Source organism: Pleurodeles waltl, chromosome 1_1 (assembly GCF_031143425.1).
Source record: "Pleurodeles waltl isolate 20211129_DDA chromosome 1_1, aPleWal1.hap1.20221129, whole genome shotgun sequence".
NCBI lineage: Eukaryota > Metazoa > Chordata > Amphibia > Caudata > Salamandridae > Pleurodeles > Pleurodeles waltl.
The window spans coordinates 277241-1392196 of NC_090436.1; the positions used below are offsets into that span (position 1 = coordinate 277241).

The 1114956-nt window shown below is 49.4% G+C and overlaps 7 protein-coding genes and 1 long non-coding RNA gene across 18 annotated transcripts; 3 read left to right on the plus strand and 5 right to left on the minus strand.

Moving 5' to 3' along the window:
* The first annotated feature begins 119939 nt into the window (after positions 1-119939).
* LOC138291575 (uncharacterized) lies at positions 119940-769770 on the plus strand. The gene is made up of 21 exons (XM_069230320.1): positions 119940-120104; positions 130158-130348; positions 147933-148634; positions 152860-154045; positions 166702-166997; positions 264497-264576; positions 264686-264784; positions 330057-330626; positions 330671-331276; positions 331321-331728; positions 331864-332311; positions 333096-333169; positions 462412-463721; positions 496776-496843; positions 661958-662372; positions 692031-692086; positions 707360-707452; positions 707647-707792; positions 710030-710178; positions 763183-763208; positions 763377-769770. The coding sequence occupies exons 3-21, from the start codon at positions 147950-147952 to the stop codon at positions 765185-765187; spliced, it is 8526 nt and encodes a 2841-aa protein (XP_069086421.1). The 5' UTR covers positions 119940-120104; positions 130158-130348; positions 147933-147949; the 3' UTR covers positions 765188-769770.
* On the minus strand, positions 287717-313528 carry GPATCH11 (G-patch domain containing 11). Of its 4 annotated transcripts, none has more exons than XM_069202168.1 (3): positions 307061-313528; positions 302218-302560; positions 287717-289486 (listed from the first exon to the last, which is right to left on the minus strand). In XM_069202168.1, exons 2-3 carry the CDS (start codon positions 302543-302545, stop codon positions 289008-289010), a joined length of 807 nt encoding a protein of 268 aa, XP_069058269.1. In that variant the 5' UTR covers positions 302546-302560; positions 307061-313528; the 3' UTR covers positions 287717-289007. The 4 variants fall into 4 exon arrangements, with proteins under 4 accessions (XP_069058269.1, XP_069058244.1, XP_069058251.1 ...); XM_069202143.1 differs by having other exon boundaries at positions 307018-307071; XM_069202150.1 differs by lacking the exon at positions 307061-313528 and adding an exon at positions 306927-307008.
* Positions 329230-411506, minus strand: LOC138246523 (zinc finger protein 420-like). 2 transcript variants are annotated; one of them, XM_069201217.1, is made up of 2 exons: positions 411436-411506; positions 329230-337006 (listed from the first exon to the last, which is right to left on the minus strand). In XM_069201217.1, exon 2 carries the CDS (start codon positions 336528-336530, stop codon positions 334836-334838), a length of 1695 nt encoding a protein of 564 aa, XP_069057318.1. In that variant the 5' UTR covers positions 336531-337006; positions 411436-411506; the 3' UTR covers positions 329230-334835. Both variants share the same exon structure in this region, with proteins under 2 accessions (XP_069057318.1, XP_069057395.1).
* LOC138247748 (zinc finger protein 436-like) lies at positions 532657-570093 on the minus strand. Of its 2 annotated transcripts, none has more exons than XM_069202132.1 (3): positions 569918-570093; positions 564728-564837; positions 532657-537896 (listed from the first exon to the last, which is right to left on the minus strand). In XM_069202132.1, the coding sequence occupies exon 3, from the start codon at positions 537032-537034 to the stop codon at positions 535964-535966; it is 1071 nt and encodes a 356-aa protein (XP_069058233.1). In that variant the 5' UTR covers positions 537035-537896; positions 564728-564837; positions 569918-570093; the 3' UTR covers positions 532657-535963. The 2 variants fall into 2 exon arrangements, with proteins under 2 accessions (XP_069058233.1, XP_069058224.1); XM_069202123.1 differs by having other exon boundaries at positions 564728-564801; positions 569918-570020.
* On the minus strand, positions 690164-718833 carry LOC138246242 (zinc finger protein 845-like). 6 transcript variants are annotated; one of them, XM_069200959.1, is made up of 3 exons: positions 718738-718833; positions 710069-710155; positions 690164-694629 (listed from the first exon to the last, which is right to left on the minus strand). In XM_069200959.1, the coding sequence occupies exon 3, from the start codon at positions 693687-693689 to the stop codon at positions 691524-691526; it is 2166 nt and encodes a 721-aa protein (XP_069057060.1). In that variant the 5' UTR covers positions 693690-694629; positions 710069-710155; positions 718738-718833; the 3' UTR covers positions 690164-691523. The 6 variants fall into 6 exon arrangements, with proteins under 6 accessions (XP_069057060.1, XP_069056794.1, XP_069056968.1 ...); XM_069200693.1 differs by having other exon boundaries at positions 718654-718783; XM_069200867.1 differs by lacking the exon at positions 718738-718833 and adding an exon at positions 718566-718588.
* LOC138248482 (uncharacterized) lies at positions 718882-760735 on the plus strand. Its single transcript, XR_011194597.1, has 2 exons — positions 718882-719259; positions 760386-760735. It is a non-coding gene; the product is annotated as an uncharacterized lncRNA (long non-coding RNA).
* Positions 769771-771859: 2089 nt separating the features above from the next.
* On the minus strand, positions 771860-772966 carry LOC138291591 (uncharacterized). The gene has a single exon (XM_069230321.1). The coding sequence runs from the start codon at positions 772964-772966 to the stop codon at positions 771860-771862; it is 1107 nt and encodes a 368-aa protein (XP_069086422.1).
* Positions 772967-999519: 226553 nt separating this feature from the next.
* Positions 999520-1105629, plus strand: LOC138247136 (coagulation factor XI-like). The gene is made up of 11 exons (XM_069201908.1): positions 999520-999583; positions 1010050-1010116; positions 1017223-1017364; positions 1020141-1020250; positions 1030030-1030168; positions 1035393-1035505; positions 1045182-1045350; positions 1070039-1070145; positions 1081407-1081566; positions 1104741-1104856; positions 1105241-1105629. Exons 2-11 carry the CDS (start codon positions 1010059-1010061, stop codon positions 1105450-1105452), a joined length of 1326 nt encoding a protein of 441 aa, XP_069058009.1. The 5' UTR covers positions 999520-999583; positions 1010050-1010058; the 3' UTR covers positions 1105453-1105629.
* Positions 1105630-1114956: the final 9327 nt, after the last annotated feature.

Sequence of the window (1114956 nt, forward strand, 5' to 3'; positions counted from 1 at the left end):
CACTGCAGCGCACACCGAGTATCCTGGCCCTGCAGTGCACACTTAGGATCCTGGCACTGCAGCTCACATTGAACACCCTGGCACTGCAGCACACACTTATTATCCTGGCACTGCAGCGCACTATGAACACCCTGGCACTGAGGCACACACTGAGTATCCTGGCACTGCATTGCACACATAGGATCCTGGCACTGCAGCTCACATTGAACACCCTGGCACTGCAGCACACACTTATTATCCTGGCACTGCCGCGCACATTGAACACCCTGGCACTGTAGCACACACTAAGGCCAAGCGGGAACCGCCAGAAGACCGTACCGCGGTCAAAAGACCGCAGCGGTCATTCTGGGTTTCCCACTGGGCTGGCGGGCGACCGCGAAAGTCCGCCCGCCAGCCCAGCGGGAAACACCCTTCCCACGAGGAAGCCGGCTCAGAATGGAGCCGGCGGAGTGGGAAGGTGCGACGGGTGCAGTTGCACCCGTCGCGAATTTCAGTGTCTGCAAAACAGACACTGAAATTCTTTGTGGGGCCCTCTTACGGGGGCCCCTGCAGTGCCCATGCCATTGGCATGGGCACTGCAGGGGCCCCCAGGGGCCCCACGACACCCCATACCGCCATCCTGTTCCTGGCAGGCGAACCGCCAGGAACAGGATGGCGGTATGGGGTGTCAGAATCCCCATGGCGGCGCAGCAAGCTGCGCCGCCATGGCGGATTCCCATGGGCAGCGGAAAGTCGGCGGTACACCACAGGCTTTCCGCTTCTGGCCGCGGCTGTACCGCCGTGGTCAGAATGCCCGGCAGAGCACCGCCAGCCTGTTGGCGGTGCTACCGCCAACCTCCGCCCTGGCGGTATTTACTGCCAGGGTCAGAATGACCCGCTAAGTATCCTATCACTTCAGTACACATGGAGTATTCTGGCACTGCAGCGCACACTGAGTATCCTGGCACTGCAGCACACATTGAGCATCCTGGCACTGCAGCGCACACCGAGTATCCTGGCCCTGCAGTGCACACTTAGGATCCTGGCACTGCAGCTCACATTGAACACCCTGGCACTGCAGCGCACACTTAGGATCCTGGATCTGCAGCGCACATTGAACACCCTGGCACTGTAGCTCAGACTGAGTATCCTGGCACTGCAGTGCACACTTAGGATCCTGGCACTGCAGCTCACATTGAACACCCTGGCACTGCAGCACACACTTATTATCCTGGCACTGCAGCGCACTATGAACACCCTGGCACTGAGGCACACACTGAGTATCCTGGCACTGCATTGCACACATAGGATCCTGGCACTGCAGCTCACATTGAACACCCTGGCACTGCAGCACACACTTATTATCCTGGCACTGCCGCGCACATTGAACACCCTGGCACTGTAGCACACACTAAGGCCAAGCGGGAACCGCCAGAAGACCGTACCACGGTCAAAAGACCGCAGCGGTCATTCTGGGTTTCCCACTGGGCTGGCGGGCGACTGCGAAAGTCCGCCCGCCAGCCCAGCGGGAAACACCCTTCCCACGAGGAAGCCGGCTCAGAATGGAGCCGGCGGAGTGGGAAGGTGCGACGGGTGCAGTTGCACCCGTCGCGAATTTCAGTGTCTGCAAAACAGACACTGAAATTCTTTGTGGGGCCCTCTTACGGGGGCCCCTGCAGTGCCCATGCCATTGGCATGGGCACTGCAGGGGCCCCCAGGGGCCCCACGACACCCCATACCGCCATCCTGTTCCTGGCAGGCGAACCGCCAGGAACAGGATGGCGGTATGGGGTGTCAGAATCCCCATGGCGGCGCAGCAAGCTGCGCCGCCATGGCGGATTCCCATGGGCAGCGGAAAGTCGGCGGTACACCACAGGCTTTCCGCTTCTGGCCGCGGCTGTACCGCCGTGGTCAGAATGCCCGGCAGAGCACCGCCAGCCTGTTGGCGGTGCTACCGCCAACCTCCGCCCTGGCGGTATTTACTGCCAGGGTCAGAATGACCCGCTAAGTATCCTATCACTTCAGTACACATTGAGTATTCTGGCACTGCAGCGCACACTGAGTATCCTGGCACTGCAGCACACATTGAGCATCCTGGCACTGCAGCGCACACCGAGTATCCTGGCCCTGCAGTGCACACTTAGGATCCTGGCACTGCAGCTCACATTGAACACCCTGGCACTGCAGCGCACACTTAGGATCCTGGATCTGCAGCGCACATTGAACACCCTGGCACTGTAGCTCAGACTGAGTATCCTGGCACTGCAGTGCACACTTAGGATCCTGGCACTGCAGCTCACATTGAACACCCTGGCACTGCAGCACACACTTATTATCCAGGTACTGCAGCGCACATTGAACACCCTGGCACTGCAGCGCACACTTATTATCCTGGCACTGCCGTGCACATTGAACACCCTGGCACTGTAGCACACACTGAGTATCCTGCACTGCAGTGCACACTGAGTATCCTGACACTGCAGCTCACATTGAACACCCCGGCACTGCAGCGCACACTTATTATCCTGGCACTGCAGCGCACGTTGAACACCCTGGATACTGTAGCGCACACTGAGTATCCTGGCACTGCAGTGCACACTTAGGATCCTGGCACTGCAGCTCACATTGAACACCCTGGCACTGTAGCACACACTGAGTATCCTGGCACTGCAGTGCACACTTATTATCCTGGCACTGCAGCGCACATTGAACACCCTAGCACTGTAGCACAGACTGAGTATCCTGCACTGCAGCACACACTGAATATCCTGGCACTCCGTGCTCTGATCCACTCACACTTGCTCACTCTCAGACTCGGGGCGCTGCGGTACTTACCACACTGAAGCACACACTGCTCATGGCGAGGCGCTGCGGGGCCGCAATAGCTGGACTGAGGCCCCCTCCTCACTCCTCTCTGGATAGAAGCCCCTGCCTCTCCCTCGTCAGGCACTGCTGGTCCCCAGGGGTATGTGATGGGCAGAAGCAGGAGTCAACTAGCAGTCGCTCTTGCAGGAATCAAGGTCGTAACTCACCCTCCTCCTTCTGTGTGTGGGGGGAGCTCGGCTCTCCCTGATGTCTGAACTAAAGTCCTACCCCCTTCCACGTCGCTGGAGGTCGCTGTTCTCTCGAGTGTCTGCTGCTCTTTCTCCTCCCTGAAGTTCGCTGCTCTCCCTGGTGTCTGACCTAAAGTGTTACTTCCCTCCCTCCACTTTGGAGGGCTGTGCTCTCCCTGGTGTCTGACCACTAGTATTACGTTCCTCCCTCCTCTGGGTGGCGCTGTTCTCCCTGGTGTCTGACCACTAGTGTTACTTCCCTCCCTTCACTCTAGAGGGCTGGACTCTCCCTGGTGTCTGACCACTAGTATTACTCCCCTTTTTCCTCTCTGGAGGGATGTGCTCTCCCTGGTGTCTGACCTACAGAGTTACTTCCCTACCTCCTCCCCGGAGAGCTGTGCTCTCCCTGGTGTCTGACCTACAGTGTTTCTTCCCTACCTCCTCTCTGGAGGGCTGTGCTCTCACTGGTGTCTGACCTACAGAGTTACTTCCCTACCTCCTCCCCGGAGAGCTGTGCTCTCCCTGGTGTCTGACCTAGTGTTACTTCTCTCCCTCCTCTCTGGAGGGCTGTGCTCTCCCTGGTGTCTGACCTACAGATTTGCTTCCCACCCTCCTCTCTGGAGGGCTGTGCTCTCCCTGGTGTCTGACCTACAGTGTTACTTCCCAGCTCCGCTCTGAAGGGCTGTGCTCTCCCTGGTGTCTGACCTAGTGTTACTTTCCTCCCTCCTCTCTGGAGGGCTGTGCTGTCTCTGGTGTCTGACCTACAGTGTTACTTCGGTACCTCCACTCTGCAGGGCTGTGCTCTCCCTGGTGTCTGACCTACAGTGTTACTTCCGTACCTCCACTCTGCAGGGCTGTGCTCTCCCTGGTGTCTGACCTACAGTGTTACTTCCCTACCTCCTCACTGGAGGGCTGCTCTGTCCCTGGTGTCTGAGCTACAGTGTTACTTTCCTCCCTCCTCTCTGGAGGGCTGTGCTCTCCCTGGTGTCTGACCTAGTGTTACTTTCCTCCCTCCTCTCTGGAGGGCTGTGCTCTCTCTGGTGTCTGCCCACGGTGTTACTTCCCCCCTCCTCTCTGGAGAGCTCTGCTCTCGCTGTTGGGTGAGTGCTGGCCCTGCTCTCTAGTATGTTGTCTGAATGTTTCCTGTTTCCCTCTTGGTGCACTGGTAGCATGTGCTCTCCACATGCTCTGTCCCCCTCCTCTCTCTGGAGGGGTCTGGCCTCCCTGGTGTGTGAGTTCTAGCACTGACAGCCTGTACTCTACACTCAGTGTTCTCCTTGAGACCTTGCAGTATCCGTTCTGTCTCTCCTCCTCTCTAAAGTGCTCGACTAGCCAGTGCCCCCCCCTTCCTGGAGGGCTGCGGCTGCCCTGATGTGTGAGTTCTAGTGATGCCCTAGTCTGCTATAAAGGTGCACTGACAGCCTGTGCTCTTCACACGGGGTCTCTGATACCTCACTGTACCCTAATGCGCTCTCCCTCCTTCTCACAGCGCACTCACTGCCTAACCTCTGGCACGCACCGCTGATCCTGGGCACATACACACAGGTCTCCAGGGAGACTGCCGACCACAGCAATGGAGGTAACTCGAGCCCATCCTTGGCAGGACATCAAGCAAGGCCGAGGCGAGCCGCAGGTTAATGTGTACAGAGAGTCCTTAAAGTGTGAGAGGAGGGAGAGAGGGCCTCACACAGACTGTGGTTCCCACGCCACCTCCTCCCCTCGTGTGACCCCCACACACCTCCACTCATGTGATCCCCTGCACACCCACTCATGTGACCTCCACATGCCATCTCTGCTCTTGTGCCCCCACACACCTCCACTCATGTGATCCCCTACACACCCATTCATGTGACCTCCACACTCCCCCTCCCCTTGTCTGACCCACACTCACCTCCACTCATGTGATCCCCTACACACCCACTCATGTGACCTCAACCTGCCACCTCCTCTGGTGTGACCCCCACACACCTCCACTCGTGATCTCCTACACTCCCCTTCATGTGACCTCCACACTCCCCCTCCCCTTGTGTGACCCCCACACACCTCCACTCATGTGATCCCCTACACACCCATTTATGTGACCTCCACCGCCACCTCCTCTGGTGTGACTCCCACACACCTCCACTTGTGATCCCCTACACACCGATTCATGTGACCTCCACACATCACCTCCTCTTGTGTGACCCCCACACACACCCACTCATGAGAATCCCTACAAACTCACTCATGTGATCTCCTACACACCCACTCACGTGATCCCCTACACACCCACTAATGTGACCTCCACACTCCACCTCCCCTCATGTGACCCCCACACACCTCCACTCATGTGATCCCCTACACAGCCATTCATGTGACCTCCACACTCCACCACCCCTGGTGTGACCCCCACACACCTCCACTCTAGATCCCCTACAAACCCATTCATGTGACCTCCACACGTCACCTCCTCTCGTGTGACCCCCACACACACACACACTCATGTGATGCCCTACACACCCACTCATGTGATCTCCTACACACCCACTCATGTGACCTCCACACTCCACCTCCCCCCGTGTGACCCCCACACACCTCCACTCGTGATCCCCTACACACTCATTCATGTGACCTCCACACTCCACCTCCCCTAGTGTGACCCCCACACACCTCCACTCATGTGATCCCCTACACACCCATTCATGTGACCGCCACACTCCACCTCCCCTCATGTGACCCCCCACACACCTCAACTCATGTGATCCCCTACCCACCCACTCATGTGACCTCCACATGCCACCTCCCCTCGTGTGACACCCCCACACACACACTCATGTGATTCCATCCACACCCACTCGTGTCATCTCCTACACACCCACTCATGTGATTCCCTACACACCCACTCATATGACCTCCACATGCCATCTCTCCTCTTGTGACCCCCACACACCTCACATGCCACCTCCCCTCATGTGACTCCCACACACCTCCACTCATGTGATCCCCTACACACCCACTCATGTGATCTCCACACGCTACCTCCCTTCTTGTGACCCCCACTCATGTGATCTCCACACACCACCTCCCATCATGTGTCCCTGTTCCACTCATGTGATCCCCTACACACCCACTCATGTGATCTCCACACACCACACACCCTCATGTGTTCTCCACACGCCACACCCCCTCATGTGACTCCCACACACCTCCACTCATGTGATCCCCTACACACCCACTCATGTGATCCCCTACACACCCACTCAAGTGATCTCCACACACCACACACCCTCATGTGTTCTCCACACGCCACACCCCCTCATGTGACTCCCACACACCTCCACTCATGTGATCCCCTACACACCCACTCATGTGATCCCCTACACACCCACTCAAGTGACCCCCACACACCACCTCCCCTAATGTTACCCCCTACACTCCCACTCATGTGACCTCCTACACACCCACTCACGTGATCCCCTACACACCCACTCATGTGACCTCCACACACCACCTTCCCACCTGTGACCCCACACACCTCCACTCATGTGATCTCCACACACCACCTCCCCTCTTGTGACCCCCACACACCTCCACTCATGTGATCTCCACACGCCACCGCCCCTCATGTGACCCCTACACACCTCTACTCATGTGACCCCCTACACACACACCCTCGTGTGATCCTCTACACACCCACTCCTTTGACCTCCACACGCCACTCCCCTCATGTGACCCCCACACACCTTCCCTCTGTGACCCCCACACACACCCACTCATGTTACCTTCTACACGCCCACTCATTTGACCTCCACATGCACCTTCCATTCTGGTGACCCCCACACAACTCCACTCATGTGATCCCCTACACACTTACTCATGTGAACTCCACACTCCACCTCCCCTCTTGTGACCCCTACACACACACACTCATGTGACCTCCACACAGCCACCTCCCCTCTTGTGACTCCCACAATGCCCCTTGTGTAACTCACATACTTACCCTTGTGTGACCACTAAATGGCCAACCAGCTCCACTATATGTCCCCACTAAATGTGGCCCTACACCACATCTGCTCATCTCACCACACTCCACCTACCACCAGCTTCAGGCCAGCTCAGCTCCCCTGACCTCCACCTTTCCACCTCCCCTCTTGTGACCCCCCTAAACACACCCATTCATGTGACCTCCACACGGTCACATTCCCTCTTGTGACCCCGTAAACACACTCATTCATGTGACCTCAACATGGTCATCACCCCTCATGTTACCCCCTACACACCCACTCACGTGGCCTCCACATGGCCACATCCCAACTTATAAGCCCCACACACACCTCAGCTCATATGACCTTCACACAGCCATCTCCCCTCATGCTACCCCTTACGCACCCACTCATGTGACCTCCACACGGTCACCTCACCTTATGCACACTCCACACACCTTCACTTGTGTGGCATTCACATGGCTACATCACCTCAAATTACCCACCTACACACCCTCACTCTTGTGACCTCCACACGTCCACCTCCTCTCATGCTACTCACACAAACACCTACACTCATGTAACTCTCACATGGCTACCTTCCCTTATATTACCCCCTACTCACCTCCACTCATGTGACATCAACACGGCCATCTCCCCTCTTATGATCCACAAACACCTCTACTCCTGTGACTGCCACACAGCCACCTCCCCTCTTTTAACACCCATACACGCCTCCACTCTTGTGACTTCCACACAACCAAATCCCCTGATGTTGCCCCCGACACACCTCCACTCGTGACCTCCACATGGCCACCTCTGCTTATATAACCCCTACACACCTGCACTCAAGTGACCTTCACATGGCCATCTCTCCTCATTTTACCCCACACAACTCCACATGGCTATCTCCCCTCATGTGACCCCACACACCTCCCCTAATGTGCCAACTATACGGCGACTCCCTCATGTGACCCACAAACACCTCCACCCCCTCCTATGCCCTTAACACCTCCACTCATATGACTACCATAGTACCTTCTCTCATGAAACTCCACACCACAATGTGATCCCAAACCACATCTGCCCATCTAGCTACTACACCATCCCCATCCCAACTTCATAGCAGCTCAAATCATCTGACTTCCACATGGCCACTTCCCCTCATGTGACCCCATAATACCTCCTCTCATGTAACTTCACACTACAATCCCTATGGTAACCTCCAACATATCGTGTCTCCTGTGACACCATACCACCACAACTCATCTCACCAAACATCACCTCCACTAATTTCATATCAGCTCAACTCATCAAGCCCCCTCATAACCCCACTCGTGTGACCTCTATATGACCACCTCCCCTCATGTGAGCCCCAAACACCTCCATTCATGTGACCTTCGCGCAGCTACCTTCCCAAGTGCGTCCTCCAAATGCCTGCAGTCAATTGGCACCTTCGCATATCTCCTCTTAAGTGACTTCTCACCATCTTCCATCGTGACCCTCCACGCATATCTTATGTCGCTTTAGACCAGATGCACTTCTCACTGCACACCACTTCCCATCAAGTCCAAATGAACTAAGCTTATCTGAACCTCACCCCTGATATGCAGATCCCCTGTGTCCCACACCCCATTTCCGACCATACCACACCACCTCACCTAATCTCCTCTACCTCATATACAGCATGCCTTTATGACGCTCTTCTTTCTTTTCCAGGGCTTTCAATTCACTATTTAGAGTATACCGGGTCTTGATTTATTCCAGTTGCAGGTGCAAGTGAACATAATAATTTATAAAAGGAAAGACCAGGCCTGAAAAGGGTCCATTTCAGTAACATGGATTCATCTGACACCCCTTCCTCCCCCTTCATCCAACCTTCTACTTCTCTCCACACCTGGCAGTAAAGCAGTTAATTATTGCTACAGTAGAGTGGCGAAAGGTTATATCTCAGAATATCCAGTATAAAAACTATAAAACTACAAAAAATCACTACCAGAATATCAGCTACCAAAACACTGTGAAAGTAAGTACAGGTTTATTATTCTTTACTCCACATCAAATTACCTACATATTCCATACTGTTAACACTGTCAGTCTTAGGGTGGTCTTCCCCAAACATTTTTCCTTCATTCTCCTATTTGACTGAATTTGTTTTTGCTGGCCTTAGGACTCTGGGCACTTTACCGCTGCTAACCAGTGCTAAAGTACTTGTGCTCACCCCCAAAAAAGTGTATAATTGGCTTACACCTGATTGGCATATTTAATGTACTTATATATCTCTAGTAAAGTGGTGTACAATATACCCACAGCCAGTAAATTAAATTCTACTAGTGGACCTGCAGCATTTATTGTGCCACCCATTTAAGTAGCACCTTAAAACATATCTAAGGACTGCCATTTCAGACTGTGTTTAAACTACTAATTTGACTTGGCAAAATGACCCCTCGCAAGCCTTTAACTACCCTTTTATTAAATATATCACCCCTGAGGCAGGCCCTGGGTAGCGCATAAGGGAAGGTGTGGTGCAATTAAAAGGTTGGACATGTACTTTTAAGTTTAACATGTCCTGCAGAGAAAAACTCACAAATTTGTTTTTCACTACTGGGAGGCCTAGGAAAACATTGGGTTACCTTATTACATTTAATAAATGCTACCTCTTGATTGGGAGGAGGTGGGAAATTCATGTTTGGTGTCTAAGAAATTCTAATTTAAAATCCTCATTAATGGTAATGTCAGATTTTAAGTTACAATTTTGAAAATGCCACTTTTGCAAAGTTAAACCAACATGGTGATGGATGGAGTGCTTGAATAAATCTCTGCCACTGGCATTGGCTCAGGCCACATCCCAATCAATCATTTTTTGGCCACCATGCCACCTCAGTTTGGACCCAGCCGTATGCAAATCAGTCTTGACCCTGCACCTCATGGTAACTGTCCAGCCCGAACTGCAAGGCCAGGACCTCCCGGAACTGGAACACAAGCAACCTAAGAACGGTTTCACCCTAGTTAGGGCTCTTCAGCCACGTATAACTTGGTTCCAGAGGCACAGTGTCCCCAGGACCCATATCTGGACATACCAGGCGCACTTAGGGCAAATGCAAAAACAACAAGGTGATGGATTGAAAGCTTTAATTAATATCAGCATCTAGCAATCTCTTGGGCCATATCCCAATGCATCTTTTTTTGCCCATGACGCCACCTTAGTTTGGACCTTAGTTCGGACCCAGCTATATGCAAATCAGTCTTGACCCTGCTCCTCATGGGAACAGCCCAGTAAAATGTGTTTTGGTCGTACCATGATATTTAATTATGCCAGCTGTAGCCTGCAATACATGGGGTTCGTCAGAGACCAGGTACTAGTGAGGCAAAGTAGCGTCATACTTTGTAGTAGCCCCACAGCTGTGCACATGCACTGTGTAGAATGCCTGATCTTCTCTCCTCCCTTTGCTCCTTGTGTTGGTCCTACCTCTGCCAGCACATGTTACGCTGGGAGACAGGAGGTGAAACCTGCGATGTGACAGTGAAACAGAAGAGCTGCCTGCTAAGGAACCAAAAAAATGTCACCATTCTGGAGGAGACTGTGCACTCTGAACACAGCAATGTCACATCTGCACCCTTAGAGTACAGGGCCACCACCGACTTCACTAGTCTGCACTACCCAAACGAACCCTAAGCAGAGCCGCAGGAACATCAGGTAAGGAGAGAGACCACATTGACTGTCAATGTATAAAACAGCTTCAAAAACGTACCCCCTCTGAGTAGATCTATCCAGGAACTGATCTAATACATGCAGCTCCTGAAAAGTATACGTTTGTCGAGCCTGCCCATTGCAAAGAATTGATCACATTATCTGCGTTGTATGTTTGTAATCTTTAGGTAGCAAGCAGAGCCATCCACGGCCTACTCAGAGGAGAATGTGTAGGCTAACAATCCAGATTTACTGGCACGCAACAACACTCAATAAATTATTGTCAGTTGTCTTTCAAACTGCACCTTAACTAACAAATGTACACATTAAGGTAGATGGAAGCCACTGTGGAGACATGCTCACATCACATTTCACCCCTAGTGGATCCTGAAGCTGATCATTACAATGCCCCTCCCTACACCTTTAGCAGGGGAAATTTCTTCTTGGCTTCCAGTGCAGGGTGAAAGCAGACAGCCCCCAGAGCATGCACCACCAGGAAACAGTCGAGAAAGCCGGCAGGATTAGGCGCTATAATGTTGCTGGTAGTCTTCTTGCTACTTTGTTGCAGTTTTGCAGGTGTCCTGAAGCAGTCAGCGGTCGATCCTTGGCAGAAGTCGAAGACGGAGATGCAGAGGAACTCTGGTGAGCTCTTGCATTCGTTATCTGAAGAGAAACCCACAGGAGAGACCCTAAATAGCCCTCAGAGGAGGATTGGCTACCTAACCAGCTAAGAGCCTATCAGGAGGGGTCTCTGACGTCACCTGCTGGCACTGGCCACTTAGAGGTCTCCATTGTGCCCTCACACCTCTGCATTCAAGATGGCAGAGGTCTGGGACACACTGGAGGAGCTCTGGGCACCACCCCTGGGGTGGTGATGGACAGGGGAGTGGTCACTCCCCTTTCCTTTGTCCAGTTTCATGCAAGAGCAGGGGCTGGGAGATCCCTGAACCAGTGTAGACTGGCTTATGCAAGGATGGCACCATCTGTGCCCTTCAGAGCATTTCCAGTGGCTGTGGGAGGCTACTCCTCTCCAGCCCTTAACACCTATTTCCAAAGGGAGAGGGTGTAACACCCTCAGGAAATCCTTTGTTCTGCCTTCCTGGGACTGGACTGCCCAGACCCCAGGAGGGCAGAAACCTGTCTGAGGGTTGGCAGCAGCGGTAGCTGCAGAGAAAACCCCAGAGAGCTAGTTTGGCAGTACCCGGGGTCCATGCTGGAGCCCCGGGGATGCATGGGATTAGCACCCCAATACCAGATTTGGCATGGCTAGCAGGGTCCCCAATGACACATAACAAACATACTGAAAACATAGGGTTTTCACTATGAGCACTGGGCCCTGGCTAGCCAGGACCCCAGTGCTCATAAGTTTGTGACCTATATGTATGTGTTCCCTGTGTAGTGACTAACTGTCTCACTGAGGCTCTGCTAACCAGAACCTCAGTGGTTATGCTCTCTCTTTACAAATTGTCACTAACAGGCTAGTGACCAATTTCACCAATTTACATTGGCATACTGGAACACCCTTATAATTCCCTAGTATATGGTACTGAGGTACCCAGGGTTTTGGGGTTCCAGGAGATCCCTATGGGCTGCAGCATTTCTTTTGCCACCCATAGGCAGCTCTGACAATTCTTACACAGGCCTGCCACTGCAGCCTGAGTGAAATAATGTCCACGTTATTTCACAGCCATTTACCACTGCACTTAAGTAACTTATAAGTCACCTATATGTCTAACCTTTACCTGGTAAAGGTTGGGTGCTAAGTTACTTAGTGTGTGGGCACCCTGGCACTAGACAAGGTGCTCCCACATTGTTCAGGGCAAATTCCCCGGACTTTGTGAGTGCGGGGACACCATTACACGCGTGCACTACACATAGGTCACTACCTATGTGTAGCTTCACAATGGTAACTCCGAATATGGCCATGTAACATGTCTATGATCATGGAATTGACCCCTCTATGCCATCCTGGCATTGTTGGCACAATCCCATGATCCCACGGGTCTCTAGCACAGACCCGGGTACTGCCAAACTGCCTTTTCAGGGGTTTTACTGCAGCTGCTGCTGCTGCCAACCCCTCAGACAGGTTTCTGCCCTCCTGGGGTCCAGCCAGGCTTGGCCCAGGAAGGCAGAACAAAGGACTTCCTCAGAGAGAGGGTGTTACATCCTCTCCCTTTGGAAAAAGGTGTTAAGGCAGGGGAGGAGTAGCCTCCCCCAGCCTCTGGAAATGCTTTCATGGGCACAGATGGTGCCCATTTCTGCATAAGCCAGTCTACACCGGTTCAGGGACCCCTCAGCCCTGCTCTGACGCGAAACTGGACAAAGGAAAGGGGAGTGACCACTCCCCTGACCTGCACCTCCCCTGGGAGGTGCCCAGAGCTCCTCCAGTGTGCTCCAGACCTCTGCCATCTTGGAAACAGAGGTGCTGCTGGCACACTGGACTGCTCTGAGTGGCCAGGGCCAGCAGGTGACGTCAGAGACTCCTTCTGATAGGCTCCTTCAGGTGTTGCTAGCCTATCCTCTCTCCTAAGTAGCCAAACCCTCTTTTCTGGCCATTTAGGGTCTCTGCTTTGGGGATTTCCTTAGATAACGAATGCAAGAGCTCATCAGAGTTCCTCTGCATCTCTCTCTTCACCTTCTGCCAAGGAATCGACTGCTGACCGCGCTGGAAGCCTGCAAAACTGCAACAAAGTAGCAACGACGACTACTGCGACACTGTAACGCTGATCCAGCCGCCTTCTCGACTGTTTTCCTGGTGGTGCATGCTGTGGGGGTAGCCTGCCTCCTCTCTGCACTAGAAGCTCCGAAGAAATCTCCCGTGGGTCGACGGAATCTTCCCCCTGCAACCGCAGGCACCAAAGAACTGCATCACCGGTCCTCTGGGTCTCCTCTCAGCATGATGAGCGACGTCCCTTGAACTCAGCAACTCTGTCCAAGTGACTCCCACAGTCCAGTGACTCTTCAGTCCAAGTTTGGTGGAGGTAAGTCCTTGCCTCCCCACGCTAGACTGCATTGCTGGGAACCACGTGTTTTGCAGCTACTCCGGCTCCTGTGCACTCCACAAAGATTTCCTTTGTGCACAGCCAAGCCTGGGTCCCCGGCACTCTAACCTGCATTGCACAACCTCCTGAGTTGTCCTCCGGCGGCGTGGGACTCTCTTGTGCAACTTCGGGTGAGCACCGTTTCACTCCACTTCGTAGTGCCTGTTCCGGCATTTCTGTGGGTGCTGCCTGCTTATGAGAGGGCTCCTTGTCTTGCTGGGCGCCCCCTCTGTCCCCTCACGCAATTGGTGACATCCTGATCCCTCCTGGGCCACAGCAGCATCCAAAAACCCTAATCGTAACCCTTGCATCTAGCAAGGTTTGTTTGCGGTCTTTCTGCGGGAAAATACTTCTGCACAACTCTTCACGACGTGGGACATCTATCCTCCAAAGGGGAAGTTTCTAGCCCTTGTCGTTCTTGCAGAATCCTCAGCTTCTACTGTCCAGTAGCAGCTTCTTTGCACCCACAGCTGGCATTTCCTGGGCATCTGCCCACTCTCGACTTGATCGTGACTTTTGGACTTGGTCCCCTTGTTCCACAGGTACTCTCGTCTGGAAATCCATCGTTGTTGCATTGCTGGTGTTGGTCTTTCCTACAGAATTCCCCTATCACGACTTCTGTGCTCTTTGGGGAACTTAGGTGCACTTTGCACCCACTTTTCAGGATCTTGGGGTGGGCTATTTTTCTAACCCTCACTGTTTTCTTACAGTCCCAGCGACCCTCTACGAGGTCACATAGGTTTGGGGTCTATTCGTGGTTCGCATTCCACTTCTAGAGTATATGGTTTGTGTTGCCCCTATCCCTATGTGCCCCCATTGCATTCTATTGTGACTATACATTGTTTGCACTGTTTTCTATTGCTATTACTGCATATTTTGGTATTGTGTACATATATCTTGTGTATATTTGCTATCCTCATACTGAGGGTACTCACTGAGATACTTTTGGCATATTGTCATAAAAATAAAGTACCTTTATTTTTTGTATATCTGTGTATTGTGTTTTCTTATGATATTGTGCATGTGACACTAGTGGTGCTGTAGGAGCTTCACTCGTCTCCTAGTTCAGCCTAAGCTGCTCTGCTAAGCTACCTTTTCTATCAGCCTAAGCTGCTAGACACCCCTGTACACTAATAAGGGATACCTGGGCCTGGTGCAAGGTGTAAGTACCCCTTGGTACTCACTACAGGCCAGTCCAGCCTCCTACAGTCAGCACCTGCAGAGGAAAACAGCAGGATGTTTCCTGCAGCCTCGGACGGCTGCACACTGGGGAAGATGCTGGGGACTGTCGCTGAGGCTGTAGATGTGCCCGGGGCAGTGCAGGTGACGGTACAGGTGGCGGTTGTGGTGGCGGTTGTGGTGGCGGTTGTGGTGGAGGGACAGCTAGCGGTGTTCACCGCCGTACAGGTTGGCGTGGTCGTGGACAGAAAGTGTGACACTGGTCCCTCAGTCGGTGCCACCATGCCCTCTCCTGACCTGCTCTTCAGCTTTTGGCCCTTCCCCAGCTTTGATGGTGCCGCAGTTGTCTTGCCACTATCCCCTTTGGTTTCTGCTGAGCCCTTGGTGGCTGGTACTTTCGGCTTCTCCCTCTGGGATGTGGGCACCTTTTTCACCTTGGCAGGTGGAGGGATGTCCTTCCCCTCACTACGTGGCACACTGGCAGCCCTGATGTGTGGCGCACTCCATGACCCCGCAGTTGCTGGCACCACTGTGCATGGGGATTTGGTGGCTGAGGTGCTGGGCTGAGACCTGGAAAGCCTTGCCCTAGGGGAAGGACGGGGGGGGAGGTGTAGGGAAGAGGTCAGTGTTAGCCAGGAAGAGTTTCTAAGACACACTGGGACGGGATGATGGAGGGGGTTTGGGAGTGGAGGTAGAGGTAGTAGTTGTAGGAGGTGTACGTCTGCTGAATTTGGGTGAAGGTGCATGGGCCGGAGGCTGTTGTGAGGTGGATGGCTGTTGGGTGGGTGTGTGCCTGAGTTTGTGTACTTTGGGAGGAGGGATCACAGACACACCGGGAGAGGACACTGGGGATGTGTGCATGGTAGTGGGGGTGGTGAGTGCACGTGAGCGGTGTGTGGTGATGAGCTGGTGATGGAGGTAGTGGCTGAGGATGTAGTGCATGCAGGTGTGAGTGGAGACGAGACTGGGAGGGAGGAGGAGGACATGGAGGAGGGGGACACAGTGGAGGCTGTGGATGTTTTTGTGTCTGCATGGGTATAGTGCTTGTGTGAGTGCCTGTGGGATGTGTGGTGCTTATGTTTGCCTGAGCCACTCTTGTGTGTTGATGAGTGTGCATGCTGGTCTGATGGTGTGCTTGGGATAGGTTGAGGTAGAGGGGATTGGGTCTGGGTGGAGGAAGTTGGAAGGGGAGGCCAGACACAGGGACAATGACTGCCATCAGTGCTGAGGGCAGAGCCTGAAATGCTCTCTGTTGGGCTGCCTGCCCAGAATGAATGCCCTCCAGGTATGCATTTGTTTGTTGCAAATGCCTCTCGACACCCTGGTTGGAATTCACAATAGTAGATTGCCCAACAGTGAGGGATCTCAGGAGGTCAATAGCCTCCTCACTGAGGGCAGCAGGGCTGACTGGGGCAGGGCCTGAGGTGCTTGGGGTGAAGGAGATGCCCACCCACCTGGGTGAGCGAGCATGGGACACACACTGAGGGTCTGCTGGAAGGGCGGTGCTGGGAGGGGGGGTGGCAGCTGCACCTGTTGATGCGGTGGGCCACAGAGGTTCCCGCCACGCAAGGGAGCTCCCATCAGAGGAGGAGTCGCTGTCACTGCTGTCTGCTCCTGTTCCTTTCGTGGAGCTCCCTCACCCTCCGTCCCACTGGTGGCTTCAGACTCTGTTGTTTCACCCTACAGGGCCAAGTGGGTTGCAGCTCCCTCCTGCTCCGGTGCCAATGCTCCTCAGCCTGATGATGCTATTGCACACAAGAACAGGGAGACCACAAAAAGGGAGGGAAAGACAGAAGAAAGACACGTTCAGTGCATGCAACACCACTACCATTGGCGGACACAACACACATGGAGCAGCCCTCTGCACTACGCCATGCACTAACAGTTCCTAGAAATTTCAGCTGACCATGGGGTACGAGGCCTAAGACCAATTGCTGCACACCTGGAAGTCACGGGAGCCTGACTAAATGTAGATGGCTCTTACCACTGGTGGGGTTTGGGTGCCACATAGCATGCCTCACAAGGGACCTTGCCTACAAACTTCGCCCTGGCCTAGGTGAACCCACTGCCCACCTCCCCCACCCAGGCACCTTGTAATGCGCGCTAAGTCAGCTGAATGAGAGTGTACTCACCCCCTTGTGGCTGCTGTGATGCCATAAAGCGCCCCTCCAACTCCGGATAGGCCACCGCCAGGATCCGGAACATCAGGGGGGTCATGGTGCGACGGGCACCCCTTCCACGTTGGGAGGCCATCCCCAGCTGGACCTCCGCTGTCTTCTTGCTCCAGCGGCACAGGTCCTCCCATCTTTTACGGCAGTGGGTGCTCTGCCTGTGGTAGACCCCCAGAGTCCAGACGTCCTTGGCGATGGCACGCCAAATACCCTTCTTCTGGTGGGCGCTGACCTAGAGGAATGGTACAGGGGGAAAAGGAAATTATTAACCCGTCCAGACCATCATACTCATTGCCCACCAGTTCCCACCTTTGCCCTGACACACATACACTCCCCATCTGCACATGCAGGCCTCAGCCCCCCCATGTATCTTCCATCCACACCACTCAAAACAGGCATTGCCCATGCAGCATGCTCACAGTGTACTCACCTGTTTGTCTGGAGGACCGTACAGTTGTGTGTACTGGGGGAGGACCCCATCCACTAGTTTTTCCAACTCCTCCAAAGTGAAGGCAGGGGCCCTTTCCCCAGACACATGAGCCAACGTTGCTTCCAGACTGAGGTCACAGCAGCACTTGCAGTGTAGGTCCTCTCCTGTTGAAGGTCAGGTATCAAGTGAGGGAACAGACAGAAAATGGCAGTCACGTCTGCGGCGGTGCGTACTGTCACCGCCGGCGTTCATCGTTATTGGCTCCTGGGACCTATAGGGCCCAATGTCAACCAATGCTGAATTGCGACCTTGACTGCCCAACGCGACGGTGTAGAACGCCAGCGCAGTTACCTCATATCCCCTTGTCCCACCTTACAGGTCAGGTAGCCACCATTTCAGGAGGCCACATGGGATGGATGTTAACTGCGTCACACCTATCCAGGCCGGGAATATAGACAGATACCGGCACATTGCGGAATAATTACTTTTCTGAAAATAAAACATTGTTATACCTCAGTGTTGGATGACTCTCTGTTCGCTATTCTCCTCCATAGGGCACGTCTGCTGGGGCAGGTGATGAGATGGCAGCATCCTCCTGTGTACAGACCCCTGGTGGACCTGTCGACAATGGAAGAGAGACACATCCTGGTCACATACAGACTTTATCGTGCAACAATCCAGGAACCGTGTGCCCAGTTGGAGCCGGATCTGATGTCAGCTTTCCGACATCCCACAGGAATCCCTCCTCTAGTGCAGGTCCTGTCTGTACTCCATTTCCTGGCCAGTGGGTCTTTTCAAACAACAGTGGCCATGGCAACAGGGATGTCCCAGACAATGTTCTCAAACGTGTTGTCCAGGGTCTTATCTGCCCTGCTGAAACACATGCGCAGCCACATCGTTTTCCCTCAGGTGGAGGATTTGCCCACAGTGAAAGGTGACTTCTATGTCCTTTGACATATCCCCAACATCACAGGTGCCATTGATGGGACACATGTGGCCTTGGTACCCCCCTGGCTCTGTGCATCCCTTATGTGATGGGCCAACTCCCGTAGGCACCATGTGTGGCTAATAGGTGAGGTCAAGGTCCCAATACAGTTGACATAGGTGTCTGGGTAAGGGGTTGTACCTAAGGGTTAGTGTGTGTCTAACAGTTGTCCCTCGACATTTGCAGGTGACTCTGGTTACCCCAACCTGTCATGGCTACTGACCCCAGTGAGGAATCCCAGGACAAGGGCAGAGGAACGCTACAATGAGGCACATGGGTGAACTTGGAGGGTGATCGAAAGCACCTTCGGCCTCCTGAAGGCCAGATTCCGGTGCCTCCATCTGACAGGTGGCTCCCTATATTACTCACCCAAGAAGGGGTGCCAGATAATCGTGGCCTGCTGTATGCTGCACATCCTGGCTTTGCGACGCCAGGTGCCTTTTCTGCGGATGGACCGGATGGTGGTCTTGTGGCAGCTGTGGAGCCTGTGGACAGTGAAGAAGAGGGAGAAGAAGAGAATATCGACAACCGAAACAACATCATCAGGCAATACTTCCAGTGAGACGCAGGTAAGAAGATGCCACTGCTTCCCACATCTCTTTCTATTGTTGGAACTAGCATAAGTCTGTAATTTTAATTTAGTGTATGGACCCTGACTTGTCACTTTGACTTTCCATTTCACAGATTTGGGTCTACTTTGTGCCCTCTGCTCTGTTTACTGCTGGCCTACAGCTGTGTTACATTGGTATGTGAACAAGTAAATTGACATTGCTATATTCCATAGTTATTGCAATTACACATATGTGAAAGCACAGACTGACTCCAGATTGTTTTGTGATTGAAGTGTGTTTATTCCTGTGCTAATAAGTGGAGGGGGTTGTAAAATGGGCTGGGGTGATGGTGGAGGAATGTCCATGGCAGAGTCCAGTCTATTTGTTTCACAGGTGTATTGTCCAAAGGGGCATAGGAAGTGGAGCATTGGCAGTTGAAGGATGGACAGGGCGACATAGTGGGACAGAAGGGTGACATTCAGGGGGGCCTCATTTCCTGGCGGGGTCTTGGCAATGTTCTCTGTCTTGTCCCTGTATCTCAGGGACCGTTTGCGGGGGTGGTTCTCCATCTGCAGGGGGTGGGGTGCTGGCAGTGCTTAATTTGTAAATAAAAAGGTCCTGGTGCCCAAAGCCCTCTTCTTAAGCATGCGGCTGCTGCAATTCAAACTGCGAGCACGGAATACTGAGGCAGCTATTCCAGAAGCCATCTTGGGCCTCTTCAATCCAATTAAAGCCACTCCCTGCCCCTTCAACTCACACCTGCAGCTTTCTGCTTTCCCTCGTTGTGACACTTTTTCAATTTTCTCTTCCTCTGTCTTACCCAAAAGTGTCTTTTGCCCGCAGCAAATGCTCGAGGCAGAAGGCGAAGCGCCGGCCCTCAAAAATAAGTGCCGGTGCTCAGCACCGGAATCAACAAGCACAAATTAAGCACTGGTGTCCTGTGGTTCCTGTGGCAGTGCCTCCTGTCCACTAGCGCCGGCGGAGATGGAGGGCTGTTCATCATCCAGGCTAGTGTCAGGGGCCCCTTGTTGTGCCACTGTGTCCCTCCTGGTGTTGGTGAGGTCTGTCAGCACCCCTGCAACGGTGACCAGGGTGGTGTTAATGGACTTCAAGCCCTCCCTGATCCCAAGGTAGTGTTCCTCCTGCAGCCGCTGGGTCTCCTGAAACTTGGCCAGTACCGTTGCCATTGTCTCCTGGGAGTGGTGGTAGGCTCCCATGATGTTGGAGAGGGCCTTGTGGAGAGTGGGTTCCCTGGGCCTGTCTTCCCCCTGTCTCACAGCAGTCCTCCCAGTTTCCCTGTTATCCTGTGTCTCTGTCCCCTGAACTGTGTGCCCACTGCCACTGCCCCCAGGTCCCTGATTTTCTTGGGTTGGTGGATTTGCCTGGGTTCCCTGTAGTGGTGGACACACTACTGATTGATGTGTCCTGGGGACAGAGGGATGGGCCCGCTGGGTGGTTGATGTGCTGGTGTTTCCTGAGGGGGGAGGCTCTGTGGTGGCTTGTGACAGTGTCAGGGGAACCGAATGTCCCGAGGTCCCAGATGGGCCGGGCTGGTAATCTTGATCCAGTTGTTCAGAGCTGCTGTGATCACTGTGGGCCTCATCTATGGGGGAACTGGATATGTCTGGCACCTCCTGTCCAGTGACTTGGGTAGGGGTCCTGTTGGGGTGTAAATGCATAGTTATTGTATCTGTGTGTGCCATTGTGTGCAATGGGTGGTTGACCCTGTACTCCAGTGCTTGCATTATTGGCTTGGCCCTTGTGTGGTTGGTGATTTTGGGGCATGAGTGACTGTAGGAAAGTACCACCTTGCCTGGCATGTTACCCCCATTTTTCACTGTATATATGTTGTTTTAGTTGTATGTGTCACTGGGACCCTGGTAACCCAGGGCCCCAGTGCTCATAAGTGTGCCTGAATGTGTTACCTGTGTAGTGACTAACTGTCTCACTGAGGCTCTGCTAATCAGAACCTCAGTGGTTATGCTCTCTCATTTCTTTCCAAATTGTCACTGACAGGCTAGTGACCATTTTTACCAATTTACATTGGCTTACTGGAACACCCTTATAATTCCCTAGTATATGGTACTGAGGTACCCAGGGTATTGGGGTTCCAGGAGATCCCTATGGGCTGCAGCATTTCTTTTGCCACCCATAGGGAGCTCTGACAATTCTTACACAGGCCTGCCACTGCAGCCTGAGTGAAATAACGTCCACGTTATTTCACAGCCATTTTACACTGCACTTAAGTAACTTATAAGTCACCTATATGTCTAACCTTTACCTGGTAAAGGTTAGGTGCAAAGTTACTTAGTGTGAGGGCACCCTGGCACTAGCCAAGGTGCCCCCACATTGTTCAGAGCCAATTCCCTGAACTTTGTGAGTGCGGGGACACCATTACACGCGTGCACTACATATAGGTCACTACCTATATGTAGCTTCACAATGGTAACTCCGAATATGGCCATGTAACATGTCTATGATCATGGAATTGCCCCCTCTATGCCATCCTGGCATAGTTGGCACAATCCCATGATCCCAGTGGTCTGTAGCACAGACCCTGGTACTGCCAAACTGCCCTTCCTGGGGTTTCACTGCAGCTGCTGCTGCTGCCAACCCCTCAGACAGGCATCTGCCCTCCTGGGGTCCAGCCAGGCCTGGCCCAGGATGGCAGAACAAAGGACTTCCTCTGAGAGAGGGTGTTACACCCTCTCCCTTTGGAAAATGGTGTGAAGGCAGGGGAGGAGTAGCCTCCCCCAGCCTCTGGAAATGCTTTCTTGGGCACAGATGTGCCCAATTCTGCATAAGCCAGTCTACACCGGTTCAGGGGACCCCTTAGCCCTGCTCTGGCGCGAAACTGGACAAAGGAAAGGGGAGTGACCACTCACCTGACCTGCACCTCCCCTGGGAGGTGTCCAGAGCTCCTCCAGTGTGCTCCAGACCTCTGCCATCTTGGAAACAGAGTTGCTGCTGGCACACTGGACTGCTCTGAGTGGCCAGTGCCACCAGGTGACGTCAGAGACTCCTTCTGATAGGCTCCTTCAGGTGTTGCTAGCCTATCCTCTCTCCTAGGTAGCCAAACCCTCTTTTCTGGCTATTTAGGGTCTCTGTCTCTGGGGAAACTTTAGATAACGAATGCAAGAGCTCATCCGAGTTCCTCTGCATCTCTCTCTTCACCTTCTGCCAAGGAATCGACTGCTGACCGCGCTGGAAGCCTGCAAACCTGCAACATAGTAGCAAAGACGACTACTGCAACTCTGTAACGCTGATCCTGCCGCCTTCTCGACTGTTTTCCTGCTTGTGCATGCTGTGGGGGTAGTCTGCCTCCTCTCTGCACCAGAAGCTCCGAAGAAATCTCCCGTGGGTCGACGGAATCTTCCCCCTGCAACCGCAGGCACCAAAAAGCTGCATTACCGGTCCCTTGGGTCTCCTCTCAGCACGACGAGCGAGGTCCCTCGAATCCAGCGACTCTGTCCAAGTGACCCCCACAGTCCAGTGACTCTTCAGTCCAAGTTTGGTGGAGGTAAGTCCTTGCCTCACCTCGCTGGGCTGCATTGCTGGGAACCGCGACTTTTGCAGCTGCTCCGGCCCCTGTGCACTTCCGGCGGAAATCCTTTGTGCACAGCCAAGCCTGGGTCCACGGCACTCTAACCTGCATTGCACGACTTTCTAAGTTGGTCTCCGGCGACGTGGGACTCCTTTGTGCGACTTCGGGTGAGCACTGTTTCACGCATCCTTGTAGTGCCTGTTTCTGGCACTTCTTTGGGTGCTACCTGCTGCTGAGAGGGTTTCTTGTCTTGCTCGATGTCCCCTCTCTCTCCTGGTCCAATTTGCGACCTCCTGGTCCCTCCAGGGCCACAGCAGCGTCCAAAAACGCTAACCGTACGATTTGCAGCTAGCAAGGCTTGTTGGCGTTCTTTCGGCAGGAAAACACTTCTGCACAACTCTCCACGGCGAGAGAGATCTCTCCACCAAAGGGGAAGTCTCTAGCCCTTTTCGTTCCTGCAGAAACCTCAGCTTCTTCTGTCCAGTAGAAGCTTCTTTGCACCCGCAGCTGGCATTTCCTGGGCATTTGCCCATCTCTGACTTGCTTGTGACTTTTGGACTTTGTCCCCTTGTTCCACAGGTACCCTAGATTGGAAATCCACAGTTGTTGCATTGTTTGTTTGTGTCTTTCCTGCATTATTCCTCTAACACGACTTCTTTGTCCTTAGGGGAACTTTAGTGCACTTTGCACTCACTTTTCATGGTCTTGGGGAGGGTTATTTTTCTAACTCTCACTATTTTCTAATAGTCCCAGCGACCCTCTACAAGGTCACATAGGTTTGGGGTCCATTCGTGGTTCGCATTCCACTTTTGGAGTATATGGTTTGTGTTGCCCCTATCCCTATGTTTCCCCATTGCATCCTATTGTAACTATACATTGTTTGCACTGTTTTCTAAGACTATACTGCATATTTTTGCTATTGTGTATATATATCTTGTGTATATTTCCTATCCTCTCACTGAGGGTACACTCTAAGATACTTTGGCATATTGTCATAAAAATAAAGTACCTTTATTTTTAGTATAACTGTGTATTGTGTTTTCTTATGATATTGTGCATATGACACTAAATGGTACTGTAGTAGCTTCACACGTCTCCTAGTTCAGCCTAAGCTGCTCTGCTAAGCTACCATTATCTATCAGCCTAAGCTGCTAGACACCCTATACACTAATAAGGGATAACTGGGCCTGGTGCAAGGTGCAAGTACCCCTTGGTACTCACTACAAGCCAGTCCAGCCTCCTACAGTGAGTCTCTGTAGTTGCATGCTTTGGTGATGGGTGTCCATGCATTGGTGTTGCATGCAGGGCTTGGTATTGGGATGTGTGGGTTGTGTTGGTGGGGTATCCGTGGGTTGTTGGGTTGATGGGTGTGAGGGTAAGGGTGGGAGTATGTGATGGCATGCTGGTGGGGTGGGGGGGATATAGTAGTAAAGATTTGCCTTACCAGAGTCCATTCCTCCTACTACTCCTGCGAGGCCCTCAGGATGCAGTATTGCCAAGACTTGCTCCTCCCATGTTGTTAGTTGTGGGGGAGGAGGTGGGGGTCCACCGCCAGTCCTCTGTACAGCAATCTGGTGTCTGGAGACCACGGAACGCACCTTCCCCCGTAGGTCGTTCCACCTCTTTCTGATGTCATCCCTAGTTCTTGGATGCTGTCCCACTGCATTGACCCTGGTGACGATTCTGCGCCATAGCTCCATCTTCCTTGCAATGGACGTCTGCGCACGACGTGATCCGAATAGCTGTGGCTCTACCCGGACGATTTCCTCCACCATGACCCTGAGCTCCTCCTCAGAGAACCTGGGGTGTCGTTGAGGTGCCATGATGTGGTGTGGGTGATGTGTGAGGTGGTGTCTGTTGTGATGTGTGAGGGGGGTGTTGGTGTGTGTTGTTTGAGGTGCGTGGATGTTGTGTAAGTGATGGTGTTGTGTGTCTGTGGATGCTGGTGTTGTATCTCTCTGGCGTGGTTTCAAAATTCTGGTAGTAAGGGTTTGTGGGTGATGTGGGTGTGTGCTTTATATTGGATTGGGTGTGTGGGTGTGTGGGTGTGGTGTGTGTATGTGTATCAGGTGTGTGTATTTCGAATTGTCCTATGTGGTTGTGTTTTGTATATGTGTGTGTATTTTGAGCGCAGTGGTGTTTACCGCCAATTAATTACCGCAGTTGAAAGACCACTGCGTTGATTCGTGGGTCATGATACTGTGGGCGTATTCCTGTTGGCGTGACGGTGTCAGTTTTGTTATCACCAGTTTATCAATGACATTTGGTGTGGCAGACTTGTGTGGGTGTCTGTATTGTGGCGGATTCCGGGCTGTGGGTCGTAATACCTGCAGTGGATTTCCACGGCTGAAGCGGTATGTTGGTGGTCTTCTGCATGGCGGTAAGCGGGATTTACCGCCAGGGTTGTAATGAGGGCCTTAATGCCACTCTGTTTTACTCCACTCTTCAGTACTCCACTCTATGATGCTCTACTCCATTAAACTCTACTCCACTCTACTCCACACTAGGACACTTCACTCTACAACACTGTACTCTGCTCTATGACTCTACGCAACTCCTTCTATGCCACTACATGCCACCATACTCTACTCTATTCTGACACACTACTCGACTACTCCACTCCATGCCACTCCAGTACTCCATTCTACGCCACTTCATGCCACACCAGTCTCACACTATGGGGGTCACAAAAAGAAAAAGGGAGCACACTGCCTTGCATTCAAGTTGAAAATAGCCCCAAAGCATCATGGTAAATGCAGTCATTTAAATATAAATAGCGAGAATTTTTTCAAACATTATTCACCCTAAGTAGGTGCAGCAAGTGCCGTATCGCTGTAGAAAGTCTTTCACCTAAGGTAGGTGCAGCGAGTGCCGTATCTCTGGACATGTGTTTCTGGCTTTCGGCCGTCATCAGCAGAGAGCGTAGATAACTGAAGGGGTCACTTGAAATGCCGCCAAACGTCTTCACAGGTTTTTGTACCACTCAGTAGGCGCACAGGTGCATTGCCAGTGCTCGTCAGCAAGAGGCTCATGGGAGCCGTCATTTAGACATCCAAAAAGAAAAAGGGAGCACACTACCTTGCATTCAAGTGGAAAATAGCCCCAAGGCATCATGGTAAATGCAGTCATTTAAATATAAATAGCGAGAATTTTTCCGAAAATTATTCACCCTAAGTAGGTGCAGCAAGTGCCGTATCGCTGTAGAAAGTCTTTCACCTAAGGTAGGTGCAGCGAGTGCCGTATCTCTGGACACGTGTTTCTGGCTTTCGGCCGTCATCAGCAGAGAGCCTATATAACTGAAGGGGTCACTTGAAATGCCGCCAAACGTCTTCACAGGTTTTTGTACCACTCAGTAGGCGCACAGGTGTATCACCAGTGCTCGTCAGCAAGATGCTCATGGGAGCCGTCATTTAGACATCCAAAAAGAAAAAGGGAGCACACTGCCTTGCATTCAAGTGGAAAATAGCCCCAAGGCATCATGGTAAATGCAGTCATTTAAATATAAATAGCGAGAATTTTTCCCAAAATTATTCACCCTAAGTAGGTGCAGCAAGTGCTGTATCGCTGTAGAAAGTCTTTCACCTAAGGTAGGTGCAGCGAGTGCCGTATCTCTGGACACGTGTTTCTGGCTTTCGGCCGTCATCAGCAGAGAGCGTATATAACTGAAGGGGTCACTTGAAATGCCGCCAAACGTCTTCACAGGTTTTTGTACCACTCAGTAGGCGCACAGGTGCATCGCCAGTGCTCGTCAGCAAGAGGCTCATGGGAGCTGTCATTTACACATCCAAAAAGAAAAAGGGAGCACACTGCCTTGCATTCAAGTGGAAAATAGCCCCAAGGCATCATGGTAAATGCAGTCATTACAACCCTGGCGGATGGCGGAGAACCGGCGGTACGACCAACAACAGGCTGGCGGTCTTACCTTGGTGAATTATGACCATGGCGGTCATCTGCCGGTTCTCCGTCCCGCCCGCCAGGGCGGAGACGACCGCCGGGCTGGAGACCTGGGTCTCCAGCCCGGCGTCCGTCAGTCTACCGCCGGCGGTATTTGGACCCAGCTTACCGCGTGGATTTCCAGCGGTTTGAACTGCCATGAAATCCATGGCGGTAAGCACTATCCATGCCAGGGAATTCCTTCCCTGGCACTGATAGGGGTCTCCCCCACCCCCCACCCTGACTCCCTCCCCTACAACCCCCACCACCCCTGCCACCCCCCAAAGGTGGCAGGGCCCCCCTCCCCACCCCGACTCCCCTTTCCTTTGTCCAGTTTCGCGCCAGAGAAGGGCTGGGGGATCCCTGAACTGGTGTAGACTGGCTTATGCAGAGATGGGCACCATCTGTGCCCATCAAAGCATTTCCAGAGGCTGGGGAGGCTACTCCTCACCAGCCCTGACACCTTTTTCCAAAGGGAGAGGGTGTAACACCCTCTCTCTGAGGAAGTCCTTTGTTCTGCCTTCCTGGGCCAGGCCTGGCTGGACCCCAGGAGGGCAGAAACCTGTCTGAGGGGTTGGCAGCAGCAGCAGCTGCAGTGAAACCCCGGGAAAGGTAGTTTGGCAGTACCCGGGTCTGTGCAAGAGACTCGGGGGATCATGGAATTGTCTCCCCAATGCCAGAATGGCATTGGGGTGACAATTCCATGATCTTAGACATGTTACATGGCCATGTTCGGAGTTACCATTGTGACGCTATACATAGGTAGTGACCTATGTACAGTGCACGCGTGTAATGGTGTCCCCGCACTCACAAAGTCCGGGGTATTTGCCCTGAACAATGTGGGGGCACCTTGGCTAGTGCCAGGGTGCCCACACACTAAATAACTTAGCACACAACCTTCACCAGGTGAAGGTTAGATATATAGGTGACTTATAAGTTACTTAAGTGCAGTGATAAATGGCAGTGAAATAACGTGGACGTTATTTCACTCAGGCTGCAGGGGCAGGCCTGTGTAAGAATTGTCAGAGCTCCCTATGGGTGGCAAAAGAAATGCTGCAGCCCATAGGGATCTCCTGGAACCCCAATACCCTGGGTACCTCAGTACCATATACTAGGGAATTATAAGGGTGTTCCAGTATGCCAATGTGAATTGGTGAAATTGGTCACTAGCCTGTTAGTGACAATTTGTAAAGAGAGAGCATAACCACTGAGGTTCTGGTTAGCAGAGCCTCAGTGAGACAGTTAGGCATCACACAGGGAACACATACATATAGGCCACAAACCTATGAGCACTGGGGCCCTGGCTAGCAGGGTCCCAGTGACACATAACAAACATACTGAAAACATAGGGTTTTCACTATGAGCACTGGGCCCTGGCTAGAAGGATCCCAGTGAGACAGTGAAAACACCCTGACATATACTCACAAACAGGCCAAAAGTGGGAGTAAGAAGGCTAGAAAGAGGCTACTTTCTCACACAGTCCCCCCCCCCCCAAACGAAGGACAATAAGGCTAACCTTGGCCAGTTAAGACTTTATTGTCTAAGTGGTGATAAGTAGAGAGTAGCTCTGCAATAGACTGGTTACTCCCTTTATCATCCACTATATGGTTACTTCCCTGTGGGGATGTAAACCACCCTGTTTGAGGTTTTTTAGCTAAGCAACAATGTGGAGATATATTTCCAGAGTTTCTTTCAGTAAGTTTTAGTTTAGAACAGTGGGAATTGTCCACTGGACCTATTTCTAGTGATGAGAATGCCAGACAGGGATGCTGTCTCACTAAAGCCATAGCTGGGCAAAAACGTTGTCCATATGGCTGGAAGAGAGAACAGGGATGCTGTTTCTCTTGATTTGGAGCAGGGCAGGGATGCTGTCCTATTAGCTCCACACTAGGGCAGGGTTTCTGCCCTAAGTGTTGTGAGGCAGTGCAGGGTTTCTGCACTAAAGTTTCTCTGGGAGGGTTGGAGAGATGCTCCATGTTAACTAAAATGGTGCTCTTTTTCTCACCAATATTAGTTATCCCACAGAGAGGTACTTCCACCTCAGGGAGTCCAGCTTTGCCAGCTGATGATTCCCTTGGAACAGGTGCCACCCCAGGAGAGGTTTCTCCCACCACAGGAATGGTATCCTGAATGGCAGGGTGGTTAGGGGATACTGTGATACCCTTTTTACCTGTTGTTGGAGAGGGATCCGGAGTTTTCAGGTTTTCTTCTCTCCTTTGCTTTTTCATTTCAGTAGAAATGAGAGGGAACAATTCCTCAGGGATGCCCAGCATGGCTGCATGGGCATAAAACTCTACCTCAGCCCAACCTGTGGTCTCTAGGTCATTACCTAAGAGACAGTCTACAGGTAAGCTAGGTGATACTACCACCTGCTTAGGGCCAGTAACTCCATCCCAACTAAGCTGAACTATAGCTAAGGGAAGAAACTTAGTGGAGTTATGGACATCAATAATCTTGTACTGTTGTCCAATGATGTGTTGTTCAGGAGGCACTAGGTTTTCAGTCACCAAAGTGATACTACCACCTGTGTCCCTGTAGGCCTGGGCCTCAACACCATTTATTGAAACTGTCTGTCTGTACTTATCCATTGTAAGGGGACAAGCAGCCAGTGTAGCAAGGCCAATGCCACTAGGTGTGACAGAAACTGTCTTGGGACTGACTACCCCAGTTTCTATGATGGACCCATAAGTGAACCCAACTACACCCTTTGCTTGACTGTTGCCAGCAGTCCCACCACTATTACCACTACTGCTAGGGGCACTAGAGCTTGATGTATTAGTGGTGGTAGGCTCAGGGGGTTTACCTGGGCAGGACTTATCCCCTGGCCTATGGCCTTTATTTCTACACACAAAGCACCAAGGTTTTTTAATGTGTGTAGGTTGTGAAGAAGAGGAAGAATTTGTTTTATTCCCACCCCCTGAAGAGTGTTTAGGATTTGAAGAAGGATCTTTGGTTTTACCCTTATCCCCATGCTTATCCTGAGATTTCTCACCATCTTTCTTCTTGCCATCCTTGTCACCCCCTGTATGAACTTTTCTGTTCACTCTTGTTCTGACCCATTTGTCTGCCTTCTTTCCCAATTCTTGGGGAGAGGTCAGATCTGAGTCCACTAGATATTGGTGTAACAAATCAGACACACAGTTATTCAGAATATGCTCTCTCAGGATCCAATTATACAGGCTTTCATAGTCAGAAACTTTACTGCCATGTAACCACCCCTCCAAGGCATTGCTGGGTACCGCGTGATTTGCAGCTGCTCTGGCTCCTGTGCACTTTTCCATGATTTCCTTTGTGCACAGCCAAGCCTGTGTCCCCGACACTCTAACCTGCAGTGCACAACCTTCTGAGTTGTCCTCCGGCGTCGTGGGAGTCCCTTTTGTGACTTCGGGTGGACTCCGGTTCACTCCTCTTCTAAGTGCCTGTTCCGGTACTTCTGCGGGTGCTGCCTGCTTCTGTGAGGGCTCCCTGACTTGCTGGGCGCCCCCTCTGTCTCCTCATCCAAGTGGCGACATCCTGGTCCCTCCTGGGCCACAGCAGCATCCAAAAACCCTAACCGCGACCCTTGCAGATAGCAAGGCTTGTTTTTGGTCTTTCTGCGTGGGAACACCTCTGCAAGCTTCTTCACGGCGTGGGACATCCATCCTCCAAAGGGGAAGTTCCTAGTCCTCTTCGTTCTTGCAAAACACCAAGCTTCTTCCATCCGGTGGCAGCTTCCTTGCACCCTCAGCTGGCATTTCCTGGGCTCCTGCCCACTCTCGACACTGTCGCGACTCTTGGACTTGGTCCCCTTGTCTTACAGGTACTCGGGTCCGGAAATCTACTGTTGTTGGATTGGCGGTGTTTGTTTTCCTTGCAGAATCCCCCTATCACGACTTCTGTACTCTCTGGGGGTTGTAGGTGCACTTTACACCTACTATTCAGGGTCTTGGGGTGGGCTATTTTTCTAACCCTCACTGTTTTCTTACAGTCCCAGCGACCCTCTACAAGCTCACATAGGGTTGGGGTCCATTCGTGGTTCGCATTCCACTTTTGGAGTATATGGTTTGTGTTCCCCTATACCTATGTGGTCCTATTGCAATCTATTGTAACTTTACACTGCTTGCATTACTTCCTTTTGCTATTACTGCATATTTTTGGTATTGTGTACATATATCTTGTGTATATTTGCTATCCTCATACTGAGGGTACTCACTGAGATACTTTGGCATATTGTCATAAAAATAAGGTACCTTTATTTTTAGTATATCTGTGTATTGTGTTTTCTTATGATATTGTGCATATGACACCAGTGGTATAGTAGGAGCTTTACATGTCTCCTAGTTCAGCCTAAGCTGCTTTGCCATAGCCACCTTCTATCAGCCTAAGCTGCTAGAAACACCTCTTCTACACTAATAAGGAATTACTGGACCTGGCACAAGGTGTAAGTACCTCTGGTACCCACTACAAGCCAGGCCAGCCTCCTACAACCAGTGAGTATTGTGATCCAGTCCAAGGGGTGTGACAGAACAAGTGAGTGTCGTGATCCACTCAAAGGGGTGTGACAAGCCAGTGTGTGTTGTGATCCACTCCAGGGGGTGTGACAGAACCAGTGAGTGTTGTGATCCACGCCAAGGGTTGTGACAGGCCAGTGTGTGTTGTGATCCACTTCAAGGAGTGTGACGGGCCAGTGTGTGTTGTGATCCACTTCAAGGAGTGTGACAGGCCAGTGTCTGTTCTGATCCACGCCAAGGGGTGTGACAGCACCAGTGAGTGTTGTTATCCACTCCTGGGGGTGTGACAGCACCAGTGTGTGTTGTGATCCACTCCAAGGAGTGTGACAGCACCAGTGTGTTTTGTCATTTACTCCAAGGGGTGTGACAGCACCAGTGTGTGTTGTGATCCACTCCAAGGGGTGTTGAGTTGTGCACTCCGGTGTTGCCGCCGCTGTAACTTCCGGCATTGCCTGAGAGGTGCGAGTGTTTTTAAGCGCCTAGATACAGGTGGGAGCGCTTAGTGAGCTGTACAAATAAACGCGTTTCACGGGCTCACTCTGCGCTGAGCTGTTTTAACTCATCAACAAACAGGGGAAAGGAAGGCGCTGAGAGCGACCCCCTAAACCAGCCCCCACCCTAGTGACCGCTACCTACGGCTTCAATGCGCCCAGCACAGAACCACTCCCTCTGTCTAAAACAGGAACACAAAATGAAATCCTCAAATAAACACCTTCTTCCCTCCCCCAGCAAGGGACCCTGTAAGCAGTCCCCCGTCCCTCAGATCTGCGGCCCAGCACCCCACAAGTCTTGAGTCCTAGGTGCACCCCACAAAACAGCCCTGGTGCAGCCCCACACAAACCAGTGGTCCTGAGCGCAGCGGCCTCACCCCTATACACAACCTGTGACCTTGTGCAGCCCCCCAAACCTGTGGCACTGGGCAAGGCCACCTCCAGATTATCATCCAGGGGCGTAACAGTCCCCCCTCCTTACCAATGCCAGCGACCCTGGGCACGGCCACCCCAAACCTATCACCATGGGCGCAGCCGCCCCCCTCCACCCCCCTACCAATGCCTGTGACCCTGGGCACGGCCACCCCAAACCTATCACCATGGGCGCAGCCGCCCCCCCCCACCCCCCTACCAATGCCTGTGACCCTGGGCACGGCCACCCCAAACCTATCACCATGGCGCAGCCACCCCCCCCCCCACCCCCCTACCAATGCCTGTGACCCTGGGCACGGCCACCCCAAATCTATCACCATGGGCGCAGCCGCCCCCCCCCCCCACCTACCAATGCCTGTGACCCGGGGCACGGCCACCCCAAACCTATCACCATGGCGCAGCCACCCCCCCCCCACCTACCAATGCCTGTGACCCGGGGCACGGCCACCCCAAACCTATCACCATGGGCGCAGCCTCCCCCCCCCCCCCCCCCCCCACCTACCTACCAATGCCTGTGACCCGGGGCACGGCCACCCCAAACCTATCACCATGGGCGCAGCCGCCTCCCCCACCCCCCTACCTACCTACCAATGCCTGTGACCCGGGGCACGGCCACCCCAAACCTATCACCATGGGCGCAGCCTCCCCCCCCCCCCCCCCAACTACCTACCAATGCCTGTGACCCTGGGCACGGCCACCCCAAACCTATCACCATGGCGCAGCCACCCCCCCCCACCCCCCTACCAATGCCTGTGACCCTGGGCACGGCCACCCCAAACCTATCACCATGGGCGCAGCCGCCCCCCCCCCCACCCCCCTACCAATGCCTGTGACCCGGGGCACGGCCACCCCAAACCTATCACCATGGGCGCAGCCTCCCCCCCCCCCCCCCACCTACCTACCAATGCCTGTGACCCGGGGCACGGCCACCCCAAACCTATCACCATGGCGCAGCCACCCCCCCCCCCACCTACCAATGCCTGTGACCCTGGGCACGGCCACCCCAAACCTATCACCATGGCGCAGCCACCCCCCCCCCCCCCACCTACCAATGCCTGTGACCCTGGGCACGGCCACCCCAAACCTATCACCATGGCGCAGCCGCCCCCCCCACCCCCCTACCAATGCCTGTGACCCTGGGCACGGCCACCCCAAACCTATCACCATGGCGCAGCCACCCCCCCCCCCCCCCACCTACCAATGCCTGTGACCCTGGGCACGGCCACCCCAAACCTATCACCATGGCGCAGCCGCCCCCCCCACCCCCCTACCAATGCCTGTGACCCTGGGCACGGCCACCCCAAACCTATCACCATGGGCGCAGCCTAGTCCCCCACCTACCTACCAATGCCTGTGACCCGGGGCACGGCCACCCCAAACCTATCACCATGGCGCAGCCACCCCCCCCCCACCCCCCTACCAATGCCTGTGACCCTGGGCACGGCCACCCCAAACCTATCACCATGGGCGCAGCCGCCTCCCCCACCCCCCTACCAATGCCTGTGACCCTGGGCACGGCCACCCCAAACCTATCACCATGGGCGCAGCCTCCCCCCCCCCCCCCACCTACCTACCAATGCCTGTGACCCGGGGCACGGCCACCCCAAACCTATCACCATGGCGCAGCCACCCCCCCCCCACCCCCCTACCAATGCCTGTGACCCTGGGCACGGCCACCCCAAACCTATCACCATGGGCGCAGCCGCCTCCCCCACCCCCCTAGCAATGCCTGTGACCCTGGGCACGGCCACCCCAAACCTATCACCATGGGCGCATAATTCCTCCCCCCCCCCCCAACAAATGACTGTGACCCTGGACACAATAGTTGTGCCCCTGTCGCCCAGCGGAATGCCTGAGGCGCTAGGGGCAGCCCCAACTCCCCTTACCCCCTCCCTCACCCTCCAGGTCTGCACCTCCTCCCCATCCAGGTTACAGATTCCACAGGGCGCCCCCCCCCCCAGGTCTGAACCCTCCCACCCCCCAGGTTAGAGAATCCACAGGGTGCCCCCCCCTCCAGGTCTGCACCCCCTCCCCCCACCCCCAGGTTAGTGTCCACAGAGCCCGGGCGGGCACGGTGCCACGAAGTGAATGTGCAGTGTTTGTCTTCGGACTCGGGCATTGTGCGCTGTGTCCACAAACAGTGTGTAGTCAACACAACCGAGGCTTCCTTCCTCCATTGCAACATCTCCACAGCCCTTGGGACACTTCAAACAGCTTTAATGAGCAAACCTTGGGCTTCGCTGGGAGTGGAGGAGAGGGCCGGGCCTGGGAGGAGAGGGTCCGGTAGGGCCGGGGAGGGCAGGACAGGGCAGGACAGGGCCTGGGAGGAGAGGGTCCGGGAGGAGAGGGCCTGGGAGGGCAGGGGAGGGCAGGACAGGGCCTGGGAGGAGAGGGTCCGGGAGGAGAGGGCCTGGGAGGGCAGGGGAGGGCAGGACAGGGCCTGGGAGGAGAGGGTCCGGGAGGAGAGGGCCTGGGAGGGCAGGACAGGGCCTGGGAGGAGTGGGCCTGGGAGGGCAGGGGAGGGCAGGACAGGGCCTGGGAGGAGAGGGTCCGAGAGGACAGAGCCCAGGAGGGCAGGACAGGGCCTGGGAGGGCAGGGGAGGGCAGGATAGGGCCTGGGAGGAGAGGGTCCGGGAGGAGAGGGCCTGGGAGGGCAGGGGAGGGCAGGACAGGGCCTGGGAGGAGAGGGTCCGGGAGGAGAGGGCCTGGGAGGGCAGGGGAGGGCAGGACAGGGCCTGGGAGGAGAGGGTCCGGGAGGAGAGGGCCCGGGAGGGCAGGGGAGGGCAGGACAGGGCCTGGGAGGAGAGGGTACGGGAGGAGAGGGCCCGGGAGGGCAGGACAGGGCCTGGGAGGAGAGGGTCCGGGAGGAGAGGGCCTGGGAGGGCAGGGGAGGGCAGGACAGGGCCTGGGAGGAGAGGGTCCGGGAGGAGAGGGCCTGGGAGGGCAGGACAGGGCCTGGGAGGAGTGGGCCTGGGAGGGCAGGACAGGGCCTGGGAGGAGAGGGTCCGGGAGGAGAGGGCCCGGGAGGGCAGGGGAGGGCAGGGCAGGGCCTGGGAGGAGAGGGTCCGGGAGGACAGAGCCCGGGAGGGCAGGACAGGGCCTGGGAGGAGAGGGTCCGGGAGAAGAGGGCCTGGGAGGGCAGGGGAGGGCAGGACAGGGCCTGGGAGGAGAGGGTCCGGGAGGAGAGGGCCCGGGAGGGCAGGACAGGGCCTGGGAGGAGAGGGTCCGGGAGGAGAGGGCCTGGCAGGGCAGGACAGGGCCTGGGAGGAGAGGGCCTGGGAGGGCAGGGGAGGGCAGGACAGGGCCTGGGAGGAGAGGGTCCGGGAGGAGAGGGCCTGGGAGGGCAGGACAGGGCCTGGGAGGAGTGGGCCTGGGAGGGCAGGGGAGGGCAGGACAGGGCCTGGGAGGAGAGGGTCCGAGAGGACAGAGCCCAGGAGGGCAGGACAGGGCCTGGGAGGGCAGGGGAGGGCAGGATAGGGCCTGGGAGGAGAGGGCCTGGGAGGGCAGGACAAGGCCTGGGAGGAGAGGGTCCGGGAGGACAGAGCCCAGGAGGGCAGGAGAGGGCCCGGGAGGAGAGGGTGTAGGAGGACAGGACAGGACCAGGAAGGGTAGGGCTGGGGGGAGAGGGTCCAGGAGGAGGGGGCCTTAGAGGACATGGGAGGGCAGGTCCCTGGACGGCAGAGCCCAGGAGGGCAGGAGAGGGTCTGGGGGGGAGGAGAGGGCAGGACAGGGCCCAGGAGGGCAGGAGAGGGCCGGGCCAGGGAGGAGGACGGCGCAAAACACTGTCCGATGGCGGAATAAAGTACCCCCGAGGGTATTTGGCATTACTCATGCGCTGCAAAACCACTCTGGTGTCCTTAATATCCACAGGCAAAGAATCCAAAGTATTAGGGGCACTTCACCGTAGCGCCTAAAGGACCATAAACAGCACGGAGGGCACACCGCGAGGAGACCCCTCCCATTACCCTTCACTCTCCACCCCCACTGACCATCTGCCACCCATTACTACCCCTCCTCAGTGCCTTTCCTAACCTTTCACTCACCCCTCACTCCGTACCACTGACACACCGCTCAAATATCACTCCTCATTCACCCTCATTCCTGGTCTGCATCCCTCACTCCTGGCCACTCGCCCTTCCCTCACTCTTCAGTCCGCACCCCTCGCTCACCCTCATCCCTGGTCTGCATCCCTCACTCCTGGCCACTCGCCCTTCCCTCACTCCTCAGTCCTCACCTCTCACTCTCCGCTCATTCCTAACCTTTCACTCATCCCTCACTCCTGGCCACTCATCCTTGCCTCACTCCTCAATCCCTATCCCTCACTCACCCTCATCCCTTAGTCTACATCCCTCACTCCTGGCCACTCGCCCTTCCCTCACTCCTCAGTCTTCACCTCTCACTCTCCGCTCATTCCTAACCCTTCACACATCCCTCACTCGTTACCACTGAGACACCGCTCACTGTTCAAATATCACTCCTCACTGATCACTGGTCTGCATCACTCACTCCTGGTCACTCGCCCTTCCCTCACTCCTCAGTCCCCATCCCTCACTCACCCTCATCCCTTAGTCTACATCCCTCACTCCTGGCAACTCACCCTTCCCTCACTCATGGTCACTCGCCTTCCCTCACTCTTCAGCCCTCACCTCTCACTCTCCTCTCATTCCTAACCTTTCACTCATCCCTCACTCCTGGCCACTCATCCTTCCCTCACTCCTCAGTCCCTATCCCTCACTCACCCTCATCCCTTAGTCTACATCCCTCACTCACTCAATTCACCCTTCCCTCACTCCTGGTCACTCGCCTTCCCTCACTCTTCAGTCCCAATCCCTCACTCCCCTCATTCCTAACCCTTCACTCACCCCTCACTGATCATCTGTCACACCTCACTCCTCATCCCCACCCTTCATTCCTAACCCTTCACTCATCCCTCACTCCTGGCCACTCTCCATTCCCTCACTCCTCAGCCCCTATCTCTCACTCTCCTCTCATTCCTAACCCTTCACTCATCCTTCACTCCTGGCCACTCACCCTTCACTCCCTACCCATCACTCCCCTCATTCCTATCCCTTCACTCATCCCTCACTCGTTACCACTGGGTCACTCCTCAATGCTCAAATATCACTCCTCACTCACCCTCATCCCTTAGTCTACATCCCTCACTCCTGGCAACTCACCCTTCCCTCCCTCCTCAGTCCCTATCCCTCACTCCCTTCATTCCTAACCCTTCACTCACCCCTCACGCGTTAGCACTGGGTCACCCCTCAGTGCTCAAATATCACTCCTCACTTACCCTTATCCCTTAGTCCACATCCCTCACTCCTGGCAACTCACCCTTCCCTCACTCCTCAGTCGCTATCCCTCACTCCCCTCATTCCTAATCCTTCACTCATCCCTCACTCGTTACCACTGAGACACCACTCACTTTTCAAATATCACTCCTCACTCACCCTCATCCCTTAGTCTACATCCCTCACTCATGGCAATTCACCCGTCCCTCACTCCTCAGTCCCTATCCCTCACTCCCCTCATTCCTAACCCTTCACTCATCCCTCACTCGTTACCACTGAGACACCGCTCACTGTTCAAATATCACTCCTCACTCACCCTCATCCCTTAGTCTACATCCCTCACTCCTGGCAATTTACCCGTCCCTCACTCCTCAGTCCCTATCCCTCGCTCCCCTCATTCCTAACCCTTCACTCATCCCTCACTCGTTACCACTGAGACACAGTTCGCTGTTCAAATATCAATCCTCACTCACCCCTCATCCCTTAGTCTACATCCCTCACTCCTGGCAACTCACCCTTCCCTCACTTCTCAGTCCCAATCCCTCACTCCCCTCATTCCTAACCCTTCACTCACCCCTCACCGATCATCTGTGTCTCTTCATCCCCACCCTTCATTCCTAACCTTTCACTCATCCTTCACTTCTGACCCCTGAGTCACCCCTCACTGATCATGTCACTCCTTACCCCGATCCTCTTTCCTAACCATTCACTCATCCCTTTCTCCTTACCACTGAATTGCCGTTCACTGTTCATCTGTCACTCCTCACTCTCATCCCTCATTCTTACCTGTTACTCATCTATCAGTCTTTACCACTGGCTTACCCCTCAATGATCATCTGTCACTCCTTACCCCCACTCCTAATTCCTAACTCTTCACTCATTCCTCACTCCTTGCCACAGAGACACCGTTCACTGCTCAAATATCACTCCTCACTCACCCTTCATCCCTCAGTCTACACTCCTCTCGTTGACCCCCCCACTCCTCAGCCCCATCCCTCACTTCCCTCTCATTCCTTAGGTTTCACTCATCCCTCACTCCTTACCACTGAGTCACCGCTCATCTGTCACTCCTCACCCCTCACCCTTACCTTTCACTCATCCATCAGTCCTTACCACTGGCTCACCTCTCAGTTCCCAAATATCAATCCTCACTCACCCGCATCCCTTAGTCTACATTCCTCACTCCTGGCAACTCACCCTTCCCTCACTCCTCGGTCCCAATCCCTCACTCCCCTCATTCCTAACCCTTCACTCACCCCTCACTGATCATTTGTCACTCCTCACTCCTCATCCACACCCTTCATTCCTAACCTTTCACTCATCCTTCACTTCTTACTACTGAGTCACCCCTCAGTGATCATCTGTCACTCCTCACTCCCCATCCCTCATCCCTCAGTCCTCATTCCTAACCATTCACCCATCCCTCACTCCTTACCACTGAGCCACCACTCACTGTTCATCTGTCACTCCTCACTCTCATCCCTCATTCTTACCTGTTACTCATCTATCAGTCCTTACCACTGGCTCACCCCTCAATGATCATCTGTCACTCCTTACCCCCACTCCTGATTCCTAACTCTTCACTCATTCCACACTCCTTGCCATGGAGACACCACTCACTGTTCACATATCACTCCTCACTCACCCCTCATCCCTTAGTCTACATCCCTCACTCCTGGCAACTCACCCTTTCTTCACTCCTCAGTCCCAATCCCTCCCTCCCCTCATTCCTAACCCTTCACTCACCCCTCACCGATCATCTGTCAATCTTCATCCCCACCCTTCATTCCTAACCTTTCACTCATCGTTCACTTCTGACCACTGAGTCACCCCTCACTGATCATGTCACTCCTTACCCCGCTCCTCATTCCTAACCATTCACTCATCCCTTTCTCCTTACCACTGAGTTGCCGTTCACTGTTCACCTGTCACTCCTCACTCTCATCCCTCATTCTTACCTGTTACTCATCTATCAGTCTTTACCACTGGCTTACCCCTCAATGATCATCTGTCACTCCTTACCCCCACTCCTAATTCCTATCTCTTCACTCATTCCTCACTCCTTGCCACAGAGACACCGTTCACTGCTCAAATATCAGTCCTCACTCACCCCTCATCCCTCAGTCTACACCCCTCTCATCGCCCCCCCACTCCTCTGCCCCATCCCTCACTTCCCTCTCATTCCTTAGGTTTCACTCACTCCTTACCACTGAGTCACCGCTCATCTGTCACTCCTCACCCCTCACCCCTACCTTTCACTCATCCATCAGTCCTTACCACTGGCTCACCTCTCAGTACTCAAATATCAATCCTCACTCACCCTCATCCCTTAGTCTACATTCGCCACTCCTGGCAACTCACCCTCCCCTCACTCCTCGGTCCCAATCCCTCACTCCCCTAATTCCTAACCCTTCACTCACCCCTCACTGATCATTTGTCACTCCTCACTCCTCATCCCCACCCTTCATTCCTAACCTTTCACTCATCCTTCACTTCTTACTACTGAGTCACCCCTCACTGATCATCTGTCACTCCTCACTCCCCGTCCCTCATTCCTCAGTTCTCATTCCTAACCATTCACCCATCCCTCACTCCTTACCACTGAGTCACCACTCACTGTTCATCTGTCACTCCTCACTCTCATCCCTCATTCTTACCTGTTATTCATCTATCAGTCCTTACCACTGGCTCACCCCTCAATGATCATCTGTCACTCCTTACCACCACTCCTGATTCCTAACTCTTCACTCATTCCACACTCCTTGCCATGGAGACACCACTCACTGTTCAAATATCACTCCTCACTCACCCCTCATCCCTTAGTCTACATCCCTCACTCCTAGCAACTCACCCATCCCTCACTCCTCAGGCCCAATCCCTCCCTCCCCTCATTCCTAACCCTTCACTCACCCCTCACCGATCATCTGTCAATCTTCATCCCCACCCTTCATTCCTAACCTTTCACTCATCCTTCACTTCTGACCACTGAGTCACCCCTCACTGATCATGTCACTCCTTACCCGCTCCTCATTCCTAACCATTCACTCATCCCTTTCTCCTTACCACTGAGTTGCCGTTCACTGTTCACCTGTCACTCCTCACTCTCCTCCCTCATTCTTACCTGTTACTCATCTATCAGTCTTTACCACTGGCTTACCCCTCAATGATCATCTGTCACTCCTTACCCCCACTCCTAATTCCTAGCCCTTCACTCATTCCTCACTCCTTGCCACAGAGACACAGTTCACCGCTCAAATATCAATCCTCACTCACCCTTCATCCCTCAGTCTACACCCCTCTCGTCGCCCTCCCCACTCCTCGGCCCCATCCCTCACTTCCCTCTCATTCCTTAGATTTCACTCATCCCTCACTCCTTACAACTGAGTTACCGCTCATCTGTCACTCCTCACCCCTCACCCTTACCTTTCACTCATCCATCAGTCCTTACCACTGGCTCACCTCTCAGTACTCAAATATCAATCCTCACTCACCCTCATCCCTTAGTCTACATTCCTCACTCCTGGCAATTCACCCTTCCCTCACTCCTCGGTCCCAATCCCTCACTCCCCTCATTCTTAACCCTTCACTCACCCCTCACTGATCATTTGTCACTCCTCACTCCTCATCCCCACCCTTCTTTCCTAACCTTTCACTCATCCTTCACTTCTTACTACTGAGTCACCCCTCACTGATCATCTGTCACTCCTCACTCCCCATCCCTTATTCCTCAGTCCTCATTCCTAACCCTTCACCCATTCCTCACTCCTTACCACTGAGTCACCACTCACTGTTCATCTGTCACTCCTCACTCTCATCCCTCATTCTTACCTGTTACTCATCTATCAGTCCTTACCACTGGCTCACCCCTCAATGATCACCTGTCACTCCTTACCCCCACTCCTCATTCCTAACTCTTCACTCATTCCACACTCCTTGCCATGGAGACACCACTCACTGTTCAAATATCACTTCTCACTCACCCCTCATCCCTTAGTCTACATCCCTCACGCCTGGCAACTCACCCTACCCTCACTCCTCAGTCCCAATCCCTCACTCCCCTCATTCCTAACCCTTCACTCACCCCTCACCGATCATCTCTCAATCTTCATCCCCAACCTTCATTCCTAACCTTTCACTCATCCTTCACTTCTGACCACTGAGTCACCCCTCACTAATCATGTCACTCCTTACTCCGCTCCTCATTCCTAACCATTCACTCATCCCTTTCTCCTTACCACTGAGTTGCCGTTCACTGTTCATCTGTCACTCCTCACCCCTCATTCTTACCTGTTACTCATCTATCAGTCTTTACCACTGGCTTACCCCTCAATGATCATCTGTCACTCCTTACCCCCACTCCTCATTCCTAACTCTTCACTCATTCCTCGCTCCTTGCCACAGAGACACCGTTCACTGCTCAAATATCACTCCTCTCTCACCCCTCATCCCTCAGTCTACACCCCTCTCATCGTCCCCCCCACTCCTCAGCCCCATCCCTCACTTCCCTCTCATTCCTTAGGTTTCACTTATCCCTCACTCCTTACCACTAAGTCACCGCTCATCTGTCACTCCTCACCCTTCACCCCTACCTTTCACTCATCCATCAGTCCTTACCACTGGCTCACCTCTCAGTACTCAAATATCAATCCTCAGTCACCCTCATCCCTTAGTCTACATTCGCCACTCATGGCAACTCACCCTTCCCTCACTCCTCGGTCCCAATTCCTCACTCCCCTCATTCCTAACCCTTCACTCACCCCTCATTGATCATTTGTCACTCCTCACTCCTCATCCCCACCCTTCATTCCTAACCTTTCACTCATCCTTCACTTCTGACCACTGAGTCACCCCTCACTGATCATGTCACTCCTTACCCCGATCCTCTTTCCTAACCATTCACTCATCCCTTTCTCCTTACCACTGAGTTGCCGTTCACTGTTCATCTGCCACTCCTCACTCTCATCCCTCATTCGTACCTGTTACTCATCTATCAGTCTTAACCACTGGCTTACCCCTCAATGATCATCTGTCACTCCTTACCCCCACTCCTCATTCCTAACTCTTCACTCATTCCTCACTCCTTGCCACAGAGACACCGTTCACTGCTCAAATATCACTCCTCACTCACCCCTCATCCCTCAGTCTACACCCCTCTCATCGCCCTCCCACTCCTCGGCCCCATCCCTCACTTCCCTCTCATTCCTTAGGTTTCACTCATCCCTCACTCCTTACCACTGAGTCACCGCTCATCTGTCACTCCTCACCCCTCACCCCTACCTTCAACTCATCCATCAGTCCTTACGACTGGCTCACCTCTCAGTACTCAAATATCAATCCTCACTCACCCTCATCCCTTAGTCTACATTCGCCACTCCTGGCAACTCACCCTTCCCTCACTCCTCGGTCCCAATCCCTCACTCCCCTCATTCCTAACCCTTCACTCACCCCTCACTGATCATTTGTCACTCCTCACTCCTCATCCCCACCCTTCATTCCTAACCTTTCACTCATCCTTCACTTCTTACTACTGAGTCATCCCTCACTGATCATCTGTCACTCCTCACTCCCCATCCCTCATTCCTCAGTCCTCATTCCTAACCATTCACTCATCCCTCACTCCTTACCACTGAGTCACCACTCACTGTTCATCTGTCACTCCTCACCCTCATCCCTCATTCTTACCTGTTACTCATCTATCAGTCCTTACCACTGGCTCACCCCTCAATGATCATCTGTCACTCCTTAACCCCACTCCTCATTCCTAACTCTTCACTCATTCCACACTCCTTGCCATGGAGACACCATTCACTGCTCAAATATCACTCCTCACTCACCCCTCATCCCTTAGTATACATCCCTCTCTTCACCCCCCACTCCTCAGTCCCATCCCTCACTTCCCTCTCATTCCTTAGGTTTCACTCACCCTTCACTCCTTACCACTAAGTCACCGCTCATCTGTCACTCCTCACCCCTACCTTTCACTCATCCCCCACTCCTTACCACTGGCTCACCTCTCACTGATCATCTGTGTCTCCTTACCCGCCAATCCTCCGCCCTCACCCCTAACCATTCACTCATCCCACACTCCTTACCACTGAGTCACCCCTCACTGCTCAAATATCACTCCTCCCTTAGTCTACATCCCTCTCTTCACCCTAATTCCTCAGTCCCATCCCTCACTCCTCATCCCTTAAAAGGGGCCACCCACTCTAACCTCACTCCCATCCCTCACTCCCCTCATACACAACCTTTAACTCATCCCGCACTCCTTACCACCGAGTCACCGCTCATCTGTCACTCCTCATCCCCACCACTCATTCCTAAACTTTCTCTCATCTCTCACTCTTTACCCCACAATCCTCATCCGTCACTGCTCGTCTTTCACCCTCGACCCCCGCCATGATAGCCTCAGCTATAATACCTTGATAGTCATTCCTTATGCCACAATCATTACCTTCACCACTCAGTCGCCATTGTTCTTCCCTCATTCCTCACCCCGCAAACCTCATCACTCACTGCTTATCATCCCCCCTCCATCCTCATTTCTCAATCATTTCTCAGTCCTAGCGACTCACTCCTCAACCCTTACTCAACACTCATTCCACATCCTTCACTCCTCACACCTTAGTCACCCCTCACACCTGGACACTCACCCTTCCTTTACTCCTCAGCGCTCATCTCATCCCTCACTCATGGCCACTCACGCCTCAGTGCTCGTTCCTCATCTCTCACTACTGGCCACTCACTCTTCAGCGCTCATTCCTCACACCTTAGATGTCCCTCACTCCTTGCCACCCACCATTCCCTTAATCATCAGAGCTGATTCCTCCTCACTCCTCGTACCTCACTCCTGGCCGGTCACACTTCCCACAATCCTCAGAGCTGATTCCTCATCTCTCACTCCTAGCCACTCACTCTTCAGTTCTCCTTCCTCACCCCTTAGTCGTCCCTCATTCCTTGCCACCCACCCTTCCCTTAATCCTCAGAGCTCATTCCTCCTCACTCCTCGTACCTCACTCCTGGCCAGTCATACTTCCCACAATCCTCAGAGCTGATTCATCATCTCTCATGCCTCATGCCTTACTCATCCATCTCTCCTTGCCACTCACTCCTCACTGCTCATTAGTCATCCCTCACTCCTGGCTACTCACTCTTCCCTCATTTTTTTAGGGTGCATTTCTCATCCCTCAATCCCCATCACTCCTGGCTACTCATTCTTCTCGTCATCTGCACTCATTCCTCATCCCTTACTCTTTCCTCAGTCAGTGCTCATTCCTTATTCCTCATCCCTCACTCCTGCCCACTCATTCTTTCCTCAGTGCCCAGCGCTCACTCCTCATTCATCATCCTTTACTCATCCTTCAGTCCTGGCCACTTACTCTTCCGTCACTCCACGTTGTTCATTCTTCATCCCTCAGACCTAGACACTCACTGTTGCCTCACTCTTCAGTGCTCATCCATTACTCATCCCTCAGTTCTGGTCAAATTTCCCTCACTCCTTAGCACTCATTCCTCATCACTCTTCATCCCTCACTGGACCCCACCAGACTAAGTAAGAAGCTCTCAGGGCAGGGTGCCGTGCTGAGGGGACCCCCATGAGCTTAGGCCCCCCTCCCCGGGCTCTGTCAGGCGCTCTCAGGCCAGGTCAAACAGGATTAATTTAGAAGCCATTCCAGGGTCATTGGATGATCATCCAACTACTGTAGAAGTCATTTTCTCATCATCAGACATCACCAAGCTCTTGAAGTCATCAACAGTGATTAGAAACATGAGCCTGATGATTTGTGGATGACTTGAAAATGAGTATCTGATGACTTCACAAAGTGTGAATTTGTGTGATGACTTCAGGATGATTTAAGAATGAGTATCTGACGACTCCACAAGATGTGATTGTTGCTGATGATCAGAGGATGAGCACTTGATTACTTCTCAAGATGAGTTGTTTCTGATGATTTGAGGATGATTTAAAGATGACTGCCTGGTTACTTAATAGGCAACAACAGGACTAAACTGCCCCTGGTGATTTGAGGAGAACTTACTCATTACTTCAAGAGCCTTTCTCTGTTTTGGTTTTATTTTTGTTAGGAACATTAAGATTTAGTCTTAATTTCTCAACTATTTGTTGATTAGTGAACAATGAACACCATTTAGCAATTTCATAAATTTCCTTTTACATGCAGACAAGCATACAATGTTCTAGGAGAACTTTAGAAAGGTAAGTCACAAGTAAACATTTGTATTGACTTCTGTTTTTACTTTTAAAATGATTTTATTATGGATAAAAGCAAGCACCCTCTGTTAAATTAGCAAGATGTATTATCAATAAAGATGTACATTGAGCATTGTACGCAGGGGCATTCGATTTAGGTGGCATGTGGCATGAAAAGGCATATAGGACCTGATTACAACTTTGGCGAAGGCGGTTAATCCGTCCCAAATGTGACGGATATCCTGCCCGCCGTATTACGAGTCCATTATATCCTATGGAACTCGTAATATGGTGGGCGGGATATCCGTCACATTTGGGACGGATTAACCCCCTCCACCAAAGTTGTAATCAGGCCCACAATGCTTTTTGTTTTGTGCTATGTAGTAAGCTTCACTTATTAACTGTCAACTTCACTTCTTTTTTTAAAGTTGAAAACGGGTAATAAAATGTCCTTTCGAGGAATCAAAAAAACATTTCTACTATGAGCTTCACTGGTGAACTGATGTCACTTGGCAGCTGCCCCCAGTGAGTGAGCCTACCACTGGCATGTCCTCTTTTCAGAGCCTGACCCATCACCCTCTTTTTCTCCAGCAAAGCCCCTATAGCTGAACTCATCCACCTTTCCACAAAGTTAAAATCACATAGTCCAGGTCCTGCATTAACACCATACCCGGTCCAGTCGTAATCCTCAAAATGCCACGTAGCGGGATGACCTGCAGCTGGAAACAGTGTAGTGTTCACTCTGCACGTGATTTAAACTGTGTCTATGTGAACTCAGGCACAGTTGGGAATCTTTGCCCTCCTTCACAGAAGAGAAAGTTTCTCCATGTTGGTGCACAGAGCTTTGAATACAACGTATGTGCCGAAACTATGCACATTCATCAGATGTGCGTTTCAGTTAGGTTGCTTTTCATTAACGCAATTTTGAAACATGCTATTTATAATCTTCTATTCTACTTGCAAAATAGTTTCAGAACATTTGAAATACTATCTGAGATGGTAGCTTGCCAGATGAGCCCTTCACTGCTGGTGACAATGTTGGGTCATGCGAATGGCGCCCCTGAAAGCGTTGACAGGTTTATGGCTACAGCTGCCTCCTGGCTAAAAGGAGGGTATCATTGACGGGGCAGGGATCCTGTGCCTGCCATGAAGGAATAGCTGCAAGGTTTTCTTTTCATTATGGGACATGTAGTCCCATTTTATAATGGAATAAAGAGGATCACAACTAAAAGAATTCAAAGAAAAAACCTGTACTGAAGCAGCACATCACACATACCTGGGAAACCTGGCTACTTGCACTGTAATGGCTTGGCCCAGGTCTGCTCCTTTGTTTTGAGTTAGACTTCTCGATCCAGAGACATTTGGGCTCACCAGAGAGGACTTATACCAGGAGTGTCCGATGCTGGAAAGGACACCATAGGGTATAGTAGATTGGGTAAACAGAGACAGCAGTGTCGGGAGGGCCTCTGTGGATCCCCTTGTCACAGTAAGGAATAGACCAGGTCAGTATGACCACCTATGCTGGCCGAGCCTGGTTATACAAGTACTTTATAAATAAAAGCAGGCTATCGGTGTCTTGCGTTTGATAAAAGTAAATGATTGCGTTTAATTTCACCTGTCTCTGTTAGGTAGTTTGATAATTCCGATATTGCCATTTTGAGTTTTTAGTACTCATTTAATAAACAAAGTAAAAAGAGAGAAATAAAAAAAAGAAAGGGACACCTGCCTAGTGGCTGAATTTAAAAGTTTGAAACTTGAAATTCCGGAACAATCCTAGCTTCCCTTAGCGCCCAAACTGTGTGATCCTAGGCACATTGTTTATATCTGAGCAGCTGCTGTTTGTTCAGTATTGCATACTTTCCACTTCCCACTATGTGAGATCCTTGTGTGTGCTGTAGAAAGCGCCTCATGTCTCTTTTAATAGCCTCTAGTGTCATAAGAATGGAGCCACACAAGGCACATGAGCTTCCACCTGCCTCTTAGTTTAGTGAAAGAAATATCCGAGCCGGCAGGAATGTTTCTCAGTTCGTGCTTTAAGAGATAGCAAGTATTCTGTTTTACTAAGGTGAGACCCTTCAGGACACCTTATTTATTGTAACATGATCTTTGTTACATGCTCATACAGGCCGACATTTTAGAAGTGGGAATGGAAGATTTTTGAAAAATAAAAACCAGGCGAATGTATTTCCCCCATGTACCTTCTATGTGGGGCGAAGCAATTTCTGGCGGGAGAGAGCCAAAATAAAGGCATTTTTGGCTTCAAAATTCGCCAATTCTATGTCAGGACCGGAGGCGAGGATTATGCAGTCATTTCTTCACTTTATTACCAACAGCAAGGTCAAAGTTCAAACATTATCGAGAACAAAACAAAACTTCAAGTCCCATGATGCCCATGAGAAACCATGGCAACCCACAATCAATCCAATGTCCATAACGAGGAGTATATAAATAACTGATCCTAGGCACAGTCCTTCCTCTTTCTTCACTGCTGCCCGTCAGTTAAGTCCTCGCTCCTTCTCGTTTTTATTTCAGCGGTTCGGGGATTTTCCCTTGGCTGCAAGCGCTTGCCTTTTGTTGCCATATTTCTGTGTTGTCAGTACGCGAGGCACGTTCCTCGCATACCGCTCATTCCTTTCATTCACGCTGTAGGCTTTTGCCCGAGCGCGTGGTGCGGTGACGCACTGTCACCGCTAGGGGCCGTGTGCCGCTCCTCCGCGATCGGCGGATCCAGCGCTTCCCGTGCTGCGTGATCCCATCGCGCTCGAGCCTTCAGGATCCCGCCCTCAGGGACTCCAAACCTCGCCTACCCCGCGTGGCGTGCGAGCAGGTCCATCCCTGCAGTCTACCCTCCCTTGGGGGAACCTTTATGGTTTGTGTTGCTGAACAATGTTTCCTTACTCTTTGAGCACAGCGAGGGGGCTGCCCTGTTGATTTAGGTTGGGCGATTTTATTGTGCTCTCACCCCTTTTGTATTGACACCCCGCCTGGGGGTAAGTGGCTTATTTGACTGGTCTGGCCCTGGGACCTTACTCCCTTATTTGTGTTCTAGTGTTTCTGGTATTTGGTATTTCCTTCGCCTAGGAAGTTCTCATCCACTCCTTCCATGGACTCCTTTCTGGACCACGCCTATGCTCCATCTTTGGGGACGGAGGAAGTTTGGCCTCCCCAATGCCACCTTCCTGAAGGCATGGACAGATTACTTTCGCAGGCGGTGGCGAAAGTCCTTCTACCCCTGCAGGATAGGGTGGATAAGCTCATGGACAAAGTGCCCAATTCGTCAGGTGTTTTGGGAGGTTTGGACCCACGGGCTGGTACCTCAAAGACACCTTCTTCCTCCGGGAAGCATGATGCGGGGCACCTGGAAGCCTTCGCCAAGTTGAGGGAAGCATTCTGCAAGAGTGCGCGAACCCTTGATCCTGTACCCTGGCGGGAGGATGTTTTGCCCAGAGAGCATGGCAGCTCTGCTGCCCTAGCACTGGATCCCTTCGTGTGATCACCCCATTTGGGGGGGGGGGTGACTCCAATGACGAGGGCTCATCAGACGTGGGTCTCATTATGAGTAGACCTAGTCACCCATCTGCGAACACCTCTAGTGTTGAGGAAGAAGGTTGGGACTCTGATATGTTCGATCCAAAGGACATCTACCATCCCCGGTCCTCTGAATGGGTCTCCAATCCCAAAGTGGCGGCTTATGTTGCTAAGGCTATCCGCCATCCTTTGGAGAAGGACGTTCGGGCCCGTCTTCGGGCGGAATGTCCCAGGCCTGCACTTGGGTACAAGGTGGCGGCTATGACTTCATTAGACCCAAAATTATGTACTTTTTTCTCTAAGTACATGCGAGATCCTAAGAAAGGGATTGATCGTTCCTGGCAGTCATGTCAGGATAAACATTTAGATGTTCTGGGGCCCTTGACCAAGATCATAGAGTTGGCTGATTCGGCCAAGACCTCAGGGGAGCCGTTACAGATGGATCTGGTCGCTGGATGGGCTCAAAGGGCGGTTTGTCTGTTGGGCAACGTCAATTGTGCTATATCTACGGAGAGGCGTCGCTGTCTCCTGATCAAAATTGACCCCAAATTAGGGGAATTGGCGACGTCTGAGGCAGGTGCGGTAGCCCAGGGCAATCTCTTTGGTGACCCCTCATGAAGGAGCTAGGGAGATTAATTTCCACCTTCTCCGCTTTGGACAAAGCGCAGTCTTCCATGCGCAAGATCTTTCCTGGAAAGGTTTTCGCTGGGGCCGGACGAGGAAGGGGTCGCTCTTCCGGCCACTCCCTGCAAGCAGGCCCCTCTAGAGCTCAAGGACGACGCAACAACGGCTGAAGTGATGGATATCAAGGGGCCTTTTTTCCCAACAGAGGCTCTGGTAGAGGACGTTCCTCCTGCTTCCACAGAGGAGGTTCCAATTCTCAGGGAGGAAACACAGGTGAGTACCCCTTTTTATCCCCCTCCAGAACTAGGAGGCAGAATCGCTCTCTTTCTAGAGAATTGGGCATTACTTACTTCCGATCCTTGGGTCTTGGAGACGGTGTTGGGTTTCCACATAGAGTTCTATGGGACCCCAGTTCAACTGGTCCGACCTCCTCCAATTCGTTCAGCGTTCAAGATTCCCAATTAATAGACACAGAGGTTCAGCTTCTTCTTGGCAAGGGGGCTGTTGTCCCGGCACCTCTTCATCTGAGGGGGTTCTTGAGCAACATCTTCTTGGTCGAGAAGAAGGACAAGGGTTTTCGTCCGGTGATAAACCTCATGGCGTTCAAAGAATGGGTGGTTTATCGTCATTTCAAGATGGAGGGTAACCATCTTCTCAGGGATCTTCTATGTCAAGGGGACTGGATGATCCGCTTTGATCTCAAGGATGCTTACCTTACGGTCCCCATATACTCTCATCATCGACGCTTTCTGCAGTTTCAATGGCAGGGTCAGATCTACGAGTTCAAGTGTCTTCCATTCGGCCTTTCTTCAGTACCTTCGTGCTTCACGAAGTTGCTGAAACCAGTGGTCGAGTTTCTGAGGACTCAGGGTGTCAGACTGATTATTTATCTAGACAACATCCTTTTGATGGATCAGTCCAGGTCGCAACTGTTGTGTTACGTGAACATGACTATTGCTCTGTTACAGGACCTGGGTTTTGTGATCAAAGCAGAGAAGACCTCTCTTCCCCCGTCTCAGTCCACGACATTCCTGGGGTTCGTGGTGGACACTATGTCAGCGACGCTGAAGCTCCCGGAGCACAAGGTGCCCAAGATTAAGAAGGAGATTTCCAAGGTACTCTGCAGGGACAAGCACTCCCTGCAGCAGATTTCCAGGATTGTGGGACTTCTGTCGTCCTCTATCCAGGCGATCTTTCCCGGTCCCTTGCATTACAGGGCCCTGCAACGTTTGAAGGCGCCGCATCTCCGGAAAGGGTACACGTATTCGGTTCTGGTGGAGCTCTCTTCGGAGGCTCGTTCGAAGATGCAGTGGTGGCTGAGTCATATGGATGCATGGAATATGAAAGCCATCTTTGGCTCTCTGCCCGACCTAGTGATAGAGTCGGCTGCCAGCAGACTGGGTGGGGGGGGCTAGGTGTGGTCGGATATCCATGGGTGGTCAGTGGACTGCGGAGGAATTGAACCTTCACATCAACTGTCTCGAGCTCTTAGCGGGCTCGTTTGCGATTCGGTCCCTACCCATGACAAGATATCCTGTTGTGTCCTTCTTCGGATGGACATTTCTGCTGTCCAGTACATAAACAGACTGGGGGGTACTCGGTCCAGAGTCCTGGCCGACCTGGCGAAAGATTTTTGCCATTATTGCCTCCAGAGATAGATTTCTGTTAAAGTGGAATATCTTCCGGGAACTCAGAACCAGGTGGGGGATTGGAATTCCCGTTACCTCAGGGATACCAGCGATTGGCGATTGGATCCAGAGATCATTGGGGTCCTTGTTCGTTGGACCTATTTGCCTCTCGTTGGAATGCTCAACTCCCAACTTACTTCAGTTGGAAGCCCGATCCGGGGGCAAGCACAGTCTTCTTGCTACTTTGTTGCAGTTTTGCAGGCGTCCTGGAGCAGTCAGTGGTCGATCCTTGGCAGAAGTCGAAGAGAGAAGTGCAGAGGAACTCTGGTGAGCTCTTGCATTCGTTATCTGAAGAGAAACCCACAGGAGAGACCCTAAATAGCCCTCAGAGGAGGATTGGCTACCTAATCAGGTAAGAGCCTATCAGGGGGGGTCTCTGACGTCACCTGCTGGCACTGGCCACTCATAGGTCTCCATTGTGCCCTCACACCAAAGCATTCAAGATGGCAGAGGTCTGGGACACACTGGTGGAGCTCTGGGCACCACCCCTGGGGTGGAGATGGACACCCCCTTCCCTTTGTCCAGTTTCGCACCAGAGCAGGGGCTGGGGGATCCCTGAACTGGTGTGGACTGGTTTATGCAAGGAGGGCACCATCTGTGCCCTTCAAAGCATTCCCAGAGGCCAGGAGAGGCTACTCCTCTCACGCCCTTAACACCTATTTCCAAACGGAGAGGGTGTAACACCCTCTCGCAGAGGAAATCCTTTGTTCGGCCTTCCTGGGACTGGGCTGCCCAGACCCCAGGAGGGCAGAAACCTATCTGAGGGTTGGCAGCAGCGGTAGCTGCAGAGAAAACCCCAGAGAGCCAGTTTGGCAATACCCGGGGTCCATGCTGGAGCCCCGGGGATTCATGGGATTGGCACCCCAATACCAGATTTGGCTTGGGAGGACAATTCCATGATCTTAGACATGTTACATGGCCATGTTCGGAGCTACCATTGTGAAGCTACATATAGGTGTTGACCCATATGTAGTTCACACGTGTAATGGTGTCCCCACACTCACAAAGTCCGGGGAAATTGCCCTGAACAATGTGGGGGGACCTTGGCTAGTGCCAGGGTACCCTCACACTTAGTAACTTTGCACCTAACCTTCACTAAGTAAGGGTTAGACATATAGGTGACTTATAAGTTACTTAAGTGCAGTGTAAAATGGCTGTGAAATAATGTGGACGTTATTTCACTCAGGCTGCAGTGGCAGTCCTGTGTAAGAATTGTCTGAGATCCCTATGAGTGGCAAAAGAAATGCTGCATCCCAGAGGTATCTCCTGGAACCCCAATGCCCTGGGTACCTAGGTACCATATACTAGGGAATGATAAGGGTGTTCCAGTGTGCCAATCAGAATTGGTGAAAATGGTCACTAGCCTGCAGTGACAATTTTAAAAGCAGAGAGAGCATAAACACTGAATTTCTGGTTAGCAGAGCCTCAGTGATGCAGTTAGGCACCACACAGGGAACACATATAGGCCACAAACATATGAGCACTGAGGTCCTGGCTAGCAGGATCTCAGTGGCACATATCAAACACACTGGCAACATAGAGTTTCCACTATGAGCACTGGGGCCCTGGCTAGCAGGATCCCAGCGAGACACTAAAAACACTCTGACATATACCCAAACAGGCCAAAAGTGGGGGTAACAAGGCTAGAAAGAGGCTACCTTCCCACACTTCCCTTCAATAAAAGTGTGACCATCCGAGATAGCTGACCTGTAATTATTGACTGAGAAGTAACTCAAACCTTCCGAAGCCAGTTCAGTGAAGAAGTTAATTACGTCTGTAATGGGGGCCTTCAAGGGATCCAGGTTCCGTGGATTGCACCAACCCACCCACTTGCGCCAGGCGGATAGATATCGCGTATGAGTGGAGTCTGCCCAGGAGGCAGAGATGGAGGAGATAGCGTATTCCGAAAGGCTTGGCAAACACCAGCGTTGCCCGAAATGCGCCAGGCCATGAGTTGTAATTTGTTCTGCACAATAAGGGGATGAGGTTGCCCCAACAGGTTTAATAACAGATTGGGACTGATCGGGACCTGAACTGGAAGACCTCGGGATAGCTAAAACAGAAGAGGAAACCATGCCTGTGCTCTCCAAATTGGTAAGACTTGAATCAATTCCGCTCGCTGTTGTACCACCTGGATGCTACTCTCGGAAGCATGATGAACAGAGGAAACGCATAAAGGAGTGGGCCCGTCCAATGTTGCAGGAAGGCATCTGAAGCTATGGCCAAGGGGTCCGGTCCCCAAGAAAAGAACCAGTCTACTTGGTACGAAAGAAGAGATGCAAAGAAGCCTATATGACATTGAATCCATCTTGTCTGTAACGCCTGAAAAATGGACAGCTGCAGTTTCCACTCGCTGGGATCTTGGCAATATCTGGAATTTCAGTCCGCCACTACATTGAGTTGGCCAGGAAGGTATTCTGCCATTACAGAAATTCGATTCTGCAGGCAGTATTGCCAGAATGTTTTGGCTATTTGGAGAAGACCCTGAGACTTCGTTCCTCCAAGCTTGTTGATATACCGGACCGCGGAAATGTTGTCCATGCGAAGCAGCACGCAACAACTGGATCGCAGTGCCAGAGTTCTTATCGTAAAGGAACCTGCGAGAAGTTCCAAGCAATTGATGTGAAGATCTCCTTCGTCTCCAGACCATTGACCGCCAGTGGAGATGGTGCCACAACGAGCATCCCCGCCCCACTTGCTGGCGTCGGATTTTAGGATAACATCCAGGCGAGATCTGAATATGGCCCTGCCGTTCCAGGCTGCCATGTGATCTAGCCACCACTGCAATTCGTTGTGTGTGTCTGGTGTGAGATCTTTGAGTTCTGCATAACTCACACCCCTCTGAAGATGGTGGATCTTGAGGCGCTGAAGCGCTCTGTAATGTAAAGCGGCCGGAAATATGGCTTGGATGGAGGACGCCATAAGCCCACTACTCTGGCTAAGATCCTGAGAGAAATCCTGTCCTTGAGAAGGACTGACCAGATCTCCTTCTGGATTAAGCGTAATTTCTGGACCGGTAAAGACAGAAGGGAGGTAACAGAGTCTATCTGAAATCCCAGGAACTCCATCTCGCGAGCAGGAGTCAACTCGGATTTGGAGGCATTGATCAGGAAACCTAATTCCTGTAGGAGGTGAATGGCCCATTCGAGATGTTGCATAAGGGACGGAACATCCTGTGCCATCAGGAGGATGTCGTCGAGATAGACAATCATCCGAACTCCCCGGGATCTGAAGTTCTCCATGTAGGAGGCTGGACTGGCTTGTAGTGAGTACCTAGGGGTACTTGCACCTTGCACCAGGCCCAGTTATCCCTTATTAGTGTATAGGGTGTCTAGCATCTTAGGCTGATAGATAATGGTAGCTTAGCAGAGCAGCTTAGGCTGAACTAGGAGACGTGTGAAGCTACTACAGTACCATTTAGTGTCATATGCACAATATCATAAGAAAACACAATACACAGTTATACTAAAAATAAAGGTACTTTATTTTTATGACAATATGCCAAAGTATCTCAGAGTGTACCCTCAGTGAGAGGATAGGAAATATACACAAGATATATATACACAATACCAAAATATGCAGTAATAGTCTTAGAAAACAGTGCAAACAATGTATAGTTACAATAGGATGCAATGGAGACACATAGGGATAGGGGCAACACAAACCATATACTCCAGAAGTGGAATGCGAACCACGAATGGACCCCAAACCAATGTGACCTTGTAGAGGGTCTCTGGGACTATTAGAAAATAGTGAGGGTTAGAAAAATAGCCCACCCCAAGACCCTGAAAAGTGAGTGCAAAGTGCACTAAAGTTCCCCAAAGGACAAAGAAGTCGTGATAGGGGAATAAGGCAGGAAAGACACAAACCAACAATGCAACAACGTAATAAAGAGTAATGGCACACATGCGATAACACAAATCTAAGTAGATCAAAAAAACACTAACATCAGTCAGAATATTATACACACTGCATCTATCTGGAAAGACACCAGAAGTTTATCATTATATAAATTTATTACTCACATATAAGATTCTGAAATACCCAAAATCATATACACTGTATACAGCCATGAATGGCAATCAATTACAAAGCCTATATGTATTCATTAGTACACAGATTGATACAAGAAAAAATAAATTTATATATCCATTTCAATGTCAACTTCATTGTTCATATTCCCAATCACATAATTAATCTAATTAACATAACTGCCTAAACCAAAGAAAGCTCCCTATTTGTTGGTCCGTCGTCAACACGTGTTTCATCCGGGGGAGTACCCCTAGGATTTCCTCAGGACTTCCTTGTGAGATACAGATCCATCCAATGTTTCCTAAAACAATATTACCATACCACACAGGTCAATTACTAATTCTCCTATTCATGCATACCCTAATTATGGACTTCAAAAAATTAAAAATTAAAAAAAAATTAAAAAAACAATCATGTGAGTTGGTGAGAACCATGCAAATATCCACCAAAAATAGGTGATGTTTCAATTTCTATCTAAAGTGAACACATCTTTTCATAAATGTTTCGCCCTATCATGCTATGAACCGTGTAGTGATACATAAAACAAGTGAAGCCTCACTATAAAACAAATCAAGATCCTATTTAGTGCCAAAAAATAGTATAAGTTACAAATAAATGAAATTAATTTGAGATAGAATCAAAAATAGTTATGAATATAAATAAGTGTCGTGCTCTTCATTTACTCAAAAGGACCCGATTATGCTACATTATAACCCCCACTAAAAAGAGGTGTGCCCCCCAGTTTATTTAGATTTTACCTTATTAGCTTGATTATGCTCAAATTTCTTTTAATGATCCAGAGTACCTCTTGATTCTCGAAGTAGAGTCTAGTACTGTATAAATACGATAAAAGTAAAATATTTCAATTGTTCAGCAATTTATAACGTGTTTATGATATTCATATAATCCCCAAGTAAGCTTACCAGTTCCCTTGTGAACTTAAGTTAATTCTAGAACCTCTCTCCACTTATTACTAGCGAATGCACCTATTTTGAAAATTAACACCAATTGGATACTATCCTAGAAATTCAGAGTCTCTATTTACCTGTTGCAGTGTCCAAATATCGGCGAGTACGCTTCCGATTAGTTAAACCGAGTTGCTATCGTGCGTCCATTTTAAATGCCTCGGACGCTACAGCAAAATAGAAAACGGACTATCGCGAACCTAACCGGCTTTGCTATAAACATAAATGATGCACTTACATCTTGCGATCTTCCGATTAGTGAAAACGAGTTACTATCGTGCGTCCATTTTAAATACCTCGGACGCTACAGCAAAATAAAATAGAAAACGGACTATCGCAAACCTAACCGGCTTTGCTGTGAACATAAATAATGCACTTACATCTTGCGATCTCTCTTTTCTAATTGGCAATAAAAGGATACTAGATATCAAGAACGGACTACATTAACTACAAGTGAGTCCAAGAAGAAAAGCAACCACATTAATCCAGTCATTATATCATACTAGAAGCCAATTCCATTCTATATAAGCTCTATATCTATATACTTACAGTTGCCTGACACTCATTCTACTGTATATAATTGAAATTATTTACTTACTTTTACAAATGGTTGCCTGATAAAATATAATAAAAATAAAAATAAAAATAAATAAACATAAATGAAAATAAAATAAAAATAAAATTTCAACTTGTGAGGAGATATGAAACCACATAAACTGTTTTGTGTCAATCTTCTCTTAAATTAATTCTCCAATTAACACTAAATATGTTGAGTATACCACAATTATTTCAAAACATAATATTTTATATATCCTTAATCCTGATTAATTCAGTATAGATTTGTTCACCGGGACTTTATTTGTTATTTCTCCCCAAGAAAATATTCAATCTCATGATCTGTATTTAATCCTTGTTCAACCGCTCCTAATTTCATGATCCACAGCGATTCCCTTCTTCTCAAGGCTAATTCTCTATTACCTCCCCGTGGGTTCTTTTCACAATGTTCAAAACCAAAATACTTAAAGTCTTTGTGTGCCCCTTGTGCTTTGCATATCATCATATGCAAGGCTATCGGGTAACGTTCATCTAGTTGTTTTATTGCCCTCCAGTGTTCCGAAATTCTCGTCTTAAGTGGGCGTATCGTGCTACCCACATATATCTTCTCACATTTGCAAACAAGCATATAAACTACGAATTTTGTGTTGCAATCTATATGTGATTTTATATATATTTTACTTCCTCTTCTATCAAGAAACTCTTTCTTAGAATGCCATGCCCATTTACACATTGCACATGAACCGCATTTAAAAAAACCACGATTATGTGCACTAAGCCAATTTGCCTTAGTTTCCTCTGGTATGTAACTTGGACTTAAAATACTGTGGAGGGTGTTTCCCCTTCTAAACGACACCTCCGGTCTCATGCCTATATATTTCTTGAGCACCTCATCTTGAGTCAGTATTGGCCAATGTTTTTTCATTATTTTCAAAAGTTTCTGAGAAACCTCCGTGTAATCTAAAACAATCCTCAATCTCCGAGCACTATTCCTCTTGACCTCCTCATTCTTTTGAGTTGTTGGTGACAGTGTCTGTGAACGGGAGGTTTTAAGAGCCTTATTTCGAGATTTAATTATATTGTTATCCGAGTAACCTCTCACTTTAAATCTATGCTCCATATCAACAATGGTATCATAAAAATCACAATCCCTACTGCAAATCCTTCTCGCTCTGATCATCTCACCCAGCGGTATAGCCTCTATTTGGTGTGGTGGGTGTGAGCTTGACGCATGCAATATAGTGTTGCAGGAAGTGCTTTTCCGAAAAAGTCTACTTTCTATCCTATTGTTCTCCACAAACAATTCTACATCTAAAAATTCTATTTTGAACTCACTATACTTATATGTAAATTTAATATTCACATCATTTTCATTAAGGTAATCACAAAAGGTTTCCAACGCTACTGCATCCCCTGTCCATATCATAAGACAGTCATCAATATATCGCCCCCAATAGAGGATATATGAGTGCCAATTCGCCGCTCTAGAGCCCCAAACCCAATTTTCCTCGAACCATCCCATAAACAGATTAGCATACGATGGTGAGAATTTCGAGCCCATCGCTACACCCTGTTTTTGTCTAAACCAACTTTGTTTGACCAAAAAATAGTTGTTATTGAGTATAAGATCAATCATATCCAGCAACATGTGTGTATGTTCTAATAGGCTCGCCGATCTCTTGTTTAGAATGTATTCTAATGCTTTCAAGCCCCAATTATGTTGAATACTAGTGTAGAGAGCTGTCACATCTAACGTTACCAAAAACATCCCTGGTTCCCATTGGATATCTGACAATAGACTAAGTACATGTTTCGTGTCATTTATGTGTGAAGGTAAATTATTAACAAACGGTTGTAAAAAAACATCGACAAATTCTGACAGCCTCTCAGTAGGCCCTCCTATGCCCGAAACTATCGGTCTCCCCGGTGGAAATTTGGATTGTTTATGAATTTTCGGTAATGTGTACAGACACGGGTATTTGGGACGAAATACTTGTAGATACAGAAATTCTTCTTCATTCAGTAAATCTTTATCTCTCCAGTTCCTTAACATTCTATTGATTTTCCCTGTCAGAGCTGACATTGGATTATACGAAAGTTTCTCATAACATGCAATATCATTTAATTGTGTGCTCATTTCCAACTCATAATCTGTGCGATTCATTACCACTATGTTTCCTCCCTTGTCCGCTTTTTTGATAGTTCAGTCCACATCTGATTTCAAAGTCTTTAGTGCCTCGTATTCCTCTTGTCTCAAATTTGATCTTCTCCATTGTACCTTCTTCGTTTCTTCTTTATCCAAATCATTCCAAACTAATCTAAAAAATGTTTCTATATTACTGTCCATAGTTGATTTGGGTACCCAAGTTGATCTTCGTTTTAAACCACTCGCAAAATATTTGTCCGGAGAGATACTTAGATCTTGTAAGATTGAAGATGTGGTTATTGGATCTCCCTCATAGTCTGTGATTGTCATTAATGTTACAGTGTCATAAACATCCTGAATCGACAATTTGCTCAATGCTCCTATTCCAATTGGAGACGTTTCTATATCAATTGCACGTGATTCAAAATATCTCTTAAGTTTCAATTTCCTTATAAATTTGAATAAATCAATTTTAGATTGACATACATTGCCCTTAACCGCTGGACAAAAACCAAGTCCTTTATTCAAAAGTGATAACATCTCCAAGGAAAGTTGCTTATCTGACAAATTGACCACATTATTCTCTGATTCAACATTTATGTCTATGTCTTTTTGTCCCGTGACCTTGTTTTCATACCCACATAGGTGTCGCCCTTGGTTACCTCTTTTTCCTCTCCGTGTCCTCCTACCCAATTCCTTTTCTGATTTATCTCCCAATTGCCTTGCTTTATTCTTTTCAATTCTTGTAAAAAACCTACTGCTTTCGAGTCAGGTCCCAAATGCACATCTCTAGTCTCAATATCACTACTATCTGTCACTAAACTACTTCTAGAGGTGGATGCTGAGTCTATCAAATTATTAGGTTCCGCTGTGGAAGCTGCACTCTTTACCAAGTGGTCATATTTACGTGAAAACGTAAACACTCTACCATTAAGATAATCTAGTTCATCCCTCTTCAATTTCCTAGCTTTTCTTTGCTTAATGTCCTCTTGGTATCTCATTATCACATCATTTAAGATAACATAATTTTTATCTGTCGCCTCCTTTAAGTTTAACTCACTAATTTCTTTTTCCAATTTTTCTATATCTGCTAGTAATTTAACTACTTTTCTCTCATCATTTTCTATTAAGATATCCATCAACTTCATTGAGTTAGATCTGAGTTCTTCTTCCCATCTTATCAACAAATCCGCATCTAAGTCTTCATAAGTGGGGAAAATGTGTGACCTCAATCCCCTGGGAATTCTATCCAATTTTCTATATTGTCTTAGTGTGGTTGCATCCCACCATCTAGACATTTCATTTTTCTTCATCCTTTCCAACCTAATAAATTTATCTTTTAGGCCTTCCTTACTTTTACGGTTCCCACCAGTAGTTGCTTGCTTCACTGAGCACCCACTGTCTAAGCTCTTGAAAAGTTCCTCTGCTACCTTCAATCTATCTTCCATTGTGTCGAATATAATTAAATTGGTATCCCCTTAGGAGTATGGTGCAGCCCACTCACTTTCAACTAATATGATCCAAAGAAGAGGGTGAAGTGGTGAGTGATTGGCGCTCCTACTTCTAACAATTATAACTTAACATAACTCAATTGACACGGTGCACATAGACTCAGGTAACCACCCTCCAAATGTTACCTTCACGATATCCCGAAGGGATATCTTAACAATGTAATAAAGAGTAATGGCACACATGCGATAACACAAATCTAAGTAGATCAAAAAAACACTAACATCAGTCAGAATATTATACACACTGCATCTATCTGGAAAGACACCAGAAGTTTATCATTATATAAATTTATTACTCACATATAAGATTCTGAAATACCCAAAATCATATACACTGTATACAGCCATGAATGGCAATCAATTACAAAGCCTATATGTATTCATTAGTACACAGATTGATACAAGAAAAAAGAAATTTATATATCCATTTCAATGTCAACTTCATTGTTCATATTCACAATCACATAATTAATCTAATTAACATAACTGCCTAAACCAAAGAAAGCTCCCTATTTGTTGGTCCGTCGTTAACACGTGTTTCATCCGTAGACCCGGACCTTGTAGAGGGTCGCTGGGACTATTAGAAAATAGTGAGGGTTAGAAAAATAGCCCACCCAAGACCCTGAAAAGTGAGTGCAAAGTGCACTAAAGTTCCCCTAAGGACAAAGAAGTCGTGTTAGAGGAATAATGCAGGGAAGACACAAACCAACAATGCAACAACGCTGGATTTCCAATCTGGGGTACCTGTGGAACAAGGGGACCAAGTCCAAAAGTCACAAGCAAGTCGGAGATGGGCAGATGCCCAGGAAATGCCAGCTGCGGGTGCAAAGAAGCTTCTACTGGACAGAAGAAGCTGCGGTTTCTGCAGGAATGCAAAGGGCTAGAGACTTTCCCTTTGGAGGACGGATCCCGCTCGCCTTGTAGAGTCGTGCAGAAGTGTTTTTCCGCCGAAAGAACGCCAACAAGCCTTGCTAGCTGCAAATCGTGCGGTTAGCTTTTTTGGACGCTGCTGTGGCCCAGGAGGGACCAGGAGGTCGCAAATTGGACCAGGAGGTAGAGGGGACATCGAGCAAGACAAGAAGCCCTCTTAGCAGCAGGTAGCACCCAGAGAAGTGCCAGAAACAGGCACTACGAGGATGTGTGAAACGGTGCTCACCCGAAGTTACACAAAGGAGTCCCACATCGCCGGAGACCAACTTAGAAAGTCGTGCAATGCAGGTTAGAGTGCCGTGGACCCTGGCTTGGCTGTGCACAAAGGATTTCCGTCGGAAGTGCACAGGGGCCGGAGTAGCTGCAAAAGTCGCGGTTCCCAGCAATGCAGTCTAGCGAGGTGAGGCAAGGACTTACCTCCACCAAACTTGGACTGAAGAGTCACTGGACTGTGGGAGTCACTTGGACAGAGTTGCTGGATTCGAGGGACCTCGCTCGTCGTGCTGAGAGGAGACCCAAGGGACTGGTAATGCAGCTTTTTGGTGCCTGCGGTTGCAGGGGGACGATTCCGTCGACCCACGGGAGATTTCTTCAGAGCTTCTAGTGCAGAGAGGAGGCAGACTACCCCCACAGCATGCACCACCAGGAAAACAGTCGAGAAGGCGGCAGGATCAGCGTTACAGAGTTGCAGTAGTCGTCTTTGCTACTATGTTGCAGGTTTGCAGGCTTCCAGCGCGGTCAGCAGTCGATTCCTTGGCAGAAGGTGAAGAGAGAGATGCAGAGGAACTCGGATGAGCTCTTGCATTCGTTATCTAAGGAATCCCAAGAGACAGAGACCCTAAATAGCCAGAAAAGAGGGTTTGGCTACTTAGGAGAGAGGATAGGCTAGCAACACCTGAAGGAGCCTATCACAAGGAGTCTCTGACGTCACCTGGTGGCACTGGCCACTCAGAGCAGTCCAGTGTGCCAGCAGCACCTCTGTTTCCAAGATGGCAGAGGTCTGGAGCACACTGGAGGAGCTCTGGGCACCTCCCAGGGGAGGTACAGGTCAGGGGAGTGGTCACTCCCCTTTCCTTTGTCCAGTTTCGCGCCAGAGCAGGGCTAAGGGGTCCCCTGAACCGGTCTAGACTGGCTTATGCAGAATTGGGCACATCTGTGCCCAAGAAAGCATTTCCAGAGGCTGGGGGAGGCTACTCCTCCCCTGCCTTCACACCATTTTCCAAAGGGAGAGGGTGTAACACCCTCTCTCAGAGGAAGTCCTTTGTTCTGCCATCCTGGGCCAGGCCTGGCTGGACCCCAGGAGGGCAGATGCCTGTCTGAGGGGTTGGCAGCAGCAGCAGCTGCAGTGAAACCCCGGGAAAGGCAGTTTGGCAGTACCAGGGTCTGTGCTACAGACCACTGGGATCATGGGATTGTGCCAACTATGCCAGGATGGTATAGAGGGGGCAATTCCATGATCATAGACATATTACATGGCCATATTCGGAGTTACCATTGTGAAGCTACATATAGGTAGTGACCTATATGTAGTGCACGCGTGTAATGGTGTCCCCGCACTCACAAAGTCCGGGGAATTGGCCCTGAACAATGTGGGGGCACCTTGGCTAGTGCCAGGGTGCCCACACACTAAGTAACTTAGCACCCAACCTTTACTAGGTAAAGGTTAGACATATAGGTGACTTATAAGTTACTTAAGTGCAGTGTAAAATGGCTGTGAAATAACGTGGACGTTATTTCACTCAGGCTGCAGTGGCAGGCCTGTGTAAGAATTGTCAGAGCTCCCTATGGGTGAAAAAAGAAATGCTGCAGCCCATAGGAATCTCCTGGAACCCCAATACCCTGGGTACCTCAGTACCATATACTAGGGAATTATAAGGGTGTTCCAGTAAGCCAATGTAAATTGGTAAAAGTGGTCACTAGCCTGTTAGTGACAATTTGTAAAGAGAGAGCATAACCACTGAGGTTCTGGTTAGCAGAGCCTCAGTGAGACAGTTAGGCATCACACAGGGAACACATACCTATAGGTCACAAACTTATGAGCACTGGGGTCCTGACTAGCAGGGTCCCAGTGACACATAACAAACATACTGAAAACATAGGGTTTTCACTATGAGCACTGGTCCCTGGCAAGCAGGATACCAGTGAGACAGTGAAAACACCCTGACATACACTCACAAACAGGCCCAAAGTGGGGGTAACAAGGCTAGAAAGAGGCTACTTTCTCACACTCCACTACCGGGCGCATGACCTTGATGAAGCACCAAGGCGCTGAAGAAAGGCCGAATGGAAGGACCTTGAAATGGAACCATTGTTTGTCCCACTGAAACTGTAGAAACTTTCTGTGTGGGGAAAAAATCGGGATCGATAAATAGGCATCCTTGAGGTCCAGTCGGACCATCCAGTCACCTTCTCTGAGAGTGTCCCTGAGTAAATGTATCCCCTCCATTTTGAAGTGTTGATAAATAATCCAACTGTTGAAATCTTTCAGATTTATCACCAGCTGGGAACCCCCTCCTTTCTTGCTCACTGCAAAGATATTGCTGCAAAACCCCAATGGGTCTTGTCGGCGGGGAGCGATCGCATCTTTGTCCAACAGTTGGTCTATTTCCTGTTGAATAAAGGCGTAGTATAGACGGGAAAAAGGGAACGGTTGAGGCATGACAGTTTGGAGGGGTGTCCCAAAAAACTCTAGATGGAACCCCAAGATCGTCTCCAGCACCCAGTGGTCAGACGTTAGGAGATTCCAATTTTGTAGGAATTGACCGGTCCTGCCCCCCAATACTACTGAAGAAGGGGATATCAGCCTTACCCTGAGTGGTGGTGTTAAAGTTGGTGTTGTATTAGGGACGGGAGCTGCAATTGAAGCGGCCTCGTCCAGCACGCGCTTTCGCTGGGTAGAAGGTGTCTCTGTCTTGGGCTGCGTATCCTCTTCCTGAGGAGTTATAGTTTGTGGGAGGGCTTGGAGAGGCATTGCGGCCAGCCAGAAGCCCACAAAATTTTGCCGGCCCTGGCAAAAATTAGTTGGTGAAAAACCTTGTTCATAGGAGTTTGAGCTTTGTCCAATGCCATAAAGGTGTGGACAAACTTCCCCAGGTCCTTGACAAACTTGTCCCCAAAGAGGAGGCCGTCCAACAAAGGACCCAGTTCCGCTGTGGCTAACTCTGTCAGTTTGGGGTCTATATGCATTAAAATGGATTTGCTCCTTTCAGTGGAGAGGGCGCAATTTGCGTTCCCGAGCATGCATGATGCTCGTTGCGCCCAACCTGCCAAAGTGTCCGGGTCGATGACAGCGCCAGATTCCTTAGCCGCCATAGCCAGATCTAGGATTTTGCAGTGGGGCCCTGTCAGGTCGAGGACTTTGTCCTGGCACATTTTCTAGGACCTGTTGATACCCTTTTTTCTGGTTTTTGGAGGACCTCTTATCGAAGGTGGCCAAATTGGGGTCTAAGGGCCAGATGTACTAAGCAGTTTGCACATCACAAACAGCGAATTTCGCTGTTTGCGACGTGCAAATTGCACTTTGAAATGCACAGACCTCGTTTTGCAATTCGGTAACCTGGTTACCGAATCGCAAAACGGGTTTGCGAGTCGCAATTAGGAAGGGGTGTTCCCTTCCTAATTGCGTGTCGCAGTGCAATGCAGGATTCCTTCGTGACCGCGAACGCGGTCACAAACCAATTGCAGTTTGCACCCTTTTGTAATGGGTGTAACCCATTCGCAAAAGGGAAGGGGTCCCATGTTGAGAATGGCACTGCAAACATTTTTTCAGGGCAGGCAGTGGTCCTATGGACTATGGAAAAACGTTTAATTTTTCGTTTTTGTAATGCATCTCGTTTTCCTTTAAGGAAAACGGGCTGCATTACAAAAAAAAAACTGCTTTATTAAAAAGCAGTCACAGACATGGTGGTCTGCTGTCCGCAGGCCACCATCCCTGTGAGTGCTGCCATTCGCAAGGGGGTCACAAATTGCCCACAAGTAACCATGACAACCCATAGCCAATCCAATGTCCATAACGAGGAGTATATATATAACTGGCGGGCACAGTCCTTCCTCTTCTTCACTGAAGGAAGTTAAGGAACTCACGACCTCATTCTCCTTTTGGAATCACCTCCTACAAAATAAGGAAGAGATCAGACAAAGGAACAGATACGCCTCGTAAGCAATACTCCTATCAAAATACCCAATTCATGTTGATAAACAGGAAGAAGTACATTAGGAAAACATAATGAATAACAAGGTCATCACAAAGTGAGTCGCCAATAGTATGTATAAACCAACAAACCTTCACAGATAAGAAAAATACCACTGACTTGTAAAGAAGGATCTCCCATAAGCATCAGGTAACTCAACCTCGGGTGGGTAATACTCTTACAGTATGAGGGAGGGATAATCCTCGCCTCCGAGTCCTTAATAGAATTGAAAGTTTCCTTTACGTTAACTAGGAACGTTTTCATTCTATATCAGGACCGGAGGCGAGGATTATGCAAGTTCAAAGCTTACTCACCACTACAGACGCAGCTTCATGGATCGGCTTAAAATAGAATTTCTTAAAAAACGACTCCGAGGACCAATCCGCTGAATTCATGATGTCCTCCGATCTACCACCGACCTGAATGGCTTTGGAAGCCATCGCCCCTTGTAGGAAGTTGGCTCTGTATATGCTATCTCAAAGTAAGAGATAGTGTGCACAGAGTCCAAGGGTTCCCCTTAGAGGTAAGATAGTGGCAAAATTAGATAATTCTAATGCTCTCTTTTGTGGTAGTGTGGTCGAGTAGTAGGCTTATCAGAGGGTAGAGTTAAGCATTTGTTGTACACACACTCAAAGACTTACTCCAGGCCAATTTCCCTTAGATACTTTAGGAACTTTGAATAAAAGCAATATCATATACAGTCTTCGTAAGAATGGCAATAAGCTATTTTCAAGGTGGACACAGTGCAAAAATCAACAGTTCCTGGGGGAGGTAAGTAAAGGTTAGATTAGGAGGTCAGTAAAACACTTACAAGTCTCAGTTCTGGGACATAGGTAGCCCACCATTGGGAGTTCAAGGCAACCCCAAAGTAACCACACCAGCAGCTCAGGGCCGGTCAGGTGCAGAGGTTAAAAAAGTGCCTAAAACATATGGGCTTCTATGGAGAACAGGGGTGCTCTGGTTCCAGTCTGCCAGCAGGTAAGTACCTGCGTCCTCGGGGGGCAGACCAGGGGGGCTTTGTAGAGCACTGAGGGGGACACAAGTGGGCACACAAAACATACCCTCAGCAGCACAGGGGTGGCCGGGTGCAGTGTGCAAAGCAGGCGTCGGGTTTTGTATAGGTTTCAATGGAGGGACCCGGGGGTAACTCTAGTGGTGCAAGCAGGCACCGGGGGGGCTTCTCGGAACAGCCACCACCTGGGCAAGGTAGAGGCTTGCCTGGGGGTCACTCCTGCGCTGAGGTTCGGTTCCTTCAGGTCCTGGGGGCAGCGGGTGCAGTGTTGGTTCCAGACGTTGGGTCCCTTGTTACAGGCAGTCGCGGTGAGGGGGAGCCTCTGGATTCTCTCTGCAGGCGTCACTGTGGGGGCTCAGAGGGGTCGTCTCTGGTTACTCACGGGCACGCAGTCGCCGGGGAGACCTCCCTGAGGTGTTTGTTCTCTGGATCTCGAGCCGGGAGCGTCGGGTGCAGAGAGTGAAGTCACACGCTTCCGGCGGGAAACGTGCAGTCTTTGAAAGTTGCTTCTTTGTTGCAACGAAGTAGCTGGTTTTGAACAGGGTCCCTGTTGGATGCGTCGCTGAAGCAGGTTTTCGAAGTTGGAGACAGGCCGGTAGGGCTGGGGCCAAAGCAGTGGTTGTCTTCCTCCTTCTCTGCAGGCTTGTAGGTCAGCAGTCCTTCTTGTTTCTTCAGGTTGCAGGAATCTAGTTTCCTAGATTCTGGGGAGCCCCTAAATACTGAATTTAGGGGTGTGTTTAGGTCTAGGAGGGCAGTAGTCAATGGCTACTGTCCTCAAGGGTGGCTACACCCTCTTTGTGCCTCCTCCCTGTGGGGAGGGGGGCACATCCCTAATCCTACTGGGGGAATCCTCCAAACTCAAGATGGAGGATTTCTCAAGGCAGGAGTCAACTCAGGACACCTTAGGGGCTGTCCTGACTGGTGGGTGACTCCTCCTTGTTTTTCTCATTATCTCCTCCAGCCTTGCCGCCAAAAGTGGGGGCAGTGGCCAGAGGGGCGGGCATCTCCACTAGCTGGGATACCCTGGGGCGCTGTAACAAAAGGGGTGAGCCTTTGAGGCTCACCACCAGGTGTTACAGTTCCTGCAGGGGGGGGTGAGAAGCACCTCCACCCAGTACACGCATTGTTCCTGGCCACAGAGTGACAAAGGCACTCTCCCCATGTGGCCAGCAACATGTCTGGTGTGTGGCAGGCTGGCAGAAACTGGTCAGCCTACACTAGAAGTCGAATTGGTATTCAGGGGGCATCTCTAAGATGCCCTCTGGGTGTATGTTACAATAAATTGCACACTGGCATCAGTGTGCATTTATTGTACTAAGAAGTTTGATACCAAACTTCCCAGTTTTCAGTGTAGCCATTATGGAACTGTGGAGGTCATGTTTGACAAGCTCCCAGATCATATACTCTTATGGCTACCCTGCACTTACAATGTCTAAGGTTTTGCTTAGACACTGTAGGGGCATAGTGCTCATGCACATATGCCCTCACCTGTGGTATAGTGCACCCTGCCTTAGGGCTGTAAGGCCTGCTAGAGGGGTGACTTACCTATGCCACAGGCAGTGTGAGGTTGGCATGGCACTCTGAGGGGAGTGCCATGTCGACTTAGTCATTTTCTCCCCACCAGCACACACAAGCTGTGAGGCAGTGTGCATGTGCTGAGTGAGGGGTCCCCAGGGTGGCATAAGACATGCTGCAGCCCTTAGAGATCTTACCTGGCATCAGGGCCCTTGGTACCAGGGGTACCAGTTACAAGGGACTTACCTTAGTGCCAGGGTGGTGCCAATTGTGGAGACAAAGGTACAGTTTTGGGAAGGAACACTGGTGCTGAGGCCTGGTTAGCAGGGGCCCAGCACACTTTCAAATCATAACTTAGCATCAGCAAAGGCAAACAGTTAGGGGGTAACCATGCCAAGGAGGCATTTCCTTACATCCCTCTAGTGGAATGAGCCCCAAAACGCTGAATATCAATCCCAGATTCAGACACAACCCAGCGGATCCACCAAGCAATAGTAGGGGAAGCCACAGCATTAAACGGTTTCTTGATGGTAATCAAGAGTTGCCTTTCTCCTGGAGGTCTATCCTCCTCCGTGACAGCTTCATAGGTCTGTAAGTATCCAACCATGCATGACTTAGGGTGAGAATCAAAACTGGGATAAGAAACAAACCTGGTACCTGTTTTGGTCCGTCTCAAAATGGTAAAAGTAACCCCTTTGGAAACATCTAAAGCGCGCACATCGGAGACTTGCTTACAAGAAACAAGACATAAAAGCATTGCCAGTTTAGCGGAAATCTGTTTCCTGGATAGACATCGATTCTCCGGCCAGGAAGAAAGGAAATTAAGAACCTTGTTAACATCCCATAAGCCAGAATACCTAGATTCAGGAGGTCGAGATAAACAAACCCCTTTTAACAGCTTACTTACCCAGGGGTGTACGCCAACCGGAAGATTATTGATCTTATTGTGCCCTGCCGAAATAGCAGAACGAAAAGAATTAATGGTACAATACACCAAACCTGAGGTAAAAAGTTCAACCAGAAAATTGACTATGAACTCAACGGGGGCCCCCACGGGATCCACTTCCCTCTCCAAACACCAACAACCCATCTGTTCCAGGCCGATCTATACCGTTTGATGGTACCTGGAGCCCACGACTGTCTGATAAGGGTTGTAGCGTCCCATGAAAGCCAGATGCTCTCCCTACGTCCCCTGAAATCTTCCAAGCCATGAGTTTGAGGTGTCCCTTGTAGGAAAGTACCATCTTGCCTGGCATGTTACCCCCATTTTCACTGTATGTATGTTTGTTTTTGCCCATGTGTCACTGGGATCCTGCTAGGCAGGACCCCAGTGCTCATAATGTATGCCCTGTATGTGTTCCCTGTGTGGTGCCTAACTGTATCACTGGGGCTCTGCTAACCAGAACCTCAGTGTTTATGCTCTCTCTCTGCTTTTAAAATTGTCACTGCAGGCTAGTGACTAATTTTACCAATTCTCATTGGCACACTGGAACACCCTTATAATTCCCTTGTATATGGTACCTAGGTACCCAGGGTATTGGGGTTCCAGGAGACCCCTATGGGCTGCAGCATTTCTTTTGCCATCCATAGGGAGCTCAGACAATTCTTACACAGCCTGTCCACGTTATTTCACAGCCATTTTCAATGCACATAAGTAATTTATAAGTCAAATATATCTCTAACCCTCACTTGGTGAAGGTTAGGTGCCAAGTTACTTAGTGTGTGGGCACCCTGGCACTAGCCAAGGTGCCCCACCTTGTTCAGGGCAAATTCCCCAGACTTTGTGAGTGCGGGGACACCATTACATGCGTGCACTACATATAGGTCAATACCTAAATGTAGCATCACCATAGTGTAGGAGGCTGGACTGGCTTGTAGTGAGTACCAAGGGGTACTTACACCTTGCACCAGGCCCAGGTATCCGTTATTAGTGTATAGGGTGTCTAGCAGCTTAGGCTGATAGATAATGGTAGCTTAGCAGAGCAGCTTAGGCTGAACTAGGAGACGAGTGAAGCTCCTACAGTACCACTAGTGTCACTTGCACAATATCATAAGAAAACACAATACACAGATATACTAAAAATAAAGGTACTTTATTTTTATGACAATATGCCAAAGTATCTCAGAGTGTACCCTCAGTATGAGGATTGCAAATATACACAAGATATATGTACACAATACCAAAAATATGCAGTATAGTCTTAGAAAACAGTGCAAACAATGTATAGTTACAATAGGATGCAATGGGGACACATAGGGATGGGGCAACACAAACCATATACTCCAAAAGTGGAATGCGAACCACGAATGGACCCCAAACCTATGTGACCTTGTAGAGGGTCGCTGGGACTATTAGAAAATAGTTAGGGTTAGAAAAATAGCCCACCCCAAGACCCTGAAAAGTGAGTGCAAAGTGCACTAAAGTTCCCCAAAGGACATAGAAGTCGTGATAGGGGAATTCTGCAGGAAAGACACAAACCAGCAATGCAACAACGATGGATTTCCAGTCGAGGGTACCTGTGGAACAAGGGGACCAAGTCCAAAAGTCACAAGCAAGTCGGAGTTGGGCAGATGCCCAGGAAATGCCAGCTGTGGGTGCAAAGAAGCTGCTACTGGACAGTAGAAGCTGAGGTTTCTGCAGGAACGACAAAGGCTAGAGACTTCCCCTTTGGAGGATGGATCCCCCACGCCTTGGACAGTCGTGCAGAAGTGTTTTCCCGCCAAAAGACCGCCAATAAGCCTTGCTAGCTGCAAATTGTGTGGTTAGGGTTTTTGGATGCTGCTGTGGCCCAGGAGGGACCAGGATGTCGCCAATTGCGTCTGGGGACAGAGGGGGCGTCGCGCAAGACAAGGAGCCCTCCCAGAAGCAGGCAGCACCCACAGAAGTGCCGGAACAGGCACTACGAAGAGGAGTGAAACGGTGCTCACCCGAAGTTGCACAAAGGAGTCCCACGTCGTCGGAGGACAACTTAGAAAGTCGTGCAATGCAGGTTAGAGTGCCGTGGACCGAGGCTTGGCTGTGCACAAAGGATTTCCACCGGAAGTGCACAGAGGCCGGAGTAGCTGCAAAAGACGCGCTTCCCAGCAATGCAGTCTGGCGTAGGGAGGCAGGGACTTACCTCCACCAAACTTGGACTGAAGAGTCACTGGACTGTGGGAGTCACTTGGACAGAGTTGCTGGAATCAAGGGACCTCGCTCGTCGTGCTGAGAGGAGACCCAGAGTACCGGTAATGCAGTTCTTTGGTGCCTGCGGTTGCAGGGGGAAGATTCCGTCGACCCACGGGAGATTTCATCGGAGCTTCTAGTGCAGAGAGGAGGCAGACTACACCCACAGCATGCACCACCAGGAAAACAGTCGAGAAGGCAGCAGGATCAGCGTTACAGAGTTGCAGTAGTCGTCTTAGCTACTTTGTTGCAGTTTTGCAGGCTTCCAGCGCGGTCAGCAGTCGATTCCTTGGCAGAAGGTGAAGAGAGAGATGCAGAGGAACTCTGATGAACTCTTGCATTCGTTATCTAAGGAAATCCCCAAAGCAGAGACCCTAAATAGCCAGAAAAGAGGGTTTGGCTACTTAGGAGAGAGGATAGGGTAGCAACACCTGAAGGAGCCTATCAGGAGGAGTCTCTGACGTCACCTGCTGACCCTGGCCACTCAGAGCATTTCAGTGTGCCAGCAGCACCTCTGTTTCCAAGATGGCAGAGGTCTGGAGCACACTGGAGGAGCTCTGGACACCTCCCAGGGGAGGTGCAGGTCAGGGGAGTGGTCACTCCCCTTTCCTTTGTCCAGTTTCGCGCCAGAGCAGGGCTGAGGGGTCCCTGAACCGGTGTAGACTGGCTTATGCAGAAATGGGCACCATCTGTGCCCATGAAAGCATTTCCAGAGGCTGGGGGAGGCTACTCCTCCCCTGCCTTCACACCATTTTCCAAAGGGAGAGGGTGTGACAACCTCTCTCTGAGGAAGTCCTTTGTTCTGCCATCCTGGGCCAAGCCTGGCTGGACCCCAGGAGGGCAGAAACCTGTCTGAGGGGTTGGCAGCAGCTGCAGTGAAACCCCTGAAAAGGCAGTTTGGCAGTACCAGGGTCTGAGCTACAGACCCGTGGGATCATGGGATTGTGCCAACAATGCCAGGATGGCATAGATGGGGCAATTCCATGATCTTAGACATGTTACATGGCCATATTCGGAGTTACCATTGTGAAGCTACACATAGGTATTGACCTATGTGTAGTGCACGCGTGTAATGGTGTCCCCGCACTCACAAAGTCCAGGGAATTTGCCCTGAACTATGTGGGAGCACCTTGGCTAGTGCCAGGGTGCCCACACACTAAGTAACTTTGCACCTAACCTTTACCAGGTAAAGGTTAGACATATAGGTGACCTATAAGTTACTTAAGTGCAGTGAAAAATGGCTGTGAAATAATGTGTGCATTATTTCACTCAGGCTGCAGTGGCAGGCCTGTGTAGTATTTGTCAGAGCTCCCTATGGGTGGCAAAAGAAATGCTGCAGCCCATAGGGATCTCCTGGAACCCCAATACCCTGGGTACCTCAGTACCATATACTAGGGAATTATAAGGGTGTTCCAGTATGCCAATGGGAATTGGTGAAATTGGTCACTAGCCTGTTAGTGACAATTTGGAAAGAAATGAGAGAGCATAACCACTGAGGTTCTGGATAGCAGAGCCTCAGTGAGACAGTTAGTCATAACACAGGTAACACTTTCAGGCACACTTATGAGCACTGGGGCCCTGGCTGGCAGGGTCCCAGTGACACATACAACTAAAACAACATATATACAGTGAAAAATGGGGGTAACATGCCAGGCAAGATGGTACTTTCCTACACAACACCCCCCCCCCCCCAAAACGAAGGACAATAAGACTAGTCATTACCTGATGGGTCTTCATTGTCTAAGTGGAAATATCTGGAGAGTCCATCTGCATTGGAGTGGGTACTCCCAGGTCTATGTTCGACTGTATAGTCCATTCCCTGTAGGGATATGGACCACCTCAACAATTTAGGATTTTCACCTTTCATTTGTTTTAGCCAAAGTAGAGGTTTGTGGTCTGTCTGAACAATGAAGTGAGTGCCAAACAGGTATGGCCTCAACTTCTTCAGTGCCCAGACCACAGCAAAGGTCTCCCTCTCAATGGCAGACCAACGCTTTTCTCTAGGGGTCAACCTCCTACTAATAAAAGCAACAGGTTGATCCTGGCCCTCAGAATTAAGTTGTGATAGGACTGCCCCTACTCCTAATTCAGATGCATCAGTTTGGACATAGAATTTTTTAGAGTAACAAGGGCTTTTCAGGACAGGTGCAGAGCACATGGCCTGCTTCAGCTCCTCAAAAGCTTTCTGACAGTTTGCTGTCCATAATACCTTCTTAGGCATTTTCTTGGATGTGAGGTCATTAAGAGGGGCTGCAATGGAGCCATAGTTCTTAATGAACCTCCTATAGTACCCAGTGAGGCCTAAAAAGGCTCTCACCTGAGTCTAAGTAGTAGGGGAACCCAATCAATGATTGTTTGGATTTTCCCCTGCAGTGGTGCAATCTGTTCTCCACCAACCAGGTGTCCCAGATAAACCACCTTCCCCTGCCCTATCTGGCACTTTGAAGCCTTGATAGTGAGGCCTGCCTTTTGCAGGGCCTCCAAAACTTTCCATAGGTGGACCAGGTGATCATCCCAGCTGGAGCTAAAGACAGCTATATCGTCCAAATATGCTGCACTGAAAGCTTCCAGCCCTTGCAGGACTGTATTCACCAACCTCTGAAAAGTGGCAGGTGCATTTTTCAATCCAAAAGGCATTACTGAGAATTGGTAATGGCCTCCTATGGTTGAAAATGCAGTTTTAGCTTTAGCATCTTCTGATAATTTGATCTGCCAATACCCTGCAGTCAAATCAAAAGTGCTTAGATACTTGGCAGATGCCAGTGTATCTATGAGCTCATCTGCCCTGGGTATAGGGTGAGCATCAGTTTTGGTTACCTGGTTGAGACCTCTGTAGTCTACACAAAACCGCATTTCCTTCTTTCCATCCTTGGAATGAGGTTTTAGTACAAGTACCACAGGAGATGCCCATGGACTTTCAGAGTGCTCAACCACTCCCAGTTCTAACATTTTCTGCACCTCTTGCTTTATGCAGTCTCTGACATGGTCAGGCTGCCTATAGATCTTACTTTTGACAGGCAAGCTGTCTCCAGTATCTATAGTGTGCTCACACCAAGAAGTGGTACCTGGCACAGTAGAGAAGAGTTCAGAAAACTGACCCAGGAGATTAATGCAGTGGTCTTTCTGCTCAGCAGTGAGACAATCTGCTAGTACAACACCTTCCACCAGAGCATCTTGTCCTGTGGAAGAGAAGAGATCAGGGAGAGGATCACTGTCTTCTTCCTGTCCCTCATCAGTTGCCATGAGCAGGGTGAGATCAGCCCTGTCATAGTAGGGTTTCAGGCGATTGACATGGAGCACCCTAAGGGGACTCCTGGCAGTGCCTAAGTCAACTAAATAGGTGACTTCACCCTTCTTTTCAACAATTGTGTGGGGTCCACTCCATTTATCTTGGAGTGCTCTTGGGGCCACAGGCTCCAAGACCCACACTTTCTACCCTGGTTGGTACTGAACCAAAACAGCCTTCTGGTCATGCCATTGCTTCTGGAGCTCTTGGCTGGCCTGAAGGTTTTTACTGGCCTTTTTCATGTATTCAGCCATCCTTGATCTGAGGCCAAGTACATAATCCACTATATCTTGCTTTGGAGCTTTTAAAGGTTGTTCCCAACCCTCCTTGACAAGTGTTAGTGGACCCCTCACAGGCTGTCCAAAGAGGAGTTGAAAGGGGCTAAAGCCCACTCCTTTCTGGGGTACCTCCCTGTAGGCAAAAAGGAGGCATGGTAAAAGGATATCCCATCTCCTGCGGAGTTTTTCAGGGAGTCCCATAATCATGCCTTTGAGAGTTTTGTTAAATCTCTCCACCAGTCCATTTGTTTGTGGATGATAGGGTGTGGTGAACTTGTATGTCACACCACACTCCTTCCACATGGCCTTTAAGTAAGCAGACATGAAATTGCTTACTCTGTCTGAAACTACCTCTTTTGGGAAGCCTACCCTGGAAAAGATTCCCAGGAGGGCCTTTGCCACTGCAGGAGCTGTAGTGGTCCTTAGAGGAATTGCTTCAGGATATCTGGTGGCATGGTCCACTACCACCAAGATAAACCTATTGCCTGAAGCAGTAGGAGGGTCAAGGGGGCCAACTATGTCAACCCCTACCCTTTCAAAGGGAACCCCAACCACAGGCAGTGGAATAAGGGGTGCCTTTGGAGTGCCACCTGTCTTGCCACTGGCTTGACAGGTTTCACGGGACTTACAAAAATCTTTAGTGTTCTCAGACATTCTAGGCCAATGATACAAGGGAACAAGCCTGTCCCAAGTTTTCATTTGCCCCAAATGTCCAGCTAAGGGAATGTCGTGACCAAGAGTTAGGAGGAACTTTCTGTACTCCTGGGGAATCACCAATCTCCTGGCAGCTCCAGGTTTTGGATCCCTTGCTTCAGTGTACAAGAGGTTGTCCTCCCAGTAAACTCTGTGGGAGTCACTGACATCCCCATTTGCTTGTTTGACAGCTTGCTGTCTTAGGCCCTCTAGTGTGGGACAGGTCTGCTGTGCCACACTCAGCTCCTCCCTGGCAGGCCCCCTTCACCCAAAAGCTCAGCAGTGTCTGCTTCCAGCTCCTCTGGTGTAGGTTCTGCACAGGGTGGGAATTCTTCTTCCTCAGAAGTAGAATCCACTGTAGAGGGAGGGATAGTAGGTAGTGCTTTACTTCTACTAGCCCTAGCTTTAGGGAGCACTTGGTCCATTCTTCCAGGATCCAAGTCACCCTGTCCTTTTTGCTTTTTGGCCTGAGCCCTTTGTCAAAGCAAAAATATGCCCTGGAATGCCCAGCATTGCTGCATGAGCCTCTAACTCCACTTCTGCCCTTCTGCCCAAGCTGATGTCTCTAAATCATTCCCTAATAGACAGTCTACAGGTAAATCTGAGGCAACCAAAACTTTCTTTGGGCCAGTAACCCCCCCCCCCCAGTTGAGATTTACAACAGCCATGGGGTGGCTAAGGGTGTTGTTGTGAGCATTGGTTACTTGGTACTGGTGACCAAGTAGGTGTTGTTCAGGGTGGACCAGTTTCTCTATTACCATTGTAACACTGGCACCAGTGTCCCTGTAGGCCTGAACCTCAACACCATTTATTAGGGGTAGTTGCTTGTACTTATCCATGTTAAGGGGACAAGCAACCAAGGTGGCTAAATCAATAGCCCCCTCAGAGACTAACACAGCCTCTGTGGTCTCCCTAATCAGACCAACCCCAACTAAGTTACCAAAGGTAAGCCCTGCTACTCCCTTAGATTGGCTATTAGTAGGTTTGCTCCCACCACCACTGCTATTAGTAGGGACACTAGGTGTAGCAGTAGGGGTTGTAGTGGTAGGAGGTTTGGTGCTTTTCTTTGGACAACTGGGACCTGTTGTCCAATGGCCTTTTATTTTACATAAATAGCACCATGGTTTCTTTTCTTTCTTTTGATTGGAAGAGGATTCGGGCTCACCACCCCCACCAGAGTGTTTTTGTGTGCCTGATGAAGACTCATTTTTAGATTTGTCCCCACCCTTGTCAGAAGACTTACCATCCTTCTTCTTATTGCCATCTTTGTCACCCCCTGTATGAACTTTTCTGTTCACCCTTGTTCTGACCCATTTGTCTGCCTTCTTTCCCAATTCTTGGGGAGAGGTCAGATCAGAGTCCACCAAGTACTGGTGCAACAAATCAGACACACAATTATTAAGAATATGCTCTCTCAGGATCAAGTTATACAGGCTTTCATAATCAGTAACTTTACTGCCATGTAACCACCCCTCCAAGGCCTTCACTGAATGGTCAACAAAATCAACCCAGTCTTGTGAAGACTTCTTTTTGGTCTCTCTGAACTTCATCCTGTACTGTTCAGTGGTTAAGTCATAACCATCCAGGAGTGCATTCTTAAGAACTGTAAAATTATTGGCATTACTTTCTTTCACAGTCAGGAGCCTATCCCTACCCTTTCCACTAAATGATAGCCATAGGATAGCAGCCCGCTGCCTTTGAGGGACATCCTGTACAACACAGGCCCTCTCAAGTGCAGCAAACCACTTGTTAATGTCATCCCCCTCCTTGTAAGGGGGAGCTATCTTGTGCAGATTCCTGGAATCATGCTCTTTTGCAGGATGACTATGGGGAATACTGCTGCTGCCACCATGGGTTTCTAAACCCAATTTCTGTCTTTCTCTCTCCACTTCTAAGCACTGTCTATCCAAATCCAGCTGTTGCTTCTTGAGCTTCAGTCTGGTTTGTTCCACTCTCAATCTATTGAGCTCCCTTTCTAACAATCTGTCATCAGGGTGGGTGGGGGGGACATGCTTTGAAACAGAGGTGTGGTGAGAATTAACAGAAGGAGACCCATCCCTTACAGAAGGCATCCTAACAGCTTGGTTAACAGAAACATCACTTCTACTGTGGTGAGAAGGAATACTCTTGCTATGATGTGAAACAACACTATCAGTATGGTGTGAATCTACATCAGTACCAACTATGCTAGGCTGTCTAGTAATGGGCAGGCTAGGAAGTTTCTTTCCTGAATCTTTTTCTAGGGGAGTCCCTGGATCAGATTGGGAACCATTAGCAACTTTTTCAACAGAAGGGGCACCTCTGGCCTTATCCTGCTCTATAAGCATGTTAACCAACAGTTCTCTGGGGGGATTCTTCCCTACACTCAAACCTCTCTCTATGCAGAGACTCCTTGCTCCTTTCCAGCTAAGGTGATCATATGCACGTTTGGACAGATCAACAGTTTGGCCCGTGCCAGACATTTTAGACAGTGTTTAAGTGACAGAAAAAGAGAGAAAAAGTTTTTCAGAACTTTTAGAAAGACAGAAAAAAACTTTTAAAACTTTTTAAGAACTTTTAGAAAGTTTAGAGGTACTTTTCAGCACTTAGAAAAGAGTGAAAAAGAGGAAATGCAAACCTTTTTGGTTAGGTGTACATACACTGAACTTGTTTTGTATATTTTTCTCTTATGAAAAGTACAGTGAAAAAAGTGGTAAGTAGTTGCAAAGTACTTATCCCACCGCTGCACAACCAATGTAGGAGGCTGGTCTGGCTTGTAGTGAGTACCAAGGGGTACTTACACCTTGCACCAGGCCCAGGTATCCCTTATTAGTGTATAGGGTGTCTAGCAGCTTAGGCTGATAGACAATGGTAGCTTAGCAGAGCAGCTTAGGCTGAACTAGGAGACGAGTGAAGCTCCTACAGTACCACCAGTGTCACTTGCACAATATCATAAGAAAACACAATACACAGATATACTAAAAATAAAGGTACTTTATTTTTATGACCATATGCCAAAGTATCTCAGAGTGTACCCTCAGTATGAGGATAGCAAATATACACAAGATATATGTACACAATACCAAAAATATGCAGTATAGTCTTAGAAAACAGTGCAAACAATGTATAGTTACAATAGGATGCAATGGGGACACATAGGGATAGGGGCACCACAAACCATATACTCCAAAAGTGGAATGCGAACCACGAATCGACCCCCAACCTATGTGACCTTGTAGAGGGTCGCTGGGACTATTAGAAAATAGTAAGGGTTAGAAAAATAGCCCACCCCAAGACCCTGAAAAGTGAGTGCAAAGTGCACTAAAGTTCCCCAAAGGACATAGAAGTCGTGATAGGGGAATTCTGCAGGAAAGACACAAACCAGCAATGCAACAACAATGGATTTCCAGTCGAGGGTACCTGTGGAACAAGGGGACCAAGTCCAAAAGTCACAAGCAAGTCAGAGATGGGCAGATGCCCAGGAAATGCCAGCTGTGGGTGCAAAGAAGTTGCTATTTGGCAGTAGAAGCTGAGGTTTCTGCAGGAACGACAAGGGCTAGAGACTTCCCCTTTGGAGGATGGATCCCCTACGCCGTGGAGAGTTGTGCAGAAGTGTTTTCCCGCCGAAAGACCACCAACAAGCCTTGCTAGCTGCAAATCGTGCAGTTAGGATTTTTAGATGCTGCTGTGGCCCAGGAGGGACCAGGATGTCGCCAATTGCGTCTGGGGACAGAGGGGGCGTCGAGCAAGACAAGGAGCCCTCTCAGAAGCAGGCAGCACCCGCAGAAGTGCCAGAACAGGCACTACGAAGAGGAGTGAAACAGTGCTCACCCGATGTTGCACAAAGGAGTCCCACGTCGCCGGAGGACAACTTAGAAAGTCGTGCAATGCAGGTTAGAGTGCCGTGGACCCAGGCTTGGCTGTGCACAAAGGATTTCCGCCGGAAGTGCACAGAGGCCGGAGTAGCTGCAAAAGACGCGGTTCCCAGCAATGCAGTCTGGCGTGGGGAGGCAAGGACTTACCTCCACCAAACTTGGACTGAAGAGTCACTGGACTGTGGGAGTCACTTGGACAGAGTTTCTGGAATCAAGGGACCTTGCTCGTCGTGCTGAGAGGAGACCCAGAGTACTGGTAATGCAGTTCTTTGGTACCTGCGGTTGCAGGGGGAAGATTCCGTCGACCCACGGGAGATTTCTTCAGAGCTTCTAGTGCAGAGAGGAGGCAGACTACCCCCACAGCATGCACCACCAGGAAAACAGTTGAGAAGGCGGCAGGATCAGCGTTACAGAGTTGCAGTAGTCGTCTTAGCTACTTTGTTGCAGTTTTGCAGGCTTCCAGCGCGGTCAGCAGTCGATTCCTTGGCAGAAGGTGAAGAGAGAGATGCAGAGGAACTCTGATGAGCTCTTGCATTCGTTATCTAAGGAAATCCCCAAAGCAGAGACCCTAAATAGCCAGAAAAGAGGGTTTGGCTACTTAGGAGAGAGGATAGGCTAGCAACACCTGAAGGGGCATATCAGGAGGAGTCTCTGACGTCACCTGCTGGCCCTGGCCACTCAGAGCAGTCCAGTGTGCCAGCAGCACCTCTGTTTCCAAGATGGCAGAGGTCTGGAGCACACTGGAGGAGCTCTGGACACCTCCCAGGGGAGGTGCAGGTCAGGGGAGTGGTCACTCCCCTTTCCTTTGTCCAGTTTCGCCCCAGAGCAGGGCTGAGGGGTCCCTGAACTGGTGTAGACTGGCTTATGCAGAAATGGGCACCATCTGTGCCCATGAAAGCATTTCCAGAGGCTGGGGGAGGCTACTCCTCCCCTGCCTTCACACCATTTTCCAAAGGGAGAGGGTGTGACACCCTCTCTCTGAGGAAGTCCTTTGTTCTGCCATCCTGGGCCAAGCCTGGCTGGACCCCAGGAGGTCAGAAACCTGTCTGAGGGGTTGGCAGCAGCAGCAGCTGCAGTGAAACCCCTGAAAAGGCAGTTTGGCAGTACCTGGGTCTGAGCTACAGACCCGTGGGATCATGGGATTGTGCCAACAATGCCAGGATGGCATAGAGGGGGCAATTCCATGATCTTAGACATGTTACATGGCCATATTCGGAGTTACCATTGTGAAGCTACACATAGGTATTGACCTATGTGTAGTGCACGCGTGTAATGGTGTCCCCGCACTCACAAAGTCCGGGGAATTTGCCCTGAACTATGTGGGAGCACCTTGGCTAGTGCCAGGGTGCCCACACACTAAATAACTTTGCACCTAACCTTTACCAGATAAAGGTTAGACATATAGGTGACTTATAAGTTACTTAAGTGCAGTGAAAAATGGCTGTGAAATAATGTGTGCATTATTTCACTCAGGCTGCAGTGGCAGGCCTGTGTAGTATTTGTCAGAGCTCCCTATGGGTGGCAAAAGAAATGCTGCAGCCCATAGGGATCTCCTGGAACCCCAATACCCTGGGTACCTCAGTACCATATACTAGGGAATTATAAGGGTGTTCCAGTATGGCAATGTGAATTGGTGAAATTGGTCACTAGCCTGTTAGTGGCAATTTGGAAAGAAATGAGAGAGCATAACCACTGAGGTTCTGGATAGCAGAGCCTCAGTGAGACAGTTAGTCATAACACAGGTAACACTTTCAGGCACACTTATGAGCACTGGGGCCCTGGCTGGCAGGGTCCCAGTGACACATACCACTAAAACAACATATATACAGTGAAAAATGGGGGTAACATGCCAGGCAAGATGGTACTGTCCTGCACATAGTAACTCCGAACATGGCCATGTAACATGTCTAGGATCATGGAATTGTCACAGGGGACAATTCCATGCATCCTCGGGTCTATAGCACAGAAACCGGGTACTGCCAAACTTGCTTTCCGGGGTCTCCACTGTAGCTGCTGCCAACCCCTCAGACAGGTTTCTGCTCCCCCCCCCCCGGGCCTGGGCAGCCTGGTCCCAGGAAGGCAGAACAAAGGATTTCCTCTGAGAGACGGTGTTACACCCTCTCCCTTTGGAAATAGGTGTGTAGGGCTGGGGAGGAGTAGCCTCCCCCAGCCTCTGGAAATACTTTGATGGGCACAGATGGTGCCCTCTCTGCATAAGCCAGTCTACACCGGTTCAGGGATCCTCAGACCTGCTCTCGCGCAAAACTGGACAAAGGAAAGGGGAGAGACCACTCCCCTGAGCAGCACCTCCCAGGGGAGGTGCCCAGAGCTCCTCCAGTGTGTCCCAGACCTCTGCCATCTTGGATACAGAGGTGTTGGGGCACAATGGACAGCTTTGAGTGGCCAGTGCCAGCAGGTGACGTCAGAGACCCCCTCTGATAGGTGCTTACCTTTCTCAGTAGCCAATCCTCCTTTCTGGGCTATTTAGGGTCTCTCCTCTGGGCTATTCCTCAGATAACGAATGCAAGAGCTCACCAGAGTTCCTCTGCACTTCCCTCTTCGACTTCTTCCAGGGATCGACTGCTGACTGCTCCAGGACGCCTGCAAAACCACAACAAAGTAGCAATACGACTACCAGCAACATTGTAGCGCCTAATCCTGCCGGCTTTCTCAACTGTTTTCTGGTGGTGCATGCTCTGAGGACTGTCTGCCTTCACCCTGCACTGGAAGCCAAGAAGAAATCTCCTGTGGGTCGACGGAATCTTCCCCCTGCTACTGCAGGCACCAAACTTCTGCATCACCGGTCCTCTGGGCCCCCTTTCATCTTGATGAGCGTGGTCCCTGGAACACAGGAGCTGGATCCAAGTGACCCCGACAGTCCAGTGGTCCTTCTGTCCAAATTTGGTGGAGGTAAGTCCTTGCCTCCCCACGCCAGACAGTAATCCTGTGTACTGCGTGTTCTGCCACTGCTAGGGCTTCTGTGCAGTTTTGCAAGGATTCCTTTGTGCACAGCACAGCCCAGGTCCCCAGCACTCCGTCCTGCATTGCTCAACTCGCTGAGCTGACCACCGACTTCGTGGGACCCTCTTTTGTAGTGTTGAGACGACCGCCATGCTCAGATTTCTTGAACACCTATTCAAGTGCTTCTGCGGGTGCTGCCTTCTTGTGGATGGGCCCTCTCTGTTGCTGAGCGCCCCCTCTGTCTCCTCCTCCAAGGGGAGACCTCCTGGTCCTTCCTGGGCCATGGCAGCACCTATTATCTTCAACCGCAACTCTTGCAGCTAACAAGGCTTGTTTGCGGTCTTTCTGCGTGGCAACAACTCTGCATCCTCCAGCACGCTGTGGGACATCTTCTGACCAAAGGAGAAGTTCCTGGCACCTTCCGTTGTTGCAGAATCTTTGGCTTCTTCCACCTGGAGGCAGGCCTTTTGTACCTTCATCTGGGGTTTAGTGGGCTCCTGCCCCCCCTGGATACTTGCGTGACTCTTGGACTTGGTCCCCTTCCTTTGCAGGTCCTCAGGTCCAGGAATCTATCTTCAGCTGCTTTTGCAGTCAGTTGTTGTCTTTGCAGAATCCCCTATCACGACTTTACTGTCTTTCTGGGGTAGTAGGGTAACTTTACTCCTACTTTTCAGGGCCTTGGTGTGGGGTATCTTGGACACCCTTAGTGTTTTCTTACACTCCCAGCGACCCTCTACACACTACACTAGGCCTGGGGTCCATTTGTGGTTCGCATTCCACTTTTGGAGTATATGGTTTGTGTTGCTCCTAGGCCTATTGTCTCCTATTGCATTCTATTGTGTTCTACAGTGTTTGCACTACTTTTCTAAGTGTTTTACTTATCTGATTTTGGTTTGTTTGTATCTTTTGTGTATGTTACTTACCTCCTAAGGGAGTATATTCTCTGAGATACTTTTGGCATATTGTCACTAAAATAAAGTACCTTTATTTTTAGTAACTCTGAGTATTGTGTTTTCTACAGGAATCCAGTGGGAGAGCATCCCATGGTGAATGAGAGGTATCCGGTTAGCTAATCCTCCTCAATCCAAGTATTCGTTTTTATGTGATGTAGATACCATCATAAAACTTTGCAGAGATGGCCTTGCAAAGCAGATTTATTGAGAAAACAGTTGTCTGCAAAGCTATTTTATTATGCCTCCTCTCCTGCAGGAGAGTGTCAGATGTTGCCGCTTTGGATATCGCAGGTAGAGTATATTCTCCTGACGGAGTGACTTTTTCCATATCCCGGAGAACGAAAGGTTTCTCAAGGCAAGTAATTTATCCTAGTTATTCTGAGAATCCTAAACTGTGTGTTGTGCAATGTGTGCGAGGATACGAAGATAGAACCAGAGAATTTCGACAATCTGCTAGGAGTCAACTTTTGGTTTGGTTATCGACACTTCCACCTTTGGTGCTCACTCTGTCAGGGGAGCAATGGCGTCAAAATCTTATGCCCTAGGGTCTCAACTACAAGATGTAGTGAGAGCAGCAGACTGGTCGACAGATTCTACTTTTAAGAGATTTACTATAAACCTATTCTTGATGTGGCTTCCATTGTAATACACCAGCTTTAAACAAGCCTCCGGTCCTGCCTTAGAATGTAAAATTTTCTAGCATTTGTGTCACACGTGTTGTAATATTGTTGTAATGATATACCTATGTAATACTCCATATTTACCTATTATATAAACACTGTTTCTTACTTAGTTAATTAACTTAAAATACCACATGACTAAATCTTTACAGTTATGTTTATATTCCACTTGTATTTGTGAAATGGTACGCTCCTATGCTCTCCTTTAGAATGTTAGCTAATGGTACAACCAGGAGTGCACCTTAGAATGTTGATGTGAAGAGTACAGTAGGAGAAAAGAAGCTGTGAGTTGAGGAGGTGTTTTGCAAGGAGTCTGTACAATAAACCAGTCAACTACATCTACCGTTGTGAGTTATTACAGAAGAACTTTGGCGACGAGGATGGGATACTGCGCAGGGGCGGTGAAGACTCCTTGCCCCTTAAGTGTTACAGCACCTCAGCAGCTTGTTCCGTGCTCCTCTTATATAACCTGGAAGGTACAGTCGAAGTTACGCTCATGGTGACTGTTCATCATAGATTGATAGAGTGTCTGAGGAAATCAGAGTTTTGTGTGAGAATTTCCCTTTTTGATATGGGATTCTGAGCGGCGAAGTGGCAGGCACTACAAGGACTGTATCCTTGAGAGACAGACACGGTGACTCACACACTGAAATTTGGTGTGTTGTGGAGGTGAAGAAGGTGGCAATACAACCGGCACTTGTCTCAGGCAATACCGTATGTGAGAAGCAGTGTCAATTATCTTGTTTGCAAGCCTGGGGTGAACTGTATTGAAGGCGTATTGTTCGGAGCAGCGGCTGAACTGAACTAGTGTCTGTAAACTCTAGCGCAGGTAGCGCCGTGTTCAACTTCTCCTCAGAACGCGTTCGGTTTGCTTTCAGCACCGACCTCCGTGACGCGGGCACTACTATTAGGAAGAAGCCGGGCTGGGAACGGAGCTGTGTCAACGCCAGCCATACGGGGGAGAGTGCTGTAATTGTCAACGCGCGCAGTTTTCGAGCGCGTTTGACCAGGTGCGCATACGCTGTGGGAAAACCTCTCACACAGTGAAGCGTGTCGTCAATAAACTGCATTCAACGAGGTGAGCGCGCTGTGTTCTATGTGTGTGCTGAAGGGCAAAGCGCCGTACTATTGAAGGTATAAACGTTTATGCGCAATAGTCACCGACCTATTTGGGGATGATATGAGACATTATCTTCACTTTATTGAACTTACCTGGTGAGGAGTTCCTGATCGAGTGGATCACGGTGCAATCCGAGTGCACATCGACGACGGGATATTACGTGTTAAAGAGTGTCTGGGTCTTCCCCAGTTGAACAGTGTTCAAAATAAGAGTCCTGACTGTAGGCTTCCAGAATATTTTCAAAATAAGAGTTGAAAAAAAAAAAAAAAAATTCTTATTGTTTAGTTGTGTGGGGTTTTGAGTAGTAGTAAACGGAAGTTGTGTTTATGTAAGTAAGTATTGCATAATGCACAATAACCTAGATTGAAGAAGAGTTTATACATTACATATATATATACTGAAACTATCTGCATAGAGAATGGCAGCAGCAGGAATGTCCCAACCGCCCCCGTTCTTAAATGAAATAGGTGAACCGGTTTTACCCTGGAAAGAATGGTCTAAATTGTTTAAATCATACTTGATTGCTATTGGGGGAGAAAAGTTCACAGCGTTAAGGAAACAACACATACTGCTACATAATTTAGGAATACATGGAAGAAAGGTGTATGAAAGCTTGACCATTGCAGAGGATGATGGTGAAGGGGGAGAAAATGTGGATGTGTTCCAACAAACTCTTGTCAAATTGGAAAGTCACTTTGGTCACAAGGTCGATATTGTCCTGGAAAGGCATAGATTTTTTTGCAGAGTACAGGGCAAAGAGGAAAAGGTAGCCACCTATGTTGCCGCTTTGCGGGGTCTTGCACATACATGTGTTTTTGAGGATTTGGAGGATTCGTTGATACGTGACCAATTGGTGAGGTGTACAAACAGTTCAAGGGTACAGGAAAAACTCCTCACACATAACCCCTCTCTTAAAGAAGCTGTGGACATAGCTAAGAGTATTGAGCATACAATGGAATGTATGAAGGAAATCAAAAATTCACCAGAGGTAGACGAAGTGAAGGAGATCAAAAGTTGTAATAAACTAGATGAAAGTGTGATCAATAAAGTTGAGGATTCAATATTTTCAACTACAGCAATAAAAAAAAATCAGAGTGAAGAAATGTCAAAGGGAAGGTGTTTCAGATGTGGGAATCCCAATCACCTTGCTAACAGTCCCCTCTGTATGGCGCGTAACTGTTCGTGCAGGAAATGTGGAGCCAAAGGGCACTATGCACGTGTGTGTAGAAATGACAGAAACATGAAGAAAAGGGCTAATAAGGTGGATGAGGTTACCGATCTGGGCACTAAGTTTATTCTGCAAGTCAAGGCAAGTCAAGGGAGGGAACCCCTTAGTAACATTTATCCATTGTGCAACATCAAACTTGATGGTATTGGTGTGGAAGCGTACGCCGATTCATGCTCACCATATACATTCATGAACTACCAAACCTATATTGATAAATTCCAAGCTCGGGGGCACAAATTGAACACGGCCAATATAAAACCTGGAGGATACAACAATGATCCGATACCACTTAAAGGGATGTTAGATATGGGCATTACATTTAAGGATAGGCACACCAAAGGAACAGTATATGTCACAAAGAAAGGATCGAACTTATTAGGTTGGAAACACCAAAAGGACCTTGGAATCAAACTGGATCCTAATAGCAAGGAACAAGTGTTGTTAGTAGACTTGCAAGAAATTAGTGAAGGTATAAGTGAGGAATTTCCCAAGCTGTTTGAGGATAGACTAGGATTATTGAAAAATTTCCAACATAAAATTAAACTCAAGGAGGGTGCTACACCGGTAGTACACAAGTGCAGATCTGTACCGTACTTGATGAGGGAACCCCTGAAAGAAGAATTGGATAAACTAGCTAAATCTGGAGTTATTGAACCAATTGAGAGCTCCTTGTGGCTAGCACCCATAGTGGTCACTAGGAAACCCAACGGCAGAGGCATTCGTCTATGTGTAGATTTGAGGGATTTGAATGCTAATATATGGGTGGACAGGTTTCCCTTACCCAAGATAGATGAAATGGTGAGTATGTTAGGGGCAGCCAAATGCTTTAGTGTAATTGATCTGTCGTCCGCTTACCACCAAGTGGAATTGCATCCAACATCACGCTCACTTACATCCTTTATCACTCCCTTCGGGGCATTTAGATATCGCCGGATGCCCTTTGGTCTCGCGTCGGCAGCTGCGGTGTTTCAAAGAATTATGCAAACCATTTTGCAAGGAATTAGGCAAATTATGTGCTTCCAGGATGATATATTGGTGTATGGAAGTACAGAGAGTGAACACAATTCCATTTTAAGAGAGGTATTCAAAGCCCTGGATGAGGCTGGCAAGACAATTAGAAAGGAAAAGTGCCAACTAGGAGTGGAGTCTGTGGAATACCTAGGGCATAAGATAAATAAAGATGGGGTAGAACCTAAATGCGATCTTGTTGTGGCAGTGAAGGAAGCCCCAGCCCCAACTAGTAAAGAGGAACTGAGATCGTTTTTAGGATTAGCTGAGTTTATGTCTAAATTTGTTCACAATTTTGCGGTGGTCACTGCCCCTTTGAGAGCATTATTAAAGAAGAATGTACCTTTTGAGTGGAGTGATGAGTGTCAGGCAGCATTCATACAAGTCAAGGATGCCATAGTTCATTGTCCCACTTTAGGAAATTTTGATCCCTCTAGAAAAACATGGCTTACCACGGATGCTAGTGGGAAAGGTCTTGGTGCCACCTTATCTCAGTGTGTTGACGGGCAGGAAAGGATCGTGGCGTTTGCATCCAAGTCATTGAGAGAGGCAGAACTCAACTACTCTACAATCGAGAGAGAAGCACTTGCATGCTTTTGGGCCATTAATCACTTCAAGTTTTTTCTGTGGGGTTTGCCTTTCTTGGTTAGAACAGACCACAAACCCCTCATTTCCTTGTTCACCATTAAAGGTAAAGACCATGCCACACCACGTATTGCAAAATGGATCATGGGGCTGGAAGCATTCAATTTTGATATGCAATATGTTCCAGGAAAGAAAAACATAATAGCAGATTGTCTGTCTAGGCTACCCAGAGAGGAGAGGCAAGACGAAACGGAGGAGACCCTTGAACCAGTGCTCTATGTGGAGTTATCAGGCATTACTAAGGAAGAATGGGTTGCAGCCACTAATAAGGATCAGGTTATACAAACCCTGAAAAGTAAGATAAGGAGTGGGTGGCCTGAGAGATTACAACCGGTCGAAGAAGAACTCAAGGGGTATTGGGAGGTGCGTGACGAGTTACATATAGCCAATGACTTTGTCATGAGAGGTGAACGAGTTGTTCCTCCCAAAGTGTTGTGGGAGAAACTTATAGCTCTGGCACACTAGGGACACCTAGGTAGGACCTTAACCAAAAATAAACTTCGAGCTTCGTACTGGTTTCCCACCATGGACAGGTTGGTGGAAAGTGCTGTCCGTGAATGTGTCCTTTGCGCAATGAGTGATAAAACCAAGGTTACGCACAAGTCCCCTTTGTCTCCCATCAAAGTTCCCACCAAACCTTGGGACAAGCTGGGGTTGGACATCCTGGGACCCCTCACATGTTTAGGATCGAGAGCAAGGTTCATGTTTGTTTTAGTTGATTACCACACACACTGGGTAATGACAAAAGCTGTGCATAGTATAACAACCCAAGAAGCAATAGCATTTTTGAAAGAAGCCTTTACCAGAGAAGGTATTCCTAGCACTATTGTGACAGACAACGGGGTGCAGTTCACTTCAGGAGCCATGGTGGAGTTCTTAAGAAACAGTGGGATCCAACATTTCAGGTCAGCACTGTACCACCCTAGGGCTAACAGTCTTGTGGAGAGGGTTAACAGGATGGTCAAGGAGTGCTTGCAGTTAGCTAGCATATCACGAGATCCAGGAGAGAGTGCGATTGAGCGAATGTTGTGGTCATACCACACCACGCCTAACTTGGTCACAGGAGTCTCTCCCTTTGTGTCTCTTAAGGGTAGGCAACCGGGAACCAAAATTAAACCCCAATTGGCTAAAGGGGGGGGAGCCTGTTTTGGTTCAGCATGAAGAAGTGCTGGCAAAAGTAGAGAAGAGTCAGAGAAAGTATCAGGAGTGGTATAACAACAAATATGGTACTAGGAGTAAACAATGGAAGGTGGGTCAATGGGTCAGAGTGAAACTTCCAGAATCTACTCTGAAGGGAACGAGCAAGTTCTCGGAACCTTTACGAATTGCGAGAATACATAAAAATGTGGTAACTTTGGAGGATGGTCGGGTATGGAGCATGGATCGCATATCTGCCATCCAGGACAGCCAACCGGATAAGGAACAGGAGAGCATTGGGGAAGGAAGCCATACCATTCCCTGGAGAACCCAGACTGATTTGCCCAGGAGAAAGACTCCTCCAACATGGCACAAAGACTATGTCCTACGGCAATGAACAATATGATGAACCGCTCTCCCTTGTGTATTGGAGGGAAAGGGGAAGTGTTGTAATATTGTTGTAATGATATACCTATGTAATACTCCCTATTTACCTATTATATAAACACTGTTTCTTACTTAGTTAATTAACTTAAAATACCACATGACTAAATCTTTACAGTTATGTTTATATTCCACTTGTATTTGTGAAATGGTACGCTCCTATGCTCTCCTTTAGAATGTTAGCTAATGGTACAACCAGGAGTGCACCTTAGAATGTTGATGTGAAGAGTACAGTAGGAGAAAAGAAGCTGTGAGTTGAGGAGGTGTTTTGCAAGGAGTCTGTACAATAAACCAGTCAACTACATCTACCGTTGTGAGTTATTACAACACGCCTCCGTGTCCTTAATAGAATTAAAAAATTCTATTAAGGACACGGAGGCGAGGATTATCCCACCCTATTAGTGATCATGCCTGCCCTCTTACTGTTATGGGTAATTACTCAATCTGATGTATTATATTCTGAAGGTTGATGTCAAAGAAGTGTCTTTTGCATGACATGTTACAATGACGTGATTAACTGTGAGATGGTTTACCTAAAATGTTTTTGGTTATTTTATGAGGATGTTGGTATTCGACAGATGTCTATGACGGGGATATTTCTTTCTTCTTTGCAGCTCCAGATCAGAAGACTGGATAACGAGAAGACTTCGGGTTATCTATGCAGAGCCACAAGTTTCTGCGTCTGATCAAGTTCAGAGACTGTTCTAATGTTTAAATGGATCTGTCTTTTATGGGACTGGTTGTATACGGTTCTTAGATTCAGCGCAAAGAAAGAGGGCGCCTTATGGTTCCTCGCTGCTCACATAGACTGACGCAGCTCGGGTTTTTTCTTGGGATTTGTAGTTTTTCTATAAGTATGTTTTTGATTGGCTGCAGTGCATGGTTTGTCAATAAACAGCGAAGAAGGGGAAGCATAATCCTCGCCCCGTGTGTGTGAGAAGGTAGCCTCTTTCTAGCCTTGTTACCCCCACTTTTGGCCTGTTTGTGAGTGTATGCCAGGGTGTTTGTCACTGTTTTCACTGTCTCACTGGGATCCTGATAGCCAGGCCTCAGTGCTCATAGTGAAAACACTATGTTTTCAGTATGGTTGTTATGTGTCACTGGGATCCTGCTGGTCAGGACCCCAGTGCTCATAGGTTTGTGGCCTATATGTATGTGTCACTGGGACCCTGTCACACAGGGCCCCAGTGCTCATAGGTGTGCATGTATATGTTCCCTGTGTGGTGCCTAACTGTCTCACTGAGGCTCTGCTAACCAGAACCTCAGTGGTTATGCTCTCTCATTACTTTCAAATTGTCACTAACAGGCTTGTGACCATTTTTACCAATTTACATTGGCTTACTGGAACACCCTTATAATTCCCTAGTATATGGTACTGAGGTACCCAGGGTATTGGGGTTCCAGGAGATCCCTATGGGCTGCAGCATTTCTTTTGCCACCCATAGGGAGCTCTGACAATTCTTACACAGGCCTGCCACTGCAGCCTGAGTGAAATAACGTCCACGTTATTTCACAGCCATTTTACACTGCACTTAAGTAACTTATAAGTCACCTATATGTCTAACCTTTACCTGGTAAAGGTTAGGTGCAAAGTTACTTAGTGTGAGGGCACCCTGGCACTAGCCAAGGTGCCCCCACATTGTTCAGAGCCAATTCCCTGAACTTTGTGAGTGCGGGGACACCATTACACGCGTGCACTACATATAGGTCACTACCTATATGTAGCTTCACCATGGTAACTCCGAATATGGCCATGTAACATGTCTATGATCATGGAATTGCCCCCTCTATGCCATCCTGGCATTGTTCGTACAATTCCATGATCCCAGTGGTCTGTAGCACAGACCCTGGTACTGCCAAACTGCCCTTCCTGGGGTTTCACTGCAGCTGCTGCTGCTGCCAACCCCTCAGACAGGCATCTGCCCTCCTGGGGTCCAGCCAGGCCTGGCCCAGGATGGCAGAACAAAGAACTTCCTCTGAGAGAGGGTGTGACACCCTCTCCCTTTGGAAAATGGTGTGAAGGCAGGGGAGGAGTAGCCTCCCCCAGCCTCTGGAAATGCTTTCTTGGGCACAGATGTGCCCAATTCTGCATAAGCCAGTCTACACCGGTTCAGGGACCCCTTAGCCCCTGCTCTGGCGCGAAACTGGACAAAGGAAAGGGGAGTGACCACTCCCCTGACCTGCACCTCCCCTGGGAGGTGTCCAGAGCTCCTCCAGTGTGCTCCAGACCTCTGCCATCTTGGAAACAGAGGTGCTGCTGGCACACTGGACTGCTCTGAGTGGCCAGTGCCACCAGGTGACGTCAGAGACTCCTGCTGATAGGCTCCTTCAGGTGTTAGTAGCCTATCCTCTCTCCTAGGTAGCCAAACCCTCTTTTCTGGCTATTTAGGGTCTCTGTCTCTGGGGAAACTTTAGATAACGAATGCATGAGCTCAGCCGAGTTCCTCTGCATCTCCCTCTTCACCTTCTGATAAGGAAACGACCGCTGACCGCGCTGGAAGCCTGCAAACCTGCAACATAGTAGCAAAGACGACTACTGCAACTCTGTAACGCTGATCCTGCCGCCTTCTCGACTGTTTTCCTGCTTGTGCATGCTGTGGGGGTAGCCAGCCTCCTCTCTGCACCAGAAGCTCCGAAGAAATCTCCCGTGGGTCGACGGAATCTTCCCCCTGCAACCGCAGGCACCAAAAAGCTGCATTACCGGTCCCTTCGGTCTCCTCTCAGCACGACGAGCGAGGTCCCTCGAATCCAGCGACACTGTCCAAGTGACCCCCACAGTCCAGTGACTCTTCAGCCCAAGTTTGGTGGAGGTAAGTCCTTGCCTCACCTCGCTGGGCTACATTGCTGGGAACCGCGACTTTGCAGCTACTCCGGCCCCTGTGCACTTCCGGCGGAAATCCTTCGTGCACAGCCAAGCCTGGGTCCACGGCACTCTAACCTGCATTGCACGACTTTCTAAGTTGGTCTCCGGCGACGTGGGACTCCTTTGTGCAACTTCGGCGAGCACCGTTTCACGCATCCTCGTAGTGCCTGTTTCTGGCACTTCTCCGGGTGCTACCTGCTTCAGTGAGGGCTCTTTGTCTTGCTCGACGTCCCCTCTCTCTGCAGGTCCAATTTGCGACCTCCTGGTCCCTCCTGGGCCCCAGCAGCGTCCAAAAACGCCAAACGCATGATTTGCGTGTAGCAAGGCTTGTTGGCGTCCTTCCGGCGGGAAAACACTTCTGCACGACTCTCCAAGGCGAAAGGGATCCGTCCACCAAAGGGGAAGTCTCTAGCCCTTTTCGTTCCTGCAGAAACCTCAGCTTCTTCTGTCCAGTCGAAGCTTCTTTGCACCCGCAGCTGGCATTTCCTGGGCATCTGCCCATCTACGACTTGCTTGTGACTTTTGGACTTGGTCCCCTTGTTCCACAGGTACCCTAGATTGGAAATCCACAGTAGTTGCATTGCTGGTTTGTGTCTTTCCTGCATGATTCCTCTAACACGACTACTTTGTCCTTAGGGGAACTTTAGTGCACTTTGCACTCACTTTTCAGGGTCTTGGGGAGGGTTATTTTTCTAACTCTCACTATTTTCTAATAGTCCCAGCGACCCTCTACAAGGTCACATAGGTTTGGGGTCCATTCGTGGTTCGCATTCCACTTCTGGAGTATATGGTTTGTGTTGCCCCTATCCCTATGTTTCCCCATTGCATCCTATTGTAACTATACATTGTTTGCACTGTTTTCTAAGACTATACTGCATATTTTTGCTATTGTGTATATATATCTTGTGTATATTTCCTATCCTCTCACTGAGGGTACACTCTAAGATACTTTGGCATATTGTCATAAAAATAAAGTACCTTTATTTTTAGTATAACTGTGTATTGTGTTTTCTTATGATATTGTGCATATGACACTAGGTGGTACTGTAGTAGCTTCACACGTCTCCTAGTTCAGCCTAAGCTGCTCTGCTAAGCTACCATTATCTATCAGCCTAAGCTGCTAGACACCCTATACACTAATAAGGGATAACTGGGCCTGGTGCAAGGTGCAAGTACCCCTTGGTACTCACTACAAGCCAGTCCAGCCTCCTACAGTGTCCTTAATAGAATTAAAAATTCTTAACACGAATGCTAGAACATTTTACAGTGTGAGGGAGGAGAGAAGCTCTGCTGCACGGACACTGTTTGCGTTTGCCAGTGCTTGATGGCCGCCATGTGTGAGCAGTCCGTCTTCAGTTTCACAGTCCCCCAGTGTCACTTCCGCCTGGGACCGGAAGCGGAGTGGCATCGGGCAGGGTTGGAAGCAGTGGGAGAAGCCCTGCTGCACGGACACTGTTTGCGTTTGCCAGTGCTTGATGGCCGCCATGTGTGTGCAGTCCGTCTTCTGTTTCACAGTCCCACAGGGTCACTTCCGCCTGGGACCGGAAGCGGAGTGGCAGCGAGCAGGGATGGAAGCAGAGGGAGAAGCCCTGCTGCGCGGACACTGTTTGCGTTTGCCAGTGCTTGATGGCCGCCATGTGTGTGCAGTCCGTCTTCTGTTTCACAGTCCCATAGCGTCACTTCCGCCTGGGACCGGAAGCGGAGTGGCATCGGGCAGGGCTGGAAGCAGTGGGAGAAGCCCTGCTGCGCGGACACTGTTTGCGTTTGCCAGTGCTTGATGGCCGCCATGTGTGAGCAGTCCGTCTTCAGTTTCACAGTCCCCCAGTGTCACTTCCGCCTGGGACCGGAAGCGGAGTGGCAGCGAGCAGGGCTGGAAGTAGAGGGAGAAGCCCTGCTGCGCGGACACTGTTTGCGTTTGCCAGTGCTTGATGGCCGCCATGTGTGTGCAGTCCGTCTTCAGTTTCACAGTCCCCCAGTGTCACTTCCGCCTGGGACCGGAAGCGGAGTGGCAGCGAGCAGGGTTGGAAGCAGAGGGAGCAGCCCTGCTGCGCGGACACTGTTTGCGTTTGCCAGTGCTTGATGGCCGCCATGTGTGTGCAGTCCGTCTTCTGTTTCACAGTCCCCCAGTGTCACTTCCGCCTGGGACCGGAAGCGGAGTGGCAGCGAGCAGGGCTGGAAGTAGAGGGAGAAGCCCTGCTGCGCGGACACAGTTTGCGTTTGCCAGTGCTTGATGGCCGCCATGTGTGTGCAGTCCGTCTTCTGTTTCACAGTCCCACAGGGTCACTTCCGCCTGGGACCGGAAGCGGAGTGGCAGCGAGCAGGGCTGGAAGTAGAGGGAGAAGCCCTGCTGCGCGGACACTGTTTGCGTTTGCCAGTGCTTGATGGCCGCCATGTGTGAGCAGGCCGTCTTCTGTTTCACAGTCCCACAGCGTCACTTCCGCCTGGGACCGGAAGCGGAGTGGCAGCGAGCAGGGCTGGAAGCAGAGGGAGAAGCCCTGCTGCGCGGACACTGTTTGCGTTTGCCAGTGCTTGATGGCCGCCATGTGTGTGCAGTCCGTCTTCTGTTTCTCAGTCCCACAGGGTCACTTCCGCCTGGGACCGGAAGCGGAGTGGCAGCGAGCAGGGCTGGAAGCAGAGGGAGAAGCCCTTCTGCGCGGACACTGTTTGCGTTTGCCAGTGCTTGATGGCCGCCATGTGTGTGCAGTCCGTCTTCTGTTTCACAGTCCCCCAGTGTCACTTCCGCCTGGGACCGGAAGCGGAGTGGCAGCGAGCAGGGCTGGAAGCAGAGGGAGCAGCCCTGCTGCGCGGACACTGTTTGCGTTTGCCAGTGCTTGATGGCCGCCATGTGTGTGCAGTCCGTCTTCTGTTTCACAGTCCCACAGGGTCACTTCCGCCTGGGACCGGAAGCGGAGTGGCATCGGGCAGGGCTGGAAGCAGAGGGAGAAGCCCTGCTGCGCGGACACTGTTTGCGTTTGCCAGTGCTTGATGGCCGCCATGTGTGAGCAGTCCGTCTTCTGTTTCACAGTCCCACAGCGTCACTTCCGCCTGGGACCGGAAGCGGAGTGGCAGCGAGCAGGGCTGAAAGTAGAGGGAGAAGCCCTGCTGCGCGGACACTGTTTGCGTTTGCCAGTGCTTGATGGCCGCCATGTGTGAGCAGTCCGTCTTCAGTTTCACAGTCCCCCAGGGTCACTTCCGCCTGGGACCGGAAGCGGAGTGGCAGCGAGCAGGGTTGGAAGCAGAGGGAGCAGCCCTGCTGCGCGGACACTGTTTGCGTTTGCCAGTGCTTGATGGCCGCCATGTGTGTGCAGTCCGTCTTCTGTTTCACAGTCCCACAGGGTCACTTCCGCCTGGGACCGGAAGCGGAGTGGCAGCGAGCAGGGCTGGAAGTAGAGGGAGAAGCCCTGCTGCGCGGACACTGTTTGCGTTTGCCAGTGCTTGATGGCCGCCATGTGTGAGCAGTCCGTCTTCTGTTTCACAGTCCCATAGCGTCACTTCCGCCTGGGACCGGAAGCGGAGTGGCAGCGAGCAGGGCTGGAAGCAGAGGGAGAAGCCCTGCTGCGCGGACACTGTTTGCGTTTGCCAGTGCTTGATGGCCGCCATGTGTGTGCAGTCCGTCTTCTGTTTCTCAGTCCCACAGGGTCACTTCCGCCTGGGACCGGAAGCGGAGTGGCAGCGAGCAGGGCTGGAAGCAGAGGGAGAAGCCCTTCTGCGCGGACACTGTTTGCGTTTGCCAGTGCTTGATGGCCGCCATGTGTGAGCAGTCCGTCTTCTGTTTCACAGTCCCCCAGTGTCACTTCCGCCTGGGACCGGAAGCGGAGTGGCAGCGAGCAGGGCTGGAAGCAGAGGGAGCAGCCCTGCTGCGCGGACACTGTTTGCGTTTGCCAGTGCTTGATGGCCGCCATGTGTGTGCAGTCCGTCTTCTGTTTCACAGTCCCACAGGGTCACTTCCGCCTGGGACCGGAAGCGGAGTGGCAGCGAGCAGGGCTGGAAGCAGAGGGAGCAGCCCTGCTGCGCGGACACTGTTTGCGTTTGCCAATGCTTGATGGCCGCCATGTGTGTGCAGTCCGTCTTCTGTTTCACAGTCCCACAGGGTCACTTCCGCCTGGGACCGGAAGCGGAGTGGCATCGGGCAGGGCTGGAAGCAGAGGGAGAAGCCCTGCTGCACGGACACTGTTTGCGTTTGCCAGTGCTTGATGGCCGCCATGTGTGAGCAGTCCGTCTTCTGTTTCACAGTCCCACAGCGTCACTTCCGCCTGGGACCGGAAGCGGAGTGGCAGCGAGCAGGGCTGAAAGTAGAGGGAGAAGCCCTGCTGCGCGGACACTGTTTGCGTTTGCCAGTGCTTGATGGCCGCCATGTGTGTGCAGTCCGTCTTCAGTTTCACAGTCCCACAGGGTCACTTCCGCCTGGGACCGGAAGCGGAGTGGCATCGGGCAGGGCTGGAAGCAGAGAGAGAAGCCCTGCTGCGCGGACACTGTTTGCGTTTGCCAGTGCTTGATGGCCTCCATGTGTGTGCAGTCCGTCTTCAGTTTCACAGTCCCACAGGGTCACTTCCGCCTGGGACCGGAAGCGGAGTGGCAGCGAGCAGGGCTGGAAGCAGAGGGAGAAGCCCTGCTGCGCGGACACTGTTTGCGTTTGCCAGTGCTTGATGGCCGCCATGTGTGTGCAGTCCGTCTTCTGTTTCACAGTCCCACAGGGTCACTTCCGCCTGGGACCGGAAGCGGAGTGGCAGCGAGCAGGGTTGGAAGCAGAGGGAGCAGCCCTGCTGCGCGGACACTGTTTGCGTTTGCCAGTGCTTGATGGCCGCCATGTGTGTGCAGTCCGTCTTCAGTTTCACAGTCCCACAGGGTCACTTCCGCCTGGGACCGGAAGCGGAGTGGCATCGGGCAGGGCTGGAAGCAGAGAGAGAAGCCCTGCTGCGCGGACACTGTTTGCGTTTGCCAGTGCTTGATGGCCTCCATGTGTGTGCAGTCCGTCTTCAGTTTCACAGTCCCACAGGGTCACTTCCGCCTGGGACCGGAAGCGGAGTGGCAGCGAGCAGGGCTGGAAGCAGAGGGAGAAGCCCTGCTGCGCGGACACTGTTTGCGTTTGCCAGTGCTTGATGGCCGCCATGTGTGTGCAGTCCGTCTTCTGTTTCACAGTCCCATAGCGTCACTTCCGCCTGGGACCGGAAGCGGAGTGGCAGCGAGCAGGGCTGAAAGAAGAGGGAGAAGCCCTGCTGCGCGGACACTGTTTGCGTTTGCCAGTGCTTGATGGCCGCCATGTGTGTGCAGTCCGTCTTCTGTTTCACAGTCCCATAGCGTCACTTCCGCCTGGGACCGGAAGCGGAGTGGCATCGGGCAGGGCTGGAAGCAGAGGGAGAAGCCCTGCTGCGCGGACACTGTTTGCGTTTGCCAGTGCTTGATGGCCGCCATGTGTGAGCAGTCCGTCTTCTGTTTCACAGTCCCACAGTGTCACTTCCGCCTGGGACCGGAAGCGGAGTGGCAGCGAGCAGGGCTTGAAGCAGAGGGAGAAGCTCTGCTGCGCGGACACTGTTTGCGTTTGCCAGTGCTTGATGGCCGCCATGTGTGTGCAGTCCGTCTTCTGTTTCACAGTCCCCCAGTGTCACTTCCGCCTGGGACCGGAAGCGGAGTGGCAGCGAGCAGGGCTGGAAGCAGAGGGAGAAGCCCTGCTGCGCGGACACTGTTTGCGTTTGCCAGTGCTTGATGGCCGCCATGTGTGTGCAGTCCGTCTTCAGTTTCACAGTCCCCCAGTGTCACTTCCGCCTGGTACCGGAAGCGGAGTGGCAGCGAGCAGGGCTGGAAGCAGAGGGAGAAGCCCTGCTGCGCGGACACTGTTTGCGTTTGCCAGTGCTTGATGGCCTCCATGTGTGTGCAGTCCGTCTTCTGTTTCACAGTCCCACAGGGTCACTTCCGCCTGGGACCGGAAGCGGAGTGGCAGCGAGCAGGGCTGGAAGCAGAGGGAGCAGCTGTGCTGCGCGGACACTGTTTGCGTTTGCCAGTGCTTGATGGCCGCCATGTGTGTGCAGTCCGTCTTCTGTTTCACAGTCCCACAGGGTCACTTCCGCCTGGGACCGGAAGCGGAGTGGCAGCGAGCAGGGCTGGAAGCAGAGGGAGAAGCCCTGCTGCGCGGACACTGTTTGCGTTTGCCAATGCTTGATGGCCGCCATGTGTGAGCAGTCCGTCTTCAGTTTCACAGTCCCACAGGGTCACTTCCGCCTGGGACCGGAAGCGGAGTGGCAGCGAGCAGGGCTGGAAGCAGAGGGAGAAGCCCTGCTGCGCGGACACTGTTTGCGTTTGCCAATGCTTGATGGCCGCCATGTGTGAGCAGTCCGTCTTCAGTTTCACAGTCCCACAGGGTCACTTCCGCCTGGGACCGGAAGCGGAGTGGCAGCGAGCAGGGCTGGAAGCAGAGGGAGAAGCCCTGCTGCGCGGACACTGTTTGCGTTTGCCAGTGCTTGATGGCCGCCATGTGTGTGCAGTCCGTCTTCAGTTTCACAGTCCCACAGGGTCACTTCCGCCTGGGACCGGAAGCGGAGTGGCAGCGAGCAGGGCTGGAAGCAGAGGGAGAAGCCCTGCTGCGCGGACACTGTTTGCGTTTGCCAATGCTTGATGGCTGCCATGTGTGAGCAGTCCGTCTTCTGTTTCACAGTCCCATAGCGTCACTTCCGCCTGGGACCGGAAGCGGAGTGGCATCGGGCAGGGCTGGAAGCAGAGGGAGCAGCTGTGCTGCGCGGACTCTGTTTGCGTTTGCCAGTGCTTGATGGCCGCCATGTGTGTGCAGTCCGTCTTCTGTTTCACAGTCCCACAGCGTCACTTCCGCCTGGGACCGGAAGCGGAGTGGCAGCGAGCAGGGCTGGAAGCAGAGGGAGAAGCCCTGCTGCGCGGACACTGTTTGCGTTTGCCAGTGCTTGATGGCCTCCATGTGTGTGCAGTCCGTCTTCTGTTTCACAGTCCCCCAGTGTCATTTCCGCCTGGGACCGGAAGCGGAGTGGCAGCGAGCAGGGCTGGAAGCAGTGGGAGAAGCCCTGCTGCGCGGACACTGTTTGCGTTTGCCAGTGCTTGATGGCCGCCATGTGTGAGCAGTCCGTCTTCTGTTTCACAGTCCCACAGGGTCACTTCCGCCTGGCACCGGAAGCGGAGTGGTAGCGAGCAGGGCTGGAAGCAGAGGGAGCAGCTGTGCTGCGCGGACACTGTTTGCGTTTGCCAGTGCTTGATGGCCGCCATGTGTGTGCAGTCCGTCTTCAGTTTCACAGTCCCACAGGGTCACTTCCGCCTGGGACCGGAAGCGGAGTGGCAGTGAGCAGGGCTGGAAGCAGAGGGAGCAGCCCTGCTGCGCGGACACTGTTTGCGTTTGCCAGTGCTTGATGGCCGCCATGTGTGTGCAGTCCGTCTTCAGTTTCACAGTCCCACAGGGTCACTTCCGCCTGGGACCGGAAGCGGAGTGGCAGCGAGCAGGGCTGGAAGCAGAGGGAGAAGCCCTGCTGCGCGGACACTGTTTGCGTTTGCCAATGCTTGATGGCTGCCATGTGTGAGCAGTCCGTCTTCTGTTTCACAGTCCCATAGCGTCACTTCCGCCTGGGACCGGAAGCGGAGTGGCAGCGAGCAGGGCTGGAAGCAGAGGGAGCAGCTGTGCTGCGCGGACACTGTTTGCGTTTGCCAATGCTTGATGGCCGCCATGTGTGTGCAGTCCGTCTTCAGTTTCACAGTCCCACAGGGTCACTTCCGCCTGGGACCGGAAGCGGAGTGGCATCGGGCAGGGTTGGAAGCAGTGGGAGAAGCCCTGCTGCGCGGACACTGTTTGCGTTTGCCAATGCTTGATGGCCGCCATGTGTGTGCAGTCCGTCTTCTGTTTCACAGTCCCATAGCGTCACTTCCGCCTGGGACCGGAAGCGGAGTGGCAGCGAGCAGGGCTGGAAGCAGTGGGAGAAGCCCTGCTGCGCGGACACTGTTTGCGTTTGCCAATGCTTGATGGCCGCCATGTGTGTGCAGTCCGTCTTCTGTTTCACAGTCCCACAGGGTCACTTCCGCCTGGGACCGGAAGCGGAGTGGCAGCGAGCAGGGCTGGAAGCAGAGGGAGAAGCCCTGCTGCGCGGACACTGTTTGCGTTTGCCAGTGCTTGATGGCCGCCATGTGTGTGCAGTCCGTCTTCTGTTTCACAGTCCCACAGCGTCACTTCCGCCTGGGACCGGAAGCGGAGTGGCATCGAGCAGGGCTGGAAGCAGAGGGAGAAGCCCTGCTGCGCGGACACTGTTTGCGTTTGCCAGTGCTTGATGGCCGCCATGTGTGTGCAGTCCGTCTTCAGTTTCACAGTCCCCCAGTGTCACTTCCGCCTGGGACCGGAAGCGGAGTGGCATCGGGCAGGGCTGGAAGCAGAGGGAGAAGCCCTGCTGCGCGGACACTGTTTGCGTTTGCCAGTGCTTGATGGCCGCCATGTGTGTGCAGTCCGTCTTCTGTTTCACAGTCCCATAGCGTCACTTCCGCCTGGGACCGGAAGCGGAGTGGCAGCGAGCAGGGCTGGAAGCAGTGGGAGAAGCCCTGCTGCGCGGACACTGTTTGCGTTTGCCAATGCTTGATGGCCGCCATGTGTGTGCAGTCCGTCTTCTGTTTCACAGTCCCACAGGGTCACTTCCGCCTGGGACCGGAAGCGGAGTGGCATCGGGCAGGGCTGGAAGCAGAGGGAGCAGCTGTGCTGCGCGGACACTGTTTGCGTTTGCCAGTGCTTGATGGCCGCCATGTGTGTGCAGTCCGTCTTCTGTTTCACAGTCCCATAGCGTCACTTCCGCCTGGGACCGGAAGCGGAGTGGCATCGAGCAGGGCTGGAAGCAGAGGGAGAAGCCCTGCTGCGCGGACACTGTTTGCGTTTGCCAGTGCTTGATGGCCTCCATGTGTGTGCAGTCCGTCTTCTGTTTCACAGTCCCACAGGGTCACTTCCGCCTGGGACCGGAAGCGGAGTGGCAGCGAGCAGGGTTGGAAGCAGAGGGAGCAGCCCTGCTGCGCGGACACTGTTTGCGTTTGCCAGTGCTTGATGGCCGCCATGTGTGTGCAGTCCGTCTTCTGTTTCACAGTCCCCCAGTGTCACTTCCGCCTGGGACCGGAAGCGGAGTGGCAGCGAGCAGGGCTGGAAGCAGAGGGAGAAGCCCTGCTGCGCGGACACTGTTTGCGTTTGCCAGTGCTTGATGGCCGCCATGTGTGTGCAGTCCGTCTTCTGTTTCACAGTCCCACAGCGTCACTTCCGCCTGGGACCGGAAGCGGAGTGGCAGCGAGCAGGGCTGGAAGCAGAGGGAGAAGCCCTGCTGCACGGACACTGTTTGCGTTTGCCAGTGCTTGATGGCCGCCATGTGTGAGCAGTCCGTCTTCTGTTTCACAGTCCCACAGGGTCACTTCCGCCTAGGACCGGAAGCGGAGTGGCATCGAGCAGGGTTGGAAGCAGAGGGAGAAGCCCTGCTGCGCGGACACTGTTTGCGTTTGCCAGTGCTTGATGGCCTCCATGTGTGTGCAGTTCGTCTTCTGTTTCACAGTCCCACAGGGTCACTTCCGCCTGGGACCGGAAGCGGAGTGGCATCGGGCAGGGCTGGAAGCAGAGGGAGAAGCCCTGCTGCGCGGACACTGTTTGCGTTTGCCAGTGCTTGATGGCCGCCATGTGTGAGCAGTCCGTCTTCTGTTTCACAGTCCCATAGCGTCACTTCCGCCTGGGACCGGAAGCGGAGTGGCAGCCAGCAGGGCTGGAAGCAGAGGGAGCAGCCCTGCTGCGCGGACACTGTTTGCGTTTGCCAGTGCTTGATGGCCGCCGTGTGTGAGCAGTCCGTCTTCAGTTTCACAGTCCCATAGCGTCACTTCCGCCTGGGACCGGAAGCGGAGTGGCATCGGGCAGGGCTGGAAGCAGAGGGAGAAGCCCTGCTGCGCGGACACTGTTTGCGTTTCCCAGTGCTTGATGGCCGCCATGTGTGAGCAGTCCGTCTTCTGTTTCACAGTCCCACAGGGTCACTTCCGCCTGGGACCGGAAGCGGAGTGGCAGCGAGCAGGGCTGGAAGCAGAGGGAGAAGCTCTGCTGCGCGGACACTGTTTGCGTTTGCCAGTGCTTGATGGCCGCCATGTGTGTGCAGTCCGTCTTCTGTTTCACAGTCCCACAGGGTCACTTCCGCCTGGGACCGGAAGCGGAGTGGCAGCGAGCAGGGCTGGAAGCAGAGGGACAAGCTCTGCTGCGCGGACACTGTTTGCGTTTGCCAGTGCTTGATGGCCGCCATGTGTGTGCAGTCCGTCTTCTGTTTCACAGTCCCACAGGGTCACTTCCGCCTGGGACCGGAAGCGGAGTGGCAGCGAGCAGGGCTGGAAGCAGAGGGAGCAGCTCTGCTGCGCGGACACTGTTTGCGTTTGCCAGTGCTTGATGGCCGCCATGTGTGAGCAGTCCGTCTTCAGTTTCACAGTCCCCCAGGGTCACTTCCGCCTGGGACCGGAAGCGGAGTGGCAGCGAGCAGGGCTGGAAGCAGAGGGAGAAGCCCTGCTGCGCGGACACTGTTTGCGTTTGCTAGTGCTTGATGGCCGCCATGTGTGAGCAGTCCGTCTTCTGTTTCACAGTCCCACAGGGTCACTTCCGCCTGGGACCGGAAGCGGAGTGGCAGCGAGCAGGGCTGGAAGCAGAGGGAGAAGCTCTGCTGCGCGGACACTGTTTGCGTTTGCCAGTGCTTGATGGCCGCCATGTGTGAGCAGTCCGTCTTCTGTTTCACAGTCCAATAGCGTCACTTCCGCCTGGGACCGGAAGCGGAGTGGCAGCCAGCAGGGCTGGAAGCAGAGGGAGCAGCCCTGCTGCGCGGACACTGTTTGCGTTTGCCAGTGCTTGATGGCCGCCATGTGTGAGCAGTCCGTCTTCAGTTTCACAGTCCCATAGCGTCACTTCCGCCTGGGACCGGAAGCGGAGTGGCATCGGGCAGGGCTGGAAGCAGAGGGAGAAGCCCTGCTGCGCGGACACTGTTTGCGTTTGCCAGTGCTTGATGGCCGCCATGTGTGTGCAGTCCGTCTTCTGTTTCACAGTCCCACAGCGTCACTTCCGCCTGGGACCGGAAGCGGAGTGGCATCGGGCAGGGCTGGAAGCAGAGGGAGAAGCCCTCTGCGCGGACACTGTTTGCGTTTGCCAGTGCTTGATGGCCGCCATGTGTGAGCAGTCCGTCTTCAGTTTCACAGTCCCACAGGGTCACTTCCGCCTGGGACCGGAAGCGGAGTGGCATCGGGCAGGGCTGGAAGCAGAGGGAGAAGCCCTGCTGCGCGGACACTGTTTGCGTTTGCCAATGCTTGATGGCCGCCATGTGTGAGCAGTCCGTCTTCTGTTTCACAGTCCGTCTTCTGTTTCACAGTCCCCCAGCGTCACTTCCGCCTGGGACCGGAAGCGGAGTGGCAGCGAGCAGGGCTGGAAGCAGAGGGAGCAGCTCTGCTGCGCGGACACTGTTTGCGTTTGCCAATGCTTGATGGCCGCCATGTGTGTGCAGTCCGTCTTCTGTTTCACAGTCCCACAGGGTCACTTCCGCCTGGGACCGGAAGCAGAGTGGCAGCGAGCAGGGCTGGAAGCAGTGGGAGAAGCCCTGCTGCGCGGACACTGTTTGCGTTTGCCAGTGCTTGATGGCCGCCATGTGTGTGCAGTCCGTCTTCAGTTTCACAGTCCCATAGCGTCACTTCCGCCTGGGACCGGAAGCGGAGTGGCATCGGGCAGGGCTGGAAGCAGAGGGAGAAGCCCTGCTGCGCGGACACTGTTTGCGTTTGCCAGTGCTTGATGGCCGCCATGTGTGTGCAGTCCGTCTTCTGTTTCACAGTCCCACAGTATCACTTCCGCCTGGGACCGGAAGCAGAGTGGCAGCGAGCAGGGCTGGAAGCAGAGGGAGAAGCCCTGCTGCGAGGACACTGTTTGCGTTTGCCAATGCTTGATGGCCGCCATGTGTGAGCAGTCCGTCTTCTGTTTCACAGTCCGTCTTCTGTTTCACAGTCCCCCAGCGTCACTTCCGCCTGGGACCGGAAGCGGAGTGGCAGCCAGCAGGGCTGGAAGCAGAGGGAGCAGCCCTGCTGCACGGACACTGTTTGCGTTTGCCAGTGCTTGATGGCCGCCATGTGTGTGCAGTCCGTCTTCTGTTTCACAGTCCCACAGGGTCACTTCCGCCTGGGACCGGAAGCGGAGTGGCATCGGGCAGGGCTGGAAGCAGAGGGAGCAGCCCTGCTGCGCGGACACTGTTTGCGTTTGCCAGTGCTTGATGGCCGCCATGTGTGTGCAGTCCGTCTTCTGTTTCACAGTCCCACAGGGTCACTTCCGCCTGGGACCGGAAGCGGAGTGGCATCGGGCAGGGCTGGAAGCAGTGGGAGAAGCCCTGCTGCGCGGACACTGTTTGCGTTTGCCAGTGCTTGATGGCCGCCATGTGTGTGCAGTCCGTCTTCTGTTTCACAGTCCCACAGGGTCACTTCCGCCTGGGACCGAAAGCGGAGTGGCAGCGAGAAGGGCTGGAAGCAGAGGGAGCAGCCCTGCTGCGCGGACACTGTTTGCGTTTGCCAGTGCTTGATGGCCTCCATGTGTGTGCAGTTCGTCTTCTGTTTCACAGTCCCACAGGGTCACTTCCGCCTGGGACCGGAAGCGGAGTGGCAGCCAGCAGGGCTGGAAGCAGAGGGAGCAGCCCTGCTGCACGGACACTGTTTGCGTTTGCCAGTGCTTGATGGCCGCCATGTGTGTGCAGTCCGTCTTCTGTTTCACAGTCCCACAGGGTCACTTCCGCCTGGGACCGGAAGCGGAGTGGCATCGGGCAGGGCTGGAAGCAGAGGGAGCAGCCCTGCTGCGCGGACACTGTTTGCGTTTGCCAGTGCTTGATGGCCGCCATGTGTGTGCAGTCCGTCTTCTGTTTCACAGTCCCACAGGGTCACTTCCGCCTGGGACCGGAAGCGGAGTGGCAGCGAGCAGGGCTGGAAGCAGAGGGAGAAGCTCTGCTGCGCGGACACTGTTTGCGTTTGCCAGTGCTTGATGGCCGCCATGTGTGTGCAGTCCGTCTTCTGTTTCACAGTCCCCCAGTGTCACTTCCGCCTGGGACCGGAAGCGGAGTGGCAGCGAGCAGGGCTGGAAGCAGTGGGAGAAGCCCTGCTGCGCGGACACTGCTTGCGTTTGCCAATGCTTGATGGCCTCCATGTGTGTGCAGTCCGTCTTCTGTTTCACAGTCCCACAGGGTCACTTCCGCCTGGGACCGGAAGCGGAGTGGCAGCGAGCAGGGCTGGAAGCAGAGGGAGAAGCCCTGCTGCACGGACACTGTTTGCGTTTGCCAGTGCTTGATGGCCGCCATGTGTGAGCAGTCCGTCTTCTGTTTCACAGTCCGTCTTCTGTTTCACAGTCCCATAGCGTCACTTCCGCCTGGGACCGGAAGCGGAGTGGCAGCGAGCAGGGCTGGAAGCAGAGGGAGAAGCCCTGCTGCGCGGACACTGTTTGCGTTTGCCAGTGCTTGATGGCCGCCATGTGTGTGCAGTCCGTCTTCAGTTTCACAGTCCCATAGCCTCACTTCCGCCTGGGACCGGAAGCGGAGTGGCATCGGGCAGGGCTGGAAGCAGAGGGAGAAGCCCTGCTGCGCGGACACTGTTTGCGTTTGCCAGTGCTTGATGGCCGCCATGTGTGTGCAGTCCGTCTTCTGTTTCACAGTCCCACAGTATCACTTCCGCCTGGGACCGGAAGCAGAGTGGCAGCGAGCAGGGCTGGAAGCAGAGGGAGAAGCCCTGCTGCGAGGACACTGTTTGCGTTTGCCAATGCTTGATGGCCGCCATGTGTGAGCAGTCCGTCTTCTGTTTCACAGTCCGTCTTCTGTTTCACAGTCCCCCAGCGTCACTTCCGCCTGGGACCGGAAGCGGAGTGGCAGCCAGCAGGGCTGGAAGCAGAGGGAGCAGCCCTGCTGCACGGACACTGTTTGCGTTTGCCAGTGCTTGATGGCCGCCATGTGTGTGCAGTCCGTCTTCTGTTTCACAGTCCCACAGGGTCACTTCCGCCTGGGACCGGAAGCGGAGTGGCATCGGGCAGGGCTGGAAGCAGAGGGAGCAGCCCTGCTGCGCGGACACTGTTTGCGTTTGCCAGTGCTTGATGGCCGCCATGTGTGTGCAGTCCGTCTTCTGTTTCACAGTCCCACAGGGTCACTTCTGCCTGGGACCGGAAGCGGAGTGGCATCGGGCAGGGCTGGAAGCAGTGGGAGAAGCCCTGCTGCGCGGACACTGTTTGCGTTTGCCAGTGCTTGATGGCCGCCATGTGTGTGCAGTCCGTCTTCTGTTTCACAGTCCCACAGGGTCACTTCCGCCTGGGACCGGAAGCGGAGTGGCAGCGAGCAGGGCTGGAAGCAGAGGGAGCAGCCCTGCTGCGCGGACACTGTTTGCGTTTGCCAGTGCTTGATGGCCTCCATGTGTGTGCAGTTCGTCTTCTGTTTCACAGTCCCACAGGGTCACTTCCGCCTGGGACCGGAAGCGGAGTGGCAGCCAGCAGGGCTGGAAGCAGAGGGAGCAGCCCTGCTGCACGGACACTGTTTGCGTTTGCCAGTGCTTGATGGCCGCCATGTGTGTGCAGTCCGTCTTCTGTTTCACAGTCCCACAGGGTCACTTCCGCCTGGGACCGGAAGCGGAGTGGCATCGGGCAGGGCTGGAAGCAGAGGGAGCAGCCCTGCTGCGCGGACACTGTTTGCGTTTGCCAGTGCTTGATGGCCGCCATGTGTGTGCAGTCCGTCTTCTGTTTCACAGTCCCACAGGGTCACTTCCGCCTGGGACTGGAAGCGGAGTGGCAGCGAGCAGGGCTGGAAGCAGAGGGAGAAGCTCTGCTGCGCGGACACTGTTTGCGTTTGCCAGTGCTTGATGGCCGCCATGTGTGTGCAGTCCGTCTTCTGTTTCACAGTCCCACAGGGTCACTTCCGCCTGGGACCGGAAGCGGAGTGGCAGCGAGCAGGGCTGGAAGCAGAGGGAGAAGCTCTGCTGCGCGGACACTGTTTGCGTTTGCCAGTGCTTGATGGCCGCCATGTGTGTGCAGTCCGTCTTCTGTTTCACAGTCCCCCAGTGTCACTTCCGCCTGGTACCGGAAGCGGAGTGGCAGCCAGCAGGGCTGGAAGCAGAGGGAGAAGCCCTGCTGCGCGGACACTGTTTGCGTTTGCCAATGCTTGATGGCCGCCATGTGTGTGCAGTCCGTCTTCTGTTTCACAGTCCCACAGGGTCACTTCCGCCTGGGACCGGAAGCGGAGTGGCAGCGAGCAGGGCTGGAAGCAGAGGGAGAAGCCCTGCTGCGCGGACACTGTTTGCGTTTGCCAGTGCTTGATGGCCTCCATGTGTGTGCAGTCCGTCTTCTGTTTCACAGTCCCACAGGGTCACTTCCGCCTGGGACCGGAAGCGGAGTGGCAGCGAGCAGGGCTGGAAGCAGAGGGAGAAGCCCTGCTGCACGGACACTGTTTGCGTTTGCCAGTGCTTGATGGCCGCCATGTGTGAGCAGTCCGTCTTCTGTTTCACAGTCCGTCTTCTGTTTCACAGTCCCATAGCGTCACTTCCGCCTGGGACCGGAAGCGGAGTGGCAGCCAGCAGGGCTGGAAGCAGAGGGAGCAGCTGTGCTGCGCGGACACTGTTTGCGTTTGCCAGTGCTTGATGGCCGCCATGTGTGTGCAGTCCGTCTTCTGTTTCACAGTCCCCCAGGGTCACTTCCGCCTGGGACCGGAAGCGGAGTGGCAGCGAGCAGGGCTGGAAGCAGAGGGAGAAGCCCTGCTGCGCGGACACTGTTTGCGTTTGCCAGTGCTTGATGGCCGCCATGTGTGTGCAGTCCGTCTTCTGTTTCACAGTCCCACAGGGTCACTTCCGCCTGGGACCGGAAGCGGAGTGGCATCGGGCAGGGCTGGAAGCAGAGGGAGAAGCCCTGCTGCACGGACACTGTTTGCGTTTGCCAGTGCTTGATGGCCGCCATGTGTGTGCAGTCCGTCTTCTGTTTCACAGTCCCATAGCGTCACTTCCGCCTGGGACCGGAAGCCGAGTGGCATCGGGCAGGGCTGGAAGCAGAGGGAGAAGCCCTGCTGCGCGGACACTGTTTGCGTTTGCCAGTGCTTGATGGCCGCCATGTGTGTGCAGTCGTCTTCTGTTTCACAGTCCCCCAGCGTCACTTCCGCCTGGGACCGGAAGCAGAGTGGCAGCGAGCAGGGCTGGAAGCAGAGGGAGAAGCCCTGCTGCGCGGACACTGTTTGCGTTTGCCAGTGCTTGATGGCCGCCATGTGTGAGCAGTCCGTCTTCTGTTTCACAGTCCCACAGCGTCACTTCCGCCTGGGACCGGAAGCGGAGTGGCATCGGGCAGGGCTGGAAGCAGAGGGAACAGCTGTGCTGCGCGGACACTGTTTGCGTTTGCCAGTGCTTGATGGCCGCCATGTGTGTGCAGTCCGTCTTCAGTTTCACAGTCCGTCTTCAGTTTCACAGTCCGTCTTCTGTTTCACAGTCCCATAGCGTCACTTCCGCCTGGGACCGGAAGCGGAGTGGCAGCGAGCAGGGCTGGAAGCAGAGGGAGCAGCCCTGCTGCGGGCCACTGTTTGCGTTTGCCAATGCTTGATGGCCGCCATGTGTGTGCAGTCCGTCTTCTGTTTGCGTTTGCCAGTGCTTGATGGCCGCCATGTGTGTGCAGTCCGTCTTCTGTTTCACAGTCCCCCAGTGTCACTTCCGCCTGGGACCGGAAGCAGAGTAGCATCGGGCAGGGCTGGAAGCAGAGGGAGAAGCCCTGCTGCGCGGACACTGTTTGCGTTTGCCAATGCTTGATGGCCTCCATGTGTGTGCAGTCCGTCTTCTGTTTCACAGTCCCCCAGTGTCACTTCCGCCTGGGACCGGAAGCGGAGTGGCATCGGGCAGGGCTGAAAGCAGAGGGAGCAGCCCTGCTGCGCGGACACTGTTTGCGTTTGCCAGTGCTTGATGGCCGCCATGTGTGTGCAGTCCGTCTTCTGTTTCACAGTCCCACAGGGTCACTTCCGCCTGGGACCGGAAGCGGAGTGGCAGCGAGCAGGGCTGGAAGCAGAGGGAGAAGCCCTGCTGCGCGGACACTGTTTGCGTTTGCCAGTGCTTGATGGCCGCCATGTGTGAGCAGTCCGTCTTCTGTTTCACAGTCCCACAGCGTCACTTCCGCCTGGGACCGGAAGCGGAGTGGCAGCGAGCAGGGCTGGAAGCAGAGGGAGAAGCCCTGCTGCGCGGACACTGTTTGCGTTTGCCAGTGCTTGATGGCCGCCATGTGTGTGCAGTCCGTCTTCTGTTTCACAGTCCCACAGGGTCACTTCCGCCTGGGACCGGAAGCGGAGTGGCAGCGAGCAGGGCTGGAAGCAGAGGGAGAAGCCCTGCTGCGCGGACACTGTTTGTGTTTGCCAATGCTTGATGGCCGCCATGTGTGTGCAGTCCGTCTTCTGTTTGCGTTTGCCAATGCTTGATGGCCTCCATGTGTGAGCAGTCCGTCTTCTGTTTCACAGTCCGTCTTCAGTTTCACAGTCCGTCTTCTGTTTCACAGTCCCATAGCGTCACTTCCGCCTGGGACCGGAAGCGGAGTGGCAGCCAGCAGGGCTGGAAGCAGAGGGAGCAGCCCTGCTGCACGGACACTGTTTGCGTTTGCCAGTGCTTGATGGCCGCCATGTGTGTGCAGTCCGTCTTCTGTTTAACAGTCCCACAGGGTCACTTCCGCCTGGGACCGGAAGCGGAGTGGCAGCGAGCAGGGCTGGAAGCAGAGGGAGAAGCCCTGCTGCGCGGACACTGTTTGCGTTTGCCAGTGCTTGATGGCCGCCATGTGTGAGCAGTCCGTCTTCTGTTTCACAGTCCCCCAGTGTCACTTCCGCCTGGGACCGGAAGCGGAGTGGCATCGGGCAGGGCTGAAAGCAGAGGGAGCAGCCCTGCTGCGCGGACACTGTTTGCGTTTGCCAGTGCTTGATGGCCGCCATTTGTGTGCAGTCCGTCTTCTGTTTCACAGTCCCACAGCGTCACTTCCGCCTGGGACCGGAAGCGGAGTGGCAGCGAGCAGGGCTGGAAGCAGAGGGAGAAGCCCTGCTGCGCGGACACTGTTTGCGTTTGCCAGTGCTTGATGGCCGCCATGTGTGAGCAGTCCGTCTTCTGTTTCACAGTCCCACAGCGTCACTTCCGCCTGGGACCGGAAGCGGAGTGGCAGCGAGCAGGGCTGGAAGCAGAGGGAGAAGCCCTGCTGCGCGGACACTGTTTGCGTTTGCCAGTGCTTGATGGCCGCCATGTGTGTGCAGTCCGTCTTCTGTTTCACAGTCCCACAGGGTCACTTCCGCCTGGGACCGGAAGCGGAGTGGCAGCGAGCAGGGCTGGAAGCAGAGGGAGAAGCCCTGCTGCGCGGACACTGTTTGTGTTTGCCAATGCTTGATGGCCGCCATGTGTGTGCAGTCCGTCTTCTGTTTGCGTTTGCCAATGCTTGATGGCCGCCATGTGTGTGCAGTCCGTCTTCTGTTTCACAGTCCCATAGCGTCACTTCCGCCTGGGACCGGAAGCGGAGTGGCAGCGAGCAGGGCTGGAAGCAGTGGGAGAAGCCCTGCTGCGCGGACACTGTTTGCGTTTGCCAGTGCTTGATGGCCGCCATGTGTGAGCAGTCCGTCTTCAGTTTCACAGTCCGTCTTCAGTTTCACAGTCGTCTTCTGTTTCACAGTCCGTCTTCTGTTTCACAGTCCGTCTTCTGTTTCACAGTCCCACAGCGTCACTTCCGCCTGGGACCGGAAGCGGAGTGGCAGCGAGCAGGGCTGGAAGCAGAGGGAGCAGCTGTGCTGCGCGGACACTGTTTGCGTTTGCCAGTGCTTGATGGCCGCCATGTGTGAGCAGTCCGTCTTCTGTTTCACAGTCCCCCAGCGTCACTTCCGCCTGGGACCGGAAGCGGAGTGGCAACGAGCAGGGCTGGAAGCAGAGGGAGAAGCCCTGCTGCGCGGACACTGTTTGCGTTTGCCAATGCTTGATGGCCGCCATGTGTGTGCAGTCCGTCTTCTGTTTCACAGTCCCCCAGTGTCACTTCCGCCTGGGACCGGAAGCGGAGTGGCATCGAGCAGGGCTGGAAGCAGAGGGAGAAGCCCTGCTGCGCGGACACTGTTTGCGTTTGCCAGTGCTTGATGGCCGCCATGTGTGTGCAGTCCGTCTTCTGTTTCACAGTCCCACAGGGTCACTTCCGCCTGGGACCGGAAGCGGAGTGGCAGCGAGCAGGGCTGGAAGCAGAGGGAGAAGCCCTGCTGCGCGGACACTGTTTGCGTTTGCCAATGCTTGATGGCCGCCATGTGTGAGCAGTCCGTCCTCAGTTTCACAGTCCGTCTTCTGTTTCACAGTCCGTCTTCAGTTTCACAGTCCGTCTTCAGTTTCACAGTCCCAAGCGTCACTTCCGCCTGGGACCGGAAGCGGAGTGGCAGCGAGCAGGGCTGGAAGCAGAGGGAGAAGCTCTGCTGCGCGGACACTGTTTGCGTTTGCCAATGCTTGATGGCCACCATGTGTGAGCAGTCCGTCTTCTGTTTGCGTTTGCCAATGCTTGATGGCCTCCATGTGTGAGCAGTCCGTCTTCTGTTTCACAGTCCGTCTTCAGTTTCACAGTCCGTCTTCTGTTTCACAGTCCCCCAGCGTCACTTCCGCCTGGGACCGGAAGCGGAGTGGCAGCGAGCAGGGCTGGAAGCAGTGGGAGAAGCCCTGCTGCGCGGACACTGTTTGCGTTTGCCAGTGCTTGATGGCCGCCATGTGTGTGCAGTCCGTCTTCTGTTTCACAGTCCCACAGGGTCACTTCCGCCTGGGACCGGAAGCGGAGTGGCAGCGAGCAGGGCTGGAAGCAGAGGGAGAAGCCCTGCTGCGCGGACACTGTTTGCGTTTGCCAGTGCTTGATGGCCGCCATGTGTGAGCAGTCCGTCTTCTGTTTCACAGTCCCACAGCGTCACTTCCGCCTGGGACCGGAAGCGGAGTGGCAGCGAGCAGGGCTGGAAGCAGAGGGAGAAGCCCTGCTGCGCGGACACTGTTTGCGTTTGCCAGTGCTTGATGGCCGCCATGTGTGTGCAGTCCGTCTTCTGTTTCACAGTCCCACAGGGTCACTTCCGCTTGGGACCGGAAGCGGAGTGGCAGCGAGCAGGGCTGGAAGCAGAGGGAGAAGCCCTGCTGCGCGGACACTGTTTGTGTTTGCCAATGCTTGATGGCCGCCATGTGTGTGCAGTCCGTCTTCTGTTTGCGTTTGCCAATGCTTGATGGCCTCCATGTGTGAGCAGTCCGTCTTCTGTTTCACAGTCCGTCTTCAGTTTCACAGTCCGTCTTCTGTTTCACAGTCCCATAGCGTCACTTCCGCCTGGGACCGGAAGCGGAGTGGCAGCCAGCAGGGCTGGAAGCAGAGGGAGCAGCCCTGCTGCACGGACACTGTTTGCGTTTGCCAGTGCTTGATGGCCGCCATGTGTGTGCAGTCCGTCTTCTGTTTAACAGTCCCACAGGGTCACTTCCGCCTGGGACCGGAAGCGGAGTGGCAGCGAGCAGGGCTGGAAGCAGAGGGAGAAGCCCTGCTGCGCGGACACTGTTTGCGTTTGCCAGTGCTTGATGGCCGCCATGTGTGAGCAGTCCGTCTTCTGTTTCACAGTCCCCCAGTGTCACTTCCGCCTGGGACCGGAAGCGGAGTGGCATCGGGCAGGGCTGAAAGCAGAGGGAGCAGCCCTGCTGCGCGGACACTGTTTGCGTTTGCCAGTGCTTGATGGCCGCCATGTGTGTGCAGTCCGTCTTCTGTTTCACAGTCCCACAGCGTCACTTCCGCCTGGGACCGGAAGCGGAGTGGCAGCGAGCAGGGCTGGAAGCAGAGGGAGAAGCCCTGCTGCGCGGACACTGTTTGCGTTTGCCAGTGCTTGATGGCCGCCATGTGTGAGCAGTCCGTCTTCTGTTTCACAGTCCCACAGCGTCACTTCCGCCTGGGACCGGAAGCGGAGTGGCAGCGAGCAGGGCTGGAAGCAGAGGGAGAAGCCCTGCTGCGCGGACACTGTTTGCGTTTGCCAGTGCTTGATGGCCGCCATGTGTGTGCAGTCCGTCTTCTGTTTCACAGTCCCACAGGGTCACTTCCGCCTGGGACCGGAAGCGGAGTGGCAGCGAGCAGGGCTGGAAGCAGAGGGAGAAGCCCTGCTGCGCGGACACTGTTTGTGTTTGCCAATGCTTGATGGCCGCCATGTGTGTGCAGTCCGTCTTCTGTTTGCGTTTGCCAATGCTTGATGGCCGCCATGTGTGTGCAGTCCGTCTTCTGTTTCACAGTCCCATAGCGTCACTTCCGCCTGGGACCGGAAGCGGAGTGGCAGCGAGCAGGGCTGGAAGCAGTGGGAGAAGCCCTGCTGCGCGGACACTGTTTGCGTTTGCCAGTGCTTGATGGCCGCCATGTGTGAGCAGTCCATCTTCAGTTTCACAGTCCGTCTTCAGTTTCACAGTCGTCTTCTGTTTCACAGTCCGTCTTCTGTTTCACAGTCCGTCTTCTGTTTCACAGTCCCACAGCGTCACTTCCGCCTGGGACCGGAAGCGGAGTGGCAGCGAGCAGGGCTGGAAGCAGAGGGAGCAGCTGTGCTGCGCGGACACTGTTTGCGTTTGCCAGTGCTTGATGGCCGCCATGTGTGAGCAGTCCGTCTTCTGTTTCACAGTCCCCCAGCGTCACTTCCGCCTGGGACCGGAAGCGGAGTGGCAACGAGCAGGGCTGGAAGCAGAGGGAGAAGCCCTGCTGCGCGGACACTGTTTGCGTTTGCCAATGCTTGATGGCCGCCATGTGTGTGCAGTCCGTCTTCTGTTTCACAGTCCCCCAGTGTCACTTCCGCCTGGGACCGGAAGCGGAGTGGCAGCGAGCAGGGCTGGAAGCAGTGGGAGAAGCCCTGCTGCGCGGACACTGCTTGCGTTTGCCAATGCTTGATGGCCTCCATGTGTGTGCAGTCCGTCTTCTGTTTCACAGTCCCACAGCGTCACTTCCGCCTGGGACCGGAAGCGGAGTGGCATCGAGCAGGGCTGGAAGCAGAGGGAGAAGCCCTGCTGCGCGGACACTGTTTGCGTTTGCCAGTGCTTGATGGCCGCCATGTGTGTGCAGTCCGTCTTCTGTTTCACAGTCCCACAGGGTCACTTCCGCCTGGGACCGGAAGCGGAGTGGCAGCGAGCAGGGCTGGAAGCAGAGGGAGAAGCCCTGCTGCGCGGACACTGTTTGCGTTTGCCAATGCTTGATGGCCGCCATGTGTGAGCAGTCCGTCCTCAGTTTCACAGTCCGTCTTCTGTTTCACAGTCCGTCTTCAGTTTCACAGTCCCAAGCGTCACTTCCGCCTGGGACCGGAAGCGGAGTGGCAGCGAGCAGGGCTGGAAGCAGAGGGAGAAGCTCTGCTGCGCGGACACTGTTTGCGTTTGCCAATGCTTGATGGCCACCATGTGTGAGCAGTCCGTCTTCTGTTTGCGTTTGCCAATGCTTGATGGCCTCCATGTGTGAGCAGTCCGTCTTCTGTTTCACAGTCCGTCTTCAGTTTCACAGTCCGTCTTCTGTTTCACAGTCCCCCAGCGTCACTTCCGCCTGGGACCGGAAGCGGAGTGGCAGCGAGCAGGGCTGGAAGCAGTGGGAGAAGCCCTGCTGCGCGGACACTGTTTGCGTTTGCCAGTGCTTGATGGCCGCCATGTGTGTGCAGTCCGTCTTCTGTTTCACAGTCCCACAGCGTCACTTCCGCCTGGGACCGGAAGCGGAGTGGCAGCGAGCAGGGCTGGAAGCAGAGGGAGAAGCCCTGCTGCGCGGACACTGTTTGCGTTTGCCAGTGCTTGATGGCCGCCATGTGTGTGCAGTCCGTCTTCTGTTTCACAGTCCCACAGGGTCACTTCCGCCTGGGACCGGAAGCGGAGTGGCAGCGAGCAGGGCTGGAAGCAGAGGGAGAAGCCCTGCTGCGCGGACACTGTTTGTGTTTGCCAATGCTTGATGGCCGCCATGTGTGTGCAGTCCGTCTTCTGTTTGCGTTTGCCAATGCTTGATGGCCTCCATGTGTGAGCAGTCCGTCTTCTGTTTCACAGTCCGTCTTCAGTTTCACAGTCCGTCTTCTGTTTCACAGTCCCATAGCGTCACTTCCGCCTGGGACCGGAAGCGGAGTGGCAGCCAGCAGGGCTGGAAGCAGAGGGAGCAGCCCTGCTGCACGGACACTGTTTGCGTTTGCCAGTGCTTGATGGCCGCCATGTGTGTGCAGTCCGTCTTCTGTTTAACAGTCCCACAGGGTCACTTCCGCCTGGGACCGGAAGCGGAGTGGCAGCGAGCAGGGCTGGAAGCAGAGGGAGAAGCCCTGCTGCGCGGACACTGTTTGCGTTTGCCAGTGCTTGATGGCCGCCATGTGTGAGCAGTCCGTCTTCTGTTTCACAGTCCCCCAGTGTCACTTCCGCCTGGGACCGGAAGCGGAGTGGCATCGGGCAGGGCTGAAAGCAGAGGGAGCAGCCCTGCTGCGCGGACACTGTTTGCGTTTGCCAGTGCTTGATGGCCGCCATGTGTGTGCAGTCCGTCTTCTGTTTCACAGTCCCACAGCGTCACTTCCGCCTGGGACCGGAAGCGGAGTGGCAGCGAGCAGGGCTGGAAGCAGAGGGAGAAGCCCTGCTGCGCGGACACTGTTTGCGTTTGCCAGTGCTTGATGGCCGCCATGTGTGAGCAGTCCGTCTTCTGTTTCACAGTCCCACAGCGTCACTTCCGCCTGGGACCGGAAGCGGAGTGGCAGCGAGCAGGGCTGGAAGCAGAGGGAGAAGCCCTGCTGCGCGGACACTGTTTGCGTTTGCCAGTGCTTGATGGCCGCCATGTGTGTGCAGTCCGTCTTCTGTTTCACAGTCCCACAGGGTCACTTCCGCCTGGGACCGGAAGCGGAGTGGCAGCGAGCAGGGCTGGAAGCAGAGGGAGAAGCCCTGCTGCGCGGACACTGTTTGCGTTTGCCAGTGCTTGATGGCCGCCATGTGTGTGCAGTCCGTCTTCTGTTTCACAGTCCCACAGGGTCACTTCCGCCTGGGACCGGAAGCGGAGTGGCAGCGAGCAGGGCTGGAAGCAGTGGGAGAAGCCCTGCTGCGCGGACACTGTTTGCGTTTGCCAGTGCTTGATGGCCGCCATGTGTGAGCAGTCCGTCTTCAGTTTCACAGTCCGTCTTCAGTTTCACAGTCGTCTTCTGTTTCACAGTCCGTCTTCTGTTTCACAGTCCTACAGCGTCACTTCCGCCTGGGACCGGAAGCGGAGTGGCAGCGAGCAGGGCTGGAAGCAGAGGGAGCAGCTGTGCTGCGCGGACACTGTTTGCGTTTGCCAGTGCTTGATGGCCGCCATGTGTGAGCAGTCCGTCTTCTGTTTCACAGTCCCCCAGTGTCACTTCCGCCTGGGACCGGAAGCGGAGTGGCAACGAGCAGGGCTGGAAGCAGAGGGAGAAGCCCTGCTGCGCGGACACTGTTTGCGTTTGCCAATGCTTGATGGCCGCCATGTGTGTGCAGTCCGTCTTCTGTTTCACAGTCCCCCAGTGTCACTTCCGCCTGGGACCGGAAGCGGAGTGGCAGCGAGCAGGGCTGGAAGCAGTGGGAGAAGCCCTGCTGCGCGGACACTGCTTGCGTTTGCCAATGCTTGATGGCCTCCATGTGTGTGCAGTCCGTCTTCTGTTTCACAGTCCCACAGCGTCACTTCCGCCTGGGACCGGAAGCGGAGTGGCATCGAGCAGGGCTGGAAGCAGAGGGAGAAGCCCTGCTGCGCGGACACTGTTTGCGTTTGCCAGTGCTTGATGGCCGCCATGTGTGAGCAGTCCGTCCTCAGTTTCACAGTCCGTCTTCTGTTTCACAGTCCGTCTTCAGTTTCACAGTCCGTCTTCTGTTTCACAGTCCCAAGCGTCACTTCCGCCTGGGACCGGAAGCGGAGTGGCAGCGAGCAGGGCTGGAAGCAGAGGGAGAAGCTCTGCTGCGCGGACACTGTTTGCGTTTGCCAGTGCTTGATGGCCGCCATGTGTGTGCAGTCCGTCTTCTGTTTCACAGTCCGTCTTCAGTTTCACAGTCCGTCTTCTGTTTCACAGTCCCCCAACGTCACTTCCGCCTGGGACCGGAAGCGGAGTGGCAGCCAGCAGGGCTGGAAGCAGAGGGAGAAGCCCTGCTGCGCGGACACTGTTTGCGTTTGCCAGTGCTTGATGGCCGCCATGTGTGAGCAGTCCGTCTTCTGTTTCACAGTCCCCCAGCGTCACTTCCGCCTGGGACCGGAAGCGGAGTGGCAGCGAGCAGGGCTGGAAGCAGAGGGAGAAGCTCTGCTGCGCGGACACTGTTTGCGTTTGCCAGTGCTTGATGGCCGCCATGTGTGAGCAGTCCGTCCTCAGTTTCACAGTCCGTCTTCTGTTTCACAGTCCGTCTTCAGTTTCACAGTCCGTCTTCTGTTTCACAGTCCCCCAGCGTCACTTCCGCCTGGGACCGGAAGCGGAGTGGCAGCCAGCAGGGCTGGAAGCAGAGGGAGCAGCTGTGCTGCGCGGACACTGTTTGCGTTTGCCAGTGCTTGATGGCCGCCATGTGTGTGCAGTCCGTCTTCTGTTTCACAGTCCGTCTTCAGTTTCACAGTCCGTCTTCTGTTTCACAGTCCCCCAACGTCACTTCCGCCTGGGACCGGAAGCGGAGTGGCAGCCAGCAGGGCTGGAAGCAGAGGGAGAAGCCCTGCTGCGCGGACACTGTTTGCGTTTGCCAGTGCTTGATGGCCGCCATGTGTGAGCAGTCCGTCTTCTGTTTCACAGTCCCCCAGCGTCACTTCCGCCTGCGACCGGAAGCGGAGTGGCAGCGAGCAGGGCTGGAAGCAGAGGGAGAAGCTCTGCTGCGCGGACACTGTTTGCGTTTGCCAGTGCTTGATGGCCGCCATGTGTGAGCAGTCCGTCCTCAGTTTCACAGTCCGTCTTCTGTTTCACAGTCCGTCTTCAGTTTCACAGTCCGTCTTCTGTTTCACAGTCCCATAGCGTCACTTCCGCCTGGGACCGGAAGCGGAGTGGCAGCCAGCAGGGCTGGAAGCAGAGGGAGCAGCCCTGCTGCACGGACACTGTTTGCGTTTGCCAGTGCTTGATGGCCGCCATGTGTGTGCAGTCCGTCTTCTGTTTAACAGTCCCACAGGGTCACTTCCGCCTGGGACCGGAAGCGGAGTGGCAGCGAGCAGGGCTGGAAGCAGAGGGAGAAGCCCTGCTGCGCGGACACTGTTTGCGTTTGCCAGTGCTTGATGGCCGCCATGTGTGAGCAGTCCGTCTTCTGTTTCACAGTCCCCCAGCGTCACTTCCGCCTGGGACCGGAAGCGGAGTGGCAGCGAGCAGGGCTGGAAGCAGAGGGAGAAGCTCTGCTGCGCGGACACTGTTTGCGTTTGCCAGTGCTTGATGGCCGCCATGTGTGAGCAGTCCGTCCTCAGTTTCACAGTCCGTCTTCTGTTTCACAGTCCGTCTTCAGTTTCACAGTCCGTCTTCTGTTTCACAGTCCCCCAGCGTCACTTCCGCCTGGGACCGGAAGCGGAGTGGCAGCCAGCAGGGCTGGAAGCAGAGGGAGCAGCTGTGCTGCGCGGACACTGTTTGCGTTTGCCAGTGCTTGATGGCCGCCATGTGTGTGCAGTCCGTCTTCTGTTTCACAGTCCGTCTTCAGTTTCACAGTCCGTCTTCTGTTTCACAGTCCCCCAACGTCACTTCCGCCTGGGACCGGAAGCGGAGTGGCAGCCAGCAGGGCTGGAAGCAGAGGGAGAAGCCCTGCTGCGCGGACACTGTTTGCGTTTGCCAGTGCTTGATGGCCGCCATGTGTGAGCAGTCCGTCTTCTGTTTCACAGTCCCCCAGCGTCACTTCCGCCTGCGACCGGAAGCGGAGTGGCAGCGAGCAGGGCTGGAAGCAGAGGGAGAAGCTCTGCTGCGCGGACACTGTTTGCGTTTGCCAGTGCTTGATGGCCGCCATGTGTGAGCAGTCCGTCCTCAGTTTCACAGTCCGTCTTCTGTTTCACAGTCCGTCTTCAGTTTCACAGTCCGTCTTCTGTTTCACAGTCCCATAGCGTCACTTCCGCCTGGGACCGGAAGCGGAGTGGCAGCCAGCAGGGCTGGAAGCAGAGGGAGCAGCCCTGCTGCGCGGACACTGTTTGCGTTTGCCAGTGCTTGATGGCCGCCATGTGTGAGCAGTCCGTCTTCTGTTTGCGTTTGCCAGTGCTTGATGGCCGCCATGTGTGAGCAGTCCGTCTTCTGTTTGCGTTTGCCAATGCTTGATGGCCGCCATGTGTGTGCAGTCCGTCTTCTGTTTGCGTTTGCCAGTGCTTGATGGCCGCCATGTGTGAGCAGTCCGTCTTCTGTTTGCGTTTGCCAGTGCTTGATGGCCGCCATGTGTGAGCAGTCCGTCCTCAGTTTCACAGTCCCATAGCGTCACTTCCGCCTGGGACCGGAAGCGGAGTGGCATCGGGCAGGGCTGGAAGCAGTGGGAGAAGCCCTGCTGCGCGGACACTGCTTGCGTTTGCCAATGCTTGATGGCCTCCATGTGTGTGCAGTCCGTCTTCTGTTTCACAGTCCCATAGCGTCACTTCCGCCTGGGACCGGAAGCGGAGTGGCAGCCAGCAGGGCTGGAAGCAGAGGGAGCAGCCCTGCTGCGCGGACACCGCGGCTTCCCTCGCAGAGGAAGGACAGAACCCGTGAGTCGGGGTTTCCTCGGGACTGCTAGACGGGCCCCCTTCCCAACGCCAACAGTAAAGTTTCTTTTCAGGTCTGCAGAGCCCCGGACGTGCTGCACCCAGGACTGTAAACAAACCGTGCGTTGTAAAGTGTCCCCGGTCTGTCCCCCACGCGCTTCACGAAGCCGCATCTTTCACGCTCACCCGCGCTCCTTGACAGCCTCTTTCTTACCTCATTCACTGAACATCAGTCCACTACAGCTCACTCATCATAACTCCTTCCCGCAAGCACTTGTTCAGGGCATTCAACCCCCCCCTCCCCCAGCAAGGCTCATCTGTGCAGCCTAGCAACGCCCTCCCTCCCTTGTAACGCCACTCATACAAGTATCACAACAGTATTGGCTAATCTCACTCACTCGCCATAGCGCCCTCACAAAGCACCACTCAGCCACTTGCAGCGCTACACAGCAACAACTGATGACCCACTCACAGAACGAATTACTTACACCATTGGCTCACGTCACTCCACTAGCTGAGACATTAAACACACAAGATGCAGCGTCACTTGCCTCCATCACCCAGCCACTGACACCTCCCAACACACATCCAGCCTCATGCAATACCAGCCGTCCCTTTAGAACACCAGCGAGACACGCTCGCAGCAGCACTTACTGCACCCGTCACTCATTTGCCTTCAGGCAGTTGCAACAGTACTTACTTTCGGCACCAACAACTCCCACTATCACATAAACACATGATAACTTGTCCACCCAGTTACCTCTCTTCTCAACCACTGACTTCACCGCTCAGTCTTACTCAGGCATCTGTTCCTTGAACATTCACAAACCCTCTTTCATACACGCATGTCCAGTAGCCATTCACCTCTACCACTAAGTCATTACACCTCTCCTCTCAAGAACTCCTATCACTCACTTGCTACCTCAAACTTTAACACCTTTTAATTGAATCGCTCTCCAGCTATATGAATCATTCATTCTCTGCTGTTCACAACACCAGTCAAGCACACAACTCTTCAGCAACTATAGTCGCATTCCTATCCTTTTTACTCAGACCAGCAATGAGCAGCGGCCTCTCACTGTCCAACCCACTTTAAACATCACTCACCCATGCAATCAGTCCCATGAGCCATTCATTCGCGTCTCCTCCACAGATATGCAAAAACTCTATTCTGCTACACGGCATCACCCAGCTGCACAACCTTTCTTTCAGATCTCATATCCCAACCTGCCATCACTCAAAACTCAGCCACCTGCAACACTAATTTCTCTGGTTTCAAAGTATGAGGAATTATGCAACAGTCATGCTGGCTGTTGGTGGTAATTCTGTAAATATTTTAATGTCATCAAAACAAATCAGTACTAGGTGATGACATTCTCATGCAATATAGTTTGTGTGCTGTATACTTATATCAGTAAAACTGTATGTCTGTGCAAGTGTAATGCTCATTTCAATTGAAGATATGTTGTCTGTAATGGCAGTGCAGTGCCACACCATGCATACTACACTTTACCCTACACCATGTAACTCTGCACCACTCACTCCGTGCTTCTCTACACTGCAGTCTATTCTACAGTATTACACGCCATGCCGCTTCAGTGTGACTCTGTTCTGCATCACTGAATGCCAATACATTCTACCCAACTCCTTTCCCTACTATGAACCACTCTACTCCTCTCTGCAACCCTGCACTCTATGCCACTCTGCACTCTATGCCACTCTGCACTCCATGCCCCTCCACTCTACCCTGCGCCACTTTACTCTACTCTGGAACAATCTATTGTGCGCCACTCCTATCTATCCTGTACCACTCCACACTGCACCGCTCTACGCCACTAAACTCTACTCTTAACTACTGTGCTGTAGGCCAATGCACTCTACAACACTTTACTCAAGGTCAATGCCACTGCACTCTATGGCACTATACTCTGCAACACTCAACACCATTTCACTCTACGCAACTGCACTCTGCCACTCTACTATACACCACTGCATTCTACGACAGTCTACTCTGCAACAGTGCACTCTGCCACTCTACTCTACTGCAGTCTACTCTATACCACTTTTCTCTACTCTATGCCAATGCACTCTGCCACTCTACTGTACTGTATACCAATGCACTCTACAACACTTTACTCAAAAACGATGCCACTGTACTCACTCTGCACCACTGCACTCTGTGGCACTATACTCTGCACCACTCAACTCTATGCTTCTCTACACTGCAGTCTATTCTACACTATTACACTCTATGACGCTTCAGTGTGACTCTGTTCTGCATCACTCCATGCCAATACATTCTACCCAACTCCTTTCTCTACTATACACCACTCCACTCTGTAACCCTGCACTCTATGCCACTCTGCACTCCATGCCACTCCACTCTACCCTGCGCAACTTCACTCTGGAACAATCTACTGTGCGCCACTCCTATCTATCCTGCACCACTCCACACTGCACTGCTCTACGCCACTAAACTCTACTCTTAACTACTGTGCTGTAGGCCAATGCACTCTACAACACTTTACTCAAGAACAGTGCCACTGCACTCTATGGCACTATACTATGCAACACCATTTCACTCTATGCAACTGCACTCAGCCACTCTACTGTACACCACTGCACTCTACGACAGTCTACTCTGCAACAGTGCACTCTGCCACTCTACGCCACTGCAGTCTACTCTATACCACTCTTCTCTACTCCACTCTATGCCAATGCACTCTGCCACTCTACTTTATGCCACTGCAGTCTACTCTATACCACTCTTCTCTACTCCACTCTATTCCAATGCACTCTACCACTCTACGCCACTGCAGTCTACTGTATACCACTCTTCTCTACTCCACTCTGCCAATGCATTTCACGTCACTCCACTCTGCATCACTCCGCACTATGCCACTGCACTCTACCCTGCACCACTTCATTCTGCACCACTCCACTGCACCCTACGCCAAACCACTTGAAGCCACTCCAATCTACTCTGCACCACTGCACTCTACGATACTGCCCTCTGTGGCACTCTGCTATATGCCACTGCACTCTACACCACCTCACTCTGAAACATTCTACTCTATGCCACTGTATTGCACTCTGCGCTATTGCACTCCACTGCACTCTACACCACTCTGCTCAAAACCGCACCGTATGCCACCATACACTACACCACTGCACTCTAAGACACTCATGAAGACTGCACTCTACACTACTCTGCACCACTTATCTCCACGCCACTGCACTCCAAACCACACTGCTCCACTCTGCGCCTCTCCACTCCATTGCAGGCTACGCACTGCAATTCACACTGCACCACTCCACTGCGCTCTGCACCAATTTACTCTTCACCACTTTACTCAAAACCAGTGCTCTGCAAGCTTTATCAGCAGGTCATGAGCATATCGATGGCAAACCGCTTGGTATGCATCTTTTAGAGTGCAAACAGTTGAAAGCATTAGAGTTACTAATCCTTCTAAGCCTAGATATGCCCAACTATGGGACGTAAATTGTGGTTTGTTCCTTTTTGATTCCTGGCTGAATAATGTAGATTTAATGATGAAGCGACTTTCAGCAAAATTGAACATGATCCTTTGCTTAGTCTTCTGTCAGAGGGTATCAGATGTTAAGGCTCTGGACTTAGCAGGTAGGAACAAAAATATATATTACCTCTGTTTGTCTTTGTGTACATGAGACTAATGTAATTGAGAGAAACGGATGAGACCATGATTTCCTTGAGGAGTCAATTATGTCATGCGCTCAGCTGCCCAGTCATCCCTGCGCCCTCGTAGAGATGAGGCACTGCTAGTTAGCCGGAGCAAAAACCGGATTGGGGAGACACAAGTCACCTGTAGTGGGTCTGACTCAGTCTCCCACACCGCAGGCGATTCTGCTGCTCAAAATCCAGTAGTCTCATTAGAATAATGAGAGCCTACGCAGCATTTGGATTGCTAGCAGCACAGTCACCCTCAATTTTTTTTATTCGAGCACTGTTGATCAATTGATCTTGTAGCAAACTGATATTTCACCGCCAGCTCTCTCAACCTGGCAACAAAATAATCTATTGCCTCCAATGGATTCTATGGTTGAGTACAGAACCTTTGCCTGCACATCGCAACATTAACAGATTTTGCAAAGCATGTCTCTAGAAGTATAAGTATTTCTTCATATACATCCTGGATTATGTTTTCTTGAAGATCTACAGCAGGAGTAAGATACTTGAAAAGAGGCTGGCCTTCCTTACCCAAAGAACCCAAAAGTAAACCTTTTCTCCTATTTGCTAAAAAGCCTGAAGCATCAAGTGCCTTCAAAAAATTGGTAAAATGCCTTTCCAACCCTCCCATTCCATTGGTGGCAGACCTAGTGCTGGTAAAAAAACTTTGAGGAACAATTATCCCTTGTGATACCATCATAAATTGGAAACTATTACGCTTTTTGCTCGAAGTTATGTTTTAAGTATAGTCGTTCCTGTTTTTCCTTTATTAGATGATGCGATTGTCCGACGCAAGGCCGGCAATACAGCTTGATGATCTCACATCAATGACAAATGAAACTTTTTCAAGCATTTGGGCCAAGATTTTTCTTATATATTAAGAACATGGAGGTGAGGATTATGCTGCTCAATCTTTACTACAAGTTTTGCAGCAGTCAATCAAACAGTAATAGTCATAAAACGACTTTTCCCATAAAACCATCAACCAGTCAGAGTACAGAACCCTTTATATTAGGTGCAGCTCATCATGACGCCTCCTGTTTCTTTGCGAGAATCAGCAACAAAGTCCTTGATCAACACAATCCATGAACCATACTCCAGGGCCAACTCAGTCAACAGTTCCAACAGACCCGGAATGTGATCCCACCATTCTAAACACGAGGAACGGTCAGTCAAACGGCTCTAGGGTGGCAGTGCTAACTTCTAATTCCAAGTTCCCAGAACCTCAGCCAAGAAGACGCCCAGCCTTGCATCTGATCGGAACCTGCATGATAGATAGGAGAAATGTAATAACGGGTAGAAATTCAAATAACTAACATAAGTGGGGGGATCAATACACAGCATATATGAGCAGAAATACACTGCATAAGGTAATAATCAGAGTAGGATAATCCTCACCTCCATGTCCTTAATAAAACTGAAAATTATTGAAGGGAATGCTTGAAAATGTATCATTCTATGTCACACCTGGAGACTCAGATTATGTTTGCTCAAAGCTTGTGCACCACCACAACGCCATGTTACTAATAGGCTTATGATAAAAATGCTTAAAAATAGAATTGTAGGACTAGTCTGCGGCCTTCACCATATCCTTCAAGCAAGAACCAAATGATTTAGATGCTGTAGCCACCTGAACAGAGTGAGCACCAAACACGCTCACATCCGCACCAACAGGCCCAGCTCTCCCCGTGTTGTATCGCTCTTGTACCTGTCTTCTCCTTGCTTTTCCCCCGTTGTGCGAGTGACTTCTACTTGCTCTTTCATTGTTCTCACTGCTTTCTCCTTACTTTTCCTGTTTGTGTGCCTTCTCCCTGCTTTCCCCGTTTCCACTGCTTTCTCCCCTATTTTTTGTGTGCCCCCTTGTTTCTGTTCTGTTATAAACCATTTGTTAAGCGTAGGTAAACCAAAAAAGGTTTCATGGTGCTGGAGCAATAAAAGATAAAGGGTGCGATGCTTGGCAGTACAGTACGCGTAGCTAAGTTTGTAGCTGAGTCCTAAAATGTGCATAATTGGATGAAGATCTCACATTAGGGGGAAAAGAGTTCCAAACAAGTGGGGCCGTCAGTGAAAACCTGGTCCCCATGTTCTTTTCCTGCTAAATTTAGGAACTTCTAGTAGATAAGGTGAGCTTATCTAAGGTTACACTTGGGAGAATAATTCCGAACTCTGGAGGAAACAAAGGTAGGGCATCTGCCATTAAGAGATTTAAACTTATGTAGTCAATTTTAAACAGAGATCTCTGGGGACTGGAAGCCAATGCAGTTTTGCCATCAGAGTTGGGGAGTGCTTTCTCCTTGCTTTTCCCCATTTGTTTGTGTGCCTTCTCCTTGCTTTTCCCTCGTTTTCACTGCTCCCTCCTGGTTTTCCTCCCTTTTTGTGCTTCCTCCTTGCTTTTCTCTCTCTCGGTTTCTCCTTGCTTTTCCCCCTGATTTTGTGCAGCCTCCCCATGCAACCCAAATCATAACCTCACTTCTGGAATGCCAAAGGGCCCTCAAGACCTGGCTGTTCGAATGAGCCTCTTGGACCTGGAAGTGACCAGAGACCCTGTTGATTGATTCAATTAGCTTCAACCAAAAATCACATCCCCCAATGTGCCAAGGCTGCAGATGCAATGCAATCAACAACTGTCCAAAGATTTCAAGTCTGATATACTGAGTCATCATCTCACATGTAAGGCATTCAACAACACACAACTGAGGGTTATTCAGAATGCTTGGGTATGAAGTGCACCTCGAAAATGTCTTTGTGCATCTTGTAACGTGAAATGATAAATACTCTACCTGCAACGTCCAGAGCTTTTACACCCAATACCCTTTGTCAAGAGACGAGAAAAAGGAGCATGTCAACTTAGCTGCAAAAGACCAGGCAATCGCCAACGAACCTTGTAAACTCCACACCATGATATGAAGGGAGTCTTGGAAACCTGGAGGGTGGAAGCCCCGTACCAGATCTGTCAGAAGATCTGGGAAGGATGAGAGCTCGACAGGTGGTTCGCAGGAGAAATCTAGCAGAGTCTGAAACCACAAGTGAGCTCTCCAAAGTGGGGGTCACAAGAACCGGAGTCCTCACCTGAGCCACTAACCAAGGAAACATCAGAAACGGAGGAAATCCTGCATGAAAGCATTGGTTGCCAAGGCTAGAGGGTCCAGCCTCAAACTGAAGAACTGAGGAAGATGACTGTTGAGTCGATACGTAAATAGATTGAACTGACAAGGACCCCACAGACATTGAAGTTACACAAAAAGATGAGGCTAAAGACTCCAGTCGCTGGAATCTCTCAGGAACCTAGAGGTCAGTCGGAAATCGTATTGGAATGTGCAGGAAGATGCTCTGCTATCACTGAGACGTCCGCTAGAGGAAAAAATGCCAAAATTGCACATCTGCACACTGGGTGCCTAAACACAGCAATTAGACTTCATTTGTATGTTTGTTAGTTCAGTTCTTTGCATCTCTTACAGACTCCATTTGTAAGAGATGCACAGAGCTGAATTAACAAAGATACACAGAAGAGATGGCAAAAAGGGAAAACAGTTTGTGGCCAGGGTTAAAAGTCTGCAAAAGCTACATTGGGAGCTAGTCACCTACAGAGATACATTAAAGCAACAAAATAAAAAGGGCTCACTACAGTAAATTCTTTGCAGTTCACAGCTATATGGAAAGGAAAGGTAGCAATGTGGAATAGATAAGTTGGGGAGGTGGTGCCTGGAGTGTAAAATTAAACTTAAGTAATACTAGAGACTTGCAGTTAAAAAAAAAAAGTTACCTGTCCTTTATATCTGAGAAGACACTTGCTAAATTCCAACTGGCCCAGAACCATGCAGCTTAACTCATATTTAGCTTAGGAAGTTATGACCAAATTGCATCTGCCTTCAGGAAAATCCATGGGATCTTGGTTGAGCAGATAATTGAATGCAAGACCCTTGCAAGGCCATTTCCATCATCCACAAGTCTCTTCAGTTGTTCCCCAGGTACCTAACCAAACACTTTTGGTCTGTCAGCCTCCAATGCAAAATCTACCTCCCTGAACCTACTGGCTACCTACTTGCACAATCTTGGTATTTGAAAGATCATTCCATGTGCATTGGTGTACTCTATGGAATGCCCCCTTCTCATCAGCCCCATATCCTATACACCACATTCTTCCCCTCATCTCCCACAGGAGGCCAATTCTTACTCTACTTCTAAAAAGCAGCCATTTCCCAGACCTTGGTGTCACTCCCCAAGATTTGGGATTATTTGTTGTGGGTGGAAGCCCACATAATACTGTTTGCCCAGTCTGCACCAGTCATTCTGCACATGACAACAAGTTGGCTGACTGTGCACGGAGCAAACTAGGGTGGCATGGTGAGCAAAAGAACAATGGATTTAACCCAGATCTGTGACTGGGGTGAGTGTTTGAAAAGTTTCAGCACTCCCGTCCATCATCCTTTTGTGTTGCTAAAGTCACCCTAAGTGGCCAGGGCATGCCCAGACGTGGGTTCCTTGCTCACTGTGCCACTGGATTCAAGCTAGTCTAGCTGATGAGGGGTGATAACCCAAAACTGGTCCCAGGGTGCTTGTTTTCGGTCCTAGGATGACCTGGCCTGGCAGTTCGGGTTGAACTGTCCCCAGGGTCAAGGCTGATTTGCATATGGCTGGGTTCAAACTGGAGTGGCATGGTGAGCAAAAGAACAATGGATTTAAGCCAGATGTGTGACTAGGGGTGAGTGCTTGAAATGTTTCAGCATTCCGCCCATCATCCATTTGTGTTGCTGCATGGTCAGACTGACTGCACTCACCATCCTTAAGGCTGCAGCAGCCTTTTGGGTTGTGTAACAAAGGCTAAGCCAGCCTAGCAAGGAGCCAGTTTATCTACAGTAATAAAAAAAAAAATTTCTTCCAGGTGGCCCCAGCCGTAGGCCCGTTGGTTAATTGTGGATTCCACACCTTTCTTATCTAGGCCTAGCCCCTTCCATAGACCTCACAGCACTTAAGTCATGTAGGCTGGACTTCTGTCCATTATCACTTTGCAGGCACTTTGCACACACGGATATATTTTAAGATGTTTGTTGGGTATTTGGGAACTACTAGTCACAGAACACATTTTGTGCTGTTTCATTCCATAACCACCTGCTATAAATCAGTCCCTTTTAAAAGCATAGCTAGGCTGGCTGGATAAGGTGGTACCCGAGTATGATTAATATGACATACTCTATTTGAGGAACAATACTTTTATCACCTCCAGAAGAAAGCTTTGACTGCTTAATATTGCAGGAGAGAAGTTTCTTAAAGGAATACCTCTAAACCAAATGAAAAAGTCGATTCTGAAATGGCAATCGTAAACAACACTGTCCTCCATAGATGCTGCCACCTAAATCATCTGTTGCCTCTGATCCAAGTAAAGATCTCACAATATACTCCTGCCTTTTTCCTATCTCAGAAATATATTTTGTGACTTTAAAAAAAAAAGGTAGCAACGAGATGTCAGAAGATGCAGAGAGGTGTTGAGTCTGCTGAATGTTTTTTGAGCAGAGGAACAACCAGAGCTTGTTTAGTTTTTACATTGATAGGAACATCGGATGAGGCAAGCAAGATATTGCAGAGCGAGTTCAAGACAAGAGTTACGATCTCTAGATCTCCGGACAGGACTCGGGCAGGAAGGAGTCCCACTGGGAGTGAGATTTGATGGAACGGTTAAGATGAGTAATAGAGTACAAGGACAGCAGGCTGAAATTCAACAGAAACATTGAGGATGGTTTAAGATCGCAACCCGTTGTGAAGGATGTTACATGCATTTCAAAACAATGACTTTTTTTTTTTTTACATTTTGTTACAGGAAAAAAAAAGAGATAGGGAATTGTAAACTTTGGAAGAAGTCACAACAGGCTTAGCAGCACACACTGGTTCAACAACATTTTTATCTCTTCTCCAGCCTCTTACTTTCTTTGCGGATTCTGCCACTTACATCCACCTCTCCTTCCCTTGCTCTAATTTCACCTCATTTCTTGCTTACTTTTGCTGGTTCAGCCCCCTTTTTTACCCACTTGAAACCTGCATTATCTCCTGTTAACTTATCTCTCACCAAGCATCTTACATTCTCGCTTTGATTCTGCCACTCTTGAATCAATCTTTCCCCTCAATCCTCTACTCCTTTCCTCCCATTTTTCCACCCAGCCTCTCACCTTCTCTTGCCTCAGCGTATTTGCTGGTCCCCCTGCCTTTTACACCCGTCTCTCTCTCTGTTCCTCAGCCTCTTCTTGCTGGTTTTGCTCCTCTAATGTTCACATCTTGCCTCCATATGCTGCGGTGTACCCCTCTTCTCACAATAGCTGTTCCCTTCATTTACATTCATCTCTTCCCTTCCAGACTCTACACTCTGAATGTTTATTTTTGCATTGATTCTGCCCCTCCTAACATTAATCTCTTTTGCACACTATTATAGGTGAGCAAAGCACTGAAAACGGGAATCAGATGCCTGGCTCTGCTCAGCCAAAGGTCCTCTTGGAACCTCAAGCCCAAAAGGAGGCAAGCTTTCACAGGAGGCGACGTAGCCTAGTGGCCACAGCTGCCAACCAAACATCAATGGGAGCCAAGCTTCAATCCTGGTCTCGTTCAGCATCCTGTTGATTCCAGGTAAATCTCTGTGCTGGAAAATAATTACTGTGGTCTGTGTCTGGTGTGATGCACTTTCATGTCCATGGCCAACATATGTACTATGTAAAACTATCAAAAATACAACGTGGACGCTGTCTGTCACCCAGACTCTAGTCTCATCCTCCAAGTATTAAAGATGAAGTATTAAGCTTTAATGCCATAAAGAGATACCCATGTAGTGGCTGAATTGCACAGTGAGAAACTGGAAAATCTACGCTCAAACCAGGCTTCACTGCGTGACCAGATTGTGTGATACTAGGCAAATACTTTATTTCACCAACCTCCGCACATTCAAATATGTGCAGTCAGGGTGTGTGCTCGACAACACCTCCTTGTGTTTGGTGTAGTAGACTATACGTTTCATTAGAATACAGTCCACGCAAAGGGTACACGCGAACCCTGACATGCCTCTTAGTCAGAGCAACTGGCATTATTTTGTTTGGTGGTCACTGCGTTTTTCTCATAATTATGGATTTGTCGCATTTGCCACATAATAAAAAATTTTTTGTTTCTAGCTCAGATGCTATTAAAACATAGCACTTGTTGCTGCACTGTGGTAAGGCCCTCACAAAGGTTAACTAGTCATTTTTGTGTTGCTTATTGCTGTATTAGGGTGACTGACAAAATTATGAGGTAATACTATCACAAAATGTGTCCCATTATGCCACATAATTTGTCTTTTCTTGCAACATAATTTAGTGAACCATGCCACCTAATTTGGTCTTCTCTTGCCACATAATTCCTGTGGTCCTGCTTTTAGTTCACTAATCCCAGCAATATAATCAGGACAGGGGTAGCAGTGTTCCTGGTTCAAGTTTAAAACTCAGTTCCATGTACTAAGGTAAAATGCTTCTCCGTGATGAAGAAATGTGTTTTTTTTAATGTTGATGTTGCGCAGTTTCCTGCATTCTAGGTGAGGGGAATTGTTCTATCTTTTGTTGTGGGCCCTGCTTTACATTCAGGCAGGGACAGGGCTCAGTTTACACCCAAGGGTACTTCAAGTGCTCATCTCATCACTGTTTTCATGCTGATGCCGTGATTAGCTTTCTGAAGCCTTTTCAGCCCAGGGGAGGAGGGCACTCTTTCCCCTCAGCCTTGCAGCTATGCACTTTGGCTGCTGGGCCTCGTAACACTTGAGTCTCTTGAAAGGCAGCATAGGCCCCTTAGATCTCAGAAGGAGAGGAGCCCTGGGCAGCTGCCCACACGGCCCAAGCCTAGCTCCGTCTATGGTGCAATGCTGTTCAACATGTATCCTAGGAGTCGCCTTCTCTTTTTGCGAGGCCCCCCTGCTTCATCTCTCACACACCGATTACTCCTTTTGATGGCCAGTGCGGCGGACCACCTGCCATCTCCTCACTCAGCCCGACAACTCTTTGTTACCAGGTCATATTGACTGAATGGGCTTGGGTAGTGAGAGCTAGAGAATGCTTCTGAGAGGGATCTGAAGCAGGCCCCAAGAGGTGGGGACCCACCCCTCCTTGTGCCTCGCAGAACTAGGCAAGTGGGGGAAGGCACAGTGGGGTGAGCTTTGATTGAACTTCCAGAGAAATGGTCAAACCTCCATTTCTCAACAGGCACCTGAGCCCTCCTGTCATCTATCCCCCCCACCTTTTTCCCCGGGACCCTGAATAAGTGTGACTATGGCTGGAATCGGTCTAGAGTTCTGGGAGGTGGCAAAGGTTTTCTTCAGCTCAGTACGTGGGGGTGGGGTAGTTGTGGTTGGCTGAATGGTGGAGACGGTTTTGGGTCACCTGGTGTGCAAGTACAATATCTATTGACCTGCTGGATATAAGTACACCGCATTAGTGTGCTGTGTGTGCAAGTGCATGCCATACGAACCTGTCTGATATCCGTAGCACCAGGTATCGGTGCTGAGTGCGTGGGAGTGACTGCCTGTGAATAACAACACTGTACAGCGGTGTCGCCCTACACGTTGATTCTTGCCAAAAGTGTATTAAGTTTGACATTCGTTTTACCCGTGCTGCCACTGCCCATGAGGCTATTTAAAAGTGTTATAATTACCTATGTGTACACATTACTGCTGTCGTTGTGAGACTATAACTGTGTGGGATTGAATTAGAATAATTGCTTTGGTGGGTCTTTTGCTGACAAAGTTTTGCACTGCATGAGGGTGCTGGAGGTTAAGTAGGATCTTTCCCAAAGTGCACATATTACGAATGTCATTTTAACTCAGGGTAATACTGCTAGTGATATTTCCAAATGTGATTTATGCCCAGAGATACACGATGTGCATGTTGTTAACTAATGTGTGTCGAATACAAATTTTATTTACATACATCTTCGGTGAAATGTTTGTGACGCTCAGTTTATTGGTTGTGTGAGAGATCTGTGCCAATGCTTTACACATTGCCCCTGTGATAAACCAGACACTGGGTGCTAAGCTACCCTGGGGGGGGCGTAGGTTATATAGTGAGTGCAATCACCCACCCCTGACGGGAGTGGTAGGCTGTATCTGGCCAGGGCCTCGCCTCAGCCAACCAGAGCGTTCCGCCTCCAGCAAGGATCATTACACAATAATGCATTATTTAATACAAAATAAACAAAGGGAATTCAGAAAAAGGTACCTAGCTTTGGCTGCAGCAGGAGTCATGTTGTGCTGCCCCCAAAGTAAAGAGTTATGTACCCTGACAGGTTGATGATTTTATAGGAACTTCAGTTTTGTGTTTTTAACTGTTTGATAGGCTGCTGAATAACTGCAGTGAAGACCGAGAAGGGTAATCTGAGCCCACAGGCCTGACAAATAATGTTTGCTTAGCACTCTCTGAGGTAGTCTGAAATGATCAGCTAAGAATATTTTAAATTGGATTGGAATTGATCTACGGTCCTTAAATTAAAAGAAGAATTGAAGCCTTCTTTTATGTTTGTGCACACAGGTGCAACTAGTTCTACTTTGAGGACAGCTGAGGAAGCAGTACGCTGCTAGTGAGGCCTGCTTCTTTGAAAGGCTTCCGGCAGGCGTGTGGCTGCAGGCGTGGTCTTGTACCCTCCTACCTGTGATAATCTGAGCAGCGGAGGGGGACGCGCAGAAAATGCCAAATTGAATGTTAAAGATATTGAAACTGTTGCGGATGCGAGATGATTGTTCCACCATATGCTGCACACATAGGATTGTCAATGTCTTATGACAGTGGTCCTTGTTGCGGTGCTGGCCGCTTGTTGCCAAAAAATGCTGTGGTGACAAGTGGAATCAGGAGTCCTATGCTAAAGTCTTGTTTATTTGCAGAGAAGGAGCAGTGGCAGCCTCCCGGCCATGAAACACTCCGCAACTGCCGGCTGGCCTAAACATAACATCCGCAGAAGGGAGTTGAGTCCTTTCAAGGTTCTGCTTCCATGCTAACCTGGTCGGATGGTACCTGGGCCCTCGCCAGGCACGGCTACCACACACCGTCCTTGCGTTTTTAAAGGTTTCTTACCAAAAATCACTGTTGAACAGGCAAATGCAGAGAAGACTGTGGAGTATTGGACATAGCTGCCAAGATCTCAGATTGCTAAGTGTGACATTTTCCAAATGTCGGTGTAAAGATGAGTGACATTTCAACCACTATGAGTGACACTTTCTTGCAAGCAAAATCAAGTGATAAACACGGGGAAACCATATACATATTGTAATTTATAGAGCATCCTACACCTTCCCTTGTACTCCAGGGCCACCGTGTGGCCTCTGATGAACACTACTCGGAGCTTACCTAGCAAAGTGAGAAACTAGAGCAAGAAGGTTTTACCACACTTCAGGGCTTGAGTGATAACCTCAGGGATTGCGGAAATGCGTTCTTCTAACGTGAGATGCGTGACACTCGGCAGGGCTGAACTGGATTCTTCCATGAGTGACGCTATAGAACTGCAGTAAAACCTGCGGCTTTTGAGCCACTATCTTTGAAGTGCAGTAGATGGCACTTGCATAGTTGGTCCCTCCTCATGGCGCGGCATTGCTGGACCTCACGTCGGTCAAGGACCCTCAGCTGCTCCTCTGTGGCGCAGCTCGGGCTGGGCTCCTCGGTGGGGCCCATATGTTCTCCTCTCACGGAGACAACTGTGAACCTCACCGGCCCTCGGACCCAGTCCCTGCCTTACTCCGAGCTCAGAGGGCGGACGGGGAGAGGGGTGGGGGTGCTTCCGGGAAGGACACAGTATTCTGATTGGCTGCACGTCTCACTTTAACCCTCAAGAGTTTCTGATTGGCTGTTGTAGGAGCTGGCCTGACCTGTAGTGGGTACCAGGTCCAGTTATCCCTTATTAGTGTAGAAGAGGTGTTTCTAGCAGCTTAGGCTGATAGAAGGTAGCTATAGCAGAGCAGCTTAGGCTGAACTCGGAGACATGCAAAGCTCCTACTACACCACTGGTGTCATATGCACAATATCATAAGAAACCACAATACACAGATATACTAAAAATAAAGGTACTTTATTTTTATGACAATATGCCAAAAGTATCTCAGTGAGTACCCTCAGTATGAGGATGCCAAATATACACAAGATATATGTACACAATACCAAAGATATGCAGTAATAGCAAAAGGAACTAATGCAAGCAATGTAAAGTTACAATAGATTGCAATAGGAGCACATAGATATAGGGGCAACACAAACCATATACTCCAAAAGTGGAATGCGAACCACAAATGGACCCCAAACCTATGTGAGCTTGTAGAGGGTCGCTGGGACTGTAAGAAAACAGTGAGGGTTAGAAAAATAGCCCACCATAAGACCCTGTAAGGTAGGTGTAAAGTGCACCTACAACCCCCAGAGAGCACAGAAGTCATGATAGGGGGATTCTGCAAGGAAAACCAACACCAGCAAAGCAACAACAGTGGATTTCCAGACCTGAGTACCTGTGAAACAAGGGGACCAAGTCCAAGAGTCGCGACAGTGTCAAGAGTGGGCAGATGCCCAGAAAATGCCAGCTGAGGGTGCAAAGGAGCTGCCACCGGATGGAAGAAGCTTGGTGTTTTGCAAGAACGAAGAGGACTAGGAACTTCCCCTTTTGGAGGATGGATGTCCCATGTCGTAAAGAAGCTTGCAGAGGTGTTCCCACGCAGAAAGACCACAAACAAGCCCTGCTAGCTGCAAGAGTCGCAGTTAGGGTTTTTGGATGCTGCTGTGGCCCAGGAGGGACCAGGATGTTGCCACTTGGATGAGGAGACAGAGGGGTCGCCCAGCAAGTCAGGGAGCCCTCACAGAAGCAGGCAGCACCCGCAGAAGTACCGGATCAGGCACTTAGAAGAGGAGTGAACTGGAGTCCACCCAAAGTCAGAAAAGGGAGTCCCACGACGCCGGAGGACAACTCAGAAGGTTGTGCACTGCAGGTTAGTGTGTCGGGGACCCAGGCTTGGCTGAGCACGAAGGAAATCCTGGAAGAGTGCACAGGAGCCGGAGCAGCTGCAAATCACGCGGTACCCAGCAATGTAGTCTAGCGTGGGGAGGCAAGGACTTACCTCCACCAAACTTGGACTGAAGAGTCACTGGACTGTGGGAGTCACTTGGACAGAGTTGCTGAGTTCCAGGGACCACGCTCGTCGTGCTGAGAGGGGACCCAGAGGACCAGTGATGCAGTCTTTTGTTGCCTGCGGTTGCAGGGGGAAGATTCCATCGACCTACGGGGGATTTCTTCAGAGCTCCTGGTGCAAGAAGGAGGCAGGCTACCCCCAGAGCATGCACCACCAGGAAACAGGCGAGAAAGCCGGCAGGATGAAGCGATACAAGGTTGCAGTAGTTGTCTTTGCTACTTTGTTGCGGTTTTGCAGGCGTCCTGAGCAGTCAGCGGTCGATCCTTTGGCAGAAGGTGAAGAGAGAGATGCAGAGGAACTCTGGTGAGCTCTTGCATTCGGTATCCGAAGAATTCCCCAAAGCAGAGACCCTGATTTGCCAGAAAAGGAGGTTTGGCTACCTAGGAAGGAGAATAGGCTAGTAAGAAAGGTAAGAGCCTATTAGAAGGAGTCTCTGACGTCACCTGCTGGCCCTGGCCACTCAGAGCAGTCCAGTGTGCCAGCACACCTCTGAATCCAAGATGGCAGAGGTCTGGGGCACGCTGGAGGAGCTCTGGGCACATCCCCTGACAGGTGCAGGTCTGGGGAGTGGTCACTCCCCTTTCCTTTGTCCAGTTTCGCGCCAGAGCAGAGCTGGGGGATCCCTGAACCGGTGTAGACTGGCTTATGCAGAGATGGGCACTACTCCTCCCCAGCCCTGACACCTTTTTCCAAAGGGAGAGGGTGTAACACCCTCTCTCTGAGGAAGTCCTTTGTTCGGCCTTCCTGGGCCAGGCCTGGCTGGACCCCAGGAGGGCAGAAACCTGTCTGAGGGGTTGGCAGCAGCAGCAGCTGCAGTGAAACCCCGGGAAAGGCAGTTTGGCAGTACCCGGGTTCTGTGCTAGAGACCCGGGGGATCATGGAATTGTCCCCCCCAATGCCAAAATGGCATTGGGGTGACAATTCCATGATCCTAGACATATTACATGGCCATGTTCAGAGTTACCATTGTGATGCTATACATAGGTAGAGACCTATGTACAGTGCACGCGTGTCATGGTGTCCCCGCACTCTCAAAGTCCGGCGAATTTGCCCTGAACGATGTGGGGGCACCCTGGCTAGTGCCTGGGTGCCCACACACTAAGTAACTTTGCCCCCAGCCTTCATCAGGTGAAGGTTAGACATATAGGTGACTTATAAGTTACTTATGTGTAGTGTAAAATGGCTGTGAAATAATGTGGACATTATTTCACTCAGGCTGCACTGGCAGGCCTGTGTAAGAATTGTCAGATCTCCCTATGGGTGGCAAAAGAAATGCTGCAGCCCATAGGGATCTCCTGGAACCCCAATACCCTGGGTACCTCAGTACCATATACTAGGGAATTATAAGGGTGTTCCAGTATGCCAATGTGAATTGGTAAAATTGGTCACTAGCCTGTTAGTGACAATTTGGAATGCAGAGAGAGCATAACCACTGAGGTTCTGGTTAGCAGAGCCTCAGTGAGACAGTTAGGCATCACACAGGGAACACATACATATAGGCCAGAAACTTATGAGCACTGGGGTCCTGGCTAGCAGGGTCCCAGTGACACATAACAAACACACTGACAACCTAGGGTTTTCACTATGAGCACTGGGCCCTGGCTAGCAGGATCCCAGTAAGAGAGTGAAAACACCCTGACATATACTCACAAACAGGCCAAAAGTGGGGGTAACTGGGCTAGAAAGAGGCTACTTTCTCACAGCTGTCATTCTTCACTCTAACTGTCCATTATCACGTTCACGCTTCTGATTGGCTAACCTTCCAGGCTTTGCCTCCAGCCCTCCAGTAACCTCTCTCGAAGAAAGGGACGGAGCTGGGATATTTTACTTCCGGGTCAAGGGTGTACTTCCGGTGCAGGGAGAAGATGCAGAAGAGAGTGAAAGGAAGGGAACCGAGGCCGGTGATGGTTCCGCCGGAGCCCAGGTGAGTCTGTGCCCTCAGTAGAGGGAGTCAGGGCAGGTGTTATACACTGAGGGTCTCCCCTTTCCTGGGGGGTGCTGGGTTGGGAGGACCTCTGGCAGGTCCTGACCCTGTGTCTTAGCCCAGGGGGGTGGGGAGGCAGGTCCGAGTCCTCTACCCCTCCGCTCCCACCCCAGGAGAGTGGGCCCCAGACCTGTGGAGGCTTGCACCATGATTAGTGCTCTGATGGTGCTCTCCGTAGTAGGTGCACTGGTGACAATGTGTGAAGTCTGCATTTACACATCACTGGTGCACTAGTGACACTGTGCAGTCTACATTTACACATCACTGGTGCACTAGTGACACTATGCAGTGTGCATATCACTGGAACACTAGTGACACTGTGTGCAGTATACATTTACACATCGCTGGTGACACTGCACTCTACACATCACTGGCGCACTAGTGACACTGTGCAGTCTACATTTACACATCACTGGTGCACTAGTGGCACTGTGCAGTGTGCATATGTAGGAAGTTGGCTCTGTATGCACTATTTCAAAGTAAGGAATAGTATGCACAGAGTCCAAGGGTTCCCCTTAGAGGTAAGATAGTGGCAAAAAGAGATAATACTAATGCTCTATTTTATGGTAGTGTGGTCGAGCAGTAGGCTTTATCAAAGGAGTCGTGTTAAACATTTGTTGTACACACACAGGCAATAAATGAGGAACACACACTCGGAGACAATTCCAGGCCAATAGTTTTTTGTATAGAAAAATATATTTTCTTAGTTTATTTTAAGAACCACAGGTTCAAGATTTACATGTAATACTTCAAATGAAAGGTATTGCAGGTAGGTACTTTAGGAACTTTGAATTAGAAAAATAGCATATACACTTTTCACATAAATCACATATAGCTATTTTAAAACTAGACAGTGCAATTTTTAACAGTTCCTGGAGGGAGTAAGAGTTTGTTAGTTTTTGCAGGTAAGTAAACCACCTACGGGGTTCAAGTTTGGGTCCAAGGTAGCCAACCGTTGGGGGTTCAGAGCAACCCCAAAGTTACCACACCAGCAGCTCAGGGCCGGTCAGGTGCAGAGGTCAAAGTGGTGCCCAAAACGCATAGGCTTCAATGGAGAAGGGGGTTCCAGTCTGCCAGTAGGTAAGTACCCGCGTCTTCGGAGGGCAGACCAGGGGGGTTTTGTAGGGCTCCGGGGGGGGGGGGACAAGTCCACACAGAAAGTACACCCTCAGCAGCGCGGGGGCGGCCGGGTGCAGTGTGCAAACATGCGTCGGGTTTTCAATAGGTTTCAATGGGAGACCAAGGGGTCTCTTCAGCGATGCAGGCAGGGGGGGGGCTCCTCGGGGTAGCCACCACCTGGGCAAGGGAGAGGGCCTCCTGGGGGTCACTCCTGCACTGGAGTTCGGATCCTTCAGGTCCTGGGGACTGCGGATGCAGAGTCTTTACCAGGCGTCGGGATCTGAGGAGCAGGCAGTCGCAGTCAGGGGGAGCCTCGGGATTCCCTCTGCAGGCGTCGCTGTGGGGGCTCAGGGGGGGCAACTCTGGCTATTCACAGTCTCGCAGTCGCCGGGGAGTCCTCCCTGAAGTGATTGTTCTCCACAAGTCGAGCCGGGGGCGTCAGATGCAGAGTGTCAAGTCTCACGCTTCCGGCGGGAAACGCAAGTTGTTTTAAAGTTGCTCCTTTGTTACAAATTTGCAGTCTTTGGTGAACAGGGCTGCTGTCCTCGGGAGTTCTTGGTCCTTCTAGAGCAGGGCAGTCCTCTGAGGATTCAGAGGTCGCTGGTCCCTGGGGAAAGCGTCGCGGGAGCAGTGTCTTTAGAAGGGGGGGAGACAGGCTGGTAGAGCTGGGGCCAAAGCAGTTGGTGTCTCCGTCTTCTCTGCAGGGTTTTTCAGCTTAGCAGTCCTCTTCTTCTTAGGTTGCAGGAATCTAGTTTCCTAGGTTCTGGGGAGCCCCTAAATACTGAATTTAGGGGTGTGTTTACGTCTGGGAGGGCAGTAGCCAATGGCTACTGTCCTTGAGGGTGGCTACACCCTCTTTGTGCCTCCTCCCTGAGGGGAGGGGGGCACATCTCTAATCCTATTGGGGGAATCCTCCATCTGCAAGATGGAGGATTTCTAAAAGTCAGAGTCACCTCAGCTCAGGACACCTTAGGGGCTGTCCTGACTGGCCAGTGACTCCTCCTTGTTTTTCTCATTATCTCCTCTGGACTTGCCGCCAAAAGTGGGGGCTGCGTCTAGTGGGCAGTGATCTCCACTAGTTTGAGTTCCCTGGGACATTGTAACACGAAGCCTGAGCCTTTGAGGCTCACTGCTAGGTGTTACAGTTCCTGCAGGGGGAGGTGTGAAGCACCTCCAGCCAGAGCAGGCTTTTGTTTCTGTCCTCAGAGAGCACAAAGGCCCTCACCACATGGGGTCAGAAACTCGTCTCTCAGCAGCAGGCTGGCACAGACCAGTCAGTCCTGCACTGAACAATTGGGTAAAATACAGGGGGCATCTCTAAGATGCACTCTGTGTGCATTTTTTAATAAATCCAACACTGGCATCAGTGTGGGTTTATTATTCTGAGAAGTTTGATACCAAACTTCCCAGTATTCAGTGTAGCCATTATGGAGCTGTGGAGTTCGTTTTTAACAGACTCCCAGACCATATACTCTTATGGCTACCCTGCACTTACAATGTCTAAGGTTTTGCTTAGACACTGTAGGGGCATAGTGCTCATGCACCTATGCCCTCACCTGGGGTATAGTGCACCCTGCCTTATGGCTGTAAGGCCTGCTACAGGGGTGACTTACCTATGCCACAGGCAGTGTGAGGTTGGCATGGCACCCTGAGGGGAGTGCAATATCGACTTATTCATTTTCTCCCCACCAGCACACAAGCTGGCAAGCAGTGTGTCTGTGCTGAGTGAGGGGTCCCCAGGGTGGCATATGACATGCTGCAGCCCTTAGAGACCTTCCCTGGCATCAGGGCCCTTGGTACCAGGGGTACCAGTTACAAGGGACTTACCTGGGTGCCAGGGTTGTACCAATTGTGGAAACAATGGTACATTTTAGGTGAAAGAACACTGGTGCTGGAGCCTGGTTAGCAGGGTCCCAGCACACTTCTTCTTCTTCTGACACTGTGCCGTCTACATATCGCTGGTGCACTAGTGACACTGCAGTCTACATTTACATATCACTGGTGACACTGTTTGCAGTCTACACATCACTGGTGCACTAGTGATGTTTGCAGTCTACATATCACTGATGACCCTATGTGCAGTCTACATTTACGCATCACTAGCGATTCTGTGTGCAGTCAACATTTACACATCACTGGTGCACTAGTGACACTGTGCAGTCTACATTTACACATCAATGGTGACACTGTATGCAGTCTACACATCACTGGTGACACTGTGTGCAGGCTACATATCACTGGTGCACTAGTGATACTGTGTGCGGTCTAAACATCACTGGAAACACCATGTGCAGGCTACATATCACTGGTGCACTACTGACACTGTGCAGTATACATTTACACATCACTGGTGACACTGTGCAGGCTACACATCACTGGTGACACTCTATGCAGTCTACACATCACCGGTGACACTGTGTGCAGGCTACATATCACTGGTGCACTAGTGACACTGTGCAGTATACATTTACACATCACTGGTGACACTGTGCAGGCTACACATCACTGGTGACACTCTATGCAGTCTACACATCACCGGTGACACTGTGTGCAGGCTACATATCACTGGTGCACTAGTGACAGTGTGCAGTATACATTTACACATCGCTGGTGACACTGTACAGTCTACATATCGCTGGTGCACTAGTGATACTGTGTGCAGTATACATTTACACATCGCTGGTGCACTAGTGACACTGTGTGCAGACTACATATCACTGGTGCAATAGTGACACTGTGCACTTTACATATCACTGGGGCACTAGTCATAATGTGTGCAGTCTATATATCACTGGTGCACTAGTAACACTGTGCAGTCTACATTTACACATCACTGGTGCACTAGTGACACCGTGTGCAGTCTGCATATCACCGGTGCATTAGTGACACAGTGTGCAGTTTCATATCACTGGTGCACTAGTGACACTGTGTGCAGTCTACACATCACTGGTGCACTAGTGACACTGTGTGCAGTCTACATTTACACATCGCTGGTGCACTAGTGATACTGTGTGCAGTCTACATATGACTGGTGCACTAGTGACACTATGTGCAGTATACATATCACTGGTGACACTGTGTGCAGTCTACATGTGCACAACTGGTTGTGCCTCTCTCTACCTGTTTCTTTCCCTCTGTTTGTGCCTTTCTCTTCCCGTTTCTTTCCCTCTGTTTGTGCCTTTCTCTACCCGTTTCTTTCCCTCTGTTTGTGCCTTTCTCTACCTGTTTCTTGCCCTCTGTTTGTGCCTCTCTCTACCCGTTTCTTGCCCTCTGGTTGTGCCTCTCTCTACCCGTTTCTTGCCCTCTGGTTGTGCCTCTCTCTACCCGTTTCCTGCCCTTTGTTTGTGCCTCTCTCTACCCGTTTCTTTCCCTCTGTTTGTGCCTCTCTCTACCTGTTTCTTGCCCTCTGTTTGTGCCTCGCTCTAGCCGTTTCCTGCCCTCTGGTTGTGCTTCTCTCTACCCATTTCTTGCCCTGTGGTTGTGCTTCTCTTTTACCGTTTCTTGCCCTCTGTTTGTGCCTCTCTCTACCCGTTTCTTGCCCTTTGGTTGTGCCTTTCTGTACCCGTTTGTTGCCCTCTGTGCCTCTCTCGACCCATTTATTGCCCTCAGGTTGTGCCTCTCTCTACCCGTTTCTTGCCCTCAGGTTGTGCCTCTCTCTACCCGTTTCTAGCCCTCTGGTTGTGCCTTTACCCGTTTCTTGCCCTCTGTGTGTGTCTTTCTCTACCCGTTCCTTGCCCTGTTTGTGCCTCTCTCTACCCATTCCTTACCCTATTGTTGTGCCACTCTCTACCCGTTTCCTGCCCCGTTTGTGCCTTTCTGTACCCGTTTCTTGCCCTGTTTGTGCCTCTCTTCATTTTTCTTGCCCTTTGTTTGTGCCTCTCGTCCCATTGTTTGCTTGTTTCTTGCCCTCTGTTTTTGCCTCTCTCTACCCGTTTCTTGCCCTCTGGTTGTGCCTCTTGTGAGAAAGTAGCCTCTTTCTAGCCTTGTTACCCCCACTTTTGGCCTGTTTGTGAGTGTATGTCAGGGTGTTTTCACTGTCTCACTGGGATCCTGCTAGCCAGGGCCCAGTGCTCATAGTGAAAACCCTATGTTTTCAGTATGTTTGGTATGTGTCACTGGGACCCTGCTAGTCAGGACCCCAGTGCTCATAAGTTTGTGGCCTATATGTATGTGTTCCCTGTGTGGTGCCTAACTGTCTCACTGAGGCTCTGCTAACCAGAACCTCATTGGTTATGCTCTCTCATTTCTTTCAAATTGTCACTAACAGGCTAGTGACCAATTTTACCAATTTACATTAGCTTACTGGAACACCCTTATAATTCCCTAGTATATGGTACTGAGGTACCCAGGGTATTGGGGTTCCAGGAGATCCCTATGGGCTGCAGCATTTCTTTTGCCACCCATAGGGAGCTCTGACAATTCTTACACAGGCCTGCCACTGCAGCCTGAGTGAAATAACGTCCACGTTATTTCACAGCCATTTACCACTGCACTTAAGTAACTTATAAGTCACCTATATGTCTAACCTTTACCTGGTAAAGGTTAGGTGCAAAGTTACTTAGTGTGTGGGCACCCTGGCACTAGCCAAGGTGCTCCCACATTGTTCAGGGCAAATTCCCCGGACTTTGTGAGTGCGGGGACACCATTACACGCGTGCACTACACATAGGTCACTACCTATGTGTAGCTTCAAAATGGTAACTCCGAATATGGCCATGTAACATGTCTATGATCATGGAACACATAGTTGGCACAATCCCATGATCCCAGTGGTCTGTAGCACAGACCCTGGTACTGCCAAACTGCCTTTTCAGGGGTTTCACTGCAGCTGCTGCTGCTGCCAACCCCTCAGACAGGTTTCTGCCCTCCTGGGGTCCAGCCAGGCTTGTCCCAGGATGGCAGAACAAAGGACTTCCTCTGAGAGAGGGTGTTACACCCTCTCCCTTTGGAAAATGGTGTGAAGGCAGGGGAGGAGTAGCCTCCCCCAGCCTCTGGAAATGCTTTCATGGGCACAGATGGTGCCCATTTCTGCATAAGCCAGTCTACACCGGTTCAGGGACCCCTTAGCCCTGCTCTGGCGCGAAACTGGACAAAGGAAAGGGGAGTGACCACTCCCCTGACCTGCACCTCCCCTGGGAGGTGTCCAGAGCTCCTCCAGTGTGCTCCAGACTTCTGCCATCTTGAAAACAGAGGTGCTGCTGGCACACTGGACTGCTCTGAGTGGCCAGTGCCACCAGGTGACATCAGAGACTCCTTCTGATAGGCTCCTTCAGGTGTTGCTAGCCTATCCTCTCTCCTAAGTAGCCAAACCCTCTTTTCTGGCTATTTAGGGTCTCTGTCTCTGGGGATTCCTTAGATAACGAATGCAAGAGCTCATCAGAGTTCCTCTGCATCTCTCTCTTCACCTTCTGCCAAGGAATCGACTGCTGACCGCGCTGGAAGCCTGCAAAACTGCAACAAAGTAGCTAAGACGACTACTGCAACTCTGTAACGCTGATCCTGCCGCCTTCTCAACTGTTTTCCTGGTGGTGCATGCTGTGGGGGTAGTCTGCCTCCTCTCTGCACTAGAAGCTCTGAAGAAATCTCCCGTGGGTCGACGGAATCTTCCCCCTGCAACCGCAGGCACCAAAGAACTGCATTACCGGTACTCTGGGTCTCCTCTCAGCACGACGAGCAAGGTCCCTTGATTCCAGCAACTCCAAGTGACTCCCACAGTCCAGTGACTCTTCAGTCCAAGTTTGGTGGAGGTAAGTCCTTGCCTCCCCACGCCAGACTGCATTGCTGGGAACGGCGTCTTTTGCAGCTACTCCGGCCTCTGTGCACTTCCGGCGGAAATCCTTTGTGCACAGCCAAGCCTGGGTCCACGGCACTCTAACCTGCATTGCACGACATTCTAAGTTGGTCTCCGGCGACGTGGGACTCCTTTGTGCAACTTTGGGTGAGCACCGTTTTACTCCTCTTCGTAGTGCCTGTTCCGGCACTTCTGCGGGTGCTGCCTGCTTCTGAGAGGGCTCCTTGTCTTGCTCGACGCCCCCTCTGTCCCCAGACGCAATTGGCGACATCCTGGGCCACAGCAGCATCCAAAAACGCTAACCGCACGACTTGCAGCTAGCAAGGCTTGTTGGCGATCTTTCGGCGGGAAAACACTTCTGCACGACTCTCCACGGCGTGGGGGATCCATCCTCCAAAGGGGAAGTCTCTAGCCCTTGTCGTTCCTGCAGAATCCTCAGCTTCTACTGTCCAGTAGCAGCTTCTTTGCACCCACAGCTGGCATTTCCTGGGCATCTGCCCCTCTCCGACTTGCTTGTGACTTTTGGACTTGGTCCCCTTGTTCCACAGTTACCCTCGACTGGAAATCCATCGTTGTTGCATTGCTGGTTTGTGTCTTTCCTGCAGAATTCCCCTATCACGACTATTTGTCCTTTGGGGAACTTTAGTGCACTTTGCACTCACTTTTCAGGGTCTTGGGGTGGGCTATTTTTCTAACCCTTACTATTTTCTAATAGTCCCAGCGACCCTCTACAAGGTCACATAGGTTTGGGGTCCATTCGTGGTTCGCATTCCACTTTTGGAGTATATGGTTTGTGTTGCCCCTATCCCTATGTGTCCCCATTGCATCCTATTGTAACTATACATTGTTTGCACTGTTTTCTAAGACTATACTGCATATTTTTGGTATTGTGTACATATATCTTGTGTATATTTGCTATCCTCATACTGAGGGTACACTCTGAGATACTTTGGCATATTGTCATAAAAATAAAGTACCTTTATTTTTAGTATATATATCTGTGTATTGTGTTTTCTTATGATATTGTGCAAGTGACACTAGTGGTACTGTAGTAGCTTCACACGTCTCCTAGTTCAGCCTAAGCTGCTCTGCTAAGCTACCATTATCTATCAGCCTAAGCTGCTAGACACCCTATACACTAATAAGGGATAACTGGGCCTGGTGCAAGGTGCAAGTACCCCTTGGTACTCACTACAAGCCAGTCCAGCCTCCTACACCTCTCTCTACCCGTTTCCTGCCCTTTGTTTGTGCCTCTCTCTACCCGTTTCTTTCCCTCTGTTTGTGCCTCTCTCTACCTGTTTCTTGCCCTCTGTTTGTGCCTCTCTCTACCAGTTTGTTGCCCTCTGTTGCACCTCTCTTCCCATTTTTTGCTTGTTTCTTGCCCTTTATTTGTGCCACCTTTCCCATTTTTAACTTGCTTCTTGCCCTCTGGTTTTGGGCCGTGGTTTTTATAATCCCCCCCTCCCGTTCGCCACCCCTACCCCATTGCCAAAGGCAATATATCGCTCATTCCTGAGGCCTATTGGTTTTGCCACTGCTTGTTAGGATCCTGGCATTCTTGGATTATTCCTCAGTTCGTTTTAGCTCGTCGGGGTGAGGCTTACATGGATTGGCATTGCTTCAAACCTGTGTATGTTTCATAGAAGATCTTGAAAGTGGCTACGATTCTGGTAAGTTGCCCCTTGTCGTGTGCAGCACGCTCAGTCAGGCCAGCCCTAGATTTAGTTAACAGCACTTTGCCTGCAGAAATACAACTTTGAGCATTGTATTTCTAAGCATTCATCCAGGAGTGGATTTGATTCCCTATCAGCACATGTGCAGACACAGAAGAGTTCAGGCCACTTAACCAGCTGCTGGTCCTGACCGGTTGTGAGCCTGCAGTATTTATATATGTTTGAAGGGACACTCTTGCTCTGAAACGAATTTACCTGCAGCTTTGGTCAGTGAAGAGGTCCAAAGAAGAGAACCATTAACTAAGAAGTTGCTAATGCGAGCTGTCAAGTACGTTTTTTAAAGCCTGAATTTTCTCTAATACTTCAGCTATTAAAGTTTTTCTTGCTCAATTGTATATATTTATAACAGTTTTGCATTAAAATAGATACTAAAAATATATTTCTCTGTCTTCTCGGTAGATTCCAACATTTTCTTCTACTGGCTGTAAGAATTAAAACACATTTAGGCTGGTTTCGCTGCATTCGTCTGTACATCTTGTCCCTCTTTGAAGGCAGATCTGTTGGCGATAAGCACTATTACCGAACCAGCGTGAAACCCAAGGCAAAACTGTGTATGTTATGCTTCACTTCCGGTCCCCAGTTTTATAGCCTTCTAGCGCAGGTTTATGATTTGCAACAAAACCAGAAACTGTAATGAAATAATTGGGTATACTGAAATGTAAATAACTGTTAAATTGTCACATACAAGAGTTACGGGTTGGGTCTGTGGGCACAGCCTACCTGCTCCCACATCCTTGGATAATGCCAATTTAACAACATCTCACGATGTCGAACCGTAGCAGTACAGCTCTCTGTCTTTCCTGCTGTCGGTTAATGTGTGTTAGTCCCATGCACCTGTTCAGTTTCAAAACAGGCAAGGGCTGCATTTGGGTAAAATCTACCACTTTGTGGACTAAAGGAGACCAATAGATTTCATCTTTATTTTTATACAGTGTTGGGAAATGAAGGTGCCTAGTCATGTGATGATGCTGTTGTGACTTCCAGTGAGAAGCGAACTATATTGCATTTAATGTGTGTCTTCTCCACTCAAGGAGGTTGTTTTCACTGGGAAACGTGGCTCCCTACCCCTCCATGTAGACTCTTTCCGCATTTAGACTGGTCTTGCTGCTTAAAAGGTGTGACGCTACTGTGCCTACCAGTCTTAGGTTTGGGTTACAAATGTCGCTTCTAACATTCATTCATGCCTGTAAGCCTGGGCCTTGGTTGTGCCTGTGCCAAGTGATGGCATCTGTTAAAGTAGTGGGTAAACTCAACATTCAGGCTTTTTGGTGGAGATTGTGGCAAGGTCCATATCAGATTAGCTGTGATAGGTGATACTGTCTGAAACATTTGTGTAACTCGCACTTTATCAGCTATATGCTAGCAGCAAGTGTCTACAACTCTGTTCTAACTTGTTTCTATTTACCTGAACAGTTTGTGTGAGACCTTTGATGATATCAAGGACGGAGCAATGGATGAAGTTGCCCACTATCAAACACTACTATTGTAACAACAAGAGACGGAACATGAGACAGAGAGAGAAGCGCTCTGAAGGTAGCGAGGAGCCGTCTGAAGGTGACGGGGAGCGCTCTGAAGGTGGAGAGGACCCGTCTCTCAGTGATAGTCGAGACTCTGAAGAGCGATCAAGGCCTGAAGATGGGTGGGGACTGAATGACACTGATCCACATGTTTCTGCAACCTTGAAGAAACATGCAGAAGAATACGGGACCTCTTCTGCCTCAGAGCGATCTAGGAGTGGGGGCTCACACAGTCTTCTTTCAGAGAGACGGAGGCAGGGACACACAGGAAATGTCCATTTCCTAGAGGCCTGGTCTGACGATGATCACCACAGCTCTGAGGACGAGGGTTCACCAACTCTTACAGTTCCACATCATGGAACTGAGGCTACGGCTCGTTTGGAAGAAAATGGCCACTTTAATAGAGTAATCATAATAAAAGAAGAGGAGCCGTCGGACTGGGAGACCGAAGACCTGGAGGGAAAGGAGCCCAGTGAAGAAGAGCAGAATTCGTCGTTCGGAGGCCACTGTGTTTCAGAAGAGAACGTAAGCACGGGCCTTCCTGTCTGTCGTTATCACAGGTTACACCAAGGACATGCTACCAGTGCCTCATTAGAAGGTGAGACTGATGCACTTACACTACAAGTGTTTGAGGTCTGGCCTAGAGACTACTTAAGTGGGTTTTTTTGTCAGACTCGTGTTTTGTGAAACATTTATAGTAAAAACTGTTTTCACAGAAAAAATACAAAGGTTAATGTAATTTTAGGCTTGCTTATGACTCCATAACATGCTATTAAAAACTCTTTTCAAATATACTGAAAAAAACACAGCCAAAGTGCAGTTATGGTCAGATTTGACAATGGCAATCTGTCTGGCTTGCAACTGAAAGTGTCTCTTGGGGCACTCGATACGTTGTCATGCGTGTACTCCGTCACTCATTTGTGCAGCCCACATCCATTCCAACAAAATGTCATTCCTTTTGGCACCACTGTGATACATTGCTTCTCAGCTGTTGGCTTCTCACCAATCTCATTAGTCTTGTTTCCTAGTCTGTGCATTTCATTTCTCCTCTTGTGAATGCCCCTCCCCAGTTTCTTCATCATCCTTATTAGAAACTGGGTTTCTGGTTGGCAGAGATAAGCACCCTGTCCAAGCAGGAGCCGCAATCCTAGTGAGGGTAAGTCAGATACACACAATCCACTAACCTGTGCTCACCCTGTAGTATCTTCACACAGAGAAGACCAGCTTAACTTAAGAGCCAATGTGTAAAGTACTCGTACAACACATCAGACAGTAACACAGTGAATTTTTTAAGGATTAAAATGTAGTGCTTAAAAATATAAAGCACCAACCGGGTATACCTGGTTGCACTAGACTGGGTTAAATCCAAAAGTTCAGGCCTATCACAGTAGAGCGTGAGTCAAATACAGTCACAGACAAGTCCAGCTGACATTTTATGAGCGGCAGTGCTTGCTGTGCAAAGAGACGGGTCTGCTGCGGCTTGTGCTGATTCTTTGGGCGAGCGTTGCGGTTCTGGTGCTAGTGGGCCCGTTCACATTTCTAAATAGCCCAATAGCTTGATTTTGGAAGCCAGAAACCACTTCCAAGGGTCCAGGACTGGAGAGGTGCCTCTTGGGGGTCAGGAGCTTGTTGAAGACTGGTCTAGGAGCAGTAGCAAGTGAGCTGGAAGTTTTTGGTGTTCCTGAGACTTCATAAAATAGGAGGCAAGCCCTTGGAGTCACCCCAGGTTCAACTAAGATGGGTCCAGTCTTTCCTCACCAGGGCAGCACAGCAGAAAAGCAGTTCTTCCAGAGCGGAAGTCCATAGTGGCAATCCTTGCAGTAGCACAACCGTCCTTCTTTCTGGCAAAGTTTGTCACATAGAGCAGTGCACTGAGTTGGTAGGGTCAGAGGTCCAGTGCTTATACCCATTTGTTCCTTTGAAGTGGGGTTGAATTCAAAGAAGGGTCTTTGCAGTGCACAGAGGTTGTTTCCTGCTGCCACGGCCCCTGGCTCACTACTTGAGGGTATGTAGTCCTCTGTTCGAGCAGGACATGGCCCATCAGGATGTTGATGGCCCACCAGTCACACCTAGGAGTCCTTTGTGTGTGGCTGTCTAGAGGGAATTCATCTGTCACCCCACCCCAGCTGTGTATTGGAGACAGGCTATAGGCACCCAGGGCTAAGAGCAGGAAAATGCCAACTTTCTAAAAGTGGCATTTTCAAAATGTGTAATAATAAATCGACTTTACCATTAAAGAGGATTTATTACTAAAATTCCATAGGTACTAAACATGACATGTCTATTCCTTCTCAATCAGGAATTACAACTTATTAAATATAATAAGGAGTTCTCAGTGTTAACCAATGATAGGGATAGGCCTCACAGTATTGAAATACAAATTTGGGAGTTTTTCACTACCAGGATATGTAAAATTTAAAAGTAAATGTCTTGCCTTTTAATTACATAGCCCTATGCCGTATGGGCTACCTAAGGCCTACCTTAGGGGTGACTTGTATGTAAGAAATGGGAAGTTTAATGCTTGGCAAGAGGTTTAAATGCCAAGTCGACATGGCAGTATAACGGCACACAGAGGCTCTGCAATGGCAGGCCTGAGACATGTTTAAGGGGCTACTTATGTGGGTAGCACAACAGTACTGCAGTCCATCTAGTAACATTTAATTTACAGGCCCTGTGCACATGTAGTGCACTTTACTAGGGACTTACAAGTAGATCAAATATGCCAATTGGATATGAACTAATGTTATCATGTTTTAAGGGAGAGAGCATATGCACTTTAGCACTGGCAGGCAGAACGTTGGGGGTGACTACCCGAAGGCTGTTGGGTTTAACAGCGCAGCTCTGGAAAACAAGTGTCAAGAATATATGCGCCTTCAAAATTAAGTTGTACAGCCCTGAATAATCATCAGCCTTGGTGCCCCTCACCCAGCCCTTCAGTGCCTTTCTGCCTTAGTCAAGAAAATCCACCCATGTTTGTGATGAGATTTTGTGTCTGACCCTGAATCTCTGCCTATATTTCCCAGGGGTCAGAATAAATTTGCTGACAAGAATGGCGTTCATTGCAATTAAATGTGTTTGTTCCTCCCCCCCCTCCTCCCCCCCCCCCCCCCCCCCCCACTGTTAAGAATGTGTCCCTCCCCACTGTTGGCATCTGCCTCCACAAGCTACCGTCCCAGGACTCCTCAGAAACCTTGTGCGCACCATTTATCTGTGTAATCCCCCCACCACACAACTGGGCACCATATCTTTTAGGATGCAAACCCTTACTTCACCAGTGGACACTGCAGGTATGCTGCCACCATTACTGCTGGACTCCACTTGCATGACTTGAATGTCCAGCTGCATGAGGGTCAGCTCATGGGTCATTCTCTTTTACTCCATGGGCAGCCTCTTTTCTTCTAGAGCTTGCTCCTTCTCCATTTTTAATTTGGCTAGCTCTAGTTCCAATTTCCTTTCCTCCCTCCTGTCCTCTAGTTCATCTGAGGACAGGTAATTGGATGACACACTGCTCCCTGGGTGTACTTCCAGTCCAGGGTGGATGTTCCTTCTTCTCAACAAGTTGCATATCAAGACCCCCTGGCAGGTCATGTTCCACATCCTCCTCATTTTTGCCTCCTCCTCCTCATTGTCTGGGTGGGTCTGGTGGTCCTCTGCCCATACCCTTTAAGCCTTCTAGAGCTCTGCCTTCTTAGAGCTCTCTTTAGCAAGAAGCCTCCTCTCCTGGCACAATTCTTTGAGATGGGCCACTGTGTAGCTCTGTGGGTTGGCCAGCTCAAACTCCATCTTGGCAGATGAGGTCACAGACACACCAGGACAAAATGGGAATAGAGAAACTTTGGAAGAATCAAAGGTATCAGTCAGGGAGAATTGATTTGCATGGGTCTATATATGGAGTGGTAGTGTACAGCAGCTCGCTGTGTGTCACTGCACAAACACAAGTCCTATCCAACCCCTGCACTAAGGCTAAAACTTGGGTTTCTGGTTGGCAGGAATATGCACCCTGTCCAAGCAGGAACCAATGTCCTAGAGAGGGTAAGCCACACCAGGTTAGAAAAATAAATTCTATTTTTATGAACAAAACGACCAAAACAAGAATAATCCAATAAGTAGAAGTCTAGCTATGAATTTTTAAAGGTCGGGTCAAATCCAAACGTTCAGGCGGGCCATGATGGAGCAAGGATTTGATACAGCGCCAGACAAATCCAGCTGAAGTTTTATCTTCTCAAGAATTGAGCCAAGAGTCCTGTTTGCTGGGTGAGCAGGTTTGGATTAGCGGCCTTCTTTGCCTGTTGCTTTTGACTGTTGTCTAAGTTGGATAGTATTCATGTGCCCTTCCCTCTAAAGACCTATTGTTGTTTTGACACACTTGCGTTATTTAGCAATCACTAGACTGCCGCTCTGTGAGTGTAGAGTCTTGCTTGCAATCCAGCCTCTAACTATGTGCCCAAATCAAAAGCAACACCAGAACAATAGGACTTTAGAGGGCAGGGGGCATGTAACCACTAATCGCAGAGAGACTGCTGGCCTAAAGCTGCTCGCTCTGGGAACTGTTAAAGCTAGTGGATAGCACCTGTTTGTTGCCAAAAAAGTGAAAAATAAAAATGAAAAACAACTTTTCTATTCTTCTAGAAGCCAAAAAAACATTATTTTTGATGCTGGTTATTTAATTAGACACAAACACACAAAAACCTTGTGATTAGCTTTGTAGTCCGAAATATTGATATGCAGGCATTGGGTGTGCAAGGAGCTTTGTGCGTTTAGCTTACGAGAATCTCATTTTACACCTTTAGCAAATAATAAACACATGATTGTTTATTTTGCAGATTCGTGTTCCTTAAAATTGGAATTGACTTTTAGTCTGTTTCAACCAACAGAAGCTGGGCCCAGTTGCACAAAGAAAAAGAATCATGAACTCTGCAGTGAACAGTTCGATTCCTTGGAAATTGAGAAGATTATCTGGTGGCCAGAGGAAGGAAAAGCCAGTCTGGGGCATAACAAAGCTCAAAGGAAGCAGCGGTACCCCACAAGACACAAAGTGGCCCTGTCCATTGCGTATGACGAAGTATGCAAGGTGGCACCTTCTTCTGGACAGTCGCAGCTGTGCACCTGCTCTGAATGTGGCAAAATCTCCATTCAAACTGCATCCCGGCTCCACCGCCCCAGAGGCTACACAGAAGCCCGTCCGTTCAAGTGTAAGGACTGTGTGAGGAGTTCTCGTAAGCCGCCTCTCACCGCCAGACCCAGGCGGGTTCTGGCAGGAGAGAAACCTTTCAAGTGCAATGAGTGTGGAAAGTACTTCAGCCATCTGTCAGTCCTAAACAAACATCGGCGGATGCATACGGGAGAAAAGCCGTTCACATGTCCTGAGTGTGGGAAATCTTTCAGCCAGTCTTCCACGCTCTCTGCACATCAGCGGATACACACAGGGGAGAAGCATTACAGGTGTAGCGAATGCAGTAAAAGCTTCAACCGCTCATCAACCCTGAATGCCCATTACAGAATACACACTGGCGAAAAGCGCTACACGTGTGGGATCTGTGGCAAGAATTTCAGCCAGTCCTCTACTCTGGTGAAACACAAGCGAATCCACACAGGAGAGAAACCCTATGTGTGTGGAGTATGTGGCAAGCGCTTCAGCCAGACGTCCTCTCTGAACACACACAGCAGGTTACATACTGGGGAGAAGCCGTACCTTTGTAATGTGTGTGGGGAGAGTTTTAGCCGCTCGTCGTATCTGGCTGAACACCAGCAGCTACACACTGGGCAAAAACTGTTTGTGTGTGATGAGTGCGGGAGAAGCTTCAGCAGGTCATCAAATTTGGTCAGACATCAGCAGGTACACAGAACCCAGAACTCCTATGCTTGTAGTGTATGTGAGAGAAAGTTCAGCCGGCCATCAAATTTGGTAAAACATGAGCGAATGCACGTCCTGGAAGGAAGAAGCGAGCCATGTGATGTTAATCTATCGGGCAGTGAAGACCAGGATGTGAAAACTGCTGATCCACAGTGAGTGAAAAGAAAGCCAAAGAGTCATTGTGTGTCCGAAGCTGCTGCTGGCGGATGCTTTATTTCAAGCATTGGTGGATCATCAAGTTACCTCAGTCAAGGGGACACTCTGACACCCCCTTGCTTTCTCATATTACAGTTGTAGAGTCTGAAGGTCGTGGCCATCTAGATAGAGCTGTGAGACCAGGTTCCAAAACCCCCACTGATGACAGTGGGTGTAAAGCATCAGGAAATGTAGGCAGAGTGAAGTGTTGTACCTTGCAACGTTTATTAAGTGTGAGGAACCTTGTCTCACAGCTGCAAAACCACATGCCTTTCAACCACAACCTTTCCTGAACACACAGGTCGGTGTGTGGAAAAACCTTTCCACATCCAATTGGAGACAAAGCAGTGGGGCCCGGTGATGATGTCAACTCTTGGGCAGGAAGTGAGGCCTGTCATGATGTCAAATGTTGGGCTGCAGTTGAGGCCTGTGATGATGTCGCTTGTTGGGCAGGAAGTGACACGCTATGCAGGACAGGGAGTTTAGCCGCGGAATTGGTTTAATCTGCTGTGTGCCTCATCTTAGAAGAAAACAAGTCTGTCCCAAAAATTCAGGCAATGCCAGCTAGAGTGCATATTCATCTTTGGGGGCTTTCCAGGGCTATAAACTCCCAAAGTACATTTCATCCCCATCCTTTTCACCAGTTGCTGATCTCATTTCCTTGTGAACACTGTCAGACATGAAAATACTTAGGAATGTCACTCTATGGAAAGTGTAGTAAGGGGTTTGGATTCGAGAAATTGGCCTAATACCTCTGAAATAACACCTTTTAACTAAAGAGAGGAATAGTGTTGGCATCAGGGTACTGGTGGAGGTATCTCTGTTGTGTATACATATGTGTGTGTGTGTGTGTAGTCAGTGACACGCATGATCGAAGGTTGATAGTCCATTTCATCAGGCCATCTTCAGAAACATCTTTGCTCTGGTCATCCCATCTGTTCTCCCCAAGGTTTTTTCACAGAAGTTGGAAGGAGAGAGTTCTGCACATAGGAATAATATTACTCTAGAAAGAACTCTATTACGTTTTCTCCCAGCAAAACCATGTTCACTATCGCTTGTCCACTATCCCCTCCGAATCGTCTGTGTAGACACCATGTATGTGACAGTGCCGCTATGCTGGCCCTGAGGACATGTTCGAAGGAAAATGAAGGACAGAAGGTTTGTGCTTCCTGTGTGCTCCACTCCTGTCAGTTATGAATTCTGAGCACCCCCATTATGGTGAAGAATGGATGCTTGGGGGGAGGTGGGGGTCAAAGACCTGGTACCTGAAGCATGTAATGGACACTAATGTGTAAATGTTACCAAAGAGAGTTTCCAATGGTACAACTGTAATTAGAAATGGTATGCATGGAGCCCACCCAAACTTAAAAGTACTGTCCAGCAGTGCTGCTAGGAAGTCTCTTCCCCCTCAATGTACTGGTACTTTCCTCTAATACGCACGGGTGTGGTAAGTACCAAACTCCCTTTGTATGTCCACTGCCCTGTTGAGAGCTGGTTGAAGTGGGGTTTGCATGTGCACTCCCCTGTTGAGAGCTGGTTGAAGTGGGGTTTGCATGTGCACTCCCCTGTTGGGAGCTGGGTGAAGTGGGGTATGCATGTGCACTGCCCCCTTGAGAGCTGGTTGAAGTGGGGTTTGCATGTGCACTCCCCTGTTGAGAGCTGTTTGAAGTGGGGTATGCATGTGCACTCTCCTGTTGAGAGCTGTTTGAAGTGGGGTATGCATGTGCCCTGTCCCGTTGAGAGCTGGTTGAAGTGGGGTATGCATGTGCACTGCCCCATTGAGAGCTGGTTGAAGTGAGGTATGCCTGTGGCCTGGTCTGTTGAGAGCTGGTTGAAGTGGGGTATGAATGTACACTGCCCCATTGAGAGCTGGTTGAAGTGAGGTATGCCTGTGGCCTGGTCTGTTGAGAGCTGGTTGAAGTGGGGTATGCCTGTGGCCTGGTCTGTTGAGAGCTGGTTGAATTGGGGTATGTATGTGCAGTGCCCTGTTGAGATCTGATGGAAGTGGGGTATGCATGTGCACTGCCGTGTCAAGAGGTGGTTGAAGTGGAGTTTGCATGTGCACCTTCCTGTTGAGAGCTGTTTGAAGTGGGGTATGCATGTGCACTGTCCCGTTGAGAGCTGGTTGAAGTAGGGTATGCATGTGCACTGCCCTTTTGAGAGCTGGTTGAAGTGGGGTAGGCATGTGCACTGTCCCCTAGGGAGCTGGTTGAAGTGGGGTATGCTTGTGCCGTGTCCTGTGGGGAGCTGTGTGAAGTGGGGTATGCATGTGCCTTGTCCTGTTGGGAGCTGTGTGAAGTGGGGTATGCATGTGCACTCCCCTGTTGAGAGCTGGTTGAAGTGGGGTATGCATGTGCACTGTCCCGTTGAGAGCTGGTTGAAGTGGGGTATGCATGTGCACTGCCCTCTTGAGAGCTGGTTAAAGTAGGGTATGTATGTGCACTCCCTTGTTGACAGCTGGTTGAAGAAGGGTATGCATGTGCACTCCCCTGTTAAGGGCTCTTTGAAGTGGGGTATGCATGTGCACTCCCCTGTTGAGAGCTAGTTGAAGTGGGGTATGCATGTGCACTGTCCCGTTGAGGGCTGGTTGATGTGGGGTGTGCATGTGCCCTGTCCTGTTGAGAGCTGTTTGAAGTGGGGTATGCATGTGCCCTGTCCTGTTGAGAGTGGGTTGAAGTGGGGTATGCATGTGCACCGCCCTGTTGAGAGCTGGTTGAAGTAGGGTATGCATGTGCCCTGTCCTGTTGAGAGTGGGTTGAAGTGGGGTATGCATGTGCCCTGTCCTGTTGAGAGCTGGGTGAAGTGGGGTATGCATGTGCCCTGTCCTGTTGAGAGTGGGTTGAAGTGGGGTTTGCATGTGCACTCCCCTGTTGAGAGCTGGCTGAAGTGAGGTATGCATGTGCACTGTCCCCTTGAGAGCTGGTTGAAGTGGGGTATACATGTGCACTCCCCTGTTGAGAGCTGTTTGAAGTGGGGTTTGCATGTGCCCTGTCCTGTTGAGAGCTGTTTGAAGTGGGGTATACATGTGCATTCCCCTGTTGAGAGCTGTTTGAAGTGGGGTATGCATGTGCCCTGTCCTGTTGAGAGTGGGTTGAAGTGGGGTATGCATGTGCCCTGTCCTGTTGAGAGTGGGTTGAAGTGGGGTATGCATGTGCCCTGTCCTGTTGAGAGCTGTTTGAAGTGGGGTTTGCATGTGCCCTGTCCTGTTGAGAGCTGTTTGAAGTGGGGTATACATGTGCATTCCCCTGTTGAGAGCTGTTTGAAGTGGGGTATGCATGTGCCCTGTCCTGTTGAGAGCTGTTTGAAGTGGGGTATGCATGTGCCCTGTCCTGTTGAGAGCTGTTTGAAGTGGGGTATACATGTGCATTCCCCTGTTGAGAGCTGTTTGAAGTGGGGTTTGCATGTGCCCTGTCCTGTTGAGAGTGGGTTGAAGTGGGGTATGCATGTGCCCTGTCCTGTTGAGAGCTGTTTGAAGTGGGGTATGCATGTGCCCTGTCCTGTTGAGAGCTGGGTGAAGTGGGGTATGCATGTGCCCTGTCCTGTTGAGAGCTGTTTGAAGTGGGGTATGCATGTGCCCTGTCCTGTTGAGAGCTGTTTGAAGTGGGGTATGCATGTGCCCTGTCCTGTTGAGAGCTGTTTGAAGTGGGGTATGCATGTGCCCTGTCCTGTTGAGAGTGGGTTGAAGTGGGGTATGCATGTGCCCTGTCCTGTTGAGAGTGGGTTGAAGTGGGGTATGCATGTGCCCTGTCCTGTTGAGAGTGGGTTGAAGTGGGGTATGCATGTGCATTCCCCTGTTGAGAGCTGTTTGAAGTGGGGTATGCATGTGCCCTGTCCTTTTGATAGCTGTTTGAAGTGGGGTATGCATGTGCCCTGTCCTGTTGAGAGCTGTTTGAAGTGGGGTATGCATGTGCCCTGTCCTGTTGAGAGTGGGTTGAAGTGGGGTATGCATGTGCATTCCCCTGTTGAGAGCTGTTTGAAGTGGGGTATGCATGTGCCCTGTCCTTTTGATAGCTGTTTGAAGTGGGGTATGCATGTGCCCTGTCCTGTTGAGAGCTGTTTGAAGTGGGGTATGCATGTGCCCTGTCCTGTTGAGAGTGGGTTGAAGTGGGGTATGCATGTGCCCTGTCCTGTTGAGAGCTGGGTGAAGTGGGGTATGCATGTGCATTCCCCTGTTGAGAGCTGTTTGAAGTGGGGTATGCATGTGCCCTGTCCTGTTGAGAGTGGGTTGAAGTGGGGTATGCATGTGCCCTGTCCTGTTGAGAGCTGTTTGAAGTGGGGTATGCATGTGCCCTGTCCTGTTGAGAGTGGGTTGAAGTGGGGTATGCATGTGCCCTGTCCTGTTGAGAGCTGTTTGAATTGGGGTATGCATGTGCCCTGTCCTGTTGAGAGTGGGTTGAAGTGGGGTATGCATGTGCTCTGTCCTGTTGAGAGCTGTTTGAAGTGGGGTATGCATGTGCCCTGTCCTGTTGAGAGTGGGTTGAAGTGGGGTATGCATGTGCCCTGTCCTGTTGAGAGCTGTTTGAAGTGGGGTATGCATGTGCCCTGTCCTGTTGAGAGTGGGTTGAAGTGGGGTATGCATGTGCATTCCCCTGTTGAGAGCTGTTTGAAGTGGGGTATGCATGTGTCCTGTCCTTTTGATAGCTGTTTGAAGTGGGGTATGCATGTGCCCTGTCCTGTTGAGAGCTGTTTGAAGTGGGGTATGCATGTGCCCTGTCCTGTTGAGAGTGGGTTGAAGTGGGGTATGCATGTGCCCTGTCCTGTTGAGAGCTGGGTGAAGTGGGGTATGCATGTGCATTCCCCTGTTGAGAGCTGTTTGAAGTGGGGTATGCATGTGCCCTGTCCTGTTGAGAGTGGGTTGAAGTGGGGTATGCATGTGCCCTGTCCTGTTGAGAGCTGTTTGAAGTGGGGTATGCATGTGCACTCCCCTGTTGAGAGTGGGTTGAAGTGGAGTTTGCATGTGCACCTTCCTGTTGAGAGCTGTTTGAAGTGGGGTATGCATGTGCACTCCCCTGTTGAGAGCTGTGTGAAGTGGTGGTATGCATGTGCCCTGTCCTGTTAAGGGGTGTTTGAAGTACGGTATGCATGTGCCTTGTCCTGTTGAGAGCTGTGTGAAGTGGTGTATGCATGTGCACTCCCCTGTTGAGAGCTGTGTGAAGTGGTGGTATGCATGTGCCCTGTCCTGTTAAGGGCTGTTTGAAGTACGGTATGCATGTGCCTTGTCCTGTTGAGAGCTGTGTGAAGTGGTGGTATGCATGTGCCCTGTCCTGTTAAGGGCTGTTTGAAGTACGGTATGCATGTGCCTTGTCCTGTTGAGAGCTGTGTGAAGTGGTGGTATGCATGTGCCCTGTCCTGTTAAGGGCTGTTTGAAGTACGGTATGCATGTGCCCTGTCCTGTTGAGAGCTGGCTGAAGTGGGGATCACTACCAGCAGTTATGCTGTATCTTACAGAAAGCTGTGCAATGTGTGGAACTCCACAGACTCATTCAGTCTGTTGCCCTTTTCCCTCCCTCCCCTATGTACTGTTTTACTTTTCTGCACCTCCTCCCATCCTTCTGTTCTGGATAGGGTGGGAAACCTGTCGCGCAAGCATTAGACCAATCATCAACAGAGGAATGACTGGCAGGTCAGGGTCCCACCACCCAACAAACAAAACTCCCTTAGTGATTTTCTCTTCCCCCTCTTTCCAGGTTTTCTTATTCCTGCACGTTCCTTGGTTTCATCTCCAGGGACCCGGCCCTCTGCTGAGGGTCCAGCGTATGAAGAGCGAGGGCCCGAGCACTGTTTTACATTCTGTACATCTGCCTTATGGTTTATGCCGTAGTGTGGATTTCATGCCTAGTTATTACGTAAGCACAACGAGGACATGAGGCGTTGAATCCGCACAGAGACATCGCATTGAGCAGGCAATGGGGCGGTAGCAGTTCTTTTCTGCTGTGAAATAATTGCATCATAAAGTCTACAAGGCAGTAACCGTTTGGTTAACTCCACAATGGTAAAAGCAATTGGAAATGACCTTTGAACTGTAGCACCAAAAGGGCAAATGAATGTATATACAGCATGCATGTGAAAATAAATATATATTTATATAATCGTGTGTGGTGTCGTATTGAGACTTGCATGCAGTGAAGAAGCCAGTGTCTAGGAGAGTGTCCTACAGAGTCCACCCTCAGTCAGGTCTTCTCTGGCTCTTCCGTGGCCCCTCAGCCTCCTTCGCATAGATACTGCAGTGCCTAACTGGCCAGTCACCTGCTGCTTCACCGGTGATGTGTACCACTGAGCAGCCTTCCTGTCTCTGACTCGCCACTGTCTTTTCTCAGTCTCTTCTGTCACAGCCCTGTGTTCCCACCGGAGATGTGTACCACTGTCCATCCTTCCCCCATCTAAGCACTCCACTGTCCTTTTGCAGCCTCTCCTGTCACAGTCACCTGCTGCCCCCACCGAAAACGTGTAGCTCGGTCCAGCCTTTCCATCTCCACTGTCCTTTCCCGTCTCTCCTTTCCCAGACGTCTGCTACTCCCACCAGAGATGTGTAGCACTGTCCAGCCTTCCCATCTCCACTGTCCTTTCCCGTCTCTCCTGTCCCAGTCGTCTGTTACTCCCACCAGAGATGTGTAGCACTGTCCAGCATTCCTGTCTCCACTGTCCTTTTCCAGCCTCTCCTGTCACAGTCACCTGCTGCCCCCACCGGAAATGTGTAGCTCTGTCCAGCCTTTCCATCTCCACTGTCCTTTCCCGTCTCTCCTGTCCCAGTCGTCTGTTACTCCCACCAGAGATGTGTAGCACTGTCCAGCATTCCTGTCTCCACTGTCCTTTTCCAGCCTCTCCTGTCACAGTCACCTGCTGCCCCCACCGGAAATGTGTAGCTCTGTCCAGCCTTTCCATCTCCACTGTCCTTTCCCATCTCTCCTGTCCCAGACGTCTGCTACTCCCACCAGAGATGCGTAGCACTGTCCAGCCTTCCTGTCTCAACTGTCCTTTCCCAGTCTTTCCTCCCACAGTCACCTGCTACTCCCACCAGAGATGTGTAGCACTGTCCAGCCTTCCCGTCTCCACTGTCCTTTCCCGTCTCTCCTGTCCCAGACGTCTGCTACTCCCACCAGAGATGTGTAGCACTGTCCAGCCTTCCTGTCTCAACTGTCCTTTCCCAGTCTTTCCTTCCACAGTCACCTGCTACTCCCACCAGAGATGTGTAGCACTGTCCAGCCTTCCCGTCTCCACTGTCCTTTCCCGTCTCTCCTGTCCCAGTCATCTGTTACTCCCACCAGAGATGTGTAGCACTGTCCAGCATTCCTGTCTCTAAGCTCTCCACTGCCCTTTCCCAGCCTCTACTTTCACAGTCACCTGCTGCCCCCACCTGAGATGGGCAGCACTGTCTAGCCTTTCCATCTCCACTGTCCTTTCCCAATCTTTCCTCCCACAGCCACCTGCTACTCCCACCAGAGATGTGTAGCACTGTCCAGCCTTCCTGTCTCTAAGCTCTCCACTGCTCTTTCCCGGTCTCTCCTGTCCCAGTCGTCTGTTACTCCCACCAGAGATGTGTACCACTGTCCAGCCTTCCAGTCTCCACTGTCCTTTCCCAGTCTCTCCTGTCACAGTCACCTGCTACTCCCACCAGAGATGTGTAGCACTGTCCAGCCTTCCTGTCTCTAAGCTCTCCACTGCTCTTTCCCAGTCTCTCCTCTCACCCACACTTTTGCGTGCTGGGGAGGTCAGCAGCCATCGCCTATTAAATGGCATACCATTTTCTTATGATTCATGCCACTTGTTTACCATGTTGTAGGAAGTTGGCTCTGTATACACTATCTCAATTTAAGAGATAGTGCGCACAGAGTCCAAGGGTTCCCCTTAGAGGTAAGATAGTGTCAAAAGTAGTTAATTCTAATGCTCAATTTTGTGGTAGTGCGGTCGAGCAGTAGTCTTATCAGGTGGTAGTGTTAAGCATTTGTTGTACACACACAGGCAATATATGAGGAACACACACTCAAAAACAATTCCAGGCCAATAGGTTTTTATATAGAAAAATATATTTTCTTAGTTTATTTTAAGAACCACAGGTTCAAGATTTGCAGTAAACACTTTAAATGCAAGGTACTTCACTTAGATAACTTGAACTTTGAATAAACGCAATATCATATACAGTCTTTGTGAAAATGGCAATAAGCTATGGACACAGTGCAAAAATCAACAGTTCCTGGGGGAGGTAAGTAAAGGTTAGTTTGTGAGGTAAGTAAAACACTTACAAGTCTCAGTTCTGGGGCATAGGCAGCCCACAGTTGGGGATTCAAGGCAACCCCAAAGTTACCACACTAGCAGCTCAGGGCCGGTCAGGTGCAGAGATCAGAGAGGTGCCCAAAACACATAGGTGCCTATGGAGAACAGGGGTGCTCCAGTTCCAGTCTGCCAGCAGGTAAGTACCTGCGTCCTCGGGGGGCAGACCATGGGGGTTTTGTAGAGCACTGGGGGGGACACAAGTAGGCACACAAAACTCACCCTCAGCGGCACAGGGGTGGCTGGGTGCAGTGTGCAAAGCAGGCGTCTGGTTTTGTATTGGTTTCAATGGAAGGACCTGGGGGGTCACTCTAGCATTGCAGGCAGGCACAGGCGGGGCTTCTCAGGACAGCCACCACCTGGGCTAGGCAGAGGGTCACCTGGGGGGTCACTCCTGTGCTGAGGTTCGGTTCCTTCAGGTCCTGGGGGTTGCGGGTGCAGTGCTGGTTCCAGGCGTCGGGTCCTTTGTTACAGGCAGTCGGTCAGGCGTCGCTGTGGAGGTTCAGGGGGGTTGTCTCTGGCTACTCACAGGCTTGCAGTCACCGGGGAGTCCTCCCTGTGGTGTTTGATCTCTGGATCTCGAGCCGGGAGCGTCGGGTGCAGAGTGTGAAGTCTCATGCTTCTGGCAGGAAATGTGCAGTCTTGGAAAGTTGCTTCTTTGTTGCAAAGAAGTTGTTGGTTTTGAGCAGGGCCGCTGCTCACAGGAGTTACTTGGTCGTTTAGTCCAGGGCAGTCTTCTGAGGCTCCAGAGGTCGCTGGTCCCTGTCGGATGCGTCGCTGGTTGCAGGTGTTAGAATCAGAAGACAGGCCAAGCAGTTGTCATCTTCCTCCTTCTCTGCAGGCTTGTAGGTCAGCAGTCCTTGTTTCTTCAGGTTGCAGGAATCTAGTTTTCTAGGTTCTGGGGTGCCCCTAAATACTAATTTAGGGGTGTGTTTAGGTCTGGGAGGGCAGTAGCCAATGGCTACTGTCCTTGAGGGTGGCTACACCCTCTTTGTGCCTCCTCCCTGAGAGGAGGGGGGGGGGGGGAACATCCCTAATCCTATTGGGGGAATCCTCCGAACTCAAGATGGAGGATTTCTAAAGGCAGGGGTCACTTCAGCTCAGGACACCTTAGGGGCAATCGTGACTGGTGGGTCACTCCTCCTTGTTTTTCTCATTATCTCCCCTGGACTTGCCGCCAAAAGTGGGGGCTGTGTCCAGGGGGCGGGCATTTCCACTAGCTGGAGTGCCCTGGGGTATTGTAACATGAAGCTTGAGGCTCACTGCTAGGTGTTGCAGTTCCTGCGGGGGGAGGTGTTAAGCATCTCCACCCTGTGCAGGCTTTGTTTCTGGCCTCAGAGAGCACAAAGGCTCTCACCCCAGGGGGTCAGAAACTTGTCTCTCAGCAGCAGGCTGGCACAGACCAGTCAGTCCTGCACTGAAGGCTTGGGTAAAATACAGGGGGCATCTCTAAGATGCCCTCTGTGTGCATTTTTTAATAAATCCAACACTGGCATCAGTGTGGGTTTATTATTCTGAGAAGTTTGATACCAAACTTCCCGGTATTCAGTGTAGCCATTATGGAGCTGTGGAGTTCGTTTTTGACAAACTCTCAGACCATATACTTAATATGGCCACACTGTACTTACAATGTCTAAGAATAGACTTAGGCACTGTAGGGGCATATTGCTCATGCAGCTAGGCCCTCACCTGTGGTATAGTGCACCCTGCCTTTGGGCTGTAAGGCCTCCTAGAGGGGTGACTTACCTATGCCACAAGCAGTATTTTGTAGGCATGGCATCCTGAGGGGGATGCCATGTCGACTCTGCCTTTTTCTCCCCACCAACACACACAATCTACAATGGCAGTGTGCATGTGTTAGGTGAGGGGTTCCTTAGGGTGGCACAACATATGCTGCAGCCCTTAGGAACCTTCCCTGGTCACAGGGCCCTTGATACCACTGGTACCTTTTACAACGGACTTATCTGTGTGCCAGGGTTGTGCCAATTGTGGAAACAATGGTACATTTTGGGTGAAAGAACACTGGTGCTGGGGCCTGGTTAACAGGGTCCCAGCACACTTCTCAGTCAAGTCAGCATCAGTATCAGGCAAAAAGTGGGGGGTAACTGCAATAGGGAGCCATTTTCCAACACGTCAGGAGCGAAATTGGGAGAATTTTTCAGACGATTTGGCTAATGCCTTGCTCAGTTGCTTCTAATTGAGAAAATTGAAGCATTTTCATTATTGCATTTCCATGTCTCACACTATCAGAACCCCGTTCAGAGGACCACGGAGCGCTGGCAGGCCACTGTGTCCCAACTGTTGTGGCTGAGGCCTTTTACTCCTGATGTCTGGAAACCGACCTATAATGGATCCCACGTAGCGGGGCCAAGTACTCCTTCTGTACTCACAGTGGTAGCTGTGGACAAACAGTCAAAGGCTCCCTTAGGTGGCGGGGTGGGGGGTGGCAGTGTAGATACAGGTTAGTGAACACAGCTTATAACTCACAGCTCACTCAGTAATGTCAGTAAATCCATGTCCAGGCAAATACTTGCTTTTATATGAAATGGAAGTATTTCTGTAGTGTGACATGGGGTGCTCTCACGGCACAACACTTTACCCTTCCTGTATTCTATGTCAGGACCGGAGGCTCAGATTATGCTTCTCTTTCTAAGCTTTATTTTAACTGCAGCCAATCAAAGTAACCATAACAAAAAACTGCATTTCCCAAAGTCCCATCACCACGTGATGACCATAGAGGAGGACTCCTATAAAGCGCTGCCGCACACAGATCAACTCCTCTTTCTTTGGAGCTTCGCAGCCAGTTAAGTACACTCTAGCTTTCATTATAGTTCATAGTATTTTATGCGTGTTGCGCATTTCGCTGTGTTTTATACTGATTACTAGGAGCGGTTTTCCCTCCCTGAGGCAGCTGATCGGCTCGCACCCCTCTTTCAGTGGAGTGGGAGCAGGGGAGTGAGGATGCGCAGCTTGCCGCACAGTCCTCTTTTCATTTCCAGGCTACTTTTAGTTTCGTTTTTGCTATTTTCAGCACTCGCTTTTCCGAGCGTCCTTATTGCCTGCGAAGGTCACGTGTGGCAAGTTCTGAACTCATTGAGTTCTATATTTAGCACGCTCGTGAATCAGAGCGTTTTCCCTGTACACGACGAGACGCATGTTTATCGTCTCTTTGCCTGGTTGTGTTTTTCTCTCCGTATTACACCCCAGTGCCTGCACACTGGGGTTGCAAAAGATATTTATTCAGGCTGGGCCTTTCGTTTTGTCCTGCTTCTAGGGCAGCTCCCTCCACACCTTAATTAAATATTTGTTCGATTTTCCTGCCCTTCATATATATTTTTCTATATATTACTGCTCCCCTGGAGCCTCTGTGCTGAATTACAGTATGGCTGGTTATGAAGACCAGACTGGGGATGGATATTATTTGGATGAATCCTCTTGTTCTTTTGAACAGGACTTAGTGTATGCCTGGACGCTGGAGTGCGTCATACAGTTAACCAAGCCTTGGTGCAGGCTATTAAACCGATTAAGATTCACCTGCTTGGGTTTCCAGAGCAACAGGGTTGAGTGGCCCCTTCGGGTGTTCAGTCTCTTATTGAACCCTCCCTATCTGGCGGTTCTCAATCCATCAAACAGAGTCATAATCCGCACTCTGCGGACTTTGAAAACCTTATCAGGGCAGTGGCCAAGGAACACAATTATAATGCGTCATCTCAAAAGAAGGCCGCTAGCGACCTAGCTTCTTCCTCTTCCGATCATTCATCTGAGCATGGAGATGATCCTCCCTGTAAACGAAAAGAGAAGGCTTAACATCAAAAATATCTCACTCCTACTCATAAAGTCTTGACCTTTGAACCGGAGGACATTGTCCATCCCCGTTCTTCACAGTGTTTGCCGCCTCCTGAGGTAGCGGATTATATGGATTCCCACATCAGACATAGTTTTGACAAAGAGTTTCGCTCCAGACTGCGGTCTGAATGTCCTAGGCCGGATTTCCCTTCCAAGGTGACAGAGACCCCACTTTCCTGAAAAATCTTCTAAGGATCCGATGAAGGGCATAGATCGCGCCTGGCGTGGGTGTCAGGACAAACTCTCAGACGTTTCTGGCACTCTGACAAAGATTTTCGAACTGGCCTTTCAAGCCAATGAGTCAGGAGAAGCCATTAACCCGGATGTTTTAGTGGGTTGGGCTCAGAGAGTCCTTTGTTTTCTGGGCAGTGCAAATTCTGCCATCTCTTCGGAGCGTCGTCGCTCCATCCTGATTAAGTTAGAACCCAAACTGGCAGACCTGGCTTCCTCTGGGTCAGGTCCTGTAGCACACAGCTTACTTTTTGGTTCTCCTTTTCTCAAGGAGCTTTCGAAATTTGTCACGACTTATGCGAGCTTGGACAAGGCCCAGGGTTCTATTAGACGGGTGCTGCATCCACTTTTTCGAGGGGCCGGATGCTACAGAGCGCGTGCCTTCGGCCGCTTCAACCAGCAAGGCCCTCAATGTGGATATTACCACTGAGAGAAGAGGCGGCTTTCAGGAGTATGATGCCTCCTCTTCGACCTTCTATCCTTTCAGACCGAGAGAGGGTCATTCCAGGTTCCACAGAGGGAGATCCAAGGGCAACCAATCCTTCTCCCAGGAGTCAGGATCCATAGGTGAGCTTGATTACGAGTTCAGATGTAATGTTGGGGGGCAGAACTAAGAGTTTTCTGCAAGTATGGTATCTAATTACTTCCAAAGCTTGGGTCCTGGAGACCGTGCAGGGGTTCAAACTAGAGTTTTACGAGTCCCCGTTCCACCATTTTCTTCCCTGTCCAGTGTATTTTTTCCTTCAAGAGCGCAGTTTCATTTCCGCAGAGGTTTCTGCTCTAGTAGCAAAAGGCGCTATTGTCAAGGTATCAAAACATCCTTCCGGTTTCCTCAGTCCAGTGTTCCTGGTGGACAAAAAAGGGGGTGGTTCACGTCTTGTTCTGAACCTAAAAGAATTCAACGGCTTCCTACTGTACTGACATTTCAATATGGAGGGTATTCACTTGCTGAGAGACATCCTCCAGGATGGGGACTGGATGGTTTGTTTAGACTTAAAGGATGCTTCTGATCATTCCTATTTTTCCTCCTCACCGGAGATTTCTTCAATTCCTATGGGAAGGCACTTATTACGAGTACAAGGTTCTTCCTTTTGGCCTGTCATCAGCCCCCTGGTGCTGCACGAAGGTGATGCAGTAGAGTCCCTTCATTCTCGGTGGGGTCCGTCTAATAATCTGTCTGGACGACATTTTAATTATGGCTCAAGACCCGGTACGTCTTCATTCCCATCTGACGTGGACCGTTTCTCTGCTTTAGAGTTTGGGATTCATAATCAATGCTCAGAAATCTATTCTGGTTCCATCTCAACAGACTGAATTTCTGGGTTTCCGGATAGGCTCCATCCAGTCTCAGTTGGTTCTCCCTCCTCTGAAAATTAATTCAGTCAAGAGAGAACTGAGATCTCTATTGTCCAGACAGACTGCATCATTGAGGGCGATCGCCCGCATGGTGGGCCTGCTCTCTTCCTCTATCCAAGCGATATTTCCAGGCCCTCTCCATTACAGAGCCCTCCAGCGTTTGAAGATATCCCATCTTCAGAGGAGCCTCAGTTATGCGGACTAAGTTCTCATCTCGGAGGAGGCTCGTTCAGAGATGGATTGGGGGTTGGACCACATGGAGGCAGGGAACAGCAGAGCTATCTTAAGCTCTTCCCCAGACGTGGTGAGAGTCCAACACCAGTCATTGGGGCTGGGGAGCCTGTTGCGGCTCAGTCTCTACGGGAGGTCGTTGATCCAACACGGAACTAAATCTCCATATCAATTGTTTGGAGCTTCTTGCGGGCTAGTTTGCAATCAAGAGTCTCTCACCCCTCAAGGCGAACTGTTGTATCCTTCTGCGCATGGACAATATCTCAGCAGTGAGATATGTCAACAAATTGGGGGGAACCCGATCCTGCATTCTAGCGGAGATTGCCAAGGACTTTTGGCACTTCTGTTTACAACACAGGATCTCAGTGATTGCGGAATATCTACCAGGGAGCAGCAACTTGGTTGTGGACTGGCATTCTCAGCATCTCAGAGATTTCAGTGACTGGAGGCTTCACCTCAAAGTGTTCTGGGCACTTTATGCCCGATGGGGAACGTTTTCAATAGACCTGTTTGCCTCTCGCCTCAACCGGCAAATCAACCGTTGTCAGTTAGAGGCCGGATCCTGAAACATCAGCTACGGATGCATTTCTTCGGAACTGGTCTCAGGTGCAGGGGTACGCTTTCCCCCCTTTCTTGATGATCCCCAGAGTGTTGGCTCAGCTCAGGTGTCAACAGGCAGATCTGGTTCTAGTGACGCCTCTGTGGAGGTCTCAGGCCTGGTTTCCACTGCCTATGGAGTTGAGTTGCGATCATCCTTTTCTACTCCCGTTCAGGAGGAATCTCCTTCAGGATCCACTGAGCCTTTCTCATCCGCTGGTTCTATCGGGTCAGTTGTCCCTTGTAGCATGGCGTCTTTCAGGGAACGATGGAGTATCCCAGTACTTTCGTAGGAATCTTCCGATTTCAATGCAGGATCCTGGTCCTCCGCTTGGAAACGCAAGAGTTCTTGGTGCAGTACTCGGGGTGCAAATCCTTCTTCAGCGGATTGCAGTTTAGTCCTAAATTGTTTATCTTCTTTAGCTACGTCAGGTCTAGCATATCGGTCAATTACCAACTATTGGTCTGCTATATCGGCGGGTCATTTACCTGTTGAGGGTAAACCAATTGGAGAACTTCCCATTGGTTGTAAGCTGTTGAGGGGTATCAGATTGGCTAATCCTCCTCACCCCGATATTCTACTTTGTGGGATGTAAACATTGTTCTGCGATTTTTGGAATCATGGGCGTCCAATAGGTTTCTTTCTAGAAAGCAGCTTTCTGCCAAACATACGATGTTGTTGTGTTTAATCTCCTGTAAAAGAGTCTCGGATTGTAGTGTAGCCATTTTAAGTATAGCTCCATGCACGTTAGTTTAACATACTAGGCCGCTATGCACTGTGCCCTAGATATATTTTATTCAGCATCACACTGTTATTTCACAATAACCAGTTTTTACGGTCTTGTTTTAATTTCTTCTATCACACTGTTTAGCTTAGTTCAGCACTGTATTCTCAAATGTTGCAGGATACAGGATGTTAGAGCTCTAGACTTAGCAGGGAGGGTTTTTTCTCCCGAAGGAGTGACTTTTTCTATTTCACGAAGAACTAAATGTAACTTGAAATCGGTGTTCTATCCCAGTTTTGTGGCCAATCCCAAACTGTGTGTGGTGCAATGTCTCAGAGCGTATGAGGTGAGTACAGAGGAGTTTTGCTCTTATATGGGGGGTCAATTACTCATTTCCTTGGTTAAACCTTATCACCCTGTTTCATCAGCCACTCTGGCTCAATGGATGCGATGGTTATTGAGTGAAGCAGACATTGATATCTCTAAATTTGGTGCTCATTCCTCCAGAGGTGCTATGGCCTCTAAGGGCCAGATGTAGGTAGGAAAAAATTAGCGAGTCTGAAATTGCGAGTCGCTGTGACTCGCAATTTCCGACTCGCTAAATGGTATCCAAGAAGAAAAAGCGACTTCAATTTGCGACTCAAATGAAGTCGCACCGCAGATTGCGAGCCCGCTGTTTGCGAGGTCGCTTTTTGCGACTGCGCTAAAAACGAACACGCAAATTGCGAGGGGGTGTCGCAAATTGCGTCTGTGCTGCAAATTGAATGCAGGTGCAGCAGAACACACTGGAAAACACTTCCTGGCTCCTGATGATGACATCACAGCCAGGAAGTTTACTAATACACCTGGGAAGAAATAGGACCACACCCATATTCAACTGCTGAACTGCAAACAGGAGGAACAGCAGCTACCATGGCAGACACTCCTAGAAAGCACAAATTGAAATTTGCAGAAAAAGAACTGGAGGTGCTGACTGAGGAATGCTGCCAGCACCATGAACAACTTTTTGGGAGGGCAGGCCTCAGTGTGCCAGAGGTGGAAAAGAAAAGGACTTGGGCTGAAATACAGGACAAGGTCAACTCCATGGGTGTGAGCCACCGGAGTATCGAAGAATTGAAGAAACTGTGGTATGACCTGCGCTCCCGGGCTAAGGAGAGGGTGGCAGAGCGGCTCCGGGAGATGAGGGGCACTAGAGGGGGACCATCCACTATACCACCACCCACACCCCCTGGAGGAAAGAGTGGAGGAGACCTTGGAGCCAGAGGCAGTGTGCGGGATGGGAGAGCTGGACATGTCAGAGCCAGGACCATCAACCGGTGAGTAACATGAGACATGCATGTACACCCATATATGCCATACCCCCACCCACCTAGTACACAGCAGCATGCACAACAAAAATAGCTCCATTTCAGAGTAGCAACCACCTGCATGGTGCATTATGGGCAATGTAGTCAAGTAGGCAGTTGATAGGCAACAGTTTATTAGGAAGTAGATAACAGATGGTAGATACTGACAGTGTGTTCCCTATGTCCCACAGTTCTCCCACACAACACCACCTCCAGCCACAGCGTCCAGGGGCCACAGGTCAGCCACCAGCCTGCACATGACTCAGGACCAGCCACCACAGGGACCTGCACCACCCTAACACAGTCCCCTCCTGATGCACCAGTGGCCATAGTGGTGAGTGAGCCAGCACCCGGTCCCAGCCACAGTGCCGGTGTACAGGACACGGAGCCTCCACTGCGTCGCAGGCGACGTCTAAATGTCCCTCCAGTGCCGCAGGCTGAGTCAGGGGACGCCTCCATGTCGGCCGCCGAGGCTGCACTCCTACGTGGTCAGCGCCTGCAGACACGGGAGATAAGGAACATATCAGGGGCCATGCGGGGCATGGAACAGAACCAAAACACAGGGCTGCAACTGGTACACGCAGAGCTGCAACAACTAAATACCCATGTTGGCGACTGTTGGACTTTTTGCCTTACGCAGGGTCATCCCCAGTCTTTTTGCCTCCTTCCTCCTGGTTTTTCTGACCTCTTGCTGTTGGCTCTAGGACTCTGAGCACTTCATCACTGCTGACCAGCGCTAAAGTGCAGGTGCTCTCCCATCTAAAGTTGGTATGATTGGCTTATACCTAATTGGCATATTTAATTTACCTATAAGTCCCTTGTACAGTGGTATCTCTATACCCAGGGCATGTAAATTAAATACTACTAGTGGGCCTGCAGCGCTGCTTGCGCCACCCACTGAAGTAGACTTTTAAACCTGTCTCAGGCCTGCTAGCGCAGGGCCTGTGTGCGCAGTTTTCTGCCACAGGGACCTGGCATCTAAACTTACTTGCCAGGCCCAGGACTCCCCTTTTACTACATGTAAGTCACCCCTAAGGTACGCCTTAGTTAGCCTTATGGGCAGGGTGCCATGTATGTAGAAAGACAGGACATGTGCCATATTGCATGGCCTGTCCTGGTAGTGACAAACAGCATAACTTGATGTCTCACTGCTGTGAGTGCTGCCTTCTCATAGGATTGCATTAGAAATGCCCTGCCTTATGTGTAAGGGGTATTGTCTGATTTATGAGGGGTAGCGTAGGCGTGTTTGGTATGGTTGTGATGGTGATAATAAATACTGCTTACTGGTGTGGGTGTATTTTTTATTACTATCACAGAAATGCCACTTCTAGAAAGTGTGCATTTATCTGTACTTATGACTCTGGTGTTTTGCAGCTTGACTCCAATCCACGTCTGGGCAGAGTGACAGTTGGGGCTTTGTGCATACTTTTCAGACAGCCTGTACACAGGGAGGGTGGAGGTGTCACAGAGGTGCATCTGTATACTGAATAGTCTTCCTGGGCTGAGAGAAGGGAGAGGCGGGGCACACCTGCATTTGTAAAGACTATGCCCTGGCCTCACACAATAGGGTCGTTAACCCCCCCACTGATGTTTGGAGCCTGTGCTGAAAGGAGAGAGGGGGCACTCCCAGAACCAGTTGTAACTGGCTGGAACCTCCTCTCCCTACCATTGTAAAACACTGTAAGAACTGACTATATGTCCAGGGTAATTTTCCCCACAATTTGGAGACTCTTGGAATCATCTTGGAACTGGACACCAAAGGCTGAAAGGACTCACCAGGAACCGCTATGGACTGCTGCTGCTGTGCTGACCTGTGACCTGCCTGGTCACTGTGAAGGACTTGCCACTTGCTGCCTTTCCCTTGTGCTGGCCTGTAGCTGGGCCCTCCACCTGAGGACCTTGTCTTAAGATTCTGCTCCCCAGGGGCAGGGTGCTGTGACCCCTGCATCCATTTCTGCACGAGGGGTGCTTCTCCGTGGTTGCGGCTGCCATAGCGCTGATTGCAGCATGCTTATGGAGCCTTGGGAGCTCGTAGGCTCCTTGCTGCATTATGCCCCTTTAAATAAGATCACTGCAACGGCCCGGGATGCTGGAAAAACATTTGTGCACCGCAACGGATGCAGGCGAGTGTCTGCTCGGGCCCCAGGAGGGGTCTGATCTTCTTGTGGCTTCACGGCAGGACCAGGGGAAGGCGCGGGGAGTGCCCCCTTCCCCCTGGCCTCTGTGTTAGGAGCAGGACACTCCTTTTCTGCTGTTAGGTAAAACGGGCATTATTGTGCCCCCCCCCCTTGGTGGAAGGGCCAGTGGAGTCCCGGGGGGGCCCCCAGAGATCGCGGGTCCTGGGAAGGGCCTGTCATTAAACCAGAGGGGGTGCGTGGTGCCCCCCTCCTGCCCTAAGTTGTTTTTGCTGGCTTTGGCCCCCCTCGTGAGGGCCTGTTGAGGCCCTGGGGGGGCCCCAGTAATCACAGTCCCCGGAGGGGCCTGTCTATAAAAGAGAGGAGGTGCATGTCGCCCTCCTCTGACCCCAGACTATAAGGGAGGCCCCCGTTTTGCACATAGGAGCGCCGGGGGCCCCATTGTTCGCCTTCTAGGCACTGGCGGTGCCTTCATCCAACCAGGTACTGTTTAAAGGACCAATATAGTTGCAATCTAAAGTTCGTTCTATAGACTTTTGTTTGATTCATATATTACCTGCCTGTGTTTGATGTTTTTACATATGTGTATGCAAATGTTCCTTTTATGGACATGCTTGCTAATATGTTTTTCTAACTTGCCAAATGTTTTCTAATGTTCCTACTATTGGCATTTTATGATATTCTTATGACAAGTGCTGTGATGTAATAACGTGTGTTCAATGGCATCTGTCGCTGCAGATACACATGTTGTGCATAGCCCGCCATCTGGTGTTGGGTCGGAGTGTTACAAGTTGTTTTTCTTCGAAGAAGTCTTTCGAGTCACGGGACCGAGTGACTCCTCCTTTTGTCTCCATTGCGCATGGGCGTCGACTCCATCTTCGATTGTTTTCTTTCCGCCATCGGGTTCGGACGTGTTCCTGTCGCTCCGAGTTTCGGAACGGAAAGTTAGCTAACTATCGGAAGATTACGTCGGTATTGTTGCGTTCGGGATCGGCTTAGATAGAATCGACACTGCATCGAAGTTTGAAGAGCTCCGGTGCCCTTCGGGGTAGCTTTCGATCCCCCGTCGGGCCTGGTCGGCCCGACCGCGTGTCAAACGACGCAGATGGAACGGACCCCGTTTCGTTTCTGTCCCAAATGCCACAACAAATACCCGTATTCAGACCAACATTTGGTCTGTAACCTGTGCCTGTCGCCTGAGCACAGTGAAGAGACTTGCGAGGCCTGTCGTGCGTTCCGGTCCCGAAAGACACTCCGTGACCGTCGAGACAGAAGACTTCAGATGGCGTCCACGTCGACAGCACACCAAGAGTTCGAGGAACAAGAGGAGGAAGAAGCCTTCTCGATCCACGAATCGGACTCCGAGGAATTCGACGATCAAAGAACTGTGAGTAAGACGTCGAAGACAACACACAAGAAAAGTGACAAGGCCCAGGGGACGCCACTGCCACCAGGCCATGGCTCGACCCATAAATTCGGTGACCGACCGTCGGCACTGAAAAAGGCCGAAACAGTGCCGAGATCGTCCGACTCCGGTCGAGACACCGGCACGCAGCCTGCTCGGGACCGAGACAGTGCTGCTGAAAAAGATCGACGCCGAGACAGCGGTGCCGAAACGGCTCGACGCCGAGACAGTGGCACCGAGGAAGATCGACGCCGAGAGGTTTCGACTCCAAAAAAGAAAAAAGTCACCTCTGAGCCGAAAAAGAGTACAGACAGGGTTTCGGTGCCATAACGAGCCGCTATCGACCCAGTTACCGGTTCCTATTCAGAGGAGCAATCACTGTCCTCTCAGATGCGAAAGCATAGATTTGAGGAAGAGTTGCAATCCACCGAAGTGGACCATACGCAGAAACGTATTTTCATACAGGAAGGAACAGGGAAAATAAGCACCCTTCCCCCAATTAGGAGAAAAAGGAGACTGGAGTTTCAAACAGACCAAGCACCACAAGCAAAAATGGTGAAAAAGGTAACTCCGCCACCCTCTCCTCCACCTGTAACTAACGTTTCACCAGCACAAACTCCATCACATTCCCCGGCTTACACCACCGCGAGCCAAGGTGACCAGGACCAAGATGCTTGGGACTTATACGACGCCCCAGTGTCGGACAACAGTCCTGAGGCGTATCCCACAAAGCCCTCACCACCAGAAGACAGCACGGCTTATTCACAAGTGGTGGCTAGAGCGGCAGAGTTGCACAACGTAAACCTCCACTCAGAACCAGTCGAGGATGACTTCTTATTCAACACCCTCTCCTCCACCCACAGCTCCTACCAAAGCTTGCCTATGCTCCCAGGAATGCTTCGGCACGCAAAGTAAATCTTCAAGGAGCCGGTCAAGAGTAGGGCAATAACACCAAGGGTGGAAAAGAAATATAAAGCACCTCCCACAGACCCTGCTTTCATCACCACTCAGCTGCCACCAGATTCCGTCGTAGTAGGAGCAGCTCGCAAGAGAGCCAACTCCCACACATCTGGGGATGCACCACCCCCAGATAAAGAGAGCCGCAAGTTCGATGCAGCCGGAAAGAGAGTCGCAGTACAGGCTGCAAACCAGTGGCGCATCGCTAACTCCCAAGCACTACTTGCGCGCTATGACAGAGCCCATTGGGACGAGATGCAACACCTCATTGAGCATCTACCCAAGGAACTGCAAAAGAGGGCGAAGCAGGTGGTTGAGGAAAGACAGAACATATCTAATAATCAGATACGCTCCTCTATGGACGCAGCGGACACAGCTGCGAGAACAATTAACACATCTGTGACTATAAGAAGGCACGCATGGCTACGAACGTCTGGTTTTAAACCAGAGATACAGCAGGCAGTGCTCAATATGCCATTCAACGAAAAACAACTGTTCGGACCAGAGGTGGACACGGCAATTGAGAAACTGAAAAAGGACACTGACACTGCTAAAGCCATGGGCGCACTCTACTCCCCGCAGAGCAGAGGCACTTACAGCACCTTCCGCAAAGCATCCTTTAGAGGGGGGTTTCAGGGTCAGGCCACACAAGGCAGCATCTCACAGGCAACACCGTCCAGCTACCAGGGACAGTACCTGGCTGTCGGGGAGGCTTTCGGGGCCAATACAGAGGACAATTCCCTAGGAATAGGGGAAAATTTCAAAGCCCCAAAACCCCTACAACCAAGCAGTGACTCACATGTCACTCACCCCCTCCACACAACACCAGTGGGGGGAAGAATAGGTCATTATTACGAAGCATGGCAGGAAATAACTACAGACACTTGGGTCTTAGCAATTATCCAACATGGTTATTGCATAGAATTCCTACAACTCCCTCCAAACATACCACCAAAAGCACAGAATATATCAAAACAACATTCAGACCTTCTGGAAACAGAAGTTCAAGCATTATTGCAAAAGAACGCAATAGAACTAGTACCAGAAACACAAATAAACACAGGAGTTTATTCACTGTACTTCCTAATACCAAAAAAGGACAAAACACTGAGACCAATCCTAGACCTCAGAACACTAAACACCTACATCAAATCAGACCACTTTCACATGGTCACGCTACAAGAGGTGTTACCATTGCTAAAACAACAGGACTACATGACAACCTTAGATCTCAAAGACGCGTATTTCCACATACCAATACATCAGTCTCACAGAAAATACCTCAGGTTTGTATTCAAGGGAATACATTACCAATTCAAAGTATTGCCGTTTGGTTTAACAACCGCGCCAAGAGTCTTTACAAAATGTCTAGCAGTAGTGGCTGCACACATCAGAAGGCAGCAGATACACGTATTCCCGTATCTAGACGACTGGCTAATCAAGACCAACTCACTGACAAAGTGCTCACACCACACAAATCAGGTCATACAAACCCTCTACAAACTCGGTTTCACCATCAACTATGCAAAATCACACATTCTGCCGTGCAAAGTACAACAATACCTAGGAGCCATAATAGACACAACAAAAGGATTAGCCACTCCAAGTCCACAGAGAATTCAAAATTTCAACAAGATCATACAACGCATGTATCCAACACAAAGAATACAAGCAAAAATGATATTACAACTCCTAGGCATGATGTCCTCATGCATAGCCATTGTCCCGAACGCAAGACTGCACATGAGGCCCTTACAACAGTGCCTAGCATCACAATGGTCACAAGCACAGGGTCACCTTCTAGATCTGGTGTTGATAGACCGCCAAACATACCTCTCGCTTCTATGGTGGAACAGTATAAATTTAAACAAAGGGTGGCCTTTCCAAGACCCAGTGCCACAATACGTAATAACGACAGATGCTTCCATGACGGGGTGGGGAGCACACCTCGATCAACACAGCATACAAGGACAATGGGACGCACATCAAACAAAACTGCACATAAATCACCTGGAACTGCTAGCAGTTTTTCAAGCACTAAAAGTATTCCAACCAATCATAACTCACAAGTACATTCTTGTCAAATCAGACAACATGACAACAATGTATTATCTAAACAAACAGGGGGACACACACTCACCGCAGCTGAGCCTTCTAGCACAAAAGATATGGCACTGGGCAATTCACAACCACGTTCGCCTAATAGCACAGTTTATTCCAGGGATCCAGAATCAACTTGCAGACAATCTCTCTCTCGAGATCACCAACAGGTCCACGAATGGGAAATTCACCCCCAAATTCTAAACACTTACTTCAAACTTTGGGGAACACCTCAAATAGACTTATTTGCAACAAAGGAGAACGCAAAATGCCAAAACTTCGCATCCAGATACCTACACAGGCAGTCTCAAGGCAATGCCCTATGGATGAACTGGTCAGGGATATTTGCGTACGCTTTTCCCCCTCTCCCTCTCCTTCCATATCTAGTAAACAAATTGAGTCAAAACAAACTCAAACTCATACTGATAGCACCAACATGGGCAAGGCAACCTTGGTACACAACACTGCTAGACCTATCAGTAGTACCCCACGTCAAGTTGCCCAACAGGCCAGATCTGTTAACACAACACAAACAACAGATCAGGCATCCAAACCCAGCATCGCTGAATCTAGCAATCTGGCTCCTGAAATCCTAGAATTCGGACACTTAAACCTCACACAAGAATGTATGGAAGTCATAAAGCAAGCTAGAAGACCATCCACTAGACACTGCTATGCAAGCAAATGGAAAAGGTTTGTTTGCTACTGCCATCAGAATCAAATTCAACCATTACACGCATCTCCAAAGGATGTAGTGGGCTACTTACTACACTTACAAAAATCGAACCTGGCCTTCTCTTCCATTAAAATACACCTCGCAGCAATATCTGCATACCTGCAGATTACCCATTCAACTTCACTATTTAGGATACCTGTCATTAAAGCGTTTATGGAAGGCCTCAAAAGAATTATACCACCAAGGACACCACCCGTTCCTTCATGGAACCTCAACATCGTCTTAACAAGACTCGTGGGTCCACCCTTTGAACCTATGCATTCTTGCGAACTACAATTCCTAACCTGGAAAGTTGCATTTCTCATCGCCATCACATCTCTAAGAAGAGTAAGTGAAATTCAGGCGTTTACAATACAAGAACCTTTTATCCAACTACACAAAAATAAGGTAGTCCTAAGGACTAATCCTAAATTTTTACCGAAGGTTATTTCACCATTCCACCTAAATCAAACGGTAGAACTACCAGTATTCTTCCCACAGCCAGATTCCGTAGCTGAGAGGGCACTACATACATTAGATGTCAAAAGAGCATTAATGTACTTCATTGACAGAACAAAGAACATCAGAAAAACTAAACAGCTATTTATTGCATTCCAAAAACCTCATGCAGGAAACCCAATATCAAAACAAGGTATAGCCAGATGGATAGTTAAGTGCATCCAAATCTGCTACCTTAAAGCAAAACGACAGCTGCCCATTACACCAAGGGCACACTCAACCAGAAAGAAAGGTGCCACCATGGCCTTTCTAGGAAATATTCCAATGCACGAAATATGTAAGGCAGCCACATGGTCTACGCCTCACACGTTCACCAAGCACTACTGTGTAGACGTGCTATCCGCACAACAAGCCACAGTAGGTCAAGCTTGTAGGAGGCTGGACTGGCTTGTAGTGAGTACCAAGGGGTACTTGCACCTTGCACCAGGCCCAGTTATCCCTTATTAGTGTATAGGGTGTCTAGCAGCTTAGGCTGATAGATAATGGTAGCTTAGCAGAGCAGCTTAGGCTGAACTAGGAGACGTGTGAAGCTACTACAGTACCACTTAGTGTCATATGCACAATATCATAAGAAAACACAATACACAGTTATACTAAAAATAAAGGTACTTTATTTTTATGACAATATGCCAAAGTATCTTAGAGTGTACCCTCAGTGAGAGGATAGGAAATATACACAAGATATATATACACAATAGCAAAAATATGCAGTATAGTCTTAGAAAACAGTGCAAACAATGTATAGTTACAATAGGATGCAATGGGGAAACATAGGGATAGGGGCAACACAAACCATATACTCCAGAAGTGGAATGCGAACCACGAATGGACCCCAAACCTATGTGACCTTGTAGAGGGTCGCTGGGACTATTAGAAAATAGTGAGAGTTAGAAAAATAACCCTCCCCAAGACCCTGAAAAGTGAGTGCAAAGTGCACCAAAGTTCCCCTAAGGACAAAATAGTCGTGTTAGAGGGAGAATGCAAGGAAAACACAAATCAGCAATGCAACAACGATGGATTCCTGTCTGAAGGTACCTGTGGAGCAAGGGGACCAAGTCCAAAAGTCACAAGCAGCTCGGAGATGGGCAGATGCCCAAGAAATGCCAGCGGTTGGTGCAAAGAAGCTCTTACTAGGCTGAAGAGCTGTGAATACTGCAGGAACGACAAGGGCTAGAGACTTCCCCTTTGGAGGATGGATCCCCCACGCCTTGGAGAGTCGTGCAGAAGTGTTTTCCCGCCGGATGGACGCCAACAAGCCTTGCTACACGCAAATCGTGCGTTTGGCGTTTTTGGACGCTGCTGGGGCCCAGGAGGGACCAGGAGGTCGCAAATTGGACCTGCAGAGAGAGGGGACGTCGAGCAAGACAAGGAGCCCTCACTGAAGCAGGTAGCACCCGGAGAAGTGCCAGAAACAGGTACTACGAGGATGCGTGAAACGGTGCTCGCCGAAGTTGCACAAAGGAGTCCCACGTCGCCGGAGACCAACTTAGAAAGTCGTGCAATGCAGGTTAGAGTGCCGTGGACCCAGGCTTGGCTGTGCACGAAGGATTTCCGCCGGAAGTGCACAGGGGCCGGAGAAGCTTGCAAAGTCGCGGTTCCCAGCAATGCAGCCCAGCGAGGTGAGGCAAGGACTTACCTCCACCAAACTTGGGCTGAAGAGTCACTGGACTGTGGGGGTCACTTGGACGGTGTCGCTGGATTCGAGGGACCTCGCTCGTCGTGCTGAGAGGAGACCCAAGGGACCGGAGATGCAGCTTTTTGGTGCCTGCGGTTGCAGGGGGACGATTCCGTCGACCCACGGGAGATTTCTTCGGAGCTTCTGGTGCAGAGAGGAGGCAGGCTACCCCCACAGCATGCACAAGCAGGAAAACAGTCGAGAAGGCGGCAGGATCAGCGTTACAGAGTTGCAGTAGTCGTCTTTGCTACTATGTTGCAGGTTTGCAGGCTTCCAGCGCGGTCAGCGGTCGATTCCTTATCAGAAGGTGAAGAGGGAGATGCAGAGGAACTCGGCTGAGCTCATGCATTCGTTATCTAAAGTTTCCCCAGAGACAGAGACCCTAAATAGCCAGAAAAGAGGGTTTGGCTACCTAGGAGAGAGGAAAGGCTACTAACACCTGAAGGAGCCTATCACAAGGAGTCTCTGACGTCACCTGGTGGCACTGGCCACTCAGAGCAGTCCAGTGTGCCAGCAGCACCTCTGTTTCCAAGATGGCAGAGGTCTGGAGCACACTGGAGGAGCTCTGGACACCTCCCAGGGGAGGTGCAGGTCAGGGGAGTGGTCACTCCCCTTTCCTTTGTCCAGTTTCGCGCCAGAGCAGGGGCTAAGGGGTCCCTGAACCGGTGTAGACTGGCTTATGCAGAATTGGGCACACCTGTGCCCAACAAAGCATTTCCAGAGGCTGGGGGAGGCTACTCCTCCCCTGCCTTCACACCATTTTCCAAAGGGAGAGGGTGTCACACCCTCTCTCAGAGGAAGTTCTTTGTTCTGCCATCCTGGGCCAGGCCTGGCTGGACCCCAGGAGGGCAGCTGCCTGTCTGAGGGGTTGGCAGCAGCAGCAGCTGCAGAGAAACCCCAGGAAGGGCAGTCTGGCAGTACCAGGGTCTGTGCTACAGACCACTGGGATCATGGAATTGTACCAACAATGCCAGGATGGCATAGAGGGGGCAATTCCATGATCATAGACATGTTACATGGCCATATTTGGAGTTACCATGGTGAAGCTACATATAGGTAGTGACCTATATGTAGTGCACGCGTGTAATGGTGTCCCCGCACTCACAAAGTTCAGTGAATTGGCTCTGAACAATGTGGGGGCACCTTGGCTAGTGCCAGGGTGCCCTCACACTAAGTAACTTTGCACCTAACCTTTACCAGGTAAAGGTTAGACATATAGGTGACTTATAAGTTACTTAAGTGCAGTGTAAAATGGCTGTGAAATAACGTGGACGTTATTTCACTCAGGCTGCAGTGGCAGGCCTGTGTAAGAATTGTCAGAGCTCCCTATGGGTGGCAAAAGAAATGCTGCAGCCCATAGGGATCTCCTGGAACCCCAATACCCTGGGTACCTCAGTACCATATACTAGGGAATTATAAGGGTGTTCCAGTAAGCCAATGTAAATTGGTAAAAATGGTCACTAGCCTGTCAGTGACAATTTGGAAAGAAATGAGAGAGCATAACCACTGAGGTTCTGGTTAGCAGAGCCTCAGTGAGACAGTTAGGCACCACACAGGGAACATACACATGCACACCTATGAGCACTGGGGCCCTGTGTGACAGGGTCCCAGTGACACATACATATAGGCCACAAACCTATGGGCACTGGGGTCCTGACCAGCAGGATCCCAGTGACACATAACAACCATACTGAAAACATGGTGTTTTCACTATGAGCACTGAGGCCTGGCTATCAGGATCCCAGTGAGACAGTGAAAACAGTGACAAACACCCTGACATACACTCACAAACAGGCCAAAAGTGGGGGTAACAAGGCTAGAAAGAGGCTACCTTCTCACACAACCCCCCCCCAAACGAAGGACAATAAGGCTAACCTTGGCCAGTTGAGACTTTATTGTCTAAGTGGTGATAAGTAGAGAGTAGCTCTGCAATAGACTGGTTACTCCCTTTATCATCCACTATATGGTTACTTCCCTGTGGGGATGTAAACCACCCTGTTTGAAGTTTTTTAGCTAAGCAACAATGTGAAGATGTATTTTCAGAGTTTCTATCAGTAAGTTTTAGTTTAGAGCAGTGGGAATTGTCCACTGAACCTATTTGTAGTGATGGAAATGCCAGACAGGGATGCTGTCTCAGAAAAGCCATAGCTGGGCAAAAACTTTGTCCATCTGGCTGGAAGAGAGAACAGGGATGCTGTTTCTCTTGAGTTGGAGCAGGGCAGGGATGCTGTCCTATGAGCTCCACACTAGGGCAGGGATGCTGTCCTAAGTGTTGTGAGGTAGTGCAGGGTTTCTGCACTAAAGTTTCTCTGGAAGGGTTGGAGGGATGCTCCATGTTAACTAAAATGGGGCTGTTTTTCTCACCAATGTTAGTTATCCCACAGAGAGGTACTTCCACCTCAGGGAGTCCAGCTTTGCCAGCTGATGATTCCCTTAGAACAGGTGCCACCCCAGGAGAGGTTTCTCCCACCACAGGAATAGTATCCTGAATGGTAGGGTGGTTAGGGGATACTGTGATACCCTTTTTACCTGTTGATGGAGAGGGATCCTGAGTTTTCAGGCCTTCTCTCCTTTGCTTTTTCATTTCACTTGAAATGAGAGGGAACAATTCCTCAGGGATGCCCAGCATGGCTGCATGGGCATAAAACTCTACATCAGCCCAACCTGAGGCCTCTAGGTCATTACCTAAGAGACAGTCTACAGGTAAGCTAGGTGATACCACCACCTGCTTAGGGCCAGTAACTCCACCCCAACTAAACTGAATTATAGCTAAGGGAAGAAACTTAGTGGAGTTATGGACATCAATAATCTTATACTGTTGTCCAATGATGTGTTGTTCAGGGGGCACTAGGTTTTCAGTCACCAAAGTGAAACTGGCACCTGTGTCCCTGTAGGCCAAGGCCTCAACACCATTTATTGAAACTGTCTGCCTGTACTTATCCATTGTAAGGGGACAAGCAGCCAGTGTGGCAAGGCCAATGCCACTAGGTGTGACAGAAACTGTCTTGGGACTGATTACATCAGTTTCCACTATGGACCCATAAGTGAACCCAACTACACCCTTTGCTTGACTGTTGCCAGCAGTCCCACCACTAGTACCACTACTGCTAGGGGCACTAGAGCTTGATGTATTAGTGGTGGTAGGCTCAGGGGGTTTACCTGGACAGGACTTATCCCCTGGCCTATGGCCTCTGTTTTTACACACAAAGCACCAAGGCTTTTTAATGTGTGCAGGTTGGGAAGAAGAGGAAGAATTTGTTTTATCCCCACCCTCTGAAGAGTGTTTAAGATTTGAAGTGGGATCTTTGGTTTTACCCTTATCCCCATGCTTATCTTGAGATTTTTCACCATCTTTCTTCTTATTGCCATCTTTGTCACCCCCTGTATGAACTTTTCTGTTCACCCTTGTTCTGACCCATTTGTCTGCCTTCTTTCCCAATTCTTGGGGAGAGGTCAGATCAGAGTCTACCAGGTACTGGTGCAACAAATCAGACACACAATTATTAAGTATATGCTCTCTCAGGATTGTGTTATACAGGCTTTCATAATCAGTAACTTTACTGCCGTGTAACCACCCCTCCAAGGCCTTCACTGAATGGTCAATGAAATCAACCCAGTCTTGTGAAGACTCCTTTTTGGTCTCTCTGAACTTTATCCTGTACTGTTCAGTGGTTAAGCCATAACCATCCAGGAGTGCATTCTTAAGAACTGTAAAATTATTGGCATCATTTTCTTTCACAGTAAGGAGCCTATCCCTACCTTTTCCACTAAATGATAGCCATAGGATAGCAGCCCACTGCCTTTGAGGGACATCCTGTACAGCACAGGCCCTCTCAAGTGCAGCAAACCACTTGTTAATGTCATCCCCCTCCTTATAAGGGGGAACTATCTTGTGCAGATTCCTGGAATCATGCTCTTTTGCAGGATGACTATGGGGAATACTGCTGCTGCCACCATGGGTATCTAAACCCAACTTCTGTCTTTCCCTCTCTATTTCTAAAGACTGTCTATCCAAATCCAGCTGTTGCTTCTTGAGCTTCAGTCTGGTTTGTTCCACTCTCAATCTATTGAGCTCCCTTTCTAACAATCTGTCATCAGGGTGGGTGGGAGGGACATTTCTAGATACAGAGGTATGATGGGAATGAACAGAAGGAGACCTGTCCCTTACAGAGGGCACCCTAACAGCTTGGCTACCAGCATAATGTGAGATCACATCATCAGTATGGTGTGATTCAACCTCTGTACCAACTATGCTAGACTGTCTAGTAATGGGCAGGCTGAGAAGTTTCTTTCCTGAACCTTTTCCTGGGGGAGTCCCTGGATCAGATTGAGAACCATTAGCTACTGTTTCTACAGATTGGGCACTTATGGCCTTATCCTGTACTCTAAGCATATTAATTAACAGTTCTAAGGAAGGATTCTTCCCTACACTCAAACCTCTCTCTATGCAGAGACTCCTTGCTCCTTTCCAGCTAAGGTGATCATATGCAAGTTTGGACAGTTCAACATTTTGGCCTGTGCCAGACATTTTTAGAGAGAGTTAAAGTGATAGACAAAGAGAAAAAAGTTTTCAGAACTTTTTGTAAAGACAGAAAAAAACTTTTTAAACTTTTAAGAACTTTTTGAAAGTTTAGTAGTACTTTTCAGCACTTAGAAAAGAGTGAAAAGAGGAAATGCAAAACTTTTTGGCTATGTGTATATACACTGACCTTGTTTTGTATATTTTTCTCTTATGAAAAGTACAATGACAAGAGTGGTAAGTAGTCTCAAGCACTTATCCCACCACTGCACAACCAATGTAGGAGGCTGGACTGGCTTGTAGTGAGTACCAAGGGGTACTTGCACCTTGCACCAGGCCCAGTTATCCCTTATTAGTGTATAGGGTGTCTAGCAGCTTAGGCTGATAGATAATGGTAGCTTAGCAGAGCAGCTTAGGCTGAACTAGGAGACGTGTGAAGCTACTACAGTACCACTTAGTGTCATATGCACAATATCATAAGAAAACACAATACACAGTTATACTAAAAATAAAGGTACTTTATTTTTATGACAATATGCCAAAGTATCTTAGAGTGTACCCTCAGTGAGAGGATAGGAAATATACACAAGATATATATACACAATAGCAAAAATATGCAGTATAGTCTTAGAAAACAGTGCAAACAATGTATAGTTACAATAGGATGCAATGGGGAAACATAGGGATAGGGGCAACACAAACCATATACTCCAGAAGTGGAATGCGAACCACGAATGGACCCCAAACCTATGTGACCTTGTAGAGGGTCGCTGGGACTATTAGAAAATAGTGAGAGTTAGAAAAATAACCCTCCCCAAGACCCTGAAAAGTGAGTGCAAAGTGCACCAAAGTTCCCCTAAGGACAAAATAGTCGTGTTAGAGGGAGAATGCAAGGAAAACACAAATCAGCAATGCAACAACGATGGATTCCTGTCTGAAGGTACCTGTGGAGCAAGGGGACCAAGTCCAAAAGTCACAAGCAGCTCGGAGATGGGCAGATGCCCAAGAAATGCCAGCGGTTGGTGCAAAGAAGCTCTTACTAGGCTGAAGAGCTGTGAATACTGCAGGAACGACAAGGGCTAGAGACTTCCCCTTTGGAGGATGGATCCCCCACGCCTTGGAGAGTCGTGCAGAAGTGTTTTCCCGCCGGATGGACGCCAACAAGCCTTGCTACACGCAAATCGTGCGTTTGGCGTTTTTGGACGCTGCTGGGGCCCAGGAGGGACCAGGAGGTCGCAAATTGGACCTGCAGAGAGAGGGGACGTCGAGCAAGACAAGGAGCCCTCACTGAAGCAGGTAGCACCCGGAGAAGTGCCAGAAACAGGTACTACGAGGATGCGTGAAACGGTGCTCGCCGAAGTTGCACAAAGGAGTCCCACGTCGCCGGAGACCAACTTAGAAAGTCGTGCAATGCAGGTTAGAGTGCCGTGGACCCAGGCTTGGCTGTGCACGAAGGATTTCCGCCGGAAGTGCACAGGGGCCGGAGAAGCTTGCAAAGTCGCGGTTCCCAGCAATGCAGCCCAGCGAGGTGAGGCAAGGACTTACCTCCACCAAACTTGGGCTGAAGAGTCACTGGACTGTGGGGGTCACTTGGACGGTGTCGCTGGATTCGAGGGACCTCGCTCGTCGTGCTGAGAGGAGACCCAAGGGACCGGAGATGCAGCTTTTTGGTGCCTGCGGTTGCAGGGGGACGATTCCGTCGACCCACGGGAGATTTCTTCGGAGCTTCTGGTGCAGAGAGGAGGCAGGCTACCCCCACAGCATGCACAAGCAGGAAAACAGTCGAGAAGGCGGCAGGATCAGCGTTACAGAGTTGCAGTAGTCGTCTTTGCTACTATGTTGCAGGTTTGCAGGCTTCCAGCGCGGTCAGCGGTCGATTCCTTATCAGAAGGTGAAGAGGGAGATGCAGAGGAACTCGGCTGAGCTCATGCATTCGTTATCTAAAGTTTCCCCAGAGACAGAGACCCTAAATAGCCAGAAAAGAGGGTTTGGCTACCTAGGAGAGAGGAAAGGCTACTAACACCTGAAGGAGCCTATCACAAGGAGTCTCTGACGTCACCTGGTGGCACTGGCCACTCAGAGCAGTCCAGTGTGCCAGCAGCACCTCTGTTTCCAAGATGGCAGAGGTCTGGAGCACACTGGAGGAGCTCTGGACACCTCCCAGGGGAGGTGCAGGTCAGGGGAGTGGTCACTCCCCTTTCCTTTGTCCAGTTTCGCGCCAGAGCAGGGGCTAAGGGGTCTCTGAACCGGTGTAGACTGGCTTATGCAGAATTGGGCACACCTGTGCCCAACAAAGCATTTCCAGAGGCTGGGGGAGGCTACTCCTCCCCTGCCTTCACACCATTTTCCAAAGGGAGAGGGTGTCACACCCTCTCTCAGAGGAAGTTCTTTGTTCTGCCATCCTGGGCCAGGCCTGGCTGGACCCCAGGAGGGCAGCTGCCTGTCTGAGGGGTTGGCAGCAGCAGCAGCTGCAGAGAAACCCCAGGAAGGGCAGTCTGGCAGTACCAGGGTCTGTGCTACAGACCACTGGGATCATGGAATTGTACCAACAATGCCAGGATGGCATAGAGGGGGCAATTCCATGATCATAGACATGTTACATGGCCATATTTGGAGTTACCATGGTGAAGCTACATATAGGTAGTGACCTATATGTAGTGCACGCGTGTAATGGTGTCCCCGCACTCACAAAGTTCAGTGAATTGGCTCTGAACAATGTGGGGGCACCTTGGCTAGTGCCAGGGTGCCCTCACACTAAGTAACTTTGCACCTAACCTTTACCAGGTAAAGGTTAGACATATAGGTGACTTATAAGTTACTTAAGTGCAGTGTAAAATGGCTGTGAAATAACGTGGACGTTATTTCACTCAGGCTGCAGTGGCAGGCCTGTGTAAGAATTGTCAGAGCTCCCTATGGGTGGCAAAAGAAATGCTGCAGCCCATAGGGATCTCCTGGAACCCCAATACCCTGGGTACCTCAGTACCATATACTAGGGAATTATAAGGGTGTTCCAGTAAGCCAATGTAAATTGGTAAAAATGGTCACTAGCCTGTCAGTGACAATTTGGAAAGAAATGAGAGAGCATAACCACTGAGGTTCTGGTTAGCAGAGCCTCAGTGAGACAGTTAGGCACCACACAGGGAACATACACATGCACACCTATGAGCACTGGGGCCCTGTGTGACAGGGTCCCAGTGACACATACATATAGGCCACAAACCTATGGGCACTGGGGTCCTGACCAGCAGGATCCCAGTGACACATAACAACCATACTGAAAACATGGTGTTTTCACTATGAGCACTGAGGCCTGGCTATCAGGATCCCAGTGAGACAGTGAAAACAGTGACAAACACCCTGACATACACTCACAAACAGGCCAAAAGTGGGGGTAACAAGGCTAGAAAGAGGCTACCTTCTCACAAAGCTGTGTTAAGAACCTTATTTCAAACTTCTTCCACTCCTACAGGCTGAGCCACCGCTTTTGGGGAGATAACTGCTTACTAGTCTATGCACAACATGTGTATCTGCAGCGACAGATGCCATCGAACTGAAAATGTCACTTACCCAGTGTACATCTGTTCGTGGCATCAGTCGCTGAAGATTCACATGTGCCCACCCACCTCCCCGGGAGCCTGTAGCAGTTCGGAAGTTAGCTTAAGCTTTGTACATTTGTAAATATATTATTTAAACCTTAAATAGGTACATACTTAGTCACTCCATTGCATGGGCACTATTACTACAACACAACTCCTACCTCACCCTCTGCGGGGAAAACAATCGAAGATGGAGTCGACGCCCATGCGCAATGGAGACAAAAGGAGGAGTCACTCGGTCCCGTGACTCGAAAGACTTCTTCGAAGAAAAACAACTTGTAACACTCCGACCCAACACCAGATGGCGGGCTATGCACAACATGTGAATCTTCAGCGACTGATGCCACGAACAGATGTACACTGGGTAAGTGACATTTTCATTTCCTGACTACTGCTTATTGTAGGAAAGTACCATCTTGCCTGGCATGTTACCCCCATTTTTCACTGTATATATGTTGTTTTAGTTGTATGTGTCACTGGGACCCTGGTAACCCAGGGCCCCAGTGCTCATAAGTGTGCCTGAATGTGTTACCTGTGTAGTGACTAACTGTCTCACTGAGGCTCTGCTAACCAGAACCTCAGTGGTTATGCTCTCTCATTTCTTTCCAAATTGTCACTAACAGGCTAGTGACCATTTTTACCAATTTACATTGGCTTACTGGAACACCCTTATAATTCCCTAGTATATGGTACTGAGGTACCCAGGGTATTGGGGTTCCAGGAGATCCCTATGGGCTGCAGCATTTCTTTTGCCACCCATAGGGAGCTCTGACAATTCTTACACAGGCCTGCCACTGCAGCCTGAGTGAAATAACGTCCACGTTATTTCACAGCCATTTTACACTGCACTTAAGTAACTTATAAGTCACCTATATGTCTAACCTTTACCTGGTAAAGGTTAGGTGCAAAGTTACTTAGTGTGAGGGCACCCTGGCACTAGCCAAGGTGCCCCCACATTGTTCAGAGCCAATTCCCTGAACTTTGTGAGTGCGGGGACACCATTACACGCGTGCACTACATATAGGTCACTACCTATATGTAGCTTCACAATGGTAACTCCGAATATGGCCATGTAACATGTCTATGATCATGGAATTGCCCCCTCTATGCCATCCTGGCACAATCCCATGATCCCAGTGGTCTGTAGCACAGACCCTGGTACTGCCAAACTGCCCTTCCTGGGGTTTCACTGCAGCTGCTGCTGCTGCCAACCCCTCAGACAGGCAGCTGCCCTCCTGGGGTCCAGCCAGGCCTGGCCCAGGATGGCAGAACAAAGAACTTCCTCTGAGAGAAGGTGTGACACCCTCTCCCTTTGGAAAATGGTGTGAAGGCAGGGGAGGAGTAGCCTCCCCCAGCCTCTGGAAATGCTTTGTTGGGCACAGATGTGCCCAATTCTGCATAAGCCAGTCTACACCGGTTCAGGGACCCCTTAGCCCCTGCTCTGGCGCGAAACTGGACAAAGGAAAGGGGAGTGACCACTCCCCTGACCTGCACCTCCCCTGGGAGGTGTCCAGAGCTCCTCCAGTGTGCTCCAGACCTCTGCCATCTTGGAAACAGAGGTGCTGCTGGCACACTGGACTGCTCTGAGTGGCCAGTGCCACCAGGTGACGTCAGGTGACGTCAGAGACTCCTGCTGATAGGCTCCTTCAGGTGTTAGTAGCCTATCCTCTCTCCTAGGTAGCCAAACCCTCTTTTCTGGCTATTTAGGGTCTCTGTCTCTGGGGAAACTTTAGATAACGAATGCATGAGCTCAGCCGAGTTCCTCTGCATCTCTCTCTTCACCTTCTGATAAGGAATCGACTGCTGACCGCGCTGGAAGCCTGCAAACCTGCAACATAGTAGCAAAGACGACTACTGCAACTCTGTAACGCTGATCCTGCCGCCTTCTCGACTGTTTTCCTGCTTGTGCATGCTGTGGGGGTAGCCTGCCTCCTCTCTGCACCAGAAGCTCCGAAGAAATCTCCCGTGGGTCGACGGAATCTTCCCCCTGCAACCGCAGGCACCAAAAAGCTGCATTACCGGTCCCTTGGGTCTCCTCTCAGCACGACGAGCGAGGTCCCTCGAATCCAGCGACTCTGTCCAAGTGACCCCCACAGTCCAGTGACTCTTCAGTCCAAGTTTGGTGGAGGTAAGTCCTTGCCTCACCTCGCTGGGCTGCATTGCTGGGAACCGCGACTTTGCAGCTACTCCGGCCCCTGTGCACTTCCGGCGGAAATCCTTTGTGCACAGCCAAGCCTGGGTCCACGGCACTCTAACCTGCATTGCACGACTTTCTAAGTTGGTCTCCGGCGACGTGGGACTCCTTTGTGCAACTTCGGCGAGCACCGTTTCACGCATCCTCGTAGTGCCTGTTTCTGGCACTTCTCCGGGTGCTACCTGCTTCAGTGAGGGCTCTTTGTCTTGCTCGACGTCCCCTCTCTCTTCAGGTCCAATTTGCGACCTCCTGGTCCCTCCTGGGCCCCAGCAGCGTCCAAATACGCCAAACGCACGATTTGCGGCTAGCAAGGCTTGTTGGCGTTCTTTCGGCGGGAAAACACTTCTGCACGACTCTCCAAGGCGAGAGGGATCCGTCCACCAAAGGGGAAGTCTCTAGCCCTTTTCGTTCCTGCAGAAACCTCAGCTTCTTCTGTCCAGTCGAAGCTTCTTTGCACCCGCAGCTGGCATTTCCTGGGCATCTGCCCATCTCCGACTTGCTTGTGACTTTTGGACTTGGTCCCCTTGTTCCACAGGTACCCTAGATTGGAAATCCACAGTTGTTGCATTGCTGGTTTGTGTCTTTCCTGCATTATTCCTCTAACACGACTTCTTTGTCCTTAGGGGAACTTTAGTGCACTTTGCACTCACTTTTCAGGGTCTTGGGGAGGGTTATTTTTCTAACTCTCACTATTTTCTAATAGTCCCAGCGACCCTCTACAAGGTCACATAGGTTTGGGGTCCATTCGTGGTTCGCATTCCACTTTTGGAGTATATGGTTTGTGTTGCCCCTATCCCTATGTTTCCCCATTGCATCCTATTGTAACTATACATTGTTTGCACTGTTTTCTAAGACTATACTGCATATTTTTGCTATTGTGTATATATACCTTGTGTACAATACAGTATATTTTCATATAATCTGGTGTTGTGTTTCCTTTGTGGTGCGGCTATTGCGTCACATGTGTTGTGTGTGTTGTGCAAACGCTTTACACATTGCCTCCGGGTTAAGCCTGACTGCTCGTGCCAAGCTACCAAGGGGGTAAGCAGGGGTTATCTTGGACGTGTAACTCCCTTGCCCTGACTAGAGTGGGTAAGTTCTGCCTGGCTGAGGTGCATACCCTAGCCAACCAGAAACCCCATTTCTAACAGCGACCTTGCGCTTTCAATGAGACAACTGGTGTCAGAACTCATCACTGAGAGAGAGGGTGCAAGGCGCCGTGACAGGCAGCTCTTCCACCGGCTGGACCGCATGTCTGCCTCTATCGTCAGGCTGGCAGTGAACCCCACTGGCCTGTCACGGTGCACGGTCAGCCTCCAGGTGGACATGGGCCACTTTGCCAGTGATGTGACACGTGGGCTGGGACATCTCAGCCACGCCGTAGAACTCATGGAGGCACAACAGGTGGCTAGGGGCGCGGCAGACACGCCGCAGGACAGCGAGGAGGGCTCCACCGTTAGCAGTGTCTCAGCCAGTGACACCAGGGTGTTGCTCAGTGGTAGCGCAAGCCAGGGCACTGCTGACACACCAGGAACCAGCCATGCTGGGCAAGGCCGGCGTAGAGTGTTAGCTGCGCACTGTCCTGGAGTAGAGGCACATGAGGTAAATGTGTCCTCATGCCAGGTGGACATTTACAGCCCCTGAACTGTAGTTTATGTATATAGTTTTTTTGGTGCACATTATTAAATTCCTTGTTTGTTCCACTTCACCCCTGGACTCTTTGTGTGTGACATTAGTGAGTGTGGTGACTGTTAGCACGTACCTTCCAAAGTATTGGTTTGCAATGTGGTCCCGTCTCTGTCTGCCTGGATTTGCAATGCTTCTATCCCCATGATGGCGATGTGGTAGCTCTTGCTCGTCATCCTCCGAATCTGGGTCTTCTGGGGTGAGAGGAAGCCCACGTCTGGTGGCAATGTTGTGCAGTATAGCACATGCGCCAACAATCTTGAAAGCTGTTATTGGGGTATACTGGAGGGCACCTCCACTTCTGTGGAGGCATCTGAATCTTGCCTTCAGCAGTCCAAAGGTCCTCTGTATGATATTTCGGGTCCTCCTATGTGCACTGTTCTATCGCCTCTCTGTCTCATTGCTGGGTGTTAAGTACGGGGTAAGTATCCATGGTCGTAGTGCATATGCACTGTCACCTGTTTGGCACAAAATGTACAATGTTAGCTGGGCATAGATGGGTTCCACATTGACCTGTGTGTATGTCTTCAAGGTGTATTCAGCTATACCTAGGAGGTATCTGTCTCCAAACTCCCCACTTTCTAGGCGTTTGTGTATCCCACTGTGCCTGAAAATGTAGGAGTCATGTGTGCTCCCTGGAAATTTGGCAACCATGTCAGTTATAACATAATGGGTGTTACATACCACCTGGATGTTCATTGAGTGGGTACACTTCCGGTTGCGGAACAGATATTCCAGATTTGCAGGAGGGCATATTTGTATGTGTGTCCCGTCTACACACCCTATGACATGGGGGAAGTTGGCAATCCTGTAGAATTCCAACTTGGTGCTGTTGATTTCTGCCTCATTCCTGGGTAGGTATATGTATCTGGACATGTGTGTGAGTAAGGCATCTAGGAATGCTCTGAAGAACCGTGAGAGTGCACTTTGGGATACCCCACCTGCCACAGCAATGACCCCCTGATAGCTACCCTGGGCCAAGAGGTGCAGTGAGCATAGCACTTGGACATGTGTGGGGATGGCGCTGCCGCGTACAGTCTGGTGTTGAAGCTGCAGATTGAGTAGATCTATTAAATCTAATATTGCTGTACTGCTAAGTCTGTATTTCTCATATATCTCCTCGGTTTGTTGGAAAAGTGTCTGTCTGGTTCTGTATATCTTCTCCTGTCTCTGGCTCCTCCTCCTCATCTGCTGTGCGGCGTGGGCTCTCCTCCTCCTTGCTGTCACATATATCTCCGCCATCTTGAGTAACCCAGATGCCTTCTGGGTCTCCTTTTATACTTTGGTTCTGGTTACCACCTGCTCTGAGTTAATGGTAAATTGGAAGTGCAAAATGGGCTTTTTGCGACTAGTTGCAATTTGCGAGTTGCTATTGCATTTGGTTTGCGACTCACAAATTGCAACTTCCTATTTGCGGGTCGCAAAATGGGGTCGCTATTTTTGCGAGTCAGTAATGGCTCGCGTCACATTTTGCGAGTTGGAAATGGGATTTTTGCATCTCGTTTCCGATTTTGCGGGGTCGCAAATTGCGATTCAGGCCATTTGCGACTCGCAGATGTTTGCTACATCTGGCCCTAAGTCTTTTGCTTTAAGTTCCCGAATAGAGGATATTTTAAGGGCAGCAGATTGGTCTTCCCCGTCTACCTTTAAAGCATTTTACTGTAAGCCTATTGTTGATATTGCATCGGTGGTGGTGAATCAGCTTTGAACAAGCATAATCTGAGCCGCCAGTCCTGACATGAGGCGAGGATTATCCCACTGAACTGTTGATATATTGTTGTGGCATTATGACGAAGTGGGATCTTTTTAATGACATGTTTCTTGTATTTCAGTGCTTTTCTCCCCCTCATTTGTAGAATGTATAAGAATCATTTTATGAGGTTCAGTTTTTATGGCCTGATTTTTTTCCCCCCTTTTTAGGAAATGAAGAGAAGTAATTTGTCACGACGTTCTTCTGAATTTCCCGAATGGATGAGATTTTTTCCTTCTGGTATTCCAAGTTGTTCCCTTCTTAGGAGTTACGAGGTTTCATGCTAAAGACTTGAACTGTTCTAGCCTGTTGCGATTTGGTTCTGGCAAAGAAAGAGGAGTTGATCTGTGTGAGGCAGCGCTTTATAGGAGTCCTCCTCTATGGTCATCACATGGTGATGGGACTTTGGGCAATGTAGTTTTTTGTTATGGTTACTTTGATTGGCTGCTGTTAAAATAAAGCATAGAAAGAGAAGCATAATCCTCACCTCCGTGTCCTTAATAGAATTGAAAAATTATTTAACGCGAATGCTAGAAATGTTTTTATTGTACCTCAAACAAGCACACGTACGCTCAGAGCGCACATGCTTTTCCTGTGGCTGCACTGCACAGCTCGACATCCCTTATGTAATGCATTCCTCGCAGGCATACATACACTAACCATGCCTGTCCTGCACAGCACTGCGTTATCCCTGCATTGTACCCTTTCCAGACACACCACTCCTGCACTACACACCTCTACACACCTAATCTGGTATAGACCAGGGCTAATTAAATCACACAGCAGTGGAACTTAAACAACAAAACAAAAAAGGTGAATGAGCTGGTAGGCCTCACTACTGTGAAACAGGGTATAAAGGACCTGTTCACTCCTCCTGATCACTGCGCGGTACGCTGCCACCAGTGCACCCGTGCTGGCTAACTCTTGGTGAAGGTGGGAGCTTTTCACCAGTATGAGGGTAGCTCTCTGGGAGTCCATTCCGGTTCCAATAAAAGTGCAATCCGTGAGATAGCCCTATGTCATGGCACCCATACATATGACTGTAAAAATCAGCATTGGGATCTAGAACACAGTAAAATTGGGCACGCAGGGCAGGGGTACATGTCTTACCATGCAGAGGACTCTTCCACCCCAGCACACATATCAGGCCATTCACAGACTGACACTGCAGGGGAAGATGCTTCTACACTCCAGTTCACTGCTTTGAGGGTAACTCCTTCATCCAGAGAATTGAACGCAACTTACACATAAACATGAAGCAGCAAATCTTGTGTTGGATTACTGTTCGAATTTGAAAAAAATAAAGAGAAGGAAGGCAACTTATTCTCATGTTCAGCTCCATTCAGCCCTCTGAGGGGCCTTGAGGTAGGATCAAAAATTGTGGTGTCACTAATGAATCTGTGTGGCCACAGGATGCCTAGGGCATCCTCTGTTCCCTCCCTGGCTGACACTTCACCAAGTGAGCTGTTTCCCCTTTGTATCTACTGTGCTGTTAAACATATCTGTCCTAAAAGAAGAAACTTTGCAATCAAACCTCCAAGACGTGGCTCTTATTTGCGAATGGAGATTCTCTCCTACAACACTGTTCCTGATCACGACCAGAAGTTGACTGCAGAATGCAGTTAAGACTTTTAAAGGTGCTTAATACATGGGTTCAAAAGGAGGTAACCTTGACTACCTTAAGGCTACATTCAAGTTCCATGTGTAAAGTGGTGTGCGAGGGGGTGGCGATAGTGACTGTTGCGTAATCTGCGACTACTTCTAGTAACCTCACACGTACACAGCATTAGCGTAGAGTGAACACTGGCTGAGGAGTTATGTGCAGCAATCTTTAATAATCCACTCGCTGCAGAGAAGTCATCTACGTCCACCCTGACGTGCAGTCACCTGTAATCGGAAACAGCACCTTTCGGGGATTCCTGGTCTCTGCTAGAACAGGGCAAGCCCAGGAGAAAGGCATGGTTCCTCAGCGGGGTGCCTCAACGCCCCCCTACAATTTGAACTCGTTCTACTTTTTCAATATAGCATGTGATCAGAGCAAGCAACCCTGGAGGAACATATACACAGTAATATTTGCTTTTATTTATGATCCTAGAATTACATAAGAGAAGTTTCTACTGCAACCAGTGCATCAAATATTGGTCACTATTAGAATACATTGATACCCAACTGATTAGAAATATTTCATCCTTCAAACTTAAAACCGTGCATCCAGACAGGTGTTGACATGAGTCTCCTAATCTTCCTTCAAACAGCAACACTTTTTCCAACACACAACTGAGAAGACGCCCTACTTTGGGTTTATTCAACACTTGACTACCCACCAATTCAATTCAAGTCAATAACGCTTTGTTCGGCCATTTTGGCCATAAAAGCACATAATTAAAACCACATTTTACAAATATAATAAATATAGAAACGTCTACGTTAAACCAGGTAAAAAAAAACATCTTAACCCAGTTAATCTGAGAAACTGCATTGGCACATAGACAGAGATCCGCGGCTCTGGTGCTGCACAGCCCTCGGACTAAGAGTCCTCATAAAGGATTCAACACAAGAGTAAAGCGTGAAATTGGATGCAATTGTGGTACGTCAAATGACTTAAAACCTAATTCGGGTGAGAGATAAGGTTTCCTTATTTTAATGGCCCAACAAATGTAACAGATCACAGAGTGACAAGTTGATTCAGAGCCTAGACGCAGTAAAAATTGAAAACCATCTTTATGGTATGCTTGAAAATTGGGTGCAGGAAGCATATTATATTATTTTTTGGAAAAGTTAAGAGCCTACACAAATTTATTTTCTTGCGATTTGAGCAGGTTAAATTAGTATAACCCCAAAGTCCTGTCCTTCATGTCCACATCAGCAGACATTTGCTTTGGGACAGCGAAACCAACTGTTTAGGCTTGTGGCCCAGCTTCCCTGCAAAACCGAAAACTGCTTCACATGCCCCTGCAAGCTTCTGTACTATTTGCCTAAGTAGGTTATCCCATATAAGGTAAGCCTCCAATAAAATACCAAAGTAGTTAAAATTGGGGACCTTGTCGATTGGAATTCTCCCTATAAAACATGTTCATGAATGAGTTTTCTTGGGACCACAGGTAATAACATTAGATTTTTAATTGTTTACCTTTAAGTCAAGGTTAACCACAAAATCATTAAAAGAATCGAGCAAGATCTGAAGACCATTTGTGCCAAGTGTGCTATTGAACCCACTTCGTCGGCATATAAAAGGACGGGAGCTGAACGAGGCCCAGCCTTAGAAAGATCCTTGCCAGTTCCAACAACCACAGATTCCCGGGTGTTAATATAAAGTAGCAAGCATTTGCAATGCAATGGGTCTCGCATTTTTCTCAAGTTAGAGCTATTAGCATTGTAAATTCCTGACTGGACTTTTTTTGCCACATAAATTGAAAATGAAAAGTAAAACAGTTGACATAAGCGAGCCGATTCAAAGCGCTACGGCCGCCATGAGCATGAGTGCGAATAAGAGACACAAAAGGAAAAAGTTGCTTGCAGTCTTACATATCGGCAAAAGTGCAATTATCCATATAACAGGGTCGATGGCCGAAGAGGTAACAAAACCGACCCAAGGAGGGACAAACGTAAAGCATTTACCAATGATGATAAAGGATATTTGAAAGGCAAGCCCATGAACGAGTGATAGTGATGGGCGTGCAGTGGGTCAAAGTGCTCGCACACCTGACCTAAAAAGGGGGCTAAGATGCTTCCCTTGCCTTACCCCACAACTCGATCTGGTCACCTTGGTGCAATCTTCATTTTGGTTAAAAGGCAGCTGGATAGCAGTGTACCAGTGCAAACGCCTGATCAAGTCCCACAGGGGAGCCTCAATTCTTGCCTTTTCCATCAGCTCCCAGAGCTTAGCCCTATTCACCAAGTCAAAACCACAGGAGAGGTCCATGAAGAACAGATGTAGGAAACCTCTCTTGGCTTTCACATATTTACCCATCATTAGGCACAGGTTTAAGGATTGTTCTAGCATACCCAGGCCTGTTCGGATCCTCTACTGGATGTCTGATTCACCAATCCAGTAACCACGTCCAAGCTGCACAATTTGCTCAAGTTAAGAAAACACTGAATGTTCCTATGAATTTTACAGTCATTCTGAGCTGATCTCCCACTATTATCCCTCATCTTCATGGCGAGTATGTATATTTTCAAATGTACCACCACCTTAGCCAATATCCTGCGGTTTCCTTTGCCATCTTCTTCAACATCCTGTCCGTCTCAAGCTCATCAATCTGCTGCTGCCCCTAAACAGTTCGAACAGTTGCAACATAATTCCAATAATTTCCACAATGCCACCTTCGGTCGTCGCCTTCGTTCTCCATCTTCATGCACAGCAACTGAACAGCCTCGATTTCATCGTTCAACAGCACCGTTCATTGGAGGGTAATATACGGAGGTCTGAATATGCTGTCCACCGTATCATCTCACAAATTCCATCAGTTTGTTGGTCATCAATCATAATAGCACCCGGAACCCAATAACAAACACATCTTCCAAAAACAGTCACCACTTTGATGACTGCTGGAGAAACCACTTTAATCTTCAGACAGTGTGAGGACTGGTGAATTGAAACGTGCAGCTAGGGGCATATTTATGAGAGGCACCGCTGGTATGTCACTGTTTTTGATGCTCCATTGATTCTGCAGCACACATGGAAAGAGGACAACTCTTCAGGATAGTTTTGTGCAGGAAGGTGTCCCTTTCTGCACAAAAACAATCCTGCATGCAGTGCAGGGAGCCTTGCTCCATGGTGCGAGGGTGCCTGCTTTGGCTGTAGGCAGCTAATTGTGCACCAGCGCAGGGGGAAACACAGGAATGGACTGTATTTCATAAATATGGTGCATTCCTGCCCTTTCACATTGATGTAGGACAGCACAAGAAGATTTGCAACACTGCCATACGCCAATTCCCCATAATTATGGGACGTCTTTTGTTACACTGCCTAAACACCCATAGTCACCAGGAATAGCCAATGCAATTTTAATCCACTGTCCTGCCATGCTCCTCCAACTTCTGTGATTTGTCACTCCAGGCACAAGTTGCACAGATTTTACTTTTGCCTCTGCTCACCTATCTAGCCCAGGACACAAAAATCTATTTTCAATTTCCTCTTAGTTTTACTCATGCCTAGATGACCTCATGTACCAAAATGAACACCTTATCCCATAACGCACTTAAAACTACTAGACATTTGCCACTATATAGAATAACATTCCATAATGACACCTTTTGTGCGGCTCCAAAACCGGCCAACATTCTCTCGTCCAGATTTCTTTTGCAGCAGCATTGTTTGTCATCCACTCCGTAACTTCATGCAACACCACATCTTTGTTTACCTCTGCCATCCGCAACTCCTTAGATATATCTACATTCATGTCCTCAGCCACACGACAGTTGTCTTCTGATCATCTCTCACGGTTTGCTCGTTGCTGCAGTCGTGGCAATAACCAGCAGCATTTCCTTGTATGCCAGGTAGATATTCCACGTTAAAACTGTATTCCAGTACCTCATATGGTTGAGCCTCAGAGGTATAGCTTCTATTGCACTGTTGATAGAGAATAACTACAATAATTGTCAGTGGTCTGTTCGTAAGTGCCATGTATATGCTCTACAGTGGTCCAACACAGGCCAACGCTTCTTTTTACTCAGTTGCGTACTTAACTCCGCATCCTTGAGAGGTCGCAATGCACAAGGAACAGTTTACCCTTCCCATCCATCTCCTAAAGAAGTACTACTCCCAAGCATGTGGTAACGTCAACGAATGGGGCATTGAACCTCAAGTAATATTCCATGAGTCCAAGGAATGAGTGGATTTGATCTCAGCCTTTTCGTTTGGATGCTTCCTAACCTATGATTAGTATTTTAAAATTCACAAGCTAAGCTCAGTCACTTTGACCATTGATTCTTCACTTTCTCCTGTAACTTCCTGCTAGTTCCTTGTTTTATTTGACCCCTGATCCTTTTGACGTGAAATATGCCAACTACATATGACTTGTAACTACACCAAACAGGTTGCAAAGCTATTTGTTTTCCTCTCCCAGGAATTGGTGTCTACCGATCACCTTCTTAAACACAGATATTTTCCAGCAGTTTCATGGCCGCTTTAATACTTCCCCAGCTCCACCCGTTCTTCATCCATGATTAACTGTTGAATGATTTGAAGTGGGGGCCATCCCTCTGCATCCAAACGATGTTTCAACATTACAGTTTCCTTGTTACTGTGAAAGCTGTTATCACTGTACGTCTCTGGTCTATCCATGCTCCGAACCACCACCGCGCATGGGCTCAGTCGTGCCTGGCGGGGGTTGGCTGCACGGCCTGGCCTGTGGCCTGATCCTGAGTCCAGCCGCCCACTGACAGACCTCACCCCACACACATCCACCCAATCCTTTTCCCCGTTGGTTCCACAGTGCTCCCACCGGACACACCAGGGCTGCGCTGCCTCCTGCTGGTGTAGTGCAAGAGAGTGTTGACTCAATAGATAGATATTTTTGTTGTTGTGGCCCTGAGGATCCCTCTGGGATCCACCCCCGCCCCCCCCACCTGTGTCCTCACAAGGGGTGGGGGGTTCAGTGTATCCTGTAATGGCAGCTGCATCAGTTCTCTTCATGTTGCAGCCAGCCAATCGGAGTACTCAGTCCTGTGGAACTGAGTTCACTGATTGGGGGGTGGGGTGCGCTCAGCCAATTGGAATGCTTTATTTTTGAATTCCAGATTTGCTGACTCCCACAGCACTGGATTTCTATTTGTTTTTTTTTTTAACTGCTGAAGAGATTTACACCACATCACAAAAAAGCACACTTTTTGAGTAAAGTTATTGCTTTCTGCTAAATTTGGTGTAATTCACCCTTTTTTATGTATCCTTTGCTAAACTTTTATATTAAAATTGCATGGGAAAAAAAGAGTTTTCTTTCAGCCACCGGTTGATGGGTCACTCCATAACTTGCCAGAAACAACCTGATGTAAATGAACTTTTTTTTAGAAAGTTTTGTGACGATTCAACAAACAGCACCAAAGTTATTAGCAAAACAAAAAACACCCTTCCTATGGAAATGATGACTTATGCATAACTACGCTGTGGCCACTGCCACTGTTGAGAGAGATATCTCTCTCTTGGGTATGTGTTTTTAGCATTTGTTGCTGTAGCTACACATGTTCAGCATATTGCCATTTAGTGTTAGGCTTGGATGTTTGTTTTTTTGTCTGAGTCACAGGATGCACTGTGACACCATCCTAAGTAGGAAATGTGGTTTGGCTCTGACTCATGTTAGATTGCTTTTTTCTGCCTTTGTGTTTATACGTGTACAGAGAGGGCTCCAAGACCCAGTGGATTCCATTTTGCTTACAAGCCGCACAGTTTAATTTGACAGCCATAACCCGGAAAAATCTTTGACATTTGTGCTTTCTCAACTACGCCCTTTGGAGACTGATGCTGGTCAATTGACTCCCGACCTACATGGCCCTCTTTGTCGATTTCTTCATCGAGTATGCACAGACGGAATAGACACCCTGCCAGTACTACAAGAAGTACCCCTGATCAGCCTGTAACAAGGTGTGTAACCTTTGCCTCTCTCCTAATCATGATGACGCCTCTGTGTGAGAAGCCGGCCTTGCCTTTTGGTCGAAGAAGACCCTTGATACTGACAGGGGATGCATTGGGCACATCAAAAGATGCATCCGTAATCCTACGACGATGTGCCTGACATCTTTAGAGAACTGGCCCCTTTCGATATGGAGGAAGGTGAGGATGCCAACCCTTCGAATATTTTGCCCCGCCAACTATTGCTCCATCTATAGATGATCTTCCAGGAGGAAAAAGAGGAGTCTCCCTTAACCTTGACAACCACTAGCCCTTGAAGAGAGACCTCTGCCAGGCTGATGAGTATGATCAGCGCTGCCACAGCTAAGTATTGTAAGGGGCCTCACACACATGTAGATGACTACAGCTGAGGGGGTCGAGTGATGAGCTATACGCTGAAACCATCCAGCCCTCTAAAGCCTCTGCCGCCTTCGTGCTCCAGTCAGCACTGAACAAGGGCCTCAGATCCAACAAAGCTCCTGCCCACGAGCATGGACCCTTTCCTCCCGTTGAGCCCAAAGATCCAGCAGACGCCTCAATTCCACACAAAGCTGAAAGCCCCTTTGACTCCAAGGCCACCATTGGCATAAAAGGCCCCATTGATGGTTGCTCCGAGGACTCTCAGCAGCCAGCCCTCCAGAGACCGCAGGAGGACTTGGACACGAAACAAAAGGCTTTTTTTCCTTCATCCCCTGACTGGGAAGCCAGTTGAGACTCTGCCTCCTAAGAGGAAGGTTGCATTTGAGGAGGAACCTGCAGCAGAGTCTTTGTACTGGAACAAAAAACATAAAGACCGAGAGGCATCAGCCCTTCTCCCTGCATTCCACCCGCACCCCCACCTCCTCCGTCACCACCATGGCCAGTTTCAGCACTGCCTTCTCCACAGCCTCTGCTGCCCCACAAGCTTTATCAGGCACTCTGAGTCAACGTCCTGGAGACCCAGACCTCGATTATTACCCTGGTAGGGCATGCCCGCCTTACAACACCATGGCATTCCAGTGTGATCAGTAAGTCGGCTCTTCTCACAAGGTGAGCATGCACGTACTCCACAAGGAAGACTATTCTCCAAGTTTGAGTGAACCTTCCAATCTTGCCCATGTTAAAATCTGCCCCCAAAGAGTCTGTCAGCGTCAGGGTGGTAATGCCAAGGTTTGGAAGACAAAAGTATAAATGCTCTCCTAACAACCATCCCTATATCAAAGGTCATGTCTCCCCAGACTAGGTAGTCCACACTGCTGTGCACAAGACATAGGCTATTCTCCCCTGCCCGACAAGGAAAGCAAAAAACATGATGCCAAAGGCAAACACGTAGCCGTAGCGGCTGCCACCCTTTGAAGAATAGGCAACTCAGTGGGGCTCTGTAGGAGGCTGGACTGGCTTGTAGTGAGTACCAAGGGGTACTTGCACCTTGCACCAGGCCCAGTTATCCCTTATTAGTGTATAGGGTGTCTAGCAGCTTAGGCTGATAGATAATGGTAGCTTAGCAGAGCAGCTTAGGCTGAACTAGGAGACGTGTGAAGCTACCACAGTACCACCTAGTGTCATATGCACAATATCATAAGAAAACACAATACACAGTTATACTAAAAATAAAGGTACTTTATTTTTATGACAATATGCCAAAGTATCTTACAGTGTACCCTCAGTGAGAGGATAGGAAATATACACAAGATATATATACACAATAGCAAAAATATGCAGTATAGTCTTAGAAAACAGTGCAAACAATGTATAGTTACAATAGGATGCAATGGGGAAACATAGGGATAGGGGCAACACAAACCATATACTCCAAAAGTGGAATGCGAACCACGAATGGACCCCAAACCTATGTGACCTTGTAGAGGGTCGCTGGGACTATTAGAAAATAGTGAGAGTTAGAAAAATAACCCTCCCCAAGACCCTGAAAAGTGAGTGCAAAGTGCACTAAAGTTCCCCTAAGGACAAAGAAGTCGTGTTAGAGGAATAATGCAGGAAAGACACAAACCAGCAATGCAACAACTGTGGATTTCCAATCTAGGGTACCTGTGGAACAAGGGGACCAAGTCCAAAAGTCACAAGCAAGTCGGAGATGGGCAGATGCCCAGGAAATGCCAGCTGCGGGTGCAAAGAAGCTTCTACTGGACAGAAGAAGCTGAGGTTTCTGCAGGAACGAAAAGGGCTAGAGACTTCCCCTTTGGTGGACGGATCCCTCTCGCCTTGGAGAGTCGTGCAGAAGTGTTTTCCCGCCGAAAGGACGCCAACAAGCCTTGCTAGTCGCAAATCGTGCGTTTGGCGTTTTTGGACGCTGCTGGGGCCCAGGAGGGACCAGGAGGTCGCAAATTGGACCTGAAGAGAGAGGGGACGTCGAGCAAGGCAAAGAGCCCTCACTGAAGCAGGTAGCACCCGGAGAAGTGCCAGAAACAGGCACTACGAGGATGCGTGAAACGGTGCTCGCCGAAGTTGCACAAAGGAGTCCCACGTCGCCGGAGACCAACTTAGAAAGTCGTGCAATGCAGGTTAGAGTGCCGTGGACCCAGGCTTGGCTGTGCACAAAGGATTTCCGCCGGAAGTGCACAGGGGCCGGAGTAGCTGCAAAGTCGCGGTTCCCAGCAATGCAGCCCAGCGAGGTGAGGCAAGGACTTACCTCCACCAAACTTGGACTGAAGAGTCACTGGACTGTGGGGGTCACTTGGACAGAGTCGCTGGATTCGAGGGACCTCGCTCGTCGTGCTGAGAGGAGACCCAAGGGACCGGTAATGCAGCTTTTTGGTGCCTGCGGTTGCAGGGGGAAGATTCCGTCGACCCACAGGAGATTTCTTCGGAGCTTCTGGTGCAGAGAGGAGGCAGACTACCCCCACAGCATGCACAAGCAGGAAAACAGTCGAGAAGGCGGCAGGATCAGCGTTACACAGTTGCAGTAGTCGTCTTTGCTACTATGTTGCAGGTTTGCAGGCTTCCAGGGCGGTCAGCAGTCGTTTCCTTATCAGAAGGTGAAGAGAGAGATGCAGAGGAACTCGGATGAGCTCTTGCATTCGTTATCTAAAGTTTCCCCAGAGACAGAGACCCTCAATAGCCAGAAAAGAGGGTTTGGCTACCTAGGAGAGAGGATAGGCTAGCAACACCTGAAGGAGCCTATCACAAGGAGTCTCTGACGTCACCTGGTGGCACTGGCCACTCAGAGCAGTCCAGTGTGCCAGCAGCACCTCTGTTTCCAAGATGGCAGAGGTCTGGAGCACACTGGAGGAGCTCTGGACACCTCCCAGGGGAGGTGCAGGTCAGGGGAGTGGTCACTCCCCTTTCCTTTGTCCAGTTTCGCGCCAGAGCAGGGCTAAGGGGTCCCCTGAACCGGTGTAGACTGGCTTATGCAGAATTGGGCACCTCTATGCCCAACAAAGCATTTCCAGAGGCTGGGGGAGGCTACTCCTCCCCTGCCTTCACACCATTTTCCAAAGGGAGAGGGTGTCACACCCTCTCTCAGAGGAAGTTCTTTGTTCTGCCATCCTGGGCCAGGCCTGGCTGGACCCCAGGAGGGCAGATGCCTGTCTGAGGGGTTGGCAGCAGCAGCAGCTGCAGTGAAACCCCAGGAAGGGCAGTTTGGCAGTACCAGGGTCTGTGCTACAGACCACTGGGATCATGGGATTGTGCCATCTATGCCAGGATGGCATAGAGGGGGCAATTCCATGATCATAGACATGTTACATGGCCATATTCGGAGTTACCATTGTGAAGCTACATATAGGTAGTGACCTATATGTAGTGCACGCGTGTAATGGTGTCCCCGCACTCACAAAGTTCAGGGAATTGGCTCTGAACAATGTGGGGGCACCTTGGCTAGTGCCAGGGTGCCCTCACACTAAGTAACTTTGCACCTAACCTTTACCAGGTAAAGGTTAGACATATAGGTGACTTATAAGTTACTTAAGTGCAGTGTAAAATGGCTGTGAAATAACGTGGACGTTATTTCACTCAGGCTGCAGTGGCAGGCCTGTGTAAGAATTGTCAGAGCTCCCTATGGGTGGCAAAAGAAATGCTGCAGCCCATAGGGATCTCCTGGAACCCCAATACCCTGGGTACCTCAGTACCATATACTAGGGAATTATAAGGGTGTTCCAGTAAGCCAATGTAAATTGGTAAAAATGGTCACTAGCCTGTTAGTGACAATTTGGAAAGAAATGAGAGAGCATAACCACTGAGGTTCTGATTAGCAGAGCCTCAGTGAGACAGTTAGTCACTACACAGGTAACACATTCAGGCACACTTATCAGCACTGGGGCCCTGGGTTACCAGGGTCCCAGTGACACATACAACTAAAACAACATATATACAGTGAAAAATGGGGGTAACATGCCAGGCAAGATGGTACTTTCCTACACAACCCCCCCCCAAACGAAGGACAATAAGACTAGCCATGACCTGATGAGTCTTCATTGTCTAAGTGGAAATATCTGGAGAGTCCATCTGCATTGGCGTGGCTACTCCCAGGTCTATGTTCCACTGTATAGTCCATTCCCTGTAGGGATATGGACCACCTCAACAATTTAGGATTTTCACCTTTCATTTGTTTTAGCCAAAGTAGAGGTTTGTGGTCTGTCTGAACAATGAAGTGAGTGCCAAACAGGTATGGCCTCAACTTCTTCAGAGCCCAGACCACAGCAAAGGCCTCCCTCTCAATGGCAGACCAACGCTTTTCTCTAGGGGTCAACCTTCTACTAATAAAAGCAACAGGTTGATCCTGGCCCTCAGAATTAAGTTGTGATAGGACTGCCCCTACTCCTAATTCAGATGCATCAGTTTGGACATAGAATTTTTTAGAGTAACAAGGGCTTTTCAGGACAGGTGCAGAGCACATGGCCTGCTTCAGCTCCTCAAAAGCTTTCTGACAGTTTGCTGTCCATAATACCTTTTTAGGCATTTTCTTGGATGTGAGGTCATTAAGAGGGGCTGCAATGGAGCCATAGTTCTTAATGAACCTCCTGTAATACCCAGTGAGGCCTAGGAAGGCTCTCACCTGAGTCTGAGTGGTAGGGGGAACCCAATCAATAATTGTTTGGATTTTCCCCTGAAGTGGTGCAATCTGTTCCCCACCAACAAGGTGTCCCAGATAAACCACCTTACCCTGCCCTATCTGGCACTTTGAAGCCTTGATAGTGAGGCCTGCCTTTTGCAGGGCCTCCAAAACTTTCCATAGGTGGACCAGGTGATCATCCCAGCTGGAGCTAAAGACAGCTATATCGTCCAAATATGCTGCACTGAAAGCTTCCAGCCCTTGCAGGACTGTGTTCACCAACCTCTGAAAAGTGGCAGGTGCATTTTTCAAACCAAAAGGCATTACAGTAAACTGGTAATGTCCTCCAATGGTAGAAAATGCAGTCTTAGGTTTAGCATCTTCTGATAATTTGATCTGCCAATACCCTGCAGTCAAATCAAAAGTGCTTAGATACTTGGCAGATGCCAGTGTATCTATGAGCTCATCTGCCCTGGGTATAGGGTGAGCATCAGTTTTGGTTACCAAGTTGAGACCTCTATAGTCTACACAAAACCGCATTTCCTTCTTTCCATCTTTGGAATGGGGTTTTGGTACCAGTACCACAGGAGAAGCCCATGGACTGTCAGAGTGCTCAACCACTCCTAGTTCTAACATTTTCTGGACCTCTTGCTTTATGCAGTCCCTGACATGGTCAGGCTGCCTATAGATCTTACTTTTGACAGGTAAACTGTCTCCAGTATCTATAGTGTGCTCACACCAAGAAGTGGTACCTGGCACAGTAGAGAAGAGTTCAGAGAATTGATCTAGGAGATTGATGCAATTATCTTTCTGCTCAGCAGTAAGACAATCAGCCAAAACTACACCTTCCACCAGAGCATCTTGTTCTGTGGAAGAGAAGAGATCAGGTAGAGGATCACTGTCTTCTTCCTGTCCCTCATCAGTTGCCATGAGCAGGGTGAGATCAGCCCTGTCATAGTAGGGTTTCAGGCGGTTGACATGGAGCACCCTAAGGGGACTCCTGGCAGTGCCTAAGTCAACTAAATAGGTGACTTCTCCCTTCTTTTCAACAATTGTGTGGGGTCCACTCCATTTATCTTGGAGTGCTCTTGGGGCCACAGGCTCCAAGACCCACACTTTCTGCCCTGGTTGGTACTGAACCAAAACAGCCTTCTGATCATGCCATTGCTTCTGGAGCTCTTGGCTGGCCTGAAGGTTTTTACTGGCCTTTTTCATGTACTCAGCCATCCTTGATCTGAGGCCAAGTACATAGTCCACAATATCCTGCTTAGGAGCTTTTAAAGGTTGTTCCCAACCCTCCTTTACAAGTGTGAGTGGACCCCTAACAGGGTGTCCAAAAAGAAGTTCAAAGGGGCTGAAGCCCACTCCTTTCTGGGGTACCTCCCTGTAGGCAAAAAGGAGGCATGGTAGAAGGATATCCCATCTCCTGCGGAGTTTTTCAGGGAGACCCATAATCATGCCTTTGAGAGTTTTATTAAATCTCTCCACCAGTCCATTTGTTTGTGGATGATAGGGTGTTTTGAACTTGTACGTTACACCACACTCCTTCCACATGGCCTTTAAGTATGCAGACATGAAATTGCTTCCTCTGTCTGATACCACTTCCTTTGGGAAGCCCACCCTGGAAAATATTCCCAGGAGGGCCTTTGCCACTGCAGGTGCTGTAGTGGTCCTTAAAGGAATAGCTTCAGGATATCTTGTGGCATGGTCCACTACCACCAAGATAAACCTATTGCCTGAAGCAGTAGGAGGGTCAAGGGGGCCAACTATGTCAACCCCTACCCTTTCAAAGGGAACCCCAACCACAGGCAGTGGGATAAGGGGTGCCTTTGGGGTGCCACCTGTCTTGCCACTGGCTTGACAGGTTTCACAGGACTTACAAAATTCCTTTGTGTCCTCAGACATCCTAGGCCAATGAAACAATGGAACCAGTCTGTCCCAAGTTTTCATTTGACCCAGGTGCCCAGCTAGGGGAATGTCATGTGCCAGGGTTAGGAGGAACTTTCTGTACTCCTGAGGAATCACTAATCTCCTGGCAGCTCCAGGGTTAGGATCCCTATGCTCAGTATACAAGAGGTTGTCCTCCCAGTAAACTCTGTGAGAATTACTGACATCCCCATTAGCCTGTTTGACAGCTTGCTGTCTGAGACCCTCTAATGTGGGACAGGTTTGCTGTGCCACACTCAGCTCCTCTCTGGCAGGCCCCCCTTCACCCAAAAGCTCAGCAGTGTCTGCTTCCAGCTCCTCTGGTGTAGGTTCTGCACAGGGAGGGAATTCTTCTTCCTCAGAAGTTGAATCCACTGTAGAGGGAGGGATAGTAGGAAGTGGTTTGCTTCTACTAGCCCTAGCTTTAGGGAGCACTTGGTCCATTGTTCCAGGATCCAAGCTTCCCTGTCCTTTTTGCTTTTTGGCCTGAGCCCTTGTCAAAGCAAAAATATGCCCTGGGATGCCCAGCATTGCTGCATGGGCCTCCAACTCCACATCTGACCAAGCTGATGTCTCCAAATCATTTCCTAGTAGACAGTCTACAGGTAAATTTGTGGCTACCACAACTTTCTTTGGACCAGTAACCCCCCCCCAGTTGAGATTAACAACAGCCATGGGGTGGCTAAGTGTGTTGTTGTGAGCATCGGTTACTTGGTACTGGTGACCAAGTAGGTGTTGTTCAGGGTGGACCAGTTTCTCTATGACCATAGTCACACTGGCACCAGTGTCCCTGTAGGCCTGAACCTCAACACCATTTATTAGGGGTAGCTGCTTGTACTTATCCATATTAAGGGGACAAGCAACTAAGGTGGCTAAATCAATAGCCCCCTCAGAGACTAACACAGCCTCTGTGGCCTCCCTAACAAGGCCAACCCCAACTAAATTACCAAAAGTGAGCCCAGCTACTCCCTTGGATTGGCTATTAGTAGGTTTGCTCCCACCACCACTGCTATTAGTAGGGACACTAGGTGTAGCAGTAGGGGTTGTAGTGGTAGGAGCAGTGGTGCCTTTCTTTGGACAACTGGGATCTGTTGTCCAATGGCCTTTTATTTTACATAAATAGCACCATGGTTTCTTTTCCTTGTTCTGATTAAAGGAGGATTTGGACCCACCACCCCCACCAGAGTGTTTTTGTGGGCCTGATGAAGACTCATTTTTAGATTTGTCCCCACCCTTGTCTGAAGACTTACCATCCTTCTTTTTGTTGCCATCTTTGTCACCCCCTGTATGAACTTTTCTGTTCACTCTTGTTCTGACCCATTTGTCTGCCTTCTTTCCCAATTCTTGGGGAGAGGTCAGATCAGAGTCCACCAAGTACTGGTGCAACAAATCAGACACACAATTATTAAGAATATGCTCTCTCAGGATTAAGTTATACAGGCTGTCATAATCAGTAACTTTACTGCCATGTAACCACCCCTCCAAGGCCTTCACTGAATGGTCAATGAAATCAACCCAGTCTTGTGAAGACTCCTTTTTGGTCTCTCTGAACTTTATCCTGTACTGTTCAGTGGTTAAGCCATAACCATCCAGGAGTGCATTCTTAAGAACTTGGAAATTATTAGCATCATTTTCTTTTACAGTAAGGAGCCTATCCCTACCTTTTCCACTAAATGATAGCCATAGGATAGCAGCCCACTGCCTTTGAGGGACATCCTGTACAACACAGGCCCTCTCAAGTGCAGCAAACCACTTGTTAATGTCATCCCCCTCCTTATAAGGGGGAACTATCTTGTGCAGATTCCTGGAATCATGCTCTTTTGCAGGATGACTATGGGGAATACTGCTGCTGCCACCATGGGTATCTAAACCCAACTTCTGTCTTTCCTTCTCTAATTCAAAAGACTGTCTATCCAAATCCAGCTGTTGCTTTTTAAGCTTCAGTCTGGTTTGTTCCACCCTCAACTTATTGAGTTCCCTCTCTAACATTCTGTCATCAGGGTTGGTGGGAGGGACATTCCTAGAAACAGAGGTATGACGGGAATGAACAGAAGGAGACCTGTCCCTTACAGGAGCCACCCTAACAGCTTGGTTAACAGAAACATTACTACCAGTATGGTGAGAATAAAGGCTTTTGCTATGATGTGAGACAACACTATTTATATGGTGTGGCTCATCATCATTACCAACTATGCTAGACTGTCTAGTAATGGGCAGGCTAGGAAGTTTCTTTCCTGAATCTTTTCCTGGGGGAGTCCCTGAATCAGATTGAGAACTATTAGGTACTTTTTCAACAGATGAGGCACCTATGGCCTTATCCTGTTCTCTAAGCATGTTAAGTAACAGTTCCAAGGAAGGATTCTTCCCTACACTCAAACCTCTCTCTATACAGAGACTCCTTGCTCTTTTCCAGCTAAGGTTGTCATATGCAAGTTTGGACAGATCAACATTTTGGCCTGTGCCAGACATTTTTAGAGAGAGTTAAAGTGATAGTAAAAGATAAAAAGTTTGTCAGAGCTTTTAGAAAGACAGAGAAAAAAACTTTAAAAACTTTTTAGAACTTTTTAGAAAGTTAGAAGTACTTTTCAGCACTTAGAAAAGAGTGAAAAGAGGAAATGCAAAACTTTTTGGCTATGTGTATATACACTGACCTTGTTTTGTATATTTTTCTCTTATGAAAAGTACAATGACAAGAGTGGTAAGTAGTCTCAAGCACTTATCCCACCACTGCACAACCAATGTAGGAGGCTGGACTGGCTTGTAGTGAGTACCAAGGGGTACTTGCACCTTGCACCAGGCCCAGTTATCCCTTATTAGTGTATAGGGTGTCTAGCAGCTTAGGCTGATAGATAATGGTAGCTTAGCAGAGCAGCTTAGGCTGAACTAGGAGACGTGTGAAGCTACCACAGTACCACCTAGTGTCATATGCACAATATCATAAGAAAACACAATACACAGTTATACTAAAAATAAAGGTACTTTATTTTTATGACAATATGCCAAAGTATCTTAGAGTGTACCCTCAGTGAGAGGATAGGAAATATACACAAGATATATATACACAATAGCAAAAATATGCAGTATAGTCTTAGAAAACAGTGCAAACAATGTATAGTTACAATAGGATGCAATGGGGAAACATAGGGATAGGGGCAACACAAACCATATACTCCAAAAGTGGAATGCGAACCACGAATGGACCTCAAACCTATGTGACCTTGTAGAGGGTCGCTGGGACTATTAGAAAATAGTGAGAGTTAGAAAAATAACCCTCCCCAAGACCCTGAAAAGTGAGTGCAAAGTGCACTAAAGTTCCCCTAAGGACAAAGAAGTCGTGTTAGAGGAATAATGCAGGAAAGACACAAACCAGCAATGCAACAACTGTGGATTTTCAATCTAGGGTACCTGTGGAACAAGGGGACCAAGTCCAAAAGTCACAAGCAAGTCGGATATGGGCAGATGCCCAGGAAATGCCAGCTGCGGGTGCAAAGAAGCTTCTACTGGACAGAAGAAGCTGAGGTTTCTGCAGGAACGAAAAGGGCTAGAGACTTCCCCTTTGGTGGACGGATCCCTCTCGCCTTGGAGAGTCGTGCAGAAGTGTTTTCCCGCCGAAAGGACACCAACAAGCCTTGCTAGTCGCAAATCGTGCATTTGGCGTTTTTGGACGCTGCTGGGGCCCAGGAGGGACCAGGAGGTCGCAAATTGGACCTGAAGAGAGAGGGGACGTCGAGCAAGACAAAGAGCCCTCACTGAAGCAGGTAGCACCCGGAGAAGTGCCAGAAACAGGCACTACGAGGATGCGTGAAACGGTGCTCGCCGAAGTTGCACAAAGGAGTCCCACGTCGCCGGAGACCAACTTAGAAAGTCGTGCAATGCAGGTTAGAGTGCCGTGGACCCAGGCTTGGCTGTGCACAAAGGATTTCCGCCGGAAGTGCACAGGGGCCGGAGTAGCTGCAAAGTCGCGGTTCCCAGCAATGCAGCCCAGCGAGGTGAGGCAAGGACTTACCTCCACCAAACTTGGACTGCAGAGTCACTGGACTGTGGGGGTCACTTGGACAGAGTCGCTGGATTCGAGGGACCTCGCTCGTCGTGCTGAGAGGAGACCCAAGGGACCGGTAATGCAGCTTTTTGGTGCCTGCGGTTGCAGGGGGAAGATTCCGTCGACCCACGGGAGATTTCTTCGGAGCTTCTGGTGCAGAGAGGAGGCAGACTACCCCCACAGCATGCACAAGCAGGAAAACAGTCGAGAAGGCGGCAGGATCAGCGTTACAGAGTTGCAGTAGTCGTCTTTGCTACTATGTTGCAGGTTTGCAGGCTTCCAGCGCGGTCAGCAGTCGTTTCCTTATCAGAAGGTGAAGAGAGAGATGCAGAGGAACTCGGATGAGCTCTTGCATTCGTTATCTAAAGTTTCCCCAGAGACAGAGACCCTAAATAGCCAGAAAAGAGGGTTTGGCTACCTAGGAGAGAGGATAGGCTAGCAACACCTGAAGGAGCCTATCACAAGGAGTCTCTGACGTCATCTGGTGGCACTGGCCACTCAGAGCAGTCCAGTGTGCCAGCAGCACCTCTGTTTCCAAGATGGCAGAGGTCTGGAGCACACTGGAGGAGCTCTGGACACCTCCCAGGGGAGGTGCAGGTCAGGGGAGTGGTCACTCCCCTTTCCTTTGTCCAGTTTCGCGCCAGAGCAGGGCTAAGGGGTCCCCTGAACCGGTGTAGACTGGCTTATGCAGAATTGGGCACCTTTGTGCCCAACAAAGCATTTCCAGAGGCTGGGGGAGGCTACTCCTCCCCTGCCTTCACACCATTTTCCAAAGGGAGAGGGTGTCACACCCTCTCTCAGAGGAAGTTCTTTGTTCTGCCATCCTGGGCCAGGCCTGGCTGGACCCCAGGAGGGCAGATGCCTGTCTGAGGGGTTGGCAGCAGCTGCAGTGAAACCCCAGGAAGGGCAGTTTGGCAGTACCAGGGTCTGTGCTACAGACCACTGGGATCATGGGATTGTGCCAACTATGCCAGGATGGCATAGAGGGGGCAATTCCATGATCATAGACATGTTACATGGCCATATTCGGAGTTACCATTGTGAAGCTACATATAGGTAGTGACCTATATGTAGTGCACGCGTGTAATGGTGTCCCCGCACTCACAAAGTTCAGGGAATTGGCTCTGAACAATGTGGGGGCACCTTTGCTAGTGCCAGGGTGCCCTCACACTAAGTAACTTTGCACCTAACCTTTACCAGGTAAAGGTTAGACATATAGGTGACTTATAAGTTACTTAAGTGCAGTGTAAAATGGCTGTGAAATAACGTGGACGTTATTTCACTCAGGCTGCAGTGGCAGGCCTGTGTAAGAATTGTCAGAGCTCCCTATGGGTGGCAAAAGAAATGCTGCAGCCCATAGGGATCTCCTGGAACCCCAATACCCTGGGTACCTCAGTACCATATACTAGGGAATTATAAGGGTGTTCCAGTAAGCCAATGTAAATTGGTAAAAATGGTCACTAGCCTGTTAGTGACAATTTGGAAAGAAATGAGAGAGCATAACCACTGAGGTTCTGATTAGCAGAGCCTCAGTGAGACAGTTAGTCACTACACAGGTAACACATTCAGGCACACTTATGAGCACTGGGGCCCTGGGTTACCAGGGTCCCAGTGACACATACAACTAAAACAACATATATACAGTGAAAAATGGGGGTAACATGCCAGGCAAGATGGTACTTTCCTACAGGCTCCTCTCCTGTTAAGATGGGACACAATGGGACGAGATGCAGGAGATGGTCAAGCATCTGCAGGAGGAATTAAGGAAGAGAGGGAGAAAATGGTCTCGGAGTATAAGATTTTATCCAGTGTGATCATCCGCTGCATCCTCTATGCTGCAGAACCCCTTCCTATGGGGCCACCCCTGGTGTTCTCATTAGGCGCCACAGCAGCTCCTCAACCTACCTTTTGATGGGAAACATCTGTTTGGGCCACAGGTTGACGAGGTACTGGAAAAATTAAAGGAGGACATTGCTAAGTGAATGGGTGCCCTACGGACCCAGCAGAGGCTTCTACGCTGCCTCTCCAGATCCTACCGTATCATGGCATAGACAGCCTTTCCATGTGCAGGCAGGAAGCGGCAACACGGGTGGTGCCCACGGGGACAACAAGAACTAGATCAGAGGTAGCAGCAGCTCCAGCAGGGAGGCCTCCAAACACTGACTTACCCTGCCTTCCCGCCAACCAAACATCACCTGCCAGGGTGGACTGCAGCATTACCTCGATCAATGGAAGAAAATCCCAACAGGCTGGTGGGTATTAGCAGTGGTTCACCATGGCTACTGCCTAGAACGTCTCACAGCGCCTCCCAACATCCCATCCTCTCCCACACTCTCAGCAAAAAACATTTGAACCTTCTGGAGGAAGAGGTGGAGGAGCCCCTTCAAAAAGGAACCATAGCTCTAGTGCTCCCTAACCACGGGGCAAGGGGGTTTGCTTTCCCTCAGGCCAATCCTAAAACTGAGGCCCCTCAATCGCTACATCCTCCTGAGAAATGTTCCACAAGGCCATTACACAACAGCACTAGAACTGAAGGATGCCTACTTTCACATACCCATTCATTCTGCCCACCAGCACTACCTCTGCTCTGAGGTAAGGCGCTAGCTTTACTAATTCAAAGTACTTCCTTTCTGGCCACCACCAGCCCCAAGGGCTTTCAAAAAAGTGCCTGGCTGAGGTGCCCTCGCAGGAAGGGGCATCTGCGTCTTCTCTCTACCTCGTTGGCTGGCTGATCAGGAGCAACGACAAGCGCCAATGCCTAGCACATACCCATGCTACTATCTCCCTGCTTTACAGCCCGGGGTTCACATTTAATACAACCAAATCCCACCTGCAAGCCCTCCAGATTCAGCCCTTGTTATGGTCTGTACCCAACCCAATCACAGGCAAAGCCTTTGCCAGCCCGCAGAGGTTAATGGCTGCTAGGTAGGGTGGCTCCTTGCATCGCCATAGTGTACCCTATGCTTAGCTACAAATGCCTCCACTGCAAGGATGCCTGTCGGCTCAGTGATAAGTGTAGAGTTAGTGGGAAGATCTAGCGTTGGTTAAGACCAGCGCCCATCACTCTCTGCCAAGGTGGAACAGCAACAACCTACTGCAGGGCAGGTCTTTCTTAGGCCCCATTCCTCAAGTCACAATCACCACGGATGCCTTCCTCGCCAGCCTGGGGGAGCGCCTCCACCATATAAGTGCACAGGGGTGGAGGGTAGTTCTAGGCCCCTTGTCAGCATGGCTGGCACATCAACTACCTAGAGCTATTTGCTCTAAGCCTTAAGCTTTCGTTCTACTCGTTCAAATCAAAGTAGTCGCCATCAGAACAGACAACAAGACTGCCATGCGTTATCACCAAAAAAGGGTAGCCCTCACTCCCCAATGTCCTCAATACCGCAGGAGACCTGGCTTTGGGCAATCATCCACCACCGCATACACTTGGCAGAGGATATTCCAGGAGTGGTCAACAGCTTGGCAGACGTGCTCAGCAGGACAAATCAACAACTCCACAAGTAGAAAGTCACCCTCTAGCCCTGTTCCAATACTTCCACTGCCGGGGCACGCAGATGTCCTCCCCACCCTCACAAATACGAAATTCCCAATTTGTGCTTGCAAGTACCGACAACCCATCAGTCCGTGGGTAATGCACTAAGAAAGATCTGGTCAATCATTTTTGCCTGTGTTTTCTGTCTCTCCCGCTCCTTGTGCACATGGTGCGGAGAATACAGAAGTCACCCCAAACCTTGATCCTGATACAGCCCAGGTGGACCAGACAGTCCTGGTATTCCACACTAGTTGACATGTCAATCAACACTGATGAGAAGCTTCCTGACATCTTGACGTTCTCATGCAGAACCAAGGTCAAACCAGATTGCACTCCCTAGGTGGTAGGTGTGGCTAAGAGTACCTCACCTGGGCAGCCTTCAGTGCATGCCCTCCTCCTACCAGTTGGGAGAAATCCTAGGAATTATTTGATATGGGAGGCTGGTTTCCATCCCCTTCTCTGTTTTGCCTCAGTAGGGTGTGTGCTCTGTGCATTGTGGTGGTGCCTCCTGAGAAGAAGTTGTTTATTTCTGCATGCCACCATAAAGAGCCTGATGCATTCATTGATCTTGCAACATCAGAATTCACTGTGCGTGTATCAGGGAAGGATGATGCGCTCGAGTAATGAATCTCCTGCCATCTGTTTTTAAATATCTGGTAGGCCTGTGGACGCCAGGCAGTATGTAACGTGTACAACCCCTAAAAGAATGTTGCTGAAGGAGCAAAGGTCTCCTCTTGCAAATTCTAGACACCAAAGACTTGATTCAAGGGAGGCTATGCTTGTCTTTCCAGAGCTTCTCCCACTTGGAGCAGCATCTGCAGAACTTCTGTTTTTACTTGTAGTGTCAGTCTGAGCTCTGGCGCATGGCCCTGCAGTTGTACTAATACCAGTGTGATTCCGCTGAGGGGCTCTTGCGTGATACTAAAAAACATGTATTTGGTTTATGGAACTCAAATTGTTGACCATGTACCCTAACTGCATCAGTATCAGTGCATCCCATTTGTCATTTAGTCTCTTGGCCTTTAAAATGGTTTTGTCGACTGCTGCACCCTGCAAGCCATATAGCAGCTACACTTAAGATTCGCTCTGTAATGCGTCTTCTTAGCCTATTAACCGTCAGTGTCCAGACTGTATACAAAGGGGCATATTTATCAAGGTTTCGCTTTGCCCTTGCGCCACGCAATGGGGTGCAGAAGCGACATAACCCTTAAGTTTGATTTATCAAGCCACGCAAGGCCAACTTGCATGGCCCTGCGTGGCCTGATAAATCCAGAGCAAGGTAACGCAGCACACATCTCCACGGGGTGTTACTCTGCCATGGGAAGGTGTTCCATGGGTGCTGTGAGGGTGTTCCCATGCGTCCACCCCTGGATTCTGAAGCATTCCCAGATTTACCTTTAGTGGGAGACCTGGGAATGCACCAAAATGACCTGGGGAGGTGTAACGAGGCGAGTACCTTTTTCTTCTTGTTACATGGGTGCTGCATTCTGCAGCACACACAGAGGAGAATGCCGCAGGGGATTGTTTTTGTGCAGGACGGTAGCCCTGTGGGGCAAGGGTGTCTGCTTTGGTGTTAGCCTGCACAATGTGCGACAGCGCTGGGGGAAAGGACTGGAATGTGCCATATTATGTTGAATAAAGCACGTTCCTGCGCTTTCTCTGTCCTGCAGCATAGCAAGGTCACTGGCTGTTCTGCATGAAGGTTTGAGAAGTATGCCCCATAGTGTATTAAATGAGCATTGGCACGATCTTGGTCATCAAAATTATTCAGCAATATACTCCCCGAGCTATTTTTCTTCGATTGCCGGAGGGATTGAATAAAACATACACTACCTCCCTTTTATGTTCAGTACGAAGCCGCAGCTATCTGAAAGTAGAAAAATGTACCTTGGGGGCTTGATGGCAGAAGTTTAGCATGAACAGCTTCCCAAGTAATGAGGTTGTTCTTAATGGACTGATCTCCCACTTTCCTGAAAGTAAGTTGTACCCATATGTTTACCTCTTTCTCCAAACCATATGGGATATGCTTTTAAGAGGGGTTCCTGCATGGGCTTTGGGAGTCTGGAGCCATCGCCTTAGTCGCCTCAGTTTCTGCTTAAAGACGGCTAATCTTCGATATCTACTAGAGCGATGAGGGACCTGACAAGGAGGGTCATTCTTTTAATCCGAATGACTCAAGGGTTGTTGAATTTCTGAAACCGACCATCAATCATTAGGAAGCTTTTCAGTCAAGAAGAGATAGTTCACCTTCCTCACACATCAGGCTGAGCTTTCCCAGAGTAATGCTAGGATGGTGCTTATTCCACATAAAATTGCTTATAACAGAATTTAATTTCCAAAATAATTCATTAGTGAGTGCACAAGGAATTCAAGTAAAAAAAGGCAAAACTTGCATTCTCATCATTGAAACTCTGCCAATAACGGATATTGGTATCTTGGTCAAAAACGCCAGCATGCTTTTAATCTTAGCAATTAGAGGGGAATAATTCAACCTGTAAATATACCCTGATAAGTCTCTGAAACTCTAATCCCAAGATACCTGGTGGGGCTTCTATTGTACGGGGGGGATTCTGAAGCCTCCACAGGGGTTCCGTGACTGCTTAACAGATTAATAAAGTATATATAAATATGCAGACTAAAAATTAAATTAGTATCCTCAGGTTGATTTGTGGGAGCAGTGAGGTGCATCAAAAAGAATATTATGGACGATGTGTGGCTTCAATTGAATTTAGAAAAGCGCCAACCTTCCTATTATTATTTATATTTGTTTGCAAATTAACTAAGATGTGTTATCATTTGTGTATGTGTTTGATGGAATGCTTGTTTCTGTATTTTTTGTGTATCATTTTGCAGCTCACATCATCAACAATGTTTAGGCCTGGGTCCCAGGGTTCCAGTAGTATCTTAGTGGGGGCAGGTCCTGGATTCCTATAATGATTCAGTGGGGGTTCCCAAATCCAATAATTCATTAGGGGTCCCGGGTTCCAGTAATGATAAAGTAGGGGTCCACAGAAGCCAAAAGGTTGGGAACCACTGAGGTAGCGAGTTAACGTTGGTGTTGGAACGCATTATATCTGTTTTAGAAATGTTAACCCTGTACCCCGACAAAGCTGAAAAACAAGAGAAAGTACCAAAGACGGCCCCTTCAGGTTGGAGAAGTAATACCAAATCGTTAGAATATATTTTAAGGTTTTGTGCCTGTAATCACAGACGTGACTCCTTCACTTTCCCTCCGTGTACAATCCAGAGGCTCTGTTAATATAGCAAAGAGAGACGGCACCAGGAGTGGCTCACGGCAAGCAGAAGAGGTGAAGTGACGCGTAGGGGAGGGTTTGGGGGCGGAATTAAAATAAAATGTAAAATACTTTTTTTTAAAAGACCTTAACCCCGCACGCCGCTTTGTTCCTGCATCTCCGTCACTGCAGGCACAGGCTCCCAGCCTGCAATGTGGCCAATCCTGACACTGCTCAGAGCAGCACCAGGATTGGCTGGGAACGCCCACCCAGGGCACTGCCAGGCAGACTGGGAACCTGTGCAGGCTCTCTCTAGCCTGGCAACTGTGTTGCTGAGCTGGAGAGAGCCAACTGCGCATGTGTGTTTGGCCGGCCACCCCAGTGGCCCCGCCCCTTTAAAAGTAAACGCTGCTTGCAAGGGGCGACGCTCCTCCACCCTAATGGAGGAGCCGCCCCTGGTGGGCACCCCTGTCTAGTGCCTCTAGTGATCTCTACTGGCTTGGACACTCTGCCATTCAGGGTTACGGATGCTGTGGATCCCTTGAAGATTGTGACTACTGACCCTATGAGCTGGGGCTGAAATCTCACTGTTTCCAGCACTTTGAAGAAAACGTTGTAGCTCAGAAGGTCAGAAGCCTTCTCCGCATCTATAAATAATATGGCTGCAGCAATCCCGCACGCAGAAAAATAATCTATGGTTCCCTCTAAGTAACGCAACTGTTAAATAAAGTTGTAGGGCAGGTATAAATCCATTCGGATCATAGGTTACCAAGATGGCAGTCGCTTCAGACGCTCCTACTATTGTAATCTTCATAAGAATGTTATCTGCGTCCATCAGAGCGATCAGACGGAAGGAACTGACACCTTTAGGACACTGTCCCTTTAAAAACCAAATAAAAACCCCTCGTTAAAATATGAGGGCAGAACGGCACCCCAATCAGAATTGGGTTAAACATTTCCAGAAGAAAAACATTCAGTTCAGGAATTAAAAGTTGATAGCCTTCTGATGGAAACTCTCACCTGAGCCCTGCGTCTGGGAGTCCTTTCATTACCATTCCAAGTTCCTCAAATGCAGCGGCATGAATGAGGGTTGAGCCGCCTCAGCAGTTGCCATTCTAGCCTGTGACAAAGTCCACAGTGGCTATCCAGAGGGGTAAGCTCATCTGTATGCATGTTGTAAAAATGTTGAAAGAAGACCTTTCAATCTGTTCCCCTTCAGTAAGCAAATGACTCGATCTCCAAGCCAGCCGGTCCCACTGATCACACGTCTTCTGATAGCTGGTGCCTAGAGGTTTGAACGTTCAGTACTTGTTTTTCAACGCCAGCCTGGCTGCTTCCCTAGTTCGTGTTGCAGCAGATCTGGGGGCCTATTCACAAGCCCCTGGCACTGCTGGTGCGTCAGTTCTTGTGATGCTTTGGCACCACAGAATGCAGACCTATATCTACGAGGCCAAGCAAAGCCACTCTGTGGCTTTAAATGGCCTGATAGATATGGTGTAAGGCAATGAATGGCAAGTCGCTGCTTTGCCTTGCTCTGTGCCGGGGGGCATTGCATGGGCGTTGTGGTGGGTTTTCCTATGCAACATCCATGGGTTTTGTTGCATTTACAAGGACGGGTAAACCTGGAAATGCGTCAACACCTTACGGTTCCCGGGGAGATGCAACCAGGAGAAATATCTCTATTTCTCCCTGTTTTTTCCTCTTTCCATTTGTGCTGCATTCTGGAGCACACATAGAATAAGAGACACCTCCATGGATTGTTGTTGTGTATGAGGCTGGCTCTCTTTATAGTGCACCAAAAATATGTGTCCGAGCAACTCCATGTTGGTTTACCGAGGTAAAAACTAGACCACCTAATGCTCTAATTTTTGTGGTAGCTTTGTGGAGCAGTTAGGCCAATCTCGAAGAAGTGCTAAGCTTTTGTTGTACTCACAGTATCAATAAATGTGGGGGGACACTCAAAGGAATAGCTCCAGACCAATGTACAAACATACGTCAGATTTTTATAAAAACATTTAAGACCAAGATCGGGTAAGTACTTTTTAAGTTATGATTTTTTTTTAAAGTTTAGCAAAAAGTCTTTTTGTGCGTAATTACGCACCATACGAATCACTGGGAGAAAACTTTAAAAATGCACATAAAATCAGGCAATGCCTTTACCAATGTCTCCTTCTGTTTTTAGGTCGAGGCCATTGAGGGGTCTGTTGGGCCAGCTGGAGAAGTTCAGTTGGTTCCTGGTTCAAGCGGGAGCAGCTGCTGAAAGTCTTGGACCAGTAGCAGGATAGGCATGGGGGACCACTTGGAAATACACTGCACAGGTGGATTTCAAGGTGATACAGGTGGGTCACAAGGGTTGGGGACCCTTAGAGCACAGCTTGTTCTCCAATGTAAGGGCCGGGGAGGCCGGGTGCAAAGCAGATAGGTCAGTCAAGAGCTGTGCGCAAAGGAGCCTTTGGAACAAGGGGGCAGGTCACTTGGAGGGTAGATTGCAGGTCAACAGGGCCACTCTGGGGGATAGTTCTTACTTGTCCTGAAGTCCCCCAACTGGTGCTTGCTTCTGGTTCTTGGAGAGTCCGGAGTGGACTTTTCTTCTGGGTGTCTGGTGTTGGGGGTTAAGTACCACTGGCTATTGCACGGCTCAACCACTGGAGGGTGCAGTGCCACCAAACTTGCCACGCTTGCAGGATTTGTCTTCTGGGTCTGTCAGGTGAAATTTGGTCTGGCTGCTTTGTCCGGTTCCCTGGTCAGCGGCTGGTCAGTGAACTGGACTTCCCTGATTTCTGCTTCTTGAATGCAGGGAGCGATGCCTTCTCTCTGGAGGGAGGTCAGTGGCAATTTTCAGCAGAGTGGAGGTCCTCTGGAGTTTTGGAGAATCAGTCTGCTGTCCAGTGAACCCCTCAGCAGCGATTGTCAAGTCCTGGGTGCATCAGGCAGGGTGTCGCACCTTTTTCTTGGTGCTGCAGGACATCAGTTCTCGAGCTTTGGGTCTTCTTTGTCACTGGCCTTCTTGTGTCCATCGAATCTGATCTGCAGGTCTGGGGTGCCCACTAAATACTGCATTTAGGGGATGTTTAGGGATGTACCTAGTAGTGGCCAATGGGCAGTGCTTAATTTGTAAATATAAATGTGTCACTGCCCAAAGCCCTCCTCTTGAACATGTGGCTGCTGCAATTAAATGTGAAACATGGAATACTGAGGCAGCGTAATCCTGAAGCCATCTCGGGCCTCTTCAATCCATTTAAAGCCATTCCCTGCCCCTTCGTCTCACTCTTGCAGCTTTCTGCTGTCTCCCATTGTGACGCTTTTTCTTTTTTCTCTTCCTCCAACTTTCCCATATGTGTCTTTTGCTCGCAGTAAATGCTTGAGGTAGAAAAATAAGTGCAGTTCCTAAAAAATAAGTGCCAGTGCTCTGCAGCGGAAACAACAAGCACAAATTAAGCACTGCCAATGGGCCATCTAACGTTGGGTGGCTACATCCACTAGGTGACCACTTTCTGTGGGCAGAGGTCACATCCCTTTCCCAGACTGTCTATTTTCCTTCCATGCAAGATGGAGGAAAATAAAATTAGGAGGGATCACCTCGTTTGTAACACCTTGGGTGTGGTACAGGTTGGGGGTGGCCACTCCTCCTAGTCTTGGTGCATTTTTCACAGTCACTCCGCCAAAAGTGGGAGTTTACAACAGGGGCGGCCATCTACTGTTAGCAGCAGGGCTGGGTGTCGACTTTCAAGGGTGGCAAGCCCTTTGAAGCTCGCAGTAAGGACAGTGCACATTCCTGGGGGGAGGTGTGATAGCACCTCTGCCCAGGAAGGGCTCTGTTTTGGGATCCAGAGAGCAGGATCGTTCACCGGGGGTTCCAGTATCTTGTCTGGTGGTGGCAGGCTGGTTGGGACCAGCCAGCAACCATGCTAGGGTTAGTTAGCATTTGCAGGGGTCACCTCTAAGCTGGCCCCTGGGCACCTTTTGCAATAATTCCAGTACTGGTACCAGTTTGGATTTATTGTTCTGAGTTGTTTGATACCAAAGAACCCAAGGTTCAGCGTGGCTATCATGTAGTTGTGAACCTCCTACTGACCAGTGTCCAACATATGCATTTAAAATGGCTATTCTGTACACTTACTATGTCCCAGGTTTGGCAAGAGCACACTAGGGGAATATTGCTCATGCACCTATGCCCACACATGCATTATAGTGCATCGTGCCTTAGGGCTGTAAGGTTTGCCAGAGGGGTGGCTTACCTATATTGCATGCAGTGTGTAATGGACAGGGCACACAGGCTGTGTGACTTGTCATGTTTACATTTTAGGATCGCACCAGGAGACAGGCTGCTATGGCAGTGCTGGTTGCTCTTGGATGCATGGTCCCTGAGGGTGGCACAATCTGTGCTGCTGCCTCCAGGGGCATACCCTTAGTACCTCCTGCCCTGGGTACCTAAATACCATTTACTAGGGACTTATAGTGGCAGCTAAAAGTGTTTGGCATTTGTGCCAGTGCATCACAACAGTTTTGGAAAGAGATCTGGCCCAGGGTTCCTGATTAAACCGGCTTTTGGAAAGGCTAGGGCACTATGATAAATGTACTAGCATTAAGCAATATCGCCAATAAAGCAAAACGCCTAAAGAAAAAGCTAAATCTATGCTTCATAGATTTTAAAAGTGCTTTTGACTGTGTGGACATTCTTTGCTTGGGCCTGCACGAGAGAATTCCTCAAAGCATCGAAATGCTATATGATAAAACCTGGGTGCAGATCAAGACGGCTCAAAAGTCTCAAGGAGGATCCCAACAAACATAGGCCTGAAACAAGTATGTGTCCTGGTCCCGCACCTGTTTAATCTTTTCATGGCTGATCTTTCCCCCAAGTTGGACACAATAAACTCACACTCCCTGAAGCTGGGAAATTTGCTTACATCACACCTCTATTATGGTGATGACATAGTTTTACTGAGCCATACAAAAGTAGGGTTACAGCGGTTAGTCAGCACCTTGGGCGCTTTTGCAACATCAAATAAACTGAAATTTAACATCACTAAGACAAAAACTATGTCCATGGGGTGCCCGTTTAATTCTGCAACAAAACCTAAGCTAGGTAATACAGGACTGGAAGAGTCACTACAAATATTTGGGCTTCAATATAGGAATCAAACTTAATTTTGTGCCACAAAAGCAGCACATCGCACAGAAATGCAAAGAATTGACATTTGCCTTTTGTGCCCTAGCCAAAAGGTTGAAAGGGCCACCGTACAAACCTCTACTGTCTGTTATGTCGGACAAACTCCTACCAGCCATCACACGTGGAAGCGCAGCTCTATGCGGTAAAGGTGCTTTACTCCTGGAACAACAACAAATAAAAATCTACAAGCTAAGTTTTCTGTCTCCCTCGCACCGCTTCTCCTTTGCAAGTTAGGCTAGAGTTTGGCCTCAAACAGTTAGACAGGAAATTCCATACGATTAAGACCTGGTATAAAACAAGAGGAATCAAAACGAGCCCTCTGGTTGTAGCCTTATAGAATTGAGTAGTCAAACTCAAAGTCAGTGTACAATAGGTATCCACAGCGTTCTCTGCACGAGATTCAAATGACACATCTATGGAAGTTCAACGTGTCTTACCCCCTCTTGTGTTGCGTGCAAAAAAGGAAATCAGACTGCAATCCTTATTGGACGTCAAGCGAACATTTGCAGGTCGCTCGCATGCTTGGATCGTCATGCACAATTACAGCAGCTTGGCACCATTGCAATACTTGATCTCAACATTTCCAGTGCACATTAAACAACAGCTGCTTGCAATGCGATTAGAGTCTCTTCCTTCCCGAGCGGATCAACCACCATGAAAGAATGGGGGTAAGATGTCATGCAGGCTATGTAATGCCGTCAAAGAGGACATGGTTCACTTGATTTGTATCTGCCCAGCCCTAAGAAAAGCGCTGCGTCAACAGTTTAAACCAGTTTTTACCAGGAATGGGGTTCATACCTGTCGGCCGGCAGTAATGAAAATGTTTGAGCCAACCGAACCGCACACAAACTGTAGGCTTGTGAAATTTTTAGCCTTGCAAATCAAACACTTAAACTCGCTGCCCACGACCATTACTTCATGTCCAGTGCATTATGAGGATTTAACAACTTTTATGTAATGGTTTTGTGCAAATAAATAAGATGAATTCACCATTTTAAAGGATGAGTGTAGGAAAGTACCATCTTGCCTGGCATGTTACCCCCATATTTCACTGTATATATGTTGTATATATGTTGTTTTAGTGTATGTGTCAGCCAGGGCCCAAGTGCTCATAAGTGTGCCCTGTATGTGTTACCTGTGTGATGACTAACTGTCTCACTGAGGCGCTGCTAACCAGAACCTCAGTGGTTATGCTCTCTCTTTACTTTCTAAATTGTCACTAACAGGCTAGTGACCAATTTCACCAATTCACATTGGCATACTGGAACACCCTTATAATTCCCTAGTATATGGTACTAAGGTACCCAGGGTATTGGGGTTCCAGGAGATCCCTATGGGCTGCAGCATTTCTTTTGCTACCCATAGGGAGCTCTGACAATTCGTACAAAGGGGAAGTTCCTAGTCCTAGTCCTCTTCGTTCTTGCAGAATCCACAGCTTCTACCATCCGGTGGCAGCTTCTTTGCACCCTCAGCTGGCATTTCCTGGGCATCTGCCCAATCTCGACTTTGTCGCGACTCTTGGACTTGGTCCCCTTGTTCCACAGGTACTCTCGTCCAGAAATCCACCTTTGTTGCATTGCTGGTGTTGGTCTTCCTTGCATAATTCCCCTATCACGACTTCTGTGCTCTCTGGGGAATATAGGTGCACTTTATACATACTTTTCAGGGTCTTGGGGTGGGCTATTTTTCTAACCCTCACTGTTTTTTTTACAGTCCCAACGACCCTCTACAAGCTCACATAGGTTTGGGGTCCATTCGTGGTTCGCATTCCACTTCTAGAGTATATGGTTTGTGTTGCCCCTATATCTATGTGCTCCTATTGCAATCTATTGTAACTATACACTGCTTGCATTACTTCCTTTTGCTATTGCTGCATATTTTTGGTATTGTGTACATATATCTTGTGTATATTTGCTATCCTCATACTGAGGGTACTCACTGAGATACTTTGGCATATTGTCATAAAAATAAAGTACCTTTATTTTTAGTATATCTGTGTATTGTGTTTTCTTATGATATTGTGCATATGACACCAGTGGTATAGTAGGAGCTTTGCATGTCTCCTAGTTCAGCCTAAGCTGCTCAGCTATAGCTACCTTCTATCAGCCTAAGCTGCTAGAAACACCTCTTCTACACTAATAAGGGATAACTGGTCCTGGTACAGAGTGTAAGTACCCCTTGGTACCCACTACAAGCCAGGCCAGCCTCCTACATTGGTTGTGCAGCGGTGGGATAAGTACTTGCAACTACTTACCACTTTGTCATTTTGTACTTTTTATAACAGAATAATATAAAAAACAAGTTCAGTGTATGTACACCTAACCAAAAAGTTTTGCTTTTCTTCTCTTACTCTATTTGCTAAGTGCTGAAAAGTACCTCTAAACTTTCAAAAAGTTTCTAAAAAGTTGAAAAAGTTTTTTGTTTCCTTAAAAAGTTCTGAAACTTTTTCTTTCTTTTTCTGTCCCTTAAACCTTTTTCTTTCATGTCTGGTACAGGTCCTACTCTTGGTCTGGCCAGCACTGCTTATGACAACCTTAGCTAGAAAGGTATGAGGAGTCTCTGCATTGATAGAAGTTTAGGGGTAGGGAAGAATCCCTCTAGAGAATTGTTGATTAACATGCTTATTGAAAATGATAAGGCCTTAGCTGGCACATCTGTTGAGAAGTTAGGAGATGGTTCACACTCTGATTCTGGGGCAGCCCCAGCAAGAATGTTAGATGGTATTCTTTCCAACTTTCCCCTTAGCAGACCACCTAGCACAACTGGTACTAATGTGAGTTCTCATCACTGTAGGGATATCATTCCTGCAGGTCAAGTTGTTAGAGTGCCAACTGTTAGGGACATTTCTCCCTCTGTTCATTCACACCATTCTTCTGTGTCAAAGCATGCCCAACCCACCCACCCTGATGACAGAATGTTAGAAAGGGAGCTCAATAGATTGAGAGTGGAAGAGTCCAGGCTGAAGCTTAAACAGCAACAGCTGGCTCTAGACAGGGAATCTTTAGACTTAGAAAAAGAAAGACAGAGGTTGGGGTTAGGACCCCATGGTGGCAGCAGCAGTATTACAGATAGTAATCCTGTAAAAGAGCATGATTCTAGGAATCTGCATAAGATAGTTCCCCCTTACAAGGAGGGGGATGACATTAACAAGTGGTTTGCTGCGCTTGAGAGGGCCTGTGTTGTACAGGGGGTCCCTCAAAGGCAGTGGGCTGCTATCCTATGGCTATCTTTCAGTGGAAAGGGTAGGGATAGGCTTCTTACTGTGAAGGAAAGTGATGCCAATAATTTTACAGTTTTAAAGAATGCACTCTTGGATGGATATGGCTTAACCACTGAATAATACAGGATTAAGTTCAGAGAAACCAAAAAAGTCTTCACAAGACTGGGTAGACTTTGTTGACCATTCAGTGAAGGCCTGGGAGGGGTGGTTACAAGGCAGTAAAGTTTCTGACTATGAAAGCCTGTATAATCTGATCCTGAGAGAGCATATTCTGAATAACTGTTCATACAGGGGGTGACAAGGATGGCAAGAAGAAGGATGGTAAGCCTTCAGACAAGGGTGTGGACAAATCTAACAAGCATTTACAATGCAACGGGTCTCGCGTTTGCTCATGTTAGAGCTGATCGCGTTGTAAACTCCTAACCCGACTTTTCACCTATCAGGCAAAAGTGCATTTGTGTACACAACCTGAAAAAGTGAAATTAAGTATGTAAAGCGCTCGACTTCTGCCAAGCGAGATTGCGCTTGTAAATTAGAGAAAAAGAAGTCCACGAGCCCGATGGAAAACAGCGAGCCTCGCATGTTTTCTGTACTTGGTCGCTGCGCTCGAGGAGGGCTAGCCACCGGAAAAGGCATGACGTATGCATGCCTTCGACTAATGAAAGCAAGCGGATTTTATTAGGGAAGCCCACCAACCAATAAAAAACACTGACGTGAAGTTGACAGGGCTTCGAGCCCTTTTCTAAATACAAAAGTGTCTCGCTGCGATACGCATGCGCGAGCTCATGCAACGCAGGCTCGACCCTAAAAATGAGTCTTCATCAGGCCCACAAAAACACTTTGGTGGGGGTGGTGGGTCCAAATCCTCTTCTAATCAAATAAAGAAACCATGGTGCTATTTGTGTAAAGTAAAAGGCCATTGGACAACTGATGCCAGTTGTCCAAAGAAAGGCACCAAGCCTCCCACTACCACAACCCCTACTGCTACACCTAGTGCCCCTAGTAATAGCAGTGGTGGTGGGAGCAAACCTACTAATAGCCAATCCAAGGGAGTAGCTGGGCTCACTTTTGGTAATTTAGTTGGTGTTGGTCTTGTTAGGGAGACCACAGAGGCTGTGTTAGTCTCTGAAGGTGCCATTGATTTGGCCACCTTGGTTGCTTGTCCCTTTAATATGGATAAGTACAAGCAACTTCCCCTAATAAATGGTGTTGAGGTTCAGGCCTACAGGGACACAGGTGCCAGTGTTACCATGGTAATAGAGAAACTGGTCCACCCTGAACAACACCTACTTGGTCACTAGTACCAAGTGACTGATGCTCATAACAACACTCTTAGCCACCCCATGGTTGTTGTGAATCTCAACTGGGGTGGGGTTACTGGTCTAAAGAAAGTTGTGGTTGCCTCAGATTTACCTGTAGACTGTCTACTAGGGAACGATTTAGAGACATCAGCTTGGGCAGAAGTGGAGTTGGAGGCTCATGCAGCAATGCTGGGCATTCCTGGGCATATTTTTGCTTTGACCAGGGCTCAGGCCAAAAAGCAAAAAGGACAGGGTGACTTGGATCCTGGAACAATGGACCAAGTGCTCCCTAAAGCTAGGGTTAGTAAAGGTAAATCCCTACCTACTATCCCTCCCTCTACAGATGATTCTACTTCTGAGGAAGAAGAATTTCCCCCCTGTGCAGAACCTACACCAGAGGAGCTGGAAGCAGACACTGCTGAGCTTTTGAGTGGAGGAGGGGCTGCCAGGGAGGTGCTGAGTGTGGCACAGCAGACCTGTCCCACACTAGAGGGTCTAAGACAGCAAGCTGTCAAACAAGCAAATGGGGATGTCAGTGACTCACACAGAGTTTACTGGGAGGACACCCTCTTGTATACAGAGGCAAGGGACCCAAAACCTGGAGCTGCCAGGAGATTAGTAATTCCCCTGCAATACAGAGAGTTCCTCCTAACTCTAGCCCACAACATTCCCTTGGCTGGACATTTGGGGTAGATGAAAACATGGGAAAGGCTTGTCCCCCTGTTTCATTGGCCTAGAATTGCTTCAAAAAAGTCCTGGTACAGAGCGTAAGTACCCCTTGGTACCCACTACAAGCCAGGCCAGCCTCCTACATTGGTTGTGCAGCGGTGGGATAAGTACTTGCAACTACTTACCACTTTGTCATTTTGTACTTTTCATAAGAATAATATACAAAACAAGTTCAGTGTATGTACACCTAACCAAAAAGTTTTGATTTTCTTCTCTTACTCTGTTTGCTAAGTGCTGAAAAGTACCTCTAAACTTTCAAAAAGTTTCTAAAAAGTTGAAAAAGTTTTTTCTGTTTCCTTAAAAAGTTCTGAAACTTTTTCTTTCTTTTTCTGTCCCTTAAACCTTTTTCTATCATGTCTGGTACAGGTCCTACTCTTGATCTGGCCAGCACTGCTTATGACAAACTTAGCTGGAAAGGTGTGAGGAGTCTCTGCATTGATAGAGGTTTAGGGGTAGGTGTAGGAAGTTGGCTCTGTATGTGCTATTTCAAAGTAAGGAATAGCATGCACAGAGTCCAAGGGTTCCCCTTAGAGGTAAAATAGTGGTAAAAATAGATAATACTAATGCTCTATTTTGTGGTAGTGTGGTCGAGCAGTAGGCTTATCCAAGGAGTAGTGTTAAGCATTTGTTGTACATACACATAGACAATAAATGAGGTACACACACTCAGAGACAAATCCAGCCAATAGGTTTTTATATAGAAAAATATCTTTTCTTAGTTTATTTTAAGAACCACAGGTTCAAATTCTACATGTAATATCTCATTCGAAAGGTATTGCAGGTAAGTACTTTAGGAACTTCAAATCATCAAAATTGCATGTATACTTTTCAAGTTATTCACAAATAGCTGTTTTAAAAGTGGACACAGTGCAATTTTCACAGTTCCTAGGGGAGGTAAGTATTTGTTAGGTTAACCAGGTAAGTAAGACACTTACAGGGCTTAGTTCTTGGTCCAAGGTAGCCCACCGTTGGGGGTTCAGAGCAACCCCAAAGTCACCACACCAGCAGCTCAGGGCCGGTCAGGTGCAGAGTTCAAAGTGGTGCCCAAAACGCATAGGCTAGAATGGAGAGAAGGGGGTGCCCCGGTTCCGGTCTGCTTGCAGGTAAGTACCCGCGTCTTCGGAGGGCAGACCAGGGGGGTTTTGTAGGGCACCGGGGGGGACACAAGCCCACACAGAAATTTCACCCTCAGCAGCGCGGGGGCGGCCGGGTGCAGTGTAGAGACAAGCGTCGGGTTTGTAATGGAAGTCAATGGGAGATCTAGGGATCTCTTCAGCGCTGCAGGCAGGCAAGGGGGGGGTTCCTCGGGGAAACCTCCACTTGGTCAAGGGAGAGGGACTCCTGGGGGTCACTCCTCCAGTGAAAGTCCGGTCCTTCAGGTCCTGGGGGCTGCGGGTGCAGGGTCTCTCCCAGGTGTCGGGACTTAGGATTCAAAGGGTCGCGGTCAGGGGAAGCCTCGGGATTCCCTCTGCAGGCGGCGCTGTGGGGGCTCAGGGGGGACAGGTTTTTGTACTCACAGTCTTAGAGTAGTCCTGGGGTCCCTCCTGAGGTGTTGGATCGCCACCAGCCGAGTCGGGGTCGCCGGGTGCAGTGTTGCAAGTCTCACGCTTCTTGCGGGGAGCTTGCAGGGTTCTTTAAAGCTGCTGGAAACAAAGTTGCAGCTTTTCTTGGAGCAGGTCCGCTGTCCTCGGGAGTTTCTTGTCTTTTCGAAGCAGGGGCAGTCCTCAGAGGATGTCGAGGTCGCTGGTCCCTTTGGAAGGCGTCGCTGGAGCAGGATCTTTGGAAGGCAGGAGACAGGCCGGTGAGTTTCTGGAGCCAAGGCAGTTGTCGTCTTCTGGTCTTCCTCTGCAGGGGTTTTCAGCTAGGCAGTCCTTCTTCTTGTAGTTGCAGGAATCTAATTTTCTAGGGTTCAGGGTAGCCCTTAAATACTAAATTTAAGGGCGTGTTTAGGTCTGGGGGGTTAGTAGCCAATGGCTACTAGCCCTGAGGGTGGGTACACCCTCTTTGTGCCTCCTCCCAAGGGGAGGGGGTCACAATCCTAACCCTATTGGGGGAATCCTCCATCTGCAAGATGGAGGATTTCTAAAAGTCAGAGTCACCTCAGCTCAGGACACCTTAGGGGCTGTCCTGACTGGCCAGTGACTCCTCCTTGTTGCTTTCTTTGTTCCCTCCAGCCTTGCCGCCAAAAGTGGGGGCCGTGGCCGGAGGGGGCGGGCAACTCCACTAAGCTGGAGTGCCCTACTGGGCTGTGACAAAGGGGTGAGCCTTTGAGGCTCACCGCCAGGTGTTACAGCTCCTGCCTGGGGGAGGTGTTAGCATCTCCACCCAGTGCAGGCTTTGTTACTGGCCTCAGAGTGACAAAGGCACTCTCCCCATGGGGCCAGCAACATGTCTCTGGTGTGGCAGGCTGCTGGAACTAGTCAGCCTACACAGACAGTCGGTTAAGTTTCAGGGGGCACCTCTAAGGTGCCCTCTGTGGTGTATTTTACAATAAAATGTACACTGGCATCAGTGTGCATTTATTGTGCTGAGAAGTTTGATACCAAACTTCCCAGTTTTCAGTGTAGCCATTATGGTGCTGTGGAGTTCGTGTTTGACAGACTCCCAGACCATATACTCTTATGGCTACCCTGCACTTACAATGTCTAAGGTTTGGTTTAGACACTGTAGGGGTACCATGCTCATGCACTGGTACCCTCACCTATGGTATAGTGCACCCTGCCTTAGGGCTGTAAGGCCTGCTAGAGGGGTGTCTTACCTATACTGCATAGGCAGTGAGAGGCTGGCATGGCACCCTGAGGGGAGTGCCATGTCGACTTACTCGTTTTGTCCTCACTAGCACACACAAGCTGGCAAGCAGTGTGTCTGTGCTGAGTGAGAGGTCTCCAGGGTGGCATAAGACATGCTGCAGCCCTTAGAGACCTTCCTTGGCATCAGGGCCCTTGGTACTAGAAGTACCAGTTACAAGGGACTTATCTGGATGCCAGGGTCTGCCAATTGTGGATACAAAAGTACAGGTTAGGGAAAGAACACTGGTGCTGGGGCCTGGTTAGCAGGCCTCAGCACACTTTCAATTGTAAACATAGCATCAGCAAAGGCAAAAAGTCAGGGGGCAACCATGCCAAGGAGGCATTTCCTTACACAACCCCCCCCCAAACGAAAGAGGATGAGACTAACCTTTCCCAAGAGAGTCTTCATTTTCTAAGTGGAAGAACCTGGAAAGGCCATCTGCATTGGCATGGGCAGTCCCAGGTCTGTGTTCCACTATAAAGTCCATTCCCTGTAGGGAGATGGACCACCTCAACAGTTTAGGATTTTCACCTTTCATTTGCATCAGCCATTTGAGAGGTCTGTGGTCAGTTTGAACTAGGAAGTGAGTCCCAAAGAGGTATGGTCTCAGCTTCTTCAGGGACCAAACCACAGCAAAGGCCTCCCTCTCAATGGCACTCCAACGCTGCTCCCTGGGGAGTAACCTCCTGCTAATGAAAGCAACAGGCTGGTCAAGGCCATCATCATTTGTTTGGGACAAAACTGCCCCTATCCCATGTTCAGAGGCATCAGTCTGCACAATGAACTGCTTAGAATAATCTGGAGCTTTTAGAACTGGTGCTGAGCACATTGCTTGTTTCAGGGTGTCAAAGGCCTGTTGGCATTCCACAGTCCAGTTCACTTTCTTGGGCATTTTCTTGGAGGTGAGTTCAGTGAGGGCTGTCACAATGGATCCATATCCCTTCACAAACCTCCTGTAATACCCAGTCAAGCCAAGGAATGCCCTGACTTGAGTCTGGGTTTTTGGAGCTACCCAGTCCAGAATAGTCTGGATCTTGGGTTGGAGTGGCTGAACTTGGCCTCCACCTACAAGGTGGCCCAAGTAAACCACAGTTCCCTGCCCTATCTGGCATTTGGATGCCTTGATAGAGAGGCCTGCAGATTGCAGAGCCTTCAAAACCTTCTTCAGGTGGACCAGGTGATCCTGCCAGGTGGAGCTAAAGACAGCAATATCATCAAGATAAGCTGTGCTAAAGGACTCCAAGCCAGCAAGGACTTGATTCACCAACCTTTGGAAGGTGGCAGGGGCATTCTTTAAACCAAAGGGCATAACAGTAAACTGATAATGCCCATCAGGTGTGGAGAATGCTGTTTTCTCTTTTGCTCCAGGTGCCATTTTTATTTGCCAGTACCCTGCTGTCAAGTCAAAGGTACTTAAGAATTTGGCAGCACCTAATTTATCTATGAGCTCATCAGCTCTAGGAATTGGATGAGCATCTGTCTTGGTGACAGAATTGAGCCCCCTGTAGTCCACACAAAACCTCATCTCTTTCTTTCCATCTTTGGTGTGAGGTTTGGGGACTAAGACCACTGGGCTAGCCCAGGGGCTGTCAGAGCGCTCAATTACTCCCAATTCCAGCATCTTGTGGACTTCCACCTTGATGCTTTCCTTAACATGGTCAGACTGTCTAAAGATTTTGTTTTTGACAGGCATGCTGTCTCCTGTGTCCACATCATGGGTACACAGGTGTGTCTGACCAGGGGTTAAGGAGAAGAGTTCAGGAAACTGTTGTAGGACTCTCCTACAATCAGCTTGCTGTTGGCCAGAGAGGGTGTCTGAGTAGATCACTCCATCTACTGTGCCATCTTTTGGGTCTGATGACAGAAGATCAGGGAGAGGTTCACTCTCTGCCTCCTGATCCTCATCTGTTACCATCAACAGATTCACATCAGCCCTGTCATGGAAGAGCTTAAGGCGGTTCACATGGATCACCCTCTTGGGGCTCCTGCTTGTGCCCAGGTCCACCAGGTAGGTGACCTGACTCTTCCTTTCTAGCACTGGGTAAGGGCCACTCCATTTGTCCTGGAGTGCCCTGGGAGCCACAGGCTCCAGAACCCAGACTTTCTGCCCTGGTTGGAACTCAACCAGTGCAGCCTTTTGGTCATACCAAAACTTCTGGAGCTGTTGGCTGGCCTCAAGGTTTTTGGTTGCCTTTTCCATGTACTCTGCCATTCTAGAGCGAAGGCCAAGTACATAGTCCACTATGTCCTGTTTAGGCTCATGGAGAGGTCTCTCCCAGCCTTCTTTAACAAGGGCAAGTGGTCCCCTTACAGGATGGCCAAACAGAAGTTCAAAGGGTGAGAACCCTACTCCCTTCTGTGGTACCTCCCTGTAAGCGAAAAGCAGACATGGCAGGAGGACATCCCATCTCCTTTTGAGTTTTTCTGGGAGCCCCATGATCATGCCTTTTAATGTCTTGTTGAATCTCTCAACCAAGCCATTAGTTTGTGGATGGTATGGTGTAGTGAATTTGTAAGTCACTCCACACTCATTCCACATGTGTTTTAGGTATGCTGACATGAAGTTGGTACCTCTGTCAGACACCACCTCCTTAGGGAAACCCACTCTGGTAAAGATACCAATGAGGGCCTTGGCTACTGCAGGGGCAGTAGTCGACCTAAGGGGAATAGCTTCAGGATACCTGGTAGCATGATCCACTACTACCAGGATATACATATTTCCTGAGGCTGTGGGAGGTTCCAGTGGACCAACTATGTCCACACCCACTCTTTCAAAGGGGACCCCCACCACTGGAAGTGGAATGAGGGGGGCCTTTGGGTGCCCACCTGTCTTACCACTGGCTTGACAGGTGGGGCATGAGAGGCAAAACTCCTTAACCATGTTGGACATATTGGGCCAGTAGAAGTGGTTGACTAGCCTCTCCCACGTCTTGGTTTGTCCCAAATGTCCAGCAAGGGGAATGTCATGGGCCAATGTTAGGATGAACTCTCTGAACAGCTGAGGCACTACCACTCTCCTAGTGGCACCAGGTTTGGGGTCTCTGGCCTCAGTGTACAGGAGTCCATCTTCCCAATAGACCCTATGTGTTCCATTTTTCTTGCCCTTGGACTCTTCAGCAGCTTGCTGCCTAAGGCCTTCAAGAGAGGGACAGGTTTCTTGTCCCTTACACAGCTCCTCCCTTGAGGGTCCCCCTGGGCCTAAGAGCTCAACCTGATAAGGTTCAAGCTCCAAAGGCTCAGTTCCCTCAGAGGGCAGAACTTCTTCCTGAGAAGAGAGGTTCCCTTTCTTTTGCTGTGTTGCAGTTGGTTTCCCAACTGACTTTCCTGTTCTCTTGGTAGGCTGGGCCATTTTTCCAGACTCCAGCTCTACTTTTTCACCCTGTGCCTTGCATTGTGCTCTTGTTTTCACACACACCAGTTCAGGGATACCCAGCATTGCTGCATGGGTTTTTAGTTCTACCTCAGCCCATGCTGAGGACTCCAGGTCATTTCCAAGCAAACAGTCTACTGGGATATTTGAGGAGACCACCACCTGTTTCAGGCCATTGACCCCTCCCCATTCTAAAGTAACCATTGCCATGGGATGTACTTTTCTCTGATTGTCAGCGTTGGTGACTGTGTAAGTTTTTCCAGTCAGGTATTGGCCAGGGGAAAACAGTTTCTCTGTCACCATGGTGACACTGGCACCTGTATCCCTCAGGCCCTCTATTCTAGTCCCATTAATTAAGAGTTGCTGTCTGTATTTTTGCATGTTAGGCGGCCAGACAGCTAGTGTGGCTAAATCCACCCCACCCTCAGAAACTAGAGTAGCTTCAGTGTGGACCCTGATTTGCTCTGGGCACACTGTTGATCCCACTTGGAGACTAGCCATACCAGTGTTACCTGGATGGGAGTTTGGAGTGGAACCTTTCTTGGGATAGGCCTAGTCTCCAGTTTGGTGTCCATGCTGTTTACAGCTATGACACCAGGCCTTTTTGGGATCAAAGTTTTTACCCTTGTACCCATTGTTTTGTGAAGAGGCTCTGGGCCCACCCTCCTGTGCAGGTTTTTGGGGGCCTGTAGAAGACTCTTTACTATTTTTAGTTTTGGTTGTCTCATCACCCTTCCCTTGGGGAGTCTTTGTGACCCCTTTCTTTTGGTCACCCCCTGTTGAAGTCTTGGACACCCTTGTCTTGACCCAATGGTCCGCCTTCTTTCCCAATTCTTGGGGAGAAATTGGTCCTAGGTCTACCAGATGCTGATGCAGTTTATCATTGAAACAATTACTTAACAGGTGTTCTTTCACAAATAAATTGTACAGCCCATCATAATTACTTACACCACTGCCTTGAATCCAACCATCTAGTGTTTTCACTGAGTAGTCTACAAAGTCAACCCAGGTCTGGCTCGAGGATTTTTGAGCCCCCCTGAATCTAATCCTATACTCCTCAGTGGAGAATCCAAAGCCCTCAATCAGGGTACCCTTCATGAGGTCATAAGATTCTGCATCTTGTCCAGAGAGTGTGAGGAGTCTATCCCTACACTTACCTGTGAACATTTCCCAAAGGAGAGCACCCCAGTGAGATCTGTTCACTTTTCTGGTTACACAAGCCCTCTCAAAAGCTGTGAACCATTTGGTGATGTCATCACCATCTTCATATTTAGTTACAATCCCTTTAGGGATTTTCAACATGTCAGGAGAATCTCTGACCCTATTTATGTTGCTGCCACCATTGATGGGTCCTAGGCCCATCTCTTGTCTTTCCCTCTCTATGGCTAGGATCTGTCTTTCCAAAGCCAATCTTTTGGCCATCCTGGCTAACTGGATGTCCTCTTCACTGGGGTTATCCTCAGTGATTTCAGAGGTGTTGGTCTCTCCTGTGAGGGAACCAGCATCTCTGACTATTATTTTTGGAGTCAGGGTTTGAGGGACCCTGTTCTCCCTAGATAGGACTGGTAGGGGGGAATTTTCCTCCAAGTCACTATCCTCTTCCTCTGAGTTGCCACCCTCAGAGGGGTTGGCCTTTTCAAACTCTGCCAAAAGCTCCTGGAGCTGTATTTTGGTAGGTTTGGGGCCCATTGTTATTTTCTTTATTTTACAGAGTGACCTTAGCTCCCTCATCTTAAGATGGAGGTAAGGTGTGGTGTCGAGTTCCACCACAGTCACATCTGTGCTAGACATTTTGCTTCTAAAAGTTGGAATACTTTTTAAGAATCTACAACTGGTTCTAGAATCTAATTCAAACTTTTACAAACTTTTAAACTCTAAAAGAAATGCTAAACAGGATCTAACACAAGGCCCTAGCAGGTCTTTTTAAGAATTTAGAAAACTTTTCAAATTGCAAAAATCAATTTCTAATGACAATTTTGGAATTTGTCGTGTGATCAGGTATTGGCTGAGTAGTCCAGCAAATGCAAAGTCTTGTACCCCACCGCTGATCCACCAATGTAGGAAGTTGGCTCTGTATGTGCTATTTCAAAGTAAGGAATAGCATGCACAGAGTCCAAGGGTTCCCCTTAGAGGTAAAATAGTGGTAAAAATAGATAATACTAATGCTCTATTTTGTGGTAGTGTGGTCGAGCAGTAGGCTTATCCAAGGAGTAGTGTTAAGCATTTGTTGTACATACACATAGACAATAAATGAGGTACACACACTCAGAGACAAATCCAGCCAATAGGTTTTTATATAGAAAAATATCTTTTCTTAGTTTATTTTAAGAACCACAGGTTCAAATTCTACATGTAATATCTCATTCGAAAGGTATTGCAGGTAAGTACTTTAGGAACTTCAAATCATCAAAATTGCATGTATACTTTTCAAGTTATTCACAAATAGCTGTTTTAAAAGTGGACACTTAGTGCAATTTTCACAGTTCCTAGGGGAGGTAAGTATTTGTTAGGTTAACCAGGTAAGTAAGACACTTACAGGGCTTAGTTCTTGGTCCAAGGTAGCCCACCGTTGGGGGTTCAGAGCAACCCCAAAGTCACCACACCAGCAGCTCAGGGCCGGTCAGGTGCAGAGTTCAAAGTGGTGCCCAAAACGCATAGGCTAGAATGGAGAGAAGGGGGTGCCCCGGTTCCGGTCTGCTTGCAGGTAAGTACCCGCGTCTTCGGAGGGCAGACCAGGGGGGTTTTGTAGGGCACCGGGGGGGACACAAGCCCACACAGAAATTTCACCCTCAGCAGCGCGGGGGCGGCCGGGTGCAGTGTAGAGACAAGCGTCGGGTTTGTAATGGAAGTCAATGGGAGATCTAGGGATCTCTTCAGCGCTGCAGGCAGGCAAGGGGGGGGTTCCTCGGGGAAACCTCCACTTGGTCAAGGGAGAGGGACTCCTGGGGGTCACTCCTCCAGTGAAAGTCCGGTCCTTCAGGTCCTGGGGGCTGCGGGTGCAGGGTCTCTCCCAGGTGTCGGGACTTAGGATTCAAAGGGTCGCGGTCAGGGGAAGCCTCGGGATTCCCTCTGCAGGCGGCGCTGTGGGGGCTCAGGGGGGACAGGTTTTTGTACTCACAGTCTTAGAGTAGTCCTGGGGTCCCTCCTGAGGTGTTGGATCGCCACCAGCCGAGTCGGGGTCGCCGGGTGCAGTGTTGCAAGTCTCACGCTTCTTGCGGGGAGCTTGCAGGGTTCTTTAAAGCTGCTGGAAACAAAGTTGCAGCTTTTCTTGGAGCAGGTCCGCTGTCCTCGGGAGTTTCTTGTCTTTTCGAAGCAGGGGCAGTCCTCAGAGGATGTCGAGGTCGCTGGTCCCTTTGGAAGGCGTCGCTGGAGCAGGATCTTTGGAAGGCAGGAGACAGGCCGGTGAGTTTCTGGAGCCAAGGCAGTTGTCGTCTTCTGGTCTTCCTCTGCAGGGGTTTTCAGCTAGGCAGTCCTTCTTCTTGTAGTTGCAGGAATCTAATTTTCTAGGGTTCAGGGTAGCCCTTAAATACTAAATTTAAGGGCGTGTTTAGGTCTGGGGGGTTAGTAGCCAATGGCTACTAGCCCTGAGGGTGGGTACACCCTCTTTGTGCCTCCTCCCAAGGGGAGGGGGTCACAATCCTAACCCTATTGGGGGAATCCTCCATCTGCAAGATGGAGGATTTCTAAAAGTCAGAGTCACCTCAGCTCAGGACACCTTAGGGGCTGTCCTGACTGGCCAGTGACTCCTCCTTGTTGCTTTCTTTGTTCCCTCCAGCCTTGCCGCCAAAAGTGGGGGCCGTGGCTGGAGGGGGCGGGCAACTCCACTAAGCTGGAGTGCCCTGCTGGGCTGTGACAAAGGGGTGAGCCTTTGAGGCTCACCGCCAGGTGTTACAGCTCCTGCCTGGGGGAGGTGTTAGCATCTCCACCCAGTGCAGGCTTTGTTACTGGCCTCAGAGTGACAAAGGCACTCTCCCCATGGGGCCAGCAACATGTCTCTGGTGTGGCAGGCTGCTGGAACTAGTCAGCCTACACAGACAGTCGGTTAAGTTTCAGGGGGCACCTCTAAGGTGCCCTCTGTGGTGTATTTTACAATAAAATGTACACTGGCATCAGTGTGCATTTATTGTGCTGAGAAGTTTGATACCAAACTTCCCAGTTTTCAGTGTAGCCATTATGGTGCTGTGGAGTTCGTGTTTGACAGACTCCCAGACCATATACTCTTATGGCTACCCTGCACTTACAATGTCTAAGGTTTGGTTTAGACACTGTAGGGGTACCATGCTCATGCACTGGTACCCTCACCTATGGTATAGTGCACCCTGCCTTAGGGCTGTAAGGCCTGCTAGAGGGGTGTCTTACCTATACTGCATAGGCAGTGAGAGGCTGGCATGGCACCCTGAGGGGAGTGCCATGTCGACTTACTCGTTTTGTCCTCACTAGCACACACAAGCTGGCAAGCAGTGTGTCTGTGCTGAGTGAGAGGTCTCCAGGGTGGCATAAAACATGCTGCAGCCCTTAGAGACCTTCCTTGGCATCAGGGCCCTTGGTACTAGAAGTACCAGTTACAAGGGACTTATCTGGATGCCAGGGTCTGCCAATTGTGGATACAAAAGTACAGGTTAGGGAAAGAACACTGGTGCTGGGGCCTGGTTAGCAGGCCTCAGCACACTTTCAATTGTAAACATAGCATCAGCAAAGGCAAAAAGTCAGGGGGCAACCATGCCAAGGAGGCATTTCCTTACACAACCCCCCCCCCAAACGAAAGAGGATGAGACTAACCTTTCCCAAGAGAGTCTTCATTTTCTAAGTGGAAGAACCTGGAAAGGCCATCTGCATTGGCATGGGCAGTCCCAGGTCTGTGTTCCACTATAAAGTCCATTCCCTGTAGGGAGATGGACCACCTCAACAGTTTAGGATTTTCACCTTTCATTTGCATCAGCCATTTGAGAGGTCTGTGGTCAGTTTGAACTAGGAAGTGAGTCCCAAAGAGGTATGGTCTCAGCTTCTTCAGGGACCAAACCACAGCAAAGGCCTCCCTCTCAATGGCACTCCAACGCTGCTCCCTGGGGAGTAACCTCCTGCTAATGAAAGCAACAGGCTGGTCAAGGCCATCATCATTTGTTTGGGACAAAACTGCCCCTATCCCATGTTCAGAGGCATCAGTCTGCACAATGAACTGCTTAGAATAATCTGGAGCTTTTAGAACTGGTGCTGAGCACATTGCTTGTTTCAGGGTGTCAAAGGCCTGTTGGCATTCCACAGTCCAGTTCACTTTCTTGGGCATTTTCTTGGAGGTGAGTTCAGTGAGGGCTGTCACAATGGATCCATATCCCTTCACAAACCTCCTGTAATACCCAGTCAAGCCAAGGAATGCCCTGACTTGAGTCTGGGTTTTTGGAGCTACCCAGTCCAGAATAGTCTGGATCTTGGGTTGGAGTGGCTGAACTTGGCCTCCACCTACAAGGTGGCCCAAGTAAACCACAGTTCCCTGCCCTATCTGGCATTTGGATGCCTTGATAGAGAGGCCTGCAGATTGCAGAGCCTTCAAAACCTTCTTCAGGTGGACCAGGTGATCCTGCCAGGTGGAGCTAAAGACAGCAATATCATCAAGATAAGCTGTGCTAAAGGACTCCAAGCCAGCAAGGACTTGATTCACCAACCTTTGGAAGGTGGCAGGGGCATTCTTTAAACCAAAGGGCATAACAGTAAACTGATAATGCCCATCAGGTGTGGAGAATGCTGTTTTCTCTTTTGCTCCAGGTGCCATTTTTATTTGCCAGTACCCTGCTGTCAAGTCAAAGGTACTTAAGAATTTGGCAGCACCTAATTTATCTATGAGCTCATCAGCTCTAGGAATTGGATGAGCATCTGTCTTGGTGACAGAATTGAGCCCCCTGTAGTCCACACAAAACCTCATCTCTTTCTTTCCATCTTTGGTGTGAGGTTTGGGGACTAAGACCACTGGGCTAGCCCAGGGGCTGTCAGAGCGCTCAATTACTCCCAATTCCAGCATCTTGTGGACTTCCACCTTGATGCTTTCCTTAACATGGTCAGACTGTCTAAAGATTTTGTTTTTGACAGGCATGCTGTCTCCTGTGTCCACATCATGGGTACACAGGTGTGTCTGACCAGGGGTTAAGGAGAAGAGTTCAGGAAACTGTTGTAGGACTCTCCTACAATCAGCTTGCTGTTGGCCAGAGAGGGTGTCTGAGTAGATCACTCCATCTACTGTGCCATCTTTTGGGTCTGATGACAGAAGATCAGGGAGAGGTTCACTCTCTGCCTCCTGATCCTCATCTGTTACCATCAACAGATTCACATCAGCCCTGTCATGGAAGAGCTTAAGGCGGTTCACATGGATCACCCTCTTGGGGCTCCTGCTTGTGCCCAGGTCCACCAGGTAGGTGACCTGACTCTTCCTTTCTAGCACTGGGTAAGGGCCACTCCATTTGTCCTGGAGTGCCCTGGGAGCCACAGGCTCCAGAACCCAGACTTTCTGCCCTGGTTGGAACTCAACCAGTGCAGCCTTTTGGTCATACCAAAACTTCTGGAGCTGTTGGCTGGCCTCAAGGTTTTTGGTTGCCTTTTCCATGTACTCTGCCATTCTAGAGCGAAGGCCAAGTACATAGTCCACTATGTCCTGTTTAGGCTCATGGAGAGGTCTCTCCCAGCCTTCTTTAACAAGGGCAAGTGGTCCCCTTACAGGATGGCCAAACAGAAGTTCAAAGGGTGAGAACCCTACTCCCTTCTGTGGTACCTCCCTGTAAGCGAAAAGCAGACATGGCAGGAGGACATCCCATCTCCTTTTGAGTTTTTCTGGGAGCCCCATGATCATGCCTTTTAATGTCTTGTTGAATCTCTCAACCAAGCCATTAGTTTGTGGATGGTATGGTGTAGTGAATTTGTAAGTCACTCCACACTCATTCCACATGTGTTTTAGGTATGCTGACATGAAGTTGGTACCTCTGTCAGACACCACCTCCTTAGGGAAACCCACTCTGGTAAAGATACCAATGAGGGCCTTGGCTACTGCAGGGGCAGTAGTCGACCTAAGGGGAATAGCTTCAGGATACCTGGTAGCATGATCCACTACTACCAGGATATACATATTTCCTGAGGCTGTGGGAGGTTCCAGTGGACCAACTATGTCCACACCCACTCTTTCAAAGGGGACCCCCACCACTGGAAGTGGAATGAGGGGGGCCTTTGGGTGCCCACCTGTCTTACCACTGGCTTGACAGGTGGGGCATGAGAGGCAAAACTCCTTAACCATGTTGGACATATTGGGCCAGTAGAAGTGGTTGACTAGCCTCTCCCACGTCTTGGTTTGTCCCAAATGTCCAGCAAGGGGAATGTCATGGGCCAATGTTAGGATGAACTCTCTGAACAGCTGAGGCACTACCACTCTCCTAGTGGCACCAGGTTTGGGGTCTCTGGCCTCAGTGTACAGGAGTCCATCTTCCCAATAGACCCTATGTGTTCCATTTTTCTTGCCCTTGGACTCTTCAGCAGCTTGCTGCCTAAGGCCTTCAAGAGAGGGACAGGTTTCTTGTCCCTTACACAGCTCCTCCCTTGAGGGTCCCCCTGGGCCTAAGAGCTCAACCTGATAAGGTTCAAGCTCCAAAGGCTCAGTTCCCTCAGAGGGCAGAACTTCTTCCTGAGAAGAGAGGTTCCCTTTCTTTTGCTGTATTGCAGTTGGTTTCCCAACTGACTTTCCTGTTCTCTTGGTAGGCTGGGCCATTTTTCCAGACTCCAGCTCTACTTTTTCACCCTGTGCCTTGCATTGTGCTCTTGTTTTCACACACACCAGTTCAGGGATACCCAGCATTGCTGCATGGGTTTTTAGTTCTACCTCAGCCCATGCTGAGGACTCCAGGTCATTTCCAAGCAAACAGTCTACTGGGATATTTGAGGAGACCACCACCTGTTTCAGGCCATTGACCCCTCCCCATTCTAAAGTAACCATTGCCATGGGATGTACTTTTCTCTGATTGTCAGCGTTGGTGACTGTGTAAGTTTTTCCAGTCAGGTATTGGCCAGGGGAAAACAGTTTCTCTGTCACCATGGTGACACTGGCACCTGTATCCCTCAGGCCCTCTATTCTAGTCCCATTAATTAAGAGTTGCTGTCTGTATTTTTGCATGTTAGGCGGCCAGACAGCTAGTGTGGCTAAATCCACCCCACCCTCAGAAACTAGAGTAGCTTCAGTGTGGACCCTGATTTGCTCTGGGCACACTGTTGATCCCACTTGGAGACTAGCCATACCAGTGTTACCTGGATGGGAGTTTGGAGTGGAACCTTTCTTGGGACAGGCCTTGTCTCCAGTTTGGTGTCCATGCTGTTTACAGCTATGACACCAGGCCTTTTTGGGATCAAAGTTTTTACCCTTGTACCCATTGTTTTGTGAAGAGGCTCTGGGCCCACCCTCCTGTGCAGGTTTTTGGGGGCCTGTAGAAGACTCTTTACTATTTTTAGTTTTGGTTGTCTCATCACCCTTCCCTTGGGGAGTCTTTGTGACCCCTTTCTTTTGGTCACCCCCTGTTGAAGTCTTGGACACCCTTGTCTTGACCCAATGGTCCGCCTTCTTTCCCAATTCTTGGGGAGAAATTGGTCCTAGGTCTACCAGATGCTGATGCAGTTTATCATTGAAACAATTACTTAACAGGTGTTCTTTCACAAATAAATTGTACAGCCCATCATAATTACTTACACCACTGCCTTGAATCCAACCATCTAGTGTTTTCACTGAGTAGTCTACAAAGTCAACCCAGGTCTGGCTCGAGGATTTTTGAGCCCCCCTGAATCTAATCCTATACTCCTCAGTGGAGAATCCAAAGCCCTCAATCAGGGTACCCTTCATGAGGTCATAAGATTCTGCATCTTGTCCAGAGAGTGTGAGGAGTCTATCCCTACACTTACCTGTGAACATTTCCCAAAGGAGAGCACCCCAGTGAGATCTGTTCACTTTTCTGGTTACACAAGCCCTCTCAAAAGCTGTGAACCATTTGGTGATGTCATCACCATCTTCATATTTAGTTACAATCCCTTTAGGGATTTTCAACATGTCAGGAGAATCTCTGACCCTATTTATGTTGCTGCCACCATTGATGGGTCCTAGGCCCATCTCTTGTCTTTCCCTCTCTATGGCTAGGATCTGTCTTTCCAAAGCCAATCTTTTGGCTATCCTGGCTAACTGGATGTCCTCTTCACTGGGGTTATCCTCAGTGATTTCAGAGGTGTTGGTCTCTCCTGTGAGGGAACCAGCATCTCTGACTATTATTTTTGGAGTCAGGGTTTGAGGGACCCTGTTCTCCCTAGATAGGACTGGTAGGGGGGAATTTTCCTCCAAGTCACTATCCTCTTCCTCTGAGTTGCCACCCTCAGAGGGGTTGGCCTTTTCAAACTCTGCCAAAAGCTCCTGGAGCTGTATTTTGGTAGGTTTGGGGCCCATTGTTATTTTCTTTATTTTACAGAGTGACCTTAGCTCCCTCATCTTAAGATGGAGGTAAGGTGTGGTGTCGAGTTCCACCACAGTCACATCTGTGCTAGACATTTTGCTTCTAAAAGTTGGAATACTTTTTAAGAATCTACAACTGGTTCTAGAATCTAATTCAAACTTTTACAAACTTTTAAACTCTAAAAGAAATGCTAAACAGGATCTAACACAAGGCCCTAGCAGGTCTTTTTAAGAATTTAGAAAACTTTTCAAATTGCAAAAATCAATTTCTAATGACAATTTTGGAATTTGTCGTGTGATCAGGTATTGGCTGAGTAGTCCAGCAAATGCAAAGTCTTGTACCCCACCGCTGATCCACCAATGTAGGAAGTTGGCTCTGTATGTGCTATTTCAAAGTAAGGAATAGCATGCACAGAGTCCAAGGGTTCCCCTTAGAGGTAAAATAGTGGTAAAAATAGATAATACTAATGCTCTATTTTGTGGTAGTGTGGTCGAGCAGTAGGCTTATCCAAGGAGTAGTGTTAAGCATTTGTTGTACATACACATAGACAATAAATGAGGTACACACACTCAGAGACAAATCCAGCCAATAGGTTTTTATATAGAAAAATATCTTTTCTTAGTTTATTTTAAGAACCACAGGTTCAAATTCTACATGTAATATCTCATTCGAAAGGTATTGCAGGTAAGTACTTTAGGAACTTCAAATCATCAAAATTGCATGTATACTTTTCAAGTTATTCACAAATAGCTGTTTTAAAAGTGGACACAGTGCAATTTTCACAGTTCCTAGGGGAGGTAAGTATTTGTTAGGTTAACCAGGTAAGTAAGACACTTACAGGGCTTAGTTCTTGGTCCAAGGTAGCCCACCGTTGGGGGTTCAGAGCAACCCCAAAGTCACCACACCAGCAGCTCAGGGCCGGTCAGGTGCAGAGTTCAAAGTGGTGCCCAAAACGCATAGGCTAGAATGGAGAGAAGGGGGTGCCCCGGTTCCGGTCTGCTTGCAGGTAAGTACCCGCGTCTTCGGAGGGCAGACCAGGGGGGTTTGTAGTGCACCGGGGGGGACACAAGCCCACACAGAAATTTCACCCTCAGCAGCGCGGGGGCGGCCGGGTGCAGTGTAGAGACAAGCGTCGGGTTTGTAATGGAAGTCAATGGGAGATCTAGGGATCTCTTCAGCGCTGCAGGCAGGCAAGGGGGGGGTTCCTCGGGGAAACCTCCACTTGGTCAAGGGAGAGGGACTCCTGGGGGTCACTCCTCCAGTGAAAGTCCGGTCCTTCAGGTCCTGGGGGCTGCGGGTGCAGGGTCTCTCCCAGGTGTCGGGACTTAGGATTCAAAGGGTCGCGGTCAGGGGAAGCCTCGGGATTCCCTCTGCAGGCGGCGCTGTGGGGGCTCAGGGGGGACAGGTTTTTGTACTCACAGTCTTAGAGTAGTCCTGGGGTCCCTCCTGAGGTGTTGGATCGCCACCAGCCGAGTCGGGGTCGCCGGGTGCAGTGTTGCAAGTCTCACGCTTCTTGCGGGGAGCTTGCAGGGTTCTTTAAAGCTGCTGGAAACAAAGTTGCAGCTTTTCTTGGAGCAGGTCCGCTGTCCTCGGGAGTTTCTTGTCTTTTCGAAGCAGGGGCAGTCCTCAGAGGATGTCGAGGTCGCTGGTCCCTTTGGAAGGCGTCGCTGGAGCAGGATCTTTGGAAGGCAGGAGACAGGCCGGTGAGTTTCTGGAGCCAAGGCAGTTGTCGTCTTCTGGTCTTCCTCTGCAGGGGTTTTCAGCTAGGCAGTCCTTCTTCTTGTAGTTGCAGGAATCTAATTTTCTAGGGTTCAGGGTAGCCCTTAAATACTAAATTTAAGAGCGTGTTTAGGTCTGGGGGGTTAGTAGCCAATGGCTACTAGCCCTGAGGGTGGGTACACCCTCTTTGTGCCTCCTCCCAAGGGGAGGGGGTCACAATCCTAACCCTATTGGGGGAATCCTCCATCTGCAAGATGGAGGATTTCTAAAAGTCAGAGTCACCTCAGCTCAGGACACCTTAGGGGCTGTCCTGACTGGCCAGTGACTCCTCCTTGTTGCTTTCTTTGTTCCCTCCAGCCTTGCCGCCAAAAGTGGGGGCCGTGGCCGGAGGGGGCGGGCAACTCCACTAAGCTGGAGTGCCCTGCTGGGCTGTGACAAAGGGGTGAGCCTTTGAGGCTCACCGCCAGGTGTTACAGCTCCTGCCTGGGGGAGGTGTTAGCATCTCCACCCAGTGCAGGCTTTGTTACTGGCCTCAGAGTGACAAAGGCACTCTCCCCATGGGGCCAGCAACATGTCTCTGGTGTGGCAGGCTGCTGGAACTAGTCAGCCTACACAGACAGTCGGTTAAGTTTCAGGGGGCACCTCTAAGGTGCCCTCTGTGGTGTATTTTACAATAAAATGTACACTGGCATCAGTGTGCATTTATTGTGCTGAGAAGTTTGATACCAAACTTCCCAGTTTTCAGTGTAGCCATTATGGTGCTGTGGAGTTCGTGTTTGACAGACTCCCAGACCATATACTCTTATGGCTACCCTGCACTTACAATGTCTAAGGTTTGGTTTAGACACTGTAGGGGTACCATGCTCATGCACTGGTACCCTCACCTATGGTATAGTGCACCCTGCCTTAGGGCTGTAAGGCCTGCTAGAGGGGTGTCTTACCTATACTGCATAGGCAGTGAGAGGCTGGCATGGCACCCTGAGGGGAGTGCCATGTCGACTTACTCGTTTTGTCCTCACTAGCACACACAAGCTGGCAAGCAGTGTGTCTGTGCTGAGTGAGAGGTCTCCAGGGTGGCATAAGACATGCTGCAGCCCTTAGAGACCTTCCTTGGCATCAGGGCCCTTGGTACTAGAAGTACCAGTTACAAGGGACTTATCTGGATGCCAGGGTCTGCCAATTGTGGATACAAAAGTACAGGTTAGGGAAAGAACACTGGTGCTGGGGCCTGGTTAGCAGGCCTCAGCACACTTTCAATTGTAAACATAGCATCAGCAAAGGCAAAAAGTCAGGGGGCAACCATGCCAAGGAGGCATTTCCTTACAGTAGGGAAGAATCCCTCTAGAGAATTGTTGATTAACATGCTCATTGAAAATGATAAGGCCTTAGCTGGCACATCTGTTGAGAAGTTAGGAGATGGTTCACACTCTGATTCTGGGGCAGCCTGTAAGAGGCTGGCCTGGTTTGTAGTGGGTACCAAAGGGTACTTACACCTTGCACCAGGTCCAGGTATCCCTTATTAGTTTAGAGAGGTGTCTAGCAGCTTAGGCTGATAGAAAAGGTAGCTTAGCAGAGCAGCTTAGGCTGAACTAGGAGGCGTGTAAAGCTCCTACTGTACCCCTGGTATCATATGCACTATATCATAAGAAAACACAATACACAGATATACTAAAAATAAAGGTACTTTATTTTTATGACAATATGCCAAAAGTATCTCAGTGAGTACCATCAGTATGAGGATAGCAAATATACACAAGATATATGTACACAATACCAAAATTATGCAGTAATAGCAATAGAAAACAGTGCAAGCAATGTACAGTCACAATAGGTTGCAATGAGAGCACATAGGTATTGGGGGAAACACAAACCATATACTCTAGAAGTGGAACGCGAACCACAAATGGACCCCAAACCTATGTGAGCTTGTAGAGGGTCGCTTGACTGTAAGGGTTAGAAAAATAGCCCACCCCAAGACCCTGAAAAGTGGGTTCAAAGTGCACCTAAGTTCCCCAAAGAGCACAGAAGTCGTGATAGGGGGATTCTGCAAGGAAGACCAACACCAGCAATGCAACAACGATGGATATCCGGACGAGAGTACCTGTGGAACAAGGGGACCAAGTCCAAAAGTCACGATCAAGTCGGGAGTGGGCAGATGCCCAGGAAATAACAGCTGTGTGCGCAAAGAAGCTGCCACCGGATGGTAGAAGCTGAGGATTCTGCAAGAACGAAGAGGACTAGGAACTTTCCCTTTGGAGGATGGATGTCTCACGTCGTGAAGAGTCGTGCTGAGGTGTTTCCGTGCAAAAAGACTGCAAACAAGCCTTGCTAGCTACAAGGGTCACGGTTAGGGTTTTTGGATGCTGCTGTGGCCCAGGAGGGACCAGGATGCCGCCAATTGCGTGAGGAGACAGAGGGGGCGTCCGGCAAGACAAAGAGCCCACTCAGAAGCAAGCAGCACCTGCAGAAATGCCGGAACAGGCACTATGAAGAAGAGTGAACCTGAGCTCACCCGAAGTCACAAAAGTAGGTCCCACAATGCCGGAGGACAACTCAGGAGGTCGTGCACTGCAGGTTAGAGTGTCGGGGACCCAGGCTTGGCTGTGCACAAAGGAAATCCTGGAAGAGTGCACAGGAGCCGGAGCAGCTGCAAATCACGCAGTACCCAGCAATGCAGTCTAGCGTGGGGAGGCAAGGACTTACCTCCACCAAACTTGGACTGAAGAGTCACTGGACTGTGGGAGTCACTTGGACAGAGTTGCTGAGTTCCAGGGACCCCGCTCGTCGTGCTGAGAGGAGACCCAGAGGACCGGTGATGCAGTCTTTTGGTGCCTGTGGTTGCAGGGGGAAGATTCCGTCGACCCACAGGAGATTTCTTCGGCGCTTCTAGTGCAGAGAGGAGGCAGACTACCCCCACAGCATGCACCACCAGGAAAACAGCCGAGAAGGCGGCCGGATCAGTGATACAAGGTTGCAGTAGCCGTCTTTGCTACTTTATTGCAGTTTTGCAGGCTTCCAGAGCAGTCAGCGGTCGATTCCTTGGCAGAAGGTGAAGAGAGAGATGCAGAGGAACTCTGATGAGCTCTTGCATTCGTTATCTAAAGAATTCCCCAAAGCAGAGACCCTAAATAGCCAGAAAAGGAGGTTTGGCTACTTAGGAGAGAGGATAGGCTAGCAACACCTGTAGGAGCCTATCAGAAGGAGTCTCTGACGTCACCTGCTGGCACTGGCCACTCAGAGCAGTCCAGTGTGCCAGCAGCACCTCTGTTTCCAAGATGGCAGAGGTCTGGAGCACACTGGAGGAGCTCTGGGCACCTCCCAGGGGAGGTGCAGGTCAGAGGAGTGGTCACTCCCCTTTCCTTTGTCCATTTTCGCACCAGAGCAGGGCTGGGGGATCCCTGAACCGGTGTAGACTGGCTTATGCAGAAATGGGCACCATCTGTGCCCATGAAAGCATTTCCAGAGGCTGGGGGAGGCTACTCCTCCCCATCCCTGACACCTTTTTCCAAAAGGGAGAGGGTGTAACACCCTCTCTCTGAGGAAGTCCTTTGTTCTGCCTTCCTGGGCCAAGCCTGGCTGGACCCCAGGAGGGTAGAAACCTGTCTGAGGGGTTGGCAGCAGCAGCAGCTGCAGTGAAACCCCGGGAAAGGCAGTTTGGCAGTACCCGGGTCTGTGCTAGAGACTCGGGGGATCATGGAACTGTCTCCCCAATGCCAGAATGGCATTGGGGTGACAATTCCATGATCTTAGACATGTTACATGGCCATGTTCGGAGTTACCATTGTGACGCTATACATATGTAGTGACATATGTATAGTGCACGCGTGTAATGGTGTCCCCGCACTCACAAAGTCCGGGGAATTTGCCCTGAACAATGTGGGGGCACCTTGGCTAGTGCCAGGGTGCCCACACACTAAGTAACTTAGCACCCAACCTTTAGCAGGTAAAGGTTAGACATATAGGTGACTTATAAGTTACTTAAGTGCAGTGGTAAATGGCTGTGAAATAACGTGGATGTTATTTCACTCAGGCTGCAATGGCAGGCCTGTGTAAGAATTGTCAGAGCTCCCTATGGGTGGCAAAAGAAATGCTGCAGCCCATAGGGATCTCCTGGAACCCCAATACCCTGGGTACTTCAGTACCATATACTAGGGAATTATAAGGGTGTTCCAGTATGCCAATGTAAATTGGTGAAATTGGTCTCTAGCCTGTTACTGACAATTTGTACAGAGAGAGCATAACCACTGAGGTTCTGGTTAGCAGAGCCTCAGTGAGACAGTTAGGCATCACACAGGGAACACATACATATAGGTCACAAACCTATGAGAACTGGGGTCCTGACTAGCAGGGTCCCAGTGACACATAACAAATATACTGACTACATAGGGTTTTCACTATGAGCACTGGGCCCTGGCTAGCAGGATCCCAGTGAGACAGTGAAAACACCCTGACATATACTCACAAACAGGCCAAAAGTGGGGGTAACAAGGTTAGAAAGAGGCTACTTTCTCACACAGCCCCAGCAAGAATGTTAGATGGTATTCTTTCCAACTTGCCCCTTAGCAGACCACCTAGCATAACTGGTACTAATGTGAGTTCTCATCACAGTAGGGATATCATTCCTGCAGGTCAAGTTGTTAGAGTGCCAACTGTTAGGGACATTTCTCCCTCTGTTCATTCACACCATTCTTCTGTGTCAAAGCATGCCCAACCCACCCACCCTGATGACAGAATGTTAGAAAGGGAGCTCAATAGATTGAGAGTGGAAGAGTCCAGGCTGAAGCTTAAACAGCAACAGCTGGCTCTAGACAGGGAATCTTTAGACTTAGAAAAAGAAAGACAGAGGTTGGGGTTAGGACTCCATGGTGGCAGCAGCAGTATTACAGATAGTAATCCTGTAAAAGAGCATGATTCTAGGAATCTGCATAAGATAGTTCCCCCTTACAAGGAGGGTGATGACATTAACAAGTGGTTTGCTGCACTTGAGAGGGCCTGTGTTGTACAGGGGGTCCCTCAAAGGCAGTGGGCTGCTATCCTATGGCTATCTTTCAGTGGAAAGGGTAGGGATAGGCTCCTTACTGTGAAGGAAAGTGATGCCAATAATGTTACAGTTTTAAAGAATGCACTCTTGGATGGATATGGTTTAACCACTGAACAATACAGGATTAAGTTCAGAGAAACCAAAAAAGAGTATTCACAAGACTGGGTAGACTTTGTTGACCATTCAGTGAAGGCCTTGGAGGGGTGGTTACATGGCAGTAAAGTTTCTGACTATGAAACCCTGTATAATCTGATCCTGAGAGAGCATATTCTGAATAACTGTGTGTCTGATTTGTTACACCAATATCTAGTGGACTCAGATCTGACCTCTCCCCAAGAATTGGGAAAGAAGGCAGACAAATGGGTCAGAACAAGAGTGAACAGAAAAGTTCATACAGGGGGTGACAAGGATGGCAAGAAGAAGGATGGTAAGTGTTCAGACAAGGGTGGGGACAAATTTAAAAATGAGTCTTCATCAGGCCCACAAAAACACTCTGGTGGGGGTGGTGGGTCCAGATCCTCTTCTAATCAAGTAAAGAAACCATGGTGCTATTTATGTAAAGTAAAAGGCCATTGGACAACTGATGCCAGTTGTCCAAAGAAAAGCACCAAGCCTCCCACTACCACAACCCCTACTGCTACACCTAGTGCCCCTAGTAATAGCAGTGGTGGTGGGAGCAAACCTACTAATAGCCAATCCAAGGGAGTAGGTGGGCTCACTTTTGGTAATATAGTTGGGGTTGGTCTTGTTAGGGAGACCACAGAGGCTGTGTTAGTCTCTGAAGGTGCCATTGATTTGGCCACCTTGGTTGCTTGTCCCCTTAATATGGATAAGTACAAGCAACTTCCCCTAATAAATGGTGTTGAGGTTCAGGCCTACAGGGACACAGGTGCCAGTGTTACCATGGTAATAGAGAAACTGGTCCACCCTGAACAACACCTACTTGGTCACCAGTACCAAGTGACTGATGCTCATAACAACACTCTTAGCCACCCCACCCCATGGCTGTTGTGAATCTCAACTGGGGGGGGGTTACTGGTCCAAAGAAAGTTGTGGTTGCCTTCAGATTTACCTGTAGACTGTCTACTAGGGAACAATTTAGAGACATCAGATTGGGCAGAAGTGGAGTTGGAGGCTCATGCAGCAATGCTGGGCATTCCTGGGCATATTTTTGCTTTGACCAGGGCTCAGGCCAAAAAGCAAAAAGGACAGGGTGACTTGGATCCTGGAACAATGAACCAAGTGCTCCCTAAAGCTAGGGTTAGTAAAGGTAAATCCCTACCTACTATCCCTCCCTCTACAGATGATTCTACTTCTGAGGAAAAAGAATGTCCCCCCTGTGCAGAACCTTTACCAGAGGAGATGGAAGCAGACACTGCTGAGCTTTTGGGTGGAGGGGGGCCTGCCAGGGAGGAGCTCAGTGTGGCACAGCAGACCTGTCCCACTCTAGAGGGTCTAAGACGGCAAGCTGTCAAACAGCAAAATGGGGATGTCAGTGACTCACACAGAGTTTACTGGGAGGACAACCTCTTGTATACAGAGGCAAGGGACCCAAAACCTGGAGCTGCCAGGAGATTGGTAATTCCCCTGCAATACAGAGAGTTCTTCCTAACTCTAGCCCACGACATTCCCTTGGCTGGACATTTGGGGCAGATGAAAACATGGGAAAGGCTTGTCCCCCTGTTTCATTGGCCTAGAATGTCAGAGGGCACAAAAGATTTTTGTAAGTCCTGTGTCACCTGTCAAGCCAGTGGCAAGACTGGTGGCACCCCAAAGGCTCCCCTTATTCCACTGCCTGTGGTTGGGGTTCCCTTTGAAAGGGTAGGGGTTGACATAGTTGGCCCCCTTGACCCTCCTACTGCTTCAGGCAATAGGTTTATCTTAGTGGTAGTGGACCATGCCACAAGATATCCTGAAGCAATTCCTCTAAGGACCACTACAGCTCCTGCAGTGGCAAAATCCCTCCTGGGAATCTTTTCCAGGGTGGGTTTCCCAAAAGAGGTTGTTTCAGACAGGGGTAGCAACTTTATGTCTGCATACTTGAAGGCCATGTGGAAGGAATGTGGTGTAACATACAAATTCACCACACCTTATCATCCACAAACAAATGGACTGGTTGAGAGGTTTAACAAAAATCTCAAAGGAATGATAATGGGACTCCCTGAAAAACTCAGGAGGAGATGGAATGTCCTGTTACCTTGCCTCCTTTTTGCCTACAGGGAGGTACCCCAGAAAGGAGTGGGCTTCAGCCCCTTTGAACTCCTATTTGGGCACCCTGTGAGAGGTCCTCTAACACTTGTAAAGGAGGGTTGGGAACAACCGTTAAAAGCTCCTAAGCAAGACATAGTGGACTATGTACTTGGCCTAAGATCCAGAATGGCTGAGTATATGAAAAAGGCCAGCAAAAACCTTCAGGCCAGCCAAAAGCTCCAAAAGCAATGGCATGACCAGAAAGCTGTTCTGATTCAGTACCAACCAGGACAGAGGTGTGGGTCTTGGAGCCTGTGGCCCCAAGAGCACTCCAAGACAAATGGAGTGGTCCCACCATTATTGTTGAAAAGAAGGGAGAAGTCACCTACTTGGTTGACTTGGGCACTGCCAGGAGTCCCCTTAGGGTGCTCCATGTCAATCGCCTAAAACCCTACTATGACAGGGCTGATCGCACCCTGCTCATGGCAACAGATGAAGGACAGGAAGAAGAGAGTGACCCTCTCCCTGATCTCTTCTCTTCCACAGAACAAGATGCTCTAGTGGAAGGTGTAGTTTTGGCAGATTGTCTTACTGCTGAGCAGAAAGACCACTGCATAAATCTCCTGGGTCAGTTTTCTGAACTCTTTTCTACTGTGCCAGGCACCACTTCTTGGTGTGAGCACACTATAGATACTGGAGACAGCATGCCTGCCAAAAGTAAGATCTATAGGCAGCCTGACCATGTCAGAGACTGCATAAAACAAGAGGCTCAGAAAATGCTTGAACTGGGAGTGGTTGAGCACTCTGAAAGTCCATGGGCCTCTCCTGTGGTACTTGTGCCAAAGCCTCATTCCAAAGTTGGGAAAAGGGAAATTAGATTTTGTGTAGACTACAGAGGTCTCAACCAGGTAACTAAAACTGATGCTCACCCTATACCCAGGGCAGATGAGCTAATAGATACACTGGCATCTGCCAAGTATCTAAGCACCTTTGATTTGACTGAAGGGTATTGGCAGATCAAGTTATCAGAGGATGCTAAAGCAAAAACTGCATTTTCGACTATTGGAGGGCACTACCAATTCACAGTAATGCCCTTTGGTTTAAAAATTGCACCTGTCACTTTTCAGAAGTTGGTGAATACAGTCCTGCAAGGGTTGGAGCCTTTAGTGCAGCATATCTAGATGATATAGCTGTCTTTAGCTCCACCTGGGATGATACCTGGTCCACCTGTGGAAAGTTTTGGAGGCCCTGCAAAAGGTAGGCCTCACTATCAAGGCTTCAAAGTGCCAGATAGGGCAGGGGAAAGTGGTTTATCTGGGACACCTTGTAGGTGGAGAACAGATTGCACCACTTCAGGGGAAAATCCAAACTATCATAGATTGGGTTCCCCCTACAACTCAGACCCAGGTGAGAGCCTTCTTAGGCCTCACTGGGTATTACAGGAGGTTCATAAAGAACTATGGCTCCATTGCAGCCCCTCTTAATGACCTCACTTCTAAGAAAATGCCTAAAAAGGTATTGTGGACAGCTAGCTGTCAGAAAGCTTTTGAGGAGCTGAAACAGGCCATGTGCTCTGCACCTGTCCTAAAAAGCCCATGTTACTCCAAGAAATTCATTGTCCAAACGGATGCATCTGAATTAGGGGTAGGGGCAGTCTTATCACAACTCAATTCTGAGGGCCAGGATCAACCTGTTGCTTTTATCAGCAGGAGGTTGACCCCTAGAGAAAAGCGTTGGTCTGCCATAGAGAGGGAGGCCTTTGCTGTGGTCTGGGCACTGAAGAAGTTGAGGCCATACCTGTTTGGCACTCACTTCATTGTTCAGACAGACCACAAACCTCTACTTTGGCTAAAACAAATGAAAGGTGAAAACCCTAAATTGTTGAGGTGGTCCATATCTCTACAGGGAATGGACTATACAGTGGAACATAGACCTGGGAGTACCCACTCCAATGCAGATGGACTCTCCAGATATTTCCACTTAGACAATGAAGACTCATCAGGTCATGGCTAGTCTTATTGTCCTTCGTTTGGTGGGGGGGGGGGGGGGTGTAGGAAAGTACCATCTTGCCTGGCATGTTACCCCCATATTTCACTGTATATATGTTGTTTTAGTTGTATGTGTCACCTGAACTCTGCCAGCCAGGGCCCCAGTGCTCATAAGTGTGCCCTGTATGTGTTACCTGTGTGATGACTAACTGTCTCACTGAGGCTCTGCTAACCAGAACCTCAGTGGTTATGCTCTCTCTTTACTTTCTAAATTGTCACTAACAGGCTAGTGACTAATTTCAACAATTCACATTGGCATACTGGAACACCCTTATAATTCCCTAGTATATGGTACTGAGGTACCCAGGGCATTGGGGTTCCAGGAGATCCCTATGGGCTGCAGCATTTCTTTTGCCACCCATAGGGAGCTCTGACAATTCGTACACAGGCCTGCCACTGCAGCCTGAGTGAAATAACATCCACGTTATTTCACAGCCATTTACCACTGCACTTAAGTAACTTATAAGACACCTATATGTCTAACCTTTACCTGGTAAAAGTTGGGTGCTAAGTTACTTAGTGTGTGGGCACCCTGGCACTAGCCAAGGTGCCCCCACATCGTTCAGGGCAAATTCTCCGGACTTTGTGAGTGCGGGGACACCATTACACGTGTGCACTATACATAGGTCACTACCTATGTATAGCGTCACAATGGTAACTCCGAACATGGCCATGTAACATGTCTAAGATCATGGAATTGTCACTCCAATGCCATTCTGGCATTGGGAAGACAATTCCATGATCCCCCGAGTCTCTAGCACAGACCCGGGTACTGCCAAACTGCCTTTCCTGGGGTTTCACTGCAGCTGCTGCTGCCAACCCCTCAGACAGGTTTCTGCCCTCCTGGGGTCCAGCCAGGCTTGGCCCAGGAAGGCAGAACAAAGGACTTCCTCAGAGAGAGGGTGTTACACCCTCTCCCTTTGGAAAAAGGTGTCAGGACTGGGAGGAGTAGCCTCCCCCGGCCTCTGGAAATGCTTTGATGGGCACAGATGGTGTCCATCTCTGCATAAGCCAGTCTACACTGGTTCAGGGATCCCCCAGCCCTGCTCTGGCGCGAAACTGGACAAAGGAAAGGGTAGTGACCACTCCCCTGACCTGCACCTCCCAGGGGAGGTGCCCAGAGCTCCTCCAGTGTGCTCCAGACCTCTGCCATCATGGAAACAGAGGTGCTGCTGGCACACTGGACTGCTCTGAGTGGCCAGTGCCAGCAGGTGACGTCAGAGACTCCTCCTGATAGGCTATTACCTGTGTTGCTAGCCTATCCTCCTTCCTAGGTAGCCAAACCTCCTTTTCTGGCTATTTAGGGTCTCTGCTTAGGGGAATTCTTTAGAAAACGAATGCAAGAGCTCATCAGAGTTCCTCTGAATCTCTCTCTTCACCTTCTGCCAAGGAATCGACCGCTGACTGCTCAGGACGCATGCAAAACTGCAACAAAGTAGCAAAGACGACTACTGCAACCTTGTATCGCTGATCCTGCAGCCTTCTCGACTGTTTTCCTGGTGGTGTATGCTGTGGGGGTAGTCTGCCTCTTCTCTGCACTAGAAGCTCTGAAGAAATCTCCTGTAGGACGACGGATTCCTCCCCCTGCAACCGCAGGCACCAAAAGAACTGCATCACCGGTCCTCTGGGTCCCCTCTCAGCACGACGAGCGTGGTCCCTGGAACTCAGCAACTCTGTCCAAGTGACTCCCACAGTCCAGTGACTCTTCAGTCCAAGTTTGGTGGAGGTAAGTCCTTGCCTCCACATGCTAGACTACATTGCTGGGTACCAGATGATTTGCAGCTGCTCCGGCTCCTGTGCACTCTTCCAGGATTTCCTCTGTGCACAGCCAAGCCTGGGTCCCCGAAACTCTAACCTGCAGTGCACAACCTCCTGAGTTGTCATCCGGCGTCGTGGGATCTCCTTTTGTGACTTCGGGTGAGCTCCGGTTCACTCCTCTATGTAGTGCCTGTTCCGGCACTTCTATGGGTGCTGCCTGCTTCTGTGAGGGCCCCCTGTCTTGCTGGGCGCCCCCTCTGTCTCCTCACGCTAGTGGCGACATCCTGGTCCCTCCTGGACTACAGCAGCATCCAAAAAACCCTAACCGCGACCCTTGCAGCTAGCAAAGCTTGTTTGTGGTCTTTCTGCGTGGGAACACCTCTGCAAGCTTCTTCACGACGTGGGACATCCATCCTCCAAAGGGGAAGTTCCTAGTCCTCTTCGTTCTTGCAGAATTCACATCTTCTACCATCCGGTGGCAGCTTCTTTGCACCCTCAGCTGGCATTTCCTTTATATGGTTTGTGTTGCCCCTATACCTATGTGCTCCTATTGCAATCTATTGTAATTCTACATTGCTTGCATTACTTCCTTTTGCTATTACTGCATAATTTTGGTATTGTGTACATATATCTTGTGTATATTTGCTATCCTCATACTGATGGTACTCACTGAGATACTTTTGACATATTGTCATTAAAAAAAAGTACCTTTATTTTTAGTATATCTGTGTATTGTGTTTTCTTATGATATTGTGCTATATGATATAAGTGGTATAGTGACAGCTTTGCATGTCTCCTAGTTCAGCCTAAGCTGCTCTGCTATAGCTACCTTCTATCAGCCTAAGCTGCTAGAAACACCTCTTCTACACTAATAAGGGATAACTGGACCTGGTACATAGTGTAAGTACCCCTTGGTACCCACTACAAGCCAGGCCAGCCTCCTACAATGAGATCAAATAACAAATGTGGGCTTGGTCATTTGTAGGGTTCCTCTCTAATCAGGTGCCATTGAAAAGTTCTCGCACTTTGTCGTTTCATAGACCATGCTCACCTCTGTTTAAAACTCCCAGCACGGGATGTGGATTTTCAGTATTTAGTATAGTTTCAATGGGCTCATATAAATTATGTTACAGAGTATGTAGAGGTTTTTAACTGTGTACCAGATGTTAACAAATGTTAGAGGATTTCCATATGAATAAAGGCCTGCATTAGTTTTAACGGTTGTATCCAAAACTGTCATGCACTGTTCTGAAATTCTGGAATTGTTTATAATTTATGTTTATTTGTTCTTTTGCTAAGATTTGAATTAATCATGCAAACAAAGAATCTCTCTATCGATCCTGCATGCGACGCCGGCACTCGTGCTCCACGGTGGAAGAGGGCCTGCATTGGTGCTAGGCAGCCAGAGCGGCACCAGCGCATGCGGAGAGGACAAATGCACCATACGGTGCATTTCTGTCCTTTCCCTGTGCCGCAGGGCAGGGGAGCGTAGCAGGGTCACTCGTGCTGCCCTGCGGCACTTTATTGGAAATCTGCCCCTGATTTGGAGCTTAAGCTCGGCAGGTGAGAGCGTCGGCTGAGGACTGTATCTAATTGTTTCCAATCTGTTGAGATTAGACTGAACGGCAGTAGCCCCACCCCTCATACTGGATTTATATTCTTCCCAGATATCTACTGTAAGAGTACTTCTTTTCCTCAAAGAGCAGCCCTGGCCATCTCTCATTGCTCAAGGAGAGAACCTTGCGCCAATAAACCTCTGTTCAGGAACCAGCATTGACAATGGAATGACAACATTCATCGAGATAGAGGAATGATCAGATAGAAGTTAGAAGGAATTGAGGCTTGCACCTTTGATATTTCTTTTGACAAAAAAAAAATCAAATCTAGAAGCAGATTGATATTGAGATGAAAAAATATGTATTGTCTAAAAAGATGAGCAAATCGCCAAGTAATAAACAAACTATGTTCCACCTTAGGTTGTGCTTACAGTTTTATGCTTCTGTTTTAAACTGCAACTTTTGCTTGAATCAAATTCAGATGCCTGGATAAAATTAAAATTCACCCTCACTATTATATTGTTTAAAAATCCTGCGAGCTGAAACGGTAGGTCATACACATCCTCTGGGTCATCCAGAATTAAGCCATAAAATGAGACTAGCAAGAAAGTAAGGAGATTCAACTGAATCTCAGGCATGAGAGATCCCCCAGACTGATGCAAGGCAGATTTAACTATATTACCCAGAAAGTTTCCACTGGCCCAAATTGCCACCTCTCTGAAAGCCACCAGAGCAGAGGAGTGTCCCATTAACTGAAAAGGGCCACAGTTAATCAAATTCATTTTTGACTTCCTAATATTCATCTCAGATTTGGTCAGAAGATTGGTAGCCCTGAGAAATAGGCAATGCTCCCTGCCTAAACAGGTTGTAAAGAAGCCTTGGTTTTGTAGTGGACAGTAAGCTTTTGAAGACAACTTGTGGTACCTTTCTCGGAATACTTCACCTTCTCAGGAAGGTGTTTTCATTGCTGCCTCTGGACTGTAGGAAGGCTGTGACTCGGGCACTTATAACTTGTCGTCTGTTAAATGGCAATGCCGTTATGGTGGATATGAATCAATCTCTGGTGATCGTCTACGAATGCTCTAGACTATGACTGCCACTGTGGTTTGCCATCTTCCAGTAGGCTCCTAAACAGGTCTGGTGCTGAGATCCTCGCACTGGCTCCCGGTTAGGAAAAGACCCATATTTATTCTTCTTTCTCTTACTCATAAGATCCTCTATGTCGTTGGCCCATTCTACCGTTGTTCTCAAATCAGTGTTTACCACCCGGCCAGGGCTTTGAGATATTGTGATAAAACAATTGCTGCCCTTCACCACATTCAAACTACTTGAAATCAAGGTTGTTCCTTTTTGTATCTTGCCCCTTCTTACTGGAACACGTTACCTGTTCATCTTCGTTCATGTCATACTTTTTCAACCTTTAAAAAGCTTCTATAAACCTGGCTTTTTAATTTTCAATCTCTGAGATTTTGCTGTGTCTGCCCCCTGGGCTTAGTGCTGGGATACTTTATGTGGAGTGAGCTGTTTTAGCGCTATATCAAGTGTCTATAACACAACATCATTTTCAGACCCCTTTCAGTGTTACACGGAAGGGCTACTGAGCCCAATTTGGTGGTTGAGGCCTTTTACTCGTGATGTCCTGGGGCCCAACCTACTAAGGATCCCGAGCAACTGAGCAAAGAACCCCTTCCTCACTTGACTCTCAATGGTAGCTGTGGTGGAGCAGTGAAGGATACTTGGGGTTTTTTGGGGATGTAGGTGAACATGACTCCTAACTCTAAGGTCACACAGTACGAACAAGAAATCAATGTCCAATCAAAGATATACAACATTCAGAAGCAACAAGGTCAGGGCCCTAGTAGTTGTACGGCAACTCGCTGTCCCATCTTTCTTCGTGTGATGTGTTGAAGGTTATTCCTCGGTCACTGCATCCAGGGAATGCACACTACTGGGCCGGGCTCAAGACTTCCCCTTTAACTCTTCAGGATTGTAGTCGAAAGTGTCTGTGGTGTCATAGCACCGCTAGCAGCGAGTGCCCCAGGACCCAACTGGCCCAGTTCACGTCTCACTCACTCTTGCAGCACCAAGGGGTTTGCAAAGTAGCGGTTGCCCTTGAGTGAGCACTTGTAAGTCCTGCTTAGTTCGGAGAAGTAGGGTTGCCCGCACCCCTTGCAGCTGCACCTGACAGCGCAGGCTTCCTCCCGAGTGGCGTTGCCCAAGTCTTTAACGGTTGTCGGAGCAGCTCCTGGCATGCAAAGACACAGTAAGTTGGCTTTATCCAGCAGGGAAGATGGATCCTTTCTTCACTCTCAAATGGAGCCCGGTGAGGGTTTCACACCATCCGCATTATACCAAGGAGCCCTCTACCCAGTAGGGTGCAATTACCTCGCACTCTGGGTCCAACCCACAGAACGTAGCCTCAGTCTCTCTGTCGCTCAATGACTGGAATCCTTTGGCATGTTGGTACCTGCAGCCCCTACTGGCATATGTAGCTGCCACAGCATTGTGAAATCATGAGCACCAAATTTCTTGGTGCAAATGTCCGTGCCGAGACGGTCACAAGTCTTACCAATTCAGCAGTGATAACTTTATCAGTGTTCCCCTCTGCCATAAGGGTGCAGTGTAGCGGTATAGGTTCATTCAGGCCTGGGTGTCACTACACTCTTGGCTCAGTCTCCATTGGCCTTCTCCAGGCATACTTTGGTTGCAGAGCTGACAGGGCACACGGGCAGCGACGAGATCAGTGCACAGCTTCACACCTCGCTCGGGAATCCTCTCACAGGGCTCCCACCGGAACTCGCTTCCTCCAGTGCTTTTCTTATCCTCACAGGGCACCCTAGTCTTGGCAAGCAGACAGGCAATGATGCTCCAGGGCCAGTGGTATCCTGGTTGATATCCCCTCCCTGTCCCCAACAGGGAGACTAGCAGACCTTGAACCCTCTCCTCCCCCCCCCCCCGTCCTGGTTACAAGTAGAAGTCTTGCAGAGATTCCCCTTCTAGGACTTTAACAGACACCAAATTTGATTTAGCGTCTGAGTCTTTGAAGTTCAATGTAGGGGTTCTGCTTCTTTTGGAGTGGACATTTCTCTTTTTATTCTTTCCTTATGAAAGATGTTTGCCACAACAGGCACGACTTCAAAGCTGATTGTCCCACAGCACAATTCATGGAAGTCACTAGAGTTCACACCTGGATGTCAGCCACAGCGATATGTGCACCGAAAGTTTATCCCAGGCCCCCAGACCTACACTCTATGGTTACCTTGCCAGCCCCATCTCCCTTCCTGGTATGTGTCCAGGCCCCTTCCTTGTGATCTATCACGGAGTCAAAGAGCAGTCTTGTGAAGTATAAAGGGAGCCTCTTCCCTCCAGTGTGTGTCTCACCCAGCTCCCAGGAATGCAGCAATACACAAATCTGCCTGGGTGGTGGTGGTGGTTCCTCTCCTCCTCATGGCTTCATCAGGCAGCCCTGGGCTTCTAAAGATGTAACCTGAGGTCCTCCATGTAAAGTACCATTGATAGCGTATTTACTCAGTGTATAGCCACAGCACACTTTCTGTCCAGCTCTAATACCTGCATGCATTGTACCCCTACGTGTGCGCACGTATTCAAGCACACACACTCAATCTGCGCGGTGTTCAGCACTGAAGCTTTTCTATACTTAACCGGGGTGTGCTATTTACAGATGCACTCACCATGTGTGTTGCACAACACTCCACCATCATGTATTGTACTTCACACGTGCACCCACCACATGCTCTCAATGCACACACATTACATCTCTTATGTAATGTATTCCTCACAGGCCTTCATATACTCCGCACATCAAGGGAGTATCCAGGAAAATAAAATACCCGGCCACTACTTCACTTCCGTGGCATTAAATAATAGAGCCACAAGCGACTCACAAGTGGTCCACGAATGCCAGTGAGAACCGTCCACCCAGCAACATTTGGAAACAATCGTTCACAATAATGTGTTTTATACCGCGGCTTTAAAGGGAGTTGGTCGAAAGCTGCATTGTCCTGTACTCATTTCTTTCTTTCATTCTTTCTCTTTCTCTTCTTTTTTGTTTTAGTCTTTTTTCATTGTGTCCTTTTTATTTGTTTCTTTCCTGCTTTCTATTCTTTGCCATTCTCCTTTATTTCTCTGTCCGTCTTTGTTTCGTTTCATCTCTCATTCTTTCTACTTTTATGTCCTTTTTTATATTGCTTTCATTTTCTTTTCATCATTCTTTTTTCAATTCTTTAATTCTTTTCTTGTTCCTTCCTTTATCTTCCTATTTGCCTTCATTCTCCCCTTCATGCCACCCTTTTTCCCTTTTTCCGTTCGTTCCAATTGTTTTCTTATCTTTCCCTCTCCCATTTCTTCTTTCCATTATTTCCTGCTCTCCATATTTCTTTCCCTCGTTCGTTTTCATTTTCTTTGCTCCTCGCATCTTTTCTGCTTGCTCGCCTTCTTTCCATGCTTCATCCCTTTCCTTCTATCTTCCTTTCTTTTGATTTCTTTCCTTGTTTCTATTTTTCTTTTGTGCTGTTTTCCCTCCTCCTTCCTTTTTGCATTCCATCTTTCTTTTACATTCTTTCCCCCTTCCTTCTTTTGCGCTGTCTCTCACTCCATTTGCCTCTCACTTATTTTGTCTTTACAATGTAAATATTTCCCCTGTTTGTCACCTTTTGCTTCTTCAGCACTGCTTGGCCCTGATCCCACAGCTTGTCTTGGTAATTCCTCTTGCTGCACTGCGACCCACAGATCGAAGTTAGGAAAGGCCATAAAACAATGTATTTTTCTAAGGTGGAATTCCCGCTGAAGCTGATAAAGTAGGCGCAGCACATGCACTAATCCCACATGTACTATACTACCTCTGCACTGTTCCCTTTCCAGGCACGTCTACGTCCAGCACAGAGCCACTGTGGACGACACCATCCCAGCAGTGGAACTCCCCAACTTCACTGTCCAAACGAGTGAGAAATCCACCACTGGGGGAACCCTGGCATACCATCCACAGGGACCACGAACTACCTTCTGCAATCTCATCATTGGTTCTATCACTACCTCGTCATTGTCTCAAAGGGATACAAGTTCCTGGGCAAACTACACTTCTACGACATAATTAACAGTAACTTAACCACCCTCTTTGACAGCCTGAACAACATCGGCCTCACCGTACTGGTACATGACACCACGTACATTGCAAGACACACGTTCGACCTCATTCACCTCCAGCGACCACATCAAATACAGCCACACCACCAAATTCCCATTGACCAACCACTCAATTGTCCACTTCATCATCATGACCCCCATGATGTCCCCTTCCCAATGCCACCCATCGCAGCTGGAGCAAGACCTCACAGACTGAATGGAACAACACTTTTGCTCTCAGCCTGCCCAAACTCTGCAACCTGTGAACCAGGACGCCAGAAGCTTCAACACCTGGTTCACTGACTGCTCTGACATCCTCACCCCCACCAAGAACAAGAAATACAGAAGATCCACCAAGCAAGGCAGCTGGTACACGAGGACCTCAAGGCAGCCTAGCACCTTTGCAAGCACCTCGAGAGAAGGTAGCACACCAAGACCCAGGTGACACAACTGCCTATAAATCAACACTCAACCTATACCACCGCCAACTACGTGAGATGAAAAAAAGCCCTGGCATCGCACATCGAGGCTAACCCAGACGACAGTAAGGGGGCGACAAGCAACATCCCTCCTTTCCAGGACCTATGGAATGGCCCGCAGATTTCTTCCACACAAAAAACATGACAAAATCTACCGAAATATCAACCCTCAACTCAAGCCTGAAGACTTTTTCAGTGGCCATACCTCCACATATACGACCATCCAAAGGCTAACCACCTGAAACCACGTCACCACACAGAACACCATCACCATAATGAAATCCATCCACTCGGGCCCCATCCGACCCACGTCCCCACTACATCTTCAACACAGGAGCATCCAGGGTAGGCCTCGAACTTTCTACCCCACTCAACACACCACTGGATTCTTCCAACTTCCCAGAAGACTGGAAGCATGCAGAAATCAAAGCCCTGCTGAAGTAGCCTTCATCGGACCCCAACCAACTCAGCAACTACAGACCCATCTCCCTGCTCCTTTTCCCGGCCAAAGTCATTGAAAAAGCCATCAACCAACAACTCATCATCTACCTGGAACACAATAACCTGCATGACTCCCAATCTGCGTTCTGCAGCAACTACAGCACTGATATAGCCCTGACTGCGGCCACAGATGACATCCAGGCCCTCCTTGACAAAGGAGAGACACCCGCCCTTATCCTCGTTGATCTCTCAGCAGCCTTTGACTCCATCTCCCACCATACGCTCATCATCAGACTTCACGACATAGGCATCCAAGAATCACCTCCTTGCTCACCAACAGAGCCCAAGTCAACCTTCCATCGTTGACTTCCAAACCCCAACCGATCATCTGAGGAGTTCCTCCCTATCATCTACATGTCCCCTGCTTGCCAACATAATCAGATCCCATGGACTCAACATTATATCCTAGGCAGATGACACAACTCATCCTCTCCTGCTCCGAAAGCTCCACCACCTTCAGAACCAACTTCCACCAATGCATGACTAGTGTCACCAATTGGATGAGGAATAACTGCCTCAAGTTCAAAACAGAGAAGATGGAAATCTTGATCTTCAGCAGGGACAACTCCCCCCTGGTAGCCCGCAGAGCTGGGCCCCACTCTAACACCAGCTGAGCATCCCAGGAAGCTCAGTATCATCCTGGACAGCAAACTCACCATGAAGTTTCAAGTCAATGCAGTGTCATCGTCCTGCTTCTTAATCCTGTTATTGTTACGTAAGTGGCTTCCCCAAAATGCAAGACGCAGTATCCCCCAAGCCCTTGTCACCAGTCAACATGACTATGGAAACACCCTCTACGTGGGCATCGAGGCCCACCTAGTTCAAAGACTACATACCATCCAGAACACGGCAAGAGATCCTGGATTTCACTCACTGCACCCACATCACCCCTACCTCAAAAAAGTCCACTAGCTTCCAGTTCAGAAGAGATGCCAGTTCTAGCTTCTCACCCATGCAGTCAAGGAGCTGCATGACTTCGGACTTGCCTCCAACACCCATTGCCTGAGATTCCGCAAACTGTCCAGACACCTCCTCTCCACCGCTGACCTGTACCCCCTCGCATACAGTGTAGCAGAGAAGGAAGACACTCCTTCTCCTACCTCGCAGCCCTCCGCACCTCAGGAACTCCTCTACTATACAGAGTTCCGTAGGATGCTGACAACCTGGCCGTCGACTGAGACCCTGGACCCTGTCAGAGCCTGGATAGCCTCACTGATGGCAAGTCGCACTCCAGAAGTCGACTTATTGATCGGGCTATCCTGTGCAGCACAGTACTCCACATCTACCTGGTGTTCCAGTGAAAGCCCTTCCGTTCCGAAGGGTAAGGAGTGAGGAGGACGTCACATCCTTGCTACGCTGGTGTTTTTGTACTGAACGACTTGTTTGGGAGTCTGAACACACTCGCTGTGCTGGAACCAGTGGTCAGTGATTTGGCCCTTCCTGTTTTTCTGCAGTCAGGTGATCCTGATGGTTGTCCGTCTCCCCTACTTGTGGAGCTTCTCAGGTCAACAGCCAGTGAACACGCCACCAAGTACAGATCAGATTTACGAGGGCGACACATCAGTCTTTGTTGTGGAACAGTTCTGAAGAACTGAATTAAGTCACTGAATTCCCTCCAACATTTCTACTGTAATGTAAAGAAATACCATTGCATGGGATTTTGGTTCTGGGCAAGGCAGATGTACCTACCGTCATCTGATTACAAGCCCCGGCAGCGGCTCTGTCCTAAAAGCAGAACTGCAGCACCCAGAAACTGCACCAGACCTGAATCTCACTCTTACTCAGCAGGTAGGTGTAAAGAGCATCAATTTCCAGCTGATGATCTTTTGATGACTAACACTATTTTTCTTCAATCACAAGTGGAACTGTAAGTTTGAAACAAACTTTACTGTGGCATCTCGAAAAAGGGAATTACGAGTATGGACTATGTACACCTTATAACAACTGGTGAAGAAAATGTCACTACCTCAAGAATACATTCATTTCTTAATAAGTGACACTGGAAATAACAACAGAAGAAGAGTTAGAAAAAACTGCTCACAATGAAGCTATATAAAAAGAAGTGTAAATCATGCATACAAATTCATATAAGCTCATCACCGGTTGTGCGGACCCTTGGGTTATCCTGTCGCCTGGCACTGCAGCCCCCTGGTAATGCCATGTGGTGTGCAGGGAGGGAGGCACAGGCTGCCAGAGGGCAAGGCCTTGAGTAGCCTCACCCGCTGGATCTGAGCACCAACACAGGACAGGGTTTCTGCCCTGGGTAAATAGGAAGGGCAACTGAAGCGTGCAGAATCACATGGGTGTCCCCCCAAGAAGGGGAACCCACCCCAGAGAGGCTAGAATGAAGAAAGAAGCAATCGTATGATATTTCTGCTGCCAGACCTCCTGGGCTGTAACTTTGCAGCTCAGGATTGCACTGATGCTTTTCTGGGCTCCATGGGTTTCACAAACTCTGCACATCCATGCCAGAGGTAACTCAAGATCTTTTGTTGGGTCACTCCTACTTCAGCTTTCTGACACCTGCTCGGGCTACAGCTTGGTCCTCCTCCAACAGTTTAGCAGTAGGTCTCTCCTCCTTCCTGCCACTCCTGTGGTGGCCAGATCTGTACTTCCTCAGAAGTGCCCCACGTGTTCTTCATAGCAGCTCGCTCTCTCTGCCTTCGTTACCCAGGCATCAAGGTGTGCAGCCTCCTGCAGGGTGACTGCACAACAAGAGTGCCCTGTCTTGAAGACACTGCAGCAGGACCAGTCCAATACAAGTTCACAATATTCATCCCTTCCGAGTGCTCGGCTAGTGGACTCCGCTGGGCCTAGGACAGGTTAGGAGAGCTGGTGCCAGCAGTCCTGGAAACACTCAAATAGTCCAAAGTACACATCAGATGCATCCCAAAGCTGTCCTGGTTCTCCTCTGAGCAGGCTTCTTCTCTGCTGGCCGGCAGTCACATGAAGGGAAGTGGAGCGTTCTACAAATGGCGACGCACCCACCGTCAAGTGCAGCCATACTGCCCGTACAGCATTGTTGGCAGAAGTCAACATGGCACCTCCTTCCAAAATCAGCACATCATTCTCTGGGTTGGTCTCTGGCTCCCAGGCCTGCCTTTTCCCTCAGAAAGTGTGAAATGGGCTAACTGCTGGCCAGCAAAAAAAGGCTGCTGAGCCTTCTCTATTGGAAGCACTGGGAGTTCTCAGCCATCAGGCAGTTACCAGTGATGGCTACAGACTTTCTATCCAGCAAGGGAGTATGAGTCCGTCCAGGATGGGTCTGTTGTCTACTGAGCTTGGACCTGCCCGTTGATGCAACAGGGTTATCAGCTCGCTCAGCCGAGCAGCTGAAAGGGCACGTTTCACTAAGAGCTAGCTCAGATACTCACTTCATCATAACATATATTTAGGAATTCATTAACTTATCTTTAGATATGAATTCCATAACTAGCAAGGTGGTTGCAAACAGCAACTGATCCTTGTACCATATCCCAAAATTATAGTTTGAACAGTTACAAGCGGGTGAATTCAACACCAGACATGATACGCTTTACTAAACCTCAGCAAAATTAAGATTATGAAAGCATAATTTGCATAATTTGGGGATTTTTGTGTTACTGGTACATACCAGTAATTGTGCAGTAATCCGTGTAACGGAGTAGTCTGCAAGGCGTGACAATAACAGCCTCAAGGCGGGACAAACGTAAAAATGACATCAAGGGGCATATTTATACTCCGTTTGCGCCGAATTTGCGTCGTTTTTTTCGACGCAAATTCGGCGCAAAACTAACGCCATATTTATACTTTGGCGTTAGATGCGTCTAGCGCCAAAGTATGGGCAAATAGCGTCATTTTTTTGCGTGAACGCCTTCCTTGCGTTAATGAGATGCAAGGAAGGCGTTCCCGTCTAAAAAAATGACGCCGACGCAAATGCGTCGTATTTATACTCCCGGGCAAAAATCACGCCCGGGAGTGGTCGGGTCAAAAAACCCCGCATTTGCGCCACTTTTTAACGCCTGGGTCAGGGTAGGCGTTAAGGGGCCTGTGGGCTCAAAATGAGCCCACAGGTGCCCTCCCATGCCCCCAGGGACCCCCCCTGCCACCCTTGCCCACCCCAGGAGGACACCCAAGGCTGGAGGGACCCACCCCAGGGACATTCAGGTAAGTTCAGGTAAGTATAACATTTTTTTTTGTATTTTTTTTTTTTGGCATAGGGGGGCCTGATTTGTGCCCCCCTACATGCCACAATGCCCAATGACCATGCCCGGAGGACATAAGTCCCCTGGGCATGGCCATTGGGCAATGGGGCATGACTCCTGTCTTTACTAAGACAGGAGTCATGTAAATGGCGTCTGGGCGTCGTTTAAAATGGCGCAAATCGGGTTAAGACGATTTTTTAGCGTCAACCTGACTTGCGCCATTTTAAGACGCCCTAACGCCATTTTTCCCAACGCCGGCGCTGCCTGGTGTACGTGGTTTTTTTCCACGCACACCAGGCAGCACCGGTCTGCTCGCGCTGGCTAACGCCATTCAATAAATACGGCGCCCGCATGGTGCTTCAGAATGGCGTTAGCCGGCGCAAAATTTTTTGCCGCTAAACTGCGTTAGCGCAGTTTAGCGGCAAAAAGTATAAATACGGGCCCAAGTGATTTATGAAAGGCAAGGCCATGAACAAGTGAAAGTGATGGACATGGCATGGGCGTGGTTAAAAGCCCACAATATTTAGAACAGGTCAAAGCGCTTGCACGCTCGATCTAAAAAGGGAGGGCCAATGGGGTTTGCCAGTGCTTGTTTCTGTTTACAAATGGGTTCTATATTTAAAACTACACGTCGTATAATTTAGGGTAACAATGATGCAGAAGACGCTGAAATCTCTGAAGTTGTCAGATGGTAAATGAGGGACATTCACAACCTGGCCTCTTTTAAGGGATCATAAAAAACAACTATTTTCCTTTTTGTCTGGAGCTACAGTGGCTCAGTTTCAGCAAACATACCTGCTACAAAATGGCCACTAGAAGCAGGTCAATGCAACGCCAAGCACTACCTGGAACCAGAAGAGACACATTTACACCTGAAGATGTGGTCCATTTATGGCAATCCAGGACATCTAGCAGTGAATATTTGACCATCTCCAGAAGTGTGGCCTGCACAATTTTCCTTCATTCCTTTTAGAACTGAATTTAGAAGTTTTATCCATATCTCTTACCCGGACAAATAAAGCACGCATTGCACTATGTCCCCACATAGACAAACTTATAGAAACGGTTAACTTGGATATCAAGCTCCTATGGAAAATGAAAAACCTTCTATCCCGAAAGCAATTAAACGTAGCAAAGCATGCCCTCTTCATCTCTCGTCTGGATGTCTGTGATGCTCATCCAGCCAGCTGCCTCTCTCCTCTACGACCTCCATGTAAACTTTCATTCCACTCCAAAACTCACCTCAACCTAGGGAAAATTGGACTACATTTTCCTAGTCCTGGAATAGTTACCTTGGTTACTGGCATTTAAAATCTAGGGCCATATTTATACTTTTTGACGCAAAACTGCGCTGCCGCAGTTTTGAGTCAAAAATGTTACAGCCGGCTAACGCCATTTCGATGCGCCGTGCGGGCGTCAAATTTATACTTTGACGCACGGCGGCGCAATCAACAGGTGGGAGTCATTTTTTTTTACGCACATCGCGGCGTCTAGTCGTAAAGGAAAACGACGTTAACGCGACGTAAATGCCTGTGGGTCGATTTATGACACCGCAACCCGGATAGGCGCCGGTTTTTTTTACGCACTAGCGTCAAAAATACCCGAGAACACTGCCCTTTCAGCAGAGGAGAGCCAAAATGGATCCCAGATGCCACTACAGACCCCAGGAAGATGACAGCAGACCAGGAACCAGCCAGGATGATCCATACAAGAACCAGGACATATATAGAAAAAAAAGAAAGTGTCGCTTCAGTGCAGAGGAGCAGGAAATCCTGGTTAAAGAGGTGACGGAGCACCAGCACCAACTGTTCATCACCTCTAAGTTGCCAATCAGTAGAAGAGAGGCCATATGGCAACAAATTGTTGACAAGATCAACAGTGTGGCTGAAGTACGTAGAACAGTCACCGAGTGTAAGAAACGCTGGCATGACTGCAAACGTAGGACAAAGGAAAAAATGGCCAGGAACAGGAAGGCAGCACTGCAGACTGGAGGGGGGAGTCCAGCACACCAGGAGGCCCTGGACCACATGGAGGAAATGGTCGCAGCCGTCATCCCTGAGGAGATCGTCACAGGGATTCAAGGACAGGACAGTGCAGACTACCACGAGACAACGCACATGCAGGGTAAGTTGCATGGGGATTTAAAATACAATAATGTTGACTGTAAGCAGGGGGGGATACCTACTACACATTGCATGTAAGTCAGCATATACATGGAGTGGCATGGGTAAAGGGGTATGGCAGGGGGGCATGCCCTGCACATACAGAAGCTGGGGCACAACATAACACAACACCAACGACAGTCCCATGGGGGCATCCTGTCATGCCAACAATGGAGCAAAGGGAAAGCCTCGACAGGAGGGAAGGCCACTACGTCAAACTTACATCCTGGCACTCGTCAGCCAAAATATCTCCTACATTAACTAGGGCCCTATCACCAATCCTCTAGCCAAAACAACAACTGCAATGTAGCTGCAACAACAGTTGACACTACCACCTCTGATCTCTGTGCAGCTATAGTAGCCAATGGTAGTAACCTCCCCATGGAACATACATACCTAAATTAGGGGGTGAGGATGACATCTGCAACAATCTCCTGAAACAAGACAAAGGCCCCAGTACACTCATATGTCAATGCCCATAGTTGTCACATACATCAGCCAAAGTAAACAGCAATAGGAGCCACACAGCACTAAGGACACACACATGCTGCATAGGTCAGGGTCCTTCACGTGCCTGGCTAACAAGGCAACATCACAAATGTCATACTGCTCAGACAACAGCATTGAGGAGGGGACACATGCAACTGGTCACTGAAATACACCTGCACAGTCAGAGGACCAAATAGGACATTGATACGATAAACAGGGCAATCCAATTAAACACACATTACCCAACATCAGCAGGACACATTAACAATGTCTACATCCATATCACATCGTAACATTGCCATGCATAGGATATGCCACATGTCATTTACAATTAAGTCAATGTGAACAATCAGGGATTGGGGCAGGTCCTGAGAGGCAAGCGTGATGCCAGGGCAATCACAACACCCACAGCCAGTGAAAGGTCTCACCATAAGAATAGATATACACGGAGGCTCGAGTAGGACAAATAGATGGCTATTCCCTATTTTGTACAAAGCAACACCTAGAGGCGATTAGGCAGACAAGTCAGATAACTCTATATCATACATGTGACACACAGGTGGGCCATAGGACTATAACAATGCCCATATGAAGGACAGCAGATACCAATACCAAACAAGATCACAAAGTGAATTCATCAACAGGCTGGCATGTTACGTCAAAATTGTCACAACACAGACACACTAATTGTACCCTGTTTCATTGCAGAGGAACATGGATCTCCTGCCGATATGCCTGTCCCTGATTTCCCTGATGACATGGATGACGAGCCGATAAACATTACCCAGGAGACCATTGAAAAGGTCCTTGAAACCCTCCAGACCCCACCTTCAGTCACAAGGAGGAGCACAAAACAAGCAGCCATCACAGAAGAACCACCCACCACCCCAATTGCAAGACCTGCCAGCTCCTACACAGCTGAGGACTCTGACGACACTGGCACCAGCTTTGAAAGAACCGTAGTTGGGAGCTGGCCAAGGAGGTGCGGGTGGGGATGCAAACTATGGCAGCCAGCCTTGAGGGGGTGCGCTCGTGCATGATGTCATCTGCAGATCAGGCAGCAGCTATGCAAGCCCTAACATCCATACTCCAAGGACTACAAGAAACTGTCAAGGAATTCACCACTGCAGTAAGGGAGTTGCCACAACACCTCGCACCCCAAACTTTCCACTGCATGCACGAATGCAATCATGACTCCCTCAGGGTCGACCTGGCTGCCTACCATCGTGATGTAGCTGCTATTCTCAAAAACCAGCAGGCTCTCCTTGCTGCAGTACTGCCCTTAAGAACTTCACAGGGAGCAGTCACCGGGATGTCTGACTCCACGTCTTCTAACACTGAGGTGTGTGTTGCCCCTTCACAACCAACAACAACAAGGACAAAGCAGGCAACACACACATCAGAAGAAGACATGGAACAGATCACATTCACACGGAAGAGTACCCGAAGCACTAGTCCCTGCACCATGGCCTACTTTGACCAAGGTCCTACATTTTGTCAATTGCCAGTCTCACTACAACTATACTCAATGACTGTTCTGCTAACCACTGTATAACTTGTCAGCATTGCCAGTGAATGTCTCTCTCCTACTAATTGGCAAATCCTGTCCCTCTGCACTGTTGGTAACATCACCCCAGCATGTCAGGAGCATCATCCACAGAGACATATTAGGATCACCATGTAAGAATGCACTAGAACGGACTCAGCAAACATGGACAATGTACTTTTTGCACTACAGCACCTATCAATAAATAGCACTTGCACACCTAATATGTCTCTGTGTAATTTGACACATCAACTGTGCAGTAGATAACTCAAAAGTGCCTGTGTGACAACCATGTAGCTTGTCAATACAACTGTCCTGACATCATGTAGTCAGATACATCTGTGCAGTGGCCAGGATTGCATCATAGCCTGACCATCCTGAGGAGAATAACTGATGAAGGGAGAAACCACACACAATCATGCTGTGTTGGACAGAATAATGCTCCATCAATAGCAATCAAAGTCAACTAATGGTGGCTGATAAATGTGGGCACCATGCAATACTAAAACATTACATTCTGCAGTCTAATCTAAGCAAACACAACTAAACACAGCATCAATCACCCTTTCTGAGTAAACTTCCAAGAAGGGAAGTCATGCTGAATTGTTGCACACATGATATATGTCAGTAATGAAGACAAGAAGACAAGAGTGTTAACAACACCTCATCTGCAAAGATGTCCCTGAACATCACACTGCAGTCTGACCTAAAAAATTCCCCACAATACCAAGTCTGGAAGCACACTTTGTGATGTAGAAAACATACTCATCAACACAAATCCTTTGTGATCCATGTAAACTCCAAATGGTGGTTCTATCAAATGGTGGATACTTACCAAGTTAGCACAGGGGTAGCTGCCATTTTAAACCTCTTATTTCTTTGGTTTGTAGCATAGGACACAAATGTCATAGAACAACAATCACTACACTGATGGCAAGGCCATGATCAAGTAGCAGTTAACACATAATGCAAAGTGTCAACTATATATTTATTCATAAGTATTCACACCAGAGGCAACTAAGGGAAAAGTCATACCTACACTAATCTAACCTGACTACTCCTAACCCACAACTGTCCCTAACTAACCTAAGCTAAACTTACTCTACACATATAACGAATCGATCTAAACATCAACTCCCCACCCACCATTATGAGACAGGACACATGCAGGACAACACATACTAACCTACACACATACTATACTATCCTAAACAATCATATATTTTTTTGTAATTTTTTTATAAAATTGTTTTACCTCATGGCCCGCCTCTCAAATTCATGCCTCTGTGTGGCACTCATGTTTGCAGCTGTGAAGAGAAAGGGCAACTATTTACCATAGGAAATGTATTGTGTGGAATAGCACAATGGGTCAATTGGAAATTACTTTTACTGTAGTTGTAACAGCTCATATCACCATATAGATCATTGAAAGTCTCCGAGGAAGTACATGGGAAGCCTGCATACAAAGGGCATCTCACACATAGCATATACAATTATCTTCATGATGGGTGACATCAGCCTAAACTTCTCATCATAAAAATTACTAATGCAGCTGACATTATGGCTGCACCTCCTCCGCCTATTGCCTGGACTACATATGTCAGTGTATGTGATAACAATCACAACCCTCAATATCTGCGATTTGTAATTGGATTTGCTAGTATAGAACTCATGTGCCATAACCGAGTGTGTACACTAGGTTCAAAACAAAGTTTCAAATGGTCACAAGTATGTGTAACATACTGGTTGCTACAGTCCTAGGTACCCTATTCCCAAACACATGGCTGACCTTGAGGGGGGGTTGGGAAGAACATCCAACAATCCCATAATCAATGCACACCCAGGAGTGTATAGAAAGCTCAACATGTTTTTGCCTCCACACACACACACCACCAGTGAAGGGCTAGCAACAAATCGGAGTCAGCTAAACCTTGTCCTATCCAAGGTCCACACATGTCAAAATGTACTGTCTTAGACCAACATCACATACTACCAGTGAGGCATATTTTTCTACAGACACAGAGGAGCAAGAACACCCATGATCATGAGTAGCATGTACACCTAGGCCGTTGCACTCTAGTCCCACACACTTCTAGTACAACTTGTGGAAGTACATGCCCCCGGAAGATCCAACCTACAGTGTACTCAGTCCATCGTTAACTAGGGAAGCAGCAGATTTCAGACAAGCCATTTTCAGAAGCTATTTGGGAGAATGTCAGTCTGAAATGCAGACTTAGTCCGAGACAAGTCCCAGAGCAACTCTTACATTAACTAGTGTATTCCACATGACTCACCCCATTCCCCATAGCGGGCCCTACAGGAATGGCCTACAGACCCAAAATATGAGAAATGGATAAGCATAGGTCAACTCAAAATGAAGTGATAACTGAAATCCCAATAATGGAACAATACTAATGAATGGGCAGCGCATCAAACCTTGGAATCTGTTGAACACACAGTAGTCCATCATGCATCACCAGCAAACATTAAAAATAGCACACATGCAACACTCACTGTAGGTGTCAGGGTCCTCAAAATGAGCCACCTCTCCCACTGTGTACGGTGCAGGTCCACCTGTAAAGCATGGAAGGAAGAATATACTCAGAATCCGTGCACTGACGAACAATTGCAATTACAAAGACAATGTGAGAATATGACATGAGTAATGAAACCCTTTCACACATGCTCATACTGCATGGAATCATTCATGCGCAACCTTTACATCGGATGAGTCTCCTGCTACAGTTACACACCCTACTACACACATGCAGTGGCCTGGACAGTCATGTGGTGGCAAAGATGCACCTCCATTAGTATGCTGCAACAATATAGGGGTGCATTCATCTCATCATGTGCATCCAAGAGAGACATCAAAAAGCTGGTTACTTGAGGACTGCATGACCTCTCAAACAGCCTATGTGGTCATGACACATATGTGACTGATAGGTACATGGTACAGAGGGCCAGGTACTTTGGCAATACCTCATGTTGTTACAGTTTCATACATTGATGTGTCCTAACAATAGTGACTGGCACCAAACATAGATGTTTGTACCCTAGTCCATACCTTTGGACTGCAATCCCTATTCTGATTTGGGCACAAGTGACAATAAATACCAGTCTAATATGTTAGCTGAGGGCACCTGAGTCCTTAACAAATATGGTTCATGCTCAGATCAGGCATGTAACAATTAGATGTGAAGGAGCACATTTATCACGACAAGGCATGGCACTTCCATTAACATTTTCCATACACACCAACCAGACACACATGTGACATATGTGTGGACAACATTGCTAACTTCAATTGACGTGAAGGCAGCACTCATTTATAGCATCATGTAGGGTTTACAAATGTCAGTCTAGCTATGGCGTCTACATATGTAGGTATGATGTTTCAACATCCATTTTTCACTGGCTATTGTGACCTGTAGAGTCCTAATTGCGTCATTAATGTGTCGCTTGTCTGACAGAAAGGCAGCACTACATTACATTCTGCTACAGGCAACCGGGATGTGTAGAAAACATGAGCTACCTGACTGCTAGCATTTGTCTTCCTTCACATTGTGCATCAATTACCCAGTAGGTTTCCCTAGCATTACACACAGTCAGCTACTTATCTGGCAGATTGGGTAACAATCATCACATGTCACCACACAGCTTTAAATTGTGCACATGTAATTGATCTGTACTCACCAACATGGCCACCAATCCTGATTCCCAGGTGGTCCAGCAGATCTTGCTCCCTGGATATCAGATCAGCCCAGCGGTGCTTCAATTGATGGTCATTCCTTTGGCTGCCATATAGACGGACCAAGTGATGGCGCACCTTCCCCCACCGGACTTTACGGGCGTCCGTGTGATACCCCTGTATCACCCTACCCCCAGCCTCCAGCATGAGTGGGAGGAAATGGCAAACAAGCCATATAAATCCACCCAATTCCTCCTCACCCATCCTGGAAAGCCGTGGCCTACCAGACATGTCAGCACTGACAAAGGGGAAAAAGTTGTAGAAAAAGGAAAAGGGGGAAATGGGGAAAGGTAGAGTGGTGAAATACAAAGAAAACTTAAGAAGAGCCCAACTATCCCCTATATTACAGTACCCACAACAGACTCCCACAGACAATAAATAAAACACTGGACTTGACAAAATAATACAACACAGACTCAGACAGTATTCAACAACAAGACAATGATGACAAAAGCACAATTGAGATGGTACACTGGACACAAAAGCACTAATACACAGGACAACACTTTGCACACAGCCACAAAATCTAGAATAATCTGAGACTGCAAAGTGAAAGTGAAAGTACACCCACTGTACAGATTCTGTAAACAGGATATCCTATTACATCACATCCTGCATAAAATGGCCGCCGTTTTTTCCCGCTATGCGTCATTTTTTCACGCATACAGCTTGTGCGTCATATTTTTTGACGCATAGGAGTCCAAATAATGCAGAGTCAAAAAAATGTTCTTCATTGGTCGAATATATTTGTATGAGGCATATTTTACAGTTCTAGAGTTGAAAATTAAGCCGCTGGAAAATATGATATCTAAATATGAAAAATATTTTTGACTCTGCATTATCTGCACTCCGGTGCGTTAAAAATTATGACGCACAAGCTGTATGCGTGGAAATATGACGCATAATGGAAAAAAATGGAGGCCATGTTATGCAGGATATTATGATATCTATTTTTGAAATTAATTTTTGACTCTGCGTTATCTGCACTCCTCTGCGTCAAAAATTATGATGCACAAGCTGTATGCGTGGACATATGACGCATTATGACAAATATGTCTTTCATATGTCAAATTGAGAAATTAATTTTGTCATGACCAAACGGTGCTAAGTGATACACATTTGGGGTTAGCTATGGCAAAAGTCCCTTATAGGATGTATAGAAGGTATTCACAGTGCAATGGTAATGATTGGCCAGAATGGATATTACTCATAATTGTACACATATGTAGGTAATTGCTGATGGCTATTTTCAAAATATGAATGGGATACCAGGATGTATTCCTTAGCAAAAATGTGTCCACATTTATCAAGGTAATCAAAATTATATAAAGGCCAAATAGGTAGTGCAATTGTCGCCTAAACTTTTTTAGGGGCTAACCATGTCCTAGTTACGAGTTAATGTATCTAAAATGTGTTTTACTTTTGACATGTAGGGCACACATGCGCCTTATGCATGTGTGTGCTTCACATGTGCATAAATAATGTATATTTGGGGGCAGCAGAGGTGGACTTAGGCCCCCAGCACCCTAGGGTTTGCTCTTCCAGACTTGCAAATTTATCCAAGGGTTTCCCAAATTCAGTAATGCTAAACCTTCAGCAGCAGGCCCATGGAAGCAAATAGGGTATGATTCACTGTTTGCCATTCTGTAATCCCATTTGCCCTTTTTACGTTTGCCCTATTGATTCTTTGCAGAATTCTGACATACCATTTTGCATTGATTTTTTTGCAAAATCTCAACGTTCCTCATGTCATGATAGCAAATAGGTTGTTGATGTATGTGGGCCTTTATGCATTACCTGGTTTAGTGGCATGTTTAATTCTTCCTGCTAGGTTACAACTGGGACACTACTGTGATCGGCTGCTTGCAAACATTTTGTTGATTGGATGGTACATGTACATGTGTGTGGTCCAATATTGATCCAGTATCAACTGTCAGGGTGTATGTTGTCACTGTAACATCCAGGTCTCCTCATGAGTTAGTGGCAGCTAATCTTTTTTTCTATTGGGTATTGTTTGTAGCAAAATTTGAGAAAAGCCATTGAGGACATGGTCACCTACACATGGATGGTCCCACCCTGTCACTGAAAACGTGTAATGAGACTTTCAACTGGGCAACCTTGGTGTGCTGAGTGAGAGATTGTCTCAGGTGTCTGGATCTGGCATGTGTCATTGCAACATTTGTACTCCAGTTGGCCTCTGTGGATGGTAATGTATCAGGAAACATCATAGCCTCTGTGCAGGAGTAAATGGCTGGTATTCAACACACACGACTCATCTTTATTATTTGAACAATGTTACTCAGCGTTTGAACAGTCAGGGTCCTCATATGTGTTGACTTTTCATGGACGTTATCTGAGGTTGCTGGTTTTGATGGAGGCCATTTACACCATCATACACTATGGTCCAGGTCCACTGTCGCACTTTGTAGTTTAGGCATTAATGAGGGCCAGACAACAGAAGGGCCAAGATTTAGCTATTCAAGGGCACTGTCACAAATCTGATACAAATAACAGTCAGATGATGCAATACTATGTATTTGAGTATACATTGATGAGGCTAATGACAAATTAGTGTCTGAGGTACAAGAGGTTTTGGACAGCACGTGTGGTCCATAGGTGGACCCCAGGTATCTTTAGAGTGACCCACGGACAGGTGCCAGTCAGGCTGACAGGATGCTGGGTCAATCAGGAGCAAGTTCTTTCAGTAATTACATGATCAGTGTTCTGACTAGGACTGGTCAGAGGGAGCAGTAGACAGTTGACATGTCACACTGTGTATGTCCTGTGTTGCTTTGAAGGTGACACATGAAACCATATACAGTGTTACACGGCAACATTAGTAGCAATGCTTAATGATGTAATTGCCCAAATGCCAATATCTATGCTGTAGGAGGCATCAGCAGGGATGGGGCATGTACATTTGGGTGGTGTGCATGGAGGGGATCACTGGTGTGGCCTCCATCAGTGTCTCACTAGTCCTGTCAGATGAGATTTGCTGAAAATTAGCCTACAGTACCTTTCACAAGAGAATCAATCTACAGGTGATACCAGGCCTTAAAAACTCCAAGCCAGTGTATTATATGAGCTGAGTTCCATGCAGTGAGATGGTACTATGACAATGGTAGGCATAGGAAAGGGTGTGGCACACTGGATGACTCTCGTGAGTGTGTGTGTGTGTAGATGAGGGAATCTCAGTGTACACAAATCAGCATTCCAGGGACCTCTTCAGACAGGTGGGGTGTGACCAGCTGCAAGTGTGTGTAATGTTTTTAGAAAAGGGCTGACATGTAGATGGGATGTGATGTGCTGGATGCTTGTCATAGGTGTAGCACTTGTGCTGTGTATGTTCTGCTTATGTGTAACTCTAGTGACAGATAGTCATTACAATGATAGTAAGTAGTTGGAATTACTGTTGGCAAGAGTCTAGTACTACATTCCTGTTCCTGAAGCATTAGCATGTGAACTGCCTGGTGTATGAGGCCTGTTTTCCCCTAGTTGAGTGATGGTGTTTTAGTTGTGTGCCATCTGCTGCGATGATCCATGTTTACTACATGTATGTGTGTCATATGTGTGGTCCTCAGCTATTGCCCTTCAAAGGTGAACTGTACAGGATGTCTTTCATTTACATTGTGTGTGTATGTGACCATTGTACGGTGGCCATTACATGTGTGGTGTATTTTTTTGTGTCATGATTGTTATATCATTATTGCTCAATGAGACGACATTCTTCTTCAGATATTTCAAGCTAAAGGTGGGCAGAAATGGATAGTCCAAACCATAATGTGGTGTTTGTTATCAGTGTTTATTTACAATAGTGCATTAAGTGGTGATGGTGATAATTATGCAAAGAAATTATTTACAATGTGTTGGCGCCTACGCACTCCAGCAGCCGTGTTTGGTTGTTCCCCCTCCTTTTGCAGGCCAGCATCCTCCTCTTCTTCGTCTTCAGGCATGTATGGGTCTGGTTCGAGGAGGGGAATGTTCCTTTTTACACAAATGTTGTGCAATATTGCACATGTGAGTATGATCCTACAGACCATCTCGGGGAATATAGTAGGCTACCGCCAGTGATGTAAAGGCAGCGGAACCTTGACTTGAGGATCCCAAAGGTCCGCTTGACAATGCTGCGTGTCCTCTTATGGGCGTCGTTGTATGCCCGCTCTGCAGCAGTACTCGGGTTCCCAAATGGTGTCATTAGCCATGGCTGGATGCCATACCCCTGATCAGCTGAAAGAAAAACACAGAATGGGATCATGTAGATGTAGCTGGCACTATTGAAAAGACCTTTAATGGCAGTAGTTGTCTTGTGTTGTCTGTGACTATTTTGTGTACTAATGTGACATCCTATACTTGTAGGCTATACCATCTGCATTGTGTTGTTTCCTTGGCTGAGCAAGTGTTTGTCTGCTAACCGTTTGTCAGCAGTATGTTTAGGGATTTTCAGTACAGTGTGCCCTCCCTAGCATTGTGACTTGTGATACAGGTGTCCGTGTGTCTTCACTGAGGGTGAGATGATAGTTCCATGCACAGGTAAAATTGAAAGTGTTGTTAACACGTTCATATCAAAGGACATCCCATACCTTGAAACTTATGCAATGTATTAATGTAAAGGTCATTGGGACACTTACAATTTGCAAGGTGACATTTAGGCAACCACACTCATTAATGTCTTCACGTTAGGCTGTACAGTAATTTCCGTTGTGTGACAGGTTCAATGGTGACTTAAGAAACATGGCTAGTGATGTCAGGACCTCAGTGTGTTCCTGTCGACATGTTGCTGTTGTGGTGAATGTGTTGTGTGTCCTAGAGGGTTGCTGTGCAGTGTGTATATAAGTAGGTTTTTGTACTTACCAACAAGTAGTCCATTGCCATATCGTCCATCCTGGAAGTGTTGTTTGATGGTACAGTGACGGAAGATGAATGAGTCATGTACACTCCCAGGATATTTAGCCACGATGTTGGTGATCAATCCCTGGTGATCAACAATGGTCTGCACGTTGATTGAATGTGTGTGCTTCCTTTTGCGGTAGAGGTGTTCAGTTGCAGCAGGTGGCACAAGGCGTACGTGTGTGCAGTCGATTGCACCAAGGACGTGTGGGAAGCCACTGATTGCGTAGAACCCCTGTTTAGTTTCCTGCTGCTTCTGCAGTGTGTTAGGGAAGCAGATGTGGAGGGGTGTCAGGCGAATGATGGCATCCAGTACTTTTGGCAGAAATGCGGAGAATGATGGTTGTGAAATTCCGCCAAACCAGGGCACCAGTTGTTTGAAATGAGCCACTTGCCAGCAGGTGAAATACGGCAAGCAGCTTTGTTTCTGTTGGTATGGTGCGGGGTGTCACCAAAGTGGGGGCCATCTGCTGTTCAATGTTTCGCAGCAGCTGCTGAATGGCCTGCCAGTTCAACCGGTACCTCTGTATGATGTCATGTTCCCTGAGGCCCTGAAGGGTTGTTCTTGGGCGGAATAAACTCTCCTGCCTTCTGCGCTGCCTTTGGGGTCCCTGCTGGTGTTGTTGTAGCTGCTGTTGTTGCTGCTGGGCTCTGCGTCTACGTGCACACTGGATAAGAATCACCTCCATGTCTCCCTGTTGCTGCTCTGCTGTTTGTTCTGTGTGTTCTGATTAAATACAGGTGTGTTTGCCCCAGTTTAACACCTGCCCTGACATCGGGCTGTGCGTCATTTTTTTCCTCCGCCTACCGGCCGAGAGTCATTTTTGCCCGGAAGCATAAATACGACGCACGGGCGTTTGCGTCGTTTTTTGGACGGGAACGCCTACCCTGCATATCATTAACACAGGGTGGGTTGCCGCATCCAAGAAATGACGCACACAGCGGAATTTTGTCGTCTGCGGGCTCGGGCGTCAGTTTAAATATGGGGCAACGTTTGCGCTGATTGTGCGTCAAATTTGACGCGCAAACGGAGTATAAATATGCCCCCTAGTGTCTCCTGTACATGTGCAACACAAACAGGTGATGAACGGAAAGCTTAAATTAACTCAGTGTAGGAAAGTACCATCTTGCCTGGCATGTTACCCCCATATTTCACTGTATATATGTTGTTTTAGTTGTATGTGTCACTGGGACCCTGACAGCCAGGGCCCCAGTGCTCATAAGTGTGCCCTGTATGTGTTCCCTCTGTGATGACTAACTGTCTCACTGAGGCTCTGCTAACCAGAACCTCAGTGGTTATGCTCTCTTTGCTTTCCAAATTGTCACTAACAGGCTAGTGACCAATTTCACCAATTCACATTGGCATACTGGAACACCCTTTTAATTCCCTAGTATATGGTACTGAGGTACCCAGGGTATTGGGGTTCCAGGAGATCCCTATGGGCTGCAGCAATTCTTTTGCCACACATAGGGAGCTCTGACAATTCTTACACAGGCCTGCCACTGCAGCCTGAGTGAAATAACATCCACGTTATTTCACAGCCATTTACCACTGCACTTAAGTAACTTATAAGTCACCTATATGTCTAACCTTTACCTGGTAAACGTTGGGTGCTAAGTTACTTAGGGTGTGGGCACCCTGGTACTAGCCAAGGTGCCCCCACATTGTTCAGGGCAAATTCCCCAGACTTTGTGAGTGCGCGGACACCATTACACGCGTGCACTATACATAGGTCACTACCTATGAATAGCGTCACAATGGTAACTCCGAACATGGCCATGTAACATGTCTAAGATCATGGAATTGTCACCCCAATGCCATTCTGGCATTGGGGAGACAATTCCATGATCCCCCGAGTCTCTAGCACAGACCCGGGTACTGCCAAACTACCTTTTCTGGGGTTTCACTGCAGCTGCTGCTGCCAACCCCTCAGACAGGTTTCTGCCCTCCTGGGGTCCAGCCAGGCTTGGCCCAGGAAGGCAGAACAAAGGACTTCCTCAGAGAGAGGGTGTTCACCAATTAATTACCAATGGCTGAGATTAAGTCAAGCATTCCACCAGTACTATACTTCAGCGCAACTGGTATGCCCAGACGTGGGTTGCGCTCATTGTGCCACAAGAACCAAGCTACATCTGACTGAAGAGCAGCAATCAAGGGGAGGCTGAGAGAGCATAACCACTGAGGTTCTGGTTAGCAGAGCCTCAGTGAGACAGTTAGTCATAACACAGGTAACACATACAGGGCACACTTATGAGCACTGGGGCCCTGGCTGGCAGGGTCCCAGTGACACATACACTAAAACAACATATATACTGTGAAATATGAGGGTAACATGCCAGGCAAGATGGTACTTTCCTACAGAGTGTGATCCCCAAATAGGGATCCAGTCACTAGACACCAGGGTTTTTATTAGGTCAGAATATTTTTGGGGAATTGGGGGCACCCTAGGCACGGGCCTTCCCCCCCCCCCACCCCCCCCCCCCCACCACCACCAAGGGACACATTTGTCTTTTTGCCCCACTGCTGGATGGGGTGTTCATCCCAAATCTGCTCGATGTGGAGCGGGTGTGGCGTAACGGCCGGAGCTGCCGACCACGGAGCTGGGGAACCAGGTTCGAGTCTCAGCATCAGCTTAACATCCTGGGATTCTGGGCAAATCACTTCATCTCTCTGTGCCTACCAAAAGAATGAATGTGTCCTTGTGCAACTAATGGTGCTCATGTAAAGCGCTCCAATACCTTTGGTTTGAGTTCACGCTATATGAAAAAAATACTAGACACCAGGGATAGACTTTACTTTTGCAAATAAAAAAGTAAGGTGTGTGTGTGGGTGTACTACCCTGTGATAGGGCCCGTTCCTCCAGCCCTAAAACCCCCAACGGTCTTTAAGCCCACCAATGGCAAGCAAGAGGAAATTTTTATTCTTCTGCCGTAGTTTTGACATGTGGACCAGGAGGCTAAGAGTAAATCCAAAATTCCTCTTACTTGCCCAAGTGAATGGCTGAACTAATCAGCCCATTCTTTTTCACCCAGGAAAACCAACTAACACTAGCCGATATGAAAAGTAGACACCTAGGGGATTCCAAGTTGCTGTGCCTTGCATGGATACAACAATGCCTTGCAAAGCTCAAACTTTGCCTAAAATCATGCACTCTTTTCACATTTCTGTGAAAGAAAGTTCCAGAATCCGCAGGGAATCACAAATTACCTACCACTCACATTCCTCCCACTTCTCCCAATAAAAAAAAGGTACCCCACTTGACTAACACCTGCAACACAAAAGGCTCCAAAACCCAACATGGAGAAATCAGCAATAGGGGTTGCGCTGGTATTTTGGTCCGGGCTGGACAGCCACCCAGAGAAACCTACCAAATCCAGACATTTCTGAAAACTAGCGCCCCAGAGGAGGCTAGGGTGGGGATTCCTTACTTGGATCCCACAACAGTTTCTAACCCACACTGCCCTGCAAATTTAATCGTTGCCTAAAATTACACATTTTCCTTGCACTTCTGTGATGTAAACTTCTGTAATCTGGAGGGATCCACAAAATTCCTACCACCCAGCGTTCCCCCACTTGTCCCAATAAAAACACTACCCCACTTGTGTGGCTGGGCCCGGATTCATGATAAGATGTTGTTAGCTCTCAGGCATTCTGGAGGAGACAGCGGGTGGAGAAAATCAGGGAGTAAGGAGGCAGGCCGTGTCAATACTCACCCACTCCATTCTGCAACACTTCGTTCCTAAAATTTGGTGGTGAGTTTCGGCACAGATTGTGAACCCACGACTCTTACAGAACGGATCAAACCAAGGTCAATAGGAATCCTTGCACAGGGGACTCCCATTAGCCCTGGTATGGCCCGTTCCAGTCACCTGAGAAATGTATTCACAGAAACCTAACTATCACTTGCGTCCTAAATAGTTTTATCAGTAGAACTGTAAGTTTGTACAAATTCTGCAGCCATTTCAATGGGAAATGTACTGTCTGTACATGACAACTCCCTACCACACAATGCTTTGTTACATTAAAAAGAAATCATCTTGCCTCATGTCCATTAAAGGTAGGTGGGCCACGAACGTTTGTCATTCTAAAAAGTGGTTTATGGTTCAAAAAATGTTGGGAACCATTGACCTACACAGTAAATTTACTTTCAATTGCCAAATTATAACAGTGAATAGAATCGTGATCTAACTCGCAGCTAGATCTGTGCTTTACAAGTACCGGCTTGTTTGGCACCTCCGACTGTCACTCTGCAGTCATTTCTTGATTTCTACTTCACCGTACCCGCTGCCCGCCTTGTTGCCCACTGCTGTTTGCCTTCGTCTCTGCCTATCCACCTCAGTCTGCCTACAATTTATAGTGTTTTGTTGGGCCACGGGCGTGTGCCCCCCAGTTTGCCTCTCACACCGTGGGTCCTGTGCGTCTCTTTGCTGGTCACTCAGCAAGTGTTGCTCATGTTGATTTGTCTTTCTTACAGCCAGTCATGTTGAGCACCTCAGTGTACCATCACCTCTTTTGCTTGGCTTTCCTACTCACTAAACACAGAGGACCACTCTCAAAGTTCAGCATGAAAGGACTTCTCACGCCTGGTGTGGTCTGAAAGTGTCATTACCACTAGGAGTAGATTGCTTTCAGGCGATCTGACAGTCACAATGAGCCACATCTGCCATGGAGGGCTGGGTGCATGGAGCACCCTGTGGTGAGTCTTTATGTATGGTTCCCAGAAACCCCTGGGTGGGATCTGGCGACAGTTCCCCCGCTCTGGCTCACCAGCCTGACCTATGAGACAAAAAAACACTGCAGTGCCCTTTGCCTTTCTTGCACAACAGACTGAATCCCAGTTCACCCACAAAATTAACAGAGTTGTGTGTGGATAAATGCAGAGTTCAAATGCATTGAAGTGCACAGAAAATATACGAATACGTCCATGTACACCAAATGAGTGGAAAATGTGTAAATATGTCATCTTTTTGTACAAACAACACTTTTATTATTTAACTGAAAAACACAATTTCCAACTTGATATGTGGAGCTATTCGGAGCAATAAACAAGAAATGCACCTTTGTATTTCCTGTCTAAAGGTCATGACACTGGACATGCCCCCTACTGTGGGGCCAAGACTCACGTTCAGGGACAAACAGTGTCTGTTTGCACTGCCTTATGTTCTCAGGGAATGCTTCAGTCCCAGCCTCAAGGAGCTTAGCTACCTACAGCAAGGAGCCTACCTACCTACAGCTAGGAGCCTACCTACCTACAGCTAGGAGCCTGCCTAGCTACAGCAAGGAGCCCAGCTACTTACAGCAAGGAGCCTACCTACCTACAGCAAGGGGCCTAGCTACAGCAAGGAGCCTAGCTACAGCAAGGAGCCCAGCTACTTACAGCAAGGAGCCCAGCTACTTACAGCAAGGAGCCCAGCTACTTACAGCAAGGAGCCCAGCTACTTACAGCAAGGAGCCCAGCTACTTACAGCAAGGAGCCCAGCTACTTACAGCAAGGAGCCTACCTACCTACAGATAGGGGCCTAGCTACAGCAAGGAGCCTAGCTACTTACAGCAAGGAACCTACCTCCTTACAGCAAGGAGCCTAGCTACCTTCAGCAAGGAGCCTAGATACAGCCTAGCTACCTACAGCAAGGAGCCTAGCTACCTACAAGGGGCTTAGCTACCTACAGCAAGGAGCCTAGCTACCTACAGCAAGGAGCCTAGCTACCTCCAGCAAGGAGCCTAGCTAACTCCAGCAAGGAGCCTACCTATTTACAGCAAGGAGCTTAGCTACCTACAGCAAGGAGCCTAGCTACAGCCTAGCTACCTACAGCAAGGAGCCTAGCTACCTACAAGGGGCTTAGCTACCTACAGCAAGGAGCCTAGCTACCTACAAGGGGCTTAGCTACCTACAGCAAGGAGCCTAGCTAACTCCAGCAAGGAGCCTAGCTAACTCCAGCAAGGAGCCTAGCTAACTCCAGCAAGGAGCCTAGATACCTTCAGCAAGGAGCCTAGATACAGCCTAGCTACCTACAGCAAGGAGCCTAGCTACCTACAAGGGGCTTAGCTACCTACAGCAAGGAGCCTAGCTACCTACAGCAAGGGGCTTAGCTACCTCCAGCAAGGAGCCTAGCTAACTCCAGCAAGGAGCCTACCTATTTACAGCAAGGAGCTTAGCTACCTACAGCAAGGAGCTTAGCTACCTACAGCAAGGAGCCTAGCTACAGCCTAGCTACCTACAGCAAGGAGCCTAGCTATGGAAGCTGCTGCTTCAATCATGGTCAGCAGCGCAGTCGCCAGGGCAGCTGGAAGCCAAATCATCTTCATCCTCATAGGCAGTTCCACACCAAATGCAGTAGAAATATTTCTCTCTTAAATAGGCTGTCAGAGCCTGCAGCATCTCCAGGGAACTTAACTCTTCAGCCGTGGAGTCCTCTTGGTCACCCTCACCTTCCTCCTCCTCCTCCTCCTCCTCCTCTTCCTCTTTCAGTTTCTCAATCTTAGGCCAGAACCACAGTTCTTGAGGGGCTTGGATGCCCTTCTGCTCGTCGAGCTGCAGACAGGCTCTTTGACTTTTCCTAAAATCTGTCTCAATTCTCATCTCTTCGTGCTTGCTCTTGAAACGCAGTCGGAAGTGATCTGCAGCTTGCTCGGACGCGTGCTGCCTCATCTGTATCTTTCTCCTGTAGTTTTCCAGCTTCTCTTCTGCTTTGCGCTTCTGCAACTCTTCATGGCCAAGTCCACTTCTACCTGTTAAAAAGATATTCATTAGATTCAGGGAATAAATATCATGTAAACCACAGATATCTAAAAGAAAAAAATGGGTTAATTCAGTGTGAAATGTAAGTGGAATTTTGTGAGGGGGTGGGAGGCACGGGGGTATGTCGCTTGGCATAAGGAACGATGGAAGACATGCGAGTGAACTGCGTGTGCAGGGCCATCTACAAGACAAGCAGGAATAAAAGGGTAATGTGCTTACCTAAGACATGAAGGCAGGCACAGTCATTTAAAGCTTGCAAGAAGATCAGTCATCATGCAAAAGGCAAGTGAACATACACTGTACTGACCATTGTTTGGACGGCGTTGGAGAGTTTGATGTGGAGTTGTGTGGAAGTGGAATATGGTGTCAGGCCCCTTTCAGGGAGACAAGTGGGAAGCCGGGGCTAGTGGGCCTCACCTCTAGGGCTGAGCATGTTTGTTTATGATGTTCCAGGGTTCATCTGACTGTGGCTCTCCTTTAGCACTCAGTGGTAGCGAAGCAGGTAGCGTGATGGTACACAAGTTGGGACCTCAACAACCACCCAGCAGCGCAATAATTAACTGTCCAACCCAGTGCTTTACTTTACAAAAAAAGTGCTTTATTCTACACATTTAAAGTGTTATGTTATCTGGATTTGAATATTGTTTCTTATCATAGGGTGTCCAGGTGCTGGGGCAGGTGTACGGGTGGCAAGTCTTGTAGTTATTTGAAGAGCTAGTTCTTCAGCCTCTTGAGGAATTCAGGAAGCATAGAGGAGGCCCCGCGGTGTAGAGGGAGGTCATTCCATGTTTGAGAGCAATGTGGAAGAAAGCTAGGCCTCATGTTCTCCTTTTGAAGATCCCGGTGGTGGGGAGACTGAGTGCAGGTGTCTGGAGGTTTGGCTGAAGTAAATGCGTGTGTTGAGGAATGCCGGCCGTATGCAGTGCACTGCCCTGTATGCGAGTGTGGACTTTGAATTGACACAGTGTATCGGAAGCCAGTGGTTTTCTGAGTTGTGGGGTGATGTGGGTGCAACATCTAAGATAAGTCTTGCTGCGGCGTTCTCGATGGCCTGAAGAGGTGGTTATAAACTGCAGCTTAGAAAGCGATGCCGTACTCTAGTCTGCTAGTGACAAGGGCTGGAGTGACTTGTGCCTGGTGTTCCTGAGGATCCATTTGAAGATTTTTGTGAGGATGCGTAGCATAAGAAAGCAGGAGGAGCTGGCTGAGTTTACCTGTGCTGACATGTTGCTTTCTCCTCTTAGATGATTTGCAGGTTTCTTGCATGGTGAGTGGATGTTGGACCACGCTCTGACAGCCACCAGGTGGAGTCCCAGGGGGAGTTCCTGCTCCCGACGATCAGCACTTCTGTCTTGTTGGAGTGAAGTTAAGGCAGTTTGTATTCATCCATTTTGCTGTGCTGACTATTCAATCAGTGAATTTGGTGCTGGTGGTGGTGGACTTGTCGGACATTGACTGGATGGGTTGGGATGACAGATGAACCTTGGGGACTCTGCAGATCAAGTCCTTGGGCTTCGATGTGTACTGTGGGAGTCTGACTGTGTTCTTCCTGTAATGAGCAAGCATATCCATTTGCGGGCTGTCCTTGAATGCTTTTTTCATAAAGTCTTTTCATGAGGCTGGAGTGTGACGCAGTGTCAAAGGCAGCAGAGTGGTCCAGAATTATTATTATGGTGATATCTCCTGTTTCTAGTAGGGTTCAAATCTCATCTGTGTCAGCCATGAGTTGTGTCTCCGCTCTATGGTTGCGTCAAAAACCGGACTCTGAGTGGTCGAGAAGGTTGTGGAGTTACAGGTGGTTGGCGAGTTGTTGGTTGGTTGTCTTCTCATTCACTTTGGCTGGGTACAGAAGCAGAGACATAGGGCAGAAGTTGCTCATCTCGCTGGAGTTGTCGGAAGGTTCCTTACGGAGGGACGTGACTGCTGCATGTTTACAGTCTTTGGGGAAGGTAACAGAGTTGATGATACCTGTGAGGAATTTACTGATCAGTGGGCTTCCTAAGTTTTAAAATGTGATGTGGACAGGGGGTCTGCTAGACCCTGGAGTGGATGTTTTTCATACTGTAGTAATGTTTTCCTTAGTGAGTGTTCACCAGTTGCTGGGTGTCCAGGTAGGACGTGGGCAGGTTGGTGATGATGTCTTTGTTTTTGTTTTTTCTAAGTTGTTGTAGAGCTTTTCAACTGTGCTGTGAAAGAAGTTTGAGAGTTTGTCACAGAGTTCCTGGGAAGGAGTGATGGAGTTGGCCGTGGCTTCCAGGGTGGTGAACTCCTCGATGATTGAAAATATCTCTTTGTGGTTTTAGGAGCTAGCTTCAATCTGATCTGTGAGGGATTTTGTCTTAATGGCTCTCAGCAGATGGTGGTAGTGCCTGATTGAGGCCTAGTAGGTAGATCTCACATCAGCTTTGTGCTTGGATTGCCATTTCCTTTCCAGCTCCTTGCAGTATCTTTTGTAGTTTTGGAGTTCATCGGTGTACCAGGTGGCTTCTCTGATCGTTCTGCGGTGTTTATGAATTTTGATGGGCTCAAGTGCCTCAGCACAGTTCAAGATCCACTGATTGAACTTGGTGATATCCTCGACTAGGTTGTCAGTGGTGTTGGTTTGGTTTGAGTGCGCTGCGAAAGTCTGTTTCTGTTAACTGTTCCAGTTCCGGCTGGGTATGTGGATGCTGGTGGGTGCTTTGACTTTTGGAGTGGAGATTGTGAAGTGGATGACGGAGTGGTGGGTCCATGTGAGTGGCGGAACAGAGTTGTAGATGACTTTGCTGCCGTAGGTGAAGACTGCTTCTAAAGTGTGTCCTGCGATGTGTGTGAGGTCCATGATAAGACGGGAATGACCAATGTTGTGCAGCATCTCGAGGAGGTCAGTGGAGGAGTGGTTGTGGTGTCTTCCAGGTGGAGAAAGTGCAGTCACTAAGAAGTATAAAGCCCTTGGAGTTGATGGTGTCCTTGTATACCGTTGCTAATCCACCTTCAGGTTTGTGAAGGCAGTCATAACGTGCAATCTTGTATCCCACTGGGACAGCCACAGCGTTGTCGGGAGATGAAGTGGGGTTCATCCAGGTTCTCATCAGGAACAGGTTGCCCGGTGCGCTGCTGTTGAGGAGGTCCAAGATTTAAATGTCATGTTTGCTGAGCGAGCTGGTGTTGAGGAGCATGCCTGCTAGAGTTTGCGGAAGGACTGGTGTGGTGTGTGGTGTGGTAGTTGTCTGAAGGTGGTGGGGAAGCATAAGTTTGGATTGAACGTGAGGGTGTGTACTTGTAGGTGAAGTGGCAATGGGGGCAGGAAAAAGGTCCGACCATGCCGCGTGGTGTGGCAGCTGCAGGTGGTTTAGCATCCTGGGGCTAGAGAATGAAGGGTAGCAGATGAGTAGTGGCGGGTTGATCCGACCAGCGGTCGTGGCACTGGGCATAGATGGGCGCAGACGGGCTTGTCTTTGGCTGCCATAAAGTAGGTCCTGGGAGGGAGGGAGGGAGGAGCACAGGTGGGCGGGGCTACAGAGGGCAGGAAGAAGACACTGAAGGGAGAAAAAAGATGCAAGAACAAGATGCAGGAATCAGGTAAGAAGCAGTGGGGGGGGTGGAAGCGCTGGAGCAGCTGAGGAAGTCTGAAAGATGGCAAAAAGAGACCAAAACTGGTGAAAAGAGAACAAATGAACAAAAGTAAAGCCTGAATGACTGCTAAGAAAGGATGAAAAGTAGAGCATGACACAGAGATACCACAAAGGGAGCAACCAGAGGCTGAAGAAGTAAAAAGAGGCTGAAAAGTGTGAAAAGTAGCAGGAAAAAAGAAAAGGTGCACAAGGGGAAATTCTAAGAGGCTTGCTAAGGGGCAAAAAAGAAACGAAGAGAGCGAGAGAGGCCCTAACTAGAGAGAGCAGAGGAGGAGCAAGACATGTGTGAGAGTCTTTGGTGCTCGTGTCCTCTTCACTCCTGAGTCGCCAGTCTTTAGTGTTTGTGCCCTTTGGTTCTTTGTGCAGGATCTTCAGTGTTTGTGCCCTCCTGATCCATGGGTATAGATTGCTGGTCTTCGGTGCTGGTGTCTCCCTGATCTTTATATATAGAAATCCTGTCTTTGGTGTTTGTGCCCTCCTGATCCTTACTAATTTCCAGGGTTTAGTCCCTCCTGATCCATGTGTATAGATCTCTAGCCTTCAGTGCTTGTGCCTTTCAAGGTCCGGTATTAGTGCCCTCCTGATCAATGTTTGGGCCTCCTGTCTTTGGTATCTGTGTCTTCGTTACTCCTACGTATGAATCTCCTCTCTTCTAGATTTGTGCAATTTGAACCACTGTGTATGGGTCTCTGTATCCTCTTGACCTAGTGTCCACATATCTTCTCTTTTCAATGCTTGTGTCCTCCTGACCCATTAGCCTGGGTCTCCTCTGCTAACATTTACTCCTTTGCCCTAGATCTGTGGCCATCCTGCTTTAGAGTTTTTAAAATGCAGTCACCCTATGCATGGGTCATCTTCCTTTGGTGCTAATACCCTCATGACTCCAGAGTGTGGGTCACCAGTCTTTTATGTTTGTGCCCTACTGACCACTGTACGTCCCCAGTTTTGCATGTTTCTGCCCTCCTAACACATGCATCTCGGTCTCCTGTCTTTCAATTTTCTGCCCGCTGACCCCTTTGTCTGGTCTCTTGCTTTTGGTGTTTACACCCTCCTGGCCCATGTGTCTGGCTCTCCCGTCTTCCATGTGTCTGCCCTCCTGACCCATGTGTCAGGGTCTCCTGCTTTTGGTGTTTGCGCCCTCCTGATCCATTTGTTGGGGGTCTCCCATCTTTCACATTTGTGCCCTCCCGCCCCATGTAGCGGGATCTACCATCTTTCATGTTTGTGTCCTCATGATCCATGTGGCAAGGTCTCCAATCTTTGGTGCTTGTGTCCTACTAATCCTGTACAAATCTCCAGTCTTTGGTATTTCTGCCCACCTGCCCCATGTGTCGGGGTCTCCAGCTTTTCGTTTGCACCCTCCTGACCCATGTGTCAGGGTCTCCTGTCTTTCCTATTTGTACCCTCCTGACCCATGTGTCAAGATCCCCAGTCTTTGGTGTTTCTGCCCAACTGCCCCATGTGTCGAAGTCCCCCATCTTTTGTGTCTACCTGCCCCATGTGTCAGGGTTTCCCGTCTTTTGTGTTTCTGCCCACCAGCCCCATTTGTTGGAGTCCCATCTTTTGTGTTTGCCCCCTTCTGATCACGACATTTACACCTCGCCTCTCCTTCACTGGTTGCGCCCTCTTGCCCCTTTGTACATAACTCATATCTTCAGTGTTTTTGCCTTCCTTATTCTCGTTTATGGATCTATGATATTTAGTGTCTGTGTCCTCCTGACTCATGATGGTCCCTTCTGTGATCCCTCTACACCGTTCACCTTGGTGCTACCATCTCTTCTTTTGGTTAACCCTAGCCCCTTATATACATATTTTGTATTTAAGTCAACTCCCCGTGAATCTGCTTGTACCTATTGATTTCCCACTAAACAACCTACCTTCCCTTCCTGCCAAGAACTCCAGCATGCAGTTCAACTTAACTAAGAAGTGATAAATGCTTCAAGTTACTATCACCGCCAGGTACTAACTCTTGAGCAGCCGCAAGAAGGTGGGATGGACTAACGCACTGGATTATTCATGGACTGATCACTTCTATCAACGCTGGGTACTAACTCTTAAGCAGCCGCAAGAAGGTACGATGGACTACTGCACTGGATTACTCATGCACTGATCACTTCTATCAACGCCAGTACTAACTCTTAAGAAGCCGCAAGAAGGTGAGATGCACTACTGCACTGGATTACTCATGCACTGATCACTTCTATCAACGCCAGTACTAACTCTTAAGCAGCCGCAAGAAGGTACGATGGACTACTGCACTGGATTACTTGTGGACTGCAGAAGTACGTCTACCTGATTACCACAAGAACATTACTCACCCCTCTGAAGCCAAATGCTTCAAACTAAAACCATCACCAATAATTGCGTAATTACATACAACACATCTGGCAGACCTAGGGGCGGGGCCTGAGGTCGACGGAGCAGCACGCGTAAAGCAGAGCTCCCGACGGCCTCCAATGTTTAAGCACACCATCCTGAACCCGACATCTTAATATTCGGGGATACCCCCGCTGGAGTCAGGGCCCGCGGCGGAACCGGCGGAGCCGATCCCGGGACGCGATCGACCTGTGAGGGGTGGCGGAGCCCTTCGACAAGATGGCGGCTCCTGCAGCAGAATGAAAATAAGGTCGGGCCCCACGACACCAAAGGCAGCACAGAGTGGATCGGGCGACTGAAGGAGGCGAGCTCCGGGACGCCCACAACAGAAAACAGAAGAGGGGGCGGCCTGCGCTCAGACCAGGCTGGGCCCGGGAGATGAGACGAAGCCGCGGAGCTGACCCTGAGGTGCGCGACGGGCTCGAAAGGGCCCAGGCGGTGAGTTGAAGTACCCGCCCAGCATACTAAACGGCAATAGACATGCAGAACCCGGGCACTGGGCGGTGAATGCCACTGAGCGATCCGGGAGCCGGTGAAGGCTCGATGTGTCCGCGTATCACGCTAAAAGGGTGGAAGCCGGGCGAGCCGATCGCAGCTGCTTCACGGCTGGTCCCCGGGCGCGCCCTGAGCGCCGGCCCTCCGATCCTGAACAAAGCGCCATAAACGGGTGCAGAATCAGTGCCCAGGCTGACAGAAGAAGAAAGCCCGTATATACCTAGCTGCCCCTAAAAAGAAGGTGACTGCTGAGACACATATGAACAAGCCAGTGCTGGAAACCCTTAAGACCAAACACTTCACCCGCTTCCACACAGAGCAAGCCTCGAACATATACAGCATAGAGAGCAAAGTAACAGCTTAAGACTGATATGCGAAGTGGTGCAGATAATAGAAAATAAATATAAGAGAATAAAGTCAGACTCACGACTTGGGCACAGAAATAAACAGCACAACAAAAGCTGAAACTTACAGAGACCCTACAAGGAGAAAAACAAAGAAGCAACCGGAAATGGGCAAATCAAGAAGGAAAGACGGCACTGTGGAAGAGAGCAACCCCCGTAAAGAAGGAAGAACTGAGGAACCTGACAAAGAGACCACCCTGCTGCAGACAATCCAGGCATCCAGAGAGGCACTGGAGCTAAAAATAGATTCATTATCGGTGGACTTGACACTGCTCAGGGATGACCATAGGCGACTCACGGACAGGGTAGTTGCCAATAAAAAAACACTAGATCACCTCACCCCTGAAAGTACGAAGATCTCTAAAACGGTAACTGAATTGGCAACTCGGATCAAAATGCTCTAAACACGCGCAGAAGACACCGAAAACAGAGCGCGGAGGAGCAACCTTCGCCTGGTGGGCATACCAGAGAAGACTGAACTCGAAGCCCCAGACATGGAAATTCACCTGGAACGATGGATACGCTCAGAAATAGCCCCAGAGGGCTTATCACAGTACTTTGCAATAGAAAGAGCCCACCGGGTACCGGCCAGACCTCCCCCTCCGGGAACCAGCCCATGCCCGATCATAGCAAAACTACTACACTTTAAGGACAGAGATTTTATACTAGCCCAAGCAAGAAAAAAAGGGGAGATCAAGGTAGGGGATGATCTTCCCGGACTTCACAAGAGATACTCAAAAGCAAAGAGCCACCTTCACAGAAATCAAAAGGCGACTCAGAACGAGGTCAATACGCTACGCTATGCTGTTCCCCGCCAAACTAAAAATTATCACCAACAATGACACCCTGTTCTTTACCTCGCCGCAACAGGCACACGAATGGCTAGATACCCTGGGGACATCTGGGCAGGACAACAGGGGACGATCCACACGCCCCCTAAAAGAAACTCACCATAAGAAAGAGAGACCTCTTTTGGGCTGTGCCCCACCGCACGATCAAGCACTACAAGAAAGAGAAGACGCGGTGAGAACTGCGGCGGCCCTGAGTAGAGAAGGTTCTATGTTCACGCGCTCGCCCAACCCGCAATCAGACCGAGAGTCGACATCAGACGATGCTTCTCGCTCATCACTAGAAGCAGCAGAAAACCTACCGCTGGTCACCCCAGGAACATCCGACGAGATCATCTGAAAAGAAGAGGATGCAATCACAGATCCCCCAAAATTCACCCAAAGAGAAAGCTCATCGGATAAAGCACTCCAAGAAGTATCACCGTACCAGGGGACCTTGCAATTAGATCATAGGGAACTATCACACAAGAAACATTATTACATAGACGACCCGACCCGGCAGATGGCCGCCATCCTGAACAGCAAGTATCTATGCGATCTGGGAGAAGGGCTACAATTACTCAATTAATCCAAACACATGGAGGCCAGGGACCGATTATCCGACCCTAGCCGCGCTCCTCACTTATTATACATACTGTTCTTCAAGTTTAGGGAGGTTTGGACAGGGATAGTTGGGCATCCGGTCCTGGAGAGAGGAAAGTTAGACATAACAAGAAACATTTGGTTATCAGTTAATTTAATAAAAATAGGTGACCCTGCTCCGGTCTGCGCTATCCAATTCCCAACCTCCTTGCTGTTGCACCTCCCACAATGGTTACTAGGTAAGATATGTGATTCTACACCACATATATCCACACTTCATGGACAGAGAGTCAAACTACAAGTTCCTCACATGGAATGTTAGAGGACTGAACAGCATACACAAGCGATACAAGGTGTACAGTCAACTTAAAGAGACTGGGCACACACATTGCAATACTACAGGAAACACACCTCATTGACAAGGAGGTCTCCGCGCTAACAAAATGATGGAGAGGACAAGTATACGCAACTGAGTATTCAACCTATGCAAGGGGGGTACTTATATGGATCCGCCCTGGTGTCCCATTTCAGAAAGTGAACACAGTCATTGACACAGAGGGACGCTATGTGCTAATAACTGGATGCCTGGGAGGAAGAGATATCACAATAGGGGGCATATATGCGCCCAACCACGACCAAATCACATTCCTGAACAAACTCTCAAACAGATGGGGATCACAGCTAAGTCAGACCATAATTATAGGAGGAGACTTCCACTGTATTGCAAACACTGAGATGGATAGGTCACACCCGCCACTATCTCACTCTCCTATACATAAGACGGCCAATGGCTTTGCGAGATGGCAGAGGAATTGGGGCCTATTAGACTCCTGGAGACACTTGCACCCTTTGGAAAGGGACTACTCCTTTTACTCACACCTGCATGACCTACATGTCCAGTTGGATACCTTTTTGACATCCCCTGAGGTGAACAGCACAACACAGGCGGCAGAATATCTGTGCCACAACCCACTATTACTCACCCTAGTTTGGAAGAGAGAGCGCTCCCCGATACCAGATTGGAGACTCAGGGCCGTCACACTAGAAGACAATGCCTTTTGTCAAAACATAAGAGATGCAATAAAGGAGTATTTCGAACACAACCAAGATACTGCATCCACCCGAGCCCAAGAATGGAAAGCATTCAAAGTGACCCTAAGGGGGCTCTGCATGACCGGGGTAATAGGGGTCAGGAAAACGCTAGAAGGAGAGATTGACAAGAATGAACTAGAACTGAGAACCCTAGAGCGAAATAGACCTGACAAGCCCGAACTTGCCCCAAGTACCTCTGAGATTAAGAATAGGATAGCTTTAGCCATGGAAAAACTTAAGACGCTTTGACTACAGGAAATACACCACTAGACAACACGCACAAGGTGACAAAGCGGGGGCTTTACTAGCATGGCTAGTGGCCCCACCACGGCAACACTCACTAATAATGGAGTTAGTAAACCAGACGGCACTAGACTATTCGGCAAAGGAGAGATCAACACATGTTTCACAGAATACTACTCAAACTTGTACGCCCCCCCAACAACCCCTTTAAGACCTGAACAATTGCACGACCTTGCACATATCCAGCTCCCCACTCTAAGCGAAGAGGATCAGCTAATACTGGGAGAGATGATATCACCTCGGGAAATATGGGTGAGGGTGGAGGCAATGGCGAGGGGGAAGGTGCCAGGGGCAGACGGACTACCGGCAGAACTGTACAAAGCATATGCTGATCTTCTAGCACCCAAACTAAGCATCCTTTAAGAAGAAGCACTTGAAACCGGGGTTTTGCCCCCGTCCACAAACAAAGCCATAGTTGTCCCCCTACCCAAACCAGGGCGCCCACTTACAGACGTTCGCTCATACCGTCCACTATCTATGCTCAACATTGACTACAAAATCTTGAGCAGCGCCCTCGCCGCCAGACTGTTGCCCCATATGGAATACCTGATACACAATGATCAAACAGGCTTTATACCAAACCGTAATACAGCCACAAATATCAGGAGACTCATTAACATAATACACTCCAAATCCCCGACCATTAACACAGCAGTAGTCCTAGGGATAGATATCGAAAAGGCATTTGACAGCCTTAGATGGGATTACTTGGAAGTAGTGATGAAGAGGATGGGACTCGGACAGGGATTTATTAAATGGGTGAAACTATTATATTCAACCCCCACAGCACGCGTCCGCACGGGCAAAATAATATCCCAAGCATACAGGATAGGAAGAGGCACAAGACAAGGCTGCTCGCTGTCGCCCCTACTCTTTGCTGTTGCGATGGAGCCACTTGCACACATGGCCAGATCAGGAACATACTTTGAGGGACTTACGATGGGCAAACAGGCACACAATATAGCGCTCTATGCAGACGACATGCTGATATTTCTTGGCGATCCCAACACCGATCTGCAGGGAGCGATGACACTACTGGAGCATTTCGGCAATAGTTCAGGACTCTGTATTAATTGGCAGAAATCCCTCCTGTATCCACTACAACAGGGATTAACCCAGATTGCCAACGGACGGGGCTAAACTGGTCCCATACCACGTTTCGGTACCTAGGCGTCCACATATACCATTATAAGGGAGACCTATGGGAGGGAAATGTTAACAGAGCGATCTGAAAGCTAAAAACGGACGTTCAATTCTGGAAAACATTACCCTTGTCGGTGACAGGTAGAGTAGCCCTGGTGAAAATGGTGACCCTACCAAGACTATTATACAGCTTTTCCACGCTACCTATAATAATCCCTCAATCAATCTTTAAAGAGATTGACATAATTATTACTAACTTCATATGGGGAGCGAGTCGCCACAGACTAGCCCTACACAAACTCCAAAGGCCGACGATAAAAGGGGGTCTGGCAGCCCCAGACATAGAACTGTACTACCTAGCGGGGCAACTTCAGTGGTTGGCTAGGAAGTGGCACTCAATTTTTTCCATAGAGGCAAACACGTGTCCCAGAGAGCCCTTGACCACAGATATTATGGGAATACCCCTAACACCAAGAAGGGGGCGTAAGACAGAACCCCTAGAACAACAAGTATGAAGCCATTGCTGGAATCGAAGCTTACAACGCACGCAAACTACACACCCATACTCTCCAAATCTACACCTAGCCAGTCTAACTGCATTACCAGGGGGCAACAACATTGTGAGAATCACAAAACTTGAGAGGGCAGGCATTAGTACTGTGGGTGACCTGTTTAGGGATGGAGAACTGTTAACATATGAAGACCTGATGACTCAACACGGAGTCCCTGCCGGAATGTTCCTCACTCGCAGAGCAATCATAACCCTAATACAAAAACATTGGAGGCAAGGCCCTAGAGAACCCTCCACACATGCCGGATGTCACAGCATATGCACAATAGATGGGGACAAGAAAGTGGTGTCAACGCTTTATAAATCACTACAAAAGGACACATTACAGTCCCTGTTAGACTAAAGACCCTAAGGACATCCAGGAAGACATAGATGACATGCTATGGGGAAAAATCGTAACACATACATATAGAGTCTCCCGAAATGCCCGACTCAAACTGATCAATCTATATATACTCTACAGAGCATACCTAAGCCCCGCAAGGATAGCTTCTATCTACCCCGGTGCGAACAGTCGCTGTCCTCGCTGCGCAGCACCAGAAGCTGGCCGACTCCACATGCTATGGACTTGTAGTACAGTGAAACATTATTGGGAGGAAATATTGAACACCCTCACAACACTATCAAACAGAAGACTCCCACCTACTCCAACAGCAATAATGCTAGGGGGTTTCTCTAGACCACATAAGAAAAAAAACGTGAACAAGTTCATAGATCTAGCACGAATACTGGCCAAATGAGAGATTACAATGCACTGGAAAGACCCCAAGGGCCCTCAGACTCTAAGATGGAAAGAGGCAATGATTAAATGGGCTGGAGCCGAAGGAGAGACATTGCACCAGGAAGTGGCAAGGGGGTGGGAAACCCAGAAGGTGTTCAGGGCTGGGATGACTTGCTTGATCGCCTGAAAAACCCATGTGATGATAACAGGGACCAAAGCTCATCATCGAGCACAGACTCTGTGGAAGACTAAACACAGAAACGCAAACATACACCGATCACACCAACCTAACCAAGCTGGATAAAAGGGGGGAAGCGACCAAAGGGATGCGTAAAAACATCAAGGAAAAGACATTGTAGAGTGAATTAACAAGACTGGAGCGGGGACAAAGGGAAGTTCAGGGGTGGGGGGAAACCGGGACAAGTTGTAAAAGTTTTTTCTGCTTACAAGAAAATTAATAAAAATTATTATATTTAAATATAAATCATTTATTTATATATCATGATTCATGGATTACCCACACCACCCGCTGCCCAACAGGCGAGATGTCACAGCAAAGGCTCACTTCCTACCTGTTTTAATACGCAGAGGGATGGGCTCGGCAATGCCGTCCCCGTGCTTGCCCAGAGACTGCCCCTTCTTGTAGCCCATCTTCTGAAGCAGCGCAAAGCCTTTGTTTTCGTTGCCAATGGCGCTGTTCAGCACAATCTCTCGCCGCTCCTTCTCCTCCTCCTTCAGGCTCTTCTGTCGGTTTTTCAGGTTTGCCTCTTTGTGTTTCTGCTCCTTCTGATAAGCCTCTTGGACTCGCCTGGCAATGGGTATGCCTGGCCTGATGTCTTGCTCTGTGCTGATGAAAGCTGCAGACATGTAGTCATCTTCCTCGTCTGAAGCTGCCGCCATCCCTGGTCACTGCCCCTGTGCACCACACACCAGAGAAACAACAGTTGCAGCAGTGACCACGGTTCTTCAGCTCAGATATACAAGAGGCCGTGTCCCTCACATCCACAGAGGTAGAGGCTCTAGCTCAAACAGACCAGGGCCCTGCCACTGAACCACAGGCGAGGCCCATGCACTCAACGATAGAAGAGGGCCCAGCAGCTGAAACACTCACGCACACTTTAGGCCTTTGTAGTTCAAACACATACCAGAACCATGAATCACACATTTTAGGCCTCTGTAGTTCAAACACACTAGGACCTTGCTCCTCACACACTAGACAATGTTCCTGCACAATAAACACACACCGGCCCTCAAACTAAGAGGATGCCATGGTTCAGATATACAGCTTGACCCTGCAGCTCAAACACACACTAGGACTGCAGCCGTCAATGACACACCTGAAGCCTGCAGCTCAAATGCACACCAGGACTGCACCCCTTAAAGACACACCTGGGCCTTGCAGCTCAAACGCACACCAGGGCTGCACCCCTCAAAGACACACCTGGACCTTGCAGCTGAAACGCACACCAGGGCTGCACCTCTCAAAGACACACCTGGGCCCTGCAGCTCAAACACACACCAGGGCTGCACCCCTCAAAGGCACACATGGACCCTGCAGCTGAGAAGCCCAGATGGATCCTGAAGTTGAAAACAGGCACCAGAAGCCTGCAGTTAAGACAAGGACCAGGAAGATGCTGGAGAGCAAAGGCACACCGTGATACTGCAAATCACACAGGGGTGAGCCCTGCAGATCAGTCTCACAAGAGCTTGAGATCTGTAGGTCAGTCCCAGAGACAGGTCTGTGTCGTGCAGTTCAGTGCCAGAGTGAGCCCTGCGTCTGTAGTTCACTCTCACAGAGACCCCTGTAGCTCAGTCCCATTGAGAGCCCTTTAGGTAGATCAGTCTCTTATACAGCCCTGTAGCTCAGTCCCATCCAGAGCTGTGTAGTTCACTCTCTTACAGAGCTGTGTAGTTCAGTCTCACATACAGAACCCTGTAGCTCAGTCCCAGACAGTCCTGCAGGTAGCTCAGTCTCTTACAGATTCTTGTAGCTCAGTTCCAGCCAGAGCCCTGTAGCTAGCTAAGTCTCACACACACCCCTGTAGCTCAGTCCCAGACAGAGCCCTGCAGTTCCTTCCCAGACAGACCCCTGAAGGTAGCTGAGTCTCTTACAGACCCCTGTAGCTCAGTCCCAGCCAGAGCCCTCTGGGTAGCTCAGTCTCACATAGACCCTGTAGCTCAGTCCCTGCCAGATCCCTTTGGGTAGCTCAGTCTCACACAGACCCCTATAGCTCAGGCCAAGCCAGAGCCCTCTAGGTAGCTCAGTCTCACACAGACCTTGTAGCTCAGGCCAAGCCAGAGCCCCGTATTTCAGTCCAAGCCAGACCCCTGAAGCTCAGTCCCAGCCAGCCCTGTAGGTAGCTCAGTCTCACACAGACCCCTGTAGTTCAGTCCCAGCCAGACCGATGAAGGTAGCTCAGTCTCTCACAGACCCATGTAGGTAGCTCAGCCTCACACAGACCCATGTAGGTATCTCAGTCTCACACAGACACCCATAGGTAGCTCAATCTCACACAGACACCCGTAGGTAGCTCAGTCTCACACAGACACCAGTAGGCAGCTCAGTCTCACACAGACAACAGTAGGTAGCTCAGTCTCACACAGACAACAGTAGGTAGCTCAGTCTCACACAGACAACAGTAGGTAGCCTAGTCTCACACAGACAACAGTAGGTAGCTCAGTCTCACACAGACACCCATAGGTAGCTCAGTCTCACACAGACACCCATAGGTAGCTCAGTCTCACACAGACACCCATAGGTAGCTCAGTCTCACACAGACACCCGTAGGTAGCTCAGTCTCACACAGACACCCGTAGGTAGCTCAGTCTCACACAGACACCCATAGGTAGCTCAGTCTCACAGACACCCATAGGTAGCTCAGTCTCACACAGACACCCGTAGGTAGCTCAGTCTCATACAGACACCCATAGGTAGCTCAGTCTCACACAGACACCCATAGGTAGCTCAGTCTCACACAGACACCCGTAGGTAGCTCAGTCTCACACAGACACCAGTAGGCAGCTCAGTCTCACACAGACAACAGTAGGTAGCTCAGTCTCACACAGACAACAGTAGATAGCCTAGTCTCACACAGACAACAGTAGGTAGCTCAGTCTCACACAGACAACAGTAGGTAGCTCAGTCTCACACAGACACCCATAGGTAGCTCAGTCTCACACAGACACCCATAGGTAGCTCAGTCTCACACAGACACCCGTAGGTAGCTCAGTCTCACACAGACACCCGTAGGTAGCTCAGTCTCACACAGACACCTGTAGGTAGCTCAGTCTCACACAGACACCCATAGGTAGCTCAGTCTCACACAGACACCCGTAGGTAGCTCAGTCTCACACAGACACCCATAGGTAGCTCAGTCTCACACAGACACCTGTAGGTAGCTCAGACTCACACAGACACCCGTAGGTAGCTCAGTCTCACACAGACACTCGTATGTAGCTCAGTCTCACACAGACACCCGTATGTAGCTCAGTCTCACACAGACACCCGTAGGTAGCTCAGTCTCACACAGACACCCGTAGGTAGCTCAGTCTCACACAGGCCCCCGTAGGTAGCTCAGTCTCTCACAGACCCCTGTAGCTCAGTCGCAGCCAGATCCCTGAAGGTAGCTCAGTCACACCAGACCCCTGAAGGTGGCTCAGTCACAGCCAGAGCCCTGTAGTTCAGTGCCAGCCAGACCCGAGGGTAGATCAGTCTCTTACAAACCCCTGAAGCTCAGTCCCAGCCAGAATCCTGAAGGTAGCTCAGTCACACAGACCCCAGAAGGTAGATCAGTCACACCAGACCCCTGAACGTAGCTCAGTCCCAGCCAGACCCCTGAAGGTAGCTCAGTCCCAGCCAGACCCCAGAAGGTAGCCCAGTCACACCAGACCCCTGAAGGTAGCTCAGTCCCAGCCAGACCCCTGAAGGTAGCTCAGTCTCTCTCAAACCCAAGAAGGTAGCTCAGTCTTTCTCAGACCCCCCGTAGGTAGCTCAGTCTCACACAGACCCCCCGTAGGTAGCTCAGTCTCTTACAGACCCCTGTAGCTCAGTCCCCGCCAGACCCCTGTAGGTAGCTCAGTCACAAAGACCCCAGAAGGTAGCTCAGTCCCAGCCAGACCCCTGAAGGTAGCTCAGTCTCACACAGACCCATGTAGGTAGCTCAGTCTCACAGACACCAGTAGGCAGCTCAGTCTTACACAGACACCCGTAGGTAGCTGAGTCTCCCACAGGCCCCCGAGGGTAGCTCAGTCTCTCACAGACCCCTGTAGCTCAGTCGCAGCCAGATCCCTGAAGGTAGCTCAGTCACACCAGACCCCTGAAGGTGGCTCAGTCACAGCCAGAGCCCTGTAGTTCAGTCCCAGCCAGACCCGAGGGTAGATCAGTCTCTTACAAACCCCTGAAGCTCAGTCCCAGCCAGAATCCTGAAGGTAGCTCAGTCACACAGACCCCAGAAGGTAGATCAGTCACACCAGACCCCTGAACGTAGCTCAGTCCCAGCCAGACCCCTGAACGTAGCTCAGTCCCAGCCAGACCCCAGAAGGTAGCTCAGTCTCTCTCAAACCCAAGAAGGTAGCTCAGTCTTTCTCAGACCCCCCCGTAGGTAGCTCAGTCTCACACAGACCCCCCCGTAGGTAGCTCAGTCTCTTACAGACCCCTGTAGCTCAGTCCCCGCCAGACCCCTGTAGGTAGCTCAATCTCACACAGAGCACTGTAGCTCAGTCCCAGCCAGACCCCTGTAGGTAGCTCAGTCACAAAGACCCCAGAAGGTAGCCCAGTCACTCAATGCCCCTGAAGGTAGCTCAGTCCCAGCCAGACCCCTGAAGGTAGCTCAGTCTCACACGGACCCATGTAGGTAGCTCAGTCTCACAGACACCAGTAGGCAGCTCAGTCTTACACAGGCCCACGTAGGTAGCTCAGTCTCTCACAGACCCCTGTAGCTCAGTCGCAGCCAGATCCCTGAAGGTAGCTCAGTCACACCAGACCCCTGAAGGTGGCTCAGTCACAGCCAGAGCCCTGTAGTTCAGTCCCAGCCAGACCCGAGGGTAGATCAGTCTCTTACAAACCCCTGAAGCTCAGTCCCAGCCAGAATCCTGAAGGTAGCTCAGTCACACAGACCCCAGAAGGTAGATCAGTCACACCAGACCCCTGAACGTAGCTCAGTCCCAGCCAGACCCCTGAACGTAGCTCAGTCCCAGCCAGACCCCTGAAGGTAGCTCAGTCTCACACAGACCCATGTAGGTAGCTCAGTCTCACAGACACCAGTAGGCAGCTCAGTCTTACACAGACACCCGTAGGTAGCTGAGTCTCCCACAGGCCCCCGAGGGTAGCTCAGTCACACCGCCCCGGAACCCCTGCTCTCACTCTCACTCACCCGGCCTGGGGACCCGCGACACTGCAGGCATTGACACACTCACCCGGAAGCGCTCGCGTCTCTGACCCGGAAGTGAGAGCTTGGTAGGCGCAGCGCCGCCGCTGACCCGGAAGTGACGCCGCCGTGAGTCCTAGGCGACCGGAAGTGAGGGGCGGAGAGCCACTCGGCGGTGCCGGTTCCTGGGAGAGGGACCGGCAGAAGCACCGGCCCGGGGGGGGTCGGGCACCAAGGGCGCGCCGGGAGGATGAATGTGCGAGGCAGCAGAAAGCCCCGGAAGATGGAGACGTGAGGAGATCGTTTGACGGCGGAAGCGTCGGCGCAGCTCGAGGCCCCGGGGAGGGATGGGGCCGAGCAGGGGCCCTGGAGGTGTCAGACAGAGCCGGCTGCGGCCCTCCCGGTCCCCTCGCATGGAAGGGCATGGGTATAGGGTTTCTGTGGCAGTCCCGCACAAACCTGAAGGTCAGACTGCCCACCGGCGGCCCGGTGCTCTCGCATCGACAGCCTCCACTTCCTCCGGCTCTCGGTTTCCCACCGCAGAGCCAGGGCGGGCACCGCCTTCGGAAAGGGAGATGGACTTTGGTGGCAGAGTATCCAGTCTGCCAACCCCTGAGTCATGGCCCGTTGTGTGTTCTGAAGTCCTTTGCCATGCAGAGCGCCTTGAGACCACGTGGGTGATTTGCTGCGCTTTATAAATCCTGATTCATGGATTACCCACACCACCCGCTGCCCAACAGGCGAGATGTCACAGCAAAGGTCACTTCCTACCTGTTTTAATACGCAGAGGGATGGGCTCGGCAATGCCGTCCCCGTGCTTGCCCAGAGACTGCCCCTTCTTGTAGCCCATCTTCTGAAGCAGCGCAAAGCCCTTGTTTTCGTTGCCAATGGCGCTGTTCAGCACAATCTCTCGCCGCTCCTTCTCCTCCTCCTTCAGGCTCTTCTGTCAGTTTTTCAGGTTTGCCTCTTTGTGTTTCTGCTCCTTCTGATAAGCCTCTTGGACTCGCCTGGCAATGGGTATGCCTGGCCTGATGTCTTGCTCTGTGCTGATGAAAGCTGCAGACATGTAGTCATCTTCCTCGTCTGAAGCTGCCGCCATCCCTGGTCACTGCCCCTGTGCACCACACACCAGAGAAACAACAGTTGCAGCAGTGACCACGGTTCTTCAGCTCAGATATACAAGAGGCCGTGTCCCTCACATCCACAGAGGTAGAGGCTCTAGCTCAAACAGACCAGGGCCCTGCCACTGAACCACAGGCGAGGCCCCTGCACTCAACGATAGAAGAGGGCCCAGCAGCTGAAACACTCACTAGGCCTTTGTAGTTCAAACACGGTTCTTCAGTGACAGGTGTCAGGCCTCCAATTCAACTGCCACAAGAAGCTGAATTTTCCTATTGGAGAACCGAGAGGCGGTTGACCTCCCTGAGGTGGAAGGTGCATCACTTCCGCTACCTGGGATGCAGAAAACACATGACCAGCACCAGCAATACGAATTGAACATGGGGAGGGTACTCAAAGAACTTACCATTTCAATACAATTCTGGAACACACTGCCGCTGTCCATAATGGGCAGAGTGGCTTTAACCAAAACTGTGTTTTTACCTCTTTGTCTCTACATCAAGCAGAACTCTGTGTCCTGTCAAACGCTCAAGAAACTTGTCAAACTATTCATGTCCCTGGTGTGGGATGGGAAACGTAGCAGTTAGACTGCAGATCCTAAAATTGAATTTGGCTGAGAGTGGCTTGGGCCTCCCGGACCTCAAGCTCTACTATTTAGTATGCTTGTTACAGTATGCGGTGCTGTGGTGCAACAAGGACCACAATTGGACAAATATGCTGTCAGGGGGTCTAGTGGTCGCAGGTGCTCTTTCCAGGATGCTTAGTCGAGGCCGTAGAACACCAGCTGACACCCCCTTCATGGTGCAATAGGTGGCACAGGCCTGGGAACAAGCAGTCACCCATGTCCTTAAGCAAGCACCCTACACCAGGCAGCTTCCCATTTGGTGTCTACAACTATGTGTACATATACAAAACTCCATGGATGTCACACGTTGGTTAGAAGGTGGGGGTTATACAGTGGGAGACCTATATTTGATCAGGACTTTCATGAGTATAAAGAAGATGAGTGCAATATGGACTAAGACCAGATCAGTTCCTGCAAAATGCTGGTATCTCCCACATGGCCAGAGAGATATTGACGACATTTCCCGACAAGCCCAGTGAATCGCAGACCCTAAGGGTGATGTTGGGCCAAGGGTCCACTAAAGCCATCATATCCAGATTATATGTGTAGGAAAGTACTATCTTGCCCGGCATGTTACCCCCATATTTCACTGTATATATGTTGTTTTAGTGTATGTGTCACTGGGACCCTGCCAGCCAGGGCCCCAGTGCTCATAAGTGTGCCCTGTATGTGTTCCCCGTGTGATGACTAACTGTCTAACTGAGGCTTTGCTAACCAGAACCTCAGTGGTTATGCTCTCTCTGCTTTCTAAATTGTCACTAACAGGCTAGTGACCAATTTCACCAATTCACATTGGCATACTGGAACACCCTTATAATTCCCTAGTATATGGTACTGAGGTACCCGGGGTATTGGGGTTCCAGGAGATCCCTATAGGCTGCAGCATTTCTTTTGCCACCCATAGGGAGCTCTGACAACTCTTACACAGGCCTGCCACTGCAGCCTGAGTGAAATAACGTCCACGTTATTTCACAGCCATTTACCACTGCACTTAAGTAACTTATAAGTCACCTATATGTCTAACCTTTACCTGGTAAAGGTTGGGTGCTAAGTTACTTAGTGTGTGGGCACCCTGGCACTAGCCAGGGTGCCCCCACATTGTTCAGGGCAAATTCCTCGGACTTTGTGAGTGCGGGGACACCATTTCACGCATGTACTATACATAGGTCACAACTCCGAACATGGCCATGTAACATGTCTAAGGGGAGACAATTCCATGATCCCCCGAGTCTCTACCACTAACTTTCCTGGGGTTTCACTGCAGCTGCTGCCAACCCCTCAGACAGGTTTCTGCCCTCCTGGGGTCCAGCCAGGCCTGGCCCAGGAAGGCAGAACAAAGGACTTCCTCAGAGAGAGGGTGTTACACCCTCTCCCTTTGGAAAAAGGTGTCAGGGCTGGGGAGGAGTAGCCTCCCCCAGCCTCTGGAAATGCATTGATGGGCACAGATGGTGCCCATCTGTGCATAAGCCAGTCTACACCGGTTCAGGGATCCCCCAGCCCTGCTCTGGCGCAAAACTGGACAAAGGAAAGGGGAGTGACCACTCCCCTGACCTGCACCTCCCAGGGGAGGTGTCCAGAGCTCCTCCAGTGTGCTCCAGACCTCTGCCATCTTGGAAACAGGTGTTGCTGGCACACTGGACTGCTCTGAGTGGCCAGTGCCAACAGGTGACATCAGAGACTCTTTCTGATAGGCTCTTACCTGGGTTGATAGCCTATCCTCCTTCCTAGGTAGCCAAACCTCCTTTTCTGGCTATTTAGGGTCTCTGCTTTGGGGAATTCAGTAGAACGAATGCAAGAGCTCATCTGAGTTCCTCTGCATCTCTCTCTTCACCTTCTGCCAAAGGATCGACCGCTGACTGCTCAGGACGCCTGCAAAACCGCAACAAAGTAGCAAAGACGACTACTGCAACCTTGTATCGCTTCTCCTGCCGCTTTCTCGCCTGTTTCCTGGTGGTGCATGCTCTGGGGGTAGCCTGCCTCCTCCTTGCACCAGGAGCTCTGAAGAAATCTCCTTGGCCACAGCAGCATCCAAAACCCTAACCGCGACCCTTGCAGCTAGCAAGGCTTGTTTGCGGTCTTTCTGCGTGGGAACACCTCTGCAAGCTTCTTCACGACGTGGGACATCCATCCTCCAAATGGGAAGTTTCTAGCCCTCTTTGTTCTTGCAGAATCCACAGCTTCTACCATCCGGTGGCAGCTTCTTTGCACCCTCAGCTGGCATTTCCTGGGCATCTGCCCACTCTCGTCATTGTCGCTACTCTTGGACTTGGTCCCCTTGTTTCACAGGTAATCGGGTCCGGAAATCCACTTTGGTTGCATTGCTGGTGTTGGTCTTCCTTGCAGAATTCCCCTATCACGACTTCTGTTCTCTCTGGGGAATATAGGTGCACTTTACACCTACTTTTCAGGGTCTTGGGGTGGGCTATTTTTCTAACCCTCACTGTTTTCTTACAGTCCCAGTGACCCCCTACAAGTTCACATAGGTTTGGGGTCCATTCGTGGTTCACATTCCACTTTTGGAGTATATGGTTTGTGTTGCCCCTATACCTATGTGCTCCAATTGCAATCTACTGTAACTTTACACTGCTTGCATTACTTCCTTTTGCTATTACTGCATATTTATGATATTGTGCATATGACACCAGTGGTATAGTAGGAGCTTTGCATGTCTCCTAGTTCAGCCTAAGCTGCTCTGCTATAGCTATCTTCTATCAGCCTAAGCTGCTAGAAACACCTCTTCTACACTAATAAGGGATAACTGGACCTGGCACAGAGTGTAAGTACCCCTTGGTACCCACTACAAGTCAGGCCAGCCTCCTACAATATGCAGTGTTGAAAAATGATAGGCAGACAGACCTAGGCCCATATTTATACTTTTTGACGCAAAACTGCGCTAACGCAGTTTTGCGCCAAAAAAATTAGTGCTGGCTAACGCCATTCTGAAGCGCCATGTGGGTGCCGTATTTATTGAATGGCGTTAGCCGACCGGCGCTGCCAGGTGTGCGTGAAAAAAAACGACGTACACCAGGCAGCGCCGACGTAGGGAAAAATGGCGTTTGGGCGTCCCAAAATGGGGCAAGTCAGGCTGAGGCAAAAAAAATCGTTTAACCCGATTTGCGCCATTTTTTTTGGGCACCCAGACGCCATTAACATGACTCCTGTCTTAGCAAAGACAGGAGTCATGCCCCCTTTCCCAGTGGCAATGCCCAGGTGACTTCTGGGCATGGTCATTGGGCATAGTGGCATGTAGGGGGGCACAAATCAGGCCCCCCTATGCCACAAAAAATAAAATAAAAAAATACTTACCACAACTTACCTTTTCTTCCCTGGGATGGGTCCCTCCATCCTTGGGTGTCCTCCTGGGGTGGGCAAGGGTGGCAGGGGGTGTCCCTGGGGGCAGGGGAGGGCACCTCTGGGCTCATTCTGAGCCCACAGGTCCCTTAACGCCTGCCCTGACCCAGGCGTTAAAAAGAGGCGCAAATGCGGGGTTTTTTGCCCCACCCACTCCCGGGCGTGATTTTTGCCCGGGAGTATAAATACCACGCACATGCCTGGGAGTCATTTTTTAAGACGGGAACGCCTACCTTGCATATCATTAACGCAAGGAAGGTGTTCACGCAAAAAAATGACGCTAACTCCATGAACTTTGGCGCTAGACGCGTCTAACGCCAAAGTATAAATATGGAGTTAGTTTTGCGTCGAAAAAAACGGCGCAAATTCGGCGCAAACGGAGTATAAATATGCCCCCTGGTGTCTACCAGTGCTCAGTTGGATGGAGACGTAGAGAGCCCACTCACAGACAGAGTGAGCACATGGCCAAGCACTGGTGCAGGAGGTGGCCAGTAATGCCTAGTTCAAATTAACACAATTTTATTACCTGCACAGGGTATATCTCATGCAGCTAAGACTACACAGGGTGGACCCCACGCATACGGCTGCATGCACTCCTTGTGGAGTAGCCCCCTCCGGATTTGCACATTACCTGGACATGTCACCTTATTAGGCTTTTTTTTACAGGAGGATAAAACAGGAACTACATAGTGTCAGGCACACCAGTAGACTTAACATTGCGACACTGCCTATTGGGATTGTTGTCTCCTCCCAAAGGGGGCAGCAAGATGCATTACAGGTTTGTTCACCTGGCTCTGCTGCTCGCCAGGAAATGCACTGCGATCCACTGGGTGAGCCCGCTGCTGCCAAAAGTGAAAAAACGGAGGGCAGACCTTCCTTCCGGAATGGGCTGGTGCTGAGGAGTGCAGACTCCGAAAGGTACGCACAGATGAACATGCGGAAAGAGACGTAGAGAAATAGGACGACATGGTGGACCACCTGGAAGCCGGCAGTGAAGAGGAACAGGCCAAAACGGATTCAGACCTCCAGACAGTGGGAAACAAATTGAAGCCCATGACAGGCAGGTCGCCGGAAACTCCTGCTCCTTCTGTATTGCCTTCGCATACCCCTGCGCTAGCAAATTGATCTTGGTTAGTGAAGGATGTGTGAATCAGGTGTCCATTGATAGTGTGTGAATACTGGGGTAATTGCTGGGGGGATACCCCCCCGCTGCAGTGGCTCCTCTCCTTATAGTACCCCACCTCTTTTTTTGTCAACCCCCCACCCCTTCTAACCTAGTTCGGGCAGATAATGCTAACCACTCTGGATTGGTTCCATAAAGGGGAAGGGACTGTGGAAATTGGACATTCACTGCATTGTTGTTTGTTAATTGTCTAATTTCTATTTTACTGTCATAACATCTGACAAAACGTGAATAAACAAATTTAGAAAAAAAAAGTTGTCTAATTCTCTGGCGGGTGACAACGGCTATAGAGCGTCCCTTCTGTTACCTCGACACCTACTAAATTTTCCTCGTAAGAGGTCCTTAACAACTTAGGGCCATATTTATACTTTTCGACGCACAACTGCGCCAACGCGCCGTATTTATTCAATGACGTTAGCCGGCGCTGCGGAGTGGTGTGCGTCAAAAAAAATGACACACACCAGGCAGCGCCGGCATAGGGGAAAATGGAGCTTGGGCGTCAAAAAATGGGGCAAGTCAGGCTGAGGCAAAATTATCGCCTCAACCCGATTTGCGCCATTTTTTTTTTGACGCCCAGATGCCATTAACATGACTCCTGTCTTAGTAAAGACAGGAGTCATGCCCCCTTGCCCAATGGCCATGCCCAGGGGACTTATGTCCCCTGGGCATGGTCATTGGGCATAGTGGCATGTAGGGGGGCCCAAATCAGGCCCCCCTATGCCACAAAAAATAAAAAATAAATACTTACCAGCACTTACCTTAATGTCCCAGGGGTGGGTCCCTCCATCCTTGGGCGTCCTCCTGGGGTGGGCAAGGGTGGCAGGGGGTGTCCCTGGGGGCATGGGAGGGCACCTCTGGGCTCCTTCCGAGCCCACAGGTCCCTTAACGCCTGCCCTGAGCAGGCGTTAAAAAATGACGCTAAAGCGGGTAGACGTCATTTTTTTTGACCCGCCCACTCCTGTGCGTCATTTTTGCACGAGAGTGTAAATAAGGTGCACAGGCCTGGGAGTCATTTTCTAGACGGGAACGCCTACCTTGCATATCATTAACGCAAGGTAGGTGTCCACGCTAAAAAATGACGCAAACTCCATGAACTTTGGCGCTAGACGCGTCTAACGCCAGAGTATAAATATGGAGTTCGTTTTGCGTCGAATTTGCGTAAAAAAAACAATGCAAATCCGGCGCAGAGTATAAATATGGCCCTTAGACTCTTCTTCGTCCCACTAAGATGCTAATGGCCAACCGGAGCCAAGCACAAGACTGCACTCTAAATTGTTGGGTCATCAGTCTACGTTATCCAATTCAGTAAGGGAGCTACATTTTGAACCTAATGTCATTGTGCACCCAAGATCGTCTAACTCAGTCCCCCTCCCCTAAAGCGGTGGAATATTTGCATTCACACATTCTGCACAGTTTTGTAAAGGGGATTAGGGCTCGGTTAAAAGCAGTGTGCCCTAATCCAGACCTTCCAGGCATGGTCGCGGATACCCTTAAGGTTGGCCCCACTATGGTCAACTATATGAAAAAAAGTATGCAGAAGATCCAAAAAGTGTTTGGAAAGAGTGTGGCATAACTGCCAGGATAAGTTGCTGGACATGTCAGGCTCCCTCATGAAGATCTTAGGATCTGCGTATCAGGCAAAGCATACTGGCTCGCCTACTGACTTGGATGCTCTGGTGGGTTGGTCCCAAAGAGCAATATGCCAGCTAGGAAATGCTAATTGTGCTGTATCTACTGAGTGCAGATGCTCCATATTGATGAGTATCAACCCCAAACTGAATGATTTGCCTTCTTCCAAAGCAGGGCCAATGGCTTAAGGTCCCTTTTGTGAGATTTTTAAAGGATTTGTCTAAGTTTGTTTCTACCTATAGCACCCTGGACAAAGCTCTATTATCTCTTAAGAAAGTGCTCTGCCAGACCCTTTTTGGCAATTTCGGGGGCACTCATCAGGCTGTTGTCAATCAATCAATCAGACTTGTAGAGCATGACTGTCACATGCAAGGGTATCAAGGCGTTGGCAGGTTCCACAGTCTCATTCGAAGTGCCAGGTTCTCAGTGTCCTACAGGATTCCTGTAGAGTAGGGGAGGTCCTGAAATGCAGGGGGAGGTTGTTCCAGGCTTTGGCTGCAAGGTAGGAGAAGGATTGTCCTCCTTCTCTGCAGCGTTGTACCCTGGGGGTATGGGCTAGCATGAGGCAGATGGAGTGGATGTGTCTGGAGGGTTTGTGGAATCTCAGGCGGTGGCTGATGTAGGTGGATCCGAAGTTGTGTAGGGCCTTGAACGCGTGGGTGAAGAGCTTGAACTGGCATCTCTTCTGAACTGGGCGCAAGTGGAGGGATTTGAGGTGGGGGGTGATGTGACGCGGGAGATCCAGGATGAGTGTTATTACTTCCTAGGCTCCCATCAAGACTTCACTCCTGTGACAGAGGGGGCTGGTATGATGCCTTGAGTGGAAGAAAATTCTTCCCCTCCTACCACTAAGGTGGCAGAGGCCGCTTCCGCAAAAGGAACAACAGTGGTCCCCACAGAGAAGGACAGACTCCAGAACTTTAGCTGAGAGTTCTTCCTCTTTTAGTTATTTTGGGGGATAGGGGCAGAATTTGTTTCTTTCTGGAAATTTCCTGGGATCCTTGGGACTGAGAGGCAGTCCTGGGTTACACACTGGAGTTCTACACAACCCCACACCTTCTCCAAATCCCACAATAACTATGTTTTCCTTTCAAGAGCAGAAGTTATCGCTACTCCAAAAAGAGGCTTCTGGTCCCTCTGATCCCCACCCCAGTGAGTTCATCAGCACTATTTTCTTCGTAGAGAAAAACAGTGGGGGCTCTCGCTTGGTTTTGAACTTGAGGGATTTTAACACCTGGGTTCTTTACGGACATTTCAAGATAGAGGGCATCCATCCTTTACAAGATATTTTAAGACTAGGCGACTGGATGGTATTCTGGACCTGAAGGATGCGCACCTCATGGTCCCAATTTTTCCTCCACACAGGATATTCCTCCAGTTCTTCTACCAAGGCTGTTGTTTTGAATTCAAAGTCCTTCCCTTCAGTCTTTCGTCAGTCCCATGGTGTTTCACCAAGCAGATGAGGCCAGTGGTGGAGGCTCTGCGAGCAAGAGGAGTTTGCTTGATCGTTTATTTGGACAATTCTATTCTGATGGCCCAGGAACCCTGCCACAATGATACTTTGTCTCTCGTGGGCAGTTCAACTGTAACATGATCTGGGGTTTGTCATCAACAAACAAAAGTCTGTTCTTTCCCCCACCCAACAGCTGGATTTTCTAGGTTTCCAAATAGACTTGATCTGATCCCTCCTGATTCTCAATGATCAAGAAAGAGTTGAGGTATGTCTTGACCAAGCAGACTGTTTCTTTGAGCTCTTTGGCCAGGATTGTGGGCCTGTTCGCCTCATCGATTCATGCAGTTTTTCTGGGTCCCCTCCATTACAAGGCCCTACAGAGGCTGAAGATTCAACATCTGCAGAACGGTATTTCCTATTCAGATCAGATCAGTTTGTCAGGGGAAGCCCAGACGGAGATGTTGTGGTGGCTAGACCACATGGAGTCCTGGAACGGCAGGGCCATTTTCGGCACCTGCCGGAAGTCATCATAGAATCAGATGCCAGCAGATGGGGCTGGGCACAGTGCAGCTCAGTTACCATGGGGATTGTTGGTCAGCGATGGAGCTACTGCTTCACATCAGCTGCAAGGAGCTCCTTGCGAGCTCCTTTGCTACAAGACGTCTGTTGGATGGACAACATTTCAGCTGTCCACTATGTCAACAAGCTGGGTTGGACGAAATCCAAGGAGAGCTAAGGAATTTTGGAATTTTTTGTCACTAACATCGGTTTTAGGTCTTGGCCGTATATCTGCCTGGCCAGAAGAATACAATAGCTGAATGTCATTCCCAGTATCTCAAGGACGGCATCAACTGAAGGCTTCATCCAGATGTTTTCAGAATCCTAAATTGCCTCTGGGGCCTTTACAGGGTAGATCTTTTTGACTCCCAGTTCAAATGTCAGATTCTGACCTCTTCAGTTGGTGCCCGGATCCGATGGCAAAGGATACCTTTCTCCACTATTGGTTTCTGACTCAGGGTTATGCATTTTTCCCATCCATAATGATCCCTAGAGTCCTTTCGCAAGTTCAGAGCAAATTGGTGGAGATCATTTTGGTGACTCCGATGAGAAGGGCTCAAATGTGGTTTCCGGTTCTGCTGGAGTTAGTATGTGGCTGTCCAGCCAAGATCTTCCACTGTCTGAGCAGCTCACTCTGATAGCATGAAAGATTTTAGGGAGAGATGGAAATTGCCAAGTCTTTCGTGGCATGCCAGATTCAATATCGAGCAGGTCTGGTCAGCAAGTACCCATAAGCCTTATGCTGCGGCATAGCTGAGATGGGTTGACTGGTGCCACAAACGGGGTACTAGTGTGGGCAGACTGTTGTTTGGTGATTAATTTTCTTTCCTCCTTGGCAGATTCAGGTCTGGTGTACAGGTCAGTAAATAATTTCTGGTTCGCAATTTCAGAAGGCCATTGCCCTGTTGACAGCAAACCAAATGGAGAACATCCTTTGGTGTGTAATCTTATGCAGGGCATTAGACTGACAAAGGCTTCTTGTTGGAAAGTACCATCTTGCCTGGCATGTTACCCCCATTTATTTTACTTGTGTGTGAGTTTGTTTTTTCCTGTCTCACTGGGATCCTGCTAGCCATGACCCCAGTGCTCATAGTTGTGGCCTGAATGTGTTCCCTGTGTGGTGCCTAACTGTTTGGCTGAGGCTCTGCTAATCAGAACCTCAGTGCTTATGCTCCCTCTGCCTTTAAAATTGTCACTGCAGGCTAGTGACCATTTTTAACAATTCTGACTGGCACACTGGAACACCCTTATAATTCCCTAGTATATAGTACCTAGGTACCCAGGGTATTGGGGTTCCAGGAGATCCCTATGGGCTGCAGCATTTCTTTTGCCACCCATAGGGAGCTCAGACAGTTCTTACACAGGACTGCCTCAGCAGCCTGAGTGAAATAACGTCCATGTTATTTCACAGCCATTTTACACTGCACTTCAGTAACTTATAAGTAACCTATATGTCTAACCCTCACTTAGTGAAGGTTAGGTGCAAAGTTAATAAGTGTGTGGGCAGCCTGACACTAGCCAAGGTGCCCCCACATAGTTCAGGGGAATTTCCCTGGACTTTGTGAATACGGGGACACCATCACACGCATGCACTACATATAGGTCAATACCTATATGTAGCTTAACAATAGTAACTCCGAATATGGCCATGTAACATGTCTAAAATCATGGAATTGTCCCCCCATGCCAAATCTGGTATTGGGGTGCCAATCCCATGCATCCCCGGGGCTCCAGCATGGACCCCGGGTACTGCCAAACTAGCTCTCTAGGGTTTTCACTGCAGCTACCGCTGCTGCCAACCCGCAGACAGGCTTCTGCCCTCCTGGGGTCTCGGCAGCTCAGTCCAAGGAAGGCAGAACAAAGAATTTCCTCTGAGAGAGGGTGTTACACCCTCTCCCTTTGGAAATAGGTGTTAGGGGGTGGGGAGGAGTAGGCTCCCCCAGCCTCTGGAAATGGTTTGAAGGGCACAGCTGATGCCCTCCTTGCATAAGCCAGTCTACACCGGACAGGGATCACATAGCCCCTGCTCTGGCGCGAAACTGGGCAAAGGAAAGGGGAGTGGCCACTCCCCTGACCATGACCACCCCACGGGTGGTGCCCAGAGCTCCTCCAGTGTGTCCCAGACTTTTGCCATCTTGAATGCAGAGATGTGAGGGCACAATGGAGGCCTCTTAGAGGCCAGTGCCAGCAGGTGATGTCAGAGATCCCTCCTGATAGGTGCTTACCTGACTAGGTGGCCAATCCTCCTCTGAGGGCTATTTAGGGTCTCTCCTGTGGGCTTCTCTTTAGATAACGAATGCAAGAGCTCACCAGGGTTCCTCTGCCTCTCCCTTTTCGACTTCTGCCAAGGATCGATGGCAGACTGCTCCAGGACGCCTGCAAAACTGCAACAAAGTAGCAAGAAGACTACCAGCAACATTGTAGCGCCTACTCTTGCCAGCTTTCTCGACTGTTTCCTGGTGGTGCATGCTCTGGGGGCTGTCTGCCTTCAACCTGCACTGGAAGCCAAGAAGAAATCTCCTGTGGGTCGACAGAATCTTACCCCTGCTAATGCAGGCACCAAACGTCTGCTTCACCGGTCCTCTGGGTCCCCTCTCTTCTTGACGAGCGTGGTCCCTGGAACACAGGAGCTGGATCCAAGTGACCCTGACAGTCCAGTGGGCCATCTTTCCAAATTTGGTGGAGGTAAGTCCTTGCCTCCCCACACTAGACAGTAATCCTGTGTACTGCGTGAACTGCAGCTGCTAGGGCTTCTGTGCACTTTTGCAAGGAATCCTTCGTGCACAGCCCATGTCCCCAGCACTCTGTCCTGCATTGCTCAACTCGCTGAGTTGACCACAGGCTTCGTGGGACCCTCTTTTGTAGTGTTGAGACGACCGTACTCTGTTTTCTTGAACCAGTGTTCAAGTACTTCTGCGGTTGCTGCCTTCTTCTGAGTGGGCTCTTTGTGTTGCTGAGCGCCCCCTCTGTCTCCTCTTCCAAGGGGCGACCTCCTGGTCCTTCCTGGGCCCAGGCAGCACCCATTTTCTTAAACCGCGGCCTTTGCAGCTAGCAAGGCGTGTTTGCGGTCTTTCTGCGTGGAAACAACTCTGCATCCTCTAGCATGCTGTGGGACATCTTCTGTGCAAAGGAGAAGTTCCTGGCATCTTCCGTTGTTGCAGAATCTTCAGCTTCTTCCACCCAGAGGCAGCCATTTTGCACCTTCATCCGGGGTTTAGTGGGCCTCTGTCCACCCGGACACTTTCATGACTCTTGCACTTGGTCCCCTTCCTTTGCAGGTCCTCAGGTCCAGGAATCCGTCTTCAGTGCTTTGCAGTCAGTTGTGGTCTTTGCAGAATCTCCTATCACGACTTTAGTGTGTTTCTGGGGAAGTAGGGTAACTTTACTCCTACTTTTCAGGGTCTTGGGGTGGGGTATCTTCGACACCCTTAGTGTTTTCTCATACTCCCAGCGACTCTCTACACACTACACTAGGCCTGGGGTCCCTAAGTGGTTCGCATTCCACTTTCTTAGTATATAGTTTGTGTTGCCCTTAGGCCTATTGCATCCTATTGTATTCTACAGTGTTTGCACTACTTTTCTAACTGTTTACTTACCTGATTTTGGTTTATTATGTTTATTTTATTTACCTCCTAAGGGAGTATATCCTCTGAGATATTTCTGACACATTTATTTTTAGTAACTCTGAGTATTGTAATTCTTGTTATATAGTACTATATGATATAAGTGGTATAGAAGGAACTTTGCATGTCTCCTAGTTCAGCCTGAGCTGCTCTGCTATAGCTACCTCTATCAGCCTAAGCTGCTAGAACACTACTAATCTACTAATAAGGGATAACTGGACCTGGCACAAGGTGTAAGTACCATCAGGTACCCACTGTAAGCCAGGCCTGCCTCCTACACTCCTCTTCCGAAATACTCAGTTTTATGGGATGTCAACATTGTCCTTCAAAATTTGGAGCATTGGCCAGATAATGCGATCTTAGCTGTAACCAGCTGTCTGCTAAGCTTACACTGCTGTTATGTTTAATATCTTGTTAGAGGGTATCAGATTATTTTCTCCTGATGGAGTTTCCTTTTCTATTTTTAGACGTACTAAAAGTAATTCCGGGTCTGTGTCTTTTCTGGCTGTCCTCAATAATGCTAAATTATGGGGAATGCTAAATTACGTGTGGCACACTGTCTGAAGGAATATGAGATATGCACTAGTGAGTTGAGACAAGATCATGCTGGGGAATTGTTAATTTCTTTGTAGAAAATGTTCAAACCAGTGTCGGCTGCAAAGCTAGCTAGGTGGGTGCGATGGTTTCTAGCAGAAGCAGGTATTGAAGTTTTTAAGTTTGTCGCCCATTCCACAAGTCCCACAAGGGGCGCTTTGGCCTCAGAATCCTTTGCTTTGAGTTCCCGGTTGAAAGATATTATGAGAGAGGCCAACTGGTCATCAGAATCTACTTTAAAAGCTGTCTATTACAAGCCTACTGAGGATGTTGCTTAATTATGGTTTCACAGCTTTAAACGAGCATAGTCGTACCCTTCGGTCCTGAAATCTAATTAAAAAAATTCTAGCTTACACAATAAGAATTTTCATTAAGGATATGGAGGCGAGCATTATCCCACCTGTTGTTTTTCTTACGTTTAATATATTTATAGGATGTTGTATTTGATCTATGCAGATATAATTGTTTTCCCCACCCTGTTGGGTCAAACGTTGCTCATGTTGTGGGTCAGTTTATGGCTTGACTTTCTATTCTTCAGGAAATGAACAGAAGCAAGGCTGAGGTGACGGATGCAGTGGTTGATGGTAGGACCTGAGAGTTCTGGTCCAGTTCTACAAGGTGCGCTCGCCTAATCGCTCGTGTTCTCTTTAGCCCCTCATTCGGGGTCTAGATTAAGGTTGCCGTGTTCATTGTTGGAACGTTGGTTCAAACAATCATCATGTTGGTGTTCTTCAGATGAGTCAGGTGGTTGCATTTGGTTCTATGGTCCAAAGAAAGAGGAATGGGAGAGGGCGGTTACAGTACTTAAAGGTAATGTGACGGTTGCTATGGATGGGGTGTTCATGGGATATGTAGTTTATGTTTATTGTAATTTAATGGACTACTATGTTTTTGATGCAGCAACGATTGGGAAGCATAATCCTCGCATCATGTCCTTAATAGAATTGAAAATTCTTATTGTATACGCCAGAACATTTTTTTATTTTTAGATTAAGGTCAGACGACATTCGAGTCAAACGGCAGACATGACAGTGATTCTGCATTAATCGATAAAGTTGGTGATCTCCAAGATCTAAAATGGTGACGGGCCTATTCAAAATAAAGTTGGCTGTGTCAAACCTTAGGGGTTTTACATCAGTCCATCCCGTTTGGAGTACCAATCCCTTTGTTTTCCTCTGTCATCCAAAGGGGACCGTGCATTCCTTGGAGAGGAGTTATCCCTTGCCCCTTTTGTGATGGGATAGGGTGCATCAGGCACCTACCTGGGCGGCTGAGAGAGACAAAGCCCTCCCAGCTCACCCTTCCTCCTTCCCCAGCACTCCTGCATCATGCAGAGGGAGGGGAGCAAGGCTCATTGGTTTCAGACAGGTGGAGATAGCACAGAACATGCAGCCAAAGAAAGATAGTTTGATGGTGGAGGAACAGAAAGAGATCCTGTGGACTGTGGTATTCGTTGTCCTATGGGAGTGGAAGTGGCGCCATGGGGACTCTGCCCTGGCAGCTTCAATTGTTATCTGTAGCCTCCTCAATGAGGGGCTAGATGTGCAGCGGGTGAGTGGGTGAGGTGCAGTGATTCTCCCTAGCGGTCCACACTGACAGCACCACTGCATCAGATCCTTCCTCTCTGAAGCATCACTTTGCCCCAGAGCACTTGCAACGGCGGTCCCAGATGCACTCACGGAGAACACTGCAAGCGTGTCTGGGTCTCAGTTCTGGGTTTTGAGCTGGGGTTGTTTGCCCTTCCTGGTGCCCCCATAGGTGGTGGAAGCAGCGGAGTAGAATCGCTCTAATAGTTGCTGCTAGGGGTCTATCAATGCCTGCGCCTTGTCCAAGATGGTTAGTGTAAACGGTGAATAGAGGTGGGTAAGCCAACAAATTAACAAAGGGCGCTATGCCAAGGGTCTGGCTTTGCACTAAGTGCATTAGCTGAGTGAAAACAAAATGCCATGTACATGGTGCAACAAGCATCTTATAAAATATGAAAAGGTCTCTTTGAAATGCAGAAAAGGTGGACTTTTAACACGCAGAATCATTTCACATTTGTTCATCAATTTAATCAGTGTACTGAGAGACAGTTAAAGTTAGTCAAAATAAATTAATGAGCTAATTTTTCTATAAAAACGAAATTTACATTAAAAATATATTTAAATACATGCAAATATATTACATCGGAATTTTTTTTAAATGTAAAATATTTTTCAAATCATTTATTTATAAACAAAATTAAATAGTCACAATTTTACTTAAATATTAACATTTAAACTCATTTATTTAAAAATACAAATATAAAACAACAAAAATAAAAAAATAATTAAATTAACATAGTGGGTGGGGAAACATTGTCTATGGTGTGTTAATCAGTGAAACAGAAAAATACATAGAAATGTTTGATTTTCAGAGATTATTTCCCCCACAAGCACCCGAAGCCTAAAACAGTACCCATCCCTGAGTCCTAAAAACACCACTATTCTCTACCATCCTTGACCCCTGAAAATGCCTAACTACCGTTATGCGATACCCTTCCCTTTGCCCTAACAACTTATTATTAAAGCGGTGCAACACCCTTCAAAGCCCCTTAAAAACGATTCACTGACCGGATGAAACACCCACCTCTGCACCCTAAAAACTAGTAACTCAGTGCAATACCTACCCCGTGCTCTAAAAAATCATTACTAACCTAGTATAATCCCCATCCCTGTGCCCTAAAAACTAATTATTAAAGCAGTGCAACACTCATGCCTCAACCCCTATGAAACCTACAAAGCAGAACACTAAATAACATTTTAACAATACCAAACAGCCACTGCAAAAGCCAACAGCCAAACCAAAATAATGTATAACATTACAGAAAGAAGCAAATTACATATCCAACATATTTATCACAATTTATTAAACTAACCACCCAATTCCAAAATATCAAACAACCCAAATAAATAAAAAGCACTATTGAAATAAAAAACAATAAAATATTAAACAAAACAAATCACATTTTAAAACAATTATCACTAAAATCCCACCCAAAACACAACACCAACAATAAATAACATAAATAACATGCAAAACATCTTATAAACATAAAATAGATTACATTTATCCAAACAAAATTAAAAAATGTAAATTAAATAAACAATGTAATACACCTCCTACCCAGAACCCCTATGAACCCCCAAAACTCAAGTCATAAATAACAATTACATTTTACAATTATAAAAAAATAAGGAAAAAGATACAAGTGAATATACTACCCACCCAAAACCCCTACAAAAAACGAAAAAAGATTTAACAAGAACAATCACATTTTATGTGTAAGAAAACTATCTCAAATTATTTCTAAAAAATAAAAATAAACTACGCAATCAAAATCCAAACTAACCACAAAACTGAATAATAAATAACAATAATAACTATAAAAAAATTACTACAACAGAAAAATCATTTTTCCAAACATAATAAAAACATTTAATGAAATTTAGTACATTAACCACCACAATCCCATACAACACCATTATTTATAAAATGACAAATAATTTATAGAAAAATAACACAAAGCAAAAAAATAATAATTATATATATATATATATATATACACACACTCAATATATTCACTGAAAAACACAAAGGTTAAAGCAACATTAGTTAGTGATAAAACCACCGAAATTCACCAGGTATAGTTAGCTATGGTAATTATAACGGGTGCCCTAAGATAACTATAACTCGAGCCGTCACATGCACAGTTTTCTCATTAATAATTTCATTGCAGTCGCTGCAGAGATCAATCAATCAATCAATCAAAAAAATTTGTATAGCGCGCTACTCACCCGGAGGGTCTCAAGGCGCTGGGGGGGAGGGGGGACCGCTACTGCTCAAACAGCCAGGTCTTGAGTTGCTTCCTGAAGGAGAGGTGGTCGTGGGTCAGACGGAGGTGGATGGGGAGGGAGTTCCAAGTCTTGGCTGCCAGGTAGGAGAAGGATCTTCCTCCCATGGTGGCTTTTCTAATGCGTGGCACGGCGGCGAGGGCGTGGCTGGTCGATCGTAGCTGGCGGGTGGGAGTGTAGAAGGTCAGGTGGTTGTTGAGGTACCTGGGGCCCAGGTCGTGGAGGGCCTTGTGTGCGTGGGTGAGGAGGCGGAACGTGATTCTCTTGCTGACGGGGAGCCAGTGCAAGTCTCTCAGGTGTCCGGAGATGTGGCTGTGTCGGGGGATGTCAAGGATGAGGCGTGCGGAGGCGTTCTGGATGCGTTGGAGTCTTTTCTGTAGTTTGACCGTGGTTCCGGTGTAGAGGGTGTTACCGTAGTCCAGTCGGCTGGTGACGAGTGCCTGGGTGACCGTCTTCCTGGTTTCGGTGGGGATCCATCGGAAGATCTTTCGGAGCATGCGTAAGATGTTGAAGCATGATGAAGAGACGGCGTTGACTTGTCTGGTCATCGAGAGGGAGGAGTCCAGGATGAAGCCCAGGTTGCGTGCGTGGTCCGTTGGTTTGGGTGCGCTGCCCAGGGCAGGGGGCCACCAGGAGTCGTCCCAGGCAGATGGTGATGATCCAAGGATGAGGACTTCCGTCTTGTCTGAGTTTAGTTTCAGGCGGCTGTTCATCATCCACTCGGCTACGTCTTTCATCCCTTCGTGCAGGTTAGTTCTGGCGGTGGCTGGGTCGTTGGTGAGGGAGAGGATCAGCTGAGTGTCGTCGGCGTAGGAGATGATGTTGAGGTTGTGATGGCGTGCGATGGCTGCGAGGGGGCTCATGTAGACGTTGAAGAGGGTGGGGCTGAGTGAAGATCCTTGTGGTACGCCGCAGATGACTTTGGTGGCCTCGGATCTGAACCGGGGGAGGCGGACTCTCTGGGTTCTTCCGGTGAGGAACGAGATGATCCACTCTAGAGCCTTCTCTTGAATTCCGATGTTGCTGAGGCGCTGCACTAGGGTGCGGTGGCAGACCGTGTCGAACGCTGCGGAGAGGTCCAGGAGGATGAGGGCCGCTGTTTCCCCATTGTCGAGCAGGGCTCGGATGTCGTCAGTGGCTGCGATGAGGGCGGTCTCGGTGCTGTGGTTGGCTCGGAAGCCGGACTGTGAGTGGTCGAGGGATCCATTAGTCTCGAGGAAGGCGGCCAGCTGTCTGTTGACGGTCTTCTCGATGACTTTGGCAGGAAACGGGAGGAGCGAGATGGGGCGGTAGTTCTTGAGGTCGGTGGGGTCTGCTGATGGTTTCTTCAGGAGGGCGCTGAGTTCGGCATGCTTCCAGCTCTCCGGGTAGGTGGCGGTGTTGAAGGAGCAATTGATGATGTCCCGGAGATGGGGTGCGATGACGGAGTCGGCCTTGTTGAAGACGTGGTGGGGGCATGGGTCGGTTGGTGATCCGGAATGGATAGTGTTCATCGTATGGATGGTGTCTTCGGTGCTGACCGGGGTCCAGGTGCGGAGGGTGGTGTTGGGGGGCGTCTGTTTGGTGGTTGGGTGCGTGGTCTGTGCGCCGAAGCTGTTGTGTATGTCGGCGATCTTGCGGTGAAAGAACGAGGCGAGTGAGTCGCAGAGGTCTTGTGAGGGGGTGATGTCGTTTCCGGCGCTGGGGTTGGAGAGCTCTTTGACGATGCTGAAGAGTTCCTTGCTGTTGTGTGCGTTGTTGTCTAGTCGTTCTTTGAATGCTGTCTTCTTGGTGGTGTGGATCAGCTGGTGGTGTTTACGGGACGCGTACTTGAGGGCGGTCATGTTGTCTGTAGTCGGGTTTTTTCGCAAGGCTCTCTCGAGGGTGCGGCAGTTCTTCTTGGAGTTCTTGAGGTCGTTGTTGAACCAGGAGGCTTTCTTGCTGTTGGGCCTGATGGGATGGGTTTTCAGAGGTGCGAGGTTGTCAGCGCAGTTGGTGATCCACTGTGTAAGGTTGTTGGCTGCTTGGTTGGGGTCCGCTGAGCTGGCGGGAGGGTTCTGGCTCAGTGATGTGGAGAGCTGGTCGGCGGTGATCTTGTTCCAGCTCCTGCGTGGAGCCTGTTGTGGGTGGTGGTGAGTCGTGGTTTTTCTGAAGCTGAAGTGGACGCAGCTGTGGTCTGTCCAGTGGAGTCCGGTGGAGTGGCTGAAGGAGATGTACTTGCTGGAGGAGAAGACTGGGTCAAGCGTGTGTCCGGCGTAATGGGTGGGGGTGTTCACCAGTTGCTTGAGTCCGAGGTTGGCGAGGTTGTCCAGCAGGGTGGTGGTGTTGTTGTCGTTGTTGTTCTCCAGGTGGAAGTTGAGGTCCCCTAGGAGGATGTAGTCGGCGGATGAGAGGGCGTGAGGGCTGATGAAGTCTGCGATGTCTTCGCTGAATTGTGTGCGGGGTCCTGGGGGTCTATAGATGAGGGTGCCTCTGAGTGTGGTCTTGGGGTCGGTGTGAATCTGGAAGTGGAGATGTTCGGCAGCTGTGAGGGTGTCGTCGGAGTTGGTCGTGATGCGGATGGTGTTCTTGTGGACAATGGCGATGCCTCCTGTCTGGTTGATGCGGTCCCTCCGGGTGATCTTGTATCCGTCCGGGATGGCGATGGCGATGTCGGGCGCTGAGGAGGCGTTCATCCAGGTTTCTGTGAGGAAGGCGACGTCTGGAGATGTGGTGTCGAGCAGGTTCCAGAGTTCCACGGCGTGTCTGTGGATGGAGCGGGTGTTAAGCAGGATGCACTTCAGGTGGTTGCTGTTGGTGCTTGGTTTGGCGGGCGCGGTGCGGGTCTGGATGCAGGAGAACTTGCAGGATTGGCAGGTGAAGGGTCCGTGGGTGCGTCTTGGGGCGGCACGGCAGCACCCGGGGATCCGGCCGGTGTTGAGTGCGATGAGGGTGGCGGCTTCGTAGGTCCGGCGTGTAGGCTCGCAGCGGTGGGGGCCAGGGGGTCTGGCGCTGGGCGCGGTCCAGGCGCGGACGGGCGCAGACGGGCTTGCCTTTGGCGCGCGGCGCGGCCGCTGCGCGGCCTCCATATGAGGGGAAGAGGGAGGGAGGAGCAGCTGGGAGGTGGGAGCGGGGCGGCCAATGGGGAGCAAGGGGGCGGAGCTACCGGAGTGTAGCGGCGGGAAACGAACGGGTGGCGATGGGGTGACGCGACGAGGCTGGAAGAGAGAAGAACACGGTAAGGGCAAACAAGGTAAAAACAATACAATACAGTGGAACAATACCAGGGGCACAGGCACTCGTGGTACAGAAGAAAGAGCGGACACAGGCACTCGGGCACAACGAAGAGGGCGCTGGCGCTAGGTCACTGGAGGCGGGAAGGCAGTCAGGGCACAGGAGCACAGGGCACAGGAGCGAGAGCGGTCACGCTGGAGGCTGTGAGGCGGTGAGGGGAGCGACCTGCCTGAGAACCAGGGTCAGAGGTCGCTCCTTTATCACTTCATTATCACTGATGTCATAGAAGATGTCATGAGTGATGTAATATGTGGAGTAATTAGCAGTGCATTCAGGTTGCCACAATCACCTTCCACCCCAGTTAGGTTAGGGGTTTAGGTGAGGCCCTGTGAGTTAGCCAGAAAGAAGGCTCCTGATGACGTGGACGGACTTAGTCCCCCACATTCTGAAGTTCTGTTGTCCCTCATTTTATTTAGCAACCATATAACACCATGAACCATGGATCCACCGTGGCCACTGCCTACTCAAAAAGGTTTTGATATCAATCACTAAAGGGTCTCCTGGGAGTCTCTTCCTGTTTACATATTAATTACCACCTCCTTTGATGTGTGGTAACCTGCCAAAGGTAGGGATCGCAAAGAGACATAAGATATACTGCGCTGCTCCTACAATGCTGAGGCTGAGTCTGCTCACAGATATCTAAACCCGGCACTAGAAGCAACAGGAACTTCAACGTACATTTCCATCAAAACAGGTTTTCAAGCGTAACCAGTTTTCCATAATTAGCATGCACCGAATACTTTAAGGATTTGCAATTGGGAAGGGTTGCCACAAACACATCCCTTCCAATCTGCTATTTGTTGTCTATTCAGAAACCTATTTTGTGATTTGGGAACAAGATACTGAACCACAGGTTTGTACAGACCCAAAAGCCATTGTGCGGTCAAGGCTCTGATTATACACAGCTTTAAACTTAAAGCCCCAAGTTATGTATTTAGATGGTTAAATGATGCATTTTACCTTATAACTGTATCTAGTCAAACGTGACTACGGAAGAAATAGTTGAAATCTCTGATAAATATGTGCGTTATAATCGGGGTGCGCGCTTGCATCAATAGTATTTATAGAAGCAGCAGAAAGCGCACGTTCTTAAGATGTTTGAACTAGAAGCTTTATTTGCTATCATTCCTACTATTGTTTCACAATTGTTTACATGAGCTCTTAACTCTGAATACATTTACATGGCTTTTGAATTGGTGTTATGAGGTTTCCTTTTAAAGAAAGACAATGACTTGAGGCTGAATCTTGACAAAGTGTTCTGAAGCTCCATAACCTCGTGCGCCTGAGACATACTGACTCGTGTCAAGAGATGAATGCACTCGTTGGAGGGGGTCTTGCAGAATCCTCCTCTAGTTCTTTTGCACCATAGAATTTCATTGGCAAGACAAATTAAGTTGTTAGCAGGTGCATAGATGGTCTCCTGACTCCAGGGAGGGCCAAGTGCTGAAGGACGGGGCTCAGAGAATCAGACGATTTGTGGGTGGCCATGGGCTTTATTAGTGGTTCCTACTTCCATTGAGACCATTTCAGGATTCCTCTGTCACAGTTCACATTAACAGAAAAAAGTAACTCAAAACTAGCTACCACAACAGTGTTACACAACGTAACACAACACGATCAAATAGTACATATTTCTTCCAAGACAACCTCAACAGAAACTAATAACATGCTTCTGCTTCCTGATTCCCAAACAAAATGTTTCAACAAAACAGGCCTTACTAATCCACCTAGGAAACACTGTCCACAGTAAAATTGATCTGTTCATTGGTACCTTGACGGGAAGCCTCCTGCGGGCATTGTTCACAAAGAGGAGACTGTTCACAAAGAGACTGTTCACATAGAGGAGACTGTTCACGAAGAGATTGTTCACGAAGAGATTGTTCATGAAGAGGAGACTGTTCACGAAGAGATTGTTCACGAAGAGATTGTTCACGAAGAGGAGACTGTTCACGAAGAGATTGTTCACGAAGAGATTGTTCACGAAGAGGAGACTGTTCACAAAGAGACTGTTCACGAAGAGGAGACTGTTCACAAAGAGATTGTTCACAAAAAGATTGTTCATGAAGAGGAGACTGTTCACGAAGAGATTGTTCACGAAGAGGAGACTGTTCACGAAGAGATTGTTCATGAAGAGGAGACTGTTCACGAAGAGATTGTTCATGAAGAGGAGACTTTTAACGAAGAGACTGTTCACAAAGAGGAGACTGTTTACGAAGAGATTGTTCACAAAGAGATTGTTCATGAAGAAGAGACTGCTCATGAAGAAGAGACTGCTCATGAAGAGATTGTTCACAAAGAAGAGACTGCTCACGAAGAGGAGACTGTTCACGAAGAGACTGTTCACGAAGAGACTGTTCACAAAGAGGAGACTGTTCACGAAGAGATTGTTCATGAAAGGAGACTTTTCACGAAGAGACTGTTCACGAAGAGGAGACTGTTTACGAAGAGATTGTTCATGAAGAGGAGACTGTTCACGAAGAGATTGTTCATGAAGAAGAGACTGCTCATGAAGAGATTGTTCATGAAGAAGAGACTGCTCATGAAGAGATTGTTCACGAAGAAGAGACTGCTCACGAAGAGGAGACTGTTCACGAAGAGACTGTTCACGAAGAAGAGACTGTTCATGAAGAGATAGTTCATGAAGAAGAGATTGTTCACCAAGAGATTATTCATGAAGAGATTATTCACGAAGAGATTGTTCATAAAGAGGAGACTGTTCACGAAGAGATTGTTCATGAAGAGGAGACTGTTCACGAAGAGACTGCTCATGAAGAAGAGACTGCTCACGAAGAGGAGACTGCTCATGAAGAGATTGTTCACGAAGAAGAGACTGCTCATGAAGAGATTGTTCACGAAGAGGAGACTGCTCACGAAGAGGAGACTGCTCACAAAGAGGAGAGTGTTCACGAAGAGACTGTTCATGAAGAGGAGACTGTTCACGAAGAGATTGTTCATGAAGAAGAGACTGTTCACGAAGAGAGACTGTTCACCAAGAGATTGTTCGTGAAGAAGAGACTGCTCATGAAGCGGAGACTGCTCATGAAGAGATTGTTCACGAAGTAGAGACTGCTCATGAAGAAGAGACTGCTCATGAAGAGGAGACTGCTCATGAAGAGATTGTTCACGAAGAAGAGACTGCTCATGAAGAGGAGACTGCTCATGAAGAGATTGTTCACGAAGAAGAGACTGCTCACGAAGAAGAGACTGCTCACGAAGAGACTGTTCACGAAGAAGAGACTGCTCACGAAGAGGAGACTGTTCACGAAGAGACTGTTCACAAAGAGATTGTTCATGAAGAAGAGACTGTTCACGAAGAGGAGACTGTTCACGAAGAGGAGACTGTTCACCAAGAGATTGTTCATGAAGAGGAGACTGCTCATGAAGAGGAGACTGTTCACGAAGAGACTGTTCACAAAGAGACTGTTCACGAGGAGGAGACTGTTCACGAAGAGACTGTTCATGAATAGATTGTTCATGAAGAAGAGACTGTTCACGAAGAGGAGACTGTTCACGAAGAGGAGACTGTTCATGAAGAAGAGACTGCTCATGAAGAAGAGATTGTCCGTGAGTAAGGGACTGCTCATGAAGAGATTATCCATGAAGAAAAGGGGACTGCTCAAGAAGAAGGGGCTGTTCAAGAACAGATTGTACATGAAGAAAACACTGTTCAAGAAGATATTGTTCACGAAGAAGAGACTGTTCACGAAGGGGAGACTGTTCATGAAGAGATTGTCCATGAAGAAAAGACTGTTCACCAAGAAGAAAGACTGCTCCTGGAGAAGAGACTGAACATGAAGAAGAGAATGTTCATGAAGAAGAGACTGTTCATGAAGAGTTTGCTCAAGAAGGAGAGATTGCTCATGAAAAGACTGTTCATGAAGAAGAGACTGTTCATGAAGAGATTGATCACGAAGACGAGATTGTTCACAAAGAAGGGACTGTTCACGAAGAAGGACTGTTCACGAAGACGAGATTGTTCACAAAGAATCATGATATCTTTTTCCGATAGGCCTCGGGTCCTGGTGTCCGTCTCGCCTGGTGATGGAGACCCCACAGTAGCTGTGCTCCACCCTGATGACCAATGATTTCAAGCTATCAGTAATCATGTGTGGGACACAGTGTTCATAGTAAAGATTAGAATATTTGAAGGCACCAAGGTGTCCGTGACCATGTAGTGTCACAACACTGCAGACTGAATGTCCTCAGGTCCTTGTATAAATAACTAGTTCAGACCAAGATCATGACTCAGGGATCCCTGGTCACGGGAAAGCTTTTCCATTGTCAATTGTGTACATTTGGGTTGCACAAGATCCAGATGAAAAAAGATGGGTCTAAGAGGGAGAGTTCAGAGACATATCAATGTACTGCCTAGCAGTGACTGTTATTCCCTTTCTCAACAAAAAAATCAGTAAAATTTAAACATAAGGTGGTCTCAATGCCCTTGGTGCAAGAAGGACAACACAAGCCAAACAAAGAGAGGCTGGCGTCCTAGAGAAAGACCTATCCAGAACTAGAATGAATGGAGCCTAGAAGTGAGACCAGCCTTTGCTGGTCCATGAAAAAAGGGATCTTAGAGGAGGCTACCAGACACAAGTACCCATTCCAGTGAAAAGAGGGCATCAATCTGAAGGTCCTCACTCACGTCTATCCAGGTAGACCCTCTACCACTATGACTAGAGGGACCTGCAGAAAAGTGAAAAGATGTATCTGATCTCGTTACACGAACCACGATCCTCTCGGTCATCTCTAAATCCTACATATAAAGCAGGCTCACCGTGCATGTACAGGATAAGGATCAACTCTTTTTCTGCTCTTCTCGCAGCTCCTAGAGGTTATGCAGTCAACCGAGCAACGCACGCAGTGGCAGGATTCCCAGAATGTGTTAGAGCATACAGGGTAAGGGACGGTAACTCCATCTTGTAGTCACCATGGCTTCCTGGACCCTGCGACATCCTGCACTCAAGAGGTTCTGTGTACAGCCCAAGGCCTAGAGGGACTGGCTCTGAGCAACCCGCGGGGAGTGCCTGCAGGGCTGAGGATGCTCAGAGTACCCACAGTTCAAGAGGCCTTTTTCCCTCAGAAGAAGTTCAGTGCATCAGAAGAAATCCACGCATCTTCAATGTTCATCAGTTCAGTCAAATACTGTACAGCTTTTTTTCGTCTAGCTGGCAGCTTACATGTTGTGTGTTATAGCTTTCGATCCATGTTTTATTGTTTCTGAAGTATTGTGATACAGGTGAAGCTATTCAGATTCATGTATCTTCTGTGTATTTTCTAACAGAACTGCCTGTTATTTCAGGAATCTTCTTTTTTGCGTTTAAAGTGCTGAACTGGTGTCTGGTTAGGGGAGACAACCAGAGGAACCTCACCCTACATTTAACGTAAAGACTAGATGTCTCTCCCTCTGGCTTAGTGTCTGCAGTTAGAATTCTTTCCTTTACATAGGTCATGAATGACATTAACAGTGGGTCAAACTGTAGAAACAATGTTCTACAGTCCTATTGTCTTAAATTAATGACATGCTCCTTACCATAACATCATTGCACCAAAGAAATGTTCTAATGTCTCTTCTGATTCACAGTTGCAGACATTGGGGGGAAGGAGCTGAACAAAATCTTCAACTGTTTGTTGCCACGATTTCTGCTGGCTGGCCCCACATTTTCTCATTTTGATCGCATCACCTTGGTTACACCATTTTCTGTCACTGAGTTGTTGAGAACATCTACAACACGCCTGGTTCTCAAAACAGCTGTCTGTATTCGTCAGTCTTCCCTAGATTCAGTTTATACTATTCAAGCAGCTGGCACAGAGGTACCCCCTCTACACAACACATAATGTGCTCCTTTAAAACTGTGGCCATTGCACAACATTTCTTTTAGTCAAGCGCTGAAGTGTTTAGTTTCGCCCAAGAACAACTCTGGCTACTTGGTATACAATCTGTCTGCCATGAGCACGTCATAGCCAGATAAAAAGTGCAATACTGTCTTTGAGACATTTTTCACATTAAGCTTGAAAGACTACTTTGAGCAGTTCACTTTCCTGACACAATCAGAGTTTCACATTTAGCTTTGCGTTATATTTTTTCCAACAATATAATCAACCTTGTACTAGTTGACTTGTTTCCACTTTTAAGGGCGACTGTAATTGTGACTCGTTTTCGGCCCCTCATATTGTTGCTGGCTTTTGTAAATCACTTCATAATGTATACAGTTTACTGGTGGATGTGAAATGGCTCAGGACCGGTGCATTTGCATCCAAGGGTACAGCAGATGTTCCTGGTAGTAACCATCTTCGTATTAACTCACATTCGTACACAGATTTTTGCGTTTATGTAAAATAATAATGGAAGACAACTCCGGCACAAGCCTCTGGTCAGACTCCTTCCCGCTGAGGGTCACTTGAGGTTTACTCTGGATTCCTTGAACGTCAGCCCTGGCAGGTCCATCTTCATGGTCCTGGGCATCCTGCTGCTGACGCCCCTGATCCAGCCTTCATGACACCCTCAGGGGTCTCTCTCAGTGATGGTGCCACCTGAACTCAAGTGATGGCAGCAGTGGGCTTCCTAGCTCGTGGCATGTCTCTGCTGGTGCCTGATCATCACGGTTGACTGGATGAACCCCTTTCCACATACGCCACACATAAACGGCTTTTCTCCGGTGTGTATGCGCTTGTGTATGCCCAACTGCTGAGACTGGCTGAACTGCTTGCCGCAGTCAGTGCATGTGTGCGGCTTTTCTCCCGTGTGTTGACGTTTGTGTACATTCAGAGCACCCTTGTCAATAAACCCCTTCCCGCATTCATGACACGCATGGGGCTTCTCCCCCGTATGGATGCGCTTATGTCTCGCCAAAGCCGATGACACCGTGAAACTCTTCCCACATTCAAGGCAGGGATATGGCCGATCTCCAGTGTGTGTTCGCATGTGTTTGACTAGGGTACCCGAGCGATTAAAGCCCTTCCCACACACATTGCATGCATATGGTCTCTCTCCAGTGTGGGTTTTCATGTGCCTCATGAGTATTGATGTCTGAGTGAAACTCTTCTCGCAATAGCTACATATGTATGGTTTCTCGCCCGTATGTAAACGTTGGTGTAGGACAAGCGACTGCGACAATCTGAACCTCTTTCCACATTCATCACAAGAGAAGGGTTTCTCACCTGTGTGCACCAGCTGGTGTGAAATCAGGGTTGCTGAATGACTGAAAGTTTTCCCACACACACTACATGAATACGGACTCTCTCCCTTGTGTGACTTTTGGTGTTTCATAAACGCAGTTGAATGAATGAATCCCTTACCACACTCCGCGCATTTGTATGGTTTCTCTCCTGTGTGTAGGCGTTCATGTCGCACCAGTGCAGATGACTGATAAAAACGTTTCCCACACTCACTGCATGCATAAGGCTTTTCACTAGTGTGTTTTCTTTGGTGTATATGTAACCCTTCTGGTTGACTAAAACTCTTCCCACACTCACAACAAACGTATGGTTTCTCTCCGGAGTGTATCTGTTGGTGGGAGAGTAAAGCAGTGGATTTACTGAAACTCTTTCCACATTCACTACATTTAAAAGGTTTCCCTCTCGTATGAACAAGGCGGTGCAGGCGAAGCGTATGTGGCTTACTGCAAATCATCCCACAGTCACCACACACATATGTCTTGTCTTGCACATTAAGCTGCTGCTGAGCTGCTTGGCTAAAACAATTGGCATGGACTTGCAGGTGTTTACGAAGGTGTGCTGTACGACCAAATGTTTTGCCACACTCAATGCATGCAAAGGGTTTTTCTCCAGTGTGAACTATGCGGTGCTTCATTAAGTCTGACGACTGGATGAAACCCTTCCCACAGTCCGCACACTTGAACGGTCTCTCACCGGAGTGTGTGAACTGGTGTCTGAAGAGAGTGGATGTGTGGGTGAAACTTTCTCCACACTCTTCGCATTTATAGGGCCGTTCACCTGTGTGCGTCTGCTGATGCCTGATGAGGTCTGACGACACACTGCAGCTCTTCCCACATTCATTGCATGTGTACGGTTTGTCGCCTATGTGCAGTTGTTGGTGCCTGATGAGGTGGGCTGAGCGCAGGAAAGACTTGTCACATTCTGAACACTGAAAGGGCTTCTCTCTCCGGTGCATATCCTGGTGCTTGAGAAGGGACGAGGAAGAACTGAAAGAGTCTCCGCATCTGGTGCATACATACATGTTTCCACCTTTGCTTGACGGCGGTGACTGAACAGTATCTAAAGCAGGTTCCTCATTCATTATGTTAACTTGCTCTGTCCACTTCCAGGTTTCTTCACGTTGGCCAAATGCTTCGACTATAAAGACATCTCTGTCTCCTTGTTGGTTTGAATTCAGATATCACACAATTGTGAGTCAATGTAGTACAGAAGTGCCAGGAACAACGGAAACAACGCGGCATATTCTTCTCGCACTCACTGCTCGTCACCCAAGTCCATCTGCGCTAGCCGTGTAGAGCGGTATATAAGGGTATTCACCAGTACGGGTCACCCTTATGGGTCCCCCATGGAGAGGCAACTTTTAGGACAGTTTCTTCATTTTTCAAAGTCTTTAGCTGTGTGCTCCAAATGGCTCCAAGAATTGAGTTTCCACTGAGCAGCTCTTAAATATCATTATTAGTTTTGCTTCCCAAGAAAAACAACCGCGACTGTAGGTCTTTTTCATGTAATCCTTAGGATCGGTCGTTGTCTTCATATTTATCAGCAGTCTTTCTTGTACTGAAACACAATTGAGACACAAATTAATCAGCAAAACAGCTTTAGATTACATTCCTCATTTGCTTAATAACTGCATATTCCCATTGCTAATGTCTCCCAATAAATACCCATAGCGTCATGCTCTGAGACGCATTACTGTTTCCTTTTCAAGGACTCCACATTGACTCTTACACATTTCAGACAGACCCAACCAGAAGAGAGATCTCCTTGCTATGACCACTCTTAGCTTCTACTAAGGAAGTGTTTGTACCATCTTGTGTTGCCACAAATCTTGTCTTGTGACGTTATACAGACATACGCCTGACCCTGCACTCACAATATACACTGAAACTGTTGTGGGTTCAACTTTTAGCGCCTAGATTGGGCACCCATATTTTGGCCTGCACACATTTTATTTGCTTGTATTCATTTTATTATATTTTAACACAGCTAGCTTTTCAACTTGTAGCTTTTATGTTTTATCAGCTGCCATTGTTAACAAAACACATTCTGTTTGTGTTCTACATTTCTCTGTCCTTTGTGTGCGTTTCGTTCTGTGCTTTGCTCAAGGCTGTTATATTTTTACATGACAGTTTCCTAAGTATTGCCACTATATGAGTAGGAAGTCAGAAACTAACCATAGACACACAATCACAACAGGCTTGTTCTCAGAACACAACATATTTTGTTATAAAAAACAACACACAGGCCAATGGAGGTTAGAAAGGACATTCGAGCCAGAGAAGCCACGTTATGCTGTTTGCCCCTTTTCCGCAACTTTGCTGATCTTGGCTGTGTCTTTCCAGCCAATCGGGAGGACTGCCAAGCAGAGCAAGAGGCAAGACCATGGCCTGTGTCTCGGGTATGGGGTTGGGTCTCCTCCAATAAAACTGGCGAGGGCAGAAAAGGCTAACACTGCTACTCTCTCATGTTAGAGAATAGGATGTAGGTAGTGTAGGAAAGTACCCTCTTTTTAGCATGGTTACCCCCACTTTTTGCCTGCTGTCAGTGTGTTTTGACTGTGTTCATTGGGATCCTGCTAACCAGGACCCCAGTGACTGTGCTCTCTCCATCTAAATGTGGTTGCTTCGGACTTCACACACTCCACATTTGGCATACTGGTGCCCCCATATAAGTCCCTAGTATATGGTACCCAGGGCACTGGGGCACCAGGGGTTCCCCATGGAATGTATTATGCCACCCATAGGAGCCCATGTTAAATGTGTCTGCAGGCCTGCCGTTGCAGCCTGCATGAAAAGGTGCATGCACCCTTTCACTACAGGCCAGGTTACTGTAGGTCACCCCTATGGTAGGCCCTTCTATCCCAGAGGGCAGGGTGCAGGTACCTGCGTGTGAGGGCACCCCTGCATAAGCAGAGGTGCCCCTACGAACTTCAGGCCCATTTTCCTGTACTTCGCTATTTTACGCGTGTAATGGACATAGGTCACTACCTATGTCCAGCTACATAATAGTAAATACGAACCTAGGCATGTTTGGTATAGAAAATGTCTGAATCATACCCCAATACTGTTGCCAGTATTGGTTGTATGATTCCATGTACTTGGGGGGCTCCTTAGAGAACACCCAGCATTGCTTTCTGGGGGGTTTCCGGGCAGCCCACGCTGCTGCCACCCCTTAGATGGGTTTCTGCCCTCCTGCTGCTTGACCAGCTCAAGCCCAGGAAGGCAGAACAATGGATTTCCTTTGGGAGAGGAAGGGTAATACCCTTTCCCTTTGGAAATATGTGTTACATGGCTTGGGAGGGGTAGCCTTCCCAAGCCACTGGTATGCTTTGAAGGGCACATTTGGTGCAGTTCTTGCATAAACCAGTCTACACCAGTTCGGGCGCAAAACTGGACAATAGAAAGGGGAGTAACCACTCCCCAGTCCATCACCACCCCAGGGGTTGTGCTCAGAACTCCTCCAGGTGGCCACTTGATTCTGCCATCTTGAATCCAAGGTGGGCAGAGGCCTCTGGGAGCATCTGAGTGGCCAGGTCAGACAGGTGATGTCACAGCCCTCTCCTGATAGGTGACCAATCCCCCTTTCAGGGGTATTTAGGGTCTCGCTCTTGAGTGGGTCCTTAGATTCGATGTGCAAGACTCCAGCATCACTCCGCTACAACGATTACTTTGACTTGTGGCCACTGGAACTGCAACTAGACTTCACATGAACCTACAATTTGCAGCTCCAGCAACAACTTCGCTCTGCAGCATTGTTTTTCCGGCTCCTTCCAGCAACTGTAACATTTCCCCGGCTGTGCATCCTCTGGGGGCGATGAGTCTTCAGCCTGCACAAGAAGCAAGAAGGAATCTCCCTTGGAGTGAAGGAATCACTCCCCTGCATCCTCAGGCACCAACTGCAACGATGACCGGCTGCGTGGATCTCCTCTCCTCCAGAGCAGCCTGGATCCTGCATCACGGGTGGTGGTCTGGAGTGGTCCCCTTGGCCCTCTCTACCAGTTGTCCAACTTTGGAGACAGTAAGTCCTTGCCTCTCCATGCAGAACAGTACCCTCGTGCACCACGTACCAAGGATTGTTGGCATCTCCTCCAAGGGATGTTCAGACTCCGTGTAGCCCCAGCACTCTTACCTGCGACACACAGCCCTCTGCATGTTACTCCTGCAGTGTGGGACTCCTTTCTAGGTTTGCTGCATGGGCCTCACCTCGACTCCTGTGCTTGCTGCTGTGGGTCGCCTGTGGGGTCTGCCCCCTCCTCTCCCTGTGACTCTCCTCACTGCTGAGGGTCTGCCGGGACTCCCCTCCATGGGTTGAGTTCCCCTGGACCTGGCTGGTCCCCGGCAGCTTCGCTTCTCTTCTCCAATGACATTTGTCTTTGCCGAGGCTTGTTGGTGGTTTTTCCACACCACTGGTCAACTGCAATCCTTCTTCCGGCGTGGGACGTCGACTGCATCACTTCAGGAACTCTTCAGCTGCTCCGGTGCTGCACTGCTGACTGTCTTCGTTCACTGTTGGCCTGGTCCTCCATCCAAAGACAAGTGGGTAGTGGCTCCTGCCACCACCGGACACTCCAGCGTGAACTGGACTTCGTCCCTTTCTTTTCCAGGCCTTCCTCTTCCAGGATCCACCTTTGGTTTCTTGCAGTTTTGTCTGGGTCTCGCAATATCCTTCTTTGAAGTCCTATTGGTGGGTTTGGGGAGAAACAGTTACTTACCTCTTTTCTCCTGGTCGCTGGGGGGCACTCTGGTACTTACCTTTTGGGGTTCCTAGTTCCTACAGCTCCCCTCTACCGATTCCACTTCCTTGGGTGGGAGACTGCCTTTCGCATTGCACTTTCTTGGCATATGGTTTGGTCCCCCCAGGCCTTCAGTATTGTCTATTGCCTTCACTGTTTTCCATTGCCTTTTTATGCAAATTCATGACTTCTAATGTACATATAACAGTGTGATTTTACTTACCTCCAATTGGGTTACTGCCTACATAGTATTTTGGTATTTCTGTTACCATAGTAAAGTAGCTTTATTTTTCTAACACTGTGTGGTTCTTTCATATGTGTAAGTGCTGTATGGCTATACGTGGTAATGCATAAGCTTTGCATGTCTCCTAGATACGTCTTGGCTGCTCATCCACAGCTACCTCTAGAGAGCCTGGCTTCTAGGCACTGCCTACACCTCACTAATAGGGGACACCTGGACCTGGTATAAGGTGATAACACCATAGGTGGTCACCACACACCAGCCCAGCTTCCTACAGGTAAGAATTCTTAGACACCTTTATTCCAGGATATTGGGACAATGTATCTGATTTACCCTAAATGTCACAATCATCACTGTGTCATGTTTCATCCTCCTAATAATCGCAGATCGTGTTTTTTATCATAGAATGCAGTCATTTCAATAAATACATTGAAACACGTCCTGCATCTCTTTATGAACCTTTGCCTGTGTGAGATGTTGTGTAACTGAGAGAACGGATAGATCTGTGACCACGACTTCCCTGAGGAGCCAGAGTGTCATGTTTTAGGCTGCCACAAATCACCTTTACTTTTCAGGTTTTGGTGAGGAGCTGCCAGCTGGCTGAGGAGGTCAGGCTGACAGCTTCCACACCGCTTGTTTTGGCACAAGCACACCTATCACCCTGCCGCAACACACGTAAACTGCTCACCCTGCCCCGACACACGCACACTGCTCTCCCTGCACTGTCAGACAGACTGCTCACTGCACGGACACAAGCACACCTTTCACCCTGCACTGACAGGCACACCGCTCATTCTGCACTGACACAGGCACACCGCTCAACCCTCCACTGACGCAAGCACACCGCTCACCCAGCAGCGATGCAAGCACACTGCCCACCCTGCCCCGACACATGTACAGTGCTCACTCTGCCCGACACACGCACACTGCTCTCCCTGCACTGTCAGCCAGACTGCTCACTGCACGGACACAAGCACACCTTTCACCCTGCACTGACAGGCACACCGCTCATTCTGCACTGACACAGGCACACCGCTCACCCTCCACTGACGCAAGCACACAGCTCACCCAGCAGCGATGCAAGCACACTGCCCACCCTGCCCCGACACATGTACACTGCTCACCCTGCCCGACACACGCACACTGCTCTCCCTGCACTGTCTGCCAGACTGCTCACTGCACGGACACAAGCACACCTTTCACCCTGCACTGACAGGCACACCGATCATTCGGCACTGACACAGGCACACCGCTCACCCTCCACTGACGCAAGCACACCGCTCACCCAGCAGCGATGCAAGCACACTGCCCACCCTGCCCCGACACATGTACACTGCTCACCCTGCCCAACACACGCACACTGCTCTCCCTGCACTGTCAGCCAGACTGCTCACTGCACGGACACAAGCACACAGCTCACCCGGCACCGATGCAAGCACACTGTCCACCCAGCACTGGGGCAAGCACACCATTCACCCTGCACTGACATAGGCAAACTGCTCACCTTGCACCTACACACTCACACTGCTCACCCTGCACTGTCAGACAGATTGCTCACTGCACCGACACCAGCACACCGCTCACCCTGCACTGACACAGGCAAACTGCTCATCCTGCGCTGACACCAGCACACCGCTCACCCTCCACTGATGCAACCACACCGCTCACCTGGTACTGGCACAAGCACACTGCTCACTGCACTGACGCAAGCACACAGTTCACCCTGCACTGACACACACACGCTCACGCTGCACTGACACAGGCACACTGCTCACCCTCCACTGACACAGGCACACCGCTCATCCTGCACTGACAAAGACAAACCGCTCACCCTGTACCGACACAAGCCCACTGCTCACTGCACTGACACAAGCCCACTGCTTGTCCTGTACTGACACAAGCACACTGCTCACCCTGCACTGACACAAGCACACTGCTCGCCCCGCACTGACACAAGCACACTGCTCGCCCTGCACGGTCAGATACATACACTGCTCACTGCACGACACAAGTACACTGCTCAACCTGCACTGCCGCTCATCCTGCACCAACACAAACATACCACTGATTCTGCACTAACACAGGCACACTGCACACCCAGCACTGATACAAGCACACCGCTCACCCCGCACTGACACAAGGGCACACTGCTCATCCTGCACGGGTACAAGCACACTGCTCACCCTGTACGGTCAGACACACACACTGCTCACTGCACCAACACAAGCACACCTGCCACTGACACAAGCACACTGCTCATCCTGCGCTGACACAAGCACACCGCTCAACCTGCGCTGACACAAGGACACCGCTCACCCTGCGCTGACACAGCACACTGCTCACTGAAGTGACACAAGCACACTGCTCACCCTGCCCTAACACAAGCACACCGCTGACCCTCTGCTGACACACTGCTCACTGCACTGACACAAGCACACTGCACTGATACAGGCACACTGCCCAACCTGCACTGAAACAAGCACACTGCTCACCCTGTGCTGGCATACTGCTCACTGCACTGACACATGCATACTGCTCACTGCACTCACACAAGCACACTGCTCACCCTGCACTGGCACAAGCACACTGCTCACTGCACTCACACAAGCGCACTGCTCACCCTGCACTGACACAAGCACACTGCTTATCCTGCGCTGACACAAGCAGCTGCGCACCCGGCACTGACACAAGCACACTGCACACCTGACAATGACACAAGCACACTGCTCTCCGAGCACTGACACTGGCCCACCACTCACTCTGCACTGACACAAGCACATCCCTCACCCTCCACTGACGCAAGCACACTGCTCATCCTGCACAGACACAACCACACTGCCCACCCTGCGCTGACACAAGCACACTGCCCACCCTGCGCTGACACACTGCTCACTGCACTGATACAAGCACACTGCTAACTCTGCATTGACCTAACCACAATGCTCATCCTACACTCGCATCAATCTTTCTGCACTCACAAAAGCACAGCATTGCTGCTTCAGTCACACACCAATCGCCCTACACTCACAGGCAGATCATTGACTCTGCACTCACACTGCTGCTTCACTCACACAGGCACCACTCACGCTCCAGACTATAGCTTTACCATGCGCCCTCGCCATGCGCTGCTTATGACCTCATATATTACAACACTCATGACATGTTCTATAACATCATTGATAACATCACTGATGAAACTGAAATGACGTTGCTATAAGTGGGGTTTCTGGTTGGCTAGGGTGGGCACCTCAGCCAGGCAGAACCCACCACTCTAGTCAAGGTGAGTAAGTTACACACCAAAGATAACCTGTGCTCACTCCCGGTACGTTGGTACAGAGCGGTCAAGCTTATTCTCAGAGGTCATGTGTAAAGCATTTGCGCAACACACTCACACCGTGACACAATAACTACACTACAAACCAGAGACTGCACACAGATATATGAAAAAATATGTCTTATATTGTAAATCCATATATCATAGACCAAGCATGTCCTAAGTCAGTTATTACCTTGCCAAATAGATACCTGTCTTACATTACAGTGTGTGCAGAAGGAAAACATCATGAAACCTTACTATTGTGCACACTATGTAGTCATAAGAATTCGTACTCACTACCCTGGGTAGTTAAAAACAAAACAAAAATATACCATGACCGTAGTACATTACATGAAGCTGTTAGGTTGGCGGGGAAACAATTATCATGAAGACATCACTGTGGTAGATAATACCCCAAACATCGCAGCAAACCCATCAGGAACAAGAAACCCTCAGGGATATAGTGACCCCTGCACTCCTATTAGCAGGTTCACTGTAGGCTTCTGAGACTAATTGTATGCGGGTAGCAGGCATGGAACGGGGGCCATGGACCATATACATGGTGCGTGAAATGCATATTATCCGTCACAATACTTGATGTAGGAAGAATAGGAATACATCACATACAAACAAACATAAGTTCCTAATACAAACATTTTAGGCTAGAGATAGTTGTAAACCAATGTAAGTAGTGAAAGACTTAATACATGACATGTTAAAAAAGACAGACTGTGGGTTCAATAGAAAAGGCAGGTCATATTTAGGACAAACACTTATTACTTAGGAAACTTATACAAATGCTGCATTGTTAAGTTAGCTGTGCTGAAACACAAGAGGCCCAAGCCACATTAGAATGGGAGTTTTTCTTTAAAGCTGCACCAACTGTTGCTTTAAAAATGTTCACTTAGCACGAACAGGGTGGAACAAAAGGATGTATCCTGCCTTAGCACAAGGGTCCTAAAAACCACAAGTCATTCATATCGTGGTAAGGGGAACTGTGTAAGGGTCAGAGAAGCATTTGCAAAAGGCAGGGCTACCATGAGCAACACGCAACATATAAACTCTTGTTGTGCAGAAAGATAGATATGGTGAATGATGTCAGTGTAACTTACCCTCCCATGAGGCCAACAAGTGCACGTGCTTCTTTCCAGAGGCACCTCTTTTCTTATTATCTTATCTGTACTGCTTGTAGTTGCTTACGTAAATGCTGAACTTTTGACCACAGTTTTTTGTGGTTTTTACAGTATAAATGCTTCTGGTGTTTGAACCAGAACTTTGAACTTCAGTCATGGCCTCTATGTGAGACTGTCTGTTGTTCCCAGCTGAAAATCGATTAAACTTACATTATTTTGTCAAAATGATTTGTTTTATTTTATTAACAGATTTCCCTCTAACATACTCTTTCCTTTCTCACATGAGGGCAGAAAAGCCCTGTGCTGCCTCTAAGGTCTGTAGAGTTGCAGCTGCCTGCAGACGTGCGGAGCAGTTGCTATCAGTACAAATCAGCCTCCAAGGTGCGGCCCACGGGGGCAGAGGGGTAGCATACACCGGCAGCATACACCGACCCATGTTTTCGGGGTAGCCCCTACTCCCGGCGGCTTGCTGCCCGCAAACTCACGACAACCACAACACCTGCTGCAGTGCCACAAGTCTTCTTCAGATCAAGGCACCGGCATCTGCCTCCCGGAGCTTTTTGGGGGGGCCACAACACCCTTGTACCCTCAGTATGCAACATCAGCCCCACGGGTCCCTTGTGGGCCTGCTCGGGTCGTGGCAGTGAGAAACACCTATGAGGAGCCTCAGCTACGGAAGTGGATGCCTGCTTGGGCCCCAGGGAAGCACTAGGTTGTGCGCGCTTCACTGTCGGTTTCAGCAGCCACGTCACTGCCAGGGGGTGGCACTCTGCCAGGGATTCTCGTGGTGTGACCGCAGTGAGGAGGCTGATCCACCCACGTTCTTCTTCGGAGGGGTAGTCATTGGTGTTGGTGGTTGTGCTTCCTTGCAGGAAGGGCTTCGCAGGGGGGAGGGTCTTTGCACCGTCAGCAGTGCTACTTCTCGGCAGGGACGGGTGCCATGGTACGGCCCTTCTCTCTTCTTTGTTGTGCATCGTGGTCCTCCTTGCTGAAGAGACGAAGGGGCGTTGTGTAGGGAGAACACATGCTGCCCTGCTTGAAAGTGTTCAACATGCGCTGGTGAGCACAAATAGAACTGTAATGTAGCGCTTTCCATGTGCGCTTGGAACTAATGATGTATCCCCCCATGGTACCTGCAGGAATGAGGAGAGTCCACAACGCACTCACTAACCGCTACCACTGTTCCACTAAAGTAGCAAAACGAACTGCTCACCATGGTCTGTAATTGCAATGCCAGGGGCTACAACCAGTGCTCACCATGCACTGGGTCCCTGGAAGAACACTTGGGACACAGACATGCAGTAAGTCAGCCAATTAAGGACAAGAATGGCAGGGATGGCAGTTCCTCCTTACATCACCACAGTGTCTTAGGGAATGCAAAGTCAAAGAAAGGAGCTGGCAGCAGGGCAAGAAGCAGAAAATCAATCAAGAGGGTCCTTTATGCCACCCAGCAGCCACTGGTAGCAGGGCAACCACAGAAGATCAGTCCAGATGAGTCCTTTGTGCAGTCCAGCAGTCCCTCTGGTAGGGGTCCAGTCCCAATTCCAAAACTGGTCTAAACATCATGGGGCCAGAGCATTGCACTTATGCACTTATACTCCAAAAATGTCAGAGTGTAACTTCAAAAGAACCTTTTGAAGTGTAACATAACCCTTTCCCACCCAACCCTGTCTCCAGACATCAGTAGGGGGTGATTAGTCCATTGTGTGAGGGCTGCACATGCCTATTCACATGCAAGGTGTGACCCTCCCTCTCCCCAGCCCAGGATAGCCAAAAGTATACAAATACCTCTCCCAGTCCTTCCTGTGTGGTCGCTGTCTGGAAAGTATGCACCAAGTGGAGCTGTCACTCTGCCCAGATGTGGATTGGAGTCAGGTTGCAAAGCACCAGAGTTATAAGCACAGAGAAAAGTCCACTTTTCTAAAAGTGGCATTTCTAAAATAGTAATATAAAATCCACCTACACCAGTAAGCAGGATTTCTCACTAACATTCCAAATCTACCAAACATGCCAAAGCTACTCTTTACAGATCAAAAATTACCACTTAGACGTATATAAGGTAATACTCAATGCAAACCTATGAGAGGAGCAGCACTCACAGCAGTGAAAAACTAAATACGCTGTTTGTCACTACTACAAACACATATAAATATACGTCCAACTTTTTACATACTTAGCACCCAGCTCATAGGGCTTTCTAGGGCCTACCTTAGGGGTGACTTGGGAATGATAAAAAGGGGGTTTAGGCCTTGGAAAGTAGTTTGACTTGGCAAGTCCATACTTCTTTGGGTGGCGCAGTCAGTGCTACAGGCCCAGTAGTAGCATTTAATTTACAGGCCCTGGGTGCATGGTATACTACTTTACAAGGGGCGTACAGGTAAATTAAATAAGCCACACAGGTGTAAGCCAATTATACCAAGTTTTAGGGGGGAGAGCACATACACTTTAGCACTGATCAGCAGGGGTAAAGTGTCCAGAGTCCTAAAGTCAAGAAAAAGAGGGTCAGAAAAATAGGAGAAAGGCAGAAAAGTTTGGGGATAACCCTGCAGAAAGGGCCGTTTCCAACAAACATCATGATGGCAACACTGAGTGGCTGAGAAGTTATAATTTCGTGGGTTTTCTGTAACTGGTGAATTTCAGAGTGTTTTTTTAAAATGTAAAATGTTTAAACTGACACTTTCACCTAACTATAATACCACTTTAACCTTTGTTTTTAGTGACTATGTAACACACTGAAAACCACAGTTAAAAATGGAGTTAGTTGTGGCTCTGGCTCAAACAGCAGGCAAGAAAACAACTGAAATCTGCCAGTTATGGTGCACGTTATGGCGTGTGTTGTGTGTATTGATAACCTTAACTGGGTTTCTGTTTTTCCACTTTTGAGCCACAACTCTAACTCAGCTTTTAACAGTTTTTTGTGTAGATTTCATGTTTTTTAATGATGTACTTAATTTCCAACTCGATGCATGTGGTCTTAGTTTGAAACCATGAATCTGAAGCAACCATCATTCTCGGGTACTACAAAATTAGGGCAAGTTTTCTGACCCACGCTGCCCCTAAAAAGGCTTGCAGCTCCAGGTATGGAACCGTGAACCCACTAACCGGATGCATAGGTTGGGGAAGCTTGCCCTCGATTTGCATTGGCTGGGCATGAAGACTGCACTAGATTCCTTCTCCCTTTTTCGGAACTAGAGGTCCTTGACACCCAACTTGGCAGCTAACTTGTGCTGTACTTGTCTCAGTACAATGCACCCAGGCATCATTTTAGGTGTTGAGGATCTGTGGATCCCAAAGAACTTGTGACTCATTTTCAAAACAAATGGATTCACTACATGCTGAGTAGAAGTGTGGGGGGCTTGGAGGGTCCCCACCCTATAACCTAGGGGTTTTTTCAGGACTGGGGTACCATGCCCTGCTTTCTGAACTGGCTGCCACTAGAAAAAATGTTCCCATGCTGAGTCAATCAGATCGGAACCACAGATCCCAAATGGAAGTCAGGAGAAATAGCTCCCTCATCCAATCAGGTGCCTTAGTTGTTTGAATTTCTGAACTGGCACAGGATCCATAAATCCCAAAGGCCAAATATGCAAAAGAGTTAACCCTTTAAAGCCCACTCAACAACGTGTTTACCTCCTTATATCGCAGAACCTCCGAACACATTTACACCAAAACCAACAAAGCATGCTGAGTACAGTTTTTCTTCCATGCCAAGCTTGTTGGAAATTTGTTCAGCGGTTAGGGCTGAAAGCATGACATTCTTATGAGAGCCAAAATGGTAACAAATGGGAAAGCACATCTTTTTTGACAGCCCCCCCTTAACTTTTCTCCACCTGCAGAGCCCTCACAAAAGTTGGCGTGCTGACCCCTAGCTGTCTATGCCAAGCGACAGGCGAATTCTCTGATATCACAGGGAAAAAAGTTAAAAACGGAGTCATGGTTCTCGTCCAACATCAAAAACCATAACTGGGGTCACCCCTTGTACTGCGGATGTCTTTGCATCTGACATCACTGATAAGGGCGATATGTTAGTAGTGTGGAATGGTGTTTCTTCCCTACGTCACTACTAGTTGTATGACATATTCATTGCATATCGGTTTAGGTTCATGTCTGTTTGTCTGTACATAGATTTTATAGTTTACTTGACACTCTGGCTCATTTTTCCCTTACACCATGGGCCCCATCCCCTGGGTCCTTCTTTTGTTATACAGGGGAGAGTGCATGCAGCCTCCCTCCCCCTGCCACTGTGGTCCCCGGGGAGCTCATCCCCTGGATGGGGTCCACAGGGCCCATAGATGCATGGGTGTGCCCCCCCCCCCAACCCATGCATCTATGGGCCCTGTGGACCCCATCCCCGAGGCCTCCTTTATGTACATAGGGAACGGGGTGTGCAACCGCCCTTCCCTGGTCCTGTAGTTGCACTGGGACACCATCTCCAAGGGACCTTCCTAAACCATCCAAACACTACGTTAGGGCGGCCGTGGAAGGGGAAGCATCAAGGCCCCACGGCCACAGACAGCTCCACAGCCAGCACCATAAGGGCTGCTGGTTGGAGCCAGCACTCTGTCATTGCTCCCACCTGGTGGGAGCAGCTGTTTTTAACTGCGCGTGCTGGGCAGGAGCAAAGTGCAGTTCCCTCCCCGCAAAGTGTGGGTAGGGTATGCCCGCACTCCCCCAGGCAGGGAACTAGTGTCCCCTTTCGTGGGCTCCCCAATGACACTATAGATTATCCTGACCCGTGAGGATTTTGGCACAGGGAGGGGGGTATTTCTATTTCTATTTTGGCACCAGGGGATGGGGTCGCCAGGTCCTTAGTAGCTCGGGCATTTGCCACCAATCTTATAATGAAGGCCTTACTTTCTTTAAAAAATAAATAAAAAAAAGCTGCAATCTTGCCAGGGATCCCGTGGGATAGCACATTTAAAACAAAATGGGCCTGATTCTAACTTTGGAGGACGGTGTTAAACCGTCCCAAAAGTGGCGGATATACCACCTACCGTATTACGAGTTCCATAGGATATAATGGACTCGTAATACGGTAGGTGGTATATCCGCCACTTTTGGGACGGTTTAACACCGTCCTCCAAAGTTAGAATCAGGCCCAATGTATTCTGGCTCATTTGGGGGTTCCTCTGGGGCCCCAACACAGAGCCTAGGGACAGGTATCCCTACCCTGACACCTTCTATTATTTTTATTATTAAAAAATTATTAAAAATAAAAATGAAAAGATCCACAGGCCCTAGCCCACCGGGGTAGGGGGGCTCTTTTTATTATATTAAAAACGCCAACAGACTTAGGGGGTCATTACGACCCCGTGGTCGGTGTAATAGTGGCAGTAGTACCGCCAACAGGCTGGCGGAACATACTGCCACTATTATGACATTGGCGGTTTGGCCAAAGAAAAAGCCGCCAAGTTAACACACCGACTGCCACGGCGGCATGATACGGTCTGCGGCGTTCTGCTGGCGTGGCACTGCTGCTGGCAGCAGCTCCACCTTACTGCCGTCCGCCGCCATGACCGTTGCCGGAATTCCGTCAGCCTTCTGGCGGAATTCCGGCTACGGTCATATTTCAGTGGACGGTCGAGAGCCACGGCGACCGTATGTTGGTGGCCATTGCCGTGGCGGTAGGCGGCATTTGCCACCAATCTTATAATGAAGGCCTTACTTTCTTTAAAAAATAAATAAAAAAAAGCTGCAATCTTGCCAGGGATCCCGTGGGATAGCACATTTAAAACAAAATGGGCCTGATTCTAACTTTGGAGGACGGTGTTAAACCGTCCCAAAAGTGGCGGATATACCACCTACCGTATTACGAGTTCCATAGGATATAATGGACTCGTAATACGGTAGGTGGTATATCCGCCACTTTTGGGACGGTTTAACACCGTCCTCCAAAGTTAGAATCAGGCCCAATGTATTCTGGCTCATTTGGGGGTTCCAACACAGAGCCTAGGGACAGGTATCCCTACCCTGACACCTTCTATTATTTTTATTATTACTTGTTTTCTATTATGTTTTTCAATGTAATGTCAGGACAGTCCTAGAGTCCTGTAATGGTTGCCAGCAAAATTTTTCTGCATGTTGAGGGCAGCCAACCAGGCACTTGCTCTCACAGGCACGTCTCCCATGGAAGCCAATTGGCCCAAGGGGAAAAAAAGCTCCCTGGGCCAAACCGAATGCTCTATCGTTTAAAACTGGGTTCGAGGGACTCTATTATGTGTTCAGCTTGCTCATAATACTTAGCCTGCCCTTTTGCGGGCGGGCCGCCCTGATCACATTCCTTCACATCTTTGATGGTGAAAGCCTTATCGTGGAATATTTGCAGTCTCCTACACCCTATTAAGCGCTCTACAGTCCTAATCTACGTGAAATTACTTCACCCGAATGCTACAGGAAACCCATTTGTTAGGCACTCAATGCTCCTTTCTTGGTCGCTTCGGTTAAGAACAAGTATTTCATGCTGGCTTTTTCCGAGGTTACCGAGGGGGGTCTATTTTACTGGATTCCCACTGGTGGTTTCTGCCACGCAAATTGACATCCAGAGACAATATGTGGGAATTGAGGCTAGGCTTGATGGCCGATATTATGACCTGATTTTGGGCTATGTTCCCCAAAAAGGGCTTCAATCATTATGACCCCGGTGGATGGCGTTAATATGGAGGAAAACAGACTGGCTGTACTTTTCTCCATATTAAGACATTGGCAGCTTGGCTCAAGCCAAACCGCCAATGTACAACACCGCCCGCCACGGCAGTAACCCCCGCCGGGCTGAAGACTTCAGTCTCCAGTCCGGCGGCCCTCACTAGCCCGCCTGCGGGATTATGACCCCGCCGACCGCCATGGTTGGTGTGGCAACCGCACCGCCACAAAAGCCATGGCGGTAGGCACTATCAGTGACAGGGAATCCCTTCCCTGTTACTGATAGGGGTCTTCCTCGCGCCCCTCCCCTACCCAGGTTTCTCCCCCATTCCCCCCTCCCTCTTCAGACCCCCCCTTCATTCACACACGCATTCACGCACTCATTCTCACATTCATCCACGCATGCATACCTCTATTCACACACACATCCACACACACTTACATACATACAGGCAGACACACATTCACACAACATACATGCACTCACACATCCATACATGCACACACATATAACAGACAACAACCACGCATTCATGTACGCACAGACATACACACACAGCCCCACACACACAACACCCCCCACCCCCTCCCCTGTCGGAGCACCCGACTTACTTGTTGTGAGGGGGTCCTCTGGCAGGAGTCCGTCAGCAGAACACCGCCAGGCCGTATCATGGGTCATGATACGGTCTGCGGCAGTCAACTGGCATGAGGCTGCTGCTGGCAGCAGCGCCACCTTACCGCCATCTGCCGGCATGGCCACAGCCAGATTTCCGACATCCTTCTGGCGGAAATCCGGCTGTGGTCATAATAGGGCGGACGACTGGTAGCCACGGCGACTGTCTTTTGGCAGCCGTTGCCGCAGCGGTAGGCAGTTTTTACCGGCAGGGTCAAAATGACCCCCTAAGTCTTTCTTTGAGCTAAACTGTAAAACAGTGACCTCCGCTGGGACCCTGTGGGCTTCTAGCAAACTCATCCCTCTGAGGCATGATTAGAAGCTACATTCAGGGTAAAGAAACACATACACTGGTGCAGGTGACTGACCTGGAGGCCCTCATCCTTTCCTTGGAGCAACAGTCACGCCACCGGCTATCAACCAGTTTGGCCCGCCAACTGGCTATGGCGAGGGCCCAACTGAAACACATCTCCTTAACAAAGGCCAGGCAGTGTTGTAGGGCACTAACTCAGTTTGTATATGAACATAGCGATGGATTTGGCAAATTCCTGTATTGGCTGGCAAAAAAGATATGTCATCCAGAATTGTACCATCCATCTGGGACGCAGCTGGCTGTAGCCACGAACATGTCACGGAGGTGGCACAGGTTATTGCAGACTATTATTGCACACTATGCAGCAACATCCACCTCTGCATGGGAACTTGAGGCAGAGATCCCATTGCATTCGATTTCCCCAATCCCTAGCTCACGACCTTGACTAGCCAGTCACAGCAGAGGAGATTGTCATGGACTTATCAAACCTGGACTCCGGTAAAACACCAGGATCAGATGGGTTCCGAATAGAGTTCCTTAAACGTTTTCTTTCTCTGCTTCTTCCCAATCTCCTGGCACTCTACACAGAAGTGGTGGACCGAGGGCCATTTCCCTCAGGCTGGGACAATGCCACCGTTGTTGTAATACCTAACAGGCCAAACATCTGATGAGTGCTCATCATTTGGACCATCTCCCTTATCAACACTGATATCAAAGTGTATGGAAAGGTCAGGCCCTTCCACATTCAGTGTACCCCGATCATTGTGGCTTTATGCCCCACAGGAGTACCCGCCACTGTATTTGCAAGGACCAACTAGCTCTATCCCAGGCACATCGCATCAGAGGTCACATGGCTCTGCTCCTGGTGGACCTTGAGAAGGCCTCTGATACTGTGGCATGGGTCGTCTTGGAGGCGGTGCTAGAGAGGGCCGGCTTTGGGCAAATTTTTCATAAACTTGTGGGCCTCTTTTATGCGCGACCCACTGCCCAGGTTCGAGTCAACAACACCCTCTCTCCTCACTTTCCGATCCACAGAGGCACCCGCCAGGGCTGCCTCCTCTCCGCACTCCTATTCACATTGGCGACTGAGCCCCTGGCATGTCTCATTAGATGCAACGTTCGCATATGTGGGTGGTCCTGTGACAGAGGGCAGGAGGAGCGTATCGCCTTATACACAGATGACCTCTTGCTGGTCCTGGGAGACTTACTATTGCCTTACTATTGTCAGGCCTGCGCTGCCTGGAGATTCTCCACCTCTACAAAGAAGCTTCTGGTCTTCATATCAATGAAGCTAAATCCCTGCTGGTGCTGGTGATGGGCAATACAGGCAGGAACTCCTGGTGTTCCAGGATCCCACTGTGCCGTCTTTCCTTTAAGTACTTAGGTATTCACATTTCTCATCTTCTGACGCTGGCATAGTCTCTTAATGTACAGCCCTTCATGACAGGGTCGAATAAGGACCTTGTAGTGATGAGTAAGTATTAGAATATGGGCATGAGCAATCTGGAATGTTGTCACGTTCTTAGGCATATAATGGCAGTTGTAGGAAAGTACCATCTTCCTTGGCATGTTACCCCCATTTTTACCTGTATGTCAGTATGTTTTTGCCTGTCTCACTGGGATCCTGCTGGTCAGGACCTCAGTGCTCATAGTTTATGGCCTAATGTGTATGCCTGTGTAGTGCTTAACTGTGTCACTGAGGCTCTGCTAACCAGAACCTCAGTGCTTATGCTCTCTCTGCTTTTAAAATTTTTCACTGTAGGCTAGTGACTTAATTTACCAATTTCAATTGACACACTGGACCCCCCTTATAAGTCTGAAGTATATAGTACATAGGTACCCAGGGCATTGGGGTTCCAGGAGAGCCATATGGGCTGCAGCATTTCTTTTGCCACCCATAGAGAGAGCTCAGACAAACCCTTGCACAGGCTTACCATTGCAGCCTGCGTGAAATAACGCACACGTTATTTCACAGTCATTTTCACTGCACTTAAGTAACTTATAAGTCACCTATATGTTTAACCTTCACTTGCTGAAGGTTAGGTGCAAAGTTAGTAAGTGTGAGGGCACCCTTGCACTAGCAAAGGTGCCCCCACATAGTGCCGAGCCATTTCCCCGGACTTTGTGAGTGCGGGGACACCATTACACGCGTGCACTACATATAGGTGAATACCTATATGTAGCTTCACAATGGTAACTCCGAATATGGCCATGTAACATGTCTAAGATCATGGAATCGCCCCCCATTGCAAATCTGGTAATTCCATGCATCCTGGGGGATCCACCATGGACCTCCAGTACTGTCAAACCAGCTCTCTGAGGCTTGCACTGCAGCTACAGCTGCTGCCACCTCACAGACAGGGTTCTGCCCTCCTGGGGTCTGGGCAGCCCAGTCCCAGGAAGGCAGAACAAAGCATTTCCTCTGAGAGCAATGTGTTACACCCTCTCCCTTTGGAAATATGTGTTACAGGCTGGGGAGGGGTAGCCTCCCCCAGTCTCTGGAAATGCTTTGAAGGGCACAGATGGTGCCCTCCTTGCATAAGCCAGTCTACACCGCTTCAGGGACCCCTTGTCCCCTGTTCTGGCACGAAACTGGACAAACAAAAGGGGAGTAACCACACCCTTGTCCATCCCCACCCTAGGGGTGGTGCCCAGAGCTCCTCCCGTGTGTCCCAGACTTCAGCCATCTTGCTTTGCAAGGTGTGGGTGCACTCTGGAGGCCTCTGAGTGGCCAGTGCCAGCAGGTGACGTCAGAGTCCCCTCCTCATAGGTCCATACCTGATAAGGCAGCCAATCCCCCTCTCAGGGCTATTTAGGGTCTCTCCTGTGGGTTCTCTTCAGATTCTGCTTGCAAGTTTCCTTCAGGAATCCTCTGCAACTACTCCAGCATCCTCTGACCTCGGATCAACCGCAGCCTGCTCCGAAAAATGCTGTAACTGCAACAAAGTATCCACAAGAGATACTTTTTCTTCTGCAGCTCCAAGTCAGCAACTGCAACAGTTTCCATGGTGTGCACACTCTGGGGACTACCTGTCTTCATCCTGCACCAGAAGGGACGAAGAAATCTCCTGTGGAGTGATGGAGTCACTCCCCTGCTCCAAGCAGGCACCTTCCAAGACGACGACCGGTACCCTTGGACTCCTCTCACAGCGACAAGCATGCTCCAAAGGACACAGAGGGTGGACATCATCGACATAGACTGTCCTGAGGTCCTGCTGACCCAATTTGGAGGAGGTAAGACCTTGCCTTCCCTGAGAGCGACGGTACCCCTGTGTACTGCGTATTCTTCACCTCCTGAGGCCTCTGTGCACTCTTTGCAAAATTCCTTCGTGCACATCCTGGCCCAGGTCCCCAGCACTCCATCCTGCGACACTCAACTCACTGAGTTGTTCTCCGGCCGTGGGACCTTCTTTTGTTGTGCTGCCTCAACCGCGTTTTGCACCTCCTTTGTCCCCAGATCCTGCAACTCCCGGGGGTGCTGGCTGGCATCCTGAGGGCTCTCTAAAGTGCTGAGAGCCCCCTCTTCCTCCTCACACAGAGTTCAAGCCCCCAGGTCCTTTCTGGGTCCATCCAGCACCATTGTGAAGCAAAATGCACTTTTGTCGTAACCAAGGCTTGTTGGCGACTTCCAACACTAAATTACGTCTGCAACGATCTTCACGTCAGAGGATATCCTTTGCATTATGCAGGAACCCGCTGGCATCTTCCTAGGGTGCATTTCTGCAGTCTTTGACTAACCGGGGACTCTTCTTTTGCACCTTCTTCTGGTTTCCTGTCCTTCCTGGAACTTCTTTCGACTTGTGGACTTGGTCCCCTTCCTTTGTAGGTCTTCAGGTCCAGGAATCCAGCAGTTGTTCTTTGCAGACTTGGTTTGTTGCTGCAAAATCCCAATCATGAGGTTTAGTGTGTCCTAAGGAAACTTGCAGTACTTTACTCCTGCTTTTTTGGGCTCTAGGGTGGGGTAATTTACTTACCTTTACTGTATTCTTACTCTCCCAGCGATTCTGCACACACTACACTTGTCTAGGGGGGAATTTGTGATTCGCATTCCACTTTCTTAGTATAAGGTTTGTGTTGCCCCTAGACCTATTTTCTCCCATTGCATTCTATAGCATTTCCTATTGTTTGCATTGTTCTATGACTATTTACTTGTCTAATTTTGCTGTCTAGTGTCTATATGGTGTATAATACTTACCTCCAGAAGGAGTATTGTCTCTAAGATATTTTTGGTACCGTGTCACTCAAATAAATACCTTTATTTTTGGTAACACTGAGTATTGTCTTTACTTGTGTATAAGTACTGTGTAACTATAAATGTTATTGCATGAGCTTTGCATGTCTCCTAGTTCAGCCTAAGGTGCAAAGGCTGCCCCCGCAGGGGGCATAACGGGCCGGTGCCTTAACGGCCGCCTTGGCCCGGAAGGGACCGGTTTAACCGGTTGGGCTTAAAGTGCGTCACAGCGCGCCCCCACCCTAGGTACCAGCTGGGGGGGGGAGGGAAGGTACAGCGAAAGCAACCAATGGGGGGGGTTTGCCATTTTTCAAACCCCCCAATCACGACGCGATGCCAACCCCAGGGGTGCAAGGTGAGGTGCCCTTAAGAAGGCACATCCCGGGGTAACCTGCAAACAGGACCGGGACGTAAGCGCGGGCACCACGGCTACGACAAACACCACCCACCCACCCCTACGAAAACATAATCAGTCGCTACACCGGATGGAGTCAAGGGCGGAAAGGAAAAAGTTTTACCAAACAAAGGTGCAAAAGACACACCCAGTAAGGGGGTGTGTCAACAAAGCCACACACCTGGGGATGCCTCACGGCAGGGTGTAAGATGGCCAAGCGTGGGAAGTAAGCGGAACACGGCACTCGCAGCCCAGACCCGCCAAATCGGATGGCAGGGCATAGGACACGCCAGGTAGCGAGTTGGGCCTAATACAAAGAACTTGAAGCTACCCCCTCAACAACATGGTAAAACAATAACTCTATTTGAGCGAGCCCCTCCAAAGAAGGAAAGTTGGGACTGCATAAACAGTCGAATGGCAAAAGAGGCGTGACAAACGGAGGCCAGGACTTGAGGGCCCACCAGTCACTCACTGCAATTGAAAAAGAATTTTTAATGTAGATGTGTTAAAAAAGATTAAGCAGAATGTGAAAGGCATGTTTACAAACTTTGATTGACAGTGATTTTCGTCTCATGCTCAAGACATGCTATCAGGGCAGTCACACGTTGTCCAGGTTAATAAAGCGGCCAAGTAATATCCACTACTTCAGGCTTTGTCAAATTCTGTTTGTGCATGTTAATACAGTGTAACTAAACAGTCAATTAATTACATGAGGATGTTAACCTGCAGTGTGCCATGTGCGGGGGTTACTGCTCTGCTATAGCTACCTCTATCGGCCTAAGCTGGTAGAACACTACTACATTCACTAATAAGGGATAACTGGAGCTGGTATAAGGTGTAAGTACCGAAGGTACCCACTACGAACCAGGCCAGCCTCCTACAGCAGTGAATAGAATTATATGATTCATTCTGTGCTGGTGCAATCCTGTGCTGTAGATGTCTTTGTATACCAAATAAAAACACTATAAAGAGTTGAATTCCTTAATCCACTTTACCACAGTATTTTGGCGACGACTAACAGGATCGAGCGGTGAAGCGGCAATTGGTTCGGTGCTTCAAATGGCCTTGGAATGGGAGCCTCCGTGAGGGGTAAGAGCTGCACCGTGGAAAGACTGTTGAGAAACTACTTAATTCGGACACTGTGTGCGATGATTTTGGAAAGGAGAACGCGCGTGAGTCCACCTTACTCAGCGTGAGTCCACCGTACTCAGCGTGAGTGTACCTTACTCAGCGTGAGTCCACCTTACTCAGCGTGAGTGTACCTTACTCAGCGTGAGTCTACCTTACTCAGCGTGAGTCCACCTTACTCAGCATGAGTCCACCTTACTCAGCGTGAGTGTACCGTACTCTGCGTGAGTCCACCTTACTCTGCGTGAGTAAACCTTACTCAGCGTGAGTCCACCGCACTCAGCGTGAGTGTACCTTACTCAGCGTGATTCCACCTTACTCAGCGTGAGTGTACCGTACTCTGCGTGAGTCCACCTTACTCTGCGTGAGTCCACCGTACTCAGCGTGAGTCCACCTTACTCAGCGTGAGTCCACCGTACTCAGCGTGAGTGTACCGTACTCTGCGTGAGTCCACCTTACTCTGCGTGAGTCCACCGTACTCAGCGTGAGTCCACCTTACTCAGCGTGAGTGTACCGTACTCTGCGTGAGTCCACCTTACTCTGCGTGAGTCCACCGTACTCAGCGTGAGTCCACCTTACTCAGCGTGAGTCCACCTTACTCAGCGTGAGTGTACCGTACTCTGCGTGAGTCCACCTTACTCTGCGTGAGTCCACCTTACTCAGCGTGAGTCCACCGTACTCAGCGTGAGTGTACCTTACTCAGCGTGATTCCACCTTACTCAGCGTGAGTGTACCTTACTCAGCGTGAGTCTACCTTACTCAGCGTGAGTCCACCGTACTCAGCGTGAGTGTACCTTACTCAGCGTGAGTCCACCTTACTCAGCGTGAGTGTACCTTACTCAGCGTGAGTCTACCTTACTCAGCGTGAGTCTACCTTACTCAGCGTGAGTCCACCTTACTCAGCGTGAGTCTACCTTACTCAGCGTGAGTGTACCGTACTCTGCGTGAGTCCACCTTACTCTGCGTGAGTCCACCTTACTCAGCGTGAGTCCACCGTACTCAGCGTGAGTCCACCGTACTCAGCGTGAGTCCACCTTACTCTGCGTGAGTCCACCGTACTCAGCGTGAGTCCACCTTACTCTGCGTGAGTCCACCTTACTCTGCGTGAGTCCACCGTACTCAGCGTGAGTCCACCTTACTCTGCGTGAGTCCACCTTACTCTGCGTGAGTCCACCGTACTCAGCGTGAGTCCACCGTACTCAGCGTGAGTCCACCTTACTCAGCGTGAGTGTACCGTACTCAGCGTGATTCCACCTTACTCTGCGTGAGTCCACCTTACTCTGCGTGAGTAAACCTTACTCAGCGTGAGTCCACCGCACTCAGCGTGAGTGTACCGTACTCAGCGTGAGTCCACCTTACTCAGCGTGAGTCCACCTTACTCTGCGTGAGTCCACCGTACTCAGCGTGAGTCCACCTTACTCAGCGTGAGTCCACCGTACTCAGCGTGAGTGTAACGTACTCAGCGTGAGAGTACCTTACTCAGCGTGAGTCCACCTTACTCAGCGTGAGTGTACCGTACTCTGCGTGAGTCCACCTTACTCAGCGTGAGTCCACCGTACTCAGCGTGAGTGTACCTTACTCAGCGTGAGTGTACCTTACTCAGCGTGAGTCCACCTTACTCAGCGTGAGTGTACCGTACTCTGCGTGAGTCCACCTTACTCTGCGTGAGTAAACCTTACTCAGCGTGAGTCCACCGTACTCTGCGTGAGTAAACCTTACTCAGCGTGAGTCTACCTTACTCAGCGTGAGTCTACCTTACTCAGCGTGAGTCCACCGTACTCAGCGTGAGTCCACCTTACTCTGCGTGAGTCCACCTTACTCAGCGTGAGTAAACCTTACTCAGCGTGAGTCCACCGTACTCAGCGTGAGTGTACCGTACTCTGCGTGAGTCCACCGTACTCTGCGTGAGTAAACCTTACTCAGCGTGAGTAAACCTTACTCAGCGTGAGTCTACCTTACTCAGCGTGAGTCTACCTTACTCAGCGTGAGTCCACCGTACTCAGCGTGAGTCCACCTTACTCTGCGTGAGTCCACCTTACTCAGCGTGAGTAAACCTTACTCAGCGTGAGTCCACCGTAATCAGCGTGAGTGTACCGTACTCTGCGTGAGTCCACCGTACTCTGCGTGAGTAAACCTTACTCAGCGTGAGTAAACCTTACTCAGCGTGAGTCCACCGTACTCTGTGTGAGTAAACCTTACTCAGCGTGAGTCTACCTTACTCAGCGTGACTCCACCTTACTCAGCGTGAGTCCACCTTACTCAGCGTGAGTCCACCTTACTCAGCGTGAGTCCACCTTACTCAGCGTGAGTCCACCGTACTCAGCGTGAGTCCACCTTACTCAGCGTGAGTGTACCTTACTCAGCGTGAGTCCACCGTACTCTGCGTGAGTAAACCTTACTCTGCGTGAGTCCACCGCACTCAGCGTGAGTGTAACGTACTCTGCGTGAGTCCACCTTACTCTGCTTGAGTCCACCTTACTCTGCGTGAGTCCACCTTACTCTGCGTGAGTCCACCGTACTCAGCGTGAGTCCACCGTACTCAGCGTGAGTGTACCTTACTCAGCGTGAGTCCACCGTACTCTGCGTGAGTAAACCTTACTCTGCGTGAGTCCACCGCACTCAGCGTGAGTGTACCTTACTCTGCGTGAGTCCACCTTACTCTGCGTGAGTCCACCTTACTCTGCGTGAGTCCACCGTACTCAGCGTGAGTCCACCTTACTCTGCGTGAGTCCACCTTACTCTGCGTGAGTCCACCTTACTCAGCGTGAGTGTACCGTACTCAGCGTGAGTCCACCGTACTCAGCGTGAGTGTACCTTACTCAGCGTGAGTCCACCGTACTCTGCGTGAGTAAACCTTACTCTGCGTGAGTCCACCGCACTCTGCGTGAGTGTACCTTACTCAGCGTGATTCCACCTTACTCTGCGTGAGTCCACCTTACTCAGCGTGATTCCACCGTACTCAGCGTGAGTGTACCTTACTCAGCGTGAGTCCACCGTACTCAGCGTGAGTGCACCTTACTCAGCGTGAGTCCACCGTACTCTGCGTGAGTCCACCGTACTCAGCGTGAGTGTACCTTACTCAGCGTGAGTCCACCGTACTCTGCGTGAGTAAACCTTACTCTGCGTGAGTCCACCGCACTCTGCGTGAGTGTACCTTACTCAGCGTGATTCCACCGTACTCTGCGTGAGTCCACCGTACTCAGCGTGAGTGTACCTTACTCAGCGTGAGTCCACCGTACTCTGCGTGAGTAAACCTTACTCTGCGTGAGTCCACCGCACTCTGCGTGAGTGTACCTTACTCAGCGTGATTCCACCTTACTCTGCGTGAGTCCACCTTACTCAGCGTGATTCCACCGTACTCAGCGTGAGTGTACCTTACTCAGCGTGAGTCCACCGTACTCAGCGTGAGTGCACCTTACTCAGCGTGAGTCCACCGTACTCTGCGTGAGTCCACCGTACTCTGCGTGAGTCCACCTTACTCTGCGTGAGTCCACCTTACTCAGCGTGAGTCCACCGCACTCTGCGTGAGTCCACCGTACTCAGCGTGAGTGTACCTTACTCAGCGTGAGTCCACCGTACTCAGCGTGAGTCCACCGTACTCAGCGTGAGTGTACCTTACTCAGCGTGAGTCCACCGTACTCAGCGTGAGTCCACCGTACTCAGCGTGAGTCCACCTTACTCTGCGTGAGTGTACCGTACTCTGCGTGAGTAAACCTTACTCTGCGTGAGTCCACCTTACTCAGCGTGAGTCCACCTTACTCAGCGTGAGTCCACCTTACTCTGCGTGAGTGTACCGTACTCTGCGTGAGTAAACCTTACTCAGCGTGAGTGTACCTTACTCAGCGTGAGTCCACCGTACTCAGCGTGAGTCCACCGCACTCTGCGTGAGTGTACCGTACTCTGCGTGAGTCCACCTTACTCTGCGTGAGTCCACCGTACTCAGCGTGAGTCCACCTTACTCAGCGTGAGTAAACCTTACTCTGCGTGAGTCCACCGTACTCTGCGTGAGTCCACCGTACTCAGCGTGAGTCCACCGTACTCAGCGTGAGTCCACCTTACTCAGCGTGAGTGTACCTTACTCAGCGTGAGTCCACCTTACTCAGCGTGAGTCCACCGTACTCAGCGTGAGTCCACCTTACTCAGCGTGAGTGTACCTTACTCTGCGTGAGTCCACCTTACTCTGCGTGAGTCCACCGTACTCAGCGTGAGTCCACCGCACTCAGCATGAGTGTACCTTACTCAGCGTGAGTCCACCGTACTCTGCGTGAGTAAACCTTACTCTGCGTGAGTCCACCGCACTCAGCGTGAGTGTAACGTACTCTGCGTGAGTCCACCTTACTCTGCGTGAGTAAACCTTACTCTGCGTGAGTCCACCGCACTCAGCGTGAGTGTAACGTACTCTGCGTGAGTAAACCTTACTCTGCGTGAGTCCACCGTACTCAGCGTGAGTCCACCGTACTCAGCGTGAGTCTACCTTACTCAGCGTGAGTCCACCGTACTCAGCGTGAGTCTACCTTACTCAGCGTGAGTCTACCTTACTCTGCGTGAGTCCACCGCACTCTGCGTGAGTGTAACGTACTCAGCGTGAGTCCACCTTACTCTGCGTGAGTCCACCGCACTCTGCGTGAGTCCACCTTACTCTGCGTGAGTCCACCTTACTCTGCGTGAGTCCACCTTACTCTGCGTGAGTCCACCTTACTCAGCGTGATTCCACCGCACTCTGCGTGAGTCCACCGCACTCAGCGTGATTCCACCGCACTCTGCGTGAGTCCACCGTACTCTGCGTGAGTCCACCGTACTCTGCGTGAGTGCACCTTACTCAGCGTGAGTCCACCGTACTCTGCGTGAGTCCACCGCACTCTGCGTGAGTCCACCGCACTCTGCGTGAGTGCACCTTACTCAGCGTGAGTCCACCGTACTCTGCGTGAGTCCACCGCACTCAGCGTGATTCCACCGCACTCTGCGTGAGTCCACCGCACTCTGCGTGAGTCCACCGTACTCTGCGTGAGTGCACCTTACTCAGCGTGAGTCCACCGTACTCTGCGTGAGTCCACCGTACTCTGCGTGAGTCCACCTTACTCTGCGTGAGTCCACCGCACTCAGCGTGAGTGTACCTTACTCTGCGTGAGTCCACCGTACTCTGCGTGAGTCCACCGTACTCTGCGTGAGTCCACCGCACTCTGCGTGAGTCCACCGTACTCTGCGTGAGTCCACCTTACTCTGCGTGAGTCCACCTTACTCTGCGTGAGTCCACCGCACTCAGCGTGAGTGTACCTTACTCTGCGTGAGTCCACCGTACTCTGCGTGAGTCCACCGCACTCTGCGTGAGTCCACCGTACTCTGCGTGAGTCCACCTTACTCTGCGTGAGTCCACCGTACTCAGCGTGAGTCCACCGTACTCTGCGTGAGTCCACCTTACTCTGCGTGAGTCCACCGTACTCAGCGTGAGTGTAACGTACTCAGCGTGAGTGTACCGTACTCAGCGTGAGTGTACCGTACTCAGCGTGAGTCCACCGTACTCAGCGTGAGTCCACCGTACTCAGCGTGAGTCCACCTTACTCTGCGTGAGTCCACCTTACTCTGCGTGAGTCCACCTTACTCAGCGTGAGTCCACCGTACTCAGCGTGAGTGTACCGTACTCTGCGTGAGTCCACCTTACTCAGCGTGAGTGTACCTTACTCAGCGTGAGTCTACCTTACTCAGCGTGAGTCTACCTTACTCAGCGTGAGTCCACCTTACTCAGCGTGAGTCTACCTTACTCAGCGTGAGTGTACCGTACTCTGCGTGAGTCCACCTTACTCAGCGTGAGTCCACCGTACTCAGCGTGAGTGTACCTTACTCTGCGTGAGTCCACCGTACTCAGCGTGAGTCCACCTTACTCTGCGTGAGTCCACCTTACTCAGCGTGAGTCCACCGTACTCAGCGTGAGTCCACCGTACTCAGCGTGAGTCCACCGTACTCAGCGTGAGTCCACCTTACTCTGCGTGAGTCCACCGTACTCAGCGTGAGTCCACCGTACTCAGCGTGAGTGTACCGTACTCAGCGTGATTCCACCTTACTCTGCGTGAGTCCACCTTACTCTGCGTGAGTAAACCTTACTCAGCGTGAGTCCACCGCACTCAGCGTGAGTGTACCGTACTCAGCGTGAGTCCACCTTACTCAGCGTGAGTCCACCTTACTCTGCGTGAGTCCACCGTACTCAGCGTGAGTCCACCTTACTCAGCGTGAGTCCACCGTACTCAGCGTGAGTGTAACGTACTCAGCGTGAGTGTACCTTACTCAGCGTGAGTCCACCTTACTCAGCGTGAGTGTACCGTACTCTGCGTGAGTCCACCTTACTCAGCGTGAGTCCACCGTACTCAGCGTGAGTGTACCTTACTCAGCGTGAGTGTACCTTACTCAGCGTGAGTCCACCTTACTCAGCGTGAGTGTACCGTACTCTGCGTGAGTCCACCTTACTCTGCGTGAGTAAACCTTACTCAGCGTGAGTCCACCGTACTCTGCGTGAGTAAACCTTACTCAGCGTGAGTCCACCGTACTCTGCGTGAGTCCACCTTACTCTGCGTGAGTCTACCTTACTCAGCGTGAGTCCACCGTACTCAGCGTGAGTCCACCTTACTCTGCGTGAGTCCACCTTACTCTGCGTGAGTCCACCTTACTCTGCGTGAGTAAACCTTACTCAGCGTGAGTCCACCGTACTCTGCGTGAGTAAACCTTACTCAGCGTGAGTCTACCTTACTCAGCGTGAGTCCACCGTACTCAGCGTGAGTCCACCTTACTCTGCGTGAGTCCACCTTACTCAGCGTGAGTAAACCTTACTCAGCGTGAGTCCACCGTACTCTGCGTGAGTCCACCTTACTCTGCGTGAGTCCACCGTACTCAGCGTGAGTGTAACGTACTCAGCGTGAGTGTACCGTACTCAGCGTGAGTGTACTGTACTCAGCGTGAGTAAACCTTACTCAGCGTGAGTCCACCGTACTCAGCGTGAGTCCACCGTACTCTGCGTGAGTAAACCTTACTCTGCGTGAGTCCACCTTACTCAGCGTGAGTCCACCGTACTCTGCGTGAGTAAACCTTACTCTGCGTGAGTCCACCTTACTTAGCGTGAGTCCACCTTACTCAGCGTGAGTCCACCGTACTCTGCGTGAGTAAACCTTACTCTGCGTGAGTCCACCGTACTCAGCGTGAGTCCACCGTACTCAGCGTGAGTCCACCTTACTCTGCGTGAGTGTACCGTACTCTGCGTGAGTCCACCTTACTCTGCGTGAGTCCACCGTACTCAGCGTGAGTCCACCTTACTCAGCGTGAGTAAACCTTACTCTGCGTGAGTCCACCGTGCTCTGCGTGAGTCCACCGTACTCAGCGTGAGTCCACCGTACTCAGCGTGAGTCCACCTTACTCAGCGTGAGTGTACCTTACTCAGTGTGAGTCCACCTTACTCAGCGTGAGTCCACCGTACTCAGCGTGAGTCCACCTTACTCAGCGTGAGTGTACCTTACTCTGCGTGAGTCCACCTTACTCTGCGTGAGTCCACCGTACTCAGCGTGAGTCCACCGCACTCAGCATGAGTGTACCTTACTCAGCGTGAGTCCACCGTACTCTGCGTGAGTAAACCTTACTCTGCGTGAGTCCACCGCACTCAGCGTGAGTGTAACGTACTCTGCGTGAGTCCACCTTACTCTGCGTGAGTAAACCTTACTCTGCGTGAGTCCACCGCACTCAGCGTGAGTGTAACGTACTCTGCGTGAGTAAACCTTACTCTGCGTGAGTCCACCGTACTCAGCGTGAGTCCACCGTACTCAGCGTGAGTCTACCTTACTCAGCGTGAGTCCACCGTACTCAGCGTGAGTCTACCTTACTCAGCGTGAGTCTACCTTACTCTGCGTGAGTCCACCGCACTCTGCGTGAGTGTAACGTACTCAGCGTGAGTCCACCTTACTCTGCGTGAGTCCACCGCACTCTGCGTGAGTCCACCTTACTCTGCGTGAGTCCACCGTACTCTGCGTGAGTCCACCTTACTCTGCGTGAGTCCACCTTACTCAGCGTGATTCCACCTTACTCAGCGTGAGTGTACCGTACTCTGCGTGAGTCCACCTTACTCTGCGTGAGTCCACCGTACTCAGCGTGAGTCCACCTTACTCAGCGTGAGTCCACCGTACTCAGCGTGAGTGTACCGTACTCTGCGTGAGTCCACCTTACTCTGCGTGAGTCCACCGTACTCAGCGTGAGTCCACCTTACTCAGCGTGAGTGTACCGTACTCTGCGTGAGTCCACCTTACTCTGCGTGAGTCCACCGCACTCTGCGTGAGTAAACCTTACTCTGCGTGAGTCCACCGTACTCAGCGTGAGTGCCACTTACTCAGCGTGAGTCCACCGCACTCTGCGTGAGTCCACCTTACTCTGCGTGAGTCCACCGTACTCTGCGTGAGTCCACCTTACTCTGCGTGAGTCCACCTTACTCTGCGTGAGTCCACCTTACTCTGCGTGAGTAAACCTTACTCAGCGTGAGTCCACCGTACTCTGCGTGAGTAAACCTTACTCAGCGTGAGTCTACCTTACTCAGCGTGAGTCTACCTTACTCAGCGTGAGTCCACCGTACTCAGCGTGAGTCCACCTTACTCTGCGTGAGTCCACCTTACTCAGCGTGAGTAAACCTTACTCAGCGTGAGTCCACCGTACTCAGCGTGAGTGTACCGTACTCTGCGTGAGTCCACCGTACTCTGCGTGAGTAAACCTTACTCAGCGTGAGTAAACCTTACTCAGCGTGAGTCTACCTTACTCAGCGTGAGTCTACCTTACTCAGCGTGAGTCCACCGTACTCAGCGTGAGTGCACCTTACTCAGCGTGAGTCCACCGTACTCAGCGTGAGTCCACCTTACTCAGCGTGAGTGTACCTTACTTTGCGTGAGTCCACCGCACTCTGCGTGAGTCCACCGCACTCAGCGTGAGTGTACCTTACTCTGCGTGAGTCCACCGTACTCTGCGTGAGTCCACCGTACTCTGCGTGAGTCCACCGTACTCAGCGTGAGTGCCACTTACTCAGCGTGAGTGCACCTTACTCTGCGTGAGTCCACCGCACTCTGCGTGAGTCCACCGTACTCTGCGTGAGTAAACCTTACTCTGCGTGAGTCCACCGTACTCAGCGTGAGTCCACCTTACTCTGCGTGAGTCCACCGCACTCAGCGTGAGTCCACCGCACTCAGCGTGAGTCCACCTTACTCTGCGTGAGTCCACCGCACTCAGCGTGAGTGTACCTTACTCAGCGTGAGTCCACCGTACTCAGCGTGAGTGTACCTTACTCAGCGTGAGTCCACCTTACTCTGCGTGAGTCCACCTTACTCAGCGTGAGTCCACCGTACTCAGCGTGAGTGCACCTTACTCTGCGTGAGTCCACCGCACTCTGCGTGAGTCCACCGCACTCTGCGTGAGTCCACCTTACTCTGCGTGAGTCCACCTTACTCTGCGTGAGTCCACCTTACTCAGCGTGAGTCCACCGTACTCAGCGTGAGTGCACCTTACTCAGCGTGAGTCCACCGCACTCTGCGTGAGTCCACCGCACTCTGCGTGAGTCCACCGCACTCTGCGTGAGTCCACCGTACTCAGCGTGAGTCCACCTTACTCTGTGTGAGTCCACCTTACTCAGCGTGAGTCCACCGTACTCAGCGTGAGTGTACCTTACTCAGCGTGAGTCCACCGTACTCAGCGTGAGTCCACCGTACTCTGCGTGAGTCCGCCTTACTCTGCGTGAGTCCACCTTACTCTGCGTGAGTCCACCGTACTCAGCGTGAGTCCACCGTACTCAGCGTGAGTGTACCTTACTCAGCGTGAGTCCACCTTACTCAGCGTGAGTCCACCGTACTCTGCGTGAGTCCACCTTACTCTGCGTGAGTCCACCTTACTCTGCGTGAGTCCACCGTACTCAGCGTGAGTGTACCTTACTCAGCGTGAGTCCACCGTACTCAGCGTGAGTCCACCTTACTCTGCGTGAGTCCACCGTACTCAGCGTGAGTCCACCTTACTCTGCGTGAGTCCACCGCACTCAGCGTGAGTCCACCGCACTCTGCGTGAGTGCCACTTACTCAGCGTGAGTCCACCGCACTCTGCGTGAGTCCACCTTACTCTGCGTGAGTCCACCGTACTCAGCGTGAGTCCACCTTACTCTGCGTGAGTCCACCTTACTCAGCGTGAGTCCACCGTACTCAGCGTGAGTGTACCTTAGTCAGCGTGAGTCCACCGTACTCTGCGTGAGTCCACCTTACTCAGCGTGAGTCCACCGCACTCTGCGTGAGTCCACCTTACTCTGCGTGAGTCCACCTTACTCAGCGTGAGTCCACCGCACTCTGCGTGAGTCCACCGTACTCAGCGTGAGTGCACCTTACTCTGCGTGAGTCCACCGCACTCTGCGTGAGTCCACCGCACTCTGCGTGAGTCCACCGTACTCTGCGTGAGTCCACCTTACTCTGCGTGAGTCCACCGCACTCAGCGTGAGTGTAACGTACTCTGCGTGAGTCCACCGCACTCTGCGTGAGTCCACCGCACTCTGCGTGAGTCCACCGTACTCAGCGTGAGTCCACCTTACTCTGCGTGAGTCCACCGCACTCAGCGTGAGTGTAACGTACTCTGCGTGAGTCCACCGTACTCTGCGTGAGTCCACCGTACTCAGCGTGAGTCCACCTTACTCTGCGTGAGTCCACCGCACTCTGCGTGAGTCCACCGCACTCTGCGTGAGTAAACCTTACTCTGCGTGATTCCACCGTACTCAGCGTGAGTCCACCGCACTCAGCGTGAGTGTACCTTACTCTGCGTGAGTCCACCGTACTCTGCGTGAGTCCACCTTACTCTGCGTGAGTCCACCGCACTCAGCGTGAGTCCACCGTACTCTGCGTGAGTCCACCTTACTCTGCGTGAGTCCACCTTACTCTGCGTGAGTCCACCGTACTCTGCGTGAGTCCACCTTACTCAGCGTGATTCCACCGTACTCAGCGTGAGTCCACGTACTCTGCGTGAGTGCACCTTACTCAGCGTGAGTCCACCGTACTCTGCGTGAGTCCACCTTACTCTGCGTGAGTCCACCTTACTCTGCGTGAGTCCACCTTACTCTGCGTGAGTCCACCTTACTCAGCGTGAGTCCACCGCACTCAGCGTGAGTCCACCGTACTCTGCGTGAGTCCACCTTACTCTGCGTGAGTCCACCGTACTCAGCGTGAGTCCACCGTACTCTGCGTGAGTCCACCTTACTCAGCGTGATTCCACCGTACTCAGCGTGAGTCCACCGTACTCAGCGTGAGTCCACCGTACTCTGCGTGAGTCCACCTTACTCTGCGTGAGTCCACCTTACTCAGCGTGAGTAAACCTTACTCAGCGTGAGTCCACCGTACTCAGCGTGAGTCCACCGCACTCAGCGTGAGTCCACCGCACTCAGCGTGAGTCCACCGTACTCTGCGTGAGTCCACCTTACTCTGCGTGAGTCCACCGCACTCAGCGTGAGTCCACCGTACTCTGCGTGAGTCCACCTTACTCTGCGTGAGTCCACCTTACTCTGCGTGATTCCACCGTACTCAGCGTGAGTCCACCGTACTCAGCGTGAGTCCACCGTACTCTGCGTGAGTCCACCTTACTCTGCGTGAGTCCACCGCACTCTGCGTGAGTCCACCGCACTCTGCGTGAGTAAACCTTACTCTGCGTGATTCCACCGTACTCAGCGTGAGTCCACCGCACTCAGCGTGAGTGTACCTTACTCTGCGTGAGTCCACCGTACTCTGCGTGAGTCCACCTTACTCTGCGTGAGTCCACCGCACTCAGCGTGAGTGTAACGTACTCTGCGTGAGTCCACCGCACTCTGCGTGAGTCCACCGCACTCTGCGTGAGTAAACCTTACTCAGCGTGAGTCCACCGTACTCTGCGTGAGTGCCACTTACTCAGCGTGAGTCCACCGTACTCTGCGTGAGTCCACCGCACTCTGCGTGAGTCCACCGCACTCTGCGTGAGTGTACCGTACTCTGCGTGAGTCCACCGTACTCTGCGTGAGTCCACCGTACTCAGCGTGAGTCCACCGCACTCTGCGTGAGTCCACCGCACTCAGCGTGAGTCCACCGCACTCTGCGTGAGTGCCACTTACTCAGCGTGAGTCCACCGTACTCTGCGTGAGTCCACCGCACTCTGCGTGAGTCCACCGCACTCAGCGTGAGTCCACCGCACTCTGCGTGAGTGCCACTTACTCAGCGTGAGTCCACCGTACTCTGCGTGAGTCCACCGCACTCTGCGTGAGTCCACCGTACTCTGCGTGAGTCCACCGCACTCAGCGTGAGTCCACCGCACTCTGCGTGAGTGCCACTTACTCAGCGTGAGTCCACCGTACTCTGCGTGAGTCCACCGCACTCTGCGTGAGTCCACCGCACTCAGCGTGAGTCCACCGCACTCTGCGTGAGTGCCACTTACTCAGCGTGAGTCCACCGTACTCTGCGTGAGTCCACCGCACTCTGCGTGAGTCCACCGCACTCAGCGTGAGTCCACCGCACTCTGCGTGAGTGCCACTTACTCAGCGTGAGTCCACCGTACTCTGCGTGAGTCCACCGCACTCTGCGTGAGTCCACCGCACTCAGCGTGAGTCCACCACACTCTGCGTGAGTGCCACTTACTCAGCGTGAGTCCACCGCACTCTGCGTGAGTCCACCGCACTCAGCATGAGTGTACCGTACTCAGCGTGAGTCCACCTTACTCTGCGTGAGTCCACCGCACTCTGCGTGAGTCCACCGCACTCTGCGTGAGTAAACCTTACTCAGCGTGAGTCCACCGTACTCTGCGTGAGTGCCACTTACTCAGCGTGAGTCCACCGTACTCTGCGTGAGCCCACCGCACTCTGCGTGAGTCCACCGCACTCTGCGTGAGTGTACCGTACTCTGCGTGAGTCCACCGTACTCTGCGTGAGTCCACCGTACTCAGCGTGAGTCCACCGCACTCTGCGTGAGTCCACCGCACTCAGCGTGAGTCCACCGCACTCTGCGTGAGTGCCACTTACTCAGCGTGAGTCCACCGTACTCTGCGTGAGTCCACCGTACTCTGCGTGAGTCCACCGCACTCTGCGTGAGTCCACCTTACTCAGCGTGAGTAAACCTTACTCTGCGTGAGTCCACCGTACTCAGCGTGAGTCCACCGCACTCAGCGTGAGTCCACCGCACTCTGCGTGAGTCCACCGCACTCAGCGTGAGTCCACCGCACTCTGCGTGAGTCCACCGTACTCTGCGTGAGTCCACCGCACTCAGCGTGAGTCCACCGCACTCAGCGTGAGTCCACCGCACTCTGCGTGAGTCCACTGTACTCTGCGTGAGTGTACCTTACTCAGCGTGAGTCCACCGCACTCAGCGTGAGTCCACCGCACTCAGCGTGAGTCCACCGCACTCTGCGTGAGTCCACCGTACTCTGCGTGAGTCCACCGCACTCAGCGTGAGTCCACCGCACTCAGCGTGAGTCCACCGCACTCTGCGTGAGTCCACCGTACTCTGCGTGAGTGTACCTTACTCAGCGTGAGTCCACCGCACTCAGTGTGAGTCCACCGCACTCAGCGTGAGTCCACCGCACTCAGCGTGAGTCCACCTTACTCAGCGTGAGTCCACCTTACTCAGCGTGAGTCCACCGTACTCAGCGTGAGTCCACCGTACTCTGCGTGAGTCCACCGTACTCAGCGTGAGTCCACCGTACTCTGCGTGAGTCCACCGCACTCAGCGTGAGTCCACCTTACTCAGCGTGAGTCCACCGTACTCAGCGTGAGTCCACCGTACTCTGCGTGAGTCCACCGCACTCTGCGTGAGTCCACCGCACTCAGCGTGAGTCCACCGCACTCTGCGTGAGTGCCACTTACTCAGCGTGAGTCCACCGCACTCAGCGTGAGTCCACCGCACTCAGCGTGAGTCCAGCGCACTCAGCGTGAGTCCACCTTACTCAGCGTGAGTCCACCGTACTCAGCGTGAGTCCACCGTACTCTGCGTGAGTCCACCGCACTCTGCGTGAGTCCACTGCACTCAGCGTGAGTCCACCGTACTCTGCGTGAGTCCACCGCACTCTGCGTGAGTCCACCGCACTCTGCGTGAGTGCCACTTACTCAGCGTGAGTCCACCGTACTCTGCGTGAGTCCACCGTACTCAGCGTGAGTCCACCGCACTCTGCGTGAGTCCACCGTACTCAGCGTGAGTCCACCGCACTCTGCGTGAGTGCCACTTACTCAGCGTGAGTCCACCGTACTCTGCGTGAGTCCACCGCACTCTGCGTGAGTCCACCGCACTCTGCGTGAGTCCACCTTACTCTGCGTGAGTCCACCGCACTCAGCGTGAGTCCACCTTACTCAGCGTGAGTCCACCTTACTCAGCGTGAGTCCACCGTACTCAGCGTGAGTGTACCGTACTCAGCGTGAGTGTACCTTACTCTGCGTGAGTCCACCGTACTCAGCGTGAGTCCACCGTACTCAGCGTGAGTCCACCGTACTCTGCGTGAGTCCACCGCACTGAGCGTGAGTCCACCGCACTCAGCGTGAGTGTAACGCACTCTGCGTGAGTCCACCGCACTCTGCGTGAGTCCACCGCACTCTGCGTGAGTCCACCGCACTCTGCGTGAGTCCACCGCACTCTGCGTGAGTCCACCGCACTCAGCGTGAGTCCACCGTACTCTGCGTGAGTCCACCGCACTCAGCGTGAGTCCACCGCACTCAGCGTGAGTGTAACGCACTCTGCGTGAGTCCACCGCACTCTGCGTGAGTCCACCGCACTCAGCGTGAGTCCACCGCACTCAGCGTGAGTGTAACGCACTCTGCGTGAGTCCACCGCACTCTGCGTGAGTCCACCGCACTCTGCGTGAGTCCACCGCACTCAGCGTGAGTCCACCGCACTCTGCGTGAGTCCACCGCACTCTGCGTGAGTCCACCGTACTCTGCGTGAGTCCACCGCACTCTGCGTGAGTGCCAGTTACTCAGCGTGAGTCCACCGCACTCTGCGTGAGTCCACCGCACTCTGCGTGAGTCCACCGTACTCTGCGTGAGTGTACCTTACTCAGCGTGAGTCCACCGCACTCAGCGTGAGTCCACCGCACTCAGCGTGAGTCCAGCGCACTCAGCGTGAGTCCACCGCACTCTGCGTGAGTCCACCGTACTCAGCGTGAGTCCACTGCACTCTGCGTGAGTCCACCGCACTCAGCGTGAGTCCACCGCACTCTGCGTGAGTGCCACTTACTCAGCGTGAGTCCACCGCACTCTGCGTGAGTCCACCGCACTCTGCGTGAGTGCCACTTACTCAGCGTGAGTCCACCGCACTCTGCGTGAGTCCACCGCACTCTGCGTGAGTCCACCGCACTCTGCGTGAGTCCACCGTACTCTGCGTGAGTCCACCGCACTCTGCGTGAGTCCACCGTACTCAGCGTGAGTCCACCGCACTCTGCGTGAGTCCACCGTACTCAGCGTGAGTCCACCGCACTCTGCGTGAGTGCCACTTACTCAGCGTGAGTCCACCGTACTCTGCGTGAGTCCACCGCACTCTGCGTGAGTGCCACTTACTCAGCGTGAGTCCACCGTACTCTGCGTGAGTCCACCGCACTCTGCGTGAGTCCACCGCACTCTGCGTGAGTCCACCGCACTCAGCGTGAGTGTACCTTACTCAGCGTGAGTCCACCGCACTCTGCGTGAGTCCACCGCACTCTGCGTGAGTCCACCGTACTCTGCGTGAGTCCACCGCACTCTGCGTGAGTCCACCTTACTCTGCGTGAGTCCACCGCACTCAGCGTGAGTCCACCGTACTCTGCGTGAGTCCACCGCACTGAGCGTGAGTCCACCGCACTCAGCGTGAGTGTAACGCACTCTGCGTGAGTCCACCGCACTCTGCGTGAGTCCACCGCACTCTGCGTGAGTCCACCGCACTCTGCGTGAGTCCACCGCACTCTGCGTGAGTCCACCGCACTCAGCGTGAGTCCACCGTACTCTGCGTGAGTCCACCGCACTCAGCGTGAGTCCACCGCACTCAGCGTGAGTGTAACGCACTCTGCGTGAGTCCACCGCACTCTGCGTGAGTCCACCGCACTCAGCGTGAGTCCACCGCACTCAGCGTGAGTGTAACGCACTCTGCGTGAGTCCACCGCACTCTGCGTGAGTCCACCGCACTCTGCGTGAGTCCACCGCACTCAGCGTGAGTCCACCGCACTCTGCGTGAGTCCACCGCACTCTGCGTGAGTCCACCGTACTCTGCGTGAGTCCACCGCACTCTGCGTGAGTGCCAGTTACTCAGCGTGAGTCCACCGCACTCTGCGTGAGTCCACCGCACTCTGCGTGAGTCCACCGTACTCTGCGTGAGTGTACCTTACTCAGCGTGAGTCCACCGCACTCAGCGTGAGTCCACCGCACTCAGCGTGAGTCCAGCGCACTCAGCGTGAGTCCACCGCACTCTGCGTGAGTCCACCGTACTCAGCGTGAGTCCACTGCACTCTGCGTGAGTCCACCGCACTCAGCGTGAGTCCACCGCACTCTGCGTGAGTGCCACTTACTCAGCGTGAGTCCACCGCACTCTGCGTGAGTCCACCGCACTCTGCGTGAGTGCCACTTACTCAGCGTGAGTCCACCGCACTCTGCGTGAGTCCACCGCACTCTGCGTGAGTCCACCGCACTCTGCGTGAGTCCACCGCACTCTGCGTGAGTCCACCGTACTCTGCGTGAGTCCACCGCACTCTGCGTGAGTCCACCGTACTCAGCGTGAGTCCACCGCACTCTGCGTGAGTCCACCGTACTCAGCGTGAGTCCACCGCACTCTGCGTGAGTGCCACTTACTCAGCGTGAGTCCACCGTACTCTGCGTGAGTCCACCGCACTCTGCGTGAGTGCCACTTACTCAGCGTGAGTCCACCGTACTCTGCGTGAGTCCACCGCACTCTGCGTGAGTCCACCGCACTCTGCGTGAGTCCACCGCACTCAGCGTGAGTGTACCTTACTCAGCGTGAGTCCACCGCACTCTGCGTGAGTGTACCGTACTCTGCGTGAGTCCACCGCACTCAGCGTGAGTGTAACGCACTCTGCGTGAGTCCACCGTACTCTGCGTGAGTCCACCTTACTACAGTTGTCTCACTTCAGTTACGTCTTCCTGTACTCTGCACAAGCCACTGTCAGCGCGTCCTTTGGATGTGCCCGTTGTGTGGACATCAGAGTGTCCGTGGCAGCGTGTCCTGTGTTCCCGGTGGACTCCCCAATGGTAACTTCCCGTAGCAAGGAACGAGCCTAGTGCAGCGCCTTCCAGGATCGCCTGTGGGACACGTCTACAGCTCAAGCTTCTTGTGGAAAGAAAGAGCTGCAACGACGCACAGGAGCCATCCCAGAGCTTTAGGGAAAGTAACACTCAACACTACTAGACACACAGGATACGGGTGGAGAATTAACACACTATTATTTGTGCTGATTTCTTTCCTCATCTTCTAGGAGTGAACAACATGTTAAACAGCAGACACTGTAATTCCCTGTCATCGAGGGAACATTCAGTATTTACCCAGCTTAGTTACATTTCCTTCGTGTTGTGGGCACCTTTAATTATTCGGCAAATAACGGGCTTGCACCTAAATTCACCTAAAGATCTTTTAGCCTCCCCTGGAGAACCAGCAGAACAGTGAGTGGCTGGAAAGAACTTCCTGAACTATGTAGCTATGTAGCAGAAAGAAATAAAAGAGTTCTCATTACTGTTCAGGTCCAGAAGGGTTGCGGATTTATAATCAACTACAGAAACCAGGCAGGTGTGGAGGTGACCGTGATGGTTTTAAGGATGCAATTCAAAATTTGGATGGACACTTTTCAACTACTGTATGTACTGCAGTAACACGTCAAGCGTCCTTTCAGAGGAAAGAAGAAAAGCATGCAAACATGACTATATATCTGCTTTAAAGAAATTAGCGAGCCCATGTAGATTTGGAAATTTGCCTGGTGAACTGGTGCGTGATCACGCTGTAATGCATACCAAAAACAACTCCATACAGGAGAGATTGTGGGTGCAAGCAGAGGCCAACCTCAAGGACAATATTGCTGTGGTAAAAAAAAGCGGAACTTTCAGAAAGTTGTGCTAGGGCCACATCCATACAAGAAAAGACAGGAAGTGACGTGGCGAACAGGGTGTCGGAAGGGAAGCAAAAAAAAGTACAAATGGGAGGATGTAAACTGACTGGATAAGAAAAAAGGAGACAACACAGAACAAGCAAGAAGTGTAAGCAGTACCTGCTATCGGAGGGTAGCACACGACATTCAACGAGGTTGGACAAGTGTCCAGCTGAAGATGCCTAAACTCTGGAATGTGGTACACTAGGACATTGTGCCAGAGTATGCAAGAAAACACTGAAGAAGAGTAGTAACAAAGTAACATGTGTGAGAGAGTGTGACGAGGAGTCCTCAGAGGACACTGATGGAAGAGAAGAAAGGGATAAACACAGAAGGCGTGATAAAGTGGTGTCGAGTATATCAGGAGAAGGGAGTAGTAACAAACCGTTGTGTTGGGTATCCTTTGCAGGGGTCTCGTTGCAAATAGCAGCTGACTCAGGGTCCCCGTACATTATCATTGCTGAAAGCGTCTGGCAGAAATGTTTTGTGACTAGTATTGGAGATCACTTAGAACCTCCAGATATTGCTCCAGAGAGTTATAGAGAGGACAGAATAGACATTTGGGATTCAGGCAACTGATTTTTAGATTTAAGAATAGGCATGCAAAGTGCAAGCTTCATGTGGCCAAAGAAGGACTGTAGGGGGCTGGCCCTCTATGCAGGGTGCAACACTAGGCACAGTGTGAAGGGGGTCCAGGCAACCACACGTTGGTTTCCAGAGGTAAAAATCAGAGCGCCTAATGCTCCAATTTTTAAGGCAGCTGGTCGAGCAGTTAGGCTAATCCAGGAGATGTGCCAAGCATTTGCTGTGCTCACAAATCCAATCATGCACCACACACACTCAATGAATAACTCGAGACCAGAATTTATAAAAATACTTCAGACTTTTATATCATTTTTAGGGCCAAGATCTTTAAGATACGTTAAGTACTTTTTGAGATATGACTTTTGAAAGTTTTAACAAAGTTAGTCTTTCTGTGCGTAATTACGCACCATTGGAATCAATGAACAGTCACCTTTAAAAATGCATTAAAAATTGTACAGTTGAGTTACCAGTCTCTTCTTTTGCAGGATAGTCGAAGAAGTAAGGGGGCACGCTCTGCCAGCTGGAGAGCCTCGGGCAGCTCCCGGTTCCGGCAGAAGCAGAGCGGGAAAGTCTCTTGGCACAGGGCCACTTGGAGGGGCCACGTGGTAAAGTAGCTGGTTTGCAAATTAAAAGATGGTGCCTTGGGGTCCCCTTGGACTGTCGAAGTCACAAGGGGTTGGGGATCCATGGAGCACAGCTGGTTCCTCGTTGCAGGGCGGTCAGATGCAGGGCGAGTTGGAGATCCAGGGGCTGTGCGCAACGGAGTCCTTTGAAGCTGGAGGTGAGTCTTTTTGCAGGATGTTTACAGGACAACGGTGGGAGGTCCAGGGTGTTCCTGAAGTCCCTTGACTGAGGCTTCCACCTGATCCTTTTTCAGCTCCGAGGGAGCTAGTTTTCTGGTTGTGTGAAGTCAGCTGACCATTACCCAGGGTATTGGTGTAACTCGGCCACAGGAGGGCACAGTGCCACCAAACATGGCACGCTTGTAGGTCGCATCCAGGGTGTCGTTGGTGTGTCGTTGGGTACGGCTGCGACCTCAGGTTATGGCCGGTCGGTGAAGTGACCCTCACCAGTTTGTTGGTTCTTACTTGGTTGTTGAGTGGTGCCTCCCCTCAGAAGGGAGATCTGGGGTGATTCTTGAAGTCTGGAGGTCCCCTGGGTTTCTTGGAGTCACTCCAGTGTCCAGCTCCTCCGCCGCAGTGATTTTCCAGTCCTGGGTGCAGCAGGCAGGGGTTGGCGCCCTTTCTTGGGCAGCAGGTCCACAGTTCCCCTGCTTTGGATCTTCTTTGGTGCTGGTCTTCTTTGTCCTTTCAAATCTGATCTCTTGGTCTAGGGGAGCCCCCTGAATACTGAATGTATTGAGCATTTTGGGGGGAACCTGGTAGTGTCCAATGGGACACTTACCCTTGGTTGGCTACACCCACTTCAGTGACTACTTCCTGTGGGAAGGGTCACTTCCCTAAACCTGATTGGCTATTTTCCTCCATTCCAAAATGGAGGAAACTGAATTTGAGGGCCTACTGGGTGGTACATGCTAGGCGAGGCCACTCCTCATACCCTGTGTGTGGTTTCCCACCTTTGCTCCCTCCAAAAGTGATGTCTGCACAAGGGAAGGCCATCTGCTGCTAGCAGCAGGCCTGGGGATCAAGTTTCAAGGGCAGTAGCCCTTTGACGCTTACTGCCAGGGCAGTGCAAATTCCGTAGGGAGGGGGTGTTAGCTCCTCCACACAGGAAGGGCACTGTTTTACAAACCAGAGAGACAGGGCTCTCCCCCAAGGTTTGTATAGTGGCTGTCTGGATGTGGAAGGTTGGCTGGAACCAGTCAGCAACCATGCCAGGATAGTCAGCCTCTGCAGGGGGCACCTCTAAGGTGACCCATAGGTACATTTTATAAAACACCCAGTACTGGTACCAATTTGGATTTATCATTCTGAGTTGTTTGATACCAACAATCCAGGGTTCAGAGTAGCCATTATGTAGCTGGGAAACTCATGTTGAACAGTGTCCAGAACATATATTAAAATGGCTGCTCTGTTCACTCACTATGTCCCAGGCGAGGACACAGTGGAGGCATATTGCTCATGCAGTTATGCCCTCACATAAAAAATGGTGCACCCTGCCTTAGGGCTGTAAGGCCTGCTAGAGGGGTGTCTTACCCATAGTAAATGCAGCGTATGGTGGACAGGGCACACGGGCAGTGTGCCATGTCAAATTAGTATTTTAGGTTTGCACCAAGACACTCAGCCTGCTATGGCAGTGCTGGATGCGTCTGGATGCATGGCCCTTGAGGGTGGCACAATTAGTGCTGTTGCCCTCAGCGGCTTACCCATAGTACCCCGTGCCCTGGGTACCTAAGTAACGTTTGTTAGGGACTTTTATAGAGGTAGCTAAAGGTGTATCCAATTACTTTTACAATGTTTTAGGGAAAGAACACTGGCATTGGGAACCTGGTTAGCAGGATCCCAGTGCACTCCAGTCAAGTTGTATTCAGAAACCAGGCAAAAAGTGGGGGCGTACTTCAACAAGGTGCCAGTCTCTCACAATGACCTTCTGATTTAGGCTGGAAGGATCAAAAGAAGTTAACCATAATCTTAGATCCCAATAGTGTGGAGCAGGTCTTAGTAGCTTGTGATGAAGAAGATGTAAAAAAGATAGGTGTTACAGGAATTTCCAAGAGAAAATTGGTAGAACTAAAGGGTTTACCCGTCGCATCCGACTTAAAGGGGGAGCCACACCCAAAGTTCATAAGGCATGCAATATTCCTTTCATTGTGAGGGAGGAGGTACAGAAAGAATTAGAGAAGTTACTTATGTTACAAATAATTGAACCTGTAGAGGTGTCTGAGTGTGTCTCACCATAAATTGCAGCACGCAAATCTAATGGAAACGTACGCTTGTGTGTGGACTTGAGAGGGTTAAACAACAATATTGTAGTGGACTAGTTCCCATTACCTAGGATAGATGAAATGATGTCTTTGAAATGGTTACCAGGTGGTACCGGATCACAATAGTAGGCATCTCACATAATTTTGTACACCAATGAGATGTTACCAATTCAAACACATGTCGTTTGGATTGGCATCAGCAGCAGCGGTGTTTCAAAGACTGATGACACAACTATTTGGACATAAACCTGACGCTACTTTTTTCCAGGATGACATTTTAGTGATGGGTAAGAATAAAGAACATCATGATAAAATATTGAGGAAGGTTTTAAGTATCCTGGAAGAAAGGGGTTTCTCAGCAGAAAGCAGTAAGAGTAGGTTCGCCCAGAAAAGAGTTACACATTTGGGTCATGAAATTAGCCAGGAGGGAATAAAACCGAAAAAATTTGTTGAAGCTATTGTAAGTGGGCCATCGCCTAAATCTAAGGATCCTTTTTAGGATTAGCCAAATTCTATTCGAAATGTGTGAAAAGCTTCTCACACAAAACTCATGACAAGAGGTTATTATTGAAGAATAAAACCAAGTTTGGGTGGAATGACAACTGTGAACAAGCATTTCAAGATATAAAAATAAGCGATTGCTAATGCTCCCATGTTTGAGGGTTGTGATCCAGACAGACTCGATTGTCACCACTTACACAAGTAGTAAGGGACTTGGTGCTGTATTAACCCAAAAGAACAAAAAGGGAGAAGAGTATGTTATTGCATTTGCTTCTCATTCATTGTCACCTACGAAGGAGAAGTACTCTGTGACAGAAAGAGAAACCCATCCACAGCGACCCCCAAGGAGGCCGGGCGGGCACGAAACCTCAGTCGAGGTTCTCTTTCCTGTCCTGCGAACCGAAGCACACTGCCCACATGTGGCCTGGAACTAACAAGAGGGACTTACCCTCAATCACTAGGGCTCTTCACCTGGAGATGTCCCAACTCCTCACACAGGGGGCGTCTCAACACAGAATAACAAAGGGGGGGCCCTCCTTGGGCTCCCCTCCGCAGAGGGCTTCACCAGCACTGCTCCTGTGGGTGGCGGCACAGTGAGGGGAAGGCCAGGGTGGTTCCTGCCCGCTCCGTCTCCTTCCATCTTGGTAGACTGCACGTCTCTTCAAGGCACAGCGTGGCTGGGCGGAATGAGCCTCCTGGCTCGGGCCCCACCGCAAGCTGAATCGGGCCCTCTGGTCTTCTCGGGCCGGGAGGACTCTTCACTGTCTTCTGGCAGGCAGGCGGCCCGTTAGCACACCACAGCAGCGGCTGCGTTGCGCCTCACTCCTAAAGTAATCTCTTGAGGCCGCAGCAGTGAACGCTCCATAAGTAGGTGCCTGCCAGTGGCTTGGGGACGCCTCCATGAGTGCGCCTCCTCTGCGCCGCAGAACTCTTGGCCCGCGCTTCCTCTTCATCTCTCTCACATCGTGGTGGCGGGGGCTTAGGGAAACACCACACAAGGTGACACAGGTGTTTCCTCGTCCCTGCCCAGGCCGGCAAGACTTTCAGGAATAACATGCTCTCCACGTGCCGGCACAGAAGAAACACAGAACTTGTGTGCATTGGGAAGGGAAAGGGAATGCACCCAGCCCCTGGAGGCAACAAATGGGGCACAGTGCTGCAGGACCCCAGCTAACAGGCCAGCACAAGATTTAGGGAGGCAGTGGCAGTCTCTCTCAGTGACCTACCAGGTCACAGGTCAGCACAAAAGCAGCAGGTAGAAGTAAGCTGCAAACCACCAGAGTCATATGCACAGGGAAATGCTCACTTTCTAAAAGTGCATTTCTATAATGGTAATAAAAAAGTCCACCTACACCAGTAAGCAGCATTTCTCACTACCATTACACCCATATCAAACATGCCTACGCTACTCCTCATAGATTAGGAAATACCACATAAGACATAAGCCAGGGCATTTCCAATTCAATCATAGAAGAAAGGCAGCACTCGCAGTAGTGAGAAACCAAATAGGCTGTTTGTCACTACCAGGGCAGGCCACACAACCAGGCACATGTCCTGCCTTCTACATACATAGCACCCTGCCCATAGGGCTAGCTAGGGCCTTCCTTGGGGGTGACATATGTAGTAAAAGTGGAGTTCTAGCTTGGCAAGTAAATTTAGATGCCAGGTCCCTGTGGCAGTAAACTGCGCACGCAGGCCCTGCGCTAGCAGGCCTGAGACAGGTTTAAAAGTCTACTTCAGTGGGTGGCGCAAGCAGCGCTGCAGGCCCACTAGTAGCTTTTAATTTACAGGCCCTGGGTATAGAGATACCACTGTACAAGGGACTTACAGGTAAATTAAATGTGCCAATCAGGTGTAAGCCAATCATACCAAATTTAGAAGGGAAAGCACATGCACTTTAACACTGATCAACAATGATAAAGTGCTCAGAGTCAAAGAGAGGTCAGAAAAAATAGGAGGATGAAGGCAAAACGTTTGGGGATGACCCTGTAAATGGCCAGGTCCAACAGTAGCTTTGGATATCATGGGTCCTATTAGATGGGGCGATGGTACATGTAAATATGTAATAGTGTTGGTCGAAATGTTTTCCAGGTGGATAGAGATTACAGTAGTTCAAAAAATAAACACCAAAGTTGTAACTGAGTTTTCTGGAAGAGGTGTTTCCGAGGGAAGGATTTCCAGCGACCATATTAACATATAATGGACAACACTTCAAGTGAGAGGAATGAGATAATTTGTAAAATTGGCTGGCATAGAACAGAAATTCACTGCATTGTATCATCCTAGGGGCAATTCTGTGGTATAAAGAGTAAATAGAGGGATTGAGGGCATTATACAGATGGCGAGTAAAAGGCAGAAAAGTTGGGAATAAGAATTCAAGAGAATGTTGTAGGCTATTAAAATGACACCTCATGAAACTGTTGGTGAAAATCCTTTTGGATTAATGAGATGTAGGTTGCCTTTTTCCAGGATAAATCCCGGATGGATGCACAGAAGAAAACAACTGAATTGGGACACAAAGGATGTGAGGGAATGTATTTTGGAATCAAAAGAAAAGAATAAGAAATATTTTGATATCAAACATGGTGCTAAAGATGTGCATGTAAAAGTTGGCCAATGGGTTAGAGTGAAGTCTATCAAGAAAGTCACCAAAGGTGAGAGCAGATTTCGCAGGAAGGATCAGGAGAGTCATGAAGAACACTGCTGAACTAGAGGATGGCAGTATTTGGCACGAGTCGTATGGCCATTGCTGGAAATGGAAGTATTAGTGAAGGAGAAGTAGAAGACGAATTGCGTGGTGGTAAGAGTGAGAGATGGTGGTGGCTGAAGTTCGCACAAGGAAGGGAAGACAACGAAAGGATGGATGGAGATATTACTAGTTATTACTAGTTCACAAGATGTTGGAGGAAGAAGTGTGACTTCTGGGGAAGAGGAAAGTAAGGAGTGTGTAAGAAGTCGTAATAAAGAGAGGAGAGACAATTTTAGTGGCATTGAGGGAAGAGTGAGAACTTTTGGGAGAATTCTAAGGAAACCTAGAACATTAGAGAATTTTTTATGCAACTAAATTGTGAATGTTATTCTTGTATTTAGTAAAAGAGTCCACGGATATTTTTTTCTTATCTTAGGCAGTCATGGAATTTCTGTTGTTTTTAAGGGAAAGGGATGGGTGTGATTTCTTCTACAGTTTTTTTTAATTTGTTGTTTATAGTAATATTTGATTATAGTAGTTTTATCAAGTTTATTTTATTTAAGGAAAGGACATGTGTAGTGATGAGAATGTATTAGAATATTGGCTGCAGTAATAATGTGCTGCATATGTCTTTGTATATCGAATAAAAACACTATAAGAAGGAGTTGGATTCCTTGTTCAACTTTCCTACAGACCTGCAGCGGTTGAACCGGCTGCCCTTGAATCCCTTGGGACGTGTAGGATTGTTCACAATGATGTGTCGCCCTGTTTCTTGCATGTCCTTGCGAACCTCCCCATCCGATTCTTAGACGATGGTTCCAAACACTGACGTCGAAAACTACTTCCTTTCTTTGGGCAGGGGCCTCCCTGAGATGGAGGGATGAGGATGGCAGATATGTATGCTTACTACCTGCAGCTCAAATTGTGGCGATAAATGACTAGCGTAATGGGGGGTTGGGACGACCCTGCCTATCGGGCAAAACTGCACCTCTTAGGCCTTGGTTGTCCTATAATCCTGCTCTACAGGACCCCCTGTCACTCCCTGATTGTACATGCCCATACCATGTGTAAGGAAACTGTCCTTGGTCCTAGAACGCCCACTTACTCTAACTCCCAGGATTGCACTGCTGGGTCTACTGGGGAAGGGGGGGGCGGAGGATGGAACAAATCTTTGTAGGGGTGTCCAGGCTAGTGGCCAAACAAGACATTGCACGTAAATGGAACTCTTCGGAACCCCCTTGCTTGGAGAATGGTGGAGGGGTGTGAACTGGTTTGCCCGCCAGGAACAACAAATTGCAGAGGCACAAAGATGTCCACTAAAGCACAACAGGATATGGGGAAGCTGTTCCATTTATATCCAACTGTTCATGGAAACCAAGTTCCTCCAGATACTCAGGCCCTGTTACACAACTAATGACCTACTACTGAAAGCATGTGCCTGAATTAAACCTCCAACAATCACTGAACTTGCACTTAGAAATGATGTTGATATGAGCACACAAGTGGGTACTGTAAACAGTGTTTACTCTAAGGAGAGAGTTTACACTGTACCACTCTGTGTGGGGAACATTCTGTAAATAAACAGATGGTCTGTAGAAAATATAATAATCTCATGTAGGAAAGTACCATCTTGCCTGGCATGTTACCCCCATTTTTTCACTGTATATATGTTGTTTTAGTTGTATGTGTCACTGGGACCCTGGTAACCCAGGGCCCCAGTGCTCATAAGTGTGCCTGAATGTGTTACCTGTGTAGTGACTAACTGTCTCACTGAGGCTCTGCTAATCAGAACCTCAGTGGTTATGCTCTCTCATTTCTTTCTAAATTGTCACTGACAGGCTAGTGACTATTTTTACCAATTTACATTGGCTTACTGGAACACCCTTATAATTCCCTAGTATATGGTACTGAGGTACCCAGGGTATTGAGGTTCCAGGAGATCCCTATGGGCTGCAGCATTTCTTTTGCCACCCATAGGGAGCTCTGACAATTCTTACACAGGCCTGCCACTGCAGCCTGAGTGAAATAACGTCCACGTTATTTCACAGCCATTTTACACTGCACTTAAGTAACTTATAAGTCACCTATATGTCTAACCTTTACCTGGTAAAGGTTAGATGCAAAGTTACTTAGTGTGAGGGCACCCTGGCACTAGCCAAGGTGCCCCCACATTGTTCAGAGCCACTTCCCTGAACTTTGTGAGTGCGGGGACACCATTACACACGTGCACTACATATAGGTCACTACCTATATGTAGCTTCACCATGGTAACTCCGAATATGGCCATGTAACATGTCTATGATCATGGAATTGCCCCCTCTATGCCATCCTGGCATTGTTGGTACAATTCCATGATCCCAGTGGTCTGTAGCACAGACCCTGGTACTGCCAGACTGCCCTTCCTGGGGTTTCTCTGCAGCTGCTGCCAACCCCTCAGACAGGCAACTGCCCTCCTGGGGTCCAGCCAGGCCTGGCCCAGGATGGCAGAACAAAGAACTTCCTCTGAGAGAGGGTGTGACACCCTCTCCCTTTGGAAAATGGTGTGAAGGCAGGGGAGGAGTAGCCTCCCCCAGCCTCTGGAAATGCTTTGTTGGGCACAGATGTGCCCAATTCTGCATAAGCCAGTCTACACCGGTTCAGGGACCCCTTAGCCCCTGCTCTGGCGCGAAACTGGACAAAGGAAAGGGGAGTGACCACTCCCCTGACCTGCACCTCCCCTGGGAGGTGTCCAGAGCTCCTCCAGTGTGCTCCAGACCTCTGCCATCTTGGAAACAGAGGTGCTGCTGGCACACTGGACTGCTCTGAGTGGCCAGTGCCACCAGGTGACGTCAGAGACTCCTTGTGATAGGCTCCTTCAGGTGTTAGTAGCCTTTCCTCTCTCCTAGGTAGCCAAACCCTCTTTTCTGGCTATTTAGGGTCTCTGTCTCTGGGGAAACTTTAGATAACGAATGCATGAGCTCAGCCGAGTTCCTCTGCATCTCCCTCTTCACCTTCTGATAAGGAATCGACCGCTGACCGCGCTGGAAGCCTGCAAACCTGCAACATAGTAGCAAAGACGACTACTGCAACTCTGTAACGCTGATCCTGCCGCCTTCTCGACTGTTTTCCTGCTTGTGCATGCTGTGGGGGTAGTCTGCCTCCTCTCTGCACCAGAAGCTCCGAAGAAATCTCCCGTGGGTCGACGGAATCTTCCCCCTGCAACCGCAGGCACCAAAAAGCTGCATTACCGGTCCCTTGGGTCTCCTCTCAGCACGACGAGCGAGGTCCCTCGAATCCAGCGACACCGTCCAAGTGACCCCCACAGTCCAGTGACTCTTCAGCCCAAGTTTGGTGGAGGTAAGTCCTTGCCTCACCTCGCTGGGCTGCATTGCTGGGAACCGCGACTTTGCAAGCTACTCCGGCCCCTGTGCACTTCCGGCGGAAATCCTTCGTGCACAGCCAAGCCTGGGTCCACGGCACTCTAACCTGCATTGCACGACTTTCTAAGTTGGTCTCCGGCGACGTGGGACTCCTTTGTGCAACTTCGGCGAGCACCGTTTCACGCATCCTCGTAGTGCCTGTTTCTGGCACTTCTCCGGGTGCTACCTGCTTCAGTGAGGGCTCTTTGTCTTGCTCGACGTCCCCTCTCTCTGCAGGTCCAATTTGCGACCTCCTGGTCCCTCCTGGGCCCCAGCAGCGTCCAAAAACGCCAAACGCACGATTTGCGTGTAGCAAGGCTTGTTGGCGTCCATCCGGCGGGAAAACACTTCTGCACGACTCTCCAAGGCGTGGGGGATCCATCCTCCAAAGGGGAAGTCTCTAGCCCTTGTCGTTCCTGCAGTATTCACAGTTCTTCAGCCTAGTAAGAGCTTCTTTGCACCAACCGCTGGCATTTCTTGGGCATCTGCCCATCTCCGAGTTGCTTGTGACTTTTGGACTTGGTCCCCTTGTTCCACAGGTACCCTCAGTCAGGAATCCATCGTTGTTGCACTGCTGATTTGTGTTTTCCTTGCATTTTCCCTCTAACACGACTATTTTGTCCTTAGGGGAACTTTAGTGCACTTTGCACTCACTTTTCAGGGTCTTGGGGAGGGTTATTTTTCTAACTCTCACTATTTTCTAATAGTCCCAGCGACCCTCTACAAGGTCACATAGGTTTGGGGTCCATTCGTGGTTCGCATTCCACTTCTGGAGTATATGGTTTGTGTTGCCCCTATCCCTATGTTTCCCCATTGCATCCTATTGTAACTATACATTGTTTGCACTGTTTTCTAAGACTATACTGCATATTTTTGCTATTGTGTATATATATCTTGTGTATATTTCCTATCCTCTCACTGAGGGTACACTCTAAGATACTTTGGCATATTGTCATAAAAATAAAGTACCTTTATTTTTAGTATAACTGTGTATTGTGTTTTCTTATGATATTGTGCATATGACACTAGGTGGTACTGTAGTAGCTTCACACGTCTCCTAGTTCAGCCTAAGCTGCTCTGCTAAGCTACCATTATCTATCAGCCTAAGCTGCTAGACACCCTATACACTAATAAGGGATAACTGGGCCTGGTGCAAGGTGCAAGTACCCCTTGGTACTCACTACAAGCCAGTCCAGCCTCCTACATCTCAATAGTAACATTTCAAGCCAGCATTGACCAAGGCAACAGGTCTCACCTCTTGAACTCCCTGGCTTTGCCAATGCAGTTTGCCGAAGCAGTGCAGCATTGGGAAAAAGCAAAATGCTTTCTGTTGTGCAGCACTGAAAGGAAAGAAAAGACACCAATGCAAAATGACAACTTCTGTGGGAGCGCATGTGTCACCAAGTATGAACGCGCCACAGAATGTCCTTCTTTTAAAAATGATTTACCTAGAAAAGACAGCAGATGCCACTTGGATCGGCATACAAAAATGTAAAATAAATTTAGAGCAAAAGTGCAAAATAAAGGTTGAGTTGAGTGTTGCAGAGTAGAGTGCAGTGGTGTAGAGTGCAGTGGCGAAGACTGCTGTGATACAGAGTAGAGTAATGCAGAGAACAGTGGCATAGAGTGTAGTGACCTAGAGCACAATGGTGTAGAGTGGCGTAGCATGCAGTGGCGCAGTGCAGTGGTGCAGAGTAGACTAGTGTTGAGTGCAGTGGCGCAGAGTGCAGTCTTGCAGAGTAGTGTCTTAGAGCGCAGTGGTTTGGAGTGCACTGGAGTAGAATCGAGTGACATACAGTAGAGTGTTGCAGAGAAGAGTGAAGTAGAGAGCACTGGCCTACAGTGTAGTGGTGCAGAGTAGACTAGTGTTGAGTGCAGTGGCGCAGAGTGCGTCTTGCAGAGTAGTGCCTTAGTGTGCAGTGGTGTGGAGTGCACTGGAGTAGAATCGAGTGACATACGGTAGAGTGTTGCAGAGAAGAGTGAAGTAGAGAGCACTGGCCTACAGTGCAGTGGTGCAGAGTATACTACTGTTGAGTTCAGTGGCGCAGAGTGCAGTCTTGCAGAGTAGTGTCTTAGTGTGCAGTGGTGTGGAGTGCACTGGCGTAGCATGCAGTGGCGCAGTGTAGTGGTGCAGAGTAGAGTAGTGTTGAGTTCAGTGACGCACAGTGCGTCTTGCAGAGTAGTGTCTTAGAGCACAGAGGTGTGGAGTGCACTGGCGTAGCATGCAGTGGCGCAGTGCAGTGGTGCAGAGTATACTACTGTTGAGTTCAGTGGCGCAGAGTGCAGTCTTGCAGAGTAGTGTCTTAGAGTGCAGTGGTGTGGAGTGCACTGGTGTAGATTAGAGTCACATACAGTAGAGTGTTGCAGAGAAGAGTGGTGTAGAGAGCACTGGCCTACAGTGCAGTGGTGCAGAGTAGAATAGAGTGGAATAGAGTGTAGTGACGTAGAGCACAATGGTGCAAAGTGGCGTAGCATGCAGTGGTGCAGTGTAGTGGTGCAGAGTAGACTACTGTTGAGTGCAGTGGCAGAGAGTGCAGTCTACCAGAGTAGAGTGTGGTAGAGCACAGTGGTGTAGACTGGATTAGAGTAGCTTGGAGTGTAGTGCTGTTGAGTGCATTGGAATAGAGTGCAGTAAAGTGGCGTAGAGTGCAGCGAGTTGGAGTGCAGCATTGCAGAGTAGAGTGGCATAGAGTTCAGGAGTGGAGAGTGCACTGTTGCAGAGTAGAGTGTTGTAGAGTAGAGTGGCGAAGAGTACATTGCTGTAGAGTCCATTGACGTAGAGTGGTGCAGAGTAATGTGACGTGGAGTGCAATGGTGTACACTAAAGTGTAATGGAGTAGAGTGTTACAGAGTAGAGTTGAGTAGCGTAGAGTGCAGTGGTGCAGAGTAGACTGGCGCAGAATGCAGTGGTGTAGAGTGTACTGGTGCTGAGCAAAGAGGTGAAGAATGCACTTGCGTTGAGTACAACAGTAGTGAGTATAGTGGCGTAGAATAGAGTGGCATGGAGTGCACATGGTAGAGTGCAGTGTCAGAGTGGAATACAGTGGCAGAGAGTGCAGTGTTTTAGAGTAGATTAGAGTGGCTTACGGTGGACTGGCTTAGAGTGCAGTGACGTAGACTGAAGCGATGCAGAGCAGAGTAGCATAGGGTGTAGTGACATACAGTGCCTTGGCATACAGTTGCACGGAGTGGTGCAGAGTAGAATGCAGTGCTGCAGAGTAGAGAGGAGTAAAATGAAGTGGCAAAGAGTGGAGTGGTGTAGAGTGGAGTGGCACAGGGTAGAGTGGAGTAGTGCAGAGTAGACTGCATAGAGTTCAGTGGTGGAGAGTGCAGTGTTGCAGAGTAGAGTGGCGTAGAGTGGTGCAGAGTAAAGTTGGATGGCCTAGATAGGAGTGGTCGGTAGAGCGGAGTGGGGTTGAGTGGCATAGAGTGTAGTGGCGTAGAGTGCATTGCGTAGAGTGGTGCAGAGTAGAGTGCAGTGGCAGAAAGTGCAGTGTGAAGAGTAGGCCGTCAGAGTGCAGTGGTGTATCGTAGAGTGCAACCGTGTGGAGCAGAGTGGAGTGGGGTGGGGTACAGTGGTACAGAGTAGAAGAGACTGGTGTAGAGTGCAGGGACATAAAGTACAATGACAGAGTGTAGTTGCAGTGGCCTGTAGTGTTGCAGAGTAGAGTACTGTGGCAGAGTGTGGCGATGCAGAGGCACGGAGCAGAGTAGAGTGCAGAGTAGATTTGCTCAGAGTGCAGTGGAGTGGAATGATACAGAGAAGAGTACACTGGCAGAGTGCAGTGGCACAGAGTGGGGAGTGCAGTAGGGAGGGGTAGAGTGCATTGACACAGAGTAGATTAGTGTAGAGTAGAGAGGTGTGGAGTTAAGTGTTGTTGAGTGGAATGGTGCAGACTAGACTGTAGTGGTGCAGAGTGGAGTAGGGAGGGGTAGAGTGCATTGACACAGAGTAGATTAGAGAGGTGTAGAGTCAAGTGTCGCTGAGTGGAATGGTGCAGACTAGACTGTAGTGGTGCAGAGTGGAGTAGGGAGGGGTAGAGTAGATTAGTGTAAAGTAGAGAGGTGTAGAGTCAAGTATCGAGTGGAATGGTGCAGATGAGGCTGCAGTGGTGTAGAGTGGAGTAGGGAGGGGTAGAGAGCATTGACAAGAGTAGAGAGGTGTAGCATCAAGTGTTGTTGAGTGGAATGGTGCAGACTAGACTGCAGTGGTGCAGTGTGGAGTAGCGATGGGGAGAGCGCATTGACACAGAGTAGATTCGTGTAGAGTAGAGAGGTGTGGAGTCAAGTGTCGTTAAGTGGAATGGTGCAGACTAGACTGCAGTGGTGTAGAGTGGAGTAGGGAGGGGTAGGGTGCATTGGCACAGGGTACATTAGTGTAGAGTAGAGAGGTGTACAGTCAAGTGTCGTTGAGTGGAATGGTGCAGACTAGACTAGTGGTGCAGAGTGGAGTAGGGAGAGGTAGAGTGCATTGACACAGAGTGGATTAGTGTAGAGTAGAGTGGTGTAGAGTCAAGTGTCATTGAGTGGAATGGTGCAGACTAGACTGTAGTGGTGCAGAGTGGAGTAAGGAGGGGTAGAGTGCATTGACACAGAGTAGATTAGTGTAGAGTAGAGAGGTGTTGAGTCAAGTGTCATTGAGTGGAATGGTGCAGACTAGACTAGTGGTGAAGAGTGGAGTAGGGAGGGGTAGAGTGCATTGGCACAGGGTAGATTAGAGTAGAGAGGTGTAGAGTCAAGTGTCGTTGAGTGGAATGGTGCAGATGAGGCTGCAGTGGTGTAGAGTGGAGTACGGAGGGGTAGATTGCAGTGGCGCAGAGTAGATTAGTGTAGAGTAGAGAGGTGTAGAGTCAAGTGTCGTTGAGTGGAATGGTGCAGACTAGACTGTAGTGGTGCAGAGTGGAGTAGGGAGGGGTGGAGTAGATTAGTGTAGAGTAGAGAGGTGTAGAGTCAAGTGTCGTTGAGTGGAATGGTGCAGACGAGGCTGCAGTGGTGTAGAGTGGAGTAGGGAGGGGTAGAGGTCATTGACAAGAGTAGAGAGGTGTAGAGTCAAGTGTCGTTGAGTGGAATGGTGCAGACTAGACTGCAGTGGTGCAAAATGGAGTAGGGAGGGGTGGAGTGCATTGGCACAGAGTTGATTAGTGTAGAGTAGAGAGGTAAAGAGTCAAGTGTCGTTGAGTGGAATGGTGCAGACTAGACTGCAGTGGTGTAGAGTGGAGTAGGGAGGGGTAGAGTGCATTGGCACAGGGTAGATTAGAGTAGAGAGGTGTAGAGTCAAGTGTCGTTGAGTGGAATGGTGCAGATGAGGCTAGAGTGGTGTAGAGTGGAGTAGGGAGGGGTAGATTACAGTGGCGCAGAGTAGATTAGTGTAGAGTAGAGAGGTGTAAAGTCAAGTGTCATTGAGTGGAATGGTGCAGACTAGACTGTAGTGGTGCAGAGTGGAGTAGGGAGGGGTAGAGTAGATTAGTGTAGAGTAGAGAGGTGTAGAGTCAAGTGTCGCTGAGTGGAATGGTGCAGACGAGGCTGCAGTGGTGTAGAGTGGAGTAGGGAGGGGTAGAGGGCATTGACAAGAGTAGAGAGGTATAGAGTCAAGTGTCGTTGAGTGGAATGGTGCAGACTAGACTGTAGTGGTGCAGATTGGAGTAGGGAGGGGTAGAGAGCATTGGCACAGGGTAGATTAGAGTAGAGAGGTGTAGAATCAAGTGTCGTTGAGTGGAATGGTGCAGACTAGACTGTAGTGGTGAAAAGTGGAGTAGGGAGAGGTAGAGTGCATTGACACAGAGTGGATTAGTGTAGAGGAGAGAGGTGTGGAGTCAAGTGTCGTTGAGTGGGATGGTGCAGACTAGGCTGCAGTGGTGTAGAGTGGAGTAGGGAGGGGTAGAGCGCATTGGCACAGGGTAGATTAGAGTAGAGAGGTGTAGAGTCAAGTGTTGTTGAGTGGAATGGTGCAGACTAGACTGTAGTGGTGTAGAGTGGAGTAGGGAGGGGTAGATTGCAGTGGCACAGAGTAGATTAGTGTAGAGTAGAGAGGTGTAGAATCAAGTGTCGTTGAGTGGAATGGTGCAGACTAGACTGTAGTGGTGCAGAGTGGAGTAGGGAGAGGTAGAGTGCATTGACACAGAGTGGATTAGTGTAGAGGAGAGAGGTGTGGAGTCAAGTGTCGTTGAGTGGAATGGTGCAGAATAGACTGTAGTGGTGCAGAGTGGAGTAGGGAGGGGTAGAGTGCACTGACACAGAGTAGATTAGTGTAGAGTAGAGAGGTGCAGAGTCAAGTGTCGTTGAGTGGAATGGTGCAGACTAGACTGCAGTGGTGTAGAGTGGAGTAGGGAGGGGTAGAGTGCATTGGCACAGAGTAGATTAGTGTAGAGAGGTGTGGAGTCAAGTGTCGTTGAGTGGGATGGTGCAGACGAGGCTGCAGTGGTGTAGATTGGAGTAGGGAGGGGTAGAGCGCATTGGCACAGGGTAGATTAGAGTAGAGAGGTGGAGAGTCAAGTGTTGTTGAGTGGAATGGTGCAGACTAGACTGCAATGGTGTAGAGTGGAGTAGGGAGGGGTCGAGTAGATTAGTGTAGAGTAGAGAGGTGTAGAGTCAAGTGTCGTTGAGTGGAATGGTGCAGACAAGGCTGCAGTGGTGTATAGTGAAGTAGGGAGGGGTAGAAGGCATTGACACAGAGTATATTAGTGTAGAGTAGAGAGGTGTAGAGTCAAGTATCGTTGAGTGGAATGGTGCAGATTAGACTGCAGTGGTGCAGAGTGGAGTAGGGAGGGGTAGAGTGCATTGGCACAGGGCAGATTAGAATAGCGTCAAGTGTTGTTGAGTGGAATGGTGCAGACTAGACTGCAGTGGTGTAGAGTGGTGCAGAGTAGAGTGGAGTGGGGTAAAGGAAGTATGCATGGTGTGGGACAAGTGACACATGAGAGGGGTCCTGGGATGGTTGTTTTTGGTCCATGGCGGACCTCGCCTGGCAGTTCGGGCTGGACTGTTCTCATAGTGAGCAGGTTCAAGGCTGATTTGCATATGGCTGGGTCCAAACTGAGGCGGCATGGTGATTAAAAAAACGGTGAATTGGGATGCAGCCCGAGCAATTGCTAGTGGCTGAGATTAATTCACGCATTTCATCCATCACCTTGTTGTTTTTGCATTTGCCGCTCTAAGTGCACCGGCTATGCCCAGATGTGCCTGTGCTTGCTATCAATCAATCAGTGCTTCTATAGCGCAACTACTCACCCGTTAGGGTCTCGAGGTGTGGGGCGGGGGGGGGAGTGTAGCATTTACCGGTGAGGTGGTTCTTAAAAAAGCCATGCCTTCAGGTCCTTCGTGAAGCTGAGGAGGGAGGTGGTTTGTCTGATGTGGAGAGGCAGGGCGTTCCAGGCAGTGGCTACGCGGTAGGAGAAGGAGCGTGCCCCTGTTCTGGTTTTCCTGATGCAGGGTACTTCTGTGAGAGAGAGCTGGGCTGAGCGTAGGGTCATATGGGGTACATGGAGGTTGAGTCGCTGGTTCAGGTAGGCTGGTCCAGTGTTGTGGAGGGCTTTGTGTGCATGGGTGAGGATCTTGAAGGTGATTCTTTTCTCTATGGGAAGTCAGTGAGGTGTATGCAGGTGTTACAAGATGTGGCAGTGTCGAGGTAGGTCGAGGACCAGTCTGGTGGCGGCGTTCTGGATGTTTTGTAGTTTGCGGGTGAGTTTCTTGTTGATTCTGGCGTAGAGTGCATTGCCATAGACCAGTTTGCTGGTGATGAGGGCGTGTGTGACAGTCTTTCTATGTTCGAGAGGGATCCCCTTGAAGGACTTGGTTAGGAGGCGGAGGGTGCGGAAGCAGGTCAAGGTGACTGAGTTGATTTGATGGGTCAGGCTGAGGTTTGAGTCCAGGATGATCCCGAGTTTGCAGGATTGGCTGGTGGGGATGGGCAGGTTTCCGAAGGTGGGCGGCCACCAGGAGACATTCCACGCGTTGGGTTGAGGGCCCATGATGAGTACTTCTGTTTTGTTTGCGTTGAGTTGAAGGCAGATGTTTCTCATCCAGTTGGCGACTGCTTCCATGCCTTTGTGGAAGTTTTGACTGGCTTTGTTGGGTTCGTTGGAGAGGGAGAGGATGAGTTTGGTGTCTTCGACGTAAGAGATGATGTTGATTCTGTAGCGTCTGATGAGGGTGGCTAGTGGGGCCATGTAGACATTAAACAACGTGGGGCTGAGGGAGGATCCCTCTGGCACTCTGCAGGTGGTGGATGTGGGGTCAGCGAGGAAGGGGGCGAGTCTCACTCATCGAGTTCTGCTGGAGAGGAAGTATTGGATCTAGTCGAGGGCCTTGTCTCTGATGCCAGCTTCGCGGAGTCTTCTTATCAGGGTGTGATGGGAAACTGTGTCGAAGGCGGACGAGAGGTCTAATAGGATGAGTGCCGTCTCTCCCTTGTCCAGCAGGGAGCGGATGTCATCTGTTGCAGCCAGGAGGGCTGTTTCGGTGCTATGTTTTTTCCTGAATCCGGATTCCTATGCCACCGGATTCAAGCTAGCTGCGCTGATGAGGGGTGATACCCTAACACCTGTCCCAGGATGCTTGTTTTTGGTCCTGGGAGGACCAGGCCTGGCAGTTCGGACGGGACTGTTCCCATGGGAGCAGGGTCAAGACCGATTTGCATATGGCTGTGTCCAAACTAAGGTGCATGGTGGGCAAAACAACAATGGATTAGAATGCGGTCCGAGCAATTGTCAGTGGCTATTATTTCAAGCATTCCATCCATCACCTTGTGTCTTTTGCATGAGAGAGGGAGACACCAGTACATGAGGGAGAGAGCAACAGAGGGAGCTAAGAAAAAGTTCACCAGGGAGAAAGCAACTTTGAACACTGGGGTTTTTTTGGAGGGAGAAGCAGACGAGAGACGGAGCGAGCAGCACATGAGAGAAACAGGAACGCAGACCCCGGAGAATTTGGCAGCGAAGAAGCACATGAGGGACAGAGCTGGAAAACTTGCACTCTCATGAACTGCTTAAGCAAAAACAAAAATGAGCAGTGGAAAGATACAAGTCAGCCAATGAAAAGGACAGTAAACTGGCTAAGTTCCAGAAGAGTGAAAGACACAAGAGGAATGTAAGTCATTGAATAAGAAGGAAGCAAATGAGACTGAAATCAAAGCCAAACAATGGAAAGCAATGGGTGCGATGTAAGCCCACCATGAGCTCATAATGGATCCTTTACTGCTAGGCAGCTTGTGCTTACTGGTGGGCAAGACCTGAAAAGACAAAGGGGGTCATTTCAGCCCCGGTGGTGCAGGACCACCAGGGCTGAAATGACGGAAGCACCGCCAACAGGCTGACGGTGCTTCCGAGGTCATTCCGGGGCCGGCGGTTTCCCGCCACATTTGCCCCGGTGGTGATAATCCGCCTGGGCAGTGCTGCTAGCAGCGCTGCCCAGGGGATCACGAGTCCCCGACCACCAGCCTTTTCCTAGCGGTTTTAACCGCCAGCCTTTTCCTGGCGGTACGGGGAGTCACCGGGCCCACATCCCCGCTGGGCCGGAGGGCGGAAACTCGGTTTCCGCCCGCCAGCCCAGTGGGGATGTCAAAATGGGCACTGCGGGAGTGCGGACGCACAGCGGTTACAACTTGGCATTGTAATGAGGCCCAAAGAGCTGTATCTCAGATGTGGTAACAAAAACACGATGCAGGGTGATGGTGTAACAGGAAACATTTGTAAGGCTGGGCTTATCATTACTGCCTGTATTACTGGGCAATCCTCACCCTTAAAACTGGCTTTTGCAGGCCTGCTCAGACCCAAAAACCGAACACACCTCTTCGAGAAAAGCAAGCCAGACTGATACAACTCCATTTGTAGAAACTGTAAAGTATTTAGAATAATTTCAGGGCTTGAATAAATAAGCACAATTGACAGAAAGGCCTACCTTGTTAATGAGGAAAAATACGCAATTAGTAAAAAAGACAACATATCTCACTATATCCCGGGGTAAAGGAAATAAACAACTTCATGGATGACTCAACCAATGCTCCACCACCTCGGAAAGCACAACCAGCCACACTGAACACTTCACCTTCAAACTCTTCATCACTGTCAACCACACCCTGAGCAGCAACCTTGCTTACTGCTCACCTGGACAACGCATCAACTTCGGCACCACCATCGCCGACTCCGCAGCCGCCCTGATCCTCGACTCCAGAGCCTTTATCCTCCTCTGCGACCTCAACTACCTCACTGATCCCAACACAAGCAACCTCCTTGAGGACCTGTCCAACATTAGACTCACCCAGTGAGTGTAGGACCCCACACTTGCTGCCGGACACCTACTAGACACCACCTTCACCAGCACGAAAGCAGAGTAGGCCAAACCGATCAGCATTACGAGCCCCTCCTCAGTCATCGGGGAGCATTATCTTTCATTAGGACATTGGCCCACACTATATAACCAATGTGGCTCTGGCTGTCAGTGGTATCCCAGCTCTCAGAGGCCAATGTTACACCACTGTGGTCTCCATATGCCCCAGCTCACAGAGGCCCACACTACACCACGGTGGTCTCTGCACACCTTCATGACTCTCCAGCTGTCAGAGACAAACGCTACACCACTGTGGTCTCACAGGCCCAGGCTACACCACTGTGGTCTCCATACATCTTCATGACATCCCAGCTCTCAGAGGCAAACGCTACACCACTGCGCAAGCCTTCATTACACCCCAGCTCTCAGAAGCCCATGCTGTATCACTGTGGTCTCCACACACTTTCATCATACCCCAGCTCTCAGAAGCCCATGCACGCTATACCACTGTGGTCTCCACACACCTTCATGATACCTCACCTCTGAGAGACCCACGCTACACCACTGTGGTCACCACGTGCCTTTATGTACCTCAGCTCTCAGAGGCCCACGCTCCACCACTGTGGTCTGCGCAAGCCTTCATGACACCCCAGCTCTCAGAGGCCTACACTCCACTACTGTGGTCTGCACATGCCTTCATGATACCCCAGCTCTCATGGGCCCACGCTATACCACTGTGGCCACCATACAGCTTCATGATACCCCAGCTCTCAGAGGCCTACGCACACTACACCATTGTAGTCTCCACACGCCTTCATGATACCCCAGCTCTCAGTGGCCTGCGCACACCACACCACTGTGGTCTCCATATGCCTTCATGATACCTCAGCTCTCAGAGACCCATGCTACACCACTGTGGTCTCAATACATCTTCATGATACCCCAGCTCTCAGTGGCCCACGCTACACCACTGTGGTCTCCACACGCCTTCATGATACCCCAGCTCTCAGAGGCCACATAACACCACTGTGGTCTCCACGTACTTTTGTGATACCCCAGCTTTCAGAGGCCAAGGCCACACCACAGTGGTCTCCAATCGCCTTCGTGACACCCAGCTATCAGAGGCAAACACTACACCACTGTGATCTCCACACATCTTTATGTTACCCCGGCTCTCAGAGGCCCATGCTACACCACTCTGCTGTCCAGACGCCTTCATGATACCCCAGCTCTCAGAGGCCCACACTCCACCACAGTGGCCTGCGCACACCACACCACTGTGGTCTCCATATGCCTTCATGATACCTCAGCTCTCAGAGACCCACGCTACACCACTGTGGTCTCAATACATCTTCATGATAACCCAGCTCTCAGAGGCCCATGTTGCACCACTATGATCTGCACACGCCTTCATGATACCCCAGCTCTCAGAGGCCCACACTGCACCATCGTGGTCTCCATACATCTTCATGCTACCCCAGTTCTCAGGGGCCCACTCTACACCATTATGGTCTCCACACGCCTTCATGATACCCCAGCTCTCAGAGGCCCATGTTACAACACTGTGGTCTCCACATGCGTTCATTATACTGCAGCTCACAGAGACCCATGCTACACCACTGTGGTCTCCACACACCTTCATAACGCTCCAGCTCTCAGAGGCAAACACTACACCACTGTGGTCTTCACGCACCTTTGTGATACCCCAGCTTTCAGAGGCCCAGGCTTCTCCACTGTGGTCTCCACTTGCCTTCATGATGCCCCAGCTCTCAGAGGCCCATGTTGCACCACTATGGTCTCCACACGCCTTCATGATACCCCAGCTCTCCGAGGCCCACACTACACCATTGTGATCTCCATACATCTTCATGCTACCCCAGTTCTCACGGGCCCACTCTACACCATTGTGGTCTACACACGCCTTCATGATACCCCAGTTCTCAGAGGCCCATGTTACAACACTGGTCTCCACATGCGTTCATTATACCGCAGCTCACAGAGGCCCACACTACACCACTGTGGTCTTCACAAATGCGTTCATTATACTGCAGCTCACAGAGACCCATGCTACACCACTGTGGTCTCCACACACCTTCATGATGCTCCAGCTCTCAGAGGCCCACGCTCCACCACTGTAGTCTGCACACACCTTCATGATACCCCAGCTCTCAGTGACCCACGCTACACCACCATGGTCTCCACACACCTTCATGATAAACTCAGCTCTCAGGGCCCACACTACAGCACTGTGGTCTCCACATGCCTTCATGATACCCCAGCTCTTAGAGGCCTACGCTACATCACTGTGGTCTCCACACGCTTTCCTGATACCTCAGCTCTCAGAGGCCTACGCACACTACACCACTGTGGTCTCCATATGCCTTCATGATACCTCAGCTCTCAGAGGCCCACCCTGGTCTCCATACATCTTCATGATACCCCAGCTCTCAGTGGCCCACGCTACACCACTGTGGTCTCCACACGCCTTCATGATAAATCCAGCTCTCAGGGACCCACACTACAGCACTGTGGTCTACATACGCTTTCATGATACCTAGCTCTCAGTGGTCCACGCTACACTACTGTGGTCTCCACGCACCTTTGTAATATCCTATCTCTCAGAAGCCCACGCTACACCACTGTGGTCTCCACACACCTTCATGATACCCCAAACTCTCAGAGGCCGACGCATGCTACACCTTTGTGGTCTCCACACACCTTCATGATACCCCAGCTCTCAGGGGCCCATGCTACAGCACTGTGGTCTCCACTCGCCTTTATGTACCCCAGTTCTCAGAGACCCACACTACACCACTGTGGTCTCCACACGGTTTGATCATATCCTAGCTCTCAGAGGTCTACGGTACACCACTGTGGTCTGCACACACCTTCATGATACCCTGGCTCTCAGGGGCCCATGCCACACCACTGTGGTCTCCACATGCCTTCATGGCATCCCAGCTCTCAGAGGCCCACGCTCCACCACTGTGGTCTCCACGCGCTTTCATCATACCCCAGTTCTCAGAAGCCCATGCACACTATACCACTGTGGTCTCCACACACCTTCATGATACCCCAGCTCTCAGAGGCCCATGTTACAACACTGTGGTCGCCACATGCGTTAATTATACCGCAGCTCACAAAGGCCCACACTACACCACTGTGGTCTCCATATGCCTTCATGATACCCCAGTTCTCAGTGGCCCACGCTACACCACCGTGGTCTCCACACGCCTTTATGATACCCCAGCTCTCAGAGGCAACATAACACCACTGGTCTCCAAGTACCTTTGTGATACTCCAGCTTTCAGAGGCCCAGGCTACACCACGGTGGTCTCCACTCACCTTCATGACACCCAGCTCTCAGAGGCAAACACTACACCACTGTGGTCTCCACACGTCTTCATGTTACCCCGGCTCTCAGAGGCCCATGCTACACCACTCTGGTGTCCACATGCCTTCATGATACCCCAGTTCTGAGGGGCCCATGCTACATCACTGTGGTCTCCACACGCCTTTATATACCCCAGTTCTCAGAGGCCCACACTACACCACTGTGGTCTCCACACTGTTTGATCATATCCTAGCTCTCAGAGGTCTACGGTAAACCACTGTGGTCTGCACTCACCTTCATGATACCCCAGCTCTCAGGGGCCCATGCCACACCACTGTGGTCTCCACATGCCTTCATGACATCCCAGCTCTCAGAGGACCACGCTCCACCACTGTGGTCTGCACAGACCTTCATGACACCCCAGCTCTCAGAGGCCCACACTCCACCACTGTGGTCTCCACACACCTTCATGATACCCTAGCTCTCAGGGGCCCACGCTACACCACTGTGGTCCCGAAACACCTTTATGATATCCCAGCTCTCAGACGCCCACACTACATCACTGTGGTCTGCACATGCCTTCATGACACCCGAGCTCTCAGGGGCACACACTGCACTACCAGTGTCCCCCTCACACCTCTTGATGGTGTCCCTTGAATCTCAGAGTCCCTGGATGTACACTAGTTTGCCCCCCACACCTCTTCATGGTGTCTCTGGGCTATGAGGACCCCCGGCTGTACACTACTGTGAGCACCCACACCTCCTGATGGTGTCTCTGGGCTCTCAGGGCCCCCAGCTGTACACTAGTGTGGCCCCCACACCTCTTCATGGTACCCACAGCTCTCAGAGGCACATACTGTACTACCAGGGTGGCCCTTTACACCTATTGATGGCTCTGGGAACTCAGGAACACTGGCTGCACACTAATGTTGCCCCCACATGTCTTCAGGATATCCCAGGTCTCTGGGGACCCACACTGTACTAACAGTGTCCCCCTCTCTACACCTCTTGATTGTGTCTCTGGGCTCTCAGGGCCCCTGGTTGTACACTAGTGTGGCCTCCACGCGTCCTGATGGTGTCTCTGGACTCTCAGGGCCCCTGGCTGCGCACTAATGTGTCCCCCACACCTCATGGTCTCTCTGGGCTGTCAGGGCCCCTGGTTGTACACTAGTGTGGCCTCCACGCGTCTTGATGGTGTCTCTGGACTCTCAGGGCCCCTGGCTGCGCACTAGTGTGGCCCCACACCTCCTGATGGTGTCTCTGGGCTCTCAGAGCCCCTGGATGCTCACTAGTGTGGCGCCAACACCTCCTGCTGGTGTCTCTGTGCTATCGGGGCCCCTGGTTGTGCACTAGTGTGGCCCCCGCACCTCCCGATGGTGTCTCTAGGCTCTCAGGGCCCCTGGCTGCGCACTAGTGTGGCCCCCACACCTCCTGATGGTGTCTCTGGGCTCTCAGGGCCCCTGGCTGCACACTAGTGTGGCCACCACACCTCCTGATGGTGTCTCTGGGCTCTCAGGGACTCTGGCTGCACACTAGTGTGGCCCTTACACCTCCTGATGGTGTCCCTGGGCTCTCAGGGCCCCTGGTTGTACACTAGTGTGGCCCCCACACCTCCTGATGGTGTCTCTGGGCTCTCAGGGCCCCTGGCTGTACACTAGTGTGGTCCCACACCTCTTCATGATGTATCTGGGCTCCCAGGGCCTCTGGCTGTACACTAGTGTGGCCCCCACACCTCCTGATGGTTTCTCTGGGCTCTCAGGGACCCTGACTGCACAGTAATGTGGCCCTTACACTTCTTGATGATGTCTCTGGGCTCTCAGGGCCTCTGGCTGTACACTAATGTGGCCCCCACACCTCCTGATGGTGTCTTTAGGCTCTCAGGGCCCCTGGTTGTACACTAGTGTGGCCCCCACACCTCCTGATGGTGTCTCTGGGCTCTCAGGGACCCTGGCTGCACACTAGTGTGACCCTTACACCTTTTTATGATGTCTCTAGGCTCTCAGGGCCCCTGGATGTGCACATGTGTGGCCCCCACACCTCCTCATGGTATCTCTGGGCTCTTAGGGACCCTGGCTGCACACTAGTGTGGCCCTTACAACTCTTGATGATGTCTCTAGGCTCTCAGGGCCTCTGGCTGTACACTAGTGTGGCCTCCACACCTCCTGATGGTGTCTCTGGGCTCTCAGGGACCCTGACTGCACAGTAATGTGGCCCTTACACTTCTTGATGATGTCTCTGGGCTCTCAGGGCCTCTGGCTGTACACTAATGTGGCCCCCACACCTCCTGATGGTGTCTTTAGGCTCTCAGGGCCCCTGGTTGTACACTAGTGTGGCCCCCACACCTCCTGATGGTGTCTCTGGGCTCTCAGGGACCCTGGCTGCACACTAGTGTGACCCTTACACCTTTTTATGATGTCTCTAGGCTCTCAGGGCCCCTGGATGTGCACATGTGTGGCCCCCACACCTCCTCATGGTATCTCTGGGCTCTTAGGGACCCTGGCTGCACACTAGTGTGGCCCTTACAACTCTTGATGATGTCTCTAGGCTCTCAGGGCCTCTGGCTGTACACTAGTGTGGCCTCCACACCTCCTGATGGTGTCTCTAGGCTCTCAGGGCCCCTGGTTGCGCAGTAGTGTGGCCCCCACACCTCCTGATGGTGTCTCTGGGCTCTCAGAGCCCCTGGCTGTACATTAGTGTGGCCCCCACATCTCCTAATGGTGTCTCTGGGGTGTCAGGGCCCCTGGTTGTACACTATTGTGGTCCCACACCTCCTGATGGTGTCTTTAGGCTGTCAGGGCTCCTGGTTGTACACTAGTGTGGCCCCCACACCTCCTGATGGTGTCTCTGGCCTCTCAGGGACCCTGGTTGTACACTAGTGTGGCCCCCACACCTCCTGATGGTGTCTCTGGCCTCTCAGGGACCCTGGTTGTACACTAGAGTGGTCCTACACCTCCTGATGGTGCCTCTAGGCTCTCAGGGGCCCTAGTCGTACACTAGTGTGGCCCCCACACCTCCTGATGGTGTCTCTGGGCTCTCAGGGCCCCTTGTGGCACACTCGTGTGGCCCCCGCACCTCCTGATGGTGTCTCTGGGCTCTCAGGCCCTCTGGCTGCACACTAGTGTGGGCACCCATACCTCCTGATGGTATCTCTGGGCTCTCAGGGACCCAGGCTGCACACTAGTGTGGGCACCCACACCTCCTGATGGTGTCTCGTGGCTCTCAGGGCCCCTGGCACCTCCTGATGGTGTCTCTGGGCTCTCAGGGCCCCTGGTTGTACACTAGTGTGGTCCCACACCTCCTGATGGTGCCTCTAGGCTCTCAGGGGCCCTGGCTACACACCAGCGTGGCCCCCACACCTCCTGATGGTGTCTCTGGGCTCTCAGGCCCCCTGGCTGCTCACTAGTGTGGCCCCCACACCTCCTGATGGTGTCTCTGGGCTCTCAGGGCCCCTGGCACCGCCTGATGGTGTCTCTGGGCTCTCAGGGCCCCTGGTTGTACAATAGTGTGGCCCCCACACCTCCTGATGGTGTCTCTGGGCTCTCAGGGCCTCTGGCTGCACACTAGTGTGGCCACCACACCTCCTGATGGTATCTCTGGGCTCCGAGGGACCCTGGCTGCACACTAGTGTGCCCCCCACACCTCCTGATGGTGACTCTGGGCTCTCAGGGCCCCTGGCACCTCCTGATGGTGTCTCTGGTCTCTTAGGGCCCCTGGTTGTACACTAGTGTGGCCCCCACACCTCCTGATGGTGTCTCCGGGCTCTCAGAGCCCCTGGCTGCACACTAGTGTGGCCCCCACACCTCCTGATGGTGTCTCTGGGCTCTCAGGGCCCCTGCCTGCTCACTAGTGTGGCCCTTACACCTCTTTATGATGTCTCTAGGCTCTCAGGGCCCCTGGTTGTACACTTGTGTGGCCTCCACACTTCCTCATGGTATCTCTGGGCTCTCAGGGACCCTGCCTGCTCACTAGTGTGGCCCTTACACCTCTTTATGATGTCTCTAGGCTCTCAGGGCCCCTGGTTGTACACTTGTGTGGCCCCCACACTTCCTCATGGTATCTCTGGGCTCTCAGGGACCCTGGCTGCAAACTTGTGTGGCCCTTACAACTCTTGATAATGTCTCTAGGCTCTCAGGGCCTCTGGCTGTACACTAGTGTGGCCCCCACACCTCTTGATGGTGTCTCTGGGCTCTCAGGGCCACTGGTTGTACACTAGTGTGGCCCTTACAACTCTTGATGATGTCTCTAGGCTCTCAGGGCCCCTGGTTGCGCAGTAGTGTGGCCCCCACACCTCCTGATGGTGTCTCTGGGCTCTCAGAGCCCCTGGCTGTACACTAGTGTGGCCCCCACATCTCCTAATGGTGTCTCTGGGGTGTCTGGGCCCCTGGTTGTACACTATTGTGGTCCCACACCTCCTGATGGTGTCTCTAGGCTGTCAGGGCTCCTGGTTGTACACTAGTGTGGCCCCCACACCTCCTGATGGTGTCTCTGGCCTCTCAGGGACCCTGGTTGTACACTAGTGTGGCCCCCACACCTCCTGATGGTGTCTCTTGCCTCTCAGGGACACTGGTTGTACACTAGAGTGGTCCTACACCTCCTGATGGTGCCTCTAGGCTCTCAGGGGCCCTGGTTGTACACTAGTGTGGCCCCCACACCTCCTGATGGTGTCTCTGGGCTCTCAGGGCCCCTTGCAGCACACTCGTGTGGCCCCCACACCTCCTGATGGTGTCTCTGGGCTCTCAGGGCCTCTGGCTGCACACTAGTGTGGCTCCCACACCTCCTGATGGTGTCTCTGGGCTGTCAGGGCCTCTGGCTGCACACTAGTGTGGGCACCCACACCTCCTGATGGTATCTCTGGGCTCTCAGGGACCCGAGCTGCACACTAGTGTGCCCCCCACACCTCCTGATGGGGTCTCTGGGCTCTCAGGGCCCCTGGCACCTCCTGATGGTGTCTCTGGGCTCTCAGGGCCCCTGGTTGTACACTAGTGTGGTCCCACACCTCCTGATGCTGCCTCTAGGCTCTCAGGGGCCCTGGCTACACACCAGCGTGGCCCCCACACCTCCTGATGGTGTCTCTGGGCTCCCAGGCCCCCTGGCTGCTCACTAGTGTGGCCCCACACCTCCTGATGGTGTCTCTGGGCTCTCAGGGCCCCTGGCACCGCCTGATGGTGTCTCTGGGCTCTCAGGGCCCCTGGTTGTACACTAGTGTGCCCCCCACACCTCCTGATGGTGTCTCTGGGCTCTCAGGTCCTCTGGCTGCACACTAGTGTGGCCACCACACCTCCTGATGGTATCTCTGGGCTCTGAGGGACCCTGGCCGCACACTAGTGTGCCCCCCACACCTCCTGATGGTGTCCCTGGGCTCTCAGGGCCCCTGCCTGCTCACTAGTGTGGCCCTTACACCTCTTTATGATGTCTCTAGGCTCTCAGGGCCCCTGGTTGTACACTTGTGTGGCCCCCACACTTCCTCATGTTATCTCTGGGCTCTCAGGGACCCTGCCTGCTCACTAGTGTGGCCCTTACACCTCTTTATGATGTCTCTAGGCTCTCAGGGCCCCTGGTTGTACACTTGTGTGGCCCCCACACTTCCTCATGGTATCTCTGGGTACTCAGGGACCCTGGCTGCACACTTGTGTAGCCCTTACAACTCTTGATGATGTCTCTAGGCTCTCAGGGCCTCTGGCTGTACACTTGAGTGGCCCCCACACCTCCTGATGGTGTCTCTGGGCTCTCAGGGCCACTGGTTGTACACTAGTGTGCCCCCACATCTCCTAATGGTGTCTCTGGGGTGTCAGGGCCCCTGGTTGTACACTAGTGTGCCCCCCACACCTCCTGATGGTGTCTCTGGGCTCTCAGGTCCTCTGGCTGCACACTAGTGTGGCCACCACACCTCCTGATGGTATCTCTGGGCTCTGAGGGACCCTGGCTGCACACTAGTGTGCCCCCCACACCTCCTGATGGTGTCTCTGGGCTCTCAGGGCCCCTGCCTGCTCACTAGTGTGGCCCTTACACCTCTTGATGATGTCTTTAGGCTCTCAGGGCCCCTGATTGTACACTAGTGTGGCCCCCACACCTCCTGATGGTGTCTCTGGGCTCTCAGGGCCCCTGCCTGCTCACTAGTGTGGCCCTTACATCTCTTGCTGATGTCTCTAGGCTCTCAGGGCCCCTGATTGTACACTAGTGTGGCCCCCACACCTCCTGATGGTGTCTCTGGGCTCTCAGGGCCTCTGGCTGCACACTAGTGTGGCCACCACACCTCCTGATGGTATCTCTGGGCTCTCAGGGCCCCTGGCTGCACACTAGTGTGGCCCCCACACCTCCTGATGGTGTCTCTGGACTCTCATGGCCCCTGCCTGCTCACTAGTGTGGCCCTTACACCTCTTGATGATGTCTCTAGGCTCTCAGGGCCCCTGATTGTACACTAGTGTGGCCCCCACACCTCCTGAGGGTGTCTCTGGGCCCCTGCCTGCTCACTAGTGTGGCCCTTACACCTCTTGATGATGTCTCTAGGCTCTCAGGGCCCCTGATTGTACACTAGTGTGGCCCCCACACCTCCTGATGGTGTCTCTGGGCTCTCAGGGCCTCTGGCTGCACACTAGTGTGGCCCCCACACCTCCTGATGGTATCTCTGGGCTCTCAGGGCCTCTGGCTGCACACTAGTGTGGCCCCCACACCTCCTGATGGTGTCTCTGGACTCTCATGGCCCCTGCCTGCTCACTAGTGTGGCCCTTACACCTCTTGATGATGTCTCTAGGCTCTCAGGGCCCCTGATTGTACACTAGTGTGGCCCCCACACCTCCTGATGGTGTCTCTGGGCTCTCAGGGCCCCTGCCTGCTCACTAGTGTGGCCCTTACACCTCTTGATGATGTCTCTAGGCTCTCAGGGCCCCCGATTGTACACTAGTGTGGCCCCCACACCTCCTGATGGTATCTCTGGCTCTGAGGGCCCCTGGCTGCACACTAGTGTGCCCCCTACACCTCCTGATGGTGTCTCTGGGCTCGCAGGGCCCCTGGCTGCTCACTAGTGTGGCGCTTTCACCTCTTAATGATGTCTCTAGGCTCTCAGGGCCCCTGATTGTACACTAGTGTGGCCCCCACACCTCCTGATGGTATCTCTGGGCTCTCAGGGCCCCTTGCTGCACACTTGTGTGGCCCCCACACCTCCTGATGGTGTCTCTGGGCTCTCAGGGCCCCTGGATGTACACTAGTGTGGCCCCCACACCTCCTGATGGTATCTCTGGGCTCTCAGGGACCCTGGCTGCACACTAGTGTGCCCCCACACCTCCTGATGGTGTTTCTGGGCACTCAGGGACCCTGGTTGTACACTAGTGTGGCCCCCACACCTCCTGATGGTGTCTCTGGGCCCCCTTGCTGCACACTAGTGTGGTCCCCACACCTCCTGATGGTGTCTCTGGGCTCTCAGGGCCCCTGGCTGCACACCAGCATGGCCCCCACACCTCCTGATGGTGTCTCTGGGGTGTCAGGGCCCCTGGTTGTACACTAGTGTGGCCCCCACACCTCCTGATGGTGTCTCTGGGCTCTCAGGGACCCTGGTTGTACACTAGTGTGGCCCCCACACCTCCTGATGGTGTCTCTGGGATCTCAGGGACCCTGGCTGCACACTAGTGTGGCCCCCACACCTCCTGATGGTATCTCTGGGCTCTCAGGGACCCTGGTTGTACGCTAGTGTGGCCCCCACACCTCCTGATGGTATCTCTGGGCTCTCAGGGACCCGAGCTGCACACTAGTGTGCCCCCCACACCTCCTGATGGGGTCTCTGGGCTCTCAGGGCCCCTGGCACCTCCTGATGGTGTCTCTGGGCTCTCAGGGCCCCTGGTTGTACACTAGTGTGGTCCCACACCTCCTGATGGTGCCTCTAGGCTCTCAGGGGCCCTGGCTACACACCAGCGTGGCCCCCACACCTCCTGATGGTGTCTCTGGGCTCCCAGGCCCCCTGGCTGCTCACTAGTGTGGCCCCACACCTCCTGATGGTGTCTCTGGGCTCTCAGGGCCCCTGGCACCGCCTGATGGTGTCTCTGGGCTCTCAGGGCCCCTGGTTGTACACTAGTGTGCCCCCCACACCTCCTGATGGTGTCTCTGGGCTCTCAGGTCCTCTGGCTGCACACTAGTGTGGCCACCACACCTCCTGATGGTATCTCTGGGCTCTGAGGGACCCTGGCTGCACACTAGTGTGCCCCCCACACCTCCTGATGGTGTCTCTGGGCTCTCAGGGCCCCTGCCTGCTCACTAGTGTGGCCCTTACACCTCTTTATGATGTCTCTAGGCTCTCAGGGCCCCTGGTTGTACACTTGTGTGGCCCCCACACTTCCTCATGTTATCTCTGGGCTCTCAGGGACCCTGCCTGCTCACTAGTGTGGCCCTTACACCTCTTTATGATGTCTCTAGGCTCTCAGGGCCCCTGGTTGTACACTTGTGTGGCCCCCACACTTCCTCATGGTATCTCTGGGTACTCAGGGACCCTGGCTGCACACTTGTGTAGCCCTTACAACTCTTGATGATGTCTCTAGGCTCTCAGGGCCTCTGGCTGTACACTAGTGTGGCCCCCACACCTCCTGATGGTGTCTCTGGGCTCTCAGGGCCACTGGTTGTACACTAGTGTGCTCCCACATCTCCTAATGGTGTCTCTGGGGTGTCAGGGCCCCTGGTTGTACACTAGTGTGCCCCCCACACCTCCTGATGGTGTCTCTGGGCTCTCAGGTCCTCTGGCTGCACACTAGTGTGGCCACCACACCTCCTGATGGTATCTCTGGGCTCTGAGGGACCCTGGCTGCACACTAGTGTGCCCCCCACACCTCCTGATGGTGTCTCTGGGCTCTCAGGGCCCCTGCCTGCTCACTAGTGTGGCCCTTACACCTCTTGATGATGTCTTTAGGCTCTCAGGGCCCCTGATTGTACACTAGTGTGGCCCCCACACCTCCTGATGGTGTCTCTGGGCTCTCAGGGCCCCTGCCTGCTCACTAGTGTGGCCCTTACATCTCTTGCTGATGTCTCTAGGCTCTCAGGGCCCCTGATTGTACACTAGTGTGGCCCCCACACCTCCTGATGGTGTCTCTGGGCTCTCAGGGCCTCTGGCTGCACACTAGTGTGGCCACCACACCTCCTGATGGTATCTCTGGGCTCTCAGGGCCCCTGGCTGCACACTAGTGTGGCCCCCACACCTCCTGATGGTGTCTCTGGACTCTCATGGCCCCTGCCTGCTCACTAGTGTGGCCCTTACACCTCTTGATGATGTCTCTAGGCTCTCAGGGCCCCTGATTGTACACTAGTGTGGCCCCCACACCTCCTGAGGGTGTCTCTGGGCTCTCAGGGCCCCTGCCTGCTCACTAGTGTGGCCCTTACACCTCTTGATGATGTCTCTAGGCTCTCAGGGCCCCTGATTGTACACTAGTGTGGCCCCCACACCTCCTGATGGTGTCTCTGGGCTCTCAGGGCCTCTGGCTGCACACTAGTGTGGCCCCCACACCTCCTGATGGTATCTCTGGGCTCTCAGGGCCTCTGGCTGCACACTAGTGTGGCCCCTACACCTCCTGATGGTGTCTCTGGACTCTCATGGCCCCTGCCTGCTCACTAGTGTGGCCCTTACACCTCTTGATGATGTCTCTAGGCTCTCAGGGCCCCTGATTGTACACTAGTGTGGCCCCCACACCTCCTGATGGTGTCTCTGGGCTCTCAGGGCCCCTGCCTGCTCACTAGTGTGGCCCTTACACCTCTTGATGATGTCTCTAGGCTCTCAGGGCCCCCAATTGTACACTAGTGTGGCCCCCACACCTCCTGATGGTATCTCTGGCTCTCAGGGCCCCTGGCTGCACACTAGTGTGCCCCCTACACCTCCTGATGGTGTCTCTGGGCTCGCAGGGCCCCTGGCTGCTCACTAGTGTGGCGCTTTCACCTCTTGATGATGTCTCTAGGCTCTCAGGGCCCCTGATTGTACACTAGTGTGCCCCCCCACACCTCCTGATGGTATCTCTGGGCTCTCAGGGCCCCTTGTTGCACACTTGTGTGGCCCCCACACCTCCTGATGGTGTCTCTGGGCTCTCAGGGCCCCTGGATGTACACTAGTGTGGCCCCCACACCTCCTGAGGGTATCTCTGGGCTCTCAGGGACCCTGGCTGCACACTAGTGTGCCCCCACACCTCCTGATGGTGTTTCCGGGCACTCAGGGACCCTGGTTGTACACTAGTGTGGCCCCCACACCTCCTGATGGTGTCTCTGGGCCCCCTTGCTGCATACTAGTGTGGTCCCCACACCTCCTGATGGTGTCTCTGGGCTCTCAGGGCCCCTGGCTGCACACCAGCATGGCCCCCACACCTCCTGATGGTGTCTCTGGGGTGTCAGGGCCCCTGGTTGTACACTAGTGTGGCCCCCACACCTCCTGATGGTGTCTCTGGGCTCTCAGGGACCCTGGTTGTACACTAGTGTGGCCCCCACACCTCCTGATGGTGTCTCTGGGATCTCAGGGACCCTGGCTGCACACTAGTGTGGCCCCCACACCTCCTGATGGTATCTCTGGGCTCTCAGGGACCCTGGTTGTACGCTAGTGTGGCCCCCACACCTCCTGATGGTGTCTCTGGGGTGTCAGGGACCCTGGTTGTACACTAGTGTGACCCCCACACCTCCTGATGGTGTCTCTGTGACTAGTGTAGCCCTTACACCTCCTGATGGTGTCTTTAGGCTCTCAGGGACCCTGGTTGTACACTAGTGTGGCCCCACACCTCCTGATGGTGTCTCTGGACTCACAGGGACCCTGGTTGTACACTTGTGTGGCCCCCACACCTCCTCATGGTATCTCTGGGTTTCTCAGGGACCCTGGCTGCACACCGCTGTGGCCCTTACAACTCTTGATGATGTCTCTAGGCTCTCAGGGCCTCTGGCTGTACACTAGTGTGGCCCCCACACCTCCTGATGGTGTCTCTGGGCTCTCAGGGCCACTGGATGTACACTAGTGTGGCCCTTACAACTCTTGATGATGTGTCTAGGCTCTCAGGGCCCCTGGTTGCGCACTAGTGTGGCCCCACACCTCCTGGTGGTGTCTCTGGGCTCTCAGGGCCCCTTGCTGCACACTACTGTGCCCCCCACATTCCTTTATGGTACCCCAGGTCTCTGCACTACCAGAGGGGGCCCCAGTATGTAAACACAGCAATCACTCTTCCTAACCCCCTCTAGACTCCCCCCCCCCCCAGGCTGAGCTGCCCTCGGATGCTGCCCCCTCCCTACAGGGGCTTTTACTGTGCATCTGACCCCCCCCCCTGCCCCCCAAACTTGAACTGCTTCCTGCACCCTCTGCCCCCCCCTGCACCCCTGAATCTCTCTCCCCCCCATTCACCCCCCCCCCCGCAGTGAACCCTCATTACCGGGGGCCCCAGGTACGGGGGGCAGCCTCTCACATGCCCCGCCCCCCCGGGGCTCTCCTACCTGCACTGCTGCCACCCCGGACGACTGGGGGGGGCGGGTCCGGCGCAGCCTCAGAATGGGGAATAACCCTGACAGCTGCCAGGACCGGAAGTAGCGTCATCACCGGCGAAGGAGGAGGAAACAGGCCCCGCCCCCTCAAGGACAAGGAGGGGCCACACAACACTGGGAGGAGGGGGCCCCTGGGGGGCACATGAGGGGCTGGGGGTCACCTAGGGCCTGGAGGGGCTGGGGGGGGCTGCACAGGTGTCTGAGGACACAACCCTACTGTGCACATTGGGGGGCTGCACAGGGCTCTGAGTGCACACAACCTTACAGTGCACATGGGGGGCTGGTGGTCTGCAGAGGGCTCTGAGAACACACAACCTTACAGTGCACATGGGGGGCTGGTGGTCTGCAGAGGGCTCTGAGAACACACAACCTTACAGTGCACATGGGGGGCTGGTGGTCTGCAGAGGGCTCTGAGAACACACAACCTTACAGTGCATGTGGGAGGTGGGGGGCTCTGAGTACACAACCTTACAGTGCATATGAGGGGCTGCACAGGTCTCTGAGGACACACAACCTTGCAGTGGACACGGGGTGAGGGGCTGCACAGGTGTCTGAGGACACAGAACCTTACAGTGCACAGTGGGGGTTGGGGGATCCAGGTGAGGGCTGCCCAGTGGACATAGGGGGCGAGGGCTGAGGGGCTGCACAGGGCTCTGAGTACACACAACCTTACAGTGCACATGGGGGGGCTGGTGGACTGCAGAGGGCTCTGAGTGCACACAACCTTACAGTGCATCTGGGGGGGCTAGGGGCTGTACAGGTCTCTGAGGACACACAACCTTACAGTGCACATGGGGGGCTGTACAGGTCTCTGAGGACACACAACCTTGCAGTGGACACGGGGTGAGGGGCTGCACAGCGCTCTGAGGACACACAACCTTACAGTGCACATGGGGGGCTGGTGGACTGCAGAGGGCTCTGAGTACACACAACCTTACAGTGCACATGGGGGGGCTAGGGGCTGTACAGGTCTCTGAGGACACACAACCTTACAGTGCACATGGGGGGGCTGCACAGGGGTCTGAGGGCACACAACCTTACAGTGCACATGGGGGGGCTGGTGGACTGCAGAGGGCTCTGAGTGCACACAACCTTACAGTGCATCTGGGGGGGCTAGGGGCTGTACAGGTCTCTGAGGACACACAACCTTACAGTGCACATGGGGGGCTGTACAGGTCTCTGAGGACACACAACCTTGCAGTGGACACAGGGTGAGGGGCTGCACAGCGCTCTGAGGACACACAACCTTACAGTGCACATGGGGGGCTGGTGGACTGCAGAGGGCTCTGAGTGCACACAACCTTACAGTGCACATGGGGGGCTGTACAGGTCTCTGAGGACACACAACCTTGCAGTGGACACGGGGTGAGGGGCTGCACAGCGCTCTGAGGACACACAACCTTACAGTGCACATGGGGGGCTGGTGGACTGCAGAGGGCTCTGAGTACACACAACCTTACAGTGCACATGGGGGACACACAACCTTACAGTGCACAGGGTGTCATGGGGGGGCTGCACAGGGCTCTGAAGACACACAACCTTACAGTGCACATGGGGTGGCTCAGGGGGCTGCACAGGTGTCTGAGGACACAACCTTACAGTGCACATGGGGGGGCTGGTGGACTGCAGAGGGCTCTGAGTGCACACAACCTTACAGTGCATCTGGGGGGGCTAGGGGCTGTACAGGTCTCTGAGGACACACAACCTTACAGTGCACATGGGGGGCTGTACAGGTCTCTGAGGACACACAACCTTGCAGTGGACACAGGGTGAGGGGCTGCACAGCGCTCTGAGGACACACAACCTTACAGTGCACATGGGGGGCTGGTGGACTGCAGAGGGCTCTGAGTACACACAACCTTACAGTGCACATGGGGGGGCTAGGGGCTGTACAGGTCTCTGAGGACACACAACCTTACAGTGCACATGGGGGGGCTGCACAGGGGTCTGAGGGCACACAACCTTACAGTGCACATGGGGGGGCTGGTGGACTGCAGAGGGCTCTGAGTGCACACAACCTTACAGTGCATCTGGGGGGGCTAGGGGCTGTACAGGTCTCTGAGGACACACAACCTTACAGTGCACATGGGGGGCTGTACAGGTCTCTGAGGACACACAACCTTGCAGTGGACACAGGGTGAGGGGCTGCACAGCGCTCTGAGGACACACAACCTTACAGTGCACATGGGGGGCTGGTGGACTGCAGAGGGCTCTGAGTGCACACAACCTTACAGTGCACATGGGGGGCTGTACAGGTCTCTGAGGACACACAACCTTGCAGTGGACACGGGGTGAGGGGCTGCACAGCGCTCTGAGGACACACAACCTTACAGTGCACATGGGGGGCTGGTGGACTGCAGAGGGCTCTGAGTACACACAACCTTACAGTGCACATGGGGGACACACAACCTTACAGTGCACAGGGTGTCATGGGGGGGCTGCACAGGGCTCTGAAGACACACAACCTTACAGTGCACATGGGGTGGCTCAGGGGGCTGCACAGGTGTCTGAGGACACAACCTTACAGTGCACATGGGGGGGCTGGTGGACTGCAGAGGGCTCTGAGTGCACACAACCTTACAGTGCATCTGGGGGGGCTAGGGGCTGTACAGGTCTCTGAGGACACACAACCTTACAGTGCACATGGGGGGCTGTACAGGTCTCTGAGGACACACAACCTTGCAGTGGACACGGGGTGAGGGGCTGCACAGCGCTCTGAGGACACACAACCTTACAGTGCACATGGGGGGCTGGTGGACTGCAGAGGGCTCTGAGTACACACAACCTTACAGTGCACATGGGGGGGCTAGGGGCTGTACAGGTCTCTGAGGACACACAACCTTACAGTGGACACGGGGTGAGGGTCTGCACAGCGCTCTGAGGGCACACAACCTTACAGTGCACATGGGGGGCTGGTGGACTGCAGAGGGCTCTGAGTACACACAACCTTACAGTGCACATGGGGGGGCTAGGGGCTGTACAGGTCTCTGAGGACACACAACCTTACAGTGGACACGGGGTGAGGGTCTGCACAGCGCTCTGAGGGCACAGAACCTTACAGTGCACAGTGGGGGTTGGGGGATCCAGGTCAGGGCTGCCCAGTGGAGTGGTGGGCATTACTCGTGTCTTTTCTAAGGCAGGAGCAGTGGCGGCCGGTAGCTTTAGGAGGGAGGGGGACAGGTGGGAAGCACACACACACACTCATTCTTTCACACGCACACGCATGCACGCACATCCATTAACAACACTCATAACATTCAAACATGCACACACCAAACATTCATTTTAAAGCATCACACACACACACTTACCTTCAGCCTCGAGATCCCAGGAGGGTTGGGACTGCTGCCTTCCCTCATTGTCACAGAGTGGTTTGGGGTCACTGATTGACACTCGCCCTGGGCGCTTCAGGGCTTAAACCTGAAGTGCCCAGGTTCATGTCAATGGGTGACGGTTCCCTCATCACCCAGGGGAGGGCCTCGAGGCACCTTTACTGAGCCGAGGAGGTCACGCCCATAGGAGCTGTGACCTCCTCAGCCCAGCAAAGTTCAGCTCAGGTAGCCAGGAGTCTGCGCAAATCACGCATGTCTGCTCCTGGCTGTCTGACCTGAACATGAAGAGTGTCTGTCAGGCTGGCCTTTGTTCAGCCTGACAGACACTCTTCATGGGGGGGGAAAAGGTGGGGGGCGTGGTCCCTCCGCCCTGGGCAGGTGTCATGTGGTATGGATGGTTTTGTGTCAGAAAATGACGCTAGGCTGGTTAGAGGCATTTTTTTTCCCCTAACCAGCTCAGGGTAATTTTTTGGTGCAAAACCTCCGTCTCCCATACCGCCACCCCCACCCGGCTAACTTTTATTTTACGCTAGCCCACCCTTTGTGCCAGCTTGAGGCATTCCAATAATTTGGCACATGGCTGGCGCTGTGGAATGACGCAAGAAGGCGCTATACTTTTTGACGTAAAAGTGCGATTGTACAGTTTTGCTTCAAAAACTATAAATATGGGCCTCAGTGTCACAGCGCACTGAAACCCCGGAAATGTCATACATGAGGCACCTGGTACCTTGTGCCCCGTTACCCCACCCCAGGGCACGTCACCTGCCCCCCCATGCACTGGGCTCTCAGCAGGAGGGGGCAGAATGTACTCTGATCTGCTCCCCCCGTCCCCCCCCCGCAGCCGGGTTGTTATTCCCCATCCTCTGTCACTGCCTCCGTGTGGATCCGGACGGGAGAAAGGAGCTCTACAACCCCCGCCCCCCCCCCCCCCCGGTACTCCCCATCCCTTCTTATGGTTATTCCCCATTTCCTGCATCTCTTTGCGGTGCTCGCATCCCGCCCCCCCTTCTATAGGTTGTCATTCCTCATTCCCTCCCCCTCAACCCTCCCACCCCGGGTCCCTCGGGACGAGGAGAGTCAGGAGCTCAGGTAGGAGCCGTGCGACCCCCCCCCCCCCCCGGATCCTCCGCCCCCCACCCTTGGCACTCAGTGAGGGGGGGGCATCTTTATCACACGGGAGGGACCCCGAGGTTTACAGAAAGATAAAGAAGGACCCTCTTCACTGGGGGCCCCAGAGGCTGCGGGAGAGAACCCCCCGGGGCGGCTGCATGGGGGCTCCCAGGACCCCCACACATCCAGGGGCCCCAATAATGAGCTCATGATCCTCAATAACAGAAGCAGCTGCTGTCGGTCTCTCCCGGGGTTGGGGGGGGGGGGGCACAGAACCGATCCCGCCCCCAGGAGACAGAGACAAAGAAAGAGAGACAGGGAGGAGAGACAGAGGAAGAGAGACAGAGGAGGAGAAACAGAGGAGGAGAGACAGAGACAGAGGAGGAGAGACAGAGAGGACGGACAGAGGAAGAGAGACAAAGGAGGAGAGACATAGAGGAAAGACAGAGAAAGAGAGACAGAGGAGGAGAGACAGAGAGGAGAGACACACACAGGGAGGTGAGACAGAGGAGGAGAGACAGAGACGGAGGAGGAGAGACAGAGAGGAGAGACAGAGGAGAAGAGAAGGAGGAGGAGAGGCAGAGAGGAGAGACAGAGGAGAAGAGACGGAGGAGGAGAGGCAGAGGAGGAGAGATAGAGGCGGAGGAGGAAAGGCAGAGGAGGACAGACAGAGGAGGGGAGACAGATACAGGGAGGAGAGACAGAGGAGGAGAGATAGAGGCGGAGGAGGAAAGGCAGAGGAGGAGAGACAGAGACAGAGGAGGAGAGACAGACACAGGGAGGAGAGCCAGAGACAGGAAGCAGAGACAGACGAGGAGAGCCAGAGACAGGGAGGAGAGAGAGAGTCGGAGGAGGAGAGGCAGAGGAGGAGAAACAGAGGAGGAGAGACAGAGACAGAGAAGGAGAGACAGAGAGGAGAGGAAGAGGAGGAGAGACAGAGAGGACAGACAGAGGAAGAGAGACAAAGGAGGAGAGACATAGAGGAGAGACAGAGGAGGAGAGACAGAGAGGAGAGACAGACACAGGGAGGTGAGACAGAGGAGGAGAGACAGAGAGGAGAGACAGAGGAGAAGAGAAGGAGGAGGAGAGGCAGAGAGGAGAGACAGAGGAGAAGAGACGGAGGAGGAGAGGCAGAGAGGAGAGACAGAGGAGAAGAGACGGAGGAGGAGAGGCAGAGGAGGAGAGATAGAGGCGGAGGAGGAAAGGCAGAGGAGGACAGACAGAGGAGGGGAGACAGATACAGGGAGGAGAGACAGAGGAGGAGAGATAGAGGCGGAGGAGGAAAGGCAGAGGAGGAGAGACAGAGACCGAGGAGGAGAGACAGACACAGGGAGGAGAGATAGAGACAGGAAGCAGAGACAGACGAGGAGAGCCAGAGACAGGGAGGAGAGAGAGAGTCGGAGGAGGAGAGGCAGAGGAGGAGAAACAGAGGAGGAGAGACAGAGACAGAGAAGGAGAGACAGAGAGGAGAGGAAGAGGAGGAGAGACAGAGAGGACAGACAGAGGAAGAGAGACAAAGGAGGAGAGACATAGAGGAGAGACAGAGAAAGAGAGACAGAGGAGGAGAGACAGAGAGGAGAGACAGACACAGGGAGGTGAGACAGAGGAGGAGAGACAGAGACGGAGGAGGAGAGACAGAGAGGAGAGACAGAGGAGAAGAGACGGAGGAGGAGAGGCAGAGAGGAGAGACAGAGGAGAAGAGACGGAGGAGGAGAGGCAGAGGAGGAGAGATAGAGGCGGAGGAGGAAAGGCAGAGGAGGACAGACAGAGGAGGGGAGACAGATACAGGGAGGAGAGACAGAGGAGGAGAGATAGAGGCGGAGGAGGAAAGGCAGAGGAGGAGAGACAGAGACAGAGGAGGAGAGACAGACACAGGGAGGAGAGACAGATACAGGAAGCAGAGACAGACGAGGAGAGCCAGAGACAGGGAGGAGAGAGAGAGTCGGAGGAGGAGAGGCAGAGGAGGAGAGACAGAGACGGAGGAGAGACAGAGAAGAAGAGCCAGAGAGACATATTTATACTTTTTGACGCACAACTGCGCCAACGCAGTTGTGCGTCAAAAATTTTACCGCCGGCTAACGCCATTCCAACGTGCCATGCGGGCGCCTTATTTATTAAATAACGATAGCCGGCGCTGCGGACTGGTGTGCGTAAAAAAAAATGACTCACACCAGGCAGCGCCGGCGTAGGGGAAAATGGAGCTTGGGCGTCAAAAAATGGGGCAAGTCAGGTCTGAGGCAAAATTCAGGCCTCAACCCGATTTGCGCCATTTTTTTTTACGCCCAACCCCCATTGATATGACTCCTGTCTTAGCAAAGACAGGAGTCATGCCCCCTTGCCCAATGGCCATGCCCAGGGGACTTATGTCCCCTGGGCATGTTCATTGGGCATAGTGGCATGTAGGGGGGCACAAATCAGGCCCCCCATGCCACAAAAAAAATATGGAAAAAAAAACTTACCTGAACTTACCTTAACTTCCCTGGGATGGGTCCCTCCATCCTTGGGTGTCCTCCTGGGGTGGGCAAGGGTGGCAGGGGTTGTCCCTGGGGGCATGGGAGGGCACCTTTGGGCTCCTTCTAAGCCCACAGGTCCCTTAACGCCTGCCCTGACCCAGGCGTTAAAAAACGGCGTCCATCAGGCTGTGCGCCATTTTTTTAAGGCCTGCCCCCTCCTGTGCGTCAAAATGACATCACAGTATAAATATGGGGCACAGGCCTTAAAGTCATTTTTTGGAAGGGAACGCCTACCTTGCATATAATTAACGCAAGGCAGGTTCCCCCTTCCAAAAAATGGCGCACATGGTGGAACTTTGACGCCCGCTGCGTCGGACGTCAAAGTATAAATATGGGGCAGTGTTTGCGCCGAATGTGCGTCAAAAATTTTGACGCACATTCGGCGCAAACAGAGTATAAATATGCCCCTAGGTACTTCAGTATAGTGAAGCACAGATCCCCCCGCTGCTGCCTTCACTCCCTGGCATGAAAGGGAGCACATGCACTGAGTTCACCATACTTACACACTAGGTACTTCAGTATAGTGCAGCACAGACCTCCCTGCTGCTGCCCTCACTCACTGGGATGAAAGGGAGCACATGCACTGAGTGCACCATACTTACACACTAGATACTTCAGTATAGTGCAGCACAGACCTGCCCGCTGCTGCCCTCACTCCCTGGGATGAAAGGGAGCACATGCACTGAGTGCACCATACTTACACAATAGGTACTTCAGTATAGTGAAGCACAGATCTCCCCGCTGCTTCCCTCAGTCACTGGGATGAAAGGAGCACATGCACTGAGTGCACCATGCTTACACGCTAGGTACCTCAGTATAGTGCAGCACAGACCTCCACGCTTCTGCCCTCACTCCCTGGGATCAAAGGGAGCTCATGCACTGAGTGCACCATACTTACACACTAGGTACTTCAGTATAGTGCAGCACTGACCTCCCCGCTGCTGCCCTCACTGGGATGAAAGGGAACACATGCACTGAGTGCACCATACCTACACACTAGGTACTTCAGTATAGTGCAGCACTGACCTCCCCGCTGCTGCCCTCACTGGGATGAAAGGGAACACATGCACTGAGTGCACCATACCTACACACTAGGTACTTCAGTATAGTGCAGCACAGACCTCCCCGCTGCTTCCCTCACTCACTGGGATGAAAGGGAGCACATGCACTGTGTGCACCATACTTACACGCTAGGTACTTCAGTATACTGCAGCACAGACCTCCCCGCTGCTGCCCTCACTCACTGGGATGAAAGGGAGCACATGCACTGAGAGCTCCATACTTACACTTTAGGTACTTCAGTATAGTGAAGCACAGATCTCCCCGCTGCTTCCCTCAGTCACTGGGATGAAAGGGAACACATGCACTGAGTGCATCATACCTACACACTAGGTACTTCAGTATAGTGCAGCACAGACCTCCCCGCTGCTTCCCTCACTCACTGGGATGAAAGGGAGCACATGCACTGTGTGCACCATACTTACACGCTAGGTACTTCAGTGTAGTGCATCACAGACCTCCTCGCTGCTGCCCTCACTCACTGCGATGAAAGGGAACACATGCACTGAGTGCACCATACTTACACACTAGGTACTTCAGTGTAGTGCAGCACAGACCTCCCGGCTGCTGCCCTCACTCACTGGGATGAAAGGGAGCACATGCACTGTGTGCACCATACTTACACGCTAGGTACTTCAGTGTAGTGCATCACAGACCTCCTCGCTGCTGCCCTCACTCACTGCGATGAAAGGGAACACATGCACTGAGTGCACCATACTTACACACTAGGTACTTCAGTGTAGTGCAGCACAGACCTCCCGGCTGCTGCCCTCACTCACTGGGATGAAAGGGAGCACATGCACTGAGTGCACCATCCTTACACACTAGGTACTTCAGTATAGTGCAGCACAGACCTCCCGGCTGCTGCCCTCACTGGGATGAAAGGGAGCACATGCACTGAGTGCACCATACTTACACACTAGGTACTTCAGTGTAGTGCAGCCCAGACCTCCCGGCTGCTGCCCTCACTCCCTGGGATCAAAGGGAGCTCATGCACTGAGTGCACCATACTTACACGCTAGGTACTTCAGTGTAGTGCAGCACAGACCTCCCGGCTGCTGCCCTCACTGGGATGAAAGGGAGCACATGCACTGAGTGCACCATACTTACACGCTAGGTACTTCAGTATAGTGAAGCACAGATCTCCCCGCTGCTGCCCTCACTCACTGGGATGAAAGGGAGCACATGCACTGAGTGCACCATACTTACACACTAGGTACTTCAGTATAGTGCAGCACAGATCTCCCCGCTGCTTCCCTCAGTCACTGGGATGAAAGGGAGCACATGCACTGAGTGCACCATCCTTACACACTAGGTACTTCAGTATACTGCAGCACAGACCTCCCCGCTGCTGCTCTCACTGAGATGAAAGGGAGCACATACACTGAGTGCACCATCCTTACACACTAGGTACTTCAGTATACTGCAGCACAGACCTCCCCGCTGCTGCTCTCACTGAGATGAAAGGGAGCACATGCACTGAGTGCACCATACCTACACACTAGGTACTTCAGTATACTGCAGCACAGACCTCCCGGCTGCTGCTCTCACTGAGATGAAAGGGAGCACATGCACTGAGTGCACCATACTTACACACTAGGTACTTCAGTATACTGCAGCACAGACCTCCTCGCTGCTTCCCTCGCTCCCTGGGATGAAAGGGAGCACATGCACTAAGTGCACCATCCTTACACACTAGGTACTTCAGTGCAGTGCAGCACAGACCTCCCGGCTGCTGCCCTCACTCACTGGGATGAAAGGAGCACATGCACTGAGTGCACCATACTTACACACTAGGTACTTCAGTATAGTGCAGCACAGACCTCCCCGCTGCTGCCGTCACTCACTGGGATGAAAGGAGCACATGCACTGAGAGCTCCATACTTACACTTTAGGTACTTCAGTATAGTGAAGCACAGATCTCCCCGCTGCTTCCCTCAGTCACTGGGATGAAAGGGAGCACATGCACTGAGTGCACCATACTTACACACTAGGTACTTCAGTATAGTGCAGTACAGACCTCCCCGCTGCTGCCCTCACTCCCTGGGATCAAAGGGAGCACATGCACTGAGTGCACCATACTTACACGCTAGGTACTTCAGTGTAGTGCAGCACAGACCTCCCGGCTGCTGCCCTCACTCACTGGGATGAAAGGGAGCACATGCACTGAGTGCACCATACTTACACACTAGGTACTTCAGTATAGTGAAGCACAGATCTCCCCGCTGCTTCCCTCAGTCACTGGGATGAAAGGAGCACATGCACTGAGTGCACCATACTTACACACTAGGTACTTCAGTATAGTGCAGCACAGACCTCCCCGCTGCTGCCCTCGCTCACTGGGATGAAAGGGGGCACATGCACTGAGTGCACCATACTTACACACTAGGTACTTCAGTATAGTGTAGCAATGACCTCCCCGCTGCTGCCCTCGCTCACTGGGATGAAAGGGAGCACATGCACTGAGTGCACCATACTTACACACTAGGTACTTCAGTATAGTGTAGCAATGACCTCCACGCTGCTGCCCTCGCTCACTGGGATGAAAGGGAGCACATGCACTGAGTGCACCATACTTACACACTAGGTACTTCAGTATAGTGTAGCACAGATCTCCCCGCTGCTGCCCTCACTCACTGGGATGAAAGGGAGCACATGCACTGAGTGCACCATACTTACACACTAGGTACTTCAGTATAGTGCAGCACAGACCTCCCCGCTGCTGCCCTCACTCACTGGGATGAAAGGGAGCACATGCACTGAGTGCACCATACTTACACAATAGGTACTTCAGTGTAGTGCAGCACTGACCTCCCCTCTGCTGCCCTCACTGGGATGAAAGGGAGCACATGCACTGAGAGCTCTATACTTACACACTAGGTACTTCAGTATAGTGCAGCACAGACCTCCCCGCTGCTGCCCTCACTCACTGGGATGAAAGGGAGCACATGCACTGAGTGCACCATACTTACACAATAGGTACTTCAGTGTAGTGCAGCACTGACCTCCCCGCTGCTGCCCTCACTGGGATGAAAGGGAGCACATGCACTGAGTGCACCATACCTACACACTAGGTACTTCAGTATGGCGTAGCAAAGACCTCACTGCTACTGCCCTTGCTGGGATGAAAGGAGGGACTGGAAAACAGTCTTGCAGCAGTCACATCAGTACATGACTGTCACTCACTGGAGTGGAAGGGTGGGCCCTGAAACAGTCCTGCAGCAGTCAGGTCACAAAGTGGAATGCGAATCACGAATCGACCCCAGACCTATGGGAGCTTGTAGAGGGTCGCTGGAAGTGTCAGAAAACACTGAGGGTGTCCAAGATATCCCACCCCAAGACCCTGAAAATTAGGAGTAAGGTTACCCTACTACCACAGAAAGACAGTAAAGTCGAGGTAGGGGATTCTGCAAAGACAACAACTGACTGCAGCGTACTGAAGATGGATTCCTGGACCCGAGTACCTGTGGAAGAAGGGGACCAAGTCCAAAAGTCACAAAGGTGTCCAGGGGGGGCAGGAGCCCAGTAAACCCCGGATGAAGGTGCAAAAGGGCTGCCTCCGGGTGGAAGAAGCCAAAGATTCTGCAACAACAGAAGGTGCCAGGAACTTCTTTGGGCAGAAGACGTCCCACTGAGTGCTGGAGGATACAGAGTTGTTTCCACGCAGAAAGACCGCAAACAAGCCTTGCTAGCTGCAGGAGTCGTGGTTGAGGATTTTGGGTGCTGCTGGGGACCAAGAAGGACCAGGATGTCGCCCCTTGGAGGAACAGAAAAAAAACTTTTTCAACTTTTCAGAAACTTTTCGAAAGTTTTAGAGGTACTTTTCAGCACTTAGCAATAGAGTAAGAGGAGAAAAGCAAAACTTTTTGGTTAGGTGTACATACACTGAACTTGTTTTGTATATTTTTCTCTTATGAAAAGTACAAAATGACAAAGTGGTAAGTAGTTGCAAGTACCTATCCCACCGCTGCACAACCAATGTAGGAGGCGGGCCTGGTTTGTAGTGGATACCAAGGGGTACTTACACTCTGCACCAGGTCCAGTTATCCCTTATTAGTGTAGAAGAGGTGTTTCTAGCAGCTTAGGCTGATAGAAGGTAGCTATAGCAGAGCAGCTTAGGCTGAACTAGGAGACATGCAAAGCTCCCACTATACCACTGGTGTCATATGCACAATATCATAAGAAAACACAATACACAGTTATACTAAAAATAAAGGTACTTTATTTTTAAGACAATATGCCAAAGTATCTCAGTGAGTACCCTCAGTATGAGGATAGCAAATATACACAAGGTATATGTACACAATACCAAAAATATGCAGTAATAGCAATAGAAAACAGTGCAAGCAATGTATAGTTACAATCGGGTTGCAATGGGAGCACATAGGTATAGGGGCAACACAAACCATATACTCCAAAAGTGGAATGCGAACCACGAATGGACCCCAAACCTATGTGAGCTTGTAGAGGGTTGCTGGGACTGTAAGAAAACAGTGAGGGTTAGAAAAATACCCCACCCCAAGACCCTGAAAAGTAGGTGTAAAGTGCACCTATAACCCCCAGAGAGCACAGAAGTCGTGATAGGGGGATTCTGCAGGAAGAACAAACACCAGCAATGCAACAACGATGGATTTCCGGACGAGAGTACCTGTGGAACAAGGGGACCAAGTCCAAGAGTCACACTCAAGTCGGGAGTGGGCAGATGCCCAGGAAATGCCAGCTGTGGGTGCAAAGAAGCTGCCACCGGATGGTAGAAGCTGTCTATTCTGCAAGAACGAAGAGGACTAGGAACTTCCCCTTTGGAGGATGGATGTCCCACGTCGTGAAGAAGTTTGCACGCAAAAAGACCGCAAACAAGCCTTGCTAGCTGCAAGGGTTGCGGTTAGGGTTTTTGGATGCTGCTGTGGCCCAGGAGGGACCAGGATGTCGCCAATTGCGTGAGGAAACAGAGGGGGCGCTCAGCAACTCAGAGAGCCCCCACAGAAGCAGGCAACACCTGCAGAAGTACCGGAACAGTTACTTAGAAGATCTGAGGAGAGCGGTCGACTCAGAGTCACAAAGGAGGATCCCACGATGTCGGAGTCAAACTCAGTGAGTTGGGCATTGCAGGACAGAGTGCTTGGGACACAGGCTAGGCTGTGCACAAAAGAAGCCTTGGAAAAGAGCACAGAAGCCGGAGCAGCTGCAGATCACGCAGAACACAGGATTGTCGTCTGGCGTGGGGAGGCAAGGACTTACCTCCACCAAATTTGGGCTGAAGGACCACTGGACTGTGGGAGTCTCTTGGATCCAGCTCCTGTGTGCCAGGGACCACGCTCGTCGAGATGAGAGGGGACCCAGAGGACTGGTGATGCATACATTTGGTGCCTGCGTTGGCAGGGGGAAGACCCGTCAACCCACGGGAGGTTTCTTCGGGATTTCCAGTGCAGGGTGAAGGCAGACAGCCCTCAGAGCATGCACCACCAGGAAGCAGTCGAGAAAAAAAGCAGGATTAGGCACTACAATGTTTCTGGTAGTCATCTTGCTACTTTGTTGCGGTTTTGCAGGCGTCCTGGAGCAGTCAGCGGTCGATCCTTGGCAGAAGTCGAAGGTAGAAGTGCAGAGGAACTCTGGTGAGCTCTTACATTCAGAATCTGAGGAACAGCCTAGAGGAGAGACCCTAAATAGCCAGAAAAGGAGATTTGGCTACTGAGAAATGAGGCTTGGCTACTGAAAGAGGTAAGCACCTATCAGGAGGGGCCTCTGACATCACCTGCTGGCACTGGCCACTCAGAGCTGTCCATTGTGCCCCAACACCTCTGAATCCAAGATGGCAGAGGTCTGGGACACACTGGAGGAGCTCTGGGCACCTCCCCTGGGAGATGCAGGTCAGGGGAGTGGTCACTCCCCTTTCCTTTGTCCAGTTTCGCGCCAGAGCAGGGCTGGGGGGATCCCTGAACTGGTGTAGACTGGCTTATGCAGAGATGGGCACCATCTGTGCCCATCAAAGCATTTCCAGAGGCTGGGGGAGGCTACTCCTCCCCAGCCCTTCACACCTATTTCCAAAGGGAGAGGGTGTAACACCCTCTCTCAGAGGAAATGCTTTGTTCTGCCTTCCTGGGACTGGACTGCCCGGACCCCAGGGGGGCAGAAACCTGTCTGAGGGGTTGGCAGTAGCGGCAGCTGCAGTGGAGACCCCGGAAAGGCAGTTTGGCAGTTTCTGTGCTAGAGACCCGGAGATGCATGGAATTGTCCCCCCAATACCAGAATGGTATTGGGGGGACAATTCCATGATTCTAGACATGTTACATGGCCATGTTCGGAGTTACCATTGATACGCTACATATAGGTATTGACCTATATGTAGTGCACGCGTGTAATGGTGTCCCCGCACTCACAAAGTTCAGGGAATTTGCCCTGAACGATGTGGGGGCACCTTGGCTAGTGCCAGGGTGCCCTCACGCTAAGTAACTTTGCACCTAACCTTCACTAAGTGTTAGACATATAGGTGGCTTATAAGTTACTTAAGTGCAGTGAAAATGGCTGTCAAATAACGTGGACGTTATTTCTCGCAGGCTGCAGTGGCAGGCCTGTGTAAGAATTGCCTGAGCTCCCTATGGGTGGCAAAATAAATGCTGCAGCCCATAGGGATCTCCTGGAACCCCAATACCCTGGGTACCTAGGTACCATATACTAGGCAATTATAAGGTTGTTCCAGTGTGCCAATGAGAATTGGTAACATTAGTCACTAGCCTGCAGTGACAATTTTAAAAGCACTGAGGTTCTGGTTAGCAGAGCCTTAGTGACACAGTTAGGCACCACACAAGGAACACATATAGGGCACAAACCTATGAGCACTGGGGTCCTGGCTAGCAGGAACCCAGTTACACATATCAAACACACTGACAACATAGGGTTTTCACTATGAGCATTGGGTCCTGGCTAGCAGGATCCCAGTGAGACAGTAAAAACACCCTGACATATACTCACAAACAGGCCAAAAGTGGGGGTAACAAGGCTAGAAAGAGTCTACTTTCCTACAGTCACTCACTGGGGTAGAGGGTTGGACCCTGCATCAGTCAGGTCACTACACGCACAGTCACTCACTGGGGTGAAAGGGTGGGCCCTGAAAGAGTCAGTACATGGCACAGTCACTCACTGTGGTGGAGGGGAGTCCTGCAGCAGTCAGGTCAGTACATGGCAAGGTCACTCACTGTGGTGGAGAGGGGTCCTGCAGCAGTCAGATCAGTACATGGCACAGTCACTCACTGGGTTGGAGGGTTGGACCTTGCTGCAGTCAGGTAGGTACATGGCACAGTCACTCACTGGTCTGGAGGGTTGGACCCTGCAGCAGTCAGGTCAGTACATGGCACAGTCACTCACTGGGGTGGATGGGAGTCCTGCAGCAGTCAGCTCAGTACATGACACAGTTACTCACTGGGGTGGAAGGGTGGGCCCAGAAGGGTTCAGTACATGACACAGTCACTCACTGTGGTGGAGGGTTGGGCCCTGAAGGAGTCCTGCAGCAGCCAGGTCAGTACATGGTACAGTCACTCACTGGGGTGGAGGGTAGTCCTGAAGCAGTCAAGTCAGTACATGGCACAGTCACTCATTGTGGTGGAGGGGAGTCCTTCAGCAGCCAGGTCAGTACATGGCACAGTCAGTCACTGTGGTGGAGGGTTGGACACTGCAGCAGTCAGGTCAGTACATGGCACAGTCACTCACTGGGGCGGAGGGGAGTCCTGCAGCAGTCAGCTCAGTACATGAAACAGTCACTCACTGGGATGGAAGGGTGACCCCTGAAGGGTTCAGTACATGGCAGAGTCACTCACTGTGGTGGAGGGGAGTCCTGCAGCAGTCAGGTCAGTACATGGCACAATCACTCACTGGGGCGGAGGGTAGTCCTGCAGCAGCCAGGTCAATACATGGCACAGTCACTCACTGTGGTGGAGGGTAGTCCTGATGCAGTCAGGTCAGTACATGGCACAGTCACTCACTGGGGTGGAGTGTAGTCCTGAAGCACTCAGGTCAGTACATGGCACAGTCACTCACTGTGGTGGAGGGGAGTCCTGCAGCAGTCAGATCAGTACATGGCACAGTCACTCACTTTGGTGGAGGGGAGTCCTGCAGCAGTCAGGTCAGTACATGGCACAGTCACTCACTGAGGTGAAAGGGTGGACTGTGAAGGAGTCAGTACATGGCACAGACACTCACTGTGGTGGAGGGGACTCCTGCAGCAGTCAGGTCAATACATGGCACAGTCACTCACTGTGGTGGAGGGGAGTCCTGCAGCAGTCAGATCAGTACATGGCACGGTCACTCACTGTGGTGGAGGGGAGTCCTGCAGCAGTCAGGTCAGTACATGGCACAGTCACTCACTGGGTTGGAGGGTTGGACCCTGCAGCAGTCAGGGAGGTACATGGTACAGTCACTCACTGGGCTGGAGGGTTGGACCCTGCAGCAGTCAGGTCAGTACATGGCACAGTCACTCACTGGGGTGGATGGTCGGACCTTGCAGCAGTCAGGTCAGTACATTGCACAGCCTCTCACTGGGGTGGAGGGGTCGGACCATGAAGGAGTTCTGCAGCAGTCAGATCAGTACATGGCACAGTCACTCACTGTGGTGGGGGGGAGTCCTGCAGCAGTCAGGTCAGTACATGGCACAGTCACTCACTGAGGTGAAAGGGTGGACTGTGAAGGAGTCAGTACCTGGCACAGACACTCACTGTGGTGGAGGGGACTCCTGCAGCAGTCAGGTCAGTACATGGCACAGTCACTCACGGTGGTGGAGGGGAGTCCTGCAGCAGTCAGATCAGTACATGGCACGGTCACTCACTCGGGTGGAGGGGAGTCCTGCAGCAGTCAGGTCAGTACATGGCACAGTCACTCACTGGGTTGGAGGGTTGGACCCTGCAGCAGTCAGGGAGGTACATGGTACAGTCACTCACTGGGCTGGAGGGTTGGACCCTGCAGCAGTCAGGTCAGTACATGGCACAGTCACTCACTGGGGTGGAGGGTTGGACCTTGCAGCAGTCAGGTCAGTACATTGCACAGCCTCTCACTGGGGTGGAGGGGTCGGACCATGAAGGAGTCCTGCAGCAGTTAGATTAGTACATGGTACAGTCACTCAATGTGGTGGAGGGGATTCCTGCAGCAGTCAGGTCAGTACATGGCACAGTCACTCAATGTGGTGGAGGGGATTCCTGCAGCAGTCAGGTCAGTACATGGCACAGTCACACACTGAGGTGAAAGGGTGGACCATGAAGGAGTCAGTACATGGCACAGTCACTCACTGGGGTGGAGGGGTCGGACCCTGAAGGAGTCCTGCAGCAGTCAGATCAGTACATGGCACAGTCACTCAATGTGGTGGAGGGGATTCCTGCAGCAGTCAGGTCACTACATGACACAGTCACTCACTGTAGTGAGGGGAGTCCTGCAGCAGTCAGGTCTGTAAATGGCACAGTCACTCACTGGGGTGGAGGGTTGGACCTGCAGCAGTCAGCCCAGTGCATGACACAGGTACTCACTGGGGTGGAAGGGTGGCCCCTGAAGGAGTCCTGCCACTATCAGGTCAGTACATGACACAGTCACACACTAGGATGGAAGGGTGGTCCCTGAAGGGGTCAGTACATGACACAGTCACTCACTAAGGTGAAAGGGTGGACCCTGAAGGAATCGGTACATGGCACAGTCACTCACTGGGGTGGAGGGGTGTCCTGCAGCAGTCAGGTCAGTACATGGCACAGTCACTCACTGGAATGTAGGGTCGGACCTTGAAGGAGTCTTACAGTCGTCAAGTCAGAACATGGCACAGTCACTCACTGGTGTGGAGAGTTGGACCCTGCAACAGTCAGTAAATGACACAGTCACTCACTGGGGAGGAGGGTTGGACCTTGCAGCAGTCACGTCAGTACATGTCACAGTCACTCACTGGGGTGGAAGGGTCGGACCTTGCAGCAGTGAGGTCAGTACATTGCACAGTCACTCACTGGGGTGGAGGGGTCGGACCCAGAAGGAGTCCTGCAGCAATCAGATCAGTACATGGCACAGTCACTCAATGTGGTGGAGGGGATTCCTGCAGCAGTCAGGTCACTACATGACACAGTCACTCACTGGGGTGGAGGGTCGGACCCTGAAGGAGTCCTGCAGCAGTCAGGTCAGTACGTGGCACAGTCACTCACTGGGGTGGAGGGTTGGACCCTGCAGAAGTCAGAACATGACACAGTCACTCACTGGAGTGGAGGGTTGGACCCTGCAGCAGTCAGGTCAGTAGACGGTTGAGTCACTCACTGGGGTGAAAGGGTGGGCCCTGAAAGAGTCCTGCAACAGTCAGATCACTACATGACATAGTCACTCACTGGGATGGAAAGGTGACCCCTGAAGGGTTTAGTACATGACACATTCACTCACTGGGATGGAAGGGTTGGCCCTGAAGGGGTCAGTACATGACACAGTCACTCACTGGGGTGAAAGGGTGGGCCCTGAAGAAGTCCTGCAGCAGTCAGGTCAGTACATGGCACAGTCACTCACTGGGATGGAGGGTTGGACCCTGAAGGAGCCCTGCAGCAGTCAGGTCAGTACATGACACAGTCACTCACTGGGGTGGAGGGTTGGACCCTGCACAAGTCAGTACATGACACAGTCACTCACTGGGGTGGAGGGTTGGACCCTGCAGCAGTCTGGTCAGTAGACGGTAGAGTCACTCACTGGGGTGAAAGGGTGGGCCCTGAAGGAGTCAGCCCATGACACAGTCACTCACTGGGGTGGAAGGGTGACCTCTGAAGGGTTCAGTACATGGCACAGTCACTCTATGTGGTGGAGGGGAGTCCTGCAGCAGTCAGGTCACTACATGACACAGCCACTCACTGGGGTGGAGAGTCGGACCCTGAAGGAATCCTACAGCAGTCTGGTCAGTACATGGCACGGTCACTCACTGTGCTGGAGGGGAGTCCTGCAGCAGTCAGGTCAGTACATGGCACAGTCATTCACTGGGGTGGAGGGTTGGACCTGCAGCAGTCAGCCCTGTGCATGACACAGTTACTCACCGGGGTGGAAGGGTGGCCCCTGAAGGGGTCAGTACATGACACAGTCACTCACTAAGGTGAAAGGGTGGACCCTGAAGCAGTCGGTACATGGCACAGTTACTCACTCGGGTGGAGGGGTGTCCTGCAGCAGTCAGGTCAGTACATGGCACAGTCACTCACTGGGTTGGAGGGTTGGACCCTGCAGCAGTCAGGGAGGTACATGGTACAGTCACTCACTGGGCTGGAGGGTTGGACCCTGCAGCAGTCAGGTCAGTACATGGCACAGTCACTCACTGGGGTGGAGGGTCGGTCCTTGCAGCAGTCAGGTCAGTACATTGCACAGCCTCTTACTGGGGTGGAGGGGTCGGACCATGAAGGAGTCCTGAAGCAGTTAGATCAGTACATGGTACAGTCACTCAATATGGTGGAGGGGATTCCTGCAGCAGTCAGGTCAATACATGGCACAGTCACTCAATGTGGTGGAGGGGATTCCTGCAGCAGTCAGGTCAGTACATGGCACAGTCACACACTGAGGTGAAAGGGTGGACCATGAAGGAGTCAGTACATGGCACAGTCACTCACTGTGGTGGAGGGGAGTCCTGAAGCAGTCAGGTCAGTACATTGCACAGTCACTCACTGGGGTGGAGGGGTCGGACCCTGAAGGAGTCCTGCAGCAGTCAGATCAGTACATGGCACAGTCACTCAATGTGGTGGAGGGGATTCCTGCAGCAGTCAGGTCACTTCATGACACAGTCACTCACTGGGGTGGAGGGTCGGACCCTGAAGGAGTCCTGCAGCAGTCAGGTCAGTACGTGGCACAGTCACACACTGGGGTGGAGGGTTGGACCCTGCAGAAGTCAGAACATGACACAGTCACTCACTGGAGTGGAGGGTTGGACCCTGCAGCAGTCAGGTCAGTAGACGGTAGAGTCACTCACTGGGGTGAAAGGGTGGGCCCTGAAAGAGTCCTGCAACAGTCAGATCACTACATGACATAGTCACTCACTGGGATGGAAAGGTGACCCCTGAAGGGTTTAGTACACGACACATTCACTCACTGGGATGGAAGGGTTGGCCCTGAAGGGGTCAGTACATGACACAGTCACTCACTGGGGTGAAAGGGTGGGCCCTGAAGAAGTCCTGCAGCAGTCAGGTCAGTACATGGCACAGTCACTCACTGGGATGGAGGGTTGGACCCTGAAGGAGCCCTGCAGCAGTCAGGTCAGTACATGACACAGTCACTCACTGGGGTGGAGGGTTGGACCCTGCACAAGTCAGTACATGACACAGTCACTCACTGGGGTGGAGGGTTGGACCCTGCAGCAGTCTGGTCAGTAGACGGCAGAGTCACTCACTGGGGTGAAAGTGTGGGCCCTGAAGGAGTCAGCCCATGACACAGTCACTCACTGGTGTGGAAGGGTGACCCCTGAAGGGTTCAGTACATGGCACAGTCACTCAATGTGGTGGAGGGGAGTCCTGCAGCAGTCAGGTCACTACATGACACAGCCACTCACTGGGGTGGTGAGTCGGACCCTGAAGGAATCCTACAGCAGTCAGGTCAGTACATGGCACGGTCACTCACTGTGCTGGAGGGGAGTCCTGCAGCAGTCAGGTCAGTACATGGCACAGTCACTCACTGGGGTGGAGGGTTGGACCTGCAGCAGTCAGCCCTGTGCATGACACAGTTACTCACCGGGGTGGAAGGGTGGCCCCTGAAGGAGTCAGTACATGACACAGTCACTCACTAGGATGGAAGGGTGGCCCCTGAAGGGGTCAGTACGTGACACAGTCACTCACTAAGGTGAAAGGGTGGACCCTGAAGGAGTCGGTACATGGCACAGTCACTCACTCAGGTGGAGGGGTGTCCTGCAGCAGTCAGGTCAGTACATGGCACAGTTACTCACTGGGGTGGAGGGTCGGACTCTGAAGGAGCTAGTACATGACACAGTCACTCACTGGGGTGGAGGGCTGGATCCTGAAGGAGTCCTGCAGTCGTCAAGTCAGCACATGGCCGGGGGGGTGGGCATCTCCACTAGCTGGAGTGCCCTGGGGCATTGTAACACGAAGCCTGAGCCTTTGAGGCTCACTGCTAGGTGTTACAGTTCCTGCAGGAGGAGGTGTGAAGCACCTCCACCCAGTGCAGACTTTGTTTCTGGCCACAGAGAGCACAAAGGCTCTGACCCCATGGAGTCAGAAACTCGTCTCAGTGGCAGGCTGGCACAGACCGGTCAGTCCTGCACTGAAGGACTGGGTAAAATACAGGGGGCATCTCTAAGATGCCCTCTGTGTGCATTTTGTAATAAATCCAACACTGGCATCAGTGTGGGTTTATTATTCTGAGAAGTTTGATACCAAACTTCCCAGTATTCAGTGTAGCCATTATGGAGCTGTGGAGTTTGTTTTTGACAAACTCCCAGACCATATACTTAATATGGCCACAACTGCACTTACAATATCTAAGAATAGACTTAGACACTGTAGGGGCATATTGCTCATGCAGCTATGCCCTCACCTTTGGTACAGTGCACCCCGCCTTAGGGCTGTAAGGCCTGCTAGGGGGGTGACCTACCTATGCCACAGGCAGTGGGTTGTGGGTATGGCACTCTGAGGGGGGTGCCATGTCTACTTTGCCTTTTTCTCCCCACCAACACACACAGTCTGCACTGGCAGTGTGCATGTGTTAGGGGAGGGGTTCCTTAGAGTGGCACAACATATGCTGCAGCCCTTAGGAACCTTCCCTGGTCACAGGCCCCTTGGTACCACTGGTACCTTTTACAAGGGACTTATCTGTATGCCAGAGGTGTGCCAATAGTGGAAACAATGGTACCTTTTTAGTGAAAGAACACTGGTGCTGGGGCCTGGTTAGCAGGGTCCCAGCACACTTCTCAGTCAAGTCAGCATCAATACCAGGCGAAAAGTGGGGGGTAACTGCAACAGGGAGCCATTTTCCTACAGTCACTCACTGTGGTGGAGGGGAGTCCTGCAGCAGTCAGGTCAGTAGATGGCACACTCACTCACTGGGTTGGAGGGTTGGAGCCTGCATCAGTCAGCTAGGTACATGGCACAGTCACTCACTGGGGTGGAGGGTTGGAGCCTGCATCAGTCAGCTAGGTACATGGCACAGTCACTCACTGGGGTGGAGGGTTGGACCCTGCAGCAGTCAGGTCAGTACATGGAACAGTCACTCACTGGGGTGGAGGGGAGTCCTGCAGCAGTCAGGTCAGTACATGGCACAGTCACTCACTGAGGTGAAAGGGTGGACCGTGAAGGAGTCAGTATATGGCACAGTCACTCACTATGGTGGAGGGGAGTCCTGCAGCAGGTCAGTGCATGGCACAGTTACTCACTGTGGTGGAGGGGAGTCTTGCAGCAGTCAGGTCAGTACATGGCACAGTCACTCACTGGGTTGGAGGGTTGGACCCTGCAGCAGTCAGCTAGGTACATGGCACAGTCACTCACTGGGGTGGAGGGTTGGACCCTGCAGCAGACAGGTCAGTACATGGCACAGTCACTCACTGGGGTGGAGGGGAGTCCTGCAGCAGTCAGCTCAGTACATTACACAGTCACTCACTGGGGTGAAAGGGTGGCCCCTGAAGGGTTCAGTTCATGGCACAGTCACTCACTGTGGTGGAGGGGAGTCCTGCACCAGTCAGGTCAGTACATGGCACAATCACTCACTCAGGTGGAGGGTAGTCCTGCAGCAGCCAGGTCAGTACATGGCACAGTCACTCACTGTGGTGGAGGGGAGTCCTGCAGCAGTCAGGTCAGTACATGGCACAGTCACTCACTGAGGTGAAAGGGTGGACCGTGAAGGAGTCAGTATATGGCACAGTCACTCACTGTCGTGGAGGGGAGTCCTGCAGCAGGTCAGTGCATGGCACAGTCACTCACTGTGGTGGAGGGGAGTCTTGCAGCAGTCAGGTCAGTACATGGCACAGTCACTCACTGGGTTGGAGGGTTGGACCCTGCAGCAGTCAGCTAGGTACATGGCACAGTCACTCACTGAGGTGGAGGGTTGGACCCTGCAGCAGACAGGTCAGTACATGGCACAGTCACTCACTGGGGTGGAGGGGAGTCCTGCAGCAGTCAGGTCAGTACATGGCAGAGCCACTCACTGGGGTGGAGGGTTGGACCTGCAGCAGTCAGCCCAGTGCATGACACAGTTACTCACTGGGATGGAAGGGTGGGCCCTAAAGGAGTCCTGCAACAGTCAGGTCAGTACATGACACAGTCACTCACTGAGGTGAAAGGGTGGACCGTGAAGGAGTCAGTACATGGCACAGTCACTCACTGTGGTGGAGGGGAGTCCTGTAGCAGGTCAGTGCATGGCACAGTCACTCACTGTGGTAGAGGGAAGTCCTGCAGCAGTCAGGTCAGTACATGGCACAGTCACTCACTGAGGTGGAGGGTTGGACCCTGCAGCAGACAGGTCAGTACATGGCACAGTCACTCACTGGGGTGGAGGGGAGTCCTGCAGCAGTCAGCTCAGTACATTACACAGTCACTCACTGGGGTGAAAGGGTGGCCCCTGAAGGGTTCAGTTCATGGCACAGTCACTCACTGTGGTGGAGGGGAGTCCTGCACCAGTCAGGTCAGTACATGGCACAATCACTCACTCGGGTGGAGGGTAGTCCTGCAGCAGCCAGGTCAGTACATGGCACAGTTACTCACAGGGGTGGAGGGTAGTCCCGAAGCAGTCAGGTCAGTACATGGCACAGTCGCTCACTGTGGTGGAGGGGAGTCCTGCAGCAGTCAGGTCAGTACATGGCACAGTCACTCACTGGGGTGGAGGGTTGGACCCTGCAGCAGTCAGGTCAGTACATGGCACAGGCACTCACTGTGGTGGAGGGAAGTCCTATAGCAGTCAGCTCAGTACATGACACAGTGACCCACTGGGATGGAAGGGTGGCCCCTGAAGGGTTCAGTACATGGCACAGTCACTCACTGTGGTGGAGGGGAGTCCTGCAGCAGTCAGGTCAGTACATGGCACAGTCACTCACTGGGGTGGAGTGTAGTCCTGAAGCACTTAGGTCAGTACATGGCACAGTCAATCACTGTGGTGGAGGGGAGTCCTGCAGCAGTCAGGTCAGTACATGGCACAGTCACTCACTGAGGTGAAAGGGTGGACCGTGAAGGAGTCAGTACATGGCACAGTCACTCACTGTGGTGGAGGGTGTCCTGCAGCAGTCAGATCAGAACATGGCACGGTCACTCGCTGTCGTGGAGGGGAGTCTTGCAGCAGTCAGGTCAGTACATGGCACAGTCACTCACTGGGTTGGAGGGTTGGACCCTGCAGCAGTCAGGTAGGTACATGGCACAGTCACTCACTGGGGTGGAGGGTTGGACCCTGCAGCAGTCAGGTCAGTACATGGCACAGTCACTCACTGGGGTGGAGGGGAGTCCTGCAGCAGTCAGCTCAGTACATGACACAGTCACTCACTGTGGTGGAGGGGAGTCCTGCAGCAGTCAGGTCAGTACATGGCATAGTTACTCACTGAGGTGAAAGGGTGGACCATGAAGGAGTCAGTACATGGCACAGTCACTCACTATGGTGAGGGGAGTCCTGCAGCAGTCAGGTCAGTACATGGCAGAGCCACTCACTGGGGTGGAGGGTTGGACCTGCAGCAGTCAGCCCAGTGCATGACACAGTTACTCACTGGGATGGAAGGGTGGGCCCTAAAGGAGTCCTGCAACAGTCAGGTCAGTACATGACACAGTCACTCACTGAGGTGAAAGGGTGGACCGTGAAGGAGTCAGTACATGGCACAGTCACTCACTGTGGTGGAGGGGAGTCCTGTAGCAGGTCAGTGCATGGCACAGTCACTCACTGTGGTAGAGGGAAGTCCTGCAGCAGTCAGGTCAGTACATGGCACAGTCACTCACTGAGGTGAAAGAGTGGACCGTGAAGGGTTCAGGTCATGGCACAGTCACTCACTGTGGTGGAGGGGAGTCCTGCAGCAGTCAGGTCAGTACATGGCACAGTCACTCACTGTGGTGGAGGGGGTCCTGCAGCAGTCAGATCAGTACATAGCACAGTCACTCACTGTGGTGGAGGGGAGTCCTGCAGCAGGTCAGTACATGGCACAGTCACTCACTGGGGTGGAGGGGAGTCCTGCAGCAGTCAGCTCAGTATATGACACAGTCACTCACTGGGGTGAAAGGGTGGCCCCTGAAGGGTTCAGTTCATGGCACAGTCACTCACTGTGGTGGAGGGGAGTCCTGCAGCAGTCAGGTCAGTACACGGCACAGTCACTCACTGTGCTGGAGGGGAGTCCTGCAGCAGTCAGGTCAGTACATGGCACGGTCACTCACTGTGCTGGAGGGGAGTCCTGCAGCAGTCATGTCAGTACATGGCAGAGTCACTCACTGGGGTGGAGGGTTGGACCTGCAGCAGTCAGCCCAGTGCATGACACAGTTACTCACTGGGTTGGAAGGGTGGGCCCTGATGGAGTCCTGCAACAGTGAGGTCAGTACATGAAACAGTCACTCACTAGGATGGAAGGGTGGCCCCTGAAGGGGTCAGTAAATGACACAGTCACTCACTGAGGTGAAAGGGTGGACCCTGAAGGAGTCGGTACATGGCACAGTCACTCACTGGGGTGGAGGGGTGTCCTGCAGCAGTCAGGTCAGTACATGGCACAGTCACTCACTGGGATGGAGGGTCGGACTCTGAAGGAGTTAGTACATGACACAGTCACTCACTGGGGTGGAGGGTTGGACCCTGAAGGATTCCTGCAGTCAGCAAGTCAGCACATGGCACAGTCACTTACTGGGTTGGGGGTTGGACCCTGCAGCAGTCAGTACATGACACATTCACTCACTGGGGTGGAGGGTTGGATCCTGCAGCAGTCATGTCAGTACATGGCACAGTCACTCACTGGGGTGAAAGGGTGGGCCCTGAAGGAGTCAGTACATGGCACAGTTAATCATTTGGATGGAGGGTCGGACCTTGCAGCAGTCAGGTCAATACATTGCACATTCACTCACTGGGGTGGAGTGGTCGGACCCTGAAGGAGTCCTGCAGCAGTCAGATCAGTACATGGCACAGTCACTCAATGTGGTGGAGGGGAGTCCTGCACCAGTCAGGTCACTACATGACACAGTCACTCACTGGGCTGTAGGGCCGGACCCTGAAGGAGTCCTGCAGCAGTCAGGTCAGTACATGGCACAGTCACTCACTGGGTTGGAGGGTCGGACTCTGAAGGAGTTAGTACATGACTGTAGGAGGCTGGACTGGCTTGTAGTGAGTACCAAGGGGTACTTGCACCTTGCACCAGGCCCAGTTATCCCTTATTAGTGTATAGGGTGTCTAGCAGCTTAGGCTGATAGATAATGGTAGCTTAACAGAGCAGCTTAGGCTGAACTAGGAGACGTGTGAAGCTACCACAGTACCACAAGTGTCACTTGCACAATACCATAAGAAAACACAATACACAGTTATACTAAAAATAAAGGTACTTTATTTTTATGACAATATGCCAAAGTATCTTAGAGTGTACCCTCAGTGAGAGGATAGGAAATATACACAAGATATATATACACAATAGCAAAAATATGCAGTATAGTCTTAGAAAACAGTGCAAACAATGTATAGTTACAATAGGATGCAATGGGGACACATAGGGATAGGGGCAACACAAACCATATACTCCAAAAGTGGAATGCGAACCACGAATGGACCCCAAACCTATGTGACCTTGTAGAGGGTCGCTGGGACTATTAGAAAATAGTGAGAGTTAGAAAAATAACCCTCCCCAAGACCCTGAAAAGTGAGTGCAAAGTGCACTAAAGTTCCACTAAGGACAAAATAGTCGTGTTAGAGGAATAATGCAGGAAAGACACAAACCAGCAATGCAACAACTGTGGATTTCCAATCTAGGGTACCTGTGGAACAAGAGGACTGTGAGAAAGTAGCCTCTTTCTAGCCTTGTTACCCCCACTTTTGGCCTGTTTGTGAGTGTATGTCAGGGTGTTTTCACTGTCTCACTGGGATCCTGCTAGCCATGGCCCAGTGCTCATAGTGAAAACCCTATGTTTTCAGTATGTTTGTTATGTGTCACTGGGACCCTGCTAGTCAGGACCCCAGTGCTCATAAGTTTGTGGCCTATATGTATGTGTTCCCTGTGTGATGCCTAACTGTCTCACTGAGGCTCTGCTAATCAGAACCTCAGTGGTTATGCTCTCTCATTTCTTTCAAATTGTCACTAACAGGCTAGTGACCAATTTTACCAATTTACATTGGCTTACTGGAACACCCTTATAATTCCCTAGTATATGGTACTGAGGTACCCAGGGTATTGGGGTTCCAGGAGATCCCTAAGGGCTGCAGCATTTCTTTTGCCACCCATAGGGAGCTCTGACAATTCTTACACAGGCCTGCCACTGCAGCCTGAGTGAAATAACGTCCACGTTATTTCACAGCCATTTTACACTGCACTTAAGTAACTTATAAGTCACCTATATGTCTATCCTTTACCTGGTAAAGGTTAGGTGCAAAGTTACTTAGTGTGAGGGCACCCTGGCACTAGCCAAGGTGCCCCCACATTGTTCAGGGCCAATTCCCCGGACTTTGTGAGTGCGGGGACACCATTACACGCGTGCACTACATATAGGTCACTACCTATATGTAGCTTCACAATGGTAACTCCGAATATGGCCATGTAACATGTCTATGATCATGGAATTGCCCCCTCTATGCCATCCTGCCATAGTTGGCACAATCCCATGATCCCAGTGGTCTGTAGCACAGACCCTGGTACTGCCAGACTGCCCTTCCTGGGGTTTCACTGCAGCTGCTGCTGCTGCTGCCAACCCCTCAGACAGGCATCTGCCCTCCTGGGGTCCAGCCAGGCCTGGCCCAGGATGGCAGAACAAAGGACTTCCTCTGAGAGAGGGTGTTACACCCTCTCCCTTTGGAAAATGGTGTGAAGGCAGGGGAGGAGTAGCCTCCCCCAGCCTCTGGAAATGCTTTCTTGGGCACAGATGTGCCCAATTCTGCATAAGCCAGTCTACACCGGTTCAGGGGACCCCTTAGCCCTGCTCTGGCACGAAACTGGACAAAGGAAAGGGGAGTGACCACTCTCCTCACCTGCACCTCCCCTGGGAGGTGTCCAGAGCTCCTCCAGTGTGCTCCAGACCTCTGCCATCTTGGAAACAGAGGTGCTGCTGGCACACTGGACTGCTCTGAGTGGCCAGTGCCACCAGGTGACGTCAGAGACTCCTTCTGATAGGCTCCTTCAGGTGTTGCTAGCCTATCCTCTCTCCTGGGTAGCCAAACCCTCTTTTCTGGCTATTTAGGTGTCTCTGGGGAAACTTTAGATAACGAATGCAAGAGCTCATCCGAGTTCCTCTGCATCTCTCTCTTCACCTTCTGCCAAGGAATCGACTGCTGACCGCGCTGGAAGCCTGCAAACCTGCAACATAGTAGCAAAGACGACTACTGCAACTCTGTAACGCTGATCCTGCCGCCTTCTCGACTGTTTTCCTGGTGGTGCATGCTGTGGGGGTAGTCTGCCTCCTCTCTGCACTAGAAGCTCCGAAGAAATCTCCTGTGGGTCGACGGAATCTTCCCCCTGCAACCGCAGGCACCAAAAAGCTGCATTACCGGTCCCTTGGGTCTCCTCTCAGCACGACGAGCGAGGTCCCTCGAATCCAGCAACTCTGTCCAAGTGACTCCCACAGTCCAGTGACTCTTCAGTCCAAGTTTGGTGGAGGTAAGTCCTTGCCTCACCTCGCTAGACTGCATTGCTGGGAACCGCGACTTTTGCAGCTACTCCGGCCTCCGTGCACTTCCGGCGGAAATCCTTTGTGCACAGTCCAGCCTGGGTCCACAGCACTCTAACCTGCATTGCACGACCTCCTAAGTTGTTCTCCGGCGACGTGGGACTCCTTTGTGTAACTTCGGGTGAGCACCGTTTCACGCATCCTCGTAGTGCCTGTTTCTGGCACTTCTCCGGGTGCTACCTGCTGCTAAGAGGGCTCCTTGTCTTGCTCGACGTCCCCTCTACCTCCTGGTCCAATTTGCGACCTCCTGGTCCCTCCTGGGCCACAGCAGCATCCAAAAACGCTAACCGCACGATTTGCAGCTAGCAAGGTTTGTTGGCGTTCTTTCGGCGGGAAAACACTTCTGCACGGCTCTGCAAGGCGAGGGGGATTCGTCCTCCAAAGGGGAAGTCTCTAGCCCTTTGCGTTCCTGCAGAAACCGCAGCTTCTTCTGTCCAGTAGAAGCTTCTTTGCACCCGCAGCTGGCATTTCCTGGGCATCTGCCCATCTCCGACTTGCTCACTGGGGTGGAGGGTTGGACCCTGAAGGAGTCCTGCAGTAGTCAGATCAGCACATGGCACAGTCACTCACTGGGGTGGAGGGTTGGACCCTGCAGCAGTCAGTATATGACAGAGTCACTCACTGGGGTGGAGGGTTGGACCTGCAGCAGTCAGCTCAGCACATGACACAGTCACTCACTGTGGTGGAGGGGAGTCCTGCAGCAGTCAGGTCAGTACATTGCACAGTCACTCACTGTGGTGGAGGGGAGTCCTGCAGCAGTCAGGTCAGTACATGGCACGGTCACTCACTGTGCTGGAGGAGAGTCCTGCAGCACTCAGGTCAGTACATGGCACAGCCACTCACTGGGGTGGAGGGTTGGACCTGCAGCAGTCAGGTCAGTACATGACACAGTTACTCACTGGGATGGAAGGGTGGGCCCTGACGGAGTCCTGCAACAGTCAGGTCAGTACATGACACAGTCACTCACTAGGATGGAAGGGTGGCCCCTGAAGGAGTCGGTACATGGCACAGTCACTCACTGGGTTGGAGGGGTGTCCTGCAGCAGTCAGATCAGTACATAGCACAGTCACTCACTGGGATGGAGGGTCAGACTCTGAAGGAGTTAGTACATGACACAGTCACTCACTGGGTTGGAGGGTTGGACCCTGAAGGAGTCCTGCAGTCGTCAAGTCAGCACATGGCACAGTCACTCACTGGGGTGGAGGGTTGGACCCTGCAGCAGTCAGTACATGACAGAGTCACTCACTGGGGTGGAGGGTTGGACCCTGCAGCAGTCAGCTCAGTACATGGCACAGTCACTCACTGGGGTGGAAGGGTGGGCCTTGAAGAAGTCAGTAGATGGCACAGTCACTCAGTGGGGTGATAGGGTGGGCCCTGAAGGAGTCAGTACATGGCACAGTCAATCACTGGGATGGAGGGTCGGACCTTGCAGCTGTCACATCAGTACATGGCACAGTCACTCAATGGGGTGGAGGGTCGGACCTTGCATAAGTCAGGTCAGTACATTGCACAGTCACTCATTGGGGTGGAGGGGTCGGACCCTGAAGGAGTCTTGCAGCAGTCAGATCAGTACATGGCACAGTCACTCAATGTGGTGGAGGGGAGTCCTGCAGCAGTCAGGTCAGTACATGGCACGGTCACTCACTGGGATGGAGGGTCGGACTCTGAAGGAGTTAGTACATGGCACAATCACTCACTGGGGTGGAGGGTTGGACCCTGAAGGAGTCCTGCAGTATTTAGGTCAGCAAATGGCACAGTCACTCACTGGGGTGGAAGGTTGGACCCTGCAGCAGTCAGTACATGACACAGTCACTCACTGGGGTGGTGGGTTGGACCCTGCAGCAGTCAGGTCAGTACATCGCACAGTCACTCACTGGGGTGGAAGGGTGGGCCCTGAAGCAGTCAGTACGTGGCACAGTCACTCAGTGGGGTGAAAGGGTGGGCCCTGAAGGAGTCAGTACATGGCACAGTCAATCACTGGGATGGAGGGTCGGACCTTGCAGCAGTCACATCAGTACATGGCATAGTCACTCATTGGGGTGCAGGGTCGGACCTTGCAGCAGTCAGGTCAGGACATTGCACAGTCACTCACTGGGATGAAGGGGTCGGACACTGAAGGAGTCTTGCAGCAGTCAGATCAGTACATGGCACAGTCACTCAATTCAATGTGGTGGAGGGGAGTCCTGCAGCAGTCAGGTCACTACATGACACAGTCACTCACTGGGGTGGAGGGTCGGACCCTGAAGGAGTCCTGCAGCAGTCAGGTCAGTATATGGCACAGTCACTCACTGGGATGGAGGGTCGGACTCTGAAGGAGTTAGTACATGACACAGTCACTCACTGGGGTGGAGGGTTGGACCCTGAAGGAGTCCTGCAGTCGTCAGGTCAGCACATGGCACAGTCACTCACTGGGGTGGAGGATTGGACCCTGCAGCAGTCAGTACATGACTTAGGCCCTCATTCTGACCCTGGCGGTCTTTGACCGCCAGGGCGGAGGACCGCGGGAGCACCGCCGACAGGCCGGCGGTGCTCCAATGGGGATTCCGACCGCGGCGGTAAAGCCGCGGTCGGACCGGCACCACTGGCGGGGTCCCGCCAGTGTACCGCGGCCCCATTGAATCCTCCGCGGCGGCGCAGCTTGCTGCACCGCCGCGGGGATTCCGACCCCCCCTACCGCCATCCAGATCCCGGCGGTCGGACCGCCGAGATCCGGATGGCGGTAGGGGGGGTCGCGGGGCCCCTCGGGGCCCCTGCAGTGCCCATGCCGCTGGCATGGGCACTGCAGGGGCCCCCGTAAGAGGGCCCCTAAATGTATTTCACTGTCTGCTGCGCAGACAGTGAAATACGCGACGGGTGCAACTGCACCCGTCGCACAGCTTCCACTCCGCCGGCTCGATTCCGAGCCGGCTTCATCGTGGAAGCCTCTTTCCCGCTGGGCTGGCTGGCGGTCTGAAGGCGACCGCCCGCCAGCCCAGCGGGAAAGTCAGAATTACTGCCGCGGTCTTTCGACCGCGGAACGGTAACCTGACGGCGGGACTTTGGCGGTCGGCCTCCGCCGCCCGCCAAGGTCAGAATGAGGGCCTTAGTCACTCATTGGGGTGGAGGGTTGGACCCTGCAGCAGTCAGGTCAGTACATGGCACAGTCACTCACTGGGGTGGAAGGGTGGGCCCTGAAGGAGTCAGTACATGGCACAGTGAATCACTGGGATGGAGGGTCGGACCTTGCAGCAGTCACATCAGTACATGTCACAGTCACTCCCTAGGGTGGAGACCGGACCTTGCAGCAGTCAGGTCAGTACATTGCACAGTCGCTCACTGGGGTGGAGGGGTCGGACCCTGAAGGAGTCCTGCAGCAGTCAGATCAATACATGGCACAGTCACTCGATGTGGTGGAGGGGAGTCCTGCAGCAGTCAGGTCAGTACATGGCACAGTCACTCACTGGGATGGAGGGTCAGACTCTGAAGGAGTTAGTACATGACACAGTCACTCACTGGGGTGGAGGGGAGTCCTGCACCAGTCAGGTCACTACATAAAACAGTCACTCACTGGAGTGGAGGGTTGGACCCTGCAGCAGTCAGGTCAGTACACAGTACAGTCACTCACTGGGGTGAAAGGGTGTGCCCTGAAAGATTCCTGCAACAGTCAGATCAGTACATGACACAGTCACTCACTGGGATTGAAGGGTGGGCCCTGAAGGGTTCAGTACACGACACAGTCACTCACTTGTGTTGAAGGGTGGGCCCTGAAGAAGTCCTGCAACAGTCAGGTCAGTACATGGCACAGTCACTCACTGGGATGGAGGGTTGGACCCTGCACAAGTCAGTACATGGCACAGTCACTCACTGGGGTGGAGGGTTGGACCCTGCAGCAGTCAGGTCAGTACATGACACAGTCACTCACTGGGGTGGAAGGGTGACCCCTGAAGGGTTCAGTACATGGCACAGTCCCTCAATGTGGTGGAGGGGAGTCCTGCAGCAATCAGGTCACTACATGACACAGCCACTCACTGGGGTGGAGGGTCGGACCCTGAAGGAGTCCTGCAGCAGTCAGGTCAGTACATGGCACAGTCACTCACTGGGATGGAGGGTCGGACTCTGAAGGAGTTAGTACATGACACAGTCACTCACTGGGGTGGAGGGTTGGACCCTGAAGGAGTCCTGCAGTCGTCAATTCAGCACATGACACAGTCACTCACTGGGGTGGACGGTTGGACCCTGCAGAAGTCAGTACATGGCACAGTCACTCACTGGGGTGGAGGGTTGGACCCTGCAGCAGTCAGGTCAGTACACAGTACAGTCACTCACTGGGGTGAAAGGGTGGGCCCTGAAAGAGTCCTGCAACAGTCAGATCAGTACATGACACAGCCACTCACTGGGATGGAAGGGTGGGCCCTAAAGAAGTCCTGCAGCAATCAGGTCAGTACATGGCAGTGTCACTCACTGGGGTGGAGGGTTGGACCCTGCACAAGTCAGTACATGACACAGTTACTCACTGGGGTGGAGGGTTGGACCCTGCACACGTCAGTGCATGACACAGTCACTCACTGGGATGGAGGGTTGGACCCAGCAGCAGTCAGGTCAGTACATGGCACAGTCACTCACTGGGGTGGAGGGATGGACCCTGCACAAGTCAGTACATGACACAGTCACTCACTGGGGTGGAGGGTTGGACCCTACAGCAGTCAGATAAGTACATGGCACAGTCACTCACTGGGGTGGAGGGTTGGACCCTGCACACGTCAGTACATGACACAGTCACTCACCGGGGTGGAGGGTTGGACCCTGCAGCAGTCAGGTCAGTCCATGGCACAGTCACTCACTGGGGTGGAGGGTTGGATCCTGCAGCAGTCAGGTCAGTACACGGTACAGTCACTCACTGGGGTGAAAGGGTGGGCCCTGAAGGAGTCAGTACATGACACAGTCACTCACTGGGATGGAAGGGTGACCCCTTGAAGGGTTTAGTACATGACATAGTCACTCACTGGGGTGGAGTGGAGTCCTGCAGCAGGCAGGTCAGTACACGGATGATTGTGTATTTACTGCAGCAGTCAGGTCAGTACATTCATGTCTGTATGTTTCCTGAAGCAGTCAGGTCAGTACATGGATGTTTGTGTGTTTACTGCAGCAGTCAGGTCAGTACATGCATGTTTGTGTGTTCACTGCAGCAGTCAGGTCAGTACATGCATGTTTGTGTTTGCTGCAGCAGTCAAGTCAATACATGCATGTTTTTGTTTTTACTGCAGCAGTCAGGTCAGTACATGCATGTTTCTGTGTTCACTGCAGCACGCACTGCCCCCTCCATGTACCGCAGCTCATGCAGTTTGGACTTGGCTGGTGACAGGCTGTAAGGACTGTAAGTGCTCCCTGCTGCTGGTACCTAGGCCTGCACCAAACTGTGGATAGTTTCACCCCTCAGGAACGTGCACAACCTTTCTTGACTCAATTTGTGGATGTCTCATGAACATTGAACTTGAGGGCAGGTGTTGCATCCAGACATCTTCAGCAGGACTAGGCACTGGATGCTTGGAGGAGACAAGGTCTCACTTGGGACTTTTTCTGCCTCAGCCAGACTCTTGTGGGACTCAAAGGTTTGAATACTCAGAAGGATAACACCTTGTATCTGTAGGAGGCTGGCCTGGCTTACAGTGGGTACCTTGGGGTACTTACACCTTGTGCCAGGTCCAGTTATCCCTTATTAGCAGCTTAGACTGATAGAAGGTAGCTATAGCAGAGCAGCTTAGGCTGAACTAGGAGACATGCAAAGCTCCTACTATACCACTGGTGTCATATAGCACAATACCATAAGAAAACACAATACTCAGAGTTATTAAAAATAAAGGTACGTTATTTTAGTGACAATGTGCCAAAAATATCTCAGGGGATATACTCCCTTAGGAGGTAAGTAAAATACACAAAATATACACACAAACCAAAATCAGGTAAGTAAACAGTTAGAAAAGTAGTGCAAACACTGTGTAATACAGTCGGATACAATAGGCCTAGGGGCAACACAAACCATACTAAGAAAGTGGATTGTGAACCACCTAGGGACCCCAGACTCGTGTAGTGTGTAGAGGGTCGCTGGGAGTGCAAGAAAACACTAAGGGCGTCCAAGATACCCCACCCCAAGCCCCTGACAAGTAGGAGTAAAGTTACCCTACTACCCCAGAAAGACAGTAAAGTCGAGATAGGGGATTCTGCAAAGGCAACAACTGACTGCAAAACACTGAAGACGGATCCCTGGACCTGAGGACCTGTAACAGAAGGGGAACAAGTCCAAGAGTCACGCAAGTGTCCAGGGGGGGCAGGAGCCCCCTAAACCCCGGATGAAGATGCAAAATGGCTGCCTCCGGATGGAAGAAGCCAAAGATTCTGCAACAACAGAAGACGCCAGGAACTTCTCCTTTGCACAGAAGATGTCCCTCGGCGTGCTGGAGTACGCAGAGTTGTTTCCAAGCAGAAAGACCGCAAACAAGCCTTGCTAGCTGCAAAGGTTGGGATTGAAGAAAAAGGGTCCTGCTCGGGCCCAGGAAGGACCGGGAGGTCGCCACTTGGACGAGGAGACAGAGGGGACGCTCAGCAACACAGAAAGCCCATGCAGAAGCAGGCAGCATCCGCAGAAGTACTTGAACATGGGTTCAAGAAAACTGAGCACGGAGGTCGTCTCAACACTACAAAGGAGGGTCCGACGAAGCCGGAGATCAACTCAGCGAGCTTAGCAATGCAGGACGGAGTGCTGGGGATCTGGGGTGTGCTGTGCACGAAGGAATCCTTGCAAGAGTGCACGGAAGCCCTAGCAGCTGAAGTTCACAGGATTAATGTCTGGCGTGGGGAGGCAAGGACTTACCTCCACCAAATTTGGACAGAAGGACCTCTGGACTGTCGGGGTCACTTGGATCCAGCTAAGGTGTTCCAGGGACCACGCTCCTCACGATGAGAGGGGACCCAGAGGACCAGTGACACTGAAGTTTGGTGCCTGTGTTGGCAGGGGGAAGACTCCGTCAACCCACAGGAGATTTCTTCTTGGCTTCCAGTGCGGGGTGAAGGCAGAAAGCCCTCAGAGCATGCACCACCAGGAAACAGTTGAGAAAGCCGCCAGGATGAGGCGCTACAATGTCACTGATAGTCTTCTTGCTACTTTGTTGCAGTTTTGCAGGCGTCCTGGAGCAGTCAGCTGTCGATCCTTGGCAGAAGTCGAAGAGGGAGATGCAGAGGAACTCTGGTGAGCTCTTGCATTCGTTCTCTGAAGAGAAGCCCACAGTAGAGACCCTAAATAGCCCTCAGAGGAGGATTGGCCACCTAGAGAGGTAAGCACCTATCAGGAGGGGTCTCTGACGTTACCTGCTGGTACTGGCCACTCAGAGGCCTCCATTGTGCCCTCACACCCCTGCATTCAAGATGGCAGAGGTCGGGGACACACTGGAGGAGGTGATGGACAGGGGAGTGGTCACTCCCCTTTCCTTTGTCCAGTTTCACGCCAGAGCAGGGCTGGGGGATTCCTGAACCGGTGTAGACTGGCTTATGCAGAGATGGGCACCATCTGTGCCCTTCAAAACATTTCCAGAGGCCAGGAGAGGCTACTCCTCTCAGGCCCTTAACACCTATTTCCAAAGGGAGAGGGTGAAACACCCTCTCTCAGAGGAAATTCTTTGTCTGCCTTCCTGGGACTGGGCTGCCCAGACCCCAGGAGGGCAGAACCCTGTCTGTGGGGTGGAAGCAGCGGTAGCTGCAGAGAAAACCCCAGAGAGCTGGTTGGCAGTTCCCGGGGTCCATAGTGGAGCCCCGGGGATGCATGGGATTGGCACCCCAATACCAGATTTGGCATGGGGGGGACAATTCCATGATCCTAGACATGTTACATGGCCATATTCGGTGTTACCATTGTGAAGCTACATATAGGTAGTGACCTATATGTTGTGCACGCGTGTAATGGTGTCCCTGCATTCACAAAGTCCGGGGAAATTGCCCTGAACTATGTGGGGGCACCTTGGCTAGTGCCAGGGTGCCCTCACACTTAGTAACTTTGCACCTAACCTTCACCAAGTGAAGGTTAGACATATAGGTGACTTATAAGTTACTTATGTGCAGTGTAAAATGGCTGTGAAATAACGTGGATGTTATTTCACTCAGGCTGCAGTGGCAGGCCTGTGTAAGAATTGTCAGAGCTCCCTATGGGTGGCAAAAGAAATGCTGCAGCCCATAGGGATCTCCTGCAACCCCAATACCCTGGGTACCTCAGTACCATATACTAGGGAATTAGAAGGGTGTTCCAATATGCCAAATAGAGTTGGTAAAATTAGTCACTAGCCTGCAGTGACAATTTTAAGAGCAGAGAGAGCATAAACACTGAGGTTCTGATTAGCAGAGCCTCAGTGAGACAGTTAGGCACCACAAAGGGGACACACATTCAGGCCACAACTATGAGCACTGGGGTCCTGGCTAGCAGGATCACAGTGCACAGGCAAAAACAAACTGCCACACAAGTAAAAATGGGGGTAACATGCCAGGTAAGATGGTGCGTTCCTACAGTATCAGTCCCAGCGCCCCTTCGTGGGTCTTGGGGGGCAGGGGGTACCCAGGAGCAGAGCTGACTCTCCTGGAGCCGTGGACAATAAAGCGCACCACAGTTGCAATGTATCTGGGGAGGTAGGAACTGGTTTCGGGGAGCAGCAGCACAAGCAGGGGTTCCTGGCTCCAGGTGGGACCCCATGCAGACTTTACCTTGGTCCCACCTTCCTGTCCGACGACCACTGAGCCCCCAGAGTGAGTGACTGCTGCGTTTGTAGAGCGCAGGAATTGGCCAAGAGTTGTTTAGTTTGGTTTTAGTTTTGTAAAAGAAGAACCTTTAATGCACCCAACACCCGTGTAAGAGAAGAGATGTGGGGGCTGAGACTCACACCCCACAACCCCTCCGGACCCACAGACCTGTGTAGGATGTAACATTCTTTTCTGCTGCATTTGTCAGGGGGTTTGGAATGTAATTTGTCAGAGATGTAACATGTAAAGGTCCCCCCTAGTGTATTACACAACTCACTCTCCTCCATGGTGTTTAACAAAGGGCCTGTGTTCTCAATGTCTGTCAGTCATGATCAGTGGGTGTATGTCTCAGGCAGGGTCACAGATTGCCCATAAAGACAACGATGAGGAAACAGATGGCGACCAGATCACGGGGTCACCTTACCGGGTGACCCCAACTGAGCACCACATGCAGCCCTGGACCCCTGGGCTCTCAGGGTTGTGTTGTAAGTCCAAGGAGTGCTCTGGTTGGAGATGCAAACTCTGCAAAGCACAAGAATTACACTCAGTAACTCACTGTCCAGCCAGTGCTCCCTCCACACTCAGCTAAAGAGTAACACAACATTTCAAATGGATGCAATGAAAATCAGACTTCTGTAGCCCCCCAAACCCCAGATCTGTGCAGGAGATCTCTGTGCTGGACAGTCTGAAGCCTTATTCTGTGGTGGCTGTAATGGTGTAAAACCCCTTCCTGTTTTTGTTGTAATAGGTTATGTCATGCAGAGTCCCTCCCTAATGTATCTGGTATGGGATCTATTGGTTACCAGCAATCGAACTACTTTACAGGTGGACTCACACCACTGCTAGCCAATCAGATGCCTGTAAAACCCCACTACTCAGTCAGATGCCTGTAAAACACCACCGCTACCCAATCACATTCCTGTAAATCACCACTACCCAATCACATGCATGTAAAACACCACTACTCAATCAGATGCCTGTAAAACACCACAGCTACCCAATCAGATGAAGGTAAAACACCACTACCCAATCAGATGCCTGTAAAACACAACTGCTACCCAATCAGATGAAGGTAAAACACCTCCACCCAATCAGATGCATGTAAAACACCACTACCCAGTCAGATGCCTGTGAAACACCACTGCTACCCAGTCAAATGCTTGTAAAACACCACTGCTACCCAGTCAGATGCCTGTAAAACACAACTGCTACCCAATCAGATGAAGGTAAAACACCACTACCCAATCAGATGCCTGTAAAACACAACTGCTACCCAATCAGATGAAGGTAAAACACCTCCACCCAATCAGATGCATGTAAAACACCACTACCCAGTCAGATGCCTGTGAAACACCACTGCTACCCAGTCAAATGCTTGTAAAACACCACTGCTACCCAGTCAGATGCCTGTAAAACACCACTGCTACCCAATCAGATGCCTGTAAAACACAACTGCTACCCAATCAGATGCATGTAAAACACCACTACCCAGTCAGATACCTGTAAAACACCACTGCTACCCAATCAGATGAAGGTAAAACACCACTACCCAATCAGATGTCTGTAAAACACAACTGCTACCCAATCAGATGAAGGTAAAACACCACTACCCAATCAGATGCATGTAAAACACCACTACCCAGTCAGATGCCTGTAAAACACCACCGCTACCCAATCAGATGAAGGTAAAACACCACTACCCAATCAGATGCCTGTAAAACACAACTGCTACCCAATCAGATGAAGGTAAAACACCACTACCCAATCAGATGCATGTAAAACACCACTACCCAGTCAGATGCCTGTAAAACACCACCGCTACCCAATCAGATGAAGGTAAAACACCACTACCCAATCAGATGCCTGTAAAACACAACTGCTACCCAATTAGATGAAGGTAAAACACCACTACCCAATCAGATGCATGTAAAACACCACTACCCAGTTAGATACCTGTAAAACACCACTGCTACCCAATCAGATGCCTGTAAGACATAACTGCTACCCAATCAGATGCCTGTAAAAAAACACCCCTAACCAATCCGAGGCCTGTAAAACACCACTGCTACCCAGTCAGGTGTCTGTCAGACACCACTGCTACCCAATCAGATGCCTGTAAAACACCAGTGCTACCAATCAGATACCTGTAAAAAACCACCACTACCTACTCAGATGCCTGTAAAACACCATTACCCAATCAGATGCTTTAAAACACCACTGCTACCAATCTGATGCCTGAAAAACACCACTGATACCCAATCTGATGCCTGTAAAACACCACCCCTACCCAATCAGAGGCCTGTAAAACACCCCTACCCAATCAGAGGCCTGTAAAACACCACTGCTACCCAGTCAGATATCTGTAAAGAAAATCAACAAATGGCTGGCGAGAAAGTTCCCTCCTTCCCTGTACTGGTTTAATAATACTTGTATGTGATTTTATGAGCACAGGCAGGCAGCCCTGCATGGCATACAGGCATCTACTCCTGCCCTGAGTAGTTTTTGTTTGGTCGTGCTAGCCTAGTGCGTGTGCAGAAACCTAGAGCTGTCCAAGTTAACCTGAAATTCAGAACCTGTTCTGTCTCCCGGAAGGCGCTCTAAGGGGCATATTTATCAAAGAGTTGCGTCGCTCTTGCGTGACGCAAAGTGGTGCAAGAGCGATGTCATTCCACGCAAGGCCACCTTGCGTGGCCTCACCGTGCTTGATAAATCTAGGGTAACGCAACAGAGCACAACTCACCGTGCTGCATTACTCTGCCCGGGGAAGGCGTCCCACGCGCGGAGTGAGTGTTCCCAAGCATCCACCCATGGATTTTGGTGCATTTCCAGATTTACTGGTAAACCTGGGAATGTGTCAAAATACTACGGCCCATATTTATACTTTTTGACGCTAAACTGCGCTAACGCAGTTTAGCGTCAAAAAATTTAGCGCCGTCTAACGCCATTCTGAAGCGCCATGCGGGCGCCGTATTTATGGAATGGCGTTAGCCGGCGCAAGCAGACCGGCGCTGCCTGGTTTGCGTGGAAAAAAACCACGTACACCAGACAGCGCCGGCGTAGGGGGAAAATGGCGTATGGGCGTCTTAAAATGGGGCAAGTCAGGTTACGTCGAAAAAATCGTCGTAACCCGACTTGCGCCATTTTTTTTCGACGCCCATCCCCCATCAACATGACTCCTATCATTGTAAAGATAGGAGTCATGCCCCCTTGCCCAATGGCCATGCCCAGGGGACTTCTGTCCCCTGGGCATGGTCATTGGGCATAGTGGCATGTAGGGGGGCACAAATCAGGCCCCCCTATGCCACAAAAAAAAAAAAAAAAAATACTTACCTGAACTTACCTTAATGTCCATGGGATGGGTCCCTCCGTCCTTGGGTGTCCTCCTGGGGTGGGCAAGGGTGGCAGGGGGGGTCCCTGGGGGCAGGGGAGGGCACTCTGGGCTCATTTTGAGCCCACTTGTCCCTTAACGCCATGCCTGACCCAGGCGTTAAAAAGCGGCGCAAATGCGCCGTTTTTGGCCACGCCCACTCCCGGGCGTCATTTTTGCCCAGGAGTATAAATACCACGTAAAGGCCTGGGAGTCATTTTTTAAGACGGGAACGCCTCCCTTGCATATCATTAACGCAAGGAAGGGGTTCACGCTAAAAAATGACGCAAACTCCGGGCACTTTGGCGCCCGAAGCGTCTAACGCCATAGTATAAATATGGCGTTAGTTGGCGTTAGTTTAGCGTCGAATTTGCGTCGAAAAAAACGACGCAAATTCGGCGCAACCAGAGTATAAATACGGCCCTACGTCCCCCCAGGTGAGGCGTCATATGGAGAAATATGGATATTTCTTCTCATTATGTGTGCTGCGTTCTGCCGCACTCATGCAAAGAGGATTACACCTCGAAGGATAGTTTTCATGCTGGAAGGAGTTCTTTCCTGTATAAAACAATCCTGTCTGCAACGCAGGTACCCTTGCGCCATGGTGCAAAGCTGGGAGCATTAGTGCGAGGCAGCCGATTGTGCATCAGCCCAGAGGAAATGCAGAAATGCGTCATATTGCAACAAATACGGCGCATTCCTGCCCTTTGGCTGTAACGCAGGTGCACGGTTACTTGAGAAGTATGCCCTGAGTGCGCCCTCCTAGCTGACACAGCTCTGTTCTCCATGTTATTCACACAAACTGTGGTGGAAGGATACTGCATGAGGCGTGACCAGACCTTTTCTGTGTGCGCAAGGAGGATGCGAGCCCCAGACCCTTGCGCTGACACGCTACATGGATGTCAGTTGTGTGTTCAGCACATGTGTGGTAGCACGACTCCACGTCTGAGTCCTGGGACGAGTGGGATCCATTTGTGGCATGAGATGGATCTTGGATGCAGCTCTCCAGACAGTGGAAGTGTATTGTCTGGTTCCTGTGGCTGGAGGGGGCTCTCAGGCAGTGGAGCGAGCTAGGATGCAGTCAGTGCTCCCCTTAGACAGTCTGCGAGGTCCTTGTTAGCAAGGTGCAGCTGATGAGCTCTTCTTCAGCTCTAACATGGGGTGCAGTCAGTGCTCCCCTTAGTCTGCGAGGTCCTTGTTAGCAAGGTGCAGGTGATGAGCTCTTCTTCAGCTCTGACATGGGATGCAGTCAGTGCTCCCCTTAGACAGTCTACGAGGTCCTTGTTAGCAAGGTGCAGGTGATGAGCTCTTCTTCAGCTCTGACATAGGGTGCAGTCAGTGCTCCCCTTAAACAGTCTGCGAGGTCCTTGTTAGCAAGGTGCAGGTGATGAGCTCTTCTTCAGCTCTGACATGGGGTGCAGTCAGTGCTCCCCTTAGACAGTCTGCGAGGTCCTTGTTAGCAAAGTGCAGGTGATGAGCTCTTCTTCAGCTCTGACACGGGATGCAGTCAGTGCTCCCCTTAGACAGTCTACGAGGTCCTTGTTAGCAAAGTGCAGGTGATGAGCTCTTCTTCAGCTCTGACATGGGGTGCAGTCAGTGCTCCCCTTAGACAGTCTACGAGGTCCTTGTTAGCAAGGTGCAGCTGATGAGCTCTTCTTCAGCTCTGACATGGGGTGCAGTCAGTGCTCCCCTTAGACAGTCTACGAGGTCCTTGTTAGCAAGGTGCAGCTGATGAGCTCTTCTTCAGCTCTGACATGGGGTGCAGTCAGTGCTCCCCTTAGTCTGCGAGGTCCTTGTTAGCAAGGTGCAGGTGATGAGCTCTTCTTCAGCTCTGACACGGGATGCAGTCAGTGCTCCCCTTAGACAGTCTGCGAGGTCCTTGTTAGCAAGGTGCAGCTGATGAGCTCTTCTTCAGCTCTGACATGGGGTGCAGTCAGTGCTCCCCTTAGTCTGCGAGGTCCTTGTTAGCAAAGTGCAGGTGATGAGCTCTTCTTCAGCTCTGACACGGGATGCAGTCAGTGCTCCCCTTAGACAGTCTACGAGGTCCTTGTTAGCAAGGTGCGGGTGATCAGTTCTTCTTCAGCTCTGACATGGGGTGCAGTCGGTGCTCCCCTTAGACAGTCTACGAGGTCCTTGTTAGCAAGGTGCGGGTGATTGGCTCTTCTTCAGCTCTGACATGGGGTGCAGTCAGTGCTCCCCTTAGTCTGCGAGGTCCTTGTTAGCAAGGTGCAGGTGATGAGCTCTTCTTCAGCTCTGACATGGGGTGCAGTCAGTGCTCCCCTTAGTCTGCGAGGTCCTTGTTAGCAAAGTGCAGGTGATGAGCTCTTCTTCAGCTCTGACATGGGGTGCAGTCAGTGCTCCCCTTAGACAGTCTGCGAGGTCCTTGTTAGCAAGGTGCAGCTGATGAGCTCTTCTTCAGCTCTGACATGGGGTGCAGGGCTGGGTGAGCGGGGGGCAGCAGTTACTGTCCCCAAAGGTAAGAAGCTCCCCGCCAGGGTCCGCTCTTTCGTCTGTCCCTAGTTATTGCTCCAGGAAGGCGCTGACAGCCGGGGGCACAGGTCTCTCACTTCTTTCTGCCCATGTTCTGGACACTCCTCCTGCTTGGAGTCAGAGAAACAAAACAGCCAGAAAATGACACTGGACAGGGGCCACCTCGAACTGTCCCAAAGCCTCGGACAGTGGATGCAGCGCCCTGTGTGTATGTGAACGGTATTTCTATAGCGCAAACTAACCGAAGGGCATCGGAGCGCTGCACATGGTCAAGGAGGGGCATAAAACAGCGATTAGAAGCGACTGAAGCTGGTCCTGGATGGGTAACGAGCTGCGCTGTGGCGTCCTCTAAGGAGGGGAGTCTGGAACTCTTTCCTGAATTGGAGACGCGCAGGATGGACATTGGGGTGCTGTTTCAGATCCTGGGTGCCCTGGCCCCTGTCTGGAAAAGTAGTTTAAACTGGAACCCAAACCTCCCGCTTTGTTCCTGTTACAAGATTTTCTTGACCAAGAAAGGGAGTTCTGGCAGAGTAGGTGAACAGCTGCTGTGTGACCAACGTTGTTGTCTACATGTCAGTCTCCCAGAGGTGAGGGAGCATCACCTGTCTGACAGTCAGTCTCCCAAGTCTCCCAGAGGTGAGGGAGCATCACCTGTCTGACAGTCAGTCTCCCAGAGGTGTGAGTCAGTCTCCCAGAGGTGAGGGAGCGTCACCTGAAGTCTATACTTTCTGCAGGATGAGCTGAGGGTCTGACAGTCAGTCTCTCAGAGGTGAGGGAGCATCACCTGAAGTCTGTACTTTCTACTGGATGAGCTGAGGGTCTGACAGTCAGTCTCCCAGAGGTGAGGGAGCGTCACCTGAAGTCTGTACTTTCTGCAGGAGGAGCTGAGGGTCTGACAGTCAGACTTCCAGAGATGATAGAGCGTCACCTGAAGTCTGCACTTTCTGCAGGAGGAGCTAAGGGTTTGTCAGTCAGTCTTCCATAGGCGAGGAGGCGTCACCTGAAGTCTGCACTTTCGGCAGGAGGACCTAAGGGTCTGACAGTCAATCTCCCGTAGGCGAGGAGCAGGAGCTGAGGGTCTCCCAGAGGTGAGGGAGCATCACTTGAAGTCTGCACTTTCTGCAGGAGGAGCTGAGGGTCTTACAGTCAGTCTCCCAGAGGTGAGGGAGCGTCACCTGAAGTCTATACTTTCTGCAGGATGAGCTGAGGGTCTGACAGTCAGTCTCCCAGAGGTGAGGGAGCGTCACCTGAAGTCTGCACTTTCTGCAGGATGAGCTGAGGGTCTGACAGTCAGTCTCCCAGAGGTGAGGGAGCGTCACCTGAAGTCTATACTTTCTGCAGGATGAGCTGAGGGTCTGACAGTCAGTCTCCCAGAGGTGAGGGAGCGTCACCTGAAGTCTGCACTTTCTGCAGGAGGAGCTGAGGGTTTGACAGTCAGTCTCCCAGAGGTGAGGGAGCATCACTTGAAGTCTGCACTTTCTGCAGGAGGAGCTGAGGGTCTTACAGTCAGTCTCCCAGAGGTGAGGAAGCGTCACCTGAAGTCTATACTTTCTGCAGGATGAGCTGAGGGTCTGACAGTCAGTTTCCCAGAGGTGAGGGTGCGTCACCTGAAGTCTGCACTTTCTGCAGGAGGAGCTGAGGGTTTGACAGTCAGTCTCCCAGAGGTGAGGGAGCATCACCTGAAGTCTGCACTTTCTACAGGATGAGCTGAGGGTCTGACAGTCAGTCTCCCAGAGGCGAGGGAGCATCACCTGAAGTCTGCACTTTCTGCAGGAGCAGCTAAGGGTGTGTCAGTCAGTCTTCCATAGGCGAGGAGGCGTCACCTGAAGTCTGCACTTTTGGCAGGAGGACCTAAGGGTCTGACAGTCAATCTCCCGTAGGCGAGGAGCAGGAGCTGAGGGTCTGACAGTCAGTCTCCCAGAGGTGAGGGAGCATCACTTGAAGTCTGCACTTTTTGCAGGAGGAGCTGAGGGTCTTACAGTCAGTCTCCCAGAGGTGAGGGAGCGTCACCTGAAGTCTATACTTTCTGCAGGATGAGCTGAAGGTCTGACAGTCAGTCTCCCAGAGGTGAGGGAGCGTCACCTGAAGTCTGCACTTTCTGCAGGAGGAGCTGAGGGTTTGACAGTCAGTCTCCCAGAGGTGAGGGAGCGTCACCTGAAGTCTGCACTTTCTGCAGGATGAGCTGAGGGTCTGACAGTCAGTCTCCCAGAGGTGAGGGAGCGTCACCTGAAGTCTATACTTTCTGCAGGAGGAGCTGAGGGTCTGACAGTCAGTCTCCCAGAGGTGAGGGAGCGTCACCTGAAGTCTGCACTTTCTGCAGGAGGAGCTGAGGGTTTGACAGTCAGTCTCCCAGAGGTGAGGGAGCATCACTTGAAGTCTGCACTTTCTGCAGGAGGAGCTGAGGGTCTTACAGTCAGTCTCCCAGAGGTGAGGGAGCGTCACCTGAAGTCTATACTTTCTGCAGGATGAGCTGAGGGTCTGACAGTCAGTCTCCCAGAGGTGAGGGTGCGTCACCTGAAGTCTGCACTTTCTGCAGGAGGAGCTGAGGGTTTGACAGTCAGTCTCCCAGAGGTGAGGGAGCATCACCTGAAGTCTGCACTTTCTACAGGATGAGCTGAGGGTCTGACAGTCAGTCTCCCAGAGGCGAGGGAGCATCACCTGAAGTCTGCACTTTCTGCTGGAGGACCTAAGGATCTGACAGTCAGTCTCCCATAGGCGAGGAGCAGGAGCTGAAGGTCTGACAGTCAGTCTCCTGGAGGTGAGGGAGCATCACCTGAAGTCTACACTTTCTGCAGCAGGAGCTGAGGGTCTGACAGTCAGTCTCCCAGAGGTGAGGGAGCATCACCTGTCTGACAGTCAGTCTCCCAGAGGTGAGGGACCATCACCTGAAGTCTGCACTTTTTGCAGGAGGAGCTGAGGGTCTGACAGTCAGTCTACCAGAGGTGGGGGAGCATCACCTAAAGTCTGCACTTTCTGCTGGAGGAGCTGAGGGTCTGAGAGTCAGTCTCCCAGAGGTGAGGGAGCATCACTTGTCTGACAGTCAGTCTCCCAGAGGTGAGGGAGCATCACCTGAAGTCTGCACTTTCTGCAGGAGGAGCTAAGGTTTTGTCAGTCAGTCTTCAGTATTCGAGGAGGCATCACCTGAAGTCTGCACTTTCTGCAGGAGAACCTAAGGGTCTGACAGTCAATCTCCTGTAGGCGAGGAGCAGGAGCTGAGGGTCTGACAGTCAGTCTCCTAGAGGTGAGGGAGCATCACCTGAAGTCTGCACTTTCTGCAGGAGGAGCTGAGGGTCTGAGAGTCAATCTCCCAGAAGGGAGGGGGCGTCACCTGAAGTCTGCACAGTGCACCTTGAACGTTGGTTTTTGGTTGTGTGGGGGCATCTGGTACTCTGTGTATCTTTCACTAACTGCCCTGTGAGTACTTCTCTTTAGACACTGTCTACGTCACAAAAGTGCTCCATGGCAAAGAAAAGTTGGAACAAATCCTCCGCAGGGCACAACATACTCAGTCCATAGGGGGAGGTGGGCGTCCTCCCATCCATGCTGCTGAGGGTCTGGCTGCAGCGCCACTGAGTTGTGTAATAGTTATACCAGCTACTTTCAGCTTTAGAGGAGGGACAAGAAGCGCTATATTAGTAGAAGCATGTCTTGCAAGAGACACACGGAAGTGATCCCCGTGCTCCAGGAAATGGGGTAAGACCAGTTGGAAGGAAGAGCCAGTCCACAGGGGCCACGACCTTGGCTGTGCTGGAGCCAAGGTGGCTTCCTGTCCACAGTAAGTGCATCCTTAGTGACTGAACTGTGGTTAGAGAGGGAACCTCCAAGTAATCCTTAGGAATCCTTGCAGGGGCCAGGAGGGGGCATTACCAGCTGCGGAAATGCTGGGCCTGGTTTTACCAAAGGCAGAAAGGCTCAAACCTTAGCTTTCCGCTGCAGTTTCCAAAGAACAAGGAATGAGAAATGCATGGGGATGAGGACTCGGTGTCGAAGACTCTGGAACCGGCTGGCCGTGGTCCCCTGTCCGGTTGTCATTATCTGGCCGCCTTGTTTCTGTAAGGTTAGGATTTTCATAGCAGGTAATGCTGATCCCATGCAGGAGTATCAAAACCTGGGTGCAAAGGAGGTACTGATCCCTTCAAAGGTACTGATCCCCCGAAGGGATTGATCTCAGACACGGGACAGGGGAAAATCAAACCCACGCTGCAAATAACCTGCCAAACCTACCCACTTCGAATGAACACTAAGGGGCAGATTTAGGGGCATATTTATACTCTGTTTGCACAGAATTAGTGTCATTTGTTTTACTCTAATTCGGTGCAAAACTAACTCCATATTTATACTTTGGTGCTAGACCCCTCTAGCACCAAATGTATGGAGTTAAAGTCATTTTTTGAAAGTGGAGAACTACTTTGCCTTAATGAGATGCAAGGTAGGCGTTCCCGTGCAAAAAATGACTCTATGGCCTTAACGCCATATTTAGGGGCATATTTATACTCTGCAGCATATTTATACTCTGTTTGCACCAAATTAGTGTCATTTTTTTTTTACTCTAATTCGGTGCAAATCTAACTCCATATTTATACTTTGGTGCTAGACCCATCTAGCACCAAGGCCCTGATTGAAACTTTTTTTGCACCGCATTAACGTCATTTTATGAAGCAAAAGTGGCGCGAACTTACAAAATATTGGCCCTTATTTATACTTTTTGCTGCAAAACTGCACTAACTCAGTTTTGCACCAAAAAGTTTAGCACCGGCTTGCACCATTTCTGTGCACCAGCCGGGCACCATATTTAAGGAATGGTGCAAGCTGGTGCAAAGGGTAGGCTAGAGTTTAAAAAAATGACTTTAGTCGGGTGGGGCTGGCAGTATAGAAGAAGAGGGTTTAGCACCAAAAAATGGCTTTAGGCAGGTTAGAGTAAAAAAAAATGACTCTAACCAGATTAGCGTCATTTCACGGTGCTAAACCTACCATGCCACATGACTCCTGCCTTAGAAAAGGCAGGAGTCATGCCCACCACCCCAATGGCCAGCACAGAGGACGGGGTCCCCTGGGCATGGCCATTGCACCCTGTGCCATGTATGGGGGCCCATTTCAGGGCCCCCTATGGCACTTTAAAAAATAAAATGCACTTACCTGTACTTACCTGGGATGGGGTCCCCCATCCTCGCAGTCCCTCTAGTGTGGTTGGGGGTGCCCCTAGGGCCTAGGGAGGGCACCTCTGGGCTTATTCCATGGTGTTCCACCATGGAAATAGGGCCACAGGTTCCCTAAGACCTGCCCTGACCCAGGTCTTAAAAAATGGGGCAAAGCACGCTTTGCCCCATTTTTTGACCCCTCCTCCCTCCCTTGCACCATTTTTACATGGGAGTATAAATATGGTGTTAAGGCCATAGAGTCATTTTTTGCACAGGAACGCCTACCTTGCATCTCATTGAGGTAAGGTAGGTTTGCACTTCCAAACAATGACTTTAACTCCATAAATTTGGCGCTAGACGGGTCTAGCACCAAAGTATAAATATGGAGTTAGTTTTGCACTGAATTAGAGTAAAAAATAAGGGGCATATTTATACTCCGTTTGCGCCGAATTTGCGTCGTTTTTTTCGACGCAAATTCGACGCAAAACTAACTCCATATTTATACTTTGGCGTTAGACGCGTCTAGCGCCAAAGTTCATGGAGTTAGCGTCATTTTTTTGCGTGAACACCTTCCTTGCGTTAATGATATGCAAGGTAGGCGTTCCCGTCTTAAAAAATGACTCCGATGCATATGCGTGGGATTTATACTCCCGGGCAAAAATCACGCCCGGGAGTGGGCGGGTCTAAAAAACCCGCATTAGCGCCGGATTTTAACGCCTGGGTCAGGGCAGGCGTTAAGGGACCTGTGGGCTCAGAATTAGCCCAGAGGTGCCCCCCCATGCCCCCAGGGACACCCCCTGTCACCCATGCCCACCCCAGGAGGACACCCAAGGCAGGAGGGACCCATCCCAGGGACATTAAGGTAAGTTCAGGTAAGTATTTTTGTTTAATTTTTTTGTGGCATAGGGGGGCCTGATTTGTGCCCCCCTACATGCCACTATGCCCAATGAACATGCCCAGGGGACAGAAGTCCCCTGGACATGGCCATTGGGCAAGGGGGCATGACTCCTGTCTTTGCTAAGACAGGAGTCATTTCAATGGGGGTTGGGAGTGAAAAAAAATGGCGCAAATCGGGTTGAGGCGATTTTTTTGCCTCAGCCTGACTTGCACCATGTGTGGACGCCCATACGCCATTTTCCCCCTACGCCGGCGCTGCCTGGTGTACGTGTTTTTTTTTAACGCACACCAGACAGCGCCGGCGGCTAACGCCGGCTAACGTCATTCAATAAATACGGCGCCCGCATGGCGCTTCAGAATGGCGTTAGCCGGCGCTAATTTTTTTGACGCAAAACTGCGTTGGCGCAGTTTTGCGTCAAAAAGTATAAATATGGGCCTAATTACGCTAAATCAGTGCAAACAGAGTATAAATATGCCCCTTAGTGTAAAAAAAGTATGCTAATCTGGTCAGAATCATTTATTTTGACTCAAAACTGCCTAAGGTAATTTTTTTTAAGCTAGCCTACCCTTTGCACCGGCTTGCACCATTCCATAAATATGGTGCCCATCTGGTGCTAAAAAATGGTGCAAGCCGGTGCAAAACTTTTTGGGGCAAAACTGCCTTAGTGCAGTTTTGCACCAAAAAGTATAAATAAGGCCCTTATTCTTTTACATGGAACACAGGGCAGCGAGCAAAATCTGGTGCGCTGCGTTGCGTGAAAGGAAGACACTAGAAATGCGACAAATCTACTAAGATATGCTGCATGTCTGCTGTCTCTCCCTGTGCTGGTGCACCAACGCAAGCCCCCTAGCCTCATGGTGCAAGGGGGTCCACGTTACAGACAGGGACACCTTCCTGCACAGAAACAATCCTGAAAGGCTTTTTCCTTTTCTGTGTGTGCTGCAGAATGCAGTATGTTGTTATGTCGTTTCCCCATGATGATCTACATGCACTGTATCCTTTTAGTGATTTTCATTTGTTTGTTCATCCAGCAGAGTGGATCCATGAATAAATAATATGAAGATGAACAGAGGAGGAAACACTGGACTATGGCAATGACTCCAGAGATAAAGACCTCGGAATCCAGGTTATGAACGGATATCTAACCATAAACATTTGTCACAATGTTGGATCACGGGCGATTAACAAACCTGTGTTAAACTTTCTAGAGAATTAGAAATCAGGCTCTGGTGTTAGTCCATTGTTATATTATTTTTGACCACATCATATCCATGAGAGTGGAAAGGAGCTAAACTACTTGATTTCCAACCATCCCAATAAACTTTTAAAAAACTGGGATTCCGTTAAGTACTGACACTGTTTCCGATGCTCCAACTTGGCTCTGTAACTCATTCCTTACTCCTTGAACATAAATGTGACACACCTTGGAGACACAAAACCTCACAAAGAAACCATTCCCTTGTCATAAGTGAGGTAAGATTGAATCACTATTTAGTCTTACTGTCGCTTTGTCAGGCACAGATCTGAAACAACACAAAGTCAGTCACTGCAACAGTATTTTTGCTATTTCACTAACAATGATGGTTGATCTGCAAACACAGCCATTGGATGCACTGGAAAGCCGAACCCAACCAGAGACATTAGTAATAAGGGAGCAATCCTACAAATGCAGCGATTGTGGAAAAGGTTTTAAGAAAGCTTCATCCCTTCAGACCCATGAGCAAACCCACACGGGAAAAAAACCATACACATGCAGCGAATGTGACAAGAGCTTCAGCTTATCATCACAAGTAAAGAGACATCAACTCATGCACGCAGAAAAATCTTTCACGTGCACTCAATGTGGAGCAAGTTTTAGGGGGTCTACAGAGCAGAGGCGTCATCAGCGAATACACACAGGAGAAAAACCATACAGTTGCAGTGACTGTGGGAAGAGTTTCAGTCAATCAGCTAACCTAAAGACCCACCGTCGAATACATGCAGGAGAAAAACCATATTCATGCCGTGAATGTGGGAAAAGCTTCAACCAGTCACAACTAAAGAGACATTCCTTATTACACACAGGAGAAAAACCATACACTTGCGCTGAATGTGGAATGAACTTTATTCAATCATCAGACCTAAGTCGCCATCAGCGAACTCATACAGGAGAAAAACCATACAAGTGCATTGAATGTGGCATGTGTTTCACTCAGTCACCAGCCCTAATCCGCCATCAGCGAACGCACACTGGAGAAAAACCTTACAGCTGCATTGAATGTGGGAAGAGCTTCAGTCAGTCATCCATCTTAAAGGCTCATCAAGGAACACACACAGGAGAAAAACCACACATGTGCAGTGAATGTGGGAAGAGCTATAAGAGACTGTCGTTCCTTCGGATCCATCAACAAACACATACGGGAGAGAAACCTTTCAGTTGCAGTGAATGTGGGAAAAGTTTTATGAGATCCTCAGGTCTTTTGATCCATCAACAAACACATACAGGAGAAAAACCATACACATGCAGTGATTGTGGGAAAAGTTTCAACCAGTCATCATACCTAAGGGCCCACCAACGAATACACACAGGAGAAAAACCATACGAGTGTAGAGAATGTGGGCTTCGTTTTCCTCAAACGTCCCACCTTCGGTCCCATCAGCTAACATATTCATGTGATGAATGTGGGGTGAGCTTCTGTAGCCCATCGGCCGAGAAGTGCTGCCATCAAAAGTACACAAGAGAAAAGGCATTCCGGTGCAATGAGTGTGGGGATAGCTTTTATTGGGTTGCAGATTTAAGGGCCCATCAGCAAATACACTGAGGAAACCTTCACACACCTGGTTTCTTGACGTCTAATGCTTACAACAGAAGATTGGAAACACAAGAATGTAGCTCTTCACATGTCTTGTAAATTGTGTAAAATGTACACATTATAGTACCACACAGACAGTGGGACGGCGATTGATCATGAATTATAGAAAACAAACCTTCACTCTAACAAGATCTCTCCCTACTCAGTTTTTGATAAAGGATCCTTGCCAGAAAGCAGGAAGTAATAGAGCATCTTCCAGGTATGTCAGTGATGGAAGAGAGTTCAGGGCCCACGTAAGTCTCTGTTCTTTGCACAGAAAGGCATTGTGTGGTAAAATGGAGATACAATCTGACGTGGATCAAATGAACAAATGGAAAGAACGAATCCCAGTTATCACTTATGAAGGACAGGAAGCAGACTGTGGCATTTGGAGAATTCAACTCTAAGGTCCATATTTATACTTTTTTAGCGTAGCATTTGCATAATGTTTTGACGCAAAAGCAGCACAAACTTACAAAATACAATTGTATTTTGTAAATTTGTGCCACTTTTGCATCAAAAAGCAGCGCAAATGCGGCTCTAAAAAAGTATAAATATGGGCCTAAATCCTTCTCCCTACTCTGTGGTGTCCCTCAGGGATCATCCCTTAGCCCTACACCTTTTATTATATGTGGCCCCTTTGGCTAAGCTGATCTACTCCTGTGGGTTCGCCACAGGAGTGTACGCAGACGACACCCAGATTATAGTTTCAGTCTCCAGCAACATGGAGGGGGTCGCCGACAGATTTAATAAGTGCATGAGCGCTATTGTCAGCTGGATGACGGCTAATTGCCTGAAGATAAACTCAGACAAAACAGAGGTCCTCACTCTTCGGAAGGAGAGCAGTTCTTGGAACAACTCTTGGTGGCCGAAGACCTTGGTTCTCTTCCCGAGCCAGTCTCCGGGGTGCGAAACCTTGGAGTAATTTTTGATGCTGATTTGTCTTTCAGGGAACAGATTAAGAAATTTACATCCTTTTGCTTTTTGATGCTGGATCCCTGAGGAAGGTGAGGCCTTTTGTTCCTTTCCAGCTCCAAAAGACGGTGGTCACTGCCCTGGTCCTATCCAGGATTGAATATTGTAATGCCCTTTCCTTGGGCATTGAACAGGTGGCGCTCAAGAAGCTCCAGATGCTGCAGGATCAGCTGCCCGCCTCCTTGTAAAAACTCCTAAAGCACATATTAGTGTCTAACATCCTGGTGGACCTTCACTGGCTCTCAGTGATAAAGAGGATTTCTTCAAGGCACTCTGCCTGGCACAAAAACCCTTGAACGGCATGGGACCTGCCAACCTCACAAGGAAATGCAGTTGGTATCAACCAGGCAGAAGTCTTAGATCTGCCTCCTCATAGCTAGTCTCCGTTCCCAGGATGCAGAAAGTGTCCTGGGGCGGCCGCAGGCTTGTGACTCCACCTGCCAGCTATGGAACCATTGCCATTATACATTAAACGTCAGCCGAATCTGCTTAGCTTTCGCAAACACAATCCTGGCTGCTTTCTCTCCCATCATAATTCCATTGCCGTGGTCAGTTTGTTGTAGGTCCCTCTAGCGCCAAGACGCCTTTGGGTATTCGTACACTCAAGAAATCTCAACTCAAGATGAATCAGTCGAGGTTAAGAGCAAAACTTCCATGATCAACATATGAACTCCAGGAAGACAATGCCTGTGGCACAATATTTGAATTACGACGGTCACGTGCAGCAAAGTTAAGAGATAATTCTGAGCAATATTCGAGTAAGCTGTTGCTTTGGAATGATCCTAATTGTTTGTATTCCCTGTAAGTGAAACAAACCCTCAGTTGACACCGTCCCCTTGTGGCCAGCCGTACTGGGCAGTGAATGTGAGAAGAGCTTTAAGAAGTCGTCCCAGCAAAGGATCCATCAGTAAATCCACACCACAGAGTAGATGCAACTAAAGTTTAATGATGGAAGTCCAGGGTGGTGACTTGTGGACTTCATGCATAGAAAGGACTGGGCAATGCCACGCTGGCTGGTCAGCATCCATTAAAAATATTTTGGAGTTTCAATAGTTTTAATTTTGAGTTGTTACTGAGAGAGATTTTCTTAAACTATATCCTGATATCTAGACGTGAAGTGTTTGCGGCTGCTGTGTAGACACCACAAAGGAGCCCGCCTCAGCCACGGTGAACATTGCATCTGGTGTAGAACTTGTACCAGAGCAATGCTGGGAATCATCACCTAACCAGAGCTACAGGACTCAAAGCTGTAGAAGTCATCTGGTTGTTTCAATCCTGACTTTAAAAATCCTGCCTGAATCCCAGATGTAGCAGTAAGACAGTAAGAGAGAAATTTGCAGGCGGAGTTACCTTTGTAAAGTTGTTAGTCCACAGCAACTATTCTATTGTGAACAGAAAAAGACATAAGGGGATGACATTAAAAAATGCAACCTAAGATCAATAGACTGATAAAAACAAACTAAAAGGTACAACAGAAGTAATGACCTGGTTCTTCCCCTCACCCGACCATGGCTTGGCCGATACAGCTCCTGCGTCAGCGCCGGGATCCCCTCCCAGGTGAGTTGAGCCCTACACAAATAAACACAACATAACACGGTTCACTGGTCAGATGAGGTGGGACGATATTTCTTCCAGTCCCAGAATGTGCTTTTCATGATGTTTCTTTCACCCACACCGCACCTCTCCTTCCTTTTTCTCTTTTACTACCCGTGATCTACCCCAGTGCCTTGTTACTGCCCCGTTCCATCAGTCCTACAGTAGCCCTACTTATCTCTTGCTTTCTTTCCATCACCGGCCTGCTGTGCCGTCATTGCCCCCATCCCGTCACCTTACAGTGTCGTAGGACTCCCGTCATGGGGGCGAGACTGCTGGGTTCGGGCGGCAGCACCTCCGCGCGTGGGGGACTGAGACTCTCCCACACCGTGTGGGGGACTGAGTCTCCCCCACACCGTTTGGGGGACTGAGTCTCCCCCACACCGTGTGGCAGCTGGAAGCCCAACCCTTTCGGCTAGTTAGCAGCACCTCATCTAAACGCAAAAGTGAAGGTGATTTATGGCAGCCTGACGCATGACACTCAATGACTCCTCAGGGAAGTCGTGGCGGAACAGATCCTACCCCTTTCTCTCAGTTTTACACGTCTCATACATGCACAAAACAGAGGCAGGATTGGGTTTAATGCATTTACTGAAGCAACTGCTTTCTACATAAAGAGGCATGAACTGCGATTATTAGGACAGTGAAACACAACACTATGATCATTGTGACCAAAAATGAGAAACAGATGCTTACCCTGGCTCTCCTCCACCTGTCCTGACAAGCCCTTCACCCCCAGTGTCTACCCTGGCTCTCAACAGCCCCATCCCCGGTCCTGACAAGCCCTTCACCCTCAGTGTTTACCCTGGCTCTCCTCAGCCCCATGACATGTTCTGACAAGGCCCTCACCCCCAGTGTTTACCCTGGCTCTCCTCAGCCCCATCCTCTGTCCTGACAAGCCCTTCACCCCCAGTGTTTACCCTGGCTCTCCTCAGTCTTATCCCCCGTCCTGACAAGCCTCTCACCCCCAGTGTTTACCCTGGCTCTCCTAAGCCCCATCCTCTGTCCTGACAAGCCCTTCACCCCGAGTGTTTACTCTGGCTCTCCTCAGCCCCATCCTCTGTCCTGACAAGCCCTTCACCCTCAGTGTCTACCCTGGCTCTCAACAGCCCCATCCCCTGTCCTGACAAGCCCTTCACCCTCAGTGTTTACCCTGGCTCTCCTCAGCCCCATGACATGTCCTGACAAGGCCCTCACCCCCACTGTTTACCCTGGCTCTCCTCAGCCCCATCCTCTGTCCTGACAAGCCCTTCACCCCCAGTGTTTACCCTGGCTCTCCTCAGTCTTATCCCCCGTCCTGACAAGCCTCTCACCCCCAGTGTTTACCCTGGCTCTCCTAAGCCCCATCCTCTGTCCTGACAAGCCCTTCACCCCGAGTGTTTACTCTGGCTCTCTTCAGCCCCATCCCCTGTCCTGACAAGCCCTCACCCCCAGTGTTTACCCTGGCTCTCCTCAGCCCCATCCCCTGTCCTGATAAGCCGCTCACCCCCAGTGTTTACCCTGGCTCTCCTCAGCCCCATCCCATGTCCTGACAAGGCCCTCACCCCCAGTGTTTACCCTGGCTCTCCTCAGCCCCATCCTCTGTCCTGACAAGCCCTTTACCCCAGTGTTTACCCTGGCTTTCCTCAGTCCTATCCCCGGTCCTGACAAGCCTCTCAACCCCAGTGTTTACCCTGGCTCTCCTCAGCCCCATGACATGTCCTCACAAGCCCCTCACCCCACAGTGTTTACCCTGGCTCTCCTCAGCCCCGTCCCTCGTCCTGACAATCCCTTCACCCCCGTGTTTACCCTAGCTCTCCTCAGCCCCATTCCCTGTCCTGACAATCCCTTCACCCCCAGTGTTTACCCTAGCTCTCCTCAGCCCCATCCCCTGTCCTGACAAGCCCCTCACCCCCCAGTGTTTACCCTGGCTCTCCTCAGACCCATCCCATATCCTGACAAACACTTCACCCCCAGTGTTTACCCTGGCTCTCCTCAGCCTCATCACATGTCCTGACAAGCTCTTCACCCCCAGTGTTTACCCTGGCTCTCCAAAGCCCCATCCCCTGTCCTGACAAGCCTCTCACCCCCCAGAGTTTACCCTGGCACTCCTCAGCCCCATCCCCTGTCCTGATAAAGGCCCTCAACCCCCGTGTTCACTCTGGCTCTCCTCAGCCCCATCACCTGGCCTTACAGGCCCCTCACCCCAAGTGTTTACCCTGGCTCTCCTCAGCCCCATCACATGTTCTGACAAGCCCTTCACCCCAGTGTTTTCCCTGGCTCTCCTCAGCCCCATCACACGTCCTGACAAGCCCTTCACCCCCAGTGTTTACCCTGGCTCTCCTCAGCCCCATCCACTGTCCTGACAAGCCCTTCAACACCGGTGTTTACCCTGGCTCTCCTCAGCCCCATCCCCTGTCCCGACAAGCCTCTCACCCCCCAGTGTTTTCCCTGGCTCTCCTCAGTCCCATCCTCTGTCCTGACAAGCCCTTCACCCTCAGTGTTTACCCTGGCTCCCCTCAGCCCCATCACATGTCCTGACAAGGCCCTCACCCCCAGTGTTTACCCTGGCTCTCCTCAGCCCCATCCCCTGTTCTCACAAGCCCTTCACTGCCACTGTTTACCGTGGCTCTCCTCAGCCCCATCCCCTGTTCACACAAGCCCTTTAGCCCCAGTGTTTACCATGGATCTCCTCAGCCCCATCCTCTGTCCTGACAAGCCCTCACCCCTAGTGTTTACCCTGGCTCTCCTCAGCCCGGTTTCCTGTCCTGACAAGCGCTTCACCCCCAGTGTTTACCCTGGCTGTCCTCAGCCCCATCCCACGTCCCGACAAGCCCTTCACCCCTGGTGTTTACCCTGGCTCTCCTCCACCCCAACCTCTATCCTGACAAGGCCCTCACTCCACAGTGCTTACCCTGGCTCTTCCCAGCTCTGTCTTCTGTCCTGACAAGCCCTTCACCCCCCAGTGTTTACCCTGGCTCTCCTCAGCCCATCCCCTGTCCTGACATGCTCTTCACCCCCAGGGTTTACCCTGGCTCTCCTCAGCCCAATCCCATGTCCTGACAAGTCCCTCACCCCCCAGTGTTTACCCTGGCTCTCCTGAGCCCCATCCTCTGTCCTGACAAGCCCTTCACCCCCAGTGTTTACCCTGGCTCTCCTCAGCCCCATCCCCTGTCCTGATAAAGCCCTTCACCCCCGTGTTCACTCTGGCTCTCCTCAGCCCCATCCCCTGGCCTTACAAGCCCCTCACCCCCAGTGTTTACCCTGGCTCTCCTCAGCCCCATCACATGTCCTGACAAGCCCTTCACTCCCAGTGTTTACCCTGGCTCTCCTCAGCCCCATCCACTGTCCTGACAAGCCCTTCAACACCGGTGTTTACCCTGGCTCTCCTCATACCCATCCCCTGTCCTGACAAGCCTCTCACCCCCCAGTGTTTACCCTGGCTCTCCTCAGTCCCATCCTCTGTCCTGACAAGCCCTTCACCCCCAGTGTTTACCCTGGCTCCCCTCAGCCCCATCACATGTTCTGACAAGGCCCTCACCCCCAGTGTTTACCCTGGCTCTCCTCAGCCCCATCCACTGTTCTCACAAGCCCTTCATCCCCGTGTTCACTCTGGCTCTCCTCAGCCCCATCCCCTGGCCTTACAAGCCCCTCACCCCCAGTGTTTACCCTGGCTCTCCTCAGCCCCATCACATGTCCTGACAAGCCCTTCACTCCCAGTGTTTACCCTGGCTCTCCTCAGCCCCATCCACTCTCCTGACAAGCCCTTCAACACCGGTGTTTACCCTGGCTCTCCTCATACCCATCCCCTGTCCTGACAAGCCTCTCACCCCCCAGTGTTTACCCTGGCTCTCCTCAGTCCCATCCTCTGTCCTGACAAGCCCTTCACCCCCAGTGTTTACCCTGGCTTTCCTCTGCCCCATCACATGTTCTGACAAGGCCCTCACCCCCAGTGTTTACCCTGGCTCTCCTCAGCCCCATCCACTGTTCTCACAAGCTCTTCAGCCCCAGTGTGTACCCTGGCTGTCCTCCGCCCCATCCCCTGTCCTCGCAAGTCTTTCACCCCCAGTGTTTACCCTGGCTCTCCTCAGCCCCATGACATGTCCTGACAAGCCCTTCACCCCCAGTGTTTACCCTGGCTCTCCTCAGCCCCATCCCCTGTCCTCGCAAGTCTTTCATCCCCAGTGTTTGCCCTGGTTCTCCTCAGCCCCATCTACTGTTCTCACAAGCCCCTCACCCCCAGTGTTTACCCTGGCTCTCCTCAGCCCCATCACATGTCTTGACAAGCGCTTCACCCCAGTGTCTACCCTGGCTCTCCTCAGCCCCATCCCATGTCCTGACAAGGCCCTCACCCCCAGTGTTTACCCTGGCTCTCCTCAGCTCTGTCCTCTGTCCTGACAAGCCCCTCACCCCCCAGTGCGTACCCTGGCTGTCCTCTGCCCCATCCCCTGTCCTCGCAAGTATTTCACCCCCAGTGTTTACCCTGGCTCTCCTCAGCCTAATCCCCTGTCCTGACAAGCCCCTCTCTCCCCAGTGCTTACCCTGGCTCTCCTCAGCCCCATCCCCTGTCCTGGCAAGCCCTTCACCCCCAGTGTTTACCCTGGCTCTCCTCAGCCCCATCCCACGTCCCGACAAGCCCTTCACCCCTGGTGTTTACCCTGGCTCTCCTCCACCCCAACCTCTATCCTGACAAGGCCCTCACTCCACAGTGCTTACCCTGGCTCTTCCCAGCTCTGTCTTCTGTCCTGACAAGCCCTTCACCCCCCAGTGTTTACCCTGGCTCTCCTCAGCCCATCCCCTGTCCTGACAAGCCTCTCATCCCCCAGTGTTTACCCTGGCTCTCCTCAGCCCCATCCCCTGTCCTGACATGCTCTTCACCCCCAGGGTTTACCCTGGCTCTCCTCAGCCCAATCCCATGTCCTGACAAGTCCCTCACCCCCCAGTGTTTACCCTGGCTCTCCTGAGCCCCATCCTCTGTCCTGACAAGCCCTTCACCCCCAGTGTTTACCCTGGCTCTCCTCAGCCCCATCCCCTGTCCTGATAAAGCCCTTCACCCCCGTGTTCACTCTGGCTCTCCTCAGCCCCATCCCCTGGCCTTACAAGACCCTCACCCCCAGTGTTTACCCTGGCTCTCCTCAGCCCCATCACATGTCCTGACAAGCCCTTCACTCCCAGTGTTTACCCTGGCTCTCCTCAGCCCCATCCACTGTCCTGACAAGCCCTTCAACACCGGTGTTTACCCTGGCTCTCCTCATACCCATCCCCTGTCCTGACAAGCTTCTCACCCCCCAGTGTTTACCCTGGCTCTCCTCAGTCCCATCCTCTGTCCTGACAAGCCCTTCACCCCCAGTGTTTACCCTGGCTCCCCTCAGCCCCATCACATGTCCTGACAAGGCCCTCACCCCCAGTGTTTACCCTGGCTCTCCTCAGCCAGATCCCAAGTCCTGACAAGGACCTTCACCCCCAGTGTTTACCCTGGCTTTCCTCTGCCCCATCACATGTTCTGACAAGGCCCTCACTCCCAGTGTTTACCCTGGCTCTCCTCAGCCCCATCCACTGTTCTCACAAGCTCTTCAGCCCCAGTGTGTACCCTGGCTGTCCTCCGCCCCATCCCCTGTCCTCGCAAGTCTTTCACCCCCAGTGTTTACCCTGGCTCTCCTCAGCCCCATGACATGTCCTGACAAGCCCTTCACCCCCAGTGTTTACCCTGGCTCTCCTCAGCCCCATCCCCTGTCCTCGCAAGTCTTTCATCCCCAGTGTTTGCCCTGGTTCTCCTCAGCCCCATCTACTGTCCTCACAAGCCCCTCACCCCCCAGTGTTTACCCTGGCTCTCCTCAGCCCCATCACATGTCTTGACAAGCGCTTCACCCCAGTGTCTACCCTGGCTCTCCTCAGCCCCATCCCATGTCCTGACAAGGCCCTCACCCCCAGTGTTTACCCTGGCTCTCCTCAGCTCTGTCCTCTGTCCTGACAAGCCCCTCACCCCCCAGTGCGTACCCTGGCTGTCCTCTGCCCCATCCCCTGTCCTCGCAAGTATTTCACCCCCAGTGTTTACCCTGGCTCTCCTCAGCCTAATCCCCTGTCCTGACAAGCCCCTCTCTCCCCAGTGCTTACCCTGGCTCTCCTCAGCCCCATCCCCTGTCCTGGCAAGCCCTTCACCCCCAGTGTTTACCCTGGCTCTCCTCAGACCAATCCCATGTCCTGACACGCCCTTCACCCCCAGTGTTTACCCTGGCTCTCCTCAGCCCCATCCTTGTCCTGACAAGCCCTACACCCCCAGTGTTTACCCTGGCTTTCCTCAGCCCCATGACATGTCCTGACAAGGCCCTCACCCCCAGTGTTTACCCTGGTTCTCCTCAGCCCCATCTCCTGTCCTGACAAGGCCCTCACCCCCTTGTGTTTACCCTGGCTCTCCTCAGCCCCATCCCCTGTCCTGACAAGCCTCTCACCCCCCAGTGTTTACCCTGGCTCTCCTCAGTCCCATCCTCTGTCCCGACAAGCCCTTCACCCCCAGTGTTTACCCTGGCTCCCCTCAGCCCCATCACATGTCCTGACAAGGCCCTCACCCCCAGTGTTTACCCTGGCTCTCCTCAGCCAGACACCCATGTCCTGACAAGGACCTTCACCCCCAGTGTTTACCCTGGCTTTCCTCTGCCCCATCACATGTTCTGATAAGGCCCTCAACCCCAGTGTTTACCCTGGCTCTCCTCAGCCCCATCCCCTGTTCTCTCAAGCCCTTTACGGCCAGTGTTTACCCTGGCTTGTAGGAGGCTGGACTGGCTTGTAGTGAGTACCAAGGGGTACTTGCACCTTGCACCAGGCCCAGTTATCCCTTATTAGTGTATAGGGTGTCTAGCAGCTTAGGCTGATAGATAATGGTAGCTTAGCAAAGCAGCTCAGGCTGAACTAGGAGACGTGTGAAGCTACTACAGTACCACTTAGTGTCATATGCACAATATCATAAGAAAACACAATACACAGTTATACTAAAAATAAAGGTACTTTATTTTTATGACAATATGCCAAAGTATCTTAGAGTGTACCCTCAGTGAGAGGATAGGAAATATACACAAGATATATATACACAATAGCAAAAATATGCAGTATAGTCTTAGAAAACAGTGCAAACAATGTATAGTTACAATAGGATGCAATGGGGAAACATAGGGATAGGGGCAACACAAACCATATACTCCAGAAGTGGAATGCGAACCACGAATGGACCCCAAACCTATGTGACCTTGTAGAGGGTCGCTGGGACTATTAGAAAATAGTGAGAGTTAGCAAAATAACCCTCCCCAAGACCCTGAAAAGTGAGTGCAAAGTGCACCAAAGTTCCCCTAAGGACAAAATAGTCGTGTTAGAGGGAAAATGCAAGGAAAACACCAATCAGCAATGCAACAACGATGGATTCCTGTCTGAAGGTACCTGTGGAGCAAGGGGACCAAGTCCAAAAGTCACAAGCAGCTCGGAGATGGGCAGATGCCCAAGAAATGCCAGCAGTTGGTGCAAAGAAGCTCTTACTAGGCTGAAGAACTGTGAATACTGCAGGAACGACAAGGGCTAGAGACTTCCCCTTTGGAGGATGGATCCCCCACGCCTTGGAGAGTCGTGCAGAAGTGTTTTCCCGCCGGATGGACGCCAACAAGCCTTGCTACACGCAAATCGTGCGTTTGGCGTTTTTGGACGCTGCTGGGGCCCAGGAGGGACCAGGAGGTCGCAAATTGGACCTGAAGAGAGAGGGGACGTCGAGCAAGACAAAGAGCCCTCACTGAAGCAGGTAGCACCCGGAGAAGTGCCAGAAACAGGCACTACGAGGATGCGTGAAACGGTGCTCGCCGAAGTTGCACAAAGGAGTCCCACGTCGCCGGAGACCAACTTAGAAAGTCGTGCAATGCAGGTTAGAGTGCCGTGGACCCAGGCTTGGCTGTGCACGAAGGATTTCCGCCGGAAGTGCACAGGGGCCGGAGTAGCTTGCAAAGTCGCGGTTCCCAGCAATGCAGCCCAGCGAGGTGAGGCAAGGACTTACCTCCACCAAACTTGGGCTGAAGAGTCACTGGACTGTGGGGGTCACTTGGACGGTGTCGCTGGATTCGAGGGACCTCGCTCGTCGTGCTGAGAGGAGACCCAAGGGACCGGAGATGCAGCTTTTTGGTGCCTGCGGTTGCAGGGGGAAGATTCCGTCGACCCACGGGAGATTTCTTCGGAGCTTCTGGTGCAGAGAGGAGGCAGACTACCCCCACAGCATGCACAAGCAGGAAAACAGTCGAGAAGGCGGCAGGATCAGCGTTACAGAGTTGCAGTAGTCGTCTTTGCTACTATGTTGCAGGTTTGCAGGCTTCCAGCGCGGTCAGCGGTCGATTCCTTATCAGAAGGTGAAGAGGGAGATGCAGAGGAACTCGGCTGAGCTCATGCATTCGTTATCTAAAGTTTCCCCAGAGACAGAGACCCTAAATAGCCAGAAAAGAGGGTTTGGCTACCTAGGAGAGAGGAAAGGCTACTAACACCTGAAGGAGCCTATCAGCAGGAGTCTCTGACGTCACCTGGTGGCACTGGCCACTCAGAGCAGTCCAGTGTGCCAGCAGCACCTCTGTTTCCAAGATGGCAGAGGTCTGGAGCACACTGGAGGAGCTCTGGACACCTCCCAGGGGAGGTGCAGGTCAGGGGAGTGGTCACTCCCCTTTCCTTTGTCCAGTTTTGCGCCAGAGCAGGGGCTAAGGGGTCCCTGAACCGGTGTAGACTGGCTTAAGCAGAATTGGGCACACCTGTGCCCAACAAAGCATTTCCAGAGGCTGGGGGAGGCTACTCCTCCCCTGCCTTCACACCATTTTCCAAAGGGAGAGGGTGTCACACCCTCTCTCAGAGGAAGTTCTTTGTTCTGCCATCCTGGGCCAGGCCTGGCTGGACCCCAGGAGGGCAGCTGCCTGTCTGAGGGGTTGGCAGCAGCAGCAGCTGCAGAGAAACCCCAGGAAGGGCAGTCTGGCAGTACCAGGGTCTGTGCTACAGACCACTGGGATCATGGAATTGTACCAACAATGCCAGGATGGCATAGAGGGGGCAATTCCATGATCATAGACATGTTACATGGCCATATTCGGAGTTACCATGGTGAAGCTACATATAGGTAGTGACCTATATGTAGTGCACGCGTGTAATGGTGTCCCCGCACTCACAAAGTTCAGTGAATTGGCTCTGAACAATGTGGGGGCACCTTGGCTAGTGCCAGGGTGCCCTCACACTAAGTAACTTTGCACCTAACCTTTACCAGGTAAAGGTTAGACATATAGGTGACTTATAAGTTACTTAAGTGCAGTGTAAAATGGCTGTGAAATAACGTGGACGTTATTTCACTCAGGCTGCAGTGGCAGGCCTGTGTAAGAATTGTCAGAGCTCCCTATGGGTGGCAAAAGAAATGCTGCAGCCCATAGGGATCTCCTGGAACCCCAATACCCTGGGTACCTCAGTACCATATACTAGGGGATTATAAGGGTGTTCCAGTAAGCCAATGTAAATTGGTAAAAATGGTCACTAGCCTGTCAGTGACAATTTGGAAAGAAATGAGAGAGCATAACCACTGAGGTTCTGATTAGCAGAGCCTCAGTGAGACAGTTAGTCACTACACAGGTAACACATACAGGCACACTTATGAGCACTGGGGCCCTGGGTTACCAGGGTCCCAGTGACACATACAACTAAAACAACATATATACAGTGAAAAATGGGGGTAACATGCCAGGCAAGATGGTACTTTCCTACATGGCTCTCCTCAGCCCCATCCACTGTTCTCACAAGCCCTTCAGCCCCAGTGTTTACCGTGGCTCTCCTCAGCCCCATCCTCTGTCATGACAAGCCCTCACCCCCAGTGTCTACCCTGGCTCTCCTCAGCCCCATGACATGTCCTGACAAGCCCTTCACCCCCAGTGTTTACCCTGGCTCTCCTCAGCCCCATCCCCTGTCCTCGCAAGTCTTTCATCCCCAGTGTTTGCCCTGGTTCTCCTCAGCCCCATCTACTGTTCTCACAAGCCCTTCAGCCCCAGTGTTTACCGTGACTCTCCTCAGCCCCATCCTCTGTCATGACAAGCCCTCACCCCCAGTGTTTACCCTGGCTCTCCTTAGCCCCATCACATGTCTTGACAAGCGCTTCACCCCAGTGTCTACCCTGGCTCTCCTCAGCCCCATCCCATGTCCTGACAAGGCCCTCACCCCCAGTGTTTACCCTGGCTCTCCTCAGCTCTGTCCTCTGTCCTGACAAGCCCCTCACCCCCCAGTGCGTACCCTGGCTGTCCTCTGCCCCATCCCCTGTCCTCGCAAGTATTTCACCCCCAGTGTTTACCCTGGCTCTCCTCAGCCTAATCCCCTGTCCTGACAAGCCCCTCTCTCCCCAGTGCTTACCCTGGCTCTCCTCAGCCCCATCCCCTGTCCTGGCAAGCCCTTCACCCCCAGTGTTTACCCTGGCTCTCCTCAGCCCCATCCCACGTCCCGACAAGCCCTTCACCCCTGGTGTTTACCCTGGCTCTCCTCCACCCCAACCTCTATCCTGACAAGGCCCTCACTCCACAGTGCTTACCCTGGCTCTTCCCAGCTCTGTCTTCTGTCCTGACAAGCCCTTCACCCCCCAGTGTTTACCCTGGCTCTCCTCAGCCCATCCCCTGTCCTGACAAGCCTCTCATCCCCCAGTGTTTACCCTGGCTCTCCTCAGCCCCATCCCCTGTCCTGACATGCTCTTCACCCCCAGGGTTTACCCTGGCTCTCCTCAGCCCAATCCCATGTCCTGACAAGTCCCTCACCCCCCAGTGTTTACCCTGGCTCTCCTGAGCCCCATCCTCTGTCCTGACAAGCCCTTCACCCCCAGTGTTTACCCTGGCTCTCCTCAGCCCCATCCCCTGTCCTGATAAAGCCCTTCACCCCTGTGTTCACTCTGGCTCTCCTCAGCCCCATCCCCTGGCCTTACAAGCCCCTCACCCCCAGTGTTTACCCTGGCTCTCCTCAGCCCCATCACATGTCCTGACAAGCCCTTCACTCCCAGTGTTTACCCTGGCTCTCCTCAGCCCCATCCACTGTCCTGACAAGCCCTTCAACACCGGTGTTTACCCTGGCTCTCCTCATACCCATCCCCTGTCCTGACAAGCCTCTCACCCCCCAGTGTTTACCCTGGCTCTCCTCAGTCCCATCCTCTGTCCTGACAAGCCCTTCACCCCCAGTGTTTACCCTGGCTCCCCTCAGCCCCATCACATGTCCTGACAAGGCCCTCACCCCCAGTGTTTACCCTGGCTCTCCTCAGCCAGATCCCAAGTCCTGACAAGGACCTTCACCCCCAGTGTTTACCCTGGCTTTCCTCTGCCCCATCACATGTTCTGACAAGGCCCTCACCCCCAGTGTTTACCCTGGCTCTCCTCAGCCCCATCCACTGTTCTCACAAGCTCTTCAGCCCCAGTGTGTACCCTGGCTGTCCTCCGCCCCATCCCCTGTCCTCGCAAGTCTTTCACCCCCAGTGTTTACCCTGGCTCTCCTCAGCCCCATGACATGTCCTGACAAGCCCTTCACCCCCAGTGTTTACCCTGGCTCTCCTCAGCCCCATCCCCTGTCCTCGCAAGTCTTTCATCCCCAGTGTTTGCCCTGGTTCTCCTCAGCCCCATCTACTGTTCTCACAAGCCCCTCACCCCCCAGTGTTTACCCTGGCTCTCCTCAGCCCCATCACATGTCTTGACAAGCGCTTCACCCCAGTGTCTACCCTGGCTCTCCTCAGCCCCATCCCATGTCCTGACAAGGCCCTCACCCCCAGTGTTTACCCTGGCTCTCCTCAGCTCTGTCCTCTGTCCTGACAAGCCCCTCACCCCCCAGTGCGTACCCTGGCTGTCCTCTGCCCCATCCCCTGTCCTCGCAAGTATTTCACCTCCAGTGTTTACCCTGGCTCTCCTCAGCCTAATCCCCTGTCCTGACAAGCCCCTCTCTCCCCAGTGCTTACCCTGGCTCTCCTCAGCCCCATCCCCTGTCCTGGCAAGCCCTTCACCCCCAGTGTTTACCCTGGCTCTCCTCAGACCAATCCCATGTCCTGACACGCCCTTCACCCCCAGTGTTTACCCTGGCTCTCCTCAGCCCCATCCTCTGTCCTGACAAGCCCTACACCCCCAGTGTTTACCCTGGCTTTCCTCAGCCCCATGACATGTCCTGACAAGGCCCTCACCCCCAGTGTTTACCCTGGTTCTCCTCAGCCCCATCTCCTGTCCTGACAAGGCCCTCACCCCCTTGTGTTTACCCTGACTCTCCTCAGCCCCATCCCCTGTCCTGACAAGCCTCTCACCCCCCAGTGTTTACCCTGGCTCTCCTCAGTCCCATCCTCTGTCCTGACAAGCCCTTCACCCCCAGTGTTTACCCTGGCTCCCCTCAGCCCCATCACATGTCCTGACAAGGCCCTCACCCCCAGTGTTTACCCTGGCTCTCCTCAGCCAGACACCCATGTCCTGACAAGGACCTTCACCCCCAGTGTTTACCCTGGCTTTCCTCTGCCCCATCACATGTTCTGATAAGGCCCTCAACCCCAGTGTTTACCCTGGCTCTCCTCAGCCCCATCCCCTGTTCTCTCAAGCCCTTTACGGCCAGTGTTTACCCTGGCTCTCCTCAGCCCCATCCACTGTTCTCACAAGCCCTTCAGCCCCAGTGTTTACCGTGGCTCTCCTCAGCCCCATCCTCTGTCATGACAAGCCCTCACCCCCAGTGTCTACCCTGGCTCTCCTCAGCCCCATGACATGTCCTGACAAGCCCTTCACCCCCAGTGTTTACCCTGGCTCTCCTCAGCCCCATCCCCTGTCCTCGCAAGTCTTTCATCCCCAGTGTTTGCCCTGGTTCTCCTCAGCCCCATCTACTGTTCTCACAAGCCCTTCACCCCCAGTGTTTACCCTGGCTCTCCTCAGCCCCATCCTCTGTCCTGACAAGCCCTACACCCCCAGTGTTTACCCTGGTTCTCCTCAGCCCCATCTCCTGTCCTGACAAGGCCCTCACCCCCAGTGTTTACACTGGTTCTCTTCAGCCCCATCTCCTGTCCTGACAAGCCCCTCAGCCCCCCAGTGTTTACCCTCGCTCTCCTCAGCCCCCTTGTGTTTACCCTGGCTCTCCTCAGCCCCATCCCCTGTCCTGACAAGCCTCTCACCCCCCAGTGTTTACCCTGGCTCTCCTCAGTCCCATCCTCTGTCCTGACAAGCCCTTCACCCCCAGTGTTTACCCTGGCTCCCCTCAGCCCCATCACATGTCCTGACAAGGCCCTCACCCCCAGTGTTTACCCTGGCTCTCCTCAGCCAGACACCCATGTCATGACAAGGACCTTCACCCCCAGTGTTTACCCTGGCTTTCCTCTGCCCCATCACATGTTCTGACAAGGCCCTCAACCCCAGTGTTTACCCTGGCTCTCCTCAGCCCCATCCCCTGTTCTCTCAAGCCCTTTACGGCCAGTGTTTACCCTGGCTCTCCTCAGCCCCATCCACTGTTCTCACAAGCCCTTCAGCCCCAGTGTTTACCGTGGCTCTCCTCAGCCCCATCCTCTGTCATGACAAGCCCTCACCCCCAGTGTTTACCCTGGCTCTCCTCCGCCCAGTTCCCTGTCCTGACAAGCGCTTCGCCCCCAGTGTTTACCCTGGCTCTCCTCAGTCCCATCCTCTGTCCTGACAAGCACCTCTCTCCCCAGTGTTTACCCTGGCTCTCCTCAGCCCCATCCCATGTCCTGCCAAGCACTTCACCCAGAGTGTTTACCCTGGCTCTCCTCAGCCCCATGACATGTCCTCACAAGCCCTTCACCCCCAGTGTTTACCCTAGCTCCCCTCAGCCCCATCCTCTGCCCTGACAAGCCCTTCACCCACAGTGTTTACCCTGGCTCTCCTCAGCCCCATGACATGTCCTCACAAGCCCTTCACCCCCAGTGTTTACCCTGGCTCTCCTCACCCCCGTCCCCTGTCCTGACAAGCCATTCACCCCCAGTGTTTACCCTAGCTCTCCTTAGCCCCATCCCCTGTCCTGACAAGCCCTTCACCCCCAGTGTTTACCCTGGCTCTCCTCACCCCTATCCCCGGTCCTGACAAGCCATTCACCCCCAGTGTTTACCCTAGCTCTCCTCAGCCCCATCCCCTGTCCTGACAAGCCCTTCACCCCCAGTGTTTACCCTGGCTCTCCTCAGCTCTGTCCTATGTCCTGACAAGCCCCTCACCCCCCAGTGTTTACCCTGGCTCTCCTCAGCCCCATCCACTGTTCTCACAAGCCCTTCAGCCCCAGTGTTTACCGTGGCTCTCCTCAGCCCCATCCTCTGTCATGACAAGCCCTCACCCCCAGTGTTTACCCTGGCTCTCCTCAGCCCAGTTCCCTGTCCTGACAAGCGCTTCGCCCCCAGTGTTTACCCTGGCTCTCCTCAGTCCCATCCTCTGTCCTGACAAGCACCTCTCTCCCCAGTGTTTACCCTGGCTCTCCTCAGCCCCATCCCATGTCCTGCCAAGCACTTCACCCAGAGTGTTTACCCTGGCTCTCCTCAGCCCCATGACATGTCCTCACAAGCCCTTCACCCCCAGTGTTTACCCTAGCTCCCCTCAGCCCCATCCTCTGCCCTGACAAGCCCTTCACCCACAGTGTTTACCCTGGCTCTCCTCAGCCCCATGACATGTCCTCACAAGCCCTTCACCCCCAGTGTTTACCCTGGCTCTCCTCACCCCCGTCCCCTGTCCTGACAAGCCATTCACCCCCAGTGTTTACCCTAGCTCTCCTTAGCCCCATCCCCTGTCCTGACAAGCCCTTCACCCCCAGTGTTTACCCTAGCTCCCCTCAGCCCCATCCTCTGCCCTGACAAGCCCTTCACCCACAGTGTTTACCCTGGCTCTCCTCAGCCCCATGACATGTCCTCACAAGCCCTTCACCCCCAGTGTTTACCCTGGCTCTCCTCACCCCCGTCCCCTGTCCTGACAAGCCCTTCACCCCCAGTGTTTACCCTGGCTCTCCTCACCCCTATCCCCGGTCCTGACAAGCCATTCACCCCCAGTGTTTACCCTAGCTCTCCTCAGCCCCATCCCCTGTCCTGACAAGCCCTTCACCCCCAGTGTCTACCCTGGCTCTCCTCAGCCCCATGACATGTCCTGACAAGCCCTTCACCCCCAGTGTTTACCCTGGCTCTCCTCAGCCCCATCCCCTGTCCTGGCAAGTCTTTCATCCCCAGTGTTTGCCCTGGTTCTCCTCAACCCCATCCACTGTTCTCACAAGCCCTTCAGCCCCAGTGTTTACCGTGGCTCTCCTCAGCCCCATCCTCTGTCATGACAAGCCCTCACCCCCAGTGTTTACCCTGGCTCTCCTCAGCCCCATCACATTTCTTGACAAGCGCTTCACCCCAGTGTCTACCCTGGCTCTCCTCAGCCCCATCCCATGTCCTGACAAGGCCCTCACCCCCAGTGTTTACCCTGGCTCTCCTCAGCTCTGTCCTATGTCCTGACAAGCCCCTCACCCCCCAGTGCGTACCCTGGCTGTCCTCTGCCCCATCCCCTGTCCTCGCAAGTCTTTCACCCCCAGTGTTTACCCTGGCTCTCCTTAGCCTCATCCCCTGTCCTGACAAGCCCCTCTCTCCCCAGTGCTTACCCTGGCTCTCCTCAGCCCCATCCCCTATCCTGACAAGCCCTTCACCCCCAGTGTTTACCCTGGCTTTCCTCAGCCCAATCCCATGTCCTGACACGCCCTTCACCCCCAGTGTTTATCCTGGCTCTCCTCAGCCCCATCCTCTGTCCTGACAAGCCCTACACCCCCAGTGTTTACCCTGGCTTTCCTCAGCCCCATGACATGTCCTGACAAGGCCCTCACCCCCAGTGTTTACACTGGTTCTCCTCAGCCCCATCTCCTGTCCTGACAAGCCCCTCAGCCCCCCAGTGTTTACCCTCGCTCTCCTCAGCCCCCTTGTGTTTACCCTGGGTCTCCTCAGCCCCATCCTCTGTCCTGACAAGCCCTTCATCCCCAGTGTTTACCCTGGCTCTCCTAAGCCCCACCCTCTGTCCCGACAAGCCCTTCATCCCTGGTGTTTACCCTGGCTCTCCTCCACCCCAACCTCTGTCCTGACAAGGCCCTTACTCCACAGTGTTTACCCTGGCTCTCCCCAGCTCTGTCTTCTGTCCTGACAAGTCCTTCACCCCCCAGTGTTTACCCTGGCTCTCCTCAGCCCCATCCCCTGTCCTGACAAGCCTCCCATCCCCCAGTGTTTACCCTGGCTCTCCTCACCCCCATCCCCTGTCCTGACAAGCTCTTCACCCCCAGGGTTTACCCTGGCTCTCCTCAGCCCCATCTCATGTCCTGACAAGCCCCTCACCCCCCAGTGTTTACCCTGGCTCTCCTCAGCCCCATCCTCTGTCCTGACAAGCCCTTCAACACCGGTGTTTACCCTGGCTCTCCTCAGCCCCATCCTCTGTCCTGACAAGCCCTTCACCCCCAGTGTTTACTCTGGCTCTCCTCAGGCCCATCCCCTGTTCTGACACTTCACTTCGTCCTTTACCTCGTGTACGAGATGTCAAGCTTCCCTGGTGAGATATCACACATTACTGGTGATACAGTGATACAGTGATACATTCCTGTAGGATATCTCACCCATTCCTATTGGTTCAGTATATTCCTGTGCAAGATCTCACACATTCCAATTGATGCAACTATACATTACTGTATAAGATCTCACACATTCCTATTGATGCAGTGGTACATTTCTGTATGAGATCTCACACATTCCTATTGGTTCATTAGTACATTCCTGTATAAGATCTCACATATTCCTATTGGTGCTGTAGTGCATTCCTTCATAAGATCTCACACATTCCAATTGGTGCAGTAGTACATTCCTGCAGAGGATCTCAATAGTCCTAGTGATGCAGCATTACATTCCTGCACAAGATCTCACACATTCCTATTGGTGCAGTAGTATATTCCTGTATGAGATTTCAACATTCCTGTTGGTGCATTAGTACATTCCTGTACGAGATCTCACACATTCCTATTGGTGCAGTAGTACATTCCTGTATAAGATCTCACACATTCCTATTGGTGCAGTAGTACACTCCTGCACACGATCTCACACATTCCTATTGGTGCAGTAGTACATTCCTGTATAAGATCTCACACATTCTCACTGGTGCAGTAGTACATTCCTGCACAAGATCTCACACATTCCTATTGGTGCAGTAGTACATTCCTGTATAAGATCTCACACATTCCTATTGGTGCAGTAGTACATTCCTGTATAAGATCTCACACATTCTCACTGGTGCAGTAGTACATTCCTGCACAAGATCTCACACATTCCTATTGGTGCAGTGGTACATTCCTGTATAAGATCTCACACAGCAGACCTCCATGTTCGTGACTGCTTTTAAATAAAGCTGTTTTTTTTTTTTTAAGTGTACCCCGTTTTCCTTAAAAAATAGTTTGGGGTCCAATTTGCGAGTGGGTTACCATCCACTTCAAGTGGATGGTAACTGCAACACCATTTGCGACCGCATATGCGGTCGCAAATGGTATTGCATACCACTCTGAATCGCAAATAGGAAGGGAACACCCCTTCCTATTTGCGATTCTGAAATGCATTTTGCGAGTTGGTCCCGACTCGCAATATGCATTTCTGAATAGGAAAATGCGATTTGCAAGTTGCAAACGGCAATTTTTGCCATTTGCGACTCGCAAATGCTTTCCTACATCTGGCCCTTAGTGTCCTACAAAAATATTTCCAAAACCGGGAAATGTACTGCGACCTCTGTCAGATACAATGGTATGTGGAAGTCCATGGAGACGGAAAATATGGTAGATAAATATCTGGCTTAGTTCTTGGGACGTAGGTAACTTTTTGAGGGCAGTGAAGTGAGCCATCTTAGTAAAGGAATCAACAGTGACCATGATAACCCGGTTTCCTGCTGATGGAGGGAGCGAACACATGAAATCAGTAGAAATGGTGTGCCAGGGAGCTGGTGGAACAGGCAATGGTTGTAGTAATCCTGCAGGTCTGGTACGGGGAATCTTTACTTGAGCACATATGGGACAAGCCTGAACGTATCTTTCAACATCCGACTTCCAGGTAGGCCACCAGAAAGATCGCGAGAGAAGTTCTTGTGTGGCCTTGATGCCTTTATGACCAGCAACCGGCGAATCATGGCACATTTGTAATGCCTCTTCTCTAACTCTATTAGTAGGGTGGAACAACAGGTTCTGATAATAATAATATCCTTGCCTTTTATGTATAAGGGGGTTTAATTTCTCTACTTCGTGGTCAGACAGGCTGGAGTATTGCAGTTGTACCTCATCCAGGAAAGACTGAGCTACTCCAATAATCTTACTAGGCTCAAGTAGTTACTGAGATGGGGTAGGAGTACAATCTGGATAACGGCGAGACGGAGCATCAGCCAGAATGTTTTGGGATCCAGGAATATAAGTGATGTAAAAATCATACTGACTGAAGAAAAAGGCCCAACGAGCCTGGCGGCTATTCTGGCATACAAAATTACGTAAACATTGTAGATTACGATGGTCTGTTCTCACCTCAAAAGGCTCCTTGGAGCCCATAAGAAACTGTCTCCATTCTAGGCAGGCTGTTTTCAGAGCTAATAACTCCCTTTCTAGTACTGAGTAATGTTGTTCCGATGTAGAGAGTACATGGGACAAATAGAAAACACGATGTTCAAGACCATCATCTTCTTGTTGTTGGAGTAAGACAGCTCCGATGGCTTTTTCGGAAGCATCGGTAACTACAATAAATTGTTTGTTGGTATCTGGGTGTCTCAAGATGGGAGCTTGAGTGAAAGCCTTCTTTAAACCTTGAAAAGCTGTTTCAGCCGCCTTAGTCCAGACAAAACCTTTTGTTAAATTTTCCTTCTTTAGAGTGTGAGTTATGTGGCTGGCTTGTTTTGCAAAGTCTAAGATAAACTGCAGATAAAAATTTGCTAATCCTAGAAAACATTGTTTTTCCTTAATAGAGGAAGGAGAAGGCCAATCTAGGATGGCTTGTACTTTTTCTTGGTCCATAGCTATGCCGGTGGGACTTAAATGGTAACCCAGATATTTGACTTCCGTCTTGTCAAACTCACACTTTTCTGGTTTACAAGATAGTTGATGTTCCCGGAGTCTTTGAAGGACTTGTTTCACGTGAGAAGAATGCAGTTCAGGACGTCTAGAATAAATAAGAATATCGTCTAAGTAGATTACCACCGTTTGGTTCAAAAGATCAGAAAACACAGAGTCCATAAATCTTTGTAAAATTGCGGGGGCATTAGTGAGACCAAAAGGCATAACATTGTACTCAAAGTGACCAAATGGGGTCCTGAAAGCTGTTTTCCACTCGTCTCCTTCTTTAATACGTAAAAGGTGGTAGGCTCCCCGTAGATCCAGTTTGGTAAAACGTTGAGCCCCTCTGACTGCCTCTAGAATATCTTTGATGAGGGGCAAAGGATAACGGTCCTTTATAGTTATCTTATTCAGGCCTCGAAAATCCAAGCAAGGACGAAGATCTTTTGTCTTTTTGGGTACAAAAAAGAGAGGAGCCCCTGCCGGAGAAGACGATGGAACAATAAGACTACTCTGTAGGTTTTCTTCCAGGTACTCCTTTAGAACTTCCTTTTCGGGTTCCGTGAGGGAATACATCCTGCCAAAGGGAACGACAGTTCCAGGTTCCAAGGGAATAGCACAATCATTATCTCGATGTGGAGGTAACACAGGTCTGGATGGTTTTTGGAACACATCTTGAAATTCTAAATAGTGTTCAGGGACTCCTTGGACAGTATTGATGGAATATCCGGTAGTACTTTCAGTAGGTGTCAATCTTTTAGGTGACCAATATTTGTCGGAAGCAAAACAGTTCTCATGACAAAACTGTGAAGACAAGGAAATAGTCTGGGTTTCCCAATTCACATACGGATTATGTCTGATGAACCACAGAATTCCTAGAATGATGGTATGGTTGGGGGATGATATGAGATCAAAGGAGATGTGTTCTTGATGGTTACCAAACTGTAAACTTAATGTCAGGGTAGTAGTATCGACTGGACCAGAGGATATTAAGGATCCATCCACTGAGTGCACTTGTTCTGGAAGTTCTTTGGGTTGTGTTGGAATTTGTTGAGTAGTGGCCCAAGTCTTATCCATGTAAATACCACTAGCTACACAATCTAGTAAAGCCATTGTTCTTTCTTGACGGCCGTCAGGTAGCTGTAACATGAACAAGGACGTGGCATTGTCCTTAAATGAACTGATGGAAGGTATAGCTGATGATCCCGTCCCCTCCCTTCTTACAGAGGACGGGAAGTGGCGTTTCCCGATGGCCTTTGAGGACGTACAGGGCAGGTACGAAGTATGTGGCCAGCAGCACCACAGTACAGGCACAATCCTTTCTTACGTCTGTCTTACCACTCGCTAACGGAAAGCGGGCCTCGAGTGGTATCCACTTGCATAGGTTCTCCCTCTATGTCTCTAGCAGGAGGGCGAGGTTCCTCAGAACGATGCAGATAAACCCGTGAAGTGCTTGGCTGAGAAGATCCTCTACTCTTTCTCTTCTCCAATCGTCGTTCTTGGAGACGGTATTCGATGGAAAGTGCTTGATCCATCAGACCACGAAGATCTTCAACTCTGGTGGAGTGTACTAACTCATCTTTTATTTCTTCTTTAAGTCCTCTGCGAAACAAAGTCACCAGAGTACGTTCCACCCAGGTGGTCTCTGCTGCTAGCTGACGAAAGCGCGTAATATATTGAAGGACATCTTGTGAGCCTTGTTGGATGTCACATAAGGCTTCTTCCGCAGAGGCCTCCAATCCTGGACGACTAAACCTTTGTTTGAATCGATTCACGAAGGCGGAATAGTCCGACAATACCGGGTCGTTGGATGATACTATCGGGGTTGCCCAGGCCAAGGCAGGACCGGATAACGCACTGATAAGATATCCCACCTTTGTCCTGTCATGGGAGAATTGGGTAGGTCGGAAGGCGAAATACACCGTTAATGCATCAAGGAATTCACGCAGTTTAGTTGGTTCACCAGAGAAACGAGGAGTAGAGACGGAGATAGTCGGAACATCGCCACTGCGGAAAGCCAGAGCCTGTCGTAACGCAGCATTCTCATTGCGTAGTTGTTGCAGTTCCTGAGCCTGTTGCCGAATAGTTGTCAGAAGAGATTGATCAGGATCTGCAGCAGCTGCCACTGTATCATCCATGGTGTTAGAGGACGTGGGGAGACTTTGGCGCTGCAATCTGTCACGACTCACGTGCTGCTTACGCCTGGAATCCGCAGATCGAGTGGCATGGGTCTTGAATGTTCGGCTCTGGCCCAGAAAGGGGCGACTCTTTCTGGTAGCCACGGTGCTGTAGGCAATGGAAACGCCAAGAACAGACCGTGCCCTTCAGAAATAGCGCCAGAGGGAAAAAAAAACCTGAAAAGGGGAAAAAAACACCAAACAGATAGATTTCTGAAACAGGAACAAAAGAACAGGAATCAACAGAGGCAAAAATATAGGTAATACACGGAATAGACAAGATATAGCACAGAAAGGCTAAGAAACAGGAGCGAAGACACCATCCAAACAGAAAGTGTTGCAGCGCAAGGAAAGAAAGAAACACATCCCTTAAATACCACTAAACAGGAAACGACCAACAGGAAGTGAAAGGACACCATCTTAGATAGGGAAAAGTACATAGAACAGAATAGACTAGGAACCATAGAGAATAGGGAACAAGGAATGCTGGGAAGAAAAAGGTAACATGGGAAGGGGAAAAAAACATAAAGGAAGGTACAACCAGATGTCCCAGAAAAAGAAGAAAAGAACAGGTAAGAGGACTCAGGATGCCCGAAAAACACGGTGCACAGAAACAGAGCGAGGCCCCATGCCCAATCTGGGGCCTCGCAAAGCACACAATAGACTGGGGGCGCGCCGCATCCTGCAGACGCGTTGTGCGGCCCGAGCCGAATGTTCGGCTCGCGACGCAGCACGCAGCGCGACAACTTCATTTAATCCATCCCTGCGCTAATACCACTTCTTTTAATCTATCCATTTGCTAATCCCACTTCAGTTAATCTATCCCTGTGCTAATCCCACTTCTTTTAATCTATCCCAGTATTAATCCCATTACATTTAATCTATTCCTGCACCAATCCCACTTCATTTAATCTATCCCTGTACTAATCCCACTACATTTAATCTATCCCTGAGCTAATCCTACTTCATTTAATATATCCCTGTAGTAATTCCCTCATTTAATCTATCCCTCTAATCTCACTTCATTTAATCTTTTCCCCGAATCCCACTTCATTTAATATATCCCTACACTCTCACTTCATTTATTATATCCCTATTATCTCACTTCATTTAATCAATCCCTTTACTAATCCCACTTCACTTAACCTGTCCCTGTAGTAATCCCATTCCTTTTAATCTATCCCTGTGCTAATCCAATTTCATTTATTGTATCACCCTACTAATCCCCCTTCATTTAATCTATCCCTGTACTAATCCCACATCATTTAATCTCTCCCTGTTCTAATCTCACTTCATTTAATCCATCTCTGTACTAATCTCACTTCATTTAATCTATCCCTGTTCTAATCCTACTTCATTTAACCCATCCCTGTAATCCCACTTGATTTTATCTATCCCTATACTAATCTGATTTAATTTATTCTGTCTCTATACTAATCTCCCTTCATTTAATCTGTCCCTCTAATCCCACTTCATTTAATCCATCCCTCTAATCCCTCTTCATTTAATCTATCCCTCTAATCCCATGAATTCTGCTTAGTCTAGCACCAAGATCTGCTCTATCAGTGGATGTTGTACTTGTGCCTTGAACCATAAACCAGGGTCATGCTGTGGCATTTATCTTTCTTTCTTGTTTAATTCACAGATGAGCAGGAGGTGGCGAGGGTCCCATCTGAGCTCATTGGAAGCTCGGACACTTGGGCCGCAGTTGAGGTGATCCTGGGTGCAGTTGAGCACCAAGCCTTAATGTGAGGGATCCAACGCCAACCTCATCGTTCACGCCTGGCCTAGCAGGAGTAAATCACAGGCTGCTTGGAAACCCCCAAGAGTGGAAGGCTTGAGTGGGGGCCACATCACCCAGTCCGCTAGCGCCGCGACTGATCACTGACTGATGTGGGAAAGGATTAACTTTTGTGATGTTTGTTACGTCCCCGGCACCTCCTTCTCCATTTCTGATGGTTTTGTCTCTTAGGTGGTTGCTTATTGTGGGGTTGAGTGAGTGGTTTTAAGCTTCTCGTGTATGTTATATGGTTATTTATTCTTGTTCAGTAATACAGATAGATACAATCCCAACAGTTGTGTCTTTTTTTCTCTAGAATGAAATGTGTATTGTTGTGAATGTAAAAGAGCTGATGGACCAGTGTAGCAGAGGTCCAGAGGCCACCAGGAGTGACTCTGTCACTGGGACCCAAGGTCCAGGACAGACCTGGAGCACAGTTTGCCCCCCTAGTGATGCTGTCCTGTTCATTGTTTGTATCTTTACCCTGAAGTTGTTTAGAACAAGGTCATCTATAGCATACACAGCTGAAGTTTGTGCGATTCTTATCTCGTGACATTTTACTGTGATTTATTTTTATAAATCTGAGCAAAGAGCTTCAGGTCGCCTCAACAACCTTTTAATACCCATCTGTTACATTCGCGCTGCGCTCATCAAAACCATACGAGCTATAAACAGTGAAGTTCGATTTAACCTTAAGAAGAGTCCTAAACAATACAGCTCATTCCTGTCCCTTCCCCCTGCGCTGGCGCCATTTCAGCAACGTAGCGCCAATGGAGGCAGCCTTGCATGACGGTGCAAGGGAGTCTGCGTTGTGAGGATGATTGTTTTTGTGCAGGAAGGGAAACCTTCCTGCACAGAAACAATCCATGGAGGTGTTTTCCTCTTTCTATGTGTGCTGCATTCTGCAGCACACATAGAAAAAACAAGTACTGAGAAGAAATAAAGATATTTCTCTTCACTACGCCTCACCTGGTGAGGGGTAGGTTTTTGGCGCATTCCCAGGTCTCCCACTTCTGGTAATTCTAGGAATGTATTAAAATCCATGGATATTGAGTGGGACCCACCCAACACCAATGGAACGCTGCCTTGGGGCAGAGTAATGCAACACACTGATTTATGTTGCATTACATTACTCGAGACTTACGCAACTCCTCAGGGCCACGCAGGGTGGCCTTCCATGGCTTCATAAATCTAATTTTTCAGTTGCGTCGCTCTTGCACCATGTTGCGTGGTGCAAAAGTGACGCAAAGGGGTTCGTAAACATGCCTCCTTGTGCCCAGGTCATGTGTTATTTTCATGTTCTTTTTATTTACTTTCTGTTATCTTTGAGTCATTACTTGAGAACCCAATAATTACTGCTGAGTCAATGTAAATGTAAATTAGCACTTGTATAGCGCACTACTCACCCGTTAGGGTCTCAAGGCGCTGTACTCATACCGCTTTGGAACCCCTCCTGGCTTTTTCCCTATGAGGTGCCAACTCCTGAGGGTGAAGCCAGGCATCCAAGCGCTGTTGGGGCCGTTGTGGAGATTAAGCAAGCTATTGCCCAGAGTTGCAGAGTGGGACCCATGAATTAGATTAGGCACCGAGGCGAGAATTATCTGGTCAAGGGGAATTGAGCCCAAGACCTGCCGAAGCGGGACTTGAACCCTGGTCTTGAGCCAGATCTCTGCTTCAGGGTCTGCCGCTCTAACCATTGAGCCACACTTCTCCACTCCACTCCAGTCAATGAGCTGTGTTTTCATTATCTTTATTCTCTTTAATTCTCATCAGAGGTACTTAGGGTCTCATTAAAAGGCCCTAGCGGCACACTGCGGCTCCGGAGCATCATTTTGTTTGATGCCTGGTGGCGCAGTGTGCCAGCCCATACTTACAAGGCCATGCAAGGCCACCTTGCGTGGTTTTTAATAGCCTTGTAAATATGGACCCTATTCACGCATTAAACTCTGCGTAAAAAGGGTGTTCCATGGGTGCTGCTGTGGGTGTGCCCACGCAACAGCGATGGAAACGGATGGAATCTGACGCATTCCCATATTTACAGGGCTGGAATACGTCAGATGTGGTGTTAAAGTGGCACATTGGAGGGAAATAACATTATTTCTCCAGTTTTTTTCCTCTTCCCATGTGTGCTGCATTTTGCAGTACACATAGAAGGAGGAAAACACCATTAATGATTGTTTATGTGCAGGAACATGTCCCTTTCTGCACATAAACAATCATCCCTGCACCGCAGGCTCGCTTGCACCATGGTGCAAGGGTGACTGCATTGGCGCTAGGCAGCAGTTTGTGCACCAGCATAGAGGGAAGTACAGGGATGCGTCGTATTTCTGTAAATCCAACGCCTGCTTGCACCATCGCAATACAGCAGCACGGTGCAGCATGCGAGCTTGCAGCGCCTCGCTGCGTAATTTCCTCGTAAATGAGCTCCTTAGTTTTGTCAGATGAACCCTAAGTTTCTCCTCCTTTCACCCTCTCTTCCTTCCTCATCAGTTCTGCTGATCCCTGATGAAGTCAGTCCTAAACTCACCCCCTCTCCTTTTCTTTTCCTCGCCTTATTCCATCCTTGCAGCTTCTCCTTCGCTGAGGCCCAGCGACAAAGTCAACGGCTGATGTCTCATCCCAGGGTTCAGGCTTTGATTCTTCTGCTGTGGGGGACAGCTGGACACTTGCTTGAGTCTATCTACAAGTCCGTATACGATGAAAGAGAGATTAGATTGTTCCCTATGCATTGGTGGGAAATTCAAAATGCAGCCATTAGTTATAGCATCCAAAGTCACTGTCCATTAGGTTCCACCTCCTCTTATTCTGCCCCATCATTTATGGGCAGTAAATATGAGCTGCCACCCTTGGATTTGATTCTCACTTGAACTGAAGTTCCCTCCTGGACCTCCACTCCATTCTAGGAAGTTAAGTTGCTGATACAGCTCTTGGATGTTGGCATGAGAGCCAGCGTCACCCCAGAGAGAGACGCAGCTGAGGTCACACCATGTACCATCACCCCAAACTTGCCAGAGAGCACCAGGGCCTCATTTAACTTTGCTGCGCCATCTCTCCCCCTGACCTGCCTCTGGCGCAGTTAACAGTCGGTGGAGAGCAGGTCCACCATGCCATGTTGGGATGTCAGGTCTGGGGGTAGATGCCACCACACTGAGGGGGTGTCCATTCCTACTGCCAAAATAACCAATCCCTGTGAGTTTTACTGAAACAGGCGGAGGAGGTGGGAATATTAACGTGCAGGACCACAGTGGTCGAAGGTGTGGATCTGGGTAGAATTGGTGCGTGATGGGACCCTAAAATGTTCAGCCGCCCATGTCCCCGTGTGAAAATGTCTTTCCCGGGTGCAGGAGCTGGTGGTGCATACAGCCTTGGATAGAGCCTTCCACCCATGGGTAGATGGGGACTCAGACTAGTGTAGAGGGCAGATAAACACAACATAACTAACATCTGCCTAAAACTGTTAGGGCTACTGTTAGCAACCTCACCAACCCTGTGTGAAACGCAGAGAGGAGGAACTTGTAATATCTACTAAGATATGGTGTACTCCAGCTGCCTTGCGCCGACATAGGCACCCTCACACTATGATGCACGGCCGGCTCCGTTGTGGTCAGGATAGGTTTTGTGCAGGAAATGAAACCTTCCTGCACAAAAGCTATTCTTAGAGGCGTATTATTCTCTGCATGTGTGATGCAGATTGCAGAGGAAGGAGGAGAAATAAAGGTATTTCTCCTTGTTACGTCAGCCTCGGGTAGGCGCAAACCCACATTTACTGACTTTAATAAATACATGTGTGCATGAGGACACCCTTGCTCTGTCCATGCAACGGATCCTGGACACCAGGTAACCCGAGGCAGAGCACAGCTTGAGTTAAGGAACACGTGTCTGGGCTGTGCTGAAAAGGCAACGCAACCCTGATGCAAATCTAAGTAAATCTGGGCTCTTGTATCCAGCAGTGAGGAACTGTGTAATGTTACTGAAGAATAAAGCCCAGATTTACTAATATTTTGCATCTTTTCTTTTAATGTGTTAGATAAGGTCTGAGTTATAGGCATTAGTACAGCCATTGCCCTGTTACCAGCACTGAGGGGCATGGCTATGACTTGGTTTGTCTTCATATGCACCACACAACGTGGTACATGCGCAATGCAAACCTTACATGGGATTTATAAAGCCACACAAGGCCACTTTGCGTGGCTCCATAAATCTGAAGTAAAGCAACACAACGCAAATTGCTGCGTTACTTTACTCTGCCCTGGGACGGTGTTCCATGAATTTTGCCTGTGCGTTCCCACACAAATTCCATGTTAGATTTACTAGAACTGGTAGACCTGCGAATGCACCAAAGTGATACACCTTCTCCAGGGAGACGTAAAGGAGGCGTAACAAGGAGAAGTATCTTTACTTCTCCTCGTATTTTCCTCTTTCATTGTGTGCTGCATTCTGCAGCGCACATAAAAAGAGGAATATGCCTCTCAGCATTGTTTTTTGTGGAGGACGGTGCCCCTTCCTGCACAGATGCAATCCTGCATGCAATGCACCAAGGGACAAACTCTGCCAAAGGGTATCAGTGCAGAGGAATAGGCAGGAATGGCGTGTTATCTTAATTTAACTTGTTTTACTCTCGAATCACCCCGGGATGAGTATCTTAGCGCCCTACCGATCACAGACAGAACAGGGCACCAGTGGGCCACACACAGCGCTGTTTTGAGAAGTTTCCTAAATTTAAGATTGTCCGTGTTTTGCTGAACCTGAAGTGGAAGCTTAGTCCAAAACAGAGGGGCTAGCTATGAAAAGGATCTTTCTCCGGATCTGGCCTTCCTAATACGTGGAACTATAAGCAAGGCTTGAGGAGCTACCTGGAATATACTGAACTTGCTTAGTGGATAAATAGGTCAGGCCTTTTCCATTCGAGGACTTGTGTGTCAGACAACATACTTTAAAGACAACTCTTATGGATTGGCAACCAATGGAGGAAACGCAAAAGGGGAGAAGAAGCCGTCCTGGCAGGAAGCTTGCTGATAAGATGATCTGCAGTAGTTTTAATAACTTGCAGTTTATTCAAGACTGTCTCATTGGGAGCAGCCAATAATGCATTGCAATGGTCCAGGCTGCTGATATTATTGCTTGGATAAAGCATATGAAACCAAGTGCAGATAGTGGTTGCGACTTGTTCTTTCATAGTGACCAATTATCCAGGCAAACGTCAAGGTCTTTTATGACTAATTTGGGATTTGGAGCAGGGCCCATGTCAGAGGGACACTAATCAGGAGTCCAAAGTTGTTGTGTCTTGCCAAACAGCATCATTTCTATTTTATTGGCGTTCAGCCGGAAATAGTTATCTGTCATCCAAGCTGCAATAGCAGACATGCCTCCTGAGAAACCTCCAGAGAAACAAGTTTCAACATTATTTAAATCTTTGTCAAAAGAGATCATAGGCTGCGTGTCATCGGCATATGACAATGGTTTAAAGCCAAAGGTTTTAACCCCTTCTGTGCCGCGGACGTAACGGTTACGTACTGCGGCACAGTGCTCCTGTGCCTAGGACGTAACCTTCCCCTTCCACCCCCACACCCCTGACCCCCACCCCCCCCGTAAAGAGGTCAGCACGCGATCGCACGCTGACCTCATTACCCACTGCCGGTCGCACTGGAAGCCATTTGCTTCCAGTGCGATCACGGAGAAACAGGTAAGTTTCTCCTCCAGTGGGTGGGGGTTTTGGGCCAAAGAGGCACCGGGGGAAAGGAAAGGCTTTTCCTTTCCCCCGGTGTCTCTTTGAGCATTCCTGTTGCCCGATCGCACTGCGATCGGGCAGCAGGAATGCCCACTAGACGCCAGGGATTTTTTTATTTTTTATTTTGTTTGCATTGTTTGTGTGTGGGAGCAGCCCCTTGGGCAAGGGTTGCTCCCTTTTGGGGGCATGTTTATGTTGGCCATTTTGGCCTATTATTTTTTGGCCGATCTGCCCGCAAGGGGGGGCAGAATCCACTAGACACCAGGGTTTTGTCTTTTTTTAACTATTTTGAAAACGTTTGTATTTGGGAGCGGCCCCTTGGGCAAGGGTCGCTCCCTTTCGGGGGCATGTTTATTGTGGCCATTTCTGCCCCCCTTGGGGGCAGATGAGAATCCACCTGACACCAGGGATTTTTTTTTTTTAACTATTTTGAAAACGTTTGTATTTGGGAGCGGCCCCTTGGGCAAGGGTCGCTCCCTTTCGGGGGCATGTTTCTTGTGGCCATTTCTGCCCCCCTTGGGGGCAGATCGGCCTATTATTTTTAGGCCGATCTGCCCCCAAGGGGGGCAGAATCCACCTGACACCAGGGATTTTTTTTTAAATTTACTTTGAAATGTTTTGCGTTGGGGAGCGGCCCCCTGGGCAAGGGTCGCTCCCATTTGGGGGCATGTTTCTTGTGGCCATTTCTGCCCCCCTTCAGGGCAGATCGGCCTATTATTTTGAGGCTGATCTGCCCCCAAGGGGGGCAGGAGCCACTTAGACACCAGGGATAGTGTGTGTGTGTGTTTGTTAGCGGAGGGGGGGGCAACCCCTTGGGCAAGGGACGCCCCCCCTTTGGGGGCATGTGTACCATGGCCATTTCTGCCCCCCTTGGGGACAGATCAGCCTATTATTTTAAGGGTCATCTGCCCCCAAGTGTGTGTGTGTGTGTGTGTGTGTGTTAGTGGGGGGGCCGCCCCTTGGGCAAGGGTCGCCCCCCCTTTGGGGGCACATGTACCAAGGCCATTTCTGCCCCCCTTGGGGACAGATCAGCCTATTATTTTTAGGCTGATGGGGGCAGAAACCACTAGAACGCCAGTTTAAAAAAAAAATATGTTTATTTATGTGGGGGCGTCCACTTGGGCAAGGGGCACCCCCCCCCCAAGGGGGGCATTGAACTGTTGGCCATTTCTGCCCCCCTTGGGGGCAAATGGGCCTATTTCTTTTAGGCCCATCTGCCCCCAAGGGGGGCAGAAGCCACTTAGGCACCAGGGATAGTGTGTGTGTGTGGTTTGTTTTTTGTTTGGGGGTGGGCCCTTGGGGACACACTACAAAAGGTATTTTCTGCCCTCCTTGGGGCAGATAGGCCTATTTTGTAGTAAGCCCATCTGCCCCTATGGCAGAATCCACTTAGGCACCAATTTCTAAATGGTTGATGGTGGGATGTTTGTCAACTGACGAAGTATTTGCATTTGTGATAAATATTTTCCTCCTTTTTGTTCTAGTTCAAAGCATTTGCTTTCTTTGCTGTGGCTTCTTGTGGTTTTGGCAGTGGTTGACCTGCGGTTTGCATAGTTGCATGTTTTAGGTAAGTAAAAACAATTTACTCCAAAGGAGTATTGTTGCCATGCATGAATGACATGTTTGTAGGTGGTGTACTAAATGCAGGTTTGTGTGAAATTGTCCTTAGATTTGTGCACAATGATATTTGTGTTGTCTTATTTCTAACTTGCTTTTCTTTCTTTCTTTTTAGTGGGATATCATTGGTGATAGCTGTGTCTGTGCAGAGTAGTTGCTGGTCATTCAAGCTTTTTCTGACAAGTGAGCGGTATAGTTTTTGAGTTTATAACTCTTACTAATAAAGCTACACTTTATTACTTATCTTACACAGTGCTGGTTGTTGGTGGTGCATTTGTCCAGTTAATTTTAGTAGGAAACATCATGGCTAGCCGCAGGATGACCGCTCAGCAGGTGGATGGTATGCTTTTTGAGTCATTGTCTGATCATGATTATGAGACGGACTCTGCATCTGAGGCAGAGGAGGAAGTGAGGGATTCTGGCAGTGAAGTTTCTGCCGCAGAGGAATCTTCTGATGAGGAAGCCACACTCAGTGCAGATGAAGGGCCTGTTTCAGAGGAGGACACTGATGTGCCATTAGTGCAGCAACCTGGGGCTGAAAGGTTTCTCGTTATAAGACCTGATGTCTGGGTTGCCCCAAACATGGAGCAGCCAGAGTTGGCTGCCTTTACTGGTCTCCCGGGGTGTAGAGACAATACTGAGAACGTTTGCCTGTCAATTTCTTTGAGTTATTCAGGGATGATGTGTTTTGGGAAGAGATTGTTCTTCTGTACTCCTCTCTGTTCTTCTGTGTTCTTCTGTGTTCTTCTGTGTGTCTTCTGCTCTTCCGGTCTTCTGCTCTTCCGGTCTTCAGTCCTTCTGCTCTTCTGCTCTTCTGTTCTTCTTTTCTTCTGTTCTTCTTTTCTTCTTGTCTTCTTGTCTTCTGCCTTCGGCTCTTCTGCCTCCTCCGTCCTCTTCTCCCCGCGCCTGCCCTCCTGCTCCTGCCTTTTCCCCCCCCCACTCGCATCCCCCTCTCTACCTCTCCTATCTAACCCGTTCACTTTCTACCTCCCTCACTCCTCCTATCTACCTATCTCTCCATCTCTCTATCCCACTATCCAACTCCCTCACTCTCCACCTCCTCCTATCTTCCTATCTCTCTATCTTTTTCCCTATCTATCGATTTCTCTATCTACCTTTTCTCTCTACCTATTTCTCTATCTCTCCCCCCCTCCCGCCACCCCCTCTATTACCTATCTTCCTATCCCCTCACTCTACCTCTCACCCTCACCCACCTCTACAACCCCCCCTCCCCTATCTTCACAACTCTACACCTATCTTTCTCCCTAATCTCCTAATCCTCCTAACACTCTCCCCCCTCCACCCTTAAACCCCCCTCCCCGAGCTTTTCTCACTCTACCTGTCCCCCCCCCCTCGCGCTTTCCCGCCGCGACCTCCTGCACGCCCCCGCCCCCCAGCTCCCATTCGCCCCCAGCTGACCCCTCCCCCCCCTCCTACCTCATATGGCGGCCGCTGTGCGACTGCGCAGCGGGCGCGTGCAGCGGGTGCGCCGCTGGCGCGCCAGAGGCAAGCCCGTCTGAGCCCATCCGCGCCTGGCCCGCGCCCAGCGCCATGACCCCTGGTCCCCAGCGCTCCCAAGCCCCGATGATCCGCTATGACCCCACCACCCTCCATGCCCTCAACCCAGGACGCTCCAACACCTGCTTCCAAGCTCACCCCAAACGCACCCATGGACCCTTCGCCTGCAACTCCTGCAAACGCATCTTCCACCACGCAACAACTACGACCACAAGCCCACGCGCCATCAACCACCTCAAGTGCATCCTAGTCAACGCTCGCTCCGTTCACAAACACGCCGTTGAACTCTGGGACCTCCTAGACTCCACAGCACCGGACGTCGCCTTCATCACGGAGACCTGGATGAACGCCTCCTCTGCTCCAGACATCGCCACCGCCATCCCCGAAGGCTACAAGATCTCCAGGAAAGACCGCACCAACCAAGTAGGAGGAGGTATCGCCATCGTCTTCAAAGACTCCATCAGCGTCACCACCTCCACTGAAGACTCCCGTCTTGCCGCTGAACACCTGCATTTTCAGATTCGCACCGACCCGAGGACCACCCTCAGAGGATCCCTCGTCTACCGTCCTCCCGGACCTCGCGCCCCTTTCAGCGACACCATCGCCGACTTCATCTCCCCGCACGCCCTCGCCTCACCGGACTACATCCTCCTAGGCGACCTCAACTTCCATCTGGAACAAAACAACGACCCCAACACCACCACCCTGCTCGACAACCTCGCCAACCTCGGCCTCAAACAACTGGTGAACACTGCCACCCACATCGCCGGACACACACTCGACCCTATCTTCTCCGCCAGCAAACACGTCTTCTTCAGCCACGCCTCCGCCCTTCATTGGACCGACCACAGCTGCGTCCACTTCACATTCTGACGCGAGACCCGCCACCTCCGCACTCAACCCATCCCTCGCCGACAGTGGAACAAGATCCCTGAAGAGCAACTCTTCGCCGCACTCGCCGCCAACCAACCCACCCTCACCACCGACCCCAACGTCGCAGCCCTCAACCTCACAAACTGGATCTCCAACTGCGCAGACAACCTTGCTCCCCTCAAACGCTCGCAGCGACAGAACAACACCAAGAAACCCCTCTGGTTCTCTGACACCCTCAAAGAATCAAAGAAAACTTGTCGCGCACTTGAGAAAGCCTGGCGCAAGGACCGCACCGCTGACAACATGACCGCCCTCAAGAACGCTACCCGCAAACACCACCACCTGATCCGCACTGCCAAAAGGAATTTTTTCACCGACAGACTGGACAAAAACAGCCACAACAGCAGAGAACTCTTCAGCATCGTCAAGGAGTTCTCCAACCCCAGCGCCAACGCCGTCACGCCCTCACAGGATCTATGCGAATCCCTCGCCACTTTCTTCCATCGCAAGATCAGCGACCTCCACGACAGCTTCGGACACCAGACCCAACCTATCACAACCGAACCCACATCCCAGACCATCACCCAAAACAACTGGACCCACATCAGCACGGAAGAAACCAAATCCATCATGAACTCTATCCACTCCGGCGCCCCTTCGGACCCCTGCCCGCACTTCATCTTTAACAAAGCCGACAACATCATCGCCCCGCACCTCCAGACCGTCATCAACTCTTCTTTTTCTTCTGCTACCTTCCCCGAATGCTGGAAACACGCCGAAGTCAACGCCCTACTAAAGAAACCTACGGCTGACCCGAGCGACCTGAAAAACTTCCGCCCCATCTCCCTTCTGCCTTTCCCAGCCAAAGTAATAGAGAAGACCGTCAACAAACAGCTGACCACCTTCCTGGAAGACAACAACCTGCTCGACCCCTCACAGACCGGATTCCGAACCAACCACAGCACTGAAACCGCCCTCATCTCAGTCACAGACGACATCAGAACCCTGATGGACAACGGTGAAACAGTCGCCCTCATTCTTCTCGACCTCTCGGCTGCCTTTGACACCGTCTGTCACCGCACCCTAATCACCCGCCTCCGCTCCACCGGGATCCAAGACCAGGCCCTGGACTGGATCGCCTCCTTCCTCGTAAACCGCTCCCAAAGAGTCTACCTCCCTCCGTTTCGCTCAGAACCCACTGAGATCATCTGCGGCGTACCTCAAGGCTCATCACTCAGCCCGACACTCTTCAATGTCTACATGAGCCCCCTCGCTAACATCGTACGCAAGCACGACATCATCATCACCTCCTACGCCGACGACACCCAACTTATACTCTCCCTCACCATGGACCCCGCCAGCGCCAAGACCAACCTACAAGAGGGTATGAAGGACGTCGCAGATTGGATGAGGCTCAGCCGCCTAAAGCTGAACTCTGAAAAAACTGAAGTCCTCATCCTCGGCAACACCCCGTCCGCCTGGGACGACTCCTGGTGGCCCACGGCCCTCGGCACCGCACCGACCCCCGCAGACCACGCCCGCAACCTCGGCTTCATCTTGGACCCCCTTCTCACCATGACCAAGCAAGTCAACGCCGTGTCCTCCGCCTGCTTCCTCACCCTCCGCATGCTCCGCAAGATCTTCCGCTGGATCCCCGCCGACACCAGAAAAACCGTGACCCACGCCCTCGTCACGAGCCGCCTGGACTACGGCAACACCCTCTACGCTGGGACCACCGCCAAACTCCAAAATCGCCTGCAACGCATTCAAAACGCCTCAGCCCGCCTCATCCTCGACGTATCCCGCAACAGCCACATCTCCGCACACCTGAGACACCTGCATTGGCTCCCAGTCAGCAAAAGGATCACCTTCCGACTTCTCACCCACGCACACAAAGCCCTCCACGACAAGGGACCGGAATACCTCAACAGACGCCTCAACTTCTACGTCCCCACCCGCCCCCTCCGCTCCTCTGGCCTCGCACTCGCCGCCGTCCCTCGCATCCGACGCTCCACGGCGGGTGGGAGATCTTTCTCCTTCCTGGCGGCCAAGACCTGGAACTCCCTCCCCACCAGCCTCAGGACCACCCAGGACCACTCCGCTTTCCGGAGACTCCTAAAGACCTGGCTGTTCAAGCAGCGATAACCACCCCCTTTGTCCCTAGCGCCTTGAGACCCGCACGGGTGAGTAGCGCGCTTTATAAATGCTAATGATTTGATTTGTTTTGATTGTTGAGCAGACTAATTTGTATGCGGAGCAGTATTTGAGGGACAACACTGCTAGACTTAGGCCACACTCTAGAGCTGCCCAGTGGATTCCCACAAATTTGGAGGAGATGAAAAGGTTTTTAGGTTTGACTCTTTTGAGGGGGTTAATAAGGAAGCCGTCACTGGCTTCTTATTGGTCTACTAGTCCCTTGATGGCAACAGCTATATTTCCTGCAACAATGAGTCGTAATCGGTATTTGCTTCTTCTTAGGATGGTGCATTTTATTGACAATGCATTAGCCTTGCCACGAGATCACCCTGATTCTGACCGTCTTTTTAAGATTAGGCCTGTCCTTGATCATTTTGTAGATCGGTTTTCAGAGGTCTATGTTCCAGGCAAAGAAATAGCTGTGGACGAGTCTTTGGTCCTCTTCAAGGGTCATTTGGTTTTTAGGCAGTACATTCCTAGCAAGAGGGCACGATATGGAATTAAATTGCGTATGCTGTTTGAAAGTAGTACAGGATGTGTATAATTTCCGTGTCTACACTGGTAGGGATTCCAGTATTGACCCCCCTGGTTGTCCTCCCACTTTTGGAGTTACTGAGAAAATTGTGTGGGAACTTGGTAGACGACTGTTCAACAAAGGTCACCATTTGTATGTAGATAACTTCTACACTGGAGTGCAGTTGTTCAAGGAATTGTTTAGAGTGGACACTGTTGCTTGTGGCACAATTCGTTGTAACGGGAAAGGCTATCCAAGGCAGCTTGTCTGTAAAAAACTTGAGAGGGGGCAGTGCAATGCCTTGCGGAATGATGAGCTGCTAGCTTTGAAGTTTTCAGACAGGAGGGATGTGTACATGCTTAGTACCATCCATGATGAGAGTACTTCCCCCGTGACTGTTTGGGGCCAGGTTGCTGAAGTGCGCAAACCTGTGTGCATTTTAGATTATAATAAGCACATGGGAGGTGTAGATAGAGTTGATCAGAGGTTGGAACCTTATACTGCTATTCGTAAGTCTTACGTTTGGTATAAGAAGTTAGCAATTCACCCCTTCCACTTAGCAACTTTAAAGGCTTTTATTGTGTTTAAGGATAGGTCTCCAGAGTCAAAGATGACATGTGTGAAATTTCAGAAGTCAGTGATAGAGAGCATTATTGTGGTGGAACAGGCCAGAGTTCCTAGAGAAGCAGTGGTGGAGGATGTGGCTAGACTGAAAGATCGCCACTTTGCTGAGCACATTCCTCCCACACCCAAAAAAGACTTTCCAGCTAAGATATGTAGAGTGTGTTTTCGAAGAGGTATCCGGAGGGAGACTCGAATGTACTGCCCAGATTGTCCTTCAAAGCCTGGGCTGTGTGTGGGTGGTTGTTTTAAGAATTACCACACCCAGAAGAATTACTGGGAACAACCATGAGTGTAAACTCATGTCGGTTTTGTATTTTCATGTGTTCAGTTTCATGGTTAGCATTTCTGTCATGAACTTAGAGCTTTTGTGTTTGTAGTTTTGTAATTATTTCTAATTAGTTAGGGGTTTCTTTGTTTAAAAAAAAAAAAAAAAAGCGATGCCATTGTGTGTGGAGTGGGGCTTGGCTGACAGTGTACATAGGCGGTCATTCCTACTTTGACGGGCGGCGGTCGCCGCCCGCCTGGCGGGAACCGCCAGAAGACCGTACCGCGGTCAAAAGACTGTACCGCGGTCAAAAGAGCGCGGCGGTCATTCTGTCTTTCCCGCTGGGCTGGCGGGCGACCGCCAAAAGGCCGCCCGCCCGCCCAGCGGGAAAGCACCAGCAACGAGGAAGCCGGCTCCGAATGGAGCCGGTGGAGTTGCTGGTGTGCGACGGGTGCAGTTGCACCCGTCGCGATTTTCAGTGTCTGCCAAGGAGACACTGAAAATCAATGTGGGGCCCTGTTAGGGGGCCCCTGCAGTGCCCATGCCAGTGGCATGGGCACTGTAGGGGCCCCACTACACCCGTTCCCGCCAGCCAGGTCCTGGCGGTAAGGGGGTCGGAATCCCCATGGCGGCGCTGCTTGCAGCGCCGCCGTGGAGGATTCACAGGGGCAGCGGGAAGCCGGCGGGAAACCGCCGGCTTCCCTTTTCTGACCGCGGCTTTACCGCTGCGTCAGAATAGCCCCAGAAGCACCGCCAGCCTGTTGGCGGTGCTTCCTCCGTCCCCTACCCTGGCGGTCTCGGACCGCCAGGGTAGGAATGACCCCCATAGTGTACATATTGACTTGTTGCTGGCTACAGCAACACACTGCCAGCCAAACACCAGTCCACACACTCCCATCAGCTGGTGTGATTGCTGTATCAGGCATGTGGGCGTATGTAAGTGATGGGCCCTTGAGTGGCGCTGTCTGTCGGTGTGAGTGTTGTAATGTGCTGGGCCTGTGGCTGGCGGTGTGAATGGTCTTGTGCGTGTCATGTATGAAAGGTGTGTGAATGGACTGTAAAACGGTTGGTGCCTTGCCGTGGCTTTACAGCTCACGAGCTGTGAGTCATTGGTTCAGTTTTTTGACCTTTCAGTTATTACCAGTGCATTTCACTTTTGTGAAATCTCTTGTTAATAAAATTTTATCTACTGAACCATCACTCACCCTCGTGCCAAATCCAACCAGTATGTGTGGTAAAAATGACAAAACCTGCTCCGCTGTAATCAGGCGTTGCAGCACACCTGTGACACGCTAGGTGTCTCAGGTGGGACCCCGAGGATGAAGCATGCCACCAACTTGGTTGGTGGGTGAGGGGTCTTTTTCACATAACCTAAGTGCGTTTCTTTTCACAATTTTAGTGTTTGGCACATCACAGACGTATGTGGACACATCAAAATGATATATTACAAAACTACCTGTGTTTGGGGGGGAGGGGGCACCTATGTTTTTGGTCCTGAGTGCGGCCTTCATCTAGGGAAACCTACCACACCCAACCATTTTTTAAAACTAGACACCCCAAGGAGTCCAGGGAGGTGTGGCTTGCGTGGATCCCCTAACATTTTCTTACCCAGACTCCTCTGCAAACCTCAAAATTTCCTTAAAAAAGCATATTTTCCTGACTTTCGTTTGTACGATCACCGCTCCTACACAAAATTCCTACTCCCCAGCGTTCCCCTCAGTCTCCCAAGTAAAATTACACCTCACCTGTGTGGGTCCCCAAAGCAGAGTCAGCCTAAAGATGTATAAAAGAAGAAAATGTCCTTATCAACTCGCTGTGCTATCCCCTCTATCTCTACAAGTTTTGGGCCTTATTCTGTTGCAGGCACCTGGCCCACCCACACAAGTGAGGTATCATTTTTACCGGGAGACGCTGGATGGAAGGAAATTTGTGGCTCCTCTCAGATTCCAGAACTTTCTGTCATCAAAATGTGAGGAAAATGTGGTTTTTTTAGCCAAATTTTGAGGTTTGCAAAGGATTCTGGGTAACAGAACCTGGTCAGAGCCCCACAAGTCACCCCATCTTGGATTCCCCTAGGTCTCTAGTTTAAAAAAATGCACAGGTTTGGTAGGTTTCCCTAGGTGCCGGATGAGCTAGAGGCCAAAATCTACAGGTAGGCACTTTGCAAAAAACACCTCTGTTTTCTGTCAAAAAATGTGATGTGTCCATGTTGCGTTTCCTGTCGCGGGAACTAGGCCTACCCACACAAGTGAGGTACCATTTTTATCGGGAGACTTGGGGGAATATAGAATAGCAAAATAAGTGTTATTGCCCCTTGTCTTTCTCTACATTTTTTCCTTCCAAATATAAGAGAGTGTGTAAAAAAGACGTCTATTTGAGAAATGCCCTGTAATTCACAAGCTAGTATGGGCACCCCGGAACTCAGAGATGTGCAAATAACCACTGCTCCTCAACACCTTATCTTGTGCCCATTTTGGAAATACAAAGGTTTTCTTGATAGCTATTTTTCACTCTTTACATTTCAGCAAATGAATTGCTGTATACCGGGTCTAGAATGAAAACGCACTGCAGGGTGCAGCTCATTTATTGGCTCTGGGTACCTAGGGTTCTTGATGAACCTACAAGCCATATATATCCCCGCAACCAGAAGAGTCCAGCAGACGTAACGGTATATTGCTTTCAAAAATCAGACATTGCAGGAAAAAGTTACAGAGTAAAACGTGGAGAAAAATTGCTGTTTTTTTTCACCTCAATTTCAATATTTTTCTTTTTCAGTTGTTATTTTCTGTAGGAAACCCTTGTAGGATCTACACAATGACCCCTTGCTGAATTCAGAATTTTGTCTACTTTTCAGAAATGTTTAGGTTTCTGGGATCCAGCATTGGTTTCATGCAAGCACAAAAAATCGTAAAAATGGGGTATGTCCCAGTAAAATGCCAAAATTGTGTTGAAAAATTGGGTTTTCTGATTCAAGTCTGCCTGTTCCTGAAAGCTGGGAAGCTGGTGATTTTAGCACCGCAAACCCTTTGTTGATGCCATTTTCAGGGGAAAAAACACAAGTCTTCTTCTGCAGCCCCTTTTTCAAATTTTTTTGAAAAAAAACGAAATTTTCACTGTATTTTGGCTAATTTCCTGGCCTCCTTCTGGGGAACCCACAAAGTCTGGGTACCTCTAGAATCCCTAGGATGTTGGAAAAAAAGGACGCAAATTTGGCGTGGGTAGCTTATGTGAACAAAAAGTTATGAGGGTCTAAGTGCGAACTGCCCCAAATAGCCAAAAAAAAGGCTTGGCACAGGAGGGGGAAAAGGCCCGGCAGCGAAGAGGTTAATAACTTTGGTAAGGGGCACATACATGTTAAAAAGTGTAGGGCTGAGACATGAGCACTGGGCACCCTCGTCAAGTTTCAAGGAGCCAATTTATAGGCCCCTAGATTGATGGTCTGGGTACGGTTGGATAAAAAAATCAGAACCATGCTAATGCATTGCATATATCTCATGCAGCATCCTAGGGTGAGATACTGTGTTGAATGCTGGAGATAAATCCAACAAAACAAGCAATGCAGGAATATTCTTGTCCCGGGCGCATCGTACATGGTCAGTAACCGCTATAAGAGTGGTCGCAGCACTATGCATGGGTCTGAAACCCGATGGAGGCAGATTCAACAGTTTGTTGGCTTCAAGGTAATCGATAGGTTGGGTATTTATTTGACCTTCCATCAACTTGCCCAGTAAGGGAAGCGAGAGATGGGCTGATAGCTGGAGAGGTCCAAGGGGGGACTGTTGGAATCTCTTTGGATAGGGATCACCTGAGCAGGTTTCCAGGCAGAGGAATCTCCCCGTAGAGATGGACACGTTAAATATATGGAGGAGAATCCTGCCATGTTACAACCACTAACAGGTGGGACGGCTGGGCTCGGCACTCAGGGTCCCTGAGGGTCCCTCAGCCAGGCTCACAAACAGGGGCGCATCCTGTCAACAACCTTCTAAAGTGCACACAAACTACATCATGACGGACATGAGAGAGGCCGCATTAGGCACCTTCTGCATTCACCAGGAGAACATCCAGTTCACACGTATTAATGCACTCACCGAACGGAGACAAATGGATTATTTGTAAAACTATGAGAGACCTCCAGTGAAGTGCAGCGGGCTTAGATCACAGAAGCGTAAGTTCAAAGTGCATTTCAGAAGGCGCGTCATTACTGCCAATATTGCACAATTTTATATGATAAACTTAAGCACAATGAAACGTACTGAGAACTCTGTTTAGCCCCAGTGGGCGCAGTTCTTAATGGCATAGGAGCACATTTAAAGCAGACATAACATCTTACGTTTATTACTGCCAAAGTGCATAACATCATATGATAAAACAGACACAATAACACCACCATGGGGCAATCTTGCGTAGCGGCACAATACGCATTACTATCATTATGTTATGTTATGTGCATTTATATAACGCATGGCTACCCGGAGGACTCCCAACGTAACCGTTTGATGTCCTTCTCCCACTTCTCCCACTCTGTAATTACTCCCAAGTGGAGATATTTCACTATTGCTGTCTCTGCAGATATATTTATCATTTCCTGAGCCTTCTCTTACGTTCTGCCCAGTTCTTCCTATTCCAAAGTCCTAAGTGCTGAGTGCAAACCAAAGTGCTATGTGCTAAAGTTAATACCTATTGTTAGAAATGGCCCTTTTTGCAGGGTTAGCCCCAAACCTTTCGCCTTCTCCCTCCTATTTTTTCTGATTTGTTTTTGCTGGTTTATTGTCTCTGCAAACTTTACCACAGCAGATCAGGGCTAAAGTGCAAGTGATCCCTGTACAAACGGTATTGGTGATTGGCTTATCCATGATTGGCATATTTGATTCACTAGAAAGTCCTTAGTAAAGTGCACCAGAGGCACCCATGGCCTGTACATCAAATGCTACTAGTGGGCCTGCAGCACTGGTTGTGCCACCCACATTAGTAGCCCTGTAACCATGGCTCAGACCTGGCACTGCTGTGCCTGTGAGTGCAGTATTCACTGCCAATTCGACTTGGCAAGTGTACCCACTTGCCAGGCCCAAACCTTCCCTTTTTGTACATGTAAGGCACCCCTAAGGTAGGCCCTAGGTAACCCCATGGGCAGGGTGGAGTGTATGTTACAGGTGGGACATGTACTGATGTATGTTACATGTCGTGAAGGTGAAATACTGCCAAATTCGTTTTTCACTGTTGCAAGGCATCTCTCTCACAGGTTAACATGGGGGCAGCCTTCAAATATATTTGATGTGTAGTTTCCCTTTGGGAACAGATGGAAATAAGAAGTTTGGGATCTCTGAACTCACAATTTAAAAATACACCTTTTGCTAAAGTTGGGCTTTACATTGTCAGTTTGAAAATGCCACTTTTAGAAAGTAGGCATTTTCTTGCTTAAACCATTCTGTGACTCTGCCTGTTTGTGTATTCCTTATCTGGGTCAGACTGACAGTTGGGCTGTTGTGAATTCCCTCTAGACAGTGACACAAAGGGAGCTGGGTTGTAGCCTGCATAGCCTGAGTCTCCTGGGCTAGGGTGAGGAGGGAGGTCGCTGAAGCTTACACCTGAAAGGGCGGTGGCTGCCCACACACAATGCAGTCTCCGACCCCCCTGGTGTGTGTCTGGGGCCAGACCTGGGCTAGCCAGGATCTTGTGAACAACAGAGACGTTCCTTTGAAGTTTGCCTACTCAAAGGCTGAAAGTGGTATATCTTGTGGACCCCAAACCCTAGACTTTTAGAACACTTCTGGATCAAGAGGAACCTCCGCCAAGGAGAAGAGCTGAAGAGCCGGAGGAGAAGTACTGCCCCGTTGCTGTGTCTGCTTTGCTAGGTTGGCCTGCAGTTGCTGCTTCTGCCTTAAACAGGGCAAAGACTGGACTTTGCTGTGTATCCTGCTTGTCAAGTTTCTCCCACGTCTTGGAGTAGAGCTTGCCTACTGTTGGATGTCTCAGGGATATCAAAGACCTCCGCTTCATCTGCCTACAGAACTGGGAACTGAGGCCCTGATTTATACTTTTTGATGCAAAACTGCACTAAGGCAGTTTGCACCAAAAGGTTTAGCATCAGCTTGCACCATTTCTGGGCACCATATTTATGGAATGGTGCAAGCCGGTGCAAGGGGTGGGCTGGCATAAAACAAAATGACGTTAGTCGGGTGGGGCTGGCGGTATGGAAGAAGGGGGTTTTGCACCAAAAAATGACGTTAGGCAGATTAGAGTAAAAGAAATAAAAATTACTCTAACCTGCCTAGAATCATTTTCTGACACAAAACCATCCATACCACATGACTCCTGTCTTACAAAAGACAGGAGTCATGCCCACCACCCCAATGGCCAGCACAGTGGACCAGGGTCCCCTGGGCATGGCCATTGCACCCAGTTTCAAATAGGGGGCCCATTTCAGGGCTCCCAATGGCCCTTAGAAAAATAAAATACTTACCTGTACTTACATGGGATGGGGTCCCCCATCCTCTGCTGTCCCTCTGGTGTGGGTGGGGGTGTCCCTGGGGCCTGGGGAGGCTTATTTCGTGGTGTTTCACCATGGAAATAGGCCCACAGGTCCCCTAACGCCTGCCCTGACCCAGGCGTTACAAAACAGTGCAAAGGAAGCTTTGCACCATTTTTTGACCCCTCCTCCCTCCTGTGCCTGATTTTGGCATAGGGGGATAAATATGGCGCTAAGGCCATAGAGTCATTTTTTGCACAGGAACACCTACCTTGCATCTCATGAACGCAAAGTATGTTTCCACATCCAAAAAGTGACTTTAACTCCATAAATTTGGCACTAGACGGGTTTAGCGCCAAAGTATAAATATGGAGTTAGTTTTGCACTGAATTTGCATAAAAAAAAGATGCAAGTTCGGTGCAAAACAAGTATAAATATGCCCCTAAGTGTTTTGTACTGCAACAGAAGAGAAACCACAGCTACGCTGTCAACGATGCTGCTGGCTGCACCGTGACCTGATGCCACAGTACGGAGCTGTGCCCCACGTCGCACCGAAACCCTGATCTCACCGATGCCGCTACCTGACGCCGTCTCTGAGGCGCTGCTTGCACTGTGACCTGTGGGCCCTGCACTCCGCATTGCCTTACTCATAGCACAGCCTTGGTATCCCCGATGCCATAGATATACGCTGACACCGACACAGCTGCCTGCACCGTAGCCTGAGGACACCGCTCACGAGGTACACGAAGCACCGTAGCCCCAGTCCACCGACGCCAGAGCCATCGACTTCAGTGTCGTCAACAGACGCCCATGTCTGCACAGCGACCAGTGGGTGCCGCACGGAGCCCACCATGGACTGTGCCACACTGCCGCCCTGGGCCTATCGACGACAGTGCTTCAGCAACAATGCTGTGGCCTGCACCGTGACCTGGAGACACCGCATGTTGCACCGCACCACTTCACACCGCAGCCCTGGTCCCACCAATGCTGCCGAATGCCATCAGCGAGCCGCTGCCTGCGCCGTGACCTGTGGGCACCGCACGTAGCATCACCCTGCTTCACACCGCAGCCCCGTCGCCATCCACGCCCCTGACTTCATCAGCCCAGAGTTCGATCTGCAACGCAGGGTGCAAACCGACTGCCAACTAGAGACCCCATTTCTAACACCTATTAAAACCTTTTAGATACATCTTCACAGTAAAAAGAAAAAGTTGAGGACACACAGTGGGTCTACAGATGAGTATGAAGGTCTTCCTCACAGTTCAATCCCCAAGGTGTCTTAGTATTGAGTTCTATAATATATCTAGATTCTAACTGTCTCAAACATCTCTCTCTGGTCCCTCATCTGTTGTCCCTTGGCATAGCATCAATCACAAAATATTCTATTTAGTCCAATCTTTATTAAGTAAGGAGATACAAATACAGAATTCTGAATTATTTTGGGCTTTATCTAAACTATTTCACAGCTACTTCAACATTCCAGCAAATTTCAAGTTTAAGGTTTCCACTGTGCAAGAAAAATATTTTTCATGATGATTGATATCTTCTGCTCCAACTTTATGCCTACAAGCAAATCAAAGGCCTCATTTACAAGAACTGACACATTGCTGCGTTGCGCCAGCGATGGGTCAAAAATACTTGCTCTGCAGCAAGAAACCTTACAATGCCATGGATGCTTTGTATTTAGAATATGGCGCACCATGGGATAGGGCCCCATGATGCATCAGAAATACTGATGCATCCGAGGGAAGGATGCCACAACGCAGCCACTCAAACAGTGACACATCGCTGAAGTTGATGTCAGAACTGACGCAACTTCAGCAATGCATCAATTCAGAATGATGCAGAGTGTGTGTGAAAACCAACGTAAAAGACTGTAAAATGGTGGAAGATCACCTTCTACAGTTTTACATTTGTCCTGAATGTAAGCGGTAATGTATGCAGTATGTATATGTGTCACATTACAGTGGGCCTAGTCTACTTTTTGTATATATAGAGACCCAAGTATGTGTGACGTAGTGAGTGACAGTGTGAAAGCGGCCCTTTCCTACATGAAGTGACAATCCTGAATTATCTCTTGCAAAAATTACAGGGCGTTACATAGCCTTGATGCAGTAGGTGATGGGATCATAGGTGCCATGGTCCCAGGTTGGTCAAGGGGTCCTACAACATGATTTTCACATGTGTAGACCGACTACAACTAGTAGAAATGTGAAAAAACAGACATATACCAGAGTGTGAAGTGAACTCAAATGGTGGGAATCCATTTAAAAAGCCACTGAGTCAATCCATTTCCTGGGTATTGGCGTCATAGGAATTGTGACGCATTGCAAGCTGCACGTGATGCATCCTGAAGAAGCATCAAACATGGAAAATGTTGTAAATACCACTGCATCAGTTTTGAGCGACTTTTGTTGATGGAATCCCAACTATGCATACATTAAATTTAAAGTGATGCAGCCGGATCCAAAGCAGGTTTTTATGTTTTGTTTTTTTGCCTCAAGGCCAGGAAAAGTGGCGCATTTGGCCAAATGTGTCACTTTGTAAATATGGAGCTAGCTCAGCACCACCACTTCGTAAATTAAATGACGCAATGGCGATGCCAGCTCCTTGCAAATAAGTCCCCAAGTGTTTTAGGAAAACATCTTAGCCCTTTCATGACCTTTTTTCAGGGTCCAAAAAGGACTCCAGGTACTCAAACGCAACCTTAATCATTAAGTTTCCCATTCATTACCTTTATCCAGCAACTGATGCAAAGAAACTGACAAGTTTTGTCATAAAACTGCTCCAGGTTCTCTTGATCCTAGTCAAAATCAAGGGTGCTCAGCAAGTCGTCAATATATATGGTGCATTGATGCAGAAAACTCTCCAATTGTCGGCATTACTTCATCTTGTGAAGGTTTTACCTTTATCTTGCCTTTATTATCTCTGGAATGTACTATATTGGCTCTACGAAAGTATCCATGGAAGATTCAAATATGGACAGTTTTACAGGGAGACAAGAAGAAAGGGCAAACTTCTCTAGAGCAGCCTCATCAGATCTCAACTCTGAATGTAAGAGCATTCCCCAACTGCTAAGCTGCTTAGAGTGGGCTACCCCTCCCCTACAGTAAATCACTTTGATTTCTCAAGCCGTTCCAGAAAAACTGTTTCATAGTGTTACCTTCCACATTTGATGCATCTCATGGCAGGGCTCCCACTGCAGAATATCCATTGGATACAACATCATGACAGTGTCCCAAGAAGGTGCTGATTGGCTGTGGTGAAAGCCATGCCCTGCATCACATCCTCTGTTTGGTGACCCTACAGCAGATTCACTGTTGCTGGGTGTTGAGTCCTGGCTTCCTTTCGTGCACTTTTTGTTGTTGGCAATGCTTCCTTTGCTATCTTTGTAAGCAAGGGGGCAGCTGAATCAAACCTCTTTTAGACCTCCAAGGTGAGTCTGTAACAAGTAGCACAGTCGGCACAGCAGGAAGAACCTGCAGGAATATAAAGCCCAACAAACACAGGTCTGGGCTGTGCAGCCGGGACTCCATGTCACAGTGGTCGGTACATGCTCCATCTACAAACCCGATCAAATGAGCGCGACATGAGTTTTTTATAACTTCCTCAGCTCCTTTGCAAAGATATTCGGTCTTTTAGCTAAATATCCATGAGATTCCCAGATATTCCAAATGTTGTGTTAACTCTGACCACAGCGCATGCTATTCACAAGCTAAGGAAACCTGGTCACTAGTTTGAAATGTCTGTAAGTTTGGTGGCCTGTTACAAGAAGGCGCAGTAGTTCCGCTTAAAGAAGAAGTTGTACAGATGGAAGAACAAACACTTTCTACAGAACTCCTTTCTGTGTGGTATCAGCAGCAGATCACGTGAGAGAAGCTGCAAAACGGTGGAACCAAAGTCCTTCAGATAAGCGGGGCTCATGCTGAGGAAAGAATTTAGTCACTGCTCAGGATGAAGCGACAACTCCTGTCGCTGCTCCCCCGGGTCACTTCCAGTTTGTTGATCTCATTGCTGTTGCGAAGACTGGTTTGGAAATCACTGACGAGAACCCATCAAGGACAAGCAAACTTAGTGTGTTTATCACGCGACTATGCCTTACCTTATCCTCACGTGACTCTGCCTTACCTTATCCTCACGTGACTCTGCCTTACCTTATCCTCACGTGACTCTGCCTTACCTTATCACATGACTGCCTTACCTTATCATCACGTGACTCTGCCTTACCTTATCACATGACTGCCTTACCATCACGCGACTCTGCCATACCTTATCACATGACTGCCTTACCATCACGCGACTCTGCCATACCTTATCACATGACTGCCTTACCTTATCATCACACGACTCTGCCTTACCTTATCACGCGACTCTGCCTTACCTTATAGTCACGTCACGCGACTCTGCCTTACCTTATCGCCACGCGACTCTGCCTTACCTTACCATTACGCGGCTCTGCCTTACCTTACCGTCACGCAACTCTGCCTTATCACGCGACTCTGCCTTACCCTATCGTCATGTGACTCTGCCTTCTCACGCGACTCTGCCTCACCTTGTCCTCACGCGACTCTGCCTCACCTTGTCCTCACGCGACTCTGCCTCACCTTGTCCTCACGCGACTCTGCCTCACCTTTTTTAAATACAACTGTTCAAGAAACCAATTGCATGAGTTGTGCTTCTCTTTCAGATTTGGAGTCACCTTCAACTCAAAACGTGAACTTTACCTTTTTTTTTTTTTTTTTTTTTTTAACAATAAAAGAAAAAAAATATTACCAATGATTATATAAATTACATGATTCAAAATAGTACCTTTAACATGATATTAAATATTGCAGATGAGACAGCTTAATGGCCAACAGACATCAATGTGCGTATGTAAAGACTTCTGTATATCCCTTTAGTGGACAGACTAGTTCCTACATACTTCACGCCTGGCTTCTCCAACGAGCAGCTCGTGAGCTTCCTATCAGTAGATCTCCTGTGCACAGCCCAGCCTACTAAAATAGAAGCTTCTGCTTGGTTGATTCAACATACGTATACCATTTAAAGGAGCGTATTAGAGACAAAAATGTATGTAATTGCAGAACTCAGAAGCTGACATTTGGATAAATAGGAAATTTAAAAAAAATAGTTAAAAAAACCTAATATTTTATTAACAACTCATGCAGGGTTCGCGAGACTTATTCCCGTTACGATTACCTTGGTTCCAGAAGACACTGCTTTAACCTTGTCTGGCGTGGTAGCTCACAGCACTCAGAATATCCGTAGCTCAGATTATTTTCATGGAAGGTTAGTAGTTCTTGCTGCAGAAAGCGTTGGACGTCTCTGCTGTACACATTCTGCTCTTACAATAACTACCTGCACCGCTGGGAAGCGGAGCCAGAGCTGCCTGTCGCAAACAAATCCAAATGTTGAGAAAAAACATATCTAAAAAATAAGTTAGGATGAGAATTTGGCAGTTTTTCTTGTGGGATCAAATCCTATAAAAAATCTAAGGTTTACAGCTACAATAATTTAAGCAGCAATAAAAAAAAGAATAGGCTTATTCAGTAAGGGAAGATGCAGAAAAGACAAGAGAGGCTGATCGAGCAAAACTGCAAACTACAACAAAACACGTGTACTATCACCTACATCTTCTGCTCTCATTCTGTGAAAAGAGGACTTTACATCAAGGGGAAGCTCAAATGCATGCACTGACATACTTAGCTGGGGTTTCTCTTTTTCTGCCTTGACAGTGCTCTCTCTAAAAAGGAGCATGCTATGATGTGCTCTCATTTCACATGATAGAGCACACCCTTTTCTCCTGAGGAAGATCCACATGTAATGCGGGTACTACATGGGGTTATTTCCTTATATGTCACTGCTTTTCATTTCTATGGTTGTCAGAAACAAACTCCTCCTTTATGAATGTATACACAACACATTCTTACAAAATACCTGATATTTTCCTTTCCAGTTCCATTATCTTCCTAATGGAGGTTCTGTAGCTATTACCATTTCATCATATACTACATTTAAGATACCCACGTCTATGTGACAAGATTGTCATCACTGGTGTTTGTAATCCTTACAAGCCTGGCTTTGCTCGCAAACTGTTCGGGCAGCTGCCTCATTCACACCTTTCCATAGAACTCTTTAAACAACAGAAGTTATGTCATAAGAATGATTCTTGCTGTGCTTTTGTCCAAGGACACACATCTGCTGTTAAGAAAATAGTGAAGTGTTAGGGAGTTACACTGCGTCCTCCTCCAAGCTTCTGATACTTCGTTGTGGCCGAAGGTCAACACAGCAAATATGCAGCTAGATATATTGAATAAGATGCTTGTGATTTTAACAGGAGAGGTTACTTTACTTCTACAACACAAACAATTTGACTTCAAACAGTCCACTCTGTAGTTAAAATATAGCTACTTTGGCCCACTCGCATTCAGACACATTTTACTTTGCTCCATCAGTTGATTTGAACACAGCTGACATTCACATTATTTTTAAAAACAATCATCTCTGTATTGCTGATTTTTCTAATTTTCTTGGCGGAATTTTAACAGGTGTCGTTGCAGGGTTCACCATGGCTTTCAGCCTCTAAAGTGATAAACATGAACATCACTATCTCCAGGCTACAGCTGGGGGTGAAGATCATGTTTCCAGCAGCAGAACACTGGACTCTACGCCCGCGCAAGCATCAACCTCCTCATAAGAGACCCCTCTTTCAATCTTTGACTTGTTATCAAACTATCATCCTGGATAATCCCCTGAAATAACCAGTTGAAACCTCCATGGATAGGTGAGATCTGATGAGACTACTAATGCTGCAACAGGCGCATTGCAACAACATGCAACTATCATCGATGCTGCTTTGCTTGACTCACCCTTAGTACAGACCACTGCTTTCATCATGATCGGAAGCGTCAAGCACCTCATCGCAAGTCAAACCCGTTTTAGTTGCTGCACCTTGGACTCCAGCTTTGATGCCAAATTTGATGCGGTCTTCACCTGAACCATCTACGACTTCAACTTTCAGTCACATATTGGCATCTTGAATGCTACATTTATGGTTCCAGTGTAGGGGGTTCTTCCTGGACCTCTGCCTTCTTCCAGGACCAGCATGACTGGACACCGTCACCTCCACATCGGAATTCTGCCTCTGATGCTTCGGATCTGGAAGTCTTACCTTTTCATATATTGGAATTGGAACCAAATCAGTAAAATAAGAGACACGTTATCGTTTGCTGCTGCTGCTGGTCCTTACCCAGCTGTGTAAAGCCAGCTCTTATACCTTTAATACTTTTACATTTTTGGTTTTGTACTCTGTTGCAGTTGAATTTGGCTCACGGCTTTTGCCTAGCTTGATCATTTATGGATGCGCATAGAATCACAATACATATTGGGGGTTATTCTAACTTTGGAGGAGGTGTTAATCCGTCCCAAAAGTGACGGAAAAGTGACGGATTTACCACCAGCCGTATTACGAGTCCATTATATCCTATGGAACTCGTAATACGCCTGGTGGTATATCCGTCACTTTACCGTCACTTTTGGGACGGATTAACACTCCTCCAAAGTTAGAATAACCCCCATTATCTATAATTGTTTCTCTGACAATTAAAGTGCGACATGTGGTTTGAGTTCTTCCGGCTTTGGACCCCACTGCGACATTAATTTATTTGTTCATTAATTCACTCCATATATTCATTATTTAATGCAATGCTTTGAAAGAGATATACAGTTCACATAGTATGTCTCACTAATAAAATCCTGCAGACTCTGTTTTAAGTTCTTTGTTCTCTCATTTCTCAACCCACTTGCTTCCCAAGCACCTCCACACCCAGAACTGGATTCCACAGTTCAATCTGAAAATGATCAATTTCCTCAGGCTACCCAGCTCCCTCACCACAGGTCAGACCTCAGAGGAAGACCACACCGACAGTGACTCACCACAGCTCCAAGGAGGGCCACCTTTGGTACTTTCTGAGTCTCTGGATGAAAGTTAGTGTAGGAGCCTGGCCTGGTTTGTAGTGGGTACCTTGGGTACTTACACCTTACACCAGGTCCAGTTATCCCTTATTAGTGAAATGTAGTAGTGTTCTAGCAGCTTAGGCTGATAGAGGTAGCTATAGCAGAGCATCTTAGGCTGAACTAGGAGACATGCAAAGCTCTTGCAATACCACTTAGTTACACAGTACTTATACACAAGTAAAGACAATACTCAGTGTTACCAAAAATTAAGGTATTTATTTGGGTGACAGTACCAAAAATATCTTAGAGACAATACTCCTTCAGGAGGTAAGTATTATACACAATATATACACTAGACACCAAAATTAGACAAGTAAATAGTCATAGAACAATCCAAACAATAGGAAATGCTATAGAATGCAATTGGAGAAAATAGGTCTAGGGGCAACACAAACCATATACTAAGAAAGTGGAATGTGAATCACAAATTCCCCCCTAGACAAGGTGTAGTGTGCGCAGAATTGCTGCAAGAGTAAGAATACAGTAAAGGTAAGTAAATTACCCCACCCCAGAGCCCAGAAAAGCAGGAGTAAAGTACTGCAAGTTTCCTTAGGACACACTACACCTCGTGATTGGGATTTTGCAGTAACCAACCAAGTCTGCAAACAAACAACTGCTGGATTCCTGGACCTGAAGCCCTGCAAAAGAAGGGGACCAAGTCCAGAAGTCGAAAGAAGTTCCAGACTAGTCGAAGACTCTAGGAATGCAACCTAGGAAGATGCCAGCGGGTTCCTGCGTGATGCAAAGGATGTCCCATGTCGTGAAGATGGATGCAGATGCGATTTTGTGTTGGAAGTCGCCAACAAGCCTTGGTTACGACAAAAGTGAATTTTGTGTCAAAATGGTGCTGGCTGGACCCAGGAAGGACCTGGGGGCCTTAGCTCTGTGTGAGGAGGAAGAGGGGGCTCTCAGCACTTTAGAGAGCCCAGAGGATGCCAGACAGCACCCGCGGGAGTCCCAGGACACGGGGAAAAAGGCGGTGCAAAACGCGGTTGGTGCAGCACAACAAAGGAAGGTCAAACGCCGTAGGAGAACAATTCAGTGAGCTGAGCATCGCAGGATGGAGTGCTGGGGACCTGGGCCAGGCTGTGCACGAAGGACTTTTACACATAGTACACAGAGGCCTCAGGAGGTGAAGAAGACGCAGTACACAGGGGTACTGTCACTCTCAGGGAAGGCAAGGTCTTGCCTCCTCCAAATTGCATCAGCAGGACCACAGGACAGTCACTGTCGATGGGGTCCAAACTCTGTGTCCTTAGGAGCATGCTCGTTGCTGTGTGAGGATTCCAAGGGTACCAGTCATCGTCTTAGAAGGTGCCTGCTGGAGCAGGGGAGTGACTCAGTCACCTCACGGGAGGTTTCCTCAGTCCTTCTGGTGCAGGATGAAGACAGGGAGTCTTCAGAGCGCTCACACCGTGAAAGCTGTTGCAGTTGCTGGCTGGAGATGAAGTTGCAGATTAAAAGTATCCCTTCTGGATACTTTGTTGCTGTTACAGCGGTTCCTGGAGCAGTCTGTCGTCGATCCGAGGTCAGAGGATGAAGTAGCAGTTGCAGAGGATTCCTGAAGGAAACCTGCAAGCAGAATCTCAAATGAACCCACAGGAAAGACCATAAAAAGCCCTGAGAGGGGGATTGGCTACCTTATCAGGTATGGACCTATCAGGAGGGGTCTCCAACGTCACCTGCTAGCACTCAGAGCCCTCCAGAGTGCCCCCACACCTTGCAAAGCAAGATGGCTGAAGTCTGGGACACACTGAAGGAGCTCTGGGCACCACCCCCTGGGGTGGTGATGGACAGGGGAGTGGTCACTCTCCTTTCCTTTGTCCAGTTTCACGTTAGAGCAGGGGACAAGGGGTCCTTTAACCGGTGTAGACTGGTCTATGCAAGGAGGGCACCATCTTTGCCCTTCAAAGGATTTCCAGAGGTTGGGGGAGGCTACCCCTCCCCAGCCTGTAACACTTATTTCCAAAGGGAGAGGGTGTAACATCCTGCTCTCAGAGAAAATGCTTTGTTCTGTCTTCCTGGGACTGGGCTGGCCAGACCCCAGGAGGGCAGAACCCGGTCTGTGAGGTGGCAGCAGCTGTAGCTGCAGTGCAAGCCTCAGAGCGCTGGATTGGCAGTACTGGGGGTCCATGGTGGAGCCCCCAGGAAATATGGAATTGGCTCCCCCATAACAAGATTGGGAATGGGGGGACAATTTCATGATCTTAGACATGTTACATGGCCATATTCAGAGTTACTATTGTGAAGCTACATATAGGTATTGACCTATATGTATTGCACACGTGTAATGGCGTCCCCGCACTCACAAAGTCCCGGGAAATGGCCCGGAACTATGTGGGGGCACCTTTGCTAGTGCAAGGGTGCCCTCACACTTAGTAACTTTGCACCTAACCTTCAGCAAGTGAAGGTTAGACATATGGGTGACTTATAAGTTACTTAAGTGCAGTGGTAAATGGCTGTGAAATAACGTGGACGTTATTTCACTCAGGCTGCTGTAGCAGGCCTGTGTAAGAATTGTCAGAGCTCCCTATGGGTGGCAAAAGAAATGCTGCAGCCCATATGGATCTCCTGGAACCCCAATGCCCTGGGTACCTAGGTACCATATACTAGGGACTTATAAGGGGGGGTCCAGTGTGCCAATTGAAATTGGTAAATGAAGTCACTAGCCTACAGCGCAAATTTAAAAGCAGAGAGAGCATAAGCACTGACGTTCTGGTTAGCAGAGCCTCAGTGAGACAGTTAGGCATCACACAGGCATACACATGAGGCCACAAACTATGAGCACTGGGGTCCTGGTTAGCAGGATGCCAGTGAGTCAGTAAAAACACACTGACACACACTCGCAAACAGGCCAAAAGTGGGGTAACCATGCTAGAAAGAGGCTACTTTCTCACAGTTAACAGCTGAGATAATACAAGTTACCTTTCTATCTGGGTCTTCCTCAATACTTGCCATTTTCAGGGTTAGATGAAATCTTAAGGGAGACTGAGACATTCTTGCCATTACCTCCTGAATAATACTTTCCAACTGGTGCTCATTTTAAAGATTTATTTGTAGGTAAACTATTATAGCATGAAAGAAAAAAGTTAAATTAATTACCTGTATATTTCTATAACCTTTCTAATTTAAGGTAGTTATAGTTAGGCCCATGTTTCCATACAAAAAGCGTTTTTAACTTGCCTATACCTTTAGCACTGTGACGAATCTTCACAAATTTTTCTAAAAAGGGGGAGAGTTAAAAAAATTGTATTTCCCTTGTTAATTCCTATAGGACCTTTAGACATGTCTACAGCCCGAACCACTGGATGGAATTACACTAAATTTGCCAGAAAGCTAGCTTTCCGCATGCAGATTAAGCTTCAGTTACTTGGAGTAAATCCGTTCCATAGTTTTTGAGAAATTTAGGGAAATTCAAATGTGTATATCGCTGGCCATGAAGTATTCATGAACAATGACGAGCTTATGCAGGGAAATGCAGAGATCTTATTGGCTGCCAACACTTCAAACATGGAAACGTTGGCAGCCATTTTGGGACTCTGCTTCAGCCGAGCCCCAGTAAAAAATAAAAAATAAAAAAATACATTTTTAAAAAGGGGCCAGGTCACCCTGACCGCTTAGCCCCACTTTAAAAAAATAAAATAAAATAAGAGGGAAACGAGTCCATCTGGACTCGAACCCTCAATGTGAAGGTCTGAGACCTTCACACTGAGCTATTGTTTTTTTTTGCAGTTTATGGGCTATCTGGGGCCGTAAGGGAGCCCTACATAATTTTTTTTTTTAAAGTACAAATTATTATATAAAAAAAAAATGAAAAAATACATTTTTTTTTAATTGTCCAAAAACCTCATTCTAAGAATATCAGACATCAAATCCTAAAAACACTCTCTCTCCCTCTCACTTTCTTTCTCTGTCTTTTTCAATCAATTTCTCCCACTCACACACCCACTCAGACCCTCAAGCACTCACTCACAGCCCGTTAGACCCTAACGCACGCAGAGACCCACTCAGACAGTTATATACCCACCCAATCAGACTGTCACACACCCACTCTCAGATCCACTGACACCCTTATGTACCCCACGCACATAATGACGCACCCACTGAAACATTGATGTACGCACTCACACACACACTCCGATAGCCACTCTCACCCCCAGATACAGCCTCTCACACCTATTCTCACACCCAGAGAGGCCGCGGCCAACTTCCACCATGCACACCCAAAGGGCCGTGCACAGTATGGGGTTGGGTGGTTGGCCGCAGGCTAGCCCTTGCGGGCAACCCCTACTCCGCATGGGCAAAGACCGTGTACGGTGCAAGGATGGGTGCTTATAGATTGTTGGTATACCTGTGGCAACCACCGCTGCACACGGCAGAAGGCTGTGCGCAGCGGTGGTTGGGTTAATGTATAGTAATGAAAATGACTATGGTGGTCATTCCAACCTCGGCGGTAAAAGGCGCTTACCGCCGTTCAGAAGACCGCGGTAAACCGCCACGGTCATTCTGACCCACAACAGGCAAACCGCCAAAATACAGACATCCACAAAAGTCCCGCCACACCAAAGGGCAGCGAGAAACTGGCGATGACCAAACCTCCACCGTCACGCCAACAGAAATACGCCCACACTATCACGACACATGAATCCACGCGGTGGTCTTTCAACCGCGGTATTCCATTGGCGGTACACACCGCCGCGCTCAAAATACACACACACTTACAAAATACAACCACATTGGACAATTCAAAATACACACACCTGAGACACATACACACACCACTCCCACACACCCAATTAAATATAAAATACACACCCACATCACCCACAAACCTCCACTCCTAGAGATTCGTGAACACGCACTGAGAAAAGACATCCGAGCACCCAGACGCCCAATTCACTGTCACCCAGCAATATTTACACGCACTTCACACAACACAACAATACACATCACCACACTTCGCACCACACAATCCACCCTACACATCACCCACACCACTCCATGGCACCGCAAAGACACCCCAGGTTCTCTGATGATGAACTCAGGGTCATGGTGGAGGAAATTGTACGAGTAGAGCCACAGCTGTTCGGGGCACAGGTGCAGCACACCACCATTGCCAGGAAGATGGAGCTATGGAGCAGAATAGTCGACAGGGTCAACGCTGTGGGACAGCACCCAAGAAATCGGGACGGCATCAGGAACAGGTGGAACGACCTACGGGGGAAGGTGCGTTCCATGGTATCCAGGCACAACATCGCGGTGCAGAAGACTGGCGGCGGACCCCCACCTCCTCCCCCAGAATTTACAACATGGGAGGAGCAAGTCTTGAACATCTTGCATCCTGAGGGCCTCGCAGGAGTAGGCGGAGGAATGGACTCTGGTAAGGCAAATCTTAACTACTTCTTCCTCCCACCCCACCTGCATGCCAACTCATACCCCCACCCTCACCCTCATCACATCCTACTCCTTGCAACTGTCTCACCATCACAGCCCACCCATCCCAACACCTAGCCCTGCATGCGTCCACAAAGCATGGACATCCATCACCCAAGCATGCCCACTGCACATAAACATACAACCCCCCCCCACCCCCCCAACCACCGTCACAACAGCCCCCACAAAGGAATGCCAGCACTGGGGTACACGGGCACCCACTCATTGCACGCTATGACACACACAGAAGCAATAACCATACTTTTATACCCCTGCAGGACCCGAACGCCACGTCACCGCGCAGGAGGGTCCACAAATGTCCCCTCCACCCCCAGAAGAGGCCCACAGTGAGGACAGCAGCTCTGTCTCCCTGGATCTAGATGACCAGCCCGGTCCATCGGGGACCTCTGGACAGTCGGTTCCCCTCACACAGCCACAGGCCACAGTAGACCTTCCCCCCTCTGGGAACACCAGCACAGCACCCACCCAGCGGGCCCATACCTCTGTCCCCAGGACACGTCAATCAGCGGTGTGTCCACCACTACAGGGAACCCAGGCTAACCCACCACCCCAACAACAACAGGGACCTGGGGGCAGTGGTAGTGGGCACACGGTCCAGGGGACAGAGGCCCAGGGAAACAGGGGAACTGGGAGGGCTGCTGTGCGACAGGGGGGGGACAGGCCCAGGGAACCCACTCTCCACGAGGCCCTCTCCTCCATCATGGGAGCATACCACCGCTCCCAGGAGATGATGGCGACGGTCCTGGCCAGGTTTCAGGAGATCCAGCTTCTGCAGGAGCAACAGTATATGGGGTTCAGGGAGGAACTAAGAAACATCAGTTCCGCCATGGGTACCATCGTAGTGGCCCTGAATGAGGTAGTCACGACATTGCGGGACACTGTGGCACCTCAAAGGGCCCCTGACACTAGCATGCACCAAGAACTGGCTACCACCTCCGCCGGCGCTAGTGGACAGGAGGCCCCGACACAAGACCAACAGGCCACCAGAACCCCACCCCCTGCAGAAGGAGAACCACCCTGCAAGCGGGCCCTGAGATCCAGGAAGAAGACAGAGTAAGATGTCAAGACCCCCGCCAGCAAAGGATACCGCCCTGATTGTCATCCCGCTGTCCCACATTGTCACCCTGTCCAACCTTAAACTGCCCCTGCTCCACTTCCCACAGGCATTTGGACAATGCACCTGTGAAACTGATAGTCTGGACTCTGCCATGGACAATCCTCCACCATCACCCCTCACCGATTTGCAACCACCCATCCAATTTAGAGCACTTGAATAAAAACACTTATTGCACAAAACAATCTGGGGTCTGGCTGTGATTTAGAACAAATGTATTAGACATGACCGTGCCAAAATGTTCATTCACATTGTGATGCTAACAAACCGCTGTCACACAGCTGTAGTCCATGGGGAAACCAAGCAGATGTCACGCAGTGGGGCCCACATCTCTGAAAACGGAAGGGAAAGTCACACCACAGTTACCATACACTGGGGGAAAAAGTCAGACAGTAGAGAGGTAGGAGTCATTAAGTAAATGTAATATGCCGGTGTCTACTCTTACCTGTGTGTCACTGAAAATACTGCTGTATTACTGTGCTCCTGTTCTCTATGTCGTCTTCCTCCTCTTCACTCTCCACAGGCTCCACAGCTGCTACACCACCACCATCTGGACCATCCTCCTGCAGAAAAGGCACCTGGCGGCGCAAAGCCAGGTTGCGAAGCATACAGCAGGCCACGATGATCTGGCACACCTTCTTTGGTGAGTACATTAGGGATCCACCTGTCATATGGAGGCACCTGAACCTGGCCTTCAGGAGGCCAAAGGTTCGCTCGATCACCCTCCTAGTCCACCCATGGGCCTCATTGTACCGTTCCTCTGCCTTTGTCCTGGGATTCCTCACTGGGGTCAGTAGCCAGGACAGGTTGGGGTAACCAGAGTCCCCTAATAGCCACACCCGGTGCCTCTGGAGTTGACCCATCACATACGGGATGCTGCTATCCCGCAGGATGTAGGCGTCATGCACTGACCCAGGGAACTTGGCATTAACATGGGAGATGTACTGGTCAGCCAAACACACCATCTGTACATTCATGGAATGATAACTCTTCCGGTTCCTGTACACCTGTTCACTCCTGCTGGGGGGGACCAAAGCAACATGTGTCCCATCAATGGCACCAATGATGTTGGGGATATGTCCAAGGGCATAGAAATCACCCTTCACTGTAGGCAAATCCCCCACCTCAGGGAAAACGATGTAGCTCCGCATGTGTTTCAGCAGGGCAGACAACACTCTGGACAACACCTTGGAAAACATAGGCTGGGACATCCCTGATGATATGGCCACTGTTGTTTGAAATGACCCACTTGCTAAGAAATGGAGTACTGACAGCACCTGCACTAGAGGGGGGATCCCTGTGGGTTGGCGGATGGGTGACATCAGGTCTGGCTCCAGCTGGGCACACAGTTCCTGTATAGTGGCTCGGTCAAGCCTGTATGTCAGTATGACATGTCGTTCCTCCATTGTCGACAGGTCCACCAGCGGTCTGTACACGGGAACATTGCTCCATCTCCTCACATGTCCCAGCGGACGGTGCCTATGAAGGACAACAGCGAGCACAGAGTCAAGCAACCCACAGGTACATAACCACAGCTTGCACATAACACGATTCCCAATGCATTGAATGCCTTGTATGAGTGTTGGTGCATGGCCTAGGTATGTGTGACGCAGTTGGTAATTAGGCCATGTGGGCCCTTGAAATGGCGGCTGCCTGACCTGTGAAGTGCGACAGTGGGATGTGAGGTCAATGCGCTGGCGTGGCACACCGCGGCGGTAGGCGGTCGAAGACCGCGGCGCTAAGCCGCATTGGTTAACATTGAACCCTATGGGTTTCAGGAGCCAATGACGATGTGCGCCGGCAGTCGCGGTACGCACCGCCGCGGGCGTGACCGCCATTTTCTATCTGCTTAATCACTCGATACCTGATCTTCGACAGGAGAGGACCTACACTGCAAGTGCTGCTGTGACCTCAGTCTGGAAGAGACAATGGCTCATGCGACTGGGGAAAGGGCCCCTGCCTTCACTGCGGAGGAGTTGGAGAAACTTGTGGATGGGGTCCTCCCCCAGTATGCGCTACTCTACGGTCCTCCAGACCAACAGGTAAGTACACTGGGACCATGCTTAGTGGGCAATGCCTGGGTTGAGTGGGGTGGATGAAAGATGGTGGGGAGGGGAGCGATTGAGGCATGCATCAAACGACAGATGAGAGCATGTGCCACATGGCAAGGGTGGGGATGGGGGGGCCACTCACATCGAGCATGCAGAAGGTGATGACAATTTTTCTCTCCCTGTACATGTCACATAGGTCAGCGCCCACCAGAAAGTCGCGATTTGGCGTGCCATCGCCAAGGACGTCCGGACCCTGGGGGTCCACAACAGACAGGGCACCCACTGCCGGAAGAGGTGGGAGGACATCCGACGCTGGAGCAGGAAGACGGCGGAGGCTCAGCTGGGGATGGCCTCCCAACGTAGGATGGGTGCCAGTCGTCATTTGACCCCCCCCTGATGTCCCGGATCCTGGCGGTGGCCTACCCCGATTTGGATGGGCGCGTGAGGACATCACAGCAGACACAAGGGGGTGAGTACAAATAAATTCTGCTGACTTTGCGCGCAGTGGAGGTGTCTGGGTGGGGGAGGAGGGCTGTGGGTATCCCTAGGCCAGGGCGATTTCTGTAGGCTAGGCCCCTCCGTAAGGCATGGCCCTGTGCCCCCGCCCCCCACCTCTGTAGGGTGCCAAGTACAGGTATCCATGGCCCTGTGTCATCTATGTGTGCAGTTGTCGTCCATAGGCTTGTAGGCCATGTCCCACGGATTGCGTAGTGGACCCCAAGTGCGCGGCGTAGTGCAGGGGGCTTCTGTGTCTGTCTTGTCCGCCAACGGTAGCGGTAATCCATGCACTCAACATGTCTTTATTTCTCCTCCCCCCCCTTTTTTGTGGTCTTCCTGTTCATGTGTGCATTAGCATCATCAGGCGGAGGAGAAGTGGCATCGGAGCACGAGGGAGCTGCATCTCACATGGCCATGGCGGGCCATGCAACTGACTCGGATTTCACCAGTGAGACAGAGGGCGAGGGGAGCTCCACAGCAGGGACTCGTGCTGATGTCAGTGACAGCGACTCGTCCTCTGAAGGGAGCTCCCTTGTGGTGGCGGCAACATCCGTGCCCCCCGCAACAACAGGTACAGCCGCCACCCAGCGCACCAGCACCGCCCTCCCAGCAGCCCCTCAGCGTTTGCCCCGTGCCCGCTCACCCAGGAAGGTGGGCATCTCCTTCGCCCCAGGCACCTCAGGCCCTGCCCCTGTCACCCCTGCTGCCCTCAGTGAGGAGGTCATTGACCTCCTAAGGACCATCATTGTTGGGCAGTCTACCCTTTTGAATGCCATCCAGGGTGTACAAAGAGAGTTGCACCAGAGTAATGCATAACCGGAGGGCATTCATTCGGGTCAGGCTGCCCATCAGCGATCGTTCAACGCTCTGGCCTCTGCACTGACGGCAGCAATTGTCCCTGTCTCTAGCCTCCCCCCTCCAACTTCCTCCACCCAGACCCAATCCCCTGTACCTCTGCCTATCCCACACACACCTACAGACCAGCCTGCACACACCTCAACACCCAAGGGAAGCTCAGCCAGACATAAGCACCACACATCACACAAGCATTCACACAAGCAACATCCACATGCAGACATACCAACAGCCACTGCCTCCACTGTGTCCCCCTCCTCCTCGTCTCCCTCCTCCCTCCCTGTGACGTCTCCACTCACACTTGCATGCACAACATCTTCAGCCACTACGTCCATCACCAGCACACCCACCAGAACACTTGCAGTCACCACCCCCACTACCATTTACACGTCCCCTGTGTCCTCTCCAAGTGTGTCTGTCACCCCCTCCTCCAAACTACACAAACGCAGGCAGCCACCCACCCACCCACCTCACGACAGCCTCCAGCCCAAGCACCTGCACCCAAAGACACCAGACTTCACACTCCTACAACCACATCCTCTTCCTCCACTCCCATACCCACTACACATACCCGTCCCTCTCTTTCCAAATTGCTTTTCTTTTCCAAACTTGACCTCTTTCCTACAACTCCCCCACCCCGTCCATCTCATAAGACTCCAATCAGCACCTCAGCCACCACAAAACCGGGACCTGTGAAGACTGTTGTCCATGGACTGTGGAGTCCCCCACCCTCAAGGGCATCCAGTTCAGCTAGGAGCCAAGGCACGGCCAGCCCACCACCGGAAAAGCATCCTAAGATTGCCAGTGCCCGGCGCGAGCAACCAAAGACCCCAGGGACAAATATCCCTACATTGGCTCCGGCAGGAAGTCAGGTGCCACCTGGCACACCGCCAAAGGTGGGAAAGGGCCACAAACGTGCAGGGAAGGGTGGGAAGGGCAGCACGCCCGACAAGTCCGGCAGCAGGCCAGCTGGCCAGGAGGGCCCCACCAGCCCCATCCCAGGTGTGCAGGAGGACACACACAGGCCCGGTACTGCAGCCCAGGAGGGCCTCGCAAGCCATGTCCCAGGTGGGCAGGAGGACACCCACAGGCCGAGAACTGCAGTCCAGGAGGGCCCCGCAAGCCACCAGACAGATGGGCAGGAAGGCCCCGCCAGCCACATGTCAGGTGGCGAGTGACATCCATGCCTGGGCCGGATCCGCTGACCAGGACACTCATCTCAAGCACCGCTCCGCGGGGCACCGCCGTCTCAAGCACCGCTGAACGGGGCCCTTCATCTCAAGCACCGCTCCGCTGGGCACCGCTGTCTCAAGCACCGCTGAACAGGGCCCTTCATCTCAAGCACCGCTCCGCTGGGCACCGCCGTCTCAGGAACCGCTGAAATGGGCCCTTCATCTCAAGCACCGCTCCGCTGGGCACCGCCGTCTCAGGAACCGCTGAACTGGGCCCTTCATCTCAAGCGCCGCTGAACTGGGCCCTTCATCTCAAGCACCGCTGAACAGGGCACCGCCGTCTCAGGAACCGCTGAACTGGGCCCTTCATCTCAAGCACCGCTGAACAGGGCACCGCCGTCTCAAGCACCGCTGAACAGGGCACCGCCGTCTCAAGCACCGCTGAACAGGGCACCGCCGTCTCAAGCACCGCTGAACAGGGCACCGCCGTCTCAAGCACCGCTGAACAGGGCACCGCCATCTCAAGCACCGCTGAACTGGGCCCTTCATCTTAAGCACCGCTGAACAGGGCCCTTCATCTCAAGCACCGCTGAACAGGGCCCTTCATCTCAAGCACCGCTGAACAGGGCACCGCCGTCTCAGGAACCGCTGAACAGGGCACCGCCGTCTCAGGAACCGCTGAACTGGGCCCTTCATCTCAAGCACCGCTGAACAGGGCACCGCCGTCTCAAGCACCGCTGAACAGGGCACCGCCGTCTCAAGCACCGCTGAACAGGGCACCGCCGTCTCAAGCACCGCTGAACAGGGCACCGCCGTCTCAAGAACCGCTGAACAGGGCACCGCCGTCTCAAGCACCGCTGAACAGGGCACCGCCGTCTCAAGCACCGCTGAACAGGGCCCTTCATCTCAAGCACCGCTGAACTGGGCCCTTCATCTCAAGCACCGCTGAACTGGGCCCTTCATCTCAAGCACCGCTGAACAGGGCACCGCCGTCTCAGGAACCGCTGAACTGGGCCCTTCATCTCAAGCACCGCTGAACAGGGCACCGCCGTCTCAAGCACCGCTGAACAGGGCACCGCCGTCTCAAGCACCGCTGAACAGGACACCGCCGTATCAAGAACCGCTGAACAGGGCACCGCCGTCTCAAGCACCGCTGAACAGGGCCCTTCATCTCAAGCACCGCTGAACAGGGCCCTTCATCTCAAGCACCGCTGAACAGGGCCCTTCATCTCAAGCACCGCTGAACAGGGCCCTTCATATCAAGCACCGCTGAACAGGGCACCGCCGTCTCAAGCACCGCTGAACTGGGCCCTTCATCTCAAGCACCGCTGAACTGGGCCCTTCATCTCAAGCACTGCTGAACTGGGCCCTTCATCTCAAGCACCGCTGAACAGGGCACCGCCGTCTCAAGCACCGCTGAACAGGGCACCGCCGTCTCAAGCACCGCTGAACTGGGCCCTTCATCTCAAGCACCGCTGAACAGGGCCCTTCATCTCAAGCACCGCTGAACAGGGCCCTTCATCTCAAGCACCGCTGAACTGGGCACCGCCGTCTCAAGCACCGCTGAACAGGGCCCTTCATCTCAAGCACTGCTCCGCTGGGCACCGCCGTCTCAAGAACCACTGAACTGGGCCCTTCATCTCAAGCACCGCTGAACTGGGCCCTTTATCTCAAGCACCGCTGAACTGGGCCCTTCATCTCAAGCACCTCTGAACAGGGCACCGCCGTCTCAAGCACCGCTGAACAGGGCACCGCCGTCTCAAGCACCGCTGAACAGGGCCCTTCATCTCAAGCACCGCTGAACAGGGCCCTTCATCTCAAGCACCGCTGAACTGGGCACCGCCGTCTCAAGCACCGCTGAACAGGGCCCTTCATCTCAAGCACCGCTCCGCTGGGCACCGCCGTCTCAAGAACCGGTGAACTGGGCCCTTCATCTCAAGCACCGCTGAACTGGGCCCTTCATCTCAAGCACCGCTGAACAGGGCACAGCCGTCTCAGGAACCGCTGAACTGGGCCCTTCATCTCAAGCACCGCTGAACAGGGCCCTTCATCTCAAGCACCGCTGAACAGGGCACCGCCGTCTCAAGCACCGCTGAACTGGGCCCTTCATCTCAAGCACCGCTGGCCCATTGGCGGAAGGGGCAGGCCCGCATCTGTGTCGGGCAGGGCTGCACGAAGCACTCTGGGCACTAGTCCCCCTCCAGTACCAGTGAAGACTGTTATCCACTTGAGAGACTGTGGCTTTGCACTCCCCAGGATGGCACAATGGGCAACCCACCCACTGTAGAGACTTGAGAGTCTGTGGCTTTGCACTCCCCAGGATGGCACAGTGGGCACCCCACCCACTGTAGAGACTTGAGAGACTGTGGCTTTGCACTCCCCAGGATGGCACAGTGGGCAACCCACCCACTGTAGAGACTTGTGAGACTGTGGCTTTGCACTCCCCAGGATGGCACAGTGGCCATGGAGGCCCCTCGTGGATCTGGCGTCGTGGACTCATCTGGCTGAGGTGCCCCCCACTTCCCTTCCCCCTGAGGTGCCTGTAGTTTTCCTATCTGATGCCCCTGCAGTGTTCTCTCCGTTGGAGGCAGGTATCCTGTGTGGGCTTTGCCCATGTGTTTTGGCCCAGTGGCCCACGAACAATGGCTGACAGACATATCGGACTGGACAATTTATGTATATAAAGTTATAGATGTGTGATATATTTTATACTCAGTCTTACAATATAATTCTATATTTATAATCATTTCCTTTTGCCTTTGCATTCTTCCGGGGGGTTTGGGGGTGTAACTGTGATGTGTTGCTATGCATTGATGTGTGTGTTGTAGTGGGTGAGGGTGAGGGTGGGTGTGTCGCATATGTGTGTCCCCGTAAATTTTTGCCTCCCCCTCCCCTGTGTCGTAGGTGCAGTACTCACCTTTGTCTTCTGCGCCGGCGTTCGTGCTCCTGGTAGAGGAGCAGGAAGACAATGGCTGGTAGGATGTGTAGTTCGGGTTCCATGCTGTCCAGATTCCTCGTGGGGTGTATGGAGGTGAGCGTTTTCCGTTTGAAATGGCTGTTTCCGCCGTGTTTTTATCGGCGAGGCTACCGCCCCGGAAAAGGTGGCGGATTGGTGGGTTGTGATAGGGTGGGCGGTACATTGTCTCCCGCCTGTCTGTTGGCGGTGACCGCCGCGCTGTTTGTTTGTCCCGCCGTGGCGGGCGGTGTGTTAAAGTGGCGGACTCTGTTGGCGGTTTCCGCCAGGGTCGGAATTGCATTTTATTTACCGCCAGCCTGTTGGCGGTTTGGCCGCCGCTTTAACACCGACCGCCAGGGTTGGAATGACCCCCTATATGTTAAAAAAGCAAAATAGAAATGCACTGGAAAAAAAACAAAGGTAACAGTGACGTTATAGTTAGGTTCTGAATTTAATCATACAAAACTCTATCGATTCAGCAGTTAGAGCTCTTTCAACTATAACTCGCGCCCTAAGGTAACTACATCTCACGCCTTCACCCTGCACAGCTAATTACTCAAGATATTATCTTATTGATGACATCTATGCCATCTTTCATATTCTCATCGCAACATTTGCAATAACATTATTGATGAGACAACTGTGCGTGGCGGGGCACGAGTTATAGCTACCTTAGGGTGCGAGTTTCGGTTACTTGAAAAATCTCTAACTAGAACTGCTGAATTTCTTTGGTTTTGAATTGAGAACCACAACAAGCAAAATGTTTCTAGTCACATGCAATCGTGTTAGATATGTTAAAATCATTTCTCTACACTTTTTCTGAAATGTAACTTACAAATCAGCTTTCACAAAACTACTTTTCCTGGGTATTCTCTATTTTGTCCACAACATCTCTGTATAAATTGAACATCATGTTGACATTGTTTTTATTGGATTGAGCTGCGTTTGTTGTAACTGTTAAAAAAAAAAACATATGGCTTTGCCTAAATACCGGTATATAGCAGATAACCTTCCCTCCCGGGGAAGCACAACATCCACAACCGTTATTCTCCCACCACCCCCCCATTACCTCACTCCTATGTGCACACCCACCACACCAAGAGCAAGCTTCCATGTGTTAACATGGTTTGCCCTAACACTTTTTACTTGAATTTATTTTCTTAAACATTTTTACGTGAATCTGTTTCTCTAAGCAATGTGTAACATCTTTTTTTAAATCTTCACCACTTGTGCATTACTGTTGATTTTTTAACTTTCAATTAAATAAATGTGATTAAAATTGTTAGTGCAGAAATGTGGCTTCTCTTTTGGGCCATCACCACATATGAAAACCCCCAGAACATTCCAGTGTCTAATACCACCCTCAATCCGCCAGTGTAAATTAGACCTTTTTATCTTTTAAAGATATTCTCTATGGTGAGCAGAACAATTACTTTTACGCAATAGAAATGTGTGTTTTATTAAAATAATATTTACAAAATATATTTACAAACCATACTTTACTCATAGCAAAGGAGCATACCTCCTGAATAAGTGTATCATTTTTAAACCAAGTTAAAGAGAACATCTGGTTATCATACAATGCAATTTTAAATATTTTTCATTTATTTTTTACTTTGTTTTGAATTATTCTCAAACTTTGCAAACTATATTACAATTCATAATAAAAACAATCTAAATGGTATCAAATCTAACAATTCAATTGCATTTCATTAGTCTTTTTTTTTAAAAACACATCTGATCAAAATTGTAGTCACTACAATCCTAAAAGTCGATCACAACAGCCTATCTACATGTAGAATTTAATACAGCAAACCAGGATATTAATAATGGAGAACGTTTCAAAACATTTGCAAGAGCTTGAACAAGCTGCAATAATTTAGGAAATTACAACAATATAGTTATTCAGATACCACATATGCAAAGAGTACAGATTATATGACACTAAAAGATTAAACTGAAAATAATCAACAAACTGTCAAACTATGGAATTTTAGTTTAAAATCCCTATCAGGAAATAATTATAAGTTAAAATGTTTGGATGTCTAGAAATTCCTTCAATACGTTGCTTAAGACGGAGATTTGACAGCAAAGACTGCAGGATTTCTTTTCTAATTGAGCCAACTTGCCCATGTTTTAACATCTGGTTTCGGAGATTTGCAACTTTGTGGTAAGACTACATTTGCTAATTTTAGTCTGGTTTCCAATCACATCAAACACATTTTTATATTTTGTATCAAAACATTGATTACATTTTTTATTTACAATATCAGCGTATTCCTTAACTGGCCTGTATGACAGATATTAGATCATTAAGCAACAGATGTACCCTTACTGTCAGAACAATACTGGGGTATCGTTAATATTCTGAGTATGGGACTGAAGTAAGGTGTAGGACACTGTCTTGCTACTATGCCGGCAACACCTTTGATGATTAAGCAAGCCGAAAGTTTGTCCGAAATATTAAAAAGGGCAGGATTTTGACAACATTTTTTTCAGATGTAAGGTTTCAAAAATATATAACATCTAATCAACCTATTTTAAAGTTATTACCATTTTAGAAATTGCATTTCTAACTTGAATTACTCCAAGTCTTGCAGGTCAGCTTTTGCTGTCTGTCAGAGAGTCTGAAATCAGTATCAATACATCATATCATAAAACAAATGACATACAAATGAACACGCAGAAAGGGGCTATGGTAATAGAGCTTGCATGAATGTCACATTTTATATCATTCTGTCCGACAGCAAATGTATAATGGGGTAATGTATGAGTGCCCTTTAGTCATTGGTCACTTGGAAGAGCTATCCACACGACAGTCATTCAGTGTTCTGAGTGCCAGGCATCATGAATGACTCTCCCTTCTCTCTCTCCTCACATATTCACTAATGCAGCCATTCAGCCCCTTTCCGAGAACTCACAATAAATATATTGTTCTTATTCCGTGACCGTATGAAGCACACATTTCTGGGTTTTTTTCTGGCAAAAAAAAAATGAGTTTAAAATTATGTGGTTTAAGATGTTTTGGCAGCAAATAAACCATGCATGGATGTGACTGAGTGTGGGTTCTCACACCCAATGCAAGGCTACATTCCTCCTTTCTTACAGAAGAATGAGTCAAATGGTGCCTGGCTCAATAAAAACATGATCTCTGCATGCTGTGTTATTACCCACTGCTACTGTACACCAGCAACTTTCCCATGGTGCATGATTGAGTAAGCTGGCCAAAATGTGAGAGGAAATGCTAAATTCCTACTGTAAACTGCATGCAAACAAAACTGTTGTCTTTTTTCATCCTTTATCCTGTGCCCTGTTTGCAACAGACTTTTCTCTTCCCTTTTCTCCATTAGCAACAATCGAGGATACACAGATTTCTTTCTTCATGGGAGGTCTATTTACACAGTGATTATCTCCCATCATGAATACCTAGGATTTTAAGTATGATTATGAGCAACTCGCTAATGTCTCTGGATTTTTCATAAATCCCTGCTTGAGGATCAGATATATGCGGAGACTGTCTCTGTACTGAATAAGAGTTTTTTGGCACATACTTGTGGCCTGTACCAATGCCTGAGATACTCTGAAACCTGCTGAGAGGGGGACTATGCTCGGTTATAGGATTTCAGGCTCACAATAGTACTACAGCTGCAGTTCTGCATCCACTGGAGACTCTAATAGTTTGTTATAAGGAATCTTGAGCAAGGGGACATATATCTGCTGCTTGCCGCTGTGAGGGCATGGGGACTATATTGGACAAAAGTGCAAAGGTACAATGATCAGAGAGGAACAAGGTATATCAGTATACTGAAATGATGGCCCAAACTTGGCTTGCAAAACTGGTGAAGTGAGTTTGAATAATAGAATCAACTATCATCGATCAGGTTCTACCATAACCAGGGCGATGAATACTGCAGACACCTTTCTTTCATTTTAGCAAAATTATAGATTGTAAGTGGCTGGAGGAAGCCAAAGATAGTGGTTTGGAATATATATCATCTTAAAGGCTTAACGCCACTGCTGAATGCCCTAATCACTGTATGAGATAACAGACGCTCTTTAGCGTCTGCCTATCGGTGTGGCAACTGGTGTGGATTTATGGCCCGATTTCCATCTTGGCGGAGGGGAATACTCTGTTACAAATGTGACGGATATCCCGTCTCCCGCATTACAATCCCATTCTATCCTATGGAGATCGCAATCCGGCAGATGGGATATCGGTCTCATTTGTGACGGGGCATTCCATCCGCCGAGATCTAAATCAAGCCCTTAACCTCGATCACCCTCTATACATTTTTTAGCACAACAGTCGTGTGGATATTCTTTGAACTAGGTGCAGTATGAAGTGAAAGTGGACAGCATTCCTTTATCAAAGGTTTGCTCTTTATATTGAACGATCTTTAGACTGAGGCATTTCTAAAACTCACAAAATCCATTTGTTTTGTGTCGGTTTATTGATGGATCCTTATGTTTTATCGTCGTTCAAAGCTCACTCCAACATCACATCTGTATAATGTATATGATTTTCTCATCTGTTTTTGTCTGCAGATAGTCCATGAACTCTAACGAACTCTTAAATGCGGTCTGCATTAACTGTTTCTTTTATGTTCTTTCCCCTTTATGATTTGTAATGTGTTACATTTCCCCCATTCAGTGTACGTAATTTAATTCCCATGTGTAGTTGTTGAAACACTCTTTGGTCAGATGATCTGTTATGTATTTGCAGATGGTTGTTCATTCTGATGGCTCATTAAGCCTCTTCTCATATTCAGTCCACCAGTATAATTTTTCCATGTGTATTCGCCGATGACGCCTTAGGGCTGATAGATCAATAAAGCTCTTGAAACATTCACTGCACATGTATGGTTTTTCCCCGGTGTGTATTCTTTGATGGGTTCTTAGCTTTGATGATCTATTAAAGCTCTTCCCACAATCACTGCACCTGAAGGATTTCTCCCCTGTGTGTGTTTGCTGATGGTCAGTGAGATCCGATGATCTATAAAAGCTCTTCCCACATTCACTGCACTTGTATGGTTTCACTCTACTGTGTATGCGCTGATGGCTCGTAAGGGCTGATGAATCAAGAAATCTCTTTCCACATTCATTGCACCTGAATGGTTTTTCTCCTATGTGTATTCGCTGATGACGCCACAAGGATGATTCAACATTAAAGTGCTTTCCACAGCTACTGCAACCATACGGTTTTTCTCCAGTGTGTTTCCGCTGATGGCACCTTAGGGTTGATGGGTCATTAAAGCACTTCCCACATTCACTGCACCTGCATGGTTTTTCACCTGTGTGTATTCGCTGGTGGATTGCTAGTTTCGATGGCTCATTAAAGCTCTTCTCACAAACACTGCACCTATGTCGTTTTTCTCCAGTATGTGTTCGCTGATGACGCCGAAGGCCTGATGATCTATTAAAGCTCTTGCCACATTCAACACACCTGTATGGTTTTTCTCCTGTGTGTGTTCGCTGATGGTCAATGAGGTCTGTAGATCTACTAAAGCTCTTCTCACATACATCGCACTTGTATGGTTTTTCTCCTGTATGTTTCTGCTGATGGGTCAGAAGAACTGATAAGAAACTAAAGCTCTTGCCACATTTGCTGCACCTGTGTGGTTTTTCGACAGTGTGTATTCGCTCATGCCTTTTCAGTGATGACAGATTCTTAAAGCACTTCCTACATCCAGTGCAATTAAATGTTTTGTCCCTATGCTTCTGTTTGATATTGTTATCAACGGCAGGAAGAAATGTTGACCCACTTATCACATTCATCCCAACTGTAGAGTTCTTTCCCTCCATGTCTTTGCTGATGGATCCTTTCGCTTGATGTTTTTTCCTCTCTGTTGATCACTGATGGTGCATTCACTGCACATCTATGTTTTTCCTCTGTGAGATCATTAATCGTTCTGCAGGAAAGATAAATGACTGAAGCTTATTTTAACTTTGCTGCATTTGCATGATTTTAGCTGTGTGTGTGTTTGCTGATGGGTCCTAATCCCGATGAATTACTAAAGATTGACCCACCTTCGTTGATCTTGTATATTTTTTCTGATGCATGAGGAAGTATGGTATTTTATGGCTGACGAGCTGATATCTGACTGAAAACGATGTCACATCACAACCCATTTTCTTGAGGTCACATCAGGTGCATTTTCCTCCCCGGCGTGTTCACTGAAGTCCCCTTAGTTGAGATAAGGAGCTAGCGCTCTTCTGATATTTGATCATGCGTAAAGGTTTCTTCATTGCCTGCGTTTCTGGAGTGTACGTTTTGCTACCAGGGCCAGTTTCTTAAGATGGAGCCGCCACTGTTCATGAAACGCATCACACGCTCGCTCATTGACGTCGTTAGATGGTAATTCTGATGGATGCTTACGAAGTAACATCAGGTTTAAACGCCATTAGATGCAAGCCACACTAGTGGCAGGTTGGACCTGCATGGACTGTCTGTAAGTGTCAGTCATGAATCTATTTTCCTTTGGTCTTGGACTCTCACAGCACAGAAGCTCGCGGGCTTGGACTTGCGCGGCCACTGGCCCCCTCACGGATTCCTCTGTTTCCGAATGTCTTTAACTCTGGTCCTTCTCCTGTAGAGACTGACAGGTTCCAGTATTTCAGTTGTTTTCAATCATTCATCACTAAGTTACGTATATGTGGACTCACTCTGTGTTGGGCATAAAGAGAATTGAAACTGCTGTTAAGAGAAGCGGTGTGGATAGCACTGTAAAAGAACCCACACAACAGCACACTTCACAGAGTAACCGAACCGTACTTCTAATTAAACATACAAATATAAGACAGCACTAATAACATGTTTTAATTGTTAAACTATCAAATGTCAACAAGTTAGTGTTTCCAATCAGTTCTTTTGATAAGCGGATCTAGGAGGACAGTGGTTACCGGAATCAAGTAAATATCGGTAAAAATTCAGAAGTAAAACAATAATAAGGAAGATCAGAGGAACACATTCAAAACTGAGAAATGTGGAAAACAATCCCACACAGAAATACTTAACTTCTTAGCATTTCCATAAATAAAGACCATGGCAAAGTATCAGAAACATTTAAGATAAATAGGATGACTGCCACGTTACACAAAGAACAGGGGCCAGTACAATCAGTACAGAATCAAAACTTAAGGGGCACATGACACTTTCATGTGAATTCTATGTCAGGACTGGAGACTCAGATTATGCTTCTTAATCAGCAACCAATCAAGACAGTTAATTGCCCCTAAACCAGCCTCCAATTAGGGCCCATAACCTCCTATGTAAATCCACTCTTCCTCTCTCTTTGGTGCTGCAGCCTGAGATAACTCACCTTTTTTCGTCTTGCAGTTACGTCTTACTAAATGACACAGTATACGTGGTGAATTCTTATAAATGGCTGTTTGCCGTGATGGTCATCGGCACTTGCGTTATTTGGCCTTTGTTAATTGCCATTTTTCCCAGCACTAGCCATCTTGCTCCTTTGCCTGGACAGCATCCATCCTGCATTGAATGTAACATATGTGAAACCAAAATCACCCGGATCTCCAGACTTGCTTTGTTTACACCTCTGTGTAAATGTTTTGCTTCAGTCTGCAATGATCTCAGAATTTGTGTATGTTGTGGTGTCCAATATTTTCTTGAGAAATCTGGACGAATTAAATCATAGTGGCTTTATGCGCTGTGCATAATCTGGAATGTATGTTTTGCCAAAATTAAAGAATCCTAAGTATTGCAGTTTTTTTTAATGGTATTTGGTGGTTGTGTCAACATCTCTAGGAATTGTGGCGCCAGACATTTCCCCTCATTTGACAACTCATATTAAAAAAAAAATAAGGAACTTTAGTTTTCTTAAAACTGAATTTGTCTACACATTCGGCAAATCACAATAAAATGCAATCTACTCTGGCCAAAAGTGTGTGGAGATCATCCTTCAGATAGATGTCACCTTCATAAGACAACACCTCAGGATCAATATCATGTAATACAGATGTCACACGAGCTAATGACCTTGAAAGCTTAACATGGAAAATGCACTTAGACCTCTACTCTCAGGCAATAGATTTTAGTAGAAAAAAACTTTGGAAATATCCAAGGTTGTTTTGTATTTTTTGCCAATTTTGTTGTTCATTGAGGCCGTAAGAGTTATGGGGGGGGCAAGAAAGGAAGAGAGAGAGAGAATACGTTTGTGTGCGCGCGCCTCTCAAGATGTCTGTAATCTAAGGCTAGTCTGTAAGAATGGACCATTTTAGCTATGGGGAACAAAGGGTTATTCATAGCTGATACACAGAGTTCATTACTCCCTGGTACTCCAGTTATTGGAGTATTTCCTTCACTGGAGCCTTTGCTCCATGTTTTATTGAATACGGAGGTTGTATTTGCGGGTTGGATGGTATAGGTATAACGTGACAAGTAGAATCCCAATCCCAGCCCACATTGTTGCGGTACAGCATGGTGCCTGTGTTAGAGACCAATCTGCAACTTAAGCTTCTTTTACTGGATCTGGAACTAGGACTGAGAAAGAAGGCAAAATGGCATGAGCATTCAGGCAAGCTCTGGTGGCCAGTCTCATTCTGCCAGAAGGATGTCAGAACTTAGTGTTAATTCTTCGCAGCAAATTACTTTAATTGTGCGCTTAATGTCCCCCTCAATTTGAATTTTTAATTTATAGACCCTGTCGGGTGGAGCGATGCACCTATCTGGTGTTTCGACTTCAAGGAAGTCTTTAGTTGCCGTCACATTCTGGATATCTTGAAAATTCTGGCAAAATATTGTGACCTCTGCTGCGCTGTCAAGCAGAGTCATTGCCCACATCCTGTTGTTCAAGAAGTGCGGCATACTTAGCTGAAATCCCTGCAACATTCTTCTTTTTAAATTGTGGGTTTTTGTTGTGGAAGTTTCTCTTCCTTTTTTTATTCTGACATCAGACAAGTACTGGGAGTCCTTTTTTGGTTTCGCTTACTTGATTCTGCTTTCCAACCGCCTACCTCTCTCAGTCTGTTTGCCGGATGAGTCCTGACAGCGACGAGAGGAGCATGCATAAGTATACTAATACCGGTCAGTATGTTTTAACTTATCACAATGTCTTAGATTCATGTATTGTATTTTATTCTATGTCCTTACAGGCTATCTGGGACCAGGGGTTGAGGGGTGGGGGGTCACAAGGCCTCCCCTGAGGTCCCATTGTTCCAGCAAGCAGACAGCTGCTTTAAGTAGCAGCTCTATGGTTGCTGGAGCAATGCTTTCATCTCGTTCCCTGCAAGCATATTTGCAAGTCATGTCAGCAACTGTCTGGAAAGTTTCGAGATGATCGGTCTGGAGGGTGAGGGGGGGCTTAGAAAAAGGGGAGGGGAGGTCCCAAAACACATTTTCCCCATTTAATTTTCCATAGGGATTTTGAACAGCGATAGCGCCCAAACCACTGGACGGAATTACACCAAATTTGGCAGAAAGGTAGGCACTGGTCCAGAAGAAAATCCTTTTTTCTTTTGGTGTAAATCCGTTCACTAAGTTTTGAGAAATTAAGGGGAAAACATTCTACATTAAATTTCTCAAAAACGACAGTTATTTACACCAAATAACTTCTTTCTGGACCAAGAGCCACTTTCTTCCAAATTTTGCGTAATTCCATCAAGTGGTTTTGGCGCGATCGCTGTTCAAAATTCCGATGAAAAAACAAATGGGGAAAATGTGTTTTGGTACCCCCCTATTTTTCAGCCCCCACTTGAGGGATCACACCCAAACTTTCCAGAAAGCAGCTGAAGTGAGCGTCCTATTTTCTTGGAAACGGTGGTGAAGACTCAAACGGTGCCAAACTTATTAGCAAAACAAAAAATGCTCTTTCTATAAAAACTAGGTCCTAATCATAACTACCTACTAGTTAGTTAGTGGATTTATGCCAGGTGTTGCCAATTGTGGGTTAGCTGGAGCAGCACCGCTGGGGTGGTATTCAAGGTTTGCATTACGAACTGTGTTAAGCATAGAGCTGTGTCTGCATTTTTATATAAGGGACATAAAGCCGCTCCTTGCATATTTGATATGTTTATGTATACTTGATATGTTATTGGTATTTCTAAATATTGGTAAACTCTGTGTTGTGCAGGTGGGTTTGCTAAAGTATATGTATGAAAAATGTTTGTATTGGATTTGACTGCAGTAAAGGTGACCCAGGAATAGACAGTTTGTTCTGTACGCATTGTGCGCTTGTACCACAAACATAACATCTCCACCCGCATTGGGAAGCCCATCACCAAGTAAAAATTGCCTGATAGCGTGTCTGCTATTTACTGGAATTGCTACTGGTTGTGCCATCTTTATAAGACAGCGTTCAGAGACAGAAACACCAAATGGGGAATCCTTTTAAGGTTTAAGCTTGAACAACCTACAGGCTAATATAGGATCCACCTATACAGCTAAGGAGGATTTTTCTCCAATACCACAGATGTCTCTGTATAAACAGTGCTTAGGTTACCTTAGCATGCGATAAAGAGCTACTAAAGAGATCCATAAAGTAAGTACCTGACCAGTGTTGGTAGTGCCATGTCTCTTTTTATCGTAGTAAGACTGAATGTTTAGAGCGGCAGCACCTCCGAGTGTGGGAGACTGAGTCAACCCCACAAGGCCTATCTCCTGGATAGCCCGAAGTACCTCATCCACTAAATGAGTTGTGACAAGCTAAACCTGACACTCTGACACCTCAGGGAAGTTGTGGAAACAGATCATCCTCATTTCACTTGGTTACTCAGTGACTCACACAGGCCAGGGCAGGACATGAGATGCAAAATGGATTTCAATACATTGTTTGAAACAGTAGCATCCTAGTGTAAAAAGCATGAGCTGCGATTATAAGGCAGATGAAACATAATACAGTGATCATTGTCACAACTAGTGTAAAGAGGATGAACAACCCCACCATTTTGTTTGGTACTAGAGAGTCTAATGACCCCTGCCTAACCCCTATGTCTAGATTTGAGAGTATAGTGGTTGTAACCCTTCTTTCTGTCTCAATCTAAGGGAGGAACATTAACCCCATACCTGAATTGGACAGCAGGTGTCTGCCTGTTGTCAAAATGGCAGTCTATTCGGAAAGCTGAAGGGTCAGCAAAGCTGGCTGTAGTAGGATGTGCATTCCAGGACTGGAATGTCCTCTGCCCTTTTTAGGTCTCTGTGTTGTTTATATAATAAATCCCATGCAGTTTGTACAGGCAGGCCGGATGTAATGACACGTCTAGAGGATAGGAAGTGGCTCCTGGGTCAGGAATCCAGGCTGGCATATCACGTACCGAAAGTAACAGCCTTGTAAAAGGCACAGGTACACGTTGTACAATATGCTCATAGAATGTGCAGCACAAACCCGGTCTTCCTAGAAGGAGGCAGATGATTAAAGTAAAAAACAATGGACTAAAACAGGCTCTGCTAAAATAAAATAAAATGAATACAAATGTATACATGTGTTATAAGGCGCAGGCCGTGAAACTGACTAAAACATGGGTGTCCAACCCAACGCTAAAGGGCACAGTATTAACTGCTGTAGTAGCCTCTATCACCTTATTAGGGAGACTCAGTCTGGCTGCTGCTACGGAATTGCAAAAGTGATCACGTCAGAATTTTGACCAGCACCTGGCCAGAGAAGGTGGTCTAGAAGTGCAGCTATTGGTCTCTAGCCAAGATATCAGCAAAGGAACGGCAGAGTGATCTGACTATGTTAGTGCGATAGGACCCTCCAACAACAGATTGTGTAGGTTAGAAAAAAACTGGGCTTAATATGTGGCTCGCGGTATGTGTTGGAAGAGTTTCTCGTTGTACTAGTTCAATGCTTTCGGAATTGTTTGGAAAGTTCCTATCTTCAGGGCCATGGTTTTATACCAAATTGTAATTTAAAATCAGAGTAAATTGAAATTAGCAAACCCAAGTGCTTGCGGACCAATCAGTCCCAGGAAGCCCTTAGTGAAATTAGCATCAACTCTTTTACAAGGGCACCCTGTTCGCCTTCCAGAACCTCCATTGTAACCAGCGAACCAGCCAGCTGACTGCTGGTCATTGAGAGTCTGATCTCACATCAGACCAAGAACCTCCTACTCCCGGCAGCCAATGATGGAATTTGAATAAACAATGCTATATCGACCAGATGAATGACAATAACCATCACCACAGTGTAGGAAAGTACCATCTTCCTTGGCATGTTACCCCCATTTTTACATGTATGCAAGTTTGTTTTTGCCTGTCTCACTGGGATCCTGCTAGCCAGGACCGAGTGTTCATAGTTTGTGGTCTGAATGTGTGTATCTGTGTAGTGACTAACTGTGTCACTGAGGCTCTGCTAACCAGAACCTCAGTGCATATGCTCTCTCTACCTTTAAAATTGTCACTATAGGCAATTCTAATTGGCACACTGGAACACCCTTATAATTCCCTAGTATATGGTACCCATGTACCCAGGGTATTGGGGTTCCAGGAGATCCCTATGGGCTTCAGCCTTTCTTTTGCCACCCATAGGGAGCTCAGATAAATCTTACACAGGACTGCCACTGCAGCCTGAGTGAAGTAACGCACATGTTATTTCACAGCCATTTTCACTGCACTTAAGTAACTTATAAGTCACCTATATGTCTAACCCTCACTTTTGGCCATATGTACGAATAAATTTTCCCATAGACACAGAATGGGTAAAACCCTTTGCTACATCTGGCCCCTAGTGAAGGTTAGGTGCAAAGTTACTAAGGGGGTCATTCTGACCCTGGCGGCCGGTGACCGCCAGGGTCACCGACCACGGGAGCACCGCCAACAGGCTGGCGGTGCTCCCGAGGGCATTCTGACCGCGGCGGTTCAGCCGCGGTCAGAAAGGGTAAACCGGCGGTCTCCCGCCGGTTTACCACTGCCCTACAGAATCCTCCATGGCTGCGGAGCGTGCTCCGCAGCCATGGGGATTCTGACACCCCCTACCGCCATCCTGTTGGATGGCGGTAGGGGGTGCCGCGGGGCCCCCGTAAGAGGGCCCCGCAAAGTATTTCAGTGTCTGCAAAGCAGACACTGAAATACGCGACGGGTGCAACTGCACCCGTCGCACCCCTGCAACTACGCCGGCTCAATTCTGAGCCGGCGTCCTCGTTGCAGGGGCATTTCCTCTGGGCCGGCGGGCGCTCTTCTGGAGAGCGCCCGCCGGCCCAGAGGAAATGTCTGAATGGCCGCCGCGGTCTTCTGACCGCGGTGCGGTCATTTGGCGGCGGTACCTTGGAGGATGGCCTCCGCCGTCCGCCAAGGTCATAATCAGGGCCTAAGTGTGAGGGCACCCTTGCACTAGCAAAGGTGCCCCAACATAGTTCAGGGCCATTTCCCCAGACTTTGTGAGTGCGGGATGCCATTACCTGTGTGCACTACATATAGGTCAATACCTATATGTAGCTTCACAAAGGTAACTCCGAATATGGCCATGTAACATGTCTAAGTTCATGGAACTGTCCCCCCATTCCAAATCTGGTATCAGGGAGCCAATTCCATGCATCCTGGGGGCTCCACTATGGACCCCCAGTACTGCCAAACCAGCTCTCTCAAGTTTGCACTGCAGCTACAGCTGCTGCCACCTCACAGAGAGGGTTCTGCCCTGCTGGGGTCTGGGCAGCCCAGTCCCAGGAAGGCAGAACAAAGCATTTTCTCTGAGAGCAGGGTGTTACATCCTCTCCCTTTGGAAATAGGTGTTACATGCTGGGGAGGGGTAGCCTCCCCCAGCCTCTGGAAATGCTTTGAAGGGCACAGATGGTGCCCTCCTTGCATAAACCAGTCTATGCTGGTTCAGGGACCCCTTCTCCCCTGCTCTGGCGGGAAACTGGACAAAGGAAAGTGGAGTGGCTACTCCCCTGTCCATCACCACCCCAGGGGTGGTGCCCAGAGCTCCTCCAGTGTGTCCCAGACTTCAGCCATCTTGCTTTGCAAGGTGTGGGGGCACTCTGGAGGACTCTGAGTGGCCAGTGCCAGCAGGTGACGTCAGAGACCCCTCCTGATAGGTCCATACCTGATAAGGTAGCCAATCCTCCTCTCAGGGCTACTTATGGTCTCTCCTGTGGGTTCGCTTCAGATTCTGCTTACAAGTTTCCTTCAGGAATCCACTGCAACAACTTCAGACTCTTCTGTCCTCGGATCAACCACAGCCTGCTCCAAGAAACGCTGGAGCTGCAACAAAGTGTCTACAAGAGATATTTTTCCTCTGCAACTTCAGCTCCAGCCAGCAACCACAACAGTTTCCAGTGTGCACGCCCTGAGGACTCCCTGTCTTCACCCTGCACCAGAAGGACTGAGGAAATCTCCCGTGGGGTGATGGAGTCACTCCCCTGCTCCAGCATGCACCTTCTAAGACGACAACCGTTACCCTTGGACTACTGTCACAGCGACATGTGTGCTCCTAAGGACACAGAGGCTGGACCCCATCAACAGTGACTGTCCTGAGGTCCTGCTGACGCAATTTGGAGGAGGTAAGACCTTGCCTTCCCTGAGAGCGAAGGTACCCCTGTGTACTGTGTCTTCTTCATCTCCTGAAGCCTCTGTGCACTATTTGCAGAATTACTTTTTGAACAGCCTGGCCCAAATCCCCAGCACTCCATCCTGCGACGCTGTAGGAAAGTAGCCTCTTTCTAGCCTTGTTACCCCCACTTTTGGCCTGTTTGTGAGTATATATCAGGGTGTTTTTACTGTCTCACTGGGATCCTGCTAGCCAGGGCCCAGTGCTCATAGTGAAAACCCTATGTTGTCAGTATGTTTGATATGTGTCACTGGGATCCTGCTAGGCAGGACCCCAGTGCTCGTAGTGTATGCCCTGTATGTGTTCCCTGTGTGGTGCCTAACTGTATCACTGAGGCTCTGCTAACCAGAACCTCAGTGTTTATGCTCTCTCTGCTTTTAAAATTGTCACTGCAGGCTAGTGACTCATTTTACCAATTCTGATTGGCAAACTGGAACACCTTTATAATTCCCTAGTATATGTTACCTAGGTACCCAGGGTATTGGGGTTCCAGGAGATACCTATGGGCTGCAGCATTTCTTTTGTCACCCATAGGGAGCTCAGACAATTCTTACACTGGACTGCCACTGCAGCCTGAGTGAAATAACATCCACGTTATTTCACAGCCATTTTACTCTGCACTTAAGTAACTTATAAGTCACCTATATGTCTAACCCTCACTTAGTGAAGGTTAGGTGCAAAGTTACTTAGCGTGAGGGCACCCTGGCACTAGCCAAGGTGACCCCACATTGTTCAGGGCAATTTCCCCGGACTTTGTGAGTGCGTGGCCACCATTACACGCGTGCAATACATATAGGTCAATACCTATATGTAGCGTCACCATGGTAACTCCGAACATGGCCATATAACATGTCTAGGATCATGGAATTGTCACCCCAATACCATTTTGGTATTGAGGGACAATTCCATGCATCTCCGGGGCTCCAGCATAGAGCCCGGGTACTGCCAAACTAACTTTCCAGGGTTTTCTCTGCAGCTACTGCTGCTGCCAACCCTCAGACAGGATTCTGCCCTCCTGGGGCCTGGGCAGCCCAGTCCCAGGAAGGCAGAACAAAGGATTACTAGGTGTGAAGGGCCTGAGAGGAGTAGCCTCTCCTGGCCACTGGAAATGCTTTGAAGGGCACAGATGGTGCCCTCCTTGCATAAGCCACTCAACACCGGTTCAGGGATCCCCCCCAGCCCTGCTCAGGCGCGAAACTGGACAAAGGAAAGAGGAGTGACCACTCGCCTGACCAGCACCTCCCAAGGGGAGGTGCCCAGAGCTCCTCCAGTGTGTCATAGACCTCTGCCATCTTGGATGCAGAGGTGTGAGGGCACAATGGACACCTCTGAGTGGCCAGTGCCAGCAGGTGACCTCAGAGATCCTTCTTGATAGGTGCTTACTTTTCTTGGTAGGCAATCCTCCTCTGTGGGCTATTTAGGGTCTCTCCTCTGGGCTATTCCTCAGATAACGAATGCAAGAGCTCACCAGAGTTCCTCTGCACTTCCCTCTTCGACTTCTGCCAAGGATCAACCGCTGACTGCTCCAGGACGCCTGCAAAACTGCAACAAAGTAGCAAGACAACTACCAGCAACATTGTAGCGCCTCATCCTGCCGGCTTTCTCGACTGTTTCCTGGTGGTGCATGCTCTGGGGGATGTCTGCCTTCACCCTGCACTGGAAGCCAAGAAGAAATCTACCATGGGTCTGTGGAATCTTCCCCCTGCCAACGCAGGCACCAAAAGACTGCTTCACCGGTCCTCTGGGACCCCTCTCAGCACAACGAGCCTGGTCCCTGGAACACAGGAACTCTATCCAAGTGACTCCCACAGTCCAGTGATCCTTCAGTCCAAGTTTGGTGGAGGTAAGTCCTTGCCTCCCCACGCTAGAATGCAAACCTGTGTACTGCGTGATTTGCAGCTGCTCTGGCTTCTGTGCACTTCTCCAAAGCTGGGTCCCCAGCACTCCGTCCTGCAGTGCTCAACCCGCTGAGTTGGCCTCCAACGTCGTGGGACCCTCTTTTGTAACTCTGCGTGGACTCTGGTTCACAAATCTTCCAAGTGCCTGTTCAGGTACTTCTGCGGGTGCTGCCTGCTTCTGTGGGGGCTCTCTGAGTTGCTGAGCACCCCCTCTGTCTCCTTCTCCAAGGGGCGACATCCTGATCCTTCCTGGTCCTCAGCAGCACCCAAAAACCTCTACCGCGACCCTTGCAGCTAGCAAGGCTTGTTTGCAGTATTTCTGCGTGGGAACACTTCTGCAACCTTCATCGCGGCGTGGGACATCTTCCATCCAAAGGAGAAGTTCCTAGTCCTCTTCGTTCTTGCAGAATTCCAAGCTTCTTCCATCCGGAGGCAGCTTCCTTGCACTTTCATCCGGAGTTTCTGGGCTCCTGCCCACCCTGGACACTGTCGCGACTATTGGACTTGGTCCCCTTGCTTTGCAGGTCGTCAGGTCCAGGAATCTGTTTTCAGTGCACTGCTGGTGTTTGTTGTTCTTGCAGAATCCCCCTATCACGACTATTGTGCTCTTTTGGGGTAGTAGGTGTACTTTACTCCTACTTTTCAGGGTCTTGGGGGTGGGGTATCGTGGACACCCTGAATGTTTTCTTACAGTCCCAGCGACCCTCTACAAGCTCCCATAGGTCTGGGGTTCATTCGTGATTCGCATTCCACTTTTGGAGTATATGGTTTGTGTTGCCCCTAGACCTATGCTTACCTATTGCAACCTATTGTAATTCTACACTGTTTGCATTACTTTTCTGGCTCTTACTTACCTGTTTGTGGTTTGTGTACATATAACTTGTGTATATTAACTTACCTTCTTACTGAGGGTACTCACTGAGATACTTGTGGCATATTGTCATAAAAATAAAGTACCTTTATTTTTAGTAACTGTGTATTGTGTTTTCTTATGATATTGTGCATATGATATAAGTGATATAGTAGGAGCTTTGCATGTCTCCTAGTTCAGCCTAAGCTGCTTTGCCATAGCTATCTTCTATCAGCCTAAGCTGCTAGAAACACCCCTATTCTACTAATAAGGGATAACTGGACCTGGCACAAGGTACCCACTACAAGCCAGGCCAGCCTCCTACATTGGTGGTGCAGCGGTGGGATAAGTACTTGCAACTGCTTTACCACTTTGTCATTTTGTACTTTTCATAAGAGAATCATATACCAAACAGTTCAGTGTATGTACACTTAACCCAAAAAGCTTGCTTTTCTATCCTAAAAGCTTTTACAAAGTTCTGAAAAGTTTCTTAAAACTTCTAAAAGTTTTCTAAAAGTTAGAACAATTTTTTTTCTCTGTGCTTTCAAAAGTTCTAAAACTTTTTCTCTCTTCTCACTATCCTTAAACCTTTTCTATCATGTGTGTTGTAGATTCCACTCTCAAAACTGTTAATGCAACCTATGAGAGTTTGAACTACAAGAGTTTAAGAGGTCTCTGCCTGGATAGAGGTTTATGTATAGGAAAGAACCCTACAAAAGAGTTTCTCTTTAATATGCTTGTTGTGGATGACCAGTCTGGCCCATCAAATGAGAGATTAGAAAAGGGAGAAGCTTCCCAGTCTGATTCAGAGGATCCCCCCTGAAAAATCTGGGGAAGGTTCTGACAAGGGTCTGCCCCCTAGCAGGGCACCTAGTGATGCTGGCAGTGAGAAAGGTTCCCATAACAGTAGGGCATCCTTTTTCCCTAGAGGCCAGGTTACCAGGGTCCAGACAGTTAGGGACAGATCCCCCTCTGAAGTTTCCAATTTGTCATCCGTGTCAAAGCATTCCCAACCCACCCACCCTGAGGATAACTTGTTAGAAAGGGAACTCAAAAAGTTGAGGGTTGAAGAGGCCAGACTGAAGCTTAAACAGCAGCAGCTGGCCTTAGATAGGGAATTCCTAGACATTGAGAAGGAAAGACAGAGGTTGGGGTTAGTTCCCCATGGTGGCAGCAGCAGTATTCCTGATAGCAATCCTGTTAGAGAGCAAGATTCCAGGAATCTGCACACGATAGTCCCCCCTTACAAGGAGGGGAATGACATTAATAAGTGGTTTGCTGCACTTGAGAGGGCCTGTATGGTACAGTTGGTCCCTCAAAAGCAGTGGGCTGCTATTTTGTGGCTATCTCTCACTGGAAAGGGTAGGGATAGGCTCCTTACTGTTAGAGAAAGTGAAGCTAACAACTACACAGTATTGAAAGATGCACTCTTGGATGGATTTGGCTTAACCACTGAACAATACAGGATTAAGTTCAGAGACACCAGAAAAGAGTTTTCTCAAGACTGGCCAGATTTTGTGGACTGTTCAGTGAAGGCCTTGGAGGGGTGGTTACATGGCAGTAAGGTATCTGACTATGAAAGCCTGTACAATCTTATTCTGAGAGAGCATATTCTGAACAACTGTGTGTCTGACTTGTTGCACCAATACCTAGTGGACTCGGATCTGACCTCTCCCCAAGAATTGGGAAAGAAGGCAGACAAGTGGGTCATAACAAGCGTGAACAGAAAAGTTCATACAGGGGGTGACAAGGATGGCAAGACGAAGGATGGTAAGTCTTCTGAGCAGGGTGGGGACAAAAGTAAACATTCTGAGTCTTCATCAGGCGCACAAAAATCCTCTGGTGGGGGTGGTGGGTCCAAATCCTCTTCCAATAATCAACCTAAAAAGCCTTGGTGTTATTTGTGTAAAGTCAATGGCCATTGGGCAAGTGATTCCACTTGTCCAAAGAAAAACACCAAACCTCCCACTAACACAACCCCTGCTGCAAATTCTAGTGCCCCTAGTAATAGCAGTGGTGGTGGGAAATCTACTACTAATAGCCAATCCAAGGGTGTAGCTAGGCTCACTATTGGCAATGTAGTTGGGGATGGTCTTGTTAAGGAGACCACAGAGGCTATTTTAGTCTCTGAAGGTGCCATTGATTTGGCCACCTTGGTTGCTTGTTCCCTTAATATGGATAAGTACAAGCAACTTCCCCTAATAAATGGTGTTGAGGTTCAGGCCTACAGGGACACAGGAGCCAGTGTAACTATGGTGATAGAAAAACTGGTCCACCCTGAACAACACCTACTTGGTCAGCAGTAACAAGTGACAGACGCTCATAACAACACTTAGCCACCCCATTGCTGTTGTGAATCTCAACTGGGGGGGGGGGGGGGGTTACTGGTCCAAAAAAAGTTGTGGTTGCCACTGATTTACCTGTAGATTGTCTACTAGGAAACAATTTGGAGACAAAGTACCTTTATTTTTAGTACCTCTGTGTAATGTGTTTTCTTATGATATTGTGCATATGATATAAGTGGTATAATAGGAGCTTTGCATGTCTCCTAGTTCAGCCTAAGCTGCTTTGCCATAGCTACCTTCTATCAGCCTAAGCTGCTAGAAACACCTCTATTCTACTAATAAGGAATAACTGGACCCGGCACAAGGTGTAAGTACCTTTGGTACCCACTAAAAGCCAGGCCAGCCTCCTACATCCCTCATCTGTTACCATGAGCAGGGTGAGATCAGCCCTGTCATAGTAGGTTTTTAGGCGGTTGACATAAATCACCCTAAGGGGACTCCTGGCAGTGCCCAGGTCTACCAAATAGGTAACCTCGCCCTTCTTTTCAACTATGAGATGGGGTCCACTCCATTTCATAGTCCCTCCTGGGCCACAGCAGCATCCAAAAACCCTAACCGCGACCCTTGCAGCTAGCAAGGCTTGTTTGCGGTCTTTCTGCACGGAAACACTTCTGCACGACTCTTCACGACGTGGGACATCCATCCTCCAAAGGGGAAGTTTCTAGCCCTTGTCGTTCTTGCAGAATCCACAGCTTCTACAATCCGGTGGCAGCTTCTTTGCACCCACAGCTGGCATTTCCTGGGCATCTGCCCACTCCCGACTTGATTGTGACTCTTGGACTTGGTCCCCTTGTTCCACAGGTACCCTCGTCAGGAAATCCATTGTTGTTGCATTGCTGGTGTTGCTGTTTCTTGCAGAATTCCCCTATCACGACTTCAGTGCTCTTTGGTGAACTTAGGTGCACTTTGCACCCACTTTTCAGGGTCTTGGGGTGGACTATTTACTAACCCTCACTGTTTTCTTACAGTCCCAGCGACCCTCTACAAGGTCACAAAGGTTTGGGGTCCATTCGTGGTTCGCATTCCACTTCTAGAGTATATGGTTTGTGTTGCCCCTATCCCTATGTGCCCCCATTGCATTCTATTGTGACTATACATTGTTTGCCCTGTTTTCTATTGCTATTACTGCATATTTTGGTATTGTGTACATATATCATGTGTATATTTGCTATCCTCATACTGAGGGTACTCCCTGAGATACTTTGGCATATTGTCATAAAAATAAAGTACCTTTTTTTTTTAGTATATCTGTGTATTGTGTTTTCTTATGATATTGTGCATATGACACTAGTGGTACTGTAGGAGCTTCACTCGTCTCCTAGTTCAGCCTCAGCTGCTCTGCTAAGCTACCTTTTCTATCAGCCTAAGCTGCTAGACATCCTTTGTTCTGCCCTCCTGGGCCAGGGCTGCCTGGACCCCATGAGGGCAGAATCCTGTCTGAGGGGTTGGCAGCAGCAGCAGCTGCAGTGAAAACCCCGGAAAGGCAGTTTGGCAGTACCCGGGTTCTGTGTTAGAGATCCGGGGGATCATGGAATTGTCCCCCCAATACCAGAATGGTATTGGGGTGACAATTCCATGATCTTAGACATGTTACATGGCCATGTTCGGAGTTACCATTGTGATGCTACACATAGGTAGTGACCTATGTGCAATGCACGCGTGTAATGGTGTCCCCGCACTCACAAAGTTTGGGGAAATTGCCCTGAACGATGTGGGGGGCCTTTGGCTAGTGCCAGGGTGCCCACACACTAAGTAACTTGGCACCTAACCTTCACCAAGTGAGGGTTAGACATATGGGTGACTTATAAGTTACTTATGTGCAGTGGTAAATGGCTGTGAAATAACGTGGACGTTATTTCACTCAGGCTGCAGTGGCAGGCCTGTGTAAGAATTGCCTGAGCTCCCTATGGGTGGCAAAAGAAATGCTGCAGCCCATGGGGATCTCCTGGAACCCCAATACCCTGGGTACCTAAGTACTATATACAAGGGAATTATTTGGGTGTACCAGTGTGCCAATGAGAATTGGTAAAATTAGTCACTAGCCTGCAGTGACAATTTTAGAAAGCAGAGAGAGCATAAACACTGAGGTTCTGGTTAGCAGAGCCTCAGTGAGACAGTTAGGCACCACACAGGGAACACATACAGGGCATACACTACGAGCACTGGGGTCCTGCCTAGCAGGATCCAGTGACACAAGGGCAAAAACAAACATACATACAGTGAAAATGGTGGTAACATGCCAGGCAAGATGGTACTTTCCTACACAGGTCCAATAATCCAGCAGTTGTTCTTTGCAGACTTGGTTGGTTACTACAAAATCCCAATCACGAGGTGTAGTGTGTCTTAAGGAAACTTGCAGTACTTTACTACTGCTTTTCTGGGCTCTGGGGTGGGGTAATTTAATTTAATTACTTTTACTGTATTCTTATTCTCCCAGCGATTCTGCACACACTACACTTGTCTAGGGGGGAATTTGTGATTCACTTTCCACTTTCTTAGTATATGGTTTGTGTTGCCCCTAGACCTATTTTCTCCCATTGCATTCTATAGGATTGCCTATTGTTTGTATTGTTCTAAGACTATTTACTCGTCTAATGTTGGTGTCTAGTGTATATATGGTGTATAATACTTACCTCCAGAAGGAGTATTGTCTCTAAGATATTTTTGGTACTGTGTCACCCAAATAAATACCTTTATTTTTGGTAACACGGAGTATTGTCTTGACTTGTGTATAAGTACTGTGCAGCTATAAGTAGTATTGCAGGAGCTTTGCATGTCTCCTAGTTCAGCCTAAACTGCTCTGCTCTAGCTACCTCTATCAGCCTAAGCTGCTAGAACACTACTACATTTCACTAATAAGGGATACCTGGACCTGGTATAAGGTGTAATTACCCAAGGTATCCACTACAATCCAGGCCAGCCTCCTACACACAGTGATCTACTGACACCTGAACAATAAAAGGGTTAAATCCTAGAACACACCAATACAGTAGCGACAAAACTCACAAGAAGAATAAGAACCATGCTGCGTCAGAGGCTGGAAGAATCATACGAGGAATCACCAGGACATTGATCAATGCTACGGTTGTGCCAAACTTGACTTTGTCATGCCTCTCTCGCCCATCAGCAAGACTATGCATCATCATTATTGAACTAAGCAGGAAATGCAGTGAATCCCAACCTACAATCCCATGCACTAATCAATGCAGGATGACCTAGCACAAACGGAATACATTTACATGACCTGCTTTCTGACCTCAGCCGGGACCTTCTCTTTCAAAGTCAACCGAACCATAGACAATGTGGCCCCCACATTGCACGAGGCTATCCAGTACAGTAACGCTGGAATTATTTTCACACTGGAGGTGTAGACCAGTTTTCTTAGCTCCTCAAGAGTACCTAGTTTGGTACAAACATAGGTTTACTGAACAAATTACCAAATGAGAATAGGTTAAGTGGGAGTGTCTGCTTTTGTGAATCTTACAAAGGGACATGAGCGGTTTCCCCAAAAACCTCTTATGGGACTACAATGTCTCATAATGCATTCTAAGTCTTGCGTTGCTAATAGATGATGAAAATATGGTATAGTAATCTTTGGACAATTAGATACAGCACATTCTTCACCTAGATGGTGCCTTAAACAACCATCAGGCAACTGCCTCAAAGGTTTACCTGAGGAAGAGACAAGTGGTCCATATAATGCACAGAGGAATCACTGCCAACAGTAAAGTTAAAGGTTGGAAAATGGATAAAAAGATAGTATGAGAAGGACTGAGCTAGGAATTCATTAATGATTCCTGCTTGCACAACAGAAATCATACCTATGACAGTGCTGTGCACTGCGATAAACCGCCAGAAGATATTGTGCTATAAACCAGTGGTCCTCACATTACCGGTCCCAAGCTAAACCAACAGATTCCTGCGCCACAGAATGTGGTCCAGCAAATGTGGCCGTCAAATGAACTCCTCGCCGCAGGTTTGTCGATACTTCAAACAAAGCTTCACAGGGCATACTTGTTACATAAAAGCATTTTTCAGAAATACTGAAGAATGCCATGTTAAAAGAAGATGGGCAAACTGGTTACTTTTTGGTTTTTGTCCATTTATTTTATGTATGCTCCCCAAGATAAACGGAGAATGATTTGCTATGTTTCTTTTTTGCTACATAACTGGAAACCGATTTATTCCTGATAATACCGTCTCAAAGAGCTCTGTTTTTCACTTGTTTTGTACATAAATTTATTAAACGCCAACAGAGACCTGCATCTGATAATCCCTACACTCACACAGAACTATTTTATTTCCATCCCGATAGAGAGCTCAGCTACAGATAACACCCAATGATCTGAGTTCTGCTCTTCATAATACAAAGTCTGAGATATCTACTTAGAATAGTTATAATATAACATCTACCAAGAGACGCTCTTAAGAGTACAGAGGGGCATTAAGATCTCTGCTCAGAACTCTGGTTTTGTTAGTGCCCAGGTTGGTGAGATTACAGGCTCTACCATTGATTCTTCTTCGCATTAATAAGAACTCGCTTCTAAATACCCACGTACACATATTCCCTTTAAGAATATTTAGATTTGCTACAAACACTGCCAATGCAGGCTCTCCCTTAAGCCTCCCAGTAGGTCCTCCACCTCTAAATGTGGCGGAGGAAACTGATCTTGGACCAGCATTGCTCCACCAGTTTATGGCGTAGCTGCAGCCCTTCCGCACTTTAAGTGTGGCCCTTACTCAGAGCTCTGCTTTTGGTAGGACCCAAGATCACTGTATGATTTTCTGTTGACATTATCCAGGTGGTTTTAGAGTTCTGCTGGTAATAGACAGAATTTCACAACTCTGCTTTTTAAACCACCCAGACTCAAATGAGCTCCAGGTGATACCGAGACTAACTCACAACTCTTGTCAAACCAAGGCTTTCTCAGAACTCTGCTCCAACACAGACTTACTCAGAGCTCCACCTTTGACAATCGGCAATACACCAGATAACATCCACAGTCATTCCTAGAATGGGTTCTGGTAATGCTTCTTATGCTCAGAGCATTGCTTTTAACAATATCCAAACTCTATCTGAGCTAAATAACTGGTAATGCACACATACTCAGAGCTTTGATACTACCCAGACTCACTTAGTATTATCTCGCTACTAAGGCATATGCTCATTGGACTTCAGCTTTGAAAATATGAGGGCATTTTGAGGCTCTGATGGGGATAATACTTTGACTCCACAGAACGCTAATTCAAAGCTCGGCTTTTAATACTATCTAGATTTGCTTGGTAGTATCTCACTAATAGTACACATGCTCTATGGACTTCTGATTTTTAAAATATGCAGACATTTTAAGGCAAGTACTTATCCCACTGCTGCACCACCAATGTAGGAGGCTGGCCTGGCTTGTAGTGGGAACCAAAAGTACTTACACCTTATACCAGGTCCAGTTATCCCTTATTTGTGAAACGTAGTCAGTTTCTAGAAGCCAGGCTCTGTAGGGGTAGTGAGGATGAGCAGCCAAGGCCTAACTAGGAGACATGCAAAGCTCATGCAATACCACTGTAGTCACACAGTACTCACACACATGAAAGAAACACTCAGTGTTACAAAAATAAAGATACTTTATTTTGGTGACACAAATGCCAAAAATACCATAGACTATACTCCCTTAGAAGGTAAGTAATACACAAATTATATAGACTAGTATGCAGAAATAGATGTAAAAACAGTTAGAAAACAGTGCAATTAGTGAAAATCACAATAGTTAGAAATGGGCCTAAGGGGACCAAAGCCATATACTAAGAAAGTTGAATGCGAAAGTCTGTTTCCCACCTAGGCAAGTGTAACGTGTAGAGGGGCACTGGAGGTATTAGAAAACACCATAGGTAAGGAGTAGAACCCACCCCAGAGCCCAGGAAAGCAGGAGTAAATCACAGTAACTTTCATAGAACACACACCAACACGAGAAAGAAGATATTGCAAGAACCAGAAGAGACTGCAAGGCACCAACGATGGATTCCTGGACCTGAAGACCTGCGGAAGAAGGGGGACAAGTCCAAGAAGCACTGAAGAGTCCAGGGAGAACAGGAGCCCCTGTTAACCCAGATGAAGGTGCAAAAGAAGAACCATCAGTGAAGCACAAAAGTCAGTACTGCACCCAAGAAGACGGATGCGGGTTCCTGGCTGGTGCAGATGATGTCCCACGCCGGATGGATGCTTGCAGTCTGGTTTGCGTTGCAGGATTCTGCTGAGCCGTGGCAAACGCAAAGCTCGAAGTGTCGGAAAACAGCGCTGCCCGAGACCAGGAGGGACCTGGTGGCCTCTAACCAAGGGGGGGGAGGGGAAAGAGGGGGCTCTCAGCAACTCAGAGAACCCTCAGAAGACCAGGCAGCACGCACAGGAGTCCCACAGCACAGGAACAAAGAAGGCGCAAAAGGAGGTCCGTGTAGCACTACACAAAGGGATCCCAAGCTGCTGGAGAACCACGCAGGAGGCTGTGCGTCGCAGGAAAGAGTGCTGGGGGGCGGAGCTGCACAGTGCACGAAGAACTTCGTGGAAACATGCCAACAAGCCTTGCCAACTGCAAAACACGCAGTGCATGGGGGTACTGTCTGGTGTGGGGAGGCAAGCTCCTACCTCCACCAAAGTTGGACAGTTGGACGTCAGGAGCCCTTCAGTCCACCACCAGTGTTGCTGGATCCACGCACTTCTTCAGGAGAGGGGACCAAAGCCACCGGTCATCACTGCATAGGGGTGCCTGCTGAAGCAGGGAAGTGACTCCTTCAAGAGAGATTCCTTCGTTCTTCTGGAGCAGGCTCAAGACAGGCAGTCTTTGAAGGATGCACGACCTGGAAACAGTTGCAGTTGTTGGCAGGAGCTGAAGATACAATGTTGCAGAAGTCGTCTTTGCTTCTTTTGTTGCAGTTTGTAGAGTTCCTGGATGGTCCAGATGGAGTTTCTTCGGTAAGAAGGTGAAGTAAAGGATGCAGAGGATTCCTGCTGGAGTCTTGCAATCTGAATCTGAAGAACCACCCAAGAGAGAGACCCTAAAAAGCCCTGAAAGGGGGATTGGTCAGCTACATAGGTAAGCACCTAAGAAGAGAAAACACCGCACTCCCAAAGATTTCACTGGCAGGTTGGTTTAATACTCAGGCAGTAGCATTCAGGCAATGTTAACCAGACACCACGACGCGTTTCAACATCTCATCTTTTTCAAGTGGTTTTCAGTCTGTCTCAAACAACAGCATGTAGACAGACTGAAAACGACTTGAAAAAGATGAGCTGTTGAAACGCGCAGCGGTGTCTTCAATGAATGATGTAATACCCTCTGGAGTTGTTTCTGATTGGGATGTAAAAACTGTTGATTTTATGTTATCTGAACTAGAGTATTTTACTGTATTTGAAAGTGAAGATGTTTATCAATCAATTATGAAGATATGTTATGTTACAATTATTATTATGGACATCATTTCATTCATAGAGCAAGTACCCCTAAGACTATTTTTAATTACACGCAATAGGAACATTGCTCAACTCCGCCCGTGTGGAGTTCTAAAACATACTCTGAAACGTTTCCATATTTTTCTGGACACAATAATGTTGGGATATATTATTTTAAATTGCCTATAATGGAACTACACAATGTTTTATTGACCAATACAAAATTGATTTATTGTGATTCCTTTGTTTCCTGGTTGGCTATAGAAGGCTATAAATACTGGCTGAAGTCGATAGACTTGAAAAGTGTATAGGAAACTACAAATTGGTAAATAAGGGGAAAGGAAGCTTTATTTAGAGCATGCTGATACCTGTTCAAAGGATATTTTAAATGAAACTGTGCACTGGACAAGCTGTTTAGGCTTGGCAAAAATTAAGGAATCAGGTGCGCCCAGTACCCCAGCTCCTGCTAAATTTTATAAATGGCAAAAATACATTAATGCAACTGAAGATCAGCTCGATGGGTGGGTCCAAAATGGAACATTTAAGACATCACTTTCAGGTTCTGGCTGGTGGTTACTGAGGACACAAATGATTGTCATGCACATTTTATGAACTCCTTAGGGGTTTTAGAACAAGTAGATCAGACCCTTGCTATGTGTCATCAAAACATTTGGGTATAGTAACAACATTCAGTGGGGAAATTAAGCCAGCAATGGTTAAAAGGTTCCTCACTAGATGCTGTTAAAGAACACCTCAGTCTCCTGTCAAACAACACAGACTTGCAGGACTTCCTGTTAGGCCCCAGAAGACAATGTACAAAGTGCTTCTTATATGTAATTTATAATGAAATTCGGAAAGATCCCAACAAGAAGCTGCTGCACGGTTAAGGTAAATAGATCAGGAACATTTGCAGAAAGCATTAACCATTACAGATACACCTTGTCCGACCGCATATACACTTTAAACAACATAGTTTCATCTGCAATAGACATAGTACAAAGTGACATGTCATATTTACAACATCGACAGAGCCAGCTTAGGTTCATTATGCAGCTGGGATGGACACTACAACAAACATTAAAATCTGGTCACTTTCCCTGGCCAAACTTTAGTGCAAGGGACAACCTTTCAGCATTTAATTTGACGCAACAGCAACAAATAATGGCTAAGAAGGAAACGACTTATGTTATGCTAAACATCGAAAAGTTAGGAAAGTTGCCTTTTACTGTGGCTGAAATACCATCTGCTGAATGGTTAATAAATGGGGTTATCAATCTGCCACCTTCAACACTGCAATTTACATCCTGCTTAAAACACATTTGAGTGGGCAGATATAAAAGGCTAGGAGATAGTTACATCCATGAGGTGTGGGAGCTACCCTTTTCGAACAAATGTCTCAATGGCATGAAAGAGGTCTTTCTTAGCGGCAGTGAATGCAAGACTTCTGTGAGCCATTCTATGGTTTGTAAATAGCTGCCCTTGCATTGGGCGTGCAACTCATCAGCAGTGAATTTAGCTTGCTATCTGAAGTGAGTTCCAGTCCCCCTGATCAGATCAGCGTTCTAGGTGCTCTCAAATGGAAGCTATGTACTTATTAATAGAGAGAGCTGTTGCGGAATGTGAGTGGAATTGCTTATGTAGTTTTGGTCTCCCAAAGTGTAACCTGTTGCGGTAACGTTCTCTTCCCCCACTTAACAGACTATAGCAGCAGATATTTGGCCTCACATTGCTACTTCAAATGTGAATTTTGACAAGCTAAGCAGACTAAAAGATATAGGGGGTCATTCTGACTCCCGCCGGCCGCGGTATCCGCAGGGCCAGCGGGAGCCACCAGAATACCGCTGCGCGGTCACAAGACCGCTGCGGGTATTCTGGGTTTCCCGCTGGGCTGGCGGGCGACCGCCAGAAGACCGCCCACCAGCCCAGCGGGAAACACCCTTCCACAAGGATGCCGGCTCCGAATGGAGCCGGCGGAGTGGAAGGGGTGCGACGGGTGCAGTTGCACCCGTCGCGATTTTCAGTGTCTGCATGGCAGACACTGAAAATCATGGTGGGGCCCTGTTACGGGGGCCCCTGCAGTGCCCATGCCATTGGCATGGGCACTGCAGGGGCCCCCAGGGGCCCCACAACACCCCATACCGCCATCCTGTTCCTGGCGGCCAAAACCGCCAGGAACAGGATGGCGGTATGGGGGTCGGAATCCCCATGGCGGCGCAGCAAGCTGCGCCGCCATGGAGGATTCCCCAGGGCAGCGGAAAACCGGCGGTACACCGCCGGTTTTCCGTTTCTGACCACGGCTGTACCGCCGCGGTCAGAATGCCCTTGGGAGCACCGCCAGCCTGTTGCCGGTGCTCCCGCGGTCCCCGGCCCTGGCGGTCCATGACCGCCAGGGTCGGAATGACCCCCATAGTGTTTCAATAACATGTGGCGCTGAAAGCTGCACGCGAGACCTATGCGCTCCAAGTGGCGGGGTCAACTGCAGAGATACAGTCCCTTTTAAATACAAACTTTCAGAGATACTTTGGTGAACTAGTGGGACACATTTTTAACATGTCCAGTACAACAGGGATTGTACATTTCTTTAGGGCTGTTGGTTCTGGTTTCGTAAGCACTTTCGATATTTGGCATTATACCTTCAGCCAATCACTCGATATTTTCAAGTATTTTCGGAGGACTTCCAATTACTTTGGCTATAATAGGTGGCATCTTGCTGTTTTTTTATTCGGAATGCCTGTCCCATCGTAACAAGGGGGACTGATGGCGCTTTCATCAGCGCAACTGTGTCGTGAACACATGATTAAGTATTTCGGAGCACCACTCCTGGAAGAACTGGAGTGCAACTGGTCTCTGTCATTCAGACAGGTTTGGGATTGTGTGCAGCTGTGTTTCGGTGCCACTGGTGCGTATTTGAATGTGCACTAAAAGTTTCTTTCTATGCAATGCTTACTTTATTTGGACGCTGATCCGTTGATGTTCTCGCTGAAGGCTCATTACCAGACTTGCGCATTGAGGGTGCATCTGCAATTTATGTGCTGCCCTTCGTGGATTATGCAGCTCTTGCCTCAACATCTGGCAAAACACAGAATGCTGCTGCCTCAGCTGGAGCTCAGGCTTTGGAACATGAGTGCTCCTTGGTTTCCCTTGGCACAGATTTGGTCACACTACCACCTGCCGAAGTGGAACATTTCCTTGCTATAATTGTCCCGGTTGTAATTGGAGATTTTGCAAACTGACACTGACTTAAATTCAGCTTAATTGGCACCACTGCTAAGATTTTAAATTGTCCAGTTAAACTTTTACCAATATGCCTACTCAAGTATGTTTTGACTTGTCACAGTTGGCATTTATGTATATATGTTTTAAAGTATTGAATTTTAGCTTCTTTTAATTTAGGAGCTAGTCTGCTTTACCACTTCTGAACAGACATGGGGAGGGTGTTGTGATGTCATTTTAGTAATGTCAGTGGGCATGTTATTTTAGCAACTAGGCCTGCTGTTCGTGCCCTTTAGCCTAGTTATGTTACATTTAATTCTTTTAGGAACTGTCATATTTGTGGTGATGATTTATTTTCCTTTATCTTGCTGTCTTTTCACTTAAGAATGTATTTACATTTCTTAGCACAACATTCTTTAACTCTGCCCTTTCTCCAAGGCTGCGATGAGATAGGATTGCCGGCACAAGTGGTACACCCAGTCTCTAGCATTTCACAGAAACATGTGTATTTTTACGTGGAGACACTTTTCTCAGAATACCAGCTGGTTTGTTATAAAACATCTCTCTGTCCCCTGGACGTTACAGGGAGGTTCCAGCCAGATGACTGCTATCGTATGCTATCTGACTTCGTTACAGCAGCTCGCGGAGACTGTCGATTCCCTTGTCTATATGGGGATGGTGTATCAACAAACGACAGGCTCCTTCACCGCTATAATACTCTGGGGTGGGCGGGATGATGTCTTCCTGGGCGGCTCTGAAGGGCGGATTAGGGCTTATCCTGCTGTGCTCTAACATAGAACATTAGTGGCGTAAGTAGGAATCACACATCTTGTATACTAACAGTATGGTGAGACTTTTCTTGTGTTCCACTTTTCTTGTCACCATTTTGCTTCTAGTATGCGTCATCATTCTAATTATTGCATTTCATGCCATTTTATCTAAGACGCAGCTGATTCAATAACTCTTACTGAACCATTTTTCTGACGCTGCTTGCCTTTGCATGTGTAAGGCAAATGTAACTGAGAGAAAAGGATGAGATCTGATCCACCACAATTTCCCTGGGAAGTCACAATGTCATCTCTTGGGCAGAGGTGATGTGCTGCTGACTGGCCGTAAACGGATTAGGCCGACAGTTGTCACATGGTGTGGGATCGACCTCAGCTCCCCACAATTCGGATGATGTTGCCGCCCAAATCCAGCAGCCTCATTGGTACAATGAGAGCCAACGCAACACACCCCCCCTTTCCTTGTAGACACCCCCCGGATCTGCGAACCAACAGCAGAAGACGCTTCTTCTCTCACCTGGTGGCCAAATCCTGGAACAACCTTTCCCGCACCTTAGGATCCCCATCAGACTGGGAATTCAGGTAAGGACTCGACCTGGCTGTTTGAATGAACAGAGCACCGCAAAGCAGCTAGCAGCTGCAGCGCCTTGAGGCCCTCACGGGTGATTTGCTTCACTTTACAAATGGCCGATTGATTGATAAGTTACAATGAGGATTGTACTCACCAAATCCTGGATTTCTGTCTGGACTTAATAGTCATGTGCTCCGCACTTACGGGATTAATGGATTCTCAGTACTCTTATAATATGATTGTATTTAATCAACGTTATTCCATACGGTGGTTGATGCTAAACGTCGCACATCTGAGACCGAGAAATCAAGGTTAACAAGTCAGATGGTACAATCATGTGGAGGGTGCCAGCCTGGTGCAGAAACCCAACCACCACGGGTTTTGTAATGCACAGAAACAATGGCGGCAATACAGGAGAACCACCTATGTCCCGTGCTGTAAAGAACAAAATGCCAAGCAGAAAGAGCAACCAGGGCACTCCGAGGTAATAATTTCAAGAAGCAAAAAGCTTGCAGAATAGTTTTTAATCCTTATAAATGAAAGATCGAATAAAAATCAAGAGACATCAACGTCCATATGTTGAGATATCAACGTCCATATATTCAAACAAAAATATGTAAATTCGGTAACGGCCTAATCCTTAGGAATGAAAGATCGAATACATATACAGAGATGTTAACGTCCATATATTGTACAAATATAAGAGAACACGGTAACAGCCAACACGTGTTTCGTCCAAAGGACTTCTTCAAGGCTCGAGGACAGAAGTAGGATTATCTAAAATGTTTCCGTTAGTACTCCGAATGAGGATTCTAAATCATGGGTGAAAAATGAGTCCTCCATCAAAGTAAAGATGGAGCTCCATATCTCCCAGGAAAAATGTTTTTATAAAGTAGATGGAGTATCCTGTGAAGTGTATCCGTGGTGTAGGGGATACACTATTAAAAGGGCCTATATGGACCCAGTCCGTACTTCCCCAGGATCCGGGAATCTAGAGACAGCGAGACGTGTAGTAGATTTAACAGCGCATGATAACGTTGTCGTATTCCAATAAATTTTTCCTGGGAGATATGGAGCTCCATCTTTACTTTGATGGAGGACTCATTTTTCACCCATGATTTAGAATCCTCATTCGGAGTTTTAGATAATCCTACTTCTGTCCTCGAGCCTTGAAGATGTCCTTTGGACGAAACACGTGTTGGCTGTTACCGTGTTCTCTTATATTTGTACAATATATGGACATTAACATCTCTGTATATGTATTCGATCTTTCATTCCTAAGGATTAGGCCGTTACCGAATTTACATATTTTTGTTTGAATATATGGACGTTGATATCTCAACATATGGACGTTGATATCTCTTGATTTTTATTCGATCTTTCATTTATAAGGATTAAAAACTATTCTGCAAGCTTTTTCCTTCTTGAAATTATTACCTCGGAGTGCCCTGGTTGCTCTTTTTGCTTGGCGTGATTGTATTTATTATGTTCCTATTTATGTTTCTTATCCTCTTCTATGCGTATTAAATATTGTGGGTAACAACAACATTGTGTTGTCTCATGACACTATAGATAAAACTGAACTATATTCATATTGACAGGGAGTAGACAACTAGTCTCAGGTGCTCTGTGGTCCCTTATAGCAAGTAATAACAGAAGCTGCAATGAGGAACAATGTAACTTATTCAAACAAGAGACAAGAACGGTGTCGCTCTAAACAACAGATAGCAAGCGAATAATAAAGAAGCTCACACTGACCACACGCAACAGTATTCCAGCTGCAATGGGACATAAGACACATTCACCCAGATCTTTAGCTAATGACAGAGAGTGAATATGGCCCCCAAAGCGCAGAGCATGATGGCCCCCACCCAGTAGAGTCACCGGCCATGCTCACCTTCCTCTTTCACATTTCCACGTGCGTCAGTGGTCTCACTCTGCCCCAGGAGGAGTAACTGCTGAATGTGAGTCCTAAAGAGCGGAAAACTTCATTAACTGCTGAACAACCTGCACAGCAAGATAAACACAGGACTTGTGACCTCTGCACCACCAGAACATCACCCCCCCGTCCATGTCAAACATTGGGGCGCCCTCCCCTGATCCAAACCACCTCTGCTCACCATCAGCCACTACTCACCCAGCTTCAAACAAAGGATGGGGCCCAAAGTTCTGTGTGAGAGGACCTCTCTCTGGGGCTCTGGCCACCTCTGGCCCACTCTCAGGGGCCCTGGCTATCTCTGGCCCCCTCTCTGGGGCCCTGGCTATCTCTGGCCCCCTCTCTGGGGCCCTGGCTATCTCTGGCCCCCCTCTCTGGGGCCCTGGCTGTCTCTGACCCCTCTCTGTCTCTGACCCCCTCTCAGGGGCCCTGGATGACTCTGACCCCCTCCGGTCTCTGACCCCCCTCTCAGGGGACCTGGATCTCTCTGGCCCTCTCTCAGGGGCCCTGTCTATCTCTGAACTCTCTCAGGGGCCCTGGCTGTCTCTGACCCCCTCTCAGGGGCACTAGCTGTCTCTGACCCCCTCTCAGGGGCCCTGGCAGTCTCTGACACCCCTCTCAGGGGCCCTGGCAGTCTCTGACACCCCTCTCAGGGGCCCTGGCAGTCTCTGACCCCCCTCTCAGGGGCCCTGGCAGTCTCTGACCCCCCTCTCAGGGGCCCTGGCAGTCTCTGACCCCCCTCTCAGGGGCCCTGGCAGTCTCTGAACCTCTCTCAGGGGCCCTGGCTGTCTCTGACCCCCCCCCTCTCAGGGGCCCTGGCTGTCTCTGACCCCCCCTCTCAGGGGCCCTGGCTGTCCACACCCCCCCTCTCAGGGGCCCTGGCTGTCTCTGACCCCCCCTCTCAGGGGCCCTGGCTGTCTCTGACCCACTCTCGGTCTCTGACCCCCTCTCTGGGACCCTGGCTGTCTCTGACCCCTCTCTGTCTCTGACCCCCCCTCTCTGGGGCCCTGGCTGTCTCTGACCCCTCTCTGTCTCTGACCCCCCCTCTCAGGGGCCCTGGCTGTCTCTGGCCCACTCTCGGTCTCTGACCCCCTCTCTGGGACCCTGGCTGTCTCTGACCCCTCTCTGACCCCCCCCTCTCAGGGGCCCTGGCTGTCTCTGGCCCTCTCTCAGGGGCCCTGTCTATCTCTGAAGTCTCTCAGGGCCCCTGGCTGTCTCTGACCCCCCCTCTCAGGGGCCCTGGCTGTCTCTGACCCCCCCTCTCAGGGGCCCTGGCTGTCTCTGACCCCCTCTCAGGGGCCCTAGCTGTCTCTGAACCCCCCTCAGGGGCCCTGGCTGTCTCTGGCCCCCTCTCAGGGGCCCTGGCTGTCTCTGGCCCCCTCTCAGGGGCCCTGGCTGTCTCTGGCCCCCTCTCAGGGGCCCTGGCTGTCTCTGGCCCCCCTCTCAGGGGCCCTGGTTGTCTCTGGCCCCCTCTCAGGGGCCCTGGATATCTCTGTCTCCCTCTCAGGGGCCCTGGCTGTCCCTGGCCCCTCTCTCAGGGGCCCTGGATATCTCTGGCTCCCTCTCAGGGGCCATGGCTGTCTCTGACCCCTCTCAGGGGCCCTGGCTGTCTCTGACCCCTCTCAGGGGCCCTGGCTGTCTCTGAACCCCCCTCAGGGGCCCTGGATATCTCTGGCTCCCTCTCAGGGGCCCTGGCTGTCTCTGACCCCCTCTCAGGGGCCCTGGCTGTCTCTGAACCCCCCTCAGGGGCCCTGGCTGTCTCTGACCCCCTCTCAGGGGCCCTGGCTGTCTCTGGCCCCCCTCTCAGGGGCCCTGGCTGTCTCTGGCCCCCCTCTCAGGGGCCCTGGCTGTCTCTGGCCCCCCTCTCAGGGGCCCTGGCTGTCTCTGGGCCCTGGTTGTCTCTGGCCCCCTCTCAGGGGCCCTGGCTGTCTCTGGCCCCCCTCTCAGGGGCCCTGGCTGTCTCTGGCCCCCCTCTCAGGGGCCCTGGCTGTCTCTGACCCCTCTCTGTCTCTGACCCCCCCCCTCTCAGGGGCCCTGGCTGTCTCTGGCCCTCTCTCAGGGGCCCTGTCTATCTCTGAAGTCTCTCAGGGCCCCTGGCTGTCTCTGCCCCCCCCTCTCAGGGGCCCTGGCTGTCTCTGACCCCCCCTCTCAGGGGCCCTGGCTGTCTCTGAACCCCCCTCAGAGGCCCTGGCTGTCTCTGACCCCCTCTCAGGGGCCCTGGCTGTCTCTGGCCCCCTCTCAGGGGCCCTGGCTGTCTCTGGCCCCCCTCTCAGGGGCCCTGGCTGTCTCTGGTCCCCCTCTCAGGGGCCCTGGCTGTCTCTGGTCCCCCTCTCAGGGGCCCTGGCTGTCTCTGACCCCCTCTCAGGGGCCCTGGCTGTCTTTGACCCCCTCTCAGGGGCCCTGGCTGTCTCTGGCCCCCCTCTCAGGGGCCCTGGTTGTCTCTGGGCCCTGGTTGTCTCTGGCCCCCTCTCAGGGGCCCTGGCTGTCTCTGCCCCCCCTCTCAGGGGCCCTGGTTGTCTCTGGGCCCTGGTTGTCTCTGGCCCCCTCTCAGGGGCCCTGGTTGTCTCTGACCCCCTCTCAGGGGCCCTGGTTGTCTCTGACCCCCTCTCAGAGGCCCAGGCTGTCTCTGACCCCCTCTCAGGGGCCCTGGATATCTCTGACCCCCTCTCAGGGGCCCTGGATATCTCTGACCCCCTCTCAGGGGCCCTGGATATCTCTGACCCCCTCTCAGGGGCCCTGGCTGTCTCTGGCCCCCCTCTCAGGGGCCCAGGCTGTCTCTGACCCCCTCTCAGGGGCCCTGGCTGTCTCTGGCCCCCCTCTCAGGGGCCCTGGCTGTCTCTGGCCCCCCTCTCAGGGGCCCTGGCTGTCTCTGGGCCCCCTCTCAGGGGCCCTGGTTGTCTCTGGGCCCTGGTTGTCTCTGGCCCCCTCTCAGGGGCCCTGGCTGTCTCTGCCCCCCCTCTCAGGGGCCCTGGTTGTCTCTGGGCCCTGGTTGTCTCTGGCCCCCTCTCAGGGGCCCTGGATATCTCTGACCCCCTCTCAGGGGCCCTGGTTGTCTCTGGCCCCCTCTCAGGGGCCCTGGTTGTCTCTGACCCCCTCTCAGAGGCCCAGGCTGTCTCTGACCCCCTCTCAGGGGCCCTGGATATCTCTGACCCCCTCTCAGGGGCCCTGGATATCTCTGACCCCCTCTCAGGGGCCCTGGATATCTCTGACCCCCTCTCAGGGGCCCTGGCTGTCTCTGGCCCCCCTCTCAGGGGCCCTGGCTGTCTCTGGCCCCCCTCTCAGGGGCCCTGGCTGTCTCTGGCCCCCCTCTAAGGGGCCCTGGTTGTCTCTGGCCCCCTCTCAGGGGCCCTGGTTGTCTCTGGCCCCCTCTCAGGGGCCCTGGATATCTCTGACCCCCTCTCAGGGGCCCTGGTTGTCTCTGACCCCCTCTCAGGGGCCCTGGTTGTCTCTGACCCCCTCTCAGGGGCCCTGGTTGTCTCTGACCCCCTCTCAGGGGCCCAGGCTGTCTCTGACCCCCTCTCAGGGGCCCTGGATATCTCTGACCCCCTCTCAGGGGCCCTGGATATCTCTGACCCCCTCTCAGGGGCCCTGGATATCTCTGACCCCCTCTCAGGGGCCCTGGCTGTCTCTGGCCCCCCTCTCAGGGGCCCAGGCTGTCTCTGACCCCCTCTCAGGGGCCCTGGCTGTCTCTGACCCCCTCTCAGGGGCCCTGGCTGTCTCTGGCCCCCCTCTCAGGGGCCCTGGCTGTCTCTGGCCCCCCTCTCAGGGGCCCTGGCTGTCTCTGGCCCCCCTCTCAGGGGCCCTGGCTGTCTCTGGCCCCCCTCTCAGGGGCCCTGGCTGTCTCTGGCCCCCCTCTCAGGGGCCCTGGTTGTCTCTGGGCCCTGGTTGTCTCTGGCCCCCTCTCAGGGGCCCTGGCTGTCTCTGCCCCCCCTCTCAGGGGCCCTGGTTGTCTCTGGGCCCTGGTTGTCTCTGGCCCCCTCTCAGGGGCCCTGGATATCTCTGACCCCCTCTCAGGGGCCCTGGTTGTCTCTGGCCCCCTCTCAGAGGCCCAGGCTGTCTCTGACCCCCTCTCAGGGGCCCTGGATATCTCTGACCCCCTCTCAGGGGCCCTGGATATCTCTGACCCCCTCTCAGGGGCCCTGGCTGTCTCTGACCCCCTCTCAGGGGCCCTGGCTGTCTCTGACCCCCTCTCAGGGGCCCTGGCTGTCTCTGGCCCCCCTCTCAGGGGCCCTGGCTGTCTCTGGCCCCCCTCTAAGGGGCCCTGGTTGTCTCTGGCCCCCTCTCAGGGGCCCTGGATATCTCTGACCCCCTCTCAGGGGCCCTGGTTGTCTCTGACCCCCTCTCAGGGGCCCTGGTTGTCTCTGACCCCCTCTCAGGGGCCCTGGCTGTCTCTGGCCCCCCTCTCAGGGGCCCTGGTTGTCTCTGGCCCCCCTCTCAGGGGCCCTGGCTGTCTCTGGCCCCCCTCTAAGGGGCCCTGGTTGTCTCTGGCCCCCTCTCAGGGGCCCTGGATATCTCTGACCCCCTCTCAGGGGCCCAGGCTGTCTCTGACCCCCTCTCAGGGGCCCTGGTTGTCTCTGACCCCCTCTCAGGGGCCCTGGTTGTCTCTGACCCCCTCTCAGGGGCCCTGGTTGTCTCTGGCCCCCCTCTCAGGGGCCCTGGTTGTCTCTGGCCCCCTCTCAGGGGCCCTGGCTGTCTCTGCCCCCCCTCTCAGGGGCCCTGGTTGTCTCTGGGCCCTGGTTGTCTCTGGCCCCCTCTCAGGGGCCCTGGATATCTCTGACCCCCTCTCAGGGGCCCTGGTTGTCTCTGGCCCCCTCTCAGGGGCCCTGGTTGTCTCTGACCCCCTCTCAGGGGCCCTGGATATCTCTGACCCCCTCTCAGGGGCCCAGGCTGTCTCTGGCCCCCCTCTCAGGGGCCCTGGCTGTCTCTGACCCCCTCTCAGGGGCCCTGGCTGTCTCTGACCCCTCTCTGTCTCTGACCCCCCCTCTCTGGGGCCCTGGCTGTCTCTGACCCCCCCTCTCAGGGGCCCTGGTTGTCTCTGACCCCCTCTCAGGGGCCCTGGTTGTCTCTGACCCCCTCTCAGGGGCCCTGGTTGTCTCTGGCCCCCTCTCAGGGGCCCTGGTTGTCTCTGACCCCCTCTCAGGGGCCCCTCACCTGCCCTCTCTCCGGTGCGGACCACGGGCGCAGAATGGGGAATAACCCCGCGGGCTTCGCTCCTCACAAGGGCGGGAATGAGGAATAACAGGACGGGGGTGGGGGGGGGGGGGGGGGGGATGGGCGTAACCGCCGCGCGTCCTTGTGTGGGCGGGGCCTGCTTCGGGCCTCTTTCTACACTCAGTAGCGGCACTTCCGGGGAGGGACATCCGGTTATTCCCCATTCACAGGAAAGGGTGGGGCAGAGAGCAGGGGCAGGTAGGAGATCCACGGGCAGAGAGCAGGGGCAGGTAGGAGATCCATGGGCAGAGGGCAGCGGCTGGTAGGAGATCCATGGGCAGAGAGCAGGGGCAGGTAGGAGATCCATGGGCAGAGAGCAGGGGCAGGTAGGAGATCCATGGGCAGAGAGCAGGGGCAGGTAGGAGATCCATGGACAGAGAGCAGGGGCAGGTAGGAGATCCATGGGCAGAGAGCAGGGGCAGGTAGGAGATCCATGGGCAGAGAGCAGGGGCAGGTAGGAGATCCATGGGCAGAGGGCAGGGGCAGGTAGGAGATCCATGGGCAGAGAGCAGGGGCTGGTAGGAGATCCATGGGCAGAGAGCAGGTAGGAGATCCATGGGCAGAGAGCAGGGGCTGGTAGGAGATCCATGGGCAGAGAGCAGGTAGGAGATCCATGGGCAGAGAGCAGGGGCTGGTAGGAGATCCATGGGCAGAGGGCAGCGGCTGGTAGGAGATCCATGGGCAGAGAGCAGGGGCAGGTAGGAGATCCATGGGCAGAGAGCAGGGGCAGGTAGGAGATCCATGGGCAGAGAGCAGGGGCAGGTAGGAGATCCACGGGCAGAGAGCAGGGGCAGGTAGGAGATCCACGGGCAGAGAGCAGGGGCTGGTAGGAGATCCATGGGCAGAGAGCAGGGGCAGGTAGGAGATCCACAGGCAGAGAGCAGGGGCAGGTAGGAGATCCACGGGCAGAGGGCAGGGGCAGGTAGGAGATCCACGGGCAGAGAGCAGGGGCAGGTAGGAGATCCATGGGCAGAGGGCAGGGGCAGGTAGGAGATCCATGGGCAGAGGGCAGGGGCAGGTAGGAGATCCATGGGCAGAGAGCAGGGGCAGGTAGGAGATCCATGGACAGAGAGCAGGGGCAGGTAGGAGATCCATGGACAGAGAGCAGGGGCAGGTAGGAGATCCATGGGCAGAGGGCAGGGGCAGGTAGGAGATCCATGGGCAGAGGGCAGGGGCAGGTAGGAGATCCATGGGCAGAGAGCAGGGGCTGGTAGGAGATCCATGGGCAGAGAGCAGGTAGGAGATCCATGGGCAGAGAGCAGGGGCTGGTAGGAGATCCATGGGCAGAGAGCAGGTAGGAGATCCAGGGGCAGAGGGCAGGGGCAGGTAGGAGATCCACGGGCAGGGAGCAGGTAGGAGATCCAGGGGCAGAGGGCAGGGGCAGGTAGAAGATCCACGGGCAGAGGGCAGGGGCAGGTAAGAGATCCACGGGCAGGGAGCAGGGGCAGGTAGGAGATCCAGGGGCAGAGGGCAGGGGCAGGTAGGAGATCCACAGGCAGGGGCAGGTAGGAGATCCACGGGCAGGGAGCAGGGGCAGGTAGGAGATCCATGGGCAGAGAGAAGGGGCAGGTAGGAGATCCATGGGCAGAGGGCAGGGGCAGGTAGGAGATCCACGGGCAGTGAGCAGGGGCAGGTAGAAGATCCACGGGCAGGGGCAGGTAAGAGATCCACGGGCAGAGAGCAGGAGCAGGTAGAAGATCCACGGGCAGAGGGCAGGTAAGAGATCCACAGGCAGGGGCAGGTAGGAGATCCACGGGCAGGGGGCAGGGGCAGGTAGGAGATCCAATGGCAGAGAGCAGGTAGGAGATCCATGGGCAGAGGGCAGGTAGGAGATCCATGGGCAGAGAGCAGGTAGGAGATCCATGGGCAGAGGGCAGGTAGGAGATCCATGGGCAGAGAGCAGGGGCAGGTAGGAGATCCACGGGCAGAGGGCAGGGGCAGGTAGGAGATCCAGGGGCAGAGAGCAGGAGCAGGTAGGAGATCCATGGACAGAGAGCAAGGGCAGGTAGGAGATCCATGGGCAGAGAGCAGGGGCACGTAGGTGATCCACGGGCAGAGAGCAGGGACTGGTAGGAGATCCATGGGCAGAGAGCAGGGGCAGGTAGGAGATCCATGGGCAGAGAGCAGGTAGGAGATCCAGGGGCAGGTAGGAAATCCATGGGCAGAGGGCAGGGGCAGGTAGGAGCTCCATGGGCAGAGAGCAGGGGCTGGTAGGAGATCCATGGGCAGAGAGCAGGGGCAGGTAGGAGATCCATGGGCAGAGGGCCGGGGCAGGTAAGAGATCCACGGGCAGGGGCAGGTAGGAGATCCACGGGAAGAGAGCAGGGGCAGGTAGGAGATCCATGGGCAGAGAGCAGGTAGGAGATCCATGGGCAGGTAGGAGATCCATGGGCAGAGGGCAGGGGCAGGTAGGAAATCCATGGGCAGAGAGCAGGGGCTGGTAGGAGATCCACGGGCAGAGAGCAGGGGGCCGGTACTAGATCCACGGGCAGAGAGCAGGGAGAGGTAAGAGATCCACAGGCAGAGAGCAGGGGCAGGTAGGAGATCCATGGACAGAGAGCAGGGGCGGGCAGAGAGCAGGGGCAGGTAGGAGGTCCATGGACAGAGGGCAGGGGCAGGTAGGGGATCAATGGGCAGAGAGCAGGAGCAGGTAGGAGATCCATGGACAGATGCCTGGAGGCAGGTAGGAGATCCATGGACAGAGGGCAGGGGGCAGGTGGGAGAGGGTCCCCACACCTTGGAATCCAAGATGGCTAATGCCAGGAACACTCTGGAGGAGCTCTGGCCACCACCCCTGGGGTGGTGATGGACAGGGGAGTGGTCACTCCCCTTTCCTTTGTGCAGTTTCGCGCAAGAGCAGGGACTGGGGGTCCCGGAACCGGTGTAGACTGGATTATGCAAGGAGGGCACCGTTTGTGCCCTTGAAAGCATTTCCAGAGGCTCTGGGAGGATACCCCTCCCATGCCTGTAACACCTATTTCCAATCGGAGAGGGTGTAACACCCCTCTCCTAAAGGAAATGTATTGTTCTGCCTTCCTGATATTGAGCTGCTCAATCCCCAGGAGGCCAGAAACCTGTCTGTGAGGTGGCAGCAACAGGGGCTGCAGTGGAAACCTCCGAGAGCTGGTTTGGCAGTACTGGGGGTCCATGGAGGAGCCTCCAGGGAGCATGGAATTGGCCCCCCGATACCAGAATTGTATTAGGGGTTCAATTTCTCAATCTTAGACACCTCACATGGCCGTATTCGGGGTTACCATTGTGAAGCTACATGTATGTAGTGCACGCTTATAATGGTGTCCCTGCACTCACGAAGGCCGGGAAATTGGTCCTGGACAACGTGGGGGCACCTTTGCTAGTGCAAGGGTGCCCTCACACACAGTAACTTTGCACCTAGCCTTCAGTAACAGAAGGTTAGACATATAGGTGACTTATAAGTTACCCGGTGCAGAGAAAAATGGCTGTGAAATAGTGTTTGCACTATTTCACTCAGGCTGCAGTGGCAGTCCTGAAGGAGTGTTTGTCGGAGCTCCTTATGGGTGGCAAAAGAAATGCTGAAGCCCATAAGGATTTCCTGGAACCCCAATACCCTGGGTACCTAGCTACCATATACTAGGGACTTATAAGGGGGGTCCAGTGTGCCAATCTGAATTGGAATATGGAGTCACTAGACTGTAGTGACAAATGTGGTAAACAGAGAGAGCATAAGCACTGGAGTTCTGGTTAGCAGAACTCCAGTGACACAGTCAAGCATACTGACAACACAGTAAAACACACTGACATATAGGCCACAACTATGAGCACTGGGGTCCTGACTAGCAGGATCCCAGTGAGACAGTAAAAACACACTGACAAACAGGCTATAAATGGGGGTAACCATGGTAGAAGAAAGCCACCTTCCTAGAATGATACTATCTTTCCACCCCAGGTAGATCGCTGCCCTGTCTCAAGCTGCCACTGTAGTCTCTGTAGGGGTCGGGAGAACCTTTTCTCTTTCCACCCCATAAAGGTAATTGTAGGAGGCTGGCCTGGCTTTTAGTGGGTACCATGTGGTACTTACACCTTGTGCCAGGTCCAGTTATCCCTTATTAGTAGAATAGAGGTGTTTCTAGCAGCTTAGACGGTTAGAGGTAGCTATAGCAAAGCAGCTTAGGCTGAACTAGGAGACATGTAAAGCTCCTACTATACCACTGATATCATATAGCACAATATCATAAGAAAACACAATACTCAGAGTTACTAAAAATAAAGGTACTTTATTTTAGTGACAATATGCCAAAAGTATCTCAGAGGATACTCTCACTTAGGAGGTAAATAATATACACAAATTATATGTACACAAACCCAAAACAGGTAAGTAACAGTAAGAAAAATAGTGCAAACAACGTAGAATCACAATAGAATGCAATAGGTAGAAAAAGGCCTAGTGGCAACACAAACGATATACTCCAAAAGTGGAATGCGAATCACGAATGGACCCCAGACCTATTGTAGGTTGTAGAGGGTCGCTGGGACTGTGAGAGAACAGTAAGGGTGTCCAAAATACCCCACCCCAAGACCCTGAAAAGTAGGAGTAAAGTTACCCTACTGCCCCAGAAAGACAGTATAGTCGAGATAGGGGATTCTGCAAGAACCACAACCACCAGCAAAACACTGAAGACGGATTCCTGGACCTGAGGATCTGTAATGGAAGGGGACCAAGTCCAAGAGTCACGCAAGTGTCCAGGGGGGCAGGAGCCCACTAAACCCTGGATGAAGATGCAAAAGGGCTGCCTCCGGGTGGAACAAGCCGAAGATTCTGCAACAACGGAAGGTGCCAGGAACTTCTCCTTTGGTCAGAAGATGTCCCACGGCGTGCTGGAGGATGCAGAAGTGTTTCCATGCAGAAGTACTGCAAACAAGCATTGCTAGCTGCAAGAGCCGCGGTTGAGGATTTTGGGTGCTGCTGGGGACCAGGAAAGACCAGGATGTCGCCCCTTGGAGGAGGAGACAGAGGGGGCGCTCAGCAACTCAGAGAGCTCCTGCAGAAGCAGGCAGCACCCGCAGAAGTACCGGAACAGGCACTTAGAAGATCTGAGGACAGCAGTCGACTCAGAGTCACAGAGGAGGGTCCCACGACGTCGGAGTCCAACTCAGCGAGTTGGGCAATGCAGGACGGAGTGCTGGGGACCCAGGCTAGGCTGTGCACAAAGGAACCCTTGGAAAAGTGCACAGAAGCCGGAGCAACTGCAGATCACGCAGTACACAGGATTACTGTCTGGCGTGGGGAGGCAAAGACTTACCTCCACCAAATTTGGACTGAAGGGCCACTGGACTGTGGGAGACACTTGGACCCAGCTCCTGTGTTCCAGGGACCATGCACCTCAGGATGAGAGGGGACCCAGAGGACCGGTGATGCAGAAGTTTGGTGCCTGCGTTGGCAGGGGGAAGATTCCGTCGACCCACAGATTTCTTCTTGGCTTCCAGTGCAGGGTGAAGGCAGATGACCCCCAGAGCATGCACCACCGGGAAACAGTCGAGAAAGCCGGCAGGATGAGGCGCTACAATGTTGCTGGTAGTTGCTACTTTGTTGCGGTTTTGCAGGCATCGTGCAGCAGTCAGCGGTCGATCCTTGGCAGAAGTCGAAGAGGGAAGTGCAGAGGAACTCTGGTGAGCTCTTGCATTCGTTATCTGAAGAATACCCCAGAGGAGAGACCCTACATAGCCAGAAAAGGAGGTTTGGCTACCAAGAAAGGAGGATTGGCTACCAAGAAAGGTAAGAGCCTATCAGAGGGGGTCTCTGACGTCACCTGCTGGCACTGGCCACTCAGAGCAGTCCAGTGTGCCCCCAACACCTCTGTTTCCAAGATGGCAGAGGTCTGGGACACACTGGAGGAGCTCTGGGCACCTCCCCTGGGAGGTACTGGTCAAGGGAGTGGTCACTCCCCTTTCCTTTGTCCAGTTTCGCACCAGAGCAGGGCTGGGAGATCCCTGGACCGAAGTAGACTTGCTTATGCAAAGATGGGCACAAGCTGTGCCCATCAAAGCATTTCAAGAGGCTGGGGGAGGCTACTCCTCCCCAGCCCTTCACACCTATTTCCAAAGGGAGAGGGTGTAACACCGTCTCTCAGAGGAAATCCTTTGTTCTGCCTTCCTGGGCCGGGGCTGCCCAGACCCCAGGAGGGCAGAATCCTGTCTGAGGGGTTGGCAGCAGCAGCAGTTGCAGTGGAAACCCCGGAAAGCAATTTGGCAGTACCCGGGTTCTGTGCTAGAGACCCGGGGGATCATGGAATTGTCCCCCCAATACCAGAATGGTATTGGGGGGACAATTCCATGATCTTAGACATGTTACATGGCCATGTTCGGAGTTACCATTGTGACGTTATACATAGGTAGTGACCTATGTATAGTGCACACGTGTAATGGTGAATCCGACCTCACAAAGTCCGGGGAATTTGCCCTGAATGATGTGGGGGCACCTTGGCTACTGCCAGGGTGCCCACACACTAAGGGGGTCGTACCGCGGTCAAATGACCGCGGCGGTCATTCTGACTTTCCCGCTGGGCCGGCGGGCGACCGCCAGAAGGCCGCCCGCCGGCCCAGCGGGAAAGCCCCTTCAACAATGCAGTGGCACCCGTCGTGATTTTCAGTGTCTGCTTTGCAGACACTGAAAATCTTTATGGGGCCCTATTAGGGGGCCCCACGACACCCGTTCCCACCATCCTGTTTCTGGCGGTGAAAACCGCCAGAAACAGGATGGCGGGAAGGTGGTCGGAACCCCCATGGCGGCGCTGCTTGCAGCGCCGCCGTGGAGGATTCCCTGCGGCAGGGGAAAACCGGCGGGAAACCGCTGGTTTCCCTTTTCTGACTGCGGCTTTACCGCCGTGGTCAGAATGGCCCCTGAAGCACCGCCAGCCTGTTGGCGGTGCTTCCTCTGTCCCCGGCCCTGGCGGTCCATGACCGCCAGGGTCGGAATGACCCCCTAAGTAACTTGGCACCCAACCTTCACCAGATGAAGGTTAAACATATACGTGACTTATAAGTTACTTATGTGCAGTGAAAAATGGCTGTGAAATAACGTGGCCGTTATTTCACTTAGGCTGCAGTGGCAGGCCTGTGTAAAAATTGTCTGAGCTCCCTATGGGTGGCTGTAGGAAAGTACCATCTTGCCTGGCATGTTACCCCCATATTTCACTGTATATATGTTGTTTTAGTCTATGTGTCACTGGGACCCTGCCAGGCAGGGCCCCAGTGCTCATAAGTATGTGCCCTGTATGTGTTCCCTGTGTGATGACTAACTGTCTCACTGAGGCTCTGCTAACCAGAACCTCAGTGGTTATGCTCTATCTGCTTTCCAAATTGTCACTAACAGGCTAGTGACCAATTTCACCAATTCACATTTGTAGGAGGCTGGACTGGCTTGTAGTGAGTACCTAGGGGTACTTGCACCTTGCACCAGGCCTAGTTATCCCTTATTAGTGTATAGGGTGTCTAGCAGCTTAGGCTGATAGATAATGGTAGCTTAGCAGAGCAGCTTAGGCTGAACTAGGAGACGTGTGAAGCTACTACAGTACCACTTAGTGTCATATGCACAATATCATAAGAAAACACAATACACAGTTATACTAAAAATAAAGGTACTTTATTTTTATGACAATATGCCAAAGTATCTTAGAGTGTACCCTCAGTGAGAGGATAGGAAATATACACAAGATATATATACACAATAGCAAAAATATGCAGTATAGTCTTAGAAAACAGTGCAAACAATGTATAGTTACAATAGGATGCAATGGGGAAACATAGGGATAGGGGTAACACAAACCATATACTCCAAAAGTGGAATGCAAACCACGAATGGACCCCAAACCTATGTGACCTTGTAGAGGGTCGCTGGGACTATTAGAAAATAGTGAGAGTTAGAAAAATAACCCTCCCCAAGACCCTGAAAAGTGAGTGCAAAGTGCACTAAAGTTCCCCTAAGGACAAAAGAGTCGTGTTAGAGGAATAATGCAGGAAAGACACAAACCAGCAATGCAACAACTGTGGATTTCCAATCTAGGGTACCTGTGGAACAAGGGGACCAAGTCCAAAAGTCACAAGCAAGTCGGAGATGGGCAGATGCCCAGGAAATGCCAGCTGCGGGTGCAAAGAAGCTTCGACTGGACAGAAGAAGCTGAGGTTTCTGCAGGAACGAAAAGGGCTAGAGACTTCCCCTTTGGTGGACGGATCCCTCTCGCCTTGGAGAGTCGTGCAGAAGTGTTTTCCCGCCGGAAGGACGACAACAAGCCTTGCTACACGCAAATCGTGCGTTTGGCGTTTTTGGACGCTGCTGGGGCCCAGGAGGGACCAGGAGGTCGCAAATTGGACCTGCAGAGAGAGGGGACGTCGAGCAAGACAAAGAGCCCTCACTGAAGCAGGTAGCACCCAGAGAAGTGCCAGAAACAGGCACTACGAGGATGCGTGAAACGGTGCTCGCCGAAGTTGCACAAAGGAGTCCCACGTCGCCGGAGACCAACTTAGAAAGTCGTGCAATGCAGGTTAGAGTGCCGTGGACCCAGGCTTGGCTGTGCACGAAGGATTTCCGCCGGAAGTGCACAGGGGCCGGAGTAGCTGCAAAGTCGCGGTTCCCAGCAATGCAGCCCAGCGAGGTGAGGCAAGGACTTACCTCCACCAAACTTGGGCTGAAGAGTCACTGGACTGTGGGGGTCACTTGGACAGAGTCGCTGGATTCGAGGGACCTCGCTCGTCGTGCTGAGAGGAGACCCAAGGGACCGGTAATGCAGCTTTTTGGTGCCTGCGGTTTGCAGGGGGAAGATTCCGTCGACCCACGGGAGATTTCTTCGGAGCTTCTGGTGCAGAGAGGAGGCAGGCTACCCCCACAGCATGCACAAGCAGGAAAACAGTCGAGAAGGCGGCAGGATCAGCGTTACAGAGTTGCAGTAGTCGTCTTTGCTACTATGTTGCAGGTTTGCAGGCTTCCAGCGCGGTCAGCGGTCGTTTCCTTATCAGAAGGTGAAGAGAGAGATGCAGAGGAACTCGGCTGAGCTCATGCATTCGTTATCTAAAGTTTCCCCAGAGACAGAGACCCTAAATAGCCAGAAAAGAGGGTTTGGCTACCTAGGAGAGAGGAAAGGCTACTAACACCTGAAGGAGCCTATCAGCAGGAGTCTCTGACGTCACCTGGTGGCACTGGCCACTCAGAGCAGTCCAGTGTGCCAGCAGCACCTCTGTTTCCAAGATGGCAGAGGTCTGGAGCACACTGGAGGAGCTCTGGACACCTCCCAGGGGAGGTGCAGGTCAGGGGAGTGGTCACTCCCCTTTCCTTTGTCCAGTTTCGCGCCAGAGCAGGGGCTAAGGGGTCCCTGAACCGGTGTAGACTGGCTTATGCAGAATTGGGCACATCTGTGCCCAAGAAAGCATTTCCAGAGGCTGGGGGAGGCTACTCCTCCCCTGCCTTCACACCATTTTCCAAAGGGAGAGGGTGTCACACCCTCTCTCAGAGGAAGTTCTTTGTTCTGCCATCCTGGGCCAGGCCTGGCTGGACCCCAGGAGGGCAGATGCCTGTCTGAGGGGTTGGCAGCAGCAGCAGCTGCAGTGAAACCCCAGGAAGGGCAGTCTGGCAGTACCAGGGTCTGAGCTACAGACCACTGGGATCATGGAATTGTACCAACAATGCCAGGATGGCATAGAGGGGGCAATTCCATGATCATAGACATGTTACATGGCCATATTCGGAGTTACCATGGTGAAGCTACATATAGGTAGTGACCTATATGTAGTGCACGCGTGTAATGGTGTCCCCGCACTCACAAAGTTCAGGGAATTGGCTCTGAACAATGTGGGGGCACCTTGGCTAGTGCCAGGGTGCCCTCACACTAAGTAACTTTGCACCTAACCTTTACCAGGTAAAGGTTAGACATATAGGTGACTTATAAGTTACTTAAGTGCAGTGTAAAATGGCTGTGAAATAACGTGGACGTTATTTCACTCAGGCTGCAGTGGCAGGCCTGTGTAAGAATTGTCAGAGCTCCCTATGGGTGGCAAAAGAAATGCTGCAGCCCATAGGGATCTCCTGGAACCCCAATACCCTGGGTACCTCAGTACCATATACTAGGGAATTATAAGGGTGTTCCAGTAAGCCAATGTAAATTGTTAAAAATGGTCACTAGCCTGTCAGTGACAATTTGAAAGTAATGAGAGAGCATAACCACTGAGGTTCTGGTTAGCAGAGCCTCAGTGAGACAGTTAGGCACCACACAGGGAACATATACATGCACACCTATGAGCACTGGGGCCCTGTGTGACAGGGTCCCAGTGACACATACATATAGGCCACAACTTATGAGCACTGGGGCCCTGACCAGCAGGATCCCAGTGACACATAACCAACATACTGAAACATAGTGTTTTCACTATGAGCACTGAGGCCTGGCTATCAGGATCCCAGTGAGACAGTGAAAACAGTGACAAACACCCTGACATACACTCACAAACAGGCCAAAAGTGGGGGTAACAAGGCTAGAAAGAGGCTACCTTCTCACACAACCCCCCCCCCCAAACGAAGGACAATAAGGCTAACCTTGGCCAGTTGAGACTTTATTGTCTAAGTGGTGATAAGTAGAGAGTAGCTCTGCAATAGACTGGTTACTCCCTTTATCATCCACTATATGGTTACTTCCCTGTGGGGATGTAAACCACCCTGTTTGAAGTTTTTTAGCTAAGCAACAATGTGAAGATGTATTTTCAGAGTTTCTATCAGTAAGTTTTAGTTTAGAGCAGTGGGAATTGTCCACTGAACCTATTTGTAGTGATGGAAATGCCAGACAGGGATGCTGTCTCAGAAAAGCCATAGCTGGGCAAAAACTTTGTCCATCTGGCTGGAAGAGAGAACAGGGATGCTGTTTCTCTTGAGTTGGAGCAGGGCAGGGATGCTGTCCTATGAGCTCCACACTAGGGCAGGGATGCTGTCCTAAGTGTTGTGAGGTAGTGCAGGGTTTCTGCACTAAAGTTTCTCTGGGAGGGTTGGAGGGATGCTCCATGTTAACTAAAATGGTGCTGTTTTTCTCACCAATGTTAGTTATCCCACAGAGAGGTACTTCCACCTCAGGGAGTCCAGCTTTGCCAGCTGATGATTCCCTTGGAACAGGTGCCACCCCAGGAGAGGTTTCTCCCACCACAGGAATGGTATCCTGAATGGTAGGGTGGTTAGGGGATACTGTGATACCCTTTTTACCTGTTGATGGAGAGGGATCCTGAGTTTTCAGGCCTTCTCTCCTTTGCTTTTTCATTTCAGTAGAAATGAGAGGGAACAATTCCTCAGGGATGCCCAGCATGGCTGCATGGGCATAAAACTCTACATCAGCCCAACCTGAGGCCTCTAGGTCATTACCTAAGAGACAGTCTACAGGTAAGCTAGGTGATACCACCACCTGCTTAGGGCCAGTAACTCCACCCCAACTAAACTGAATTATAGCTAAGGGAAGAAACTTAGTGGAGTTATGGACATCAATAATCTTATACTGTTGTCCAATGATGTGTTGTTCAGGAGGCACTAGGTTTTCAGTCACCAAAGTGAAACTGGCACCTGTGTCCCTGTAGGCCAAGGCCTCAACACCATTTATTGAAACTGTCTGCCTGTACTTATCCATTGTAAGGGGACAAGCAGCCAGTGTGGCAAGGCCAATGCCACTAGGTGTGACAGAAACTGTCTTGGGACAGATTACATCAGTTTCCACTATGGACCCATAAGTGAACCCAACTACACCCTTTGCTTGACTGTTGCCAGCAGTCCCACCACTAGTACCACTACTGCTAGGGGCACTAGAGCTTGATGTATTAGTGGTGGTAGGCTCAGGGGGTTTACCTGGACAGGACTTATCCCCTGGCCTATGGCCTCTGTTTTTACACACAAAGCACCAAGGCTTTTTAATGTGTGCAGGTTGGGAAGAATTTGTTTTATCCCCACCCTCTGAAGAGTGTTTAAGATTTGAAGTGGGATCTTTGGTTTTACCCTTATCCCCATGCTTATCTTGAGATTTTTCACCATCTTTCTTCTTATTGCCATCTTTGTCACCCCCTGTATGAACTTTTCTGTTCACCCTTGTTCTGACCCATTTGTCTGCCTTCTTTCCCAATTCTTGGGGAGAGGTCAGATCAGAGTCTACCAGGTACTGGTGCAACAAATCAGACACACAATTATTAAGTATATGCTCTCTCAGGATTGTGTTATACAGGCTTTCATAATCAGTAACTTTACTGCCATGTAACCACCCCTCCAAGGCCTTCACTGAATGGTCAATGAAATCAACCCAGTCTTGTGAAGACTCCTTTTTGGTCTCTCTGAACTTTATCCTGTACTGTTCAGTGGTTAAGCCATAACCATCCAGGAGTGCATTCTTAAGAACTTGGAAATTATTAGCATCATTTTCTTTCACAGTAAGGAGCCTATCCCTACCTTTTCCACTAAATGATAGCCATAGGATAGCAGCCCACTGCCTTTGAGGGACATCCTGTACAACACAGGCCCTCTCAAGTGCAGCAAACCACTTGTTAATGTCATCCCCCTCCTTATAAGGGGGAACTATCTTGTGCAGATTCCTGGAATCATGCTCTTTTGCAGGATGACTATGGGGAATACTGCTGCTGCCACCATGGGTATCTAAACCCAACTTCTGTCTTTCCTTCTCTAATTTAAAAGACTGTCTATCCAAATCCAGCTGTTGCTTTTTAAGCTTCAGTCTGGTTTGTTCCACCCTCAACTTATTGAGTTCCCTCTCTAACATTCTGTCATCAGGGTTGGTGGGAGGGACATTTTTAGAAACAGAGCTATGATGGGAATGAACAGAAGGAGACCTGTCCCTTACAGAAGCCAACTTAACAGCTTGGTTTACAGAAACATTACTACCAGTATGGTGAGAATAAATGCTTTTGCTATGATGTGAGACAACACTATTTCTATGGTGTGGCTCATCATCATTACCATCTATGCTAGATTGTCTAGTAATGGGCAGGCTAGGAAGTTTCTTTCCTGAATCTTTTCCTGGGGGAGTCCCTGAATCTGATTGGGAACTATTAGGTACTTTTTCAACAGATGGAACACCTATGGCCTTATCCTGTTCTCTAAGCATGTTAATTAATAGTTCTAAGGCAGGATTCTTCCCTACACTCAAACCTCTCTCTATACAGAGACTCCTTGCTCTTTTCCAGCTAAGGTTGTCATATGCAAGTTTGGACAGATCAACACTTTGGCCTGTGCCAGACATTTTTTAGAGAGAGTTAAAGTGATAGAGAAAGAGACAAAAGTTTTCAGAACTTTTTGGAAAGACAGAAAAAAAACTTTTAAAACTTTTAAGAACTTTTTTGAAAGTTTAGAAGTACTTTTCAGCACTTAGAAAAGAGTGAAAAGAGGAAATGCAAAACTTTTTGGCTATGTGTATATACACTGACCTTGTTTTGTATATTTTTCTCTTATGAAAAGTACAATGACAAGAGTGGTAAGTAGTCTCAAGCACTTATCCCACCACTGCACAACCAATGTAGGAGGCTGGACTGGCTTGTAGTGCGTACCTAGGGGTACTTGCACCTTGCACCAGGCCCAGTTATCCCTTATTAGTGTATAGGGTGTCTAGCAGCTTAGGCTGATAGATAATGGTAGCTTAGCAGAGCAGCTTAGGCTGAACTAGGAGACGTGTGAAGCTACTACAGTACCACTTAGTGTCATATGCACAATATCATAAGAAAACACAATACACAGTTATACTAAAAATAAAGGTACTTTATTTTTATGACAATATGCCAAAGTATCTTAGAGTGTACCCTCAGTGAGAGGATAGGAAATATACACAAGATATATATACACAATAGCAAAAATATGCAGTATAGTCTTAGAAAACAGTGCAAACAATGTATAGTTACAATAGGATGCAATGGGGAAACATAGGGATAGGGGTAACACAAACCATATACTCCAAAAGTGGAATGCGAACCACGAATGGACCCCAAACCTATGTGACCTTGTAGAGGGTCGCTGGGACTATTAGAAAATAGTGAGAGTTAGAAAAATAACCCTCCCCAAGACCCTGAAAAGTGAGTGCAAAGTGCACTAAAGTTCCCCTAAGGACAAAAGAGTCGTGTTAGAGGAATAATGCAGGAAAGACACAAACCAGCAATGCAACAACTGTGGATTTCCAATCTAGGGTACCTGTGGAACAAGGGGACCAAGTCCAAAAGTCACAAGCAAGTCGGAGATGGGCAGATGCCCAGGAAATGCCAGCTGCGGGTGCAAAGAAGCTTCGACTGGACAGAAGAAGCTGAGGTTTCTGCAGGAACGAAAAGGGCTAGAGACTTCCCCTTTGGTGGACGGATCCCTCTCGCCTTGGAGAGTCGTGCAGAAGTGTTTTCCCGCCGGAAGGACGCCAACAAGCCTTGCTACACGCAAATCGTGCGTTTGGCATTTATGGACGCTGCTGGGGCCCAGGAGGTCGCAAATTGGACCTGCAGAGAGAGGGGACGTCGAGCAAGACAAAGAGCCCTCACTGAAGCAGGTAGCACCCGGAGAAGTGCCAGAAACAGGCACTACGAGGATGCGTGAAACGGTGCTCGCCGAAGTTGCACAAAGGAGTCCCACGTCGCCGGAGACCAACTTAGAAAGTCGTGCAATGCAGGTTAGAGTGCCGTGGACCCAGGCTTGGCTGTGCACGAAGGATTTCCGCCGGAAGTGCACAGGGGCCGGAGTAGCTGCAAAGTCGCGGTTCCCAGCAATGCAGCCCAGCGAGGTGAGGCAAGGACTTACCTCCACCAAACTTGGGCTGAAGAGTCACTGGACTGTGGGGGTCACTTGGACAGAGTCGCTGGATTCGTGGGACCTCGCTCGTCGTGCTGAGAGGAGACCCAAGGGACCGGTAATGCAGCTTTTTGGTGCCTGCGGTTTGCAGGGGGAAGATTCCGTCGACCCACAGGAGATTTCTTCGGAGCTTCTGGTGCAGAGAGGAGGCAGGCTACCCCCACAGCATGCACAAGCAGGAAAACAGTTGAGAAGGCGGCAGGATCAGCGTTACAGAGTTGCAGTAGTCGTCTTTGCTACTATGTTGCAGGTTTGCAGGCTTCCAGCGCGGTCAGCGGTCGTTTCCTTATCAGAAGGTGAAGAGAGAGATGCAGAGGAACTCGGCTGAGCTCATGCATTCGTTATCTAAAGTTTCCCCAGAGACAGAGACCCTAAATAGCCAGAAAAGAGGGTTTGGCTACCTAGGAGAGAGGAAAGGCTACTAACACCTGAAGGAGCCTATCAGCAGGAGTCTCTGACGTCACCTGGTGGCACTGGCCACTCAGAGCAGTCCAGTGTGCCAGCAGCACCTCTGTTTCCAAGATGGCAGAGGTCTGGAGCACACTGGAGGAGCTCTGGACACCTCCCAGGGGAGGTGCAGGTCAGGGGAGTGGTCACTCCCCTTTCCTTTGTCCAGTTTCGCGCCAGAGCAGGGGCTAAGGGGTCCCTGAACCGGTGTAGACTGGCTTATGCAGAATTGGGCACATCTGTGCCCAAGAAAGCATTTCCAGAGGCTGGGGGAGGCTACTCCTCCCCTGCCTTCACACCATTTTCCAAAGGGAGAGGGTGTCACACCCTCTCTCAGAGGAAGTTCTTTGTTCTGCCATCCTGGGCCAGGCCTGGCTGGACCCCAGGAGGGCAGATGCCTGTCTGAGGGGTTGGCAGCAGCAGCAGCTGCAGTGAAACCCCAGGAAGGGCAGTCTGGCAGTACCAGGGTCTGAGCTACAGACCACTGGGATCATGGAATTGTACCAACAATGCCAGGATGGCATAGAGGGGGCAATTCCATGATCATAGACATGTTACATGGCCATATTCGGAGTTACCATGGTGAAGCTACATATAGGTAGTGACCTATATGTAGTGCACGCGTGTAATGGTGTCCCCGCACTCACAAAGTTCAGGGAATTGGCTCTGAACAATGTGGGGGCACCTTGGCTAGTGCCAGGGTGCCCTCACACTAAGTAACTTTGCACCTAACCTTTACCAGGTAAAGGTTAGACATATAGGTGACTTATAAGTTACTTAAGTGCAGTGTAAAATGGCTGTGAAATAACGTGGACGTTATTTCACTCAGGCTGCAGTGGCAGGCCTGTGTAAGAATTGTCAGAGCTCCCTATGGGTGGCAAAAGAAATGCTGCAGCCCATAGGGATCTCCTGGAACCCCAATACCCTGGGTACCTCAGTACCATATACTAGGGAATTATAAGGGTGTTCCAGTAAGCCAATGTAAATTGGTAAAAATGGTCACTAGCCTGTCAGTGACAATTTGAAAGTAATGAGAGAGCATAACCACTGAGGTTCTGGTTAGCAGAGCCTCAGTGAGACAGTTAGGCACCACACAGGGAACATATACATACACACCTATGAGCACTGGGGCCCTGTGTGACAGGGTCCCAGTGACACATACATATAGGCCACAACTTATGAGCACTGGGGCCCTGACCAGCAGGATCCCAGTGACACATAACCAACATACTGAAACATAGTGTTTTCACTATGAGCACTGAGGCCTGGCTATCAGGATCCCAGTGAGACAGTGAAAACAGTGACAAACACCCTGACATACACTCACAAACAGGCCAAAAGTGGGGGTAACAAGGCTAGAAAGAGGCTACCTTCTCACACAACCCCCCCCCCCCAAACGAAGGACAATAAGGCTAACCTTGGCCAGTTGAGACTTTATTGTCTAAGTGGTGATAAGTAGAGAGTAGCTCTGCAATAGACTGGTTACTCCCTTTATCATCCACTATATGGTTACTTCCCTGTGGGGATGTAAACCACCCTGTTTGAAGTTTTTTAGCTAAGCAACAATGTGAAGATGTATTTTCAGAGTTTCTATCAGTAAGTTTTAGTTTAGAGCAGTGGGAATTGTCCACTGAACCTATTTGTAGTGATGGAAATGCCAGACAGGGATGCTGTCTCAGAAAAGCCATAGCTGGGCAAAAACTTTGTCCATCTGGCTGGAAGAGAGAACAGGGATGCTGTTTCTCTTGAGTTGGAGCAGGGCAGGGATGCTGTCCTATGAGCTCCACACTAGGGCAGGGATGCTGTCCTAAGTGTTGTGAGGTAGTGCAGGGTTTCTGCACTAAAGTTTCTCTGGGAGGGTTGGAGGGATGCTCCATGTTAACTAAAATGGTGCTGTTTTTCTCACCAATGTTAGTTATCCCACAGAGAGGTACTTCCACCTCAGGGAGTCCAGCTTTGCCAGCTGATGATTCCCTTGGAACAGGTGCCACCCCAGGAGAGGTTTCTCCCACCACAGGAATGGTATCCTGAATGGTAGGGTGGTTAGGGGATACTGTGATACCCTTTTTACCTGTTGATGGAGAGGGATCCTGAGTTTTCAGGCCTTCTCTCCTTTGCTTTTTCATTTCAGTAGAAATGAGAGGGAACAATTCCTCAGGGATGCCCAGCATGGCTGCATGGGCATAAAACTCTACATCAGCCCAACCTGAGGCCTCTAGGTCATTACCTAAGAGACAGTCTACAGGTAAGCTAGGTGATACCACCACCTGCTTAGGGCCAGTAACTCCACCCCAACTAAACTGAATTATAGCTAAGGGAAGAAACTTAGTGGAGTTATGGACATCAATAATCTTATACTGTTGTCCAATGATGTGTTGTTCAGGAGGCACTAGGTTTTCAGTCACCAAAGTGAAACTGGCACCTGTGTCCCTGTAGGCCAAGGCCTCAACACCATTTATTGAAACTGTCTGCCTGTACTTATCCATTGTAAGGGGACAAGCAGCCAGTGTGGCAAGGCCAATGCCACTAGGTGTGACAGAAACTGTCTTGGGACAGATTACATCAGTTTCCACTATGGACCCATAAGTGAACCCAACTACACCCTTTGCTTGACTGTTGCCAGCAGTCCCACCACTAGTACCACTACTGCTAGGGGCACTAGAGCTTGATGTATTAGTGGTGGTAGGCTCAGGGGGTTTACCTGGACAGGACTTATCCCCTGGCCTATGGCCTCTGTTTTTACACACAAAGCACCAAGGCTTTTTAATGTGTGCAGGTTGGGAAGAATTTGTTTTATCCCCACCCTCTGAAGAGTGTTTAAGATTTGAAGTGGGATCTTTGGTTTTACCCTTATCCCCATGCTTATCTTGAGATTTTTCACCATCTTTCTTCTTATTGCCATCTTTGTCACCCCCTGTATGAACTTTTCTGTTCACCCTTGTTCTGACCCATTTGTCTGCCTTCTTTCCCAATTCTTGGGGAGAGGTCAGATCAGAGTCTACCAGGTACTGGTGCAACAAATCAGACACACAATTATTAAGTATATGCTCTCTCAGGATTGTGTTATACAGGCTTTCATAATCAGTAACTTTACTGCCATGTAACCACCCCTCCAAGGCCTTCACTGAATGGTCAATGAAATCAACCCAGTCTTGTGAAGACTCCTTTTTGGTCTCTCTGAACTTTATCCTGTACTGTTCAGTGGTTAAGCCATAACCATCCAGGAGTGCATTCTTAAGAACTTGGAAATTATTAGCATCATTTTCTTTCACAGTAAGGAGCCTATCCCTACCTTTTCCACTAAATGATAGCCATAGGATAGCAGCCCACTGCCTTTGAGGGACATCCTGTACAACACAGGCCCTCTCAAGTGCAGCAAACCACTTGTTAATGTCATCCCCCTCCTTATAAGGGGGAACTATCTTGTGCAGATTCCTGGAATCATGCTCTTTTGCAGGATGACTATGGGGAATACTGCTGCTGCCACCATGGGTATCTAAACCCAACTTCTGTCTTTCCTTCTCTAATTTAAAAGACTGTCTATCCAAATCCAGCTGTTGCTTTTTAAGCTTCAGTCTGGTTTGTTCCACCCTCAACTTATTGAGTTCCCTCTCTAACATTCTGTCATCAGGGTTGGTGGGAGGGACATTTTTAGAAACAGAGCTATGATGGGAATGAACAGAAGGAGACCTGTCCCTTACAGAAGCCAACTTAACAGCTTGGTTTACAGAAACATTACTACCAGTATGGTGAGAATAAATGCTTTTGCTATGATGTGAGACAACACTATTTCTATGGTGTGGCTCATCATCATTACCATCTATGCTAGATTGTCTAGTAATGGGCAGGCTAGGAAGTTTCTTTCCTGAATCTTTTCCTGGGGGAGTCCCTGAATCTGATTGGGAACTATTAGGTACTTTTTCAACAGATGGAACACCTATGGCCTTATCCTGTTCTCTAAGCATGTTAATTAATAGTTCTAAGGCAGGATTCTTCCCTACACTCAAACCTCTCTCTATACAGAGACTCCTTGCTCTTTTCCAGCTAAGGTTGTCATATGCAAGTTTGGACAGATCAACACTTTGGCCTGTGCCAGACATTTTTTAGAGAGAGTTAAAGTGATAGAGAAAGAGACAAAAGTTTTCAGAACTTTTTGGAAAGACAGAAAAAAAACTTTTAAAACTTTTAAGAACTTTTTTGAAAGTTTAGAAGTACTTTTCAGCACTTAGAAAAGAGTGAAAAGAGGAAATGCAAAACTTTTTGGCTATGTGTATATACACTGACCTTGTTTTGTATATTTTTCTCTTATGAAAAGTACAATGACAAGAGTGGTAAGTAGTCTCAAGCACTTATCCCACCACTGCACAACCAATGTAGGAGGCTGGACTGGCTTGTAGTGAGTACCTAGGGGTACTTGCACCTTGCACCAGGCCCAGTTATCCCTTATTAGTGTATAGGGTGTCTAGCAGCTTAGGCTGATAGATAATGGTAGCTTAGCAGAGCAGCTTAGGCTGAACTAGGAGACGTGTGAAGCTACTACAGTACCACTTAGTGTCATATGCACAATATCATAAGAAAACACAATACACAGTTATACTAAAAATAAAGGTACTTTATTTTTATGACAATATGCCAAAGTATCTTAGAGTGTACCCTCAGTGAGAGGATAGGAAATATACACAAGATATATATACACAATAGCAAAAATATGCAGTATAGTCTTAGAAAACAGTGCAAACAATGTATAGTTACAATAGGATGCAATGGGGAAACATAGGGATAGGGGTAACACAAACCATATACTCCAAAAGTGGAATGCGAACCACGAATGGACCCCAAACCTATGTGACCTTGTAGAGGGTCGCTGGGACTATTAGAAAATAGTGAGAGTTAGAAAAATAACCCTCCCCAAGACCCTGAAAAGTGAGTGCAAAGTGCACTAAAGTTCCCCTAAGGACAAAAGAGTCGTGTTAGAGGAATAATGCAGGAAAGACACAAACCAGCAATGCAACAACTGTGGATTTCCAATCTAGGGTACCTGTGGAACAAGGGGACCAAGTCCAAAAGTCACAAGCAAGTCGGAGATGGGCAGATGCCCAGGAAATGCCAGCTGCGGGTGCAAAGAAGCTTCGACTGGACAGAAGAAGCTGAGGTTTCTGCAGGAACGAAAAGGGCTAGAGACTTCCCCTTTGGTGGACGGATCCCTCTCGCCTTGGAGAGTCGTGCAGAAGTGTTTTCCCGCCGGAAGGACGCCAACAAGCCTTGCTACACGCAAATCGTGCGTTTGGCATTTATGGACGCTGCTGGGGCCCAGGAGGGACCAGGAGGTCGCAAATTGGACCTGCAGAGAGAGGGGACGTCGAGCAAGACAAAGAGCCCTCACTGAAGCAGGTAGCACCCGGAGAAGTGCCAGAAACAGGCACTACGAGGATTCGTGAAACGGTGCTCGCCGAAGTTGCACAAAGGAGTCCCACGTCGCCGGAGACCAACTTAGAAAGTCGTGCAATGCAGGTTAGAGTGCCGTGGACCCAGGCTTGGCTGTGCACGAAGGATTTCCGCCGGAAGTGCACAGGGGCCGGAGTAGCTGCAAAGTCGTGGTTCCCAGCAATGCAGCCCAGCGAGGTGAGGCAAGGACTTACCTCCACCAAACTTGGGCTGAAGAGTCACTGGACTGTGGGGGTCACTTGGACAGAGTCGCTGGATTCGAGGGACCTCGCTCGTCGTGCTGAGAGGAGACCCAAGGGACCGGTAATGCAGCTTTTTGGTGCCTGCGGTTTGCAGGGGGAAGATTCCGTCGACCCACAGGAGATTTCTTCGGAGCTTCTGGTGCAGAGAGGAGGCAGGCTACCCCACAGCATGCACAAGCAGGAAAACAGTCGAGAAGGCGGCAGGATCAGCGTTACAGAGTTGCAGTAGTCGTCTTTGCTACTATGTTGCAGGTTTGCAGGCTTCCAGCGCGGTCAGCGGTCGTTTCCTTATCAGAAGGTGAAGAGAGAGATGCAGAGGAACTCGGCTGAGCTCATGCATTCGTTATCTAAAGTTTCCCCAGAGACAGAGACCCTAAATAGCCAGAAAAGAGGGTTTGGCTACCTAGGAGAGAGGAAAGGCTACTAACACCTGAAGGAGCCTATCAGCAGGAGTCTCTGACGTCACCTGGTGGCACTGGCCACTCAGAGCAGTCCAGTGTGCCAGCAGCACCTCTGTTTCCAAGATGGCAGAGGTCTGGAGCACACTGGAGGAGCTCTGGACACCTCCCAGGGGAGGTGCAGGTCAGGGGAGTGGTCACTCCCCTTTCCTTTGTCCAGTTTCGCGCCAGAGCAGGGGCTAAGGGGTCCCTGAACCGGTGTAGACTGGCTTATGCAGAATTGGGCACATCTGTGCCCAAGAAAGCATTTCCAGAGGCTGGGGGAGGCTACTCCTCCCCTGCCTTCACACCATTTTCCAAAGGGAGAGGGTGTCACACCCTCTCTCAGAGGAAGTTCTTTGTTCTGCCATCCTGGGCCAGGCCTGGCTGGACCCCAGGAGGGCAGATGCCTGTCTGAGGGGTTGGCAGCAGCAGCAGCTGCAGTGAAACCCCAGGAAGGGCAGTCTGGCAGTACCAGGATCTGAGCTACAGACCACTGGGATCATGGAATTGTACCAACAATGCCAGGATGGCATAGAGGGGGCAATTCCATGATCATAGACATGTTACATGGCCATATTCGGAGTTACCATGGTGAAGCTACATATAGGTAGTGACCTATATGTAGTGCACGCGTGTAATGGTGTCCCCGCACTCACAAAGTTCAGGGAATTGGCTCTGAACAATGTGGGGGCACCTTGGCTAGTGCCAGGGTGCCCTCACACTAAGTAACTTTGCACCTAACCTTTACCAGGTAAAGGTTAGACATATAGGTGACTTATAAGTTACTTAAGTGCAGTGTAAAATGGCTGTGAAATAACGTGGACGTTATTTCACTCAGGCTGCAGTGGCAGGCCTGTGTAAGAATTGTCAGAGCTCCCTATGGGTGGCAAAAGAAATGCTGCAGCCCATAGGGATCTCCTGGAACCCCAATACCCTGGGTACCTCAGTACCATATACTAGGGAATTATAAGGGTGTTCCAGTAAGCCAATGTAAATTGGTAAAAATGGTCACTAGCCTGTCAGTGACAATTTGAAAGTAATGAGAGAGCATAACCACTGAGGTTCTGGTTAGCAGAGCCTCAGTGAGACAGTTAGGCACCACACAGGGATCATATACATGCACACCTATGAGCACTGGGGCCCTGTGTGACAGGGTCCCAGTGACACATACATATAGGCCACAACTTATGAGCACTGGGGCCCTGACCAGCAGGATCCCAGTGACACATAACCAACATACTGAAACATAGTGTTTTCACTATGAGCACTGAGGCCTGGCTATCAGGATCCCAGTGAGACAGTGAAAACAGTGACAAACACCCTGACATACACTCACAAACAGGCCAAAAGTGGGGGTAACAAGGCTAGAAAGAGGCTACCTTCTCACAACATTGGCATACTGGAACACCCTTATAATTCCCTAGTATATGGTACTGAGGTACCCAGGGTATTGGGGGTCCAGGAGATCCCTATGGGCTGCAACATTTCTTTTGCCACCCATAGGGAGATCTGACAATTCTTACACAGGCCTGCCCAATGCAGCCTGAGTGAAATAACGTCCACGTTATTTCACAGCCATTTACCACTGCACATAGGTAACTTATAAGTCACCTATATGTCTAACCTTCACCTGGTGAAGGTTGGGTGCAAAGTTACTTAGTGTGTGGGCACCCTGGCACTAGCCAAGGTGCCCCCACATCGTTCAGGGCAAATTCCCCGGACTTTGTGAGTGCGGGGACACCATTACACGCGTGCACTGTACATAGGTCACTACCTATGTACAGTGTCACAGTGGTAACTCCGAACATGGCCATGTAACATGTCTAAGATCATGGACAATTCTATGATCCCCCGGGTCTCTAGCACAGAACCCGGGTACTGCCAAACTGCCTTTCCGGGGTCTCCACTGCAGCTGCTGCTGCTGCCATCCCCTCAGATATGGTTTCTGCCCTCCTGGGGTCCAGGCAGCCCTGGCCCAGGAAGGCAGAACAAAGGACTTCCTCTGAGAGAGGGTGTAACACCCCCCCCCCTTTGGAAATAGGTGTGAAGGCTGGGGAGAAGTAGCCTCCCCCAGCCTCTGGAAATGCTTTGATAGGGACAGATGGTGCCCATCTCTGCATAAGCCAGTCTACACCGGTTCAGGGATCCCCCAGCCCTGCTCTGGCGTGAAACTGGACAAAGGAAAGGGGAGTGACCACTCCCCTGACCTGCACCTCCCAGGGGAGGTGCCCAGAGTTCCTCCAGTGTGTCCCAGACCTCTGCCATCTTGGAAACAGAGGTGTTTGTGGCACACTGGACTGCTCTGAGTGGCCAGTGCCAGCAGGTGACATCAGAGGCTCCTTCTGATAGGCTCTTACCTCTCTTGGTAGCCAATCCTCCTTCCTAGGTAGCCAATCCTCCTTTTCTGGCTATTTAGGGTGTCTGATTTGGGGATCTCACCAGATAACGAATGCAAGAGCTCACCAGAGTTCCTCTGCATCTCCCTCTTCACCTTCTGCCAAAGGATCGACCGCTGACTGCTCAGGATGCCTGCAAAACCGCAACAAAGTAGCAAGATGACTACTAGCAACCTTGTATCGCTTCATCCTGCCGGCTTTCTCGACTGTTTCAAGGTAGTGCATGCTCTGGGGGTAGCCTGCCTCCTTTCTGCACCAGGAGCTCTGAAGAAATCTCTTGTGGGTCGACGGAATCTTCCCCCTGCAACCGCAGGCAACAAAAGACTGCATCACCGGTCCTCTGGGTCCCGCCCTGCATAATTTTGGTTTGTGTACATATATCTTGTGTATATAACTTATCATCATACTGAGGGTACTCACTGAGATACTTTTGGCATATTGTCATAAAAATAAAGTACCTTTATTTTTAGTATATCTGTGTATTGTGTTTTCTTATGATATTGTGCATATGACACCAGTGGTATAGTAGGAGCTTTACATGTCTCCTAGTTCAGCCTAAGCTGCTTTGCCATAGCTACCTTCTATCAGCCTAAGCTGCTAGAAACACCTCTTCTACACTAATAAGGGATAACTGGACCTGGCACAAGGTGTAAGTACCTCTGGTACCCACTACAAGCCAGGCCAGCCTCCTACACTGGCTGCTCCAGGTTTTGGGTCCCTTGCCTCGGTGTACAAGAGGTTGTCCTCCCAGTAACCTCTATGGGAGTCTCTGACATCCCCATTTTGCTGTTTGACAGCTTGCAGCATGAGACCCTCTAATGTGGGACAGGTTTGCAGTGCCACACTCAGCTCTTCCCTGGCAGGCCCCCCTCCACCCAAAAGCTCAGCAGTGTCTGCTGCCAGCTCATCTGGTGAAGGTTCTGCACAGGGAGGAAATTCTTCTTCCTCAGAAGGAGAATCATCTGTAGAGGGAGGGATAGTGGGTAGGGATTTACCCTTGCTACCCCTAGCTTAAGGGAGCACTTGGTCCATTGTTCCAGGATCCAAGTTACCCTGTCCTTTCTGCTTTTTGGCCTGAGCCCTTGTCAAAGCAAAAATATGCCACGGAATGCCCAGCATTGCTGCATGAGCCTCCAACTCCACTTCTGCCCAAGCTGATGTCTCTAAATCATTTCCTAGTAGACAGTCTACAGGTAAATCTGAGGCAACCACAACTTTCTTTGGTCCAGTAACCCCCCCCCCCAGTTGAGATTCACAACAGCCATGGGGTTGCTAAGAGTGTTGTAATGAGCGTCTGTCACTTGGTACTGCTAACCAAGTAGGTGGTGTTCAGGGTGCACCAGTTTCTCTATCACCATGGTAACACTGGCACCTGTGTCCCTGTAGGCCTGGACCTCAACACCATTTATTAGGGAAAGTTGCTTGTACTTATCCATATTAAGGGGACAAGTGTAGGAGGCTGGACTGGCTTGTAGTGAGTACCAAGGGGTACTTACACCTTGTACCAGGCCCAGGTATCCCTTATTAGTGTATAGGGTGTCTAGCAGCTTAGGCTGATAGATAATGGTTGCTTAGCAGAGCACCTTAGGCTGAACTAGGAGACGAGTGAAGCTCCTACAGTACCACTAATGTCATATGCACAATGTCATAAGAAAACACAATACACAGATATACTAAAAATAAAGGTACTTTATTTTTATGACAATATGCCAAAAGTATCTCAGTGAGTACCCTCAGTATGAGGATAGCAAATATACACAAGATATATGTACACAATACCAAAAATATGCAGTATAGTATTAGAAAACAGTGCAAACAATGTATAGTTACAATAGGATGCAATGGGGACACATAGGGATAGGGGCAACACAAACCATACACTCCAAAAGTGGATTGCGAACCACGAATGGACCCCAAACCTATGTGACCTTGTAGAGGGTCGTTTGTAAGAAAACAGTCAGGGTTAGAAAAATAGCCCACCCCAAGACCCTGAAAAGTGAGTGCAAAGTGCAATAAAGTTCCCCAAAGAGCACAGAAGTCGTGATAGGGGAATTCTGCAGGAAAGACCAAAACCAGCAATGCAACAACAATGGATTTCCAGACGAGGGTACCTGTGGAACAAGGGGGACCAAGTCCAAAAGTCACGACCAAGTCGAGAGTGGGCAGATGCCCAGGAAATGCCAGCTGTGGGTGCAGAGAAGCTGCTACTGGACAGTAGAAGCTGAGGATTCTGCAGGAACGACAAGGGCTAGAAACTTCCCCTTTGGAGGATGGATGCCCCACGCCGTGGAGAGTCGTGCAGAAGTGTTTTCCTGAAGAAAGACCGCAAACAAGCCTTGCTAGCTACAAGTCGTGCGGTTAGGGTTTTTGGATGCTGCTGTGGCCCAGGGGGGACCAGGATGTCGCCAATTGCGTCAGGGGACAGAGGGGGCACCCAGCAGGACGAGGAGCCCTCTCAGAAGCAGGCAGCACCCGCAGAAGTGCCGGAACAGGCACTACAAAGTGGAGTGAAACGGTGCTCACCTGAAGTTGCACAAGAGAGTCCCACGCCGCCGGAGGACAACTTAGGAGGTCGTGCAATGCAGGTTAGAGTGCCGTGGATCCAGGCTTGGCTGTGCACAAAGTATTCCCTCGGAAAGTGCACAGGAGCCGGAGTAGCTGCAAAACATGCGGTTCCCAGCAATGCAGTCTGGCGTGGGGAGGCAAAGACTTACCTCCACCAAACTTGGACTGAAGAGTCACTGGACTGTGGGAGTCACTTGGACAGAGTTGCTGAGTTCAAGGGACCTCACTCGTCGTGCTGAGAGGAGACCCAGAGGACCGGTGATGTAGTTCTTTGGTGCCTGTGGTTGCAGGGGGAGGATTCCGTCGACCCACAGGAGATTTCTTCGGAGCTTCTAGTGCAGGGAGGAGGCAGACTACACCCACAGCATGCACCACCAGGAAAACAGTCGAGAAGGCGGCTGGATCAGCGTTACAGTGTCGCAGTAGTCGTCGTTGCTACTTTGTTGCAGTTTTGCAGCCTTCCAGCGCGGTCAGCAGTCGATTCCTTGGCAGAAGGTGAAGAGAGAGATGCAGAGGAACTCTGATGAGCTCTTGCATTCGTTATCTAAGGAAATCCCCAAAGCAGAGACCCTAAATAGCCAGAAAAGAGGGTTTGGCTACTTAGGAGAGAAGATAGGCTAGCAACACCTGAAGGAGCCTATCAGAAGGAGTCTCTGACATCACCTGCTGGCCCTGGCCACTCAGAGCAGTCCAGTGTGCCAGCAGCACCTCTGTTTCCAAGATGGCAGAGGTCTGGAGCACACTGGAGGAGCTCTGGGCACCTCCCAGGGGAGGTGCAGGTCAGGGGAGTGGTCACTCCCCTTTCCTTTGTCCAGTTTCGCGCCAGAGCAGGGCTGAGGGGTCCCTGAACCGGTGTAGACTGGCTTATGCAGAAATGGGCACCATCTGTGCCCATGAAAGCATTTCCAGAGGCTGGGGGAGGCTACTCCTCCCCTGCCTTAACACCTTATTCCAAAGGGAGAGGGTGTAACACCCTCTCTCTGAGGAAGTCCTTTGTTCTGCCTTCCTGGGCCAAGCCTGGCTGGACCCCAGGAGGGCAGAAATCTGTCTGAGGGGTTGGCAGCAGCAGCAGCTGCAGTGAAACCCCTGAAAAGGCAGTTTGGCAGTACCCGGGTCTGTGCTAGAGACCCGTGGGATCATGGGATTGTGCCAACAATGCCAGGATGGCATAGAGGGGGCAATTCCATGCTCTTAGACATGTTACATGGCCATATTCGGAGTTACCATTGTGAAGCTACACATAGGTAGTGACCTATATGTAGTGCACGCGTGTAATGGTGTCCCCGCACTCACAAAGTCCGGGAAATTGGCCCTGAACAATGTGGGGGCACCTTGGCTAGTGCCAGGGTGCCCACACACTAAGTAACTTAGCACCCAACCTTTACCAGGTAAAGGTTAGACATATAGGTGACTTATAAGTTACTTAAGTGCAGTGTAAAATGGCTGTGAGATAACGTGGACGTTATTTCACTCAGGCTGCAGTGGCAGGCCTGTGTAAGAATTGTCAGAGCTCCCTATGGGTGGCAAAAGAAATGCTGCAGCCCATAGGGATCTCCTGGAACCCCAATACCCTGGGTACCTCAGTACCATATACTAGGGAATTATAAGGGTGTTCCAGTATGCCAATCTGAATTGGTGAAATTGGTCACTAGCCTGTTAGTGACAATTTGTACAGAGAGAGCATAACCACTGAGGTTCTGGTTAGCAGAGCCTCAGTGAGACAGTTAGGCATCACACAGGGAACACATACATATAGGCCACAAACTTATGAGCACTGGGGTCCTGGCTAGCAGGGTCCCAGTGACACATAACAAACATACTGAAAACATAGGGTTTTCACTATGAGCACTGGGCCCTGGCTAGCAGGATCCCAGTGAGACAGTGAAAACACCCTGACATACACTCACAAACAGGCCAAAAGTGGGGGTAACAAGGCTAGAAAGAGGCTACTTTCTCACAACAAGCAACCAAGGTGGCCAAATCAGTGGCACCTTCAGAGACTAACACAGCCTCTGTGGTCTCCCTAACAAGACCAACCCCAACTAAATTAACAAAAGTGAGCCCAGCTACTCCCTTGGATTGGCTAATAGTAGGTTTGCTCCCACCCCCACTGCTATTGCTAGGGGCACTATAATTTGCAGTAGGGGTTGTGGTAGTGGGAGGTTTGGTGTTTTTCTTTGGACAACTGGCATCAGTTGTCCAATGGCCTTTGACTTTACACAAATAACACCAAGGCTTTTTAGGTTGATTATTGGAAGAGGATTTGGACCCACCACCCCCACCAGAGGATGTTTGTGGGCCTGATGAAGACTCAGTTTTACTTTGGTCCCCATCCTTGTCAGAAGACTTACCATCCTTCTTCTTGCCATCCTTGTCACCCCGTTTGAACTTTTCTGTTAACTCTTGTTCTGACCCATTTGTCTGCCTTCTTTCCCAATTCTTGGGGAGAAGTCAGATCTGAGTCCACTAGATATTGTTGTATCAAGTCAGACACACAGTTATTCAGAATATGCTCTCTCAGAATAAGATTATACAGGCTTTCATAGTCAGAAACTCTACTGCCATGTAACCACCCCTCCAAGGCCTTCACTGAACAGTCAACAAAGTCTATCCAGTCTTGTGAGGACTCTTGTCTGGTGTCTCTGAACTTTATCCTGTATTGTTCAGTGGTTAAGCCAAATCCATCCAAGAGTGCATCCTTCAAAACTGCAAAATTGTTAGCATCACTTTCTCTAACAGTAAAGAGCCTATCCCTACCCTTTCCATTGAAAGATAGCCACAATATAGCAGCCCACTGCCTTTGAGGGACCCCCTGTACCATACAGGCCCTCTCAAGTGCAGAAAACCACTTGTTGATGTCATCCCCCTCCTTGTAAGGGGGGGACTATCTTGTGCAGATTCCTGGAATCATGCTTTGTAACAGGATTACTATCAGGAATACTGCTGCTGCCACCATGGGGTCCTAACCCCAATCTCTGTCTCTCCTTCTCCAGGTCTAGGGATTCCCTATCTAAGGCCAGCTGTTGCTGTTTAAGCTTCAGTCTGGTCTCTTCAACCCTCAACTTTTTGAGTTCCCTTTCTAACATGTTGTCTTCAGGATGGGTGGGTTGGGAATGCTTGGACACAGAAGATAAATTGGAAACAACAGAGGGGGATCTGTCCCTAACTGACTGAACCCTAGCAACGTGGCCTCCAGGAATATAGACTCCCCTACTGTGATGGGAACCTCCATTACTACAAACATTACTGGGTGTCCTGCTAGGGGGCAGATCTGGTACAGAACCCTCCCCACCTCCCTAAAGGAGATCCCCTGAGTCAGAATGGGAACCTTCTTTTAACCTCTTGTAAGGAAATGCCTCCTTGGCATGGTTACCCCCTGACTTTTTGCCTTTGCTGATGCTATGTTTTGAATTGAAAGTGTGCAGAGGCCTGCTAACCAGGCCCCAGCACCAGTGTTCTTTCCCTAACCTGTACTTTTGTTTTACACAATTGGCACACCCTGGCATCCAGGTAAGTCCCTTGTAACTGGTACCTCTGGTACCAAGGGCCCTGATGCCAGGGAAGGTCTCTAAGGGCTGCAGCATGTCTTATGCCACCTTGGAGACCCCTCACTCAGCACAGACACACTGCTTGCCAGCTTGTGTGTGCTGGTGAGAACAAAACGACATGGCACTCCCCTCAGGGTGCCATGCCAACCTCACTCTGCCTATGCAGTATAGATAAGTCACCCCTCTAGCAGGCATTACAGCCCTAAGGCAGGGTGCACTATACCATAGGTGAGGGCACCAGTGCATGAGCACTGTGCCCCTACAGTGTCTAAGCAAAACCTTAGACATTGTAAGTGCAGGGTAGCCATAAGAGTATATGGTCTGGGAGTCTGTCAAACACGAACTCCACAGCACCATAATGGCTACACTGAAAACTGGGAAGTTTGGTATCAAACTTCTCAGCACAATAAATGCACACTGATGCCAGTGTACATTTTATTGTAAACTACACCCCAGAGGGCACCTTAGAGGTGCCCCCTGAAACCATAACCAACTACCTGTGTAGGCTGACTGGTTCTAGCAGCCTGCCACACTCGAGAAATGTTGCTGGCCCCATGGGGAGAGTGCCTTTGTCACTCTGAGGCCAGTAACAAAGCCTGCACTGGGTGGAGATGCTAACACCTCCCCCAGGCAGGAGCTGTAACACCTGGCGGTGAGCCTCAAAGGCTCACCCCCTTTGTCCCAGCACCGCAGGGCACTCCAGCTAGTGGAGTTGCCCGCCCCCTCCGGCCACGGCCCCACTTTTGGCAGCAAGGCCGGAGGAAATAATGAGAATAACAAGGAGGAGTCACTGGCCAGTCAGGACAGCCCATAAGGTGTCCTGAGCTGAAGTGACTCTAACTTTTAGAAATCCTCCATCTTGCAGATGGAGGATTCCCCCAATAGGGATAGGATTGTGACCCCCTCCCCTTGGGAGGAGGCACAAAGAGGGTGTACCCACCCTCAGGGCTAGTAGCCATTGGCTACTAACCCCCCAGACCTAAACACGCCCTTAAATTTAGTATTTAAGGGCTCCCCTGAACCTAAGAATTTAGATTCCTGCAACTTACCGAAGAAGAAGACTGCTGAGCTGAAAACCCCTGCAGAAGAAGAAAGAAGACACCAACTGCTTTGGCCCCAGTCCTACCGGCCTGTCTCCTGCCTTCTAAAGAAACCTGCTCCAGCGACGCTTTCTCAAGGACCAGCGACCTCTGAATCCTCAGAGGACTGCCCTGCTTCAAGAGGAACAAGAAACTCCTGAGGACAGCGGACCTGCTCCAAAAAGACTGCAACTTTGGTACAAAGGAGCAGATTTAAAGACCCCTGCAATCCCCGCAAGAAGCGTGAGACTTGCAACACTGCACCCGGCGACCCCGACTCGACTGGTGGAGAACCAACACCTCAGGGAGGACCCTCCGGCGACTCCGAGACTGTGAGTAACCAAAGTTGTCCCCCCTGAACCCCCACACCGACGCCTGCAGAGGGAATCCCCAGGCTCCCCCTGACGCGACTGCCTGACTCTAAAATCCCGACGGATGGAAAAGACCCTGCACCCGCAGCCCCCAGCACCTAAAGGATCGGAACTCCAGTGCAGGAGTGACCCCCAGGAGGCCCTCTCCCTTGCCCAGGTGGTGGCTACCCCGAGGAGCCCCCCCCTTGCCTGCCTGCATCGCTGAAGAGACCCCTTGGTCTCCCATTGATTTACATTGGAAACCCAACGCTTGTTTCTACACTGCACCCGGCCGCCCCAGTGCCGCTGAGGGTGTACTTTTTGTGTGAGCTTGTGTCCCCCCCGGTGCCCTACAAAACCCCCTGGTCTGCCCTCCGAAGACGCGGGTACTTACCTGCTGGCAGACTGGAACCGGGGCACCCCCTTCTCTCCATTGAAGCCTATGCGTTTTGGGCACCGCTTTGAACTCTGCACCTGACCGGCCCTGAGCTGCTGGTGTGGTAACTTTGGGGTTGCTCTGAACCCCCAACGGTGGGCTACCTTGGACCCCAATCTTAACCCCGTAGGTGGTTTACTTACCTGCAAAACCTAACAATACTTTACCTCCCCCAGGAACTGTGAAAATTGCACTGTCTCCACTTTTAAAACAGCTATTTGTGTTTTATGTGAAAAGTATATATGCTACTGTAATAATTCAAAGTTCCTAAAGTACTTACCTGCAATACCTTTCAAATGAGATATTACATGTAGAATTTGAACCTGTGGTTCTTAAAATAAACTAAGAAAATATATTTTTCTATAACAAAAACCTATTGGCCTGGAATTGTTTCTGAGTGTGTGTTCCTCATTTATTGCCTGGTTGTATGTACAACAAATGCTTAACACTACTCCTTTGATAAGCCTACTGCTCGACCACACTACCACAAAATAGAGCATTGGTATTATCTCTTTTTGCCACTATCTTACCTCTAAGGGGAACCCTTGGACTCTGTGCATACTATTCCTTACTTTGAAATAGTGCATACAGAGCCAACTTCCTACATTGGTGGATCAGCGGTGGGGTACAAGACTTTGCATTTGCTGGACTACTCAGCCAATACCTGATCACACGACAAATTCCAAAAATTGTCATTAGAAATAGATTTTTGCAATTTGAACTATTTTTCTAAATTCTTAAAAGTCCTGCTAGGGCCTTGTGTTAGTCCCTGTTTAGCATTTCCTTTTAGAGTTTAAAAGTTTTGTGAAAGTTTGAATTAGATTCTAGAACTAGTTTTAGATTCTTAAAAAGTATTCCAACTTTTAGAAGCATAATGTCTAGTACAGATGTGAATGTGGTGGAACTCGACACCACACCTTACCTCCATGTTAAGATGAGGGAGCTAAGGTCACTCTGTAAAATAAAGAAAATAACAATGGGCCCCAGACCTTCCAAACTACAGCTCCAGGAGCTGTTGGCAGAGTTTGAAAAGGCCAACCCCTCTGAGGATGGCAACACAGAGGATGAAGATAGTGACTTGGAGGAAAATTCCCCCCTACCAGTCCTAACTAGGGAGAACAGGGCCTCTCAAGCCCTGTCTCCAAACATAATAGTCAGAGATGCTGGTTCCCTCACAGGAGGGACCAACCTCTCTGAAATCACTGAGGATAACTCCAGTGAAGAGGACATCCAGCTAGCCAGGATGGCCAAAAGATTGGCTTTGGAAAGACAGATCCTAGCCATAGAAAGGGAAAGACAAGAGATGGGCCTAGGACCCATCAATGGTGGCAGCAACATAACTAGGGTCAGAGATTCTCCTGACATGTTGAAAATCCCCAAAGGGATTGTAACTAAATATGAAGATGGTGATGACATCACCAAATGGTTCACAGCTTTTGAGAGGGCTTGTGCAACCAGAAAAGTAAACAGATCTCACTGGGGTGCTCTCCTTTGGGAAATGTTCACTGGAAAGTGTAGGGATGGACTCCTCACACTCTCTGGAAAAAATGCAGAATCCTATGACCTCATGAAGGCTACCCTGATTGAGGGCTTTGGATTCTCCACTGAGGAGTATAGGATTAGATTCAGGGGGGCTAAAAAATCCTCGAGCCAGACCTGGGTTGACTTTGTAGACTACTCAGTAAAAACACTAGATGGTTGGATTCAAGGCAGTGGTGTAAGTAATTATGATGGGCTGTACAATTTATTTGTGAAAGAACACCTATTAAGTAATTGTTTCAATGATAAACTGCATCAGCATCTGGTAGACCTAGGACCAATTTCTCCCCAAGAATTGGGAAAGAAGGCGGACCATTGGGTCAAGACTAGGGTGTCCAAGACTTCCACAGGGGGTGACCAAAAGAAAGGGGTCACAAAACCTCCCCAGGGGAAGGGTGGTGAGACAGCCAAAAACAAAAATAGTAAAGAGTCTTCTACAGGCCCCCAAAAACCTGCACAGGAGGGTGGGCCCAGAGCCTCTTCACAAAACAATTTTGGGTACAAGGGTAAAAACTTTGATCCCAAAAAGGCCTGGTGTCGTAGCTGTAATCAGCCTGGACACCAAACTGGAGACAAGGCCTGTCCCAAGAAAACAACCACTTCTAACTCCACTCCAGCTAACACTGGAATGGCTAGTCTCCAAGTGGGATCAACAGTGTGCCCAGAGCAAATCAGGTGTCACACTGAAGCTACATTAGTCTCTGAGGGTGGGGTGGATTTAGCCACACTGGCTGCCTGGCCTCCTAACATGCAAAAATACAGGCAGCAGCACTTAATTAATGGGACAAGTGTAGAAGGCCTGAGGGATACAGGTGCCAGTGTCACAATGGTGACAGAGAAACTGGTTTCCCCTGGTCAATACCTGGCTGGACAAACTTATCCAGTCACCAATGTTGACAATCAAACTAAAGTACATCCCATGGCAATGGTAACTTTAGAGTGGGGAGGGGTCAATGGCCTGAAACAGGTGGTGGTCTCCTCAAATATCCCAGTAGACTGTTTGCTTGGAAATGACCTGGTGTCCTCAGCATGGGCTGAGGTAGAACTGAAAACCCATGCAGCCATGCTGGGTATCCCTGAACTGGTGTGTGTCAAGACAAGGGCACAGTGCAAGGCACAGGGTGAAAAAGTAGAGCTGGAGTCTGGAAAAAGGGCCCAGCCTACCAAGAGAAAAGGAAAGTCAGCTGGGAAACCAGCTGCAACACAACAACAAAAAGAGAACCTCTCTTCTCAGGAAGAAGTTCTGCCCTCTGAGGGAACTGAGCCTATGGAGTTGGAACCTTATCAGGTTGAGCTCTTAGGCCCAGGGGGACCCTCAAGGGAGCAGTTGTGTAAGGGGCAAGAAACCTGTCCCTCTCTTGAAGGCCTTAGGCAGCAAGCTGCCGAAGAGTCCAATGGCAAGAAAACTGGAACACATAGGGTCTATTGGGAAGATGGAGTCCTGTACACTGAGGCAAGAGATCCCAAACCTGGTGCCACTAGGAGAGTGGTAGTGCCTCAGGAGTTCAGAGAGTTTATTCTGACCTTAGCCCATGATATTCCCCTTGCTGGGCATTTGGGACAAACCAAGACGTGGGAGAGGTTAGTCAACCACTTCTACTGGCCCAACATGTCCCAGAAAGTTAAGGAGTTTTGTGTCTCCTGTACCACCTGTCAAGCCAGTGGTAAGACAGGTGGACATCCAAAGGCCCCCCTCATTCCACTTCCAGTGGTGGGGGTCCCCTTTGAAAGAGTGGGTGTGGACATAGTGGGTCCACTTGAACCTCCCACAGCCTCAGGAAATATGTACATCCTAGTAGTAGTGGATCATGCTACTAGGTATCCTGAAGCTATTCCCCTTAGGTTGACTACTGCCCCTGCAGTAGCCAAGGCCCTCATTGGTATCTTTACCAGAGTGGGCTTCCCTAAGGAGGTGGTGTCTGACAGAGGTACCAACTTCATGTCAGCATACCTGAAACACATGTGGAATGAGTGTGGAGTGACTTATAAGTTCACTACACCATATCATCCACAAACTAATGGCCTTGTTGAGAGATTCAACAAGACATTAAAGGGCATGATCATGGGGCTCCCAGAAAAACTCAAAAGGAGATGGGATGTCCTCCTGCCATGCCTGCTTTTTGCTTACAGAGAGGTGCCTCAGAAGGGAGTAGGGTTCTCACCCTTTGAACTTCTGTTTGGCCACCCTGTAAGGGGACCACTTGCTCTTGTTAAAGAAGGCTGGGAGAGACCTCTTCATGAGCCTAAACAAGACATAGTGGACTATGTACTTGGCCTCCGCTCAAGGATGGCAGAGTACATGGAAAAAGCAAGCAAAAACCTTGAGGCCAGCCAACAGCTCCAGAAGTTTTGGTATGACCAAAAGGCTGCAATGGTTGAATTTCAACCAGGGCAGAAAGTTTGGGTTTTGGAGCCTGTGACTCCCAGGGCACTTCAGGACAGATGGAGTGGCCCTTACCCAATCCTAGAGACGAAGAGTCAGGTCACCTACCTGGTGGACCTAGGCACTTGCAGGAGCCCCAAGAGGGTGATCCATGTGAACCGCCTAAAGCTCTTCCACGACAGGGCTGATGTAAATCTGTTGATGGTAACAGATGAGGACCAGGAAGCTGAGAGTGAGCCTCTCCCTGATCTCCTCTCATCAGACCCTAAAGATGGCTCAGTGGATGGAGTGATCTATTCAGACACCCTCTCTAGCCAACAGCAATCTGACTGTAGGAAGGTCCTGCAGCAGTTTGCTGAGCTCTTTTCCCTAACCCCTGGTCAGACACACCTGTGTACCCATGATGTGGACACAGGAGACAGCATGCCTGTCAAAAACAAAATATTCAGACAGTCTGACCAAGTTAAGGAAAGCATCAAGGTGGAAGTCCACAAGATGCTGGAATTGGGAGTAATTGAGCACTCTCACAGCCCCTGGGCTAGCCCAGTGGTCTTAGTCCCCAAACGTCACACCAAAGATGGAAAGAGAGAGATGAGGTTTTGTGTGGACTACAGAGGACTTAATTCTGTCACCAAGACAGATGCCCATCCCATTCCTAGAGTGGATGAGCTGATTGATAAATTAGGGGCTGCCAAATTCTTAAGTACCTTTGACTTAACAGCAGGGTACTGGCAAATCAAAATGGCCCCTGGAGCAAAAGAAAAGACCGCATTCTCCAGACCTGATGGGCATTATCAGTTCACTGTTATGCCCTTTGGTTTAAAGAATGCGCCTGCCACCTTCCAAAGGTTGGTGAATCAAGTCCTTGCTGGCTTGGAGTCCTTCAGTGCAGCTTATCTTGACGATATTGCTGTCTTTAGCTCCAACTGGCAGGATCACCTGGTCCACCTGAAGAAGGTTTTGAAGGCTCTGCAATCAGCAGGCCTCTCTATCAAGGCATCCAAATGCCAGATAGGGCAGGGAACTCTGGTTTACTTGGGACACCTTGTAGGTGGAGGCCAAGTTCAGCCACTCCAGCCTAAGATCCAGACTATTCTGGACTGGGCAGCTCCAAAAACCCAGACTCAAGTCAGGGCATTCCTTGGCTTGACTGGGTACTATAGGAGGTTTGTGAAGGGATATGGATCCATTGTGACAGAACTCACCTCCAAGAAAATGCCCAAGAAGGTAAACTGGACTGTAGAATGCCAACAGGCCTTTGACACCCTGAAACAAGCAATGTGCACAGCACCAGTTCTAAAAGCTCCAGATTACTCCAAGCAGTTCATTGTGCAGACAGATGCCTCTGAACATGGGATAGGGGCAGTTTTGTCCCAAACAAATGATGATGGCCTTGACCAGCCTGTTGCTTTCATTAGCAGGAGGTTTCTCCCCAGGGAGCAGCGTTGGAGTGCCATCGAGAGGGAGGCCTTTGCTGTGGTTTGGTCCCTGAAGAAGCTGAGACCATACCTCTTTGGTACTCACTTTGTAGTTCAAACTGACCACAGACCTCTCAGATGGCTGATGCAAATGAAAGGTGAAAATCCAAAACTGTTGAGGTGGTCCATCTCCCTACAGGGAATGGACTTTATAGTGGAACACAGACCTGGGACTGCCCATGCCAATGCAGATGGCCTTTCCAGGTTCTTCCACTTAGAAAATGAAGACTCTCTTGGGAAAGGTTAGTCTCATCCTCTTTCGTTTGGGGGGGGGAGTTGTGTAAGGAAATGCCTCCTTGGCATGGTTACCCCCTGACTTTTTGCCTTTGCTGATGCTATGTTTTGAATTGAAAGTGTGCTGAGGCCTGCTAACCAGGCCCCAGCACCAGTGTTCTTTCCCTAACCTGTACTTTTGTTTTACACAATTGGCACACCCTGGCATCCAGGTAAGTCCCTTGTAACTGGTACCTTTGGTACCAAGGGCCCTGATGCCAGGGAAGGTCTCTAAGGGCTGCAGCATGTCTTATGCCACCCTGGAGACCCCCTCACTCAGGACAGACACACCGCTTGCCAGCTTGTGTGTGCTGGTGAGAACAAAACGACTAAGTCGACATGGCACTCCCCTCAGGGTGCCATGCCAACCTCACACTGCCTATGCAGTATAGATAAGTCACCCCTCTAGCAGGCCTTACAGCCCTAAGGCAGGGTGCACTATACCATAGGTGAGGGCACCAGTGCATGAGCACTGTGCCCCTACAGTGTCTAAGCAAAACCTTAGACATTGTAGGTGCAGGGTAGCCATAAGAGTATATGGTCTGGGAGTCTGTCAAACACGAACTCCACAGCACCATAATGGCTACACTGAAAACTGGGAAGTTTGGTATCAAACTTCTCAGCACAATAAATGCACACTGATGCCAGTGTACATTTTATTGTAAACTACACCCCAGAGGGCACCTTAGAGGTGCCCCCTGAAACCTTAACCAACTACCTGTGTAGGCTGACTGGTTCTAGCAGCCTGCCACACTCGAGACATGTTGCTGGCCCCATGGGGAGAGTGCCTTTGTCACTCTGAGGCCAGTAACAAAGCCTGCACTGGGTGGAGATGCTAACACCTCCCCCAGGCAGGAGCTGTAACACCTGGCGGTGAGCCTCAAAGGCTCACCCCCTTTGTCCTAGCACCGCAGGGCACTCCAGCTAGTGGAGTTGCCCGCCCCCTCCGGCCACGGCCCCACTTTTGGCAGCAAGGCCGGAGGAAATAATGAGAATAACAAGGAGGAGTCACTGGCCAGTCAGGACAGCCCATAAGGTGTCCTGAGCTGAAGTGACTCTAACTTTTAGAAATCCTCCATCTTGCAGATGGAGGATTCCCCCAATAGGGATAGGATTGTGACCCCCTCCCTTTGGGAGGAGGCACAAAGAGGGTGTACCCACCCTCAGGGCTAGTAGCCATTGGCTACTAACCCCCCAGACCTAAACACGCCCTTAAATTTAGTATTTAAGGGCTCCCCTGAACCTAAGAATTTAGATTCCTGCAACTTACCGAAGAAGAAGACTGGTGAGCTGAAAACCCCTGCAGAAGAAGAAAGAAGACACCAACTGCTTTGGCCCCAGTCCTACCGGCCTGTCTCCTGCCTTCTAAAGAAACCTGCTCCAGCGACGCTTTCTCAAGGACCAGCGACCTCTGAATCCTCAGAGGACTGCCCTGCTTCAAGAGGAACAAGAAACTCCAGAGGACAGCGGACCTGCTCCAAAAAGACTGCAACTTTGGTACAAAGGAGCAGATTTAAAGACCCCTGCAATCCCCGCAAGAAGCGTGAGACTTGCAACACTGCACCCGGCGACCCCGACTCGACTGGTGGAGAACCAACACCTCAGGGAGGACCCTCCGGCGACTCTGAGACTGTGAGTAACCAAAGTTGTCCCCCCTGAGCCCCCACAGCGACGCCTGCAGAGGGAATCCCCAGGCTCCCCCTGACCGCGACTGCCTGACTCTAAAATCCCGACGGCTGGAAAAGACCCTGCACCCGCAGCCCCCAGCACCTGAAGGATCGGAACTCCAGTGCAGGAGTGACCCCCAGGAGGCCCTCTCCCTTGCCCAGGTGGTGGCTACCCCGAGGAGCCCCCCCCTTGCCTGCCTGCATCGCTGAAGAGACCCCTTGGTCTCCCATTGATTTACATTGGAAACCTGACGCTTGTTTCTACACTGTACCCGGCCGCCCCAGTGCCGCTGAGGGTGTACTTTTTGTGTGAGCTTGTGTCCCCCCCGGTGCCCTACAAAACCCCCCTGGTCTGCCCTCCGAAGACACGGGTACTTACCTGCTGGCAGACTGGAACCGGGGCACCCCCTTCTCTCCATTGAAGCCTATGCGTTTTGGGCACCGCTTTGAACTCTGCACCTGACCGGCCCTGAGCTGCTGGTGTGGTAACTTTGGGGTTGCTCTGAACCCCCAACGGTGGGCTACCTTGGACCCCAATCTTAACCCCGTAGGTGGTTCACTTACCTGCAAAACCTAACAATACTTTACCTCCCCCAGGAACTGTGAAAATTGCACTGTGTCCACTTTTAAAACAGCTATTTGTGTTTTATGTGAAAAGTATATATGCTACTGTAATAATTCAAAGTTCCTAAAGTACTTACCTGCAATACCTTTCAAATGAGATATTACATGTAGAATTTGAACCTGTGGTTCTTAAAATAAACTAAGAAAATATATTTTTCTATAACAAAAACCTATTGGGCTGGAATTGTTTCTGAGTGTGTGTTCCTCATTTATTGCCTGTGTGTATGTACAACAAATGCTTAACACTACTCCTTTGATAAGCCTACTGCTCGACCACACTACCACAAAATAGAGCATTGGTATTATCTATTTTTGCCACTATCTTACCTCTAAGGGGAACCCTTGGACTCTGTGCATACTATTCCTTACTTTGAAATAGTGCATACAGAGCCAACTTCCTACACCTCTCATTTGATGTGTCTGCTTGGGACTCATCATTCACAATAAGCATGTTAAATAGAGACTCTTTTGTAGGGTTCTTTCCTATCACTAAACCTCTATCTAAGCAGAGACTCCTTAGGCTCTTGTAATTCAAATTGTCTTAAGTAGTATTGACCATTTTAAGAGTAGAGTCTTCTACAGACATGATAGGAAAAGTATTAGAGACAGTTGTAGGACAGTACCATCTTGCCTGGCATGTTACCCCCATATTTCACTGTATATATGTTGTTTTAGTTGTATGTGTCACTGGGACCCTGCCAGGCAGGGCCCCAGTGCTCATAAGTGTGCCCTGTATGTGTTCCCTGTGTTATGCCTAACTGTCTCACTGAGGCTCTGCTAACCAGAACCTCAGTGGTTATGCTCTCTCTGCTTTCCAAATTTGTCACTAACAGGCTAGTGACTAAATTTACCAATTCACATTGGCATACTGGTACACCCATGTAATTCCCTAGTATATGGCACTGAGGTACCCAGGGTAGTGGGGTTCCAGGAGATCCCTATGGGCTGCAGCATTTCTTTTGCCACCCATAGGGAGCTCTGACAATTCTTACATAGGCCTGCCAGTGCAGCCTGAGTGAAATAACGTCCACGTTATTTCACAGCCATTTACCACTGCACTTAAGTAACTTATAAGTCACCTATATGTCTAACCTTCACCTGGTGAAGGTTGGGTGCAAAGTTACTAAGTGTGTGGGCACCCTGGCACTAGCCAAGGTGCCCCCACATCGTTCAGGACAAATTCCCCGGACTTTGTGAGTGCGGGGACACCATTACACGCGTGCACTGTACATAGGTCACTACCTATGTACAGCGTCACAATGGTAACTCCGAACATGGCCATGTAACATGTCTAAGATCATAGAATTGGTACCCCAATGCCATTCTGGCATTGGGGGGACAATTCCATAATCCCCCGGGTCTCTAGCACAGAACCTGGGTACTGCCAAACTGCCTTTCCGGGGTCTCCACTGCAGCTGCTGCTGCTGCCAACCCCTCAGACAAGTTTCTGCCCTCCTGGGGTCCAGGCAGCCCTGGCCCAGGAAGGCAGAACAAAGGACTTCCTCTGAGAGAGGGTGTAACACCCTCTCCCTTTGGAAATAGGTGTGAAGGCTGGGGAGGAGTAGCCTCCCCCAGCCTCTGGAAATGCTTTGATGGGCACAGATGGTGCCCATCTCTGCATAAGCCAGTCTACACCGGTTCAGGGATCCCCCAGCCCTGCTCTGGCGCGAAACTGGACAAAGGAAAGGGGAGTGACCACTCCCCTGACCTGTACCTCCCCTGGGAGGTGCCCAGAGCTCCTCCAGTGTGTCCCAGACCTCTGCCATCTTGGAAACAGAGGTGTCTGTGGCACACTGGACTGCTCTGAGTGGCCAGTGCCAGCTGGTGACGTCAGAAGCTCCTTCTGATAGGCTCTTACCTCTCTTGGTAGCCAATCCTCCTTCCTAGGTAGCCAAACCTCCTTTTCTGGCTATTTAGGGTCTCTGCTTTGGGGGATCTCGCCAGATAACGAATGGAAGAGCTCATCAGAGTTCCTCTGCATCTCCCTCTTCACCTTCTACCAAAGGATCGACGGCTGACTGCTCAGGACGCCTGCAAAACCGCAACAAACCAGCAACATTGTAGCGCCTCATCCTGCCAGCTTTCTCAACTGTTTCCAGGTGGTGCATGCTCTGGGGGTAGCCTGCCTCCTCTCTGCACCAGGAGCTCTGAAGAAATCTCCTGTTGTCACGGTTTCGGGCGGGTCTGATCAGGACTCTGGTTGGGACACCCCTTGAGGTCACCGAATATCCTAAAGAGGTAGTGTACTGTGGTAGAAGAGCAGCTAAAGGCATACACGGAAAGGACAGCTATGAACAGGCACAGGAAAGTAAAAGCAGAACAACCCTTGTGTGAACAAACAGGAAACAGATTACTAATGGACAAACACGCTGGGGTTGTACACAGAGTAGGGCGCAGAACCTCCCACAGTGACAGGGAATGTCAGTGCCTCTGTGCAGTTTGCTCTTACAGATAGTCACCCTGCCAGCCCCATAGAAAGGAGGCAGCAGAAGTGATTCTGTCTCTGGACCCTAGAGCACAAACAAGAATAGTACTTACATACACAAGACACGCTCTTGTGGGTCCAGCTGGAAACACAGTGGCGATTCCTGAGAAAACAGCAATAGCACACTGTCACTGTTAGGCACGAAAGACAACGTATAACACTAGACAAGGATGGGGGCTGGAATTGCCTCCTGGAAACCAGGAGCCAACCCCAGAACAAAGGAGGACACTTATACACTGGTGAAGACTGATAGAACACTTACCAGACACAAATAACCAAGAAGAAACAGAAACAGAAGGGAACAAACTAAGAGGCAGAGGCAAGAACTAGGAACAGGCTCAGGCTGAAGCAAAGGCGGGACTAGGACTTGAAAACAGGGCGAAAACTTCTGGCTGGGACAAACAGAGATAGGACTGGGAAACTGAGAGCAGGCTCTGGAACAGGCAAGGACAGGGCTGGAATACAGGGAGTAGGAAATGAGCAGTAAACAGGACTGGGAAACAGAGAAAAGGTTCAGGCTGAAACAAGGCAGGAGCAGGGCAGAGAAACAGGGAGCAGGCTCTGGAAGAAACAAACAGGTACAAGGCTAAGAGATAGGGGGCAGACTCTGGCTGGAACAATCAGGAGCAGGGCAGAGAAACAGGAAACAGGATCAAGATGCAACAGAACAGGAACAAAACTGGAACACCATTCGACAAAGGGTTCAAAACACAAAGGAATCGAACTCTAATGCACGACGTGCATCTTGAGGAAATGGCTGCTTATAAGCAGTTCCAAGCTGGGCTGCACAGGAGAGGTCTCAGGTGTGTGTAGTTTCAGACACTTGCAAGTCCTGGAGGAGAGGATCCGGTGAAAAGGAGCAACTGGACTTCTCTCATAGAAAACAATGGGAAACAGAATCTGGGCTTTCCTGACCACCAGGCTGTGCATTATGGGATTTGCAGTCCCAGGAAGCAAATGTAGTATTACACAAGTATACCATGGCGAAAAGAGAAACAAACAGGAGTCAGCAAGGGACTCTAAATAAGTGTTCAAGGTGATTCCCAGGCTACCGAGAGTCCCCTTAAAGCGCCCCCTAGAAATGGGACGACAGAGTTGTAACAACCTTGGGTCGACGGAATCTTCCCCCTGCAACCGCAGGCACCAAAAGACTGCATCACTGGTCCTCTGGGTCCCCTCTCAGCACGACGAGCGTGGTCCCTGGAACTCAGCAACTCTGTCCAAGTGACTCCCACAGTCCAGTGACTCTTCAGTCCAAATTTGGTGGAGGTAAGTCCTTGCCTCCCCACGCTAGACTGCATTGCTGGGTACTGCGTGATTTGCAGCTGCTCCTGCTCCTGTGCACTCTTCCAGTATTTCCTTCGTGCACAGCCAAGCCTGGGTCCCCGACACTCCTTCCTGCAGTGCACAACCTTCTGAGTTGTCCTCCGGCGTCGTGGGACTCCCTTTTGTGACTTCGCGTGGACTCTTCTTCCAAGTGCCTGTTCAGGTACTTCTGCGGGTGCTGCCTGCTTCTGTGAGGGCTCCGTGACTTGCTGGGCGCCCCTTCTGTCTCCTCCTCCAAGTGGCGACACCCCGGTCCCTCCTGGGCCACAGCAGCACCCAAAAACCTCTACTGCGACCCTTGCAGCTAGCAAGGCTTGTTTGCGGTCTTTCTGCGTGGGAACACCTCTGCAAGCTTCACCGCGACGTGGGACATCCATCCTCCAAAGGGGAAGTTCCTAGTCCTCTTCTTTCTTGCAGAACTCCAAGCTTCTTCCATCCGGTGGCAGCTTCCTTGCACCCTCAGCTGGCATTTCTTGGGCTCCTGCCCACTCTCGACACTGTCGCAACTGTTGGACTTGGTTCCCTTGTCTTACAGGTACTCAGGTCCGGAAATCCACTGTTGTTGCATTGCTGGTGTTTGTTCTTCCTGCAGAATCCCCCTATCACGACTTCTGTGCTCTCTGGGGGTAGTAGATGCACTTTACACCTACCTTTCAGAGTCTTGGGGGGGGCTATTTTTCTAACCCTCACTGTTTTCTTACAGTCCCAGCGACCCTCTACAAGCTCACATAGGTTTGGGGTCCACTCGTGGTTCGCATTCCACTTTTGAAGTATATGGTTTGTGTTGCCCCTATACCTATGTGCTCCTATTGCAATCTACTGTAACTTTACACTGCTTGCATTACTTTTCTTGCTATTACCTGCCTAATTTTGGTTTGTGTACATATATCTTGTGTATATAACTTTTCCTCATTCTGAGGGTACTCACTGAGATACTTTTGGCATATTGTCATAAAAATAAAGTACCTTTATTTTTAGTACTTCTGTGTAATGTGTTTTCTTATGATATTGTGCATATGACACCAGTGGTATAGTAGGAGCTTTGCATGTCTCCTAGTTCCGCCTAAGCTGCTTTGCCATAGCTACCTTCTATCATCCTAAGCTGCTAGAAACGCCGCTTCTACACTAATAAGGGATAACTGGACCTGGCACAAGGTGTGAGTTCCTCTGGTACCCACTACAAGCCAAGCCAGCCTCCTACATTGGTTGTGCAGTGGTGGGATAAGTACTTGTAACTACTTACCACTTTGTCATTGTCTACTTTTCATAAGAGAATAATATACAAAACAGTTCAGTGTATGTACACCTAACCAAAAAGGTTTGCTTTTCTCCTCTTAAAACTTTTTACAAAGTTTTGAAAAGTTTCTCTAAACTTCTAAAAGGTTTCTAAAAGTTAGAAAAAGTTTTTTTCTCTGTTCTTTAAAAAGAACTGTGACACACTCAGCTCTTTCCTGGCAGGCCCCCCGCCACCCAAAAGCTCAGCAGTGTCTGCTGCCAGCTCATCTGGTGAAGGTTCTGCACAGGGAGGAAATTCTTCTTCCTCAGAAGGAGAATCATCTGTAGAGGGAGGGATAGTGGGTAGGGATTTACCCTTGCTACCCCTAGCTTTAGGGAGCACTTGGTCCATTGTTCCAGGATCCAAGTTACCCTGTCCTTTTTGCTTTTTGGCCTGAGCCCTTGTCAAAGCAAAAATATGCCCAGAAATGCCCAGCATTGCTGCATGAGCCTCCAACTCCACTTCTGCCCAAGCTGATGTCTCTAAATCATTTCCTAGTAGACAGTCTACAGGTACATCTGAAGCAACCACAACTTTCTTTGGACCAGTAACCCCCCCCCCCCCAGTTGAGATTCACAACAGCCATGGGGTGGCTAAGAGTGTTGTTATGAGCGTCTGTCACTTGGTACTACTGACCAAGTAGGAGTTGTTCAGGGTGCACCAGTTTCTCTATCACCATGGTAACACTGGCACCTGTGTCCCTGTAGGCCTGAACCTCAACACCATTTATTAGGGGAAGTTTCTTGTACTTATCCATATTAAGGGGACAAGCAACCAAGGTGGCAAAATCAATGGCACCTTCAGAGACTAACACAGCCTCTGTGGTTTCCCTAACAAGAACAACCCCAACTAAATTACCAAAAGTGAGCCCAGCTACTCCCTTGGATTGGCTATTAGTAGGTTTGCTCCCACCACCACTGCTATTACTAGGGGCACTAGAATCTGCAGTAGGGGTTGTGGTAGTGGGAGGTTTGGTGTTTTTCTTTGGACATCAGTTGTCCAATGGCCTTTGACTTTACAAAAATAACACCAAGGCTTTTTAGGTTGATTATTGGAAGAGGATTTGGACCCACCGCCCCCACCAGAGGAGTTTTGTGGGCCTGATGAAGACTCATTTTTACTTTAGTCCTCACCCTTGTCAGAAGACTTACCATCCTTCTTCTTGCCATCCTTGTCACCCCCTGTATGAACTTTTCTGTTCACTCTTGTTCTGAACCATTTGTCTGCCTTCTTTCCCAATTCTTGGGGAGAGGTCAGATCTGAGTCCACTAGATATTGGTGTAACAAGTCAGACACACAGTTATTCAGAATATACTCTCTCAGAATAAGATTATACAGGCTTTCATAGTCAGAAACTTTACTGCCATGTAACCACCCTTCCAAGGCCTTCCCTGAACAGTCTACAAAGTCTATCCAGTCTTGTGAGGACTCTTTTCTGGTGTCTCTGAACTTAATCCTGTATTGTTCAGTGGTTAAGCCAAATCCATCCAAGAGTGCATCCTTCAAAACTGCAAAATTGTTAGCATCACTTTCTCTAACAGTAAGGAGCCTATCCCTACCCTTTCCAGTGAAAGATAGCCACAATATAGCAGCCCACTGCCTTTGATGCTAACAATTTTGCAGTTTTGAAGGATGCACTCTTGGATGGATTTGGCTTAACCACTGAACAATACAGGATTAAGTTCAGAGACACCAGAAAAGAGTCCTCACAAGACTGGATAGACTTTGTAGACTGTTCAGGGAAGGCCTTGGAAGGGTGGTTACATGGCAGTAAAGTTTCTGACTATGAAAGCCTGTATAATCTTATTCTGAGAGAGTATATTCTGAATAACTGTGTGTCTGACTTGTTACACCAATATCTAGTGGACTCAGATCTGACCTCTCCCCAAGAATTGGGAAAGAAGGCAGACAAATGGTTCAGAACAAGAGTGAACAGAAAAGTTCATACAGGGGGTGACAAGGATGGCAAGAAGAAGGATGGTAAGTCTTCTGACAAGGGTGAGGACTAAAGTAAAAATGAGTCTTCATCAGGCCCACAAAACTCCTCTGGTGGGGGTGGTGGGTCCAAATCCTCTTCCAATAATCAACCTAAAAAGCCTTGGTGTTATTTTTGTAAAGTCAAAGGCCATTGGACAACTGATGTCCAAAGAAAAACACCAAACCTCCCACTACCACAACCCCTACTGCAGATTCTAGTGCCCCTAGTAATAGCAGTGGTGGTGGGAGCCAACCTACTAATAGCCAATCCAAGGGAGTAGCTGGGCTCACTTTTGGTAATTTAGTTGGGGTTGGTCTTGTTAGGGAAACCACAGAGGCTGTGTTAGTCTCTGAAGGTGCCATTGATTTTGCCACCTTGGTTGCTTGTCCCCTTAATATGGATAAGTACAAGAAACTTCCCCTAATAAATGGTGTTGAGGTTCAGGCCTACAGGGACACAGGTGCCAGTGTTACCATGGTGATAGAGAAACTGGTGCACCCTGAACAACTCCTACTTGGTCAGTAGTACCAAGTGACAGACGCTCATAACAACACTCTTAGCCACCCCATGGCTGTTGTGAATCTCAACTGGGGGGGGGGGGGGTTACTGGTCCAAAGAAAGTTGTGGTTGCTTCAGATGTACCTGTAGACTGTCTACTAGGAAATGATTTAGAGACATCAGCTTGGGCAGAAGTGGAGTTGGAGGCTCATGCAGCAATGCTGGGCATTTCTGGGCATATTTTTGCTTTGACAAGGGCTCAGGCCAAAAAGCAAAAAGGACAGGGTAACTTGGATCCTGGAACAATGGACCAAGTGCTCCCTAAAGCTAGGGGTAGCAAGGGTAAATCCCTACCCACTATCCCTCCCTCTACAGATGATTCTCCTTCTGAGGAAGAAGAATTTCCTCCCTGTGCAGAACCTTCACCAGATGAGCTGGCAGCAGACACTGCTGAGCTTTTGGGTGGCGGGGGGTCTGCCAGGTAAGAGCTGAGTGTGTCACAGTTCTTTTTAAAGAACAGAGAAAAAAACTTTTTCTAACTTTTAGAAACCTTTTATAAGTTTAGAGAAACTTTTCAAAACGTTGTAAAAAGTTTAAGAGGAGAAAAGCAAATTTTTTTGGTTAGGTGTACATACAGTGAACTGTTTTGTATATTATTCTCTTATGAAACGTACACAATGACAAAGTGGTAAGTAGTTACAAGTACTTATCCCACCGCTGCACAACAAATGTAGGAGGCTGGCCTGGCTTGTAGTGAGTACCAGAGGTACTTACACCTTGTGCCAGGTCCAGTTATTCCTTATTAGTGTAGAAGAGGTGTTTCTAGCAGCTTAGACTGATAGAAGGTAGCTATGGCAAAGCAGCTTAGGCTGAACTAGGAGACATGTAAAGCTCCTACTATACCACTGGTGTCATATGCACAATATCATAAGAAAACACAGTACACAGAGTTACTAAAAATAAAGGTACTTTATTTTTATGACAATATGCCAAAAGTATCTCAGTGAGTACCCTCAGTATGAGGATAAGTTATATACACAAGATATATGTACACAAACCAAAATTATGCAGGTAATAGCAAGAAAAGTAATGCATGCAGTGTAAAATTACAGTAGATTGCAATAGAAGCACATAGGTATAGGGGCAACACAAACCATATACTCCAAAAGTGGAATGCGAACCACGAATGGACCCCAAACCTATGTGAGCTTGTAGAGGGTCGCTGGGACTGTAAGGAAACAGTGAGGGTTAGAAAAATAGCCCACCCCAAGCCCCTGAAACGTAGGTGTAAAGTGCACCTACTACCCCAAGAGAGCACAGAAGTCGTGATAGGGGGATTCTGCAGGAAGAACAAACATCAGCAATGCAACAACAGTGGATTTCCGGAGACAGAGGGGGTGCCCAGCAACTCAGGGAGCTCTCACAGAAGCAGGCAGCACCCGCAGAAGTACCTGAACAGGCACTTGGAAGAAAAGTGAACCGGAGTCCACCCGCAGTCACAAAAGGGAGTCCCACTACGCTGGAGGACAACTCAGAAGGTTGTGCACTGCAGGAAGGAGTGTCGGGGACCCAGGCTTGGCTGTGCAGGAAGGAAATCCTGGAATAGTGCACAGGAGCCAGAGCAGCTGCAAATCACGCGGTACCCAGCAATGCAGTCTAGCATTGGGAGGCAAGGACTTACCTCCACCAAACTTGGACTGAAGAGTCACTGGATTGTGGGAGTCACTTCGACAGAGTTGCTGAGTTCCAGGGACCACGCTCGTCGTGCTGAGAGGGGACCCAGAGGACCAGTGATGCAGTCTTTTGGTGCCTGCGGTTGCAGGGGGAAGATTCCGTCGACCCACAGGAGATTTCTTCAGAGCTCCTGGTGCAGGGAGGAGGCAGGCTACCCCCAGAGCATGCACCACCTGGAAACAGTTGAGAAAGCCGGCAGGATGAAGTGATACAAGGTTGCTAGTAGTCGTCTTGCTACTTTGTTGCGGTTTTGCATGCATCCTGAGCAGTCAGTGGTCGATCCTTTGGTAGAAGGTGAAGAGGGAGATGCAGAGGAACTCTGGTGAGCTCTTGCATCCGTTATCTGGTGAGATCCCCAAAGCAGAGACCCTAAATAGCCAGAAAAGGAGGTTTGGCTACCTAGGAAGGAGGATTGGCTACCAAGAGAGGTAAGAGCCTATCAGAAGGAGCTTCTGATGTCACCTGCTGGCACTGGCCACTCAGAGCAGTCCAGTGTGCCACAAACGCCTTTGTTTCCAAGATGGCAGAGGTCTGGGACACACTGGAGGAGCTCTGGGCACCTCCCCTGGGAGGTGCAGGTCAGGGGAGTGGTCACTCCCCTTTCCTTTGTCCAGTTTCGCACCAGAGCAGGGCTGAGGGATTCCTGAACCGGTGTAGACTGGCTTATGCAGAGATGGGCACCATCTGTGCCCATCAAAGCATTTCCAGAGGCTGGGGGAGGCTACTCCTCCCCAGCCCTTACACCTATTTCCAAAGGGAGAGGGTGTAACACCCTCTCTCAGAGGAAGTCCTTTGTTCTGCCTTCCTGGGCCAGGGCTGCCTGGACCCCAGGAGGGCAGAAACCTGTCTGAGGGGTTGGCAGCAGCTGCAGTGGAGACCCCGGAAAGGCAGTTTGGCAGTACCCGGGTACTATGCTAGAGACCCGGGGGATCATGGAATTGTCCCCCCAATGCTAGAATGGCATTGGGGTGACAATTCCATGATCTTAGACATGTTACATGGCCATGTTCGGAGTTACCATTGTGACGCTGTACATAGGTAGTGACCTATGTACAGTAGACACGTGTAATGCTGTCCCTGCACTCACAAAGTCCGGGGAATTTGCCCTGAACGATGTGGGGGCACCTTGGCTAGTGCCAGGGTGCCCACACACTAAGTAACTTTGCACCCAACCTTCACCAGGTGAAGGTTAGACATATAGGTGACTTATAAGTTACTTAAGTGCAGTGGTAAATGGCTGTGAAATAACGTGGACGTTATTTCACTCAGGCTGCACTGGCAGGTCTGTGTAAGAATTGTCAGAGCTCCCTATGGGTGGCAAAAGAAATGCTGCAGCCCATAGGGATCTCCTGGAACCCCAATGCCCTGGGTACCTCAGTACCATATACTAGGGAATTATATGGGTGTACTAGTATGCCAATGTGAATTGGTGAAACTGGTCACTAGCCTGTTAGTGACAAATTTGGAAAGCAGAGAGAGCATAACCACTGAGGTTCTGGTTAGCAGAGCCTCAGTGATACAGTTAGGCATCACACAGGGAACACATACAGGGCACATACGTATGAGCACTGGGGCCCTGCCTGTCAGGGTCCCAGTGACACATAGACTAAAACAACATATATACAGTGAAATATGGGGGTAACAGGCCAGGCAAGATGGTACTTTCGTACAAGCCAACACTGAGGTACGAAATAAACAACTTCATTGCACACATTTGTCAATCCGCTATGTGCCTGTCTTAGTGTGTATGCAAGGCCTAGATATGTGTGACGCATTTAAAATTCATGCCATGTGGCCCCCTGAAATGGCGGCTGCCTGACCTGTAATGTGGGACAAGGTGATATAAGGTAACTGCGCTGGTGTTGTACACCGTTGCGGTAGGCGGTCGAAGACCGCGGCGCAATCCTGCATTGGTTAACATTGGACCCTATGGGTCCCAGGAGCGAATGACGATGTACGCCGGCGGTGACGGTACGCACCGCCGTGGACGTGACCGCCATTTTCTCTCTGTTCACTCACTTGATGCCTGATCTTCGACAGGAGAGGACCTACACTGCAAGTGCTGCTGTGACCTCAGTCTGGAAGTGACAATGGCTCAAGTGTCTGGGGAAAGGTGCCCCTGCCTTCACTTCGGAGGAGTTGGACAAACTAGTGGAATGGGGTCCTCCCCCAGTACACGCTTCTCTACAGTCCTCCAGACAAACAGGTGAGTACACTGTGAGCATGCTGTATGGGCAATGCCTGTTTGGAGTGGTGTGATGGGAGATGGGGAGGGGTAATGAGGCGTGCATGAAACAACAGTGATTGGATGTGCGTCAGGGCAAGGGTGGGAACGTGGGCCAATGACTGTAACGGTCCGGACGGTTATGGTTTTTCCTTTTCCCCTGTACTATTCCTGTAGGTCAGCGCCCACCAGAAGAAGGATATTTGGTGTGCCATCGCCAAGGACGTCCGGGCCCTGGGGGTCCACCACAGACGATGCACCCACTGCCGTAAAAGATGGGAGGACATTCGCCGCTGGAGCAAGAAGACGGCGGAGGCCCAGCTGGGGATGGCCTCCCAACGTGGGAGGGATGTCCGTTGCACCATGACCCCCCTGATGTTACGGGTCCTGGCGGTGGCATATCCGGAGTTGGATGGGCGCTTGAGGGCATCACAGCAGCCACAAAGGGGTGAGTACCGTCACATCCATCTGATTCAGCGCGCATTGGAGGTGTCTGGGTGAGGGAGATGGGCTGTGGGTACCCATAGGCCAGGGCGGGTTTTATAGGCAAGGTCTCTTCGTGAGGCAGGCTATGTGGCACCCCACCCCACCAGTGGTAAGAGCCATCTACACCTAGTCAGGCTCCTGTGACTTCCATGTGTGCAGCAATCGGGCATAGGCCTTGTACCCCATGTCCCTGTGATTAATTAGGGAACTCTAAGTGCATGGTGTAGTGCAGAGGGCTGCTGTGTCTGTAGTGTCCGCCAACGGTAGCGGTATTGCATGCACTGAACATGTCTTTCTTCTTTCTTTCCTCCCCTTTTTGTGGTCTCCCTGTTCTTGTGTGCATTAGCATCATCAGGCGGAGGAGCAGTGCCACCGGAGCAGGAGGGAGCTGCATCCCACATGGCCCTGGAAAACGAGACTACGGACTCACAATTCACCAGTGGGACAGAGGGCCAGGGGAGCTTCACGGCGGGGACAGGAGCTGAGACCAGCGACACCGACTCCTCCTCTGATGGGAGCTCCCTTGTGGTGGCGGGCCCCTCTGTGCCCACTGCATCTACAGGTACAGCCGCCACCCCCCCTACCAGCACCGCCCTCTCAGCAGCCCCTCAGCGTGTGCCCCGTGGCCGCTCACCCAGGATGGTGGACACCTCCTTTGCCCCAGGCACCTCAGCCCCTGCCCCAGTCAGCCCTGCTGCCTTCAGTGAGGAGGCCATTGACCTCCTCAGATCCCTCACTGTTGGACAGTCTACCATTCTGAATGCCATCCAGGGTGTAGAGAGGCAGTTGCAACAGACAAATGCATACCTGGAGGGCATTCATTCTGGTCAGGCAGCCCAACAGCAAGCTTTTCAGGCTCTGGCCTCAGCACTGATGGCAGCCATTGTCCCTGTGTCCAGCCTCCCCCCTCAACTTCCTCCACCCAAACCCAATCCCCAGTACCTCAGCCTATCCCAAGCACACCATCAGACCAGCATGCACACACCTCAACACACAAGGGTAGCTCTGGCAAACATATGCACCACACATCCCACAGGCATTCACACAAGCATCATACCCATGCAGACATACCAACAGCCACTGCCTCCACTGTGTCCCCTTCCTCCACGTCTCCCTCCTCCCTCCCTGTCACGTCTCCACTTACACCTGCATGCACTACATCTTTAGCCACTACGTCCATCACCAGCACGCCCATCACCACACACCGCTCACGTGCACTCACCACACCCCCACTACCATTCACACATCTCCTGTGTCCTCTCCCAGTGTGTCTGTGAGCCCTCCTCCCAAACTACACAAATGCAGTCACACACCCACCCAACATCCATCCACCTCACGACAGCCTCCAGCCCATGCGCCTTCACCCAAAGTCAGCAAACAAACACCTCCTACAACCACTACCTCTTCCTCCACTCCCAAACCCCCTCCATCTACCCGTCCCAGTGTGCCTAAAAAACATTTCCTGTCAAACCTTGACCTCTTCCCTTCACATCCCCCACCCCTTCCGTCCCCTAGGGCCCGCCTTTCCAGGTCCCAACCCAGCACCTCAGCCACCACATCACCGGGAACAGTGGTGCCAGCGGTAACCAGCTTCTTGAGTGCGCCAAGCAGCAGGGCAGCCAGTGTCCCCCACTTCCAAAACAAAAGAAGTTGCCCACAGCCCAGAGGGAGAAGGCCAAAACACCTGCCACCAAGGGCTCAGCCAGGACAACAGTTGGGAGTGGTAAGACAGCAGCGCCACCATCCAAGGTGGGGAAGGGCCAGAGAAAGAAAGAAAAGTCACCGCCAACCTGCATGGCGGACAAGACCGCCACCGCCACATGCACCACCGCCACGGGCACCGCCGCTCAGGACACCGCCGCCAGCAGCACGCCCAGTGAGCCCCCCCACCAGCACCACCGGCAGCAGCACGCTCAGTGAGCCCCCCACCAGCACCTCCGCACAGGACACCACCACCAGCAGCACGCTCAGTGAGCCCCCCACCAGCACAGCCGCCCAGGACACCACCGCCAGCAGCACGCTCAGTGAGCCCCCCACCAGCACCGCCGCCCAGGACACCGCCGCCTGCAGCACGCTCACTGAGCCCCCCCACCAAAACGCTGCCCAATGAGCGCCGCAAGCACCGCCAGCGGCCACGCCACGTCCTGTGCCAGTGGCACCACCGCAGACATGGCTGCCATCCCCAGTGGTCAGTCGTACGAAGCTGGTGGTCAGTTCCAGGGGCCTGGACAGCTTCCATGTTGTCCCACCGTCAGTGGAGTGTCAGATCCACTCCCTCAGTATTTGGCAGGATGAAACACTCTGGGCACAAAGCCCCCTCCAGAACCAGTGGAGAATGACATCCACTACCTCAGTACTTGGCAGGATAAAGCACTCTGGGCAGAAAGCCCCCTCCAAAACCCGTGGAGAAAGGCATCCACTACCTCTATCCTTGGCAGGATGAAGCACTCCGGGCACAAAGCCCCCTCCAGAACCAGTGGAGAATGACATCCACAACCTCTGTCCTTGACAGGATGAAGCACTCCGGGCACAAAGCCCCCTCCAGAACCAGTGGAGAAAGGCATCCACTACCTCTGTCCTTGGCAGGATGAAGCACTCTGGGCACAAAGCCCCCTCCAGAACCAGTGGAGAAAGGCATCCACTACCTCTTTCCTTGGCAGGATGAAGCACTCTGGGCACAAAGCCCCCTCCAGAATCAGTGGAGAATGACATCCACAACCTCTGTCCTTGGCAGGATGAAGCACTCTGGGCACAAAGCCCCCTCCAGAACCAAGTGGAGAATGACATCCACTACCTCTGTCCTTGGCAGGATGAAGCACTCTGGGCACAAAGCCCCCTCCAGAACCAGTGGAGACGGTTATCCACTTGAGAGACTGTGGCTTTGCACTCCCCAGGATACAGCAGTGGGCAAACCACCCACTTGAGAGACTGTGGCTTTGCTCTCCCCAGGATAAAGCAGTGGGCAAACCACCCACTGGAGAGACTTGAGAGACTGTGGCTTTGCACTCCCCAGGATAAAGCAGTGGGCAAACCACCCACTGGAGGGACTTGAGAGACTGTGGCTTTGCACTCCCCAGGATAAAGAGGTGGGCAACCCACCCACTGGAGAGACTTGAGAGACTGTGGCTTTGCACTCCCCAGGATAAAGCAGTAGGCAAACCACCCACTGGAGAGACTTGAGAGACTGTGGCTTTGCACTCCCCAGGATAAAGCAGTGGGCATGGAGCCCCCTCGTGGAGCTGGCGTCGTGCACTCATCCGGCTGAGGTGCCCCCCCTTCCCTTCCCCCTGAGGTGCCTGTTTTATTTCGATATGATGCCCCTGCAGTGTTCTCTCCATTTGGATTGGGTATTGAGTGTGGGCCTTGCCCATGCATTTTGGACCCAGTGGTCCACAAACTATGTAGGTGCAGTACATGGGTTTGAATTCTTTGTGTACATATTTGTTAAACGTGTATATATATTTTTGACTAATGTCTGTGTGAGGGTGGGGGTGTTGTGTGTGTGTGTCACTCTTTTTCCTCCCCCTCCTCTGTGTCATAGGTGCAGTACTCACTGTGGTCATCGCCGCCGTCGGTCATGCTCCTGGTAGAGGAGCAGGAAGACAATTGCAGGTAGAATTTGGAGTTCCGGCTCCATGGCGTCCTGGTTCCTCGTGGGGTGCGTAGAGGTGAGAGTTTTCCCTTCCAAGTCCAGTTTCCGCCATGTTTTTGTTTGCGTTGAATCCGCCCCGGAAAAGGTGGCGGATTGGCCTGTCATAATACTGTGGGCAGTACATTGTCTTCCACCTGTCTGTTGGCGGTGTCCGCCGTGCTGTTTGTTTGTACCGCCGTGGCGGTCGGAGTGTTAAAGTGGCGGTCTCTGTTGTCGGTTTCAGCCGCGGTCATAATTCTTTTTTTTTTTTTACCGCTTTAACACCAACCGCCAGGGTTGTAATTAGGGCCATAGTATCCAACATAATGAAGGTGCATGACATAGGTGAACAGTGCTCATGAAAAGGGGATCTGTTAGTGTTTCTAGACGTAAGCACCAAGTCGGTATTTTCATGGTTGGTCGGCCACAACAAAGAACCACCCTCAAAGGGCAGTGATCAGACATGGTGCGAGCAAGATATGCAGAACTCTGTACTCTTTGTTTCATGGCCGCTGGTGCCTACAGCAAATCTATTCTAGTGTGAAGGTCGTGGACCAGGGAATAAAATGAGTATTCGCGCTCCGATGGATGCCCCTCCAGCCATAAATCGTATAATCCGCTATCTGACCTCCAGACTGCAAACTCGTGGGAGGTATGTCTGCTTGGTGCATTCGGCAGTGGGGGGTGGGACAGGTCTAGTACAATGTCAGGTACACAATTAAAATCACCACCCCACAAACTGTACCCAGCTGGGTCCCGAAACAGACCGGGTGTCAGTGTATTCAAGAAGCTCCTGATTGGCATTGGGTGCATATATTCCTCCGAGTGTCAAAGGTGTACCATCTAGTTGGCCTTCAGTTACAACATACCGACTATTAGGATCTACGTGTGTTCGGTCCGCCACGTAGGGTACTCCAGGTGTGACCCATATTACCACACCCCGCGCAAAGGACGATGTCACGGTACCGAATACTTACCCCTTCCAACTGGAGTCCAGTTTCTGAAGGGCAGCTTCTGATGTATGTTTCCTGGAGCATGGCTATATGTACTTTATGTTGCTTCAAGTATGCATGAATACGATGTCTCTTGAGTGATGTTGCCACACATCTCAGGTTCCATGTAGCCACATTATAGCGTGTTAGAAAAGATTGTGCCTGCGTAACCATATATGTAGTGATTCCGACACTGCACTAGGGTCGTATTCACCCTCCCCTTTTCTGTACTAAAACAGTTTGTTTGCTCCCTTCATGCTACTGTGCCCCTACCCATATATCTTCTGTCCCTCCCAACTCTCAGCTCACCAGCACTGAATGGCAGCAATAACAGCAAATAATAACATACACAAGTAAGGACGGCAACTGGCTTAACGAGATTCGAAACAACACTTCAGGCGTAAGGGCAAACTGGTCCATATGGTATAGTTCGTGGGGGGTAAGTGCCTTGTGTGTTTTGGCTCGTGCGCTCGGTTCACAGGATGTCGGGTGGGCTCTGTGAGCCATAGTGATCTTGTCGCAGTCTATACGGCAGCCACAGTTAATGTGGATGTTGAAGTTGCAAAACCAATGTATATCTCAATCTATCTGTGGGGGCCGACGTTCCCCTAGAAGCTATTTCAGAGCAGGCGACTTGGGGCTCCATGTAGTTTAGACTTTTCTCCACTGAGGCTGAGCGGGTAGTCCATGATGATCACTGACCCTTAAAGAAGGAGCTCAACCTCATAGGTGATCAGCTGATTGGTGAGTGAGTGGAGGCCCACGGCTAGATTCCTCAGTCACTGTGATCTCCCCGTTCAGGGTCTGTGTCAGGGGACCCCTGAAGTGTTGCAAATGGATTTAATGTGAACTGTGTGGCCTCAAGCAATGCCCGGGACTGTTCCTCCTCAACCTGTGCCGGTGTGGGTTTAGCCCCCAGACCTGTACGACGTTTGTGATTCCTCTTGGGGGTCAACCATTGCTCTGCTGTGTCCGCCTTGTGTCATGGCTGGCCAGGCCCTTGGCATGGAGCCAGGTCCAAGTGTCCTCAGGTGACGTGAATATATTAATTTTTGCACCATCAAATGAACCATAAAGGATCGATCTAAGAACTTTTTGTAATCAGACTCTGGCTGCTTAAAGAAGAGTTTCTTCTTTGGTGATATCAGTCTCCACATGCATATCCTTCCATGGATAGATCCTCAGATTTCACTCTCATGAACATCTGTCATGTTGGGTGAGGTGAATCGTCTAGAGTTTTCTGTGGTAGCCCCCTTCCACCTCCACAACCTGTTGGCCTGTGGCTTGTCGAACCTGAAGAGTTAAGGGTCAGCTCCTTGCAACAGGACACAGCGCTTTAGGTGCTTTCCTGGAGACACATCACTCTCTTAGCTACAGCGTAAGCAAAGCTTGCAGCTCAGTCTTTTAGGTAGGTCTGCAGCAAAGACAATCTACACCACAATCAAATATGGCACTGATTAAAGCACAGATGCTTGAAAGGGAATAAAAGATTTATGAAAACATGGAGTGTTCTTATACTCTGCGCCATGTCAGTCAGTTTGGAGTGGTACCAAAATGCAACTTCTGCAGTTGATGGACTTCTAACAAATGACACAAAGACATGTTCCAGCTCATTTTTTACTATCAACAAATTAAACCAGTGTCCTCCTGGACTCAAATCAAACTCCCAGACAAGGATATCTCTCAAACTGTCCTTGCAGTGGTATGGCCACCCACGCAGAGGAACTCTGAAGCTTGCGCCCACGAGTACGGCTCTCGCCTCAGGTCCGTTTTTCTAAGGCACCTCAATACTCAAACCAGAACCTTAACCAGGCACAGTCTCGCAGGAGAGAGCCCTCCCCCCCAACACACAGGTGCTCAAGGGAATGTATGGTGGAACAACAAATGCTGGAACCACGCATGCATGAACAACGTGGTCGGAACAACAACTTTGTTATTACCACGAATGCCTTTACCACGCATGCCTTTACATTTTGTTTTGTTGTAAAAGCATGCCTAGTACAGGCATGTGTGGGAATGGCATGTGTGGTTCTAGCATGCGACCACCCACCTGTCCTAAGGCCCAGAAGTACCCAACCCCTATTGCTAAAACGACCCGACTCCCCACCCTTAAAATAAAACTACCCCGGATACCTCCCACCCACCGAGCCCTAAACCCTTCCCCGACCTCACCCACCAGCCCTAAAAACAACTAACCCCCAGCCCACCCCTAAAAACAAAACCGATCCCCTCACCCCAAAGACAAATCCACCCCAACCCCACCCCACCCCCAAAACCAAAAGTACTCTGACCCCATCCCAAAACAAAACTACTGTGACCTCCCACCCTGCCCCTAAAAACAGAACTTCTCCGTTCCCCCCGGCCCATGAAAACCAGAACTACGCCAATCCCCCACCTGTGCCCTGCATTGTTCAGCACATGTGTGGTTAAGGCAGAGAAAAAGGGAGTTGTTAACGCAAGCGTGGTTCCAGAGTCGTCGTTCCAGATGTTTACGGGTCTTCAATCTGTAAATCACCTGTTTCTTCAGGCTTCCCATCTATATGGTTTGAGACTCAGAGGAAGATGAAGAGGCCACTGACCTCCTCCTGCCCCCAAGCGCCTCCAAGGAAGTATCACAGTTCCTATGAGGTCACCTAATGAACGTTGAAAGCTGAGAAGTAAATGTTTCCATCACACTTACCGCTGTTTATTAGGGCGAATGACGGTTCGCTGCACAGGGGTTGCACAAGTCTCCGTGCTTTGGATGTCAACAAGAAAACACAATCTCATTCATGCTGAGCGATACCTTCACACAGCGCTCATTGGAATGACCTTTAAGATAAACAAATTATCACTTTATTTCAATTACCACAGTAAGTGTTACCTGCTAGCCACAATCCATTTATAGCCATCAACACCCCACGAACCATATATTTTAGTGCTTAGTAGCTAGGGGACGTTTTGATGGTAAAAGGTGTCAACGGGTGTGGAGGGGGCGCTTTCACTTATCGGCCAATGACTTGTGCCCATGTCTAGTACCACTGCGACCACTTCCTGGTCGTCATTCAGTTGAACTAGACCCACCATTTTAAAGAGCGTCTAGTCTTTTTCTTTAGAGCTCTAGTCCTGTACTTAAGGCATACCATGCCGCCGGCACGCCAAAGGCAAGCCCGTGCTGCACCCGTCGGCGGCCGGCCGGGGCCAGAAACCCTGCCCATTTTTCCTTTGAAGATGCGCCTAATTTATAGCTCAGAAAATCTGGTTCAGATTAAAAAGGGAATAACTAATAGCTGCAGGACCGTACTGCCTTTAGGGGACGGCCCAACTATTTGTCATGGGAAGGCTGAACGCTCCACGGTATTGCGGGTTAACCCTAAACCACCCAAACCTTCATGTCGTTTTCAAAAAAAGCTGATGTACCTCGAACTGCAGGTCCCTTCCTAAACCCAGCTCGGAGCTGTCTATCTTCCTTGAGAAGAGATCTGATGCAGTGTGTCTGACCAAAACATGCCTGAAAAATGAATCCTTCCTTGTTACAGTGATGACTCTTCCACCTGGTTACACTATTGCAACCAGCCACAGGGAGGATAGAGTAGGCGGGGTTACTATTATTTAAAAAACAAAATACAAGCTCAATTTTGTAGCGGTAGATATGCAAGGTACGCAAAGCCTCCAATTTTCTCTGGAATTTGCTCGATCATTCTCATTCTCAGGAATGGGTGATTAGCCGTGCTTTAGAAATTACTGATTGATTGATTGATTGGAATTCTAAGGTATCGCCCCCTGGTGGCTCCTCAAAATTTATCACAGCTCTACTGGTGCTACTGGCTGAGAGCCGCCTTCAAAAAGCAAGCTTTACCTTGCTAGGAGACCTTAATTTAGTTTGAGCAAATGAGCAAGACCCTGTAAAGTGTCTTGTTCATGATCTTGAGGCATTACAGTTTTGCCAAATAGTAAAGTCCCCTACACACAACAGAGGGCATCTATTAGACCCCATATTCAAGAACAATTGCCTATACTATGGTCTGATCATTTTTTAGTTATTGTATCGATTGAGGTCCCAGAAAGTTTAGCAAAAAACTTTCCCGCCCAAAAACCATGACACCTCTGGTCTAAACTTAATGAAAAAGAGTGGAGGGACGATCTTGCTGAAACGACTCCACTCAAGAGGGCGACACTAGACAAAGATATGCTATTTTTCAATGATGGCTAAATAACTCTCTAGAGACCCTATAAGTCTGGAAAAGCAAACTAGACTAGGGAGAGAGCCCCCAGTACATGCCAGAGCTCATATTACTAAGGGGCAAAGAAGAGTGGGAGCGAATGGACAGAAGATTATAATGAAGACCGTCAGCTTTAAAGAATTATAAAAGAGGGATCAGAGCAGCCAGAATTGCTTTCTTTCAGAAGAGGTTGGAGAATACAGCTAACTCTCCAAATGAGATATTCAAAGTAGTTCTTGAATTCAGAACTCTCCCTCCGGTTCAACAGGCCCATCGGCATGAGTGAAACGCTGTGATTGGCTTCTTTATCACCAAAGTGAACAACATATTAAGGGGCATCTTTACAAGAAAGTGGCGCACCGGTCCCGATGCACCACTTTTCTTGCGTCGTCCCTGCCCCACCTAACGACACCATGGTTGCGCGGTTTTTACTATACGGCCACCATGGAGGTTGTTAGCACAAATGCGTCAAAATTGTTGATGCTGTTGTGGCACTTTGCTGCACTAGGGTCAAAAAAGTTGATGCTAGTGCAGCAAAGCACAGGGAGGCCCATTGATTAAAATGGGTGCGTCATTTTAAAGCCTGCCTTGAGCAGGCGTTAAAAATGATTGAAAGAAACGGTGCAGTGAAATCTAGTAAATGTCACTGCGCCATTTTTTCCGGGCCTCCCTGTGTCGGAACACCACCCTTGCGCACATTACGCCTGATGCAGGTATAATATGGCGCAGGGGGTTACAAAGTGGTGCAACGCATGCATTGCTTCACTTTGTAAATATGGCGCTGGGGAAAGGCAACAGCAGTGCTGCCTTAGTGTCAAACAAATGACGCTACGGCGGCGATAAGGCGGAGCAAGGGGCTGGTAAATATGCCCCTAAGTCTCCTCCTGGCACTGACGCCGCAGAACTACACTTCCCCAGAGAAGCACTGGTCGGGGCCCACTCACTCGACTTTCCCAGCACGGATCTGGAAATGTTGGCGGGGACGCAACGTTGTTTTGACCATCCTTATGGATATTCTTAATCATTCCCTGTCAGGTGGCTGTATCCCTCAATGTTGAAAACCTGCTCTAATGAAACCTCTCCTAAAAAAGGCCATTGGGAATCCCCCCTTAGCGAGCGTTAGAGACCTTTGTCCCTGCCCCAGTAGTCAGCAAGATCATTGAAAAGCATGTTAATAAGCAACTATCAAGCTTTTTGGAAAGCCAGGATTTTCCCCACCCCACAGACAGGCTTTGGAACGGGCTGTAGCACAGAGACCGCGCTACTGGCCGCAACCAAAGAAACGGGGGCCATTCTAGATCAGGGTGGCTCAGCAGCTATGATTATGCTGGATGTAAGCGCAGCCTTCGACACAGTCGACACAGTCATTCCAGAGAATGACTGAAATAGGAGTGGCTCAGGGCATGCCCTTAAGTGGCTGGAAGCTTTCCTCGGAAATAGGAGCTTCCAGGTCTGTGAGGGATCATTCTGTTCTCCCACCCGCCCCCTACACAGCGGTATCCCCGTAGGTTTATCACTCAGCCCCATACCTTTCAAATTATAGGTACGGCCCCATTAGAGAAATCTCACAATCTAATGGCCTAGCTTTACTGTTATATGCAGATGACATCCAAATCATCAGGGCCTTTGCCCCTGAGGTCAGCAGAACCTCTAAACAACTGAACTCTTGCTTAAAAGAGGTCAATGGGTGGATGACGAGAAGTTGTTTGAAACTCAATGGAGACAAGACTGAGGTTCTCATAGTCAGGAACAATAAATCTAAATGGATGGAATTAGGATGGCCAGAAGAACTTGGGTATTTACCTAAGACGGCGTCAGCAGTCAAGAGTATAGGCTTTTGGTTACTATGGAAATTCAATCCAAAAAAAAAACGTGCAGGCTCCTGTTTTGGTATCCTTAGGTCCATCCGAACCTTTTTACATATGCTATAACATTTCACTAGAAGGATTGTGGTACAGGGCCTAATAAACTCATGCCTAGACTATGGAAACTTCCTATAATTAGGGAGCTTAAAATATGTCATCAAACGTCTCCAAGTGGCCCAGAACGCAGCTACCAGAATGATTTATAAAATCCTGAAATTTCAACCAGTCAGAGAGGTTTTAACAGCCCTGCATGGACTCTCGGTGGAAAAGAGAGTCCTCAAGACAATATTTATGGTGCATCGTTCCATTCACTGGAAAGGCTGATTATCATCCAGAATTTACTGGCTTACTATGTCCCAGTACGGCCTCTTCGTTTGAGCAGTCAGTGTCTCCTGACAGCTCCCAGGGTAGAAAAAAAAAAGGCAAGGAGCGGTGGCCGTTTATTCGCCTTTCTGCCACCTAGATGTTGGAATGCTCTCCCTGGTCCCATCAGATGTCAGCAGCCTGAGATGTTTTTTAAGAAACTTCTTAAAACTCCCCTTTTTAGGACCTGAGCTGGTGTATTTCCGGAGATAGTTTGAAGTGGTTGTCCATTTGGGAAGCCAGGTGCTATACAAAACCAGTTTGAATTGAATGGACCACTTGAGTGTTAACCATTCATATTTAATATTTAACAAGTGTAACCCTTGAACTCCTTGCCCCAGTGGCAGCTAATAATCAGCAACAGTCTTGGATTTGTCCAGTACCTTTGAAACTGAAACCAGACAGAGCTGAGCTTGCCTTATAAACAAGGGCAAACTACAACTAGAGATTGCGGACTGGCTTAAGTCCATGGAGATCGACAAATCGTTTTCCACCCTCACGACTAATGACATATGCCTGGGGTTCTACATCGAGCAATGTTGATCTAAGTTAAGATTCCCGGGGGGCTGTGATCAGATCATTCTCCTCGCATGAAAACAACCTTCCTCCCAGTCTTCAACTTATCCTCGCTGTGTGAGTCAGATATTATTTTGCACACTCACCTGACAATGCAGGACTTACAATTCTCTTTGAAGTCATACTTACTCACTAAAGGCCGCACTCCAGGCTGGTGCTTCCACGATCTCCCAGGATCAGTCAAAATGCTCTTTGAATCAGTCAAAAATCAGTATGGGCGGCTGATCGCCCATATAGATCCGTTGGACCAAATTCATTGTTCTACAGAGACGCAGTCATCTCATTCTAAGGGCCTGATTACAAGTCTACTGTGTTTTTAGATCAGTGAAGAAACTCCTGTTTACACGTATCGGAATTACAAGTTGGGAGTTTACTTAATGCATCCAACAATTATCAGAGCGTTAAATACCTCAAAATGTGTTAAATATCGTCAGGTCAAATTTGCTGAAATTTAACAGGGGAAGCAATACGGGTAATTTCTGTATCATGCGGATTTTGGTGCGTTAAACACCGAAATCTTCAAGTTCTTCCCCAGAAACTCACAGTGGGCGCTATTTATCTCACTCAATAATTAACAAACCCAGTGGTCTTGTTATCCACCAGGTGTGGTAAATAGCCCCTATACTTGCGATAAGGCCCTAAGTGTGCATTGGCAAAAAAACAATCGCGGTTCTACTACAATTCGTCTGCAAAGTAATGCCTAATCCAGAACGTAGTCAAAGCCCATGGCTTGTGCTATGCTGGCCGGGGTTATGAGTCAGGTGCAGCAGTATCTCACAACTGAAACTGGGGCACAGTTGCAGCTCACCAGGTATCACAAGGAGAGCTAACAGTGCTCCACTCGAGCTCCAAAAGCCGTATCCTCCCAGCCCCTGTCCTTCAATCGAACTCGCTGATGCACAACAACTACCCTGAGCCAAGGAAGAGGTCCACTACAAAAGCAACCACATCTGCAGCCACAAATACCTTTAGATCCTCTGCTATGACACTCCTAACTCTCCACTACATAGCAGCAATGAGGAGGTGAGTGTGCAGCTGGATATGTGGTACAGTCCCAGGCAAGAGACAGCATTCCGGGGCTGATATCACCATAAACCAATTCCACCCAACACCGGAGAAGGCCATGCCACCCAGGTGCACTCCTACCACCCCTTCCAAACTTCCTCCAGCCGTAGCTCTTCTGCACCCGCCTCCCACTCTCAATTACGATTTGCTAGGAGCAGATGGTAAATGGAAGTGGTAAAGAGACTGGGAACACCAACTATGCAGATACTGACCTGGAACAATTCACTCTGCATAAGTATTTGCTATTCTGGCACTTTCCAGCTTGTGCCCAGGCCCCTGGTGTGGCACCAGACTGCTGGAGCAGGTTTTTATGATTGTCTTATTCCATATTAAAGTGACATGAAATATCATAAAAGAGGAGTGTGTGCACAATCACATCAGCGAAGCATGAATTACACTCAACTGGTTGTACTTGCAAACAGAGATTGTATTCGAATGAAACTGCACAATCTACAAGGCAGATTCTTACATTGAAGGAGCCTTAGATTTCAACGCGTTTAACACTCTCTGGACCAGTGTGAATTTCCTGTATGTTTGCAGATTGGTCTGTATGCTTATTCACCTAGAAATGCTCACTCCGCGTTGAATTACACCTGTATTATTTATCTGAAATTTGTCCTATGTTTGTCCTCAGATTTAGGAAACTTAATTCCAAATGTACAGTTTCTGTTACAGGTGGACCTAATTGATTTACTCCACGATTTAATGATATGAAAGCTCTTCCTGTTTTCTAAGGAGTGCATTCATTGATGACACCTTAGGTCCGATGATCTACTAAACAATCCCCACAGTCACGGCACCTATGCGGTCTTTGTCCTTTGTCATAAGGTCTGCTGCAAATTTAATGTCTCCTCACAGTCACTGCACCTATATGGACTTTCTCCCGTTCGTACACCTTGTTGTGTTGTGAGTTGTGATGACTTGTTCAAGCTTTTTCCACATTCACTGCACTTGTATGGCTTTTCCCCTGAGTGTGTTTTCTGATGGATCATTAGAAATGATAGATAATTATAGCTCTTCTCACACTCACTACACTTGTATGGCTTTTCTCCTGCGTGTGTTTTCTGATGGATCATTAGATGTGAATGATTATTATAGCTCTTCTCACATTCACTGCACTTGTATGGCTTTTCCCCTGTGTGTGTTTTCTGATGGATCATTAGATATGATGGATAATTATAGCTCTTCTCACACTCACTGCACTTGTATGGCTTTTCCCCTGTGTGTGTTGCCATATGACACCTTAGGCCTGATGGATAATTATAGCTCTTCTCACATTCACTGCACTTGTATGGCTTTTCCCCTGTGTGTATTGCCATATGACACCTTAGTTCCGACAGATAATTAAAGCTTTCCTCACATTCGCTGCAACTATATGTTTTTTCTCCAATATGTGTTTGTTGTTGGCTCCATATGTTTGATGACTGGTTAAAACTCTTCTCCAGTTCACTACACTTGTTTGGGCTTTCCCTGGTGTGTATTCGCTGATGTTTCCTTAAAAATGATAATCTAATAAAGCTTGTCTCACATTCAGTGCACTTAAATGGTTTTTCTTCTGTGTGGATTCGCTGATGCTTCCTTAGACCTGATAATCTACTAAAGCTCTTCTCACACTCACTGCACATGTATGGTTTTTCTCCAGTGTGTATTCGTTGATGGCGCTTTAGGGCTGATGAATCATTGAAGCTCTTCTTACATTCGCAGCAAGTGAATGGTTTTTCATCTGTGTGAATTTGCTGATGGCGCACTAGATCTGATGATCTGTTAAAGGTCTTCTCACATTCAGTGCATCTGTACGGTTTTTCTCCTGTGTGCGTTGCCATGTGACTCCTTAAGACAGAGGGATAAATAAAGCTCTCTTCACATTCACTACACTTGTATGGTTTTTGTCGAGTATGTATTCCCCGATGACTCTTTAGTTCTGATAAATGATTAAAGCCCTTCCCGCATTCATTGCAATTGTATGTTATTTTACCATGATGTACTCGTTGATGACGCCTTAGGGCTGATAATCTTTTAAAGCTCTTCTCACATTCACTGCACTTGTATGGTCTTTCCCCAGTGTGTATTGTTAAATGAAACTTAAGGGCTGATAGGTAATTAAAGCTCTTCTCACATTCACTGCACTTGTAGGGTTTTTCGCCAGTGTGTAATGTTAAATGAAACTTAAGGGCTGATAGATAATTAAAGCTCTTCTCACATTCAGTGCACTTGTGCAGTTTTTCCCCTCTGTGTTTTTGCTGATGGCACCTTAGGTTTGATAACTGGTTAAAGATCTTGCCACATTCATCACAATTGTATGTTCTTTTCGTCTGCTTTTGTTGGATAATGGTGTCTAAGCCAGAATGAGCCACCGAATCCCATTTCACATACGCTGGAGATGTTGTGCCTTTCTCCTCCATGTGTTGTCTGATGATGGCTTATGCCTGATGATTCATTAAATCACTCTGGATGAATAGTAAAGCAAAATGGATTTTCCTGTTTGTATTCACTGATAGGGCTTAAGCCCTGACCTTCCTTTAAACACTTCCTATATATACTGCATCATTTAGTTGTGTGCGATTGTTGAAGGGGTCACTGGAGTAGTTTTCCTCCTGTGTACAGTCGCTGAAGTCTTCCCTGCACACTTTTTCCTCCAGCTGGTTATTACTGATTGGTATGTAGGTAAGGTAATATACTGAGGAATTCGCAATATTACCTCTGTATTTATTTGCCCAATCTGTCCTTAGATCTATTACTTATTGGGATTTAACCTACATTCACTGCCCTTAAATGTTTTGTTTAGATGCAAGTTTGATGATTAGAGCTCATGGCTTGCTGAGAATAATGTCACATTCAGTGTTGTTTTATAGGTCTTTTTCTCTCGTTCTTTTATGTTTTGTCTCCGGTGTGTGCTCACTGATGTCAATTTAAATGACAAACAAAAGCTCTTCTTGCATTCACTTCATGTGTATGCTTTCTACCTCTGAGAGTAGTGTCTCCAGTCATGTACGTATTTGGATACATACATTCTGTGCCTGCAAACTTGATATTAACATTGATCGTTCATTAAATGCATATTGGTGCCCGGGTCGGTGCTGGCAATATTTTTGTACTTGAGGCTAGAGCTCTTTTCATCATTCCATTTTCTTAAGAGTCTCAGTCCACAGAGGCCCTCAGCTCAGATTCTTACAAGCAATAGTTCACTCCTGTCTGCTTGTTGGATAATCTGTTCATAGACAAGTTCCCCTTTCTCTTACTGGATTCTTCTGTTTCTGAATAGTGAATTTCTTTACCTCTGGTTCTTCTTACAGATATTAGAAGGTTTCAGTAGTTAGTATTTTCATTTTTCACCACCATATCACACATTCATTGATCCACTCTGTTTGATATAAAGACATTTGAAATCATCAGTAAGAGAGGATGAGTGCAAAACACTGAGCAATAAACAGTATAACAACATACTGAAATATAAAAACAAAACTATTCTTCTAATGAAAATGAATTTGTCGACAATCAAATATCCCAAATTTACAGAGTATTCATTTAATTTGAAAAAATGTTTAGATGATTTGAAAACGGCAACCAACCGAAACAGCAATAACAATTCAAAAACAACATTGTACCAAGGCAATTGCATGCATGGAAACACACAATGAAGAAATGTGTGCACAGATTGAGATGTTGGGAAAGAATTGCAGATGGACAAATGTAGCTTTTGGAGCATTTCTGTAAATAAACAACATGGTAAAGCAATAAAATCATTTGTAATAAATATGCTAAGTATCACTGGAACTCTAGCTCAGGAAGTGGAACCAACATGGAACAGGGGGTCACGATCATGTTACTTGCATACGTAAGAAGCTTCAGAGAGTTATATTACTCAGGAAAAGGAACCAACAGGGAACATGGGGTCACACTTGTGTTGCTTGCATCAGTTAGAAGTTTCGGAGAGTTGTATTACTCAGGAAGTGGAACTGAAAGGGAACATGGGGTCATGTTCATGTTACTTGCATAGGTAAGGAGCTTCGGAGAGTTGTATTACTCAGGAAGTGGAACCGAAAGGGAACATGGGGTCACATTCATGTTACTTGCATAGGTAATGAGCTTCAGAGAGTTGTATTAAACCGAAAGGGTACACGGGGTCACGTTCATGTTACTTGCATAGGTAAGAAGCTTCAGAGAGTTGTATTACTCAGGAAGTGGAACCGAAAGGGGACATTGGGTCATGTTCATGTTACCTGCATAGGTAAGAATCTTCATAGAGTTGTATTACTCAGGAAGTGGAACCGAAAGGGAACATGGGGTCACACTCGTGTTGCTTGCATAGGTAAGGAGCTTCGGAGAGTTGTATTACTCAGGAAGTGGAACTGAAAGGGAAAATGGGGTCACATTCATGTTACTTGCATCAGTTAGAAGCTTCGGAGAGTTGTATTACTCAGGAAGTGGAACCGAAAGGGAACATGGGGTCACATTCATGTTACTTGCATAGGTAAGGAGCTTCGGAGAGTTGTATTACTCAGGAAGTGGAACTGAAAGGGAACATGGGGTCACATTCATGTTACTTGCATAGGTAAGGAGCTTCGGAGAGTTGTATTACTCAGGAAGTGGAACTGAAAGGGAACATGGGGTCACATTCATGTTACTTGCATAGGTAATGAGCTTCAGAGAGTTGTATTAAACCGAAAGGGAACATGGGGTCACGTTCATGTTACTTGCATAGGTAAGGAGCTTCGGAGAGTTATATTACTCAGGAAAAGGAACCGACAGGGAACATGGGGTCACACTCGTGTTGCTTGCATCAGTTAGAAGCTTCGGAGAGTTGTATTACTCAGGTAAAGGAACCGAAAGGGAACATGGGGTCACACTTGTGTTGCTTGCATCAGTCAGAAGCTTCGGAGAGTTGTATTACTCAGGAAGTGGAACTGAAAGGGAACATGGGGTCACATTCATGTTACTTGCATAGGTAATGAGCTTCAGAGAGTTCTATTAAACCGAAAGGGTACATGGGGTCATGTTCATGTTACTTGCATAGGTAAGAAGCTTCAGAGAGTTGTATTACTCAGGAAGTGGAACCGAAAGGGGACATTGGGTCACGTTCATGTTACCTGCATAGGTAAGAATCTTCATAGAGTTGTATTACTCAGGAAGTGGAACCGAAAGGGAACATGGTGTCACGTTCATGTTACTTGCATAAGTAAGAATATTCAGAGAGATGTATTACTCAGGAAGTCGAAGCGAAAGGGAACATGGGGTCACGTTCATTTTACCTGCATGGCTTAGAACCTTCGGAGAGTTGTATTACTCAGGAAGTGGGACCGAAAGGGAACATAGGGTCACGTTTGTGTTACTTGCATACGTAAGAAGCTTTGGAGAGTTGTATTACTCAGGAAGTGGAACTGAAAGGGAACATGGGGTCATGTTTGTGTTACTTGCATAGGTAAGAAGCTTTGGAGAGTTGTATTACTCAGGAAGTGGAACTGAAAGGGAACACGTGGTCAAGTTTGTGTTACTTGCATAGGTCAGATGCTTCGGAAAGTTGTATTACTCAGGAAAAGGAACCGAAAGGGAACATGGGGTCTCATTCATGTTACTTGCATAGGTAAGGATCTTCAGAGAGTTGTATTAAACCGAAAGGGTACATGGGGTCACGTTCTTGTTACTTGCATAGTTTAGAATCTTCAGAGAGTTGTATTACTGAGGAAGCGGAACCGAAAGGGAACATGGGGTCACGTTCATGTTACTTGCATAGTTTAGAATCTTCAGAGAGTTGTATTACTCAGGAAGTGGGAGAGAAAGGGAACATGGGGTCACGTTCATGTTACTTGCATAGGTTAGAAGCTTCGGAGAGCTGTATTACTCAGGAAATGGAACCGAAAGGGAACATGGGTTCACATTCATGTTACTTGCATAGGTAAGGAGCTTCGGAAAGTTGTATTAAACCGAAAGGGTACATGGCATCACATTCTTGTTACTTGCATAGGTGTGAAGCTTCAGAGAGCTGTATTACTCAGAAAATGGAACCGACAGGGAACATGGGGTCATGTTCATGTTACATGCATAGGCTAGAAGCTTCGGAGAGAGCTGTATTGCTCAGGAAGTAGAACCGACAGGTAACATGGGGTCATGTCCATGTTACTTCCATAGGTTAGAAGCTTCGGAGAGCTGTATTACTCAGGAAGTTAAACCGAAAGGGAACATGGGGTCACATTCATGTTACTTGCATAGGTAAGGAGCTTCGGAGAGTTGTATTAAACCGAAAGGGTACATGGCGTCACATTCTTGTTACTTGGATAGGTTAGAAGCTTCAGAGAGCTGTATTACTCAGGAAGTGGAACCGACAGGGAACATGGGGTCACGTTCATGTTACATGCATAGGTTAGAAGCTTTGGAGAGAGCTGTATTACTCAGGAAGTGGAACTGACAGGGAACATGGGGTCACGTTCATGTTACTTGCATAGATTAGAAGCTACGGAGAGCTGTATTACTTAGGAAGTGGAACCGAAAGGGGACATGGGGTCACATTCAATGTGCTTGCATAGGTTAGAAGCTTTGGAGAGAGCTGTATTACTCAGGAAGTGAACCGACAGGGAACATGGGGTCACGTTCATGTTACTTGCATAGGTTAGAAGCTTCGGAGAGCTGTATTACTCAGGAAATGGAACCGAAAGGGAACATGGGTTCACATTCATGTTACTTGCATAGGTAAGGAGCTTCGGAAAGTTGTATTAAACCGAAAGGGTACATGGCATCACATTCTTGTTACTTGCATAGGTGTGAAGCTTCAGAGAGCTGTATTACTCAGGAAGTGAACCGACAGGGAACATGGGGTCACGTTCATGTTACTTGCATAGGTTAGAAGCTTCGGAGAGCTGTATTACTCAGGAAGTGGAACCGAAAGAGAACATGGGGTCACGTTCATGTTACTTGCATAGGTTAGAAGTTTCGGGGAGCTGTATTACTCAGGAAGTGGAACCGAAAGAGAACATGGGGTCATGTTCATGTTACTTGCATAGGTAAGGAGTTTCAGAGAGTTGTATTAAACCGACAGGGAACATGGCGTCACATTCTTGTTACTTGGATAGGTTAGAAGCTTCGGGGAGCTGTATTACTCAGGAAGTGGAACCAAAAGGGAACATGGGGTCCAATTAATTTTACTTACATAGGTTAGAAACTTCAGAGAGCTGTATTACTCAGGAAGTAGAACCGAAAGGAAATATGGAGTCACATTCATAATACTTGCATAGGTTAGAAGCTTCGGAGAGCTGTATTACTCAGGAAGTGGAATCGAAAGGGAACATGGGGTCATGTCCATGTTACTTGCATAGGTAAGGAGCTTCGGAGAGTTGTATTAAACCAAAAGGGTCCATGGGGTCACGTTCTAGTAGTCCAGTACCCACAACGACGACGCACTTGGTGAGAGCCTCCAAGTCACAGAACAGGTCCTGGATGACAAATTAGCAAGGACAGGCCTAGGCCTCTATGCGCATGGTCGTTTAGCAGGACACTGGCAGAATACAAAGTCAGATTACCAGTTTCACGTGCAGTCAGCGAGTTATAGCAGCTTACCTTGCAGGGGACATTCACGTGCTAACACCACAGTTACAGCTCCAATTAAAATTGAAAAAGAAATTGGACTCTTAAGCCCCAACATAACCTTTTCCACAAATATTCGCTTGATACACAACAACCCTCATCTCATGACTCTTTTCAGCCCTTTTCATCTAAACCTTAATGAGGTACATCCCTCCCTACAGGGTCAAAACTCTAAACTCCTCTCTAGAAGAGGGGTCTTACTGTCCTGGCCAGGAGCAGGGCTCCACATTGCCAAAGCCCCAAGCAGTATTCTGGGATATTTATTCCCTCCAAAGGCAATGCAGACATCCTTCCATCTCAGGGCTGGGAAGCAGCAGCATGCATGTGGCGATGGCTGTTCATGGCTTCCGGGCCTCTCCTACCAGGCTCCAAACATTGCCCAAAGGCAAGGTTGCCCCCTTACCCGGATTAAAACACTGGCTCTTTTTTCAAGTTTAAGATTCTGCAAAGCCTGCATCTATACGTTAATAGCATTTTATTTAAGTTCATCTGTATTCATTTTTAACACAGCCTTTCCATCTTTGTCTACTATAAGCATCACTCAGGGATCATTAAGGCAGCTCCAAAACACGTGAAAGTACTGTTCCTACTATTGTAGTGTCTACTGGTCACAGGAACAAACACCAGCTGCAGGGGATTTTCTGAATTGTTGTACTGGCCGGGACATTAAATTACTGGTCATGAAAGTTAAAAACCATCCAGTTGCCCCCTACCCAAAGGCAGTGCAGTTGGGACCTGGTGTTCTGTTTGGGGGAGCCTGGGGGGAGGGGGTCTTCGCAGTGTCCGAAAACACACCAACTCTCTGCAGCCATTTTGGATGGACACAATAAACTTACAGTGGCATTTTCTGGGTGGCCTTTCCATGCACTGGACACTCAAGAAGAGCAGAGAGTGCACTTCTTCACCTCCCCTGCCTGACTATGTTGGAGCCAGGGACCAGCAGCTGCTCCTCGGGTTCTGCGGGAACTCTGATGCCCCCAGCAGGAGCCTCCAACTGCAGGGAACAAGAATAAAGTTAATGAAAAACAGTAAACATAATGTCCACTACAATCAGGTGAGCACTAAGTATCATAAAAAAATAAATAGGTACTACATGCATGAAAGTTTATCACCAATTCTTAAGTTCAAGACCACTAACCAGGGGGTCCTCTCCTCCCCTCCTGCCCACGATACACTCACTAACCAGGGGGTCCTCTCTCCTCCTTTCCTGCCCATGATACACTCTCTACCCAGGGTGTCCTCTCGTCTCCTGCCCATGATACACTCACTACCCAGGGGTCATCTCTCCTCCCTCCTGCCCATGATGCACTCTCTGCCCAGGGGGTCCTCTCTCCTCCTCTCCTGCCCATGATGCACTCACTACCCAGGATGTCCTCTCTCCTCCTCTCCTGCCCATGATGCACTCACTACCCAGGGGTCCTCTCCTCCCCTCCTGCCCATGATACACTCTCTACCCAGGGTGTCCTCTCGTCTCCTGCCCATGATACACTCACTACCCAGGGGTCATCTCTCCTCCCTCCTGCCCATGATACACTCACTGCCCAGGGGGTCCTGCCCACGATACACTCTCAACCCAGGGGGTCCTCTCTCCTGCTCTGCTGCCCATGATACACTCTCTGCCCAGGGGGTCCTCTCCTCCCCTCCTGCCCATGATACACTCACTACCCAGGGGAACCTCTCTCCTCCCCTCTTGCCCATGATACACTCTCTACTCAGGGGGTCCTCACTCCTCCCCTCCTGCCCATGATACACTCACTACCCGGCATGTCCTCTCCAGCCCATGAAACACTCACTACCCAGGAGTCCTCTCTCCTGCCCATGATACACTCACAACGCAGGGTGTCCTCTCTCCTCCTCTCCTGCCCATGATGCACTCACTAACCAGGGGGTCCTCCCCTTCTGCCCATGATATACTCACTACACAGGGGGTCCTCTCTCTTGCCCATGATACACTCACTACCCAGGGTGTCCTCTCGCCCCCCTCTTGCCCATGATACACTCACTACCCAGGGTGTCCTCTCTCCTCCCCTCCTGCCCATGATACACTCACTACCCAGGGTGTCCTCTCTCCTCCTGCCCATGATACACTCACTACCCAGGGTGCCCTCTCTCCTCCCTCCTGCCCATGATACACTCACTACCCATGGGGTCCTCTCTCCTCCTGCCCATGATACACTCTCTACCCAGGGGGTCCTCTCTCCTCCCTCCTGCCCATGATACACTCATTACCCAGGGGGTTCTCTCTCCCCCTCTCCTGCCCATGATGCACTCACTACCCAGGGTGCCCTTCTCCTCCCTCCTGCCCATGATACACTCATTACCCAGGGTGTCCTCTCTCCTCCTCTCCTGCCCATGATGCACTCACTACCCAGGATGTCCTCTCTCCTCCTCTCCTGCCCATGATACACTCACTACCCAGGGTGTCCTCTCTCCTCCTCTCCTGCCCATGATGCACTCACTACCCAGGATGTCCTCTCTCCTCCTCTCCTGCCCATGATACACTCACTACCCAGGGTGTCCTCTCTCCTCCCTCCTGCCCATGATACACTCTCTGCCCAGGGGGTCCTCTCTCCTCCTGCCCATGATACACTCTCTACCCAGGGGGTCCTCCCCTCCTGCCCACGATACACTCTCTACCCAGGGGGTTCTCCCCTCCTGCCCATGATACACTCTCTACCCAGGGGGTCCTCTCTCCTGCTCTGCTGCCCATGATACACTCACTACCCAGGGGGTCCTCCCCTCCTGCCCATGATACACTCACTACCCAGGGTGTCCTCTCTCCTCCCTCCTGCCCATGATACACTCTCTGCCCAGGGGGTCCTCTCTCCTGCTCTGCTGCCCATGATACACTCTCTACCCAGGGGGTCCTCCCCTCCTGCCCATGATACACTCACTACCCAGGGGTCCTCTCTCCTGCCCATTATACACTCACAACGCAGGGTGTCCTCTCTCCTCCTTTCCTGCCCATGATACACTCACTACCCAGGGTGTCCTCTCTCCTCCTCTCCTGCCCATGATGCACTCACTACCCAGGGGTCCTCTCCTCCCCTCCTGCCCATGATACACTCTCTACCCAGGGTGTCCTCTCGTCTCCTGCCCATGATACACTCACTACCCAGGGGTCATCTCTCCTCCCTCCTGCCCATGATACACTCACTGCCCAGGGGGTCCTGCCCACGATACACTCTCTACCCAGGGGGTCCTCTCTCCTGCTCTGCTGCCCATGATACACTCTCTGCCCAGGGGGTCCTCTCCTGCCCATGATACACTCACTACCCAGGGGAACCTCTCTCCTCCCCTCCTGCCCATGATACACTCTCTACTCAGGGGGTCCTCACTCCTCCCCTCCTGCCCATGATACACTCACTACCCAGGGTGTCCTCTCCTCCTCTCCAGCCCATGAAACACTCACTACCCAGGGGTCCTCTCTCCTGCCCATGATACACTCACAACGCAGGATGTCCTCTCTCCTCCTCTCCTGCCCATGATGCACTCACTAACCAGGGGGTCCTCCCCTTCTGCCCATGATACACTCACTACACAGGGGGCCCTCTCTCTTGCCCATGATACACTCACTACCCAGGGTGTCCTCTCGCCCCCCTCCTGCCCATGATACACTCACTACCCAGGGTGTCCTCTCTCCTCCCTCCTGCCCATGATACACTCACTACCCAGGGGGTCCTCTCTCCTCCTGCCCATGATACACTCACTACCCAGGGTGCCCTCTCTCCTCCCTCCTGCCCATGATACACTCATTACCCAGGGGGTTCTCTCACCCCCTCTCCTGCCCATGATGCACTCACTACCCAGGGTGTCCTCTCTCCTCCTGCCCATGATACACTCACTACACAGGGGGTCCTCTCTCTTGCCCATGATACACTCACTACCCAGGGTGTCCTCTCGCCCCCCTCCTGCCCATGATACACTCTCTACCCAGGGGGTCCTCTCTCCTCCCTCCTGCCCATGATACACTCATTACCCAGGGGGTTCTCTCTCCCCCTCTCCTGCCCATGATGCACTCACTACCCAGGGGGTCCTCTCTCCTCCCTCCTGCCCATGATCCACTCACTACCCAGCGTGTCCTCTCTCCCCCCCTCCTGCCCATGATACCCTCACTACCCAGGGAGTCCTCTCTCCCCCCTCCTGCCCATGATACACTCACTACCCAGGGGGACCTCTCTCCTCCCCTCCTGCCCATGATCCACTCACTACCCAGGGGGTCCTCTCTCCTCCCTCCTGCCCATGATACACTCACTACCCAGGGGGTCCTCTCTCCTCCCTCCTGCCCATGATACACTCTCTACCCAGGGGGTCCTCTCTCCTCCCCTCTTGCCCATGATACACTCACTACCCAGGGTGTCCTCTCCTTCTCACCCACTACCCAGGGTGTCATCTCTCCTGCCCATGATACACTCACTAGCCAGGGTGTCTTCTCTCCTCCTGCCCATGATACCCTCACTACCCAGGGGTTCTCTCCTCCTGCCCACGATACACTCACTACAAAGGGGGTCCTCTCCTTCTCTCCTGCCCATGATACACCCACTACCCAGGTTGTCATCTCTCCTCCCACCTGCCCATGATACACTCTCTACCCAGGGGAACCTCTCTCCTCCCCTCCTGCCCAATGATACACTCTCTAACCAGGGGGGCCTCTCTCCCCATGATACCCTCTCTATCCAGGGGGTCCTCTCCTCCCCATGATACACTCTCTATCCAGGGGGTCGTCTCTCCTCCCCTCGTGCCCATGATTCACTCACTACCCAGGGGTCATCTCTCCTCCCTCCTGCCCATGATACACTCTCTACCCAGGGGGTCCTCTCTCCTCCTGCCCATGATACACTCATTACCCAGGGTGCCCTCTCTCCTCCTCTTCTGCCCATGATACACTCTCTACCCAGGGGGTCCTCTCTCTTCCTGCCCATCATACACTCACTACCCGGGGGGACCTCTCTCCGCCTATCCATGATATTGTTACTACGCAGGGGGGTCTATCAACCTGGTGCCCACGATGTTAAAGAACCGAAAACTGAGGCTCTTACACACATTTCTGTTTAACTACCATCGCTCGGCCCTTCTAGACTATCAAAGGTTAAAGAAATGAGCTTGCGTTAAACATACATTTATACATACAGGGAGTGCAGAATTATTAGGCAAGTTGTATTTTTGAGGATTAATTTTATTACTGAACAACAACCATGTTCTCAATGAACCCAAAAAACTCATTAATATCAAAACTGAATATTTTTGGAAGTAGTTTTTAGTTTGTTTTTAGTTTTAGCTATGTTAGGGGGAAATCTGTGTGTGCAGGTGACTATCACTGTGCATAATTATTAGGCAACTTAACAAAAAAATATATATACCCATTTCTATTATTTATCATTACCAGTGAAACCAATATAACATCTCAACATTCACAAATATACATTTCTGACATTCAAAAACAAAACAAAAACAAATCAGTGACCAATATAGCCACCTTTCTTTGCAAGGACACTCAAAAGCCTGCCATCCATGGATTCTGTCAGTGTTTTGATCTGTTCACCATCAACATTGCGTGCAGCAGCAACCACAGCCTCCCAGACACTGTTCAGAGAGGTGTACTGTTTTCCCTCCTTGTAACTCTCACATTTGATGATGGACCACAGGTTCTCAATGGGGTTCAGATCAGGTGAACAAGGAGGCCATGTCGTTAGATTTCCTTCTTTTATACCCTTTCTTGCCAGCCACGCTGTGGAGTACTTGGACGCGTGTGATGGAGCATTGTCCTGCATGAAAATCATGTTTTTCTTGAAGGATGCAGACTTCTTCCTGTACCACTGCTTGAAGAAGGTGTCTTCCAGGAACTGGCAGTAGGACTGGGAGTTGAGCTTGACTCCATCCTCAACCCGAAAAGGCCCCACAAGCTCATCTTTGATGATACCAGCCAAAACCAGTACTCCACCTCCACCTTGCTGGCGTCTGAGTCGGACTGGAGCTCTCTGCCCTTTACCAATCCAGCCACGGGCCCATCCATCTGGCCCATCAAGACTCACTCTCATTTCATCAGTCCATAAAACCTTAGAAAAATCAGTCTTGAGATATTTCTTGGCCCAGTCTTGACGTTTCAGCTTGTGTGTCTTGTTCAGTGGTGGTCGTCTTTCAGCCTTTCTTACCTTGGCCATGTCTCTGAGTATTGCACACCTTGTGCTTTTGGGCACTCCAGTGATGTTGCAGCTCTGAAATATGGCCAAACTGGTGGCAAGTGGCATCGTGGCAGCTGCACGCTTGACTTTTCTCAGTTCATGGGCAGTTATTTTGCGCCTTGGTTTTTCCACACGCTTCTTGCGACCCTGTTGACTATTTTGAATGAAACGCTTGATTGTTCGATGATCACGCTTCAGAAGCTTTGCAATTTTAAGAGTGCTGCATCCCTCTGCAAGATATCTCACTATTTTTGACTTTTCTGAGCCTGTCAAGTCCTTCTTTTGACCCATTTTGCCAAAGGAAAGGAAGTTGCCTAATAATTATGCACACCTGATATAGGGTGTTGATGTCATTAGCCCACACCCCTTCTCATTACAGAGATGCACATCACCTAATATGCTTAATTAGTAGTAGGCTTTCGAGCCTATACAGCTTGGAGTAAGACAACATGCATAAAGAGGATGATGTGGTCAAAATACTCATTTGCCTAATAATTCTGCACTCCCTGTATGTCTTAAGAGGCCGGGGGGGGGGGTTACATAGGGACATCTTAAGGATTCTAGGGGCCCTGGGCGAGGGCCCCTGTTGCGAACAGCTTTGAATTTATGATCCAGTTTCAGCTCATTCATGCCCCTTCCTCCAGGTGACTGACAGTGCAAAGGCCACTGCTACAAACTGTGCTTACATCTAATATTCAGGAACAGGGACGCGTGTTTTCAAACATTTAACACAGCAGCAGCTCACCAATATTATTACAAATATTCTCTGGACACCCTCCCATTTCTCATATGCAAGTCCTGTTTTGACCTAAAAGAAACTTTTTTTATGGATGTTGGTTGAAACTTAACAGTTCTCTGCAAAATGTTTGTAATAGACTCACAGGCATCACCCACATTAAAAGTAAATGAAAGGGAACTGTATTTAAAATACTCCACTTCAGAATTATTCAGGGTCATCAGGGAAGTCTCTGCAGAACAGAGGTGCCTCCATCAGGGCCCCCTGAGAGGCTGGCGCCCTGGGCCACAGCCCACCTAACCATGCCTTCAAACATCCCTGGGGGCGCCCTACCTCCCTGGCAGTGCTGCGCCCCAGTGCTTGGCCTGGGGGAGGGAGGGGTGAAGACAGACAGACGGACAGACAGCTCCCTCCTCCCTCCTGATGGGGTGAGGGGGGTGGGGGGCGGAGGAAGTCAGACAGACAGACAGACAGACGGACAGACAGCTCCCTCCTACCTCCTGATGGGCTGGGGGGTGACACAGACAGGCACACGGACAGATCCATCCACGATCCTGATGGGCCGGGGGGCGGGGGGAGGGAGACAAATGGACAGACAGCTCCTTCCTCCCTCCTGATGGGCCGGCGGGAGGGGTAAAGACAGACAGACAGACGGACAGACAGCTCCTTCCTCCCTCCTGATGGGCCGGGGGGGGGGAGGGGTGAAGCCAGACAGACGGACAGACAGCTCCTTCCTCCCTCCTGATGGGCTGGGGGGGAGAGGTTCAAGACAGACAAACGACAGACACACGGACAGACAGCTCCTTCCTCACTCCTGATGGGCCGGCGGGAGGGGTGAAGACAGACAGACAGACGGACAGACAGCTCCTTCCTCCCTCCTGATGGGCTGGGGGGGATAGGTTCAAGACAGACAAACGACAGACACACGGACAGACAGCTCCTTCCTCCCTCCTGATGGGCCGGCGGGAGGGGTGAAGACAGACAGACAGACGGACAGACAGCTCCTTCCTCCCTCCTGATGGGCTGGGGGGGATAGGTTCAAGACAGACAAACGACAGACACACGGACAGACAGCTCCTTCCTCCCTCCTGATGGGCCGGCGGGAGGGGTGAAGACAGAAAGACAGACGGACAGACAGCTCCTTCCTCCCTCCTGATGGGCCGGGGGGGAGGGGTGAAGCCAGACAGATGGACAGACAGCTCCTTCCTCCCTCCTGATGGGCTGGGGGGGATAGGTTCAAGACAGACAAACGACATACACACGGACAGACAGCTCCTTCCTCCCTCCTGATGGGCCGGCGGGAGGGGTGAAGACAGACAGACAGACGGACAGACAGCTCCTTCCTCCCTCCTGATGGGCTGGGGGGGATAGGTTCGAGACAGACAAACGACAGACACACGGACAGACAGCTCCTTTTCCCTCCTGATGGGCCGGCGGGAGGGGTGAAGACAGACAGACAGACAGACGGACAGACAGCTCCTTCCTCTCTCCTGATGGGCCGGAGGGGGGGAGGGGTGAAGCCAGATACACGGACAGACAGCTCCTTCCTCCCTCCTGATGGGCCGGGGGGGGGGGGGAGAGGTGAAGCCAGACATACGGACAGACAGATCCTTCCTCCCTCCTGATGGGCCTGGGGGGAGGGGGGGAATGGGTTCAAGACAGACAAACGACAGACGGACAGACAGCTCCTTCCTCCCTCGTGATGGGGTGGGGGTGAAGACAGACAGACGGACAGACAGCTCCTTCCTCCCTCCTGATGGGCCGGGGGGGGGGGGGTGAAGACAGACAGACGGACAGACAGCTCCTTCCTCCCTCCTGATGGGCCGGGGGGAGGGGTGAAGACAGACTGACAGCCAGCTCCTTCCTCCCTCCTGATGGGCCAGGGGAGGGGTGAAGACAGACAGATGGACGGACAGACAGCTCCTTCCTCCCTCCTGATGGGCCGGGGGGAGGGGTGAAGACAGACAGAGACACGGACAGACAGCTCCTTCCTCCCTCCTGATGGGCCGGGGGGGGGGGGTGAAGACAGACAGACAGCTCCTTCCTCCCTCCTGATCAGCGGGGGGAGGGGTGACGACAGTCAGACCGCTCCTTCCTCCCTCCTGATGGGCCGGGGGGCGGGGGGGAAGACAGACAGACAGCTCCTTCCTCCCTCCTGATGGGCCGGGGGGGGGGGGAGGGGTGAAGCCAGACAGACGGACAGACAGCTCCTTCCTCCCTCCTGATGGGCTGGGGGGGATAGGTTCAAGACAGACAAACGACAGACACACGGACAGACAGCTCCTTCCTCACTCCTGATGGGCCGGCGGGAGGGGTGAAGACAGACAGACAGACGGACAGACAGCTCCTTCCTCCCTCCTGATGGGCTGGGGGGGATAGGTTCAAGACAGACAAACGACAAGACACACGGACAGACAGCTCCTTCCTCACTCCTGATGGGCCGGCGGGAGGGGTGAAGACAGACAGACAGACGGACAGACAGCTCCTTCCTCCCTCCTGATGGGCTGGGGGGGATAGGTTCAAGACAGACAAACGACAGACACACGGACAGACAGCTCCTTCCTCCCTCCTGATGGGCCGGCGGGAGGGGTGAAGACAGACAGACAGACGGACAGACAGCTCCTTCCTCCCTCCTGATGGGCTGGGGGGGATAGGTTCAAGACAGACAAACGACAGACACACGGACAGACAGCTCCTTCCTCCCTCCTGATGGGCCGGCGGGAGGGGTGAAGACAGAAAGACAGACGGACAGACAGCTCCTTCCTCCCTCCTGATGGGCCGGGGGGGAGGGGTGAAGCCAGACAGACGGACAGACAGCTCCTTCCTCCCTCCTGATGGGCTGGGGGGGATAGGTTCAAGACAGACAAACGACATACACACGGACAGACAGCTCCTTCCTCCCTCCTGATGGGCCGGCGGGAGGGGTGAAGACAGACAGACAGACGGACAGACAGCTCCTTCCTCCCTCCTGATGGGCTGGGGGGGATAGGTTCGAGACAGACAAACGACAGACACACGGACAGACAGCTCCTTCCTCCCTCCTGATGGGCCGGCGGGAGGGGTGAAGACAGACAGACAGACAGACAGCTCCTTCCTCTCTCCTGATGGGCCGGAGGGGGGGAGGGGTGAAGCCAGACAGACGGACAGACAGCTCCTTCCTCCCTCCTGATGGGCCGGGGGGGAGGGGGGGAATGGGTTCAAGACAGACAAACGACAGACGGACAGACAGCTCCTTCCTCCCTCGTGATGGGGTGGGGGTGAAGACAGACAGGCGGACAGACAGCTCCTTCCTCCCTCCTGATGGGCCGGGGGGGGGGTGAAGACAGACAGACGGACAGACAGCTCCTTCCTCCCTCCTGATGGGCCGGGGGGAGGGGTGAAGACAGACTGACAGCCAGCTCCTTCCTCCCTCCTGATGGGCCAGGGGAGGGGTGAAGACAGACAGATGGACGGACAGACAGCTCGTTCCTCCCTCCTGATGGGCCGGGGGGAGGGGTGAAGACAGACAGAGACACGGACAGACAGACAGCTCCTTCCTCCCTCCTGATGGGCCGGGGGGGGGGTGAAGACAGACAGACGGACAGACAGCTCCTTCCTCCCTCCTGATCGGCGGGGGGAGGGGTGACGACAGACAGACAGACCGCTCCTTCCTCCCTCCTGATGGGCCGGGGGGCGGGGGGGAAGACAGACAGACAGCTCCTTCCTCCCTCCTGATGGGCCGGGGGAGGGGTGAAGACAGACAGAGACACGGACAGCCAGCTCCTTCCTCCCTCCTGAGGGGCCTGGGAGGGGGAGGGGTGAAGTCTTCAACCCCCCCAGCCCATCAGGAGGTAGTCCTATATCTAGACCATATTACTTTCACTTTCTGTTCTCTGCCCTTCCCTTCTGTCCTATATCCAGACCCTATTACTTTCACTTTCTGTTCTCTGCTCTTCCCTTCTGTCCGATTACTTTCTGTACTCTGCCCTTCCCTTCTGTCCTATATTCAGACCCTATTACTTTCACTTTCTGTTCTCTGCCCTTCCCTTTTGTCCTATATCTAGACCCTATTACTCTCACTCTGTTCTCTGCCCTTCCCTTCTGTCCTATATCCAGGCTCTATAACTTTCACTTTCTGTTCTCTGCCCTTCCCTTCTGTGCTATATCTAGACTCTATTACTTTCACTTTCTGTTCTCTGCCCTTCCCTTCTGTCCTAAATCTAGACCTTATTACTTTCACTTTCTGTTCTCTGCCCTTCCCTTTTGTCCTATATCTAGACCCTGTTACTTTCACTTTCTGTTCTCTGCCCTTCCCTTTTGTCCTATATCTAGACCATATTACTTTCACTTTCTGTTCTCTGCCTTTCCCTTCTGTCCTATATCTGCACCCTATACTGTTGCCACCTTTTCCAAAAATACAATAATCTGTTCACCTTTTAACAGCCTGCAAATGCATGTCAGGTCCGGAGGCGTGCATTATGTAGAAACGAACGACAATGTGGTAAGAAGCACAACAATCATTCTTTACACATGCACAAAGGTACATCAAATGCCTGCCTCAACTGTTATGTCATGCAGATTTGTAGAGCGCACTATAACCCAGGAATGGCGTCCTGGCACTGAGCAGACGTAAGTCTAGCCACACCTTCGGCCAAGTAGGACGCCTCGAAAAGCCAGGTCTTCAGGTTCTTGCAGAATTCAAGAAGTGGTGAGGAGGCTCTTATGTGTAGCAGGAGCCATTCCATGCATTAGGACCACTGTAGAAGGCTTAACCGCTGCATCTGGTTTTCCATATGTGTGGGACGTGTGCAAGTACAGCTGGATTTCCATATGTGTACGATGCGCGCAACTAGGACTCTGGAGGAGTGGAGGTCTCAGGAATGTTTAAAAGCAGATGCGATTCTTGAGGTATGCATGCAGGAAAGTACCATCTTGCCTAGCATCTTACCCCCATTTTTCACTTGTATGTAAGTTTGTTTTTTCCTGTCTCACTGGGATCCTGCTTTCCAGCACCCCAGTGCTCATAGTTTGTGGCCTGAGTGTGTAATCCTGTGTAGTGACTAACTGTGTCACTGAGGCTCTGCTAACCAGAACCTCAGTGCTTATCCTCTCTCTGCCTTTAAAATTGTGACTATAGGCTAGTGACTACATTTACCAATTCTTATTGGCACACTGGAACACCCTTATAATTCCCTAGTATATGGTACTGAGGTACCCAGGATATTGGGGTTCCAGGAGATCCCTATGAGCTGCAGCATTTCTTTTGCCACCCATAGGGAGCTCAGACAATTCTTACACACGACTGCCACTGCAGCCTGCGTGAAATAACGCCCACGTTATTTCACAGCCATTTTCCATGCACTTAAGTATCTTATAAGTCACCTATATGTCTAACCTTCACTTGCTGAAGGTTAGGTGCAATGTTACTAAGTGTGGGGGCACCCTTGCACTAGCGAAGGTGCCCCCACATAGTTCAGGGCAATTTCCCTGGACTTTGTGAGTGCGGGGACACCACTACACGCGTGCACTACATATAGGTCAATACCTATATGTAGCTTCACAATGGTAACCCCGAATATGGCCATGTAACATGTCTAAGATCATGGAATTGTCCCCTCATGCCAAATATGGTATTGGGGTGCCAATCCCACGCATCCCTGCAGCTCCACCATGTACCACAGGTGCTGCCAAACCAGCTCTCCGGGGTTTTCTCTGTAGCTACCGCTGCTGCCAACCCACAGACATGGATCTGCCCTCCCAGGGTCTGGGCAGCCCAGTCCCAGGAAGGCAGAACAAAGGATTTCCTTTGAGAGAGGGTGTTACACCCTCTTTCTTTGGAAATAGGTGTTAAGGTCTGGGGAGGAGTATCCTCCCCCAGCCTCTGGAAATGCTTTAAAGGGCACAGATGGTGCCCTCCTTGCATAAGCCAGTCTAGACCGGTTCAGGGAACCCCCAGTCCCTGCTCTGGCACGAAACTGGACAAAGGAAAGGGGAGTGACCACTCCCCTGTCCATCACCACCTCAGGGGTGGTGCCCAGAGCTCCTCCAGTGTGCCCCAGACCTCTGCCATCTTGGATCCAGAGGTGTGAGGGCACTCTGGAGGCCACTGAGTGGCCAGTGCCAGTAGGTGACGTCAGAGACCCCTCCTGATAGGTGCTTACCTCACTGGGTAGCCAATCCTCCTCTGAGGGCTATTTAGGGTCTCTCCTGTGGGCTTTTCCTCAGATAACGACTTGCAAGAATTCACCAGAGTTCCTCTGCATCTCTCTCTTCGACTTCTGCCAAGGATCAACCGCTGACTGCTCCAGGACGCCTGCAAAACTGCAACAAAGTAGCAAGAAGACTACCAGCGACATTGTAGCGCCTAATCCTGCCGGGTTTTTCAACTGTTTCCTGGCGGTGCATGCTTTGGGGGCTGACTGCCTTCATCCTGCACTGGAAGCCACGAGAAATCTCCTGTGGGTGGACGGAATCTTCCCCCTGCTCCAGCAGGCACCAAACTTCAGCATCACCGGTACTCTGGGTCCCCTCTCATTGTGACGAGCGTGGCCCCTGGAACACAGGTGGTGGACCCAAGTGACCCAGACTGTCCAGTAGTCCAACTGTCCAAATTTGGAGGAGGTAAGTCCTTGCCTCCTCTCTCCAGACAGTAATCCTGTGCACCGCGTGATCTGCAGCTACAAGGGCTTCTGTGCACCTTTCCACGAAATCCTGCATGCACAGCCAAGCCTAGGTCTCCAGCACTGTCCTGCGATGCTCAGCTCCCTGAGTTTGTTCTCCGGTGTCGTGGGACCCCCTTTTGCAGTGTTGAGGCGACTGCCGTGTTCAGACTTCTTGAACCTGTGTTCAAGGACTTATACTCCTGCTGTCCGTGGGCTCTCTACGTTACTAAGGGCCCCCTCTGTCTCCTCTCCCAAGTGGTGACCTCCTGGTCCTTCCTGGGCCCGGGCAGCACCCCTTTTCTTCAACCGTGACTCTTGCAGCTAGCAAGGCTTGTTTGCGGTCTTTTGCCAAGGAAACAACTCTGCATCCTCCAGCACTTGGTGGGACATCTTATGCACGAAGGAGAAGTTCCTAGCATCTTTCGTTGTTGCAGAATCTTCAGCTTTTTCCATCTGGAGCCAGCCATTTTGCACCTTCATCCGGGGTTTAGTGGGCTCCTGCCCCCCCAGACACTTTCACGACTCTTGGGCTTGGTCCCCTTCCTTTGCACGTCCTCAGGTCCAGGAATCCATCTTCAGTGCTTTGCGTCTGTTGTGGTCTTTGCAAAATCCTCTATCACGACTTTAGTGTGTTTCTGGGGAAATAGTAGTACTTTACTCCTACTTTCCAGGGTCTTGGTGTGGGGTATCTTGGACACCCTTAGTGTTTTCTTACAATCCCAGCGACCCGCTACACACTACACTAGCCTAGGGGTCAATTCGTGGTTCACATTCCACTTTCTTAGTATATAGTTCGTGTTGCCCCTAGGCCTATTGCATCCTATTGTGTTCTACAGTGGTTGCACTACTTTGTGACTGTTTTACTTACCTGATTTTGGTTTGTGTGTATATTTTGGGTATTTTACTTACCTCCTAACGGAGTATATCCTTTGAGATACTTTTGGCATATTGTAACTAAAATAAAGTACCTTTATTTTTAGTAGCTCTGAGTATTGTGATTCTTATGATATAGTACCTATATGATATAAGTGGTATAGTAGGAGCTTTGCATGTCTCCTAGTTCAGCCTAAGCTGCTCTGCTATAGCTACCTCTATCAGCCTAAAATGCTAGAGCACTACTAATCTACTAATAAGGGATAACTGGACCTGGCACAAGGTGTAAGTACCATCAGGTACCCACTATAAGCCAGGCCAGCCTCCTACAATGCTGAGCCACTGTTATGTAGTACCTTGAAGGTGTGGAGTGCGTGTCTTTGGAGTCTGATGTCAGGAAGGCATTATATAATGATGGGGTGGGAGACTGTGTGAAATGCTGCAGAGAGGTCCAGGGGGATGAGGGCCACCGTGTCTACTCTGTCCAGAGTCATGCAGAAGTCAACTGTGGCAGCAATAAAGGCAGTTCAGTCTAAAACCAGACTGAGTGGTGTTGAGGAGTTGGTGGTTGTTGAGGTATTCGGTGAGTTATCGGTTGATGGTTTTCTTTAAGACCTTGGCCCGGAATGTTAGCAGGGAGATCGGTCTGTAGTTGCAAGCGTTGAAGGGCCCGCACAGGGTTTCTTCAATAATGGGAGGACAGTTGTGTGTTTACAAGCATCTGGGAAGCTTGCCAAAGAGGTGCAGGCATTCAGAATGGGTGCGACTGATGGGTTGCCGTCCTCTGGACTAGGCGTGGTGGGACCAAGGGTACAGTGGGGCCCCTGAGTAGATGGTAGCAGCGGTTTCAAGAGAGAAGGGCATGGCCTGACGCTGATAGAGAATGAAGCCCCTCCGTGAGGCTCCTGTCGATGATCCCCTACCCTATGTTATCCTCATCTACAGTACGATCCCTGGGCCCTCAAACCACTGCTGATAGTCCATAAATGGCCCCATAAGCAGTGGGCTGCCCAATACCAGCGACAGAGCGGCGATAACCGCAATAGCTGCTTGTACAGCTGAGGCTGCGCTTGAACCAAGATGGCGGCTGCAGCTTCTTGATATCACTGGTGCAGCTCTGTTAACCAACGAGGAGTTGGGGCTGTCAATCAAAGGACTGCGGTCGCCGGTTGCACTCCTCAATTGGCTGAAGCTTGCCAAAAGCAAAGACTTTCCTCTGAGGCTGCCTCTGGGGCCACACGGCCGTGGAGTCACAAGTTGAGAGGTGCGGAGCACACAGAGTGGAAAAGCCGGGAGGAGCCCGTACCACTTAGGACTTTGGGCACTGCGGAGGAGTAGAGGAAGCAGCTGTCCTTATTGCCTACCTGGATCGTGTGCTCTGGGCGGAGGCCCGCTGCATACCACGGATGGTGATTGAGTGCAGTGGGCCTTGTGAGGGGAAAGTCCTGATCTGGGGGCTTAGACCTGGATGGCAGTGGTGTTGCTTTTGGCTGAATTTTTTTATTTATTTTAACTAGTATTTGATAGAGCGCATTTCGACCAGAGGTATCAAAGCGCTGTAAGAGGAAATGAGACCATGATTACTACAATCAGTCCAAGTTCAACTCAAAATAAACAGGTTTTCAATTGTTTACGAAATAGCTGAAGAGAAGGGATGTTCCTAGTTTCCATAATTTGACCACAGCTGCAGAAAAAGCTTGTTCCCCCCATTTCACTTTCTTGGTCCTAGAGACATAAGCTAACTTCAGATCAGCTGAGCGGAAAGTCCGACCAGGTATATACCACTTAATAAAAGGAAGAGGCAAAAGAGGAACCTGTAAGTAAAGAGACTTATGAACAAGGCACAATGCTTTAAAAAACGATCCGCTTCGTAATCGATAGCCAATGAAGTTTGTGCAGGCTATTTTTGGCAGAAGCAAACTTGTCTAGACCCAGCACCAGATGCGCGCTATGATTCTGAATCAGTTGCAGTTTATTTAACGAGGCTTGGTTAATGTTGAGATAGAGAGCATTACAGTAGTCCAGTCTTGATCCAATCAGGGCTAGCACCACTGTCACTCTCAAGTCCTGAGGTATGAAAGGGAGGATTTTCTTAAGGATCTTAATGATCCAGATGCAAACATTGGTGATTTTATTAACCTGGATGTCAAAAGTTAAGGCAGAGTCACAGAGAACTCCAATATTTTTCACTGTGGCTGAGACGACCGGGAGTGTCACACAGAGCTCCTGCCACCAATTAGAGTCCCAAACAGATGGCCTGGCCCCGAATACAATGAACTCAGTCTTGTCTCCATTCATCTTGAGCTAATTCCTATCCATCCAGTTCTTAACCTCGAGCATGCAGGCCTGAAATTGTTTAGCAGGATCCTGCGTCTTGTTTCCAAAGGAAACAATGATTTGTGTATCATCGGCATAGGAAGACACCTGAAATCCAAAGGAACGCACTAATTCTGCTAAAGGTGCAACATACAAATTAAACAGGGTTGGACTAAGAGAGGATCCCCGAGGAACTCCACAAGGGAGCTGAAAAGGGTTCGAAATATAGTCTCCACATTTAACTGCAAGTGATCTATTCTGAAAAAAGATGTAAGCAAGTTTATGGCTGGTCCTCTCACTCCGACCTCATGAAGGCAATCAGTTAATCTAAGTGGCGAGATGGTATCAAAAGCTGCCGATAGATCCAGTAAAATAAATATTGCACCCCCACCCGAATCTACCTGTTTTCTGATTGCCTCGGTGGTCGCCAACAGGGCAGTTTCCATACTATAATGTTTCCGGAACCCATGTTGGGAACCATTGAGACAGCCATAAGTGGTCAGGAACGAGGTGAGCTCCTGATTTAAATGTTTCTCCAAGATTTTAGCTAGAGTGGGTAAAAGCACGATAGGTCGCAGATTCTTAAGGTCTTCGGAGTCCCCGTCAGGTTTTTTCTTTAAGGGGACAAGGATTGTTTCTTTCCATTCAGAAGGTTAAATGCCCCTTTCCAAAATCCCAGCATACAGTTTTTCCAGGGGACTTACCACTGAGTCGCAGATCCGCTGTAACACCCTAGGGGGGCAGGGGTCAGCTGGAGATCCCAAATGAATCCTGGATAAAAGGACCTTAATTAGTTCTGCAGAAAGTGGAGCAAAATGTTTTAGGATAGGGTGCTCCAGCTACTCTGGATAGAGATCCAGATCCCGGTCTCTCATCCTTTGTAGGGGGTCCTGGAAACCACTATGGATTTTAATAATTTTATCCTCAAAGAAACTAGCTACCCTATCAAAGAACAATCGTGAGTTATCTAGTCCTTGAGGCAACAACGGAGTGGAAAGGGACTTACCCGTTTTAAACAATTCCTGAGGGGAATTTGAGGCCTTTAGAATTTTCTGTGAAAAGTAGGCAATTTTCTCCTGTTTGATGGCCATTTTGTATTGATTTCTAATATCTCTTAATTTGATACTTTCTAATAGGGAAGGGTAAAGTTTCCATTTCCTTTCCTGTCTTCTGCAATCCCTTTGGATACACTTCAGCTCAGCGGAGAACCAAGGGGCAGAACTTCTTGTCCTCTCTGTGCGGTGGACAACCCTTAAGGAAGCCACCAGCTCAATAGCCTTTTAATCCAGGTGTTAAAAACAGAGATGGATAGTCCAGATGCAATCCGCCGCTCTATCTGCGTCTTCTCTAAAATGGCAGAGAGATCCTCACTCTTTATCTGATCCCATTTCCTGTACTTCAAAGTACCAGGATGGGAAAATTTATTACTGCCCTTCAAAATTATCCCAAAAGCAATAATGCTATGATTAGTCCAATCTAGTTGATTACAGTCCCCTATCTCCAGGGTATTAGATGTAGTAAAAATGCCATCCAGAGTGTGGCCAGCTTAGTGGGTGGGAGAACTAGCCATCTGGGACCATCCCAAACCTGACATAAAGTCTAAGAGAGTGGTAGTGTCATTATCCTCCCTGTTATCCAAGTGGAAGTTAAAGTCCCCAAGGATGATACTCTGATCTAATGTAGCTAGAGGTTTGATAATTTGCAGCCACATCTCCAAAAAACGATTTTTTGGTCCAGGAGGGTGGTAGAAAAGGAACCCTTCCAAGTTTGGTGCACTTCCTGATTTAATTCTGAAGTGAGCACCTTCACAGACCTCAGGGTTGTTAGGTAATGGAACAAGGCTACAACTCAATGAGTTTTTAAGGAGGATTGCCACCCCTCCTCCCCTTTTGTTCTGTCTATCCACTCTAACAGCCCCATATCCCATGGGTAAAACAGCCGCAAAGTCAGGATCTGAGTCATGTTTAGCCCAAGTCTCAGTAATGAACAAGCAGTCCAAGTTTTTATCTAATATTAGTTCCCCAATTTCGAGAATATGCTTGGGCAGAGACTGGGCATTTCTTAGTCCAAATTTAATAAGGGACTCTGAACTAGTACTTACTTCCTGCCGAAGAGACTGAAATCCAGACCCCTGGGAATGAGGCACCCAGGGGGTCCAAGCACACGCCTGGCAGCTCCAGCTGGACCTCGAGGGGGCGAGAGATAAAGGCATCTCCTCGCTACTTCTGCATAACTTGGTTCTAGATTCAATAGTTGAGGACCCGAATAATGTTTTACTTGCTTGGAGTTAGCCGCCCCAGCAGAGTTCCTAGTCCCTGGTCCCAGTTGGGCGCGGACGGGACAGACAGGCTTGCCTTAGGCGCGCCCGCTGCACGCGCCCGCTGCGCATCCGCGTCCTCATCTGGCAATTAAGGGCTGAAGTGCCCATGTGATTCCAAAAAAAGGGGTGTGGCGCCGTGCACATTTTAAAGCCGATCTTCTGTCCAAAATGGAAGTAAGAATGCCAAATGTCCCTTAGGGCTCTAATAGGCCCCTTCTGAAGATATAAGAACAAAGTATTAGCAGTATAAAAACACACTCTGTCTAACAAGCTAAAAACGAAATAATGCTTCCTAAATGCTTCATAAAAACAGAAATGACATACGAGGAGTAGAGCGAGAAGGTCAGTTTCCCCTTACTTGAATGGACTCCTGTACGGCACTCCCTTGCAGCCCGGACAGATGAGCACCCAGGATGTTGTGATCACCCACCTGCTTCACTGTGAGTACCCAAGTATCCTGGCCATTACGAGGGGCTGTGCACTCTTGGGGCCAACACCCTCATAAGGCTCGCCGATGGGGGTGTGAAGGGGGCACGAGTGCAGTAGAGGGTCGGCTGGGGCTGGATTGGTGGACGTCTGGCGCTGGGGGAACTTCACAGTCGGCGTGGACCTGGAACAACTTTGAGCTCCTGATGCGATACAACAGGGACTGCTTAGCCTGGACTGCCCGCTTAAGGACTGCTTTCCATTCACCACAGGCCACGATATAATATTGAACAGTTGTGCTGCGAGTACTATCACCCACCACAGGAATCCGCGGAGCCGTTGGCCTGAGGAAGCCATCAACACCCTGGTGGGTGTCAATAATGGTGAAAATAGGATGCAAGAGGGACCCCGAGATGAGCGAGGAGGCTGTTGTGGGTTCCTTGACACCACGCTTGGAGGCTTAACGCACCCACTCAGATGAGAGTTCTGGAGACCCTACCCTCCAAGACATTCTTCAGCGTATAATGGCCTCTCGCGAAGCCCTAGAAGGTAAAATTGATTCATTGGCGACGGACCTGACCATACTGCGAAATGTTCACCACCAGCTGGCGGAGAGGGTATCCACATCGGAGAAACCCACGCAGGAGAAACACATCAAAGAGGTTCTGCCAGGTGTATCTGATTCGACTGACAAATTGCGCATGTTGGAGCAGCAAATTCATGATCTGGTACAGAGGGCGGAAGATGCCGAAAATAGGTCCAGGGGTAATAATCTCTGTGTGATTGGACTACCGGAGCGCATAGAAGGGAAAATTATGATGGACTTTCTCGAACGCAGGCTCTGGGAGGCAATAGCAGGAGACGGACGTTCTCCATTTTTCGCCTTGGACAGGTGTGAAAAAGTAGCCTCTTTCTAGCATGGTTACCCCCATTTTTGGCCTGTTTGTCAGTGTGTTTGACTGCATCACTGGGATTCTGCTAGCCAGGACCCCGGAGCTAATGGTTTATAACCTGTTTGTCAGTATGTTTGACTGTTTTGTCAGTATGCTTGACTGTGTCACAGGGATCCTGCTAACCAGGACCCCAGTGCTTATGCTCTCTCAGTTCCCAAATATGTCACTACATACTGGTAACCCAGTATTTCATCCCAAATTGGCATACTGTTGTCCTCTTATAAGTCCCTAGTATATGGTGCCCTGGTACCCAGGGCATTGGAGTTCCAGAGGATCCCTATGGGCTGCAGCATTATTTTTGCCACCCATAGGGAGCCCATGTAAAGGCTTCTACAGGACTGCCATTGCAGCCTGCGTTAAAAGGTGCACGCACCCTTTCACAGCCATTTTCACTGCACCAGGTCACTTATAAGTCACCTATATGTCAGGCCTTCCAACCCTGAAGACTGTGTGCAAAATACCTGAGTGTGAGGGCACCCCTGCACTAGCAGAGGTGCCCCCACGTCGTCCAGGACCATTTTCCCAGACTTCATGAGTGCAGGGACGCCATTTTACGTGTGCACTGGACATAGGTCAATATGTATGTCCAGCTTCACAATGGTAACTCTGAGTATGGCCATGTAAGGTGTCTAACATCTGGGAATTGTACCCCAATGCTGATTGCAGTATTGGTTCTACAATTCCATGCCCTCTGGGGGCTCCACAGTGGACCCCCAGTACTGCTATGCCAGCCTTCTGAGGTTTTCCAGGCAGCCCCAGCTGCAGCAAACTCGCAGGCAGGTTTCTGCCCTCCTGGTGCTTGAGCAGCTCAGGCCCAGGAAGGCAGAACAAAGCATTTCCTTTGGTACAGGGGTATTACACCCTCTCCCTTTGGAAATAGCTGTTACAGGCATTGGAGGGGTGTCCTCCCAGAGCCTCTGGAAATGCTTTGAAGGGCACAGATGGTGCCCTCCTTGCATAAGCCAGTCTACACTGATTCAGGGACCCCCAATCTCTGCTCTGGCACGAAACTGGACAAAGGAGTGACCACTCCCCTGTCCATCACCACCCAGGGGTGATGCCCAGAGCTCCTCCAGAGTGTCCCTGGTGTTAGCCATCTTGGATTCCAAGGTGGTGGGGCACTCTGGGAGCATCTGAGTGGCCGGTGCCAGCAGGTGACGTCAGAGCCCTCCCCTGATAGGTGCTTACCTGTGTAGCTAGCCAATCCCCCTTTCAGGGCAATTTAGGGTCTCTCTCTCCTTGGTGTTTCCTCAGATTCGGATTGCAAGACTCCAGCAGGAACACTGAGCATCCTTTTCTTCATCTTCTACTGACAGAAACACAGCTGAACCCTCCAGGAACTCACTGCAACAAAGAAGCCAAGACAACTTCTGCAGCACTGTATCTTCAGCTCCTGCCAGCAACTGCAACTGTTTCCCGGTCGTGCATTCTCCGAGGACTGCCTGTCTTCAGCCTGCACCAGAAGTACCAAAGGAATCTCCAGTGGAGTGACAGAGTCACTTCCCTGCTTCAGCAGGCACTTCTCGCAGCAACGACCGGTGGCGTGGGTCCCGTCTCCAGACAACGAGTGTGGCTCCAGCAACACAGGAGGTGGGCTAAAGTGACCCCGAAAGTCCCAAGGTCCAGCTCTCCAACTTTGGTGGAGGTAAGAGCTTGCCTCCCCACGCAGGACAGCACCCCTGTGCACCGTGTGACTTGCAGTTGCCAAGGCTTTTGTGCAACCTTCCAAGAAGTTCTTCGTGCACAGCACAGCTTAGGCCCCCAGCACTCCATCCTGCAGCGCAGCTTCCTGAGTGGTTTTCTGGTGGCGTGGGATCCCTTTGTGTCATGCTGCGTGGGCCTCCATTTGCACCTTCTTTGTCCCCTTGCTGTGGGACTCATGTGCACGCTGCTGGGTCTTCTGCGGGCTCTCTGAGTTGCTGAGAGCCCTCTCTGTCTCCCTCTCATGGGTAGAGGCCACCAGGTCCCTCCTGGACCCGGGCAGCACCATTTTCCGCTAACCGCATGTTTTGCGTGTGCCAAGCCTTGTTGGCGAAATCCAGCCACGCAAACCAGACTGCAATCAGGGCGTGGGGCATCTTCTGCACCTACCAGGAACCGGCAGATGTCTTATTGGGTGCATAACTGACTTTGTCTTCTTACCAGTGGTTTTTCTTCTGCACCTTCATCCAGGTTAGCAGGGGCTCCTGTTCTTCCTGGACTCTTCAGTGCTTCTTGGACTTGGTCACCCTTCTTCCACAGGTCTTCAGGTCCAGGAATCCGTTGTTGGTGTCTTGCAGTCTCTTCTGGTTCTTGCATAATCTTCTATCACAACTTCTTGTATGTTTCAGGAAACTTACTGTGATTTACTTCTGTTTTCCTTGGCTCTGGGGTGGGTTCTATTTCTTACTTTTGGTGTTTTCTTAGACTTGCCTAGGTGCGAAATCGACTTTCGCATTCCACTATTTTAGTATATGGTTTGTGTTCCCCCTAGGCCCACTGCAACCTATTGTGATTTTCACTATTTGCACTGTTTTCTAACTTTTTACAGCTATTTCTGCATTCTAGTGTATATACTGTGTATAGTGTATATTACTTACCTCCTAAGGGAGTATAGTCTCTTTGGCATTGTGTCACTAAAAATAAAGTACCTTTATTTTTGTAACGCTGAGTATTTTCTTTCATGTGTGTGAGTACTGAGTGACTACAGTGGCACTGCATAAACTTTGCATGACTCCTAGATCAGCCTTGGCTGCTCAGCTACAGCTACCCCTAGACAGCCTGGTTTCTAGACACTGACTACATTTCACTAATAAGGGATAACTGGACCTGGTATAAGGTGTAATAAGTACCTTAGGTACCCACTACAAACCAGGCCAGCCTCCTTCAAGAGGGCACACAGAGACCCAGCGCGCCCTCCTCCACCAGGAGCTCCACCGTGCCCGGTTATAGCAAGACTGTTACATTTTAATGACAGAGATTACCTTCTGGGACAGGCGAAGAAGAAAAGGCTTTTTGCGAGAGGTGTAGAAACAGAGATCTACCTTCAGAGAGGCTAAACTAAAATTACGAGTTGGGCATACAGTGCGGTATGATGTTTCCGCCCACCTTCGCGTGGTGGGCACTATTCTTTCAATCCCTGGAAGCTGTATGGCAATGGATAGACACTCACCTGTGGACTGGAACAGACTCCGAATCAGGTAAAAGCTCCCAACAGAAACATACACGACCACGATTATCAGCCTAAAAGCAGGCCATCTACCCCTTCCAGAGTAGAGGTACAACATGAATGCCAAAAGGTGATAGAGGCACTGGCCTCTCTGAGACGTCGAGACCAGAGCCCAACCCCAAAACGTTGCGAGGAGGTGGACCATTCGGAGTCAGATCGGGACTCCCCCTCAAATGTCAGAAGATGCCGTCCAGAGGTGACACCAGTTACCTCGGATTGTATCATATGACTTTCACCCCCAGGATCTATGTGCGTCTCGGACTCACACTTTGAATAGATGTGTGCCTGCCCAGCAATGCCCAAGACTTGGGAAAGATTTGCAGAGAGGTTAATGAATTGTGGCACCAGGAAAGGTGACATTCAAGAAATCCTAAAATTGGTGGTGGGGGGGGGGGGGGGGGGGGAGAAAGCAATTATGCTTGGGATGGATTAATGGACACACGGGTGGGATTGGGGTGGAGGAGGAGAGTGAGGAGGGACACAGTTCTGATGTGAAGGTATGGCTGCACTCTAAACTTATAAATTCATATCATGGAACATTTGGGGTATGCATATGATAAAAAGATATAAGGTCTTCTCCTATTTGCAGAGGCGAGGTGTCCACGTGGCGATGCTCCAAGAAACTCATCTAAAGGGAGGGCTATAAAGAAACGGTGGAGGGGACAGGTATAATATACCACCTTCTCAGCTTATGCCAGAGGCTACCCTAATTTGGATACGAGCTGGGGTCCTGTTCCATTCCGTGGACAGCCTCATCAACCCAGACGGGCACTTTCTTGCTGTGGCCAGGACCTGACCCTAATTAATGTTTACACACCAAATACAGACCAAGGGTCATTTTTTGCAAAACTTACTGAACAACTGGCCCCACATCTGATACAATCGATACTTTTGGGAGGGGACTTTAATTGTGGACCTGACCCCTGCATGGGCTGATCCCACCCTCTACTGAACGATTCCCTGATAACGAGAGTGGCACGTCATTTTACAACCTGGCAAATGCGATGGGGGCTAATAGATGCTTGGCGTAGAGTATAACCGCAAACCCACGACTACTTGTATTTTTCCCATTTACATGACTTACATGTAGGCCTGGATTCCTTCCTTTGTTCTCCAGACATGTTCATCCACACTCATGAAGTCGAATACCTGGCCCGCACCATTTCAAATCACAACCCCATTCTGTTCTCTCTGAAATGGGGCCGCACTCTTCCCTGTATCCTCATGTGGAAATTAAAACCTGAATAATTAGAACATTCACACTACCAATAAGCAGTAAGACAACCTATTGATAACCTTTTCATCGAAAACACTGCTACAGCTAGCAACCCATTGGTAGAATGGGATGCTTTTAATGTACTGCTGAGGGGGAGATGCAGAGGAATCAGTTGGGGTACAACGAATGTTGCTGAGGGATACCATAGCAGCAGAAGGTAAACTGAGGGAGGAGGAAAAGAATAGGCCAGGGCATCCAGACCTCCATTACAGACTATTAGAATTGAAAGAGACAGTAGCGGACCAAGTAGAGCGGCTTTGCTGCTTTGATCATAAGAAATATGTGTCCCAGGGCCAAGCGGAGAGAAATCAATCAATCAATCAATTTGTAAAGCACGCTACATACTCGTGAGGGTTTCAAGGCGCGGGGGGGAATGAGGTTGCTGCTACTGCTCGAAGAGCCAAGTCTTGAGTAGTTTTCTGAAGGAAAGAAGGTCCTGGGTCTGTTGTAGATCTGGTGGGACGGTGTTCCAGGTCTTGGCGGCGAGGTACGAAAATGATCTGCCGCCGGAGGATTTGCATCGGATGCGGGTGACGGAGGCGAGGGAGAGGTTAGCGGAGCAGAGATGCCGGGTGGGGGTGTAGAAGCTGAGTCTGTTGTTCAGGTATGATGGTCCGGTGTTGTGGAGTGCCTTGTGTGCATGGGTGAGGAGCTTGAAGGTGATCCTCTTGTTGACGGGGAGCCAGTGAAGGTCTCTTAGGTGGGGGGTGATGTGGCAGTGGCGAGGGATGATGAGGATGATTCGGGCAGAGGCGTTTTGGATGCGTTGGAGGAGTTTGGATGAGATACCGGTGTAGAGGGCGTTGCCGTAGTCGAGTCTGCTGCTGACGAGGGCCTGGGTTACTGTTTTTCTTGTTTATTGGGATCCATTTGTAAATTCTGCGAAGCATGTGGAGGGTGTTGTAGCAGGAGGAGGAGATGGCGCTGACCTGCTTTGACATGGAGAGTGAGGAGTTGAGGGTGAAGCCGAGGTTTTGTGCGCTGTCGGTGGGTGTCGGTGGGGGACCCAGCGTGGACGGCCACCATCAGGCGGAGGGGGTGCGCCCAAGGATGAGGACCTCTGTTTTGTCCGAGTTCAGTTTTAGCCGGCTGTCTCTCATCCAGTTGGCGATGGCTTTTAGTCCCTCGTGGAGGTTGCTTTTGGCGGTGTGCGGGTCCTTGGTGAGAGAGAGGATGAGTTGGGTGTCGTCGGCATAGGAGATGATGTTGAGGTTGTGCTGACGGGCCACTTGTGCGAGGGGGGCCATGTACATGTTGAACAGCGTCAGGCTGATGGATGAGCCCTGGGGTATGCCGCAGATGATGTTGAAGGCTTTGGATTGGTACGGGGAGGCGGACTCTTTGGGTTCTGCCGGCGAGGAAGGATGCAGTCCATTCGAGGGTCTGGTCCTGGATTCCTGCGGCGTGGAGGTGGGATTTTAGGGTGTGGTGACATACGGTGTCAAAGGCGGCTGATAGGTCTAGGAGGATGAGGGCTGATGTTTCTCCATTGTCGAGGTCGCTTCTGATGTCATCTGTGGCGGCAAGGAGGGCGGTTTCAGTGCTGTGGTTGCATCTGAAGCCGGACTGGGAGGGGTCGAGGATGTTGTTGTCTTCGAGGTACCGAGCGAGCTGAGTGTTGACGATTTTCTCGATGACCTTCGCCGGGAACGGGAGCAGAGAGATGGGCCGGAAGTTTTTCAGGTTCTTGGGGTCCGCCTTTGGTTTCTTGAGAAGGGCGTTGATTTCGGCGTGTTTCCAGCTGTCCGGGAATCTTGCAGTTTCGAAGGAGATGTTGATGGCTTTCCGTAGGTGTGGTGCGATGGCCGTGTCTGCTTTGTTGAAGATGTGGTGTGGGCAGGGGTCTGATGGTGATCCGGAGTCGATGGAGTTCATGGTCTTGCGGGTTTCGTCATCGCTGATGTTGGTCCAGGAGGTCAGTCGGCTGGAGCGGGTGTGTGGAGTTCGTGGTGGGTGGGGTAGGAGCATCTGGAGTGTGAGGGGAGTTGAAGCCGTCGTGGATGCCCGTGAGTTTTCGGTGGAAGGTGGTTGCTAGGGCGTCGCATAGTTCTTGGGAGGGGTTGATGGCGTTGACGGTGGCGTTTGGTTTGGAGAGTTCTTTTACAATGCTGAAAAGTTCTTAGTCGTGGGCATTGTTTTCTAGGCGGGTTTTGAAGGAGGATCTTTTTGCTAGCCTGATGAGTTGGTGGTGTTTGCGTGTGGCATCCTTGAGTGCCGTGTGGTTGTCTGGAGTGCGTTCGAGTAGCCATATTTGCTTGAGTTTTCGGCAGTGGTGTTTGGAGGCTTGGAGGTCGTCGGTGAACCAGGTGGCTTTTTTGTTGATGTGGTTGTTGGAGGGTTTTCTGTGTGGAGCAAAGCGGTCGGCGTAGTCAGTGATCCACAGCTTGAGGTTGTGTGCCGCGATGTCAGGATCCGTGGGGTTGACGTGCGGTTTCTGGGCTAGGGCGTTGGTTAGTTGAAGTTCGGTGACTTTGCCCCATCGGCGGCGTGGTGGTTGTTCAGTGAGGTGGTGTTCTGTCTGTTTCTTCAAGGTGAAGTGGATGCAGTGGTGGTCGGTCCAGTAGAGTTTGGTGGTATGGTTGAAGGTGACGTGGTTGCTTGTGGAGAAGATGTGGTCAAGGGTGTGACCAGCTGTGTGGGTGGGTGTGTTCACGAGCTGTGTGAAGCCGAGGTTGGCGAGGTTTTCGGTCAGGGTGGTGGAGTTGGTGTCATTGTTGTTTTTGAGGTAAAAGTTCAGGTCCCCGAGGAGGATGTAGTCCGTGGAGGCGAGTGTGTGGGTGCTGGCCAGGTCGGCGATGGCGTTGCTGAAAGGTGCCCTGGGGGTCTATAGATGAGTGTTCCTCTGAGCGTGGAGTTGGGGTCAGTGCGGACATGGAAGTGAAGGAGTTCGGCGGCACTGAAGGAGTCGTCCAGGGTGGTTTTGACTTCGAGGGTGGCTTTATGGACGATGGCTATGCCTCCTCCGGTTCTGTTGGTGCGGTCTCGGCGAGTGACTTTGTATCCGTTCGGGATGGCTACGGCGTTGTCGGGTGCTGAGGAGTCGTTCCACCAAGTTTTGGTTAGAAAGGCCACGTCTGGGGAGGTGGAGTTGAGCAGGTCCCAGACTTCGATGCCGTGCTTGTGTGCTGAGCGGGTGTTGAGGAGTATGCAATGGAGGTGGTTGGTCTTGATCCTAGGAGGTATGTGGGCTCTGTTGCAGGTGAAGCTGCAGTTGTGGCAGGAGAATGGTCCGTGCATGCTCTTTGGAGAGGCCTGGAAGCAGGTGGTGTCTCGGCTGGTGTTGAGTGCGAGGAGAGTGTCGGCGTTGTAGCGAATGCTGGCTGGGTGGCTGTTGCTTGGGCCAGGGGTTCTGGCACTGGGCGCGGTCCAGACGGGCGCAGATGGGCTTGCCGCGCGCGCCAGTGGCGCGCCCGCGCCGCGGCTGCCATAAGAGGAGGGGAGGGTGGGAGTGGCAGCTGGGAGGCGGGAGGGCCTGGCGAATGAGGGGGTTGGGGAGAGGGGCCGCAGGGGACGCAGCGGCGGGAAGGGGAAAAGGAGTCAGCAGGAACGGTGAGAAGGAGGGGGGAGGCGGGAGGGGCCCAGGGGACGCAGAGGCGGGAATGGGAAAAGGAGTCAGCAGGAACGGTGAGAAGGAGGGGGAAGATAAGATGGGTAAGCTGCTTGCGTGGCTAGCATCACCGACTAAGAGCGGGTCAATCATTGTGGAAGTACAGACAGACATGAGGAACAGACTTTACAGACAGGGGTACATTAATGCGCATTTCATGCAATATTCTGAGACACTTTATAAAAACGCCCTCCATTATGATATAGAGGCCACCCATGAGTTCTTGGACCAGGTGCCACTCACTACACTTGTGTGGGAGGCGGCAGGAAAATTGGAGGGGGGTATCACACTGCAGGAAATTAAAAGTGCCATTAAGGAACTAGCTAGGGGTAAGACACTGGGAACAGATGGATTCCCCGTTGCGTTTTATGCCACTTATTCTGACCTATTGGCCCTGTGTCACCTTATACATAGCTGCAAAAAGGACTATTGCCGGCCACGACAAGGGAAGCCCTAGTTACACCCTTTTTAAAAACCTGGTAAAGCGTCAACTGAGTGTGATGCATATAGGCCCTTATCCATGCTGAATTTGGACTATAAGATCCTTAGCAGAATTTTGGCAACGTGCCTCCTCCCACACATGGCGCACCTGGTACACCCTGACCAGGCACGATTTATTCCTGGATGGAATACGGCTGTTAATATCAGTCGATTGTTGGCTGTCATGACGGATCCCTCCTACGAAAAGACTAAGGTCGGGGTATTGGCATTCAATACTGAGAAAGCATTTGACAGTCTTGAATGGTGCTTTCTTTATGATGTGATGGCACGCATGGGAATATGCACAGATTATATAGTATGGGTACAATTACTATATACTGTCCCTGTGGCTAGGGTCCACACCAGTTGATCAATTTCTGCAAGTTATGCAGTCGAGCGGGGTACCAGACAGGGCTGTTCCCTATCTCCGCTGTGGTTCGCGTTAACTATGGAGCCATTAGCGACCATGGCTCGTGAGGGAGGTGGTGGCCGAGGGATACGAGCAGGTGGAGTGTGTCACTGCATAGCCTTGTATGTTGAGGATCTGATTATTTTCCTTGGAAACATGCAGAGTGACCTATCAGGCGCTCGACTCCTGTTGTCCAGGTTCGGAGCTCTTTCGGGTCTCGGAGTGAACTGGCAGAAGTCCCGCCTCTTCCCTCTGTCACCCACCTGCGAATCCCCATCCGATCTGGGTGTGTTACTTTGGGAACCACGGTGTCTCTCTTATTTGGGTATTAAAATATACCATGATATACACAATATTCTAGACGGCAACATGGAGCATGCTGTTCATTCCATCCAAGCGAATATGGCCTTCTGGCAGACGCGCCCCTGTCACTTGCTAGCAGGGTGGCTCTCCTTAAAATGATAGTCTTGCCGCGACTACTGTACTATTTTACAGTCTTGCCAGTATGGATACGCAAGTCCACATTTAAGGAATTCGATACCCTAGCGACGTCATTTCGCTGGGCAACTAACGGAAAATTAGTGGCTTTAGCCGAATTACAGTGGCTGTCGATGGATGGTGGGCTTGCAGTACCTGACTTTGAGTCTTATTATCTTGCCGCACAGCTCCAATGGTTTACACAGTGGCTGGCGAGTAGACAAGCCCCCAGAGTGTTGGTGAGGCCCTTTCCCCCCTCACTGACAAGACTGATAGAAGTCTTATGGAGAACTCGACAATCTAGGGGGGGTTGACATTCCTGAACTGAGGGTAATCATTAAGTGCTGGACACGATTCCTGCGTAAACCTAAGACAAAAGCCCCTTACTCCCCAGAATTCCCTTTATTGTTCTTGCGGGCACTACCACATATGGGTAACTGGGAAGGGTTAACCACCTGGATCGAAGCAGGAGTGCCAACAGTCAGTAGCCTTTTTAAGGGCAGTACTTTACTCCCCTTTGAGGACCTGGCCAGAGGACATTTTCTATTGCACGCATCAGTCACCGCAGCCATTCGCCACCATTGCGGAGCAGGCCTAGATGAGCCCAAATTACAGACTACCAGCCAATAACTGTCGGTCTCACCAGGTACACTGAAGGCAATCACAAATCTCTATAGTAGAATATGGGCAGATACAACGTACCCCTTAGAATTGCTGAAAAATGGAAAGATGATTTGGGGACCCACATACCAGACAAAACCTGGGAAATTATATTAGAAATAACCCCGAAGGACTCAAGAAATGCTCAATTCAAATTGATAAACTTCTTCATATTACATAGAGCATATCTGACTCCAGGGCGGATCAACAGGCATTTCGATACAATGGGTGCAGGATGTCCAAGATGTGGAGAAATTCAAACGCATGTTATGGGACTGTCTGCAACCTGGGGCATATTGGGATGAGGTGTCTCACACTGTAGCAGACATTATAGATAAGGAAGTCCCTTGTACGCTAAGCAATTGTTTATTGGGATGTTTTCCTCAAACACCTAAGACAAAGGTAACCAGCAGGTTCCAGGATCTGGCCTATGTCCTTGCGAAGAGAGAAATTACCATGAACTGGAACAAGCCAAACGGCCCCAAAGTACTTAGGTGGTGTAGGGAACTGGAGACATGGGCAGCCTACGAAGGAGACTCTCTACTCGGAGAGGCCAAGAGAGGGTTGAGACCACTAGAAACGGCGAGGGCATGGGAGGCATCATTGGGTAGCCTGGAAGAGCTGACCCATAGATCCTCAGACTCATCTCTGAACTGACCACAGCACATACCTCATAGGCGGGGGATTGATCAATAAGTATGCAACCACGCTTTGCTGACATTTAGGACATGCCCCCTCCTCCACTATTTCAATAATCTCACATGGACATGGCACACCACATTCCAACGCATATTACACTTGACTCGCTAGGGATGAACTGTTGAGTAGTAGATCATTAATAAAGATTTTATCATTTTGTGTTTGAACACTGAAAATATGCAGAACAGATGTGTATTGTAAGATTCATGTGATGCCAAATATGAGTCATACCTGCTAATAAAAATTCTGTAAAAAAAAAAAAAAAAAAAGACGGCGGCGGTTTCTTCTGTGGGCATGACAGGCCATGTGGTTAGCACTACTTCAGTTTGGACCTAGATATACGGCTGAGAATAGTTCAAGCATTCCATCCATCACTTTTTTAATGCTTTAGTGTGTCACCCTAAGTGGACGGGTATGCCTAGGCGTTGGTCCCATGCACCCTGTGTCACTGGAATCAAGCTGATGAGTCCTAGCTAGGGCAAAGCCGGTCCTGGGTTGCTTGTATACCGGGTCCGGGAGGACCTAGCTGCGCAGATTAGTCTGGACTGTTCCCACTGGAGCAGGGTCAAGACGGATTTGCATATGGCTGGGTCTAAACTGTGGGGCATGGGTGCAGCGGAGTGATTACTGGTGGCTGAAAGTAGTTCAAGTATTCCATCACTTTCTTTGTATACTTTAGTCGATCCTCAGGAGGGCACGGTGTCCACTGTCATGCTCTCCAGTCACGGATAAATTCAATAATTTTAAATGGTCCATAGTTTTGCGTAGTTGTTGTGGGTCACTATGTATTCCCCCATAATATAATTAGGGTTCAGTCAGTTAGTTTTGCTTAACCCCTTATATCACCAGGGGTGTAACTAGATAAGCAGGCCATATTACTCAAAACCTTTTTCTTTATTAACAAAGGGCAGAGGATCATGGTTACGTCTGCCAGGACAGATACCTAGGCCCTCATTCTGACCTTGGCGGGCGGCGGAGGCCGCGGTCGTTATCCCCATTGGAGCACCGCCGGCTTGTCGGCGGTGCTCCCGCGGTCCTCCGCCCTGGCGGTCTTTGACCGCCAGGGTCAGAATGACCGCCCTAGAGTCCTATGATATGGTCCCACAGCTAGTCCACATAATTGATAAAGCAGTTTCCTGCTCCTTTGAATCTGCCTGAGACAGGGCCCTTAAACAGCTTCTTGACACTACCACCTCGTCCCCTCAGGGTTCACAGCTTCGCAGCGCTCCTTGTGGCAGATCAAGCCCCCATCGGGGAACGGGGGCCTAAAGGTCCCACACATAAAGCAGATCACTTTTCCAAATTGATGCACCTCATCCACACGTCCCAATGGGATATATATTTTGGGGAAATTGCTTGATCTAGTGGGCTTTCTCTTTCAGTGCCATCACTTTCATCTATTCTTGAATGCAACAGAGCTGTTGTCCGGGGAGATACCAGATTCTGAAACATCTGAAAACTCTGAACGGGAGTCCAAGCAATCGAGGGCGTGCCACAGCTCATGCTTTTTGTAATATGATGAAATTGCTTCAATAAATGCATTAAAATCCTTTTTGCATCTATTATGTGTGAGTCTCTGAGTAACTGAGCGAAAGGAGTGTGATCTGTTCACCGTGACTTCTGTGAGGATTCAGTGTCAGGTTTAGGTTGCCACAAATCACCTTCTTCTTCCTAGGGTTGGGTGAGGCACTGTGGGCTAGCCAGGAGTCAGCCGACATCTTCCAAGGTGGTGTGGGACTGACTCAGCCACCCACACTCTGTAATATTGACACCCTAAAACACGCAGTCTTATTACCAGACTAGAAACCACACAAGATCAGGACAGGCTCTTAAACTGAGCTGGGCCCCTTAAAAGTTCATGGAGCTCGCTGGAGTGGCCAAAGAGTCTGGAGAACCAGTGGGCCTAGAGATTTTATTGTGTTGGGCCCAACTGGCCATTTACTTGCTTGGCAATGCAAACTACTCCATTTCCGCAGAGCAGAGGCATATATTCTTGAGATTAGACCTAAAGCTGAGAGAATTGGCAACTCATGAAGCGGGGTCAAAACTGAAGGGTAACCTCTTTGGGAAAGAATTTGTGAAGGACTTCCCTTAAAAAGGTCTTCTCCACTAAGGTTTTTGGTTGGGCTAGATGTGGCAGGGAACGCTCAACTGGCTGTTCATTTACCGTTAGTCTCAGGGGAGAACATTGCACTAAAAGATCAAACAGGTCAGACCAAAGAGGTTATAGCCCGTCCTTCCTGGAACAAATACCAACAAGCACGTGGAGGAAGAGGTCCTGGTAGGGAATTTGGCGGGTGACAATTTGGTTTTCTTCCCTCTCAAATCTAGGGGAAAGGACTGCTGTATGCCTGCAAAAATGGAAAGAAAGGTCATTAGAGACTTGGGTCCTTCAGACAGCACAGGGGTTTCAGATAGAGTTTTGGGGTTCCCCAATGAACCCCAAAGACCGAATTCAGTATCCCTTTCCCAAGAGGTTGTCTCTTTCGTAGACCAGGAGATCTTGAATGAAAGGAGAGCTTGAAAGAAAGAAAGGCCATAGAGGAGTCCTTTCGTCACCCACCAGGTTTCTTTAGAAACCTCCTTGTAGTCAACTAGAAAGACAAGGGAGCGAGACCAGTAATAAACTTGAGTGCCAAAGGGTGGCTGGTCCACAGACACTTCAAGATGGGGGGCATCCATCTTTTGAGAAGTGTCCTTGGGAGAGGCAACGGGATGATCTGCTTGGATCTGAAGGACACCTACCTGTTTATCAAGATATTCCAAACCCATTGTTGTTTCCTCCAGTTCATGTGGAAAGGGCAGGCCTAGGAGTTCAGGGTTCTTCCCTTTGGTCTGTCCTTGGCAGCATGGTGCTTTCCCAAAGATGCAGAAACTGGCGATAGCCTTGCTTCATTCCCATGGCTGTCGGCTAATAATCTATCTGGAAAACATCATCATGATGTAGGTGAACCCTCAGGTACTCCTACACCAAGCCCAAATGGCAATTCACCTCTAGAGAACTTGGGTTTTCTCATAGACATGGAGAAGTCAGACTTGATGCCCAAACACTGATTGTGGTTTCAGAGGTTCATAATAGACTCCATCAGCGCCACCTTAGAACTTCTGCACAGCATGATCTGTGACATAAAAAGAGAACTACTCAAACTGATGTCAAGTCAGACGGTATCCTTATGAGCAGTAGCCAGGATGAATGGCCTATTGTCCTTATCGATACAATCATTTTTCTGCGTGTGCTGCACTACAGGGCATTACAATGCCTAAAGATCACACACCTACAGAAGGGGATATCTTACATGCAGGAAGTTCCTCTAATCCAGGAGGCTAAATTGGAGATGTTCTGGTGGTTGGGCCACATGGAGGTATGGAACAGCTATGCCGTCTTCCGATCTGCTCCAAACGTGGTCATAGAGTCCAATGCCAGCTGCTGGGGAGCACATTGTGGAAATACTTCCACAGGAGGTCTATGGTAGAAGAAGAACTGTCAATGCACAAGAAAGAACTGTTGATGCACATCAGTGCTTGGAGCGGCTAGCAGGATCATTTACCACCAGGTGTTTGGAAAAAGACAGAGTCGGATATTCAGTTCAACTGAAGATGGATAACCTATCAGCAGTCCAGTATGTCAACAAACTAGGGGCACCAGGTCAAGACTGTTGACAGATCCCCAGGGACTTCTGGAACCACTGCCTGCAGCAGGATATGAGGGTCACGGCCATCCATCTTCTGGGTTAATCCAACATGGTAGCAGACTGGAATTCTCGGTTCCTGAAAGAATCCAGCGACCGGCAACTCCACCCAAATACTTTTTGGCAGTAAGGGGGTCCAAGTCAGAAATTTGTTTGCATCCAGCTAAATGCAAAAGGGCCATTATTCTTCAGCTGGAGGCCGGCCCCGGCAGCGGCGGGAGTGGATACCTTGCTATAGGATTTCACAGAAGGCCTCAACTATGCATTTTCCCCCTTCGCAATGATAGTGAGAGTAGTGAAACACATCAGTGATCATCAGGCGGAGATGATTCTGATCACTCAACCTGGAGATCGCAACTGTGGTGCAGCTTCTGGAACAGACTTGTGACCTGCCAGTGCAGATACAGACTCACCTCAGATCCTTCGGGAGCCCAGGGGGAACACCACCTTATCATCATAGATGACCTTCTGTGCCTGAGGGTGTGGTGCATTTCAGGCAATGCTGAGGATTGCAAGGCCTTTCACAGAAGGCTTTCCGTTTTATCCAACACTCCTGGGTGTTAGGCACTGAAAAATGATACCGATCTACTTGGTCTACATGCTGGGGTTGTTATCTGGAGAGACAGGCAGATCCCGTGAGGGTACACCGAAGGCCATATGTACAAAATTCAGTTTCTGCATTGCCTAAAGAGTGAATCCTAAGAAATCGCTATTTAGGAAATGTAAAATGGAATGTACAAAAATAGAGGTTTCCTAATGACAGAAGTGCTACATCATTCGTTCCAGCTCATAGGTACGAATGGTTTTGCATTTTCAAATTTGTGATTTCCTGATAGGAAATTGCAAATTCAGAAATGCAAAACGAAAGGTGTCTATTGCCCTACAGCCTCCCCCTTGATGCACCCTAAAAAAAAAGTGGTGCACATGTTAAGCGCACAAATGCCCTATGGGCATGTGGGTGTTACATGGCACTTTAAAAATGCATTTTGGGCGCATTCTTTAAAATTGCACCTGTTTACTATCGACTTGGAGTTGATGGTGATAGCATTTCCTAAATGCCCATTTCACATTTAGGAAATGCTTCGTACATGTGCTTAGGAAATCGCAATTTGGAAATCCCTATTTCCGATTTCTTATTTAGGGAATCAAAAAATGTGATTTCTACTGGGTAGAAATCACATTTCGCGTTTCTCTATCTGTCTTTGGAAAGGTAATTTAGCATTTCTTAAAGGACCAAAATTGCGATTCGGTCTGTTAAAAAATGCTAAATCCTTTTGTACGCATGGCCCATAGTTTTAAAAAATACAGGCATCTCCAGAGAAGACTTTGTACAGTACCCACTGTGGCTCATTGTCGGAACAGATGTGATTATGTTTGTTGTTAGGAACGGGTCAACTGCTGTGGGCTGGCTCGATTCTGGTTTGTTACGAAAGGTACTAGTCCAATTGTACATCAATACAATAAGATACTGTTTACTGCATTTCCCCACAGATCAAGTTTACTTTGTGGTGCATTCTCAAATGCTGTCTCTAGGGGGCAAGGACACACAATCTGTCCCCATATTTCTTTTGGCTCAAGTGTTACCATAAGAGCTCTAGTGACCGTATGTGATCAGATCTCCAGCACTGGTAGTGGAGTCTCCTCTTTGGTGCCCAGCTTGACAACATTCTCCACACCTTGACGGAAGGTAATCGGCACTTCCCGGACAAGTGTTTGGTTCTGGGCGGATGGGTTTGGCTGCAGTCCTCTGCAGTACCTCCCTTTCAGCTGTTTCGCTGAGACTTGTGCCCAAGTTCCCAAACTCACGCCCAGAAACGAGCCCCCTGGTGACATCATACAAGCCACCTCTCCAATTAATCAATGTGGGCAAGGCTTCCAGCTGAGTCTTGGGGTAAATAAAGAATGGGCCTCAGCGTCAGAGCATGGACAGCGCTGTTGGATACAGAGATCGTTTGGGAGCATGCCTGGCTCCTTTTCCGCTGACACAAAGAGATCAGAAATACATCCGGGACGTGGAGTGATGTATCTTTACACACATTGCATGATGTTTTGGCTAACGGAGGCTAGCGGGGGCTTGTGGTTGAGTATGGCGAGGTGTTTGTGAAACGTCTGTCAGAGTGCGTCACTGAGTCACTAACCCACACTAGATACTTTAATGCAAACTAACACAACATTTATTGAATGTGAAAATGTTTCATGGACATTGCTGGACTTTGTCCCATAGCTCAAAGGGCCTCATTTAGAGTTTGGCTGAGGGAGTTAATCTGTCACAAAAGCGATGGATGTCGCACCTGCAGTATTACTATCCTGTTATAGCCTCTGGAGATCGTACGGCGGACGGGACATCAGTCACGTTTGTCATGGAGTAACCTGTCCGTCAAACTCTAAATCAGGCCCGAAGTTTGGACACCACTGCAGAGTGATGCAAAGTCGAGCGCTGTTTCTCCAACAAGCAAAGAAGGTTCCACCCAGACTGAATTCCAACTGATTATATAAACTTACTCAAAGGTCGGGTGACTGGTAACTCTCGTTCCTTCCCCGTTTTCTGCATTAAAGGTCACCTGTTTTGCACACTGTGGAATTTGATCCCCTGACACGAACAGACTAATTATATTACAGATTTAACACATGTATTATAAGTGATATTTTTCCACACTTTGCTCATTTTAAAACATATTTTAAAACCGTAATTCTCAAATCCTATTTATATTTATACTGCATCAAACCCTTGCTATGTTGATATGACGTGCAGGACATAAGACAATCCTGCTCCTCTCTACACCCTAAACCCAGTGCTTTAGTGCTCCTCGGTGAGCTACTTCTAACATGTAAGTTACAATTACACAAGAGGTGGGGTGCTGAGGAATGTGTCTCTACTCCCTGAGGGGGCGACTGCACCATTTAATAATATGGATTTGTATGGCTGATCCTTCATGATTATAAACCAACATAACAAGGTCTATGGAAGGAAGAAATGGGTCTTTGCTGCCTGGAAGATTGCTGGGGGAGGCCCAGTGCTAACGTGGCCAAATGATGCAATCCATATATCAGTGAGGGAACCAACAAACTCCCTCCAGCATCCTCCAGGACCTCACTCAAACTTTGAGCCAAGGATACTGTAATGGATACTAGCCTTAGATACTAGCCAAGAACACTAGCCATAGATACTAGCCATTAATACTAGCCTTAGATACTAGCCAAGCAGATTAGCCATAGATACTAGCCATAGATTCTAGACATATATATAAACTACCATAGATACTAGCAATGGATAAGCCATATAATAGCCGTTGATATTAGCCATAGATATTAGCCATGGACACTAGCCGTAGATACTAGCCATGGACACTAGCCGTAGATACAAGCCATGGACACTAGCCGTAGATACAAGCCATGGACACTAGCCATAGATACTAGCCATAGACACTAGCCGTAGATACTAGCCATGGACACTAGCCGTAGATACAAGCCATGGGCACTAGCCGTAGATACAAGCCATGGGCACTAGCCGTAGACACTAGCCATGGACTCTAGCCGTAGATACTAGCCATGGACACTAGCCGTAGATACAAGCCATGGACACTAGCCATAGATACTAGCCATAGACACTAGCCGTAGATACTAGCCATGGACACTAGCCGTAGATACAAGCCATGGACACTAGCCGTAGATACAAGCCATGGACACTAGCCGTAGATACAAGCCATGGACACTAGCCATAGATACAAGCCATGGACACTAGCCATAGATACAAGCCATGCACACTAGCCATAGATACTAGCCATGGACACTAGCCATAGATACTAGCCGTAGATACAAGCCGTGGACACTAGCCGTAGATACAAGCCATGGACACTAGCCATAGATACTAGCCATGGACACTAGCCATAGATACTAGCCATGGATACTAGCAATGGATAAGCCATATATAATAGCCGTTGATACTAGCAATGGACACTAGCCGTAGATACTAGCCATGGACACTAGCCTTAGATACAAGCCATGGACACTAGCCTTAGATACAAGCCATGGACACTAGCCGTAGATACTAGCCATGGACACTAGCCGTAGATACAAGCCATGGACACTAGCCGTAGATACAAGCCATGGACACTAGCCATGGACACTAGCCGTAGATACAAACCATGGACACTAGCCATAGATACTAGCCATGGACACCAGCCATAGATACTAGCCATGGACACCAGCCATAGATACAAGCCAATGGACACTAGCCATAGATACAAGCCATGGACACTAGCCGTAGATACAAGCCATGGACACTAGCCATAGATACAAGCCATGGACACTAGCCATAGATACTAGCCGTGCATACTATACATATATACAACCTTATCTATTAGCAATGGATAAGCCATATATACTAGCCATAGATACTAAACATTGATACTAGCCATGGATACTGTCATGGATACTTGCCATAGATACTAGCTATATTTACTAGCCATGGATTCTAGACATATATACTACCATAAATATTAGCAATGGATAAGCCATATATAATAGCCATTGATACTAGCCATGGACACTAGCCGTAGATACAAGCCATGGACACTAGCCATAGATACTAGCCATGGACACTAGCCGTAGATACAAGCCATGGACACTAGCCGTAGATACAAGCCATGGACACTAGCCGTAGATACAAGCCATGGACACTAGCCGTAGATACAAGCCATGGATACTAGCCATAGATACAAGCACTAGCCATAGATACAAGCCATGGACACTAGCCGTAGATACAAGCCATGGACACTAGCCATAGATACAAGCCATGGACACTAGCCATAGATACTAGCCATGCATGCTATACATATATACAACCTTATCTATTAGCAATGGATAAGCCATATATACTAGCCTTAGATACTAAACATTGATACTAGCCATGGATACTGTCATGGATACTAGCTATATTTACTAGCCATTGATACTAGACCATATATACTAGCAACTGACATAGCCAAATTATAGTACCATGGATACTGGCCAAAGATACTAGCCATAAATACTGCCATGAATACTAGCTATGGATATTGTCATGGATAGTAGCCATAGATACTAGCCATGGATACTAGCCATGGATACTAGCCATAGATACTAGCCATAGATACTAGCCAAGGACACTAGCCATAGATACTAGCCATGGAAACTATACATATATACTACCATAGATACTAGCAATGGATAAGCCATATATACTAGCCACAGATACTAGCCAAGGACACGAGCCATAGATACTAGCCATATATACTATCATACTACCAATGGATACACCATATATACTAGCCATAGATACTAGCTATAGATACTAGCCATGCATTCTAGACATATATACTACCATAGATTCTAGCAATGGATACTGCCATAGATACTAGCCATGGGTACTAGTGATGGATGCTGTCATGAATAGTAGCCATAGATACTAGCCATGAATACTAGACATATATACTACCATAGATACTGCCATAGATACTAGCCATGGGTAACAGCGATGGATACCGTCATGGATAGTAGCCATAGATACTAGCCATAGATAATGCCATGGATACTGGCCATAGATACTGGCCATAGATACTGGCCATAGATACTGCCATGGATGCTAGCCATGAATACTAGCCATGGATACTAGCCATGGATACTAGCCATAGATACTAGCCAATTATACTACCATGGATACTAGCCATAGATACTAGCCAATTATACTACCATGGATACTAGCCATAGATACTGCCATGGATACTAGCTATGGATAACGTCATGGATAGTAGCCATTGATACTGGCCATGGATACTGTCATGGATAGTGGCCATAGACACTAGTCATAGATACTTCCGTAGATACTAGCCAAGGATACTAGCCATAGATACTAGCCATGGATACTAGCGATAGACACTAGCCTTTGATACTACCATGGATACTACCCATAGATACTGCCATGGATACTATCCATAGTTACTACAATGTATACTAGTCATGGGTACTAGTCATAGATACTAGCTATGGATAATGGTCATGGATACTAGCCATAGATACTAGCCATAGATATTTCTATAAAATACTAGCCATAGATACTGCCATGGATACTAGCCATGGATACTAGTCATACATACTAGCCATGGATACTAGCCATAGATACTGACAAGGATACTAGCCATGGATACTAGCCATGGATACTTCCATGGAAACTAATGATAGATACTAGCCATCGATACTACCATGGATACTTGCCATTGATACTACCATGGAAACTAGCCATTGATACTAGCCATCGATACTACCAGGGATACTAACCATGGAGACTAGTCATAGATACTAGTCATAGATACTAGCCATAAATACTGGCCATAGATACTGGCCATAGATACTAGCCATAGATACTGCCATGGATGCTAGCCATGAATACTAGCCATGGATACTAGCCATGGATACTAGCCATGGATACTAGCCATAGATACTAGCCAATTATACTACCATGGATACTAGCCATAGATACTAGCCAATTATACTACCATGGATACTAGCCATAGATACTGCCATGGATACTAGCTATGGATAACGTCATGGATAGTAGCCATTGATACTGGCCATGGATACTGTCATGGATAGTGGCCATAGACACTAGTCATAGATACTTCCGTAGATACTAGCCAAGGATACTAGCCATAGATACTAGCCATAGATACTAGCCATGGATACTAGCGATAGACACTAGCCTTCGATACTACCATGGATACTACCCATAGATACTGCCATGGATACTATCCATAGTTACTACAATGTATACTAGTCATGGGTACTAGTCATAGATACTAGCTATGGATAATGGTCATGGATACTAGCCATAGATACTAGCCATAGATATTTCTATAAAATACTAGCCATAGATACTGCCATGGATACTAGCAATGGATACTAGTCATACATACTAGCCATGGATACTAGCCATAGATACTGACAAGGATACTAGCCATGGATACTAGCCATGGATACTTCCATGGAAACTAATGATAGATACTAGCCATCGATACTACCATGGATACTTGCCATTGATACTACCATGGAAACTAGCCATTGATACTAGCCATCGATACTACCAGGGATACTAACCATGGAGACTAGTCATAGATACTAGTCATAGATACTAGCCATAAATACTAGCCATGGATACTAGGCCTGGATACCAGCCACAGATACCAGCCACAGATACTAGCCACGGATACTAGCCACGGACACTAGCCACGGATACTAGCCATGGATACTAGCCATCAATACTACCATGGATACTAGCCACAGATACTAGCAACGAATACTAGCCACAGATACTAGCAACGAATACTAGCCACAGATACTAGCCACAGATAATAGCCATGAATACTAGCAGAGATACTAGCCCTGGATACTAACCATAGATACTAGCACAGATAGTAGCCATAGATACTGGCCAACGCACAAACTGTCCTCATGGTGCCACTCATGCGGCCACCAACCCAGAGAACCCCTGGAGCCTGACCCAGCGAGCCCCGGTCTCACCTCAATACTCTCAGTTGTCACCCCACTCTCTCCTGAGGCATCCCCGCCTGTCCTCCACACTCAGCCTGTGCCGGTGCCTTCCAGAGCCACAGTAACAGAAAGGACACCCACAGATCTTTAACATGTGCACAGCGTGCGCCCTATGTCTACCCCATCACCCCTCAGTAAGGATCCAGCCTCGGAGACAGACCAGGGGGACAAGTGACCTCCCCAACAAACATGTGCTGGCACGGAGGGCTACAAACCACGCCTCCGATTGTCACTTTGTAAAGCTTGGAAGGTGAGATGGAAAGGTTTCACTTGCCTCTGAGTCTACCATAGTTTTCCATTTATCAGAGTTAGAGGAAGTTTCCCTGGAGGTGGGTGCCCCTGGAAGGACAAGATGAAGGTACCATCTCAAACCACTGCCACATTCCTTCTGAATTATACTTTGTTTCACAAACAGCATCTGAAAAATCTTACACGGGTGTAATTACATTGTTAAACACATTACTAGTATGTTTTAATTACCCTGTAAATGTTACTAACGAGTTACAATACTTGACATAGTACTAACCATCTCTACCCCACAAACCATCTAATATAGCCGGCGATATCTTAAAGGTTTTGGGGACACCGGGCCAGCCATATTTAGGGGGCCCACCCAAAACCGTTTGGAACTTATGATCCAATTTCAGCTCTTTCATGCCCTCTTTGTTCAGGTCAATGACAGTGCACAGACACAATCTCCAAGTTACACATGTGTTTAAATCCAATATTCAGGGATAGTGACGTGCGTTTTCAATATTGTAAACTCTTGAATATTACTGAAAATAATCTCTGTGACATCCCCAAATTTCTTATTAGATCTAAAAGAAACTTTTTTTATGGATGTTGCATGAAACAAACACATCTCTGCAAAATCCCTGGAATACACTATCACACATCACCCACATTAAAAATTAATTAAAGGAAACAGCATCTAAAACAACCTTAAGAATTAATCAAGGTCATCAGGGAAGAGACTCTGCAGAACAGAGCTGTTTCTATCAGGGGCTCCCCGAGAGGCTGGCGCCCTGGGCCAGAGTCGCTGTGCCCAGGTATTCGAAGGTCTCTGGACACAGCACTCACAGCTGAAAGATGCATCTGTTAACCTTAAAGTCTGACCCTTTGAATTCCTTGGCATGCTGGCAGCTAAGATCCAATAACTAAGATATTCCCTTAAGTCCAGTGTCTTAGATGTGTCCCAATCACTGGAAACTAAAGCCGAACAAAAGGAGGCATCTACTTATAAACAAAGGCAAACTGCAACCACAGCTGTGACCTGCACAACTCCAGGCAGCCTCGACAAAGTGCCCTCAACCCCCAGAATGTAGACAAGACAACTTAGGCAGTTTGACAAAGTGTCCTCCATCCCCAGAATGTAGACAAGCACAACTTGGGCAGTTTGACAAAGTGTCCTCCATCCCCAGAATGTAGACAAGCACAACTTGGGCAGTTTGACAAAGTGTCCTCCATCCCCAGAATATAGACAAGCACAACTTAGGCAGCGCCATGAAGTGTCCTCCACCCCCAGAATATAGACAACCACAACTCCAGGCAGCTCGACAAAGTGTCCTCCATCCCCAGAATATAGACAAGCACAACTTAGGTAGTTTGACAAAGTGTCCTCTATCTCCAGAATATAGACAACCACAACTCCAGGAAGCTCGACAAAGTGTCCTCTATCTCCAGAATATAGACAACCACAACTCCAGGAAGCTCGACAAAGTGTTCTCAACCCCCAGAATGTAGACAAGCACAACTAAGGCAGTTTGACAAAGTGTCCTCCACCACCAGAATATAGACAAGCACAACTTAGGCAGCGCCATAAAGTGTCCTCCACCCCCAGAATATAGACAACCACAACTCCAGGCAGCTCGACAAAGTGTCCTCTATCCCCAGAATGTAGACAAGCACAACTTAGGCAGTTTGACAAAGTGTCCTCCACCCCCAGAATATAGACAAGCACAACTTAGGCAGCGCCATAAAGTGTCCTCCACCCCCAAAATATAGACAACCACAACTCCAGGCAGCTCGACAAAGTGTCCTCTATCCCCAGAATGTAGACAAGCACAACTTAGGCAGTTTGACAAAGTGTCCTCCAACCCCAGAATGTAGCTCCAACCCCAGAATGTAGACAAGCACAACTTAGGCAGTTTGACAAAGTGTCCTCCATCCCCAGAATATAGCTCCAACCCCAGAATGTGGACAAGCACAACTAAGGCAGTTTGACAAAGTGTCCTCCATCCCCAGAATATAGCTCCAACCCCAGAATGTAGACAAGCACAACTAAGGCAGTTTGACAAAGTGTTCTCCATCCCCAGAATATAGACAAGCACAACTTATACAGCTCCATAATGTGTCCTCCACCCCCAGAATATAGACAAGCACCACTTCAGGCACTTCAACAAACTGTCTTCCACTCTCACAACAAACAACAAATTGCGGGGTTTCCACATTGGCTAATGTTCCTCTTCCAGAAGTGATACAAATAAAGAAAAATCAGATAGCTTGTTTTCATGTCAGCCTCCTTTGCAGGGTCAAACCTTTTCACATAACACACCCCAACCCGGAGGTCCCCAACTCAGCGGGACTAAATAATTATCGCTCTGTTTCACTGCTGCCTTATTGTGCTACGTTTCCTGAGGCTCTTGTAGCACATGGAACGAGCAGTCACCTGCATAGCTCTTTCTTGACCGCCGTCAAGCTGGCTTACACCCTTCACATAACACTGAAAGCGATTGTATCTGTTATCAGGGAACCTAAGAAGATCCCGCCTCAGCTGTGCTTGTTCTATCCGCAGCCTTTGACGTGGTGGTCCGTACAATCTTACTCCGCAGTGCAGGGCCTGAAGGTATTTCAGAGATTATTCGCACGAACGGCTTGCCTAATCTCTGAAGGATAGGACAAAAGCAGAACAGTTTAGCAGAACAGGAAATCAAGGTGGTTTGTGAAGTTCCACAGGAGCCACCTTTTTCACCACAACGTTTGGACATCTATATTCAACCCATGAGAAAGGGACTGATTAATGAAGGGTGTCGGATTTGTAACTATGCTGATGATTTCCAGATCTTGTTAGTGGCTTGATGAGAGGTGACCACTTGACACGGAATGCAGAGAAAATGAATTTGTGGTTTTAAATGGAAACTCATTGCTTCAGACCAATCAGTACTGACCCACGAATGGATACCTTTCTGACCGAAGCCTCCTGCCAGAGGCCTATGAGGTCTAGTTGGCCAACAGTTCTCATTGAGACCACAAAATAAGGATGGTCTGAGAATGCATGTTCATCTTGCGATCGACCAAGACTCTACAACTAGACTGTCAGGGCGGCGGTTATGGGAGCCAGGTTAGATGATGCAAACAGCACATATCTTGGCTTCCCTACATGTGACACTGGAAGGCTCCAGAATGCAGCAGGGAGGCTGGATTTTAAGGATTCCATAGAATGTACCAGACGCCCCTCCTGAAATGATTTAATTGGCTATTTACTACACAGCGTATTCAATTAAAAAAACTTCAGTCTTGTCTTTAAAGCCTTTCAAGAGATGGCTCTAGAATTTATAATAAATTGTGTGTTGAGTCATCCATGTGAGGCGTCCCTGTGAGATGTCCCTGTGAGATGTCCCTGTGAGACGTCCCTGTGAGACGTCCCTGTGAGACGTCCCTGTGAGATGTCCCTGTGAGACGTCCCTGTGAGATGTCCCTGTGAGATGTCCCTGTGAGACGTCCCTGTGAGACGTCCCTGTGAGATGTCCCTTGTCCCTGTGAGATGTCCCTGTGAGATGTCCCTGTGAGGCGTCCCTGTGAGATGTCCCTGTGAGATGTCCCTGTGAGATGTCCCTGTGAGATGTCAATGTGAGATGTCCCTGTGAAAGTTCCCTGTGAGATGTCCCTGTGAGATGTCCCTGTGAGATGTCCCTGTGAGGCGTCCCTGTGAGATGTCCCTGTGAGGCGTCCCTGTGAGATGTCCCTGTGAGATGTCCCTGTGAAAGTTCCCTGTGAGATGTCCCTGTGAGATGTCCCTGTGAGACGTCCCTGTGAGATGTCCCTGTGAGATGTCCCTGTGAGACGTCCCTGTGAGATGTCCCTTGTCCCTGTGAGATGTCCCTGTGAGATGTCCCTGTGAGATGTCCCCGTGAGATGTCCCCGTGAGATGTCCCTGTGAGATGTCCCTGTGAGATGTCCCTGTGAGGCGTCCCTGTGAGATGTCCCTGTGAGATGTCCCTGTGAAAGTTCCCTGTGAGATGTCCCTGTATGACGTCCCTGTGAGATGTCCCTGTGAGATGTCCCTGTGAGATGTCCCCGTGACAGGACCTTCCTCCTCTTCAGTAAATCTATTGGTTGTGTTGAGATTGCACAAAAAGAAAATTGGGGGCCGCAGGTTTTTGGTGTTGGCGCCTACTGAATGGGATTCTCTTCCTTAAGCTATCTGGTCTCTTACTGAACTAACAACTTTCAGGGAAAGTCTTGAAAACATTCATTCCTACTGCTGGTTCTCACCTACTACAGCACCCTTCATACTACTTAAGTGTGCCACAGTGCCAAGATACCCATGGGTGAACGTGTGCTTTATAAGTACAGTTGACGTTAAGTTCTACTCAGCTGTCTAAGCCCTCTGACAGCTTGCACATGAGCATAGTAATGTCCCACTCACTGACTTCTATGAAGCCACATGTACCTGACTAAAATTCATGCTCCGTGACGCGGCTTGGCTGACCTTCCAGCATGCATCAATCTCAAGGCGTTAGAGGCATTCAGTTCATTCCTCCAAAATCAGCTATGGCTTCCAGCATGGGTGGCTTCTCACTCAACCTGATATCTTAGGCCAAATTCCCTTTTCTATATTGACAAAGATATTCCATTCTAACAGCTCTCGAAAAATCAGAAACATGTAACCAGACGTGCAGGTCTAGTGACTTGAATAACCAATTCGATCTAACAGTAATCCCATTGAACTATAAATCCGTCTCAAATTGTATGATCCTAGGCAAATATTCAATTTCACAGTCACCTTTTTCTTTATTACTATATATGGGACCAGCTTGAAATATGTTTAATAGGCTACACCTTTGCTCCATGTATAATAAAAATCTAGCCCATGCGTACAGTACACATGACCCCTGACTTGCCACTAATATCACTGACATCAGGGTGGGGGAAGGAATGTTTCTCAGCTCATGTTTAAAAACTCTCACTTTTAAGAAATATATCACTAAAGCATGATGTGGCAGCGTACTGTCATTTATAGACAGCACAATTTCCATTGAAACAGCCACATATGTTCCCACTGACATGCAGTTTTACTGATAAAACTATCTAGGTACAAACAATAATATGTGGGAATTGGGTTTCAGCAAATATTTATTATTTGCAAAACACTTCCTAAAGTATTCTGATTTCTTTTGATCATTTTAAAATCTTTCTTTCCATCTCGCTTCCGAATTACAAAAAAATGCTTTCCTAACTACTGAAATCTTGGAACATCTGTAAAATTCATTTACAAGCCATTTAAATGTTGGGTGCCTAGCACTAGTGTCAGAATAGCAAACACCATTCTCCAGTATAAAATAAGCAGCAATTTGTGGAAGGCATAGCCTGACATTTGACTTCTGTCTTTGAACGCACAGTAATGCGACAAGATTAAAAACAAGATTAAAAGGCATCTTTATTGCTCTTTCACTTTCTGTTTGAACAGAACACCTGTTCTCTGCCAACTCACCAGAAGGGGCTAGTAGGCCCTAAAACAGCTCGCCCTGACAAAATATGATTTGCCATGCTGGTGACTTCTCGAGGCCTGTCTAAGCATGCATTGATCAAAAAACACAATTGTAATTTCTATATAAAATATCTTACGTACACAAAAATTTGAGGACAATATCCACACTCATTTCCTATCCCATCAAGGCCCAGATTATGAGTCAGGCAGTGTTGTATCACACCAGTGAGCTGCACCAGTAACACTTGCAGGAGGGTACTCGTGATTCCCAGGCTGCAGGCAAAGACACACCCGGCTGCTGCCAGATTCCTTCAAGAACAATGAGTTCAAATGCTCTGGCGCCAGCCTCCCGAGTCCACCCTCGCCCTCATCCCATCTTTTGTGTTATTTTTATAGTAAGTGTACTTGTAAAGGTCACATCTCACCAGAGAGTGTGTCCTTGCGCTTTAGAGAAGGGGGATTGCCGGCTGCCTTGTCCTGGTCCTGTGTGACGGGCCAAGTTTTCAGTTTCTTCCTGAATTCCAGGACTGAGTTGGCAGTCCTAATGTGGAAGGGAAGTATGTTCTAGGCTTTAGGAGTCCGGTATAAGAAGAAGCGGCAGCAGGCTCCGGCTCTTCGAATGCGGGAGATAGTGGCCAGCAGGAGGTTTGCTGAGGTGCATGGTGGTGGTGGTGTGGAAGCTAATGCAATTGTGCAGATAGGTGGAGCTTAAACTGTGTAGTGCTTTGTATGTGTAAGTAATCTGAACGGTGCATGTTTGGGTACGGGAAGCCAGTGGAGTTTTTGGAGGTAGGGGAAGATGTGGGTGCATGGAGAGAGCCAGTGTGTAAACAGCTGTATGCTGAGTGGTCAGACTACCAAAAAAAGATAGCCTTTACCAAACTACAGACCATTCAAGTACTTTCAATTCAGTGACCCAATTTATATAACTGCATTATTATGTTTCTGCCATGTTTCACTTACAAAAACATGCACCTTCTCAAAGCCCTGCAGATGGCCGTCTGATAGAAATAAAGAACAGCATACCCGTTAATTTATGAAAGCTTCCTTAAATGACAGCACTGTTCACATTCTCTAAACCGCATGTTTTTCCTCATTGCATGTTTGCATTGGGTTTTTATATTCCGTCATCTCTTAAAGCTCATTCATTAGTATGATTCACTGCTAATTTATGATTTGTCCCCTGTTTGTATTCTCTGGTAGGTCTTTAGGTTTGATGATTGTTTAAACTTCTCTTCCCACTCATTAAACTTATAACGTTTTTCTGCTAAGGGTGTTTGCTGATGGTCAGTTAAGTTTGATGATGTTTTAAAGCTGCTCCCACATTCAATGCATCTGTATAGGTGTCCCTGGTGTGTATTCGCTGGTAGGTCTTTAGGTTTAATGGTCGTTTAAAACCCGCTTCCCATTTACTATCCCTATACAGTGTTTCTGCTGTGTGCATTTGTTGATGGTCAGTTAAATCTGATGATGTTTTAAAGCTGCCCTCACATTCATTGCACTTGTAAAGGTGTTTCCTGGTCTGTACTCGCTGGTAGGTCCTTAGGTTTAATGATCCTTTAAAATTTTCTTCCCATTCACTATACCTAGGTGGTTTTTCCACTGTGTGTACACGCTGATGGTCAGTTAAGTCTGATGATGTTTTAAAGCTGTCCCCACATTCACTGTATCTGTATGTTTTTTCAAATGTGTGTTTCTGCTGATGTTTCATTAGAATTGATAGTCTATTGAAGCTCTTCTCGCATTCAGAACACCTGTATGGCTTTTCACCTGAATGTATTTGCTCATGACTCCTTAGGGCTGATGAATCCCTGAAGCTCTTCCCACATTCACTACACTTGAAGGGCTTTTCAAGTGAGTGTATCCGCTGATGTTTCCTTAGAATTGACGATCTATTAAAGCGCTTCTCACATTCGGTGCACTTGTATGGTTTTTCACCTGCATGAATTTGCTGATGTTTTCTGAGGTTTGAGGACTGATGAAAACTCTTCCCACATTCACTGCACTTGTGTGGCTTTTCACATGCCTGTTTGAACTGATGTAATCTTAGGCTTGATAACTGAGCAAAACTCTTTCCACATTCAGTGCACCTGTATGGTTTTTCACCTGTGTGTGTCTGCTGATGTCTCTTTAGATGTGATGATCTATTAAAACTCTTTCCACATTGGTTGCAATTGTATGGTTTTTCTCCAGTGTGTATTCGATTATGTCTCTTTAAGGCGGATGAATCAATAAAGCTTTTCCCACATTCACGGCAATAGAATGGCTTTTCACCTGTGTGTATTTGCTGATGGCGCATTAGATCTGATGATCTATTAAAGCTCTTCTCACACTGAGTGCACAGGTATGGTTTTTCCCCTGTGTGTGTTGCCATATGACATCTTAGGGCAGACGGATAAATAAAGCTCTTCTCACACTGACTGCACTTGTATGGTTTTCCTCCAGCATGTATTGCCAGGTGAAACCTTAAGACTGACAGATTGTTGAAGGTCTTCTCACATTCATCACATTTGTATGTTTTTTTGAGAGTGTGAATTCCATGATGACGCATTAGGTCTGAGGAATCAATAAAGTTCTTCCCACATTCATTGCAACTATATAGTTTTACACCAGGATGTATTCGTTGATGACGCCTTAGGGCTGATAATCTTTTGAAACTCTTCTCACATTTACTGCAGTTATATGGCTTTTCATCTGTGTGTATTCGTTGGTGGATCCTTAGGGCTGATGGGTAATTGAAGCTCTTCCCACATTCACTGCACTTGTAAGGCTTTTCCCCTGGGTGTTTCTGCTGATGTAATCTTAGACTTGATAACTGAGTGAACCTTTTCTCACATTCACTGCAGCTATATGGTTTTTCGCTGCTGTGTGTTTGCATATGGGTCTTTAGTTGACATGAATGACTGAAGGTCTTTTCACATTCACTGCACCTGTAAGGTTTCTCTCCATTGTGTGTTCCCTTATGACTCTTTAGGCTTGATGATCTATTAAAGCTCTTCCCACATTCACTGCACTTGTATGGTTTTTCTCCAGTGTGTACTCGATAATGTCTCTTTAGGGCAGATGAATCAATAAAGCTTTTCCCACATTCACGGCATAGGAATGGTTTTTCGCCTGTGTGTATTTGTTGATGGCGCATTAAATCTGATGATCTGTTAAAGCTCTTCTCACACTGAGTGCATCTGTATCGTTTCTCTCCTGTGTGTGTTGCCATATGACACCTTAGGGCAGATGGATAAACAAAGCTCTTCTCACATTCACTGCACTTGTATGGTTTTTCCCCTATGTGATTTTGCTGATGGCATCTTAGATTGGATAACTGATTAAAGCTCTTACCACATTCACAGCAATTGTATGTTTTTTTCCTCCGCTTAGGTTTGATAATTGTATCTGAGCCAGGATGAGCCACCAAACTCCATTTCATATTCACTGAAGGTATAGCTATTTCCTCCTCCATATGTTTCCTGTCGGCTCCTTATGCTCGATGACTGACTAAAGCACTACCGACATTCAATGCAACTAAATGATTTTTCCTCTTTGAGCGTTCATTGAAGCCACTTTTGGCCTGGAGATATGTTGAAACACATCCAACAGTAACTACATCATTTTGTTGTAATTGTCAAAGAGATGATTGCTTTAATAATTCATCGAAACACTTCCAACTGTAATTGCACATAAATAGTTCTTTCCATCTTTAGTTGATGATGGTTTGTTCACAGCACTGTCGTTTCTTTTCAGTAAGTGTTTACTGAAGGCTATGAAAGTGGGATGATTTACTGAAACTCTTTCCATATTCATTGCATCTATACGCCTTTTGCCAAACGCCTGCCTGGATTAATGAGCTTTTAAGACTCTCCCTACATTCGCAGTGCTAGCCGTTGTTTTCGGATGTGCATATGATGATGACAAATTAGAGCTGATGACTCACTGAGGTAGAAGCCACATTCATTTCCTTTGCAAGGGTTTTGGCATATGGTGTTCATTGATGCCTATTTAAATGGGGAATTCTTTTTTTTTTCCAGTTGCTGCACATAAATGGTTTCAACATTGAGATTAGTGAATTTGGATATCTGTGTTCATCCAACCTGCATTTGCCCAGTAACATTTTTAGGACTGACTCTTCAATAAATTAACATATTCAAGATTTGGTCGGGGCACTCATTTTGTACTTGATGGGAGTGTGCATGTCATGATTGAGTTCCACAGCACAGAGGTCATCAAAGCAAATTCTCACTCCCAGTGGATCACTCTTGTCTGTTTCTTGCTTCCTCTTTCTCTTACTGGGTTCTTCTGTTTCTGAATGTCTTTCTCTCTGGCTCGTCTTACAGATATTGGAAGATTCCAGTATTTCAGTTTTTTTCATATATTCATCATCTTATTAAGCATTCATGGATCCGCTGTTTGATGTAAAGATATTTGAAATCACAATTAAGAGAAGCTGTGTGCAAAACACAGTGAAATAAAATGTATAACATACTGAATATAATCTCTAACGAAAAGTAAAAAATATAAGATGACAATATGAATGTCTTTAACTTGTGACAATTTTAGAGAATATTAAATTAATATGGATATTTTAATGGATGATTTGAAAATAAGGATTGACTTTTGAACCAACCAGCAACAACAGTCTAAGTACAAAAACAAAAAGTTAGCTGAGTGCATGAAACTTGCAATAAAGTCAAATTTAGCTTCTTGAGGATTTTTGTAAACAAAGAATGTGATAAAGCACTGAAATAATTTATGTAAAAGCTTTGATGGAGTTTTATGTTAACTGAAAAAAACAAAGGTTCAAGTCACTTTATAGTTAGGTGTTGAAATGGGTTAAAACTAATGATTAAAAGTCAAACAAACACTGAAATTAGCCAGTTGAAGTTCTGAAAGCTAAATATAACTTGTGCCCTCGCCATGCACTGATTATGACCTCCCATATTAAATCACTCATAACATGATGACATCTCATACAATCGCTGAACTATAACTGGCTAATTTCAGTCTGTTTTTGTTTTTAATCGTTAACTTATTTAAAAACCTAACTTTAACGTTACTTTAACCTTTGTTTTTTCTGGGAATTTCTAGTTTTTTTTTTGTGTAAGCTTGATGCCCCTGCCCCCCCCCGCCTGCCCTTTGTTACCCGTCTGAGTGCCACAGCCCCTTTAGTCTGCCCTTCAGTGTCAGCTTGCTGCCCCTACCCCCTGTTCTCTGTGTGCGTGCCCCTGCCTCCCTTGCCTGCCCCTCTGTGGTACATTCAGCTGTCCCTAACCATACCGGTCTGCCCTCCACGGTCAGCTTGAAACCCTGCCCTCACCCCTGGCCCTGCATTCTCCATGTGCATGCCTCTGCTCCTTCCTGCCTTCCATTGTGCTGACCCTTCCCAGGCCAGCCTGCTCGCCATGGTCAGATTGCTCCCGTAGCCCCTCTTATGTCTGCCCTCCGTTCACCATCTCTTTACCTCTGGCCCCATTCCGCCAGCCCTCTGTGGACAGCTTCCTGCCCCTGACAGCCTCTCCTAAATGACCAGCTTGTTGCTTCTGTCCTTCTTGTCCATCCCTTTTTTCTCCATATGCATTCCCCTGCCCACGCCCTCCTGTCCTCCATGGTCCGTTGTGCTGCCCCTTCCCACGCAGGCCTTTCTACTGTGAGTTACTTGCTGGCCCAGCCATTTCCCCCCCTGCCCTCCGTTGTCGGATCTGTACCCTGTCCGCTCCCTCCTGCCCAGTGTGGTCCTTTGTGCTGCCACTGCCCATCCTGCTTGCTCTCCACACTCAACTTGTTGACCCTACCCACATCTTCCTTGCCTTTTTTGTCTAAGTCCTTGCCACCTCTCTCTCCTGCATGGTCCATTGTGTTGCCCCTGCCACTTGCACCTGCCATGCCACTGCTTGCTACCCCCGAAGTCCGAGCCCATGCTCCTATCCCCTCCTTCCTGTACTCCATGGTCTGTGGCATGCCTCTGCCTCCTACCCACCACTGTCCGCTGTGCTGCCACTGCCCCCCACCAGCTCTGCGGGGTCAGCTTCGTACACCCCCCACTCCCCACTGCCCATGTGCACGCCTGGCCCCTCCCTCTTGTCCTCCATGATCAACGGTGCTGCCACCGCCCTCCCACTTGCCCTGTGAGGTCTATTGTGCTGGCACTACCACTTCTGCCTACCCTGCACCCACCTTCCTCCTGACCTCCATTGTCCAAATCCATGCCCCTATCCCATCCCTCCTGCCTGCCACCGTCCGTTGTGCTGCCACAGCCTCTCTCACCTGACCTGCATGGATGGCTTGCTGCCTCTGTCTTCCTCTGTCCTGCCCCCATGCTCTGTTGCCCCTCCAGCCTACGCTGCGTGGACCTTTGTGCTGCCACTGCCTCCTGCCTGCCTGGCAGGGTCAGTTTGCTGCCTCGTACCCTGGTTCTTTCCCCTTGCCCTCTGTTGTTGAAGTCAATGTTCCTACTCCCTCCCCACGGTGTATTAATTAACAACTAGAGCGCTAACATTCTGTTTTTATGACAAAAGTGAGACACACCTTAAGTGATCTTGATGGAATGAAAACTGTAAAACTTTCATTATTTCCTTTAGAAATGAACAAAATAAGGGGATTCTTTTTCTTAAAGAAATTATGGTGAGTGCTCTAGAAAGCAAAAATGAGGACACATTTTCTGAGTTCTTAATTAACCACAGAGGGCTTTTAAACTAGTTACTATTTTTATGTTTTTTATCCATTTGTTGCATGATTTACTGAAGTGTTTTGTACACTTCTACCATCGGCCTACATTTGGGTAGTATTTGTGCTATATTTTGGGCCCTTTTTTCTCAGGTGGCCATCCTGGCAGATTATTTTTGTATTATTATGCTCCCTCATGTCTTCATTTACTGCGCAAGCCTCAGTAGGTAATCTTTTCAGTTATACAGATTTGGTGATATCAAGATGGCGTTCAAGTGTGCCACACTGTAGTGATAAATATAGAATGTTAGCTCTCTAGTTGCTCATTAGAACACTGAAGTAAAACTGCTGATCACCAGAGAGTTAACTGGCAGTCTGCTAAAGGTGTTGAAAGTGCATTTCAGTCTGCATGTCAGAAGGTCTTACTGAAATGAAGAAGATATTTGAGACCTCATAGAACATCTCTCTTCATTTTAGCTTTATAGAGCGCTTACCATTCTTTCAATTTCAAAACTACCCCCTTATTTTATAGAAAATTTGCTCTAATTGTATCTTTTGGAGGGACTTCTGTAAATTCTATAAGAAAATAATGAGAAAAGGGCCACCCTGGCCATCATGCGTTATTTCGCACTTGGCTCTGCACAGCAGTGGTTGGCCACAGGTCCCATCACACTGTTTTTTATTCTTCTCAACACAGTGCTAGGTGCGCTGTGCTAGATAACAGTAACCACAAAAGAAATGTTTCTGTAATGGCCAATCAATCACAGCATAGCAAATTTGAGACTCCGTAGCTGGATTTGCAAATCCACATGGATTTTTAACTGGATTCACAAAAATACACAGTGAATTTGTGACCTCATAGAAAATCTGTGAATTAACAGTTCAGCTAGCTTAAAAATGTAACCTCTTAATTCCAGACGGTACACTTTTAAATGTGAATTTCCAAACAATAATGAACGGATTTTCAGCAAACCAAGAATACACACTTCCATGAGAAAGTTCTATTTACATGCCATCTTTCGAGTAATTGCATTTTGCCTTTGTTTCTGCTAACGAGTTGCAAATAATCCTATGGGAATTCAAATGTCACTTGGGAGACACATGCTATTTTTAGGCCTCCACTTGACACAGTTGCATGAAACTTGCCATGAACAACCAATGTACTTTTATTGGAACTTTTAGTGCAGATTTATCAAACGTTTTCAAAGTTGTTAAGAAAACAAAATATGCCTTTTTGGTGGAAAGTCTGACCAAACTATAACTGCAGACATGCTATCAACCAATTAAATTTATTTTGGGCCAAAGCTGATAAAACTAAAAACCAATGAGACAAGTTATAAAAGCCATTACATCAATAAGATAAAACATCATACTCATTCAGTGATTGCTAATAAAAGACTAGGCCCATAAATCTTAAAAACAACAAAGGAAATTCTTTTAAAAAGCCCTTACATACAGCACATGTAAAAGAATGTTGTCTTTCAAAAGTAGTGCACTGTCTTATTTTCCAGGCAGCCAGCAAAAATAATGAGACAATGGACGCCACAGGTCTTTGAGGTATCAGATTTGATGGCTGATTTAGAGTTTGATGGAGAGGGTACTCAGTTACAATGGTGACAGAGTACCCATCCTGCCAAACTCTCTGTCTGCTTGCCCGACTGACAGGTGGGTAGACTTTTAAGAAGCAGTTCCACAAACCAGAAGTATAGTTTTAAGCAGCAGGATTTATTTGCCACTACATATGAGCTTGACCCCTAGCTTGCTCCGTCTTCATCCTCAACCGTCTAGACAAGAATTCTCACACGATAAGGGAATCACAAGAAGCACACATTCTACGCTGCCTTGTAACACATTACAACACCCGCCCTCCACAAACCTGAAAAAAACACAAAATAATAACACCAAATATAGACAGTAAAATATAAATCCATAACATGAATTAACACTTAGGCCCTCATGCTGGTGGTCTTTCTATAGACCGCCAGCCCCTCTGGGACCCCGCAGGCCGTATAATATACATTCACTGTTTCCGCCCGCCGGCCATCAGAACGCCTGCCCGGGACATTGCTGGTGGCTCCACATGGAGCCGCTGTCAATGCCTCTGTGCAGCGGGTGCAGCTGCACCCGTTGCACAGATCACTGCCCGTAAATCAGGCAGTGACCTGCGCTATGGGGCACTGCAGGAGGGCCCCGGAGCACACCTTCCGCCAGCGGGAAATGGGATCATTATCCGAGGGGCAGCAGCGCTGCCCTGTCGGGTAATGATGCCGTCCACCGGCAGGCTGCCTGACGGAGGCAGCCTGGCGGTGAAGGAGAGCCGCCCCTGTCATCATTATGTGGCAGTCTGGGCCGCCATGCCGGATAGCGGTATTTACCGCCACCGCCAGCAAGGGCGGCCCAGACCGCCAGGTCCATAATGAGGGCCTTAGTGATGTAAGTTGTACACAGAAATAATAGTGTAATTTTAACTATTCACTTATGTACTCTTCTAACCATTTGTGTTTTGCTCTGATCTGCTTATAAGCTTGGTCTAACTCATTTTTTGTTCAACTCAGCTTTGCTCATGTTAACTGCATACTTGAAGATATTCTCTAGCATCTCTTGAACGTATTATCCATGCCAGGCTATCAAAACTCTAAATGTGCTCTCCTTTTCATGGCCAACATACCTCATGTTCTGCATGCAACAAAACTAACAACTGAGGACAAAGACTGGCAGGTACAACTAACCTGTTACACCTAACAATTCCATTTACCACAGACAACTCGTCCCACACATTGCTGAAAACATTCAACATATCATTATTCTTGTCCTCATATCGCAACAGCATTTTACAAGTTAACATTTTCAACAGTTGATACTTTGCCAATGCCTCTCTACAACCCTCTTCTGAAGTAGCTGCCTCACACGACTATCTTAGCTACCATCCACTCCCCATCATCTATGTACTCAACACCATCCAAAGTTAATCATGAAAGACAATTAACATTGATATGTTTTTTTCCAGGAACATAACTGATACAAAACATACACTCTTGCAAACGATATACCCATTTAGCTATCCGCAAAGTTACATTTCCTGCTTCCTTAGTGGAGAACAAATCAATAAGTGTCTTGTGATCGGTGAGCACTTCGAATTGTGTAACCCAGATAAATGTCCTGAAAAGTTGTACACCTCACCAACATGCCTGCGACTCTTCCTCTATGGTAAAATACGTACTCTCTGCACCCTTAAGTGTCCATGATGCAAACACCACAACTCTTTCTTGACCTTTACACACCTGCATTAACATCACTCCAAAACCATAATCGCTGGCATCGGTGAGAACAACAGTTTTGTCATAAGAATCAAAAGGTTTTAACTCTACAAACTTGAGGAAAGAGTGTTTCACCATCTCAAAAGCTTGCTGACAAGCATACGACCAATGATATTCTACTAGTTTCTTCATCAATGAGCACAACACATACTTTTTTAGCAAAATGCTCCACAAACATAGTAGCATTCCGCCAAACCCAGAGAAGATCACGATTGATCTCTATTTTTAGGTTGCGGTGCTGTCCAGTAGCCTCCATCAACTTTAATTTGGGTCTCACCCCTTCAAATGACAATGTATGGCCCAGATATTCCACCTCACTAACTTCCAATTTACACTTCTCTACAGCAATAGCAAGTCCAGTACCTTCCAACCTACTCAAAACTTCATCATATTGCACTTTATCAGAACCCCAGACAAGTACACCATCCTGGAAAAATAATACAGTGGGCAACCCCCTGAACACATTTTGCATGATTATCTGAAAAACTGCCCATGCTGAGGTTAAACCAAATGGCAGGAAAATTAATTAATACACACTTTCCGGTGTCACAAACGACTTATGAGCTTACATTCTGTGTGTAGCAAACATGGTAATATGCAATAGATGAATTGAAAGTTGTGAAACACTTAGCCCCTTCTTACTCTCATGAGCATTTTATTGATCCGTGGAAGAGAATGTATATCCACCCAGATACTGTCATTCAGGTCCCTGTGTTTCACACACATTTGTTACTTCCCATTGGCTTTTCTCGCCAACACTATGGGGCTGAGCCACTCTGAGGATTCAAAGGGCTCTATCACCCCAGCCTCATACAGCCATTTAAGCTCACCCTTCAACTGCCCACCTAAAGCCAATGACACATTACGCACCTTGTGCACCTTTGGAGTTGCATCCTTTTTAAGAATAATATGGTGCTCAAATTTGCACAAGCAACCCAACTGTTCAGCAAATAACTGGGGATACATTGAGCTCCACCAGTCTACAGCACTTGATCAGGAAGATTAGGATCAAGCACAATTCCAAAGGTGCATTGCTCCTTCCATCCTAAAAACATCCTACCTTTTTTAATCACATATATTTTACCTAGAGCCTATTACCACAGCCTTCCAACTCGGCAGTAAAACAACCCATAACAGGCAATTTATCTCCACAATAGCCAAATGGCTCCACATTTGTGGGATTCAATTCATTTTGCATCAGGCTCTTCCATACAACTTTGTCAATTAATATAAACGGAGGGCAAGAATCCACCCACATCTCAACTTCATTGTCACTGGCCAATACCATACATTTAGGGGGCTATAAACCCGTTATTTTTACACACCCTTACCACCTTTCTGAGCGCACATTCCACTTACCATTAGCACATCAGCAACACCATACTCATCACTGTTAGACCCATCATTAGTACCCATTTGTTTCCTACAATCAAGTTTAGCCTATGGCTACTCATACCTATATCTTCCATTCTACATACTCTTAAAATGCACCTGTAACACCTGGCTTTAGTTGCTGGACAATCCACGGTCTCCCTCAGCAGAGCACCTGCCCTGAGTGAGTCTGGAGAGGGGAGCCCCTCCATGTTCAGTGCAGAGGGGTCCCCTCCAGTTTCGTTACGCTACTGATTGTCACAGTAGTTCCTTGCACTGAACAAAACAAATTTGTGTGCCAATATGCTCCTTGCGGAAGAGCAGAATGCGATCGCTCACAGTAAAGCCAGCCAATAGATAGAGAGAGAAATAGAATTTTAATAAAAACAAAATGTCTTGGTCATCGCCAGGCCTAATTAGGGACCCAATTCTTTTAAAAAAATCACAAAAGTGCACCCATGCTAAATGTCTTTGAATGAGTGGCTTTTATGAATTCACAAGAACTTACAGAAGTAGACCAGGAAATCGTACTCCTAGAAAATATTTGTGAACTGTATTTTAGCACAAGCAAATATGCTTGTGTAGATTTGCTCAGGCTAAAATCTATTGAGCGTTTACAAGTTCACGTTGACTCCAAATACTTTTTCCCCAATCCTGGAAGACCTTCTACTTCTGCCATTGTAAGGAGTAAATTTCCAACTTTTCTCATTTTTTAGACAAGATTAGAGAAGAGCTAGTGAACATCCTAAAAACATGCAAGTTAGTAGGTTTGCAGATTCAAAAGCATTCCAGCCCTGGAATTATTGCTTACTGCTTTCTCCAGCCCCAGTACGTAGATATGCAGAAAGGTAGCAAAATAAGGAAATTGCTATAGTAGGGATTGAAACTGCAAGTATTCAAGCTCTACTATAGAATTAGCCACGACATGATCAGAAAGGCTATTATCAGAGCTCTTACACAATGAGAGTGCTGCCCTACCTTGTTGCCGCACTACATGGCACCACAGGGACAACTAGATCTTTCTACAGTACAAGTGGATTTGAGAAACAACCTGTCCCACCGACAAGTAGATATTTTATTAAATTCCACACCCCTGATGGTTTCTATAGGCATTTGAGCAGGTAAAAAAAAAATCTAGTGCCTTTCAATCACCACAATTTTACAAGCATTCTCCTCCACAGCATTCATAGCATTTGTATGTTCATTCTCAGCCTCATCATCCACATCTGACCGAGCCTCCACATCCTCAACATTTGTTACTGGAATTAGCAAAGTTTCCAAACTTCTTCTGCCCTCAACTTCCAAACTGTGCTTCAACATGGCTAACTTGCACTTAGCAACAAAGAAATCCCCCCCCAACTGCTTCAAGATACGTCACAAGACTACTTCCAGTTTCCCCATGCTATGACGGGTAAACCAGGTTCCTGCAGAAACAAAGGTGTGGCAGACATACTTTGTGCCGACATGTTAATCCTAATTTTGACACAATAAATTAAAATAAAGAACGTAGTCACAGTAGTCTGTTGTAGTAAATGCCAAACTGAAATAAAATAAGAAAAGTAATCACCATCGTCTCTTATGAAAAACACTAAGTCTCCCCTGGGTGATGTGATGACCGAAAAAACCTTGGTCCCTTGTTTGGTTTCCTACTTTTTTCCTTTCCCAATCTTCACTGTACACGGCGCTCCAAAGATTCAGCGCCACTGAGGAAAGCTGCAATGTCAGTAAGGTGTTCATACCCGGTTTACGATCGGGTGCAGCGCTCGCCCAGATATCAGCCCCAGCTAATTTTTCCAGTGTCAGATGTATCTTGTGCACTGCTGCGTAACACTACTCGCCACGAACGTGGCACTTCCCATATCTACAAGCCACATCGAGCACTCACCGACACGCATGCCACACTCCAGCCAACTCGCGTCTTCCCTGCACGAGCTTGTATAGATGCATGCACTTAAACTTAAACCGCCCACAATACCCTACCAAAATAAATAGGATATATTCAACAGCTTCAGGGGGAAACTGTAAAAAAAAAAATAGAAAATTGAGTCAACACCACCTGCTAAACTGGATATTATCCTTGTCACCAGTTTTAAGAAGCAGTTACACACACCAGAAGTGTAGGTTTAAGCAGAAGGATTTATTTGCCACTGTATATGAGTACGACCCCTGGCTAGCTCTGTCCCTTTCTTCAACTGGCCCGCCTTGAAACCCCACCTCACCTCATGCTGGAATCATGAAAAGTCCAGGTTTTAGGCTGACTTATAAGACATTACAGCACAGACCACTAACTTTACACTAAAGGAATAAAATGTATTCAATTGGCGTAATCCTTCCTCCGAGGAGTACGTTTAGAGTGGGCGGTAAGGTCCCTTTTTTTACTGTCCTCCTGAGGGATAGTGTAATGATATGTGAGTTTTGACCACTGACTCCACATTGCACTTAACCTAGCAGCACACCGTCACATTAGTGACCACCAACTTCATTTTGCCTATTGACTTTATTTTAGCGTTGGCCACTGCCACGCTAAATGCTGCAAGTAGTTTTCCACATTGTACAATGTGCACATGTTTTTATTTTTCGTGTACTTTCCCACCAAGGGCTTAGGCTGATAAAAACGTACTAAGACGGCAGGGAACAGTCTTGTTTTGAATTGGCACCTTGCGATTGTGGCCAAGTCCAGACATGTTGTTTTCAAAGCTGGCCTAAAGCAATCAGCATTTTTTTTATAAATAAACTTCTGCAGTGAGAGGGAGGTTCTAAAATTTTCCTCTCTTGTTTGTTCAAAGTATAAGAGGCCGAGACCAGATGGACCGGGGACTGAGTGTGTTTGCAGATCTCAGGCATATCCAGGACGCTGGAGTGTGTCATCCTTCCTGTGAGGATAATGAATCTCACGCTTCTTGATTGATTCTGGGATCTGGCAATCTGATGCTGAATAGGAGAGAGATGAAGCAGTGATGCCCTTGCCTCATGGTGATGTATATATTTTTTTAATTCATTATTTTCTTTGCATTATAATATAGATACATATATTGCTGTGTATATTGCAGTGGAGAATCATTTGTACATGTTTTCATTTCGTTGCTGTGACCATTTTTAAACGTGTGCTTTCAGCATGTTAATCTCCTTTTACGAACCTTGCATAGTGAAATAATAAATGTCTTCTTTGGACTTAGAAGTGCATTCCAGAGATTTTTGTCAGTGCATCAGTGTTTCTGCTCAGTCATTAGTGAAGCAAAACAGAAAGTAAGAAAGAAAAATGACCCTCCCCACCATAGAAAAAACTCCTATGGTGTGTGGGCCATTAGTTTTTTATTTTCCAAAAACAAACTCCTGATTTAGTAGTTTGTTTTTGAGAAATAAACTTTGGACAAGTTTGACAGCCTGCCATCAAACATTTCCTACAGTGAAAGGAACGCTATATTGGTAGTTCCTGCCAATGTAGAGAGATGTTCACAGGGCTGGTGGCCATTTCTAAATTTGGCAGGTGAAGTGGCAATATGGTGGCAGACGTAAAGTCTTCCGCTACAATGCCTGCCTTTGCTCCATCCGCCAAACCCAAAATCAGGCCCTTAATCAAGCGCATCACAGACTTCACACTCCAGACGCCCCTATTATGTAACAATTGCTTGAGCTATTCTGCCCCCTGGGTGGCGTGCATCGGACAAAGGAGCAAAAGATGTGTCTCATCTTTGTCCACCTTGGGTACTTATTGCATTGTCTTCTTTTGCAGACCCTCTAGGATATTGCAACATAGAAATATATATATATATATATATTTGTAGGTAGGCCATCAAATTAATAAGGAGTGCCTGGCCAGGGGGTCTGGCATAGCACTAGGAGCCCGTGCACTACCCAAGACACGGACATGTTTGACATGTAAATCACGCAGCAAACATCATGCAAAAAGAAAGTAAAATATTTTCAAAGTTCAAAAAAAGTGTATTTATTTAACTAGTGGAAGCGTTTCACCTTAGCACATCTCATTGTATCACTGCATTGAGAGGGCATCTATTAAACGTGGTAGTTTGTTAACAGGACATTGCTGCCCCCACTCCCCTGCTGTGGCAATAATGAAACTAGTGAACTAAGAGGCAAATAAGTTGTCATATGTAATCTGCATGTGGCCTGGATTATGTTACAACATGGAGCAACATTATAACCTATTAAGACAAACACAACAGTGTTTTAGTTTTTTTCACACTGTACATGCTGAACTCCTGTATTTCAAGGTGTTGTCATATGTGGTAAAAAGAAAAAGGGTGCTTGGTGAAATAAAATATTTGCCCAGGAACACACAATTTGCTCAAGAGGGGAAGCATGGATTGACCCCAGATTTTCATTTTTTTTATTTTTATTTTTGCAATTTAGCCACTCGATGGGTATCCCGCTCTCCTGTTTTGAATTAATATATGCATGTTACCCAGTGTCGGTCACTACTGGGTAGTTATAGTTAGGATCATGTTTGCATAGTAGATGCTTAGTAAATGCTTTTTTGTGTTGCTAATAACTTTGCCCCTGTTTGACGAATCTCCACTAAACTTTCAAAAAAGTGCTATTTTATTTACTAGTTTGCAATCTGATTTTCTTGAAAACAGCCAAGGTAGAGTGTCCATCATATTTCAAGATGCCCTTTCTCAGGCAAGTGGGTTTGTGGTTTAGATGACTGGGAGGGCCTATCTCACTTTGTACATAATTCCTCTGGGGATGCCTTGAACCACATTATCTTCAAGCACAACTTATTGTTTAGTATAGATTTCAATAAGGAAAGTTAGTTTTTTGCCACAACCTTTACAGGGAGAGGTGAAGTATCCTTTAATGATTTAATTCCCTTTTCCTCCCACTTAGGTCCCCTCATTTCGGAAACAAGAATCTTGTCTTTGAGCATTAGAGATCACAACCCAGGGGAGCTCTGCATATCCTGTTGAGTTAAGGTAGCATTTAATCCAGCATGTCCTGCAAGTTTTCAACATTTAAAAATAAGAGGATACAGTTAAAAATGTTAAAAACTGGACCAGGAAAAAAAAAGTTGCTGACTTATTTACGGGTAAGACTGAGGAAGTGATGTGTTGTTTGTCAAACTCTGCCAAACTCTGCCAAACCTCAAGCTATCCTGGGCAGTTTTAACAAACTTGCTAACACGATCTCTAGTGTGACGATCTCTACAAGAAGACTTGCCGATTCCTCTAGACATTGTTGGTTCAATCACACATGCTCAGCCACCCTAAAGAACTAACTCAGGCAACCAGATCTAGGCCTAGGAAGATTGATGAATTCAGGTAAGCAAGAAAGTTATATAAGTTGGCCCTTGAGTCCAGAAAAAGGGAAATTAGAGAGAAGGCACGTGAGGACCTAAACGTAGCTGCAAAATTCAGTGATTTAAAATGCTAGTTTTAGGGGCCAGGTTTCCTTTAAACTTGAAAGATGACTGTTCCTCAAAAAGACTGGGCCAACTGGGTAAGCAAAGAATAAGGGTGTGAGAATCAAGTGGACAAAACAGACCCGCACCACTTCCTCCTTGAAATAATAAATAATAATCTGCAGCCTCTTTTTTCTTATCTAGCGCAAGAGGTTACCCCAGGACTAGTTTAAAAGACTTTGAGTGATTTTGCTTCAATATCCAATATGTTCACTTTTGAATCAGCGCCATCAGAGAAACAACCACATAGATTGTTTAATTCATGTTCTACAGCCCATAGAGAGCTAACAAATGCCTTATAATTGAAACCCAGAAATAAACTTGGACGATCTAACGAAAGGTGATTGTATAAATCTGTCCTTGTAGAACGTAAAGAAGAGCAAAGAAGTCGTTATTTGGATAATCTTCTAGAAGCAGAGAATGTCAAGGATAGCTTTAGACTGTTTGTCGGCACGGCCTGTTAGTACTTGGAATCACTGCTACTTTTTCGCTACGAACTTGCTCTTGGACTTATCATGGTCCACTATACTGACATACCTGTCCCTACCTTGGACCTTTTTGCATGATAGGACTTTTGGATTTGGACTAGCCCAATTTCAGACGCATGGACTCATATTACTTTTATGATTGACTCATTGACTTTGTCGTGCCAGCATTACGCCTAAATAGCCTTGAAAAAGTCACCAGCGTGACGAAACACGTGTTGGCTGTGTCTGCAGTGAAGTACTTCGTTTACCTTAATACAACGCTCCTGACAATAAAGACATCATCTGTCAAGAATTCTGATGTGAACACCGATGTATTGTTTGTTTCATCTACCCAATGGAAACTAGACATTACATGTTGTAACTAGACTTGTGTTATACTAGAATTTGATTGTGTGCAGTGTTCTATCCTTGCTTATCTTCACTTGTGTTAAAAAAAAGTTTTCCCCCTTTTTTTGACACTTGATTTTGCCCATGGGTGGTAGGGCATTAAGTTCACCTGCACCACTTCTGATCGTACTATGCATTTGACCATTTGTGCTTACCTTCCTATACATGCGGCCATTCTCACCCTTACTACCCCTTTGTCTAGACTCTAAGAAGTAATAAACCACTCCTTATTCTTTGACAATTCATCCCCAGGGGTAGTGTCCCTGTTGAGTTGTGGATGAATCAACAAAAAAAAAAAATTACTTCTGAATCACCAGATGGGCTATAACCCAGAAAAGCTGTGGGCAACCTTGTAGATACCCCAGAACTCTAGCACTTAGTAAATCAAACACTGTAAACAAAGTGTGGTTAGTGATACAACAGAGCCCCTGGGGAAAGGCTCCTGGTCCTGATGGTGTCCCGATAGATATGTTCAAAGAGAATATTACTCCATGGGTCCTGCTCCTTACAAAAGTTTAAAGACCCAATTTTAAACTCCTGAAAGGTTGCTATCATAGTAGCCATCTTTAAGAAAGGGGACATGAACCTCCCCAGTAGCTATCACCCTATCCCCTTGTTGGACTCCACCACCAAGATCTTAGACTGGGTCCTTCTGCTCAGGATAGAAATCTAGGCTGAAGAAAAAAACATATTATCAGAAGTTCAGTATGAGTTTCATCCAGAAATAGGCACAGTCGAACAGCGCTTTAATCTTTATCTGATCACTTGGAAATATGTCAAGGTCAGGAGAAGTGCCTTACATTTAGCATTCATTCATGGACCTCTACTATCCCTTCAACCTGGGAAATCACTCCAAGCTATGGGCCCTGATGGAAAACAAAGGAGGGGAAAAGGAAAGAATTACCTTGGTAAGGTGTCTACTTTGGGATGCCTATGTCGAGGTCGGTTATGGCCCACAGGGAGAATGCACCTCTCTTGTTAGAGCGCACTGTGGCATGCCACAGGGCTGCATTCTGGTCCCTCTTCTGTTTTTATTATACATTCATGGAGTGGACCCACACTTATTTCCTGCCCCAAATGGTGAATCGTCTGATTCCAATTATGTTATATGCAGAGTAGTCGGTCATCATCGAAGCAACGGCAAGTGGTCTACAATTGTTGTTAGATGTATTCCTGACGTTTATGGAAGACTTGGGTCTCAAGGTGAATTTTTCTAAATCATCCATTAAGATTAGCTGCCCCCATAATATCAAGAGTGAGGGCCCGATTTAGATATTGGCGGAGGGAATACTCTGTCACAAACGTAACTGATATCCCATCTGCCGTATTACGATTCCATTACATCCCTTGGGGATTGTAATGCAGCGAACGAGGTATGCGTCACGTTTGTGATGGAGTATTCCCTCCACCGAGATCTAAATCAGGCTCTAAGTCTTAGCGTATGGGTGATACCCAACCAGGTAAGTTTAAGATCTTTAATAATCTGGGAATCTCTTTTAGTGCCACGTTACACTGGGCTCCACATTTAACCTCAAGGTCACAACAATTCCACAGAGCGGTTGAACTGGCTTTTCAATTCTCTCAGTGAGGCTTTATGGGGCGAGAATTTTGGGCTATAGAAGCCCAGATATTCTGCCGGCTTTGCAGCCAAGCGCCACCGCGCACGGATGAAGGCCATGTGCTGTGGTGGTTTGAATAATGTATAGTTATGAAAATTACTTTACTTTAGAAACACATAGAAATTCACTGAAAAAAGCAAGGGTTACAGTCATGTTATATTTAGGAATAGAATTTAAAAAAACAGAGAAATTCACTTTAAAAACCAAAGGTTACAGGGACGTTATAGTTAGGCTCACATTTTAAACGTACTAAACCATAGAAATTCATCTGTTATAGTTAAAGTTATCTCAAGTAACTATAACTCATGCCCTAAGGTAACTATAACATGCACCCTCGCCATGCACGGCTAATTACCCCACAAATTATGGCTCTCATGACATCTTTGGTAACATCACTGATAATATCAATGTAATATTCGCAGTAACTTTTTTGATGAAATAACTGTGCATGGCGGGGGCGCCACTTATAGTTACCTTAGGGCACGAGTTATAGTTACCAGAGATAAATACTGCATCCATGTCTTGGTTGCCTTGCTATGCAGCTCAGATCCAAGAGAAGTACAGACCCTATGTCTACTCACCCTTGTTCCCCGACCCGCTGGTGCGGACCACCACCACCGAGTAGTGTGATCCTGCTGGAGCTGCGACTTGATGGGCGGGACCTTCACCTGGAAAAAGGAACAAGAATAAGGCAAGCAAAGAACCGAACACATAATATCTAGGACATGCGCTTGAACAGTAACTACTCTAACTACCCACGAAAACAATCTATATTAAACCATGAAAGGTTAGAGCTTTTAATGTCAAGACTGCGTAACCTTTAATTTAACAGAAACTGAGGCCCAGGTACACTATTATGAATGCACAGAGGTTCTTCCCAAGTGCTGCATCTGTGACTAAACGTGAACTTTACACCATAAAGGATCAAGCACACCCTTTGATGAAAGATGGAAGGCCATTTTTCAGATCTTGGGCACAGTAGAGCAGATTCCAGAGAGAAAAAGCCAGTCAGAGAAGTCTGGATGTCTAACAACAGACAACACCATTATGTGTACCAAGTAGGAAGGCACTGAAAAGACTGAAGAACTGGAATATCAAAAGAGTGCACCAGAATGTGTGTTAACAGGCACATCTGGCAAATCAGAGTAACAATAACCAATGTCAGAGAGCTATTGCAAAAAGGTATGACTTTTTTGATAATCACAAGTTTTTTGAAGGATTCTTACAAATACCCGTACAAGAAAAGGTTGATTGCAGTAGGTTGCTGATATATGCAGAGCCAGCTGCTAACTCACACTTGTGTCTTCCTATTTCACATAAATCCACCCCTTCATACACTCTGGACTAATGCGTCAATCAAGCGGCCGCCTGGGTGTACCTCAGGTTGAGGCAAAGCATCATTGTTTCTGCTAGATCTGGACACAGTGGGTACTGAACACAACACTTTCCCAGATGGCTTAGCAAAAGGGCAGGTTAAATCCCTCCTACAAAGTCCTTCAGCTGATATAAAAGAACAAAACATTGTATTAGGTTTGTTCCAGGTCTACCTTAACATGGCAAAACAACAGAGAGCATAATCAATGTACAGCTAAAGCACACTGATTACACAACTTACTAGAGGCAACTCACTCTGGCTTCAGAGGAGAAATCAGCATGGAAGTGCCAACCCTGTCCATAACTCATGGATACTCAAAAACATTTTTCCAGGGGCCAAATAATTTGTGTGATGTGACCAAGGGCTGCACTGATGTCAACAGGGTGGCGGTCGAGGGGATAAGGGTTGGTATGGTGGGTGTAAGGGATGCAAAGCACTTAAATCTAGTGGCTGAATTGCATAATGTGGAACCAAAAAACCTGGATCAATCCAGGCTTCCCCACCCGCCCAAATTGTGTGATCCTAAACAGTTGTTTTATTTAATGTTCTCTCCTTTTTCTTCACTATCACATATAAGCTGACCTCGAAATACATGACTTCTGGGTGTGCGCTGTACAAAACCTTCTTGTGTGTTTGATTCAATAAACTATAATGTTATTTATGTATAATAGTAACCCAGGCCATCCAAATTGTGCACAAATGACTTGCCTCTTAGTTCACTGTTGACATTGTTGTAAGGGAGGGGGACCATGAATGTTTCTAAAATCATGTTTAAAAACTATCCCTTAAAAAGAGACTTTATCATATTTTTACACTTTTGCTGAAGGCATTCTTCAAAAATGAAGGCGTTCCTAATCTTAAGTGGTGAGGGCACATTCTTTTCTTATGTTCTTTGACTTTAGTTCACCTATAAATAAATGCTTGCCTGTTTATTTCACATTGTTAGCGTTGAGGCAAGTAAACATCAGCCAGGTGCTGGTGTTGACCAGAAACCACATGTACACTTCAGGTGGGCCGCATGCACCCCCTGGCCGTACTTTGAGTATCACTGCCAGAACTGATCTAAAGACTCAAGGTGGACGAGACTCCTGCACCCAAAACCTCCTGGACCCCAGAGCTGTGCCCTACGCACTCACCCACTCCCATGCGCACTCCAGATGAGAATGTGACAGGATGGGACTGTGCTACAATGGGTACATTCTGATCTGGAAGACAGGCTCTGTCTCAGAGGGTCTCTTCCTGAGCTGACCCTTGTCTCTTATCCATGTGAACCTCTCAGAGGGTTTCTTCCTGAGCTAACCCTCATTCAAGGTTTGACATTTCACCAGTGCTGACAGCTCTCTCGTCTCTTCCTGAGCTGACCCTTGTCTCTTATCTGTGTGAATGTCTCAGAGGGGTCTGACAGTCTCTTCCTGAGCTAACACTTGTCTCTTATCCGTGTGAATGTCTCAGAGGGGTCTGACAGTCTGCCCCTGAGCTGACCCTTTTCTCTTATCCATGTAAAACCTTTCAGAGAGGTCTGACAGTCCCTCATGCAAGGTCTGACATTTCTCACCAGTGCTGACAGCTCTGAGGCATCTGACTATCTGTTCCTGAGCTGACCCTTGTCTCTTATCCAGGTGAATCTCTCTGAGGAGTCTGACGTCTCTTCCTATGCTAGCTTAAAGGGGCTGAGAGTTTCTATAGGGTTTCTATAGCAGACAGAGCTGCTCCAGACCTTTATTTTAAATGTCTTAGCTGGTACTTTAATGTTGAGGCCCAGAAAATATCGGGAAAATCAGAAAAAGGTGGTATTTTTCCACTTTGCAATGTAAACAAAACATGGGCAAATACAATACCTGGTCACTTAAAATCTGTCAGAGGGCAAAAAAACTATCCTTGCGTTATTAAAGCAAACAGAAGTCAACCTGTAGGAAGCTGGCTCTGTATGTAATGAGGTATAGTGTGCATAGAGTCCAAAGGGCATAACAGTGAACTGATAATGCCCATCAGGTGTAGAGAATGCAGTATTTTCTTTTGCTCCTGGTGCCATGCAAATTTGCCAGTACCCTGCAGGCAAGTCAAAGGTACTGAGAAATGTTGCTGCACCTAATTAGTCTATCAGCTCCTCAACCCTTGGAATAGGGTGAGCATCTGTCTTGGTGACAGAGTTGAGACCTTTGATGTCCGCACAGAACCTCATTTCTTTCTTTCCACTCTGGGGATGAGGCTTGGGGACTAAGAACACTGGGCTAGCCCAGGGGCTGTCAGAAGGGTTCAATATCCCCAATAGCATGATCAGACTGCCAATAGATCTTGGGTACACAGGTGTGTCTGGCCCGGGGTTAAGGGGAAGAGCTCTGCATACTAAGCATGACTTGCCTACAATCAGCCTGCTGTTGGGCAGAGAGGGTGTCTGAGTAGACATCACCATAAATGGACACATCTTTAGGGTTGTGAGAGAGGAGGTAAGGGAGAGGCTCACTCTCTGCTACCTGATCCTCATCAGTAACCATCAACATGGTTACGTCAGCCCTGTCACAGAAAAAGCTTGAGGCCGTTCACTTGGATCACCCTTTTGGGTATTGTGCTATCACCCAGGTCTACCAAGTAGGTGACCTCACTTTTCCACTCATCCTGAAGTGTGGTGGGAGCCACAAGCTCCAGAACCCATACCTTCTGCCCTGCTTTAAACTCCACCAGTGCAACCTTTTGGTCATATCACTTCTTCTGAAGCTGTTGGCTGGCCTCAAGGTTTTTGGATGTTTTTTTCCATGTACTCTGCCATCCTAGAGCGGAGACCCAGTACCCAGTCCACCACATCTTGCTTAGGCTCATGGAGAGGTCTCTCCCAACCCTCCTTCACAAGTGCAAGTGGTCCCCTAACAGGGTGGCCAAACAGAAGTTCAAAGGGGGAAAACCCTACTCCCTTTTGAGGCACTTCTCTGTAGGCGAAAAGCAAGCATGGCAAGAGGACATCCCACCTCCTTTTGAGTTTTTCCAAAGAGCCCCATGACCATGCCCATCAGTGTCTTGGTGAACTTCACAACAAACCCATTGGTTTGTGGATGGTATGGAGTGGTGAATTTGTAAGTCTCCCCACACTCACTCCACGTGTTTTAGGTAAGCTGACACAAAATTGGCACCTCTGTCAGAAACCACCTCCTTAGGGAGCCCTACTCTGGTAAGGATACCAATGAGAGCATTGGCTAATGTAGAAGCTGTAGTAGAACTAAGGGGAATTGCTTCAGGATACCTGGTAGCATGATCCACTACTACCAGTATTTATTGGTTTCTTGAGGCTGTTGGGTGGTTCAAGTGGACCCACTATGTCCACCCCAACCATTTCAAAGGGAAACCTAACCACTGGTAGTGGAATTAGGGGAGTCCTTTTGGTGGACACCCACCTTGCCACTGGCTTTGCAGGTGACACAGGAGCTGCAAAAGTCATTCACCTTTTGTGTCAAATGTGTTCCAGTAGAAATGGCTAACAAGCCTATTCCAAGATTTAGTTTGGCCCAGATGCCCAGCTAGGGGGATGTCATGCGATAAGGTCAGGATGAATTCCCTTAACTGTTGCGATACTACCACTCTCCTGGTTGCACCAAGTTTGGGGTCTCTGGACTCAGTGTATAAGAGTCCCTCCTCCCAAAAGACCCTGTGAGAGCCACTGACATCTCCCTTTTCCTGTGCAGCTGCTTGCTTACTCAGGCCTTTAAGAGTGGAGCAAGTTCTCTGGCACAGCTAGTCCCCAGAGAGTCCCCTGGGCCCAAAGAGCTCCACCTGGTAAGGATCAAGTTCCATTGGCTCAGTTCCCTTAGAGGATGGTAAGACTTCTTCCTGAGAAGAGGAGTCATGTGCTTTTTGCTGTACAAAAGCTGGTCCCCCAGTCTTCCTGCCCTTTCTCTTGGAAGGTTGGGCCATTGTTCCAGGCTCCAACACTACTACTTCTCCCTGTGCTTGGCTCTGTGCTCTAGTCTTAACATATACTAGTTCAGGGATACCCAGCATGGTTGCACAGGTTTTGAGTTCTACCTCAACCCAAGCTGAGGACTTCAGGTCATTCCCTAGCAGACATTCCACTGGGATTGCAGAAGAGACCGCTACCTGTTTCAGGCCAGTAACCCCTCCCCATTCTAAAGTCACCGTAGCCATGGGATGGACCCTAGTTGCATTGTCAGCATTGGTGACTGGATACGTTTGTCTAGCCAGATACTGTCCTGGGGAAACCAGTTTTTCTGTCACGATGGTGGCACTGGCACCAGTATCCCTCAAGGCTTCTACCTTAGCCCTATTAATCAAGGGATGCCGTCTGTATTTGTTCATATTAACGGGGCAGACAGCAAGAAATGCAACATCTACCCTACCATCAGAGACTAAAATGGCTTCAGTGTGAACCCTGATTTGCTCTGGGCACACTGTAGATCTCCCCTGGAGCCTGGCCATACCAGAGCTATCTGGGGCAGTACTAGGGGGATTCTTTTTGGGAAAGGCTGAGTCTCCAGCTTGGTGTCCATTCTGCTTACAGTTGAAACACCAGGCCTTCTTGGGATCAAAGTTTTTACCTTGGTACCCGTGGGAAGTCTTGAAGAGGTTCGGGCCCACCCTCCCGCTAAGCTTTTTGGGGGCCTTTAGAAGACTCTTTACTTTCATCCTTAGGTGTCTCACCAACCTTACCTTGGGGAGGCTTTGTAACCCTTTTTCTTTGGTCACCCCCAGTGGAGGTCTTGGTCACACTAGTATTGACCCAATGGTCTGCCTTGTTTCCCAATTCCATTAGAGAAGTTGGACCTAGGCCTACCAGATATTGATGCAACTCATTATTGAAGCAGTTACATAAAAGATGTTCTTACATAAACAAGTTATAAAGCCCATCACAGTCATGCACTACATTTCCAGTTACCCAACCATCTAGTGCTTTCACTGAGTATTCTACAAAATCAATTGAGGACTGGCTCAAGGTTTTATGAGCCCCACCTGGACCTAATTCTATACTCCTCAGTGGTGAATCCAAAGCCCTCAATCAGGGTAGCCTTCATGTCCTCATAGTATTCAGCATCTGCAGCAGTGAGTGTGAGGAGCCTAACCCTACACTTTACAGTGAACTGTTCCCAAAGGAGAGCTCCCTGATGAGACGTTTTCAATTTTCTGGTTACATGGGCCCTCTTCTTCCCCAAGGGGATGTCTTCCTCCTCAGTAGGGTGTTCCTTTGCATGCTCTGCCAAGAGCTCCTGGAGCTTAATCTTTGCAGGGTTGGAACCAGTTTTAATCTATTTAACTCTGCAGAGGAACCTTAAATCTCTTGTGCCAAGATAGAGGTAAGGGATGATGTTGAGTTCCACAACCATGTCCTCTGAGCTGCTCATTTTGTTACTAAGGTTGAGGATTCCTTTCAGGAACTAAAAAAACCTACATCTATGCTACTTACCCCTAACTATGGTAACTTTCACATCTAAAAAAGAAATGTTAAAGAAGCCTTACCCCATGCCCTAGCAGGACTTTTAAAAATGTAGACAAATTGTCAATTAAAACATCACTTGGATCTAAAGGCAATTTGGGAACTTAGTTGTGATATCAGATATTGGCTGAGTAGTCCATCAAATGCAAAGTCGTAGATCCCACCGCTGCCACCAATGTAGGAAACTGACTCTGTATATACTATACCGAAATGAGTTATAGTGTGCACAGGGTCCAGGGGTTCCCCACAGGCTAAGCAGAGGCTAAAGTAGATAACACTAATGCTCTCTTTTGTAGTAGTCTAGTCGAGCGATTAGGCTTTTCAGAGGGTAGTGGAAAGCATTTGTTGAACACACACAGTCAAGAAATGAGGCACACACTCAATGACTAACTCCAGGCCAATGTTTATATATTGCAAAAAATATATATTTTTGTTACATCATTACTAGAACCAAAAGAACTTTGTTGCTGGCAAGTACAGTTGTAGGTATCAAGCATATGTATCAAATGTACTTTGTTTATAAGTAAGTAACACTTTTTGATTTTAAAAGCTGACAGTGCAATTTCTCATAGGAACCGAAGCAGTCAAAATGAAGGAAAAGTGTTAGCAAGGGTAACAGGAAAGTACTTGATTTACAATCTCAGTCTTCAGGGATTAGGATGTCCTCAGGTCAAAGTTCAGTTTGGCCCCTAAACCGCACCACCAGCGACAAAGGACCGGTTGGGTGCAAAGGTCAAAGTTGGTGTTGGGTTTTCAATAGAATCCTATGAGGGCTGGGGGCACTCAAAAGAAAACAGATTGCAGGTAAGTACCCATGGTTTCAGGACACAGGCCTGGGGGGTTTAGGTCAGCACCAAACATACACTCTCAGCGGCACAGGGGCCTCCCTCAGACAGCCTGACAGTCTCTTACCTGAGCAGGCCTCTCTTAGAGGATATTATAGAGCTGAGAGAGTCTAACAGTCTTTTACCAGAGCTGAGCCTCCGTCTGAGGGTCTGACAGCCTCTAACCAGAGCTGAACCTCCCTCAGGCAGTCTGGCAGTCTCTTACCTCAGATGACCCCTCTCACAGGGTCTGAGAGTCTCTTACCTGAGCTAGCCCCTTTCATAGGTTTGACAGCCTCTTACCTAAGCTGGCCCCTCTCATAGGTCTGATAGTCTCTTACCTGAGCTGAGCCTCCCTTAGAGAATCTGACAGTCTCTCTGAGCTGAGCCTCCCTCAGAGGGTTTGACAAGTCTCTTACCCGAGCCTCTGTCAGAGGGTCTGACAGTCTCTTAACTGAGGTGACACCTCTGGGAGTGTGTGACAGTCTCTCACCTGAACAGACCTCTCTCAGACGGTCTGACAGTCTCTTACCTGAGCAGACCTCTCGTAGAGGGCCTGACAGTCTCTTACCTGAGCTGAGCCTCCCTCAGGGGTCCGACAGCCGTATACATGAGCTGGCTTCTCTCAGAGGGTCTGATGGTCTCTTACATGAGCTGGCCTCTTTCAGAGGGTCTGACATTCTATCACCTGAGCTGAGCCTCCCTCAGACGGTCTGACAGTCTCTCACCTGGGCTCACAGTCTGTGACAGTCACTGACCTCAGCAGCCTCCCTCCCCCCCCCAAGGGTCTGACAGTCTGTCACCTGGGCTCACAGTCTCTGACCTCAGCAGCCCCCCCTTTTTCCCTCCTCAGAATGTATGACAGTCTGAGACCTGGGCTCACAGTCTCTCACCTGAACTGACAGGGTCTGACACTCTCTTACCTGGGCTGACAGTCTCTGACCTCAGCAGACCCCTCTCTGATGCTCTGAATCTCTCTCACCTGGGCTGACAGTCTCTGACCTCAGCAGACCCCTCTTGAGGCTGTGACAGTCTCTCACCTGAGCTGAGCCTCCCTCAGAGGGTTTGACAGTCTCCGACAATCTATGACAATGTCTGAGATTACCTCACCTGGGATCACAGTCTCCGACCTCAGTAGTCTCCCCCTTAGAGGGTCTGACTCTCATCTGGGCTGACGGTCTCTGACCTCAGCAGACCCGTCTCTGAGGCTCTGACAGTCCCTCACCTGGGCTAACAGTGTCTCACCTGAGCTGACAGTCTCTGCAGTCCCTCACCTGAGCTGACAGGGTCTGACAATCTCTGACAGTGTCTTACCTGGGCTGACAGTCTCTGATCTCAGCAGACCCCTCTCTGAGGCTCTGACAGTCCCTCACCTGGGCTGACAGTCTCTGCAGTCCCTCACCTGAGCTGACAGGGTCTGACAATCTCTGACAGTGTCTTACCTGGGCTTACAGTCTCTGATCTCAGCAGACCCCTCTCTGAGGCTCTGACAGTCCCTCACCTGGGCTGACAGTCTCTGCAGTCCCTCACCTGAGCTGACAGGGTCTGACAGGAACCGGAAGTGACGTGGGCGACAGTCCCTGACCCCGCGCAGAGGTCCGGACACGCTCTCACCTGGGCTGGCATGAACCGGAAGTGACGTCACCGACAGTCCCTGACCACATCTGACCCCGCGCAGAGGTTCGGACACGCTCTCACCAGGGAGGGCAGGAACCGGAAGTGACGTCACCGACAGAAATGGCGAATAACCCGAGAAGTGGGGATTCAGTAAACTCTCTCGCGAGTAAACACCCAATGCCCCCCCTCCCCCCCGGCCCTTCACCGTCAACTTTTGGAATGGGAAATAACGAACTCATGACCGAAGCAAATCCGGGGGGGGGGGGGCGCTAGACAGGCACCGGAAGCGCGGCCGCGAGAGGCACAAATGAGGAATAACCCCCCTCCACGGGTGAGCGGCCGGAAGTGACGTCACAGGCTGGAATGGGGAATAACCTGTCCAGGGTTCACCTCTGGATACTGTCAAGCCCCTCTACCCCCCCGAGAGAACTAATGCCCAGCCCCCCCCCCCGCCCCCCCCCGTGTCTGCAGAGCCGGATACAGTGTCCGAGGGGAGGCGCCTTGAAGCGGTGAGACCTGGTGAGTGAGTGCTTGAATGACAGCGAGCATCATTCTCTGGTACTGAGTCTGTGTCGCTCAGTCTAGCACACACCCCTCCCATTTATCAACACAACTTACGCAACTGGATGAATGAATGACACAAAGCATCAGTCTCCAGGACTGAGTCTGTGTCCTTCAGTCAAGCGCACGTCTGTCTCTTGGGTACCAGCTCACCTGGACACCACACACCCCTCCCGTTTATTGTAGGAAAGTACCATCTTGCCTGGCATGTTACCCCCATTTTTCACTGTATATATGTTGTTTTAGTTGTATGTGTCACTGGGACTCTGGTAACCCAGGGCCCCAGTGCTCATAAGTGTGCCTGAATGTGTTACCTGTGTAGTGACTAACTGTCTCACTGAGGCTCTGCTAATCAGAACCTCGTGGTTATGCTCTCGCATTTCAATCAAATTGTCACTAACAGGCTAGTGACCAATTTCAACAATTTACATTGGCTTACTGGAACACCCTTATAATTCCCTAGCATATGGAACTGAGGTACCCAGGGTATTGGGGTTCCAGGAGATCCCTATGGGCTGCAGCATTTCTTTTGCCACCCATAGGGAGCTCTGACAATTCTTACACAGGCCTGCCACTGCAGCCTGAGTGAAATAACGTCCACGTTATTTCACAGCCATTTTACACTGCACTTAAGTAACTTATAAGTCACCTATATGTCTAACCTTCACCTGGTGAAGGTTGGGTGCAAAGTTACTTAGTGTGTGGGCACCCTGGCACTAGCCAAGGTGCCCCCACATTGTTCAGGGCAAATTCCCCGGACATTGTGAGTGCGGGGACACCATTTCACGCGTGCACTACATATAGGTCACTACCTATATGTAGCTTCACCATGGTAACTCTGAATATGGCCATGTAACATGTCTATGATCATGGAATTGCCCCCTGTGAGAAGGTAGCCTCTTTCTAGCCTTGTTACCCCCACTTTTGGCCTGTTTGTGAGTGTATGTCAGGGTGTTTGTCACTGTTTTCACTGTCTCACTGGGATCCTGATAGCCAGGCCTCAGTGCTCATAGTGAAAACACCATGTTTTCAGTATGGTTCTTATGTGTCACTGGGATCCTGCTAGTCAGGACCCCAGTGCTCATAGGTTTGTGGCCTATATGTATGTGTCACTGGGACCCTGTCACACAGGGCCCCAGTGCTCATAGGTGTGCATGTATATGTTCCCTGTGTGGTGCCTAACTGTCTCACTGAGGCTCTGCTATCCAGAACCTCAGTGGTTATGCTCTCTCATTTCTTTCCAAATTGTCACTAACAGGCTAGTGACCAATTTTACCAATTCACATTGGCTTACTGGAACACCCTTATAATTCCCTAGTATATGGTACTGAGGTACCCAGGGTATTGGGGTTCCAGGAGACCCCTATGGGCTGCAGCATTTCTTTTGCCACCCTTTGTAGGAGGCTGGACTGGCTTGTAGTGAGTACCTAGGGGTACTTGCACCTTGCACCAGGCCCAGGTATCCCTTATTAGTGTATAGGGTGTCTAGCAGCTTAGGCTGATAGATAATGGTAGCTTAGCAGAGCAGCTTAGGCTGAACTAGGAGACGTGTGAAGCTACTACAGTACCACTTAGTGTCATATGCACAATATCATAAGAAAACACAATACACAGTTATACTAAAAATAAAGGTACTTTATTTTTATGACAATATGCCAAAGTATCTTAGAGTGTACCCTCAGTATGAGGATAGCAAATATACACAAGTTATATGTACACAATACCAAAAATATGCAGTATAGTCTTAGAAAACAGTGCAAACAATGTATAGTTACAATAGGATGCAATGGGGAAACATAGGGATAGGGGCAACACAAACCATATACTCCAGAAGTGGAATGCGAACCACGAATGGACCCCAAACCGATGTGACCTTGTAGAGGGTCGCTGGGACTATTAGAAAATAGTGAGAGTTAGAAAAATAACCCTCCCCAAGACCCTGAAAAGTGAGTGCAAAGTGCACTAAAGTTCCCCAAAGGACATAGAAGTCGAGATAGGGGAATTCTGCAGGAAAGACACAAACCAGCAATGCAACAACTGTGGATTTCCAATCTAGGGTACCTGTGGAACAAGGGGACCAAGTCCAAAAGTCACAAGCAAGTCGGAGATGGGCAGATGCCCAGGAAATGCCAGCTGTGGGTGCAAAGAAGCTGCTACTGGACTGTAGAAGCTGAGGATTCTGCAGGAACAACAAGGGCTAGCAACTTTCCCTTTGGAGGATGGATCCCTCACGCCGTGGAGAGTCGTGCAGAAGTGTTTTCCTGAAGAAAGACCGCCAACAAGCCTTGCTAGCTGCAAGTCGTGCGGTTAGCGTTTTTGGATGCTGCTGTGTCCCAGGAGGAACCAGGATGTCGCCAATTGCGTCTGGGGACAGAGGGGGCATCGAGCAAGACAAGGAGCCCTCTCAGAAGCAGGCACCACCCGCAGAAGTGCCGGAACAGGCACTACAAAGAGGAGTGAAACAGTGCTCACCCGAAGTCGTACAAAGGAGTCCCACGTCACCGGAGGACAACTTAGAAAGTCGTGCAGTGCAGGTTAGAGTGCCGTGGACCCAGGCTTGGCTGTGCACAAAGGATTTCCGCCGGAAGTGCACAGAGGCCGGAGTAGCTGCAAAAGTCGCGGTTCCCAGCAATGCAGTCTGGCATGGGGAGGCAAGGACTTACCTCCACCAAACTAGGACTGAAGAGTCACTGGACTGTGGGAGTCACTTGGACAGAGTTGCTGGATTCAAGGGACCTCGCTCGTCGTGCTGAGAGGAGACCCAGGGTACTGGTGATGCAGTTCTTTGGTGCCTGCGGTAGCAGGGGGACGATTCCGTCGACCCACAGGAGATTTCTTCGGAGCTTCTAGTGCAGAGAGGAGGCAGACTACCCCCACAGCATGCAACACCAGGAAAGCAGTCGAGAAGGCGGCAGGATCAGCGTTACAGAGTTGTAGTAGTCGTCTTCGCTACTTTGTTGCAGTTTTGCAGGCTTCCAGCGCGGTCAGCAGTCGATTCCTTGGCAGAAGGTGAAGAGAGAGATGCAGAGGAACTCGGATGAGCTCTTGCATTCGTTATCTAAGGAAATCCCCAAAGCAGAGACCCTAAATAGCCAGAAAAGAGGGTTTGGCTACTTAGGAGAGAAGATAGGCTAGCAACACCTGAATGAGCCTATCAGGAGGAGTCTCTGACGTCACCTGCTGGCCCTGGCCACTCAGAGTAGTCCAGTGTGCCAACAGCACCTCTGTTTCCAAGATGGCAGAGATCTGGAGCACACTGGAGGAGCTCTGGGCACCTCCCAGGGGAGGTGCAGGTCAGGGGGGTAGTCACTCCCCTTCCCTTTGTCCAGTTCCGCGCCAGAGCAGGGCTGAGGGGTCCCTGAACCGGTGTAGACTGGCTTATGCAGAAATGGGCACCATGTGTGCCCATGAAAGCATTTCCAGAGGCTGGGGGAGGCTACTCCTCCCCTGCCTTCACACCATTTTCCAAAGGGAGAGGGTGTAACACCCTCTCTCAGAGGAAGTCCTTTGTTCTGCCCTCCTGGGCCAGGCCTGGCTGGACCCCAGGAGGGCAGAAACCTGTCTGAGGGGTTGGCAGCAGCAGCAGCTGCAGTGAAACCCCGGGAAAGGCAGTTTGGCAGTGCCAGGGTCTGTGCTAGAGACCCGTGGGATCATGGGATTGTGCCAACTATGCCAGGATGGCATAGAGGGGGCAATTCCATGATCATAGACATGTTACATGGCCATATTCGGAGTTACCATTGTGAAGCTACACATAGGTAGTGACCTATATGTAGTGCACGCGTGTAATGGTGTCCCCGCACTCACAAAGTCCGGGGAATTGGCCCTGAACAATGTGGGGGCACCTTGGCTAGTGCCAGGGTGCCCACACACTAAGTCAATCAATCAATAGATTTATAAAGCGCGCTATGTACCCGTTAGGGTTTCGAGGCGCTGGTAACTTAGCACCCAACCTTTACTAGGTAAAGGTTAGACATATAGGTGACTTATAAGTTACTTAAGTGCAGTGTAAAATGGCTGTGAAATAACGTGGACGTTATTTCACTCAGGCTGCAGCGGCAGGCCTGTGTAAGAATTGTCAGAGCTCCCTATGGGTGGCAAAAGAAATGCTGCAGCCCATAGGGATCTCCTGGAACCCCAATACCCTGGGTACCTCAGTACCATATACTAGGGAATTATAAGGGTGTTCCAGTATGCCAATGTAAATTGGTAAAATTGGTCACTAGCCTGTTAGTGACAATTTGAAAGAAATGAGAGAGCATAACCACTGAGGTTCTGGTTAGCAGAGCCTCAGTGAGACAGTTAGGCATCACACAGGGAACACATACCTATCGGTCACAAACTTATGAGCACTGGGGTCCTGGCTAGCAGGGTCCCAGTGACACATAACAAACATACTGAAAACATAGGGTTTTCACTATGAGCACTGGGCCCTGGCTAGCAGGATCCCACTGAGACAGTGAAAACACCCTGACATACACTCACAAACAGGCCAAAAGTGGGGGTAACCAGGCTAGAAAGAGGCTACTTTCTCACACCCATAGGGAGCTCTGACAATTCTTACACAGGCCTGCCAGTGCAGCCTTAGTGAAATAACATCCACGTTATTTCACAGCCATTTACCACTGCACTTAAGTAACTTATAAGTCACCTATATGTCTAACTTTCACCTGGTGAAGGTTGGGTGCTAAGTTACTTAGAGTGTGGGCACCCTGGCACCAGCCAAGGTGCCCCCACATTGTTCAGGGCAAATACCCCGGACTTTGTGAGTGCGGGGACACCATTACACGCGTACACTATACATATGTCACTACATATGTATAGCGTCACAATGGTAACTCCGAACATGGCCATGTAACATGTCTAAGATCATGGAATTGTCACCCCGATGCCATTCTGGCATTGGGGAGACAATTCCATGATCCCCCGAGTCTCTAGCACAGACCCGGGTACTGCCAAACTACCTTTCCAGGGGTTCCACTGCAGCTGCTGCTGCTGCCAACCCCTCAGACAGGTTTCTGCCCTCCTGGGGTCCAGCCAGGCTTGGCCCAGGAAGGCAGAACAAAGGACTTCCTCGAGAGAGGGTGTTACACCCTCTCCCTTTGGAAAAAGGTGTCAGGGCTGGGGAGGAGTAGCCTCCCCCAGCCTCTGGAAATGCTTTCATGGGCACAGATGGTGCCCATTTCTGCATAAGCCAGTCTACACCGGTTCTGGGATCGCCCAGCCCTGCTCTGGCGCGAAACTGGACAAAGGAAAGGGGAGTGACCACTCCCCTGACCTGCACCTCCCCTGGGAGGTGCCCAGAGCTCCTCCAGTGTGCTCCAGACCTCTGCTATCTTGGAAACAGAGGTGCTGCTGGCACACTAGACTGCTCTGAGTGGCCAGTGCCAGCAGGTGACGTCAGAGACTCCTTCTGATAGGCTCTTACCTTTGTTGCTAGCCTATCCTCCTTCCTAGGTGGCCAAACCTCCTTTTCTGGCTATTTAGGGTCTCTGCTTTGGGGAATTCTTTAGATAACGAATGCAAGAGCTCATCAGAGTTCCTCTGCATCTCTCTCTTCACTTTCTGCCAAGGAATCGACCGCTGACTGCTCTGGACGCATGCAAAACTGCAACAAAGTAGCAAAGACGACTACTGCGACCTTGTAACGCTGATCCACCCGCCTTCTCGACTGTTTTCCTGGTGGTGCATGCTGTGGGGGTAGTCTGCCTCCTCTCTGCACTAGAAGCTCCGAAGAAATCTCCAGTGGGACGACAGAATCCTCCCCCTGCAACCGCAGGCACCAAAAGACTGCATCACCGGTCCTCTGGGTCCCCTCTCAGCACGACGAGCGTGGTCCCTGGAACTCAGCAACTCTGTCCAAGTGACTTCCACAGTGCAGTGACTCATCAGTCAAAGTTTGGTGGAGGTAAGTCCTTGCCTCCCCACGCTAGACTGCATTGCTGGGTACCGTGTGATTTGCAGCTGCTCCGGCTCCTGTGCACTCTTCCAGGATTTCCTTTGTGCACAGCCAAGCCTGGGTCCCCGACACTCTAACCTGCAGTGCATGACCTCCTGAGTCGTCCTCCGGCGTCATGGGACCTTCTTTTGTGACTTCGGGTGAACTCCGGTTCACTCTTCTTCGTAGTGCATGTTCCGGCACTTCTGCAGGTGCTGCTTGCTTCTGAGTGGGCTCTTTGTCTTGCTGGACGCCCCCTCTGCCTCCTCACGCAATTGGCGACATCCTGGTCCCTCCTGGGCCACAGCAGCATCCAAAAACCCTAACCGCGACCCTTGCAGCTAGCAAGGCTTGTTTGCCGTCTTTCTGCACAGAAACACCCCTGCAAGCTTCTTCACGGCGTGGGACATCCATCCTCCAAAGGGGAAGTTCCTAGTCCTCTTCGTTCTTGCAGAATCCACCGCTTCTACCATCCGGTGGAAGCTTCTCTGCACCCACAGCTGGCATTTCATGAGCATCTGCCCACTCCCGACTTGATCTTGACTTTTGGACTTGGTCTCCTTGTTCCACAGGTACTCTTGCCTGGAAATCAAGTGTTGTTGCATTGCTGGTGTTGGTCTTCCTTGCAGAATTCCCCTATCACGACTTCTGTGCTCTCTGGGGAACTTAGGTGCACTTTGCACCCACTTTTCAGGGTCTTGGGGTGGGCTATTTTTCTAACCCTCACTGTTTTCTTACAGTCCCAGCGACCCTCTACAAGGTCACATAGGTTTGGGGTCCATTTGTGGTTCGCATTCCACTTTTAGAGTATATGGTTTGTGTTGCCCCATCCCTATGTGCTCTCATTGCAATCTATTGTGACTGTACATTGCTTGCATTGCTTTCTATTGCTATTACTGCATATTTTTGGTATTGTGTACATATATCTTGTGTATACTTGCTATCCTCATACTGAGGGTACTCACTGAGATACTTTTGGCATATTGTCATAAAAATAAAGTACCTTTATTTTTAGTATATCTGTGTATTGTGTTTTCTTATGATATTGTGCATATGACACCTGTGGTATAGTAGGAGCTTTACATGTCTCCTAGTTCAGCCTAAGCTGCTCTGCTAAGCTACCTTTTCTATCAGCCTAAGCTGCTAGACACCTCTTCTACACTAATAAGGGATAACTGGACCTGGTGCAGAGTGTAAGTACCCCTTGGTACCACTAGAAACCAGGCCAGCCTCCTACATTTATCAACAAACAACACAACTTAAACAACTGGTGAGAAGCTCCTGGAAGCGGTGAGACCTGGTGAGTGAGTGCTTGCATGAGAGTGAGCATCAGCCTCTGGTACAATCTCCAACTCGATCTATGTTCCCTTAGTAAGCAGCTCACCTGGACACCACACACTCCTGCCTTTTATCAGCAAATAACACAATTGACACAATTGGTACTGTGTCTGTGTCCCTCAGTCTGGCACACATACATCCCCAGGCAGGGCATGGGTGATTCTGTATGCCCTAATCATGCTTACCATTTCCTTCTCCCAATCCAACCCGCACTAATGGAGGCCTGCACACTCCCCATGATAACTGTAACCAATGGGTAAGGACAACGAAGAATCCCCTACTGGGGAGAATACGCTGGGAGGTTGGTATCAAGAGCGTGTTCCTTGTATCTGGAAAATAAGCATGGGTATATGTGCAGTAACTCTGACTGATTTGCTGTACTTTAATGGCATAACTATATGCATGGAGATCGCTTTAATGAATTGTATTTGTATAAATATTTCTACATGTAAATACCAAAGGTTACAGTTACATCGGGGGTCCGGCCTGGAAAAGCCTAGCTGGGGTCAAGTAGGCACAGTGCAAGTAATACGTCTCCACCATGTGCAATCTAGCTGAGATTGTAAAGGCCATCAGCAAGTCTCGCCAGTCTTCTTCATCTAGTGGGCCAATCCAGGATTCCCAGCGAGTCCGCAGGGGTTGGAGGGGCGGGGAACTGTTCAGTACAAGTGAGCAGTAGATCTGTGAGATCACCCTGGTTCCCAGGGCTCCCACCTTCACTTTGGCTTCAAGAGGGCTAAATTCAGGTATGGGCATGTCATTACCTATATGTGCTCTCAGTGCATGTCTGAGTTGTAGGAATTTATGAAATTGTGTCTGGGCCAGGGCATATGTTTCTTGAAGCTGTTGAAAGCACATCATGTGTGTACCCTCCCAGATGTCTCCTACCATTGTTACGCCTATGGCATCCCATCTCAAAAAGCCCCCTAGATTGGCAACCTCCCGTGGCCACTGTCCGTGCCAAAAGAGGTAACTGTGATGCAACCCCACCACCCCGTCAGTTTCTGAGCTGCCCGCCAACTAGGTAAGACCTGGCTAGTGACTTCCGGCATGTTCATAAGATGTGGAAACTCCAAGACGGATAGTTCAAGGCAATAAGTTGGCTCGTCCCATCCCCCAGTAAGCCAGTCGTTGATGGTGAGGAGTCGGGTGGCTTAGTAGTAGCAGTATAAGTTGGACATGGTTAGGCCACCATCGTATACATTGCTTTAACATGTCTCCATGATATTCGTCGCCGGCCATCGCGTCACACATAGGAGCGGGCTATAGCGTCCATCTCTCGGAACCATTGGCAAGGGAGCCAGAGGGGAAGGTTTGGAAGAATGTACAGGAATAGGGACAGAGCAAGCATTTTATATAGTGCAATACGACCCATGACATTTAGCGGTAGTATCTGCCATAGCCCCAGCTCCGCTTTCACCTTCTGAGTAATAGGGGTGAGGTTAACGGCCCAGGTCATAGTCGGATCGAGTGCTATTTTCATGCCAAGGTAAGTAAAACCTAGGCATCTGATAGAAACGGTCTTTTGTCCATCTGGTTTCGCTCGACTCCGGCCACGACAGATAGAGCAGGACATCATTGGCATAAAGAGCAGTGCGTTCCCCCTGAATCAAACCCCCCCCCCCCATTGCCATGCAAGCTGCTCAATGGCTAGGGCGAAGAGGAGGAGGGATAGGGGACTTCCCTGCCTTTTGCACCTCCAGATAGGAAAGACATCAGAGAGTTTACCATTCACTAAAACACGGGCAGTTGGCGCCTGACATAGGAGGCTGACCATGCGCCGAAAGGGGCTTCCCAGGCCTGCCTTATGAAGGACACAGTCCAGATAACTCCAATCTACCATTTCGAGCGATTTCTCGAAATCGATAAGGAGGAGGGCTGCTAGTGGGGAGAGGAGCGTATGTCTGTGCGCAAGGGCCACATGTAGCCTCCCCAGGCAGTGTCTATTGCTGCGAGTGGGCATGAAGTGGCATTGATCGGGATAGAATCAGGTGTCGTTAGGTTGTCGTAAGGCGGGTGGCCAGTATGTTAGCGAAGATCTTGATTTCGCGGTTGATTAGTGAAATCGGTTGGTAGTCTGTGCAGGATGTAGAGGGGAACTGGGACTTAGGCAGCACCACTATCTTGGCCTGGTCCAGGCCGTGAGGGAAGGCGCCCCTCTCCAGTGCCTCCATGTAGAGACCATGGAGTCGAGGCAGTAAAATGTCTCTGAATTTTGTGTAATATTCTGCGAGGTACCCGTCAAGGCGAGGGGTTTTCCCCGGTCTCAGATTCGTGATGGCTCCCCTGATTTCCTCTAAGGTTATGGGATCATCAAGACCCCTCCTGACTGGAGTTGGAAGGGTTGGTATATCTGTTTCATTTAGAAGCGGCATTTGCTGTTCAATGGTGGGCCTGGGCGCTGTATATAAGGTGGAATAATACTGTGAAAATCTGTCCGCTATGTCCTGTGGGGCCATATAGATTATCCCCATGTTTCTTGAGCAGCGCGTTGATTTCGACGTGCTTTCAGTCTGCGAGGAAGGTGGTGGTCTCGAAGGATCAGCTGGTAGTTCAGCAGAGCTCCGGTGCTATGGTGGTGCTGGCCAGCTTGACGATATGATGGGTGCATGGATCCAAGGGTGCTCCCGAGTGGATTGAGTTTATCAGTCTTTGGGTGTCCTCTTTGATGGTAGGGGTCCAGAGTTCAGTATCTTGTGAGGTGCTAGGTCTGTGGTGGTGAGCGGTGCTGGCGTGTTTTGGTTCCTAAAGTCTTCGTAGATGTCCTGGATTTTTCAGTGAAAGAAGGTGGTGGGGTCGTTGCAGAGTTCTTGAGAGGGGGGATGGATGAGGTGTCTGTATGTAGAGTAATTTCTTTGAGATTGTATGCAGCTAGTCCCTTACATGCTGTTACCACACATGATAAGTAAGAATCCATAGTGTTCTGTAGATAAGTTAAGATAACTTTAATTCAAAAGATTTTTCCTGTGCCATCTTGGCCACAAATATATAATAGTATGTGCTTGAAAGATGAGCAATTGCATTCCTTCGTCTCGTGTTATAATCCATGTTCTATTTTACCTTTTACTTCAGTATAAATCCCCTTTTGCTTGTTGTTCAGTTGCCCAAGTAACTGTTCCAGATCGACTGATTCTTGTCTAACTTGTTCCATTGCAGTTTCCACTTCATTCCTGGCTAATGCAGCCTAATTTCCAATAATAGGTTTTGCAAGAGGATCCTGACTTGAAAGTGCTGAGCTTTGGCTGCTTTGAGAGCTATCCTTAGCTACCTCAGCTGCAATCATTTCTTCCTGTTGTATTCCATCATTTAACATTTTTAAGTAGTTATTGAACTTGGGACACTGAATAGTATGTTTGACAGCATTAAAACAATCTTCGTTGCAGTTGTAATCACAAAGTAATTCCAATTCACTATGCCAAGGTTTAAACAACTGAAGGAGTGCTAAATAAAAAAAGTATATTTTTTCATAAGTTTGACAGGTCAATTTCCGATGGTTGATTACATTTTCTTTTTCATGTTTCACTAAGCAGTTCATTACATCAATGAGCTGCATATTTTCCTTCTTTTATGTTCTCAGATATATTACTTTTATATTTGTACTTTGGAAGAGTTTCCTAAAGATGTGCACTTCTTCTTGGATAGTATGTGTCCAACATATTTGATTTTACGATCTCAGTACTTTGTGGATCAAACATAGTCAGGTACTGAATTCCAGCAAAATACTTCAATACCATTTCTTGCTAAGAGTCTTCTCTGCAGAAGTCTCCTCCCACATTTCCTTCATTTCACTTTTCTCAGATTTTGTGATGTATGATGTCACGTAGCGAGCCACAGCAATGGAGTTGTCTGCAACAAATTGAATGTCCAAGTTAGCATTCCACATTTTAAAATCACATGATTATAGTCATTAATGTATTTGGAATATTCACTTCTTTTTTGTGTTATGTTCTTTGGCGATTTCATGTTAGTGTATGTCTCACTGAAGACAAGAAGCTGTTTACTCTTCCTTTTGAAATAACAGGTCATGGAAATCCTAATCAATATTGTGTATAGAATTTTTCTTTGGACCTGTACCTTTGACACCAATACTTCCCACATCTATGAGTTTGAAAATGCAAAACTTGTTCTCAGAGACCTTTTTTAGCACTCTGTTTTGGTATACTACATGTCACATACTGCTCTATAAAAGACAAAACATAGTCATCACTTTCTGCTCCAAACTTGGGAGCATCTCTTACCCGTAGTAGCATGTGAATGTGAGGAGCACCTCTTGCATGGTACTCTTTCCACCAAAATAAATCAGTTACTTCTGCTAGAGGAGATAAAAGCAAGCATAGCATTGAACCTTGTGGTTGAAATATCTACAAACATTAGCAGAACCTAATCGGCAGAGTTCTCCTGCTGTCTTCAAATTAACATCTTTTAAATTTAGAGTTTGCTTCTCTCAAAAATTCTATGAGATAATTCCATGCATACTCTGCACAACTCAATGTCAAAAACCATATTGGTTGTCCTAAGTTTCTCAGCATACATTTTAGTTCTCCATGACGACAGAACCAGTATTCAATGGTACCACATAGACACGCTATTAAATTAAAAAAAACTCTCTTGCAGACATATTTTGTTTTTAAGATATGATTCACTACGGATGAGGGTCCAGACAAGTCACTCTCGAATAGAAGGTGAAATATAGATGAAATACACTGTCTAAATCCTGGATCCTCTGAGTATAATCGTGTTAATCAATATTCAGCTGCTGGTATTTGTACAGGCCGATCATCATACCGACCTCCTACTCCTGTGGGAAAAAGTTTGGAAAGTACCAATTCTCCAAACTCTTTTCCCACACACTCACTGGAGCTCCCTTAGCGTGCTTCATCTGGTAAAGGTCTACAGCATCACCGATTACTTCTTTGGAAAGTAACGGATGGATTCTGTAGTGCTCATAGATTTTTTTTCTGAAGAGGATGAATCTACTTTTTCTATTTGACCCTGCCGAGACAAAGTCTTGTCATTATTTTCAACATCATTCTCAACATCAACATTTTTATAATAAACATTATTTTGTACCAGGTATAATGTGGCTTATAAGTGGTTCTTCATTATCTTTCTCAACTCCTATAGTTTCAAAAAAAATTTAAAGTCTAAAGGCAAATACACTACTCTTACTTTTAGGCCTTTCAGTAACTCTGTTGGATGCAATTTCCCCATCTTTAGTTCCAAAAGTATAATTGCTTGAAATGGATTTACAGACTGTATAAGTTTAGTTTAGTTTAGTTTTAAAGATTTATAAAGCGCATGGCGACCCAAAGGCATCCCAGCGCTAAAAGCAACAAAGCACAAATAGGAGGGGGAAACAATGCTAATTACAGAATAAAAAAGTTTTGAGCTTTTTCCTAAAGAGGTGCTCGGAGGGTTCATAGCGGAGCTCCAAAGGAAGGGTATTCCAAAGGTGGGAGGCCTTACTGGAAAAGGAATTGTTGCCCCAGGCTCTCTTAGATCGAGAAATGTGTGCATACCTACCTACTGTAGTTGGCCAGAGAGGATTATGGCGGCACCAATTGCTTCCATTGCTTCAGAGCATTAGAGGTACCCGGCCTCCTCACCTCCTTATTGTGCACTGCAGTGGTAATAACCTGGGCACAGTGACTGGAGTAAGACTGAAAATACTAATGAAGGATACCTTTGTCCAGTTAATGCACCTTTTCCCCTCACACTGCCTTTGTGTTCACTAATATATGCCAGAGTCCGAAATGGATTTGGTCAACTCAATTCTGTTAATAAAACTGTTTCAGCATTTCTCAGAGACCATAACATGGGCTCAGTGTACAATAATAACCTCCACTTCGATGTGGATGGCATACACAGAAGGGATGGTGTGCACTTCACAGATTAGGGGTACAGAGTATTTCTCACTAGCTTAAAACTGTGCATTTGCCCATATATGCAGTGAACATATACATCCAAGAAACTCAAAGGCTCTTCTTAGAGTCACTCTACATTCCAAACACTTTTTAAATTTAAAAGCAACTCTAATTTAATTTGTTAAAGAAAAATACAATTTGCATACCAAAAGCACAATTCAAGGCACAATAACCAACATTTATTCTATATTTTCATTTATCAAACATATACAACAGTACATTTTAGAATTCATCACAGGAATTAAAATTACCCAATATTACTCGTTAGAAAGGTTCTGACGGGGTTTATGAGTGGGTGGAAGAGTCTGAGTTGATCTGTGAGTGGATCAATGAGAGTCTGAGTGGGCCTGTGATTGAATATATGAGTGGGTCTGTGATTGGCTACATAAGACTGAGTGAATCTGTCAGTGGGTGTATGACACGGAGTAGCATGTGAACAGGTGCGTGAGTCTCAGAATGGGTCTCGAGTGGGTGTGTGAGTGTCGCAGTGGGCCTGTGACTGCCTACATCACTATTTGAGTAGGTATGTCAGTGGGTGCATGAGTCTGAGTGAGCGTGTGAGTATTTCAGTGGGTCTCTGGCTGCATCTTGCTCTGAGTGGATCTGTCACTGTAGATATGAGTCTCTCAGTGGGTCTGTAAGTGGGTGTGTGAGTCTCAGACTGGGTCTGTGGGAGGCTGCATGAGTGTCTCAGACTGGGTCTGTGAGTGTCTACATGACTATCTGACTAGGTTTGTGGGTGTGACTATGTGACTATCTGACTGGGTATGTGAGTGGCTGCATGAGTCTGTGAGCTGGTCTGTGAATGAGTGTGTAAGTCTTTGAGTGGGTCTGTTAACGAGTGCATGAACCTCTGAATCTCCAAGTGAGTGCATAAGTCACTTATTGGGTCTGTGAGCGACCATTTGAGTGTTTGAGTGCGTCTGGCAGTGTATGCACCAGGCTCTGAGTGGATGTGTGACTGGGTGCATGAGGCTGTCAGTGGTCTGTGAGTGAGTCTCTGACTGGGTGTGTGAGTGTCTCAGTGAGCCTTAAGAGTGCCTACATGACTATCTAAATGTGTTTCTGTAAGAGGCTGGCCTGGCTTGTAGTGGGTACCAGAGGTACTTAGACCTTGTGCCAGGTCCAGTTATCCCTTATTAGTGTAGAAGAGGTGTTTCTAGCAGCTTAGGCTGATAGAAGGTAGCTATGGCAAAGCAGCTTGGGCTGAACTAGGAGACATGCAAAGCTCCTACTATACCACTGGTGTCATATGCACAATATCATAAGAAAACACAATACACAGAGTTACTAAAAATAAAGGTACTTTATTTTTATGACTATGCCAAAAGTATCTCAGTGAGTACCCTCAGTATGAGGATGCCAAATATACACAAGATATATGTACACAATACCAAAAATATGCAGTAATAGCAAAAGGAAGTAATGCAAGCAGTGTATAGTTACAATAGATTGCAATAGGAGCACATAGGTATAGGGGCAACACAAACCATATACTCTAAAAGTGGAATGCGAATAACGTATGGACCCCAAACCTATGTGAGATCGTAGAGGGTCGCTGGGACTGTAACAAAACAGTGAGGGTTAGAAAAATAGCCCACCCCAAGACCCTGAAAAGTAGGTGTAAAGTGCACCTATATTCCCCAGAGAGCACAGAAGTCGTGATAGGGGAATTCTGCAAGGAAGACCAACACCAGCAATGCAACCAAAGTGGATTTCTGGACGAGAGTTCCACCGGATGATAGACGCTGCGGATTCTGCAAGAACGAAGAGGACTAGGAACTTCCCCTTTGGAGGATGGATGTCCCACGTCGTGAAGAAGCTTGCAGAGGTGTTCCCACGCAGAAAGACGGCAAACAAGCCTTGCTAGCTGCAAGGGTCGCGGTTAGGGTTTTTGGATGCTGCTGTGGCCCAGGAGGGACCAGGATGTCACCACTTGGATGAGGAGACAGAGGGGGCGCCCAGCAAGTCAGGGAGCCCTCACAGAAGCAGGCAGCACCCGCAGAAGTGCCGGAACAGGCACTATGAAGAAGAGTGAACCGGAGCTCACCCGAAGACACAAAAGGGAGTCCCATGACGCCAGAGGACAACTCAGGAAGCTGTGCACTGCAGGTTAGAGTGTCGGGGACCCAGGCTTGGCTGTGCACGAAGGAAATCCTGGAAGAGTGCACAGGAGCCGGAACAGCTGCAAATCACGCGGTACCCAGCAATGCAGTCTAGCGTGGGGAGGCAAGGACTTACCTCCACCAAACTTGGACTGAAGAGTCACTGTACTGTGGGAGTCACTTGGACAGAGTTCCTGAGTTCCAGGGACCACGCTCGTCGTGCTGAGAGGGGACCCAGAGGACCGGTGATGCAGTCTTTTGTTGCCTGCGGTTGCAGGGGGAAGATTCCGTCGACCCACGGGAGATTTATTCAGAGCTCCTAGTGCAGAGAGGAGGCAGGCTACCCCCAGAGCATGCACCACCAGGAAAACAGTCGATAAGGCGGCAGGATCAGCGATACAAGGTTTCAGTAGTCGTCTTTGCTACTTTGATGCGGTTTTGCAGGCGTCCTGAGCAATCAGCGGTCGATCCTTTGGCAGAAGGTGAAGAGAGAGATGCAGAGGAACTCTGATGAGCTCTTGCATTCGTTATCTAAAGAAATCCCCAAAGCAGAGACCTAAATAGCCAGAAAAGGAGGTTTGGCTACTTAGGAAGGAGGATAGGCTAGCAACACAGGTAAGAGCATATCAGAAGGAGTCTCTGACGCCACCAGCTGGCACTGGCCACTCAGAGCGGTCCAGTGTGCCAGCAGCACCTCTGTTTCCAAGATGGCAGAGGTCTGGAGCACACTGGAGGAGCTCTGGGCACCTCCCCTGGGAGGTGCAGGTCAGGGGAGTGGTCAGTCCCCTTTCCTTTGTCCAGTTTCGTGCCAGAGCAGAGCTGGGGGATCCCTGAACCGGTGTAGACTGGCTTATGCAGAGATGGGCACCATCTGTGCCCATCAAAGCATTTCCAGAGGCTGGGGGAGGCTACTCCTCCCCAGCCCTGACACCTATTTCCAAAGGGAGAGGGTGTAACACCCTCTCTCTGAGGAAGTCCTTTGTTCTGCCCTCCTGGGCCAGGCCTGGCTGGACCCCAGGAGGGCAGAAACCTGTCTGAGGGGTTGGCAGCAGCAGCAGCTTCAGTGATACCCCAGGAAAGGTAGTTTGGCAGTACCCGGGTCTGTGCTAGAGACTCGGGGGATCATGGAATTGTCTCTGCAATGCCAGAATGGCATTGGGGTGACAATTCCATGATCTTAGACATGTTACATGGCCATGTTCGGAGTTACCATTGTGACGCTGTACATAGGTAGTGACCTATGTCCAGTGCACACGTGTAATGGTGTCCCCTCACTCACAAAGTCTGGGGAATTTGCCCTGAACGATGTGGAGGCACCTTGGCTAGTGCCAGGGTGCCCACACACTAAGTAACTTAGCACCCAACCTTTACCAGGTAAAGGTTAGACATATAGGTGACTTATAAGTTACTTAAGTGCAGTGGTAAATGGCTGTGAAATAACGTGGACGTTATTTCACTCCGGCTGCAGTGGCAGGCCTGTGTAAGAATGGTCAGAGCTCCCTATGGGTGGCAAAAGAAATGCTGCAGCCCATAGGGATCTCCTGGAACGCCAATACCCTGGGTACCTCAGTACCATATACTAGGGAATTATAAGGGTGTTCCAGTATGCCAATGTGAATTGGTGAAATTGGTCACTAGCCTATTAGTGACAATTTAGAAAGCAGAGGGAGCATAACCACTGAGGTTCTGGTTAGCAGAGCCTCAGTGAGACAGTTAGTCATCACACAGGGAACACATACAGGGCACACTTATGAGCACTGGGGCCCTTGCTGGCAGGGTCCCAGTGACACATACACTAAAACAACATATATACAGTGAAATATGGGGGTAGCATGCCAGGCAAGATGGTACTTTCCTACAGTACCCTCAGTATGAGGATGAGAAATATACACAAGATATATGTACACAAACCAAAATGCAGGTTATAGCAAGAAAAGTTATGCAAGCAGTGTAAAGTTACAATAGATTGCAATAGGAGCTCATAGGTATAGAGGTATATACACCTACCTTTCAGGGTCTTGGGGTGGGCTATTTTTCTAATCCTCACTGTTTTCTTACAGTCCCAGCGACCCTCTATACACTACACTAGGCCTGGGGTCCATTTGTGGTTCGCATTCCATTTTTGGAGTAAATGGTTTGTGTTGCCCCTAGGCCTATTGTGTCCTATTGTATTCTACAGTGGTTGCACTACTTTTCTAACTGTTTACTTACCTGATTTTGGTTTGTGTGTATATTTTGTGTATTTTAATTATCTCCTAAGGGAGTATATCCTCTGAGATACGTTTGGCATATTGTCACTAAAATAAAGTTCCTTTTTATTTTTAGTAACTCTGAGTATTGTTTCTTATGATATAGTGCTAAGTGATATAAGTGGTATAGTAGGAGTTTTGCATGTCTCTTAGTTCAGCCTAAGCTGCTCTGCTATAGCTACCTCTATCGGCCTAAGCTGCTAGAGAACTACTAATCTACTAATAAGGGATAACTGGACTTGGCACAAGGTGTAAGTACCATAAGGTACCCACTATACAGGCCAGTCTCCTACAGCATGCCACGATTATCTGGCACACCTTCTTCGGTGAGTAGTATAGGGAGCCACCTGTTAGATGGAGGCACCGGAATCTGGCCTTCAGGAGGCCGAACGTCCTCTTAATAATAAGCCTAGTTCGCCCATGTGCCTCATTGTAACGTTCTTCTGCTCTTGTCCTGGCATTCCTCACTGGGGTCAGTAGCCATGAGAGGTTGGGGTAACCAGAGTCACCCGCAAATGTCAAGGGATACCTGTTAGACACACACTAACCCTTAGGGACTACCCCATACCCAGACACCTACTCACACACTGTGGGGACCTTGGGCTCACCTATTAGCCACACACAGTGCCTCTGGAGTTGGCCCATCACATAAGGGATACTGCTATTCCTCAAAATGTAGTCATCATGCACGGAGGCAGGATACTTGGCATTCACATGAGAGATGTACTGGTCTGCCAAACACACCATCTGCACATTCATCAAATGGTAGCTTTTTAGATTTCTGTACACATGTTTATTTCTGCGGGGGGACACAAATGCCACATGTGTACCATCAATGGCACCAATGATGTTGGGGATATGTCCCAGGGCATAAAAGTCAGTTTTCACTGTGGGCAAATCCTCCACCTGTGGAAACACGATGTAGCTGTGCATGTGTTTCAGCAGGGCAGACAACACTCTGGTCAACATGTTAGAAAACATTGGCTGAGACGTCCCAGATGCCATGGCCACTGTAGTTTGAAAGGAGCCACTTGCCAGGAGATGGAGCACTGACAGAACCTGCACTAGAGGGGGGATTCCTGTGGGACGGCGGATAGCTGACATAAGGTCTGGCTCCAATTGGGCACACAGGTCTTGGATTGTGGCACGATCAAGTCTGTAGGTGATAAGTATGTGTCTGTCTTCCATTGTCGACAGGTCCACCAGAGGTCTGTACACCAGAGGATGACGCCATCTCATCATCTGCCCCAGCGGATGTGCTTTATGGAGGAGAATGGTGAGCAGAGGGTCATGTACAACATAGGTTGCACAAGTGTGTGTGCAGTAATGTGACTAAATCTGTGTGTGGCATAGTTTGTCCGTATATCTGCAAAATTGTGCTTTGACGCAGTTAGGTGCCATGCCATGTGCCCCCCTGAAATGGTGGCTGCCTGACCTGTGAGGAGGGACAAGGGGAAATGAGGTAACTGCGCTGGCGTTGTGCAGTGTCGCTGTAGGCGGTCGAAGACCACTGTGCAATTCAGCACTGGTTAACGTGGGACCCTATGGGTCCCAGGAGCCAATGACGATGTACGCCAGCGGTGACGGTACACACCGCCGCGGTAGTGACCGCCATTTTCTATCACTTCAATCACTTGATAACTGACCTTCAACAGGAAAGGACCTACACTGCAAGTGCTGCTGTGACCTGAGTCTGGAAGCGACAATGGCACACGAGTGTCTGGGGAGAGGGCCCCTGCCTTCACTGCGGAGGAGTTGAACAAACTGGTGGATGGGGTCCTCCCCCAGTACACGCTACTCTACGGTCCTCCAGACAAACTGGTGAGTACACTGTGAGCATGATGCGTGGGCAATGCCTGTTTGGAGTGGTGTGGATGGAAGATACATGTGGGGGGGGTGAGACCTACATGTGAGGATGGTGAGTGTATGTGCGTCAGGGCATGAGTGGGAACTAGTGGGCAATGAGTATGACGGTCCGGACGGGTGAGTAATTTCCTTTCCTCCTGTACCTTTCCTCTAGGTCAGCGCCCACCAGAAGAAGGGTATTTGGCGTGCCATCGCCAAGGAAGTGCGGACCCTGGGGGTCTATCATACACAGAGCACCCACTGCCACAAGAGATGGGACGATCTGCGCCGATGGAGCAAGAAGACAGCGGAGGCCCAGCAAGGGCTGGCCTTCCAACAAGGAAGGGGTGCCTGTTGCACCATGACCCCCCTGATGTTCCGGATCCTGGTGGTGGCATATCTGGAGTTGGATGGGCGGTGAGGCCATCACAGCATCCACAAGGGGGTGAGTACAGTGTCAGAAAGCTGACTCTGCGCGCTTTACGAAGTGTCTGGGTGGGGGATGTGGGCTGTGGGTTCCCCTAGGCTAGGGCGAACTTGGTAGGGTAGGTCCCATGTTGGGCAGGCTCTGAGGCACTCCAACCCCAATAGTGTTAGTGGGCATCTACAACTGGGCAGGCTCCTGTGGGTTCCAGGTGTGCAGCAAATGATGTTAGGCATAGTACCCATGGTCTGGTGATTTCCTACTAAGTGCTAATGCATGGCCTAGTGCATAGGGCTGCTCCCTGTGTGTTGTGTCCGCCAACGGTAGTGGTGTTGCTGACATTGACCATGTGTGTATTCTGTCATTCCCCCCTTCTTGTTTTGTTGCCCTGTCCGTGTGTGCATTAGCATCATCTGGCGGAGGAGCAGAGGCACCGGCGATGGAGGGAGCTGCATCCCACATGGCCCTGGAGGGTGAATCTACGGAGGGTGAAGGCACCAGTGGGACGGAGGGCGAGGGGAGCTCCACGATGGGGACAGGAGGGGATACCAAAGACAGCGGCGACTCCTCTGATGGAAGCTCCCTGGCGGACACCTCTGTGCCCACCCCAACAACAGGTACAGCCGCCACCCCCCCCCACCAGCACCGCCCTCCCAGCAGCCCCTCAGCCTGGTTCCCATGCCTGCTCACCCAGGAGGGTGGGCGTCTCCTTCGCCCCAGGCGCCTCAGGCCCTGCCCCAGTCAGCCCTGCTGCCCTCAGTGAGGAGGCTATTGACCTCCTGAGATCCCTCACTGTTGGGCAGTCAGCCACTCTGAATGTCATCCTGGGTGTCGAGAGGCGTTTGCAGCAAACAAATGCATACCTGGAGGACATTCATTCTGGCATGGCGGCCCAACAGAGAGCATTTCAGGCTCTGGCCTCAGCACTGATGGCAGCCATTGTCCCTGTGTCCAGCCTCCCGCCTCCAACTTCCACTACCCAGACCCAATCCCCTCTAACTCAGCCTATCCCAAGCACACCATCAGACCAGTATGCACACACATCAACACACAAAAGTGGCTCAGGCAAACATAAGCACCACACATCCCACAGGCACTCACACAAGCACCATACCCATGCACACATACCGACATCCACTTCCTCCACTGTGTCCGCCTCCTCCACATCCTCCACCTCCCTCCCAGTCTCGTCTCCACTCATACCTGCATGCACTACATCATCAGCCACTGCCTCTATTACCAGCACGCCCATCACTACACACCGCTCACGTGCAATCACCACCCCCACTACCATTCACACGTCCCCTGTGTCCTCTCCCAAGGTGTCTGTAAGCCCTCCTCCCAAAGTACACAAACGCAGGCACACACCGATTCAACAGCCATCTACCTCACAACAGTTTCCAACCCATGCACCTTCACCCAAACTCAGCAGACGTACACCTCCTACAACCACTACCTCTTCCTCCACTCCCACACCCCCTCCATCTTCCCGTCCCAGTGTGTCAAAAAAACTTTTCCTAGCAAACATTAACCTCTTTCCTACACCCCCCCCCACCCCCCCCTCCCATCCTTCCCCTAGGGCCAGGATGTCTAGATCCCAGACCAGCACCTCAGCCACCAAATCTGTATCTGCTGTGGTCCCTGCTACTCCAGTACAGTCTAAGGGGACCTCCCTATTCCACCACCTGTAAAGGTCAAAAAGGGTCCGGCTTCCAGGAGGGGACAGTCACACCACCCACCCAAATAGGCCTCACCCAAACACCGAGTGGACAGTGCCAAGGTCCATGCAGCGACTGTCAAGATGGGGAAGGGCCACAAGCCAAAGGGCACATCACCTCTGGTTCACTCTCCTTGTGAGGGGCTGGTGACCACCATATCATCAGGGATGGCAGCCAAATGCACCACAGTCACCACCGCCGCTTTGACCTCCACCTGCACCGCCGCTGCCACAATGTCAGTCTGCAGCATCCTCCCCAAGGATCAGCCATCCGAGGCTGTCGGAGACGGAATGGTGTCTCCATCCACCACAACAGTCACTTGCACCACGGCCAGCACTGGCAGCATCTCTGCTGCAGACACCGCCACCTGCACCACCATCGGCACCGCCACATGCACAGCCGATGCCACTCTCTCGGACGTCAGCCCCATCCCCAGTGTGCAGCCGTCAAGAGTCTGCAGGTGACGTCCTGGACCTTGGACACACCACTTGAGACACCACCTCCAGCACTGACACGAACCAGCAATTGGCAGCCTAAGTCGCTGCAGGATGGCGTGTTGCTCTGCCTCCATGGAGTATCATGCTACCTGTTACAGGTACTTCGCGTGGCTGAGACACCCAGGTGAGACGAAGTCAACTCCCACACTCCAGATGCAGCATCACCCAATCCTTGGCAGGATGAAGCACTCTGGGCACAAAGCCCCCTCCAGAACCAGTGGAGAGATACATCCACTCACCCAGTCCTTGGCAGGATGAAGCACTCTGGGCACAAAGCCCCCTCCAGAACTAGCGGAGAAAGGCATCCACTCACCCAGTCCTTGGCATGATGAAGCACTCTGGGCACAAAGCCCCCTCCCGAACCAGTGAAGAAAGGCATCCATTTGGGAGACTGTGGCTTTGCACTCCCCAGGACCAAGCAGTGGGCAAACCACCCACTTGAGAGACTGTGGCTTTGCACTCCCCAGGACCAGGCAGTGGGCATGGAGCCCCCTCGAGGAGCAGTGGCGTCGTACCATCATCTGGCTGAGTTGCTCCCCCTCCCCCTGAGGTGCCTGTTTTTTTTTTTCCGACCTGATGCCCCTGCAGTGTTCTCTCCGTTTTGAGGCAGGTGTCATGCTTTTTGGGACCACTGGTCCACGGACATTTCATGGGACAGTGTACGGACTTGTGTACTTGCTGTAAATATTTGTGTATACTGATTATTTGCTGTTCTCATGATCTATCTGATTGTTCGAATATTACACTAGTTAAACTCATTTTGTTTGGTCCTTGCGTTCTTCCAGGGGGTGACGGGGTGTATCTGTGATGTTATTGGATATGTGTGTGTGTGTATGTTGTTGTGGGAGGGGGGTGAGGGTGCTGCGTGTCGCGTGCGTGCGTGTGTGTGTGTGTGTGTGTGTCACTCTCTTTTCCCTCCTCCCCTCCCCTGTGTGCTAGGTGCAGTACTCACCGTCGCCGCCGTCTTTCCACTTCGTGGTGTATTAAGATTCCTTGGGTGCTGAGAGGGGAGTGGTTTTCCTTCTGTGTACTGTTTCCGCCGTGCTTTTGATGGCGTTGGTACCGCCCCGGAAAGGCTGGAGGATTGGTGCCTTGTAATAGTGTGGGCGGTACATTGTCTTCCGCGTGTCTGTTGGCAGTTACCGCTGCGGTGTTTGTTGCTACCGCCATGGTGGTCAGAGTGTTAAAGTGGCGGTCTGTGTTGGCAGTTTCCGCCATGGTCGTGATCCCATTTTTTTTTCCCGCCGGCCTGTTGGCAGTATTACCGCCACTTTGACACCGACCCCCCCAGGGTTGTAATGAGGGCCATAGTCTTCATGCTTCCACATTTAACGCTCTTCTTATTCCTGTTACTTTTCTCCTGCAGAGGCGTGTTGCGGACTGAAGAGTTGACATTAACAGACTCTTATTTGTCTTGTCAGAACAGTTTCAAACATTGCTAAGTCACCAAATGTAAACTGAAAGGACAAGAAGAAAAAACACCGTGGCCTGTGGTCTTGTATCTGCCTCAGATTGGCTAATATCTTGTCACAGTTTTATTCTCCTGCATTATCTGCCACCATGGTCATGGGTCATTCCTCTCAAATATGCTTTGAGGTGTGCTGGGAATTGACTCACCGTCTAAGGCGTGATACAGGGGGTGTTTAGACAGAATATCTGAAAAAATATATATAGTTATACAAATATATTGTGCCAAGAATATCAGGACATCATAGGTATCTTCAACAGGAATATCAAAGGTAAAAATACATTTTTCAGCGTTGTTTTTATTATTGATGTAGTAAATATTGTATGTAATATTGTTGGTGAAGGCTAATTAGTATGTAATATATTGTACTGTGCTTTATTGTATTTTTTATATTTGTGTTTTTAGTGAGTTTTTTTATTTTTTTTATTTATGAAAATTTGAAAATTTGCATATTTAGATGTTTTTATATATAGAAATAATTGTTTAATATTGTTTTAGTAGCAGGAGATTGTGTTTTTAGGGGATAAGGGTAAAGAGTCCAAAATAAATGTTTATTTTATATAAAAATGTTATTAATTTTGAAAATATGCCAATTGATATTGATTTAAAAAAATAATATTATACAGTATTTTGTTTTACACATTTTAATTTCCATTTTAATTAATGTAAGTATTCATGGTAAAACAATATTTGTAAAATAAAAAAAATATTGCTATATTTTTATTAAAATATTTTTATTTTTTGTAAAATTTTAAAAGTTTTGCAGAAAATAAGCTTAAATTGTGGAAAGGTTTATATTTTTTATTTGAAATTATATTTTATTTTTATAAAATGTTACATTTTATTTACATGTGTTAATAAACAATTATGCCAAATTTAAAAATATTCTTATGGTTTAAAGTTAGGAATGTTAGAAAATATTTTAACTATTAATAGTAATAAACGAATATTTTTTATTTTAATATTTAAATTTGAATATATAGGTTTGTAGTTAAGGTTATTTTTGTTAGATAATATAAAAATGTATTTTATAAAAATAAAAAGTGTATAAAGTATTAATTGTGTATTTGAGTTGTCCAAAATGTATTACTGTGTTTAAAATTATTTATATTGAAGGGCCTATGGTAAAAGGCGCCTCTTTAGTATTCAGTACCTTTTTATAGTTGCCTTAGATTAGAGTGGGATTATTATATGTCACCCTTTTAGTGTCCAACACCTTCCCCAAATTGGTTTAAATTGAAGTGGGAATAGTAAATGTCACCCCTTTAGTGTCTATCCATGTTTTACTTTAATTTGTATATTGTAGAAATAGCTTGTGTTATTTTATTACTTTTGTTGGTCATTAGAAATGTAATACAAACTTATTAGGTGTATGTTTGTATACAATAATATTATTACAATGTTTTATGTAATAGACGTCACACGTTTTTATCTTTTTTTAACAGTATTAATTGTATATTTTGACATTTTCAATCATATTTATTGTATGTCAAAAACACACATTTCTATAAAATTAAGTATAAAAACATTACTTGTTATTAATAAAATATGTAAATTATATAAATAGTATTTGCCACTAGCCTCGTCAAGTATCACCACTTTTGTTACAGCTGTGTCTAATTTCTTTAAATCTCAGTCTAAGGTTTGCAACTTTTTAAGCTTTCCCCAATGTAATGGTCCCTCACCACCACCTTAAATGCCTCCCACTCAATCAGTGGCAGTGTGGTTGTTTCCGAATTCTATAAAAAAATAATTATAATCACTTCTCTGAGCACCTCCTGAAAGGTGAACTTCTCCAGCATGGTACCCTGGAGACAACAGTTTGGTATTGGTGAAATGGGGGGTCCCAGTGTATTGGTGTTGAGAGTGGACTGTGGTCCGATATAGTGTTGCGTTGGCTCTCATTATACCAATGAGGCTGCTGGATTTGGGAGGCAGCATCATCTGAATTGTGGGGAGCTGAGGACGATCCCACACCATGTGACTAGTGTCAGCCTAATCTGTTTCCGGCCAGCCAGCGGGGCCTCATCTCTGCCCAAGAGCAGGAATGATTTGTGGCAACCGAATGCATAACATTATGACTTCTCAGGGAAATCGTGGTGGATCAATTCTCATCCCTTTTTCTCAGTTACATACGCCTCACACATGCAAAGACAAACAGAAGCAGGAAATGGTTCAATGAGATTTATTGAATCAATCAATCAGGGATTTGTAAAGCGCGGCTACTCACCCATGAGGGTCTCAAGTCACTGAGGGGGAAGGAGGGAGTGTGTCTTAGATAAAATAACATGAAATGCAATAATGAGGATGATGAAACATACTAGACGAAAACTGGTGACAAGAAAAGTGAAACACAAGAAAAGTCCCACCATGCTGTCACTATGCATGATATATGTGATTCCTACTTACGCTACTAATATTCTATGTTAGAGCACAGCCGGATAAGCCCTAAGTGGCCCTTCAGGATCCCCCTGGGAAGACATCATCCCCCATACCTGAGTATAACAGTAGCGGAGAAGCCTATTGTCTCTATAGACACCATCCCCATGTAGACCAGGGAGCCGGTAGTCTCAGTGGGCAGCTGTAACAAAGTCAGACACCATGCAGTTGTGGTCATCTGGCTGGAACCTCCCTCTAGCATGCATGGGACAGGGAAATGTTTTTGTAATAAAAAAAAACTAATCTTCTGAAAAAGTGTCCCCACGCAAAAATGCGTATGATTCTGTGAATTTTAGAGACACACTGTACTACTTGTGCTGTCCGTCCTATCTTGCTGCAGCCTTGGAAAAAGCACAGAGTGAAAAGAATGTTGTGTTAAGAAATTTAAATGCTTTCCTAAGCGAAAGGACAACAAGATAAAGGAAATAAAACACCACAAATGTTGCCGATTCTAAAAGAATAAAATGGAATGTTTCTTGGCTAAAGGGCACAAGCAGCAGGCCTAGTTGCTCAAATAATATGCCTGCAAACATGACTAAAATGGCTCCCTAACAATGGTTCGACCAAGTACTCCAATTTAGAGAACTCAAAGAAGGTGACTGTAGATGCCAGAAATATATCAGGATGAACATATATACTGTGTGGTGGTGAATAGAAAGAGTATACCCTTTCTATGGGATGATCATTCCGCCACACGAGTGAACTTACAATCCTGCATCCATCTTATGTACGGCTGAGCTAACTTTGCTGCTGTGGTGTTCGGCAAAGGCAGGTATGAGGGATCCTGTTATATGCTGGCCACACAGTTTGCCCCCACGCCTGTATCAGCGGCTTGCCAAACATGGTGGTCAGTTTTGATGATAGTATGTTGTAAAAACACATTTGTTCAACATGAGAGGCATTTATGCCTCTCAGAGTGACATCCTCAACGTCTAGATTGCCTGAAACTAATACATATCTAATATATATCTCCTTTACTTGTCCACCAATGTCGAGGTGGCCGAGAAGGGCACTCCCAGCCAGATCCATATGAGCACCCCTTTGGCAAAGGAGGAGTGTTGGGTTGCATAGAACTGTCCATCCACTTTCTGTGTAACTTAGAGACTTCATCTTGCAGGGCAAAGGAGCATGTCATGCAGTCCCTCATCTCTCAAGACTCTTCTCACCGCTACGAAGGATGTTCCTATTTTCCGAACTGTTAGTGTGTAATCAGAGAATAGTCCCACTTTGTGATTACCAATTGCAAAACTGACGGATAGCCTGGCTATCTGGAGGAGTACATCACAGTACCTGTAGTGTAACAGCTGACCCACCACTGGTCGAGGCGGGCGCCCGGTGGAGGTTTTTTTAGCCAGCACTTGATGCTCCCTGTCAGAGGCAAAAAATCGAGAGAATGCCTGTGGCACCACCTCCTTGCTCATTCCTGGTTCCAAGAACTTGATGATATCTGTGCTTTTCTCTCCTGGTAGGGCAATGATGCGGATATTGTTTGTCCTGTTGCTCCCTTCTGCATCTTCCACTCTGTTTTCCAGTGTGAATTGTGCCCATCAAGACCATAACCTTCTTGTCCAGTGCCTCTACTTTGAGAGGTATTTCGTCCAGATGCCCCTCCATCTTGCTCATTTTATTGGCTAACTTTCTTTGGGTGTCGTGCAGGAGGCTAGCACCACAGTGTGGATTTTCAATTGCAGAGCCTCATGGGAAATCACAATGGCCTCAAGGATTTTGTCCAGGGCAGATTGCTTTGTCAGTGGTGTTGAGTTCTCAGTGCCCTGCTCTGACTCTGCCACATGCTCTCCAGCACAGGAAATATGTTTGTTAGCGCTACCAGCATTGTTCGTGGGACTTTAGCAGATTTATTGCAGCTTCTGGTGCTCATCTAGGCGGTGGTAGGACGAGTCCCTGGGTTATACTACCAGGCCTTCGCAGCAGTGCCTCTGCAAAGTGTCAAGGGTTGAGGCACTTGGTCGCCATGCCGTGTCTCTCCAATGTCTGTTTTAGCACTAAAACCTCTCCCATTTGGGAGCAGCTTCCCCGACCTGGGTACTAGTTTGTGTATCTCTGCAGCTGGCGGTCCAGCTGTGCACCCAGCGTGAAGTGTGCCACCTCAGATAGGCATGACATCCTCGCCCTACAACTGTCCTGACTGGTGCCTGGGACCACAGCGCCTTCGTGGTTGCACAGTGAGGTGGTACGCCATACTGCTCTCCAAATGTCTTTTCATGAATAACTCACTGTTTCAGCCATGCTGGGGTTATGCTGGCTGCCAAGCGCTGCCCCCTCTTCTATTGGCAAACAGCAGGACCGCTCAGTTCAAGTTTCCTCCTGCACGTCACTGCTTACTCCTTGTGTGGCCAAGGCCTCACCTCCAAGTTGGCGAGGGAATGGGGGCCGCATCGCTTGTCGCAGGTGCGGAGTCTGTATCCAGGGCGATGCCTGCTTGGGTCCACGCCGATGTTGCAGACTGATGGCTGGTTGCCGTTCCTCGTTGAGAGGCACCAGAGTTGTGTAGCAATCAGTGCTCCCCGGGCACTCACAAACCCATGAGGCACAATTATGGCTTCTTTTGGGTCCACAGACTGTAATAACTCATACAGCAACCAGCTGACTGGGCAGGAACTCTCTACAGCGCGTCTTACTCCATCTGTGCCGGGCCACACTACCATCTTCTCTATGTTGTTGTTACATTTGTTACCCCAGCCCCATCTGCTGTTAAAAGGTTCTGCCCAATTTTGGTGTTAGCCTTTGAACTGGACACACATAAATTAATATTATTTACTGGTGACCCTCTCGTAACCCTGGGTGATCCCTACCAGCCATGATGTGACAACTTGAACCGTTTCAAAGCCTCTTGCAATACAATATAAACTCATGGAAGTTAGGGATCCTGAATCTTGCACTGTCTTAGGAAAACTGTCCTAGGAAAACTGGAACTGATACTGCCCGTTTAAAGGGCCAGTCTCTGTTACAGTTGGCCTTCTCCTATGTTATGTACATGGCGATCAGTATCACATGGAAAGTGATTGATCTTGCTGTAGCAGTCGTTCCCTCCTAGACGCAATCTGTGTGCAGACAGAGGAAGATGGATTTCCCAATTTTCTTTTGCATGGGCAGGTTGGCCCCTGTAAATATGAATATATTACTGAGAATTTTAGACCTCTTTCAGGCCCCGCTGGTTTGGGTTGATGCTCCGTAGCCTAGATACCTTCCAACAAGCTGTTTAACAATTTACATGGAGAGGCTGTAAGCCAAGAGTCCTGCTGTGGCAACCAACAGGGAAAGCTGCGGGAGGATGGCGTGAATGAACACATGAGTGAACAGCGCCTACTCGGAAGAGTGTCCCAGCACTATGTGAAGTAAGGAGGAAAAGAAATGGAAAGGCTGAAGTGTAAAAAGCCAGGTCTTACTTTACTTTCTGAAGAGCCTCTTGGCTTCAGTTTGTCGCAGTTGTACGGGAAGCCGAGTCCAAGTCCGTGGTCCAAGGGGAGAGAAGAACATGCCACCTGCATTTGTTAGTCAAACCCTAGGAATTATGGCTAAATGACGGCTGGTTGAGCGTAGGGTCTCTCTTGGGAGAGTAGTGACCTATCCTTGATGACTAGATCCTGGATGGCCCGATGTCCACACACATTCCCAGGCGGCACAGCTGAGAGTAGTGATTGAAGAGTCTAAGATAGAAACTGATAAGACATTGCTAAGTATGGAAAGCACACTATTGAGCAGATACCTATAGGATGTTACTCAGGTGAGAAAAGGGTTGAGTCTTCTATACAACTATCGTAGCATAGCCTTGCAGATGATCCATATGATACAAAATGAGGGCTCACACTGCTCTTGTCCCAATATACTCTGATATATTCCAACCCAGATTCTTCTCTGCTTCACAGAGGGCCATGAGAAATGTGGATTATATTTATAATATATAATATTAATTTGTACCATACACTATTTCACACAATGTAAAATAGACTTTGGTTTGAATGAATCATAACTTCTATGCTAGGCTCAGTTGTATCAGTGGGTGATGCGCCTAAGTATAAGACGGAGACCCTTCTCTACTCTTCTGACTTCTAAGGGCATCATATATACAGTCTGTTGGAACCTTCAGGACTGAGTCTCTCTAGTAGGAATCGTATATGGTCAAATAGTAACACAACCTGATCAGAAAATTTACAGATAAGGCATGGGAGACATTATGGAGGTATTTACTTGGGAGCTTTGTATGTGTGAGAATAAGGAACTCAATTATAGATGAACGTATAACTTGTAATGCACCCTGATACACTCCACCATGTGCTTCCACCTGATAGGCCCAGTACCTGTAGAGGTTGTGGCGAGAAAGGAGACTATGACCCACACTGAAATAATATTAATATTGAGGCAAATTAAGCGCTTGTAGATTATTTTTTGCACAAGTCTGGAGTAGTGCTGCTAGGGCAAAGACAACATAGGTACACAGGTATCTCATAATCTGACTGAGGGTTTAGTTATGTCACAATTAGACTGAGGGTTTAGGTATTTCACAATTAGACTGAGGGTTTAGGTATTTCACAATCAGACTGGGGGATTAGGCATTTCACAATCAGACTGGGGGATTAGGTATCACACAATCAGACTGAGGGTTTTGGTATCTCACAATCAGACTGATGGTTTGGGTATCTTACAATCGGACTGGGTGTTTTTTGTATCTCACAATCGGACTGAAGGTTTAGGTGTCTGTGAAGATAACTCATGTGAATAGCATGTTCAATGGTAGAGGTGAATTGCAATGTAGTGAGGTAAACTGTGAGGTCAGTTGGAATGTGGAGAAAGGAGAAAAGAGGAGCTGAAGAACAGGGAAGCTCGGCTGGAGATGTTGCATTGTACACTTATTGGGAAATAAAGAAGTAAAGAAAAAGAGTGAAGGAGTGATCTTTACATTGGGGACCAGAGACTTATCCGTGCAGGGGACAGACTGAAGACATCTTCACCCCTGGAGACTGTGTGTTCATTTTCCTGAACCGTTCTATTCTATAATATGGAAACAAACACTTGAGGCAGGTTGTATAAATCAAACGTCTCTGCTTAATGTGATATTATCAAGCACACGTGTTAAAAGGGAGAAGTGTAAAACAACTCCAAAAGACTTTGTGGAGAAAGCAAAAACGAGAATGGAAGGAGGAGAAAAGCAGAGAAGGTTTGGGTGGAGAGAAATTAAGTGTTATCATTGTGAAGCTCCAGGGCATATTGTGTCTAGTAAAATGTGTGCGGCAAGGAATGCAATTTGCCGAAACTGCGGCAAAACAGGGAATTTTCCAAAAGTATGCAAATTCAAAAGTGAGACCTGAAGTAACAGAAGAATTCAAGTTATTGATCAAGGAATCCAAGATGTTTGTGAGAACATGATCGGGATAATTTTAGCAGTGGCGAGAACTGGAAAATTTGGGGAAGGAAGTCAAGGGCTCAACTAAGGTAAAGATAGGAGAACAAGTGAAAATGGAAAGTACTGATGAGTTGGAGAAGCCGCATGGTCAAATATTTTTGAACAATGTGCCCATTAAAGTTCTAGTAGACTCAGGAAGTTTATTCACCCTCACATTGAAAGAAACATATGAATCTGAGTGGACAGGTATATAGGATGGTCCGCTCATCAAACCAGATGTAAAAGCAGTTGGTTATGCAGGAAAAAGAATAGAAAATATAGGAATGCAATGGATGACAATTACCTTTAAGAGTAGGGCTGCTTATGGAAGAATATATATCTCAGACTATGGATCGAATTTGTTGGGATGGCGTCATCAAAGGGATCTACGCATACTATTAATTCCCAATGTGAAGGAGCCAGTGATGTTAGCAGAGAGAGAAGGAATAGAAGAAATAGATGCTGAGTCTCAACATTATTTAATTGCAAAGTATCCTGAAGTATTTTCAACCAGATTGGGTTTGTTGAAAGGCTTCTCCCATAAAATAATACTAAAGAAAAATGCAAAACCAGTAGATCACAAGGTATGAAATATTCCAAATATGATGATCCTTGAAACAGGAGTTGGACAAGTTACTACAAGAAGACATCATCAAACCTATTGAGTTTTCCGAGTGGTTTGCCCCAATTGTGGTGGCGCTACAGGAAGGAGGGGAAATCCGATTGTGCATAGATGTCAAAGACCTAAGTAGGAACATATGGGTTGATAGACAACCACTGCCCAATATTTCTGAAATGCTAACAATGGATGGGAAGGGGGTTATAGTCAGTGTTCTTGATATGTCATCTGTGTATCAGGTAAATTTGCATGAACAATCTAGGCATCTCACATCTTTTGTAATGCCACTAGGAGCTTTCCGTTACAAAAGAATGCCTTTTGGGCTTGCTTCAGCCTCTGCTGTGTTCCAGAGGATAATGAAAAATATCTTTGGGGATATGATTCGGGTGTTGTGGTTTCAGGATAACATATTTACTGTAGGAAAAAGTGAGAGTGAGCATGATCTTTTGTTCGAAGAAGTAATGGGTAGGTTGGGAAAGCATGGTCAAACTATTAAGAAAAAAATGTCAGATCAAGAAGCAGTAACTTGGGACATGTAGTAAATAGCAAGGGGATCAGGCCAAAAGAAATATAGTAATGGGAATAGACAATGCTCCTGAACCTTGTAATAAGGATGAATTAAGATTGTTCCTCAGTCTTGCAGAATATTGGTTGAGCCTTTAAGAAAATTAATGAAAAAAAGAATGGAATTTGAGTGTAATGAGGATTGTAAGCATGCTTTTGAAGAAATAAAAAGGTGTATAACACAAGCACCCACATTGGGACACTTTGATGTAACTGCAAAGCCTATGTTACTACTGATGCTAGTAGTGTAGGCATTGGTGCGATTTGATAATGAGGAGTATGTGGTTGGATTTGCATCAAGGAGATTACAGGGTGCGGAGACATCGTATTCTGTAATAGAGAGGGAAGCTTTAGCATGTTAATGGGGAATTAATAATTTCAGATTCTACGTGTGGGATATACCATTCAAGTTGAGGACGGACCATAAACCATTGACGTATATCTTTAAAGGTGGAAGAGGGTTGGAAGGAAATGTTACACCACGTATCTCTAGGTGGTTGTTAACTGTGATGGATTACAATTTTGAGAGAGGATTTGTGAGAGGCAGGAGGAACGTGGTAGCAGATTATTTGTCAAGAATGTCAATCGAAGTAGAGGAAGGTGAGAATGGAACTGTAGGAGTAGGAGAGATTGTACCGGGGATGTAGCATTAAGTATGAAAGAGTGGGTGTAGGAAAGTACCATCTTGCCTGGCATGTTACCCCCATATTTCACTGTATATATGTTGTTTTAGTCTATGTGTCACTGGGACCCTGCCAGGCAGGACCCCAGTGCTCATAAGTATGTGTCCTATATGTGTTCCCTGTGTGATACCTAACTGTCTCACTGAGGCTCTGCTAACCAGAACCTCAGTGGTTATGCTCTCTCTGCTTTCACAATTTGTCACTAACAGGCTAGTGATTAAATTTACCAATTCACATTGGCATACTGGTACACCCATATAATTCCCTAGTATATGGTACTGAGGTACGCAGGGTATTGGGGGTTCCAGGAAATCCCTATGGGCTGCAGCATTTCTTTTGCCACCCATAAGGGGGCTCTGACAATTCTTACACAGGCCTGCCAGTGCAGCCTGAGTGAAATAACGTCCATGTTATTTCACAACCATTTACCACTGCACATAAGTAACTTATAAGTCACCTATATGTCTAACCTTCACCTGGTGAAGGTTGAGTGCAAAGTTACTTAGTGTGTGGGCACCCTGGCACTAGCCAAGGTGCCCCCAAATCGTTCAGGGCAAATTGCCTGGACTTTGAGTGTGGGGACACCATTACACGCGTGAACTGTACATAGGTCACTACCTATGTACAGCGTCACAATGCTAACTCCGAATATGGCCATGTAACATGTCTAAGATCTGGCATTGGGGGGACAATTCCATGATTCCCCGGGTCTCTAGCACAGAACCCGGGTACTGCCAAACTGCCTTTCCGGGGTCTCCACTGCAGCTGCTGCTGCTGCCAACCCCTCAGACAGGTGTCTGCCCTCCTGGGGTCCAGGCAGCCCTGGCCCAGGAAGGCAGAACAAAGGACTTCCTCTGAGAGAGGGTGTAACACCCTCTCCCTTTGGAAATAGGTGTGAAGGCTGGGGAGGAGTAGCCTCCCCCAGCCTCTGGAAATGCTTTGATGGGCACAGATGGTGCCCATCTCTGCATAAGCCAGTCTACACTGGTTCAGGGATCCCCCAGCCGTGCTCTGGCGCGCAACTGGACAAAGGAAAGGGGAGTGACCACTCCCCTGACCTGCACCTCCCATGGGAGGTGCCCAGAGCTCCTCCAGTGTGTCCCAGACCTCTGCCATCTTGGGAACAGAGGTGTTTGTGGCACACTGGACTGCTCTGAGTGGCCAGTGCCAGCAGGTGACGTCAGAGGGTCCTTCTGATAGGCTCTTACCTCTCTTGGTAGCCAATCCTCCTTCCTTGGTAGCCAAACCTCCTTTTTTGGCTATTTAGGGTCTCTGCTTTGGGGAATTCTTCAGATAACGAATGCAAGAGCTCACCAGAGTTCCTCTGCATCTCCCTCTTCACCTTCTACCAAAGGATCGACCGCTGACTGCTCAGGACGCCTGCAAAACCGCAACAAAGTAGCAAGATGACTACTAGCAACCTTGTATCGCTTCATCCTGCCGGCTTTCACGACTGTTTCCAGGTGGTGCATGCTCTGGGGGTAGCCTGCCTCCTCTCTGCACCAGGAGCTCTGAAGAAATCTCCAGTGGGTCGACTGAATCTTCCCGCTGCAACCGCAGGCGACAAAAGACTGCATCACCGGTCCTCTGGGTCCCCTCTCAGCACGACGAGCGTGGTCCCTGGAACTCAGCAACTCTGTCCAAGTGACTCCCACAGTCCAATGACTCTTCAGTCCAAGTTTGGTGGAGGTAAGTCTTTGCCTCCCCACGCTAGACTGCATTGTTGGGTACCGCGTGATTTGCAGCTGCTCCGGCTCCTGTGCACGCTTCCAGGATTTCCTTCGTGCACAGCCAAGCCTGGGTCCCCGACACTCTAACCTGCAGTGCACAACCTTCTGAGTTGTCCTCCGGCGTCGTGGGACTCCCTTTTGTGTCTTCGGGTGGACTCTGGTTCACTTTTCTTCTAAGTGCCTGTTCAGGTACTTCTGCGGGTGCTGCCTGCTTCTGTGAGGGCTCCCTGACTTGTTGGGCGCCCCCTCTGTCTCCTCAGCCAAGTGGCGACATCCTGGTCATCCTGGGCCACAGCAGCATCCAAAAACCCTAACCGCGACCCTTGCAGCTAGCAAGGCTTTCTAGTCCTCTTCGTTCTTGCAGAACACCAAGCTTCTTCCAAAAGGTGGCAGCTTCCTTGCACCCTCAGCTGGCATTTCTTGGGCTCCTGCCCACTCTCGACACTGTCGCGACTCTTGGACTTGGTCCCCTTGTCTTACAGGTACTCAGGTCCGGAAATCCACTGTTGTTGCATTGCTGGTGTGTGTTCTTGCTGCAGAATCCCCCTATCACGACTTCTGTGGTCTCTGGGGGTAGTATGAGCACTTTACACCTACCTTTCAGGGTCTTGGGGTGGGCTATTTTTCTAACCCTCACTGTTTTCTTACAGTCCCAGCGACCCTCTACAAGCTCACATAGGTTTGGGGTCCATTCGTGGTTCGCATTCCACTTTTGGAGTATATGGTTTGTGTTGCCCCTATACCTATGTGTTCCTATTGCAATCTACTGTAACTTTACATTGCTTGCATTACTTCTTTTTGCTAATACCTGCATAATTTTGGTTTATGTACGTATATCTTGTGTATATAACTTATCCTCATACTGAGGGTACTCACTGAGATACTTTTGGCATATTGTCATAAAAATAAAGTACCTTTATTTTTAGTACTTCTGTGTATTGCGTTTTCTTATGATATTGTGCATATGATACCAGTGGTATAGTAGGAGCTTTACATATCTCCTACTTCAGCCTAAGCTGTTTTGCCATAGCTACCTTCTATCAGCCTAAGCTGCTAGAAACACCTCTTCTACACTAATAAGGGATAACTGGACCTGGCACAAGGTGTAAGTACCTCTGGTACCCACTACAATCCAGGCCAGCCTCCTACAGTGGGAGACTGCGAGAGGAAGTGATATGGTTATGTAGAAAGTTGAAGAAAGGATTGTGTGTGGATGGAAAGATGAAGATAGAGTGATGATGTATCTGATAACTCTAAGATTAGAGATCAATTGAGTATACAAGAGGGAAGATTAATTAGGAGAAGTCAACTAATTACTCCGGAAGGAGTTCGTAAGCACATAATTAATATCACACAGGTCGGACATAGGACATAGGTCGGGGAATGATGAAGAGAAAAGTGAGGGAAATAGTGATAAAAGCAAAGTGGTAAGAAAACTTCAGTTGGTGCTGATAGGGTTTCCTGGTAAACCTTGGGAAAAATTAGCTATTGATTTCATTGGCCCTGTTTCAAGATTGGGTTTGACGAGTAGATACATAATGGTGTTGGTAGAAAATTATGCTAAGTGGTTTATGGTTAAAGCAGTGGAACAAGTAAACACATCAAAAGTGATTGTTTTTTGAAGAAGCCTTCAAGGAGGAAGGAATACCCAAAACAATTGTGTCAGACAATGGGGTACAATTTGTATCAAGAGAAATGACTAGTTATCTACTTAGGATGGGTATTGGTCATGAAAGGGTTGCTTTATTTTGACCACAAGCTAATGGTCTTGTTGAAAGAATAAACCGGGTAGTGATGGAAAACATTCAGTTATCATTGGCCAATCATCTTCCATGGATGCTAGAGCTGAAAAGAATGATGTGGGTATACAGGACAACTCCTCATTCTGTAACAGGAGTATCACCATTTGTGTCTCTGAAGGGAAGAGAACCGGGAGTGAAGGAGTGTCCCATGTGCTTGACAGCAAAGGAAAAAGTAGTAGTGAATAGAAAACTGCTAAAGGAAAAAGTTGAAGTGATGCAGAAGAAGAATATTCAACATTATAACAAAAGAATAGTTGTGAAGCAATGTCACATACGAAGGGGTGATTGGGTTGTTATAAAGAAAGGAGGTATTGTTCAGAAGGGGGACAGTAATTACTCTACTCCACATAAATTAAAAGAAGTTGGACGTAATGTGGTAGTTTTGGAAAATGGAACAAAGTGGAGTATGGGAAATACATGTAAGGTTAATCGATAATAAACTTTGACCACTCTGTGGTAGCACCAATGTATTATATGAAATGCTATGAAGACTTGGTAAGAACTTGAAAGGTACTTAACATGGAGATTGCATCTAAAGTGAAAAATTTAAAAATTCAATTAGCATTTTTTTTATCTTCTTAGGTTGATTTAGACATTGTTGAAAGGTATTGTTTTTGTTTTCTTTTCATTATTTGAATAATATAAGGGGGAAGATGTGTGAAGATAACTCACGTGAATAGCATGTTCAATGGAAGAGGTGAATTGGAATGTAGTGAGGTAAGCTGTGAGGTCAGATGGAATGTGAAGAAAGGAAAAAAGAGGAGCTGAAGAGCAGGGAAGCTCTGCTGGAAATGTCGCATTGTAAACTTATTGGAAAATTAAGAAGTAAAGGAAAAGAGTGAAGGAGTGATCTTTACAGTATCTCAAGATCAGACTGAGGGTTTAGGTATCTCAAGATCAGACTGAGGGTTTAGGTATCTCAAGATCAGACTAGGGGCTTAGGTGTCTCAAGATCAGACTGAGGGTTTAGGTATCTCAAGATCAGACTGAGGGTTTAGGTATCTCAAGATCAGACTGAGGGTTTAGGTATCTCAAGATCAGACTGAGGGTTTAGGTATCTCAAGATCAGACTGAGGGTTTAGGTATCTCAAGATCAGACTGAGGGTTTAGGTATCTCAAGATCAGACTGAGGGTTTAGGTATCTCAAGATCAGACTAGGGGCTTAGGTATCTCACAAGCAGACTGAGGGTTTAGGGATCTGTCCTGCCATTTGATAAAGTTTTGTTTTGACCAATGACTTTGTGTTTCACCACTGCGCATATTAGTTGCTCAATGTTCACCAGTAGCACATGGTATGTTTTGTTCAGTTGAGCCGCCTATGGGCTTTGACATTGCATTAGTCATTACATTCTGTATTCTGCCTATTGGCTTTGACATGGCATTAGCCATTACTTTCTGTATTCAGTTGAGCCGCCTATGGGCTTTGACATTGCATTAGCCATTACATTCTGTATTCTGCCTATTGGCTTTGACATGCTGTATCCAGTCTAGCCGCCTATTGGCTTTGACATTGCATGCCTATTGACTTTGACATGATGTATTCAATTTAGCTGCCTATTGACTTTGACATGCTATTAGATATTCTGCCTATTGGCTTTGACATGATATCATATATTACATTTTGTATTCAGCTTAACTGCCTATTGGCTTTGACATGATATTATACATTACACTTTGTATTCAGCTCCGCTGCCTTTTGGCTTTGACATGATATTATACATTGCATTTTGTATTCAGCTCAGCTGCCTATGGGCTTTGACATGATATAAGACATTGTATTTTGTATTCAGCTTAGATGCCTATTGGCTTTGACATGACACTAGACATTGCATTTGATATTTAGGTTAGCTGCCTATTGCCTTTAACATGACATTGCATTTGATATTTAGGTTAGCTGCCCATTGCCTTTAACGTGGAGTTCTGTATTTTTCCAAGCTGTGTTTTTGCACCAGAGAACCAAGATGTTTTGCTCTCACAGTAGACTAGACCTGATAAGAGAGAGTACATGGGCGTCGTTTCTCTTCCCTTGAGCTTGGGAACAGGAGTAGTCTTGGAGACCTGGCCAGTCTCCAAAAGGCTTGCTCAGTTTCCCAGGTCTGAGGGGAGGGGGCACACCTTTGTAACGAATGTAACAGGCTGCAGAGAGTCAGATTCGAATCTGCCGGACCTCGTGCTGGAGCTTGGCGCCAGCTGCCAGCATCCCGTGTGGGTAGATGACACTCTTTCTCGCGGCTGACAGGGGTCCTCAGCTTGCAGACCTTAGAAAGATGTAGCTGTAAATAGTTCCTACACGGTGAAGTATTTGTTTTGCTTTGCATTCAATATCTTATAAATATAACCTGCTGTGTATATTGCAAACTGATATATTTTGTTTGATTAACGCGGACTTGAAAGCTACTAATTCGTCATTCATTCATAAACATTGTGGTTGGGGAAGAATAAAATAACAATAAAAGTCTTCTTTGACCTCAGAAGTGCATTTCTGTTGTGTTATGTTAGTGCTTAGAAACGAAATAAGAGGAAAGCACTACAATTGGTACCTGGAGTCGTGGGGTCGGTCATTAAGAGGTGATTAAAAGGGGTTTGACGAGTTAGTAGATTTCTAAGTGCACACTTTAAAAGTGTAATTGTTTTTTTGTTGTTTGGAGAATTACAGAAATTGTTCTGTTTGGGGAATCACAGTAGCAGGGCAGACCATGTCTGAGAATACATGTGTTGATGAACTGCCTGATGGTGCTAAGAAAAACTGTGAATTGTTTTCTGTTTGGGGAATTACAGAAGAAAATGCATGTGTAGCTAAAAGGCCTGATAATGTTTTGAGAAATAATTCCTGTTGTATATATGTAGAAAACGTGTCTTTTGGAAGTAATGATGACAGAAAGGTCTGGATACCTTTATCTGCTTACAGAGAAATGCAGGAGAAATGTAGGAAGTTGGAACATGAAAATAGGAATTTACGTGAGCAAATTAGCCCGACTGAAAGTTATAAAAAGGCTGTTTTTGAAGAATCTTTCTTGTCCCATTCCAGTAATGAGGGGGTTAAGACAGCTCCGAGCTGCACTGAGTTTCCGTGTGAGCCAGGGTTTTTGGCAGCCAAAATGCATTCCTTAACTGATAACATGGAGGAGAGAGACCAGAATGTGATTTACGAGTTACCGTTGCAAAATGCACAAGTAAAACTAGAGCAAGACACCCCGAGTTTCATTAGCTTGTTTGATTTTTGGAAAAAGAATAGCCCTCATTTGAGAGAAATCCTAACACTTTTGTACATGGTCACTGTGAAAAATTATATGCAGTTGCGCGCTTGTGATTTGGCAAATGAAATAATGCAGACTTTAGGTTTCTGCGCAGTGCAAGAAGGAAATACTTATGTATATTTAAATCATGAACAAGGAAAGAAAATAGTGCCCCTAGCTAGAATCATACAATGGATCTGGTACTTGCAAGACAGGGCTAGAGTACCACAGATAAAAGAATTACCAATGAAGTTGTGTGCACCATTTGAATTCGTGTCCACTGAAGATAAAAAGCATGTTTGTTTTACTAATGATTCATTGACTGAAATGTTGCTTTCTGGCACAGTAGAAGGAACAGCGTTGTATAATGTGTGTCAGATTTTAAAGCAAGAGCTACATGAGATGTGTCATTTTTATGCTGATTTTTGGTTCTTTGATAATGTTTTAGCACCTAACTGGTTCAATTACCTTGCAGATGTTAATGAGAAAAATGCAGAGAGAGAAGTGTTCACCCAGAATTCTGCCTTAGTGGGGATAGCTATGTGGGTGCCCCAGAAATGTGAAAAGGCCACTTACAGGTGGGCAGAGATGAGAGAGATGCACATTCCCCTAGATTTGATAAAAACTGTGCAGCACGCACAAAAGCAATCTGTCATGCAAGCAGTCACAGAGCAGTTGGGGAGAGGAAAGTTACCAGGACAGAAATGGCAAAGTGATCAGGTTTTAGGGAGAGTGATTGCTGCAAATTACCAAGGAAAAATCGAAATTATGCTGATACCTAGAAAAGAATCTGATTTATTCATACAAATTGGAGACAGAATGGCCCAAATTGGCAAAAGTGCAGTGAATGGAGGTTTGGTAAAGAATGAGTCTGCCCCAGCCCTTCTGACAGTGCAAGAAAAGGGAAGCTGTGGCGCAGCAGATAAAAACCTCAGTGCTGATGTGTGGGCTGAAGCCCCAAGTGATCCTCCAGAACCTGCAGAAAATATAACAAAGGGCCTCAAAAACGTCCTGCTGATTATAAAACAGGGAAAGAAAGAGGAAGGGTGCAGTTTAAATGAAAAATGTTATTTGCAAGAAAAGTCATACTTGTTTCTTTTGCAGATCCGACCACGTTTCGCCACTGTCCCTGAGTGCGCTGTGTGGTCCCCCTTCCGGTGTGTGCGTGTGGGGTCGGGGAAGGGACCGAATCCCCAACCTGAACCTGGCTGAGTAAAGTGCCAGCACCATGGATCCATTTTGCGCAAACTGCGCCTTCAGTTCAAGTTCAACTTGTTTGCTGTGTTTTTTTTTTTTTCCCCTCTCGTATGGAACTCTGACTTTTGCTTACCTTCCAGAAAACCTTTCAGGTGGACCGTGCACCTTTACATGAGCAGAACTCATGCCACATCAAATTGCTAACACTGTTGAATTAGAGACTCATTCAGAAAAAAAAAAAAAAAAAAATTGCCCAGTCTTTTCTATGTAGATGTATCTGATGTGAAAGGTTATGAGATCAATGTGTTAATTCACTTCTATTGCTTTACAGGGATTGCTTTGATCATAATGTTTTTTTTGTGCTGATGTTTTTTTTTTTTTTTTTTTTTTGAAATATGAGATATGTGAAACAAGAATTCATTGGTCAAAGGGCGGAATGTCCTGCCATTTGATAAAGTTTTGTTTTGACCAATGACTTTGTGTTTCACCACTGCGCATATTAGTTGCTCAATGTTCACCAGTAGCACATGGTATGTTTTGTTCAGTTGAGCCGCCTATGGGCTTTGACATTGCATTAGTCATTACATTCTGTATTCTGCCTATTGGCTTTGACATGGCATTAGCCATTACTTTCTGTATTCAGTTGAGCCGCCTATGGGCTTTGACATTGCATTAGCCATTACATTCTGTATTCTGCCTATTGGCTTTGACATGCTGTATCCAGTCTAGCCGCCTATTGGCTTTGACATTGCATGCCTATTGACTTTGACATGATGTATTCAATTTAGCTGCCTATTGACTTTGACATGCTATTAGATATTCTGCCTATTGGCTTTGACATGATATCATATATTACATTTTGTATTCAGCTTAACTGCCTATTGGCTTTGACATGATATTATACATTACACTTTGTATTCAGCTCCGCTGCCTTTTGGCTTTGACATGATATTATACATTGCATTTTGTATTCAGCTCAGCTGCCTATGGGCTTTGACATGATATAAGACATTGTATTTTGTATTCAGCTTAGATGCCTATTGGCTTTGACATGACACTAGACATTGCATTTGATATTTAGGTTAGCTGCCTATTGCCTTTAACATGACATTGCATTTGATATTTAGGTTAGCTGCCCATTGCCTTTAACGTGGAGTTCTGTATTTTTCCAAGCTGTGTTTTTGCACCAGAGAACCAAGATGTTTTGCTCTCACAGTAGACTAGACCTGATAAGAGAGAGTACATGGGCGTCGTTTCTCTTCCCTTGAGCTTGGGAACAGGAGTAGTCTTGGAGACCTGGCCAGTCTCCAAAAGGCTTGCTCAGTTTCCCAGGTCTGAGGGGAGGGGGCACACCTTTGTAACGAATGTAACAGGCTGCAGAGAGTCAGATTCGAATCTGCCGGACCTCGTGCTGGAGCTTGGCGCCAGCTGCCAGCATCCCGTGTGGGTAGATGACACTCTTTCTCGCGGCTGACAGGGGTCCTCAGCTTGCAGACCTTAGAAAGATGTAGCTGTAAATACTTCCTACACGGTGAAGTATTTGTTTTGCTTTGCATTCAATATCTTATAAATATAACCTGCTGTGTATATTGCAAACTGATATATTTTGTTTGATTAACGCGGACTTGAAAGCTACTAATTCGTCATTCATTCATAAACATTGTGGTTGGGGAAGAATAAAATAACAATAAAAGTCTTCTTTGACCTCAGAAGTGCATTTCTGTTGTGTTATGTTAGTGCTTAGAAACGAAATAAGAGGAAAGCACTACAGGATCTCACAAGCAGACTGAGGATTTATTAGACGAGAAGTGACTCAGCAGCACTCACACAGTGGCTCGATAGATGGTGGACCATATCGGGGATGGAATGCTTTGTTGATCATCTACTCTTAGAGTTCATGTCAGTGGGTATTGCTTTTGTAGTTTCAATACCTTGCCCACTGGCATTAAAACTAGTCTCTCGAGGCCTCCACAGATTTTCCTGTAGCTCCGGGGAGCACCAAGAAACCATTGTCAACATTGATAAGCTTCTGAGCACTGTGAACGGAAAGCATTGTGTCCTCTTCGTCAGGGATTATTCTTTTGACAATCTGTATCAGCATATGAGAACATTATTATGAAGGGAATCACTTCTGTATATTCCGAGCTTTAAAACCAAGAAAAACATACTTAAATAAAGTAATAAGCTGTTTATTCATGAGTCTTTCCCAACTGTTCAGTCCATGCTGGTAAACCTTCATTTTAAATTTAAAGCACCGCCTTAGACTGATGATATTAGTCCCAGGATTGTAATGTAAAGTAGGTGGATTTGTAGAGCGATGCTTCTCACCTGTGACGGTATCCAGGCGATGAGGGTTATTGCTATGTACTTAGCTTCTACATCTGCTCTCCCTATTTACAAGCCATCCATCAAATCTGTCCAAGTTAAGGAAAAGTCTAAAATCTGTGAGCATTTGATCTTTGAAATTTGAATATTTTATTAATGGGACTTTACATTTTTACTTCTCTACAGACAGCCTCTACTGATGGTAATTTCAGAAGTCTTCACATCCAACAGAGGAGAGCGGATCCATGAACTAATAGTATGAAGCTGACCAATTGAAAAAAATCTGAAATACTGGAATCCTCCACTATTGATAAAGAAATGTAGTATTCAGAAGCAGCAAAGTCTGGTAAACGAAAGATGAACTTGCTCCTGTATACAGGTTCACCAACAAGAAGCTGACAAAAGGTATGCACTGGATGTGAGGGTCTGAGGGCAGTCTAAATTATTCATGAATCTAAGGAGCCATCTGGTAATATCATATGACTGTTGCAAACTTCGGGAGAGCTTTAAGATATTATTACTCCCAATGTACCCATCAGTGAAAACTCACTGGGGAAATGCACCAAGCTTAAACATCTAACAGTAAATACATGGCAGACACCAGCTGTACACCTGCAGTCGATGTGGAGTGGCATTCAGTGTCTCCTCCTGGCTTAGATAACCTTATCAAACCAAAGAAGAGGAAAATAACATACAAGTGCAGTGACTGTGGCAAGAGCTTCAGTCAGTTATCTAGCTTAAGGAACCATCTGTCAAAACACACAGGGGAAAAAACATACAAGTGCAGTGAATGCAAGAAGTGCTTTAATCAGTCAGATGACCTAAGGCGCCATCAGCTAATACACACATGTGAAAAACTGTTTAAGTGCAGTGAATGCAAAAAGAGTTTTAGTCGAGCATCACAACTAACATGTCATGCGCGAATGCACACTGGGGAAAAACCATACCAGTGCTCTGAGTGTGGGACAAACTTTAGTACTTATTCAGCCTTTTGGAGCCACCAGCGAGTACACAGTGGGGAAAAACCATACATGTGCATTGAATGTGGGAAGAGCTTCAGTAGATCATCAGGCCTAAGGAGACATCAGCAAACTCACACAGGAGAAAAACCATACATGTGCAGTGAATGTGAGAAGTGCTTTAATCAGTCATCAGACCTAAGGCGCCATCAGCTAATACACACATGTGAAAAACCATACAAGTGCAGTGAATGTGGGAAGAGTTTTCATCAAGCATCACAACTAACATGTCATGAGCGAATACACACTGGGGAAAAACCATACCAGTGCTCCGAGTGTGGGACAAACTTTAGTACTCATTCGGCCTTATGGAGCCACCAGCGAGTACACACAAATGAAAAGCCATACAGTTGCAGTGAATGTGAGAAGAGCTTTATTAGATCACCAGACCTAAGAAAACATGAGCAAACTCACACAGGAGTAAAGCCATTCAAGTGCAGCGAATGTGGGAAGAGCTTTAAGCAGATATCAAACTTGAGGTACCATCTGTCAAATCACACAGGGGAAAAACCACACAAGTGCAGTGAATGCGAGAAGTGCTTTCATCAGTCATCAGACCTAAGGCGCCATCAGCTAATACACACATGTGAAAAACCATTCAGGTGCAGTGAATGTGGGAAGAGTTTTCATCAAGCATCACAACTAACATGTCATGAGCGAATGCACACTGGGGAAAAACCATACCAGTGCTCCGAGTGTGGGACAAACTTTAGTACTCAGTCAGCCTTATGGAGCCACCAGCAAATACACACAAGTAAAAAACCGTACAGATGCAGTGAATGTGGGAAGAGCTTTATTAGATCATCAGGCCTAAAGAGACATGAACAAACGCACACAGGGGAAAAGCCATTCAAGTGCAGTGAATGTGAAAAGTGCTTTAATCAGTCATCAAGCCTAAGGCGCCATCAGCTAATACACACGGGTGAAAAACCATACAGGTGCAGTGAATGCGAGAAGGGCTTTTCTGACTTATCAGGCTTAAGGCTCCATCAGCGAATACACACGGATGAAAAACCGTACAGGTGCTGTGAATGTGGGAAGAGCTTTGTTAAATCATCAGACCTAAGAAAACATGAGCGAACTCACACAGAAGAAAAGCCCTTCAAGTGCAGTGAATGTGGGAAGTGCTTTCATCAGTCATCAGGCCTAAGGCGCCATCAGCTAATACACACGGGTGAAAAACCATACAAGTGCAGCGAATGCAGAAAGAGCTTTATCACATCATCGGACCTAAAAAAACATGAGCGGACTCACACAGGAGAAAAGCCATTCAAGTGCTGTGAATGTGGGAAGAGCTTTAAGCAGATATCACACTTAAGGCACCATCTGTCAAAACACACTGGAAACATTAGACAAGTACAATGAACGCGAAAAGTGCTTCAATTGGTCATCAGAATTAGGGCACCATCTGCTAAGATGCGTGTGAAAAAACATGCAGGTGCAGTGAATGTGGAAGAGCTTCAATAGATCGTCAGTTGTAAGTAAGCATCTGTGAATACACACAGACAAAAAACATATGATGCAGTGAATGTGTGAAGACCTTATGTGATCCATCAGGTCAAAGGCAACATCAGCAAAAACACACAGGGGAAATAATTATGATAAATGAATGTGGGAAAGGTTTAGGGCCTGATTACAACTTTGGCAGAGGGGGTTAATCCGTCCCAAATGTGATATCCCACCCACTATTACGAGATCCATAGGATATAACGGACTCGTAATACGGCGGGCGGGATATCCATCACATTTGGGACGGATTAACCCCCTCCGCCAAAGTTGTAATCAGGCCCTTAATCTGTTTCCAATCCTAACAGGAGCAGACGGAGTGCAAAATCAGTTAAAGAAAAAATAAATGTGAGTAGAGCTTAAGAGATTGCAAATATTGTGGGGGCCTTCCATCAGACATAAATCATACAACCCATAGAGGAGTAAGCAATGTGGAATGTGAGTTATTAGATGATGAATCGGCAAAAATAAACGGAGACAAAACCTAATGTAGGAAGTGCTTTCATCTAAGGACCCCTCAATTAATGTAAAGATGGAAACTTTCAGGAGTGACTGTTGACCATGTACCGGTGTTACGTTTTATTTTTCTTTCGTGAGTTTGAGGCACAGGGCTGACTTTGGGAAGCAGAACATTTTTGCAGGCACTACCAGGGAACTAAAGTGCCACCCAATGCAATCGATGGTACATTGATTGCGGCCAAGTGAAACTGTCTTTTCTTTATTGACTAGGCTCTGAGGTTCTGAACTACCTTGGTATAGGATGTCATTGCTTCCCTTCGACTGAAAGCCTCAGATGGGTCCTAAGGTGTGATCAGTTCTCTCTGTAATTGTAGAAGAGATGAAGAGAGTCAGATATGGACCAGGAGCCTGTGTACATGGACAGAGATGTTTTGTTTTGGGGTGTCATATATAATTGTTAAGGTTTGTGAAATTCTCGTCTGGGTAGTTCTTGGTTTCAAGCATTGCCGTTCTTGTCAGAGGTAGAGCGCCCCTTTGGGATGTTTGAGAACTTTTTGGTCTTTGCAGCCTTGTAAATGATGCAGTCTAATTTTGATAGAATCTGCGCGTGCAAGAGCAGTGTCAGTCAAGTGTAATCATAGTTTGGCTGATCATGTATTTATTGGCTTTTTTGAGATGCTTAGGCTGAATTTCCTTTCATTTTGATGAAACCTATTGCCAGGACTGAGATTGTGACATTTTGCCATATTGCAAGATTCTTGGAGTCCCTGACATGACCAGTAGTGAGGTGAGAAGATGCTGGTGGGCTACGCGGGGGTGATCCTAAGGCTGGGGGCCCTGTGGCTGGGTAGCCAGGCAGGGGTCCCGTGGCTGGGTAGCCAGGCAGGGGTCCCTGTGGCTGGTGAGCCAGGCAGGGGTCCCTGTGGCTGGGTAGCCAGGCAGGGGTCCCTGTGGCTGGTGAGCCAGGCAGGGGTCCCGTGGCTGGTGAGCCAGGCAGGGGTCCCTGTGGCTGGTGAGCCAGGCAGGGGTCCCTGTGGCTGGTGAGCCAGGCAGGGGTCCCGGTGGCTGGTGAGCCAGGCTGGGGGCCCTATGGCTGGTGAGCCAGGCTGGGGTCCCTGTGGCTGGTGAGCCAGGCAGGGGTCCCTGTGGCTGGTGAGCCAGGCAGGGGTCCCTGTGGCTGGTGAGCCAGGCAGGGGGCCCTGTGGCTGGTGAGCCAGGCAGGGGGCCCTGTGGCTGGTGAGCCAGGCAGGGGGCCCTGTGGCTGGTGAGCCAGGCAGGGGGCCCTGTGGCTGGTGAGCCAGGCTGGGGGCCCTGTGGCTGGTGAGCCAGGCTGGGGGCCCTGTGGCTGTGGTGAGCCAGGCAGGGGTCCCTGTGGCTGGTGAGCCAGGCTGGGGTCCCTGTGGCTGGTGAGCCAGGCAGGGGTCCCTGTGGCTGGTGAGCCAGGCAGGGGTGCCTGTGGCTGGTGAGCCAGGCAGGGGTCCCTGTGGCTGGTGAGCCAAGCTGGGGGCCCTGTGGCTGGGTAGCCAGGCAGGGGTCCCTGTGGCTGGTGAGCCAGGCAGGGGTCCCTGTGGCTGGTGAGCCAGGCAGGGGTCCCGGTGGCTGGTGAGCCAGGCAGGGGTCCCTGTGGCTGGTGAGCCAGGCAGGGGTCCCGGTGGCTGGTGAGCCAGGCTGGGGTCCCTGTGGCTGGTGAGCCAGGCAGGGGTCCCGGTGGCTGGTGAGCCAGGCTGGGGTCCCTGTGGCTGGTGAGCCAGGCAGGGGTCCCTGTGGCTGGTGAGCCAGGCAGGGGTCCCTGTGGCTGGTGAGCCAGGCAGGGGTCCCTGTGGCTGGTGAGCCAGGCTGGGGGCCCTGTGGCTGGGTAGCCAGGCAGGGGTCCCTGTGGCTGGGTAGCCAGGCAGGGGTCCATGTGGCTGGTGAGCCAGGCAGGGGTCCCTGTGGCTGGTGAGCCAGGCAGGGGTCCCGTGGCTGGTGAGCCAGGCAGGGGTCCCTGTGGCTGGTGAGCCAGGCAGGGGTCCCGGTGGCTGGTGAGCCAGGCTGGGGTCCCTGTGGCTGGTGAGCCAGGCAGGGGTCCCGGTGGCTGGTGAGCCAGGCAGGGGGCCCTGTGGCTGGGTAGCCAGGCAGGGGTCCATGTGGCTGGTGAGCCAGGCAGGGGTCCCGTGGCTGGTGAGCCAGGCAGGGGTCCCTGTGGCTGGTGAGCCAGGCAGGGGTCCCGTGGCTGGTGAGCCAGGCAGGGGTCCCTGTGGCTGGTGAGCCAGGCTGGGGGCCCAGTGGCTGGGTAGCCAGGCAGGGGTCCCGTGGCTGGTGAGCCAGGCAGGGGTCCCTGTGGCTGGTGAGCCAGGCAGGGGTCCCGTGGCTGGTGCTCCTATGACTGAGCGTTCTGTGGGCAGGAGTTCTAGGGCAGGCGTGTTCCCGTTGCCACGACTGGTGTGGCGAAGATGGCCGGTGCCCTTGGCTGAGAGACTGAGTGCAGTCCCTGAGGATGCTTGGGGACACTCATTGATAGTAATATGTGCTCATGTCTCATGGCTGTTGTCTTAATTTGAACGTCAACAGAAAACCAACATTTTAAGGAACCACCGGCAGATGTTTTACAAAAATGTGTTGTTGTCCAGATAGCAAAATCCTATTGTTTCTCTTGTTAGTGCTAGTTCCTGTCCTTGTGTTTGTTCTTATATTTAAATTTTGCTGATCATGAGCTTTATCCCCAGATCCCGAACTGACAAGTGCTTTAGAGCAGTGAAAGGGGTCTCTGTCTGTGCACAGCACCTTCCGCCGGGGAACACATTCCTCATCCCGCCTCTCGTGTAAGTGTATTATACGAGATAAATGCAGCCTGTTACCACTGTGGGGCTGTGGATCACTGAACACGTAGTCGAGGCTGTGGACAGAAGCAGGATTATTATACGTATTGTAAGAAATGAATATTAATTCATATTCATGTTTTAACACTGGTTTCCCAAACTGTGGTCCGGGGAGCCCTGGGGTCCACGAAGCCTCCTCAGGAGGTCCGTGACTGCTTAGAAAATTAACAAAAATAGTAGATAAAGTGCATATAAACAAAGTAGCTAAATGTAAATTGAAAATTTTAAAACATACTGTAAATGTCAAGGAATTTGAAATTAGAGACTAGAGGTAACACTAGTATCCTCATTGATTTGTGGGAGCATTGCAGGTGCACAGAATATAGGTTGGACAGTGTGAGGCTTCAAATGAATTTACAAAAGCTCCAACCTTTTTATTAAAATGTAATTTTTCAATTATTTTATTTGTTTCCAAATGAAATAAAATGTGTTATCTTTTGTGTATGTGTTTGATGGAATGCTTGTTTCTGTATCATCGACAATCTTAAGGCCGGGACCCCCGGCTCCCACTAATGACTCAGTGGCGGGGGGCCCTGGATTCCAATAATGATTGGGTGGGGGTCCTCAGGTTCCAGGAATGATAAAGTGGGGGTCCACAGACGCCAAATGGTTGGAAACCACTGTTTTAACATTTAGAAATATAAAATTGCTACGATAATCATACTTTTAAAGATATTTTCAAATGAGCAGTGCGTGGGAAGTGATTACTGATAACTTATGTATTTAGTTTTAAATATAATGAGTATGTTCCTCGCAGGAGATGAGGTATTACAACGTGCAGAATAAGTTTAAACTGCCACTGGTCTCTAATACAGATACCAGCCCCTGGACACCCTCATGGGTGACGAGAAGAGCTCTCCAACTCCACTGACTGACTGACTGACTGACTGATTGACTGATTGAAGGTGGGATTGCAAGGTCTCCTTGGGGTAGCCGGACCTATTGAAACGTTCATATGATGAGTTGTAACTGAGACTTTGTGGCGCTGTCTTTGCTGCTCAGAGAAGCGATGCTGTCACCTTGGAGCACTTTACAATGCTGGCTACATGTCAAACGTACTGACCTGCAGCAAAGAGCAACTGGACCCCTGAAACACTCTCATATCTGAATAAACCTTGCATTAGTTCACATAAATCGTCTCCTGTGTTTTTTATCCAATAGTATATTATATTTTTGTCTTTGCCAAGCACGTTCCAAGAGGACTATCCTACACTGTCTGCTCAAGCTGTCACTAAGCAAGGTACTTAATGTTCCTCTGGGCAGTGGGCTGTACGATGGGGCAGTGGGCTGTACGATGGGGCAGTGGGCTGTACGATGGGGCAGTGGGCTGTACGATGGGGCAGTGGGCTGTACGATGGGACAATGTGCTGTACAATAGGGTAGTGGACAGTGTGCTGTATGATATGCCGCTGGACAGTGGGCTGTATGATCGGGCACTGGTTGGTCTGCAATATAATAGGGCACTGGGCAGCATTTTTTATCATAGGGCACTTAGCAGTTCTGTATGACAGGGCACAGGACAGCGTGTTGATTGATAGGGCATTGGGCAGTGTGCTGTATGACATGGCACTGGAGGGTGCTGTATGATAGGGCACTGGACAGTGTGCTTTACTATAGGGCACTGGACAGTGTGCTGTATGACAGGGCAATGGACAGCATCCTGTGTGATAGGGCACTGGAGGGTGTGCTGTATGATAGGGCCGGACAGTGCTGTATGATAGGGACTGGACAGTGCTGTACAATAGGGCCGGACAGTGCTGTACGATACAGCACTGGGCAGTGCTGTATGATAGGGCACTGGACAGTGTGCTGTATGGTAGGGCACTGGACAGTGTGCTGTATGATAGGGCCGGACAGTGCTGTATGGTAGGGCACTGGATAGTGTGCTGTATGATAGGGCACTGGACAGTGTGCTGTATGATAGGGCCGGACTGTGCTGTATGATAGGGCCGGACAGTGCTGTATGATAGGGCACTGGACAGCATCCTGTGTGATAGGGCAGTGTGCTGTATGATAGGGCATTGGGCAGTGTTCTGTACGATAGAGCACTGGACAGTGTGCTGTATGATAGGACCGGACAGTGCTGTATGATAGGGCACTGGACAGTGTGCTGTATGATAGGGCAGTGGACAATGTGTGTACGATGGGGCAGTGTGCTGTACGATAGGGCACTCGATAGTGCTGTACGATAGGGCACTGGACAGTGTGCTGTATTATAGGGCACTGGAAGGTCTGCAATATAATAGGGCACTGGGTAGCATTTTGTATTGTAGAGTACTGGACAGTGTGCTGTATAATAGGGCACGAGACAGTGTGCTGTATAATAGGGCACGAGACAGTGTGCTGTATAATAGGGCACGAGACAGTGTGCTGTATAATAGGGCACGAGACAGTGTGCTGTATAATAGGGCACTTGACGTGTTATTTTATGTTGTAAAGCGCACGGCTAACTGACAGGTCTTCCCAGCACTACTAGGATCCGTAGAGATTTACACCAGGCAAGACACACTACTTCTGTAAAAGGAAATGTCTTTAATTGCTTTCTGAAGCTCAGTAAGTTGGTGATAGATCTAAATTGTAACGGAATGAGTTCCACAACTTAGCTGCCAAGAAAGCAAAAGATCTGCCCCCACTTCTGGCTCTATAGATCCTTGGGGTAGCCAGGAGAAATTGATCATTGTGACCTTGGGGTTCGATTAGCACGATAGGGGGTAATGAGATGTCTAAGAACTTGCGGTCTCTGAGCATATTTAACTTTATGCACTATATGCAGAGTTTTAAAGAATATCATTTTTTCATGGGAAGCAATGTAGTTCAGTCAGTGCCAGCCGGACTGACTGAGATTCAGGGATGTGTAACAACTCTCTCGCCGCTGCGTTTTGGATTACCTGAAGCCTTCTGATGACATACTCTGGGCTGCCTAGGAATAATGAGTTTGCATAATACAAACAGGATAGAATAAGGCATTGAATGACTATTCTCGGTGCCTCCATAGGAAGCCATCTGAGCGTCTTTCTTAGAACTCTTAACAAAACAAAACACAACCCTGCTACCTTCCTGGCCTGAGGTGCCATAGTAAGATCTTTGTCTAGGAGGACTCCCAAGCTCTTGACCACCATTTTCGGGGTGTTGCTGTCCAAAACAACTAGGCCAGCTAATTTGATCCCATAGGGATTGATTGTTTCCCACCACCACGACCTTGTCTTATCACTGTTCAGGTTAAGGAGGTAGTTAACAGAGTGCTGCCTGCTAGGGCACTGGACAGCGTGCTGCCTGCTAGGGCACTGGACAGCATGCTAGCTGGTAGGGCACTGGACAGCATGCTGCCTGCTAGGGCACTGGACAGCATGCTAGCTGGTAGGGCACTGGACAGCATGCTAGCTGGTAGGGCACTGGACAGCATGCTATCTGCTAGGGCCGTGGACAGCATGCTAGCTGGTAGGGCACTGGACAGTGTGCTGCCTGATAGGGCACTGGACAGCTTGCTATCTGCTAGGGCACTGGACAGCATGCTAGCTGGTAGGGCACTGGACAGCATGCTATCTGCTAGGGCACTGGACAGCATGCTAGCTGGTAGGGCACTGGACAGCTTGCTAGCTGGTAGGGCACTGGACAGCTTGCTAGCTGGTAGGGCACTGGACAGCATGCTATCTGCTAGGGCACTGGACAGCATGCTAGCTGGTAGGGCACTGGACAGCATGCTAGCTGGTAGGGCACTGGACAGCATGCTATCTGCTAGGGCCGTGGACAGCATGCTAGCTGGTAGGGCACTGGACAGTGTGCTGCCTGATAGGGCACTGGACAGCTTGCTAGCTGCTAGGGCACTGGACAGCATGCTAGCTGGTAGGGCACTGGACAGCATGCTATCTGCTAGGGCACTGGACAGCATGCTAGCTGGTAGGGCACTGGACAGTGTGCTGCCTGATAGGGCACTGGACAGTATGTTAGCTGGTAGGGCACTAGACAGCTTGCTATCTGCTAGGGCACTGGACAGCATGCTAGCTGGTAGGGCACTGGACAGTGTGCTGCCTGATAGGGCACAGGACAGCTTGCTATCTGCTAGGGCACTGGACAGCATGCTATCTGCTAGGGCACTGGACAGCATGCTACCTGGTAGGGCACTGGACAGTGTGCTGCCTGATAGGGCACTGGACAGCTTGCTATCTGCTAGGGCACTGGACAGCATGCTATCTGCTAGGGCACTGGACAGCATGCTAGCTGGTAGGGCACTGGACAGTGTGCTGCCTGACAGGGCACTGGACAGCATGCTATATGCTAGGGCACCGGACAGCATGCTATCTGCTAGGGCACTGGACAGCATGCTAGCTGGTAGGGCACTGGACAGTGTGCTGCCTTATAGGGCACTGGACAGCTTGCTATCTGCTAGGGCACTGGACAGCATGCTAGCTGGTAGGGCACTGGACAGTGTGCTGCCTGATAGGGCACTGGACAGCATGCTAGCTGGTAGGGCACTAGACAGCTTGCTATCTGCTAGGGCACTGGACAGCATGCTAGCTGGTAGGGCACTGGACAGTGTGCTGCCTGATAGGGCACTGGACAGCTTGCTATCTGCTTGGGCACTGGACAGCATGCTAGCTGGTAGGGCACTGGACAGTGTGCTGCCTGATAGGGCACTGGACAGCATGCAAGCTGGTAGGGCACTAGACAGCTTGATATCTGCTAGGGCACTGGACAGCATGCTAGCTGGTAGGGCACTGGACAGCATGCTAGCTGGTAGGGCACTAGACAGCTTGCTATCTGCTAGGGCACTGGACAGCATGCTAGCTGGTAGGGCACTGGACAGCTTGCTATCTGGTAGGGCACTAGACAGCTTGCTATCTGCTAGGGCACTGGACAGTGTGCTGCCTGATAGGGCACTGGACAGCATGCTAGCTGGTAGGGCACTGGACAGTGTGCTGCCTGATAGGGCACTGGACAGCATGCTAGCTGGTAGGGCACTGGACAGCATGCTAGCTGGTAGGGCACTGGACAGTGTGCTGCCTGATAGGGCACTGGACAGCATGCTAGCTGGTAGGGCACTGGACAGCATGCTAGCTGGTAGGGCACTGGACAGCATGCTAGCTGGTAGGGCACTGGACAGCTTGCTAGCTGGTAGGGCACTGGACAGTGTGCTGCCTGATAGGGCACTGGACAGCTTGCTAGCTGGTAGGGCACTGGACAGCTTGCTAGCTGGTAGGGCACTGGACAGCATGCTAGCTGGTAGGGCACTGGACAGCATGCCTTACATTAGGGCACTTGAGAAATAATCACTGGACTCAAACCATACACATGCAACAGTGTGTAAAGATGTTTTATCAATCATCAGGCTTAAGGGTCCATCAGCTAACACACACAGGTGAAAAACCATACGGGTACAATGAATGTGAGAGTAGGTTTAGTAGATCATCAAATCTAAGGCATCATCACAAAAACATCTAGGGAAAATCACAAATGTGCAGTGATGTCAAGAGCCTTAATCAACCATCAATTAAAACTGAAAGGAGTTATCAGCAAATAGATGCTGGAGAAAAACCAAACACTGGAGAAACATCAAACTACTTAAAACCAGGCAACAATGTAGGGGAAAAAAACAAAAAAAAACACCGTCTTGAAATTGAACTATATGCACTGGTAAAACTTAATAAAGATTATATACAAAAAAACAGGCAACAAAAGCAATAAAGCCACAATCGATAAAACCACTACTCTCTATTCTTGGTTCCTACAGCAAATAGGTTACAAAAACATTTATTACCTTCCCAAACAACAAAGCCCCATTTCTCTCTTTGATACTTCTGGTTATTATAATGACCGTCCCAAAAAATCCTGAATAAGTGGCTTTAAGCAGGGAATGGCCTCTTACCAGGAACCTTCTTATTGATTGTTCTGATAGATTTTAAATTTCTTTAGCATAAACATTCACTGAAAAGGCTTCTTGTCACTAAGACACGGTATGCTGTTGACTGCTAACAAACGAAGACATCGTTCTGATGACAGTACAACAGGGGTTTAATCATCAACGGCTGGGAGGTCAGTCAACCCTGCATAACTGAAGCTGATCTCAAAATACTGCTCGCAGGCAGCTGCTTATTTACTCATAAGGTACAATGATTTTATTCACATTAATTTAAAAAAGCAATTAAAGTCATGGAACAAGTTAATTATATTTTTCCATGAAGGCACCACACCACCTGCACCTTTAAACTCATGTGCTTCTTCTCTCGGTTCCCCTTATCTTGATCCTAACAGAAGTTTGAAACTTAAGCCTTCTCTCCTGGGTGGTGTGTAAGTGTTTATTGCTCTTTTCCCAGGATTTCTTATCTGACTTTCTATGCTGTTGACTGAAAATACCTTTGACCACATATTTTTTTTAACAGTGTCTCTGCTAACAATGGGAGCATAAATTCTTCAAGGCTTTGTTAATCATGTTTTGTTGTTTAACTAAACTTACTGATCATGTGTTTTGCTTTCTAGTGAGCTCTCACTTACTTTGTCCTTGCAGCTGGTGCCTATAATGTTCTTTAACCACATAGAGTTCTACAGTGCTCCCCGCTGTTGTCTGTGATGGGGAGATTTCCTCACATTTGATATTTTCCTTAACAAAGGAGAAAGTCTTGAAGAGGGAAAAATGGAAACCAGAAACGAAGATTGAAAAGCATCCCGTTCCAGCAACACTTTCTTGTTAATCCTGTAAGGTTTGCTGTTCCTTTCTGTGTTTATAGTCATCTGTTTGACTTTGCCTGTCTGTTGGTTTTCCATTTCTGTACATTTGTGGAGCCTCTCAAGCAACAGGTCTGCAATATATTGCCTGGATTCAAAATAAAATAAAAAAGAGATGGAAAACAAAGGTGTAGGAAAGTACCATCTTGCCTGGCATGTTACCCCCATTTTTCACTGTATATATGTTGTTTTAGTTGTATGTGTCACTGGGACCCTGCCAGCCAGGGCCCCAGTGCTCATAAGTGTGCCTGAAAGTGTTACCTGTGTTATGACTAACTGTCTCACTGAGGCTCTGCTAATCAGAACCTCACTGGTTATGCTCTCTCATTTCTTTCAAATTGTCACTAACAGGCTAGTGACCAATTTTACCAATTTACATTGGCATACTGGAACACCCTTATAATTCCCTAGTACATGGTACTGAGGTACCCAGGGTATTGGGGTTCCAGGAGATCCCTATGGGCTGCAGCATTTCTTTTGCCACCCATAGGGAGCTCTGACAATTCTTACACAGGCCTGCCACTGCAGCCTGAATGAAATAACGTCCACGTTATTTCACAGCCATTTTACACTGCACTTAAGTAACTTATAAGTCACCTATATGTCTAACCTTTACCTGGTAAAGGTTGGGTGCTAAGTTACTTAGTGTGTGGGCACCCTGGCACTAGCCAAGGTACCCCCACATTGTTCAGGGTCAATTCCCCGGACTTTGTGAGTGCGGGGACACCATTACACGCGTGCACTACATATAGGTCACTACCTATGTGTAGCTTCACAATGGTAACTCCGAATATGGCCATGTAACATGTCTAAGATCATGGAATTGCCCCCTCTATGCCATCCTGACATTGTTGGCACAATCCCATGATCCCACGGGTCTCTAGCACAGACCCGGGTACTGCCAAACTGCCTTTCCCGGGGTTTCACTGCAGCTGCTGCCAACCCCTCAGACAGGTTTCTGCCCTCCTGGGGTCCAGCCAGGCTTGGCCCAGGAAGGCAGAACAAAGGACTTCCTCAGAGAAAGGGTGTTACACCCTCTCCCTTTGAAAAATGGTGTGAAGGCAGGGGAGGAGTAGCCTCCCCCAGCCTCTGGAAATGCTTTCATGGGCACACATGGTCCCATTTCTGCATAAGACAGTCTACACCGGTTCAGGGACCCCTCAGCCCTGCTCTGGCGCGAAACTGGACAAAGGGAAGGGGAGTGACCACTCCCCTGACCTGCACCTCCCCTGGGAGGTGCCCAGAGCTCCTCCAGTGTGCTCCAGACCTCTGCCATCTTGGAAACAGAGGTGCTGCTGGCACACTGGACTGCTCTGAGTGGCCAGGGCCAGCAGGTGACGTCAGAGACTCCTTCTGATAGGCTTCTTCAGGTGTTGCTAGCCTATCTTCTCTCCTAAGTAGCCAAACCCTCTTTTCTGGCTATTTAGGGTCTCTGCTTTGGGGATTTCCTTAGATAACGAATGCAAGAGCTCATCCGAGTTCCTCTGCATCTCTCTCTTCACCTTCTGCCAAGGAATCGACTGCTGACCGCGCTGGAAGCCTGCAAAACTGCAACAAAGTATCGAAGGCGACTACTGCAACTCTGTAAAGCTGATCCTGCCGCCTTCTCGACTGCTTTCCTGGTGGTGCATGCTGTGGGGGTAGTCTGCCTCCTCTCTGCACTAGAAGCTCCGAAGAAATCTCCTGTGGGTCGACGGAATCGTCCCCCTGCAACCGCAGGCACCAAAGAACTGCATCACCGGTACCCTGGGTTTCCTCTCAGCACGACGAGCGAGGTCCCTTGAATCCAGCAACTCTGTCCAAGTGACTCCCACAGTCCAGTGACTCTTCAGTCCAAGTTTGGTGGAGGTAAGTCCTTGCCTCCCCACGCCAGACTGCATTGCTGGGAACCGCGAATTTTGCAGCTACTCCGGCCTCCGTGCACTTCCGGCGGAAATCCTTTGTGCACAGTCCAGCCTGGGTCCACGGCACTCTAACCTGTATTGCACGACCTCCTAAGTTGTCCTCCGGCGACGTGGGACTCCTTTGTGCGACTTCGGGTGAGCACCGTTTCACTCCACTTCATAGTGCCTGTTCCGGCACTTCTGCGGGTGCTGCCTGCTTCTGAGAGGGCTCCTTGTCTTGATCGACGCCCCCTCTGTCGCCAGACGCAATTGGCGACATCCTGGTCCCTCCTGGGCCACAGCAGCATCCAAAAACCTTAACCGCACGATTTGCAGCTAGCAAGGCTTGTTGGCGGTCTTTCTCCAGGAAAACACTTCTGCACGACTCTCCACGGCGTGGGGGATCCGTCCTTCAAAGGGGAAGTTCCTAGCCCTTGTCGTTCCTGCAGAATCTTCAGCTTCTACTGTCCAGTAGCAGCTTCTTTGCACCCATTGCTGGCATTTCCTGGGCATCTGCACATCTCCGACTTGCTTGTGACTTTTGGACTTGGTCCCCTTGTTCCACAGGTACCCTCGTTTGGAAATCCATCGTTGTTGCATTGCTGATTTATGTCTTTCCTGCAGAATTCCCCTATCACGACTTCTGTGCTCTTTGGGGAACTTAGGTGCACTTTGCACTCACTTTTCAGGGTCTTGGGGTGGGCTATTTTTCTAACCCTAACTGTTTTCTTACAGTCCTAGCGACCCTCTACAAGGTCACATAGGTTTGGGGTCCATTCGTGGTTCGCATTCCACTTTTGGAGTATATGGTTTGTGTTGCCCCTATCCCTATGTGTCCCCATTGCATCCTATTGTAACTATACATTGTTTGCACTGTTTTCTAATACTATTACTGCATATTTTTGGTATTGTGTACATATATCTTGTGTATATTTGCTATCCTCATACTGAGGGTACTCACTGAGATACTTTTGGCATATTGTCATAAAAATAAAGTACCTTTATTTTTAGTATATCTGTGTATTGTGTTTTCTTATGATATTGTGCATATGACACTAGTGGTACTGTAGGAGCTTCCCTCGTCTCCTAGTTCAGCCTAAGCTGCTCTGCTAAGCTACCATTATCTATCAGCCTAAGCTGCTAGACACCCTATACACTAATAAGGGATAACTGGGCCTGGTGCAAGGTGCAAGTACCCCTAGGTACTCACTACAAGCCAGTCCAGCCTCCTACATTGGTTGTGCAGTGGTGGGAAAAGTGCTTTGTAACTACTTACCACTTTTGTCATTGTACTTTTCATAAGAGAAAAAATATACAAAACAAGTTCAGTGTATGTACACCTAACCAAAAAGTTTTGCATTTCTTTTCTCACTTCTTTTCTAAAGTGCTGAAAAGTACTTCTACACTTTCTAAAAAGTTCTTTAAAAGTTTTAAAAGTTTTTTTTTTCCTGTCTTTCTAAAAGTTTTGACAAACCTTTTTTCCTTTTTCTGTCACTAAAACACTTACTAAAATGTCTGGCACAGGCCAAACTGTTGATCTGTCCAAACTTGCTTATGATCACCTTAGCTGGAAAGGAGCAAGGAGTCTCTGCATAGAAAGAGGTTTAAGTGTAGGTAAGAATCCCCCCAGAGAACTGTTGGTTAACATGCTTATAGAACAGGATAAGGCCAGAGGTGCCCCTTCTGTTGAAAAAGTAGCTAATGGTTCCCAATCTGATCCAGGGACTCCCCTAGAAAAACATTCAGGAAATAAACTTCCTAGCCTGCCCATTACAAGACAGCCTAGCATAGTTGGTACTGATGTAGAGTCACACCATACTGATAGTGTTGTCTCACATCATAGCAAGAGCATTCATTCTCACCACAGTAGAAGTGATGTTTCTGTTAACCAAGCTGTTAGGATGTCCTCTGTAAGGGATGGCTCTCCTTCTGTACATTCTCACCATACTTCTGTTTCAAGGAATGTCCCACCCACCCACCCTGATGACAGATTGTTAGAAAGGGAGCTCAATAGATTTAGAGTGGAACAAACCAGACTGAAGCTCAAGAAGCAACAGCTGGATTTGGATAGACAGTCCTTAGAAGTGGAAAGGGAAAGACAGAAATTGGGTTTTGAAACCCATGGTGGCAGCAGCAGTATTCCCAATAGTCATCCTGCAAAAGAGCATGATTCTAGGAATCTGCACAAGATAGTTCCCCCTTATAAGGAGGGGGATGACATTAACAAGTGGTTTGCTGCACTTGAGAGGGCCTGTGTTGTACAGGATATCCCTCAAAGGCAGTGGGCTGCTATCCTATGGCTATCATTTAGTGGAAAGGGTAGGGATAGGCTCCTTACTGTGAAAGAAAGTGATGCCAATAATTTTACAGTTCTTAAGAATGCACTCCTGGATGGGTATGGCTTAACCACTGAACAGTACAGGATGAAGTTCAGAGAGACCAAAAAGGAGTCTTCACAAGACTGGGATGATTTCATTGACCATTCAGTGAAGGCCTTGGAGGGGTGGTTACATGGCAGTAAAGTTACTGATTATGAAAGCCTGTATAACTTGATCCTGAGAGAGCATATTCTTAATAATTGTGTGTCTGATTTGTTGCACCAGTACTTGGTGGACTCTGATCTGACCTCTCCCCAAGAATTGGGAAAGAAGGCAGACAAATGGTTCAGAACAAGGGTGAACAGAAAAGTTCATACAGGGGGTGACAAAGATGGCAAGAAGAAGAAGGATGGTAAGTCTTCTGACAAGGGTGGGGACAAATCTAAAAATGAGTCTTCATCAGGCCCACAAAAACACTCTGGTGTGGGAGGTGGGCCCAAATCCTCTTCAAATCAAAAGAAAGAAAAGAAACCATGGTGCTATTTATGTAAAATAAAAGGCCATTGGACAACAGATCCCAGTTGTCCAAAGAAAAGCACCAAGCATCCTACCACTACAACCCCTACTGCTACACCTAGTGTCCCTACTAATAGCAGTGGTGGTGGGAGCAAACCTATTAATAGCCAATCCAAGGGAGTAGCTGGGCTCACTTTTGGTAACTTAGTTGGGGTTGGTCTGATTAGGGAGACCACAGAGGCTGTTTTAGTCTCTGAGGGGGCTATTGATTTAGCCACCTTGGTTGTTTGTCCCCTTAACATGGATAAGTACAAGCAACTACCCCTAATAAATGGTGTTGAGGTTCAGGCCTACAGGGACACTGGTGCCAGTGTTACTATGGTAATAGAGAAACTGGTCCACCCTGAACAACACCTACTTGGTCACCAGTACCAAGTAACCGATGCTCACAACAACACACTTAGCCACCCCATGGCTGTTGTAAATCTCAACTGGGGGGGGGGGTTTACTGGTCCAAAGAAAGTTGTGGTTGCCTCAGATTTACCTGTAGACTGTCTACTAGGAAATGATTTAGAGACATCAGCTTGGTCAGATGTGGAGTTGGAGGCCCATGCAGCAATGCTGGGCATCCCAGGGCATATTTTTGCTTTAACCAGGGCTCAGGCCAACAAGCAAAAAGGACAGGGTGACTTGGATCCTGGAACAATGGACCAAGTGCTCCCTAAAGCTAGGGCTAGTAGAAGTAAAGCACAACCTACTATTCCTCCCTCTACAGTGGATTCTACTTCTGAGGAAGAAGAATTTCCACCCTGTGCAGAACCTACACCAGAGGAGCTGGAAGCAGACTCTGCTGAGCTTTTGGGTGAAGGGGGGCCTGCCAGGGAGAAGCTGAGTGTGGCACAGCAGACCTGTCCCACACTAGAGGGTCTAAGACAGCAAGCTGTCAAACAAGCAAAGGGGGATGTCAGTGACTCTCACAGAGTTTACTGGGAGGACAACCTCTTGTACACTGAAGCAAGGGATCCTAAACCTGGAACTGCCAGGAGGTTAGTGATTCCTCAGGAGTACAGAAAGTTCCTCCTAACTCTAGCCCACGACATTCCCTTAGCTGGACATTTGGGGCAAATGAAAACTTGGGACAGGCTTGTTCCCTTGTTTCATTGGCCTAGAATGTCAGAGGACATAAAGGAATTTTGTAAGTCCTGTGAAACCTGTCAAGCCAGTGGCAAGACAGGTGGAACTCCAAAGGCACCCCTTATTCCACTGCCTGTGGTTGGGGTTCCCTTTGAAAGGGTAGGGGTTGACATATTGGCCCCCTTGACCCTCCTACTGCTTCAGGCAATAGGTTTATCTTGGTGGTAGTGGACCATGCCACAAGATATCCTGAAGCAATTCCTCTCAGGACCTCTACAGCACCTGCAGTGGCAAAGGCCCTCCTGGGAATATTTTCCAGGGTGGGCCTCCCAAAAGAGGTGGTATCAGACAGGGGAAGCAATTTCATGTCTGCTTACTTAAAGGCCATGTGGAAGGAGTGTGGTGTGACATACAAGTTCACTACACCCTATCATCCACAAACAAATGGACTGGTGGAGAGATTTAACAAAACTCTCAAAGGCATGATTATGGGACTCCCTAAAAAACTCCGCAGGAGATGGGATATCCTTTTACCATGCCTCCTTTTTGCTTACAGGGAGGTACCCCAGAAAGGAGTGGGCTTCAGCCCCTTTGAACTCCTCTTTGGACACCCAGTAAGAGGTCCTCTAACACTTGTTAAGGAGGGTTGGGAACAACCTTTAAAAGCTCCAAAGCAAGATATAGTGGACTATGTACTTGGCCTCAGATCAAGGATGGCTGAGTACATGAAAAAGGCCAGTAAAAACCTTCAGGCCAGCCAAGAGCTCCAAAAGCAATGGCATGACCAGAATGCTGTTTTGGTTCAGTACCAACCAGGGCAGAAAGTGTGGGTCTTGGAGCCTGTGGCCCCAAGAGCACTCCAAGATAAATGGAGTGGACCCCACACAATTGTTGAGAAAAAGGGTGAAGTCACCTACTTAGTTGACTTAGGCACTGCCAGGAGTCCCCTTAGGGTGCTCCATGTCAATCGCCTGAAACCCTAGTATGACAGGGCTGATCTCACCCTGCTCATGGCAACTGATGAGGGACAGGAAGAAGAGAGTGACCCTCTCCCTGATCTCTTCTCTTCCACAGAACAAGATGCTCTAGTGGAAGGTGTAGTTTTGGCTGATTGTCTCACTGCTGAGCAGAGAGACCATTACATAAATCTCCTGGGTCAGTTTTCTGAACTCTTCTCTACTGTGCCAGGTACCACTTCTTGGTGTGAGCACACTATAGATACTGGAGACAGCTAGTATCCTGATTACCCGATTAAAACCATATTTCCAGACAGTAAGGAGGCGGACAGAGATTGGGACTAGAACATCAAGGTGGTTTTCTAACCCCTGCCGTCAGGCTAAAATGCAGCTACTGGGAGCACTTAAGGAAGGGAACTGTCGAGAGATAAGAAAATATAGGGCTGTATACAAAGATGTACTTAAAAACGCAAAAAAAGAGTGGGCAACTAGATGTTGGAATAGGATGGTTGAGGCGCTTCATGAGAAGGATTTTAATTTATTCTGGAAACTAGTGGCAGATAAAAGTAGTTCTCAAGGTATGGAAAACTACCCTGTAATTCAGCCAGAAACTTGGGTGACACATTTTTCAAACGCATACAGAAAACCTCAAACTAGTAGTACTATTATCCCTCTCCTAAAACCTAATGACCTTTTTGCCAATATCTTAACGGGTGGGAGTGTAACACCACCCAAATTTGACCTGGACCTTTTCTCCCTAAAAGAAACAACAGTGGCTCTCCAATCAATACGTAAAGGGAAGGCCCCTGGTCTTGATGGTATTCCAGGTGATTTATATCTCTCCCGACTGACAACCTGGTCTCTGTATCTAAATGCGCTTAGTAATGAGATATTGGCAAGGAGCAATCATAGTCCCTATTTATAAGAAAGGGCCAAGGGAACAACCTATTAACTATAGGCCTATCAGTCTAATTGATGTTAGCCAAAAGATATTTACTAAGCAGGTACTGAATAGATTACAGATATGGATAGAGGATTCTCAAATTCTCTCCGATTCTCAGGCAGGTTTCAGAAGAGGATTGAGTACAATAGACCAGGCATTTAGGTTTAACCTTCTTTGCTGGAAATACCTGTCACTTAATAAAAGCCATTTGTATGTAGCCTTTATTGATTTAAAGGCTGCCTTTGACATGGTACCTCGGGATACATTATGGAAAGTTATGGAGAGTTATCAACTCAATGGTGAACTATTAAGACTGATTAGATATCTACACGAAGGGACTTATGCTCAAGTGCGCTGGTCGGAAAGCGGCGATCTAACGGAAGCTATACCTGTCGATAGAGAGGTTAGGCAGGGGTGCATTTTGGCACCAACACTGTTTAACCTTTACATCAATGGTGCTGCGGACCAATTGCTACACTGTAAGCATGACGCCCCAAGTCTAGCTGGATCCCCCGTCCCCATTTTAATGTTCGCCGATGATACTTTATTAATTTCAAGAACACCCATGGGCCTACAAAACGAATTGGACGCCTTTTATAATTTTTGTTCTAATAGAGGACTTGAAATTAACCCAACAAAATCGAAGTTCATGGCTTTCAACCCCCATAAACTATTTAGGGGGAAAATGACGATAGCAGGCCAACCAGTGGAGAGAATCAGCCAATTTGATTATTTGGGGATTAGGTTAAGCGACGACCAACGTTGGTCGGCACATATCGGGAAGAGTATGACAGCACTTAGGCAGAGGTCAACAGTGATAGGGAGGAAAATAGCCAATACTTTGGAAGGGGAGATAACACCTGCCATCAATGTCTACAAAGCAGTGGCAGTTGCAGCCTCAATTTATGGTGCTGAGCTTTGGGGACACACTAACTCTAGGTGTCTGACCACAGTAGAAAACCGTTTTATACTAAACTTCTTGAAGCTGCCGATGAGCACCCCTCTCACCCCCCTCAGATTTGACTTAGCCCTAAATGAGATACATAACAAAATTGCACTAAGACCACTAATGTATTGGATTCGTCTTTGGAATTCAGAGTATCTGTCCACCCTCCATATAGCATTAGATGAATTTCTCGTAAGTGATAGCGTACTAAAGATCCCTTGGTTCAGACACATTAGAGATACGTGCAAATTCCTCAAGATGGAGGAGGTGTGGAGTGCTCCTCATAATTTGACCAGGGAAACAAAGGAGCGTGTAAAAAGGTGCTATTGGGAGAACATTTTGGCCCAAATTTGGTTAAAAAATCATGGCAGTCTGACTCTACAGTTCTTAGACCATAAATGCAGCCCTAAATTTGAGGCCTACATGGATAATGTAAATCCTCCCTATACTAAAACACTATTCATCAAGTTCAGACTAGGGACCCTCCCGCTCAAGACATTTACAGCGCAATGGAGATTGGAGGACTGTAATTTAATATACTGCCATCATTGCCAAAAGACAAAAGAGTCACTCGCGCACTTTATGTTTTTCTGCCCTAGATATATGGCACCCAGGAAAAAGTGGATTGCTCCGTTATGTAGGTTAGTTGGGATAAGGGAATGGAATACAGCATTACGACTTTTAACAACTGACACAAATGATAAAATAGTTTGCTCAGTTGCGAGATATTTGCGAAGTGCATGGGCCATAAGAACAAGAGAATTATTGTAATTGTGCGTTTTTTAACACATTGGTTTTAGATTATACCTATTTAATATAACAGGTCTTAACTGGTTGAAGTTAAAGATACAATGGTCTAATTCTTTTTATTTATTTTATTTCTGGATCTTAAGATTTTAAGAATAATGATGGCTTGCTTTGTTTCCTACAATTTTGTGTCCCTATTATTTATCTAGTGCTTTTAAAGTAAACTATGGAATTCCTTCCTTTTATACTCAACAACTGAGATAAATGACAAAATCGTTTCCTCAGTGGTGAGGTACTTGTAGAATATATGGGAGATAAGAACTAGAGAATTGTTATAATCACGTGTTTTTAATTGGTTTTAGATTATATTTATTCAGTTTAATAAGTTTTAATTGATTGGAGTCAAAATACAATGACCTAATATTTTTATACTTTCTGGGATGTCAAGATTTTAAGAATAATGCTAGCCTTGCTCCATTTTCCACAACCGTGTATTATTCAGGACTCCCAAAGTAAATTGTGTCATCTATTTGTCATTTTTCTCTTTCTTATAACTGACATGTTGTACAATCTTGTTATGTTTTTGTATTGTCTACTTTTATGGCTTCCAGCCGAAATAAAGTAAAGTTTTAAGTTAAGTTTACTGGAGACAGCTTGCCTGTCAAAAGTAAAATCTATAGGCAGCCTGACCATGTCAGAGACTGCATAAAGCAATAGGTGCAGAAAATGTTAGAACTGGGAGTGGTTGAGCACTCTGAAAGTCCATGGGCTTCTCCTGTGGTACTTGTACCAAAACCTCATTCCAAAGATAGAAAGAAGGAAATGCGGTTTTGTGTAGACTACAGAGGTCTCAACCAGGTAACCAAAACTGATGCTCACCCTATACCCAGGGCAGATGAGCTCATAGATACACTGGCATCTGCCAAGTATCTAAGCACTTTTGACTTGACTGCAGGGTATTGGCAGATCAAATTATCAGAAGATGCAAAAGCAAAAACTGCATTTTCAACCATTGGAGGTCATTACCAATTCACAGTAATGCCTTTTGGATTGAAAAATGCACCTGCCACTTTTCAGAGGTTGGTGAATACAGTCCTGCAAGGGCTGGAAGCTTTTAGTGCAGCATATCTGGACGATATAGCTTTCTTTAGCTCCAGTTGGGATGATCACCTGGTCCACCTATGGAAAGTTTTAGAGGCCCTGCAAAAGGCAGGCTTCACTATCAAGGCTTCAAAGTGCCAGATAGGGCAGGCGGAAGGTGGTTTATCTGGGACACCTGGTTGGTGGAGACCAGATTGCACCACTTCAGGGGAAAATCCAAATTATTATAGATTGGGTTCCCCCTACCACTCAGACCCAGGTGAGAGCCTTTTTAGGCCTCACTGGGTATTACAGGAGGTTCATTAAGAACTATGGCTCCATTGCAGCCCCTCTTAATGACCCCACATCCAAGAAAATGCCTAAGAAGGTATTGTGGACAGCTAGCTGTCAGAAAGCTTTTGAGGAGCTGAAGCAGGCCATGTGCTCTGCACCTGTCCTGAAAAGCCCTTGTTACTCTAAAAAATTCTATGTCCAAACTGATGCATCTGAATTAGGAGTAGGGGCAGTCCTATCACAACTTAATTCTGAGGGCCAGGATCAACCTGTTGCTTTTATTAGTAGGAGGTTGACCCCTAGAGAAAAGCGTTGGTCTGCCATTGAGAGGGAGGCCTTTGCTGTGGTCTGGGCACTGAAGAAGTTGAGGCCATACCTGTTTGGCACTCACTTCATTGTTCAGACAGACCACAAACCTCTACTTTGGCTAAAACAAATGAAAGGTGAAAATCCTAAATTATTGAGGTGGTCCATATCCCTACAGGGAATGGACTATACAGTGGAACATAGACCTGGGAGTACCCACTCCAATGCAGATGGACTCTCCAGATATTTCCACTTAGACAATGAAGACTCATCAGGTCATGGCTAGTCTTATTGTCCTTCGTTTGGGAGGGGGGTTGTGTAGGAAAGTACCATCTTGCCTGGCATGTTACCCCCATTTTTCACTGTATATATGTTGTTTTAGTTGTATGTGTCACTGGGACCCTGCCAGCCAGGGCCCCAGTGCTCATAAGTGTGCCTGAATGTGTTACCTGTGTTATGACTAACTGTCTCACTGAGGCTCTGCTAATCAGAACCTCAGTGGTTATGCTCTCTCATTTCTTTCAAATTGTCACTAACAGGCTAGTGACCAATTTTACCAATTTACATTGGCTTACTGGAACACCCTTATAATTCCCTAGTATATGGTACTGAGGTACCCAGGGTATTGGGGTTCCAGGAGATCCCTATGGGCTGCAGCATTTCTTTTGCCACCCATAGGGAGCTCTGACAATTCTTACACAGGCCTGCCACTGCAGCCTGAGTGAAATAACGTCCACGTTATTTCACAGCCATTTTACACTGCACTTTAGTAACTTATAAGTCACCTATATGTCTAACCTTTACCTGGTAAAGGTTGGGTGCTAAGTTACTTAGTGTGTGGGCACCCTGCCACTAGCCAAGGTGCCCCCGCATTGTTCAGGGCCAATTCCCCGGACTTTGTGAGTGCGGGGACACCATTACACGCGTGCACTACATATAGGTCACTACCTATGTGTAGCTTCACAATGGTAACTCCGAATATGGCCATGTAACATGTCCAAGATCATGGAATTGCCCCCTCTATGCTATCCTGGCATTGTTGGTGCAATCCCATGATCCCACGGGTCTCTAGCACAGACCCTGGCACTGCCAAACTGCCTTTCCCGGGGTTTCACTGCAGCTGCTGCTGCTGCCAACCCCTCAGACAGGCTTCTGCCCTCCTGGGGTCCAGCCAGGCCTGGCCCAGGATGGCAGAACAAAGGACTTCCTCTGAGAGAGGGTGTTACACCCTCTCCCTTTGGAAAATGGTGTGAAGGCAGGGGAGGAGTAGCCTCCCCCAGCCTCTGGAAATGCTTTCATGGGCACACATGGTGCCCATTTCTGCATAAGCCAGTCTACACCGGTTCAGGGACCCCTCAGCCCTGCTCTGGCGCGAAACTGGACAAAGGGAAGAGGAGTGACCACTCCCCTGACCTGCACCTCCCCTGGGAGGTGTCCAGAGCTCCTCCAGTGTGCTCCAGACCTCTGCCATCTTGGAAACAGAGGTGCTGCTGGCACACTGGACTGCTCTGAGTGGCCAGGGCCAGCAGGTGACGTCAGAGACTCCTTCTGATAGGCTTCTTCAGGTGTTGCTAGCCTATCTTCTCTCCTAAGTAGCCAAACCCTCTTTTCTGGCTATTTAGGGTCTCTGCTTTGGGGATTTCCTTAGATAACGAATGCAAGAGCTCACCCAAGTTCCTCTGCATCTCTCTCTTCACCTTCTGCCAAGGAATCGACTGCTGACCGCGCTGGAAGCCTGCAAAACTGCAACAAAGTAGCAAAGACGACTACTGCAACTCTGTAACGCTGATCCTGACGCCTTTTTGACTGCTTTCCTGGTGGTGCATGCTGTGGGGGTAGTCTGCCTCCTCTCTGCACTAGAAGCTCCGAAGAAATCTCCCGTGGGTCGACGGAATCGTCCCCCTGCAACCACAGACACCAAAGAACTGCATCACCGGTACCCTGGGTCTCCTCTCAGCACGACGAGCGAGGTCCCTTGAATCCAGCAACTCTGTCCAAGTGACTCCCACAGTCCAGTGACTCTTCAGTCCAAGTTTGGTGGAGGTAAGTCCTTGCCTCCCCACGACAGACTGCATTGCTGGGAACCGCGACTTTTGCAGCTACTCCGGCCTCCATGCACTTCTGTCGGAAATCCTTTGTGCACAGTCCAGCCTGGGTCCACAGCACTCTAACCTGCATTGCACGACCTCCTAAGTTGTCCTCCGGCGACGTGGGACTCCTTTGTGCGACTTCGGGTGAGCACTGTTTCACTCCACTTCGTAGTGCCTGTTCCGGCACTTCTGCGGGTGCTGCCTGCTTCTGAGAGGGCTCCTTGTCTTGCTCGACGCCCCCTCTGTCGCCAGACGCAATTGGCGACATCCTGGTCCCTCCTGGGCCACAGCAGCATCCAAAAACCTTAACCGCACGATTTGCAGTTAGCAAGGCTTGTTGGCGGTCTTTCTTCAGGAAAACACTTCTGCACGACTCTCCACGGCGTGGGGGATCCGTCCTCCAAAGGGGAAGTTCCTAGCCCTTGTCGTTCCTGCAGAATCTTCAGCTTCTACTGTCCAGTAGCAGCTTCTTTGCACCCACAGCTGGCATTTCCTGGGCATCTGCCCATCTCCGACTTGCTTGTGACTTTTGGACTTGGTCCCCTTGTTCCACAGGTACCCTCGTTTGGAAATCCATCGTTGTTGATTTCCTGATTTGTGTCGTTCCTGCAGAATTCCCCTATCACGACTTCTATGTCCTTTGGGGAACTTTAGTGCTCTTTGCACTCACTTTTCAGGGTCTTGGGGTGGGCTATTTTTCTACCCCTAACTGTTTTCTTACAGTCCCAGCAACCCTCTACAAGGTCACATAGGTTTGGAGTCCATTCGTGGTTCGCATTCCACTTTTGGAGTATATGGTTTGTGTTGCCCCTATCCCTATGTGTCCCCATTGCATCCTATTGTAACTATACATCGTTTGCACTGTTTTCTAATACTATTACTGCATATTTTTGGTATTGTGTACATATATCTTGTGTATATTTGCTATCCTCATACTGAGGGTACTCACTGAGATACTTTTGGCATATTGTCATAAAAATAAAGTACCTTTATTTTTAGTATATCTGTGTATTGTGTTTTCTTATGATATTGTGCATATGACACTAGTGGTACTGTAGGAGCTTCACTCCTCTCCTAGTTCAGCCTAAGCTGCTCTGCTAAGCTACCATTATCTATCAGCCTATGCTGCTAGACACCCTATACACTAATAAGGGATAACTGGGCCTGGTGCAAGGTGTAAGGACCCCTAGGTACTCACTACAAGCCAGTCCAGCCTCCTACATTGGTTGGGCAGTGACGGGATAAGTGCTTTGAGACTACTTACCACTTTTGTCATTGTACTTTTCATAAGAGAAAAATATACAAAACAAGTTCAGTGTATGTACACTTAACCAAAAAGTTTTGCATTTCTTTTCTCACCTCTTTTCTAAAGTGCTGAAAAGTACCTCTAAACTTTCTAAAAGTTCTTAAAAGTTTAAAAAGTTTTTTTTTCTGTCTTTCTAAAAGTTCTGAAAACTTTTTTCTCTTTATCTGTCACTTAAACTCTTTCTAAAAAATGTCTGGCACAGGCCAAACTGTTGATCTGTCCAAACTTGAATATGATCACCTTAGCTGGAAAGGAGCAAGGAGTCTCTGCATAGAGAGAGGTTTGAGTGTAGGGAAGAATCCTTCTTTGGAATTATTGCTTAACATGCTTAGAGAACAAGATAAGGCCAGAAGGGCCCCATCTGTTGAAAAAGTAGCTAATGGTTCCCAATCTGATCCACGGACTCCCGTAGGAAAAAATTCAGGAAAGAAACTTCCTAGCCTGCCCATTACAAGACAGTCTAGCATAGTTGGTACTGATGTAGAGTCACACCATACAGTTAGTGTTGTCTCACATCCTAGCAAGAGTATTCCTTCTCACCACAGTAGAAGTGATGTTTCTGTTAACCAAGCTGTTAGGGTGCCTTCTGTAAGGGACAGGTCTCCTTCAGTCAATTCTCGTCTTACCTCTGTTTCTAGACATGTCCCTCCCACCCACCCTGATGACAGATTGTTAGAAAGGGAGCTCAATAAATTGAGAGTGGAACAAACCAGACTGAAGCTTAAGAAGCAACATCTGGATTTGGATAGACAGACTTTAGAACTAGAGAAGGAAAGACAGAAGTTGGGTTTTGAAACCCATGGTGGCAGCAGCAGTATTCTCAATAGTCATCCTGCAAAAGAGCATGATTCTAGGAATCTGCACAAGATAGTTCCCCCTTATAAGGAGGGGGATGACATTAACAAGTGGTTTGCTGCACTTGAGAGGGCCTGTGTTGTACAGGATGTCCCTCAAAGGCAGTGGGCTGCTATCCTATGGCTATCATTTAGTGGAAAGGGTAGGGATAGGCTCCTTACTGTGAAAGAAAGTGATGCCAATAATTTTACAGTTCTTAAGAATGCACTCCTGGATGGTTATGGCTTAACCACTGAACAATACAGGATAAAGTTCAGAGAGACCAAAAAGGAGTCTTCACAAGACTGGGTTGATTTCATTGACCATTCAGTGAAGGCCTTGGAGGGGTGGTTACATGGCAGTAAAGTTACTGATTATGACAGCCTGTATAACTTGATCCTGAGAGAGCATATTCTTAATAATTGTGTGTCTGATTTGTTGCACCAGTACTTGGTGGACTCTGGTCTGACCTCTCCCCAAGAATTGGGAAAGAAGGCAGACAAATGGGTCAGAACAAGGGTGAACAGAAAAGTTCATACAGGTGGTGACAAGGATGGCAAGAAGAAAGATGGTGAAAAATCTCAAGATAAGCATGGGGATAAGGGTAAAACCAAAGATCCCACTTCAAATCTTAAACATTCTTCAGAGGGTGGGGATAAAACAAATTCTTCCTCTTCTTCTCAACCCACACACATTAAAAAGCCTTGGTGCTTTGTGTGTAAAAACAGAGGCCATAGGCCAGGGGATAAGTCCTGTCCAGGTAAACCCCCTGAGCCTACCACCACTAATACATCAAGCTCTAGTGCCCCTAGCAGTAGTGGTACTAGTGGTGGGACTGCTGGCAACAGTCAAGTTAAGGGTGTAGTTGGGTTCACTTATGGGTCCATAATAGAAACTGGGGTAGTCAGTCCCAAGACAGTTTCTGTCACACCTAGTAGCATTGGCCTTGCCGCACTGGCTGCTTGTCCCCTTACAATGGATAAGTACAGGCAGACAGTTTCAATAAATGGTGTTGAGGCCTTGGCCTACAGGGACACAGGTGCCAGTATCACTTTGGTGACTGAAAACCTAGTGGCTCCTGAACAACACATCATTGGACAACAGTATAAAATTATTGATGTCCATAACTCCACTAAGTTTCTTCCCTTAGCTATAATTCAGTTTAGTTGGGGTGGAGTTACTGGCCCTAAGCAGGTGGTGGTATCACCTAGCTTACCTGTAGACTGTCTCTTAGGTAATGACCTAGAGGCCTCAGGTTGGGCTGATGTAGAGTTTTATGCCCATGCAGCCATGCTGGGCATCCCAGAGGAATTGTTCCCTCTCATTTCTACTGAAATGAAAAAGCAAAGGAGAGAAGGCCTGAAAACTCAGGATCCCTCTCCACCAACAGGTAAAAAGGGTATCACAGTATCCCCTAACCACCCTGCCATTCAGGATACCATTCCTGTGGTGGGAGAAACCTCTCCTGGGGTGGCATCTGTTCCAAGGGAAGCATCAGCTGGCAAAGCTGTACTCCCTGAGGTAGAAGTACCTCTCTGTGGGATAACTAACATTGGTGAGAAAAAGAGCACCATTTTGGTTAACATGGAGCATCCCTCCAACCCTCCCAGAGAAACTTTAGTGCAGAAACCCTGCACTGCCTCACAACACTTAGGACAGCATCCCTGCCCTAGTGTGGAGCTCATAGGACAGCATCCCTGCCCTGCTCCAACCCAAGAGAAACAGCATCCCTGTTCTCTCTTCCAGCCATATGGACAAAGTTGTTGCCCAGCTATGGCTTTTCTGAGACAGCATCCCTGTCTGGCATTTCCATCACTACAAATAGGTTCAGTGGACAATTCCCACTGCTCTAAACTAAAACTTACTGATAGAAACTTTGAAAATACATCATCACATTGTTGCTTAGCTAAAAAAACTTCAAACAGGGTGGTTTACATCCCCACAGGGAAGTAACCATATAGTGGATGATAAAGGGAGTAACCAGTCTATTGCAGAGCTACTCTCTACTTATCACCACTTAGACAATAAAGTCTCAACTGGCCAAGGTTAGCCTTATTGTCCTTCGTTTGGGGGGGGGGGGGGTTGTGTGAGAAAGTAGCCTCTTTCTAGCTTTGTTACCCCCACTTTTGGCCTGTTTGTGAGTGTATGTCAGGGTGTTTTCACTGTCTCACTGGTATCCTGCTAGCGAGGGCCCAGTGCTCATAGTGAAAACCCTATGTTTTCAGTATGTTTGTTATGTGTCATTGGGACCCTGCTAGTCAGGACCCCAGTGCTCATAAGTTTGTGACCTATAGGTATGTGTTCCCTGTGTGATGCCTAACTGTCTCACTGAGGCTCTGCTAACCAGAACCTCAGTGGTTATGCTCGCTCTTTTCAAATTGTCACTAACAGGCTAGTGACCAATTTTACCAATTTACATTGTCTAACTGGGACACCCTTATAATTCCCTAGTATATGGTACTGAGGTACCCAGGGTATTTGGGTTCCAGGAGATCCCTATGGGCTGCAGCATTTCTTTTGCCACCCATAGGGAGCTCCGACAATTCTTACACAGGCCTGCCACTGCAGCCTGAGTGAAATAACGTCCACGTTATTTCACAGCCGTTTACCACTGCACTTAAGTAACTTATAAGTCACCTATATGTCTAACCTTTACCTGGTAAAGGTTAGGTGCAAAGTTACTTAGTGTGAGGGCACCCTGGCACTAGCCAAGGTGCCCCCACATTGTTCAGGGCAAATTCCCCGGACTTTGTGAGTGCGGGGACACCATTACACACATGCACTACATATAGGTCACTACCTATATGTAGCTTCACAATGGTAACTCCGAATATGGCCATGTAACATGTCTATGATCATGGAATTGCCCCCTCTATGCCATCCTGGCATAGTTGGCACAATCCCATGATCCCAGTGGTCTGTAGCACAGACCCTGGTACTGCCAAACTGCCTTTTCAGGGGTTTCACTGCAGCTGCTGCTGCTGCCAACCCCTCAGACAGGTTTCTGCCCTCCTGGGGTCCAGCCAGGCTTGGCAGAACAAAGGACTTCCTCTGAGAGAGGGTGTTACACCCTCTCCCTTTGGAAAATGGTGTGAAGGCAGGGGAGGAGTAGCCTCCCCCAGCCTCTGGAAATGCTTTCATGGGCACACATGGTGCCCATTTCTGCATAAGCCAGTCTACACCGGTTCAGGGACCCCTTAGCCCTGCTCTGGCGGGAAACTGGACAAAGGAAAGGGGAGTGACCACTCCCCTGACCTGTACCTCCCCTGGGAGGTGCCCAGAGCTCCTCCAGTGTGCTCCAGACCTCTGCCATCTTGGAAACAGAGGTGCTGCTGGCACACTGGACTGCTCTGAGTGGCCAGTGCCAGCAGGTGACGTCAGAGACTCCTTCTGATAGGCTCCTTCAGGTGTTGCTAGCCTATCCTCTCTCCTAGGTAGCCAAACCCTCTTTTCTGGCTATTTAGGGTCTCTGTCTCTGGGGATTCCTTAGATAACGAATGCAAGAGCTCATCCGAGTTCCTCTGCATCTCTCTCTTCACCTTCTGCCAAGGAATCGACTGCTGACTGCGCTGGAAGCCTGCAAAACTGCAACAAAGTAGCAAAGACGACTACTGCAACTCTGTAACGCTGATCCTGCCGCCTTCTCGACTGTTTTCCTGGTGGTGCATGCTGTGGGGGTAGTCTGCCTCCTCTGCACTAGAAGCTCCGAAGAAATCTCCCGTGGGTCGACGGAATCGTCCCCCTGCAACCGCAGGCACCAAAGAACTGCATCACCGGTACCCTGGGTCTCCTCTCAGCACGACGAGCGAGGTCCCTTGAATCCAGCAACTCTGTCCAAGTGACTCCCACAGTCCAGTGACTCTTCAGTCCAAGTTTGGTGGAGGTAAGTCCTTGCATCCCCACGCCAGACTGCATTGCTGGGAACCGCGACTTTTGCAGCTACTCCGGCCTCTGTGCACTTCCGGCAATAATCCTTTGTGCACAGTCCAGCCTGGGTCCACGGCACTCTAACCTGCATTGCACGACCTCCTAAGTTGTCCTCCGGCGACGTGGGACTCCTTTGTGCGACTTTGGGTGAGCACCGTTTCTCTCCACTTTGTAGTGCCTGTTCCGGCACTTCTGCGGGTGCTGCCTGCTTCTGAGAGGGCTCCTTGTTTTGCTCGACGCCCCCTCTGTCCCCAGACGCAATTGGCGATATCCTGGTCCCTCCTGGGCCACAGCAGCATCCAAAAACCCTAACCGCACGATTTGCAGCTAGCAAGGCTTGTTGGCAGTATTTCTTCAGGAAAACACTTCTGCACGACTCTCCATGGCGTGGGGGATCCATCGTCCAAAGGGGAAGTCTGTAGCCCTTGTCGTTCCTGCAGAACCTTCAGCTTCTACTGTCCAGTAGCAGCTTCTTTGCATCCACAGCTGGCATTTCCTGGGCATCTGCCCATCTCCGACTTGCTTGTGACTTTTGGACTTCGTCCCCTTGTTCCACAGGTACCCTCGACTGGAAATCCATTGTTGTTGCATTGCTGGTTTGTATCTTTCCTGCAGAATTCCCCTATCACAACTTCTATGTCCTTTGGGGAACTTTAGTGCACTTTGCACTCACTTTTCAGGGTCTTGGGGTGGGCTATTTTTCTAACCCTTGCTATTTTCTAATAGTCCCAGCGACCCTCTACAAGGTCACATAGGTTTGGGGTCCATTCGTGGTTCGCATTCCACTTTTGGAGTATATGGTTTGTGTTGCCCCTATCCCTATGTGTCCCCATTGCATCCTATTGTAACTATACATTGTTTGCACTGTTTTCTAATACCATTACTGCATATTTTGGTATTGTTTACATATATCTTGTGTATATTTGCTATCCTCATACTGAGGGTACTCACTGAGATACTTTTGGCATATTGTCATAAAAATAAAGTACCTTTATTTTTAGTATATCTGTGTATTGTGTTTTCTTATGATATTGTGCATATGACACTAGTGGTACTGTAGGAGCTTCACTCGTCTCCTAGTTCAGCCTAAGCTGCTCTGCTAAGCTACCATTATCTATCAGCCTAAGCTGCTAGACACCCTATACACTAATAAGGGATAACTGGCCTGGTGCTAGGTGTAAGTACCCCTAGGTACTCACTACAAGTCAGTCCAGCCTCCTACAGGGCCTGATGAAGACTCATTTTTAGATTTGTCCCCACCCTTGTCTGAAGACTTACCATCCTTCTTCTTGCCATCATTGTCACCCCCTGTATGAACTTTTCTGTTCGCTCTTGTTCTGACCCATTTGTCTGCCTTCTTTCCCAATTCTTGGGGAGAGGTCAGATCTGAGTCCACTAGATATTGGTGTAACAAATCAGACACACAGTTATTCAGAATATGCTCTCTCAAGATTAGATTGTACAGGCTTTCATAGTCAGAAACTTTACTGCCATGTAACCACCCCTCCAAGGCCTTCACTGAATGGTCAACAAAGTCTACCCAGTCTTGTGAAGACTCTTTTCTGGTTTCTCTGAACTTAATCCTGTATTGTTCAGTGGTTAAGCCAAATCCATCCGAGTGCATTGTTTAAAACTGTAAAATTATTGGCATCACTTTCCTTCACAGTAAGGAGCCTATCCCTACCCTTTCCACTGAAAGATAGCCATAGGATAGCAGCCCACTGCCTTTGAGGGACCCCCTGTACAACACAGGCCATCTCAAGTGCAGCAAACCACTTGTTAATGTCATCCCCCTCCTTGTAAGGGGGAACTATCTTATGCAGATTCCTAGAATCATGCTCTTTCACAGGATTACTATATGTAATAGTGCTGCTGCCACCATGGGGTCCTAACCCCAACCTCTGCCTTTTTTTTCTAAGTCTAAAGTTTCCCTGTCTATAGCCAGCTGTTGCTGTTTAAGCTTCAGCCTGGACTCTTCCACTCTCAATCTATTGAGTTCCCTTTCTAACATTCTGTCATCAGGGTGGGTGGGTTGGGCATGCTTTGACACAGAAGAATGGTGTGAATGAACAGAGGGAGACCTGTCCCTAACAGTTGGCACCCTAACAACCTGGCCTAAAGGAGTGACATCCCTACTGTGATGAGAGCTCACATTAGTACCAGCCATGCTAGGGGGTCTGCTAAGGGGCAGGTTGGAAAGAATACCATCTAACATTCTTATTGGGGCTACCCCAGAATCAGAGTGTGAACCATCTGCTAATTTCTCACCTGATGTGCCACCTAAGGCCTTATCATTTTCAATGAGCATATTAACCAACAATTCTCTAGAGGGATTCTTCCCTACCCCTAAACCTCTATCAATGCAGAGACTCCTTGCACCTTTCCAGCTAAGGTGGTCATAAGCAGTGCTGGCCAGATCAAGAGTAGGACCTGTACCAGACATGATAGAAAAAGGTTAAAGGGACAGAAAAAGAAAGAAAAAGTTTCAGAACTTTTTAAGGAAACAGAAAAAAACTTTTTCAACTTTTTAGAAACTTTTTGAAAGTTTTAGAGGTACTTTTTTAGCACTTAGCAATAAAGTAAGAGAAGAAAAGCAAAACTTTTTGGTTAGGTGTACATACACTGAACTTGTTTTGTATATTTTTCTCTTATGAAAAGTACAAAATGACAAAGTGGTAAGTAGTTGCAAGTACTTATCCCACTGCTGCACGACCAATGTAGGAGGCTGGCCTGGTTTGTAGTGGGTACCAAGGGGTACTTAAACTCTGCACCAGGTCCAGGTATCCCTTATTAGTGTAGAAGAGGTGTCTAGCAGCTTAGGCTGATAGAAAAGGGTAGCTTAGCAGAGCAGCTTAGGCTGAACTAGGAGACATGCAAAGCTCCTACTATACCACTGGTGTCATATGCACAATATCATAAGAAAACACAATACACAGATATACTAAAAATAAAGGTACTTTATTTTTATGACAATATGCCAAAAGTATCTCAGTGAGTACCCTCAGTATGAGGATAGCAAATATACACAAGATATATGTACACAATACCAAACATATTCAGTAATAGCAATAGAAAAGCAATGCAAGCAATGTACAGTCACAATAGATTGCAATGAGAGCACATAGGTATAGGGGCAACACAAACCATATACTCCAAAAGTGGAATGCGAACCACGAATGGACCCCAAACCTATGTGAGCTTGTAGAGGATCACTGGGACTGTAAGAAAACAGTGAGGGTTAGAAAAATAGTCCACCCCAAGACCCTGAATAGTAGGTGTAAAGTGCACCTAAGTTCCCCAAAGAGCACAGAAGTTGTGATAGGGGAATTCTGCAAGGAAGACCAACACCAGCAATGCACCAACAATGGATTTCCGGACGAGAGTACCTGTGGAACAAGGGGACCAAGTCCAAGAGTCGTGACAAAGTTGAGATTGGGCAGATGCCCAGGAAATGCCAGCTGAGGTTGCAAAGAAGCTGCCACTGGATGGTAGAGGCTGTGGTTTCTGCAAGAACGAAGAGGACTAGGAACGTCCCCTTTGGAGGATGGATGTCCCACGTCGTGAAGAAGCTTGCAGAGGTGTTCCCACGCAGAAAGACCGCAAACAAGCCTTGCTAGCTGCAAGGGTTGCGGTTAGGGTTTTTGGATGCTGCTGTGGCCCAGGAGAGACCAGGATGTCGCCAATTACGTGAGGAGACAGAGGGGGCGTCCAGCAAGACAAGGAGCCCTCTCAGAGGCAGGCAGCACCAGCAGAAGTGCCGTAACAGGCACTACGAAGAAGAGTGAACTGGAGCTCACCCGAAGTCACAAAAGAAGATCCCACGACGCCGGAGGACAACTCAGAAGGTTGTGCACTGCAGGTTAGAGTGTCAGGGACCCAGGCTTGACTGTGCACAAAGGAAATCCTGGAAGAGTGCACAGGAGCCGGAGCAGCTCCAAATCACGCGGTACCCAGCAATGCAATCTAGCATGGTGAGGCAAGGACTTACCTCCACCAAACTTGGACTGAAGAATCACTGGACTGTGGGAGTCACTTGGACAGAGTTGCTGAGTTCCAGGGACCACGCACGTCGTGCTGAGAGGGGACCCAGAGGACCAGTGATGCAGTCTTTTGGTGCCTGCGGTTGCAGAGGGAAGATTCCGTCGACCCACCGGAGATTTCTTCGGAGCTTCTAGTGCAGAGAGGAGGCAGACTACCCCCACAGCATGCACCACCAGGAAAACAGTCCAGAAGGCGGCCAGATCAGCGATACAAGGTTGCAGTAGTCATCTTTGCTACTTTGTTGCAGTTTTGCAGGCGTCCAGAGCAGTCAGCGGTCGATTCCTTGGCAGAAGGTGAAGAGAGAGATGCAGAGGAACTCTGATGAGCTCTTGCATTCGTTATCTAAAGAATTCCCCGAAGCAGAGACCCTAAATGGCCAGAAAAGGAGGTTTGGCTACTTAGGAAGGAGGATAGGCTCGCAACACAGGTCAGAGCCTATCAGAAGGAGTCTCTGACGTCACCTGCTGGCACTGGCCACTCAGAGCAGTCCAGTGTGCCAGCAGCACCTCTGTTTCCAAGATGGCAGAGGTCTTCAGCACACTGGAGGAGCTCTGGGCACCTCCCAGGGGAGGTGCAAGTCAGGGGAGTGGTCACTCCCCTTTCCTTTGTCCAGTTTCGCACCAGAGCAGAGCTGGGGGATCCCTGAACCGGTTTAGACTGGCTTATGCAGAGATGGGCACCATCTGTGCCCATCAAAGCATTTCCAGAGGCTGGGGGAGGCTACTCCTCCCCAGCCCTGACACCTATTTCCAAAGGGAGAGGGTGTAACTGTAGGAGGCTGGACTGGCTTGTAGTGAGTACCAAGGGGTACTTGCACCTTGCACCAGGCCCAGTTATCCCTTATTAGTGTATAGGGTGTCTAGCAGCTTAGGCTGATAGATAATGGTAGCTTAGCAGAGCAGCTTAGGCTGAACTAGGAGACGTGTGAAGCTACTACAGTACCACTTAGTGTCATATGCACAATACCATAAGGAAACACAATACACAGTTATACTAAAAATAAAGGTACTTTATTTTTATGACAATATGCCAAAGTATCTTAGAGTGTACCCTCAGTGAGAGGATAGGAAATATACACAAGATATATATACACAATAGCAAAAATATGCAGTATAGTCTTAGAAAACAGTGCAAACAATGTATAGTTACAATAGGATGCAACGGGGAAACATAGGGATAGGGGCAACACAAACCATATACTCCAAAAGTGGAATGCGAACCACGAATGGACCCCAAACCTATGTGACCTTGTAGAGGGTCGCTGGGACTATTAGAAAATAGTGAGAGTTAGAAAAATAACCCTCCCCAAGACCCTGAAAAGTGAGTGCAAAGTGCACTAAAGTTCCCCTAAGGACAAAGAAGTCGTGTTAGAGGAATAATGCAGGAAAGACACAAACCAACAATGCAACAACTGTGGATTTCCAATCTAGGGTACCTGTGGAACAAGGGGACCAAGTCCAAAAGTCACAAGCAAGTCGGAGATGGGCAGATGCCCAGGAAATGCCAGCTGCGGGTGCAAAGAAGCTTCTACTGGACAGAAGAAGCTGAGGTTTCTGCAGGAACGAAAAGGGCTAGAGACTTCCCCTTTGGTGGACGGATCCCTCTTGCCGTGGAGAGTCGTGCAGAAGTGTTTTCCCGCCGAAAGAACGCCAACAAGCCTTGCTAGCTGCAAATCGTGCGGTTAGCGTTTTTGGATGCTGCTGTGGCCCTGGAGGGACCAGGAGGTCTCAAATTGGACCAGGAGAGAGAGGGGACGTTGAGCAAGACAAGGAGCCCTCTCCGAAGCAGGTAGCACCCGGAGAAGTGCCAGAAACAGGCACTGCGAGGATGCGTGAAACGGTGCTCGCCGAAGTTGCACAAAGGAGTCCCACGTCGCCGGAGACCAACTTAGAAAGTCGTGCAATGCAGGTTAGAGTGCCGTGGACCCAGGCTTGGCTGTGCACAAAGGATTTCCGCCGGAAGTGCACAGGGGCCGGAGTAGCTGCAAAAGTCGCGGTTCCCAGCAATGCAGCCCAGCGAGGTGAGGCAAGGACTTACCTCCACCAAACTTGGACTGAAGAGTCACTGGACTGTGGGGGTCACTTGGACAGAGTCGCTGGATTCGAGGGACCTCGCTCGTCATGCTGAGAGGAGACCCAAGGGACCGGTAATGCAGCTTTTTGGTGCCTGCGGTTGCAGGGGGAAGATTCCGTCGACCCACGGGAGATTTCTTCGGAGCTTCTGGTGCAGAGAGGAGGCAGACTACCCCCACAGCATGCACAAGCAGGAAAACAGTCGAGAAGGCGGCAGGATCAGCGTTACAGAGTTGCAGTAGTCTTCTTTGCTACTATGTTGCAGGTTTGCAGGCTTCCAGCGCGGTCAGCAGTCGATTCCTTGGCAGAAGGTGAAGAGAGAGATGCAGAGGAACTCGGATGAGCTCTTGCATTCGTTATCTAAAGTTTCCACAGAGACAGAGACCCTAAATAGCCAGAAAAGAGGGTTTGGCTACCTAGGAGAGAGGATAGGCTAGCAACACCTGAAGGAGCCTATCACAAGGAGTCTCTGACGTCACCTGGTGGCACTGGCCACTCAGAGCAGTCCAGTGTGCCAGCAGCACCTCTGTTTCCAAGATGGCAGAGGTCTGGAGCACACTGGAGGAGCTCTGGACACCTCCCAGGGGAGGTGCAGGTCAGGGGAGTGGTCACTCCCCTTTCCTTTGTCCAGTTTCGCGCCAGAGCAGGGCTAAGGGGTCCCCTGAACCGGTGTAGACTGGCTTATGCAGAATTGGGCACATCTGTGCCCAACAAAGCATTTCCAGAGGCTGGGGGAGGCTACTCCTCCCCTGCCTTCACACCATTTTCCAAAGGGAGAGGGTGTCACACCCTCTCTCAGAGGAAGTTCTTTGTTCTGCCATCCTGGGCCAGGCCTGGCTGGACCCCAGGAGGGCAGATGCCTGTCTGAGGGCTTGGCAGCAGCAGCAGCTGCAGTAAAACCCCAGGAAGGGCAGTTTGGCAGTACCAGGGTCTGTGCTACAGACCACTGGGATCATGGGATTGTGCCAACTATGCCAGGATGGCATAGAGGGGGCAATTCCATGATCATAGACATGTTACATGGCCATATTCGGAGTTACCATTGTGAAGCTACATATAGGTAGTGACCTATATGTAGTGCACGCGTGTAATGGTGTCCCCGCACTCACAAAGTTCAGGGAATTGGCTCTGAACAATGTGGGGGCACCTTGGCTAGTGCCAGGGTGCCCTCACACTAAGTAACTTTGCACCTAACCTTTACCAGGTAAAGGTTAGACATACAGGTGACTTATAAGTTACTTAGGTGCAGTGTAAAATGGCTGTGAAATAACGTGGACGTTATTTCACTCAGGCTGCAGTGGCAGGCCTGTGTAAGAATTGTCAGAGCTCCCTATGGGTGGCAAAAGAAATGCTGCAGCCCATAGGGATCTCCTGGAACCCCAATACCCTGGGTACCTCAGTACCATATACTAGGGAATTATAAGGGTGTTCCGGTAAGCCAATGTAAATTGGTAAAATTGGTCACTAGCCTGTTAGTGACAATTTAGAAAGAAATGAGAGAGCATAACCACTGAGGTTCTGGTTAGCAGAGCCTCAGTGAGACAGTTAGGCACTACACAGGGAACACACACATATAGGCCACAAACTTATGAGCACTGCGGTCCTGACTAGCAGGGTCCCAGTGACACATAACAAACATACTGAAAACATCGGGTTTTCACTATGAGCACTGGGCCCTGGCTGGCAGGATCCCAGTGAGACAGTGAAAACACCCTGACATACACTCACAAACAGGCCAAAAGTGGGGGTAACAAGGCTAGAAAGAGGCTACTTTCTCACACAACCCCTCCACCCCCCAAACGAAGGACAATAAGGCTAACCTTGGCCAGTTGAGACTTTATTGTCTAAGTGGTGATAAGTAGAGAGTAGCTCTGCAATAGACTGGTTACTCCCTTTATCATCCACTATATGGTTACTTCCCTGTGGGGATGTAAACCACCCTGTTTGAAGTTTTTTAGCTAAGCAACAATGTGAAGATGTATTTTCAGAGTTTCTATCAGTAAGTTTTAGTTTAGAGCAGTGGGAATTGTCCACTGAACCTATTTGTAATGATGGAAATGCCAGACAGGGATGCTGTCTCAGTAAAGCCATAGCTGGGCAAAAACTTTGTCCATATGGCTGGAAGAGAGAACAGGGATGCTGTTTCTCTTGAGTTGGAGCAGGGCAGGGATGCTGTCCTATCAGCTCCACACTAGGGCAGGGATGCTGTCCTAAGTGTTGTGAGGCAGTGCAGAGTTTCTGCACTAAAGTTTCTCTGGGAGGGTTGGAGGGATTCTCCATGTTAACTAAAATGGTGCTCTTTTTCTCACCAATGTTAGTTATCCCACAGAGAGGTACTTCTACCTCAGGGCGTACAGCTTTGCCAGCTGATGTTTCCCTTGGAACAGGTGCCACCCCAGGAGAGGTTTCTCCCACCACAGGAATGCTATCCTGAATGGTAGGGTGGTTAGGGGATACTGTGATACCCTTTTTACCTGTTGATGGAGAGGGATCCTGAGTTTTCAGGCCTTCTCTCCTTTGCTTTTTCATTTCAGTAGAAATGAGAGGGAACAATTCCTCAGGGATGCCCAGCATGGCTGCATGGGCATAAAACTCTACATCAGCCCAACCTGAGGCCTCTAGGTCATTACCTAAGAGACAGTCTACAGGTAAGCTAGGTGATACCACCACCTGCTTAGGGCCAGTAACTCCACCCCAACTAAACTGAATTATAGCTAAGGGAAGAAACTTAGTGGAGTTATGGACATCAATAATCTTATACTGTTGTCCAATGATGTGTTGTTCAGGAGCCACTAGGTTTTCAGTCACCAAAGTGATACTGGCACCTGTGTCCCTGTAGGCCAAGGCCTCAACACCATTTATTGAAACTGTCTGCCTGTACTTATCCATTGTAAGGGGACAAGCAGCCAGTGTGGCAAGGCCAATGCCACTAGGTGTGACAGAAACTGTCTTGGGACTGACTACCCCAGTTTCTATGATGGACCCATAAGTGAACCCAACTACACCCTTTGCTTGACTGTTGCCAGCAGTCCCACCACTAGTACCACTACTGCTAGGGGCACTAGAGCTTGATGTATTAGTGGTGGTAGGCTCAGGGGGTTTACCTGGACAGGACTTATCCCCTGGCCTATGGCCTCTGTTTTTACACACAAAGCACCAAGGCTTTTTAATGTATGCAGGTTGGGAAGAAGAGGAAGAATTTGTTTTATCCCCACCCTCTGAAGAGTGTTTAAGATTTGAAGTGGGATCTTTGGTTTTACCCTTATCCCCATGCTTATCTTGAGATTTTTCACCATCTTTCTTCTTATTGCCATCTTTGTCACCCCCTGTATGAACTTTTCTGTTCACCCTTGTTCTGACCCATTTGTCTGCCTTCTTTCCCAATTCTTGGGGAGAGGTCAGATCAGAGTCTACCAGGTACTGGTGCAACAAATCAGACACACAATTATTAAGTATATGCTCTCTCAGGATTGTGTTATACAGGCTTTCATAATCAGTAACTTTACTGCCATGTAACCACCCCTCCAAGGCCTTCACTGAATGGTCAATGAAATCAACCCAGTCTTGTGAAGACTCCTTTTTGGTCTCTCTGAACTTTATCCTGTACTGTTCAGTGGTTAAGCCATAACCATCCAGGAGTGCATTCTTAAGAACTTGGAAATTATTAGCATCATTTTCTTTCACAGTAAGGAGCCTATCCCTACCTTTTCCACTAAATGATAGCCATAGGATAGCAGCCCACTGCCTTTGAGGGACATCCTGTACAACACAGGCCCTCTCAAGTGCAGCAAACCACTTGTTAATGTCATCCCCCTCCTTATAAGGGGGAACTATCTTGTGCAGATTCCTGGAATCATGCTCTTTTGCAGGATGACTATGGGGAATACTGCTGCTGCCACCATGGGTATCTAAACCCAACTTCTGTCTTTCTTTCTCTAGTTCAAAAGACTGTCTATCCAAATCCAGCTATTGCTTTTTAAGCTTCAGTCTGGTTTGTTCCACCCTCAACTTATTGAGTTCCCTCTCTAACATTCTGTCATCAGGGTTGGTGGGAGGGACATTCCTAGATACAGAGGTATGATGGGAATGAACAGAAGGAGACCTGTCCCTTACAGAAGCCACCCTAACAGCCTGGCTAACAGAAACATTACTACCAGTATGGTGAGAATAAATGCTTTTGCTATGATGTGAGACAACACTATTTGTATGGTGTGGCTCATCATCATTACCAACTATGCTAGACTGTCTAGTAATGGGCAGGCTAGGAAGTTTCTTTCCTGAATCTTTTCCTGGGGGAGTCCCTGAATCAGATTGGGAACTATTAGGTACTTTTTCAACAGATGGGGCACCTATAGTTTTATCTTGTTCTCTAAGCATGTTAATTAACAGTTCCAAGGAAGGATTCTTCCCTACACTCAAACCTCTCTCTATGCAGAGACTCCTTGCTCCTTTCCAGCTAAGGTGATCATATGCAAGTTTGGACAGATCAACATTTTGGCCTGTGCCAGACATTTTTTAGAGAGAGTTAAAGTGATAGAAAAAGAGAAAAAAGTTTTCAGAACTTTTTAGAAAGACAGAAAAAAAAACTTTTTAAACTTTTAAGAACTTTTTGAAAGTTTATAAGTACTTTTCAGCACTTACAAAAGAGTGAAAAGAGGAAATGCAAAACTTTTTGGCTATGTGTATATACACTGACCTTGTTTTGTATATTTTTCTCTTATGAAAAGTACAATGACAAGAGTGGTAAGTAGTCTCAAAGCACTTATCCCACCGCTGCACAACCAATGTAGGAGGCTGGACTGGCTTGTAGTGAGTACCAAGGGGTACTTGCACCTTGCACCAGGCCCAGTTATCCCTTATTAGTGTATAGGGTGTCTAGCAGCTTAGGCTGATAGATAATGGTAGCTTAGCAGAGCAGCTTAGGCTGAACTAGGAGACGTGTGAAGCTACTACAGTACCACTTAGTGTCATATGCACAATATCATAAGGAAACACAATACACAGTTATACTAAAAATAAAGGTACTTTATTTTTATGACAATATGCCAAAGTATCTTAGAGTGTACCCTCAGTGAGAGGATAGGAAATATACACAAGATATATATACACAATAGCAAAAATATGCAGTATAGTCTTAGAAAACAGTGCAAACAATGTATAGTTACAATAGGATGCAATGGGGAAACATAGGGATAGGGGCAACACAAACCATATACTCCAAAAGTGGAATGCGAACCACGAATGGACCCCAAACCTATGTGACCTTGTAGAGGGTCGCTGGGACTATTAGAAAATAGTGAGAGTTAGAAAAATAACCCTCCCCAAGACCCTGAAAAGTGAGTGCAAAGTGCACTAAAGTTCCCCTAAGGACAAAGAAGTCGTGTTAGAGGAATAATGCAGGAAAGACACAAACCAACAATGCAACAACTGTGGATTTCCAATCTAGGGTACCTGTGGAACAAGGGGACCAAGTCCAAAAGTCACAAGCAAGTCGGAGATGGGCAGATGCCCAGGAAATGCCAGCTGCGGGTGCAAAGAAGCTTCTACTGGACAGAAGAAGCTGAGGTTTCTGCAGGAACGAAAAGGGCTAGAGACTTCCCCTTTGGTGGACGGATCCCTCTCGCCGTGGAGAGTCGTGCAAAAGTGTTTTCCCGCCGAAAGAACGCCAACAAGCCTTGCTAGCTGCAAATCGTGCGGTTAGCGTTTTTGGACGCTGCTGTGGCCCTGGAGGGACCAGGAGGTCGCAAATTGGACCAGGAGAGAGAGGGGACGTTGAGCAAGACAAGGAGCCCTCTCCGAAGCAGGTAGCACCCGGAGAAGTGCCAGAAACAGGCACTGCGAGGATGCGTGAAACGGTGCTCGCCGAAGTTGCACAAAGGAGTCCCACGTCGCCGGAGACCAACTTAGAAAGTCGTGCAATGCAGGTTAGAGTGCCGTGGACCCAGGCTTGGCTGTGCACAAAGGATTTCCGCCGGAAGTGCACAGGGGCCGGAGTAGCTGCAAAAGTCGCGGTTCCCAGCAATGCAGCCCAGCGAGGTGAGGCAAGGACTTACCTCTACCAAACTTGGACTGAAGAGTCACTGGACTGTGGGGGTCACTTGGACAGAGTCGCTGGATTCGAGGGACCTCGCTCGTCGTGCTGAGAGGAGACCCAAGGGACTGGTAATGCAGCTTTTTGGTGCCTGCGGTTGCAGGGGGAAGATTCCGTCGACCCACGGGAGATTTCTTCGGAGCTTCTGGTGCAGAGAGGAGGCAGACTACCCCCACAGCATGCACAAGCAGGAAAACAGTCGAGAAGGCGGCAGGATCAGTGTTACAGAGTTGCAGTAGTCGTCTTTGCTACTATGTTGCAGGTTTGCAGGCTTCCAGCGCGGTCAGCAGTCGATTCCTTGGCAGAAGGTGAAGAGAGAGATGCAGAGGAACTCGGATGAGCTCTTGCATTCGTTATCTAAAGTTTCCCCAGATACAGAGACCCTAAATAGCCAGAAAAGAGGGTTTGGCTACCTAGGAGAGAGGATAGGCTAGCAACACCTGAAGGAGCCTATCACAAGGAGTCTCTGACGTCACCTGGTGGCACTGGCCACTCAGAGCAGTCCAGTGTGCCAGCAGCACCTCTGTTTCCAAGATGGCAGAGGTCTGGAGCACACTGGAGGAGTTCTGGACACCTCCCAGGGGAGGTGCAGGTCAGGGGAGTGGTCACTCCCCTTTCCTTTGTCCAGTTTCGCGCCAGAGCAGGGCTAAGGGGTCCCCTGAACCGGTGTAGACTGGCTTATGCAGAATTGGGCACATCTGTGCCCAACAAAGCATTTCCAGAGGCTGGGGGAGGCTACTCCTCCCCTTCCTTCACACCATTTTCCAAAGGGAGAGGGTGTCACACCCTCTCTCAGAGGAAGTTCTTTGTTCTGCCATCCTGGGCCAGGCCTGGCTGGACCCCAGGAGGGCAGATGCCTGTCTGAGGGGTTGGCAGCAGCTGCAGTGAAACCCCAGGAAGGGCAGTTTGGCAGTACCAGGGTCTGTGCTACAGACCACTGGGATCATGGGATTGTGCCAACTATGCCAGGATGGCATAGAGGGGGCAATTCCATGATCATAGACATGTTACATGGCCATATTCGGAGTTACCATTGTGAAGCTACATATAGGTAGTGACCTATATGTAGTGCACGCGTGTAATGATGTCCCCGCACTCACAAAGTTCAGGGAATTGGCTCTGAACAATGTGGGGGCACCTTGGCTAGTGCCAGGGTGCCCTCACACTAAGTAACTTTGCACCTAACCTTTACCAGGTAAAGGTTAGACATATAGGTGACTTATAAGTTACTTAAGTGCAGTGTAAAATGGCTGTGAAATAACGTGGACGTTATTTCACTCAGGCTGCAGTGGCAGGCCTGTGTAAGAATTGTCAGAGCTCCCTATGGGTGGCAAAAGAAATGCTGCAGCCCATAGGGATCTCCTGGAACCCCAATACCCTGGGTACCTCAGTACCATATACTAGGGAATTATAAGGGTGTTCCAGTAAGCCAATGTAAATTGGTAAAATTGGTCACTAGCCTGTTAGTGACAATTTAGAAAGAAATGAGAGAGCATAACCACTGAGGTTCTGGTTAGCAGAGCCTCAGTGAGACAGTTAGGCACTACACAGGGAACACACACATATAGGCCACAAACTTATGAGCACTGGGGTCCTGACTAGCAGGGTCCCAGTGACACATAACAAACATACTGAAAACATCGGGTTTTCACTATGAGCACTGGGCCCTGGCTGGCAGGATCCCAGTGAGACAGTGAAAACACCCTGACATACACTCACAAACAGGCCAAAAGTGGGGGTAACAAGGCTAGAAAGAGGCTACTTTCTCACAGTAACACCCTCTCTCTGAGGAAGTCCTTTGTTCTGCCTTCCTGGGCCAGGCCTGGCTGGACCCCAGGAGGGCAGAAACCTGTCTGAGGGGTTGGCAGCAGCAGCAGCTGCAGTGAAACCCCGGGAAAGGTAGTTTGGCAGTACCCGGGTCTGTGCTAGAGACTCGGAGGTTCATGGAATTCTCTCCACAATGCCAGAATGGCATTGGGGTGACAATTCCATGATCATAGACATGTTACATGGCCATGTTCGGAGTTACCAATGTGACGCTGTACATAGGTAGTGACCTATGTACAGTGCAAGCGTGTAATGGTGTCCCCGCACCCACAAAGTCCGGGGAATTTGCCCTGAACATTGTGGGGGCACCTTGGCTAGTGCCAGGGTGCCCACACACTAAGTAACTTAGCACCTAACCTTTACCAGGTAAAGGTTAGACATATAGGTGACTTATAAGTTACTTAAGTGCAATGGTAAATGGCTGTGAAATAACGTGCAGTGGCAGGCCTGTGTAAGAATTGTCAGAGCTCCCTATGGGTGGCAAAAGAAATGCTGCAGCCCATAGGGATCTCCTGGAACCCCAATAACCTGGATACCTCAGTACCATATACTAGGGAAATATAAGGGTGTTCCAGTATGCCAATGTGAATTGGTAAAATTGGTCACTAGCCTGTTAGTGACAATTTGGAAAGCAAAGAGAGAGCATAACCACTGAGGTTCTCGTTAGCAGAGCCTCAGTGAGACAGTTAGTCATCACACATGGAACACATACAGGGCACACTTATGAGCACTGGGGCCCTGGCTGGCAGGGTCCCAGTGACACATACAACTAAAACAACATATATACAGTGAAATATGGGGGTAACATGCCAGACAAGATGGTACTTTCCTACAGGCCCTGCCTGGCAGGGTCCCAGAGACACATACACTAAAACAACATATATACAGTGAAATATGGGGGTAACATGCCAGGGAAGATGGTACTTTCCTACAGTGGGGGTGACAGAAGGTTGCATTGCTGCTATGAGCTCTCCTCTGGGGGTGAGAGAAGCTCGCAGTGCTGCTATCAGCTCTCTTGTGGAGGGTGAGAGAAGCTTGCACTGCTGCTATCAGCTCTCTTGTGGGGTTTAGAGAAGCTTGCACTGCTGCTATCAGCTCTTCTCCGGGTGTGAGACAAGCTCGCATTGCTGCTATCAGCTCTCTTGTGGGGGGTGAGAGAAGCTTGCACTGCTGCTATCAGCTCTCCTCTGGAGGTGAGAGAAGCAAGCACTGCAGCTATCAGCTCTTGTAGGGGGTGAGGGAAGCTAGCATTGCTGCTATGAGCTCTCCTAATGGGGGGTGAGAAGCTTGCACTGCTGCTATTAGCTCTCTGGTGGGGGTGAGAGAAGCTTGCACTGCTGCTATCAGCTCTCCTCTAGGGGTGAGAGAAGCTTGCACTGCTGCTATTAGCTCTCCTCTGGGGGTGTGAGAAGCTTGCATTGCTGCTATCTGCTGTCTTGTGGGGGTGAGAGAAGCTTGCATTGCTGCTATCACCTCTCTTGTAGGGGTGAGAGAAGCTTGCATTGCTATCAGCTCTCTTGTAGGGGTCAGAGAAGCTTGCACTGCTGCTATCAGCTCTCCTCTAGGGGTGAGAGAAGCTTGCACTGCTGCTATTAGCTCTCCTCTGGAGGTGAGAGAAGCTTGCATTGCTGCTATCTGCTGTCTTGTGGGGGTGAGAGAAGCTTGCATTGCTGCTATCACCTCTCTTGTAGGGGTGAGAGAAGCTCGCATTGCTATCAGCTCTCTTGTAGGGGTGAGAGAAGCTTGCATTGCTGCTATGAGCTCTCATGTGGGGGCATGAGAAGCTTGCACTGCTGCTATCAGCTCTCTGGTGGGGGTGTGAGAAGCTTGCATTGCTGCTATCTGCTGTCTTGTGGGGGTGAGAGAAGCTTGCATTGCTGCTATCACCTCTCTTGTAGGGGTGAGAGAAGCTCGCATTGCTATCAGCTCTCTTGTAGGGGTGAGAGAAGCTTGCATTGCTGCTATGAGCTCTCATGTGGGGGCATGAGAAGCTTGCACTGCTGCTATCAGCTCTCTGGTGGGGGTGGGCATTGCTGCTATCCGCTGTCTTGTGGGGTGAGAGAAGCTTGCATTGCTGCTCTCAGCTCCCTTGTGGGGGTGATAGAAGCTTGTACTGCTGCCATCAGCTCTCTTGTTGGGGTGAGAGAAGCTCGCATTGCTTCTATGGGCTCTCTTGTAGGGGTGACAGAAGGTTGCATTGCTGCTATGAGCTCTCCTCTGGGGATGTGAGAATTTTGCACTGCTGCAATCAGCTCTCTTGTATGGGTGACATAAGCTTGCACTGCTGCCATCAGGTCTCTTATGGGGGTGAATTAAGGTTGCACTACTGCAATCAGCTCTCTTGTGGGGGTGACAGAAGCTCGCACTGCTGCTATCAGCTCTCTTGTGAGGGTGTGAGAAGACTGCAATGCTGCTATGAGCTCTCTTGTGGGGTGACAAAAGCTTGCACTGCTGTTATCAGCTCTCTTGTGGGGGTGACAAAAGATTGCACTGCTCCTACCAGGTCTCGTGGGGATGAGAGAAGCTCACACTGCTGCTATCAGCTCTGTTGTAGAGGTGTGAGAAGCTCGCATTGCTGCTATCAGGTCTCTTGTTAGGGTTACAGAAGCTCGCACTTCTGCTATCAGCTCTCTTGTGGGGGTGAGGGAAGTTTGCATTGCTGCTATCAGCTCTCTTGTGGGGGTGAGAGAAGCTCGGACTGCTGCTATCTGCTCTCTTGTGGGGGTAGAAGAAGCTTGCACTGCTGCTAGCAGCACTCTTGTGGGAGTGAAAGAAGCTTGCATTTCTGCTATGAGCACTCTTGTGGGGGTGAGAGAAGCTTGCATTGCTGCTATGAGCACTCTTGGGGGGTGAGAGAAGCTTGTTTTGCTGCTATCAGCTGTCGTGTGGGGGTGAGAGAAGCTCTCATTGCTGCTATCTGCTGTCTTGTGTGGTTGGGAAAGCTTGTACTGCTGCTATCAGGTCTCCTCTAGGGGTGTGAGAAGCTGCACTGCTGCTTTTAGCTCTCTTGTGGGGGTTAGAGAAGTTTGCACTGCTGCTATCAGCTCTCTTGTAGGGGTGACAGAAGCTTGCATTGCTGCTATGAGCTCTCCTGTGGGGGCATGAGAAGCTTGCACTTCTGCTATCAGCTCTCTGGCGGGGGTGGGCATTGCTGCTATCCGCTGTCTTGTGGGGTGAGAGAAGCTTGCATTGCTGCTCTCAGCTCCCTTGTGGGGGTGATAGAAGCTTGCACTGCTGCTATCAGCCCTCTTGTTGGGGTGAGAGAAGCTCGCATTGCTTCTATGGGCTCTCTTGTAGGGGTGACAGAAGGTTGCATTGCTGTTATTAGCTCTCCTCTGGGGATGTGAGAATTTTGCACTGCTGCTATCAGCTCTTGTAGGAGTGAGAGAAGCTCGCATTGCTGCTAACAGCTCTCTTGTAGGGGTGACAGAAGCTTGCATTCCTGCTATGAGCTCTCCTGTGGGGGTATGAGAAGCTTGCACTGCTGCTATCAGCTCTCTGGTGGCGGTGAGAGCAGCTCGCATTGCTGCCATCCACTGTCTTGTGGGGTGAGAGAAGCTTGCATTGCTGCTCTCAGCTCTCTTGTGCGGGTGAGAAAAGCTTGTACTGCTGCTATCAGCTCTCTTGTGGGGGTGAGAGAAGCTTGCAAACCTACTATCAGCTCTCATGTAGAGGGTGACAGAAGCTTGTTCTGCTGCTTTCTGCTCTCCTCTGGGCGAGTTAGAAGCTTGCACTACTGCTATCAGCTGTCTGGTGGGGGTGACAGAAGCTTGCACTGCTGCTATCAGCTGTCTGGTGGGGGTGACAGAAGCTTGCACTGCTGCTATCAGCTCTCTTGTGGGGGTGAGAGAATCTCGCACTGCTGCTATCAGCTGTCTGGTGGGGGTGACAGAAGCTCGCACTGCTGCTATCATCTCTCTTGTGGGGGTAAGAGAAGCTCGCACTGCTGCTAGCAGCACTCTTGTGGGGATGAGAGAAGCTTGCATTGCTGCTATGAGCCCTCTTGTGGGGTTGAGAGAAGCTTACCTTGCTGCCATCAGCTCTCTTGTTGGGGTTTGAGCAGCTTGCATTGATGGTATCTGCTGTCTTGTGGGCGTGAGAGAAGCTTGCATTGCTGCTATTAGCTCTCTTGTGGGGGTGAGAGAAGCTTGCTTGGCTGCTATCAGCTCTCTTGTGGGGGTGAGAGAAGCTCTCATTGCTGCTATCCGCTGTCTTGTGGGGTTGAGAGAAGCTTACATTGCTGCCATCAGCTCTCTTTGGGGGTGTGAGCAGCTTGCGTTGATGCTGTCTGCTGTCTTGTGGGGGTGAGAGAAGCTTATTGCTGCTATCAGCTCTCTTGTGGGGGTGAGAGAAGCTCGCATTGCTGCTATCAGCTTTCTTGTAGGGGTGACAGAAGCTTGCATTGTTGCTATCAGCTCTCCTGTGGGGGCATGGGAAGCTTGCACTGCTGCTATCAGCTCTCTGGTGGGGGTGAGAGCAGCTCGCATTGCTGCTATCCACTGTCTTGTGGGGGTGAGAGAAGCTTGCATTGCTGCTCTCAGCTCTCTAGTGGGAGTGATGGAACCTTGCACGCCTGCTTTCAGCTCTCTTTTGGGGGTGGGAGAAGCTTGCATTGCTTCTATGAGCTTTCTTGTGGGGGTGACAGAAGGTTGCATTGCTGCTATGAGCTCTCCTCTGGGGGTGTGAGAAGCTTGCACTGCTGCTATCAGCTCTCTTGTGGAGGTGAGAGAAGCTTGCACTGCTGCTATCAGCTCTCTTGTGGGGGTGACAGAAGCTTGCACTGCTGCTATCAGCTCTCCTCCGGTGGGGAGAGAAGCTTGCACTGCTGCTATCAGCTCTCTTGTGGGGGTGAGAGAAGCTTGCACTGCAGCTATCAGCTCTCCTCTGGAGGTGAGAGAAGCTTGCATTGCAGCTATCAGCTCTCTTGTGGGGGGGCGAGATGCTTGCACTGCTGCTATCAGCTCTCCTAAGTGGGTGAGAGAAGCTTGCACTGCTGCTATTAGCTCTCTTGTGGGGTTGCGAGATGCTTGCACTGCTGCTATCAGCTCTCTTGTGGGGGTGTGAGAAGCTTGCATTGTTGCTATCAGCTCTCTTGTGGGGGTGAGAGAAGCTCACATTGCTGCTATCAGCTCTCTTGTAGGGGTGACAGAAGCTTGCATTGCTGCTATGAGTTCTCCTGTGGGGGCGTGAGAAGCTTGCACTGCTGCTATCAGCTCTCTGGTGGGGGTGAGAGCACCTCGCATTGCTGCTATCCGCTGTCTTGAGGGGGTGATAGAAGCTTGCATTGCTGCTATCCGCTGTCTTGTGGTGTGAGAGAAGCTTGCATTGCTGCTATCAGCTCTCTGGTGGGGGTGAGAGCAGCTCGCATTGCTGCTATCAGCTCTCTTGTTGGGGTGAGAGAAGCTCGCATTGCTTCTATGGGCTCTCTTGTAGGGGTGACAGAAGGTTGCATTGCTGCCATCAGCTCTCCTCTGGGGGTGTGAGAATCTTGCACTGCTGCTATCAGCTCTCTTGTGGGGGTGAGAGAAGCTCACTGTGCTGCTATCAGCTCTCCTCCGGGGGTGAGAGAAGCTTGCACTGCTGATATCAGCTCTCTTGTGAGGATGTGAGAAGCTCTCATTGCTGCTATCTGCTGTCTTGTGGGGGTGAGAGAAGCTTACATTGCTGCTATCACCTCTCTTGTGGGGGTGTGAGAAGCTGCACTGCTGCTATCAGCTCTCTTGTGGGTGAGAGAAGCTCGCACTGCTGCTATCAGCTCTCTTGTGGGGGTCAGAGAAGCTCGCATTGCTGCTATCAGCTCTATTGTAGGGGTGACAGAGGCTTACATTGCTTCTATGAGCTCTCTTGTGGGTGAGAGAAGCTCGCATTGCTGCTATCCGCTGTCTTGTGGGGGTGAGAGAAGCTTGCATTGCTGCTATCAGCTCTCTTGTGGGGGTGAGAGAAGCTTGCATTGCTGCTATCAGCTCTCTTGTTGGGGTGAGAGCAGCTCGCATTTCTTCTATGGGCTCTCTTGTAGGGGTGACAGAAGGTTGCATTGCTGCATCAGCTCTCCTGTGGGGGGGTGAGAATCTTGCACTGCTGCTATCAGCTCTCTTGTGGGGGTGAGAGAAGCTCGCAGTGCTGCTATCAGCTCTCTTGTAGGGGTGAGAGAAGCTTGCACTGCTGCTATCAGCTCTCTGGTGGAGGTGAGAGAAGCTCGCATTGCTGCTATCAGCTCTCCAGTGGGGGCGTGAGAAGCTTGCATTGCTGCTATCAGCTCTCTTGTGGGGTCAGAGAAGCTTGCAGTGCTGCTATCAGCTCTCCTCCAGGGGTGAGAGAAGCTTGCACTGCTGCTATCAGCTCTCTTGTGGGGGGTGAGAGAAGCTTGCATTGCTGCTATCAGCTCTCTGGTGGAGGTGAGAGAAGCTTGCATTGCTGCTCTTAGCTCTCTTGTGGGGGTGAGAGAAGCTTGCATTGCTGCTCTTAGCTCTCTTGTGGGGGTGAGAGAAGCTTGCACTGCTGCTCTTAGCTCTCTTGTGGGGGTGAGAGAAGCTTGCATTGCTGCTATCAGCTCTCTTGTGGGGTCAGAGAAGCTTGCAGTGCTGCTATCAGCTCTCCTCTGGAGGTGAGAGAAGCTTGCATTGCTGCTCTTAGCTCTCTTGTGGGGGTGAGAGAAGCTTGCATTGCTGCTCTTAGCTCTCTTGTGGGGGTGAGAGAAGCTTGCATTGCTGCTCTTAGCTCTCTTGTGGGGGTGAGAGAAGCTTGCACTGCTGCTCTTAGCTCTCTTGTGGGGGTGAGAGAAGCTTGCACTGCTGCTATGAGCTCTCTTGTGCGGGTGTGAGAAGCTTGCACTGCTGCTATGAGCTCTCCTGTGGGGGTGATAGAAGCATGCATTGCTGCTGTGACGTCCCCTGTAGAGATGATGGGGGCCTGCGGGGCCTCAGTGTTACAGAAGCCACTAGTCTTATGGGATAATTAAAGCAATGTTTAGGGTGTAAGTGTGCTTGACTCGTGCTGCTGGCACCACGTGCCCTAAAACATCATTTACATCCAAAGTTTTCGAACCTACCTGGAATGACAACCTCCAGCTCCACTGTAAAGGGCTCTTTTAATTATTTGTGGCTTTCTCCAGCAGCAAGAGTCCGTTGTGCTTGGAAATTCCCATCTTTCGTTCACTTGGATGGAACAAGAGTGGGGGCCCCACAAACGCTTCTGCTAAAGCTGCCCCAGACAGCGAGGTTCTGGGGTTACCCTCGGGTCATAGGTCCCCTGAGGTCCCCATACACGTCCCACCCCAGGCAGTGCCACATGGACAGGAGACTCAGCTTTAGAGATGTTTGCACTCAAAGGCACCAGTGATGACAGTTTAGAGCCTAATGCGCCCTCAGAGCTCAGCTTTCCATCACCGACCTGCATCAGAGACAACATCCTTCCTCAGGACCGGAGCCAGGACCATGAACCGCAGACAAACACTTAAAGTACAAGTGTAAATATCAGCAGACCACAGGCAGCGTCTCTGCCCTGCACAAGGCCTGCACAGCTGGTGCCCCTGGCAGGCCTCCCCCTGGGCCGGCGGAGTCAGCAGGGTGGCCCTGAGAGCGTGGGGGCCCTTGCAGTGGGGGGCCATGGCTGCCCTGCCACTGGCCAGTCCCTGTCCTCCACTACTGACAGTCCTGAGGCCTTCCAGAGTGTACCAAAGACCCTCCCAGTGTAGAAACCCTCAGATTATACCACAGTCCCCTCTAGTGCAGAGACCCTCTAGATTACACCCCAGTCCCTTCCAATGCAGAGACCCTCAGATTATACCACAGTCCCTTCCAGTGCAGAGACCCTGAGATTATACCTCAGTCACTTCCATTTCAGGGACCCTCCAGATTATACCAAACACCCTCCCAGTGCAGAAACCCTCTAGATTACACCCCAGTCCCTTCCAATGCAGAGACCCTCCAGATTACACTCCAGTCCCTCCCAGTGCAGAGACCCTCTAGATTATACCAAAGACCCTCCAAGTACAGAGACCCTCTAGATTACACCCCAGTCCCTTCCAATGCAGAGACCCTCCAGATTACACCACAGTCCCTCCCAGTGCAGAGACCTTCTAGATTATACCACAGTCCCCTCCAGTGCAGAGACCCTCAAGATTATACCACAGTCCCCTCCAGTGCAGACACCCTCAAGATTATACCACAGTCCCCTCAAGTGCAGAGACCCTCTAGATTATACCAAAGACCCTCCCAGTGCAGAGACCCTCTAGATTGTACCTCAGTCCCTCCCAGTGCCGAGACCCACTAGATTATACCCCAGTCCCCTCCAGTGCAGACACCCTCAAGATTATACCACAGTCCCCTCAAGTGCAGAGACCCTCTACATTATACCACAGCCCCGTCCAGTGCAGACATCCTCGAGATTATACCAAAGACCTTCCCAGTGCAGAGACCCTCTAGATTACACCCCAGTCCCCTCCAGTGCAGAGACCCTTTAGATTATACCACAGTCCCTTCCAATGCAGAGACCCCCCAGATTACACCCCAGTCCCCCCCAGTGCAGAGACCTTCTAGATTATACCACAGTCCCCTCCAGTGCAGAGACCCTCTAGATTATACTGCTGTCCCCTCCAGTGGTGCAGACACCCTCAAGATTATACCACAGTCCCCTCAAGTGCAGAGACCCTGTAGATTATACCAAAGACCCTCCCAGTGCAGATACCCTCTAGATTACACCCCAGTTCCATCCAGTGCAGACTCCCCCAGATTATACCACAGTCCCCTCAAATGCAGAGACCCTCTAGATTATCCCAAAGACCCTCTGTAGGAGGCTGGACTGGCTTGTAGTGAGTACCAAGGGGTACTTGCACCTTGCACTTGGCCCAGTTATCCCTTATTAGTGTATAGGGTGTCTAGCAGCTTAGGCTGATAGATAATGGTAGCTTAGCAGAGCAGCTCAGGCTGAACTAGGAGACGTGTGAAGCTACTACAGTACCACTCAGTGTCATATGCACAATATCATAAGAAAACACAATACACAGTTATACTAAAAATAAAGGTACTTTATTTTTATGACAATATGCCAAAGTATCTTAGAGTGTACCCTCAGTGAGAGGATAGGAAATATACACAAGATATATATACACAATAGCAAAAATATGCAGTATAGTCTTAGAAAACAGTGCAAACAATGTATAGTTACAATAGGATGCAATGGGGAAACATAGGGATAGGGGCAACACAAACCATATACTCCAAAAGTGGAATGCGAACCACGAATGGACCCCAAACCTATGTGACCTTGTAGAGGGTCGCTGGGACTATTAGAAAATAGTGAGAGTTAGAAAAATAACCCTCCCCAAGACCCTGAAAAGTGAGTGCAAAGTGCACTAAAGTTCCCCTAAGGACAAAAGAGTCGTGTTAGAGGAATAATGCAGGAAAGACACAAACCAGCAATGCAACAACTGTGGATTTCCAATCTAGGGTACCTGTGGAACAAGGGGACCAAGTCCAAAAGTCACAAGCAAGTCGGAGATGGGCAGATGCCCAGGAAATGCCAGCTGCGGGTGCAAAGAAGCTTCGACTGGACAGAAGAAGCTGAGGTTTCTGCAGGAACGAAAAGGGCTAGAGACTTCCCCTTTGGTGGACGGATCCCTCTCGCCTTGGAGAGTCGTGCAGAAGTGTTTTCCCGCCGGAAGGACGCCAACAAGCCTTGCTAGGCGCAAATCGTGCGTTTGGCGTTTTTGGACGCTGCTGGGGCCCAGGAGGGACCAGGAGGTCGCAAATTGGACCTGCAGAGAGAGGGGACGTCGAGCAAGACAAAGAGCCCTCACTGAAGCAGGTAGCACCCGGAGAAGTGCCAGAAACAGGCACTACGAGGATGCGTGAAACGGTGCTCGCCGAAGTTGCACAAAGGAGTCCCACGTCGCCGGAGACCAACTTAGAAAGTCGTGCAATGCAGGTTAGAGTGCCGTGGACCCAGGCTTGGCTGTGCACGAAGGATTTCCGCCGGAAGTGCACAGGGGCCGGAGCAGCTGCAAAGTCGCGGTTCCCAGCAATGCAGCCCAGCGAGGTGAGGCAAGGACTTACCTCCACCAAACTTGGGCTGAAGAGTCACTGGACTGTGGGGGTCACTTGGACAGCGTCGCTGGATTCGAGGGACCTCGCTCGTCGTGCTGAGAGGAGACCCAAGGGACCGGTAATGCAGCTTTTTGGTGCCTGCGGTTGCAGGGGGAAGATTCCGTCGACCCACGGGAGATTTCTTCGGAGCTTCTGGTGCAGAGAGGAGGCAGACTACCCCCACAGCATGCACAAGCAGGAAAACAGTCGAGAAGGCGGCAGGATCAGCGTTACAGAGTTGCAGTAGTCGTCTTTGCTACTATGTTGCAGGTTTGCAGGCTTCCAGCGCGGTCAGCGGTCGATTCCTTATCAGAAGGTGAAGAGGGAGATGCAGAGGAACTCGGCTGAGCTCATGCATTCGTTATCTAAAGTTTCCCCAGAGACAGAGACCCTAAATAGCCAGAAAAGAGGGTTTGGCTACCTAGGAGAGAGGAAAGGCTACTAACACCTGAAGGAGCCTATCAGCAGGAGTCTCTGACGTCACCTGGTGGCACTGGCCACTCAGAGCAGTCCAGTGTGCCAGCAGCACCTCTGTTTCCAAGATGGCAGAGGTCTGGAGCACACTGGAGGAGCTCTGGACACCTCCCAGGGGAGGTGCAGGTCAGGGGAGTGGTCACTCCCCTTTCCTTTGTCCAGTTTCGCGCCAGAGCAGGGGCTAAGGGGTCCCTGAACCGGTGTAGACTGGCTTATGCAGAATTGGGCACATCTGTGCCCAACAAAGCATTTCCAGAGGCTGGGGGAGGCTACTCCTCCCCTGCCTTCACACCATTTTCCAAAGGGAGAGGGTGTCACACCCTCTCTCAGAGGAAGTTCTTTGTTCTGCCATCCTGGGCCAGGCCTGGCTGGACCCCAGGAGGGCAGCTGCCTGTCTGAGGGGTTGGCAGCAGCAGCAGCTGCAGAGAAACCCCAGGAAGGGCAGTCTGGCAGTACCAGGGTCTGTGCTACAGACCACTGGGATCATGGAATTGTACCAACAATGCCAGGATGGCATAGAGGGGGCAATTCCATGATCATAGACATGTTACATGGCCATATTCGGAGTTACCATGGTGAAGCTACATATAGGTAGTGACCTATATGTAGTGCACGCGTGTAATGGTGTCCCCGCACTCACAAAGTTCAGTGAATTGGCTCTGAACAATGTGGGGGCACCTTGGCTAGTGCCAGGGTGCCCTCACACTAAGTAACTTTGCACCTAACCTTTACCAGGTAAAGGTTAGACATATAGGTGACTTATAAGTTACTTAAGTGCAGTGTAAAATGGCTGTGAAATAACGTGGACGTTATTTCACTCAGGCTGCAGTTGCAGGCCTGTGTAAGAATTGTCAGAGCTCCCTATGGGTGGCAAAAGAAATGCTGCAGCCCATAGGGATCTCCTGGAACCCCAATACCCTGGGTACCTCAGTACCATATACTAGGGAATTATAAGGGTGTTCCAGTAAGCCAATGTAAATTGGTAAAAATGGTCACTAGCCTGTCAGTGACAATTTGGAAAGAAATGAGAGAGCATAACCACTGAGGTTCTGATTAGCAGAGCCTCAGTGAGACAGTTAGGCACCACACAGGGAACATATACATGCACACCTATGAGCACTGGGGCCCTGTGTGACAGGGTCCCAGTGACACATACATATAGGCCACAAACCTATGAGCACTGGGGTCCTGACTAGCAGGATCCCAGTGACACATAACAACCATACTGAAAACATGGTGTTTTCACTATGAGCACTGAGGCCTGGCTATCAGGATCCCAGTGAGACAGTGAAAACAGTGACAAACACCCTGACATACACTCACAAACAGGCCAAAAGTGGGGGTAACAAGGCTAGAAAGAGGCGACCTTCTCACACAACCCCCCCCCAAACGAAGGACAATAAGGCTAACCTTGGCCAGTTGAGACTTTATTGTCTAAGTGGTGATAAGTAGAGAGTAGCTCTGCAATAGACTGGTTACTCCCTTTATCATCCACTATATGGTTACTTCCCTGTGGGGATGTAAACCACCCTGTTTGAAGTTTTTTAGCTAAGCAACAATGTGAAGATGTATTTTCAGAGTTTCTATCAGTAAGTTTTAGTTTAGAGCAGTGGGAATTGTCCACTGAACCTATTTGTAGTGATGGAAATGCCAGACAGGGATGCTGTCTCAGAAAAGCCATAGCTGGGCAAAAACTTTCTCCATATGGCTGGAAGAGAGAACAGGGATGCTGTTTCTCTTGGGTTGGAGCAGGGCAGGGATGCTGTCCTATCAGCTCCACACTAGGGCAGGGATGCTGTCCTAAGTGTTGTGAGGCAGTGCAGAGTTTCTGCACTAAAGTTTCTCTGGGAGGGTTGGAGGGATGCTCCATGTTAACTAAAATGGTGCTCTTTTTCTCACCAATGTTAGTTATCCCACAGAGAGGTACTTCCACCTCAGGGAGTCCAGCTTTGCCAGCTGATGATTCCCTTGGAACAGGTGCCACCCCAGGAGAGGTTTCTCCCACCACAGGAATAGTATCCTGAATGGTAGGGTGGTTAGGGGATACTGTGATACCCTTTTTACCTGTTGATAGAGAGGGATCCTGAGTTTTCAGGCCTTCTCTCCTTTGCTTTTTCATTTCACTTGAAATGAGAGGGAACAATTCCTCAGGGATGCCCAGCATGGCTGCATGGGCATAAAACTCTACATCAGCCCAACCTGAGGCCTCTAGGTCATTACCTAAGAGACAGTCTACAGGCAAGCTAGGTGATACCACCACCTGCTTAGGGCCAGTAACTCCACCCCAACTAAACTGAATTATAGCTAAGGGAAGAAACTTAGTGGAGTTATGGACATCAATAATCTTATACTGTTGTCCAATGATGTGTTGTTCAGGAGGCACTAGGTTTTCAGTCACCAAAGTGAAACTGGCACCTGTGTCCCTGTAGGCCAAGGCCTCAACACCATGTATTGAAACTGTCTGCCTGTACTTATCCATTGTAAGGGGACAAGCAGCCAGTGTGGCAAGGCCAATGCCACCAGGTGTGACAGAAACTGTCTTGGGACTGATGACATCAGTTTCCACTATGGACCCATAAGTGAACCCAACTACACCCTTTGCTTGACTGTTGCCAGCAGTCCCACCACTAGTACCACTACTGCTAGGGGCACTAGAGCTTGATGTATTAGTGGTGGTAGGCTCAGGGGGTTTACCTGGACAGGACTTATCCCCTGGCCTATGGCCTCTGTTTTTACACACAAAGCACCAAGGCTTTTTAATGTGTGAAGGTTGGGAAGAAGAGGAAGAATTTGTTTTATCCCCACCCTCTGAAGAGTGTTTAAGATTTGAAGTGGGATCTTTGGTTTTACCCTTATCCCCATGCTTATCTTGAGATTTTTCACCATCTTTCTTCTTATTGCCATCTTTGTCACCCCCTGTATGAACTTTTCTGTTCACCCTTGTTCTGACCCATTTGTCTGCCTTCTTTCCCAATTCTTGGGGAGAGGTCAGATCAGAGTCTACCAGGTACTGGTGCAACAAATCAGACACACAATTATTAAGTATATGCTCTCTCAGGATTGTGTTATACAGGCTTTCATAATCAGTAACTTTACTGCCATGTAACCACCCCTCCAAGGCCTTCACTGAATGGTCAATGAAATCAACCCAGTCTTGTGAAGACTCCTTTTTGCTCTCTCTGAACTTTATCCTGTACTGTTCAGTGGTTAAGCCATAACCATCCAGGAGTGCATTCTTAAGAACTGTAAAATTATTGGCATCATTTTCTTTCACAGTAAGGAGCCTATCCCTACCTTTTCCACTAAATGATAGCCATAGGATAGCAGCCCACTGCCTTTGAGGGACATCCTGTACAACACAGGCCCTCCCAAGTGCAGCAAACCACTTGTTAATGTCACCCCCCTCCTTATAAGGGGGAACTATCTTGTGCAGATTCCTGGAATCATGCTCTTTTGCAGGATGACTATGGGGAATACTGCTGCTGCCACCATGGGTATCTAAACCCATCTTCTGTCTTTCCCTCTCTATTTCTAAAGACTGTCTATCCAAATCCAGCTGTTGCTTCTTGAGCTTCAGTCTGGTTTGCTCCACTCTCAATCTATTGAGCTCCCTTTCTAACAATCTGTCATCAGGGTGGGTGGGAGGGACATTTCTAGATACAGAGGTATGATGGGAATGAACAGAAGGAGACCTGTCCCTTACAGAGGGCACCCTAACAGCTTGGCTACCAGCATAATGTGAGAGCACATCATCAGTATGATGTGATTCAACCTCTGTACGAACTATGCTAGACTGTCTAGTAATGGGCAGGCTGAGAAGTTTCTTTCCTGAACCTTTTCCTGGGGGAGTCCCTGGATCAGATTGAGAACCATTAGCTACTTTTTCTACAGATTGGGCACTTATGGCCTTATCCTGTACTCTAAGCATATTAATTAACAGTTCTAAGGAAGGATTCTTCCCTACACTCAAACCTCTCTCTATGCAGAGACTCCTTGCTCCTTTCCAGCTAAGGTGATCATATGCAAGTTTGGACAGTTCAACATTTTTTCCTGTGCCAGACATTTTTTAGAGAGAGTTAAAGTGATAGAAAAAGAGAAAAAAAGTTTTCAGAACTTTTTGGAAAGACAGAAAAAACTTTTTAAACTTTTAAGAACTTTTTGAAAGTTTAGAAGTACTTTTCAGCACTTAGAAAAGAGTGAAAAGAGGAAATGCAAAACTTTTTGGCTATGTGTATATACACTGACCTTGTTTTGTATATTTTTCTCTTATGAAAAGTACAATGACAAGAGTGGTAAGCAGTCTCAAGCACTTATCCCACCACTGCACAACCAATGTAGGAGGCTGGACTGGCTTGTAGTGAGTACCAAGGGGTACTTGCACCTTGCACCAGGCCCAGTTATCCCTTATTAGTGTATAGGGTGTCTAGCAGCTTAGGCTGATAGATAATGGTAGCTTAGCAGAGCAGCTCAGGCTGAACTAGGAGACGTGTGAAGCTACTACAGTACCACTCAGTGTCTTATGCACAATATCATAAGAAAACACAATACACAGTTATACTAAAAATAAAGGTACTTTATTTTTATGACAATATGCCAAAGTATCTTAGAGTGTACCCTCAGTGAGAGGATAGGAAATATACACAAGATATATATACACAATAGCAAAAATATGCAGATTAGTCTTAGAAAACAGTGCAAACAATGTATAGTTACAATAGGATGCAATGGGGAAACATAGGGATAGGGGCAACACAAACCATATACTCCAAAAGTGGAATGCGAACCACAAATGGACCCCAAACCTATGTGACCTTGTAGAGGGTCGCTGGGACTATTAGAAAATAGTGAGAGTTAGAAAAATAACCCTCCCCAAGACCCTGAAAAGTGAGTGCAAAGTGCACTAAAGTTCCCCTAAGGACAAAAGAGTCGTGTTAGAGGAATAATGCAGGAAAGACACAAACCAGCAATGCAACAACTGTGGATTTCCAATCTAGGGTACCTGTGGAACAAGGGGACCAAGTCCAAAAGTCACAAGCAAGTCGGAGATGCCCAGGAAATGCCAGCTGCGGGTGCAAAGAAGCTTCGACTGGACAGAAGAAGCTGAGGTTTCTGCAGGAACGAAAAGGGCTAGAGACTTCCCCTTTGGTGGACGGATCCCTCTCGCCCTGGAGAGTCGTGCAGAAGTGTTTTCCCGCCGGAAGGACGCCAACAAGTCTTGCTAGGCGCAAATCGTGTGTTTGGCGTTTTTGGACGCTGCTGGGGCCCAGGAGGGACCAGGAGGTCGCAAATTGGACCTGCAGAGAGAGGGGACGTCGAGCAAGACAAAGAGCCCTCACTGAAGCAGGTAGCACCCGGAGAAGTGCCAGAAACAGGCACTACGAGGATGCGTGAAACGGTGCTCGCCGAAGTTGCACAAAGGAGTCCCACGTCGCCGGAGACCAACTTAGAAAGTCGTGCAATGCAGGTTAGAGTGCCGTGGACCCAGGCTTGGCTGTGCACGAAGGATTTCCTCCGGAAGTGCACAGGGGCCGGAGCAGCTGCAAAGTCGCGGTTCCCAGCAATGCAGCCCAGCGAGGTGAGGCAAGGACTTACCTCCACCAAACTTGGGCTGAAGAGTCACTGGACTGTGGGGGTCACTTGGACAGCGTCGCTGGATTCGAGGGACCTCGCTCGTCGTGCTGAGAGGAGACCCAAGGGACCGGTAATGCAGCTTTTTGGTGCCTGCGGTTGCAGGGGGAAGATTCCGTCGACCCACGGGAGATTTCTTCGGAGCTTCTGGTGCAGAGAGGAGGCAGACTACCCCCACAGCATGCACAAGCAGGAAAACAGTCGAGAAGGCAGCAGGATCAGCGTTACAGAGTTGCAGTAGTCGTCTTTGCTACTATGTTGCAGGTTTGCAGGCTTCCAGCGCGGTCGATTCCTTATCAGAAGGTGAAGAGGGAGATGCAGAGGAACTCGGCTGAGCTCATGCATTCGTTATCTAAAGTTTCCCCAGAGACAGAGACCCTAAATAGCCAGAAAAGAGGGTTTGGCTACCTAGGAGAGAGGAAAGGCTACTAACACCTGAAGGAGCCTATCAGCAGGAGTCTCTGACGTCACCTGGTGGCACTGGCCACTCAGAGCAGTCCAGTGTGCCAGCAGCACCTCTGTTTCCAAGATGGCAGAGGTCTGGAGCACACTGGAGGAGCTCTGGACACCTCCCAGGGGAGGTGCAGGTCAGGGGAGTGGTCACTCCCCTTTCCTTTGTCCAGTTTCGCGCCAGAGCAGGGGCTAAGGGGTCCCTGAACCGGTGTAGACTGGCTTATGCAGAATTGGGCACATCTGTGCCCAACAAAGCATTTCCAGAGGCTGGGGGAGGCTACTCCTCCCCTGCCTTCACACCATTTTCCAAAGGGAGAGGGTGTCACACCCTCTCTCAGAGGAAGTTCTTTGTTCTGCCATCCTGGGCCAGGCCTGGCTGGACCCCAGGAGGGCAGCTGCCTGTCTGAGGGGTTGGCAGCAGCAGCAGCTGCAGAGAAACCCCAGGAAGGGCAGTCTGGCAGTACCAGGGTCTGTGCTACAGACCACTGGGATCATGGAATTGTACCAACAATGCCAGGATGGCATAGAGGGGGCAATTCCATGATCATAGACATGTTACATGGCCATATTCGGAGTTACCATGGTGAAGCTACATATAGGTAGTGACCTATATGTAGTGCACGCGTGTAATGGTGTCCCCGCACTCACAAAGTTCAGTGAATTGGCTCTGAACAATGTGGGGGCACCTTGGCTAGTGCCAGGGTGCCCTCACACTAAGTAACTTTGCACCTAACCTTTACCAGGTAAAGGTTAGACATATAGGTGACTTATAAGTTACTTAAGTGCAGTGTAAAATGGCTGTGAAATAACGTGGACGTTATTTCACTCAGGCTGCAGTGGCAGGCCTGTGTAAGAATTGTCAGAGCTCCCTATGGGTGGCAAAAGAAATGCTGCAGCCCATAGGGATCTCCTGGAACCCCAATACCCTGGGTACCTCAGTACCATATACTAGGGAATTATAAGGGTGTTCCAGTAAGCCAATGTAAATTGGTAAAAATGGTCACTAGCCTGTCAGTGACAATTTGGAAAGAAATGAGAGAGCATAACCACTGAGGTTCTGATTAGCAGAGCCTCAGTGAGACAGTTAGGCACCACACAGGGAACATATACATGCACACCTATGAGCACTGGGGCCCTGTGTGACAGGGTCCCAGTGACACATACATATAGGCCACAAACCTATGAGCACTGGGGTCCTGACTAGCAGGATCCCAGTGACACATAACAACCATACTGAAAACATGGTGTTTTCACTATGAGCACTGAGGCCTGGCTATCAGGATCCCAGTGAGACAGTGAAAACAGTGACAAACACCCTGACATACACTCACAAACAGGCCAAAAGTGGGGGTAACAAGGCTAGAAAGAGGCTACCTTCTCACACCCTCCCAGTGCAGAGACCCTCTGGATTACACCCCAGCCCCTTCTAGTGCAGAGAACCCCCAGATTATACCCCAGTCCCTTCCAGTGCAGAGACCCTCCCAGATTATACCCCAGTGTCTTCCAGTGCAGAGACCCTCCAGATTATACCCCAGTCCCCTCCAGTGCAGACACCCTCCAGATTATACCAAAGACCCTAACAGTGCAGAGACCCTCTAGATTATACCAAAAACCCTCCCAGTGCAGAGACCCTCTAGATTACACCCCAGTCCCCTCCAGTGCAGAGACCCTCTAGATTATACTACAGTCCCTTCCAATGCAGAGACCCCCCCACATTATACCCCAGTTACTTCCAGTGCAGAGCCCCCCCAGATTATACCCCAGACTCTTCCAGTGCAGAGACCCCCCCAGATTATACACCAGTCCCTTCCACTGCAGGAACCCTCCAGATTGTACCCCAGTCCATTCCAGTGCAGAGACCCGCCCAGGTCATACCCAAGTCCCTTCTAGTGCAGAGAACCCCCAGATTACACCCCAGTCCCTTCCAATGCAGAGACCCTCTAGATTATACCACATTCCCCTCCAGTGCAGACACCCTCAAGATTATACCACAAATCCCCTCCAGTGCAGAGACCCTCCAGATTATACCAAAAACCCTCCCAGTGCAGAGACCCTCCAGATTATACCAAAGACCCTCCCAGTGCAGACACCCGCTAGATTATACTGCTGTCCCCTCTAGTGCAGACACCCTCAAGATTATACCACAGTCCCCTCAAGTGCAGAGACCCTGTAGATTATACCAAAGACCCTCCCAGTGCAGATACCCTCTAGATTACACCCCAGTTCCATCCAGTGCAGACTCCCCCAGATTATACCACAGTCCCCTCAAATGCAGAGACCCTCTAGATTATCCCAAAGACCCTCCCAGTGCAGAGACCCTCTGGATTACACCCCAGCCCCTTCTAGTGCAGAGAACCCCCAGATTATACCCCAGTCCCTTCCAGTGCAGAGACCCTCCCAGATTATACCCCAGTGTCTTCCAGTGCAGAGACCCTCCAGATTATACCCCAGTCCCCTCCAGTGCAGACACCCTCCAGATTATACCAAAGACCCTAACAGTGCAGAGACCCTCTAGATTATACCAAAAACCCTCCCAGTGCAGAGACCCTCTAGATTACACCCCAGTCCCCTCCAGTGCAGAGACCCTCTAGATTATACTACAGTCCCTTCCAATGCAGAGACCCCCCCACATTATACCCCAGTTACTTCCAGTGCAGAGCCCCCCCAGATTATACCCCAGACTCTTCCAGTGCAGAGACCCCCCCAGATTATACACCAGTCCCTTCCACTGCAGGAACCCTCCAGATTGTACCCCAGTCCATTCCAGTGCAGAGACCCGCCCAGGTCATACCCAAGTCCCTTCTAGTGCAGAGAACCCCCAGATTACACCCCAGTCCCTTCCAATGCAGAGACCCTCTAGATTATACCACATTCCCCTCCAGTGCAGACACCCTCAAGATTATACCACAAATCCCCTCCAGTGCAGAGACCCTCCAGATTATACCAAAAACCCTCCCAGTGCAGAGACCCTCCAGATTATACCAAAGACCCTCCCAGTGCAGACACCCGCTAGATTATACTGCTGTCCCCTCTAGTGCAGACACCCTCAAGATTATACCACAGTCCCCTCAAGTGCAGAGACCCTCTAGATTATACCAAAGACTCTCCCAGTGCAGAGACCCTGTAGATTACACCCCAGTTCCCTCCAGTGCAGACACCCCCAGATTATACCACAGTCCCCTCAAGTGCAGAGACCCTCTAGATTATACCAAAGACCCTCCCAGTGCAGAGACCCTCTAGATTACACCCAGTCCCTTCCAGTGCAGAGACCCCCCCAGATTATACCCCAGTCCCTTCCAGTGCAGAGACCCCCCCCCCAGATTATATCCCAGTCCCTTCCAGTGCAGAGACCCCGCCTGATTATATCCCAGTCCCTTCCACTGCAGGGACCCTCCAGATTATACCAAAGACCCTCCCAGTGCAGAGACCCTCTAGATTATATGACAGTCCCCTCCAGTGCAGAGACCCTCCATTTGATACCAAAGACCCTCCTAGTGCAGAAACCCTCAAGATTATATCCCAGTCCCTTCCAGTGCAGAGACCCCCCTCCAGATTATACCACAGTCCCCTCCAGTGCAGAAACCCTCAAGATTATACCACAGTCCCTTCCACTGCAAAGACCCTCCAGATTATACCAAACACCCTCCCAGTGCAGAAACCCTCTAGATTACACCCCAGTCCCTCCCAGTGCAGGGACCCTCCAGATTATACCCCAGTCCCTTCCAAAGCAATGACGCCCCCATATTATACCCTAGTCCCCTCCAGTGCAGAGACCCTCCATATTATACCAAAAACCCTCTCAGTGCAGAGCCCCTCTAGATTATACCACAGTCCCCTCCAGTGCAGACACCCTCAAGAGTATACCACAGTCCCTTCAGGTGCAGAGACCCTCCAGATTATACCAAAGACCCTTCCAGTGCAGAGACCCTCTAGATTGTACCACAGTCCCCTCCAGTGCAGACACCCTCAAGATTACCCCTCCATCTCCTCCAGTGCAGTCACTGCAGATTATACCAAAGACCCTCCCATTGCAGAGACCCTCCAGATTATATCGCAGTCCCTTCCAGTACAGGGACCCTCCAGATTATAACGCAGTCCTTCCCCCCACAGAGACCCTCCAGATTACCCCTCTGTTCCTCCCAGTGGAGAGACTCTCCAGATTATACTGCTGTCCCTCACAGCACAGAGACTCTCCAGATTATACCGCAGTCCCTTCCAGTGCAGAGGCCCTCCAGATCATACTGCAGTCCCCCATAGTACAGAGACTCTCCAGATTATACCGCAGTCCATTCAAGTGCAGAGACCCTCCAGATTATACCGCAGTCCCTCACAGTGCAAAGACTCTCCAGATTATACCGCAGTCCCTCATAGTGCAGAGACTCTCCAGATTATACCACCGTCCCTTCAAATGTAGAGACTCTCCAGATTATACCGCAGTCCCTTCAAGTAAGGAGACTCTCCAGATTATACCGCAGTCCCCCATAGTGCAGAGACTCTCCAGATTATACAGCCGTCCCCCATAGTGCAGAGACTCCCCAGATTATACCGCAGTCCCCCATAGTGCAGAGACTCTCCAGATTATACCGCAGTCCCCCATAGTGCAGAGACTCTCCAGATTATACCGCAGTCCCCCATAGTGCAGAGACTCTCCAGATTATACCGCAGTCCCTTAGAGTGCAGATACCCTCCAGATTATACCGCAGTCCCTTCAAGTGCAGGGACTCTCCAGAATATACCGCAGTCCCCCATAGTACAGAGACTCTCCAGATTATACCGCAGTCCCTCATAGTACAGATACTCTCCAGATTATACTGCAGTCCCTCACAGCACAGAGCCTCTCCATATTATACCGCAGTCCCTCACAGCACAGAGACTCTCCAGATTATACCGCAGTCCCCCACAGCACAGAGCCTCTCCAGACTATACTGCAGTCCCTTCAAATGCAGAGACTCTCCACATTATACCGCAGTCAGTCCCCCATAGTGCATAGACTCTCCAGATTATACTGCAGTCCCCAATAGTGCAGATATTCTCCAGATTATACCGCAGTCCCTCAGAGTGCAGAGACCCTCCAGATTATACTGCAGTCCCTTCAAGTGCAGGGACTCTCCAGATTATACCGCAGTCCCCCATAGTACAGAGACTCTTCAGATTATACCGCAGTCCCTCATAGTACAGAGACTCTCCAGATTATACTGCAGTCCCTCACAGCACAGAGCCTCTCCAGATTATACCGCAGTCCCTCACAGCACAGAGACTCTCTAGATTATACTGCAGTCCCCGACAGCACAGAGCCTCTCCAGATTATACCGCAGTCCCCCATAGTACAGAGACTCTCTAAATTATACTGCAGTCCCTTCAAGTGCAGAGAGTCTCCAGATTATACTGCAGTCCCTTCAAGTGCAGAGACCCTCCAGATTATACCGCAGTCCCTCACAGTGCAGAGACTCTCCAGATTATACCGCAGTCCCCCATAGTGCAGAGACTCTCCATATTATACCGCAGTCCCCCATAGTACAGAGACTCTCCAGATTATACCGCAGTTCCTCAGAGTGCAGAGACCCTCCAGATTGTACCGCAGTCCTTTCAAGTGCAGGGACTCTCCAGATTATACCGCAGTCCCTCACAGTGCAGAGACCCTCCAGATTATACCGCAGTCCCCCATAGTACAGAGACTCTCCAGATTATACTGCAGTCCCTCATAGTACAGAGACTCTCTAAATTATACTGCAGTCCCTTCAAGTGCAGAGAGTCTCCAGATTATACTGCAGTCCCTTCAAGTGCAGAGACCCTCCAGATTATACCGCAGTCCCTCACAGTGCAGAGACTCTCCAGATTATACCGCAGTCCCCCATAGTGCAGAGACTCTCCATATTATACCGCAGTCCCCCATAGTACAGAGACTCTCCAGATTATACCGCAGTTCCTCAGAGTGCAGAGACCCTCCAGATTGTACCGCAGTCCTTTCAAGTGCAGGGACTCTCCAGATTATACCGCAGTCCCTCACAGTGCAGAGACCCTCCAGATTATACCGCAGTCCCCCATAGTACAGAGACTCTCCAGATTATACTGCAGTCCCTCATAGTACAGAGACTCTCCAGATTAAACCGCAGTCCCCCATAGTACAGAGACTCTCCAGATTATACCGCTGTCCCTCTTGTACAGAGACCCTCCAGAATATACCGCAGCCCCCCATAGTACAGAGACCCTCCAGATTATACCACAGTCCCCCATAGTACAGAGACCCTCCAGATTATTCAGCAGTCCCCCATAGTACAGGGACTCTCCAGGTTATACCGCAGTCCCCTCCAGTGCAGGGACCCTCCAGATTATACCGCAGTCCCTCATAGTACAGAGACCCTCCAGATTATTCAGCAGTCCCCCATAGTACAGGGACTCTCCAGGTTATACCGCAGTCCCTCATAGTACAGAGACCCTCCAGATTATACAGCTGTCCCTAACAGCACAGAGACTCTCCAGATTATACCGCCGTCCCTCATAATACAGAGACTCTCCAGAATATACCGCAGCCCCCATAGTACAGAGACCCTCCGCAGTGCCCTCCAGTGCAGGGATACCGCAGTCCCTCATAGTACAGAGACCTTCCAGATTATACCGCAGTCCCTGATAGTACAGAGACTCTCCAGATTATACCGCAGTCCCTCATAGTACAGAGACTCTCCAGATTATACTGCAGTCCCCTCCAGTGCAGAGACCCACCAGATTATACCGTAGTCCCTAACAGCACAGACACTCTCCAGATTATACCGCAGTCCCTCATAGTACAGAGACTCTCCAGATTATACCGCAGTCCCTTCCAGTGCAGTGACCCCCCCAGATTATACCCCAGTCCCTTCCACTGCAGGGACCTTCCAAATGATACCCCAGTCCCTTCCAGTGCAGAGACCCCCCCAGATCATACCCCAGTCCCTTCCAGTGCAGAGAACCCCCATATTACACCCCAGTCCCTTCCAATGCAGAGACCCTCTAGATTATACCACATTCCCCTCCATTGCAGACACCCTCAAGATTATACCACAAACCCCTCCAGTGCAGAGACCCTCCATATTATACCAAAGACCCTCCCAGTGCAGAGACCCTCCAGATTATACCTCCCAGTGCAGAGACCCTCTAGATTATACCGCTGTCCCCTCCAGTGCAGACACCCTCAAGATTATACCACAGTCCCCTCAAGTGCAGAGACCCTCTAGATTATACCAAAGACCCTCCCAGTGCAGAGACCCTCTAGATTACACCCCAGTCCCCTCCAGTGCAGACACCCCCAGATTTTACCACAGTCCCCTAAAGTGCAGAGACCCTCTAGATTATACCGCAGTCCCTCATAGCGCAGAGACCCTCCAGATTATACCGCTGTCCCTTCAAGTGCAGAGACTCTCCAGATTATACCGCAGTCCTACCTTCTACAGAGACCATCCAGATTATACTGCAGTCCCTGATAGTACAGAGACTCTCCAGATTATACGGCAGTCCCTCATATTACAGAGACTCTCCAGATTATACCGCAGTCCCCTCCAGTGCAGAGGTCCTCCAGATTATACCACAGTCCCTCATAGTGCAGAGACACTCCAGATTATACCACTGTTCCTAACAGCACAGAGACTCTCCAGATTGTACCCCAGTCCCTCATAGTACAGAGACTCTCCAGATTATACCGCAGTTCCCTCCAGTGCAGGGACCCTCCAGATTATACCGCAGTCCCTTCAAGTACAGTCACCCTCCAGAATATACCGCAGTCCCCCATAGTATAGAGACTCTCCCGGTTATACCTCAGTCCCCTCCAGTGCAGGGACCCTCCAGATTATACCGCAGTCCCTCATAGTACAGAGACACTCCAGATTATATCGCTGTCCCTAACAGCACAGAGACTCTCCAGATTATGCCGCAGTCCACCATAGTACAGAGACTCTCCAGATTATACCGCAGTCCCTCATAGTGCAGGGACTCTCCAGATTGTACCACAGTCCCTTCAAGTGCAGAGACCCTCCAGATTATACCGCAGTTCCTCACAGCACAGAGACCCTCCAGGTTATACCGCAGTCCCCCATAGTACAGAGACTCTCCAGATTATACTGCAGTCCCTCATAGTACAGAGACTCTCCAGATTACACCGCAGTCCCTTCTAGTGCAGAGACTCTCCAGATTATACAGCAGTCCCACACAGCACAGAGACTCTCCAGATTATACCGCAGTCCTTCCCTCTGCAGAGACCCTCCAGATGATACAGCAGTCCCTGATAGTGCAGAGACTCTCCAGATGATACCGCTGTCCCTTCCAGTGCAGAGACCCTCCATATTATACCGCAGTCCCCCATAGTACAGAGACCCTCCAGATTATACAGCTGTCCCTAACAGCACAGAGACTCTCCAGATTATACCGCAGTCCCTCATAGTACAGAGACTCTCCAGATTATACCACAGTCCCCTCCAGTGCAGAGACCCTCCAGATTATACTGCAGTCCCCCATAGTACAGAGACTCTCCAGATTATACCGCCGTCCCTCATAGTACAGAGACTCTCCAGAATATACCGCAGCCCCCCACAGTACAGAGACCCTCCAGATTATACCGCTGTCCCCCATAGTACAGGGACTCTCCAGGTTATACCGCAGTCCCCTCCAGTGCAGGGACCCTCCAGATTATACCGCAGTCCCTCATAGTACAGAGACCTTCCAGATTATACCGCAGTCCCTGATAGTACAGAGACTCTCCAGATTATACCGCAGTCAATCATAGTACAGAGACTCTCCAGATTATACCACAGTCCCCTCCAGTGCAGGGACCATCCAGACTATACCGCAGTCCCTTCCAGTGCAGAGACCCCCCCAGATTATACCCCAGTCCCTTCCACTGCAGGGACCCTCCAGATTATACCCCAGTCCCTTCCAGTGCAGAGACCCCCCCCCCAGATCATACCCCAGTCCCTTCCAGTGCAGAGAACCCCCAGATTACACCCCAGTCCCTTCCAATGCAGAGACCCTCTAGATTATACCACATTCCCCTCCATTGCAGACACCCTCAAGATTATACCACAATCCATTCCAGTGCAGAGACCCTCCATATTATACCAAAGACCCTCCCAGTGCAGAGACCCTCCAGATTATACCAAAGACCCTCCCAGTGCAGCGACACTCTATATTAAACCGCTGTCCCCTCCAGTGCAGACACCCTCAAGATTATACCACAGTCCCCTCAAGGGCAGAAACCCTCTAGATTATACCACAGTCCTTCCCTCTACAGAGACTCTCCAGATTATACCGCAGTCCCTCATATTACAGAGACTTTCCAGATTATACCGCAGTCCCCTCCACTGCAGAGATCCTCCAGATTATACAGCAGTCCCTCATAGTGCAGTCCCCTCCAGATTATACAGCAGTCCCTTCAAGTACAGTCACTCTCCAGAATATACCGCAGTCCCCCATGGTACAGAGACTCTCCCGTTTATAACGCACTCCCCTCCATTGCAGGGACCCTCCAGATTATACCGCAGTCCCTCATAGTACAGAGAAACTCCAGAATATACCGCAGGCCCCATAGTACAGATACTCTCCAGATTATATCGCTGTCCCTAACAGCACAGAGACTCTCCAGATTATGCCGCAGTCCACCATAGTACAGAGACTCTCCAGATTATACCGCAGTCCTTCATAGTGCAGGGACTCTCCAGATTGTACCACAGTCCCTTCAAGTGCAGAGACCCTCCAGATTAAACCGCAGTCCTTCACAGCAGAGAGACCCTCCAGGTTATACTGCAGTCCCTTCAAGTGCAGAGAATCTCCAGATTATACTGCAGTCTCTTCAAGTGCAGAGACTCTCCAGATTATACCGCAGTCCCTTCAAGTGCAGAGACTCTCCAGATTACATCGCAGTCCCTTCTAGTGCAGAGACTCTCCAGATTATACCGCAGTCCCTTCTAGTGCAGAGACTCTCTAGATTATACAGCAGTCCCTCACAGCACAGAGACTCTACAGATTATACTGCAGTCCTTCCCTCTGCAGAGACCCTCCAGGTTAAACCGCAGTCCCTGATAGTGTAGAGACTCTCCAGATGATACCGCTGTCCCTTCCAGTGCAGAGACCCTCCATATTATACCGCAGTACCCCATAGTACAGAGACCCTCCATATTATACAGCTGTCCCTAACAGCACAGAGAGTCTCCAGTTTATAAAGCAGTCCCTCATAGTACAGAGACCCTCCAGATTATACCGCAGTCCCTCATAGTACAGAGACTCTCTAGATTATACCTCTGTCCCTAACAGCACAGAGACTCTCCAGATTATGCTGCAGTCCACCATAGTACAGAGACTCTCCAGATTATACTGCAGTCCCTCATAGTACAGAGACCCTCCAGATTATACTGCAGTCCCCCATAGTACAGAGACCCGCCAGATTATACCGCAGTCCCCTCCAGTGCAGGGACCCTCCAGATTATACCTCAGTCCCTCATAGTACAGAGGCCCTCCAGATTATACCGCAGTCCCCCACAGTACAGAGACTCTCTAGATTATACCTCTGTCCCTAACAGCACAGAGACTCTCCAGATTATGCTGCAGTCCACCATAGTACAGAGACTCTCCAGATTATACTGCAGTCCCTCATAGTACAGAGACCCTCCAGATTATACTGCAGTCCCCCATAGTACAGAGACTCTCCAGATTATACCGCCGTCCCTCATAGTACAGAGACCCTCCAGATTATACTGCAGTCCCTTCAAGTGCAGAGACTGTAGGAGGCTGGCCTGGCTTGTAGTGGGTACCAGAGGTACTTACACCTTGTGCCAGGGCCAGTTATCCCTTATTAGTGTAGAAGAGGTGTTTCTAGCAGCTTAGGCTGATAGGATGTACTATGGCAAAGCAGTTTAGGCTGAACTAGGAGACATGTAAAGCTCCTACTATACCACTGGTGTCAGTGCACAATATCATAAGAAAACACAATACACAGAATTACTAAAAATAAAGGTACTACATTTTATGACAATATGCCAAAAGTAGCTCAGTGAGTACCCTCAGTATAAGGATAAGATATATACACAAGATATATGTACACAAACCAAAATTAGGTAAGTAATAGCAAGATAAGTAATGCAAACAGTGTAGAATTACAATAGATTGCAATAGGAGCACATAGGTAGAGAGGCAACACAAACCATATACTCCAAAAGTGGAATGCGAACCACGAATGGACCCCAAACCTATGTGAGCTTGGAGAGGGTTGCTGGGACTGTAAGAAAACAGTGAGGGTTGGAAAAATAGGCCACCCCAAGACCCTGGAAGGTAGGTGTAAAGTGCACCTACTACCCCCAGAGAGCACAGAAGTCGTGATGGGGGTTTCTGCAGGAAGAACAAAGACCAGCAATGCAACAACAGCGGATTTCCGGACCTGAGCACCTGTAAGACAAGGGGACCAAGTCCAATAGTTGTGACAGTGTCGAAAGTGGGCAGGAGCCCAGGAAATGCCAGCTGAGGGTGCAAGGAAGCTGCCACCAGATGGAAAAAGCTTGGAGTTCTGCAAGAAAGAAGAGAGGTAGGGACTTCTCCTTTGGAAGACGGATCTCCCACGTCACGATAAAGTTTGCAGAGGTGTTCCCATGCAGAAAGACTGCAAACAAGCCTTGCTAGCTGCAAGGGTCGCTACAGAGGTTTTTGGGTGCTGCTGTAGCCCAGGAGGGACCAGGATGTCGCCACTTGGAGGAGGAGACAGAGGGTGCGCCCAGCAACTCAGGGAGCCCTCACAGAAGCAGGCAGCACACGAAAAAGTACCTGAACAGGCACTTGGAAGGAAAGTTAACCAGAGTCCACACGAAGTCACAAAAGGGAGTCCCACGATGCCGGAGGACAACTCAGAAGGTTTTGCACTGCAGGAAGGAGTGTCGGGGACCCAGGCTTGGCTGTGCACAAAGGAAATCCTGGAAGAGTGCACAGGAGCCGGAGCAGCTGCAAATTACGCCGTACCCAGCAATGCCGTCTAGCGTGGGGAGGCAAGAACTTACCTCAACCAAACTTGGACTGAAGAGTCACTGGACTGTGGGAGTCACTTGGACAGAGTTGCTCAGTTCCAGGGACCACGCTCGTTGTGCTGAGAGGGGACCCAGAGGACCGGTGATGCAGTCTTTTGGTGCCTGCGTTAGCAGGGGGAACATTCCGTCGACCCACGGGAGATTTCCTCAGAGCTCCTGGTGAAGGGTGAAGGCAGGCTACCCCCAGAGCATGCACCACCTGGAACCAGTCGAGAAAGCCGGCAGGATGAGGCAATACAAGGTTGCTAGTAGTCGTCTTGCTACTTTGCTGCGGTTTTGCAGGCGTCCTGAGCAGTCAGCGGTCGATCTTTTGGTAGAAGGTGAAGAGGGAGATGCAGAGGAACTCTAATGAGCTCTTGCATTTGTTATCTAAAGAATTCCCCAAAGCAGAGACCCTAAATAGCCTGAAAAGGAGGCTTGGCTACCTAGGAAGGAGGATTGGCTACCAAGAGAGGTAAGAGCCTATCAGAAGGAGCCTCTGACGTCACCTGCTGGCACTGGCCACTCAGAGCAGTCCAGTGTGCCCCCAACACCTCTGTTTCCAAGATGGCAGAGGTCTGGGACACACTGGAGGAGCTCTGGGCACCTCCCCTGTGAGGTGCAGGTCAGGGGAGTGGTCACTCCCCTTTCCTTTGTCCATTTTCACGCCAGAGCAGGGCTGGGGGATCCCTGAACCGATGTAGACTGGCTTATGCAGAGATGGGCACCATCTGTGCCCATCAAAGCATTTCCAGAGTCTGGGGGAGGCTATTCTTCCCCAGCCCTCACACCTATTTTCAAAGGGAGAGGGTGTAACAACCTCTCTCAGAGGAAGTCCTTTGTTCTGCCTTCCTTGGCCAGGGCTGCCTGGACCCCAGGAGGGCAGAAACCTGTCTGAGGGGTTGGCAGCAGCTGCAGTGGAGACCCCGGAAAGGCAGTTTGGCAGTACCCGGGTTCTATGCTAGAGACCCGGGGGATCATGGAATTGTCCCCCAAATGCCAGAATGGCATTGGGGTGACAATTCCATGATCTTAGACATGTTACATGGCCATGTTCGGAGTTACTATTGTGACGCTATACATAGGTAGTGACCTATGTATCGTGCACGCGTGTAATGGTGTCCCCGCACTCACAAAGTCCGGGGAATTTGCCCTGAACGATGTGGGGGCACCTTGTCTAGTGCCAGGGTGCCCACACACTAAGGGGGTCATTACAACATTGGCGGTAAAAGCCGCTTACCGCCGTGCAGAAGACCGCCAATACACCACCGCGGCCGCGGAATCCCGCCACAGCTATTATGATCCACATCTCGGAATCCGCCGAAATTCAGACACCCACACAAGTCCGCCACACCAAAGGTCAGTGATAAACTGGCGAAAACAAAACCTCCACCGTCACGCCAACAGAAACACGCCCATGCTTTTACGACCCACGAATCCATACCGCGGTCTTTCAACCGCGGTATTCCATTGGCGGTACACACCGCCGCGCTCAAAATACACACACATCTCCAAAACACCGCCACATTGGACAATTCGAAATACACACACCTGATACACATACAAACAACACTCCCACACACCCAACTCAATATAAAACACACACCCACATCACCCACAAACTCCTACGACCCAAAATCAGAGACGAAGGCAACAGAGAGAGAGCACAGCAATAGAGAACCCCACCACACAGAGGCACAAAACACCATCACCCACACAACATCAATACACAAAATTCCACACACCACTACACATCACCACACTCATTACCACATACCCCACCCCACACATCACCTACACCACCCCATGGCACGCCAAAGACACCCTAGGTTTTCCGAGGAGGAGCTCAGGGTCATGGTGGAGGAAATCGTACGGGTAGAGCCACAGCTATTTGGATCACAGGTGCAGCACACCTCTATAGCCAGGAAGATGGAGCTATGGCGAAGAATCGTCGACAGGGTAAACGCAGTGGGACAGCACCCAAGAAATCGGGAGGACATCAGGAAGAGGTGAACGACCTACGGGGGAAGGTGCGTTCAGTGGTCTCCAGGCACAACATCACGATTCAGCGGACTGGCGGCGGACCCCCACCTCCTCCCCCACAACTAACAACATGGGAGGAGCAGGTCTTGACCATTATGCATCCTGAGGGCCTCGGAGGAGTCGGTGGAGGAATGGACACTGGTAAGTCTAATCTTAACGATCATATCCCCCACCCTACCTGCATACCAGCAAATACCCCCACCCTCACCCCCTCCCCTATCACTCCAACTCTTCACTAATGTACTTATAACACAAACCACCCATCCCAACACCAAGCCCTGCATGACACAACTAAGCATGGACACCCATCACTAAAGCGTGCCCACTGCACATACCCATAACACCCCCGAACCATCATCACACAAGCCCCCACACAGGAATGCTTGCACTGGGGTACACGCACACCCACCCTTTGCACACCATGACGCACACAGATGCAATAATCATGCTTTTATACCCCTGCAGGACCACTACCTAACGTCATCAGACAGGAGGGTCCAGACATCTCCACTCCACCCCCAGAAGAGGCCCACAGTGATGACAGCAGCTCTGGCCAACTGGATCCAGATGACCAGCCCGGACCATCGTGGGCCTCGGGACAGTCGGTTCCCCTCGCACAGGCACAGCCCAACACTGACCTTCCACCCTCTGGTAACACCAGCACAGCACCCACCCAGCGGACCCATACCTCCATACCCAGGACACGTCAGTCAGCTGTGTGTCCACCACTACAGGGAACCCAGGATAACCCACCACCCCAACAACAACAGGGACCTGGAGGCAGTGGTAGTGGGCACACGGTCCAGGGGACGGAGGCACAAGAACACAGGGGAACTGGGAGGGCTGCCGTGCGACAGGGGGCGGACAGGCCAAGGGAACCCACTCTCCACGAGGCCCTCTCCTCCATCATGGGAGCATACCACCACTCCCAGGAGACGATGGCAACGGTCCTGGCCAATTTCAGGAGACCCAGCGCATGCAGGAGGAACAGTATTTGGGGTTCAGGGAGGAGCTCAGAACCATCAGCTCCGCCCTGGGGACCATCGTAGGGGTGCTGAAGGACATACAAAAGACCATGAGGGACACCATGGCACTCCAAGGGGCTCCTGACACTAGCATGGATGATAAACTGCCCACCACCTCCGCCGGCGCTAGTGGACAGGACGCCCCGCCACAGGACCACCACACCAGCACCCCACCCACTGCAGATGGAGAACCACCCCGCAAGCAGTCCCTGAGATCCAGGAACAGGACAGAGCAAGATGGCAAGACCCCCACCAGGAAATGAGACCACCCTGATTGTCCTCCCACTGTCCCACTTTGTAACCCTGTCCATATTGGAAATGCCCCAGCTCCACTTCCTATGCCCATGTGGGCAATGCACCTGTGAGACTAATAGACTGGACTCTGCCATGGACGTTCCTCCACCACCAACCATCACCATTTTGCCACCCACTCCAATAATTAGCACTTCAATAAACACCCTTGAACCACAAAACAATCTTGAGTCAGCCTGTGATTTTGAAAATGTGTATTAGCTATGACAGTGACAAAATCCGTTCTCAATAGTAATGTCAACATACCTGTGTCACACATCACAAGTCTGTAGGAAAGTACCATCCTGCCTGGCATGTTACCCCCATTTTTTACTGTATATATGTTGTTTTAGTTGTATGTGTCACTGGGACCCTGCCAGCCAGGGCCCCAGTGCTCATAAGTGTGCCCTGAATGTGTTACCTGTGTTATGACTAACTGTCTCACTGAGGCTCTGCTATCCAGAGCCTCAGTGGTTATGCTCTCTCATTTCTTTCCAAATTGTCACTAACAGGCTAGTGACCAATTTCACCAATTTACATTGGCATACTGGAACACCCTTATAATTCCCTAGTATATGGTACTGAGGTACCCAGGGTATTGGGGTTCCAGGAGATCCCTATGGGCTGCAGCATTTCTTTTGCCACCCATAGGGAGCTCTGACAATTCTTACACAGGCCTGCCACTGCAGCCTGAGTGAAATAACGTCCACGTTATTTCACAGCCATTTACCACTGCACTTAAGTAACTTATAAGTCACCTATATGTCTAACCTTTACCTGGTAAAGGTTGGGTGCTAAGATACTTAGTGTGTGGGCACCCTGGCACTAGCCAAGGTGCCCCCACATTGTTCAGGGCAAATTCCCCGGACTTTGTGAGTGCGGGGACACCATTACACGCGTGCACTACACATAGGTCAATACCTATGTGTAGCTTCACAATGGTAACTCCGAATATGGCCATGTAACATGTCTATGATCATGGAATTGCCCCCTCTATGCCATCCTGGCATTGTTGGCACAATCCCATGATCCCACGGGTCTGTAGCACAGACCCTGGTACTGCCAAACTGCCTTTTCAGGGGGTTTACTGCAGCTGCTGCTGCTGCCAACCCCTCAGACAGGTTTCTGCCCTCCTGGCAGAACAAAGGACTTCCTCAGAGAGAGGGTGTTACACCCTCTCCCTTTGGAAAAAGGTGTTAAGGCAGGGGAGGAGTAACCTCCCCCAGCCTCTGGAAATGCTTTCATGGGCACAGATGGTGCCCATTTCTGCATAAGCCAGTCTACACCGGTTCAGGGACCCCTCAGCCCTGCTCTGGCGCGAAACTGGACAAAGGAAAGGGGAGTGACCACTCCCCTGACCTGCACCTCCCCTGGGAGGTGCCCAGAGCTCCTCCAGTGTGCTCCAGACCTCTGCCATCTTGGAAACAGAGGTGCTGCTGGCACACTGGACTGCTCTGAGTGGCCAGGGCCAGCAGGTGACGTCAGAGACTCCTTCTGATAGGCTCCTTCAGGTGTTGCTAGCCTATCTTCTCTCCTAAGTAGCCAAACCCTCTTTTCTGGCTATTTAGGGTCTCTGCTTTGGGGATTTCCTTAGATAATGAATGCAAGAGCTCATCCGAGTTCCTCTGCATCTCTCTCTTCACCTTCTGCCAAGGAATCGACTGCTGACCGCGCTGGAAGCCTGCAAAACTGCAACAAAGTAGCGAAGACGACTACTGCAACTCTGTAACGCTGATCCTGCCGCCTTCTCGACTGTTTTCCTGGTGGTGCATGCTGTGGGGGTAGTCTGCCTCCTCTCTGCACTAGAAGCTCCGAAGAAATCTCCCGTGGGTCGACGGAATCGTCCCCCTGCAACCGCAGGCACCAAAGAACTGCATCACCGGTCCTCTGAGTCTCCTCTCAGCACAACGAGCGAGGTCCCTTGAATCCAGCAACTCTGTCCAAGTGACTCCCACAGTCCAGTGACTCTTCAGTCCAAGTTTGGTGGAGGTAAGTCCTTGCCTCCCCACGCCAGACTGCATTGCTGGGAACCGCGTCTTTTGCAACTACTCCGGCTCCTGTGCACTTTCCGAGGGAATCCTTTGTGCACAGCCAAGTCTGGGTCCACGGCACTCTAACCTGCATTGCACGACCTCCTGAGTTGTCCTCCGGCGGCGTGGGACTCCTTTGTGCAACTTCGGGTGAGGACTGTTTCACTCCAGTTCGTAGTGTCTGTTCCGGCACTTCTGTGGGTGCTGCCTGCTTCTGAGAGGGCTCCTTGTCTTGCTGGGCGCCCCTTCTGTCCCCTGACGCAATTGGCGACATCCTGGTCCCTCCTGGGCCACAGCAGCACCCAAAACCCCCAACCGCAAGCTTTGCAGCTAGCAAGGCTTTTTTACGGTCTTTCTGCAGGAAAACACTTCTGCACGACTCTCCACGGCGTGGGACATCTATCCTCCAAAGGGGAAGTTTCTAGCCCTTGTCGTTCTTGCAGAATCCTCAGCTTCTCCTGTCCAGTAGCAGCTTCTTTGCACCCACAGCTGGCATTTCCTGGGCATCTGCCCACTCTCGACTTGATCGTGACTTTTGGACTTGGTCCCCTTCTTCCACAGGTACCCTCGTCTGGAAATCCATCGTTGTTGCATTGCTGGTTTTTGTCTTTCCTGCAGAAATCCCCTATCACGACTTCTGTGCTCTTTGGGGAACTTTAGTGCACTTTGCACTCACTTTTCAGGGTCTTGGGGTGGGCTATTTTTCTAACCCTCACTGTTTTCTTACAGTCCCAGTGACCCTCTACAAGGTCACATAGGTTTGGGGTCCATTTGTGGTTCGCATTCCACTTTTGAGTATATGGTTTGTGTTACCCCTATCCCTATGTGTCCCCATTGCATCCTATTGTAACTATACATTGTTTACACTGTTTTCTAATACTATACTGCATATTTTTGGTATTGTGTACATATATCTTGTGTATATTTGCTATCCTCATACTGAGGGTACTCACTGAGATACTTTGGCATATTGTCATAAAAATAAAGTACCTTTATTTTTAGTATATCTGTGTATTGTGTTTTCTTATGATATTGTGCATATGACACTAGTGGTACTGTAGGAGCTTCACTCGTCTCCTAGTTCAGCCTAAGCTGCTCTGCTAAGCTACTATTATCTATCAGCCTAAGCTGCTAGACACCCTATACACTAATAAGGGATACCTGGGCCTGGTGCAAGGTGTAAGTACCCCTTGGTACTCACTACAAGCCAGTCCAGCCTCCTACAAAGTCCATGAAGGATGCAAGCAGATGACACACGTTGGTAACCACACCTGTGAAACCGTAATGGAAATGTATCACTCAGTTAGCAGATACTACTTCAAATTGACAGACAGGATAGAGGTAGAAGTGTGAAAGTGAATGTAATAGTAAAAAAAAAATCTCACCTGTGTGTCACTGGAAATATTGCTGTATGACAGAGTCCCTGTTATCAATGTCTTCTTCCTCTGCTTCCTCCTCATCACTGTCCACAGGCTCCACAGCTGCCACAAGACCTCCATCTGGACCATCCTCCTGCAGAAAAGGCACCTGGCGTCGCAAAGCAAGATTGTGAAGCATCGAGCAGGCGATGATGATCTGGCACACCTTCCTTGGTGAGTAGAATAGGGAACCACCTGTCATATGGAGGCACCTGAACCTGGCCTTTAGGAGGCCGAAGGTGCGTTCAATCACCCTCCTAGTCCGCCAATGGGCCTCATTGTAGCGTTCCTCTGCCCTGGTCCTGGGATTCCTCACTTGGGTCAATAGCCATGACAGGTTGGGGTAACCAGAGTCCCCTAATAGCCACACACGGTGCCTCTGGAGTTGACCCATCACATATGGGATGCTGCTATTCCGCAGGATGTAGGCATTGTGCACTGAGCCAGGGAACATAGCATTTACCTGCGAGATGTACTGGTCTGCCAAACATACCATCTGTACATTCATCGAATGATAACTCTTCCTGTTCCTGTACACCTGTTCACTCCTGTGGGGGGGACCAAAGCTACATGGGTCCCATCAATGGCACCTATGATGTTAGGGATATGTCCCAGGGCATAGAAGTCACCTTTCACTGTAGCTAAATCCTCCACCTGAGGGAAAATTATGTAGCTCCTCACGTGTTTCAGCAGGGCAGACAACACTCTGGACAACACGTTGGAAAACATAGGATGGGACATCCCTGATGCCATGGCCACTGTTGTCTGAAATGACCCACTTGCTAGGAAATGGAGCACTGACAGCACCTGCACTTGAGGGGGGATTCCTGTGGGATGGCGGATTGGTGACATCAGGTCAGGCTCCAACTGGGTACACAGTTCCTGGATTGTGGCACGGTCAAACCTGTAGGTGATGATTAAATGTCGCTCCTCCATTGTCAACAGGTCCATCAACGGTCGGTACATCGGAGGATTCTGCCATCTCCTCACATGTCCCAGCTGACGGTGCCTAGGAAGGACAACAGCGACCACAGAGTCAACAAATTCTGAGGTGTGTACCCACAGCTACACAGAACACGATACTAAATACAATATCCTTCCTGTATGTGTGTTTCGTGTAGGCCTAGGTATGTGTGACGCAGTTGTAATTGAAGACATGTGGGCCCCTGAAATGGCAGCTGCCTGACCTCTAAAGTGGGACAATGGGATGTGAGGTAACTGCTCTGACGTTGTACACCGTCGCGGTAGGCGGTCAAAGACCGCGGCGCAATGCTGCATTGGTTAACATTGGACCTTATGGGTCCCAGGAGCCAATGACGAAGTGCGCCGGCGGTGATGATACGCACCGCCGCGGACGTGACTGCCATTTTCTAGCTGATCACTCGATACCTGATCTTCGACAGGAGAGGACCTACACTGCAAGTGCTGCTGTGACCTTGGTCTGGAAGAGACAATGGCTGGTGCGTCTGGGGAAAGGGCCCCTGCCTTCACTCCACAGGAGTTGGAGAGGCTCGTGGACGGGGTCCTCCCCCAGTACACACTACTCTACAGTCCTCCAGACCAACAGGTAAGTACACAGGGAGCACGTTGTATGGGCTATGCCTGGGTGGAGAGGGCTGGATGTCAGTAGGAAGGGGGCAGAGTCCTGCGAGCATGTAGAAGTGTGATTGCATGTGCCACATGGCAAGGGCAGGGATGTGGGCCACTCACTTCGACGGTGCTGTTGCTAATGACTTCTCTTCTTCCCCTGTACATGTCATGTAGGTCAGCGCCCACCAGAAGAAGGATATTTGGCGTGCCATCGCCAAGGACGTCAGGACCCTGGGGGTCCACCAGAGACGGAGCGCCCACTGCAGTAAAAGATGGGAGGACATTCCCCGCTGGAGCAAGAAGACGGCGGAGGCTCAGCTGGGGATGGCCTCCCAACGTGGGAGGGGTGCCCGTCGAACCATGACCCCCCTGATGTTCCGGATCCTGGCAGTGGCCTACCCTGAGTTGGATGGGCGCTTGAGGGCATCACAGCAGACACAAGGGGGTGAGTAAAAGTTAATGCGGTGCACGGTGAGGAAATATGGCGCTAAGGATGTCACTGTACCCTAAGTGTTGTGACAGGGGAACCACACAAGGGAATCACCCTGGTTGATCCTGCCAGTAGCATATGCTTGTCTCAAAGATTAAGCCATGCACGTGTAAGTACACACGGCCGGGTTTTGCCCTTACTAGGTATTAGTTTGTTATTAAACACTTATACTTTTCCCCTTTCTCTTTAACATTAGATTTTGAACGTGGATTGGATACTGGTTACGTTGGAAGTCCATACTGGATTGGTATTAGTAGATGAATACTTGCCTTTAAATTGTGATTGATTTACAAGGTATTTGAACACAAATTTATCTATAGGTACACGATCACACTATGGATTATGGGTGTCTCCTTTTGGTTGATTATTGACTTGGGTCTTTCACACATGGTTAAGCATGTTGTGAGTTTTTGTTTTCTCATCACTCATGGGTGTTTTAGCAAAGTGCTTTTTAGTTGGAGTTGGTTGTTGATCTCTTTCCTCTCACTTTTTATGAGGTGGTTTTGACCATTAATTTTTCCTATTGGATTTGGTATACAATTGATGTGAACTGGGCGGTTAAGTACATTGATCTTAACTCGTGTGTTATCTTTATGATTTCTAGCCCTGAAGAAGTCGTAAGGGATTTAAACATTTCCCAAGACGAAACACGTGTTGGCTGGATGTACAATCTACCTTTGATGTTCGGAACTTGTCAATAAATCTTTGGATTCATCAGTGGACTCTGAAATTTGCTCTATGAAACATGGACCTTTGTGACATTGTTTTCTTATCATATTAATTTATACATGGTTCTTTAAGAGGGGACCCTCACTGTGTACTGTACAAGGGGGTGAGTACACTCACATTCTCATGACTTTGCGCGCAGTGGAGTGGTCTGGGTGGGGGAGGAGGGTTGTGGGTTTCCCTAGGCCAGGGCGAGTTCCGTAGGCTAGGCCCCTCCGGAATCCAGGTCATCTACCACTCCACCCCACCTCTGTAGAGTACCAAGTACAGGTATATATGCCCCTGTGTCATCAATGCGGGTAGATGACACTCATAGCCATGTAGGCCATATCCCAGGAACTGCACCTGTAGAGGCCAAGAGCACGGCGTAGTGCAGTGGGCTGCTGTGTCTGTATTGTCCGCCAACGGTAGCGGTAAGCCATGCACTCAACCTGTCTTTCTTCTTTTTCCCCACACCTTTTTGTGCTCTCCCTGTTCTTTTGTGCATCAGCATCATCAGGCGGAGGTACAGTGGCACCGGAGAACGAGGGGGCTGCATCCCACATGGCCATGGAGGGCCACACCACGGACACAGAATACACCAGTGGGACGGAGGGCGAGGGGAGCTTCACGTCGGTCACCGGATCAGCAAACAGCGACACAGACTCGTCCTCCAATGGGAGCTCCCTTGTGGTGGCGGCACCATCTGTGCCCCCCACTTCTACAGGTACAGCCGCCACCCCCCCTACCAGCACCGCCCTCCCAGCAGCCCCTCAGCCTTCGCTCCGTGCCCGCTCATCCAGGAGGGTGGGCATCACCTTCACCCCAGGCACCTCAGCCCCTGCCCCTGTCACCCCTGCTGCCCTCAGTGAGGAGGCCATTGATCTCCTCAGGTCACTCACTGTTGGGCAGTCTACCATTGTGAATGCCATCCAGGGTGTAGAAAGGGAGTTGCAACACACTAATGCATTCCTGGAGGGCATTCATTCTGGTCAGGCTGCCCATCATCGAACCCTGCAATCTCTGGCCTCAGCACTGATGGCAGCCATTGTCCCTGTGTCTAGCCTCCCCCCTCCAACTTCCTCCACCCAGACCCAATCCCCTGTACCCCAGCCTATCCCAAGCACACCATCAGACCAGCCTGCACACACCTCAACACACAAGGGCAGCTCAGGCAAACATAGGCACCACACATCCCACAGGCACTCACACAAGCATCACTCACATACAGACACAGCAAAATCCACTGCCTCCACTGTGTCCCCCTCCTCGTCATCTCCCTCCTTCCTCCCAGTGTTGTCTACACTCTCACCTGCATGCACTACCACTACAGCCACTAGGACTCGCACCAGAACACCCAGCACCACACCCCGCTCACCTGCACTCACCACCCCCACTACCATTTACACGTCCCCTATGTCCTATCCCAGTGTGTCTGTGACTCCCCCTCCCAAAGTACACAAACGCGGACACCCACACACCCAACATCCATCCACCTCACGACAGCCTCCAGAACCTGCACCTGCACCCAAATCATCTAAAGTTACACCTCCTACAACCACCTCCTCTTCCTCCACTCCAGACCCCCTCCAGCTACCCGTCCCAGTGTTCGTCAGAAACTTTTCCTGAGCAACCTTGACCTCTGTCCCACCACCTCCACCCCTCCAATTCATAGGTCCCGTACTAGCACCTCAGCCAAAAAAAGTCCGGTACCAGTGGTGCGTGTTAGAGGTATGTGGAGTGCACCGGCCACCAGGGAAGCCAGTGTGACACGGAGCCAAAGCACTGCCCATCCACCCTCTGTAAAGCACCAGAAGTTGGACAGTGCCCGACGGGAGAGGGTGAAGACTCCTGCCGGCAAAGCCGCCCACAAGGGTCCCGGGGGGAGTGTTGAGTCAGCTGTGACCCCTCCCAAGGTGGTGAAGGGGCAGAAGAAGTCTCCAAAGTCTGGTAAGAGCAGCACGGCGGAGAAGGCCGCCATCCTCCCCGCTGGCCAGGACGCCACCGCCAGCCCCATCGTCACTGGTCTGGAGACCATTGCCAGAGTCAGTGCCGTGGAGGGCAGCACTATCATCACTGGTCCGGAGACCACCGCTAGAGTCAGTGCCCTGGAGGGCAGCACTATCGTCACTTTTCCGGAGACCACCGCCAGAGTCAGTGACCTGGAGGGCAGCACTATCGTCACTGGTCCGGAGACCACCGCCAGCGTCAGTGCCCTGGAGGGCCCTGGCACCCACAGCCCCGCTGGGCACTGAGGGACCGTCATGCCACACACCGCTGCACAGGTCACAGACAGCAAAGTCAAGCACCGCTGAACAGGGCAACGACCGCCATGGCAAGCACCGCTGAACAGGGCAAGCACAGCTGAACAGGTCAGAAACGGCAAAGTCATGCACTCTGGGCACCAGTCCCCCTCCAGAACCAGTGGAGAACTGCATCCACTACCTGAATCCTTCACAGGATGAAGCACTCTGGGCACCAGTCCCCCTCCAGAACCAGTGGAGAACTGCATCCACTACCTCTGTCCTTCACAGGATGAAGCACTCTGGGCACCAGTCCCCCTCCAGAACCAGTGGAGACTGTTATCGACTTGAGAGACTGTGGCTTTGCACTCCCCAGGATGGTACAGTGGGCAACCCACCCACTGTAGAGACTTGAGAGACTGTGGCTTTGCACTCCCCAGGATTGATCAGTGGGCAACCCACCCACTGTAGAGACTTGAGAGACTGTGGCTTTGCACTCCCCTGGATTGATCAGTGGGCAACCCACCCACTGTAGAGACTTGAGAGACTGTGGCTTTGCACTCCCCAGGATGGTACAGTGGGCAAACCACCCACTGTAGAGACTTGTGAGACTGTGGCTTTGCACTCCCTAGGATGGTACAGTGGGCAACCCACCCACTGTAGGGACTTGTGAGACTGTGGCTTTGCACTCCCCAGGATACATCAATGGGCATGGAGCCCCGTCGTGGATCTGGCTTTGCACTCATCCAGCTGAGGTGCCCCCCCTTCCCTTCCCCGAGGTGCCTGTTGTATTTCTATCTGATGCCCCTGCAGTGTTCTCTCCGTTTCTGGACAGGTATCGTGTGTGGGCCTCGCCCATGCATTTTGGGCCCAGTGGTCCACGGACATTGAATTGTGCATACCTGCACTACTAATCGTGATGTATATATTTGGAATGTGTATATATTTCTGTATATATGAGCTTACTGTATTTTTATTCATTACAATAGTTATACTGATTCCCTTTTGTCTTTCCATTCTTCCGGGAGGGTTGTGGGTTGTTACTGTGATGTTTGGATATGCATTGGTGTGTGTGTTGTAGTGGGTGAGGTTCGGGGTAGGGTGAGGGTGTTGCGTGTGTGTGTGTCTGACTTTTGCCTCCCCCCTCCCCTATGTCGAAGGTGCAGTACTCACCGTTGTCTTCGGCGCCGGCGTTGCTGATGATCGTAGAGGAGCAGGAAGACAAGCGCAGGGAGTATTTGGAGTTTGGGCTCCATGGTGCCCTCCTTCCTCGTGGAGTGTGTTAAGGTGAGCGTTTTCCCATTGCAAAAGCTGTTTCCGCCGTGTTTTTATCCACGGTGAATCCGCCCCGGAAAAGGTGGCGGATTGGTAGGTTGTGCTACTGTGGGCGGTACTTTGTCTCCCGCCTGTCTGTTGGCGGTGACCGCCGCGCTGCTTGTCTGTACCGCCGTGGCGGTCGGAGTGTTAAAGTGGCTGTCTATGTTGGCGGTTTCCCCCACGGTCATAATTCACTTTTTTTCTCCGCCGGCCTGTTTGCGGTATTACGGCAGCTTTAACACCGTCCGCCAGGGTTGTAATGACCCCCTAAGTAACTTTGCACCCAACCTTCACCAGGTGAAGGTTAGACATATAGGTGACTTATAAGTTACTTAAGTGCAGTGTAAAATGGCTGTGAAATAACGTGGACGTTATTTCACTCAGGCTGCAGTGGCAGGCCTGTGTAAGAATTGTCAGAGCTCCCTATGGGTGGCAAAAGAAATGCTGCAGCCCATAGGGATCTCCTGGAACCCCAATACCCTGGGTACCTCAGTACCATATACTAGGGAATTATATGAGTGTACCAGTATGTAGGAGGCTGGCCTGGCTTGTAGTGGTTACCAGAGGTACTTACACCTTGTGCCAGGTCCAGTTATCCCTTATTAGTGTAGAAGAGGTGTTTCTAGCAGCTTAGGCTGATAGAGGGTAGCTATGGCAAAGCAGCTTAGGCTGAACTAGGAGACATGCAAAGCTCCTACTATACCACTGGTGTCATATGCACAATATCATAAGAAAACACAATACACAGATGCACTAAAAATAAAGGTACTTTTTTTTTTTCACACACATAAGCTTTATTCGGCTAACAGACCATCAAAGCAATACAATACAATACAATATAAATATAAGTAAACATCATAATATCATAGCAAAATTTAAAAGAGTAAAATCCATGTTTGCCCGACTTGGAACAATTTCAAATCATTGTAAATAAAAGATGCGTATGCGCCATGCCATTACTAAAAACTTGCTTACTGCATAAATTGTCACACTCGAATTATGGCTTTTTAAAATCCTCAAAGCTAAAAAACACTTCCTTAAGTTCAATTCCCGACAGATTTTCCGAATCCATTTAAACCTTGGGGTTGAGTAAGCGGGACAAAAAAACATAAAATGTTCTACTGTTTCGGAAGAAGTGCCACATGCAGGACAAATATCGGAGCTTAACTTAGGTCCCCATCTGCTCGTCAAGGCCTTCAAAGGTAATGTTCCGAATCGAAATCTGGCATAAAAACTTTTGCCTAGTAAGTCAGGTATTATATCTAGATATAGTTCGAACTCTGGGTACCATTTGAAATCAATAAACAAATTAGTTAAATGACCATTTGATTTTTGAGAAATGTAATTATTACGTATGTGGGACCAGTAAGCTCCTTTCAGTGCTTTTACATGGGACTTCACAAGTTGCTGGGGATTCTCCCAAAAGTTCCCCAATCCCAGCGTACAAAACCAACTGGATACGTGTTTGATCCATGGGATGGACGTAGAGTTAGGGCTTTTTAACAATTCTAGTAGAGAAAACTTATATATGGCCAGTTCGGGAACTATCCAAAGCCTCACCCAATATAATAGAGGCCGTAAGATAATTAGATCAGCCATTCGTTTAAACCCTAGGTCTAAAAATAGGGGGGTTAATGGGGTGCTAGTAGGGCAAGCACGTTAAGCCCGTGCAAAGCTATTCTCAATTTTGGTTATCCTACTGCTATCTGACATGCCCCAAATCTCTGCGCCGTAAACAGCAGCACCCTGTGCCTTAGCTACATAAATCTTTACTGCTGGAGACACAACTTTAGCGATCGTATTCCTATAGAGGCGCAATATGGATGCTGCCCGATGTTGCAAGAGCCCAGCACTCTTGCCAACTTGTTCCTCCCAAAGGAGTGAATCTGTAAGTCTCACACCCAAGTAGTCAATGGAGCTAACCTGATCCAAGAAAGCTCCATCTAACCTAATAGTACATTTCTTACGAGGGCCAGAGCAAGGCACCATCAATTTCGTTTTCTTCGAGTTCAGCTCTAAACCAAAATTCCAGCAGAATAATTTAAATCTGTCCACAAGAATTTGCAACCCCATAGGGGTTTTTGAAATCAATAGAGAGTCATCCGCAAAAAGGAGAATAGGGATTTTCTGATTGACTAGGGTGGGAGCATCATTCTGGCATGTCATTAGTTCTTGGACCACCTCGTTGATGAATAAAGAAAACAGAAGTGGTGCAAGCACACATCCCTGGAGGACACCTCTTTTAATGGGAAATTTGTTAGTCAATTCACCTTGATTGCTCCATCTTACTTGCGCGTATGTGCCTTCATGCATGCGTATCAATAGATGGATAATATCGGGTGGTGCCCCTATTTTGTGTAACACTCCCCAAAGCTTATCTCTTGGGACCAAATCAAAAGCAGAACGCAGATCGACAAAAGCGACATATAGAGTTTGCTTTGCCAAGACTACATATTTCCAGTGTAGCACGGTCAACCTAAAAGCCTGGTCAACCGTGCTAACTCTAGAGCGGAACCCTGCCTGAAGCGGTGAAAGGATCTGCTGCTCTGTCACCCAGCTCGATAGTCTAACTAGCAGCTGTTTGGCAAAGATTTTTTGTAAGTTGTCGATTAAACTGACCGGTCTGTTATTGATTGGAAGATTTACATTACCCTTTTTATAGATTGGGATAATTTCTGCACCCTTCCACGTCTCAGGGATCTGTCCTCCTTTTGTGATTTTATTTGACAATAGGTTAATATACCAGGTCCATATAGATAACTCTGATTTGTAAAGGTCGCCTGGAATTTTATCGGGACCTGGGGCTTTACCTGACTTTAAAGAGTTGATAGCATCTGCAGTTTCTTCTAAGGAGAAACAAATATGACTCTCAGAGTTATATAGATTCCCATCAGGTGGAGAAGTGGCAAGGTTAGCATTTGATCAAATTAGGGGGTCTAATCCCACTTTATCACAGTCAACAGCCCCAGTGGAGATAGTTCCTTCATACAAGAGAGAGAAGTGCTCCACCCAGGTTCCGGGTTGGATATGTTTCCTTAGATTAGACCTACCCCCTCTCTCGTGCTTAGTCAGCAGTTCCCAGAAAAGCGTATTGTTGTTTGCTTTTGTAGCATCTAACAAATCCTGCCAAATAACATCTTCCCAAGTTTTCTTTGATTGTAAAATTGTCTTTTTATACATACATCTTGCTTGTTTGATCACCCCCGGGGACCCGGCTTTTATGGCCTTTTTTAGCTCGGTCTTAGCCCTCATACATGCATCATTAAACCATCTACTGTTAAACGAACCCCCGTGTTGCCGGCTTACCATGGCTGCCTTTTTATAAAAAACACTTTGAAGTTTGACCATCATATCTTCGTGGATATCAAGAAGTGGGATGGCTTCCGGCTCGAGGTCTTCGTAAGCTGACAGATTATCTAAAAACACTTGATAAATCTTACGTAGCAAATAGGGGTTTGACATAACTTTGGGCCACCTCACCTTTGTATTAGCATTGTTTAAAATAGGGGGAGGGACCATTGATGGTTGCGTATTCGAGGTTCTACCAAAGGTATTCCCGCAAAGGGTAAGCAGCAGTGGGAAGTGATCACTCTCGCACCTTGAATCTACCCTCATGTCTAGCAGCAATGGCCAAAGACGCACATCCACCAAAAAATAATCAATTACACTGGCCACAGAACCTCGTAGGAATGTCGGTGCAAGGTTTAAATCAGAAGGAGTTCGACCATTGCAGGCCCTTAGGCCAAACTTTAAACATAATATAGCGAGCTGTGCTGCGACACGAGAGCGTAGAGGATAACTATCACCATCCAATTGTGCAATCCCCCATAATTCGTCCTCTTCCACAGTTAAATCACTAAGAAATGCAGAGGGTTCGAAAGTGCAATTTACATCCCCAGCAATAATTAAATAGGAATTAGTTTGTATGGTGTCTAAAAAGTCAGAAAGTAGAGTTAAAATATGTGATTCTGAACCACGTGCAACAGAACGGCATAAACATTGATAAGAGTTATGTTAAAATTTTGATGAAAAGAAATTTGTAAGCCCATCAAGTCGGGACAATCAAATTCTAAAACCTTATAATCACATTGGAGCATTGAATTTAAAAGAATTAAAAGTCCCCCTTTTGCACAACCGGTTGCTTTCTCTGATGGCTGTGCAGGGATATTAAAAGAGAGAAACCCATCCATACTTGATTGGCCCTCGACCCAGGTTTCTTGGAAAAGACACACATCTTGTGACTTTATGTAGGCAACCCAGTCCACATCATCCAGTTTCCTAGCAAGGCCAGCAAGATTCCAAGTCATAATGGATAACCCATTAGTTCCTGTTACAGTCCCATGGTTTGAGGGTAGAGCATCCTTATAATTCGGCTCATTAACAAAGGTCTTATCTGATTTATCTATTGTGGATGCCACTAAATTATCCTGATTGACGGCTTTCTGGGCGGAAGACAGTCATACAGAACCATGATGCAAAAATACGCCTTCCTCCCTAGAGCCTCTCTCATTAACATTGGCAATGGGACTAGACACAGGAACCTGTTTTCAGTCAGTTAGATTAGAAACTAGCCTAATGCCTCCTCCTTTTAGCCCCTTGTGCTGTCCCTTGCGTGCAACAGAGTCAATAAGTTGGTCTGCCAAGAATTTATCCAAAAACACAATCATAATTACATCAAGATTTGACCCAGAGGGGCTCCATCTTTCAGTTTTTAATATGTCCGAGCGTATAACTGAAAGGCATCCCTGACGATTGCGTAGCCAGTGAATAACCTTATTAAGTCTAGACTCTTGGCCCTCAGCAGACCTGGATGGCAACTTTGGGACATTAGTTAGGAAAAGAGTGTTGTCTCTGTGTCTAGGACCAATACTATTTGGAGACACATCTAAAGCACTATTCATTCTTCAAGAAGGTACTTTATTTTTATGACAATATGCCAAAAGTATCTCAGTGAGTACCCTCAGTATGAGGATGCCAAATGTACACAATACCAAAAATATGCAGTAATAGCAAAAGGAAGTAATGCAAGCAATGTAAAATTACAGTAGATTGCAATAGGAGCACATAGGTATAGGGGCAACACAAACCATATACTCCAAAAGTGGAATGCGAACCATGAATAGACCCCAAACCTATGTGATCTTGTAGAGGGTCGCTGGGACTGTAAGAAAACAGTGAGGGTTAGAAAAATAGCCCACCCCAAGACCCTGAAAAGTAGGTGTAAAGTGCACCTATATTCCCCAGAGAGCACAGAAGTCGTGATAGGGGAATTCTGCAAGGAAGACCAACACCAGCAATGCAACCAAAGTGGATTTCCGGACGAGAGTACCTGTGGAACAAGGGGACCAAGTCCAAGAGTCGCTACAAAGTCGAGATTGGGCAGATGCCAAGGAAATGCCAGCTGAGGGTGCAAAGAAGCTGCCACCGGATGGTAGAAGCTGTGGATTCTGCAAGAACGAAGAGGGCTAGAAACTTCCCCTTTGGAGGATGGATGTCCCACGTCGTGAAGAAGCTTGCAGAGGTGTTCCCACGCAGAAAGACTGCAAACAAGCCTTGCTAGCTGCAAGGGTCGCGGTTAGGGTTTTTGGATGCTGCTGTGGCCCAGGAGGGACCAGGATGTCACCACTTGGATGAGGAGACATAGGGGGCGCCCAGCAAGTCAGGGAGCCCTCACAGAAGCAGGCAGCACCCGCAGAAGTACCGGAACAGGCACTTAGAAGAGGAGTGAACCGGAGCTCACCCGAAGACACAAAAGGGACTCCCACGACGCCGGAGGACAACTCAGAAGGTTGTGCACTGCAGGTTAGAGTGTCGGGACCCAGGCTTGGCTGTGCATGAAGGAAATCCTGGAAGAGTGCACAGGAGCCGGAGCAGCTGCAAATCATGCGGTGCCCAGCAATGCAGTCTAGTGTGGGGAGGCAAGGACTTGCCTCCACCAAACTTGGACTGAAGAGTCACTGGACTGTGGGAGTCACTTGGACAGAGTTGTTGAGTTCTAGGGACCACGCTCGTCGTGCTGAGAGGGGACCCAGAGGACCGGTGATGCAGTCTTTTGTTGCCTGCGGTTGCAGGGGGAAGATTCCGTCGACCCACGGGAGATTTCTTCAGAACTCCTGGTGCAAGAAGGAGGCAGGCTACCCCCAGAGCATGCACCACCAGGAAAACAGTCGAGAAGGCAGCAGGATCAGCGATACAAGGTTGCAGTAGTCGTCTTTGCTACTTCGTTGCGGTTTTGCAGGCGTCCTGAGCAGTCAGTGGTCGATCCTTTGGCACAAGGTGAAGAGGGAGATGCAGAGGAACTCTGGTGAGCTCTTGCATTCCGTATCTGAAGAATTCCCCAAAGCAGAGATCCTAAATAGTCAGAAAAGGAGGTTTGGCTACCTAGGAAGGAGGATAGGCTAGTAAGAAAGGTAAGAGCCTATCAGAAGGAGTCTCGGACGTCACCTGATGGCACTGGCCACTCAGAGCAGTCCAGTGTGCCAGCAACACCTCTGTTTCCAAGATGGCAGAGGTCTGGAGCACACTGGAGGAGCTCTGGGCACCTCCCCTGGGAGGTGCAGGTCAGGGGAGTGGTCACTCCCCTTTCCTTTGTCCAGTTTCGTGCCAGAGCAGGGCTGGGGGATCCCTGAACCGGTGTAGACTGGCTTATGCAGAGATGGGCACCATCTGTGCCCATCAAAGCATTTCCAGAGGCTGGGGGAGGCTACTCCTCCCCAGCCCTAACACCTTTTTCCAAAGGAAGAGGGTGTAACACCCTCTCTCTGAGGAAGTCCTTTGTTCTGCCTTCCTGGGACAAGCCTGGCTGGACCGCAGGAGGGCAGAAACCTGTCTGAGGGGTTGGCAGCAGCTGCAGTGAAACCCCGGGAAAGGTAGTTTGGCAGTACCCGGGTCTGTGCTAGAGACCCGGGGATCATGGAATTTTCTCCCCAATGCCTGAATGGCATTGGGGTGACAATTCCATGATCTTAGACATGTTACATGGCCATGTTCGGAGTTACCATTGTGACGCTATACATAGGTAGTGACCTATGTATAGTGCACTCGTGAAATGGTGTCCCCGCACTCACAAAAGTCCGGGGAATTTGCCCTGAACAATGTGGGGGCACCTTGGCTAGTGCCAGGGTGCCCACACACTAAGTAACTTTGCACCCAACCTTCACCAGGTGAAGGTTAGACATATAGGTGACTTATAAGTTACTTAAGTGCAGTGGTAAATGGCTGTGAAATAACGTGGACGTTATTTCACTCAGGCTGCAGTGGCAGGCCTGTGTAAGAATTGTCAGATCTCCCTATGGGTGGCAAAAGAAATGCTGCAGCCCATAGGGATCTCCTGGAACCCCAACACCCTGGGTACCTCAGTACCATATACTAGGGAATTATATGCGTGTACCAGTATGCCAATGTGAATTGGTGGAATTGGTCACTAGCCTGTTAGTGACAATTTGGAAAGCAGAGAGAGCATAACCACTGAGGTTCTGGTTAGCAGAGCCTCAGTGAGACAGTTAGTTATCACACAGGGAACACATACAGGGCACACTTATGAGCACTGGGGCCCTGCCTGGCAGGGTCCTAGTGACACATAGACTAAAACAACATATATACAGTGAAATATGGGGGTAACATGCCAGGCAAGATGGTACTTTCCTATAGTAAGCATGTGTGGGTGATGCATGCACATGTGTGTGTTGGGGCCGTGTGTGTGTGTGTGTGTGTATCTGTGCCATGTGTCTGTGTGTCTATGTATGTGTTGAAGGTTTGTGTGAATATGTTTTGGTAGTATGTGAGTGTGTGATGTGTGTAAGTATGAGTGGTTGGTGTGTGTAAGCATGTGTGGGTGATACATGAACATGTGTGTGTTGGAGCCATGTGTGTTTGTATATGTGTGCTATGTGTATGTGTGTCAATGTGTGTTCTTTATCACAATCAGAGCTATTCACAAAGGTAATTTACACTTGTGACTAAGGGCCAGATGTATAAAAAAAGAGTTTTGCGATTCGGTAATAGCGATTTTTAAGAAATCGCTATTTCTGAATCGCAAAATGCAATGTATCATATTTGCGATTCGGTAATAGCGATTTCTTAAAAATCGAAAATGCTATTACCGAATCGCAAATTGCGATACCGGCCCCATTCGCACCTATGGGCCTGTAGGCCAATGTTTGCAAATTTTTTGCATTTCCCAAATTGCGAATTCCTAACTGGAATTCGCAAATTTGGGAAATGCAAACCCCAGGGTGCTGGGGGCCTAAGGCCCCCTCTGCTGCACCCCAAGAATTTTTTTAAGGACATGTAAGGCGCACACATGCCAAAGGGGCATGTGTGCTTTACATGTCAATTTTAAAAATGCATTTTCAATGCATTTTTTAAATTTGCACATGGTTACCACCAAGTTCAACTTGGTGGTAATAGCGATTCCTTAATGCCCAATTTGCATTAAGGAATTGCTTGTTACATGTGGTTTAGAAATCGCAAATAAGGATTCCTTATTTGCGATTTCTTATTTAGAGAATCACAATTTGCGATTCTCTAAACAGGCTCGCAATTTTAAGGAATCGCTATTTTAATGATTCCTTACATTTGCGTTGCGAATGCCTTTCATAAATACTGAAAGGCATTTTTGCATTCGCAAACTTTCATTCGCACCGTTTGCGAATGAAAAAAGCTTTGCTACATCTTGCCCTAAGTTACATGTGTACGTTTACTCTTACACTATGAATAAAGTTACTAGTTTGGACTATTCACACAATAAAGTTGTAAAGTTACTCAGAGGTGTAGACTTACACATCGCTACCGCCTGAAACAGGGGATGGAGCCAAATTTACGAGTGTATGTTACTACTGCCAAAAAGAAACAGTAGTAAGTCCACTACCACACACAGCAACCACTGGTACTGCTACACACTTCCATGGAAAATGGGTCTTAAGATAAGACCCCATAGGAAATAATATTATGTTTAGAGTTTTTTAGAATTAAATTATATTTATTTATATTTTTCAACTCTTTTACATAATGTAATTTGTTTTGACATCGTTTCCTACGGTGTTTTAGTTTAGGCCCCTACCTCCATTATTTTCTAAGGGACCATGTTGCAGAACCAGTGGGAGGCCATGTGTGGTGCTGAACGTACTCTACCTCTGAGCTGGAGTAATTTACTACTGTTTTGGGTCCCTTTTTACTCAGAGTAACTTTAGAACTGCAGTTTCTGAATAGCAGTGGGCTTACTCTTTAGTGGGTGGGTGCATGTGCCTTGTTAAATCCCACCCTAACTCACCCTAACCCCTCACACACATTAGTAAGTGTACCTCTCCCCTGATCACTCCCACATTTACTAGTAAGGAGTATACTTTCATGTGTAAGGATCTCCCCATAGAAAAGATAGGCGAGGCGGAGGTTTACTCTCCAATGTCAGTGAATAGTATTTTGCAGTACTTCAGTGGTGTTGTGAGAATAGGCCTGATGTCTTTTGTGGTGACTTTGCGCAGCGTCCACACCAGCAGAACAGCTGTAGGGAATGTTTACCATGCACTGACATCTTAGTCTGATCACGGGTTATTAAAGAGGATCTACCCAAGATTAGGCCACAGGCCATGAGCTCAGAGCCTCTGGCAGTCCTCCAGCTCCCCGACACTTGATGAGGATTGTGCCCGACTTGGTCAACAGAAGGTCCTACCCGAGACGTCCAATGTGCATTTCGTGGCGGACGTGTGCACCACACCATGCAGGCATTATCCGTTGGTTCTCGATGTGTGCGGAAGGAGCCTTACCTCACAAAAGAGTTTGGGCGATGGCCAGTCTCAACATCTGCATGTCTGGCTGTCTGGGGTCATGCCCAGGTCACAATGTGCTAGGATTTCTGCCTCATTCTTTGCTCACTTCTTGCCAGCTGCCTCCACAATCTTCACCTAGATAAGTAAATACCTCTACTGGGACCACCTAGCAGAGTATGTTGTAAACAGCTTTGATTTGCTTCAAGTTTTTGCAGAGTGTGCAAATACCCGGGAATAGGGTGTCCGACCACTTCAAAGTAGGACGTCATCTGCGGTAATGAGAGGACCTTTACATAGATAAAAGATAGGTTTTCAGTGGCTTTCCAAATGTGACTAGTGACTTCTCTGTGTTGATTCCTAAAGGCAACTCCAGACTTTGGCAGTGACCACATGTAGGAGGCTGTCCTGGTGTGTGGTGGGTAGCTATGGTACTTACACCTTATACGAGGTCCAGGTATCCCCTCTTAGTGAAGTGTAGGCAGTGGCTAGAAGCCAGGCTCTCTAGAGGTAGTTGTGGATGAGCAGCCAAGGCTTATCTAGGAGACATGCAAAGCTCATGCAATACCACTGTAGTCACACAGTACTCACACACATGAAAGAAAACACTCAGTGTTACAAAAATAAAGGTACTTTATTCTGGTGACACAAATACCATAGAGGCTATACTCCCTTAGGAGGTAAGTAATACACATATTATATACACTAGTGTGCAGAAATGTGCATAAAAACAGTTAGAAATCAGTGTGATTATTGAAAATCACAATAGGTAGAGATGGGCCTAGGGGGAACACAAACCATATACTAAGAAAGTGGAATGCGAAAGTCAGTCTCCCACCGAGGTAAGTGTAGTGTCTAGAGAGAAACTGGGAGTACTTAGAAAGCCAAAAGGTAAGTACCAGAACCCACCCCAGTGACCAGGAAAGCAGGAGTAAATCACAATAAGTTTCCTAGAACACGCAAAAAGAAGAACAGAAGAATTATGCAAAACCCAGAAGAGACTTGAAGACACCGACAGTGGATTCCTGGAGCAGAGGACCCGTGGAAAGAGGGGACCAATTCCAAGAAGCACAGGGTAGTCCAGGAAGGGCAGGAGCCCCAGTCCACCAGGCGGAAGGTGCAAGAAGTGAACCACCAGTGAGGATGAAGAGTCAGCACTGCACCCAAGAAGACAGAGTCTGGTTCCTGGAGGATGCTGGTGATGTTCCACGCCGGATGGAGGGCTGCAGTCGGGTTTGCATAGTTGGAGTCTGCCAACAAGCCTTGGCCCACGCAAAGCTCGCGGGTAGCGGAAAATGGAGCTGCCAAGGACCAGGAAGGACCAGGTCGACTCTACCCAGGAGAAGAAGTCAGAGGGGGCCAAGAAGCCCACAGAAGACCAGGCAGCGCACAGAGGAGTCCCAAAGGACAGAGACAAAGAAGTTGCAAAAGAGCCCCATGCAGCACTAAAACAAAGGCTCCCGACTGCCAGGGAACAACTCAGAAAGATATGCATCGCAGGATGGAGTGCTGGGGACCAGAGCTTCAAGTTGCAAGAAGAACTTGGAAGAAGAATGCCAGCAAGTTTTGGCAACTGCAAATGTCGCGGTGCATGGGGGATTGTCTTGCGTGGGGAGGCAAGGTCTTACCTCCACTAAAGTTGGACAGCTGGAAGAGAGGACCGTCGGGACCACTTCAGTCTACCACCCAGGATCCATGCAGCTCAGCAGGAGAGGGGATCCACGCAGCTGGTCGTTGTTGCAGCTGGTGCCTGCAGAAGCAGGGGAGTGACACCTTCACCCGAAGGGAGATTCCTTCATCCTTCTGATTCAGGCTGAAGATGGGCTGTCCTCAGAGGATGCACGACAGGGAAACAGTTGGAGTTGCTGGTAGGAGCCAGAGATACAATATTGCAGGGGGCTTCTTGCTTCTTTGTTGCAGCTTGTAGGGTCCTGAAGAGTCCAGATACAGCTTCTTTGGTGAGAAGTCGAAGTGTATGGTGCAGAGGGTTTTTGCTGGATTCTTGCAATCTGAATCAGAGGAACCACCCAAAGGAGAGACTCTAAATAGCCCTGAAAGGGGGATTGGTCAGCTAACCAGGTAAGCACCTACCAGGGGAGGGCTCTGACGTCACCTGCTGGCACTGGCCACTCAGATGCTCCCAGAGTACCCTGCCAACCTTGAAACCAAGATGGTAAAACCCAGGGACCCTCCGGAGGAGCTCTGAGCACCACCCCTGGGGTGGTGATGGACAGGGGAGTGGTCATTCCCCTTTTTTTTGTCCAGTTTCGCACCAGAGAAGGGTGCCCTGCTCTGGCGCGAAACTGGACAAAGGAAAGGGGAGTGACCACTCCCCTGACCTGCACCTCCCCTGGGAGGTGCCCAGAGCTCCCCCAGTGTGCTCCAGACCTCTGCCATCTTGGAAACAGAGGTGCTGCTGGCACACTGGACTGCTCTGAGTGGCCAGGGCCAGCAGGTGACGTCAGAGACTCCTTCTGATAGGCTCCTTCAGGTGTTGCTAGCCTATCTTCTCTCCTAAGTAGCCAAACCCTCTTTTCTGGCTATTTAGGGTCTCTGCTTTGGGGATTTCCTTAGATAACGAATGCAAGAGCTCATCAGAGTTCCTCTGCATCTCTCTCTTCACCTTCTGCCAAGGAATCGACTGCTGACCGCGCTGGAAGCCTGCAAAACTGCAACAAAGTAGCGAAGACGACTACTGCAACTCTGTAACGCTGATCCTACCGCCTTCTCGACTGTTTTCCTGGTGGTGCATGCTGTGGGGGTAGTCTGCCTCCTCTCTGCACTAGAAGCTCCGAAGAAATCTCCCGTGGGTCGACGGAATCTTCACCCTGCTACCGCAGGCACCAAAGAACTGCATCACCGGTCCCCTGGGTCTCCTCTCAGCACAACGAGCGAGGTCCCTTGAATCCAGCAACTCTGTCCAAGTGACTCCCACAGTCCAGTGACTCTTCAGTCCAAGTTTGGTGGAGGTAAGTCCTTGCCTCCCCATGCCAGACTGCATTGCTGGGAACCGCGACTTTTGCAGCTACTCCGGCCTCTGTGCACTTCCGGCAGAAATCCTTTGTGCACAGCCAAGCCTGGGTCCACGGCACTCTAACCTGCATTGCACGACTTTCTAAGTTGTCCTCCAGCGACGTGGGACTCCTTTGTGCAACTTCGAGTGAGCACCGTTTCACTCCTCTTCGTAGTGCCTGTTCTGGCACTTCTCCGGGTGCTGCCTGCTTCTGAGAGGGCTCCTTGTCTTGCTGGACGCCCCCTCTGTCCCCTGATGCAATTGACGACATCTTGGTCCCTCCTGGGCCACAGCAGCATCCAAAAACGCTAACTGCACGACTTGCAGCTAGCAAGGCTTGTTGGCGGTCTTTCTTCAGGAAAACACTTCTGCACGACTCTTCACGGCGTGTGGGAACCATCCTCCAAAGGGGAAGTCTCTAGCCCTTGTCATTCCTGCAGAAACCTCAGCTTCTACTGTAGCAGCTTCTTTGCACCCACAGCTGGCATTTCCTGGGCATCTGCCCATCTCCGACTTGCTTGTGACTTTTGGACTTGGTCCCCTTGTTCCACAGGTACCCTCGACTGGAAATCCATCGTTGTTGCATTGCTGGTTTGTGTCTTTCCTGCAGAGTTCCCCTATCACGACTTCTATGTCCTTTGGGGAACTTTAGTGCACTTTGCACTCACTTTTCAGGGTCTTGGGGTGGGCTATTTTTCTAACCCTCACTGTTTTCTTACAGTCCCAGCGACCCTCTACAAGGTCACATAGGTTTGGGGTCCATTTGTGGTTCGCATTCCACTTTTGGAGTATATGGTTTGTGTTGCCCCTATCCCTATGTGTTCCCATTACATCCTATTGTAACTATACATTGTTTGCACTGTTTTCTAAGACTATACTGCATATTTTTGGTATTGTGCACATATATCTTGTGTATATTTGCTATCCTCATACTGAGGGTACACTCTGAGATACTTTGGCATATTGTCATAGAAATAAAGTACCTTTATTTTTAGTATATCTGTGTATTATGTTTTTTTATGATATTGTGCAAGTGACACTAGTGGTACTGTAGGAGCTTCACTCGTCTCCTAGTTCAGCCTAAGCTGCTCTGCTAAGCTACCATTATCTATCAGCCTAAGCTGGTAGACACCCTATACACTAATAAGGGATACCTGGGCCTGGTGCAAGGTGCAAGTACCCCTTGGTACTCACTACAAGCCAGTCCAGCCTCCTACATTGGTTGTGCAGTGGTGGGATAAGTGCTCTGTAACTACTTACCACTTTTGTCATTGTACTTTTCATAAGAGAAAAATATACAAAACAAGTTCAGTGTATGTACACCTAACCAAAAAGTTTTGCATTTCTTTTCTCACTTCTTTTCTAAAGTGCTGAAAAGTACCTCTAACTTTCTAAAAAGTTCTAAAAAGTTTTTAAAGTTTTTTTTCCTGGTCTTTCAAAAGTTCTAAAAACTTTTTCTCACTTTTTCTGTCACTTAAACACTTTCTCAAATGTCTGGCACAGGCCAAACTGTTGATCTGTCCAAACTCGCTTATGATCACCTTAGCTGGAAAGGAGCAAGGAGTCTCTGCATAGAAAGAGGTTTAAGTGTAGGGAAGAATCCCACCAGAGAACTGTTGGTTAACATGCTTGTAGAACAGGATAAGGCCAAAGGTGCCCCTTCTGTTGAAAAAGTAGCTAATGGTTCACAGTCTGATCCAGGGACTCTCCTAGAAAAAGATTCAGGAAAGAAACTTCCTAGCCTGCCCATTACTAGACAGCCTAGCATAGTTGGTACTGATGTAGAGTCACACCATACTGATAGTGTTGTCTCACATCATAGCAAGAGTATTCCTTCTCACCATAGTAGAAGTGATGTTTCTGTTAACCAAGCTGTTAGGATGCCTTCTGTAAGGGATGGGTCTCCTTCTGTTCATTCTCACCATACTTCTGTTTCAAGACATGTCCCTTCCACCCACCCTGATGACAGATTGTTAGAAAGGGAGCTCAATAGATTGAGAGTGGAACAAACCAGACTGAAGCTCAAGAAGCAACAGCTGGATTTGGATAGACAGTCCTTAGAAGTAGAGAAAGAAAGAAAGAAATTGGGTTTAGAAACCCATGGTGGCAGCAGCAGTATTCCCAATAGTCATCCTGCAAAAGAGCATGATTCTAGGAATCTGCACAAGATAGTTCCCCCTTATAAGGAGGGGGATGACATTAACAAGTAGTTTGCTGCACTTGAGAGGGCCTGTATTGTACAGGATGTCCCTCAAAGGCAGTGGGCTCCTATCCTATGGCTATCATTTAGTGGAAAGGGTAGGGATAGGCTCCTTACTGTGAAAGAAAGTGAAGCCAATGATTTCAAAGTTCTTAAGAATGCACTCCTGGATGGTTATGGCTTAACCACTGAACAGTACAGGATGAAGTTCAGAGAGACCAAAAAGGAGTCTTCACAAGACTGGGTTGATTTTGTTGACCATTCAGTGAAGGCCTTGGAGGGGTGGTTCCATGGCAGTAAAGTTACTGATTATGAAAGCCTGTATAACTTGATCCTGAGAGAGCATATTCTTAATAATTGTGTGTCTGATTTGTTGCACCAGTACCTGGTGGACTCTGATCTGACCTCTCCCCAAGAATTGGGAAAGAAGGCAGACAAATGGGTCAGAACAAGGGTGAACAGAAAAGTTCATACAGGGGGTGACAAAGATGGCAATAAGAAGAAGGATGGTAAGTCTTCTGACAAGGGTGGGGACAAATCTAAAAATGAGTCTTCATCAGGCCCACAAAAACACTCTGGTGGGGGTGGTGGGTCCAAATCCTCTTCAAATCAAAACAAAGAAAAGAAACCATGGTGCTATTTATGTAAAATAAAAGGCCATTGGACAACAGATCCCAAGCCTCCTACCACTACAACCCCTACTGCTACACCTAGTGTCCCTACTAATAGCAGTGGTGGTGGGAGCAAACCTACTAATAGCCAATCTAAGGGAGTGGCTGGGCTCACCTTTGGTAACTTAGTTGGGGTTGGTCTGATTAGGGAGACCACAGAGGCTGTGTTAGTCTCTGAGGGGGCTATTGATTTAGCCACCTTGGTTGCTTGTCCCCTTAACATGGATAAGTACAAGCAACTACCCCTAATAAATGGTGTTGAGGTTCAGGCCTACAGGGACACAGGTGCCAGTGTTACAATGGTAATAGAGAAACTGGTCCACCCTGAACAACACCTACTTGGCCACCAGTACCAAGTAACCGATTCTCACAACAATACACTTAGCCACCCCATGGCTGTTGTAAATCTCAACTGGGGGGGGTTACTGGTCCAAAGAAAGTTGTGGTAGCCTCAGATTTACCTGTAGACTGTCTACTAGGAAATTATTTGGAGACATCAGCTTGGTCAGATGTGGAGTTGGAGGCCCATGCAGCAATGCTGGGCATCCCAGGGCATATTTTTGCTTTAACCAGGGCTCAGGCCAAAAAGCAAAAAAGACAAGGTGACTTGGATCCTGGAACAATGGACCAAGTGCTCCCTAAAGCTAGGGCTAGTAGAAGTAAAGGCACTACCTACTATCCCTCCCTCTACAGTGGAGTCTTGTTCTGAGGAAGAAGAATTTCCACCCTGTGCAGAACCTACACCAGAGGAGCTGGAAGCAGACACTGCTGAGCTTTTGGGTGAAGGGGGGCCTGCCAGGGAGGAACTGAGTGTGGCACAGCAGACCTGTCCCACACTAGAGGGTCTAAGACAGCAAGCTGTCAAACAAGCAAATGGGGATGTCAGTGACTCTCACAGAGTTTACTGGGAGGACAACCTCTTGTACACTGAAGCAAGGGATCCAAAACCTGGAGCTGCCAGGAGATTGGTGATTCCTCAGGAGTACAGAAAGTTCCTCCTAACTCTTGCTCACGACATTCCCCTTGCTGGACATTTGGGGCAAATGAAAACTTGTGACAGGCTTGTTCCCTTGTTTCATTGGCCTAGAATGTCTGAGGACACAAAAGATTTTTGTAAGTCCTGTGAAACCTGTCAAGCCAGTGGCAAGACAGGTGGCACCCCAAAGGCACCCCTTATTCCACTACCTGTGGTTGGGGTTCCCTTTGAAAGGGTAGGGGTTGACATAGTTGGCCCCCTTGACCTTCCTACTGCTTCAGGCAATAGGTTTATCTTGGTGATAGTGGACCATGCCACAAGATATCCTGAAGCAATACCTCTACGGACCACTACAGCTCCTGCAGTGGCAAAGGCCCTCCTGGGAATCTTTTCCAGGGTGGGCTTCCCAAAAGAGGTGGTATCAGACAGAGGAAGCAATTTCATGTCTGCTTACTTAAAGGCCATGTGGAAGGAGTATGGGGTGACATACAAGTTCACCACACCCTATCATCCACAAAAAAATGGACTGGTGGAGAGATTTAACAAAACTCTCAAAGGCATGATTATGGGACTCCCTGAAAAACTCCGCAGGAGATGGGATATCCTTTTACCATGCCTCCTTTTTGCTTACAGGGAGGTACCCCAGAAAGGAGTGGGCTTCAGCCCCTTTGAACTTCTTTTTGGTCACCCTGTAAGAGGTCCTCTAACACTTGTAAAGGAGGGTTGGGAACAACCTTTAAAAGCTCCTAAGCAGGACATAGTGGACTATGTACTTGGCCTAAGATCAAGAATGGCTGAGTACATGAAAAAGGCCAGTTAAAACCTTCAGGCCAGCCAAGAGCTCCAAAAGCAATGGCATGACCAGAAGGCTGTTTTGGTTCAGTACCAACCAGGGCAGAAAGTGTGGGTCTTGGAGCCTATGGCCCCAAGAGCACTCCAAGATAAATGGATTGGACCCCACACAATTGTTGAGAAAAAGGGTGAAGTCACCTACTTAGTTGACTTAGGCACTGCCAGGAGTCCCCTTAGGGTGTTCCATGTCAATCGCCTGAAACCCTACTATGACAGGGCTGATCTCACCCTGCTCATGGCAACTGATGAGGGACAGGAAGAAGACAGTGATCCTCTTCCTGACCTCTTCTCTTCCACAGAACAAGATGCTCTAGTGGAAGGTGTTGTACTGGCAGATTGTCTTACTGCTGAGCAGAAAGACCACTGCATAAATCTCCTAGGTCAGTTTTCTGAACTCTTCTCTACTGTGCCAGGTACCACTTCTTGGTGTGAGCACACTATAGATACTGGAGACAGCTTGCCTGTAAAAAGTAAGATCTATAGGCAGCCTGACCATGTCAGAGACTGCATAAAGCAATAGGTGCAGAAAATGTTAGAACTGGGAGTGGTTGAGCACTCTGAAAGTCCAAGGGCCTCTCCTGTGGTACTTGTACCAAAACCTCATTCCAAAGATGGAAAGAAAGAAATGCGGTTTTGTGTAGACTACAGAGGTCTCAACCAGGTAACCAAAACTGATGCTCACCCTATACCCAGGGCAGATGAGCTCATAGATACACTGGCATCTGCCAAGTATCTAAGCACTTTTGATTTGACTGCAGGGTATTGGCAGATCAAATTATCAGAAGATGCTAAAGCTAAAACTGCATTTTCAACCATTGGAGGACATTACCAGTTCACAGTAATGCCTTTTGGATTGAAAAATGCACCTGCCACTTTTCAAAGGTTGGTGAACACAGTCCTGCAAGGGCTGGAAGCTTTCAGTGCACCATATTTGGACGATATAGCTGTCTTTAGCTCCAGCTGGGATGATCACCTGGTCCACCTATGGAAAGTTTTAGAGGCCCTGCAAAAGGCAGGCCTCACTATCAAGGCTTCAAAGTGCCAGATAGGGCAGGGGAAGGTGGTTTATCTGGGACACCTGGTTGGTGGAGAACAGATTGCACCACTTCAGGGGAAAATCCAAACAATTATTGATTGGGTTCCCCCTACTACTCAGACTCAGGTGAGAGCCTTTTTAGGCCTCACTGGGTACTATAGGAGGTTCATAAAGAAATATGGCTCCATTGCAGCCCCCCTTAATGACCTCACTTCAAAGAAAATGCCTAAAAAGGTATTATGGACAGCGAACTGTCAGAAAGCTTTTGAGGAGCTGAAGCAGGCCATGTGCTCTGCACCTGTCCTGAAAAGCCCTTGTTACTCTAAAAAATTCCATGTCCAAACTGATGCATCTGAATTAGGAGTAGGGGCAGTCCTATCACAACTTAATTCTGAGGACCAGGATCAACCTGTTGCTTTTATTAGTAGGAGGTTGAACCCTAGAGAAAAGCGTTGGTCTGCCATTGAGAGGGAGGCCGTTGCTGTGGTCTGGGCACTGAAGAAGTTGAGGCCATACCTGTTTGGCACTCACTTCATTGTTCAGACAGACCACAAACCTCTACTTTGGCTAAAACAAATGAAAGGTGAAAATCCTAAATTGTTGAGGTGGTCCATATCCCTACAGGGAATGGACTATACAGTAGAACATAGACCTGGGAGTACCCACTCCAATGCAGATGGACTCTCCAGATATTTCCACTTAGACAATGAAGACCCATCAGGTAATGACTAGTCTTATTGTCCTTCGTTTGGGGGGGGGGGTTGTGTAGGAAAGTACCATCTTGCCTGGCATGTTACCCCCATTTTTCACTGTATATATGTTGTTTTAGTTGTATGTGTCACTGGGACCCTGCCAGCCAGGGCCCCAGTGCTCATAAGTGTGCCCTGAATGTGTTACCTGTGTTATGACTAACTGTCTCACTGAGGCTCTGCTATCCAGAACCTCAGTGATTATGCTCTCTCATTTCTTTCCAAATTGTCACTAACAGGCTAGTGACCAATTTTACAAATTTACATTGGCATACTGGAACACCCTTATAATTCCCTAGTATATGTTACTGAGGTACCCAGGGTATTGGGGTTCCAGGAGATCCCTATGGGCTGCAGCATTTCTTTTGCCACCCATAGGGAGCTCTGACAATTCTTACGCAGGCCTGCCACTGCAGCCTGAGTGAAATAACTTCCACGTTATTTCACAGTCATTTACCACTGCACTTAAGTAACTTATAAGTCACCTATATGTCTAACCTTTAGCTGGTAAAGGTTAGGTGCAAAGTTACTTAATGTGTGGGCACCCTGGCACTAGCCAAGGTGCCCCCACATTGTTCAGGGTAAATTCCCCGGACTTTGTGAGTGCGGGGACACCATTACACACGTGCACTACACATAGGTCACTACCTATGTGTAGCTTCACAATGGTAACTCCGAATATGGCCATGTAACATGTCTATGATCATGGAATTGCCCCCTCTATGCCATCCTGGCATAGTTGGCACAATCCCATGATCCCACGGGTCTGTAGCTCAGACCCTGGTACTGCCAAACTGCCTTTCCCGGGGTTTCACTGCAGCTGCTGCTGCTGCCAACCCCTCAGACAGGTTTCTGCCCTCCTGGGGTCCAGCCAGGCTTGGCCCAGGATGGCAGAACAAAGGACTTCCTCAGAGAGAGGGTGTTACACCCTCTCCCTTTGGAAAAAGGTGTCAGGGCTGGGGAGGAGTAGCTTCCCCCAGCCTCTGGAAATGCTTTCATGGGCACAGATGGTGCCCATTTCTGCATAAGCCAGTCTACACCGGTTCAGGGACCCCTCAGCCCTGCTCTGGCGCGAAACTGGACAAAGGAAAGGGGAGTGACCACTCCCCTGACCTGCACCTCCCCTGGGAGGTGCCCAGAGCTCCTCCAGTGTGCGCCAGACCTCTGCCATCTTGGAAACAGAGGTGCTGCTGGCACACTGGACTACTCTGAGTATCCAGGGCCAGCAGGTGACGTCAGAGACTCCTTCTGATAGGCTCCTTCAGGTGTTGCTAGCCTATCTTCTCTCCTAAGTAGCCAAACCCTCTTTTCTGGCTATTTAGGGTCTCTGCTTTGGGGATTTCCTTAGATAACGAATGCAAGAGTTCATCAGAGTTTGTCTGCATCTCTCTCTTCACCTTCTGCCAAGGAATCGACTGCTGACCGCGCTGGAAGCCTGCAAAACTGCAACAAAGTAGCGAAGACGACTACTGCAACTCTGTAACGCTGATCCTGCCGCCTTCTCGACTGTTTTCCTGGTGGTGCATGCTGTGGGGGTAGTCTGCCTCCTCTCTGCACTAGAAGCTCCGAAGAAATCTCCCGTGGGTCGACAGAATCTTCCCCCTGCTACCGCAGGCACCAAAGAACTGCATCACCGGTCCCCTGGGTCTCCTCTCAGCACGACGAGCGAGGTCCCTTGAATCCAGCAACTCTGTCCAAGTGACTCCCACAGTCCAGTGACTCTTCAGTCCAAATTTGGTGGAGGTAAGTCCTTGCCTCCCCATGCCAGACTGCATTGCTGGGAACTGCAACTTTTGTAGCTACTCGGGTCTCTGTGCACTTCCGGCGGAAATCCTTTGTGCACAGCCAAGCCTGGGTCCACGGCACTCTAACCTGCATTGCACGACTTTCTAAGTTGTCCTCCGGCGACGTGGGAGTCCTTTGTGCGACTTCGGGTGAGCACCGTTTCACTCCTCTTTGTAGTGCCTGTTTTGGCACTTCTGCGGGTGCTGCCTGCTTCTGAGAGGGCTCCTTGTCTTGCTGGACGCCCCTTCTGTCCCCTGACGCAATTGTCGACATCTTGGTCCCTCCTGGGCCACAGCAGCATCCAAAAATGCTAACTGCACGACTTGCAGCTAGCAAGGCTTGTTGGCGGTCTTTCTTCAGGAAAACACATCTGCACAACTCTGCATGGCGTGGGGGAACCATCCTCTAAAGGGGAAGTCTCTAGCCCTTGTCGTTCCTGCAGAAAACTCAGCTTCTACTGTCCAGTAGCAGCTTCTTTGCACCCACAGCTGGCATTTCCTGGGCATCTGCCCATCTCCGACTTGCTTGTGACTTTTGGACTTGGTCCCCTTGTTCCACAGGTACCCTCAACTGGAAATCCATCGTTGTTGCATTGCTGGTTTGTGTCTTTCCTGCAGAATTCCCCTATCACGACTTCTATGTCCTTTGGGGAACTTTAGTGCACTTTGCACTCACTTTTCAGGGTCTTGGGGTGGGCTATTTTTCTAACCCTTACTGTTTTCTTACAGTCCCAGCGACCCTCTACAAGGTCACATAGGTTTGGGGTCCATTCGTGGTTCGCATTCCACTTTTGGGGTATATGGTTTGTGTTGCCCCTATCCCTATGTGTCCCCATTGCATCCTATTGTAACTATACATTGTTTGCACTGTTTTCTAAGACTATACTGCATACTTTTGGTATTGTGTACATATATCTTGTGTATATTTGCTATCCTCATACTGAGGGTACACTCTGAGATACTTTGGCATAATGTCATAAAAATAAAGTACCTTTATTTTTAGTATATCTGTGTATTGTGTTTTCTCATGATATTGTGCAAGTGACACTAGTGGTACTGTAGGAGCTTCACTCGTCTCCTAGTTCAGCCTAAGCTGCTCTGCTAAGCTACCATTATCTATCAGCCTAAGCTGCTAGACACCCTATACACTAATAAGGGATACCTGGGCCTGGTGCAAGGTGTAAGTACCCCTTGGTACTCACTACAAGCCAGTCCAGCCTCCTACAGTCACCACCACCAGGGAGCTTCCATCGGAGGAGGAATCAGTCTGTAGTCGTAGCACCAGTCCCCCCCGTGGTGCTTCCCTCACCATCCAACCCACTTGTCCCCTCGGCATCGATGGACTCTGCCTCCTACGTCCCGTGGGCTGCAGCTCCCCCACTCGCAGGTGCCCCTGCTCCTTCGCCAGATGATGCTAATGCACACAAGGACAGGATGAGAAAAGGAGAGTGGGTGGGGAAGAAAGAACGGGAGCACAGGGTCAATCACAGCAACAACAGCAGGGATAACATACACATCACAATGACTCACGGGGACTAACACTGTGCAGTACGAACCACAATGCCAAACCATCACCTGGGAACAACAGCAGAAACGAACCCAAACACTACGATCTGCACACCTACTGGGACTCACTAATCCATGTCTGCCATCTACTTACCAATATCAAATATACATACCACCCTACATTTACTAAGCAGGACTCCACAAGAATAGCTGAACCGGCATATTTGGGCATCCACTGACTAGAACCTTGCACCCAAACCCCATGGCAGGCAACCAAATTTTAATACCGCACAATATGTACTCACACCCTTGTGGCTGCTGTGCTGCCCTCAAGCGCCCATCCAACTCAAGATTGGCCACCGCCAGTATGCGGGTGTAGGAAAGTACCATCTTGCCTGGCATTTTACCTCCATTTTCACTGTATGTATGTTTGTTTTTGCCCATGTGTCACTGGGATCCTGCCAGGCAGGACCCCAGTGCTCATAATGTATGCCCTGTATGTGTTCCCCCTGTGGTGCCTAACTGTATCACTGAGGCTCTGCTAACCAGAACCTCAGTGTTTATGCTCACTCTGCTTTCTATAATTGTCACTGCAGGCTAGTGACTAATTTGACCAATTCTCATTGGCACACTGGAACACCCATATAATTCCCTTGTATATGGTACCTAGGTACCCAGGGAAAAGAGGCAAATTCCCCAGACTTTGTGAGTGCGAGGACACCATTACATACGTGCACTACACATGGGTCACTACCTATGTGTAGCGTCACAATGGTAACTCCGAACATGGCCATGTAACATGTCTAAGATCATGGAATTGTCACCCCCAATACCATTCTGGTATTGGGGGTGACAAATCCATGATCCCCCGGGTCTCTAGCACAGAATCCGGGAACTGCCAAACTGCCTTTCCGGGGTTTCCACTGCAGCTGCTGCTGCTGCCAACCCATCAGACAGGTTTCTGCCCTCCTGGGGTCTGGGCAGCCCAGACCCCAGGAGGTGCTCCATTGTGCCCATCTCTGCATAAGCCACTTTACACCGGTTCAGGGTTCCCCCAACCCTGCTCTGCCGTGAAACTGGACAAAGGAAAGGGGAGTGACCACTCCCCTGACCTGCACCTCCCAGGGGAGGTGCCCAGAGCGCCTCCAGTGTGTCCCAGACCTCTGCCATCTTGGATTCAGAGGTGGTGGGACACAATGTACTGCTCTGAGTGGCCGGTGCCAGCAAGTGACGTCAGAGACCCCTCCTGATAGGTGCTTTCCTCTTTCAGTAGCTAAGCCTTCTTTCTTAGTAGCCAAACCTCCTTTTCTGGCTATTTAGGGTCTCTCCTCTGGGCTATTCCTCAGATAACGAATGCAAGACCTCACCAGAATTCCTCTGCACTTCCCTCTTCGACTTCTGCCAAGGATTGACCGCTGACTGCTCCAGGACGCCTGCAAAACCGCAACAAAGTAGCAAGACGACTACCAGCAACATTGTAGCGCCTCATCCTGCTGGCTTTCTCGACTGTTTCCTGGTGGTGCATGCTCTGAGGGCTGTCTGCCTTCACCCTGCTCTGGAAGCCATTAAGAACTCTCCCGTGGGTCGACGGAATCTTCCCCCTGCTAATACAGGCACCAAACGTCTGCATCACCGGTCCGCTGGGTCCTCTCTCATCCTGACGAGCGTGGTCCCTGGAACACAGGAGCTGGGTCCAAGTATCTCCCACAGTCCAGTGGCCCTTCTGTCCAAATTTGGTGGAGGTAAGTCCTTGCCTCCCCACGCCAGATGGCAAACCTGTGTACTGCATGATTTTCAGCTGCTCCGGCTTCTGTGCATTTTTCCAGGACTTCCTTTGTGAACAGCCTAGCCTGGTTCCCCAGCACTCCGTCCTGCATTGCCCAACTCGCTGAATTGAAATCGGACGTCGTGGGACCCTCCTTTGTGACTCTGAGTTGACCACTGTCCTCAGATCTTCTAAGTGCATGCTCTGGTACTTCTTCGGGTGCTGCCTGCTTCTGAAGGGGCTCTCGGAGTTGCTGAGTGCCCCCTCTGTCTCCACCTCCAAGGGGCGACATCCTGGTCCTTCCTGGCCCCCAGCAGCACCCAAAATCCTCAACCACAACTCTTGCAGCTAGCAAGGCTTGTTTGTGGTATTTCTGCGTGGAAACACTTCTGCAACATTCAGCACGACATGGGACATCGTCTATCTAAAGGAGAAGTTCCTAGCCCTTTTCGTTGTTGCAGAATCTTTGGCTTCTTCCACCCGGAGGCAGCCCTTTTGCACCTTCATCCGGGGTTTCGTGGGCTCCTGCCCCCCCTGGACACTTTCGTGACTCTTGGACTTGGTCCCCTTCCTTTACAGGTCCTCAGGTCCAGGAATCCGTCTTCAGTGTTTTGCTGGTGCTTGTGGTACTTGCAGAATCCCCTATCACGACTATTCTGTCCTTTCTGGTAGGGTAACTTTACTCCTACTTTTCAGGGTCTTGGGGTGGGGTATCTTGGACACCCTTACTGTTTTCTTACAGTCCCAGTGACCCTCTACAAGCTCCCATAGGTCTGGGGTCCATTTGTGGTTCGCATTCCACTTTTGGAGTATATGGTTTGTGTTGCTCCTAGACATATGCTCACCTATTGCATCCTATTGTGATTCTACATTGTTTGCACTACTTTTGTTACTGATACTTACCTGTTTTGGGTTTCTGTGCATATAATTTGTGTATATTACTTACCTCCTAAGTGAGGGTATCCTCTGAGATACTTTTGGCATATTGTCACTAAAATAAAGTACCTTTATTTTTAGTAACTCTGAGTATTGTGTTTTCTTATGATATTGTGCTATATGATATAAGTGGTATAGTAGGAGCTTTCCATGTCTCCTAGTTCAGCCTAAGCTGCTCTGCTATAGCTACCTTCTATCAGCCTAAGCTGCTAGAAACACTTCTATTCTACTAATAAGGGATAACTGGACCTGGCACAGGGTGTAATTACCACAAGGTACCCACTATAAGCCAGGCCAGCCTCCTACAGCGGGCCATTAATGGGGGTGGGGTCCGACAGGCACCCCTCCCTCATTGGGAGGCCGTCCCCAGCTAGGCCTCCGTGGTCTTCCAGGCATAGCATCTTAGGTCCTCCCATCGTTTCCTGCAGTGGATGCTCCGCCAGCTATAAACCCCCAGGGTCCGCACATCCTTGACGATGGCACGCCACAACGCTTTCTTCTGATGGGCTCTGACCTGCATAGGAAACACAGACGAATGGAGACCATGAACCCAACACTCCATTCTGTTACAGATATGGGTTACATACTGCATATATCCCACATTAAGGACACACCTGACCTGTACCTCTGCATACACATTGCATGCAGCCAACCCCCCCACATAATACACACTGCTAGCACACACATACATCTTCATGCAGCCATGTTGCATCCAACATACCCATGATGTACTCACCTGTTGGTGTGGAGGCCCACACAACTGCCCATACAAGGGTAGGACCCCATCCACAAGCTTCTCCAACTCCTCCGATGTGAAGGCTTGGGCCCTTTCCCCTGTCACATGGTCCATTGTGGGTTCCAGATACAGGACACAGCAGCACATGCAGTGGAGGTGTTGACCTGTAGAGAGTCAGGAATCAAGTGAAGTGTGAGAGAGAAAATGTCGGTCACGTCCGCGGCAGGAACACCGTCACCGCAGGCGTTGATCATCATTGGTCCCTGTGCCCCATAGAGCTCCATGTTAGCCAATGAAGAGTTGCACAGCGGTGCAGACCACCTACCGCCATGACGCCAAACGCCGGGGGAGTGAGGTCACTTCCACCTGTCCCTGCATCTAGGACAGGCGGTTGTCAATTCCTAATGCTGGGACTCATGGAGGACAATTTAATGTGCGTCATATGTATCGATGGTACACTCCAAGACTATTGTATTGTATTGTATTGTATTGTAATCGTATTTATATAGCGCTTACAACCCCTGACAAGGCGTCGAAGCGCTTTCCGATGAGTAGCACGCTACTCTGGAACCCAACAAGAATTAGTGATGGATTAGTATCGGGAAATAATGAGTACAGTTTTAGTATTATTATGAGTTAATTTGAGCCGCAGATATGAGAGTTTGTTAGTTATATTGACTGGAGTAATGGAGGGGTGGAGGAGGAAAGAAATCCAGAAGTGTTAATTGGGAGTGTATCCTTCAGGTACTCAACCCAAAGGCTTGGGATGAGTAAAGGGGGGCGGAGGAGGGAAGAGTATGTGGAAGGGTTAGGGAGACCGTAATAGCAGGGTGAGATAGATGCGGGAGAATTTAGTAGGGTTGTGTGGGAGGTCATGGTAGTAGAGTGAGGTTTGGTGAATTAGATGTGGAAGCGGAGGGAAGAGCTTAGGCAGAGTTATTTAGGAGATGAAAGTAGTAAAAGGTATTTGGGATGAGTCAGAGTGAGAATGGAGGATAGTTTGATAGAGACATGACATAGGATGATGAGTATATAAGTGTGATAACATGAGAGCAGGAATTCATAGATATCTAGTATAACAACCTACCCAGGAGCCATGCAATGATCCACGAACATGCCAAGCACAGAAACAACATATACATATATATATATATATATATATATATATATATATATATATATATATATATATATATACACACACATGAATACACACACATATGCACATACAATACATAATTAGAACCATCTGTAAAATATACTTAGTCAAACAGGTTTAAAGAGTGTGTGTGTATTTTATTGTTATGACATAGTAGCGATACATATTTTCTAAAGAAGCGATAAATAAATAGAAATATACACATAATCTGAAAAAATATTTATCAACATAGGCGTATGCAGTTCATAGTTGTTTGAATATGGTGGTTATGAAGGAAAGAGCCAACTCTTGAGTAGTTTTCTGAAGACAAGAAAGTTATCTGTGGCTCTTAGAGTTGTGGGTAATGAATTCCTTAGTTTGGCTGCTTGGACGGAGAAGGATGTATCCCCTATAGTCTTTTTCTTGTATGTGTGGTGGTCTAAGGCGGGGTGGCAATCTTGAGCGGAGGTTTCTTTGTGGGATGTATTTGTTTATTTTGTCCTGTTCCATGTATAGCTTTGTGGGTGATACAAAGCAGCTTGAAAGTGCATCTTCTGGCAACGGGTAACCAGTGTAGTGCTCCCAAGGCAGGGGACATGTGGTCTTGCGGCTTTACATGTAATAGTAGCCTGGCTGCGGAATTCTGGATATGTTGTAGTTTTTTCATAACAGATAGAGATGATCCATGGTAGAGGCCATTGGCATAATCCAGTTTGGATAGTACAAGCGACATAGTAGCTTGCACCTTGTGTGGAAATCCGAGGTCAGGGAAGATGCGTTGTAAAGTCTTCAAGGTGATGAAGCTTATTCGTGCTAATTTGTCTAATTGGGCATTCATAGTTAACTTGGAATCCATGGTGAATTCCAGTCTGCTACATACAAATATGCTCTGTGTACTGTGATATTGTGTGTCCATGCTTCCTGTAGTCACACACATCTCATTTTTGGATAACTTAGATACCAACCACTTTGGAGGAGAAGGCAAGCACCTGTATACAGACCCCTAGTGGACTTGGCTACACTGGAGAACCGGCACATCATTATGACCTATTGTCTGGACAGGGCCACAATCACTGAGCTGTGTCAAACAATTGGAGCCAGATCTGATTCCTGCTATCCATAGCACGACAGCAATACCCCCTGCAGTACAGGTACTGTCAGCGCTACACTTCCTGGCAAGTGGTTCCTTCCAGGTGACTGTGGACTTGGCTGCAGGAATGTCACAGCCAATGTTTTTGATTGTGCTTGGAAGGGGTTTGGCTGCCTTGCTCAAACACATGAGCAGCTACATCTCATTCCCCCAGAGTGAAGATTTGCCCACTGTGAAGACTGGATTATATGCCATTGGACACATACCACATGTGATTGGGGCCATTGACGGGACCCATATTGTATAGGGACAAATGAGCAGGTGTACAAGAATAGGGAGAGTTACCACTCTATCAATATCAAAATGGTGTGCTTTGCTGCTCAATACATCTCCCACGTCACTGCCACGTTTCCTGGATCTGTGCATGATGCATATGTGTTGAGGAATAGTAGCGTCCCACAGGTGATGGCACGACTACAGAGGCACAGAGTGTGGCACATAGGTGAGCTTCAGTCTTCACACAATGTATGTCAGTGTATGCCAACTGGAGTTGTACCCCATGCCATTGTACATGAGTAATGAGTGTCCCTCACTACTTCCAGGTTACTCCGGCTGCCCAACCCTGTCCTGGCTGTTGACCCCAGTGAGGAATCCGAGAACAGGGTGTAGGAAAGTACCATCTTGCCTGGCATGCTACCCCCATATTTCACTGTATATATGTTGTTTTAGTCTATGTGTCACTGGGACCCTGCCAGGCAGGGCCCCAGTGCTCATAAGCATGTGCCCTGTATGTCTTCCCTGTATGATACCTAACTGTCTCACTGAGGCTCTGCTAACCAGAACCTCAGTGGTTATGCTCCCCCTGCTTTCCAGATTTGTCACTAACAGGCTAGTGACTAAATTTGGCAATTTACATTGGCATACTGGTACACCCATATAATTCCCTAGTATATGGTACTGAGGTACCCAGGGTATTGGGGTTCCAGGAGATCCCTATGGGCTGCAGCATTTCTTTTGCCACCCATAGGGAGCTCTGACCATTCTTACACAGGCCTGCCGCTGCAGCCTGAGTGAAATAACGTCCACGTTATTTCACAGTCATTTACCACTGCACTTAAGTAACATATAAGTCACCTAAATGTCTAACCTTCACCTGGTGAAGGTTGGGTGCAAAGTTACTTAGTGTGTGGGCACCCTGGCACTAGCCAAGGTGCCCCCACATCGTTCAGGGCAAATTCCCCGGACTTTGTGAGTGTGGGGACACCATTACACGCGTGCACTGTATATAGGTCACTAAGTATGTACAGCGTCACAATGGTAACTCCGAACATGGCCACGTAACATGTCTAAGATTATGGAATTATCACCCCATGCCATTCTGGCATTGGGGGGACAATTCCATGATCCCCCGGGTCTCTAGCACAGAGCCCGGGTACTGCCAAACTGCCTTTTAGGGGTCTCCACGACCTTTGAAAATAGGTGTGAGGGCTGGGGAGGAGTAGCCTCCCCCAGCCTCTGGAAATGCTTTGATGGGCACAGATGCTGCCCATCTCTGCATAAGCCAGTCTACACCAGTTTAGGGATCCCCCAGCCCTGCTCTGGCGCGAAACTGGACAAAGGAAAGGGGAGTGACCACTCCCCTGACCTGCACCTCCCAAGGGAGGTGCCCAGAGCTCCTCCAGTGTGTCCCAGACCTCTGCCATCTTGGTAACAGAGGTGTCTGTGGCACACTGGACTACTCTGAGTGGCCAGTGCCAGCAGGTGACGTCAGAGGCTCCTTCTGATAGGCTATTACCTCTCTTGGTAGCCAATCCTCCTTCCTAGGTAGCCAAACCTCCTTTTCTGGCTATTTAGGGTCTCTGCTTTGGGGATCTCACCAGATAACGAATGCAAGAGCTCACCAGAGTTCCTCTGCATCTCCCTCTTCTGCCAAAGGATCGACCGCTGACTGCTCAGGACGCCTGCAAAACCGCAACAAAGTAGCAAGACGACTACTAGCAACCTTGTATCGCTTCATCCTGCCGGCTTTCTCGATTGTTTCCAGGTGGTGCATGCTCTGGGGGTAGCCTGCCTCCTTTCTGCACCAGGAGCTCTGAAGAAATTTCCAGTGGGTCGACGGAATCTTCCCCCTGCAACCGCAGGCAACAAAAGACTGCATCACTGGTCCTCTGGGTCCCCTCTCAGCACAACGAGCGTGGTTCCTGGAACTCAGCAACTCTATCCAAGTGACTCCCACAGTCCAGTGACTCTTCAGTCCAAGTTTGGTGGAGGTAAGTCCTTGCCTCCCCACGCTAGAATGCATTGCTGGGTACCACGTGATTGGCAGCTGCTCCGGCTCCTGTGCACTCTTCCAGGATTTCCTTCGTGCACAGCCAAGCCTGGGTCCCCGACACTCCTTCCTGCAGTGCACAACCTTCTGAGCTGTCCTCAGGCGTCGTGGGACTCCCTTTTGTGACTTCGGGCGGACTCTGGTTCACTTTTCTTCTAAGTGCCTGTTCAGGTACTTCTGCGGGTGCTGCCTGTTTCTGTGAGGGCTCCCTACGTTGCTGGGCGCCCCCTCTGTCTCCTCCTCCAAGTGGCGACATCCTGGTCCCTCCTGGGCCACAGCAGCACCCAAAAACCTCTACCGTGACCCTTGCAGCTTTCAAGGCTTGCTTGCGGTCTTTCTGCGTGGGAACACCTTTGCAAGCTTCATCACGACATCTATCCTCCAAAGGAGAAGTTCCTAGTCCTCTTCTTTCTTGCAGAACTCCAAGCTTCTTCCAACAGGTGGCAGCTTCCTTGCACCCTCAGCTGGCATTTCCTGGGTTCCTGCCCACTCTCGACACTGTCGCGACTATTGGACTTGGTCCCCTTGTCTTACAGGTACTCAGGTCCGCAAATCCATTGTTGTTGCATTGCTGGTGTTTGTTCTTCCTGCAGAAACCCCCTATCACGACTTCTGTGCTTTCTGGGGGTTGTAGGTGCACTTTACACCTACCTTTCAGGGTCTTGGGGTGGGCTATTTTCCTAACCCTCACTGTTTTCTTACAGTCCCAGCGACCCTCTACAAGCTCACATAGGTTTGGGATCCATTCGTGGTTCGCATTCCACTTTTGGTATATATGGTTTTTGTTGCCCCTATACCTATGTGCTCCTATTGCAATCTACTGTAACTTGACACTGCTTGCATTACTTTTCTTGCTATTACTGCATAATTTTGGTTTGTGTACATATCTCTTGTGTATATAATTTATCCTCATAGTGAGGGTACTCACTGAGATACTTTTGGCATATTGTCATAAAAATAAAGTGCTATTATTTTTAGCACTTCTGTGATTTGTGTTTTCTTATGATATTGTGCATATCACACCAGTGGTACAGTAGGAGCTTTACATGTCTCCTAGTTCAGCCTAAGCTGCTTTGCCATAGCTACCTTTTATCAGCCCAAGCTGCTAGAAACACCTCTTCTACACTAATAAGGGATAACTGGACCTGGCACAAGGTGTAAGTACCTCTGGTACCCACTACAAGCCAGGCCAGCCTCCTACACAGGGGCAGAAAATCTGTACAATGAAGCATATGGCAGTACCAGGAGGGTTGTTGAACGCACATTTGGTCCACTGAAGGCCAGGTTCCGGTGCCTCCATGTAACTGGTGGATCCCTATGCTACTCCCCTAAGAAGGTCTGCGAGGTAGTGGTGGCTTGCTGCATGCTGCACAAGTGGGCCCTCAGACGTGGCAGCAGAGGGCACTGCAGACAGTGAGGAGGAGGAGGAGGATGTGGACAAGAGGACACATAATACATCAGTACTTCCAATGAAACTCAGGTAAGACTGTACTTCAGTTCATACCTCCATTTCAGTTCAAGTGCTGTGTGGCAGCTGTGTTGTGCCAATCACTGCCTTTACTTTCCGATTGACTGTCACTTATGCTTTCCCTTTTTGCAGATGTTGGTGTGGTCACAACTGTGTACTGATGTGATGACTACAGACTGCTTCAACACATTTGTTGGATGGACTCACACATTACAGGACATTTGCACAGGATAATGAAGTTCAATACATTGCATATTGGTGTGTGATAAACCACAATTACTCAAGTTGGGTTCAAGGGTGTTTATCTAGGTAACATAAAGGATGGGACAGTGCATCAGAGTGAGGTGATGATGGACGTAAACTTCAGTCCAGTGGGCCAATTCATTTGTAGCACAGGTCCATTATCCATGGGGCCATAGGAAAAGGAGCTTTCGCAGTCCAAAGTGAACAAGGTGACTGAGTGGCACACAAGGGGGACATTCTAGAAGGGCTAATTTTCTGGTGGTGGTTTTGGTCTTGGCAACAGTCTCTGGTATCTCTCTGGGTCACAGGGAATGTTTGTGGGGTGGTTCACCTTCTGTAGGGGGAGGGGTGCTGGTGGCCTGTGAGTTGTGTGGCAGGTCCTCCTGTCCACTAGCTGCAGGAGATGTTGTTGGCTAGTGAGTGGAAGTGGCCCACTGGTGTGCTCTGTTCTCACGCATCGTGTTGGCCACGTCACCCAGCACCCCTGCAATGGAGGCCATGCTGGCATTAGGGCCTGCAACTGCTGCATGACCACCTGGTGATGTGCCTCCTGCAGCTGCTGGCTCTCCTGCAAGATGGTAATCACCTGGTCCATCCTGTCCTGGGATTGTTGGTATACCCCCAAGACATGTGTGAGTGCCTCCTGGGCAGTTGGTTCCCTGGGTCTGGCCTCCCCCTGGCACACAGCTGCCCTCCCACTGGCCCTGGGCCCCTGTGCCCCTGAATGGTGTGCCCACTCCCACTGACACAAGGACCTTCATTGTCTTGCCTGTGTGGTGTTGACTCGGGTCCCTATAAAGGTGGGCACACTATTGATCGACGTCTCCTGTGGACAGATGTTTGTGGATGTTGGTTGGCTGCTGTGGTGTTGGAGTCGGAGGGGGGTCTGTGGTGGACTGGGTGTGGGATGTGGAAGCCGACTGACCAGTGGTCCCAGATGGGCCAGGGAGTTCATCCAGATCGGGACACCCTGAGTTGCTGTCATCACTGAGTGTATCTTCTGGTGAAGGACTGGGTTGCCGTGGCACATGCTCGCCGCTGACATTGACTGGGGAAGCTTTAGACATGTAAGTGATTTGTTTCAGTCATTGTCTGTCACATATTGCGCTTTTCTGGCTTTCCCTATGGGTTTGGTGTTGTCCTCCTACCTTTGGTTAGTGTATGGTGATAGATTGTGGGCTTGGTAGTGCTACATGCTGCCCATGCGTTACTGTTGTGTGTGCAGGCAGAGCTGGGAGGGGTGTGCCTGCAGTGGGAAGGGCATGCTGGGGTACGCAGTTGAGGGTGGTTATTGGGGTGGTGCACTGTATGGGAAGGAGTGGGGTGTAGGGAGTCTGGGTGAGGGGGTGACATTCCATGTAGCTATCAGTGGTGGTGGGGTAGTAATGGTGACTTACTAGTGTCCAGCCCTCTAGTGACTCCAGTGAGGCACTCGGGATGCAGGATTCCCAAGACTTGCTCCTCCCATGCTGTCAGCTGTGGGGGTTCACCGCCAGTCCTCAAAATGGCGACTTGGTGCCTAGGTGCAATGGAACGCACATTCCGCTGTAGGTCGTTCCACCTCTTGCAAATGTCATCCCCTTTGTATGGATATGTTCCCACAGAGTTCACCATGTCTACGATCCTCCACCATAGCTCCATCTTCCTGGCAATGGATAGTTGCTGGACCTGTGCACCAAACAGCTGTGTCTCTACCCTGACGATTTCCTCCACCATTACCTGCAACTCCTCATCTGTGAAATGGGGATTCTTCTGTGGGGACATGCCTATTGTGTGGGGGGTGTAGTGTGTGTGTTGTGCAGAGTGTGATAGGTGTTGGGGTATGGTGTGTGGTGTGCGAAGCGTGAGAAGTGAATAGGTGGTTGTGGTTGGCATGTGCAGTTCTTGTATTGTCTATTGCTGGCAAGGTGTGGTTTGTTTCACATGTTTGCAAAGGATTGTTGGTTGTGTGGGGGTGTGTTTCATAGTGCTATTGGTGGGTGTGTACGGTGTGTGTGTATATGTGTCAGGTGTGGGTTTATTCCATCTGAAAAATGTTGGCTTCTGTTGGTGATAGGCGCCCAATTCTACTGAGGCGCCATTGAGTTTCCGCTGTGGTGATTTGTGGTCCATTTTTTGGAGGGCGGTGTGATGCTGGCATAGTGGGAAGGGTTGTGAGTTCAACAGTTTTTCACCTCCGTTGGGTCTAGCAGAATTGTTGTTGTGGCTGGTTTCTGTCGGTTTTGTGTTTGTGTATCATTATCTGGTGGGCAGATTGCCGCCTTGGAGGAGGCTGGCCTGGCTTATAGTGGGTACCTGATGGTACTTACACCTTGTGCCAGGTCCAGCTATCCCTTATTAGTAGATTAGTAGTGTTCTAGCAGCTTAGGCTGATAGATGTAGCTATAGCAGAGCAGCTTAGGCTGAACTAGGAGACATGCAAAGCTCCTACTACACCACTTATATCATACAGCACTATATCATAAGAAACATAGGTGGTCATTACAACCCTGGCGGACGGTGTTAAAGCTGCGGTAATACCGCAAACAGGCCGGCGGACAAAAAAAGGGAATTACGACCCTGGCGGAAACCAGCCACTTTAACACATCGCCCGCCACGGCGGTACAGACAAACAGCGCGGCTGTCACCGCTAACAGACAGGCGGAAGACAATGTACCGCCCACACTATCACAACACACCAATCCGCCACCTTTTCCGGGGCGGATTCACCGTGGATAAAAACACGCCAGAAACAGCTTGTGCTATGGGAAAACGCTCACCACAACACATCCACGAGGAACGAGGACACCATGGAGCCGGAACTACAAATCTTACCTGCCCTTGCATTCCTGCTCATCTACGACCAACAGCGACGTAGGCGCAGAACATACCGGTGAGTACAGCACCTACGACACGGGAGAGAGGGGAGGCAAAAGTTACGGGGACACCCACCAAACACCCCCACCCTCGCATATTACAACATACACACCAATGCATTCACAAAAATCACAGTAACAACCCACAATCCCCACGGAAGAATGCAAAGACAAAGCGAATAGCGGTCAAACTTTGTATTGTGCCAATATACTACTCATTAAAAAATATACGGATATATATATCACGAAATCTGTCAAAAATAAATGTACAATACAAGAAGTAGTGCAGAGATGTACACAACAATGTCCGTGCACCAACAGTCCAAAAATGCATGGGCGACGCCCACAATAGATACCTGACCAAAATCCGAGAGAACACTGCCGGGGCATCAGATAGAAACAATACAGGCACCTCAGGGGGAAGGGAAGGGGGGGCACCTCAGCCAGATAAATGTGAAGCCAGATCCACGACGGGGCTCCATGCCCATTGATGTATCCTGGGGAGTGCAAAGCCACAGTCTCTCAAGTCTCTACAGTGGGTGGCTTGCCCACTGCCTTATCCTGGGGAGTGCAAAGCCACAGTCTCTCAAGTCTCTACAGTGGGTGGTTTGCCCACTGCTTTATCCTGGGGAGTGCAAAGCCACAGTCTCTCAAGTCACTTCAGTGGGTCGGTTGCCCACTGTGCCATCCTGGGGAGTGCAAAGCCACAGTCTCTCAAGTCTCTACAGTGGGTGGCTTGCCAACTGTTACATCCTGGGGAGTGCAAAGACACATCTTCGCAAGTAGATGCAGTTCTCTACTGGTACTGGGTGGGACTGGTGCCCAGACTGGATGAGTCTCCCTGTGAAAGTACATGTCCTGTCACAGTCCCAGCTGCACATGGGAGAACGATGCCTGATGTGCCGGACTATTCATACCCACACGGTCTTTGCCCTGTTCAGCGGTCTTCACCATGGCGGTCTTTGCCCTGTTCAGCGGTCTTCACCATGGCGGTCTTTGCCCTGTTCAGCGGTCTTCACCATGGCAGTCTTGGCCTTGTTCAGCGGTGCTTAGCCATGGCGGTCTTTGCCCTGTTCAGCGGTCTTCACCATGGTGGTCTTTGCCCTGTTCAGCGGTCTTCACCATGGCAGTCTTGGCCTTGTTCAGCAGTGCTTAGCCATGGCGGTCTTTGCCCTGTTCAGCGGTCTTCACCATGGCGGTCTTTGCCCTGTTCAGCTGTCTTCACCATGGCAGTCTTGGCCTTGTTCAGAGGTGCTTAGCCATGGCGGTCTTTGCCCTGTTCAGCGGTCTTCACCATGGCAGTCTTGGCCTTGTTCAGCGGTGCTTAGCCATGGCGGTCTTTGCCCTGTTCAGCGGTCTTCACCATGGCGGTCTTTGCTCTGTTCAGCGGTCTTCACCATGGCAGTCTTGGCCTTGTTCAGCGGTGCTTAGCCATGGCGGTCTTTGCCCTGTTCAGCGGTCTTCACCATGGCGGCCTTTGCCCTGTTCAGCGGTGCTTTGCCATGGCGGTTCTGGTATGGATATTGGTGTGTGGCATTACGATCTCCACACTGGACATTGGTGTGTGGCATGACGAACTCCACACTGGACATTGGTGTGTGGCATGACGAACTCCACACTGGACATTGGTGTGTGGCATGACGATCTCCACAATGGACATTGGTGTGTGGCATGACGAACTCCATACTGGATATTGGTGTGTGGCATGACGAACTCCACACTGGACATTGGTGTGTGGCATGACGAACTCCATACTGGACATTGGTGTGTAGCATGACGAACTCCACACTGGACGTTGGTGTGTGGCTTGACGTTCCATCATTGCCCAGCGGGGCTGTGGGATTCTGGACCCTCATGGGCTGTGACTCTGGCAGTGGTCTCCTGACCAGTGACGATACTTGAGCCCTCCTGGGCTATGACTCTGGCGGTGGTCTCTGGACCAGTTACAATACTTGAGCCCTCCTGGGCTATGACTCTGGCGGTGGTCTCCTGACCAGTGACGATACTTGAGCCCTCCTGGGCTATGACTCTGGCGGTGGTCTCTGGACCAGTTACGATACTTGAGCCCTCCTGGGCTATGACTCTGGCGGTGGTCTCCTGACCAGTGACGATACTTGAGCCCTCCTGGGCTGTGACTCCGGCGGTGGCAGTGGTCTCCTGACCAGTAACAATACTTGGGCCCTCCTGGGCTATGACTCTGGCGGTGGTCTCCTGACCAGTAACGATACTTGAGCCCTCCTGGGCTATGACTCTGGCAGTGGTCTCCTGACCAGTAACGACGGTGCTGGCGGTTGTGTCTGGACCGCCGGCAATGATGGCGCACTTCTCCACCGTGACACTCACAACAGGTTGGGGAGACTTCCTCGGGACCTTCCCCACCTTCTTTTGAGTTACAGATGACTCACCAATCGCCTTGGATCCCATTTCACTGTTTGTCCCACTAGGAGTCTTGACACGGTCCCGTCGTCCACTCTCCAATTTCGGAGCCTTTACAGGGGGTGGGCTGACAGTGCCTTGGCTCCGGGTCCTACTGCCTGCCCTGGTGGACGGGGCACTCCAAAAACCTGGAACACGCACCACTGGAACTGGAGGCTTTTTGGCTGAGGCGCTACGACGGGACTGATGAATTGGAGGGGGGGTGGGGGCAAAAAGGTCAATTTGACATAGGGACAGTTTCTGGCGTACACTGGGGTGGGTAGCTGGAGGGGCTCTGGGAGTGGAGGAAGAGGAGGTGGTTGTAGGAGGTGTCACTTTAGCTGTTTTGGGTGCAGGTGCAGGTACTGGAGGCTGTCGTGAGGTGGATGGATGTTGGGTGAGTGATTGCTGGCGTTTGTGTACTTTGGGAGGGGGCGTCACAGACACACTGGGAGAGGACACAGGGGACGTGTAAATGGCAGTGGAGGTGGTGAGTGCAGGTGTAGGAAAGTACCATCTTGCCTGGCATGTTACCCCCATTTTTCACTGTATATATGTTGTTTTAGTTGTATGTGTCACTGGGACCCTGGTAACCCAGGGCCCCAGTGCTCATAAGTGTGCCTGAATGTGTTACCTGTGTAGTGACTAACTGTCTCACTGAGGCTCTGCTAATCAGAACCTCAGTGGTTATGCTCTCTCATTTCTTTCCAAATTGTCACTAACAGGCTAGTGACCATTTTTACCAATTTACATTGGCTTACTGGAACACCCTTATAATTCCCTAGTATATGGTACTGAGGTACCCAGGGTATTGGGGTTCCAGGAGATCCCTATGGGCTGCAGCATTTCTTTTGCCACCCATAGGGAGCTCTGACAATTCTTACACAGGCCTGCCACTGCAGCCTGAGTGAAATAACGTCCACGTTATTTCACAGCCATTTTACACTGCACTTAAGTAACTTATAAGTCACCTATATGTCTAACCTTTACCTGGTAAAGGTTAGGTGCAAAGTTACTTAGTGTGAGGGCACCCTGGCACTAGTCAAGGTGCCCCCACATTGTTCAGAGCCAATTCACTGAACTTTGTGAGTGCGGGGACACCATTACACGCGTGCACTACATATAGGTCACTACCTATATGTAGCTTCACCATGGTAACTCCGAATATGGCCATGTAACATGTCTATGATCATGGAATTGCCCCCTCTATGCCATCCTGGCATTGTTGGTACAATTCCATGATCCCAGTGGTCTGTAGCACAGACCCTGGTACTGCCAGACTGCCCTTCCTGGGGTTTCCCTGCAGCTGCTGCTGCTGCCAACCCCTCAGACAGGCAGCTGCCCTCCTGGGGTCCAGCCAGGCCTGGCCCAGGATGGCAGAACAAAGAACTTCCTCTGAGAGAGGGTGTGACACCCTCTCCCTTTGGAAAATGGTGTGAAGGCAGGGGAGGAGTAGCCTCCCCCAGCCTCTGGAAATGCTTTGTTGGGCACAGATGTGCCCAATTCTGCATAAGCCAGTCTACACCGGTTCAGGGACCCCTTAGCCCCTGCTCTGGCGCGAAACTGGACAAAGGAAAGGGGAGTGACCACTCCCCTGACCTGCACCTCCCCTGGGAGGTGTCCAGAGCTCCTCCAGTGTGCTCCAGACCTCTGCCATCTTGGAAACAGAGGTGCTGCTGGCACACTGGACTGCTCTGAGTGGCCAGTGCCACCAGGTGACGTCAGAGACTCCTTGTGATAGGCTCCTTCAGGTGTTAGTAGCCTTTCCTCTCTCCTAGGTAGCCAAACCCTCTTTTCTGGCTATTTAGGGTCTCTGGGGAAACTTTAGATAACGAATGCATGAGCTCAGCCGAGTTCCTCTGCATCTCTCTCTTCACCTTCTGATAAGGAAACGACCGCTGACCGCGCTGGAAGCCTGCAAACCTGCAACATAGTAGCAAAGACGACTACTGCAACTCTGTAACGCTGATCCTGCCGCCTTCTCGACTGTTTTCCTGCTTGTGCATGCTGTGGGGGTAGCCTGCCTCCTCTCTGCACCAGAAGCTCCGAAGAAATCTCCCGTGGGTCGACGGAATCTTCCCCCTGCAACCGCAGGCACCAAAAAGCTGCATCACCGGTCCCTTGGGTCTCCTCTCAGCACGACGAGCGAGGTCCCTCGAATTCAGCGACGCTGTCCAAGTGACCCCCACAGTCCAGTGACTCTTCAGCCCAAGTTTGGTGGAGGTAAGTCCTTGCCTCACCTCGCTGGGCTGCATTGCTGGGAACCGCGACTTTGCAGCTACTCCGGCCCCTGTGCACTTCCGGCGGAAATCCTTTGTGCACAGCCAAGCCTGGGTCCACGGCACTCTAACCTGCATTGCACGACTTTCTAAGTTGGTCTCCGGCGACGTGGGACTCCTTTGTGCAACTTCGGCGAGCACTGTTTCACGCATCCTCGTAGTGCCTGTTTCTGGCACTTCTCCGGGAGCTACCTGCTTCAGTGAGGGCTCTTTGTCTTGCTCGACATCCCCTCTCTCTGCAGGTCCAATTTGCGACCTCCTGGTCCCTCCTGGGCCCCAGCAGCGTCCAAAAACGCCAAACGCACGATTTGCAGCTAGCAAGGCTTGTTGGCGTCCTTTCAGCGGGAAAACACTTCTGCACGACTCTCCAAGGCAAGAGGGATTCGTCCACCAAAGGGAAAGTCTCTAGCCCTTTTCGTTCCTGCAGAAACCTCAGCTTCTTCTGTCCAGTTGAAGCTTCTTTGCACCCGCAGCTGGCATTTCCTGGGCATCTGCCCATCTCCGACTTGCTTGTGACTTTTGGACTTGGTCCCCTTGTTCCACAGGTACCCTAGATTGGAAATCCACAGTTGTTGCATTGCTGGTTTGTGTCTTTCCTGCATTATTCCTCTAATACGACTCTTTTGTCCTTAGGGGAACTTTAGTGCACTTTGCACTCACTTTTCAGGGTCTTGGGGAGGGTTATTTTTCTAACTCGCACTATTTTCTAATAGTCCCAGCGACCCTCTACAAGGTCACATAGGTTTGGGGTCCATTCGTGGTTCGCATTCCACTTTTGGAGTATATGGTTTGTGTTGCCCCTATACCTATGTTTCCCCATTGCATCCTATTGTAACTATACATTGTTTGCACTGTTTTCTAAGACTATACTGCATATTTTTGCTATTGTGTATATATATATCTTGTGTATATTTCCTATCCTCTCACTGAGGGTACACTCTAAGATACTTTGGCATATTGTCATAAAAATAAAGTACCTTTATTTTTAGTATAACTGTGTATTGTGTTTTCTTATGATATTGTGCATATGACACTAAGTGGTACTGTAGTAGCTTCACACGTCTCCTAGTTCAGCCTAAGCTGCTCTGCTAAGCTACCATTATCTATCAGCCTAAGCTGCTAGACACCCTATACACTAATAAGGGATAACTGGGCCTGGTGCAAGGTGCAAGTACCCCTTGGTACTCACTACAAGCCAGTCCAGCCTCCTACATTGGTTGTGCAGCGGTGGGATAAGTGCTTTGAGACTACTTACCACTCTTGTCATTGTACTTTTCATAAGAGAAAAATATACAAAACAAGGTCAGTGTATATACACATAGCCAAAAAGTTTTGCATTTCCTCTTTTCACTCTTTTCTAAGTGCTGAAAAGTACTTCTAAACTTTCAAAAAGTTCTTAAAAGTTTAAAAAGTTTTTTTTCTGTCTTTCCAAAAAGTTCTGAAAACTTTTTTCTCTTTTGCTATCACTTTAACTCTCTCTTAAAAATATCTGGCACAGGCCAAAAAGTTGAACTGTCCAAACTTGCATATGATCACCTTAGCTGGAAAGGAGCAAGGAGTCTCTGCATAGAGAGAGGTTTGAGTGTAGGGAAGAATCCTTCCTTAGAACTGTTAATTAATATGCTTAGAGTACAGGATAAGGCCATAAGTGCCCAATCTGTAGAAAAAGTAGCTAATGGTTCTCAATCTGATCCAGGGACTCCCCCAGGAAAAGGTTCAGGAAAGAAACTTCTCAGCCTGCCCATTACTAGACAGTCTAGCATAGTTGGTACAGAGGTTGAATCACATCATACTGATGATGTGCTCTCACATTATGCTGGTAGCCAAGCTGTTAGGGTGCCCCTTGTAAGGGACAGGTCTCCTTCTGTTCATTCCCATCATACCTCTGTATCTAGAAATGTCCCTCCCACCCACCCTGATGACAGATTGTTAGAAAGGGAGCTCAATAGATTGAGAGTGGAGCAAACCAGACTGAAGCTCAAGAAGCAACAGCTGGATTTGGATAGACAGTCTTTAGAAATAGAGAGGGAAAGACAGAAGATGGGTTTAGATACCCATGGTGGCAGCAGCAGTATTCCCCATAGTCATCCTGCAAAAGAGCATGATTCCAGGAATCTGCACAAGATAGTTCCCCCTTACAAGGAGGGGGATGACATTAACAAGTGGTTTGCTGCACTTGAGAGGGCCTGTGCTGTACAGGATGTCCCTCAAAAGCAGTGGGCTGCTATCCTATGGCTATCATTTACTGGAAAAGGTAGGGATAGGCTCCTTACTGTAAAAGAAAATGATGCTAACAATTTCCAAGTTCTTAAGAATGCACTCCTGGATGGTTATGGCTTAACCACTGAACAGTACAGGATAAAGTTCAGAGATACCAAAAAGGAGTCTTCACAAGACTGGGTTGATTTCATTGACCAGGCAGTGAAGGCCTTGGAGGGGTGGTTACATGGCAGTAAAGTTACTGATTATGACAGCCTGTATAACTTGATCCTGAGAGAGCATATTCTTAATAATTGTGTGTCTGATTTGTTGCACCAGTACTTGGTGGACTCTGATCTGACCTCTCCCCAAGAATTGGGAAAGAAGGCAGACAAATGGGTCAGAACAAGAGTGAACAGAAAAGTTCATACAGGGGGTGACAAAGATGGCAACAAAAAGAAGGATGGTAAGTCTTCTGACAAGGGTGGGGACAAATCTAAAAATGAGTCTTCATCAGGCCCACAAAAACACTCTGGTGGGGGTGGTGGGCCCAAATCCTCCTTTAATCAGAACAAGGAAAAGAAACCATGGTGCTATTTATGTAAAATAAAAGGCCATTGGACAACAGATCCCAGTTGTCCAAAGAAAGGCACCACAGCTCCTACCACTACAACCCCTACTGCTACACCTAGTGTCCCTACTAATAGCAGTGGTGGTGGGAGCAAACCTACTAATAGCCAATCCAAGGGAGTAGCTGGGCTCACTTTTGGTAATTTAGTTGGGGTTGGTCTGATTAGGGAGACCACAGAGGCTACTTTAGTCTCTGAAGGGGCTATTGACTTAGCCACTTTGGTTGCTTGCCCCCATAACTTGGAGAAGTACAAGCAACTAACCCTAATAAATGGTGTTGAGGTCCAGGCCTTCAGGGACACAGGTGCCAGTGTCACAATGGTGATTGAGAAACTGGTGCACCCTGAACAACACATACTTGGACACCAGTACCAAGTAACCGATGCTCACAACATAACACAAAGCCACCCCATGGCTGTTGTAAATCTCAACTGGGGGGGGGTATCTGGTCCAAAGAAAGTTGTGGTAGCTTCAGATTTACCTGTAGACTGTCTATTAGGGAACGATTTGGAGACATCAGCTTGGTCAGATGTGGAGTTGGAGGCCCATGCAGCAATGCTGGGCATCCCAGGGCATATTTTTGCTTTGACAAGGGCTCAGGCCAAAAAGCAAAAAGGACAGGGAAGCTTGGATCCTGGAACAATGGACCAAGTGCTCCCTAAAGCTAGGGCTAGTAGAAGCAAACCACTTCCTACTATCCCTCCCTCTACAGTGGATTCTACTTCTGAGGAAGAAGAATTCCCTCCCTGTGCAGAACCTACACCAGAGGAGCTGGAAGCAGACACTGCTGAGCTTTTGGGTGAAGGGGGGCCTGCCAGAGAGGAGCTGAGTGTGGCACAGCAAACCTGTCCCACATTAGAGGGTCTCAGACAGCAAGCTGTCAAACAGGCTAATGGGGATGTCAGTGACTCACACAGAGTTTACTGGGAGGACAACCTCTTGTACACTGAGCATAGGGATCCTAAACCTGGAGCTGCCAGGAGATTAGTGATTCCTCAGGAGTACAGAAAGTTCCTCCTAACACTGGCACATGACATTCCCTTAGCTGGGCACCTGGGTCAAATGAAAACTTGGGACAGATTGGTACCATTGTTTCATTGGCCTAGGATGTCTGAGGACACAAAAGAATTTTGTAAGTCCTGTGAAACCTGTCAAGCCAGTGGCAAGACAGGTGGCACTCCAAAGGCACCCCTTATCCCACTGCCTGTGGTTGGGGTTCCCTTTGAAAGGGTAGGGGTTGACATAGTTGGCCCCCTTGACCCTCCTACTGCTTCAGGCAATAGGTTTATCTTGGTGGTAGTGGACCATGCCACAAGATATCCTGAAGCTATTCCTTTAAGGACCACTACAGCTCCTGCAGTGGCAAAGGCCCTACTGGGAATATTTTCCAGGGTGGGCTTCCCAAAGGAAGTAGTATCAGACAGAGGAAGCAATTTCATGTCTGCATACTTAAAGGCCATGTGGAAGGAGTGTGGTGTAACGTACAAGTTCACAACACCCTATCATCCACAAACAAATGGACTGGTGGAGAGATTTAATAAAACTCTCAAAGGCATGATTATGGGACTCCCTGAAAAACTCCGCAGGAGATGGGATATCCTTCTACCATGCCTCCTTTTTGCCTACAGGGAGGTACCCCAGAAAGGAGTGGGCTTCAGCCCCTTTGAACTTCTTTTTGGACACCCTGTTAGGGGTCCACTCACACTTGTAAAGGAGGGTTGGGAACAACCTTTAAAAGCTCCTAAGCAGGATATGGTGGATTATGTACTTGGCCTCAGATCAAGGATGGCTGAGTACATGAAAAAGGCCAGTAAAAACCTTCAGGCCAGCCAAGAGCTCCAGAAGCAATGGCATGATCAGAAGGCTGTTTTGGTTCAGTACCAACCAGGGCAGAAAGTGTGGGTCTTGGAGCCTGTGGCCCCAAGAGCACTCCAAGATAAATGGAGTGGACCCCACACAATTGTTGAAAAGAAGGGTGAAGTCACCTACTTGGTTGACTTAGGCACTGCCAGGAGTCCCCTTAGGGTGCTCCATGTCAACCGCCTGAAACCCTACTATGACAGGGCTGATCTCACCCTGCTCATGGCAACAGATGAGGGACAGGAAGAAGACAGTGATCCTCTACCTGATCTCTTCTCTTCCACAGAACAAGATGCTCTTGTGGAAGGTGTAGTTTTGGCTGATTGTCTTACTGCTGAGCAGAAAGATAATTGCATAAATCTCCTAGGACAATTTTCAGAACTCTTCTCCATTGTGCCAGGCACCACTTCTTGGTGTGAGCACACTATAGATACTGGAGACAGTTTACCTGTCAAAAGTAAGATCTATAGGCAGCCTGACCATGTCAGGGACTGCATAAAGCAAGAAGTTCAGAAGATGTTGGAACTAGGAGTGGTTGAGCACTCTGACAGTCCATGGGCTTCTCCTGTGGTACTGGTACCAAAACCCAATTCTAAAGATGGAAAGAAGGAAATGAGGTTTTGTGTCGACTATAGAGGTCTCAACTTGGTAACCAAAACTGATGCTCACCCTATACCCAGGGCAGATGAGCTCATAGATACACTGGCATCTGCCAAGTATCTAAGCACTTTTGATTTGACTGCAGGGTATTGGCAGATCAAATTGTCAGAAGATGCTAAATCTAAGACTGCATTTTCTACCATTGGAGGACATTACCAGTTTACTGTAATGCCTTTTGGGCTGAAAAATGCACCTGCCACTTTTCAGAGGTTGGTGAACACAGTCCTGCAAGGGCTGGAAGCTTTCAGTGCAGCATATTTGGATGATATAGCTGTCTTTAGCTCCAGCTGGGATGATCACCTGGTCCACCTTTGGAAAGTTTTGGAGGCCCTGCAAAAGGCAGGCCTCATTATCAAGGCTTCAAAGTGCCAGATAGGGCAGGGTAAGGTGGTTTATCTGGGACACCTTGTTGGTGGGGAACAGATTGCACCACTTCAGGGGAAAATCCAAACTATTATTGATTGGATTCCCCCTACCACTCAGACTCAGGTGAGAGCCTTCCTAGGCCTCACTGGGTATTACAGGAGGTTCATTAAGAACTATGGCTCCATTGCAGCCCCTCTTAATGACCTCACATCCAAGAAAATGCCTAAAAAGGTATTATGGACAGCAAACTGTCAGAAAGCTTTTGAGGAGCTGAAGCAGGCCATGTGCTCTGCACCTGTCCTGAAAAGCCCTTGTTACTCTAAAAAATTCTATGTCCAAACTGATGCATCTGAATTAGGAGTAGGGGCAGTCCTATCACAACTTAATTCTGAGGGCCAGGATCAACCGGTTGCTTTTATTAGTAGAAGGTTGACCCCTAGAGAAAAGCGTTGGTCTGCCATTGAGAGGGAGGCCTTTGCTGTGGTCTGGGCTCTGAAGAAGTTGAGGCCATACCTGTTTGGCACTCACTTCATTGTTCAGACAGACCACAAACCTCTACTTTGGCTAAAACAAATGAAAGGTGAAAATCCTAAATTGTTGAGGTGGTCCATATCCCTACAGGGAATGGATTATACAGTGGAACATAGACCTGGGAGTAGCCACTCCAATGCAGATGGACTCTCCAGATATTTCCACTTAGACAATGAAGACTCATCAGGTAATGGCTAGTCTTATTGTCCTTCGTTTGGGGGGGGTTGTGTAGGAAAGTACCATCTTGCCTGGCATGTTACCCCCATTTTTCACTGTATATATGTTGTTTTAGTTGTATGTGTCACTGGGACCCTGGTAACCCAGGGCCCCAGTGCTCATAAGTGTGCCTGAATGTGTTACCTGTGTAGTGACTAACTGTCTCACTGAGGCTCTGCTAATCAGAACCTCAGTGGTTATGCTCTCTCATTTCTTTCCAAATTGTCACTAACAGGCTAGTGACCATTTTTACCAATTTACATTGGCTTACTGGAACACCCTTATAATTCCCTAGTATATGGTACTGAGGTACCCAGGGTATTGGGGTTCCAGGAGATCCCTATGGGCTGCAGCATTTCTTTTGCCACCCATAGGGAGCTCTGACAATTCTTACACAGGCCTGCCACTGCAGCCTGAGTGAAATAACGTCCACGTTATTTCACAGCCATTTTACACTGCACTTAAGTAACTTATAAGTCACCTATATGTCTAACCTTTACCTGGTAAAGGTTAGGTGCAAAGTTACTTAGTGTGAGGGCACCCTGGCACTAGCCAAGGTGCCCCCACATTGTTCAGAGCCAATTCACTGAACTTTGTGAGTGCGGGGACACCATTACACGCGTGCACTACATATAGGTCACTACCTATATGTAGCTTCACCATGGTAACTCCGAATATGGCCATGTAACATGTCTATGATCATGGAATTGCCCCCTCTATGCCATCCTGGCATTGTTGGTACAATTCCATGATCCCAGTGGTCTGTAGCACAGACCCTGGTACTGCCAGACTGCCCTTCCTGGGGTTTCCCTGCAGCTGCTGCTGCTGCCAACCCCTCAGACAGGCAGCTGCCCTCCTGGGGTCCAGCCAGGCCTGGCCCAGGATGGCAGAACAAAGAACTTCCTCTGAGAGAGGGTGTGACACCCTCTCCCTTTGGAAAATGGTGTGAAGGCAGGGGAGGAGTAGCCTCCCCCAGCCTCTGGAAATGCTTTGTTGGGCACAGATGTGCCCAATTCTGCATAAGCCAGTCTACACCGGTTCAGGGACCCCTTAGCCCCTGCTCTGGCGCGAAACTGGACAAAGGAAAGGGGAGTGACCACTCCCCTGACCTGCACCTCCCCTGGGAGGTGTCCAGAGCTCCTCCAGTGTGCTCCAGACCTCTGCCATCTTGGAAACAGAGGTGCTGCTGGCACACTGGACTGCTCTGAGTGGCCAGTGCCACCAGGTGACGTCAGAGACTCCTTGTGATAGGCTCCTTCAGGTGTTAGTAGCCTTTCCTCTCTCCTAGGTAGCCAAACCCTCTTTTCTGGCTATTTAGGGTCTCTGTCTCTGGGGAAACTTTAGATAACGAATGCATGAGCTCAGCCGAGTTCCTCTGCATCTCTCTCTTCACCTTCTGATAAGGAAACGACCGCTGACCGCGCTGGAAGCCTGCAAACCTGCAACATAGTAGCAAAGACGACTACTGCAACTCTGTAACGCTGATCCTGCCGCCTTCTCGACTGTTTTCCTGCTTGTGCATGCTGTGGGGGTAGCCTGCCTCCTCTCTGCACCAGAAGCTCCGAAGAAATCTCCCGTGGGTCGACGGAATCTTCCCCCTGCAACCGCAGGCACCAAAAAGCTGCATCACCGGTCCCTTGGGTCTCCTCTCAGCACGACGAGCGAGGTCCCTCGAATTCAGCGACGCTGTCCAAGTGACCCCCACAGTCCAGTAACTCTTCAGCCCAAGTTTGGTGGAGGTAAGTCCTTGCCTCACCTCGCTGGGCTGCATTGCTGGGAACCGCGACTTTGCAGCTACTCCGGCCCCTGTGCACTTCCGGCGGAAATCCTTGGTGCACATCCAAGCCTGGGTCCACGGCACTCTAACCTGCATTGCACGACTTTCTAAGTTGGTCTCCGGCGACGTGGGACTCCTTTGTGCAACTTCGGCGAGCACCATTTCACGCATCCTCGTAGTGCCTGTTTCTGGCACTTCTCCGGGTGCTACCTGCTTCAGTGAGGGCTCTTTGTCTTGCTCGACGTCCCCTCTCTCTTCAGGTCTAATTTTCGACCTCCTGGTCCCTCCTGGGCCCCAGCAGCGTCCAAAAACGCCAAACGCACGATTTGCAACTAGCAAGGCTTGTTGGCGTCCTTTCGTCGGGAAAACACTTCTGCACAACTCTCCAAGGCGAGAGGGATCCGTCCACCAAAGGGGAAGTCTCTAGCCCTTTTCGTTCCTGCAGAAACCTCAGCTTCTTCTGTCCAGTAGAAGCTTCTTTGCACCCGCAGCTGGCATTTCCTGGGCATCTGCCCATCTCCGACTTGCTTGTGACTTTTGGACTTGGTCCCCTTGTTCCACAGGTACCCTAGATTGGAAATCCACAGTTGTTGCATTGCTGGTTTGTGTCTTTCCTGCATTATTCCTCTAACACGACTACTTTGTCCTTAGGGGAACTTTAGTGCACTTTGCACTCACTTGTCAGGGTCTTGGGGAGGGTTATTTTTCTAACTCTCACTATTTTCTAATAGTCCCAGCGACCCTCTACAAGGTCACATAGGTTTGGGGTCCATTCGTGGTTCGCATTCCACTTTTGGAGTATATGGTTTGTGTTGCCCCTATCCCTATGTTTCCCCATTGCATCCTATTGTAACTATACATTGTTTGCACTGTTTTCTAATACTATACTGCATATTTTTGCTATTGTGTATATATATCTTGTGTATATTTCCTATCCTCTCACTGAGGGTACACTCTAAGATACTTTGGCATATTGTCATAAAAATAAAGTACCTTTATTTTTAGTATAACTGTGTATTGTGTTTTCTTATGATATTGTGCATGTGACACTAAGTGGTACTGTAGTAGCTTCACACGTCTCCTAGTTCAGCCTAAGCTGCTCTGCTAAGCTACCATTATCTATCAGCCTAAGCTGCTAGACACCCTATACACTAATAAGGGATAACTGGGCCTGGTGCAAGGTGCAAGTACCCCTTGGTACTCACTACAAGCCAGTCCAGCCTCCTACATTGGTTGTGCAGTGGTGGGATAAGTGCTTGAGACTACTTACCACTCTTGTCATTGTACTTTTCATAAGAGAAAAATATACAAAACAAGGTCAGTGTATATACACATAGCCAAAAAGTTTTGCATTTCCTCTTTTCACTCTTTTCTAAGTGCTGAAAAGTACTTCTAAACTTTCAAAAAGTTCTTAAAAGTTTAAAAAGTTTTTTTCTGTCTTTCCAAAAAGTTCTGAAAACTTTTTTCTCTTTTTCTATCACTTTAACTCTCTCTAAAAAAATGTCTGGCACAGGCCAAAGTGTTGATCTGTCCAAACTTGCATATGACAACCTTAGCTGGAAAAGAGCAAGGAGTCTCTGTATAGAGAGAGGTTTGAGTGTAGGGAAGAATCCTTCCTTGGAACTGTTACTTAACATGCTTAGAGAACAGGATAAGGCCATAGGTGCCCCATCTGTTGAAAAAGTACCTAATAGTTCCAAATCTGATTCAGGGACTCCCCCAGGAAAAGATTCAGGAAAGAAACTTCCTAGCCTGCCCATTACTAGACAATCTATCATAGATGGTAATGATGATGAGCCACACCAAATAAATAGTGTTGTCTCACATCATAGCAAAAGCATTTATTCTCACCATACTGGTAGTAATGTTTCTGTAAACCAAGCTGTTAGGGTGGCTTCTGTAAGGGACAGGTCTCCTTCTGTTCATTCCCATCATAGCTCTGTTTCTAGAAATGTCCCTCCCACCAACCCTGATGACAGAATGTTAGAGAGGGAACTCAATAATTTGAGGGTGGAACAAACCAGACTGAAGCTTAAAAAGCAACAGCTGGATTTGGATAGACAGTCTTTTGAATTAGAGAAGGAAAGACAGAAGTTGGGTTTAGATACCCATGGTGGCAGCAGCAGTATTCCCCATAGTCATCCTGCAAAAGAGCATGATTCCAGGAATCTGCACAAGATAGTTCCCCCTTATAAGGAGGGGGATGACATTAACAAGTGGTTTGCTGCACTTGAGAGGGCCTGTGTTGTACAGGATGTCCCTCAAAGGCAGTGGGCTGCTATCCTATGGCTATCATTTAGTGGAAAAGGTAGGGATAGGCTCCTTACTGTGAAAGAAAATGATGCTAATAATTTCCAAGTTCTTAAGAATGCACTCCTGGATGGTTATGACTTAACCACTGAACAGTACAGGATAAAGTTCAGAGAGACCAAAAAGGAGTCTTCACAAGACTGGGTTGATTTTATTGACCATTCAGTGAAGGCCTTGGAGGGGTGGTTACATGGCAGTAAAGTTACTGATTATGACAGCCTGTATAACTTGATCCTGAGAGAGCATATTCTTAATAATTGTGTGTCTGATTTGTTGCACCAGTACTTGGTGGGCTCTGATCTGACCTCTCCCCAAGAATTGGGAAAGAAGGCAGACAAATGGGTCAGAACAAGAGTGAACAGAAAAGTTCATACAGGGGGTGACAAAGATGGCAACAAAAAGAAGGATGGTAAGTCTTCTGACAAGGGTGGGGACAAATCTAAAAATGAGTCTTCATCAGGCCCACAAAAACACTCTGGTGGTGGTGGTGGGTCCAAATCCTCCTTTAATCAGAACAAGGAAAAGAAACCATGGTGCTATTTATGTAAAATAAAAGGCCATTGGACAACAGATCCCAGTTGTCCAAAGAAAGGCACCACAGCTCCTACCACTACAACCCCTACTGCTACACCTAGTGTCCCTACTAATAGCAGTGGTGGTGGGAGCAAACCTACTAATAGCCAATCCAAGGGAGTAGCTGGGCTCACTTTTGGTAATTTAGTTGGGGTTGGTCTGATTAGGGAGACCACAGAGGCTACTTTAGTCTCTGAAGGGGCTATTGATTTAGCCACTTTGGTTGCTTGCCCCCATAACTTGGAGAAGTACAAGCAACTAACCCTAATAAATGGTGTTGAGGTCCAGGCCTACAGGGACACAGGTGCCAGTGTCACAATGGTGATTGAGAAACTGGTGCACCCTGAACAACACATACTTGGACACCAGTACCAAGTAACCAATGCTCACAACATAACACAAAGCCACCCCATGGCTGTTGTAAATCTCAACTGGGGGGGGGGTAACTGGTCCAAAGAAAGTTGTGGTAGCTTCAGATTTACCTGTAGACTGTCTATTAGGGAATGATTTGGAGACATCAGCTTGGTCAGATGTGGAGTTGGAGGCCCATGCAGCAATGCTGGGCATCCCAGGGCATATTTTTGCTTTGACAAGGGCTCAGGCCAAAAAGCAAAAAGGACAGGGAAGCTTGGATCCTGGAACAATGGACCAAGTGCTCCCTACAGCTAGGGCTAGTAGAAGCAAACCACTTCCTACTATCCCTCCCTCTACAGTGGATTCTACTTCTGAGGAAGAATAATTCCCTCCCTGTGCAGAACCTACACCAGAGGAGCTGGAAGCAGACACTGCTGAGCTTTTGGGTGAAGGGGGGCCTGCCAGAGAGGAGCTGAGTGTGGCACAGCAAACCTGTCCCACATTAGAGGGTCTCAGACAGCAAGCTGTCAAACAGGCTAATGGGGATGTCAGTGACTCTCACAGAGTTTACTGGGAGGACAACCTCTTGTACACTGAGCATAGGGATCCTAAACCTGGAGCTGCCAGGAGATTAGTGATTCCTCAGGAGTACAGAACGTTCCTCCTAACACTGGCACATGACATTCCCTTAGCTGGGCACCTAGGACAAATGAAAACTTGGGACAGGCTTGTTCCCCTGTTTCATTGGCCTAGGATGTCTGAGGACACAAAGGCATTTTGTAAGTCCTGTGAAACCTGTCAAGCCAGTGGCAAGACAGGTGGCACCCCAAAGGCACCCCTTATTCCACTGCCTGTGGTTGGGGTTCCCTTTGAAAGGGTAGGGGTTGGCATAGTTGGCCCCCTTGACCCTCCTACTGCTTCAGGCAATAGGTTTATCTTGGTGGTAGTGGACCATGCCACAAGATATCCTGAAGCTATTCCTTTAAGGACCACTACAGCACCTGCAGTGGCAAAGGCCCTCCTGGGAATATTTTCCAGGGTGGGCTTCCCAAAGGAAGTGGTATCAGACAGGGGAAGCAATTTCATGTCTGCATACTTAAAGGCCATGTGGAAGGAGTGTGGTGTAACGTACAAGTTCACAACACCCTATCATCCACAAACAAATGGACTGGTGGAGAGATTTAATAAAACTCTCAAAGGCATGATTATGGGTCTCCCTGAAAAACTCCGCAGGAGATGGGATATCCTTCTACAATGCCTCCTTTTTGCCTACAGGGAGGTACCCCAGAAAGGAGTGGGCTTCAGCCCCTTTGAACTTCTTTTTGGACACCCTGTTAGGGGTCCACTCACACTTGTAAAGGAGGGTTGGGAACAACCTTTAAAAGCTCCTAAGCAGGATATTGTGGACTATGTACTTGGCCTCAGATCAAGGATGGCTGAGTACATGAAAAAGGCCAGTAAAAACCTTCAGGCCAGCCAAGAGCTCCAGAAGCAATGGCATGATCAGAAGGCTGTTTTGGTTCAGTACCAACCAGGGCAGAAAGTGTGGGTCTTGGAGCCTGTGGCCCCAAGAGCACTCCAAGATAAATGGAGTGGTCCCCACACAATTGTTGAAAAGAAGGGTGAAGTCACCTACTTGGTTGACTTAGGCACTGCCATGAGTCCCCTTAGGGTGCTCCATGTCAACCGCCTGAAACCCTACTATGACAGGGCTGATCTCACCCTGCTCATGGCAACTGATGAGGGACAGGAAGAAGACAGTGATCCTCTACCTGATCTCTTCTCTTCCACAGAACAAGATGCTCTTGTGGAAGGTGTAGTTTTGGCAGATTGTCTTACTGCTGAGCAGAAAGACCATTGCATAAATCTCCTAGGACAATTTTCAGAACTCTTCTCTACTGTGCCAGGCACCACTTCTTGGTGTGAGCACACTATAGATACTGGAGACAGTTTACCTGTCAAAAGTAAGATCTATAGGCAGCCTGACCATGTCAGGGACTGCATAAAGCAAGAAGTTCAGAAAATGTTGGAACTAGGAGTGGTTGAGCACTCTGACAGTCCATGGGCTTCTCCTGTGGTACTGGTACCAAAACCCAATTCGAAAGATGGAAAGAAGGAAATGCGGTTTTGTGTAGACTATAGAGGTCTCAACTTGGTAACCAAAACTGATGCTCACCCTATACCCAGGGCAGATGAGCTTATAGATACACTGGCATCTGCCAAGTATCTAAGCACTTTTGATTTGACTGCAGGGTATTGGCAGATCAAATTATCAGAAGATGCTAAATCTAAGACTGCATTTTCTACCATTGGAGGACATTACCAGTTTACTGTAATGCCTTTTGATTTGAAAAATGCACCTGCCACTTTTCAGAGGTTGGTGAACACAGTCCTGCAAGGGCTGGAAGCTTTCAGTGCAGCATATTTGGACGATATAGCTGTCTTTAGCTCCAGCTGGGATGAGCACCTGGTCCACCTATGGAAAGTTTTGGAGGCCCTGCAAAAGGCAGGCCTCACTATCAAGGCTTCAAAGTGCCAGATAGGGCAGGGTAAGGTGGTTTATCTGGGACACCTTGTTGGTGGGGAACAGATTGCACCACTTCAGGGGAAAATCCAAACTATTATTGATTGGGTTCCCCCTACCACTCAGACTCAGGTGAGAGCCTTCCTAGGCCTCACTGGGTATTACAGGAGGTTCATTAAGAACTATGGCTCCATTGCAGCCCCTCTTAATGACCTCACATCCAAGAAAATGCCTAAAAAGGTATTATGGACAGCAAACTGTCAGAAAGCTTTTGAGGAGGTGAAGCAGGCCATGTGCTCTGCACCTGTCCTGAAAAGCCCTTGTTACTCTAAAAAATTCTATGTCCAAACTGCTGCATCTGAATTAGGAGTAGGGGCAGTCCTATCACAACTTAATTCTGAGGGCCAGGATCAACCTGTTGCTTTTATTAGTAGAAGGTTGACCCCTAGAGAAAAGCGTTGGCCTGCCATTGAGAGGGAGGCCTTTGCTGTGGTCTGGGCTCTGAAGAAGTTGAGGCCATACCTATTTGGCACTCACTTCATTGTTCAGACAGACCACAAACCTCTACTTTGGCTAAAACAAATGAAAGGTGAAAATCCTAAATTGTTGAGGTGGTCCATATCCCTACAGGGAATGGACTATACAGTGGAACATAGACCTGGGAGTAGCCACTCCAATGCAGATGGACTCTCCAGATATTTCCACTTAGACAATGAAGACTCATCAGGTCATGGCTAGTCTTATTGTCCTTCGTTTGGGGGGGGGGGGTTGTGTAGGAAAGTACCATCTTGCCTGGCATGTTACCCCCATTTTTCACTGTATATATGTTGTTTTAGTTGTATGTGTCACTGGGACCCTGGTAACCCAGGGCCCTAGTGCTCATAAGTGTGCCTGAATGTGTTACCTGTGTAGTGACTAACTGTCTCACTGAGGCTCTGTTAACCAGAACCTCAGTGGTTATGCTCTCTCATTTCTTTCCAAATTGTCACTGACAGGCTAGTGACCATTTTTACCAATTTACATTGGCTTACTGGAACGCCCTTATAATTCCCTAGTATATGGTACTGAGGTACCCAGGGTATTGGGGTTCCAGGAGATCCCTATGGGCTGCAGCATTTCTTTTGCCACCCATAGGGAGCTCTGACAATTCTTACACAGGCCTGCCACTGCAGCCTGAGTGAAATAACGTCCACGTTATTTCACAGCCATTTTTCACTGCACTTAAGTAACTTATAAGTCACCTATATGTCTAACCTTTACCTGGTAAAAGTTAGGTGCAAAGTTACTTAGTGTGAGGGCACCCTGGCACTAGCCAAGGTGCCCCCACATTGTTCAGAGCCAATTCCCTGAACTTTGTGAGTGCGGGGACACCATTACACGCGTGCACTACATATAGGTCACTACCTATATGTAGCTTCACAATGGTAACTCCGAATATGGCCATGTAACATGTCTATGATCATGGAATTGCCCCCTCTATGCCATCCTGGCATAGTTGGCACAATCCCATGATCCCAGTGGTCTGTAGCACAGACCCTGGTACTGCCAAACTGCCCTTCCTGGGGTTTCACTGCAGCTGCTGCTGCTGCCAACCCCTCAGACAGGCAGCTGCCCTCCTGGGGTCCAGCCAGGCCTGGCCCAGGATGGCAGAACAAAGAACTTCCTCTGAGAGAGGGTGTGACACCCTCTCCCTTTGGAAAATGGTGTGAAGGCAGGGGAGGAGTAGCCTCCCCCAGCCTCTGGAAATGCTTTGTTGGGCACAGAGGTGCCCAATTCTGCATAAGCCAGTCTACACCGGTTCAGGGACCCCTTAGCCCCTGCTCTGGAGCGAAACTGGACAAATGAAAGGGGAGTGACCACTCCCCTGACCTGCACCTCCCCTGGGAGGTGTCCAGAGCTCCTCCAGTGTGCTCCAGACCTCTGCCATCTTGGAAACAGAGGTGCTGCTGGCACACTGGACTGCTCTGAGTGGCCAGTGCCACCAGGTGACGTCAGAGACTCCTGCTGATAGGCTCCTTCAGGTGTTAGTAGCCTATCCTCTCTCCTAGGTAGCCAAACCCTCTTTTCTGGCTATTTAGGGTCTCTGTCTCTGGGGAAACTTTAGATAACGAATGCAAGAGCTCATCCGAGTTCCTCTGCATCTCCCTCTTCACCTTCTGATAAGGAATCGACTGCTGACCGCGCTGGAAGCCTGCAAACCTGCAACATAGTAGCAAAGACGACTACTGCAACTCTGTAACGCTGATCCTGCCGCCTTCTCAACTGTTTTCCTGCTTGTGCACGCTGTGGGGGTAGCCTGCCTCCTCTCTGCACCAGAAGCTCCGAAGAAATCTCTCGTGGGTCGACGGAATCTTCCCCCTGCAACCGCAGGCACCAAAAAGCTGCATTACAGGTCCCTTGGGTCTCCTCTCAGCACGACGAGCGAGGTCCCTCGAATCCAGCGACTCTGTCCAAGTGACCCCACAGTCCAGTGACTCTTCAGCCCAAGTTTGGTGGAGGTAAGTCCTTGCCTCACCTCGCTGGGCTGCATTGCTGGGAACCGCGACTTTGCAGCTACTCCGGCCCCTGTGCACTTCCCGCGGAAATCCTTTGTGCACATCCAAGCCTGGGTCCACGGCACTCTAACCTGCATTGCACGACTTTCTAAGTTGGTCTCCGGCGACGTGGGACTCCTTTGTGCAACTTCGGCGAGCACCGTTTCACGCATCCACGTAGTGCCTGTTTCTGGCACTTCTCCGGGTGCTACCTGCTTCAGTGAGGGCTCTTTGTCTTGCGCGACGTCTCCTCTCTCTTCAGGTCCAATTTGCGACCTCCTGGTCCCTCCTGGGCCCCAGCAGCGTCCAAAAACGCCAAACGCACGATTTGCAACTAGCAAGGCTTGTTGGCATCCTTTCGGCGGGAAAACACTTCTGCACGACTCTCCAAGGCGAGAGGGATCCGTCCACCAAAGGGAAAGTCTCTAGCCCTTTTCGTTCCTGCAGAAACCTCAGCTTCTTCTGTCCAGTAGAAGCTTCTTTGCACCCGCAGCTGGCATTTCCTGGGCATCTGCCCATCTCCGACTTGCTTGTGACTTTTGGACTTGGTCCCCTTGTTCCACAGGTACCCTAGATTGGAAATCCACAGTTGTTGCATTGCTGGTTTGTGTCTTTCCTGCATTATTCCTCTAACACGACTACTTTGTCCTTAGGGGAACTTTAGTGCACTTTGCACTCACTTGTCAGGGTCTTGGGGAGGGTTATTTTGCTAACTCTCACTATTTTCTAATAGTCCCAGCGACCCTCTACAAGGTCACATAGGTTTGGGGTCCATTCGTGATTCGCATTCCACTTTTGGAGTATATGGTTTGTGTTGCCCCTATCCCTATGTGTCCCCATTGCATCCTATTGTAACTATACATTGTTTGCACTGTTTTCTAAGACTATACTGCATATTTTTGGTATTGTGTATATATATCTTGTGTATATTTGCTATCCTCATACTGAGGGTACACTCTGAGATACTTTGGCATATTGTCATAAAAATAAAGTACCTTTATTTTTAGCATAACTGTGTATTGTGTTTTCTTATGATATTGTGCATATGACACTAAGTGGTACTGTAGGAGCTTCACTCGTCTCCTAGTTCAGCCTAAGCTGCTCTGCTAAGCTACCATTATCTATCAGCCTATGCTGCTAGACACCCTATACACTAATAAGGGATAACTGGGCCTGGTGCAAGGTGCAAGTACCCCTTGGTACTCACTACAAGCCAGTCCAGCCTCCTACATTGGTTGTGCAGCGGTGGGATAAGTGCTTTGAGACTACTTACCACTCTTGTCATTGTACTTTTCATAAGAGAAAAATATGCAAAACAAGTTCAGTGTGTGTACACATAACCAAAAAGTTTTGCATTTCTTTTCTCACTTCTTTTCTAAGGTGCTGAAAAGTACTTCTAAACTTTCTAAAAGTTCTTAAAAGTTTAAAAAGTTTTTTTCTGTCTTTCTAAAAGCTCTAAAAACTTTTTCTCACTTTTTCTGTCACTTAAACTCTTTCTAAAATGTCTGGCACAGGCCAAAATGTTGATCTGTCCAAACTTGCATATGACCACCTTAGCTGGAAAGAAGCAAGGAGTCTCTGTATAGAAAGAGGTTTGAGTGTAGGGAAGAATCCTTCCTTGGAATTATTGCTTAACATGCTTAGAGAACAAGATAAGGCCAAAAGGGCCCCATCTGTTGAAAAAGCAGCTAATGGTTCCCAATCTGATCCAGGGACCCCCCTAGGAAAAGATTCAGGAAAGAAAATTCAGAGCCTGCCCATTACTAGACAGTCTAGCATAGTTGGTACTGATGTAGAGTCACACCATACAGATAGTGTTGTCTCACATCATAGCAAGAGCATTCATTCTCACCACAGTAGAAGTGATGTTTCTGTTAACCAAGCTGTTAGGGTGCCTTCTGTAAGGGACAGGTCTCCTTCTGTCCATTCTCACCATACTTCTGTTTAAAGGCATGTCCCTCCCACCCACCCTGGTGACAGATTGTTAGAAAGGGAGCTCAATAGATTGAGAGTGGAACAAACCAGACTGAAGCTCAAGAAGCAACAGCTGGATTTGGATAGACAGACTTTAGAAGTAGAGAAGGAGAGACAGAAACTGGGTTTAGAAACCCATGGTGGCAGCAGCAGTATTCCCCATAGTCATCCTGCAAAAGAGCATGATTCCAGGAATCTGCACAAGATAGTTCCCCCTTATAAGGAGGGGGATGACATTAACAAGTGGTTTGCTGCACTTGAGAGGGCCTGTGCTGTACAGGATGTCCTTCAAAGGCAGTGGGCTGCTATCCTATGGCTATCATTTAGTGGAAAAGGTAGGGATAGGCTCCTTACTGTGAAAGAAAGTGAAGCCAATGATTACAAAGTTCTTAAGAATGCACTCCTGGATGGTTATGGCTTAACCACTGAACAATACAGGATAAAGTTCAGAGAGACCAAAAAGGAGTCTTCACAAGACTGGGTTGATTTCATTGACCATTCAGTGAAGGCCTTGGAGGGGTGGTTACATGGCAGTAAAGTTACTGATTATGACAGCCTGTATAACTTGATCCTGAGAGAGTATATTCTTAATAATTGTGTGTCTGATTTGTTGCACCAGTACCTGGTAGACTCTGATCTGACCTCTCCCCAAGAATTGGGAAAGAAGGCAGACAAATGGGTCAGAACAAGGGTGAACAGAAAAGTTCATACAGGGGGTGACAAAGATGGCAATAAGAAGAAAGATGGTGAAAAATCTCAAGATAAGCATGGGGATAAGGGTAAAACCAAAGATCCCACTTCAAATCTTAAACACTCTTCAGAGGGTGGGGATAAAACAAATTCTTCCTCTTCTTCTCAACCTGCACACATTAAAAAGCCTTGGTGCTTTGTGTGTAAAAACAGAGGCCATAGGCCAGGGGATAAGTCCTGTCCAGGTAAACCCCCTGAGCCTACCACTACTAATACATCAAGCTCTGGTGCCCCTAGCAGTAGTGGTACTAGTGGTGGGACTGCTGGCAACAGTCAAGCAAAGGGTGTAGTTGGGTTCACTTATGGGTCCATCATAGAAACTGGGGTAGTCAGTCCCAAGACAGTTTCTGTCACACCTAGTGGCAGTGGCCTTGCCACACTGGCTGCTTGTCCCCTTACAATGGATAAGTACAGGCAGACAGTTTCAATAAATGGTGTTGAGGCCTTGGCCTACAGGGACACAGGTGCCAGTATCACTTTGGTGACTGAAAACCTAGTGCCTCCTGAACAACACATCATTGGACAACAGTATAAGATTATTGATGTCCATAACTCCACTAAGTTTCTTCCCTTAGCTATAATTCAGTTTAGTTGGGGTGGAGTTACTGGCCCTAAGCAGGTGGTGGTATCACCTAGCTTACCTGTAGACTGTCTCTTAGGTAATGACCTAGAGGCCTCAGGTTGGGCTGATGTAGAGTTTTATGCCCATGCAACCATGCTGGGCATCCCAGAGGAATTGTTCCCTCTCATTTCTACTGAAATGAAAAAGCAAAGGAGAGAAGGCCTGAAAACTCAGGATCCCTCTCCACCAACAGGTAAAAAGGGTATCACAGTATCCCCTAACCACCCTGCCATTCAGGATACCATTCCTGTGGTGGGAGAAACCTCTCCTGGGGTGGCACCTGTTCCAAGGGAATCATCAGCTGGCAAAGCTGTACTCCCTGAGGTAGAAGTACCTCTCTGTGGGATAACTAACATTGGTGACAAAAAGAGCACCATTTTAGTTAACATGGAGCATCCCTCCAACCCTCCCAGAGAACCTTTAGTGCAGAAACCCTGCACTGCCTCACAACACTTAGGACAGCATCCCTGCCCTAGTGTGGAGCTCATAGGACAGCATCCTTGCCCTACTCCAACTCAAGAGAAACAGCATCCCTGTTCTCTCTTCCAGCCATATGGACAAAGTTTTTGCCCAGCTATGGCTTTTCTGAGACAGCATCCCTGTCTCGCATTTCCATCACTACAAATAGGTTCAGTGGACAATTCCCACTGCTCTAAACTAAAACTTACTGATAGAAACTCTGAAAATACATCTTCACATTGTTGCTTAGCTAAAAAAACTTCAAACAGGGTGGTTTACATCCCCACAGGGAAGTAACCATATAGTGGATGATAAAGGGAGTAACCAGTCTATTGCAGAGCTACTCTCTACTTATCACCACTTAGACAATAAAGTCTCAACTGGCCAAGGTTAGCCTTATTGTCCTTCGTTTGGGGGGGGGGTTGTGTGAGAAAGTAGCCTCTTTCTAGCCTTGTTACTCCCACTTTTGGCCTGTTTGTGAGTGTATGTCAGGGTGTTTTCACTGTCTCACTGGGATCCTGCTAGCCAGGGCCCAGTGCTCATAGTGAAAACCCTATGTTTTCAGTATGTTTGTTATGTGTCACTGGGACCCTGCTAGTCAGGACCCCAGTGCTCATAAGTTTGTGGCCTATATGTATGTGTTCCCTGTGTGGTGCCTAACTGTCTCACTGAGGCTCTGCTAATCAGAACCTCAGTGGTTATGCTCTCTCATTTCTTTCAAATTGTCACTAACAGGCTAGTGACCAATTTTACCAATTTACATTGGCTTACTGGAACACCCTTATAATTCCCTAGTATATGGTACTGAGGTACCCAGGGTATTGGGGTTCCAGGAGATCCCTATGGGCTGCAGCATTTCTTTTGCCAGCCATAGGGAGCTCTGACAATTCTTACACAGGCCTGCCACTGCAGCCTGAGTGAAATAACGTCCACATTATTTCACAGCCATTTTACACTGCACTTAAGTAACTTATAAGTCACCTATATGTCTAACCTTTACCTGGTAAAGGTTAGGTGCAAAGTTACTTAGTGTGAGGGCACCCTGGCACTAGCCAAGGTGCCCCCACATTGTTCAGGACCAATTCCCCGGACTTTGTGAGTGCGGGGACACCATTACACGCGTGCACTACATATAGGTCACTACCTATATGTAGCTTCACAATGGTAACTCTGAATATGGCCATGTAACATGTCTATGATCATGGAATTGCCCCCTCTATGCCATCCTGGCATGGTTGGCACAATCCCATGATCGCAGTGGTCTGTAGCACAGACCCTGGTACTGCCAAACTGCCTTTTCAGGGGTTTCACTGCAGCTGCTGCTGCTGCCAACCCCTCAGACAGGTTTCTGCCCTCCTGGGGTCAAGCCAGGCTTGTCCCAGGATGGCAGAACAAAGGACTTCCTCTGAGAGAGGGTGTTACACCCTCTCCCTTTGGAAAATGGTGTGAAGGCAGGGGAGGAGTAGCCTCCCCCAGCCTCTGGAAATGCTTTCATGGGCACATTTGGTGCCCATTTTTGCATAAGCCAGTCTACACCGGTTCAGGGACCCCTTAGCCCTGCTCTGGCGCGAAACTGGACAAAGGAAAGGGGAGTGACCACTCCCCTGACCTGCACCTCCCCTGGGAGGTGTCCAGAGCTCCTCCAGTGTGCTCCAGACCTCTGCCATCTTGGAAACAGAGGTGCTGCTGGCACACTGGACTGCTCTGAGTGGCCAGTGCCACCAGGTGACGTCAGAGACTCCTTCTGATAGGCTCCTTCAGGTGTTGCTAGCCTATCCTCTCTCCTAGGTAGCTAAACCCTCTTTTCTGGCTATTTAGGGTCTCTGTCTCTGGGGAAACTTTAGATAACGAATGCAAGAGCTCATCCGAGATCCTCTGCATCTCTCTCTTCACCTTCTGCCAAGGAATCGACTGCTGACCGCGCTGGAAGCCTACAAAACTGCAACAAAGTAGCAAAGACGACTACTGCAACTCTGTAACGCTGATCCTGCCGTCTTCTCGACTGTTTTCCTGGTGGTGCATGCTGTGGGGGTAGTCTGCCTCCTCTCTGCACTAGAAGCTCCGAAGAAATCTCCTGTGGGTCGACGGAATCGTCCCCCTGCAACCGCAGGCACCAAAGAACTGCATCACCGGTCCCCTGGGTCTCCTCTCAGCACGACGAGCGAGGTCCCTTGAATCCAGCAACTCTGTCCAAGTGACTCCCACAGTCCAGTGACTCTTCAGTCCAAGTTTGGTGGAGGTAAGTCCTTGCCTCCCCACGCCAGACTGCATTGCTGGGAACCGCAACTTTTGCAGCTACTCCGGCCTCCGTGCACTTCCGGTGGAAATCCTTTGTGCACAGTCCAGCCTGGGTCCACGGCACTCTAACCTGCATTGCACCACCTCCTAAGTTGTTCTCCGGCGATGTGCTACTCCTTTGTGCGACTTCGGGTGAGCACCGTTTCACGCATTCTCGTAGTGCCTCTTTCTGGCACTTCTCTGGGTGCTACCTGCTGCTGAGAGGGCTCCTTGTCTTGCTCGACGTCCCTTCTGTCTCCTGACGCAATTTGCGACATCCTGGTCCCTCCTGGGCCACAGCAGCGTCCAAAAACCCTTACAGCACGATTTGCAGCTAGCAAGGCTTGTTGGCAGTCTTTTGGCGGGAAAACACTTCTGCACGACTCTCCACGGCGTGGGGGATCCGTCCTCCAAAGGGGAAGTCTCTAGCCCTTGTCGTTCCTGCAGAAACCTAAGCTTCTACAGTCCAGTAGCAGATTCTTTGCACCCGCAGCTGGCATTTCCTGGGCATCTGCCCATCTCCGACTTGCTTGTGACTTTTGGACTTGGTCCCCTTGTTCCACAGGTACCCTCGTCTGGAAATCCACCGTTGTTGCATTGCTGGTTTGTGTCTTTCCTGCAGAATTCCCCTATCACGACTTCTATGTCCTTTGGGGAACTTTAGTGCACTTTGCACTCACTTTTCAGGGTCTTGGGGTGGGCTATTTTTCTAACCCTTACTATTTTCTAATAGTCCCAGCGACCCTCTACAAGGTCACATAGGTTTGGGGTCCATTCGTGATTCGCATTCCACTTTTGGAGTATATGGTTTGTCTTGCCCCTATCCCTATGTGTCCCCATTGCATCCTATTGTAACTATACATTGTTTGCACTGTTTTCTAAGACTATACTGCATATTTTTGGTATTGTGTATATATATCTTGTGTATATTTGCTATCCTCATACTGAGGGTACACTCTGAGATACTTTGGCATATTGTCATAAAAATAAAGTACCTTTATTTTTAGTATAACTGTGTATTGTGTTTTCTTATGATATTGTGCATATGACACTAAGTGGTAATGTAGGAGCTTCACTCGTCTCCTAGTTCAGCCTAAGCTGCTCTGCTAAGCTACCATTATCTATCAGCCTATGCTGCTAGACACCCTATACACTAATAAGGGATAACTGGGCCTGGTGCAAGGTGCAAGTACCCCTTGGTACTCACTACAAGCCAGTCCAGCCTCCTACATTGGTTGTGCAGCGGTGGGATAAGTGCTTTGAGACTACTTACCACTCTTGTCATTGTACTTTTCATAAGAGAAAAATATACAAAACAAGTTCAGTGTATGTACACATAACCAAAAAGTTTTGCATTTCTTTTCTCACTTCTTTTCTAAGGTGCTGAAAAGTACTTCTAAACTTTCTAAAAGTTCTTAAAAGTTTAAAAAGTTTTTTTCTGTCTTTCTAAAAGCTCTAAAAACTTTTTCTCACTTTTTCTGTCACTTAAACTCTTTCTAAAATGTCTGGCACAGGCCAAAATGTTGATCTGTCCAAACTTGCATATGACCACCTTAGCTGGAAAGGAGCAAGGAGTCTCTGTATAGAAAGAGGTTTGAGTGTAGGGAAGAATCCTTCCTTGGAATTATTGCTTAACATGCTTAGAGAACAAGATAAGGCCAAAAGGGCCCCATCTGTTGAAAAAGCAGCTAATGGTTCCCAATCTGATCCAGGGACCCCCCTAGGAAAAGATTCAGGAAAGAAAATTCTGAGCCTGCCCATTACTAGACAGTCTAGCATAGTTGGTACTGATGTAGAGTCACACCATACAGATAGTGTTGTCTCACATCATAGCAAGAGCATTCATTCTCACCACAGTACAAGTGATGTTTCTGTTAACCAAGCTGTTAGGGTGCCTTCTGTAAGGGACAGGTCTCCTTCTGTCCATTCTCACCATACTTCTGTTTCAAGGCATGTCCCTCCCACCCACCCTGATGACAGATTGTTAGAAAGGGAGCTCAATAGATTGAGAGTGGAACAAACCAGACTGAAGCTCAAGAAGCAACAGCTGGATTTGGATAGACAGACTTTAGAAGTAGAGAAGGAGAGACAGAAACTGGGTTTAGAAACCCATGGTGGCAGCAGCAGTATTCCCCATAGTCATCCTGCAAAAGAGCATGATTCCAGGAATCTGCACAAGATAGTTCCCCCTTATAAGGAGGGGCATGACATTAACAAGTGGTTTGCTGCACTTGAGAGGGCCTGTGCTGTACAGGATGTCCCTCAAAGGCAGTGGGCTGCTATCCTATGGCTATCATTTAGTGGAAAAGGTAGGGATAGGCTCCTTACTGTGAAAGAAAGTGAAGCCAATGATTACAAAGTTCTTAAGAATGCAGTCCTGGATGGTTATGGCTTAACCACTGAACAATACAGGATAAAGTTCAGAGAGACCAAAAAGGAGTCTTCACAAGACTGGGTTGATTTCATTGACCATTCAGTGAAGGCCTTGGAGGGGTGGTTACATGGCAGTAAAGTTACTGATTATGACAGCCCGTATAACTTGATCCTGAGAGAGCATATTCTTAATAATTGTGTGTCTGATTTGTTGCACCAGTACCTGGTAGACTCTGATCTGACCTCTCCCCAAGAATTGGGAAAGAAGGCAGACAAATGGGTCAGAACAAGGGTGAACAGAAAAGTTCATACAGGGGGTGACAAAGATGGCAATAAGAAGAAAGATGGTGAAAAATCTCAAGATAAGCATGGGGATAAGGGTAAAACCAAAGATCCCACTTCAAATCTTAAACACTCTTCAGAGGGTGGGGATAAAACAAATTCTTCCTCTTCTTCTCAACCTGCACACATTAAAAAGCCTTGGTGCTTTGTGTGTAAAAACAGAGGCCATAGGCCAGGGGATAAGTCCTGTCCAGGTAAACCCCCTGAGGCTACCACCACTAATACATCAAGCTCTAGTGCCCCTAGCAGTAGTGGTACTAGTGGTGGGACTGCTGGCAACAGTCAAGCAAAGGGTGTAGTTGGGTTCACTTATGGGTCCATCATAGAAACTGGGGTAGTCAGTCCCAAGACAGTTTCTGTCACACCTAGTAGCATTGGCCTTGCCACACTGGCTGCTTGTCCCCTTACAATGGATAAGTACAGGCAGACAGTTTCAATAAATGGTGTTGAGGCCTTGGCCTACAGGGACACAGGTGCCAGTATCACTTTGGTGACTGAAAACCTAGTGCCTCCTGAACAACACATCATTGGACAACAGTATAAGATTATTGATGTCCATAACTCCACTAAGTTTCTTCCCTTAGCTATAATTCAGTTTAGTTTGGGTGGAGTTACTGGCCCTAAGCAGGTGGTGGTATCACCTAGCTTACCTGTAGACTGTCTCTTAGGTAATGACCTAGAGGCCTCAGGTTGGGCTGATGTAGAGATTTATGCCCATGCAGCCATGCTGGGCATCCCAGAGGAATTGTTCCCTCTCATTTCTACTGAAATGAAAAAGCAAAGGAGAGAAGGCCTGAAAACTCAGGATCCCTCTCCACCAACAGGTAAAAAGGGTATCACAGTATCCCCTAACCACCCTGCCATTCAGGATACCATTCCTGTGGTGGGAGAAACCTCTCCTGGGGTGGCACCTGTTCCAAGGGAATCATCAGCTGGCAAAACTGTACTCCCTGAGGTAGAAGTACCTCTCTGTGGGATAACTAACATTGGTGACAAAAAGAGCACCATTTTAGTTAACATGGAGCATCCCTCCAACCCTCCCAGAGAACCTTTAGTGCAGAAACCCTGCACTGCCTCACAACACTTAGGACAGCATCCCTGCCCTAGTGTGGAGCTCATAGGACAGCATCCCTGCCCTGCTCCAACTCAAGAGAAACAGCATCCCTGTTCTCTCTTCCAGCCAGATGGACAAAGTTTTTGCCCAGCTATGGCTTTTCTGAGACAGCATCCCTGTCTGGCATTTCCATCACTACAAATAGGTTCAGTGGACAATTCCCACTGCTCTAAACTAAAACTTACTGATAGAAACTCTGAAAATACATCTTCACATTGTTGCTTAGCTAAAAAACTTCAAACAGGGTGGTTTACATCCCCACAGGGAAGTAACCATATAGTGGATGATAAAGGGAGTAACCAGTCTATTGCAGAGCTACTCTCTACTTATCACCACTTAGACAATAAAGTCTCAACTGGCCAAGGTTAGCCTTATTGTCCTTCGTTTGAGGGGGGGGGGGGGTTGTGTGAGAAAGTAGCCTCTTTCTAGCCTTGTTACACCCACTTTTGGCCTGTTTGTGAGTATATGTCAGGTGTTTTCACTATCTCACTGGGATCCTGCTAGCCAGGGCCCAGTGCTCATAGTGAAAACCCTATGTTTTCAGTATGTTTGTTATGTGTCACTGGGACCCTGCTAGTCAGGACCCCAGTGCTCATAAGTTTGTGGCCTATATGTATGTGTTCCCTGTGTGGTGCCTAACTGTCTCACTAAGGCTCTGCTAACCAGAACCTCAGCGGTTATGCTCTCTCATTTATTTCCAAATTGTCACTAACAGGCTAGTGACCAATTTCACCAATTTACATTGGCATACTGGAACACCCTTATAATTCCCTAGTATATGGTACTGAGGTACCCAGGGTATTGGGGTTCCAGGAGATCCCTATGGGCTGCAGCATTTCTTTTGCCACCCATAGGGAGCTCTGACAATTCTTACACAGGCCTGCCACTGCAGCCTGAGTGAAATAACGTCCACGTTATTTCACAGCCATTTTACACTGCACTTAAGTAACTTATAAGTCACCTATATGTCTAACCTTTACCTGGTAAAGGTTAGGTGCAAAGTTACTTAGTGTGAGGGCACCCTGGCACTAGCCAAGGTGCCTCCACATTGTTCAGAGCCAATTCCCTGAACTTTGTGAGTGCGGGGACACCATTACACGCGTGCACTACATATAGGTCACTACCTATATGTAGCTTCACAATGGTAACTCCGAATATGGCCATGTAACATGTCTATGATCATGGAATTGCCCCCTCTATGCCATCCTGGCATAGTTGGCACAATCCCATGATCCCAGTGGTCTGTAGCACAGACCCTGGTACTGCCAAACTGCCTTTTCAGGGGTTTCACTGCAGCTGCTGCTGCTGCCAACCCCTCAGACAGGTTTCTGCCCTCCTGGGGTCAAGCCAGGCTTGTCCCAGGAAGGCAGAACAAAGGACTTCCTCTGAGAGAGGGTGTTACACCCTCTCCCTTTGGAAAATGGTGTGAAGGCAGGGGAGGAGTAGCCTCCCCCAGCCTCTGGAAATGCTTTCATGGGCACATTTGGTGCCCATTTCTGCATAAGCCAGTCTACACCGGTTCAGGGACCCCTTAGCCCTGCACTGGCGCGAAACTGGACAAAGGAAAGGGGAGTGACCACTCCCCTGACCTGCACCTCCCCTGGGAGGTGTCCAGAGCTCCTCCAGTGTGCTCCAGATCTCTGCCATCTTGGAAACAGAGGTGCTGCTGGCACACTGGACTGCTCTGAGTGGCCAGTGCCACCAGGTGACGTCAGAGACTCCTTCTGATAGGCTCCTTCAGGTGTTGCTAGCCTATCCTCTCTCCTAGGTAGCCAAACCCTCTTTTCTGGCTATTTAGGGTCTTTGTCTCTGGGGAAACTTCAGATAACGAATGCAAGAGCTCATCCGAGTTCCTCTGCATCTCTCTCTTCACCTTCTGCCAAGGAATCGACTGCTGACCGCGCTGGAAGCCTGCAAAACTGCAACAAAGTAGCAAAGACGACTACTGCAACTCTGTAACGCTGATCCTGCCGCCTTCTCGACTGTTTTCCTGGTGGTGCATGCTGTGGGGGTAGTCTGCCTCCTCTCTGCACTAGAAGCTCCGAAGAAATCTCCCGTGGGTCGACGGAATCGTCCCCCTGGAACCGCAGGCACCAAAGAACTGCATCACCGGTCCCCTGGGTCTCCTCTCAGCACGACGAGCGAGGTCCCTTGAATCCAACAACTCTGTCCAAGTGACTCCCACAGTCCAGTGACTCTTCAGTCCAAGTTTGGTGGAGGTAAGTCCTTGCCTCCCCACGCCAGACTGCATTGCTGGGAACCGCGACTTTTGCAGCTACTCCAGCCTCCGTGCACTTCCAGCGGAAATCCTTTGTGCACAGTCCAGCCTGGGTCCATGGCACTCTAAGCTGCATTGCATGACCTCCTAAGTTGTTCTCCGGCGACGTGGGACTCCTTTGTGCGACTTCGGGTAAGCACTGTTTCACGCATTGTTGTAGTGCCTGTTTCTGGCACTTCTCCGGGTGCTACCTGATGCTGAGAGGGCTTCTTGTCTTGCTCGATGTCCCCTCTGTCTCCTGACGCAATTTGCGACATCCTGGTTGTAGGAGGCTGGACTGGCTTGTAGTGAGTACCAAGGGGTACTTGCACCTTGCACCAGGCCCAGTTATCCCTTATTAGTGTATAGGGTGTCTAGCAGCTTAGGCTGATAGATAATGGTAGCTTAGCAGAGCAGCTTAGGCTGAACTAGGAGACGTGTGAAGCTACTACAGTACCACTTAGTGTCATATGCACAATATCATAAGAAAACACAATACACAGTTATACTAAAAATAAAGGTACTTTATTTTTATGACAATATGCCAAAGTATCTTAGAGTGTACCCTCAGTGAGAGGATAGCAAATATACACAAGATATATATACACAATAGCAAAAATATGCAGTATAGTCTTAGAAAACAGTGCAAACAATGTATAGTTACAATAGGATGCAATGGGGAAACATAGGGATAGGGGCAACACAAACCATATACTCCAAAAGTGGAATGCGAACCACGAATGGACCCCAAACCTATGTGACCTTGTAGAGGGTCGCTGGGACTATTAGACAATAGTGAGAGTTAGCAAAATAACCCTCCCAAGACCCTGAAAAGTGAGTGCAAAGTGCACTAAAGTTCCCCTAAGGACAAAAGAGTCGTGTTAGAGGAATAATGCAGGAAAGACACAAACCAGCAATGCAACAACTGTGGATTTCCAATCTAGGGTACCTGTGGAACAAGGGGACCAAGTCCAAAAGTCACAAGCAAGTCGGAGATGGGCAGATGCCCAGGAAATGCCAGCTGCGGGTGCAAAGAAGCTTCGACTGGACAGAAGAAGCTGAGGTTTCTGCAGGAACGAAAAGGGCTAGAGACTTCCCCTTTGGTGGACCGATCCCTCTCGCCTTGGAGAGTCGTGCAGAAGTGTTTTCCTGCCGGAAGGACGCCAACAAGCCTTGCTACACGCAAATCGTGCGTTTTGCGTTTGTGGACGCTGCTGGGGCCCAGGAGGGACCAGGAGGTCGCAAATTGGACCTGAAGAGAGAGGGGACGTCGAGCAAGACAAAGAGCCCTCACTGAAGCAGGTAGCACCCGGAGAAGTGCCAGAAACAGGCACTACAAGGATGCGTGAAACGGTGCTCGCCGAAGTTGCACAAAGGAGTCCCACGTCGCCGGAGACCAACTTAGAAAGTCGTGCAATGCAGGTTAGAGTGCCGTGGACCCAGGCTTGGCTGTGCACAAAGGATTTCCGCCGGAAGTGCACAGGGGCCGGAGTAGCTGCAAAGTCGCGGTTCCCAGCAATGCAGCCCAGCGAGGTGAGGCAAGGACTTACCTCCACCAAACTTGGGCTGAAGAGTCACTGGACTGTGGGGGTCACTTGGACAGCATCGCTGGATTCGAGGGACCTCGCTCGTCGTGCTGAGAGGAGACCCAAGGGACCGGTAATGCAGCTTTTTGGTGCCTGCGGTTGCAGGGGGAAGATTCCGTCGACCCACGGGAGATTTCTTCGGAGCTTCTGGTGCAGAGAGGAGGCAGACTACCCCCACAGCATGCACAAGCAGGAAAACAGTCGAGAAGGCGGCAGGATCAGCGTTACAGAGTTGCAGTAGTCGTCTTTGCTACTATGTTGCAGGTTTGCAGGCTTCCAGCGCGGTCAGCGGTCGATTCCTTATCAGAAGGTGAAGAGAGAGATGCAGAGGAACTCGGCTGAGCTCATGCATTCGTTATCTAAAGTTTCCCCAGAGACAGAGACCCTAAATAGCCAGAAAAGAGGGTTTGGCTACCTAGGAGAGAGGAAAGGCTACTAACACCTGAAGGAGCCTATCAGCAGGAGTCTCTGACGGCACCTGGTGGCACTGGCCACTCAGAGCAGTCCAGTGTGCCAGCAGCACCTCTGTTTCCAAGATGGCAGAGGTCTGGAGCACACTGGAGGAGCTCTGAACACCTCCCAGGGGAGGTGCAGGTCAGGGGAGTGGTCACTCCCCTTTCCTTTGTCCAGTTTCGCGCCAGAGCAGGGGCTAAGGGGTCCCTGAACCGGTGTAGACTGGCTTATGCAGAATTGGGCACATCTGTGCCCAACAAAGCATTTCCAGAGGCTGGGGGAGGCTACTCCTCCCCTGCCTTCACACCATTTTCCAAAGGGAGAGGGTGTCACACCCTCTCTCAGAGGAAGTTCTTTGTTCTGCCATCCTGGGCCAGGCCTGGCTGGACCCCAGGAGGGCAGCTGCCTGTCTAAGGGGTTGGCAGCAGCAGCAGCTGCAGTGAAACCCCAGGAAGGGCAGTCTGGCAGTACCAGGGTCTGTGCTACAGACCACTGGGATCATGGAATTGTACCAACAATGCCAGGATGGCATAGAGGGGGCAATTCCATGATCATAGACATGTTACATGGCCATATTCGGAGTTACCATGGTGAAGCTACATATAGGTAGTGACCTATATGTAGTGCACGCGTGTAATGGTGTCCCCGCACTCACAAAGTTCAGGGAATTGGCTCTGAACAATGTGGGGGCACCTTGGCTAGTGCCAGGGTGCCCTCACACTAAGTAACTTTGCACCTAACCTTTACCAGGTAAAGGTTAGACATATAGGTGACTTATAAGTTACTTAAGTGCAGTGTAAAATGGCTGTGAAATAACGTGGACGTTATTTCACTCAGGCTGCAGTGGCAGGCCTGTGTAAGAATTGTCAGAGCTCCCTATGGGTGGCAAAAGAAATGCTGCAGCCCATAGGGATCTCCTGGAACCCCAATACCCTGGGTACCTCAGTACCATATACTAGGGAATTATAAGGGTGTTCCAGTAAGCCAATGTAAATTGGTAAAATTGGTCACTAGCCTGTTAGTGACAATTTGAAAGTAATGAGAGAGCATAACCACTGAGGTTCTGGTTAGCAGAGCCTCAGTGAGACAGTTAGGCACCACACAGGGAACATATACATACACACCTATGAACCCTGGCGCCCTGTGTGACAGGGTCCCAGTGACACATACATATAGGCCACAAACCTATGAGCACTGGGGTCCAGACCAGCAGGATCACAGTGACACATAACAAACATACTGAAAACATAGGCCCTCATTCTGACCTTGGCGGGCGGCGGAGGCCGCCCGCCAAAGTCCCGCCGTCAGGTTACCGTTCCGCGGTCGAAAGACCGCGGCGGTAATTCTGACTTTCCCGCTGGGCTGACGGGCGGTCGCCTTCAGACCGCCCGCCAGCCCAGCGGGAAAGAGGCTTCCACGATGAAGCCGGCTCGGAATCGAGCCGGCGGAGTGGAAGCTGTGCGACGGGTGCAGTTGCACCCGTCGCGTATTTCACTGTCTGCGCAGCAGACAGTGAAATATATTTAGGGGCCCTCTTACGGGGGCCCCTGCAATGCCCATGCCAGTGGCATGGGCACTGCAGGGGCCCCCAGGGGCCCCGCGACCCCCCCTACCGCCATCCGGATCCCGGCGGTCGGACCGCCGGGATCTGGATGGCGGTAGGGGGGGTCGGAATCCCCTCGGCGGCGCAGCAAGCTGCGCCGCCTTGGAGGATTCTATGGGACGGCGGTACACTGGCGGGAGCCCGCCAGTGGTGCTGGTCCGACCGCGGCTTTACCGCCGCGGTCGGAATCCCCATTGGAGCACCGCCGGCCTGTCGGCGGTGCTCCCGCGGTCCTCCGCCCTGGCGGTCTTTGACCGCCAGGGTCAGAATGAGGGCCATAGTGTTTTCACTATGAGCACTGAGGCCTGGCTATCAGGATCCCAGTGAGACAGTGAAAACAGTGACAAAACACCCTGACATACACTCACAAACAGGCCAAAAGTGGGGGTAACAAGGCTAGAAAGAGGCTACCTTCTCACACAACCCCCCCCCAAACGAAGGACAATAAGGCTAACCTTGGCCAGTTGAGACTTTATTGTCTAAGTGGTGATAAGTAGAGAGTAGCTCTGCAATAGACTGGTTACTCCCTTTATCATCCACTATATGGTTACTTCCCTGTGGGGATGTAAACCACCCTGTTTGAAGTTTTTTAGCTAAGCAACAATGTGAAGATGTATTTTCAGAGTTTCTATCAGTAAGTTTTAGTTTAGAGCAGTGGGAATTGTCCACTGAACCTATTTGTAGTGATGGAAATGCCAGACAGGGATGCTGTCTCAGAAAAGCCATAGCTGGGCAAAAACTTTGTCCATCTGGCTGGAAGAGAGAACAGGGATGCTGTTTCTCTTGACTTGGAGCAGGGCAGGGATGCTGTCCTATGAGCTCCACACTAGGGCAGGGATGCTGTCCTAAGTGTTGTGAGGTAGTGCAGGGTTTCTGTACTAAAGTTTCTCTGGGAGGGTTGGAGGGATGCTCCATGTTAACTAAAATGGTGCTGTTTTTCTCACCAATGTTAGTTATCCCACAGAGAGGTACTTCCACCTCAGGGAGTCCAGCTTTGCCAGCTGATGATTCCCTTGGAACAGGTGCCACCCCAGGAGAGGTTTCTCCCACCACAGGAAAGGTATCCTGAATGGTAGGGTGGTTAGGGGATACTGTGATACCCTTTTTACCTGTTGATGGAGAGGGATCCTGAGTTTTCAGGCCTTCTCTCCTTTGCTTTTTCATTTCACTTGAAATGAGAGGGAACAATTCCTCAGGGATGCCCAGCATGGCTGCATGGGCATAAAACTCTACATCAGCCCAACCTGAGGCCTCTAGGTCATTACCTAAGAGACAGTCTACAGGTAAGCTAGGTGATACCACCACCTGCTTAGGGCCAGTAACTCCACCCCAACTAAACTGAATTATAGCTAAGGGAAGAAACTTAGTGGAGTTATGGACATCAATAATCTTATACTGTTGTCCAATGATGTGTTGATCAGGGTGCACTAGGTTTTCAGTCACCAAAGTGAAACTGGCACCTGTGTCCCTGTAGGCCAAGGCCTCAACACCATTTATTGAAACTGTCTGCCTGTACTTATCCATTGTAAGGGGACAAGCAGCCAGTGTGGCAAGGCCAATGCCACTAGGTGTGACAGAAACTGTCTTGGGACTGATGACATCAGTTTCCACTATGGACCCATAAGTGAACCCAACTACACCCTTTGCTTGACTGTTGCCAGCAGTCCCACCACTAGTACCACTACTGCTAGGGGCACTAGAGCTTGATGTATTAGTGGTGGTAGGCTCAGGGGGTTTACCTGGACAGGACTTATCCCCTGGCCTATGGCCTCTATTTTTACACACAAAGCACCAAGGCTTTTTAATGTGTGCAGGTTGGGAAGAAGAGGAAGAATTTGTTTTATCCCCACCCTCTGAAGAGTGTTTAAGATTTGAAGTGGGATCTTTGGTTTTACCCTTATCCCCATGCTTATCTTGAGATTTTTCACCATCTTTCTTCTTATTGCCATCTTTGTCACCCCCTGTATGAACTTTTCTGTTCACCCTTGTTCTGACCCATTTGTCTGCCTTCTTTCCCAATTCTTGGGGAGAGGTCAGATCAGAGTCTACCAGGTACTGGTGCAACAAATCAGACACACAATTATTAAGTATATGCTCTCTCAGGATTGTGTTATACAGGCTTTCATAATCAGTAACTTTACTGCCATGTAACCACCCCTCCAAGGCCTTCACTGAATGGTCAATGAAATCAACCCAGTCTTGTGAAGACTCCTTTTTGGTCTCTCTGAACTTTATCCTGTACTGTTCAGTGGTTAAGCCATAACCATCCAGGAGTGCATTCTTAAAAACTTGGAAATTATTGGCATCATTTTCTTTTACAGTAAGGAGCCTATCCCTACCTTTTCCACTAAATGATAGCCATAGGATAGCAGCCCACTGCTTTTGAGGGACATCCTGTACAGCACAGGCCCTCTCAAGTGCAGCAAACCACTTGTTAATGTCATCCCCCTCCTTATAAGGGGGAACTATCTTGTGCAGATTCCTGGAATCATGCTCTTTTGCAGGATGACTATGGGGAATACTGCTGCTGCCACCATGGGTATCTAAACCCAACTTCTGTCTTTCCTTCTCTACTTCTAAAGACTGTCTATCCAAATCCAGCTGTTGCTTCTTGAGCTTCAGTCTGGTTTGTTCCACTCTCAATCTATTGAGCTCCCTTTCTAACAATCTGTCATCAGGGTGGGTGGGAGGGACATTTCTAGATACAGAGGTATGATGGGAATGAACAGAAGGAGACCTGTCCCTTACAGAGGGCACCCTAACAGCTTGGCTACCAGTAAAATGTGAGAGCACACCATCAGTATGGTGTGATTCAACCTCTGTACCAACTATGCTAGACTGTCTAGTAATGGGCAGGCTGAGAAGTTTCTTTCCTGAACCTTTTCCTGGGGGAGTCCCTGGATCAGATTGAGAACCATTAGCTACTTTTTCTACAGATTGGGCACTTATGGCCTTATCCTGTACTCTAAGCATATTAATTAATAGTTCTAAGGAAGGATTCTTCCCTACACTCAAACCTCTCTCTATGCAGAGACTCCTTGCTCCTTTCCAGCTAAGGTGATCATATGCAAGTTTGGACAGTTCAACATTTTTTCCTGTGCCAGACATTTTTTAGAGAGAGTTAAAGTGATAGAAAAAGAGAAAAAAGTTTTCAGAACTTTTTGGCAAGACAGAAATTTTTTTTTAAACTTTTAAGAACTTTTTGAAAGTTTTAGAAGTACTTTTCAGCACTTAGAAAAGAGTGAAAAGAGGAAATGCAAAACTTTTTGGCTATGTGTATATACACTGACCTTGTTTTGTATATTTTTCTCTTATGAAAAGTACAATGACAAGAGTGGTAAGTAGTCTCAAGCACTTATCCCACCACTGCACAACCAATGTAGGAGGCTGGACTGGCTTGTAGTGAGTACCAAGGGGTACTTGCACCTTGCACCAGGCCCAGTCATCCCTTATTAGTGTATAGGGTGTCTAGCAGCTTAGGCTGATAGATAATGGCAGCTTAGCAGAGCAGCTTAGGCTGAACTAGGAGACGTGTGAAGCTACTACAGTACCACTTAGTGTCATATGCACAATATCATAAGAAAACACAATACACAGTTATACTAAAAATAAAGGTACTTTATTTTTATGACAATATGCCAAAGTATCTTAGAGTGTACCCTCAGTGAGAGGATAGCAAATATACACAAGATATATATACACAATAGCAAAAATATGCAGTATAGTCTTAGAAAACAGTGCAAACAATGTATAGTTACAATAGGATGCAATGGGGAAACATAGGGATAGGGGCAACACAAACCATATACTCCAAAAGTGGAATGCGAACCACGAATGGACCCCAAACCTATGTGACCTTGTAGAGGGTCGCTGGGACTATTAGACAATAGTGAGAGTTAGCAAAATAACCCTCCCCAAGACCCTGAAAAGTGAGTGCAAAGTGCACTAAAGTTCCCCTAAGGACAAAAGAGTCGTGTTAGAGGAATAATGCAGGAAAGACACAAACCAGCAATGCAAAAACTGTGGATTTCCAATCTAGGGTACCTGTGGAACAAGGGGACCAAGTCCAAAAGTCACAAGCAAGTCGGAGATGGGCAGATGCCCAGGAAATGCCAGCTGCGGGTGCAAAGAAGCTTCGACTGGACAGAAGAAGCTGAGGTTTCTGCAAGAACGAAAAGGGCTAGAGACTTCCCCTTTGGTGGACGGATCCCTCTCGCCTTGGAAAGTCGTGCAGAAGTGCTTTCCCGCCGGAAGGACGCCAACAAGCCTTGCTACACGTAAATTGTGCGTTTGGCGTTTTTGGATGCTGCTGGGGCCCAGGAGGGACCAGGAGGTCGCAAATTGGACCTGCAGAGAGAGGGGACGTCGAGCAAGACAAAGAGCCCTCACTGAAGCAGGTAGCTCCCGGAGAAGTGCCAGAAACAGGCACTACGAGGATGCGTGAAACGGTGCTTGCCGAAGTTGCACAAAGGAGTCCCACGTCGCCGGAGACCAACTTAGAAAGTCGTGCAATGCAGGTTAGAGTGCCGTGGACCCAGGCTTGGCTGTGCACAAAGGATTTCCGCCGGAAGTGCCCAGGGGCCGGAGTAGCTGCAAAGTCGCGGTTCCCAGCAATGCAGCCCAGCGAGGTGAGGCAAGGACTTACCTCCACCAAACTTGGGCTGAAGAGTCACTGGACTGTGGGGGTCACTTGGACAGCATCGCTAGATTCGAGGGACCTCGCTCGTCGTGCTGAGAGGAGACCCAAGGGACCGGTAATGCAGCTTTTTGGTGCCTGCGGTTGCAGGGGGAAGATTCCGTCGACCCACGGGAGATTTCTTCAGAGCTTCTGGTGCAGAGAGGAGGCAGACTACCCCCCACAGCATGCACAAGCAGGAAAACAGTCGAGAAGGCGGCAGGATCAGCGTTACAGAGTTGCAGTAGTCGTCTTTGCTACTATGTTGCAGGTTTGCAGGCTTCCAGCGCGGTCAGCGGTCGATTCCTTATCAGAAGGTGAAGAGAGAGATGCAGAGGAACTCGGCTGAGCTCATGCATTCGTTATCTAAAGTTTCCCCAGAGACAGAGACCCTAAATAGCCAGAAAAGAGGGTTTGGCTACCTAGGAGAGAGGAAAGGCTACTAACACCTGAAGGAGCCTATCAGCAGGAGTCTCTGACGTCACCTGGTGGCACTGGCCACTCAGAGCAGTCCAGTGTGCCAGCAGCACCTCTGTTTCCAAGATGGCAGAGGTCTGGAGCACACTGGAGGAGCTCTGGACACCTCCCAGGGGAGGTGCAGGTCAGGGGAGTGGTCACTCCCCTTTCCTTTGTCCAGTTTCGCGCCAGAGCAGGGGCTAAGGGGTCCCTGAACCGGTGTAGACTGGCTTATGCAGAATTGGGCACATCTGTGCCCAACAAAGCATTTCCAGAGGCTGAGGGAGGCTACTCCTCCCCTGCCTTCACACCATTTTCCAAAGGGAGAGGGTGTCACACCCTCTCTCAGAGGAAGTTCTTTGTTCTGCCATCCTGGGCCAGGCCTGGCTGGACCCCAGGAGGGCAGCTGCCTGTCTAAGGGGTTGGCAGCAGCAGCAGCTGCAGTGAAACCCCAGGAAGGGCAGTCTGGCAGTACCAGGGTCTGTGCTACAGACCACTGGGATCATGGAATTGTACCAACAATGCCAGGATGGCATAGAGGGGGCAATTCCATGATCATAGACATGTTACATGGCCATATTCGGAGTTACCATGGTGAAGCTACATATAGGTAGTGACCTATATGTAGTGCACGCGTGTAATGGTGTCCCAGCACTCACAAAGTTCAGGGAATTGGCTCTGAACAATGTGGGGGCACCTTGGCTAGTGCCAGGGTGCCCTCACACTAAGTAACTTTGCACCTAACCTTTACCAGGTAAAGGTTAGACATATAGGTGACTTATAAGTTACTTAAGTGCAGTGTAAAATGGCTGTGAAATAACGTGGACGTTATTTCACTCAGGCTGCAGTGGCAGGCCTGTGTAAGAATTGTCAGAGCTCCCTATGGGTGGCAAAAGAAATGCTGCAGCCCATAGGGATCTCCTGGAACCCCAATACCCTGGGTACCTCAGTACCATGTACTAGGGAATTATAAGGGTGTTCCAGTAAGCCAATGTAAATTGGTAAAATTGGTCACTAGCCTGTTAGTGACAATTTGAAAGTAATGAGAGAGCATAACCACTGAGGTTCTGGTTAGCAGAGCCTCAGTGAGACAGTTAGGCACCACACAGGGAACATATACATACACACCTATGAGCACTGGGGCCCTGTGTGACAGGGTCCCAGTGACACATACATATAGGCCACAAACCTATGAGCACTGGGGTCCAGACCAGCAGGATCACAGTGACACATAACAAACATACTGAAAACATAGTGTTTTCACTATGAGCACTGAGGCCTGGCTATCAGGATCCCAGTGAGACAGTGAAAACAGTGACAAAACACCCTGACATACACTCACAAACAGGCCAAAAGTGGGGGTAACAAGGCTAGAAAGAGGCTACCTTCTCACACAACCCCCCCCCCAAACGAAGGACAATAAGGCTAACCTTGGCCAGTTGAGACTTTATTGTCTAAGTGGTGATAAGTAGAGAGTAGCTCTGCAATAGACTGGTTACTCCCTTTATCATCCACTATATGGTTACTTCCCTGTGGGGATGTAAACCACCCTGTTTGAAGTTTTTTAGCTAAGCAACAATGTGAAGATGTATTTTCAGAGTTTCTATCAGTAAGTTTTAGGTTAGAGCAGTGGGAATTGTCCACTGAACCTATTTGTAGTGATGGAAATGCCAGACAGGGATGCTGTCTCAGAAAAGCCATAGCTGGGCAAAAACTTTGTCCATCTGGCTGGAAGAGAGAACAGGGATGCTGTTTCTCTTGAGTTGGAGCAGGGCAGGGATGCTGTCCTATGAGCTCCACACTAGGGCAGGGATGCTGTCCTAAGTGTTGTGAGGTAGTGCAGGGTTTCTGCACTAAAGTTTCTCTGGGAGGGTTGGAGGGATGCTCCATGTTAACTAAAATGGTGCTGTTTTTCTCACCAATGTTAGTTATCCCACAGAGAGGTACTTCCACCTCAGGGAGTCCAGCTTTGCCAGCTGATGATTCCCTTGGAACAGGTGCCACCCCAGGAGAGGTTTCTCCCACCACAGGAATAGTATCCTGAATGGTAGGGTGGTTAGGGGATACTGTGATACCCTTTTTACCTGTTGATGGAGAGGGATCCTGAGTTTTCAGGCCTTCTCTCCTTTGCTTTTTCATTTCACTTGAAATGAGAGGGAACAATTCCTCAGGGATGCCCAGCATGGCTGCATGGGCATAAAACTCTACATCAGCCCAACCTGAGGCCTCTAGGTCATTACCTAAGAGACAGTCTACAGGTAAGCTAGGTGATACCACCACCTGCTTAGGGCCAGTAACTCCACCCCAACTAAACTGAATTATAGCTAAGGGAAGAAACTTAGTGAAGTTATGGACATCAATAATCTTATACTGTTGTCCAATGATGTGTTGTTCAGGAGGCACTAGGTTTTCAGTCACCAAAGTGAAACTGGCACCTGTGTCCCTGTAGGCCAAGGCCTCAACACCATTTATTGAAACTGTCTGCCTGTACTTATCCATTGTAAGGGGACAAGCAGCCAGTGTGGCAAGGCCAATGCCACTAGGTGTGACAGAAACTGTCTTGGGACTGATTACATCAGTTTCCACTATGGACCCATAAGTGAACCCAACTACACCCTTTGCTTGACTGTTGCCAGCAGTCCCACCACTAGTACCACTACTGCTAGGGGCACTAGAGCTTGATGTATTAGTGGTGGTAGGCTCAGGGGGTTTACCTGGACAGGACTTATCCCCTGGCCTATGGCCTCTGTTTTTACACACAAAGCACCAAGGCTTTTTAATGTGTGCAGGTTGGGAAGAAGAGGAAGAATTTGTTTTATCCTCACCCTCTGAAGAGTGTTTAAGATTTGAAGTGGGATCTTTGGTTTTACCCTTATCCCCATGCTTATCTTGAGATTTTTCACCATCTTTCTTCTTATTGCCATCTTTGTCACCCCCTGTATGAACTTTTCTGTTCACCCTTGTTCTGACCCATTTGTCTGCCTTCTTTCCCAATTCTTGGGGAGAGGTCAGATCAGAGTCTACCAGGTACTGGTGCAACAAATCAGACACACAATTATTAAGTATATGCTCTCTCAGGATTGTGTTATACAGGCTTTCATAATCAGTAACTTTACTGCCATGTAACCACCCCTCCAAGGCCTTCACTGAATGGTCAATGAAATCAACCCAGTCTTGTGAAGACTCCTTTTTGGTCTCTCTGAACTTTATCCTGTACTGTTCAGTGGTTAAGCCATAACCATCCAGGAGTGCATTCTTAAGAACTGTAAAATTATTGGCATCACTTTCTTTCACAGTAAGGAGTCTATCCCTACCCTTTCCACTAAATGATAGCCATAGGATAGCAGCCCACTGCCTTTGAGGGACATCCTGTACAACACAGGCCCTCTCAAGTGCAACAAACCACTTGTTAATGTCATCCCCCTCCTTATAAGGGGGAACTATCTTGTGCAGATTCCTTGAATCATGCTCTTTTGCAGGATGACTATGGGGAATACTGCTGCTGCCACCATGGGTATCTAAACCCAACTTCTGTCTTTCCTTCTCTAATTCTAAAGACTGTCTATCCAAATCCAGCTGTTGCTTCTTGAGCTTCAGTCTGGTTTGTTCCACTCTCAATCTATTGAGCTCCCTTTCTAACAATCTGTCATCAGGGTGGGTGGGAGGGACATTTCTAGATACAGAGGTATGATGGGAATGAACAGAAGGAGACCTGTCCCTTACAGAGGGCACCCTAACAGCTTGGCTACCAGTATAATGTGAGAGCACACCATCAGTATGGTGTGATTCAACCTCTGTACCAACTATGCTAGACTGTCTAGTATTGGGCAGGCTGAGAAGTTTCTTTCCTGAACCTTTTCCTGGGGGAGTCCCTGGATCAGATTGAGAACCATTAGCTACTTTTTCACCAGATTGGGCACTTATGGCCTTATCCTGTACTCTAAGCATGTTAATTAACAGTTCTAAGGAAGGATTCTTCCCTACACTCAAACCTCTCTCTATGCAGAGACTCCTTGCTCCTTTCCAGCTAAGGTGATCATATGCAAGTTTGGACAGTTCAACATTTTGGCCTGTGCCAGACATTTTTTAGAGAGAGTTAAAGTGATAGAAAAAGAAAAAAAAAGTTTTCAGAACTTTTTGGAAAGACAGAAAAAACTTTTTAAACTTTTAAGAACTTTTTGAAAGTTTAGAAGTACTTTTCAGCACTTAGAAAAGAGTGAAAAGAGGAAATGCAAAACTTTTTGGCTATGTGTATATACACTGACCTTGTTTTGTATATTTTTCTCTTATGAAAAGTACAATGACAAGAGTGGTAAGTAGTCTCAAGCACTTATCCCACCACTGCACAACCAATGTAGGAGGCTGGACTGGCTTGTAGTGAGTACCAAGGGGTACTTGCACCTTGCACCAGGCCCAGTTGTCCCTTATTAGTGTATAGGGTGTCTAGCAGCTTAGGCTGATAGATAATGGTAGCTTAGCAGAGCAGCTTAGGCTGAACTAGGAGACGTGTGAAGCTACTACAGTACCACTTAGTGTCATATGCACAATATCATAAGAAAACACAATACACAGTTATACTAAAAATAAAGGTACTTTATTTTTATGACAATATGCGAAAGTATCTCAGAGTGTACTCTCAGTGAGAGGATAGGAAATATACACAAGATATATATACACAATAGCAAAAATATGCAGTATAGTCTTAGAAAACAGTGCAAACAATGTATAGTTACAATAGGATGCAATGGGGAAACATAGGGATAGGGGCAACACAAACCATATACTCCAAAAGTGGAATGCGAACCACGAATGGACCCCAAACCTATGTGACCTTGTAGAGGGTCGCTGGGACTATTAGAAAATAGTGAGAGTTAGCAAAATAACCCTCCCCAAGACCCTGAAAAGTGAGTGCAAAGTGCACTAAAGTTCCCCTAAGGACAAAAGAGTCGTGTTAGAGGAATAATGCAGGAAAGACACAAACCAGCAATGCAACAACTGTGGATTTCCAATCTAGGGTACCTGTGGAACAAGGGGACCAAGTCCAAAAGTCACAAGCAAGTCGGAGATGGGCAGATGCCCAGGAAATGCCAGCTGCGGGTGCAAAGAAGCTTCGACTGGACAGAAGAAGCTGAGGTTTCTGCAGGAACGAAAAGGGCTAGAGACTTCCCCTTTGGTGGACGGATCCCTCTCGCCTTGGAGAGTCGTGCAGAAGTGCTTTCCCGCCAGAAGGACGCCAACAAGCCTTGCTACACGCAAATCGTGCGTTTGGCGTTTTTGGACGCTGCTGGGGCCCAGGAGGGACCAGGAGGTCGCAAATTGGACCTGCAGAGAGAAGGGACGTCAAGCAAGACAAAGAGCCCTCACTGAAGCAGGTAGCTCCCGGAGAAGTGCCAGAAACAGGCACTACGAGGATGCGTGAAACGGTGCTCGCCGAAGTTGCACAAAGGAGTCCCACGTCGCCGGAGACCAACTTAGAAAGTCGTGCAATGCAGGTTAGAGTGCCGTGGACCCAGGCTTGGCTGTGCACAAAGGATTTCCGCCGGAAGTGCCCAGGGGCCGGAGTAGCTGCAAAGTCGCGGTTCCCAGCAATGCAGCCCAGCGAGGTGAGGCAAGGACTTACCTCCACCAAACTTGGGCTGAAGAGTCACTGGTCTGTGGGGGTCACTTGGACAGTGTCGCTGGATTCGAGGGACCTCGCTCGTCGTGCTGAGAGGAGACCCAAGGGACTGGTAATGCAGCTTTTTGGTGCCTGCGGTTGCAGGGGGAAGATTCCGTCGACCCACAGGAGATTTCTTCGGAGCTTCTGGTGCAGAGAGGAGGCAGACTACCCCCACAGCATGCACAAGCAGGAAAACAGTCGAGAAGGCGGCAGGATCAGCATTACAGAGTTGCAGTAGTCGTCTTTGCTACTATGTTGCAGGTTTGCAGGCTTCCAGCGCGGTCAGCGGTCGATTCCTTATCAGAAGGTGAAGAGAGAGATGCAGAGGAACTCGGCTGAGCTCATGCATTCGTTATCTAAAGTTTCCCCAGAGACAGAGACCCTAAATAGCCAGAAAAGAGGGTTTGGCTACCTAGGAGAGAGGAAAGGCTACTAACACCTGAAGGAGCCTATCAGCAGGAGTCTCTGACGTCACCTGGTGGCACTGGCCACTCAGAGCAGTCCAGTGTGCCAGCAGCACCTCTGTTTCCAAGATGGCAGAGGTCTGGAGCACACTGGAGGAGCTCTGGACACCTCCCAGGGGAGGTGCAGGTCAGGGGAGTGGTCACTCCCCTTTCCTTTGTCCAGTTTCGCGCCAGAGCAGGGGCTAAGGGGTCCCTGAACCGGTGTAGACTAGCTTATGCAGAATTGGGCACATCTGTGCCCAACAAAGCATTTCCAGAGGCTGGGGGAGGCTACTCCTCCCCTGCCTTCACACCATTTTCCAAAGGGAGAGGGTGTCACACCCTCTCTCAGAGGAAGTTCTTTGTTCTGCCATCCTGGGCCAGGCATGGCTGGACCCCAGGAGGGCAGCTGCCTGTCTGAGGGGTTGGCAGCAGCAGCAGCTGCAGTGAAACCCCAGGAAGGGCAGTCTGGCAGTACCAGGGTCTGTGCTACAGACCACTGGGATCATGGAATTGTACCAACAATGCCAGGATGGCATAGAGGGGGCAATTCCATGATCATAGACATGTTACATGGCCATATTCGGAGTTACCATGGTGAAGCTACATATAGGTAGTGACCTATATGTAGTGCACGCGTGTAATGGTGTCCCCGCACTCACAAAGTTCAGTGAATTGGCTCTGAACAATGTGGGGGCACCTTGGCTAGTGCCAGGGTGCCCTCACACTAAGTAACTTTGCACCTAACCTTTACCAGGTAAAGGTTAGACATATAGGTGACTTATAAGTTACTTAAGTGCAGTGTAAAATGGCTGTGAAATAACGTGGACGTTATTTCACTCAGGCTGCAGTGGCAGGCCTGTGTAAGAATTGTCAGAGCTCCCTATGGGTGGCAAAAGAAATGCTGCAGCCCATAGGGATCTCCTGGAACCCCAATACCCTGGGTACCTCAGTACCATATACTAGGGAATTATAAGGGTGTTCCAGTAAGCCAATGTAAATTGGTAAAAATGGTCACTAGCCTGTCAGTGACAATTTGAAAGTAATGAGAGAGCATAACCACTGAGGTTCTGGTTAGCAGAGCCTCAGTGAGACAGTTAGGCACCACACAGGGAACATACACATGCACACCTATGAGCACTGGGGCCCTGTGTGACAGGGTCCCAGTGACACATACATATAGGCCACAAACCTATGAGCACTGGGGTCCTGACCAGCAGGATCCCAGTGACACATAACAACCATACTGAAAACATGGTGTTTTCACTATGAGCACTGAGGCCTGGCTATCAGGATCCCAGTGAGACAGTGAAAACAGTGACAAACACCCTGACATACACTCACAAACAGGCCAAAAGTGGGGGTAACAAGGCTAGAAAGAGGCTACCTTCTCACAGTGACAATGTCCCAAAAATATCTCAGAAGATATACTCCCTTAGGAGGTAAGTAAAATACACAAAATATACACACAAACGAAAATCAGGTAAGTAAACAGTCAGAAAAATAGTGCAAACACTGTAGAATACAATAGGATGCAATAGGCCTTGGGGCAACAAAAACCACATTCTAAGAAAGTGGAATGCGAACCACTTAGGGACCCCTGGCCTAGTGTAGTGTGTAGAGGGTCACTAGGAGTGTAAGAAAACACTAAGGGTGTTCAAGATACCACACCTCAAGACCCTGAAAAATAGGAGTAAAGTGATAGTACTTACCCAGAAACACACTAAACTCGGAATAGAGGATCCTGCAAAGACCACAATAGACTGCAAAGCACTGAAGACGGATTCCTGGACCTGAAGACCTGCAAAGGAAGGGGACCAAGTCCAAGAGTCGTGAATGTGTCCTGGGGGGGGGGGGGCAGCAGCCCACTAAACCCCGGATGAAGGTGCAAAATGGCTGCCTCCGGATGGAAGAAGATGAAGATTCTGCAACAGCGAAAGATGCCAGGAACTTCTCCTTTGTGCAGAAGATGTCCCACGGAGTGCTGGAGGATGCAGCATTATTTATTTGGAGAAAGACCACAAACAAGCCTTGCTAGCTGCAAAGGTTGTGGTCAAAGATAAAGGATGCTGCCCGGGCCCAGGAAGGACCAGGAGGTCGCCACTTGGAAAAGGAGACAGAGGGGGCCCTCAGCACCACAGAGAGCCCATGCACAAGAAGGCAACTCCTACAGAAGTACTTGAACACGGGTGCAAGAAAGTGAGCATGGCGGTCGTCTCAACACTACTAAAGAGGGTCCCATGAAGCCGGTGGTCAACTCAGCGAGTTGAGCAATGCAGGACGGAGTGCTGGGGACCTGGGCTAGGCTGTGCACGAAAGATTCCTTGCAAAAGTGCACAGAAGCCCTAGCAGCTGCAGTTCACGCAGTATACAGGATTACTGTCTGGAGAGGGGAGGCAAGGACTTACCTCCTCCAAATTTGGACAGTTGGACCACTACACAGTCTGGGTCACTTGGGTCCACCACCTGTGTTCCAGGGGCCACGCTTGTCAGGATGAGAGGGGTCCCAGAGTACCGGTGATGCTGAAGTTTGGTGCCTGCTGGAGAAGGGGGAAGATTCCGTCAACCTACGGGACATTTCTTCTGGGCTTCCAGTGCAGGGTGAAGGTAGACAGCCCCCAGAGCATGCACCACCAGGAAACAGTTGAGAAAGCCGGCAGGATGGGGCACTACAATGTCGCTGGTAGTCTTCTTGCTACTTTGTTGCAGTTTTGCAGGCGTCCTGGAGCAGTCAGCAGCCAATCCTTGGCAGAAGTCGAAGAGGGAGATGCAGAGGTGAATAAAACATTTGCTAGCTATTGCACCAAGAATTTGCAATTCTATTAAGGACACGGAGGCGAGGACTATGCTTCTCTTTCTTTACTACTCATTAAAACAGCAGCCAATCACAAAACAGAAAAACATAAACTAAATTTCCCATGTTGCACATCTCAATGTCACCACCAATCATGTCTCTCCAGGCCCTATTAGAGCCCCGAACAACATCCTGAAGTCCTCTTTCTTTGCGCGGGAACACAACTTGGAGCAACCTTCTCCGATAACACTTGTAGTATCTCAAAATGATGAAAAGTCCTCGACCACCTCAAACCATTCTGAGAACAAACTTGAGAACTTCAACCACTTGACAGGCGAATGCCTACTTCATTCCGCTTTCTGCTCAGCCCCTAGGATAACCAGACAAAATATCAGATAAACTCCCAAAATCTCACCTTTACAATATCAGGGAGGGAAAACAAGGTATATAAACATTATATATACAGAAAGTTAAGTGCTGACATAATCATATATGATAACCATACAGTATCAAATCCTCAACTGGGTGGGATAATCCTTGCCTCCGTGTCCTTAATAGAACTGAAAATTCTTGGCGCGAAAGCTAGCAAATTTTTCATTCTATGGCCGGCCCAGAGGCTCAGATTCTGCTAGTTCAAAGCTGCCTGAAACACACTGGATGCAATATCACCCACCGGTTTACAATAAAACTGCTTGAACGTGGAATCTGAAGACCAATCAGCTGATTTCATAATATCTTGAATAGTTACTCCCAAGTCAAAAGACCTGGAGGCCATGGCCCCTCTAACTGAATGAGCACCAAACTGAGTAATGTCAATCCCTGCCTCGACCATCATGTCTTTTAACCATCTGGCAATGGTTGCAGCAGAAACCGGTTTGAAAGGTTTCCTCAATTAAGTCAATAATTGACCCTCGCTATTTGATCTGAAAACCCTCGTACATTCTTCATACTGTTTCAAACAACTCACAATGCACAGTTTTGAATTGAAAGGAAACGCAACATACTCAATACTAGTTGACATTGTTTTTGTCCTTTTAATAATAGAAAAAGAAATACTCTACCTGCAAGGTCCAGAGCTTTCACATCCGAGGATCGACGACATGCCGCAAGGCATAAAAACATGGCCTGTTTCCCCGATAACTGTTTTCTCGACAAAAGCTCATTCTCAGGCCATCTTTCAAACAACTTAAGCACAAGACTAATGTCCCACAGAAATGTATATTTAGGCCTCGGAGGGTTAGAGACTCTAATTCCTTTAAGAAGCTTAGAAATAATCGGATGCATACCTACCGGATTATTGTGGACCTTGACATGACCTGCTGAAATGGCAGAACGAAAATTGTTGATTGTCCTATAGGACATGCCTTCCATCGCTTTTTGCGACAAAACATTTACTATTTCCACTATTCCCACTTCCACGGGATCCACGTGTCTTCCAATGCACCAACTCCGCCAAGCTCTCCATGTTGATGAGTATCATTTCCTGGTAGAGAGAGCCCACGCTTTACTGATAAAACTCGTAGCTGAGTCCAAAAAATCCTGGCAAAAACCATTGTTGCCTGAAAGCCTCCTTGCCATGAGCTGCAATTGTCTCTCCATCACAAGAGGATGAAATGCCCCTTGGAGCCCCATTAGCATGTCCTGAGACCAAGGAAGAAGAAGAGGAGAGTCACAGGCTAACTCCAGCAGAAGCGGAAACCACGGTTGCACCTTCCAGACCAGAGTGATCAGAATCATCTCCGCCTCCTGCTTCTTGATGTGAGTTGCCACCCTCTGAATCATCGCGATGGGAGGAAACGCATAATTGAGTCTCCCCGACCAATCCTGGGAGAAAACATCCGTGGCCCTCGCGAGAGGGTCCGGCCTCCATCTGAAGAAATTCTCCAGCTGCCGATTCAGATGGGAGGCAAAGAGATCTATCTTGCAATGATCCCAAATGTCCTGAGTCAGGCGGAATAGCTGGGGAAGCAGCTTCCAATCGCTGTGATCTTTGAGGTACCTGCAATTCCAATTGGCAGTCACATTGGATTGCCCCGGAATGTACTCCGCCACCACAATCAGTCTGTGAGACAGACAATAATGGCATAAATCTTTGGCTATCTCGGCTAACGGAGGGGATCTCATACCCCCTGTAGGAAAGTACCATCTTGCCTGGCATGTTACCCCCATTTTCACTGTATGTATGTTTGTGTTTGCCCATGTGTCACTGGGATCCTGCCAGGCAGGACCCCAGTGCTCATAATGTATGCCCTGTATGTGTTCCCTGTGTGGTGCCTAACTGTATCACTGAGGCTCTGCTAACCAGAACCTTGGTGTTTATGCTCTCTCTGCTTTCTAAAATTGTCACTGCAGGCTAGTGACAACTTTTACCAATTCTCATTGGCACACTGGAACACCCATATAATTTCCTTGTAAATGGTACGTATGTACCCAGGGTATTGGGGTTCCAGGAGATCCCTATGGGCTGCAGCATTTATTTTGCCACCCATAGGGAGCTCAGACAATTCTTACACAGGACTGCCACTGCAGCCTGAGTGAAATAACGTCCACGTTATTTCACAGCCATTTTTCACTGCACATAAGTAACTTCTAACTCACCTATAGGTCTAACCCTCACTTGGTGAAGGTTAGGTGCCAATTTACTTAGTGTGTGGGCACCCTGGCACTAGCCAAGGTGCCCCCACATTGTTCAGGGCAAATTCCCCGGACTTTGTGAGTGCGGGGACACCATTACACACGTGCACTACACATAGGTCACTACCTATGTGTAGCGTCACAATGGTAACTCCGAACATGGCCATGTAACATGTGTAGGATCATGGAATTGTCACCCCAATACCATTCTGGTATTGGGGGGACGATTCTATGATCCCCCGGGTCTCTAGCAAAGAACCAGGGTACTGCCAAACTGCCTTTCCGGGGTTTTCACTGCAGCTGCTGCCAACCCCTCAGACAGGTTTCTGCCCCCCTGGGGTCTGGGCAGCCCAGTCCCAGGAAGGCAAAACAAAGGATTTCCTCTGAAAGAGGGTGTTACAAACTCTCCCTTTGGAAATTGATGTGAAGGGCTGGGGAGGAGTAGCCTCCCCCAGCCTCTGGAAATGATTTGATGGGCACAGATGGTGCCCATCTCTGCATAAGCCAGTCTACACCGGTTCAGGGATCCCCCAGCCCTGCTCTGGCGCGAAACTGGACAAAGGGAAGTAACCACTCCCCTGACCTGCACCTCCCAGGGGAGGTGCCCAGAGCTCCTCCAGTGTGTCCCAGACCTCTGCCATCTTGGATTCAGAGGTGTTGGGGCACAATGGACTGCTCTGAGTGGCCAGTGCCAGCAGGTGACATCAGAGACCCCTCCTGACAGGTGCTTACCTCTTTCAGTAGCCAAGCCTCCTTTCTTAGTAGCCAAACCTCAATTTCTGGCTATTTAGGGTGTCTCCTCTGGGCTATTCCTCAGATAACGAATGCAAGAGCTCACCAGAGTTCCTCTGCACTTCCCTCTTCGACTTCTGCCAAGGATCGACCGCTGACTGCTCCAGTACGCCTGCAAAACCTCAACAAAGTAGCAAGAAGACTACCAGCAACATTGTAGCACCTCATCCTGTAGGCTTTCTCGACTGTTTCCTGGTGGTGCATGCTCTGAGGGCTGTCTGCCTTCACCCTGCACTGGAAGCCAAGAAGAAATCTCCCGTGGGTCGACGGAATCTTCCCCCTGCTAACGCAGGCACCAAATTACTGCATCACCGGTCCTCTGGGTCCCCTCTCATCCTGACGAGCGTGGTCCCTGGAACACAGGAGCTAGGTCCAAGTGTCTCCCACAGTCCAGTGGCCCTTCTGTCCAAATTTGGTGGAGGTAAGTCCTTGCCTCCCCACGCCAGACAGAAAACCTGTGTACTGTGTGATTTGCAGCTGCTCCGGCTTCTGTGCACTTTTCCGGGAGTTCCTTTGTGCACAGCCTAGCCTGGGTCCCCAGCACTCAGTCCTGCATTGCCCAACTCACTGAGTTGAAATCCGACGTTGTGGGACCCTCCTTTGTGACTTTGAGTTGACTGCTGTCCTCAGATCTTCTAAGTGCCTGTTCTGAAACTTCTGCGGGTGCTGCCTGCTTCTGCTGGGGCTCTCTGAGTTACTGAGCGCTCCCTCTGTCTCCTCCTCCAAGGGGCGACATCCTGGTCCTTTCCGATCTCCAGCAGCACCCAAAATCCTCAACCGTGACTCTTGCAGCTAGCAAGGCCTGTTTGCAGTATTTCTTCCTGGAAACATTTCTGCAACCTCCAGCACGCCGTGGGACAACTTCTATCCAAAGGAGAAGTTCATAGCCCTTTTCGTTGTTGCAGAATCTTTGGCTTCTTCCACCCAGAGGCTGCTCTTTTGCAACTTCATCCGGGGTTTAGTGGGATCCTGCCCCCCTGGACATTTTCGTGACTCTTGGACTTGGTCCCCTTCTTTTACAGGTCCTCAGGTCCAAGAATCCGTCTTCAGTGTTTTTCTGGTGCTTGTGGTTCTTGCAGAATCCCCTATCACGACTATTCTGTCTTTCTGGGGTAGTAGTGTAACTTTACTCCTACATTTCAGGGTCTTGGGGTGGGGTGTCTTGGACACCCTTACTGTTTTCTCACAGTCCCAGTGATCCTCTACAACCTCCCATGGGCCTGGGGTCCATTCGTGATTCGCATTCCACTTTTGGAGTATATGGTTTGTGTTGCCCCTAGGCCTATATTTACGTATTGCATCCTATTGTGATTCTACATTGTTTGCATTACTTTTCTTACTGTTACTTACCTGTTTTTGGTCTGTGTACATATAATTTGTGTATATTACTTACCTCCTAAGTGAGCGTATACTCTGAGATATTTTTGGCATATTGTCACTAAAATAAAGTACCTTTATTTTTTGTAACTCTGAGTATTGTGTTTTCTTGTGGTATTGTGCTATATGATATATGATATAAGTGGTATAGTAGGAGCTTTGCATGTCTCCTAGTTCAGCCTAAGCTGCTTTGCCATAGCTACCTTCTATCAGCCTAAGCTGCTAGAAACACCACTATTCTACTAATAAGGGATCACTGGCACAGGGTGTAAGTACCACAAGGTACCCACTATAAGCCAGGCCAGCCTCCTACACCCCTCAACTTGTTGATATAACGAACTGCCGAAATGTTGTCCATCTGCAAGAGTATGGTGCATGAGACTTTCTTCGAGGATAAGATTTTGATTGCAAAAGAGCCTGCTAGTAGCTCCAGACAATTGATGTGCAGCTGGAGCTCTTGTTGGGACCAACGCCCCCCCAGTGGCGACATCCCCACACCTCGCTCCCCAGCCCCACCGACTGGCATCTGATTCTATGACCGCCTCCGGACGAGAACTGAAGATGGCCCGGCCATTCCAAGCGTCTACTTGCGTCAGCCACCAGCTGAGCTCTGTCTTGACTTCTTCTGTCAGAGGGACTCACTCCGAACACGTCAAACCCTTTTGCAAGTGTTGAATCTTGAGCCTCTGTAAGGGTCCCGGAAAAATCGCTTGAATCGAGGAAGCCAAAAGGCCCACCAAGCGAGCAATCTTCCCCAAGGACTGCGACATTTGTGTCAGGGCCACCCTCAACTCCTTCTTGATGTCCCAAAGTTTGGCTCTGGGAAAGATCAATTGAGAGGTCTCTGAGTTGATCACAAAACCCAGGAACTCCACCGATCTGGTGGTCCTTAAAATCGGCTTGGACTCATTTATGACAAAACCGAGATTTTGCAAAAGAGAAACTGTCATGGCACCGTCCTGTTTCACCAACTCTAGGGATTGAGCCATGATCAATATATTGTCTAGGTATATTATCAGCTCAATCCCTTTCTCACTCAAGTGAGCTACTACCAGCCTGAGCAGTTTGGTGAAGCACCAGAGTGCTGAAGAAAGCCCGAAAGGCAGGACCAAATACTCCAACCATTTGTCCTTCCATCTGAATTGGAGGAACCGTCGGTGAGGATGCCAAATAGGAATTGTCAGATACGCGTCCTTCAGGTACAGACGCATCATCCAATCTCCCGTCTGGAGTAAATCGGGAAGAAGATGAAGGCCTTCCATCTTGAAATGCCGATAAACAATGAACGAATTGAACTTCTTGAGGTTTAGCACCAACCGGTGCCCTCCTCCCCGCTTCTGCACCAGAAAAACATTGCTGCAGAAACCGGCTGTATGAGGATGGCAAAAAGCCACTGCTCGTTTCTGTAGCAAAGTCTCTATCTCTTGATCTATAAAAGTGGTCTCTGGTAGGGAAAAACAAAGAGGAGGAGGTGGAGACATTTGACATGGAGTTTGATAGAACTCCAGCTGAAAGCCCTGCACAGTCTGCAACACCCACGCATCTTGAGTTACCAAAAGCCAATTGTGAAGGAAGAATTGCACTCGACCCCCCAGCTGAATTAATGAAGAATCCAAAAGCCTTCCCTGCTGAGTAGCCGGTAGGGGCGGTATCCCATGAACCTCCCCGTTGTCCTCTGGGCCATTGAAAATGGGAACAGGAGGGGGAAAAAGGTACAACCTCGAGTGTAGTCGTGGCTTCACGTGAAGGCTCCCCTCTGGGTGCCTTGATAGTATCCTTGGCCTGACGAGCGGCCCCTGCCTCGTCCGGTCCGACCAAAAAGGCCCTAGTGAAACACCTTTTTCAAACTAGTTTGCGCTTTATCCAGTGTTGTCAATGTTGTCACATATTTGGCAATATCCTTTACGAACTTGTCACCAAAAAGGCGACCCTCTGCCAGGGGAACCGCATCTGCTGAGGCCAGCTCTGTCAAGTTGGAGTCTATGCTCATAAGGAGGGACTTGCGCCTCTCCGTTGAGATGGCGCAGTTGGCATTACCGAACAGACATATTGCTCTCTGAGTCCACTCGGCCAAAATATGGGGGTCAATAGGAACACCGGTCTCCCTGGCCTTCAACACCATTTCAAGTATTTTTGCCAGAGGACCCATCAGATCAAGAAGCTTGTCCTGGCAGGAGCACCAGGCCCGGTCAATCCCCTTCTTTGGATCTTTTGCAAAAAGTTTTAAGAATGTCAGCATGTTGGCATCGATCTCAGGCATCTCTGTCACCTTATCTGGAAGCTCAGGCCTAGGAAATTCGGCTTGCAACCTATTGCGCACTACCTTGTCAAAACTCCTGCGCAGCTTACCGTGCAAATATTCCGCTACCTCCCGCGCAGGAGCCCCGTCTGCAGAACGGGGATGTACTATGTCCTCCGGATTGAACTGAAAGGGGTTCAAAGGAGGGACGAGGTCCATTTGCACTTTAGAGGAGACAGATTTCTTTGATTTTTTGCGCTTGCGCAAAGGACCACCGGAGTGAGATGAATCCGACTCACTGGGATCAGAGTCCGAAGAAACTCGAACCCCTATAGGGAAAACACTGGAAGTGGATGGGACAGAGCAATACTGATGGTCATCAGCCGAGGGCTGTTGTAGTGTGCCCATGACTCCATCATGAGGCCAAGCAGAAGGAGCGTCCTTTGAAGTAGTAGGAAGTGAAGGGCTTCCTTCCACGGAATTACCCTCTTGAAAGGGAACAAGATTTTGCTTCTTAGCGAAGGCCTCCAGCTGCTGCGTGAAAGGTTTTAGCACCACCACCAACGCTTGACTGATCTGTCGAGGGACAGAAACCTCCAAGGACCTGCTGACCGACTGTTGAACCGAAGCATTGATCGCCTCGGACAGAGCGTCGCCCAGAAATTGACCGTCTTCATCATAATGCCGATACTCCTCCTCCTCAAAGGGCACCCAATCGGTCATTTTCACAAACTGAACAGTATGCACAGAGAGTACCCCAGAAACGGAGGCCACTCAGGATTCAAGGGGGGAGTCACCCCTAGTGCAGGAAAAATGACTACTCAGCAAAAAGCTGTCCACTAATTATTACAGCCCCCCAACGCGGAGGATGTCCTGAGAGCCACAAGTATTGAGGAAAATTCAATTAATACATGAGCGTGCACTCCGCTCCTTTTCAGGGCCAACTCGATTATCTCAGCCTGAGATGGCGTCGAGAACACTGACAGGAAGCCAGGAATTCAGAAAATGCGTGCAATTCCTGGCGTCCTGTCAGTGCCAGAGGAGGAGGAACAAAGGTAGTACAGCGCGTAGCCCAATACTACTAAAAAACAGCCCAATTGGGCTACGCGCTCACATCCGGCTCTCCACCCGGGCCCGACAAGGGAAGGCTTCGGGCTGCAACAGGATTGCTGCCCGAGGGAAAGGCAAACTTTGCAAGGTAAGTAAAATTAAAGTGTAACTTCTCAGCGCTCCGCACGGTTCCTGAGAATAATTACCAACCTGAGAAAAACAATCAGCGCTCCCCGTGCTGAAGGAGAAACCAGCGTGCCCTGCGCCGAAGAGGAATTGCACACTCCGCGCACTGCGAGAAACAATCAGCGCTCCCCGCGCTGAAGAAGAAACCAGCACGCTGCGCGCTGATCACTGAGGAATGTTACTAAGGCAACCAACGAAGCCCATCCAGGCCGCGACGCGCTAGCAGGAAAAAACCTGAGCCTGGCACGAAACCGGGCGCTAAAGGAAAAAACAGTTAAGAACAACGTGAAAGGCACTTATCTTAAACTGGAGCGGCAAAGAAAGAGGACTTCAGGATGTTGTTCGGGGCTCTAATAGGTCCTGGAGAGACATGATTGGTGGTGACATTGAGATGTGCAACATGGGAAATGTAGTTTATGGGTTTTTTTTGTGATTGGCTGCTGTTTTAATGAGTAGTAAAGAAAGAAAAGCATAATCTGAGCCTCCGGTCTTATTTGAGGAAAACCCCACTGGAGAGACCCTAAGTAGCCCTCAGAGGAGGATTGGCCATCTAGTGAGGTAAGCACCTATCAGGAAAGGTCTCTGACATCACCTGCTGGCACTGGCCACTCAGAGGCCTCCATTGTGCCCTCACACCTCTGCATTCAAGATGGCAGAGGTCTGTGACACTCTGGGGAGCTCTGAGCACCACTCCTGGGGTTGTGATGGACACGGGAGTGCTCACTCCCCTTTCCTTTGTCCAGTTTTGCACCAGAGCATGGACTGGGGGTTCCCTGAACCAGTGTAGACTGGCTTATGCAAGGAGGGCACCATCTGTGCCCTTCAAAGCATTTCCAGAGGCTGGGGGAGGCTACTCCTCCCCAGCCCTTAACACCCATTTCCAAAGGGAGAGGGTGTAACACCCTCTCTCATCGGAGATTCTTTTTTCTGCCTTCCCGGGACTGGGCTGCCCAGACCCCAGGAGGGCAGAACCCTGTCTGTGGGTTGGCAGGAGCGGTAGCTGCAGAGAAAACCCCAGAGAGCTGGTTTGGCAGTTCTGGGGTCCATAGTGGAACCCCGGCGGTGCATGGGATTGGCACCCCAAAACCATATTTGGCATGGGGGGGGGGCAATTTCATGATCCTAGACATGTTACATGGCCATTTTCGGAGTTACCATTGTGAAGCTGCATATAGGTATTGACCTATATGTTGTGCACGCGTGTAATGGTGTCCCTGCACTCACAAAGTCCGGGGAAATTGCTCTGAACTATGTGGGGGCACCTTGGCTAGTGCCAGGGTGCTCTCACACTTAGTAACTTTGCACCTAACCTTCACTAAGTGAAGGTAAGACATATAGGTGAGTTATAAGTTACTTAAGTGCAGTGTAAAATGGCTGTGAAATAACGTGGACGTTATTTTAACTCAGACTGCAGTGGCAGTCCTGTGTAAGATTTGTCGGAGCTCCCTATGGGTGGCAAAAGAATTGCTGCGCCCATAGGGATCTCCGGGAACCCCAATACCCTGGGCACCTAGGTACCATATCCTAGGGAATTCTAAGGGTGTTCCAGTGTGCCAATTAGAATTGGTGGAAATGATCACTAGCCTATAGTGACAATTTTAAAGGCAGAGAGAGCATAAGCATTGAGGTTCTGGTTAGCAGAGCCTCAGTGACACAGTTAGTCACTACACAGGTACACACATTCAGGACACAAACTATGAGCACTGGGGTCCTGGCTAGCAGGATCCCAGTGAGACAGGCAAAAACAAACTTACATACATGTAAAAATGGGGGTAACATGCCAGGCAAGATGCTACTTTCCTACATGCCTCCGTGCCGGTCTGTTGGCGGCCGTCACCACGGCGGTCTTCGGAAAGACTGCCAATGTCATAATGAGGGTCATAGTCAGAAACGCTGCTTAGAACCGGATGTTTCCTGTTTCTGCTTCTTTTGAACCTTTGATAGGAAGGCCTTCACTTGGGGTCTTGAAGTCTTGAACTTCCTCCTAGGTTCTGCGGTCTCCCACAGGGTTGCCTATGTTTAAATGAGGACGAGGATTTGATTGCTGTTTCGTGAAGTAATATGATTTTTTCCTCTCTTTAAAAACCCTGTGTAACTCGTCTTCTACTTCTGTACAAATAGCCTGGTTCCTTGAAATGATCATTTTAATGCAGAATCCCTTTGCGCCCCATCAGTATTCCAGTCCTTGCGGGAATAGAGGCACCTAAGATAACGCTGAGAATCTAACGATGTCAAAGGAAACATCCGAAAGGTATTCCACTTGCTTTTCCATGTTCTCTAACACATCAGTGCATTGAGAACCTTTCCGTAATGCTTCAAAAACATTTTTGAAACCTGACAGGAGATTCTGGACAGTGTATGTACCATAAGTGCCCACTGGTAACTCCAGGTGGGAACCAGAATACACCTTTTTAGTGCACCCTCCATGTTTTTATCAGCTGGTTCCTTCAATATATTTCCTTCTGCCAGAGATGAAAGTCCTAACAAACCAGCAACCCCTGAACCAAGATGGGTTACATCTGGCCATTCCTCATCCATGCCATCCAGTGGCCACAGTCTTGACATGAACCTGGGAAGGTTGATTTACTCTGGTTCTTTCCACTGGTTCAAAATGCCATCCATCACAAACTGATGTACAGGAAATCCCTCACTTGTTGGTTTCCTTTATTGGCTTAACACAGGGCCAGTGGAAGGGCCTGAGGCCCCCCCTTCAGGAAGCCCCATATTACATTGAATATGACTTCACCGCTCAGGTAACATCTCTTTGGAAATGGACTTTCCTTTTAGCTCAGTAGGAGGGGCAGATTCATCAGGAAGATCTGAGGCGAAAAGGTTTGGATAAATTCTCTCTTGAGCAAACATTTCCAAAGCATCTCTTGTCTCCTTCTTATGGGAAATTGAAATTTCCAAAAAGAGCTTCTTAATACCTTCTTCTTCATAGACCTTTTTCTTGCAGAAGACTGAGGGGGTACCTCAAATAAGCAGAAAACAACTACACAACTCAGGAACAAATAACAAGAAGCTAAGTGCCTCGCCTTTATAGTGCCACCAGAGATTGGCGAACACGACAAAACGTAGAGCATGAATGAGCAAACTCGACAATGTGGAAGTAACTTAGGCTCAGATTTATCATTGGATTGTGTTGCCCTTGGGTCACACATGGCGTTGCAAAGATAATGCAATCCTTAAGTTAGATTTATCAAGCAACGCACGGCCACCTTGCGTGGCTCTGCGTTGCTTGGTATATGTGGAATTACGCAAGGCAGTGCAAGTTGCTACCTTGCCTTACTCTGCCCTGGGAAGGCGTTCCACAGGTGGAGCGTGGGTGTTCCCATGCATCCACTTATCCATTGCGGTGCATTCCCACATTTAACAAATGTAAACCTGAGAATGTGTCAAAATACTAAGCCTTCCCGGTAGAGGTGCAACGAGAAGACATATCTTATTTCTCCTCATTGTTTCCAAAAGCCACTAAAAAGAAATTTTGTGAAGGAAGTTGTCCCTTCCTGCATGAAAGCAATCCTGCATGCAACGCAGGCTCCCTTGCACCCCGATACAGGAAAGCAGGAATACACCATGTCTTTATAGATATGGTGCAGTCCGCCCCGTCCTCTCCATTTCACACAGCAAGTTGTCTTGCTACGTGGCGTTTCATCAAAGTTTGATAAATCTGGGCCCCAATGCACATGCGGGGAGAACAGCGCACTGAGCCTTCCCGTTCCCTGGCTGAACGTGAAGCAGGCTACAACCGAAATGTAAGAAGGCACATTCCTTGCATCAATAAATGTCAGTCAGACATAAAGACTCATTTGCCATAGCAAATTTAGGGGCTTATTGACAAGACCCTTTGAGCCAGAGTAGCGTCATTTTTTTGTTTACGGTACGGTGGCGAAAACAGTCTCCCACGCAGCGCCACATTTACTGACTGGCGTAATGGGACCACTGCTCCAGTTTGTAAACCCTTGTGCCACATTATACCTGCACCAGGTATAATGTATGCAAGGGAGGCATTCCCCTGCTAGGAGGCCCGCAGGAATGGCACAGTAAAATCTACAAGATTTCACTGCGCCATTCTATCATAATTGTTTAATGCCTGCTCAGGGCAGGCGTTAAAGTGACGCTAGACTGTTTTAAATGGGCCTCCCCGAGTTTAGCTAGACTATTTTAATAATTTTTTATGCTAGTCCAGCATAGCACGAGAAATTCTGACACAGCTGTGCTAAAAAGTGCTTTGGTGCACAGTATTGTAAATGCAGCGCTTCCATGGTGTTGTTAGGGGGGCACAGGGTGGTGCAAGCAAACTGGTGCATCATGATCGATTGAGACCCTCATTATCGACTGAGGTAAATGAGGCCCTAGGGGTAAACCGCGTTACCCGTCAAACACATATATACTTCATTGTAGAACCACTGGTTGGGGATTCTGTCCAACCTGTCCCCAAAGCTTGATGCTCCCACGTAGGTAAAAGAGGCTTCTCGAAGCCCACCAGAGAGAGAAACTCAAATGCTAGTTGGAGGTCGGACCCGTCTCCCGTCTCAGCACCCTCGTTCCTTATCCTGGGACAGGAAACAAAACCAAAAGTGCCAGGGGATTGCTACACTGTTAATAGCACCCAGCTGAGGATGGATGAGGCTAGTCTCACGTTCCTGTTTTGTTCCCTGTCCTGTGATTGGCCGCAAACCTCAGGGTTAATGACTGGGTCGAAGATGAGTGAAACTAGGAGTAATGAAGATTACTGGTAAGTTACCAAAGCTTTGTAGGTTCTGCTTTCAGTGCCGGGTCAGAGAACCTGTTACTTCTTTGTTGGACTTGTTTATTTCACCTGCTGACTGAGCCAAACCGGAAGTGATTCAGCAGACGCCGATGGGATGTCAGTTCATCATGCCTTTGTTAATTTCATTTCAGGTTTGTTAGAGTCAGGACTGGGTTTCCTCAGAGGTCTCTGGGGTCAGCCTTGGGTACCTACAAGATTCTTTCTGTGCCCCGTCCCACTCCAGATGAACTGTGCTCCCCAAAATCAGAACTATTGATGACCAGCTCCGAGAAGAAATATGGCGAGGTCAGACCAAAGCAGGTGCTACTTGAAGCGACAAGACCGGCCTCAGGTGGACTCCTGAGATTACATTCCTGTGACTCCTACATTAAGCATCCGGCATTACTTCCATCAGCTCAGAAAACGCCGTATGGACAGGTTGCATGAAGAAGTTGATCTTCAGCCTCATCTCTAGACCTGATAAAGTTTCAAGCCTCTAGCACCAACTTACCAACAAGATAAGTTCAGAATCATTATTGACTCCCTTGCTTCCAGCATGGTCCCTCAAGCTTTTAGGTCCTCAGATCCTTATGAATTAAATAATCACTCCATTTCAGGGTTGCCTAAATTTAGAAAGTACAATTTATAACCATGCCTAGGAATTGGTTGAAGTAAATCACCCCTTAAACTGAATGCACGCCTGTTTTTGGCTTGGCAGCAACTGTGGGTCTGATGTGAACATAAAGTCCCTGACCATCAAGAAATGTGTCCACGAGACCATTGAAGTCATCCCCAATTATTCAAAGCTCAGAGGTGTTTGCTAGAAGGACCAATCTCAAAGAGGGAAGAAAGGAGCCAAAGGCTACAGGGGGGTAGATTAATTCTCAACATCGTCAGAGGGGTGCCAACAATGGTGCCTGACACCTCTATATAACGACCTTGGTGGTCCATCTATGTATGCTAGACTTGGAAGGCAAAATATTTCTTTAGCACTATGGAAACTTCCCTGGAGTCCTGTTCAAACCCAGAGTGAAATATACTCTAATAGCTGATGAGGGCCAAAAAAGCTGCAGTTCATATCCATAAGGTGTGTTTCTTGCAATATCAGGACTTCTGATTGTAGGAAAGTACCATCTTGCCTGGCATTTTACCCCTATATTTCACTGTATATATGTTGTTTTAGTCTATGTGTCACTGGGACCCTGCCAGGCAGGGCCCCAGTGCTCATAAGTATGTGCCCTGTATGTGTTCCCTGTGTGATGACTAACTGTCTCACTGAGGCTCTGCTAACCAGAACCTCAGTGGTTATGCTCTCTCTGCTTTCCAAATTTGTCACTAACAGGCTAGTGACTAAATTTACCAATTCACATTGGCATACTGGTACACCCATATAATTCCCTAGTATATGGTACTGAGGTACCCGTGGTATTGGGGTTCCAGGAGATCCCTATGGGCTGCAGCATTTCTTTTGCCACCCATAGGGAGCTCTGACAATTCTTACACAGGCCTGCCACTGCCGCCTGAGTGAAATAACGTCCACATTATTTCACAGCTATTTACCACTGCACTTAAGTAACTTACAAGTCACCTATATGTCTAACCTTCACCTGGTGAAGGTTGGGTGCAAAGTTACTTAGTGTGTGGGCAACCTGGCACTAGCCAAGGTGCCCCCACATTGTTCAGGGCAAATTCCCGGGACTTTGAGTGTGCGGGGACACCATTACACTTGTGCACTATACATAGGTCACTACCCATGTATAGCGTCACAATGGTAACTCCGAACATGGCCATGTAACATGTCTAAGATCATGGCATTGTCACCCCAATACCATTCTGGTATTGGGGGGACAATTCCATGATCCCCCGGGTCTCTAGCACAGTACCCGGGTACTGCCAAACTGCCTTTCGGGGGTCTCCACTGCAGCTGCTGCCCCTGCCAACCCCTCAGACAGGTTTCTGCCCTCCTGGGGTCCAGGCAGCCCTGGCCCAGGAGGCAGAACAAAGGATTTCCTCTGAGAGAGGGTGTTACACCCTCTTCCTTTGGAAGTAGGTGTGAAGGGCTGGGGAGGAGTAGCCTCCCCCAGGCTCTGAAAATGCTTTGATGGGCACAGATGCTGCCCATCTCTGCATAAGCCAGTCAACACCGGTTCATGGATCCCCCAGCCCTGCACTGGTGTGAAACTGGACAAAGGAAAGGGGAGTGACCACTCCCCTGACCAGTACCTCCCAGGGGAGGTGCCCAGAGCTCCTCCAGTGTGTCCCAGACCTCTGCCATTTTGGAAACAAAGGTGTTGGGGGCACACTGGACTGCTCTAAGTGGCCAGTGCCAGCAGGTGACGTCAGAGGCTCCTTCTGATAGGCTCTTACCTCTCTTGGTAGCCAATCCTCCTTCCTTGGTAGCCAACGCTCCTTTTCTGGCTATTTAGGGTCTCTGCTTTGGGGAATTCTTCAGATAACGAATGCAAGAGCTCACCAGAGTTCCCCTGCATCTCCCTTTTCACCTTCTACCAAACCTGACCGCTGACTGCTCAGGACGCCTGCAAAACCGCAACAAAGTAGCAAGACGACTACCAGCAACATTGTAGCGCTTAATCCTGCCGGCTTTCTCAACTGTTTCCAGGTGGTGCATGCTCTGGGGGTAGCCTGCCTTCACCCTGCACCAGGAGCTATGAAGAAATCTCCAGTGGGTCGACGGACTCTTCCCCCTGCTAATGCAGGCACCAAAAGACTGCAACACTGGTCCTCTGGGTCCCCTCTCATCCTGACGAGCGTGGTCCCTGGAACACAGCAACTCTGTCCAAGTGACTCCCATAGTCCAGTGACTCTTCAGTCCAAGTTTGGTGGAGGTAAGTCCTTGCCTCCCCACGCTAGACTGCATTGCTGTGTACCACGTGATTTGCAGCTGCTCCGGCTCCTGTGCACTCTTCCAGGATTTCCTTCATGCACAGCCAAGCCTGGGTCCCCAGCACTCCTTCCTGCAGTGCACAACCTTCTGAGTTGTCCTCCGGCTTCGTGGGACTCCCTTTTGTGACTTCGTGTGGACTCCGGTTCACTTTGCTTCTTATTGCCTGTTGGGGTACTTCGGCTGGTGCTGCCTGCTTCTGTGAGGGCTCCCTGACTTGCTGGGCGCCCCCTCTGTCTCCTCTTCCAAGTGGCAACATCCTGGTCCCTCCTGGGCCACAGCAGCACCCAAAAACCTCTACCGCAACCCTTGCAGCTAGCAAGACTTGTTTGTAGTCTTTCTGCTTGGGAATACCTCTGCAAGCTTCATCGCGACGTGTGACATCAGTCTTCCAAAGGAGAAGTCCCTAGTCCTCTTCTTTCTTGCAGAACTCCAAGCTTCTTCCAACAGGTGGCAGCTTCCTTGCACCTTCAGCTGGCATTTCTTGGGCTCCTGCCCACTCTCTACACTGTCACGACTATTGGACTTGGTCCCCTTGTTTTACAGGTACTCAGGTCCGGAAATCCACTGTTGTTGCATCGCTGGTGTTTGTTCTTCCTGCAGAATTCCCCTATCACGACTTCTGTGCTCTCTGGGGGTAGTAGGTGCACTTTACACCTACTTTTCAGGGACTTGGGGTTGGCTATTTTTCTAACCCTCACTGTTTTCTTATAGTCCCAGCGACCCTCTACAAGCTCACATAGGTTTGTGGTCCATTTATGGTTCGCATTCCACTTTTGGAGTATATGGTTTGTGTTGCCCCTATACCCATGTGCTCCTATTGCAATCTATTGTAATTCTACACTGTTTGCATTACTTTTCTTGCTATTACTTACCTTGACCCAAGGGTAGGTCGCTCCCCCTGCCGCTGCAGCTCCTCCAGCTCCTCCAGCCCAGGTTCCTGAGACCACCCAGCTACCTCGCAGTAAGTACCGCCCACCTCCCAGCCCCTCATCCTGCCCCGCGCTACTCACCCTCTCTCCTGCTTCTTTTCTTCTTCTCTGTTCTTCCTCCTCGCTCCTCTTCTGTAATCTTCTTCTGGACTCTTCTTTTGCTCCTGCTCCCCGTCTTCTCTCTTCATCTGTGTGCTTCTCAGCCTCTCCTCTGCACCGCGACCCGTGTGTGCCTCTTCTTCTCTGTCCCTCTTCTTGGCTCCTTCCTCTGCCGCTCGTCGCCCCTCTTCTTCTTCACCTTCATCTGTATTCTTCTGTCTTCTGCGCTCCTCTTCTTCACCTTCATCTGTACCCTTCTGTGCTCCTCTTCTTCACCTTCATCTGTATTTCTCTGTCTTCTGCGCTCCTCTTCTTCTTTATCTTCTTCTGTAGTCTTCAGTCTTCTGCTCTCCGTCTTCTGTACCTTCTTCTGTGGTCTTCTGTCTGCTGTTCTTCGTCCTCTGTACCTTCTTCTGCGGTCTTCTGTCTTCTGTTCTTCGCCTTCTGTCTTCTGTCTTCTGTTCTTCGTCTTCTGTCTTCTGCTCTTCGTCTTCTGTCTTCTGTTCTTCTGTTTCTTCGTCCTCCGTCTTCTGTTCTTCTCGCGCCTGCCCTCCTGCTCCTGTCTCATCTCTCTCCCTCACTCGCCTCCCCCTCTGTATCACCCCTATCTACCCCGTTCGCTATCTGCCTCCCTCACTCCTCCTATCTACCAATCTACCTATCTCACTTTCTCACTATCCACCTCCCTCACTCACCACCTCCTCCTATCTACCTATTTCTCTATCTTTCCCCCCCACTCGCCACCCCCTCTGTTACCACCCCTATCTTCCTATCCTTTCACTCTACCTCTCACCCTCACCCACCTCTACAACCCCCCCTCCCCTATCTTCCCAACCTTACTCCTATCTCTCTCCCTAATCTCCTAAACTTCCTAAAACTCACCCTCCACCACCCTTAAACCCCCCTCCCCCAGCTCTTCTCCCTCTACGTGTACCCCCTCCCTTCCGCTTTCCCACCGTCCCCTCCTGCACGCCCCCGCCCCCCAGCTCCCATTCGCCCCCAGCTGACCCCTCCTCCCTCTTATGGCGGCCGCTGCGCGACAGTGGTAGCGACCCTTGACCCAAAGGTAGGTCGCTCCCCCTGCCGCTGCAGCTCCTCCAGCTCCTCCAGCCCAGGTTCCTGAGACCACCCAGCTACCTCGCAGTAAGTACCCCCCACCTCCCAGCCCCTCGCCCTGCCCCGCGCTACTCACCCTCTCTCCTGCTTCTTTTCTTCTTCTCTGTTCTTCCTCCTCGCTCCTCTTCTGTAATCTTCTTCTGGACTCTTCTTTCGCTCCTGCTCCCCGTCTTCTCTCTTCATCTGTGTGCTTCTCAGCCTCTCCTCTGCACCGCGACCCGCGTGTGTGTGAGAAAGTAGCCTCTTTCTAGCCTTGTTACCCCCACTTTTGGCCTGTTTGTGAGTGTATGTCAGGGTGTTTTCACTGTCTCACTGGGATCCTGCTAGCCAGGGCCCAGTGCTCATAGTGAAAACCCTATGTTTTCAGTATGTTTGTTACGTGTCACTGGGACACTGCTAGTCAGGACCCCAGTGCTCATAAGTTTGTGGCCTATATGTATGTGTTCCCTGTGTAGTGCCTAACTGTCTCACTGAGGCTCTGCTAACCAGAACCTCAGTGGTTATGCTCTCTCTTTACAAATTGTCACTAACAGGCTAGTGACCAATTTTACCAATTTACATTGGCATACTGGAACACCCTTATAATTCCCTAGTATATGGTACTGAGGTACCCAGGGTATTGGGGTTCCAGGAGATCCCTATGGCTGCAGCATTTCTTTTGCCACCCATAGGGAGCTCTGACAATTCTTACACAGGCCTGCCACTGCAGCCTGAGTGAAATAACGTCCACGTTATTTCACAGCCATTTTACACTGCACTTAAGTCACCTATATGTCTAACCTTTACCTGGTAAAGGTTGGGTGCTAAGTTACTTAGTGTGTGGGCACCCTGGCACTAGCCAAGGAGCCCCCACATTGTTCAGGGCCAATTCCCCGGACTTTGTGAGTGCGGGGACACCATTACACGCGTGCACTACATATAGGTCACTACCTATATGTAGCTTCACAATGGTAACTCCGAATATGGCCATGTAATATGTCTATGATCATGGAATTGCCCCCTCTATACCATCCTGGCATAGTTGGCACAATCCCATGATCCCAGTGGCCTGTAGCACAGACCCTGGTACTGCCAAACTGCCTTTCCAGGGGTTTCACTGCAGCTGCTGCTGCTGCCAACCCCTCAGACAGGCATCTGCCCTCCTGGGGTCCAGCCAGGCCTGGCCCAGGATGGCAGAACAAAGGACTTCCTCTGAGAGAGGGTGTTACACCCTCTCCCGTTGGAAAATGGTGTGAAGGCAGGGGAGGAGTAGCCTCCCCCAGCCTCTGGAAATGCTTTCATGGGCACATTTGGTGCCCATTTCTGCATAAGCCAGTCTACACCAGTTCAGTGACCCCTTAGCCCTGCTCTGGCGCGAAACTGGACAAAGGAAAGGGGAGTGACCACTCCCCTGACCTGTACCTCCCCTGGGAGGTGCCCAGAGCTCCTCCAGTGTGCTCCAGACCTCTGCCATCTTGGAAACAGAGGTGCTGCTGGCACACTGGACTGCTCAGAGTGGCCAGTGCCATCAGGTGACGTCAGAGACTCCTCCTGATAGGCTCCTTCAGGTGTTGCTAGCCTATCCTCTCTCCTAGGTAGCCAAACCCTTTTTTCTGGCTATTTAGGGTCTCTGGCGGTCATTCTGACCCTGGCGGTCTTTGACCGCCAGGGCGGAGGACCGCGGGAGCACCGCCGACAGGCCGGCGGTGCTCCAATGGGGATTCCGACCGCGGCGGTAAAGCCGCGGTCGGACCGGCACCACTGGCGGGCTCCCGCCAGTGTACCGCCGCCCCATTGAATCCTCCACGGTGGCGCAGCTTGCTGCACCGCCGCGGGGATTCCGACCCCCCCTACCGCCATCCAGATCCCGGCGGTCGGACCGCCGGGATCCGGATGGCGGTAGGGGGGGGTCGCGGGCCCCTGGGGGCCCCTGCAGTGCCCATGCCCCTGGCATGGGCATTGCAGGGGCCCCCGTAAGAGGGCCCCTACATGTATTTCACTGTCTGCTGCGCAGACAGTGAAATACGCGACGGGTGCAACTGCACCCGTCGCACAGCTTCCACTCCGCCGGCTCGATTCCGAGCCGGCTTCATCGTGGAAGCCTCTTTCCCGCTGGGCTGGCGGGCGGTCTGAAGGCGACCGCCCGCCAGCCCAGCGGGAAAGTCAGAATTACCGCCGCGGTCTTTCGACCGCGGAACGGTAATCTGACGGCGGGACTTTGGCGGGCGGCCTCCGCCGCCCGCCAAGGTCAGAATGAGGGCCTCTGTCTCTTGGGATTCCTTAGATAACGAATGCAAGAGCTCATCCGAGTTCCTCTGCATCTCTCTCTTCACCTTCTGCCAAGGAATCGACTGCTGACCGCGCTGGAAGCCTGCAAAACTGCAACAAAGTAGCTAAGACGACTACTGCAACTCTGTAACGCCGATCCTGCCGCCTTCTCGACTATTTTCCTGGTGGTGCATGCTGTGGGGGTAGTCTGCCTCCTCTCTGCACTAGAAGCTCCGAAGAAATCTCCCGTGGGTCGACGGAATCGTCCCCCTGCAACCGCAGGCACCAAAGAACTGCATCACCGGTCCCTTGGGTCTCCTCTCAGCACGACGAGCGAGGTCCCTCGAATCCAGCAACTGTGTCCAAGTGACCCCCACAGTCCAGTGACTCTTCAGTCCAAGTTTGGTGGAGGTAAGTCCTTGCCTCCCCACGCCAGACTGCATTGCTGGGAACCGCGACTTTTGCAGCTACTCCGGCCCCTGTGGACTTCCGGCGGAAATCCTTTGTGCACAGCCAAGCCTGGGTCCACGGCACTCTAACCTGCATTGCACAACTTTCTAAGTTGGTCTCCAGCGACGTGGGACTCCTTTGTGCAACTTCGGGTGAGCACCGTTTCATGCATCCTTGTAGTGCCTGTTTCTGGCACTTCTCCGGGTGCTACCTGCTGCTGAGAGGGCTCCTTGTCTTGCTCGACGTCCCCTCTGTCTCCTGACACAATTTGCGACATCCTGGTCCCTCCTGGGCCACAGCAGCATCCAAAAACGCTTACCGCACGATTTGCAGCTAGCAAGGCTTGTTGGCGGTATTCCAGCGGGAAAACACTTCTGCACGACTCTCCACGGCGTGAGGGATCGGTCCTCTAAAGGGGAAGTCTCTAGCCCTTGTCGTTCCTGCAGAAACCTAAGCTTCTACTGTCCAGTAGCAGCTTCTTTGCACCCACAGCTGGCATTTCCTGGGCATCTGCCCATCTCCGACTTGCTTGTGACTTTTGGACTTGGTCCTCTTGTTCCACAGGTACCCTCGACTGGAAATCCATCATTGTTGCATTGCTGGTTTGTGTCTTTCCTGCAGTATTCCCCTATCACAACTTCTTTGTCCTTTGGGGAACTTTAGTGCACTGTGCACTCACTTTTCAGGGTCTTGGGGTGGGCTATTTTTCTAACCCTCACTATTTTCTAATAGTCCCAGCGACCCTCTACAAGGTCACATAGGTTTGGGGTCCATTCGTGGTTCGCATTCCACTTTTGGAGTATATGGTTTGTGTTGCCCCTATCCCTATGTGTCCCCATTGCATCCTATTGTAACTATACATTGTTTGCTCTGTTTTCTAAGACTATACTGCATATTTTTGGTATTGTGTATATATATCTTGTGTATATTTCCTATCCTCACACTGAGGGTACACTCTGAGATACTTTGGCATATTGTCATAAAAATAAAGTACCTTTATTTTTAGTATAACTGTGTATTGTGTTTTCTTATGATATTGTGCATATGACACTAAGTGGTACTGTAGGAGCTTCACTCGTCTCCTAGTTCAGCCTAAGCTGCTCTGCTAAGCTACCATTATCTATCAGCCTATGCTGCTAGACACCCTATACACTAATAAGGGATACCTGGGCCTGGTGCAAGGTGTAAGTACCCCTTGGTACTCACTACAAGCCAGTCCAGCCTCATACAGTGTGCCTCTTCTTCTCTGTCCCTCTTCTTGGCTCCTTCCTCTGCCGCTCGTCGCCCCTCTTCTTCTTCACCTTCATCTGTATTCTTCTGTCTTCTGCGCTCCTCTTCTTCACCTTCATCTGTACTCTTCTGTGCTCCTCTTCTTCACCTTCATCTGTATTTCTCTGTCTTCTGCGCTCCTCTTCTTCTTTATCTTCTTCTGTAGTTATCAGTCTTCTGCTCTTCGTCTTCTGTACCTTCTTCTGTGGTCTTCTATCTGCTGTTCTTCGTCCTCTGTACCTTCTTCTGCGGTCTTCTGTCTTCTGTTCTTCGTCTTCTGTCTTCTGTTCTTCGTCTTCTGTCTTCTGTTCTTCGTCTTCTGTCTTCTGCTCTTCGTCTTCTGTCTTCTGTTCTTCTGTTTCTTCGTCTTCCGTCTTCTGTTCTTCAAACGCCTTTCCTCCTGCTCCTGTCTCATCTCTCTCCCTCACTCGCCTCCCCCTCTGTATCACCCCTATCTACCCCGTTCGCTATCTGCCTCCCTCACTCCTCCTATCTACCAATCTACCTATCTCTCTTTCTCACTATCTACCTCCCTCACTCACCACCTCCTCCTATCTACCTATTTCTCTATCTTTCCCCCCCACTCGCCACCCCCTCTGTTACCACCCCTATCTTCCTATCCTTTCACTCTACCTCTCACCCTCACCCACCTCTACAACCCCCCTCCCCTATCTTCCCAACCTTACTCCTATCTCTCTCCCTAATCTCCTAAACTTCCTAAAACACACCCCCCACCGCCCTTAAACCCCCCTCCCCCAGCTCTTCTCCCTCTACCTGTACCCCCCCCTCCCTTCCGCTTTCCCGCCGCCACCTCCTGCACGCCCCCGCCCCCCAGCTCCCATTCGCCCCCAGCTGACCCCTCCTCCCCCCCTCCTCCCTCTTATGGCGGCATTGGGCGCGCAGCAGGCGCGTGCTTTGGGCGCGCCGCTGGCGCCTCGGAGGCGCGCCAGATACAAGCCCGTCTGCGCCCGTCCGCGCCTGGCCCGCGCCCAGTGCCACGACCCCTGGTCCCCAGCTCTCCCAAACCCTGCTGCTCCGCTACAACCCCACCACCCTCCACGCCCTCAACCCAGGGCGCTCCAACACCTGCTTCCAAGCTCACCCTAAACGCACCCATGGACCTTTCGCCTGCCACTCCTGCAAACGCATCTTCCACCACGCTACTACCACGACCACCAGCCCACGCGCCATCAACCACCTCAAGTGCATCCTGGTCAACGCTCAATCCGTCCACAAGCACGCCGTTGAACTTTGGGACCTCTTGGACTCCACAGCACCGGACGTCGCCTTCATCACGGAGACCTGGATGAACGCCTCCTCGGCCCCTGACATCGCCACTGCCATCCCCGAAGGCTACAAGATTTCCAGGAAAGACCGCACCAACCAAGTAGGAGGAGGAATCGCCATCGTCTTCAAAGACTCCATCAGCGTCACCACCTCCACCGAAGACACCCCCCTCGCCGCTGAACACCTGCATTTCCAGATTCGCACCGACCCCAGGACCACCCTCAGAGGATCCCTCATCTACCGTCCCCCCGGACCACGCGCCTCTTTCAGCGACTCCATCGCCGACTTCGTCTCCTCGCACGCCCTCGCCTCGCCAGACTTCATCCTCCTAGGCGACCTCAACTTCCATCTGGAACAGAACAACGATCCCAACACCACCGCCCTGCTCGACAACCTCGCCAACCTCGGCCTCAAGCAACTGGTGAACACCGCCACCCACATCGCCGGACACACGCTTGACCCCATCTTCTCCGCCAGCAAACACGTCTCCTTCAGCCACACCTCCGCTCTACACTGGACCGACCACAGCTGTGTCCACTTCACATTCCGACGCGAGACCCACCTCCTCCGCACTCAACCCATCCCTCGTCGACAGTGGAACAAAATCCCTGAAGAACAACTCTTCTCCGCACTCACCGTCAACCAACCTACCCTCACCACCGACCCCAACGACGCAGCCCTCAGCCTCTCGAACTGGATCTCCAACTGCGCAGACAACCTTGCTCCCCTCAGACGCACGCATCGACAGGCCATCACCAAAAAACCTCTCTGGTTCTCTGACACCCTTAAGGAATCAAAGAAAACCTGTTGCGCCCTCGAGAAAGCCTGGCGCAAGGACCACACTGCCGACAACATGACCGCCCTCAAAAACGCAACCCGTGAACACCACCACCTGATCCGCACAGCTAAAAGGAATTTTTTCACCGACAGACTGGACAAAAACAGCCACAACAGCAGAGAACTTTTCAGCATCGTTAAAGAGTTCTCCAACCCCAACGCCAACGCCGTCACGCCCTCACTAGACCTGTGCAACTCCCTCGCCACCTTCTTCCATCGCAAGATCACCGACCTCCACAACAGCTTCGAACACCAGACCCAACCAAGCATCGCCGAACCCACACCCCCAGCCATCACCCTCAACACCTGGACCCACATCAACACTGAAGAAACCAAAACCACTATGAACTCTATCCACTCCGGTGCCCCATCGGACCCTTGCCCTCACTTCATCTTCAATAAAGCCGATGACATCATCGCCCCGCACCTCCAGACCATCATCAACTCTTCATTTTCTTCTGCTACCTTCCCCGAAAGCTGGAAACACGCCGAAGTCAACGCCCTACTAAAGAAACCTACAGCTGACCCAAGCGACCTGAAAAACCTCCGCCCCATCTCGCTCCTCCCCTTCCCTGCCAAGGTAATAGAGAAGACTGTCAACAAACAGCTCACCAACTTCCTGGAAGACAACAACCTTCTCGACCCTTCACAAACCGGATTCCGAACCAACCACAGCACTGAAACCGCCCTCATCTCAGTCACAGACGACATCAGAACCCTGATGGACAACGGTGAAACAGTCGCCCTCATCCTCCTCGACCTCTCGGCTGCCTTCGACACCGTCTGTCACCGCATCCTAATAACCCGCCTCCGCTCCACCGGGATCCAAGGCCAGGCCCTGGACTGGATCGCCTCCTTCCTCTCCAACCGCTCTCAAAGAGTTTACCTCCCACCTTTTCACTCAGACCCCACCGAGATCATCTGCGGCGTACCTCAAGGCTCCTCGCTCAGACCGACACTCTTCAATGTCTACATGAGCCCCCTCGCCAACATCGTACGCAAGCACAACATCATCATCACATCCTACGCCGACGACACCCAACTTATACTCTCCCTCACCAAGGACCCCGCCAGCGCCAAGACCAACCTACAAGATGGCATGAAGGACGTCGCAGATTGGATGAGACTCAGCCGCCTAAAGCTGAACTCTGACAAAACGGAAGTCCTCATCCTCGGCAACACCCCGACCGCATGGGACGACTCCTGGTGGCCCACTGCCCTTGGCACCGCACCGACCCCCTCAGACCACGCCCACAACCTCGGCTTCATCTTGGACCCTCTTCTCACCATGACCAAACAAGTCAACGCCGTGTCCTCCGCCTGCTTCCTCACCCTCTGCATGCTCTGCAAGATCTTCCGCTGGATCCCCGCCAACACCAGAAAAACCGTGACCCACGCCCTCTTCACGAGCCGCCTGGACTACGGCAACGCCCTCTATGCTGGGACCACCGCTAAACTCCAAAAACGCCTGCAACGTATTCAAAACGCCTCGGCCCGCCTCATCCTCGACGTACCCCGCAACAGCCACATCTCTGCACACCTGAGACACCTGCATTGGCTCCCAGTCAGCAAAAGGATCACCTTCCGTCTTCTCACCCACGCACACAAAGCCCTCCACAACAAGGGACCTGAATACCTCAACCATCGCCTCAGCTTCTACGCCCCCACCCGTCTCCTCCGTTCCTCTGGCCTCGCGCTCGCTGCCGTCCCTCGCATCCGCCGCTCCACGGCGGGTGGGAGGTCCTTCTCCTACCTGGCAGCCAAGACCTGGAACACCCTCCCCACCAGCCTCAGGACCACCCAGGACCACTCCGCATTCCGGAGACTCCTCAAGACCTGGCTTTTCGAGCAGCAGTAACCCCCCTTCCCCCTAGCGCCTTGAGACCCGCACGGGTGAGTAGCGCGCTTTATAAATGTTAATGATTTGATTTGATTTGAATTTTGGTTTGTGTACATATATGTTGTGTATATAACTTATCCTCATACTGAGGGTACTCAATGAGATACTTTTGGCATATTGTCATAAAAGTAAAGTACTTTATTTTTAGTAACTCTGTGTATTGTGTTATCTTATGATATTGTGCATATGATATAAGTGGTATAGTAGGAGCTTTACATGTCTCCTAGTTCAGCCTATGCTGCTTTGCCATAGCTACCTTCTATCAGCCTAAGCTGCTAGAAACACCTCTTCTACAATAATAAGGGATAACTGGACCTGGCACAAGGTGTAAGTACCTCTGGTACCCACTACAAGCCAGGCCAGCCTCCTACACTGATGACGTAGTTTTTCGTCATTACTGCATCTGCTTGGTTGCGTCTAACAGACCAATGAAATTCCAAGACAGGCTTTGAGAGGAGACCTGGCTATCAAAAGCGAGCCATGCGTGATTGACTAAGAGGTGGATGTGATAAAGTAAATGCATCACTGAGGAGACCAAAACGTAACTACATATAACAAGAACTTTTCCTTTCAACATGTGGGAAGCTCTCACACCTCGATCCCTCTCATACTTCTAGAAAGAAATAATCACTCAAAAAACATGGATGATCAACTCAGTCCCCTGGTGTAATTGAAATATCAACAGTTAAATACTTCTCAAGGACCCCAACATATAGCCTATACATTTGTGAACTAAACATGGACCTATCAGGGGTTTTTCACTAAACAGTCATGTAACATCAGAGTTTGAACGCTGAAATAGGAACATATTGAATACATCTAGGATTTCCATATGGCCTTGGGGTCTATAGGGTACCATTTAAACACTCTGCCCCTCGCCGTGAGTGCTGCAGGAGTTCTAGCTGTCTGTCACTCCAAGTGCCTCTAGTCCCAATGATATCCCCACGCCACCTGCCTCCCAAATGGAGTTAAGGGTGTAAAAAGCCAAAAGTGGGGGATAGTTGGAGGAAACTCACAGAGTCAGCCAATAAATGACGCCTCTCTGGCATCCATCTCCACAAGATCAGGAGCTGACAGTGTGAGTCAATAGCTGAAGTGGAAGTCTCAGCCAGAGGACGTCATGGACTCTGAGCGTCTTTGGGAAGTGCTGCTTCGAGACAACGCTCGTGGGACTACCTCCTGTGATGTTGAGATGGTGTGGGTCTGTTTCTTGCTGACCATGACAATTGCTGAAGAATGAGCTTCTCCTATCTAGTGGGCTGGGGGAGGGTGTTGGGGGAGGGTTCTGGGTGGACCAATGCTCCTTGACCTCCCCCATCCACTACCAGGCAGATTTGACTGAGTCAAACAAGGTCTTCAATTGGAAAATGACCTTCCGCTTGCCACAGTATAACAACCTAGATTTCACATTCATGGACTCGGAGTTTGATCTTTACACCCTCTGCTGATTTCCTTTGGTTCTGGATTAGTCTTGTTATTCATATTTAAGTTTGCCAATCGAGTACACGGTTCTCAAAATTTAGGCCCATATTTATACTTTTTTAGCGCTGCTTTTGCGTCAAAAAGCAGCCCTAATGCGGCGCACAAAAAGTTTAAATATGGGCCTTAATCACTGTCCTTGAATTTCAATATCTTGTCAAATGTGGCCCTTGGCAGGACCCTGAGCAGAGGTTACTGAGCCAGGGCACAATGAGCGCACTCAATTCTAAAACACTGGGCAAGCCGACCGACCGAGTGGAGTGAGTTTCCTCAGCCAGGATAAGAGAATCATCTCTAGGTGAGCCCACTCTACTCCCTCGGGGAATCCCACGAAATGTAGGTTCTTTTGTCTCGCCCGCTCTTCAGTGTCCACCACCCTATCAGCCAGAGTCTTGGCCAATGTAGAAACGTGAGCCACCGCTGTCTGAAGCGCCTGAACAGAGTCCCACAGTTTGGAGCTTTTGCCCTCAGCTAAAGTGACTCTGTTTACTCTGTATTACAGATCCTGGTGCCTCAATGACACAACCGGTCACTGAGGCACCAGGATGGTTTGGGCGTCGTGTATCACTTGTAGGATAGTGTCTGTAGAGCCCATTGGTGTGACCTGGGGACTGGTTACCGGTGGGTTTGTAGAGTTTAAACTGCTTTATTGCAGACGCTTTTGCTTACATAAACCAGGCCCAGATTTATACTTTTTGCCACAAAAGTACGCGAATGCAGTTGTGCAGCACAAAGTATAGCACTGGCTTGCGCCATTCCACAGTGCCAGCCGGGCACCATATTAAAGGAATGGCACAAGCTGGCACTAAACTCGGGCTTGCGTCTTAAAAAAAGACACTAGCAGGTTGGGGGTGGCGGTCGGGAAGGAGGAGGTTGTGCTCCAAAAAATGACGCTAGCCTGGTTGGGGTCAAAAAAGTGCCTCTAACCAGACTAGCGCCATTTCCTGGCACACAACCACCAAAAACATGACTCCTGTCTTAGGAAAGACAGGAGTCAAGCCCGGCACCCCTATGGCCAGCACAGGGGACAAGTGTCCCCTGGGCATGGCCAATGCACCCTGTGCTATGCAGGGGACCCCAAGTTGGGCCCCCGATGGCAAAACAAAAATTAAAAAAATACTTACCTGGACTTACCTGGGATGGCATCCCTCATCCTCCGGTGTCCCTCTGGTGTGGGTGGGGAGTTCCTGGAGCTTGGGGAGACCAGTGGACCCATTCCATGGTGTTCAACCATGGAAATAGGTCTGCAGTTCCCCTAACGCCTGGTCTGTCCCAGGCATTAAATAAGTGTGCAAAGCAAGCTTTGCACCATCATTTGGCCCCTCCTCGCACCCATGCGTCATTTTAGCACAGGGGGATTAATATAGGGCTATGGGTTTAGCACCATTTTTAGATGGAAACGCCGACCTTGCATCTCATTGATGCAAGGTAGATTCACACACCCAAAAAATGGTGCAAACTCCTAGATTTTGACAGTAGACGTGTCTAACATTAAAATATAAATATGGACATAGGTTTGCGCTGAATTTGTTTTAAAAAAATGACACAAATTCAGCACAATTGAAGTATAAATATGCCCTCAAGTCCCTATTGTGCATTGAATTTAAACAGTTCACATAAATCTTCTACTGTTTCTCTTTGTCAATGAAACTGTCAGGGCTCCTTTATCTGAAGTCAGCCATGATCTCCACCTTCTGGTGTTCTTGGAACAAATAAAGGTAATTGTTACTTCAAAATAATTTGTAGTCACAAAATACATAATACACATCTTTTTATTTCTCCGCCTACGCTTCAGTTTTTCTTCCTTCTGCTTTGAGTTTCTAGGTTTTACGCCTGGCATCCTCCGAGGGGCTTCTTAGTCTTTCTTTACCCAGTCATTACCTCCACTGGCATTAAAGAACTTGTCCTACTTAACTGGTGCCAACAATAAAAAAAACATTGGAAGGACACAAAGGCTCCGAAATTTGATGACTCAAAAATACATAATGGGCCTCTACTGAGGATGTTTCGGGAGGTAAGTTGGTAAGGGCGTCCAATTCCCCCTTTTCTCCTGTGACATAGCGTCCCGGCCCAAATCTTCCCCCAGGTATTTCCGCCATGCACCTGATCAGCGACGGTCCTTGCATGAACCATGGCGGGCACTGCTGTCTTCCTGCAGAGTGCAGGGTCTGACCCCCTGCGTCCACTCCTGCTCCTGTCCCCGTCTCCTGGGTCTGTGCCCATTTTGGCCCAGTCACCAGGTCCGAGTCTGCAGGCTTCTTCTGTCGGATGGTAGCTCCTAGGATTTCAATTCTATTGAGGACAAGGAGGCAAGGATTATGATTCTCATTTCAAGATGAGAGCAGTCAACCAAACATGTTAAACATATAAACTACATTTCCCATAAAACCTTCAACCAAACTGGACCAATCTAGCCTTTTATCCTAGAAAGAGACTGAGATCCCTCCTCTTTCTTTGCAATATTGCATAAATGTGAGGAAGAATATAACAGTCAGCAGAACTAGCAAGTCAGTGTGAGAAGCTGGCCTGGTTTGTAGTGGGTACCAGAGGTACTTACACCTTATATCAGGTCCAGTTATCCCTTATTAGTGAAATGTAGGCCGTGTCTAGCAGCTTAGGCTGTCTAGAGGTAGCTATAGCAGAGCAGTTTAGGCTGAAGTAGGAGACATGCAAAGCTCATGCAATGCCACTATAAACACACAGTACTTATACACAATGAAAGACAATACTCAGTTACCAAAAAATAAAGGTACTTTATTTTAGTGACACAAGGCCAAAAATATCTTAGAGGCAATACTCCTAATGGAGATAAGTATTATACACAATATATACACTAGTAACCAAAATCAGGTAAGTAAACAGTCATAGAATAGTGCAAACAGTAGAAAATACAATAGATTGCAATGGCCTAGGAGCAACACAAACCATATACTAGGAAAGTGGAATGCGAATGTCGAATTCCCCCCTAGGCAAGTGTAGTGTGAAGAGAGGCGCTGGGAGTGTAGGAAAACACCAAAGGTAAGTAAAGTACCCCACCCCAGAGCCCAGGAAGGCAGGAGTAAAGTACAGCAAGTTTCCTCAGAACACACTGGGCCCCATGTTTATACTTTTTTGTGCCGCATTTGCGTCACTTTTTGACGCAAAAGCGGCGCTAACTTACAAAATACAATTGTATTTTGTAAGTTAGCGCCGCTTGTGAGTCAAAAAGTGACGTAAACGCAGAGCAAAAAAAGTATAAATATGGGCCTAGAAGTCTTAGTAAAGGATTATGCAAAAACCAAGCAAGACTGCAAGACATTAACAATGGATTCTTGGACCTGAAGACCTGCGGAGAGAGGAGACCAAGTCCAGAAGTCGATGAAGAGTCCAGGAAGAACAGGAGCCCCTGCTAACCCGGATGAAGGTGCAAAAGTGGATTCTCCGGTTAGATGAAGAAGTCAGAAATGCACCAAAGAAGACTGCTGCGGGTTCCTGTTTGGTGCAAGAGATGTCCCACGTCGAGTCGTTGGATGCAGGCTAGTTTTTGTGGTTGGATTCCACCAAGAAGCCTTGGCTCACGCAAATGTCATGGTTGGCACGAAAATACACTACCTGGGCCCAGGAGGGACCTGGGTGTCTCGACTTGGACTGAGGTGACCGAGGGGGCTCTCAGCACTTCAGAAAGCCGTCAGAGGATCGGGCAGCACCCACAGGAGTCCCAGGACACGGGGACAAAGGAGTTGAAAATGGCGGTCATTTCAGCACTACACAAAGGGATACCACAATGCCGGAGAACAAGTCAGGGAGCTGAGCGTCACAGAATAGAGTGCTGGGGACCAGGGCTACGTTGTGCATGAAGGAATCCTTGGAGAAGTGCACAGAAGCCCTAGGAGCTGCAAAACACACAGTACACAGGGATACTGTCTGGCTCAGGGAGGCAAGCCCTTACCTCCACCAGACAGCTGGACCTTTGGACAGTCAGGATCACTTTGGTCCACCACCTGTGTTCCAGGGAGCACGCTCATTGACAGGTGAGGAGTCCCATAGTACCAGTTGTCATTGCAGAGAAGTGCCTGCTGAAGCAGGGAAGTGACTCTATCATTCCACTGGAGATTCCTTTGGTTCTTCTGGTGCAGGGTGAAGACAGGCAGTTCTCAGAGCGTGCACACCGTGGAAACTGTTGCAGTTGCTGCAGGAGCTGAAATTGCAGGTCACAGTAGCCTTCCTGGATACTTTGTTGCAGTTACAGCGGTTCCTGAGGCAGTCTGCGGTTGATCCGATGGTCGGAAGCTGATGCAAGGATGCAGAGGAGTCCTGGAGGAGTCTTGCAAACCAAATCTGAGGAAACACCCAGAGGAGAGACCCTAAATAAACCTGAGAGAGGGATTGGCTTCCTGCCCAGGTATGGACCCATCAGGAGGGGTCTCTGACGTCACCTGCTGGTACTGGCCACTCAGAGGTCCCCAGAGGGTCCCAAAACTGTGGAATCCAAGATGGCTAACGCCAAGGACACTCTGGAGGAGCTCTGAGCACCACCCCGGGAGTGGTGATGGACAGGGGAGTGGTCACACCGCTTTCCTTTGCCCAGTTTCGCGCCAAAGCAGAGACTGGGGGGTCCCTGAACTGGAGTAGACTGGATTATGCAAGGAGGGCACAGTTTGTGCCCTTCAAAGCATTTCCAGTGGCTTGGGGAGGCTACCCCTCCCATGCCTGTAACACCTATTTCGAATGGGAGAGGGTGTAACACCCCTCTCCTAAAGGAAATGCATTGTTCTGCCTTCCTGGGATTGAGCTGCTCAAGCCCTAGGAGGGCAGAAACCTGTCTGTGAGGTGGTAGCAGCTGGGGCTGCAGTGGAAACCTCAGAGAGCTAGTTTTGCAGTACTGGGGGTCCATGGTGGAGCCCCCGGGGTGCATGGAATTGGCCCCCAATACCACATTTGGATTGGTGGGTCAATTTCACAATCTTAGAAACTTCACATGGCCATATTCGGGGTTATCATTGTGAAGCTACATATATGTATTGACAAATATGTAGTGCACGCTTATAATGGTGTCCCCGCAATCACGAAGTCTGGGAAATTGGTCCTGGACAACGTGGGGGAACCTTTGCTAGTGCAAGGGTGCCCGTACACACAGTAACTTTGCACCTAGCCTTCAGGAACTGAAGGTTAGACATATAGGTGACTTATAAGTTACCTAGTGCAGTGAAAATGGCTGTGAAATAGTGTGTGCACTATCTCACTCAGGCTGCAATAGCAGGCCTGTGGAAGGGTTTGTCTGAGCTCCTTATGGGTGGCATAAGAAATGCTGCAGCCCATAAGGATCTCCTGGAACCCCAATGCCAGGGGTACCAAGGTACCATATACTAGGGACTTATAAGGGGGGGTCCAGTGTACCAATCAGAATTGGAATATGGAGTCACTAAAGTGTAGTGACAAATTTGGTAAGTAGAGAGAGCATAAGCACTGGAGTTCTGGTTAGCAGAACGCCAGTGACACAGTTAAGTACTACTGACAACAAACTTAGGCCACAAACTATGAGCACTGGGGTCCTGGCTAGCATGATCTTAGTGAGACAGTAAAAACACACTGACAAACACTGACAAACAGGCAGAAAATGGGGTAACCATGCTAGAAGAAAGCCACCTTCCTACAGTCAGGTAACAAGTCCAAGCACATTTCAGAGTGCTCATCTGGTCTAAAGGCCTCACAGGCCACTGAGCCAATCCTCCACGATGCCGCAGCAGGACATAAAACGTCACTCCTCAGAACGCAGAAATCACTTCCAGCCGACGCCTGATCCATGAAACATGATGAAACCACAGCAACTGGAAAACATCACTCTTCTGAGCGTTTCCTGAGAGGGGAAAGACGATAAGCAGTAACATCTATCCCACCAAAAAAGTCCATTAGCAAGCAGGGTGGGAAAAACATTAAGCAAACCATACATGTGCATAAAACAAGAAACAAAGAAACCCCTAATCATCCACCAGTGCTTCAAAAGCTGTACATGACACCTTGGGTGGGAAAGCCCTCGCTTCCGTGTCCTTCATAGAACTGAAGAGTCTCGATGCAGCACCTTGTTAGGAGTAGGTTTGTAGTAAAAGGGCTTAAATGTTGAGCCAGAGGATCAGACTTCTGCCCTCCAAATACCCTCCAGAAGAGAAACTAAAACATCCTCGATGCCACAGCACCCCTTACCGTGTGTGCTCCAAATGTAATCACATCAATGCCGGCTTCTGCCATGATCCATTTCACCGTTGCTCCAAGGTGGCTGATGTGACCAGTCGAAAGGGCTCCTGCAAAGGGATCAAAAGCTGGCCTGATGGGGAGCTCCTAAGCTCTCGCGTGCAGTCCTCGTACGCCTTCAAACATTGTTCCACACACAGCCAGGTTATTTGGAAAACATGGATATGAAACACTCCTGAAAAACTCTTCGTACACCTAGAAATTTTAGGAGGCTGGCCTGGCTTGTAGTGGGTACCAAGGGGTACTTACACTCTGCACCAGGTCCAGGTATCCCTTATTAGTGTAGAAGAGGTGTTTCTAGCAGCTTAGGCTGATAGAAGGTAGCTATAGCAGAGCAGCTTAGGCTGAACTAGGAGACATGCAAACCTCCTACTATACCACTGGTGTCATATGCACAATATCATAAGAAAACACAATACACAGATATACTAAAAATAAAGGTACTTTATTTTTATGACAATACGCCAAAAGTATCTCAGTGAGTACCCTCAGTATGAGGAGGACAAATATACACAAGATATATGTACACAATACCCAAAATATGCTGTAATAGCAAAAGGAAGTAATGCAAGCAGTGTAAAGTTACAATAGATTGCAATAGGAGCACATGGGTATAGGGGCAACACAAACCATATACCCCAACAGTGGAATGTGAAGCACGAATGGACCCCAAACCTATGTGAGCTTGTAGAGGGTCGCTGGGACTGTAAGAAAACAGTGAGGGTTAGAAAAATAGCCCACCCCAAGACCCTGTAAGGTAGGTGTAAAGTGCTCCTACAACCCCCAGAGAGCACAGAAGTCGTGTCAGGGGGATTCTGCAAGGAAAAACAACACCAGCAAAGCAACAACAGTGGTTTTCCGGACCTGAGTACCTGTGAGACAAGGGGACCAAGTCCAAGAGTCGCAACAGTGTCGAGATTGGGCAGATGCCCAGGAAATGTCAGCTGAGGGTGCAAGGAAGCTGCCACCAGATGGAAGAAGCTTTGTGTTCTGCAAGAACGAAGAGGACTAGGAACTTCCCCTTTGGAGGATGGATGTCCCACGTCGTGAAGGAGCTTGCAGAGGTGTTCCCACGCAGAAAGACTGCAAACAAGCCTTGCTAGCTGCAAGAGTTACAGTTAGGATTTTTGGATGCTGCTGTGGCCCAGGAGGGACCAGGATGTCGCCACTTGGATGAGGAGACAGAGGGGGTGCCCAGCAAGTTAGGGAGCCCTCACAGAAGCAGGCAGCACCCGCAGAAGTACCAGGACAGGCACTTAGAAGAGGAGTGAACCGGAGTCCACCTGAAGTCACAAAAGGGGGTCCCACGACGACGGAGGACAACTCAGAAGGTTGTGCACTGCAGGTTAGAGTGTCGGGGACCCAGGCTTGGCTGTGCTTGAAGGAAATCCTGGAAGAGTGCACAGGAGCCGGAGCAGCTGCAAATCACGCGGTACCCAGCAATGCAGTCTAGCGTGGGGAGGCAAGGACTTACCTCCACCAAACTTGGACTGAAGAGTCACTGGACTGTGGGAGTCACTTGGACAGAGTTGCTGAGTTCCAGGGACCACGCTCGATGTGCTGAGAGGGGACCCAGAGGACCGGTGATGCAGTCTTTTGTTGCCTGCGGTTGCAGGGGGAAGATTCCGTCGACCCACAGGAGATTTCTTCAGAGCTCCTGGTGCAAGAAGGAGGCAGGCTACCCCCAGAGCATGCACAATCAGGAAACAGGCGAGAAAGCTGGCAGGATGAAGTGATACAAGGTTACAGTCGTCGTCTTTGCTACTTTGTTGCGGTTTTGCAGACGTCCTGAGCAGTCAGCGGTCGATCCTTTGGCAGAAGGTGAAGAGGGAGATGCAGAGGAACTCTGGTGGGCTCTTGCATTTGGTATCTCAAGAATTCCCCAAAGCAGAGACCCTAAATAGCCAGAAAAGGAGGTTTGGCTACCTAGGAAGGAGGATAGGCTAGTAAGAAAGGTAAGAGCCTATCAGAAGGAGTCTCTGATGTCACCTATTGGCCCTGGCCACTCAGAGTAGTCCAGTGTGCCAGCACACCTCTGAATCCCAGATGGCAGAGGTCTGGGGCACGCTGGAGGAGCTCTGGGCACCTCCCCTGGGAGGTGCAGGTCAGGGGAGTGGTCACTCCCCTTTCCTTTGTCCAGTTTCGTTCCAGAGCAGGGCTGGGGGATCCCTGAACCGGTGTAGACTGGCTTATGCAGAGATGGGCACCATCTGTGCCCATCAAAGCATTTCCAGAGGCTGGGGGAGGCTACTCCTCCCCAGCCCTGACACCTTTTTCCAAAGGGAGAGGGTGTAACACCCTCTCTCTGAGGAAGTCCTTTGTTCTGCCTTCCTGGGCCAGGCCTGGCTGGACCCCAGGAGGGCAGAAACCTGTCTGAGGCGTTGGCAGCAGCAGCAGCTGCAGTGAAACCCCTGGAAAGGCAGTTTGGCAGTACCCGGGTTCTGTGCTAGAGACCCGGGGGATCATGGAATTGTCTCCCCAATGCTAGAATGGCATTGGGGTGACAATTCCATGATCTTAGACATGTTACATGGCCATGTTCAGAGTTACCATTGTGACGCTATACATAGGTAGTGACCTATGTATGGTGCACGCGTGAAATGGTGTCCCCGCACTCACAAAGTCCGGGGAATTTGCCCTGAACAATGTGGGGGCACCTTGGCTAGTGCCAGGGTGCCCACACACTAAGTAACTTTGCACCCAACCTTCACCAGGTGAAGGTTAGACATATGGGTGACTTATAAGTTACTTAAGTGCAGTGGTAAATGGCTGTGAAATAACGTGGACGTTATTTCACTCAGGCTGCAGTGGCAGGCCTGTGTAAGAATTGTCAGAGCTCCCTATGGGTGGCAAAAGAAATGCTGCAGCCCATAGGGATCTCCTGGAACCCCAATACCCTGGGTACCTCAGTACCATATACTAGGGAATTATAAGGGTGTTCCAGTATGCCAATGTGAATTGGTGAAATTGGTCACTAGCCTGTTAGTGACAATTTGGAAAGCAGAGAGAGCATAACCACTGAGGTTCTGGTTAGCAGAGCCTCAGTGAGACAGTTAGGTATCACACAGGGAACACATACAGGGCACACTTATGAGCACTGGGGCCCTGCCTGGCAGGGTCCTAGTGACACATAGACTAAAACAACATATATACAGTGAAAAACGGGGCTAACTTGCCAGGCAAGATGGTACTTTCCTACACAGTAAGCATGTGTGGGTGATGCATGCAAATGTGTGTGTTGGGGCCGTGTGTGTGTGTGTATATCTGTGCCATGTGTCTGTGTGTCTATGTATGTGTTGAAGGTTTGTGTGCATATGTTTGGGCAGTATGTGAGTGTGTGATGTGTGTAAGTATGAGTGGTTGGTGTGTGTAAGCATGTGTGGGTGAGACAGTTAGGCACCACACAGGGAACACATACAGGGCACATACTATGAGCACTGGGGTCCTGCGTGGCAGGGTCCCAGTGACACATACACTAAAACAATATATATACAGTGAAATATGGGGGTAACATGCCAGGCAAGATGGTACTTTCCTACAGAAATGTAAAAGGAAAGTCCATCAGGAAAATAAGTGGTACAAGCCAGGTCAAGAGCACGCACAGCAGATGCTCTCCAGCTGGAAACCAGACACAAAACATAAGTAAGCTTATCATACACTTCCTTTCTGGAGAGGTTGGAGTTATCAGGCCAGTTTTGCAAAAAGGTCAAACCTACATCGATAAGCCAGAGATGCGAATACCGAGGTTTAGGTAGTTTGGATAAACGGATACCTGTCAGAAGCTTACACACCAAAGGATGCTCTTCCACTGGCCTGCCCTCAGCATGGGAATGTCCTTAAGAAAAATGAAGATCAGAAATTGTTGACCGACCTATAGGCCATCCCCTCCAAATCTAAGGAAGGTGGGAAATTCACCAGCAGACAATTCAGACCCCACAGGATCCATGTGGAGTTCACCACAGCAGCCCACCTCTCGCCATCAGGCTGAAGAATAGCGCTTATGGCCCTGGTTGACCAGGACTGTTGGATAAAGAAGCTAGCCTGCTCCAAAAGGCCAAGCACCTGCCAATGGCCCCGAACTCTTCCAAGCCATGAGCTGAAGATCACCGGCTAGCACCAGCAGATGAAGGGACCCCGTATCTAACAACATCTCCAGAAACAAGGGGAGATAAACCAGAGTCTCGCAAGAGAGTCCCAGAAGAGACGGAGACCACGGCTGGGCCTCCACAGAGGAGTCACCACTATCAGGTCTGTCTGCTGTCTCCTCTCCTGGTCGGCTACCCTGGGGATCCTCATTAAGCGAGAGGAGGCATAATGGAGATAATGGGGGGCCCTGCTCCAGTCCTGACCAACGTGTCACCAGCGAGGGCTTCCAAATCCAGATGCCACCTGAAGAACCGCCCTAGCTGACAACTGAGACGCAAGAAGGTCCCTCTGGTGCTGCCCCCGAGGGTCACAAGTAGGGGTGGGCAGAGCTCACAGAGTTTCACTCCACGGAATTCCACGGAGTTACATAAAACCTGCAGAAAGAAGTGGAAACATGCATGTTGCAGTACTCGTACAGCAATACAGCGCCAGCAGCACAAGCAACTCTAAAGAATCAGCCGACTGCACGATGTGATGCACAAGAGTGGCCGCCATTCGAGTTCATTTTGCTGCCCCTTGAGTAGAAAATGTACTCGAGCAGCAACAGCAAATGTACACAAAAAGCAGGTCTCTGACTGCGACCGCTCATGACCACCTGCTTACAAAATGTTGCTAGAGGGTGCCAAATCTCGCTCGCATTTCTGGAGCCTCGCAGAAAAGAATTCCACCATGCGATGATTTTCGGAGCTCCACTTTACAAGAGTCATGGGGAGTCACCAAATTCCTCAGTGCCTAGTAGAGTTAAGGGACAAGTGAAGGCAGGCCCCGGTGCCAATTTACCTGCTGCACCATTGATGTCTCTGCCACCCTCCTTCTCCCCCCCGGGACCAGGTATCTGGATCCACGGATCTGTCCTCAGTAGAGCTCTGTGTCAGCCATCTGCACCCTGACCCTTGTTGGTTTAAGGGATAATGAAGGCAGGCCCCGGTGCCACTGTACCTGCTGCACCATTGATGTCTCTGCCACCCTCCTTCTCCCCCCCCCCCCCCCCGGGACCAGGTATCTGGATCCGCGGATCTGTCCTCAGTAGAGCTCTGTGTCAGCCATCTGCACCCTGACCCTTGTTGGTTTAAGGGATAATGAAGGCAGGCCCCGGTGCCACTGTACCTGCTGCACCATTGATGTCCATGCCCAGTGTGTCTGGATTCACAGATCTCTCCTCAGAAGGGCTCTGTGTCTGCCATCTGCACCCTGATCCTTGTTGGTTTAAGGGATAATGAAGGCAGGCCCCGGTGCCAATGTACCTGCTGCACCATTGATGTCTCTGCCACCCTCCTTCTCCCCCCCCCCCGGGACCAGGCATCTGGATCCGCGGATCTGTCCTCAGTAGAGCTCTGTGTCAGCCATCTGCACCCTGACCCTTGTTGGTTTAAGGGATAATGAAGGCAGGCCCCGGTGCCACTGTACCTGCTGCACCATTGATGTCCATGCCCAGTGTGTCTGGATTCACAGATCTCTCCTCAGAAGGGCTCTGTGTCTGCCATCTGCACCCTGATCCTTGTTGGTTTAAGGGATAATGAAGGCAGGCCCCGGTGCCAATGTACCTGCTGCACCATTGATGTCTCTGCCACCCTCCTTCTCCCCCCCCCCGGGACCAGGTATCTGGATCCGCGGATCTGTCCTCAGTAGAGCTCTGTGTCAGCCATCTGCACCCTGACCCTTGTTGGTTTAAGGGATAATGAAGGCAGGCCCCGGTGCCACTGTACCTGCTGCACCATTGATGTCCATACCCAGTTTGTCTGGATTCACATTTCTTTCCTCAGTAGGGCCCTGTGTCTGCCATCTGCACCCGGATCCTTGTTGGTTTAAGGGATAATGAAGGCAGGCCCCGGTGCCAATGTACCTACTGCACCATTGATGTCCTTGCCCAGTGTGTCTGGATTCACAGATCTCTCCTCAGAAGGGCTCTGTGTCTGCCATCTGCACCCTGATACTTGTTGGTTTAAGGGATAATGAAGGCAGGCCCCGGTGCCAATGTACCTGCTGCACCATTGATGTCTCTGCCACCCTCCTTCTCCCCCCCCCGGGACCAGGTATCTGGATCCGCGGATCTGTCCTCAGTAGAGCTCTGTGTCAGCCATCTGCACCCTGACCCTTGTTGGTTTAAGGGATAATGAAGGCAGGCCCCGGTGCCACTGTACCTGCTGCACCATTGATGTCCATGCCCAGTGTGTCTGGATTCACAGATCTCTCCTCAGAAGGGCTCTGTGTCTGCCATCTGCACCCTGATCCTTGTTGGTTTAAGGGATAATGAAGGCAGGCCCCGGTGCCAATGTACCTGCTGCACCATTGATGTCTCTGCCACCCTCCTTCTCCCCCCCCCCCCGGGACCAGGTATCTGGATCCGCGGATCTGTCCTCAGTAGAGCTCTGTGTCAGCCATCTGCACCCTGACCCTTGTTGGTTTAAGGGATAATGAAGGCAGGCCCCGGTGCCACTGTACCTGCTGCACCATTGATGTCCATGCCCAGTGTGTCTGGATTCACAGATCTCTCCTCAGAAGGGCTCTGTGTCTGCCATCTGCACCCTGACCCTTGTTGGTTTTAAGGGATAATGAAGGCAGGCCCCGGTGCCAATGTACCTGCTGCACCATTGATGTCTCTGCCACCCTCCTTCTCCCCCCCCCCGGGACCAGGTATCTGGATCCGCGGATCTGTCCTCAGTAGAGCTCTGTGTCAGCCATCTGCACCCTGACCCTTGTTGGTTTAAGGGATAATGAAGGCAGGCCCCGGTGCCACTGTACCTGCTGCACCATTGATGTCCATGCCCAGTGTGTCTGGATTCACAGATCTCTCCTCAGAAGGGCTCTGTGTCTGCCATCTGCACCCTGATCCTTGTTGGTTTAAGGGATAATGAAGGCAGGCCCCGGTGCCACTGTACCTGCTGCACCATTGATGTCTCTGCCACCCTCCTTCTCCCCCCCCGGGACCAGGTATCTGGATCCGCGGATCTCTCCTCAGAAGGGCTCTGTGTCTGCCATCTGCACCCGGATCCTTGTTGGTTTAAGGGATAATGAAGGCAGGCCCCGGTGCCACTGTACCTGCTGCACCATTGATGTCTCTGCCACCCTCCTTCTCCCCCCCCGGGACCAGGTATCTGGATCCGCGGATCTCTCCTCAGAAGGGCTCTGTGTCTGCCATCTGCACCCGGATCCTTGTTGGTTTAAGGGATAATGAAGGCAGGCCCCGGTGCCACTGTACCTGCTGCACCATTGATGTCCATGCCCAGTTTGTCTGGATTCACATTTCTTTCCTCAGAAGGGCTCTGTGTCTGCCATCTGCACCCGGATCCTTGTTGGTTTAAGGGATAATGAAGGCAGGCCCCGGTGCCACTGTACCTGCTGCACCATTGATGTCCATGCCCAGTTTGTCTGGATTCACATTTCTTTCCTCAGAAGGGCTCTGTGTCTGCCATCTGCACCCGGATCCTTGTTGGTTTAAGGGATAATGAAGGCAGGCCCCGGTGCCACTGTACCTGCTGCACCATTGATGTCCATGCCCAGTTTGTCTGGATTCACATTTCTTTCCTCAGAAGGGCTCTGTGTCTGCCATCTGCACCCGGATCCTTGTTGGTTTAAGGGATAATGAAGGCAGGCCCCGGTGCCACTGTACCTGCTGCACCATTGATGTCCATGCCCAGTTTGTCTGGATTCACATTTCTTTCCTCAGAAGGGCTCTGTGTCTGCCATCTGCACCCGGATCCTTGTTGGTTTAAGGGATAATGAAGGCAGGCCCCGGTGCCACTGTACCTGCTGCACCATTGATGTCCATGCCCAGTTTGTCTGGATTCACATTTCTTTCCTCAGAAGGGCTCTGTGTCTGCCATCTGCACCCGGATCCTTGTTGGTTTAAGGGATAATGAAGGCAGGTCCCGGACCACTGTCGGCAGACGTCTATTGACTCACGGGATTATTAAATATAATTTAGGTTTTAGGATTAAAGTTAGTTTAAATAATAGCAGAAAAGCTTCATTAACAGCAACAAATGTGGCGGGTCTGAGTTCTACCCCCGCTGAGCTCTGCCCTCACCCAGGGGCTCTGCTGCTCAACTGAACCAAATAAAGCACGAGTGACACGAAAAACAGGGAGGCGGGCCTTCTCAGGAGCAGAGGATCACAAGATGTATCCGTAAAAGGCGTATGTGACATGTTATGTGTCAGAGTACATTGATTAAAGACGTCTTGCCTTCTTCTAGAAGCTCCCTCGTTGTCTACACCTGCGTTCTTCTAGCAGCGCCCTCCATTGTTGTAGGAAAGTACCATCTTGCCTGGCATGTTACCCCCATTTTTCACTGTATATATGTTGTTTTAGTTGTATGTGTCACTGGGACCCTGGTAACCCAGGGCCCCAGTGCTCATAAGTGTGCCTGAATGTGTTACCTGTGTAGTGACTAACTGTCTCACTGAGGCTCTGCTAACCAGAACCTCAGTGGTTATGCTCTCTCATTTCTTTCAAATTGTCACTGACAGGCTAGTGACCAATTTTACCAATTTACATTGGCTTACTGGAACACCCTTATAATCCCCTAGTATATGGTACTGAGGTACCCAGGGTATTGGGGTTCCAGGAGATCCCTATGGGCTGCAGCATTTCTTTTGCCACCCATAGGGAGCTCTGACAATTCTTACACAGGCTGCCACTGCAGCCTGAGTGAAATAACGTCCACGTTATTTCACAGCCATTTTACACTGCACTTAAGTAACTTATAAGTCACCTATATGTCTAACCTTTACCTGGTAAGGGTTAGGTGCAAAGTTACTTAGTGTGAGGGCACCCTGGCACTAGCCAAGGTGCCCCCACATTGTTCGGGGCAAATTCCCCGGACATTGTGAGTGCGCGGACACCATTACACGCGTGCACTACATATAGGTCAATACCTATATGTAGCGTCACAATGGTAACACCGAACATGGCCATGTAACATGTCTAGGATCATGGACTTGTCACCCCAATACCATCCTGGTATTGGGGTGACACTTCCATGCATCCCTGGGTCTCTAGCACAGAACCCGGGTACTGCCAAATTAACTTTCCGGGGTCTCCTTTGCAGCTACCGCTGCTGCCAACCCCTCAGACAGGTTTCTGCCCCCCTAGGGCCTGGGGAGCCTGGTCCCGGGAAGGTAGAACAAAGGATTTCCTCTGAGAGAGAGTGTTACACCCTCTCCCTTTGGAAATAGATGGTGCCCTCTTTGCACAAGCCAGTCTACACCGGTTCAGGGATCCCCCAAGCCCTGCTCTGGTGCAACACTGGACAAAGGAAAGGGGAGTGGCCACTCCCCTGACCAGCACCTCCCAGGGAAGGTGCCCAGAGCTCCTCCAGTGTGTCCCAGACCTCTGCCATCTTGGATGCAGAGGTGTGAGGGCACAATGGACAGCTCTGAGTGGCCAGTGCCAGCAGGTGAAGTCAGAGACCCCTCCTAATAGGTGCTTACCCTTCTCTGTAGCCAATCCTCCTCTGTGGGCTATTTAGGGTCTCTCCTGTGGGTATCTCACAAGAGTTCCTCTGCACTCCCCTCTTCGACTTCTGCTAAGGATCGACCGCTGACTGCTCCAGGACACCTACAAACCCGCAACAAAATAGCAAGAAGACTACCAGCAACATTGTAGCGCCTCATCCTGCCGGCTTTCTCGACTGTTTCCTGGTGGTGTATGCTCTGAGGGCTGTCTGCCTTCACCATGCACTGGAAGCCAAGAAGAAATCTCCCGTGGGTTGACGGAATCTTACCCCTGCCAACGCAGGCACCAAACTTCTGCATCACCGGTCCTCTGGGTCCCCTCTCATCCTGACGAGCGTGGTCCCTGGAACACAGGAGCTGGGTCCAAGTGTCTTCGACAGTCCAGTGGCCCTTCTGACCAAATTTGGTGGAGGTAAGTCCTTGCCTCCCCATGCCAGACAGTAAACCTGTGTACTGCATGAACTGCAGATGCTCGGGCTTCTGTGCACTTTTGCAAGACTTCCTTTGTGCACAGCCTAGCCCAGGTCCCCAGCACTCCGCCCTGCATTGCCCAACTCTCTGAGTTGGACTCCGACGTCGTGGGACCCTCCTTTGTTGCTCTGAGATGACCGTCGTCCTCAGATCTTCCAAGTGCATGTTCAGGTGCTTCTGCGGGTGCTGCCTGCTTCTGCATGGGCTTTCTGTGTTCCTGAGCGCCCCCTCTGTCTCCTCCTCCAAGGGGCGACCTCCTAGTCCTTCCTGGGCCCAGGCAGCACCCAAAATCCTCAACCGTGACTCTTGCAGCTAGCAAGGCTTGTTTGCGGTCTTTCTGCGTGGAAACAACTCTGCATCCTTCAGCACGCCGTGGGACATCTTCTGACCAAAGGAGAAGTGTAGAGGCTGGCCTGGCTTATAGTGGTACCTTGTGGTACTCACACCCTGTGCCAGGTCCAGTTATCCCTTATTAGTGTAGAAGAGGTGTTTCTAGCAGCTTAGGCTGATAGAAGGTGGCTATGGCAAAGCAGCTTAGGCTGAACTAGGAGACATGCAAAGCTCCTACTATACCACTTATATCATATAGCACAATACCATAAGAAAACACAATACTCAGAGTTACTAAAAATAAAGGTACTTTATTTTAGTGACAATATGCCAAAAGTATCTCAGAGGATACGCTCACTTAGGAGGTAAGTAATATACACAAGTTATATGTACACAAACCCAAAACAGGTAAGTAACAGTACGAAAGGTAGTGCAAACAATGTAGAATCACAATAGAATGCAATGGGTGAACATAGATCTAGGGGCAACACAAACCATATACTCCAAAAGTGAAAAAAGTGGAATGCAAATCACGAATGGACCCCAGACCTATGGGAGCTTGTAGAGAGTAGCTGGGACTGTCAGAAAACAGTCAGGGTGGCCAAGATACCTGTAGGAAAGTACCATCTTGCCTGGCATGTGACCCCTATATTTCACTGTATATATGTTATTTTAGTCTATGTGTCACTGGGACCCTGCCAGGCAGGGCCTCAGTGCTCATAAGTATGTGCCCTGTATGTGTTCCCTGTGTGATGACTAACTGTCTCACTGAGGCTCTACTAACCAGAACCTCAGTGGTTATGCTCTCTCTGCTTTCCAAATTTGTCACTAACAGGCTAGTGACTAAATTTACCAATTCGCATTGGCATACTGGTACACCCATATAAGTCCCTAGTATATGATACTGAGGTACCCAGGGTATTGGGGTTCCAGGAGATCCCTATGGGCTGCAGCATTTCTTTTGCCACCCATAAGGAGCTCTGACAATTCTTACACAGGCCTGCCAACTGCAGTCTGAGTGAAAGAACGTCCACGTTATTTCACAGCCATTTACCACTTCACTTAAGTAACTTATAAGTCACCTATATGTCTAACCTTCACCTGGTGAAGGTTGGGTGCAAAGTTACTTAGTGTGTGGGCACCCTGGCACTAGCTAAGGTGCCCCCACATTGTTCAGGGCAAATTCCCCGGACTTTGTGAGTGCGGGGACACCATTACACGCGTGCACTATACATAGGTCACTACCTATGTATAGCGTCACAAGGGTAACTCCGAACATGGCCATGTTACATGTCTAAGATCATGGAATTGTCACCCCAATGCCATTCTGGCATTGGGGAGACAATTCCATGATCCCCCGGGTCTCTAGCACAGAACCCGGGTACTGCCAAACTGCCTTTCGGGGTCTCCACTGCAGCTGCTGCTGCTGCCAACCCCTCAGACAGGTTTCTGCCCTCCTGAGGTCCAGGCAGCCCTGGCCCAGGAAGGCAGAACAAAGGATTTCCTCTGAGAGAGGGTGTAACACCCTCTTCCGTTGGAAATAGGTGTCATGGCTGGGGAGGCGTAGTCTCCCCCAGCCTCTGGAAATGCTTTGATGGGCACAGATGCTGCCCATCTCTGCATAAGCTAGTCTACACCGGTTCAGGGATCCCCCAGCCCTGCTCTGGCGCGAAACTGGACAAAGGAAAGGGGAGTGACCACCCAGAGCTCCTCTAGTGTGCCCCAGACCTCTGCCATCTTGGAAACAGAGGTGTTGCTGGCACACTGGACTGCTCTGAGTGGCCAGTGCCAGCAGGTGACGTCAGAGACTCCTTCTAATAGGCTCTTACCTCTCTTAGTAGCCAATCCTCCTTCCTAGGTAGCCAAACCTCCTTTTCTGGCTATTTAGGGTCTCTGCTTTGGGGAATTCTTGAGATACCGATTGCAAGAGCTCACCAGAGTTCCTCTGCATCTCCCTCTTCACCTTCTGCCAAAGGACCGACCGCTGACTGCTCAGGACGCCTGCAAACCCGCAACAAAGTAGCAAAGACGACTACTAGCAACCTTGTATCGCTCATCCTGCTGGCTTTCTCGACTGTTTCCAGGTGGTGCATGCTCTGGGGGAAGCCTGCCTCCTTTCTGCACCAGGAGCTCTGAAGAAATCTCCTGTGGGTCGACGGAATCTTCCCCCTGCAACCGCAGGCAACAAAAGACTGCATCACCGGTCCTCTGGGTCCCCTCTCAGCACGACGAGCATGGTCCCTGGAACTCAGCAACTCTGTCCAAGTGACTCCCACAGTCCAGTGACTCTTCAGTCCAAGTTTGGTGGAGGTAAGTCCTTGCCTCCCCATCCTAGACTGCATTGCTGGGTATCGCGTGATTTGCAGCTGCTCCGGCTCCTGTGCACTCTTCCAGGATTTCCTTCGTGCTCAGCCAAGCCTGGGTCCCCGACACTCTAACCTGAAGTGCACAACCTTCTGAGTTGTCCTCCGGCGTCGCAGGACTCCCTTTTCTGACTTCAGGTGGACTCCAGTTCACTCCTCTTCTAAGTGCCTGATCTGGTACTTCTGCAGGTGCTGCCTGCTTCTGTGAGGGCTCCCTTACTTGCTGGGCTCTCTGTCTCCTCATCCAAGTGGCAACATCCTGGTCCCTTCTGGGCCACAGCAGCATCCAAAAACCCTAACTGCGACCCTTGCAGCTAGCAAGGCTTGTTTGTGGTCTTTCTGCGTGGGAACACCTCTGCAAGCTTCTTCACAACATGGGACATCCATCCTCCAAAGGGGAAGTTCCTAGTCATCTTCGTTCTTGCAAAACACCAAGCTTCTTCCATCCGGTGGCAGCTTCCTTGCACCCTCAGCTGGCATTTTCTGGGCTCCTGCCCACTCTCGACACTGTTGCGACTCTTGGACTTGGTCCCCTTGTCTTACAGGTACTCAGGTCCGGAAATCCACTGTTGTTGCATTGCTGGTGTTGGTTTTCCTTGTAGAATCCCCCATCACGACTTCTTTGCTCTCTGGGGGTTGTAGGTGCACTTTACACCTACCTTACAGGGTCTTGGGGTGGGCTATTTTTTTAACCCTCACTGTTTTCTTACAGTCCCAGCGACCCTCTACAAGCTCACATAGGTTTGGGGTCCATTTGTGGTTGGCATTCCACTTTTGGAGTATATGGTTTGTGTTGCCCCATCCCTATGGGCTCCTATTGTAATCTACTGTAACTTTACATTGCTTGCATTACTTCTTTTGCTATTACTGACATAATTTTGGTTTGTGTACATATATCTTGTGTATATCTCTCATCCTCATACTGAGGGTACTCACTGAGATACTTTTGGCGTATTGTCATAAAAATAAAGTACCTTTATTTTTAGTATATCTGTGTATTGTGTTTTCTTATCAGATTGTACATATGACACCAGTGGTATAGTAGGAGCTTTACATGTCTCCTAGTTCAGCCTAAACTGCTCTTCCATAGCTACCTTCTATCAGCCTTAGCTGCTAGAAGCACCTCTTCTACACTAATAAGGGATAACTGGACATGGCACAAGGTGTAAGTACCTCTGGTACCCACTACAAACCAGACCAGCCTCCTACATTGGTTGTGCAGCGGTGGAAAAAGTACTTGTAACTACTTACCACTTTGTCATTTTGTACTTTTGATAAGAGAATAATATACAAAACAAGTTCAGTGTTTGTACACCTAACCAAAAAGTTTTGCTTTTCTTCTCTTACACTTTCTACTAAGTGCTGAAAAGTACTCCTAAACTTCCAAAAAGTTTGAAACAGTTTTTTTTTCTCTGTTCTTTAAAAAGTCCTGAAACGTTTTCTTTCTTCTCACTGTCTCTAAACCTTCTTTTATCATGTCTGATGTAGGAACTGCTCTTAAATTAGTCAATACTACTTATGACAATTTAAACTTCAAGAGCCTAAGGAGTCTCTGCATTGATAGAGGTTTAGTGATAGGAAAGAACCCTTCAAGAGAATTTCTGTCTAACATGCTCATTGAGAATGATAAGTCCCTAGCTGGCACTTAAACTGAGAAGTTAGTAGATAGCTCCCATTCTGACTCAGGGGAACCCCTTGAGGGAGGTGTGGAGGGTTCTCTTCCAAATCTGCTCCTCAGCAGACCACAGAGCAATGCTGGTAGTAATAGAAGCTCCCATCATAGTAGGGATGTTTTTGTTCATGGAGGCCAGGTTGTTAGAGTCCAAGCTGTTAGGGATAGATCTCCCTCTGTTATTTCCAATTTATCCTCAGTGTCCAAGAATTCCCAACCCACCCACCCTGAAGACAACATGTTAGAATATCGAACTCAAAAAGTTGAGAGTGGAAGAGACCAGACTGAAGCCTAAACAGCAACAGCTGCCTCTAGACAGGGAATCCCTAGACCTGGAGAAGGAGAGACAGAGATTGGGGTTTGGACCCCATGGTGGCAGCAGCAGTATTCCTGATAGTAATCCTGTTAGAGAGCATGATTCCAGGAATCTGCACAAGATAGTTCCCCCTTACAAGGAGGGAGATGACATCAACAAGTGGTTTGCTGCACTTGAGAGGGCCTGTATGGTACAGGAGGTCCCTCAAAGGCAGTGGGCTGCTATATTGTGGCTATCTTTCAATGGAAAGGGTAGGGATAGGCTCCTTACTGTTAGAGAAAGTGATGCTAACAATTTTGCAGTTTTGAAGGATGCACTCTTGGATGGATTTGGCTTAACCACTGAACAATACAGGATTAAGTTCAGAGACACCAGAAAAGAGTCCTCACAAGACTGGATAGACTTTGTTGACTGTTCCGTGAAGGACTTGGAGGGGTGGTTACATGGCAGTAAAGTTTCTGACTATGATAGCCTGTATAATCTTATTCTGAGAGATCATATTCTGAATAACTGTGTGTCTGACTTGTTACACCAATATCTAGTGGACTCAGATCTGACCTCTCCACAAGAATTGGGAAAGAAGGCAGACAAATGGGTCGGAACAAGAGTGAACAGAAAAGTTCATACAGGGGGTGACGAGGATGCCAAGAAGAAGGACGGTAAGTCTTCTGACAAGGGTGGGGACAAATCTAAAAATGAGTCTTCATCAGGCCCACAAAAATCCTCTGGTGGGGGTGGTGGGTCCACATCCTCTTCAAATCAAGTAAAAAAGCCTTGGTGTTATTTATGTAAGGTAAAAGGCCATTGGACAACTGATGCCAGTTGTCCAAAGAAAAACACCAAACCTCCCACTACCACAACCCCTACTGCAACCTCTAGTGCCCCTAGTAATAGCAGTGGTGGTGGGAGCAAACCTACTAATAGCCAATCCAAGGGAGTAGCTGGGCTCCCTTTTGGTAATTTAGTTGGGGTTGGTCTTGTTATGGAGACCACAGAGGCTGTGTTAGTCTCTGAAGGTGCCATTGATTTGGCCACCTTGGTTGCTTGTCCCCTTAATATGGATAAGTACAAGCAACGTCCCCTAATCAATGGTGTTGAGGTTCAGGCCTACATGGACACAGGTGCCAGTGTAACCATGGTGATAGAGAAACTGGTACACCCTGAACAACACCCACTTGGTCACCAGTACCAAGTGACAGACGGTCATAACTACACTCTTAGCCACCCCATGGCTGTTGTGAATCTGAACGGGGGGGGTTACTGGTCCAAATAAAGTTGTGGTTGCTTCAGATTTACCTGTAGACTGTCTACTAGGAAATGATTTTGAGACATCAGCTTGGGCAGAAGTGGAGTTGGAGGCTCATGCAGCAATGCTGGGCATTCCTGGGCATATTTTTGCTTTGACAAGGGCTCAGGCCAAAAAGCAAAAAGGACAGGGTGACTTGGATCCTGGAACAATGGACCAAGTGCTCCCTAAAGCTATGGGTAGCAAGGTTAAATCCCTACCCACTATCCCTCTCTCTACAGATGATTCTCCTTCTGAGGAAGAAGAATTTCCTCCCTGTGCAGATCCTTCACCAGATGAGCTGGCAGCAGACACTGTTGAACTTTTGGGTGGAGGGGGGCCTGCCAGGGAAGAGCTGAGTGTGGCACAGCAATCCTGTCCCACATTAGAGGGTCTCAGACAACAAGCTGTCAAGCAGCAAAATGGGGATGTCAGTGACTCACATAGAGTTTACTGGGAGGACAACCTCTTGTACACAGAGGCAAGGGACCCAAAACCTGGAGCAGCCAGGAGATTGGTCATTCCCCTGCAGTACAGAGAGTTCCTCCAAACTCTGGCACATGACATTCCTTTGGCTGGGCATTTGGGCCAGATTAAAACATGGGAAAGGCTTGTCCCCCTGTTTCACTGGCCTAGGATGTCAGAGGATACAAAAGATTTTTGTAAGTCTTGCGTGACCTTCCAAGCCAGTGGCAAGACTGGTGGCACACCAAAGGCTCCCCTTATTCCACTACCTGTGGTTGGGGTTCCCTTTGAAAGGGTAGGGGTTGACATAGTTGGCCCCCTTGATCCTCCTACTGCTTCAGGCAATAGGTTTAACTTGGTGGTTGTGGACCATGCCACAAGATATCCTGAAGCAATTCCTCTAAGGACCACTACAGCACCTGCAGTGGCAAAAGCCCTCCTGGGAATCTTTTCCAGGGTGGGTTTTCCAAAAGAAGTTGTTTCAGACAGGGGTAGCAACTTTATGTCTGCATACTTGAAGGCTATGTGGAAGGAATGTGGTGTAACATACAAATTCACCAACCCTTATCATCCACAGACTAATGGACTGGTAGAGAGGTTTAATAAAACACTCAAAGGAATGATAATGGGACTCCCTGAAAAACTCAGGAGATGTGATGTCCTGTTACCTTGCCTCCTTTTTGCTTACAGGGAGGTACCCCAGAAAGGAGTGGGCTTCAGCCCCTTTGAACTTCGATTTGGGCACCCTGTAAGAGGTCCACTAACACTTGTGAAGGAGGGTTGGGAACAACCTTTAAAAGCTCCCAAACAGGATATAGTGGACTATGCACTTGGCCTAAGATCCAGAATGGCCGAGTACATGAAAAAGGCCAGTAAAAACCTTCGGACCAGCCAAGAGCTCCAAAAGCAATGGCATGACCAGAAGGCTGTTCTGATTCAGTACCAACCAGGACAGAAGGTGTGGGTATTGGAGCCTGTGGCCCCAAAAGCACTCTAAGACAAATGGAGTGGACCCACCTCATTGTTGAAAAGAAGGGTGAAGTCACCTACTTGGTTGACCTAGGCAGTGCCAGGAGTCCCCTTAGGGTGATTCATGTCAACCGCCTAAAACCCTACTATGACAGGGCTGATCTCACCCTGCTCATGACAACAGATGAAGGACAGGAAGAAGAGAGTGACCCTCTCTCTGATCTCTTCTCTTCCACTGAAGATGATGCTTTAGTGGAAGGTGTAGTTTTGGCAGACTGTCTTACTGCAGAACAGAAAGACAACTGCATAAATCTCCTTGGACGGTTTTCTGAACTCTTTTCAACTGTGCCAGGCACCACATCCTGGTGTGAACACACAATTGATACTGGAGACATCTTGCCTGTCAAAAGTAAAATCTATAGGCAGCCTGACCATGTCAGGGACTGCATAAAGCAAGAAGTTCAGAAAATGCTTGATCTAGGAGTGGTTGAACATTCTGAAAGCCCATGGGCCTCCCCTGTGGTGCTTGTACCAAAGCCTCACTCAAAAGATGGAAAAAGGGAGATGAGGTTTTGTGTAGATTAGAGAGGTCTTAACCAGGTAACAAAAACTGATGCTCATCCTATACCCAGGGCAGATGAGCTCATAGATACACTGGCATCTGCCAAGTATGTAAGCACCTTTGATTTGACTGCAGGGTATTGGCAGATCAAATTGGCAGAGGATGCTAAAGCTAAAACTGCATTTTCAACTATAGGAGGGCACTACCAATTTACAGTGATGCCCTTTGGGTTGAAAAATGCACCTGCAACTTTTCAGAGGTTGGTGAATACAGTCTTGCAAGGGTTGGAGGCTTTTAGTGCAGCATATCTAGATGACATAGCTGTCTTTAGCTCCACCTGGGATGATCACCTGGTCCACCTGTGGAAAGTTTTGGAGGCCCTGCAAAAGGCAGGCCTCACTATCAAGGCTTCAAAGTGCCAGATAGGGCAGGGAAAGGTGGTTTATCTGGTACACCTGGTAGGTGGAGAACAGATTGCACCACTTCAGGGGAAAATCCAGACAATCATGGATTGGGTTCCCCCTACAACTCAGACCCAGGTGAGAGCCTTCCTAGGCCTCACTGGGTATTACAGGAGATTAATTAAAAACTATTGCTCCATTGCAGCCCCACTTAATGATCTCACTAGCAAGACGATGCCTAAAAGGTATTGTGGACAGCTAGCTGTCAGAAAGCTTTTGAGGAGCTCAAACAGCACATGTGCACTGCACCTGTCCTAAAAAGCCCATGTTACTCCAAGAAATTAATTGTTCAAACTGATGCATCTGAATTAGGGGTAGGGGCAGTCTTGTCACAACTTAACTCTAAGGGCCAGGATCAACCAGTTGCTTTTATCAGCAGAAGGTTGAACCCTAGAGAAAAGCGTTGGTCTGCCATTGAGAGGGAGGCCTTTGCTGTGGTCTGGGCACTGAAGAAGTTGAGGCCATACCTCTTTGGCACTCACTTCATTTTTCAGACTGACCACAAACCTCTACTTTGGCTAAAACAAATGAAAGGTGAAAATCCTAAATTGTTGAGGTGGTCCATGTCTCTACAGGGGATGGACTATACAGTGGAACATAGACCTGGGAGTACCCACTCCAATGCAGATGGACTCTCCAGATATTTCCACTTAGACAATGAAGACTCATCAGGTCATGGCTAGTCTTATTGTACTTCGTTTGGAGGGGGGGGGGTGTAGGAAAGTACCATCTTGCCTGGCATGTTACCCCCATATTTCACTGTATATATTTTGTTTTAGTTGTATGTGTCACTGGGACTCTGCCAGGCAGGGCCCCAGTGCTCATACGTATGTGCCCTGTATGTGTTCCCTGTGTGATGACTAACTGTCTCACTGAGGCTCTGCTAACCAGAACCTCAGTGGTTATGCTCTCTCTGCTTTCCAAATTGTCACTAACAGGCTAGTGACCAATTTCACCAATTCACATTGGCATACTGGAACACCCATATAATTCCCTAGTATATGGTAACGAGGTACCCAGAGTATTGGGGTTCCAGGAGATCCCTATGGGCTGCAGCATTTCTTTTGCCACCCATAGGGAGATCTGACAATTCTTACACAGGCCTGCCAGTGTAGCCTGAGTGAAATAACGTCCACGTTATTTCACAGCCATTTACCACTGCACTAAAGTAACTTATAAGTCACCTATATGTCTAACCTTCACCTGGTGAAGGTTGGGTGCAAAGTTACTTAGTGTGTGGGCACCCTGGCACTAGCCAAGGTGCCCCCACATTGTTCAGGGCAAATTCCCCGGAATTTGTGAGTGCGGGGACACCATTACACGCGTGCACTATACATAGGTCACTACCCATGTATAGCGTCACAATGGTAACTCCGAACATGGCCACGTAACATGTCTAAGATCATGGAATTGTCACCCCAATGCCATTCTGGTATTGGGGAGACAATTCCATGATCTCCCGGGTCTCTAGCACAGAACCCGGGTACTGCCAAACTGCCTTTCCGGGGTCTCCACTGCAGCTGCTGCTGCTGCCAACCCCTCAGACAGGTTTCTGCCCTCCTGGGGTCCAGGCAGCCCTGGCCCAGGAAGGCAGAACAAAGGATTTCCTCGTAGAGAGGGTGTAACACCCTCTCCTTTTGGAAATAGGTGTGATGGCTGGGGAGGAGTAGCCTCCCCCAGCCTCTGGAAATGCTTTGATGGGCACAGATGCTGCCCATCTCTACATAAGCCAGTCTACACCGGTTCAGGGATCCCCCAGCCCTGCTCTGGTGCGAAACTGGACAAAGGAAAGGGGAGTGACCACTCCCCTGACCTGCACCTCCCAGGGGAGGTGCCCAGAGCTCCTCCAGTGTGCCCCAGACCTCTGCCATCTTGGAAACAGAGGTGTTGCTGGCACACTGGACTGCTCCGAGTGGCCAGTGCCAGCAGATGACGTCAGAGACTCCTTCTGATAGGCTCTTACTTCTCTTAGTAGCCAATCCTCCTTCCTAGGTAGCCAAACCTCCTTTTCTGGCTATTTAGGGTCTCTGCTTTGGGGAATTCTTCAGATAACGAATGCAAGAGCTCACCAGAGTTCCTCTGCATCTCTCTCTTCACCTTCTGCCAAAGGATCGACCGCTGACTGCTCAGGACGCCTGCAAAACAGCAACAAAGTAGCCAGATGACTACTAGCAACCTTGTATCGCTTCATCCTGACGGCTTTCTCAACTGTTTCCAGGTGGTGCATGCTCTGGGGGTAGCCTACCTCCTTCTTGCACCAGGAGCTCTAAAGAAATCTCCCGTGGGTCGACGGAATCTTCCCCCTGCAACCGCAGACAACAAAAGACTGCATCACCGGTCCTCTGGGTCCCCTCTCAGCATGTCGAGCGTGGTCCCTGGAACTCAGCAACTCTGTCCAAGTGACTCCCACAGTCCAGTGACTTTTCAGTCCAAGTTTGGTGGGGGTAAGTCCTTGCTTCCCCACGCTAGACTGCATTGCTGTGTACCGCATGATTTGCAGCTGCTCTGGCTCCTGTGCACTCTTCCAGGATTTCCTTTGTGCACAGCCAAGCCTGGGTCCCCGACACTCTAACCTGCAGTGCACAACCTTCTGAGTTGTCCTCCGGCATCGTGGGACTCCCTTTTGTGACATCATGTGGACTCCGGTTCACTCTTCTTCCAAGTGCCTGTTCAGGTACTTCTGCGGGTGCTGCCTGCATCTGTGAGGGCTCCCTGACTTGCTGGGCGCCCCCTCTGTCTCCTCATCCAAGTGGTGACATCCTGGTCCCTCCTGGGCCAGAGCAGAATCCAAAAACCCTAACCATCGACCATTGCAGCTACCAAGGCTTGTTTTCGGTCTTTCTACGTGGGAAGACCTCTGCAAGCTTCTTCACGACGTGGGACATCCATCCTCCAAAGGGGAAGTTCGTAGTCCTTTTCATTCTTGCAAAACACCAGGCTTCTTCCATCCGGTGGCAGCTTCCTTGCATCCTCAGCTGGCATTTCCCGGGCTCCTGCCCACTCTCGACACTGTCGCGACTCTTGGACTTGGTCCCCTTGTCTTACAGGTACTCAGGTCCGGAAATCCACTGTTGTTGCATTGCTGGTGTTGGTTTTCCTTGCAGAATCCCCCTATCACGACTTCTGTGCTCTCTGGGGGTAGTAGGTGCACTTTACACCTACCTTTCAGGGTCTTGGGTTGGGCTATTTTGCTAACCCTCACTGTTTTCTTACAGTCCCAGCGACCCTCTACAAGCTCACGTAGGCTTGAGGTCCATTTGTGGTTCGCATTCCACTTTTGGAGTATATGGTTTGTGTTGCCCCTATACCTATGTGCTCCTATTACAATCTACTGTAACTTTACATTGCTTGCATTACTTCTTTTTGCTAATACTGGCATAATTTTGGTTTGTGTACATATATCTTGTGTATATTTCTCATCCTCATACTGAGGGTACTCACTGAGATACTTTTGGCATATTGTCATAAAAATAAAGTACCTTTATTTTTAGTATATCTGTGTATTGTGTTTTCTTATGGTATTGTTCATATGACACCAGTGGTATAGTAGGAGCTATACATGTCTCCTAGTTCTGCCTAAGCTGCTTTGCCATAGCTACCTTCTATCAGCCTTAGCTGCTAGAAACACCTCTTCTACACTAATAAGGGACAACTGGACCTGACACAAGGTGTAAGTACCTCTGGTACCCACCACAAGCCAGGCCAGCCTACTACAGGGAGCCCGAAGAACTCTGGTGAGCTCTTGCATTCGTTATCTGACGAATTCCCCAAAGCAGAGATCCTAAATAGCCAGAAAAGGAGCTTTGGCTGCCAGGTTAGGAGGATTGGCTACCAAGAGAGGTAAGAGCCTATCAGAAGGAGCCTCTGACGTCACCCGCTGGCACTGGCCACTCAGAGCAGTCCAGTGGGCCCCCAGCACCTCTGAATCCAAGATGGCAGAGGTCTGGAGCACACTGGCAGAGCTCTGGGCATCTCCCCTGGGATGTACTGGTCAGGGGAGTGGTCACTCCCCTTACCTTTGTCCAGTTTCGCGCCAGAGCAGGGCTGGGGGATCCCTGAACCGGTGTAGATTGGCTTATGCAGAGATGGGCACTATCTGTGCCCATCAAAGCATTTCCAGAGGCTGGGGGAGGCTACTCCTCCCCAGCCCCGACACGTTTTTCCAAAGGGAGAGGGTGTAACACCCTCTCTCAGAGGAAATCCTTTGTTCTGCCCCCCTGGGCCAGAGCTGCCTGGACCCCAGAAGGGCAGAATCCTGTCTGAGGGGTTGGCAGCAGCAGCTGCAGTGAAACCCCGGAAAGGCAGTTTGGCGGTACCCGGCTTCTGTGCTAGAGACCCAGGGGATCATGGAATTGTCCCCCCATACCAGAATGGTATTGGGGTGGCAATTCCATGATCTTAGACATGTTACATGGCCATGTTCGGAGTTACCATTGTGACGCTATATATAGGTAGTGACCTATGTATAGTGCACGCGTGTAATGGTGTCCCCGCACTCACAAAGTCCGGGGAATTTGCCCTGAATGATGTAGGGGCAGCTTGGCTAGTGCCAGGGTGCCCACACACTAAGTAACTTGGCATCCAACCTTTACTAAGTGAAGGTTAGACATATAGGTGACTTATAAGTTACTTATGTGCAGTGGTAAATGGCGGTGAAATAACGTGGACGTTATTTCACTCAGGCTGCAGTGGCAGGCCTGTGTAAGAATTGTCAGAGCTCCCTGTGGGTGGCAAAAGAAATGCTGCAGCCCATAGGGATCTCCTGGAACCCCAATACCCTGGGTACCTCAGTACCATATACAAGGGAATTATATGGGTGTACCAGTATGCCAATGTGAATTGTTCAATTTAGTCACTAGCCTGTTAGTGTAGGAGGCTGGCCTGGGTTGTAGTGGGTACCAGAGGTACTTACACCTTGTGCCAGGTCCAGTTATCCCTTATTAGTGTAGAAGAGGTGTTTCTAGCAGCTTAGGCTGATAGAAGGTAGCTATGGCAAAGCAGCTTAGGCTGAACTAGGAGACATGTAAAGCTCCTACTATACCACTGGTGTCATATGCACAATATCATAAGAAAACACAATACACAGATATACTAAAAATAAAGGTACTTTATTTTTATGACAATATGCCAAAAGTATCTCAGTGAGTACCCTCAGTATGAGGATGCCAAATATACACAAGATATAAGTACACAATACCAAAATTATGCAGTAAAAACTAAAGGAATTAATGCAATCAGTTTAAAGTTACAATAGATTGCAATAGGAGCACATAGGTATAGGGGCAACACAAACCATATACTCCAAAAGTGGAATGCGAACCACGAATGGACCCCAAACATATGTGAGCTTGTAGAGGGTCGCTGGGACTGTAAGAAAACAGTGAGGGTTAGAAAAATAGCCCACCCCAAGACCCTGAAAGGTAGGCGTAAAGTGCACCTACTACCTGCAGAGAGCACAGAAGTCGTGATAGGGGGATTCTGCAAGGAAAACCAACACCAGCAATGCAACAACAGTGGATTTCCGGACCTGAGTACCTGTAAGACAAGTGGACCAAGTCAAAGAGTCGCGACAGTGTTGAGAGTGGGCAGGAGCCCAGGAAATGCCAGCTGAGGGTGCACGGAAGCTGCCACCGGATGGAAAAAGCTTGGTGTTTTGCAAGAACGAAGAGGACTAGGAACTTCCCCTTTGGAGGATGGATGTCCCACGTTATGAAGAAGCTTGCAGAGGTGTTCCCACACAGAAAGACCGCAAACAAGCCTTTCTAGCTGCAAGGGTCGCGGTTAGGGTTTTTGGATGCTGCTGTGGCCCAGGAGGGACCAGGATGTCGCCACTTGGATGAGGAGACAGAGGGGGTGCCCAGCAAGTTAGGGAGCCCTCACAGAAGGAGGCAGCACCCGCAGAAGTACCGGAACAGGCACTTGGAAGAGGAGTGAACCGGAGCTCACCCGAAGACACAAAAGGGAGTCCCACAACGCCAGAGGACAACTCAGAAGGTTGTGCACTGCAGGTTAGAGTGTCGGGGACCCAGGCTTGGCTGTGCATGAAGGAAATCCTGGAAGAGTGCACAGGAGCCGGAGCAGCTGCAAATCACGTGGTACCCAGCAATGCAGTCTAGCGTGGAGAGGCAAGGACTTACCTCCACCAAACTTGGACTGAAGAGTCACTGGACTGTGGGACTCACTAGGACAGAGTTGCTGAGTTCCAGGGACCACGCTCGTTGTGCTGAGAGGGGACCCAGAGGACCGGTGATGCAGTCTTTTGTTGCCTGCGGTTGCAGGTGGAGGATTCCGTCGTCCCACAGGAGATTTCTTCAGAGCTCCTGGTGCAAGAAGGAGGCAGGCTACCCCCAGAGCATGCACCACCAGGAAACAGGCGAGAAAGCGGCAGGAGAAGCGATACAAGGTTGCAGTAGTCGTCTTTGGCTACTTTGTTGCGGTTTTGCAGGCGTCAGCGGTCGATCCTTTGGCAGAAGGTGAAGAGAGAGATGCAGAGGAACTCGGATGAGCACTTGCATTCGTTATCTAAAGAATTCCCCAAAGCAGAGACCCCAAATAGCCAGAAAAGGAGGTTTGGCTACCTAGGAAGGAGGATAGGCTAGCAACACAGGTAAGAGCCTATCAGAAGGAGTCTCTGACGTCACCTGCTGGCACTGGCCACTCAGAGCAGTCCAGTGTGCCAGCAACACCTCTGAATCCAAGATGGCAGAGGTCTAGGGGAACACTGGAGGAGCTCTGGGCACCTCCCCTGGGAGGTGCAGGTCAGGGGAGTGGTCACTCCCCTTTCCTTTGTCCAGTTTCGCGCCAGAGCAGGGCTGGGGGATCCCTGAACCGGTGTAGACTGGCTTATGCAGAGATGGGCACCATCTGTGCCCATCAAAGCATTTCCAGAGGCTGGGGGAGGCTACTCCTCCCCAGCCTTCACACCTATTTCCAAAGGGAGAGGGTGTTACACCCTCTCTCAGACTAAATCCTTTGTTCTGCCTTCCTGGGCCAGGGCTGCTTGGACCCCAGGAGGGCAGAAACCTGTCTGAGGGGTTGGCAGCATCAGCAGCTGCAGTGGAAACCCTGAAAAGTCAATTTGGCAGTACCCGGGTTCTGTCCTAGAGACCCGGGGGATCATGGAATTGTCCCCCCAATGCCAGAATAGCATTGGGGTGACAATTCCATGATCTTAGACATGTTACATGGCCATGTTTGGAGTTACCATTGTGACGCCATACATAGGTAGTGACCTATGTATAGTGCAGGCGTAAAATGGTGTCCCCGCACTCACAAAGTCCGGGGAATTTGCCCTGAACAATGTGGGGGCACCTTGGCTAGTGCCAGGGTGCCCACACACTAAGTAACTTTGCACCCAACCTTCACCAGGTGAAGATTAGACATATAGGTGACTTATATGTTACTTAAGTGCAGTGGTAAATGGCTGTGAAATAACGTGGACGTTATTTCACTCAGGCTGCACTGGCAGGCTTGTGTAAGAATTGTCAGATCTCCCTATGGGTGGCAACAGAAATGCTGCAGCCCATAGGGATCTCCTGGAACCCCAATACCCTGGGTACCTCAGTACCATCTACTAGGGAATTATATGGGTGTTCCAGTATGCCAATGTGAATTGGTGAAAGTGGTCACTAGCCTGTTAGTGACAATTTGGAAAGAAATGAGAGAGCATAACCACTGAGGTTCTGGTTAGCAGAGCCTCAGTGAGACAGTTAGGCATCACACAGGGAACACATATAGGCCACAAACCTATGAGCAATGGGGTCCTAGCTAGCAGGGTCCCAGTGACACATAACAAACACACTGACAACCTAGGGTTTTCACTATGAGCACTGGGCCCTGGCTAGCAGGATCCCAGTGAGACAGTGAAAACACCCTGACATATACTCACAAAGAGGCCAAAAGTGGGGGTAACAAGGCTAGAAAGAGGCTACCTTCCTACAATACCCCACCCCAAGACCCTGAAAAGTAGGAGTAAAATTACCCTACTACCCCTGAAAGACAGTAAAGTTGAGATAGGGGATTCTGCAAGAACAACAACTGACTGCAAAGCACTGAAGACGGATTCCTGGACCTGAGGACCTGTAAAGGAAGGGGACCAAGTCCAAGAGTCATGCAAGTGTCCGGGGGGGCTGGAGCCCACTAAACCCCGGATGATGGTGCAAAAGGGCTGCCTCCGGGTGGAAGAAGCCGAAGATTCTGCAACAACAGAAGGTGCCAGGAACTTCTCCTTTGGTCAGAAGATGTCCCATGGTGTGCTGGAGGATGCAGAGTTGTTTCCATGCAGAAAGACCGTTAACAAGCCTTGCTAGCTGCAAGAGTCGCAGTTGAGGATTTTGGGTGCTGCTGGGGCCCAGGAAGGACCAGGAGGTCGCCCCTTGAAGGAGGAGACAGAGGTGGTGCTCAGCAACTCAGAGAGCCCCTGCAGAAGCAGGCAGCAACTGCAGAAGTACCGGAGCAGGCACTTAGAAGATCTGAGGACAGCAGTTGACTCAGAGTCACAAAGGAGGGTCCCACGACGTTGGAGTCCAACTCAGTGAGTTGGGCAATGCAGGATGGAGTGCTGGGGACCCGGGGATGCATGGGATTGGCACCCCAATACCAGATTTGGCTTGGGGGGACAATTCCATGATCTTAGACATGTTACATGGCCATGTTCTGCGTTACCATTGTGAAGCTACACATAGGTATTGACCTATAAGTAGTTCACGCGTGTAATGGTGAACATAGTCACTAGCCTGCAGTGACAATTTTAAGAGCAGAGAGAGCATAAACACTGTGGTTCTGGTTAGCAGAGCCTCAGTGATAAAATGAGGCACCACACAGGGAACACATACAGGACACATACTATGAGCACTGGGGTCCTGGCTAGCAGGGTCCCAGTGACACATTGGCAAAAACAAACTTACACAGATAAAAATGGGGGTAACATGCCAGGTAAGATGGCACTTTCCTACACTCCCTGTCTCTGCCCTATGGCCCCTTCCTGTCTGTGCCCTCAGGCTCCTCCCTGTATCTGCCCTCAGGCCCCTCCCTGTCTCTGCTCTCAGGCTAATGCCTGTCTCTGTCCTGAGGCTCCTCCCTGTCTCTGGCTTCCTCTTCCACTCCTCCCTGTATCTGCCCTCAGGCCCCTCCCTGTCTGCCCTCAGGCCCCTCCCTGTATCTGCCCTCAGGCTCCTGGCCTCAGGCTCCTCCTTGCATCTGCCCCCAGGCTCCTGGCCTCAGGCCCCTCCCTGTATCTGCCCTCAGGCCCCTCCCTGTATCTGCCCTCAGGCTCCTGGCCTCAGGCTCCTCCCTGTATCTGCCCTCGGGCTCCTGGACTCAGGCTCCTCCCTGTATCTGGCTTCCTCTTCCACTCCTCCCTGTATCTGCCCTCAGGCCCCTCCCTGTCTGTCCTCAGGCCCCTCCCTGTCTCTGCCCTCTGGCTCCTCTGTTTCTGCCCTCAGGCTCCTGGCCTCACGCTCCTCCCTGCCTGTGCCCTCAGGCTCCTCCCTGTATCTGCCCTCAGGCTCCTGCCCTCAGGCTCCTCCCTGTCTGCCCTCAGGCCCCTCCCTGTATCTGCCCCCAGGCTCCTGGCCTCAGGCCCCTCCCTGTATCTGCCCTCAGGCCCCTCCCTGTATCTGCCCTCAGGCTCCTGGCCTCAGGCTCCTCCCTGTATCTGCCCTCGGGCTCCTGGACTCAGGCTCCTCCCTGTATCTGGCTTCCTCTTCCACTCCTCCCTGTATCTGCCCTCAGGCCCCTCCCTGTCTGTCCTCAGGCCCCTCCCTGTCTCTGCCCTCTGGCTCCTCTGTTTCTGCCCTCAGGCTCCTGGCCTCACGCTCCTCCCTGCCTGTGCCCTCAGGCTCCTCCCTGTATCTGCCCTCAGGCTCCTGCCCTCAGGCTCCTCCCTGTCTCTGCCCTCTGGCTCCTCCCTGTATCTGCCCTCAGGCTCCTGGCCTCAGGCTCCTCCCTGTCTCTGCCCTCAGGCTCCTGGCCTCAGGCTCCTCCCTGCATCTGCCCCCAGGCTCCTGGCCTCAGGCCCCTCCCTGTATCTGCCCTCAGGCCCCTCCCTGTATCTGCCCTCAGGCTCCTGGCCTCAGGCTCCTCCCTGTATCTGCCCTCGGGCTCCTGGACTCAGGCTCCTCCCTGTATCTGGCTTCCTCTTCCACTCCTCCCTGTATCTGCCCTCAGGCCCCTCCCTGTCTGTCCTCAGACCCCTCCCTGTCTCTGCCCTCTGGCTCCTCTGTTTCTGCCCTCAGGCTCCTGGCCTCAGGCTCCTCCCTGTCCGTGCCCTCAGGCTCCTGGCCTCAGGCTCCTCCCTGTCTGTGCCCTCAGGCTCCTGCCCTCAGGCTCCTCCCTGTCTCTGCCCTCTGGCTCCTCTGTTTCTGCCCTCAGGCTCCTGGCCTCAGACTCCTCCCTGTCTGTGCCCTCAGGCTCCTCCCTGTCTGTGCCCTCAGGCTCCTGTCCTCAGGCTCCTCCCTGTCTCTGCCCTCAGGCTCCTCCCTGTCTCTGCCCTCTGGCTCCTCCCTGTCACTGTCCTCCTCTCTCACTCCTCCCTCATTCACTCCCTCCCCTGGTCCTCCTGTCCCTCCTCCCCCTCTCCAGTCCTGAATAAAGCCTCCCATCTCTGCTGTCCAGACCATTGCAGCCGGCAGGACAGAGCAGCAGAGCGGTGCCAAGGACAGGTAAGGATGAAGGTCTGAACCCACCCACGGTGCAGAGGGTCACACCGGTGCTCAAGCGCCGTGACTGCGGTCTTGTTATCTCGTTCGGTTTCTTTGACCGTGGATTTCTGTAAGAAACTGTTTCAGCTCCTGGGATCCTCTCTTAAGGATTTGAACCCCGACACTTCGCCCTTGTGTATAACAACATCTGAGGGGTGGCCTGTCCGGGCTGTGAGGGTCTGGACTACAGGAGACACCGACCACCAGGTCTACCCCTCACTCAACACTTCATGAATACTGGGGAGGGTGTCCTTGCATCCTCGGAGCTTCTGAGATAAGCAGGGTGCCCCCCACACCTGTGCTTGCCAGACAGTGGCACCCTACATCTGTGCTTCCCAGAGCCAGGCAGTGACACACCACATCTGTCCTGTATAGAACCATACAGTGCCCCCACATCTGTCCTTGCCAGACAGTGGCACCCTACATCTGTCCTGCCTAGGGCCAGACAGTGATAACCCACATCTGTCCTGCCTAGAGCCAAACAGTGGCACCCCACATCTGTCCTGCGTAGAGTCAGACAGTGACACACCACATCTGTCCTGTATAGAACCATACAGTGCCCCCACATCTATCCTCTCTACAGCCAGACAGTGCCCCCACATCTGTCCTGCCTAGAGCTAGAAAGTGGCACCCCACATCTGTCCTGCCTAGAGCCAAACAGTGGCACCCCACATCTGTGCTTCCCAGAGCCAGGCAGTGACACACCACATCTGTCCTGTATAGAACCATACAGTGCCCCCACATCTATCCTCTCTACAGCCAGACAGTGCCCCCACATCTGTCCTGCCTAGAGCTAGAAAGTGGCACCCCACATCTGTCCTGCCTAGGGCCAGGCAGTGGCACCCCACATCTGTCCTGCCTAGGGCCCGACACTGGCACCCCACATCTGTCCAGCCTAGGGCCAGGCAGTGACATCCCACATCTGTCCTGCCTAGGGCCAGGCAGTGACATCCCACATCTGTCCTGTCTAGAGCCAGACACACTCTTTCACGCGTCACTGTCACGCCTCGCCACACTCGCTATAGCGCCTCCAAGTACCTCAATGAACGAACGTTATGACGCTCCCGCCGAGGTAAGAGAGTAATGTGCTGACCGTGAGGCCAGGCTTCTAGGCGCTATCTCCTCGCCCCGGGTGTGTGGTTCAGGCGCTGGTGTGCACGTGGCACTCTGACACCCGAGCCCACAAGGCGCTCCTTCAGAGGGTGTCCCTCAGTCCCCTGAGTGAGCACTGGCCTCTCTCTCAGGGGCAGGGCCCTTCCTTGGATAGCACGGAGGGTTTGTCCCCTGCACCCACCTCTCAGAAGTGCACAGTGTGATGTGGCGAATCCCATACTGCTGGTGCCAGCGGGCAGAGCAGAGTGTCTTCTAGGTGCTAGAGCACGTCCATGACTCACTGGTCCTTGTCTTCTAGGTGCTAGATGGCGGCCGTGGCTCACGGGTACCTGTCTTCTAGGTGCTAGAAGGAGCCATGGCTCACGGGTCCATGTCTTCTCGGTGCTAGAGGCCATGGTTTATGGGTCCAGGTCTTCTAGGCGTTAGACAGCGCCCATAGCTTACGGTCCCTGTCTTCTAGCGGTCATGACTCACGGGTCCCTGTCTTCTGGCTACTAGATGACCATGACTGACGGGTCTTCTAGCGGCCATGGCTCATGGGTTCCTGTCTTCTAGGTGCTAGAGGACAGCCTTGAATCACGATCCCCTGTCTTCTAGGCGCTAGAGGACAGCCAGGACTCATAAGCCCTTGTCTTGTAGGCGCTAGACAGTGGCCATGGTTCACGGGTCCCTGTCTTCTAAGTGCTAGAGCACAGCCAGAACTCATAAGCCCTTGTCTTGTAGGCGCTAGACAATGGCCATGGTTCACGGGTCCCTGTCTTCTGGGTACTAGATGACCATGACTGACGGGTCTTCTAGCGGCCATGGCTCATGGGTTCCTGTCTTCTAGGCGCTAGAGAGCGGACATGGTTCACAGGTCCCTCTCTTCTAAGTGCTAGAGGACAGCCAGGACTCATAAGCCCTTGTCTTGTAGGCGCTAGACAGTGGCCATGGTTCACGGGTCCCTGTTTTCTAGGTGATAGACAGTTGCCGTGGCTCACGGGTCTTTGTCTTCTAGGCGCTAGACAGAGGTCATGGCTCACCGGACCCTGTCTTCTAGGTGCTAGCAGGCGACCTTGACTCGTGGGTCCCTGTCTTCTAGGCTCTAGGCAGCAGACATGGCTCGATGGTCCCTGTCTTTTAGATGCTAGAAGGCGGCCATGACTCATGAGTCCCTCTCTTCTACGTACTAGACAGTGGCCATGGCTCACGGGTCCCTGTCTTCTAAGTGCTAGAGGGTGGCCTTGACTCACAGGCCCCTGTCTTCTAGGCGCTAGACAGTGGCCATGGCTCACGGGTCCTCGTCTTCTAGGCGCTAAACAGTGGCCATGCCTCAAGGGGCCCTGTCTTCTAACTGCTAGAAATCGGCCACGGCTCACAGGTCTCTGTCTTCTAAGTGCTAATCAGAGGCCATTATTCACAGGCCTCTGTTTTCTAGGCGCTAGGCAGATGCCACGGTTCACGGGTCACGTCTTGTAGGTGCTAGAAAGAGGCCATGGCTCACAGGTACCTGTCTTTTGGGTGCTAGACAGCAGCTGTGGCTAACGGATCCCTGTCTTCTAGGTGCTATACAGTGGCTATGGCTCACGGGTCCCTGTCTTCTAGGTGTTAGACAGCGGCCGTGGCTGACGGGTCTCTGTCTTCTATGTGCTAAACAGCAGCTGTGGCTAAGGGATTCCTGTCTTCTAGGTGCTACACAGCGGCCATGATCACGGGTTTCTGTCTTCTAGGTGTTAGACAGCGGCCATGGCTGACGGGTGCCTGTTTTCTAGTTGCTAGACAGCAGCTGTGGCTAAGGGATTTCTATCTTCTAGGTGCTACACAGCTGCAATGATCACGGGTGTCTGTCTTCTAGCTGCTAGACCGCAGCCATTGCTCACGGTCCCTCTCTTCTAGGAGCTAGACAGTGCCCATGCCTCACGGGTCCCTGTTTTCTAGGTGCTAAACAGCGGCCATGGCCCACAGGTCTCTGTCTTCTAGGTGCAAGACAGCAGCCACGGCTCCCGGGTCCCTTGTTTTCTAGCAGCCATGACTCACGGGTCCCTGTCTTCTAGGCGGTAGAGGGAGGCCTTATCTCACAGGCCCCTTCCTTCTAGGTGCTAGACAGCGGCCATGGCTCACGGCTCCCTATCTCCTAGGTGCCAGACAGAGGCCATGGCTCATGGTTCCCTGTATGTAGGCGCTAAACAGTGGCTGTTGCTCACGGGTCTCTGTCTTCTAGGCGCTAGACAGCGGCCATGGCTCACGTGTCCCTCTCTTCTAGGGGCTAAAAAGCAGCCATGGCTCACATGTCCCTGTCTTCTAGGAGCTAGGCAGCGGCCATGGTACACGTGTCCCCGTCTTCTAGGCACTGAAGCTGCTAGAAGACGGGGCTTCTGCTGTGGCTCACGTGTCCCTGTCTTCTAGGTGCTAGACAGCGGCCATAGCTCATGGGTCCCTGTCTTCTAGGCGCTCGACAGCAGCCATGGCTCACAGGTCCCTGTCTTCTAGACAGCGGCCATGGCTCACAGGTCCCTGTCTTCCAGGCGCCAGGCAGCGGCCATGGAGCGGCCATGGCTCACAGGTCCCTGTCTTCTAGGTGCTAGACAGCGGCCATGGTACACGTGTGCCTGTCTTCTAGGCACTAGACAGCTGCTGTGGCTCACGTGTCCCTGTCTTCTAGGCGCTAGACAGCGGTCATGACTCACGTGTCCCTGTCTTCTAGGTGTTAGACAGCAGCAATGGCTCACAGGTCCCTGTCTTCTAGGCGCTAGACAGCGGCCCTGGCTCACATGACCCTGTCTTCTAGGGACTAGACAGCTGCTGTGGCTCACGAGTCCCTGTCTTCTAGGCACTAGACAGCTGCTGTGGCTCACGAGTCCCTGTCTTCTAGTCACTAGACAGCTGCTGTGGCCCACGTGTCCCTGTCTTCTTGGAGCTAGACAGCGGCCATAGCTCATGGGTCCCTGTCTTCTAGGCACTAGACAGCTGCTGTGGGTCACGAGTCTCTGTCTTCTAGGCGCTAGACGGCGGCCATGGCTCACAGGTCCCTGTCTTCTAGGCGCTAGACAGCTGCCATGGCTCACGTGTCCCCGTCTTCTAGGCACTAGACAGCTGCTGTGGCTCACTTGTCCCCGTCTTCTAGGCACTAGACAGCTCCTGTGTCCCACGTGTCCCTGTCTTCTAGGCGCTAGACAGCAGCCATGGCTCACGTGTCCCTGTCTTCTAGGCGCTAGACAGCGGCCATGGCTCACGTGTCCCAGTCTTATAGGCACTAGACAGCCGCTGTGGCACACGAATCTCTGTCTTCTAGATGCTAGAGGGTGGCCATGGCTCATGTGTCCCTGTCTTCTAGGAGCTAGACAGCGGCCATGGTACACTTGCCCCTGTCTTCTAGGCGCTAGACAGCGGCCATGGCTCACAGGTCCCTGTCTTCTAGGCGCTAGACAGCGGCCATGGCTCACAGGTTTCTGTCTGCTAGGCGCTAGACAGCGGCCATGGCTCACGTGTCCCCGTCTTCTAGGCACTAGACAGGCTCACGAGTCCCTGTCTTCTAGATGCTAGAGGGCGGCCATGGCTCATAGGTCCCTGTCTTGTATGCGCTAGACAGCGGCCCTGGCCCCTACAGACCACGGCAGAAGGCCCAGGTGACCCCCTCCAGCTGGGGACTAGCAGAGTGAGGGAGCCCTCCTCTGCTGGTGTGAGAAAGCATGTAACACCAGGGCTCATGTCTGAACATGTCCGGCTGTCCCTCTGGGCCATGACCACCGCCCATCTGCCAGGAAGGCAAGTCACTGAAGCGCCTAGGGATGAATGATTGAATGGATGTTTCAAGGGCAGGGCCTGCTTGTGAGAAGCGAGGATGGTCTGTAAGAGTCGAGTTACTTCAGACCCCCTGAGAGGTCGGGGGTGGGGGGCACAGGTAGCGCCAAGAGGGGCGTATGGGGCACCACTTCTGGGGCGAAGGGGTGTGTTGGGGTGAGCTGAGCCATCAAACCCGGACATAACTCTCAGGAAAAGGTGTCATGAAGACTTGAAAGTTTTCAGGGTTCCCTGAGCCTCATTCAAGTGCACCCGAGCACATCACTGGCGCGAGGGACTTTTACTGAAAGTATTGTTTCTAAACAGGACATATTCAAGATCCCCCTGAGCTGTGGACCGGTGCCAGGGGGAGGAGGGAGTGGTTCCCCAAGGTGGGGGACACCCCAACAGTGGGAGAAGATATGGGGCGTCACTTCCGGGACCCGTCACTGCTATGGTTACCGACAGAGATGCTCCGTCTTTACAACGTTGTCCAATCTATTGAAATACGTTACTTCTGCCTGAGAGACACCGAATCACACACTCCCAGTTGTCTAGTCCCAGCAGTAATTGTATTATGTTGACTAATAAAAAGGTTTAAAAAAAATAATTCCCCTATGCTAAGACGACATGTACCTAAGATTCTCTGTTTGCAGTTTTTCCACAGGCACTGCACATGTGTGTGCAGAAGAAACACACTGCACACACCTGCACATGTGTGTGCACAAGAAACACATTGCACACACCTGCATATGTGTGTAAGAAACACACTGCACACACCTGCACATGTGTGTGCACAAGAAACACACTGCACACACCTGCACATGTGTGTAGACATAGAGCTCAGTCACCTCTCATGCACTGTCTGCCCCACACACACTGTGTGAGCTGAGGCCAAGCCTCCGCAGGAGTATGAGCAGGGCCTGGTCAGAGCTCAATCACCTCTCATGTGCACTGTGTGATCTTGTGCTGATCCTTGAAGTCTAAATGTAAAGTCTTCCATTGTGTGATCCTTTACCCGAGTCACCTCTCATTCACTGTCTGCCTCATGCACACTGTGTGATCTTGTGCTGATCCTTGAAGTCTGAATGTAAAGTCTTCCATTGTGTGACCCTTCACCTGAGTCACCTCTCATGCACTGTCTGCCTCATGCACACTGTGTGATCTTGTGCTGATCCTTGAAGTCTGAATGTAAAGTCTTCCATTGTGTGATCCTTTACCCGAGTCACCTCTCATACACTGTCTGCCTCATGCACACTGTGACCTTGTGGTGTCCCTTGAAGCCTGAATGTAAAGTCTTCTCTTGTGTTATCCTTTCCACGAGTCACCTCTCATGCACTGTCTCCCTCATGCGCACTGTGTGATCTTGTGCTGATCCTTGAAGTCTGAATGTAAAGTCTTCCATTGTGTTATCCTTTACCTGAGTCACCTCTCATGCACTGTCTCCCTCATGCACACTGTGACCTTGTGGTGTCCCTTGAAGCCTGAATGTAAAGTCTTCCACAGTGTGATCCTTTCTCCGAGTCACCTCTCATGCACTGTCTGCCTCATGCGCACTGTGTGATCTTGTGCTGATCCTTGAAGTCTAAATGTAAAGTCTTCCATTGTGTGATCCTTTACCCGAGTCACCTCTCATGCACTGTCTCCCTCATGCACACAGTGTGATCTGTGCTGATCCTTGAAGTCTAATTGTAAAGTCTTTCATTGTGTGACCCTTCACCTGAGTCACCTCTCATGCACTGTCTCCCTCACTCACACGGTGTGATCTTGTGGTGTTCCTTGAAGTCTGAATGTAAAGTCTTCCACAGTGTGATCCTTTCTCCGAGTCACCTCTCGTGCACTGTCTCCCTCATGCGCACTGTGTGATCTTGTGCTGATCCTTGAAGTCTAAATGTAAAGTCTTCCATTGTGTGACTCTTCACCTGAGTCACCTCTCATGCACACGGTGTGATCTTGTGCTGATTCCATTGTGTTATCCTTTACCCGAGTCAACTCTCATGCACTGTCTCCCTCATGCGCACTGTGTGATCTTGTGCTGATCCTTGAAGTCTAAATGTAAAGTCTTCCATTGTGTGACCCTTCACCTGAGTCACCTCTCATGCACTGTCTCCCTCACTCACACGGTGTGATCTTGTGCTGATTCTTGAAGTCTGAATGTAAAGTCTTCCATTGTGTTATCCTTTCCCTGAGTCACCTCTCATGCACTGTCTCCCTCATGCACACTGTGTGATCTTGTGCTGATCCTTGAAGTCTGAATGTAAAGTCTTCCATTGTGTTATTCTTTCTCTGAGTCACCTCTCATGCACTGTCGCCCTCATGCACACGGTGTGATCTTGTGCTGATCCTTGAAGTCTAAATGTAAAGTCTTCCATTGTGCTATCCTTTACCTGAGTCACCTCTCATGCACTGTCTCCCTCATGCACACGGTGTGATCCTGTGCTGATCCTTGAAGTCTGAATGTAAAGTCTTCCATTGTGTGACCCTTCACCTGAGTCACCTCTCATGCACTGTCTCCCTCATGCACACTGTGTGACCTTGTGCAGCTCCTTGAAGTCTGAATGTAAAGTCGTCCCTTGTGTCATCCTTTTCCTGAGTCACCTCTCATGCACTGTCTCCCTCATGCACACTGTGTGACCTTGTGGTGTCCCTTAAAGCCTGAATGTAAAGTCTTCTCTTGTGTTATCCTTTACCCGAGTCACCTCTCATGCACTGTCTCCCTCATGCACACTGTGTGACCTTGTGGTGTCCCTTGAAGCCTGAATGTAAAGTCTTCTCTTGTGTTATCCTTTCCCTGAGTCACCTCTCATGCACTGTCTCCCTCATGCACTCTGTGTGATCTTGTGCTGATCCTTGAAGTCTGAATGTAAAGTCTTCCATTGTGTTATCCTTTACCCGAATCACCTCTCATGCACTGTCTCCCTCATGCACACTGTGTGACCTTGTGGTGTCCCTTGAAGCCTGAATGTAAAGTCTTCTCTTGTGTTATCCTTTCCACGAGTCACCTCTCATGCACTGTCTCCCTCATGCACACTGTGTGATCTTGTGCTGATTCTTGAAGACTGAATGTAAAGTCTTCCATTGTGTGATCCTTTCCCTGAGTCACCTCTCATGCACTGTCTCCCTCATGCACACAGTGTGATCTGTGCTGATCCTTGAAGTCTAAATGTAAAGTCTTCCATTGTGCTATCCTTTCCCTGAGTCACCTCTCATGCACTGTCTCCCTCATGCACACAGTGTGATCTGTGCTGATCCTTGAAGTCTAAATGTAAAGTCTTCCATTGTGCTATCCTTTACCTGAGTCACCTCTCATGCACTGTCTCCCTCATGCACACGGTGTGATCCTGTGCTGATCCTTGAAGTCTGAATGTAAAGTCTTCCATTGTGTGACCCTTCACCTGAGTCACCTCTCATGCACTGTCTCCCTCATGCACACGGTGTGATCTTGTGCTGATCCTTGAAGTCTGAATGTAAAGTCTTCCATTGTGTGATCCTTTACCCGAGTCACCTCTCATGCACTGTCTCCCTCATGCACACAGTGTGATCTTGTGCTGATTCTTGAAGTCTGAATGTAAAGTCTTCCATTGTGTTATCCTTTACCCGAGTCACCTCTCATGCACTGTCTCCCTCATGCACACTGTGTGACCTTGTGGTGTCTCTTGAAGCCTGAATGTAAAGTCTTCTCTTGTGTTATCCTTTCCACGAGTCACCTCTCATGCACTGTCTCCCTCATGCACTCTGTGTGATCTTGTGCTGATCCTTGAAGTCTGAATGTAAAGTCTTCCATTGTGTTATCCTTTACCCGAATCACCTCTCATGCGCTGTCTCCCTCATGCACACTGTGTGACCTTGTGGTGTCCCTTGAAGCCTGAATGTAAAGTCTTCTCTTGTGTTATCCTTTCCACGAGTCACCTCTCATGCACTGTCTCCCTCATGCACACTGTGTGATCTTGTGCTGATTCTTGAAGACTGAATGTAAAGTCTTCCATTGTGTGATCCTTTCCCTGAGTCACCTCTCATGCACTGTCTCCCTCATGCACACAGTGTGATCTGTGCTGATCCTTGAAGTCTAAATGTAAAGTCTTCCATTGTGCTATCCTTTACCTGAGTCACCTCTCATGCACTGTCTCCCTCATGCACACGGTGTGATCCTGTGCTGATCCTTGAAGTCTGAATGCAAAGTCTTCCATTGTGTGACCCTTCACCTGAGTCACCTCTCATGCACTGTCTCCCTCATGCACACGGTGTGATCTTGTGCTGATCCTTGAAGTCTGAATGTAAAGTCTTCCATTGTGTGATCCTTTACCCGAGTCACCTCTCATGCACTGTCTGCCTCATGCACACTGTGTGATCTTGTGCTGATCCTTGAAGTCTGAATGTAAAGTCTTCCCTTGTGTCATCCTTTTCCTGAGTCACCTCTCATGCACTGTCTCCCTCATGCACACTGTGTGACCTTGTGGTGTCCCTTGAAGCCTGAATGTAAAGTCTTCTCTTGTGTTATCCTTTCCACGAGTCACCTCTCATGCACTGTCTCCCTCATGCACACAGTGCGATCTGTGCTGATCCTTGAAGTCTGAATGTAAAGTCTTCCATTGTGTTATCCTTTACCCGAGTCACCTCTCATGCACTGTCTCCCTCATGCACACAGTGTGATCTCTGCTGATCCTTGAAGTCTAAATGTAAAGTCTTCCATTGTGCTATCCTTTACCTGAGTCACCTCTCATGCACTGTCTCCGTCATGCACACTGTGTGATCTTGTACTGGTCCTTGAAGTCTGAATGTAAAGTCTTCCATTGTGTTATTCTTTCTCTGAGTCACTTCTCATGCACTATTTCCCTCATGCACAAGGTGTGATCTTATGCTGATTCTAGAAGTCTCAATGTAAACTCTTCCCTTGTGTTATTCTTTCTCCGAGTCACCTCTCATGCACTGTCTCCCTCATGCACACGGTGTGATCTTGTGCTTATTCTTGAAGTCTGAATGTAAAGTCTTCTATTGTGTTATCCTTTTCCTGAGTCACCTCTCATGCACTGTCTCCCTCATGCACACAGTGTGATCTCTGCTGATCCTTGAAGTCTAAATGTAAAGTCTTCCATTGTGCTATCCTTTACCTGAGTCACCTCTCATGCACTGTCTCCGTCATGCACACTGTGTGATCTTGTACTGGTCATTGAAGTCTGAATGTAAAGTCTTCCATTGTGTTATTCTTTCTCTGAGTCACTTCTCATGCACTATTTCCCTCATGCACAAGGTGTGATCTTGTGCTGATTCTAGAAGTCTCAATGTAAACTCTTCCCTTGTGTTATTCTTTCTCCGAGTCACCTCTCATGCACTGTCTCCCTCATGCACACGGTGTGATCTTGTGCTTATTCTTGAAGTCTGAATGTAAAGTCTTCTATTGTGTTATCCTTTTCCTGAGTCACCTCTCATGCACTGTCTCCCTCATGCACACGGTGTGATCTTGTGCTGGTCCTTGAAGTCTGTATTTAAAGCCTCCACTGTGTTTTCCTTTTCTCATACCTCACTGAGCTCTAACCCCCCTGTGCCTTGGTTCACAGGCTGGCAGCATGAAGTCTCTTCTCCTCCTTCCAGCAGTCCTGGCTTGGGCCACCATCAGCTCAGCAGGTGAGAGGGTGCTTGAGACACACACACCAGTTTTAAGGCTCTTTATGGTCTGCATCTGGCATATCTGGAGGAACCACCGAAAACTCTTTCCATAAACAAGGCTCCTTCTAAAACAGCAGCTTCTCATGGACAAACATTACATTCTGTTTTTTTCTCTGTAAAGTCATGTCTATGTAACATGGTCTTGCAGGAGATACAAGACCACATGGTTTGCAAATCTTTAAGATTTGAAATAAATGCAGACATAGGAATTTAGTTATTGATAACATGGAATTGCCCTTTAGTCCAGGGCACTCTAAAAATGTGCCATAAAAAGTGGGGTAAGTTAGGCAGTAATGAAACAACACCCTGAAAGTTCCAGAGATGTAAGCTGAATGAATCTAATATAATACTGGAATTATTTAAACAAGACCAGTTAGAAGCATCCTGGTCTCAACGTTTCAGTTGAAGTCTCGATCCTTTGCTGCCTTCTTCAGGGAATGTGTTGTCATGTGCTAGGACGCGGAATGCACTGTCTCCCTCATGCACACAGTGTGATCTTGTGCTGATCCTTGAAGTCTGAATGTAAAGTCTTCCCTTGTGTTATCCTTTCCCTGAGTCACCGCTCATGCACTGTCTCCCTCATGCACACTGTGTGATCTTGTGCTGATCCTTGAAGTCTGAATGTAAAGTCTTCCATTGTGTTATCCTTTACCCGAGTCACCTCTCATGCACTGTCTCCCTCATGCACACGGTGTGATCTTGTGCTGATCCTTGAAGTCTGAATGTAAAGTCTTCCCTTGTGTTATCCTTTCCCTGAGTCACCGCTCATGCACTGTCTCCCTCATGCACACAGTGTGATCTTGTGCTGATCCTTGAAGTCTGAATGTAAAGTCTTCCCTTGTGTTATCCTTTCCCTGAGTCACCGCTCATGCACTGTTCGAAGCATCCTGGTCTCAACGTTTCAGTTCAAGTCTCGATCCTTTGCTGCCCTCTTCAGGGCATGTGTTGTAATGTGTCAGGAGGCGGAATGCACTGTCTGTTGCTGAGTCAGAAGTGCAGTCATGGTTGCAGTTGTTTGACACCTTCTATGCTTCAGTTAGAATGCAGGGCCTGGAGTTGTGCCCCACGTTTCACTGGGAAGCATATACTACAATGTTCACTCCATCTCTGATTTTAGCACCCTTGTGAAGGCTAACAGGGTGGGGGAGGCATAGGGGGAACTGGGGCTTGTGCGCCAAATTATGGAGCTACACTGTTTAGAGGCAAAAATATTGCCTCCAAGCAGTGTAGCGCCATTTTCTGGCGCACAAGCCCCATGGACATGGCTCCTGTCTTAGTAAAGACAAGTGCCATGCCCACCACCCCAGTGGCCCTTTCCCCTGGGCAATGGCCAATGGGGCCTGTGCCATGCAGGGGGCTCCAAGTCAGGGCCGAGCGGTGTCTGGCCCAAAAAAAACCTACTCACCCAGACCTACCGTGGATGGGTCCCCCATCCTTAGGTGACCTCCTGGTGTGGGTAGACGTTGGTGGGGGTGTCCCTGGGGACAGGGAAGGGCACCTGTAGGCTCCGACCATGGAAATCTGCCTACAGGTCCCCTTACGCCTGCCCAGACCACGTGTTAAATAATGGCGCTAAGCAAGCTTAGCGCCATTTTTTAAGGCCCCCATCTCCCGTGCTGGATTTTAGCACGGGGGATAAATATGGTGCAAAGGCCATATCGTCCTTTTCTGGACGGGAACGCCTACCTTGCATCTCATTGATGCAAGGTAGGTGTTCCCCTCCAGAAATCGATGTAAACCCCATAATTTTGGAGCTAAATGTGTCTAGTGTCAAAGTATAAATATGGAGTTAGGTTTGCGCTGAATTCTCGTAAAATAAATGACGCTAATTCAGCGCAAACCAAGTATAAATATGGGCCAAAGAGCTGTGTTCAATCATCTCTCATTTCTGTTGGGTGCTAGACTTCAAGGCATGCAGCATCTGTGCCCCAGCTACATGTGCCTTTCCATCTGAGCGCCTGGATACCCTCACGGCTGACAAGCAAGGCGCTATAAATCCATCTTACATTCCACTACATGACACCTGATTTCAGTTTTCTGATTCACATTCCTTTGTTTTATTGCTCTCCTCTCCTGTTACCCACTTAAAGGTTGCCTTTGATCAGCTGGCCTGCGATCTAGCACATCAGCTTGAAATGATGCAAGGAAAACTGCTCATGAGAATCAGATGATGAATTAAAAGACATATATCAGGGAGATCCTGCCAGGTTCCCCAAGATGTCCAACAACCTCCTTCTGTGTCCCAGAGCTCAGACGCAGGCACCTAGTGGAGTATCTCGTGCTGAGCCCTTGTCCAGACTCAGGCCCTCATAATGAACACAGCGGTAAAAACTGCAGTATTCATGCTGGCGGTCAAAACACTGACCACCAGCGTCCCCGGATCCCCGCCGGCCGCATAAAGAACATTCCTGTGGGCCGGCGGGTGGAAACATTGTTTCCGACCGCCGGCCCACAGGAAGGTATGGCCACGACATTGACGGCGGCTCCACCCACTGCCGAAAATCGGGCAGTGACCTGCGCGATGGGGCACTGCACCGGGGCCCCTGCACTGCCATGCCAAGTGCATGGGCCGTGCAGAGGCCCCCAGAGGTGCCCTGGTGCACCCCTTCCACCAGCCTTTCCCTGATGGGGAAACCCGCCAGGGAAAGGCTGGTGGCTGAGGAAACATTATCCGAGGGGCAGCATAATGTCAGATAATCTTTCCAACCGCCGTCAGGCTGCCTGACAGAGGCAGCCTGGCGGCGAGTGAGGGCTGGCGATGGCGGCCCTCATGGGGTTCATTATGTGGCGGTTTTACCTGCCACCACCGGCATGGCGGGCCACACCGCCAGGTTCATAATGGCGCCTCAGTCTGTGAGGAAGAAGACTCCCTCTGTCTGACTCCTGTCCTTCCTTCCTTCACTCTGATGTTTAGTCTCCCTGGTGCTTATGGCTCAGGTCCTGCCCTCTCTAGGGTCTGGCACCTGGTCTGTCTTCAGTTTGTCTTCCTTATCTTGGAAAAGTAGCCTTGACTAACACTGCCTGTGCATGCTCCTGGTTGTATCTGGTGTATCCCTGTGGCCTGCACACGTATGCCTGGACTCCACACACATGGATTGACTCCACACATGTGCATGGCCTCCACACAAATTCATGGACTCCACACACATGCACGGCCTCCACACATGTGCATGGCCTCTACACACTTGCATGGCCTCCACACACATGCATGGACTCCACACACATGCGTGGGCTTCACACACATGCGTGCTGGCATGCACCTGCACCTGGCTGTATCTGCCCTATCCTTGTGGCCTCCACACGTATGCCTGGACTCCACACACGTGCACAGACTCCACACATGTGCATGGACTCCACATATCGACTCCACACACATGCACAGACTCCACACACATGCATGGGCTTCCCACGCATGCAAGGACTCCACACACATGCATAGCCTCCACACACATCCATCTGCTCCACACAAATGCATGAACTCCACACACATGCATGGCCCCCACACACAAGCATGGACTCCACACAAACATGCATGTTGGCATGCACATATACATCATAATGGCGCCTCAGTCTGTGAGGAAGAGGATTCCCTCTGTCTGACTCCTCTCCTTCCTTCCTTCACTCTGATGTTTAGTCTCCCTGGTGCTTATGGCTCAGGTCCTGCCCTCTCTAGGGTCTGGCACCTGGTCTGTCGTCAGTTTGTCTTCCTTATCTTGGAAAAGTAGCCTGTGCATGCTCCTGGTTGTATCTGGTGTATCCCTGTGGCCTGCACACGTATGCCTGGACTCCACACACATGCATTGACTCCACACATGTGCATGGCCTCCACACACATTCATGGACTCCACACACGTGCACAGCTTCCACATATGTGCATGGCCTCTACACACTTGCATGGCCTCCACACACATGCATGGACTCCACACACATGCGTGAGCTTCACACACATGCGTGCTGGCATGCACCTGCACCTGGCTGTATCTGCCCTATCCTTGTGGCCTCCACACGTATGCCTGGACTCCACACACGTGCACAGATTCCACACATGTGCATGGACTCCACATATCGACTCCACACACATGCACAGACTCCACACACATGCATGGGCTTCCCACGCATACAAGGACTCCACACACATGCATAGCCTCAACACGCATGCATGGGCTTCACACACATGCATGGACTCCACACCCATGCACGGACCCCACACACATGCATGGCCTCCACACACATGCATAGCCTCCACACACATGCATGGGTTTCACACAAATGTATGGACTCCACACACATGTATAGCCTTCACACACATCCATCTGCTCCACACAAATGCATGAACTCCGCACACATGCATGGCCCTCACACACAAGCATGGACTCCACACAAACATGCATGTTGGCATGCACATATACATCACTGTATCTGGTCCCTCCTTGTGGCCTGCACACACATGCATGGCCTCCATCAAACATGAATGGCCTTCACACACACAAATACATGAACTCCACAAATATGCATTGCCTCCCCACACATTCATGGACTCCACACACGTGCATGGCCTCCACAAAAATGCACGGACTCCACACACATGCTTTCACCTGCACTTGGGCTGTATCCATCCACCTTTGTGGTCCCCCCATGAATGAACCATGGCTTCTGCATCTGGTCTATCCCTGTGACATCCACAAACACACATGGCTGCAATTACATGCTCTGGGCTGTATCTATTGTATACTTGTGGCCTATTCGCCCATAAATGGCTGCATGTTCCTCCATCTGGTCTCTCCTTGTGGCCTGCACACACATGCATGAACTTCACACACGTGCATTGTTTCATGAGCATGCACCTGGCTTATTCTGGTCTATTCTTGTGGCCTGCACACACATGCTTTGACTCCACACAAGCAAACATGCATTCTGGCATGCACATGCACCTGGGCTGTACCTGCTGTACTATTGTGGCTTCAACACACATGCATGAACTCCATACATATGGATGGGTTGCACAGACATCGATGGACTCCATACGCACACATGGACTCCAAACACATCCATAACGACATGTGGCTGCACATGGCTGTATCTGGTCTCTCCTTTTACTCCACACACATTCACGGACTCCACACAGATACATGACTCCACACACATGCATGGGCTCCAACCATGCATTGACCCCAAGACATGCATGCACTCCACACATGTGCATGGACTCCACACACCACACTTGCATGGACTCTACACACATGCATGGACTCCACACATGTGTATGGACTCCACTCACGAGCATGGCCTCTAAATACATGAATGAGGTTCACACACATGCATGGAGTCCAGACACATGCATGAACTCCACACACATGCATGGACTCCTCACATATTTATGGACTTGACACACATGCATGGACTCTACAAACATGCACGGGCCCCCACACACATGCATGGACCCCACACACATGCATGGACCCCACACCAATGCATGGACTTCACACATGTGCATGGACACCACTCACGAGCATGTCTTCTACACACATGCATGGGATTCACACATATGAATGAAGTCCAAACACATGCATGAACTCCACACACAAGCATGGACCCCCCCCCACCTATTTATGTACATGCATGGACTCCACAAATGTGCATGGACCCCCACACACATGCATGGACCCCACACACATCCATGGCCCCACACATATGCATGCACTCGGCACACATGCTAGTATTCAAAACATGTGCTTGGACCCCACACACATGCATGGACTCCACACACATTCATTGACGCCACACACATTCATGGACTCAATACACATGCATGGACCCAATACACACACACATGGACTCTATACACATGCATGGACCCAACATGTGCATGGATCCCACACACCAGCATGGTCTCTGCACATGTGCATGGACTCCACACACATGCATGGACTCCACACATGTGTATGCACCCCACACACATGCATAGACTCCACACGTGTGCATAGACCCCAAACACATGCATGAACTCGATACACATGCATTGACTCTGCACATGTGCATGGACTCCTCACACATGCATGGACTCCTCACACATGCATGGACTCCACACATGTGTATGGACCCCACACATGCATGGACTCCAAACATATGCATGAACCCCACACACATGTATGAACTTGTGCACATGCATGGACTCTGCACACCTGCATGGACTCCACACACATGCATGGACCTCACACACATGCATGGGCCTTACATACATGCATGGACTTGGTACACATGCATGGACTTCACACATTTACATGGACCCCACACACATGCATGGACCTTACATGATTGGACTTGGTACACATGCATGGACTTCACACATGTACATGGACTCCACACACATGCAAGGACTGGATATACATGCATGGACTCTGCACAAGTGATTGGACTCCACACACATGGACCCCATACACATGCATGGACTCTGCACACATGCATGGACTCCACACTCATAGGATGTATGGTCCCCACACACATGCATGGACTCTGCACACATGCATGAACTCCACAATCAATGGATGCATGGACCCCACTCACGTGCATGGACACACTCATAGGATGCATGGACCCCACATACATGCATGTTCTCCACATGCATGCATGGACTCCACACACGTGCATGGATTCCACACACATGCATGGCCTTCACACTTGTGCATGAACTCCACACACATGCATGGATTCCATAGAAATGCATTAACTCCACACTCATGCATGTACCTGACACACGTGCCTGGACCCCACACTCATGCATGGACCCTACACACTCGCATGGACTTCACACATGTGCATGGACCCACACACATGCATGGACCCTACACTCATGTATGGACCCTACACACTCGCATGGACTTCACACATGTGCATGGACTCCACACATATGCATGGACCCACACACGTGCATGGACCCTACACTCATGCATGCCACTTCACTGATGCTGTTTGTGACAATGAGGTTTGTTCTTGCTTCTGGTGATCAGTTTGTGTTTCCTGCTGTGAGACCCTGACTCACCTGTCTTGAACTTTTGTGTCTATAGAAATTAACGTTCACGTGTTCATTGAGGACGTTGAATACTACGGGAATGATGTGGAGACCACTCGGGCCCCGGACGACGGATACTGCCAGTTCCTGTGCAGCTTTCACTCCTACTGCACCCACTTCACCTACCGCCCTGCGAGGTAATGTGTGGGGATCGAGGGAGAGAGGGAGGAGAGAGAGCGATATATACATGTATGTGCATGCTTGTCTAATGTCCTTGTTTGTGGTGTGTAACAGGGAAGTGTGGTGTTCAATAGCGGAGGACGCTTGTCTAATGTCTTTGTTTGTGGTGAGTAATGTCCTTGATGGCGGTGTGTAAGAGGGGAGGACACTTGTCTAAGGTCCTTGTTTGTGGTGTGTAGGAGGCTGGCCTGGCTTATAGTGGGGACCTTGTGGTACTTACACATTGTGCCAGGTCCAGTTATCCCTTATTAGTAGATTAGTAGTGTTCTAGCAGCGTAGGCTGATAGAAGGTAGCTATAGCAGAGCAGCCTAAGCGCCTACTATACAACTTGTGTTGCCCCTAGGCCTATTGTCTCCTATTACATTCCATTGTGTTCTACAGTGTTTGCACTACTTTTCTAAGTGTTTTACTTACCTGATTTTGGTTTGTGTGTATATTTTGTATATATGACTTACCTCCTAAGGGAGTATATCCTCTGAGAAACTTTTGACATATTGTCACTAAAATAAAGTACCTTTATTTTCAGTAACCCCGAGTATTGTGTTTCTTATGATATAGTGCTAAATGATATTAGTGGTATAGTAGGAGTATGCATGTCTCCTAGTTCAGCCTAAGCTGCTTTGCCATAGCTACCTCTAACAGCCTAAGCTGCTAGAAACACCTTTATTCTACTAATAAGGGATAACTGGACCTGGCAAAGGTGTAAGTACCACAAGGTAGCCACTATAAGCCAGGCCAGCCTCCTACATTGGTGGTGCAGCGGTGGGATAAGTACTTGTAACTGCTTTACCACTTTGTCATTTGGTGCTTTTCATAAGAAAATCTTATACCAAATAGTTCAGTATATGTACATTTAACCAAAACAGTTTACGTTTCTGCTTTAAAACTTTCTACTAAGTTTCTGAAAAGTTCTGAAAACTTTTAAAAGTTTTCCAAAAGTTTGAAAAAGTTTTTTTCTCTGTACTTTCAAAAGTTCAAAAACCCAGGCCAGGGTGCCCACACACTAAGTAACTTGGCACCTAACCTTCACCAACTGAGGGTTAGACATATAGGTGACTAATGAGTTACTTATGTGCAGTGAAAAATGGCTGTGAAATAACGTGGACGTTATTTCACTCAGGCTGCAGTGGCAGTCCTGTGTAAGAATTGTCAGAGCTCCCTATGGGTGGCAAAAGAAATGCTGCAGCCCATAGGGATCTCCTGGAACCCCAATACCCTGGGTACCTAGGTACCATATACAAGGGAATTATAAGGGTGTTCCAGTGTGCCAATGAGAATTGGTAAATTTAGTCACTAGCCTGCAGTGACTATTCTAAAAGCAGAGAGAGCATAAACACTGAGGTTCTGGTTAGCAGAGCCTTAGTGATACAGTTAGGCACCACACAGGGAACATATATAGGTCACAAACTTATGAGCAATGGGGTCCTGGCTAGGAGGATCCTAGTGACACATATCAAACATACTGACAACATAGGGTTTTTACTAAGAGCATTGGGCCCTGGCTAGCAGGATACCAGTGAGACAGTGAAAACACCCTGACATATACTCACAAACAGGCCAAAAGTGGGGGTAACAAGGCTAGAAAGAGGCTACCTTCGTAGAGTGGCACACATTGGTCTCACACCCTGAGTGTGGCACACAATGTTCTCACACTCTGAGGGTAGCACACTATGTTCGCACACCCTGAGTGTGGCACACCATGTTCTCACACCCTAAGGGCGGCACACAATGTTCTCACACCCTAAGGGCGGCACACAATGTTCTCACACCGTGAGTGTGGCACACAATGTTCTCACACCCTGAGTGTGGCACACAATGTTGTCACACCCTGAGGGCGGCATACCATGTTCTCACACCCTAAGGGCGGTACACAATGTTGTCACGCCCTGAGGGCGGCACAATGTTCTCACACCCTAAGGGCGGTACACAATGTTCTCACACCCTGAGAGCGGCACACACTGGTCACACCCTGAGGGTGGCACACATTGGTCTCACACCCTGAGAGCGGCACACACTGGTCTCACACCCTGAGAGCGGCACACATTGGTCTCTGAGGGTGGCACTAGGTTGTCAGCGGTACATATTTGTTGTGCGGTCCGTTACTGGGCAGACCCTGTGCCACTGATAGAAAGCTCCTCAGAACTGCCCAGTACCTATTCTTTAAGCCACATAGCTGGAACATGATGCAGTGCAAGTACTGGTCCCAGTGGGGGGTTGGGGGGCAAGGCAAGGCTGAGCCCAGAGCTGTACTGGTCCCCCTGGGGGCTAGAAGGGCACAGTGGAAGCCCAGTAGTCTCCTTGGGGTGGAGGGGCCACGGCTGACCCTAGCGCTGTACTGGTGCCACTGAGGCGGGAGGAGGGAGAGGGACAAGGCCGAGCCCAGTACTGTACTGGTCTCACTGGGGGATGGTGGTGCATGCCTAAGCCCAGTACTGTACTGGTCTCACTGGGGGATGGTGGTGCATGCCTGAGCCCAGAGCTGTACTGTTCCCACTGCGGGATGGTGTGACGTGGCTAGAACCCTAGAGCCTTAGTGGTGTCACTGACTGACAGCAGTGGCATAGCGCCTACACCTGAGCCCCGTGGCATAGCGCCTACACCTGAGCCCCTTGGCGCTGCTCCGCTGGGAGGGGGTACTGACTGACAGCAGTGGCATAGCGCCTACACCTGAGCCTCTTGGCGCTGCTCCGCTGGGAGGAGGCACTGATTTCCTGTCTCTTCCTGTCTTGCAGCTTTGACTGTTTCATGAAGCACGTGGAGCAGGGGGTGGAAGTCCAGGAGATGCACAAGGAGGGCCTGATTTCCGGACATGCCATCCCATCGGTCGAGATTGACGACTACCGTAAGTGTTCACATGTCCAAAACTGTAGGATAACTGCAGTAATATAGCGCTTAACTCCCCCGATGAGAGGTTGAAGTGCATATGGGCAGCATGCTGGTTAGTGGTTGGCTCAGTGGTTGTCCGTTGTTAGCTCCTGGATTAGTCGTGTGCTCTCAGGGAACCGTTCCATGCATTCACTCTAGCTCCTTTATGAGGCTGAATGAATAGGCGCTACTTGTGACCTTCAGTGTGAGCTCTTGCACATGACGGGTGGGATGAGTGACTCCACAGGGCCAGGCTGGGCTAAGCCAGGAGGGATTGGAGGGTCATTTACAAGCCCCGTGGCACAGGGCGGGGCAGGAGGTGCCTTGCTGTGCCCCCGTGTGCACCCGGGAAAGGACAGAAATACACCGTATCTACAAGATAGGACGCCATCCTGTCGTCTCCCCTGGCACACAATGTGCTCCCTAGCGCCGACGCAGACACTCTTGCACAGCGGCGCAAGGATGCGTGCGTCGCAGGCAGGACTGCTTCTGCGCAGAAAGGGGCACCTTTCTGCAGAACAGCAATCCACGGAGACTTTTTCCTCGTTCCATGTGCGCTGCAGAATGCAGCGAGGAGAACTAAAGGTATTCCTCCTCGCTGCGCCTCCCCTGGGGAGGCGTAAGGTTTTGGCGCATTCCCAGGTTGACAAGCTCTTGTAAATCTGGGGATGCAAGAAAACGCCTGCAACGCCATTGAACGCCCCTGATGCAGAGGAAGGCAACGCAGCACTACGTTGCCTTACTCCATATCTCTGAGGCCATGGAAAGCCACGCAAAGTGGCTCTGCGTATCCTAGGGGATATGAGCCTGCATTTTGTGCCAACGGAACGTCACAGAAAGTGACTCTTCTGCGGCGTTCAGAGCTTGTAAATAAGCCCCCAGGGGTTCCTAGTTTCAGAGAAAGAGGGTCTGTCATCCACAGTAGTAAAGAGTGAGGCGGATAGGCAGGCGTGGGAGAGTAAGGCATGCATGGGGGAGGGTAAGGGGGCACGGGGAGAGACACTCACCAGAAAGGAGAGAGGGTGTTTTTAGATGTCATGGACTCTGAAGATAAACTGTGGAAAGAGAAAATCAGGGAATTGCAGTAATGGCTGTAATACACCCACTGGATTATCAGAGATTTCCGCTCCTTCGGGTGCTAACTCCGGGGGTTCTACTGCCAACCAAACCCCACTTCATCCAAGTAAATCCACTGTGTAAACCAGAGAAAGCACAATCTGTCGATAAATCCTTCTAGTGTCCTAAACTCACGTAATTTGTAACTTGTACTTTAAGTGATGGCCACACAAACCAAGTCCATATTCACTCCTGGAGCTTCACACTGGCCATTCCAGACACACATATTGTCAACCCTTTATTCTTCCCTCTTCTCTTTACAACTGTTCAACAGAGATAGTGCAGAGTCAACACGTTTCGTCCTCGACCTGGGACTTCATCAGGGAACAAATATATTATTTTGCTTTTGTAGCACTGACTTAGAGCCAGATTTAAGAAAAGTGGCACTGCACCAAGTGCAGTGTCACTTTCCTTGTGCCCCTTAATGCCCCACTAACGCCACCATGTGTGTATACACAAGTAAAGACAATACGCAGTGTTACAAAAAATAAAGATAGTTTATTTGGGTGACACAGTACCATAAATATCTTAGCGGCAATACTCCTTCTGGAGGTAAGTATTAGAGACAATATATACACCAGACACCAAAATAAGGTAAGTAATTAGACATAGGAAAGTGCAAACAATAGGAAATGCTATAGAATGCAATGGGAGAAAATAGGTCTAGGGGCAACATAAACCATATACTAAGAAAGCGGAATGCGAACCACGAATTCCCCCCTAGACAAGTGTAGTGTGTGAAGAATTGCTGGGAGAGTAAAAATACAGTAAAGATAAGTAAGGTAGCCCACCCCAGAGCCCAGAAAGGCAGGAGTAAAGTACTGCAAGTTTCCTTAGGAGACACTACACCTCATGATTGGAATTATTGCAGGAACCAACCAAGTCTGCGAACAACAACTGCTAGATTCCTGGACATGAAGACCTGCAAAAGAAGGGGACCAAGTCCAGAAGTTGAAAGAAGTTCCAGGAAGGACAGGTGCCCCTGCCAACCCAGAAGAGGGTGCAAAAGAAGAGTCTCTGGTTGGACGAAGACTGCAGAAATGCACCCTAGGAAGATGCCAGTGGGCTCCTGCATGATGCAATGGATGTCCCACGATGTGAATATGGATGCAGACGTGATTTCGTGTTGGAAGTATCCAACAAGCCTTGGTTACGACAAAGTTGCATTGTGCATCAAAACAGCGCTGGCTGGACCCAGGAGGGACCCGGGGGCCTCAACTTTGTGTGAAGAGAAAGAGGGGGCTCTCAGCACTTTAGAGAACCCTCAGGACGCCAGACAGCACCCACGGGAGTCCTAGGACACGGGGACAAAGGAGATGCAAAATGCAGTTGGTGCAGCACTGCTAAAGAAGGGTCCCCCGCCGACGGAGAACAACTCAGCGAGTAGAGCCTCACAGGATGGAGTGCTGGGGACCTGGGCCAGGCTGTGCATGATGGAACTTTGCAAATAGTGCACAGAGGCCTCAGGAGGTGAAGGAGACGTGGTGCACAGGGGTACTGTTGCTTTCAGGGAAGGCAAGGTCTTACCTCCTCCAAATTGCGACAGCAGGACATTAGGACAGTCTGTGTCGATGGGGTCCACCCTCTGTGTTTCAAGGAGCATGCTCGTCGCTGTGAGAGGAGACCAAGAGTATCGGTCGTCGAATTAGAAGGTGCCTGCGTGAGCAGGGGAGTGACTCCGTCACCCCACGGGAGATTTCTTTGGTCCTTCTGGTGGAGGGTGAAGTCAGAGAGTCATCAGAGCGTGCACACCGTGGATACTGTTGCAGTTGCTGGTTGGAGCTGAAGTTGCAGAAGAAAAGTATCCCTTGTGGATACTTTGTTGCTGTTACAGAGGTTCCTGGAGCAGGCTGCGGTTGATCTGCGGTCAGAGGATGAAGTAGTAGTTGCAGAGGATTCCTGCTGGAAACTTGCAAGTAGTACCTCTATCCGCCTATGCTGTTAGAACACTACTACAGTGAACTAATAAGGGATAACTGGGCCTGGTGCAAGGTGTAAGCACCCAAGGTACCCACTACAAACCAGGCCAGCCTCCTACATTGGTGTTGCAGCGGTGGGATAAGTACTTGCAATTGCTTTACCACTTTGTTACTGGTGCTTTTCACAAGACAAAAGCTTGCTCCAATACTTAGAGCACATATAATATATACCTAAAAGTAATTTTCTAACTTTCTTAAAAGTTCTTTAAACTTTGCAAAAGTTTTACAAAGTTCTGAAAAGTTTTCTTCTTTTCTCTAAAAAGTTAGCTCTGTTATTCCACTAACTTTTTACTCACTTTCCTAAACTTTTTCTCTTTCAATATGTCTTCTGTAGAAGCTACCTTTTACCCCTAGAGTTGTCAAAACTACCTATGAGAATCTAAACTTTAAAAGTTTGAGAGGTCTCTGTATTGAAAGAAGTTCAGGGATTGGGAAGAACCCCAATAAGGAGTTCCTCTTAAATCTTCTCCTCCAAGATGACCAGGGACTCATCACTGTTCCAGACCAGACAGGGGTAGAGGTAGAGGATGATTACAACCAGGAAGGCTCAGAGGAGCAAAATGACAATCCTGGGGAGGGGACTTCCACAGATTTATCTGTTAACAAGCCCCTTGGTACAACTGGGAGTGGGAAGGGTTCACACAGAAGTAGAGCTCCCTTCACCCCTAGAGGCCAGGTCACTAGGGTGGCCCCTGTTAGAGATAGATCTGCCTCTGCCCATTCCAATGTTACCTCTGTTTCAGAGGCATCCCACACATCTAACCCTGAGGACCAGTCCCTAGATAGGGAACTCAGAAAGCTGAGGTTAGAGGAGGCCAGACTGAGGGTAATGCAGCAACAGTTGACCTTAGACAGGGAATCCCTGGTTGTGTAAAAGGAAAGGCAGGGTTGGGGGGTAGTTTCCCATGGTGGCAGCAGCAGTTTCAGAAATTCAAATGTTAGGGAAACTTCATTTGACACTAGGAATCTGCATAATGTTGTCCCTCCTTACAAGGATGGTGATGACATCTACAAGTGGTTTGCCGCACATAAGAGGGCCTGTAAAGTTCAGAGGGTCCCTCATGTACAATGGGCTGCTATCCTTTGGTTATCCTTCTCTGGTAAGGGGAGAGACAGACTCCTTATTGTCAGAAAGGATGATGCAGATAATTATCAAATTCTTAAAAGTGCACTCTTGGATGGTCTGGGCGTAACCACTGACGAATACAGGATAAAGTTCAGAGAGACCAGAAAGGAGTCATCATAGGACCGGACAGACTTTGTAGACTGTTTTGTGAAGGCCCTGGAAAGTTGGTTAAATAGCAGTAACGTGACTGACTATGAAAGCCTGTATAACTTGATTCTGAAAGAGCATATTTTTAATAAATGTGTGTCTGACTTGTTGCATCAGTATCTTGTGGACTCAAATCTGACCTCTCCCCAAGAACTGGAAAGAAGGCAGAGAAATGGGTCAGAACAAGGGTGAGCAGAAAAGCTCATACAGGGGGTGACAAGGACAGCAAGAAGAAGGATGGTATGTCACATGACAATGGTGGGGACCAAGATAAAAAATCATCAGAGTCTTCATCAGGCCCACAAAAATCCTCTGGGGGTGGTGGGTCCAAATCCTCTTCTCGCAAAGATAAGAAATCTTGGTGTTATATGTGTAGAGCCAAATGCCATTGGGCAACTGATCCTCATTGTCCAAAAAGAAACACCAAGCCTCCCATCACCACACCCCCACCTGCAACCACTCGTGCCCCTAGTAATAGCAGTGGTGGTGGAAAGATCACTATTTATAGCCAATCAAAGGGTGTAGCTGGGCTCACCATTGGTAATTTAGTTGGGGGTTTGTCTAGTTAGGGAGATCACTGAGGCTGTTTTAGTCTCTGATGGTGGCATTGACCTAGCCACTTTAGTTGCGTGTCCCTTTAACATGGGTAAGTACAAGCAGCTACCCCTGATTGATGGTGTTCAGGTTGAGGCCTACAGGGACACAGGTGCCAGTGTCACAATGGTGATAGACAGACTGGTTGCCCCTGAGCAGCACTTACTTGGTCACCAGTATCAAGTGACAGACACCCATAGCAACACTGTTGGCCACCCCATGGCTGTTGTGAATTTCAACTGAGGGGGGTGGGGGGTTACTGGTCCAAAGAAAGTTGTGGTAGCCACTGATTTACCTGTTGAATGTCTGCTAGGCAATGATTTGGAGACTTCACCTTGGGCTGAAGTGGAGTTGGAGGCCAATGCAGTAATGCTGGGCATTCCTGGGCATATCTTTGCTCTCACCAGGGCTCAGGCCAAGAAGAAAAGAGGACAGGGAAACTTGGATCCTGGAACAACGGACCAAGTGCTCCCAAAAACTAGGGTTGGGAAGGGCAAACCCTTGTCCACTATCCCTCCCTCCACAGATGATTCCCCTTATGAGGAAGAGGAATACTCTCTCTGTGCAGAACCTACACCAGAGGAGCTGAAAGCTGATACAGCTGAGCTTTTGGGTGCAGGGGGGCCTGCCAGGGAAGAGCTGACTGTGGCACAACAAACCTGTCCCACATTGGAGGGTCTCAGGCAGTAAGCTGTCAAGCAGCAAAATGGGGATGTCAATGACAGCCACAGAGTTTACTGGAAGAATATTCTCCTCCATACTGAAGCAAGGGACCTTAAACCTGGTGCCACCAAGAGACTGGTCATCCCCCTTCAATACAGGGAATTCCTCCTAACTCTGTCTCATGACATTCTTTTGGCTGGGCATTTAGGCTGGAGTAAAACATGGGACAGACTTGTTCCACATTTTCACTAGCCCCATATGTCAGAAGACACAAAGGAGCTTCGTCACTCCTGTGTCACCTGCCAAGCCAGTGGCACAACTGGTGCCACCCAAAGGACCCCTTAATACCACTGCCAGTGGTTGGGGTGCCCTTTGAAAGGGTCAGGGTTGATATTGTTGCCTCCCTTGACCCTCCAACAGCTTCTGGCAATAGATTAATCCTTGTGGTGATGGACCATGCCACAAGGTATCCAGAAGCCATCCCCTTAAGGACCACTACAGCACATGCAGTGGCAAAAACCCTCCAGGGAATCTTTTCCAGGGTTGGTTTCTCTAAGGAAGTGGTGTCAGACAGAGGTAGTAACTTCATGTATGCATACCTCAAGGCAATGTGGAAGGAGTGTGGTGCTACCTACAAGTTTACCATCCCCTATCATCCACAAACTAATGGATTGGTTGAGAGGTTTAATAAAACTCTCAAAGGCATGATCATGGGACTCTTTAAAAAACTCAGAAGGAGATGGGATGTCCTCTTGCCATGCCTCCTTTTTGCCTACAGGGAGGTACCCCCAAAAAGGAATGGGCTACAGCCCCTTTGAACTCCTATTTGGTCACCCGGTTAGGGGTCCCCTTGCTTTTGTTAGGGATGGTTGGGAACAACCTTTAAAACCTCCAGAGCAAGACATTGCGGACTATGTACTTGGCCTGAGAAGCAGAATGACTGAGTACATGAAAAATGCCACTAAATGCCTTCAAGCCAGCCAGGAGCTCCAGAAGCAATGGCATGACCAGAAGACTGTCCTGACACAATAGCACCCAGGACAGAAGGTGTGGGTATTGGAGCCTGTGGCCCCAAGAGCACTCCAGGACAAACGGAGTGGACCCCATCTAATTGTAGAAAAGAAAGGTGAGGTCACCTATCTGGTAGACCTGGGCACTGCCAGAAGCCCCCTTAGGGTGCTTCATGTCAACCGCCTAAAGCCTTACTATGACAGGGCTGACTTAAACCTGGTCATGGCTACAGCTGAGGGACAGGAAGAAGAGAGTGACCCTCTCCCTGATCTCTTTTCCAACACTGAAGCTGATGGTTTAGTGGAAGGAGTGGTTCTTACAGACTGCCTTTCTGCAGAAGGAAAACTGTAAAAATCTCATTGGTCAGTTTTCTGAACTCTTTTCACGCACAACTAGTATATCTACTTGGTGTGAACATACAATTGACACTGGAGACAATTTAACTGTCAAAAATAACATTTACAGGCAACCTGACCATGTCAGAGATTGCATAAAAGCAGAAGTTCAGAAAATGTTAGACCTTGGAGTCATTGAGGCTTCTGATAGCCCCTGTGCCAGCGCAGTGGTGCTTGTCCTCAAACTGCATAGCAAAGAAGTTAAGAGAGAAATGCTGTTTTGTGTGGACTATAGGGGTCTTAATACAGTAACCAAAACAGATGCTCACGCTATACCCAGGGCATATGAGCTAATAGATACACTGGCATCTGCCAAGTATCTAAGCACCTTTGATTTGACTGCAGGGTATTGGCAGGTCAAAATGTCAGAGGATGCTAAAGCAAAAACTGCATTTTCTACCATAGGAGGGCATTATCAATTCACAGTTATATCCTTTCGTTTGAAAAAATGCACCTGCCACTTTTCAAAGACTGGTGAATACAGTCCTCCAAGGTTTGGAAGCTTTCAGTGCAGCATACTTAGATGGTATAGCTGTCTTTAGCTCCACCTGGGATGACCACCTGGTTCACCTCTGGAAAGTTTTGGAGGCCCTGCAGAAGGCAGGCCTAGCTATCAAGGCTTCAAAGTGCCAGTTAGGGCAGGGGAAAGTTGTTTATCCGGGCCACCTGGTTGGTGGAGAACAGATTGCATCACTATAGGGGAAGAGTCAGACCATTATTGACTGGGCTCCCTCCACTACACAGATCTAGGTCAGAGCCTTCTTAGGTCTCACTGGGTATTACAGGAGGTTCATAAAAAAATATGGATCCATTGCAGACCCTCTTAATGACCTCACCAGTAAGAAAATGCCTAAAAAGGTATTGTGTACAGCTAGCTCTCAGAAAGCTTTTGAGGAGCTTAAGCAGGCAACGTGCTCAGTACCTGTCTTGAGGAGCCCAAACTACTCCAAAAAATTAATTGTTCAAACAGATGCTTCTGAATTAGGGTAGGGGCTGTACTATCACAACTTAACTCAGAGGGCCAGGATCACCAAGTTGCTTGCATTGGCAGGAGGTTGACCCCTAGAGAAAAGCGCTGGTCTACCATAGAGAATGAGGCCTTTGCTGTGGTCTAGGCACTGAAGAAGCTGCAACCCTACTTGTTTGGGACTCACTTCATTGTTCAAACAGACCAAAAACCTCTATTATGGCTTAAACAAATGAAAGGTGAAAACCCTAAATTGTTGAGGTGGTCCATTTCCCTGCAGGGAATGGACTTTACAGTGGAACATAGACCTGGGAGTACCCACTCCAATGCAGATCGACTCTCCAGATATTTCCACTTAGACAATGAATACTCATCTGGGCAAGGTTAGCCTTATTGTCCCTCGTTGGAGGGGAGTGCAGGAAAGTACAATTTTTCTTGGCATGTTACCCCCATTTTTACCTGTATGTCAGTATGTTTTTGCCTGTCTCACTGGGATCCTGCTGGTCAGGACCCCAGTGTTCATAGTTTATGGCCAAATGTGTGTGTCTGTATAGTGCTTGCTTGTGTCACTGAGGCTCTGCTAATCAGAACCTTAGTGCTTATGCTCTCTCTGCTTTTAAATTTGTCACTATAGGCCAGTGACTTCATTTGCCAGTTTCAATTGGCAGACTGGACCCCCCTTATAGGTCCCTAGTATATGGTTCCTAGGGACCCAGGGCATTGGGGTTCCAGGAGATCCTTATGGGCTGCAGCATTTCTTTTGCCACCCATAAGGAGCTCAGACAAACCCTTCCACAGGCCTGCCATTGAAGCCTGTGTGAAATAGTGCACACACTATTTCACAGCCATTTTCACTGCACTTAAGTAACTTATAAGTCACTTATATGTCTAACCTTCACTTGCTGAAGGTTAGGTGCAAAGTTACTAAGTGTGAGGGCACCCTTTCACTAGCAAAGGTGCTCCCACATAGTTCAGGGCCATTTCCCCAGACTTTGTGAGTGCGGGGACACCATTACACGTGTGCACTACATATAGGTCAATACCTACATGTAGCTTCACAGTGGTACTGGACAGACCTAGTATTCACACCTGTGATGATTTATTCAACTTCTCATTCATGACCAGATGCAACTTATGGCTAACGTGTTTCCTGACCTTAGGGGACTTGTCATATTACCTCCCTGTGTTATCGGGATACTGACTGTTACCACTGTAATTGCATATTAAGTACAGTATTTTATGACTGGTGTAGTTCTGGACTGATAATATACACAATATAAGAAATCTATTTTTATACATTCAGGGCCTCATTTACGAGGCTCTAATGGCACACGGTGCCTCAGGAGCATATTTTTTTTTACACTGCGGTTGCGCAGTGTGCCGGCCCTTATTTTCAAGGTCATGCAAAGCCACACAACACCCATGTAAGCAGGCTGTTCAAGCTTCTCCAGATACCTTTGGACCTGTCTGTAGACAACTCTGTGAAGAAGCCAAACCCACCTGCTTATGCTACGTCATAATCCTGATGTATAGTCTGGTTCTTCCGACACTGCAGCCTGCCCAGACACCCAAAGCATTGTCTCACCCTAGCAATCTTCTACTCCCCCACAATGAGCTTCACAAGTCAAGGGTGAACACATCATGAAGAAGGAGCCATGGGCTGAGACAGCCCCAGCGACCTTCAAATGCCAGCTGATATATAAGCAAAGCCTTCTATCTTGTGCTTTCTTATAACTCTCTCTTCTCATCCCATTTCAGAGTGTTATCCGAACCTCTTACATGGCCTGGAATTCCCAGACCATAACGTCCTGATAGTACAGAGGGAAAGTGCAGAAGAGTGCCAGGAGGCTTGCACCTACTACGAGGACTGTGAATTCTTCACCCACAATAACGTAAGGTAGGTGGAACCACAGCAGAAGGTGCTGGGACTTGCTCGTCGAAGCACAGGAGATGGGTGTCCCATTGCGGAAGGAGCAGCAGGAGAGAGTAGCCTCCTCCTATGGAGGTGCAGGCAGTATCCTAGGCTCAACAGTTGTTTGGTGCTCACCAGGTGGAGAGGCTCGGACACGAGTGAGTGGTTGAGATTGAACAGCAGTGGTGGGAGTCATCTTAGTGGATCAGGCTTGTTTCATTTACAGTGGCCAGGGCCCTCTTGGTGGTAGCTCAGACACTATAGCAGGTGCCTCGTATTTTCAGTCAATGGTGCCCTCTCGGTGGAGGCTCAGACACTATAGCGTGTGCCTTGTATTTTCAGTCACTGGTGTCCTCTTCATGGAGGCTCAGACACTATAGCGAGTGCCTCATATTTTCAGTCACTGGTGCCCTCTCGGTGGAGTTTCACACAGCAGGTGCCTTGTTGTTTCATCTTCAGTCTCTGGAGCCCTCTTGGTGAATGTTCTCACAGCGGGTTCATCATTGTTTCAGTCACTGGTGCCCTCTCGGTGGAGCCTCAGACACTATAGCGGGTGCCTCATTGTTTCAGTCACTGGTGCCCTCTCGGTGGAGGTTCAGACACTATAGCAGGTGCCTCGTATTTTCAGTCACTGATGCCCTCTTCGTGGAGGTTCAGACACTATAGCAGGTGCCTCGTTGTTTCAGTCACTAGTGCCCTCTCGGTGGAGCCTCAGACACTATAGCGGGTGCCTCATTGTTTCACTCACTGGTGCCCTCTCGGTGGAGGCTCAGACACTATAGCAGGTGCCTCGTATTTTCAGTCACTGATGCCCTCTTCGTGGAGGCTCAGACACTATAGCGGGTGCCTCGTTGTTTCAGTCACTGATGCCCTCTTCGTGGAGGCTCAGACACTATAGCGGGTGCCTCATTGTTTCAGTCACTGATGCCCTCTTCATGGAGGCTCAGACACTATAACGGGTGCCTCATTGTTTCAGTCGCTGGTGCCCTCTTCATGGAGGCTCAGACACTAGAGCGGGTGTCTCCTTGTTTCAGTCACTGGTGTCCTCTTCGTGGAGGCTCAGACACTATAGCGGGTACCTCATTGTTTCAGTCACTGGTGCCCTCTTCATGGAGGCTCAGACACTATAGTGGGTGTCTCGTTGTTTCAGTCTCTGGTGCCCTCTCGGTGGAGGCTCAGACACTATAGCGGGTGTCTCCTTGTTTCAGTCACTGGTGTCCTCTTCGTGGAGGCTCAGACACTATAGCAGGTGCCTCGTTGTTTCAGTCACTGATGCCCTCTTCATGGAGGCTCAGACACTATAGCAGGTGCCTCGTTGTTTCAGTCACTGATGCCCTCTTCATGGAGGCTCAGACACTATAGCGGGTGCCTCATTGTTTCAGTCGCTGGTGTCCTCTTCGTGGAGGCTAAGACACTATAGCGGGTACCTCATTGTTTCAGTCACTGGTGCCCTCTTCATGGAGTATCAGACACTATAGCGGGTGCCTTGTTGTTTCAGTCGCTGGTGCCCTCTCGGTGGAGGTTCAGACACTAGAGCAGGTGCCTCATTGTTTCAGTCGCTGGTGTCCTCTTCGTGGAGGCTCAGACACTATAGCGGGTGCCTCATTGTTTCAGTCTCTGGTGCCCTCTCGGTGGAGGTTCAGGCACTATAGCAGGTGCCTCATTGTTTCAGTCACTGGTGCCCTCTCGGTGGAGCCTCAGACACTATAGCAGGTGCCTCATTGTTTCAGTCGCTGGTGCCCTCTCGGTGGAGGCTCAGACACTATAGCGGGTGCCTCATTGTTTCAGTCACTGGTGCCCTCTTCGTGGAGTATCAGACACTATAGCGAGTGCCTCGTTGTTTCAGTCGCTGGTGCCCTCTCGGTGGAGCCTCAGACACTATAGCAGGTGCCTCATTGTTTCAGTCGCTGGTGCCCTCTCGGTGGAGGCTCAGACACTATAGCGGGTGCCTCATTGTTTCAGTCACTGGTGCCCTCTCCGTGCCCTCTCAGTGGAGGCTCAGACACTATAGCGGGTGCCTCGTTGTTTCAGTCGCTGGTGCCCTCTCGGTGGAGGTTCAGACACTATAGCGGGTGCCTCGTTGTTTCAGTCACTGGTGTCCTCTCAGTGGAGGCTCAGACACTATAGCGGGTGCCTCGTTGTTTCAGTCGCTGGTGCCCTCTCGGTGGTGGTTCAGACACTATAGCGGGTGCCTCGTTGTTTCAGTCACTGGTGCCCTCTCGGTGGAGGTTCAGACACTATAGCGGGTGCCTCGTTGTTTCAGTCACTGGTGCCCTCTCGGTGGAGGCTCAGACACTATAGCGGGTGCCTTGTTGTTTCAGTCGCTGGTGCCCTCTCAGTGGAGGCTCAGACACTATAGCGGGTGTCTCGTTGTTTCAGTCTCTGGTGCCCTCTCGGTGGAGGTTCAGACACTATAGCGGGTGCCTCGTTGTTTCAGTCGCTGGTGTCCTCGCAGTGGAGGCTCAGACACTATAGCAGGTGCCTCATTGTTTCAGTCACTGGTGCCCTCTTCATGGAGGCTCAGACACTATAGCGGGTGCCTCATTGTTTCAGTCACTGGTGCCCTCTTCGTGGAGTATCAGACACTATAGCGGGTGCCTTGTTGTTTCAGTCGCTGGTGCCCTCTCGGTGGAGGTTCAGACACTATAGCAGGTGCCTCGTTGTTTCAGTCACTGGTGCCCTCTCGGTGGAGGTTCAGACACTATAGCGGGTGCCTCGTTGTTTCAGTCACTGGTGTCCTCTCAGTGGAGGCTCAGACACTATAGCGGGTGCCTCGTTGTTTCAGTCGCTGGTGCCCTCTCGGTGGTGGTTCAGACACTATAGCGGGTGCCTCGTTGTTTCAGTCACTGGTGCCCTCTCGGTGGAGGTTCAGACACTATAGCGGGTGCCTCGTTGTTTCAGTCACTGGTGCCCTCTCGGTGGAGGCTCAGACACTATAGCGGGTGCCTTGTTGTTTCAGTCGCTGGTGCCCTCTCAGTGGAGGCTCAGACACTATAGCGGGTGTCTCGTTGTTTCAGTCTCTGGTGCCCTCTCGGTGGAGGTTCAGACACTATAGCGGGTGCCTCGTTGTTTCAGTCGCTGGTGTCCTCGCAGTGGAGGCTCAGACACTATAGCAGGTGCCTCATTGTTTCAGTCACTGGTGCCCTCTTCATGGAGGCTCAGACACTATAGCGGGTGCCTCATTGTTTCAGTCACTGGTGCCCTCTTCGTGGAGTATCAGACACTATAGCGGGTGCCTTGTTGTTTCAGTCGCTGGTGCCCTCTCGGTGGAGGTTCAGACACTATAGCAGGTGCCTCGTTGTTTCAGTCACTGGTGCCCTCTTCATGGAGGCTCAGACACTATAGCGGGTGCCTCGTTGTTTCAGTCACTGGTGTCCTCTCAGTGGAGGCTCAGACACTATAGCGAGTGCCTCGTTGTTTCAGTCGCTGGTGCCCTCTCGGTGGAGGTTCAGACACTATAGCGGGTGCCTCGTTGTTTCAGTCGCTGGTGCCCTCTTCATGGAGGCTCAGACACTATAGCGGGTGCCTCGTTGTTTCAGTCACTGGTGCTCTCTTCATGGAGGCTCAGACACTATAGTGGGTGTCTCGTTGTTTCAGTCGCTGGTGCCCTCTTGGTGGAGGTTCAGACACTATAGCGGGTGCCTCGTTGTTTCAGTCACTGGTGTCCTCTCAGTGGAGGCTCAGACACTATAGCGGGTGCCTTGTTGTTTCAGTCGCTGGTGCCCTCTCGGTGGAGGTTCAGACACTATAGCGGGTGCCTCGTTGTTTCAGTCACTGGTGTCCTCTCGGTGGAGGTTCAGACACTATAGCGGGTGCCTCGTTGTTTCAGTCGCTGGTGCCCTCTCGTTGGAGGCTCAGACACTATAGCGGGTGCCTCATTGTTTCAGTCACTGATGCCCTCTTCATGGAGGCTCAGACACTATAGCAGGTGCCTCGTTGTATCAGTCACTGGTGTCCTCTCGGTGGAGGCTCAGACACTATAGCTGGTGCCTCATTGTTTCAGTCGCTGGTGTCCTCTTCGTGGAGGCTCAGACACTATAGCGGGTGCCTCGTTGTTTCAGTCACTGGTGCCCTCTGGGTGGAGGCTCAGACACTATAGCAGGTGCCTCATTGTTTCAGTCGCTGGTGTCCTCTCGGTGGAGGTTCAGACACTATAGCGGCTGCCTCATTGTTTCAGTCGCTGGTGTCCTCTCGGTGGAGGTTCAGACACTATAGCGGGTGTCTCCTTGTTTCAGTCACTGGTGTCCTCTTCGTGGAGGTTCAGGCACTATAGCGAGTGCCTCGTTGTTTCAGTCGCTGGTGCCCTCACGGTGGAGGTTCAGACACTATAGCGGGTGTCTCCTTGTTTCAGTCACTGGTGTCCTCTTCGTGGAGGTTCAGGCACTATAGCGGGTGTCTCCTTGTTTCAGTCGCTGGTGCCCTCACGGTGGAGGCTCAGACACTATAGCGGGTGTCTCCTTGTTTCAGTCGCTGGTGCCTTCTCGGTGGAGGCTCAGACAGCCGGTGCCTCGTTTCTGTTTCAGGGACCAGTGCCTTCTTGGGGCAAGTTGTATTCGGTGGCAGTAGGAGAAGTCAACCTTCGTAGGGTCTGAGCTGCAACAGCAGAGGAAACTTTGAAAGGGGCCCCAGTGTAGTCTTCCCGGTCGTCTCACTGTGGTGGTTATTTCAGCAAGCAGTTCATTTAATCTACAATACAATTTACAACTCTAATGCAATCTAATGTAAAATATGTAGAACTCTCATGAAAAGTGTGGGGCGAAGAGTTCTGGAGGTCATTAGAGGGCGATGGCAAGGGACACCCCCAGGAACTACTCCTCCCAGACACTGTAGTCTGATGTAAGATCAGGTTGGTAAGTCACTGAATTAGTGCATTGATTTGTTTTGTACACATCTTTAAACAATTCTGTAAGGAGCTCTTAAAAGGCAATGAAGTAGTGATTGAAAGGCCCTCTGTGACACAATGTAAACCTGTGGGACACATACTGAGATAAGTGTCTTGGATAAAACCCATGTAACTCAACAGGGGAACACAATGGGTGCTACCAATGCACCTAAGTAAAATATTTTATTTTTGTTCCATAGTTGTTTTAGATTTTCACTTTCCGTACTGACTTTGTGATAGGGAGGCAGTTGAAGGAAGTGATTGCTTATGTTCCGGCCTGAAGTTCATTTTTTATTTAACTGTTCTGCCGTCTGGTTTCTCCCTCAGCAAATTATGTTTCCTGAAGTCCCACACCAAGCTTGCAGGCCCTCCGGTCATCGCGATGCTCCACGGGGTCATTTCCGGATACACTCTGAAGGACTGCCCTCCGAGCCAAGCCTGTGAGTCCAACTTCCTCTCTTCAATGACGTCTCAAATCAAATATTGCTCCAGTTAAAGGGAAGGCTTGTACACACCTCTTGACCCGGATGAAGATGGTAAAATGAAATAACAAGAAAGAAGTCAGGCTACAGGAAACTTCTCATGTTCATCACATGATGGAAGGGAGGGGCAGAAACCGTCCCACCCAGATCTCCACCTACAGAGAGCCAGACCTTAGGTCCACTCACTCTGTCTGTGAGCACAGAGAGAGGATCCAGGGCCTTGTGTACTAGTTTTTGCTGCAGGCAGCTCAGCAACTCACTGCTGCATTGTCCTGTGTCCAAAGCAATGGGCAGTAATGCACCGTACTAATGGCATCTGCGGTAGTCCTCTCCCTTCTTCCTGTGCCAGCGCAGAAACTGGTGCCTAGTACCAATGCAGGCACCCCGGCACCATGGAGCAAGCGTGTCTGCATTGTTGCCACTATTCTGTTTGTGCCGAAAGGGGCACCTTCCTGCACAAAAGCAATCTATGGAGGCGACTGTGTGTGCTTCAGAATGCAGCGCCCATGGAAAGAGGAAAAGGCTGGGAGAAATAGTTATTTCTCCTTGTTTGGCGCCTCCCCGGGGAGGTGCACAGTTCTGATGCATTCCAAGGTTTACAGATTCTTGTAAATCTGGGAATGTGTCAGAACCCGTGGGTGTTGCGTGGGAACACTCACTGCAACGCCCATGAAACACCTCCTTGATGGAGAGTGAAGCAACTCAGCGCTTTGTGCTGCGTTGCTTTACTCCATATCTATGAGGGCATGAAAACCCACACGGATGGCTTTGTGTGGCCTCATAGAAGTGGTTGAGAGGCTTGGCCGCCGGGGCGTCATAAAAAGTGAGGCCCCTGGAGTTCACCTATTTGAAGACTCCTCAGATCCACCTACCTCAGTCCTCACCTACAGAGACAAGAATCTTATCCACCCGCTGCAGTCTTTATCTGCAGGTGAAGACCTTAGAGCTACTTATCTGTGGGCTGAGCCCTTAGAGACGCCGAACTCAGAGCTTAGGTGAAGAGGACTCAGGGCCTGAGTTAGATCCTGGCGGAGAGGGTTACTCAGTCACACACGTGACAGATATCCCGTCCTTCGATGTACCATCCCATTATATCCTATGGGGATTGTAATACAATGGACAGAATATTCGTCACATTTGTGGCGGAGTATTCCCTCTGCCACGGTCTAAATCAAGCCCTTAGTTCACCTACCACAGTCCTCATCTAAACGAGATGGCCTTCACCAGCTACCTGTCTTCACCCAGCTCTTCATTCTTTTCAAGTGTACTGCTGCCGTGAACCCTGCTAAATACGTTACTTCTGCACCCGAACCCTGAGTTTAAATCCCTTTGATTGACTGATTGATCTTAGGGTGGTAGAGCCTGTGCCTAAATGATACGTCTCCATGACAATCGTCCTCTGTAATCCTTACTATACCCAACGCCTCCTAGAAACAACACTATCCTGAAGCACAATTCCCTCACCCTGTTATCTGTCAGCAGCTCCTATAATCCACAGTATTCTAAATCCCTAGGCACTTGTTAAGATATCCCTCAGAGGCTTCTAGAATCCACACAGTACTACATTACAGATCTTTTTATCATGGGATCTTTCAACTGCTCCTAAAATCCATACTGTTATAATTTACAGTTCATTTCACTTAGGCATCCTCCAGCCGGTGCAAGATCCGCACTGTTCTAAACCACAGAGCCGTTCCGCACACTATTTGTAAGCAGTTCATCAACTCCACACTGTCGTAAATCACAGATCCTTCCAATGTGGGATCAGTCAGCAACTCCTAGTATCAATACTTTTCTAACTCACTAATCCTTTCCTCACGGTATCCATCAGCGACTCCTATAATCCACACTGTTCAACATCACAGATCCCTTCCGCACGTTGTCCGTCAACAGTTCTTAAAAGCCACACTGTTGTAAATCACAGATGCTTGCGTTATGGGATCTGTCAGCAACTCCTAGTATCAATACTATTCTAATTTATGAATCCTTTCAAAACGGTGTTCATCAGCAACTCCTATAATCCACACTGTTCTACATCACAGATCCCTTCCGCACGCTATCCATCAACAGTTTACAGAATCCACACTGTTGTAAATCACAGATCCTTACATTGTGGATCGGTCAGCAACTCCTAGAATCAATACTATTCTAACTGATGAATCCTTTCCTCATGGTATCCATAGGCGACTCCTATAATCCACACTGTATTAAATCACAGATCCCTTCTTTACGCTAGCCATCAGCAGTTCATAGAATTCACACTGTTGTAAATCACAGATCCTTGCATTATGGGATCTGTCACCAGTCCTAGAATCAATACTATTCCAACTCATGAATCCTTTCATAATGGTATCCATCAGCGACTCCTATAATCCACACTGTTCTAAACCACAGATCCATTCTGCAAGCAGTCCGTCAACCGTAAACAGTTCTTAACATCTACACTGTTCTAAATCACAGATCGTTGCATTGTGGATCTGTCAGCAACTCCTAAAATCAATACTATTCTAACTCATGAATCCTTTCCTCATGCTATCCATCAGCAGCTCCTATAATCCAAACTGTTCTAAATCACAGATCCCTTCTGTATGCTATCCATCAACAGTTCATAGAATCCACACTGTTGTAAATCACAGATCCTTGCATTATGGGATCAGGCAGCAACTCCTAGAATCAATACTATTCTGACTCACAAATCTTTTCCTCATGCTATCCATCAGCCACTCCTATAATCCACACTGTTCTAAATCACAGATCCCTTCTGCACGCTATCCGTCAACAGTTCTGTGATATATTTTTGTAAATCACAGATCCTTACATTGTGGATCGGTCAGCAACTCCTAAATTTAGTACTATTCTAACTCACAAATCTTTCCCTCACGGTATCCATCAGCAGCTCCTATAATCCACACTGTCCTAAATCACAGATCTTTCCTTCACAATGTCTTTTGGCAGCTCCTAGAGACCACACTATCCTACAACACAGATCCTTTCCTAATAAAATGATTTAATTGCCCTTAAATTCACCCTCTTTTAAAATGCATATCCCTTGTGCACAAAAGCATTCGGTGGCTCCAAGAATTCACACTATCCTAAATCAGAGATCTCTTCCGTACGCTATATGACAACATCTCACAGAACTCATACAGTTCTATGTCAGAGATCCATTGAGCACAATACCTTTCAGTACCTCCAGAATGTCAACCATAGTCTTCTAAATCATAGATCCTTTGACTGTGGAATCTGTCAGCATCTTCTAGAATCAATACTATTCTAAAACAATCCCTTCCTCAATTTCACGCTGTTCTAAATGACAGCTCCTTTCACCAGGTCAGCCTATGGAACAGCTAGAACTGATACTGTTTAAAAACACAGATCCTTTCCCACGATATTCTTTAGCAGCGCCTAGAACGTCCATGGTTCTGAACACAGATCCCTTCACAATATCATTAAACAGATCTTAGAAGTTGCAATACTTTAAATAAGAGATCTCTTCCTTGTGATATCTGTCTGCGGCTCTGATAATCACCAGTGCCCTCAGTCATAGATCCCTTCCTCCTTAAATCATAAAACCCTTCCTCATGAAAGCTGCAGGAAGCTACAAGAAGCCACGCTATTATAAATTACACATCATCTCACCACGTTCGTATTCATCGGCTTCTAGAATCAACACTGCTCTAAATCACAGATCCCTTTATCAGCATGTTTGTCGTCAGTTCTTGTAATCATCCTCCTCTAAATAGCATATCCCTTCTTCAGACTAGCATTCACACTATTCTCAACTACAGACATCTTCCTCATGGTATCCATCTGCGGCTCCTATAAATCATACTATTCTAAATCATAGATACTTTTACCACAGGATCCTTCAGTAGCTCCTATTATGCACACTGTTCTAAATCATTGATCCCTTGCTTGTGGTATCCATCTGTGGCTCCTATAATCTACAGTCTTCTAAATCACTGATCCCTTCCTCAGAGTATCCATTGGCAGCTCCCATAACCTACAGCATTCTAAATCACTGATCTCTTCCTCGTGGTATCCATCGGCAGCTCCTATAATCTACGGCATTCTAAATCACTGATCCCTTCCTCAGAGTATCCATTAGCAGCTCCTATAACCTACAGCATTCTAAATCCCTGATCCCTTCCTCGTGGTATCCATCAGCAGCTCCTATAATCTACGGCATGAGTACTCACAAACATTTTGCTGGGGACCACAAAGTATGGTTAGTGTGTGACTGAGGGCCACATTGATGCCAGCAGGGACGGGGTAGGAAAGGTGGGAGTAGGGGAAGCGAAGCATGGACATGGATTCTACTTCGAAGGTGTTATTCCATACTGCCCTCTAAATGAAGGTCCATGTCTCTACCGGAGTCAAAGATTTGATAATACCGTGTTACGCTGCAGCTGAGTCACTAGCCCTCTACTGCCCCTTCGGTGCGCCTTTTCTGCTTGCTAAATCAGAGATCCCGAGGGTGAGTCAAGTGTACAAAGGAAGTAATTTGATTATTGAATTGGAATGAAATTAGGCCCCACAATCTGCTTATACATTTACTTTCTTATCTGTAAACTTTAGAAGTGCTTAGAAATAGACTCAGTTGAGGTGGCAAGTGCTATAAACAGTCCTTGACAAATAGTGCAATTCACTGAGGTGGGCAGACGCAATCACCTAACCTCCAAGTCCAGACATGGGAAAGTGGACAATTTCTGGCCGTGGCAATAGACCTGACATTTCATCTTGGTTTACCACTTTACCGGAACACGCTTGGTGTGAACACTGTATTTAAAGTCTGAGCAGGTTCCCCAGCACAGCGGAATTTCTTTGGTGAGAGTAGTCCCGATGTCTCACCATTAGAGCCACTCAAACTGCATTTGTTGTGTAATGAGCAAGATGGAAATCATGAAGCCAGAAGGCATGTTTTTTATTAACCTTCGCTGCCCTTTATGACAAACTGTTTGCTCCTGGGTAATCACTTATGCATCCTATTTCTCTCCTTTTTTAACAAAACAATTATTTGATTTTATCTGGGGGGTGGAGAACACCCAGCCTCCTAGCCCACTCACTAAAATATGGTGCAGTGAGAAAGTTATGAATCTTGAAACATGGTGTACCTTACTGTTTGATTATAGTCATATCATATCCCTCCTCTGCCTTTGTCCATTATGTGATGGAGGTGGGCGAGCCACATGCTCTTGGACCCTCGAGGCCAAAACAAGCTGAGCCTTCATGTAGCCCCTGTCTGCAACCCACACTTTAACCTTATGCTCCAAGAATTAAAGACAACGCATTAACTTGTGATGTATAACAAGAGAGGGAAAGGCATACACATCTAATGGCTGAAGTGCACAGTGTGAAACCAGAAAACCTGGCATCAATCCCGGCTTCCGCATTTGACCAAATTGAGTGATCCTGCACACTTCTTTTATGTCATTTTGCTTCCTTTTACTTCATCCTCACATATGAGAGCACCTTGAGATACATGAGTTCAGGGTGTGAGCTGTACAAAACCTTTGTGTGTCTCTGATTTAATAAACTACAGTGTTAGCCACTCAGAAGGTGCACATAACAACTGACGGTTCAACTTCGACATTGTCGTCAGGGTGGGGTGGAGGCATGACTGTTTCTTTAGTTCCTGTTTGAAAAGAAGTCACTTAAATATACTGATATAATCTGATTTACAAAGGTGAAATGCTTTGCATGTAAAAGACGCTCAAATTGTTTACGTTTGTTGCACGATCTTTTAGAAATGAAGGTGTTTCTACAGTTAAGTAGTGCACTACTTTTTGTTTCCTCAGGGTATCCATCTGCAGCTCCTATAATCTACAGTATTCTAAATCATTGATCCCTTCCCCATGGTATCCATCTGCAGCTCCTATAAATTACAGTATTCTAAATCAATGATCCCTTGCTCATGTGATCCATATGCAGCTCCCATGATCTACATATTCTAAATCACTGACCGCCTCCTCATGGTATCCACCGGCTGCTCCTATATTCTACAGTATTCTAAATCACTGATCCCTTCCTCATTGATTCCTTCATTCATGATTTCCTCATGGTATCCATTCGCAGCTCCCATAATCTACAGTATTCTAAATCATTGATCCCCACCTCATGGTATCCATCTGTGGCTCCTATAATCTACAGTATTCTAAATCATTGATCCCTTCCCCATGGTATCCATCTGCAGCTCCTAAAAGCTACACTATTCTAAATCATTGATCCCTTCTTCATGGTATCCATCCGCAGCATCTATAATCTCCAGTATTCTAAATTATTGATGATTGCCTGATGGTATCTATCCGCAGCTTTTAGAAGCTACAGTATTCCAAATCATTGCTCCCTTCCTCATGGTATCCATCTGCAGCTGCTATAATCTACAGTATTCTAAATCATTAATCCTTTCCTCATGGTATCCATCCGCAGCTCCTAAAAGCTACACTATTCTAAATCATTGATCCCTTCCTCATGGTATCCATCCGCAGCATCTATAATCTCCAGTATTCTAAATCATTGATCCCTTCCTCATGGTATCAATCCGCAGCTCCTATAACCTACACTATTCTAGATCATTGATGATTGCCTGATGGTATCCATCCGCAGCTTTTAGAAGCTACAGTATTCCAAATCATTGCTCCCTTCCTCATGGTATCCATCTGCAGCTGCTATAAACTACAGTATTTCAGATCACTGATCCTTTCCTCATTGTATCCATTGCAGCTCCGATAATCTACAGTATTCTGAATCATTGATGATTTCTCATGGGATCCACATGCAACTCCTATAAACTACACTATTCTAAATCATTGATCCCTTCCACATGGTATCCACCTTGGGCTCCTAAAATGTACAGTATTCTAAATCCTTTATGCCTTCCTCATGGTAGCCATACGCAGCTCCTATAATCTACAGTATTCTAAATCATTGATCCCTTCCTCATGGTATCCACCTGCTGCTCCTATAATCTACAATAGTCTAAATCATTGATCTCTTCCTCATGATATCCAACCACACCTTCTATAATCTACAGTATTTTAAATCATAGATCCCATTCCCATGGTATTCCGACGCTTCTATAATCTACAGTATTCTAAATCACTGATCCCTTCCTCATGAGATCCATCCACAGCTCCTATAATCTACAATATTCTAAATCATTGATGACTTCTTCATAGTATCCATCCGCAGTTCCTATAAGCGACACTATTTGAAATCATTGATCCCTTCCCCGTGGTGTCCACCTGTGGGTCCTGTAACCTACAGTATTCTAGATCATTGATCCCTTCCTCATGGTATCTCTCTGTAGCTCCTATAATCTACAGTTTCTAAATCATTGATCCCTTCCTTATGGCATTCATCTGCAGCTCCTATAATCTACAATATTCTAAATCATTAGTACCTTCCCCATGGTATCCATCTGCAGCTCCTATAACCTAAAGTATTCTAAATCATTGATCCCTTCCTCATGGTATCCATCCGCAGCTCTTATAATCTACAATATTCTAAATCATTCATCCATTCTCCATAGTATCCATCCACAGCTCCTATAACCTACAGTATTCTAAATCATTGATCCCTTTCTCATAGTATCCACCCGCAGCTCCTGTAATCTCCAGTATTCTAAATTATTGATCACTTTCCCATGGTATCCATCCGCAGCTCCTATAATCTACAGTAATCTAAATCACTGATTCCTTCCTCATGGGATCCATCCGCAGCGCCTATAATCTACAATGTTCTAAATCATTGATGATTCCTTCATGGTATCCCTCCGCAGCTCCTATAAACTACACTATTCTAAATCATTGATCCATTCCCCGTGGTATCCACCCGTGGGTCCTATAACCTTCAGTATTCTAGATCATTGATCCCTTCCTCATGGTATCTATCTGCAGCTCCTGTACTCTACGGTTTCTAAATTATTGATCCTTTCCTTATGGTATTCATTTGCAGCTTCTATAATCTACAATATTCTAAATCATTGGTCCCTCCCCCATGGTATCCATTTGCAGCTCCTATAACCTACAGTATTCTAAATCATTGATCCCTTCCTCATGGTATCCATCCGCAGCTCCTTTAATCTACAGTATTCTAAATCATTGATCCCTTCCCCATGGTATCCATCCGCACCTCCCATAATCTACAATATTCTGAATCACTGATCCCTTCCTCATGGTATCCATCTGCTGCTCCTATAATCTACAGTATTCTATATCACTGATACTTTCCTCATTGTATTCGCATGGGGCTCCTAAAATCTTCAGTATTCTAAATCATTTATGCCTTCCTCATGGTATCCATTTGCAGCTTCTATAATCTACAGTATTCTAAATCATGTATCCCTTCCTCTTGGTATCCACCTGTGGCTCCTATAGTCTACAGTAGTTTAAATCATTGATCCCTTCCTCATGATATCCATCCACATCTTCTATAAACTACAGTATTCTAAGTCATCAATCCCTTTCCCATGGTATCCATCTACAGCTCCTATATTCAACAGTATTCTAAATCACTGATCCCTTGCTCATGGAATCCATCCGCAGCACCTATAATCTACAATATTAGAAATCATTGATGATTTCTTCATGGTATTCATCCGCAGCTCCTATAAACTACACTATTCTAAATCATTGATCTCTTTCCCGCGGTATCCACCTGTGGGTCCTATAACCTACAGTATTCTCGTTCATTGATCCCTTCCTCATGGTATCTATCCGCAGCTCCTATAATCTACGGTTTCTAAATCATTGACCCCTTCCTTATGATATCCATCCGCTGCTCCTATAACCTACAGTATTCTAAATCTTTGATCACGTCCTCATGGTATCTATTCACAGCTCCTATAATCTACAGTATTCTAAATCATTGATCCCTTCCCAGTGGTATCCATACGCAGCTCCTATAACCTACAGTATTCTAAATCATTGATCCCTTCCTCATGGTATCCATCCACAGCTCCTATAATCTACAGTATTCTAAATCATTGATCCCTTCCTCATGGTATCCATCTGCAACTTCTATAATCTACAGTATTCTAAATCACTGACCCCTTCCTCATGGTATCCATCCGCATCTCCTATAATCTACAGTATTCTAAATCATTGATTCCTTCCTCATGATATCCATCCGCTGCTCCTATAATCTACAGTATTCTAAATCACTGATCATTTCCTCTTTGTACCCATCACCAGCACCTATAATCTACTTATATTCTAAATCATTGATCCCTTGCTCATGGTATCCATCTCCATCCCCTATAATCTATAATATTCTAAATCATTGATCCCTTCCTCATGGTATCCACCTCCAGCTCCTATAATCTACAATATTCTAAATCATTGATCCCTTCCTCATGGTATCCACCTGCAGCGCCTATAATTTACAATATTCTAAATCATTGATCCCTTCCTTAGGTATCCAGCAGCTGTAACGTCTATAGTTCACACTATTCTAAATCACAGATACATTTACCATAGGATCCTTCAAGAGCTCATAGTCGAAGGCTGTAATTCCAGTTGACAGACATTCCGAGTGGCTGGGGCACCAAAAAGACTGGGTTACCTTTCACTCCTGTGTTGATGAAGAGGCGCTTCTAGGTAAACGCAGCCTGTCTCTCTGGTGTTTCTTGTAGGTGATCAAGAATGCAGTGACCTGGTTCTCAACGACATCAATTTTCCAGGACATGAAATTGACAGCGTCATGACTCCAGATGCTGACCGTTGCCAGCTCGTCTGCAATGACCTCCCTCTCTGCCAGTTTTTCAGCTTCACCAATGAGAAGTGTACAGATGATAGCCAGAGGTAACACCACTTGCATTTCTTATAATCATGATGAGCATTGTTGAAAAGATCAGAGACGAATATCTGAAAACTAGGGTGTCCTGCAATGAGCCATGGCATGCAAAGGTCTGAGTGCACAGCGCACACCTGATTCCCCTGGCTCACATCTCGGTGTCCAGAAGAGGAAAACATACCCACTTCCGTTATTCAGATGGATTTTATTGAAGAATCGTTATCATAGCTTCAGCCTGTCCAGCCGAGTCGGGTGGATGTGGTCTGTGGGAGAGGGGCATTATTCTATATCAAGCATTCTTTGTACTCAGGTCCTTGCTCTACGGCCAAAAGCCTATGCTAGAGCAGGGGTTCTGTCACTTTTGTACATTGTATATTCTCTTTTCGGGGTTTAAACATTTATCTGATATTGGAGAAATTCTTTACCCAGAAGCAAAACAATCTCCATAGAAATGATTGCTTGAATCGCAAGCTGAAAAAACAAAAGGCCTTGCAGTATCTTTATTCTTTCTGCTGTGTGTCAGATTTTTTCCAGTGGACTCAATGTCTCAAGCCCATAGGAGGTGGACATGTTTTGATTACCCCTATCACAGCACCCAGAGAGTGGCTATTGTGCTCATATCCAGTTTTGGGATCCTTGTTTGATGGTACTAGTGATATCTGGGACAAGGACATTAGTCTTTATTACTATTCCCCTGGGAGAGAGTCCACAGATGCCCCCCTCCATCCCCACCCCCACCAATCGACCATCCAGTGAGTCACCATGACGGTGTCCTTCAGTTTCCCTTGACTGTATCTCGTATGATGGTGCACACTTGTAGTGTGAACCAGAATGGGTTGCTTTTTTAATGTGTCCTCGGCCAGGACACAATGAGTATCGTACAAGTCAGTGGTTCCTGTCATCAGGGTTAAGGACACTCAAGCTTGCAGCATCTCTGGGGACAAGGGACTTTGTAACTCCAGAGATGCTGTCCGTGCTGGATGGCTGAGACAGCTTATGATTGGGCAATGAAGATGTTGGCTGCGCTGCATAGGTAACACAGCTTTTGATTGGGCAGTGAAGATGTTGGCTTCACTGGTTGGCTAACACAGCTTGTGATTGGGCAGTGAAGATGTTGGCTTCACTGGTTGGCTAACACAGCTTTTCATTGGGTAGTGAAGATGTTGGCTGTGCTAGTTGGCTAACACAGCTTATGACTGAGCATTGAAGATGTTGGCTCCCCTGGTTGGCTAACACAGCTTGTGATTGGGCATTGAAGATGTTGGCTTCACTGGTTGGCTAACTCAGTTTATGGTTGGGTAATGAAGATGTTGGTTAGACTGGTTGGCTAACACAGCTTTTGATTGGGAAATGAGGATGTTGGTTGAGCTGGTTGGGTGAAACAGCCTATGATTGGGCATTGAAGATGTTGGCTCCGCTATTTGGCTAACACAGCTTGTGATTGGGCATTGAAGATGTTGGCTGCACTGGTTGGCTAACACAGCTTTTGATTGGGCAGTGAAGATGTTGGCTGTGCTAGTTGGCTAACACAGCTTGTGATTGGGCATTGAAGATGTTGGCTTCACTGGTTGGCTAACACAGCTTTTGATTGGGCAGTGAAGATGTTGGCTGTGCTAGTTGGCTAACACAGCTTGTGATTGGGCATTGAAGATGTTGGCTTCACTGGTTGGCTAACACAGCTTGTGATTGGGCAGTGAAGATGTTGGCTGCACTGGTTGGCTAACACAGCTTTTGATTGGGCAGTGAAGATGTTGGCTGCACTGGTTGGCTAACACAGCTTGTGATTGGGCATTGAAGATGTTGGCTGTGCTAGTTGGTTAACACAGCTTATGACTGAGCATTGAAGATGTTGGCTGCGCTGGTTGGCCAACACAGCTTGTGATTGGGCATTGAAGATGTTGGCTGCGCTGGTTGGCTAACACAGTTTATGGTTGGGCAATGAAGATGTTGGTTAGGCTGGTTCGGTAACAAAGCTTTTAATTGGGCAGTGAAGATGTTGGCTGCGCTGGTTGGCTAACACAGCTTGTGATTGGACAGTGAAGATGCTAGCTGTGCTAAAGCTTTTGATAGGGCAGTGAAGAGGTTGACTGTGCTGGTCGGCTGATGTGAGAAAATAGCCTCTTTCTAGCATAGTTACCCCCATTTTTGGCCTGTTTGTCAGTGTGTTTGACTGTGTCACTGGGATCCTTCTAGCCAGGACCCCCATGCTTATGGTTTTTGGCCTGTTTGTCAGTATGCTTGACTGTCACTGGGATCCTGCAAACCAGGACCCCAGTGCTTATGCTCTCTCTTTTCCCCAATTTGTCACTACATACTGGTAACCCAGTATTTCAGCCCAAATTGATATACTGGTATCCCCTTATAAGTCCCTAGTAAATGATACTTAGGTACTCAGGATACTGGGGTTCCAGAAGATCCCTATGGGCTGCAGCATTACTTTTGCTACCCATAGGGAGCCCATGCAAAGGCTTCTACAGCACTGCCATTGAAGCCTGTGTGAAGTAGTGCATGCACCATTTCACAGCCATTTACACTGCACCAGGTCATTTATAAGTCACCTATATGCCAGGCCTTACAACCCTGAAGGCTAGGTGCAAAGTACCTGTGTGTGAGGGCACCCCTGCACTAGCAGAGGTGCCTCCATGTCGTACAGGACCATTTCCCCGGACTTCGAGAGTGCCGGGATGCCATTTTACACGTGCACTGGATATAGGTCAATACCTATGTCCAGCTTCACAATGGTAACTCCGAATATGGCCATGTAAGGTGTCTAACATCTGGGAATTGTACCCCAATACTGATTCTAGCATTGGTTTCACAATTCCATGTACTCTGGGGGCTCCACAGTGGACCCCCAGTACTGCCATGCCAGCCTTCTGAGGTTTTCCAGGCAGCCCCAACTGCTGTCACCTCACAGACAGGTTTTTGCCCTCCTGTTGCTTGAGCAACTCAAGCCCAGGAAGACAGAACAAAGCATTTCCTTTGGGAGGAGGGTGTTACACTCTCTCTCTTTAGAAATAGGTGTTACAGGCTGGGGAGGAGTATCCTCCCCCAGCCTCTGGAAGTGCTTTGATGTGCACATATGGTGCCCTCCTTGCACAATCCAGTCTACACCTGTTCAGGTACCCCCTAGTCCCTGCTCTGGCGCGAAACTGGACAAAGGAAAGGGGAGTGACCACTCCCCTGTCCATCACCATCCCAGGGGTGGTGCCCAGAGCTCCTCCAGAGTGTCCCTGGGGTTTGCCATCTTGGATTCCAAGGTGGTGCGGCACTCTGGGAGCATCTGAGTGTCCAGTGCCAGCTGGTGACATCAGAGCCCCCCCGATAGATGCTTACCTGTGTAGCTGACAAATCTCCCTTCCAGGGCTTTTTAGGGTCTCTCCTGTGGATGTTTCCTCAGATTCGGATTGCAAGACTCCAGCAGGAATCCTCTGCACCCTTTACTTCATCTTCTACTGACGGAACCGCAGTTGAACCCTCCAGGAACTCTACAAACTGCAACAAAGAAGCAAAGACGACTTCTGCAACATTGTATCTCCAGCTCCTGCCAGCAACTGTGCCTGGTCATGCATCCTCAGAGGACTGCCTGTCTTCAACCTGCACCAGAAGAAGTGAAGCAATCTCCCTTGAAGTGAAGGAGTCACGTCCCTGCTTCAGCAGGCACCCCTCAGCAGCGACGATCGATGGCGTGGGTCCTCTCTCCTGAAGAAGAGTGTGGATCCAGCAACACGGGTGGTGGACTGAAGTGGCACCGATGGTCCCAAGGTCCAACTGTCCAACTTTGGTGGAGGTAAGAGCTTGCCTCCCCATGCAAGAAAGTACCCCAGTGCACCACGTGATGTGCAGTTGCAAAGGCTTGTGTGTGACCTTCCACAAAGGTCTTTGTGCACAGCACAGCTTCAGCCCCAAGGACTCCATCCTGCGATACAAAGGTTCCTGAGTGGTTCTCCAGCGGCGTGGGTTCCCTTTGTGTCGTGCTGCATGGGCTTCCATTTGCACCTTCTTTGTCCCCGTGCTGTGGGACTCCTGTGCGCACCGCCTGGTCTTCTGAGGTCTCTCTGAGTTGCTGAGAGCCCCGTCTGTCTCCCCCTTCTGGGTAGAGGCCACCAGGTCCCTCCTGGTCGTGGGCAGAGCCATTTTCTGCTAACTGCAAGCTTTGCATGTGCCAAGGCTTGTTGGCAGAATCCACTGACGCAAACCAGACTACAATCTTCCATCCGGTGTGGGCCATCATCTGCACCAACCAGAAATTCACATCTGTCTTCTTGGGTGCAGTACTGACTGTTCTTCTTCACCGGTGGTTCTTCTTTTACACATTCATCTGGGTTAGTGGGGGCTCTGTTCTCCCTGGACTCTTCAGTGCTTCTTGGACTTGGTCCCCTTCTTCCACAGGTCTTCAGGTCCAGTAATCCATCACTGGTGTCTTGCAGTCTCTTCTGGTTCTTGCATCATCTTCTATCACATGTTCATGTGTTCTCTCGGAAAGTTACTGTGATTCACTCCTGTTTTCCTGGGCTCTGGGGTGGGCTCGATCACTTACCTTTGGTGTTTTCTTACACTCCCAGCGACCCTCTACACACTACACTTGCCTAGGGGGGAAACCGACTTTCACATTCCTCTATTTTAGTATATGGTCTGTGTTCCCCCTAGGCCCATTGCAACCTATTGTGATTTTCAATATTTACACTGTTTTATAACTGTTTATACAGCTATTACTTCATTCTAGTGTATATACTGTGTATCTTACTTACCTCCTAAGAGAGTATAGTCTCTAAGGTATGGTTGGCATTGTGTCAATAAAAATAAAGTATCTTTATTTTTGTAACACTGGGTATTGTCTATCATGTGTTTAAGTGCTGTGTGACTACAGTGGTATATCATGAGCTTTGCATGACTCCTAGATCAGCCTTGGCTGCAGCTACCCCTAGACAGCCTGGCTTCTAGACACTGACTACATTTCACTAATAAGGGATAACGGGACCTGGTATAAGGTGTAAGTGCCTGTGGTACCCACTATAAACCAGGCCAGCCTCCTACAGCTGGGACGACTTTCTTGGGCCACCAGCTGTGTACAGGTTTTGAACACCATAGAATCACACTTGCTAAGAAGGGGCCTTATGTATCAGTACACCAGATCTCTGTAAATACTAGAAAATGCAGGAGTTGTGATAAACAAATGATATCTGCTTACGATGGTCCCTCATGCCTGCTGTACCCCAATGTTTGATGTAAAAAGGACAGCATCTTCCTTATGCACAGATGGGGGACATCTTAAGTCATTTGGGCCAAGGGTAACTGCCCCTGATTGTTGTACAATAAAGGTATCATGTCTTAGAGTAAAATCGATGTGGTCTTAATTAACTTTTGTGTAAAATCTCTTTAACTCTCTTTAGGCTCATCCAAGGCCTGTGCTTTGTTTGCACTCTGTGGACGCGTCCTAACTTGATAACACAAGTCGCCATTTGTAATTAGAAGATAGTAGTGGTTGGTAATTTTAATTTACACAGTGATGAGCAGGTTATTCAGCTGGCAACAAACATTGTTAGCATCATTGAAAAGCCAGAACTCCACCAATGGGTAGCAGGAGTCACAAACCCTAGATTTGGTCTTACCTTTAGTGAGACTTTTAACAGTACGAGCTTATGGCCCCATCTGTCTGCTCAGACCATTCTGCGGTTCCACTAAGAAACAAGCACAGGTTGCTGCAAGAGTGAAAGCTGACCTACGTCCTGTGTAGCAAGTACGCTTGCAACAGATATATGTTCAGGAAGCTACAAGGTAGCTAGAGCTTCAGTGGAAGGATAAATGCCACTTCAGAGAGCCTGAACTCTGCTATAAAAGACACTTGCAGTGATATGTCTCCATGGTGCTATTACTGCTCAGTCCACTCATTCCAAGAACAACTGTTTAATTATCCAGTAAAAAGTGAAAAATGAAAAGCTAGACAAGTCAAAAGAAGGTGGCGTAGCTGTTTTCAACAGGAGAATCATATGCACTACAAAGCCATTGAATAATCTTTGAAAGAGCAATACTTAAAACCTAGCCTGACTTCCTAGCTGAACAGATTGAGGAACCAGAAAAAATGTCAAAATACTGTCCTCGGTCCTGAACTCTTTTATTTCTCCTAAATGTTTAGCACAGACTACACCTGACATGCAAAAATTCTGTAGTAGTCCTTCGGATTTCCTTATGTAAAAAATTCAAGATATTTATTAAGATATTGATTTGCTCCAAGCTTTGCTACAGAGCCATCAGATAGAATTTCCAAACAAGTAAAGTTAGTTAACTGGATATAGAAACGAGTGAGTCTACCTCACGGACCATAAAATCAGGCTCGCCGTTAGATCACATCCCTTCGTGTGCAATTCTGGAGTAGGACATCTGCAGCTTCTCCTCTGGTGTGGTTCAATGTTTGTGCAAGGAAGGCTTTAAATCGTCACTCCGAAGGGAAACCCGTTAAATCCTGCTGAGGTCTCCAATGATTGACCAGTTACACCTCAATGAGTCAGTGGCAAAGCTTTGGAAACGCTGGTGGCTTGGTAACTTTCCACCTTTTTAGAGGGATGGAAGTGTTTACGCTTCTGTCTGCTACTCCTGCTCGTCACTGATTAAGTCCTTACTCCTCTCATCAGGACTTTTCTCTGTTTTACCAAAGGGCTCGTCCATCTCAATACTGAAACCTCTCTAGGCGTCCTTCGTAAAAAAGTAGCTCCAATACTGTTCATCTTACCCAGGTCTTTATCACCTTATCTTGGATGTTATGATCTTACCCTGGGTCTTACAAAGGATGTTATGATCTTATCCAGGATGTTACGATCTTATTCAAGACATTATCATTTTATCCAGGACATTATGAAGTTATCCAGGACTTTATGATCTTATCCAGGATGCTATGATCTTATCCGGGACTATATGACCTTATCCAGGATACTGTTATCCCATCAAGAACTATATGATCTTATCCAAAATGTTATGATCGTAACCAAGACATTATAATTTTATCCAGGACATTATGAAGTTATCCAGGACTTTATGAGCGTATCCAGGATGCTATGATCTTATCAAGGACTTTATGATATTATTTAGGGTGCTATGATCTTTTTCAGAACTTTATGATCTTATGATCTTTATGATCTTATCCAGGATATTATGGTTTTATCCTATGATCCTATCCAGGAGTTTATGATCTCAGCCAGGACTTTTTCATCTTATCCAGGGCTTTGTACTCTTATCCAGGTCTTTATGATCTTATCCAGGATGTTATGATCTTACCCTGGATGTTATGATCTTATCCAGGTCTTCATGATCTTATCCAGGACGTTATGATGCTATTCAGGACTTTATGATCTTGCCCTGAATGTTATGATCTTATCCAGGACGTTATGATGCTATTCAGGACTTTATGATCTTGCCCTGAATGTTATGATCTTATCCAGGTCTTCATGATCTTATCCATGACATTATGATGCTATCCAGGACTCTATAATCTTACCCTGGATGTTATGAAGTTAATTAGGACTTTAGAAGCTAGTCCAGGATGTTATGATGCTATCCAGGACTTTATGATCTTACCCTGAATGTTATGATCTTATCCCGGATGTTATGTTTTTTTCCTATAATCTTATCCGGGTCCTCATGATCTTATCCAGGACGTTTTGATGTTATCCAGGTCTTCATGATCTTATCCAGGACGTTATGATGCTATCCAGGACTTTCTGATCTTACCCTGAATGTTATGATCTTATTGAGGTCTTCATGATGTTATCCAGGATTTTATTATCTTTTCCTATAATCTTGTCCAGGGTGTTATGATCTTATCCAGGATGTTATGATCTTATCCAGGTCTTCATGATCTTATCCAGGACGTTATGATGCTTTCCAGGACTTTATGATCTTACCCTGGAGTTTATGAAGTTATTCAGGACTTTAAGAGCTTATCCAGGATGTTATGATGATATCCAGGACTTTATGATCTTATCCTGAATGTTATGATCTTATCCAGGATGTTATGTTCTTTTCCTATAATCTTATCCAGGTCCTCATGATCTTATCCAGGATGTTATCCAGGACTTTATGATCTTATCAAGGACGTTATGATGATATCCAGGACTTTATGATCTTATCCAGGATGTTATGATGGTAATCAGGACTTTAAGAGCTTATCCATGATGTTATGATATTAATCAGGACTTTAAGAGCTTACCCAGGATGTTATGATCTTATCCAGGACTTTATGATCTTACCCTGAATGTTATGATCTTAGCCAGGTCGTCATGATCTTATCCAGGATGTCATGATATGATCTTATCCAGGACGATATGTTCACCACCAAGTTCGCAACATAAGCTGCCTCAGCACCAGCAGCACAATACCCTCCCAGATGACAGTGCCCTCTACAAATCTGCATAACATAGCAAAACACCGGGGAGGTGGCTTAACTACTGAGGATGGTGGTCTCAGTTTAGATCTTCTCCTGCGTTCTGCCCCAAACTAATCATGCAGACACCGAACCAACAGGGAAATGGAGGAATCCACCATGTGGTGAGCCCCGGCCTTCCCTGGAGAGAACTGACTGAGGCCGGAAAGCAGAGCTGCCCAGTCCGACAGACTCAGTGAGAAGGAGTGGGGGCACCGAGAAGTGTCTGGGCAGCCTGCCTGGGCATCTATAGATGGAGGGCAAGGGGTTCCGCACCTGATTGGTGCAGCAACATTGCCAGTCGCTCTTAGAAACCAAAAGGAATTTACACAGCCTCAATATAGCCTACATGTTCCTCTAAGGAGCGAAGCTCATGGTCATATACCAATCCCGCACTCTGCTCTTTGAAACTACAGAGGATGGGAAAAATAAAGATGACCTGATTGAACACCTCGCCATTTTCTGGCAGTGCCTCCTCGCCAACAGGGACTTGAAGGTAACATGGAGGACTGCAACCTCGCAAGGAGACAGGAATGGCTTTTCATTTGTGCATGCTGGAAGAACACCAGCCCGGTACACAAGAGGAGTCCAATCCAAATGTCCCAAGCCTGAAAAAACACAATGGCTTAGAAATGAGAGACCATGGGACTGAAAATAGTCTTGGGCATCCAAGTAAAAGCTAAAACGAAGTGGCCCACATTTGCAAATTGCAGTAGTTTTGCCAATGTTTGTTCTAATACCCAGGAAATCAACAGTAAAACCCAGCCCAGCAGACCATAAAACAGGCCCACAAACAGCCAAGAAAATGGACCTGTCAGACCAGCCCATGGGGCACTGCCTCATTGCTCTCCAGGCCAGTTCCGACACTCACTCTGGCCACCTTTTCTTTTACAAATTCATGACCCACCCTGTGGTGTTTCTCAGTTTGAAAAAGATTTTTACACAAATGACCAATTGGTGTGAACATACATGCCAATTTAACCCCTTGGCTAAGGAAGACGACTCAAACCCGTTCTCCACACCTGTGTTTGTGTGTGTGAAGTACGGCTCTGAGCCAGCCCCGAACATGAGGCAGGAGATCGCTCTGCTGCGGGCACCAAAGGGATTTCCTAAAACTGAAAATTTCCTCGAGAGCTGTGAAAGAGCTTCCCCAGCTTCTGAGGCTCTCTCAGTACTTTTACTTGAAATTACGATCAACGCGCATGGTGTGCAAATGAAAGTGAAATGAGCCAACTGACTCCTTTCAATTTCACTGCCTCATTACTCGTAGGGGTATCTCAGCCCACCGAGCACTGATGCAGATGGGACGGCAATCCCCAAGCAGGAATCCACCCACTAGACACCAGGGAGGAGGGAGTGGCCCTTGGGCAAGAACTTGTGCTCTCCTAAAAAATTTAATTATACAGTATTTCCGCCTCCCTGGGAGGCAGACGGAGGCCATTACCCCTATCAACCCCTCCCCCGGGGGGGGCATAAAGGTTATTATGCAACAGGGATTATTTATTTTTTGATTGTAGGGCTGGGGCTATCCAGCATGGGCATGGCCATGTTCCTACCCCCCAAATGAAAACAGTGTTTCTGCACACTGCTAGAGGGCATTGGGGACAATTACACCCATCTGCCCCCGAGGGGGAAGAAAGCCCACTATTCTCAGGGATTACTTTACCTCTTTCTCTTTAATTATAGGAGTGGGAGCTGCAATGCATGGGCATGGCCATGACACCACCACCCCCAAAAAAGAGAAAGAGTCTTTCTGTCCCTGTGCGGGGGTGGGGGGTAGAAAGCCCACTATATCGCAGGGATTTTTTTTTGTTTTTTTTGGGGGCGGGGCCATGTCCCCACCCCACAAAAAAAGTAAAACTGGCTTTCTCCCCTCCCCCTGGGGAGCAGATGGGGACATCTACTCCCATCTCCCCCCTTTCCCGCCTCCGCGGGGAGGCCAGGAAGCCCACTAGACACCAGGCATTGCCTTTTTCTTATTACAGGGGTGGGGGCTGCCCAGCATGGGCATGGCCATTCTCCCACCCCATAAAAATGGGGAAACAGTCTTTCTGCCTGTCCGAGGCAGATGGGATAATTACCCCTGATCTGCCCCTCGGGGCAAAAAAATCCACTGTATGGCAGCAGTCTATATTTGTAATAAAATAACGGTGTGAGTCTTTCCCAGCCTAGCAACAGGCCCCGCCCTCACTCCTAAAATCTAAACAGTCTTTCACCTCCCCTGCGGACTACAGCATCCTGGCAGAACCCAGAGAGTCCGCCTCCCTCCATTCCGCTCTAAAGCCACCAAGATCATCTACAGCGTACCCCAGGGGTCGTCTCTCAGCCCAACCCTCTTTAACATTTACATGGCTCCGCTCGCAAACATTGTCTGATCACACAACATCAACATCGTCTCATATGCCGACGACACCCAGCTGATCCTCCCCCTCACCAAGGACCCTGCCACTGCCAAAACCAACCTCCACGAAGGAATGAAGGCCATTGCCGGATGGATGAAGAACAGCTGCCTGAAACTGAACACTGACAAGACTGAGGTCCTCATCCTTGGTTCCACCCCCTCTGTCTGGGACGACTCCTGGTGGCCTGCCACACTGGGAACCGCACCGACACCCACCGACCACGCACGCAACCTGGGGTTCATCTATCAATGACCCAGCAGGTCAACATCGTCTCTTCCTCCTGCTTCAGCACCCTCCGCATGCTTCGGAAGATCTACAAATCCCCACCAGAACCAGAAGGATGGTCACCCAAGCCCTCGCAAGCAACAGACTGGACTTCGGCAATGCCCTCTACACAGGAACCACGGACAAGCTCCAGAAAAGACTGCAACGCATACAGAACGCCTCCGCACGCCTCATCCTGGACATCCCCCGCCTCAGCCATATCACAGCCCACCTGAGAGACCTGCACTGGCCCCCTGTCAACAAAAGAATCACGTTCAAGCTCCTCACCCACAAAGCACTGCACAACACCAGACCAGAATACCTCAACAGACGGCTTTCCTTCCACACCCCGACCCAACAGCTCCACTCCGCTGACCTTGCCCTCACCACCATCCCACACATCCACAGAATGACCTTCGGTGGCAGATCGTTCTCCCACCTTGGCGCCAAGACGTGGAACACTCTTCCCACCTGTAGGAAAGTACCATCTTGCCTGGCATGTTACCCCCATTTTTCACTGTATATATGTTGTTTTAGTTGTATGTGTCACTGGGACCCTGGTAACCCAGGGCCCCAGTGCTCATAAGTGTGCCTGAATGTGTTACCTGTGTAGTGACTAACTGTCTCACTGAGGCTCTGCTAATCAGAACCTCAGTGGTTATGCTCTCTCATTTCTTTCCAAATTGTCACTAACAGGCTAGTGACCATTGTTACCAATTTACATTGGCTTACTGGAACACCCTTATAATTCCCTAGTATATGGTACTGAGGTACCCAGGGTATTGGGGTTCCAGGAGATCCCTATGGGCTGCAGCATTTCTTTTGCCACCCATAGGGAGCTCTGACAATTCTTACACAGGCCTGCCACTGCAGCCTGAGTGAACTAACGTCCATGTTATTTCACAGCCATTTTACACTGCACTTAAGTAACTTATAAGTCACCTATATGTCTAACCTTTACCTGGTAAAGGTTGGGTGCAAAGTTACTTAGTGTGAGGGCACCCTGGCACTAGCCAAGGTGCCCCCACATTGTTCAGAGCCAATTCCCTGAACTTTGTGAGTGCGGGGACACCATTACACGCGTGCACTACATATAGGTCACTACCTATATGTAGCTTCACAATGGTAACTCCGAATATGGCCATGTAACATGTCTGTGATCATGGAATTGCCCCCTCTATGCCATCCTGGCATAGTTGGCACCATCCCATGATCCCAGTGGTCTGTAGCACAGACCCTGGTACTGCCAAACTGCCCTTCCTGGGGTTTCACTGCAGCTGCTGCTGCTGCCAACCCCTCAGACAGGCATCTGCCCTCCTGGGGTCCAGCCAGGCCTGGCCCAGGATGGCAGAACAAAGAACTTCCTCTGAGAGAGGGTGTGACACCCTCTCCCTTTGGAAAATGGTGTGAAGGCAGGGGAGGAGTAGCCTCCCCCAGCCTCTGGAAATGCTTTCTTGGGCACAGATGTGCCCAATTCTGCATAAGCCAGTCTACACCGGTTCAGGGACCCCTTAGCCCCTGCTCTGGCGCGAAACTGGACAAAGGAAAGGGGAGTGACCACTCCCCTGACCTGCACCTCCCCTGGGAGGTGTCCAGAGCTCCTCCAGTGTGCTCCAGACCTCTGCCATCTTGGAAACAGAGGTGCTGCTGGCACACTGGACTGCTCTGAGTGGCCAGTGCCACCAGGTGATGTCAGAGACTCCTGCTGATAGGCTCCTTCAGGTGTTAGTAGCCTATCCTCTCTCCTAGGTAGCCAAACCCTCTTTTCTGGCTATTTAGGGTCTCTGTCTCTGGGGAAACTTTAGATAACGAATGCATGAGCTCAGCCGAGTTCCTCTGCATCTCTCTCTTCACCTTCTGATAAGGAATCGACCGCTGACCGCGCTGGAAGCCTGCAAACCTGCAACATAGTAGCAAAGACGACTACTGCAACTCTGTAACGCTGATCCTGCCGCCTTCTCGACTGTTTTCCTGCTTGTGCATGCTGTGGGGGTAGCCTGCCTCCTCTCTGCACCAGAAGCTCCGAAGAAATCTCCCGTGGGTCGACGGAATCTTCCCCCTGCAACCGCAGGCACCAAAAAGCTGCATTACCGGTCCCTTGGGTCTCCTCTCAGCACGACGAGCGAGGTCCCTCGAATCCAGCGACTCTGTCCAGGTGACCCCCACAGTCCAGTGACTCTTCAGCCCAAGTTTGGTGGAGGTAAGTCCTTGCCTCACCTCGCTGGGCTGCATTGCTGGGAACCGCGACTTTGCGAGCTACTCCGGCCCCTGTGCACTTCCGGCAGAAATCCTTTGTGCACAGCCAAGCCTGGGTCCACGGCACTCTAACCTGCATTGCACGACTTTCTAAGTTGGTCTCCGGCGACGTGGGACTCCTTTGTGCAACTTCGGCGAGCACCATTTCACGCATCCTCGTAGTGCCTGTTTCTGGCACTTCTCCGGGTGCTACCTGCTTCAGCGAGGGCTCTTTGTCTTGCTCGACGTCCCCTCTCTCTTCAGGTCCAATTTGCGGACCCCAGCCTGGGCCCCAGCAGCGTCCATAAACGCCAAACGCACGATTTGCGTGTAGCAAGGCTTGTTGGCGTCCTTCCGGCGGGAAAACACTTCTGCACGACTCTCCAAGGCGAGAGGGATCCGTCCACCAAAGGGGAAGTCTCTAGCCCTTTTCGTTCCTGCAGAAACCTCAGCTTCTTCTGTCCAGTCGAAGCTTCTTTGCACCCGCAGCTGGCATTTCCTGGGCATCTGCCCATCTCCGACTTGCTTGTGACTTTTGGACTTGGTCCCCTTGTTCCACAGGTATCCTAGATTGGAAATCCACAGTTGTTGCATTGCTGGTTTGTGTCTTTCCTGCATTATTCCTCTAACACGACTTCTTTGTCCTTAGGGGAACCTTAGTGCACTTTGCACTCACTTTTCAGGGTCTTGGGGAGGGTTATTTTTCTAACTCTCACTATTTTCTAATAGTCCCAGCGACCCTCTACAAGGTCACATAGGTTTGGGGTCCATTCGTGGTTCGCATTCCACTTTTGGAGTATATGGTTTGTGTTGCCCCTATCCCTATGTTTCCCCATTGCATCCTATTGTAACTATACATTGTTTGCACTGTTTTCTAAGACTATACTGCATATTTTTGCTATTGTGTATATATATCTTGTGTATATTTCCTATCCTCTCACTGAGGGTACACTCTAAGATACTTTGGCATATTGTCATAAAAATAAAGTACCTTTATTTTTAGTATAACTGTGTATTGTGTTTTCTTATGGTATTGTGCATATGACACTAAGTGGTACTGTAGTAGCTTCACACGTCTCCTAGTTCAGCCTAAGCTGCTCTGCTAAGCTACCATTATCTATCAGCCTAAGCTGCTAGACACCCTATACACTAATAAGGGATAACTGGGCCTGGTGCAAGGTGCAAGTACCCCTTGGTACTCACTACAAGCCAGTCCAGCCTCCTACATTGGTTGTGCAGTGGTGGGATAAGTGCTTGAGACTACTTACCACTCTTGTCATTATACTTTTCATAAGAGAAAAATATACAAAACAAGGTCAGTGTATATACACATAGCCAAAAAGTTTTGCATTTTCCTCTTTTCACTCTTTTCTAAGTGCTGAAAAGTACTTCTAAAACTTTCAAAAAGTTCTTAAAAGTTTAAAAAGTTTTTTTCTGTCTTTCCAAAAAGTTCTGAAAACTTTTTTCTCTTTTTCTATCACTTTAACTCTCTCTAAAAATGTCTGGCACAGGCCAAAATGTTGAACTGTCCAAACTTGCATATGATCACCTTAGCTGGAAAGGAGCAAGGAGTCTCTGCATAGAGAGAGGTTTGAGTGTAGGGAAGAATCCTTCCTTAGAACTGTTAATTAACATGCTTAGAGTACAGGATAAGGCCATAAGTGCCCAATCTGGTGAAAAAGTAGCTAATGGTTCTCAATCTGATCCAGGGACTCCCCCAGGAAAAGATTCAGGAAAGAAACTTCTCAGCCTGCCCATTACTAGACAGTCTAGCATAGGTGGTACAGAGGTTGAATCACACCATACTGATGGTGTGCTCTCACATTATACTGTTAGCCAAGCTGTTAGGGTGCCCTCTGTAAGGGACAGGTCTCCTTCTGTTCATTCCCATCATACCTCTGTATCTAGAAATGTCCCTCCCACCCACCCTGATGACAGATTGTTAGAAAGGGAGCTCAATAGATTGAGAGTGGAACAAACCAGACTGAAGCTCAAGAAGCAACAGCTGGATTTGGATAGACAGTCTTTAGAATTAGAGAAGGAAAGACAGAAGTTGGGTTTAGATACCCATGGTGGCAGCAGCAGTATTCCCCATAGTCATCCTGCAAAAGAGCATGATTCCAGGAATCTGCACAAGATAGTTCCCCCTTATAAGGAGGGGGATGACATTAACAAGTGGTTTGCTGCACTTGAGAGGGCCTGTGCTGTACAGGATGTCCCTCAAAAGCAGTGGGCTGCTATCCTATGGCTATCATTTAGTGGAAAAAGTAGGGATAGGCTCCTTACTGTAAAAGAAAATGATGCTAATAATTTCCAAGTTCTTAAGAATGCACTCCTGGATGGTTATGGCTTAACCACTGAACAGTACAGGATAAAGTTCAGAGAGACCAAAAAGGAGTCTTCACAAGACTGGGTTGATTTCATTGACCAGGCAGTGAAGGCCTTGGAGGGGTGGTTACATGGCAGTAAAGTTACTGATTATGACAGCCTGTATAACTTGATCCTGAGAGAGCATATTCTTAATAATTGTGTGTCTGATTTGTTGCACCAGTACTTGGTGGACTCTGATCTGACCTCTCCCCAAGAATTGGGAAAGAAGGCAGACAAATGGGTCAGAACAAGAGTGAACAGAAAAGTTCATACAGGGGGTGACAAAGATGGCAACAAAAAGAAGGACGGTAAGTCTTCTGACAAGGGTGGGGACAAATCTAAAAATGAGTCTTCATCAGGCCCACAAAAACACTCTGGTGGGGGTGGTGGGTCCAAATCCTCCTTTAATCAGAACAAGGAAAATAAACCATGGTGCTATTTATGTAAAATAAAAGGCCATTGGACAACAGATCCCAGTTGTCCAAAGAAAGGCACCACAGCTCCTACCACTACAACCCCTACTGCTACACCTAGTGTCCCTACTAATAGCAGTGGTGGTGGGAGCAAACCTACTAATAGCCAATCCAAGGGAGTAGCTGGGCTCACTTTTGGTAATTTAGTTGGGGTTGGTCTGATTAGGGAGACCACAGAGGCTACTTTAGTCTCTGAAGGGGCTATTGATTTAGCCACTTTGGTTGCTTGCCCCCATAACTTGGAGAAGTACAAGCAACTAACCCTAATAAATGGTGTTGAGGTCCAGGCCTACAGGGACACAGGTGCCAGTGTCACAATGGTGATTGAGAAACTGGTGCACCCTGAACAACACATACTTGGACACCAGTACCAAGTAACCGATGCTCACAACATAACACAAAGCCACCTCATGGCTGTTGTAAATCTCAACTGGGGGGGGGGGTAACTGGTCCAAAGAAAGTTGTGGTAGCTTCAGATTTACCTGTAGACTGTCTATTAGGGAATGATTTGGAGACATCAGCTTGGTCAGATGTGGAGTTGGAGGCCCATGCAGCAATGCTGGGCATTCCAGGGCATATTTTTGCTTTGACAAGGGCTCAGGCCAAAAAGCAAAAAGGACAGGGAAGCTTGGATCCTGGAACAATGGACCAAGTGCTCCCTAAAGCTAGGGCTAGTAGAAGCAAACCACTTCCTACTATCCCTCCCTCTACAGTGGATTCTACTTCTGAGGAAGAAGAATTCCCTCCCTGTGCAGAACCTACACCAGAGGAGCTGGAAGCAGACACTGCTGAGCTTTTGGGTGAAGGGGGACCTGCCAGAGAGGAGCTGAGTGTGGCACAGCAAACCTGTCCCACATTAGAGGGTCTCAGACAGCAAGCTGTCAAACAGGCTAATGGGGATGTCAGTGACTCTCACAGAGTTTACTGGGAGGACAACCTCTTGTACACTGAGCATAGGGATCCTAAACCTGGAGCTGCCAGGAGATTAGTGATTCCTCAGGAGTACAGAAAGTTCCTCCTAACACTGGCACATGACATTCCCCTAGCTGGGCACCTGGGTCAAATGAAAACTTGGGACAGATTGGTTCCATTGTTTCATTGGCCTAGGATGTCTGAGGACACAAAGGAATTTTGTAAGTCCTGTGAAACCTGTCAAGCCAGTGGCAAGACAGGTGGCACTCCAAAGGCACCCCTTATCCCACTGCCTGTGGTTGCGGTTCCCTTTGAAAGGGTAGGGGTTGACATAGTTGGCCCCCTTGACCCTCCTACTGCTTCAGGCAATAGGTTTATCTTGGTGGTAGTGGACCATGCCACAAGATATCCTGAAGCTATTCCTTTAAGGACCACTACAGCTCCTGCAGTGGCAAAGGCCCTCCTGGGAATATTTTCCAGGGTGGGCTTCCCAAAGGAAGTGGTATCAGACAGAGGAAGCAATTTCATGTCTGCATACTTAAAGGCCATGTGGAAGGAGTGTGGTGTAACGTACAAGTTCACAACACCCTATCATCCACAAACAAATGGACTGGTGGAGAGATTTAATAAAACTCTCAAAGGTATGATTATGGGTCTCCCTGAAAAACTCCGCAGGAGATGGGATATCCTTCTACCATGCCTCCTTTTTGCCTACAGGGAGGTACCCCAGAAAGGAGTGGGCTTCAGCCCCTTTGAACTTCTTTTTGGACACCCTGTTAGGGGTCCACTCACACTTGTAAAGGAGGGTTGGGAACAACCTTTAAAAGCTCCTAAGCAGGATATTGTGGATTATGTACTTGGCCTCAGATCAAGGATGGCTGAGTACATGAAAAAGGCCAGTAAAAACCTTCAGGCCAGCCAAGAGCTCCAGAAGCAATGGCATGATCAGAAGGCTGTTTTGGTTCAGTACCAACCAGGGCAGAAAGTGTGGGTCTTGGAGCCTGTGGCCCCAAGAGCACTCCAAGATAAATGGAGTGGTCCCCACACAATTGTTGAAAAGAAGGGTGAAGTCACCTACTTGGTTGACTTAGGCACTGCCAGGAGTCCCCTTAGGGTGCTCCATGTCAACCGCCTGAAACCCTACTATGACAGGGCTGATCTCACCCTGCTCATGGCAACAGATGAGGGACAGGAAGAAGACAGTGATCCTCTACCTGATCTCTTCTCTTCCACAGATCAAGATGCTCTTGTGGAAGGTGTAGTTTTGGCTGATTGTCTTACTGCTGAGCAGAAAGACAATTGCATAAATCTCCTAGGACAATTCTCAGAACTCTTCTCTACTGTGCCAGGCACCACTTCTTGGTGTGAGCACACTATAGATACTGGAGACAGTTTACCTGTCAAAAGTAAGATCTATAGGCAGCCTGACCATGTCAGGGACTGCATAAAGCAAGAAGTTCAGAAAATGTTGGAACTAGGAGTGGTTGAGCACTCTGACAGTCCATGGGCTTCTCCTGTGGTACTGGTACCAAAACCCAATTCTAAAGATGGAAAGAAGGAAATGAGGTTTTGTGTAGACTATAGAGGTCTCAACTTGGTAACCAAAACTGATGCTCACCCTATACCCAGGGCAGATGAGCTTATAGATACACTGGCATCTGCCAAGTATCTAAGCACTTTTGATTTGACTGCAGGGTATTGGCAGATCAAATTATCAGAAGATGCTAAACCTAAAACTGCATTTTCTACCATTGGAGGACATTACCAGTTTACTGTAATGCCTTTTGGTTTGAAAAATGCACCTGCCACTTTTCAAAGGTTGGTGAACACAGTCCTGCAAGGGCTGGAAGCTTTCAGTGCAGCATATTTGGACGATATAGCGGTCTTTAGCTCCAGCTGGGATGATCACCTGGTCCACCTATGGAAAGTTTTGGAGGCCCTGCAAAAGGCAGGCCTCACTATCAAGGCTTCAAAGTGTCAGATAGGGCAGGGTAAGGTGGTTTATCTGGGACACCTTGTTGGTGGGGAACAGATTGCACCACTTCAGGGGAAAATCCAAACTATTATTGATTGGGTTCCCCCTACCACTCAGACTCAGGTGAGAGCCTTCCTAGGCCTCACTGGGTATTACAGGAGGTTCATTAAGAACTATGGCTCCATTGCAGCCCCTCTTAATGACCTCACATCCAAGAAAATGCCTAAAAAGGTATTATGGACAGCAAACTGTCAGAAAGCTTTTGAGGAGCTAAAGCAGGCCATGTGCTCTGCACCTGTCCTGAAAAGCCCTTGTTACTCTAAAACATTCTATGTCCAAACTGATGCATCTGAATTAGGAGTAGGGGCAGTCCTATCACAACTTAATTCTGAGGGCCAGGATCAACCTGTTGCTTTTATTAGTAGAAGGTTGACCCCTAGAGAAAAGCGTTGGTCTGCCATTGAGAGGGAGGCCTTTGCTGTGGTCTGGGCTCTGAAGAAGTTGAGGCCATACCTGTTTGGCACTCACTTCATTGTTCAGACAGACCACAAACCTCTACTTTGGCTAAAACAAATGAAAGGTGAAAATCCTAAATTGTTGAGGTGGTCCATATCCCTACAGGGAATGGACTATACAGTGGAACATAGACCTGGGAGTAGCCACTCCAATGCAGATGGACTCTCCAGATATTTCCACTTAGACAATGAAGACTCATCAGGTCATGGCTAGTCTTATTGTCCTTCGTTTGGGGGGGGGGTTGTGTAGGAAAGTACCATCTTGCCTGGCATGTTACCCCCATTTTTCACTGTATATATGTTGTTTTAGTTGTATGTGTCACTGGGACCCTGGTAACCCAGGGCCCCAGTGCTCATAAGTGTGCCTGAATGTGTTACCTGTGTAGTGACTAACTGTCTCACTGAGGCTCTGCTAATCAGAACCTCAGTGGTTATGCTCTCTCATTTCTTTCCAAATTGTCACTAACAGGCTAGTGACCATTGTTACCAATTTACATTGGCTTACTGGAACACCCTTATAATTCCCTAGTATATGGTACTGAGGTACCCAGGGTATTGGGGTTCCAGGAGATCCCTATGGGCTGCAGCATTTCTTTTGCCACCCATAGGGAGCTCTGACAATTCTTACACAGGCCTGCCACTGCAGCCTGAGTGAACTAACGTCCACGTTATTTCACAGCCATTTTACACTGCACTTAAGTAACTTATAAGTCACCTATATGTCTAACCTTTACCTGGTAAAGGTTGGGTGCAAAGTTACTTAGTGTGAGGGCACCCTGGCACTAGCCAAGGTGCCCCCACATTGTTCAGAGCCAATTCCCTGAACTTTGTGAGTGCGGGGACACCATTACACGCGTGCACTACATATAGGTCACTACCTATATGTAGCTTCACAATGGTAACTCCGAATATGGCCATGTAACATGTCTATGATCATGGAATTGCCCCCTCTATGCCAACCTGGCATAGTTGGCACCATCCCATGATCCCAGTGGTCTGTAGCACAGACCCTGGTACTGCCAAACTGCCCTTCCTGGGGTTTCACTGCAGCTGCTGCTGCTGCCAACCCCTCAGACAGGCATCTGCCCTCCTGGGGTCCAGCCAGGCCTGGCCCAGGATGGCAGAACAAAGAACTTCCTCTGAGAGAGGGTGTGACACCCTCTCCCTTTGGAAAATGGTGTGAAGGCAGGGGAGGAGTAGCCTCCCCCAGCCTCTGGAAATGCTTTCTTGGGCACAGATGTGCCCAATTCTGCATAAGCCAGTCTACACCGGTTCAGGGACCCCTTAGCCCCTGCTCTGGCGCGAAACTGGACAAAGGAAAGGGGAGTGACCACTCCCCTGACCTGCACCTCTCCTGGGAGGTGTCCAGAGCTCCTCCAGTGTGCTCCAGACCTCTGCCATCTTGGAAACAGAGGTGCTGCTGGCACACTGGACTGCTCTGAGTGGCCAGTGCCACCAGGTGACGTCAGAGACTCCTGCTGATAGGCTCCTTCAGGTGTTAGTAGCCTATCCTCTCTCCTAGGTAGCCAAACCCTCTTTTCTGGCTATTTAGGGTCTCTGTCTCTGGGGAAACTTTAGATAACGAATGCATGAGCTCAGCCGAGTTCCTCTGCATCTCTCTCTTCACCTTCTGATAAGGAATCGACCGCTGACCGCGCTGGAAGCCTGCAAACCTGCAACATAGTAGCAAAGACGACAACTGCAACTCTGTAACGCTGATCCTGCCGCCTTCTCGACTGTTTTCCTGCTTGTGCATGCTGTGGGGGTAGCCTGCCTCCTCTCTGCACCAGAAGCTCCGAAGAAATCTCCCGTGGGTCGACGGAATCTTCCCCCTGCAACCGCAGGCACCAAAAAGCTGCATTACCGGTCCCTTGGGTCTCCTCTCAGCACGACGAGCGAGGTCCCTCGAATCCAGCGACTCTGTCCAAGTGACCCCCACAGTCCAGTGACTCTTCAGCCCAAGTTTGGTGGAGGTAAGTCCTTGCCTCACCTCGCTGGGCTGCATTGCTGGGAACCGCGACTTTGCAAGCTACTCCGGCCCCTGTGCACTTTCGGCGGAAATCCTTTGTGCACAGCCAAGCCTGGGTCCACGGCACTCTAACCTGCATTGCACGACTTTCTAAGTTGGTCTCCGGCGACGTGGGACTCCTTTGTGCAACTTCGGCGAGCACCGTTTCACTCATCCTCATAGTGCCTGTTTCTGGCACTTCTCCGGGTGCTACCTGCTTCAGCGAGGGCTCTTTGTCTTGCTCGACGTCCCCTCTCTCTTCAGGTCCAATTTGCGGACCCCAGCCTGGGCCCCAGCAGCGTCCATAAACGCCAAACGCACGATTTGCGTGTAGCAAGGCTTGTTGGCGTCCTTCCGGCGGGAAAACACTTCTGCACGACTCTCCAAGGCGAGAGGGATCCGTCCACCAAAGGGGAAGTCTCTAGCCCTTTTCGTTCCTGCAGAAACCTCAGCTTCTTCTGTCCAGTCGAAGCTTCTTTGCACCCGCAGCTGGCATTTCCTGGGCATCTGCCCATCTCCGACTTGCTTGTGACTTTTGGACTTGGTCCCCTTGTTCCACAGGTATCCTAGATTGGAAATCCACAGTTGTTGCATTGCTGGTTTGTGTCTTTCCTGCATTATTCCTCTAACACGACTTCTTTGTCCTTAGGGGAACCTTAGTGCACTTTGCACTCACTTTTCAGGGTCTTGGGGAGGGTTATTTTTCTAACTCTCACTATTTTCTAATAGTCCCAGCGACCCTCTACAAGGTCACATAGGTTTGGGGTCCATTCGTGGTTCGCATTCCACTTTTGGAGTATATGGTTTGTGTTGCCCCTATCCCTATGTTTCCCCATTGCATCCTATTGTAACTATACATTGTTTGCACTGTTTTCTAAGACTATACTGCATATTTTTGCTATTGTGTATATATATCTTGTGTATATTTCCTATCCTCTCACTGAGGGTACACTCTAAGATACTTTGGCATATTGTCATAAAAATAAAGTACCTTTATTTTTAGTATAACTGTGTATTGTGTTTTCTTATGGTATTGTGCATATGACACTAAGTGGTACTGTAGTAGCTTCACACGTCTCCTAGTTCAGCCTAAGCTGCTCTGCTAAGCTACCATTATCTATCAGCCTAAGCTGCTAGACACCCTATACACTAATAAGGGATAACTGGGCCTGGTGCAAGGTGCAAGTACCCCTTGGTACTCACTACAAGCCAGTCCAGCCTCCTACACCACCCACCTGCAACAAACTCAGGACTTGCTAACCTTCAGGAGACGCATCAAGACATGGCTGTTTGAGCAGTAGCAGCACCCCCCCCCCAGTGCCTTGAGACCCTCAGGGGTAAGTAGTGCACTTTACAAATGCTATGATATGATACGCAAGGGGACATTTGATTCTTTTGGGAGTTGTTTTTAGAAATGGGCCAGGACAGCTTGGCTAACTTCCAGTATCATCCCACTTGCAATGGTGAGCAGCTGCTATTTTTGGGCTTGGGTACAGACAGTTGTGAAAACTAAACATCTCGGGGAGTCCAGGGTGGTGTGTATTGCTTACATCCCACACCATTTTCTTATCCACAATGCTCTGAAAACTCCAAAAATTGCCTAAAAACACACATTTTTCCTCACATTTTGGTGATAGAAACTTCTGCAATCTACAGGAATCCACAAAATTCCCACCACCCAGTATTGCCCCACTTCTGTCAATAGAAATGCTGTGCCATTCGTGAGGCTGGGCCTAGTGCCAGAGACAGGAACGAATCAACCCCCTTTCCTTGCTCCCCTTAGCGCCCCCTACTGCCACCCTGTGTGCACCGTATCTAAGATACGGTCCACCAAGGCGCAGGGTCGGGGGCAATAGCGTCATTTGTATTGATGCTATCGATGCACTCTGCAGGACTGGCACCAGAATATTAGTGCTGCTTCTGCAGAGTACATGGGGCCCCATTATAAATAATGGAAGCCCCTTGTAACGCCTGCTCCGAGGAGGCGTTAAAAGTGCCGTAAAAAATGATGAAAGTGCCATTGTTTCAGCCCCCCTAATGGGAGAACACCCCCTTTGTATACATTATGGGGGTTATTCCAACTTTGGAGGAAGTGGTAATCCGTCCCAAAAGTGACGGTAAAGTGACGGATATACCACCAGCCGTATTACAAGTCCATTATATCCTATGGAACTCGTAATACGGCTGGTGGTAAATCCGTCACATTTGGGACGGATTACCACCTCCTCCAAAGTTGGAATAACCCCCTATGTCTGGCGCAGGCATAATGTGGCACAAAGGGTTCCAAAGTGGCGCAATGCATGTATTGCGCCACTTTGTAAATGTGGCACGAGGATTTTGGCCTTCTTGGGCCAAGTTAGAATTAAAAAATGACGCAAATGGAGTGCAAGGTGGCGCTGGGGGCTTATGAATATGCCTCAGAGGTTTTTGTGATATTTTTCTCTCTTTGTATTGTACCAGATGAATTGCTCTATACATGGCAAGGTGCAGCTCAGTTATTGGCTCAGGGCACCTCGAGTTCTTGGAAGACCCACAAACCCTATGTTTCCCCACAAGCAGAGGAGTCTTCCAGATGTAATGCTATATAGGTTTTGTAAATCGGGCATCATGATCAGAAGTTACAAATGAAAATGTCACACATGCCCGTTTTTTCCTACTAATTTTCAATATTTTTTTATTTCAACACTTAGGGCCACATTTACGAGGCCACGTGGCACAGGAAGTGCATTGCTCCGCCGCCCACAGCCACCGGGAAAGGGCAGAAATTTGCCATAGCTACAAGATGGGACACATTTCTGTCCTGCCCCCTGCGCTGGCACAGAAATTGCCGCCATGTGCCAACACAGACACCCTGGCACCATGGTGCCAGGGTGCCTCTGTTGTGGGGTTGATTGCTTTTGAGTAGGACGGGCACAATCCGGCACAAAAACAACCACAGGAGGTTTTCTCCTTTTTCTATGTCTGCTGCAGAAGGCGGCACATTTAGAAGAAAAAAAGGGAGAGCTTAAGATCTTTCCTCCCGCTGCGTCACTCCGGCGCCACCCGTGGGGTCCTGTAGGCTTCTGACGCATTCCCAAGTTTACAAAACCCTGTTAAACTGTTAAGAGCCTCTTTCTTCTTCCCCAGGTTCAAGTGCTCCCTGAAGGCCGCCTGCACTGGGATGCCGTCTGAAGTGGTACCGACCCCCAACGTTCAGTCCGGCTTCTCTCTCAGGAACGTCAGGAGCCATAAAAGTGAGTATACGTACTGGAATGTGAAGATCTCACTCTTCTGTCACTAACGTCAGAGCACGTGAAGATATCATCCCTCATTCACTAACATCAGAGCGCATGAAGATATCACTCCTCTCTCACTAACATCAAAGCACAAGAATATATCACCCCTCTCTCACTAACAGAGCACGTGAAGAGATAATTCCTCTCTCACTAACATCAGAGCACAAGACCATATCACTCTTCTCTCACTAACATCAGATCACAAGACCATATCACTCCTCTCTCACTAACATCAGAGCATGTGAAGATATCACTCCTCTCTCACTAACATCAGAGCATCAGAAGATATCACCCCTCTCACTAACATCAGAGCGAAAGAAGATATCACCCCTCTCTCACTAACATCAGAGCACAAGAAGATATCCCTCCTCTCTCACTAACATCAGAGCACAAGAAGATATCACTCCTCTTTCACTAACATCAGAGCACGTGAAGATATCATTCCTCTCTCACTAACATCAGAGCACAAGACCATATCACTCCTCTCTCACTAACACCAGAGCACGTGAAGATATCACTCCTCTCTCACTAACATCAGAGCACGTGAAGATATCACTCCTTTCTCACTTACATCAGAGCACGTGAAGACATCACCTCTCACTAACATCAGAGCACGTGAAGACATCACTCCTCTCTCACTAAGATCAGCGAACGTGAAGATACTACCCCTCTCACTAACATCAGAGCGAAAGAAGATATCACCCCTCTCTCACTAACATCAGAGCACAAGAAGATATCCCTCCTCTCTTACTAACATCAGAGCACTAGAAGATATCACTCCTCTCTCACTAACATCAGAGCACATGAAGATATCACCCCTCTCTCACTAATATTAGAGCACATGAAGATATCACCTCTCACTAACATCAGAGCACTAGAAGATATCACTCCTCTCTCACTAACATCAGAGCTAAAGAAGATATCACCCCTCTCTCACTAACATCAGGGCACAAGAAGATATCAACCCTCTCTCACTTACATCAGGGCATGTGAAGATATAATTTCTCTTTCACTAACATCAGAGCTAAAGAATATATCACCCCTCTCTCACTAACATCAGAGCACATGAAGATATCAACCCTCTCTCACTAATATCAGAGCACGAGAAGATATCACCCCCCCTCACTAACAACAGAGCTAAGGAAGATAGTACCCCTCTCTCACTAACATCAGAGCACGTGAAGATATCACTCCTCTCTCACTAACATCAGAGCACAAGAAGATATCACTCCTCTCTCAATAACAGAACACGTGAAGATATAATTCCTCTCTCACTAACATCAGAGCACAAGACCATATCACTCCTCTCTCACTAACATCAGAGCTCAAGACCATATCACTCCTCTCTCACTAACATCAGAGCACGTGAAGGTATCAATCCTCTCTCACTAACATCAGAGCACGTGAAGATATCACTCCTCTCTCACTAACATCAGAGCACGTGAAGATATCACCTCTCACTAACATCAGAGCACGTGAAGATATCATTCCTCTCTCACTAACATCAGACCACTAGACCATATCACTCCTCTCTCACTAACATCAGAGCACAAGACCATATCACTCCTCTCTCATTAACATCAGAGCACGTGAAGATATCACTCCTCTCTCACTAACATCAGAGCACATGAAGATATCACTCCTCTCTCACTAACATCAGAGCACGTGAAGATATCACCTCTCACTAACATCAGAGCACGTGAAGATATCACTCCCCTCTCACTAACATCAGCGAACGTGAAGATACCACCCCTCTCACTAACATCAGAGCGAAAGAAGATATCACCCCTCTCTCACTAACATTAGAGCACAAGAAGATATCCCTCCTCTCTCACTAACATCAGAGCACTAGAAGATATCGCTCCTCTCTCACTAACATCAGAGCACATGAAGATATCACCCCTCTCTCACTAATATTAGAGCACATGAAGATATCACCTCTCACTAACATCAGAGCACTAGAAAATATCACTCCTCTCTCACTAACATCAGAGCTAAAGAAGATATCACCCCTCTCTCACTAACATCAGAGCACAAGAAGATATCAACCCTCTCTCACTTACATCAGAGCATGTGAAGATATCATTCCTCTCTCACTAACATCAGAGCTAAAGAAGATATCACCCCTCTCTCACTAACATCAGAGCACATGAAGATATCAACCCTCTCTCACTAACATCAGAGCACGAGAAGATATCACCCCTCCCTCACTAACATCAGAGCTAAGGAAGATATCACCCCTCTCTCACTAACATCAGAGCACAAGACCATATCACTCCTCTCTCAGTAACATCAGAGCACGTGAAGATATCACTCCTCTCTCACTAACATCAGAGCACGTGAAGATATCACTCCTCTCTCACTTACATCAGAGCACGTGAAGACATCATCTCTCACTAACATCAGAGCACATGAAGACATCACTCCTCTCTCACTAAGATCAGCGAACGTGAAGATACTACCCCTCTCACTAACATCAGAGCGAAAGAAGATATCACCCCTCTCTCACTAACATCAGAGCACAAGAAGATATCCCTCCTCTCTCACTAACATCAGAGCACTAGAAGATATCACCCCTCTCTCACTAATATTAGAGCACATGAAGATATCACCTCTCACTAACATCAGAGCACTAGAAGATATCACTCCTCTCTCACTAACATCAGGGCACAAGAAGATATCAACCCTCTCACACTTACATCAGGGCATGTGAAGATATCATTCCTCTCTCACTAACATCAGAGCTAAAGAATATATCACCCCTCTCTCACTAACATCAGAGCACATGAAGATATCAACCCTCTCTCACTAATATCAGAGCACAAGAAGATATCACCCCCCCTCACTAACATCAGAGCTAAGGAAGATATTACCCCTCTCTCACTAACATCAGAGCACGTGAAGATATCACTCCTCTCTCACTAACATCAGGGCACAAGAAGATATCACTCCTCTCTCAATAACAGAGCACGTGAAGATATAATTCCTCTCTCACTAACATCAGAGCACAAGACCATATCACTCCTCTCTCACTAACATCAGAGCTCAAGACCATATCACTCCTCTCTCACTAACATCAGAGCACGTGAAGGTATCACTCCTCTCTCACTAACATCAGAGCACGTGAAGATATCACTCCTCGCTCACTAACATCAGAGCACGTGAAGATATCACCTCTCACTAACATCAGAGCACGTGAAGATATCACTCCTCTCTCACTAACAGAAGCGAACGTGAAGATACCACACCTCATACTAACATCAGAGCAAAAGGAGATATCACCCCTCTCTCACTAACTTCAGAGCACAAAAAGATATCCCTCCTCTCTCACTAACATCAGAGCACGTGAAGATATCATTCCTCTCTCACTAACATCAGAGCACAAGACCATATCACTCCTCTCTCACTAACATCAGAGCACGAGACCATATCACTCCTCTCTCATTAACATCAGAGCACGTGAAGATATCACTCCTCTCTCACTAACATCAGAGCACATGAAGATATCACTCCTCTCTCACTAACATCAGAGCACGTGAAGATATCACCTCTCACTAACATCAGAGCACGTGAAGATACCACCCCTCTCTCACTAATATCAGAGCACGTGAAGATACCACCCCTCTCTCACTAATATCAAAGCACGTGAAGATATCACTCCTCTCTCACTAACATCAGAGCACAAGAAGATATCACTCCTCTCTCACTAACATCAGAGCACTTGAACATATCACCCCTCTCTCACTAACATCACAGCAGGTGAAGATATCACTCCTCTCTTACTAACATCAGAGCATGTGAGGATATCACCCCTCTCACTAACATCACAGCATGTGACGATATCACTCTTGTCTCACTAACATCAGAGCACAAGAATATCTCACCAATGTCAGAACACATGATATCACCCCTCTAACATCATAGCACGTGAGAATATCAACCCAATCTCACTAATATCAGCACATGGAAAGATCTCACCCCTCATTCAGTAATGCCAGAGCACATGAAGATCTCACTCCTCGCTCACTAACAGAACATGTGTAGATATCACCCCTCTCTCACTAACATCAGACCACAAAAAGATATCACCCCTCTCTCACATTGGAGCATGTGAAGATTTCACTAACATCCAATCACATGAAGATACCACTCCTCTCTCACTAACATCAGAGCATGGGGAGATCTCACCCCATCTCACTAACATCACAGCACATAAAAATAACACCCCTCTCTGAATAACAAGCGCGCACCTGAAGATATCACCCATTTCTCATTAACATCAGAGCACATGAAGATATCACCCTTCTCTCACTAACATCTGGGCACATGAAGATTTCACCCCCTCTCTCACTAACATCAAACCATAGATATCACTCTCCACTCGCTAATGTTGGAGCACGTAAAGATATTACCCTTCTCTCACTAATATCAGAGCACGTGAGGATATCATTCTTTCATCACTAGACTGAGAGCACATGAAGATATCGTCCCCTCTCTCACTAAGTGTAGGAGGCTGGCCTGAATTGTAGTGGTACCTATGGTACTTACACCTTATACCAGGTCCAGTTATCCCTCATTAGTAGAGTGTTGTCAGTATCTAGAAGCCAGGCTCTCTAGGGGTAGCTGTAGCTGAGCAGCCAAGGCTTATCTAGGAGTCATGCAAAGCTCATGCAATACCACTGGAGTTACACAGAGCTCACACACATGAAAGAAAATACTCAGTGTTACAAAAATAAAGGTACTTTATTTGGGTGACATAGTACCAAAAATACCTTAGAGACTATACTCCTTTAGGAGGTAATACACTAGAATGCAGAAATAGCTGTAAAAACAGTTAGAAAACAGTACAAATAATGAAAATCACAATAGGTTGCAATGGGCCCGGGGGAACACAAACCAAATAATAAAATAGTGGAATGTGAAAGTCGGTTTCCCACCTAGGTAAGTGTAGTGTGTAGTGGGGTGTTGGGAGTGAAAGAAAACACCAAAGGTAAGTAATAGAACCCACCCCAGAGCCCAGGAAAACAGGAGTAAATCACAGTAAGTTTCCTAGAACACACAAGCACAGGTGATAGAAGGTAATGCAAGAACCTGAAGAGACTGCAAGACACCAACGATGGATTCTTGGACCTGAAGCCCTGTGGAAGAAGGGGCCCAAGTCCAAGAAGCACTGAAGAGTCCAGGGAGAACAGGAGCCCCCGCTAACCCGGATGAAGGTGTAAAAGAAGAACCACCGGTGAAGAACAACAGTCAGTACTGCACCCAAGAAGACAGATTTCAGTTCCTGGTTGGTGCAGATGATGTCCCACACCGGATGAATGAATGCAGTCTGGTTTGCGTTGCTTGATTCTGCCAACATGTTTTGGCATACGCAAAGCTCAAAGTTAGCAGAAAATTGCACTGCCCAGGACCAGGAGGGACCTGGTGGCCTCTACCCAGGAGGGTAGACAGAGGGGGCTCTCAGCAACTCAGGGAGCCCTCAAAAAACCAGGCAGTGTGCACAAGGGTCCAGCAGCACGGGGACAAAGAAGGTGCAAATGGAGGACGACACAAAGGGATCCCACACCGCCGGAGAACCACTGAGGAAGCTGCGCATCATAGTGTAGGAAAGTACCATCTTGCCTGGCATGTTACCCCCATTTTTACTTGTGTGTCAGTTTGTTTTTGCCTGTGTCACTGGGATCCTGCTTGCCAGGACCCCAGTGCTCATACGTTTGTGGCCTAAATGTGTTCCCTGTGTGGTGCCTAACTGTATCACTGAGTCTCTGCTAACCAGAACTTCAGTGTTTATGCTCTCTCTGCTTTTAAATTTGTCACTGCAGGCTAGTGACTAATTTTACCAATTCCGATTGGCACACTGGAACACCCTTATAATTCCCTAGTATATGGTACCTAGGTACCCAGGGTATTGGGGTTCCACTCGATCCCTATGGGCTGCAGCATTTCTTTTGCCACCCATAGGGAGCTCTGACAATTCTTACACAGGCCTGCCACTGCAGCCTGAGTGAAATAACGTCCACGTTATTGCACAGCCATTTTACACTGCACTTAAGTAACTTATAAGTCACCTATACAGGGAGTGCAGAATTATTAGGCAAATGAGTATTTTGACCACATCATCCTCTTTATGCATGTTGTCTTACTCCAAGCTGTATATGCTCGAAAGCCTACTTCCAATTAAGCATATTAGGTGATGTGCATCTCTGTAATGAGAAGGGGTGTGGTCTAATGACATCAACACCCTATATCAGGTGTGCATAATTATTAGGCAACTTCCTTTCCTTTGGCAAAATGGGTCAAAAGAAGGACTTGACAGGCTCAGAAAAGTCAAAAATAGTGAGATATCATGCAGAGGGATGCAGCACTCTTAAAATTGCAAAGCTTCTGAAGCGTGATCATCGAACAATCAAGCGTTTCATTCAAAATAGTCAACAGGGTCGCAAGAAGCGTGTGGAAAAACCAAGGCGCAAAATAACTGCCCATGAACTGAGAAAAGTCAAGCGTGCAGCTGCCACGATGCCACTTGCCACCAGTTTGGCCATATTTCAGAGCTGCAACATCACTGGAGTGCCCAAAAGCACAAGGTGTGCAATACTCAGAGACATGGCCAAGGTAAGAAAGGCTGAAAGACGACCACCACTGAACAAGACACACAAGCTGAAACGTCAAGACTGGGCCAAGAAATATCTCAAGACTGATTTTTCTAAGGTTTTATGGACTGATGAAATGAGAGTGAGTCTTGATGGGCCAGATGGATGGGCCCGTGGCTGGATTGGTAAAGGGCAGAGAGCTCCAGTCCGACTCAGACGCCAGCAAGGTGGAGGTGGAGTACTGGTTTGGGCTGGTATCATCAAAGATGAGCTTGTGGGGCCTTTTCGGGTTGAGGATGGAGTCAAGCTCAACTCCCAGTCCTACTGCCAGTTCCTGGAAGACACCTTCTTCAAGCAGTGGTACAGGAAGAAGTCTGCATCCTTCAAGAAAAACATGATTTTCATGCAGGACAATGCTCCATCACACGCGTCCAAGTACTCCACAGCGTGGCTGGCAAGAAAGGGTATAAAAGAAGGAAATCTAATGACATGGCCTCCTTGTTCACCTGATCTGAACCCCATTGAGAACCTGTGGTCCATCATCAAATGTGAATAGAATCAGTATTGGGGTACAATTCCCAGGTGTTAGACACCTTACATGGCCATATTCGGAGTTACCGTTGTGAAGCTGGACATGGAAATTGACCTATGTCCAGTACATGTGTAAAATGGCGTCCCTGCACTCACCACGTCTGGTAAAATGGTCCTGGACGATGTGGGGGCACCTGTGCTAGTGCAGGGGTGCCCTCACCTACAGGTACTTTGCACCTAGCCTTCAGGGTTGGAAGGCCTGACATATAGGTGACTTATAAGTGACCTGATGCAGTGGAAATGGCTGTGATAGGGTGCATGCACCATTTCACGCAGGCTGCAATGGCAGTGCTGCAGAAGCCTTTGCATGGGCTCCCTATCGGTGGCAAAAGAAATGCTGCAGCCCATAGGGAGCCACTGGAACTCCAATGCCCTGGGTACCTAAGTACCATTTACTAGGGACTTAAAAGGGGTGACCAGTATGCCAATTTGGGATGAAATACTGGGTTACCAGTATGTAGTGACAAAGTTGAGGGGAGAGAGAGCATAAGCACTGGGATCCTGGTTAGCCAGATCCCAGTGACAGTCAAACACACTGAGATCAGGCAGAAATTGGAGGTAACATGCCAAAAAGAGGGTACTTTCCTACACTAACATCAGAGAACGTGAAGCTATCACCCATCTCTCACTAACAAACCACTTCAAAATATCATCCTTCTCTCACTAACATTAGAGTTTGTGAAGTTATTACCCCTCTCTCACTAACATCAGAGCACATGAAAATCTCACCCCTCTCTCACCAACATCACAGAATGTGAGACTATTCAATCCTGTCTCCCTATCATCAGAACATGCAAAGATCTCACCCTCATTCAGTAATGTCAGCATGTGAAGATCTCACTCCTCTCTCACTAACATCAGAGCATGAGTAGATATCACTCCCCCCTCATGAACATCAGAGCAGGTGAAGACCTCAAGCTTCTCTCTCAAGTTTTAGAACACATGAAGATCTCACCCCTCTCTCACCAACATAAGAGGATGTGAAGATATCACCCTTCTGTGATTCCAGATGGTGTTAATGATAGCAGATGTGTTGTCGGTGACTCTATGTTCGGTGTCAGTGATTCCAGATGTTGTTAATGATAGCAGATGTGTTGTTGGTGACTCTAGGTGTGAGGTCAGTGATTCCAGTTGTTGGTAATGATAATAGATGAGTTGTCGGTGACTCGGTGCAGCATCAGTGATTCCAGATGTTATTAATGATAATAGATGTGTTGTCAGTGACTCTAGGTGTGACGTCAGTGATTCCAGTTAATAGATGTTGCTGTGACTTCAGGTGTTGCCTCAGTGATTCCAGATGTGTTATTGATGTCAATAGATGTGTTGTTGATGACTCTCAGTGCAGCAACAATGATTCCAGCATTTTTTTAACGATAATCGATGTGTTGTCGGTGACTCTATGTTCGGTGTCAGTGATTACAGATGTTGTTAATGATAATAGATGTGTTGTTGGTGACTTTCAGTGCGGCATCAGTGATTCCAGATGTTGATAATAACAGACGTGTTGTCAGTGTCTCTAGGGATGGCGTTAGTGATTTCAGATGTCTTGTTAATGATAATAGATGTGTTGGTGGTGACTCTTGCTGTGGCATCAGTGATTCCAGATGTGTTGTTGATGGTAATATATATGTTGCTGACGCTCTGTGCGGTGTCAGTGATTGCAGATGCTGCTAGTGATAATAGATGTGTTGTCGGTGACTCTATGTTCGGTGTCAGTGATTCCAGATATTGATGATAACAGATGTGTTGTTAGTGACTTTAAGTGTGGTGTCAGTGATTCCAGATGTCTTGATAGTGATAATAGATGTGTTGGTGACTCGATGTGGTGTCAATGATTCCAGATGTTAATGGGAATAGATGTGTTGTCGGTGACTCGGTGAGGCGTCAGTGATTCCAGATGTTAATGATAATACATGTTTTGTCAGCGAGTCTAGGTGTGGCATCAGTGATTCCACGAGTTGTGAATGGTAATAGATATGTTGTCGGTGACTCTAAGTGTGAGGTCAGTGATTGCAGATGTTAGTGATAATAATAGGTGGGGTGTCAGTGATTACAGATGTTGTTAATGATAATAGATGCGTTGTCAGTGACTCCAGGGATGGCGTCAGTGATTACAGATTTCTTGTTAGTGATAATAGATGTGTTGGTGACTCGGTGTGGGGTCAGTGATTCCAGATGTGCTGTTAATGGTGATAGATGTGTTGTCAGTGACTCTAGGTGTGGGGTCAGATGTTGGTAATGTTAACAGATGTGTTGTTGGTGACTCGGTGTGGCGTCAGTGATTTCAGATGTTAATGATGGTAGATGTGTTGTCAGTGACTCTAGGTGGGGCGTCTGTGATTCCAGATGTTGTTAATGATAATAGATGTGTTGTCAGTGACTCTAGGTGTGGCGTCAGTGATTCCAGAGCCTTGTTAGTGATAGTACATGTGTTGTTGGTGACTCTGTGTGGCACCAGTGATTCCAGATGTTGTTAATGATAATAGATGTGTTGTTGATGACTCAGTGTGGCGTCAGTGATTCCAGATGTTGTTAATGATAATAGATGTGTTGTCAGTGACTCCTGGTGCGGCATCAGTGATTCCAGATGTTGTTAATGATAATAGCTGTGTTGTCAGTGACTCTATCTGTGTGGTCAGTGATTTCAGATGTTGTTAATGAAAACAGATGTGTAGTCGGTCACTTGCTGTGGCGTCTGTGATTCCAGATGTTAGTAATGATAATAGATGTGTTGTTGGTGACTATGTGTGGCATTAGTGATTCCAGATGTGTTGTTGATGAAATAGATATGTTGCTGACTCCCTGTGCGGCGTCAGAGATTCCAGATGTTGTTAATGATAATAGATGTGTTCTCAGTGACTCTAGGCGTGGCGTCAGTGATTCCAGAGCCTTGTTAGTGATAGTACATGTGTTGTTGGTGACTCTGTGTGGCATCAGTGATTCCAGATGTTGTTAATGATAATAGATATGTTGTTGATGACTCAGTGTGGCGTCAGTGATTCCAGATGTTGTAAATGATAATACATGTGTTGTCGGTGACTCTAGGTGTGGCATCATTGATTCCACGAGTTGTTAATGATAATAGCTGTGTTGTCGGTGACTCTAGATGTGTGTCAGTGATTCCAGATGTTAGTAATGATAACAGATGTGTTGTCAGTGACTTTAGGTGCGGAGTCATGATTTCAGATGTTGTTAGTGATAAGATTTGTGTTGTTGGTGACTCTAGTTGTAGCTTCTGTGTTTCCAGATGCTGTTAATGATAATAGATGTGTTTTCTGACTCTTGGTGTGGCGTCAGTGATTCCAGATGTTGATGATAGCAGATGTGTTGTCGGTGACTCTAGGTGTGGCGTCACTGATTCCAGATGTTGTTAATGACAATAGATGTGTTGTTGGTGACTCTTGGTGCGGCATCAGTGATTACAGATGTTTTTAATGATAATAAATGTGTTGTCAGTGACTCTAGGTGCAGCATCTGTGATTCCAGATGTTGATGATACTAGATGTGTTGTCAGTGACCCTAGGTGTGGGGTCAGTGATTCCAAATGTTGATGATACTAGATGTGTTGTCAGTGAGTCTAGGTGCGGCATCAGTGATTCCAGATGTTGATGATAATAGATGTGTTGTCAGTGAGTCTAGGTGCGGTGTCAGTGATTACAGATGTTGTTAATGATAATAGATGTGTTGTCGTGACTCTAGGTGTATGGTCAGTGATTTCAGATGTTAGTAATGATATTAGATGTGTTGGTGACTCTAGGTGTGGCATCAGTGATTCCAGATGTTATTAATGATAATAGATGTGTTGATAACTCTATGTGCGGCATCAGTGATTCCATATGTTGTTAATGTTAATAGTTGTGTCGTCGATGACTCCAGGTGTGGTGTCAGTGATTCCAGATGTTGTTAATGATGACAGTTGTGTTGTCGGCGACTTCAGGTGTGGCATCAGTGAGTTCCATTAAGTTGTCAGTAATTCCAGATGTTATGTCTGCCTCACTGCAGTTGTCTGACTAACCATCTTGCCTCAATGTCCTTCAGCTTGCAGCTATGAGTTTTACTTGGACATGGACTTTCCAGGAAATGATCAAAAGATACTGAAGGCTTATTCGCACAAGCACTGTCAACGCCTCTGCTCCCGAGACAACCTGTGCCAGATGTGGACTTACGTGACTAATGAGTTTGCCAAGCAGGAACTTCAGTGAGTATAGAAAAACCACTCCACCCTCCAGTATATACATTGTGAGTGAGAAAAGGAACAAGTGTGTGAGAGAATAAATGAGCACATCAGTCAGTAAGTGAGTTAGTGAGCTATGGAGTGAGCACAATAGGAGCGACTGCTGAGTAAGCAGGTTAGCACGTGAAAGAGTGAGTGAGCGAGGAACCAAACAAATGATTGCATGTGAGTGAATAAGCCAGTGAGAATGAGTGTCCATGTGTGTGAGGGCCTGAAATATACTGCTAGCCCTGGAGCATGGACTCACTCAAGGCGCTTGGGGCCTGATTTATGAAAAGTTAGTCCTGCCTTTGCGTCATTTTTTATGCAAAAGCGGCGGAAACTTAGAAAACATAGGGGCATATTTATACTCTGCACAGGATTCACGTCTTTTTGTTTCGCAAATCAGGCGCAAACTTAACTCCATATTCATATTTTGGCGCTAGACATGTTTAGCACCAATATATTGGAGTTAAAGTCATTTTTTGCCCGCAGAAAACTACCTTGCGTCAATGAGATGCAAGGTAGGCGTTCCCGGGCAAAAAATGACTCTAAGGCCTTTGCGCCTTATTTATCCTCCCATGCAAAAATCACGCACAGGAGGAGGAGCGCCTTAAATAATGGCGCTAAGCCTACTTAGCACCATTATTTAACGCCTGGACCTGGGCAGGCGTTAGGGGACCTGTGGGCTCATTTCCATGGTCAGAGACCATGGAAACAGCCCAAAGGTGCCCTTAGAACACCTAAGGATGGGGGGACCCATCACGGGTAAGTCCAGGTAAGTATTTTTATTTTTTTTGCAAAGTGCCATGGGGGGCCTAACTTGGGCCCCCTACATGGCACTGTGCCCAATGGCCATGCCCAGGGGACTTAAGTCCCCTGGACATGGCCATTGGGCTGGGGGGCATGACTTCTGTCTTTACTTAGACAGGAGTCATGTCCATGGGGGTTGTGCATGGAAATAATGACGCTAATCAAGTTAGGGTCATTTTTTTAACTCCAACCTGTCTAGCGCCATTCTTTCACGCACAACCTCCAGTTTCCCCTACGCCTCCCCCACCTGGTTAGCGTCAATAATTTTGACGCTAACTGGGCCTTACTGCCGGCTAGCGTCATAGCTGAAATATGACGCCTGCCTGGTGTCCAGGAATGGCATTAGCCGGCGGTATACTTTTTGACGCAAATCTGCGCTAACGCAGGTTTACGTCAAAAAGTATAAATCAGGGCGATAATTCTATTTTATACGTTTGCGCTGTTTTTGCATAAAAAAATGATGCAAAGGCGGCGCTAACTTTTCATAGATCAGGCCCTTGGTGTTTGTGGCCCTGCGCAATAGGAATGCCCAGCTGGTGCTGCTACTAATAAGGGCATCAAGGCACTATTCCATGTGTGTCTTACCTGTTGTGTCTCATAATGAAGTCTTACCATCCACTGTAAGAGCATGGAGAGACCCTGGGCACCGCTGGGGTCTGGGGAAAGAAGCAGGGTATCCATACAACATGCTGGAGTGTGCCTGCCATGCCAGACGTGTGCCACACGTGTGCCAGACGTGTGACAGACCTGTAGATCAGACACATACCACTGTCTGTATACATTAACCGTAATGTAGGTGTGGACTGTGTCTGCCTGTTTCAATGTTTCAGATTGCTCTGCCAAAGCGCTTCGTGCAAGTTTCCTGGATATATGTATGTATGATGTACACATGTACGCATGTGTGTGTTTATAGGTATTTTGTGGGCACCCAGCTGGGGAGAAGCAGTGCTGGATGAGGGCTGAGGCCCTTGTACAGGGAGGCAGAATATTTGTCGACATGTCACGTACTATGAGGTGGTCTTCAGTGTACCTCCATCCCCAGCTGTCTGATACCATACCCATGGTGGTCACACTGACGTCTCGTCACATGGTCTCTGCCTCTTGTGGGACATGTGATGGTCAGACTAAGGTCCCTGCAACGTGAGGGCAGGTGATGGTTGGACTGAGGTCTCAGTCACGTGAGGTTAGGAGATAGTCGGACTGAGTCTATGTAAAGGCAGGTGGTGGTCAGAATGAGGTCTTTACCACATGAGCGCAAGTGATGGTCAGACTGAGGTCTCTACCACGTGTGGGGCAGGTGATGTTCGGACTGAGGTCCCTGCCACCTGAGTGCAGGTGATGGTCAGAATGAGGTCTTTACCACATGAGGGCAGATGATGGTCAGACTGAGGTCTCTGCGACATGGGGGCAGGTGATGGTCAGACTCAAGTCCCTTCCACGTGAAGGCAGGTGATGGACAGATTGAGGTCTGTGCCACATGAGAGCAGGTGATGGTCGGACAGAGGTCTTTGCCACATGAGGGCAGGTGATGGTCAGACGGAGGTCTGTGCCACATGAGGGCAGGTGATGGTCGGACTGAGGTCTCTGCCACATGAGGGCAGGTGATGGTCAGACTGAGGTCTCTGCCACGTGAGGGCAGGTGATGGTCAGACTGAGGTCTCGGGTACATGAGAATAGATGATGGTCAGACTAAGGTCCCTGCAACGTGAGGGCAGGTGATGGTTGGACTGAGGTCTCAGTCACGTGAGGTTAGGAGATAGTCGGACTGAGGCTATGCAAAGGCAGGTGGTGGTCAGAATGAGGTCTTTACCACATGAGCGCAAGTGATGGTCAGACTGAGGTCTCTACCACGTGTGGGGCAGGTGATGTTCGGACTGAGGTCTCTGCCACCTGAGTGCAGGTGATGGTCAGAATGAGGTCTTCACCACATGAGAGCAGATGATGGTCAGACAGGTCTCTGCGACATGGGGGCAGGTGATGGTCAGGCTCAGGTCCCTTCCACGTGAGGGCAGGTGATGGACAGATTGAGGTCTGTGCCACATGAGGGCAGGTGATGGTCAGATTGAGGTCTGTGCCACATGAGGGCAGGTGATGGTCAGACTGAGTTCTCTGCCACATAAGGGCAGGTGATGGTCAGACTGAGGTCTGTGCCACATGAGGGCAGGTGATGGTCGGACTGAGGTGTCTGCCACGTGAGGGCAGGTGATGTTCAGACTGAGGTCTCGGGTACATGAGGGTAAATTATGGTCAGACTGAGGTCTCTGCCACGTGAGGGCAGGTGATGGTCGGACCGAGGTCTCGGGTACATGAGGGTAGATGATGGTCAGACTGAGGTCTCTGCCACGTGAGGGCAGGTGATGGTCGGACTGAGGTCTCGGGTACATGGGGGCAGGTGATGGTCAGACTCAGGTCCCTTCCACGTGAGGGCAGGTGATGGACAGATAGAGGTCTGTGCCACATGAGGGCAGGTGATGGTCAGATTGAGGTCTGTGCCACATGAGGGCAGGTGATGGTCGGACTGAGGTCTCTGCCACATGAGGGCAGGTGATGGTCAGACTGAGGTCTCTGCCACGTGAGGGCAGGTGATGGTCAGACCGAGGTCTCGGGTACATGAGTGTAGATGATGGTCAGACTAAGGTCCCTGCAACGTGAGGGCAGGTGATGGTTGGACTGAGGTCTCAGTCACGTGAGGTTAGGAGATAGTCAGATGCAAAGGCAGGTGGTGGTCAGAATGAGGTCTTTACCACATGAGCGCAAGTGATGGTCAGACTGAGGTCTCTACCACGTGTGTGGCAGGTGATGTTCGGACTGAGTTCTCTGCCACCTGAGTGCAGGTGATGGTCAGAATGAGGTCTTTACCACATGAGGGCAGATGATGGTCAGACAGGTCTCTGCGACATGGGGGCAGGTGATGGTCAGACTCAGGTCCCTTCCACGTGAGGGCAGGTGATGGACAGATTGAGGTCTGTGCCACATGAGGGCAGGTGATGGTCAGATTGAGGTCTGTGCCACATGAGGGCAGGTGATGGTCAGACTGAGTTCTCTGCCACATAAGGGCAGGTGATGGTCAGACTGAGGTCTGTGCCACATGAGGGCAGGTGATGGTCGGACTGAGGTGTCTGCCACGTGAGGGCAGGTGATGTTCAGACTGAGGTCTCGGGTACATGAGGGTAAATTATGGTCAGACTGAGGTCTCTGCCACGTGAGGGCAGGTGATGGTCGGACCGAGGTCTCGGGTACATGAGGGTAGATGATGGTCAGACTGAGGTCTCTGCCACGTGAGGGCAGGTGATGGTCGGACTGAGGTCTCGGGTACATGAGGGTAGATGATGGTCAGCCTAAGGTCTCTGCCACGTGAGGGCAGGTGATGGTCGGACTGAGGTCTCGGGTACATGAGGGTAGATGATGGTCAGCCTAAGGTCTCTGCCACGTGAGGGCAGGTGATGGTCGGACTGAGGTCTCGGGTACATGAGGGTAGATGATAGTCAGACTGAGGTCTCTGCCACGTGAGGGCAGGTGATGGTCTTACCACGTGATGGAAGGTGATGGTCGGACTGACGTCCCCTGCCCCACCTGTAGGGCAGGTGATAGTAGGACTGAGGTCCCTGCCACGCTATGGCAGGTGATGTTCAGACTGAGGTCTCTGCCACATGAGGGCAGGTCCCTGCTATGGGAGGACAGGTGATAGTCAGACTGAGGTCTCTACCATGTGAGGGTCAGACTGAGGTCTCTGCCATGTGAGGGCAGGTGATGGTCGGACTGAGGTCTCGCGTACATGAGGGCAGGTGATGGTCAGATTGAGGTCTCTGCCACGTTAGGGTAGGTGATGGTCAGACTGAGGTCCCTTCCACGTAAGGACAAGACACTCAAAAAAGATTAGGGCGAGCAGTCCAAATGTTTTAGCAGTGTAACTACACTGTATGCAAAGGGTGCAAAGCACTACCCAAGCAAAAAGGTCTGGCATTGTGATAGAAAGTGGTACTTGATTGATTAGTACGTGTGCATGTGCATTTGTGTGTATATGAGTGTGCATGTGCATTTGTGTGTGTATGAGTGTGTGTGCATAAGTGTGTGTATATATGTGTGTGTGTGTGTGTGTGTGTGTATGTAGGAGGCTGGCCTGGCTTGTAGTGGGTACCAGAAGTACTTACACTCTGTACCAGGTCCAGTTATCCCTTATTAGTGTAGAAGAGGTGTTTCTAGCAGCTTAGGCTGATAGAAGGTAGCTATAGCAGAGCAGCTTAGGCTGAACTAGGAGACATGCAAAGCTCCTACTATGCCACTGGTGTGGAGAAGTGTGGCTCAATGGTTAGAGCGGCAGACCCTGAAGCAGAGATCTGGCTCAAGACCAGGGTTAAAGTCCCGCTTCGGCAGGTCTTGGGCTCAATTCCCCTTGACCAGATAATTCTCACCTCAGTGCCTAATCTAATTCATGGGTCCCACTCTGCAACTCTGGGCAATAGCTTGCTTAATCGCCCCAACAGCGCTTGGATGCCTGGCTTCACCCTGGGGGTGCTCAGGAGTGGGCGCCTCACAGGGAAAAGCCAGGAGGGGTTCCATAGTGGTATGAGTACAGCGCCTTGAGACCCTAACGGGTGAGTAGTGCGCTATACAAGTGCTAATTTACATTTTTTTACATTTACTGGTGTCATATGCACAATATCATAAGAAAACACAATACACAGATATACTAAAAATAAAGGTACTTTATTTTTATGACAATATGCCAAAAGTATCTCAGTGAGTACCCTCAGTATGAGGATGAGAAATATACACAAGATATATGTACGCAAACCAAAATTATGCAGATATAGCAAAAGGAAGTAATGCAAGCAATGTATAGTTACAGTAGATTGCAATAGGAGCACATAGGAATAGGGGCAACACAAACCATATACTCCAAAAGTGGAATGCGAACCACGAATGGACCCCAAACCTATGTGAGCTTGTAGAGGGTCGCTGGGACTGTAAGAAAACAGTGAGGGTTAGAAATATAGCCCACCCCAAGACCCTGAAAGGTAGGCGTAAAGTGCACCTACTTCCCCCAGAGAGCACAGAAGTCGTGATAGGGGGATTCTGCAGGAAGAACAAACACCAGCAATGCAACAACAGTGGATTTCCGGACCTGAGTACCTGTAAGACAAGGGGACCAAGTCCAAGAGTTGCGACAGTGTCGAGAGTGGGCAGGAGCCCAAGAAATGCCAGCTGAGGGTGCAAGGAAGCTGCCACCTGTTGGAAGAAGCTTGGTGTTCTGCAAGAACGAAGAGGACTAGGAACTTCCCCTTTGGAAGATCGATGTCCCACGTCGTGAGGAAGCTTGCAGAGGTGTTTCCACGCAGAAAGACCGCAAACAAGCCTTGCTAGCTGCAAGGGTCGTGGTTAGGGTTTTTGGGTGCTGCTGTGGTCCAGGAGGGACCAGGATGTCGCCACTTGGATGAGGAGACTGAGGGGGTGCCCAGCAATGTAGGGAGACCTCACAAAAGCAGGCAGCACCCGCAGAAGTACCTGAACAGGCACTTAGAAGAAAAGTGAACTGGAGTCCACCCAAAGTCACAAAAGGGAGTCCCACGACGCCGGAGGACAACTCAGGAGGTCGTGCACTGCAGGTTAGAGTGTCGGGGACCCAGGCTTGGCTGTGCATGAAGGAAATCCTGGAAGAGTGCACAGGAGCCGGAGCAGCTGCAAATCATGCGGTACCCAGCAATGCAGTCTAGCGTGGGGAGGCAAGGACTTACCTCCACCAAACTTGGACTGAAGAGTCACTGGACTGTAGGAGTCACTTGGACAGAGTTGCTGAGTTCCACGGACCACGCTCGTCGTGCTGAGAGGGGACCCAGAGGACCGGTGATGCAGTCTTTTGTTGCCTGCGGTTGCAGGGGGAAGATTCCGTCGACCCACGGGAGATTTCTTCAGAGCTCCTGGTGCAGAGAGGAGGCAGGCTACCCCCAGAGCATGCACCACCTGGAAACAGTCGAGAAAGCCGGCAGGATGAGGCGATACAAGGTTGCTAGTAGTCGTCTTGCTACTTTGTTGCGGTTTTGCAGGCGTCCTGAGCAGTCAGCGGTCGATCCTTTGGTAGAAGGCGAAGAGGGAGATGCAGAGGAACTCTGGTGAGCTCTTGCATTCGTTATCTGGTGAGATCCCCAAAGCAGAGACCCTAAATAGCCAGAAAAGGAGGTTTGGCTACCTAGGAAGGAGGATTGGCTACCAAGAGAGGTGAGAGCCTATCAGAAGGAGCCTCTGACGTCACCTGCTGGCACTGGCCACTCAGAGCAGTCCAGTGTGCCACAAACACCTCTGTTTCCAAGATGGCAGAGGTCTGGGACACACTGGAGGAGCTCTGGGCACCTCCCCGGGGAGGTGCAGGTCAGGGGAGTGGTCACTCCCCTTTCCTTTGTCCAGTTTCGCGCCAGAGCAGGGCTGGGGGATCCCTGAACCGGTGTAGACTGGCGTATGCAGAGATGGGCACCATCTGTGCCCATCAAAGCATTTCCAGAGGCTGGGGGAGGCTACTCATCCCCAGCCTTCACACCTATTTCCAAAGGGAGAGGGTGTTACACCCTCTCTCAGAGGAAGTCCTTTGTTCTGCCTTCCTGGGCCAGGGCTGCCTGGACCCCAGGAGGGCAGAAACCTGTCTGAGGGGTTGGCAGCAGCAGCAGCTGCAGTGGAGACCCCGGAAAGGCAGTTTGGTAGTACCCGGGTTCTGTGCTAGAGACCCGGGGGCATTGGGGGGACAATTCCATGATCTTAGACATGTTACATGGCCATGTTCGGAGTTACAATTGTGACGCTGTACATAGGTAGTGACCTATGTACAGTGCATGCGTGTAATGGTGTCCCCGCACTCACAAAGTCCGGGGAATTTGCCCTGAACGATGTGGGGGCACCTTGGCTAGTGCCAGGGTGCCCACACACTAAGTAACTTTGCACCCAACCTTCACCAGGTGAAGGTTAGACATATAGGTGACTTATAAGTTACTTAAGTGCAGTGGTAAATGGCTGTGAAATAACGTGGACGTTATTTCACTCAGGCTGCACGGGCAGGCCTGTGTAAGAATTGTCAGAGCTCCCTATGGGTGGTAAAAGAAATGCTGCAGCCCATAGGGATCTCCTGGAACCCCAATACCCTGGGTACCTCAGTACCATATACTAGGGAATTATATGGGTGTACCAGTATGCCAATGAGGATTGGTGAAATTGGTCACTAGCCTGTTAGTGACAAATTCGGAAAGCAGAGAGAGCATAACCACTGAGGTTCTGGTTAGCAGAGCCTCAGTGAGACAGTTAGTCATCACACAGGGAACACATACAGGGCACACTTATGAGCACTGGGGCCCTGCCTGGCAGGGTCCCAGTGACACATAGACTAAAACAACATATATACAGTGAAATATGGGGGTAACATGCCAGGCAAGATGGTACTTTCCTACAGTGTATATGCATGAGCGTGTGTGTTTGTGGGTGCGGATAACCTCCTCGTTCCGATTACTACACCGACCACCACAGCCATCATGTGATCCATCCCCTCTGGGGCACCCACCGACCCCTACCCCCACCAACTTTTCAATCTCAGAGCCAACACTATTAGCATGGAACTAACACGCATCCTCAACACCTCCATGTCCACAGCAACCTTCCTGGACGAATGGAAGCACGCAGAAGTCAGACTTCTCCTAAGGAAATCCCCCAGCGACCTCCAAAACTACATACCGATCTCCCTGCTCCGCTTCCTGGCCAAAGTGCTTGCGAAAGCCATCAACCAACAGCTCACAAACTACCTCGAATGAAACCACCTCACAATCAAGATTCCAGGCCAAACACAGTGCAGACATGCGCTGATCACTGCCACAGACGACATCAGGACTCTCCTTGACCGAGGAGACTCGGCAGCTCTGATCCTTCTGGAGCTATGTGCAGCGTCTGACACAGTCTCCCACCGCACTCTCCTCAACAGACTTCCCAACATAGGCATTCAACAAAACGGCCTTAAGTGGGTCACCTCTTTCCTCTCCGCACACAGAGCATCCGCCTTCCTTCCTACAACCAAGAACATCACCTGCGGCGTACCCCAAGGATCCACTCTCAGCCCATCCCTGTTCAACATCTTCATGACCCCCCTCGCAGACATCATCAGATCCTACAGACTCAATGTAGTCTTCTAAGCTGACGATATGCAACTAATCCTCTTATTCACAAAAGACTCCCACAACATCAAAGATAACTTCTGCAACACCATGACCAACGTAGCAACATGGATGAAAAACAGCTGCTTCAAGCTAAAAACCGACAAAACTGAGGTCCTGATCTTGGGGACGAGCACCTCTGTGTGGGGCCACAGCTGGTGGCCAGCAGACTCAGACCAACGTTCTCTCCATCAGACCACGCACAAAACCGACAGCTAATGTTACAATCTGCTTGAATCTGGGCTCTTTGTATATTGCTTTTTTGCACACTGAATGTATGTATTATCTAGATGCTCTAAATGTTTCAAACTGCTTTAAATGTTTTTAGGATTTAATCACCTTGAATCATACAAAAGAGGAATCTAGAATTTTTCACTGTTTTACTCCCCTTACCTCAATCTGGCCGGTGTATCAGGGCTAGTAGTTGGGCGGAAGGGTACATCTCTGAATAGCGCCATCTTCCCTTGGGAACCAGTGCACCTAGCGACCGCCATCTTTGGGGGTTAGCGCTGCAGTTCTTACTTACTCCTGGGCTATTTTAAGCCCGTTTGCGCCTGTCCGCGCCAGAACAAGCCGTGAGCCCAGAACCTCTGACCAAAAGGCAGCTGAGAAGGTAATAATTAAATATACCAAGGAGGTCTTATATGCTGTGAATGCTAAGACCCAGAGCTCTTGTGCTAAGGCTACGGATCCAAGAAGTAAGGAATATAGATGCCCAGTATGCTACTGGTCTCCCCAATATTGTGTTGATCCGCAAACGATTCAGTTTCCTAGTTAACTGCCGCTCCTTAGGGGCTCATAAAACTGATATTTACCTTCTTTTGGAACAAACTAAACCAATGGCTCTGTTTCTTACTGAAACATGGCTGGATGAAAGTTCTGCACCAGACATTGTGATGGCATTACCCACAGGTTATAAAATTAGTAGGATAGACAGGCCTACCAGGGGTGGTGGAATCGCAGTTGTTCATAGGCGCACGTGCGCGATCACAACGATTCCCTCACAGATCGATGGATATGAAAGCATATTTTTTTCAATTAGTGCGAACCCTGATCATACTTTGTCTGGTGTCCTGCTCTATCGGCCTCCGGGCCCTACTGGAGATTTTCTGTCCTCTTTGGTAGAGAATATCTCACAACTAGCCTGTGCTAAATCCAATCTGACACTGCTAGGGGATTTTAACATACATGCAGAGGACAATGATAATGTATCAACAAGGCTGCTGTTAGCAGATATGAAGCCATGTGATTTAACACGGTTAAATCAATCAAGGACCCACTCACAATAAAGGTCACACAGTCGACCATGTTTTTTCTAACACCCCAGGACTAAAATATTTAACCTCTCACCCTTTGACATGGTCTGAACATTATTTGATAGAATTAGAAATGACCATTCCTAAGCACAAGGTTAATATTGGTAATACTCCATTACGGAAAAGAAGGTGGCATAAATTAAAAGTGCCCGACTTTATTAACAGACCAGAAAATAAAAATAAAAATAATTTAACAGCTCTGACACATTCTTTTAATAAATGGATTAGTGTAAGTCTGTATGAACTCATACCCCTTTCTGATTCAAGACTTAGGCCCCGGAGGAGGACATCCCTGTGGTTCACTTTAAGCCTACTTGAGAAAAAAAGAGAATGTAGAAGACAAGAGAGGAAATGGAGACAAACGCAAGATGAAGCACTGAAAGAGGAATATAGGAATTCGATCCGATCTTATCATGCTGAAATTAAAAATGGACAGGCTAAATATTGCTCCTCAAGAATAGAAGCAGCAGCTAGCTCTCCAAAAGAGATCTTTAAGGCTCTTAAGGAACTTATTCATCCTCCTGACGACCTAGAACCTACGGACACTCCGCAGTTGCATGTCGATTATCTGGCGTCTTTTTTCATGAAAAAATCCAGGATATTTATGTATCCTTTCCTCACACCCCTAAAGGAGATCATACCTCTATTACGCAGGAATTAAGGGAAGGGATTACCCTATCAAACCTTACTCCCATTCATACGGACACAGTAACAAAATTCCTGGGATCTATTAAATCAGGCTCCCCCCTGCACCCACCTACACCCCAGATACGTTGCATGGGAGCGCCAGTGTTGGGTCCTGTAATCGCTGGCCTTATTAATGTCTCACTTTCCTCTGGGACAGAGCCAGACCTGTGGAAACAGGCCATTGGCAAGCCTCTTTAAAAAAAATCTAATTTGGATTCAAAGGTGATGAATAACTATCGACTAATTTCATTGCTACCTATATTGGCTAAAATAGCAGAAAAACATGTACAGGCCCAGCTCTGATTGCCATTACAGAGGAAGCAAAAAAGAGGCTGGATAAAGGGATTGAAACAGCCATCATTCCCCCAGACCTCAGCGCGGCTTTTGATACAGTAGACGTGAATATCCTAAAAAACAGGATGCAGGGGATTGGAATCTCTGGAACCGCTTTAGAATGGATCTTCTCATTTATTTACGGAAGATCTTTTCAGGTGTTAGACAGATCATGTATATCCAAACGTATTATGAGCAGTTGCGGAGTGCCTCAGGGTTCCTCTCTAAGCCCGTTGCTGTTTAATATCTATAGGTTGCCATTAGCAGAGATTGTCCAGTCATTTGGCCTGAAATTGGTGTCATATGCAGATGATATTCAACTTATTGTCTCCTTCTCCAAAAAGCAACTGGATCTTGGGACAGTATTGGGACCCTGTCTACAAGCAGTTGATGTTTTTTGGGCAACCAAAAAATCCCTTTACAAACCCAGCTATAATAAAAGGAGTCGGTGTACTCCCGCCCCCTAAAGACCTTATTAAAAGTCTGGGAGTATGGGTGGACCCCCAACTTTCAATGTTCCAACACGCTGATAGAATAGCCAGAACCTCTTTTGCACTTCTGAGGACCCTGAGGAAGATTCTGGCGATTCTGCCTTTTGTTGCCAAAAGATTGATTGTTCAGGCCTGATAGGATCACGCATTGACTATGGCAATGCGTTGTTTATAGGATCACCTAGATATGTCATAGATAGACTACAGAGGGTGCAAAATGCAGCTGCACGTCTGCTCTTAAATGTTCCATAACAACAATCTGTACGTAATGGAATTGCCTCTTTACATTGGCTTCCAGTAGCCAAAAGGATCCAATTCAAGGCATTATGTCATATCCATAGAGCATTATACAACCACGGCCCTGAGATGCTCAGAGCATTAGCTTCTTTTTATGCACCAAGCAGACTACTCAGATCCTCCTCAGCCAGGTTAGTTAAGTTCCAAAAGTGAAAAAGGCAAGATGGGGAGGAAGGTCATTGACCTATCAAGGAGCCAAACTCTGGAATAGTTTACCTCCTAACATCAGATCAAGTTCTCAAGAAATGTCATTTTGGAAAGCCCTAAAAATATGGTTAGAGCTTGAATTCATGTGCGGTTGTGTACTATTGTGATTCTGCATTGCAGTGTAAGCGCTACAAGGCCCTTGGGCAGTTTAAGCGCTATATAAGCAATTATACCATAACATAACATGACCTCTGCATCATCCTTGACAGCCAACTATCCATAAACCGACAAGTAAACTCGGTTGCCTCCTCCTGCTTCTTCATCCTCTGTATGCTCTGCCAAATCTTCAAATGGATCCCTACTGGCACCAGAAAGTCAATCATGCATACCCTGGTCACCAGCCACCTCGACTATGGCAACACTCTACCCCGCAGCGTACTCCCAGCTACTAAAAAGACTCCATACTACAGAATAGAACAGCCAGACTCATCCTCAACCTCCCCAACCGCTCAAGCATTACCCCTCTCCTCCGGAACCTCCACTGGCTCCCCGTCCAGAAGAGATGCTCATTCAAAACCCCCACACTTGCATACAAGCATCTCCACAAACTAGGGCCGTCCTACATCAACCACCAACTGATCTTCTACGTCCCGCAGGACAACTATGATCTGCCTCGTTAAAACTCACATACACACCCCTCATCCATCGCAGCTGCAGCGGAGGCTGCTCCTTCTTCTACACAGCAGCCAGGTCCTGGGACCGTCTGCCCTCCACCTCCGAACAGCTCCATCCCTGGTGGAATTCAGAAGGAGCCTCAAGACGTGGCTTTTCAATTGAGACACGGCACCCACAGCGCCCAGATACCATTAGGGGTGATAGTGCTGCGCTTTACTAATGCTATGATTGATTGATGGATTGATTGTGTGTGTGTGGGGAGGGGGGTGTTTGTGTGTGTATGTGAGCACAAGTGTGTGTTTGTGTGTGTGCGTGCACAATTTCAAAAAGTTTAAGAATGAGTTGATGAGTGACTGAGGCACTTACCAGTGCATGGATCGCTGGATGAATGGGTGAGTGCAGAGATGGATGAAGAGATGGGTGAGTTAATACGTGGATGAAAGGGTGAATGGATAAACGAATGGATAAATGCATCACTAAATTTGCAGTAGATGCAACATGTTATAAAGAGAGGAAATGAAGAGATGAGAAGAGGGACACAAGGTGGAGATGAGCCCAGAGCACTAGGCGAGACAGCAGGATGCTGTTGGGGTATAACCTACTGTTGTCCTGAATCTAATGTACGCCTTCCTGTCATCTCTCTTCATGTACCAACACTCCACTTGTTTCCATTAGAAACCTCAAAGTGTCACGCATGGCACACTGCAAACACAGAAGTGTCACGCAAATGCATGCAGGAGATTTGCAGCAGTGCTCACCCAGCGTTCAGCAGTGGGACCAAGGCCACGTAGGGTACTCCACATCTTCTTGCCCTTACCAAAGTATTGAATAGTCAGAAATCCGTCGCCACCACTAACAGTGACAAATTCACAGGCCCTCAACCTTAATTATTGGATGCCCCTGCGCATCACCCAGGTTCAAGAGATCCACAGTGGTTGACTCATCCTCTGCCATTGTGCCACCCTTGTTGGTGTAGGACACTGATCCAGGAAGCTCCAGATGTTGCACAGCAGCTTTGGGATGCCGCCACCCTGAAGAGATATCTCGAGTTGAAACAAATCCCCGTGGACTTTGGGTGATTATCTTTCCATCCTTCGATGACCTGGATCCGGATCTCTCGGGGGATGGGAACATCTGATTCTATCTTCCTCTGTCAGCATGATTGATATCCTAATTAGACATGCCGAAAGAAAAAGAGATACATTGTTATCAGAAATCATCACTCTACAACAGGAAGTCAATACGTTGAATTTCCCAGATGCTACAGAGAAAACTTACAATATTTTGAAAGAAGTACTCATTGCGCACCAACTTTATATCAAAGATAAAAAGTTGAAAAAACTCAGGAGGGACGATAATGATTAGAGTAATGGTCGCGTTTTTACATTTGTCCGGAAATTTGATGACGTTAAAATTAGCACTCAGTCTGTGGGATCAGAGGAGGCCTCTGGTATCTCAAGGGAAGGGACCCACCCACCCACCCACCAGAAGAGGCTACTGGTAACGTGGGTCCCCCAGCAGGGGGTATGTGCTCTCCTTTTTCAGAAGAACTGGAAAGGTACAGGACAGGGACAAGACAAAACTACAACACGTCCAACACAAATACCAGAAAACTAGGAGGGGGGTAAACACAGTGGAAACAAATAAAAGGGAGGGAACGGTTTCCTGCAATCAAACGACCAGCGTGCAAATTCCTCGACTTTGGCTTTTTCCACTCCTGTCCCAGCCAAGATTCTGTGCAAGTGATTAATCGCTCGTCCTAACTACTGTCTACTGACCAAATAAGTGCACTTAGCAAGGCCTTAGGGGTTTGTCTCAGTTCCATCCCAGATTATACAGAGATACGGATTGATTTGTTTTCATTTGTCTCAAACTGAAAACATATTTCATGGATACACCTCGTATGGATACTTCTGGTGACCATTCTAGATTATCATGTAATAGAACTACCAGGGACATACAAGATATTCAATTTATTTGTCTCTTGAATATAAGGATTCATCTCCGCCATCTGCACAAGACATATTGGTGCATCGTGATACTGAACCAAAGGCAGATTTAGGAAAGTGATGCTGGACCCGGGGCAGCGCCCCCTACCGCCACCATGTGTGCGCCGCATTCAAAATACGGCGCACCAAGGCGCAGGGTAGGGGGCAATAGCGTCAACACTTTTGACGCTATTGATGTACTGTTTGGGGTTTGGGCCAACATAGGGGCCCATTGTAACCAATGGTGTGCCCCCCTTTAATGCCTGTTCTGAGCAGACGTTAAAAATGGCGAACAAAATGGCGCAAACAAATCTTTTCGATTTCTCTGCACCATTTTTTGGACCCCCCTGGCGCAGGCATGATGTGGCGCTAGGGTTTAAAGAGTGGTGCCATGTGTGCATTCTGCCACTTTGTAAATCTGGTGCTGCAATGTTGTCCTCGTTGGGCTACATTAGTGTAAAACAAAATACAAATTTGGCGCAAAGAGGCACTAGGCCCTCCTAAATCTGGGCCCAAATTTGGAGATAGACAGTGGACTCAAACCGAGATCTTCTTTTACCCCATCCTCTCCCGCCAACAGGCTGGCGGTACTGCCAGCCTTGTCATGACCGTGGCACTTCCGCCACAGTCATACCACCGGGACTGGTGGTATACCGCCAAGGCGGTCCCGGCGGTCGTAATCCGCCAGGGCAGCGCTGCCCTAGGGATTTCGACTCCCCTTACCACTAGCCTGTCCGAAAGGCTGGCGGTAAGTGGACTCGGAGGCCCCTGGGGGCCCCTGAACTGCCCATGCACTTGGCACGGGCAGTGCAGGGCCCTCCAGGCACAGCCCCATTGCGCATTTCACTGCACGAATTTCGGGCAGTGAAATGCGCGACGGGTGCTACTGCACCCGCTGCACATCAGCATTGCCGCAGTTCTATTACGAGCCGGCTGCAATGTTGATGTGACCTTTCCGCTGGGCCAGCGGACGGTAACACTGTTAATGAGGCCCTATATGTCATACTGTTACCTTTATATTAAGCACACAATCTCTTCCTTCCGGCCACATGAGCAATTCTCCCACACGATTTGTAGCCTAATAAGCTATAGTGACATTTTCAGTGTTTCTATTTGCAGTGCTTCGGAGCTACACCATATTTGACTTTTGACCTCCAATCCCGCTTAATGTTTACGTCTTGGGGTAGTAGGGCACTGGCATCCACACAGCACCACCTCTTAATGCTTTTGGTGAAGCAAGACTTGGAATTGTTCAGCACTGCTGAAGGATACTGGATGTGCGGGTACCACACCATTGCTGCCCTCCTCTTTCTCTTTGTGTGACATCTTGGAGTTTGGCTGCCTCTGGGTGGAAATCAAGATGTGTCTCTTCCAAAGCCACCTCTTTCTACCTCCTGTCAGTAATATGTCTTCATTTCATGCCCCTGATTCATCATTGCCTTCAGCGACATGGAATGCCCATCCAGGGCCCTCGACAAGCCATGTCCCCTTTCCTAGCCCCATCTAGGATCCTAGGTGACCCATGTTCCACCTTGCCAGCACTTCTGTGATATCTTGAGAAACTTTCTGTCGCTACTTATGCAATTCTGTGTGATTTAGAGTCACCATCTATCTGTGTCGACCTCAGCCAGGACTGTGCTCCCTGGAGCTACCAAAGAGTGCCAAGGTCTGTTCTCAAACCCCCTCACTCCCCTAAACCCACATCATTAAAAGTGGTTCTTTAAAGACATTATAGGGGCATATTTATACTTTTTGATGCAAAACTGCACAAACGCAGTTTTGCATCAAAATATTTAGCACTGGCTTTCGCCATTCCTGAGCGCCAGCCGGGCTCCATATTTATGGAATGGCGCAAACCAGTGCAAAGGGTAGGCTAGCATAAAAAATTACGTTAGCCGGGTGGGGGTGGCAGTATAGGAGAAGGGGGGTTTGCACCAAATAATGACGTTAGGCTGGTTAGAGGCAAACAAAATGCCTCTAACCAGCCTAGCGTCATTTTCTGACGCAAAACCATCCATACCACATGACTCCTGTCTTAGAAAAGACAGGAGTCATGCCCAACACCCCAATGGCCAGCACAGGGGACCACTGTCCCCTTGGCATGGGCATTGCACCGTATGCCATGCAGGGGACCCCAAGTTGGGCCCCCGATGGCACTTTAATTAAAACAAAAAAATACTTACCTCTACTTACCTGGGATGGGGTCCCCATTCCTCCGGTGTCCCTCTGGTGGGGGTGTTCCTGGGGCTTGAGGATGGCACCTGTGGACCCATTCCATGGTGTTTAACCATGGAAATAGGTCCACAACTCCCCTAACGCCTGGTCTGACCCACTATAAAAGTTAACTAGCAAAGTTTAGCTACCTAAAAGTTGTGCTGGTGCTGGTAACCACACAAAGGTAGAAAAGTGAACAGTACAAAGGACGTGAAGCCAACTTTTTAGATCTTTCTTGCAAGCCAGTAGCTCCCTCATGCAACAAAGAGTGGGGGCAGATTGTTCCAAGGCCGAGCACCGTATACAGAGAAGGCTCGACTTCTTGCTCGTACCTTTGTAAACTTGGGAATAGTGAGCAGGTGATCACTGGCTGGGCACAGTGATCGCTCAGGGACGTAGCACTCAAATTTCTGCTGAAGGAAGCGAAGACCAGCCCGATGGATGGCCCTGTGTACAATACACAGAGATTTAAACACATCTTTCCTGGTTAAGAGTAACCAATGTAAAATGTCCAAGGCTCTAACTTAAGAGGAATGGCGGGGAGAGGCAGTGCTACTGCCATAACCAGAGCGCCACGAGGCATGCGTGGGTCACTGGGCCCACCAGTGGTGGTTGAGGGCCTTTACTCCGGATGTGGACCTGACCTACTATGGACCCCACTCATCTTGGCCAAGTACCCCTTCTGAACCCGACTCTCAGTGGTAGCTGTGATTGAGCAGTCGAGGCTCCACTGGGGGCATGTATCAACATCCAGCGAAATACTTTCTTTCATAAGTAAAATATGTATTTTATCTCTTTGTCCTATTTCTAATTCTACACATTCAAATGCAAAACACAATCCCCTGAGTTCTGGGCCGTAGTAGTTGTCAGGCGATTCCCTGTCTGACCTTCCTTGGTGTAACGTGTTCAGGGTTATTCCCCAGTCACAGATGGCCACATCAGGGAATTCAAACCATTAGACCCTACTCAACAGTTCCCTTTGACTCTTCGAGATTTCAGTAAAAAGAGTCTACGGTGCCTCAGCACCTTCTGTAGCAAATCCCACAGGGTCTCAAAGGCACTAGTTCAAGACTTACCCACTCCTGTTGCACTAAAGCATTCAGGGGCACATTTATAGTGCCCTGGTGTCTCCTGGCATCACATAAACGTCATTATTTTTTACGTTAATGTGGCCCAACGAGGCCGAAATCCCCGTGCCTTATTTACAGGGAGGCGCAATGCATGCATTGCGCCACTTTATACCCCTTTGCGTTACACTATGCCTGCGCCAGGCATACTGTATGCAAAGGGGGCATACCCCCGTTAGGGGAGCTGAAAAAATGACGTAATTTTTTACAGCTCTTTTAATGCCTGCTCAAGAGCAGGCGTAAAAAGGGGGCTTCCATTCTTTTGAAATGGCCCCTACGTACTCTTGGCGCTAGTCTTGCAGAGTACATCAATAGCCTCATGAAAAATGATGCTATTGCCCCCTACCCTGCGCCATGGTGCGCCGTATTTTAAATAAGGCGCACACATGGTGGTGGTAGGGGGGTGCTACAGGGTGCAGGGAACGTGGCGCTACACTCAGTGCAGCGCCACTTCCCATAAATCTGCCCCTCAGTGTTACCAAGGGGGGGCTCAGGGCAGGCACTCCCGAGCTCAGGTCCGGCTTGAGGTACACGCAGCAGTGTCAGGCTGGCGCAGGCTTACTCTCCAGAGTGGTGCAGTCACTCTCCCCAGCCCTAGGAGCAGCTTCCGGCTCTCAGCAGTGCATAAGTCAAGTACTCCCGGTGGGGGTAATTCAGTTCTGCGCTTCCTGATTGGAGTGCCACAAGGGTGCGTTGTCCTCCTCTGCTTCCCCCTAGGCCACGTGAGTCAGTCAGGGCAGAACCTTATGTTTGGAAAAGCCTGTTGGTTCCATCCTCACTGCAGTCCTGGGCAACGGCCTGAAGTCTTCAATGATTTCATTCCGGCAGCTGCTCTTGGCATATGGGGCTGTTGCGGTACCTACCGATGCAACATAGACTCCTCAGGTGAAATCGTCCACACCACAGCAGCCTTCCCAGCCTATAGCATCGCTTCTCAGTTCACAAGTCCCGGCACACTGGTCACACAACTACTTCGCCAGTAGCCCCCTTTAGGATACAGAATCACGGCAACAAGGCAGTGTGGGCTAGGCGTCCTCCGCACAGCACTCAATACTTTGCCCAGTCAACAAGGCCCATTTCTGGCATACAGGGTTCACCGTAATCAGCCTTGCACATGGCCTACGGTCTGTTCACTGCACAGCCGAATCCTCACACTTTGCACAGGGAGTCCTCATGGTAGGGCTTCCACTGGACCTCGCGGCCACCAAAGCTCTCCTTTTCCACACAGGACACACTGGTCTTGGCAAGCAGGTAAGTGTAGGTGCGCCAGGGCAGGTGGTCTCCGTTTCCATGGGTGATGCCTCCTCACCCAGCAGGGAGACAAGCAGGCGTTGCCCCAGACACCTGGTCACAGACAGGCGTCTTGCAGAGCTTCCCCTTCTCACACAGCCCGTCTGACTGCTTGGCAAATCACACATTTTTGGGGAGTCAACCTCCTCTTCTTATAGTCCTTGTCCTCTTCTAGACACCAAGTCCCATATTTATACTTTTTTAGCGCCCCATTTGCGTCGTTTTGTTACGCAAATGAGGCATAAACGTAAAAATTACAATTATATTTTGTAAGTTTGTGCCGCTTTTGCATCAAAAAATGACACAAATGTGCACTAAAAAAGTATAAATATATGCCCAAATGTGATTTAGGGTCTGGGTCTTTGAGGTTTTATGTTGGGGTTCTACTTCTTTTGAAGTGGGCACTTCACCTTTTCATCTTCCTTCATGAAAGATGTCCTTCACAGCAGCCACAACTCCAAAGTGGATTGTCCCTCAACACAATTCACGGGAGTGACCGGAGTTTACACCTGGATGTCAGCCACATGTGCATCAATATGTTAATCCCAGATTCCCAGCCCTACACTCTATGATTCCCTTATCAGTCTCATCTCTCTTCCTGAAATGTGTCCAGGTCCCTTCCCTGCGATCTATCGCTGAATCCAAGAGCAACCTTTCAAAGTGTAAAGGGGGTCTCTTCCTCCTTCCCTCCAGTGTGTGTCCCACCCAGCTCACAGGAATGCAGCAAAACACAAATCTGGGGGTATTTCTCTCCTCCTCATGTCTTCACCACACAGGCCCAGGGATTCCCAAAATAGAACCCGGAGTACTCAATGTCATGTACCATTGCAGGCACACTCATTCAGTGTATTGTCACAGCCCACTTCATCCCCAGCACTAGTCCCTCCATGCATTGACGCGCATACATGTACACATGCATACAGCACTACATCGCTCATGTAATGTAGTCATCTATACTCCCAGCACACGCAGTAACCCCACACGCACTGCCCCCTACAGCTCCATCCTTGCACTGTACCCTTCCCAGGCACACATACAACAACCGCAGTCACTACTCCTGCGCTGGACAGCACTCCACGTCTACCTGTTGCAGGCCAAGGTTGGGGTAAGCACACAGCGGCGGAACGTTTAAAAAGGAGAGTGAGCTGGTAGGCCTCACTCCAGTGACACAGGGTAAAAAGGTCCTGATCACTACGCGGTACGCTGCCACAACAGCACTTGTCCAGCATAACTCCTGGTGAAGCCGGTAGCCTTCCACCAATATGAGGGTAGGACTTTGGGCACCCCTCCCGGTCCAACAAGACCACAATCCAGAAGACAGGCCTATACCACGGTGCACAGGCATAATGCGTGTTCGCATTTAACAAAAACAATTCACATTAGGGATCCAGACAACAGCACAGCTGGGCAATGAGGGCCGGGTCTACGTTGTAATCAAGCAGATGACTTTACCGTTCAAACAGCTAGACTAACAGCTGCAGCCTGGAAGTGATACTTTAAAAGGTAGTCCAGGCACCAAAAAAAGTGAATTGCAATAGTCCAACTGGCTTAAAATGGAGGACTGAACCACAAGCGGGAGGGAATAACTGGGAAGAAAGGACAAGATTTTGTAGATTATCCGCACTAAGGAGAAACAAGAAGCTGACATTATATTAACATGATTAAAGAGAGAGAGCCTCGTCCTTATAGAGACTGAGATTGGGGACAGATGAAAAGGCAGAGAGAGCAGAGGTGGCTCGTAGCGGCCAGAAGTTAGCAGAGGTTTGCCAATGGAACAGCACAGGACTTCAGTCTTGTCTTCCCTACACTTAATGGAGTTTTGACCTAGCCATGCACAGAGACAATGCATGCACGTATGGAAGGACACCAACAGAGATGGAATACATGGATCAGTTGATAACATTAGCTGGATGTCGTCAGCATAATCCATGAAATTTATACAGTGAGATTGGATGAGCTGAGCCCGAGGTCTTCAATAAACATTAAACCAGGGTGGACACCATGGTGCAAGGGTGCCTGTGTTGGCGTTTGGCACCACTCAGTGCACCAGTGCAGAAAGGGAGAGCAGGAATGCACCATAACTTATTAAATATGGTGCATCCCTGCTCTCTCCATTTCACACAGCAGAGTAAGATGTCTTGCTGTATTTCCTTGCGAAAACGTTAGTAAATTTGTCCCTTAGTGATTTCAAAACTGAAGCACTACCAAAGGCCCTTTATGAATGAGATCTTGCAGGGACTTTTCCTCTCTTCTGCAGTAATAACAAGAAAAAAGAGAGACATAAACCCAAAATCAGATTAAAGACAATATAGTGAACTAATGAAGGCTGTGTGCAAAAGCACAGCTGTGTTTGCAGAATAAACTGGAGATCCACATCGCAGCACGGGAGCTAGTTTGGAGATTGCAAAAGGTGGATCCAATGGTCGGCCTCCCACAGTGGTCCCACTCAGTTTGTGTATCACTAACTCTCAAAGAACTGAGGAAATGAGCAACATTTTTATCAGATTGTGCGCAGGGCAGCAGGTGACCTTGCTGCACTGCATGGCAGGGAAAGGAACGCACAATATTTAAGGCATACAGCACATTCCTGTCCTTGTCCCCTGCTCTGGTTCACAACAGGCTGCCTAGCGCCAACACGGGCACCATGTTGCAAGGGTTCCTGTGTTGCATGCAGGGTCTTGCACAAAAACAACCCTGGGAGACAGAGGGTCCCACTTTCAGTGAACACCAATCTCCACCCAGCTTTCAGACTGACCAGCAAACATGCAAATCATGTCAATCAAAATTCATTATATGTATCATGTTCCTCACAGAAATTATTGGTGGCTCAGGTGGACAACTTTCCATCATTACCTCGGTGCTCAGTTACACCTTGTGCAGGCGGAGACATAAATACAAAGATTGCTGGGGAGAGCGGACTGTGAGCCACAGGACACATATTTGGGGTTTCATCCCATAACGACAGCCTCTAAATCAGGACCCCAGCATTTCTAAAGGATATTGTTATCACCGGATGTTGACTCTCATCATGTATTTGAGCTCCAATCCATTTTACCACCTTCTGAGTGAGCCTTGATAGTTCACTATTGCTGCTTTTGGAAAAAACATGTTTACAAACTGAAAAACGTAGTTATTCAGCAGGATAACATAGTATCTTAGCCCCTGAATCACCAGCTACACCACAGCTAATTCCTATTAAACACCTATAGCACCACAGCCCAATGAATGCAAGCAACTGGCTAGGTCAGCTAGTATTGCGTTTGAAAAGTGTTAACTCACCTTTTGGCTTTGCAAATGCTTTTTGATGATGCTGAACAGCACTGGCAAGCACAAACAATTGTTTGTTGCTGATGCCGAACACCATTGGCAAAAAATATGTGCGTGCATGTATTAGCACATGTGCAAACAGTTTCAGGATGGTGGGCGCCCATCGTGGGGAACTGAATTAAAGAATATGAAAGACTATCACAGCAGATTGTAGAAAAAAGCAGCGGTTGTCACCTGACCATCATTTCCCCTTCCCAGTGTCGTCATTTTTGTTCTGTGTTTGTTCGTTTAGCGCTACGAAGATGTGACCCCTGTTCTTCTCCCTCCACAGTGGTAACTGTTACCTGAAGAACGTGCTGGCCGTACCCTACCCCAGTGAGATCGTAAAGACTGGTGACCACATTGTGTCCGGCTTCTCTCAGAAGCACTGCATGGAGTATTATTATGGTAAACTTACCTGAGTGGGGCGGGGGGGAAGGACAGGCTGGGAGAGGGAAAGGGCAAGGGAGGGTGGTGGCTGGGAGAGGGAAGTTGCATGTGATAGGGTAGGAGAGTAAAGGGGTGTTGCAAGGACTGGGCTGGGAAAGTGAAAGAGTGTGAGATAGAGCAGGTGGGGGAGAAACTGGGCTTTGCAAGTAAACAGGGCCAGGGGAGGGAGCAGCTATCCTGCGCCACAGGGAAAGGGCAGCAGTGCACCATATTTATTACTTGTTTTTGTGCAGGAAGGGGACCTTCCAAAGTGTCTTTGCATGGCCTCGTAGACATGGGTTGGCACCTCTGCTACACCACAACAAAGGCCTGTTCACTCATGTGTTCTCACTTTTGTCACAGATTCGGAATCGTCTGAGGAGGAAAGCGAGGAGCAGCAGTATATCACCGAGGAGACCGCCCCTCAAGAGGCCATCCCTCAGGAGTCCGCCCCTCAGGAGGTCGTCCCTCAGGAGTCCGCCCCTCAGGAGGCCGTCCCTCAGGAGTCCGCCCCTCAGGAGGTCGTCCCTCAGGAGTCCGCCCCTCAGGAGGTCGTCGCTCAGGAGATCCTGTAGTATGAAAGATGGAGCCCTTGCCAATCAAAGGGTGTAAAAATGGCCGATGTGCGCAGGACACGAACACGCGTGCCAAGCCAGAGAGAACAGTCAACAGTGTAAATCAATATAGGTCAACCTTTCTTCTATCAATGTAATCGGAAATGTGATACTTAATAAAGAGACCTAGAGAAAGCACGGAGAGAGTGGCCTTTTAATCACAATATCAAGCTGCTGCGACAAGTAGCAGACCGGACTGAGTGTCCATACCAATGTGTCATGACTGGCTCTGAGTAATAGTTCTCATTACCATCTCATGGTGATAATGAATGAGTATCCTCACTAGCATGCCATAAATGACCCTGAATGAGTATCCTCTATCAATCAATCAATCAGGATTTGTAAAGTGCAGCTAATCACCAACAGTATCCAGGCACCTTCTGGTCCCGTAGAAAGTGCAGAAGACAAGGCAAAAGCAATGAGTGGGAACAAAAACACGGGGAAAGAGCAAGGAGAAGACATAAAAGAAACAGAAAAAAAGCAGGGAAAGGGCACAAGAAACAGGGAAAAGGCAAAGAGAAGACACTCAAGAAACAGGAATAAAGCAGGGAGAAGGCAGAAAAAACTGAAAAGGCAAGGATAAGACACTTAACAAACAGAGAAAAAGCAAGGAGAGGGCACAAAAAAAAGACAGAAGGCAAAGAGAAGACACTCGAGAAACAGGGTAAAAGCAGGGAGAAGGCACAAGAAACAGGAAAAAAGGCAAAGAGAAGACACTCAAGAAATAGGGAAAAGGCAAGGAGAACAAACTAAACAAGCAGGGAAAAAGCAAGGAAAGGGCACAAGAAGCAGGAAAAAGGCAAAGAGAAGACACTCAACAAACAGGTAAAAAGCGGGGAGAAGGCACAAAAAACAGGAAAAAAGCAAAGAGAAGACGCTCAAGAAACAGGCAAAGGCAAAGAGAAGACACTCAAGAAACAGGGAAAAAGCAGGGAGAAGACACTCAAGAAACAGGGAAAACACAAGGAGAAGGCACTCAAGAAACAGGGAAAAGGAAAAGAGAAGACACTCAAGAAACAGGGAAAAAGCATTCAATAAACAGGGGAAAGGCAAAGAGAAGACACTCAAGAATCAGGGAAAAAGCAAGGAGAGGGCACAAACAGGGAAAAGGCACAAAAACTGCAAAAAGCCAAAGAGAAGACACTCAAGAAACAGGGAAAAAGCAAGAAGAAGGCACTCAAGAAACAGGGAAAACACAAGGAGAAGGCACTCAAGAAACAGGGAAAAGCAAAGAGAAGACACTCAACAAACAGGGAAAAGCAAGGAGAAGACACAAGAAAGAGGGTAAATGCAAGGATAAGACACGCAGGAAACAGGGAAAAAGGAAGAGAAGGCACAAGAAACAGGGAAAAAGCAATGAGAAGACACTCAAGAAACAGGGAAAAACCATGGAGAAGGCACAAACAGCAGAGAAAAGGCAAAGAGGAGACACTCAAGAAACAGGGAAAAAGGAGAGAGAAGCCACTCAAGAAACAGGGAAAAAGCAAGAAGGCACAAGAAACAGGTAAAAGGCAAAGAGAAGACACCCAAGAAACAGGGAAGAAGCAGGGAGAAGGAGCAAGAAACAGGGAAAAGACAAACAGAGGGCACTCAAGAAACAGAGAAAAAGCAGGGAGAAGAGACTCACGAAACAGGGAAAAGAAAAGAGAAGACACTCAACAAACAGAGAAAAGCAGGGAGAAGACACAAGAAACAAGGTAAAGGCAAAGGGAAGACTCACAACAAACAGGGGCAAAGCAAGGAGAAGGCACAAGAAACAGGGAAAATCCAAAGAGAAGACAATCAAGAAACAGGAAAAAAGCAGGGAGAAGACACTCAAGAAACAGGAAAAAAGCAGGGAGAAGACACTCAAGAAACAGGAAAAAAGCAGGGAGAAGGCACAAAAAACAGGGAAAAAGCAGGGAAAGGGCCCAAGAAACAGGGAAAAGGCAAAGATAAGACACTCAAGAAACAGGGAAAAAGCAAGGAGAAGGCACAAGAAACAGGTAAAAGGCAAAGAGAAGACACCCATGAAACAGGGAAAAAGCAAGGAGAAGGAGCAAGAAACAGGGAAAAGACAAACAGAGGGCACTCAAGAAACAGAGAAAAAGCAGGGAGAAGAGACTCACGAAACAGGGATAAGAAAAGAGAATACACTAAACAAACAGAGAAAAGCAGGGAGAAGACACAAGAAACAGGGTAAAGGCAAAGGGGAGACTCACAAGAAACAGAGGCAAAGCAAGGAGAAGGCACAAGAAACAGGGAAAATCCAATGAGAAGACACTCAAGAAACAGGGAAAAAGCAGGGAGAAGACACTCAAGAAACAGGGAAAACACAAGGAGAAGGCACTCAAGAAACAGGGAAAAGGCAAAGAGAAGACACTCAAGAAACAGGGAAAAAGCATTCAATAAACAGGGGAAAGGAAAAGAGAAGACACTCAAGAATCAGGGAAAAAGCAAGGAGAGGGCACAAACAGGGAAAAGGCAAAAAAACAGGGAAAAGCCAAAGAGAAGACACTCAAGAAACAGGGAAAAAGCAAGAAGAAGGCACTCAAGAAACAGGGAAAACACTAGGAGAAGGCACTCAAGAAACAGGGAAAGGGCAAAGAGAAGACACTCAAAAAACAGGGAAAAGCATGGAGAAGACACAAGAAAGAGGGTAAATGGAAGGAGAAGACACGCAGGAAACAGGGAAAAATGAAGTGAAGGCACAAGAAACAGGGAAAAAGCAAGGAGAAGACACTCAAGAAACAGGGAAAAACCATGGAGAAGGCACAAACACCAGAGAAAAGGCAAAGAGAAGACACTCAAGAAACAGGGAAAAATGAGGGAGAAGCCCCTCAAGAAACAGGGAAAAAGCAAGGAGAAGGCACAAGAAACAGGTAAAAGGCAAAGAGAAGACACCCAAGAAACAGGGAAAAAGCAGGGAGAAGGAGCAAGAAACAGGGAAAAGACAAACAGAGGGCACTCAAGAAACAGAGAAAAAGCAGGGAGAAGAGACTCACGAAACAGGGAAAAGAAAAGAGAAGACACTCAACAAACAGAGAAAAGCAGGGAGAAGACACAAGAAACAGGGTAAAGGCAAAGGGAAGACTCACAAGAAACAGAGGCAAAGCAAGGAGAAGGCACAAGAAACAGGGAAAATCCAAAGAGAAGACACTCACGAAACAGGGAAAAAGCAGGGAGCAGACACTCAAGAAACAGGGAAAACACAAGGAGAAGGCACTCAAGAAACAGGGAAAAGGCAAAGAGAAGACACTCAAGAAACAGGGAAAAAGCATTCAATAAACATGGGAAAGGCAAAGAGAAGACACTCAAGAATCAGGGAAAAAGCAAGGAGAGGGCACAAACAGGGAAAAGGCAAAAAAACAGGGAAAAGCCAAAGAGAAGACACTCAAGAAACAGGGAAAAAGCAAGACGAAGGCACTCAAGAAACAGGGAAAACACTAGGAGAAGGCACTCAAGAAACAGGGAAAAGGCAAAGAGAAGACACTCAACAAACAGGGAAAAGCATGGAGAAGACACAAGAAAGAGGGTAAATGCAAGGAGAAGACACGCAGGAAACAGGGAAAAAGGAAGAGAAGGCACAAGAAACAGGGAAAAAGCAAGGAGAAGACACTCAAGAAACAGGGAAAAACCACGGAGAAGGCACAAACAGCAGAGAAAAGGCAAAGAGAAGACACTCAAGAAACAGGGAAAAAGGAGGGAGAAGCCCCTCAAGAAACAGGGAAAAAGCAAGGAGAAGGCACAAGAAACAGGGAAAAGACAAACAGGGGGCACTCAAGAAACAGAGAAAAATCAGGGAGAAGAGACTCACGAAACAGGGAAAAGAAAAGAGAAGACACTCAACAAACATAGAAAAGCAGAGAGAAGACACAAGAAACAGGGTAAAGGCAAAGGGAAGACTCACAAGAAACAGGGGCAAAGCAAGGAGAAGGCACAAGAAACAGGGAAAATCCAAAGAGAAGACAATCAAGAAACAGGAAAAAAGGGAGAAGATACTCAAGAAACAGGAAAAAAGCAGGGAGAAGACACTCAAGAAACAGGAAAAAAGCAGGGAGAAGGCACAAAAAACAGGGGAAAAAGCAGGGAAAGGGCACAAGAAACAGGGAAAAGGCAAAGAGAAGACTCCCAAGAAACAGGGAAAAAGCAGGGAGAAGGAGCAAGAAACAGGGAAAAGACAAACAGAGGGCACTCAAGAAACAGAGAAAAAGCAGGGAGAAGAGACTCACGAAACAGGGAAAAGAAAAGAGAAGACACTCAACAAACAGAAAAGCAGGGAGAAGACACAAGAAACAGGGTAAAGGCAAAGGGAAGACTCACAAGAAACAGCTAGGAGAAGGCACTCAAGAAATGGAAAAAGCAAGGAGAAGGCACAAAAAAACAGGGAAAACGCAACGAGAAGACATACAAAAACAGGTAAAAAGCAGGGACAAGACGCTCAAGAAACAGGGAAAAAGCAGGGAGAAGGCTCAAGAAACAGGGAAAAAGCAGGGAGAAGACACCCAAGAAACAGGTAAAGAACAAAGAGAAGGCACTTGAAACAGGGAAAAGGCACAGAGAAGAACAGGGAAAAAGCAAGGGAGAATGCAAAAGAGACAGGGAAAAGACAAGGAGAAGACACTCAAGAAACAGGGAAAAGGCAAAGAGAAGACACTCAAGAAACAGGGAAAAAACAGGGAGAAGGCACAAGAAACAGGAAAAAGGTAAAAACAGACACTCAAGTAACAGGGAAAAAGCAGGGGAAGACACAAAAAACAGGGAAAAGGCAAAGAGAAGACACTCAAGAAACAGGGCAAAAAACCGTGGGAAGGCACAAGAAACAGGAAAAAGGCAAAGAGAAAACAATCAAGAAACAGGGAATAAGCAAAGAGAAGGCACAAGAAACAGGAAAAGGCAAAGAGCAGACACTCAAGAAACAGGGAAAAAGCAAAGAGCAGACACTCGAGAAACAGGGAAAAAGCAAGGAGAAGGCACAAGAAACGGAAAAGGCAAAGAGAAGACACTCAAGAAACAGGGAAAAGGCAAAGAGAAGACACTTGAGAAAAAGGGAAAAGGCAAAGAGAAGACACTCAAGAAACAAGGAAAAGCAAAGAGCAGACACTCGAGAAAAAGGGAAAAGGCAAAGAGAAGACACTCAAGAAACAGGGAAAAAGCAAGGAGAAGAGACTCAAGAAACAGGGAAAAAGCAAGGAGAAAAGACTCAAGAAACAGGGAAAGGCAAGGAGAGGGCACTCTAGTCTTCATAGGATCCATGTTCATTTTGCGTACCCTTTGACCTCTGCACCAGGCCGGCCCCATGTTGCTGGTGGTGGGTGTTTGAGGTTCACTCAAACCCCTTCCTGTGGACTTCCCTCCCCCAGAGCCTGGAACTGTGGTTGTTGTACTTACCTATAAACCTCTTCCCCCCAGGAACTGTTTCTGAAAATTGCAGTGCCAAGATTTAAAAGAAGTTATTGCCAATATTTTAAAAACTGTATAACTTATCGAATTTAAACTGTTGATACATGTGTGAAATACAAATCTATTGCAGTACTTCCTGCAACCTGAATCGTGTGGTTCTAAAAATAAATTAAGAAGATATATTTTTCTATATAAAAACCATTGGCCTGGAGTTAAGTCAGTGAGTATGTGCTTCTTCTATTGCTTGTGTTTGTACAACAAGTGCTTAACACTACCCTCTGATAAGCCTACTGCTCGACCACACTACCACAAAAGAGAGCATGAGTATTTTCTCCTTCAGCCTCTGTAAAGCCTCTGGGGAACCCCTGGACTCTGTGCACACTGTATCTCACTTTGATAAAGTATACGCAAAGCCAGCGTCCTACACTGTTGGTTCTGGTTTCATTCACATCTTCTCTACATTTGGCTTCATACAGTCAGCCATACACTCAATATTCTCAAGTATTTTCGGGGGTTTTCCGATTACTTTGGCTAGAGTAGGTGGCATCTTGTAGTGTAGCCATTTTTAATGCACGTTTGCTTAAAGTATTAGGCCTCTGTGCACTTTGCCCTAGATGCATTTTATTTAGCCTCGCACTGGTATTTTACAATAACCAGTTTCACGGTCTTGTTTTATTTTCTTCTATCACACTGTTTAGCTTACTTCAGCACTGAAGTTCTCAAACAATACATTCTTGCTCGCTCTGTGCTTCAGTCAAGGATACAGTCTGGTACATTGCCGATAGACGTGGTAGAAGTTTAGTCTTTAGGGTTCGTAGAAAGTACACATTCTTACATAGGGAAATTTCTTAGAACATCGGCGTGTTAGTTATAAAAACACTTCCTAGTCCTGGTACACGTAAGAGGGAGATTCCGACCAGGAACCCACAACTAGATGCTGACTGCCCTGTTGCAGATGCTGATCCCGTTCACAGGCCTTAGCTCAGGTATGAGGGTCGATGTCCTCCCGGGGGAACCTGAAAGGCAGGCTTAGAGCTTAACATGCTGTGCTCAAAATATAACTTAGAGAGAGAACGTAATCTAGTTGCACTATGATAGCATTATTCTTATGTTTCACTCTCCTCATTACTATTTCAATCCTACTGTGTTGTATGGTTCTGGTTATTGCGCCTCACGCCTTATTATCTAAAATGCAGTCGTTTTATTAAACCAATCTTTAAAACCTAAACTGCCTTTGTCATTTATATATGAGACCACACGGTGTATGAGAGAACTGGTTGGGACCTGAGTGACCACGACTTCCCTGGGAAGCATTAAGATGTCATGCGCTCGGCTGCCCAATTGTCTCTTCCCTTTGGGAGAGATAAGGCACTACTAGTTAGCTAGAGTATAACCCGGATTTGGGGTGACAAGGGTCCTTCGCCGTGGGTTCGACTTAGTCCCCCACACTGTGAATGATCTTACCGCCCAAAAATCCATGCGACATGGCGCCGCCAACGAATGGTCTGGCTCTAATTTTCGGGCCCACCAGTCTCTCTCGGTCTCATATATTATAATGATCCCTCAGTTCCTTTAACGGAGACGTCCGTGGCACTGAGGATTTACACCACTGCGATATAGGTAACCCTAAATATAGCGGATGGTTGTTCAAGCTTGAACCTTAAAAGGAAAGACCCCGTTTTGGTGTGCCTTCTCTGAACCATCGCTGTTTTTCTAATGGGAATCCCCAGGTAATACAAATAGCTCTTAATATGAGACAGCCGCTCACAGAACATTTGCTTGCACATGGTCTTACGATCCAGGGTGGTCCAGTGACGTTTGTGGTGGCTGCCCATGCAGCCTATAGAACAGAACTTTTCTACTCCTGGGTCACATTTCCAGCAGTTGATGGGAATACAAATACATTTCACACATATACGGTTGCGAACCCGCCTGGCCAGTACAGGGCGTAAGCATACCTAGAGATACCCTATCTTATCAAGAACATAATAATTGGCTTGATGGCGCCCTACCCCATACAATATTGCCAGTAAGGTTAGGTCCACTGAGTAATGATGGTCCGACCTGGCCTTTATTGGCCACATATACACCACATCCTGCGGTTGCAAATATGCCGGTGGCTAAAGTTCGTCGTTTATATACAGACTTAACGGCTACATATAGACGCCTAGTACAATTTGTGATGCAGACACTAAATACAAACCCAGCGCATGCTGCTCCAGCACAACCACATGCAGTAACACCAGGTATAAACCCGGTGACTGTACACTCTATCATGGGTAAAGTTCCAGCAAAACGGGAGGAGACTCCATTTTGGCTGGCACAGAAAATTAATATGCTGGAGGAGGTATTTCCCCATGCGGGACCTCAGGACAAACATAGAATATTAACTATGTGTTTACCATTTGGCATGGTTCCCACAGTGGAACATTGTAATACATGGGGCACGGTGTTTGCTATACAACGGCACACGGTACACCGACCTTGGCCAACCTACCGGAAGTGCTTAAACAGATTCAGGATGAATACGGGGCTGCCCCAGCCTTAGATTTAGGAATGCAACTGATGGGCAACTTTGCCACGGTTTCTTCAATAATACTAAGTAATCTTAAAGGGGAGGCAGTTGCACTTGCGGAGCGTATGCGTCTTCGTGACATCCCGCAACTAGATCAGGAGCGGGAATTGCCCAAAATAATAGCGGAAACATATTCCAGTATCGGTCGAGATAGCCTAGGGGCTAGACCGCAAAAAACACAGTTTCAAGGAAAAATTTGTAAAGACAATGCTAAACAGCAACCTGAGGGTAATAAGAAGTGCTGGGAGAAAAAACAACACACACCTAAAAAAAGAAAGGGGAGAATCTCCGTGTACGGAGACCCCGCAGAATAGGTATAATCTCAGAAATAGGGATAATCTAAAAATGCCTGATAGATATCAATACACTGATACACGCCAATCTCGTTCCTTTCAGGACTCATCGGAAAAGAGAAATGAGAGAGGTGGGCGGTCAGAGAGGAGAACAGAGTACGTGAAACCAAGACAGGAATCACAACGCTCTTCGGAGGTTTCTGTCAAGAAGGAAGAGAAACCAATACAACAAAAACAACAGTTTTAAAAGAAAAAGGTGGTGGCAGTCACAGTTAGACATGCCACACAGGAAGAGAGTTCTTTTGAAGAACAAGTCATGGGCACTAGCACTGCTAGACAGCGCGGCAGAGGTCACAATAGTTCGCCGGAATCTTCTAGAGCATCTGGAGGTGAAAGCAACTGATCACTTCATACAAGTTGAAACAGCAGAAATGCGTGTCTCTGAACCCGATAAGGTGTATACAGTGACTGTACAACTGGAAGGAGACATTGAACGCACTATACACGCAATCTTTTGGGATTGTGTAGTCAAGATATATGACATTTTGCTGGCTGAACAGGATTGGCTGCCTGACTTTGTCTGCACTTGCCCAGTTGGGGAGGAGATTATTAAACCTTCGTTCTCATCACTTGTTCCAGGGGAACTCGCAGAGTCCTATTGCATCAAATGGGCTCTAGCACAAGCACCTGCCTTATATAGAAATCATGTAGGGTGGGATAGGGATTCTCCATATCATGTAATTAAGGTTAAAGGTGAACCTCAGCCACAACCGCAGTATCCCATTAAACATGAAGCAAGGGCACCGGTGAGAGAAATAATTACGCAATTAGAATACCAGGGGGTGATTGAACCCTGTGTCTCGCCGATGAATAATCCCTTATTCCCTGTAGCTAAACCGGACCATTCATATAGAATAGTGTTAGACTACAGACATTTGAACGGACATACACGTACATACGCTATACAAAATCCACATAGCGCCGCGCTGATGAACAACATTGTGCGTATAAAAATATAAAACGACTTTAGATTTCTCAAATGGATTCTTCTGCCAGAATACAGCACCCGAAAGCAGGTATCTCACAAGCTTTAGTGCGTTAGGCTCCCAGAAAAAATTCTGTTGTTTGCTTCAGGGGTATAAGAATAGCCTAGGACTGTTTGCGGCTCGTGTGACTGCAATTTTACACAAGTTGGACCCTGAAGCATTGTCATAT

Coding starts and splice junctions, on each gene's coding strand:
- GPATCH11 (XM_069202168.1), bottom strand. CDS start 302,545: ATGGCGGCAGCTTCAGACGAGGAAGATGACTACATGTCTGCAGCTTTC. Junction 289,487..302,217: donor CCCTCTGCGTATTAAAACAG/GTAGGAAGTGAG, acceptor TCTTTTTAACAG/GTAGAAGTGGACTTGGCCAT.
- LOC138247136 (XM_069201908.1), top strand. CDS start 1,010,059: ATGAAGTCTCTTCTCCTCCTTCCAGCAGTCCTGGCTTGGGCCACCATC. Junction 1,010,117..1,017,222: donor GGCCACCATCAGCTCAGCAG/GTGAGAGGGTGC, acceptor TTGTGTCTATAG/AAATTAACGTTCACGTGTTC. Junction 1,104,857..1,105,240: donor CTGCATGGAGTATTATTATG/GTAAACTTACCT, acceptor CTTTTGTCACAG/ATTCGGAATCGTCTGAGGAG.
- LOC138291591 (XM_069230321.1), bottom strand. CDS start 772,966: ATGCTGTCCAGTGCCCTAGCAGATAGCATGCTGTCCGGTGCCCTAGCA.
- LOC138246523 (XM_069201217.1), bottom strand. CDS start 336,530: ATGAATGAGGAACCTGCTTTAGATACTGTTCAGTCACCGCCGTCAAGC.
- LOC138291575 (XM_069230320.1), top strand. CDS start 147,950: ATGATATCAAGGACGGAGCAATGGATGAAGTTGCCCACTATCAAACAC. Junction 166,998..264,496: donor CCAGGAGTCAGGATCCATAG/GTGAGCTTGATT, acceptor TTCCCTTTCCAG/GCACGTCTACGTCCAGCACA. Junction 496,844..661,957: donor ATTCAAGCTTTTTCTGACAA/GTGAGCGGTATA, acceptor GCACCCACTCAG/ATGAGAGTTCTGGAGACCCT.
- LOC138247748 (XM_069202132.1), bottom strand. CDS start 537,034: ATGGAGGGAAAGAACTCTACAGTTGGGATGAATGTGATAAGTGGGTCA.
- LOC138246242 (XM_069200959.1), bottom strand. CDS start 693,689: ATGGAGGAGGAAATAGCTATACCTTCAGTGAATATGAAATGGAGTTTG.